A 1153433-nucleotide genomic window follows, 5' to 3' on the forward strand; every position below is an offset into this window, starting at 1 on the left:
TAGATACTTTGGATGTGTGACAGAGACAGATACCGACAGATACTAGCACTGATGCCAGCACTTGAACACGCACTATTCACAGATATCGCAGATAACTATCCAGATAAAACACAGATAGCCATAGATAACGCAGAGGATAGGTCTGAACCGCAGCAACAACACACTGGTATCGTTGTCTATGCGGATAGGCAGAGGCAGACACCTCTCTCCATAGCTGCGTACGGACACCTCGAAGAGCCGGGTGCTGAGCCACCCGGGGGCGGGGCAGGAGCCGGAGCCGGGCCGGGCCGGGCGGAGCAGCGCTTCGCTCCGTTGTTTGTCCCTGCGCTGCCCCCATAGCAGCCGGGGCAGGTCGCCATAACGACATGGCCTAGGCCGGGCTCTGCGCTCGGCCCCGGCGGGACGAGGCCGGGCCGCGTCGCGCTATGGCCTCGGTGAAGGTGGCCGTGCGGGTGCGGCCCATGAACCGCCGGTGAGTGCCGGGCGGGCGCGGCGAGGCTGCCTCCACCGCTGCCGGTAGCGGTGTGGGCTGGGCGGGCGGTGAGCGGAACTTTAGGGTCCCTTCTCGGCGGGAGGCTGCAACTTTGGGAGGAGAAGAGCATGGGCGGGCCGGGCTGCAGCGGGACTCGGGAGCTGGCTGCTACTCGGTGGGATCTGATCGCCTGAAAGGGGAGAAGGGAGCTTGGATTGGGCCGGTTCCGTGGGGCTGAGAGGCTGAGGTGCGGGTCAGCGTGTGATCTTGTCATCAGTGCCCCTCGTTGTTAAAACACGGTTCTCATCAATCTTTAACGCTGTCATGCTTATCAATATTTAACGTTAGCCCTGGTCTCAGGTTGCACCAGGGGAGGTTCAGGTTGGGTAGCAGGAAGGATTTCTTCTCTATGCAGTGGCACATGCTTCACATGGAGCGATGGGATCGCCGTCCCTGGGAGTGTTCCGGATACGTGGTTCTATGTACATTTCATCTCTCGTTTGGGAACCTCCAACAACAGGCAGCTTTAGGACCTGAAAGTGTTTGGTAAAGAGGAGTTTGTGTATTGGAGCTGCGATGTGCTCAGAGGCAGAAGAAAGAGGAGAGTGTGCGGCAGCAAAGGGGGGTGGTTGTGGCAGGTGGTGGAAACAACTGATAAGCCACAAGTGGAAGTCACCCAGTTAAAGGTTATCTAGTCCAACTCCCTTGCAATGAATGGGGACACTTACAGCTGTATCATGTGCTGCTGTAAGCTGAGAATCCCCATGTCCTTCCTTCTGCAGTAATACAGTATTGCAAACATAAAGGCCAGTAGTCTTATTTTTCCTTATACTGGTCTTCCTTGTGTGTGTCTTCTCTTAGCTGTGTTTATCTGTATGGGTCGTTGCTGTGAGTGCTGCAGTATTCTGCAGACAGAGGGCCTTTTTGTTAGCTGAAAGGAACTTCCTAGTTGGGTGCTCATAGCACTTGTTGCCAGAGTTTTTAACGTGATGCTGTGGAGAGTTAACTTTGATTTCATGTGTGCCTGTATATATGCTTTGGTTTGTTCTGAGCTTAGTCATGCAATGCAGCTTGTTTCATGAGTCATTTTTAATTAGAGAAAACAGTGTTAATGAATAGGTATTGGGAAACTCCTGCATATGCAGCAGTTACACTGTATGGTGTAATAGTACTGCTAATGGTGTAATAAGTCATGAACATGGGTCTTGGAATGAATCGTGTGACAGGGAGGGGTTTGTTTTCAGCTTGCATGCTGTGCCATTGCTTAGATGACAGGCTTTGGTTTAATGTTAAACTATTGACTTATAATTTGGAGGGCTTGACTGGAAGATCCCCCATGTTTCCTCTCAAAACACAGTTTCTCATCAAGATCCTTTCAGAATGGCCATTATCTGGACAGAGTGATGAGGTTGTAGAGAGATGTGATAGTCTTCAAGGCACGTTGCTGCTGGTGTATAGGGCTGCCTTTGCTGGGCTGCTGGTGGCTACTCACTGCCTACTGAGTGGCTGGAGCCTTGGGGTCCTGTTAAGTCAAGCCTAATTCTAGCTCTCATTATGTACTGTATCTGCACAGTTCGAGTAAGTATGTTGCTTTCATTCATCTATTCAGAGTCTTCTAAGAAGTATGTGGGGATAATCTCTTCTTAATTCCATTTTACATCAACTTCTCTTTGCGTGAAAATGAAGATCAAATTAGTATTCAGGAAAATCTTTTATCTACTCCCCAGCCCCCAGTTAAATAAACTCATCTAGAATATGCTAAGAGAAAACACTTTGATATTTAGTAAAGAAAATAACATTAGGAAGAATCCAGTTGCTTCTTCTAATTATTATTCCTCCTTGATTTGCTACCCTGATAGCTCTACTCTATTTGGTTTTAGTTCAGGAAGTCATAGATGAACATGAAGTCTTTATGATTTTGAACCTTTTATTTCTGTTTCTTGTATCTGTATTTAATGTATTCCATTTGGTTATCGAATGTAATTAGTTGGATATACTAGGGGAGGGTCATTCACAGTCTTTACCTGCAGAAGGTGCAGCTGGCATCTCTGGTTGAGATGTAAAAGATGGGGCGTCTTAACAAAATATGTGCTATCAGTGTAACATAGGACTGGACCTCCAAAATAACAGGACTTGGGCTTGCGTGGCATGCAAATAGATGGTTTTATTTTCTATTTACTGTTTCATCTTTTCAAGAGATGCGACCAGTAGAAAGAGCTTTATTCTGCAACTTGGTTACACTCGTTTTATGAGTTGTAATGGGTGAAAAAGGGAAATGAGCATGACAGTGTGCATGTCATCTGTCCTTAATCGCTACCCTTTAGCTGACCCAAAGGAAGATGCACTTAGCAGATGGTTATGGTTGGCAATGACATGATGATACCCTGTGGGTGTGGCCAGCTTCCTACTTGAGGTTAAGGTGATGGGAAGGTGTCACTGTTTAGCAATTGCTGAAGAGTACACAAGCATCTGTAATTTACTAAGAATGCCATCAAAGACTGCAGAGGCCTCAGCGATGGTAGTTTGGGACTGTTACTGTGGTCTGTAGTTTTAGTGCCTACCAACTAAAGCCATTGTATGATTCTGTAATATGGAGTCCAGCCCTGGCTGGATAGGAATGGAAGAAGCAGTGGCCATGAGGGTGGGAAGTTAATTCCAAAGTTATCTTCTCAGTATGCTGAGAACTTTGCAAGCATGAAACAGAACTCTAAAGTAATTTAAATAACAACTGGTTGAGTGATGTGTCAAAGTGTGGGCTCTGATGGGGCTTTGACCTTTGCTAGGATGAGAGGGTAAGCCAAAGAGAGAAGTGAACACCAGGGATGATTGTTGGCTAGGAAATGGGATGCCACAGGTCAAGATATTCTAGAAAAACTAGTTGGACTCTTAAGTCTTTTCCGCAATAGAAAACGTCAGCAGTGCTGAAGCAAGCCAAAGCTTTTGTGTTCAAGCAGTAAAGAATGCCAGCACTCTCCTGTGTTCTTTCTTCAAAACTTCTCACCTGTATTAAAGTATGTCGTTTTTGAACATCAGTGGCTTGCGCCTTGTTTTTCCCTTTTATTTCTGTGCCTTTTTCTTCTGCAGTTAATCTTTGAAGCTTTTCAGCTTAGAGGAGATGAATTTGAGCTTATGAGTGTGGTGCGATGACAGCTCGGCTCCTGCTCGCAAATACATCACACAGCCAAACAGAAGCTGCCTTCTGTGCTTCCCCTAGTGCACCCCATGTCGGTACCTTCTTAAGCTCTGTTTCTGGAACCTCATTATCTGATTATGCTTGGGAAAGATCAACAAAAATGACTGGAATCATTGATCCAAAAAATATTGAGCTAAATGTGTACCTTGCGTTCTGACTGCTGGAATAGATTACGAGATGCAAATCTAGGCTTAAATATTGAAAAGGAGAATTAAATATTTAGTTATGGCTCCTTCATAGTGTCTTGGGAATAATGGAATGAAGCTAATAATGTATCAGCTTAAACTGTATCTAAGGAATTACTGCTAATGGGATAGTTTAGGTGGTGGAAGAGCCAGTCTCCCATGGGGAATGAAAGCCCAGACAGCTGGGAAGAGCTAATTCCTTTGAAGAAAGTCATTATAGGATGTGATCTCATGTGAACAGGAAGGTGAGATGAGACACAGGTGGCGTAAGTAGCTCCTGTGTTTGCTTTCTGCCTCTGACCTCCTTTGTGGAGTATTTTGCATGGCCTTATGTGCAGGATCAGACTTAAACTGTGTGCACGGTCTCTGAAACAGCATCTTGCCATTTTCGTGGCCAAAGCAAGGTGTTCCAGGGATTAAGCATGTGGGATTTTCCCAATCGCTGCCCTGTTTCTTCTATTGCCTTCCATAGCACCAAAGGCCAAAAACCTCCCAGCACTGAAGTGGCTGGAGCATAGCAGCAATGTGGGCATGTGCAGCAACATGGTTAAGCTGTCCTCATTTACAATCCGAGCCTCCAAATCTTTATGATCTTAAGCATTTTGAACTCCAAAAGCTGGTTTTAGAGTAGCTTTTCTTTGTTCATTTATTTCAGCATTAGCAAATGCAGCATCAGGTTACATCCGTGTCATATCACTAAAAAGACAAACAATCAAATATTTTCTGGCTCTGCTTTTTGTTGAAGGTGGGTATTGCTGGGGTGAACAGCAGGCTGAATTGATGAGCAAAGTCCTTTCGCAGCAGCTGCAGATACAATGCCAGGGTTATTTGTTGAGGGAGGGATTATTAGGATTATCGTACAGGAGAGCATACATGGCGATAGTGTTTAATTGCTGATGGACTAAAGGTCTTTCTGTTGGACACTCAGACACTCCAAATATTGGATTATACGTAGTGAGATACAGAAACATGGGGTGTACCAGTATGTTTCTGTTTGCTTAGATTTGAGAGATGTTTGTGCCTAGATAACTGAAGTCACTTGTTGTTCTACCTGGATTGCTTGTGTGCATCTTTATTAAGGGAAGGAGTAACCAAAGAACAGCCCTATGGCTTACCTGGGAGGTTAATAGATGGGTGACTAGGCCTGAGTTGGTGGGAGGTCAGTTCTACCTGTAATACTGTTAAAAAGACACACTTAAAAAGCAAGTCAGGTACATGATTTAATGCAGTGACCAGACTGTATTACCATGAGCGTGCATAATGTTCTAAGCAAAGCTAGTTATCATTTGACATAAGGCAGCACAAGGACACCGTGTGTTCATTTCCAGGAGAGCTCTACTGCTGGAGATTGAACTGCTGCATTTCAATACTGTGGGTGAAATTTATTGTTATGACTAAAAGCATTTAATCTATGTTGTCCTTCATATGAGAAATGAAATGTGTGTACTGGTCTGTAAGCTAAAGGACTAGCTCTGTTTCATGAGATGTACAGTGTTTTCCCTGTTTCCACATTCTCTGACACTAAGTTTAGTATTCTGGGTTCACCTGCTTTGTGAAACACCATTTGGAGTGGCAGAACTCGTGCTTGCTGACTTACATAGTTTGCTGACTTCTTATCAACTGCTACCAAAGAAGGGAATGAGCTTATTGCTTTAATCCAGCAGTCCACACTAGCAAAGTATAAAGATTACAGTGATCACATAACAAACGGGCATCATGATAGAACCGTTCTTTTGAAGCCTCAGGTGTGCCATGTCATGACACAATCACAGCCATACCATAGGAAGCTATTTCTTTCCTGAAATCTTGGGATTGAATCCGATTGACTGACTTGCTCAGATTTTACTTCTCAACAAACTCATTGAGACTTTTAAAATTGATGGTTAGGGGGAAAATGTCTTTAATCCAAGTAACGCTGAAGGTGTTTTGTCTGTGAACAGTTTTTATTTATGTTTAATGTGAACCCATCTGTATTTAGAAAGATTATCTGCCTTTTAAAGATGCGTCTTGTAAGAATGTTTCAATAAGCATTGAAGTCAATAACAGAAAACCCCAGTGAGCAGAAAGAAAATTAGGAATTTTGTGGCATTTTTGATACTATCAACTTTACTTTTCTTGCAGTTTGAGAAAGCAAAACCATCCTTGTGTAGTGGAGGTTTGGTTTGACATTTTATGAAGCATAGGGTTGAATCGAATGTTTCTGTTTTAGGAGGTGCTCAAATGAAGGGAAGCGCTTTTGGTCTGTGTGATGCAGTGAGACCTGAGGGCGCACAAGGTACAGTTAGTGTTACCAAGCTGATGAGAAGAAGCCAAGTTCTTTTTGTGACACATTTTGTTTAGTTTTTAGTTAAATCTCCCTGGAATTCTGGTCATTAAGCAGCCCTCATGCTTTCACATTGTGACCCCAGAAATGCACCTTCATAGTGAACAGAGTGATAAAATAGGAAATCCATAACATTGTGCCCAAAGTGTAAATATAAGAAAAGAGTAAAGAAAAGCCACCCAGCTTGGTTGAGCTGCTTTAACAAGTGCTCAGTCTGTGTTTTTCAGTGGTTGAAAAACAAAATCACCCAAGAAAACCCTTTTCAACAGGTTTGGACCCATTAGATGTCTACAGTGAATTTCCAAGGGTGGATTCTTTTGTCCTCGTTTCGTTTTCTCATAGAGATGCTCAGCAGCAGTTTGGGAAGTACCTGCATCCATACAGACTTGGAGGTGTGTTGAAGTGGTCTTTGGGAACACTGTATTTGAGAAAATTGGTGGCACTTCTGGTTTGGTGTTTTTTGGTTTTCCCCTCCTACCCCATGGCTGGAATGTGTTGTGTTTTTTTACTGTTCTTTTCCTCAGTCAGGCCTGACATATGGGATGGTAACAGCAGCAGATTAGTGTGGTATAAATATCATGATTTTCTGATGACATAAGCTGTTATTAATGCTCTAATGTCTGAATAGTGCAGACCAGACTAATAAAAGCTTCAACTGGAGGACCTTAAAGATGAACTTGGAAGAAGACCAAACACATTTTGCTTCTTTGTAGTAACTTCTTCATTTATATTTGAGATAACAGTGCTTTTCCACATTCCACTCCTCTCTTTCTGTGGGAGGATCTTCCAGAAGTTTTGTGGAGGACAAGATAAATGATGTAAAGCAAGGAGGTCATTGAAAGTTGCCTTAAAATGGAGATACTGCCTGAATTTTACTTGGATGAGATACACGTGGAGGTGCAAAACTGTTCATGTCTTTGCTCTGACAGTAGGTGGGGAATGTAAGGGAAGGAGAAAGTTGATTTGGAGGTATCTACATTATGTTTTCTTTTCAAGAAGTAATTGGTCATCCTTCTCAGACATATGGTTTGGTTTTTGGAGTGGTTCTGTTTATAGCCAAGAGTTGGACTGTGAGATCTTTGTGGGTTCCTTCTTACTTGGGATATTCTGTGATTATTCCATGGAACTACTGCAGAATCACCTTGAGCTGAGGCAGTTCTTGCTCATTTGCATCCTCTTGGATAGAGTTTAGTAACTTCTGTGTAGTACAAGTGGACTGTTTATCAGATTATTCCATTATAAGGGAAGCATGCTGGTTCTATTAAGCGTATCTTGGTGCTGGTATGTATTTAGCGGTAGCAGAGTGCTCACGGTAATGCTGAGCTGATGAATTTCCTGGTATTTACGCCAAGGATCTTGCCTGCTGGATCGCATTGCGGTTTGGTTGAGAGCCAAGGGATCACGGGTTATAAATGTCATTCCCTTGTGATCCTGGAAGTCCACGTGGTGCATGAAACATCAGTAGAGAAAGCCTGCGGGCTGCCCTGGAGCAGGTCAGGCTCCAGGGGAATCAAGTTCTCTTAAATTGTCAAAGCTTAATTGTGAGCTGATTTTGGCAGCCGTCCCCTTGTTGGGACCTCGTAAAGGAGAGGATGCACTTTTGGGGTTGGTGTTTTTGCTTTGTGGCTGGGCTGGCTGCAGTTGGGGTCTTCCAGCCCTGGGTGCCTTTGGGAAGGTATCTGGAACTGAAATACAGCTGCTTGCAGTCCAAACCTTTAATGGTGGTAGAACTTGCATTCACAGCTTTCTGAAGAGAGTTGAGTTCCCCTGTGAGCTGCATAAAATGATTGCCTGCAAGTGACTGCCTTTGTGCAAGCAATTGTTTTCTTTTTATGTGATCCTCTCAAACTCTATATGTGTACAATAAACTGTACTCATCCATATGATATGAAAGTGAAGCTGTAGCATCTGACTTTAATGCTTTCTTCTGTCAGTTCTTCCTCCTCCTTTCAGGTTACCCCACTGATTCAGATCAGTATTACTGTTTTATATTGTTTCTGCTTTCCACCTTCTCCTACAGAAATGAAAATCCGAATGTGATTTTGAAGCACTTTCATAAGCTGGGCCATTTAATTGGGCTGAGTTGTTTGTTACAACTTCTCTAAGCAATTAGTTAGCGACTAGTAGAGGCTGTTCAGGAGGTGGGGTGAGAACATAGGCTGCACTGCTGCCATAACAAGGGCTATTTCCTGTTAAAAGTACCATGGGAAACTCCTTTCCCTGTTGACTGGGGTTGTATTTGTGTCTCTAAACTATAGACCTACTAAAAGATACTGGGGTTGACATGGAAATGAATAAGGCATTACTAGAAGCATTCCTCTGATGTTTTTCTGTGGTAGATCTAAATTCACTTGTGTAATTGCAGCTGCAATTATTACAATTATATATTTTATTAGCTTAGAAAATAACTTAATGTGTTGATATTTAAGTAAGCACTTTTTATTCGCTTAATATTTATTCATGAACGTAAATTTTAAAAATGGCTTTGGCTTTTCTTAAGAATTTCTGTCGGAAAACTGTTTGTGGGCATGGGGTGACAGCCCACAGATGGGAAAATGTCACAACAAAAAGGGAGGTGATTGTCCCTCTCTACTCAGCTCTTGTGAGGCCCCATCTGGAGTGTTACATCCAGGCTTGGAGCCCCCAGTACAGGAAGGATGTGGAGCTCTTGGAGAGCGGGTCCAGGGGGGAGCACTGAGATGATCAGAGGGCTGGAGCACCTCTCCTATGAGGGAAGGTTGAGGGAACTGGGCTTATTTTTAGCTGGGAGAAAAGAAGACTCTGGGGAGACCTCATTGTGGCCTTCCAGTACTTGAAGGGAGCATATAAAGAAGAAGAGGAAAGGATGTTTGCAAGGATGGATAGTGATAGGACAAGGGGGAATGGATTTATACAGAGACAGGGGAGGTTTAGCTTAGATATGAGAAGGAAGGTTTTTACACAGAGGGTGGCACTGGTGACAGGTTGCCCAAGGAGGCTGTGGATGCCCCATCCCTGCAGGCATTCAAGGCCAGGCTGGATGTGGCTCTGGGCAGCCTGGGCTGCTGGTTGGTGACTCTGCACACAGCAGGGGGGTTGGAGCTGGATGAGCACTGTGGTCCTTTTCAACCCAGGCCATTCTGTGATTCTGTGATTGGTGTTTCATTTGGTGTGTGTAGCCAGGAGTTTCTGAGGTTCTGTGCATTGTGGTAAAGCCCTTTGCTTCCCTTGGGTTTGTCGTGGTGCTGTTAGCAATTAGAGAGCCAGGTTTTAAATGATACACAATGGTCTTTCACTTTTTGTTTCTGTTCTTTTTGTGTGTGGGTAGGAGATATGCTCAAGGTTATAATTCAAGAGCAGACTGTGCTGCTACTTTGGTTAGATATGAGAAAATCCCATCTCTAGGAAGCAAATTGAGATATGCAGGTGTTAGATGCTGAGCTAACATTTCTTATGGTGCTTTTGAAAACAAACACTTGTGACACGTGTACATGCATGATATCACTGCTGTGGATGTGAGCTGTGTTTCTTTCTGAGAGGCAGCAAACCTTTGGTAGAAGAGCCTCTCACTTGTGCTGCCAAGCATCATGTTCTCAAAATATATCTTGGGTACCCCATTTCTAAGTGAGCTTAAAACATGAGTGTGTTGTGGGTGTAAGACTGAGTCCCTGCTACCTGGGCTATATGGATGGATGGGCACTGCTACTAATAGCAGGGTGGTTACAGCTGAGGTTCACCTTACAGCGTTATGTTTTGAAATGTCAGAGCCACTTAATTGACTTCACTGGGCTTTGGATCTTCAAATTAAGAACCCACCACTTAGCTGACATGCAGAGTCGTGCATCTGAAGCTGTTTTCCCCAAGCTTCCTTTCTGCTTCTAGATGAGGGGATCTGGATTTGGAGGCAGACCCAAGTACTTCAAATTTATCTCATAGCAATAAATAAACATTTATCGCAGCAATTAAAAATAGATTCACTTGATTAATTGACTGTGGCAAGAAACTTATTGAATGAAAATGTGACTGCGGATGATCATGATATGTTTTATTTAATGTACTCAAGCTTTGCTTGTATTTTCAGGGAGAAAGATCTTAATGCTAAGTTTATTATTTCAATGGAGAAAAATAAAACGACAATCACAAACTTGAAGGTGAGTAAACAACTTGAAGAAGGAAATGCTAACCAAATAGCTGTCAAAATATGACTGCATGCAACAGTGGTGCTTACTACATTATGGAGAACAGCCCTTAGCGTTTGACTTTTGAAGAAATCCTTAGGGGTCAATGTAAGACTTGTTGATAACCAGTCTGCAGGCTGTACCTCTTAGGTTTATTGCCATGAGTGTTACTTAGCTGAAAGATGAAAGTCTACAATAGAAGTATGTGCCCAGTAGCTATTAAACCTTCAGTTTATCTGTAGAAGCAGTCTCCTGGAATTCCCATGTAAATGAACTGAACGCAAAGTACCCATCACTTGCTGTAGTATTTTGATTTTCTATTTTAACGTTTCTCTTGCTGAGAGAAATCATGCAAAGCAAATAGATTTTTGCAAGATAGACTCCAATGACAAATATACGAAACGGAATTTCAGTGTAGTTTGTTGAGACAGATGGATTAGAACGGCAGTGATTATTGCTGAAGTGCATCACTAACTGTCATGCCTTGAGAAGATGATAGTGTAAGCAACAAGTATGTAGTGCTGTTTTAATGAGGGCTCTGGACTGAAATGATGATTACAGTGCAAAGGTCTCTGGATCCAAACTAATTATAAGTGTAGGAAGATCCCTTAGTATAATCTGACTAAGCATAAGAATTGTGACAAGAATATACTGTTAGGAGCAGTAAGCTAAAATCCAAAGGATTCCTGCTATGCTGTCCTGTAATGTGACTGTCCTTACTTTTGAGCTGTGTATGGTTTTCACTGTTGTTAGACAGTGAAACAACAGACACTGTTGTTAGACAGTTGTTAGCCCGATGTTGTTAGAATAATAGGCTGGCCTTCATCACAAATCATAGAATCATAGAATTACCCAGGTTGGAAAAGACCTTGAAGATCATCAAGTCCATGTCTTAGTGTGTAGCCTGAAGTTGCATTTGCATTCAGAATAGTTGTTAAAAAAACATTTTTAATGATGTCATCAGCATGTATTGTACTGGTTCATTTTCTTTTTTTCATAGATACCAGAGGGCAGTACTGGCGATACAGGAAGAGAAAGAACTAAGACCTTTACCTATGATTTTTCCTATTTCTCTGCGGACAGTAAAAGTCCCAGCTATGTTTGTCAAGAAACGGTAAGATTTCTAGATATTGAAAAGAAGTTGGTTTCTTATTCCCTCCTCCACCCCACTCTGACTTTGTAGTAAAAGCGTTATTGGAACTTCTTTCCGCTGGATGTGCTTCCCTCATGGTTTGGAAATTCCCTACATGCCTGGGAGTTTGAATGTTTTCTTATCCTCTTTTTTTTCTTTTTTTTTGGCTTGTTTTCTAACTTATTTAACATGGTTAAACGTCGTGTTTTCTATTTCACAGGCTAAATGCCTTCTCTTGTCTGGTTTGTCTTGTAAAGTCAAGCTAGACAGCTTCTCTGAGCTGCTTTGTGAAAGGTGGCATTAGATTTGTTTTGGAAAAGGTTTATGGAAAAAAATCACTTTAGAGAAGCAAGCATATATCTCTAATTCAGATAGACAGAATCATTCTTTGCTAATTGAAGTGTTCTTTCCCCTTCCCCTCTTTACTATTTCACATTTTCAAATATATATTTTTGAGTGAATTTTGAGTGTTTAGTTATTATTATCTTCTCTTTTGGTTTGTGGGATGTGGGAAATATAAGCTCAAAATGTGAGTCTTTCTTTCCCTGTAAAGTAACATAAGGGTTTGCTTCTGAATGTGCTGTGAGTCAGATGACTGTATACCTCTCTGGTTTGTGTCTTACCTATTCTGTAATTCCCAAATTCAGGGGTATTGGTGTGGCTAATCCTAAAAAGCCTCAGAATAGAACTAAGAAGAGGAAGCAAGAAGTTGAAGCCAATTTAAAATATTTAAAAGAACGATGACTAATCTGCTTGATTAGGAATGTATACTTGACATTTCTCTTCAAGCATTAGAATAAGCAGGAGATGATCTTATTTTCCAGAATGTTATTTGTTTCATAAAGTTATAAAGGCAATATGGGCATATGAACACATTCTTAAACTTTATTAAGTAACACAGTATACATTTATTTGAAGTTGATGTGAAAGTATCTTAATTGCTTTAGCGCTGCTGGGCATTTGAGAAGCATGTTTGAATGCAACGATTGAACTCAAGTTTGTAGTGGGAAGTTTAGTAACGTAAGGAAAAGTATACCTGTGTAGGGATAGTTGCAGCAGCCTTGAACAGTGATTATTTTAAAGTCTGTGAGCTTTATGGTGCATAGTAGTAGGATGTTAAAATAAATCCTAAACACAGCCTACATGTCCACGTTCAGTATTTTGCTCTCACACTGTGTCCCATGATGCCAGGCTCTGCCTCCTTGGTCCTCACTGGCATGTATAAATTCTGTTATTCAGTCTCAAAGAAGTTGTCATCCTTGTATCAAGCATGGTAATTATAATGTGTGAAAACAAAAGGAAGGTTTGAATAATGGGAGTGCATTTTCTAAAACAAAAGCTGCTCAAGCTATTGTTTTGGTTGTGTGATTCATTCCACGTTTAATTGGAAGGCTTTGTAGTTAAGCTCTTATCGAGTTGCTGCAGAGTTTCCAGTTTACTGCACCAGTGGCATAGAAGAAGGGCGCCTTCGTTCATGTTCGTTTTGCTGTGGAATAAAATTGATCTTGATTGTTGGTAGTGTGCTTTGTTCGTGACCGTTGTGTTTTTCCATTTGAATGGAAGAGAAATAATACAAAAAATTCTGTCTGACATGCTCCATTAATATGCCTTGTAGATGCAAAATAAGCTTTCGTATTCAAAAATTAGAGTGGGAGTGGCAGTCTGCCATCCAGCCACTTAGTTTGTATTCACATGTAAGTGACAAATAGAATTTTGATGTGCTTACTGACCTTTTGTGACAAAACACTATTGCAGTCATTTGTCTTGAAGAAATTAAATCCTAACAGTGTATTTCCTTCTAACCTGTGCATTAAGTCTGTGTTCCGACCATGCTGTCTGTAACTGGCTGCCCGATGTACTGTCCCAAATTGTTAAGCCAGGTATACACAGATTCTTAACAGGGAAAATACATAAAGCTGAGCAGACACACGTGGCTCCCATTAAAAATCATCTAGAATGATGAGAAAGTAGAAAGTTGCTGACCTCAAGTTATGGCTTCAAGCTGGTCAAGGAGAGATTCAGGCCAGTAGTTAGGAAAAGATTATCATAGTAGAATTACCTAGGTTGGAAATAACCTTGAAGATCATCAAGTCCAACCGCAGCCTAACCAGTACCCTAACTCTAAAAACCCTACACTAAATCGTATCCCTAAGTACCACATCCAAGCAGCTCTTAAACATAACCAGGGATGGTGAATTCTTCTTTGAAAGAGTGGTCAGGCGCTGGAATGGGCTGCCCAGTGAGGTGAGGTGGTGGAGTTACCATCCCTATAGGTGTTCAAAGAACGTGTAGGTGTTACACTAAGGGACATGATTTCGTGGGGAATATTGGTGGTAGATGGGCGCTTGGACTGGATGATTTTGGAGGTCTTTTCCAACACTGGTGATCTTATGATTGTACTGGAAACCTTTATCAGTGTGGTTTGAAAACAGAAGGGAGGCTTTTTCTCATGATGCAGCAAGGAACAAATGCTCATTTTCTGGGTAGGCGTGGATAAGAATAGTGCAATACATCTTTATGAAGCTCAGTATTGAGGAAAGCCCACAAACATCGTGGAGGGGGAAAAAACATAAAAAACATTTGAATTTTTGTTGTGAGTAAAGAATGCATGGGGAGAACTATTGTGTGGAAATAATGATCTTATGCTTTTGTGATCGCAGGAAGACAGATAATGGTAGTCTGTGAACCCTGGAGGGCTTATGGCTCAGTCCTGAAAGGGCTGCAGGATGTAAATGCAGGTGGGAATTTCATGAGAGCTCCAGTCAAAACAGTAATGCCTAAAGGCTTAATCCAGCTGGTGAGAAAAAAAGACTGTTATAGAGAAAGGGATGAAAGGGAAAAATCAATGTAGCAAGTACTCAGGAGAGGGAACGGTACTGAGGTGCTGCTTTTCAGATGACAAGAGAAAGGAAAATTGTGCTTAGGCTGATCCTTGCGCTCTTCCTATTAGACAAGTATTACTGATTACAACATAGCAGCTTCTATGCTCAAGGGAAGATCAAGCTAAGTATTACATAGGCTGGCTCGCAACTAGCATCAATGATTAAGGAGTTATTCAGTGTTCCTCCATAAGGAGTGGCATGATTACAGTGCGGGTATGTGTGTGTGCTATTCAGTGTTAATAATGACTTTAAACCACGTGTATGGATGAGCGATAGACAAATCGTATGAAACATCTGTGAGATTTTTCTGAAGTTCATTTATGGATTGGGAGATCTGTATTAATGTTTTCATTGCGAGAGAAATTGCACCGTGTGTTTCTTGGGCCAGTGAGGGCATGGGTGGAAATGAAAGGTAATGATAATGAATGGTCAGGAACCTGAGGGGGGAAGCTGGAGGCAGTGCTGCAGAAAAAGGAGTTGAAGACACCTGGTGAGAGCTGAATTAGGTGAGAATGGACCACCTTTACTGTGTGATGTGGAGGATGGATCATAAATTTCTGAGGCGAATGGTTGCATTAAAAGGCCAGCAGAAAAAAGAGGGTCGCTTAACATTGTAGACAACATTACCATGTTTGCCTAGAAATAATACTTAAAAGCTGCTTATAAAATAACAGGGCCATTTTCTTCCTAGACTTCATTAAATTATGCCAAAAAGCTCACCGTGCAGAAGTGCTAACAGGATTGATAAACACCTCTTTTTGAGACCAAGACAGATATTTGCAGAGCACAGGGAGTTGACAGAGATGCAAAAAATAAACAGATATTAAGAGTAAGAGAAAGGCATATCTGAGATGAGCTGAAAGCAAAGAGAGCTGCAGAAGGAATAGTGTTTATTTCTTTGTACTTCTGTAAGTCACGCAGATCTCTCACAGAAAAAGAAGCAAGAAATACAGTGCTGTGTGGCTGTAAACTAACTACAATAGAAACATTTAGCAGTTTGATTAGAAATACTTCTTTTTTGTCACAGAGTAAGCATTATTGGTTGATGCCAATGGCTTATTACATGGCAGCTTACTGTGATTGTTTAACGTTTGCTGTACTGGACTGACAACAAAAAAATATCCTTTGTTTTTAGGTTTTCAAAAACCTTGGTACAGATGTGCTTAAATCTGCATTTGAAGGTTATAATGCCTGTGTTTTTGCATATGGACAGACTGGATCTGGGAAGTCCTACACCATGATGGGCAATGCGGTATGTAGTATTCTGCAGATGTGCCTTTGTGTTATGTAGCAGTGCATTGCAGATATGTATGTGTTTGTTAGTGCTGTCCTCTGTCCTCTCTGTATACTATTGATTTCCACTGCATCACAACTTCTAGTAGTAGTAAGAGGTTTTAGAAGCTCTTGTTTCTTCTACAGGTAAATATTTCCCTTGCAAGAAGTGTCTTTAAGGGATGCTCTGTTACACTGAACAAAAAGCAATCCTTTCCACTGTGTAACAGAACCAATTTTTTTAAGTACTACCACTGATTTTCTATGTTAGACTTGAAAATAAAAAAAAAAAAATATGTGTTTTAAGCACATAAATGCTCATTTTTCTTCTGAAAAAATCTCATTTTCAGACCACTTTTGAAGGGTTAGAAGGTTAAAACAGATCCTTGACCCTTTTCTGAAGTGCCAAGTGTGAAGTAGGGACTGGGGGTAAGAGTAGCTAAATGAGTTTCAGCATGTTATGGGTAGATAATGCTGACTTTGAGTTTAAGGATTCCAGCTTTCTTAGCACCACAGTGAAGACCCTGTAAAAGAGGGCAGGTGTGATGGGAAGGGCACGTGGCCATCTGTGAGTGAGGAGCAGGAGTGGTTTCTTGCAGCTCCCTCCACAATGGCTCAAGGTCAAGGACAGAAAACCTTGGCAAAGCTGTTGGAAGTGGAGCAGTGCGAAGGGCTGACTGACGAACTCTGTTTGAAAGGCAGCTTTTACAAGTTTAATTCCCCTTTAATCCTTGGGAGAAAATACTTTTGTTCCCAGCAGAATTGAAAAGGGGAATATTGCCACTTGTCCTTCATTAGCTCACTCTTTGGAAATGCCGCCTTGCACCTCTTTGAGTTTAGGAGAGTAAATTAGCTTTAAATCTTATTCTTTCAGTTGTCAAAGAATAAGTGGCTTCACTATGGTAAGCAAAATAGGCTTTTGTAACCAGAAAAGATCTTATGACTTAGAAGTGGATTTCTATTTTGGAAATTTATATGTGACATTTTTATGAGACTGCCTGACTATATGCAATGACCGTAATCATCAAGACATGTTGCACGTGAATAGGTGCTGAAGTTTGTTTGACACTATTCGATAATAAAGGTCTAATCTTCTTGCCATGATACATAAATACTTTAATCTGGTTTTGTACAGCATGTGTATAAAATACACTCAGCCGCCAAGTTAAATGCTTTAAAATTGATGGCCCTGTCAGAGACGCTGCTATGCTGTAAGAAATCTTGAATTGGAAATAAATTTTCTTTTTCCCCACTTCTCCTTAACAAATATGAATTCTGTTCTCCCTTTTCTTTCAATGTATGCTGTTCTTGGCTCCGGAAGGCTGCTTCTTTAACAGTGTGTGCCACAACTATTTCAAGAAGTACGTGGACATGTTAGAAGTCTCGAGCAGGGATACTGAAGTGGTTGGAGGTCTATAAAATATGTTCTATCAGGAAATTATATGCTGAGAAAGGAAGACTGTGGAACAACGGAAGTCTTCCAAGATGTGAAAGTCTACTGCAGAAAGGAAGGGAATCATTTTATATATCTGTATGTTTTTTCCCATGTAAGGCACTTGGGCAAGCAGTGGAATGTTGTAATTGCAGTAGAGAGGTTTCTGGTTAGATAACACAGAAGGAAAACAAGCTTTTAATGAGAAAATTCAGCTCTGCAGTGAGCTACTTATTTTGGTTCTATAAACTTTAATGATGGGAAATTCTATAACCCTGAAAAAAAAGAGGTAGAGATGATAAGATATACTTGATCCTACTTAGGAGCAGTAAGGGATGAAAAGGGAAGAAATGTTTAATTTTAGTTTCTAATAAAGAACATTCTGCATGATGTACATTTTAGTGACAAAGTAGACTGGGGAGTATGTGCTCGTACTTCCTCATCTCCATCCTGCCATAGTTGAAGTTATTCAATTAGAGTAATATTTTCTATTTTAAGACTCTCATGCAACTGCTGGTTTGTGTCAGTAACTAATGGCTTGCCTGAAGCTTTATGATGGATCTTTCATGTTGTTTTTTTTTTCCCTTAAACTGTAATTAAAACTATTCAGTTGTTTCCAAGCATGAGATGAAAGAAAGTTCTTTTAATTTCCTCTGTGTTTTTAAAGTAAATAAATAAGTGGTGGGAAATTCTAACACTGGGCCCTGAAAAATATTGGGAAAAGATGCTCCCGTGTTACCAAAGGCAACCTCACAATAAGCATTATTAACTTGTAAGTTTCTCCCTTTATCTGAAGGCTGTTTTATTCTGATTTGGTTGTTACAAAGCAAGGTGGAGTCAGTGGAAGGTCTAGATATGCTTGAAGGACAGAGCAGGTAATTATTTTGTAGAATGAAACCCAGCTTAGGAAGGACAAACTGGCTTTCATTAAGACCTCGGCGAAGGAAGCTAGAAAGAGGGGAAAATAAAGGGAGAGCATGCAGATGTGCAGTGATTTAAAATAAGAAGTTTGAGACTGGACGAAGAGCCAGGTAGGAATACTGTCTGCATCAAGGAAATAAGGTGAGCAGCTCTGCAATGGCATCTGGTAGAAGGCTGCCAGAATGAGAAGCTGAAGAATGAGGAAAGATAGGAGAAGTGTGGAAGCAGGCTGGTGTGACCTTGGAACGGGGGCAGAGCAGAAGAGAAATCTTTGCCTGTGCAGTGCCTGTCTTGCCAGAGTCTGGTGCAGATAAGTCCGCTGTAGGTGTGTTTCCTGCAGCCAGATATCTCTAGAATCCCACTAGGAAAATTTTCTTGGATGCCTGGAGTGCCTGGGCTGTTTCTGTGCTGGATATTTGTCCTAGTTTGTCCTGATTTGCCTTCTTCCTAATTACAAGGCTACAAACTCTAATGAAGATCATTTCTTGCCTTGGCTGTACACAGAATTAGAATTAGTCCTTTGCATCAAGTCTATGCCTTTTGGACTGGAGGCAAATTGTAGCTGACAGACTGTTTTGTAAGCTATTCTGATTTAGCAGCTCTTAGCCCAGAGCTCATCTGTATGCTTGTCCTCTGCCTTTGTTCACTCATTTCAGCTCTGGAGGAGTGTTAGCCTCTGCCTTTGTGTCAGGGAGGTGGGGAGCTCAGCAGGTAGGTAGGTGGTGATCTACCTGCCAGACAGAGCTGTGTGGTTGTCCTTCAGCCCTCTGCTGCTGGGGAACCCTTGGCTTTGGTTGGGAAAGACGTTCACTGCAGATGTTTTCAAATCCATAGTGAAATGAGATAGATGGAGGAATTAGGTAGTTCTTATGTTGCTCTTACATAAGCTAGTTCTGCCTTAAGTAGCTTGGGATATTGAAGCTAAGTGAGAGAGGTGACACATAGCCCAACAGTAAAGAATTGGAACTAGGATGTACGTTCTTACATGCATAAGAATTAATGTGGCAAGGTGAATACAGTTTAGTAAAAGGCAGGAGAAGGTTTGATACCTCCCATTGCTGTTTCTCTGTGTGAAACAATTGATTCGAGATTTTATTGTTTAAAATGTACTTCACATGCATATGTAGCCTTGGGAATAAGAACTGTTGTTGTTGCAGGGTGATGCCGGCTTAATACCTCGGATTTGCGAAGGGTTATTCAGCAAAATAAGTGAAAAAACAAAACGGAATGAAGCGTCCTTTCGAACAGAAGTCAGGTAGGTGTTGGCATGTTAGTAGTTTGCTATTTTACCATACTTGATTCAGTTCCTGCAACCCTGTTTGGCTTATCTCTGAGAAAGGCCTGTTTCCATGCTTGGCCTCAGTCCTTTAATTGATTTTTGTTGGCAGTTGCAGTCAAAATGTGCAATACTTCTAACTTTGATCCAACAACTCTGTATTTTGCTTTATTTACCTGATGATGAAAATGCCTTTACAACTGGAAGGCATCTTTCTCATTTTACTGTTTATTTAAGGCTGACATTAGGTGCTCTTGGTCTTGCTAATGCCTGCTCCCTTCTGATTTCTTGTTTTATTTCCTCATGATACAAGGACGCAGCAGTTGTTGCTATCTTAAGCCAACTTGGGATTTGCTTCCTCAGGCATTTTGTCTTGTTTTCAAACTATCTGAATATGCCTTTTATTCTCTTAAAGAATCTTCATTCAGTCAGTGGTTTTTCTGGCCTTTACTTTCAGCTATCTGGAAATTTATAATGAACGTGTGAGAGATCTTCTCAGGCGGAAGTCATCAAAAACAAATAATTTACGAATCCGAGAACATCCAAAAGAGGGACCGTATGTTGAAGGTAGAAAGACTTCAGACATTTTTGCACTGGATATTTTACTACTTTTGCATATTTAAACGTGTTAGATTTAATTGCCTAGTTTTTTTGGTTTTTTTTTTCCCCCTTTGAAATAAAGATGATGACGTATATAGAACTTTCACTTGATATAAAAGCACTAAAGTTGAATAGCCTCATTTTCTATTTCTATTTGCTTTCTCAGTTCTAAGATTACTACACGTAAATACAGTCTATCTGTAAAGTCAGTCAAATTTCAAGTAATATTAAGAGATGCAATTGGTTTTAAGAATTCATTGAATGTGATTGATACATCCATAATGTTTCAGATGGAATTAAGTAATCTAGTTGGCTTAATCCATCTTCTGCTACTGGAAGTTCCTGTTTCTTGAGAGGTTGTGCTCATGGACCAAATACTTTAGTATATAAGAGTGCACATTTTCTCTTAATTTACTGTAAACACGTAAGTTAGCAGTTATTCATGGGAGATCACATTCTTTTCCTTAAGATTAATAAAAAAGCACAGCAAGAAACAGTGCAATTGCAGCATCACTTTGTAGTGATGGTAGTTTGAGTCCTTTTGATGGGATAAAAAAAATGAATCAAGTGCATGTATGGACATACTGAAACATTGTGCTTTTCTTTAGATTTGTCTAAACATTTAGTGCAGAATTATGGTGACGTAGAAGAACTTATGGATGCAGGAAATATAAACAGAACTACGGCTGCAACTGGAATGAATGATGTCAGCAGCAGGTCTCATGCCATTTTCACAATCAACTTCACTCAGGTAAAAACAAGCCTGTATTAATGTGTCTATGTTCAATAAGTCATATGATAATAATGAAATACGCTGCTCAAAGCAGCAAGTTTGGGTAAATGATTGACTGTACGTTGTCTTCTGATAAAGAAAGATAGAAGTGTGAAAGTGGCATTTTGGGAATTGGAAATACCTGTATCACTAATCACATTCCTTAAAATTAATGTTGTAATTTGACTACTTAGAATGACAGTTAATAGATCTTGAGGAAGTTCGGGTTGGAAATCTGGGCTAAATCATTTTAAAAACAAAACAACAGAGCATCTCTGTGGCCCAAATCATGGGGGAGAACTGTTGTCTGGGTGTTTTGTTACCAACTTTTCCTCTCTTACTCTAAGAAATCTGTTCATATTTCTTCGTTTACTGGTCTAAAGATTGAAATTGTTTTCGCAGAGCATAGTAACCTTTTAAGTTTTTAAAATAATTTTCAGTGAACTCCTAATTGCTACTTCCTTAAACTTGGGGGTGGGAGGAGAATGTGAGTGTAGGTGTCTGTGTGCGGTAGCTGTAACTTCAAGTGATAGTTGAAAGCCTAATAATATGAATGCAGCATGTATTCACAGTATACCAGGTAAATGCCAACTCACAGTTGTTGGTACACGTGCAGAAATGGCTTGGAATTGCAAATGCTACAATTTCAAAAAGTAACTATTTCAGTGGGAGTTGAGAAAAAAAGTTACAATAAATGCCTTTCTGTTACACCCCTTATATATCCGTCTTCTGATACTCTGCTACTGTGAGTAAAATTCAGTGACATGAATTGGATTCCGTAAGATTTCAGATTTTTGTAGCTTAATACTTTTTATTATTATTTTTAGGCTAAATTTGATTCTGAAATGCCTTGTGAGACTGTTAGCAAGATTCATTTGGTAGATCTTGCTGGAAGTGAGAGAGCAGATGCCACTGGTGCCACAGGGGTTAGATTAAAGGAAGGCGGCAACATTAACAAATCTCTCGTTACTCTGGGAAATGTCATTTCTGCCTTAGGTAAGTTACTGGATTTTGTGCTTTATGCTGTTGTGGATTTGTTAATTGTTAAATACCGTTTTGCTAATTTACAGTTTTTATTTCCGCAAGTACTGGAGTTAGGAACTAGATGATCTTCAAGGTCTCTTCCAACCAAAGCTACACTGTGATTCTATGAAGTAGTGATTTAGAATATATTCTATGTTTGAAAATGAGTGAAAATGTATAACTGCTCTTTTTTGTTTTCCTGTCCTCACATCACAGCTGATTTATCTCAGGATGCAACAAATCCTCTTTCAAAGAAGAAACAAGTATTTGTGCCTTACAGAGACTCTGTGTTGACTTGGCTGTTAAAAGATAGCCTCGGAGGAAACTCTAAAACTATAATGATTGCCAGTAAGTGTCTTTTAATGACTTTTTTTGCATCCTGAACTATTCACGCTTAATAGGATTAGCTGTAAATATTTAGATTCCAGATGCTTCTTTCGGGCAGAGCATTCTTTACACATTTTAATTTCTTTCTTTGTGAGTTTTCTAGTGACTCTCTGCCTTTACCTGCATTCTTACAGAACATCTCTTGCATCAGTACAGCTGTATGTGGTCTCATTATATAGAATCTGATTAATTTGTTTAATAATTCCATGAACAATGGCAGTTATGTGTCTCCAGAATTTGAGAATTTCATTTTCATGTGCAGATCTTTAAGGATTCTTTGATCTCTTTCTGGATGCATTATGTTTGGTCACAAACATAACAAGGCATTGACATTGTATATGTACAGTCATTAGGCATACATAAGGGTCATCTGAATGTGCATGACTAATTGTCTGCATCTGCTCTGACAGTGAGCTCACTGCTGTGTTAGTCCATAGCAGACACACAGCATAATGATAAGCTAATCTGACCAGTTAATCTTCAAGTAATATCTCCTGTTTGTTCTTGTGATTCATTTGCATTCAAGACAGCTCTGATATTTGTGATAAATGCACAAGCCCGGATCTAGATGAAGTCTTGTAATTCTCTCTATTTATACCTCTCCTTTGCAGACTTTCATTCTCAGTTTTGTTTTGTTTTTAAAGGAGGGTTTTGTGCATCTAGTAAATATAAATGTGTGCATCAGTTCACTTTTCCAAAACATTTCTTCAGAAATAGTGGCAGAAACAGCCTGGTTTCTTTTGACATTTAGTGGGTAAGAATGTAATCTTTTGTAAACTTACTTTTTGAGTACAGTGTTTTAATGTTGTATAGGTTTAATTATTCATGATCAGTCAACCTACAAACTTCTCTTACAGCTTTCTTTTTACCTATAGGAAGCTCTGTAAAGATCACTTGACTTAAAAAGCATGCATGGCATGTACTGCAGGTTTTTCAACAGATTGGGATGGGAATCTCATTAAAAAAAACACAACTATTTAAGCTACTAAAAATAGTATTGGAAACGAGGGGTGGATTTGGGATGTCAGAGGTGTAAATGTGAAGAAAAGAAGTTTCTCCCCTATTTAGCTGTGATGCAGTTTAATTGATGGACTCCTTTTTTGAGAAATGGTTGGGCAGGGAAGTTGAGATTCTAAAATGCATTGAACCAAATTCTGGTTTTTCAGTTGCTTTGCTGTGATTGGATTTTCTGGGTTCTTACATTGCAAGATTTTGGGAATATTTCTGGAATTGGTGCCGTTTCCTTTCCTGAGACTGATCATGGTGTCAAAAGATGATCATGGGCCTGATGCTGCTTTCTTCTTCTGGCTGTTCAACTAACGCTGTGCTAGCACCTATCTTGATGTTTTCTTACAGTTTTCTTACTCAACTCTTATGGTTGAGTAACTCATAGTCTGTGGTGGGGTGGGTGAGGAGGCTTTAAAAATGCAGTGAGCTTTTAGTGCCTTTACTAATGATTATAGTGCACAGCTGCTTTTTCAGCTACTTTTCCATCTATTAACGATGCATCTGCTAGGCACAGCCCTGATGGTTGATCACTTCTCCAGCAGTAACTCTACTGATAATGTGGCTGAATTGCCTAACAGAGCCTGACAGGCTGTCCAGATATGTTTGGCATGCCTTTCCTGTAACTAAAAACTCACACAAAAAAGCAGGAAGATTATCTTAGGCTCTAGGAAAAGCTCTTATAAAAATACATCTGTTTCTGATGTGCCGTATTTCTATAAAATATTGTAGCATCTGTCCAGAAAGAGAATATTTGAGTAGTGGGAGGGAGGCAGTAAATAAAGTAGAAAAGTGATTAGTGTGAGCTAGAGGAAGTATAGACTGGTGCCTAGAGCATCTCCAGTAACTCAGGCAGTCTCTGCCACTAAAAGAATATTTAGTGGCAGAAAATTATGGTTGCTTAATTATTTCTTCAGGAGTTTTCATTGTCTGGTTCTTTGGGTTTCTTGTTCATTTGCATCATTAAGAAGACTTCTGGTCCCTTGTTTCCAAATGATGCTCTCTTTTTAATGTAGACATCTTACATATTGTTAGGAAAAATTAGCTGAAATATAACATCAACGCTTTCATTAAAAATCCATTGCATCTCCTTGTTGAGTTGCCTGTAAAAACAATACTTATTTTTCCTGGTGCTTCAGATGAGGAATATTCTGCTTTCTGCCAGACACCTGCAGCTCAGCACAACAGATAGTTGTGTAAATGGGTGATAGAAGCTCTTGTTTTTGTTTGTTTGTCCAGTCTATCTTTTGCTTAAATGCTATTTAAGTTAATTCTAAAACATGGAACAAAAGTACCTTGTTTCTACCTGAAATGACTTTTCCATTGGATTTTTATATTGATCCTCTATAAAATAGTTGGTGATTTTTTCCACTGTTCATGTAGAAATTCACAGGAGCCTGTGAAGTATTTATACAAGATATTTATGCTTACCAGCAAGTTCTAAATGTTACATATGTTGACGGAAAGATTGCTTTACAACTCTTGATTGCTGGACCTAATTACTTAAATTACTTAAACACAGTTATAGAGCCTTGAGGGCAGTAGAACAAAATGAAGAACTCCAACAAATTGAAGTGGTTATGTATTTCTGTCTCTTCATCCATGATAACTTTATCAGACTTAAAATATAAACTAGCTTTACTAAGTGAAACACATGGTTCTGTGGATAAACTCTTTCTGATTTCATCTCCTCAGCTATTTCACCTGCTGATGTCAATTATGGAGAAACTTTAAGTACACTTCGCTATGCAAATAGAGCCAAAAACATCATCAACAAGCCTACTATTAATGAAGATCCTAACGTCAAACTGATCCGTGAGCTGAGAGCTGAAATAGCCCGATTAAAAGCCCTGCTTGCTCAAGGGAATCAGGTTAGCTTTACTTGAAATTTATGTGTAATTTTCCTTGAGTTATAACATCTATTTCTAGAACGTAATGAGATAATTATCTTTCATTATATTGATTTGAGCAAACAAGCTCTATGAGGCTATGAATGAATATTATTTTACTGATTGAATCAGTTTCCATATGGCCAGTAGATTACCTCTTTTAACTTGAGGGGGAAAAATTATCAGTCTCAAGCTTTTAGCTTTCTCTTAATGTAATCAGGCCTTGATTGCAGTTTGCTGGGGAACAGGTACTCAACTCAGCACAAGGAGACTGAACAGGACGTATTTGATGTGTGTAGGATGGTGGACTGAAGAAATGCATTAGCTGGTCCCTCAAAAGTAGAAGGCATGAATACCATAATGACCACGTTTTTACACTGATGTGGATTTGGGTAACATGGTTTTTTTTTGTGTGTGTTGCACTACACAGTACATTAGAGAGCATGTAGTGTGCTGAACGTGCAAAGGACTTTCAATTGTGATGGAAGAAAAGGTCTGTATTTTTTATTGGCACAGACTGAAAACTTTCCAAGTTAGATTTATGTCTTGGATAGAGGAACTGCTGAGAGGCCCTTCCTCTTTGAATTGGTAATGCTGTTCTTCCAGAGTGCTGAGTCACCAAACTGCTTGATTTAAAGAGTCAGAACACTAAGGAACTGGGACTGATCAGAGTGGAACACTTTATAACTGTAGGAGTGATTGCCAGAACCACTCTGCCCAGTACAAAGCTTCTTCATACTGGAGAGAATAGTCTAGTATATTTGATTTAGTTATGGGCCTGTATAGAACGAAGCATGGTTTCTTCGGAAGCGTTTTAACTATACAGAATGCTGGTTTGCTTTAAAAAATACTTTTTGTTATGTCCTCTCCCTGTCCACCTGTATCTACCTGCAGAATTTCTTTTTCTCAGTGCTACTATTCTGCCTTTTCTCAGTACTGGCCACTCTAAACAGTTGTTGCACAGGCTCGGTTAAGCTTAATTTCTCCTCTGTTTCTAGGATGATGAAACTGGACTAACAGTAAGGAATGTACAATTGCTCAGGCCACACATCCCTTCTAAATAATGCCACTCGGGGCTGTTAGATTTAATGCCTGAGCAAATATGATTTGGAAAGACCTCTGAAAGGATACTATATGATTCTATGAGTCTCTAGATTTATCTCTAGACCTACCTGAGTTTATTTTAGATAGACTGCATGGTGTGAAATGTCAGTGCAACATAGACATTTTATTTATGTAAGTTTAGTACTGCAGCTAGATTTCATGCTATAAAACATTTACTGAAAAAGGGAATGGGACCATAGTATGAAGCAGTAATAGGTATTGTGGGTGATTGAAGCTGAGCTCTGCTCTGTTACAGACAATTAGAAAACTCCTCTTGGGGCTGAATTGTTGTTGTATTTTTGTACTTCTTTTGTATTCTTTAGCAGAGAAAAATGAATGTTTCTTCCCTAGCTTGTCTGATCACTTTTAGTTTTTAAATATGTTAGCAAGGTAGATGTAGCACAGACCCCTTTGAAGATGTAACGCTTTGTCCTAATTCCAATTTGTAAAGCAGTGGATATCACGAAATAAATCTGTTTTGGCTGTAGGATGTGATAGACGGCTGTATAGCAGACAATAGACAATTTGCTTAAGTTAATTGAATTTGTGGTGGTTGGTAAAACAGCAAGTGGTGTTATGTATGCATAATAGAATATAAATCCCTCCATCATTTCTTCTGTGATCTCCCTTTGTGTTCCCAGGATACTGTATTTGCAAATGCTTCTGTAGATTACTGAAGATACTGGTTACTGAAATGCAGTGCCAGATTCAGTGTGGGAGGTCACATAACAATGAGTACTGCTTTTGTGCCTATAGTTTCCTTTTCTAATGCCTATTACCTTATATACAGTTTTTAATTACAGATAGACAGTACAGATATGTCATGCAGCAGAGTCATTAAGTGTTGATGCATAATAGTCTTTCCTGTTTAACAGGAATACAGAGTTAAATTTGGGGAATTACGTGTTATAATCTTGTCTGGTTTCTGTGTGGGCAAGTTTGTGACAACATGTTTTCAGAGGGAATGAAATAATGCTCCCAAACTGGTGATTTGTACTGAGAATATCTGCTTTGACAACACTTCGATTACATGGAGAGTTTACAGTATTTTAAGGTAAAATGGCATTTGTTGGAGTGTGAAGTATTTCATATTAGAAGTCAGAGAAGGTGAACAGGTAATTTCTTTCAGGTGATTTTGCCAGGATTGTCTTTTTTTTTCTTCTTTTGTTAACTTGATACTATTTATTTTTCACAATTATAGATTGCTCTGCTGGATTCTCCAACAGCTTTAAGTATGGAAGAAAAGCTTCAGCAGAATGAAGCAAGGGTGAGTTATTTCATAAATCAATTTAAAAACAAATAAACAAAGTAAAAGGGCCCTGGTGCAACTGATAGCCATTTATTTTTATAAACATGACCATTAAACCATTAGATGTCAAGGTGTATTAGAATGAGCCATATCTACAAAGTACACTTTGGATTTATTCATATGCCACATGTCTGCTAGGAATGCATTTTACAGCTCTGTGGTGTACACAGGGATCCCTATTGTATTGTGCTGTATACTTGAAGTGGAACCTGCAAAGCAGTGATATGAGCCTTCAGTTATAAATGAATTTCTCATATTCAGACGAGGTGTTTAAAACGTTAGAAATGTGATTTTATTTTAGTGCACAAACAAAGCTTTTTATCTAGGTGTACTGAGCAATAAGAGCTGCTGTATACACACTAATTAAAGTACATTACTCGTACTCTAGCAGTAATAGCTGCTTGTCCTGCTCAGGAGTGTTGCCCTCTGCATGGAAAGCATACCAAGTGTGTTTTCTTTTCTCAACCTCATTAGAAGGTTACTTGATTAATATTTAACCTAATTCCTGCAGACATGATTACTGAAAAATCTAGGTAGGTATTGCAGCGGTTGTACCTTTTTTCTAATACTTGAATGGATGCAATAATAATGCTTATACAGATGTAAAGTCTACATCACCATATTTAAATTGTGTGACACATATATGGTAGCTTTAATGAGTTGACTTGTCCTTATGTAAGAGGGGTTTTTGAAGAGTGTTACAATGTGGTGAATATACTTACGGGTACTCTTAATACTTCTTCTCAGTCTCTTCAGCTTTTTTCCCTGCTTTAACATTCTGACCACCAACACTGATGGTGCTGTGAAAAATGTATTTACTTTTCTCTGAATTCTCGAGATAGAGGTAGAAATGAGATAAATATATTTATTTCTTCTTGATTCATTTGCATTTGAACTGCAAAGACAGCTAGGGTATAGGCTGCTGGTTGTAAATGGGGAGGTCTTTGTGGGTAGGGATGTAGCCATAGTGATTTTCATCATTCTGCACCATGAAGTGGATTTAAATAATAGATGATTGTGTATGTTTTTAAGTCACTGTATATAATTCCTGTGCAGAAATCTGCCGATATAAAAAACTGAAGTGTGTGTATGCATGTGTGTGTACACATACAGATGTGCACATGCACACTTATATGTAATGTGATAATGATTTCAAGTCAGTCCAAGCTTCTAGGTCAGTCTGCCTGAATTGCTTTCTGTACAGTGATTTCTAAAAAGCCAGAAGGGATTTGAAATGAAAAGAGCCTTCTCTGGTGCATATAAGTTGCCCTTTGAGATGGGCAGCTTAGTGAGTAGGAAAGGCAGGACAACGTTTCTGTGTTGATATGTAGTGCTGTCCCTGTTAGTAACACCTTTGCAAGCAGACCCTGACTTCAGTGCTGATTTCAGCCAAGTGATTTCTGTGTTGCAGCAAACTTACCTCTGATTCTCTCATGATGGCTACCTACTGCTGCTTCTGCATGCAGAAAGAGTTTGTTTTGACCAGAATATGTTTATCTCCAATGAAGGGAAGAAGCTGTCGTGGTTTAGTCTCTTACTGAAGGAGCAGTAGCTCTCTTTTAAATGTTTAAGTCCTAAATTTTACATGAAGAGTTGCACAAGTATTTCATACTTGTCTAAGAATTAATTATCGTGGACTTCAGAAGAGATGTGATTTCTCAGATATTTGTTCTCTTTTACAGGTACAAGAACTGACCAAAGAATGGACAAACAAGTGGAATGAAACCCAAAATATTCTGAAAGTAAGGCAGATATGTTCTTTTTCAACGTGATGTTTGAACTAATCTTAGGGTTTTTCCTTCTTACAAATCTTTACCATATTGAATGTTTCCATTTTACTGCAAAGGACAACTCAGAGCAAGGGCAAGTGGCTCCCTCATCCCTTTGGTGTTTTTGTTGTATCCATAACTGCAAATAACCACCTTTTATGTTGTATTGGATTGTGTTGCATAGAGGATATGGTTTTTTGCATTGGCCTCAGATTTGCTTCAGTTAGAAGTAGTTCTTAAAGTTGGAATAACAGCTTTTAGTTGAATATCCTCCAGTAGGTCTCCATCAAACAGAACAGATGGATCTGAGCTGAGTCCTCGAGCACTGGGATTTTTGCAGCTCAGTCATGTAAGCTGGCTTGAGTGCAGTTGTTATTTGACTCCAGAATACTTCTGAAGCAGTTAAATCCACACAGTACTCTCTTGCATTTAGCAGTTTTAGTACAGATCCCAGAGGGCAACTTGATTCCATACTAATATGATTTCCATACTGTGTTTTTTGAATGATACTGACTGATAAACTTGTCTTATCTGCATATATCTTTGCCTCTCTACTGTCCAGTTGTTCTGGTAGGGATTTATGTTGGCTTGTAGCTCTTGGAGGCAGTATTTTTAGGTGATGTACTAATGGGCTACTTCATGGTTCCATATGAGTGCTCACAGAAGAACAATTCCCACAGTTTGGTTTCCACAGAATGTTTTTGCCAAATATTTTAACTATTCTGTTAAATAAAAATTTGGGAAACAAACTCTAAACTTTCATGATTTACAGTATATGCTGAGAACACACTTATTCAGAGGGTGATTCAAACAACAGCATAGTGTTTGTATAAATCCTCCTTATCGCTAATCTGAGACTTGTTTTTGTAGTTGATTTTTGCTGTGTATCGCTTTTTAATTGTGTTGATTTTTATTTTAAGTTCACCTCTGTGTCTTTTATCTGACTTGCAAGTAAGTCAAATGACTCTGTGCTTAAAAATAAAACACAAAGAGCTTAGAGAACAGAGCAGGACTGGAAACTGCCTAGCAGATGGCATAACAGAATGGGCTGTTTAATGTCTGTCCAGACACTGAACTGGGAATTACCGCTTGCATATTCCTCAGATATTTTAGGTCCAGTTTTACATTATTCCTCTGTTTTGTTATTCTGAAGCATCTATACAGATATACTTCTATATGGAACTATTGTCTTCTCTTTACTCAGGTGTGGATTGGGTAGTTCCATGAGAATTGTTGAGTTCTACATAGATGATAAATTCTAGTCAGCTGTGAAGTGAACGTGATGTAACTAGCTTGTGGAGAGTCTTCTTAGCTTAATGTTGGAAATACACTGATTCTTCCATAGATACTGCAGGGTTGTACGAAGTACTGATCTATTAATTGAACAACTCAAAGAAACGAGGGAAAGTCCTATTTGTTAAATAGCCAAACATAAAAGCTTTCAGAACACAGAAGCTGTAATTCTGCCCTTCTAGTACCGAGCTTTTGTTAGTTTAATTCATCCAGCTTCTGTATTTTCCACTCCTGATTGTGCTGCTTTATTTTACAGCGTTTTACTGAGGCTATCTGTATTTTTATTCCACTTCTTGTTCCACTTCACTGCCAGCATATGAGTGGCAAAGAGCTATATGGAGGCTTGCCAGGCTGCATAGGGAAAGCAGATTTTAAATTAGAGAAAGCAATATTTTTTGTAACAGACTCCTTCCCTGGCTTTATTTCTTTATATATATATATAGATAGATACCACTTCTTTCATGCACAGGTCATACAGATTGCTTTTAAGACTTGAAGGTCTTGGTGCCCTTTTAGAAATAATACTGTGCTCTCATCATTGCAGTCACAGCTGCAACTTTTCCATGCCATTCACCAGTAGCTTTCAGAGCATTCTTCATTAAGGACCTTAGACTGTCATGTTTGTCTTTAAAAGCTGCTTCTCTTTACCTTCTTCCCCCTGAGTAAATAAGTGTGGTTTGCAGGTGATTGATGCTGGCTGCGTGGAGGAGTCTGGTAATTTCTTGACTGTGCGTTGTTCCTTGGCTGTGTGATTTGAACTTGGTTAAATGGTAATTCTATCTGGGGTACCTTTATTGAAAGATTGTTTGAACTGAGCTTGAGCAGGTGAGGTTTGTTTGTGGTCATTCTTTTAAGTATTTAACTTATTTATTTATTTTTTTTTACCCCATGAACTACACTAGAAGAGACTAATGCTGAAATTCATTCTTCCCTCATCTCTTTGTGATTGTTAAGTTACTTTGAACCTTGCTTTATGTGTTACCAGCTGCAACTAAATGTTACCTTGTAAATAATAAAGCAGAATGGAAAATTCTGTCAGATAGGAAGAAACAATACTGTGTGAAGGCAAGTTTTTGATTTAAAAACGTATTTGGCAGCTTCAATTATTTCAGTCAGTACTGTGCCTCAGGTACAACTAACGTGCATATCCCAGTACTCTTCTTTATTTCTGCTTGTAGCTTTTAATGTGCCTATGTTGTCAATTCTGAGTATGGTGCTGGATCTATATGGCTGAATGCTTGCATTGGCTGTGAACGTTGTTTATGATCCAGACCTCCTGCTGCCTGACTGGATGCATCCTGGAGCACTGGTGGTAGTGGTGATGGTGTACACTTTCTTTCATGCATTTGGAAGGATCTGTTTTGCAAGGAGACTGTCTGGGTTTGTATGGAGTCTGAACTACTGCCAAATCACATCCAGAGCCCAAATCCTCACACTATCATAATGCAAAGATTAACTGCATACATTTTTAGATGTGTTTTAAGAGGGGTTTTAAACTTATGTTAACTCTCATGAAGTATCTGTTACTGTAGCATGGCAGCTGCTCGGAGTTATGTGTCTGGAGGGACAAGCATTGTTTTTGACAGTAATGTTTGTCTTCATCCGTGACCTCCTCACTGTAATAAAGTATAACACTCTAACCCTACTAACCTAGTAGTATATCCCTCTTTTAACTGAAGGGAGGATACTGTTCTGAGTATTAAGTAGGGAGAATGATGCTGAGCATTAGCTAAAATACGGCAATGAAAAGCGAAGTGATGGTGTTGATTTAAAGCCCATAGGCTTAGTGCTGTTTTCTCAAATGTCATCAGCTTTGCTGTACATCACTTCTCTGTCTCCAGGTGACTTGCAACTTCAGCACATACTTAACTCTAGGATTTTGATTCTTATCTTGCCTTATTTCACTGAATCTGTTTGCTCTTTGTTTTTCTTTTCCCCTTTTCTTAATGTTCTTCTATAGACATCCCTGAAAAAGAGGAGGAGGGAAGAAAACCTGCTTGCTTTTTGGTGTAGGCCTTTTTATATTGTTTTGTGAAAGATCAATCCTGGGGCCTGTAATTCTGTTGGAAGGTTTCTAAGATGCTGACGTTGCCTATTCAACTTAAAGTTTTTCTTTATTTGAGGTTTTAATTGATGCAAAAATTCTTTAGATGTGGCTGTTCTGACTACACGTGTTATAGAATTGCTTAGGTTGGAAAGGACCTCAAAGGTCATCGAGTCCAACCACAACCTGACCATACTACCCTAACTCTAACAACCCTCCTCTAAATCATGTCCCTGAGCACCACATCCAAACAGTTTTTAAACATGACCAGGGGTTGTGACTCAACCACCTCCCTGGGGAGCCTATTCTAGTGCCTAACAATCCTTTCAGTAGAGAAGTTTTTCCTGATATCCAACCTAAACTTACCCTGGCACAACTTGAGGCCATTTCCCCTCATCCTGTCACCTGTCCCCAGGAGAAGAGACCAACCCCATCTTTTACTGGCATCGTTTTGCCATGTTTTGTGCATATTCCAGTTGCTTTCTGTAACCTTCAGCAGCTTTTATATTAATTTTTAAACGTGCATTCCTTTATATAAATCTCTACTATTCTTTCCACTCTGACTTTTAAATTTCTTCTCCCTTTACTGTTTGTGGAGAGATTGGTACAGTAGATTAGTAGTGATATAATAAAGACTGTACAGTATTTTTAGCTTTTTCCTTCTTTGGTGCATGTTACTCTTACCTAGTGTTGCTCAGATGCTCTTCTGCATGTTTGCGTGTATGTGTTACAGTGGATTTAGAGTTGTGTTTTATTTCATTATACTGATGTTTGATACTGCTTGTATCATTAGTGTTGTATAGGAGAGCTCAGCTGATGTCAGAGAATGCAGAGATTGATCTTCCCGGAGTTTGAAAGGACAGAGGTCTTTCTTTGTGTGCATGTGTGTCTAATTCTCCTAATCAATATTTTAAGTAGTAGCTGCTGCTTCTGGCTTTGTCCAGTTGGACTGAGTGGCACAGCTTCACTCCTATCAATAACACTAATTCTGCTGCTGTACTTGACCGCATTGTGTAAGCACATTATTGATCAGTGCTTATTTGACCTTTTTCACACCCTTTGTTTGAGTATTAGTTAATGGTACATTTTCATGGCTTTAACAATTGGTTTTCTTACCTACATAAGGAAACTGTTGCTACTAATGTCCAAGTGTTAACATCTACTTTTGGTTGTGGGTTTTTGATTAATTATTTTTTAATTAATTTTTTACAATTTATATTTTAGCTATGCATTACCTCCTTTTGAAGGAGGTAAAGAACTCTTACATTGCCATGATGAGTGAGTACAGACTAACATTAAGCACTTTACTGTGGTAGATGTGTTCATCTAAACAGGGGGGCTTTAAGAATTGTGGCTACATCCAGTGAGGACTTTGGGAAACCAAAACTGAAAGAAATCGTGTTCCCCTAGGTAAAGTGCAGATTAGGGTGGCAGAAGCTAATAGATTTTGTCTTTAATCATTTCCTATCCATACTGGCTTACATACTGAAGTAAACTCTGTCAAGAGCAGTCCATTGTGCTCTATATAAATTCTGAATTAGTTGGCACTTACTCGCATATTCAGATAATATATATTTTTTAACCCCCACTGCTGGGTGATATTTAAGCACATTTATCTCCATTCTCTTGCCTATAAGGCTTGACATACGTCACCATTTCCTGTTTTATGCCACTTTGTTAGTTTATATTAACCTTGACTATTTGGGGTCCTTTTCCTCTTCTCACTTGTTTTGTATCCTACCTCAGTACTTTGCCCTTTGAGCGTTTGTTTTCTGCATTCTTTTCTTTTCCTTGAATTGGCCTCCAGTAACTCCATCGCTTATTTCAGTGCTTTACATCAGCAATTTGGTCGTGCTAACCTAAATCTTGTCTGTCCTCACTTAATATGTCTGCTCATCTTTATCCCCGCTGACATCTTTCTCAGCTCCATCTTTCTTTGCAGTGACTCTTGGAAGGAGGGAGGCAGCAGGCAGGGATAAAACAGATTGAAAGACTTCTCCCTTGTTTGAACATGCTCAGTCCTCAAGTGTAAGGATCTCTCAATTAATACCTGTAGCTTTCACATAAAAACCCCCTTTCTGCTAAATGCACTTGGTTACAAAGCAGAGATGCAAGTTTTGGGTTCTTGAAGAGCAAACTCTAGATTTTTATTTATTTTCCTGAAGTACATTAACTTTTAAATTAATGTAATGTCTCATGGTGTGCTTCAGTAGTTATAACACTTCTCCCATTAATTACTTTGGCAACTAGTAAAACCAGTGTTAAGAACACAATGCATAATATAGTTGTCCTAGATAACTAATGAATAGCTGAATATATACTGAATATTTATTAATTATTCACACATGTGAGTATATAAGAACAATGACAAAAACAACAGATATTTGTAATCATTCATATGACTTTGATTATTTTACTAATAGGTACTGGGAGATGTTACACAAGTTGTCACAAAGGACACAAGTATAAGATTTAATCCTGCCCTCAGTATGTGAATGTGATTGGGACTTCTTGGCTGTGTGCCTCAAACACCGGCCCTGAAAAGATTCTGTTACAGGCTAATGAAAAGAAGTTACAGGAATGGCGTGTATTTATATACAAACTGATGTATGCATGATACTGTATTTAAACTGTTCATTTTCAGCTTTGGCATATGTGTTTATTTGTATGTTTGGCAGGAGTAACACTTGTTAAGGATTTTTCACATAGCAGTAAGTGAATAATTTTTGTAAAATTGTTGCTAGTTAGACATATTGGTGTTGCATTTTGGTTAGAATGTGTAATTTTGGTTGTGCCTAAAGCATAACCGTATAGTTTCAGTGACACTTAAACCTGGACTTTATTTAAGCATATTCTATTTCTTATTGTATAACTTCTATTTGTCATCTGTACTATTCTCAGCATGCTTTCAGTTCTTGTTTCATTTTTACAAAGTATGTCTTCTGCATGAGGTTTTTAATGATGAGGCATTAGGATCACTGTAAAATTCAAACTGGATTGAACGCCAATTAAGCATTTAAGGCACGCTATTCCTGAATTCCCTTTCTGCTTTTGATAAGTTGAAGGAATAAATGGGATGCCAGTTCTAATTCTGAGGTTGGTTGTTCATAGCATCCTCTCTACCCAGCAGTGACATAATGTATGTACTCAGACTGGTTTTGCATGGAAAGGTATGAAAGCACATTTGCATTAAATGAGGCTCTTACATTAGGCTTGATGTGGTTCCCTTCAGCTGGTCTGTGAAGGCTGTGAGGAAGACTAGGTATCAAGAAGGGTTTAAAAGAGTTTTCACGTCTGTCTTTCTCAGTCAGGAATCACACAGTAAATGATTCTTTTCTTCTAGAAGCCTGTTAAATGCTGTCCCTGTTTCTTACACTAGATGTCACTACAGATACAAAAATCAACTGCTGCTGGATGCGTAATTCAGATTTAATTCAGATATTTTAAGGCAAAATGATTTGCAGTATCTTTCATTGCTGAAATACTAGAATAAGATTATTAGAATGCCAAAACACTGGCTTAGGAGCAAGTCCTGAAGAACTTGAGAAACTGTTTTGACAGAAATGTTTCTGAACAACAATTCACGGATGGGATGATGTGTAAAGTGAATGTGCACATTCAAGATTATCACAGTTATTTGTCAGTATCTTTTTCAAATTACTGTATATCAAAAGTGTTTGACAAATTACTTCAGTTAAGGCTTTAAAAATGTATTTATTTTCTCAACTTGAAAGCTCTGAGATTTTAGGGATATTGAAAAGCAGGTCCTGGGAGAGATGGTGTCTCTTATTTGGCCAGGTAATATACTGTGGACATAGATGGAGGACATTTAATTTCTACTTTCTTAAGGAAGTTGTCTGACATCAAGGAAATGTTTATACTTCTCAGTCCTTGTATGGCATTTAAGCACAACTCCTGCTCCCAGAGTCATGATATCTAATATCTAGTTTAGCTGTCACTTTGACCAGCATTTGTTTTCTGATACCTAACCCAGTGCTTTGGTTTTGTTTGCTTATTTCTACAATGTAGCTGGCCTTGAGGTACACATTGGTTTTGCTTTAAGATAGTAGCTTTCATTGCTCACCAGTGATTTTATTCTTTTCTTTTCAGTACTTTGCCCACAACAACATTGATTTGCTGTTGTAAGAGAAAGGGGAAGGAAAAAAAAACTAGTAAATTGGGAACTGGTGCTACTGATCTACTGTAGCTCTTTTCCTAATAGAAACACTATTGAAAATGTCCCAGCCACCTGGGGAACACTGAGTGCAGCAGTCAAAAGTGAATTTCAAAAGAAATAGATGTCTGATTTCAAGTCTGTGTCTGCCACCTGTGTTCATCTTATTGAGAAACCTCCTTTCTCTCTTGTAGCCTCTTTAGCTGCTTGCTATGCCTCTGCGGTGGTCTGACCACTTTGAGATTTCAGTTCCAACTAGAAAGTTGCAATCAAGAGATACCTAATGCTACTCATTGTTTTTTTTTATTCCAGTTTTAAGCCATTTTTTCCCCACTTGAAACCACCTGGACCATCAGAGAAGCACAGCTGGGGGCTGTAGATTCTGAGCTCACCAGCCGTGGATTAAGACAGGATTGAATAGTTTGGTTGATCCTGACTGTGCATTCCAATAGAGGCCCTCTGGTTTCTAGGAATAACCATACTCCCAAGTATTTTACTTCATCCTTCTCCATACAACCGAGGCTCTGCATGTGTAGATTATCCAGGCCACATTTAGCTTTAATCCATCCCTAGGGCTTGTAGGCTGTTTTCATATGAGAAGGAATCGGATGGAAAGGGTTGCTTTTGAAATTCTTTCTGTAGCTCAGATGCCACTTGTTCAACAATTCCTCCTGTGCATTTGGTCTGCTTTTCTATTAATTTTCCTGTGGCAGGAAGGAGAGCTCAACTGAAAGCAGAGGAAGCTCCTGATTTAGCCTGTACAAAAAAGACAAGAAGAAACAAACTGTGAAAGCTGTTTCTTCTAAAGGATCAGCAAAGAGCTGACAAGCAGCAATGATAGAATGTAGAGTCCTTGTTGGGCTTGGTTATGGGAGGCTAAGGAAACGTTCCCACGTCATGATCTTAGAAGAAAAAAGCAAATTTGTCTGAGACTTTCACAGAAGAATTGTTTCAAATAGTTGTGTGGAATTGTGTGTTTGATCTATTTTTTATTTAGGTGTTTATTACTACAGAATTCTAATTGCTTTGAATGCACGGTACTGTTGTGCACCCGGCTTAATGTCTTAATTGGCTACTGAGTGTAGTGTTGATTCATGCAGTCCTACTGTTGTAGAAGTGTCCCGGTGTGTGCCCCGGTGGCACAGTGGTAGGAATGCCGCCTTGCAACACTGGGGCCCGGGGTTTGAATCCCCACGTGGCGCAAGTGGTAGAAGTGCCGCTCTGCTACACAGAGGCTCGAATCCCAGGGGTTGGACTCGATGATCTCTGAGGTCCCTTCCAACCCTCACGAGACTGTGATACTATGATGATACTATGAAGTGTCGTTAGTGCGATGTTCATTCTTTGTTCTTCTTTGCAACTATGAAGACAATGGAATTATTCTGCATAGTCCTACTCTTCTGTTTCTTTCAGCACAGAGTGGGACATCTCAGTTGTAGTAGGGTACTAACAGATTTAAAGTAATCTGTGGAAGTAAAGATGATCTTCTAGGCAGATAAACAAAACAGAATTCCAGAGAAGTGTAACACTTTAATTCTCTCACCCCTCAAGAAACACAGGCAACAAAATAGTTTTTAAGAGGAATAAATGCATTTGCTAGAAGACTTGTTTTTTTTCCTTTACAGTTCCAGAACTCATTCATCATCCAGCTTGAGCAACAAATGAACTGGGAGTCCTGTGGATACAAGTCTAGTTCCCTTCATTCTCTTGATTCATTCCCAGAGTACAATCTGTAGAATGAATTATTAACAGATCCTGTAGACAGTATATGATCATGTAATTAAAGACTGTATCCTAATGCATATGGGAGAAGGGGATGAATTAAGATCACCAGTTTCATCTATTCCAGCCAGGCCCATTCCCTTTCTTAGATACTAGCACAGAGAATACAGAGGGCAGAGTTGCTGTCTCTCAGCTGGAAGGTACAGTACCTCCTGCTAGGAAGGATCACAAATGGCAAAAAAAAAAAAGAGTCTTGTTCTATGCTGTTAATGTCAGTGTTGAAAGTTGTAGATTTATTTTTCTTTTGAGAATAATATATGCTTAGTGCAGTCACAGGTTGTGAAGGGGTGAAGTCTGCCCTGCTGCAGACATAGCTTACCTGCAAAATACCCTGTGAGCCTCATTTGTTGCAATAGAAGAATAGTTTTCCCTTAAACTCAAGCTGGTGAGGGCACAAACCAGCCTGCAGCAGATGTTCTAGTGTGGAAGGTGGCAGCTTTGATGGTTGAAGTTTTAAAAGCCACTGGAAAACAGGATTTTACAAACAAACGTCCAGGAAGCTTAAGCAGCCAAGCAGGCATCTATACTTAGAATTAGCCAAATCCTGCAATTCTATTCAGGGATTTTTTTTTTCTCTCATGTCAATAGCATTTCTGTCTGTGCAAGGTTTAAAGCATGGGGGAGCAGAGATTTCAACCTGTTAAGTTTGTCCTTGTAGTTCCAGGCATGAAGGCCAAGATTCCTGAAAAAATTACTTTGAATCTGCTCAGGCTTCTAATGGAAAGACTTGCAACACATTTAAACACAGTGTTGCATTGGGGTGCTACTGCAATAATGGGGTGTCTGTATTAATAGAAAGCTGCATTTCCATGGTGAGCACAAGAGTAGGGAAAAAAAAATCAATGAAGAGCAGAAAGGGTAACTTAGGAGACCGATAACTGCTCATGTTATCAGTCTTATAAATCTCTTATCCTTTATGGAAAACTAATGAAGCTATTGCTTTAATTTTAGCTTCCCTGTGTTAGTGGTTGCTCATTTAAGCACTTCTGCATTTTGCATCTGCATTTTTAATTGATATTCAGACAACTCTTGATGCCTGTGTGGGCTGCTGCGGGATCACCTGCGCTTTAACAGTAAGCTGCTTGCAACAGAACTCCGATTTTCTGATCTTGGTTGTTACAGACTCTTTCATAGGTTTTCTTGATTGATGAGGGTGGTGTGGCCTAAAGCTGTGGGAGACAGTCAAAAATCTGATTAGAGAGTTTCCTTTTAGTTGTGGTTTTCTTTGTGGCTTTGGGTAGTAGAAGTTTCTTTCGGGTTAAAGACTGAAGTGTCTGAATTGTACTAATTGTTTTGAAACTGACTCTAGTAGCCAGCGTGACGGTGCTACGTTTTTTGTCATATTGACTAGAACAACCGTGCTTGGTGAGAATTTGTGCCTTATTTACCATGGGTATGCACAAAGAAACCAATATTACCTTTCATAATTAATGACTATATCAATAACTAATCTCTTGCTTTTAAATTAAGAAATATGCCCTTTTCTGCTTTCATTTTATTAAACTAATAGGATAGTGCAAAACATATTTGGACTCTTCCACATCAGTGATACCTCATCAAAGACTGTATTGTCTGTGTTTCCTCATCTTTTCCCTCTCTTCCTTTTAAATAGCATCTACTTTTGTGGCAGAGGATTAGTATTTGTTTTATTTGCTGAATCTGCATCATGCTGAACAAAGGAGAGACATTCCATATTATACATACATAGTGTTTTACCTTGGGCAAAGAATGTCTGTGAACAGTTCCAATCTAAAACTTAAGTCAAATGGTTAAGTCTGCTTCTTCCCCTATCTTTTTAGAAATTACATCTAGTAATCCCAAACCAGTTTTAGCAGAAATTGAAATAATTTCTTCTCCCTTCTATCGTTTGCTCCTCTCATCATAGGATCATGGAATCATTAAGGTTAGAAAAGACCACTAAGATCATCTAATCCAACCACAGCCCACGGTACCCACTAAACCATGTCACTCAATGTAGCACCTACCCTTTCTGCAACACCTCTAGGGACAGTGACTCCACTACCACCCTGGGCAGCCATTTCCAGCCTTGCTGTTCTTCTGCATATAGAGTTTCTAAGTAAATTCAAGAGATGTAATTAAGAGTAACCGGTCTGCAACAAACCAATTCAGAACTTAATCTGTTTTAAAAATACCAACTTATGTAGAGCTTCCTGTTAAATATTCACACTTAATTCCTCGAAAAATCTAGTTTGTTCTGAAGATGAATGGAAGAATTTCTGATTAAGGGTAACAATTCAAACTTTCATATCTTAGCCATAACTGGAAGCTTGATTGCTCTAGGCAGTGAGTTAAGCTGTCCTGAAGCTTTATAAGATAAAAACTCAGGATATCTAATTGTGGATTATGTTTTGCATGAAGGGATGACGTGTCCTTAGTTGCTTTTTTTTTTGTTCCAGTGGGATTCACCTGTCACTTGTGCTTCTGCAGCTGCTGTGGTGACAGCTCTTTAATGGGAACTCTGAGAAAACCGGGGTTTGGAATATTGATGTGGCAATTCCTGTGCAATGTTAATTAATTGGCTGACTACGTGCTACAGGGATGCTCACAATTTTGGGGAAGAAAATAAAGTATGCTTAGGCAGAGTGTTGTATAACTAATAATTAATTCTACTAAAAAGAGTAAAAAAGAAGAGAGTATGGTTCCAGTCTTGAAACAAACTGTAGTTTCTTTATCTGTAATTAATGGGCATAGGCATTTCCTGTGGCTCGTCTCTTCTGGCATTCAGTAATTTTGTGATCAATTCAATTGGCAGTATGCTATAGATATGAATACAGTTTATGTATATTTATATGTTCATATACAGATCTTAGTGTGCTTTCAGTGGTAGAATGTGTATCCTTGTTTAGTCAGGGTTTTTTTCACTAGGATTTGAATTAAGAAAAGGTAAGCATAGTTGCTAAGAAAAGTTTATTTCTCCTGAATGACTTTACCAGATTTTCAGAAGGAAAGTATCAACAATCAGAGTCATTTTGTGACGTGTTAATAATTATTAATGATGTTTCTGTCAGCTTAAAGTACCAATTATTTTATGCTTAAGGAACACAAAATAATATAGATAATTTTTAAAGGGCACTTTACTCTGTCTTTTTGTAGCATCCTCAAACATTTGACTTGAAATCGAAGGGAATATATATCTTTTGTAATTTCTGACCTTTTAATAGTCCTTTAATTTGCATTAAAAACTGCACATAAAGTGACAACTTGTATTTGCTGTCACTGACCTAGTAAAAACCAGCGCATTATTCCTGGGGAAAGAAGTAAGGTGATAATACCTTCATCAACCACCAGAAAAGTCATTATAAACTCTGTTCTCAAAGTGGAATGAAGGAAAAAGTCTGTTAAAGTGCTACCTATTGGAGCTAAACATTCAGAGCTAAATCAAATGTTAAATTCAGAGCTGCTGCTCTGACCTACGTTCATTATGTTGAAGTAAATTGTGGAGGGACTCAAATCCTTGACTAATGTTACCTCCTACATGAGTTGCAATGGCAAGGTTAGTGGGGAGACTAACATCAAGAAATGCCTTTTTAAAATGAAAATGTCTTTAAAACCAAATACTTACACTGCCATGTGTCTTTCAAAGGTAGAGCAAGCAGAACTGTAAATCTGTTGTTTCTAAAGTATGAATTTTTAAAGAATCTTTTCCTTTCTAGTTAATACTTACAACATTGTCTGTGGTCCTGCTGTCAATTACAGAACTTGTTGTTTGTGCTTTCCCCACTTGGTTTGTGCTGAAATCTGTCTGTGTTCTGGTCCGTCAGTGATCCGTGCCAGGAACAGCTGTAGTTTACTGATGTCAGTAAAGCTACCTGACCCTGGGATCCCTATTTAACTAGTGTGGTGAATAGAACCTAAATAAAAAGTAGATGTAGAGAGGGTGTGAGGAAATATTAGGAAGGAGGGATGCTGGTAGTAGGAGCTCATTTTTAGGCCTGACCGTCTTTAATCTTTTCCTTAGGTGCATTAACTGGTGAAGTTTACTGATAATAAAGTGGAGAGACATCATTTTTCAAGCAGAGCATCTCACAGAGGACGGGATGACTGAGAATTAGAATAATAGAAAGGAGATTGATGGCAGATAGTTTGAAGTGCAAAAGCCCAGGGTCTAATATGAATTTAAAGCCCCGTGGAATAGGGAGGAGGATGGTTGAGACTTCACTGTCATAATGTAGTGTGGCAACATGAAAGATAGTTGAGAGCTTGGGAGGATCACATAGATGTTTTGTGTAGTGAGAGGAAAACAGAGATGTCTGACACAAGCAAAACTGCAAATACATTGGGAACGCTGTATGTAAGTCATCTCTTCTCAGACTGGAGATGTGAGGGTGGAAAGCAGCCTTGCAGGAAGGGTTATGGGGATTCTGATTGGCAACAAGTTGAACCTAAACCAGCACTGTGTCCTGGAGCCAGAGGGGGGGATCATCCACCCTGGGGGACCAGTCCCTGTGTGCCCTGTGTACTCTGCACTGTGTGGCCTCACTGTCAGGTGAGAGCTGCAAAGAGAGGAAGTGTTAAGCGCTGTGGTGTGGCTGTGCTGGTTAGGTGAAAGCTGATGCTCAGCCTGTTAAAATAGCAGCGAGGAGAGAGGATACAAATGCTGACAGTAATTATATCAATAAATACAAACACAAGAAGCAAAATAATTATTTCAGCTGAATGCTGATAGTGATTCAGAATTCAGGAGTACGAACTGACTATTCCTAAGTTCAGGCCAAATATGTGAAAACCGTTTCAGTTCTGCAGTAGATGAGAGCCTGAGTTGGAATCCATCAAATGATTTATTAAGCTATTTGGGAACTGCACTGGCAACACAGGAGGTCACATTTGTTTCTTCCTTTCTCAGATAGGAGGAACACTGCTAGCATCTAAAGCAGAAGCAAAATTCCCGAAACTCCAGAATTAAAGGAATTTTCTTGTTTCTAGAGATAACCAGCAATTTTGCTAATTTTGTAGTAAGCTCATCTTGTAATATTGACTGCAACTTTAATAGTGGGCCATGCATTCTTTATAACAATTAGGATGCAAAACAGTTGAGAATTCAGAGTAGTCAATCTGTTTATGTGGCACTTTTCTTTCAGAAGAATGAAATCTGCAATCATTAAGATAATTTCTGTAAATAGAAACACCAGTCTATTTGCAGCGTATTCCTCTTAAAGATTGCTATTTTTAATCCACTGAAAACCTCTCCGAACTCTAAGTTTGTAGGCTGAAATAGTGAAAATGATCTTTGAGTGGAAATTAAGTTTAGAAGTTTGTGTTTGGAAGGGAGATGAAATGTGTAGATGGACCTAGGCCGTGCTTCACAGCTGACTTATGCTGGGATGGTGATCTTGTTGCATACTTGAGTTTACAGGACTGGCTTTTATCAGAGCTTTGATGCAGACTTTGACTTGATAAGGGGTTGGTGTTTTGCAAGTGTTAGATTGCTCACCTGAGAACACACACTGTAAGTGCTTAGTGGGGTTTGCATGAGACACTGAGGCTCGCGTGCAAGGTAAATTAATTAGATGTTTTCATGAAGGATAGTTAGTGTCTACCAATACCTTATGGAATTAATATACTTGCAGAAAAACTTCTCAAAGCTTGCAGAAGGTAATTGTGTGTTGGAGGCTTGTTTGTCTTCTCTAAGGAGGTAAAATATTTCTTTGTGTAAAAAGAAAAGTGAGGTGGGAGGGCATACATAATAGAAAAGCAGTCTGTTTTCACTTGCATTGAAAGGGCTCATATTTCACAAGAGTATTTGATTAACACAGCTAAACACGTAAATGTACTGCTACATGGAGGGTGGTATAGGGATAATAAAAGCATCACACATCCTAGTGTCAAATCTGGAAGATTTTGTAACTTGAAAGATAAATTAGATTTCTCTGGAACACATAGATTGTATGATAATACGATACTGTTGGTTGATTTCAGTTCCTGATTATTTGATAATTTAGTTAGGATGTCAAAGCAATATGTATTAATATAGAAAATGGGAGGATAATTTAGTTTGTGTACTGCAATTGTGTGATGGAAACTCAAGTAATTTGTTCAGCAAAAGAATTCCTGGGGTTTGTTCTCTAAAGCCTTGATGATGTATAATTTAACTTGTTCAGTTTTATGATAGGGTGGCAACCTGCAGCTCAGTGCAGGGAGGGTTTACAGGTTAACAAAGTTTACATGAGAAACTCTGTCATTACATGAAGCATTAAAAATGCTGTCATTAAAGCAGAACTTGAAGAAATTAAGAAGGAAAAGAAAGGTCTAGGTAAGGAAAGACATCCAAAATGGTAAGAATTATAGGAGAGTGCACAAGGCAAAGGCAGGAAGGCAGACTGGGAAGGAAGCATTTCTTTCCAGTCAGAAGTGCTGCTGTCATGTTTGCCATTTCACTGCCGCTATCTGGTGAAAGGTAACTCTTTAAAAGCAGACGATGCTACATAATGAATCATTATGTCATTATCTTATCACGCATTTGAGTTTCAAGGAGGAAGATCTTAATCCATCAGAACACAGGAGGAAAAAAACATTTATTGTATTACAGCAGCAAATATAAAGTGTGGTTTTTTGGTATTTTTTATGTTGATTTTTATTCAGATAACTCATTGCTCTAAGAAGTTTTTAGAGGCAAAATTCAGTGGGATACAAAGGAGACTTAGATTTTTTTGTTGGTAACACATGTTTCTAAGTGCATTTACCGGTAAAATACTTTATAGAAAGGCTAGTAAACCTCATTTCAAATCAGACTTCCAAATATTCTCATCTATTATGCAGCTGTTAAAGATTATATTGGATCAGATTAAATAGGCTTGTAGATGAAATAATTTAGGCAACAGTGCCCACTATTGCAATAAAAAAGAGGGCAAGCAAGATAGTAATCCTTCCACCAGAAATCTTTCCGTGTTTTTTGTGCCTGCAGTTCTTGGGAGTAGGGAACTAGAGGTGATATCCTTTCATAGTCATTCCCTGCTTTCTTTTTCTCGCCATTTGCCAGTTTTTCTTGCACCTATGTAAATTGTATCAGCAGTATCCTTCAGTTTAGCAAGGGATCCCTTTTCCTTACTTATCTGCTGCTGAGTGGTTTTCTTTACTGCACTCTAGTATTGGCTATTACAGCTATTACAGCCAGTGAGCATTGACCATCGGTGAGTTCTCCTGCTTGGGTTTTGTATGCTTCCATCAGGGCACCTCTTCTGCAGTTATGCATCATTTCCTATTTCTTGAAAGGTCTGGAAATGCAAGCAGTGTAGACCTCGTACAGGCCATATGCATCAGTTAGCTTTGACTGTTGTATTCATATCGTTTTTTTTGTTGTAACTTTGCTTTTTATGCTTGGCAAAAACATCTGCTGTGGAACTGCAAGTCCCCTCATCCTTCTCCTTTCTGGGATGGAGGTGATCGAAACTGGTGAAGTGCTGTGAAGTCCTATGTTGGTTACCCTCCTTGATCAAGGGATGACCAGCTGATCCATGCTTCTTATGGCCTCCATTTGCAAAGCCTCTTTAATTTGGTGTATCTGCTGGATTTTGAAATAAACATTTTCAGGTGCCTCTGAATTCTGAGCGATTCGGAATATCTTTAGGTGTGAAGCCTTTCTTTCTGCTGATTTAAAGGGAATGCAGAATATGGGGAATACTTATCTGGAGGGGAACAAATTAAGAACTTCCTTTGTGTACAATGTACGGATCTATATTTTATGGGGAGCTTAATGTTACTGCTTTGCCACTGAGGACATTCAAACGTTTTTGTGAACCTGGGACATAATAGCATATTTGCAATGAAATCGAATGCACCCAAAGTACCTGTTAGCATAAGAATTTGCTGTAGTATGTAATTAGGTTAAATATTAATGCAAAGAGTTTTGCCATTGCACATTTTTTACCCATAACTTCTCTAATCGAGTATTATGCTTCTTTGCATAATTTAAATATAGGCATCTGGACAATTTACTTAGCTAGCATAATGTTATGCCTTACTGAAAGCCTCTATTTGGTGTTTTATCAGAACTGTGTGCCAGCAGTTAACCGCTGCATACTGAAATAAAAGAATTCAGATTTTTGCGATGGAAAGTGTAAAATAAATTAGTCTTCACCAAGGAATTCTGTTCATTAAAAGGGCACTGTGCTATTTCTTTATGCTTTTTAATATTTTTGTGTGCCTCTGTATAATTTATGTGTATTAAATGCGCTGAATGTTGTGCATCATAAAAGTTCTTTAACGTGGGCAATTGTACAAAGATTGCTCTAAAAGTAATGCCCCCTATCTATTTCCATGGAAATAATACCCTGTCTCTGGAGGCATTCAGGTCCAGGCTGGATGTGGCTCTGGGCATCCTGGGCTAGTGGTTGGTGACCCTGCACATAGTAGGGGGGTTGAAGCCAGATGATGGTGGTGGTCCTTTTAACCCAGGCCATTCTATGATTCTATGAAACCACAGCTGATACAAAGAGCACAGGTACTATACGTAAAGATTACGTTTCTAAACTGCAAGCCTGGAGGTGTCTTAATGCAGTTAATTCAACACATGTGGTGCAGCAGTGTGGAAGGGATTCTGTGACAGCTCTTGTATGCTCCCAAGATGTGCTCATGAGTTGAACCCCATCAGGATGTTTCTGGCAGAGGAATTCCAAGAGACCCTCATTTACACAAACAATTTAATCCTCTTGTTTTTGCTGTGACTCCAGAAGGTGTTTCCTTATGTACTGTCTCTGAATTATTTTACGACTGAATTTCAACAAAAATGAGTCTATTTAATCTAGAGGCTCCAAAGGAAGAGAACCTTTATCTATTTATTTATTTATCTATTTATTTATTTATTTATTTATTTATTTATTTATTTGTTCTCTGCACAGTGCAGGCATTTGTATTCACGGGAGTGCTCCTTTGTGTGTAATACTTGACTTGCTTTATTTTCCACAGTTTATGAGCGCATCTTAAATACAGAGAGAGTACATCTGCACTTCTTTGTTCAAGGATAATTCAAGACAAGATGCATGCAGTGCATGCAAGTTTTTTAAATTCTGCCTTGAGGCTTTCATTCATTTTCTGCATTAGTGATTTTTTTTTTAATGGGGATGACAACCTTTCCTGCTCTCGGCATTTTGACTCATGGATTCGCTGCTTTCTAAACTGGTGTTGCACAAGTGAAAGTGGATCAAGTTGCGGAACATACCTGCTAATTTCTCTGCCTTAAAATAGTTTACAGACCTTCAATTTATTTCAAAGGAAGTCCATCCTTCCTTCTTCCTTTAGAAGTTTTCTTCCTGTGCCATCAAGGGTGAAAGAGGAGCAATCTGGCTGCTTCCTTCTGACCATTTTCTTATCTTCCTTTCAATTTGGGAGAACAGTGACACATTGTTGAAAGTGTTTGTGGCTTTTGGTTTCAGACAAAAGTGCACAGTTCAAAGTTTTCTTCTGGATTTGGAATTAGGTTGTCAGCCAAACAATTGAAAGCTTAGCAGTAGCCCCAGTTATGCATCAGGATTTTTAGTAGAAAACCTAATAATAGAATAATAGAATGGCTTGGGTTGGAAAGGACTTTAGAGTCCCCCAGCCCCAACCCCTGCCATGGGCTGGCTGTCCCTCACCAGCTCAGGGCTGCCCAGGACCCATCCAACCTGGCCTTGGGCACCTCCAGGGATGGGGCACCCACAGCTCTCTGGGCGTCTGTACCAGGGCCTTCTGAGTAGTGAAGGATTTCTACTTAACATCCAATAGATATCTTCATCTCACTACTTAATCCCATTACAGTCTGATGCATTTATTCTAATACTTCCCTTAAAAGAGCGTGTTATATTTGTGAACAGTAGTTATACGCAAAGTAAGATTTTTAGAAACTCTATTTGTGTTCTTTAATTTTAGATATGGATAAATAACGCTTCAGTTTTAAATCACAATTATATGCACTTTATTTTTTTAGTATACAGTAAATGCGTTAAATACAAAAGACTGGAAATTGAAGCTTTTTTTAGTTTCATCTTAATTATTTGTGGCAGGATTTTCTCTCCCAGCAAAGATTTCATTATCTCTTGGGATGCCTTTTTTCTCCTCAGTCAGCGATGCTCACAAATGCTTTGTTTATTCTAGAAAAAATGTTCTGCTCTTAATGTTTCATCAGTTGCATTGGGGCCAGAGGTGCCAGCACTTGTGTGAACAGCCACCTATATTCACTGTTTTAAGTCTTCAGTCTTGTCATATAGGAAGGTTATAAATTATGTGTAACAGTAGGTGCCACTCAATAAATATTTAATACGAGATAGATATTTTGACTGAAATTACTTTTTTGCTTGAACAGTGATTTAAACTGTATTTTTTGGTTTTATGAGGTGACACTTTTATAATATCAAGGAATAGCTGGATGCAGTTTGAATGTCAGAGAGCTGCAGGGCAACATTAATCACAGGGTTTTTTCTCTTCTTTCCGAAGGCTGGAGAACTTTTTAGTGCACCCGTAACCAGTCTGGGATTTCCTGGTTTTGTTTTAGTCTTTTTTGTGTTGTCACCATCTCATTTTGCCCATGTTTGCACAGTCACTGGAGAACATTTTAGGCAGTGTTGATATTGATGATGTTTTATACCGTGCAGAAAAAAATGATGTAGTAGATCTTAGATTTGTCAAGTTGCTGTACGTAGGAAAATACACACAGCATTTGTAAGAGAAAGCAGATAGATTGCTGTTATGTCTCAGTTGGCTCTGAAGAGTGAAGATAACTTGGAGAAGTATTCATGCTGTTGTCAGAAAACTTGTTTTCTGTATTTGCTGGCACCAGGAGAAAAGTGTGTGCTTCATAATACACAGAAGCTGATGCTGCCTGTCCTTCCCAAGTTGTCACTCTTCCTTGGCTTATAATGGCTTAGATCTTTCAGTAGAAAAACTGGTTCATTTTGTGAAGCAGTGTGTGCGTGTTCACAGTCTGCTGCTGTTACCTTCCAGGTCTAGGAAGTCAATAGGATTTGAGTTCAGTTTGCAAAGTAAACTTTACGAACACTAAAACATATTTCAAAGCTATTGTTTATCTCTTGTATATTGTGTATACCCATAGAACTAGTCACATGATATTTTCAGTACCCACCAGCCAAATGGTGTCCGGCCACGGCCACAGGGACCTGCTGCCTCCTACCCAGCCCCCTCCTGCTCTGTTGGGACAGTGGCAAAGTGCTAAGGGCATGCAGGAGCCTTTGCTGCCCAAAAGCCAGTGGGTGGCTCTGCTGCTGGCTGTCTGTCTTCACATAGCCTGAATGGTGTCAAGCCTTGCTGTAGGAAGGCTCAAAGGGCAGCACCTTTACAAATCTGCATGGGCTTGGGGCTTCTGAAGCAAGTCACTATAACGCCTGGATGGAAATTCTCCCTAGAGTGAGAAAACTCCCTCTGTGCTGCCAGAAATGTCATGGTTGAATGGCCTACTGGCAGAATGTGAGCTCTGTTTCTAATGCCTCCTGTGTGCCACTGAGCCTTGTATACCTCAGGTTCTGGATAGCTCTGCTTGGGGATTTGAACAGAAATCATTGCCTAGAGATATTGTGAGGGTGCTGGAGAGAAGGATTTGGAGGATTTCTGCCCCGTGGAAAAGGCCTAGGGGGTTTTGGTCTACAGCCAGCTGAACACAAGCCAGCAGTGTGCCCAGGTAGCCAAGAAGGCTAATGGCATCCTGGCTTATGTCAGCACTAGTGCAGCCAGCCAGCAGGAGCAGGAGGTGATTATCCTTCTGTATTTGGTGCTGGCATTCATTTTTGGGCCCCCTGCTGTAAGAAGGCTATTGAGTTGCCAGAATGCATTTAGAGTATAGCAGTGAAGCTCATGAAGGGTCTGGTAAACACGATTACAAAAACTGGCTGAGGGAACTGGGATTGTTCGGTCTGGGGAGGAGGAGTCTTGGGGGGGCTTCACTGCTCTCTACAACTGCCTGGAAGGTGGTAGGAAGGTGGGTGTCAGTCTCCTTTCTCAGGTGACAAGTGATAGGCATATGGAAACTGCCTTAAGATGTGTTAAGATCATACATTAGGTCTTAAGAAGAATTTTTTCACATAGAGGTTGGTCAAGCATTGGAAAGAGCTGCATAGAGAGTTGCAGTCACCATTGATGGAAGTGTTTGGTACATGTGGAAGAGGAAGTTAGGGATGTGGTTTATTGGTAGCCTTGGTAGTGTTAGGTGGTTGGATTTAATAAACTCGAAGATCTTTTCTAACTCAAATGATTCTGTGTTTCTTCCAGTGTTAAAGCCTTCCACTTACACTCCTGCTGAATGATACTTACTCCCACAGACGTTGCAGAGTGTGGCCCAAAGGAAATTAAAAGAATTAAAATCATGTGCTACAAATATTTCCTGCATTTCTTTGCTATGCCAGTGCTTCCTTTAAATTGGATGGTGTTCTGACTGCTTAAGCTTGCTGGCTTTTCAGGTGTCCTGGTTTTTAGTTGCATAAGATTCACTTTAAATAAAGGACTGCCAAAAAGTTTTTAGTTTTCTATTTTTTAGCCATACTAAATTCTATGTAGTTTTAAATTCTTCTTACTATCATGTATGGTGATACAGAGCTTGCTTTTATACAACATTGCTTTGTTATTCTCTTGATTGATCTCCCTTATCTGGTATAATTCAGCTGTTTGTCTGGCCTCTTTCAAATAACACCTTCATAGATTTCCTGAATGGTAAGCTTGGAACACTCACTGGAAATATAAAAGTTGCATTTAAAATGTAAGGGGAGAAAAAAACTTGCCAATTTTCTGTGGTATCACAGAGAATGAGTTACTTTAAACATAGTCTGAAAAGAGAATGAAGTGTATTTCCTGCATATTTTAATAACTATACTTTTGTCCTTTACAGGAACAAACCTTGGCTCTGAGGAAAGAAGGGATAGGTGTTGTGTTAGATTCTGAACTGCCTCATTTAATTGGCATTGATGATGATCTTCTTAGTACTGGCATCATCTTGTATCACTTGAAGGTAAATGCATATCTGTGCTTCCACAACCTTTGTATGCTGTGTAATTTTTCAGTAGACAAACTGCAGTATTAATTTGCCATCTAAATACATTACTCATACAAGTGTTCATTACATCTCTCCACTGTGGTAAAAGTTCCTTACATTTCTCTCCTGTAGTTTAGGTCTACCCTGAGGGTTAACTGGTTAACCAGAGATAGGTACTTACTGTATCTATGCCTGGTTTTTCTTTTCATTAATTTCATTGTAAAGCTTGACTAGAAATCCTCATCTAGATTGTCTCAAAGCTAAAGTGATGGTCCCTATGCATGATAGTTGAACTTGCTAATATATTGTCTAGTAACGACTGTGAAAGTGCTTCTTAAAATACAAGGGAAATAACATAGTATGTTTAAACATATACTGGGATATAATACTCTGAGAAAGATAAACCATTTCTTTGTATGAGAGAAAGGGAGATTTCAACTGAAAATGTGTACTTTTCTCTCTTAATTAGGAGGGCCAAACATACGTGGGCAGAGATGATGCTATGACGGAGCAGGATATCGGTATGGAATTTTGCATTGTTTCTTTCCATTCTTTCTAACACTCCAGTCTTTTAACAAAGCTTTCTAGTTTTCCTTTCTTTTCAGTTAGTTGTTCATATATTCTTGCATATTCTAATTTTTAGGGGATTTTTAAGGCTGCATTACGTGGGATATGCTTCAAGGAACATGACTTACAAAATAGCTTGTGGGATTCAAATTATTCATATTCACATACTTGTTTCTTATTTCTTTCTACTTTTGAAATAGCCTTCTGTAAAAATATTATCTTTTTTTCATACAGCACCTGTCACAACTGCTGCACAATCACTCTCTTAACCTTTGCATAATGAGAATATTTTTATATTGTTATACCTAAAGCAGTCTCAGGTCTTTAGACTTGGGTGGAAGAAAATTCTGGAAGTGAAAAGATAGGCTTCTTGTACTGTATTTCTTAGTTTTTTTAAAAGACAACTAATTGCCATTGCTGGACTGTCCTGTCATATGTTGCTTAGAGGCAGTTTCATTGAAATAAGCTGCATCCTTAGGTTCTCAAATGAAAGGCTGAGAGGTCAGATAATGTAGTTTTGTATATATCATGTTGTTAAAAGATGTGTGGATTAAAATTTATATATGAATACCACAAAACAAATGTTGCTTTGTGATGTTAAGCAATATGAGTGGAGGTAATCACACATAATGCACAGAAAGTAGCATAACTGATTGATAAGTGCCTGAATGTAATGGAATATATAACCTTATTTCAACCTTTCAGTCTAGAATTGCATGTTACCATAGAACCATAGAGTGACTTAGGTTGGAAGGGATCTTAAAGTTCATCCTGTTCCAACCCGTTGCTGTGGGCTGGCTACCCCCCATCAGCTCAGGCTGCCAGGGTCCCATCCATCCTGGCCTTGGGCACCTCTGGGGATGGAGCACACCCACAGCTTTCCGGGCAATCCATTCAAGTGTCTCACAACTTTCTGAGTTTAAATTTCCTCCTAACATCTAACCTCAGTCTCCCCTCTTCTAGTTTAAAGACATATTCCTTGTCCTATCAGTATCAACGCAAGTGAAAATTCAGTCCCCCTCCTGCTTGTAAGCTCTGTTTAAGTACTGTGAAGTACTGTGAAGGCCACAGTGAGGTGTCCCCAGAGCCTTCTCTTCTCCAAGCTAGACAAACCCACATCTCTTAACGTTTCTTCATAGGAGAGGTGCTCCAGCCCTCTGAGCATCTTCATGGTCCTCCTCTGGACCTCCTCCAACAGCTCAACATCCTTCTTGTGCTGGAGGCTCAGGCCTGGACATAGTGCTACAGATGGGACCCAGCAAGTGTAGGGCAGACTAGATGGGGACAATCCTCTCCCTGCTGCCACCCCTCTGTTGGTGCAGCCCAGGATGCTGTTGGCCTTCTGGGCTGCAAGAGCACACTGCTGGTTCACGTACAGCTTTTCATCCATCAGGACCCCCAGGTCCTTCTCTACAGGGCTGCTCTCAATGAGTTCATATCTCAGTGAAGTCTGTCTCTACAAATACATAAACTTTCCTGTTTTCTTTATGAGAAGAAAAAGAAAAAGTACACTTATTAATATGGTGCCAAAACATGAGAAAAGGCCATTATGTAAAATAAATCAGAAAAAAGCACTTCTACTGCAATAAAACAACAAAAAGATGGGTTCAGTGTTTAAGGAATGTGGGAAGTGATAAAGGAAAGAGCAAATATTGCCCAGAAAAAAAAAAAGAAGAAACATTTGGAAATATGTAACTCAATATGTCCTTAATGAATCAAAATCAGCATGCAAATCCTACTAGTTGTTAAAAGGCTAATTATTCTATTTTTGTATGTTTAGTTCTTCATGGTCTGGATTTGGAAAGTGAGCACTGCATCTTTGAAAATCTTAATGGTACTGTGAATCTAATACCACTGAATGGAGCACAGTGTTCTGTGAATGGAATTCAGATTACTGAGGCCACGCACCTAAACCAAGGTATTACCCAGCATCGTATAGTTTTTGATAGTGTCTTTGTTTCTTTCCAGCAAGACCGCTGAAAAATCTACATGTATACAGAGGGATTACCATTTAATTCATTTAATTTTAATTCAGTTTCTTCTCATCTGCAGCCCAAGGTGATCAGGAGAGCAATGGACTTCTTGTTCTGTCACAGAACTGCTGCGTGATGTAAAGGGAACTCTTTACTAATTTAAGACATTTCTTGATCTTCAGTGTGAGCTGATACTTACCGTTTGATTTCATTCAAAGATTATGTGTAAAGTGAACTCCATGGCAGATTGCTTAGATTGCTGTAATAATAAGAGAAAGAATGTTGGTTTCCACATGACTTAAAATAGAGACGTATTTTTCCAGCTCCTCAGAGGTCCAGCCCCACTTAACACACTGTTGCCAAATCCTCTTGCACAGCAAGGGGTTCAGCTCAAGTATCTGCTAACTGCAGCTGAAGGGAAATAACAAACGGGGGAGAGTAACCCTTGCAGATGACATTCAGGGAATTATAAGTTTAATATTAAAGCTTTAAACTCTGGAAATGAAAAAAGCTCCTGGGGCAACTGGGGCCAAAGATGTATTTTGTTGGCATGGAAAGAAATGACATCAAATCTTGGTAGAAACACTGACAAGAAACACTTGGCATGAATTGTGGTTGCAATGCCTCGTCTTTTCTTTAGCCTTCTGCTTTTCAAAGGTGGTACTGGCTTGACTGGCCTAAGAAGGAAGTTGGAGTTTGGATGCTATTTTCCTCTCCTAGGTGATGTATCAACTTGAAATTTGGACTGTAAAGGGTGGAAGCGTGGTTTGTTGTTGTTGTTTTGCCTTCTGACTTTCTGTCTAAACAAATTTGCAACTCAGGAAAAGGGGGCAGAAGAAAGGATTGCTTTGAATTACTAAATTGCGCAAAACAGCTGCCTAGGCTGACCTGTGAACTATGTAACCAGATTGAGTTTGAAGGAAGGGTTACAGCTTTGACATCAGGCTAGCAAAGCTGATAAATCAACTGATTTAACAACTTCTGCACAGTACATGTATCCTAGCTGTGTTACCATTTAGTCTCACAGCATGAAGCGCCAGTCTCTTTAAATAACTGATTTGGGTATTGCTGATTATCTGCTGATATATTTAAGTGTTTCCGTTAGTGATAATCTAAAAATTCGACGCGTTTTCAGATGAACAGTTATTAATAATAATAAAAAAAGAGGCATAGTAATTAATTACAACTTCCTTCTTCAGATTAATTCCTGCATTTGTGAATTCTAGCTAATGTGGCCTCTGTGTAAGTGCAACTCATTACACTATTCTTACCTTATTAAGAGCATCTGGTAGAATTTCTAAAAGTAATTCAACGAATATTCACTTAGTTGCCCTTTACCTTAAATTTGTCCTCAGTTTAAACTGTGTTTTCCACTTTTAAGCTAAGGTGCCAACCATTCTGTAGTTAACATAATCTCTCAAGGTTTGTTTCTTTTTATAGTTTGTTAATAGAAGTAGTTTTAAAAACAAAACAATCTAATTTAGAAAGATCCTATTTATAGATAATTTTGTTTCTGGAGTTCCATAATATTGCTGAGTGTAGATGAGAAGTGCATGGTGATATTTGAATACACATTCTTCATATTTATTTCCTATGCTCTCTGGTCATTTTTGTGTTGGAGTTCACCCATTAAGTTACCAGATCAAAGGACCATAAATGATAGGCTGGTTCTGCATGGTTCTTGTTGCTGTTCTTTATACTGTCAGTGTATTTGTGAAACCTTTTGTTCTTTGCCATTTAACTTTCAAGGAGAATAAGAATTTTTGCTTAGTAAACAAATAAAAAGCAAACGGTATAGCAAATCCAGTTATGTTTCCATGACGACATTAACGCTGTGCGTTTGCATTCTGACGGGGAACTGCATTGTGTAATAACAGATAACCTAACCTGATGCTTAGGAATTATTTGACAGGGTGGCTTTGATCAAAACTTTTCTTTCTTTAATAGGTTTTCATGTTGCATATCTCAGTTCTGTCAAATGGAAGTTAAGACTGTAGTTATTCCTTAATAGTAGCATAATTAAAAAATAACAAGCATGTAGAGGTCCCATAATGCAAAAAGTAGCACAATGATACAATAATGCCTATGGCATCCTGGAATAAAAAGGAGGAATGTAGTAGGAGAAGAGGGTGAATTATATTTCGCCTTGTAATCTGCTCTTTCACCATCCTGGCGTACTAAATTGAGCAAAGTGGTCTAGTGGTTGGCAACCCTGCTCATGACACAAGTGGGTGGAACTACAGGATCTTTAAGGTCCCTTCCAACCCAAAGCATTCTATGGTTTTAAATACTTCCATACGTATATAATGTGACTTGCACACATCTCCTTCCCCCTGTTGAGACTGAAGCCAGATCCTCCCCTGCTAGGCTCATGACCATATGATTTGGAGAAGTACTGGAAGAGAAACACAGTCGTTGTTCATATGATCTGCCATCTGGTTTTGAATGTCATGTGCTGTTTTTAAGCCTTTCTCCTGGTTTTTTTAGATGTGTGAAGTTAGGAACACGAGTCTATATCTGTATTCATTTATTTAAGTACCAACCTTCTATCTAGTAGTGCAGTCAAAAATATTTACAATTGTATCAATCTTCATCTGAAAGTAACCAAAGTGATTTTACTGAAATCCTCACTGTCTCCTCTGCTAAGGTCATCAAAACAACCTTCCGGCAGACAGCAAGAATGGGGTACAGAGGTGTTTGTGTCTTTTGCTGGCGTGTGAAGACTAGCAACTGTTACACCCCTTCCACTATAGTATCATGACTATCAGGGACCCCTTTTAATATGCTTACATTGAACAATAAATGTGCCTGGCACACTTCATGAAGGAAAGGTCAACTGGTTGTGTCACATAAATCATGAAGGTGGTATCAAAATGCCTTTGTGATACAATCTGCATACGGATCAGTGTGACATTACTCTTTTTAAGATCCAACAAGGTAAACTGTTGGGTCCAAGATTTGATCTATTGTGTAGACATCAAGAAGTAATAGGGTGACTGTATTGCCTTTTGTCATTGATTTATCAAGACCGAATGACCTTACTGGGGTTGGTGTTCCTAACTGAGCTAGTTTTAGGACCACAAATGAAGGAAAAGTAGAGCTTTCAGTTTAGGTGGAATGAATTTTTACTTCAAACAGTAGTGGATGAATGATGATTGGTTTGTCCTTAGTCATATTTATGGATGTTCCAATGGTGTTTGGTACCTGCTGCTAGCCTCTGAAGTAGTTCTGTTCTAGAGTGGATAGGTCAAATTGAGTCAGTTGCTATGAGTGCTTCTCCTTCTTATCCCTAATCTAAACTGCATGAGTATGGTTGACCCTAGTGTGCATGAACATTCTTTTAAGTAGGAAGAAGAAGGAATAAAATATGCACATCTGTTCACAAAGCCGTGACTATATGTTGTTATACACTTGAATTGTCAAAACACATTTTCATTTTGTTCTTATTTAATGGAAAGCTTTGCTTACATATTGGATGTCTGACAAATCATTCAGCATTTCCTGGTACATTCTGTTGACAGTAAATGATACGTGTTTTTCTCATTAGGTGCTGTGATATTACTTGGAAGAACCAATATGTTTCGCTTTAACCATCCCAAAGAAGCTGCTAAACTAAGGGAAAAAAGAAAGGTAAGATTAAATCAGCATTTGGGGGAACTTAAATCCCTTCACACTTCCTTGCTAATAGAGACATACCATGATCATTGTAGAATTTGTTTTGTTTTCCCATAGAATATTTCATGAAGTGAAACAAGCACATCAGTTTTTGTCTAACACGTACATTTTATGATCTGTTGTTAGAGCGGACTGCTGTCTTCCTTCAGTTTGTCTATGACAGATCTTTCAAAATCTTGTGAGAACCTATCAGCTGTTATGCTTTATAATCCAGGGTGAGTATATTCAAAAATGCTGTAGTAAAAAATGTTCTTCATTTTAGTTGATTGAATGCTCCAAACAGCACTATTAGAAACCATTTTGCTCTCAATTTAATAGTACATTCTTACTAAATAATGGGCTTCTGAATGAGATAAGAACTTTTGCAAAGTGTTATTTGAAGTGAAAATTCACATTCGTTCTTGAAAATGGGCTAAGAGGACACTAAGGAACTTTCCATCCTGCTTAAAACTTGCTTTTAGCTGGGATCTCACTGTTGAAATGCAAGAGCTCTAACTGCACCAGCAAACAGCCTGGCACAAAGAACGTTGTTGTACTTGGAGTTCCAAAGGAAAGATTTGGCATTATATAACTGGGGGCTGTTCAGCACAGTAACGATAATGCAGATTTTACATTTATGCTTTCTTCAGAATTACAAGCTGACTATTTTTCATAAGAAAAATTCATTGTAAACAGAAAATATAGGATTTCTCAAGTTTGTATAAAACCAATGAAGACCAATGAAGAAGGGTATGGAATGCCATTTTATTGTACAGATAGGAAGAAATAGAATGTTTGTTGTGGAGAAGCTGATTTTAATGTCTTTACCAGTGTTCTTTAAGTGATTTATGTTCTATTTCTTTTTTTCTGTCCAGTAGTTAGCGCCTGTGTTTTACATTGAGAATGAGATGATACTCTTTAACCACTGAAAAATTGTCAATAAATTGAATTACAGGCTTGGGTAGAGCAGACTTATTCCTAAATTTTACTGTGGGGTTGTTCAGTACCTGTTAGCACTCAGGGAGATCAGACAGATAATAATAACTGTAGCTTAAGCAGTGTGTTCAGTACTGAGTGTACCTAACAACGTTGCTTCAAATGTGATTGTTGCACTTTTGTTAGCTACTTACATGAGAGTTTGTGTAGTAACACTGCATCAAATGCTGCAATTATTGCTCTTTTGCTACTGAACTACTCAAAACGAACACAAGCAAGGGAGCCAGTTGTTCATAAATTGTCTTTTTTTTGAGACGGAGAAGAAAGAGAAGGTTAAAGAAAAAAAGAAGTGTGAATATATTTGCATCATTTCTTTCCTATTTCCTTAACCTTTTCAAATGGTTTAATCAGATCTTCTCATGACAACTGTTAGTACTGTATTTCCTGAGGGCTATGGAAAGTTCCTGGTTTCTTTGTTTCTCAGGGTATTGATCTACACTGGGGTACCACAAGCTTTCCCTACGTATTTTCCCTTATATTGTTAGGAATAGTTGCATCTACTCCACAGTGCTGGTCTTGACTTTGCAGAGCATAAATTAGGACAGATTCTTTCATGAGTTGCTTCACTTTTAGCCTTTCAGATTTACAGCAAAACATAACGGCATGGACATGGCCCATTTGAAGGTAGGGTTCAGAATGATTTCTCTTGCCATCGAGTTCATACTTCTACATCCTGTCTTGCACAGAGGATTTTTTCCATGATCCTTTTGTAAAAGTATATTAAAAAGAAGTTACTTGATGTAGGATGGAGCAGCTCTCAGCAAATTCTTTTTATATTCTTTTCTTCCAACATTTAGTGGAATATCATTTCTTTTTTCTTCATCACTTCTTCCAGTAGCTTGCCTTATTTCCTGAAACTCTTTCTGGACTGCATTTCAGGAATGGGTATTTTGTCTTACTTAATTTGTAAATGCAAGCAAGCATTATGCTTAAGGCTCACATTACAGGAGGAGTGCGTCTGTCACTTCTTTTTAATCAATAATACCTATTTATTCTAGTTACTGCTAAGTACGTTTGTTTTTTGGAGTGAGGAAGCTCACAGTAGTTGCCAGTTCATTATTTATTCTTTTATGCCTATACTTAGATACTTTAACAGTGTTGAAAACAATATATGCCATAACTTATAATACACTTCGCCCATGCAGGGCAGTGGTTCTCATTCTAATAGATCAGTGAGTAAAGTAAAAGTATCTCAAATATGGTTGGTCTTAGTGGTTTTATGTCTGCTGCAACAGGAAGGTAGACTCTGAAACCTGCACTGCTGTTTGACTGAGATTCATCTTGTAAATTAGTAGAAGAAAGCCTGTCCCACAATCGATGCAGCTCTGTGGACAGCAGTTTGGCAAGAGCAGCTTTTCAGCTTAGGCTCTGACAATTTTAAGTTTATTTGTGTTGGTGCTAAACTGTTTCCTTTTCCTCAATTGTGACATTACTGTTTCTTTGTTTATGAGCTTGTCCAAATAGGTGTAATTCCAAAGGAAGTATCATTTTCAGGGGAAGCAGGTGGCCGAGGTAATTACAAGTTAAAAAACATGCTTTGAATAAAGCAGTTCCCAAGCATTTAGGGCTCAGTAATATTCAAAGCAAGCAGTTCAATGTCCATAAAGAGTCAGCTTGCAATGCAGGACATGGACCATTGCAACAATGGGCTGAGGTAGGCTCAGTAGCAGGCCAGTTGTATTCTTTCCTTTGTTTGTGAGATGTCTGTAGATGTCTGTTGTTAATTTGGTACTTCCAGCCTTTTTTCCCCTCCATTTTCAGTTCTGATAACCTAAAGGCTGGTAGCTGAATTTGCAATTTCTGGAAGCTGCAATAAACATTTTGTAGTATTTCGAATCCATACCAATCAGTGGTGGAAGGAGAGCCTGTGGGCTACTCCTTTCAGCTGGGATGAGAACAAATGACATAAATGACTGCTGCTCTGTATATCTGTGTGTTTGTGTGTGTGGCTATGAGGTGTCCTTATGTAGCTGGCTGAAGTTTTTGGATTTCTGGATGTGTCATTAAGAGATTGTTTCCTTTGAAGCTGTATGTGATCTGGACTTATTTCAGAGCTTGAGAGAAAGTGATAGTGCCTGATTTAAAATACTGTGTACTTAAAAGAATGAAAAAAGAAAACAGAACCAAAAGAACTTTTAATGATCGGCAATACCTCTCTTAAAGCACATGGCATTAGCTGGTTTCTCAGCCTGTTTTCAGAGTACATTGTGCTTGTTATTCTAAAATGAAGAAAATGAGAGAGTAGGGACAGCTTATGCTCCTTTGAAAAAGATTCAGCTTTTGAACAGGCTTGAAGTTCTTGCAACTAAATGCAACTAAAACCACTCCTTTTTTTCCTTTGGAAAGAAAACCCGTATCACCAAATTAGCTCTGTAGGCTAAGAATAATGTCCAAATTAGCAGTTGATTTTTAAACTTTGTTTTTCAACCCCCAGACATTTAGCGGTGGTCACTGTGGTCACCATGACATCACGTATAAGAAGATCTCTTCACCACTTTAGCACGTCTGCTCAGTGCCAGTTGAATTCACTGAGACTTCATTCCACTTTCAGCTTCATATGGTTATTCCCAACTTCTTTTCTATGCTGAAATTTTGTTTTCTTTAAAGATGATAACACAGATTTTTTGCTCATTTTATTTCTGTGTTCCCCACATGGGAATTGTTGTTACCTTTAAATATATTTTCAGGTGGGTGGTCTGTGTGTGTGACTTCTGTTGTGTGGGTTTTTTTGTTGGGTTAGTTGTTGATTTCCTGTAAATGTTTTCTTACTGTACCAAAACCTTTGTTCTGTTCATTCCCAATCTTTTTCTCTAATCCAGTGTCATGCGACACTGCTTTAGGTAATAAGCTTTGGATAAAACAGTTTTTCTCATAGATTTGTGTTGAAGATTTCATTTATGGGCCTTTTGTAAACTATATTATACTGTAACCGTGAAACCACTCATGAGAAACCTTGATTTGTCTTCAGGATGTTGGTTTTCTTTTTGAATTAATCTCGTGCACTGAGCTACTGAACAGAAGTGTGGCATCTTTGTTGCCTTGCTAGTATTCAGTCTTTCCTAATAGATGTAGTACCAGATCACGCTTTTGTGCTGTGTAAATTAGGCTATTGTGGCATTGAACCAGTCCAACTGACTTCCTTTTCTCTACAGCTTATCTGCACTGTCCTTATCTCTAGATGTAGCATGTTTTCCAGGAAAATGGTGACTATTTAATTGTACACTGATCAGATTAAGTTCTTTTGTGTAGATCTACAGAAGAAGAAGGAGTAGATTCCAGTCTTTAATATCTGTATATATATATGTATGTGTGTGTATATATATTAATTTCAAGCTAATACTTTTTTCTTTTTTTTTTTTTCTATTCTAAGCAGAGATTATGTGACAAAGTACTTTATTAAGGACAGGCTGAACCACCACTTTTAACTGTACTTTGTCATATTGGCAGTGATTTCTTACAGCCAGTGCTGGTTTTGGTGATGTAATTAGTTTGAAGCAAATGTTGCAGAGGTAGCGGCATCAAAAATAATGAATTCTTAAATGTGTGGAGAAAATGAACATCCAGATAGGGAAGAAAAGTTGTTTTTACCCCTGTGGAAACAGAGGCTGCAGTGTGAGCAACATGGGTGGAGAGCAGAGACACTGCAGAACCTTCAGTGGAGCTCCAACCACTTTGAGTATCACTACATCTACACAGCAGCAATACACAGGGCTGCATTAGGCCTTCAGTTCGTAGGACTATACTTTACTTCTCCCAAATGCTTTGAAGGTACATTTTTAGAACAGCTGGATGTAGTGGTTGGAAGCTGTTGGTTAGGATGTTGATGGTGATCTGCGCTTTGGAAGTGGCCATTTACCCAGGAGAATGAACTGCTTTTGTGTAGTTCATTCCTGTCCTTCCTGAACAGCCCTTTCAGCAGCTGGAGCTTTGCTTCAGTGTAAAGTAAAACTGATTGCCACTGCCAAAGGTGGTAGAGATGCTTCATCAAAAAGAAAATCACAGAATTTTCACCACAGACTTGTTTTTATGTCAATGACTGCTGTGATGGCTTATTTTCCTTCTATCAGATCTCAATGAAAAGCCACTTATCATCTTTTATGTGTATATAAAATGTTAGCCAAATCTTGTGTTTTACAAGGCTGTTACAATATCAAGAGATTTTGCTTTGGGTTTTGTGCATCATGTTAGCAGATCAGAAATGTTTTATTTCTCTGTGGCTTAACTAGGCATGGGCATACTTGTAAATCATCTTTGCTGACTATGTTAGCAAACATGGCTTGCATCTGACAGTGCTTAATGGACATCTGTATTTCTGAACTCCAGATCCCCAGGATCTGTGTTATTTTGGACTGAGATAACGATGAATGTGGCCAAGCCCTGGCTAAGAAGTGAACAGGGCTATGAATTCTAGAGGCAGACTGCAGCAAAACGGAGGGATTTTCAAATGTTCATTAGTTGTCATCTCTTCTTGTGCTCTGCGATTGTGCCGACAAGTGTCCATCCCAGACATACTCTTAGGGGAAAGGGGAAAGAGAGCTCTTGGTGAAACATTGATTGGAAAGCTCTGAATGTCTGGAGCTGTGTATAGAAATCTATATTTGCTAATCTCTTAGGCATTGTTGAAGGCTTTTTTAATATAAGTTTGTGAGAAATGGGAGAAAATGGTGTTTTTAAAACTGATGTTTCTTCACTAATCCAGAGGTTAGAATGATGCTTTTTGGGCATTTTGGAGTCATGGTTTACTTGAATTATTTTATTGTATTAGTGGTGTATTTTTTTTGCATGTTTCTAATGGCAATTCCTTTTTGCCACAGATAATTTCACGACTTTGGAAAGAAATATTAAATATACCATAGTTTTAAAGCACCTGCCTACTTAATTGCAATCATGACATCTTAAATTGCAGTTCCACAAATAATTCAAGTTTGATCGTGGTGCAGTCTTGTGTTTTTTTTTCACTGTTAATGAACCATCTCACCTGCAAACTGCTAAAGCTGGAACAGGTCTGAAATAACTGGAGATTTGTGTGTTTAGTTGAATGCTTCAGCCCACATTCAGGCTCTTTTTGCTTGAAAAAAACGGCACAGGAAATATTTATTTTGGAAGTCTGCCTTAAAGAATATAAATCTGTTGGAGGAAATTAAAATAAGAGGGGGACTTCTGTACAACTGTAATAACAGTTGGTATTAAAAGTGACAGAAAATACTTTCTCGTGATTACTCAGAACCATATTGAACTAAGCATATTAAAAATCTCAAAGTATTTGAGATAAAGAAGTTAGTGTTGTGTTCTGTGCTGGAGTGTTTCACTTTGCAGGATTGTGCTTTTTCAGCCTCACTGATGGGCATCGTAGTGTTGTGTTGTTTCTCTTGGGAGGAAGAGGCAGAACTATGAGCATGCTGTAGCACTGTTTCAGAGCTCTTTTCAGTTCTTGGAGCTGGCCAAGCTAATAAACCGTAGGATTATCAGCATCGATTAACGACCATTGGCATTTGTAAAACATGTTCAGAAAGGATCACTATGTAAATTTTACTTTGAATTGTAATGTTATTGACTGTTCTATGGATCTACCCCGTTTAACCTCTAATAAAACAAACTTCTGGTCATGTTAAAATATTCTCTACTGCTATTGTGGTTTTTCTATCAATTCTTCTGTTAATTGATTGCTCTCTTTCCCCCTACCTCCCATGGCAGTCTTTTCCCTGTAAAAGGACCGATCTGTTTAAGGTAGAGAAATTCAATTCCTATCTATTGATTGCCACGTCCACATGTAGTTAACTTACAGAGACTATCCTAATCATTTATGTCTTTTTATCTTTACTTTTTACATAGTTTTTTTCTGCTCCCCTAGAAATTCATTTTCTGTTTGTTCTCAAGTGTCTGACAGCATGATATCTAATTTGTATCTCTAATGAAGGAAATATTTTCTGTTATTGTAGAAAGTAGTTCATAAAACTTTTTTCATTCACATCATTAGAGTATTTTAAGCAGATGCTGTGAAATGCACTGTATGTTGTTTTTCTAATAGTCTTTTTTTTTAAATCAGACTGGAATTTGAGAGACAACAACGAGAGGAACTTGAAAAATTAGAAAGCAAAAGGTAACATCATTCTCTGGTCTTTATGTGTGTGTGTTTGTATGATTGTATGCATACACACGTCATAGGCTCATTTGAATGATCAGTGTTTGAATGATCATTTTGAATCACAGTGTTGGTAAGTTGGGGATGCTGATGCAAATATCTATGTCTTGTTGTTTTCTCTTCCCCTCTATGAAACTTCAGTTATTTCCCTGAAGTACTGTGGATTCTCACTGACTAATAACCAGACAGTAACCAAATAGACAAGCTTCATTGTATCTGTGATCTTTAGCAAAGTAAACAAAAACAAAATTGTTTAAAAAGAAGAAAAAAAAGGTGATATATATTCTGAAATTCCTATCTAAACCTTTTTAAGTTCCTAGGGTTTAGTTGTCATAGAATCATAGAATGGCCTGGGTTCAAAAGTACCATGGTGATCATCTGATTTCAACCCCCCTGCTATGTGCAGGGTTGCCAGCCACCAGCCCAGGCTGCCCAGAGCCACATCCAGCCTGGCCTTGAATGCCTGCAGGGATGGGGCATCCACAGCCTCCTTGGGCAACCTGTTCCAGTGCGTTACCACCGTCTGGGTGAAAAACTACTTCATAATATCTAAGCTAAACCTCCCCTGTCTCAGTTTAAAATCACTCCCCCTTGTCCTATCACTGACCTCCCTCATAAAAACAAAAAAAGAGATGGATATATTTCATGTAAATGTTTTTTTGTAGGAAACAGATAGAAGAGATGGAGGAAAAACAAAGATCTGACAAAGCAGAGCTGGTAAGAATGCAACAAGAAGTAGAGTCACAGCGCAAGGAAACGGAAATAGTACAGCTGCAAATTCGAAAACAGGAAGAAAGTCTGAAGCGCAGAAGTGTTCACATTGAGAGCAGGTTGAAGGATTTGCTGGCTGAAAAAGAGAAATTTGAAGAAGAGAGGCTGCGGGAACAACAGGAGATAGAACTTCAAAAGAAAAAGCAGCAGGAGGAAATTTTTGCCTGTGTCAAAGAGGAATTGCAGCGCTTACAGGAACTTAATCATAAAGAAAAAGAAGAGAAAATGCAGATTTTCCGAGAACTAGAAAAACTTAAACAGGAAAAGGACGAACAGTATATTAAGCTGGAATCAGAAAAAAAGAGAATCGAAGAGCAAGAAAGGGAGCAGGTGATGCTTGTGGCTCATCTAGAAGAACAGCTTCGAGAGAAACAGGTCATGATTCAGCTCCTCAAGAGAGGCGACGTTCAAAGAGTCGAAGAAGAGAAGAGAGATCTTGAAGATATCAGGGAATCTCTTTTGAAAGTCAAAGAAGCCCGATCTGAAGGTGAAGAAAACTGTGAAGAGTTAGAAAAAGCACAGCATAGCTTTATAGAGTTTAAAAAGAAACAACTAGAACAGTTGACTATTGTGGAAAAAGATTTAGTTCAACAAATGAATCACCTAGAAAAAGAAATAGCACATGAGAAAGAAGCTCTGGAACGTTTAAAACTTGCTGAGGAAGAGCATGTAAATCTCAAGAAGGATGGTGAAAACTTTGGTGATGCTGTTCTCAAGGCTGAAGAATTTGACATGGTAAAGATGGCAGAATACAGGCTTCAGTCTAAAGTACGCCAGCTTCAGTACCTGAAGAGTAATCATTTGCCAGCTCTGCTGGAAGAAAAGCAAAGAGCCTCTGAAGTCCTTGATAGAGGCCTGTTAGGATTAGATAATACTCTGTATCAAATAGAGAAAGAAATAGAAGATAAAGAAGAGCAGCTTGCACAATATAGAGCTAGCACAAATCAGTTGCAGCAGCTTCAAGAAACATTTGAGTTCACAGCCAATGTAGCTCGGCAGGAAGAAAAAGTTCGGAAGAAGGAAAAAGAAATCCTTGAATCGAGGGAAAAACAACAGAGAGAGGCATTGGAACAAGCTGTAGCTAAGTTAGAAAGAAGGCACTCTGCTTTGCAACGTCGTTCTACAATAGATTTTGAAATTGAAGAGCAGAAGCAGAAGCTTGCCACATTGAACAACAGCTGCAGTGAGCAGGCAGGCCTGCAGGCGAGTCTGGAAGCTGAGCAAAAAGCCCTTGAACAAGACCGGGAGCGGTAAGTGTTAGGTTAGCATCAATATTTAGAGCCTGTGATTCACAGAAGTTGAATCATTTTATGCCTTAGATTTTGAGGGGGCAGTTTGTTGTGTGTCCCACTGTTTGAGCTTCTGATTTTAAGTAGTTTGCTCACAACTGAGGCTGCATATTGCTTTTTGGGTATTTCAAGTAAACCAGTGGGATGTTTAATTTTTTGTTACTGGATTTAGGGCTAAATAAAGTAGGCTAGCTGTATATCAGTGTAAAACATACAGATGCTTTCATACAGCCCTATGTGACAGAAGCATTGTCTGTACCCTTCTAAATACACATGATATTTGGAGCTGTACTGTAGCATTCATGCCAAGTGTGGAAGGCTCAGAGGAAAATGAGTCAGGTAAGGCGGGTTCTTCCTTTGCAGAAGGAGAGGAAGAATTTTTTATTTAAGTTTTGGCCTAAGCAAAAATCTGCTGGGATTGGTGGACTCAATACATGCAGTTTGGAAAAAGGGCAAAATGAGCATTTTAAAACGTGTTGTCTGATTTGCTAATCCTAGAGCTTGAAAACCTGTCGTTACTGGTGGAAAAAAAAAAGTGATTTTATTTTTCATGAGGTAGAATTTGTGGTCTGATATTTAAATTTTATAGTGATTATTTGATCTTTTGCAAACACTTCAAAGCAGATACTCAATGAGAAAAATCACTGAAAAAAAATACCTATCAGTCTCCATATCCGTGAGCTCTTCTGTATCCCATTTCTTTTAAACTGTTATCAGATGATTGTAGTTCCTTTCTACACCCTGCATGGAGAGCACTCTTTCAGCATTCAAAGCTGTTTTGTGTGTCTTTTAGTTAGAAGTTTTCAGTACTGAGTTATCGTTCTGTCGCAGATGTTTGCCTTTATTTTTGTGATTGTCTTGAAGAACATATAATCTAGCTTGCTGCACTGAGCATCTCACTTGAATAAAGCCATCTATAAGCAACTGGAGGTTCCAGTTAACTTCTTAGTTAACCCTCAAGAGGTTGCTGGGTTGTGTGGTAAGTGGGAAAAAATATATTGTCAGCTAGAGGAATGAAGCTGGAAAAAGTGTTCACTTGAAATGTTATATTAACCTAGGTCCATCCTAGCTGGATGAAATTTCTAGTTTGACTAATATGTTAGCTGAGCATCTCATTCACCTACAGCGATAACCTCTCAAATGATAATTTGAAGTTAATTTGTGCTGGAATAATTCGTGCAAGCTTTGTCTTTATTGGAAGGGATTTAAAGCAATAGAATGAGGACTGTGTAACTGTAAAGTCACCTCTGAGGCAGTGGGATGCATCACTCCGAAGGGGCAAGGAGCAGCTCATTGACAGATGCATCACAGCTGGATAAGCTTATAGCTAGAGGAAATTATTTCTTTTGATAGGAGGATGTTTACAAGTTGGGGGATAAGGTATGTTCCCTTCATATAATTCTGATTGTTCCCTTCTTATAATTCTGGTTTTTGTGGTTAAATTCATTTTCCATAGATGGAAACACTCCCCCATATCCATCAGCTATCTCCCATCCACTTTCCTGCAGGATGCAAGATTGTTTTGCTGCTAATCATAAGAAACAGATGGTTTCTGGCTGTGCTGCGGGAAGTATTAAACAAATGAAGTACCAGTTCATCTTGCTTTACTCCTGCCTAAGCCCCTCAGCATTTGTGCTCTCTTCAGTTCTCTTTACTAACCTTCAGGAGGGAATAAAATAGTTATAGCATTATACTTCAGTCTGGATACATACAACTGCAGTTGAGGCGCTGGAATCCTTGCTTTGAATCATTCCTCTTCCTTTTGCAAGAACTTTTCTTTTACTCTGTAATTTTAAGTAAACCTGAGAAAAACAATTACATTTAGAGACAAAAGTTGTGATGGCGATGAGGAAGTTTATTTCTGCGTTACTAATCTAACCTTGGCCACATTTAAGTGAAAACCATGCTCTGCAGGTTGCTTTGTTAAAATAGAGTTTGACTAAGTGATAAATATTGCAAGAAGTGCTTCTTATTTTATACTAGATGCCTCAGGCATTTTCAGTCTAAACTACTGTATCTGATTTTATATATTCTATTCTTTGCATAAGTCTGGCTGATATGGTATTTATTCTATGGTTAGAGAAAGTGAGGTGATCTCTGTTTCAAAAGATGATTTATAAATTATGTGAAATTAATACTACACTTTTTATTTTGTAAATTTCCAACTGTGTGTATGTGCGGACAGGAGGAATAACTGAAAACATAGTAAGATTTTCTTAGGAATTGTGTCCTGCCTCATTGCTGGATTTGGTGTCTTTTTTCTTGGGATTATTGCTGTATTTTGAGATACTTATTACCCCATACATTCATTTACTTCACACTAGAAGGTGAATAACTGAGATCTTCAGTAAAGTTCTGTAATGAGGGAAAGCTTATGCAAATTACCCTAATAGATAGGTTTAGTCTTCCTGAATTAATATTTAATGCACTGAGGTGGATACCACTGAAAGATTTTGATGTTGGTTTATTTAGTTTAGCTTTGCTGTGGTAATTTGTTCTTGAGCCATCCCTACTTTCCTATCTACATTTGCTTAAAGAACAATTAGTATGCCTGTATCTTCATAAATATTGATAGCTAAGATCTTACATACATGGATTGCAGTGTGAGTACAAGAGCTGTGGGAAGCAATGACACCTTAAAACAGACAACATGAATTACCTTTTAAATTTTCGTTATAGCCTCGACCAGGAAATTCAGCAACTGAAGCAAAAAATATATGAGGGTGATGGTGGTCAGAAAGGAAATCATGGAACGTTAGAGGACAGACTGTCCCATAGCAATTCCCCAACAAGCCCAACAAAGCCACAGCCACCCTCTGCTCCACTGGTTGATGACAGGTGGGTAACCTGGGTTTGATATGAATGGAGTAGGAAATAAATACTTTGAAAGACTGTCCTGACAGTCCTGGACTGTAATTAAATCCAGTAACTATACTTAAAGAAGAGTCTGGAAATAAACATGCAATGCTTTAAATAACCAACAGGCTTATCTGTTACTCTTGAGCCATTTATATCTTGAATGCAGGTTTATGAAACTCTAAACTTAAATTGATTTTGCATCTACAGTTATTGTCTGTATGATATTGCTTTATATGCACTAAAAACAACAAAACAAGTGGAAATACATTAAGCCTTCTTAACAGGGCAGTTGCTAGCTATTACTCTTTTAAAATCTATTCTTTCCTTCCAGTGTTCTTTTTATTCTTACACTTATGGTTATTAATACCAACTCTTGGAGTGTTCTTTCTGTTCAAAGACCACGTTTGGTAGCATGAGTTACCCATAAAAGCAAACCATCGAGTGATAAAAATACAACTTCAGCCTCTGTTTTTTCATCTCCCTTGTCCTCATTGCCACTTGTGTGTAAAGATAGATGCAAAGTTGTGACTTAACCTGTAGTCCATTGAATTGTGTAATTGTGATAACAAATTATTTAAACTGTAAACCTTTGGCTGCTAAATGAACACTTGTTCAAAAAATCTATGTTGGTTAAGAACAGATAAAGCCTGTCTAACATTAAACCTGCCAGTTTAGAGTTGTGCAGTAGGGTTCGTAAATGTTTCGGAGTTCCTTCTAGCCTGTCTTAGATTTTGTCAAAGAATACACTTATTTTCTTTTCCTACTTGTATCCTGTAGGATAAATGCCTTTATTGAACAAGAAGTGCAAAGAAGGCTCCAAAACATCCATCATAAAGCTGATAATGATGGTAGCCTGTACTGGCCTACAGAAAGTTTAAAGGTGAGCAAAGATGGGTAAGAAATCCTGACTTTCAGTACTGCATGTGCATACACAAAGTAATTATTTTTGTTCGGCAATTTTCATGTTTTCCTGCATTAACTCCAATTTACCAGTTATATATAAATAAATCAGGGCTGTTCATTTTAGGTCTTGCTGTTCTTGTTTTCTAGTGGCTGTATTTTGTTTTATTTTAGTTTTTTGCAAGGAAGGTTGTGTAAATGGCCATAAGAAGATTGCAGATAGAATCAAAATTTTCATGTTATGCCTTTAAAATACATTGATGAAGTTTCTTCTGGAAGATCAGAAACTGTTTATACTTGCAAACAAATGCTCATTTCAAAACTGATAATCTGATTCATCTGAGGAACGATTTGTTTGACTTTTATGCCAGTGGTTTAATAAATATAAATAAGAAAACAGTTATTTGGGGCTGTTAAAAGATGTCTTCTTATAAGTACTTAGAAAGAACTTATACAAGAATGATGCTGTATTTAATAATCACCTGTACCTTTTTTTGTTCTTAGGATAATGAGAGACTTAATAATGGCACCATTCAGCGCAAGCTTAAGTATGAGGTAGGTCCTAATTTGTCAGAATTAAGTGGTTGTCTTAAATTATGGCATGCCCTGTAATTAAATTTCTTAATGTTTAGCTGCATAATTAGAAATTTGAATTCACAGCAAGATTAATGGCTAATAGAGAAAGCAATTTATTTTTCTATCTTGGAATGAAAGTGATTTTTTTCAGATTGGGCATAGCTTTTTCCTTGATTGAAAGGTATGCTGTTGTGGATGTTTCTTCCTTGTTTTCTCATGATTCTTAATTCAGAACAGTATCCCTTTCCTGATTCTTAGGTTATAAAAGCGTTTAATGAGGACAGGATGTTTGAATTCAGAATACCACTGCACTGTTGTGTCTCGTGATGAGCTCAGTACTGTATAATTGTTTGTGGTATTTGCAATAACATTGGGCAAATTTGCCTGAATGCCATGAAGGTTTTGTACCTGTGATCTTATACTGAGACGTAGACCCCTTAGTTTCTTTGCAATTGCTCAAAACATTGCTGATGACCTGACTTGGTGAGTAGTTTTTAAGTATCATAATGTATTTAAACCTTTGTGGAGGAGGGGGGGGCTTCGATATCCTTCATTTGGACTTTCCCATTGTTTATTTTAAACTGTCTTGGACTTTCTGACTTTATCTTGTGCTTGCTTTTGCACGGTCTTGGATAGTGTAGCATAGTATTTTTTTGTGTGGAAAAATAACAAAGGTCTTACAAATTTCTTCATTGCCCTTTTGACTTTCCTGTATTTTCATTTATATATATATATATATTTAAAATGAAACAAATATAAACCAAGTGAAATGGATACTGTACAAAGTAAAAACAATGGTAGCCTGGGAAGGTGAATCATTCCTGAATCTGACCTCAATCGGTTTTGTTGGGTTTTCCTTCTTTAATTTGGGTAGATTATACAGTGATTCTACAAATTTTGGTTGATTGTACAAACCCAATCAAAATCAAACCTGAATTTAAGAAATGTTAAAACCAGAAGATTTTTTTTAAAGACATTTCTGTTTTCTTCTTTTGACGTTTTTAACAGAAAAGTCAACAGTGGCAGCCACATTGTGACTTTCCATTTATTTCTAAAGATGACAAATGTGCTTCTGAGTTGTGTGGAGAAAACACAGGAGTAACAGATCATAAAAGACTGAAGGAACACACAGAGATGTGGGACTTATTTTCCGGGCCTGGAAGAATCTCTTCTCCCTTTACATCAGAAAAGGCATTTGAGAATGGAAGGAGAAATGCAGAACAGGAGAGCTTTGCTAGTCTTTATGACGCTGAAAGTAGTTTAAGTCACTCTGAAAATAGTAATACTTCAAAGAGTAAGAAGATTCCTTATCAGAATGTTTTATCTACTTCTTCACAAAGTCATGACTTAAATAATATGGCTTACTCACTCTGCAAATTTGAAAATTTCAATCATTTTGATGATAAAATAATTACTTCTCAGGATTGTGACAGCTCAAGAACTGAATGTTATTGTTCCTGCTTGGAACAGCTGTCTCCTTTAGGATCCTTAATGTGTGCTAATGAGCAGGCTGGTTTTAACAGCATTTCGTGCCTTGCCTTTCCTCAGTCTAACACACATTCTGAAATAACTGTTAAAGAAAGCAGATCATTTAAGACCACACAGCAGACAATGGAAGACCAGTCAAGTAGTTCTCAGCTTCCAATTGAAAGAGCTTCTGATTTAACCTCCTGTACATCAATACCTTCTCATTTTGATGTCAGACCAGATCACACCTATGGTTTGGGATATCTTCTCAGTAAGCTTTCCTGCTTTTACAAAGAGACCAGTAGTCAATTGCTTAACAGTACAATGGTTCCTAAACAAATTAAGAAGCTGGGAAGTTTATGTGACAAAAGTGAGAGATGTGCGCAGGTGGTGTCATTAATAAAACATTTGCCACTTATAAGGAACTTGGAAGTAGATGTATTCAAGTCCTATGTGAATCAAGACATATCCTACTGCACTGATGACACCAAAGCTCATACTGAAAAAATTGTTTTCCCTGAGACCCCTGTGAAAGAAGATGTCAGGATGTGTGTAAACACAAGAATCTCAGATGCCTGTGTGAGAAAGCCAGCTGGAGGTTTTGTGTGCTGTTGTAAGAATGAACAGCTGGAAAACAGTCTTGTGTTAAGACAGACTTTTGTGAATTTTCCTGATGTCTTTATGAAGCTTCAGGTCTGCTCTCTTGAAAAAACGCTGGACTTTTTGACCTGTGCACTACCTCAGATTTGTACTACTGTGGAGGAGTTGAAAGGCGTATATTGGCTTGCTGTTGGCAATTGCAAAAAGTGCGATCCAGAACCTGCTTGCTTACTTCTGTTCAGCTCTGTTTTGTATGTTATTGTTTCGTCAGCCAAACAAGAGATTGGTCAGAGTTCCTTGGCAGTATTTCATGAGCTTCCAGTCATTACAATACAGGAGATTCACGTTGGCTTTGCTGGACAGACTATGAGTCTCCTGTGTTCTGCTGACGATGATGTACTCACAATATTTACCTATAACAGACACTACACTCAAAGAATTTGCCATGACATAATGAGCATTTTGATTTCTACAACGGAGGATGCTGCTTGTTTAAATTATCAGCTCTTGAAAGATGATTTGATGCAGATTTCACTTGACTGGACATCAGAAGTGAATGACATAGTCTTTGCACAAGGAGTACGTTTGTCATGTAAATTCAGAACTGTATTAGCTGACCTGGTTTACTTACTCCATGAGAATATGGGAGATATTAAACCTTCATTAGCTGACATTCAAGTACTGCTATATACCACCGTGAAAACAGACTGTGCTAACCAGACTGTGTATAGATCTCTAGTTCTTACTACTACTCATATCGGTCTCTTAAGGGAAAACAGTGCCTTTTATCCTGCACCTAACTTTTTGGATGCTTCATGCAAGCGATCACAATTTGACAGCCTTCAGTTGTACAGTTTGAATGATATCAGATGTGTAGTTTTGCCAGACAAAGAGAGTTTGACAAAAATTGAGCTTGTGTTTTCTAGAAGGAGCAAGGTTGGATCTGATTCAGGAATTGGTTTTTCAAAATACTTTGGAAAAGAAATAAATACTCAAATGACAGTCAGCCCATCAGTTCCTCAAAGCAGTTTGCATATCCCATCAGAGATCTGGAAATTAACATTCAGTTCAAGTGAAGAAGCCATTTGGCTAATTATGCATCTGACTAGGTGTTGAAATCGAAATACATTTAGATACATTCAAAATAGGAAGGCTAATGAATATTGATAAAATACTCTTTTGTCTATTGATTTTATTTTAAAAGAAAAGAGTGGGAAAAAAAAGAGTCCTCTGGGCCCTTAAGAGAATACCTTAATTTGGGTACATGTATCTTACAAAAATTCACTGTTACTTTGATAGCTTACTTTTGTGCTGTACATAAATTTCCTTGGAAAGGGGAGGAAATTAAATGGTTCTATTTTCAGTAGTAGGTGGATCCAAACTATAATTGTAGCTGTATCTTCTGATTTCCTTTTTGGGTTTTGTTTTTGGCTTCCTCCATCTCCTATCCATCCAAATGTCTTTTCTCCCCACCTCCTTGATTGACCTTTTACTTAATCGGAGTATCTTTGTTTTTCACGCTTCTCATCTATTTTGTGCCATTGATCTCAGTGCTTCCAAATATTTGCAGTATTTTTTGTCTGATCTGCAAAGTGTGTTTAAGGCTACAGTTCAGTACATACAGTTCACTGTATGCTGTTAATACTAAGCATGCTGATGTTTTTTGTTGTTAACAATTTTGGAGAGGATAACGTTGGCAAATCTGGGTTGCCTTGGAGTTTTGCATGAAGGATTAATACCCTATTGGATGAAAGTTTCTCACAAGTGCAAAAGGAGTTGTGTTTGACTTAAGTCATGCTGTCTGAGGTTCCTGGAATTGATGGATTTACTCTATCTCTTTTTTCCTGGGTCTTCCCTCTTTGCTAAGGCCCAAGAGAGCATGGGCTACATGGAAGCAGTGAAACAGAACAAGAGAAATGCAGAGAGCATCCAATTGTCTTTTTCAATTTCATTCCCCCTACCCCGCCACCCTACTTTCTTCTTGCAGGGAAAAAGCATAAGGCTTTTTTGAGTCATTCCTATCTATTTTGTCCAAACAATCAGCTTGAACTCCCACACAATTCAAGTCTTTGTATTCCCAGTGATATGAGTGCTTATGGAAAATGTGATGTGAAAATGAAGGAGATTACAGAGTGTGAAAAGATGTTATGCTTCGGCAATTTGACCTTTGTTAATGCTACTACAACTGTGTTAAGACTGAAGCTTTAAGGTTTATGATTTGTGTACGTGTTTCTCATACTGTTAAATGGATAGTTAGCAGCTGGGGATACTGCCTGAGGGATGAAGCATATTTAACCCTAGAATTGTCTGGTGTAATGTGTCAGATGCCTGGCCTGAATTTTCAGCTTGTTTACTAGTGGGGTTGATGATGCTATGGGATTAAATTGCTTTCAGGCTTTTTAATACCATGTTCTAAAAAAATAACAGAACTATTGAAAATAGGTGAAGCATTTCCATTAGTCACGTCTTGTCTTGAGCTTAGTAAAAGGTTCCTCTTTACCTGTTACTCCTGTCCAATGTTCAAAAATTAAAAACAAGCCATCTTTTGTTTCTTCCCTTGCAATGAGAACAGAGTATGAATGTGCCATCTGCCATGTTTGTGGAAGATGGTCCTTGGCAGGAAAAGTGGTGGGATCTAATCTGAAATTCTAAACTCTGTAAGCATATTGCCAGGAGAGGTGCGATCTTCTACCAGACAGACTTCAGTCTCTTTACTAGTATACAAATGGTTCCCATTGATTGTTACCTTCCGTTAAGGCATGGTAATGTAATTCACTTGAGATTTAAAAAGATGTAACTTACTTTGGATGAGGAAGCTGTGGATGGAAGAATGAAGGGTAATTTGGATAGTAAGTTGTGATTCTCCTATCATAACACAATTTATACTGCCCTAAGCGATTCCAAAACCAAGAGACAAGTGTACTGGTTTGTTTCAAGGCATAGTTTTTGTTTTTAACAAAAAAAGTATACATAAATATTTCACAGAGCATGGAGCATACAGTACTTGTGTTGGAGTGTGACATTCTATCAGCCTAGTTGGAGAGCAACTCCCTTACTCACATCATTAAGTTATTTCTTAATAACTTGGTAAAAGTTAACGTGAAGTGGTGCTTTCTGTGAGGACTGTCTTAAGTCAGGGCTACTAAATGACAGCAATTACTGAAACTAATTTCTTTTTAGATTGCACTCCGCAGTTTAAAGATGTTTGCACATGTTGTGTTCCAGATAATATGCTTTTCCTTCTTTGTTTTCAAATCTAACTTGCTGAATATGATTCACATTTATGAGGGGGAAAAAAAAGAAAAGGATTTCACTATGGAATCTTTTATTCCGCTGTAAATTAAGCATAATGATGGATGTTCGTCACTACCAAAGAGTTATTTAATGTACGAGGGCAAGTTTTTCACAGTACATTGTCTTTGAGATGATTCTTCTGACTATTAGATGTTTGTAATAATTTCCTGAAAATGATTGCCAATAAATTATGTCTTGACAGAGGTGGCTTTAAGAGTGACTTTATGGCCTTCCTATTGTTTTAAAATGGATCGTACTGTCGTCAAGGCAGTGAACTCCCCTTTCCCCCAAGGATGGAACTGCTTACATTTCTATACTCCAGAAAGCTGATGTGTAGTTGAATAGCTGATAACTGAGGGGACAATGAAAGAAGAGCAGTGTGGGGGGGAGAAAATCATTGTTCGGTAAACAAAGATTATTATTATTATTTTTATAAATCTATTCAAGCTTAGTCTTTCTTTTTGTGTTTTCTTTTTCACTACTATTAATGCTAGCATTAATATTGGCATTTATAAGCAGCTACTAATGAAATAATGAGATAACAACCTGTCTTCTCAATAACCAGATGTGGATACGAAAAGGTATATGTAACAGCTTTCAGAGGGCCATTTGGGAGTGCTTCAAACTTTTCTGCAGCTGCCACTTTTGGTATTATGTCATATATGATATGCAACCAGAGTTGCTACAGAGGGACCCAGTTCACTGGGCAGAAATGTGAACCACATTCAGATTTTTGAGTAGTGTTGGTCAAACCGAAAGGATTTTGACCATGCAGCATTCTTCATGAAGTTCTGAGAGTGAATGTTGAGAATATAGCTGCAGGTGAAGCGATGGAAAGCATCCTTAAATACAGATTTGTGGGGTGGCCATAAATTTGAAGTGATAGTTTCACAACTCATTTTCCTGTTATTTTTGACTTATATTTGTTGTGCCCTTGTTGCCTCTTCAACTGTATTTTCAGTGCAAAAGCTCTCGATTGAGTCGGTGGATGACTTCCTACAAAGCAGTTTCTGCTTTCATTCACTTCAAATGCTTGTGCTACCTTTTGGGCAGGATCTCTACAAAACATCCATCTTTTCAGCTGCAAAGCTATTTTATTATTGACATAACTTTACAATTATGAATGCCATCTGACTGTTAGCCCAGTGTGCTCTCACTATAAATAACGTCATAGCTTTGTTCACTCCTTATATGCTTATCATTGTTGAGGTTTCTGTTACGGGTTAGGATTTTAAGAAGATAATAGGAAACTCTTTTGACAGTAGATTCCTGTGTTATCTATACCTTGTCTAATTGTAAAATGACCTGGATTTAAATCCAAGCTGTAAGAGCTTTCTGAATTATTTGGACCTCCTACTGCTTTGCAAGATATTGTAAACAGATTTGTTATATAAATACGTATGAAAAATGAACTCATCATATGCATGCTTATTTTTTCAAGGAGGGTTAATAAGCCTTCTCTTTTCCTTTATTTTTGATATCTAAGCTGAGTATTCTGTATTAAATTCACCTCGTGTATTTTATATGTAGTGAAATGCCAGGACTTGCTTATAAAAGCAGATCCACTTTGTGTTCAAGTAATTCCTTCACTTTCAGATTAATTTCTGCCACTCTCACGATCTCTTTCCCAGCTCTTCTAGCTGAGAATGCTTTCTCCATTTCAGTGAAGGTTTTTTCTTTTCTTTTTCCTTACTTAGTTATTTTGGTTTTCCTTTGTTCTCCCTATTTGGTATGCACATGAAAGCGGATGGTCTGTCGTTCTTTGGGAGCAAATCCAGATGACCTAAAGGACCCAATTAAAATTAGTATTCCACGCTATGTCCTGTGTGGGCAGGGAAAGGATGAACACTACGAGTTTGAAATAAAGGTATGTGCATTTCACTTGCTTCTCCTTAATGTTCTACAAGCATAGAAATATCATCACAGTAATAGTAATAATAGGAACATGCCTTTTCTTTAAAAACATCCAGTTCCTAGTTATCTCTGTCCAGCTGTAGGTGTTCACTCTAACTACATCACAGTTAGTAACAGTGGAAACAGCAATAGGTACGTAGTCTTTCTTCAAGTCAGTACAGTTGTTGTCCTTCTGTGTAAGTGGCCTCTGTACTACTAAACAGGGGGGGGGTTTATAACATATATTGTATAACATAACAAGGGGGTTATGAGAAGCATGCGCAATACAGGACACTATAAAGACAAGTATTTTCTAAATGATTGGTTGTCAGACCCTTGGGAAAGACAGTTCCAGGTCATACTAAGATGCAAGTGTAAGGTACAAAAATGTTTGGACTATTTAACCTATGTTTACCTAACGAGAGCCTAATTTAAGTATTTTTCACATTCCCACAACAAAGGCTTGTTTCATTTCTGGCTCTTTGTTCTGCTTCTTCCCACCTTGAGTTTACAAGCTCTCGCTTTTCCAAATTGTTTCCCCTCCATTCTAGCGTCTATCCCAGTCAATACTCTGCAGAAGTGCTGGAAAAAAAAAAAAAAGCATATTCATTATGTTTCCTCTGGTACCAAGCCAGTGTTTTTTCAAAGCAAGATGTGAAATCTAATTGGAAATGTGCTTTCAGTGCATGTGGACATGTAGCATAACTGATATACATGACATCAGAGACTCAGTTGGCAGCCACCTACACTGAGTGCACTGCCAGATGCTTCATCAGGTGGTGAAAGCTGGAGGAGTGACCTGCCTTCACAGTGTGCAGGTCCGTTTTTGAGCTATGTTCATGGTCTCTTTTGCAGAGTCCTTCATTGAGACAGTCAGTCTTAGCTCTGTTTATTGCTAATTAAATTGTCATCTTGAAACATATTGCACTGTTTGTGAATGGAATGCTCCTATTGAATGTTTAATTTGCTGGGGTCAGTGAAAGCCCAGCACCTATCAGTGATGCTGAGAAAAGAATAAATGCATGTGAACCCCAAGCTTCTACAGCTGCTTGCCAGCTGTTTTCTGCAAATGGGATTTACTAAACTGGATAATGGTTAGTAAAGGTAGATAAAGTAAAAAGTGTTGAGTCCTTTTAGTAACAGTCCATAGATTTCTTTTCCGAGTACTCTTTCTTCACCCCTAAATCCCATGGAAGCATATAGGGGGGACCTGGCACGAAGAGGTAGTATGTGGAGGAAGGTTCACACTTGATGCAAAAGGAGATGTTATTGCAGGGGGAGAAATATGCTGGAAAAAGGTGGATTTTTTGATGAGGAAAGAACAGGATAATATCCAAACAAAAAATACAAGGGCACATGAAATTAGGCTTCAGCAGTTCTGTTGCTTGTATTTTGTTTCTGCAAGAAGCAAGACTCTCAGACTGGCCTCTCCAGTGGCATGGGATGACCTGATGCAGTCCTCTGGCCAAGAGCTTGTATATGGTGTGGCTGTTCTCTTCTGCTGTACTTTTCTGTACCATCGTTTTTCTCTCTCGTGTGCCAGCTCTAGATTGCCTCTGAGAGAAACTGCTGCTTAAGTATCTTTGATGAAGTTCAAAGCAAGTAAATGATAGCACAGAGTAGAGAATGGGCTATCACTTTAATAATTGCATTCTATTGCTATCAAGTTCCTTAGAGCAATAAATATTTTTGTTATAACTCCTACAGACCTTAGTTTGACACTCCATGGGTTATCTTAATCGCTCCCTTACACAAATCAATCAGCTGTGTACACTTCTTTTTCCTTTCCCTTTGCCTGCAGATCTCCGTGCCACGTTGGGCTGCTTTTGCTGTGGTCAGGATTTTGCTCCAAGCTACAATCTGTAGAGTTTCCACAAACTTTTCTATTTTGAATCTTTTCCCTGCAGAGCTCCTATCTCTGCTTGGATCTTTAGTATACTTCAGCTGTTCCTGCTCATATTCTGTAAGATATCAGAATATGTGATACAGTGATTTTTTTCTCCTGAAAGCTGAGAAAGTAGAATTGCCTTTCTACAAGCAAGAAGGAGAGAATGTGAACCTGTTTTACCCTTTCCTGATGGGTGAGGATACAATGCCAGTTGTAGAAATAATTCTTTATTATAGCGCCACTTTTCTTTAGCTAATTTCCAGGTGATGGTGCATTAGAAAGTACATCAGTCTTGGAAAGAGGCTCTTGTAGTGCTTGTCTCATGTCCTTTGCTGCTGCCCAAATGAGCTTTCTTCACCAAGGTTCTCCTTCTTGTTAGGGAAATGGGTGGGTGACCTGTTTGTGTGCAACAGCACTTACAAATCAGACCCAGTCAAGATGATTGATTTGAACTGTAAAACAGACTCAGAATCTTTGAATCCTAAGTATCTCAGAAGTATTTTCATCAGCAGATGTTTGTAGTGATTGCCTTTGTAGTTAAATCCTTGCATGCTGCTGTGTGGAGGAACAAATCTGACAAATATTCTGTATAAATTTCTTCTTGTAAAATGAAACAGTAAAAATTACTTTGTTTATATGCCAAAAGAAAGACAACACTGCCACACTTCTGGGCAGCACTGTGATAGTTCATAAGTCTTTCAACCCTTCTATACCATCCAAAAAGATTTTCTTCTAGTGCAAGTTCAGCATCTCGTTCATCTAAATTTATGTGATCCCTGGAAAGGCGTTCTGACCTGTTCACCTTCTGTCACTTGACACAGGTCTTACTTTTTGATGTCAAGAAAGGCCCACAAGATGCTTTAGAGAATAGAAACCAAAACACACTCCATTAGAGTTAGCATCTTCTTCTTTTGCTGCAAGAGAAATCATGGAGTCGTTTCTATGGGTCTGCTGTTAAATGTTTGATGCTAATAGATAACTTCCCAAATAAACTTCCTTTCAGGTGACAGTTTTATATGCAGTCTTTAAAGACATGATGAAGCAGTAGTAACTCAATCAAATCTAAGCACAGTTACCTTAGAGCTGAATTAGAATACCAGAAGATTATCGTGTGTTCTCCACTTCCTTTTGTGTTGCTGTAATACTTGGAATATTCAGACAAAGCCACAGTAGAAACGGTGTGTGGGAAGAGTTTTTGCCTTGTTGGCATTTGTCACAGAGTACCTGAAATTACTAGACAGCATCTGTGGGAAGCAGGAGGAGCAGTGAGGTTGCAGGGAAGGGGGAACCTCCAGTTCAAAGACACGAGTGGGTCAACCAAGAGTAGGTGATGGGAAACTAGACCAGAAATTGGGCATAGCCCTGTCCAGGGATCCTTTGACAAGAGAGAAAGGTGGGCATGTCTGTACATAAATATATATATACATATGTAAATGTACACATGCATGCCTTATTATTTTTATTCAGCTTTCCCCAGTTGTTGTGACTTCTTTCATTTTATTCATCCTCTTAGATATTTTATCAAAACTGGCTTTTTCTTGTGTTTCAAAGCTTTCTAGTCATCTTTGATGAGTTCTCTGTAGAAGATCAAGGCAGATGCATCCCAAAGCAGTGGGTTGTTTATTTTTTTTTAAGGTCTAGTTATGAGATTGCATTCACCAAGTGCTGTGGTGGGTTTGCTAACAACATTGACGGGTTTCATCAACATTTTATCCTGTAGAATTGAAGTAAAGCAAAAGCAGTGCTCATTAGTACATGAAATATTGCATGTTCCACGTGGAACGCAATTAAAGGAACAGTCCTCAACAGTACTGACACCCTGAAAGATGAACTTAAAAATATCCATTAAAAAGGGCAGGATGAGCCCTTGGTGTCCTGCATGTTCTGCATCTGCATTTATTGACAGTGGGAGGACTAATTTCAGTAAGGTCCATTTTTGGGAGGTATGAATCTTCACGGTGACTGTTTAACCAGCTTAGAAGTGCAAGGTGGGAATTCTTCCTTTTCTGATCGCTTCAGAAGCAGGTGTAATATGAACCTATTTTTGTGGGTTTACTTATTTGCATGGGTTGGGGAGGTGGGAGAGCAAATTTTTTTAGTGCCTTTGAATGAAATTGGTTGAAAATATTGGTTTAGTGATCGCCTGCCATTGTGCAGAGTGAAATTTAAGGAGACAAGACTGCAGTATCTCCTCCCAAATGTCTGGGTTTTAAGTAGGAAATGCTGCACTTTAACTTGAGTGGAAAAAGAAACACAACTATAAGCCAAGGCTAAGGCTGTGTAACTGCCCGGATAAGAGTGTTTCAAAATGTCTTACAGATTTACTCAACCATATGTATGCATTTATATATATTTATTACTAGTAGTAAATTACAAGTAAAAAGTAAAGGGTCATTCAAATTTGGTTTATTTGTTACAGTTCAATAGATTTTCATTTATCCTAGTTCCATAGTTGCATTCTGTATACTCTCTCATAGTCTTTACTGAAGGATGGAAGAAAGAATCCCAGACCAAACTGGCTGTATCAGCTGTAGGAGTACAGGGCCATGTTCTAGAAACGTCATTGCTATGTCAAATACACTGTTATGCTTCTACTTACGTGAGTGGAGTATGGTCCCATCTGCTTTAACAGTAACGTTGTTGTGGAGCTTTGGGGGTTGGTTCAAGTTTTGTTTAGCTTTGAAAGTTATTTTCCGATAATATCAACAGCATGGAAAGAGAGAGTGATTGATGGCACCTCACCTCAACAGAGGAAAAAGGCTCATTAACAACTGTAAGGTGTTGGAGTGCATTTACTCACTAGTCTCATATACTGATCAGGGGAGTAAACAAGGGGGATGACAGGGAACAAGTCAAATCAAGCCACCAGAGAACACAGTAGAGAGCAAGCTTTAGGTACTCAGCAGCACAGATCTGTGGCTTTGCCTTCCAATGCAGTTCCATCAAGTATTGCTGAAGTAGTTAGAACAGTTTGTATTTGTTAGATCCTTTTAAGAAGTTTAATAAAATTGTCTGCAGGCAGTTGGGTATATTCGGTACCTTCCTGTCACTTAGACAGCTGCCAGATGCTCAGACAACAGTATCGTTGGCAAGCTGACATACCTGCTCATCCCCAGGCTGTGTAGCTGGGAGAGTCCTGGATGCTTCAGGCTACGTTGCTCCCTGGAAGGCATGCCAGTGCAAAAGCTCTGGGGAAAAAAGGGGTCATTTTTGCATAAATATCATGTGCAAATGAGATTTATCACACTAAACGCTCACAGTTCAATTGTGCAACACGGATTTAAAGCAAAAGCAAACTAGAAACAACATTTAAGTTGCGGAGTGCTTTACTTTAAGGTGATCATTCAGAACAAAATGGATAATGGGTTAATTAAGATCAGTTCAGCATACACATTTCTTAATCCCTCGTTTATTGTAGGTAAACCTGCCTATGCTGTTTGTAAACATTTGCCTCATTTTAAGGCTTGGGAGATTAACAATACATTGAGGGAGGGCAAAGACATTGAGGGAGGACAACTGTGTGAATTTATTTGTAAGGAAATGCAGTCCATCATGCAGACATGGTAGCAGCAGTCAAGCTTGTTGGTGACAAGAAAGATGAATTATATCAGAAATAACGCATTTGTGTTGAGGAGATAATGCCAGAAAAAATGTTTGTTTTAGAACAGAGTAGTAGGGAGGCACCTCCACAGATCACCTGGTCCAGCTGCAGTTTGTAAAGAGTATTTGTGAAAATTACTCTTAGATTTTAGAAGCCTGGTTTTGTTTACAGAATCACAGAATCACCAAGGTTGGAAAAAAACCTAAAAGATCATCCAGTCCAACCATTCACCTATCACCAATAGCTCCCACTAAACCATGTCCCTCAACACAATATCCAATTGTTCCTTGAACACCCCCAGGGTTGGTGACTCCACCACCTCCCTGGGCAGTCCATTCCCTCAGCCTTTCTCCATAGGAAAGGTGCTCCAGCCCTCTGAGCATCTTTGTGCCCACTTCTGGACCCAGTCCAACATCTCAGCATCCTTCCTGTGCTGGGGGCCCCAGGCCTGGATGCAGTACTGCAGGTGGGGCCTCACAAGGGCAGAGCAGCTGGGGACAATCCTCTCACTTACCCTTCTGCTACCCATTCCCCCTCTGTTGATGCAGTTCAGGATATAGCTGGCCTTCCAGGCTGCAGGAGCACACTGCTGGCTCTTATCAAACCAGGATGATGGTTTTACTGTCCCGGTTTCTTTTTCTCCTTCCTGGTTATCCTTCTCCATTCCCATTTTCCGTCACCCTGTGTCTATCATATGCTTTGTAGTGTGGGAGCTGGTTGTACATTTTAAGACTCACTTTTGGGTTAAAACCTAAGCCCATATCTTTATAAAATGCATTTTGCAAGATGCATATTGTTGATTCTTGTGCACAAATTCATTGCTGGACAGAAGTTATATCATATATTAGGCCCACTGGATTAAAAAGGCAGTAAGTTTAGGTATTGCTAGTTTGTTTTCTTCAGCTGTGCTAGTTGGTGGAGCAGAATGCCTTCCTCTCACCACAGCATCACTCGATAGCATTAGATCATCAGAGCAATAGAAGGGCTTTGCTGTGAAATCAGAGGCTCTTCATATCACTTTTAGGACCCACTTAGAAATTTCTTTCATTTCACCTAATTTTAGGTGGTGAAAAAATTTGTCATTCACTGAAATTTTTATTCCAGTTTCTCAGTTCCAGTGAGGGTTTGGAGTATAACTGATGGCAAAGTTGGGTAGCTGAATTGCCTTCCTCTTGGCTCCCTTTGCTCTGTGCTTTTTTTTTCCACAGTAGCACTTCAGTTGATTTTAATGAAGCTTCCTGTATAAATGAGATGCTCACCGACATGCTGATGACACAGTCCTAGAGTTCTTTAAAGGAATATCTTCCACTGAAAGGCAATATATGTTCTTTCCTACTGTACAAATTGGAACCACATTCTATACGATAACAAACTCTTTGTTTACAGGAAAAGTATGTTTAATATTTTTATGTGCATTTCTACATGCATATATGCATCATTTTATATGAGAACAGATGCACCTACATCAACATAGAAAGGCTACACTACACTTACGCTGAGTGCTGTTCATTAGTGGAACACCTACTAATTGTAATGCTGTGAGCTGCATAGCTGCACTGACAATTGACTGGGGATATTTTAAGGTGTTTACATTGTCAGCCTGCCCTGGAATATGGAATACACGTGTTCAGTCTTTTCATTTGCAATCAGTGATCCTTATTCAAAAACAAGCAAACAAAAACCCTCAAAAACAGAAAAGTGAAGTAAACCATAAATTATAGAATTTCAGGAAAGTTATCCATATTAATCTGATAACTCTCTGCTCTGTGTAGTTCTTGGTGTGGTGTGCTATGTGATTTTACTTCTGTTTTTTTCTTTTTATATCATCTGATACAGATAACAGTCCTGGATGAGACATGGACCGTATTCAGGCGATACAGTCGCTTTCGGGAAATGCATAGAACTTTAAAATTGAAGTACCCAGAGGTAAGTTTTGGTCAAATCTATTTGGCAGGAAAGAGCGGAGCCTTGAAAATAACAAAAACTGTGGGTTTGTTGTTTGTTGTTTTTTTGCTTTTTTGGGGGGATGTGGGGGGAGAGAAGCGTACACAAAACCAATATGCTTCTTAGTAAAAGCAGCAAGCCCTTTGGCAGTTTGAAGCTCCAAGGCTGCTAGAGACTGGATGGATTGTTGCATGCTGTTACTACAGTGAAACCACAACTAAATATGCTGCCTCCAGCCATTAATTCCCTTTGCTGCCAGCTGGAGTCATTCCCTGGAGGTTGCTGCTTTGTTCATTGCAAACTACTTGCGGTCATACCACGTCATCCTGACAACTCCTCGTTTAAAAGGAGCATGTTGTTCCACAGATACCCTTTTGTGATAGTGCTTTCCAGGTTTCTGCAGAATGGAAAATTGATCTTTCTGACCACCTCTGAGGCTTTGAGCATTCAGGATATGAGGAGCTGTGCCTGACAGCACTTCAGTTCATTGGAGTGAGTGTTTGTAGAATTACAGTACTTGGTTTCCACATCTAGCTTTTAATTATTGATGTTTTGCTTCCTTTCTCCTTGTTCTGGTGGATATTAGCAGAAATCAGTCATTTAAGCAATTGAAGTGGTCCTACCTTGAGAGTTGTCTCAAATAAGTAGGCATAGACCATGTATTTTCACAGGCCATATATTAAAAGGCATTAATATCTGAGAGTGTGTGATGCAATAGCATGCAAAGGGTTTCTTGTTGATTTTTTCTTATGTATTCTCTAAGCTAAAAACATATAGAGTACGGGAAGACCTTGAGGTTTTAAGGAGTATAATATCAAGAGTCTGTGTCTTGTGGAGATTCTGGAACTTGAGATCATTCCTGTTCCAGAAGAGTATGAGACCCAGAAACTGAAACTACGCACTATCTAAAGAAGAGTAAGCCTAAGGAGAAGAAAATTACAGTCATCTTTTCTGATTGTCAGGAAGTTCTGAAAGATCAAAATGAATTTTGAGGAGAAAATTGAAACATTCTCTTTTCACAAATGCTTTTAAAGTATGATTTGGAACGAACATCGCTGTGATATTTTTGATTCAAAGAAATTGCTGCAGAGATACGGTATGTAGACACTAATATCCTAATTGCATCTAACTCCTGAAAAAATGGCTAGCTTGTCACCTCTTTGAAAGAGAAAAGGGTTACCTGCATCCCTCTGCAGACTGATCTTCCCCTTTTAGGAAGCCGTGTTTGAGCAGACTTTCTCAGAGCCTGTTATCAGTCCTGACAGTACATTGAGGAACAATTGAATGTGACATTTACAATTATTTCAGGAGATCAACTTCATTGTAGTTTGTAGTAATCAAATTCAGAAGGAATCTGATGTTCTTAAAGCCTCCATTAAATTGTCCCTTGTGCTGCAGCATGTTATTGTCAACTTTCTGAAGTGAGCGTATGTGACTCACAAGCTGACAAAGTCATGCTTTTTAGTGTTACAGGAGGAGGATTTTTTCTTAAGAGTCAGAAGAGCTGAGGAGTGGTATTAGTAGGTCAGAAAAAAAAGCACTAGCATCTCCTGCAGGTTTCATAGTAGCTTTTAGCAAGAGGCGCGGGGGCTCTGATGTTATCTCCATGCATCCCTTGAGAACAATTACAGGTAAATAATTTTCTTCCTCAAATGAGGAGAATACATGCTTCAAATAAGCAATTTTCATTCCTTATGCTTCTTCACCATCTGCATTCGTGCTGGCAAGCTCAATATATTTCATATTTTAATGTGCTAATTTGTTTCTTATTGACACTTCTAAGCTGCCATATATTTGGTCTTAGGTCAGTTTATTGAGATTAACAAAACTGCTGGCTTAACTATACAGGTAATTAAATTTCTAATTTCCATGTAGGAGAGATGTTGTATTATGTTTCATTGAGTTATCTATCTATCTATCTGACAATAGCAGGACACGGGGAAATGGTTTCAAGTTGAAAGAGGGAAGATTTAGGTTGGATGTTAGGGGGAAGTTCTTCACTAGGAGAGTGGTGAGGCCCTGGAACAGGCTGCCCAGGGAGGTTGTGGATGCCCCGTCCTTGGAGGTGTTCAAGACCAGGTTGGACGGGGCCCTGGGCAACCTGATCTAGTAAAGGTGTATGTTTGGTGGCCCTGCCAGGCAGGGGGGTTGGAACTACATGATCCTTGAGGTCCCTTCCAACCCGGGTCATTCTGTGATTCTGTGATCTACTCTTAACAATCTGTGTGCAAGTCAGGGCAAATGCCAAGTCACACAAGTCTGTCAATACACCTTTCCTAAAGCATGGTACTTTTTGGAGAAGCATAATAATGTGTTTTGGCTTCCAGTGTGCTTGAAAGAATTGATAACTCATGTTACTATCTGAAACAGCATATCTATAGCTTAGTTAGAATCTTCCAGCCTTCCAGCTTAGACTCCTTTTCAAAGCAAACTGTAATTAATTATTGGTCAGATTCAATATGCATGTACAAAGTAAGTACAAAGCACTCTAATGCACAGAAGAAAGATAAGCATTTGGTCAAGTCATCCTCTGTGTCTCTGGTAGTTCTCTCTGTGTCACTCCAGTACCTACTCTGGAAGCCCCATTCCTTTCAGCAGTGATGCTGCCTGCTTTGCTCTGTGTAGTGCAGGCCGTTGTGTTGTGTTCACTCCTGTGAGACTTACGGCACCAGAAATAAATGGTGAGTTTGTGGGCTGAAGAAACATAGCTAGGATGAAACTGGTTTTTTCTGCTTGTTGTCATTTCCACAAAGAATGCCCTTGTGTTGAATTAAACTTTTCATATCATTCACTGTAGTCAAGATTTGGTGTTTGTTTTCTTTGAAGGAGTTTCACTATCAGTGTGACATATGTGAATGAGCAATGCTTTCCTATATTTTAGCCATATTTGGTTTTAAATAGCCTTAATTTATGGATATTTGGGATTAATTTTGCGGAATGGTTTGGAGCTTGGTTTGTTTGGCAAACTGGAAGTCTGTTTCCTTTCATTTGCCAGCGATCTAATTTGGCATTCATTATGACACTAAAATACATTTAATAACAAGTTTGGCAGAGTTGGCTCCATAGTTTTATTCCAAAGACATTTGATCCTTAAATGAGAACCCATCGAAGTTGGATTTTATTTTGTATCGCTCAACTTCCAGCTCTAAATTAATATTTGTAATGAACAGAGAAAATACTGTGAATGCGTTTAACATATGAGTGTCCTACTTTTTAGAAGTGAACTTTACGGCTCATTAGTTGCTCAGCTCTGAATTACTACATCAGTATTTTAATAACTTGCTGATTTTGCATTTCATGTTGGTGCCACTGAATTCCCAAAGAAATGCACTGGAAAGCTGATTTATTAGGAAGGTTTTTTTAAGTAAGTCTGTCTTTGCAGAAGCAGAAACTCTCTTAATGTCTTACAGTCTCAGAATGTGTTAAATTTTATGTACAGTTGACCATTTATCACTCCTTACCTGAAACCAGGCTGTGTAGCCTTCATGCATTTTGGAGTTCCATACTTGCCACTTCTATCCAGATAGATAGGCCAGGTTTTGGAGGCTTTCATTGTCAGCTTTGCTTTCAGTATTCCCTGTCACTTCTCTGGAAGCCTCCTTCCATGTATACAAAAATCTCTAAATGGTGTAAAAGGAAGCACGTAGCATCAAGGCATTTTTAGTCCTAATAGTCAATCACTGCCTTAAAACATTTGTAAATCCACACAGAGCTTGTCAAAGAGCAGTTAAAAAGCACACTTGCATTTATAGATCAATTCATGAAGAGAAGGATGTGCATGCAGGCAAGATCTTGAAGTGATAAAGCGATTGGCTTCTAGCTCATTTAACATAATCTAATAATTTGTGTATTCATATATGATGTGTGGCAGTCTGCATATAAAGTAATATTTATGTCTTTCACTGTCTAAAGCACAAGAAAACCGGTCATTATTTTTTGAAGAATTTCAGGCTTCATAATTGATCCAGCTTCCCCTTCCACTGGTCTGGTTCGTGTCATCATATGTGACCAAAAGGATGCGTAATATCCATATCTGAAGCAGAAGGAAATGTTATACACAAGACTGAGCCTTTGATCCAGAGTTCCCATGTGTTCTGGCTCTACCTCATAACCTGTTCCCACTAGGGAAATAAGTGTGTGACATACATTGTAGTTACTCATCTAATATCATATATCTTGGAAGTTAGGCTTGTTGCATGCTGCAGACAGTGGGGATGTTTCGTTGGATGCTAGGGTTTTACAGATACTGTAAGTATAATAATACTGTCCAATAAGTATTGGACAGTAAAGATTGTATTTTATAACAATTGTAATAATTAGGAAAAAAATGCTGTCTGTCTCATTTCAGCTTTTTAGTGTAGATTTCTAGAAGGAAGACTCATTGGTAGTGTCGATAGGAGTCATATAACTTCACTTTACATCTGAAGACAATATCCTCTGTTAATCAGCAGTTTATTTGACAGAACGTAGTTTTTTTGGATTGAAACCAAGGTTCCTGCTTTCTTGCTTTGCATAAGAAATCCCACTTACTATGTGGGATTAACCCTGCCATGCAGTGATGAGAAGAGGTGTTAACTGTTGATTCAGCTATCAGGGTCTGATCTCACGTTCCTTTCCTTTAGCCTCTGTCCTCCTCTTCTGGGTGACAGCCAGTGGAGGAAGGGATCCACATTTCCTTTTTAAATGGCTCGTACACGTGTTGCTCTTGATAAGTAATAAATGGAAGAAATATTCAGCACAAAATGCCAGCACAGTTAATGGCGAGGGAATGAATATGAGGTGAAGCTGTTGATTTTAGGAGGGCATCCCTGGGTTTGGAGAGAAGTTATTTCCAGGGTCATTGATAGATAAGCGCAACTTCTTGCTAACTTTCAAGACATGGTTGGTGATTTTTTTTCTTGTTGTTGTTCATTATTTTGTGTTCTTCTCCAGATATTTATAAGGGTAATTGATCAACCTTTGTGTATTTATGTAATTATTTTTTGTAAATCTCCCGCATAAGAAAGAATACAGCCAGATGGGTTAAACAAAGAGGGAGCTGTAAGTCAGCATTCCTTGTGCAGAGCACTTAGAGGCAGCTGCAGCTTCTCAGCTGGGAGTGTACCTTTCTGACTGCTCCAGCTTTCTGACGTGTAACTGTGCAGCTGCAGCATTTCATTAAATGTAAAACTCATGTTAATCTCCTGGGATTACTTCAAGAGGCAAAAGGATGGGGAAGCAATAACTTTGAGGTGCTTGGCTTACAGGGCTGCCGAGCCAGCTGCCATCTAACTGGTGAGCTTTGGAGCACAGGAGCTGCTTTGGCAGTAGAAGACGAAAGCTTGTTGCACCAGAGCAGGTCTGTCAGAAGCTCTGCTGGTTTTACTATTGGATTTGTCATTTACTGGTGTTCAGAAGTGTGTAATCCATTAAGAGTTAAGATTTAGATAATACATTTATGTTGAATGGATAATTCTGGACGTCTGAATGTTTCTAGTGTTCGGTCATAGGAAATATAAGGCACTATAGCTGTAAATAACTGCAAACTTCTAAGACAGTATTGAAAATGAGTTTATTCTGAAACCTTCAGTGACTGAAATCCCAAATCCTTTCATGGGTTCAGTGGCTGCTGAGGTTGATGTTGCGAAACTCCTAACCAAATGACAATTGAAAACCAAAGGTTACACATGCTAGAGAGAGCAAGGTGTAGCAAATAGCAGTGATCACAACAGTACAGGTCTTGCTATGCTATTTTATTATATTAGTAAGTCTGATTTTGTCTGTATGGGGCTTCTTAATTCAGTTACTTTCAGCTTCTAGGAATCCCAGGACCCACTTTCAGCTTCTAGGAATCCCAGGTCCCTTAGGGAGGGTATTGTATAACAATATTTCAAGTTTTATTTTGCCTTTGAAAAACTGGCCCAGGGAAGCAATGAACTTCTTGATGTTTTTTGACTTGTCTGGAAGGATGTTTCTGAATGCTGTCAAGCTTTAAACTTTTTTTTTCAAGTAATCAAGAATATATAATGTAGTCTTGTTTCACACAGTAGAGAAATGTAATAGAGTACCAGATCTCCCATGCAAATCTTAGGAAAACCACCAAACACACATAAACCATCTAAAAACTGTAGGTTTTTTGTTTCTTTGCACATTCTACCACCCTCCTCCCCCCTCCCACAGAATAATGGGTATTTGAACACAGATTAAAATGGAAATTGTTTACAAAGCTACTTTGCTTGTAAATAGAAAATGCCGTGTTCTGTATTAGATGTCCATGAAAATAATACATCCAGTAGGATCGTAAGTGTGCAGAAATGGGCATGGAAATAGTTTTTGAAGTACAGATCATAAAGGCAGACTTAATTCTTTCTCTCTTACTGGGCACTTTGCTAGCCTTAGTAATATATCTTTCCATAAATATTGAAGGAAAAATAGAGTAGTAATCTTTAGAATCCTGAAGTATGTGTAAACCTTACAATTGTATTATACAAGCGTGTGATTATAGCCTTCACCTTTATTCAGTGCAAATTACAGTAATTATGGTATGGATAAATTTAGATTTCAACGTTTATGTTCTTGTCACCGGTAACAGCCATTAAGTACAAACACAGGAAGCGTATTTTGTCATATACACTTTTCCAGCTCACATTCCTAATTATGTTATGTGCAGAGAACTATGAAAGCCTGTAGGTTTATATGCATAGTGCTTCCATGTCAGCCTTGGTTTGCTATTAGCTACAGAGGTAATGTGAGTAGATCCCTAAGTGCTTAGTCTGGCCTTTCTTTTTGTAGCATGGAACTTTCTGCTCCTGCTACTTTTAGAAGAACTTTTAGCACTTTGCCTAGTGCATCAGTCTATAAATGCATATGAGCAGGAGAATCTTTTCCTGTAATAACCTGCAAAAAATATCCCTGCTAACTGCATCATGTCATTCAGTGCAAGTTTGATTATGGGGGAGTGTGTTTATTCCATGTGGCATCTCTGAATTTAAACTTGCTAACAGGGTCATGAGCATCTGTGGCATAGCAAAACCACTGGCATGTTTGTTTCCAGCATGGTGTGTAGTTATTCATTTTCTAGTATGAAAATGAATTCAATGTCTGAATATCTGAATTTGAATGCCTAAGAGTCTTGTGAAAACCTGGCTTTGGGGTTAATTTGTGATTATTGTTGTTTTGTATGCTAGGATTGCGCAGCAATGTTTTCTTGAGTTGGTAGATGCAGTTTTGTAGACATGCAGTTTCTGCCTCTCTCTTCCTCTTCTCATCCCTCCCTCCTGTGGTTTGGTCAATGATGAGATCTACTTTTATGTCCCTCCTCAGCAACTAATGGAACCTTTGAGTTTCCAACAGTTCTCTAGGAAAATACCATTGGTATTCAGTACAAGACAGTTAACCTACGGGCAGAAATAGAAAGCCAGGTCTTACTGATTGTGCCATGCCAAATCTATAAGATTAACAGCACATAAATTAAAAATAAAAGCCCTTGAAAGGGATAAGTTCATGGCTTCATAATTCACAAAGCATTTGACAGCATAATTGCTTTGATTATTTTATAATCTGATTTCAAAGTTCTGCTCAATTATCTGGTGAATTTGCATGATATCAAAATATTCTTTTTTATTTTTTTAATCAGTACAATAGTTTCAGGTGGATAATAGCTGTCTGTGAGAGAGGAATGCTTCTGAGAGGAACAGTGCTGAGACAGTTTAACTTGGGTTTTGTCTTCTCACTGAGATTTGGACATTTCTTAGCTGCTCCTGAGGATCTATAGGCATTGTGAATGCCTTAGGCTGCAATCCCGTCTTTCTTTTTTCTTCATGCTTAGTGAAAGGCAAAAAGGAAGAGCGGAGTTTTTGATGCACCTTTTTTATTTCTTTTTTAAATAATTGTCTTTCTTAGAAGACTTTTAAGACTGTTGCTCCATTAATCGTTAGCTGTTATTGGCAGTCTCGCTATCTTCTAATAGTTTTGTGAAGAACAGCTTGTTCTCACGGTGTTTCAGGGTTATGTTGATGGATTAAGTGGGTTTTTCAAGAAGAATCCTTTTGGCTTCACTTGATTTAGGATATGATGTATCCTAACTGTAACTTCAATTTTTGTCAAAATATCCAAGTCACATTTGAACCAGTAGTGTAGACAGTAGCAAAAACTGTCTGGTTCCAAATATACAGCCAGTTACATTTCCTTTCCTTGCACGTATAGATGATATTACCGACACAGCTGCAGATGTGAAGCTATTACAATAAATTTAAATCACTGTCTGATCAGGAGGACGATACCAAGATTCTCTTGAGGCTCAGTATCTAAAGCGGAGCTACAGAAAAGAAGGGAACAGACCCTTTAGCAGGGTCTGTGATGACAGAACATGAGGAAAAGGCTTCAAGCACAGATTGATTTAGGTTAGATAGAAGGAAAAAATCTTTTACAGTGTGGGTGGTGGGGCAGTGGAACATGTTGCCTAGAGATGTGGTTGATGTGCCATCCCTGGAGACTTTCAAGGTGAGACCAGATTAGTCCTGATACAGCAGTGTTGCCCCTGTGCATTGCAGGGGAGTTGGACTAGTCTGCCTTCAGAGGTCCCTTCCAACTCTCTGTGTGGCTTGTTTTTAGCATAATATTGCAAGATTCTCCTCACTTTGTTCATCTAAAGCCTCTGGGAACAAGTCAGTGCAGGTTGCAAGTTGTACTGCTTACTAAGAGTATAATACGTGTTTATTTTGATTTTGATGTATTAAGCAAATTAATGACTTATTGTTTAAGTGGGATTGAGATACAGGTGGCAACTGATGGAAGTATCATTTGTAGAGTGCTGAAGTATTCTGACAGAAGTAAAAGCTCTTGAAAAACCATTTTCCCCTCTATTTGACAATAGATGTTGCATGTCCCAGTATAAACATGGCTTACAGTTTGTCCGGGAGCTCTTAAAGAGTTGAAATAGAGGTACGTTTTATACTGAAGTATTAAGTTGTTACTTATGCTTATGATATGTAAAGATACTTACTTCCATGGACCCTATTTGCCTTTTCTACAGGGAGAGAAGGGCCTTCACTTGGCCCTTGAGGTCAGGGCTGATCCACAAGGGAGGGCATCCCAGGATCTGGGGGTGGCTGGAACCTCAGTGATGATGGGGCACAGCCCAGTGGTACCTGAGCAGGGTCAGTGATCTCCCAGGGAGGTGAGCAAACAGACCCGGTCCAGGGCCCTGCTGAGGTGGATCAGTAACTAAGGAAATATCAGGGGATGCTGACTGTAGCTGGGATGATGTGTTGTGAATATTCCCTTGCTTCTGATATATGATGCTTTACTAGGAAGCTTAAAGGGTGAATTTCTTCTTTTCAAAATGAAACAAAAAACCTACAAAGGCACAAAACACTACATGAATATTATAATGATGCTAACCATTAAGAGGCACTTTTTACCTAAGGGTCTGTTATAAATATTTGTTTATCTTCTTCTGGTAATGAGGTTTCAGACTTGCTGTGGTGAAAATAATGTTCTGTTTCTTAATTAAAAATGGGTTGACTTTAGGAGCAAGGAAGAAAACAAATTTCTAGAACTTGTATAGCTGATAACGCACTTTGTTTCTAAATGAGCCACCTTTGGTTGTGTGTTCACAATGGCATTTTCTTTTAAGGGTCTTGGGACAATTTCTTGACTGCTGTAAAGCTAGTAGATAATAATAATAAAAAATCTGATCTTTTTTACCATCTGTGTCTGCAGCACAGAGCGTGCAGAGGGCTCCATCTTACAAGAAAATTTTCTATCCCACTGAAAAGCCCAAAGCAAGAAAGCCCAAGCAGTAAAATTTATTAGACATCTCTGCATGACAAAAATCAATAAAATACAATCTCTTGTGGTTTAATATGAAAATACACCTAAGGAAGCTGTGACTCTCAAGAAAAATACTGAGCTGCCGATACAAATTGAAAATGTCAAGGAGGAGAAAACTGAATGTAGAGGATGCAGACTGGTTTACTGTAGGGCATATTTCAGAACCAGGCAGAAATATTAGGATGGAAGAGAAGCTATGGAATCTCCTTTAAAAGACAAAATCTGTGGTGGCACGTCCATAATACAGGTTCTGGTGAGATGAAAAAGCACACCTTTCTATGGGTGCAGAGCATAGTATGCCTCATCACTGCTGTCTCAGTGAGGTGGTGCCTTCTGGGTACAGAATTGTTACACTCTCCTAGAAATCAGCTTACAGTCAGTCATTGGGTATCACCAACCCAAATGCATGCAAAAGTTAAACATATCCCTGTGTGCCAGCCCACACAAATAATGGTGGTGAGTTCAGTTTCGTGGCGTTTAGTCCAGTGTGTTGTTGAGTTTCTGTATGTACAGAACATACAAGGGTTTTGCTTTCTAAGCATTTATTTTCCAGTGCATGATGGATAAATTGTACTTTACTTGGAAACAAATAGACATTCTCACCCAGCTCCATGACAGGAGGATCTCAGGAGGGTAATGCTTGTGAAACTGATGGCAGCATTGGTCTTCCTGGTCCCCATAGCTGCTTTTTCAAAGTGCTTTGCCAACCAAATTCCTAAAAACATATCTGTTAGGTTGATTGCGTTTAGTTACATTAGTTTGTCATTTTAAGCTGTACCTAGTGACAGCACTGATAGTGGGGGGAAATCTGTAATTTGTGTGAGCCTTGCAGCTGGTTTTTAATTCTGTGATAAAGCAGCTAGTTTTATAGTATCTGTTAGACTAGGCATAAGTGAAAATGTATGTATAATCTATGCGGCTATAAACCACTCTTGCTGTTGGAAAGGGAGTCAATAGTTCCTTTTAAACTTCTCATTTGCCTACTTAGATGACTCTTTCTGTGTTTTTTTATCATTTTAAATGACACAGAAGGCTTGCTAACTTCTCCTTGTAATCAGTCCTGTTTGTTGCGAGAGTTGCTGCTTTACACCTATAACAAATCAAACTTAGCGGCGTACTACATATTTGTTTGCAGATATATTTCTCTGTGACAGCTGTTCTTTAAGACCCTGAGATCTCCCATTAATTTTGAGTAGTCAGGAAGGCATCCGTCTAGTCAGCAGTAGAAATTATAGCTGCTCTTTGATGAGTTTTCATTATTAGCATTTCTCAAAGGCAAGGGCGACTGAAATTTATGGCATCAGCTGATCACACGAGAAGGGAATGTTTCATAAACGCTGCCAGATGTCACTGAGATGAGCTTGTATGCACCAAACGAATCACTTCTGGAAGAGCTGTTAAAGCTGCTTCAGCGACTTCTCCTACCTGGACTGTTTCTGTTGCACGAGATAAATAGCACCGGGACTTCTCTGTGTGCCACCCAAGTGTCCAAAGAGCCAGTGCAACAGCAACAGGAACATGGTGTGGGGTGGGCAAGGCTGTATTGTGGCCAGTGCAGAGGTGGTGCCTGCTGTGCCAGGGCACTCCTGTAAGCTCCTATAAATCGCAATGGGGAGGTAATGAATCAAGTCCCAAATTATTTTTGAAAGGTAAATAAACCCTATATGGTGCACCATAAAACTCCTTGTTTTCTTCTTTTGGAGAAGCGAGACTTGTGCTGTGTGTTTATGAAGATTGATCCATGTGCTGAGCTTGGAAGACGTAACCTTGCAAACCTAGCAGTTGTTGCCATTTCTTTGAAGAAATAAAACAGGCACTGTGACCTGAAACACATACAAATGTTTAGTTTGCAAGATCAGAGGCAAAAAAAAAAGTTGAGAGTGTGTTTTAAACTTGCCCATGGACTCTCTAGGTCAGTGTGTACTGTTGTGTTAGAGCACGGTTTGTCATGTGGCAGCAGTAAATTACCCCAAAAGGTTTCTATCTTGGAGCAGGGGACAGATTAAATGGGAGCAAAACCAGAGTTGCAAGAGCATCTTACCTTTTTTGTATGTTTAACTTCATATTCTGGGAGGTATTTTACTATTTAACCTAACCAGCATATTTAATTACCTTTAATTTGAGTTGGACTGGTTTGCATGTGAGATAACTGTATCCTTTAGGTTGGTATGTTCTATCCCCTTGCCCTCTTAATTTTGCCTTCCTACAGCCTGCGTAGAGAACTTAATGTATTCCCTTTGCCATCTGGGCCAATTTTTGTCCCTCTTTCATTGGTTAATAATTCTCAGCTCTGCAGGTAGCAGTTTGTATTTACAAAGATGTCCTGGCTATATTGCTTTCCAGTTTTCTTAAGAGATTAAAATTTGAGAAGACTGCAGAGTTTTATAGAACCACAAAAGGTTTGCATGAACTTTGATATATCCGCTACCAGTCATTTTTATAGTGTTATAGGTGTTCTGTATTTAAATGCTATCGTACTGCTTATAATGAACAAAACGATGAAGTAATCTGTCAAATATTATATTCTGTGTCATTTATGGCTCTATTTTGGTGTTTTGTTATTCTGACTAGTCTAAAAATTGCTTTAAGGAAAGTAAAAACAGCCCCGTAATTCCAGATAACTTCATTGGGTGCACTTAATTTGATTTTCTCAATAGCAGGTGGCAGACTAAATGGAGTTAAAATAATGTAATAAACAGTGGCCTCCACATCTCACCATAGTCCCAAAAAACCATATTGAATTTAGGTCTACCTGCTTTGTTTAAAGTAGGAATTTGGATATGCAAACTCTTTTAACAGTTTTTATAATTACAGATGATTGTCTGGTAGGGAGGTGGGTATGATACAAAGACAGTGAACCCCAGTTAGCAAAATGCAAAAGAAGGAACTTCTGGTGTCCAGTCCTGCTTGGCAATTTCGCATTGTCAGATGGAGATTGCAAAGAGGTTCACAGGGACTTGGATTTTTTGTGTGTGTGTAATTCAATGACAGATGATGCTAAAATGTTCTTTGGAGAAGACTGGCTCTGAGGATGGTAACTGGAAAGGATGCCAGGAAGATCTTAGAACTTCTGGGGGTGTAAATTGCCAAGAAAGCTACCCAGAATTAGAGATGCCAGAGTTGTAGGAACTTGTACATCCTGCAGAGATTCTCATATATTAGTGAATGTGGAAGAGATGGCAGTATTGCAGGCGAATAATGTAGAGGAGCTACCCGCTTTTATACTGGTGATGTTCCAGAGAAATAAGTAGGAAAAAGGCAAGGAATTGTAGCCAGTTAGAGCCCATCGTGTATTTTAGGAGGGAGTTATTTCAGGGTGAATTTCTTCAAGGGAGGAGGGAGACGTTCATTCCTCTGTGCATGATTGACTGGGATCCAGACAATGCAGGCTGTAGCAGCAAGGGTAGGTGAGAACAGGAAGCTGGAAACCTGCAGCTCCAACAGATTTGCTGATAGACAGCAAGGATGAGCCTAGACCAGCTCCTTGGGTCTCAGAAACACTGCAAGGACCTGGGGAGCAAGAAGAGTTGGAGCAGAGCCGGTGAAGAACTGTGTTTGGCTAGTGTAGGGGATCTCCTGTGGGGCCTTCTCTGCAGGGACCTCTGGGTAGGAAGATAGTTGTGTAAAAGCTTTTCCTCATTCTGTTCCCTGATCACTTGACGTTTTTTTTTTAGCTTAGGAGATCTGTTACACTTGGCTACTTGAGCTTTTGGTACCTTTTAAAAGGTACTTGGTCTTCCCTGGGGCGTTTGTTGTGTCAGAAGGCTGGCTTGGGGCAGCCTCAGAGCTGTGGCTGACCTGTAGTTGCTCTGATATCCTGCCTCTGAGGTGTTCACAACTCTCATCCCTTCTGGTGGAGAGCAGAGAGAAAGTTTTGGGAACAGAAAATTGGATGTAGCAAATGAACACTGGAATAAGAGAAAAAAGAATGAGGTAAGGCACAGAGAAAAAGATACCAGTAAGATAGAGATGTGCTACAAAGTGGAAAAGAACATGTTGAGAAAGATCTACAAAGAAGAGAGAAATTGGAAAAGAAAAATAAGAAACAAACTGAGTATGCAGAAAATAATCCCATGGGAACCCATATAGAAAATAACCTTTAATCTGTTCGTTAAATGCTAGCTCTACTTTTACTTAAGGCTCTATTATAAAATTGCATAGAATAGATGGCTTACTTCAGTTGAAATTACTATAAAAATAAGAAAGGTGTGCTTTAAAAAACACCAAAAAACACCAACAATTTTGTTGTCAAATCCCTAAATATTTAGCACAAGCTCCTAGTTAAGAACTCAGTTTCTTTCGATTATGGAAGTCTGGTACATCTTGAGAAGTTGAGGCCTAAGTTACTTTGTTTAAACTTCAGAAAGTGAAACTAGGACAGTTTTTTCTTTCATTACTTGCTGCAAAATCAAGTCAGGTGCAGCCACCACACCGGCTGCAAACCCAATGCCACATTCTTCTCTTTGATTTTTCTCATCTGTGACAGAGAATTCTGGTACAAAGGATCAAAAGTCAGACACGTCCTTTGAAAAATGAGAAAATAGAGAGTTGTGAAAGTAACATGAGAGTTAAAGAAGACTGACTTTTTAATTTAATAGTTAGCATTTCCCTAATTTTCTTTTTTCCCCTTTCCCCCCCATTTAAATATATCAAAACACTGAAGTACAAAGAGAATTTGGGATGAAAGATTAAAGATGACTCAGCCTCCATCAATGTCTGCCCTGTTTTTCTTCTTAGAAAAAATCTTTTACCATATTGTAGGCACTAAAACATAGATTTTAGCCACCAGAAATAATGAGATATTTCAAATCCTGTAGATTTTTGCTTGATGTGGGAAAATGTCCCCCGTCCCCCCCCCTTTTTTTTTTAATGTTTAGGCAGCGTAACGCTTTGAACAATTTCACACTTCAGAAGTGACAAGCCTACATGGCTGCATTATGTGGTGTTTTACTTTGGTCCATTCCATATTGAAATATCATCCGTGAGGTACTTTGCAAGACTTATATTAACATATTACTTTCCACTGCGAAAGCCTGAAACTAAATTGTATCTGGCAGGTCCCTTGAAAACTTCCATTAATGTGAGTGAAGCGTGTTCCAAATGAATATAGAAAGTAGAGGATACCCTTCAAATGCTGAGTCATGTATCCTAAAAAGGATGAAAAGGAAATGAGTGCTTCCTGTCCCAAGCAAAATCTACTAAGGTATCAAGGCCTTCAAGTTAAACTCTTGGTTTCCAGAAGGCCAGTCTCCACATTTGCATCTCTTTTTGTGGCTCAGTAGTTGAAGGCAATGAAGGTTCATGGTTTTACTAAAAGGGAATGCTTTTGTGTAAGTTTTGCCTCCTTGGGTGAATCTGAAGGTCAAGGAGCTGTAAGATAAAGAAAGGGCGCTTGCTGTTCTACCAGCTGCACTTCCCAGTATTAAATGCCTGCTGATAAGCTAGCTAAAACCAATCTCGTGATTGAAATGGGATAGAAATGCAGGAATCCTGTAAGCTGTTTACAGTTTGCTAGGATAATACTTAGTTGATCTGGAGCCCCTTTCACTGGGGATTGGAGCTGGTGCTGTCTAAACGTGATCATATTAATCTCACAAATATTCTAGGTAGCTGGGTATCATTAGTTACAGATGAGGTTGCTGAAACACAGGCAAGTAATGTACCCCAAGTAATACGAGACCAGAAATAAAACACGGCCTTTATTTATTATGAAGAAATTAGGGAATAAATTGCAAATGACTGTTTGCCTCTCCCTGAGCCTGCTACTGCCTAGCAACGATTGCTAGATAGGATAAACATCATTAACTGTAAAAAGTTCAGTGTCTAAAAAGACATTAGGAGTGCAGATAGGCAGTCTTGAGGTGGCTCTATACTAACTTGAAGGATTATCTTTTATTGTATTTTGAGTCTAAGGGCAGTTCTTTTCTCGCCCATGGTGTGTGTACAAATTCACGTGCACACTACTTTCTATATGATGGATTTTGCTTCATCGTGGTGCTATGGTTAAGTACGGTAGGGAAATGATTCTGCAGTCAAAATAAGAATTAGAAATCTTGAACACTACATGCAGAAGCTTCTCAGGAAATCATTCTAGCTCACTGTTTCTGTCAAGCTGGGGAATATGCCTGTTAATTTCCCATGGCAGAAAACGCATCACCTCATCAGCGGCCCTAGAAAATGACAAAACATCCAAACCAAAAAGAAGCCTGACTGCCAAACACTCTCATTGCCGCTGCTGCAGGAGGAGGGGGACTGGAAGAGGAGGAGGGGCATGCGGTAGAAATTTCAGGAAAGCAGAATAATGTGCCTTGCTATCTGTAGTGTCCTCCCGTTATGCCTTATATTACTGCAAACCCTTCATCTCTCAGTCAAAGTATGACCCTTCCAAAGTACCTTTGAGCCAGAGGGTACACAGTCATTTAATTCTAAAAGAATAATTTATACTTCTGAATCTGAGTGAGTGTGAAATTCTTTTTTAGTGTTGGAGCTGAGGCAAACAGCTCTGTGCAAAACCTACACCTGCAAATATCCTACGTATTTAAGCAATCAGAACAAACGTGGTTCAGTGACACACTGTGCTGTGTGTATTAACCTGTAGCAATGGTAATTTCATCTGAAGCTACTGTGCTGTTTCTTCAGGTCTTTGTAACACTGCTGACTGTATCACTGCTGCTTTCTTTCTTTCTTTCTTTTAATGAGCAGGCACTATGAGAAGATGATAACATTTTTATAGTCGCTCTTCTTATTTTTGGAACACATGCAGCAAAGTGTTTTCCCTTTGTATTACAGTTGTAAGTTAGTTGCAGAGAGGAATGGTGTGCGTGTATGTGTATGTATATATATATATCCCAGGTAAATATATTAATATTGTATTTTTATATAAATATACTACAATGGATCAGCTTCCTCCAGCAATGAAGTGACACAGTCACATAAAGGAATAAATAATTCATGTTGCCGCGTAAATAGTTCTAGTTCTAATGTTGCAAAGGTAATTTTCAGACTGTGAACTGGTTGGGAATTGGTGTTATGGTGTCTTTTTAAGCATTTGGGCAGCCTGAAACTTGAGCTTGCAGAGTTTTGGATATCTCCTGTTTGTTTTGATGGGTATTTGACTTTGCAGTCTGACAGTGCTTCTGCTGTAGTGGCAAACAAGGAAAATTAAGTTAGCAGTATATTGTAGATAACATGTTTGCTTTCATATCTCATGGGATATCTGGCGTGAAGTGGAGTAGGAGATATGGGAATTGTTTAGGGCTTCCGAGGTTGCCAAAACGATGATGAAGTCTACAGCTGGAGGTTTTACACCATGCGGTTGGGAGGTCATCTGTTGTGCGACAGAAATGCTTCCCATTTTGTTTGTGTGATGGACACCTGCCACATCTTTGGCTGAGAGGAGCCAGAGGAACCTTGAGAAAGTAGCAAAGCAGGGACTCAGTTATTCCAGAAGACCTGAGGCTGTGCACCTTCTGCATCCAGCCTTGTACAGATGGTGACTGCTGTAGATAATTAAGGCTTTTTTGCTGCGTATGCTCTGCAGAATGCAAGGTCTTTCCAGGTACATAGATACGTATACTCTGTAAACGTGTATTGCAAACACAACACACATGCATACATACACCTAGTATAGTTTGGCACAGTGGCATTCTGTTCTGGATGTAGCCTTTTGTTAAATAAGCTTCTCCAAGCCTGAAATACTCAGGACAAGATGTTGTCCATCCATGAAGCTATGATTTTCTTTTAGGTCCATGTTGTAAGTTGCAATGCTTCACAGCAAGGTTGGCTGAGATGTTTCTTTTACATGTTAAATTAATGACTGCAATAATGAACTTCAGTTGTTCTGGTTTCAAACATTTGTGCATCCAAAGATGTGGGAACTGTGCAATATTAAAGCTATGCGATCAGCTGCTTTGCTTTGAATGAGTTTATCAAGGTTTGCTTGTTATTAGAGAATAAAACTAAGTGTTTTTCTCCTGTGATGTATTCAGAAAGCTAACAACTTTTGAAGACACCTTGAAGACCATTGCTCATCCTGAAGTTTTGTTGAATCAGTCCTTCAAAATCTCTTAGAATCAAACTTCACTAATCATTCTTGGTTAAAGATGTAATGCTTTGTTTTGACTGTATAGGGTCTGTCTGAGGAAGCGTTAGCAATAATGTTGTTTTTCATTTGGGCAAATCTGCCTCTACTTAACAGACACTATTTTAAAATTCTATAAATAAATATTTAGTAGGAAATAAACTGAAAAACAGTCTCTCTAGGGCCAGGTGGGGTTTCTGGCAGTAGCTGTTTTATCTTGCTTGTTTCTAGCAGTTACATGATTCAGTACAATTTAATAAAATATAATTTGTGCAGGGGTGGGATTGGGAAGCCCCTTGAAAACGTTAGCACTCCCATTTCTGTATAGGTCAAGGTGAAAGTAATGCAATGAAAATAAGTCCCAGGGACGTAATTATAGGATACTATTTAGCCATATGCTGCTTGTCCTGCCAATGTGAAGAAGCAGGCACACATGGTTGGAGAAACTTGAGGAATATAATTGGGTCCAGCTGACAAATCTGATGTAAAACAGACACCTCTTCTGCCTCTTCAGATGCTCCACATCAGTTGATGCTGCTCATGTGAAGATCCTTTGTTAAAATTATCCATGTCGGAGTTCAACCAGAGAGTAGGGATAAATTATTTGTATTGCACGATTCCTCTGTCTTTTAAGAATAGCTACATTCAATGTTAATAATGAGGTTCCTCATTTAATTCAGTGTACTACAGCTCCCGGTAACCAGATAAATTCTCTAGTCGTATATATGCCAGAAATGATGCATCTTGTTTATTAATTCAGTATTATCATATGGCCCGGGGAATTCATGCATGAGGCATTTTTTACCCTTGGGTTCTGCCTGCAAGACAACTCTAGCAATAGTGGTGTAAGGTTGCAGATTTCTATCTGCAGTGAGAGCTGGAAAGAAGTTGTATTGAGCTGCCTTAAAATGCAAACATTTTGAACTGCGTGGAGAGGACTTGTGCACCATTCCCATGGTTTAGCAGACTAAGTTTATTGGTGCTTGTTACCACCTCTTGAGTCGTGAGCGTGTTTTCCAATAATAGCTGTCTGGAATTTGTTGAAATGTTATGTTTGCTGATATACAAGAAAGGAATACTCTTCTCTTGCTGTGTCCTTTACTAGAGTAGCTTCAGTACAGGATGAGAAAGAAATGGAAAACCAGAGCTTTCACCAGCTCTGTGTTGAACTCCTAAAAGGACAGATCTGAACAGCACTTTTTAGATGTTCTTTTCCTTCCTTCTTTTCATTTTTAATGTGGTAAATAGAATTCTGCATGGTTATGTGGACTCTCTTCAGAAATTAACATTATCACCTTCCTTTATGGACATACATTTGAATGTGTTTGAACTCAGTTGAGTTGCAGCTCTGGCAGCACCTCTTGGCATCATTATAGCTGCCATTACCGTGCACGTACATGTTCTTTCTCTATCCCTGTCGTGAAGTAAACTGTTATAGTTTATGGCTCCATAGAGATACCTCAGGTTGGTCTCAGGAGTCAGCTGGCAATCTGATATTACTATCATCCAGAGCATAACATCATGATGACTTTTTAGACGCAAGAATGTTACATTTATGATCTAAAAGAGCAGAGGAACAGGTTAAATAACAGTGAGTTGGAGACCACTGTTTTTAAGAGACTGAGTGCAATCTTATACAAAGAAGCCTGAGGAGTTCTTTCTTACTTCTTGATAGGCATTCTAATGTTAGATTCAATTTGCTGTAGCAAAACCAAAATAATAATTATAAATGTGACGTCTAATTCCTAAATTTGCTTCCTGTCTCTCTTGTATGACCAAATATGTTGTTATTTTAGCAGCGTTACAGACCAGATCATAATGTCAGTAGAAAAGGATAGTGGGATATTTGCTGGCAGCATGTGCTATAGCTCAAGACTGTTTGGCTTTTTCTTCTTTCCAGTTTGTAGTTTAAAGAGAACTATCCCATTTTAGCTTGTCATTTATAATGCCGATTCATCCTTTCATGTCTTCTAGGTTGCTACTTTAGAATTCCCTCCCAAGAAGCTCTTTGGAAACAAGGATGAACGTGTGATTGCAGAGCGACGGAGTCACTTAGAGGTAATGGCATCTTCTTCACGGCCTTTTGAGGTGTATTTAGGTGGAGCAGTGTGTGCTTGACCAACGGAAACTGATCCCATATGATCACAAATAGCCTACCTGTGAGTACAGAGTTACTTGCTGCTTCATTTAACACGGGAGATGGCAGCAGTAGATTGTGAAATAATGAAGCAAGGCTTTAAAAAATCCTAGTCTGGAGAAAAGAAAAGGCCATCTCTTCAGAGATGTTCATGGGAGGTATGTTTATTTAGGGGGGAAAGGTTGTGGATGAGGTAAGTGTTCACTGTAGACAGATGGTCTCTATGCAAGACAAGATTAAAAAAAAAAACAAACAACAACTTGCTACTTGAAATGCAGTTTGTTATCTGAAGATTTACTGTTTTATCGTAGTTACTATAACCACATAGCTCATGACAGAAGGAAAGCAATATATAGGCATCTCTGATTTCCACTTCGGAATGTGTTTTTCTTTGAATTCATTTGAAAGCTTAATTTTATGGAGCACAGGGTAGACAGAGGGTGGGGGTTTGGGGTTTTTTTTCTGTTTGTTCTGCAGTGCTGTGTGGATGACACAGTTTTGACTCCTGTAAAGCTTTGGGTCTCTATATTTCTATACTACCTTCCAGTACTTGAACGGAGCATATAAACAGGAGGGCGAATAACTATTTACGTGGGTGTATAGTGATAGAACAAGCAGGAATGGTTTTAAACTGAGACAGGGAAGTTTAGTTTAGATATCAGGAGGAAGTATTTCACCCAGAGGGTGGTGACACACTGGAACAGGTTGCCCAATGAGGCTGTGGATGCCCCATCCCTGGGGGCATTCAAGGCCAGGCTGGATGTAGCTCTGGGCAGCCTGGTCTGGTGGTTCGTGACCCTGCCCACTGCAGGAGGGTTGAAACCATGTGATCTCTGAGGTTCTTTTCAACCCAGGCCATTCTATGATTCTAATGTACACTTTGTTGCAGCCTGAGAGCAGAAGATGGGGTTTGAGGAAAGAGGAGGAAACAAAAGACTAAAGCATACAGTCCACAACTATTTTGTATCCACATGAGGATTACTTGATCATTCAAGTCATAAAGTATTACTTTCTTTGTAGAGCTGAAATAGTATTAAGTAGAGCTTTACAAAATTGAACATAAAAGTATACTGCTTCCAACTGGAAGCTTTTCTTGCATGTCTTGATTTTTTCTTTTCCCCCCACTGTATTTCACCTTCTCTTTGATCCACAAACAAAACATCTCCCCGTTGACTTTGGATGTGAGTCTGTCTTACATATAGTGCAAAAATGTAATCTTTTTTTTTGTTTCATGTCCTCCATAGGCATAAAGGCATGGCCACATTCCAGTCCAGTCCTCAATTTGCATATTTTTGTACCAGTAAGAAATTTAATCCCTTAATCTTTCTGACCTTCTATTGATTTGCTAACCGACTTCTTTGTAGTGTTTCTGAGTGCTGAATCTCCTGTGTCTAGTGATGCTTTGATCATGATCATGTAGTAATTGTAGCTGTCAGTGTGGCTAGTTTTTAGCTTTAAGCTGTATCTAGTTTAGCCAAATTGTGTCCTTAAAACTTTATTACCAGTATATTCTGTAAATATTATAATTTACATGAATATGTTTTGCCATATGCCAGGTAGTACACTGGGCCATGCCACTCAGTAATCCTGGCAAATCTTTCTGTATTAAAGAAGCATAAGATCTCCAATGGTCAAGAGAAAGTTATATAAAGAGGACAGGGAACCAAATGTTACCATCCTTGCCATGAGGAATTTGATGCCAGGATCTTCTCGCCAGTTCACAAAGATGCCAAAAATGTCTTAAGTTTGGATCTCTGTTCCTGGTACTTAATTTTATCCCCTGTGTGTTTATTTTTGCAGTGATCTGCTCTGGCTTTGCACTTTAGACCAAAAGCTGATGAGCTTCGGATAATGGAGCTGCAGCTTCCTTGGCAAAGCAGTGGAAGAAACCACCTATATTGTGGTTGTTTTCAAAATCATATAAATCTTTGCAGACTCAAAGCACATCTTGAATTATACTGGGAAGCTATTTGGCACACAAAGAGTGTGTGATAATGCACCATGGCACAGGGAACTGTTTCTATTTAAAATGCTTGCTTTTACTTTCTCACGACGAACCGTGAGCATATGTCAGTGGGCTAACCTGAAAGAAGAAAGTGGATGGATTGCCTCTATGAGGGACTTTGCCTTTTGAACAGGGCATGTTTCTCATGTGGGAGTTCAATCAGACTGAAGGTGGGAAAGTCAAACCTCAATAATGAGCAGAAACATGGCTAGTGTTCAGACACTTGGCTTTCATACCTCATAACGTAGCCTGATTTGCTGAACAGGTGATGTTATTCCAGTAATAATATCATTTAAAAGCTTATTTGATTGTTTCACATGATTAGGCAAGAGCTAGTGAGTTAATACAGCATTTTTAAAGCAAAGCTCGACTTCTAGGCCAACAAAAATGTGTATTCTTCTCCAAGGTCCAAGCTGATTTGATCGACTGATAGCATGTGACAGCGTGACAAATATATCAGTCTATTAACGGTGTTCTGAACAAATATTCCATGTTGTAAGATCATTAGTAGTGCTGTCATCCCTGTGGTGGATAACAAAGGAATTACTCTCCTCTTTCAGCTTTTACATTAGGTAATATTTATATGTTTTGAACAGGCTTTATGTTGTTTTTCCTGGGCTTGTTGGATTAATTTTGGAGTGGAACAGTAGAGATTTGTCTAGCCCAGGGCATTCTTGAGCAGCATCTGTGAGGAGAAGCAGTTTCTCATTTAATTCACTTTTTTCCAAGTATGCACACAAATGAAAATCCAAAATCCAATGCACACCTGTGTAAAAGATAAAACAACCGAAGCTCTCATTTCAGTCAAACACCTTTCTAAAGTACTTTCTGGAATTAGCAGTGGGTTACTGAAATGGCCTCATAGGCTCTTTTCTTTATGTCAAGGCTAAATTGCGGCTCAGTCTGATCTGGGAAATTAGGCAGACTGGGAGTTCTTGTAGGAGCAAAACTATTCCTCAACTTCAGAATTAGCTAAATGTACAGCAGAGAGCTACTTCTATTGCATATATCTCAACATCTGTTTTAATTGCCTCCCTTTGGCTACAGTCAGGGAAATTTTTCCTTGTGCCTAATTACAAAACCATTTGGCCAAAATATCCTTTGAGGGACCCATAGCTGGTTAGGAAGAGTTTGTTTATTTCCTACACTGCACCTCTCAGGTTCTAGCCACAACAGGAGCAGAAGTACTGAAAATAGCAGGAGGGCTTTTGTGGCTGTGTTCAGTGCAGCTGAAATGCTGCTGAGGACCTTTTGGGAGGGCTGTTTTGTTTTCAGATTGCCGTGTAGTGTTACCTTATTTCACCTTCAATTAAGAAGTGGGCATATTATTTCATTAGAATGAGAGCGATGTTACCTTGAGCAAAAGACACCAGGAGCCCCCAAATTATGAGAATTTTGATTTAAAATCACAATGAATTCAAAGTTTATGTAAAACATCGGGTTCTTTATTTCTTTTATTTCCCCCTAGCTAGGTCACGTGCTTAATAACCAAAAGCTTCTCAATACGTTGTTGGTAAAAAAGTGCATGTTATGTGTGATCTTTTACTGTGAGGTGAACCTGGAGAGAAGTCTTTGATATGCAGGATGCGTTTTTGCAGTGTAAACACTTTTACTTTGATGCTTGTTGGTATAATGTAATCTTTTGACCGATGTCATACGTTTCCGTAGAGGTTTTGAAAAATAACCTGCGAATTGGCACAGGGGTCTCACCTCTACATCATGAGAATAAGCACCTAACTTGTGTTTAAAATTACCTGTCCTAAGTGCCCTGTTGCAATCTATTAATTTGGTATTTCATCAGGGACCTGTTGCAGGGCAAAACTCTAAATTAATTGTTCCACAGTGTGAAGGCTGTAATTTCACTTCAGAGCCAACCTTGCTTGATTAAATCCGCCTTAAATGAAACAGCCAAGAATTCTTTTGATTAAAGTTAATGAGTAGAAGTTAGTGTGTATCTATCCTTTCATGCAATTAGAAACCAGTAAATAAGGATATAGGATCCCGTTTTTTTCCCTGATGAAATCAGAGGACGTATACATCCTTTCTCAGTTTATAAGCAGAAACTTTTCAAAGGAAGCACACGTCACAGGAGATGTGCTGCTCGGTGAGTGTATCTGTTTCTGTTTTATCTTCAATACCTTTTATTACTGGGGAAGCTGATAGATCTGTGGTTGACAGTAAAAGGTTCTCCTAAAATCCCAGCTGCTCTGGGATATTGCGTTTTTGCAGGGAAATTATTATCATCATTCCCTGCTTAATTTTCTCCTTCTCATGGACAAATCCTTTGTTCTCGTAAGGCAGATCAGTGTTAGCCCTGTTTAACCATTGCGCAGCCAGGAAAAATGCATAAGTAAATGCCTATACTGACATAATAGATAGTCGTGTTTCTTGCCTCCTTGCTCAGAAGCCTTGCAGCCATGGACCCACTCACTGCCTTTCTCTTCTCCTGCTGTCACCAGCGTATTTAGAAAAGCACGACTGCTAAGCTGACAAAATCCCAGCAGGCTGTGACTTGAAGGAAAACAAATAGAAAAAGCCCCTCAAAGCTCAGCCTGTCTCCTCTCTGTTAATTATTTCACTTTCCCTATCCCCACTGCTGCATTTCCTCAGGTTTCTTTGTGGACAGCAAGGGACGACAGACAGAAAGCCTGACTGGGGATGCACCAGCAGACAGCACAACAGTTGGTAGAAGTCACGCATTTCCTTCTGCTGCTCCTTGCAGAGCTCAGGGTATGAAAGTAAGTCCACCTGTACCAGTAGAGTAAAGCAAATCCACTTGGAGTTTTGAAGGAGCACATACATCTTCCTGTCATTCTCTGTCCTTTTTTTTTCTTGTCTTTCATACTTTGAATCTCTTTTAAGAGACAGACACGCTCAATTTATTTAAAATTAATAATGCAATTGTCCTTAACCTCCTAACTTCCTGGTGTCTGATGAGGAGTTTTTCAATGATAGGTGGGAAGAGTTAGAAATAAATCTTGAATGAACTGCATTATTCGATTATTCTGTCCGGTCCTAAGAGGGAACTGGCTGGTGAAAGCAACCCAGAAACTGAATGTGTTCAAGCCAGTTTAAGACCGAATTTCTTGAGGTTTTTCTTGGAGTCACGAGGGCAGAAACATTGTAATGAAATTTTAGGTGATTCATCGTCTGAATATTCAGTATGAGAGAGGAGAAAGAGAATGTGAGCACATCCTGCCAGTCTTTACTCACAGTGCATCCTTAATCTTTTTAACTGAAACAACCAGCTTTGTGCAAGTTACAGGTGAATTGATGTTTGTATTGCAAACACCCTGGCACGTGTGGTCAGTTGGGCACTTGTGTTTTTCTTAACACTGACAACAGTCACAAAGACCTTTCAAAGCTATTGAATGTGCGTCAGTTCAAAGTGACCATTAAAAGGAAATTATTAGGCTCTGGTATCAGCTTATAACAACACCGGAGCTTTTTAAGAAGGGCTTTAAAGCTGACTGCTCACCAGCCTGGCTCTTGCAGATTGAACGATTGCCTATGACAGTGCACTTGTAAATACTGTTCTTAGAAACATCTCAGTGAGATGGAATTCAGAAAGCATGCAGAATATATTTGATAATCACTGAAAGATAAAAGGAGGCTTTTCCTTTTGTTACAGACATGACTGCATACCGTACAACTACTATTGCAAAGCAATCTGCTGCAAATGGCAGCGTTTGATAATCCTCAAAAGATTGTTTCATACCCATAGTCTGAACTATGTTTCAGAGTGATGATTTTAATTTCCCAGTAGAGGAACAGGAATGTAATAAAAGCACAGGAAGAAAGAGTAGAGACGCATCCACAGAGAAAAACAGCACATGTGTTTGGGAAGGGGGACTGAATAGTGAGTATCAGTGATGTGAAATCCACATCAAGCACAAGTTTCTGGATTAGGTGTAGTCACCCTGCACCAAGAGCCTTTCATAACCTCTAATACCTATTTATTTTGAAAGAAAGCTAACTGCTTTTTGGCAACAACACTAAAGTCTTGCCGTGTCTACAGACAGCAAACATTTGCAGTTAACCACTGCAGAACAATTTCCCATGTCAGGTTTAGGGCCTTCAGCACATCATCAGGGCTGCACAAGGCACCTGGCTCATCTTCTTTGAAGTGGCAGCCCTCACAGGGAAGCTGTAGCAGCTCTCAGCAGTAAAGCATTTCATCGGTTTTGGGTGCCACTGCTTCTTGTGTGAGGTCACATTGGCTTCAAAAAGGAAGTACATTTCATTTTACTGATTGAGTAGATCCGCTAGATACAAATAAGTAGAAATTAGGATGTTGCATGCATCAGCAGTTGATTCCATACCAATAAAGTCTTACTTTGATGAAAAGCTACGGAATCTCAGCCAGGCCCACAGCAAATGGTGCTAGTCTTATAAGAGCCGTAGGAGAGAAAGATGATAGTTTGGAAGAAGTGAAATAAAAGCCTGGAGTTGTTTTATGAATGAGATCAGATCAAGCTTCATTCCAAAATGCTACTAGATGCAGAAAGAACAGTAAATGCAAGCAACCTCTTGGTCTTACTTGCTTCAACTAAGTGGCTCATTCAAGATCAGGTCTGAAACCCTGTTTCTAAGAGCTTGCTAGAGGTAACTTCCACACATGCTCCTTTACAATAACTTTGATGCTCCTCTTTTAAGGTGTATGATTTCAAGTCCTACCTCAAAAAAAATAAAAAATAAAAAAAATAAAAAAAATCTTTTGTGATAAAATGTTCATCTCTGTTGCAAACAAAGAATTAAATAGGGTGTGTAATTCTGGGGCCTGTTTTTGGTTTTGGTTTTGGGTTTTTTTTAGAGTATGAAAAAATCAGGTATGTCTATTCTGATTTAGAAAGTTCTGCACATGTGACAGCAGTATTAACTCTAGTTTAGCTCCATATCATAATGTGTTTTGCTGTCAGTTCTGAATAAATCAGCATCCTGCTGCAAATCAAGTTCTGTACTTCAATCGGTCTCCAGTAATGGCTCTCCGCATTCAGATATGGGTAGATGAATAAAGGGAGTGCTAGACCAAGGACACTGGCTTGAACTCATTGCTATACCTTTCCAAAGCAAGAGTATCAGTCATTTTCCAGCATACGATTTCACCAAAGGAAGCAGAAGGTGATGCATATCAAGTGCTTTGGTAGCTGTTTGCCAAGGCCACTCCAGCAGATGACACGCTGTCGCTGCTCACCCAGAGATGCGTGATAAAATCAATTCTGTTGTTATTCTTTCTGAATAGATTTTGACAGGACTTGTTTTGACTTGTGCTCCAGAGAAAAGATTGGTTTCCTTCACTAGCTGGGTCTTTCTGATCTGTTTTTTATGGCCTTTTATTTCCCAAAGCAGTATCACACTGATGGACCACCTGTAAATCACAGTCTTTACTGGCTTTATCTTTTTCTTTCTTTTTTTCTGCTAGCCTACAATTCCATTTTTCATTGGAGTTACTTAAAGCCAATGAATTGGAGCTTTTAGCATGCAGACATTGTAAGAAATATTAAGTCCCATAGATTTAAATGAATTTCAGGTAGAATAAGATTGTAATTTGGGAAGTAGACTGACTTCAGCAGTTAATTCGATGCAGCATAATAGTAATTCAACATAATGTGCTCATGCCATTAGACTTGCACAGAAAAAAAAATGCTCTAAATAGGTATAATGAATAGTTTGGATTTTGAAAACCTAGGAGAGCAATTTCACCTTGAATCATAACTGGCATCTCTCAGAACTCTTATACGTTAGGAAAATTCAAAGAGGTGTATGTATTCAAGTACATTCCAGCACCACCCTGGGTAAAATTAAATTTTAGTGGCACTCAAACACTTTTGGAGATGTTACAGAGGCAACTGGAATCCTGATTCAAGGAATCTGCAACACGTTGGGCTTGAAAATAGAGGCAGAATTTCCCGAGGGGCTAAAATGCAAGTCCTGTTTTCTTTTATTAATGGCATTTAGATATTTGAAGATCTCAGTTCCTTCTAGCTTGGTTCCAAAGTTATTTAGGTATCTCTAAATGTGCCCAGAGGGAAGGTGTGGATAGAACTGCTGCTTCTCTCTTAGCCCTGGGTCAGGTCCACCAGCAGCACAGGTTGCTGCAACATTAGTGGCACTGCAGTGCCTAACAGCAGCCAAGTACACAAGGCTCCATAGGTCCGTTTGATAGCTCCAGAATTCTTTGCTATGAAAGCAATACCCTATTTTGACAGATCCAGCATAAGTAAATGTGTTCCTTAAGAAATGAGCTACATTGCATTGTTTGATGGGGTTTTTCAATCATATCTCCTCCTACATAGTTCCTTAACAAACAAGTTTGCTCTAAGAGGCTAAGAGTTTGCTTGTGTGTGTCATAGCCTAATTGTCAAGATATTTGCTGGCTTATTAAAGAGAAATACATTATTTGTGTTAAGGGAAACCCCTAAGTAGGGGTTTCTTGGGAAACACAGCCAGCCTTCCACAGCAGCTGATCCCTGCTGCCTGCTCTGCAACAAACGTTCTACTCCCCACACAGCTGTCTTGTCTGCAGCACTTGCTGCTGTGCTTTCAGGTTTTCTTTCCTCCATGGATAAGAGGACGTGAGAACAAAGTCTCTTGGGGAGGCATCTGGAAGTTTAACATGGGTGTGCTTCCATTTTGGGGGCAAATGGTTGCGGTGTGAAGTTGGATGTATAGGTATGAAGCGTACTGGTATAGGATAGGGTGAGGCAGTACTTGCTTGGGAAGGCCTTTATTTCTCCCTAACTGGTAGGTATTATTATCTGTAAACAGTCTCGCCTCTGATTAGGCCTAATCAAAGTGAACAGGAAGGGTTTGATTAAAACAAGTTATTCCTTTATTCTTTGCTTGTATAATGTGAAGCCAGTTAATCCAGCCCTGAGCCTAATTAATGTCTGCCAGTCTGAAAGAGACAGCCCTCTGCTGAATATCCTGGCCAGCTGGTGTGACTTGTCATTTTTAAACAATTTTGAATCTGTCTTCATTCCCCTGAAAAATCTCCTTGTGCTTGCACAAGCCATGTGAGACCAGAGCAAGGCCTGCCATACCTATGGGACAGATAAATTCTGGAGGCATTTATTACCTCTGACTTCCCAAGGAAGCTTTGCAGAACTCTGATAGTGTCTCATATTATCGTTTTTTGTTAGGAGAATTCAGCCAACCTGCCTGGTCTTTCTGCAACAGATACCGGTTCTGGTGATCATGTTGTAATTCTAGAAGCTTTCATTCCTTATATTTCACAGAGCTAAGATCCTTTAGGCACAGGGTAGTCTCCCGGGCACTAAGTCTTTTCTCTCTGTTATGAAATCACAGCTGCACATAATGACCTAGGGGTGTGTGGCAGGAGATGAATGTGTACAGATAGTGAGGTGACATTAGATGCGTCCTGAAGGGCTCGAAATAACAACCTGAGGTATTGATATCACCTGCTGTCCTGCTCACATATTTTACTGAGATCTGCTTTATGATACCTTATAATATATGTCAAACCGCTGGGAAAAAAAAAAGTGAAGCCGCATATTTTCCTCTTTTTAAAAACAACAACAGCAACAACAAAGCAAGCAGAATCACAGAAGGCCAAAACACCCATGAGCAGTTCTATCTGCTGGATGGAGAATGGCTGGAGGTGATGATATTAATCGTAGCCTGTGTACGGTCCCCCATACTTCCATGCTGTTTTACTGCAAAGCAATACCACCTTTATTTTAAATTCTTGCTGCCTGCCAGTTCTTTCCCTTCGCTTTCGTATTTAACAAATCCAGAAATGGATCTGAAAGTACTTTTAGAGAGCAATCAGAGCATTGTGCTGGCAATTACTCACACCTAATTAGCTGGTTAGCTTCAGCAGGTCCCTCAGGGAAGAGGAGATTGCTTTAGTGGTGAACACAGGGCAGAAGCTTTGCTGTGATGAATTGGATCGTGTCCTGGAGGACCAGGCTATCCTTTCAGAGAAGCCTGCTGGAACTGCTAGCTGGATGGCATGCCTCTGTTTGGGCAGCTTGAATACCCCTCACTGTATAAAGTTGGGATATTTGGCAGAATTTGGAGGACCTGGAACTCAGTTCATACTACATCTTCCTAGCCCTGTACTCCACTCCTGACCCAGGTAATCCAGTCCTGTTGGTGTTTAAGACATGATCTCTGTGTCCTTCTGGAGGCAGAGCCAGCTTAGCTTCCTTAGGGCTCCTTTGTTCCACACTTGATACAAGCTGGTTGCAACCACAGCTTTCGTCTCTTGGCATCCTGCTGATTCCCTCTGACTTTTGCCAGTAAGAAAAAAAAACAACAACCAAACCCAACAAAAAACCAACAAGCCACAGAAGAAGCAGATCCAATTAGGAGTTTGAGTCCTATTTTTGTTGGGCAGACGTAAGATCTCTTTGGATTCTGTATGTAGTATCACCCCAGACGGGGCCCTCTGCCAACCTGAAGTTGCCACCAGACACCATCTCCTGTCAGAGTCGTTTAAGCCAGGCTTTTTTCTGTCAGCAGAGGTTGTTGTTAGCAATGATGGCTGGCATTTCTCTAGCGCTTCGTATTTGAAAAACCTTCCTTGAAGCCCTCGTTTCTCTCCTCATCCAGACACCAGCCAATGGTCTAACATAGAGAAAGTTGCTTAATTTGGGAAGGGGCCCCAAAATGTTCATTTTCCTTTGCATATGGCTGACAGTTTCTCTCTAGGAGACAAAGGCAGGAGATGGCTGATTTCTGCAGTAACGAGGGGCTCCTGCAGCAGGCTTTGTCTTCTGAGCAGATCCTTACTTTAGTGATGGCAGATTGGCAGCTAAGCACGTTCCTCATTCTGGGACAGATTCTTCCTCAGGAGTAGCTGACTTTGTGAACATTCTCTCTGAAACCAGTGCAATAATTGTAGTATAATGCAGATTTCCAGAGACAGGGATGTGCTTCAGACTCTTCTTTTTTTGGTAATCAGATCTCTTTCCTATAGAAAACAGCTGCTGATACCTGCATATGCTTTGCTCTATGAATAATTCAAATCAAGATTTGATTTAAAGCTTGCAGCACTTAACACTAGTCAACAGAATAATTATGTGATTGATGCCAAGGGAAGCTAGCATCTATATTAAAGGGAGAGAAGAGCCGATGCTAAAAGTTAGATGAGCAAGTTAATTATTGCTGCCTGTGCCTCTGATGACCTCCTGTGACCTTGGGGGAGAGATTTTTCACTGTCAGCTGGATGTGTGGGTGTTGAAAGAAAGGGGGGAAAAAAGAAGCTATTGTTTTAGAAATCCCCAAAGCTTGGTGAGGCTTATCTAATGAAAATTTGTGGTGCTTTCAGCTCTGTCAGATATCAGTGGGCGATATTTAGTATGCTAATTGCAAAGTATTATATTGAAAGAATTTAAAGCTATTTATTTTTTTTTTTGAGGGGGGTCTTTTTGTAGGAAATCACTAGAAACAGCAGCAAGGGAGGGGTGTTCCAAATTCCTTCATATTCTGGAAGTTTATGAGATCTGAAACCGACCAAAGTTTAATGAAAAATCCAATTCTTCCTAAGCTCTGCTATTGGTCTCCGAGGCTGTCGCTGTTTGTAATGGATTATGAGAACAATGTCATTGAACTGAATTCTCCTTTCATATGACACAACTGAAAGGATGATAAGAACGCTTTCACTGGCAAGAAAGCTTTTTGATTGTAATAACTTTAATAACTTTAAATTAAGTTATGGATTTATGTTAAAATACATAAAATTATGAGGTCCCAACATCATGACGGAGTGAAGAAATCATTAGAATGTCTTTGCTGTGCTGATGGATCAAGCCTGAGATGAACACCCGTCTACTGATAAAGAAATGAACCTTATTAAAATAAGAATTTTTAATAAGCTTTCAAAATGGTTACCATTTTGCCATTAGCACAATGAAACTGGAAGGGAAGCTACTCAAACCAGTAAGGGACAAGAAAACTTTGGGCCTCTCCTGACTTTCTCCTGTCGTGCTTCACTTCCTAATGCTTGGAATCCAAGTTGAAAGCTTCCAAGTGTGGTAGCATAAATTTTAAGACGAAGTCTGTTAAGATTATAATGCGTGCCAAGAGAGGAAAAAAACTGCTTTTCATATATATATATATATATATTTTAATTTAAACCTGGCTTTCTATCTTTATAAGTCTCGCCAAGAGTCTTCCCATTCTCTAAGCTGCTGTTCCTGGATGTATATTTAGGCTGAGTAAGCAGTGTGGACTGTTGACAAGTTACCCATTTTATGCTCCTGCTATACTGCTGGGGTGCAGTCCCCCCACACTGAGACGTTTACAGCTTTGCAGTTAGGATGTTTTCTGGTAAAGCAACAACATAGCAGGTGAAGTGAAACTCCTAAGCGCATTTTGAAGAATACAGATTACCAGGCTAAACGTGGAACAAATGACTGTAGGCCTGAAAGGCTTACGAGCAAAAATGAGTGAGACGTGACATTTAGAGCATTTGTAGCATTTATGGAGTTTTGCTAGACTTGCATGATTAACTTTTAAAGAAAATAAGTGGAGTTGCTATAAAATAGAGCTTTTAGTACAAGGAAAAATGATTTAGATGCTGTTTGTGAAATGCTGGTAGGATGTCACAGCATTAATTTATATGAAATCTGTATGTGTTCCTGTGTTGGCAACCTGAGCTTGCCAGCATCAAAGACTTGTTGTTTTTTTTTTTTAAGAGAGCACATCAAAAGATACCAGTCTGCTTCCCACCTAGTTTTAACTCAACACAAACAACAGCATTGCTCTGTAAACAGAGAAAAATCACACCTGCTGCTGCAAGTGAATTTAATACGAAAGCTCTGAAAACAACTCTCCCCCTCCTCATTGGGTCCCAGAAGAGGAGGTAATCTCATCTAGCCTTGCTGCCACTCATACAGCTTCCAGTATCCTCCTGAACTGCCACAAAGTCCATGTCGAGTCCCATCCACATCTCCAGCAAAGTTTTTTCTCCATGATCCTTGTTGGTGTGCCCCTGTTTCTTTCCCTGCTTGCTGTCACCCTCATTCTCTGCCTATTCTATGTGAATTAGGGAAGCTTGTTTCAATGCGTAAATAAGGAGCTCTCTTTATTTTCTCCTACCACATTCTTCAACTTTGTCTGTCCATACTGCAGCAGACAGGACAGAGCAACCTTCCCCTTCACTGCCTCTCCACAGCCCTTTAATAGGGGCATACACACTAATTGTGTGAGCTCTGTTTTCCATCTATGGGAATTAACTCCTAATCAGCGTATCTGGGCAGAGCAGCCTTAATTGCACTGAAGCAACAGCTTCTTTGTGTCAAGGGCACATCAGTTGTGTGCTGTCCTAACGCATCAGCATTTCAAACAAGGGCAAATGCAGAGATGGGATTTAAAAGAGAGCTAATTTGTTCAGAAATGGTTGTTGAAGAGCACACAATGCCAAGCCATATGGCTGGGAACCTTCACAGAAAATGAATTCCATCATAATCTGGTATAGTCTGCTTGTTGTCATTTTCCTGAGTATCTTCTTCATGTTCAAAGAATCTGCGATATTCACAGAGCAACTCCTGCGTGCAGATCTGGGAAAATAAGTATCCCTGCTGTTCCCAGTGCTCCCCTGTCAGATAAGTGTACGCTTATAGCAGCGGGATCTTATTTATTTATTTATTGCTCTTTCGTTAGAGCTGTTGTGCCAAAACAATGAATAATGGCTCAACAGCAAAGGCATGACAGTCAATTATCTGGCCATACATACTGAGGTGAATGCAATAGGTCTTATAATGTCTCCGGTGAGAAATTTTGGTACCTTTGAGCCTTCAGTAGCCGTAAACTGAAATTACTGCAGTAACTTTTCAGCACAGTGCTAAAACTCTAATGGTATGCTATGTTTTACATTTGATTTTCCACCATACTCATCCTTCAGGCATTACTGGGTTGGGACTGCTTTGAAGGGCCCTACTTTGTGAACTAATTATGACAAATGCTGATATGACATCTGTTGCTCACTTTAAATTACCTCTTAGGCTGCTAGAATTCATCTTGAAGGTATTTTTGTAATGAATATTTTTCATGAGCTCTAATACAACCTGTGGGAGAGCTGAATAAAAAAGGAAATCTACCAGTCCTGCCAAGAGAACACCTTATGTGCCAGCTGCTACTTTTTGTTGTTGTTATCCTGCATTCTGTAATATTAATATAGCTGGTTTCCAAGGTACTTTAAATATGTAACTGGCTGTTATGTTATGGAGAAATTCTCCTTGAGAAGTAAATAACTAGGACTGCTTCCTGAGCAGTCCTTTTTCATAACCCACAAGTTGCTGCCTTCAGATGACTAAACTTTGTGGTTTTTTGTAGGTTATTGTGCTGTTCTGTCTTGTAGACGTATTTCCCGCTGCATCCCAGATCAGTGAATAATTTCTTTAATTCCCTTTTTTTTTGTGGTCAGTCTGTACAGAGCAAAGGTGTTTATCCTTGTGTTCAAGATGCGATTTCCCCTGCAGCTATTTGGGTGACATTTGGTAATGTTTTATCACCTGCCCAATCGACATCTTACCTACTGTGACCATTCAGAATTTATAACTACCGTCTATTAAACCGTGCTAAATGATTGTAATAATTCAACCCATATGCAAAGGAAACCCCGTCAGGTTTGTGAAAGCTAACTTTGTATTAATATACATCTGTCACAATTTCTCTGGATATAAATGGATGCAAGTCACGCAGTGGTTGGTGAACATTAACGTTTGGGAAGGGAAATGCTTCTTACATGTCAGACTTTCTTAAAAACAAAAAGCATTCAGGGGGCAAGTGAAAAGATGCTCTTATGTTCTGAGATGATATGGAAGTCATAGGACATTTGTGCAGATGGCCTTGATCAAAACAAATCCTTTTCCATGTGAGGTTCATGAAGGCTTGATGAGGAAGATCTCTGAAGTCCTTTTGTGTCCATATGTAGTGAAATTCCTGCAGAATAGATTTGAGGTTTGCACCTGCTGCAGTGTTTTGTAATGCTAGACAGCATTATTAGCTGGTCGTGATTAGCAGAAGTACTACATGAATGCAGAATAAAGCAGTTAACAAGCTTGGAGGGGAAGAAAATGGGGAGTATTTCTTTTCTACTTAACATGGACATTTCATGTCCATATCTTATGAACAGATTTAAATGCTGATGGTTACTTAAAAGGACTCTTTGCAGTCCATGGAGGTGTTGTTATGTGTTGTTGGTTTTTTGTTGTTTTCTTTTTGTACTGCTGTTTGTTTAAATCTTGCAAGTACTTGTAATCAATTTGACTTGATCAAGAAAACCTTATGACATTCTGCATTTTGTTCCACAGACATACCTCAGGAGCTTTTTCACTGCAATGCTGCAATCGCCATCATCTCCGCTGCACATTGACAAAGTGGGGTCGACTCTGTCAAAACACACCATCTGTGAGTTCTCACCGTTCTTCAGGAAAGGAGTTTTTGACTATAGCAGTCATGGGACCAGCTAACTTCTGTGCCAGGACCCTTGTGCCAGAGGAGCACAGTCAGTGGTGCCTTCACTTCTGTGGTGTGAGAGAAATTCAGGGGAGGAAGAAGGAGTATCTTCTTTCATGCCGGAAAAGCTGCATCAAACCAACTCTAGCTAAAGACTGCTATGCCCTGATGCTAGCTTTAGTCCTTTCCCATTCTCATATTAGTGCCTGCGTTTTCCTGGCATGAAGCACACAGACATTGCTCATGAGTTGCGCTCTTAATACTGTATGAAAGCTCTGACACTCATGCTGGGTTTGGATCCGCTCCTCAGTGGGAGCACTTCTTCGTGTTTGCTCAGACAATTTGTTATGGTCATGTGAGATCATCTCTTGTTCGCTGTGCTGACATGTCATACTGACAGAGTTTCTGAGCAGCCTTGCAGTTCCTGTCCAAGCTGCTCCTTAAGGAACATTACCTGTTTTGATTTCTTACACTCTATTGTGGCATTTAAGGCAGTGCTCATACTCCAATGTTGCTTCTTTATTTTTTTTTTTTCTCCCAGAACGTATATTTTTAAGTGTTTGTCTGTGTGATTGAGTTTTTCTCAGAAGAATTAAAGAGCCTGAGTGACTTGAATGTTTACAAAACATATACAGCAGAAATAATATAATTTAAAACCTTTAAAAGTCTTCCACGCTTGGGTATTTTGAAGCAGAATGAATCACTTGCTGTTAATTAAGCAGTAAAGGAAGCAATAGTTGCTGAAGAATGCAGTCGGCATCTTTTCACGTTTCCTAATTACCTTGACTGTAAGTGGATGCCGTGCAGCGTACAGAGCTCAGAGCTATGCATAAAGCTAACTCAGAGTGCTAGATTTCTTCTTTGGAAAACAGCTTCTTCATAATAACACTGTAAAACCTGAACTTCATTTGCATCAGTTAAAATTTACAGGATTTTACTAGTAGTACTTTAAAATGACTCAGGACATATTCAGACTTGCACATGTATATACAGTTAGAACTCATGTTGCTACAGATCCAAAACTATATATACACTGTGACTGGAACTGGGTGTATGTACATGTTAATGTATAATTGGTTGTAAAAAAGCAGAATTAATGAGCTTTTGGCTAATATTAAAATGCATCCTGGAAGGTAAGTTTAGGAGTACGAAGCATTATTTGTGAGTTGCCATCACTGACCATCGGTAGGTCTTGGTTATCAAGCTATTTCTTGTTGTGGACAATGATTATTAAACCTGAGGCAGCAACGCTGGTAACACTTTGATTTCATGACCTGAATTACAAAAACAGCAATGCTTTATGTTTAGTATGATAAATAAAGAACATTTTCCACTACTAAGACCACCCTGCTATGGTAAGCATTTCAAATGTAGGAAAAAAAGAAAATAGGAAAAAGCTGGCTAAAATGGATGACTTAAGGTTTGAAAGTATTATGATTATTTAGTTTTTCTTCAGTGGAAACAGATGTGAACGTAAAGTTTCAAAGCCGCCTCTCATCAGAATGATACCAGGGTAGGCTTAGATGTCTTTTGATATGTGTCACTCTACCCAAATGCTGTTAAAATACCTGTCTCTTGACACCTTGAATTCGAAGCTGGGTTTTTAGAAGCAGTCAAACAAGTCTGAGAGCTTATGGCAAGTGGAATGACTGGAGTTTGATGTTGCTGCAAACATTAATGGAATATTGCTATTTTCACCTGTCTGTGTTTACCCTGGTGGCATGTATGAGTGCTTCACAATGGTAGAAATTGGGTATCGCGTTGCTGTTTCATTCTGGCAGGGGAACTTTGACCCTAAATCACATTTCAGTACCAGAAAGTCTCTTCAGTCTCTCCTGTCCTGTCCTACTCTTCCATCACTACACTGCCATATGGTAAGGAATTAGTGCTAAATAGTTTTTAGAATGAATTTTACGTAGTTGTGTGTAAATCATTATTTCCCATGTCCCACTTGTGTGAAAGGACCAACCTGGAAAGGCAAGAAATCGCAGGCTGCTCTATCTGCTCTGCAAAACCACTTTCTTCAGATTTTCTTCCTGAAAAACCATCAGTGGTGCCAACTTTTTCCCACAGCAACCAGTGGGGCACCTGACAAGTGAAACTGTCATGCCACAATGCCAGTGCTAGTATATGAGAAGACCGGAATGTGCAGGACTCCCAGAGGTAAGTCATGCGTCTGGTGTCAGTTTGGATTTGGAGAAACTATTTAAGAAAATCACAGCTGGACAGAGCTGAGTGTGAAAAGTATGAATATTTCGGTTTTCACAAGGATTTAAAAGAAGACTTGCGCTTGATTCCTGTACAAATTAATTCAAGGAGGATCAGATGCTCTAGTGATATGAATCTGCCAATAAGGTGTCTAATTTGTGTTGGCTAGTTTGTCTGGCCTGTAATGTTTACTGTGTAGATTGCAAGTAACAAAGTAAAGGCTGATTAATCACTCCATTTAAAATGTCACCAAGTTAAAGGATAGAGAAATGCAAATGTAAACGTGCAATTTGGACCGCAGCCCCAGGCCACCAGTTTTTCCCACCTTCTTATATATTCTTCAGTGTGATCCAGAGTGCAATAAATGATCACAACCTAAGGCGAGACTAAGAGGCATCTTTTAATAATATCATCACCTATGATCATTAAGTCGGGCTATTTCTCTTCAGAAGTTTTCAATAGAAGTTGACAAGCACATTGAAATTATTGTCCATTTTCAAGATCTCCGAACTGCATCCCTGTAAAGTTTTCCTCAGGCTATAGAATTTTCCATTAATTTTACTTTCAAAATATTGACTCTTGTGAAAGAGTCATCTCCGGGGCTGGTCGTTTTCAAGGTGCCTCATGGATTTGTGCACGTGGGCTTCATGTCAGCAAAGTCCTTAAGCTAAATCTTAACTTTTGTTTTGGGACTATTTATACATTAAAGGCAATAATTATTTGTACCTTGCTGAACTGGGGCCATTGTTCATGCCCTCCTCCCTAAAGCTATGCTTCCATATAAGTCATCAGACCATTTGGCTCATATCCTTGCTTCTCTTAGGTGTTCAACAGAGTTTTGATGAAGTTTTACTCTTTGTGTGCTCCACATTTTACCCTAACTTGACTTAGCACTGCACTGTGCCCTCCCTGTGCCCATCACCCACCGATGTGTGGCTGTGCTCAGGGCAAGGCCAGGCCGAGCCACTCAATGAGGCAGAGCTGCCGCCATGATGGCGGGAAGGGGGGTGGCAGCAGGATGGGCTACAGGTGGGGGTGGCAGCAGGAAGGACCACAGTGCTCATCCAGTTCCAACCCCCTGCTATGTGCAAGGTCGCCAACCAACAGACCAGGATGCCCAGAGCCACATCCAGCCTGGCCTTGAATGCCTGCAGGGATGGAGCATCTACAGCCTCCTTGGGCAACCTGTTCCAGTGCATCACCACACTCTGGGTGAAAAACTTCCTCCTAATATCCGATCTAAACCTCCTCTGTCTCAGTTTTAAAACCATTCCCCCTTGTCCTATCTATGAAAGTTGATGCAGAATACAAAGAACAGGCTGATGGAGCTGTGGCCTACAAATGATTTTTATAAACACAGAAGCTTCCATTCCACCCTGTACACTTGTGATTAAATCAGTAAAAGATCTTGTCCAACTGGACAAAAATACCAGATCATGAGAGAAATTGGTCTTTTGCTTCTAAAGAGCTTTTTAAAGTGGTTTTAAAGCTTGTTTAGCTTTAAGGGAGAAAAGGGAGAAGGACTTGTAAAGTGATGGCATCAATATTTGATGAAATGGAGACAAGGGCTTGGAGTAGTGCATTTAGCTTTACGTCTCACCTGCATAAAAAGCTTTAGCAGCAAAAAAATCAGGCAGTATGGGAAGCCCTATTGGCTGCTTTTGTTTTTGTTTTTGTTTTGTTTTCTTGGTGTCCGTGTCCCCCCTCCCATTTTCTTTGTAGTTTAATTTGCTTTATAATTGCTGTTTTTCTCCAGTGTGGAGCTGACAGCTGAAGTGTCAGCTTCCTGCAGCACTGCTCTTGTGCTCATGCAGTTTCAGCCGCGTTCTTCTTGTTGCTTTTAGGAAATTGGCCTGTTTCTTCAATTTTTCAGCCTCTACAAACGTTGTCAAAATCCTCGGTAGTTTCTTTTGATAGTTCCTTCTATCCTCATGTAACAATTTTGCCCAAATGGCTTGTTCTCATTCTTTGTTTCTTTCATTCATTCTTTGTTTCATTCTTTCTCATTCATTTTCAATTATTTCCTTTCTGTTTTCCTGCTTTACAGACAGTTTAGAAGAATGTCTTGGGAAGATTTGCAGAAAAAGGAAAAGCCTTTATTTTTTGAAAAGAGGTAGTTATCTCATCATCTTCTGATCTAGCAAAGTGGAACACGAGTTCTTTGATCTTCTTATGTATTTGGAACCTCTGAGCCTCCAGAGGTCTCATATGCAACATCTTTTGGGGCATCCTTGTAGTTTTTTATCATCATCCCTGTATTTTTTTTTTTCCATTATAATTAACTTTTGCCATGAGCCTTTCTTCAAACAACATGTTTGAGAAAAAGGAACCTTTTAGCCTAATGATACCTCTTTGTTTAGGTCAGAAGGTTTTTAGTTGACTCTGTCTTTTGTTACCACCTTTGTGAACAGTGTTATTTCCTCCACCTTAACCTGCTTTAATGTTGCCTTGAGACAAATGTTTCCTCTGTGGCAATTTGTTTTCCTCAAGAAGGATCAGAGATCACCGACTGAGATGAGGTTACAGTTGTGATCTGCTAATAATCAATGTTCATGCTTGTTGGTATTTTCAGTTACATCTGAAATCAGAATCTCAAAAATGTGGAGAAAAGATTGTGTGATTTGGGAAATGCCAGTGTGTTCTCAGTGCTTCTGTATCACAGCTGTCTTTTATTCCTGTACATAGATAACTAGGTGGTGCATGAGTTGGAATTAACTCCTTTTCATGGTGGAAATGACCATAATCATAATGAGAGCCTGAAGAACTCACAGAATCACAGAATCGTAGGGGTTGAAAGGGACCTCCAGAGATCATCGAGTCCAACATCCCTGTCAAAGCAGGTTCCCTACACCAGGTTGCACAGGTAGGCATCCAGGCAGGTCTTGAATATCACCACAGAAGGAGACTCCACAACCGCCTTGGGCAGCCTGTTCCAATGCTCCACCACCATCTCTGTAAAGAAGTTCGGGTCCCATGAATTTATGAACATTGGTGTTGCCTAGGCGCTCATGGACCACCTCTTCCCTGACTGAAGGGAAGTCTTCCATTCCCCAGACCCTCTCACTATCCTCCAGGGTCTGAGATTTGTGAGGGAGAGCTTTTCCACTGCAGACAGATGAAACAATCTCCTAACATCTCAATTATGTTGCAGACTCTGACTTTGGCTGTTGTTAGTAGTGTTAGGGTGTTGCTAGGAAAAGCAATGAGGAATTTAGGTATGAAAAAACATTGCAAGAATATTAAGAATGCAACAACAAGAAGAAACCCAGTGTGCTTGTTCTAAGCTTATGTATATTAGAATTTCTTTTAACTTGTGGTAACAATAATATTAGCATAGTGTTATCTGCTTTACTGAGTGGAGCCAGGATTGCTCCAGAGTAGCAAGCACAGCAGCAAGTGAGAGTGGACTTGATGATCTTCAAGGTCTTTTCCAACCTGGGTAATTCTATGATTCTTTTATTCCTTCCTGTTCTTGGAGCCCACTGAAAACACTGGAAATCAGCAGTGGCAGGGAGGTAGAGCCAAGGCAGAAGGGACAAAGAGTTCAGCTAGTGCCACTTGGGCACCTCAAGAGCTGAGCCTGGTGCTGCTTCCCCCGGTTCTCCTGCTGGGATCCGGTCACTTGAAATGCTGCTTTTGCTTTGCCGTGGCTTCATCCTGCTGAAGCTTCACTTCCTACCACTTGAACTCAAATCAGGGCAGAGGAGCTGCTCCAGTGTTTGTCTGTGGGTTTGCAAATACATTCTGTTACTCTGTGGTCTGCAGACCTGCCCATGGCAGGGGGGTTGGAGCTATATAATCTTTAGGGCACCATCCAACCTAAGCCATTCAATGATTCTAGTTTCTTTGCTCAATCTCTTTTTAGAGTAAATGATGTTTTAGTTCCAGTAGTTTTGGAGATTAAATGTATGTGTTGTGCTGGTCCCTTTTCATTCCCTCAGTGTAATTTGTTTACTGTCCTGTTACATATTACCAAATGATGGGGAAAAAAGTAACTCAAGTATCCCCTTGCTTTCATATTTCCTCTCTGTTCTTCCAACATTATGCTGCTCTAAACCCCTTGTGTTCACCTTCACATAGAATTGCACCTTCAAGGATCATTTTACACTCTGGTTGGTCTCCAGGAAACCTAAATTTTTCATTCCTTTATTATTAAAGCTATGCTTGTAACTGAAACTGAACTCTCATCCCTTTTCAAATTAACCCCTTGGTGCAAAATGTCAAGGATTTTCCAATTCTATCAAATGGAAGTTAGTGAAGCCAGCAACCTATTGACACCAAGGGGTTAACCCATTAGCCACGATTTAATGTCCTCGGCTTTAATCTACAGACTCACAAATAGTGCTGTGACTTCCTAACCCCACTGCAAACATGTCCCAGAACTCATACTATTAGGTCTTCTCTTTGTGGATGGACTTGGGAGAAAACCAAACAATGTCACAGCTGGAAATGAAAACACATAAAGGGCCTGGAAGTGGAAAGCAGATGTCATTAGAAAAGAAATATATATATATATATATGTCTCATGTTAATGGTCCTCAGGGAAAAAACAACTCTTCATTACAATAAATGTAAGGGGAAGAATACTCTCAGGATGTGTTTATCCTCAGTTGTTTGCTGTGCCATTCCCTCTGCCTTTCCCTCAAGTAATCTTCTGGGCTATTGCTGGGGGTGGCATCATGATGCTTTCAGGGAAACCTCGCTGTTGGAACCATGGCACCAAACAGAGATTTCTGCAAGGAGACACAAGAATCTTGGGATGCTCAGGGGCTGGGAGAGAGAGGTCAAGCTGCCTGGGAAGCAGGCACTTGATGAGGGCGCTGTGGGTGAGAAGAGCAGAGCACTGGGACCTGCAGGGCTTTTCCCTGTGTGTATCTCTCCGTGCTCTCCTTGTGCTGGTGCTGGGATGCTGTTGCACCCTGACACACGTGACGATGTGTATGAGCCTGCTGGGACCAGCACAGCTGCTATTCTTGGTAGGGACACGTGGATGCTCTGGGACCCAGTTGTGGAGGAGGCCCCAAGGCAGCCCGCTGTCTGCTCCCCACGCTGGAGCTGTTGGCAGATGGTTCTCATGTTTGAGAAACCAAAGCCAAGCACATGGGATACCCAGGAGAGCCCCTCCTCGCCAGCTCTCAGCTCAGGTTGTGCCGATAGCCAGGGAGCAAGAGAAGAGCTTCCCAGCTGACTCCACCACCACATGCTCCTTTCTGCAGCATGCAGGATGGGAGTGGGAGCTGTGGGCAGATGGCAGGGAGGACCCAGGAGTGTAGGACAAGCACGGTTCCCCAGCTTCCCATTAGTGCTGCGTGGGTACAAACAGCACTCGCAGCATCTTTTTTTCTGAGCACATAGGAGTTAGTTTAAAAAGCAAAAGGCGAATGCAGGCAGATGAGCAAGGGAGTGTAAGTAACGGGGTGTGCAGAGCCTGGTAACTCTTTGGCTATTCGGGTTTTTGGAGGAGTGGGCTCCAGAAGGATTTACATTTGTTGTGTTGTTTCTTAGTGAAATGCTGATCGCAAGCAATTGTAGCTGGAGACAGGCAGTTTCATTCTGTGTTGGTCAGAATACACTCTTTCCCTCTTACCATCACCTGGTATTACTTCTGCAGTCGAACTGATAGGCCATCTCCATTGCAATGCCTATAAGAGGTATTTGCTCAAGCAAAGCGCATGCCCAGTAACACTAATGCTGTGAAAATACTAAATTAGGATATTAGTTATTAAATTCTACTACGCAAGTTACCATTTATATCATTATAAATCTGTCTTTACTGAGGGCCTGCTTTTATGGTGATGATCCTAGTATTTACATAAAAATTGCAGCACACAAAGTAAATTATGTATTTCAAGCTGCAATTTTTGCTGAGGATTTGCACACGGAGAATAAATAATTTCTCCTTCTTAAGCAACAGTAATCACAAGTAATGTGCAGAAACATTCATAACCGTGGTCTCACATGAAAGATACGTTTATTTTTCCCTGTAACCTGCTGTAATTACAGTGTACATCGGTTCCATCGGAGGTAGATACACCAGGTTTTTCCCCCCTCTTTTCCTCATACAATTTTAATGACCGCTCCTGCTTAGAATACAAGGTTTTAAATTAAAAAATTAAAAATTTAGGAGTAGATTGTTTCCCTGACAACAGCAACATTTAATTCCCCCCTGTGCCATTTGTAAATAAATACATACAGTTGCTGATACCGGTGAGATAATGTGCCTGGGGCTAATTGAGCCATTACAAATATTTTGAGCCTGAGTTTGATAATGCAGGTCGTGGTGCTTAAATATACATGAACTGAACTGATTTAACCTCCTTGCTTCTCGCCGGTGTATTGACAAAACCCTTTGCAACGGGGCTGTATGGACATGGATGTGTAAGGAGAGCAGGCTTGGCTTAGGAACTAGCTCCAGTGCTGCGCCCAGTGCAGGGTGAGCTGTGCCTGCAGGTGGGTTTGTTCACAACTGGAGTGTGACCTCGGTGGCTGTGCGGAGCAGCCGCACTGTGCTGCATGTCCTGCTCTGGTCCCCAGGCAGGCAGAGGCACAGCCCTGCAGAGTGCTGGGCAGAGACCGGCTGCGCTTCTGGCACCGTGAGCTAAAGCCTCATTAAGATAGGGAAAGATGGGAAAATGCCAACTTCTTTGGCCAAATTCTCACATCTTGCCCTGTGTCTGTATGAGAAATTACTTAATTTTACCAGCTCTCTATTGGCAAGACATTCGGCTTGCCCTGAAATCAGCTCTTGGCCCTGTCCTACCCAGCCTTGAGCCTCACCTCTAATGCACAACCTCTTTTAACGCCCTTGTGAGCATTGCTTTTATGCTCAGGACTGCTCTCTAGTCTCTAAAGAGCTTTGGCCAGCCTCTGTGCTGCCGTGCCTCTCAAAGCAGGGTGCAGCTGCAGATGGGGAAGGAGTAGTGCACTTCTCAGCCCCTCTGATCCTGGCTGGGAAGAGAAGGGCTCTGGCTCAGCAACCTCACTCTCTGTGAATTCATATTGCATCCCTGCAGCAATGGTTGGGCTGGCTACTAATTGAGCAAAATGCTCATGGAACAGGTTCTCTGAGATTTCTTTTTCCTGCTTGTCATGTTTTTTCATAGCTAATTAAGGAGGTGCTGGACCAAGTGAAAATGTACTGATGCACAGTTAGATCTAGCCCTGACTCCATTAGGAAACCTATGAGACCAAACTGTGGTCACCTGCTTTTCCATGTGCTGCAGCTCATCTTCCCTAAAGCTTATAAATAGCATCCAAAGGCTGCAACCAGCCCAGCATACCCCAGTTTGCTCCAGGAGCTGGACCAGTTGGTTGTCTCCTAGCACCAGCAGTGCCTTTACCATTGCCATTGGGGCTGGATCACATCCTCAGCCCACGAATCTTGATGGGTTCAGCTGAAGCTGGCAGTGCCTCTGTGTTTTATAGAGTCTGAGGCACTCACTGTGGGGAAATATAATCCTGAAAGCAGCGTATTTTAGGGGATGCAATTTCAGCAGAGAAGAGCAGTGCTCCTGCAGGGCTCTTAGCTGGGAAATGTGCTGCCACAAGTCACCTAATAAAGCTCGGGGCAAGATGCCGTGATGATGTACTGTGATGGAAGGGGAGAAAAGCAGACATAAAGGGAGAAGAAATAATGAGAGAGAAGAGGCTTGAACCACACCGTCATGGTTTGAGACACCCTAAAAGGTTTATTTTGTTGTGAGCAACAGGGTCGGACATTCTGTATCTGACTGGAAGAACCTTGTGCTGTCCCATTACAGCAAACTATTTGCAGCTTGTGTTAATGCGCTGAAATAATGTCACACACAGTCAGCCACGGTCTGCACTTGTAATTAATGTAAGCGCAATTAATCTGAGCAGAGATGACACCTTTTGTCAGCACCGGGTAATCTGTTCTAGCAAAAGTAAAGCTGAGCAAGCAGTTGAAAGGGAAATCATTAGCAATATTCCTCTGTGATGGCAAAGTTTGTCTTCACACCTTGTTACTTCCATAGATAGATGAGCTAAACGCAAAGGGGAAAAAAATAACCACACAACTGAAAAGCCCTTCGTGAGCAGCCGGAGCTGTTCTTGCTGGTTGAAGGGAAAGCACTTTGTGCACGTTGGTATTTCTTCAGCGAGGTGCTTTGATGGCCCCTGAGGGGTTTAGCTCATCTCACAATCAACGTGGAAATTAAGGGTAGCATGCAATTTGTAAGACAATCATACTGTTTGAACAAAGAATGGCTACAAGTGCTTTTGCTCAGATTTACCACATTTAGGCAAGTTTATATCCCTGACTTCTTTTCAGAGCCTGTGTCAGAAATACAGTCCCCACTTGAGCACCGTGCATGATGTGGTGCTGGGCTGCTTCCCATGGCCTGGCCAACCAGCGCTGCCCGCAGCTGCCTGGGGAGCTCTGCAAAAATGTCAATTAGCAATAAAAGTTCTGCAAACAAGCGTAATGCCATCTCCTTATACCTCCCCTGCTGCTGCTCGCAGTCTCACAGTAATGTCCAGAGCTGAAAAATGGATGCTGTGGGCTTCTGTGGCTGCTGCCTCTCGGTCTCTGTAAGCTCAGGGTTATGTTTTACTGGACACATTGTCCCCTGGAATTTTGGATGTCAAATTGAAAATAGAGGATGTTAGCCACTGGTGTCCCTTCTTAAGGGATGTTTTGCAGATTGGAGTGCCTGCCGTTTACATCTAATTCCATTTGGACTTAAATAGCTTTGCTTTTGGTTCCTGTCTGTGCTTTTCTCACAGGTGACCTGGGGATCTCTTAGCTCCTGGCTGTCATCCACGCAGCTCAGAAGGGGTCCATAGGTATTGTTTTCTGTTTCTCTCTGCAGTTCTGATCTGTTTACCTTTCACTGCAGTTCCATTGATTTTAAAAAGGAAAACCCCACACATCTGAGCAGTGTCTCTGGGTAATCAGTTACTTATCTAGGGTGCTGCATAAATTACCTTACCTAAATTACCTACGGAGAAGCTTTCTGAAGCAAAAATCCCTCCCCTGGTTAACCTGAAGGGAATCTACCATAGCTTTGCCCTTTATGTGCAGGGTAGAAGGAGAAGCCAAGCACCATCACTGTGCGGGTCCTGAGGCAGCTGTGTGTAATGAACCACCTGGAAAGAGGAGGCACATGTAACGAACACATTGGTGACAGCTGTGTTAGGGGAGGAGCTAATTAACAAAGCAGTTAAATGAGGGACCCACAAACTTGCCCCTGTAGTTTGTGTAGGCCTTGAATGAGTTCAGGAGCTCATCTGAGATGGTTTCCCGTACAGGCTTTATGTCTTCTGCAGGTCAGTCAGATGGGTGCATGTCCTGTTGCGCAGAGGATGTGTGGAGACAGGAAAGGTGAGCAATGACTGGTACTAAAAGAGCTCTGTTTGCTGTATGGAAAAGAATTGTTTTTATGTGCTGTAATGTCTAGGTGGAATTTGGATATTATGGCTAGGGAGGGCAGTCTGCAAAAGCATGTTTTGTTGTTGAGGGAGAGAGAAAGCGCATGTGTTAAACCTTCCTTCCATTAGGCAAGTGTTTGGGGATAGATGTCCTGGTATTTCCACACAGCACTTATAAGGTGGCCTTGAATCTTCATGCAGCCTTCTTGCCCAGACCTGGTGCATCTCTTAACCCAAAGAAAGCCTATGTGAGCTTTTTGTGTGCTTTCTACAGTTGATTGCAGTGCAGATCTGGAGCATATATCAATTCTTTGGATGGAGGTGCTTCTTCTCTTTTCAGATAGACTTACGTAGCCAGTGTGCTTTAAGAGATGATGAGTGCTGTGGGCACACCTGTATGTTTGACTTGGCTCAACCCATTTGTTCTCTTAATCCTTTGTTATCCAAGGGGCAACCTTGAAGTGCTGCTTCTCAGCAAGCCACGTTCACCCCTTATCTCTGAAATATGCCCAAGGCTGGTTTCCTGCAGGACTTGCCTTTTATTATTATTAGTTTCCTTAAATGTGTAGTATTTCAAAATTGCTTTTTGATTAGACTGGGATCATAAGAAGTTGAATCTGTCGCGACCCAAAGGTGTTGAAGGGTTTCTCTTAAGCCAGGCAAGATGGGCTCAGCTGCAGAAGGCCTTCAGGTGCTCCACGTAAAGGAATAATAATGGCTGTTTTCATTAATAGAAGTGCAGACCATAGCTTATGCGCTCCTAATCCTGTAGTAATTAAATGACTGGAAAGAAGGGTGATTCATACCAACCCTCGCAGAGCTCAAAGGATTCCTTTTCTGTACGTTTGAATATAGCTCTGAGAATGAATCTGGTTTGTTATATCTTGTAAATAATTCACTACGTTCTTGTTAATAAAGTAGTTTCATCCCGCTGGGGAGGGAAAAGACAATTGATATATTTGGTTATCATGGTGTGCCACACAAGCCTAAGATTGACTAGAGAACATTCAAAGAGAAAGATACAATGTCTTTCCAAAGAGCTTTTGGGTTAGAAGCAGTTCAAAGTGAGAGGCTTTGACTGTAAATGGTGATGCAGCCGTGTTGGTTTTTAGTGGTGTGAGCTCCTGCTGTGTGTCTTGTGGTACTGGGGGGTGGTGCTACAAAACCCCTCAGCTCTGGGGATTCTCCAGTTTCGTGGAAATATCAGCTTTCATCAGAAAAGCATTTTCTTTTCTTTAGTCCTCATGGCTGTAGGAAAAATGGTCACAAATGTGACCCTGCGGGCTCAGAACCCCAACTGAAGGAACTCAAGTTGACTGGAAATTTGTCTTGTGATTAATATTGGAGCTGACTCACCAATTTATACTACTTGAAAGGCCGACTTAAATAACCTGTAGCATTTATATACTACCCTTCAGATGTGGATTGAAAAGCCCTTTCAGATGTGGAACTCTGTCCCTTGCGATATACCTGTGATAGATTGTTACTGTGAATTTCAGCTAATTCACTCATTTTTCTATGGTGATTTTTCTTAATTCTCCCTGACTGTTCAGTGAGTGATTGGCTGTATGTATGTGTTGCTCTCTCTGGAATCTGTAGAAGCCTGCAAAAATCCAGTGATTTCACCACAAAATTATTTGGCTGGGGAATTCACCTGCCTGGAAATTAATCTGGGGCAGGGTGTGTGTACAGAGAAGAACTGACAACTGAGAGGTGATACTAAGATAAGTGAGCAAGGAAATCCCCATAGGCAGCGGTGTTGCTGCAGAAAAGCAGAACAACTCCACATATTCCCTGGATGAATTAGCTCACAGGTCTTGGAGAACAAACCCAGCTTACAAGCAAAACACTCACCTTTCCTCTGCTAGGTCCTGGGAAAAATCTCTTCTTGACTGATTTCAAGCTGCTCAGAGGTAAATGTGTGTGTGTGAATATGTTATTTGTAAGGCTAATTTTGGGAAATTCTGGTGGTAGAGAGCAGAGGGTGACATGGAATACAGGAGCATCCTAGTGTTGGTTGTGAGTTTTCTTTGTGCATGGAGGTAAGCAGTGAGCTCCACAACTGGAGGACTCTTAAAGGACCAGTGTCTGCAAAACCAAGTGGTTTTGATGAAAACCTCTGCATTTCTTGAGCTGACTTGACTTGTTAACAGCAGTTTGCAGCTCCTTTCTTGTGCCTCAGCATTAGGAAGGAAAACACTTAGAGCAAAGCTCTTCCATAGTCTGAACTTAATGAAATTGCATACACAATCTTGTGTTCCTGTGTAGACTCTGGAGAGGCCTTCATATATGTCTTTGTGCTTTAATAACACCCTCTACTCAAGGCTGGGCTCATAAGCACAAGCTGGTTGGCCCAGGAGGGCTCACAAGTGAGCAAACCCAACCTTGTAGCTAATCCTACAGCCAGGATCTTGTAGTGTTTAATCACATAGCCCTCCTTTCTCAGCATAACTTTCCACTCAGAGATAACTTACAGGGCAGACAGACTCACAGCAGCAGTAAAATCTAAGCAGTACACCCCCAAAATACCACTGCCCTATAGTAAATGCAGCACCAGTTGCTCATGCAGCAATCTGTGCATCTCTGGCTCTGCTGTAAATATTTTTCCTACTGCAATTTGAGAGGAAATGTCCCTCCTGCACAGGCATGGTGTGGTGACGGGTCAGTCACTCACACTGTGTAAATCCCTCACCAAAATCTTGTCACAGAATTACAGAATCACCAAATCATTTCAGTTGGAAGGGACCCTTAGAGGTCTTTGCCATGAGCAGGGACCCCTACAGCTCCATCAGTGCTCAGATGGCTTAACTTGACTTTTCTGATAGCTGTGTGTGTAGAAGCTTTTCTTATGGTTCTTTGCACCCCTTGCCAAGTCTGGTTCCAGTTGGGCATTGATCAACTCTTGCTTTCCATCATCTTGTTACCAACTCTTGCACTAGGTAAATGTCTCAGTAAACCCCAAATGCATGGCTTGATTCTTGCAATATCAAGCTTCGTTCCATTTCAATTTTTCACAGCTCTTCAAGTTTTTCCCATTCAGTGCAATGATCCTCCACTGTATTAATGAAGTCTCTGATTTTGCAGTGTGTATCTCGCTTCTCTTCAGATACCACCTCTGCTTAGCAAACCTTGTTGCCTCCAGCTGTCCCTCAGGTGTCCCAAATGCTGGGGGATTTATGCAGCGATGCTCCAAGCATATATTTGAGAAACATGAGGTACTCTTATTGGGTTTTGGACTATGCTTAGGATGAACTTATCTCAGAGCTCATAAAAAAATAATGTGAGTTCTCAATATTCAGTTAAAAAAACACCAAAAGAAAACCAAAAAAAAAAACACAAGACAAAACGTAATGGGTATATGTTTAAATACGGTACTTACCTTGCCAGCACATGATTTACATCAGTGCCTGTATGCAAGCATGACTTTTAATAATCATGCATGCAAAAAAAAGTTGTTTGCAGAGGTTTTCCAGTTCACTTTGCAACTAAATATGAACCCTATCTTTAACTGGCTGTGTCCTCATGTCCACCTGGCAAACTATCCAGATTATGTTTTGGGGAGGGGGGATATTTAATTCAAATGTGAGTGTAATTAAAGCAGATAGTCTGCAAAATCAACTCAGGAGAGTGCTCTGCTGACTGCCTCTGTGCTGCAAACCTGGATAAAAGGATGAGGCAGAGCTGGGGGGAGCCAGGCAGCCCTCCCTTTATCTGCTGAGATTAAGCCATGATTTGACCACACATTAGATATGAACAATATCACTGACTGGATCAGATTAAAGAAAACAGCACAGGGAGTAGCACAGCTGCAGAAAAGACAGGAGCAGGAGAGTTTTGAAGGCTGGTGTTATTCTCCTAGAGAGTGAATGGGATGAGATGAAAGGATCAGATCAGTGAGCAGATGAAGCACGGAAGTTGATGAAATCCTCAGAATTTGGAAGGTTTACCCAAGCATCTTACAGTGCAGCAGGTTTTCCTCAGTGGGACTCTGTGAATGAAAGTGTGATTGACACAGCAGCCAAGCCCTTCCTCTAACAGCAATGTTAGAAGGGTGTGGAAAATAAGCCATGCTGATGCTTGGGAATCCCATGCAAATTACTTTGAGGCAAGCAAGGGGAAAGGGATCTGTCTTTGAAGGCAGTGTGAGCACCAAATCAGTGTTATTAACTGTGGGGGTGGTAAAAGGCTTTGCTGTCCTGCAAACCTCCACAGTCAGCTTACTGTACCACCCCTGAAACCCAGAGGTCTATAGGGAAAGGCTAACACATGCCATTTCATATTTCCTAATGACTGGTACAGAAGCCTGACTTAGGCTTACTGAGTCCTTTTGAGTCTGTTCTTTGCCCTGCGAACAGAAGCCAAGATTTTTCATGGTTCTGCTGCTGGTATTGCTAACCTCCAGGGATGTAACTGTGTCCTGGATCCATGTAACGAGGCTGTAAATCACTGCAGCAGTGTTCACACTATCTAGGTCTGAAACCAAGGAGATGCTTATGTTTTTCCCTATCCTCTTTTAATCAGCTAGAATTTCCTTGGATTTTTATTTATTTATTTATTTTTAATTTCTTGGATGGTCTCATTGTTACTGTCTGTACATTTAACTCGGAAATAATGCTTTGGAATTAGCATCTGGAGGATTAACTGCACTTTGACAAGGAGGCCATTAACATGCACAGCAAGGAATCCAGCATGGGGGCTGATAAAAATCAGAAGTGGGATTGCTCAGAGGGGGAGGCTTAATTAGCCTCCGAGGTTTCTCTTTGTAATTCTTACAGCATTAGAGATCTGCTCCAGGAGTTTGTCATGAGCTACAAAGTCATTCAAGAGCTTAAGGGTTTGACCCAAATTTTATCACTGGTGCACCTTAAAGACGTTCAGTGTTAAGTGCAGGAAAGCCTGGAAGCTGAAGATGTATCTCACAAGATGAAGACCCAGCTCTGTAAAACTCTCTGATCAGAATCCCCTCCTCTGCAGAAAAATCCAAGTGTTTGGCTTAGGACAGGTACCTCTGAAATTGGGCTGTGCTGTGCTGCATAGCTGAGTCTGGTATGGCAAAATCCAGGAAAATAAGACTAAAAGCTGATTTCCCGAATTAACGTGTTGAAGGGGATTTAACTGGAGGCTGCAGATGAAAGGCCGAATTTGTTTAGTCGCTGTCTCCTGGGAAATTAGCAGAGTCTTTGAGGAATGCTGTAAACCTCCAGGCAGGAGCTCGCTGTCTCTCTGGACACATGTGGCAAATCAGCTTTTTATAGTTTTATGTTGTGCCTAAGAATCCAAATAGGAGAAAATCATGTTTGTAAGAACATAGCGCTTCCCTGGAGCACATGGACAGCAGAGCTTGTGGGGCACTGAGTGTCAGGCTGCAGGCTGGAGAAGGGCTGATACTTCAAGCCATGTGAAGCCCTGTGTGAGCTGAGAAGCCAGCTTGTGCCAACAGAGGGTGGGGAAGGAGCTTTCATGCCTTTGCCTGTTATCCTTGAGAGGCATTGGCCTGCCACCTGCAGACTTACCAAGCCCTTATTCATGCTCTGATCATGCAGAGCACCCAAAGCCCTTTTCACTTGCTTGCTTCTGAAATCAGGTGCAAGCTTTTCTCCTCCAAGTCTCTGGCACTGCAGCACCCTGGGTGGAAAGCACAACATTTCTACCTAGGGGTCCCACTGCCCAGCAGTGACCTGTCACAGCCAAGGACCCATCCCATAGCAAGGTGCTTTGCTGCTTACTGCCACACTTAGTCTTCTCTCCTCTGCTTTCCATCCAAAGTAGCTTGTTTGTAGTTTAGTTAATTAAGCGTCTGGGTGCAGCGAGCTCCTTGGTTAATTTGCTGCATGCTGAGGGATGTTTATCACTGGGTAACATATGTTCAAATTTCCCAAATATTCCTTTGCAGCAGAGACTTTACAATCCCTATCTGCTTTTCTAATTCTCCCAGCTTCTTTCTCACAGCTGTGTTTTTAGCTAGCGGAGGCTGCTTTCCTAGGCATCCCTGGTACCTGGTGTTACTGCTTTCCCCCCATTTTTACAAGGGCTTCCTCAGTTTGTCTGCTCCTCCTGCCTCTCTCTCTGATAACATCCACTTTTCTTTTTCTTCCAGACTTTCTCATTTCTCTCCTTTGTGCATTGGCTGGCATTAGGTAGCCTCACTGCCTCTCTGTATCTTAAAAGTGTGTGTTCGGCATGTGGTGTTTTGTTTTTGCTTTGTTCCAATTGTACAAACACAGTGAGAGGGGCCCACAGTGATGTTAGCCTTGCGCTTATACAGAGAGGGAAAACCCCAGCCAAAGTGGATATTAGAGAGTCAGCCAGCTGATTGATTAATGCCCAGTGCAAGAGCTGTGCAGAATGTCTGCAGTAAGTGCTTTCCATTTATTATTCATTCTGCCCCACTAGAACTTATCTTTGGCTCAACACCCTAAGGTTGCAGGGAGGCTGCAGTCTCCTGTGGGCAGAGAAGAGAGGAAGAGGTAGCACCTCATGTTTTATGGTCTCTTGCTGCCGAGGAGGATCTTGATGGGGTTAAGTTGCCATTTTGCTTCTGAGCTGTTGAGGCATTTTGTTGCAGGGAAAGATTTATTAGCTGGGGGTAAATGTTTCAAGCCGACCTTCTCTGGCAGCAGCAGTCACAAGTGGACTTCTCTGGGGTGATTTTTTTTTCTCTTTGATGGTTAATGTGAGGATGCAAGTCTATGCTGAACTTTGCCCCAAGGAAAGGCCCTATTCATGCTATGGGGGCCAGCAGAAGAAAGCAGAAATCAGAGAATTGTAGGGTGAAGGAGGGAACTCTGGAGTTAGTGGTCACCAACCACCAGACCAGGTTGCCCAGAGCCACATCCAGCCTTGCCTTGAATGCTTCCAGTGATGGGGCATCCACAACTTCTCTGGGCAACCTGTTCCATTGCATCACTCTCTGAGTCAGCAGAAGGGAAATGGGTCCTGGGGGCTGTAAAGGAGCCTTTGCTTCAGCCACACCTCCCAGCTCTGGTACAGATTCCCCAGAGATGTACTCCAGGCTGATGGTGTCTCACAGTTTTTTAGGTGTTATGTTATTTTAACCACCTTTATTAATATCTATGACCTTATCTCCAAGCCTGCTCTAGGAGGGTTAAAAGAAATTAAAATCTAACCCTTCTAATAGATGAGATGGAGACTTCATTGACTGGCTTACCCGGGAGAGATGTGTGAAGCTCATCACACCTAAATTAAATTATATCTTGAGCACCTTTCCTTTGAGCACTGTCATTTTCTTCCAAGAGGCTGTATAAATTGCTTAACCACTTTATTTGATGTGGCAAAAAGCCAGAACTGGGATCTGTCATTCTCCAAATACTGAGCAGTGGTGATGGGTCAAAGCAATCTAACATGAAGGTTATTTTCGTTGACTGTGTGGGTTAGCGCAGTTGAAGAAAATAATGTATTTGCCTGAATTAACACCTAAGTTCATCCTGGCACAGAAACTTTGCTCTCTCTGGACTTTTTCAGATTCACAGAGGCACAAGAAGTCTTGTGAACTTCATTGATTGTCTCAGTCCTTGATTTCCCATGAGTGACATGGAAGGCAAATTACATTTATAGTAGAAAGTCCCCCTAAAGATTGTGAATATCTTGGTACTAATTCTACTAATAAAACAGATGGGATGAGCTAAAGTGGTACCAGCTAAAAGCTGACTGCATAGTCAAACTGTCCAGGGGAAGAATTTCAGCTCACTTGTGGAGAAATGGATATCAACATCAGAACATTTTGTTTTCTTTTTGTCCCGGTATATGTGTGTGGCTGTCATTTTGTTGGCAACCAGTGCTGTGTTCAGATGTGTTGCCACCACAGGGCTGGCATTCTCTCACCATCAGAGGTTTGTAGGGTGTCCTACTGGGTGTATTGGGGCTTCCCTCTGTGGACCTTTTAAAGAATATATACCTTTACACATATGCATATATATCTGCATATACATATTTGTAAGTCCATTCTGAATCTGACGTACAAGGCAATTTGGGTTATTCTAGGTTTGAGCTAAAAGAAGTTAGTGTAATGCAAGTGGAAAGGCTTTCTGGTGCCTGAATGTTTTCACTAGTAACACTTTGTGGTTAAAGCACTGTTTGTGCCTTTTAATGCACTGAAAATACTATTAGTCTCCTCAACATCTGTGAAGTCAGTGAGTGTTACTGTCCTGCTGTTGTTAAAAATGAAAGGATTTCTCTTGGCTTTTTTATAGCTCTCTATGCTGGCAAGAAATATTATGCAGTGATCAGATCCAAGGACCATTCAAAAATGGAGCAAAGGTGACCACTATCTGCTGAGCCTTGGATCGGACCCTGATATTTTCTTGGAGACCATTTTTGAAGCGGTTCAATCCCATTTATGGTACAGTCCTTTCTGGTTTATGGCCCTGTCTGGGTTTGATTTGGGAAGGGACCAGAGCTGAACTGAGCCTGTTCATCTCCTCTCCATCCCAGCTCTTGGCCAAGGGTTTGCTTCTCACAGGACAAGAACTTTACTGACACTGGGAAGCTGTTCTGGCTGTGGGCTGCTTCTCCCCTGTGCATTCTTCCTGCTCTCAGCACAGGTCCCACTCCAGCTCTTGGCTGATCAAAACTGTTTTCTGCCCCCTCTGCTTTACAGCACCTTATGAGCATTAGCAGAACATAAATCTATGCAAATTGTCTCCTACTGTGTTAACCGCATGATTGGCTATTCATTTTCTGGCCATCACTGGCCACCTGCCATTGGATTTTATGATTTGCATGGAGTTGATGGACAACTTGAAAGTTCTCTGGCCAGTTCTGAAGCATCACTTGGAATTTCTGGGCTTACTTTCCTTTCGGAATTGCTTTGCACCTCCCCTGGCAAGCTTTTCCAAGGCTGGCAGCTGACTGGAAGGAGGCGGGGAAGATTTTCTTCTGGGTCTCTCTTAATTTTTAATTAATCAGTGAGGTTTTGTTCTGGCTTGGGTTCCTTCTAGCTTCAGTGCTGCTGTCTCATTAATTGCAGCCAGTTAGCACAGTGGAGATTCAGAGAAGTGTCAGCTGGTGTGTGCTTTTTGTCTCTCTTGCTGGCATAATTAGAGAGTACTCATCGACTAGCATGTTGCTCAAACACTCCTTTGTGTTCTTTCCACTGGTGTCTAGCTGCATTTCATGGCCCTTTGACCAAGCCTGGGCTTCTGCAGTGGGGAGGGAGGCAGGAGTGCAGTATCTTCTTGGTGCTAAGTAGATACGTGGCTTGGGATGTAATAGCTTTGCCTGGGAGGATGTGCAGGCTGACAGCAGCTTGTTTCCACAACAGGCTGGGATTTGCTCCCCATTGGTCTCAGCAGCATCATGGTGAGACATGCACATTGCTATGGTGTGAGATCTCAGGTATGCTATTAGCAACCAGGGGTGTTGCAGACCTCTGGTGGGTTAGGAGGTGCAGGAAGAACCTCCATGTGGCTGAATGCCAGCCTTGCAGGAGGAATCCCAAGCCCTGTATTTGTCTGGGCAGTGCTTTCTCTCTTCACCTTCCTTAATCAGAGTCATGCTCCCAGCTGCAATTGTGATGAACATGAAGTTCCCAAAGTCTCAGAATTTTTAAGATAGGAAAAGGCCTCTGAGGTCATCTCTTCCAACCAGCCATCCATCCTCACCATGCCCGCTAAGTCACACCCGTAGGTGCCGCATCTTCATGTTTCTTGAATGCCTTCAGGGGCACCGACCCCACCACCTCCCTAGGCAGTCTAATATCCAACTTGAACCTCCCCTTGTGCAATGTGAGGCCATCCCCTCCTCCTGTTGTTGTTACCTGAGAGCGGAGGCCAACCCCAAACTCCCCACAGCCTCCTTTCAGGTCATTGCAGAGTGCCATAAGGTCTTCCCTGAGTCTCCTCTTCCCCAGACTGACCATCCCTCTGCAGCTCCTCAGCCGCTCCCCATCACACTTGTGCTCCAGACCCCTCACAGCTCTGCTGCTCTTCTCTGGACATGCTCCAGACCCTCAGTGTCTTTTTTGCAGCAAGGGGCCAGCACTGAACATAGCACATGAGGTGCAGCCTCATCAGTGCCAAGTCAAAGGTTAAAATCTAGTGCTTGTTAATGTGCATGTGAAAAGTTTACTTGAAATAACATGCAAGGCAATGTAACATGCATGGAGTTTCTCAGCCTGTGCCTGATTTATTCTCCCAGACCTGTACACATGACAATAGGAATCCCTACCCATTGTGAACCAACACTGAGACCTTGGAAGCCCAAAACACCCAAGTTCTTTGCACCAATACCGTATGTCCCTGCACCTGTGCTGGCTGCATCCTTGCATCTCACCAGGGCATCTGCTCACTGTACTGCTGCTGTGCAGTCCCTTCCTTTCCCTTTTCTCCCCTAAATTGCCAGTGGAGTCTTCTGCAAGGATGTAAGTTGCCATTCATCTCCGCCATGTACTTCTCTGTCTGTCTTCCCTCCACGATCAAAAGGAGCAGATGGAAACTTAGCAAAGAAAAGAGGCATGTCTGTTCCCTGCTGCAAGTCGGGAGGGGCTCAGGTGTTATCTCTCAGACTTCGTGCTGAAGCTAACTGGATTTGTCCAGGGGATTTAGGAAGAAAAGATGCTATTGCCAAGCATCTGCGTATAGGTAATTTGTCTTGATATGTTTTCTGTGTTACTGATGAGAGAGGGAGGCAAATGTCTAATTAGGGAATTAACTGTCTTTTAAAAGATTAAGTTTTCTTTGAACTCATTTATCAAAAGAAGTAAAAATAAGTGCTGCAAACTGCACGATGGAAACCTTTTTTCTCTGTATGAATGAATGGATGAACAGCAAGAATAAAAGACTGACGTAATTACCAGATAAACCTAGGACTATGCATACTCTATAGAAACACTGCTTTCAGAGATAGCAGTTTCATGTACTGCTCCTGTTCTCCTCTCTTCCCAGGGCTACTCCCCAACAGCCTCTGGGAAAGAGGACCACATGCAGGCAGGCCAAATGCTGCAGGCACTGATTCTGACCCCATCGCACAGTGCTTTGCTTCCTGAGGTATCTCTGTTATCAAATTCCTGATAGCCAGAGTGACTTGGGTTATCATTTCACAGCATCCAGCTGCCCAGGGGAGAAACTGGAGCTGAAGGCTACTGCTGAGCATACACAGTGGTGAGCGATGTTTGGTGCTCAAACGATATCTCAGGGCAATGTTAAACCTTGCATCCCATGCAGAACTGCTTCTTGCAGCCACATCCTAAGTTATGAGTTTATAAACACAAAGGAGCATGTTAAATACTGCAACAACATTTTTTCTTCTCTATGAGCTAAAACCACATATTGGTGGTTATTGTCCTACATGCCTGCCTGGCACTTTGTGGAGATTCTCTTATTCATATTGACAGGTGCTTGTACAGGAGGTTGAAATGCTAAATAACAAGCTACATTTTTCATGTTTATGCATGTATGAGTGGAATGTGAATTATTTTAGATGTACTGCAGGAGTGGCAGGGAGTTAGACAACATGGACTAGGGTTTTCTCATTTTGCTGATGCACTGTGCAAACCTCAGTGTGTGCCTGGCTATTAGGGGTTTCCATCTGCAGCAAAGCAGCACTTCTGTCACCTCTTTAATATTTGCTGGCATCAGGCTGCAGAGAGGGAGTGCTTTTAGCCTCTGAAAGGCCACACTTGGCTGATTCTTGTGCTCCGCCCCTGGTTATGCCTAGGGGCTAGTAGTGGCAGGGGGATGCAGGCAGCCGCCCATCCCTGGAGCCTGATAGGGTGATTGCTGCTGTCTGATCTCCTGCATGCCTTGAGCAATGATTTCAGTTTGCTCTTGCCAGAAAAGGCTGTCACTGGTTCCCTGCAGGAACAGCAAACCCATCCCACGTGGGTGCTCCCTGGGTGTGCAGCTGGGTCTATTGCTGGTAGCTGGTGATGTGACTTGGGATCCCTTGAGAGCTGTGGGTGATACCCGGGGTACTCTGCAGACTTTGGGCATGCAGATGTTCCCAAAGCAAACCTGTTTGGATGCGTGCGAAGGTAAGTACTCCCCTCTCTGCCTGGGAATAACCACACTGTAGGTTGTTCCAGTGTAGGGAAGCCCCAGTCAAATTTCTGCCTCCAACTATCCCCATCATGGGGAGCCTAGATGAGACCCATGTACACCCAAACTCCCTTCTCACCTGTGTGACCTTTTTTGGACAAAGAATTGTTCTCTGCACCAAACACAGGCTATGGGGAAAGGTTTACATGACAAAACCCAGATGAATTGTATAGGTGTGTTGGGAGTTGTCTTTGGGACCTTTTTCTTGCATAGTGAAGTTATATGTATAAATGAAAGTCAATATAGCATCGCTGAAAGCCAACAATGTGGCTGTGTTGGGCTGGAGCGCTGACACCTCAGTTATCTTACCAAGCTAGAAGAGCTTTTTAGCCTTATTCAGTGCACACTAACACCTCTGTTTGAGGAGTCACAGCCACACATTCACCAGTCTGCTTCCAAAATCCATTTTCAGTCCACTTCCACCAGGGATCATGGAAGGTAAGTCTGATTTTCAGTCTTCAATGGCAGCTGCTAACAAGGTGTCCCTGCTGTGAGAAAGTTCCTCTGGTGACAGAAAACCCCCTCGGCAGCTGCAGCGGTGCATTAAACCTTCCCAGCTCTTGAGGCCATGGCTTCAACTGCATTTCCTGTGGCCTAATTACGCGGAATAATTTGAATGAGCCGTAAAATGAAAGGTCTGACAGCAAGAGGCAGTTTGCATGCTCCCATGTTGGCAGGGCTGCCTCTCCATTGGAAAATGTCTGCTTCTGGCTGTAACATGGGGCTGGTTCAGGTGGAGGAGAAAACCCCAAATTGCAGGCAAGAAAACCCCAATTCAGCAAAAAAATTAGAAAACCAAATGACCAGAGCTCGTGTCCATCTCTTGTGCACACTGACAGTGAAAAACTGACCTGTGCTCAGTTAAACATTTTAACTTCAGGGACTTTTTGGGGATCAGCATCCCCAGCAGCACCTGCAAACAAACTTCCGCTGTGAAACATACTGTGTTGTCCTCAGACTTGCTTCAGCTTCTTGAATAATTTTCCAATAACTTCTGATGAGGCACCTGTAATTACTGTGCCAGTTTAATTTAGAGTCGGTATTTACCAATCAAATTATATCTGACACAGTTCTTGAAGGGATGGAAGTTAACTTTAAAAAAAATAAAATAAAATCACTGTGCACGTCAGTAATATTCCAAAAAAATCAATGTTGTTTAGCAAGCCATATTGACCTTCTTAGGAGCTGAGATTTTTTTAATTACACCTTTGAAATAAGATTAAAACCTTTCATTATACCTCGAGAATTGCCTTAAAATAAATAAGAAGCTCCTAAGCGTTTGTTACTGATTCAAGAGTATCCTGAGTCTCCCAGCACCCATCTTCCAAGCAAAGCAAAAATGGAGAGAACCACCTTCCTTCCTTGTTTTCTGCACAGAGGGGCCGTTAAGCTTTGACACATAACTTGTGAATGCCTCGCTGATGTTACCTTTACTGGCTTTTTCCACCTTTCCCCTTTTGGTTGGTTCTAACTTGAAGCTCCCAAGGCCTCTGAGGAGATGGTTAATAAATATTGGTATTATGGCACCTGAAACTATGCAGCAAGTAATGCCGCTCTGCTAGCGCTGGCAGCAACATCTGTTGCTCATGAATCATAACACGTAGCTAGAATGCATAGCTGAGGATTTGTTTAAATAAAAATGAAGCGATTAGCGGTGGGCTGTATGAATAGAAAGGGAAGGTTTCTGCTCCACTGGGGGGAAGGATGGCCCATGTGCTGCATCAGGCCCTGAGCATCTGTGAAAGCCTGCCTTGTAAAAGCTTGAGGCACATGCAGATATCTCATGTGGAGGCAAGCATGGAAAAAAAAATACATGGATCTGGGGAGATACAGCTGGATTGCAGTTCTGCTCTCTGTTTGTTAGCTGCCTTATGCCTGTGTACAATCAACAAATACACAGAGTGGTGTGGCTAGGCTGGTATTTTTACAGATCATATAGCTAGAAAGATTATCATGGTGGAAGGGATAATCAAAAATAAGTGAAAAGGCCTAGTCGTCTCATAGGCTCACAGAAAATCTCCAAAGGGAGCAATCTCCAGAAGGAGATCCTTCCCCAGTGGCAGTCAGCCCTTAAATGGGGTCTAGGAGAGGCACAGTCAGGCTCCACTCCTTCTGGTCACACCGCTGAATTGCCTTCACCTATGCTCCTAGGGCTGACTCAGTGCTTGCCTCAGGTAGTCAGTCAGGTTCAGGCCATGATTCAACAGTTCCCGTACATCATGCATGGCTTCTTAGGCTGTGTCTACTCTGAAGGACTGTAGAGCCTCACAGCTGGGATGTCTCTATGGCAATAATCGAGTGGGGAGGGAGAGGTGAGGCTGCTATTGCTGGGCCTTGAGTCATTTGGGATGGCAAGGCATTGTCAGAAAGGCTTCTCTTAGATGTAATTTCTAATATTTCTTGCAACACCGAGTATCTTCCTCCCACCAGCCCCCCTTTCAGTGCCTTGATCAGTAATTTGTGTGTAAGCATGTGTCTCATGTATGGTAAAGAGCAGAGATAGAGAAAGGATGTCCCCCTGCTGCTCCCTAGAAGGCAAGGTAAGGTAAATAAGCAGGGAAATGATGGGGCCCGAACCCCGCTGCTGGCTAGGGTGCCACAAAGACCACCTCCAGTATCAAAGCATGACACATCCAACATGGTGGTTTGGTTAAGTTTGTAAGGCCAAACATCTTCGGAATTTGGTATGTGGCTTTTTTTTATCCTGGCAAACCACTGTCTAGCATTGCATAGATTGGAGATTCATGAGGCCAGTTTGTCTAAGCTTAGATGCAAAAGCACTGTGTGTGCTTTAAGCACTCCTGTACTCCTCCAAAAAAAGAGGTTACTGCCAGCACAAAAACTGCTCATAGTGTGTTGTGAGGGAATTAGAGGCAGGGAGGGTTGACTGGAGGACACAGCAGGAGGAAACCTGTGATAGGTGATAGTCACAGGCTTGCAGAGGGAATGAAGACAGAAGGGACTTGTGCTGCAGTTTGAATTATGTTTGCACATGTTGTAATATGGATTCTTTATACTGTGAATAAACTGTTTTAGGCCATTTTGTTCCATACCTCAGCAAGGTAAAAGGGAGGCAGATGAAAGCAGCTAAAGATTGACTTTGAGGATGCCTTGTCTTGATTTGTGGCTGTTTTTATGAGCCACATCTTCACCATTTAAGCTTTGCTTACCATTTCTGCATCTCGATGTAGTGGAAAACACTGAAATGGTTTTCTGCATGTGTGTGCGCTATTGAGGTAAATGATGCGATTGTAAAAATGAGCTTGGAGTCTTGGACTGGGGCCATTCCACTGAGCACTGATGGCTCCAAGGTCACTGTGCAGCAGCAGTCTCGGCCAGGGACCACTCACGCAGGGAGCAACAGAGAAGTAAGGCCAGAATTATGCAGAAGAATCTGACACATGAGGAGCAGAACAAAAATCTTCTGTTATTAAATCACAGAATCACAGAATTACTCAGTTTGGAAAAGACCTTAAAGGTCATTGAGTCCAATCCCAGCCTAACCATACTACTCTAACAACCCTCTCCAAAATCATGTCCCTGAGCACCACATCCAAATGGTTTTTAAACACATCCAGGGATGGTGACTTAACCACCTCCCTGGGGAGTCTATTCCAGTGCTTAACAACCCTTCCTGTAAAGAAGTTTTTCCTTTTATCCAACCTAAACCACTCCTGGTGCATCTTGAGGCCATTTCCCCTTGTCCTGTCACCAATGAGAAGAGACCAGCCCTGCTCTTGCTGCAGTCAGCTTTCAGGTATTTGAAGTGAGCAGAAAGGTCTCCCCAGTGGAGTGTACGCCCATCCAAACCACAGGCAGCCAGCTTCTCCACGAGAATCCTATGGGGGACAGTGTCAAAGGCTTTACTGAAGTCCAGGTAGACCACACTGACAGCCTTACCTTTATCCACTAAGTGGGTCATCTTGTCATAGAACAAAATCAGGTTTGTCAGTCAGGATCTACCGTTCATAAACCCATGCTGACTAGGCCTGATCCTCTGGTTTACCTTTAATTGATCCATGATGGCCCTCATTATTGTCCATTCCATGATCTTTCTGGACACCAAGGTGAGACTGATAGGTCTGTAGCTACCAGGATCATCTTTCTGGCCCTTTTTGAAGATGGGCATCACATTTGCCAGTCTTCAATCCAATGGGGCATCCCCAGTTTGCAAGGACTATTGAAGGATGACAGAGACTGGCTTGGCAACCACATCCACCAACTCCCTCAGTGCTCTAGAGTGCAATCCATCTGGCCCCATGGACTTGTGAGTGTCCAGCTTTCAGAGCAGGTCCAAAACCATCTCATCATGGATCATGCAGGGCTTATTCTGTTCCCCATCCCTATCTACCACAGGGGCTGTGTGCCCAGGGAGTAACAAGTCTTACTGTTACAGACAGAAGCAAGAAGGTATTAAGTACATCAGCCTTATCCTGATCCTTGGTCAATGTGTTGCCTTCGCCATCCAACAAGGAATGGAGATCTCCCTAGACCTTCTCTTGCTGTCAATATATTTATTGAAATATTTACTGTTGTTCTTCACCTTAGTGGCCAAGCCAGTCTGGACTCCTTGCCTGTTGTCTCATCTACTGTGACTTGGGGGTGGTCAGCTCATGCACCTTTAAAATAAATTCCTTAAATTATTCTCTTCCTGGGCTCCCATGCCCTCCACAACTGCCTCCCCAGGGACCCTCTCAACCACAATCTGAAAGAGGACAAGCTCTGCCCCCTGGAAGTCCAGTTCTGCCTTTTCATGATCCCACATCAAGGAGACCTGGAGCTTGCACTACACAGAGCTTTCCTTTGGGAGCTCTCGGAGGATGCTGAGCTTTATAGAATCACTGAATGAATCACAGAATGCCTTATGTGAAAGGGAAATTAAAGGCCAATCAGCTGCAACCCCTGTCATGAGTTAGTTACCCCACACCAGATCAGGTTGCCCGAGGCCCCATCTGACCTGCCATCCCAAGATGGGGCATCCACAGCTTCTCTCTCTGTTCCAGAGAGTAAAGAATTTCCTCTGAGTAAGCAATTTCTGCTTAACATCTAACCTAAATCTCCCCTCTTTTATCTTATACTCTCTTTGCATTACAGTTATGCATTTACTGATTAAAGCATTGGGTTGTGCTATGGAAGGGCACCTGGTACCAAAACCCTCCAACATGCTGAAGCATTTGGCATCATCTCACCCCATTGAGAAGCAGCTACTTGAAGCTGGGGTAATACTTCAGTTTGTATTCAGGGAAGTGTTGCATAACGAAGTCCGGCTCCTCGGGGGTTAGAGATTCTGAGATAATACAAATAAAGCAAATAATGAGTAATTAGTAATCCCTGCGAGAAACACTGCTGCCATTTTATGGTTCCATCAGGAAAAGCAATGAGAAATTAATCATTGACCGGGGGGTGCTATGATTTGCAGGCTGTGCCAGACAGCCTGTGGCTCTTCAGCAGCCTGGCATGTCCCACACTGTGTATGCCATGCCAGGGCTCACCCCTGAGTTGGAACTGCTGCATTATATGCAGATCTCTCATCTTCTGTCTCCTGTGGGTGAAGTCAGGCCGCCTTGTTCCCCCTGGTCTGCCTGCAGGAACATGCAGAGTTGCTGGCTGTTTTTAAGCGCTCTTCAGTGAGACCAATGCAATATTCATGCCCCAGCTGGTGTAATCTTGTCTGGAGAAGTGCTGTGGCCTGGGATGTCGGCTGAGATGCACAACTCACTGCATGAGCAAAGCAGGGCTGCAAGGGAGCCAGTGCAGCTGGCACTGCTCATAGGCACAGGAGCAGCAGCCCCCTGCCACATCCCACTCTACTCCCTGGGCACCACACAGGTCTTTAACTTGCCTCTGTTAAAAGCATAAAGCCACATCAGTGGGGAAATGAGCATAAACCTGGCAGAACTGATCCTGAGGGGAATAAGAACATGCCAACTGTTAGTGACAACACTGCTGATATTATCCTGACCTTAATGGAGCTACCCTTATGTAAATGAACAGTCAGTGGTAGTTTCATGTTCTTGTTTTCCTAATATGCACATTTGCTTAGTAGCTTGTGGTCAGATGACGTGCATCTCAGGGTTCTAAAGGAACTGGCTGATGAGGTTTCCAAGCCACTCTTCATCGTATTTGGGAAATTTTGGCTGAAAGATGAAATTAAAGGTGACTGGAAAAAGGGAAACATCACTCCTATATTCAACACACCTTGGTAACTACTGGTTGGTGAGCCTCAGTTCTGTGCCTAGGAAGATCATGGAGCAGATTCTCCCAGAAGAGATGTTAAAATACATGAGAGATGAGGAAGTGATCTGAAGGAGCCAGCACAACTTCACCAAGGGCAGATCGTGCCCAACCAATATAGTGGCCTTCTAAAATGGAGTGACTGTTGATGGACAAAGGAAGAGCAACTGATGTCATCTACATGGTCTTGTACAAGGCCTTTGATGTGGTCCCACACTACATCCTTATCTCTGAATTGGAGAGATATGGATTTGAAGGCTGACTATGTGGTGGATAAAGAATTGGTTGGGTAGTTGTTGTGGTCACCAGCTCTATATGTAAGTGGTGGCAGGTCATGAGTGGTATCCCCCAAGGTTCCTGTTTTGGGGCTGGCGCTCTTCAACATCTTTATCAATGACACAGACAGTGGGGTTGAGTTTACCCTCAGCAAGTTTGCTGATGGCTCTAATCTGAGTGGTGCATTTGGCATAGTTAGAAGGGAGGGATGCCATCTAAAGGGATCTGACATGCTTGAAAAGTGGTCATCCTTGGTGTTTGCTGGTTTCTTGCTTTGACATCCACTTTCATTTCTTTCTGCCCAAGTGAACTACTCAGCAATAAAGCACAATCTGGGGCAGTATTTGGGGTAGAAAGTCCTGGGACTTAGAAGAAGCATGGCCTATAGGCAGAAGCAGTTCTGAATGCACCGTGCTGGCACTCAAAAATGATTTTGTTTTAATGGAGCAGCAAAATGGTTTGGAAAAGTCAACATTTGTCTGAGAAAACTTAACACATCTTAAACAAATTACATATTCAATGGAGACATTAAAAAAGCATAAAAAATCTGCAAATAGCTGTAGCAATTTTAAGAACCTCACAATATGTTGCTTTTCTCCCAAGCAGGAGCCTGTGCTGGTGTGAAAGGGGAGCTCATAATTTGATTATCTCTGAGTAATTTTCCTGTCTTCCATTTCATACCTCCAAAGATGTAGGGGGATGTGGGTAAATGTCTGTGTTTGCAGTTATGTTTTGTTCTGGTAATTTAATTTAAGCAGTACTGAAACTCAAATTGAAATTAGTGTGAAAATACAGTAGCATTGTAGAGACAGTCCTGAAGGGGAAGAAAAAAAATCCCTTCCATGTTGCTAACTTCACCAGGGAATTTCCTTTTGTGTTCTGAGCTAATCTTCTTTACAGTATGCTTCCATTGTTAAACATTTAAGGACCCAGGCTGCAAAGAATTGATTAAAAATCTTGGCAATTGCTGTGTGCCATTAAACTTCATTTTTGCTGTAACACACTTTACTAATTTGCTATGATGTGTTTGATTTAGTAGTTCATTTAGCCATTGCCAGAAGCACTAGAGGAAAAGGTAAATTTTCAGCTTGTTGACTGGTTTAATAATTTGATTTAGTCCTTCCTCTTTGACAAGTTTACACCACTGACATTTGGAGCTATAACAGTTACTCAGTTGATACTCAAGTTTCCCATGCACTGAGAAATTCTTCAGGCAACACTGGGGTCAGGCTTGTTTGTGACTGAGTCCTCATGAAAGAACAAATGTTGCAGCAGTGCAGCCAGTTCCTCTACTTAAAAAGTTCAAGACTTGCCTTGTAAGCTGCTTTGAAGAAACAATTGCATGCATTAGGTCCATATTAATTATTTCATTCTCCTTGTTGGGCTTTCATGAATATGCACAGCCTTAGAGTGAGTTGCAGAGGTGAGACTTGAGGGAGTGTGTGTAACTGCAGGCAAGGTGTGGGGGCAAAGGACCATGTGGGATTCAGTATATCCTTGGTAGTACACAGATGCTCCCAAGTGTCACATCACTTTCTGCCTAGGATGTTGTTATCACCTGTATAATGTTTGTTTGCAATGCTATGCTTATCTGTTAAGCCTATTGTATAGCTACTTATTTCACTATTTAGTTGTGATTATGTCATGAACAGTTGAAAAAATGTAGGTTGATAATGATAGATGCAGTGGAATTGGTGTGGGAGAATATTATAAGTTGGGTCTAATTTAGACATCTAAACTGTGAGGAGAAGTACGTCCTGGAGAAACACCTTGGTGTGTTGAAGGTTTGTAGAGGGAGAACCTAATTTAGGTGTTTAATCTAAAGAAAACCATCTCTCTGAAGTCCTTGTTCCTCTCTGATGATTGCTTAAAAACCAACACATTGCTTCTTTATGCCAAGGGAGATTTTTCTCTGCTGATGCTGTGCCTCTAATTACTGGCCTTGTCTTGCTGCTATACCTTTCAAATGGGTAGAGCGCCTCTCCTATGAAGAAAGGCTGAGGGAGGTGGGCTTGTTCAGCCTGGAGGAGAGAAGGCTCCAGGGAGACCTCAGTGTGGTCTTACAATACTTGAAGTACATACATAATATCAGTTAGTGACTTGTCTGACAAGTGCCTGAGGTTCCCTGTTTGTAGGATTTAGGGCACTCTGCCACTGCCCATTGAAAAGATCTGGGACAGGGAGTCTTTTCCAGAGTTGCATTCTCAGTCTTCTCAGCAGAATTACAAACTGTCACTTCACTGCTGACTCCTGGGCCTCATATGCAGGTTTGTTTTGGCTTTTTTTTGCTCTAGCATAGTAGAGCCTGTAAAACTATTTTCTTTAACACTTCTGAGGCTCTTTGACATTTACTTTAGTATCGAGTAATTATATGGCTGCATGTATTCATCTGAAGACCATCTGTTCCCATAGCTGCCATACACCTTGATGTTCATCTGTACCCAGTCAGCATGATCCAGGGAAGGGCCTGGAAACAATGGCTTTGTGCATCCAGTTGTTCACCGGCTTTTCTCAGAAGACTGAAGCCTGAAAGCACTTTGAGCCGAACTTGAATGCTGTTTTAGATCTTTATGAAGAAGCTGGGAGCAAACAATGAGCAAGATGCTGGCACGCATCAGGTTTACAAATTGCACGCTTTACCTGCCACCAAATAGAAACCCAAAGCAGCCAAAACAGGTGAAATGGAAGCTGACAGTATTCTCCCTCCACTGGTCTGGTCTATCCACATTCTCAGTACTGAGTTGCAGGAATACAGATCACTGGAGTAAAACTCATGCTAGATAGGATGCTTCCTGCAGACTAGTTTTGGCAGGTGTGCAAATTTGCCTTGGCTTATCAGAAATGGAGGAAAGCTTTAGAAATAGCAGTGGCTCCTCTTCACAGCCTCTGAGTTGGCCTCTCTCCAGCCAGCACTCAGAGCTGCTTCAGTGCTGCTAATGGCCTTGGTGCCAGCTGAGGGCATGGATCTGATGGTGCCATCACTGAGCATCTCACTTATGTGAAAAACCAGGCTGGAAAACATCCCAGATTTTGCATCTGTTCTTCTGAGAAAGGCAATGGGCTGAAGAAGGAGGAAGTGTGGTAGAGAAATGTCTTCAGTCTGCTCAGAAACAGTGGCAAGCTCAAAAGACAAAAGCCTGGCTGCTAACCAATTCTGGCCACCATACAAGGAGCACCCACGCCTCCTTCAGTTTTCAGGTTTGTACCCATCATTGCTTAGAAAAGCTTGGAAATATCACACAAGTATATCCTGAAAGTCAGAAGCCATGTGAAATCTTAGTCCCCTTGTTGGGCGTAATGTAAAAGCTGGTCAGAACTTTCTTCCATAGAAAATGTTTATGAAAAGTCAGGCCATAAATCCACTCAGTGACTTGTTTTCAGAACATTTCCTGTGGGGAATACTAAGTTTTTATTCAGTCTTGAGAGGTGCAATTTTAGCTGACACACAAAGCTTTCTCATAAACTGAGAACATCCTTCTGAAAACCAGGTAAACCTGTACCGTGCTTCAGTGTTATTTGGCTGAACCTTGGGGAAATAAGGAAGATTCTCTAGGGAATCTCGATACTTCTTCTCAAATGATTTTTATTCTTTTTCTTCTTTTTTTTTTTTTTTTTTTTTTTAAATGGGATGTGTGTTTTTCAAGCATTTCTGTTAAATTCTTTCTCCTTAGCATCCTTTTTTTTTTCAGCTTAGTGCTAGAGAAGGTTGACAGCAGCATGGAAGAGAAGGCAGCGACAAAGGCACATCTCTGTCTGAGGAACAGGGGAGAAAGGAGCAATGTCCATTGCCTTCAACAGTGATGTAAAGAACTTGCTGACCTTATTGACCCAATTCCTTTTTCATGGGGTGCCCTTGGAGCCATGCTGGACCATTGCTCCAGTCCCCTCTATGCAGCCACTTCCACGTGTTCAGGGCTGTGTTTCACACAGTTTCCTCACTGAGCTGCCACTGTTGCTATGGCAGTTCTTCTGCAGCTTATTAATAAAGGAGGAGTGGTAATTAATTCAAGGAAAATTCAAGGTTATTGCTAGTTTTATCCTAATCTTTTCTTATAAGCGGCATAAAGGATGCTCTGTTCGTGAAAGCGCAGGTTGGGTTTTTGTTTCAGGTCCGCTTTGTGGACTTAATTCATCATTGTAATCTACCCTATCTCCCCCCCACCATTAAAAAGGGATCCAAGTCCAAAAAGAACAGCAGAGAGGATCAGTTGTAGCTAAACTTATATGTGTGGGGTTTTTTTTTTTCATTACATAACAGCAAAACGCTCCTACTGAAAGGATTTATTGATCACCCAATAATGAAGGGACAAGTCTAAGCTTCCAGAAATGCAGCACCCAATCTATATGGACTGATAGGCATAATTGATTCCTTTCAGCATGGCGGTGTTAACGTAGGAATAGATTAGGTTATCTGAGAAGACCAGCCTGAATGTTTAGATTGCTATTCAATAAATGCTTTGTATGGCACCAGTGCTTAGAGGGGGCTGGTTCATATTTTCCATCTTATCTGTCAACAGCTGTGCATAATCCGCCACGGGTGGATCGATGTGAGCCAAAGGTATTGCATTACAGGGTGATAATTCCTCAGAAAGGAGAGGGTGCGTTTAGGTTTGATAGTGTTGATGTTGGTAAGCAAGCTAAAAGCTGGTAATTATCCCTCCCTTACAAACATCATTTAAAAGTTGCCGTGGACTGGTCCTGCTTAGAGCACAGACTGTGCTGAAAACACAGGAGCAGGCATCTAGCATGGCCCCTGTGCATCCAGTGTGCCCCACTGTGAACAAAGGACCTCTGCTATCCTTCACATCATCTGTCTGCATGCAGGTGGAAGAATCCTCACCCCTCATATTACAGCACCTAGCACCAAGGGGTTGTGGCAGTGTGACCGACATCATTCAGGCTCTCTGCCTTTGGACCTAGTGTGACAGTGGCTAATGGAGGAGATGGTTTTGATGCTTAGCATCTCTTGTATGTGTCATTTCCTTCAGTGAACAGGCAAATGAAGGGCAGCAAAAATGCTGGTGCCAAGCAAATGCCAAAACCTTGCCTGAAAAAGCCTGTGGACATTTAATCTTGAGAGCTGAGCTGAGCAAGCTGTGCAACTGGAAAGGAGAGGGTCTAAAAAACCCAACCATTTCTGCGAGATCGAAACGCAAGCACAGAATCCCAGACAGAGCGATTCTGGCTTCTTTCTCACAGCCAGGGGCAAGGAAACACCAGGAGCCTGGCCAGCAGCCGTCGGCTGTGTAATTAGAGCAAAGCCGGCTGTGCCGAGCCTTGCAATGGCTGGCAGCCCCACGGCACGGCCATGCTGCACGCTTCCAAACCCGAGCTGGGATTCCTTCTGGCGAGCAGCTTTCCCCTCTGTCAGCTTGAGATCTCCTGTGTGTTACTTTGCAAGCTGGTTAGTTTAGTTAAAGCTCCCCAGCACGGGCTTCCTGCTGCTGTGTTTAGGTCTTTGAGTGGGCTAAACACTCACTGCTATAAGTTAATCCATGTGCCTCTTTTACCCTGGGGAATGGCAGGTGTGAGCCCTCTCTGCTCTCTCTGTGCTCTCTGCAAACAGCCATGGCACCCTCAGTCCCACCCACCATTTAGCACACCCAGCTTTGCCCTACGGTGCCAGTGGAGCAGCTGCAAGCAAGTTTTCCCATAGGGAACTGGCTTCCTCCTACCCAAGCACTAATTTGGGTGTCTGGAAGCTGTGTTAAAGGACAAAAACATGAACGAAAGACTTTGCCCTGGTTATGCACATCCCTCCTGTGACTTAAGACAGCCAGCAAAGCAAGCAAATGCCTGTCCTGAAGTCAGAGCCTCACCCTGCCTCTTCTGCCTGGACTTCTGCTCACATCCATATTTGTATTTTAAGACCCTCTGAAGAGCAGTGCTGTCATCAAAATGCCAGAAAGAGCCATTAGCTCCTCAAAAACTAATAACCGATATGCCAGTATCATTTCACTCCCCATCCTTCCTCAACAGCACATTAAACAGATGTCGCAGTATGCACCAGCGAGATGATGCAGATCAGCAGCAACTGTCTGGAATTTAACAAAGCCGAGAGAGAGGAGGAGAAAGAAACATCACAGAGCTAGGCCAGATCTGATTGCTGGGACCTGGTGAAGATGCTCGTCCTTAAACAACAAAATGAGCTGAAGCCCCAGAGGCACTGAGCTCATTTCAGCTCACAGAGAGCCGTGTGCCCTCATGAGTAGCCACCATCATATCTATGTGCTCCTTGTGGAAGCATGAGCGTGGACATGTCCCCAGGCCCTCCACCACTGCCATTCCCTTACAGCTCCATTGGCCTACCCAGCATCCAAGGATTTGGGTCAACGCCTATGCAACTTTTCCCATGTAACAAAAGACTTATGGCTATGCCCTGCCCAGGGCTGCTCTGCATAGCCCTCAGGTACCCGCTGGAGCAGTTGAGCTACATACTTTTGTTGCTCTTCAATCTCCTTCCTGACCTAATGTTGACTGATGGCCCAAGTAATAGGCTTTCTCAGACAGCTTTGAGAAGCTCTGGAAGCAATGTCAGTGCAAGAGGGAGACAGCAAAAGGAATGTACATACCACAGGCAATCTGAGAGCAAGAAGAGACACAGCTCTGCCTCTTTATAATGAACAAAATCCTTATAAGCCCAGAAAGAGATGTTTCCAAAACTAAGTACCTACTTTATCATATAATGAGGGACGGGAAGCAATATGTTGCAAAGGCTCCAGAGTCTGCTTGCTGCTTCTGTGACAGTTTATTTTTGACAACAGAAAACCAATTCCTCTAATTCCTCCTTAAACGAGGAAGCTTCTAGATATTTTATTTATTCATTTGTTTATTTATCTATTTATCTATTTATTTTGCTGCTGCTGCTGGACTGCTATTACTTTTACATATCCTGGGGTGAAGGAGAGGATGCCTCAGGTTTGTCAGTGCAGCAATGGCAAAGCATAAGCTGGCCATGCCGCAGCCTATTTGTGCTCTTGAACGCTTTGGAGGCTCGCACACACAATGAATCAAGCCAGAATAATAATGGCATGTCTTGCAATTCATTCTCATCAGTTTTAATGAAGATAAAGGGCCTCACTTTATGAATCCACTTGGGCTTAACAAATTAAACATGCTGCTGAAAGGGTACATGTGAACAGAATATCTGTCCTTATTCATTTGGATGGACAAAGTTAGCTAACCTTATTCCATATATTTTTGTTTTGTTCTTGCTGCCTAAAGAAGGCCTTGCAGCTCAGCAGCCCCCTCTGATCTTGCTCTCTGCTTGTTAAACACACTGTTCAATTTTTGATTTAGTGCCATGCTTGATGAGTTAGCACTGGTTTGCTTTGAAGAAAGTATTTGGGGTGTCCAAGGAAACCTTCTTTGTTTCCTGCAGCAGCCATACCAGCCGCCAAACAACCCATCCTGGCTGCAGGCAGCTCTGCAGCTCAGCCACAAAGCTCCACTTCTCTCACTGTGCCATGGACCTGCCCCACAGCCACAGGCTTGCTTACCTGGAGCAGTGACCTTGCATAAAACACAGGGCAGATGCAGGCCAGCTGAGGGGAAACGTCCCTGCTACATGCTGGGGATCTTCTGTACTGCATGGTGGGCTGAGTGCTGGCTGCACTGAGGGCACTGTCAGTGCCAACCCCAAGTATGGTCCTGCTATGGAGTTGATACAAGTGATCTCTACCTGCAATGTACTTAAAATGCTGCAGTGCAAATCACTGCTTGCTTTGTCTGCTCCTTGGCCACTCTGCTGGTAATATGGGATGAACATCAATAGCTGGTAGATTGGCTTTGGCAGTGAGCAAAGCCAGGTAGCTGAACAAGAGTCATGATTGGCCTTGACCTCTCATAGACAGTCAAGGACATTAAGAGTGAACCCTGGGTCTTGTCACTGTAGAACTCTGCAGGCTCCCAGGGGGCTGTGGGGGCTGGGTAGGTCCCTAGAGCACGGGTGTCCAGCCTTTTGGCTTGGCTGGGCTGCATTGAGTGAATAGGAATTGTTTCAGGCTGCCTATAAAATTCAGAATATAGTTAACGTATGCAAGTAACAAAACTTCCTTTTTAATATAATTTTTATTATTAAAACATAAAAGAGAGCAACAAAACCATAAAGCTAGAGGAGTGCGTGACCTTGTTTTTGTGACACTAAGGCAGCATTGTGGTTCAGTGGCAGTGGTTACAGTTCTCAGTAAGCTCTCAGATGTTCAGCAGAGATTTTTGATGACATTTTACTCTTGGTGTGTTTCATCCTTGAAAGCAGTTGTTCATAGATGTGCACACTGCCACTAAGCTAGGCCTCAGTGTGGGGCAGAGCTGCTGCCATGATGGTGTGGGGCAGGGAGCAGCCACAGGATGGGTTGGATTTCTGCCCTAGAGCAACTGCACAGCATGAGTTCAAACTGCTCTTACACCATTTAGGCCACTCTTTGCTCCTTGCTCCTGCCCAGAGCCTGACTGTACTACACTGATGGTCTTCACCCATTGAAATGGATTCAGTGGTGCTACTTGCACCACTTGCATCCTAAATCCTCCACCTACCGAGCACAGACAGATTTGTGTGGCCACATCCCCCAAGGCAATAATGTTAAAGACAGTAGTTCATAAAGGAGCAACTAGACCACAAGTTAAAGTGTTTATTAGCTTAGCAGTTATTTAGCTCAGTGGTTTTCTTCTTGGAATGAGGCAAAAAGATTTTGAGACCATTATTTAAGAAAACTTGTCTGCAACTTTTAAGCAGAAACATTTGAGAAGAGACAACAGTGATTATTTCTGAAGTGTCTGTAATAATGATTTCCCACCAGTCATCTGCTTGTAAGGAAGAGCAGAATTTTTATCCTTTGTTGCTGCAACTCTTGTCTTTCCAGTGATAAAAAATATATATATTTGTCTGGTGAAAAGCCTTCATCAGCAGGAATTCCTCATTAACCTGACAGTACAACTGTCCCTTTCTTGAGCCATTTCTAATGTCCCCCCAGCTTCTGAGGCTGCATCAATCTCAAGGTCATGCCACGGCATTTCATCTTGTAGGCGACACCATCCAATTTAGGAATCATAACATAGAAAATAGTGAATAATAATAATTAAAGAAATCTCACTGAAGCCCTGAAAAAGCCCCAGGCATCTGTGCCTGGCAGGGTTAATTGCAGTGCATATCATCCTAACCAACACTGTGCCTCCCTTTTCATTTCCCTCTACCCAGCAACATCTCTGAAAGTACATCAGAAAATACGACATGGTCATTCACATGCTTTGCTTCGGTTATCTTTGATTTGCTTAAGCCTCTTTGACCTCTTGATGCCTCATGGCTGTGTCCAAATAGGTTTTGCCTTGTGAACCATTACAGAAAGGCTTCGGCTTGTGCAGTTCCTTCCAACTTTTCTGAGCCAGGATGGAGGCACTCATATTGCCCTCCACGGGGTGATAACACATTAAAAACCCTCTTTCACCATCTCATATATTACCTGAAATTGCGTTGCTCTGAAACATTAGAAGATCCAGCATCCACTGAGATAGGCTAATTTTAATGATTAACTGAGGAACTGTTAAATTTTACTTCAGTGCTCCACTGTCATTATGGAATTAGTATTAACGGCTATGTACTGCGAGAGCTGTAATGAGGCCAGCCAGAAGTGACAGCGCAAGGGAGCTGCAGCTCCATAAATATAAACTTAGCACATATCATTAAAAACAGGAAAAAAAAATAGGGGAAAAAACCCTCAAGAGCTTCACTTTGTTGCCAAATCGTGCTTGTGTCCCTGGAATGTGAAGTCCAATAACTTTATCTCCTCCCTCCTCTGTTTCTCTGGTTGCTTTTAATTAAACTTGGATAAAATTAGTGGACAGAAAATCAACACTTGTAAAAATGTCTCATTACAGAATGACGGTAGGACGGTTTCCTGAAAGCTCCAGTGGTTTCTTCTTCACCAGCCATAAAGCCTGCAATGACTCCAGGCTATCCCTGGTACCCCGCTGTGACCACTTTATAAAGCTGGTGAATGGAAAGCATGTCAATACTAAATTCAAGGCTTCTGGTGTCACTCCTTACCTCCTTCCAGCCATACCCTGACAACCCTTAATTTACCACCAGTTGGTCTATTTTGTTGCTATTCTGAAGCCCACATTCCCTCTGCCCATGCCTGCCTTTTGTCAGAGATCAGCCCAAACTAGCTGCTGTTTCCCCATGGACTTGGACAAGTCCAGTCTGTGCCCCTTGCTCTCATGGCACTTCCCACTGTACATGAAAAGCCGTCTCCCTTTGGTCTCTGTCAGCACCTTGCTTTGTACCATTTCTCTTTGACCCTTGACTTAATAGCTGTCTCATTCCCAGCCATTCCCTACCTCCTTTCAATTACCTTCCTGACTGTATCCTTTGCTTCAAAATCTATTAGTCCTCTAGTGAATAGCCTGGCATTCTTTGAAGATCTAAGCTCCCACTTCATCACTTGTTTTGGCTGTTTTCACTTTTCTATCACATGCATCTGATCCATCCACTGGAGCTTCCTATTCTCTGACAGCCATTTATGCCTCATTATCTCCTTGACGGTTTCATTTTTCATTCTGTCTTCTCTGCTTGATCTACCCAATATTTTTCAAACATTTGTTTTCAAAGTTATTTCAACTTTCTCCATTTGTTTTCATGTGCTAATGTCTCACATTCTTACACTGTCTTGGAGGTGATGCTCACCTTGACAGTCCTCTCCTTGCTTTCAGATAATCTTTCTCTCATCTGAAGTCCTGAAGAACCTCCTGATGGTCTCTTACACACCAGATAGCAGAGCAAGTGACCCACTGGGCAGATGAATCAGGTGGAAATGATGTGAATGATGTTTCCTTGCTGAGTTTTACTCTTCTTCTGCCAAGAAGAAGAGCATCTTCTTAATGGTGAAGGATCTGAAACAGAACTTCCACTACAAAGGGATATCTAGAGGCTTTTTTCTTTACTGTCCAATTCTTTACCCCTGGAAGGTGACCAAAGATGTAGTCCTTGTTACCATCAGTTTGTAATACACACAGGGTAGCTTGATGTACAAGGCTGTTCACTTTCTGTGCAGAATTTCATTTTATCTCTAGTTCTACAAGTCTTGTGTTATCTTAAACACAGGAATTATTTATCACTGACCTTGAACAACAACTCTTACACCATAAAAAGTCTGCTGTTTCTTTCTGCAACCTCACTTAAATTTCAGTTTCTACTTTGGCCGTATTGCAGTACAAACACCAACTTTTCTTATAAACTGTATTCTTTCTGCAAGGTACAAGCCCATGAACTGTTCAGTTACCCAATGGGGATGTCTTTAAGATGCTCTCTTATTCCTAAATGCCCTCTTCAATATTCATCACAGGCACACCTCATAGTGTTTCAAGCTATTCTTTCCAACTGAAAACACAGGACAGGACTTAAGCTCCATAAATTTTATCAAATTCTCTTCCGTATCTCCTCTCTGCAGACAGAAAAGGGGTTTTCTCTATGTGGATAGTACATTCCCCAACAGATGAGCATTTTCTGAGATGCCCCTGGGTTTGTAGGACACATCAATGTTCATGCTTTATAGCTGATCTCTAGAGATGTCCAACTGTGCCCATCTTTGCAAACGTGTTGAAGGTGCTGGTGGCAAACCACTATCACAACCTGCTCCGAATGCAGACACATTAAATGGTAGAGGCTGCTTCTGTGGGTGAGATACAAGAAATGAATTATCTGAAGGGGTTTGCACTGCTGGGAGGTACAGAGTCAACAAGAACAAAGGAGAGAAAGTGGTTTGTATTAAAATATCATTTTTAAGAAGAAAACAGTGCAAAACCAGTTTATCCAGTGGCTTTTGGACTAACCTCAAGCATCACATCCCACATAAAGAACGAATGTGAAAGAACAAAAGGTCCTGCTCTACTAAGAATGTTCCTGTTCCTTATACAGCCAGGATACCACTATGATAATGCTTTAAATACTGTGATTTAACAGAAGCTGAGGATTCAAATATCTTATAAAACCTTAAAACTATTTTTAAAACCCATCTTCTGGTCATGGACATTTATTGACTTTTTTGTACATGTTCTCCATCTTGTATTCCTTGACCTTAGCGTATTTTTCCTTGCAAGGCAGTGTCTTGATGCCATCATTTAAACATGTCTTTAAATTTCTGTATGTATTATAAACTTTAAAACCAATCTATGATAATCATTTATCTTAATAACCTGCTAACTTCCTCTGGTATCGATCTGGCGTTGCATCCCTGCAGGGCTTCTTGCATGTGTATGTCTCTACGGAACTTCTGTTGTCTCTTAATAGCACACTGGAAGGCTTGTGTAAATGTACCACTGTTAAAATCGACTTAATAAGACCAAGATGAACTTTTAAATAAAGGAAACAGAGAAGAAAGATGATACTATCATACATTACCAAGCCTAGATCCTCCTTGCTAGGAACATGGAGCTACCCATGTTGCCCAGTTGTTTTGGATAAGCTCTGAGCTTGAGGTACGCTGTGATATTTCATCTCTGCTCTGTCCTCAAAGGATAGTGTTTCTTCTTAAGTGCAGTGACAGGTATTCTATACAGCAGAGCAGCTCTGCTTGCCTCCTTTCACAGTAGCAGGGCTGTTTTATTAGATTTGCACTCTTTCCTGCCCAAGGGCTCATCCCTAACTCCCCCCTCCCACTTTTCTGGTGTGAGTTCATTTCCCATTGCCCCCAGCCAGAATCACCACGTAGTGTCCCATGGTAGTATCCCAAGTACAATTTGCCTTGACGAGCAGTGACAGCCCAAGCTAGGGACAATGTTTGGGCCACAATTAACATTTCATAGGCCACCTTATTTGCCCATTGAGCTTTCCAAAATCAAACAGATAGAACCCAACTCTTACACATGTTTCCCGTGTGATTAGTTGGGTTGGTTGCATGGCCATCAGTAACATCAGCGTGAATGAAGTCCAGACCATTATGATCTGGATCTCAGTGTCACGGGGAAGGGAAGTGGAAGTACTCTGATCATCAAAAGGAAAGCAAGAGGAAAGGAAGGGACAGTAGGAGAGACGGCTGCCTCCTTAAACATTGCACTGTAAGAGGACTGGGTGGATAGGAAAAAAACACAGTGAGAATAAAAAGATATATCTGTGAGAATAAAGTCAGAGATTGCCTGTTTTCACTTAGCAATTAAGAAGAAAGGAGTGGACCAGAGATACAGAATCCCATAGCAGAGCAGAAATGATTAAATGGTCTGCAGCAGGGAAATAAAGAAGCATAAATATTTGATGAGGATTACTGAAGTAGGCAATGGAAAAAGATAGAGGAATAAATAAACACAAAAGAAGATCTGAGGTCTTAAAACACTCTTGAAACAGGAATCCAGGCAGCTTGTCTTTTGGGCTCTCAGAGAGCAGAGAAGAAGAAGCTGGTGACAAGTGAACCCTGGGCAAATGAGCAGCTGCTCCACACAGAAGGGACCTGTGAAGCTCTTGTACTTGCCACAGGACTCTAAAAATCCAGAGGTTTGCCAAAGGACATCCAGCTTCATTGATGTCAAGGCTTACTTTAATTTCAGTTTCAACAGAATCAGGATTTCTCCTTTGGTTGGTGTGTGCCTGAGGGAGGTACTTTCTTGACCAAACATTTATGTCTTGACTCAGTAAGCAGTCTGGAGGAGAACCTCATGACGTTGTCTTTGGTTGGTGTGCACTAACTTGAATCCTTTTTGTCTCCAAAGGACCTGTATCAACGCAGATCAGCCAAAGGGTCTATGATGCTGGATCTGATGTGCTTCAGACTGAAGACAGAACTAGTAACAACAGAGGTAAGATACAATTAACATGATAGAGCCAAGCTGGATCACCAGATAATTACTGTAATTATCAGGTTTCTGTGGAAGCAGCAGAGATGGTTTCTGATCTGAGGATTGATGTCATTGTAATAAGGAATGCAGTGATGACTTTAGGGTTCACAGGAGCCTGCCTGCTCAAAGCCCCTGTGAGGGAAAGCTCCACAAGGCTTTCACTGACATTATCAATTAAGTATTTCCTTCTGTGGCAGGTTATTATAGCTTGTCCCAAATCGGACAGTTAATGGAAGGATCAGAAATAAGACAGGAATCTTTTTAAAGGCCATGAAATCTAGCTTATCCAATTCCTATTTCCCAGAGGTTGCTTAAATGTACACTGCTTGGGTCTTGTGCTCAGGTAGCATCAAAGGCATCTGGTCTCCATGATCCCCACTTCTCCAGCCATCAGCTTTGCTCCCTGAAGCTGCTCACTAATGTGACCAGAAGGGCTCTTAAAGAGGAGCCTCTTTGGGGAGATGCCATTTCACCATTTGGCCTCCTCACTTCCTCATTCTGCTACAGGCTCCCGAGCCAAGTGTTTAAGGATTAGCTTTGGCTGAAAACACGAGGCTTCAAAGTTAAGAAAATTGAGAACTCATCCAATTTGCACCAGAGGGAGCCTCTGTAATTCATTTTGCTGGAAAACAGCATCCAGTCAGCAGCATGCATATGGTGCAAGTGTTTGAAAAGTTCATAGCCTGGCAAGCAGAGCCACACCATTCACATCCAAGAGAGGGGCTGAGACCAGCCCATCTGTGAGCAAAGTCCTTGGGCTGGGGTTTGTTCTCCCCTTCCCTTTTCTTTTTGTTTTGTTTGGCTTAAATTTATTCACTTATTTATTTATTTCCCCCCCTTGTCCTTATTTTAAAGAATCATAGAATCATAGAATTACCCAGGTTGGAAAAGACCTTGAAGTTCATCAAGTCCAACCACAGCCTAACCATAGTACCCTAACTCTTAACAACCCTCTGCTAAATCATATCCCTGAACACCACAAAGAAAGTAACAACATTTAACAGGAGAAATTTGCATACAGCACGATCAGATTTATGGCATTTTCACTATCTAATTCTCATTAATACTGATTTTTTTTTAATAATTTTTTTTTTTTTTTTTCTGACAGCACACGTGACTTAAAAATATATATATATATCCTCTTTTCGTTTTACTGCTTTTCATGAATGGGAAATACGTGCTGAAATCAGTCTGAGCAAAATATGCCCCGCTCTTCTGTATGGCTAATTGCTGTTATCTTGGTGTGACTTAGTTGTGTGACACTCCTAAACAATTGCTGTAACTTTCTCACCGAGATCTGAAACTGAGAAAAAGGTTTATTGAGTTGAAATTGTATTTACTAAATTAAATCATAACATGCTGTGTTTTTCTAGAGTTCAACTCTTGTGTAATACTAGGGCATTATAACGTGCTCTGTAATTAAGGATAATAAGATTGCACATTCTTGGGAAATAAGCAAGAGAAAAGTTCTGAGTGGTGAGAGTTTACATCTTTCTTGTCACAAGCCAAACAAAAGCCACCACAAGCAAGGAGGTGCTCTTCAGCAGCCTGTGGCTTGGGCATTGATCTGCCTGGGGATAGGAAGGTCCTGCAGAGGGATCTGGACAGGCTGGGACAGGATAGCTGGGCTGAGACCAATGGGATTAAGTTCAGCAAGACCAAGTGCCAGGTCCCACACTGTGGACGCAACAACCCCAGGCAACAATACAGGCATGAGGCAGAGTGGCTGGAAGACTGTGTAATGAACCTGGGGGTGTTGGGCAGTGCTTGGCAAAACGTGAGCCAGCTTTGTGCCCAGGTGGCCAAGATGGCCAATGGCATCCTGGCCTGTATCAGCAATAGCGCTGGCAGCAGGAGCAGGGAAGTGATCATCCCTCTGTACTGCCACTGGTGAGGCTGTACCTTGAGTGCTGTGCTCAGTGTTGAGCCCCTCAGTACAAGAAAGACATCAAGGCCCTGGTGCATGTCCAGAGAAGGGCAGCAGAGTTTTTGAAAGGTGAAGTTGTCCATAGCTTTCAGCAAGCATTGTCTGTGTTTGCTGCTTGGCTCACAGCTCAGTACTTGAAATGGAAAGATTGATTGGTTTCAGAGCATGTTGTAATCAATACAGCACGTTTGAATGAATATTGTGGCTTTCCACTTAATTAGAGGTGACTTGGATGTGTAGTATTTCAGATCAGTAAAATGATCATGTCAATGCTGTAATTTCCTAAGAATGGAAATATGTCCTGATTTTCCAGGCCTTACTTTGTTTTATGCATCTGCACCCTTATTCTTGCATTTGCTTATACTGTTTGAGAGTAATCTTTGGTGCTTTTGCAGGCTAAAACTGAGCAGGATTTGTTGCTGAGCAAAGCTTGAAATAAAAGCTTAACCTGCAGATGAAACCCTTGAATTTTCTCACAGGGTTACAGAATGAGAGCAAAGTAATTGCACAGAGCACTGCAATCATACTCAGGCACCCAAGCACCAGCAGTCAGTTCAAGGAGCTGTAAGCCAGCAACCTTGCAATCTTCCATTGGCCTCCAGCACTCCCACTGGCTGCTGCCAACACAGTGTTATGGAGACTTGAAGCCACCAGCTGCACAGCCCTTACTCTGGGCTTTGCTTGTACCCTGGCATTTAATGGCACCCAGCTGCTGGGGTAGATGTGGCTTTGCCCTGATGGAGTTTGGAGGGTGCTGGCAGAGGTGCTGTCTGCAAAGAGAGCAGCTGATAAATGGACCCAAGTAGACATATAAAGATAAATGAGCTCTATAACCATTGGTTTTGTCCACTCATCTCTAATAACAGTGCAGGTGAGGTGAATCTGCACTGAGCAGCTGCAAGGTAAGCTGAGCATGGAGAGGCACTTTGTATATAGATGACGTTTGAGCACTGTCTGGAGGGCTGGTTGAAAGAAGACATTCTCCCAGTGTCATTGACACTGGTGAGACCATACCTTAAGCACTGTGTTCATTTTTGGAGCACAAGTGTGATGGGGAGCAACTGGGGGAACGAGGGCTGTTGAGTCTGGAGAAGAAGAGGCTCAGGGGAGACCTCATGGCTCTCTGCATTGACCTGAAAGGAGGCTGTGTGAGGTGGGGTTGGCCTCTGCTCCCAGGGAACAGCCACAGGATGAGAGGGGATGGCCTCACATTGTGCCAGGGGATGCTCAGGTTGGCTGTTAGGAACAATTCCTTCTCCCAGAGAGCGGTGAGGCAGTGGCACAGCTGCACAGGGAGTGGTGGAATCATTGCCCCCAGTGGTACTCAAGAACCATGGAGACGTGGCACTGCGGGATGTGATCAGTGAGCATGGTGGGATGGGTTGGGGTTGAACTGGATGATTTTAGAGGTCTTTTCAACCTTAGTGATTCTATAATTTTATGATTTGCTCGTGGATATAGGAGTCTTTTATATATACGTACTTCTAAAAGTAGGTAAGAGATAGTTGCGCATGAGTCCCTGCATATACAGAAGTCTTTATTGGCCTATCAGCTAATTGGCCAAACCCAGCTGCTGGCTGACTGCTCTTGCCCTTGTTTCACAGCTGGAAATTGTATCATTCCCCAGATTGTGCCTGTATCTGAGAGAAGGAAAGGAAAGGGAAGGGGGAAAAGGGAGAGTACAAAAGAAGATTATCTAATTTTTTTCCATTTTGGTCTTTTTTTAATTGGTGACATTTCAAAATGAGAAACACTCCAATTACTTCTCAGTGGAGGTTTTGAGTGGCTCCTGTTGGTATTTAAATATACATTATGGTGGTGGGGGGAACTCATTAGGGGGTGGCTGATTGTGGCAATGTTGTCCCAAAGAGCTGTGGTCTCTGGGATAGCAGAAGAGTCTGAGGACAGCAGACAGACACTCGGTGCCGTCATCTCCTGAGAAGAAAGAGATGAAAGTGGATCATTTCAAAATGGGATTCCTTCACCCAGAGGTTATTAGGATCGAGCCTGAAAGTGATGAGCAGTGGAGATGGGCGATGATGAGATGATGGCAACTTCCAAATCTTTCTTTCATCATAATAGCTTGAAAATCCTATGAAGCTGTGAAAGCTTTTTTCTTTTTTTTCTCCTTTTTCTTTCTTTTCTTTTTTTTTTTTCCCCCTGGCTGATTTTACTTCAAACCAGCTTTGTCTAATAGTTTATTTTGTAGAATTGCCCTCTTTTTCAGCCCTTCTTTTTCTGCCTCTCTGTTTCTCTCTATAATTTCTCTCCTCTGCTGATGTTACTCACCATTGTGCTCTTCCACATGTCAGAGAACAGGAAACAGGGAGCAGAGAGCAGGGCTCTTCTCACAGTCAGAAAGCACTGGCTGTACACCCCAGCAGGACCAGATGTCTCCCACTGGCCCTCCTGAGACTGCCACAAGCAAGTTCCCAAGTGCATGGATGCTCTTTCAGTATCTAATGGGGGGCTGCAAGGAAGAAGAAACAGGCTCTTTATAGGGCTTGTGTAATAGGACAAGAGGAAATGGTTTCAAACTAAAAGAAGGGAGATTTAGATGGGATAGAAGGATGAAGTTCTTTCCATAAGGGCTGTGAGGTAGTGGCACAGGCTGCCCAGAGAGGTAATTGTGCCCAATGCCTGCAGACAGCCAAGGTCAGGCTGGACAGGGCTGTGAGCACTGATGGAGCTGTGGGTTCCTTGTTCAGTGCAGAGGGTACAACTTGATAGGTCCCTTCCAGCACACATGATTTTATAATTCTATGATTCTATGTCAGGGCTATAGGAGATCACGCAAAGTCAAAAGACAGTAGATTTCACATCTGCTCACATCTGCTCTACTCCCTTTCTCCAGTCCCTCCTGATGAAGATCTAAACTGCTGTTTACAAACTGAAGGCAGCCAAGTGCTAGGAGACGTCCCTCAGGAGCGTGTCAGGTGGGCCCAAGCTGCATTTCCATCTTGTGATCTTTCTGATCCCGACACTTTTGGTAAAAATTAAATCATCTTAATTCTCTGGCAGCTGCATTTGCATGTATTGATTGTTGTGGAGTCAGGAACTTTAAATGGGTGTGAGTGACAGCTCTGGCTTTGGCACTGATCAGTACGGCACCTCTGAATGAATACAGTCACCTTACACTTAATTAGGGACAGTTTGATGGCTCTGTGGGGCTCTTTGTGCCAGGACAGGTGTCTCACACAGCTCTTTGGCACAATGCACAAGTGGGTTCGATTCCTGTGCTCTGCAATGCTGGGCTTAGTCACAGATTCCTCCATTGCATGCGGAGAAAAACACAGCTGAGCACTCATCAGGCATCTTTATTAAAATTTTATTATGTAAATTAATTGCTTACATAAGCACTGGCATAGCACATTGGAACTCAAGCTTGGCAGATTCAGAAAATGCCTTTAATGCCTGTAATGTTGAGGTTTCTGTAGTCTGAATGTGCTTCTTCTCCCCTCCAGGAACTCCAAATGGGTTTTTCTTACCTTGGGGAGAGTGATACAGCACAGAGGAAGGGCACTCAACATGAGCTAAGGGAGGACTCACCAAGGCATCCCACAGGGTGGAGCTCCTCAGTACAGCTCAGGAGCATGGCAAAGTTGAGTAAAATCATGCCATTGCATCAGCGACTTTCTGTGGTATACCTGTCTCATGAGTTCAGTGCAACTTGCTGCAGGTTTTCTCCAAATTTCTGTCAACTGTTTCCAAAGAAGTGTTCCCTGTCCCTTTGCCAAGGAGTATCAAGTATTCACTGATATTTATGTGTTTCTTTCTCCTCCTCCATGTGCTAATGAAACCCTATTGTGACCTAGGAATGATGTGTGGGCAGGAGCTCCTCTCCTGCCTGCTGAAGCACGTGCCATACAAGTGGGTGATTCAAAACTTTTCAGAAACTATATCCTCAGTCATTTGTTCCCTCTCTGCACTCAAAAAGGCCAACCATGCTGCAGGTAACAGGATGCACTCACCAGAGCACAACAGCTCCACTGTTTCTGTGTTAGCTCCCACTGGGCTCTGCTTTGGGGTATTTGGCCTTCAAACCCCTGGCACCACATGGCAGCACCTTTGCCAGCAGAGCTGTGACACTGCAGACTTAGTGATGCAGCAAAGGGACAGAAGCAGATGAGGTGTCCACGCACTCTGAGGAAACAGTTGTTTAATAAATTAACAGGCAAATTAAAACAATTAAGCCACATTTCCTATTAGCTGCTCACAGTAATGAAGTTTGACGCTAACGAAATCAGGCGCTCGATTTTTTAATCTTTTGTTTTTACATCTCTGTTCCAGAGGAAAAGCTGTGGGAAGGCACGAAGAGTGACACAGGTCAAACTAAGTTCAGGCTCAGCTCAGCGTCATTGTGCTGACTGCCTCCTTCCTTCCTTTCCTTCCTTTCCTTCCTTTCCTTCCTTTCCTTCCTTCCTTCCTCCCTCCCTCTCTCCCTCCTTCCCTCCCTTCTCTCCCTTCCCTCCCTTCCCTCCCACCCTTCCTCCCTCCCTCCTTTCCCTCCCTTCCAGGGAGGTGGTCAGTGGTGGCTTTGTGCCACTGCAGATTATTACAGATGCTGAACAGATGCAAGATGTGGTTTATCTCTTGCACCTTCATTCACAGTGCTCCTGTGAGAGGGGTGGGGTGAATATGGATAAATGATTTCAAAGGTGGTCAAGAGCTTGGCAGTAAATAGAGCACCGGATCCAGTGGTACTCCTGAAAGCCAGCACAGAGGCATGTATGGCATCTGCATGCCATGGTCTTGGCCAGTGGCCATGCTCCCCTCAGCATGATCTGTTTCATGGCAGCCTGGAGGAAGGGGGATGTCCTTGCACCTATTCTGTGTGCCCTGTCCTGGGAGGGATAATCAAAAGCTGAAGCTGGTGCAAATCCTGCGGGGGGCCCAAGTGAAGCTGGAGTAATGCTGTGGGGATGGTCAGCAGGCCTCACTGCATCCCCTTGGGTTACCTGGGTGCAGGTGTTGCAGCCTGCAGGCGTTTTTGTCTCCACTCAGTTTTTGACCGACCAAGAGCATCTTCAGGCTCATTTTCCAAGGGAAGCATCACACATCCTGATGCACAAAACCTCCAAGGGCTGGACTGGAAGTGCAGCCGAGGTGGCGTAAGTACATGGCAGATGGGCACCAGCAGAGGTTGGAGTCAAGGGGATTTTTCATCATGCCTTTTTTTAATCTCCTCTTAAGGAGACCCACTCAAGGAAAGCTGTAATTATTTTAATCTCTTTTTTCCCCTTCCCACTCTGCAAATGCACTTGGCTTTGTAAGGCCTCAGAGGCAATTTTATGGAGGGAAAACATGCCAATTTTTTTTTTTTTTCCTTAATTTTAATTATTTCAGATAGATACATTTCTAATGTCGTACTAGCCAAGGAACAGAGGGGTTTTATTTATTATTATAACTATTTGTTGTATTTTTACTCACTAAAGAATGAATTAACCATTCCCAAGAGCCACCATGGACCATTGTGGATCAGTGAGACATGGCACACAGCCACCTTGTTCCTTTCCTGCCCTCAGTCCCTCTGCAGCTGCTCTGGACTTGCTTTTAGCACTTGATTGGGTGCGAAGTTGCCATTCAGATGGTATCTACGGTCAGGCACTGCCTGCTAGCACAGGGGATTGGCAAGCATCTGCTTTGTAAGCGCTTGTAGGTTGTGGGCGTTAAGAATATCTTTGTTTTGATTAAGAATAGAAAGCATTTGTGAACACTGAGATTCTCTGCATCTTTGTGTATGTGTTGTTTGTTGGACTTGCAGTAAAACAAGGGTTCTGAAACCCTATCCTTTGACTTCTCTAGGAACATTCTGAATCCCTTTCCTCTCCTAGAGATGAGAAAGGGGAGACAACCAGAGCTGACTTGAGGGTGTAGTAATAGAATACACCTGTGTTGCACAGCTCTTTGCCCATTTGGGATTGTAGGCAGAGCTCCTTGGCCAGCTGCAAAGTAGGGCATGGGGGCGGGATCTGAGGAGCAGCTATGGGATAAACCTGGTTGTCTGCATCTATGCTGGCTGGCATGGCAGAGGGGAGCTTGTAAGAGCCCAGAGAGAAAGTGGGTGTGGATGTGGTAACCTCTGCCATCAGCTTCAGGAGCATAGTGCTGTGTAGCATCATCCTTCTGAAGGTCTATAGTGATCCCATTGCAGGTACAGGCTGTATGTTCTCCTGTCCTGTCTCTTGCTTGTTAGCAGCTCTCATTCTGCATTCTCACAAAAGCACTCATCAAACATTTACTGCATCCAGTTTACCAGAGAGAACCGTTTTCAGGGTGTGACCTCCAGCTTTAGAATATGATGAAGTCAGTACACAAGCACTCTTTCCTGCTGTGTTGATGCTGTATCAACAATAGCAGTCATAAGTGCAGCCAGAAACTGTTGCCATACTTGAAACATCTAATAAACAGGACCTAAACCTGCTAACATTTAATTAAAGCCTGGCTGAAGGAGCCCAGCTCATAGACTGCTATGCAGCAGGTAGCCCCTACAAAGACCAGGTTACATCTTTGTCACTCAGGGAGGGTAATATATTGTGTTGTGCAGGAAAACATGGCCCTGAAACAAACCCTTCTCCAGTCTGTCTATTTCAGACTCTTTTGCTGTTTGTTTACATCAACCTTTGTTTTTTCCATCCATTCCTGTCACTTATTTTGTATATCCAGAGGCATGTGGGCACCCTCTTTTTTGCCACAACACTGTGCTGCCTCCCAAGGTTCACATCTATGTTGTACTTCTCAGCCAGTGGGTTTATTTCTGTTCTTTCATCTTTTTTCGTATATATATATTTTTTCGTGTTGTCTTATAAAATGCTTGCTACATGTAAGGTATGATCTGAGAAAAGGTGCTTCTTGCAGTTGTTGTGGTGAGACTCACAATTTCCCAGGTGAGCTGTGGTTGGTGGACCTCCTGGCCTGATAAGCTTTTATCCCCCTAAGGCTGGTGGCCTGGGGTGCCCCAGGAGCCCGCTGCAGTTCTGAGGCCGTGTAGCTTCTTGACCCCTGTAGCTGTGAGTAGAGGCTTCACTTTGAAAACCAGCTAAAAGTTGGTCTGTAGTGATTGTGGATGTGCTATGATCCTTCACCAGTGCTTTCTACTGCACTCGTGCCCTCATGATTGGGAGGCAGCTCAGCCCTATCCCCTAGTGTTGGGACCTTCCCTTTAGTGCATGCGGTGGGGTCACCCCAAACAGCTGTTCATATCTCCCCTCTTCAGCACTAAAATTGAGGCTGAATTTACTTCCTTGTGCTTTGGCTGCTCTTGATCCCGGTCTCCAGCAATGGTATCCAGTAAACCTGTCCCATGGAAAGCCCTCGTTATTCTAGCTATGGGGCTGCAACTCCCTGCAGGTCTTTGCTTTCCAAGGTCTTGCATGAATATGTTGCATTTCATAGCTGTCATTGGTGCCTCCCGCTCATGCCTAACCTGGCCATTAGAAGGGTGTCTCTGGATGGTTTTGCTTAATGACTGTGAATGGCTGTCCAAAATGTAGGGCTGATCCTTGTCTTGTATTAAGGTGCTGGAGATTCATTGGGAGTGAAAAGTCTGCAGTTCTCCTTTCACTGCGTAGAGGGGTTGGAGGGGATATGGTGCCAGATTAAGGTCTTGGCAAGGGATGGGGCTGCAGCAGGGAGCAGTTCTTGGTGATGAGCAGATGGCCTGCATTGCTGCAGGACAGTCTGGCTGGAGGGATTTAACGCCTCAACTATTTCTCTTGCATGGCTGCAGGTGATGTGCAGAGCTCCAGCATTGGGAGCTGTGGGGCTGTCTTCCTCTGGGCTATGAGGAGGAATAAAGCCAAGGCTTCAGGGCCAAGCAGTAGAATAACTTGCTGCAAAGGTGATTTTGTGTAGGTGCACAAGCTACCCAGAGAATATGAGAACACTGGAGCCTCTAGTGCCTGGGGGATGAGTTCCAATTTCAGCTGCACAAGCCAGCTGTGTATGCTGATGTTAGTGTTTTTTGAGGAGGCTGCTGAAGAGCAGCAGCTGTGCCTTGCTTCCTCACAGATGTATGGCAAAGATTTGAGTTACACTGTGGGCCCTGAAACAACCAGAGCAGTCTTGTGCACTAGTTTTGCAGAAGCATCAGAATAACCAAAGGATTGGTGTACTCAGGAAGCAGACTGGCCAGCATGCAAGAGAGACATCAGTCTTGAATTGTTAGAATAAGTTGCTGGAGTTATATTTCCAAGTAGATCACCTTAGGCACAAACTCATCCTGGGCAGTCTTGTTGCTTAAGCAAGATGTTAGCCCAGTGCTAAAGTTTGATGGTTTCAGCTGCTAACAATTTGCCTGCTGTAGGGCGTTTCTTTGCATCCCTTCCAAGCTCTGCAGTGAAACCTAAAAGAGAACAGATCTGTATCTGATGGTCTGGGACCTTCTGCCAGGGCTGCTGATAGTGCAAGAGGGACCTGGTGGAATCTGGGGTCCTCCCTCCTGCAAGAATAACACAGATAGGGCTGTGACATAAGGGGTGTAGCAGGAGCAAAGAATTCCTAATAGGTTGTTCTGAAATACTTGGTTATGTAAGAATCAGGATTTTGCTGGTAGCATCTTATCAGCTTGAAGAAACAGGGTATAGCTTACAGCTTGTGACGGTGCTGTGGAAGTGAGAAGACTGAGCCTGACTGAGCAGCAATAAGGCTTTCAACAGCTGCCACAGATCAGACTCTCCAAAATGTTAAAGCTTTGAAATAATAAATAGTTCACTAATGCGAGTAGAGCATCATTCCAGGAATTAAAAGATAAACTGTGAAGTGGTGGTGATGCAGACAGCAAATATGTAGTGCTGTATGTTTTTATGATTATGCTACAGTTCCTCTTGCTCTAATTTGTAATGCTTTGTATTGCTAAATGCTAATAGTAATAACTTGACAGATGAGAACTTACAAAATACCTGTACAAAACTTTTCTTTGTTCCCAAATAATTAACTGTCGAGTTTTCTGAAAAAACTCCCTTTCTTCCCCAGAGCACGGGTACTGCAGATGTCCTGCCCATGAGACAGGCTGGATTTGAGCTGGCTAGGGGGAACTGAGCATCTTTGGACCAGGAGCAACAGGTATGTGATATATATACACAGAGCAAACAAAAAGGCTTACCATGCTTGAGAATTCTACCACAGCATACACAATTAGGCTCTCTTGATTGGGACACGCATAAGCCATCCTATCCAAATTCCCCTCCATGTGCCAATAGAAGGATCTGCTACCAACTGCATCCCCATCTTGAGTACAGCAGGAGCCTGAGCACTGGACTAATCCACTGCTGTGTTTGAATCAGGACTTCCCTTAGTCTCTAAAGGATTTCATTATAATAAATATTTTATCAGTGAATTCCAAAGGAATTAATAGTCATTTGCCATTTGCCATAAATATTTGAAGGAGCTACTAGTGATTCCAATGGAATGAGGGTAGTTAAGCATCTCTCAACACTTTAATTTAAGGGGGAAAAAAACCAACACCACCACCAAAAAAAAAAAACCACAAAAAAAAAAAACCCCGAGCAAACTACAAACAGCAGCCTAATGAAAGCCCCGTATCACAGTTTTCACCTTAATATATGGACGAAGGCTTCAAAGGCTTCATCTTATGTGTCTGTGAAAGGGGAGTTCTACTACATGAGGGGGGGGGAAAAAAAGCCAAGCCAACTCCAAGCACAAGCTGTTCCTCTCAGGAACACAGCATTTGTGTGGCTAAGCCAGCCTTCTAATGGAAATCACGACAATCTAGCTGCTGAGAGAAGCTCAACAAGGTTGACCCTTAACTGTATCAGCTAAGAAAAACTTTGTTCCCCAGACACAAATCTACTACTTTTCCAAACATGACTTGGAAGAAGATGTCAATCTGGTCCCTGAATATAGGAATAAAAGTGCACTTCACTGTTCATCATATTTTCCTAGTAGGTTTACCTGCTCATTGCCTAATTCCCCTTTTCCAGATAAATGTACCACTGTGAAGCTCTGAGTAGCCTTCTTCAGCTTCCAAAAATAAGGTTTTCTTTCTTAGCCCTGTGCTATACATTAATGGGTGTAATGGAATTTACTTGCTTCTCATGTGAGACATTAATTTTTCCTTATTGATTCCTTTCAAAAATGTAGGCCCGCTACAGAGAGGGCCTACATTCAGCAGATCTAGGAAACCAGGCATCTTGGCATCTCCTTCTACACTGCAACTTTCCTCAGATCAGAGCAAACTAAAGCAATAAAAAAGTGCAATCTTCATCAACTATGTCCAATAAGGCACTGTTGGTATTTTTCTCTCTGAGGTTAACCGGCTGCTACTAAGACAAAATATGAAGGGTCAACCCAACAACTACTTCCCCTTCAGGCTGAGAAGTCCCCATTCTTACCTCACTTTGTTGCCTTCCCAAAGTCCCCTGATGGATCCATTTTTTCCAAACTACAGCTATCATGCCAACACAACATTCAGTTGACAATGACAAGGCTCAGCTATCATGGCAACACGATATTCAATCTACAATGCAGTTGCATATCCAGCCTGAAGGGTGCCTTTGTAACGACCAAGGCTCTTGCTGTATGATTGGCAAAGTCGGGAGGAAAGAAATACATGAGCGATGTGGGCTTGTCTTCAGAACAAGATTTATTAAGATTTTGCTTTAACAAACAAATGTGTGAAGGCATCAATTCCTTAAGTTTTCTGTCGTATGGCATGGACAAAAGGAAAAACAACAGACTGGGAAGCGAATTCGGCACATACACAACAGAGTAACAAAAGAGGCATGGATTAGCCTATATAGCTGTTATATCATCTATTAGAAGACATTCTGCAAGCAACAGTCTACATTTCTTTGCATTTAAGTAAGTAAAAACATATTTTTGATCAAGAAAATTACTTTTTTTTCTTAAAACTTTTTCCTTTATATCACAAATGTCAGGGTAAGGCAAATCCCAGATGAATTGTATGATAAAAATCCCTGTTCCCCGAGAAAATAGATCCGACATACTCTGCTAAGTTTGTCGGTTTGAAAGCAAAGCAGGCATGCACTGCATATAGAGAAATGTCTTTTTTTTTTTTCCTTTTTTCTTTTTGATCAAGTGCATAAAGCAGAACAGTGTTAATTCACAAAGAGGCTTTTTTTCAGTGCTTCATAGAAAGATTTGCAATTAGCTGTGGTGAATGTGTGACCCAGTGTTACAGATGACGTCTCAGACATCTTCTTTGGAGGTCGGCGTGGAAGGAAACCCGTCCATCATTAGAGCAGTCACTGGCTGGAGGATTAGTGAGTCTCACAGCAGAGACCTGCACTTTCAGAAATAGGAACTGCAACATTAAAGCAGAGTCTGATACCTTGCATGCAGACACCAACAGGTAGGAGCTTCCTCTCTGTGCCAGGTATCAGCTCCCACATTGCTGTGTTTCCTGTCATGTTGGTGGAGACTGTGTGGAGGAGCATGGGCCCAGCTGCAACCAGCAAACCCAACTGAGGAACTCACACCACCCAACTCTGCCCACTCTGTGACTACTGAAAAATGAAAGAAGCCGTAAGGAAATGAAAATCCACTGGAAGAAAGATAGAGGCCTCTCTGAAGATTGTCCTACAAGCATTTAAGCAACTTACACGTTTATTTATTCAACACTTCCTACACTTCTAGACTTCACACTTGCTGCTGTGTCTTCAGGAAAACCTTTCCCAGCATCAGAGGCTTGCTGCCATTCAAAGACCAAGGTTGAATAAAAAGTGCAATGGAATTACTGTCAGAGCTTATAAATATTGTGTCTAACATGAGGCATTTTTGCAGCAAATTACTGTTATTTACATCAGTTCGTCTTTGCAAGGACTTAGATGAGCCTTTGTCTCCAAGCAGTTGTGCTTCTGTGGCCAGCCTCCTTGCTAAAACCAAGGCTAGCAAATGCTTGAGGGGCATGTGACAGCTCTGTTGAGGCCAGTTTACCCCAGCTGAGGACGTGGCCAATCTAGGTTGTCCTCAATGTTTTTGAGTAATTCAAAGAAGAGCTTTCCCAATCTATCCTATGCCGTATGGAGGCAGTTCCCTCGCATTCCTAAAGAAATGGATCCCTTTGATTTTTGTCTTTTCACAGAGGCAGCACTAACCAGGGAACTGTGGTGAGAGATACCCGATGCATTTATTCCTCTTCCTCCCACTCTTCCACCTTCTGTTATGACAGTCTGTTTAAATCAAAATCAGCAAGTACAGAAGACACATAGAAAGGGATTTGCATTGCAGAGATGCACCATTTGCAAAGCCACTGTCTATAAGACTGGAATCTGCTGGAAAAGAGGTGAAGGAACATCAGGAAAATATCCATGTCCCAAAAGATGCATTTATTTTTTGCATCTGGCAAACTAACAGGGATGAGAAGGAGAAACAGAACAGTGGCTTCAAAGGGAATAAAATTCAAAATGTAGAGCTAGAGGGTAATTATCTCTCTAGGAAAACTAGCAAGAGTATAAAACAGATTAAAAGGCTTATACTGTTTCTTCTAAAGATGATCCAACTCCAAGTATCCCCCAGTCTCCAGGAGAACTGTACGATGAAGAATCTCCTTGAGATCTTCTCTGGCATGACCTCCATATAGTGCAAAGTGCCACAAAAGCTGGCACGCAGAAATATTCACCCACCAAAGACAGCACAAAAAGCAAATGGGCGGGAGCTCTATGCAAGGTGAAAGGAGGCAGTGTTCCTAGGGGCCATTAGTGCTCTCATGGGGAAATCTGGAGTTTTTGTTGTTTTCTTTTCTTATCATTGCTTATCTTGGTGCTCTTCCAAACCAACCTGCAGCAGACAGCAGCCATCAAATGCCATAGCTGATGCTGTATTCCATAGGGGCACAGTTTACTTGCTATTATGCTGGTGGAGAATTAATTGCCAAAGCTCCTATACCTGGGATAAATGTAGAGCAAAGGAGGATGGATATCCTTCCACATCTTAGAAAATATCTTGCCTTGTTTTTTTAGTAATAAATAATTGATTTGGGATTGGTGCCTATTCAGGAAGGGGAAAGAGAGACTACCACAACTACTTTGTTTAAAAGGATCCAATTATTATCAATGGCATTTTGAAATATGGTTTGTAGCCTGGGGACAGGTTGTGTGCTCTTCCATCGTGCATATCTTCTACTGGTTTCATTTACTGCGTACGTAAAATCCTTTTGTTCCTCTTCGAAACATTTCTGTGTGGCATTTGCTGGCAGACCAGTTGACATATGGTGAGACATTCTTATCCAAATAGCTGTTAATTGCTTTTTTTTTTTTTAAAAAAAAAATAAAAAATTAAAAAATCATGTATGTGCAGTAGAAAATATAACAAGGGCTCACACAAGACATGGTGTGAAGCTGTTAAAGCCAGAAGCCATATTTAAAGATGTTTTACATCCAGAATGCCTGCTATCCTCCTTTGCTCGCAGATTCCAGGAAACATTTTGCCTGCCCCTATGTGAAGGTTGTACTTATGGCACGTGGATTTTGACGTGCATGGACCTCTCTGGGAAAGAGACAGATTGATCTGGGGCACTGACTGTTTGAGGCCATGTGTTATTTGCACCCAAGACCCGTAGAGGGGCATGGCACGGCGCATGCTTGTCACAGTTTGTCACAGCTTGTCACACCAATCTCCACTGGGCTTGCAAAGAGTAGAGTCAGGGGAAGTAATGAGGCAGCAGGTAAGTGAGAAGATAGTGTCAATGTGCAGGCTTTACCTACAGTGTGCACTCAGAGTCCAGCCACTGACTATTCAAGCAGCTGGGTTGGGAGCTGCCAACTGCTCTGCATTAGGACAAGTTGCCAGGAGCTGCTGATAGACAAGCCTGGAGGTGGGTGATGTGCAGGGCTGTCTGTATCAATAAATTTTGGAGATTTTGGAGCGTCTTGTCTTTCAAATCCCTAGCACAAGGAGGGATATTGTTTATTGGTGCGTGTGGATTATAATCCTTTGTGGCAGTTCGTGCTCCCAAAGCAAATCTCCATTGGTATCTGAGGGAACAGTTTTAAAAAAAAAAAAGGGTGGGAGGGCAGGGAATAAACGTGCTCCCACAAGTTGCCTGCAGACAGTATCAGAATCAGGGAGAAAGATAAAGATGCTAGAAAAAGGGTGGACCTGAAGACAGGCTGACAATACGATGGAGGAGGAAAAGAGACCCGATATAACACAGGGACTTGTCATTCAGAAGTAACTGTTGTAATTGCAGGAATAATTGCAAACCATCATCAGAACTGGGAAACTGTGTTTCTTTCCAACAGGTTTACAGAACAAAATGCAATGAAGAACAAAGAGAAATTAAAGCAAAGTGTCATTTCCCCAAAGCTCCCTCCCTCCCAACCCGCCGAGCACCTCTGTGTGCTCTTTTCTGCTAAGAATGATGCCATAGGATGTCAGTGCCTGCCCCTTGGGTTTTGTTGGGTCTCTCATCTCCTGCATCCTTCTTTCGTCCTAGAGGGGAAGAAAGAAAGAAAAAAAGGCAGAAATTAAGAATAATGCTTGCACAGACTTTAAGTCTCATCTTCCTAATGCAGAAGCCAAAGGTTTCCCTAACCATCACATGCACAAAACGTGTGTGTCACATGGTGTATATACATATCTTACGCCTACAGTTATCTCAATGGTGTCTCATATCAGTGTAGCACCTCTCTCTTTTGCTGATGAGGACTTGGTAAACTATTTCTGCCTTAACGGAGTGCATGGCCACCGGTCTGTAGCTTCATGCACATGTTTATTCTGTAAATCACTGGAATAAATTATCTCACTCACAGCATGGAACATCAGTTTGAACTAGAGACTGGCCCTGGTGATAATCTGGGAACTGAGACCTCCTCCAGCTGTCCACATTTATTTTGTTAGAAAATCCAAGGCAGTAGTATAAGGGATAAGACACAACAAACCAGTTAGGCCTTCCTTCGGTTCATACAACCCGTAACCTGTCTGTCATTCCATGGCCCTCCCCCACAGACCTGCTCCTTGCAATTAAAATAAGGCAGGAAGGTCAGGAGAACCCAAATGGAGAGCTGCAAAGAGTTCAGTTTCTACTTCTAATCCCGCGCTTGCCATTAAAATGCTGGGAAAGTCTTCCTGTAGCCCAGCTCAGGCCCCTTTGCTTCAGAAAGGTGCCAGGAGAATGAGACCTTGCAGCAGAATTAAGGACATTTATTAATTAATTGCTAATTGCGGTGTTACTCTGGTGAACTTCACCTTCATACAGCAAAAAATGACTGCAGCCCAAAACATTCGGATATATTAATTTCCATAGGAAAACGTGGCTGAAATGCAGACCCTCCTACAGAACACGTGAAAGCTGCGATAATTGTCACATCCATTTTTTAAACCAGTGAAGGGTATTAACCTTTCAATGTATTTTTAACTCTGAGGATTTTATTACTTTCTTTTCCTTTTTTTTTTCTCTAAGAGAACATATGACAGGAGGCTTGGGAAGGGGGAAGGAAGAGCTGTGGAAGCTGGATTTTAATTGCAGAGGTGCTTTCTTGTGTGTTGGTTCTTTTTAGCAGGGACACCATCGGCTGTATTTCTCGCTCCAGCAGTACAGCAGCATATTGTCAATATGCTGACAAGGGTAAAGGGGCGTGCTTAGTTATAAGACCTTGTATTTTAAATCTCTCTGATACAGCTGCCACTGTTGTAAAGCTTCTATATTTGGTCTTGAGCTACATGAAATCCTATTACATAAATAGCACACCTTGCCGTGTATGATATTGGCAATGCCAAGGCAACATTGCGTATTAATGCTTAAAAATTCTGTTCTGAGATAGAGAGAGAACTCCTTCTAGCTGGAGCAGGCCTGGTCTTCATAGCAAATTACTCATCCACAAAGACTTCCACAGCAACAGCTACCATCGAGTGCTCTTGCAATAGCACTGTCATTTAGTGCATAAAAGAGTAAAGCTCTGAAAAGCAGCTTGCTGCCTTTGCCTTGTTTTACAGCAGTGCAGTCACAAGTGACGTGGGGCATTGCAGAGCCAAGGGCAGTAAAGCCCTCACAATGTGAGCCTGTTGCTCGCAGCATGTGGATCGCACAGAACTGAACCCTGTTCTGACCAGTATAAATTGCCTGTCATTTACCAAAGCGATGCCAAAACTCGCTCACTCCGTTACTCTTCCACTGCTTGTCTCACTGCTGTCCTGCCTTCTGATGATCTAAGACCACGCACTGTCCAAAGCCATTACAGCTGCAGAATGCTGCTGCTGTCCTTACCTGACAAATCAATTCTACAGGATATGTTTATCCTTTTCTGCAATTAGAAGCTCAATTATCCCACTGTTGTTTGTGCTCTCCCTTTTTTTTTTTTTTGGTCTCTCTTTTTATTTTTTTATTTTTTTGGTGAATCCTAACTTTCATTGCAGTCATTTCTAAATTGAGTTTTCAAATATAGAAACAAAATGGAAAATGGGGAGGAAAATAGCCATAAATATCTCACCTATTAGTTAAGCTTCTGGCTTATTTTCTGTGGGATCCTTTATACTTTCAACTTGACTATCCATTTCAGCTGAAAACAAAACAAGACAGTGGTCAAATGGTGCTCACAATACACAATAAACACAAGTTTATCACCTTGAGTAAAAACCACACTCTGCCCAAAAGACACAGAGTTCAATTATCACACTAAAAATCCTTTGTGTTCTATATATCTCTTATGCCAGTTGTCTTAATCTGCAACTACACGGAATCCCTGATGAGTGGTTCTGCATGGGCATATGCTTCAGCATCGCTAGAAATGCCAAGCCTCTGGATGCAGATTTTCACTTTAGTCCAAATGCACTGAATTTCATTCTGGCACCTACGAAAAATGGCCAGCTGATGAGCTAAATGACCCTCCCCAGTCTCTGTAGGCAACCAGCAGATGTATAGGTACTTCCAGGGGGTGATTTAGAGCTTCACCAGGCAAAGTGGTCTTGACCCCTACCTGCTACTGCTGTCACGTTGCTATGCTGCGGTGAGGGGGTTACGCGGATGTGCAATCATTTATTTGGCACCTGACATGGAGATTTTTCATGTTGGCCATGCTAATGAGGGCTGCGAATCTCTTAGCTTCCCTGTGCGAGAATGAAAGAGGAAGGATTTCCTGCAAGGAGCCTTTGGCTGAGAGCAAAACCTTTGATGTGAACATCCCCAGCAGATCCTGGGCTGTGCCAGGGGCTGGATGCAGATCCACCTCTAATTGCAGTGATGCTGCCTCTGCCTTTGGCTGTCCTTGAACTGCAAACTGCTGGAGGGGCAACAGCACTACATTCAGACACATACTAGTTTACTAGTGTACTATCAATTTACCCTAACAATCTTATTTTTCCATATAAAATTACTGCCTAAATAAATAAATAAATAAGATGATTTACACGGAAGGCTTAAGTGCATTTCAATACAACCATAGTTTAGATGTCATGATAAATCAGAAGTGGCACGTGTGATTTGCTAAACACAAAAGGGTTCCTTCAGCACATGCATGTGTAGGATGAGTAGTATTTAGTATCTGCTCTGGAATGAATTTGATCGAGGCCATTTATACGTTTTTCTGCTTTTAACCTTGCCTTACTTTGTGGTCTCAGATGCAGTCATTTGACGCGTGTGACAGGAAAACCTGAATGGGAGATTTGGAAACTAAGGGAAACAAAAGGCCAAAAATCAATAGCTACTTCCAGCCAGGCAGTACGATCTCTGAGTCAATATTGTGTCAATACACCTGTTAGGATCGTGATGAATTATCTGTAAATTATTCATCATCCATATGCAGAACAGATCCCATAATGGCTTCCTGGATGTATGCAATGAATAACAAGAAAAGTATCCGCTCCTGATTATGGAGCTCTGATGCACACTGCATTTAGTGATGTTGTGTTCTTCATATGCATTTGCATAGCAAAGACAGGATGCTTAATAAAAAATCATTAAGGGAAGGCTGCTGCGCACTGATGACAGCAGCCTTTCTCAGCCTCATTATGCCAGCCGGTTTCACCAGCTTGGTTTTCTGAAAGTACCAGAAGGCTTTGCTCACATTTCAAAGAGATTTCTTTCAAAACCAAAACTTCATTTGAAACCTGAGGTCAGGCTCTGTCAGCATCCCAAACAAGCATGCCTCTTTCCACCCCTTCCCCTCGCATTTTTTAATAGCTACCAACAGCCATTCCTGCTCTTGCTGGCAGCGTGTCACATCAGGGTGGGTGAGATGCAAACCACCCAGCACCTCTTTAAGGGCAATGAGAAAACACAGGGAGTCTTGAAACACGGAGCCAGACGGGAAGTGGGAAGAACTGAGGTGCCCAAAGGTTTCACCATCAGCTTTTTTCCACATATGGGTGAATAAGCTCAGCTCTTTGCATTAACTCTGACAGGGACGGGAAGATGTAACTGAAGGATAAGCTTCTGCAGACCACTGGGTGAACCCCAACAACAGATGTTACAAGGCCACCTACATAATCCTTGATGCTTAGCCTGAAAAGCCACGGAGCACCTATTGAGGAGCAGATGGAAGGGCTGACATTGGGAATGGGAGGACGTGACTCACCAGCTTCATGGCACGAGTCAGTGCTCAAACAATGTGGTTGGCCCCAAGCGTGCTACATCTAATCACAGTGCAAGCCAGAAACAGGCTTCTCACCACTATAAGTTTTTACATGTGTTAAACTGCTAAATCACATTACACACCTCTAGAGTTGCCAGCTCAGCAAAGCACTTGAGTTCAAGGTGGCTGCCCTTCACCCTACAAGCAGCTTTACCAGTTTTGGAGCTTTGTGTGGGGTCTTTTTAAGACAGAAATAGTCATTTCTGTGCAATAGAAATGGAGTCTTCCTCTCTGTTTTCTACTTAAATTCTGGCCTGCTGGAGAGGGCCTGTGAGCATCTCCTCTCTCCATCCATGAGCTGCTGAGCAGCTCTCAAATTAAGACTGCAGAAGAGTTTCCCCTCAAAAGCAAGCAAGTTCCCTGCAAGAGGAGAAAAAACAAGGGGCGCAAAGTTCATGCATGCAAAGTGGTGGTTGTGCTTTGGCAGCATCCCTCCTCTCCCCAGTGAGCCAGCTGCGTGTTTAAAGGTCAGGGAGCCGGCAGTCACAGTGCAGCATCTAAGCAGAGAAGACAGGTAAATGGGAGGCTGGAAAACTAAGTTCAGAGTTGTCTGAAAGAGACAACGTGTTTTCCCCCCAGTGGATAACGTGCTGTAGATCTGGATGGCAGACGAAAGAAAAGTATTATTGTATTGATATAATAGGAGCTTGGTCAGACTGCTACTTGCAAATGTCATCTGTTTCTTCAGCTGCTTCCTAAACAATGTCTACCTTTACATCCATATAGCTTGGCTATCAGACACTCAGCTGTAACTCCAGACTGCTCAGGAAAGAAAATTACCTATTTTGAATCAAACTGACTGTGCTGCAATGATATATGTGCACCTGTTTACTTGGTGCTTCTTGGATATTACATAAACAATGTGTGATGGTGTTAACTGCGATGAGATCTTGCTTTTGTGTCGCTTCTGTGAGTCATGTGAAGGTCAGGACATTGGTGCTACACTCATCAGCTTGCGGTGGCTTATGAAACAAACTGAAGTTTCACTTTTGACACTACTTTTGTGCTTGCCGCATCTTTTTCTTTTCTCCTATTCTGCCAGCAAGTCAAGATGCAGCTTTCTGCAGGCTTGAAATAAGAAAGGCCAATGAATAACTGCATTATTGAAGGAGTGAAGAGCATGATCTGCCTAATGCCAGCTGCAAACTAACATCTACCTTTGTAATATCTAAAGCTTTGGCAGAGTAGAAAAAATTTTGTCTGTGGGCAGAGAATCACCACCTGGGAATCCAGTTACCAAAGGTTGCTTTTGTCATAGCTAAATAACTAAGCAGAAAATTTGTCCTGGGTACAAAAATATTAATATCCAAAGATCTTTGTTCTGGTTTCCAAGCAGGAATCTATATTACTGCGTGTGCTTACAGACATGCACGAACACCCCAACAGTGTTCATGATGGTCCATCATGCCCAGTTTTCAAATCCTTTTCATTTCTGAAATCACTATGAAGGCCCTGCCCACAAGACAGACACATGTTGAGAACTGCCTCAACTCTCTACACTCTGTATTTATGGAACACTTTTCACTCTGACATTGCACATGAAATTAAAAAACACAGCCAGGCTGCTGATGGGAACCTGGTGAGACATTCTTGTGTTTTCAGCTGGGAAGTGCTCTCCTGGGGGAGAAAGAAGGGGGACCAGAGGAAAAACAGGCAGTTTACATTAAAATTGTATCAGAGGGAACCTTTTTTATGCTTCGTTTTGCTTTAAATCTCAACTAGTACCTGATATGCTTAGAAATCTGCTCTTTTTCCCAGTGAAATGAACTCATCAGATAAAACAGAACATGAGGAACTCAATCTTATTTTCTATTACTTTTTCTTTTCAGACATGGGATTATTTATTTTTAACGTGTAATGTATGAGTGCATAAAAACAACCCTGTATTATGGTTCCAAAAACAAGTTAAGCTGTGGAGAAACAAAGACTTTCTGTGATGACACAGTACGCTGCATTAGTGAACACCCCTTTCCATTTCTTCTGCATAACTGGAATATTGCAGAGAAAGAAGTTACAAGATGAGCTCTATGTAAAAGACCATACAAGATAAGCAAAGAGAATGGAAGGAAAGAAGCCTGTGAAGATCACTGTTGCAGAAGCTGTCAGCTGAATCAGCTGTGCTGTGCTGCAGCACACATCCACAGTAGTCATGTGGATGCTCCTCTTTTCAGAAAGAAATCCCTACAGATATTCCTTCAGTAAATTTGTTTCCTGTAAGTAGCCCAAGCCATTCCAGGGATACAAAATTCAAGTCATTTAAAATGGCTACGGATTTTTTGGTTGATTTCTTCAGGAGATGAAGAAAGAAGGCTGTTCTGGCATCGTTCTGTGCGATTTCTAGTAATAGCATAATCTCCAGTATTAACAAAGGTAAACCAAGCAGCAACCAAACCCATCAAACATGCTTCCTTTCCCTCTTCTTACAAAAGCTTCTCTACAGTCCAGTATCAAAATCAGTCACCGGTCCAAATGCTGCAATATGATCCAATGTCAGAGAACAGAAACTGGCGTTAGATACTTTGTGTAATTAATGTCAAAAGGGATGCAGTAGTTTTTTATCTTGGAGACATAAGCATTTTTGCCTTGAATTTATATGTAAATACTGAAGACATTAAGGGATGAGTCAGAAGTCGGTCTGCACTACAGACAGGGGTCTCGTTGACAATGACAAACAAGATGGGGACTGGAAGCCCAAACCTGAGAACATTGTCTTTTGAAACAGTCAAAAAGACCTTTCTGTCAAAATCCAAAAGAGTCCCTCCTGTAGTTTTGTTAAGTTACAGGAGCCCATCCAGAAGAATGACAAAAGGTTTGCCTTGCCAAAATTTAAGCACCAGGGCCCTGATCCTATCCAGCATTTCTTTACACCCAGGAAGTGTCCAGATGGCAATTTTTTTTTGCTTAAGATCTGGTTATGCATGATGAGCTGGAGCACAGAGTTAGTGCACAGCCTGTGCCAGCCAACCAGCCAGGTCATCTGCTTACCAAAGGAACTGACCAAAACTCATTTCAAGTTCAAGGTTGGGACAGTTGGGTTGCTAATGCTCACAAACCCAACTGGAACTGCTGCTAGGTCACACCATCATTATAGTTTTATTAGCAGTAAATGTTCTAGGGAGGTTATTTCTCTTTTCTACCAGACTGAGCTATGCTAGGACTTCCTTCCCTCTGAAGGGAAAGCAGCTCTGAGCCAGAACAAGCTTATATGTTGACCTCTAATTGGCATTAAGTTCAGAGTGGCTATAGAACCAATGCTTACTGCAGGATGGAGTCAGGCACTGTCTGAGAAGCTTTCACAAATATTATTTTCTGACTCCTCTGTGAGATGAGATACATCTTGGCCAAATCAATTTCCAGACCAAAATTACAGCAGGCCTTAAAATACCATGTAGTTAAAAGGCAAGCAGATTGAATGTATCAATTGAACATATAAAATGAGCCAATTAGTAAAGCAGAGGTATGAAAGGGGCTTAAGTCTTTTTTTCCCCAGCCTGCATTGCCCCAGCCAGGTCTCTCAGCCTTTCCTCACAAGGGAGATGCTCCAGGCCCTTCATCACCTTTGTGGCCCTCTGCTAGACTCCTTCTAGGAGATCCCTGTCTGTTTTGAACTGCCAGAACTGAACACATAAATGTGGCCTGACTGGGGCAGAGTAAAGGAGGAGGATCAGATCACCTCCCTTGCCCTGCTGGCCATGCTCTTTGTAATGCACCCCAGGATATCATTGGCATTCTTGTCCACAGGGCACAGTGCTGGTTGTCAGAAGTCTCAGTTGAAGAGATAATAAACAGAACTCTATAGAACTCTTATTTGGGGAGGGTAAGGGAGCATACAGACAAACCTTAGGAAGGCATGTTATTTGTGCACTATGACAATGAAAATGTAAGAACAACAAACCGTCATTTCTTGAAGCTTCTGCTGATTCACATGCAACATCAACCTTCATAGGCTCTGCAGAAGTTTCCTCTTGCTCTTGCATCCCTGTAAGTGAAAGGAGAAAAACTGAAACTCAAGTACCTGATTAATGTATAATGCCCAAAGTCTGTATGCCTATTCTTTCCTGTATTTTTCTTTCTTATGGCATGCTTTTACCTCTATAGACTGTGCTGCTGTAAAAAGACAGTTTTCTAAGGAAAGGGCAGGGGATATGAGGGGTGGAGTGTGGTTTGGAAATAACTGCTTAAATACTTGCACTTATCTGCACTCCTTTCTAACTAGGATTGTTAAAACCCCATCGCAGTGTGTGCTTCTGTCTCCCTGCTGTTCTTCTCCTCAGCATTTTCACAGAAGCCTTTCTGCTCATAAACTGCAGTATGTGATGGGGACCTAATCATGCTTACGAGCTTCTCCAGCTAGCAGAATATAAATAGATACAGTGAGAGTTCAAACATACCCGTAGTCAGACACAAACTAGAATTTGAATTTAGGAAAATGCACTTTATTGCTGAAACTCAACATTTTTATCTCTTCTGCCTCAGGCTTGTCTGCAAACTTAGATTCAATCTCTTAACAGTATTTGAAATGGGGAGGAAAAAGCGTTTTTGCTGTTTCATACGCAGTGCTCCTGATACTCTGCCACTCTGAGTGCCAAGATGCCAGTTTGTAGTTCATTTCCATCAGAGCAATGCTCCGCTACTGTGGCCACCATAAGCTGCTGCCCTGCCCTGCAGTCCAGCTCCAGGATGCCAAGCTATGGGTTGCTAAGCAGTCGAGACACTGGGGGAGCTGTGAGGAGACAGCAAAGCGTAGAAGGACTGAAACATTTTGTGTGGGGTTTACTCATGAGTGGAAATGATTTACCTCCACAGCAACAGATGTAAAACGTTCTAAGTAACACAGACACCTTTCTGTATGGGTTGAGGGTGTTTTTATAAAATGCACTTCAGTGCACTCCATTCCGTTTGTCCATAAGCATGTATTTCCTGCTGATGCTTTCCTTCTGATTGTATCTTCAAGCCCAGATGCTGTGGCGGAGATGTCAGCCCTCTCTGTGCACCCTATGGTGGCGATGCTGCTCTTACAGGCAACTTCAAGCACACTCTACCTGCACTTCTACCAAGCATTAAAATGCTAAAACGAGGGCCCAGCAAATGCAGAAACCAACACAAACTGTCCCAATTTGCTGTTTCACTGAGTGCAGAGGGAAGCACGATGGGCAATGCTACAGTGAGAGATGTTGCCTGCCCTTTTAACAGGAAGGTCCCATGTGTGCTGCTATTCCATGAGCTTGGTATGAGAAACAACAATGTGGAAAATCACCACCTCACCATGAACACAGCATCTCCCTTTGAGATGCCTGTGTGCTTATTGCAGGGATTCAGAACCCCTGCCAAATATGGGTGCTCTCCTGCAGGCAGATGATGCCAGTGGATCAGGCTTTGCCCACTCTCCAGCACCGTCTATGAACCAAACGAAGTGGATGTGATGTGACAGGTTACATCTGGGCTCCTAGCTCCTCTAGCAGCTCGAGCTGCCTCCATGGCTGGCAGCTCCTCAATGCCTGCCCAGATTTCCCAGCCATACCCCAAGATCTTCCTTTAACTAGCCAGCACGCCTGGCTTCACTGCGCTGCCGAAAAGCTTCTCTCTTTCCCCTTCAGAAATCCCTCATGCAGCTGACAGGTGCAAAGCATTATTGGCACAGTGCGAGCTGAAGACAGAGCCTAATTAAAGCCACAGCACTTTGTGCACACTCGTGTTGGTGTGTGCACGCTCGTACTAATTGAGGCTGCTGAAAGCAGAAGGTGTCGAGGGCCCCCAACACAAAATGCCTCAGGGTGGGCAGCCCTCAAGGGAGACCCAAAGGGCAACAACAGCTGCAGCAAATCTGTAAAACTGCTTTTCATAAGGTTGAGGGCTATGAACATTGTCAGAAGAAAACTAGCATGTGTCCTACACTTCCCCTTCCTTCCGAGTCTGCTTAACTGATTTGCCATCCCTTCAGGGACTGGATTATGGCCACATTGTGCTTTTTATGGCATATGTTGATTGCTGCAGATTGTCAGCAAGAAAAGGATCGTGAGACACATTGTTCAGGGACGAAGGAGGCAGGAGATATTTTAGACCTTCACAAAGCTGTGTACCACTGCAAACCATGGGAGGGTGCTTGTGCGCTCTACCAGCTGATTTTGGGAAAGACTTTCAACCTGTGCAAACATAAATCTTCATTTCTTCCCTAGCTCTTGTTACAGGAGGGGACAGCAACACTTCACCATGCTGAAGGGGCACGATGTGCAAAGCTTCTTCCCTGCTGTGCAATAAAACTGAGCACATCACAGAAACGAGCCCATTTCCCATTAACAGCAGGACCTGAAAAAAACCAGCATGGCAGCGACAGGCCATTCATTCCAGAGGCCTTCCCCATCCCCGCTGTGGATTGCTACAGGCTCGAGCACAAACAAGCGAGGTATTTCTGGTCCTGGGGCACCACAGAACTGGAGGGAGCCTGGGAGGTACTGCTTTCAGTTCCAATTACTAAAGCCAGTTGTGCTCCTGGCAGAGCTCACTGCCCCAGCCCTTTGTGGGCTGCTTACAAAGCTAGCAGTGACAGCAGGATGCCAGGGCAGGCAAGGGTGCTCCCAGCCTTCTTAAGCATGCCAGACAAATATTTACCAGGCAGATAGAAATCTCTGTCCTGTTATTTTATCTTTTTTTTTTCCTTCTCTACATTCACAGTCTATTGGTAGTTCCACGCAGTTAGAGCTAATACACTGCTCTTCCTCTGGAGAAACACAACTCCAAATTCACATTCAATTCACAAAATTAAAATGAAGATGAACAGAGAGGTCAGATATCTATCCATTCTCCACACTCCTGATAAATTAGCAAGCATGTAACTCCTCCTTTTGCACAAGATTTATGCCTATACGCCAGCAATGATGCAGGTTTAGGAGCTGTAATGCAGGGCAATCCATACAACTTATCTTTACCTGATCATGAGCAAGGCTTTGCTGTGTGCTGAAGAGTGCCCCTGTCATTAGGAGAAAGAGGCAGGCTCCTCTCCCAGGTAACTCAAAGCACAATCCTACATCAAGTCTCTCCAGAACCAATGAGTCACTGGGTTTCTGTGCTCAGCTGCCTGACTCTAGGGGGTTGATTTGCTGCTGGATGGAGGCAGTTGGGAAGATGGAGTGCTGATGGCACAGCCCTCCTGGTGCCTCTGGGCTCCTGAGCAGGAACCTGGATTTCTACAGTGAATTTCCAGCTATAGTACCATGGACTAGCGTTAAGACAAACAGAAAAATGAGATTTCATGCATAAATGAGTCCCTCCAGGACAATCAGGCAACACCGAGATAACATGGATCTTATAAAAATCCCCAGTGTTTGTTAGAAGCCTTGTAACTAAGAGCAAATTCCATGCCTTAGGATCATTCTGAACTCTTGAAGAAATGCAGTTAGCCATAACACAGCGGTCCAAGGCTTCTACTACTGTTCTTTATACAGGTAAAATGGCAATGTTGTTACTCCTGAAAAATACCCGCACAACAGATTTGTTGGGTAATGCCACAGGATTTCCAATAAAATGCTCTTCTGCCCATGGACAATTTGCAACCAAGGGAAATTCACTATTCACAAGCTATTTGTCTAGCAGCCACTTCTACTCTGGTTATATACCTTGAAAAAACACCTCTGTGATTATGTAATATGTAAATTACACTGTGGCTATTTTGAATGATGCAGATTTCCGCAACACACAGCCACTAAATTAAATTTATTATTCTACATTTAACTGTAAATATGCTTCTCCTAATTGGGAGACAGTGAGAAATGGGGGCTCGTTAAAATCTGAATTTCTCCAGTTAAAATTTGAAGGCACCATTTTCAATCTGCAGCAACAAAAACCAAAGACAAAGCTCTTGTGACCCAGAGCTGCATTGTCTTATCTGTCAAAACCAGTTCCACTTCTCCCTCTCTGCAAATAGCCAGGGCTGCTTTTTCCTCCTTCCCAGCCATTTCACTGTAGCTGTTTGCTAATGTTACTGTCAAGCCTTCATGTACTTTGTTTACTGCTGCGTTTTGGTAGCATAAACGCTGCTTCACTTAGAGAACCTGGTTTTGCTCTATTCACCACCTCCATCCGGCTTGCCTGACCCCTCTTGACCACACCAAATACCCCCACAAATAAGACTCACGCTGCATTTTTCCATGTTTCTACATGCAGAAGTACCCTACCTCTTGCTCTCGGGGCTCTAAACCACAGCAGCCACAGCCCTGCGTAATTTTCTTATTCTGAAGGCTGGGGGCAGTTCCCCCTTCGCCATCCTTCCATGACGTCTGGGTCGAGTACAAGTCTGAGGCACTATTCAGTGCAGCTTCATTAACAAACGTCTCCATCTGTTCAATCAGGAATCTTTTACCTTGATCAAAAAACTCCCTGGCAATTAGGCACCACAGAGATGAAAAGAAAGCTCAAGATGTCAGAGGAAGGAGTGCTGGCTGGGAAGCCAGCTTTGCCAGGCACTGGAAAGAGCCGAGCATCATTTCTTAATGCCGCTGTTAGGATTTGCAGCCCCTCCATCATTAAATCGAGTGTTTACCCTCCCTTGCGGCATTTTGGCTCTGTCTCCAAGTGCAGCAGAGCGATGAGGCTCCCCGTCCCTGCGGCGCAGCGTGCATCGCGTCAGCTCTGTGTTTGTGCACACATCTGTACCTAAAGGCACTGTTATTTCCAGGCTCAAGCAGAACAGCAATTCTTTTAAAACGTGATTTAAAAGTGTCTTAGAAGTGCTTATCCCTGTCCTTTTTCGGTTCTTTATTACATATACTCTTAGTAAATCTCATTATGCCTCTTTTTCCCTAAAGGTGAGAATGGGAGTGTGGGGAGGATTGTCTCTCAGCAATCTGGTCCATAAGACCCATACAAATTGGGCGTCTCTAAAGTCGCTAATGCCCATCAGGAGCTCTTTGTCTCTTTTGTCTCTCTGTAACAACGGGATAGACCTGCACACAGCAGGCTCTTGATGAATACAAGGGCATATCGTTTGCAGAAAAGGCCTTTCTGAATTTCTCTTCTGACAAAGAGGCCACGCTGCTGTTTTCCAGATGCTCTTTCTGTGAAACCTCTCATCAAAGAAGAACCCTACAGCAGGGAATATCTGAAATGGAGCACCCAGAGGCTTTCAATTGAATTCTTTGACTGCTGACTGTTAACATAACTAAAATGTTGCCGGGTAGTATTCAGACTAGCAGATTACCTGGCCCGAACTGCTTTCAGAGCTCTTGCGCTCCATCTCCCTGTCTGTAAATGAGGCAGACAGCACGCTCAGTGGTCTTATGAAAAGCGTAGGTGTTCTGAATACAGAGTTCTCTAGAAACAGCATTATTTACCTTCCTTTCCCTTTCTGTTGTTTTCCCTGTCACTTGTAACTGCTTACCAAATTCACAAGTTACACGTCTCAGTTCCTGATCACCTCTGGCTTCCTGGTGCTTAAAAACTCATGGGTGCAAGGAATGGCCACATCCTTTTACATAAACCAGAGGAACTCTCCAGGTCTTCTGATCTTGGGCTTCCACCGGGGCAAAAGTGATGCTTGGGTAGGCAGAATGCCCCTTATTTCTCGAGCATTGGAACAACCACCAGCTGCCCAAATGATGGCTGCACATCCACACTCATAGCAATACCATTTTCCTGCACACCCACCACGCATATTGCCATGCTTCTTGTCTGTCTCCAGCTATCCTTGTAGAGCAGGTTTAATGTCTCTCTGCACCACTAATCCAGAGTGAGGATGCAATCCTTCATTTTGAAGAGTTGACCCAGGTGCCCAATAGCATTCACAGGCCTTGCTTTCCCCTCCATCACAAACAACTGAATAGCTCACCCTGCTGCTGGATTTTCCATCAGCACATACTGTGCCTCTATTCCATTTCAATTTTGCATTCACTGTACTTTCTGAGCATTTCAAATAATCCTGATGCAACTGCAGCAAAGCAATAGACTGTGAAAGCAAAGAGGTCCTGGATCTCATAAGCAGGTCGGATTTATCAGAGCAGCACGCTATTTATTTCAGAAACGGTAAAGAAATTTTGGTTTCCCCTCTACAGGAGCCACCCCATACAGAAGAAACCATGTGAGCCCTCAGCTCTAAGCAGCACCAGGCAGGCACTGCAAGCGAACAGCAAGGATAATTACTGGAAAACTGAATCATATTAAGGGGCGAGAGGAGGGAGTAAGAGTGTGAAAAGACAAAAACAGTAAATTGCTCAAGAGCTGGAAGAGAGAAAAATCCCCTCCTAATATACCCAAACTCACAAGCAAGCACCCATATATTTTAAGTCTCCAACCGTGGCTACAAAGAAGAAGACAACATGGTGAAAATCATACTGTGAGCACAGGACAAAAGGAGGCTTTGCCCAAGTTTCTGATAAAGCGCAGCAAGGGCTGCTCACCCTTACAACTGCAAACATTTACTTCTGGGGTCACTGCTTCTGAAAGAGATAACTGCTAAGTCAAAGAAGAGCCCAGGAAAATACTCCATTCAATTCCTTTTCAAGGAGACTATTGCCAAGTGTGTGAAGAATGAGCTTCAAAGTGGCAGGGAAGAGCAGCAGAAGGGTAAATACAGTGCGTATGGTTTTACCTGAAAAGCAGTAACAGAATACTGTGTGGGAACGAAAGAGACGCTTTCCTTTTATTTATCCACAGACCCCAACCTAAATTCGGTGGCTTAAAATAGAACAGAATATTCTCAATGACGAGAGCGCAAGAAAGTTCAGCAAAGTTCTGCTAATGGATGGTACCTTGCAGGCACACTGTCATTTTCAAACATTTGGTGATGCAAAGACGTAGCAGTCTGCATGAAAAAGGGCAAAACACACACATGTACCAAAAAAACCCCACCACCCCAAACCACCACTTCCTAAAAACGCAGATAACCAGAGGTATTGTTCGCATCAGACCTGGCTGAAACATCTTGCTATTTGGAAAGAGCACTTCCATTTCCAAAAGCTTATCAAGACCCAGCCAAGCACTCTGTTTTAATTTCATAAGCCTGCTAGCTTCCTAGAATTAAGCCGAACAGAATATGAAACTCATTTGCTGGAAAGAAAAAGTGGTAATTGGCAGCACTCAATCACAAAAACTTCACAGGTGATACTTATCATATCTTTTTTTCCCTACCAAGAGACGCACTCAGTGATGATCACCTTTCAAAAACAACTGAAGAAATGTATCCAGGTTGTGGTTTTGTTGTTGTCGTTGTTGTTTGAGGCTTTTAAAACTATATGGTGATCAACACAAATCCGCTTTAAAGAAATCGTTTCGCTTACTGAAATCCTCACCTGTTTATGTTTGTGTTGCTTTGGACCCAGGTGGTGACTCAAAAACATAACACACATTTAAACACCACATATACACACACGATCAAGGGCAGTATGAAATTTTAGATAAATGGCTTGGGGTTGTTTTCCCTCAATAAAGAAGGGGACAGCCCGGTGACAGATGACAGTGCTGGCTGTGTTTTTGAAGGTGATGTTCCTCACTCTGCTGGGGGAGCATCGTGTGCTCTGTGGAAGAGAAGATGTATTCCTGTCATCCCTGTCTTCCAGCTCAAGGAACTGAGCCCCCTGAGGATAACTGGCCTGATTATTAAAGAGAAAAGACGCTGATAACCTCATCCTTATCCTGTGTGATAACATTCCCTGCCATGTCCAAAAAAAAGCAGGAGATTCTCCTTGGCTCCCCTCTTGCTGTTCATATATTTGTAAGAACACTTTTTATTATCTTTAACAATACTGGCCAGAATAATTCCTTGTTGGGCTTTTGCTTTTCTATTTTATTTTTTCTAATTTCTAATAACGAAGTGACTGATGTTCTTGTCCTGCTCTAATTGACAACTCCAGGTCAACTCAGGCACAGTTTAATACTGAAAGCAACATTCAGCACTTGCCTCTTTAGCTGTTATTATGGGGGTGCTTACATTCCCATCACAGTATTTCACATTCCAAAGGAACTTATTGTACTAAATGCTGAATTTGTTGGTGCCTGGCTTTCAGCAGAGGACTGTTTCAGATAAATAAGCAATATCTAGAACTTATGTTACTATAAGATAAAGCCCACCAGGCCGCTTCAGCGGGAAGGAAGGAGCAAAGATGAAACACCTTAGATTTAACACTGGAGAGGAAGGAGGGATGTATCCCCCACTCACTGTCACCTCCTGATTTCATTTGGCCACCAGGAGTTGAAGAAGAGTTCAAGTTCTCCCTGTGTCACCTGGCACTGGCCCTATGGATTTCAGCACTCAGCTCAGCACTGCTACATCAGAGCAAAAGCTGGCTTGTATCTGACTGTCCCATGCCAGCAGGGAATGACCTCATCCTCCCTTTAACTCAGACTGCATAGAAGCAAGCCATGAATGGATCAAAATCCCTAAGACACAGTGCTGCTAGAGGGAACTGCATGCTACGTATGCCCAAACTGAGACAAGTCTAAAAGAACAGCCTAGCTGCCACTGTGGGTGTTTTAGCTTGGTGGTGGCAAACAAGCATTTCCACAAGTTTCAATGGCATGTTTTACAACTCAGCTTTTACTACTGACATTCTGGGGAGTGAGGGAGGTATGGAACCAGACCACAATAGCATTGCTGGTGTTTAATACTCAAAATACTCACTCCTCCTGACATTCACCCTCCTCCCACAAAGCCAGGAACATTTCCAAAACACTAAAAAGCAAAACTGAACAGAAATCTTTTGTGGGTTGCCTTGGAAGAGTCATCCACCAGCCTGGGTGGTATTACCCACACCTTAGAGGAGCGTTGCCACATGATGATGAGTATGAGCTGTATTTCCTGGCAAGATCAAAGACCGGATATAGAATATCACCACATCTATATCTACTCCGTTTCAGGGAGAAAATTTAGGGCAGAACTCAAAATTCACAGTGCTGGGTTGGAATTTTTTTCTATTCAGAGGCTCTAGGAGAAGAATTTTGCAGGCCAGCAAAAAGCAAGTGTCAGTATTGGCAGTCATATGCTGGCTTCTCTTCCTTGCGGAGAGTCATTATGCAGTATTTTCTAAAATTGTAAATGTTCTTTTGGGCTCACAATGGGAAACAACACTAATATGCATCACAGTGTGTGAGATAAAATGCATGGTGCTATTGTTGCCTTTGATTTGTCTTCCATTTATACCAGCTCTCAGCAAGAATTACAAAAAGACAGAGCTGCAGATTTTTCTTCACAACTTTTTCATGCTTCATCCTTCCCTTAGTTCATAAATTCTAGGGTCTAACTAGGATGCTACATCAGAGACAGACATTTACATTTAGATAATATAACACAAAGAATATAGCTATAATCCTCCCACTTCCAAAAAGCTACAAAGTACTTCTCAACTGACCTCAGCTTTGCAAAACAGGGGTCTGGATTATTTGCTTTCAGTCGAACATTTCTTTCTCCAGTAAGTCAGTATTCTGAGGCTTTTTCTTTCTTTTATTTTGGCCTTTTTCTTGATTTCTGGGAGACTTGTTCCCCATGCTGCTCCTGCCTTCGTCTCTAGCTATAGCAAAGGCTGGGAGAAGACCCTGAAGACGGTGAGGGAGTGTGATGACACCTAGAAGAGGAAGGCAAATTTGCTTCTTCTAAGCTCCCTGAAAAAAGTGGGAAGCAGATAGTCTTAAGGAAGAGCTTGCTGATTATGAGATACAGCTTTTCTTCTTCAGAACAGTTCAGAAGGACTCACAAGTGGTGAGTAAGAAAAAGCCAGCAGCACACATTACAGCCACAGGAAATCATTCTAGAGAGGTCCTCAGTCAGGTTCATAAACCCTGACATCTACCACTGTTGGCACGTAATGATCTACTAGGTCTACAGCTCACCACTGCAGAGTAGGAGAAATACTGGAGGACTTATCGTCTCCCAGTCCTCTCCTATGGATTTACTCCCACTGTTGGAAGAGGCCCATTCTGCTGTTACTGGTTGTTTTGGCAACTTGACCAGCAGGAGAGAAAAAGGTCAGAAATCTACTCTGGGTTTCACACATATCAGAGATGTACTCATATCAAAAGGAAGCAACTTCAAATGGAAAGCCAGACCAATGTTGGGTAAGGATGAGAGAATTACTGACTTTCCTTAATTACTTTAGGTAAGACTTGGAGCAACTCATTTGGAAAGCTTTGGTGGTGCTTTTTCTCCTCAGCAATCTTGACTGCACTCTGAGATATTAAAGATTCCTCCAAGTCATACTATATCTCCAGGCACAAAATAGAAACTGCAGGCCAAAGATACAAACCACATAATACACAGCATGAACAAAAGTCTTTAAGAAAAAAAGGGGGAACAAACTTTCATTTTTGTTTCAATGCCCTTCATTGGGAGAGAATATGCTTTCAAATAGACGAGGATTTTTCCCTTTATCACTGGAGAGAATCTCTCTTCTTTCCATCAAACACACTTTTACCATGCAGGTTGCTCCAGACAGCAGCAGACGTAGGTCAGAATTTTCAGAATCAGGAGACTGAAGACAGGCACACTTTAAAATGGAGTTTAGATCCTCATTTCCAAAAGCTCCAAGCACCCAGCAGCTCCAACTGGCTTCAGAGGGTGTCATTTCACAGCATGGTTGGCATGTGCACCGTAAAAACCACGCCATCTATCTGGGGTCCTAAGCTTGGATTCATGAATCCAGTACCAATTCTCACTGCACAGAAGATGACACCACCTCTATGGCCTGGGCTTAGAGAGCTCAGCAACATTAGAGTCATCAAATTGGCTTTTGCCTTCATTTTCCCTCAACAGTTTACAGAACTGCTAATAAAACTGGTGTCTATCATGAACATTGGCAGACTCTCAAGTCTAATATGATAACTATACTTTTCCTCCAAGCTATTGAGCAAGTCTGTAACATCTCCCCACATCCTCCTAATAACTGATGGCTAACAAGGGTTCCTTGCAGTGGGATGTCCTGAAGTTCAGCCAGTATACAGCAGCTAGTACCCCAGGATGCTCAGAAATGTCAAATACCATATAAAAGTACTGAAACCCAGGCTGGCGCATTATAGTGCTTAGCCCTTCTGTAATGCCATCCTCCTGTTACAGGGTGCCTGATAACTTAAAGGCTTACACTTGCAATCTTAGCACCAAAGTCAAGACCTCTACCAATTAAGCCAGAAGAGAATAATTGTATTAGCAGTTGACAGTGGCAGGCATTTGTCTTGCTGAAGGAAGATGATGTGCACATATTAAAAGCATTTCCTCCAGCTAAACTCCTTCAGATGGCTGGATTTGGATCATGTTTTATGATTTATTTCTAACGAAGACCTTCTGAGCTCATGAACTCGCAGATGCCCAAAGCCACTTTATAATACAGCTTTCAACTATTCCAAGCCTAAGAAAAAAAGAAGCCGATAGAGTGATTCCACCCCTGGGTCAATCACAAGGAACATCTCCCCTCTTCTCCTCCCCTTGATTACTCACAGACAGAGGATAACACAGAGCTTTTGCTGGCACACGTGGCACAAAGGATGGAATTAGAAGCTTCAGATGTGTGCTGTTTCTCATGGTCCAGGTCTGAAAGAATTTGCAGGCCAGTGTAAGGCTTGCCACTGCCCACAGTCTCCACAAATGCCTCGGCATCTGTTACTTTCAAGAGAATTACTGAAGCTTTCAAAAGAATGCAAAAATTGCTAATCCCCTCGTGCAAGTGACTTCAGCCTTGACAGACCGTTTCCCAGAGCCACAGATAAAACTGAAGGATTTGGCTATAAAGGATTAGGAGTGGTGTCACCTAGAATTAAGTCACTGGCCTTGAACCATGTTTATGTTCAGCCCTGTCAATAGCAGATTTCACAATCCTAAAAACAAGGTTTATTGAGTTTCTTTAAAAATACATATATATCTTGATTTCCTGAGTAGGTTTAAAGGTCTAGACAATCCACGTTATACTGCTTTATAGTTCTCATTTTTTACTACACTTCAGTGCACTAAAAACCTTCAGCCTGACAAACAGTCTGAGGAGTCTCAGACAACTTCTTTTCACAACCATTCACAAGATGTCTCTATGTATACTGTGAGAGCTGGGCAACAAAATAAATGTCCTGGATTGGTTTTTTCACATTGAATCTATTTTAAATACTACAAACTCACTAAAGGAAGGACCTGCTACATAGAACACAGGTAGTCTTTGCCAAGAGAGTTTTCAGTTCACAGCAAATCTTGACCAAATATTTTGCCTACTTAGTTACTAATCTGATATAAGCACCTAAAATGTGTCCTCTGAATGAGCTGTGCTTTGAGTTAGAAGTCTGTGGCCTTTCAGTGAACAGATGTTGTGTATATTCGGTGGTGAGGGGGACAAATAACCTATGTGTCTTAACGAGTTGCTTTGATTCCAATGGCATATCCACAACAATGACTGGAGCTGGCTGAAAATCTTACGATGGCTGAAAGCATTGAGTACCACTGATTCCCCATCCTGGTAATACACACTGTAATTTGCTGAAACCATTTGATGAGGCTGACCCTGACTTAAGCACTGTGCACTACAGCTGAAAAGGGATCTGCACAGTGGAAGCCAGCCTGTATTTATACACGTTGGGTTTGTTCAAGAAATGCGGTCTTGCAAAAATGAGAAAACAGAACAAAACTAAAACCTTACCCAAGCTTCAAATGTACCTCAAACACGGGGATGGAGAAAGAGAGGGTGAGCCTCCACATCATACTGCATCAGGAAGCAGAGGTGCCGGCTGTTTTGCCTGTTGCTGCCACAGCATATGAGAGTGCCTGGCTTGGAAAGAAGCTGGAGGTTGGCTGGGATACCTGCAGCAACCCTGAGGCTGCGCCGAGGCCACTGGAGCTGCTGCATCCCACATGCAGCGGGTGGTCCTGCTGCAAAAGGAGCTGGCTGCAAAGGCACATGTGGAGTTGATCAAAATATTTCTAACAAAATCTCTTCCCCTATCAGGTTTCTTTTTCATTTTTTCCTTTCTTTTCAAAGAGCAGACAGTTTTATGGGAACTGTTCTGCTTTCAGGGAGTCATACAAAAGTAGCCTGAAAAGCCCAAGGTTGCCAGAGAAATGTTGATGGCTCCTGCCAAAATTATTTATAACCATCCAATCATTTAGGTTGGAAAAGCCAGTTGAAATCATCAAGTCTAACCATCAGCTGTAGATAAAATGGCAATGGAATTGGAATTGCCAGAAAAACTAGGTGTATTAGGAGTAAAGACTTCCCATGGAAACAGAACGCTGTATTTCCTGGGTAGCCCTAACACTCTGGGGAAGGGTTGGCAGCAGAGAGCTCTTGACTAATAGAAGGATGAATAGAAGCCTTCAGATTTCTGTTAAAAAATAAAACAAAATAAAATAAAATATAATTAAAAAAAAAATCCTAATTGAAAAGACAGCAAGTCCTTTTTTCTCTTGTTTTGTAAGAACGTTTCATGGAGGGGAGTCTAAGAGAAAAGTGCTTCTGCCTGGCTAGCAGGAAGCACTGACAGGTGTGTATTGGTCATTCATGCAACAGTTTCTCTGGCAAGGCAAAACTAATTCTTTAACCAGCAGGAGCTGGAGGAATCTAAGTGGTTGCAGACAATACATGTAAAAAAGCAACACAACTGTGTTGGAAATCCATCAAACAGATGCCTTGGTTGTGCTGGTAAGCTTGCCATGATATACGATTTAGGCTGTATGCTCTTTGGATAGAGACCTAAGCACACAGCACCTTTCACAGTATGATCACCAATTCAAGTTTAGGGAGCTCTGATGTATGGCTGTATGGCAGTAATGATGATATTAACAACGCTTGGAGATGACATTAATAATAATAACGGTTAAATAGGCCCTGCTTCTCCTTCTGCATGTTCCCAGTCAGCAAAATTCTTCAGTTGTTTCATTTCCTTACTATAGTAGTAATTCATAGCCCAGGAGACTGCTTAATAACACCAATTATGGTACAAAGGAAAGTATAAGGGAATGGAAAGTATAAAGGAAGGGAAAGTACAAAAGAAAGTATAATGAAAATGGACCCAAATTAAAGCTCGCTAAGTTCAGCTCAGCATCTTTTTGCTCTCTCAAGGTATATTTGCTATAGCAAGTTTAACTGTGCAGATTCATTTTATTTCTTCCTATCTTCATGTTTACTAACCCTGAATTAATGCTTTCCTTCCACAGCCCGAACACGAAAGAGTTCTGCAAATAGCTGAAAGAAATGATAAAGACTCCAGGTGACATAGATCACACACTGTACACAGTATTACTTTCCCCAGAGCGAGCCTGTGTAGCAGTATTTCGTGGCATTCATCATTAAAGTTCAGTCTTTGGAGGGCTGCCATCGTGGTCATGTGCAGCCAGCTCTCCAGTGATGTAGTGGAGCTTATAACCAAAGGCCATCCCTCCAGGGGGCACTGCAAAAGCAATCTGAATGTCAGGCCTTGGGAAAGGCGGCGGCGATGTTTTTTCTCTTTTCCTCCTCAGCTGTTTTTATTTCAAACAGCCTCTTGCAGATGGGCCGATCGCTTTAAGCACGCGAGGTTTGTAGCCACGAAACTGTGAAGTCTCCAGAAACAAGAAACCAGTGAAATGTAAAAAAAGATACATTGGGTTCGATCAAAGACAAAGTATTTTTGCAGAAAAACAAAACTCTTGCTAACCTTGCTGTGAAGGTTCTGGGTGCTGCTGGGTGGCGGCCTCTCCGCTGTCCTCAGCTGAGCAAAGCCAAGGCAGCATTGCCCTGCTGGCCCTTCCTCCAGCTCCCAGCCAGGCTCTGAACTGCTCCCCACATGGAGACATAGGGTATAAGTAGAGGGGCTGCTCACTGAGCGATGGGGAAGCCCTCCAGTTAGTGCCTCATCTCCAGGACAACCTTTCACATTGGTCACTGCTAGCTTGCATGGAGCCACGCTAACAGACATGCACAGGAAACATGCACAGAAAGACACGGAGGAGCTAGGAGGCTACAAGGTTATATGCAACTGGAAGGAACAGAGATTTCAATTAGCAGGATGTGAAACCTCCATCAAAGGCAGCCACTTACTGTGCTGGTTTCCTCTGCAGTGCTCAAACCACCACCTGGCACAGTGTAGAGAGAGGATGAACAGCAGAGTAATTGACAAGTGGGCCCAGCAAAGTGTACTCGTTACAGGTGCTCTTGAAGGGTTAGAGCTCACTTCATTTCCACAGCCTGCAGCAAACCTGACTGCTTCAAGCTCTTCTCACAGGATGGGGATTGTGGAGCAGCCTCGAGTGGTGCATTTTGTTCTCCTTTGAGTCCCAGGGTCTCTGCCCAAAGGCTTTCTGCCTCCGAGTCAATTAAGAGAAGGTGCAAAATACCAGAGAAATGGCACATCCTAGCAATTATGATAAACAAAGTATATAGCCAACTACTTTAAAAGCAGACTTAGAAATGCCACTGGCTTGCTTCTTTATAAGCACATTCCCAGGGAGAATGTCAGGTCACATAACTCATCTGTTATCCTTTACACAGAGGATCTCAACTAGGCAGCAACCATCATAAGAATACCAACATGTATTATGGTAGAAAACAAATATAAAAGAAAAAAATGCAGCATCGCTCTTACACATGCACAAAAAAAGGCCAGTTAGAACTTCAAAGATTACTGGTCTGTAAATAGCAGTGCCAATGCACTGGGGAGCTGCACTCCTCTTTAGTGACAGCCCCACTTACTCCCACAGAGGCAGTGATGTTACAGGCCTTTCCTGTGCTGCACCGTGCATTCATTTAGAGTGTGCTCTTTGCATTTTATTTCCCTCGGTGCCTTAAAAATACCAAGATTTGCAGTAGTGTAAGAACAGCCTTTCAATCTCGCCTCATACACAGCATTTCAGTCTAGCTGATAGGGAGTGTTGGAAGAAAATTGCTGTATATGAGTGAAGAACCCCCCTCCCATATTTCTCTATCATTCACAGCTAGCTTGTTGCATTTACAGCTAGCCATTTTAACTATATCTAAATGTTTATCTGCAAGGTGGCTGAATTAGTTGGTATTTAATTCTTGTGGTGCAAACACATGACGGCTGGGTGCTCTCATTTGCCTGTATGCACAGAACAAAAGATGCTGTATTCAATTGCATGGCAATTGTCCACAGCTACCTCTGAGATATCCTATGTGCCACACAAAGCCTGAATTTCACATGCTTAAGCAGCATTCTCTATTGCTTTATAGGAAAGGAAGAAGGGAAGGAGTTTTTGTTTTCTTCCTAAATCTCATCTACAGTTGTACAGCTAAAGCTTGAAGATTAATAATAAAAGTGCATATGTGACAATGCAGAAATAAATGCTGTTCCACGTTAAACATAAAGCAAGAAGCAAATTTATTTTTTCTCTTAATTAACCAGGCTTTCATCTCAACTGCTCTGATCTGTAAATAAAGCTGCTTTCAAATCAGCCAAGGAATTAGGCAATAAAGCAAAACAAACTAAACCAAAATACTCCAACCCAAGAGCCTCCTAACATGAGCTAGCTAATTATGTTTGCCATTTCCTATTCAAGGAGGACTTCAACAGAACTTCCTAATTGGAACGGGTTAAAAGCAACAGGACTCTGTTGGCAGCCTCAGGGTGAGCACCACCAGCCACTATATGCTCCCAAGCACTGTCAAGGACCAAAGGGCATCTGCAGGTATTCTGAAAGGGAAGATAAGTGGAAGGGAGGACGGACAGACAGATGGAAGTGGGAGAAGAAAGAATGAACGACTGACCCCTACCACTAATATTACATCCTCCTGCAGCTATGCTTCCCCTCTGAGGATTTGCTTTCCAAGCTCTTTATTGAAATTGTTCAGGTCCTTAACTGATCTCCTGGGGGGTAAGTCGGGAGGGGGAGTAGGGTGGGTGGTTGAAAAGCCTTAAGCTAATTAAGCATGGCTGAGACATGCTTGATGAGATGGGAAAAACACGAGGCTTTTGAAGGGGTGAAAAACCTCCGACCATCTGGTAGTGGCATTGCAGGGAGAAGAAAGAGGAAGGACAAAGGGGCAGCTCTCTGGGCGAGGAGCTACAGGACTCCTTTAATTACTGGGTCATTGAGACCATTACTGCTCCCAGTGCCTGCAAAATAAGCTTGGGAGGCTCAGCAAAAATAACAGCTCTTAGCAAGAAAAGCATCTGCAAGAAAGTGAATCGGAGCAGCTCTCCCCAAGATAGGTCTGCTAATTAGAAATGATAGGTAATGGACAGGAGTAGTGAGGCCCTCAGATCTGAACGAGCCTGTTTCCAGTAACCTCCCTGCCTCTCCTCTCCGATCTGCTGTTCTCCAAGGCCCTGCAGATGGTGCTCTGTTTAAATTAATACCACCCTGCCAGCCAGAAGGAAGCTTCTGTTGTACTTGGCAGTCCAGGTGAACAGCCTGCGTTTAGGCTTCAGAATGAATGCCCCAGGTGTTTCATCAATATGGCAAGCAGATTATGTGTTCCAGCCTCTTCAGGCCTGGGTAAAGCTCATCTGTGTTTTCCCATCTCCGAGACCGGCTATAGAAAATCACAGCGTTCATCAGAGGGCAAACTTTGCACACCGGAGCAATATCTGAGCCATCTTTGTGCTAAACGGCTTTGTCAGCCATGAGCAGCGAAAGTGCTGGTGTGATCCAAACGAGGAGCCTCCCCCCGACTTCTCCGCTCAGATGAGCTGGATGCGGCTGTGGCTGACTACAGGTGCAGGCCAGCAAAAAGCAAGCTGCTCGTGACACCAGAAGCTGTGGCCAAACTCGTGCAAAAAAGCAGCACTTCGCTAACTCCTGCTTTGGGATGTGCCTACGTGCGGCTGATTTCCTTTCCTCCCACACACAGATTCTCCTTCAATTATTTTGGCCGTGTGCTGTGAACCAGTCAGATTCGCAAGCTGCACAAGAGCACGCTATATCCATCCTTGGATGGCAGGTCTCATTAAAAAGAAGGAAGCGTTACCAGGGATCTGATGCATTGCGCTGCATCCTGCATCCACAGGATCAGATATAAAACCCAGCCCCTGACTACCTGCAGCCATTCAATATCCTGCAGCGGTTTTGATACGGACAAATGGCATTAACCCTATTCTTCGGCCAAATCTCAACGTACATTTTTCTCCTCTAGGTTCTCCCTGAAAGTTCACTTGGAAAGAGCTGCTGTGTCTAAAACTGTCACATTTTTTATTCAGTACTGTTAAACATTGGCTGCATTTAATGCCAGAGGGAAGAGTTTCAGATGCTGTGATCTCTGTATATATCAGTTTCTAAGATAACTTCAGTTCCTTCAGATAGGTACCGGATATATACGTACTTATCGTCTGCTTTTCATGCTCACTTACTTCAAGAGCCAGCTGGATCTGCAAGCAGAACTGCATCCAGAAAATCTATTTCCCTCCACATCATATGTAATGCTGGAAGCAGGCACGATTACAAATATCCTTTAAGGTCTTTTTCCTTTTTCATTCCTTTTGGTTTTCATCAAGCTTTGCCAGAGTTGCAGGGCCAAGAGATCCAAAACCAAGCTCAAAAAACCCTGAATGTTTGGATGCTTACTGGAGAAGTGGCTCTGCTCCAGTTGGCCCCAATGCTGCCAAGCACTGCAGTACTGCCACACGGTCACAGAGCCACCCATCCAGTGTGGGCTCAGGTCTGGATGTGCAAATGAATTTGTGATGAGATGAGCATTAACAAAACAAACAGTTGCATAAAAATGACCACAACAGCTGCACTTGCTACGTACTGTGCAGTTATTGCTTTGGAAGAAGGGGAAATGAGATAAACAAAGCCAGTTTTGAGGATGCTGGTACTTCAGGAGCAGAGATGGACTTAGTACATTTTCTCACACAGGAAGAACTGTAAAAATCTGCTGTCCCAAGGAGGAGGCCCCAGAACATGAGAGCACACCTCTGATCTCTTTCAGACACGTAGTTTTATAGAACAGTACAACCATCAGAGATAAGTCACAGATCTGGAAATAAACCCATGTCTGAGTCCCACCCCATGCTGGAAGGAGCCAACGGCCAGCCCTCATGTCCTAGAGATCCCTGCATGGGCAGCTGTGTGGGAACACCCCTTTCACTCTTCTCATGCTCCAGGGCCCACTGCCAACAAAAACACACAACTTACTAGCCCTTTTAAAGCACAGGAAGGAGCGATGTGGCTGGTGTACACCCAAAAGAGCAAGCCTTGCTTGGTTTTCTGCCATCTCTGGACTGGCTGGATCTTAGGCTGATGGAGGTGCCACACTTGGGTACCTACACCCCAGGGAGGGAGAGATGCTAAAACATGCCTTACCGACTGCCTCCCTGCTTAGTCTGCAAGCTTTCCTGCTAATCTTCCCTGCTGCCTGGACAGCTGGAAGAATCAGCCAATTTAATTTCCTTGAATCGAGCTGCTGGAGTTAGGTACCGATTTTTCAGCACAGTGACATCTTACTTTGAAGTGCCTGAGGTATCTCCATTTGTGCCCATTTGATGTTTTCGTGCTACATTTCAGGCTGACAGACCACACAAACACACCCAGAGAGTGTGTTTTAACTGATGAAATACCTTGTAACCACGATAGGATTTAGACACAAACCGGGGCGCTCAATTTTCTCCAGCCATTGAGACAGCGACTTTGCCAGGCTGACCCTCTAACTATATATACCGCTGTTAGATGTAACCAGGGGGCACTGAGAAAAGATTATTGACTTTTTCCTCCTCGGAATCCAGAACGTGGTTTAACTGATTTTCAGTCCAGGTGAGAACAGTATAGCCTGTAAGCGACTGCTGATTTCCTCGACAGAGAAGATGCTGAACATGTAAATACGCCATCTTCCAATGGCTGTCAAGTAAATGAAGGTATTGAGTGTTTTTTGATGGGATGCTGTAAATGAAGAAAGGAGTTTTTGGCCTCTGTGGTACCAATGATTACAGGCAGAGCTATGCCTTTCACACTAGTGATGGAGAAAAAACACACAAATAAGGCTGCAAAACCACAAAACGAATTGCCGGTGCCCATAGACTGGCTACAGCTACAGTCCTAAATGCATCATCCAGAACAACTCTGCTGTATCTGTTTAATTGCAGATTAAGACACAGTTGTACACATAGCACACAAGAAAGGACTTTCAGAGCTCATGGAAGAGCCTAGAAAGTCCCAAAGAGCTGCAGTTCTGCACCAGTGTTAGGATAACACAACAGCATGATTAGTACATAGGTGCAGCCACAGAGATGGAGGAGGTGAGATTAAATGCAAGCTTCCTCCCTGGCAGACAACTCACTGTGACCAGAAACAGGCCCAGCTTGGGGCCAACACTGTGGGCTGGGTACACTAGCAGTGACCTCACACATTTGTCTGGCAGTAAAATGTGATGAAAGCCAACTGAGTGCAGGAAAACTATTCCAGATGGCAAAATCTGCTTGAGAACACTCACCTGCCATCTGCATTAGGAAAAGGTGAGGGCACAGAAAAGCCGCTGCCAGGAAGCTATGGCTCACAGGCAGATAAAAGGAGGAGAATATCTATAGGTATGAGGAAAGGATAATGCTTTGAAGATCTGAATGAGACCAGGTGGGGTTTTTCCTGCTCAGGATCTGTAATGGTGAGAGGCAGATTTACTCTCAGCTGGGGTCATGCCCCATTCTCTACATTCTCCACTGAACAACTTGGAGACATTTCTTCCCTCTGCTTGAGCGTCTCATGCCCTCCTTGTGCACACCAGACTTCCTCTCCATGCACCAGGAGCAAGGGCACCCGAGAAGCCACAGCATAACAGCAAGGCCAACACTATGGGGCTGAGCAGGGGAGAAACCAGAACAGAGCTGAACCAGAAAGATGGCATCAGGGCAGACCTGTTAGCATGAACAATGGCTAAATGGCACCATTCTGATAGGAGAACACAGTAAACTGCTCACCCACACTGCTGGGCACAGCTGCAGTGACAAAGTTCCTAACAGAGAAGGGAAAAATACACCCACACCCACCAAGTAAATCTGTCTCTGCTGTCTGAAGTGTGTGTGCCACTTGCACGTATGAAAGAGCTATAATACAGTGCAACAACCTGGGCAGAACAGCGTGTTGTGCATGATGTACCCTACCCTAGGCAAGCTTTATTAAAGGAGGGGAATCCAAAATGAATCATACTGAGAAGGTTTGATGGATCTACTCTAATTTAAAACTGAAAGTCTTACTGTTGCAAATGGGAATGAAGCCCACTGCTCAAACAGAAACCTCGGGAGCTGTGCAGTATGCTGAAAACAATGGTGCCATTTCTCTGAAGGTGCTAAACCTGATTTCCAGATACATTATTAACTACGATGCCATCTGTAAAACTGCAGCCTTTGGTCAGCAAGCTCTCTTTTTTCAATTATGCTATAGGAAGAAGTTTCTCGGATGTCAAAATCTCTCCCTCTATTCCTTTCCTTGCTACTTGATATGATTTGAAAGATATGTGTTTCATTTGCATAAGGTACCTCTGCTTCTCAGGGGATTTGAATTAGAACCAAAGACTGGTAGACTTGAACACCGCATGAAATATGAATTCCATTATCTTTCCAGTTTTCATGCGCTAAAAGGGCATTATCAGCATCTTAAAGCTCTTTAAGCCTTGTAGCTCAGAAGTACAAAACATATAACATCATGTAATAAGATTGTAAACATATGAGGACTTTGAATGACTTCATAGCATCTGCTTTTCAGTGGGATTTTATGGCTTTATATTATTTTGGCGTTCCTACCACTGGAAAATAAAAATGTAAATGGCACTTTAAAATACATCATTAAAAATGTTAAATTTAATGCATTAAAATTATGCATTAAAATTAATGCATAATTAAAAAATCCCTCTTCTCCAGCTTCTCAGAGGATTTAATCTTTTTTTATTTTCTGTATGTAGAAGAGTTCTAAAAAGTATTATTAGATTTAAAGGTGAATGTGTTTCAGTGCAGTACTGTAACGTGAGTTAATTAAACTAAACAAAAGCCACATTGTCAACACTTCCAAAGGGAACAAAGAGATTATATTTTTAAATGAAACAAAAAATGACAATTCATAATAACATCTCTATTCTGATTACTGAAAATGACACAAAGAAAGCAATGAGATACACGCAATAAACCTTAAACACTATCACTGTGAAAGCAGTCCGTTTTCTTGTATTTTTTCTATTCTTTTACCTTTTTGCCTTATACTCCACCATCAAACCTGATAACATAAATGACTGTGACGGCAGGTGAAATGCTTAAGCTGAGAATTCCTTACATTTCCCACTTTCTCTTAGAAGAGAATGCAGAAAAAAATATATCGTTTGTCACTGAAAGAGATGAAAAATAATTAAAACTTAGAATTGATCTTGCACCACCTGTTCTTTACATACACTCAGGATAGAATCTGATATATGGAGAGTAATGAAAAGAAACAGATTCCTTCTGTGGCAGGAAAAAAAAAAAAAGACTTCTTTCCCCCCAAGGAGATTGAAATCAATATCTGGAGCAGACTGCTGACAGTGTAATAACCACCCCATCCTGCTCGTGCATGGTGTTGCTCAGCTCAACCCACACAGCACCCTTGGGGAAGGTTTGCGGGGGTCTGCACCCTCCACGAGGAGGGAAGGAGCATCGTTTTGGGCACTGTGCACTGCCTGATGTGGTACGACTCTTCTGCTGCACCAGGTGGTCTTCAGAAAATAAAAATCACAGCACCTCCGCACTCCTACTGGTGCACACCACTGGTCATGACAGCCTGCAAGCGAGATTTCTTCCTGATAAGATTGCTGGTCCTCCATCCTCACAGAATGGCCTGAGTCGGAAGGGACCTTAAAGCCTCCCCAGCACCAACCCCTGACATAGGATGGCTGCCCCTCACCAGCTCAGGCTGCCCAGGGCCCTGTCCTCTCAAGTCCTGGAAGGCTGCAATGAGGTCTCCCAGCAGCCTTCTCATTTGCTGAACAAGCCTAGCTCCCTCAGCCTTTTATTTTTCACAGGAGAGGTGCTCCAGCCCTCTGATCATCTTTGTACCCATCTCTGGACCTGCTTCAACAACTCCACATCCCCCTTCTTCTGGGGGCCCCAGGCCTGGACACAGCAGTCCAATGGGGCCTCATAAGGGTAGAGTAAAGGGGACAATCCCCTCCTTCTCCCTGCTGCCACCCCTCTGTTGATGCAGAACAAGATGCAGTTGGCCTTCTGGGCTGCATCAGTGAAGCACCTGCTGAGAACACCTAACCTTTACCAATACGAGGGCCTGGAAACCTCTCAGTATGGCACTGACAAAGCCACCACAGATATAACCATAGGCCAAAAAGCACTCCTCATCCACAAGCTGCATCTTCCAAGAGGGCACAGAAAATGCTCACACACAGCTCACTCGAGGCACATCAGCCTTACCTCTGCTCAGCGGCTTTCAAACAAAACTACCCCAAATCCCACAACCACAGAAAATATTTTACATGCATTCAATAAAATCTACATACTGTCTTGAACTTGAAAAAAACTATTGCATTCCTCCCTTATCAACAGTAAGCTTTTGCTAGCCTAAAAGGTTTATTTTCCCTGTCCTTTGCAATGTCTACTTGGCATAAAAATAACCTGAATATACTTTTTGCCATTCTGAAAGCACTGTAGCTGTGGCTGAAGTGCTTTTCACTGGAGTTACAGATGGAACTGCCCTTGGACCAATACAGATGGACCACAGAAGGCTGATAAGCTGAATGTGGGTGCCAGAGCTCCCCGTTTGGTTGACATTTCAATTGCAAAGCTCACCTGAGTTCTGTGAAATTCTCCAGAAAATAAAGACCTTTAAAGGGAGACTTCTTAAACTTGAGAGCACTTGATTGAAGGCACTTTTGTGTTTTTCTAGTCATAATCTGTTTACTGAATGTTTCCAACTAATTCCAGCAACACTCTTTGCAACAGTCCCTCTCTTTAGCTCAGCTTTGGACGTCTGAGTTTAAATACCAGTTTCCAAGTTCCTGTTTCCATAGAACAGCCAGTATTTCTCTGCAAAAGGCCCAGAAGTGCACCTTTATTTTTCCCTGCCAAATATCAATACATGTTGGAAACATATTTTTTAACTACATTCCAAATTTATGGCAAGACTACTCTGCAACAGCCCATAAAATGTCATCCGATCCATTCAGTATAGGTCGTTATCAAAGACCAAACATGCTGTATTTGAATCAGGATACTTTACTCCTATTCTGGGATGGAGGAATTGAATAAAAGGAGTTGGAGCCTCTGAACTAGCTCTTCAGAAGCCACAATGCTCCCACATGCATTTGTTTGCTTTTCTTCCCAAACAAAAAGAAAACATCTCTTTTAAGGATGTATACAGAAGATTTGTTAAATCTCTTCTTCTCCCTAAGATGTTTGATCCATCTCCACTTGAAACTGAGAAGAAGCTCAGTTAAAAAAAAATGCAGTTACAATTGCCAAATGTCAGATTTGTCAGGAAAGATCTTCTTCCAGAAGTACCTTGTTTCTCTGTAACTACAATGTCACACCAGAGAAAGTCATTCTTTTGACAGTATTTACAACTGTACCAACACATGAACAAATCATAAATGCCTGAGAATGAAACTGCAAAAAATGAAGAGCTCTTTTGGAACATTTAAATCTCTCCAAGATTATGCTTTAAAATCATCTGTTTTGCTATGGTAGAGATGGATAAATGCCCTTAAAACCCAGTTTAGTAAAGAGTGGATGACATGACAACTACAAAGTAACATCTGCTCTCATAATGAAGACTGTTGAGTAAAACTGGGTTCAGCTACGATGGAAATAAAGCAGAATTCAAACTTAAAGTAAATAGACAGCGACCAAAAGTCTGGCGTCACAGGAAATCATACACATTGCCAATGATTTAAAAGAAATAAATCCCTCCAGTCCATTCACAAACCTCCTTTAACATCACATATATACATATATAAAGATGATGGTTATTATAGTTCTTTAAACATGGCATTCAAACAGGCCAGGATGCAACCACAGAGAAAGACCAATTGAACAGGCTGGGTCTTGCTTGTAAGCTAAATCCTGGGATGCTTCAGTACCCCTTCTGTAGGTGGGTTTGTTACAGTAGTTTGTTCCTTGATAGTACTTGAGCAAGAACCCGTTCCTGCACTTCTGGACTTGTCCAGAGGAAAACAAACATATTCTTTTCCCATAGAGACTGCCACCCAGCCACAGGTTCAACAGAGGTACCACTGTACCACAACAGCCATCATGAAGAAGTGGCAGAATAACTCCATCCCTTTCCTTTTGCCCACCAACTCTTACACAGCTCCAGTGATCAGAATGAAGCCGTCAAGACTCTTGAAACCAGGAGCTGTGCTTTGTGCTGAGAACACAGTGACAGGTAAAATCAGTGGAGAAAAATACCAAGTCAAGTTCAAATAATGTTTGAAACAGAATGATAAGGCAAAACACTTCAGCCTAATCACAGGAGAAGAGTAAACAGAACATTAATGGCTGTTTTTGTTCATATTCCAGTGTTCTGATGGAAAACCTGTCCTCCAAAGAGTTAAGCAGCTTCAGCAGATGATGAGTGAGAGAAACCATCACATCCAATGACTTTATGTAGGGAGATAGAAAGAGGTCAGAAACAAAAATGATGGAGGTGACAGCAGGCTTAGAGTAGGAAATGCCTACGTATTCACTCATGCTGTACACCACCCTGTAGAAAAACTGATCTGTTTGAAACTGAATGAATGGTCATTACAACATAACAAGACTATTTCTATGCATACGCATAAAGGGGCAGCCAAATGGCATATTAAAAACATGTACACCTCTCTTGTCAGAAAATAGGTCAGTGATCACCACTTACCCTGCTTTTTAATAAAGGGATTTGAGAATATTCCCTAATCATATAACAAACACAGATTTTCGTTATTATTCTGTGAACTAGAATGGGTGCATTAAAGCAGTTGGAAAATAATATAAAAAAACTGGCATCTTTGCTTGTCTTTTTTTTTCCTTCTTTTTTTCCTCAGGTGTTCCCTAATAACACATAACTTCAAGTTGCAGTAGGAAAAAGGGAATAATTGGCACACGCTGTATTTTATTACTGATCTTGGAAAAAGCCACACCAGGTTTTTATGAAATACACAGTGCTTCGCATTGTTACATTCTTCAGGGTAATCTGGCTTTTTTCATACTTCTGGCAATAGGAAAGAGTGGTGAAATTGCAAAGACTTTGATTCTCCAGTCCTCTGGGCTCCCGGCGCCCCAGAACAGGATTCAAGCCTCCTTGGTAATACACCCTATGAAGCTGTGAGGCCACACCAGCTATACATAAAGAACACTGCAGAACTAAAATCCCCGACAATACATGTCAGCTGTTATTAAAATGAGCACAATTAGATTGGAGGCGTATCTACAGCTTGTGAAAAATGACACACACCTCTAAACCATCAAGAAACAGACTTTTTTTTTTCAAGGCAAACCTTCCAAGGATAACTGACAAAAAAAAACCTAGCTGGTTTCAAAGCCCCTACCAGTAACTAAGCAGAAATTCAGCTTCAGTTTGGAAAAGGGACTTTGAACTTTGTTGGTCATTTAGTGGCTCCCACAGCTCCAGTGCTGGAGACAGCACAGGTCACAGATGGCTCCCATTTATCCAGTGGCTACTAGTGAGGCAGAGAGAGGGGAGAGGCAGTTCTGTGCCACCCCTCACAATGGGGTTTAGCTTGGTAACACAAAAAGCAAACATCAGCTGTAGAACAGAGAGATCAGGTAGCTGAAAGTCCAGTAGCCGCTACATGCAGTGAGGCACATAGGTCTAATACGGATCAAAACCATCATTGTGACACTTACGATCCAGTTTTATGACTGGATTTCTATTTAATGGGAACTGCAGTCCCACTTTAGCTCTTTTCGAAGTGCTCTCAGACAAAAAATGCTGTTTTATTGTACATCAAATGCACTGTGGATGCTGCTGGAAAACAATTTAACTGAATTAGTTCATGCAGAAGCACTTGGGTTACATGAAATAGTGTTACATATTACATCTCTGGTTTATGCCCCATAATCTCTTCCCATTAAAAAGAGACTCTCCTTGGGGAACATGTACCATTCTACCAGTTTGAATTGCAGCTGGTTTTCTGTTTTTTTTTTTCCAACTCTTTTCCAGATCCATTTTGCATCACAATGGACTTTAAAATCTACCATGGCTGAGTATGTGCCCACTGGCATGGGTAGCATCTAACACTACCAGCTCTGAAGGTACCCTACACATTTATATACCCATAAGAAAAAAGGACTTGCAAGAAAAACTCTTAATTTCCTTTCTCAAAATAGGAAAGAGCATCAATTTATTTTCCCTGATCCCAGGACAGTACGCTCAGAAAAACCTAAAGGAAGTATCTATACCGTTACTTAAAAGTGGTATTATCCTGCACACAGACTCAACACAACATCTCCTCTTACTACAGAGTTTAAACCAAGGAGTCTTTCTATGAAATTCAGTAAGCTCTGGATCAGACAAATCCTGTTCAGGAGCAATATCTGAGTCCACATATAGGAACATGTTCCATAGTGTCTGGAAAGAACCTTTTACTTACTTAGCACTTGAGCCTTTTAAATCAGGGGTAGGAAAAGGAAACATGCCAAGAACAACCCTTTTCTGACATTACCTTCTTTTCTTTAATGTTGCATATTTTAATGCTAGGTAGAACAGATGGTGAAATACAAGCTCTCCACCGAGAACTAAATGACAGTATGTAGCTGTAGGGGACAGTAAAGTATTAAAGAGAAGGAAATGCACAAATAATGAAAGTACATTTTGTCCAACTTGCTTTTGACGAGACATAAAATAAAATGTAAATAATTTCTATTAGGAGGAAATTAACATAATGACTTTGGTATTTGCAATCAGAGTGAACTTGTATTATATAACCCGGGTTTGTAATTGAAGTACAGCAACACCATTTACCTGGATCTGAAGTAAGAATTATATGAATTCTGTTTTCACCATCAGAAATGCAACACAAAACCAATACTATTAGCATGACTGATAATAAAGAAATGTGATTAGTCTCAGCTTGGATAGGCCATAAAAAAAAGCAGCAGAAGTGTTCCTCAGCTGTACATGAACAAAGAGGTTCTATTAACCTGAGTTTGCAGTGAAGAAAAGTGTCAATAAAACTAACACAGGTTTGCAATTAAGTTGGTGTCAATGTGGCTAGGAAAAGAAGTTCATAATTAGGACAACAGTATTAGTATTGACTTGAATTTTCACTAAAAATCATGTCTGGGTTTTAATTTGAAACTGTAAAATTCATCTCCATGCTTTACAGAAGGCGACTGTATAATTATCAACCCACAGTTACTTTACAATTAGAATTACTCCCATAATGTGTTCTTTTTTAATATAACCCTGTGTGTGTTATAAATGGGCTACCAGAAGAGTATCCAACACAGAAAATTAAACTTCCAAGTTTCTTTACAAAAGCATTAGTAAGGATTTAAGTACTTTACCCTCAGAAAAAAAATGTCTGCTTCAGCAAGACCTTGTACTCCTGCTCCAAATATTGGTTTCCTTATTAGAATTACTAGTTTTAGTTAATTACTAGCTACATCTCTATTAATGGTCTCACAAATCATCTTGTGCCCATTTATTGTAAATACTCTCGATGCTTCTAGTGAACATGATCAAGAGAGTACTTAAATGGACATAAACTGGTTGTTTAATCAGCCTTGGGCGCATTAATACAGAAAGCTAACAACTTTAGGAAGTGTGCTTAAAGTCACTCTGGAATCTGAGTATGCACTTTCTTGCACATACTTTCCTATGTGAGTGCAAGTCCAACACACCAATGCAACACACAAAGATACGGAAGAAATGTCTTTGTACATATATATATATATATATATACATGTAAAGAAATCTCTTTTATGTGCTATTTCCATGTTTTTTTCACAACAGAAAGGAAAACGTGAGCATAATTCTCTATCCCATTCTGTTTTACTAGTAGACTTACCTTTTTCTTCTTCTTGTACTCCTCCTCCTTCTTTTTCTTTTTCCTCCATGCTGGGAATCAAAGGTTTCTCATCTTCTGTTGTGTCTTCTTGGTTCAACAATAGCTCTGAATAAATTTGATAAAAAGATGAACACTGAGGCTTTTCAGAAGTGACACTGTATAAAAGGATTAACAGACACTGGAGAGATTATCATTAAAAACACTGGAAAAGGATCTTTCCCCCCCCCTTCAAGGAGTACAGACACAATAACTGCCTCAGAGAAATGCGGGGGGCTGTAGTAGAGCAAGCAAGGCCTTGATCCTCCAACATGCTGAGTCTTCTGGGATTTAGTACAAAAAGCCCCACGTGCTTAACTTCCTGTTATGGGCCTTTACCAGGACTCATCACCAGAGACACACGTACCCAAGAGTTTTGTTGGACTGGGGACAGAGAGTGCAGTGCTCAAAATGTACAGGACTCAAGTGCTTGACATGAGGAACAGGAAACACTGTTTGCATTTCTTTTTCTGAATGTGGCAGACAATAACAACTCAGCCTTTCTCACAGAGAAAGCTACCCACAGCTACTGCCCTGCTCTGGGTTTGTCCAGTCTGGAGAAGAGAAGGCTCAGGGGAGACTTCATTGCTGTCTACAACAACAAGGAAGAAGGTTGTGGCAAACTGGGAGTTGGCCTCTGCTCCCATGTAGCATGATAGGATGAGAGGGGATGGCCTGACATTGTGCTAGGAGAAGTTCAGGTTGGATGTTAGGAACAATTCCTTCTCCCACAGAGCAGTGATGCAGTGGCACAGCTGCACAGGAGTGGTGGGGTCACCGTCCATAGAGGTGTCCCAGAGCCTTGGGGATGTGGCACTGAGGGCTGTGGGCAGTGGGCACGGTGGGGTCCTGGGGATGGGTATAGGATAGATGATCCCAGTGGTCCTTTTCCAATCTTAATGATTGTATGATTCTGTAAGACCATTTAGTTCCACAGTTTTGCTTTAGTAGATATGGAGAAAGAAAGGGAATTTAAACATTATTGATAGTATCTGTGCATAAATAGCATTATGCATATGCAGTACCTTCTATTTCCATGCAGGAGCTTTGGGAATCTGCCCCAGTTTTCATCTCCTCCTCTACAGCAGCCTCCTGTTGTCCTGTTAACATGACAAATTGAAAATGACATCAGCACGAGGGCTGTGCACATGCAGTACAGGTTCAGCAGGCACAGCACGAATCTAACAGGCAGCATGGTACTCTTCAGCCACATACTGCTTTCTTCTATTAAATGAACAACATTAGAATTATTTTATATGTGAAAAGACCACTTACTAAGCTTCAAGCGTTAAGTATGTTAAATGCCTGGTCAAAACTGATCCTGAATCAATTTTTTTTCCCCTCTTTCATAGCTCAGCCTCAGCAAACTATTTCTCACAGGAGCTGTTGCAGAGCACCCGTGCTTGACAGTCGGCTTATCAGAAGGAACAGAATAATCCCACAGGCTTATAGAACAACAATGATGGGGAAAAAGAAAGAAACAAAGAAAGAAAAGGAAGAGATAATAACAGTGATGCTATGCACTCTGGATCAATGTGGTTACAAACCCATGCATTTGGAGATGTGTGTCTTTGCCAGCAGTGCCAGAGATTGTTGCATGTGCCCTGTCTGGCATAGAAACACTGCTAGCTGGCAGCATTTTGCTAAAGCAACAGAGATTAGGCTGAAACCCAGTGGAGGCTGTAAGTGGAAGAACCAAGGTTCCCAATTGGTTTATTACCTGTATTGTCAAGAATTTTGTGAGACAACTTTACCTTGGGCTTGATCTTGCTCACACCCCATAGGATGTGCTGGGTCACTCTCCCTTGTGGCTTTAGAGTCTTTCAGGGAGTCTGAGGAAACAGCAAACACACAAACACATGTACTTCAGTGATTTTAAGCTGGAAAAGTCTACTTCTTTTCCCAGACACTGACAGTCCTTAGGTGTGAGATTTGTACTTGGCATTCTGATACTCAGACAGCACTTCTAGCTGTGTAACCACAGCCTTGTACGCCGTAAACACGTTCTCATGGGTCTCAATCATTCAAATTGATTTCTGAACCTGTCCACTTACTGAGTAGCTTCTGGTCTGCAGAAAATAATAAATAAATAAATGTTGTTGAAAATGAGAAGTGCGACCAAGACTTCTATGAACTGAGTGTCACGAAGACACTGTAAGAAACAAAATGAACCACCTACTTGATAGATAGACTTCATTTCAGAACAATGCCAGTGCTTTTCAAGGTTGGATTTCCACAAGCTTGACAAACATTAAGTCTTAAATCCCAGTGCAAATCCCAGCCTCACTGCACCAGATGCCAGAATTCCCAAGGTCATTGCTGTGGCCAAAACTCTTTTTGATTCTGGGGAGCCCAACAGAATGAACCGTCCAATGCCAAACCGTAAACCAGTGGCACAGTGAGCTTTAAATCAGACATCATAAATCCAATCCCTGTACTGTCTTTGGTCTTCATAAACACAGCACATTATTCCTGTTGTGTCAAACAGCATTGTATGACAAAACAGCCTCTCCTTAATGATCTACAAAGTGCAAAGATCTATAGCATATAACAGTAAATTACATGAGCATGTTATGGCTCTATTTCTAGATGGTCTCTTTCTATAATGAGCAGAGAGAATCTTACAGTACATAGACACCAAAGGATGCCCTGGTAAAACTCTGTTCCTGAAACTTGCCAAGAAAAATCTCCAATGGGTAAGTGGAAAAGCTGGGTTGTTAACATCTGATCCAAATTTAATAATCTGTAGAAGAGGTATGCACTGAAAGTGTGTGCCTTTAATTAACTGCAAATAATCCCCCAAGGCAAATATTTAATTACCTGCACAGCTTCTTACCTCTTTCATGGCATGACAATAAGTTTATAAATCCAAGTTTGAAAGCAGAACATCTCACTGATGTACAATTTGCTAAAATTTGCCCTTTTTTCACCCTACTGTGGACTTAAAATGCTCCTCATTGCTATCATCTGTGCTGGACTTTCATACTAGGATGGCCCACTGTGCTCTGAGTCGCAAGGGACTACCGTACCAGCCTGAATCAGAGCAAGAATAAATTAGAATCTCATCAAATTGCAAGCTTAATCAAAAAATGAGTTGAAGGACCTCTTGGTTTTCAATGGAAATGGCACTAAAAATCTCTAGGGAATTTGTCAACCTCTAAAACAAACTTTAAACCCATTGACATTCTGGCTTTGCTGATGTCTCTGACAAAATCTTCAGGATAACTAGGAAGTCAAGGTCTGTAGCAATTCTGAATATGGGGCTACAGACACTATAATCCTTGTGCATCATTTATTCGAATGTTTGTATATGGTAGTATGCTGACAAAGCTGGAATCAGATGTCTTCTGTCTTAAGCACCCCTGTCAGGGCCCTCCCAATAGCCAAAAGTGATAACCAAGTGTGATATTACCTGCTTTGGGTGGGAGGGATGCACAGCTGACTGTCCCACAAGGTCCTTAAAACTATCTCATCTTACATTGATTGCACAGTACTTCATGCTGCCAGACCTGTGCCTTTAACCTCAATCCACAGGTGCCACCTTTTCTCCCAGAATGAGGAATGGCTCCAATTTCATGCAAAAATCAATCCGCAGCATCAGAGGAACAATTACACGCCTTGGTCAATAATAACAAATGGAGCTTAAGGAGCCCTGTGCTTCACTGATATATGCTCCCCAACACACTGTTGTTTGTCATGAAGCACCATGTAGCTTATGGCAAACCATACTCACTAAGCAGCACGGAAAGCACCCTGCATTTCCAGACTGCAGCACTGTACTCAGCCAGAGACCACCTGTGCCATTGGACACATTTTCAAACGTTACCCCAGCTGGCTGCATGCATTTTATTCTTAGAAGGTTGTAAGTTTGCGTTCAGCTTTCATGTTGGATTTAAACAGTATTCTTATTGTTCCGGAGTTCGAGAAAGCAATTTAGTTGCACGGGATTCCAAATTACTCCAGGCAATGTTCATTTTGCCCATGTTACTTTTCTGTCAAGCATGCTCCTGAAAAGAACAGAACAGGAGCAGAAGTTGCTGCCTTGCTGAAATGGAGCCTCCTGTTCCTGCCTCAGCAACAGATATCGGCTCTTCCATTAGCGTGTAGATTCCAAGCATCGAGATCTTTAAGGTCCAGATCGTTTCAAAGATTTCTTCTTTTCAAATGCTAACACTGGATCAAAGATTCAAACCCAAAGGCCCAAAGATGGATTTACTTCTAGGATTTATAAGAATAAAGCAAGGTGAAGGAAGAAACCCAGATTTATGAAGGAAAACTCAACCAGGCACGAGTGAAAACATAGAACTAAATGAGCAGGTAAATAAAAGCTGCTCCCAAATTGGACATGAAACAGGAATGCAGCATCCATTTCAGTTGGCAAGCAGTGGTGGGAATCCCACTAATGCTGATCACATACAACTTTCTGTCTCCAAGACTTCAGTAGGGTAGAGGTATTCCTCCGGAACAGCTGGTCCTCTGTGCTGACTTAGCCCTTTAGAGCCATACAGAACTGGGCATAAGCCAGAATGATAGTCCTAAATGATTCCAGGTCTGCATATGCTCTGGACATCTCCCCAGCCTTCATCCATCACTAAGTGCCTGGGGAACTAACTCTGATTTTTAAACAGCATAAAGTAATGTCAGTTGTCTCCTAACACAGCTACTCATCTGTCAAGTTGTAGAAGGGAATCCAAGTCAGAATATGATTTCACAACAAGGTACGCTTAGTTCTTTTGATAACAGATACTGGGCACCATTTGCTTTGGGTAATGACACATTAGAGCTGTAAGGTTTAGTATACTGCCAGGCAGGACTGAAAGCAATCGGTGTTCCTCATACGACACTGTAGCGTGGTTCCTAATGTCATCATTGCTCACGCATGAACAGATCGAACATGACATTTAGTGACATAAATGAATCAAAGATTAGCCACTTTCATTGACTGCACATGAAGTACCAGAGTGCTTGTTTTAAAAGTGAGCACGTGACTCTCTGATTTCATCAAAGCCATGTTTATGCAGTGGCAGTGTCCACATAAGAAGTGCGCATGCTGCCCCAGCCTGCTCTGCTCCCCTCTCTTGTATACAAACAGCTGCACTGTGGGGTTGTGTGGCTAAAACAGACCTGGGAATTAACCCCAACCTTTAAAAACCAATGGAGAACATATCTGGGCTTGAAGTGGGTCAGATTCTCATCACATCTATTACTCACCGTCCAATATACCAACTGTATGTTGAATACAACTCCAAGAAAATGGTGTAGCTTGCAATAGACTAGCAATCCTATCCTTCCTGCCAATAATCAGATGCTATTTTGCCTAAAAACTGTAAAACCCAATGCTTTTCCTTGTCATTCATAGTTTGTATTTTTTACTGTACAAAGCAACACTGCTCAAAGAAAATCTCGCAAATGCTCAGAAGAGGAAAAACGGTAAGATCTGAATGTTAAACGGTTTTAATGATCTCTTAAAATTCACTTCCCCAGCTACTCTCTGTACAGCTTATTTACTGAGTCGTTTCTAATGTGCAACACACCTGGGTCCTGCGCACAGCGTAGATAAATCACCACATTTTTAGGGAGCGGTAAGAAGATTAAAGAGGGAGAAAGCTGGCCATTATGAAAGAAATGGGTTCAGTGCGTTTTATTTTTTAAGCATGATACTGTGAAAAATGACTGGAATATTTCCAGAGTGAAAGAAATCAAGCAGGCGTCTAAAATTACAGGTAATGGTGTGCACGGAGGCTGCCACATGATTAGGGTATTCTTTTGCCTCATAAACCGAGGAAAATGTGTTAAAATGAAGTACTATAAAATGGTGATTTATAAGAAGTGAGGGAGATATTCTTGAGCTTTGACTTTAAAATGTTATTTTTATATCCACTAAGATTTCATTTTAATCTATCTTTATGACAGATTAGATTTATTTGAGCCCAAGTTTATACGGCCTTGGTAAAAACAGACCTTTTTAGGTGCAACAACCTGTAGAGAAATTTTCCCAAGTGCTGAGGTGATTGAGCAGTTCATCTCCACAGGTGGGGTCAAACACACATCGCTCCCACTCTCTCCTGCTTTGAGCTGCAGAAAGGGCATCTCCTTTGACTTTGCCTTCTGTCCATAAGAGAAAGATCAGACTCAGCTGGTCTGAGCATCCTGCTGCATGGCCAGGCCTGTTGCACAGAGTGCTAGGAAAGGAAAAAGCTGAGAAAAACCTGGCTGCCTTGATTAGACCCTTCCCAGGAGAAGATGCCACACAGCTGAAGGTAGGAGTGGGAGAATGGGAGGAATAGGTGCTCCCAGCGGGCTGACGGGAGCGCAGCTGGATGGCTTCAGGTCAGCTAATATTTAAAAATAAGTAGGATTTAAATAAACCAGCTAAGGAGATTAGTGTCAGCTGTTGCGGCTGCCTGTACTGGGAATGGTAGAGCAGAAATATCTCCTCAGTAGTTTATGGTCTGAAGACGCTATGCTACGGATAGGTGAAATTAAAAGAGAAAAACTGAATTATGTTCAATTAAAACCCTATGTTCTGGAGGGTGTTAAGAGAAGAGGCGTTTGGTTGGTCGTATCTGTGGCTAAAAACAAAAACCGAACCACACTATTTACTTCGCATTATTTGTTTCCATAGATATCATTCTAATCAAGGGAGAGAAAAATGTTATCTCGATAGCTGGCATGCAGAGGCACAGCTACAGTTGGGGGTGTTGAAACTCTTCTATTTAAAAAGGTTCTTTTTCACTTACCCATAATTGAAATTTTTCAGGCTGAAATTTTCCAGGCCTAATCATAGCCCAAGGGTGAAGTAAAAACATTTCATTGGTAGCTGCTGAGTGCTCAGCACTTCTGAAAATCAGGTCATTCATTTAGATGTCTTAATATATACTTAAGAGCTGATTTTAAACACCTTTTTTTTTTTTTTTTTAAACACACTGGCCTTACAGTCGATCTGTTTCACCCACTTATCAATGCCTAATTTATGGTGATTTACACAGCTCCCCCGAATTGGAAATGCTATATATTGTAGCTTACCCTTCTCCATCATTTACATCTTTTTGACGTCACAATTTTTCCAAGGTGAGAACTACAGCTGGCCAAACACAAATTACACAGACACTACATTTTACAGGCTTCTGGGTTGCACAAAGTGAATTTTTAGGGCTAATCTCTAGCCCAGGCATATACCTAATACTGCTTCTGACAACATAAACCCTCCAGCTGTCTGAATCTGACTCCATTTCAGAGAATAGAGAAATAGAGTGACTTGCTTTAACCGTTCTCCTGCAGGAGCACAGAATTTGGTGAACACCTGGAAATAATTAATTGCTACTTTATTTTTAAAATTGATTAGCATATGATTTAATTTAGTTGACCTTCATACGAAAATTCGGTGCTTATTGAGCACTAATGATTTAAAGCACATTGTGCACAGAAAGTTTCCCATGATTACATATTGGGAATTCACCCTTTATCTATGCTCCAACCATTTCTTTCTTGTTTTTCTGCCAAAAAGCCCCACCACAAAGTCACAGTAAGCAGCAGTTGGTAGGATGGGTATCTGAGGAGACAGACACTCACAAGCACTCAGTCCATCTACAATGAGTTGGAAGTCCCAGCACAGTCTTGTGTGGAGAGGCATATTAGTTTGAGTGCAGCCTGTCTGTGTTTTATCTGCTGCATAAACATTAATGACTTTAATCTCTCTGTTCTGACTTCCACTACATGAAGAGGAGCATCTCGGCATTGAAATAAGCTGTGTATAAAGGACCTACTTCCTCATGCACAGTAATGAAGTGCTACAAAGGTGCTGCTGAGAGGTGTCAGCTCTCCCCTCAACAGCTAATAGAAATGCATGTGAGTTTTCAAGGGTAAAATCGCAACATTTCTTTGCTGTATTTCCAGACAGTGGAGATAGAAACTTGGCACTGACAAGAAGAAGATACCTCTACAGCATAACTTCAAACATCTTGATCTTCTTATAATATGACTATTCTGTTTTTTTCCCGAGGACAGAGCACTCAGAAAACTCCATCTGCTCAAAGGCTGCACGCAAACTGGGCCCACACGAACTTTTTTTTTCTGGCCAGTGTCTCTTCTATTATGGATAACAGAAGAAAGATGTGTTCACAGGAATGTGGGACATGTAATTCCACAGTAGATTTTTATTTTTTAATCGGAGCTCCTGAAGGCATTATTCCTTTACTATTCAGAAGATTTCATCATGTACCATATTTCTATGTTCCCATCCTTTCCCTTCTCCTTTAAAGCAAAAAAGAAAGATAAAGAAGGCTTAGATTAATAAAATATTAGAACTTCATGACTGGGAATGCGTTCCTGAATTGGAGTACAGGTTGGCATGAGACCCAACCTATCATTTTGTGCAAAGGACCTTACCAAGAAGTTTTGAGCCATGCCACTGTGTAGAGTCAAAATAGCCATTTCAGTGCAGTGACCAGAACTGACGTTAGAAAGGCTGTAGAACAGCCACAGCAAGCTTGGAAACCTCCTGCTCTGTTTTCTTTGAACCATGCATTTTGGAAGAATATTACCTGGACTCCTTTGCTATAAATTGCTTTTCCCAGTAATTAGGTGAAAGAATTGGAAAAGTGTAATTTCTTTCAATGCTATACATTCAGTTCATTAAGTTGAAGATAAACGGCAGAAAAGAGTATACTCCAGAACCTGGCAGGTTTTAGCTGCGTTAACTCAGTGGGCAAACAATCTGAAGGCTGAAATTTATTTCAGGAGCAGCAGGTGTTTTCAGAAACACCAGAATTTTGTAAAAGTGCCATTTCCTAAGCAAGTAGCAAGATTTTTTTTTGTAACAACGGTATTCATGCTAAATCCACAATCAGAAAATCTGAAAATACACAATGCAAACCATGGCCTGATAGATGCAGTGGTCTCAATGTTCAAAAATCTTGGTTTGAATAGTAGAATTATCAAGGCAAGGAGTAGAATTATCAAGGCTAGGAATGACCATTAAGATCCCTTTGTCAACTATCAACCCACCCCCACCATGCCCACTACTCAGGTCCCTCAGTGCCACATCCACCCTTTTTTGTTCAAACACCTCCAGGGCTGGTGACCCCACCACCCCTATGGGCAGTCTGTGCCAATGACTCACTGCACTTACAGAGAAGAAATTCTTCCTATCCTGAGCAAATTAGCAAATACATCCCAAAACAGGATTTCTTCCCAACAGTTCTTTTTGTCTGTTAGTATGAGTTTCCAAACAGAATACACGGAGGAGGATCTATTTCACTCCTTTTCTGCTATCAGATGCTTTTTCTGTCCTATCCTTGAGCAGAAAAGCATCGAAGAATGACCCTTTCCATTTCGCAGGGCACTATTTCTTCTGCCAGTCTCTCATGAGAAGAGGGGAAAACATGATTCTCTTAGAATATTAAAGGAAAAGCGAGAGGCATAACACAAAGACAGCAGCTTTCCTGAGAGGAGGAAACTAAGTACAAAGAGCCAAAAAACTGGGGTTGTTACACCTTGAGATTAGTCACTGAAAAGCTATCAGAAGGCATTGACTGTGTAGTCATGAACAAGCACAGCAACAGCAATGTTTTTGGAGCTCTGGTGAAGCTGCAAACAACATCCTAACCCAAAAACCCACAGCAGGCCTCACACTACAAAACATCAAAACCCCATCCAATGGGGGATCGTATAGATACAGTATACATAAAAAGGCCAAGTGTCAGTGAAAAAAGAAAAACAAGTGACAGGTAATCACCAGCTATGCTGGGACTGAACCTATTACTATTCCTGCCTCAAACTAGCCTTGCTATGACCTTAATCTGAAGATATCAATAGCAAAAGCCAGTGCTCTGGCAAGGGTTTGAGGGCTTTTTTTCCCCGCAGTATCAATCAGCCAGTTGAGAGAGCACTTAAATCAACCTGCGCCAGGCTTTGAACTCATAATCAGGTAAGTATGCGGGCTCTCTAGCATGTTCCTTTGGAACAAAATGGCAAGATCTCGCACCCTGTCACACTTATCTAGAAAAATGAGAAGAGAGTCAAGCAGCGACACTGAATTAAACATTAGATCTTTTAAAATAAATAAGTTAATGGATGTTAATAATTATGTTATCTCAGCGAAACACATTAAAATTTTCTATTAGTCTTCCTTAGCCCATCTCTCTGATAGGCGGTATGTATTACAGATAGCATAACTCCTGTTTTGAATCACCAGTAGCGAACGTTTTATAAATCACCCAGGCTTTTTCCTGACGCACCCACACAAAAATGCCAAAAACCACAGAGCGGCACAAGCAATTAATAGCATGATATCGTAACACTATCAAAAACAGCACGTCTGTGCACTGGCTCCTATCTGTAAACCAACAATTCCATCAGAAAAATCTCAGCTTGAAACATTTAAATTAGATCATCCCTCTTTCTTGTTTCCTAAACTCCCCGACATTTGGCCCCGCGACACTTTTAAATATTTATCACAAACTAAATGATCTGAGTGCCCAGCACAGCCTGCACAACATAAACATTACTTTCTCCTTCTCAATTATGACTTCATCTCCTTCTGTCTCCTCTCAATGTGTTTATAGCTATTGTGTTTTTCTTTTTCCCCATCAGGAGAGCCCTGAATAGGAGAGCTATTGCTGAGGAGATAGATGAGCACATTTAGCTTTACACACGTGAATAATCCCAGTAAGCCCAAGCTCCAGGCTTATTTCTGATATGTCATGTATGATACTGTAGCATTACCTCCATAAGAAGGAAAATTGTTGGAATTCATGGCATCTCTCGTCAGCACAACAGCTGGTGCCAAGTAGTTTTATTACAAAGACTTTTGTAAATCAAAATCCAAGCATGTACCTATTTCTGTATGGTTTAACTGTGATTTTAGCAATTTCCACACAAAGGAAAATACGGCTTTGTAAGATGTCCTCTTGGGTTTGGATCTTTTGCAATGCAATTTACAATCTGTACCTTTATCCTCACTAGGCTTTGCTTCTTCTGATGATGATAGGCTGGCTAAAGCAGAAGGTTTCGTCTCATCTACAAGAACCAAGGAAATGAAAGACAAGTTATTTATTAGCTACTAAACTGATGAACTGGTTTATTGTAGGGAAAAAAAAAACAAAAACAAGTGTTAGATTTTATCGGAAGCATGATACAATACTTGAATTTGATTTTTTGGGCTTCCATCCATTCACATTGTATTCACTGACCATTACTGGTTTGATTGTCTTCCCCTAGCCGGGGGTAAACTCACATTGCAACACTGCCAGATCAAATCTGTATTTCAACCTGCCGTAATAGAGAGAGAGGAACAGCTGCCAATTTCGTGGGTAGGCCAGTGTTCTCTTTGCTTAGATATTTCTTTTTTTATTCAATCTATTTATTCCGGAAAAAAAAAACCCAAGCCATTCTTTAACCACGTCCATTGGTCCCATTGGAATCAAAATCATTAAATGCAAATGCTTTCCTCAAAACAGAACCTTTCTTGAGTCAGATCTGAAATTTAGCAAGTCCGTAAAAATCTGTGGTGCATAGCTGTTTAATGGTGGTGTATGTACTGTTAAAGCTATGATCTTTAATAGATAAAATTAGTAATTGAATTGAATATATCTTTTTTTTTTTTCTCTTTCACTGCTGCTTCTTCTCAGCAATCTTTGCAATTTAAAACCTTTGGAAACCTGTTTTCATTTTTAGCTTTTCATTTCTTTCTTCAGACTCACCTCTAGTGGTTCTGGCTTTTGTTCACCTGGTCTAATCGTTGAGTACTTTTAACTAGCTTGAATCTAGAGCACTGAGCCACCTGCCATTTTGTTTTCCACGTGTTAATTGTGAGGCACACCAATGAGAGGATACAGGCCAGATTATTAGAAAAACCAACAACACTGTAATAGCCGAAGTATTCAAGGCCAATCTTTGTACACTATAGATGGCTTTTTCATCTACTGAGTAATAAGAATATATAAATCTGTAAGTAATGACTATATGAGAGCACAGTTTATTTTTGTTCCTCATACGCTTTCTTTTACAATATTAAAAGTAATGATTTGTGATTTGTCACACTCAGATGAAGGCTATGCTTTTTGGTTTAGAAAACACAAATTAGAACTTTAGTATTTGAATGGCTTGCTCCTTACAGTTACGGCATACAACTTCAGGTATCTTAAATAATAATCAGCTCATTTCCTACCAACAAGGAAGGGATCAGAAACAGCAACCCTAACAGTTTCTGATCCTGTTTTGTCTCCGCAGCTGCAAGCAGAAAGCAGGAGCAACTCATCAGCTGCGCATTACTTACTCAAGATAATTGTCTGCCTCTCTGTTCCTATCGCTAGGTGAACTAGTAGGGCTACGAGTTAAGCCAAGTCATTTCTTTCTGTAACGTTGTGTGCCTGTGGCTGAGGAAGTGATTCATGCAGTTTGTGTAGGCACAGTGCTATCTTTAGGTGCACACCTAAAATGAGTTCAGAAAATAAAACGTTTTCTGGATCTGGGTAAGTAAGTCTGGATCTTTTCTTTGACACTCTTTGTAAGAGTAACAAAACATGACTACCAATATGAGATAGCACAGGAGTGTATATGACATCTCCCAATAAACCAGGCCAGACAGATTGTAACATAGGAAGTTATAATGACAGCTTTGGAAGAAAACACAATGCATTTAGCACACCTCCAGTAGCAAAGTAATAATTAAGAGTGGTATGTTCCCCTTACTTCTCTAGGGAAAAAGGAAATGTATTTTATTCAATCCATCAGCTTTGCAAATCAAAATACCAAGGAAATATACATCTCATCAGAGTCAACAGACAAGCATCTGCAGACAGTAACACAACTGGATTTCATGTGAATCTCTGCAGCTGGAGTAAACCTGAGGTAGGAGCCAAGTAGCACTTGATACAGCTAAAAGCTCAACACTGCTTGAGCAAAAATATCCCCCTGCCTACAAAGAGAATAAAAATGCTGCATGGATTCAGATATATCAACTCATGACTACTGCAATGGTAAAAACCCAGGAAAGTGAACATGGTTATCCTTCAGCAACAAAACAGAATCAGAGAACCGTAGGTGTTGGAAGGGACCTCTGGAGACAATCTAGTCTGCCCTGTGGTAGGTTGCATGGGAAATCATCCAGGTGGGCTTTGAGTATCTCCAGAGGAGGAGACTCCACCACTGCTCTGGGCAAACTGTTCCAATGCTCCATCATCTCACAGGTCTTCCTCATGTTCAAACTGCCTGTGTTCCACTTAGTGCCTGTTGCCTCTTTTTCTATTGCAGGGCACCAACAAGAACTTCTTGATTCCTGCCTTTTAGATATTTACAAGCATTGGTATGATTCCCCTCCTCTCAGCCTTCTCCTCTGCAGACTGAACGGTCTGAACAGCCCCAGGTCTCTCAGCCTTTCCCCACATGGGAGATGCTCCAGGCCCCAAACCATTTCTGTAGCCCTCCACTGTACCCTCCCCAGTAGTTCCCTGTATTTCTTGAACTGGGGAGCCCAGAACTGGGCACAACTGCTCCAGATATAGCCTCACAAGGGCAGAGCAGAGGGGGAGGATCACCTCCCTCAACCTGCTACCCATGCTCCGTGTAATGTACCCCAAGGCACCACTAGCCTTCTTGGCCACAAGGGCACACTGCTGGCTCATTCAGCATGCTTATCTTGGTAAGCATAATGCTCCGTGGTCCAAAGGTGCTATGCTCTATGCCCATGTCTTCAATACCAACTGCTTGCCAAAGAAGAGGCAACAAAGAAGGCATACAGAGGGACTTCAATCACTTGAGGCCAGAACCAGCTGTTAACACACAGCTGCAGGAGACTGACCTGTGGAGTGCAGGGAGAAACACTGCACTTACATACACACAGGATATGTAAGCCCTAGGACGTGTAAGGACCCTCATCAAATGAATTCCTTGTCTGAAAAAAGCTACAGTACAGTATGCAAGCCAGATTAGTCAAGAATCCAGGATTTCTATTTTTCCTCCTGCCCTATACCAGGTGTCCCTTCTTCAGTTCAGTTTTCCACATATTGATAACAATCTCCAAGTCAGCTTAAAAAAATAGCTCTGAATAAAACTGCTTCATGCTCTGCAAATTAAGGTAACATCCTGCACTACAATGAGGGGGAAAGAAAAAAAGAAGAAAAGAATCATGTTACATGTTATACTGAACAAAAAAAACTCTAAAAAAGAAGGGGATTTGCAGGCATTTTGCTTGTCACTTCAGCTCTTCTGATGCAGTGCTTAATTTCTAAGTATTTTGCAATGAGCACAGTTCGGTAAGATTAAAAACATAAACAGAAAATAAAAAAAAGAGAAAAAAAGAAGAAAATCTATTGTGACCATGGAGTGACATTTCATTTTACAATATTAAACTTTGTAACTTGTAATATATAATTTATAAGCATACCATCTGCAAAATCCACTGCTCGTGAACTCTGACATTCATTTGCAGTATAGGTAATGCCTTCCTATATGGATTTAAAATCTTCATAACCCCTGAGACTCAAGCAGACAATTTATTAAAACCTGGAAATAGCCTGAAAAAACCTAAGAAGCCCAGTGTACAGTAAAGAAAGACCTTCCCCAGATTTCCTTTCCCCCCACTTTTATTCCATGCTACTCTGGTGTAAGCAGAGAGGGAAAATCACTTCTCTCTAGTTAGAGGATTAGCTAGAGGCAGTCCACCTTAAAGGGGGAACCTGGAGCTGGGAAGTTAAGGAGGGAAGCTTGCATTCCTGCATTGTAATAATTTCATTCACAATGAATGGTGCTGCGGCCTCCAAAGGGAGAACTGCACAAGCTCCGAGCTAATCTGGTGAAAACGTACAAACATTTTCCTTCAAAAGCAATGAGTTGGGCTGTTGTTCACCAAGGTCGACAAAACCGAAAGCCCTGCAAGGACCTGAGCACTCACCTGCTTCCTGGCTTGGGCCCACGGTTTCCTCAATGTTTTCCTTCTCCTCTGCACTGTTACCACCTATTGGGAAGACCACACAATCCTTTACAATGTACCCTCCTATTGGTAGCAGCAGCAGCACTACTCATTATCGGCAACGCAGCACAAACTTCTCCTTTACAAGAAGGCCCCACAATAGAAGGGGAAGGATGTGAAGGTAAACTGAACAAATGGCCAAAGGTAACCAGCAAAATTTTAAGCTGTCGTATTTCCAGCTGGGAAGAGAAGCTAGATTAAAGATTCTTACCTTAGTAGGCACATCAGAAATATGTGTATATACCAAATAAATAGAGCTTTCCCTAAACACTGTCTGCAGTAGATAAAAATGTTGCTTGACCTGAGTCTACTCATTTTCGAAAGATTTTATTTATTTATTTTTTTCCCCAAGAATATTTTCCTCCAGTAACATTTCCACAAGAGCCCTGAAGTGGCTGTGTTTCAGATTTCAGAACCCACTTACATAGCTATGGGAGGTAAGAAGAGGAGAGGCAGAATTGCCTGAATTTTATTTTAAAGTAAAAGGCTCAATGCCACTTAACATAAAATAGAAAAATGCATCAGAAATGACTGCAACGGAGAGAGTGAAATAAACCATCAGACAGATCGCCTGGATTTAATGTGTTTTCCCCCTTTTTGCTTTCGCTTTCATTCCCAATTTTCTCCACTACTTTGCGTTCACATTCATCACCCATTTCCTTTCCTCCCACTCCCTTACTGAAGGCAGGTATCAAGCCCTGCATTACCACTGCCAGAAGTGATGCCCTGGGGAAAACTGGTCCATGGACACCACACCAAGCTCCCTTAACCTTCGCTTGGCCGTATTTGAAGTATATCAGGAAATCTGTATTTCCAGCGATGGAGAACACTCTTTTAGCTTCCTGACAACATTAAAGGCTGCCGTGAGACGGGCTGGCTCGGATGTGATGGCTGTGCTCCCTCTCTTCCAGCATGGCAGCTGAGCTCCAGCCTTAATGAGGCATTTGGAAAAATGACTGCTGAGCATGTACACTGGGAGAAAGGAGATTCATTCCCAGGCCTGTAAATGGTTCAATAATGATATTTTTTTTTATGCTGTGGCTCCTGGGTTTTTTTGATTGCAGCTTCTCTAAAGCAATGCAGTTGCAAGCTCTTTGCACTGCCTCCTTGCTTTTACTTAGCACAGAGTCTGCTGAAGAGAAAAGCAGTAGCCCAAATGCATTTAATTGGATGGGATAAAAACTGAGAAAGTGCATGTGTTTCAGCAGCAATCACACATCTCCTGGCATGACGCTGCACTCAGCTCACATTTAGAGGCCCGGGTAGGATGCTCGCCCTCTCCAGCAGGCAATACATGCGGCATCCAGCAGATGGGACTCGTGGAGAAGCATTCCCCACTGGCTCACATGAAGCAGCTCTCAGCGGTGGGGATGGAGCAAGATGGAGCAGCACCCCAGCACTGGGTCTTCTGTCTGCCTGCTGCTCTCTGCACCAACTGTAACCAGCTGCAATGGCTGGCTGGATATAGTGATTTCTTAGGATGTTAGTGAGCTCTAACCTGTAAAAAATTGCATTTTATGGATGACCAAAAAGGCTCGACAAAACCAGCTGGGTTTTTTTTCTCTCCCTCCCTTTAAATCACTGTGTCCATACACAATGCAGGGACTGCATGCAGACCAGAAAGTTTTCTGTGCCAGAAGACAAACTCTTCTCTCCCCCTTCTCCTCTTACAACACGGCTTTGGGACTTTGCAGGCTTTACAACACACAATTAATAAACAAGGAAAAAATCCTTTATGTCACCAGGCTGTGTTTCAGAGGGATAAAGTTGTCTAGATCGGGAGCTGTGGAAAGGAACAGTATGTTCAATACAATACTGTAACACAGCAGTGCAGTGACACTTGAAAAATCTTTACCATTAAGTTGGATCCAAAGAGAATATTGCATCACTGCTAAACAAGCAGTGCCAAAACATGAAAGATTTCATTATGGCCAAGTGCAACACGTTTTGCTCTGCACAGAAGGACTTCATATTCAGGAAAAGCACATCAGGCAAAAATAGTAGCCACGGATATATCACTGGAAGTCATTTCAGCAATTGCCTGACTGCATTCACAATGAAAAACTACATTTCTAGATGACACTTGTTGCTATATCTATTATAGTGACTATAACCATGAGTTATTTGGCTAAAATCAGGTATCTGGGAGATTCATTCATAGTTATTTCCACCTTATTTTAAAGTTACTTTCGCCAACCAAACTTGCACCTCCAAAGAAGGTTTAAAATACCTGCTTTATCAGATTAACAGATAATGCATATATTAATTAGAACATGTTGTCAATCCTGAGGCTATTATTTCACTGGTGATTCACTGTTTAAAACTAGAATAATGGAAAGATAATTACAGCACTGTGTATTAGATTCTTAACATGTTTTCCATCTAACATTTCATTTTGTTCCTTTGGAGGAAAAAAAAACCACACCAAACCCACCAAACGTGAAAGACTTGAAGCAGAAGTTTCACCTCTTGTACTCTGACCCAGCCCAGCAGACTGACTGGACTGTGACAAGGGAATTAATTTTGATCAGCATAGTGAAAGTACGTGTTGTGCCTGCAAAGCGACTTTCCTACAATTAGAGGAAAGGAAACGCCACGGTTAAGAGTGGGTGAGTGATTCTGAAGTGAGTGATTTGCAGAGGGAAAGGTTAAGCTCTGCTTGGCCCAGGGAACCTCATCAAGTCTAGAGAAAGGGGAAAGTGGAGTAAGAACATAACAGTAAGAAAGCAAACTGTTGGGTGGAAAAGTGGCTAATCCCAAAGCATCTGACAAACATATTTTAGAAGATAAGCAATTCAGTTTTCCACTGTAGTTTTATTTGCCCCTGCTCTCCTTTTCTCCAGGCAGATAAGTCAGACCCAGTGCATTTCCCTTGAGCCTTCCCCATGACATCAGTACTAAAGACATCTTTTCCACTGGGTGGCTTCCATAGTGCCCGCCATCCTTCTCTTTCCACTACTGTGGCAACTGGAGATTACATTTCCTTTAAATTAAAACTCTCCCCACAATATCTGCTTTTCCATTGTACCAGTAATTGAACAGCAATCTGTCGCTCACTCCCAAGGAGATGGAAAAAGCGGTGAATGACATATCGTGTCATTTTAGGCCAGCAAATGTAAATGATTTTGAGCCACATCAAAAGACAAATGGGAACATCTGTTTCTTTTCTCCTGCATGGCAGTCAGTTGAAAAAACAGGAGTTTTCAGAATTACAGAAGCATATCAGACACTAAAATACCTATTCCTGGCCATATATTTTCCTCTGCCAAGCTGACTACTGCATGGCAGGAGCTCGCTCTCCCCCTCTTGGCCTTTTTCTTTGGGATCAACATGGAAATTTCCCCCAAATAGCATATATCCTTATTATGGTAGCAAACAAGCCAGGCAGTGGCAAATCAGCACATTCAGCAAGCTGGCACAGCACACAGCATTTTGAACTAAGCTAGAAAACTGGATGCTCTAAGAGTGTCTGCCTGTATTATATTAAGGAGAGGTACTTAGCATGCACAGTGATGTGTCAGCTGCAGATAGTGCCCCAAAACGAAGCAGATGATATGATAAATAATAAGCCGGCGGTCACATGGGAGAAGGTTGAGACAAGAAACCTGTGAATGTCCAGGGGACAAGTTCTCAGCAGCACAAACAGAGCAGGTTTTAGTATTCTTCCCATTTACTCTGCCAGAGGCTGGAGGCACAGGGCTCTTTACATCCCTCACTGTTCTTGTGACAAACATGGCAAGTCAAAAATATTAATAGTCTGCCGGCCTCTTGGCCCTTCCCATTTCAGAGGTGAATGAATGCCAGATTCTCATACACCTACTCCTCCTCAGCAGTCCCTTTCTTCATAAGTAGTCAGAGACATGTTTAGAGCTAAGGGTAATGTCAGCATCTCAAAAACTGGTAAAAAAGACACTTTTCAGAAGGAAACAGAATTGCAGATAACATATTTTTAGTCAAAGGAGGAAATTCTGCTTAGCCAGTCGACTTCTACCCCTCCAGCACACAAGTTATTAATAGTAAAAAATTTTTACTAGGAAGAAAGTACTTGTACGCGCCATTGTGCTTCTGTAGTCAGAGTAAGGCTCTTTCAGAATACCTCCTCCTATCTGGAGTGGAAATAGTTGATACAGAAGGCCAGTATCTGAGAGTCATAACTCATCTGTCCTTCCCACATATCTGTGTATGCATCACAATCCCGAGTTCCACTTCTCACCCTGTTACATACTCACATGGCTTCTGCTTTGCAGCCATACAAATCTCCCATGGTCTGGCCTGAAAATTTCTCTCAAAGCTGGGCCACACTTCTGTGACAAATGCAAACCAAGATCTGGCAGATAAAAGATGTCACAGTTCTGAACCGTCTTTTTTGCAGCATGAAAACATTGCCACGGTAATCGCACTAATGATGTGAAGGTCCTTCCACAATAACAGGGACACTAATTAATGAGAAAATTAAAAATATAGGCCTTGATCTTACAGCTGTTGCATTCTGCCCAGGAGCAGATCTGCTGACTTCAACAAACTCGTGTGATGTGAGAAGAGAACACATGGATCTGGATACACACTCAAGCTCATATAGCCAGCAACCACTGTCAGACAACTCCAGTAGGAAAATGATATCAGACATAAAACAAAAAGAACATACACACAAACGCCATCATGGTAGAACTGCAAATGTATGAAAACAAATCATTAGGGCCGTGGCCTGAGGTTATCAAACGTTTTTGCTTTGCATTTTCATTTCTTTTAATTAAATCACAATTTTTAAAGTCAACTTTAAACACGACTGAATTTAAAGAAGGGTTAGTAATAATTATCATCGGCAGTAATTGTTTAATGGAGTTATGAGACTTATTCTCCCCTTGTTGTATGAACAGTTTTACCTCACTGCAGATGCAGCCCAGAACACTCTCCATCAGCACACCGAGACTCACCAAGTTGTCAGTGTAATAAATAACAGGTTCTTATTTTCATGTAGTGTTTTTGTCAAGCATTTTTGGGGAGTGTGGGAAAAGAATGAGAGCTACAGCTCGTGGGGATTATCTCAGGGGTTTAAAATAACACTATTGTATTTCATTATTTAGCGTCCTGAGAAATACGGGAGCAAAAGCTAAAGCCCACCGCAATTGTGATGTGTTTCCCTAACCTCACTCCTCTGTGGATCACAAGGCAGGTAACTCAGCACCATGGTACATCTCCCAGCATAGGGAAGGACCAGGGGGCAACATGTGGGACCACAGTTTCAGAGCCAAGTGAAATGCTTTGCTTGTGCTAAGATTTATCCCAATCCACAATATTTCTGCAAACATCACACAAGGCAGTTTAGTTTCTTGCTGGATGTAATTTGTTGTGTGACACACACCATAGCTCAGATTTTGCAGTACAGGTACCAGGCAATAAATTATCTACAATCTCATTGCCCAAGATGCTGATCATCGCTAATTCTGACAATCTGCCAGTGTTCCAACAAAGCAAATAAAAGCAGGCATTTTCTGGGAGCCTGAGCTCTCCAGAGCATACCATTCCTGAGACTGTGTGGTGGAGGAATGTAATAGTGGTTATATGGTTAGACAGGGAAGACATGTAGGAGACCACACCTGCTAAGAGGGCATAAGACATGAACCAAAACAATTATGGCACCATTTTGCATTAGCATTTCAAAATGAAGGGTATGACTGTGCCTTCTGTGCTGGGCCCAAACAATCACACTGCTTTACTGTTATTAGAAATGAGAAAGGAATTGCAACTACAGTTTACATATGCATGCAGTTGCCTGCTAAAAGAAACCTAAAAGACAACCTAATGCAATGGCAGTAGCCTCTCCAGCAATGAAAAGAATCTCCAAAGAAGGGTTTCCTCAGAGAGCAAATAACAAGTAAATACACAGATAACGTCCTGTTTTTTCCCCTGGCTAAGCGAAAAGTGATCACCTGATACTGTGAGAGCTGTAATCAGTCAAGACAGATGGCAGACTTCAAAACAGGAGTGAAAAAAAGAATCTATCAGCCAAAGTGGATAAGGGTTAATGGCATCACTTTAAATATAACCAGTCTATATGAAGGTGAAACATTTTACAGACATGTTTGATACACATGCTTCACTTTGTCTGAAGTACTTTATCTTAATGTGAAATTTTATTTAAGGGCTTAGTTCGGTGGCAAAAGGAATGCGGTAACTTCTAAGCTATCTTAATAAGAAGTAGCACTTTAATGCTGAACAAGAGTGTGTGTTTTTGAAGGATAATTATATGTCTACATGTTCATTTTCACTATGAGCGGAGCAGAAATTTATCGAAGAATATTACTGCCCTGTGGGATGCAAGGAAGAAACGTAGCTGTAATTTCTCAAATGCTAAAAGAATTGTTTGCTACAAAACAAGGACAATTTTAAAACTTAATCAGAAGTCAAATCTGCTTAATATTAATCCATACTTAAAGGGACCAAGAATCAGGTTCTACATAGTGTTGTAAGGAACATAGGAAAGACGCTTTGAACATGAAGTAACACACGGCAGATGTACACCCGCTGCAACCCCAGGAAAGCAGCAAAAAACTGCTGACTTCAGTATCTTTTCAGGTTGGATATTAAGAAATATTTCTTCTCCCAACAAGTGGTGAGGCAGTGGCACAGCTGCCCAGGGGGGTGGTGGGGTCACCGTCCCTGGAGGTGTTCCAGAGTTGTGAAGATGTGACACTGAAGGACATGGTTGGTGGGTTTGGTGAGGTTGGGTTGGGCTTGGACAAGATGATCTTAGTGTTTTTTTCCAGCCTCAATGATTCTATGACTTTTGCCATTGCACTTATTATATCCTCCTCCTAATGAAGCCAACAACAAGCAGCAAAGCTGCAGCAATTGTGCTGTAAAGAAGGAAGAAGTCTTATACTAATGTTGCAACTGAAGGATTAAGCTGTAAAAATAGTTTATTAGCTAGTCCCAAAACTATGCATTTTTTTGTCAATTGACAAATCTTTCTTGGAAAAGGGATGCGGAGTGAGGGTGCTCCCCTTAGAATGAGCATCCTTCCTAACAGCCATGACCTACTGAACTACAGCACTGTTCAGCTAAGATGCACCTCTACTTGGACTCATTTCTACTACACACTCAAATCAGATGGATGACTTCTCCTGTAGACACAGTACAACTGATTCAGAGTAATGCAAGATCTTGCTACTGAGCCCTGAAGTCCCAACACTGATGAACAGCATTTTGAAAACCTGATGCTGCCCTTGAAAGCTGGGAGGTCAGTAGTGCAGTGACCCTATCAGGCAAAGGAACAAACTCTACCAACTGTCATCAAGGTGATTTGTGTTCCTTTTGACCCTCCTAGCTTGGCTTATCTATCAAACCATTCTCCTTCCCACCAGGTGAACAGAAAGCAGGCAAAGTTCATCCCAGATGAGCAATTCCAACATACTTGCTCCTCACACATACACTGGGTCTCAGATAAGGGGATCATGAGGGACCAACAGCCTATCAATCTATCAGAAAGAACTTAGCACTTCATTGTGGGAGAAGCTCAAGGGAAAAGCTGAAGTGAGATAACTTGCAGAGCTCCAGCTCTGTCTTCACACCCCTCAAAAGAGAACAAGCAGGATCCTGACCTTGGGAAGGCATAGCAATGGCTTTTGCTGCATGGATTGATTATCTTCCTCCTGGAAGAGGAGAAAGATCTGGTATTTATGCTGCTATTATTGGCTGTGTTAGTCATCTTTGATACAATATTGATCACCTGCAGACCATGGAGGGAATAGACGGTGCAGCTCTTGGACAGGCTCCACTTTATATCTCACTGAGAAATCCAGAAAGAAACAAAAGGGCAAATAGTTTTGCTTCTCCCAGCATCAAGAAAATCTACAGCATACATTTCACTGTTCAGACCACATAGGAGGCTGTTAGGAGAGAAAAAGAGACAGAACACTTTGAAATTCATTAGCCTTCTTTAAAGAGAGTCTGATGTTACTTGGTAGAGATCGAAAGGATGAAAACAAGACCTTTGGCATCACTGCTATCTCATGACTGCAATGCTGTGACAAGTATCTCCATTTTGTCTATGCCATTACTTTATGACAGTGTTATGAAGTTGCTGAAGACGCACTAAATTTGCTTTAGTGCCAGAAATATTTTACTCACCTCGGAGTTCACCAAGTTCACCTGACTATGGGAAAGGCACAATCACCATTGGCTTATTTTTCCCAGCCAGCAGGACCCAGGGAAAATATACGAAGAAATAGTTAAATAACTCTGCATGTTTGCACATGTAAAACCTGAAATGCTGCAGGTAACCTGGCAGTAAAGAATGATCCCCCCATGTATCCCGACCATTCATTTCTCTAGATAATAACCTGCACTAGAATGAAAAACTACTGAATACAGCAAGTGACAGGAGAATCTGCTATGCAGTTCACACTTGCATTTCACTATCAACAGACCAAATGCAGAGAACAATATATCTAATAGCATTATAACAGACACCATTAATACTTCAGAGGTTCTGTACAAAATTGCTTTCATTAGCATGTCAAGTGTTTATCTTAGCTTACTGCAAAACAAGCTCCTTACATACAGCCACTTGTTCAACTTCCCTTGATTACAGAGAGGGCAGAAATGAAGGAGCCTACTTTCTGTGATCGTCTGCACAGATTTTAAGATGCACTGGAAAGGTTTTGCTCGGTTACCCCTAGCCAGTGAACCATCTTGGTGTGCAGCAAAAAAATGTTATTGGAGGAATATTAGTGAACTCAATGGATTAGTTTCTACAGGATACCATGAGGGTACGTGTGGCAGTAGGCTGCAAAAGCAGCAAGCTGTATTCCCACCTTTGGTGTAAAGAAATGCTGGCAGCAACGAGGAAGATAAAAAACATTTAGTTCTTCCTGGGCCTTAGTGTGTATTTGTTAAATATTTTATATCTGGTCATGGCACCAAGGAGAAAATAATATCTTGTGTTAAATTTAAGTCACTTTGGACTAGCTTTTATTGCTAAAGCTTTTATCTATCTATTTATTTATTAATTTTTGGTACACAAAGTATACAAACTCCCTGAAGGTTCAAACACTCAGAACACAAAGCACTTCAGTTTCACCATGAGGAAACTTCAATCAAGTTGGCGTCAGCCAGAGATCAGCTTTACTGAGTTTTGAGGCCGCTTATATATATTAGCTACCTCCAAATCCTTCATTTTTTTATCCCTCAAAATACAATAAAATAATAAAGGCAGCCTCTTGGAAGGGAAGCCAGATCCCTACCTATCTAAACAAAATCATTCAGTCACGTGGTCATGCAGTTCTGGTTCACGTCACACATACACAGCTTTCTTGATCTTCAAAGCTCCACAATAGCAATTCCTTTAATTAGCCAAAACCAACAGCTAATAATTAGAATGACAGAAACTAAATTCTGTTCTCAGACAAATGCGTGCAAATCCTATTTACTTAAATGGAAATAACCCACAGGTGTGCTACACTAGACTCCGGCCACTCTGCAGCTCTGTAGGACTTCAGTGTCTGGAGCTATTCAAAACATAGGCACAGGTAAAACTGCTGAGATCTGATCTGGCTTTCTCCCCCCTCAACAAACACTTTAATTACTTCTTCTTTTTTTTTCCCCCTGCACATTGTTCAAGTCTAAATAGAAGCTTTCAATCCTGAACACTACAGACCTGATTTCTGCCTAAGGAGAAGAGGAGTCTGTCACCAGCCAGATTACATTCCGCAGCAGTGATTATGTGTTACAGGCCTCGACTCTGCATCAGCAAAAATCTACTGTACGGCATCAAATTCAAGGAGTTCAGACATTTTACAGCTCGAGGGTAATGCAATCATTCTATTGCCATGCTATTTACTCCATCCTTCCAGTGCGTTTGTTTGTACTCTACGAAGTGAACTGTAGGTCACCAGGAAAACACTGACAGGAATAGCAAATGAGGAGACGGAATTCACTAAACCAAGGAAGCAGTGGAATAACATCAGCTCCATTTCCAATGGAAAGAAGAGTTTACAACTTCTTTTTTAGTTTTTTCTTTTTTTGCCTCTCTTGATATTATTTTTTAAGACACAATGAAGGCTTTTAGGCACACATCAGTATATATCTTATGGAATACTTAGGAATATGGAAAATGACACCACGATCCCGCACCCCATTTAGCCTGCATACAAATCGACATGCGGTTTGTCATCATAGAATTCTCCACTCCAAATATACATTGGTATTTTACCTTCAGCTGGGTTTAGTGCAACAAGAAAGAAACGAAGAACAGTCAGGATGAGATTTCTTGGGTCCCCCCACACCTTCCAGGCGATGACAGCTATTGCTTTAAGTACTTGCCATTAACAACCAGTCACAATGTTAGTGACAGGATGTAACTAGCAGTTACTTAAAGTGATAGATGTTAACATTTTTCTGCTCTTTATGACTCACACTACACCCTAGTCAGAATATTTTAGGAGCTGAAAGCACAGCACAAGGTCAAAATGATGAAGAACATGGAGCCACCGGTTGAGGTACAGAATAAGATGTGTCACTTAAGGAACATTAGGTCAAAGAGAATCCATGATAAGGAACTGTCATGGATTAAAGATTAAGGTTCATCCTTTTAACTATTTCACCTAGGGGGAATTCTCCAGCATTTGGGCATTTTGTTCTTCTACAAATTGAAGAGCAAAGTCAAACTCTACATTGAAAATTACATCTTTGATGTTAACATCTTTTAGCAACTCTACCAATGAGATACGCATTAGGGAAAGACACTTTGATCCAATTTTAGATTGCGCTCAGAAAGACTCAAATGCAGGAAAGCACTTTTCAGAACAACACAGGCATAATGGTAAGCATCTGTGACTTCTGACCATGGAAATATGTAGTACAACGCATGAGGTCTGAAGCCATATACACCATAAGTGAAGTAGAAAGGGACACAGTAAAATTCTCTTGTAGAGGAAGAAAACAAGAATTTTATTGTTCCATGTATTGCTGTGGGTAGTTGATTTACTTGAGCAGCTTAAGCAATGACCGTGATGCAAACACTGCACAACATTACATTTTATATTATTAATTATGTAAAGTCAGAACAGGTTATACATAAAACAGCAACATTTTACCATTTTATATCAGCAATAATCAGTAAAAATTGCTTTTGTAAATCTAAATCTAACTTGAGATGAAATATACCTCAGAAGAATTAAAGTCTCATGACCGAGGCCAGAAGGAACTTTCCAAGTGTGTGCCATTCTCCCTTGATGTAAAATTAAGTAATAGCTCTGAAAAGCGGTCAGACCACCTACCTTCAGCATCATCTTGTAGGTCTTCAGCCTGCTCTGCTTTGCACTTTGTGGGAGACAGAGGCTGGCCTTTCTGGTCCAATCCTTTAAAATATAAAAAGAAAATATTAAATATGTTATTTTGAAATGGTGTTATCATATCAAATTTTACCACACAAGATATCACAACTGTGAGTACATTTTATCTCGGTACTCCATTCAGTGACTGATGTCTATCTTTCTCTTATGAAAATTAATTACTAAATCACACGCTAGAAAAGGATCATAAGAAGTATCTTTCAGTTGGACCTTGCCTAACTTTGCCGTGACAGAAGGGAAGAAAGATCACGTTAAAACGACCTACTTCTTAACAGGCTCTTAATATCTTTAGGAAAAGAAAAGTTTATAATTTTTAATAGGCAGTTTTTACTGTAATATATATTAAACTGTATTATAGAATTGTGGTGAAATGATTCCCCCTCAGCTCAATTCTCCATTCAATGTAATAACACAGAAACAAATGAATATTGACTGAAATGGGTAATGAAATGGAGAGGCAGGGAATCAAGTTTGATAGCAAGGTAAAGTTAAGGAAATGAAAGTTTTATGAGATAGAAATGTTCTGTTTGGAGGGGAAAAAAAATAAAAATAAGGCCTTCCAAACCATTAGGCAGAAAGCAACAGGATGATGAAGGAAAAGGAAATCCTTCTGAGTAAAAGAGTAACTGATGCAGTGAAGTTTAAAGGTTTCCACTGCTTGTAGTGACAGAAGTTCACAGCACGTAAAATTACATAGTTACGTTTTAAAAATTAAGAGGTTTCATACAACTTGATCAGATTTTTTGTCATCTTAACATAAACATCAAGTTGCCGTTTGCTTGCTACGATAGACCTGTAAGTACAAAGTGGTAGCACAGAAAGCCCATTAGCACGGGAGGAAGGCCAAGCTGGAAATTAATCATAACAGGTATTTGTAAATTAAGATGTTTAATGAAAGAAGGCCTATTAAAATTAGAATATTCTTCAAATAGCTGCTTAACCAAATTCTAGGTTGAAAGCAGAGAACAGCAGATGCATAAAACTCAGTTCACTGCATATACTGAACCTATTTAGCAGCAATAGGAAAATGCATTTTTGTCATTTGACTTTCCACCAGACCTCCCAAGTTCTCATGGCCAGCTGAGGGCTTGGCAGAGGGTGAAACCTAAAGATAACAGATTTTACATGCACGCTGAAAAGACATCTTGAATACTCATAACCAGATAACTTAGGAAAGCACGTGGCCTTTCTTGATTTAGCCCTATCGCCATGCTGAAAGAAAGCAAGAATCACCTCCAATCAATTAGCTAATTAGCAACTAGAAAAAAAAAAAACAACAACAACAGAAGAAGGAAAAAATTTACACGTTATTATGAATTGCCTAATGTTCTGAACTATCTGATCTCTTCTGCTGTTGTATATACCCCACACAGTCATCTACTGTCTATGTAGCTGGATACGTAAAAAGCTCTCAGCAACAAAATGCACAGTTCCTCATAAGGGACTCAGCTCTGCCGACAGGTATAGATACTACCCTTCCATATCCTACACAAACAGAGAATTGAAGTGCTAAAAGTTTCGAAGCACAAGTAAAATTAAAGAAGGATGTGAAAACTGAACTCGCAGTGTGAAAGGGAATGCTATGTTCTTTTGAGAGAGAAACCATTGGCTTCACATGGAACCCAGAAAGTTACTCAGAAACATTACTGCTCTCCTGCAAACCTGGGTTCTCTGCTGCACTGTAAGTCCTAAAAGAGCAGCTATGAACTTAGAAGATAGCAAGAAATTACAATAAGCTCTAAAATGGAGATCAGCATGGGAGCACTTCAATTTTGTTCTACTTGCTTAATTCTAAGGAACGAACATTACATTTTAGGTCTAAAAGCCCAAACTGAATGTTGTCCTTAAAAATTGCTTCTAGCACAGAATTTCTGTATATACAACTCCATTTAGTTCATAGCATGAAGGGCCTTTAAAGATCAGTGAATAAGTGGTGTAGAACACACTTTGATGTTTAGCTTGCCATCAGGAAGATAGACCTTTCTTGACAGCACTTCACAGAGGACCATGTTCATGTCATTACATTTATTCATCTGAATTTGGGATTCAATTTCAGTATTTAGATGAAATCAAAGTACTATTTATTTCTAGGCAGGTGAGAATACAGAAACAACCATAAGTAAAGTAATACTGTGGGGAAAAGGAGAGGCAAAAAAACCGAAATACACACTTTGCCAACCTTTTACAGAGGTTACTCAAGAGCAATGATGATGTTCAGCAAGAAACTCAGTGCAAAAGAGAGATCCTGAAAAATAACCAGGCTTTTAAAGGCTTTTTAAACCTGCCAACACTCACCCATTCTCTTTAAAAGTAACCTGAATATTTATAATTGACCATATTGATGGATGGCCTCTTTGGTTCTAATGCCACTCTGCACTACCTGCTATTTTCCCCTTTTGGTTTAACAATGATTCACATCAGGGGACCAAACCAATAGGAGGATTTCAGTCAACACTCACCCCTCCAGTGACAAATTTTATCACCTAGCAAACCTGTGAGGCTTCCTCCAAGCCTAAATGTCAAATGTCAATCAAGCTTAAGTGCAAGTGTCCAGACAGGTCTTTCAGGAGTATCTGAACACATTAGTTAGTATAACCAATATCTTAATTGTCAGCACATGGACAGAAAAGGAGGAGGCTTTTACCATCTCAAAATAAATGGTCTTTCTGCACTCTATATAGAACCTTTTCATGTTCATTAACGGACACAGAGGTGTTATCCAAGCAGAATTAGATTACAATAGCAATTTCACTGCTTATTTATTTATTTATTTAGCAGCTTTCCCTCTTTCCCTCATTTTAGAGACAGAAAGGGATTCAAAACAATGACTGTTGTTGTGGTCAAAATACAGCTCTTCACTGTTTGTGCTTTACAGTACTGTGCATGTCTGTCAGAGCAAGTAGCCAAATACTATGAAATCTTGCTTGCCAACTTCTGTTTAAAAACAGAACACCTACATAGGTGTCTGAACCAATCCAAGCTTTTCTAATCATGATCAGGTTTCTGAGCTCTAACACTGGGAGATATCATTCCTACTCTTAGGCTAATTCAGAGGGTTAAGAAACCACTTAAGCCTGACAGTTTCTCTCAAAGTAAGCTATTCCAAAATTCTCATAGAGTTTCAAAATCTTGCTGTGAACAAGTGTTTCCTATTTAGGAAAAGAGAAAGTCTCCCTCCAAAGTAAAAAGTATCCAAGTTTGTGTGAGCGTGTACACAGTGGAATGTACAAGGAAATAGAGTGTTTATGCATCATTGTTTGTAGTTGGGCTTCTCTTGATAGAGTCAATGAGATCCTTTGGTCTGACACCCTAGAGCAGCCTATCACTTCTGAAGTAACTAACTGGTGGGCTAAGTAGGATGCTTAGGACAGAAACGGCATAACCAGCAGGGAAATATGTATGAACAACTATTAAATGAGAAATATGACAGGTGGGTAGCAACATTTACTCAGGTGAGGTCAAAAGGCCTTGGTACAACATGTGGATTGAAGCCAAAGAGAAGAAAACAGCTTCAGAACTGAAACACTTTTGCATGAGGTCGTTTTTGTGTGTATGTGTGTGTGGTCTTTTTTTGTTTGTTTTGGTTTTATGGTAAGAGAATTAACTTATGTCAATGCATAATAATGCAGCATTACTGCGTATCTGGACTATGCTTCTCATAATAGCACACGGTTCTGTAATTTCCAGATGCAATCACTGCAATTGCGCACATAATTATGGCAGTATTAGGGCTTATTTTGCACGCTTCTACGAATAGGTATGTGAAGTTATGGATATAAAAGCCAAGTCCTTCTGAAGTTAAAGTTTAGAATAATCTTCCATTAATGGAGCTCAAAGCATTATGCATTATGACTCTGCAGCATTAAAACGGGGAAGTTAAAGGAAGACAAGGCTATTAGGTCATCCAGTCCTTCTCTTTGCTTACGTAGGATATTACTCATAAAGCTGAGATCTAGAAGTGTGTAAGTCTGTACCCAGCATTACTAAATCTGTTCTTTTGGCTCAAGCCATTCTAACAGCAAACTGTATGAAATATATTAATATCCAAGCTCATTGAATTAAGTGGTGCAGTTAAACTAGCAGCTTCAACAAGAAACAGCATCCAAAATAACAAACACATGGGTTAAAACCTTACAAGTTAAATGCTATTAGAAGAGTAGTCTTGAGTGTGCACATTTACTAAGACTGGGTTATAATTACTTTTAAATATTTTCCTTATTCTAGTGCATCCAAAATATGCAGTGACGTAATGTAATTAACTCACTAAAATGATCATTCACATCTGTTTGATTTTACAGTATTAACATAGATATTAATAGAGATTACTCGTCAGACATGCAATTGATATTATTTAACTACTTATTTAGAACAGGAAACATGGGAAGAAAGGCCCTTCTGCAAATTAGGAGATATTTGTACTTCAGGGTGGTAGAAACACAAGAACAACACTTTCATAATGCGTACATCACTCAATAAGGCACACTTAATAAGGTCATGTGTTACTTCTTACTCCCAGACTATTCTTTAGCTGTACCCAAGTTCTAATCCAGCATCTAATGGACATATTCCCACCGACACCAGCTGACACCAAACCAAAATCAATTTTTCTCCCTTTCTCTCTTGCCACCGAGTTTTAATTAGTTCTGTAAAATCTGCAGTATTCTACCATGTTCTTCACACTGAAATTGGTGCAGATATGAATCTATGTCTTATTTAAGTCCCTCTGCTTCTTTCTGTCTTCTTTTGGCTAGACATTGGCCCTTCAGAAACACCTAACCAACATCGAACTGTAGGCACAGAGATTAAGCTGAAATTTAGAATACGGGATCTCTGTCGAAGTCCTACACACATATGTAGTTTGCAACATGCACTCTCCACAAACCCAAAAGTTCTTTTACTTTTTAAAAACTGGCTTTTATTTTATTTATTTATTTATTATAAGCACAAGAACTGGAGAAATAACTCCGAAGCAGACAGGATATGGACAGCTCAACAAAACAGGATCATCAATATTAGTGCCAACTGCTGATTCCATCTGCTGGAGTCATGGCCCATGAAGTCAAATGGAATGAAGAATGATTACTCAATTAATAACCTGAAGTGGCAACTAGATCTTGATACTCAATTTTTCCCTCAGAACTGTGAAAAGTTGAACTCTTTCAAACTGAAAGCTATCTGAATATAAAAAATACCAAAACAAAACAAAACAAAACCCCAAACTGCTCTCAGAGCAGATATGAAATATGCACTTATACATTCTGCAAATGCATCCTATGATCATTAAGAAGTTCATATCCCGCCTTGGTTTCAGCTGGGACAGAGTTGATTTTCTTCATAATGTCTGGTATAATGCTATGTTTTGGCTTTAGGAGAAAAACAATGTTCCTAAGCAGGAACTGGCTGGGTATCAGTGGGTGGTGAGCAATTGTTTTAATTTACTGTTTAAATAATAATAATAATAATAATTTTTAATTTATTATATATTTAAATTTAATTAATTAAATTTAATTTACTGTTATTTCACTCTTCTTTCTTAGTAAATTGTTTTTCTCTCAATCTGTAAGTTCTACCTTTTTTCTTCTTTTAACTAAGTACATGTTGATGTCCATCATACCCTACAAACAAGCCTGTGAGATAAACCATGATCTCATCTGTCTTACATGCACAAGGAAGCAGGTATGTGGGGAAATATCTTCTTCAAATGACTTAATTCAGTGATTATTTCTGAGTGCAGCTATGTAGTTTCACCTAAATTAATGAAGGATAAAAAAGAAAGATTTATTTACTTTGCAAAAAAGAAAAGATTGGCTATTGAGTGGAAATACACTTCATTTTAATGGTAATTTTAAATGTTTAAAAATAAAACTATGTACTTTGCATAATCTCCATGAAAGCAACAAGAGAAAAAATGCAAAATAATTGACTTATAAAAACATACATGCCATGATTACTGTAAAAAATGAAACTGGGAATGTTACATGAATACTGAAAATTCAGCTGAGGGTAATCTTTGGCAAATGTTTATTGTATAATGACAGTCTTCATTTTCCTACTTTTATGTATATATGGTACAACTATATTAATCACACTAATTGCATTAAAATCTCTGAAAGTTCCTATCCAGTAATCTTGACACCAAAAAGTAATTACAATTATATGTAATAAAACCAACAGTCCAGAAAGCCATAAAAGAATGCGTTAATCCATCACAGTAACACATAACTATGTATGTATATCCATGTTTGCACATTTATGCATATCCACTGTTATTAAAGAATTTATAATTTCTAAGCTAATTAACTTGTTGCATAAATCATCATAATCCATTTGTCTTCAGGACATTCTTGCCAGTTTAAGCAGCCAACGCAGCGCTTCAAGAGCTTTTACCTCTGTTTTTTGGCTAGCATACCTCTGCCTTTTTCCAAGTATCTTCCCTTCCCTATCTCATATCTTTTCACAATACAAATAACTGGAAGTTCCAATGCATCATATTCACTGGGCTATGATGGGATCAGGGTCACAGAGACCTGAGAGGAAGTACACATCTATGCACTGTAACAGATAGGTACAAGTGATCAGGAAGCAGAGGCACAGAAGAAGAGTGGGGAGAGATGTGCTACATCTAAAAGCAGGTCCTTCACTGCATAGATATCTCTTAAGAAACAGAAGATGTCCATTGAAAGCCTCTAGATAAAGGTCAGCAGAGAAAGTAATGCAGAGTATGGTGGTAGGATTCTGTTACAAATAGACTGATCAAGAAGATTAAGCAGATGAAGCTCTCTTCAGACAGTAGAAGAAATCTTTTGAACTCATATGAAATTTTAACCCTGAAGGAATCTGCTGTGAGGACAACACAGCACTGGAAGCACCTAGAATGTACTGATTTCATAACACAAATTCTAGAAGTGACAAAGTGGAGTAATACCTCGCTTGATTTACTACTCTCAAACATGGGAGAATTAGTAGCAGGCATGGCCAGAGACAAAAAGTCAGGCTTTGAGAAATATGAGATGACTGATTTCAGGGGAAGGATGGGAAGATAAGGAGCGAGTAAGGACCTTCCTGCTCATTAGACAGAATGGCCCAAGGAGATAGCACAAAGAAGGATGTCCAGGAATTGATGAGTGAGGAACAACCTGTCTTTGTTGTGCTGAAAGATGGGATGTCAGCAGAAGGCTTACTTGCACAAGAATCATTTGAACAATGCTCTCAGGCATAGGGTTTGAAGTTTGAGTGGTTCTGTATGGAGCCAAGAGTTGGACTGAGTGATTTTTGGTGGGTTCTTTCCAACCTGGGATATTCTATGATTTAGGTCAAGGAACTACAACAATATGGTGACACAAAAGGAGTGTAGAAAAGTACCCAGGCATGGAATCAGAAAGGCTGAATTTGCATACCAGTAGCAGTTAAAACTAGGTAGGAACATTGGGAATAACATGAAGGGATCTTACAAACATGCCAAGAGCAAAAGCTAGTTCAGACAAAGTATTTCTCAGCTGCTGAACGGAGGAGGCAACCTAGTAATAGACAGAATGAAAGTTAGAGGTGGTCGGCTTATGAGAAAAGCCCTTTCCCATGTCCCACATGTACAAGTGGAGTTTAGGAAGAATAGGAACAGCAAAAAGGCACTAGGCTAACAATAGCTTCAAGGAACTAGGTGTACTAATTAGGTGAAATGGGATTCACCTGAATGTGTGGAAGAGCTGGTTGATGTGATTTTAGTACTGCTCTTTATCATCTATTAAGGAAAAAAAAAGTCCCTGACTGCTGGCAAAAGGCTAACAATTCAACAACCTTCAAGAGAGACATGGAAAAGGATGAAGGGAAATATAGGCAATCATTTTGACTTCAGTCCATGGAAAAAACATGCAGCACGTCCTTTTGGAATGGGGGGAGAACAGTGAATCATAGAATCATTGAATCACAAGTTTGGAAAGGACCTACAAAATCATCTAGTCTAACCATCCTCCCATTACCACTGCTACCACAAGCTACTAAACCATATCTTGTTGCTTCTCATCCAGTGTATACAATACGCTTTTGTATAGCTTTTTGTACGACATACTGAAGCATTCTGAGATGCTAAAGAGTTGGCTGAACAACTGCACCATTAGATGAGCTGAAAATTGGCTGATGTGTAACTGGCAAGTGGTAGCAAGATGAGAACTCCAATAGTCAATTTGTGGACAACGTGGAAATGAGTTCTTTGAAATATCATCCAATCACATTCCATCTATTCAAGAGTTTGCTGGATAGTTTTGCTACTGTTGTCATTGCAAACAAACCACAGCTACTAATCACAATTGCAAAGGACTCAAGAATTGCTGTATCCACACCTTTTTACAAACAGACCGTAGAATTTTAATTATTTCTCATTCATGTTCAAACTAGATACTAACAAAAAAAAGCTCATAAAAGATGATACTAAAAAGTTATTTTCAGCCATCCTTAATATGCATTATATACTATCAGGAATCCTTTTCCCCATGCTGTTAAAAACCAAAGGTGATTTGTAACATTAGCAATGATTGGCACTGCATATCACAACCGAGGCGATTTGTTTTAAGAACCTTTCCAGTTTGGTTCATGCTTCATGGAAGTTACATGTTTGAGCATAAAATATTGTTTACTCACCTGTCTCTTCACTTATTTCAGTCTCTTCATTGTCATCTGTCAAATAAAATAACAATAAAAATCAGGAAACAGCCAATATAAAATATTCTGCTATTCAAACTGTACATATCTTAGTTTGCCTTCTCCCATTTAACATTTTTTAGGGAGATCTGGAGGTAGATAGGAAAAAGGTTCCTTTTGCGAAAAGTTACACTTTGGTAATAAAGTAGTTTCATACCCTGAGTATAAGTAGCCTTTGTGATCAAGAAGAGAGAAATTTTGTTGAAGGAAGCCAATGGGAATCCCGCCATTGACTTGAATAGAACCAGGACTCTGAAACAGTCCCAACGTTTTTCAACCAACCATTCAGAAAGTAGTTGGTTAAGACAAAGCTTATTCATTAATCCATTTCCAATAACATATTCTTCCCATGGAAATGTCTGCAATGAAGCCAACAGGATAAAATTTCAAATTAATCTCAGAAACAACATTAAATCAGCGTAATATAACATCCTAACGCTCATATATCAGCCATTCTTCTCTGGAAGTTCTGAATTATAGTTCTAAGTGACTTGGAATATAAAATTCCCAGAGCAACAGAAATAGCTTCGAAGTTGGTGATAATGGACACAAACAAGAAATTTGGCGTTATTAAGAGGTAGTCATTATGCAATATAATTACAAAGAGTCAAAGACAGCATTTGTGAACTGATTGTGAACTAAGTGCTGTGGGTTGTTGTGTTCTTGTTTGTTTGTTTGGTGCTTTTTTTTTCTTTTTTCTTTTTTTTTTTTGTCTGGGAAAAGGGACCTAATTCTCACTGAAAGGCAGCACAGACTTTACATCACTTCCAGAAATGGAAGCTGGGCTCCTGCTCATGTTGTGACATGACCTCCAGGTCACTGTGGTGCCTTTGAAAATTCTACTCCAACCTGTATCCGAATCTGATTTTCCCTTTGGCACACAGCACTCCCCAGTCACTTCCCGTGTCTATAATTCTTACTCTTAAAAAACTCATGCATCTGGTGGAAGTGCTTCTCTGTCATATATAAAGTGATCTCTTTCACTGACCTTGGTGTGGCTAGCTAAAGTGATAAACACCACCTTTAGTTGTCAGAACTCTATGCCAAAACCAATTATTTTGGATGAAAAACATTATTTTAGGAATCGCTATCCAAAAATCTTTTGCTTTTCTCCTGAAAGTATGTTATTACAGGCAATTTCTGGGTTACTGGTTGTGAAGAAATAAAAGCAGATAAATTTTTTCTTCCTTCTTCTTCTTCTTCTTCTTTTTTTTTTTTTAAACCAAAGCTATTATACATTTGAATATAGGACTAAACAAGTGCGCCAAGATTACTAGATTAGATCTGTAATACTAGGTTTTATTTCTCTTGCTCCCTATGCGTGTTTTTACCCCTTGCAGAAGAATCTTTCTAGAGTGATGCATATTTCAAACCAAAGCCAACCAGTCTGTCAGGCCCAAAACAAAACTGAGTAAAAACAGAGGAGGGCCCAAGAGTCAGTTTTTGATGCCAGTAATCATTGCAAATCATATCAGTATTTAGAAAGCCTAGGAGACAAGGAAGACATCGAATCCAAAACGTTTCATACATTTAAAGACACAAAGTTTTCCAGCTACTAGTTCACATATCGTTCATAAAATCAAGGTATTAAATAGGTGATATATGGGAGAACAGTTTCCAGTCACATATAAAATTATTTACAATTTAGAATCAACCTGTGATTGAAACTGGCCCTCTAACTCTCACATTACATGGGTTAACTATATCTCAAAAGATCAGAGAGCTTTGCATTTGAGTGCAATTTGCTCGGTATGCATACATTTGTATAAATTACAGGCTTTGTGGTATATTCATGTATCAAGAGATGTCAGTTACCTCTTCATTACCCTCTCCCTTGTTAATTTCTGAACTTGGTGAAACAAAATGATTGCACTGTACCAGCTCCTACTGGCACAGGAGAATGAGGTACCACCTTCTGTCATATACATGTTTTTTTTCCTTTGTCTCGCTGGTCAGGTTCTTTCTCTGTCTCATAAGCCACTGCATACAAGCAAGTGCAAGCCAGATGGCTAAAATCATCAATCTGTGTTAAGATTTATGCTAAGAACAATGAGGTGAAAGGCTCTAAATACCGCTGCTAATCCCCAATGCCATTAAACCTTGTTGCTCATACTTCTATTTGCATTGTTCTTCAAGTTAGCACAGGGAGAGTCTACACTATCCAAACACCTTTCAATTCTAAGTATGCATGCCTTGTAGAGCTCAGACAGCAGAGCCAGCTCCAAGCTGCTCCAAACTGCTGTTTTGTCTGTACTCAGGGCCTGCATTTCAAGCTCCTGGGCACTCCCCAGCAGTGCTGCACACTGATGGCTCCTTCCTGCCTTCTCCTTCTCCCTTTCCTCAGCCTTTTCATCTCATCCTTTAGTATCTGCTCATCTTCTTAGCACTTCCTGCTGTTCCCTGATTTCCATCCTACCCACGTGTCTCAGCTGCCTCTGTCATGCAAGCATAGCTACAAAGACTGGACACAACTGTGAGAAGGGCTGGGAGAACACAATAGGATCAGACCTCTCCCTTCTGTAGCCTGCATACATACACCATGGCAAGCAGAGCAATGGGATGGGCAGAGCAGTACAACAGACGGAAGGGACAAAATGGGGATTATAATACTGATACAGATGCCTCCAAATAAAACCTGTCCAAAACACATAGAACCTTTCAGCAGTGAGAGCCTCAGCCATCCCATTGAGATTTTATGTTGTATAAAAGCAGGGTTCTGGCTGAAAAGATTCCTGCCCTCAAGCATTTGCCTAGCAGGGACTTACTTGATGATCTGCCCATCCAGATCCCACTAGAAGAACAGAGGCTGTGTGGCACTACAGTTTCAAGACAATGGATACCATTTTAGGGCAGTTTCTGCTCGCTCAAATGAAAAGCTTCTTCTGTCAAATCTTGCAGTGGGTGGCAGCATGAACCAGGCTACCAGCCCACTGCAAACTGCCTAAGCCATGATAATATTGGATTTCCTGCAGTGGAAAAGACCGAGCACTCACTGTCCTTATTCCTCTTTACCACATTTGTTTTTCTGAAACTTTGTTCCACAGCATCACCCACCTATCTGCACAATTATATTAACAGCTTGACGAGCTTTCTAACACTGTATCTATTTTAAGTGGGAATAAAAAAATCACTTTTTTTTTTTTTTTTTGGATAACATAGGACCACTGCTGCTACCTGACAGGAGCTTCATAATAGAGTACAGACTCCATCTCAGCAAAGATGCTCGGTAGCATAGTAAGGCACATACGAACACCCCAGGGCTTGACAAAGCCTGTGTGTACACACAAGGCTCACAGTAATGAAGGAGCTCATGAGCTCTTTTGGCTGCTCTGAGCCCTGCAAGTCAGTTCTCAGACCTGATACAACCGACTGACCAACGGCACAGAAAATGGGAAGGTTTTCTTTGAGAAAAGGCAGATTGGGAAACTTCTGCCTGATGAGATGAGCCAAGACAAGGCCTGACTCTTATCACATCTACTTGTAAAAGAATATTCTCAGAATGAGCAAATCCTCAACAAAAGCAGCACATCCTTCTGCTTTGGAAGGAGAAGTAAAGCTTCTGAGCATTTGTACCCCGTAATCCTCCTTACCCGAACAACAGGTGCTATATAAACTCCCACCTGGTGCTGAGCAAGTTTGATGAAATTCTGTTTACTCTGTTTTGATTACGCAGAAATTTCCACTGATAAACCACACATCCCGGCCTCACTGCAGCATCAGTGCGGTTTTTCCTCCCATGTTGCTTGGTTACACCAGTCCCACAACACCAGAACCTCGCTGAATGTAAAACGTTTGTAGCTTTTGAAGCCATATCAAATAGAAATCCATAGTACCAGCCTTCTAAGAAGTTACACTTCTCTTTTTTTTGTCACCACAAAGATGTCTTTTATGCATCATATCACTCAATCTGCAGTAAAATGCATATACCCATATGAAGCCTCGGGTTGCCTACAAAGGCAACGGAGCGGCTGCTGTTCCCACTGTGGGTGAACTGGACAGCAGAGCTGCAGTGCAGGAAGTAGCGCTCGCAGCCAGGATCAGATTTGAATTTCTATTTTCCAGATGCTTCTCCCTTACCCTCTTTGCAAAAAATACGCATGTTTTTTTAAGAAAAGAACCTATTTCTAAACTTCCTTATTTCTTCCATGCCTTGAAATACTCAAAACAACTGAGTTTTGTTTACCAAAATGTTCAAGTGAATTTCTCACCCATAAATATGCCAGTGTAGCATTCACACGCAAAATGTTATGGTTTAGAAATGTGTCACCACATGCAAATACAAGCTTCTAACAAAATCTCATCAGTAACCTAAGACAGGCAATCAAATGAGACAAACACAAATTTAACGGCATCCTTTGCAATTAGAAGCACTCAAGCACATGAAGTGACTCAGCAGCAGTGTCCGGAGAAGATGGTGTATTTTTGAGCGTGATGTGAAATGCATCTGCATTGTTTTACATGGTATCTACAACACTATGCAAGGCAGCAGGAAGAAAAGGTGCCTGTTCAAAATTTCATACCTGGAAGACATTATACAGAAAAGATTATAAGAAAAGGCTTATGCTTGTTCACCTCCTTCTGCCAGGCAACCATGTGCTAAGGACCAAACAGAACAGCAAAACATTTTCCTTCCCACTACCAGCTTCTTCCTCTGCATATCACTTATAGACTACAGTGACTAATAGCCACTGCTGGACCAGTTGGTTGAGTTAATCTCCTTTTCAACTCTGTTTAATTCCTGCAGGGTCTGCAGCACCTAGCAAGCATTCCTACTCCCTAACTACGTGTTGGTAGGAAATTACCTTTTCTTTTTTATATAAATTCTGTTTCATCATTTCCTGGAATATTTCCTGGCACTTCTTGTGTTGCAAGAGAGAGCAAATAGTGGCTCCAGACTCACCTTGTGGTTATCGCACTCATCATTTTCCCTGCCCTCTCCCACACTGCTAACACACGCAGCAGCCCAGTACTTTTATATAACCCACTGCCTGTCCATACTGTGATCTGAGCAGTGCTGTTGCTGCTAACAAGAAAGAGGCAAGCAAACAACTTTCTTTAGCTCATATACAGTAGAAGACAACACCATATAAACCTGTGTCGAACAGTGTACAATCAGAGGATTTAAGCCTCGTGCCTGAGGTGACCAGTACTTGCAACACAACCAAATACAAGGGCAGTACTCTGTCAGCAGACTACCAGGAAATAATTCAGAAGAGATCATACCAGGAAGTTTCGTTGTGATTCAGACTGAATCAGAATTACCCACTACTATTTCTAAGGGACTGGCAACCCGCTGATGTGTTAGAAGCAGCTGGGATCCTTCTCCTGGTCTCTGTCTCCAAAGTTGCCCCTGAGCTGCTTCTTGTTCACCATCCTGCCCCTACAGACCATCTGTAGGATGGAGACACTGGCAGAAAGGACGAAGAAAGCAACCTCAGCGTGTGGTTGGAATGGCACAGTCACTGCCATGGCAAATGAAGACAAAAAACAATAGAAAAAATTAGTTTCACAGTTCTATGAATGCCTTCAGACCTTAGTTAGCTTGATTTTATGAGGTAAGTTGTTTCAGACACATCTTGAAGTGGATGGGTATTCTAAGCCTTACGGCTATATGAAACTTTTGGATTGAGAACAAATCTCACAGCGAGCTATTTACATCAGAGTGCACTCTGTCAGAATCTGCAGGTGCTCTAAGAGAGAAATAGAGCAAAGCCATCATCCTATCGTGGTGTGCAGGCTCCTCCAGCTCGCTCAGACAGCTGTGCTTCTTTAGGATCCTGTGTTACAGAGGGACAGGCAACCACCGCTGGAAACAGCAAGGCTGTGCCACCTCCCTGCAGTTTGGACTCAAGTCCTTGGCAGGCAGGTGAAGACCAAAGGCCTGCAGGCTCCTTTAGCTGAGCCCCCCTGTACCCCAAAGCCCTGGTGGCCTGAACCAGTCGTGAACCACAACCGTGTGACTTAACATGCAAGCCCCTACCCAGACCAGACCTCAAATAAAGGGTATCAGGGACTTCCAGTAAGCCACCTGGCACCTATCCATGAAGTAAAATAAAGCCTATGAAAAAAATATTTTGTGGAATCCATTCAGGTGACAAATTAACACAATGAATCTGCTTGCGAACATTGCAAATGCAAATAAAGAGGCAAAATTTATCAAATGAATTACCCATTTGATACAGAATGACTTACAAAAGGCTAACTTATGATTCCTTTGCTGACGCTGGGGCCTGTCGTAGTCCCAGTGGGTTCTGCCATATTAAGTGAAGAGGGGATGCTCCTCAACACTAGCACAGCAATTACAAGCTCTGCTTAACAGTTCAGTCACGTATTAGTGCAAGGATCTGCCTTTTTAATACAAAGCCCTTCATTCAGGCATTTAGACAGTTTCCAATTTGATTCCAAGCCTGGTAGATCTCTTTACAACGAATTTCCTCTGCAATTATAAGATATTTGCACATTTATGCACAACTTCCTATTTGCAAATCGCATCCTCCTAAAGTAATAGAAAGACTAATAGAGAACAGTAGTTCTCATTCGCATTGCTTTGGATAGGGTGGATAGCATTCTGGCATGCAGGGTAAAAGCAGAAAATGCACTAAATGTCATAACCTGGAATAGAAGGGAGAGAAAGCTTTTCAAGAAGCAATTTCTCTCTCTCTCTCATCACCAACTGATATCGCTCACAAAAAAAAGAAGAAGAAAAGAAGAACAAGCTGTTGTGCTCAGCATCCTTTCAATTAGCACTGAAAGGACACAGTCTAAAAGCTTGCATCTTCCATCTATCAATTGGTCTAATAAAAGTGCAAATCTCTCCTCTCAGCAATTTTAGTGATGCTTTAGTGAAGTAATTTTGTTACTGTGTTTATACTAGTAAGAGTAATATCACCTGAAACGGGGCAGCTTCATCGTATGTACCTTTTATGACATTATTTTTGCCTAAAGAACTTCTTAAGAAAAAAAACCACATATTTCCCTCTCCAATCCACTGATAACAGGTGGTAGATTCAGAAGGGCTTTAAACATTGCAATTTAAGACAAGCTTTTCATAATATACAATAGTCACTGTGAAAAATAAGCACTTGCTAAAGGTCTCTACAAGATTATCTATCTGACATACTAAATAGCTGGCTATACACAGGACACAGGAGAAAAATAAGGTGCCTCTGCCTCCAGCTGACAACCGTGTACAAATATGCTTAATTTTACTCACATGAATAGCAACTGAGGAGCACATGTAACTGTGAGGTAAATGTTAGCAAGTCCAGCTTTTCAAGGGGAATGTTTTCATTCCTTTTCCTGGTATGTCTTATAAATATATATTTAGCAATACAAGTAATGCCTGGATTTCAGGCTCTGTGCAGGATTCTATTAGAGGAGACAATGAATTTCAAGAGAAAAAACGATACAAATATCATCGGCTTTCCTGGAAAGCTCACACTTAATACCAGTAGCAATGAATCCAGTGAGGTAAGAAGTACATATCTGAGCCAGGATTACAGGCAAGGACATTTTATTTGCCTGAAGGATATGCAGTGAGACATCATCTCAGATTAACCAGAGAGAATATCACTATGCAGCTGAAGAGATGATGATGTCTGGGTTATTTCATTCCACCAAGAGAGAGAACACAAAGAAAAAATAAATAAATAAGTCACCGTTTGTCTCACCTCATGTGCGAAAACAGTGATTGATTTTAAGCACCAAAGGTTGGTTGTTGCCCTACAAAAAGCCTTTCATTTTCGCTCCTTCCCTACCAGGACGTTCATGAAGTTCTCAGCAAAACCTCAGAGATTCCACGCTATATGAATCAGGACACTTTTCCTTCTAAAATAATGCTTTCCTATGCCATTATAGGGATGAGAACCTGACTCTAAGTTGAAGCTTATATGGCATTACCATCAGAGCATGTTGACTTTGACTGAGGCTCTGTACAGGTTACTGCTTACTAAGACTGGATCTGAAATGCTGAGGCTTTGACAACTGCTCTGTTACTGAACAGCTACTCTACACTTCTAAGATACGAAATTACTTAGAATTCTGCTTCTTCCCCTATATATTTAAAGTTTGCAAATGACAAAGCTCTTGGCAGTTGTCTTAATATCAGTACTATTACTCAACTAATTTCTTTGGCATCCCTCTCACAAAATAAGTCTAATGATATGTTCAACTAATGGAACAATTTCCCTGTATCTATATTCCACTTACTCTAATGCACTGAGGTGTAACTCTAGCTTCATTTCATTATCACTTGACTAGCTTAAGCACTTGGATGTCTTTTTGGATTTATTAATGCACTAGGTTTAAGGTAATAACTATTTATGTATATAACTCCATGAATATATTCTTCTTTATAAGCATTTTTGTCCACATCTATTAATGCAGATATATTTTGTAATGTTTCTGAATGTGAGATGCACATTTAAAAACATCTCAGCGTTTTTTGCTCTACGCCTCAAGTAATATCACAGCTTTATTCCTTCCTGTGAATGCTCAGATAGCTGGCAATCTTTCCTTAGAGACTTCTGTTTTACTACACTAATAGAATAACTGAAAAACAAACAAACAAAAAAAAATGCCATAACAGTTTTGGCAGTTCCTGCCAGAGTCTAAATATCAGGAATTTATTGCCAAAGGTGTGGACAGATGCTAATTCCTTGACACAGAACCATGCTGAATCCTTTGTGGAAGAAGCCAGTCTTGAAGGGAGATGGAATGTTCCCTACAGGAGGAGAACTTACTGAAGCTTACATTAGAGCTGAATGCAGATACCAGTTGACAAGAGAAAGAAAAAAGAAAGAAACAGTACTTTGGTGATCAAAATTAAGACCTATGGATAATGATGTCCTCATCATTCAGCTACAGACAATTTATGATGGGGCAAACTTCAACCTATTTGCTGTGGTGGTGGTACCAAGCAGAAAAGTGCCATTTCAGCACAGCAAAGGAAGCCTGACCCTGAACATCAATCATTAGGGCACTCCTCTGAGACAGAGAAGCAGATACTGATCTTTTCTCCAGGGACACTATCAAAGTCATTTCGTTTGTATCCATCTTTTCTGCCACTCTCCTCATAAGCTGCACATCTAAGTGGCTCCTGTAAGAGCATACCACACATCCGTGGTGTTACAAGAGATTAAAATCAGATCTCCCAAATTGCTGACTACTGACCTAAACACAGGAAATCCTTCACTGACTCGGGTGTAAAACTTTAGAAGCCAGCTCAGTGCTTTTAAAGCTCCAAGTTTAACAGTCACTAGGTGCTCATGTCCTGGAAACCTGCACTATTAAAGCATATCAAAATCAATATTCTGAATCGTTAATGGTGAGAAAATTGTCTATGAGAATAGGTCCTAGGATTTTTTGGAAGCCTATACCAAATTATGGCTGCTGAGAAGTAGAGCATCTTTCTCCTGCATGGGCATCAGATGGTCCTTTTCCACAGTCACACACCTGCAAACTGCTGGATGTTACTGCACATTAGAGGGTTCCCATCACCACTGCCTTACTCCAGTCATGTATAAGTGACCAGTTTTAGTTTGATTTAAAATAAAGAAACAAATAAATGAAAAGAATAAAAAAGTTAAAGCTTTACATGCATGAGAACAGATATGCTCTTAAAATTACAGAACTATGATACAACAAATCACCCGCACAGTGTAGCATAAGGCAAGTCTTTACACACTGCAACATCTAACCAAACAGACCCTCACTGTTCAAGACTGCAAACTGGAGATTACAAAGTTATTAGTTCTAGTGAGATAAGACAGAAACGCCACAATATCCATACTACCAGTAAAAGTCAAAGGGAAAAAGAAAACCACTGTGGCTACTATGACAACATAGTCCTTTAAAATGAACTGAGAATCTTACCACACACCCAAGATCTGCTTCCCATTATTCACAGGCCTGTTCCAACAGGCACTCAGTGTGGGGAGTATTTAAGTGACTGCCATTTCAGAAATGGGTGATTAAAAAAAGAAGAAAAAAAAGACTAAAATCTGGATCTTATCACATAAAGCAGAACTGACGTCAGAGAAAACAACATAAAACAGGAGAAGGTTAGGGTTGATTAAAAAAACCCACTACCCTAACACAGATTTCTAATGATGTACGATAAAAATAAATCACAGTTGCTTATAGGAAGGGTGTGAACAAATTTACTATCTACTAGGTTTCTGGCATTCTAGAAAGTAACCTCCTGTGTGAAACCTAAGATGAATGGCTAACATTTCCCAAGTGCTCCGGTGAGAGCCATCTTTCTCCAATTCATTCTCGCACAGGGATAGCTCAGGTTTAAAGTTCCCATTCAGACACAGTTGGGCTCTAACCCCCGTGGTATGTTTTAAGATGCAGAGAAACCCTACCAGCACTATTAAAGAAAGAGTAAAACATACACTGTGTGCATGGACAAGCTATATACACTAGGAGCTATATACATTAGTGCAAATCACCTTCCTCCCAGTCAAGAGAACCAGTGCCACACACCAGCTTTAAGGAGGAGATATGGATTACAGTAAGGACTGAAGAAACTAGCAGTACTGAGCATAGAAGAGCAGGCCTAGATTTTGCAAAAGCAGCATCACAAACAGTTTTAAATGTCTGTGTTTCACCAGCATCACAGCCTCTTTGTGCAGCTGATCTCTAAAGAAAGTTCACATTTTAATACTTGGCATAGGCAGTGAAAGCAGAAAGGATGCCGACTGTTGCCTCTTCCTGCATTGTTTTTTGCAGTCAGATGGCATTAAATTACCATACCTACCTATAGGGAAAACCTCGCCCATTCTCTTCTTGAAAATTTTGTAGTCGACCTCCAAAAAGACACAGAAGATGATACGATCCACCTGCAAGAAACAAAACGATTCACAATGAAATGAGCGCAACAATAAACACCAGCAATAATAGTTAATACCAACACTGCTTTATGCTTCAGGCAAGCAAGGAAACATCACAGGGACACGTGTTTTGATTTCATTGTGCATCTGCATTGTAATTTATAAAATAACATTTGCAATTGCAGTTCAAAACTGTATTCTTTGTTAACTGCCTCCTGTTTATGCAAACCACTCTTGAGCATAGTATAAATTACTTTTGGCATTCGAGATGAGTACCAGGATGCAATGTTTGATGAAAGTGTCACATGGGGGGTTTCTAATAAGCATACAAAAGAGTAAACGGGCAAGCAAAGAGCTCTTTTTCCAATCTTTGTTGGGCAAACCTATTTGCAAAACCATTTAGTACTTTAAAACGGCTTTAAAAGGTTTAATGTGTTTTTAATTTACATGAAATCACTGACTCTTGCTATAATACAAGCAAAATGAAGTAAAAACAAAAGCTGATTAGATGACAGGTAGCACACGGGGTAAATAAAACATTTAACATGTCGACTACTTAGTGAGGCTGAGCCTATCAATGAAACCACAGCCCACAATGCACACAGCACCCACACACTAAGGGTTCCAAATAAACTAGGATGCATTTTGTGTGAAAGGCTTTTCTAAAAGGGATAAAAATGGCAAACAAAATAGCAATCAAAATTCCAAAGCCTTTAAAACTGGAAAACACCACAGTGGACTCACTCCAGCTGTGCTATTTCTTTATCTGTTCATCTAGCCCAGAACAACTCATGGAAGGAGCAGTGGAAGAAGAGAAGACCCATGCAAGGCTGAGCTGCAGGACCCACCCATCCAGTAATAAAGTTTTTCTCTGAGGGGCCATAAGAGCATAATCAGAAAAGGATGAAGTCTGAGCAGTGGGGAATTCAGCTCCCTGCCTGCCATTTCACTGCCCTCGTGATTCCATGGGCAATAAGCTGAAATGCTGCAGCAGAGCTGCTTGCGAGCTTCATGCTACAAAGGTAGCAGCCCCTCCCCAGAAGAGAAGCCTGCAGGATGGACACTCACAAAAAAGTGCCTTCTTTCCATTATCGTCACTAGAAAATGCTGCCCTTTTGCTAGAGTTGCTCTTTGAAGCAAGTCCAGGTCTTGGCTTCAAAGATACCATTATACTAGAGCAGCCTGGACCGTCATTTTAGAGCTCATTTTGAAGCAGCCTAGTAGAATAAGGAATGGAATGAGAGCAGGCAATAATCAGTTATTCTGGAAAGTCCTGGTGGTTGGTAACAAGGACATCTCCCAAAGACAACTTCAAAATGCTGGACTGTGTCATTAGCTACTCCTCACAACAGATAAAATAAACTAACAAACAAATGTTGGTGAAGGCCATGGGCAAAAAGTGTGTATTCATTTGCGTACCCATGTATTTATAACACAAAGCATCAGTGGTGTTTTTACAGCCATATTTCACCTATCTAATTGTTTCCACTTCAGCAAAGTTGAGTTTTCAGGATGGAAGCTTCAGATAGAGAAAGCTTATATTGTCTATCTTGTACAATGTGATTTAGGCTTGTGCTGGGGCAGCCCTGGACTGCTGTCTTCTATCCCCTGAGCAAAGCAGATACTCGAGCATTACAGTGATAGGTGCAATATGTGCACCAGACAAAGCAGCAAGGATGGGAACTTACAAGCCCTAGGAAGAATCATACTCCCACACAGATAAGTTCTGAGCTGTCTTGCCCTCTGTACAATCTCACATTCTCTGCTGTAAACACTACAGACATTTCCCTCATTTTCTATAGTTTGGCTTCTCAAGGTGTTCCCTTTACTTGTATTTATTCTGCGCAGCTGATAATGATAAAACTTTTGCAATCAGGAGAATTTCTGCTACTTCTAATATAATTCCTTAATTTAAAGATAGGGAATCTCTCCAGAAATGGCATGCTATTTCATATTTTCCAGCATCCTGACTATACGCGTCCTGCGTATAAACCTGTTCAATTTCTTCTTGGTGTGAGAAAAAAGAGCTCTATTTTTAAGTATGCATAAGATATTGTGATGACAGCCGAAATCCTGTGTTTATCTGATTGAATGGCATGTGTTGGCAGATAGTAAATCTGAAATTAAACCATATTCTATCATCCTGCCACTCACTGACTATTTTATCTAACATCCCCAGCTAAAATAACTTGGAAATTAGGTACGGGAAGTAACCCTTGTCCTTACTGTTTCCATTCCAGCTACAATAAGCTGCAATAAGGAAAGGTTTAATCTGAGTGGACCCAAAACTCTGTAGCCTGCTGACTCAGAAAAGCTCAGCAGGCCTCTTGGGATGCGTGCTCATGAAAGGTGCTCCTTGTTCATAGAGGAGAGCTCTCCTATTGCATCTGGGACATGGTAGCAGATGAGCAGTTGGTTGCAGTCCCTTTGCAGAAAGCAGGCAGGGACCCCGAGGGACTCCGTGTAGGTGCCTGGCTCCTCCACAGCTGACCAAGCACCACTCAGCTGCATTGCAAGTCTAAAGGAGCTGCAAGCTGAAGCTATTAAAGCTCATCCTTGATCGACAGCTCCTTTTTGGTAGCTGGTGTTAAAATCAGCCAGCCCCTGTCAGAGAGCTTGATCAAATTCTGCTCGCTTCACAGTTATGAATAATGGGATCAAAGAACCCCAAAATTAAGAGCGCCGTAACATAGGAAGAAGGGAGTTAAATTGCATGAGCTGTTCACTTAGTAGGCAGCTTTGCAGCCAAAGGTTGTGAGTACATTGATTTTCTTTTTCAGTTGTTTTTTATCCTTGGGACCTGCTCTCCTTGCTAGGCTGCATTTACTTTTGAATGGGATCCATTCCTGGTGATTTTGCTAGCAGCACTAAATGGAGATCAGCAAACTACTGGAGCTCTGCATGGCCCAGACTGCCTCTGCAGCAGAGTGGGCTTTGACTCAGTCATTAATGCTGGCACTTTGCACGGATGCAGCCAAATCTCATCCACAAAACCCTTCAGACTAAGTATAGAAGTGGTGTTGTTCTTGACAGCAGCACTGTTGACCTTAACACAAAGAAGCTGAGTAAAAATAATGCTTCCCTCTGCTCTTTGATTAAAGGTTGTTTATTCTTTTCCCCCCTTTGTTGTTGTGTTCTTTTTGCTAAGTTAGAGAGCGCTTAGTATTGAGTCAATTTTACGTGTGCTGGTGGGCTATGCAAGTGGTCTCATGCAATGGGGGTTGGCTCCCTCCCAGACCACTCAGTCAGGAAGAGCCATGCAGCCAGCTCAGGAACTGCACTGACACTGTAGCATGGGCAAAGCTGCTAGGGTGTCCCAGGGGCCCTGGAGCACAATAGGGGCTGCACCCCTCGGTGGCAGCCCCTCTTGCATACTGCCAATCGAACAGCCCTGTCTGCAGAATGGAAGTGGAGCAACAAGATGGGTGTGCACTGCTCAAAGAAATAGCGCCAGGATGTGCCCCTTCCAAGGTGAGCCCGATTCCTCTACCTTAACTTTTCTATCTGTTTAGAGAACAGCAATACTTAGTTATGCACTTACATATCACTACCAAGAGGTATTGCGAAGTGTGATCTATAGGACCTGCCAAATAGAGCCATACACATAGCTGCATGTATGTGCAGGTGCCAAGCCATACATCAGGCACAGTTCTTAGGCAGAAAACCAATCAAGAGCTGTTCTACACTACTTCATCTAATAAGAGTTTCCACGTCATTGCCACATCGTGTCCTAATAAAACAACTCTCAATGAAAACAAAACCAACTACACTTCAGCACTTCCAAGTACTCCATGCATATCCTCAGTACCAAGGCATTCACCCAGCAGGCATTGACCGGCTTTTACTATACGTGGTAATAAGCTCCACCATAATTTAAATCTTACCAGAAAATACAGAAAATTAGGAAACAAACAAACAAACCAAAACTGTAATTTGTAAAAAAAAAAGAAAAAGAAAAAAAAAAAAAAAAACAAGTTAAAAAAAGAAGTTTCTCAAATGAAAATAGTAATGAATAACAAAGAAAATGAAGTGAGAATACGAGTCTCCTCCTTGTAGCAAATCTCTTTCATGAAATGTGCTTATCTGATCCCCCCAGAACCCACTGTCACGAGGGCATGGCTAACACCAGAAGCTTGCTGTAACATTTTCAGTTTATCAGACATTCTGTGGACTTAATTCAAAACTCAGTGGAGCCAAACGGAGGCTTTTCATTGACTTCAGCATGCTTGGATCGGAGCCTATAGCCCATAATGCCAGAAACAACATTTGCCTCCTTAAGAATTAAAATTATTCTGATATTCAAATTTCATTATCCTAACTCTTCAGATACTTTCTCAGGCAGTTCCCTAACAATCGCAGTTCAGAGCTGTCTGAAGCAATTAAGTCTCCTTGACTACAGTGCCTGTAAGGAAGCGGTCCTGGGCCTTCACTGGGCCAAAATCCTGCATTTCCCTCCTGCTCACAGCATGATTGCTTGGGCAGCCTTGGTAGCTTTCACTGTCCCATATGGAGACCAGAGGGCACAAAGCCACATCAGCCCATTTCTTCAAGACACACTCTCATGAAATTCAAACCTCAATGCTGGGAAACAAAGAATAAGGAGGAAAAGATGTTTAATGTATCACGGAGTAAGGCCACAAGTGTCTCACCTGATTGCATTGCACACTGAGTAAAACTTTTCCCATTTCCATGGCAGGAGCTCAGCCAGCCATTCTGAAGGCCACAACTCTCCTGCTTATTATCAGACACCCCGTTTTCCAGTTCTGTCTCACTGTTTTCCAGCAGGACTGCTCCCTGCCCAGCACCAAGCTGATGCGTCACGTTCCCTCTGTGCACACTTCAAAGAGACCACCATCTGTTTCTCCTCTCTTCGAGCACTGGTACATGATATTCTTGATGCCTATTGTCTCCCCTTCAGCCTAACCCTGCCTGGTTTGATCCTCCAGTAATCCTATTGCAACCAACTAACAGATGGAAACGCCAGCTCTGTAAGTAACTCGGGCAGCTGCCATCTCCCTCGCAGCAGTAGCGAGCTCCCTCACCAGAGGCGCTGCCTTTCCTGAACCCCACACACATCTGTCCAGCTGTTCAGAGAGCAGGCAGCTTGACTGGAAAGAAAGAGCAAAGAGGATTTCATCCTGCTTGGAAATAAGCCATAGTCGAAGCCAGAAGTTTTCACACACCTCTTGCAAAGGTGAATGCTTCAGGCCCTATAAAACCTACTCATTTCATAGCGCCATAAATAAAAATTTAGTCTCCTAGTATTATTACTAATTTCACAGAAACCATTAAAGCTTAGAGCCTAGCTGACTGTCTGCTCTTTTCAGCATGACATCATGGTCTATAATTGCAGAATTACTCTCAGAAAGAACTTCAGTTTAGTATTTATGGCAAATACAAAGCTTCGGCGCCGCTTCCATCCTCATAAGAAGCTTTAAGCAGGGCAGAGGTGTCAGACTAGTGATATGGCAAATTTGACGATCAATGAACTGTGTGATGATGTTCACAAAGAAATTCATCTACTCTTAAGATCATTACACCTGCCCCAGCTTCAAACCTACTGCAGACCTGAGCCAAAACACAGTCTGCTTGACTTGAGTTGGCAAATGAGGCCAGCTTCAGGGAGACAAACACCCTCTGGATCACTTCTGCTGGTGGAGAGGGGGAGAAAAACGTACCCTCTCAGGACAAAGCTCTTTGATTTTCACAATTTGAGTTTTAAAATTCTTTGAATTCGCAGCAAAAATCTGAATTAATAACCACATTAGTGCAAGCCTACAGAAACTGGGTATTGATGAAGCACTATCATTTCACATCAGAAGCAAATACCCAGTAAGCAATCCTTACTTAAACCATCGTGTTACTTAGGCAGTCATTGAAAGAAAAAAACACAGAACATAATAAATTATAAAACGATTTATGTTTATCACAAATAGAGTTGAATGGTTTCTGTGGTGGCCTTACTGAAGTTAAAAAGCAGAAAATTATTATTGGTCCTTTAATATCCTATTCGTGACTGAAAGCATACTTTGCTTGGGCTGAAAGATAATTAAAAGTCCAAAGGCAATTAAAACAAAGCAAAACAACACAGAAACTACCATCAGAAATTTATTACAAGTTTAAAATATTAATGCAAACAACATTCCAAAGGAACTTTAGATAAGGCTTTGCAACAACCCCTGCCTCTAAAGCAAAATGCAATAGAAACAGAATTAGCAATGAAACCCAGGGTAAATTTAAAACATGGGCAGAACATCTCTCCCTGTCTGCTGTTCCTAATTCTCTGCTCATATGCAACAGATGATGGTAAATTACTCCCTGTATCTCATGGGTGTCAGACACCACTGCAGTTATCTCTATGACATAAGCCTATCTCCATTTAACTGAAAAGCATTAAAATCCATGGTACTTGCTAGTGGAAAAGCACTTCTACTTTCAGATGTGAACCAAAGCTAAGTCTTGTGTCAGTTGATAGAGTTTTGCCACCAGGTGGACAGTAAAGATGCCCAAAGTCACAAAGAACAAGCAGCAGAGCTAGACCTTAGCCCCAGTATTCTTTTCTACTATTCCCTCCCAAGTGAAGATGTGATAAGAAAAAGAAAATCCTATCAGTGGTCACAAGCCAAGGTTACAAGCTTCACTGCACTCCATCAGTTTTCCTCTGGCACATCCTTTCAATGTACCCATTTATTGTGAGAATCAATATTGGTAACTATTTTCCCTAATATGTTGGTTGGTTTTTAAAGGTTACTTATTCTCTCTGAGATAACCCAGTTTTTGTTTTCAATATCTTTTCAACACACTGTGTAACTGAAGGACAGGCAGGGCTTTCCCTTTTGGACTTGGCCATTCTCTGTGCTGAGATGTTACTTCTCCGTTTGAGCAAAGCACCTGCCAGACAAGCAGAAAGGCTGTCCTAGAGAAGCAATTCAGATTTAAAATAGGAATTATGATGACAATTTATGAGGAATTTTGAAGTATCCAGCAACAAAACTGTATGCATCCCAGTTACTGACACGACTGCATGACAAATAAGACATAACACTTCCCTAGCACTAATCCAAACACAGGCAGACAAGAAACTAACCAGCAGTTAATAGGCTGCATGTTCATTTCTTTTGGCCAATGACTGAAGTCTTAAGTTTCCTACGGATGAAAACACCTGCAAAATCAGTCTAGGACTGAAGGCAATGTCTCAATGTGTTTCTTTTGATGGTCACTAAAACCTGTCAAGGAAAGGGCAAGAGAGTACTTTAAAAATGCATTTGTTTTTACCAAGGTATCCATCAATCTGCACAATTCACATTTATGCCACACAAACACAATGACATAAAACCCATTAATCTTTTCTAGCTTAATACCTACTGTCCTTTGAAGATACATGTTTGGAATATCTGAAGGCGACCTCCATTTTTCACAGTTACCAGTCATAGGGCAGCTGACACAGCCAAGATAATCCTGTATTCAGCGAAACTGGGGGAATGAATGGATTCTGATGAATGTAATTTGCTATCTCAGTGACAAATGGCAAATGGGAAGAGAGGGTATGCATGCAAATATAACTGCGTTAAATAAGGGCTTGTGAAGGATAGTACTCTGAAAATATCTGATAGACAGTTTTACAACTACCATGCATTTCTGAGGAGATAAATCATCTGCTTACATTAAGTTATCATTATATCCTCATTGTGGCTCTCCAAAGAATATGCTGGTATCGTGGCATACAATCAAGCAGGGTGTTGCCCAATCCCGAAGGCCAACTTTCTGCACCATGTTTTACTTTACAACATACTTTATTCCTCACAGTCTCTTTTGTACAATTTGGGCTTACATACTCCCAGGCTGCCAATAATCACAGAATCACACAGAATTGTAGGGGTTGGAAGGGACCTCTAGAGATCATCGAGTCCAACCCCCCTGCCAAAGCAGGCTCCCTACACCATGTCACACAGGTAGGCATCCAGGCGGGTCTTAAATATCTCCAGAGAAGGAGACGAGAGAGATCATGAGATCCCAAAGACTGCTTGTTCATCTAACCCGTGGCAGACTCATTCCCAGAAGACGCTACGTTACACTACCATCAAAAGCTCAGCAAAGACACCCCCAGGACTGAGGTGTCACTTTGGAAAAATTCTTGTGTTGTAGCATTGAATAATACCCACCAACATGATCTCTACTCCTTCCCAGGGTCAGGAGGAGAATTGGTACTACTTGCTCAGAGCCTACCACTCCAGAAAGCATACGTACATGAAAACAGATGTGATCTCCTCCTTACCATCATCTTTGAGGCTGCTGCAAGATCCTGAAATCTAAACAAGACTCTGACTTTATTTCAAAAGCTTCTGATCTAAAGATTCTATAATCTGCACTATGCAGCAAGACCAAGCTGGTCCTTCCTATCCTTTAGATGATACAAGATGATACCTTAGGGGTAGGGTATTTTACAACAGGTGACCGCTGGCACTTTGGGCACTTTACATCACTTTCAAAACTAATGACAGAGGAAAAAATTAATATCCAGCTTTTCAAGTTGGTTTAAATTGCAACTTACTTCAGTATTTTCAGTGAAAGAGGCCAGATGGCTCTCACATACACAATTACACAAACTCCTAGAGAAGCTGGGAGGTTTTTCCCTCGCAAAATACACAATTTTATTTAGAAATCCCTCAGATCTAATGTGACTGAGAACAATTCCCAGGCAGCTCCCAGTGGGTATTTCCCATTTGCCATTGCCTCTTTAATCATTCCCAAATCTCTATCCTACAAGAACACTCGCGTCCATTAGTCCTCAACCAAAAGCTGTTGACTTCAAGTGGGTTTTGTATCAGTGCAACTAGGCTTTACCTGCCTTGGCGGGAAGACAACGCACATCAAGTGTGTCCAACTACAGTTAAGTTTTCCAAAATGCAGCAAGTGTTGTAAAAACTGCACTTTTAGAGATGGAGGATCTTCACTGTAACAGCCCTACCACCGAAACAACACCCAACGTATTTTCAGCTCTCCTCTCTACCTCTATGCTTTATTTGATGCAAAAATGTAAGCAGAGAGAACTCTGGTGTGAGAACTTAATAATCATTGCCTGTTAAGGCAATTAAGACTCCAGCTGGAGGAGCAAAGCAAAGGCATAACATACCTGCTATTGAGGCTATAACAGAATGACACGTATACAGAGAGTCTGCAAAACTCTTATTCAGAAGGTTTGTTGTAGACAAAAAGGATCCCTTCTAAAAAAAAATAAAAAAAATAAAAATTGCTTTCTGAAGAATATAAGCCTCAGAACAGAACTTGAAACAGCTCTGAAACCATCACTCATGCTGAAACCTGGACTGACTCTCAGTTATATAAATACTACCTTATCTCGTTTCTTGAAGAAAATGTTTTACGATTAATTTATCTGTCATTTACAGATCAAATTAAAGTCATTAATGCAATCCATTAAAGACCATTTTGAAAGGACAAAGGCTGATTTACTCAAACACTGTATCTCTCTCATTCTAATGCTAGAGATAATCTTTTTTGCCATCACAAAGAGACAGAGCCAGGCAGAAGAGGAAGCTATTAAATTTCCACTACTACAAGAGAAAAAAACAAAACACTTCTGCTCTCGGGATGCTCATTCCAGCATCTCTGCCTAAAAGATCAACTCAGGATCATTTGCTTAGCAAGTGTCAGGTAGGTGCCAGGCAAAGAAAATTTGATATTTTAAAAGCTATTTATTTCCTTCCTTCACAGAACTTTTCTTTTTTTCTTATTCATGCCTGAGACACTTTGGTACCTGTGACAAAATGACATGTTTTTGTTAAATAAGAGTGGAACAATCACTGAATCTCAGCATCCTGGAAGAAACCAAGTCAGGAGCCGGTTTGATCTACACACAACCTCTGCAGTGTTTCTTGCTGCTCAGGAGGGAAAACAAGCAATGAGATGAGAAGATTGGATGTAACTTTCTCAAGAAGTTTAGCAGGGGGCTGGGTCAGCTCAGGGAATGGCTGCATTTCAGAGACTGTTTCGGGGGTATTTGCACCTGTGAGAGTCCAGGACCAGTAAAGAAGATATATGCTTGAGAGTAGATGTGGTTATAGATCTGGCACGTGAACTTGGTCTGCAATTCAGCCGAGATGTCCTCATATGAAGGGTCATTAAACAAGCTTGATACAGTTGATGAATGCCTTCCACAGAGGATATTGCAACTTTAATACAAATTGTTTAGAAAAAAAAATGCACTGGGATATGAATGTCAACTGCATGCCAGCATTTTTCATGAGAATTGGGAAGGGAAAAAAAAAAAGAGATCCATCTCTTAAGGATCAGTTTTCAAGTGATTTTAATAGATGCTAATGGGACGAGAGTTCTCGGAAAACAGCCAGCAGATGCTCTAACACTTTACCAAGTCTCGTCTAACCTTGGGTACACCAGTTCCACAATATCCATCTTCTAGACAGAGCTCTGTTGCTGCAGCTGGAATGCTAATGATGGCTCTTAGTGGTTTCTGACTTTTTCCAATGGTTTAATTTCTGTGGCGGATCACAGCACACAAGCCACCGACGCGAGTAAGCACATATTTACATTTTATTAGAATGGACAAGAAAATACCTTACTGATGGTACATTGCTATCTACAGATAACCTTTCCTCTGTGTAGCTCAACATAAGATAAAAGGCATCTAAATTACTAAGACTTTGCTCAAATACAATTGAGAACATTAGCACAATTTATATGAGCTGCTCCAATGCACTGATGCATACAAAGTCTCCAAAACCATTTATTGTCAAAATGTCAATGCTAAAAGCACAAAAAAATGTAACTTACTTTATGCCATTAATTAACTAATGTTTGCACAGCACTTCGAAAATGTAAAAGCATTTTGAATACTAAGAGCTAAGCTGTACTATTTTTACTTGTGTGGACTCACTGTATGAATCATACATAATAATCACCTCTTGCGGAAAGTATTTTTGGTCCAGTGCCAAAGCCTAACCTAAGATCTGGCACTTCTGTTCAGCAAAGTGTCTGTAAATGGTCCTGTTTGGGTTTCTGCTGGAAATTTTTTACAACACATTCATTATTGAGTTCTTCACCATATATGTTAGGCATAAAGAGCCCGCACATCATCTGTGATTAACTTTGTACAGCAAAGCAGCGAGCAGTTTATTGTACTATCCTCATTCGTCCAAAACATTTGTGAACAGTGACTCAACAGAACTAGACTGGACTGAACCAAATCTAGTTAATCAAACAATGGATGTAACACAGGACTGAGTTTCCCTTTCACCTGTGGGAGCTATGGCTCTTTCTCCATCACAGATTATATCATGGTCACCTGGTGAAAAGTATTAACAGAAGAACTAGAGGGAACCGTCACCACCTATCGCCATTATGTGATTCCTCAACCCCAGCCACTCTTGTCTGGGCTTTTCTTTTTGTGACTAGGCAACACCCATGAATGGGAGTTCTTCCATTGCAAGAGACCAAAGACACTGTTTGCAGGGCCACATTTCATACCTACAAGCACATCTGTCACAACAGCATTAAAAAAAACCACCCTCTGCTATCCCATCTTTGCGCAAAATTGCTTCTCCATGACCACATTCATGGGGGAAATTTAAGTTAAAAAACAAAAAAAAAAAACCCCAGAAACCAACAGAAATTCATCATTCTCCTGTTCTGATTAGTTAGCAAGAACAATGATGACTTGCAGCTGGCCTGATTACCACCTGCAGTTGGATTGGCCCCAGGTTTTCAGAGGTTTGGGCTTCCTGGCTGACCTGGTGGTGATATGCTCCATCATTGCTGTAACTCCCAAATCAGAAGATATATTATGCATGTCTTGTATTTGTTTAAACATATGTCTATCCATAATATAAATTAGTCTGTGTGGGATTAACCTAGCCAAGTTTTTTTTTTTTTTTTTTGCTCCAAGTCCATCCGGATATTCAGATTTAAAGAGTTTGAAAGTAAAGAACCTGTTCTGTAATCTACCACACCCGTCTCCTGTGAACAATTGCCCTGCTATGCTTCTGACAGATGAGAAGTTTATTTATCCCCCACCATTTTCTATTCTTTAACTGAGGCAGAAAGGAAAACAAAAGTGGGAAATACCTGATGTGGCTGACATCAGTTTATAAAGCTTGGACCTACATTCTTCACTCAATGCAGAGAAACTAATTTAGATTCAAGGAAAAAAAGGGGGAGAGAGAAGAATGAAAGGATATTTGAACCAACTGACTTTGAACAGATGAAACGTTTTACAGTGTTTACAGTTTAAATTTACAAACCACTCCGGGGCAGCTAGGCTGCATCTCCTATCCATAAGGTAAACACAGTAAGGCTGCTCGTAGCATGGCTCCCTGGGGAGAGCAGAGCCCGGCTGACTGCCAAGTGCTGCTAGGGCTCCATGCAGAGCCCAGGGCTGCACCGTGCCTGGTGCTTGCACAGCACCTGCTCCTATTCTGCCTGGCTCTGCAGGGAGCACCCAGCATTGTGTGCTTCTGGAGCAACATCTTGATCTCCATTTAGCCAGACAGAAAAAGTGTAGGGTGTAAGTTGGTGCATTTCAGTGAGCCGCAATGGGACTACAGCAATGTACAACAGCATGGCTCTCACCCTGCGCACTGCTTTTGTGCACTTGCTCTCCATGCTCTGCTGTGGTGTACGTCACAGTCAGGATTCCAGACTACAGACATATATAATACCCACAGCCTTTTAGTTTATGGCAGGTGGAACAACAAGAAGAACAAAAGCACATCTCAGGCAGATATGGTAAATAACCCATTTCAACTAACCCTTCCTGCTTCTATAGCAGACATGAATCTACTAGGTGCCTCTATACAGAAACCCCCACCAGTTCTCTACATCCGTGGGTTTTAAGAGACAGGGGAGCCCTAGATCTCACTGTCAGGTTAATTTGTGGAGCTCTTCCCTATTAAACTAATCAGGGCCCAAACGCAACACCTACATACATGAGTAGCTCTATTCAGACCCATCACCACTCACTTCTCCCACAAGCATTTGCCGGGTTTCTACAAAAGCGATTCCTCTGAATGATTTAACTTCACACTTTAACATTCTGTGGTTCCCTGTGCTACAATCCACATGGCACATTCCCACATTTGCATTATTCATAGTTATCCGAACAAAATTATTACCTGCTGCGGATCACACAACACCCACCGTGTTCCGGTATATGGTGACTCACCAACAAATTTCACTTCTCTAAGTCTAACGTGCTGAGCAACAACGTGAAGATGTCAAAATGTCTAAAGAACCACATCCATTCTCTCACGTATTTTCGGTTATAAAAATATTAGCTGTGGGGTTACGGTTTTTATGCCGAGCTTCAAAGCAGAATGACTCCGTACGGTTAAATCACAATCTTCTAAAATGTGGATTTATAGCACATATAATGGAAGTCTGGTAAGTATAACATTTCAAATGTGACATTCCTACAAATGCCACTTTTCAAGTGATGCGATATGATAGTTCGAACTGCCTCTTGATCCATGGCAGGACGATCTTTTCTCGGGGGAGGAAGACCTCCATTATTTACAGATTACGGCACAGAAAAAGAAGGCAGTTTCTCAGAAGGCAGCTCCTTGCCCTACAATGAAAGACCCTGCTGGAGTGATGTATGATAGAGTTCCTATGGGACTAGTGCAACTTTCAGTTATCGCTTGCCTTGTTCCCTCCTTAGAGCTGAAAAACACACTGTTGCTAAACACCCTGCATTTACATTCTTATCCATTCAATGGCATCTTAAAAATCACAGCATTTTACCAACTGATAATTGTGGACCTCTCTTCTGCCTCATAACACTTCTGAGTATTTTAGGAACTCAAGTCATGTTTTCACATGTGCTTTCCAAATACAAAGACTAAAAGAACACAAGGATACACAAAACTTAAATAAGTAAATAAAACCCATATCTCGTGTGTCTCCAAAACTCAGGCTTTGAGGAAAACATCAAATATCATAAGAGCTGGCAACAATACAGACAGTGCTATTCTTTAGATGCATGGGAAAATGAGAGAACTACCAAAGCAGAAGCACACGACCTAGCTGAAACACCATGCTGTTACTTGTAAGGTCACTCCATTTCTTGTCTGGTCACACCAAATGCTGTTGTATTCCTTTGATTACAACAAGAGGACGTGGGTCAGCTTTCTTCAATGGTCCTCGCACACTTCTGCCTCTGTGGACACAATAGGTCATGCTCAGCCCTGCCATTATCCATCTGTAAGTGGTGAGTCTGCACGAATATATATTTTTTTCCTCTTTGCTGTGCTGAAAGGGGAGGACAGCATTTTTGTGAAGTATGTTGTTTTCCACTGAAACATCCACGAAGAACTCTGGGGGTTTGAGGAAGCAGCAGTTGGAACAGCTCAGGGAATGAGTTTTCTTCTGCAGTGCTTTTACTTAACCACGTGCCCCAGGACACGCTGTGACTCAGATCCGTATTTCCAGGCTCTGTTTCCCTGCAGAGCTCTTCCACCAGAGCCTGTAAGGCAGCTAACACCACCTTATCTGCCTGTATGGAAGCTAACACCACCGCTGTGCAGGACTCGCCAGGCAGCTCATACTCAAAAACACGAAAAGGACTTTGCCTTTTGCATGGGAAGCCTTCTTTGAGACTTTCTACATGGAGTTTTGGCCTGACCTAATGTGTTTACCTGGAAAGCAAACAGCTTCACTAATATTGCCTGTTGCAAACTCCTGTGGCTATGTGTTGTTTTATTTGGAAGTCCACAACTGGGAGGTGGTGAGTGGCAAAGTGCGGCAGGAGGGATTCCTCCTGTTAATATCAGCTCAACTCGGAAGAGAAATGCTCACTTTACAGTAAACACAGCCATGGACAGGTTTTAAAGCCTGCTACTAAACACGTTCTGGCAACAGAAAGTAGCTATTAAAAACATTTTCAATCGGGAGAGCTGAAATGTGTTCCCTGTTCAAATGAGACAAGCATGCAAATCATTGAGTTTTAGGAACTTCCATTTCTTTTACCCTGTTGTAACATTCAGAGCCATTTCCTTCCTTTTTATTCACATTGTGTTTATTTAAAAGGTTCAATCTGACTAAATTCACTGCAATTTTGATGGCCAAATGTTTTTCTTTTGTTTTGTTTTTAATCATTCTTTTATGTGCTGTCGTTTTTTTTCCCCCTTTTTCTTTTCCCTGTGAAGCCAGGCTCCAGCAGCTCATCAAAAATACGGCGGCCCAAATTTCATCTAGCTGTTTTTGTGACATAGCTGCAGTGGGCAATCTGATCTCATCAAGAAACAATTGCAGTAAAGACATCTAAGTGGATGTCACTGCTCTGCTGAAAGATAATAAAGTGAAATGAACCAAAAAACCAATCTTTCCAATACAAATCACATTGTTAAGTTGTAGTGATTAGCAAGCAGAATATAGGAGCAGGGTTTGGAGGGGTGGGGGGGTCTGAATATAATCAGAAATGCCCGATTAACATTTTTAAATGATTTTTAACACATTTGGGTGAGGGTATAGCCAGGGGATTTACAACATTCAAACCTGGAGCTGTTGTGCATTGCTACCCTTGATGAAACTATTGGTAACAAGAGAATGGGCGACTTACACGACCCTCCACTTCGACTTGAACTGCTGTCTCCTAAGATAAACACTATTGATTGCTTTTTAAGCCCCCTCTCTATTAGAAAGAGACTTCTAATTTGGGGAAATCAATAACAAAAAATAGCTGAAAAACCCAGATTCTGTCCACATAAGCCTGCAAACATGAAGGGGCAGAACCTCACATTATGTTGGAAGATCCCTGCTGAGTTGCAGGGTGGAGGATCTGCCCCTTGGGCTGCATTTTTCTTAAACACCAAATCTGCATCCACATCCACGGACTATTGTTTTAATTTCCTGACAGAACAAAAATGTCTTGCCACACGTTTTAACATTATTATTTTTCCTTTTTAATGTCAGCTTCACATTCAGCGTCTGAAAATTAACTCCTTAAGTAGTTTAACAAATATCTCTTTTTTTCCCCAAAGCAATGACTTTTGTTAGAGATTGAAACAGCATCAGCTTTCAAGCTGTGGGGTCCTTTCTACTTCTTTTGTCTATTCAGCAGCAATGGAATGGTGTGGTGGTATTGAATTACCAATGCTGATGTGTTGGGAGGCTGCTTGGATCTCTGCTCTCCAGTGGGTGTTTTTTTTGGGGGGGGGGTGGGGAGGGGTTGTTTTTAAAGGCACATGCTATAAAAGCCCAACAGACAACACCAAATCTCCAAGAGCAGATATACATGGAACACTTCATAAACCACATTTGGGCAGACACTGTACATTATATACCTTGCAAGATGGCCTGCGTGCCTTCCAAGAAAAACACCAACACCAACTGAACTCAGGCCAAGGATTTTCTCATTAGCATGACTAGAGGTTAGGCAGGCACACAGCGTTTCCCCTTCTGTTTCCCATTTACAGAGGCAACTACTCCTAGGCATACTATACCTAACACACAGCTGGATCTTCTACAAAGAAATAGTTGTGGTCTTTGCTTGACTTCTGCTGCTAAACTCCTGTCTGCTCAGAATTCACGTGATTTCCTCTGAAAATGGTGAGGTTCACTCTAATGTGACACTGCTTTTCTTATGGTCTTCCAGGGTGTAGCCATCCCAAGCTAGGATTAAAACAGCCATTTCACTAGTGACTCTCCTGTTAAAGCAATTACCTGCAGCCGGTATCTAAATGCATCACTTAGTCTTTGTTTGGTTAAATAAATAAGAGGGAACTCAGCAACAGAAATAGCTAGCAAAGACCAGGAGGTAATTGCATGGTTAACTCTACAGAAGGCAGTCTTATAAGAACAGCGAAGGAATTTTTATTAAAGTAATCACAAACAGATTAATAGCTTCGAATGCAACAGGGGATTTGCTCTTCCCCAGTGATGGGATTTTTAGCAGACCCAAACCAGCTCTTGTCTAAGTCAAAGCGTGCTTATCTATATCCATCTCCCCTGATCACCTCACTTCTCACCATAAAGGGAAATCAATACGAGGACTTGTTATTCAGAAGAGTCTCAGGAGTCAGGCACTGTGATTGCACCTCTAATCCTACAGGAATCCATTTCCAACATCTACATCAAATCAAATGCAACAGGCATGCTGCTTACAGCTGCTTTGCAAAGCCTCCAGTCTAAGGAAGCAAATAAAAACCAATGCAAGCCTATCCAGCTGACCTCTTACCTCTGAGTGGGGTGCTGAGTACCAAGAGCAGTCGCCCTAAAGTAATCTTCTTGATTGCATGCAGTTTTAGGATTGAGACCTCTGTTAGTATAGAAAAACGTTTCAATCTGTACCGTGCCTAAGTATGGATTTCTCTTGCAGTCATTTGGGTGACCAATTAGGAAAACAGGGGCAGCATGAGGGTTAACAATCGATCTCTGCACCGCAGCGCTCCCTGGGCATGCTTGCAGAGCTGCTGCTAATAACACTGGTGGCAGTTTCCCGAGCTGTAACTCGTGGTACGATGAGGACAACTTCTGATCTGATGAAAATCCTACTCTCACTGCAGAAAAACAGCCTATCATTTAAAAGTTTTGAATGTGCTAACAGCTAATTTATTAAAGGGGCTCCTGCAGTGTCCGTGTTTACAGGGCTCAGATGACATACAAAGGAAAGACCTAATCGGTGCACACGAGGGGAGAAGAACTGAGCTGTATTTTTGGAAACACAGCACAGTGTGCCAGAATCGGGGCTGGACTGAACAGCTATGACGTTGTGCTGAGACTTCTTTCAGCCTTGTCTAAAAAGAGCACAATTATGGACTGGAAAAGAACAAATAAGTTGTATTTTAAAAGCGTCAAATTAAAGAGGGTCGAGTTTAGACCAGATTGTTCCAAGATGCTCAGATGTGAAAAGAGAGGAAAAATACAAATGAGAACTGATATTTCATTGTACAATATCTTCTTCGCCTACGAACATTTATACTTTTCCCCATAAATCCAAAGCTAAAATTTCTCAGACCAAAAACCACTGTGACCATGGACACAGTTTCTGCTCCAAAAGTGTAACAGGGATAAGGGAGCGAGGCTTCCTTTCCCAAAGCCTCGCATTGTAATCAAGAAAGTAAGATTCTCTCCACAGATCTCAGATGAGATGAAATCCCCCTATCTTCCTCTCCCAAGAAGCTGTAACAGACATTTCCAGCCATCTCCAATAACAATCATACGTTCCAGATGTCTCTTTTTGACAAGCTGTTAGACTGCCAAAGCCTGGAAATGGAACAAGTCCAAGAAAGAATTAGGTATCCTCTAAATCTAACATTACCTCATTACCTGCGAGTAAATATTAGGCATAGTCTGAGTTTAGAAAATAAGGCTAAGTGCAAGGAGCACCTGGTTAACAAGCTAATGGGCTAAATCATTCTGTCTAATTTTCAGACACGAACACTTATGTGTTAGATTTCCTCCTCCCAGCTGTGTCACTTTGCAGAGAAGTGTTCATAAAATAATCTTAATAACTTTTCAGTATTCACTTAAATTAAATATATACACTTCAACCTTCACTAAAACACCATTGTTAGAAGGCAACCACTTGATGCGTTGTCAAGTGACGCTGTAATGAGTATGACTTTTAATGGGCTTTAAGCAGCTGAGGGGAAAGGAAGTAAAACCACGGCAGTGCTGAAGGTACGAGCATCTGGTCAAGGTGCTGCATTGGCCCCAAGCTGCATGTAGTGAAAATAGACACTTCTATATGAGCATGCATGCATAAATATGTTGGTGCTACCTCTTCCATCTTTCGTTCAGCCTATTTTTAAAGTACCAACTTAAAATAAAATCATAATATTTTTGCATCTGTGAATACATTTACATATCAAACAACACTAACTATAAGAAGCAGTATTCCGTTCCTTGCTGCATGCAGCCCAGGCAAGCTGCATGTCTGGAATCAGCTTCCCTGCCTCGGTGGGGCCCATACTCCACGGCACATGCAGCTTCCTTCCTGCAGCACATGCTGCTTCACATTGCCCTATTTCTTCTTCATTATGCTCTGGTTTTTATCACGTCAAGTACTGCTAATAACTCATTTTACTTCATCTTTTGTAGGCAGTTTTCTAAGAGTGGAGTGGTTCCGTGGCTGTATGTGAGGCTGCCCAGTTCTGCCTCTCTTGCCCTACAAATGGATTTATCTGCGAGTTCTCCACCATGGCCCCATAAACCTCCTGCAGCTGACCAGCAGCTTTCCTAGCACTTCTGCTGCCTGCTCTGGGAAGTTGTCTTCATGTTTTCTGCTCCTGCTCTTCTCTGGGATGCTCAGCAGGGGCTCTGAGATGCCCCCAGTGATTTAAAATAAAGAGATGAGACAAAGCTGCTCCTGGAGGAACTTCGGGCCCTGATGTGCTTTTACAGTAGCACCAGAGCTGTGAAGTTACTAGAGGGGTTGTGATGCCTCTAGCTGTTCAGCCCAGAAACAAGCATGCATACAGACCTCTCAACGTTTCTGCACCTCATTCCCTGTCATATCAGCTGGTGGTGGTGCAGGGCCCATCACCTCCTCTCACCATCACACTGCCATCTCTTAAACACAGCTTAGTGCACTCCATTGAAGTGTTTTACATGGCTGAAAATATCTTGCAGATTAACAAGTGTGTGACATTTGACATGAAGTTATCCATAACTACAAGGTACTGAAAACACATCAAAATAACCCAACACATTTTTCTTTGTATACAATCCTACACAATATTTTTCTCTGTATACAATCCTCACACATTGGGCTGAGAGGCCAGAAGTATTTTAACACTCAGCTGTAAAGGGGCTGCAAACTTCTCTTTGGAAGGCTGAGTACAGAATATAAAGAAAAGTCTGAATTTATTGCTGACGGTCCTGTTAAAACTCACCACAAGAACAAATAAATTGAGAAAAATATTTTGATATGTTGCCCAACTAGAGGATAACAGGGGAAAAAGCTCTGCAGGCGCTAATGAGGAATTGCATTGTAGAGGCATCTGTCCTGCACTGCAGTGTGAGCAGTCTGAGGCTCTGTGGTGCAGAATAGTTTTCCTAAGCTGCTTGGGATTTTGATGGCAGTCATGAACCAGATTCTACTACAGATTTTAGTCCATAAAACCAAATTAGGCAGAGAAAACTCAACTTATTTGTACCACGTTTCCCCATTGAACCATGGCCTTCTGTATAGGTGAGGAAAGGTGATATATTCCAGGAAATCCTGGTCATCATATGGATCATAAAGGCTAAGCCAGTCACCATGTGAGGATGCAGACATTGGGCCATAATGCCGATAATGAGCCATAATACCAAACCCAAACACTGCAGGGTGCCGTCGGGGCTGCTTCCCCCTCATCACCAACGTCTTTGTCAAAGGTATACTTAAGTTTAAATATAACAAGGGCCAATTTTTGACAGTCTCTGAAAACATTACTGCTGCCGGATTTGCAAACACAAACAAAAGAGCCAACACCCAGGGAAGTCTCCCTCTGCACATCAGATTTGTTCGCAGCCCAAGCCTGCCAAATTCTGTCATCATTTGGTATGGCAGAAATGTCTTTTAGATTAACAAGAAACAGCCTTCTTCCAACAAAGAATATTTAAAGATTTGTTAGCTATGCACTCTCTAATTGTCTGCTCAGATCCTATGGCTGGGGCCTAATTACACTATCTACTGATAAAAAACCCCAAACATATGCTATGCTGTGTATTTTACTGAAAATGTGCTATAATGAATTTCTATGGGAGAAGAAGAGAAGGCATTTAATCTCATGGTAGAAATGTGTTTACAAAATTCAGCCCCTAGGATGAGGAGATGGGAGCGAAGCACTGTTACCTATATGCTAACAAGAGTTGTGATGCAGGTACTCCAGCAGGTCAAACAACAGACAACAACAACCCCAACCTTGGGGCTCAGCTTGCCCTTCAGCATTCAGCAAACTGTAGGCTCATTTCTACCTGACAAGTACAAGCAGGACCAGAGAATTACTCTTAGAGAGCAAGCAGCAATTATGAAACTTCACATTGCTTGAAAGGACTCACGTGCAGATGAGACATATCTCTAATGTTAGTTCATTTTTATTTATCTTTTCTTCCCCCCCCCCCCCACCCTTAAAATAAAAGCATGAGCCACTCCTCCTTATTCCTGTGTTTTTATACCTCTATGGCTTTGCTTTGGACACAAAAAAGAGCTTACAAGTGACGACATATTGTAGTCAAGACATTTACACCATACCTGGCAGATGGCTTGACAAATGAACAAAAAACATCAGTAAACACAGCAAAAAGCTGTTTTTAAGTGGTGAGAACATCCCAGCCCTTGCTAACACACAGCTCTAGGTGCTCCTGTCCACCCCAGCAAGGAGCTGGGCTCCCATTTCCCCACTTTGTGGCAGCTCCCCTTTGGTGCTCCAGCTCCAAACAGACCCGAGTGTGGAAATAGCAGGCAGTTCTGAAGAGAAGAATTATGATGAAGTCCCTCTTTTATCTTACATGTTAAAGAAAAGAAAGAAAACCCAAGAAAAAAAAAGGAGTCATTTCAGCTTTCCTGCATAGAAGGGCAAAATATGGCTTCAGCTACCAACTTCATTATTTTCGCAGTCTTATAACTTAGAGCTCAAACAAACTGCTCTCAGTTCTAACATTTGTTTCTGGTTTCAGACTAGTAGAAATCTAATTTCCTTCTCCCCAAGAGCAAATGTCAGCACAAGCGGGATCTAAAATTTGTTGCTTGACACCTGCAGCAAAGAGCTAAATTGAGAGTAATATTTCAAAGAGGTACTTGGGAGGTATGCACCGAAATTTGGTTAACAGACAAGCAGGCTTGTGTATGCTCGTCCTGCACAGTGCCTCAATAACGTGTCCCCATCGCCCTGATTGACATTAGGCGAAGGAAATGGAACTGTTAGAATGGCACTGATTGGAACCATACAGGCCAAACTCAGTGTTTCAGGAAATTTCATAAGTCTGCCTCTAGAAATGAGTATTATGATTTTACGCTTTCATGCACGTGCTTAAAAGAGCCTGCATAACTTTTAAATCATTTGCTGGCGTAGCCATGAAAAGAGCCTATACATAGATATAGGAGGTCTGCTCCTTGTTACTCTGGGTGAGCCCAGACGCAAGGATGGGACATGCAGCTATTGGCACCCTGGCAAGCAGCAGCCTCTTTCTATGCCCCAGCACCAGGGCTGTGCCAGGATGGTTGCCTGCAGCAGTGTGAGGTTGGCAAGAAGTAATCAGCAGCAAGATTAGGCTGTGAGCTACTGCAGACACCCAGAGATTTCTGGAGACTTCGTGACAAAGCATCCTGCAGATGGTTATCTAAAAAAATCAGCATTTCAGTGCATTTCCACACTGGTCATTGTTCAAGCTAACAACCATTACTCTAAAATGCACTGTTCCAACTGGCTGGGGAATACAACCCATGGTCTACCCCACAGCTTCGTGCCCCGCTCATGGCTAGGAATGCAGTGCAGCAATAGCCCAGCTCTGAGTCCAGCAAACATAAGCTCCCAAACTTACTACATTTTGCTACTTAACCAGTGCAGCTTGTGTGTTCCTTTCAGTACAATTGCTTGGCACAACTCTGAATGTCTCAGCACAAATTTCTCATTTTGGCAAGGGTTCATGAGCTGGAAACTGATAATACTTTGAACTGCATTGGTAACTTCTTTCCAAAGATGTCAAAGTGCATTTTCAGATGTCACATCAGCCTGAACAGACATATACCTTATTTATATACAAACAAACACAAGCAGAAGAAGAGAATTGAGCCACAGATATGCAAGCAGGGAAGTGGGTAAAATTAAAAGTCAAATTGCTTGTCTTTTTGTCCTCTACTATAAACACAAAAGTACAAGAACATATATGATATTTCAACTTAATAGAGCATAACTGATGTAAATTAGCATTGCTTCCACAATGCAAAAGAAGAAAGCAAAACTAAAAGGATGAGACAGATCTTAAATTGATCTAAATTGGCACAGCACCATTAGAGTCGTAGGGACCAAGGCTGTAAATCCAGTTGTTCTCAAGACAGAAGTAGTAATATTTTGCTGTGCTAACAGTTATTAGGATTTCTCCTGGCATGGGATTGCTTTAATCTAAAACCCGAGCAGCGTCTCAAAGGCTCTAACTGGAAGACTGCCATTCCTTCCAGCGCCCTCTTCTAAAGCTGCGACAGAACCAATAATTAATGCAAAGGGCAGATTATGCACATGCAGTAGTACAAACATATTAAAAGTCCCGATTTAAGTAAGAAAAGAGATTGCCCATAGCCTGCCACCCACAGGGACCATTCTACTATTTTTAAGTCAATTACTTCAGCTTCTCTCAAAAGCCAGCCCTCTCTCTCTCCTTGTTAGTGGTGACAAACACAGTTTACTGCATTTATTATTCCTTGAGCAGCTCATGAGAACTGGAATGCATTAGTGCTAAGGGCTCCAAAGGTCATTTATCATTAATTTCTTCTAATACGAAACAAAAGCCACCTAAAAACTCCGGGAGGACTGTGATTACTGTAAGTAGCATAACTTAGAAAGCTGAAATGAAAACCTATCAACACCTGTATTTGTGGATCGATGCTTCAGAATTAGGAGAAGATTGGAATCACTGTTTCCGAGCTCCTAGTGAAAATAAAAGAAATTGTTTTCTCAACTTCAAGAAGTGGAAATGCCTTCAGAACAGGGCAGTTCTCAGGCACGGCACCAATGGAGAGCACTGAAGTACCAGGAGCAGCTCCATCATTTCTATGAAAAGCAGTATTGTTCCATAAAATTCTACAGCATCATTCAGGAACTGCCTTTGTCATCATTAAATCTGATTGTCTCCCACGAGAGCACCTGCAGAGACCTAGTAAAAGTCCACAGAAATCATCTATTTCATTGCTACTCACTCATATGGGCCTTTCCAGAGGTGCTGGATGATAAAAATCATCAGATTTATTTTAGGAAAAACAGTTTGGGTTTCTGCATAAAAAATTCATTATGTATAATTACAAACTAATAATAGGAATTAACAGATAAATAATCTCATCAATTCCTGTAAGGAAAATGCTTCTAGATGCCTTTAGGGAGAAGTAATTGTGCTGAATGGGAAAACAGCCTGATAAACTGCAGAATTTATCAGAGAATGACAGGCTCTTTATGCATTTTTGGTCCATCCTATGATTTGTATCCCATGGGCATAATATTTTGTGCCTAGTTTGTTTTGTTTTTAAGAAAAAAAGATCTGCAGAAGTATTATCATACCCTCTTAAATCTCTTATTTTTCTTTTTCCATGAGGGAAATACTTCTCACATTTGGGAATAAAAAACTTCAGTACATTAAAAAAAACAACTTAAACGCGTTTTTAAACCAAAACAAATTGAGGATTTCAAAGCCACAACGCAACAAAAATCCTACTCCAAACGGATCAAGGAACACTGTTGCTCACACCTTAATAGAGAGACAGTTATAAGGTACTGGTGAACCAGATGAAGAGCCTTTTAGGTATCTCCACAGACAAGTACCCAGATTAGCTCTAGGGTGGCTTTGCACCCAGGGGTCAGCCGAGGTCAGTAGAGAGCAACCCCAAATGACAAACCCATAGAGCACCAATGCCGTCTCCTCTGGGTCAGCAGCAGCTGAGGATTGCTCAGAGCATTAATGCTTTAATGCTCTGACTTAATTGCAGAGATGCCTCCGTTACTCAGCTTTTCTGTGTTTATTTTAATTACGTATCAAACATTATCACTAAAGCACATCCCTGACACCATGCTGGAAACAACACAGTTAATGTTTTATTATTGTTATTATTATTTTTAAGGATATGAAGACAAATGGAGTCAGAGAAAGGGATAACTGCTTTGAAAATGCAGAGCTGGCATTCCATACTTAATAAACCGGGAAGCACAAACCTACCTAAAATGCATATTTATGAAAAGCACAGCATTTATTTGCCACACAATGCTCAGAACAACATCACACAGAAGGTCTGTATAGCACAGTCTGAAGTGTTCACACACCCATGGAGGCATGGCAGGGCAGGCAGCAAGCACTGCCATGTGCAAGGGAGTGATGATAAAATGCTACATGGTTCCTGGATGCATGCATGAGACACCTCACAATGTGCAGGTGAGACCATCACTATGCAGGTAGCAGTAGGTGTATTACCACAGAATCACAAGGCTTGGAAGGGACTTCAAGAGAATGTCGAGTCCAGCTCTGCTTCTAAAGCAGTTCCCTACAACAGGTTGCACAGACATCCATCCAGATGGGCCTTGAGTATCTCCTTAGGAGACTCCACCACCTCTTTGGGCAGCCTGTTGCAGTGTTCTGTCACCTTTACCATAAACCAGCACTTCCACATGTTTGTATGGAACTTCCTATGTTCAAGTCCACTACTCCTTGACCTATCACTGTGCACCAAGAAGAGCCTGGCCTCATCCATTTGCCTCCCACCTCCCTTTAGACATTTACAGACATGGGCTCCAGGCCCTTCATCATCTTTGTGGTCCTTCACTCCTTTTAGGAGATCCCTGTCTGTTTTGAACTCAGAACACAGAACTGGACACAGTATTCTAGGGCAGAGTAGAGGGAGAGGATCATCCCCATTGACCTTCTGGACACGCTCTTTTTATGTCTTACTGCTGTTATCTCAAATGTTCCCCTTATAACTGCATAAAACGCAGCTTGTTCTCAAACCATACAAGTTTGAAATCTGCTTTTCAATAAAAATATCCCAAGACATCTTAGAGGGCCTAATTGTTAAGCGTTAATAACATTCTGTAAACATTTTCATCATGCCAGTCAAAAATAAAACATCAGCTGAACTCTTCTAAAATCCTGCAGATATATGAGGCAGGTGTTAACTATATTTATGCAGGGCACTTCTGCCGTACGGCTATAAACTACTTCTAATGCAGTAGATTCTGATTCAGCACTTTGCTTTCAGATGTAAAACTCATCAAAAATGGTGTGGGTGTGTGTGGGGGGGAAGGGGGCAGGGGGAGAAAAGCCAACAAAACCCAACAGATTTTTTTGTTTCCTACAAATACACTAAGGAAAGCCACACCTAATTAACTTCAGCACAAACACATTAATATGGTGAGTGCGCATCCACACCTGATAAGTAACTGTGCAATGATAGCAGCCAATGTAAGGGGAAGAACAACCAGTGTTCCAGTATGAATGTAATTAGTACTGAGGGATCCCCTGTAGTTAAGCTGGAAGGTCTGAGTGCTGCCAAAGCAGCTTCCTGTGCTCAGCCTGGGCACTGTGTGTGTCTGGGGAAATGAGAGGGCAACTCTGCATCACTGACCCAATGCAGTGGCCGCTTCTGCTGCACGGGGCTCACTGCACACCTGCCCTGCCTCCTGCACCAATGTGTGTGGGAGGGATTCCCTTCCCTTCCTAGGCTAAAGTACCAGACTACTAATATACAGCAAAGATCTTATTCAGTAGTGAAGGGCACCCTGGGTTATAAACCCCCCTTTGCTGCAACCCCAAGGAAGACATGGGGGGATTTTCTTTCTCTTATAGTCTGCAAGTCAGAGAGAGAAAACAAAGCGCAATGTCAGCAGATGTATGGTGAGATGTCATAAGCTAAAGGATTCAGAAATCAGGCTTTTTGCTTATTTCAGATCGCATTTGTGTAGCTTTGTAGAAGGAAACCTCTTGAGATTCACCTAAACGTGGCTCTGTATGCAGTTACTGACAGCAAAATCCCAAACTTTCAATTCCTAATTGCCCTGAGCTTAGTTCAAGCCATTTTCTATTTTTGCATTTAGCAGCATTCTCACTAATAGACGGCCTTTGACCATGGACTCCACCCAAAGCACAAGAACCTTGTTTCAGTTGTGTAGTGCAAGAACTGCTGCATGGAATAGACTGCAAGTCCTCTATCCTTGTCAGTGCCAGATGCTTCAAAACAAGTCAGATTAAATTTTACTGCTAGCAGGATTCATTTAAGTATCAATTGATTTAACTGAAGCCAAGAAAGTGGTAAGCCCTAGACCAGATTTTGACCCTTACGGTACAATTTACAGCATGAGAAAACAGGAAAGATTTCTCCTGACCACAACAGATGATGCCCTGGAGCAAACGGACTGATACAAGATTGGCACACAGCAGTAATTTCATTTAAGCTAGTAAATCCAATCTGGTGTTTTGGTCTTTGCGGTTAATGCTACAGGATAACATTTTGAGAAGTGCCCAAGCAATCCCAGCTAGCTACAGAGGTAGCCCTTCAGTACTGCTCACTGTCAGTGGGGTTATACATTAAATCACTTGGGGGCTATAGAAAATTTCACCAATGAACCTGAAGCACTCAGCACAAGCCAAGAGAAGTAGCCAGGCTCTGTACTGCGAGCTCTCTGGTTACTTCGTAGTTTTGTGTTTTCTTTTTGAGGGCTTTGATTTCCATTTCTGGTCCACACCAATTTTCTGTCAGCCCTCTGTGCTGTCACCCTGTTAGGTCAAGGAAAACATAGAAAGTGTCGCTCAGCCCCTCACGTGCTCATCTGGCAAACCTGCTCCACTTCCCAAAAGTTGGGGTACCTTTCCCTCTAGCATCCTGGCTTTGTCTTTCTCTGGCTTCCCTCCTGACATGCAGAGCATGTTGCATTTCACGCTTAGGGCAAAGGTAAGAAATGTACTGGAAATGCAAGTCAACTCATTTTAAACACTACTTTTAATTACTGGCACTTTATTATTTATTTTGTGGACAACTCATCAGGATGATCCATTCCTCATATCATTAATTCTATTCAGCTGGTGTAATTTAACATTTCAAATTGCCTTTTTCCACTCATTGGGTGGCCATGTCTATCACCTCATCTCTTCGTATCTTCAGTCCCTACGAACTATAGGCTGCTTGCGTCCTTTAATTCTCACAGATTCCATTCTCTAAGTTTTCTTTTTAACACCACATTCACCTCAGGATGTTAAAATGACATACCCAGAACATCACTGCAGTGCACATCACTGATGTACCCTGGGTTAGAAAGCATATTTCCAATTTGACAGATGGGGTAAAGCTCCATTTTTCAGATGGGAATGTTCTGCTGAGTCTATGCAGATAGACTAGTTTTTTTTTCTGTGGTAGAGCAACATGAATATGGATATCCAGCTGTAGTGCTGAGGTGTAATCAGGGAAGGAGATGCAAAAACACAATGACAAGAAGGTCAATATGTTTTGGTCTAATAACAAATCCTGCTGCTGGTGTAACAAGAGAGAGAGCTTGAGGGAAAGGCAAGCATTAAGAGAAATAGATTTCAATAATTAATCCATTCCAGGAAATACAGTGTTTGCACAAAGTAGCCACCAGAGACCAACTGTAGAAGATACTTTGATTGGAAATGCATTAAACCAACAGATTAATACACAGTAAATATTGAAAAGATATATTAAATGATGCATCAATTAAAGGAAATATATAATTTACATGCATCTAAGAATTCTTAAAATAGGCAGAAGCCTGTCATGCTCATGCTTGCCTACAGCTCTAGCTGTATGTGTTGTCACAGCCAGCCTTTGCATGCAACACAAGCAAAGCAAATGGACATAAGGACACTGGTCCTACACCCTGCTCTATGGGTCACTGCACCCAAGCCTGTAGTTTCCTACAAAGCAGAATAGGGCAGACGGGGCACCATGACCTCCTTGTCCATCCCATGTGTATTCAGGGCACATGACACACTGCTGGCGAAGCTCCCTGCAGCAGCACTGCCAGTGTGGTGGTCACTACTTAAGTAGGAAGCTTGGGCAAGAGCAAACCTCTTTGTATGGCTGTTCCCATGCTGACTGCCACAAGAAAACCAAGAAGTGAGGTGCTCCTGAGAACACTTCTGCATGCCATCTCTACTTCTCAGGCCCAGAGGGCCACTGAGAACAATACCGCCATGGCATGAGTCATCGCTTCCCCAGTTTACCCATTTCCGTGCTATATCTGAACTTTGAGAGTCAATGCCAAAAGATACCCATCCACAAGCAGAATCCATCTTCACTGATGCCCCACTACACTAAACTCCATCCCCTAAGTGCTGCAAAAGTCTAAACTGCTGACAGCAATTCACGATAAATCAATTAATTGATCCTTCCACTGTTTAACCAAAATATATTCCCATGCAACTTCAGTTAGCCCTGTGAACAAACTGACACCTGGCAAACAGACCCATAAATTGCCCTTTGATGTTATAGCATACCAAGGCGAAGCAGGCAGGGGCTGTTTATTTTACTGGCTGGTCTGCATTCCAGAGAATGCTGTACAAGAATTAAGGAATGAAGTGGACTATTAACACCTTTGTTCCTCGTCTGTGGGACACTTCTGTAGCTGTTAGAAAGTCCTTAGTCCTTTTTGCTTAAAAAGGAAGAAAACGGCAGGGTGCTGTCACTAGAAGGGACATGATAAATATTACAGCCTCATAAAATACTAGGAGATAGAAAACGCTGAGCTGTGTGTTCTCAGTGCACTCTTCCAGTCAGCAGATACGTAGTGAAATGGAAAAGTGGAAAAACAAAACAAAACGCTGAATGGAGAGCATCTGAAGCAGTGAAAGGCAGCAAAGCATGTGATTCCAAGCACACGGGCAGGAGATCCGGGATCCTGCCCCTACACCGCTGGTGGGGAAGCAGTCCCTATGCCCTCAGTTCTATCCGCAGGCTCTTGTAACTGCAAATTGATGGAGTTTGGAGTAAATTGCTTAATATTCAAGAGATATCAAGTCCTTTAATAGTGTGAAGCAATACTATAAAATATTACGGCTGCACAAACAAATCAATAATCTGAATATGGAAGAGCAGCCAAAGACTGAATCAGGAAGATGAGAGAAGGCGGGCCAGCACAATGAAACCATCAAGATGTGGTATCGATATTTCTGAAACTCTTATGTTCTGATGAACAAAGGTCCAGAAGGTCACAAAGCCTTAAGCTTTCACCCCGAATACCAAGTGAGCGAGTAAATTACGAAGCCATGACTTGGCTTTTCCAATGACTACATTTCATTTGAGTCAGGTGCCCAAAGCTGCTGCTCAAATCATTTACAGTGATGGCTCCCTAACCAGCACTTTGAAAAAAACTGTTAAAAAAAAAACAACAAAACCATCCTGAGTAATTTTTTAAAGCATTTAAATGCTCCATACTCTTGGCTCATATTCAAGATTCTGTCTTCTGTGCTTTGTTTTCTCACGTTCACTGTCAATGAGCATGAAACATCAGGGACCCCATGTTAGAGCCTGAGATGCCCTGGCTGATTTTGAAGGTTTTCCCTCCAAATCAAATCAGCTTTTGGGATAGTTTAATGTTAGATTAACTGTGTCTTGCAAGACAAACATAATACACTCAATAATTGATAGCATGTTGTGCTAAATGTGTTAAAAGCAACTAAAGCAGCAAAACCCTCAATATACATTGATGGCAATTACATGCAGAAACCAATTAACAGTATACCCTGCTAGGTACATTCAAGTGTACTTGACCTAGAGGACAAATGGCACCCAGGCACACCACTTCACCGAGGTTCCACAATCCAATTTCATCCTTCAGGACAACATGCTCTGCCAAACTCTTCTCTAAATGCCACTGGAATGTACAACCTTCCTGACTTTCAAGACTGAGCTCAACGTTGCAGTAAAAAAACTGACCCTTTAGCTTCCAGTTGAAAGAACAAGAGCCAAAGCCTCATCTGCAGTTAATCAGCATGGCTCCACTGAAATCAACAACTGCGCTATTTAACTCTAGTCCAAAAACTGACCCTACGTCAGTTCCCAGCGTACTGTCTTCATCTGAAACTGTGGATGTAATCAGCTTGATTCCAGCATCTGAACTATTTGATCAAGAGTTAATTAGGTTCCTGCCAGTCGAGTGTCTTAAACTCCCATCATTTTGATGTTTGCTAAAACAATACTTATCCTGCAGCTGAGTAAATATTTCTTTGGGGAACACAACCCATGCATAGGTTCTCACTCCAGATGTAGATCACATTTGTACAAATTTGCACTGCATCTTTGATGCGAATCCTATCATCACAAGGACTATAGTAACTATAGTGGATGCCAGTAGTCTCATAGCTTTATCAACAGTAATATTCTACATTTATGTAGTGCCTTTTTCTATTTACTGCTTTACGCACATTAATGAACTAAACCATGAGAATCCCTATAAGGTACGAATTTTCCTATTTGTTTTACATATGGGAAATTTATGATGCAGAAAGATAAAACAGCTTGCTGAGGTTGTATGAGAAGTGTGGAGTAAAGCTGGAGAGAACAGCAATCAATACAGAGAAAAAGTTCCAGCCTTATGAAACAGCAAGAATCGTTTGAGGAATTCAAGCCACACTTCTCAAATGTTATCAGGTCAATAAACATCACTCAATATGACAAGAAATAGAAAGCCATCATTAAGTTTTCAATTATGAATTAAAAACAACACATATTTATTAGGTTTTAAAAGGTTTGTTGTCCCCCTCCCCCAAAGTAAATCCCTTTCCCATAAGATTTCAAATCACACATATTGGAACTTCCTTTGCTGGGGAAAAAGCCTCCCTCAGCGCATTCAGTAATAACATAGCAGAAGGAATAACTGTTCTGGGTGGAACTTGCTGGCATTCATTAACAGCACCAGCTCAGATGCACGGCGTTTTTGGAAGTGCTTGAAAAAAAAGGCCATTTCTTCATTGACATCACTGACAGCAAAGGCAGACCAATCTTGAGCTATTTTTACAATCCAGCCCTCTGCCATGATATCCTGAAGTACAAGGAAAGCATGACTCATTGATTGCCCCACAAGAAATCCAATTTTTATACAATGATTGCATTTTCAAGTTAAATAGTGCAAAAAAAAAAAGACTGTAGACAGATATTTAAGAAAATACTATATATCCTACAGCTCAAGTCAGACAGTGTTTTGAAATAACGATGGTTAACTTGACAGTCAGTAAGACAAATAACAACCTGCAGCATTAATGGCTACAGCAGCACAATGCCTGGGGAGCAAACCACCCTTGACTCTCAAATGGCTCTTCCTTTAGAAATGAGTCTAACAGCATGTGAGAATGAATTTGGGAAGAACTACCCTATCATTAGCCATATATGCTCTGTCTTTGAGGCTGGCATGGCAATGTAGATGCCAATTTAGGAAAGCTTACTTGTTCAGGAGCAAGAAAAATCCACACCTAAAAGTCAATAGACTTAATCTTGTGCCTTTTTAGAGTTTCTGACTCAGAATATACCAAGTGCTTGTGTCAGTATTCTAACAACAAAGAAGAAAATTCTGACATTTATTTAAGGAGCAGTATGCTTAGGCAAAATAGACTTTCTAACAAATATCTTTATCTAATTTACCTAACAAATATCTCTACCATATATAAAGCAACAGCCTATCTATCATGTTGAAATACAAAACTATTGAAGTACTGAATCTTCTAATTATTAGATAATATTCTCTCTTTAGCATGGAACTGCCTCTTTTCCTGGCTAATGTTCTGTATTTCCAGTGGAAATATGGCAATTTATTGAAATTGATACTATAGCGTTGTACATTTTTGTACAAGAAAATGTACAAGAGGTCAATCTGCATACCAATGATAAACCTCTTCTCTTCTTCATTCCTGAAGATGAACAAGTTTATTTGTAAAATGCAGTATAAAGTGATAAGCCATAACAGTATGTGTGTATATATATATATATATATATATATATATATGAACATGTTACCACTGTCAAGATACAGTTTAAAGTAGATCTTCCTTGTTAATTTGCAGGCGGGTAGTTGTGGAATTGCTGGAATTCATGGCACAGAAAGCTCTTTTTCAGAAGAAGTAGTATTCAAACAGTGGAGAATAAAGTTGCTGGAGTTTAAAATTCACAGCCAGAAAAAAAATGGAGGAAAAAGAATAATTGGAAAGATGTATGTTTTAAGGATAGATGAAAGGGAAATGGCAACAGAATAAAGGCTCATATTCAGCACAGAAGCAGACATCTCAGAAGGAAAGATAGTTCTTGACCACTACATTTTGCTGCTAGACAGCACCAAATAGTTCACTATAAATTACTGAACTTGCTTACTCTACACATAAGTATTTGCAAATGCATACTTTGCTCTTTGTAAAAAGAAAATAAAAATAAAATTTATAGACTTGGCTTTCCTAATGCTCTTTTCTGACAAAAAATTAGCAAAAGAGTTTTGTTTTGTTTTTTAAACTAATTCTTCAGTGACACACAAAAACACCAACTGCTCATAAAACACTAAAAAGAAAGCATCACAGGAGAGTTCTTGCATGGCTGGAAATAAAACCTAAAATCACATCAAAAGTGTTGGCCCAAAGTCATTTTCAGTGAACCACAACTGTTACTTCTCATGCCAGCTGGGAACATAAAGAGATTTTATTAATGCATGATTTCTGCATTTACCTCATATTTCTAAGTTGGAATAAATTAGAAGCAGACTTGAAGGCCCCATTCCACAGCACGAAGTAAACAAATGTGTTTTACTATATATGCTTTTCAGAATGAATTAAGTTCACACAGCATTTGTTTGACTTGCTTACAGCAGACAGCTTTCATTCTGCAACAACAGACAATGCAGGGATGGCTGGCACTCAGCTTTCATGTAACAGCAGTCCCAGTTACCTCTGCCTTGTTCCCATCACTCCTGAGTTACTGCACTGAACAGCAACTATATATATTTCAGATATATACACATTTTATATGTATTTAACATCAACTATGCTTTTATGACTGCCAACTGAAAATACAACTCCTATTCAGTATCAGATTAACTGGCAAAAAAGCCTGCTATTTCAAAACTTAACACTAATTTAAGGCAGGAAAAAGCATCAGCACAAAGCTCCTGGCTTATCCCTAGCAAAATCAATGCAGTGCTGATGCAGGGTAAGGCTTGGAAAGTGGCAGATGCCCAACAGATTAGAGAGCTAGGCAGAGAGAAACCTGATGAGGCTCAACAAGGGTAAATGCAGGGGTTGACCTATTGGAGAGGAACTCTGCAGAGAAGGACGTGGGTGTCTAGGTAGCCATCAGCTTGACCATGAGCCAGCAGCATGCCCTGGTGGCCAAGAAGGCCAACAGTACCCTGGGGTGCATTAAGAACGGAGTAGCTAGCAGGATGAGGGAGGTGATCCTCTCCCTCTGCCTTGGTGAGGCCACATCCAGAGCACCGTGTCCAGATCTGAGCTCCACAGTTCAAAAAAGACAGGGATCTCCTAGGAAGAGTCCAATGGAAGACCACAAAGATGGCTGGATTCAATATTCTCTAGAGGTCCTTTCTGACCCCTGCAATTCCATGATTCTGGGCAACTCACTGTTAAAAAGTTTAATCTCATAGACTGTGCAGAGAAGGACCCACAGTTCAACTCAAATCATCTGTTAGCAATATCCAAACTGAAGAGTTTTCCCCTTTGAAAACAAGTTGAAATGGGTCTTGACATTTTGGAGGTCTTTCCACAGCATTCCTCTTCCCAAATGAAAACCACCAGATTGTCTCTGTTCCAAAAAAATAGAGTACCAAATTCTATTCTACATGCAACGTCGTGGATTGAAGGCTGAGCTGACCTGAAGGCTATTTTGGTCAAGGTCAGGCTGAAGCCCCTGTCCTCTCCTCTCTCTAAAGAAACAGAGAGAAGAACAGCTGCAATCACTGGACATACTCCTCAGGTCACTTTTATGAGTCTTTAGATCCACTTCTGGGATAAGCATTGCATGAAAATATAGCTTAGAAATGTAAAGACAACTTTATAGCAGCATCTGAATTACTTTAGTGAATGTTAGCAACAGGTTATGCTACATTGCATGCATTCTTCACTACCAAGGCTTTCAAACCATGCTTCTATTAAAGATAGTAACTGGTGACACCAACCTCTTGCTGAAATCAAAAGCAACCACCGAAGTCTACATGCACAAGATGTTTTGGTATCAATTAATCAGGTAAAAAACCTTTTAATAAAATCTCATGAACAGAACACACTTTGGATTAACCCCTTAGAAGGGAACAAGCAAGACACTATTAAACAAACTGTCCCGATATATTTTAATGAACACTGTTTCATTGTTACAAAAGGTCCAACAAACATGAATAAAGTTGAACTAAATGACTTTAAAAATACAGCTGCCATCGTACACCTGGCCAGAAACACAAGGGATAGCTCACTCCTCTAGAACATTGTTTACTTGATAGAGAGGCTAAAAGCACCATCAAAGCTCAATTCTCTTCCCATTTGCTGTGGTGAATAACAAAAACGTCTAAGTGTGTATCCAACATAAATAACAGAGGATTTGCTAAAGCAAAGCATGGGAATTACTTTAATTCTGAAATTTCCCCACTTGCTATGGTTTACAGAGAAACCTTAAGAGCACGTGCAATGAATATCATATTCCTCATGTGAGACATACAGTCAAGTAACAAAATATACTGAAGAATTAATAAATATGAGAAATGCAGGTGTTTGAAGTTAAGTACACAGGCAGTGCTAATAAAATGCATTTTCCAAGCTGTTTTTATGACTTTTTTCTTTTCTTTTCTTTCTTTTTTTTTTAAACAGGTATGTGAGCTTTAGTAGCATAAGCACAGATTTTCATGAAGAATTCTTTAGTCAGATTCATCTCATCTTTATTTCTGTTTTATATGAGTTTTTAATATCAATGACAACAATCTGGCTGCAGTGCTAAAAAAAAAAACAACACACCCCAAAACTCAATTCCTACTATGGGGTGTCTCAGTGAGCTGAGACTAATTTACTGACAGCAATTTATGTTCCAAAGGAGATGCACAACACATAATGAACATAAGGACACGAAATAAAATAAAGAAAACAATAAATCTTGGGTTAGTCCTTCTGGGATAAATATATTCAGAAGTTCTGAAAGATTAATAAATTGGGTCATCCATATAAATCTCTCATTTCTTAGGTAGCGTGTCTGTTTTAGGTCCCATGTACGTTGCATTTATGAATCATAGAATGGCCTGGGTTGAAAAGGACCACAATGATCATCCCATTTCAACCCCCTGCTATGTGCAGGGTCACCAACCACCAGACCAGGCTGCCCAGAGCCACATCCAGCCTGGCCTTTAATGCCTCCAAGGATGGGGCGTCCACAGCCTCCTTGGGCAACCTGTTCCAGTGCGTCACCACCCTCTGGGTAAAAAACTTCCTCCTCATATCTAACCTAAACCTCCCCTGTCTCAGTTTAAAACCATTCACCCTTGTCCTATCAGTATTCACCACTGTAAACAGCAATTCCCCCTCCTGTTTATACTCTCCCTTCAAGTACTGGAAGGCCACAATGAGGTCTCCCTGAAGACTTCTCTTATCCAAGCTAAACAAGCCCAGTGCCCTCAGCCCTCCCTCATAGGAGAGATGCTCTAACCCTCTGATCATCTCAGTGGCCCTCCTCTGGAACCACTCCCCAAGAGCTCCATGTCATTCCTGTTCTAGGGGCCCCAGGCCTGGACACAGCACTGCAGATGGGGCCTTACAATGAATAATGGAAAGGATTTTATATCTTGTCCCTGTGTACCATTCCTGACCCGGTGGTTCCACTGAAAGTGATACTTGCTGCAATACAAATAAGATAAATCGCAGATGCGATAGCAAACACATAATAAAACTCCATCCACAAGCAGAAACTGGAAGGAAAAAATAATCAAATATTTAGCAGGCACATCTAAAGGCTGCTGAATCGGGGTGTTGAACAAACACTTCAGGCAACCTTTCATTCCTGTGTTACAAGTATCCCTCCTTATCATCAACCTCCCGAGAAGGTTATCTGATCTGTCACTTTTAAAAGCATAGCGAAAGTCTAGTTCTCCTCCTTCAAATCAGCATTGGGTTACTGTACTTCTGTGAGACAAAAATATTTTTCTTGGAGGAAAGAAGATGACATCCATCAGGTGTACAGAACCTTTTGACTGCTACATATGTTTAAGCAACACGCTGAGGAGTACAATTACATTAGTGAAATGCTGTCAATCAGGGAACATTTCAACAACTGGCTGTGGGGCAAAAGGAACAAGGGTCTTTGGGTACCAACCCTGGCTCCAGTTCAGGAGAGCACTTAAGCATATTCCTGAGCTAAGCACTGATGGCCTTTAAAGCCACCAGACCATAAGTGAATGTTTAATCATAGAATTTAATATTTTCAGAATTCCATCCAAACAGTTTGAACTTGCAGTAGATAAACACACACGGCTGCCACTACATTGCGAGTTGTTAATGCTCAGTGCTCATGTGTAAATGACTGTGCTACCAAGAAGCATGGGATGGTGGGGAAGAGAGACAGAGCTGTGCTGAGGCTGAAGATCAGATAGTCTTCCTCCTCTAAACAAGCCCAGCCCTTTGAAAGGTGGCAGCCCACCTCTCGCCCCATGAGGATAATTAGTGCTAACAATCTTCTGAGCAAACCTAGCAAAGTACGAAAAGCTCAGATAGAAACCCAGAAAGAGAAAACTTTAAAATACAGCAAGAAAGGTACAGTAGCTTTGACAACATTGTCTTCCATGGTCATGATAGTCTGGGGTGATTTCGGTGAGCAGAACTGGATTTCAAGCGTTTCAATTGAAATCTAATGAAAGGCCTCTTGCCTTTAGCAACATTATTTTGTTACTATCAGCATTCAAGTCTATTAATTGTCTACTCAACGTCTGAAAGTACTTTTGGGTAGCTCTAATAGCAGCACTTTCTGTGATGGAGAGAGGACTTGGTTAGCACATAGGCACTTGAAATGTGTTAAGTGCTTCAAAAGTGGTGGAACTTGAGCCTGGGGGTGAAAGTGTAAATAGATCCTGGAATCTGTGACAAGAGGGATTTAGATACACAAATCCAACAAGAGTACACCAACATAGATGAATGTCAAAGCAGGAAAAAAATATGTCACCTTCAAAACTGCAGATTTTTTTGAACTCTTTGAGACTTTAAGAGTGCATGTTTAATTGCTCAGTAAATGATCATTTAAGTGCACTGCACTGCATCTTTGTCAGTTTTTCTGTCCAAACGCATGGCACAATTGCAGTAATCCCAATCTCAGCCTTTAGAGCTGAAATATTTCCTGCTTATATTATATACAGGATAGAGACTAAAACTTTGTACTCAACAGCAAAAAATGTGACCAGAAATACAAAAGAATGCAACATTTTTGGAGAACAGCAGCATCTTTCCCTTTATCATATAGAAGGGCTGCTCCAGAAGTAATGTCTCCTATTTTATGATGTTAGCCCATGAGATCAGAGGCAAATGTTGGTGGAACCTGAACCAATAACCCGTTGTATTTTCTTTATCAAATTCTCATAGAATCACAAAGTTGGGAAGGACCTACAAGATCATCTAGTTCAACTATCCTCCCATTACTGTTGCTACCACAAGCCACTAAAGCAGATCTTGTAGCTCCTTAGCCAGGCCAGGATGCCATTGGCCCTCTTGGCCACCTGGGCACAATGTCAGCTCACGTTCAGCCGAGCATCAACCAGCACCCCCTTTATCATCTTTATCTTTAAAATCTTTAAAAACAAACAAACAAAAAACAACAAACAAAATATATTTACAATGAAACCCATAGCTATGAAAATCTGACCCTTCATGCCTAAGAAGTCACTGACACAAAGGTGGGTCAAGAAAAAGGTAAAGAGCAACTCAAAACAAAATGAAGATACTCATTTACAGAAGATGGTTTTCACCTATTTTCTTTCATGGATTTCTCATCAATAATTTACAGTTGAAATTGGGTATGCAAAATATCATGCATAACCGTACAGCATTATAAAACCTACCCCACTCTAGGAAACATTAGTGAATCCAGTAAAGGCCACTCGTTATAAGTGCTCTTGAATAACCAAAGAGTTTCAAAACAGAAGAAACTTTCACAATATTTTCATATCTTCCACCTAAAAATATGGTTGCTTTTCCACAAAAGCATAACGTATGTGTACGTATGCTATATAAAAGTTAAAATATGTTTATTACTAATTATTTTGTAACTAGAAAGGGATCTGAAGAAAGCTCTTCTTTAGGCACGTGATACCCAGGGCACCACTGCCCGTGGATAAGCCATTGTACGACTAACACAGAGGCCACATCCTCCTTATTTCAGCTCTTTGTTGCCCACCAGATCTACATGCTACCAGCACTTCTCCTTCAGGAGGCCAGCAACTATTTGACTATCTGTACTGTAGGAGTTACTGCTGAGCCGTTCTCTGAGCCACACATCAAGTTACTGATGCACCCACATGTGCCACTGAGAGGACAAGGCCTTACTAGCACAAAGTATTCTGCAGAGTCCTCCCTCCCGCTATCTGCCTCCTGGCCCTTCTTACTGCATGCAGTGAGCCCAAGGAACTCACCCACTGAAGACACACACATGGAAAAGTTGGGCTTCTCAGCTGTTGCGGATGAAGAACAAGCTGTCCCAAGAGGCTCTACTGGGTTTTTGCTTTGGTTTGAAAGGTGAGATCTCCATCCAAAGCAGAGACTTTCTGTCGGGTGCTCCCTGCAGAGTGCTGGCTGCAAGCAGTGCAGCAGCTGCATGCAGGCTGCTTTTCCCCTCGGTAATATGTACAGTATGGGGAGCTGCCTTTGAAGCAATACAGAAGAACATCCCTCACCACAATCTGGCCTTTTGCCTCCTTATGTTGCGTACTGGAAAGCACCAGCAGTTTTCACTACTGGTCTCCCTCAATCAGGACTTAAACCTTCGCAGATGCCAGCAAATCTCTCACTTCACTTTCACACAGATGACAGAAGCCCGCAATCCTACCATTGCTTGTTAGGCATTTCCTCACATTAACCTCCGCAGTTATAAACACCAGCAATAATTGTGCCCATATATTTGAAAGCATGTTGCATCCCACTGCCAACTCCATTGGGCTGCAAAGAGCAAGGCTGGGCCTTGCAATGAGCCCTGTGCATGCACCTATACACACACAATGACTTAACAAAGAGAAGGAAAGGGGTCAGAAACGTTGCCTCAACAGCAGCTTCCCTGCTTCACTACTTCCTCACCAAGATTTCCTTTGCATCAGTGCCAGCTGCTTTCTTTCCATAGTGGTAAACTTCAAGCAGGGGTCAGACTGAAATAGCTTTGTCAAGCAAACCATTTAAAACCTTGTAGCTGCAAGTCAGTAATGTCCCTTTGGTTTCTACAGCTTATGCACCTTACATAAACAAAACAGACTGCTCACAACTTCCCATCACTAAAACTCTTTACAAGCCTGGTATTTCCATGATAAAATGCACATAAATGCATGTAGGTTCTGTTCTGGAAAGTCCCAAACACAAGGCTGCTTGGAGAAACTTGTGTATTCAAAACAGACAACGATTAACAGCTATCAGAAGTGACATCTCCATGGTACATCTCTTTCATATTTTGCAGGCATCTGTGTTTGCCTTTTGTACAGTGCTATCAGCTGTAGAGGAAGTCACAGGAGCTGAAGGTGACTTTACTTTGCTTGGATATGAATGCATCATTACATTCTACAAATTCCCAAATCCTAGATAAAGCTTAGCCCCTACAACATCCTCCCGAGCTCTTACCTATGGCCCATGGCGTAATTGCAACCTGCTTCAAAGGCGAACATGCTTCTCCATCCTACCCACCTGCAGCTTTTAAAGAGGACTATGTGAATTTGGGACCGTGCTGGAAGCTGTGTGATGAGACTCCCTGTCAGGCAGAGGGGGTTTTGGCACAGCAGCAAAGCCCACAGAACTGTGGCTCTGCTCCATCCCTGCACTGGAGGTTGGAGCTGACACAGGCTGTGCTTCCCAAGCCCAATAGGTTGGCCCCACGTTAGAGAGATCAACTCTGGTACAGTTGCATGTATAGAAATGCAAAGTAACGTAACCACATTAAAAAACAAGGGAAAAGTTGCATCAGTAGCAATTTAAGTTCTCCTTAATGGAGGCTTCAGTTAACAGTCCCAGGATGTTCTTACACAGTGATTTAGGATTCAACAGGAGAGGAAAGACTTCATTTAATGTTTGCTTCTGGTTCCGAAGCACTGTTTTTCTCCTGAGAGAGACAGCAGTTTATTATTATTATTATTTTTAAATCATGTCCAGGAGAGCTGTGGTTGAATCACTGAACTACAATTAAAGGTGCTTGTGTGAAAAGGCAGCTCTCTAGCCCACAATGTAAGCTTAAAATGGCTGGGGATCCCTGAAATCCCACAGAGCTATATCACACCAGGCTCATTCCCAAGCCCCATGCTCTCCAGCTAGGAGCAAAGTCAATTCTTGTTCTCTTATACGATTCAGATGGAAAAATCATTAAGAGATGAGAGGAATGGGGTAAAGTAAATACATATTATTACAGAACTATGTTCAGCAGTAAAGAAAAAAGATAGGTATATCTGAAGGTTTTATGCATCTTTAAAGCCAAAGCTGGTGTCCTCAAGACTCTCATAAGCCAGCTCTGGTGTTCTAAACACAGTCATAATGTACCTATACATTCCCCTTCTGTCACCCCATCTGAATCATTAATGTCACAATGAAGAAAACAGTCTTACTTCCTAGGTAATTACTGTATATCTATTAAAATGAATTAAGTCTCTATTGAAAATGCTTGTTTGTTTCATATCCATCCTGCTAATGTGCATCTTTTCCTTCATTATATCTGGTAAAATGTCAAGCCCACTATGTTGGAGAAATCAATAATTAAATAGCTTTACAGTAATTACTCCAATAACACACATTCTTGCCACTTAACAACACAAATTAAATCCACTAAATTAAAATTTACACTAACAGACAAAGATGGGCATGTCAAGCACTGGCCCTCAAAGAGCATCTATAGTGGTTGCAAAGTCATTATAGCAAGACAAGGCTCCTGCAGAATATTTCATGGAGCCTTTTCCTTGCTCATTTGTTACCATCATCGGTGTCTCAAGGTATGAGAGGCAAATCAATACAAAAATAAGGCAAGCAGCAACTGTAAAGAACAGTTTTTTTCCTCATACAGCATTAGCAAATTGAAATTATTTGCAAATCATTGCAGTGTGGCTGACCTCCTTGCACCTGAGCCAGCACTTACGGTAAACATGGAGGTACACATAATATAATTAATATGCAGATACAACCAAAATGTTTCCTCGCATCTGTTTATATTCACACAAGCACTGCTTTCAATGATGTGCATAATCAGATGCTGAAGATACTGGGCATTTTTCATATTTTGGGAGTTGACTTCTTTTTCCCAAATGAACTGACTTCTTTCATTATTTATCTGGGAATTAATATTTCAGTGTGTTCCAACTGAAGAAAACCAATGTGTGCAAGCAGGTGTAGCTGTAGACACGTAGGCAGTTCATCCCTGATTATGCAGAGCACTTGCACTGCAGTATCTCCCTCCACCATTATTTATCCCAGCCTAGAGAAGAGATTGATGGCAAATTTTTGATACCATATGTGTCCCTGGACAAAGCCACAGTGTTGCACAGCTAAATCAAGGAAGCCTGTTCCCTCCCACCCATCCTTAATGCTTCCTTACTCCTGTATTACTTCTACTCTGATGCAACCTCACTGTAAATTTGCTTGGGAATAGGAAAGGTTAATTTTAATCTCCATTAGTGCCTGAGGCTGGTGTGAAGAACAGGGTGGCACTAAGCTGCTGCTCTGCAGTGTGAGCTTGGGATAACCTTGTAATTACTTTAACAAAATCTGACTTGAGTATACTGTTTTAAAACCTACCATCATCTTATGCATCATCTCTTCATCTCTTGTCACAGTTATCTTTGTCCTACACATGGAGTTAACTAACATAACTGAATTTCCCAACTGCACTGAAATATGCACTAACGTTACCATGATTTTCATATTATTACATGTATGGAATAATTTCATTTATTGGCTATCTTATTCAGGCTTAAGCACTGAGCAAGATGGATGCATGGGTACTCCTAAGCTCACTGTTCCAAGTAACGGTGCTCTAGAAAAACTCCATGTGCCCTACAGATTGTTAGAGATCTGGATCCAGGCAATTATTTGGGTTTTTCTCACTTTTGTGGTATACCAAGCAGGCATCTCAGCACCACATCTCTATTCACGCATCCTCCACCCCCTAACATAGGAGAGGGGAGGAGAATTAAAAAAAAACAACACAAAAACTAAAACCAAACAAAGTAAAACTCATGGCTTGAGACAATGACTCTTAATGGGACAGGAAATTAAGGGAAAATAATAATTCAAAGTATACAAAATGTGTGATGCACAAAGCAATTGCTCAGCACCTGCTGACTGTTGCCCATCCAGTCCCTGAGCATGATGTCTCACTGTGTGGGACATCCCTTAGCTCAGTCTGGGTCAGCTATCCTTTTGCTGTCTCCTCCCATCTCACATGGAGTCAAAAAGTCCCTGACTCCATGTAAGCACTGCTCAGCTACAAATAAAACATCTCTGTGTTATCAGCATTATCCTCATCCACACCCAAAACACAGCATCATACCAGGTACTGGGAAGAAAATTAACTCCATCCCAGCCAAAACCAAGACAAACTCATTTACAACAAAGACAATCTCTCATTTTCTTGCTCAGCAAAGCCACTCTATTCAATTTCTGCTGAGAAGTTTACAAAATAATCCCTTGACTTTTCATAAAATATCAAACTATTCTCACTATTCTATAGAACAAAACCGCAAACAAACAAACAAACAACAACAAAAAGCCAAAAAACTCTGCTTGACCCCAAATTACAGGAAATAAATGCACTTGACTGGCGCTGCCTAAAGACCAAAGCCAATGTGCTTTCAACCCAAGTACCCTTTGGGCCACCACCATAATTCCCCCCCAGTCTTATTGACTGAACCATAACCAACAATAACTAAGTTTTAATTCCTCTGGTTCATGCAAGCATACACAAGAGTAGTTCAGATGTTGAAAAGCAAGAATGTTCCAGTGAAACTGAGTAGGACTGAAAGGGAGCTGAGAGTTGCTACAGCTTGTCCCTACCACCAGCCTTGCCACCCAGGACATATCTCTTTTCCCTCTGCTCAGGGATATGGCTCAGACAAAAAAAATCAGTGATCTACCATGAAAAGCACTGCCTCACCTACTGTTGCTTAACATAGCTAGCACACAGCACACTACTCCTGCCTTTTTATAATACGTATCTTCTTTGTATGCTTCAATTTATATACAACAAGATCTTTCATTCACCCTCTCTGCACCCAAACAATAAAAAATCGGAAAGAAAGCCCCCCTGGCACTCAAATAAGCTAACATTGATGCACTTTGATGTTAGGGTAAAGAGACCAACAAAATCACAGTCTCTTGACCTACATGGGAAGAACCGCTATTATGCTGAGGCAGCACGGGAAGAAGAGATAAAATGTTTTCCCTTGAAACATCTCTGAAATACTATGGACTCTGCTGAGCGCTAAGTGTATAGATACTGTAGCTCTGGCAAATGCTGAGGTGCTTTCTGCCTACATACTCCTTCACGAGACAAAAAACAAACAAACAACCCACCAACACAAATAATAGCCAGGAAAACATTTGAATAGAGCTGAACTTAAATCTATTCTGCCTGTTGGGTCTTGTTGCTAGTTAGATGTTTGACATCTCCCATGACTGAATGAGTGTTCATCTAATCCATTGTTCTCACCCAGACTTTAAATTGTACATTAATTAAGAGGATATGGCAGCAGCTTCTGAACTACTGCCCCGATTGTATTACAACTGGGAAATGGGATTGTATCAGTCTTCAACAAACATAAATAGTATGGGAGATTTGTGGGTTATGAATTAACCATGGATACTAAATTAACAACAGATAACTGGAATGCACCCTTTTCATCATATTCATCCAAAAGACAAGGAGTGCCAAACTGCCATCAGTTGCATAATGTTTGAAAACAAAAGAATACTTTCTGGAGATGTGATATTCATAAGCCACCTATCCTGGGCCTATCCCCCCCATATTCATAAGCCACCTATCCCCCCCCCCTTCAGATACAGCTCTCTGCACACACACGCATATTCTCCATGGAATTAGTGTTGCTTCAGAGGATAAGAGGGCCTTATTGGATGTTGTTCTAGGGAAAACAACAGAAGTTTTGGACAAGGATTTATAGAAGTTGAGAGATGATTCTGAAGACTGCCCTGCTTTTTGGCATGCCAACAGGAAAGAACTGATACACCTTTTGCTTTGAGGCACTACTGGGGCTACAGGGATAATCGTAGAGCCAGCTTGAGAACGATTTGGTCAGTCAAAGAAAAGCTATTTAACATTTATGGAAGTAATGGACAAAGACAACAACTGCATCTAATTAGCTCTTCAGATAGCATTTATTTCAGAGCTGGGAACAACCATATGCTGTTGCTTCACAAATGAGCGGCACAAACCCAAGGCTCTGAGCATTAACTCCCTGGCTGTTTCATCGAACCCCCTTCCAAATCCTGGTTCTGCATTATGGCCCTGGGAGCGCTGCTGACGTGCAGCTGGCAGGCTCAGGTCCTCAGCTGGAGACCAGCAGGCTGGAGACGGCATTGGGACAACCAGTGCCTTCCCCGTCATTCAGCCATGTCAGCTGGCTGCCCAACCTGAGGACCCTCCTGAGCACAGCCTGATTCTGGCCCTGCCCTGGCACACATATTGCAGACATAAGCCCCAGTCACATCAGCTTTTTTTTTCTGAACTGCTTTCATTTTGCGCTAGAGGCAACAGCATAGCCTTGCTTCAGCTGAAAAGGAATGCGAGCTGTTGAAGAAATGGGAACATTTTAAGGCTTCTGAATACAATTCCTTTTTCTTTCCTGTCTGCAAAATATGCTCACTTTCCTATTGCCAGCAAACACCTAGGATCTACTCAGTGCTAGGGAGCAGCAGGCTTACATTGACTATGTTTCATAGTTAAAGGAATATTTGTGTAACGAAGTTTGTCTAAAGCCAAATTAAAAATCAAATAAATGATAATTTTAAGTGTAATCATTTTCCAGGAGTGACTCCTTAATATTAAGAACCCATTTTCATGTTATGCTAAACTTCATAATTCCACAAAATTAAATACATTGAAATGTATACCTCCTCTATTACATTCACTTAGCAACTCGCTACTATTGATCATTCACTGCTATAGTTTCCCCAAACCCTCTGCTTGGAAGAGGGTAACTATTATTCTACAGTGGAAAACAATCCAACAAGGAACATTTGCTAACCTCAGCAACACAGGCCAGGTGTAATCAGAAAGGCATAATGTACTCATTAAATAAAATAAAAATTAAAAAGCTACATTTTTCATTTCTCTGCTGAAATCCAAGTTTGGATGCACTAAGATGTTGCCAATCTAACACACACAGCAGAGGATCACATCGCTCTAAGTAAATTACTCATATTATACATTACATCCCCATTCATATTTATTCTACAGCTTTACATTTGGACATAGCCAGTGCCCTCCTCGGTAGCATTAACAGCTCTGATATTTATAAATCCAGATCAAACAGGATGGGCTGCAATGGGAATCCACTGAACCATCAAAACACCACCGGGCTTCACACTCATGCTTTGCTCAGTGGTTTTTATCAAATCTCAGCCAGCAGTGTTACTTCTAAATGTCAATTACTGAAGAAGGTTCATCCAGTGTCAGTCACTGGCAAGTAAGTCATTAAAGAATAAATCTTACTTGCCTCTCATTGTAGGCAGTGTTACAAAATGCTGCAAGGAAGTAAAATGGCATATGGGAAATGTGTCTATGGAAGAGAGGGGAAATGGCAAATTTTGCCAGCAGCCCTGAGGATGCTGCTATTCTTACTCCATGTAACCACATAAACATATGAATGCTCCGTGGGTAAATGAGGCTGGGAGGGGAGAAAGCAAACAGATGAGGTGGGAATCATGTCACAACCAAGAGAGGAAAAAGGCTACAAGCACTGGGCTAGAGAACAAGAGTTGAATGACATTCAGGCAGAAAGACCACGAAGGTTAATAGCTTCATGAGTGAAGACTTGGCTTGAGCAGGCAATGGGAAAACAAACAGGCAGACCCAATTAGGAGACACCAAAAAGTCCAGGTTGGAGGAGCAGACAGCTTGCTGTGCAAGGTGCCAATGCATCTTGCTGTTCTCTGCTAGCAAACATCTCCAAAATGCATGGGCTGTCTTTGGTGCTGCATGGAGCCAGGGCTAACTCCAACTGCAGCCAACAGTTCTTCTCTTTGCTATGTGCCAAGGGAGCTGGTGGGTCACAAAGGTAACACAAGGGATGCCTCATCACAGCTTCTGCTTTTACAACCCTATGCTACCTTCATTTCTCTTCTGCTTATGCAAAAGTTGTGGCAAGCCAGACCACAGAGCAACAGAAGGTGGCTGGATTCTAAGACTCAACTCTTAACATTGGAGTTCCTTAATTTGTTATGCTTTACAGCCATATTAAATGTTGCTTGTTTTTAACATTATCAAAGGCCATTTCTCGGTTCTTTTATTTGCAATATGTAACGGGCTCCCAGATGCTGTAATTACAGTGTGGCATGTGCAGTATCACATTCTTTGTACCTGTTTTGTGAGGCTTGGCATTGAAATTGAAGCCTCTTGAGATCTTCAGCCTTTTTGTTCAATGTATGTAATCTTTTCTAATATGAACTTATATGTAGGTTTTGTAGCATTAAATTCCTCCAGGCACACACTAATGCTTTTTCCTCCTGGACTAAATTGTTGGAATGAGCTGCTTTGAAAGCTGTCACAATGACATAAAACACTTACTGGATCTGCCTCTTCCTTCACCGCCAGTGGGCAACATTATTTCATAAATAGTCTACTTCCCAGACAATGTTGCCCGCAGTTAAAAGAGAAAAAAGAATAGAGCTTCACAAAGTCAAAAGGCAGCCCCTTTCGTAACATACATAAGGTCTAAACACATGTACAATATCACAAAAATAAATGGGATTACTTTTACACTACACATTAAGTAGCTAGTGGAAACGGAGCAGTGGCAGAATATTTATGGTATCTTGCTAGAAATCCAGAGGATCCTTTTCAGACATGGTTCTGTGCATACAGCCTCCCTAAGGTGGGGGACATCCATAATCTTTTCTGCCCCACAGCCTTCCTGAAATTATAGCTGTGGAAGTTTGGTGGCCCTGCCAGGCAGGGGGGTTGGAACTTCATGATCCTTGAGGTCCCTTCCAACCCAAGTCATTCTATGATTCTATGATAGCTTAACCAGCTTAACCAAGCGAGACATCCTAATGCTACCTCAGCTGTGGTAAAGCCCTCAGATGCTTTGATCTCCTGATTCCTAGAGGGAGCATGTAGTCTTCATGTTGGACTTATCCTTGGATGCGAGACATAGCTGTCTATCTATCCAGCCCATGCGGCACCAAAAGCAAGCACTGAGTAAATGTGATCCCCCCAAGAAATAAAAGCACCCATCCAACCAGTCAAGAGTGTGTCTACAACTCAAGTGCCCAAGGACAATCTGCTCAGCCTCCTCTACTCAGGACTCCCACAGCAGACTACAGCATCCAGGCACTCTGAGCATCCTTTCTTTCCAGCACAACAGCAAAATCACAGGGGTGGTGAAGTCATTTTTACCAAGAGCGTGGGGATTTCTGACACTAAGCCTTCTTCCATGAGATGCTGCCGTTCTCCCCAGGGAAAGAGGTCAACAATAAAAAGAAAACAAACCACAAAACCGAGTAATAAAACAGTTCTTTAAACATATGGTCTGAAATTGTACGTCACAACTGAACTTTCAAATTACTTTTCCTCCATAGCAAAATACTCATCATCATCCTATTCATTATAGTTCTAGCTACCCACCTGCCACTGCATGGAAGCAATTGGAAGAGCCCCTTATATCTTGATCCTGCTGCAATCCAAAGGAAAGCCAGAAGTGGTAGAAAACCTATTTTCACTAATGCAATTACGATAATTCTGTAAACATATTAACAGTTTCTTGCCTCGCTTTTAGTTTTATTTTCTCCCTCTTAAATTCATTTGGAAGGATAATGATATCATTTATTATTCTGTCTAAACTTTGCTGAACATACAGGGTAGTGGTAGGAAGACAAATGAGATTGTTGGCATTTAGACAAAAAGGCAGATACTGCGGGACATAATTTTGGGATAACAAATTATTAGGACAGGTACGTACTTGTAATCGGTACATGGATGTGAAAGTTTATTACAACGTGAGTGCATTTGTAATGGGACCACAACAAATCATCACTTGAAAGAATAAATCTCACTCAGGCGAGTCCTTCTGAATTTAGGACAGTCCCTTCCACAATCACAGCTCACACAAGTCAGTGCTGCATGAGATGGGATTGATCGATTTGTTCGGTGCTGTTATTTATGCACTTTTTTCTTTCTTGTTTATTACTTCAAAATTAAATTTATCTGCAGTTTCATCCGTAGAAAGTGGAGACTAAACATTAAAACAGCATGCTTTTAAATAAATCCTAATTACTTACAAATGTAAATGCATCAACCAGGCTTGGACATGCAATTAGATAGCTAATTATTATAAAAACAAAACAACTGCAGATTGTAACACACAGTGTCAGGTCCTGCATTTGCACAATAGACTAATATGTTTGTGTGGCTTGGGAAGAAAGCGATGCTATATTTCAGGAGGTATAGATGATGAATGGGGTCACTGGGGGAGCTGACGGCCTGCTACAGCAGAAAGCTGGGTAATGAAATGCCCCAGAGCCAGTAGGGAGCTCGCCATGAAACCATGGGCTGAAGAACTCCACAGGGACACGGCAAGGCTACGGCCTTCCCCTTTGGTGCTGCTGGCCAACCCCAGGCTGCCATATGAGCAATGGGATGATGGTCAGAAGTGAGCAAGAAGCAAACCTGCCAGTTCTAGGATTTCAGTATTCTCTTCGAGGATTTTCTGAAGGGGACCTCCAACTAAACTGATTTATTTTTACCAGCAGCCACCCACCATAGGCAAAGAGGGAGGGAAAGCAGTGTTCTCCAAAGCACAGTTCCACTCTCAGGCTGCTGAAATAACAGCTAGCTGCTACAGGAGTGAAGTAGATCCTGCTCCATGTGAGCTGCCCATCAGTGGAATCGGATCAGACTGCGATCATGATAAAAACAGATCTGCCAAAAAGACGGTTCTGTAGAAGCAATAACTTGCAAATGATACACCTTGCAAGCTGCTCGCTGGCTGATGTAATGGAGACCTTAATCCTCCTTGAAAAATCCACCAGAGAGGAATAAAAACCTGTGTTTATTTTATGTTACTTTTAAACATTTTCCTGTTGATAACATCTACAAAAGTTTCCAGATGCTTTTGAAGCTTTATATATTCATGGCCCTGATAGCAATTAAAATAGTGCTTTACGAACCCATCCGACATAAGTTACCCTTTCATGCCAGCATCTCACTGTGTGATACTTCTGGCTGTATTCTTTCTGAAATTCTACTACTGCATACAGAAACGTAAAACAAATCTGTTACCTTCATCCACTGTACCAAACACACACACACACACACACAAGTAAAAATCGCTGATAGCATTTTCAAACATTCCTAATTTGCTTTGCCTACCAGGAGCTTCAAAAACTTCTCCAGATCTGTCAGTTAATTGAGCGCCAATACAAAATGCAGGTGGCACTGCTATTGGGGGTGCGTTCACAACCCACTTTCATGCTGCACCATTCCCTCCAGTGAGCATCTTTCATGCAGCAGCTTCTGCTGATTGAGTCAGTTCACTCCTTGAGTTACACACCAGTGATGGCAACAAACAGTAAAAACTATAAATAAGGGGCAAGGAAGACGGGAGACATTCAGTGAGACTTGGTAGAACAATAACAACTTATTTTCTTACTCCACTCCGTCTTATTTTAGGGTGTCATATGATTTTCTTTCATTTTTTATGGTGCAACAATGTCAAGTCATACTAGTTCCAGACAGCACAAACAGAGGGAAACACAGTCAGGAGCCACAGCATAAAACCTCAAGGTGCTTGCAATTATGTAGAGTCAGAATAGACATGCTGTATCCTATCCCTGAGGAAATCTGATTGTTTAGGCAGCAGTCTCTGTCAAAACCCATTTTAATAACACCTTAACTGGCTCAGCGGATTCTTCTCATTTAGTAGATTCAATCACTTCTTGCTGATGGAAGGCAGAAATCACAACTAAAGGATGCCATTAACCGTACATTTTTTTCCCCCATGGCTGTGGGGCTTTACCACTTAAAAACTTTTGGATAAAATTCCGCATCTCACTCAACATGTCATGAAATGAAGAAACAAACAGGGGGCAGCAGCAATGGCGGCTTTGTCACATCTTTACTACATTCTTCAGACAATGTTTGTGCCATTAGTGAACCAAAAACCAGATGGGACAGCAAAGGTCCAGAATTCTTTCTGCGGTTTTAGAGTTCCTCACCCTAAGATAAACAGTATGGGTGAATTTCATACTGTTAAAGTCATACCTATCACTCAATTATTCAAAATACTTCAGCTTACTCAATATTTAATGAGCCCAGAGTAGAACCAGGTTAATTGGTTTGCCTCAGATTATGAATCCAGTCCAGGAACTCCCAACCTATAGGTCAGATTAAAAGCACTTCAGTCCTCACACAGAAATTCACTGCTCTGAAAGATTCTGATCCTAACACTGGGAAAATGTGGGAAAGCTGCCATCAAACCAAATGAAAACACTTTTGAACAACAAAAGCAGTTCAATGTTTGTTGCAGGACAGAAGACGTACATCTTATCAAAACAAATTCAGTGGGTTTTTGCAAGAAGTGTTCATTCATTCAAAGAATGCACTCTGATGTGTTTATGGCAACATCAGCTAATGACTATTCATTACATTAAGCGAACGTCTTCGCAACTTTCTCCCCAGGTCTGCCAAAAGGAGCAATGATAAAGCCATTAATAAGAGTGAGAAACTCACACAATGTAGCCCCTCCAGAAAGCCCCAAATCATGTAGTCTTTGCACACTGTCTCTACCTTGCTCATAGGGAAAGGCCCTGCTCGACAGGTGTTGAGCACCTATAATTCAGACAATCATGTTTTTGCTATAGGCTTAAAACCGAGAGCGGATTCTGCAACACTCTTAAAAGAACAATAATAATCATAAGGCAAGCATTACCTCCTCATTACTACGATGTTCTACCTTAAGTCTGCAAGGTAAAAATGCATACAAGGACACAATGAACACAGGCCACACATTCCAAAGTCACTATCTGGCATGAAAACAGAAGTGGACATGGCTCACAAGTTGTGTGCGCCCAATGGTTAGAACTGGCTGCCTTAGAACCCTACTTTCTAACTTAACCCAGCGTTAATGTGCTCTTCCTGCAGATGACTTCTCTCTTGCACATTATGTTCTGCGCACTATTGGTAAAAATCAGAAAGTGGGTGTTCTAAGGAATCACAGCCAACCTTTTCTTGCAAGGAAGATATAAGAAGTCCTTACTGACCACAGATTACTCTGTGAGGAACAGGAAAGGCGTGGAAAATTCCCAAGAAAATACCAAATTCCCAAGATTGCTGTGAACGTTATTCAAGCTCAAATCTGGATAAGTAGGAAGTAGCAAACATTATTAATTACTATTTAATCAATTGTACCTGAACTCTTATTATCCTTATTGGTCAGGTAAATAAAAAAAAGTAACTAATAAAACTCATTAAAAGTCAGACATTTCTGTAAAGAATCTTCAGGAACCACATTTGTATTGATACAAATGAAAACAAGACCAAATGTATTGGAAGTAGCTCCTCTTTCAGAATAGGGACTAAAAAACCCCTCATCTTCACATTTTGGCAACACCAGATGAAAGGAAACATACGCCCAATATCAACCAACTGCATATCCTATATTTGCAGTAAGTGAATAATTGACCTGTGGGTGGGAAACACTAAAATCAGCAAGAGCACCTGTAGGGATTCTGTAATTTACCCTGCTGTGAGACACAGAGAACAGGGCAACTGGTTATCCACAGAGGGTATGATTACCCAGCATGAAAAGGAATTTAATGACCTTGCAGTGCTCTCTCTTTGATAGCCACTTGCTCTCTGTGATCAAAAGTATGAGGCTGCATACTATGCCATAGAGTTAATAAACAGTTTCTCCAGGAATTCTCTTTCCGAGCAGCAAAAGACTACAGATTTCTACAAATACAGTTGACCTTTACATGACACTTAATTCCCAGGTGGCATCCAAAAATGACGGGCCCATCTGTAACATCGTTCTTTTATCAAATTAAATGTTTGACAGCATCCAGCAGATTTAACTTACATCTAAGCAGAGAGATTGCAGCCTCCTGTTTTCAACCATCTGAATTTTGAAGGTGAGCATACTGATTAATTATCTCCTTTCTTAAACCACTGCAATTTTTCATACAGAGCTTCAGCTATCTCAATGCTGAATACGCCTATAAAATAAGAATTTAAGAAAAAAAAACCCAGAACTGAGCAGATGCTTTGAGATAAAAAGATAGGCATGTGTCAAAATTCATCTTTATAACACACCATCCATCAGCTTTGAGTCTCCTCCTGAAGTTTATTTTTTTCCTTCTACTGCTACAGTAACAATGCTTTGCAGAACACATCACCGTACACCTTATCTTCTCCCACAAAAGCAATTCCCATTCCTGTTTCTAAGCCTTTATTTAAGCTTAAGCTTTGCATTTTTGATGAAATAAATCATAGAAAAGGTATGTAACTGGCAAAAACGCATCCTTTCATATTTTAAACTCCCCAGTGGCTACTAGCAAAAGGCAGAACACACCCCATAAAGAAGTGTTATGTGTCTGTATACCAACTTTACTCGTAATGGCTTGTTCTTTCAGAGTAAGATTACCTCATTAGCATGGTAGAATGAGTTCAAGTAAATGAATGGTACCTGCACTGTCGATAAAACCAAAATACTATTACACATATATCTTCTCTAGGGAGACTCAAGTAAGATTTAAATCAATTCACAGTACATTTTTTATCATATAAAAAGGAGGAAGAGAACTGGTACATCTGGTGTGAGCTGACCTTCCCTTGGGACACAAAACTATTGATCCCACTTTCTCCCAGCATCTGTTAGATGTCATGGTAAATGCAATTAAATATGTGGTATGCTGTAATTCTCATTTGTCATGCCTTTCTTGCAAGCAGAAATCACCTTTCCAAATTGTAATATTTACCTCTTACAGTACGTTACTTGACAGCGAGAACACAACAGCTGGACTTCACTAATCAGGAGGAAAGTTCACTTTGCATTCCCTTCTGAACTCAGACCTCTGATGTTGTTCTAATGAAGAGACGACAAACTTATCTGTCCTTCATCATCTGACTTCTGTATCATCCACGGGGCGCTGACCCACTCAACAACTCAAATTTACAGGTGCCAAGTGAACAAAGTCTAATCAAACCACTTCCTATATACGTGACATCACAGCAATTTAAGTAAATTTAGTATCTTAATACAGGTTGTTCTGTATTCTAACAGAAATCCAGACAACTTTTTCATTACTTGCTAAAAACACTCACGTAGAACTTTCTATCTTTTGGTATTCAGGGTCCATAAACTCCCATTAAGAATGAAAACAAAAAGACAACAAACCACCAAAACCTCAAACCCTTCACTTACCACTATTTAGCAGCTATCCAGTCCTGAACATACTGAAAGTCCACGTGAACCCTTTACTATAACAGCCATTAATTCAATGAGAGCTTTGGAACAAAGGTGCAAAGAGTGGCCAAGGAGACATTAGGCATAATCGTCTAAAATACACCACTCGCACTACAGGGCAACTTCTGAGTAAAACACCATAACTCTCTCTTAACAATAGCCATTATTCGCAACAGATTTGTTCAACTTCAAGATGAACCTGCAGAGAAATTTACCTGCAGAGAAAATCTGAAAGCTGAAAGAAAGCTGACTATCATAAACATTCTAGTTTCCAAACACTCTAAATTTTAAGATGCACCCATCCTCCATATTTTAGTTGGACTTTAAACCTCAGAGAGATTTCAGAATGACTGCTTGCCAAGTATCGCACCACGCAGCGAGAATAAAGCTCTGACTCCCAGTGATCTGTAGTGTAAAAACTGTCAGACTTTACAGAAGATTTTTACTGAAGTTACTTTATTAGCTAGAGATACAGGGAGATTAATGTGGTCTTATGACCCCTGTGCAAACTTTATTTGGTACCACCATCTGTACAGGCTAGTTAAACATATTTGCATAGCTTCTTTTGCTCACTTGAAAACAAAGCCTCCATCACTCTGATTAAGGCTCAACCCTGAGCCTCAACCTGGAGTCAAAAAATAGTATTTTGTAGCTGAGAATTTGCTCCATCAAGTAGTGTTACTGTGCTCTATCTGTTGTAGTTTCCATGGCAAAAAAATAAAAAAAAATAGGAGGCATTGCTTTGGGAGTGATCTACATATTTAAGGTATGTGGTTGAACAAATCTTCCTCATACAAAAGCCATCCTTCCTTTCTCTCTGTTTTTGCACAGAAAAGGTTTGAGAACTTTGCACATTTGAAGCCTACATTGAAACATCTTGACAGTAGCACAAGTTTTGAGATCCACTTTGAACACGATGAAGGAGCAGACCCTGACCCAGGAAAGCCCTTAAATGTGTGCTTTACTTTATGGCAGTAATCCTAGTCATTCCATTTCACTGAGCTAACACTTTACTACTAAAAAACAGATATTTTTGAGTACGCAAAAAGCACAGGAGGTGCCTTCATGAACTGGAGTTTTGTTTTGCAAAGGTTTGGGGGAGATTTTCCCTCAGCTCATTTCACAGCTTGATGGAACCAGAGAAACAACATTGTATCTCATCTGAAGGCAACAACTGTCAGTTTTGCCAACAAAAACATACAATTCACACAATTTTCTCTTTGCTGCTCAAGAATAGTTTTCAAACTAAGCGGAAAGGCTGGAAAAAAGTTGGTTTGGTATGAAACGTTAAGGCTTCACGCTCAGTCACCAGCTTGACTTTTTGACAGGAGAAGGAGAGGGTGGACCAGCAGCCCCAAGAGCTATCTGCATGATAAACAAGTGGGAAACTTCTCAGGACAGCTGACTTTTTGTTTAAGTGGAAACACAGGCTCAGCTGTAAACTCCGGGAATCCTGATCAAAGCAGGTCACCCACCCTTGCAAAGCAGACCATCTGATCTCCATTTTACACTGACAATAGATGAACTGACAAACTAGCCACAAGTCTGACATAATAAAGGCAAAAAGCTTTCAGCCTACGATAAACTTACCTTGAGGCTACATGAATGTCTTCTTTCAGTGTTTTCGGGCATTACTTGATCTGTCTCACCCAATTAATATGAGCACGCTGCTCAGCTAATACAAGGACTTCAAAGACATTCAGCCAAGTAAAATTTCAATATTCCCGTATTGGAAAGTTCATACATTCTTCTTCAGCATCTAGTGGCTTAAAAATTCACCTGCCATTCATTCTCAGTGTCTTTTCTAGGAAATTATCAGTACTTTTTCCACACACACACACGTGTAAGTACAAGGATATACTAACATACAGACATTCGTAAAACAGTTCACAATTCCGTCAGCACCATCACAAGATAAACGTTATTGTGAGGAAAAGATCTGCCATTCTTCTATGCAAGAATGAGATCTTAAATTTCTTCCAGAAACGCGTATGAGCCAGCAGTTCTAGCTGCACTGGCATGAAGTTTCATTTACCTTGAAGAAAACCAGGGTAAAGGAATCTAAGCATAGCCTCCAAGCACTTTCAGGGCTAAATAGCTCCTCTAAAGCTTTTATCTACCCTGAACTCCCATTGGGAATGTCAACATACCTTGATCTCTTTGTACTCTATTCCCCATCTATAAAATGGGGATATTAGTCAATGCCAAATAGGAGCTCTGTAATATATTACAGAGTGTCAGGTTCTTCAATCACACAAACCCCATAAATTCTTAAGCACCACTGCACAAAATATCTGGCTTCTGATACCAATACAAAATGTTTTGGGCTTTAGTTCAATATTATAACCTTCCTTCTAAAAGCACAAACACTCTTTCTTTTGCAAAATCTGAATAAAAATAATCTCCTGGGATAGCTGCAATCCCAGCATAGTAATTACTGCATCTTCTAATCCACTCATTTTCATTGTTACGCTTACAGAGTAAGAAAAGGACGCATTTGGCAACACAGGAACCTAAAAACACATATATATTAATAAGTCTAAAAATGCATTTTCTGGGCAGTTGAACATATCCCACAAAAATGGATCTTATTTCTTTGCATATCTCCAGACATTAGGTCCCCTCTGTCACCAACACTCTCAGAGTTAACCTTCGATTTTCACAGGCAGCCCGCGCCTGACATTTAATTAGTGACCCAATTAAATCATTTGCTGTTCTCAGCTTATTTTATCATTTAGCAGCAAAAGAATGAAATCAAAGCAGGCTTCCACAAGGAAGAAATTGCAACTGCTGTTATTAGCTGTTGGAAGAGTCAGTCTGGCAGTATAATGAGATAAGGAGTTCGATCACTTCCTTAACTTTGGGATGTCAGTCTTAGATGCTCAAAATCATTCTTTCAGTAGTTGAGTATGAGAATGAAGAAAGTATCAGAAATAAAGCATCAGTTCTACTGACTATACTGATGTAAACATATGGTTCCTCCATCACAGTATGATGGAACAATGTCCACGAGTATGATGGGCTGCTATGGATCAATAACAAGTACCTAAATGCCACATTTTGTCCTTTCTTCAGTTTAATTTCATTCCATCTACAAAATCTCCATCATTTTCTAGTTACACACTGTGAAACTGCAGCAACAGCTCAGTGCTGTTTCCCTGTTTGTACATCATGGTTCTGCAAGACAGTCCCATAGAGGAAAAGAACTGAAAGTTACAGGTCTAACTGAGGAGTCATTAGGAAAGCACTGGTGCAGTCTGCTCTAGCAGCAGCATCCCTTGCTGAGTGCCTGCTGCCCACCTCAATGTGCCCCTCTGACAGTTTTGGGAATTACTCCTTGCAAATGAATGAACTGCAGCCTAATCCCATGGAATCTCTACTGTTGTTACTGTCTTTGTATCTGCTTTGTTTATCATCCTTCATCTGTATCCCGCTGCATGCCTGGCACTACAGGGGAAAACAAGAGGTTGGCCCAGATCACAAAAAAAAATCACCAAAAACTGAACTCCATTGTCTCATCAGGCTAATGGAGGGAAACTGAAATCCCCAAGCCAACCAGCTCAGTGTTTCCACTTGCAAAATTCCAGCAGGTCTTATTGCATAATTGCACACTTAGCGCATATCGTGCTCACATACAGAGCAGCTAATATTCAGTCCCACCTTAAATCACTGCACACAACCACTCTACGTGGACAAGCATAGTTAAAGGCAACTGAATCAACTGCTCCTTCCTCACTTGCTAGAGGGGATCTGAGGCCTGAGACTGATGTTCACCATCAGCGTCAGTCAGGAAAGGAATCAAGACATGAAATCTGTACACTGAATCACTCTATTTGCATTTTACTTATGCTACTGCATTCATTTATAAAGCAAAGAAACTTTCTTTTCAGTAATAATCGATTGTGGAATTGTTGAGGCAACAGCCAGAAATGCCATCACTGAATCTGTGCTATGGGTGCCTTATTAGAGCATCTGTTTACAGACTGTCAAAACGTATTTCTACTTCTTTAAAATCAACGTGAAAGTGACCAGCAGCACACTATTTCCCATTTTTACTAATTGCAACAGAAGAGCAATATTAGGATGAGAGAGTTATAAACAAAGCTTGTTGAGAAATATACTGTTATTATTTTATGACATTTAGGTTGTACTAAGTTAATAGATGGGACGTAGAGCACACGTGGAAAAAACAGTCTTTGTTAACCCTTGCTGTGCTTGTAGCCCAAGGCCATTAGAATGCTGTGCAACACCAGTATCTCCACAAATCTCCCGATGGCAGTTAAGGAGTTAAGCAACATCTGGAATATGCCTTTTTAAAGATCATGAACACATTCATAGTACTTTTATCTTGGAAGTGATTTGGTATATCTGATCTGCTGTGGTATAAAAATGGAGCTGTCACATACAGTTACTGAATGTTTTGAAGGGAAAAACATTTCCAGCTGTAATGTACAACAGTTTCCATATTATTCAGAACACATTTAGAAAATTATCTTTTTCATGAGAAAGAAACAAAGTCATTACACAGTCCTGAATGACAGTTAAGGAATATACACTAGAACTAGAATTTTAAGTTTATCACCGAGGATTTGACAATTGGATTTCCTGAATTATGAGCTCCATCCTCCAATTACTGAGCTAATTCTTTTCTTCTCTATCATAAATAATAACAAAGTTTTGTATTTGAGTGGAAGAGTTTGGTTCACTTAATTCTTCTGTTGCCAACACTCTATTTAACATGCTTTGGTCAGATTTCAATTGATGTCTGGCTAAACAATGGTCAATTCACAAACCTATATAAGTAATTAAGATCTGACAGAAGAACAACGGTTCCAGAACAGAAGAGAGTTGTACGATACAGAACTACATCTGCAGACATACAGCACTGGAGAACTCTTGAATCACAGCCCAAAGAAGTTCTGGCTGTCAAACTTGCACATGGTTAAACATTGCAGTCTCTTCTTTGCCAGAGTGTCAATGAATTTTGATTATGCATTAGTCAGTGAACAAATTCTCCCCATCCCCTACCAGACAGACTTACTATCTGAAGCTGAGTTGCAAAACCATGAAATGAAGCTGGCGTATAAGATGATGGTCCTCGCACTTAAACTCTGAGCGGTAACAAGCCAACCACCAGGATCTTTGCCAATATGGTTGCAGACTAACTCGCACAGTGAATGCTTTGTTGCTCATACCCCAGGGTCTTCTGGATATGTTTTTGGTTTAAAAGAGGGATGACCTACGTGGTCAAGCAGTACAGTAGGATATCACAGAATCTTTTGTTCACAGTTAATTCACAAATCATTTGTATCTGTGACATTCTACAGAGCACTAAAGAGATCTTTTCTGCTAGACTTGATTATTCTCTCTGTTCTGCATTTTAGCATATAAGAATAAACAAGGAAATTAAACTGGAAATAAAATGCCACATTGCTTCTATCTGCATGTCCAGATAAGACGTACATGGCCACAAAAGCTACAACTGCTCTATTTTCTTTACATTGAGGAATGCAGTCTCTGCCACAAGATACTCTTATCTGAAAGCTAATCTGCTTTATCTTCTTGTGTAACAATTGCAGATTATTTCCTCTGGCTTACTGCCAGCTTCATAGGCTTACATCTTACACAGAACTAGCAGGTCAGTCAGCTCCCTTTGGTTCAGTTTCCAAGATACAAACCGAGGGATTCTTGAGAAGTGTTTCACACTACTCTGATCTAGTATTTGCCAATCGATGCGTTCAGCTTGTCTTTAATGGATAGAGAATATTAACTTGTGGAATTCTGAATAACTACACATGACCTCTTAAGAGTTTTCTGCCACATCTTCTTTCTAGTCCACTTTCTTCTGTACCACATGCTGTTACCTGCTGCAAGAGTCCTAATGGATGTTATTTCAATTGTTTGTCTTGTATTTCTGCTTACTGATTCTCAGTTTTGTGCAGTTAACAAAACATGTCCATCTACTATAACAAAACAGCTCTTTTCCCCTCATTTTCATTCTATTTGAGGAAATTATGACTTTTTTCACTAAGGGCTCTCTCATAATATTCCCTAAGACCACTCACCCTATTTTCTCACATTCTTTACCTTACTATATGCCGAATTATCCCAATATTTACCATTTTTTCCTTCTTTTTAAAGAGATGACCTCTCCTTAATCTGTCATTTTCCTTCCATAGTTCCTTCCCTCCTTTAAATCTCCTCGTCTTTCTATTCTGAAATCCCTTTTGTTCATTCATTCTCCTCATTTAGTCTCCCACATCTGCCAGTCCCTGTCCTGCTCCCACTCCACCACTGCTGCCCGAGTTTCCCTCCCTTTCTCAGTTTAGTTCACTCCCCACAGACTAGTTCACTGATTTCGGAGGAGATATGTAATTGATTCAAAACCGACATTATCTGTTACCAAAGTTAAATAATTCCCCCCTAGCTCTCACCACCAGCATACGCACAGTTTCTCATTTTCCTGAGCTCTGTCTCAAGACCTGAGTTCTAACTTTCCAAAACTTACTCATCTTCCTGTGCTTCCAGAACATAGAAAATGCATGTGCTGTTCTCCTAAAACTTTACTTTATTCCCAACAGCGAGATACTTGGCCTTGCCCTGTAGACGGAGGAGAAAAGATGGGCACTGTCAAGTCCACTAGAAGGAGCTTGTTCCCACTTGAAAGAGCAATTAAAGATTGCCTTCATGTTTCAGACACACATCTTCTAACTTTAAATAAAAACAACACAGTCTACATTCTTGTTCCACAAGTTTTCCAAAGAAGAATGAAATTCGTCTTTTCAAGATGTTTTGTTTTCATGTCACTACAACAAGAAGTAATTTTCATCTGTGACTTAAATTTCCTTGACAAAGTGAAGAAAAAGTCAACTTGCTTTTAAAATGTTCACATTTCTGTCTGGTCTGAGTTCTAATTGCAGCTTGATATAGAAAGGCATTTCAATATTTGTGTTAAAGCACAACAAGTGCTCTCACTTTTCCCAGAACCCAGCTGGCTGATAGGGCCTGTAGCAATTAACCATAGGGAACCCTTCTGCAACCTTAAAAAACATTTTCCCCTCAATAGCAGTGGCCTTTTCCCCTTAATTATCACAAAGACATAAGCACTAAACAGAAGTCCTTCCAACTGGATGCATTTCTTCCTCCTCAAAAACATAGTCTATCACAATACTAAAGCAGCAGTTGATGAAACAATAATGCTGTCATAGATAGACGACTTGAATAACTATGAACTTGGAACAACTCAGAGGTAACCAAGGAACTTAAAACTAAATGAAGACAGACTAAGAATGGAAGTGGAAATAAATGAATGCCCAAGATTTAACTCAACAAATGCAAGATTTACCCTGCACATGCCTACACTGAAGCTCTGTAGCTCAATTTTCTACCTATATGGCAGTCACTATTATGATGGGAAGAAAAAAAAAAAAAATCAAGCAAAATAAAAATGAGGAAAACAATGCCAAAACTTTACAAAAAAGGGTTTGCTATTTCACAAAACAGAAACTGCTTCATGAAAGGACAAAAATACTGACTATTAGTTCCTTTTGGGAAACAGCTGACATGCAACTTGCCAGATGTCACAATCAATAAGATATATTTTAACATGTTACACACTGGTGTTTACAAATGTCATCTTCTGCTTTCTGTTTTGGAAAAACACTCAGAGGTAGCGTTACACAGTAACACAGAAGCTGGTACAAACTAGCTCTTCTAGTGCAGTCTAAATGAAAATGTTGGTAAAAGTATCTTTTTTAAAGACAAGCCGTGTGCAAGCCCACCCACTAAACAAATACTCCAATGCCTTATCGTCTTTTAGAGCAACAAAAAGTCTGCACATATAAAGCTAATGAAAGGATTGTTCAATTTATCTAAGCAGAAGTGCTTTTAAAACCTAGATAGAACATACAGATACTCATTAAACATTGCAAGTAGCTCACAGGCAAATGGGCATAACTTTCTCCCATGGGAATGTACAGCAGATGATCAAAGACAAGCAATGAAAAATAAAACTGGCTAATATGACAGTCAAGGCTGGAAGGATTTGCTGAGATAAGAAATGATTCTCAGAGTTCTGGCAAGTGTATTGTTGTCAGACGTTTGGCGCTTTCCTTTTACAGAGAGTTTCACTGCTCTTTTATTTCAAGAATTAGCATATCAGAAGATGAAGCCCGGAGCTCTGTGTTGTTTTGGGTTTTTTTTGCTTATTAGCTAATCAAAAGCACGTCTTCCTATTCTTTTGACTTAGAGCATAAAGGCAAAAATGAAGAAAATAATTCTATCCATCTTACAAAGTTCTCTACAAGTGCTCACTGGTTACCTTGGCTGAGGAAATGGAACAAATCCCTGTTCAGATACCCAGAACATGCACAATGGTGAGGACTAAACATAAGTCACTGACTGCTGCACAACTTTGCATCAGAAGGCTATCTACATATAGGAAATACAGTTTTGCACAGGCAAAAAACAGAAAACAGCCATCAGTGAATAAACAGGTTTGCACGCTTAAAGTGGTTTAAAATAGAGGGGAAAGAAAGGCATAGTTTTTAAAAATGCTGTAGGAAAAAGAATCATTCTTTGGCTACAGACAGGTCCATTGACTTCCAATGTAAACAGGTGTAGAGATATTTATATTTCTATTGCTTTTGTTACATGCTTTGTCAGTGAGACAATTAATTGAGGTGATGATGAACTGCTTGTAGGAATGAAAGGCAAAGTAAGAGGAGATGGAAGAAACTGGCAACTATCATAGCCTAGCTGTGTTGTTTTCCTTATTTTTTTATTCTTTTTTAAACACTAAATGATGTGTGTTGGGAACAAAATAAGCCAGAAACTTTAATTGTTGACTGGCAAACAAAAATGATGTATTTGTTAACACTGAGATGCAACAGGCTACAAGTGTTCAATAAATTCCCCTCTCCTGTAACTGGAAAATAAGTCAGAAGATACAGTCATACCATTTAATGATCATGACATTTATCTTTCATTCTAAAACATAGCTGAGGGTGATGTTGAATAAAAGCTTCTTCAGTTAGGTCTTTTTAAAGCATCCGTCCTGCGTGACCTTCAGGTCAACATCTTCAAAGACTGCTTACTGAGGTGTAAGTTTTACCTTCAACATCAACTTTGAATAACTCTGTGAATACTGAGGATATTCCAAAAGACTGGAGGAAAGTAAACAAGCTATCATAGCAAAAAGAATGTCTAATGACCTCAGAAGGCAGAGGCCTGCCAACTCAAATCAATCTTGGGCAACACTATGGAACAGGCAACATATCCTTTTAAAATAAGTAATTAAAGGACTGCATCGATCAGCTGTGTTCATCATCTTGTCAATCTAACACAAGATACATGTTAATAACATTACACACTATAAGGCTAATGAAGGTGATGAGGAAACACACTTCCTTAAGGTAAGCAATTCTATGCTGTGCAATATTTTAAGAAATAAGAAGACTGCAAGCCCAATGTAATACAATAAATATATGAAAGTTCAGCTAACAGACAGGTTTTAAAATTGAGCTGGATATTGTCCAAGCAAAGGGTAAACCTCTACCCTACTGCTCCCAGACATCAAATCCATAAATCCAGCAAGAAAAAATAAAAAACGTATTTGAAGAATACTAACTTTATCCTGGAAAGCAGCAAGTGAAAAGGCCATGCTGGTCACAACAATTAATGCCATCTGATGCCACTGCAACCACAACTTCAAAAAGCTTAGGACAGTTGTGCCCACCCCTAAGAAACAAGAGGAGGATACGAGAAACTGCAGGCCAGTCAATCTCAATTCAGTTCCTTGGGAAATAAAGAGGAAAATCTTCTTGAAGGCTTCTCTAAGAACATGAAGGTGTCTTGAGAAACCACACACAGATGCAGCACTGGCAAATCTTGGTTAGCAAACCTGGTTGCTCTCTGTGACTCAGAAGACAAGGGTGAACAGACTTTGCTGACCTTCACTTTAGTACAGCTTTCATCGCTGCTACTCTCACAGCATTCTGCAGCCAATCTCTTGTGAGGTGATTTCCATAAAAGGTCTATAATAAAAAAAAAATCTTGATCCTTGGAGAGATTCAAACTTCAAGCACTCACAGGTCAGATCACTTGGACAGTGTGCCTCCAAAGCTCCTTTCCAACCTTAAGCGTTCTTTGATTCTGACTGTGAACATCCAAATATAAGCTCCTAATATGACACTCCAGATTCTTTGGCCTTTCAGACTAAAGAAAAAGATAACACGAAGTTCAATAAATCCTGGCTACAGGTGAGGTGCAAACACCGACTGCAATGCAACTGGAACCTTAGTGACCTTACAAAGAAGTGATGGATTTTTTCTATTTGCTTTATTTTTTTCTCCTCTGATATATTCCAGATCAAAATTGAGAAAATAAAGTCAGGGTACTTCCATGAGCTGCCAATTCCAGAAGGCCTATGAGTTGATCACAATCCTCCTCTTAAGCCTTTTAATCTATGCATCTCCGATAAGAAAACAAGATATTTATTCCCCATTCTAATTCTTAAGGTAATTGTATTCCATTATCACAATGATAAAAGGAAGAAATAATAAAGGAAGGTGAAACAATTGCAGCAGAAATAAACTAAGAGTAATGTTCCAGCATTCAGGAATCCAAACATTGGAAGTAGTCCCATCAGAACATTAAATCACTGCTCCAGGATGCCATCAGAAGTATAAAGCTGGGTAAACTATTAGGAACTCTACAGTTGCAAGTATCACTTGGGGAGAAATTCTGACAGAGAGAAGTGATAGGCACATCATGTTGTGAATATACAGCATTACTACTTTAATGTTTATATGCCCACAGTGTTTCAAAAACAAATGCTTTGTGCATAACGAGACATAATAAAAATTCCTAGTACTTCACAAGATCTCATTTTTTTGTGAAAATATTTTTTCCCTATAAACATTTGATGTACACATCTGCTAGAACTGAAAGCTGTAAACTGTTGGTTTTTGTGTGTGATGTTGTTGTTTTATCCCCGTTAAAAATAAAACTAGTAGTAAAGCCTGCAAAACACACAACGTAGTCAGGGATTGAAACTGTTCAACTTCCCCTGCTATCTTCCTGCACCTGAAATTGCCAGATACACAGAGTTCATTTTGAATACTTCTCCATCGAGAACAATAATTGGAAGTCTCATTTATCAACTGTATAATGGCCACCGTGTTATTCAAAGTTCTGAATTCCGTGGGTGCTATTTTCAAAATAAAATTAATTATAATTGGTCATAGCCTTACAGACAATTTGAAAAAGTTAATTACACATTCAAAGCGCTTCTTTCTCTTCTAAAATGAAAAACAGAAGCAACACCAGCATTTAGTAGTTCATAAAACAATTATATCCCTTTTTTTGTGTGTGTTTTTGTACACCTGATTTTGTAGTGTATGTATTAGTCCCATGACCAAGGAATTTATACTGTAATATTCTGTCTGTTTTCTAAATAATGAAAGCAAATCTCAGTGGATGCAATGTATATGGCCCAAACCCTACAAGACTGCCTGATTCAAAAGTTGCAGCAGTTTCACCAGTTCAGCTGTATTTGAGTCTGCTCTCTTCTACATTTGATGCTTAGGAACACAGCTTCCACTTCAGATACAAAGACTCAATTGTCACGTTTATCTTGTATCCCCTTTCCGCTATCACACCACCATTCCATCTCAGACCACCCACTCAACCTGATTTCAGTGAACAGACACTCTGTAATGTCCACAGTACGTACAGGTTTTGCCGTTTGCACTTCCCTTTTAAGGATTTATCTAATGCTGCTTTCTGACAACAGCCCAAATATTTCCCCTTCCACAGAGAATGGACAATGAAGGAAAAGCAGGAAAAAAAATCCCACATCTCCCTCCCTCCTAAATAGAACCAAGAAAGTTTCTCTTAAACAACAGCAAGTTGGTGAAAGGGGAGATGTGATGAACGCGAAGCAAGGGTAGAAATGGTGGCCCTGAGATGTGAACACCTGCAGAGAACTGACATATGAGTGCATGCATGAGTACAGATGATGGCCACGCTCAAAGCATGCAGAGCTTGAACTCAGTTTATTCTGCAGAATAATGGTGTCAAAACTGCAAGTACAGAAATAGATATATTCTTCTTTTTCTTTTGTATTATAGCATGCTTGCAGGCCAGAAAAAAATATGAAGCCAATAACTAACAGAGGCACAGAGGAACTTCTATGTATTCATTCCAGCTTTTCATGATTATCACACAGAATATGGAACAGTTACTGATTGGTTAAAGTTGCTAAACTGATGTGTTGGTAGCCTGACAGTGATTTTATAACATTCTGGTGTGAGGATATAAATGCTGCAAGAAAAGAGCTAGTAAATTTACTAAGAGCAATAAAAAAGTGAAGGGCCTCTCCTTACAAATACTAAAGTAATGGATAAATGGAGATGGCTGCTGCATTCAATGCTTTTTCGCTTCATTCTTCACGAAAGTGTTCCATTAAGATGAAACTCCTAACATAATTAGTTTCAACAACAGAGAAAAGAGATGACCAAGAAAAAACAAAAACAACAAAACTGAGAAGGAATGTATTTGAACACATTTACGTAAAGGAATCATCAGCAGAGCCTGACAGAACCATCCCAGAGAGTCTAAGGGAACACTGACCATTCTCCAAGAGAATTCGCGGATGGAGAGAGAACTACTGAAGAGCTATTAGGAAGGAAGGACAGGGAAAAGAAACAAAAAGAATAAAGATTAAGGAAATTACAGAGTAGTGAAAGAAATCAGAACAATTCTCCACTAAGAAGAGCCTGGCCTCATCCATTTGCCTCCCACCTCCCTTTAGATACTTATCAACATTAATCACATCCCCCTCTCAGTCTTCTTTTCCCCAGCCTGCACAACCCCAGGTCTCTCAGCCTTTCCTCACAAGGGAGATGCTCCAGGCCCTTCATCATCACTGTGGCCTTCACTTCTTCTAGGAGATCCCTGTTTTGAATTGGAGAGCCCAGAACTGGACACAGAATTCTAAATGCCCTCACAAGAACAGAATAAAAGGGGAGGAGGATCACCTCCCTTGCCCTGCTGGCCACAGTCTTTGTAACATGCCTCAGGATACAATGGAATTCTTGGCCACAAGGGCACACTGTCAAATCAACCTAATATCCTAGAGAGGTCTACGCTAAGGAGAAAGCATTGGATGGGATCTATCTTGACTTCAGTCATGCTCTTGATGTATTCCACATGACAGTCTCCTAGGCAAGCTGCAGAAATGTAGGTTAACATGATCGCAGAACAAAGCAGGTGCAGGGCTATCTGAAAAACTGCTCTGAGGAACTATTTCTGATGATTTACTGACAAAAATCAGAAAAATCTATCAGCACAGGCATCACTGGCTCTGATGCATGATCACTGATACCATCCATGTTGGAATAAATACACATATAAAATTGGCTGGTAACAAAATCAGGAGGAAGGAAAATTATTCTGAGGGATGAAAACGAATCTTGCTGAACTGGAGAAGCAGTCAAAGGCAAGAAAGAAGCACTTCACCTGCAGTAACAAATCATAAATACAACTACAGTGTCAGACTATGAAAACAGGATTTGAAGAGTTTAACATATATTACAACATGAGTAAATGAAAAGTGCAATGCAAAGCTTGCTACTGAGGATTAGAAACATTTCACTAGGAATGATTTACCAGGAGCATCATTCGTAGCAACAGAGAGCCATGTAATGAGAACTCAGATGAGTAAAAGGAAGAATCCAGCAGGGCACCTTGTGAAACTCCAGAGCAATACATAGAGAAGTTCAGAAATGGCACCTTTAGGATGGCTTGGAGAAGCATACATACTTTACTCAATAACAAGTATTAGCTGGATGAACTTAAATGTACTTTAAGGTCACTTCAAACTGAGTCACTGCGAACATCAGTTAATCACTTTATGTAGTCATGGCAGCTGAACAAGACAACCACACAACATGTGAAGGCTTTAATGGGGCTCCTATAGAGCAGCTCACTTGTGAAACAAGAAATCCCTAACCTGCCCATCTTCTAACGGCAGACTCAAATCTGAACCTCATGACTAAGTGTCAAGAGACCCAGGGCTGTCCACGTGAACAAGGCCCTTCTGCAGCAAGCTGGTGCTTGAAGTTGTTCAGCTTCAGTCACAAGTTCAGCCAACAAAATCTACATACAGATCTTCATATGTATCCTAAGGGTGAGAACTGTTAAATATGCCTGCCTGAGCTAAAGGCAGCAATGTAAAGCAACAGTTATTTCTGCTCTAAACTGTCTAAGGATCCTTTTTTTTTTTTTTCTTTCTTAGAGAATTATGAGGGTAAAAGGAGAACATGTCTACGGCAAGCACAGAAATAAGATCTCAACCAGTAATTCGTAATCATACCAATCTTTTGAGGGGGATATAAACAAAACATTAAAGTGCTATCTTAGCATATATGCAGCCTCTGGGGTTTGTCTGTAAAACATTCTGGATCAGATTTTCAATATCAGATGTGTAAGTTATGCCAGGAAAAAAAAACCAACACAAAAAAGCAGAGTGCAAAGCAGATTTCATAGCATTCATTGTCCCTCCAAGGCTTTGTGTCACACAGTGCCACCATTAGCAGGGCATCAGGCCAGGTCTGACAAGTGTGCTTCAACCCATTCACTCCTCATTTTGTATATATTTTGCCAGTGAATTGAGAATCATGCATGCTTAACTCTGAACAGATGCTGCCATAGATGAACCGGCCAAAGAATAAAATGCAAGATAATAAAAACCTGAAGCTCGGGGATGATAAAAAAAGATGTATATTTACTTTCTCTTCCAAAAAGAAGAACAATTGTAATTAGCCTTTTCCCTTGCTCTTACTCTGTGAAAAATAAATGCATTTAACAGATCTTAAACATCAAACAATCAATCCTCACAATAATTTGTGGGACATGTAAGCATCCAATTTCTTTTTATAGAAGCGAGCGGAGAGGGATCAAGGTCTGGGCTGTAAGCAACAGCTCACCGGAGTCATCACATTGTTTCAGTGATGGTTCTGTGAAATAGCTGCTCCAAAATGGAAGTAAAGGTTCACAGGTGTGCTTTAAATGATTCTCTTAAGTTCACAGTGCAAATCATTATCAGAAATTCAATTTAATCACAGGAGTTCCCAGGGGTGTTTTACATGCTCAGCCCATTACAGCAAGCTGCCACTAGGAACAATGCTAAGGTAATAAAGTAGCTTCTGAAAAACTTATTAAACGTGGTTTTTGTATTACCGATACCCACAGAGATGACTCAGTCTTTCAAAATCATCGTGCCATTCTACAGATTGCTTTATGCAGAAGGGGTCACAAATCCATTTCAGCTATTTAGCTTTGCACCCATTAGCAATTTAAAGCAAAAAAGCTGCCTTTTTGGCATCACGGTTATCAGGGATGCAGTAATAGAGAATGGGTATCTGCTCTACAGAGAACTAATGGTGAAGAAAATGTCATCCAAAATGGTAGCGAGGGGAAGATGTAAGAAGAAAGGAAAGGACCCAAAACTTGTTGCTCTACTGGGCAGATGCAGCACCCCTCCTCAGTGCTCCTTAGCTGCTTTCCCCACTTCTAACACCTCCCTCACATTAATTACAGCTAATTACACTCTGGCCAGTGTTCAAAACCAAAAGCTTGAGTAACAAGACAAGGTAATTGCTCCTGAGAGCCACCTGAATTCCCAGGTATATAGATATATCTCTTTCTATTCAGAAGCCTGCTGCTGCTCTGGATGTAGCCCCTGGCAATTCTCCTGCCAACACGGCTGCACCTGACAAAGGGGCATCATCAGACAGCCTTACATTACACACAGCAACAAAGACGCCAACAATTTACTCTATTTGTGCACCTAACAAAAACTGTCATTGAAAATAATTAGTTAGCAGGTTATGAAAAAAAATTATCACATCAGCTCACGCATACTATTACTGCAGCAGCCAGCATCACTGCTACAGTTCTAGGAAGGCTATGGATAATGAGTCAGGACAGTAGTATAGAATGTGCTATTTTACACCAATCTCAGTACGACTATTTTCTGCCTCCATTGCAAGGATCTTTCAAGGATGTAGCTTACCTATTAGTGTTCAAGAGCAGGTCAAGCATCCAAGTAACCAAACCTAAACAGTTAGTGGGACCTCAGTAGCTGCGTGCTCCCTGTAGCTAATTTTAGGCACCTGAAATCTCCTTCAGCAACCTGTACTGAGATGGATACTCCCTTGGAGACAAGGCATCTGCTGGAGGGCTCAGGGCAGGTCTTTGTTCTCAGTCTCCAGGAGAAGCCTCCCCAGCACTGAAAAGGCAAGGCAGCAGGGAGCTGCAAGCGTTCTATAAATTCATGCTCTCTGTCTCACTCTCTTTACATCCTTGAGCAGAAAAGCCCAACAGAATAGAACAGCTTTCAAGACAAATTGAAGTCCCTCACAGGCTCCATATAAAGAATTTTCCCAATGACTGATGACTTATTTTGTGCTATCTTGTCTGTGCTGCATATAACTCCATCTAAGGAAATATAATATATGAGTCTTGCAGTAAATGTTGTGAAACAGGGACTCCAGATGCTATTATTCTTTAAATCCTGGATAGCATACTCCCCCAAACTGTTGGAACAATTCATTTCCAAGTTATGCATGCACTAAACCAACTTAAGTCTGTTGTGAACAATTACAATACAAAATTACTCTCCGGGAAGCTCTGCACTTTATGATAAACGCTAAAAGGAGATTAAGTATCTCTGCTGTACCATCACTTCAGCCTGAAAAATCACAGAGAAAACCGTGCATTTATTCTTGGCATTCTAACTAATATTTATCCATGGTACTCTAACAAATTGCAGATTCGTTTTCAAGGCAAGCAAAACCAGTGACTTATAAACATTATGCAAGCCATCACTTAGATATTTGGGATAAACTGCTCATTAATGACCAGTTTTATTATTGAACTCTGAGAAACACTAATTATTGTCATTTTTAGAATAAAAGATGCAGTAAGTTAGTAACAAAGCACTGGGATGACAGCAAGAAAGCTCTAACTTACTGCTTGAAGATGATTAATGTGAATTAGCAATAGGATTTAAGACAGCTGGCCACTACAGCTTTCAAGATTCAATACCTTTTATTTGTAGGCATGCTTATTAGAAAATAATGGCCTCTTCCTCAGACTGAGCCAGGTAATGGTGCTGGGAAGCTCTCCCCTGCATGCTGCTGTGCCACACACAGGAAAGGCTGCTGAAGAATCTTTTCTGACAGTTAAATACGAGGAACAAATTTTGCAGCATATTGTTTACGGTAACTCAAAGCTGTCACGGACAGCAAAGTCCCAGGAGGAATTAATGAGGCATCAGTCCTTGGGCTGCAACCGTAAATGTCAGATAGGCATTTTCAGCTTCTTACAAATTTGGTACAGGTAAAGCAGACATCTTATGGACAGTTGGCAGAGTTTAGACAACTCCTTTTATCCTGTTGCTAGTGGCAACACTACGCAACTGCATGTTTGTGAATCTTGGCCTGTGTGAACACAGAAGACTCAGTCAATAAATGTTATGAGTCCAGAAATGCTATGTTGTACCTGATAGAACCAAACCTCACGCTGTTGTACGATACTATAACAGCAACTGGGAATGCCAAGCTGATAAATTACCTGACTTTTTTCTTGCTAGAATGTCAAAACCCTAAAGCAAGCAACTCTTTCCCCTGTCATTAATCTAATCAGTCTTCAGAAGCCACGTGGATCAAGAGTTTCTTAGTTTTTCTAATTTTGGACCATCAACCCAACAAAACCAGAGCACCGACATGCTTACAGAATAAAACTGTATATATATTTATATTGATTACAGATTGTTTTCTGATTCTTTTGTACTAATTTTTGTATTCACCTATCTTCATTTAAATTAAAGGAGTCATTTCCAGTCATCGTGCCCTGGAAACCTGAAGGTGGGAAACGGTCTCAAAACATTATTTAGTGACATAAATCACTGCTCTAAATTATTGTCACTTATTTTCTCCCTCCTCCCTTTCTCAAATTGCAATTAGTCCTCCACGCTATTTCTTACACCCATGACATCCTCCTGCCCTCAGGAGGAGCTTCTCTATTTCCTTCTATTCATCTGTCGTCAAACTCATTCTCTTGGCTATTTTGTACCAAGCCATACCTTACCAATAAAAGATTTTATCAAAACCTTCTCTTCGCAACACTTCTTTGATACCAATCTGTTTCTCTGTATTTCATTGGTTCAAGAAAAGCTATAAGCAGTGAAACATCTGCTTTGTCCTCATCATTTGCTAACCAAAATGGCAAACATAACTTTGAAGTGAATGAACCGAGCAGTTTATTTTAATCTCTAAAACTTCTGCTGGTGACAGAAATAGTGGCAGATACCCATGCACGGAGAAGCCAGCAGAAAACACAAATACTGCAGTTCAAGAGATTGATAAGCGATGATGACATGAGATCAAAAGGGCTCTTTTTGAGATCCTAAAATTGCACCAATTTTTGAGCATTGAAGTTAGCAGCAGATCAACAGGGGTGAAGGATGGACTCCTCATCCATTTCCCAGGCAGCCTCCCGTCAGCAGCCAGAAGCCATTTCAGTTCCCTCAACGTGCCATTTCTCTAAGAAGGCACTTTTTCAGACCGAGCACTTTTAGTAAATTCACCTCCAGTTATCTTCTTTCTCTTTTTCATATTAGAAATTATCAGTTGACTTCAGGCTGTAGAGTGTTCTCCATATAAACCAGGCTCAGGACCACTTCTCAGAATTAATACAACCCAATTCACAGCCCTGTACAAATTGTAGAAAGTAGCAGAAAAACACACGGTCATATCATGCCATTGATTTTTTTAAAATTAACTCTCAATTGCAGTCAATAATGAAATATGCTTAAAAATCAATGACATGCCTACTGCATGGTGATTAAATCTCTAAAATGAAGAAAATCCATCAAGACTTTGATACTTAAACACTCCCAAGTCACTAACTTCCCTGTTTCTGTAATTCCTTGGCAGCCTGTCAGAAAAATGTATTTCATTCAACTGCAGCATTAAAGAAGTAATATTACAAAAATCCCCAAAACCAAATTATTCCAAGAGCTGCAACATGGAGAGGCAGAGTGTAAGTTATCTCAAAGTGCCTCAAGGCCACTGTTTATACTTCTAAGCAAACTTGTTGCAGCATTACAATGCAAGGGCAGAAGACGTCTCAACAACTTCTCAGGATGGAACTGTTGACCGAGTAAAATTCGAAACACTGTTCTCTGTTAAATCATCCATTTTTTACTTCATTATAACAAAAATCCAAAGTTATCTTCAGCCCTCCCCTAGGAGGTTGTTAGTACAAACTGTTGATACTGTGCTAAAATGACACGCAAAGAACTTGCTGGTGCTACTGAGATAAAACCAGGTCCTGTCTACACCATCTGCAGGAGATCAGCACTAACACTGAATATTTGCCAAAAGTGGGGATGAAGCAATTCAGTTTCTTATTGAGTGTCCCCATGCTTAAAAAGAAAAGAAATATCTTTAGCTTCAGGTTCAGCAGCTGTCACGGATAAAAGCAAGATAAACTGGACTACTACTTTGGTCCAGATGGTAATCTCTGTTCCTATGGTTTTGTGTATTCATTAAAAGCGACATTGTATTGTTTTCCTGTTAATTAAAACACAGGTAAAAAGCATGGCATAACAGCTATTATCATTCAGAAGCGCATAGCAGTCGCTAATTACTATGGTCTCTAATCGTTCCAGGTGCAGTCAGTAGCCAAGAGAGCCACTTTCAATTACACAGGGATTCCTCCTCAAAAGTTAAATTACACCACCCACAATTCCACCCAGGAATATGGGAAAAGTTGATGACTTCTTTTGGGTGATCTTTAGAGATAATAATGACTCTTAACTGAATTGCAGGGCTTACAACAAAGAGAATTCCGCTGTCAGGTGGGAAAGGAAGAAGGGCCAGGGAAAGTGAATCAGTGAATAATAAACCAGCACAACAGTTTCATGCAATATTCCTATCCCTGTGGGCAGCTGGCAAATACTTGAGCTCCAGCTCCACCTCCCAGTGTTTCAGGTGGTAAATGATGCAGAACTTCTCAGAGCCAGTTGCTTTCCTGTACTTTTTCCAAGCCTTACAGGTTTGCAGAAGCCAAGATGGTTAGAGGAGGCCAACATTTCAGCAAGCAGTTCTCTAAGGATAGGTAGCTTGGCCAGGTCCTATAACAGCTCAACTAGGGAAGCATCCTTCAACTATTGGATTAGGCAGTCCATACCAATACAGCTCAGCTACTCGAAAGCTTTAATTCTGTCCTTCATAGAATACTTCAGTAGTGTAATGAACCTCATCCTATATTTGAAGCTATCTAATCACACCACATCTCTGTCCCCAGCCAGAGCTAAAGACACAGTAGATTCTAGAAACAAAAAACAATCATTGAGAGCCTTTGCCACCGTGGAACTCATCTCCAAAAAAGTATGCACTCATTTAGTCACTTTCTTCTCTTTGTGGCTGGCAGTGACTATAATCGTGGACATTCAACCTTGCCTGCCTGTGACCTTCACCCACACATACTATATTTTTTCTACCAGACTTCACTACTCTTAACAGATATCAGAACCCAATCATCTAACATATTGCCACCTCAGCATAAGATTAGACTTGGCTACAATGTTTTCTTCCTATGCCACTTTAAAGAGAAAGCAGAACCTGTATTTCATAGAGTATTCCAAAGTATTTACTATTAATCTCCTGGCCGATCATTCTCTCACTGCTTTAAAGTCATAGAAAGAGATTTTTCCTCAGTTCACCAGGAAGCTGTGCAGCAGGAAAGATTACCTCTTTAATTGCTTTTATTCCGGTGCTTACATGTATGCATCATAACCACCTAAAAGCATGCGTGTAAACTGCAACAACAATTCAAATGCTGTTTCAAGCAGCACTAAACAACGTGCTTAAATCCAGGCCCTGTGACTAACAGCTCACATAAAGTGAGATAATGCTCAAGTGTTTGTGAAAGCACAGTGCGCACAGGTATGCACACCCATGGCCCTGAGAAGGAATGAGCCTTTGCACTGTGCCCTGAGGGGCTGCATAGCAGACAATAGAAGGCATATTTTTGATTACAGGCATAACAGCAAGCAATTAAGGCACCTGCTGATCGTTTGCATCTCCTAACTTAGTTTAAATGATGTATAGAAAAGTAGAATCATTAAGGCTGCAAAAGACCACTAAGATCATCTAGTCCAAACATCAGCCCATCACCATCATGTTTTAAACTCACTGAGTCAAAATTCCATTGACATCAAACATCAGGGATGGTAGAAGTACTGTGCTTTTCCACTTTGACCTCTCTAAAAGCCAGCTAGCTTAATAGTTCAATTACACAAATGCTGTGCGGAGCTTTGGTATGGAACATATTTTAGCCCTGATCTTTGTGAAGATAGATTTATATTTAGGATGCATCTGATGACTTAAAAACATCCAGAGTCAGGCAGTTTTGTTGGCATTAACCAAAATATTGAGTAAATTACTGAATCGATAAAATTGCCAAGATTTGTACTTTTCAAAACTAGTTGCTGCATTCCTGATTTATTAACTAGAACTTCAAAGGTTTGTTGTAAAGATAAATAAAAGAGCGTGGATGGGAACATAAATACACAGACTCGACAGCTCTAAAATACACTGTTTACAGTGAACCAGGAGAGAGCAGGATTTCAGGTCATATTTTATATCTAGCAGAGCGAAACATCAGAACTGATATAACCGATAACTGCTATGAAGAGTGCAAAGCCATTTTCTAAAGATGGAAAACCTTTAGAGATAGCTGACCAATGTCCAGCTTTAAAAACTGAGAGCAGTCAAAGTATTACAAATGGATTTGTATCCACCATGATCCCAGGACCCTTCTCAACAAAAAACAGTAGTCCTATGAGAAGGGGAAGAAATCAAGATTTCTCTCCACATACAATTAACAATGTAAGAATGCAAAAAGGAGCACAGTTAATTAATTCCAAAGATTTGTACACCAGAAAAACAACAACAAGAAGGCTCTTGTCCCCTGCCTTGCTAAATCCAGGACAAAGATGATATTTTATCCTTCAAAACTCGATTTGATTCGTAAGCTGTAATGCATAGTACAGGCAAGCGAGTAGCTTAAAGACATATGAGAACAAGACAAGCTCAACCCATTTTACTCCACTGAGAAAAGAATCAAAGCAGACAGCAGCACACAAGCAACACTCCAGTACTCTGGTAAGGTCAGTGCCAACGCTGCTGTTCAGTTTGCTGAGGTCAGGCTTTCACAATGTCCTATCCTATCACTTCTTGGCCACGCAAGTCAAATACTTTTCCACTTTAAGACCAGTCTGTCATTTCTAAGCCAGTTTCCCTGCCCTTCAACAGTCCCTAAAGCAACACAGCAAACAGAAAGACAGGTTTTTAAAATATTACATACCATGAACTCGTTCTCTGCTAAGTATTACAGTTGCAGAATTGCTATTGCCTTGTACCTTATTAGGGCTAACAGTTTCAGCGTTGGTGAATGCATATCACACTCATTACCTGGTTTTGCAGTTACAACTTCGACATCAGTATTTAACAGCCTGGAAACATGGTTTTTAACTTCAAGTTACTTTTACTCAAGTTCAATTTACACTGTTTCTCTTAAAAAATGACACTGTACTGTTGTATTTATATCTGATTTCACAAACATCGAGATTTAGTTTTTAATAACAATAAGCAATTAACTGGGAATATGTGAGCAAACACTGAATGTTCAAATAACTGATTAAAAGCAAAACTTCATTTTTTATATATCTATATCTATCTATATATATATATAGAGAGAGAGAGAGAGACTCTCAAGAACCACAAGATTTAAGAGAAAACCAGGGATAAACACAGCTATACTTTAGTATAACACAGCTGATTTCTGGTAGAAAAAAACCACACCTGAAATAAGCCAATCAATGCAGAGTTAACTAAAAGTCTTGCCAGAAATGTATATAAATATTAAAATCTAAGTTTATGTAATTAATGTTCTCTCTGTCAGGAATCAGATCCCCACCAGGATAACATGGTATCATAAGGTGCTGTGGGCAGGTGGCACTCCAATGGCAGTGAGCGCACTGTGGCTGCAGGGCACGCTCTCCTGCAGCAGCCACATGAACCAAAGCATTCTCCTGCACCTTAAAAACAGCTCCCAGACAGCCATTCCTTTCCAGGTGTGAAACACCTGTTAATGAAGGTTTTAAAAAGGCAGCAAAGGTCACTTCCCAGAATTTATGCTTGAGGGGATCCAGTCTCTGAACTCCTGAGCACCATACTGCGTATTCTCCTAGAGAGAGCTGCTGCCTTCCTGCTTTATGCAGCAGTAAAGTCTCCCGTACCTTTAGCAGAAGGTTGAACAGCTGTAAGCTTGGTGGTGTTTCCAACACAGTCATACTCTTGATAGACTTTATATGCATCTAGTTCTTGAAATCAGCACTTCTTTTTTTTCTTAACCTAAAGACAAATGCTTAATATTCATAGAATCACAGAACAGCTTGGATTGAAAATGCTGTAGGCTGGCTGCTCCCTACCAGCTCAGGCTGCCCAGGGCCCATCCAGCCTGGCCTTGGGCACCTCCAGGGATGGGGCACTCACAGCTCTCTGGGCAGCACTGCCAGGGCCTCACCAACCTCTGTGTGAAGAATTTCACCTCCACATCTTCCCTCTTTTAGTCTAAAGTCATCCTCTCTTGCTCTATCATTATCAGTCCCCTCCTGCCTATATATATGGATCTTCTATGCGAATGATGGTGGAAATGGCATGTTATCATTCTGGCTAGCATTTGGAATGAACAATGGTGCATTTACTTGGCCAGAACCATATTGCAGCCCAATGACATGATGTTTCCAAACCTTAAAGTTGGTAAGCATGTGTGAATGCTCCCAAAGACTGCTAGTGTGGGCAGGCTGAGTTCATGATGTGAACAAGGAGAGAAAAAAGCCAGCACTCAGAAATAAGTTGTATTTAACTTTTCAGAGACATGAAGTTATGGAAAAACAACAACAAAACTCAATTCCTTTTATAGCAAAGCTTCAAATTTAGAAGTTTAACCAATGACAACTTCAACAAAAACTAAATCTGTCTTCACCTTGCACTGCTCTCTCCTAAATACTTTTAAAAAGTCACTGCTCAAAAAACAGACTGATGTCCCCAGGTCCTGAAATCCTCTGTCCAACCTTCCTAACAATGCCACGACATTTCAGAGCAAAAAGGGTTACTCCTATTTCTTGCCCATTTTACCCATGACCTCTGTCAAGTACGTCCAGAAGACAAACACAGAAGAGCAGAAAAACATGTGCCCACTCTCCAGTTGTTCACTAGATAAAAATAAATGAGCATCCTACAATATCTCAATTTTCTACACTTTAACCTGTCTATGCTCCAGTTGAAGTGCTCAAGCTTAAAACCTCTGCATGTTCAGCACGTCCCTTTACATGCCTAAGACTAAACGCACCATACTAAAGAAGTAGTTAATGTTCACAGCTCTTTGCCTGTGATCAATCAGCTTAAAATACATTTTTCTGACCACAATGGTAATAGTAATAGCCCCAGATGAAGTTTTAACCCAAAAATCTGAAATGCCCCTTCGTAAAATTTCTCATATAACAGTGCAAACTTCAATGAGTATTGAATATATAAATTGAATGCTCTCCAGAAATGGAACAAACTTGCTTAGCTTCTCATGGACACAGAATACTGAAACATAAAAGCAGTGCGTTGCTCCCAACCTAAGGACCACAGCTATTTTCAGAAAGGAAGAAAGGAAACAGAATTGAACAACTCTGATTTAGAAACCTGCATTTTCTCATTCAACCGGACAAATAAGCGGACATAGGTAATCAGAGGAAGACCAGTGTGGGAAACTAGAATAACCTAACTACTAAACTTGCAGATCAGAATTACAAGTCCATTAGAAACTCTTGTGAGACATACTGCTATGTTCTGTTGCTTGTAATTGACACTATTGCACTCAAAAAGACAGAAATAGAAGAAAAAAATCTGATAATAACACAGAAGCACCATATAGTTTTCTCCTGTAGCTCTGTGCTCAGGTAATGAAGTGGGATGACACTACAACGATTTTCCACCTGTCAAGACTGCAGAGCAATAGCACTGTCTTCTAATGACCAGTGTGTCCGTCTCCTTAAAGAACGAGAATATGCTGACATGCATTGCAGAAACACACATTTGTTTGTTTTTTCCAAATAGAGCCATTTTGCTGTCTTTCAGCCTCACAATCTACATCATTAATTATATTCCAAACCATGAGATTCAGGGATTTAGGTAGCTTAGAAATAAAACTCTAGATGATGCATATTTCTGAGGAACTGCATGCCATGCAGATCTCCTGTTGATAAGCACAACCCATAAAAATCCTCTTTCATGACACCTCCAACACTGTCCCTGTAGTAGAGCTGGAAGATTGAAATCTTTCTATATATCCCATTGTCAGCAAAAAGCAAACAAACAAAACAAACAAACAAACAAAAACCCAAAAAACAAACAAAAAAACCAACCAAACAAAAAAACCCAACATAATAACCTGTCTTGGTTTTAAATGCAGTAAAGATGCAATATGATGAAATGGCTGACATTCTCAAATGCATTCTGTGTTACATATGCCAAAGATACTTGGACTTCAGATCAACAAAATCCATCTGACATTTCAGTAAGGTTTTTTTGTTGCTTTCTCAGATGGAAGTCCTAGTGCTGCGTCTAACAATGCTACACAATCAAGTTGCCTATGCAAATTAGCACATCCTAATTGGCAGCAGCTGAGCCTAACTTCTAATGAGCCAATCCAATTGTATATGTAAATGTCTTCTGGGATTGATTATTGGAGCTAAATAATAGCATTTGGAGTTTAGATGTCTTGTTTGCTTCCCTCCCCCCCACAGAGTTTTAAGATAGACTCAAAGCAAGCAACAAAACCTCACTTTGGCTGCACTCTATTTGGCCATCTCAATTTTAGAAACATATTTCTGAACAGTTCTGAAACATGGTTTAAGTGCATGTAACTGAGGAGTGCCATGCAATAGAGCCTTGTGATGATATGTGTAGAAGATACTAATGCCCTTCCGGGAGACTCTCATTCTTACAACCAAATTGACTATCTGTCCTAATTCATAATGTATCTCATTTTATTCTGAAAGAGATTAAAGAAAGCAGCACAATTTCTGTCAGCCTGTCAGTTACGCAGCCTGCAGTCTGACCAGGTTAGAGCATACCAGCTTCTGTACCTAATGGCACTAGAGGGGAAAACTTAATTACAGTCAACCATGGCAACTTTGGCCTCTTAACCCTTATTGACCAAACAGCTATCAGTGCCTAGCTCAGAGTGGGATCAGCCTTCAGCATGAGTCAACAACTACTTCAGAGTGCCCTAAAATAGGAGCTTTTATAGATAAAAATGTGATTGATGAAAACACAACGCTGAATTGTGAACTTTGACTTACCTCATTTTGGCATAACCCCAAGCTGAAGTCTTGGAATTGGTGATTTATTTGCCAACGTAAGAACAGCTGCATTGGAGTGAGACAAAGCTTTACATGGCGATGCACCTAACTGCCCTTATTGCTGGTCAGTAGGGAATCTCACTGCCAGGCCACCACACCTCAACCACTTCTTTCCTGAGCATTTCCCTGCCTCCTTGGGACCAGAAACAAAGCTGTTCCCCTGCACTTCCTCTCAAGTGGGAAGGATTTTGCACTCTGCTGGGTGTCACTGCATCAATCCAAAAAGTGCTATCCACACAGAACTTGTAAGCTGAAAGGCTTACAGTCACTGATTCTCTTAGGGAAGAATTTTGCAATCCAACTAAAAAAGCTCTGTTGGCTACAAACATTTGCCTTCGAATGCTAGGAATCTGAAGCCATGGAAAAATCTGATTGACTGCTTGGTCCCTGGAAGAGAAAGCTCTCTAATAGAACGCTAGTAAATGGGCCATGGGTATGGATGGAAACATCTGTTACTTGAGCAACTTGGGCTTTATTTTTCTTTCAACATGGTAATATGAAGCACCAAAGAGAAAGGACATCTGGCGCAGAATACTTAATTGTCAGCTAGAACTTTTGTGACTTCTAAATGTACTTAAACTGAGGATGCAGAAAACAGAACTAACAACTACTTTCCACAGCCAAAGCACTGGGCAAAAGACACATTCTCCTATATATATATACACACAAGCACTCTTTTCTAATTTACTCCTCTTAAAACGTAGTGTGATTTTATCCTTTCGCACTCCAAAAGCAAGCATTAAAAACTCTGGAAATCAAAACATTCCTGATGAATTTGTGTAAGCAGAGAGAGGCAAACACCAAGTGACAGCTGTCACCTGAAATTTCATAGGAAATGCCACTACTATCGCTCTTCTGTATTGTTGCTGACCAGATGGTTATTTATGGGCCTTTTGACCTCAATTTCTTTTAAACTGGGAGAAGCAGAATTGAACAGAATATAAGATAAGGGTAATTATTTTTAAAGAACAGCAATGTATAACCAAAGCATTATTTATTTATTTATTTTTCAGGCTGACTTCGACTTCAATACAAACTAAAGGCAAACTGTCTGGCAGGAAATGAGACCATTTCAGCGGCTGATTCCAACTTTTACTTCACGTTTTTTATTTCCCTAGGTGGAATATATCAACTCCAGAAATCATCACCAAATTGTGCCAGAAGTTACCCCGAGAGCACTCGGTTTATATAGAGAAGTAAAAGATTTGTCTTGATATCATCGTGAAACCGCACAGATGTGATAATTTAAATTGAACTTCTGTTAAAGGTGAGTTTTAAAATCACATCCCCTGCCATAGTCATTCAAATAGAGGAGTGTGAATGACTATTGTTGTCTTTAAAAGCAAAAGTAACATGGAGGTCACAATCATTTTAAGTATCATATTTTTAGAAGTACTCTAAGCATGGTATAAAACTAATTAAAAACTAATGGCAACACATAAATAATAAAACCTACCTGGATTTTTTGTTTTTTTTAAAGAAGGGGGGAAAAAAAAACCTCATCCTGAATACACACTGTAACTACAATCACAAATATAATCACCTACACAGCTTTAGCACCATTAGAACTATGCAATTGTGGGGTTTTTTTTTGTTTTGTTTTGTTTTTTTGTTGGTTTTTTTTTGCTAGAAATAAAAGTAGCTCAAGATATTTCAAATTTTCTTTTGGAAGATCTTCAGACTTTTCTGCTTTCCCTACAGCCTTATCACAGAATCACAGAATGACCCGGGTTGGAAGGGACCTCAAGGATCATGTAGTTCCAACCCCCCTGCCTGGCAGGGCCACCAAACATACACCTTTACTAGATCAGGTTGCCCAGGGTCCCATCCAACCTGGTCTTGAACACCTCCAAGGACGGGGCATCCACAACCTCCCTGGGCAGCCTGTTCCAGGACCTCACCACTGTCCTAGTAAAGAACTTCCCCCTAACATCCAACCTAAATCTACCCTCTTTCAACTTAAATCCATTTCCCCTTGTCCTGCTGTTATCAGCCCCAGAGTCCTTCCTACTGTGTTGTAGTATTTATTCTTTGCTGTGTTTACAAGACACCTGCTAACTCCCACCCTGCAGAAACTGCACCTCTGAATGCTCTTATTCTTAAAAAGCCAATACTCACTTATACACACTAATTTTAAAGGAGGCCATACATTTCATTTTTGGTTCTTTTAGGGCGAAGGCTGAAAATATTTTAACTGTCTCTTACTCCAGTATTTGATTACAAAAATTCAGTTTTAAATTGTATGAAAACTAGAGCTCAGTAGAGCCAGGTACTCATTGTGTTTCCTTCTGCAGAGGTGTAGGAAGGCAGGGATGTGGGGCACATTCTCACATTTGTGTTTACTATCCCAAAGAGACAGCATACAGCCATATGCAAAGAGCACACATAATTGTTCTGGCACTGCTCTCCTACAACCTGCCTTACCAGCAGGGAGAGGTGTGTGCAAAGTTATTCAGTATTTCAGTGACAGAAGTAATAGCTAAGTAGCCAGGGAAGAGATAACAGCTGGTGTGCTATACATTGCCCACCTCCACAGAGTAATCTGTTGCAGGAATCGGACAAGCAAGCATAGAATAAGCAGAAATATGGACTCACAGATGAGCCTGGATAAAACAAGGAAAACTTGTTCGTATGACAAGTAATGAAATCAACCCCTGGAGACAGAGAGGACAGCTATGGAAAAAAAAACAGCAACAAAACATGCGCAATAGAAGATCACAAATTCTTGCTCCACCATAAAACTGCCATAGTTAACTTTATCATGTTTACATGGGATGTTGGCTTGAGTTTCAAGGAATCACTCACTACACTATATATAGTTGGCAAGAAAAAAAAATGTTCTCTCCAAGACTTCTGGGAGCGTGCATTTTTCTGAATACATGGAATAAAAGTAGTGATTTGTGCCATTAGAATATATATTATTCTACAATGTGTCCGTATGGCTCAATCAGATTTCTTCATTTAAAAGCATAATGCAATGTAATTTTATTCAACTTTCTTGAAGTGAAATACAACCCATGAATAACCTCTTTCAAATCTCCGCTCTGAGAGCGAGTTCTCCAAATGTTATTCTGAAGCACCAGATAATGACTCCCAGCATCTAAACCCCAAACCACTTGTGAAAATTCAGCCTTTCAAAGTGCTCTAACTCTATTACTTCCAGCTGCTTGCATCTGCCCAAATGTACTGAATCTCACACACAAAGCTAGTAAATCAAAAGAGGAAAGTGAAAGAAAACGAGAGTAACAGAACTCTAAAAAAACATTTACTGAAAAATAATTTGCTGCTATTAGGGTCTGCTGAATTCTACGTGTTTTCAAAGACACCCAAAGTACTGAAGTTCCTAGACAGCTCTTTCCACAAAAGAAGCCATTACAAACTCCAGTGCACCTTACATTTCAAAGTAGACTTTTCCTCTACAACCTGCACGTTTACCACTTTCAGGAATTATTCCATATGAAATCTTACAGCAAACTCATATCTTAGCCCATCAAGTTTTAAATACACACACACACACGTATATATATAGCAAGTAGCATAAGACGACCAAAATTATTCTTTTAGTCTCCAAAGATAACACATTAACACGTTTTGAAGAGTAAACACATACATATCCAGTTCAAATTATCTGTACATTTCTCATCAGATGTAAAGACTGAAAATTGGCAGCCTTCAGTAACTTTGAAGACAAACAGCTTGACAAATGGGGTATCATTTCTGAATCTTTAAGATTTAAGATACCAAGTGATTTGTAGTCTATTAATATATATATATATATATATATACACACATATAAAATTAAGATGTGTTAGAGAACTTTTGATTTAATTTTATTGAAAACAAACAAATAAGCTCTTTTATCCTTCCTGATTATTTTAAACACAGGGAATTGTGATGGCAGCATTCAATTGTCCCCTTTGGTTAGGTTATTTCTAACAAAGATGTAACCAACAACATTCATATGCATAAGCATTCAGTAATGAAGCTTCCAGTAGTGGACCCCTCACCTTCTCTAAAACATACATCCTTCATCACCAGAGCTAAAGGGGTCCCAATACAGCAGTATTCTCATCCTTCCCTTCTTCTGGCCACTGGAGAACCACCCTTCATAAACACACACACATAACAATGGACATGTTGTATGCCTCTCCTACCCATAAAACAGCCCTTTCCATAACTCCTGTTCAGTTTTAAAGCAGGCACTCCAGATGAAGTAAAACATGAGGTTGGAAGCAGCTTTTTAGCAGAAATATCTTCACGGGTCTAACTACAAGTGAATGGCATTTTGATCTTATAATTGGCCTCAGGTGGAAGGCACATACCTATAGGCATTACCTAGATAAATCATATGGATGACCTAATTTCCTTATATTTTTATTTTCCTCTATTTCGCAGAATCTGGCAAAATGCTTTTGAAGTACAGCTAAACACAGGAAATAAAACCCTGGTTTCACTGAAACCAAAGAATTTGCTATAAAATTCAATTAGAATATGACTTCAGTTCAAGAAAACGCCTTGAACTGAGAACAAATTAAAACTGCAGAGAAATATATTATTAGATTTAGGATTAAATCAAGCTGCAAACAGAACTGAATTGAAGAGTAGGTTCCTAAGACCACAGGCCTACTTTGGAACCATACTGGCAGACTTGCTAAAACTATTTGCTAGCTTCTGCGCACAGCATATACACATATGAGCAAGCAGCCCTGCTTACAGATGATCATCTCAGTAAGAAACAGGATTATTTCACACAAGAAGGAGTTAGTGAGGAATGCATCCCTCTCCACCTTGCTCTCCATTGTTACTGATTAACACTAGCAGAGTTTTACTTTACACTAGTCCTAATAGCATGGGCTAGTGGTTACAGTGGATTCAGACACTCCTGTTTCTTCAAGATGTTGATTCTGCATTGACTTAGCTGGACTCATCTAATATGCCTGAGATATAAACTTAAGCAGAGGTCAAAGTGTTCAACCTACATGCTGTGAGAAGACTTTGACAACCGTATTTGGTATACTGACAGTCATGAACACCAATATTTATGTCACGTAAAGCAAGAACCTAAAGACATGGAGCAGAACAGCAAATTGCACCCACTATGAATCGGTCAACACTGAACAAAAGACAACTAAGTTACAATAACAAATCTCTAAAACATCAGTTTAGTGCAGATAGTTTAAATCCAAAATATTATGGGGGTAATTTGTAATAAAAATAGTAGCATGCTGCCTAGTTAAGGTAAATTAGACAGTCAGTCGAGTAAAATAGACAAGAAATTGAGAAGAAAATTCCAAAGACACAACATATCTATCTCTCAGATGAATGACCTAGGCAGCATGAGAGATAAAGATTTTAACTAGAAAACCTGAGAAAGAGGAATGCTGATACAAAAAACAGCTTCCAGAGTCATCCCACAGAAATGCACATGGTCTGCAGTATTCAACGCCGTGCCACAAAAGGGAAGGTTAAATATATGAAGAAGTCACTTACTGGCATGAAGTGGAGGAATGATTATTCACACTGATAACAGCATTAAGATGGGTGGCATCTGGAAAGGTGAAGCATATGAGGTAAGCAGCGTGAGCTAAAACTGAAAGACTTGCACAAGGGAGGCCTTCCTCAGGACTTCGCTAATGAAGGAGGCACGTGTGTGAAAAAAGAGCTCCTAGGATGAAAATAAAGGGTTCTTTAAAGCTCAATAGCATCTAAATATTTTAGCTAATGCCAAACTCAGATGATTATGTTTGCAAAAAAACAGCAACTTAAATAATTATAACAGCACTCAATCAGTTTTGAAAGCAATCATGCTTAAATCTTTGCTCTTCTCCTGGTGTCTGACCCCTGTAGTACTTGCAAAGCTGCTACAGCATGGATAGGTCACTCTTCTCCCCCCCGACTCCATCTCAGTCTCCTCCTTTTTCTTTTTATCTTGAATAAGGCACTCAGCATGCTAAGTATGATACAGAAAAGGTGTATTTGATCCTGTGAGGTTGTCTTATTCTTGATAATATTCCAGAAGTCTGGTTGAAAAGCAAGAAACGGCATAAAGCAAGGACTAAAATGTCAGCATGAAATGTGAATCACTGAATCACAGAATGGCTTGGGTTGGATCCAAAAGATTTCCAAACACTTTCAAAGCCTGTCATTTCAAACAGAATAAGAAGGATCAGTGCCACGAAGTTGCAGGTGAATGAAGCTAATTGGCTATCTCCCGCATGCAGGGTCTCAGGCACTAAGAGTCCACGGAGGCAATACAAGCAAGCTCCTACAAGGAAACACCCACACTGCAGTGCAAAGCATGCTAAGAAAGCATCCTTTATTTAGCATCAAAAGTAAGGCAGATAAATATTAACAAGATTGGCTCAGAACAGCTAGCACAGGTCTAGGAATGTTATCAATTTGCCATTACAGTTGTCACTCTGGACAAACAACTCTTTAAAAGTGGAGGCAAGTTAGGAACCCATTCTGCATTAGAAAACTTTGCCACATGATTACAGTACACTTGCTTTGGGTTTCATTCACTCAATTCAAGAGTTAAAATGCTGCTTTATTCTGACTTACTGTCTCCTTCAAAACACTAAATCCTTCTCAAATGTTTTCAGTCTAACATCTAATTATATTTTGCCATACAAAATAGTACAAAATAAACATTCGCTTTAAACATCATTATCTTAATTATGGTAATGGCTTCAGGAGAAATCCACGGAATTATGGCTGATGATATTAGGCTGCTCAATCTTATAAAATAAAACACACCCAACAGCAACGTAGGTCTAGTAATGAGAAACAACCAAGCAGAAAGGTAACTTCAGCTCAATTTGCCCTGAGAACATTGTGAATGCCTCTAAAAATCCACATGGTCCTGGATCAAGATGTCCTGCTTTCAAAGCAATCTCATTACACTCTTGCCTTCTAGGTTTGGTTAAGATGACTTATTTTTCTCCAGTCAGTATCCAGACAGGCCGCTTGCTAAGTAACATGCTCTGGGTGGGATAACTCATTACTGAATGAGGCAGACTCCCATAGACTAAAAATCCCAAAGAAGTTTTGTTAGGAGTTTTTCAGCCTTCACTGAACTACACTCCTCTATGAACACAGTGGAGAAGGAAACAAGAAGAGTTGGGGAGGGAAGTGGGGGGGGAGATGAAAAAACGTAGCATGTGACAAATATAAGGGAACTATGATCAAAGGAGAATAAAGACAAGGGAAAACAGAATTAGGAAAGCCTTCACTCTGTAGAAGATGTAGCTTTGCCCCTGATCTAACACCATCATAGCATGCCTTTGGCAAATGTCACCATAGGATAATAAAGTGTAAACAACATGAGGGATGATGTACAACCACACCTCATTTATTTCAGACCTCCGCTTAAGACTCAATTTCTTTTCCTGTAGCAATTGCAAAAAGAACTGAATTGGCAGCAGCAGGTCTCACCAAATAAACGTGATTTCAGCTCACTTTAAATTCCTGATTGTTTCTTCATTGCAATAACACAGGAGCAAAACATTGTCTTATGCACTTCAGAGTGATGACAGTTGGATAACCAGCACCTGCCTGGCCTGGCTGTCCCACCCTTACCGAGAAAATCCAGTGTTCTCAGGATGCCTCAGAGGAACAGAACTGTTCAAAGCTCCTCTGAATATGTGCTGTTACTGTGAATTAATGGCAAGATGCAGCTGTGACTCTTGCTAGTGGAAGTCCTTTGATCATACTGCACAAAGGGTTGGCACTGTTGTCATATTTCAGAGAAAGAGATCAGCAGTTATCATGCCCATATGGTTTTCTGAATCGGAAGCACCATCATGCTCTAAATACCTTGATTTTGGAGCAAAATGCCTGCTTATTTTAAAAAGAAAAAGAACAAAAGGAAAGTCATTGCTAAGTGATAACTGTTTTTGCTTGATGATGAATACCCACCAAGAACATGCGCCTACTTTCTCTTTCTTCCAAGGAATTACACTGAGCTGCAGAAAGTACACTAAGCTGTGCTCCATACAGATAATGACGAGAAAGATTTTACACTCAGAGTAGCAAATCTGTTTGTTCTTCAAACGAAAAGCAGCTGGTTACCTATGAGGTTTATTTGCTGGCTTGCAAGGGTTGCTACAGGCAGTGTACTTCAGCAAAGCAGCCGCAGACACAGAGCCTTCTCACTACCAGTGTCATTTAAAAGTAGGTTATACAAAGGGGATGCTAATGGCAAAGAGTGTGATGATAACATATAGGCAGAATCCCCTTCAGTTATCAGCATCCTGTCTGGCCCTGACAACAATAGCTGTTTGCAGCACATCAGAGGTCACTGGCATGGGCAAGGCTCACTTGAGAAATGCTGTGTGAACATGGAAAAAAATAGTCCTGAATTTTACAGCCTCATTACATGATACGAGACAACAGATGGATGCAGAGAGATGTCAACTATTTTCTAAGCATTATGCCAAAGGATATTTTAAAGAAAGACCTGAATGGTTTAACAGATTTTAGCAAATATTTTCAGGGAGAAAAAATGGGGAGTCATTTGCAGGACATACACACACAAAAAAGCTTTATTACAGAGTACAGGAGAGGTTGGCCCAGCTGAGGAGTGTGGAATAAGATTTCTATGTTAAAAATGCCACAGCAGTGAACAAGGCCATGTGTTGCACTAGAGAACAGCAATGCAAATAAGGGTGTGAGATGGCCAAGGCAAGAATTAAAAATACATCCTTTACTGCTGGAAAGGACATATGCCAAACAAATTCAGTTTTAATCTAAGAGAGGCAGAGAAAAAAAGATGGCAGAAAGTGAAATGAGAGGAGATGCTTGGGCCAGAGTTTCAGCTCCATGGCTGGTAAAGAATGTGCATCTTAGAACTTCTCCAGCCTCAGACAGAGCACAGACCCAAGGCTATATGGAGCAACAGCAACCTTTGAGTGCGGCACAAGGGGCAGCTGCCTCAGGTGCAGCAACCTGTAAAAGGGATGGTGAGAACCATTCCATGAAAGTCCCATGCTTGAGGCTGCTCAGAGTAGAGAAAGATTGAAGAACAGTAAACCTTGTGCTTGGATAAGAGCTCACCCTCAAGTATATGCTTTAAACCAATTTCTGAACAATAGACAAAAAAACCCCACAAGTTTAGTAAATAAATAAAAATAAAATCGCAGTGATGGCACTGGTGCAGTCTCATACATGCACATAACAGTAGCACATCATTCTTATGAGAAATAGCTTCCTGAAAGAAACTCTCCTAATACATTAAGCTGTATGTGCTTCATCCATAAAGAGGAGCCAAGTAAGTGAGGGAAGAGCAATGCATTTCAGGCAATTAGATACAAGATGACATAGCTGTCATTGCTCATTGACTTCCTTTGACAATATCTACCGCAAATGGCATGGATCCCTCCGGAAGCCTTTCAAAAGCTTCCACTATTGAATCTGCAGGCATTTTAATTAGAAATAAAAGTGATATTTTCTTCAAACAGCCTGAGAACAGGGTGAACAACAATGATCCAGACAGTCTTAAAGCACTTGAGGATAATGCTTTCAACAAGTGATACGCCTAGCGCGCACTCCTAAGCCACACAGCTAGCTTGGCATTTAGGGACTCTGAATGGCAAAATCATGAACATGTTTTCAATGGCATGAAGAGCAGCTGTTTGATTCATTCTGCAAAGAATCTGATTATCTCGTTCAGCTTAAAGCTACAGGCAGAGGAAGGGAAAAAAACAACAACAAAAAAAGAAAAAGCAGAAGCAGGATGTGGCTAGAACATAAAATCCTGCCTGGCATATGTTATGGCATGTTATTGAACAGAAACATGCTGTGCCCACATGCTGCTGCTTACAAAGAGATGTCACTACCACTAATTTTGTTAGAACGTCTCTTCTCTCATCGTCCCATGAAAGAGCTCTGAAACAACCAGCTTTGGGCCAATATCTATCAGGAGGCAAGGACAACAGCAGAAGCAAAAAGGCTCCAACCTTCAGCCCTGGACAATCAGCAAGGGGCTTTTCCAGATGACCAGGCCCATCTCCCTCCCATGCTGAAAGGTAACACTGTCTGTATTCAATGGCCTCGTGTGCATGCAATCCAGGTTCTGCTCTGCCCAGCCTGCTCCATCCTGCCAGCACCCGCCAGCACCCAGTGGTCTCTGGAGCCGACTCCTCCAAAACCTGCTCAGACAGCAGCTGGTAGTTAGCAGCTCAGACAGCAAACAAAGGGAGCACTCCTCCATCAAACCAAGGATTTCTTCCTTTATCATCAGTTGCCACTTCACTCTCACCTTGCCATAAATTCAAGACAATCAAAAGCACATCAAGCAGAGCAACAATTTACGCAAGGCCCTGTGTTTATCCCAATTCCGTGCCTGCTCCAGGAGAGGAAATGCCTCACTTCCCAGCAAAGCATCAAGTGAACACAGAGCTACTGACAGCATCATCGTTATGGAAGGAAACAATAACAGTTGATAGCAGGAAAGTATTGCGGTATTGATTTTGCATCAAGTTTGCATCTGGAATCAACTGTGTGGTGTACAATGAACTAAGCAGGTTCTATAAACAGAGGGCTTTCAATAAATTCACCAGGCTGCTCTTCCTTCTCTGCTCTCCAGTTGTCTCCAAGACAACTTCTGAAATAGGCTTCTAATACTTAAGCAGTTCTTTTATGTAACTTAAACATTGAGAAGGCAGTGTGTATGAATAAGCGAAGCCCAACCAGCTAAGAAGTTTTGCAGTAGATGTAAAGTTAAATCAAAAAATGACTGGCTTGTTCCAGTAACAGAACAGGTGGCAGAAGTTTCCCGTACTCCACTTGTAGCCTAACAGAATATCTGTTTCTAGCACAAAAACGCTGCAGAGAGAATTACAGGGACTACAGAATTCACTCGGATCTCTTCCCCCCCCCCCCCCCCGCAAGCCTGGTATATTCAGCTTCTCCAACAATTTTTAGTTCCCTGCTCTGCTTCATGTTTCTCAGTAGCACAAGCCTCAAGCTTTTTCCTCAGGAGAAATCTTGCACAGATTGCTTGTACCAGTCCAGCCACAGGCTGAGCAATCTGTTCCTGTTTTTCCCTCCCCCTCCTCCCCACCCCTTTCCTTCTTGGCTTTACCTCAATGAGCTCTTTAAAGGTACCGCAAGCTATCTCCCTTTATATTACCAAACAAAAATGGCTTGATATTAAGTTCCCTTTGCATTCTTGTGCTTTCTAACGAAAACGTGCTCCAAGCGGATGTTTAGCTTAGCAGGAATACAATAGCCGACACAGACTGCTACCAGCAATTTGAAAATTTATCATTTTTGACATGAGACCTTGCAAGAATTACATCCACAGAGGAGTTTAACCTCACTAATAAACTGCAAGGTGAATTTCTAAAAGCACTTTTTCTTCTGTTATAGACTCTGGATTTTGAGAAGTTTTAGGTACATGCAGGACCTTCATGCACTCCAGCAGATGCACACCTAGCTTATGTGATGCCTTAGAGCTATCAACAGAAATCTGGCAGTTTCTTGTTACTGCAGTGGGCTCAGCAACCAGCTGCTACTGAAGCAGTGCAAGACATCAGCACTGAACTTCATTCTCATCAAGGAGAACAAAAGCTTGTCAAACACTGCCTCAGAGGCTGACATGCCGTTGCTGAGAGATGAGAGGCTTTGGGGTCATTTTTGGTTTGTGCAAGTTTATACTATTTCCATTTTGCAGACAACAGTGAAGCAGTGATTATTTGATTTAGAAACATCAACAGCTTTGGGTTGGGGCCAGAGTTCATCTCAGTCTGTTGGGGTCCCTGCCTCATGCTTCGACCACCAAACCCCATCTGTTATTGCCTGCTGTTGTTCTTGCTTCATGTCCCCCCAAAATTATGTTACCATTGTGAGATCAGCTCATCTTGAGGAACAGAAGGGTGAAAAACTAGGCAGTACAACAGGAGACAACATTTATAAACTTAGATTATTTGTCCCTCTTCCCATCTAACTCAGGATATCTAACCATCTTCACTGAGCTGCATCAGAATCAGGGAGGCAGCAGCTCTGTAACTGGGGACAGAGTAAGCATCAGCTGCTTTGTAATGCAGAGTCACAGGAAGAAAAAAAAATCATCATCTTGACTGAGTTACATTAGCTCCAGGTAACATCAGGAAACCACCCCCAAAACCGTAAGTGAAGCTCATTTTAAACTCTTCATATGTTCATTGATACATCTCTGAGCACTGAGGCTTTTTGTGCTGGATGTTGTAAATGGCAGAGCTGTCACAAGACAAAACTTTTTGGAAATGAAATGGGACGTGGATTTAATAATGAGAACAAAAGGGGGAGAAATTCACATAATTCAAAACTCATTTTGTGATATCCAAAATGTTTGGGAAAGAACTTGATCTGCATTGCAGAACTTCAAGTTGTACTAAGCTCTCCTATTCCTAACTTCAATAGTTAGCTCACTAAATATTTTCCCAGAAAGAACATGAATTAAACATGAAAGGAAAAATTCCACTAAGAACAGCCTAGAGAAAGCAGGTGCACTCTTAGAGAAGTGCCTGGCCCCAGTTCAATTTGGTGGTGTAAATTACATCTCCAACATCCATGTTGTTGGCATCAGATTAAATTAGGAGTGGAGCTTATGAAATACAAAGTTACGCTGATGTAAAAACGTGGTGAGAGAGGGGAGAAATGGGATTGTGCAAAGAATGATGAGGAAAAGTGAGTGAACGTGGCAGAGTGCTGTATATGAACAAACAAACCCACCGTGAGTTACAGTCTCCATTAATTCCTTTCCTTGCTGTATTTACTTTTTGCCTAGAGGGAAAGAAGCACACAGGCAAATTCCATGTTTCAGATTATGCCTCTATCTCCCCAAGGTTTCCAGAACCAATTGGAGTCTGGAGACTTCAGTGATAGGGCCCATATATCACAACAGGTTGTCCATATAAACTTTTGTTCTGCTTTGCAAGGCCTGTTATTTTTTAAGTGAGGACCCGGGAAGGGACTAACATTAAAGAACACTGAATGACTCCTGCAAGACACTAAGTGCTTTGAATGCCCATTAATGTGAGTGAGAACTGAGAGCAGCCAACACTTTCAAGAGACACTACAATGCTTTGCAACACTGAGATACAGATATGTCAGACCCTGAGCCCTCTTTTCTTTATATATTTTACTCTTTCCTAATTTTAACAAGATCTGTGTGATGCTGCTTTCATCTCTGTTCTTTAGAGGCGAAGACAGCAATGGAAGCATGGCCGTACACAGCACTTCGCCACCATAACCCTCTGGCTTTGTTCTAAGCATTACATTGGGATGTGAAGGAGTAGTGCTGCCCATGATACTGACCGGCACTACGGGAAGCTGTTAAGCTGCAACAATGGCCAAAACACAACTGAGAACTGCATCACCCCCACATGCTGCCTGGCCTTGTAGAGGAGCATGGGCTTGTATGGAGCACAGGGGCAGTGCCATGCACTCAGCAGGCACACAGTGAGTGCACACAACGAGGGTCTGCACTAAGACAAAGGTTATCTAGGCATAGAATCATAGAGTTGGAAGGGACCTCAAGAATCATGAAGCTCCAACACCCCTTTCCCTCTCCTTGCCACAGGCAAGGCCAGCAACCTCCACATTTAATACTATACCAGGCTGCACAAGGACTGGGCATCCACAGCCTCTCTGGGCAGCCTGTTCCAGCACCTCACCATTCTCATAGTAAAAGAGCTTCTCCCTGACATCCAACCTAAATCTTCCCTCCTTCAACTTAAAACCATTTTCTCTTCTCCTAATATTATTTACCCTTTCAAAGCATTGGCTCCCCTGCTGTTTATAGGCTCCCTTTAGGTACTATAGGCACTCCCAATAAAGGTTTATTTCCCCATTTATCAAAAACAGCGCCACTGAAATTGCTGGACAGTGATTCCCTGACAGTCAAAACATACAAATGAGCAAAATAATGAGTTTGCTGTTATCATGTTATAAATGCTCAACTGTAATGGAATGAGGGATTTTCACAAGGAAGTACAGGAGCAGACATTTGCTGTGCTGGACAGTGCTACACGAGACATTTTCATCTTGTATTCTCACAGCTTGTCACATTAACAGAAGTACTTATTTCAATTTCTATGGTTTGGAGCAGCCAAAGGGAAACTTGTGACTGATATGAGAGCATGAAGCAGGCTGAGCAGCTTTAGAGCAGGCATGGTATTTTTACAAAGCGCTTTCTGTGAATACAAAAATACTGCCATGACATGACAGACTTGATCTTTAATTACCTCCATTCAGCACACAAGCGTGTGTCTGACATAACGAACGTCAGGAACAAAGCAAAGAGGAGATCCTGTGAAACAAGCGATAGATGCAAAAACTATTTCAATACGAATAAATTGACTTTGAACAATTCCCCATCCACTGCCATTTTGACAATCAATTACACATTTCCAGTAGGATGCTGCAACACACAACAGAAGCAGTAGCAGTCAGACTCGCTAAATGACAAAGACCTTTAAAGCAAGAAGAGATGCAGTCCATTCCCTGATAAAAGCAGGAGGAAGAGGGGAAAGAAAAAAGGGGGAAAAAAAAAGAAACTGTCTCTCTTCAATTTGACAATCTCATATACATAAAGTTAGTCCTAAGCAAAATTTAGGACACGATTTTATCCTATGAATCAAAACCATAGGCTGCCTGATATAAAGCAACAAGACATTGAGAATAACCCTTAGTAAAGCAATGGTCCTAATTAATTGATTTCCATTTAGCACTTGCCAATACAAAGCTTTGTTAAACCTTTCCTCTCTTCAAATATCTGTCAAAGAACTGAAAGCAGTTCCTGTGCTTTTGTTTCTCTTTAGAAAATTTCTGACAGAGTGGGAAATGGGAATCGGTGAGACAAGTGCAAAAATAATTGGGACCTGCACAATCTCTGTTGGTACAAACATCCCAACCCACAACCCAGCCATTAATAATGTAAACTGTAAGGCTTTGAGAGGCCGAGCGTATCTCCTAGGATACACCCCAGCATCCAATTGTGGCTGTTTTGGATGAGCATTGCCAGGAACACGGGAATTTGGGAGGTATGTGAGTTGCAGGGCTAAGGGAATCTGCTTTCAAGTGTGAGTGACAGTCGGCAAGAGCAAACCTGCACACAGAAGAGAGAGTGTCAATTGAGAGAACCCAACACAATCGGGTGGATAGTGAATGATGTCATGATGAAAAGTTGTGCCAGAAACAGGAATTTTTAGAAAGCAAGAGGACAACTGTGCTTCTAATGGTGGAATGCTGTCTGTACATCCAGTTGTAGCTTCAGTGGGATAGAACACAAAACTAGTGGTGGCATTGCCTTGAAAGCAGAATCCTGATCCAGGAGAGCAATTCAAACAAGCCACAGATGCTATGTGTATTCATGGCCTAAGACTGGTCCAACCAACACAAGTAGCCAGATTATATTAACCTACAATACACCAACCATAGCAGCCTGCCTGCAGAGCTCTACTACAAGTTCTGGATTCATTTTAGATACCATTGAATTCAATTTAGAAACCATTGGCTACTAAGAGAATTGATTTTAAGTCAAAAATCTGACACCTAGCAACACACCTGTAACTGCCCAAGAGACCTCAGAAAGGCATGTACAGCACCACAGCACAGCTCCGGCTTCATCCTCCTCACAGCCCAACTTACCAGGCTACAGGAAAGCCCCAGATCACAGTTGTACAGCCCAGATCCTGACCGAGTGGCTGGAGATGGGCACATGACAACACCACCAAGACCCTGACCTTACTTTTGATTGTCTCTACTAACCCAAAGTCAGGTCCCACGACTCTCCCCATCTAAAAAAAGAGAAAAATAATCTAGTCACATGGATTTAGAAACTGCATGTTGCTGAGTGCTCAGATTGCCTTTCCAGGTCTGACCTGAGAGCTGAAGAAAGAAGAAGGATTTGTAGAAGGAAATAAACTGCAGCATTGTGTGAGGGGAGACGATGTTCTGGACAACTGAGAGCATTAGCCATGTTTTTTTTATTATTATTATTAAACTAACCTGCCTAAGCAGACAGTATCCAAGCACTCATATACCACATCAGTCACAATGCACATCAAGGCTCCAGAGAAAAAGCACAAATGAGAAAGCACATTATTTATTATTATTATTATTGTTGTTGTAACTCTCGTACAGACAAACTATCTCCAAATGCATGAAACTAAAATCCGTGTATAAGCTACAATGAATAGAAAATGACCATCCAGAACCTTCAACACTGTTTGTGCTAGGTAGCACAAACAGTGCTACTTTTAAGCAAATTAGTCATGGGACAGATTGACATTAAGATCATTAGCATACACTGGAAGCATATACACATATATGCTACATACTTGATTACTGGTAATCTTGAAGGCTCTTCAAACCAGGAGCACAAAAAACAATAAAATAGTAAAGCTCAGTTCCAACCTATTGGAGTCAAAGACAAAACTGGAACTACAAAACTGGAACTGATGTCAGCAGCACTTGCAAAGACAGCTACAAGAGGCCAGTGATTCTTAGCAACGGCATAGATGGAGGGGCATAAAAATGGTCTAACAGTGGGATGAGTTGAATGTGAAATCAGTTGACATGCATTCTAAGTGGGAATCTAAATAGACAAAACTAGCAAAACTAGCAATCTTCAGAATGCTGGTATTTTATAAATCTTCTATGTGAGTTCAGTTCAATGGGTATATTTTGTATCCCAAGCACCGAAAGATAAATAATGGATAACGAAGATATAAGAGATACTCAATTCATCTAAGCTTTTGGTGTGTTAAGATTAAAGAAAAGGTTCAATTACAGCAAAACATTCAAGTTAGCATGAAGATAACAATGGGCAGGTACTCGTTGCTTGACTATATGAACAAAAGGAAAATGAAAGCTTGGCAAAGAAAAAAAGACTGGCTAAAAATTAATCAATCTTGACTACCTACACAAACATAGGTGACACTTGATATCGTCACTCATTAGAATTGCAGAAGCATTCTTTTTATGAAAGGTATTTCAGTGGGGTTTCTAGTCTTACACACCATTTATTCTCCCCGTCTCTTAAAGAAGTGTGTGTCCTCCCACAACAATCTGCTTCCTAATTGGAATCCGTAGTTATTTGTCGTGAGATACTACCTAACACTACTATTCTTTGCTTTATATCTCATGTTGCCTCTGGCTGTTACATTATGTGGAGGAAGCCTTCCCCAAAACCAGAGAATGCTGAGTGGCAGGGAATATGGAGAGGTTTAGGAGAGAGGTTAGAAGCGTGGGGACCCCCAGTGTCATGGGATTTTACTCTTGAACACCTGTGGGACCCTGAGAAACTAAGCGAGTATCTGAATAAGGGATGGTGCAGCTCAGAAAGATCTGAGGAGGAATGGCTTATTTGGGGCTTGGCTTGTGCTTACTGAGCTCTATATAATACTATTGTGGAGAGAGAGAGTTTCCAAACTGAGATCCAAACCAAAAGGGGAAACCTCCAAGTCAATCTTGATCAATCACAGGAGGCACCAGTATCATGTCAGTGGAAGGTCAGAAATGGAAACAGGCATCCTCACATCTGGAAGGGAAAGAAGAAATGGAGAAAGAAGAGAAAGATCCAGGCAAGGGACCCTCCTCAAAGCCACCACCACCGACAAAGGCAACAGAGAAAAGTAAGAGGCATGGAAAGGAGAGTGATGAGGAGGGAGTCACTGTTACCACTATTCGCCAACCCCTGAAAATGACTGAAATACAAGGCATAAGAAAGGAGTTTATCGGATACCCGAATAAAGCTGTTGTTGCCTGGTTGATTAACTGCTGGGACAGTGGGGCCAGTAGTGTGTCCCTAAATAGTAATGAAGCTCACCAACTAGGAAACATTGCCTGAGACTCAGCTATTGACAGAGGGATTAGTAGATGTCTGGATGGAGTCAACACCCTCTGGGAAAGAATGTTATTAGCTGTGAAGGAAAGACATCTTTTCAAAGTTGAGCTGGAGCCTGGGCTGAGAAGATGGAATACTGTTGAGAAAGGCATCCAGTATTTCCATAGTGGAAATGCTCTATGATCCCACATTTGTTTCTAATGATCCACACCAAGACCATGATCCTGAGAGAGTGACGAGTACACCTGAAATATGGTGGAAGCTCACAAGAACAGCACCAGAGAGGTATGCCGCTGGTAGCAACAATCAATAGATACAAAGACCTAGACAGAAGACCCCCAATTTTTGAACTGATTCTTACACTTCAAAACTTGGAACAAAAATTACCACCATCCCATGCCTCCATATCAGCCATCTGCCAAATGGCAGAAAGACTAGATAAAATGGAGAAGAGCCAGGATGGCTGTGAAAGACAGAACTGGTTTTCTTTTGTTGTCTCAAAGCTTGCTTTCGTGAGGCCTTTCTGATGATAAGACTCTGACAGGCAACTGCTAACTATCTAGGAGGGTGAATGGTGGGTGTTATCGTGCCATCCCTGCTTAGGATGGCAAAGATAAGCAGGAACAGGGGTGCTGCTGGAAGGAGCAGACCACTGCAGAAGGCAAGAAATAATATATTATTTATATAAATAATCTTGTGTCTGGCAACAGAGACCAGCAACCCTTGCCGGCTTATCTGTGGGACAGGAATGTCAGAAAAGTTAGTTTTAAACCATTGTACAAATTAGTGTTTGTTAAGAAGAAGAAAAACCCCCACCGAAATGGGGGATAAAAGGCCCTCACTAAACTGGGGACTTCGGAGACAAACTCCCAAATACACCTTTGACGGAGAATTCCCTGAGGGGAAAACCTCGTCAGAAGAACCCCCAAGGCCGGCTTGCTGCGGAGCCCCCTGGCTGTCTCCCATCCCCCATGGTGATCAGACGAGTTCCTGAGATCAACGGACCTACTGCGTACCTCGCTGGACCCACGGTGGTGACTATTTCGTTCACTCTCTGCAAAGACTCCTTGCTTACATTTCCTACTTTTCCTATCACCTACCTTCCCTCCCCCATCTCCCTAAAAATGGCTAGGACTTTAATAAACTGGTTGGACCAACATTTGAACCGTTGCTTCTTAATCTCACGCCGGGTATACACATATCAAAGAACATTGCCTCCCTCCTACAAATTGGAGTGAGACAATGGCATGTGGGAGGGATTGTCCCTGGCGATTAATCAAAATGAATCTGTGGCAGTATCAGAAACACCCAATGAAGACCAGGATGATCAAAAGAATCTGCTGAAGGAGCTGGTCAAACTGATTAAAGTCTCAGCTATCAAAGGCAAACACTCCACTGTTTGAGCAAATGACCACAGTAAGAGAAAACTACAGAGCAGATCAACTACCACTGAAGTTGCTCCCATTACTTCCAGTAACATTTAGAGAAGGCCAGGGGAGGGAAAGGGATAATATTGGACTGTGTGGATTCGATGACCTGGCACATCAGAACCACAGGAATATAAAGCACTGGTGGACACTGGTGCCCAGTGCACTTTGATGCCCTTAAGTTATAAATCAGTTCTGTCACTTTATATCTCTGGAGTAACTGGGTGCTCTCAGGAATTGTCTGTGTTGGAGGCAGAAATAAGCCTCACTGGTAAAAACTGGCAGAAGCATCCTGTAGTGACTGGATGGGGGCTCCATGCATACTCGGTATAGATTATCTTAAAAGGGGACATGTCAGGAATCCCAGGGGATACCAAAGGGCTTTTAGAATAGCTGCTGTAGATACAGACATCATTAAGCAGCTGTCTGTCTTTTCTGACCTGTCAGAAAACCCAGAAGTTGTAGGGTTACTACAGGTAAAAAAGCAGCAGGTACCAATTGCTAAGAAAACAGTACTGGGGCCAGTATGTATGGGACAAGATGTAAAGAACATCCTCTACACTGCTGATAGAGAGAAGGGTCCCACTTGGAGTTTGTGGCAAAGAGCCTCTTAGAGGGACCTGAGCCTGACCCCCGGGATTTTGAAGCAGAACATACAGGGCTCAGAAGACAGCTACACTCCAACCAAAAAGGAGATCCTAGCAGCATATGAGGGGGTTCAGGCTGCTTCTGAAGTAACTGGCACTGAAACACAGCTCCTTCTGGCACCCCGACTACCATTGCTGAACTGGAAGTTTACAGGAAAGGTTCCCTCCACCCATCATGCTACTGATGCCACATGGAGTAAGTGGAATGCACTAATTACACAACGAGCTCAGATGGGGAACCTCAGCCATCCAGGAATCCTAGAGATGATCATGGACTGGCCAGATTGAAAAAAGTTTGGATCATCACCAGGAGAAGAGGTGTCAAGTCCAGGTCAGTTTAGGAATGGCAAGCAATTGTTTGTGCAACACTTGTTTTATATAAGAATATAAGTATATACTTATTATCCCTTTGATTTTCCTCTATCTTAGTAAATAGTTTTGTCTCAACCCACAAGTTATACTTGGTTTTAATCCCCTGATTCTCTTCCCCATCACACTCAGAAGGGAAGTAGTAAGCAGACAACTGTGCGGTGCTCAGCCACCTGCTGGGTTAAATCACAACATACAGAGGGAGAAAAAAAGATTCACTCACACAATACCTGCCACTCTTATTGGTTAGTAGATGGGTAAGAAAACATAACTCACTCTCACAAGATATAACTGCATATAGTAAATGGCATAGTTTCTGGTAAATAAAAATGAAGATTACCTATAGTATTCCTCTGATCACACTAAAGGTAAATGTCTTTTCAAAATGGCTATGCACCAGTGAAAGAGTAATCAATATTCTCAGGAATACTAGCACCATCTCTAACAGATTGTCCTTAATGAATAGGGTTTTTTCCAGCTATTTTCTCACGTAAATGCAGGAGTGCATCAATAATTCCAGAAGCTCACAGAGATGTGTTTCATAAAACAAAGCCACTGTTGCTAAATATGCTTCTACAGGAAAGGGTATTTCTAGGAAAATGTTTTCCTCAAATTTGACTCTGCCACTGTAAGCCTAAACAGGCGATAACAACAATAATGCAATAGGAGCCGAGTGTCTTAGCTGAGAGAAATGATGCAGAGATGTAAAAGTAACACAGTGCCTACCCCAGTTAAACAAGTCAAAGAGGGCTGTTGCTCTAGCACTCAGTCTCTCTGTAAGTTCTACATTTCAAGCCAAAGGATCACGGTGCTCTAGTCAAGCAATTTAATGTTTTCCAGTGGACAGAACTAAGTGGAGGAAGCTACTCCAACTATTGAGTTATTCACTATTACCTGTGTAGGCTTCTGCCTGATTTTAAAATTGCTTCAGATTTTCAGTGCTAACCTGCAGTACTCCAATCCCATCACCCAATACATTCGTTAAAAGGGCAACTCCAAGAGTGCTTATTTTGAGTGCAAAACCAGATGGAAACTGCCCAAAATATCTCAGGATTTGCCATACTATGATTTCAGAGTCAGAACACCTAACCTCAGAAGCCCAATGACTAGAGAATCTCTGAGCACTCAACAGGAATCAAAACCTCTCTTGTCAATTTGTGTTTCAACTTTCTTCGCCAAGTTTTGGGGAAGACCACTGGGAACAGAATATCAATCATGTTTACCGTTGCCTCTACTCATTCATAATGGAACATCAGCTTGTAAAACTAGTTCACTCATGGCTTGACTTAGGAGAAATTTGCTTAAAGGCTGTGGCCCAGTGTTGATGTGTTAAATATTGATAGCCACTCCTGATTACCTGGGAAAGCATTCCAAAACAAACAATACCATAATCAGCTGGGAATTATCTGTCATTAGCTTCCCAGGTCCCGGTGGCATAGGTGTGCCTGTGACAAAAGCTGGGGAGCTAACTCAGCATACAAAAATTTGCTGACAATCCTAAACCTGGGTGGGATATTGAACTAATTGGAAAGTCCCCCAGCATTAAATAATTCCCATCTGTCTTCAGAAGCACAGTATCAATCACAGTGACTACTGCAGTGGTCTTCCTTTTCTGGCATTCTCAAACGAGGAAATGGAAAAATGTACAGAACATATAAATCATTTTGATATAAAAAGAAAGTGCTTAGGCAACCATGTAATGAAACCTCAGCACTATCATCTAGGTTAAAGGCCATAGAAAGTTTTGTAAGGCTATGAGCATAAACAGTATAGGATAATGGAAACCTGGTTTACAGTCCTCCATAACAATATAAAACTATCTAAAATAAACACACAAGCTAAATTTTAAGTAATCTCTTAAACCAGTAAGCATAGTAAGATAAGGACTACGCTATGTGCACTACTCCAAGTGTTACTTTGCAGGAAAAACCCAAACAAACCACATTTTCATCTCAGATATTGGATTGCCAATTACATTAACCACTTACACTTACTGCCACAACAAGAAAGATGTCTGGCTCACTCTCAAAGCAACTTTCTTTTACACTTACTAGAAAAAAAAAGAACTTGAGAATTCAGTGGAACCCAAGAGCCAAAAGCGATGCTATCTCACACACTACAGAAAGACTACAGGTTCTCTCTAGTCATGAAAACCAATACAGAGTAGTTATAAGATAAAGAATAAAATGCCTTCTGCTTCATCCAGGACAGAGCCATGCTCCTCATTGTGAAAATAATAAAAAACAGGTAGGCTAAATTTAGGCATGAACAGGTTTTCTCCATCCTACTCAACACATGCCATCCTGGACAACTTCTAGAATATGTCAGCAAATGTTTGTTGCAGACTCTGCAATATGCTGTCTGTGCCTGCAAATGCATTCACATTATTTGTACAGTTTTGTTTTTATATTTATGTTCATTTAGAACCAGCAGTTTTTAATCTGAGGACAGATACACTAAGGTGCCCTTGAAGGAAAAAGAAACCAAAATGAAGCAAAACTGAGAAGAGAAACAATTGACATCAAACAAGGTTCTGGATAGACTTGAGGGGGGTCATGCCTTCCCAGCCAGGGCCCTGTAGTTCTATGCTGTCACCTAAAGAAAGGAGAAAAGGTCAACTGGCAGGTTTGAATTTGTCCTGCCAACACCAGCCTCTTCCTTCTATTATTAAGCAGGCCTTTGAAATGGCTCAGCCCAGTGGTTGGATACATGCAAAGTCTGGCAAATACCAAACTTTTTTGCCAATGAAAAAATCAAAATGTGAAGTTCACATACTATTAATGATGTAATGGAGAAATATGTCAAAATGTTGGCTTGAAGGATTCTTGGAAGATTCTCTGGCCAAAGTATGATGCAGAATAACACACAGTTTTAATGAGCATGAATACATTAAGGAGAACATTTTAAAAGGTACGTGAATTTGACTTTACATAAAATTATCATGAGACCCTTTAAGTACTGATTGATTTTTTTTTTCTTAAGGTCAATTAATATAATGATGCTGATTTTTAATATACTTTTAAACAAGCTGATAAATATTCATGTTACTTCAGCACTGTCACACTGAGACAAACGAACATGAAATACAGCTCACCAGGAAGTTAAATCTGAGCATCAGACATATGCATTAGAGAAAGGATATTCAGCTGTAACTATATAACCCCAAGCTCAATTTGCTGAGGTTTAAGAAGAGAGGCAGAACTCCAAGGCTATTGACATGTAACATCAACAAGGGCAACAAAACTTATTTCCTTTTTCTACAGCAGCTAATTTCACTTTTTAGAAGTTAGAGAAACTCCTTTGTCTGTGCTATGGACAACAACACAGTGCTTACAAACCTGCCAATTAGCCACATTAGCTTGTAGACATTATATCAAGCTTTCAGCAAGCACCATTAGCTACTCATTTACACAGGGGTCCCTCTACTGCAGTCTCTGAGAGTGTCAGGTCCCCTGTTAGTATCAAGAGATGGGTTCATACATATTTCCTTTATTAAACTACTAAGCTAAGAGTTTGTGGAACAAAAGGCACATATTGAAGAAATAGGTATTTATGGTAATTTTTAGTCAGGTGGACTTCAAACTGCCATATGAAGTCATATGGTAAAAACAAAACAAAAAACCACTATACCTCACTTGGAGGGCAATTTAAAGAGCAAGCAATAGCTTCTACTATGAAATAAAACCTCCAAGTCCATAAAGCTTTTGCTACAACTTTCAAAAACATATTTTCCAGGAGCGTGCTGCATCAGTAGTTACCCACTGTTGAGGTTTCCTTTATTCAGCTGCAAGTGGTTCAGGCCTTCTCCACCAGCACTAATAGTGTCACAGCAAGCGCTGTAGGTATTCAGTACAAACACAACAACTGTCTCCAATTTTCATAGCTTCTTACTGCATTCACTTTTGCATTTGTCTCTGAATTGAAGCACAGTTGATCCAGTTTTCCACTACTGATGGCAAATTATATGAAAATCTAAGTTTTCTTTCATTTTTAAGTTCCACAACAAATTTTTGCCTGATTTTCCTTTCCCCAAAACAGTATCTAACTTGCAAGAAACCCTGAAGTTATAGAGACTGTATTAATAGCCTGCTCTGACAAATTACTACCATGCAGTATCCACAAATCTCCTGCAATTTAAACACTACCTTATTCCAAATGGTTGCTGCTTAATTCTACAATAATGTGTAATGATGATTTCAGGTTTTTGTGCTAGTCATAAACCTGCACCTGAATGCTGTAAGTACACAGATATTACTGAAAACATTAAAAAAAAAAATCAGTATAGTAAAAAAATAAGCTTGGAAATCATGAGGAACATTCACAATTTTATGAGTTTTTGTGTGTGTTTGGAGCTATAGTTATCTAAGATCCATTTTGCAGATGTAGGGTTAAGTCCAAACAGATATACACAAGTCTGAGGAGCATATATGTCCCAAGGCTGATGCTCATGTAGTCACTGAATAGAGATATTACTGCAGCTGCTCACCCCAGAACTGAGACATTCACAACACAAGCACTGTACTGTCTTAAAGCCATTCTTAGAAAGCAGTCTAGACAGACCATCTTCAGCTCTCTTACAGTTTGAGCTACTTTACCTTTGCATAAGTGCTCTGAAAATTTTACCCATTTTGTCAACTCCATCACATAAGATCACTACCTTCAAACAAGCTCGTGTTGCAAGGAACATGATTGCAACAACAATTAAAAACAAAGACTGTGTGTAAAATTATCACAGTAGTACATGAGCTCAGTGATCCCCAGGGCTGTAATCTCTGCTCTCCCAGAGCTGCTCACTCCTTCCGTCCTCAACCTGACTCCAGGTGTGAATGTGCAGTGAGTACTGCTATGCGAGAAGTACTTTCCAACAATAACAGAGAAATGGAGAACATTTCCCAAAGAAAAATATTCATCATCCTCTTTGTTACTTGGAGAAGTAGTTCGACTTAACTAAGTGGCTTTTCTAATTAGAGTGGCTTTGGGTGTCCTGCTGCCACAGGCAACAGGGTGCATAGCAACCTCACCAGGACAGGTATTTAACAACAGCCATAAATACTGGACATTCTCTTCACAACATGGTAAAGATGAAAACAAGTTCACATGATTAATCTGTCTGGAGAAATCTAATGTATGAGAATTGGGATATGAAGAGCCACCACATGACGTGATGAGAACGTGCAAAGGCAACCTGGACATCAATATTCTAAATAAGCAGTTCTTAAAAAGCCAATTGTGTTCTCTCACATGGAGACAGCAATGAGGAGCAAGGAACACCAGACCAATCCCACAAGGAACATGGGCTACTTGGCACTGCCCTCATGCCTGACTCTGCAAGAAAACCAACACACAGCACCAGGAGGCAGGAAACCCTTCTCCTAGCCCACCAGTCTCATACTGCCACACACGTAGTGGGGAGAAGTGCTATCTTACCATCCTACAGCTTTCCCTTCCTCCAGTCTGAGGGTTCCAGAACAGAAACAATGCTACAAAGGGTCCCTTCAGGTAGAGAACACAGATACAACTGCAAACTGAATTAACTCACAAATACATGAACACATCCTTAGAAACCCAGAGACTTGATTGCTGTTGTGGCTCTGAGAATTTGAGTTTATTACAAATCTTCCTCCTCTTCTGCCTTAAGAGAATCCATTTAACAGCCATCAATCCAACTTTTACTGCAAAAATAGAACTGAAAATTTTGTCACAGCTTCAATGGAAAACTATGTTTTAATATGAACCATGCATTTTTCCAATCCCTGCTGCATTAAATTTTCCTCTGGATAACGAATCAGATATTCTTTTATTAGCATACTTCATTTCTAAGCCTTTCAACACAGAGAAATAGTATTTTTAGCAAGAGACGGCTCTTAGACAATGAAAAGATATTAAATAGTAGGTTTAAAAATTTCCTTTCTTCTGGAACTCCATATATATATATATATATGGAGAGGGTAACAGAACAATTGTGTTACCTCAAGATTCATTAACTGCCAATCTCACTAACAGACGGGCAAGAAGAAAACGAGGACAGGAACCTTCTGAATATTTCATTAACTCTGATATTCAATTATTATAACAATGCCACTCAGGCGAGCTTGCTGTGAATTTCTGTTACAGATTGCATTTTTATGAAAATGATAACCAATCAATTTGAACGCTCACAAGATTATTTTTCAGTACCATTAATAATGTATATTATTCATCCTCCCATTGGAAACGGGGAAAAAGCCATTCAAACTAAAACTCTTCGAATTCAAAACCAAGTCACTTAAAATTTTAAATATAAGTAATTTTCCATCAGTTCGGTCTGATATACCATTTTTCTATTTTGCCAATTGTAACGCATACAGCAAAAGGACTAATATTTCTTCCTGGTCTTTAACCTCACCAGACCCTGCTTATATTACACGGTGATTTGTGGAACGTAATTGCTCAAACTGCACTTCCCAGGACCTTCAGCATGTCCTGCAGAATTCAGGAGCTTACAGCAAGACCTATTTCCTAATAGGAACATGTTGCATTTACTAGACATCTACAATACAGACAAGCCCTCTGTAACACGTGCCATGTCATCAAAAACCCTCAGAAGTCATCTTTTAAATGCTCTCACATGAGAGTGAGGAAGCATTGTTTCCCCCACTCCCCTTCCTGCCATCCTGAGATATCCAGGACCAAGAAAACACTATCTAAATGACTTTTCATTCAACTAATTAGAACAAGACTGCTCCTGAAGGTAAATTAATAACAACAGCAACAACAAATACAAGAAGTCCTGCATCTCAGCTGACGGAAAGCCTTTTATCACTTGGAGGCACAGCAACCAACAGGAAAAGCTTACATGTTTCTGAAGTACACATGGGAACACACCTGGAAGAGGTCTTCAAAAGAACCTGCAGCCCTGACACCCATTGGAACTCATAACTGTGCCACGTGGTTCCCACCCTCACTTGAAAGACCCTAGAGATCCTCCCAGCTGGGCAATGGCTCAGCCCACACACCCTTGCATCTCATTGTTTGATTGGTACATACTCAGCACACCTGTTGAATAAACTGAGCATTGGGAACTGCCTCGGTGCAGTAAGTCCCACAGTGTGATTCACGGATGAATTTTGAGGCTAGTTGCTAATATCAGGCTGCTTTGCATCTTGTCACAATTACATTACCACAGGTATATTCACAGATCGGCACACACAGGAGAAAAAACAGGAGGTTGCTGTTCTCCCCATTAATCTTTACTTTAAAAGCACTAATTATTTCTCAGTCTCATATTACATTGTTAATAAAGATCAGCTGTCACAGCTGCAAGTGCTGGTTATCTAATTACACACAAACAAAGCTCATCCCCATATATTTTGAAAAATACAGTTAAAAATGAACGTTTCTCTAGCTGAAAGCCAATTTTGTTTGATTCCATTGAGTTCAGCAACAGCTGATGAGTAAAGTTGCCCCTAAAACAAGAGCAGACAAAACCATCCCAAGACGATCCCTTTTTATCTGCAGCTAACAATTATGTGCCATTAGCGTTCTCTGAATAAGAAAAAAAAAAATAAAAAAATCACACTAAACCCACACTGCAGAGAACATAAGATATCAATTATGCTCAGCAGCAGCTAGCCCACATATGAGAAATGTCTCATCTGAAGCTCTAGCCTCAACCCAAGCTGTTGCAGTGCGGTCACACAAGTAGCCACTGCAAAATTACTGCCAATGTTTACACGGCTTTAGAACAAGCTCTGTTCAAAAAGACTTGGGAATTCTGGTAATACTTTTGAAGTCTGTCAAAACAGAAACAACAACAAACAAAACCCCACCAAGCACACGTACATTCGGATACTTTGGTTAAAGCTGTCTGAGCCTTATGTTCCCCATTTGTGCGACTCAGGCAGTAACACCAACGTCACCCACCAGGGCTGTCTGGACTGCGTTGGTTAGAATTTGTGAGGAGCTTTTTAGGTGCAAAAACTGTGACCCCAAGCTGCTCTTTGGTGCTAATAACACCCAGATTCTTATTGGCCAACTGTCAAATAGTGCTTGAGAATGAGCAGACCGCTATCAGACAAGCCTCAACATGAAAGACTGCACTTGAAAATAGCTTTAAGAAACAACTACCTTTGCAACTAATACAATCCCGCCACGTAGGAAGATTGTGCTTTATTATCTTTAAATGCAACACCCATCCATACATAGAACTAAACTTCAGCTGCTTTTGTCATTGGTAGGGACTTGGTGCATGTCACATTAAGACTTTTTATTTTAATTATTTTCCTCAACACTATTATTGGCAAAGACATTTATTGTGAAAATCAAATGGATACTCCTTTTCTCCCCCCCCAGTAGATAACATGAGACAAACATATAATTCCCTTACTTGATTTTCAATATAACCGTTTTATTTCAGTTAAAAACGTGTTTATTAAAGATTCAATGATCAAGTATAAACCAATCTTTAACTACTGCTGACAAACGATTGCTTGGGGACTCCTGTTCATCCAAACAAGTGAATCTGTGCTCCCTACATTTCTCCTTGCTCTTACACCATAAACTATTTTTATAGTACCTTCTACACAATGCATCACTAGGCACTTTATGTTATAAGACTAATCAGCAGATAAAACACTGCCAGAGCTTATAGCACTGACATAAAATTCAGCAACTAGTAAAGCCTAAATCAAGAAATAAGCTTTCTCCACTGATTTACAAACTAATGGAAGCATACACTCCCTGCACACAAGGATGTGTGAGAAGCCTGGAGACGTAATCTTTGAATTGTTGCACTCCACCTTCAATAAAGCTTGAGTGCAAACCTCGGAAGTTACCTGGGGGGATTTCAAAGAGCTTAAAACACACACAATGAAAACATCAGCTGTTCAATGCACTCAACAAACATACAGTTTTCTAAGAACCCAAGTGTTAAATAAGCATCAGAGCCCCGACCAAAAGCAATTCCAACATTTGCAGTACTGCTTGATGGTTGCTCACATTATCTCCACAATAAGAACTCCTCTCAATACAGAAGTGACCAAATTCATCTAGCGAATGATCGCAAAGGTGGAAAAGTAAAAACAGTTCGCAAGGCCAACAAACTCAACCAAAACCTGATGAGAAAACAGACAACTCAGCACTGAAGATGATTTGAAAGAAAATAAAATCACTTTATTTTATAAACATTTGCCAGGAACCTGCACTCCCACCCTCACTCATCCTAAACAACTCTATTCCATAGACATTCAAAATAAAAAAAGAAGCAGCCCTTCCATAAAAAGGCCCTGAACTATATACACTTCAAAATTAACAGAAGCAAAAGACACACTTCATGTTGAAAAACAACAGTATAGCAAGATCTCCAATGTGGGAGGAGGGTGCATGACAAGCATCATCACAGGACTTTCTATAGAGAAAGCGCCATTAGGTGGGCTGTAGGTGTTAACAAATCCAACCCAAGGTGCTTTAATATAAGTTACATATAGAAATATTGTAATATCACAAAATCAAATTAAAAGCATTCCTCTAAAAGGAACAAAGAATCAAAGAGGGAAAAAGAACTTGATACAGTGTGGTTAATGAGCCCAAAGGACAGCCAAGCCTATTAGCAATGCTAGTGCCTGCAATAATAAAACAAGATCATCTGGGATCTATGTACAATTCCATGTATTATAATTGGATTTGCAATTCAACAGTAAACATCTTTACAGCCATACACTGTGGAAGTGAAAAATACCTATAATTATCTTCTTCTAAATCTAGCTAACATACTTGACAATCCCAGCTAAAACTCAGTGCAGCAAGAGTTAGTTATTGCTACAGCCATTATACAGCTTGGCTTTTAATTAAAGCCCAGTGTAAGCATCTGATTATTCACAATAGAAAACAAAAACCAAAACACGCTCTACTGCCTGGTATATGTCACTGATCAAAAATAACAATTAAAAATAATACTTATACACTAAAAAAACCAAAAATAGAATTGGATACATTTTGTGGCTCAGAAACCCTCATGCCACACTTGTGTCCCAGCAGTGGCACCTTCCCACATGGGTACCCACACAGCCCTGCACACAGAGCATACCAGCTCTGTGATGACCTGTGCAGAAAGAAGGAGCAGTCTGCTCACACCAGGCCTGCCCTCTGCATGCTAGGAGAGGGGACACGGTAACATATTGGAGACTGCAAGATGCAATGGACTCATGTGAGAATACCTGAAAGATCTCTCTGAAGGGCAGAGAATTAAAGCTGTGCTCAAGACACCTGCTCTGTAAGTATACTCTGAAATGAGAAACAAGAAAGTGTTCAAAAAGAAGAAATGTATACCTTGATAAGTGGCTTAAAATCCTTGCAAAATAATCCCCAATCCTCTTATATTTCCCAGATCTAATCCACAAAAAAAAACATGAGGACAGTAACACAGAGAGAATAACACAGAAGAATAACCTTGCAAGATGCTCTTGCTGTTGCTTATGACCTCACAAGGTCATGAGCAGAGTGCTCTGAGGTGTTCTTATTGCTCCTCATTGATCTTAAGCTGCCAAGGCAGTGGACACAGCAACTGCAGATCATCTGTTACAGATGCAGCATACTGTATGCTCTGATAAATTCCTTCACAGAGCCAAAACAGGGTGTGAATAATTACAAGAGAACAAGCAACTATCATGGGGAGCGTGGCCTGTAAGTTGAACACCAGTAACAAAAAGCTAAATTGCAAGGATTTGTGATGACAAGTGATTGAAAAACCCTGCTCAATGGATTGTAGTTTGAAAAGCTCTGCCTGAATTGGACAGAAATTTACATGATGATCAAAGATAAAGTACATTCAGCTAAAGAATAGCAGAAACACACTCCTACTTTTGTAGGTAAGATAGGAGACAGGATAGTGCAGGCAAAAAGATGGGAACACAGCCCCACTGCTGCAAATCAAGGTTAACACATTTGCCATTAGATACAGAATTCAGTGGAATTAAGCTTTTTAACTAAAGCTCCGGATGGCAAGCAGAGTGGACGCCAATGGCCAGACAAGATAGAAGCATGACCATGAGTTGCGTTAGCAGCAGATCGGGGTACAAGGGCACAGGAAAAGCTGAAGATCCCAGTTACAGAACTGGAGGGTGGAAGGTGCTGGAAGCACATGTTTTATAACTCTGCTTACCTTCTGTTCCCTCCAAAAAAGCTTAAGTAAGTGAATAGAGACACACACATATATGTAAACATCTAAAACAAAGCCACCACTCCCAACTCAATCCTTTCTGAATTCAGGTCTAATCAGCACACACAAGCTCTGACACCTGCAATATCAGAATTCAGATCCAGTGTTTTTATATGTGTTTCAAACACCACCAATTTAAATAGCATCACAATATAGGACCAAACGTTAAGAAAATATCTTCCTTTATTTTTCTCAAGTTGGGCATGTGCCATATAATTATACATTCCTGACATTTCACTAAAGAACATCCACATAAATTTAACCCTGGATTTGTCAGAAGTTAATATCATACTTTTCAAGCTGAGGCACTCTTGATGCAACCAGTACACAAGTGTCTCCCCTAATATCTGCTTTCAGAGTTATATCAGTAGGGCATTTCTATTAATGGACAGAAAGACCACATCCAAGAAATCACTACACCTTCCACCAAATGAACAAACAGCCTATCTTTCAACCTAAGGGATAGCCTCAACCTTAAGTCCTCCTTCAATAACATATTAAAAAAAAAAAACACAAGAACTCATTGCTGACATGAAGACAGTCCCCTTTTACAAATTTCAGGTTTAAAGTTCTCTACTTAGTTCAGCAAGCAATCAACTTTCTATGAAGTCAGCCCATTAGGATAACCAGTAATAGGTGGTGTTCAGCCCACACAGAAGCAAAATCACTTCTGATGGGTTCTTGGCAACACCAAATAAAGCACCCACAGATAGGCTAAAGGTCATACTCAAAAACTAGAATGACTTAAAAACTAGAATGGAACTCACCCATGTGGTGAAGGGGCTCTCTGGCTATACAGCCCTCCTCTTCAAGAAGCAACCCAAGAACTGCTCACCCTTCTGTGGCTGACCTTTATATGAGCCTGGGGGGAGGGGGGCCTCCACTCTGAGTCCACCCCTTCTGGTCACCTGGGGAGTTCAGGTGCAAGCAATTTGTCTGTGCCTCCTGGGCAGTTACAGCCTTTCACCAGGTGTGCAATGACCAGTTCAAGCCAGGACCTAACAGCTCCTCCACAGGTGGTCACTCATCCCACCAAGAAACCAAATGGCAGCAGGAGATGGAACAGTACAGGCAACAACATGGCAAGAAGATAATGGAGGACACTAATGGCACTATATAGAGATAAGAGAGTGTCAGGATATTAACAAATTGTCAAAAAGTGTCCTTAAATAGCTTTCAATTAGGCCTCAGACAAGTTTACAAATGCAAACAGTAACTGTTCCCAATTTGATCAGCCTGAGTAACACGCTTGCTGTCTTAATGGAGATCTAGTCAAAGAAATACATTTTATACATCAAAAAAGTCTATAATCAGATCATTAGCCAGAAAACTGAGACATGAGTTATCAAAGTATTGTTAGATAGGGTAGTATGGTTGGGTTGCAGTTGGACTTGATGATCTTTAAGGTCTTATCCAACCTGAGCAATTCTATGATTCTATGACTGCTACTGAATGGGTGACACAGTCCAGCTATATACATAATTCAAGGGACATTGTAGTTCTAGGATGGTGTTAAGTCAGAAATTTTTAGGGAAGATACATGCAGGAGAGCAAGCATTTCCAACAATTCTGTTCCTCACAATAGGAAAATTCCCTGACAAAGCTGTTGATGATTTCAGCTGCTACCTTGCTCCCAGCACTCAGCACACCTGGGGCTGACAATGGGGAGCAGACAGACCCAGTAGCAACAGGCCACGTCCTCTGTAAAAGCCAGTTACTCATGCTTGCAAACCTGCTAAATTTTTGACAGAGTGAAAAATGTCTTTCTAATGTAGACAGATGAGCTCTAACCTATGGTAATCTAATACGCTATTCTGATGAAGATACCAGTCCAGAAAATGTGAGATGACATTCTGATTTCAGTCATAGGAGCAAAAGCAGCAGAAGATTGATACAGCTGGTGTCCAGCCCTTTGAGTTTAGAAACAACTGACAACAGTGTCTCAGTCACTTTCCCGTAAAATGTACTTCTCAATCTCCTTAAATGATCCAATGTTGACTAAAGCTCGTGCCAAACTGCGGTTTGCCTGAGGTTAGCTCATATTTTCTGTATAGGAATGGTAAGTCTACTAGTTTGCAGTGCAAAGCCTTTGGGTTCTTAAAATGGCTCAGGAGTAAGAGAAAAAATTGGAGAAAGTAGTAAAAAAAAACAAACAACAAACCAACACATGGAAAACAAAGTGAAATCCTAATGAGTTAACAACATGGAAAGTGGGAGAGAGATGCATGCTGAAGCTTCAGTACCACACAAACTGCTTCTCAGCTGGATTAGCAGACGGCACGGAAGACAAATCAGCTTCCAAAGGACGATGCAATTATTTCAACAGGTTCATCCTTGGAAGACATAATTAAACACTTGGAGATACTGAAGGGCCACATAACAAATTCTGAGCTGCCGTGCTTTAAGGAAATGTTTCACAATCCAGAAAAATCTACAGGCAATTTTACCTTCAGCTAAAAACAAACTATTTACAAGCGTGGTTTGAAAAGAGAAGAAAGGGGGGAAAAGACTAAGAAAAAAAAGTATTTGGGGGAAAAAAAAAGATGAAAAAAAAAATGGAGCATTTCATATTAACAACATTCCAGTTCAACCAACATTTGATTTTACAAGCATGGAGTTTAACTATACAGTAGGCCAAAGAAGGTTTAAAATTAGTTCATACACGAACTTAATGAAAAACAAGCCTAGCTGATACAGAGATGAAAACAAGGAAGGCTGGCTAACAGTTCTGTCATGAACAACTGAATTCCTTCATGCCCTTTAGCTGCATTTGCCAGCAATAAAAATAATCTCATTCCAGATTTTAAGCATGACATAGTGGAGAGCTTGGTCTGTCCCTCACAAGAGGTTAGATCCTACTAACTGCATCATATATGCAACATTAGGCAAAACGTGGAAGGAAAATACGCAGTTTTAGGGTTGTTCACAACTCCTTTGCTTCAGATGCTTCCAAGCAAAGATGATGAAAATTAAATAAAAATGTGTTCTCTAGATACTTAGGATCATATTTTTAAAGTCGTATCTTTTACTCTTTCCGTGACCGGAGGCACATGTCAATGGGTTCCTGCAAAATCCACTTAGAAATTCATGCTCTGAACCCAAAAGCTGCCAGAGGTTAGGGAAAGTAATCATCAGGGGAAAAAAAAGAAAAAAAAAAGCCACACACAAAAAAACCCAAGCCTAATGATTTAAAAAATAATTTCCCTCTGTATGACTTTCTATAAATGAAAACAGACTTAAAAATGAATTTCTGAGATTTCCTATAATGAAAAAAAAACGTAGGAAAATTAGGGTCTTTCATTACTTCAGCCTTTGCTGCTTCACAGACTTTCCGGACCACTTGCCTTCGCTGCCTTGGGGAACAGTAACTATGATTATACAGTACAAAATAAGTAGATTAGCCCTAAGGTTGGATGAAACACCTAAACTTTTTTTAATTCCTTTCAGGGTTATGAAAATGTCTACTGATTTTTTCTTAATAAGATGAGTAAGTTGTGCCTGAGGCCAGGAGAGTTCCAAGCAGCTTAGCTAAGGAGTCTTAGCACAAGTGTAATCACCCGTTGGCTTCATCTGAATGACCATTTCTAGTTCCTCTGTACATATTCCAATTGGCCTTAAAAATGTGCACTTCTTTTCCTATAATAAATTCCCCTTTAGGGTAACATTGCAAGAGCGCAGGTGCAAATGTCCCAGACAACGTCTTGTGGAAATTCTGATCTTTCACACTGAAAAACTAAAAGATTTGATAAAATGTTTTGCTACATAGGCTGATATGAGTGCTGGGTCTTGCACTTTATTTGCAACCACTCGAAGTACTGCACTCAGTGCTGGGCCCTTACTGCAAGAAAGGCACTGAGGGCCTGGAGCGTGTCCAGAGAAGGGCAGCGGAGCTGTGAGGGACATGGGTTAGTGCAGAAATGGTGGTGGTAGGTGGAAAGTTGGCCTAGATTATCTTGGAGGCCTTTTCCAACCATGGTGATGCTATAATTCTACAAGAAGGTCACTGTTATGAAGAAACAATAGGAGTTGATCAAATTACTAATCTGGTCTAAGTACTTTGGCCTTGCATCTCGGAAGTGATTTATCTAAGCGTTACTGGCATGCAAGCAGATTGCTATAACAAAATAAAGAAAAAAAAGAAGAAAAAAAAAATGTAATTGTCTCCTCCTACAGCTTAACATCATACTGCAGGGCTGCAGGGAATATCTGGATGGTAGAAGCTGTCATTCCTATCTGTTTTACTGCCATAAAAGACAGTTTTAGCAGAAGAGATTATTAAGATGTTACCTCACACATACCTGTTAAAAATCTAGGGATGTACAGTGCACTGAGAACAGATGTTTGCAGGTCCCACCACAGGTTTACAACATGCACTGATATCTAATAATATCGCTTGCCCTCTGGATATTACGCATCAACATCCTTGGCACCAACACAGATATGTGAGGACAGGACGCATCGCACATCTAATGCTGCATCTAAATCGGTATTCATCATTTTACATATCCACTGATTTACTTTAAATTAAGTGTTGGCTTCAATAATACGACTGTTTGCCTTAGGGAGGAATCTCGCTGTGTTTTAGGAGGTTATCAGAAAATGAAATATTAAGGTTTGACAGGCAATTAGCACAAACACCTTTTCCAATAAAAGTAAAGATGCCCTTTAAGTAAAGAGGACAACACACTTTATTACATGTTCACAGGCTCATACTCAAAGCTCTGAAAGTAAATTTAGGCTACTATGTGTACAACCAGGAAGTGGCATATCTGGGAAAGTGAGCAAAGTTTGCAAACCCTATAAACTTTTACTGAAAAGACACTGTGCTCGTGTCAAGTGAATTTTGACAAGGCAGACTAAGAAACAATCCACAGCTTGTATCAGCCTTTCTAGGTTGGATAAACTCAACAGAAAACAGCACTGTAGCATTCTACACATACACGCATTTCACTTCACGGTCCTCCAAAACCCTTTCTAACAAATTTGTAGGTGATTTGCAGGTTATGGCTCTCTCTGCGAAACAAAGCTCCCAGGCAAAAAGCAGAGCTTGCCTTTTGCTACGTTTGATACAAAATTCTATAATGAAACTATAATGGAAACAGGCCAAAAGCTCAGTCCCTTTAATCATCTTTAAGTCATACTTTCAGGAAGCAAATCCCGATAAATCACAGCATATCCCCCAGCTCAGTGGTTTGGCCACACTGTGCTCCTATTACACAAGAGGAAGATGAGTAAAATAATGTTTAGACAACCACCAGCAGCTCACGTGGATGACAGGCACCCTGACATGCTCCCAGTGCCAGCTGAGCTCACTACGTGGCACTCTGGTCTCTCCTGAACACACGGTGCAGATCTTTTCCACTTGGCTCAAATAGTGTGATGATTTACATCAGCGAGGAAAAATAAAAGTGCTGCATTTGGAATATTCAAAATTGGCAACACTGTTGGACAATTTTATAAAGAACAGTAGTGAAGAAATGAAGGAAAGCAATGCTTAAACTGCTCATATTGACTCCTTCATACAACTCCTTGCTTTTTGCAGTTTCACTCTGTGCAGTTTATGCTTCAGGTTGCATCTGTGAGACAGTGCCTACATCTGAGCTCTGACAGGAATGTTGCTATGAAGGGGAGTCTCCCCATGGAGAGCTTCCAACAAAAGAAAACCCTTGGAAGCCCCTGTCTGAGCTCACCCTCCAGTGGCTCCATCTCCTCTCAGCGTGCATGCTTTTAGAGCTAATCTCCCCTTTGAAGTTTCCCAGGTGTCCAACAAGATCTGATCTTTCATTCCAAAATGCATTCTAATCTCTCCTTCTCCAGATGATGATCTGACTTTTTTTTTACTAAAATAACCACTTGTTTCCTTCCTTAGAGATGCAAACGTCTTTCTAAGTGATAATGGCATGCTGAGTGGTTACTGAGCAAATCCCTGCTTTCACAAAGGAAGGAAACCTCTCCCTGCTGCCCTTCCTGGACTTACTGCCGGGCTCCTCCATCTATCAGTACAACTAAGATGCAAACATCTGAGAAGAAAAAGCATACAATTCCCAATTTGTGTCTGGATAAACATCATGCTAATTAATCTCTTTGGGGTTATATCAGACTTAAGAGGATCTTCTTCTTGTTTTAAATCATAGAATGGCTTGAGTTGAAAGGGACCTCAAAGACCATCTAGTTCCAACACCCTGCTGTGGGTAGAGTTGCCAACCACTAAATCAGGCACCAGATCAGGCTGCCCATAGCCCCATCCAACCTGGCCTTGAACATCTCCAGAGATATGGTGCTAAGCCTATGTTGTCATTAACGTGTCCTTCTAAAATGAATACCTGGAAACTCATCACATCTTTCAGATGCTTCTCCAGTTGTTGCCAGAAACTAAATATGAGAAGTTTTAGCATAGATATTTGTTGGATATGAGCAAAGCTGATCTTCAGGGTAGATGGAGAGTAAGGTTTATAAAAGCACAACACTTGCTCCATTCTACTTCCCTCATATCAGATAAATCCTTTCCCTACAGCACGGGAAACAGCACTCAATGCTCATTCAGTAGCCAGGAAAGCATTTTTTTGCAGTTTAATAGGCAAAAGATAATTGGAACCATTCAGAACTCTGATCAGGAAAACTGACAACAGACAATAGATACTACACGCACAAATCCCCGTTTATCGCCCTCATCTGTAAGCACAAGCTTTGCCATGTTGTTAACAAATTCCCTGTTGTATAGACTCTCCCCCAAGGTAAATGAATGAATGAATGAATGAATGTCTCAGTTCTCCCAGCAAATCACTCTGATATCCTGGCAGCTTTAACACAGTCACATGGTGCTTGTGTATGCCTTGTCATTTGGTAAAACCATAACATTTATCTGGAGTCAAGAGAGATAATCCACCCCTTACCTGAAAGAATACCCTTACACAAATGCTGGGTAACTTGCTTTTGACATTCTGTTCTCTGCATCCTGCATAGGAAATATTAAGTTGCCATTTGCTCCATTTACAGATGCACACAGTCTGCTAAAGCACTCGGATACAAAGAGCAAAAAAGATGAATTATTTAAGTAAACGGTCATATACAAAATTTTGCATGTTGTTCTTCAACTGTACGCAGCATCCTAACAGTCACAAAATAAGCTCAGATTGGATGCACTGTACCTCCAAACAGAGAGGGGAAGTAAAGAGGAAAGCATCCCTTTTCCCCACATCCCCATCTCGCTAAATGAATATTATTAAAAATGTTATCTTTTCCCTAGCATGTGAGTACAGGGTTTCTCCAAGATTTATGGGCATTTGTGGACTGATACCAGAAAGGAAATCAAGTAGTACTGAAATACAGAGAGAGAGCTATGGATATTAAAAAGGAAGAGTTAAAAAAGTAAATATATATTTATGTATATAGTCCACTATATTTTAGAATCCTATTTAGTTTTCTCACTAATGCTGAGTCTAGCCTTCCAGCCATCCCAAGCCAAACCTTGAGATCTCTCCTTGGACATGTGAGAACCTTATGTTAAAATCATTCAGGATGAGTCATGTATAGACGCAGACGGGCACTAGTTCTCAAGGCAGCTTTCTTGGCCACAGCTTGATCATTTTTTTTTTCATCTTCTCAATCCTGGTACATATGGTGTGACACAACATCCTTATGAAGCTCCTTGAAACAACAGCATCTTTTCTCTACTTAGCTGTGATTTGTCCAAAGCACATGCCATCTGTGCCTCCTGGAGAAAAAACTGTAGCTAGCGAATGCTTGGCAAACTTTTAAGCAAGGAAAAGCAGGTCATAAAATGGGACATAATGGGCTACGTCAACTGTAGATCTTGAAACCAGACCTCCCTAAATTATACATGCTAAGGCATTATATGTTAATTTTGCTGCTGCATATTGATGCAATGCACAAATTTGAACTGCAGATCTAGATGACAAGCCACTGCTAACACCACTGAGATACTACTGTGTCTGTCAGCTGAGCAGTGCCACATTTTACCACCAGGTTAAAGAAATCCAGCTTTTTCCCATTATTTATTTTTAAATAAAATGGGTCAAGCATTACTTTTCAAATTTTCCTTTATACATATGTAAAAAATCCTGTATATGAGCAAAGTTCCCCCTTACTTATACTGCTTAAATGTACATGTATCCTTTACATTATGTCTCATCAGTGCAACAGCATTTATTTTTTATCAAAGTCTCAATGTCATTCTTCAAACACTTGAGCAGGATGATTCACTTACAGTATTGTGCTCCACCACAAAGCCCCACAAAACAAAACGAATAAATAAAATCCCTTTAGAAGACCACCAGAAGAATTAGCGCTTCTAATGTAGCGCTATTAGCCTACATTATAGAAGTGTTTTAACAAGGACCTCTCCATTTTCCTTCTGAAAGAGCCAATTACAGAATCACACATCCAGTTACTATAGCACTTAGCAAATTTTCAAGTTGTCCACAGACGCATCTTCCATTATTGTTTGTTTTCACCTACACGCAACCTCTCTTGGAATTCTGAAAGCAAATTTGCATTTGCTCAGCCTTCTGCTCTGAAACCTATATTAAGTGGGCTACAGGCTAACCCTCAGGTTAAGTGGGGCTGCTGACAACTGGAAAACATAGTATTTGGACTGTTCTTTTTATCAGTGATTCAATTTGTAAATAATGATTTCATTACAGGCTACAAAGTGATCTTCTCTCTGTTCTCATGATCTGTAGCTATGCTAACCCAGGGCTACGGCCCCATTTCCCAGCCTTTTGCCAGCTGTACACACAGCACATCCTCCACAGGCAGAAAGTGTTCTACAGTGAGCTCCATAGAACGCAACGCCACGATGTGCACATTGAGCCACTGCAGGAGCAGGAGGAAATCCAAAATAAGAATACAGCTCAATATGCAGAAGATGAAATGGTGGTAGGCAAAAGAACACACCAAAAAAAGACTCATTCCTATTCCCCCATGGGATAAGATACATCCTTTTCATCATTTTTAATTTTTCTACATATTCTACAGCCTGTTACAAAAGATGACCTGCAGGCACTTTCAGTCAAATGCCTATCAAACTTACATTGTGTGTAACAACCTAGAAGAATAGCAACTAGGATGTGCTAACATTTCTTAATGCATTATTTGAAACTGTTAGGGGTTTGGGGCTGTATTGTAATACGCTATCTTTACTGCTACAGTTTAAAGTGATAGCAACTGACAGCGTAATTATCTTTCGAGGACTATACTGGTGCAGCTAATACTCCTTGCAGTGTCACTGGCTGTTGGTGCTTTGCTGGGAACATGCATAACATCTGGATAAATCTGCACATAAGGAGGTTTAAGGGGACCTAATCCAAGCAATGCAGACCGCATGACAGGAAGGCTGCACTGATTTATGACACCATCATGGCAGTGTACCTTCTTCCCTAGAGAACCACCACCTATACCGTAGATTCTGTTCCAGCCCAGTACATTGCACTGGTTTAAAAACCCCAAAGCATGATCAAATACATTAGCTTATGTTTATATCTATTTCCTTATCTCTTCCACTCTGTAGTATCACTTTTGTATCACTCTTGTAAAGGTGTTTGAAATGCATTTCAGAATAGCTGTGAAGCTTCACTCCTAGCAGCCATTAATGGCCACAAAAGCCAAGGGTGGGGAATATGGCCATTTGGAAATGTCGTAGCATACCTGCAGCTGCTCTCTTGGAAAGTTACAAGCCTATATCAGCATCCTGTAGAGATAGAACAACATAGGCATCCAATAGCACATTCAAGTAGTTGTTTAGATCCTAGTGATGCACTTTAAAAATAAACAAACAAAACAAAACAAAACACAATAGAGTATAGGGAACACTTTTATTCCCATTGCTAAAATAGCTAAGTCAGATTCTGAAACACATATCTGGCTTCTCTAGATTTCTGATGCTTAAATATTTTGCCGCAGCAACAGCTCTTCTTGGTGCTAATTTCCTTGGTGTATTTATGTGCCTAGGTATCTATGCAAAAGCCTGAGCTCTTCAGAAATCTCACTAAACACAAGCAGATGCCAATATTTCCTGGGGAAACGAAACCCGACAAACCTACGCTATTGTTATTCAGCTGCTTAAGCACAGAGTTAAAACAGTAGCGTTAGTTGTATAGGTTGGAAAATTTAACCAAAGAACAACGTGGTCTCTTCAACGTTACCTCTGTGTTCAGCTTCCCCTTGCCAAACAAGTCAGGACCCCCACCTTTCACAAAGTAATTCGCATCTGTCTTAAAGCCAATGAAGCTATTTTGTCCCCTGCCAACAGGTTGCTCTCTGTTTCTCCACTATGATAGTTAAACACACACTTGCCAGCTTCAACTCATTCGTGGCCAGTTTATCTCAATTTGCTCCTGTGCCAGCATTGCCCTCCAGCTTCAGCAGCTGCTCGTGCTGTTTACCTGCCCAACGTACTTACAGAGAGCAGCAATATCCTCTCCCAGCTTACCTTTGCTGGGTTTAACAAGCCAAATTCTTTTAGCCCCCTCTTAACAAAACGCTTTCCTTATTGTTTTTCCCATTCTAGCTAGAACCGTCCACATCATGCCTGTGCCCTTCTCTTCAGGAGAGCATTTCACACCATTCCTCCTAATACTGCATATGCCTTAGTCATGGCTTCAGATGCTCGCTCTCAGTAATTATATGATTTAATAATCCTCAGTCTTTTCCTCTCTCATTTCCAGCTGACAAACCTACACAATACAGCAGAAATGATTAACCATAATGCGTATTACCTTATAACTGCCCTGCAAATTTAATCAGTTTGTTATTCAGTCTCTGACATTATCCATTATTATTATTGATAACACCTTGCAGCTTTTCTCAACAAACTCTACTGGCTTCATCTAACTTCCACAGTGAAGCTCTCAGTGGAAATAACAAAATCAAACCTGCAGCCACAGTTTGAGAGCCATGACCTTCCTCCAGCCTGCTGCTCATCACAGCCCAGCCTGCTCACTGTAGGAATTGTGTATCTCTCTACCTTCTGCAGCTAACTAAAGTTTTCTGCATAGTACTGCATCATACATGTAATTAAAAAGCAGGTTAGGTCTAATGCCTCCCTTCAGAAACAGAGTTGAGTCCACTCTCAGAGAAAGGTATTGATGTGGTATATGAATATGCCTTTGGCAATGCCATTTTATCCGAGTCCTACAGTAACCTCTGCGCCTTTAATTATTCTTAACTTCCTTTCTTACTGTGAAAATCTGCATATTGTTCAGAAGAGATTAACGAGTTTGCAGAGGGATAGATCGCTTGGTCTTCCTCTTTTGATTGGATGACCCCGATTTAAAAGATTTATTACCAACCCTACTAATAGAGAAACTGTTTCATATTATCAGGGCTTTCTGAATTCTGGAGAGGAAATTATGTTGACTGCCATGACTTCAGGGCATTTATGTAAGGACTTCAGAGCTTGGCTTCCACCTTCATTATGATAATATTCATTTCCATATACTAATTCCTGCGAGGCCCTCTGTCTCTGCCCTACCTTCTCAGTGAATGTCTTTATTTAAACTGTATCTGTGGTAGCTTTAATTTTTCAGAGAAGCAGATTTCCATGAAGCAGTCAATATTAATGAGCGAGATGATGCCATCCATGTGCAGACTGAGAATATCTTACTTTGAAAGTGGCAGAGAAATCAGCAGGGTTTCTCACAGAGAAGAAATTACTTGGTGTGAATAGAAACGGCAGAAGGCTTTTAAGACTTCCTCAGAGAAACAGACCGACCAAAGAGCAGCTGTAGGATAACCTGGAAGGAAAAAAAGCCATCTCTGGGAAGAAAAAAAAGCAGAAGTGTGCTCGCCTCCGCATTCCTGAGACAAGTGCAAGCCAAAATGAGAAGCCTTCTGCCAGGCTTTTCGAAGGAAGGGTCAATAGAAGAGACAACTAAATCACAGCCTGCACCTTTCTGAAAGGGAATAGCTCAGGGCAGCTGTCAGACTGCACTGCTCCAGGAGAAAAGCAGCGCCTCCAATGCCACCCTGCTTCGCCTTGCTGTGGTCCCTAGGTTTTCTGCCCAGAGAGTGATGGAGGCTGAGGACAGGCAGCAAGTCGCTGGGTCAGAAATATGAAACTCATCTGCACTAAGCTGAGAATGTGAAACTAATCTATACCGCGAGGAGAGCTGCCAACTTGGGCGGCTAAAATTGACAGTTAGAGATAGCTTCTGGATGTGTGAACTAAGCCGGGATGAGAACCGCTTTTATAGCAAAAGGTGTGATCAGCCATTGCTGGGAAAGTGAGGCTGAAATGAGAAGCAGGAAACACCAACCCATCGTGGCAAGAAAAAGCTGTTTAAGATGTAGGAGTGCTCTGAGCTACTGCTCTGAGTAGGAGTGCAAAGCCTGGTGACTGCGACAAGGAGGGGGGCAGGAAGAAAATGAATGAAGTAACAAAGGCAGAAAAATAGGAAGCTGTTTCTACTAAATAACACATTACTGCTGCATTAGGCTTCATCTCATCAGGAGAAAAGAGAGAGAACCAGATTAAACAAATTCCTATGAAAGCATTTCTTATCCTGCCCTTGGTCACTAAGTAGCCCACCCCCGAGACTGTCAGGTCAGTTCTGTAGGAAACCCAAAGCACTTTCCCCAGCTCGTTACCACAGTTTCACGTGCCAAAGAAGCACAAAAAGCCAACTGCATCTGTGCTCCAAGTGACTATCCCAGCATGCAGCAAACTGATGCTACAGTCTGGGTCAGATCTCTTTCCAAAGGCATGTTGGCTCTGAGCTGAATCAAGATGCACTCTCTCTCACCCCCTGAATCTGTTCTCAACATTCACCTCTACTTTGATGCCTGGGAGAAAGTAGCCAAGCAATTACAGCTAAATAGTAGCTGGGGATGGTGGATTTAAAAAGAAAAAAAAAGAAAAAAAGAAAAGAAAAGCTTTTTGCAAACAGTGATGCAACAAATAGACGCTGTAACAATGCAATTTTAGTTCATGCTATCACTATTATCCCCTTCTGTTCCTTTCATTCATCACACTCGTACTTCAGCTGAAACTGTTACCTATTTAGAATGGGGATTTCTGTCTATGTGGAAAATGAGATGATAATAATAAAATAATATGCAATACGTGCTCAGGGCACTAAATAGATTCTTGTTTGACAAAGACAACAAGAAGAGATTCTGCGGTATCTTTCACGACACCACAGTTTGTTTTGCTGTTACTTTTAATCCCTGTGTATTCCCCTGTGTCAATACTGTTATAAAGGAAAAGCAACTCAAAGCCACAGTATGAGCCAGTTTAATGATAACTACTGCTAAATAATTTACTGTGGAGGCTAAAGAGTTTCTGAAGACTTCATTCGAGTGTTCCGTGCACATTTGCCATCTTAATTTCAGTGCAAAACGCTTTGGTTTTATTTTTAACCAAAGGCAAAACCCTGTCACCAAGGATGAGGTGCAAAAAGCGTTGATTTTAGGAAAGAAAGCAATTGTGGTGATGACAGCATTTAGCTTCAGTGTACCGGTGGCAGATATGTCACTTTTGTGCAACTTCATATAGAGCACACTAATGAAACATGATAAAAGTCTGCTCTACTTACAGCAGTGTGCAGCTGATGATATCACACTGCGGAAAGTTAATTTTTAAAAGTCAGCATTTTAATTGTGCCAGCAGTTTGCAATTCATCACTTTAAAATGTATATCTTTAAAATAAAAGTTCTATCGGTATATAGGATTTATCATGTACTCTGTGTTGTTGTTTGGGTTGAAGTTGCAGAATACGCTACCATTCACAGCCAAGCACTCTGAAATTAAAACCCTGAACACTATATCAAGTGTACTAAGATGCATTTATGACAGCATTGGATTCTGAAATAGCAGCATCCACAGGAGTGACCCTGCTCCAGGAAAATCTAGTGTTTGTGTTTTAATATTGTATGGTGGTATCCTGCCTTATGTAATATCTAGGCACCGAGACATTCCCATCTGATTTAGCAGAGGGTTTTTAGAGGTAGGGTACTATGATTAGGCTGCGGTTGGACTTGATGATCTTCAAGGACTTTTCCAGCCTGGGTCATTCTATGATGCTATGATTCTATGATCTTCAGAGAAAAGGCCCAGAAGTGATAACTCATGACGTTTCTGGAAGTGAATGGAACAGGCTTAATCATCTCCCAAGAACAGCTCTTCTCAAGGAGTTTGTCCCTTTGCTTTGAGCTCCAGCTAGACCCCAGGAATGAAGAAATTCAAAGTGTAGGATGATAAGATGCTTTGAAAGTAAGACTGATTGTTCTTCCATTTCCAAGAGGTTTTTAATTTCAGGGATTAAACTTAATGACTCTTTTTACGTGAATCACTTCTCTTGAACATCTGCTTATCCACAGGAATGAAAAAAGAAACCAAATCCACCAACAAACCAAACAGTAATAACACATTTTTGTTTGGGGTCTGCTGTCTGGAAGAATTCTCTAGCTGTCAGGACAGTGGCAATCCAAAGCGGATGATGTGCACTGGACTTTATATAGAGAGGCCATGTGCCTCTTCGTACCAAAGTAACAGTTAAGCTTTAGTGAGCATAGTTTGTCATCTCTTCCAGGAAGACATGACTACATGAGAAAGAGAAGCGTGGGGTGTTTTTAGTGGTGATGGGTTGATAGTTGGATTAGATAATCATAGAGTTCTTTTCCAACTTTAGTGCTTCTGTGATGCACCTTTTGGGCTGTAGTATCAGGAAAAAAAAAAGAAAAAAAAAAAGAAAAAAAAAACCACCCTTTTTTAGAGACACCTGGACAAACACATGAAACAAATAGATTACCAAAGCCTTCAGGTCACCACAAAAACCAAACCAGACCTAGAAATTGGTAACAGAACAACGTGTAGATTCCTTAAACCTGAACAGATCCTTGTGGCCATTACAAATACAGCAATTAATATTCTCCCTTTGCTTCTGTTGTTTTTCCTTTCCCTAGATGTAATGCATTTTCCCAGATAATGGTCTTTTTTTGTCAGTCTCATTCACATCCACACTCCTCCTCCAGCAGAAGCTAGGAGCCTATACTGTACACAGCGTATGCTGATAGTTGCAAATATCAGCACTGGAAGCAGCACACTACAGCACACAGCCCTGAAAAGAGGCTACAATGAATCATTTCAGCATGCTGATTTGCATTTTTACTACTTTTAAATTTCATCTTTCATTTTTTTTACTGCATCTTAATGCACTGTTCTTTCCATCTTTGGGCTGCCTGCAACTCACTGTTTGTAACTAAAGAATTCTTTTTCTGGTTTATCTCTGACTATAAAGTAGTTTATGATGTTCTGCATGGTGAATAGCATATATAAAAATAAATTGTATGCTAAATATGTTCAGAAGGTAATATGAGAGCAAATCGAGAAATAGGAAAATTTAAACCTCCCTTGCTGCCGAAAAGACAAAAAGCTTAGCAGAGAAGGGGGGATATCAGCTTTGGTTCAATATTCTAATTCTTCTTTAGCATACATGTTTATATTACACATACAGATATGTTTTATAATAATAAGTAGTGTCTCACATCACTCCAGAATACCAAATTAAAGGCTGAACAGGCAGCTGTAATTCTGCACGCAAAGTTTGGACAGTGGACTTCAGCTGTTAGCACCGACAGGAATGACACAAGCCCAAATCTCATGGCACCAAGTACTCCCCCAGAAACAACTACCCACACTGCACAACAGAGGCTAGAAAGCATTTCTGTGTCTATGTACAGTCCATCAAATTAATCTTAAAAAGCTTTAACTTAAAACAAGGTCTCCAGAAGTTAAAAAACAGCTATTACTCTGTGCTATACACTTTGCTACTCAAGATCACTGAGGAGGAAACACGCAACAATAAATAACATGCTACGTTTAATAGGGAGGCTGCATGAGGGCCGTATATCAAAACCTGCTATTTACTTGACACAATTCACACAGTAAGCTCATTTTTGGTGTAAGTAAATCACCACAATGTAAACAAGGACTTCAAGAAAAACAAGCAGGAATTCATAGTCTAACTCAGGAGAACCATAAATCTGAATGTTTCTGGATGAAATGGAAATAAAAAAAGAAAAAGAAAAAAAAAAAAAGAAAAAAAAGAAGGAGGCACAAATCTACTGCTTCCATCAATTTTTTAGCATCCAAGAAATTTATCTTGTTAGTGTGCATCATATCATTACAGCACTATTTACTGAGATGCCAGGACTGAAGACTCCCCAAAGCAGCCTGAAGTGGACAGATCGGTAAAGCTTTTAGGATGTTCCCAGAATGGCTGTTTTCATGCCATGCCTGAAAGGAACACAGATGTATATGACCCTTTGTAATTTTTCTCTTCCCAGTCAGCACGCTTCACCGAACAAGACACAGTTCAGCAGCAGGTCTCAAAGAGTGACAGAAGTGAAGGATCCATTTATGGCTCCTGAGAAATGAAGATCAGGGCACAGGGTCCCAAGCAAAATACCTTTGAATCAAAGAGTGATACCTGTTCTCCATCCATACACCATGCAGAGATGTACGTATCACACTTGTACACCCAATGTAATTTGTAGAATTGCTTCATGCAAAGAATCTCCATTGAATAAGGTAGGCATAGGCCACAAACCTGAACTGCCATCTCCTCTCATCGGCACCTCACCAGACTTTCACCATGCAATAACTTATTTTTACCTGATTAAGAGGAAACTTCCCCGTCTATGACTCCATCTCTATACCATCCCGTAGGCCACTTGACTACAATGATTTTTAGATTAAATTATATTGATAAAGCAGAGAAGTGTTAATAGGATCCCACAGTAAATTTAGGTTCTGAGCAGCTAAAACTACAGAAGCAGAAAACACCAGTTATAAACCTGCTTCATAAAGTTCCATTCGTTTTTCTGCAGTCAGAAATGTTACTCGGAACAACTCAGCCTAAATTCTTATGGCTGAGGGAGAAAACCTCCTCTTCAAGCATTCATTCCAGAATTAATTTCTGAACATCTATTTTGTGCTGATGACTCACAGAAATCACAGTGCACAAGTTTACTCACAGTGCTGCTCGCCAACAGCATATTGTAATCCTACATGTTAAAACATCCTGAAGGTAACTATCTGCAGTGTGTTCACGTGCTGAGTTGGTGGCTCACTTGACCCTGTAACACCAACATCACCACATGACTTATAAGTCTAATTAGCACTTCAGAAATTACGAATGACAAATATTCCCACTGAATTGTTCCTAAGTAGCCTGAAGACTGAGAAACAGATACAGGAAGTTTTACTTATTATAATGGCTTTTTTGATACCTTAAAAATTCATCTCTTTTTGTTTTGTTTTCTTAGCAGGGAAAAGACATTAGCAGTATCCTCTTCTATTTGTTAACTGAGCAATAGACTTGGCCACATGTAGAAAGTAAAATAATAAGCAGCAAGAGGAACAGACCTGTTTAGCTTTCTGACTAGAACTCACTTTGGTTTGACAGATAATAGGGCATTTAAAAAAAAAAAAAAGGCATTTCAAAGGAGTAAGTCTTAAGAGCTGAAGGTTTTTAAGTACCCAAAGAATTAGGAAACTGCATTAGAGTATCTGCTTCCTATGCAAACTCCATACAGAAGTGCGATTCCCCAAACTGGTTGGCTGATGGGATTTAGCATTTATTTTTAGCTTAATGGTATCAGCACTTGCTCTCTCCTCTTTATACCAGTGATCCCTAAGCAAAACTTTAAAGTATAATGCCTTGAAGGATAAGAAATTTGTGTGTGAGGACTACTCTTTCCGTGTTGAATCGATCAATGCATAAACTAAAAGTCCAGTCCTCGGGAGGGAAGTGGGAGCAGCTTCAATGAGGCATTTGATCATTTCATAACATTAAACAAACAAAAATAACCAACACACTGAGCAAACCAGAATCAAATCCTATTTACTCTTGTAAGTACAAAATCTCATACACAGGTCCTGTTGAGGTTGGAGGATCTATTAGTGAGAGCAGCTGCTTATGAGTGCAAACAAACATCCCAAGTCAGATGCCCTTGCTGTTATTCAGTGTTCACCAAGCAAAATTCCTTACAATGAGAGTAAGGGAAAATGCCAGAGTCTCCATTACACTGTGAGAAGTGTTTATTGCTGGTGTTAATCCATGCTCATATCCAGCTTGCCTGTGTCAAAACTCTGTGATTGCTCCAGTACATACACAAATAAATACTTAATATTCTGTTTACATCAAAGCAGCTTCATTAGTGGCACCGATCAGCAACAAATAAACTTCACACTGCCAGCACAATCCAAACACATATCAGTCTCTGACTGTTGAAAGCCGGATTCCACCATGACAAGAAACTCAAAGACAATCTTATATTCAACATGCCACGTGTAGTACTTTCCTACAAGTTAATTACCTTGTGATGCCAGCCCAATGAAAATAAATCCGACCTAGCCTTTCAGTTTAGCTCTTTGAAGTTTCCTCTGTAGCCACCAGGAAAGGAAGTTTTTCCCTCTTCAATGAAAGCTAAGATTCTGGTGTGATTATATGGTGCCAGCACCTCAGGCTTCAAGGCGAGCAAACTATGCAAAATCCACAATAAAAACACATTATCAAAAAAACCCAGAATTATCAGGAGTAAAAATTACTACTTTTTCCAGAGGCATCTAGGTCATTTGGCATAAGCCTCCTCTGTGTGCATATGGAGTAAAATTCATTGCTGTGCAGACAGACGGAGTAAAATCCACGAACCACCTAAGTCTCATTTAAGACTTGAAATTAGGACTTAAGTGATGCATAGGCCTTCAACTGGATGGTAGCACAGAGGTGAATTTTATCCAGAATGGATATTGATCTCATCACAAATGGGGCTGCTCTTACATTAGGTGTAAATTCATGCATAATTCATTTTAGATAAACAAAATGATTCTACAGCTATCAGGCTTTAACTCTCTCACTGAATAAGACACATGAAAATTCCATAAAAAAATAAAATAAAATAAAATATAAAAAAAACCAACCAGAACCAATTTTCAAACCCATCCTCATACAGAAAAAAAGAAAGCAATGTACTACATTACTTCCATCCTGTGATTCCTAAAAATACTTATTAAAACATGCCAGGCCAATGAACCCAGAATTACAACTTAGTAAAACTGAGAGCAGTTTCCCATTGATATGCCTATGACAGCTAAGCAAGAATTTCATAACAGGAAGTCATTGGTATGACTCCGGTATGTGTATTATCAAGGTTGCTTTGGGATTTGAAATGGAGTAACTCTGCACCCTTTGTACATATTATGCAGCAGTAGAACACTTCAGGATTTATAGGGCATGGTAGAGAAAAAAAATACTGTTTTTATCAGGAAGTAACACCACGTAAAAGCAATTCGGCATTCAATGAGGTTCTCAATAGATCTTTTTATTTATTTTACACAGGGTCATGTAACCTGAACTCCTGGGCTTCACAATGTGATATGCAAAAAGAGAGGTTACCCCTCCCTGAAAGTTCAATTCTCAAAAACTCACCAAACAGAGACTATTTACTTTAAATTTAAAGGTTGCCTTTGGAAACTGCCAAGCCAGTGCACAGCAGTCAAGGAGGCTAATGGAAGAGAGTGACATGTTAACTGTGTGATATATACAGAAGCAAGTTCAAAGCTGCAAATATAGTGCCTGAGGAGAGTGGCGAAGAGCCAGATGCTGCTTCTGGCAGTGTGTCTAGGAAATGCTGCACTGACATCCATCAGGAGAGGACGGCGCGTCAGGAGATGGTGAGTGTAAGCTCCACTTCCTCTCATCAAACACCGAATGCTGATTCTGCTTTTAGAAAGATTAATTAAGGAAAGGCTGATATTTGGACAAAGAAAAAGACAGAAAACACGAGACCAAATTCCAGAAAAAGACACTGTAAGCAATGGTGCGGGGTCTGCAGATGGCCACGTATTGTACAGCTCAGACTTGTCATGGCCAACCCCATCTGAGCAGCTTCAAAGAAACATGTTCTGATAACATCGTGGTTATCTTGAACCAACACTTTTATTGCTTGCCACTGGATTGGAATACAGCAGTGAAGTAGCCATAAGATCCAGGAGGAGGGTGTACCCACTGCAGAGACACAGAGAAGCTGCATTGCTGATGCCCTTTGGCTAAAGGCATCGTGGTGCTGGTTCCTTCAGGTGAAGCTCTACTAGTGGACACTGCAAGGGCCCAGCTGAGCTGAAAGGTGAGTGCAATACATTTTGCATTTATCCTAATCCTAATATCCTAAAAAGAATGGAGACACTTCAGAAGTTTTCATCTGAGCTCAAGCTGTGAATTTCTGGGTTCTTCCATCCAAGAATCTGACTCATTTTGCAGTCTGTGGAATGACAAAAGTAGGAACATTTGTAGCTCCTCTTTCTCTGTGACATGATCTGTAGCTGAGTCTCCTTTGTGGTAAGAAACATTTGGCTGGGAATATGCCTGGAAGGAAGGAAGTCAACGCTATCTAGTCAGAACTTCTGTACCATATTTTTAAAAGCAGCATCTACATAGAAGAATAAAACATATTCAAGGTTGACTCAAGACTTCGGGAGCCAATTCAATGCTGTGGATCTTTTTAAAATGCCATAGCTTAAATTCAGTTGGACTAGACGTGCCAAAGGAAAAGAAACTTGATACCAAAATGTAAGATGCACCCTGAAGATGTTCAGACAAAAAAATAATGGGGGAAACAAGCTCAGATAAACTCAGGAATGCAACTACACTAATCCAAAGCAAATACAGTATCAGCAGGATGTTTAATAAAGAAGAAAGATCACCTAAGAAAAACAATACTCAGAAAAGGAGGGCACACATTCTTAAAGCCTAATGCAAAGACCTACTGCATCATATTTTACATGTAATTGCTATGGATGTTATTGGATTATATATTCCAAGACAGAAGACATAATGAATCCCAAAAATTCATGAGGAATATGAAGTCGATATCAAGTATTTAGGTTCAGTAATAATATACAACTTAGGCATGAGCTCTCACAAAGGAAAAGGAATGATCTCTGGCAGATTGTTGACAGCATAATACTGGAGATGATCGTGTTCTGATGCAGAAATTGCTAGTGCAGCTATTACACTTACAGCACTCGAAGAAATGCTATTGAATTTATTTAGTTTCTGAGGCAGGTTTAATAATTTCACTGCTACTGATAATGCTAAAAACATTGGACATCTCTTTAACAAATGATTCATTAGAAATATAACTTTGTCTTTTTACTTCACATGCTTACATTTTTAACTGCTGTTAAGCGCCAGAGAATCAGTTACTCAGTATGAATCTTCATGACAGTGACACTGCAAATCAATCAAATCCTTCTTCATGTGCCAAATTTACAGCATCTATCAGTTTGTGAGCACAGATGATAAACAAAGACATAATAATCCAAATATTTGATGGTTTTGATACCTCCTTCTACTTCCTGCACATCTCAAAGTTACAAGCACATTGCAATCACTTGCAAACTACTTAATTCACTCTTTATTGCATCCAATGAAGCACAGATTGCCAATTCACGATTTTTCTATCACTTCCTCAATTGCTAACTCCCAAAAGAGGTCCAAACCATGTTGATCATGAAATATGAGGAAAATATAACACATTTATCAAATGTTTATCTGTGTATGCACACATGTGCACACAGACAGACACACTCTCCTCTCTCCTGTGAAATGTTCAATGATAGCATCTTCTGAATTATAGGACTGCAAAGGCTTAAATTAAAAAAGAGAGAGAAATAAGAGTTAAACAGACAAATGGTTGTCTGCTTTTGCCTGCCTGAAGGGCTTGATCCTGCTGAGAAAAAGCAGCAAGTGCTCCATGGATTCATGAAGGCAGGAGATTTATTCCTCCAAGCTGTTGTGCGTGTGCTGAACGATCACGAGATCAATGCTCTGAGAAACCAAACTTAGGAAAAAACATCTTTTTTTGGTGTTTGGTTTTTTTTTTTCTCCCTAAAACTCAGAAAGGAGAGGAGACGTGTCTAGAAGAGAGATTTTCTTACAATAGGGAACTAAACAGTTTATCAGGATTACACTATATGATCAACAGGGGTCTCATGTAGCTGATGTGCAGCTTAATGTTTACGTTGTACTACTGATTTACGGGCACACAGGTATTCACTGGACTCTGAGCGTACCATGCAACTCTTTCATCTTTCAATGTGCTTCTTGTACCTTTGCCAAAAGTAATGATTTTCCCACATCCTGGATGGTTCCATAGCCAAATGATAAATGTTTTCTCAATGAAGAGAACATCATTTCATTGGATTTTCCCTTACACTCAAGCCTCCCACACAGTAAATATATTGATCAAAATTCATCCTGCTTGGAAACAAAGGATAAATTAAATAAATACTTCAGTGTGAGTGTACATACGTGTGGGAATCACCACTTCTATGAACAGCTTTGGTCAATTTGCTGAGACTGAGTTAAAAAAAAACCACAACATGTACAGATCAATATCTCTGAAATTCAAGAGAATGGGAACACAGTGTTGGTGGTTAAAAGGCTTATTAGCTACTAAATATTTAGAATGTATTCTGCTGAGGACACGTGGCTTCAAAATAAGAATGCTTTGAGTTCAGCAAACTGTCCTGCTCTGTAAAGTCATACAAAAAACACATTTCTGCCAAGCCTCATTTCCTTGTTACACACACAAAGATGCAATAGGCGAGACCTTACTTTTGAAACAGGTGTGAACCATTTGCTTCACATACAGAAAAAGTTGATTGCTCCTGTACTGGGAATGGGCTGTTGGTAAACTGGAAAGAAACCTGATGAGACCCATCATTTATTTCTACTGAGATTCCCCTGAAACATGATTCTGCCGTGTCTGTGACTGCACCCTACTGGGAGCCATTGGAAGAAGGTGAAAAAATACTAACTCATACACCCTTAAAGCACTCAACTATGCCAAGACACCTGACAGTTACCAACTACAGATGTGAACCACTGCGGTGGCCCAAACCGACCCAAGGAAGCAATGTATATTTGTCACCACAAAACATGCGTTAAACGTTGGAAGCATTCAAAGAAAAGCACCTACTAAAGCTAAGCCTAAGTTGAAAGACATGGAGAAATCTGCCTCTAGAGTACCCCAAAGTAATGGCAGCAAGCTTATCTTTAGTAGAAAGCATGAATCTCCTACTATGATGGTTTCATAATATCAGGTCTTAAATGTCACTGATCCCACAGAAAAGCACTGATGTGCTTTGGCAATGGTTCAGCACTGTATGGGTATGTACCAGGCCTCGAACCAGTTTAGCTTTCATTACCTGAAATGTCATTGTGAAGGGTTCTCCATTTAATATATAAATGCCAGATGCCAAGAAGATGTTCAGTGACCTTCTAAAATAATAGCGCTATCATTTTGCTTTAAGGTACACTGGTTTTCTCTTAGTCACAGTGCCCCAAAACCAGCCTACATTGTAGTAGTACCAGCATAGGATGCTAGTGGTGGAAGAAAACCTTGACTGGAAGTGACAGTGTACATACAGTGCCAATTACTCTGAGGCACAGTCCTGGCAGTTTAGATGTGCCTGTATTTTCACGCTAGGTATTGGAGTCCAACTGAGGTAAAACTGTCAGAAATACTTCGCTGCCTGGAAGCTCTGGTTGCATTGTCAAAGCTTACTTGGTTTTTCAGGATACCAATTACCATGGAAAGCTTTTGAGACTTCTCACTGAAAGTTAATGACACTTTGGCTTGTACATGCATGAGGTATGCTTGTAATAATGCTTCCCCACCCTCTAGCTGTAGAATATCATGCCTACACATACACATTTTAAGAACAGGCAATTTTCAAAGTGGTCAAAACATTTACATTGTGCTTCCAGTCCCATGGAGACTTTCAGCATGGAAAAATAAGCTATTTTTAAATGACATCCTCTGCCCCATACAATCCACATGTAAACTTTATCTTCAAGACAGAGTAACAAGCTGCATCCGCCTAAACCGATGCAGAAAAAGGGAAAACTCACCCAGAACTTCAGCAGTTTCCTATCAGTCCCAAGGGAGGTTTTAATAATCCTTCAGGAAATTATAAAAATAGTGTGACGTGCTCACAGGTAAAAGAATAACTTGCTCATGACTCCACTTTATTGTCCACTTATGACCTTTTGTTATGCTACAGAGATACAAGTACCGAGAGGAAGAGAATACTTGCAGACAAGATCCTCGTTACCATTAGTAATAGTGCAAAAGGTCTTTGTGCCTTGTCTGGAGACACGGAAGGCTTCCTACAATACAGCAGTAATAATCATAGTACAAGAAAAGCTGGCAACACTGATAGTGTTAACGCCCAGATTCAAGGAACTCTGTCTCAAAACCATACTCATAGACATCAGCCTCCCAATTTAAACGTGTGCTAAACTCGCAGATCTGCACATCTACTGAATCCACACAGTTGTTTAATAGCTCAGAAAGGAAGCCATTTTGGTTTTGAACTCTGCTCTTTTTATTAAGAAAACTTATTAAGGAAGACAAAAAAAATTAACTAGAGAAAGGCCCTGAATGTGTCCCTTGTTAGAAATCAAAGCTAAAATTCAAAGCAAATTTTATAAGATTACAAAAAAAAACCCACTCAGACTGCCCATTAAAACAGTATTCTCTGAGATGTATTTTTAAAAGGTATATGTATATTTAATACACTCTCTACATATCTTAAGTTTTTTTCCCTTTTATATATTTTATTCAGCAGTTCAAGTTTAAATTCAAATTCTTCCACTGTTTGGAAAACTTACTTTTCTAATACAGCAATTAGTTAGGGTACATTTAGATTTAAATAGCTTCCCCGTCAACTTATCTCTGGAGATCTTTGATGTTACTCAAAAAGACATATCTAACATCATGTTTGTCACAGTAAGGCTTGGTTTCTAGGTCTGATTTTAAATTGGCATCTAGTCGAAATATATTCAGTGTCACTTCTAAAAGAATCAGTATGTGAATTCAATTATAAATCTACTTGGACAAGTAATTATCAGTTTGTTGTTGCATCCTTCCATAATAATGACAGCGCAGGATTTCATCCAAGGTTTCTTCAGAAAGGAGACAGCATTTAGGTCCTTTACATCTAATGCATTTGTTCAGGTTTTTATTATGCCAGTGCTTTCACTGCAAACTGTTGAATATACCTTGCCCTACATTAAAAGAAAAGGAATTCTACAGACCATACAAACCAACCCGTAACTCTGCACTGTATGAATTGCAGCCTGATCCTTAAAAATATTTCTAATTCAAGACTGAAAAGATTTTAACAGCTAAGAATAAATAACTAACTCATCTTGGGATAAAGACCAAACCACTACATGCTCCTTGGATATGTTTATCCATATGCAATTAACAAGTGTTTCATGAAATAAAGTATTTATTCTCAAATGAGATTCACTCTCTTGATATGTATCACCCCACATTTGCTGACCCAGGACTCCTGCTTAACCATTTTATAAATGAAGTTAGTGATTACCACATTCTTCTTCACAATCTCCTAGTCCTTAGAGCCAAAGATAGCAGTATAATTAATGTCTGTGATGAATGTCTGAAAGCTGCAGCTTTGTTTCTTTCTTATGCGAAGGGAAAAGGGAGCTGAGTGAGGTATAGGAAAACACCGACAAAAGCCATTGAGCACTTTAATATGCAGTCACCTTATATATTTATTTCTTTAAATTATTTCTAAAGACGATCAGCCTCTGAAGCATCACAAATAATTAACTTCTTTCACTGCTACACAAAATGAGAAATGAGAGTCCGGCCTTGCAGTATTACCACTGCACACAACAATCCATGTGAAAGAGATTTAAAGCCCACGTCTTCCCATTAGACCTCCGTGTGGCTGAGGAAAAACAAAACCAGAGGGTGATGCATCTTCATCAGCCGCTGCCAGTCACTGCCGGCTTGCTGTAAGCAAATACATTACAGTTCATTTTGCTGAATGTGTTCACCAAAGCAAAATGCTTCTGGAAGCAGAGCTGCTGACAAGTGTAAGGAGCCATGGCATGGAGTGCTTTGGCAGACTGGCCTGAAACTTGCTGCCTATTGTCATCTTCATTGCGCTTAGAACTGCAATAATAAACAATGCCTCGTGCTCTTCCACTTTCATTCTGAAGATGGAGATTGCTATTAAAAGCCTGAATTTTAGACAGCAGGTTTTTGATCTAATTTTCTAAGGCTAGTTTCTCTTAGAACTGAAGTGCTTGTCATATATTGCACGCCAAAGCAATCACAGTAACGCCATTTTCACATTTTCTATTTAAAATGCAGAAATTGTAGATGTTTTGGCAATAATCAGACCTAAAATCAAAACTATCAACCAGGTGCACAGTACAAGAAAACCTTGAGCATGTCTGTAGGCCTTTGAGCCTCTTCCCCAAAACACTTTACTTAATATAATAATCGTTGCTGCACTGTGAGCCCGTGAACTCCCTGTTGATGAATTATCACTGAAAGCAAGGCTACAATGAGGCTATCCGACATTTACTGTAGTAAATAACAGCTGAATCACTTATCTCTAAAAATGCTTCTGTTCACAGATTTAAAAACAAAAATAAAACCCAAAACACCTTAAGAAACTGCCTTTTGAGATCATAATGTTTATAAATAGCATGTTTTATTTGCCACTGTCACTCACATACGCACTTAGAACAGTGCTTGCAGGCTAATTAGCTAGCACTGCTGTGTCCTTATTATCCCAGAGACAGAACAACCTGAAAAATTTACTAGCAAACTTTCAGCAGGCTCACCACTCTCATGCATGACTTGTGCTATAATGATGAACTATGACGTCAGATCATTACTGTGAAGCGAGGCAATTCAGTCAAAAAGGTATTGCTGAAGTCATGTAGACAAACCAGATTGTGTTTAGCAAAGTCAAATCAACCACAAAAATAGTAATCATAATTTAATACAACAGGTGTATACAGCAACTGTTTCTGCTCTTGTTAAGGCCAATATGAGCCACAGTGTTGACTCTGCTGTACATAAGTCATTCAAAACACCTCACACGATCATTTGTATACATTAAACAGCATGACTTTAGCTGGAATTTCACTTCCACTAAATTTGTTCCCTTCTGAAGTTAGCATGACCTCCTCCTACTTCTTCTTCCATTCAGATCTCCCTTTAACAATCTGAATAACTAGTTGAAGAATCTGCACACCTGCAAGAATGGTGAAAGTTATGGATGGCTGATAGCTCATAATTATTTTCAAAAGCTTTAGGTCCCAATTTTTGGTTTGTTTTGACTTGCTATTCATTTATTTAATCAGCATGAAGAAGTAAGTGATATAATGGCTTTTTGTCTTCTTTTTGAGAAAACTTCTCCATATTTTCATTAAACAGTAAGACTCTGTTAGGGATTGAGACACGGACGACTCAGAATTGGTTTCACACACCATTACACAAACAGTTGGAGAGACAAGGGATCTTTCCTGAAGAACTTAGGTCATATACTAAATGGGTACAACACTCCATGCTACAACAAATGCACAACAAATTGATTTCCCTCTTGGTATAGTATAAAGCCATAATTATAGCCCTTGTTCCCCTCAAAGACCTGCACTGTACAACATATACTTAACAATGTCACCCGTAAATACTTGTTGAATTTTCAATAAATATTTGGGATTGAGGGGGACATCCACAAGTCAGCCTTAACTCTTCATATATAAGCACGAAATATACATAGGTGTCTACTAAGCCTAACCCCTTCCCTGGTTTTTAATACAGCATATGTAGTGAAAGACAGGAAACAAGAGCACCTTCTTCATCCAAACATTTTTCCAGCACATTATACACCAGCCTCCCTTGTTGGTACACAGAATGTAGCTAAGCGAGGATGAAACACAGAAAGGGAATAAGAAATACAGGACTAGGAGTTAACCATAAGCTGGAAGCCTTGAAATGCTTTCCTAGCTTAAGGACACAGTGACCTCATCCTTGCATCAGTTGTGATTCTTGTGAAACTCAGCTCTAAGACGTTGCCCTGAACCTTACAAAGGCTCCCTGCAGAAGAAGAGCTACAGCTGTCCCAGAAGCACAGGTCCACTGTGGCTACAGAGCACCAGTTTGCAATGCCCGTAGCAGAGTGAAAAACAAAAGACCTGGGTCAAGCATTAATTTCACCTTCCATGCTGATGGACATTTTGTATGTGCTACAGCAGCACCTTCTGAACTACTGAAGGTGAAACAAAACACCCCAAAGGCATTGTCTGAAGCCCAACTTGGTGTGATTTGAAGCAAAATGACATGAAATAGAACCAGCGAAGGCATCAAATAAGACAACCCATTTTTTAATTATTTTTTTTTTACATGCCACTTCCTTCATTGCTTTTGTTTTTAACTGAAACGTGACCTGCCAGAAAATGAGCAGCCAAGCATTTATTGTAACCAGATCTCTGAAGTGACAAGTATTTAATATGCCTTCCACAATAATCCTCTTCTGTAAGAAGAGATGAAAACTCTCCCTCAAAACATATTAGTTAGATCGGATTGATTTATAAAACAGCACGACAGAATAACAAGTCATGAAGGATAATATAATTAGCTTAATAATGTCCACTACAGTGATGAACTGAAGCAGTTTGTGCATTAGTAGGCTATTTACGTACACTTGGACTGCATTACGCTTCTCTGCCTACAGTCACCTCAGCAGTGCACCAACAGGTCTGTAATTCACAGCACTTTGTGGTTTATTGCTGAGAGCAACAACTCATATTCCACTTTCTTTCCAGCTTTTGAAGCAAATATTCCTGCCTTTTTAATAGTTGCCACGAGAAGCATGACAGAAGGGACAGGGTAACGTATACACTATTTTGTGCAGTATTTGGGTATTTATGACAAATTCTTGTATTGTTTGCTTTTTAACACTTCCCAAATGTGTCATTTCCAAACACAGCCATATTACATCCTCTTTTCTGTTGCCAAAAGAGAAAAGACAAAATGAATTCCCAGTAAGCAGAGATAGTATCTGGAGTCACAGCATTAATGCAACAAGGGAATGATATACTGTTTGCTTTAATGGCTTCATTCCCTAATCCTCTGGCTAAGTCATAGAATCATAGAATCACAAGGTTGGAAAGGACCTGTAAGAACATCTAGTCCAACCGTCCTCCCTTTACTATACCAACAGAAAAACCCCTAAACCATATCTTCTAGCTCCCTATCCAGATGCTTCTTGAACACTTTTGGGACAGGAATCTGAACTAAAGGAAATACTATAAAAAACTCCAGCAAAAAATTCTCTGATCAAATGCTTCTGGCTACTGATACCACCTCAATGCAGGCAGCATCAGTGTTTCCCATTTAATATCCTGCATCAGCAAAAGGCAGAAACAATTCTGAAGAAAATAATTGTCATCCAAAATTGCAGACTGGAAACAGTTCTGCCTACCACTGTAGGTGCTGCAGATGGAGCAGCTGGAAGAAATTGAGGTATTACAAAGGCATATTCGGGTTCTTTATGGAGTATTGAATACATTTCTCAGTGGTCATTGAAGGTTTTCTGCTAGACTTTGGTTTTTCCAGTGCGTCTCATTGTGTACCCACAGTGAACTGCCTTTATAGACGACAAGTTCACGTCAGCATGTGGGAGCCTCTTGGGTTTGGCAAAGCATCCAAGGTATATTTAGCAATTTGATTATTTGTATACATTTAGCATGGCTGTTGCATCTTGTACTGCTTTGACACTGCAGGGAAAAAAACAACGTTTCTTGTTTGTTTTTTTAAAATAAATACACCTTCTTTGTCATAAACTTATGGTAATTTCCATCTCTGTTTTTATTCAAACACTGTGAAATGCATTTGGCTCGTTACAACCTTAGAGAAACCATAAAAGCATTTAGCTAATGGTTTGTTTATTTTTGTTCACACTGACAGACCGGATATGTTGTTCTTTACTGAGCCCTGAAAGGATGGAAGCAGTGTTGTGCAATATCCACCAGCCCCTAGTCTTTTTGTTAATCATTACTAATCAGCTGTTGCTTCGCAAATCAAATTTCTAGTCCTTTTAGGCATACAGTGTGATGCTAATGTGTGGCAACAGAATGTTGATTATAGACCACTGGGTAGCACTAGCTGCCCCATTAGTGGCATCCAGCTGTCCAGATTCATGCATGAGCAAGAAGGATTTAATAAGTTAAGATGAAGAGCACTGAAATGCCTGTGATGCAAATAATGACAACAGAGAAATAATTAGTGCGAGGCGAACCATCTTTTCTAAGCAGAATTAGATCTGAGGTAAACGGCTGTTACTTCATTAATCACTAGGTATATCACAAACTTTTAAACTCAACTGCTCTCATGCCACAGAGGAATGCAAGATATTGCAGAAACCACATACATCATTATGAAAGTGAAATTAAATCATCCCAGAAGTTGTACAACCTATTTCCAGCCCATGCATAAAAACACAATTCTGACGACCACAGAACTATTCTGAGATTACCAAAAAGCATCAGTATTTAAACAGCAAGATGGCTATTTAGGTCTTAAGAAATGATATTTCTTCTTAAATATGAATGGATTAAAATAAACACAGTCATTATTTGTGACTCCATTAACCTTCCCACGCAACTCAATAGGCAGAACTACTGCACAAATACTACCATGTGTATATTGATGGCAAAGTCAGGCCCCTCAGCTGAGAGAAATCTGTGTTTTTTGAATTCAGGTCTGAGACAGGACATTCATGTTGTTTTCAAGGCAAAGAAACATGACTTCTGTTCCTAATAATTTAGACACTGGCATTCTTCTTCATAAAGTATTTTTAATGTTTCCATCAATTCAGCTTCTGTCACTATCAAACATATAAGGAGTGAGCAAGAAACTGGGCATTTCAAGGCCTACAGACTACTAAGAATATCTGTGAACATCTCTAGCATGATTCAAAGGAATTACTGCCTTTACATCATTTAATTAACAATAGTTACTATCTTAGGATCCTTGTATTGTCAACTGTGGAAGGCATCAGAGTATCACTAGCCTCAAGCTTTAATTCTTTTACCATTGGAAGGTTGTCGCTCTTAGTGATCTTTTAAAACCAGAATCTGGAAGCCTGCATAGAGGTACTTTGTTTTTCAAACATGAAACACTTTTGAAAGAACAGAAAACATGACCAGAGCAGTGTTACTGTACATTCACTGCTCATTACCAACCCTTGGTAAAAGTACTTCATTCACTCTTCTGTTCCTGCATTAGTCAATGATAAGGGCTTTCCTAGAGCTCAGTTCTTTTCTGACCTGAAATTTCTCCATGCCTGCAACTTTTGCCTCCTGATCACAGCCTACAAAGATCAAAATCCCCCATCACCGTTTTCTTCTCCAAGTACCAAAATGCATGTACATTCCCAAAACATCATAATTCTTTACCTCTATGTGCTCTCGCTATAGATTCCAAGCAGAAGTGCTGGAGGTTGATATTATCTCGTCTGCACTTTAAAAAAGAATGAAGACAGTACTATGTTCCTTACTCTATCCATCCTGACCTGAATTTCCTTAAGGGACAGAAATTATGTGTTCCTGTGGGATAATAAATAGCCAGGGCTTCCTTCAAGACCAGGTTCCCACTACTCAGCTGATGCAAATTGACTTAAAGAAAGCTGAGCAGGCTGACACTAGCTGAGGAAACAGCTCAGTAGATCTAATTATACACGCAGCCAAAAATCACTAAGATTTCTCAGCTCAGCCTATTTTACGTAATTAACTGCACAATAAAATGTTCCATGATCAAAAGTTCAGTTTCTTTGAAGTTCTTGCTTTCCATTTCCTTCCATAAGCACATCTAAGAAGAAATTCCTTTGTACGTCTATGAACATTTGAAACTATCAGCACTGGAGGCTGTCAGTTTCTATTTTGTGCCTAATCCCAGATACTTGCTGGGAAAAGCAAAATCTCCAGCTGGGTGCTGCAACTGCAGGATCAGACTCTTTAAATATGTAAAATATTGATCAGCCCACCGAGGGTCGCATCGGCTGCAATAGGGACTCAGATCACGCTCTCCACCTCCTCATACATAGGCCAAGCTACTGCAAAAGCTGAAAAGCTCTCAGACACGAAGAAAATGGTCTGGATTTGCATTGGTGACCTGGAGGTGAAAGGCTTGCTATCCCATTACTAATCTCATTTCACAAAACTGTTCTCTCAAGAAGTAACCCCCCACCCCTCTTCCTGCAGGCTCTTCTTTAGTCCTCATTCTAAAAACAAAGATTCATTCATTTTAAACTCTGTTAACCTTGGGGGGAAATAAAGATAGTAATTAGCATGCCTCCATTACATACACGGTTCATTTCTTAAACTCCTTGTCAATTCATTACTCCAATTTTTGACAAAGCAGCCTGGATTAGATCCGTAAGTGAATGGATTTGTGTCATTCACTCCCTCAGATTTTAAAACACTTCAGGGCTCAGTGCATTACTTGACTTCTACAGGAGCTTATGTGCCATCCACACAGACCAAATTTATTAAGATCAGTATTCCTTAACCCCAAATTCTCTGCGTATTTTAGACAACTCCCTTCTAGAATCAGGGTATAAAAAGTTGTAGAACTCCTTGAATTAAAATAACTTCTCTTTGGTTATCTCTGCTTTATTTCTCCTTAGAAGCCTCTAGGCCATTCACAGCAGGCCCTGACAGAATGTGCTGGAATACAATAATATGTCAATTAACTACAGTCAACCAGCTGCTCATATGATTTCTCCAAAATATCTTCATTATTCATAGGAAGCACCGTGGTGTGGCAACATGCTAGAAGACTAACCGAAAAAGAAATTACGACCCAGTTCTACAAATAGTGATATCATGTCCTAACCTTTTCCTACCACGTTAATTAGTTCATTTGTGGATCTAAGTTCACAGGTCCAATCTGACCTCTTTTAGCAAGGGTCCACAGAGGTCACCTAGTCAGCAAAACTGTGTATTTGTCATATATCTTCCTTTGGTGAAACTTTATGAATTATGCGCTATATGCGGCTTTACATTCAGAGGTGTTTTCATTAACCACAAAACATTTCTTTCTAATATTACCTTTCTAAAGCAGCTGGGAGAAAGTAATCTGGAACAAAAAAGCAACAGATCTAAATAACTTCACCTAGAACTACTCACATGTGTGTGGATTAATCTAATTTGAAGATGGGATGCAACAACTCAGGAGACTAGTATGAAAAATAGAGCCTTTTTTTGCTCGTACATCAGTAGCTTAAATGCAGCCCAGGTGACACAGATAGCCTACATGAAAGTCAGTGACCATCAGCCCACAAGCAGCCAGTAACAGCAGCATAAAGAATGCTCAGGAGCTGGCACAAAGCTACACCCCCTATGGCAGCCTCAGCAGCAGTGCCAAAGGCTGAGGGAGTCACAACTACTCTGTTCTTTTGCTCACAGATGTTGTCATTTCTGATAATGCTGACATCAGCCACAGCCCGATGCCCTCCCTCCTCACAGTCTGTTGGACAGACTCACCACGGTGGGCAGCAACAACAGTAAATCACCACCACACCTTAACTGGCACTCATAGGCTGCTTTTAGAGATACACTGCAATTGAGTTTAAATGCCATTGCTTTTCTAAACAAATGTAGGTTCAAGCAGTAAGGCATAACAATGTGTCATTAAAACACAGAACTGCTGCATTCCAGTTCATAGAAAATAAGTGACTTGATAGCATTTCACGTCCAATTTTGCCTTAAGGAACAGCTGTCTGTGTTTTTCCGTTTCCCTGCAGGAGGAACAAATAAACCAAAGCTAATGCAGGAAAAACATTACCCCCTTCCCTCCTTCCAAAAGGAACTCTTCAACTATTCAGTTGATTCAAACCTAAAAATAACTGGGGAAAAACAAACAAACAAACAAACAAACAAAAAACTTCACAGAGAATCACAGAACAGAATCATAGAATTATCAAGGTTGGAAAAGACCTAGAAGATCATCTAGTCCAACCATTACCAATACTTCCAGGCTAAATCATATTCCTCAGCACCACATCCAAGCGTTTCTTGAACACTCCCATGGTCGGTGACTCCACCACCTCCCTGGCCAGTGAAAAGAATGCCTTCCTAATTGCATATTAATTGCTATACCCAATTGTAACTTTCTTTCTCACTAGCAAGTAACATCATTTGTGTCATTATAAGGCTCCCGAGAATCCTGCCAACAGAGAATGTGCATGTCAAATAATTGATTCAACCTGCCACTTCCCACAGGGCCAGGAGGGAGCAGCTGGACTTGAAATCTCTACCTAAAAACAACAGCTGCAACACAAGATAGGCGCAGAGCAGAGGTACGCTTTGTTTCCTCTCACCTCATCCAATACTTAGTTAAATGCCAATAGAGCAGAATATAAAGAGACAAGTTCCACTCAAACATGGGGCAGAACACATAACGCCTGAGAGGGAAAACTTGCAAAGGAAAGTAAAGCACAAAAAAGGGGAGAGCCTGAATCACCGAACCTGACAGATGCCTGCATGAAGAGTTAGTTCACGTCTAGCCTACGAAGCTGCTCTGGATATGTAGGACATTCAAAATCAACTTCTTCCACCAGCAAGCTCCAGAAAACCCAGTAGCTAATGCTGCGCTTTCAAGGTCTGTTTCAGCTTTCCCTTTCAACTAGGCTATCTGAGAACTAAGAAACTCCATCAAATAGCTTCTCAGTACTACAGTGCTAAAGCTCCCACAATATTTCAGTTAAGAACATGTCAGCCTACCCTGCTCCTGCCTATCGCCAAGCCTTACCAAAGGGTAAGATGCACTGCTCATGGCCACTGCTGGGCATCTGCCCTCCCTTCTCAGACCTAGATTTTCAGACCACAGCTGGACCTTTCTTTCCCACATATGAAGCCTAGAAAGCAACCAGAAATTGCTAACAATGATCAGTTACCGACCACTTACTTGGAAATCCCAGTTCACTGTGCCATCAAGTACTGAAGCAATATATATGCTCATTATTATCTGCCTATACTCTTTTTTCTCTAACGGTTTCCAAAAATCTTTGCTACTTATTTCTCTCTCAGCTTCTACTGTTCGGAGGCATCATACAAGTGAGATTTATTTCTGCAATACCACAGCTATAAATTGCACATGATGGGATTGTCCCTCAGATACATCTCTGTCTCTGAGCCCTGCGCAGTCTGAAACATCATGCTCACAACAACACAAGCTCCAGTGAATATATAACTATTATTTCTGTAAATACTTGTACTTTCAACATGGGAGCCAATTCATTCTTTTCATCTGCCTCCTCTAACAAATGCTAACACTGCCATCATTAAAGACATGAACGCCTGCCCTTCCTCATTAGCAACAGTGCTGCAAAAATTCTCTCTGCCAAAATTTAGGGGAGCTTTGAGAACTAGTGTTAGTCTATAGAAGCTTACCCTCTGCTTTTACACTCAGAGCTTTGAATTACAAGCACTTTTGATCTTCTGTGAGATTGCTGTTTCTTACATCCTCATCTCCACCTTGCTAATGGGGGCTTCAGTCACCAACAGTGTGACAGGCAGAATCCATATTTCCATGTAGACCTGGGCCCACCCTAAGAGAATTCTCACGTAAGCAACCTGTAGTTATAATGAGATTTTATTCTCATATGCTACACCCCATAAAAATCACTGTGGAGAAAAAAATGCCTAGGGCGTTCTACAAATATATGTATATTAATTAGATCTTGCGCTTATGCTATCTCTAAGCTGTATCAGTGCATGTGTAATTCAACAAAATATATTAAGGGCAGTTGTGCCTCAACTGTCTGAAGGGAAATATATTTGCTTTATAAGTATTTAATGAACTTAATATCTTGTCTGCAGGGAGAAATTTTAATGGGGGACACAGAGCACTGAGGCAGCAGAGTCGCAGTGAAAGTCAGCAGGACTAAAGCTTTTAATTTCTATTCTGCCTTTTGAAATATTTCCCCATCATGAGGTTATCATCAGACAGGTCGTACATTAAGCGTATGCATTCCCAAAGGAAAATGTTTGTTCAAATATCCAGAGGGAAGAGGTTATCATCTAACAGGTATCAAGTTCTAAGATTGAGTTCAGAGGATTCCAAGTGTTATATGATAAGTTTTATACATTAGGGCAATGTTTTGTGCGTTCGCTTCAAAACAGTAAGCAGCAATGCAAGTTCAAAGACTTCTTCTACACATAGAAAAGATATTTGACATGTAATCTTGCAAAACAAGGGAAAATTAAAAAGATTTAATGAAATAAATCAAATATGCTGTACTTTAGGAATAAAGCAATAGCTACATATTAACAACCCAACTGAAGAGTAAGATTATGAATGTACAATTAGCTGGCTAAGGCTTTTTAACCTTTTGACTTACAAAACCCAAAGGGACTTCACATGAAAGGTGAGATTTCCAGCAGAAGAGGTTGAAAGTTGCACATAAAACCCTCCACTCAATCTGAGAACACGTAGCTGGGCTGAGGCTCCAACACCAGTCCCTGCTAAGTGTGTGGAAAAGCTGGAAGGAAGATGACAGGAAAGAATGCAGAACCTGAAAACCCTTCCTCGCACCTCCTCCAATCTGCTATGCTCCAAGATGGGCTCGTAATACACTGTACCTTCTTGCAGAGGCTGCACTCTCTTGCAGAAAGACACCTATCCCCCTGGATTTATCACATTTTGATTGACTGAAGGATGAACAGGTAGCTGCTCTTCTTAGATTTTATTTCAGACTGCAGTACTAAAGAGTACAGCATTGTATTAGCTTGAGGTATTTTTAATAGCAAAGACACAGCAAATATATAAAGTTCGGTGCCGCTGGTTCACGATGAAGAAAGAGGGAAAATTAGAGGGGCACGAACAAATCCAGCATGGTTATTTAGAACGCATAGCTGCAAGTCACATCCATGCTCTGTCACAGTGACTTCCAATTCAACTGTACAATTATACAGCTCTTTAACCTACTTAATTCTGATTTAATTCTAACCGGTATTGGTAACCTTAACCACTAATTGTTTTCTGGTTATTTTACAAGTCCCAAAGCATTTTATTTTACTTTTATTTAAAAGAAGAAAATAAATGAACTCAATTTAGATTTAGTGCTGGTAAACAGCCTATGGCAGTACAAAAGGATCTTCACTCTTATCCCATGAGAAATCAGGTTAGGAGCAAGGTGAGAAACAGCAAGAGTCTTTTTGCAGCCTTTGTTCACAGACTTTGCTCAGGAAGCACTGTGCACATCCCCACTGCTACTGAAGGAAAGAATATCATAGCTCACCTTACGAGTAATTATTCTCCATTTCTTCCCCAGTACAGAAGAGTCAAATAATCTGTCCTGAAGTCTAAGTAGGGAGGCAGTGAATATCCTTAAACTGTGCCCACTTCTGGATTTAAACCAATTGCTTCTTGTTAACTAACAGGTATTTTATCTTGGAAGCCTGTCCCACATTTGAACACGTTCCCGTTGTCAATGCTCCCCACATCCACAGCGCTCTTCTCATTTGTTCTGTCATTTCATATATAGCAGACAGACCCATTTTTCACCTTCTCAGGAATACAGTGTGATACAGAACCTATGAAGTATGTGGCCAATATCATCTAACCTATTAAATGTCAGAATCGTATATCTCAAGCGCTGTGTCAAGATGCTGTAGTCTGGCAGCAAGAAACTCATTTTTTTTTTCCTCACAAGGAATGCACCCTGACTACAAGGACCCACGTGGGTTCAGTTCCATATAGATTTGATTGTAACCCGCTGCTGAAAGCAGCACCAGGCTGAGCAATGATGGTGGCATCGGCCAGATTAAATCTTAGATGAGAAGACAGAACAAAACTTAAACATAGTTCCCTTTACAGTTAGGTAGCTTGTCCCAGTTCCTCCCTTGCAGCATGGCCTGATGGTTGCATTCCTAAGAATCACTCAGTGTGATTTTGCATTTTATTTCAACCTCACATGCCATACTGGACGCTTCGCTTTGGTATAATCGTAGGCAAAGGGACTGAGTTTAAATCAAACAGAAGCAGCAGCTTTCCAGAAGCCAACCAACTATGTCAGCTTGCTGGAAATGGAACACCGAGAAGCAGACATCGTACGCTCCGCAGGATGCCAGGAGAAGTGCCAATGGAACAAAACATGTGCCCTTGGCTGGTGCAGCCAGACACTGCCCATGCCAGTGGAGCGGTTTTGCTCAGTGCCACATTGTGCTGCATGGGCATGGCTGGCAGGTAGTCCAACCATCCGCCTTCAGCACAGGTTGTGGGGCTGCAGCACAACTGGGGCATGCTGGGAGGCTCAGATCACAGGGCCAGATGTTTCCCATCTGCACCTGAGAGCTGAAAGCCTTGCAGCCAAAAGAAACCCCAAATGGAGGCAGGGCCACCCCTGCAGGCTGTGGGGTGGGATGTGGGGTGCTCTGCTCCCTGCTCCATACACTGTGCTTAGAGGTCAAATGAAAGTGACCCTACACCAGTTCATCTGCTACTGGCTGTGCTGGTCCTCATGAGATGACCTCTGCTGAGACTCAATATGGGAGCCCTTCTGGCAGTGCTCCCTGGAGCTAAATTCTAACTGACCTTCCTGCCCTCCCTCTTACCCTGATACCACTCTCAGACACAGGTGTTGGGCTCCATGGTCCTTGTGGAGTCCTTCCACCTGGGGGTATTCTATGATTCTATGATAAAAGACAGCAACAAGGACTAAATCATGCCACACTGAGGTCTCCCTGGTGCTTTCTCTCCTACAAGCTAAACAAGCCCAGTTCCCTCAACCTTTCCTCATAGGAGAGATGCTCCAGCCCTCTGATCATCTTAGTGGCCCTCCTCTGGACCTGCCTTAAGAGCTGCACATCCTTCTGGTGCTGGGGGCCCCAGGCCTGGATGCAGTACTGCAGATGGGGCCTCACCACAGCTGAATAGAGGGGGACAATCACCTCCCTCTCCCTGCTGGCTACTCTTCTCTTAATGCAGGCCCAGATCCCTCTGAATATTCAGAAATCAGGAAGAGAAATCAAAGAAGCAAGATGAGAACTCATTCTTGATCTGCAGATATACTTGCTAATTTACCTACATGCTTACAGACATTTCTAGTTATTCAGTTTCCTGTTATCATGACTGCCAATTGTGAAGATAAAAAGCACAAACACTTTAGAAAATTTAACTTATTAGGTGGTTTACTAGTATAAACACAAAAGAAACCATGCGGAGACCTGTCTTGTATTAGTGGCACTAATTAGCTGTAATGGGGTTTCAGAAGTCATTACACAGTACAGTAAGTGTATATAAATCTTTGCAAATACATACTGATTAAAGACACCTCTAGTGTGCATAGAAGTGGATTTCCTCAACAGTTTGGGCGGGGAAGGGGTGATAGGAAGCTGCATTTCTCTCCTTAGCCCCTTCCTGGTCGCAAGTGAGTGGCATAGAGACAGTTCATATGGAACAACCACAGCAATCACAAGTTCTGAAATGTTTTTTTTCAAGGAGTGCCTTCCTGCCTTTCCTCAATTGCTGCATCAAAAAAAAAAAAAAAAGCTTTTTAAGTTTAATAAAGTATCGTGTATAATGAATAGAGGCTTTGTCTGCTTTGCTTTATCAGCCTTCCACCTGAATAGCAGTTCGAAGAACATATAAGAAAGCATCACTGCCTTGGCAGCTTACTTATCATTTCAGAAAATGACTTGCCTGTTGGGATGATAGTTAGGTTTGGGCTTTGGGGACAGCACTGAATCTCTTTGAGCCCGGTGAGTGAGCAGCCACACAGAGCGAGTAAATCATTTTCATTTTGTACAAGTTGAAAAGCATTTTTTCCTCAACTTCAGCTAGATGACAGTGGCATGATGGCTGATTTTCATTTCAATCAGAGCAGCATATGATTACCACCTAATTAGAATGTAGAAATAGAAAGGAGATCATTTTTTAACCTACCCAAGAGAAGGGTGTTGGGGAGGGAGGGGGAAGATTATGCTAATCAAATGATACTGGCATCTGAGAGCTACCAAAATAGCCACCTGAATTATTGGCACCCTGACTGTCCTTGAGGATCCATCCGTGGCTGTAACAGAAGCCCATATTTTCAGAGCTTTATTTCTAAGTAATAAATATATTTTAAAATAAATACATGTCACCACAGGCCCAAACTTGTCATAAAAGATATCACCTTAGGCATAAATATATATGCCCACTATTTTATTTCTCCAAAATCACACACTCTTTTCATCTGACAACTGTAAAACTAAGCATGAAAACTAGCCTCCCCAAAGCAAAAGTAACACCGTCTTAGGGGGAATTGCCTTTATTAGGTCATTAAAACAAACAACAAAAGCCCAACAAACTTTTATTCATTAGATAGTGTCAGACAGACACTCCACTTATTGGAACGAATGTAAAGGTTTAGCAGTTGTGCCTAGGGGTATATAACTGAGCTTACATTAAAGTAAGCTACATCAGACAACATGTTCCAAGACTCACTGTCTCCATACGCATCCTTCTGTAGATATAGGGACAAGACCTCATCTCAAGATGGCACTTTAATTGTCTCTGAATAATAAGGAGACCAAATTAGGTCACTGGGACCACCAAAAGGGGGCGGGGAGGAGAGAAAGCTAAAAAATAATCAAAATAATCAATTATCTTTCAGTCAAGCAGATTACAGAAATACCAAAATTAGGTTGTCCTCATGGTTTCATAGGCTCAGGAGGCAAAGCAACTCTGTGTTAACTGCCTGACCCAGTTTTGAAGGGAGAGACAGGAGAAGCGCTCCTTCCCTGCAGTCTTACACCTCTGCTTACCTGTATGTGATGCTGTGATCCTATTGCGTGCCCCTAAATAAACCTGTAGTGCTTTTGAAAACTCACTCATGCCAGCACTATCCTGCCTTTGGCAACACAGAGTACAACCACTCTCTCTCCTCTGCCCTTCCAGGCAGAGGTTCACCAAAACAACATCTACCTCTCTCAAATGGACCCAGCACCATTTTAGGTGCTCAGGATAACCTCTCTGGCACACAGATGTCACTTTGGAGGCTGGTAGCACTCCTGTAGGTCCTGCCCCATATCTGCTAGCCCACACAGCTGCCTTGTCTCCCCTCAGGCACCTAACACCACTGCTTTTTCTTTACTTCTGCAACAATAACTCTTAGAGCAGAGATGCCTCAAAGCAGGCTTGCGCTGGGTGGCCAACACATGGCACAGCTGGATTAATGCCCTCTGGGCCACCCAGCTGCACCACACATCTGGGGAAGCTTCTCCCTCACTGCTCTGCTCTAGCCCTGCCCAACCATGCTTGCTGCAGCATCACAGTGAAGAGCTCTGTAAAGACCCAACGGGTCTCAGTGTAGGGAATGTTTTCCCAGCTCTCCCTGGGATACTGCAGCTCCTGCCCACGAGGCAAAGCCAAGTGCTCGCACATATGGGAATCAGTGCACAGGAAAGGTTTTGACCATCTCAGCAGTGGAAAATACCACTGTGATTTGGATTAAGCACAGTACAAAATAAAGCACAGGTGCTGGGCATCCTTATTGTGCTGAGCCTAACTTAAGGACAGTAAAATAACGTGTAACCACTTGCTAAAGCAGATAGACTTGAATCTCATATCTCATGTACTTTAGGCAAAGTAAGAAAAAGTCTTTTCAATCGTGACTCTAATGAAAAGGATTCAGGAATGTGCTGATTTATTTTCCATCTACGTGCTTTTAATCTGCATCAGTTATTTCAATGAAGCACATATTGCAATCACACTTTCCTGGTTGTTGTTCTACGGAGGCGCATAATAAATGTTGCGAGATATTGTGCTAGAGAAAGAACAATACTTCGAGCTAAATGTGCTGTTAAATTAAAGTATTTTCTTGAGCAGTGAAAAGGTCCTGAGGCTTTTCATGTCAGTGACATAAGGTAAGGCACACTCTGAGCATTTTTTTTCTCCACCCTTCTGAGACACACTGAGTGATCTTAAAGCACGGGAAAATAACAGTACCTTACATTGCAAATATTCAAAGATATCTGCCATGAAAAACACAAGCACAACCCCAAAACTGCTCCAAAAAATGTAGGGGTGAAGGATTTAAGGGTGACACGTTTCCTCTGTGATGCATTAGGGGAAGTCAAGTGGCAGTTACCTCCATCCTTGCCAAATCGTCCCAAAAAGAAACGCACAAAATTGTTCAAAGAGCTTAATGTGCATTTTTTTTTAAATGAATCCCAGTGTATAATTTCCTAAAGGATAGGAATCAATTCTATTTTGTCCTCTGAAGAATTCTATTAAACCTTTAGAGCACTTGGTGAAATGTGAAAATGCAGTTTGCTAAGGAGATAGCCGAGGTGGTCTGCAGTAAATTAACCCAGTACTGCTGACTGTTGCCATTCTTTGAGCCTGCTCGGAGGGATTTCTATGCTTACAGTATAACACCATTTACCAGCTTCTAAACTAGATTCGCCCTCTGGCTGCAAGTCAGCAGACCTTGGTGTAAAACATGCTCAGAAATTAGTTTGACTTAGAGTTGCATTTCAGGACCAGAGCAGTGCTGCGTGTTACAAACAACTAAGAACCAACCATTACTTCCAGTCCTGTTGTTTTCCCTAGTGAACTTGGTGTAGTTAAGTTTGAGGCCGTCTGGCTGCCATGGCTGCTGCCCTGCCTGGCTGCCGGTCGGCGTTCAGTCCATTATAATAGATCCCTCTCTCCCCTGCTTTGTAACAATTAACCTCAGACAGGAGCTAACTTCATTTGCATGGTAATGAGGCATTCATCTAAGCCACGTCGAAGTTAAGCATGCTAATAAGTTTTTATGCAAACACCTGAGGGGTCAAGCACAACAATGGACTTGGATGTGAAAACCTTTCATTAAATGCAAATCACTTTCTTTTTTTTTCTGCAAATACTATGGTAGAGAACTTCGCAGGGTTCTAATGAAGGCGCAGGATTCTAATGAAGGCGCAGAACATGGACAGGATTTTTCAGTTAAAGATTCCTCAGGAAGGAATTAAAGGAAGAAGCTGATTCACTGAAGTCCAGTGCAGCCAAATACAGAAGAGCTCTCGCTCAGGTGAGGCTGTTAGCAGGACAGGCTGACCTATTCTGACAGCACAGCCAGTGTCAGGGGAGCAGTTCTGGCCAGAGATTAGACAAGTGAAATACAGGCAGTCCTCTGTAAAGATGACCTCATGGCAAATCGTTAAAGGTTTTGCTCCTTGTCTAGAACAAGCAAATTTTAATATCCAGTGGGTATAGAATGAGACGCTCTATAACAAAAACTTACAGGGAGGTCTATATGGCATGGTACATGCAGTTAGAGTAGGCTGTATTGTTGAGACATAAGTAGTCCCTGTCATTGCAGCTGCTGTACAATGAGCTACTTGGGGGGAATATCTGGGTGACTTATAATAACCAGTGCCCCAAAGCTAATCCAAGACAATGGATCTGATTCACACTTAGTGTTGTGCTATCAATTCACTTGTCAATTCACTTAATCCAGACTAATTATACCTACCTTGTTACAAACATCAAACATTGACCCAACAACTGCATGCTCCCCAAAGATCGCCTTCGCTGCATGAGATGCTGCTGTCATCATTATGACATGCAATGGCGTTTTATGCTTTACTTGCAAGAAGTGCTTACAGCTCAATCAGAGTCAAAAACATATATGACAAACATCATCATTTCAATCACTATGTGCTACGAGCATGAAGTCTGCTTCCAAGACGGAGATGAAGCTGCCTGAAAACCAAGGCAGGAACTCACCTGAAATCTATGAAGGGAACCAGAATATTATGGAAGCAGCACACTGATGAAAAGAAAGGGGGAACATATAGTGCATATGTGGGTTTCCAGGCCATGTCAAGGAAGAAATAGAAAAAGGGATGACTCAAAGTCTACACTAAAAGTTAATGCCATCATACAGCTGAAAAGCAACGACTGAATCACAGAGCAGAATACTCCATAAAGACCTTTCATCAAGAAAGCTTCTATACATGAGACAGGCATTCTACCAAACAAAGCCAAGTTCCTTGTAATAACACTAAGAAAAAAGTAATTAAGGTGTGTTTATATAACACATATTCAGTTTTTGAAATAAAAGAGCTTAGTTCTGGAGTAAAGAGAATAGTGTCAGTCTTTTTAAATTACATGGTAAAAATGCAGTTCAATTATATATAATATTGTAAAGGAAAGTGTTAACAAAGACTGTCCATCCAAATCTGCTCCACTGCTCCAGTATTTAAGTCATGGAAAGCGCCAAGCACTCACTTGGAACCACAAAGATACATTGACTGAATGTGCACATTCCTTGCTGTACCTCTTGGCATTCAGGTTTGAAATATCTCGGTTTACCATTCAATCTCAACACAATATTAACTTGCAGTTATGTATAAAGAAAACATCCAAACAACAGAAAAAAACAACCCAACATCAACAAGCCATAAATCTACTAAATTTCTCCTGTCAATTATCAGGATCTCTTAGCAGTAAAACACTCTGCAAAATGCACAGATAAAGGAAATAAACTACTAATTATACCCCTGTATCTATTTCCTCTCTGTTCTGCACTTTGTTAAATATTTTCAGATGAAAACACTGAACAACTTGAGCTGTCTGAGATCTGCTGGCTGTCATTAACAGGCAGCGGGTATTTCTTTATTTGAAGACATCATGGTTATTTTATTTGGTCTGTCACTTCTTTGCTTCTTTGTCGCATTTCTCCAGTTCAACACTAAGAACTATCAGTCTGCTAAGAACAAAAAACAGAGAAGACAAAAACTAGGAAGGGAAGATATGGAAAATCACTGTTGTATCACATGTTTACTGAGAGTTCCAGGGAAAATTAACACTCAACCATAAGCAGACAAAAAATTAATAAAAATAGAAAATGCCTTCATAGGTTCTTTACTGTAAGGTGACCTCTAAGCATCAGTGACCTTTGGTGACTGTTTCCACTGACAACTATTACATACATTTCCTTTCCAAGAATCTCCTCATTATCAGATGAAAACTCCGAGGCTCAGAACCAGCTTGGAAAGAGAATAGACTTTTACTTTGCCAGGAAAGAGTACAATGCACAGGAAACACAGAGTGTGGTTTCAAACAAAGGCATTTCCCTTCAACTCCAGCGTAGATTTTAAATATAACAGTCTTTCCTCTGCCATATTGTCTCAGCCTGATTTCATTTGTTTCAGACTAAACATTCAATTTAAGGCTAAAGCTGATGTTTACTCTTTTCAGTATCAAAGTCCATAATCTTGAAATAATAATAAATGGGAAATTTACATTTTATTCCATACCTCATTGTGATTCTTGTTTAACCATTCCTTAGTAGTTTTAAGGGCAATGTCTGCAGCAGGCTCATTTGGAAAACCTATAGACAGAAGAAATGAGAAATAAGTTGAAGGTAGACATTTTTCTCCAGCTAAAAGAAAACGGATTCTGTTCCCACCTTCTTCAGTCTAGGTTTGGGATTACTTTTGGTCACCACTCTATTTTAAAGATTGTTTTTAAAGGTTTTAGGTGACATTATTTATTCTTTTCTTACGTAAACAGATTGAAAATAGGGCCAGTGATTTTCTATTGAGGTTTTTTATTTGACTGTTTGTTTTTAGCTCTGGTTAGGAAAACTCAGCGGCTCTAGAAACAACAGAGACTTGTACGTGTGTCATCCTAGGCAGGCAACAATATAACATACATCACAGGAACTAATGCTGGGCTTACATCTCATGGCACAAGTTCTTTCTTTAATCCCCCTGTCAGCAAAACTATACAGCACTATGATCCCAGTGCCATAGGTCTCGTAAGGATAAAAATGCTTGATTTATAAATCTCTTAATTTATGACCTAAAACATAAGAAACAACTTTGGAAATTAAAGAATTCGTGAAGCATAAGCATACAAATTTAAGGCCTGATACTGAATGATATACAAGCAATAGCAACTCCCCCCAGCACTAAACAATATCAGAAATCTTTCCAGGGATGCAGACTTTTTGCTTTGATGGTCTCTATCTATCATATCTAAAGATGCTTTCATTACTTAGGCAGCCTTAATTTAATTTTCCTTTAAAATCCTAACTTGAGGGCAGCAAATCATTTCTGCGAGGATTTAAATATAAAAACCCATAAGCTGTATGAATAGCCCTCAGTAGGTTAGATTAATAGAACAGCCTTTGAAGAGGTGGAGCTGCAGGCGCTGCATACAAGCAAGTAAAGGGGATAGACAGAAAGGCATGAAATCTGGCACACAGATGCATGCACACAGCATTTTTTACATCATACATCACCCTCATACCATAAGCTGAAGTACAGATGCTGCAGAAAGCATTAGATGCACCCAGCTTTTTGGCTTGTCAGCCACCAAAACCTATGTTTTGGTGCTGAGAACACATACTCCCATGACACTTAGTAATGTTGCTGATATCATCAAGGCATGTGACCATCAAGCCATGTAACATTGGCCTTCTTGGCCACAAGGGCACACTGCTGCCTCATGGCCAGCCTGTTGGCCACCAGAACAATGTATTTAGGTCATATAAAGTAACAGACCTCTAAGCAGACAGTCCGCTTGAATTAGTAACATCCCATCTAAAAAAAACATGACTTTATAATACAGGAAATCTGCACCAAGAGTTTGGTAGGTTTGTCTGGACGTAAAATGAAGACCATGCAGAGAGAGAAAAGCAGATTTCAGGCAACTAATAAAGCATTGTTTATGCACTGAATGGTTTATTTTCAGAACAGTCCTCCCTCCAGCAAGATTCACTTTTCAGGCTTGTTTTTGTATTCACCTTCCGTATGGTATTTGCCCAAAACTAAGAACACGCTCACAATTTTATAGAATTATTACTCTCTCAATAAATTGTGCATTATTTAGGAATCTGCTGCCATACTAACCACCCTTAAATAGAAGCTTATCTGCAAGACTGGTGTTCAGTTCCCTTTAAGTAAACACAAAGGTAAAATAAATAAAATGAAATAAATCAGCAATCAAAATAAAAAGCTTTGAATCCAGTTTCAGAAGAGATCTTAAAATCTATAGAAACCTTTTATGATGTCAACTACAAAACAGCAGCAGCAACAACAAAAAAATCTACTTAGTGCTTCATACCAATTTCTGGTAAATTTAAATAAAAGGATTATCCTTTTGGCTTTATGCAGAAGCGAGACGGAATTTGGCCTCCTGTTCCACACCGTGCACCAGCACAAAAAGCCCTGTCTCTCTGATTCTCTAACAGAAAAAATATTTGGTATTATAGGATGGGGTTAAAGGGAGATAAAAGTGAGATGGGATCTTTTTAAGCCTGCTTTTGCATTGTTATTTATTTATTTCTGAGCTGCATTTGTCTGCCGCAACATTTGTGGCCTGCTCCCATACGCACACACACACACAGACCCACCAACCCCCCCCAATTCACTTTCAGCAAAAAAGCAATCTCAGTGAGCACGTGGGAATCAAATTACTGGAGAGAAATGAGCTCAAGGAGCCTCACAGTTAACTGACTCCTGGAGCAGCAGCTCAGACAATTCTGGCTAAAGGCTCAATTTCACAAAAGATAAAACAGGTAAAGTAATAAGAGTGACACTGGCCCATGTTACTGCAGTGAGTGCTCCTCTGGAATACTGAAAAGGACAGGGGCACAAAAAGGCAAAGGAGTATTATCTGTAAGGTGCAGACAAGCAGCGCCTCTAAAGGACTTTGGGACTGGGTTTGTTTGGTTATAGAAAAAGGGAGGGTTGGTAGGTTGTATGTCTGTGATAGGTGTGAGGTGAAGCATCTGCTTACCAACACACACAGATCTCCAACACAGGCTGGGCTTTCTATATTCTGCAGTGGCAAAGCTTACAGTTTGGCAACAGATCCTGCTATATCACCAAAACAGCACAGGCTGTCTTTGCTCCTGAAAAGCTCTTTCAGCACGGGGTAACCCCACTGCAGTGCCCATTAACCACAACTCATTGTCTGGTACCAGGATCAGCTCTCGAGTAAGCAGTCACTGTCACTTGTGCCCCTCTCAGCTCAGGAACCCTCCCTTAGAGAACAGCCTTCTTCATTACTTCTCATGCCGACTTGCTACTGCAAAATCTCTAAAAATCAACTGGAATTCTGTAGGAAAACTCACATGGTTTTGCCCAATTGCTTCAAAGCTGAAGTCATCTGTGTGAAGTCAGCCCAGAAAGGACAGCCACCTTGGTACATACCTATAGAATAGTTACTGCTAGCTCTCAACAGTGACTTGGGTTCCAGCATCTCTCTAATCACAGCCAAGCTTAGGAATTTCCTTTCCTCCTCTTTGCATGTTGCTAAGAGAGGTATATTCCCCTACTTTCCCTCTCTGTTTCATGGCTGTACCTCCGAACTGCCAACAAAAAAAACCAAAGCAACAACAAAAACTGAACTCTGTTGCACATGAACCCTGTTGCTTCTCATGTGTCCTTGGGCAGACATTCCCCACGGAGACAGTCTATGAAAGCTTTAAAAGATTTTCTGACTTACAAGCTTCTGCATCTGCTTCCATGACTTTATCACCTTAGTCCTGGAAATTATCACACTGACCTGAGAAATAGCAGTGAAACAAGCAGGACGTTATGCAGGCTCTTGTGGTCATAACTTCTCAGAGAAATGGTGATAAAATTTTACAGAACTGTTTCAACACAATAGATATTAAATTATTGTGCTCTTTTAGAGAAGCAAAGTGTAGGGAGGGACTGAGGAAGATAGTAAGTGTGGAGATGCATGCTGAAGTTCCCCTTGTATTTCTATTTATTCCCTTGAAAACAACCACTGAGAACATTCAAGTCCCCCCCGTTTTATTAACATGCAGAAAATATGCAATGAATTCCCTGCTGTTCCACACACAGGACAAACTCAGCCTTTTGTGCTGAGGGGATTTAGTGGAGAAACATTCACACCATTGTGAGAGTCTACTACTGTATACCCAACTTGTCTGTGTAGCATGTATATACTACGTGTTCTTCAATGAATAGCGGTGTAACAAGAATTTTTTGAGATAAAATTAATAGAAATCTATTTAAGGGACTCAGACTGTATGGAGATGCTGGGAGCTTTATCTGTCTCTTTTACTGTCCTCAGTTCACTGCTATGTTATTAAAAATGGCCAGCTTACAGACAGGTAACACTGCTTCCCCATGAAAAGTCCATTAAGGAAACCTAAGTAGTAAGTAGTGAACCCCTAATATGATATAGTTCAAGATGATGATAACGGATTATAGCTGTTAGGTTATAATGCTAACAAGCAAACGCCAACCCAGAAAAACACTTCAGTAGCCACAGGGGTCAGTGTTAGAGTCTGTCAGTTTAACTGAGATGTTTTCGGTACATCAGCTCATCCTAAATTAAAAAAGAAAGGGAAAAAAAAGGTCTTTTTTTCATTGGCAGTCTAAATGCTAGAAGGGTTTTTATTCATTTCAGTCTGCTCCCTTCTCTGCCGTTTGAGAACAGCTCATCACAATCTCAATATACTTATTTGCCAGTTTTAATAGTTTCATTTTGAAGCAAGTCATGAAAAACACATTTCAGCACAAATGCTCATTTCAGAGTTTCTCATACTTTCTCAGAAAATATCTACACTGGGATGTTTGTGCACATCTCAGGGACGTACTGCTGTACAAGGCTGCTCTCGTGCCCTAAAATCAAACCTGACTCCCGTTGTTCAGTCAACACAACTGTCAAAATGGAGTAACTTGCATTATTCAGTTTACGTATTTGCCAGTGATATTTAATAATGTTCTTCTAATAGGAGCTCAACAGTCACATATTGATACTGTGGAAATGCACAGAAGACCCCCTCTTGCAGTCAGTATTATGGGGTATATCCACCACACAGCTAATATTTGCTGTACTTTGTGCACTAGAGGGCGTGGAAAATAAACTCTCGCCAGGTTTGTTAACAACAGAAAAAAGCACCGAGCATTCATCCAATGTATGGTCTGAAATCCAATATTGCTATCAGGGCTAAAAATGCTTTCTGAATCAGAGCAGACATGTGAGCAAATGAGCTTCATTACGGTCATGTGGGTTAAGACTTGCTATTGACAACACAGTAATCATAACACTTCAACCTCATCAATGTATGACAATAAAAGGGAACAAATGAGATGCATAGCCCAGCATGCCTGAGGTGGGGTTACTCAATACATTCACTTGTCCTTCAGTTGTGAAACTAGCAGGAGTATAATCTTGCAACCAAGCCCATATAATCATCTTGTCAAAGACCTATTATAGTAGTCAAAATGAATTCACTCATGCTGAGATGATTCCCATTACCATGGTAAATCTGGCCTTTCCGGAAGCAAAGACAGTAGTATCCTACCAAGAACTTTGCTGCTGCTATTGGGCTTTTCTTTTTTTCTTTAATAACTACAGTCACGTGATGATCTGATAAACAAGCTGACAAGTTGCTAGTTCGATCATTTTTGTGGACACTCTCAACCTGAAAATGGATCAGCTGCAGCCCTAATTTCAATCGGCTGCACTGAAGGCTAAAGAGGAGAGCTGCGAGTCTTCTAAATAACCCACTTTGCCTTACTGAACTCATTTAGCTGAACACAACCTTATTATTTGCTGTCTACTCAAAAATTAAGTCTCAGAAAGACAGTGAAACTAAGTACTGTGAAAATACAGTAACTTTTGTTTACCCCAGGTAGTCCAAGAAACACAGCCACACGGACTTGCTGCATCCATTTTAAATGATGCTACAGTAAGTAATTGGCATGTAAGTAAAATTAAAAAGGAAAATGTGACATTTTCAAAATGCATAAAAAAGTGCTCTTCTGAAGCAGTGTCTCTCAGTTCCTCTGAAGCAAGGAGCATGCTTTCCCATTTCCCTCAACTGAATAAATTCCACAGCAACAGGAAAATAAATACGGTTCCTGAAGAATCACTGCCAATTGCATTCAACCACTGACTTGATAACAAGGCAGCTCGTAGAGGAAGGTTAGTAAAGGAACCCAATGCACATAGCAATAAACAGAAGGAACAGAATGCCTCTGCTATGCTACAGTGACACAAAGAGGGTAGAGTATTGAAATGACTGAGGGCCCAGGAACAGGGTAACTCAGTGATCCCTGGTTCACAGAGCCACAGGGGCTGGCAGGGAGCTGTGAAGGCCATATGAACCGAGCCTCAATTCAGCCAGCCAGGTGAGGGCTGACACCAGGGGACAAATTCCATGCAAGTCAACAAAACCAAGGAAAGCTGCAGGCATTGATGCATTGGCTCCAGATTGGCTGGCTCTGCCTCAGCTTGTCATCGATGGACCCATGCATGCTCATCGCTGTGCTGACCAACAGTTGTCTTTCCTATTGGAACAACAATCCACCTTCCATATCTGCAATTCAGCTGCTCTTCTGTACAAGTGCAAACCTAGACTTGGCTTAGCGCTGCCAATGAGGAGGTCACTTGCAGGAAACTGGTGCAAGGAAAAAGGAGGCCATCTGCTAGTTCTCTGAAACACACGTTATCACACCATGCTTCATTTCACACTCTACTACATTGATATCATCAGGAAAACATTTGTCATACAATGGTGATAAAAGCATCAGCTGAATATAGAAGTAAAATATAACTATGTAGACCAGTTGAACAGATAGAGACTTGCATTAACAAAACCTAGGATTCCAGTAAGAAAAAAAAGCTGGATTTAAAGTTTACTAAGCTGTCTGATGATTGTTAGCATTGGTAGGAAAGAAAATAGGAGGAGAAGAGATTCTCTATGAAGCCTTAAGGCTTCAAGCTGAACGTAGTAGGGGCACCGCAGATAGATGGGCATGGTGATGAAAGGGAAAAGATCTCTCTACTCCAGCAATAAGCATCCTAACATGGTATGAGAAAGTACATATAATGCAAAAGCAAATGAAAGATGCACTTGCAGAGGTACTTACGCAATTATAAGGTCTTACCTACAAGGGTCTATATTCAATGTTTGTGCAAATTGCATAGCCATTTAGGCACATGTATACAGCTGTTCATGAGTTCAAGTACATCCTTCCTCTTAACACACTCCTTATACCATATCTAGAATTGCTATTCCAGAAACGAATGTTGCACAGAGAAATGTTAATTGAAAGAGGTTTCTAAATGTACATGAACTCCTTAATGCAGAGTATTTCATCTTCTACTTATACATATCAAGTTGGGGTGGGTTTTTTTGTGGGTGGTAACATAATCCAGCAAAAGTAATTGGAAACAAAATGTAACATGCTAGTCAGCTGTGAAATCTGCCATCATACACTGAATTGAACAGCAATGGGATATTGGCTTTATTGTAGTTTCCATTCCAGCGCAGTTAAACATTAAGAAGTCAGCACCACCTCTCAATTGCAGCTTCTTGTTTTTCTGAAACATGGGGTCTATGCAGTGCTGTTTAACCTTCACTGACACTATCCCAGGAACTTCCTTGACACAAAGTTCCCTGAGCATGAAGGGAAGCCTTTGCTTCCAGAGATTTGCTGCTTAGCAGTAGGAATGAGATGCAGCCCTGGACCTCGCAATGTTCCCTGTTGGGAATGCATCTTGCAGTTGATTGCAAACTCTTACAGAAGGCTCATCTGAAGATGAGATATCCTCAATGTGCTTCACAGTGCTGGAGGTCCCTGATGTCTACTGATGCAGCTGCCTGCCTGTAGGCTAGGCCAGGGGAGAAGACGGAGAAATAGCTGTGAGAGGCTCTTTTTCCTCGCTGAGAGAATCTTTGTGCAGGCAAAGGGAACTGATGGCAATGAGGGAAGTGCACTCAGGTGCAGCAAGATGGGATGAAAGAAGAGGAGAGAAAGAGAGCACTGGTTGTGAGATGGGTTTCAGTTTTCGAAAGGAGGATTGGGTTTGGGAGAGAATTTCAAGGCTGTAAGCTCTGCTGGAGTTCAGAGTATTCTGACTGAAAAGAAGCAGCATAATATGACAAGAGTCGAAGTGCAAGGATTTGGGGATACACGTGTATATAAGAGAAGACAAGCTACTACAGTAAAATGGAAAGAGATGATAACATAAAAAGTCTGAGAAACTTTTTCAGAGGAGTAGGGCATACATAGGCAACGGACACGAATATGCACTCCCACAAAGAAAACAACCAGCATTGTCAGCCCATCTCTATCCTTTGAATCACTTCCACCACATTCAATTGCTCTGACAGATGCAACCCAAAGACCTGGCTGGATTATCTAAAACCAACAGAGTACTTAGTGAGAGCCATACGCGTACAAGAACAAACAAAACAATCTCACATTATTTCTACTGAAGCACAGTTCTTATCTCCTCTCCAAGGGAAATCAAAGATTTCCTAAGAGCACATAAAGAAAATCAGCTGAAACTACATATACTCAGCTCCTTTTTTGGAGCAAAAAGTAACAAAGATGTTCTTTTATCTTTTTCCCCCAAAAGACGTATATGAAAAAAATCTACAGGGCAGGTTGGGTGAAAAAGCAAGACGCTGTGTGAGGCATATTTTATCTACTTAGTTTACTCTTTTTTAACAAATACATTATTGATTCTTGGTTTGTGCATATTATTCATATTATTCACAGTGTTGATTTTTCCCCGTTCTTGCCTCAGGCAGTGATAAATCATACTATAGGGTCACACAGACCAGCAGCTGTTACTCAGGAAATCTACAGCAGCTCAAAACTGAAATATTTCCAGATAATCTGGAGTTCAGAGATGTCAGTACATTTTAGAGGAGCAGAGATGGCTGTGTTTTTTATTTGATGCTTAATAGCTACTCTTTCTCAATGAGCATTAAGGCACTTCATAACTACTACAACATCCACTACATAAACGCTACTAAAACAAGTACTCGTGTAGGATGCCTGACTTGAGACTCATTACACTAATGTACTCGGCATCCGTTTTTTTAGAGGAAGCCTTTTTTCCTCCTTGCATAGATGCTGTATCATTTCTGCAGAAGCTATTTGGTCAGCTAGAGATGAGATCCATGTGAAAAAGATATATCTTAACGTGTAGCAAGGCTTAAAGCACAAACTACTTTACGCTACTGTTATGTATTAGCATCCAGCCAATACAACCCAGACACACCTTCATTTCATGCTGTACCTTTGGTAAAGTGAACAAAAAGTACATGGGAATGGACAGCAGCTACTTTACACTTTGCCAGATGCTACAGTGAAAACGTTTTCTTCTTGTTTTGTTTCCTCAGATCACAAAAAGATGCACAAAAAGAGAAAAACAATTAATTAGAGAGGTTTTGTAAATTAGATTCACGGGGAAACTGACAAGCAAGTGCTTATGTGCTAAAGAGCATGGAACCAACAACTAAAGGCAAAAACCTACAAATATTATCTTCTCTTGGAAAACACTGGCTCTCTGACCTTCTGTCTGTTTTTAAGGTCTCATTCTCTCACATGCTAATTCAATTACATACACCTAAGTTGGCACCCCTTGCTGCAACACTTCTCTTGGCTGACAGTCAGCCTCTATCATCAGCTGCCTTTTAAACCCAAAAACACAAGTTGACCAACAAGATATCCCGGATCTCATTAATTTCATAACTTTAAAAAATCACAGCCTTGATTGTCAAACAAGTTTTGTTGTTTTTTGTGGGTTTTTTTTTAATAGTTTTTTTTTTTTTTGCTAATATCTCTCATTTGCATTTTGCTCACAATTATGCATTTTCTGAGTCTTGCACACTTCAATCAAAAAAGGAAATTAAATAACTAGTTAATGGCACTGCCAATCGCATGAATTCAAATCCAATTTCGGCTTGATATGAACTTTATGTATTATTAGCACTTGTTTTAAATAGCATTACCAGCATGGATTCTGACAAGTTGTCAGCGTGATGATTTTTATTATATATATTTTTTAACATTATACAAGCAAATCTGCGTTGCTTTGGAAGGCAATGGAAATTCCTAGTGCTTAGAAGGGTTTAACAACTGCCATTGCTTCCGGCTAGACCGGCATCGGCGTGCCTGACTTCAGAGTAAAATGATCTCATTTTGCAAGAGGTCATTCTTCAAGAAAAATAGAACATTTTCTGTGTCATTTTGAACAATATTCAACCTGATATAGGAGAAAGAGAAAGGCTGATGCAAATGAATTACTTTAGTCAGAAACAATACCCATATTAGAAAAGAAGGAGCTTATGCTATGGTTGGTTAGATCAAGCAGGGATAGATATTGAAGACTAAGATTTCTTTTGTCTGACAACTCAGTACAAATAAGATGCTGATCTGAACAATTTAAATGTAAATTTCTTAGCACCTGTCAGACAAGTGAGATTAGAAGACCTCCATTTAAAAAAAAAAAACAAGCAGCTTCAACCTGAGCCCCTAAGTGAAAATTGCCCTTCCACCTCCATTTCCTTGTAAATGCAGCCATGTGGCAGCAGGAGTGGCGGTATATGCCAGCACTTTATTAAACTTAGTTGGTGTACACACTCAGCGTGAGATGACCCACAGTGCACCTTGGGAAAGCGATGCTTTTGAGAAAGATATCCACACTTCACATCACAAACACAATTAATCCTCTCAGAAATATGAAATCCCAGGTAGACCAGCGCAGGTATATGGAAAAGCACATAAACTTACCAGGTGGAGAAATGTTATTGATTGTTCAGCAACAAAACAAAAGAGGGGGAAAAGGTACTTCATCTGACTGAAACAGAGCATAAGCATCACAGTCAAGCTTACTGAGTCGCGTTAAATAGAGTGACTTGGTTTTGTAAATTTAATCAGATCAAAGGGTCTACTCTCTATATAGAATTCCATTCTAGACGGTGTTAACACAACAGCTGCACTTCTGCAGACTGCAAGAAATACCACTGTAATATTTAAAGTTGGGCCTAGATTATTTCATCAAATTAACCCATATGAAAATCTCCCATCTGCAGTCACCACCCTCCATAGCATGGTCATTCCTATGGCTGTGGAGAGAGAAGGGCTTTCAGCTATGGTATAAAACCAGTCCTAGTAAATTTTAGTTTTTAATTTCATGGTTGTTAACACCATCAGTGATCAGTAACTCAATTAGGGCTGGACACGTCCCCTGGGTTGGCTGGAAATGGCAGGTCCTTTCACCTGAGGAAAGGATCTCTCCCCTCTACAGCTCTATGCAGTTAAATAAGATGTCCAATGGCACAGTCAGTGCAGAAATTGAGTTGAAAGGGCAGGAAACAGGCATGGCTGGGCGAGAACCTGATGGTCAGACAGAGAGAAAAGCAGGACAGGCAGTGGAAACAAGGATGAGTTGCCTGGGAAGAATACAGGGATGCTGTCTGGACATGCAGAGATGGGATCAGAAAAGTCAAGGTACAGATGGAGCTTAACTTGGAGAAGGATGTGAAAAATAACTAGGAGTTCTACAGGTACATTGGTCAGAAGAGATAGGCTAAAGAGAGTATACCCCGCCTGATAAATGAGAAGGAAGAAAGAGTAACGGATGTGGAGAATGAGTTTTTTTTAACAGTCTTCACTGGCAGTCAGTGATAATGGATGAGATGCTGAGGAGGGTATCTAAAGGAAAATGGAACTTTGCAGCACTGCTGAGCCTCTGTGTAGGCATCAAGGCAGTGCAGCAGAGTGGCTGGGGGCCCTGTGAGGGGAGCTGGGAGCCCCACAGGCTGCTTTCCATCAGTTCTGAGCCCCTCAGCAATGCACCAGCAAGGCAGGCTTCAGAAGGAACAAAATGGCGCCCAGCAGTTCCATGTTTGCCAAAGCACACAGTTTGAAAGCCTGCGATCTGAAGGACTACAAAGTACTGCCATAGTAAAATGCAGAAAGAAACCAATAAAAAAGGCACAGAACGAAAAGTGAAGACATGAGTGTACAAACATGAGAGAACTGAGTAAGAAATTGTTCAAAAAGGCACTGGAAGAGGGAGCAATTCTAGTCAGATTTACCAAATTAATAGGACTGTCATGCTAGAACAAACAGTGTTGAATTTACAAATCAATTGCTAAACAAAGGACCTCTACAAACAGAGCAAGAGAACAAGCAGTACTGAGGAGACAAGACCAATGGGCTCAATACCAGTGCCTATTTCAATTACACATATTTGCATATGAGCTTTGCGAAATAACCTTGCATAACCTGGTACTTATGCAGATAAAAGCTGGTGAGCTTACCCTGTGTCCTGAAGACAGGAGAAGATGTTTGTAGGATTATGCCACTGCAAGTCTGAACATTACTACTAAACATTATTACTACAAGCAAACAAATGTAAAGTCCCTCTCTGAATTAGTTAAGAACAAACTAAAATAAACAGTACCAGCACCATACTTATCAAGCTACGCTGAAACATCTTATATACAGCACTTGGTATTGAACTCAAAACTATTCTAGAAAGAGAAAAAAATCAGCGGTGGACGACAAAGCAAAAGAAGGCTTTCCAAAATTCAGAAAGGTCAAAGAAACAGGAAACAGGTCACAGACAGACCTCCTTCAGAGGCAAAAAAGTTTCAATGAACGGAGTAAGTAATTACTACATTCCCAACCTTATGTGAATGAATGGAAGAAAAGAGGCAAGAGAGAGAGAAGGTGAAGGAGAGAAACAAAGAAAGCAGCTCACCCCTGTCCCCCAGAAGTTACTCCACGTTCAGGTCCGCTGGCTGAGATGTCAGACTGAACATTCTCCACCACTCCTGGCACTGGACAGGACAAGGGAAGCAGTGGGATGGAGAGCATGAGCTCAGCACCTCAAAGCCCCCAGAGGGTTTCATGCCATGCACACCACTCACTGGGAGCAGCACCAGATAGCGCTTAGATTGGAGCATCTATTTCATTTCTTTACTTATTAAAGCAAAGCATCTTCTAAATAATTCTAAGTGTGATACATATTAATGAGACGATACTGTCTTAAGCACTGCAAATTATAGACAGGATTCAGGATTGGATTGAAGCACGAGATTACCTCCTAGTGTTTATTAAGTGGATATTTAGATTTGTTGTGAAGGAAGAGGAAGACAGTTTTATCATCAGACCTAAGATTCTGTGAGAAGAGAGGAGTATCACCATTTAGAGATTCACAGGCATTAATATATTCAGTAGGCGGTGACAGAAACAAGCAATAAATACCAAGTAATCTAAATAGTAGGGATCATACATTAAAAGATACAAAATTAAGACTACACGAGAAAATCAGGCAGAACCATTTTGCTTAATAAGTAGAAAACTAATGAAATACGTTGACAGTAAGAGTCATAAAAACAAGTAATAAAAATAAGCAGATTAAAAAATCGTGGAGGTAAGAATATTTAAGGCACCAAGAATGACAACACGTGGAGCCAGAGCCAAAATATATTCTAAGTGCAAATATCAAGGTAACCTCCTCCTAACTAGGATGCCACGGAACTTGGTGTAAATTGGTCTGTTAGGTGGAATTAATTCATAATCCAAAGTAATTTTTTTCTAAGTAGATAATTTCTAAAAATCATATCTAATTTAAGCATAATGTTTCTCAACTACAAGTCTATGTTTTATTGGTATAAAAACATTTCTTTTTAGAAGGTGTTCAGCTGGGTTAAGGTCAGCATAAATACCGTGTAATCAGCATGGGAAATGCAGAAAGGTCAACTGCTAGGAAAAGAAACATTAAAAACACAAAACAAGATAAAAAAATAAGGCTGAAGAAGTTAATTCTTTAACATCAAATGCTTGACATTCCAGACTGCTCTTAATGAGACAATTCAGAACAGGCTGGAATTATTACAGAAATTCAGTAATGGAGCAGTTAAGTATTTTTGTGTCCTGCACTCTTGTGTAGTTTTGGAAAACATGAACTGAAAATGTACATAGGGAGTTAATAAAACCTGGTGTGTACATAAATTAAACAGCTAGAGATTCCTGAACATTCAATTTGTCAGTTGTTGTACATTCTCCATTTCTCGGCTGCCAAATATGATGAATTCAATTGCTGCTTCTGATTACCTATATTCAATAAAATGGTGACAACTCATTAATCAGGCCACACAACTGGGATACTGCTATAAGGTTCTACAAACCGAAAGCCTCATTAGGAATGAGAAGCATTGCCAATATGCACCCTCGTTATCTACATCATGGCTGACAGCTTTGATTAGAAGCGAACTTCAAGTCTAACATCTTCCCACATAAGATGAGCTTACTATACATCAGTAAATCATTAATAGTTTGAAAACTACTAAACTATATCTTAAGAAGTCCACAACAAAATAAGAGATTACTAATGCACAGACCAGCTACTGATAAACATCTGAGAAGCGTTACAGTGTGGTTTTTTTTTGCCATATATTTATTTCTGTGGAAAATGCAACAATTTCTCCTTCTCTCCACACTGAAGGAGATAGGTTTTATATTGCTAAAACTAATAAAAATTATTTGCCTTTAATTAAGCAATGCCTGTTGAGCAACATTAACAGAAAACAAAATGAAGGACTATAATCAGATAGCCAAAACAGTTCAAAACGTTGGCCTTGCACAGTAAGGTTCCTAATGGCACTTAGTTTAAAAAGCCAAACCAACATCCTGGACCCATAACAGCCTGCTGTATCATGCTTGCTAGTTACAACAAAGAGAATGCTTAAAAATCTAACAGCAGTATAATGTTTAGCACCTATTATGGACACAAGCGTAACTATCTTATGGTAATTAAAGGCATAAGAAAATGATAAATGTTCTGAAGCCATAAAACTGCATCAATTGAAAAGCCATTATGACTGCATTGTCTCCAGCTCACAGCCTACACTGGGCAATTTACAGTGATATGCATTCTGCATAAAACACAGGGTAATGAACTGGTACATGAAGCTGATGTTAAGCACTGCACACTGGTCAGTGCTGGAACAGTTGATGCTAAAGCTGAAACCACTTTGTTGGTTAGGTTCTAGATCTGCCTGTCCTATATTTTCCTCATCTGAATACCCAACAGTTTGTGCTGTCAACTTCTCTACTTTCAGAATATTATTTTGACCATAACAACAGAGACAGGAAAATTGACAGAGAAAACAAGCAACCCAGCTGCCAGCTAGAGCAACATGCCGCCATCCATAACGCCTCTATATAGCTAAAGGATGTCGGAACCAAGCCCTCTATGCAGGATCAGCATAACATCACTCACTCACCTGGAACAGCATCTTCCCTCAGCAAGTGACTGGCTGAGACTTGTAAGTTCTGCTCAGTTCAACTAAGTAAATCAGAATTTGGTTTTTGACATAACAACAGTCACAATTTGTCACGAAAAACGATGATTTTCATATGCAGTATTACCAGCTCCTGGAAAGCGAGGGTTTAATGTTCTTATTCCAGAGAGAAATGAAAACAGAAGGGGACAGGAAGCCTTTCGGTGCCACAGTATCACATACAGTAAATTATTACCCTATAAATAGCATTATACATTTCTGTTAAAGGGTTCTTTCAAACATCACGGAGAAGAGGAAGGAAAACAAAAAAGTGATATGCTGCACTGTCCAAAAATAAATTGGAAAATGATAAATACTGTTTATCATCTTGTAATACATACGAAGGAGAGATTTCCACTCCTGTATATAAGTAAAATATTGCAGGGAGTAAAAACAGACACACATACACAAATTGTTTACAAATCAGACTTCAAAGTACCATCCTTTCCAAGGGACTAGGCAGTCTTTCAAGAAGAAAAACAAAGTCTTATTTGACAAAAAAAAAAATGAAAACTATTAGAGAAGTACAATATAAACAACTAGATTTTTCCTCTGCTAAAATCAATGCAGTTATAGCCAAAGTGAATAGGGTCAATTAAAAAAAAGCTAGATCTATTCCTCTAAATGCAGTGGAATATTTCACAGCCAGTGGAAACCATTATAGCTCAGAAATGAAGGTACACTGACTAACTACAGTAAGAAATCAGCTCTGTTTCTATTTTAGTTACCAGATGGGAAGCTAAAATCCCAACAGTAGACAGTATAAGGAACATTATTAAGGGAAGATCCACTGTATTAGATTATATCCCAAATATAACCCTAGAAGTCATGCACATGCTGCACCATCTGAAGTACATAGGAAGACAGCTAACTAAAGAACCTAACAACAGGTCTCAACACTTTGTTTTGGTTGCCATTCTTTCCCGTCTTGTTTTGGATGCCATTTATTTTTTTGCCAGCCATAACCATTGCTGCAACAGGCTGCCTAGGCAGGAGCACCACACTCCCAACCAAAGCATGGCTCCTATGGGACCAGACACAGCACCACTGCTTGCAGCACAACTCGGGCCATGTACTGCCCACCCATCTCACAAGTCGCTGCTCCTCATCAGTCCCTGTCCTGCAGTGGTAACGAGGTGCTGGCCAGCACTCAGTAACCTCCAACCCACCAGCCAAAGCCCAATGTGAGCAGTTTGTTTATGGGCAGCTCCAGAGACATGCACACCACTGAGTCCCCTCGCTCAGCCCAACGGGGAGAACTGAAAGATTACTCTGTCATGCCAGCATGAGGACTCATTTTTCTTCTGTGCTACAGAGGTCGCCCCCATCCCGCAGCCTGTGTTTGATTGTGATTAATTTGTCAAGCCGGCTATAGCATGGAAATGAAGAAATGGATTGCCAATTACAGTTAGTCTTCGTGCAGAATACCTCTCGCACTGGTGCTATTCTGCAGTAGTGACAGCTCAGAAATAAACTGAATTCAGCTCTATCGAGCAGAAACCTGAGCCAAAGTGTATTTTAGAGCAGCAGAAGGTGACTTTTCCCATCCTCCTCTCTAGCAGCTCCTCAAGTAGATGGCTGACTTCAGCCCGCCTGCCTGGCAGGTACACAAAACGGCTATCCACATGTATTTCTGTAGTCACTTTGTTAACAAGTACTGAACTTCTGACTTCACGCTCTTCCACAAGGTGCATGTTTGGTTCATCTATGCCATTACCGTGAAGCACACAAAAGCTGCAACCATTTGACTCTGTGCAGATGTTTTTGCAAACATCCAAACTTTTTCCTAAATATTATTCACATAAAAGTAATTTTTTGCATACTGTGCTTCCTCTGCAGTAGGCAACATATGTTTTCACAAGTTGTTTAATATTTTGTTAATATAGACAAGTGGCTTAAATGGAATAATAGGATTTGGATAGACTATGAAATAGAAAACAATTTCTGAATGACCTGATTTTTTATCAATAATTAACAGGGAATTTGAGAAATAATGCCTCAATCCTGACTATGCATGTCTGCAACTTCTTCTACACACTGATACAACCTTCAGCAGATTACTCAAGCTGCATAAAGTTAAAGCACATATACATATCTAACTTTCTACCACCATAAAAAATCAGTTTAAAAAAAAATCCCTTTTCTCTCTAGAAAAATCAGGCCATTGCAATACAGGCTTCCTTCCATTGCTGTAATTTGTTGTATCTTATATAATTGTCTTTGGCATCACATCTTCAGACAGAAGAAAGGTGGAAGAGTCTCCAGCAGTCAGTGGCACACAGTGGCTTTCAGCCTGTTCTGAAGACAGAGAGCCAGAACCCTGTCCCAGCCCCCGGGTGGTCTTTTATTAATACCACCACATGGATGGCAATGCATGGAAATAGAGAATATGTTCTTGTAAGCAGGATCCTGGTTTATGAATGGGGTTAGTCATTCATTACGCTAAGTCATCTGACTCTTCCAGTCTTCTTCTGCCTTAGCAGCAGTTGTCCTTTCCAATGATGTATAGCAGCATTTCTATCTTGCAGAGATACAGAAAAGAGGACAATGCAGTAAACAACCTTTGGAGGAAGAGACACCTTTGAATTGTCTTCCAGATACCTGGATAAGCTGCAGAATAGCAGGTCATTTTTTGTGATTTCTTACTTTGTTACAAGGGAGTAAGAACATATTTATCTTCATAGCAATAGAATTACTGCTTTTTATTTTATTTTATTTTATTTTATTTTATTTTATTTTATTTTATTTTATTTTTATTTTATTGTTTCTTTCACAGGCAATGTAAAAGCCCCGCTGTTCTTGTACATTCCTCTTGGTCACTTCTTCAAGCAATTTTCAGTTATCAAGCATCTGAATGAGAGATGAACTTTGTAGTTTACAGTAAATTTTTATAATTGGTGACTTTCTGTATTTACACTGCAATGATGTTTAGGGTCTCTTACGCTGGCCAGGGCCATTACAGTAGGTATTGTATAAATGCATAGAAGAGATTATGTTTCTTAAAGAGAACGAGAAATGGGGCAAATAAGGGGCAATCCCACAATGTCCTGTGCCTAGGACAGACTAGAGTCTCACTGTGCACTAGAAATAAGAAGAGAGAAAGTAGCTGTTTTCCAAGTATAATAACTATCCAACACTGACAAAGAATATACAGTTAATACCTTTGTGGTAAAACTAATTGTTACAGGTCAAACCACAAACAAAAGTCCTAGCCAACATTTGTGTGTCAGAGCTGTAAATACTATTTCAGGACACGGAAACACAGACTAGAATGACTGTTCTGTTTTGATAGAAGTATTATGTCATAAGTCAAATGCAATATTAACAGAATACACCTAATGCTTTTCTAAATATGAAGTAAAGCAATTGTTTGGTATTAAAATAATTGTGGTTGATGGACTAAATATCTTACCCTAGGCACTTTAAGTTTTTCTTCTTTTCCTGAATCCTATAGAATTTGTGATGTAGAACTAAGCTTACATCCAGAACAGTTATGCTGCAATGTATGGGCATATAAAATCACTGCTACTATAACACACATCAGCTTCAGTGCAAGTTTCCAAATCCAGGAGTAGTTTTAAAGCTGTCAAAATGATACCTATTCTTCTTTAACTAGATTAATTTCATATGAAGTTCTTCCTTTCAAGGAAGCTCTGTGTCACAAAATTTGTCTGAAACCACTAAACTAGCTGTCTTTCTTTTTACATTGTGTTTAAAACTTAAAGGTAACAGATACTTCACATACAACACACTCTGTAAAACATGGAAGGCGAGAAAAAGACATTCTTATAATTGCAAATTTGACACACTGTATGACACTATATTTTAACGATGGATGCAGTTAAAAGATACCCCACAACAATATGACACTTTCCCCCTCTCAATTTCTCAACCAATTAGCTTCATAGAAGCTCTACCCTTTCCTGGTATGGAGAAAAGACCTTGAAAAGCAATCTGGTTTTGATGGCTTTGGAGATGTTATTGGCTTTTCCTGGACAGATATACATATACGTCATTGTGAACCCAACTACTGATGAGTAAGAGCCATGCTTGGAGCTTTGAGATGTAAGCCTCTATGAAATAAGAGGAAAAGGGTACAGAAACAATTCTTTATGTGAAGCTAAGAGATCAAAGGGACCAATTCATATATACAAATATAAATTCATAGCAGTGAACATAATGAAGAAGGTAAGCCTTCCAGGCTTACATAGCCTTCAGTTCTTTAGGCCCCTATAGTTTTTAAAAGAAAGAAGCAACTATATAGAAGCTCTACGTACCTCTTCCTGAAAAGGAAAAAGAGGAAGAACAACACCAGATGGCTACTGAGGAAAATATTCAGTGTTCAGTGTAAGCTTTTGAAGGATTTTTTTTTTAAGGACAGGCACTAAACAGTATTTTAATGAAATTTGGGATTAGTTCCCTAAGATTCTGGGGAAATGCTTTAAGTTGGGCAGTCAGCAAGAAAGTCAGAATAGATACATTTCTTGATAATCTAACTACATTATCCATAAAATGCCAATTTCCACAGAAAAAGAGAGCTTATTAAGACTCTCTTTTGAAATCAAGTTTGAGTTTCTCCTTGCTAAATATGTCATATGAATGTTAATTTTAGACCGCTGAGAGCTCATTGATTTACACTTTCCAGTAATCATATTTTAGTACTTAAAATATGGGAAAAGACCGATTAGTATCACGGACACTACGCTGTCTGAAATAAGAACATTGTTAAATAATGCATGCAACAAATTTTTATACAAGCAGTAATTAGATTTCTAGGATTACTTGAATATTATAATAGTCATTTCATTGCTGCTACTATTATTAATTTTAATAATAGTCTCATTTAACTGGCGATCAGTCCCAAAAGAAGCAACACAAAATGAGTTATCATACATCTTCATTTTCACTAAAATATTACATTACACAAATTATGGAGTAAATAACAAAATGCAATTAACTTCCCAATGAGTTACAGAAAATGGCTGTTAACGCCACAAAGTAGTGTCAAACAATTGACGCAGTCTGGGTTGAGGGATGAGGAACTGCTGATTGGGTTTAAAAAATGGCTTAATAATAGGAGGGAATCTTCTTAATGGGAAGCTTTCTTACACAGCCTGCCAGATTTTTTCCCCCAACACAGCTTCTATAACATCTAATTTCTTATGTCATCACTTTAACATCATGACATTCACATGCCAATGACCACATACCGAACGATGCCATTGGTTATGAGGACTAAAAGCACTGGACTACAGATAAATATAAGGTCACTTTATGATTATTTCTTATATGCTTGTGCATAGGAGGTCTGAAAAATTTGAAGCTAACTACTTCTGTGGAAAGATGACGGTGCAATCCTTATTAGAACTGTTCATTAAAGAAATACATATCTTAGGAATAAAATGCCAGCAGAAAATGAAGAGAAACAGATGGGAAAGATGAAAATAGATTGTCTCAACCTTTAGCCCCATGTAAGGTATTTGTTCTGCCTTTGAAAATGTTTGGTTTAGTCTCAAGACTCAGATTTTCAGAGGGCTTTTGCAATCCTTCTGTGGCACACATGCTGGTAATGCTGTATCTTGGATCAGCTCACAGGGAGAAGAGCTGATGGATGTGCTCCCAGTCCTGCGTGGATGGGCAGAATGAATCCTGATTTGAGTACAGAGGAGGAAATACTGAGGTCAGGACAGCTATGTGACAAGCTGGCACTACACCAGGGGCCTATGTCTTCGCACAAAGACAAGGCAGAGCAGACGATGTGTATTACCTTCCTACATCCCACCTTGAGACTCTATTACATACACCTATTCCACATGCACACTACACACATTATTTCACTCTCCCCTGCTTCTTCTTTTTTCTTTGCTTTCTAAGCCTGCTTTTCAGGCTCTGCTGTAGCAACACATAATAAATTAATCCTTGCAATGTTTTGCTATGGTCAGGCCAAAAGCTACAAGTAAGCATAAGTGGTCTGATTCTAAAAGAAATAAGTCTTACTCCAGTGTAATAAATGTGTTTAAAATGTGGTGAACCTGAACACTTCTATTGCTGTAATCACTGCAGACCCAGACTGAACGTTCATGGCTTTGGGTTTTTTTCTTTCTCTTTCTCTCTTTATGAATAAAAATAAAGAATTTTTAAAAAGCAAATAAGCATTTACAACAAAACCTAGAAGCTGCCATTATCTTCTTTCTCAAAAAGACTGATGATATTTTCATGAAAGTCAAGATAAAATATACAACTACGCTGATGCAGAGACAAAAAGAGATACAACCACAGATTGCTTCACACTGTCTTTTTCCCTTCTTTCCATTTTTTCCTCTCCTAAGTTTAAAATAACATTTAAATACTTGCTTATGTTGCCAGCAAGCAGCTTACGTTGCCAACATAAGTATCTAGGAACAGAAGCCAAGCCCTGCATTACTGCGAAAGAACACTAAGAAGGTAACAAATAGATGTGCATAGACCATAACATCCCCAAGTCTTTCCATTCGTAGTCCAACCCACAATGAACTCTCAACAGAGCACGTGGCAAAGCATGAAAATTCCTGTATTCTCATAACCGTCGGCAGAGCCTTGTTTTAATTTTGCAGCTCATCAGATTTGTAGCACCGTACCAGACATCCCTGTTCACTTTGCAGGCTGCAAATGCCATAACTTGCGGATAACTTCTTAAAGACATGATAATGAGGTGCTCTTCCATAAAAACTACACGAGAAAGTCACCACTTTTTTTCTTTTTCTTTTTTTTTTCTGGCAATACCTCAAACATTTTAAGGTGGTAAAGATGAGGAAAGTGGATGTGATAATAGTTATCGCTGCATACGCTGAAAATCAGATGGCCTTAAAATAACTCTTTTTACCCTTCAGATTCCTTTTACCCTATAAATTTATCTATGGATTTATTTTATCATCTTTATATATACATATACAGATGTATATATATATATATACAGACAGCACAATTTCTTTGAAATGAGAAAGAGGCAAAACATAAGAGTATCCCTAAAAATAAAGTTGGCCTTCAGAAAGCTGAGATAATGCTAATATTGCTCTCTCTCAGGTCTGAGTGTTATTGAACACTCAATAATAATAATAACCTTGAGGTTTACTGAGTGGATCTGCCAGTTGCAGGATTGCCAGGGACTGCCAAGTACTGGGGCAGCACGTCCTCTGTGCTCCCGGAACAGCTTTATTTATGAACCTTTATGCTCCTGTTGTAAAGGAAAACATTTATTGCTACAGAACAGAGTAACCCAGGGATCCATGGGGACATGAGTCTTCATAACCTTTGCTTTCCTAGACTGATTATCAGTTTAGAAGCATATTAGAGCTGACAGGGGTCTCTTAGGAAAGGATAACACTTTTTTTTTCCCCTCCAAAGTGTCTTTGGGTAGACCTGTACTTGTTCTGCCATCCTTACAAACATTTTTTTACAGATTTAATCCTCCATTTGAAACCATCAGACTTTTGAAACAACAATATCTTATGAGTGAAACTTTTGCCAGAGCTCTTTAGGAGCTCACTGAAAACCAAGTGTTGAGTCCTGGCACGGTGCACTGTGCCAAATGGCCTTCTTGGGGCTCTAACTCATTCCATCTGGAACATCCAGGGTGCTATGGCTGGAGAAGGAGCAGTAGGGAAGTGTTTGGGGAGGAAAGACAGCCCTTTCCTCCGCCCAACACCCTTATGGAAAGCTGTCTGCCCTCTGCCAAAACCTCTCAATGAGGTTTGCTTTCTTTTCCTCAGTTTCTTTTTTATGGGAGAAAAGGAGCACTCAACAGTGATGCAAACAGGAAAGAACTGCTCTCCAGAGAAGTGTGACTACTTTCTCCTAATAATAACAGAGAAGACGAGCAATCTGGGCATTTACAAGAGTTTGGAGGAAAATGCAATCCAGATTCTTAAACTGGATCCATTCAGTTGATCACTTGCAAATTTGCCCCCTTCCACTTGGAGGTGAAAGTTATCAGACAAGGGTTTCTAAACGGGTAGCAACTGTTGCTATGGATCTGAAGTGAGAAATAAGGGCTGTGCTCCTTCACTAGCACTTTACTGGGGTAGCCTGGCATTTTGTGGACAATATATGAGGCATTACTAATCATCCAGACCACCAGGAATGAAGCTGATCCACTTGCTTGCCTAAATGCTGAAATTATGTTAAGGAATGTATGTATGCAGAGGGAAAAACACCAACGGAAACAGAAAGATAAAAGCATTCCTTGGAGGGGTCTGGGTGTACCTTACACCTCAAGCACAACACACAGCATAGTTTTGGCAATGAAGCTGTGGTCAAACACTCTTGAAAATACTGACACCTGAAGCCTGACAAAGGGTTGCCTGTTCCACTGCTATAGTGGCGCCCAGCATATCTGGGAATGGGCAAAGAAGGTTCTTCCTCCTCCCCGCCCAGCTAAGCAGATAACTCTAATCCTCATCTGCTGAAACATCTTCTATTAAATGAACCAACAATAAAATAAAATGAACTATTTAAAACGCTATCTAGTCTTCATTCCCATGTACTTGTGCCATATCTTGCTTGTTTTTATGAAATCACCAAAATGCTTCTGTACGGCGACTTAAAAGATCAAAGTTCGACATCAAAGCCAACACCTAAAGGTAGACCGAGCCCTGAAAGTTCAGGAGGTGGGCCAGAAGCACAGAGAAAGGCAGAGCTGTTTAGAAAGTCACAGCTAGTGACCTTTGGTGTTTGCAAGGAAGGCATCCATATGTTGTTCTGCAGTAGAGGAAGTGCAGTTCAGTGGAAAAAGACACAGCACCTGAAGTGATTCAGATTGCGCCCTCTGAAGCTTAATTCAGATTTACAGTCACCAAACAACCCATTTTAAACAACAGCCTAATTCAATGTATTATCATTTGTATGCGCCTACTGAAGCTAAATGAAAGAAAAATCTGCCTGCATTATTTTTGACATGGCAAAATACTTCTGTCCCCTGGTAAATTTGCACACCCTCTCACAGATTTCTCTGGATTTTTCTCCAAATATGGAATGATGCTTTTTTCCTCCTTCAAATATCATACCCAAAATGCCAATCAAAAGCAGCTGAACACAAGTGGTGGATTGCCTTAAAATTACAACCAAGCAAGTGATTAACTTTTTAAATAACCCTCTCCCTCTGTATCTTCAGGCACTATTAATTTGGATGCAAATTATTAAGCTAAACATGTGGAAACACAACTCAAGGGAGCAAAGACAATTTCACATTATCCTAGCAAGTTTGCTTGAGGAAAATGCACTTTTTCCCCATGTTGGACATTGGGGAGCCTTGCTTACTTGCCTTCTGGATGGAAAACTGTGTCAAAACCCTAGTTTTCTCTGTAGAAGCCACAAGCAGTGTGTTTAAGAGCCACCAGAGCCACAGGAGTGTAATCACAGCCATGGGTCCCGGCTGGCAGGCTGCTGAGGGCTGCATGATAGCATCCATTTATCAGCACGCTAGCACTCAGCCACAGTCAAAGGTTTTGGCTCTCTGTAATTTAACACAGTACAAAAAGATTTTCAAGTCCAACCGGCTGAGGAGACGTCCGATATGAAATAACCCTGGTTAAAATACTCATAATGGCAGAAAAACACATAAGCAGTAAGTGACATCTAAGGTCTTACTTACCATAAATTCCCGTCGAAATGCAGGGGAATGCCTGTAAAACAAATGAAAGAATGAACATCAGTGGGATTTCTGTTTTCTGAACTTTTTATCAAAACCAAGCGTATTTTTAAGTGCTTGTTTTTCAGCGCCCAGCGATTACATACTGGAACCTTCACTGTTAAGACATTCAATCCACAGGCATTTTTATGTCATTACAAGAAACACATTCCATATGTTTTCCTTACTGCCATGTTACTAAAGGCACATTCTTTTTCTCATCTCAAGCGATCAGCAACATTTGGACTTAGAAACATTATTGAAACTCCTTTTTGAGCTAAAAATTATTGCTACGAGCTGAAAATTAATGCTAGTACAGTAGAAGAAAGTCGTAATCTCTGGGTATGGCTGAACGATGTTCCTTCAGCAATAAAATCAGCCTGACCAGCTTAAACCCCTCCCTCCTCTGCCTCTTGGCCTTGACTTGGTTTACCATATATCCTCTACTTTTGCTTCACTGAACCTTTCCTTTTTAACCTATTTTGTTTATTTTTCAGCCATGAGGGGGTTGATGGGGTTTAGGATGTGACCCAACACACAGCTGCACTGGTACGAGTCAGGTGTGCAAACTGGTGCAGGGAGAGGACGGAGAAGGTGACAGGAGAAAAGAAAGGGTAGTCATTTGGGAGTCAGATTGGACACGGAAGAAAATGCATCAAGCAGCACATTGTACTAGCAAGAACAGCCATTTACATTTATTAAGTGTGAGCTTTGTCTGGAGATTTTCACACTTGCAAGTTGGATTCAGCTTTCCATCAGAAGAAACCAACATTGTACTGGGGGCACGGTTTCATGGCAAGGATGATATCCTTTGTATGTTGGTGACATGTGATATCACCTTTGCCTCCCACCTTGGACTGAATGTGTAGGTAGGAGAGCACCTGGGACAGGAGGCTCAAATATCCACCCTGGGGCCAACTCCAGATCCCCCTGGCGATGAGTCATCTTACAAAAGAAAGGAATTCTTCTTTGCCTAATGACTCAGGAAAACATTATTCAAAGTTAATGCTTTCTTTATATTTAACCAGGGAATTAATTAGGGAATGGTGATTAAGAAAGGAGAGGTCTAATGGAAAGAATACAGCCTGCCCTCCCCTCTGAAAATACTTAAGTAAAATAAAGTGGGGGAGAATTATAGTCTCATTCCTTCTCACAACCACTACAACTTACATCCTGAAAAATACTTAGCTTTGTAGTTTGTACCCAATAAATCACAATGAATCAGCTCTTTAAGGAAATGAGGAATGGAGGGGAAAAAATGCATATGGCTACATAGCTGAGGCTGAGGTGACAACAGACACTCCAGCAATAAAGGAGAGGCAAGAAGGCTGATTTTGTCCAGATAAGGTTTCAAATCTTAAGAGATAATTGCTGCAAACAAGGGTTTTGCTCTCATTTTTCCACAACTGCACCTGCCTTACTTCTAGCAGCCATAGGGAATGAGGAAGGGAGGATTCAGGTTTCTGCTCCTGCTGACCCTGGAACTAACTGTACACAGGGAAACAATCCTCCAGCACCTCTTAAGTCCCAGCAATCTGCAGCTTCACAGGCTGCATCTCACAGGGCACCTCACGGGATGCAGCACCATCAATGCAATGTCACCATGCTGGGGAGCCACAGGCTGGGGAAGGACAGGCTCTGCAGCCCCCAGCACAAGTAAGAGCATCACGCACTACCTCCCACTGTGTCACTGAAAATTTAGTGCCCGTGAAAAGCAAAGGGCAGGTGTCTGCTACAGCATTCAAGTGAGATGGCTTGAAGCCCTGATGACCATCCTAAAGGGATGTGCAAGACCAGCCATTGGGTTCAGCACAGCTGCCTGGATTTCACAGAATGCCAGAACAGCTGAGGCTGGATGGTGCCATTAGGTCCAACCCCTGCCTACCTGTTGCGTTTATCAGGGTCCTAGGAGTCAAACACCTAAAGGGAATCCTGCACCATGCCAGTGACTGGGCTTCCTTTTTAGCTTTACTCAGAAAAGAGGAGATGACACAGCTGCATTTCTAGCATTGTATGACAGACGCTTATCACATTTCTCCGTCTTTATTGACAGAATATACCGCTCAGAGGCTGTTTAGCAAGTTTTAGCTAGCAATTTGAGCTGTGCACTTCTTAATATCTATTTTAAAATTACTGCATAGACACATCATAATCATTACCTTGCTTTCAGTTCCTATCGCCTACCCGAAACATATTGGAGTGAAGCTGCAAGACGGTGTAAAATCCCATCAAGCTCCTTCCAATACCAGCCTCTGCCATAACTTAGGTGAACTCTGCCCTCTCCCTCATTCAGAGATGATCACTGCATATAACCAGCAGGTGTAATTTCGTAAAACATGACAGCGCTTTTATTCACTCAAGAAAGGCCCATGCCTGAGATCACATATCAACTATGTTTCCTCTTGGCTCCTAGGGAGACAATTTAGTCTAGATGCCAGGTTGAAATTACTGGCAGAGCAGTAATGGGGAACTCACAGCATGGATATCAACATACTACAATATTTGGCTTATGGACAAAAGATGTTAAGGTTTCTAACCTTTTCTGTGCATAATATCTTAATTATATATTTGATTTCAATAAAAAATCTAATTTCGCAGTAGGAAACGTTCATTCCTATTACCACAATAAAACGTTTCTCACCTTAATTTGTTGTCAGTAACTGCTATTTATTGACTAACCTTTAATTTTGTTGTTACTGAAGGAGCATGTTTGCCTTACTTGGGGGCTAATAAGCAATGCTACCCTGGTAGCACTCACACTGGATACAACACTGCAGTAAAACACAAGAAATAATGGCAAGGGCTTCCTACTCCACTGCTGCCATCATCTAGAGAAACAGACTAAATTAAATCAGCTGTGTGAATACCGCAAGACTGAAATTGATTTAATTCCTACAGGAGAGGATGTGGGTGCTCAGCCCCTGGTACTCTCTAATTTAATGTTTCTTTACTAAGGCTACAGCTAGCAGCGCTAATTAGGCTGAAACATAATGCAGTTTCAGGATGGAAATTTACAATAGTTACCAGGTGGAGGCCAAGTTGGACTCAGACACTTCAATAAGGGGGACCTGGGTATTAAATACTTAAAGGCTTGTCTACAATAGGGGGTTCTAGCTCACACTGAGCCACAATGCATTAACAGTTATACATTAGATTCATACAACCGCTAGGTCTATGTGAGCAGCTGCCTCCTACCGCAGCCCTAATAATTGCTTCCACAGAGCAAGGTCTTTCTTTAATTTAAGTGCTCAGCATTCTGCTTGGGCATCTCAGTGTCATTTCTTCCACAACTGAGCCCCATACAAGGTAAATACTTGTCTTCCAGCAGACAAAAGTAGTATCAAAGACAACCGAGTTTTCTCTGATTTCAGCGCATCACATCATTAAGTGGACTAACTAACATTCATGCTTAAGAGTCATTCCTTCATGCTGCAATTCACTGCTGAAAGCTCACAAAGAACCTGGGAGCTTTTTAAAGAAGTCTTTGTTGTTACCAAAATTGCATGTAGAAACTATAAATACATAATTGTTCAGTGAAACCGAAAGTTCTTAATGGCTCCTGCTTCTTCCCATAACATGAGGCGGCAGCCAGCCTTTGTTCAGTTCAGCTGGAGCCTTCATGCATTAACTGATGCTGGGTTACCTCTCCTCCCCTCACATCCTTCTCCAGAGCCTGGTAAAGCTCTATGTTCTGAACTGTCTGCCTTTATCTCCATGACACTGCCAGGAGTCACCCAGTTGAAACCCCCTTTTCTAACTCTCTTCCTCTTATTTGCTAGCAGGAAGAAATTGCCCTGGGCTTTGGCTTTGAGCACTGCACCAATACAACTGTATTCTCCATAGTGGCCAAGAAAATCATACACAGCACTCTGCCTGCATTTTATAGACCAAAAACTGGAGGGCCTGGAGCATCTCCCCTATGAGGAGAGACTTAGGGAACTGGGTCTGTTTAGCCTTGAGAAAAGAAGGCTGAGAGGGGACTTGATCCAGGTTTATAAATACCTGAGGTGTGGGAGCCATAGTGGTGAGGCTGGTCTCTTTTCAGCAGTGCGTGGGGATAGGACTAGGGGTAATGGGATGAAAGTACAGCATAGGAAGTTCCGCACAAATGTGCGGAAGAACTTCTTTACAGTGAGGGTGACGGAGCACTGGAACAGGTTGCCCAGGGAGGTGGTGGAGTCTCCTTCTCTGGAGATATTTAAGACCCGCCTGGACGCCTACCTGTGTGACATGGTGTCGGGAGCCTGCTTTGGCAGGGGGGTTGGACACGATGATCTCTAGAGGTCCCTTCCAACCCCTACAATTCTGTGATTCTGTGAAAAACAATTAAGCTTGTCTTCTGCTTTGAAATATCATACCTACAGAGTCTTAGCAGCATTAAGAAATTATAGAACTACAAACATCCAAGACTAAAGAGACCCAAAGCTCCACAAACCTAAGTGCCGAAGCACTCGCTATGTCTGAAACAAATCCAAATCATGGCTTCAGCACAGAAGAATGTCCCTCTCCTGTCACTCGGGGCACCTGACCCAAAACCCAGCCAGCCCGTGATCTGTTATATGGGCCTCTGTTGGCTGTTTTCTTTTAAAGTTGGAGCCAAGTTTTTGTTTTTCAGTTTCCTTCATTTACACCAAAATATTACAGTAAGATGAACTCTGCACAGAGCACATTCTTGTCTTAAAAGGAGCATGGTGAGAACCTTTGCTAGATAGTTTGCTGTGCAGTTGGTGATTGCCTCATGAGATAAAGTGGAAGGCGAGTGGGCAGAGAGGAAATTGCTTGTTTCAGAGGAGCCCTGATGGCACCACTCTGCCCTGATTCACTGGGGTGAGTGCCAAAGGAAATGCAGAGGCAAAGCAAAGGATTGCAAGGCAATGCTGCTTCTGCTACAACAATCTCTTCTGGATAGATTTATACCAGTAATATGGGACCTTTTCACATCTTAGGTTCCCATGTGTATTTTCAAAAAGTTCACTGTAAGTAAATACATTATTTGTAATAACTTAGAACAGCATGAGTTAATAACGTTCTTGTTTCCTTGTCACTTACCTACCTCTATGACTCTTCTCGTGCACCTGAAAAGCGATGTTTTACTGCCTAAATCCTATGCTTTCCGCCATGAAAGAAAAAAAGAAGTATAGAAAGTATGAGTATCCTTTAACATGCAACGTCAAAAAGCTGTTGCATATGTATCATAGCATTACAGAGTATGTGGATTATGGCACAGTACCATGACAGCTAAGTATGAAGTAAACCACAAAGTAAACTAATCTAAATTTCAATTGTTTGGGTAATGAATCATTTATATTCACAAGATTTTATGATTTAAATCTAGTAGGTAATGCAAAGGCACAGGAGAGAATACAGTGTTCTACGTCTATTATTTAGAGCATGCAGTTGGGGTGCTACAAAGGCAGGGAACACACAGGAGAAATGGAGATGGAGAAAAAACTCTGTGTGGCTGGACAGAAGGCTGCTCTTTGTTTCCCCTTCCTTGGCTGTCAATGTGTGTTCTGTAGTTCTTATTCCCCCTAAATAGTGCTGACATTTTGAGATGAACTGTGGTGGTGGAGCTAGGCTATGAAATGGATGAGCAGCATGGTCCTGGATGAACTTAGAGAAGACCTTTCCGTTCTTTCAGTGGCAGCAAATGACATTTAGCCACCATCAGTGCTCCAAACCCATTACAATAATTATTTTGAATGTACAAGCAGAGGGATAAAAAGCTGGAGATTCTTCAGGCTCATCATGCCCATTCTGGCAGCATACATCAGACAGTGGGTACCCACAGATACCAGTGGGCACAGATGAGCACCAACTACCTGCTGCAGCCCGCACTCACAGCATTCCAGCTCCACATTAATACACACCACTCTTCCCACAACTCCTTTTCATTAAATAGCAGAGATACTGACTCTGGCTTGTGTTCTTGCCATGGCTTTCTGGTAAAATGCTTCCAGCTCCTTATTGTTTTGGTTAGAAACTGATAAATAAGCAAACTTGACCTTGGCTGGTCTCCCTTTTACAGTGCCTTAGAATATATCTCTGCCACACCTAGACAACTTCTTGAGCCAACGTTCCTATGAAAATGAGTGCCTTACACACCTACCTCCAAAAAGCACCTAACCCTAGAAACTTCAGTCTGTTGGACCTCTTACACTGCACAAAATATTCACAAGGTAAATACACATATATTTATGACAGCAGTAACATCAAACATTTAGAGTCAGGTTTCCACTGGTTTTACTAGAAAGATTAAATCTGAAAACTAAGCCGTTCCATAAACCATGAACTATAATACTATCCTGTCACCTTTTAAAAATCCTTACATTACCACTTGGGAGGAAAATAAAAACTCATGTTATTTCTCACAGTCTTAATCTCTAGTCATAAATTCTGAACTCTAATTTAGAGAACAACATATTTTGCAAATCACTATAATTCAGGGAAGACCTATTAACAAAAACTGTAATGCAATTTCCTATACTGAAAATGAAGAGAAAAAATTAAGTGGAGGAAGTGAATAAGAGAACATTTAAAGTTTTCATTATAGACCCTATTAGCATGTTTATTAATCTCTCTTTAAAGAACACAAAAGTAATCATTGCCTTAAAAATGGAAACGTCCTTTTGAGTATGTCAGATCACACACAAAGCACTGCGCATTTGTTGCCTCATTCACACAGGGAACGTCCTTGAAGGGTACTGAGAGCTGATGAGATGCTGCTCAAAGAACTACAGTGCAAGAGAAGTACTGAGGAGCCACTATGAAAATGTACAAATTACTTTCAGCAGGCGTGTGTTCTAACTTGGTATGAAAATATTATTAACATAGATTTTTGAAGAAAGCAGTTGCTGCAGTGAACTATGCAAAACTGTTGAGCATTACAGCTACTGAAACGGAATCAAATCTACTTAAAAGTATGCACTACTTAAGGAATCTAGCCAACTTTTTAATTTAAATAATCTGAAATTCATTATTTTTCAGGAGTTAAAAATAAAATTTGAGTGCCAGGGTGGAGATCTAGACTGTTAATTGGTCAAATAATGTGGGGTTTTTTTTGTTTTTTTTTTTTTTTAAGTATAAACTCAGTTATAGGGCAGCTCAGCCCTTTGAGTTATTTTTTTCTTTTGTAAGAAAGGATCCTTCACTGGAGTCACTCCAGTCTGTCCAGACCTCTTTTACTGGGGAACCCAATGATAAGCAGAACTGAAAGATCACCTCGCTTGATGTGCAAGCAACTGCCTTGGCTCTGCAGCCCCCAGAGACCGTTGGCCTTCTTTGCTGCACTGCTGGTTTATGGCCAACTTGCTATCTACTGGGAGTCCCCACATCCCTCCCTGCAGAGCTCTCTTCTTACTGTCTGCCCTGCAGTGTGCACTAATGCACAGGGTAGTTCCTTCCCAGGGCAGGCCTTTGCATTTCTCCCTGTTGAACTTCTCAAGGTCCCAGTTCTCCAGCTCGTTGACGTGCCTCTAAATGGCAGCACAGCCATCTGGCTTACCTCCTCCCAAGCTTTGCGCTGTCTGAAAGCTCCCTGGGGTGCATTTTGCCCATCATCTAGGTCATTAATAGCATTGACCCCGCTATTGACCTCTGGGGTACACTGCTTGTGAGTGGCCTCCAGCGGGACTTTGTGCCACTGCCCGCTACCCTTTGACCCCCAGCAGCTCAGCCAGCTTTCAATCCACCTCACATGTAACAACAGAATACAGACAGGATCACAGGAAGTGGATTTATAGGACAGCATCTGCCTAAGGTGTTCAGAAGTCATTGCAGCTGAAACACAAAACCTCACCAATTAAAGCAGTAAAAACACAGACAAGTAGGAGGAAAGAACAGTATTCTGAATGAGAACATAGAAGAGAATTTCAGCTTAGCTTTTTTTCTACACCAACCTACAACAAAATGAGCTTGAAATGAATGAAATGAATCAACTTACTGATTTGGAACATCACCTACAATGGGCTTTTAGTCCCAATAGAGAACTGGGGATTTTCCTCGACTCTGATAGAAACTATTTTCAGAAGACCAAAAATACTGCATAACCATATTCACTTCCAAGAAAAAACAAAAAAACCAAACAAGCACTAGTGTATTAATGGTTCCTATTTCTTCACCCTTTAAGGCCTCCATTGAAGTAGCACTTTGGTACCTCATCCCCACTGGCATATCTCTGCTCACAAGATCCTGTGAGATCCATCAACCTTTTATGCCCACGTGGGCAGTGAAGAGGAAAGCTAGAAGCCAGCTTCCTCTCAGTATGCCACGTCAAGGCTGGACTGCTGGTCTCTGATTCTCCCCACAGTTAATAAAGAGGGTAATTCAGCTGTTTCAGATCAAATGAACAGCTCTCAAGGGGAACCACTGAGTAAAGAGTGAAGCTAGATATCGAAGCTAAATTTAGGTGAAACAAATCTCTCCCTAAGCGCAGGAAATCATACATGTTTGCCAGAAAGCATATTCAGGAACTCTTTCTCTGGAGTCCTAACCACAGAAACATTCTTTCCAGTGATTCAATACAAAATTACTCCTAATGAAAAATGATGGCCCAGACTTCTCCAGCTCCATAAGACTTAGGTATAGTGGTCAGCCTCATGGGTGTCATGGCAAAGTAGAGCTTCAAACAGTCCAGGAAAAGGTCTGTCTGGCAAACACACATGCCAGCAATGAGCAGGCACCTCAAGGCCAGCTAATACTCTGCTTCCCAGTAAGGAAGAGTTACAGACTACACAGCATCCTCAGTCTTGGCTACCAGTCTCATTTTGCAGCTAGGAAAACCAGATCTGCTGGCCACAGTGCAAGCTCTTGGTAATCCAGAGTGACTCTCACACTAGGGGACACAAGAGCTGTGACATCCACCAGTTTTCAGAGGAATACAGACACTGAGAGCTCAGCCCGAGCCCACGCAGGATGACAGCAGAGGACATAATTAATGTAGCACCTGTACCATACCTACAGAACAACACCAGTTTTGCATCCATAATCTTTCATAGGGAAAAGAAAAAAAAGGAAGTAGGAGCCCGCAAGAATTATATTAATATAAATGCACGTCAAGGAGATATTCAGTGATGCAGTTGCAGAAGCTTTACTGATTTCAATAACTGCTCCATCTGTAACATTAGCTTAGATCATCTTTACTGCTCCATCGAAACCAACAGCACCAGGAAAGGCAGTTGCACCATTATTGTGGTCTGATTCAGATCTGAGTAACTTTGCGAGGAAAGGCCATTAGATGACATCAATGTAGTATTGAGATCATTGTCTGACGACTTAAAATAATGAGATAAATTAAAGGGAGATGGAGGCTGAGGCTTTTCTATAACTGTCCTTAATTTTGTAGATTTTAGACATACTGTCTCTCAAACCTTGGTGCAATTTCAGTTTTACTATTTGTGATATTTATAGCCTCCATTTATATAAGTAACATGTAATTTTAATGCAGGTCTAATGGTTCCAACTGCCACTGACATAGATGATAAAATGAAAAAGAGCAGATACCTCCTTGAGTAAGGCAGTATTTTCTTTTTCTCCTCCCACTGTAGCCACTGCAAAGCAGTAGGTTAATGTCTTATTTGGATTCCAACCTTGTTCACACATCAGTGATCCTCCCAGGTGAAGAGGAGCAGGGTTATGCAATTGATCTCCCCTAACCCATAATGTCTGTGTCACTCTGGTCCAGGGTGAGCGACTGAAAAGTGTGTTTCTCTTTGAGAGAAGTAAGAGAGACGCTGATTGCCTTGAAGTAGTACGTGATGATGAAAGGTAGGAGACAGGAGTAGACCTTGGGAAATGTCAAGGGAGATCGCAGTCAAAATTGCCTTCTTTATCCAGGATAAATAACAGCAGTTGTGGATTTGGTGACTGTAATTCTGTTGAGGAGACCCGGTAGCATAAATCATGATGAAAAACTGAGATTCTTATTAAAGACCAAGGAGGTTATTTGTATTTTTAAACCCATTTTCTCCTGTTCTGGGACACAGTCTCTACCGGTGTTTCTATGGCTACTACAAGATTCCTCAAGGCAGTATTTTTCCCTCCCCATTTATTTCCCGATGCACAGCTACTCCAGTTTTTCCCATTCTCTCCTTCTACCTCCCAGTAAATGACAGATTGCCACTATTCTCCCCATCCGAAATTCACTGCTCCCATTATCACTTCCTTTACAGCTGTGGCACATCTGCTTTCAGATCCATTTTACAACTTTTCTTAAGGCCCTTCCATGCTTTCCAAGTGCACTCTAAGCTCTTTCAGACTTAATTCTTTTTCAGATATTATTCCATCTCCAGAAAGGTGCTGCTGCAAAAATACAAAGTTAATCATTTAAAAATGCAATTGTGACTTCATTTTTCTACATCCTGTTTTATAATGATGCAGACAGACTTTTGTTTTGGATTCAGTTAACACTTAAAGCCTTGTTAAATTCTTCCTCCATTCAATGCATGGAAATGGCTGGTAGACACATCTTTAAAATAGTGAAAGAATCATAAGTGAAAGGCAGAAAGATCTACCAATACTTTTAAATACATATTTCCCAACTGATGAAAACTGCACAAATTAATCAAGCTGGAAGTGAAAAACATAGTTGTTGCTTTGATTTCCCTGTCTCTTCTGTTGGGTTGCCCCAAATGCCCCTTTCATTTTTCCAGCAAAAGCATATTGGGATCCTTGTGCTGCTGCTTTGAATTGGTTTTGTTGGTTGTTGGTTTTGCTCCTTAAAGGAAAGATAGACATGAAAAGGCATAAACCAGAAATGCATTATTATTCAAGAAACGTTATAAGGAACAACTGTTTGCATTACTAATATGTTATCATTCATGCAAATCACTTAACATGAGAGACAAAAGCAGTGTATATACATCTAAACAGCTACGTATGCCAAATAGATGGCATTTCTGGAAAACAAATGGCACAGAGAAACAAAAACCAAAAACCCACAAAGGAGGCGATGAAGAAAACGAATGGAATGAAGAACTTGCATCAGTTGATGGCAATGTCTCAAGTGAGAACAAAAAGGTTTAAGAAAGCGGTTTTACAATTTGTTTCTTTTTGCTTGTTTGTTTTCTAGTACTCTGCAGAGAATTAAGAAATAACTGAAAGGTTGTACCATGTGGTACGGTAAGGGATGCAGAAAAGAAAAGGGAAATGTTAGTATTAAGGCCCTAGTTCTTCTTTTCTGTCTTTTCTCCAATCTCCCATTGATTTAGCGAGAGTTCTGTACATGCAGTGACTTCAAAACAGGCCTCTAATTGCTTGTGTTTTCAGACCGATGCAAAGGCATTAGCACTAAGAAATTTCCATTTGTGCTAATGGGATCTGTATGGCCAACAACACTTGTTTTTCTTCCTGAGAATATTCCCCTGGTTCTTGTTCTTTGGAGATCTCCTTACAGGAGAACACTTCTGTCTTGCATTAAAATACAGTTACAGAATTCAGAACTAAACAGTACTTCAAACCATATTGTTTAATCTACGACTTTTCTTCTGACAAGTGTGAAAACGTGTGCAATGTGACAGAAGGTTTGCTATAGTAATTGCATGTTATGATTGAATGATAGAGTAACAACCACAGAAATAACTGTCTTGCTGAAATTGCTGCAGAAGGTAAGTTGCTCCTGTACAGTTTTAACTTACGCACCATCTGTTTTGCCTGTCCTGTAAGCGTTCCTTTAACTACCTATGGGATCTCACTGTTGCTCGTGGAGGCATTAGGACACTTTCTCTGACCTTTGGCAGATCTCCTTTGCAAAGAGCCTCACTCCCCTCTGTCTCTTTCTGCCCCTCTCCTTGCAAGCCCACCTTTCCCATCCGGGACTCATTCATTCCCATACATGTCTGACATACCTACCTCTCATGTCTACTAACCTGCTGCCACCTTAGCTAGCCAAGAGAAGATTAAACATAGGCAAAACACGTAGGTCTTTTTGAGTATTTTTCCAATAGATGGAGACACATCCATGAAGTGCTCACTTCCCTAAAAGCTGTCATTATTAACCATCAGTTCAAGAACGAAGTAGTATCTTCAAAACAGTATCACAGTCAAGACTTCTCCAACTGTGAGAAGAGAAATGAATATGGACAACAATTGTGTTGTGGTCTTAAGTTAAAATGCTAAATCACTTGCAATATAGCACTAAGTAGCATGACATTAAACTTTACAGATTAGCATGGCTCTGATTAAAAAAAGGAGTTGAAGTTAAGAATATTGAACAAAAACCCTTCTATCTGAAATACACACATCCTCCCCTTTAGACACGAGCCTCACACTGAAATAACAAACACAGTAAAATTGCATTATAGCATGACACACAATGACAGTACGTTATACTACGACAGTAGTAAGGTCCTTCAAATCTAACTTGCAAGTGGACAAAAAATAAGAGTGGATTTCAAACGAAACTAGCATGTTGCAAGTTCAAAACAAAAGGAGATGATTCTTCACAAGAAGCACAGTGGATGTTGCATCAATGTTTATGGGGGCGGAAAATCAATATTACAAATTCACCTAAGAAAAAGCCAGTGAGGGATTTAAAGCACAAAGATAAAGTTTGTGGATCATGAAGTCCTTGAGAGATGAATAGCTGGGGCTAAGAAAGCAGTCTGACTGCTGCCATTAGGTGCCTGCCCTGTCCTCACCCTCCTCACCAACCATCAGTCCTCAGCCACAGTGAAGACAGGACAGAGAGTTAAATATTTGTTCATCTTCAAGAATGTTTCTGCATAACTATAAAGAAAACACATGGACAAGCTGACAAAAGAAGAGGAGGAAGGTTTTTCGCAGTCTAACATTTGTGAAAACAACAAGTGATATCAGAACAACAGAACTGCCAACAGGGGAGCCACCAGAAGAGGAAGGATCACTTTGCCTACAGCTGGCTCAGGGCACATGGCTCAGGGAGCTTAGTCATTCTGCTGCAGGGAAAGGGCTCACACCCAGCCTGGCCTTGTAGCTCTTCCCACTGGGGAATGCCCTCCCGTCCTTTGACCGCGGCTTCACCAGATTAGCAAAGGTTGGAATCAGAGCCAGCCACCCATTCAGAAAATGTGCATTCAGCCAAAGGACTGCTCAAGGAGCTTTTTAGTAGGTTTGAAAGAACATCTCCCTGGTACAGAAGCAGCCTGACAGCTTCCCTTGTCCTACACAACAGACAGCTTTTGGACAGCCAGTCTTCCCTCTTCTGCCATGGATGTCCTCCAGTGCAACACCCACCTAGAAACAGAGCAGGGGAGAAGCTCTGCCATGTGTTCTTTCTTCCCTGGGGCACGAACAAGTGCCACATGTGTCAGTCCTAACTGCAGAAGGGACCACAGATTCTCCATTTCCTTCCTTGATTTACTTGCAGACACAAAGAAGCCTTCTGTCTTCTCCTGTGAAGACTTACCCTATGGTCTTCATTAATGTCTTCCCAACATGCTGCTGTATTTTTATGTTTATGTTTATGAGTTTTATGAAGAACTTCCCCACTTAACAGGAAATGGCTGTCCAAATTGCAAGAGTGAAATACTTTGTCTAACATCACCATCATCCTTTTCCTTCGTAATAAAATACACATGAGGAAGACAAAGGTTTTAGATCTTCCTTTCATGGAATATATTAAATAAACTGTCGTAATGCTTTATGTATTTGACAGGTCTGAATTTCACTGCATCCTTTTTTGATGACTCAGCATTCCACCTGAAATCAACACACAATTTATACACCCCCCAAAATACTCTGTAATCTCCAGCCACATCTTAAGAGCTGAGCTTTTTATTTGCCTACCCAGCCAGGGCTGTTTTCAAGAAGTCATCCAAAATCAATTTCAGAAAATGTTTCCCCAAGGAGTTACAGCTAATTAAGAACCCATCCAACCCATTTGTGTTTTAGTCATTTACATGATTCCATTGCGGATTCTGTAATTTTTATCTAAAGCCTTTGAAGTTTACATATAAAGTCAGTCATTCCAAGTCATCAGCAAACTACAGCCCTCTCAACTTCATCAAAGAAAACACTGTTAAATATATTGAGGAAAACTGGTGACACTGCTACCTCTAATACTACTTTAACCTCTTTCATCAATAGAATTGATTTTTTATTCTTTGCATTCTTTTCTCATTTGCTAATTGATTTTTAGTCCTCAGCTTCCAAACGCCATCAGCTTTTGTCCTGTGACAGATTTTATGGTCTAGTCTCAATAAACAACACTGCTTACTTTCTCAGCAATATCCAGCAGTGAAACGAAGCTCTCATTGCCACTCAAGCCTTCTGAGTCGAGGTGGTGCCAGAAAGTTTTAGAGACCATTTCTGAGGCTCTCAGACGAGACACCTGATACTGTCACCCTTATCTCAGTGTGGAAGCCCACCCTACCTCGAGCAAATGGGTGGGTCTGTGTAAAACCAGCAATACTAAGTGCAAGCGGAAGCAAACAGAAAAGAGAAAGGCCAATGGAGCTAACATTAAAGTTTTGACCTGTTCTAATAATAAACAAGAAAAAAATGGCTTGTATGCTACATGTTATTGAGTGGCGGTCCCTGACCTTTACTAGTCCATACACTGCAAACAGCATCAGTCATTGTTTTCCCCGGCACTGGGCCACCATGACCTCATTGCTGGCTGCAACTTGCTTGTTCTGTGGCCACAGGACACAGCACTGCTTGAGGTGCTCAGCTTTTCTTCTTAAAAGGAAAAGATTTTGTTTTATACATCTCATGGCAGTAAGTACCATTCAGAAAAGCAGTGGCACACCGACTAATGCTATGACATAATGGAGTATATTTGGGGCAATTTGGCTAACAATCAAGCATCACAAATGAGGCACAAAGCAGCCTCATTTCCCTCATTTAAATGACTCCTTAAAGCCTTTTTGCTTTCTGTCAGCATTAAAAATCTTGACAAAATGTAACTCAGTGTTGTGCTGAGAGCCCACTTGAAATCACCTCCTCTGTGGGCTCTTAAACACACCAAGGAAGAAAACATCAGCTGGCTGATTTGGTGACTGCTGTCAATGGGGTCTGTAAGGACAACTCAAGTTGCCTATGGACTAAAAAGTAGAATATTAAAAATAAATACAAATTAAGCAAAACACAATTTAAAGCAATTAATGATTTTGGCTACCATTTCACTCTTAATTAACAGTGACAAGAATGTTTTATGGTATTAGAAGAAATACAGCTGTAAGTCTAGTATTAGGGTATCCAACAGAGAGTGATCAGCTTTGTAGCGCAAAGAAAAATGGGTAAATGTCTGCGACCTCTCAATGGCTGTCCCTGACACCACAGCAGCTCTGCACGAGGTCCCAGCACTGTCCTTCAGCAGACAGAAGGATTGGGTGCAGGGCACGTGGGGCAGCCTCCCATTTACAAAACTGCTTCATATGGGAGCAGCAGTACTGAGACAATCAAGGAAAACTGGGGATGATGGAGGGTAGGAGCGGAAAGCCCATGAGGATACAAGTTTTATTCTAAAAACACTTGTCAGATCAAAGAGGTTCAAAGAGCATTTGGCTAAAGTACATACAACCTAAACCATAAATCTATCCAGTGTTTTGTCTTAATACATAAAACCCCAAGAACAAAAAAGTAACAAACATAATGCAAAATACCGAATCTCAGCATGCAACAACGAGGACAAATAAGTGGAGAAAGGGAGAAAGGTTCCACCTCCATCTCAAGGTTTCATAGGAAATTCTCAGAAAGCAACAAAGATTCCTGTATTATAAGAATGCACAGGGAAAATTACGACTTGTTTCAAATGTGCAATCAAATTGCTGCATGACCTGCATCACATCTCCTTTATGTCTATTGTAAATGTTCATACTCCTACAACAGTTAACAAATGGAAAATCTGCAATCCACAACACTTTATTCTTTACACATATTTCCAAGTCAGATCATTCTTTCTAATAACATAGAATATCCACTTGCTGAGACATATTTTGACCATATCCAGGTGATATGCATTTAATGACTTTAGGATGAATCCAATAGAATCATTGCATTATATAACTGAAGCTGCTCATGTCCTAGGACCAAGGTTATTCAAGTTCACCCAGATCACAACTTCTGTGCTGCGACAAACCACCTTTAAAGGCAGGAGCACTTGTTATAATGCAGGTCTCCATTATAAGATAACACAAACTCTTACTAAGGCAAATAATAGCTTCTCCTGATTATCTTAATCCTTAAGAAACAAATAAAATCCAAAGAGCAGTGACCCTCAATGTCTGCACAGATAACCTACATTCATACAGACTCAGTATACTGTTGTATACTCAACTGTTGTGTATATGCAGTTGATGTTTTTAAGGTTTGTAGCATCCCTACTTTTTAAAACCACCTGGGCAATGGAAGAAACTTCACCATCATTAATTCAAGTTACAGCATAACTTCAGGGCTTTCCTTTTGCAAATCATTAGTCTCACTTCGTGAAGGGCAGGAAGCTCTGTTCATTTCTATTTCCTGCCTAAAGACGACATCACTGACCTACTCTGTTTCTAATTACTTACATGCAAAAGGAAACTAGTAAGTCATAAATTGTACTCTACAAAAAAGGTGATAGACAGCACTTTTCACCACAAACCAGGTGCTACTCTTCACCGTGAAAGCCATATGTAATGGCCTTAATACCAAGACCAGAAACACAGTATAAACCAAGAAAGCTTTGCAGCCATTAACTAAAACAATGCAAAATTTGGCCCAGAAAAATACAAAGAAAATTAAATCAAAAAGAAACAAGCAAAAAAACCCAAAACCATAAGGCAGCAGAAGCCAGGAAAAGATCCGCATGTGATAGAGAACCGCTACTGCCAGCGTGTATTACACACACTGTGCTCAGAGTGTAAGGCTGGAAAGCAGCACAAGCACATGGTGAGGGAGCCTAGGCTGCTGCCAAACAGAAGAGGCTGCAGAATCAGCCCTGCAAGCATGGGAGGGGGGCACAAGAGCTGGGTTTCCTGTACTCACTGCCCACAGGAAGCTTTAAGCACTCCACATTTACAACACTGAACAGTGATCTGCTCAAACAGAAATAATAGAAAAGGAGCCCACATTCTTTTCCATAATTATTCCTGTTGAGGGGAGGGAGACAGCCATGTTATACATGGCACTGTCAATGGGTGCATCTATGTGGTGTGTGCAGTTTCTGATAGTGTTTAAACAACTTATGCCTTTGTGTTGATATCACAGTCATTTCACATATTTTAGTACATGGAGGTAGCGTAGCCACAGAAAAAACAATTTCCAATTTCACCAGTACATTTACTTCTCTCCAGACAGAGAATAATACTGGAAGGAATAAAGCTCAACCTGGATTATGCATACTACATGAAAATCAGCTTCACAGGGGCACTGTACTACATTCAACCAAAATTTGAGGACTGCCAGCTTACAGATAGCTCAAACACAACAGGATAAATGTGCCAGCCATTTAGAGGCTTTGGGAGCGTTTGTATCTATCCATGGTGAACACTGGATTGGATTCAGATGGGCCCAGGACTGCATTTCCACTGCAGCAGCCAGAAAGCCAGAAATAAAGTTTATGCTGGCTTTGAGCTGGGTATACTACAACAGACAGCCTCTAATACAGCATAAAATTAGTGAGGTGCAGAGAGGTAATACCTAATATGATAAGGTTTTCAGAATTGAACCAGTGCAATGATTTTATTCCAAAACAATGTTTTTTAATGCATAGCCATGGGAGCTGTACTGCAATAGCCCCGAGACTGACTTATTCTATCAGCAAACCACTGCTGAAACAAAGCAACTGATTTGCTAGCGTAAAGTTTTCACAGGAGGAGAAAAAAAAGTTAAGCTACCAGAGTTAGATGATTATCTGACTGGGAAAAAAGGCATAAGAAACAAGTCATCATCCACCTGAAACCTTCTCCTGAAAGACGTGCAGGTTTTCCTCTACCAGCTTAATGAGAAGCTCAAGCTCCTCAGTCACATTTCCCCCACGTTACCACACCAGGTATGCAGAAATAACCATATGTGCTCCATCAGTGGAAGTGTTGCAGGTTACGTCTTTCAGAAACATCCATCTGAGCAGCTTTTCCTGACAGCCTTGCTTCTCAGTATTGCCAACCCTGACGCAGCAGTTCAAGGTTGTGGCTTTGCAGAGTCACTCTTGTTAGGTAATAAATCAGCAACATGAATCAGTTATATTGTTAACATAATCTTGTTAACTCTGAAAAAAAACAAAAAACCCAACAACAACAGAAACACAGAATCACAGAATGAACCGGGTTGGAAGGGACCTCAAGGATCATGTAGTTCCAACCCCCCTGCCTGGCAGGGCCACCAAACATACACCTTTACTAGATCAGGTTGCCCAGGGCCCCGTCCAACCTGGTCTTGAACACCTCCAAGGACGGGGCATCCACAACCTCCCTGGGCAGCCTGTTCCAGGGCCTAACCACTCTCCTAGTGAAGAATTTCCCCCTAACATCCAACCTAAATCTTCCCTCTTTTAACTTAAATCCATTTCTCCTAGTCCTGCTATTGTCAGCCCTTTCAAAGAGTTTACTCCAACCTCCTGGGAGTAAGTTCCCTTTAAGTTTTGAAAGGCTGCAATGAGGTCACCCCGCAACCTTCTCTTTTCTAGGCTGAACAAACCCAACTCCCTCAGCCTGTCCTCATAGGGGAGGTGCTCCAGCCCCCTGATCATCTTCGTGGCCCTCCTCTGGACCCTTTCCAAAATCTCCACGTCTTTTTTGTACTGAGGGCTCCACACCTGGACACAGTACTCCAGATGGGGCCTCACAAGAGCAGAGTAGAGAGGGACAATCACCTCCCTATCCCTGCTGACCACCCCTCTCCTGATGGAGCCCAGGATCCCATTTGCTTTCTGGGCTGCCAGAGCGCACTGCTGGCTCATGTTAAGTTTCTCATCTATCAGGACCCCCAGGTCTTTCTCTGCCAAGGTGCTCTCAAGGACAACTCCTCCCAGCCTGTACAGGTGCCTGGGGTTCTTCCGGCCCAAGTGCAAAACCTTGCACTTTGCCGTGTTGAACCTCATTAGGTTCACCCGAGCCCAGCTTTCCAGCCTGTCAAGGTCCCTCTGAATGGCATCCGTTCCCTCCACCATATCAACTGCACCACTCAGCTTGGTGTCATCAGCAAACTTGCTGAGGGTGCACTCCATTCCCTCATCGATGTCATTAATAAAGATGTTAAAGAGCACCGGTCCCAAGACAGACCCTTGAGGGACACCGCTCGTTACCGGCCTCCACCTGGACATAGAGCCATTGACCACCACCCTCTGTCTGCGGCCCTTCGACTAATTGCTTATCCATCTAGTTGTCCACCCATCAAATCCACTTCCCTCCAATTTGGAGATGAGGATGTGGTGGGGGACCATGTCAAAGGCCTTGCTCAGGTCCAGGTAAATGACATCGGTCGCCTTCCCTTCGTCCACCAACACCGTCACTCCATCATAGAAGGCCACAAGATTAGTTAAGCATGATCTTCCCCTGGTGAAGCCGTGCTGGCTGTCTCGGATCACGTGCTCGTTCTTTATGTGATCGAGCATGTTGTCCAGGAGGATCTGTTCCATAATCTTCCCAGGCACAGAGGTGAGACTCACCGGCCTGTAGTTACCCGGGTCCTCCCTGCTCCCGTTCTTGTAAATGGGAGTGACGTGACCCTTCTTCCAATCATCTGGGACCTCACCTGACAGCAACGACTTCTCAAATATGATGGAGAGCGGCTCGGCAACTACCTCAGCCAGCTCCTTCAGGACCCTGGGATGCACGCCATCTGGCCCCATAGACTTGTACTCATTTAGTCTAAGGAGGCACTCTCAGACTTGCTCTACCCTTACAGTAAACGTTTACATTTTTTACAACAAAAATCCACACATTAAAATCCTGTTTTCCTAACAAAGGGGGAAACAAACAGCTGTAGACAAGTTCTCATCTCAGTAGGCTCCATGTCTACAGAGAGCCAGCATACAGTGCAAGGCTGAGTCAGGACTGGTTCATACCCCATTGCAACAGGGGTCCCATCCAGACGAAACATCCAAGAGCCACACACATCTTAGGCAATGGAATGGTGACACAGAGATGGAGCTTGATGGCCTCCACCAGGCAGGTGACTCCATCAGATTGTCTCTGCACAACCCTGATGACACTATAGTAAATCCTATGGCCGGAGCATCCCATTGCCTACTCATTGTGCCTGCAACTCATGTCTCTCCTCCTGTAAGACTGTGAGGTATTTTAGCTTTGAAATTCTGACTTGTTTGTATTCCAGTCCCTAGAACTGTTCACAGGCTATTCCAATGGCAAAATGGCAGGCTTCAATTCGGGTCCACACTTGTGAGTGTATTTTAACCTGATCTAACCACATTAACTCTTCCATAATCCTGTGGAAACATGGAGATTTTCCTCACTGCCAGTAATTTCCCTTGCAGGGATGGTGCACCACAACTAGTTGACCCAGTACAGCTGAAGTGCTGTTGGCTGGATCACAATAAAATCCAGAAGATTATTTGTTCTCTGCTATTCTCTTTCTTCTGAGAAAAGAAGAGTTGAGCTGCCTAGGCTTGATGGAACTGCATTTCTCTCATCTGATATTTGTGGGTTAAAATACAACAACAGACAAAAATCACCATCCTCACACATGCAGATTAGGTTTGTATGCTTGATATTCATCTTTTTGCATTCTTCAGCTTCAACCACAGAACGCAAAACAGTTCAGAAAAAAACCAACAATGAACAGGGTAAAACTGGCTTAGCTCCAAGATGTTGACATGCCTCCCAAAGTATTTTCTCATTGCTTTGAGCTACAGACACAGCAGGCTTCAGCTGAGCCACCTCTAATCTGACCATTGTATGAGATACAGTAACAGATACATCCACTGTTAGAATTCCAATTGTGATCAAACGTCTGATCTACAATTATCACTGTGCAATGCGCTGTTGTAAGAAAAAAAAGGAAAGAAGAAAATTCAGTTATCATCCCAAAAGAGTCTGTGCTTTGGGGAATGGAGGGGGAAGAAGGACCCACGTCAGCTGGCCTGTAGCCTTCTGCACTCCTGAATTATCATTTTTTAACCTTGGAAAAAAAAATGAATTCTGGAACTGAATAAATTTAGCATAGAGTCAACTTAATGATCACATTAGTCCCTGTCTGTTCTCCCAATGCCCATTCACTACTTAATTAACCTATTTTCATAGGTTACTTCTTGTAGCTATTTTTAGGTAGTTTAATCTAAGTCATCCCTCCTGTAAAGACAGTCATGAGTTACCTTCCTTTTTTTTTTTTTTTTTTACCAACTCTATCATAGCCATTTGGATGTTAGCAAGCAAATGGTTACACCAAGTCTCACTCTGACTTAATTTGCCAACATACCCAACATACCACTGCCCGAGACTAATGAGGGAATTTTATTTCTGGTTCATACCTAGGACAACAGAAATAACTCCTGCTACCTTACCAACCTGCTGGAAGATGTATTTTCCTTACTCAAGCCAATAATGCAATCATCATCATGGGTTAATTATGGGGGGAGGGGGGCGGATAAGAGACCCTATACATCATTTTCCTGGAAGCAAGACCTACATAGCAGAATTCTTATGACAAAGCCCTCGCATGCCAGCCTGTGCAGATTGCAGCTGGACTGGCCAGAGAGATGTCTGGTGTTGAATAAGCTGACAGAAAAACCTTATTAAAATGGGGAAGTGACGTGTTTATTCCTTTTTCATGCAAAGGGTGCAGTGTGGACATGGCTAACAAGTGAGAGAGTCATTACTGCAGTTAGTTTGCTGCAATTTATACTAAAATGTAAGGCTCCCAACCAATCAAAAAGGCACCAAAATAACTAGTAGGATAGGAGCCCAGCAGAGCCTGAAAAAGGCATAAAAATACAGTTTGAGAGCCTGTGATTTGCTATAACTGACTAAAGAAGGAACCTGCAAAAAAAAAATAATCCTATTTTTCCAGCTCATACATAGGAAGAATGGGCAACTTTTTGAAGGAACCGATAATCAGCAGGGTAACATTCTCAGCAATTGTGATACTGGCTGTCAAGACACCACTTGTCTTTAGCCATAACTGATTCTGTTGGACTAGTCTTTCCCTTTGCTGGAAGTATCATATATGAGATGTTAACTGGGAAAAACAAACCTGTTTTGTTCTGCATTCTTACTGCACCTTTGACTTGTTTACTAGCACATCAACTTTTCTGTGCTCTATCAGTGTTATTGTGCTCCCTGTATGTGTTGTGGTTTCCACAGAAGTAAATAGGAGGCAATGCTTTGGAGTGACCTGCATATAAGAGGGAGATGCAATGTAATGTGTGTAATGGAGAATATAAGTCCATATTCTCCATATGCTTCCAAACAAGTGGGTGAAGAAGCAGAAGGTAAGAGATTTTCCTCAAATTACTAAGAGAATAGTTTTCAATCTGAAGTCAGAAACGTATTTAACAAACATGACAAATAACATGGACAAAAGGATAATGATAATGAAAAGACCAAGTAATTAAAGAGATTATTAGTGATAGCAAAACTTCACCTGTAACTAGCTGCTTTCAAATTAACTCAGTATTAACAGCCGCACCTCGAGTACTGTGTTCAGTTTTGGGCCCCTCACTGTAAGAAAGACATTGAGGACCTGGAACGTGTTCAGAGGAGGGCTACAAAGCTGGTGAGGGGTCTGGAGCACAGGCCTTATGAGGAATGGCTGAGGGAGCTGGGATTGTTCAGCCTGGAGAAGAGGAGGCTCAGGGGAGACCTTATAGCTCTCTATAACTTCCTGAAGGGAGGTTGTAGTGAGCTGGGGGTTGGCCTCTTCTCTCATGTAATCAGTAATAGAACTAGAGATAATGGTTTTAAGCTGCACCAGGGAAGATTCAGGCTGGACATTAGGAAGAATTACTTCTCGGAAAGGGTGGTCAGGCATTGGAATGCACTGCCCAGGGAGGTGATGGAGTCATCAACCATGGGAGTGTTCAAGAAACGTTTGGATGTGGTGCTGAGGAATATGATTTAGCTGGGAAGTATTGGTAATGGTTGGACCGGATGATCAGTTTTGTAATTTAACACCTTCAGAACCATTTTTTTTTGTTTGTACTTCTATTTTTTTTTTTTTTTTTTTTTTTTTTAATACTATGAAGGATAAAGTTTTGTTTTCTTTTGAAATGTTCATATACATGTAAATTATACTTCTAGTCTAGCATATTTTTCAACTTATTTATGTGTTTGACAGCACTGAATATTGGTATAATGTATAATTTTACAACAAAGTCTTGTCAAATAAGAATACAGCAAGCTATTTGGTTTTTGTTAAATATTAGCAATGTTTTGGTTAATACAAATGCACATAAGGTAAATCGACTTCAAACAGTTAAAATAAAAGTTTTCTCAAGCTGGGAAGTTTACAGGAGAAAGACGTGCAGACATACCATAGGTATCTATTCTTTTTGCATTGTCTTTAACTTCCAGTATTCTGCTGGGATCTTTATAGCCTGCCATTCTAATTCATCTTAAGAGACAACACATTCGTTAATAACCACAACGGATTCAGAATCTGTTATTTGGTTACCGTACTTATTAACTGCAGAAATAAGAACTGGTGCACAACCTGTGAAGCTCTCATTTGATAATTGCTCCAAGTTATTTTTTGGATATAATATATATATCCAAAAAATATATATAGTTATATATATCCAAAAAATATATATATAACTATATATATATATATATATATATATATATAATATTTCTTCCTCCAGAAAACTGATATTAAAGACAGCTAATTACAGAAAGTTCATCAGCATCTAGTTAAAGAGCAGAGATATTTAAGTTTTAACTTTTCCAGTTTTTGTCCCTGAATACCTTTCACTTTTATATGTATACTTCTTCCTGATAAGTGCCTTAAAAAACTGTAAATATCTTGTAAAATCCCCACTGAGCTGTAAGATTACCTTTCAGCTCTGCTGCAAGTTGATATGCTAACAACCAGGAAGCAGTAAGCTTTCTTGACCTTGACAGGACGAGCTACCCGCAATCAGCAGAAAGACTGTGTTTATTTCACTAGAAATGTAAAAACAACTCTGAATCTTACTTTTCCCATTCCAGGATCTGAGGTGTTGTCTCACTGAAATTTAGAAATTATATGCCAAAAGAACTTTGCTAAACATAGCATAGAAACTAATTCATCTTTGGTAAGAGAAAAGAGACAGTGTACACGGCACTGAAATTGCATCAGTAAATAATCAACTGTTGCTCATATCTCCTAAACTTAGAAGGGAGTTCTTGAAAGCGCGTCTTCAGAAAAGTGGAGGGGAAACTGCAAATGCTGCTTCTTGGAGGTCTGATCATAAACTGCAGTCTAGATCAAGAAATCTGTCATTACTCTTATCAAAATGAAGTCTTGATCAAAATCTTCTATTCAGGGTCAATCTAATGACATGACTATTTGTCTTCCAGCCATTAATCATGTCTGCAGGGAAGGTTAAGAAGATCGGGACTAAATTTGTCATGATTATGACAAAGTTTTATTCAATATGCTTCCAAAGGTACTGGGAGAACTGCAGCCCTGTTAGGCATTAGCTCTTTTCAACAATTAAGGGGACTGAAGAACATCTGTAAACGGATGACATTATTATTCTTTGTTTTGTGAAGTTAAGCCAAACATGCAACCATGCTTAGGAACTGGATTAGTACCATACGTGCTGTAATGATTCTGTACATTCCTTTGATAAAATAAGATGCAGAAACTACACAATCCTTGAGGTTCCTCTATGCAGAATGCCCCAGAAGCCTGCTGTGTCCCTCCTTGGTTCAGCATGTGCATAGGATTCCAAAGGAAAGTACTGAGTTGCTTTGTTATCCATACGACAACCAACAGTATTTTAAAAAATAATTTAAAAAAAAAAAAAGAAAAAAAAAAAAGAAAAAGGATTTTCATGGGGAAAACCACAGTTACTTCAATAACCATACATTGGAATTTTTTCATTTTTTCATGTCCCAAAGGCAAATTACTTCTATAAAGCTTGCAACAATCCAAACCCAGAAACAACCACTATAATAATGGATTCTGACCATACTAGAACACATCTATAGTAGCCTGTCAAACAGTATCTATTATGTAGTCCGTAATTGTAGTTTGCCAGAAAGTATTTCTGGAAAGATATTGCAATTTGCATTCAAAATTTCACTGACCAGCGCTCACAGATACCCAAAACTTCATTTAAAACAAAGCAAAAACCAAATCTGACAGGGAACCATCCAAGTTGCTCTTAGGCTATTTCTCCCTGTTTCCCTACCAACACGATTGAGGCTCTTCTCCCATCCTCTCCCTGCCCACCAGCCAGGGGCTTCCAGATATGCTAGTTGCTCAAGTATGCCAGATATCTGGCATAAAAGCACAGAATGGACAAAAGATCTGGTATCAATTTCTTCCCATAGGATTCCTCAGTTTAAGCTTTGTTCTGAAAGAAAAATTGAGGACAACATGCAATTTCTTTCCCACACTTCCTGCCATCAGTGCTTCAGGCTTAAGCAACGAGTGAGCAGCGAGCCTGTGAAATCTATCAGAACAATTTGTAATCTCTATATCAACCAATTCAGCCCATCTTATAAAAGTATCTAAGGAGGTTAGAATTACACTGCACTATTAAAATGATGAAGATTTTGCCACTAACTTTAAGAGGGACAGATTGGACCTCTTCTTCTAATTATAAATTTAAATACAGGTGGAAGTAAGAAATTAGTTTAAATCTAAGGGGTCTCAATACAATCTACTGTCTTAAGGACTTCCACATTTAACAGACTTTTAAAAATATATGCCAGTTGCAAAAATATACCAAAAAAGTACATTTGTGCGATACAAGCATGATCTGTGTAGCCAATTATAAGAATTATTCATAACAAAACAAATCACAGTTATGGCGACTTTTACTCCAAGAGTTTAATCCACCAAGAGTCCTATTCCAGTGTCCCATAGAAGCAGAGTCATGGAATCACGACCTGCAGTTGGCATGCAAAGCAATGAATTACCACTCTGAGTAGTTCACTATATGCATCACTATATGATTTTTATTTGTTAAAATATTGGCCACAGGAGCTCTTGCACAATCACTGCAAGAAGCCTTTTGAAAACTCACCAGCTCTGACCAATGCGTTAGCTAGTTTCAATTACCCTGTTAATGGGAAATGTTTTTCATCATGCAGCCTCACAGAAACCAGTTAGTAATACTGTAAACTTCACACTTAGCGGATGAAGAATTGAGAAAGATTAACATTCAAGCAAAGAAATTCTTAGCTGACTTATGCAAGTAATAATCATGAACACATGATTAAGCCAAATAGAGGAGGAAAAAAAAAAATACACAAGAAAGTAATGAAAATAGCAAATCTTATAAACAATCCTATAGCAAATAGCAAGGCATAAGAGATACTATTTGCATGCAATTCTGGCATACAAATGAAGGGCACTGAAAGAGAGCTACCTGATACAGAATGCAATTGCAAATATCAGTGAAGTGCACTCCCTAAATACATGCAAACAAAAGAAATCATTAAAAATGGCTTTGTTCACCAAAACCAGCATAAGATAACATATCTTCTTTCAAACAAATTCTCCTTTGCTGTAACAAATAACTGTATTAGAAACACAATAAGGAAAAGTACACTAATCACAGTCACCTCAAACCCACTGTTCTTGCAGAAGTAAACGTCCCTTTGGAATATATCTTACTTGCTCTCTACATTTAAAATATCAGATGTCTTTTATGAGCTGTAGTGTTCCTGCAGTAAGTCTTCAGAAATGGCTATATTTACTGTAACAACAGAATTAATGCATGTTTCTATTGGTATTTTTCTTCTTTTCATAAGAAGCAACATGAGTTCTGATTATGAAAATTATTTGAATTCCTGCACTATGGCCCACTGCTGAATAAAGCAGTAAGGTTCTTATGTGATTTGCTAAATCTCAATCAAATTAAGCACATACTTAAATACTTTTAAGTCCTAATACAATGCCCTGCTAAGCATGACTGCACATGATTGTATACCGCCAAGCTGGCATACAAAACTTGGTTCATGTGCCAAGGAGAGTTTTCTATAACCTGAATCTTAGATATTTACTTGGAAAACTTTATTTACTAAAGTTTAAGTCTTGCTGGCTGCAATAGTTATGTTGGACTGAATTCCCTTTGCCACCAAAGTCTAAAATTTCTTGGGACATCTTAGAAACCTATGTAAAGCCAAACCTTTCCAGTTTTCAACATCCCAGGATGTCCAGGTCTTCAGAAGAATCCAGCCTCCATAGACATATGCTGCCTGGATGATAACACAACCGCCATTTTCCTTATCATTTCTTTCTTATTCCTCTACAGCCAAACCCTCACTACCCCCGCTTCTTAGCTCATCTATCTAGTTCATCCACACTAAAGTGCTCAATTGCTCTACGATTCAATTCATCTAGCGTTTAATCTGCTCTCTTATTAATTAAGACGACTGAAAGCCGCATGAGCTCAGTAAACCCAAACTCGTCATGCTGTGGAAACCTTCTGCCCGTACAACAAGGGGATAGATTCCTGAGGAAGGAGGGCCACTTACCAAACCATCCAGCCCCTCTTCCCATGCCTACAACACATGGATATTTCCTTGGAGGACTTCTATCACGGCCTCCTTTGGCTCAGATTGCTTAAATTGCTGCTTTGCACCCCCCCTGCTGCAGGCCATACACCGTGCAGGAAACCACTGTGTGTTTCTAGAGGCAGAAATCAAACAGAATTGTATTCCTTTGAAAAAACCTTTTTCTGTCGGTGAAGCACTTTCAAAAAGTCTTCAGTGCTCCTCTCCTCCTGCCCGCGGCTCTGCTTTTCAGTCGGACCTTCCAGATAATTTGGACGGCAGCACAAATTGTTTGGCATAAGCCTGGGCTGCTGGCAGGTGGGCCGCTACTTTGGCAATTTCAAGATAAAAAAAGATTTTATTATTTTTTTCTTTTTTTTTTTTTTTAATAAAAAGCAATCAATCTACAAAACACACAACGGCCGAACAGATTACTGATTGGCTGGTAAGCCACATCCCGTTGAGGCTGTTGATCAAGCTCTGCCCCTGGCTGCCAGCCTGCTGTAGTACAGATGGAGGAACTGGCTGCTAAAATGCTTCAAACACCCACAGCTCAGCAGGAGAAGGGATCCCGAGCACTGCTGGCGAATATTTCCTTAGTAACTTATCTTGTACTTATCACTGTCTGCTGCAGAAGCTGTGTTTCTTATCCTTATATGGGATCTGGATGAGAATATCAGGATTTTTCAGGTATTCAAATTCATAGAAAACTGAACCCAGTTAATTGAAATTATTTGTTTCCTTGTTCAAAGATTTCATTTTCTTTGGAACAGAACGGAAGACGTTAAAGATAAGAACCGTACAGCTGTTATTTTGGAGGCTTAACTCCTTCATTTCCATAGATTATCTCCTTTCCTTTCCATAGTTTTGACAAGGTCTTACATTTACGCTGAATCTGTGGCACTTATATTTTCCTCATTACCTGCGTCTTTTTGTTATAAGCACAAAAGCAAATAGGGTCTATGTCACATCACTACGACTCAGTAGATTCATATGTAATTTTCTTTCACAATTCCCTAGGTGCGTTAAGAAAGCACATTTCTCTTGGTTTCAATCACAAAGCTTTGTTTAGAAAAGCAGTGGTATTGCATCGAGTGCACTCTGCAGATGCGTGGGATTGGAGCAAAAACAATTCCTGGTTATGTAATGTACCTGATGTTATGGCACAGATGTGACTGTGATGCTTCAGACCCAGCTATTAATGAGCATTCTTACAATTATATGAAATCCCACCAATTTAAACAATAGATAATATAAAAATTTAGAAGATTCATGCGAGTAAAAATAACATCCAAATGAAATGCAAGCCAATAACTGAATCCTGCAGGTTCCAGCAAAATCTCACAGACTTCCAACAAAGAATACAACAGCAGCATGAGATTATAGAGATTTTATCCCAAACACAGTAAAAGAAGAACTCTTCCATACCTGGATCAAAGCCCAGCCATGTGCCCAAATAGCCCTGTCATCTGGATTTCATTAACTTACTCAGCTGTGCACTTCACATGTCTGGCCTTTGCTAGGAAAATGGAGTAGAGCATGGGATTATAGCCACTCATTTACAGCATACGGGAGTGTTACTTAAGGCCCTTCATATGGACGATATAGACAACATACAGTTTTTCATATTTAGGTATAAAACCCTTACAAGATCATTTGCTTTTACAATTCACATTATTCCAATCTCCTTTGTGCACAGTGTGTGATGCACAAAATATAAACAAGAGTTCGGTTTTGATTCTGCAGCATAGTGGGTTCTCCTAACAAGTTCTTGATCTCTTGTCCTCACCTTACAGTTCCCATTTGCCAAGAGTTATTTAGTGGGACAGTCACCACCACTTTGGTTTCTCAGCTAGCACCAGGATGCCAGAAGCAAACAAGCAAAATGACCAGAAACTGCTGAGGTAGTGACATTAGAGAAGGTAACAGTCCATATTTTCAAAGGGCAAGTAGAAGAGCGATGAAGCAGGGGACTGTCATAACCAGAAAGGTGGGGGAGATCGTAAAACACAGAAGAAAGCTGTTTTTGTAATACAGCCAGAACTACAACCAGGCTGCAATAAATCTTTAGGGAGGGTACCCAGGAACAGAAAGGAAAAATGCTTCCTCAGTCATTCCATTAGGAAAGAATGACAGTGACTGGACCATAAGGGTTCTTCCTGGTATTGTTTTTAACTAAATTGCAATGAGCATGGGAAACAATATAAGAAAGGAGAATAATATAAAACTCCTTAAAACGGTAAATAAGAGGCCAAATGATCAGCAAGGGAAGAGCTTGGAGTTCAGACTTGAGCAGAAGGTCAAGACAGAAAGCCATCAATATTCACTCTAATATTTTCAAAGGTTCAAAACCACCATTAACAACAGAATGCCTACCACTATAATTTGATCCCTTCCTAAGCTACAGCTTCATGTGGCGCTACCAGCCCAGTGACCTCGCTCCTAGGTATTTCCTTCCAGCACCCGCACTCGACTTAAGTCATAGCAGTAAATACATGGCAAGCTGTGGAAAGTATTTTTGGCACACAACCTAACTCGTAGGCACTTGGCAGGCACAGCAGACAGTTGCACTGATTGCCTCGGTGCTGCCTCTGTCACTTAGTAAAGTCAGTGATAGATTAAGCTGGGCTGCCACATCCTCCTAATGCTGCATTCAGCTCGCTCACTCTCCAGTCATTCTTAAAAACAACATATTCAAAACCCATGTGTGAGACAAAATATATCACCTAAGATCTACACACAATGTACTTCTGCTACTGAGCATAAATGTATTCCACCATAAGCAGCAACGAACAGCAGCTCTCTGTGTGCTGCGCAACTGAAATGCTGGAGCTGAAAACGAAGCAGTGGAGGAAAAGTCTTTATGGAAAGACAGAAATTAAATGGAACTATTATTATGAAGGTGTTTCAAAGTAAGTTGTAAACCATAAATAATAAAGAACCAAGCTGGTTTGGCAGCAGCATGCGGCTAGTGCCAGTTGGGAAACTGGAAATGTACCTGTGAAGTCTGTCCTTTTCCTCTGTTCCAGATGCAAAAAAACTTTCCCTCTCTGACTATTTTTAAAGCTTTACAGTTTTCCAGGCTATCCTTTTATCTTTATTGCATGGTCTCTTGCATAGGCAGAACAAATTGTTGTGAAAACAAATAAATGAAATTAAAAATATCAAATAGAAACAGCAACAAAAAAGTCAATAAATTGTTGAGTAGACTGCAATTTCCCCTCCATTTTTATTTTGCGCCCGGAGAAATATTATGCAGCCATTGGCTGACATACACACAGTATGACAGAGCTCCAAGAATAACCTCTTTCATGGTTTTAACACCTGAAGTAAGAACAAAAAGGATCTGGCTACTGCAGGGACTCAACTCCTGGAAAATACTTGCAGAGGATATTGCAGAATTTAATAGCGGCAAGTTGGGGTAAGCAGAAAAGCCTGGTTCAAAAAGAAAAAGAATTTATGTTTATCCTAACGTATAGCAGCATTCCAGCAGGGTTCAATGTGTGTCGTAAATCAAACTTAGCTATAAGAAAATACAGAGAAGCAAACCAATATAGGTGCTTCATGTTATAAACTCACAGCAACTGAGTGCAGTTTCCTAACAGCAACAGAAACGCTCAGCACTCTTCAACTTTCTCTTGATTTCCTCTTGCCAATAGTAACCACTTGAAATACATTATTTATGAGCAAGATGCTGCTTAAAAGAAACATCCATAGATCTTCTGCAACGTGAAAACAACCATGTGATGCCACTGCTGTCATGTGCCTGTCCGTGCTGAGGGATACCGTGCGGGAACAGCTTCTATGCTTTGCATGTCAAAATCAGCATGCATAACAAAATGTGATGTGTGAGGTAGGCAGAATGCTCTATTTTAATTGAATGGAGTGAAGAACAATTGTCTTCTTGCCTTAGAGATGTGCCTGCAAGTGACTCCTGCTGTTGTTTCTGACTTGCATGCATTACGTAAGTAGCATGCCAGAACAGGACTTGTTTTCACTGTTCAGATCTGCTCTGACCCCTTTCTGATCACCGTATTGCTGGACTGCCCAGAGGGCACAGATGAAAAAGCACACAAAGCACCAGATAGAATGAGTAAACTGCACAAGAAATGAACTAGAATTTTCTGTCCCCTCACACACACATCAAAGTAGCAGCAAATGAAACTGAAAAAGAGAAAGCTGAAAATGCAATAATAACTGGTGAGAGATTATTTCGTTGTGCACTTCTTGTTTGTTTTACACCATTCAGAATTAATTACAGAAGTAACTTCAAGAGCATGAGATCGAAACTAACAGATCAACAACACACAAAATAACCAAATACTGAATTTGAACGTAAGACATCTGACATTAGAAGCACTACAGAAGTGATACTGTCTTCTTGCATGAGAATTTGAGCTAGCCTCTGCTAGTAAAGGATTAACAGCAGGTATCAGCAGCGCTTTCCTTAGCTGTGTGCTGCAGGCTTTTTTCCTGCCTCTTCTGAAGAAGCTGTCAGGCAGCAAGCTCTGAAGTGGATGGACTCCCACTCTGATCTATAAGAGCACTTTCTGCACAGCCCCAGACAGTGCCAGCGGCTGTGCGAAAACTCTTTGTAGAGCTTTGCTTGTACACAGAAACCTCAATCTAATGTACATCTGTTATTTCACTTGTCAATTGCTCAGGAGTCAGGCGAGAAAAAAAAGTCAAACTAAGGGGTGGTCCCACAGTGCTGACAATGAGCATCTTGGGCCCAATAATGACATTACTGAATTAATTTTCTCATTAGGTCTCTAGAATATGTAGCTTCTTTTAGTAGAAGACAAGCATGCTGTCCAAAGTTTCCAGAAAACTTGGCCATACTATGCATTATTTTGGTATCTTAAAAGCTTCCCCTCTTTGAGGATCAAAATCAAGCTAAGTAAAGTGAAGCAAGCTGCCAATGTCACTGTACGATAACTGTAAAGAGAAAACAGAAACCTGAAGAAGGTTGCTTTCATATACTGCACAAAAATCTCTCTGTAATTCTACACTGAATGACCTTCAGTCTATACATCATGGATTTTTTGTATGGATAAATGTCTGTGAATAAATATGCTCTTCCCGACTGCACACATCACTTCAGCATCAGTGTAAGGCCTTCAGCTTTTTGGACAGTCTCACTCTCATTATATTAATTAGCTTCAATTCTAATTATATTGTATTATAGTGTGTTATCTTGCATTCCAATACCATATTTAGTAAATTAGTTTGTTTCTCCTCAGATCACTGCTGATGTTTTTAATTACTTTGGGCTCCCATGTTTCCCTTTTTCAGAGGTGTGGATTTTGTGAAACCCTTTGTCCCACCCATCAACAGAACCGGGCCGAACCAGTCCGTCAACCGTTGACAATGACAAATGCAGAAGTTATTGTAATAAAGTGCATTTCTTTGTCTGATTTCAATAGACTAAGCCTTTACAATTGTTATTTCTTTAACAACGCATACCAAAATTGCCTCTTGCACACTAAAAGCCATTAAAACTCTTCTTCTAATTCAATCACAAATTTCAGCAGTGGCAAGACAAAGAACAGCACGCTCTTCAGATCCTTTCCAATTCCCCAAGCTATCAAAATCTATGGCTCTAAGTCCTGAAACTTATCCTAATTAAGATCTTTGCTTTGATATGCTGAGAGTGACCTCAAGGATTCATTCTAATAAACAGAAACAATTCTTGGTAGATTGCGGCCTTCATAGGCATTACATCATCTTCTTTCCAAAGAAGAACACAAAGAATGTAACCTTTGCATATGAAGTCACTGATTCCCTACTAACAACAACACTTAACCATAAGTTCAGGAACAGGTCTTCCACTGTGGTTGGGGGTGTCCATCTTTGGAGACATTCAAAAACCAACTGGACATGGTCCTGGATAACCTCTGCAGAGCTATGCTTCTCTGAGCAGGCAGATGGGATAAAATAAACTTTAAGAGGTCCTGTCCAACCTCAGCCATGATTCTCTGACACACGAAAATTAACTGAAGAGCAAAAGATCACAGCAGTGTAGACTGCAGACGATCACATTAATTTTAGTCTGTACTTGGCTCATTAATAACTCACTAGTTCAAAATTCAGGCAGATTTCATATGGAATAAAAACCCGTAGCCACGGACATCTTCCACCACCACCATGAAAAGATTCTTTATATCAAGAAGCAATTCTGTGCAGTTAAAACTTCAGTTTGCTTTGTATGCAAGTACTAAAAAAGTCAACACTGAACAAGGCTTATTCAAAACATCTTTCATATGCCACTGGAAAGGATAAGGTCATATTATTAAATAATAAGCCTTATCTGCTTTTACAGATTCCAATATATCAGGGAGAACAGATATCAAAATGGAAGTGCTTTGAGTTTCTGTTAATGAACCATGCTACTGTGCTAGGTCAGCACAGCTCCCCTGTGCACTACAAAGGAGGCAATTTTTCCCCCCTTTGTAAAATAAAACTCAAATATTCAGATTTCTGAAAAGAAAGACAAGACAGCATTAAGGAATCAGGCTTTTATGTAACCCCCAATCTACTCATTATCAAGGGAGCACGCAAACGTGCTAGTATGAAAAATCATCTCCATTTTCTACTGTCTCAAAGAAAAGCAATTTTACACTGAGTATTCAGTCAACTCTTGGACATACCCAAGCACACAGACAGACAGTGGTGTATTAAGCAATCGAGTAGAAAGGCCAGGTCTGCTTCTGGGTGAGACCACGAATCTTATGGTTAGAATGTATTAGGGAAGCAAGGGAACATATGTCTTTTATTCATTACTGCTTTTGCCTTATGTCCAGCTGAATAAAAAACATTCTTATGTCCAACTTGGTGTTTCGTCTTTGTGTTCACTATTATAATTCTCCGCTGTCAATTTATACACATACAAATCAATGGATTATTTTAATATTTATTATAATTGTCCCCTAGAGCTCCAACAGCTCTGCAGTTACTTTTGCAACCTTTGAGGTCACTGACCTCAATAATGATCCATAGTGAATTTGCTATGAAGTGGATAAACAGCTCTACTTCTGTAGCAGCTTATAGTATAGTCTCTAACGAACACAGAAATCCCTCAGTTCTGTGCAAGTATTTGAAAGAGTTTATCCAGAGATCAGAGTTGTGAACTTCAAGCTCATTTAATATGGTAGTACATATTAAAATGCAAACCACATATTTGTAATTGAGACAGAGTGCCATACAAACTCATTTACACTGATGTCTCTGTGGGGCAATTCACTTTCCATGTTCATGGAAGTGACCTGCCAACAGGAACGGGTAAAACTAGAACTAGTTTAGATTACAAAATGTGAATCACCTCAAACCAGAAACCAAGCAAAAAAATGAAGTATAGATTTCTTTCCCATACTCCAACAGATTAAAACTCTGATCTGCTAAAATCCATTTTGAGATTTCAGTAAATCCAGTTATCTCTGTGATGCACCCTGCTGTCTTCCCATCTTACTTATGCAACAGGCCAAGGTTAGGATGAGGAAAGGGCAGTCATCTTCAGATCTCCACGTAGTACACAACAAAGAACATTGGAGGCCAGAGCCTTGCAAGATATGCTGCAGAACTGGATGTCCTTCAGCATCTAAGACAGCATTACTTTCACAGCCATTAAGGATTGTAACGGAAAGATAAATAAATAAATCCAATTCCCCATTGGCCATAAAAAATTATGAGAAGGACTTTCAGCAACTTTGAAGCATTACTCTATCCACATTGGTAAGTCAAACTAGAACTACAATGCCAAAACATTCATGGAACTTCTTTCTCCATTCCAGGTACATCTAATTGTGTTCTTAAGCTTCCTGGGGATGCTGTTATTCCTCTAAATTTGTAGAGGTGTGTGGTTGGTCTTTCCCAGTCTTAAAGACTCTATGATTCTATAAATGATATTGCTATCACTTGCATGTTTTAGCCACATCAAATCAGTGCATAAGGATTCTGCTCACGTTGTGTTGCATAGGTAAGTAAGTACACAATGACAGAAAATATTTTCTGTTCTGAATTCCCTATGAAAAGGAGCCCATGTCAATCAAGCTTCTTTCAAACGTTCTTTTACACTTCTGTTCACTTCTGAGTGATGTCAGTATTCAACCCACACATATGGGAGAGAGAGGTAAATTCAAAACACTTGAAGCTCACTCCAAGTATATACTGAAGGCATTTCCTTGTGTGGCACTATGTTACAGAACTATCATTCTTTCTTTCCTGTAATAGCTCCCTTTCACACTCCAATAGGTACCTTTCATTTGTCAGAATGGCACATTAGTACAACAGGTTTTTAAAAAAAATATCAGTTCATCAGGCAAAATATCAGTCAAGTTATATAAAACACTTCATATATCACAGATCTCTTTCCAGCCTTAGAAGACTAAAGGAAGAGAAAATAAATGTAGCCCTTGCTAATTATGGGTTCGCATAGGGTTTCATAAGTGAAAAGGAACAGAATACAAGTTCCAGCAACCTTGGTAAAGGAATTCTCAGGCAAGAAAGATTTGGAACCAATTTTACTTCAGCAGTGTTCTGCTTAAAATAGAATCCACATCCACCCACAGTATTATCACTGTTAAACTTTTGAGTATGCTGTACACAAATTTTAGCCCACCTCTTTTTCAGGTTACTTGGTCAAGATTTGGCATATTAAATAATGGTTAATGATAAAAGGTCTTGTGATGGCAAACCAAACCAACAAATCAACAACACAAAACCAAACAAACAAAACAAAAAACACTTGCAGCAAACAATGATCAGTGATTTAAGTAGTGAGATACAACTATGCATTTGTTTCATGGCTTTTAGGTCAGAGCTAAGGTAAGAAAGTGAAGACAAAGATGCTTGGCCTTAGAAAGAAGAGCAGAAGCATCAGCAAAGCTGCCTCTGCAAGCAGAATAACATCAAATGAAACAGCAAGCAAAAGCACAATCAAGTGAGAGAAGAAAATAAAATTACATCTCATTTGCCAAAGGCTAACTGCAGGCATACAATCGTTAAACATTTCTTAGCTATTGGAATCAGTATTTCTTCAGGCAGAAAATACAATGAGAAGAAAAAGTACAATCATTAATTCCATCTCTGAATTACAGCGAGCGTTTCACAAGTAAAAAGTGGAATAAAGAAACCCTCTGAAAGGGAGGATCTAAAGAGACTACAGTACTGACAGAGCAGCCCTTGAACAGGCACTATATGAGGCAGATCTTCATTTTCAAAGGAAGCCATGCAGGGCCTCCCTGAGTCCCAGAGGTCCCCACGAGCTGGGTCAGCAGCTCCCAGGCACAGTCAGCAAGGCACTGCCGGAAGCTTGCAGCTGCTCCAGCAAACCCATCAACCAAACTATCACATCTCAGCTTTAATACATTCAACAGCAAGGAACAATGACATTTTTCCTCAAACTCTTAACTCAAAAAGCTGGTAAGTCGTCATCTTGGGTGTTTGTTTTCCAAATTAGATTCACTTTCAGTCAAAAGCAGAGTTTTATCCTCAACTTCAGACCTAACTTGATCTAAATTAAAACTATTGCGCTTCAGTCTAACAAAATCTTTGTTCCAAAACAAAGCCTTAATGCTTCAAATGAAGGTCATAACTATTTGCCTGTCTCTATCCTCAATTCAATATTTTCTCCACACGATTTGAAAAGATCAGAACAAAGGTTCTGGGGTATATCATTAAAAATGTGCCAGGCATCACAAACAGACATCTGCCCTTTACCAAAACCTACCTAATCTTCACTTGCGTACAGTATATATTAAGGAATTAATACTCTATAATAGCCAAAACAGAATCCCACCTTAATTTTTTGACTATAATCTAAAAAAATTTGCCCAGAACCAAAGACAAAGGAAAGGATAAACCAAAATTGGATTCATTCTTACCCTGAAAAAGTTTACTTAAATGTCATCAAAACTGCTTAGTGCAGTGAAGATAAAACATCAACTCCTCCCAAATTAGTAAAAGTATCACAATTTTGAGTAATTAGCCTCATTAACATTCCTTAGAGACTGATTTGATTCAGTCAAACAAACGCTTTCTTCTCACAAAGCTTGTTTTTCTCACCCCAAAGGAAAACTCTAAACAAGTACCAGAGATAGCAAATACTTCATTTTAGCATCTTAAAGCTAACTTCTAGCCAGAGAATAAAAGGGTACCATTAATATTCAATAGACTTCAATTAAGCCCAGATTAAAAAACAACATCTGACAAAAACCTTATGCATACTTGATAGACACTGTATTGAACTCAGGAGACTAAAGAAAGGGAAGCTGTCATGGAGCGAGCAATCACATTATATCCAGCCCTGCCAAAAAATAGCAAGTTTTACAGGATTTTTTTCCACTCAGAACTAGCCATAATGACAGCACGCAGCAGATCAATATAGCAGTTTATTGAAGCTGACTGATTTCAGAGCTGGCCTGCTTGACATCTCTTTCCAACACATGTGATTCTTCCTTCCCTGTCATGAAGGATGAAGCTCTCTTCTATGACCAACTACAAGTTTTAGATGCCCAAACTGAATGAGGTGAAGGACAGACTTGAGAAAACTCGATGAGAACCATGAGCTGGTTTCTGCACATTCACATTGTAAATGTTCCTTCGGTGCGGTAAAAGAGCACATATGGTATAAGGTGATGAAAGCAGTTAAATTCCTTTTCCCACCTGTTTCAGAGCAGCTTGCCCTGGCAGCAGGCTGAGGAGCTGCCACAAGCTTGTTCTGCTGAAGCTGCTCCTGTCTGTACAGATGTCGCAAGGTCTGCTTTCTTAGCAAAGAGGACTGAACAGAGACTGCATTGTGGTCTCCCACATGATGAAATTCCCTGATTTTTAGCATCAGTCTTTGTTTTCCATATCAAATATTCATCCCACTGAGTATTTAATTACCTATAATATCTAAAACAGCAACAGCAGGAGAAGCCAGGGTAGAGGCCGACAGCCAGAGGATGCGAAGATGAAAGCTGCAGAGCCAGGGGAGCATGCATTTCTCAAGGCAGGGGGCTTTCCTACCTGTAGGACTTCAGCTTAGCCTCTAACAGGGCTGTCACATACTGCTTTGCTTGTGGGAAAAGATTTGTTTCTTTGGAAAGAGAATTGTTTCATTCCGAAACTGAAACAAAAGGAAATTCTAACATCTATCAATTCTTTGTAAAACTGGTCTTATGAGCAGCTCGATTATTAAGATTTCATTAGTCAAGTGTTTTAATTAACCAACTTTCAAAATTCAAGAAAAAACGAGCAGTTTCTCTACTTTAGAGCTAGAAATTGCAGGCAAGGAGTTTTAAACAAATGGTTAAGAGGTTCATCGGTAGAAGCTGAAGAAAATGTAGCAGCTCTTCCATTTAAGAAAAAAAAAAAAAGTGAAGAAGCACCAATATCCTCACCTTGATCTCCAAAATCATAAGGAAAAGGTTTTGCTCCCTCTTTGGTAGCTCAGCACTACAAATGCCCTTCAGATGCACTCAAACATGCCAGCAGTAGGGTCAGGGATAGAAGGACATCACATCTGATTCTGGGAAGGCAACTCGTCATAGTACCAGAAGCCAGGAGAGGGACAACTGAGCTATGACAGAGTGCTTGTAATGTAGTAATAAAAAATTAATCTAAAAAATCCTTCAGGCATTGAAGTATTGAAGGTTGTTGAAGAGCGAAATAAGATTAGGAAGCAGTTAAAGTATGACAGAAAAGATGTAAATGGAATGGGTTGGAACAGTGGCTTACACATCAACCCCAAGACATCTGCAAGTTGTGCTGAGTCTGGGTTAAGGAAGTATCAGTGAGAGATGGCTGTTCTGAAGAGCTGCAAAGCATTTCTGATACTGGCACTGGAAATGTGCCCTTGTGAGGTCAAGTCCGCAGATACAAATGACTTGCAGGTTGACTGCAGAAGCATTCACTTATTTCTTGTGGATCTTACGCATCTTATGGTAACACACCAGGCAGCGATGCAGGAGCCTGCAGCAAGAGCTGCTAGAAGTACACATCTGCATCAGATCTTCAGCCATGCCTTTTAGCTATAAGCTTTTTGTAATTGCAGACAGTCCATCTGTAAGTGACCTTTTTATGACTGCAGAATCGCCAAGTAAATATTTTTGGAGATACAAACCTGTCATGCATGGCAACAGGTTAACAGCACAACTCTTTCTTTGGGTTTACTCCTTTGTATGTACTTAAAAGGATTTAAGTCCTTTAAATTAGAACATTAATTGGGCAGCAAAGAATAGGAGGGATGAGTGGGTATATCTGTAACAGTGGGGGTTAGGGGCATAAGTTTATGTTGATAAACAGTAAACACCTCAGGAGTGAAAACCTCTCCTGAAATCTGGAGGAAAAAAGGATTATTTGATTTTTCCAGAGGTCAAATAGATTTAGGGTGCAAAATCTATATGCACCAATGATCTTTCAGCTTTTGAGCTGGAGGATCCGTTTATACCATCAGACTTGTTCATTGCAGAGTACATAAATTATATTACTGACAGAAAGAAAACATCAGCTTCAAAAACAGCTGTTAAAAACTAGACAAGCTGTACTAGTACAATCTGTATGGTCCACAGAATTACTGGATCAAAGAGAAATTGGCACTTTCATAGTAGCCTTCAATCCAAGAGAAAAGGGCAAAAAGGATTAAAGCATGAGTTTAAGAATTTACCCTACGCCGTCTACGGCCCTTATCCATTTATATACATTTAAATTAAAAGAGTTTTATTTAATGTTCGAGTCCCTCATTCAGTAAGTCATTTAGCTTAACATAATCCCTTCACAGATCTACGCTCTTGCTAAATGGGTCTTTACAGATAAATATTATATCAAATTCTCTCAGATTGCTTGCTTACAAGAGAGGGAGGAGCACGCCAAGCATTTGCTTTAAGATAGTCTTAAATGGAAGTGCTGCTTTTTAGACAATTTCAGTTTCAATACAGTCTAAAACTTTCACTTATCAGACTGCATCCTAAGCTGATTTCTTCTAGGTACTTTGAAGAAACAGATTTGGAATTCTGCATAACAGTTAAAACACTTTTCATAAGTACAGAATTAAGAAAAATCTTTTTGTTCAACTTCTTCAATACTGAAACAGCTGGGAATAGAAAGATGATATATTTCTGGGAAAATATCCTTCACTGATAGGTAAATAAAAAGAGTTTACCAGAAATCTGATTTCAATAAGCTGTTTGAATCTATGCATGGATTTCGCACTTGGTTTATTCTGCTCCAGTTTACATGCATTGTATCAGGGAGGAGCTCCCTTCCTTCCTCTTCCAGCGACAAGAGAAATGAATGCACCGACCTACCCAGCCAGGTAAGAATTTACACACTGCATTTCCAGACACATCAGCTGTTCTGAAAAACAGCTTCAGGACAGCTAGACTATGCGGTGTATCAAGCCTTGGTCACCAGTTTTTAAGAGGAGACAGGCCTAAGAAGAAGCTGGAAGAAGAAAGGGGAAAAGTCATAATACATGCAGAAACTTTTGTGGTTTGGCCCACTCTGAGAAAAAAAGAATTATCTCTGTGTTTCCTCTGAATTCTCCCTGCTTCTTCAGGAGTCCTCCCGTGTTCCAGCAACCAGTCATGCTGTCATACTCCATCATCTACATCCATGTGCTTTTGGTATGACTGACGAAGGGAATTATCTATTCCTTCCAACTTGTGTCATCAATAACACTACGCCAGTGTAACTCTTATGTTTCTCATGCTGCCATGAGTCATAATTAGAAGTGTATTTTGCCCAAAATTCCTGTGTATTCTGCAGCTTCACACAGACAATCCTTGAAGCTACACTTTAACATTTGATGTTGTTCCCTTATGTTTTTGAAAGGCTAGAAAGATTCATAAAACATTCTTGGTCATGAGATATCATTTATTGTACATAAAATAACGTCTTTTTTTTTTTCAAGTTTCAAAGTAGTTACAGTACTGTAACAACTTGGAGACTGTTCTCCATCTTTCCATGGAAAACATTCCCTAATAATATAACTGTAAAACCACACATACAAAGTAACATGGCATTTTCTTTTAATGGACAAAATACTGTAATGATTGTGTGCAAAACAAGAAAGTTGAGGAACCATCTACTTGCTCAATCTCACAGTTTCTTACCCTCTGTTCATACAAATAAAGAAAGAAAGAAAGGAAGAACCATTTCCTTGTAAGGAGACTAAAATCTGTACCTAAATAAAGGATTAATGAGTGGAATGATTTTAAAAGCTCAATGGAGCTCCAAAACATTTGCTGTCCCTCTACAAAACAGCAAGGATGGCATTTTTGAAAGAGTTCTGCATCGATGATTCTCACTTAGAGATTCACCTATTGCTCATTTGGAATCTCCTCCTAGGATATACAGGAAGCTGTGACAATGGTGTGCTTTATTTTTCACATTGCTCTAAATCTAAAGAAAATCTACCTTGATGAATATCTGCCTTTAGTTTCCAGTTCTACCCAGCAGACTTCTGATTACATGTGAACACACTCTGACCTCTATGTATAGGAGAACCTCAGCTTTTTAAAACATGCAGAAGGGTATGAAGAGCACATTCACCCCTAAAGATGGGTGAGAAAGTAGAGGAATAAACTATCTGAAGATCACATTAAGCATTCGAATAAAGTTCATGGGCTGACATTAATAAAATTGAGTTAACCCAGAGTTAAAGAAAACAAATATCTCATAACAGTTCCTATGTATTTTGATATTGCAAAAATATTAACTAGGATCACTGCTATAAGGAAAGCTCAAGGCGCCCAAAACACTGTGGCATCCAGCAGACACGTGTCAATACAGATGATATGACAAGTTATGAGCACAGCGAGTACCATCAGAGCATCCGGTAGAACTAGAGAGGCATCAGAGACTCCTGAAGTGTCCAGAGGAGCTCTAATGGAAAACAATCAGGAAGACTGGAATCATTTACCTTTGGCTACATCTACATTGCATGGGGTTACACGCAATGAAGCAGAGCAAGCCAGCCTACGTAAATGCCCACAGGACACTTTGCTCTGCTTTTGGTGCCCCAGGCAGTACACTGTAAACCAACCTAAATATTTGATGTCAGAAAGATGCATAGGAAGGAAGAAGACCACATGATTATACTGTGGGACTGCCTCCCTGCCACTGGAGAGGTCAGAAATAAATTCAGAAGACGGTGACAGCTTTCTTGCCAATGGTTTCAATAAAATTGAATATAAAATAAGAGACAGCATGTGCACTGGATTTTAAGTTCAGATGGGAGCTCTGAGAATGAGACAGAACAGGGCTCTCTTTGGAAAGCTAAAGAATCAGAAACCTCTAAAGTCATCAAAACACAGCAAGAGATGAGATCCATGACATTCCTATGTGGAATCTGAACTGAGTGCTGACTACTTCCCCTTCTCATTTCAATGGGACAGATACACATCCAAGCAGGCCTGCTCATTATTAGTAGAAAAAGATTACTCTGTGGTGCACATTCATGAAACAGTGCTATGCAGCACCTCCATTATTTTGCCTTTCTTACTCTTTACTTGCGCTGCACTTCCAACACTCAAAGCTTTCTGCAAGACCAAACGATTAACACCCAAGTCCAGTGAATGGTAGCCTGCAATGTAAAATGTCAGGATGGCTCCAACTGTCCTAGTTGCAACGGGTAAAATAGTAACAAAGTGTGATTAATAAGGCAGTTAAACTGCTGTATCTTTCTGTGGTCCATCAAAAATCATTCAGAAGTACAGAACAGTTTATCCCTGCCTGTAAGATCAGATTGTGAGATTTTAATGAATCTTCCAAAATCCAATATTCCTGTCAACTGCCTTGTCGCAACATGTTTCTACTTCAAAACCTTCTGTCTATCACTTTTCAACAGTCAGCAAGGATTTATATACATCTTCAAAGGCTGCCCAAACAATGGTTTGCAAGATTTTGGAGATATAAGCAGATTTAAAACAGTGTGTCCTCCACCATGAGCATTATGCCACCCTCTCAGATGTTTCCCCATCATCCCAGGACAAATTGAAAGTGATAAGATGATGAAATTTGCATTTAACTGTCAAGAAACATAACTGTCTTAAAAGTCTTTACTAGAACTTCCCAATAAAAACAAGAAAATTATTAAAAGCCTTCTTTAAACCTGACATTTAAATTGTGTTCTCTGGCAAAAGATTAATTGCCAAAGAACACGAAGTGTAATAATTACTGGGAAAAAATAAGCTGTCCCACAGTAGTTACTTAACTGTAGAAAGGACTCATTTTTTCTTCTTCCAAATACAGTCTCCTGTGTTAAATCCTTCTTTGCATTTTCCTAAACAAAATTGCATCTGACATCCTGACAATGTTTTGAAGCATCACTTCAAGGATGGGGCTTTTTATCATTATTATGTTATTTGATGTCAGTAGTTTGAGAACAAAACACCACCATCATCAGTTAGACACAGCCCCACATCTCGGTCACATCCCTTCTTACCAAGTTCTATGTCCTGTCATCATTCAAACACTGGCCTAAACTCTACTGTACAATACCTCCTTTAGGAGCAAGTTTCTTTCTAAAGTGTTTCTGATGTCTTTGCTTTCAAAAAGTACCCCAGAAAATGCACATCCTTTACAAGACTCAGTTCATAACAGATATTTCACATTTGCATTTCAAACAGAAGTGGGTTTTCCACTAAACTTGTGAATCTGTCCCACCTCCAAGAGCAGACTAATCAACTTTGTTTTCTCTTCACTCTCAGTTGCAGCCATCAAGATAAGTCTGTCCATTCCACAGCTCCCAAGCCCTAGGTGTCTTTCTGCAGCTACCAAAGTTTTCCATCTCCCAGCATCATTTGGTTCTTCTGCTCCTTACCCCTCCAGCAAAAATCAGGGGAGCACGTATGTCTACAAGCCCTTCAAGCTGGGTCTGCTTTATGTCAGCACACAGAAGAGGAAAACACTGCATGCCCATAGGAAGCTGGCAGCAGTAAAAAGGGGAAAGTGGAATCTATGAGATCCATAGCAAGAAACTTTTTCTGTGAGGCTTACATAATTCCAAGGAAAACATGAAAAATCAGTAGGTGGCATCTAGAGAAGAATTAAGTATTCTACTACATTTTCCACTTTGGTCAACTTTGCTGCAAATAGAAAATAGAAGGGAGGAATATCCCGAAGTATTTTTACAATGAAAGACACAGATTACTGCAATTTGCCTTTCTCTGCTGCGTGTACTGCAGGGAAAAAAAAAAGAGCAAAAAATGCAATATGAAGGACTTGCAGAGGGGATTACATAACCCTGCTTCAACTCTTCTTTCTCTAACAAGGTAGTTAGAGAAAGGTAGTTAACTTTGAGTATATCAAAGAGAAACAGAACAAGCAAACACCAAAATTACAATTTTAGGAATCTAAAATTAACAGGGTCTATAACTTTCAAGTGAAAAATCATAGAACAAGACAGATAAAATAATGAAAAGTATATATACTCCTGACAGGCCTCAATGGACTAAATTACTTTTCTCTAAGGAAGTACAAGGCTGCTCCAAAAGTAAAACTTCCTATTTCATACGTAAAAAAGAAGCCTTTCTTCTCTCCAGGCACCCAACAGTCACAATGTAGCTAGATCTGGGCAGAGGATTTTAATCAATCTCAAAGCATTTGAGAGTGAAGTTCTTGAAAACTAACGAAAGACAAATAATGAGATGTTAAACCCAAGTCTCTTTATTGTCTCCCTACCATCGAAGTCATTTGTTGCTACACTCCCTGCTGGGAGCAGAGCATCCCAATGCACCGCAGCAGCATCCATCTACGTATGCTGACAGCAGTTCAGCTCAACTCCCTACTGATGACACTCATAGCACGTTGGCTGGTAGCATCTTACCATGCTGCCTTCAGCAACAGACACAGAATAAAACTGCATAGAGAAATGTTTTCTGCAACCCAGTGAGAATGGAGTATTTATGAAAGAAGTATGGACGGCAATAGCAGCACAAAAGCAATAACAAGAGCAGAGAAAGCACGCTGATCTTTTTAACAGCAGTGCAGTGGGGAATGCATTCCCTGAAAGAAGTGTTAAATTGTGAAGTCTGACAGGCTAAGAACATAGTCTGTCAAAAGCACAGACTGAGAGCAGAAGCCATAACTCATACAGAGCATCTGCAGCATCTGCATGGGTTTTTGATTCTACATGTGTTTCTTATAAGAGCCAAAGATGATTCAGCTAGAAGCCAATTCAGAGGGGCATATCACATGTAGACCCTAATATTTTTAATTGAAAGAACTGAAAGCAGGCAGGAAGTTCGACTAAAGCTCAAAAGCATGTCTAGCGATGTTAGGAGCAATCCAACCTCATTGAAACATTCGGGAGCATTACAGCCCTCAGGACTGACATCTCAGGACAGTCAAAACCTTTTTGCCTGTTGCCTCTGGGCTCAGCAAAACCCACCAGCATCAATAAGCCAGTAACAAACCTGTGCTTCTGCAGGTATCAGTGCTAGGGAAAGCTATTCCAGACAGCTACCAACCAAATCTCACCGCCAACAGCTGCAGAAAGACACCACAGCTAAGGTGATGAAACGGCAGATAAAATGCTATGTTGACAAATATAAATTAATACACACTGAAAAACATTCCTAACTTCACTTACACAACGATAAGCTGTAATTTAGCTGTTAGAACTCAGAAACAAGTGCTTGGAGTCGCGTGTAACTCTACAAAAACATCAGTTCAGCGCTTAGTGAAGATTAAAAAAGCAAACAGAGATTAAGTAAACTCATATTGCTGCATGCTTCTCCTTCTCTCTTGATTGTCCCCAGGCTTTTGCTATTAGCCATTCCGAGAACAGAGCCTGAACTCCGGCGTGACACAGCGCAGTCTTTCTGGTGCTCGTGCTATCAGAGCAGAGCAGTTTGATAAAGGGACTAAGAACTACAGCATTATTAAATCTACAAGAATTTTAATTTAGCCTCATCAACACTAGATGGGCTATAAATGCTTTCTTGATTGTTACATATTTTATTTACAGGACAAGCCAGATGGCTCAACAAAAACCAACACAAATTTGGAAAGGTTTATTACTGTTTCAGGTCTCAAGGAAGCAGAGTATGACGTGCTGAGTTTCAGGGTGCCCCAGCATCCTTACACTGTGCTTATTATTTCTTACCAAAATAAGGAATATACAAAAGCAACATTCCTGCTGCCAACTTGAAACCGAAGGTAATTACACAATGAATATACTCAGCACTAATTGCAGGAGCTGCAAAACTGTATTTTTCCTCCCTTTCTGAAGCCACTCTATTTTAAAACCAATGGATGTCCACTGTTGGATGGCAGGCATCAATGGCACAGAAGGTGAGATGCAAGAAATGAACTGAAAGCAAAATAAAAACATAGCAAATGAGTGAGTTACTTAATCATCATTGTCAATGCCCAGTAGAAGAAAACCAAGAGATGGAAAAGGAAGTATTTAAACAACATTAATTTCCTTCATGCTTAAGAGTTGAGTCCTACTCTAAGCACCATGAATATAACTTTGTCTTCTCCTGGGAGAACTGATCTGGAAATGAATCCTGAAAAGAAGCAATGTTTCAAAAGAGAAACTTGATCAGAAATAACTAAGCTTTCAGAAAACATCAACTCTATGTCCTTAGCAGTATTCTGACTGTGAAAAGATGAAGACATAAGAGCAATTCTTTGGCTTAACTCTAATATTAAGTACATTTTCCTTATGCTTACCTGTTCCCCAAATATCTTATAGCAAGATATACAAGAAAACACTTAGGAGCAAGGAAAGATCCCTTAGAAACATTAGTAACTGATCTGGTTAAAAACCATCTCTCAGGAGTAGATGTTTTGTTGGTTTCCCTGAAGAGAAGCAAGCCAGCATTTTAAAGGTAACACAGGAAACAGCTTACAGTTATCTTTTTGCAGTTGCTGCTACATTATTTGTTTGCTCAGGAAACTCTTTTCTTGCTTTCAATTTTACGGCACACAACTTTCAAATTGCGAATCTGAGATTCCACTCTGTAATGTAATCAGAACAAAGACTCCACCGCATCACATGGGTGTTTTGACTGGCTGTCATTTTTCCCTTCACCACATCCAAACAGACATCCCAAGAATGATAACTATAGCATATTAGGAAGCTGCAGCCATCAAAACTAAAGGGAAGAAAGAAATACAGAGTTATCCCTGCAATACTGTTCAGGAAAGAAATGAAATAAAAAAAGATCATGGAAATCCTATCACATTCTTTAACAGCAGAGCTTCTGAAAAGCTATTAGTTTTGATAATCTTCCATGAAACCACAAAACTGCATTTCTTATAGTATGTGAGAAATCAAGTAGAATTTCTAGGCCGAAGTTAGTCACTCATAGAGTGTGACTAAGCTTGATTAGTTTTCTGCTGAAGTCATTTTGAGATGTACACTTTTCTTGCTAAGCAATACCACCAGTGGATTATTAAAAATGATCGCTTAGCTGTGTTACTATTTATGAGCTCAGAAATTCCATTAAAACCTTTACTAAGCATGGAATTTGTCTAAAAGTCAAAATAATCTCAATAATAAGTAAAAAAAAAAGATGTGGACCTATGAGTTGGACCAATTTAAAATAAAAACAAGTTTTAAAAAGTTCAAACCTTTCCTTTTTAAAATTATAACCCTGGCTGGCATATTATTACACTTTGATGTCAAGGGAGGCACAGTGAGGTGCAAACCCCTTATTCAAGTTTCACTACCACAAGACAAAGAAAACAAGTACTTCACTCAGTCACACTATAGGGCAGGCTGTGATCTTGAGAAGGCCCACAGCTTTCTCTCATTGCTGTTGGTGCACACCTGGATACCTCTGTAAAGCTGACTGCACTTCCATGATGCAGACAGACAGACAAGGCTGCACTAATCAAACAGGTTGTTTTGTCTTGCTATAGACAATGGCACCAGAGCTAGAGTAACATAACACAGCATCCTGTCAGCTTCAGCAGATGCCCAGTCTCCCAGGCTGGAATTTACAAGTAGACCTGACCAGAACCACTCCTTCTTGAGTGTAGAAAACAGCGTTCCTTAAAGAGTTGATCTGGCAAGCACTGCTCATTCAGGCTCATCTGGCAGAAATAGTGCCTGCAAAATCACTTGGAGTTAATAATGCATCCATCGACACTGAAAATTACTCAAAATTCCCTTTTCACTTATTACCCTACCTCCCTAATATGTTTTAAAATGAACAGTAATTACTACTGTGCACTGTTGTTAGGAAGTGGGAAAGAAGATCAAAGCTGCTCTAAAGCAGCCACATGGTCCCATCTCCCTCTCTGCTAAATAATAAACATGAGCCTCGATGAGATTGTCCTCGCTGGAAGCGACACACAGGAACAAGTCACAGTGACTTTGGGCTGTTTGCTATGGAAATTATCAAAGCTGCCACTTAGGCAAGCACAGAAGAGATCTGATGTAATCAAACCGAAGAGTTAAATCCAGGACAAACATCACCTTCCAGAATTACTATGGCACCCTAGCAAATACAGCCCCCTACCTCCAAGCCTTATCTGCGATGTTCAGTGTGGTTATGGGTTGATAAGGTTTGCATCTCACCAGGGAGATGGCAAAATCTTTCCTCGGGGAAATGTTAACGTTAAGCTCATTTACAATTTCCAAATACAATCAAATGTACTACACCAAGCACTCCAAGCTCCCTCCTCCCTCATTCCTGCCGCCCAGGCTTCACAAGCACAAATTAAACAGGTCAAAGACGAAAACAAACCAACTGCACCAACAAAATACGCGGCTGGAGAGAGGCTTTTAGAAATGTTAACTGTGCTGCATATTTGCAAAATTGTAACAAAGCTGCTGCTGATGAATGGCTGTAAATATAAAAGAGTAATGGGACATTAACAAGCTCAAGAGCCCTAAACAACAACAGAAACACTGCCTGACTAGATGCATAAATATAGCTTAACATTGGTTTTGATTCACTGGCAATTTATGGTTCTTTTATCTTTATAAACATAATGACTAAGAGGAGCCATAAAGACAATAACTGTTAAATATGTATTACTATAAGATCTGCTACACAAAAGTTGATATATAATAAACGTTAAATGGTCAGCATGCCAAAGACAGTTAAAAAGCTTTGCAGCATTGAGAAATATGACAGAGAAATCTCTCCTCCTAACCACACACAACCTTTTGAGTGAATTAGGGCCAGACTAAATCACTGCTTCTTTGCTGAGAAGCACGGAAGAGAAAAAGAACAAAACCTTTGAAGAATGATCTCTGCGTGTCACTTAGGTAGGAAAAAATGCATATGCCATTATAATAAAGGTAACAGAATGCAAAGCATGAATAGGGCAACACACACAACGTTTGAGTTTCCTCTTACACCTGTGAGTAGGGGGGCAAAGCAGATCCCATTTTCACTGTTTAATAAGAGATTGATAAAGGACAGCTCAAATGGGACGCATGTAGGGAACTTATTTGCTGTTTATTCTTTAACAGTCTGTGTGGTCTGTTGCTTAAATCAAATTACCAGCACAATGTGAAGCATAGATCACTATTACGCACCTTCATGCCAAACCTGGCCCCACCACAGGCAGGTGGGGCAATGACTCACAGGCCACAAGGGGAGAGGTGATGGGTTGAGAGACAGTAATAAGAGCTTCTAATCAGCCAGCCTGATTACTAACCTGATGATGCCTAGCAAGCCTTTCTCTGAACATGAAATAACAGTGAACATCACTGTACGATACCCTTTCAACACCACACAATTGCACAGCAAACCAACAGAACAAAACCAATTGATTGCCTACATGATAGAGCATTAGTCCCTTAACCTCACTCTGCTCACCTAGAAAATAAATTAAAAAGCATGGTTTCACTGAAAAGCACGTGGCTTACAGGCTGGGTTTTCCCGAAGGAATGAATTGGTGCTGGTGCTGCATATCTGATTCATAGCTGTGCTCCACCTAGCTAAAGCTGGCTTAGTTTGAATTACAAACAGCGGGACTTGGTGTGTTATTCTCCCTGCAGTATTTAGCTGTCAAAGATACTGATCTAGAACATGCATTATTATTTAGCCTTTTAAAACTTTCTATGGCTGTTCTCCCAGTGAGAAACAAGGTGAAAAACCACTTGTAAGTGCTATCCCTGCAGCTCCCCACACTTCACCAGGCACTGCCTGGCCAGCGGCAGCAGCTCTGTGCAGCACAAGGACATGAGGTCATCCCATCCACAGCAGGACGTGAGCCCATCTTGTTGCACGGACATTGCCCCACCACATCAGGAACCAAGATCCGATCCCAGTTGCAGGGCAGGACCCCAAGAAAGACATTCCCCTCTCTTGCTGTCACAAACCCCCTAGTGCTTGCCTTTGCAGAGTCAAAGATCACCAAAGTCCGATCACCAACCCATCCCCACTAACAGTGTCCCAGCCTTCCATCCCTGCTGGAACACCACACTCCCAGGTACACTCTCACACAAGACCAATGCAGCCTTCAAGCCCAGAGCCCTGTAGTGTCAATGGTGCCATATTATCACACAGTGCTACCAAGTTTCTCACATCCTAAGGAATGTCAAGATACACCAACAGTGCCAGCAGCCCCTTCCTTTCAGCTTTACCTGCCATTAAACAAGATGTGGCTAAAACATTGTGCTGCCTGTCAAACTGCAATGAAGCCACACAAATATAAAGCAACCATTTTGTTTATACATCTCCGTATCTATTCTAATCCTTCAAAGGCCTGTGAAAGGGAGAGTAATTTCATAAAGCAGCAGTCCAAAAATCGAGAACTTTACACAGTATTCACTGAGTACTAACATCAAGCAACATTTTCTAACTTTTTTTTCCCCCTCTATATAGATCTTCCATGGATATTTTTTATTTCTTCAACACAAAAGCTGCTTCTTCCAAAAGAACATAAAAGAGCTGCAAAAGAAGTAACCAGGGCTTAGAGCTTCCATTACCGTGAGTGTGAAATAAAACCACTTAAGGGGCTAGGCATTATATGCTTTTTCTCTCTTTCCCTTACATCCCTCTTGTTGTCCCTTGCTAAAAACAGCAGATGAATGGAAACACTCCAGTGCCATTACATAGGAAGAGACGTCAGCTAATTTTGTGTGGAAATTCATCAGTCAGCACTTATTGTAAACTATATTATTCAGACATCAAGCCACCAAATTTTATATTGCAACCATATAGCCTCTCTTTGAACATTTATTTTACGAATTTCATTGGCAATGTAAGCTTTAAAAGAAATTCTCTCATATAATCTCCCATCACAAGGCCGAAAATAGCAGCTATAGAAATTTATAAGGATTTCATTCTCTCTGATGACTGGAGCTAACAAAATGCACAGCGCACTAAATGAAATAGTTGTGTGTTCAATAAAGGCTGCAAGCTCTTTGAACAGCGAACCAACTGGGATTCGATATTATAATTCTCAATCATATAAAACAACGTGATGGACAGCTCCGTCAAGCTCATTAATACTAAAGCAACTGCTGATAATTGCTCCAGGTTTCAACCTCTAATTAAAGCTAAGTGGATAGATTTGCATATAGTAAACAATAGAAGTTCCTTGCAACCACGCTCCCAGAGGTCTTATCAGCTTCACAAATACAATATCATTAAAACCTGAATGCTAATTACAGTTAATTTCTCCATGCAAATAGGAGTAATTCACTGGATATTTAGGTCTTTCTTCTTCAGACTTAGCTCCGTAGTTTATCTAAATGCACCCCAGACACTTGCCAAAAATAACACAGCAGGAAGAACAAAACATTCCATCGCTCCCCTTTCTCCATCAAGCTGAATAAAATGATGTCAAATGTTATCAAAAACATTCAGATAAATTGAGCAAGGTAAATCAATTAGACTTTCTCCATTTGTTCTGTTTATCTGGGCAACAATGTAAAAAGAAAATCAACAACCCTAATTAAAAATCCGTTAGGCTGAGCTACAACGCTCACATTACTCTGACATGGGTAGCATTAAGACTTCTTAAAACTAGTGTGGCTTCTAACACTATCTATATAGTGGCGACAAGAAAAGCATGGTAATCTGTGTCTGTTGAGAAAGCACAGAAGATACATTAAAGCATCTTACAACAAAACACTTCTAATGCACCTGTGATCTCTCCTTCAACCTTCTGTTGGCTATAAGAAAAAAGGGCAGCAGGGGACCAAGGAGGAAGAAAACATTTTCCCCATGAAGCAGCAGTGAGTGCACCATGGGCCCCAGGAGCAGGTTGAGGAGTGAGCTGAGTGCGCCAGCCTATGGACTGGGAGGTTGGCCATGCCCCTATATTGGGCAGCGCCAGGTTTGCACGAGCAACATTTGGTGAAGTGTTTGTGCTGCAAGTAATAGCTTTTCAGCATGCACCAGTTGACCCTCTGTGTGTGCTATCCTAGCAGTTCAGGCTTTTCCTATACAACTCTATGGAGAAGTCTGGGATTTTCTCCTAGCTGCTTCATTTCGCATCTCCACATGGACCAAAGTGCAAGTTTCTAGTAGGGAGCGACGAGCTGCCTAAGAACAACTCATCTATAGCTACTGTAAAAATACCAGTACAGCACTGACAATGTGACAACGTGGCTAATTATTGATACTGTACCACAGAAGTTACCATTTCCTTCCCACTGATATGAAGGCTGCATTAATGAGTCAGGTTATGATTTCCATTGACAGTCCCTACTATTTTTACACGCATCCCTGCAGATTTGCACACTTCTCCAGCCCACACCAGTTCAGTAACAGCTGGAAAGTGAGTAATCAGGATTCAGCAATACCTGTTCCCCAACAGCCATGCGTTATGTGGGGAGGTATGTAAGTGAATCACAGCTCCCTGCACAGCCCACAGGGCTTCCAAAGGCACCCCCCACTGCTACCAAGCCCGGAGCCTCCTCCCCTGTTGTCTCAGCCCACTTCTGTCCACACCAGCCCACCTGCTTTTCCAAAGGAAAAAATAATTATTCAAGTAGTAGCATGAGAACCTTCACCTGACCAAGCATAGCTGACTTTTTCACCCTTCCTGTCAGAGACCAATCATTTTACTCAGCTGCTCATCTTAGCCTTTCTTCTACTAGCAACTCATTCCAGCCATTCTCATAGAGGCTGCAACCTCGAGCTCACCTCCCAGGGCTTCTCCCAGACTATCCAAGCTCGGGTTTTATCAAGACAGACAGACATACAACATTTGCTATCTAAGGTACTGCAATTCAAACCACCTTCTGCAACTAGATCATTTAGCTAATCTGATAACCTAATATTTTATTTCTATTGCCTTAGCATTCACTTCTGTTCCAACAGTGATCCCATAATCAGAGTCCCTTTGGACATCAGTTCCTGTCCCTTTTAGCTCGCCTTTTTCCAAGCTGGACCTGACTACAGGACTGCTCTCTCAAAAGCTCAGCGTGCCAAAGCTTTTGCACTCTCTCACTTAGGCAGGACACCAAGACCATGTTTCCTCCATAAAGCTCTCCCACACTGGCATGTCAACCAAATGCACATGTTATTTCAGCAAGGAAAAACATTAAAACCTTAACGTTAAAAGGCAAGCAGAATAAAGCAAATAAAGTCGGTCTTCACTCTTTCTGCACTCTGTATTACCTGCTGTAGTTTATAGCTCTGGAGTCCAACGCTTCTCTGCAGACTGAGTATCATGCCAGCTAAGACAGAGTTATTCCTGCATTTGCCCTCAGTACACATCTAATTATCAGTAAGCCCTTCACTACTGTGGCTTTGTCTATCATCGCTGCTTACAGCTAAAATTGCCTATTAGATTTCAAAGTATGCCAGCATTTTTGTCTTTTAAATTATTACTTTCCTTAAGCCTTTAATCAATTTTGTTACATTGAACTGATTGGAAGTGAGGACCCTCAGCTACAATAAACACAGTTAAATGGCTCCCAGCAACAGCTGAGCACTTCTGCAGTGAAACCACAAGTACACAATGGCTCCTGTCACATTCAAAATAAAAATGTACAAAACACCTCAGAAACCTTTTTGCAGAAACTTCAGATTTTGATGCTTTTTTTTTTTTTTTTTAACCACGGAACACTGACTCAGCTCTCATCATTTTCACTGATGCTGTTTTCTGACATTAAGTTGATGATGCGTGATGTACCAGAACCTTTATGGAGCTTTTCCTTCTCCAATCTGTGATTTGATTCATTAATTAATTATTGATTGCTGTCATTATGCCAACTGAAGACATTTTGTTGAAAGAGTTTATAACCACACTCAAAGATTTACTCCAGACACGCAACATGGGAGCTCAATTCCAATCCCTTTGGCATAGTCCAAACTTCTATCCATGACAACTAGGAAAAACCACACATGCCGTCAAGTCTATTTGGAAGTCAGTCAAGCAATTTCATAGTTTTGTTTCTGAGAAAACAAACATTTCCATTGTGTTCAAGAGCCCTTGAAAGGTTTTACTTCTCCTGATAGTATCTCAGAAGAGGTTAGCGTATAGCTGCAAGCCTGCTCTTCACCATTAAGAGAGTCCGCTGCATTAAAGGGGTTTGATTTATTTATGCAATATATCAAAACAATGTATTCTGAAAGAACTTATCACACTAGAATCATACTAGAAGAAGTTAGGAAATAACAGCAAACTGGCTCACTACATGCGTACGTTTTCCCTACAGATTTCAGGCATTAGAAATCTTACTGACAAAAATTCATTCTTATTCCAGAATTAACACTATCACTTGATACAAACATAGCACACCAGCCCTCAATCTAATCTGCAGGACGCCACTTTCCTTAACACCCACAGAAACCACAGGATTTACATGTGGATTTCCCAGACCTTCCAAAGAAAAAGAAGAGTTCAAAAGGTTTCCAATGACCGATTTGAGAGAAAAGCCTAGACACATATTAATATCTTTTTTCAGTTCAAAGCAGTATCTACTGCTAACAGCAAGACCTTAGGATATTAATAGCACCATTAGTGCTTACTAATTATTGGAGAAGCACTTAATCATGGTCAGCTGCCATTTCTCTGTAACCAAATCCATCCTCTTTGCAGACCAGCACACTCTAAGACAAGACATGGAAGCATCTCAAGCACAGTGACAACCACACTGCTGACTCACCTCCCCCATGGCCCTTGCTTCCAGCACATCCCAAGTTGAAAAACAAAAAGCACCCAGCAGCTCTTTACTAGGGGCAGTTTAATTAAGCATTACCACCTGCACGCCCATAACAATACATAGAACCATCAAACAGCAAATGCATCAAATTACCTCTCCTAGGAAGTCTCCAGCCTCCCCAGCACAGACCACACACCTCACTGTACCTTAGAAGAACTGAGCATCTGCTTGCAATCAATCCTCCACAAGCATTCATAGCATTTGAGACTTGCCTTGGGTCTTCCAAACTTATCTTTTAAAGCTCTTCCCAAACAACTCTTATTTTGCATCCACTCCTGAGTGTTTCTGCCTGCTTGCTATTCTGCTTTGGATGTCACAGCTGAAATATGTATTGTCCACAAGTCAGAATAAGGACAAGGGAGTTATCTTTAACTAAACAATAAAAATCTGCTCAAACTATCCAATGTTTTATTTGGCTGGAAATATCTTTGTTAAGTCCAGGTTGTTATTTCAGTACTAGTGAGAATTCAGCTTTGTATTTTATACTCCACAGCCTTTCTTTAGAGCCTATCATATAACTAAAACCTCCCCAACACCTGTGCAGCATTTAATTATTCTCCCCAGATTACCTCATAAAGACATACAAGGTGCACGCATTTCTCTTGTAAACCACCTGAGCTCTCCCTCCTCTGGCAGGGCTACGTACAAGGGATCCAGCAGAATGTCACTGTGTAAATTGATGCATCGTATATTTATCCAAAGAAGTCCTACACTCAGGAAAAATGCAAGGGCTGGTTTTCTTAACAAGGATAATGGAGAAAAATGGTCTCATTTACTTAAAGTACAGCTGCAATGCAATGGAAAGGGAGGATGATAAATCACACTAACACACCCAGGCGACACAGCTCAGGTGGCGCAGCTACGATAGAGCTCCTTTTGGTCTGGGTTCTCAACTATAAAGGGTGAACAGGCGGGTTTCACAGCTGGAATCAACCACCACCACTCTGGAACAGCGCTGTGAGCTTTCCTATCCAGTTGTAACATGCTACCTCTGGAGTCCCAAGGACATCTGCACCTGAATTTATAGCAGGTGGTAGGAGAAACAGGAGCTCTGCAAGCCATGCAGAAATGCATTCGTCTCAGATTGCTTTCTTACACTTAAGTGGTTATCAAAAAAAAAAAATCTGTCTCAGACCAGGTAGAGAACATACAGTCACAAGTTATTTCTTTTGCCTTTAGATATCTTCAAGTAAGGATGAAAATGTTGCACTAGGCCTTCCAAAAAACAACTGCTAATTCATGATGAAAAGGTAAAATAGACCCCCATTCCCTTTCAAAACAACAACACAACTATAGATTAAGGAACAACATACCAATTGAAGTATGCACAGCAAATGGTGACGAACAGCACCAGCAGCTCTTGGTGTTTTGTTTTTTTTTTAGACAAAAAACAGAGACTGTTATCAAGATAAATTCAAGTCAGCAGTGCAGCGGGTGATTGGGTTCAGCATCCCTAAATTTACCCTGTTCCATGGCCCTAACATCTACTGCAGTCACCACCAGAAGCAGCACCAAGAAGCAGCAGCTGTCATGAACATCAATGGCTTCTAAAGGGGAAGTACTGAAATGAAACACAATTGATATATGAGGGCTGCTCCAAAAGTGATGCCTCCTATGTCACTGCATTGGCTCGCAACATCAGAGGTGGATGTTGGTGGGATGGCAGTAGAGGTTGACCCTTCTCACCAACATCCCATTTATATGTTGTTGCCAACATATCCATTAACATTCATTGACCCTTGCTGAACAATTACAGAGATCAAACAATGGAGGTGAGCAGAGTGAGGGGTGGGTGGTACATTTCAGCAGTGGTGACAGTGGTCACCTCCACTGGAGCAGAATTTAATGAGCCTGGAATGCAGGTTCTTGTTTGCTCCGGTTCAACTCAGCATTTCTGACTGTCAAAGCCCCTTGGTAATTCTGCCAAGGATTAGACAAGTAATAATGAGAATACGGGAAAATACAGAACAAAGGGGAGATGGAGAGAGATTAGGGAAATGGATAAATAAATATCCTACAGAATTTAACATTATGAAACACATTGTGAGGGATCAAAGAAGGGCAGCATGTAAATACTTAAAAGGAACAAAGCTACAGGCAATAACACACACAATGATTCGAGACTGCAGTAAGAAATAATATGATGTTTCAAACACAGTCTGTTAAAGAAAGCAAACATGGTACCACAGTAAGTAAACAAGGGAATTAGAAAGCAAGGGAGACATTAATTCAGCAGGAAGAAAGAAAAATTGCCTGTTTGAAGACTTATATTTGTCTTGAGCTTGTCCTTGTTGCCGAACTTTGTCCTGGAGTATTTGAGAATGGAAGAATAGATAAGAAAAGGTCAAACAGGAATGTCTGTGAGTAGCAACTGTATGAAGAAACACTCTGCATCTCTGGTTTGAACAAACAAAAGAGTGATATGCAGTGATTCAGTTGGCAAAGCTGCTCAGGAAAGGACTTAGGACAGAAAACAGAGAGCGCAAAGAGGCTGCATTAGAACAGCATTACCTGCTTACAAGCTGGGAGGACCAGACCCATCAGAACTACAGCTGTAAAATGATGCACACAAAGCGTGGCTGTCTCTGCAATACTCAAGAAGGGATGATTCCTCAAAAAAGTAATAACAAGTGCTAAATGTGAAACCTTGTTGGGCTTGGAGTTTTCCTTTTCTCTGCAGGAAACAAACAGCCATGCCTGAAAGATCTGCACCATATTAATGAAAGCACAGTAGCAAGATAAAATGTTCTATTAGAAGACAATAAGGGATAACTCTGCCCCAACACCATCCACACTTTTTGTTCTAATCACATTGCTTGCCAGGTTATTTACTTTCATACCATGTCTGCTTCACTTCTGAAAATGCACAGTTGTGTGCAATAGATGCAGGTAGGGATTTAAACAAGGATTTACCCACATAGGCATCACCAAGATTTGATAACTCAGATTTGAAATTAAAACAAATGAAATAAGGCTATTTAAACTGGTCACTTCAATATGGACTTCATGCAATTCACACTTGGGTGAGAACAATTATACACATAGGTGCCCTATCAGAACACAGTATGATGTATCAGGCTTATTGCTTCACTTAGATTATTCAAACCGCATTGGTTTTACACCGCAAAGTCTTTAAAAAGTAACATGACATCATCACAACTAGTTAAAAAACTCCCAGGTAAGGGTATAGCTTTTGCAGCCAACTACTGATTATAGCTATTTCTTTATAGGTAGCTAAGAAGTTATATATCATTTCTGTACAACACACGTAGCTCCAAGTGAGTATTAGCCATATGGAGAAAACACATTTAATGACTTGGCAAATAAGGCTGATAAAAGAATGCCCCTTCTGTTTATTTATTTATTTTTTTAAATCTAATTCCCAGTATATATGTATTTTGATTTCTAACAGACATTATGCTTGAATATAATATTTTAACCTTGGTAAGTATATCTCGGCTGACAGAGAAAATGATTCCCTCTTTTAATTTTTCAGTTCTTTGCTTTATATAAGCAACACAAACACCATAATCTTCCAAATTATCTTTTGTTTTAATATGCCATTTGAAAAAACTGACCGACTTTGGGGTAACAAGACGATAGAAATACTACATTATTGCTCTCTTTGTACAGACAAGTGAAAGCAATGTTTAAATAAAACAACACACGGCCTGTACAGAAGAGTCTCAAAGTTACCAGATGAAAAATGCCAAGTGACAGGAACCTTGTGAGCACCACACAGTGCTAAAATGCACTATCACACATCCTTTTCCTCGTCATTAATTTGAGGGGGAAAAAAAGTCTGATAGTGACAAGTCTCTACTTGCCAGATAGCCCCTCAGATGTGTAGGAATCACAGAGGGTACCTGTGGCTGGAAAGTCTGAGAATAAGTGATTTTTATTTCCCCTGCATTCCCGCTGGTGTGTCACTGTGGTCCAGTTCAAAGAATTTGACTCTGTTGCAACTATATGTTTGTATTACTGCTCTGTGAATCCCATGAGTTTTAACAGGGATTACACCTTCACAACGTCCTTTTGCAGCAAAGATGAGCCCTATGAAGAAGCCTACAGACTGCAAACAAGGTGACGGGGAAGGTGTCAGTGGAGAGGAGGAAAAAAAGAAAGAATAAAAGGAGCTTTGTATGTCTGATGGCCACAGCTATGGGCTTTGTTAGGGCATCTGACACACCATCAACTTTGTCTATGAATCTCCATCATAAGAACATGCTATTCATGCTATTCGAGCTTCATGATTCCAGACAGTTGAGATCTGCATGCAAAGAAGCCTCTCTCTTTTCTACCTTATTACTCTTTTTCTTTCTTCCCCCTTTTCAATCAAAATGAAGATTTTCCAGTACAATTTCCTCTGGACAAACATAAATTACCTTCTCTGCACCTCATGATGTATGCTTTCCAGCAATCCCCAGGTTTTATGAGCTGTCTCTGGAATCTAGCATCTTGGTTCATTGCCTAACAGATTTGTACTTCCTCCTTCCTTAATGAGACAGGTCATTATCAAGCACATAGCCACATTTCTAGAAAGTTCCAATCCATTCAGTGCAAGATTTCCACAGGGTGAAGGGTGAATTATCACGGTTTAAGCCCATGACAGATTTAAACCTACAAAATAAATTCCTTGACAAGCCATTTTCTTTTTATTCCTCAAGTTCAGTTTGAGATGTGTATTCAGTGTTTCATTAAACCAAACAAAAATAACTTTTCTCCCTCTCCTCCATCACAAAATCACCACATTATAGAGCAGCTACACCATCAGAGAACAACAAAATGGACTATCATGACTTCCTCATAACACAGCCTTCTTATTAAAGCAGTGCTGAAACAAAACAAGTCTGCTTTCTTGGATGAGATGTATACTGAATGTATAACCAACTGTACAGTGGTAGAAGCAATATTTAAGTGTATTATTTTTCAAAGTGTATGCAAGCCTCAATGTTATTACATGCACTATATGCACACCCTAAGCTAGTTATCTTCTTGGTGTCTGTAGAAAAGACTCCATGGTGAGCAGAAAGGGTTGCCAGATAGCAGGAGTTGCATAAATCAAAGGCATTTATCTCAACAGGAAAACCATTCCCAGCAACTCAGTATCAAGACAGAAAAAACAAACTGGCAAGGAAACAAACGAACAAAAAAAAACCCAAAACTGTGCAACTGTGTGAACAGAACAACACTAATACAAGAGCATTAAACCCAACTGTTTTAAAGGAATTCTGCTGATTTACAACATAAACTAACCCATCTTATTCTGCATTGTACAGCCAGATTCTATGACGGCTGGCTTATCTGTTGATTTCCACTAGGCAGCAACAGCCTTGCTGCTGGAGCTCATTCTTTTGCTGTTTAACAGTGCTTAATACATTAAGAACCTGGGTATAAATAAATACTAAAAGATCTCCAACACAGACATTCTTTTTAGAACAGCAGACCTTCAGTGCAGCTGGACACAGTACTCTACAAGATGTCTGGATGATCACAGATCATTTATGTAGATTCTAAGTAGAAGACCATTGAAGATACTGGTCTGACTCCTTTCTATTTACCAGTGAAGATAGGATGTAGTTAGAGGGCATCAACAAGCACCAAGATGCAGTCCTTTACTTTGACCCGCCTAGGATCCAAGACATCTAGAACATGATAAGTCACTCTTCAGACCCCAGGGATGACTTCAAATCATCAGTCTTTTTCCCATCTCAGACCCTCAGCACACAGTTGAAAGTGATGGCAACCCCAACACTGGTGCATGCATTTGGCAAGACTTAGCTCTACTAGAAGTCATGCAAGACTGCAAGGAGTCTTTGATTAATCCCTTCAGACTCCTTGGGGAATATATTTATCTGGCTTATTCTTCATAGCAGCCATTACTTCCTTAAACAACTTTGCCGGTGCTTTACAATTACTCAACTTCCAACCTAAAACTCCATTCCTTAAAAGTCAGACTGTTACTTCTCCTATCTGTAGACAGATAATCATTAACTTTTAAACTTTCCCATAGTGTTTGATGCATTCTTTTTTTAAACTTGTCTTCTCACCTTTAGACTTCTATTCTCCTATTCTCTAGACTATGCATTCATTCTTTTCCTATTTTTAATGCTTTTTTCCAGCTTCATAAGCATCTCCAGCTGAAAAAGCCAGATATGCCATTCCAGTTTACTATAGTACAGCACCTAGGCACTACTAAGTCTCACTCACTGAAGTCTCCCACAACAGCTGCTCCTCTCTTGGTTTTCCCCACAGCATTACCCACAAGCAACACATGACGAGCCACAAAGCCCAGTTTATTTTCTGAGGAACCTATGCCTAGGGCTACACTCATTCCATAACCTTTCTTAGCTGAATGAGTATTTCTGTTTAGGTGTGAGAAACTACACTTGATCTTAGTGAACTGAATTTCGTCTCATTTAGTGAAATCCTTATTGATCACAATCCTGTTTATCAAATCCATCAAGATCATTTCAGTACAAATCTTTGGGAGAACATGGAACAACTGGCAGCAGATTCACTTGGGCTTAACTCAACTATGACCAGCATAGTGACACATTTCTATCAGTAGTGACAAAGAGTCTGTATGTCTCACTTTCAAAAACCTGCACCAGTGGAGGTGACCCATGCAACGCCCACCATCTCACTGTGCTCACAGCCTCTGCTTGGTCAGCAAGTAGTGAGTGCCATTTTTCCTATGTGGAGGAATTCGATGCCACACCTTCGCTTCTCATGCACTTCCATCTCAGACACCATTCCACTAGACTGCCCCCCATTGCCATCCATTACACAGCAACAAAATTGAATGGGATATTGATGGGAAGGTTCAACCTCCACTCCCATCTCACCAGCATCCCCTGCTGACTTTGTAGGCCAACGTAACGACTCAAGAGGCATTACTTTAGGAGCAGTCTCAGTATATCAGAAAAACAGAATAAAATCAACCAGAGGAATTTCAAACTTAACTTATTGCCATGGTAACACACCAAGCAGAAGGCAGGTTTTTTATAATAAAAAGACAAAACTTGACCCTAAAACATAACTCTGCATCCTGAGAGAAGACGGGTGCAGACAATGCTGTAAAACAGTCTATTACACTGGTACTTTATAGCACACCATTCAAAGTACCTTCTAACAATTCAAGTACAATTCCTATTTGATTACTTTTATAGTTTACAGAAAGAAGGGCTGAGAATACTCAAGGTTCAAAACAGCTGTTAAAAGTTTAAGCCTATCGATTATGATAGAAGATTTTGACATTATGGTAGCTACGCATCTCCATTGAAAGGAAGCTCAAAGATACAGTGCGCCCTTACCAGAAGGACAACTTTCTTGCAGCAGTGAACACAGATACCAAGATTATTACCTCATAACTGAAAAGTATTTAAAAATCCTTGATTACAGATGGGGACAAACATGTAAACTAATTACAAAGGTTGTTCGGTTATTTTTGCAGTGCTATAAACTGATAAGTGGCAGGAACCTTTCTTCATATATTTTTATGCAATCTTCTGAATAATAAATAGGTTGAGCTTCTGTACAAACATATTAGTGCAAAGAGAATGGGAAAGTTTTGGGGGTTTGGTGGTGGTTCATTGTTTTTCTTCTACACAAGAGCACACTAATCTAGCAAGGCTGCACTCTGGCAACGCTGAACTCTTCCCAGTTTGACTCTAGGGATCTAATAGGAAAACATCTGTATTTGGTATTTAACCCTGTCAACATAATTGCTGGTGGCAAGCAGGTCTCTTCTAGCAGCTCGTGAAGTCGCGTTCCTTGAGGATTTCCTCTCACTCCCATGCTAGCCATAACTCTCCCCTTAGGAAGAGGTCAAAGAGTGCAGCCTAACTCCTAGTTAAAGCTTTACAGTTCACCCCTGCGAACAGGAAGCGATCCTGAAAATTGCACTGCTGGTCCCAGTTCTGTAGAGCTACAGCCTCTGTTTTTGCACTGGGGCAAAGAAAGCCTCCTGACTTCTGATGAGGACCAGCACTGCCCTTTTCTACAAACAAAATCAGCCATTTTGGCTGATCCCAACCTCAATAATCCACAGCATTGTTTCATTTTTAGTTTTCTGTCTAACTACAGCTCCCATCAACCTCAAGTGAAGTTTTCTGGCCACAAGCCAAGACTGAATAAAGTATGTGTGTGTGTGTGTTGGTGGGAGGGGGGATGGGGGGTGAAGACCTCCATGTAAATAACAGTTCCAGGATACTAAGTGGCTTTGAAACAACATATGCAAAGCTCAGCAGAGCAGGAGGTCCTCCAGCAAAGTCAGAACACATCAAGTAAGTAATCTCAAACAATGTGTAAACATCAGGCCAATTTAATCCTTGAGGACAGCAATTACAGCTCCCCTGGTCTGCCCAATAAGCCAGTAGTTAATTGGCCTGCAAGATTCCTACTTAGGAAACAGAAACAAGAAATGGAAATGTCATCTACAGGAATATTTTTACCTTTGTTTATTTCAGTGAAGACTTGGTGCCTGTAACATCTTTCCAGTGAATCAGATATAATTGATGCAGGACAGCATCCGACAGTAATGCGTTAGATAGACTAACAATAAGAAGATTTAATTCTGTATACTTATAATTCAATTTGCATACATGCTAACCATTTATTTCTAAAACACCTTGTAGGACCTTAACAAATTTTTCTCTGCTAAATCATAACAACTTAAGTGGAACTACACAGAAACAATGCTCTAAGTATCCCCTTCACCAGGGGACTGTATACATGATAGACTCATCCAGCACAAAAAGTTCATCCATTGCCAAAGAGCACATACACAGTCACAGAACAGCACAAGTATCCTGCAGTGGGCACAGCTACACCAACAGGCAGAGATGAAAAAGCAACACATGTTTTTGGGACTAGCAGATAATGAATACAAACACTGTGGTAACCAAAAAGCTAGATGGAATAGCTGACTTAATAGAGACTAAAAATAGCTGATGTGAGACTGGAAATATCACATGGAACATAAAAGAGGCAGGAGACAAATGTCAGGGGCTGCTTGATTTCTCTCTCAACAATTCCATGGACGATCAAATTTGATCCTGATGCTCCTCTGCCATAATGGCTATGCAAATTCTTGCCCATGGCTGGACTGCTGGTAAGTTATGAACTTTGGCAATCGTGCTGGCATTTCATTTTATTCCCTCATCTCATTTCTGCTTTTACCCATCACAGGTTTTTTTTGTTTTTTTTTTTTTTCAGATAACAATTTCAGATGAGATTTCAGCACTCCCCCAAGAGTTAACAGAGGTGCTCTGTTCCACACCTGCAAATCTTGGATGTGAACAACACAAATGAGCATCAGCTACACCAGTTAGCTGTCATTTTGTCATGCATACAATGAGATTCTCCTCTCTCCCCTCTACTATAATAGTGCATTTAACAATTTGCAAAGAATACCAAGCTCATGGTAAGGATCTCCTCCTCAGATATAAATACACATATACTCACACATGCAAGTTAGTTTTGAGCTTCTCATAACCTTATTCCTGGTCTCCCCAAACTGTTTTGGAACAAAAATGACCACATCTGTGGCATTCATTTCTCTGTAGGCAGCTCAATAATCATACATAATAGTGAAACAAAACAATTCACTCTAAGTGTATCTAATTAGAGGCTTATTATTCAAGACCATTTCCTCATTAAGCTAGTTTTCTAGTACTCTTCTCCCTTTGACTGTCTGTGAACTGGGTTATTCTTCCCCACCATATGCTACCTCAACTTTTCCTATTCCGTGTTCCTCTGTAGCTATCAGCTCTGGTTCTGACCTATCTTGCACTGAAGTGAAGGCAGTTTTCCTTCTGGTGCTGTAGAGGATGCTAGATGAGGTTCTATTTGCACTCTCAGTAATCAATCGTCATCATATATCTCTGTCCTTTTCTAGTGTTTGCAACGCTGCCTTATGTAGCATCATTTGTAAATGTAATTAATGAGCTGTTTATGTACTCTTCAAAAATCATTAATAAAGATGTTAAATTAAACTGTGCTTAGCGGTGCACCCTGAGTCACCTTGCACACTTCTGTCCAACTTGATACATTGCCATTCATCACAACTTCTCATTCATAATGCCTCCAGCAATTGTAAATCCTATTACATGATTCACATTCAGAACTATATGAACAAGATTTTGTTTTGTGGGTTTTTGTTTGTTTGTTTTTACTATTTTTGCACGTTGTACTAGACTTGCAGTTTTTTTCTGTTTTTAAGATAAGCAGCACGTCCACATTATCTTCTCCCTTCTTTCTCCACTTGCTACAGCTGCAAGACTCTCAGGTTTAGCTAATTCTTTTAGCTTACCAGGGCTTGCTGTCACCAATACCTACTTATGTCAATAGCATACTGGTTTTACTCAGTATCTATTTCAAAAATGTTTAGTTTCCTCTAAATATATGCCATATACGATATACCAATATGGCATATATCAACCAATATATGCCATCAATGAGCACTGCTGATCTTCTCTTCCCTATTTTCTGTGTGCAACCATCTATTTCCCCCCTCAGTTCCCTACTGCAAATACATCTGTTGCCACAATCCTGTCCACATTTTTATGTTGCTTATTTGAGTCATAAGTACTTCCATGCTCTCTACAGGCACCAAAAATCTGTAGGGTTCCGTGCTGTTTTTTTTCTTTTTTCCTCCATTTCCTTTCCCTACCAACTACATCTACTATATTGGATCTTGTAAAACCCAATTGCACTTTGTATTCTTCTCTTCTGACTTGCACTAATCTACTGCTCCTTAATTGAATGAATTATACATCTTATTTTGCTCCAGGCTTGATTTGTTCATTAAGGTAGACCTTCAAGAAGCCTTCACTCCCCAAAGCATTGCTGAAATCACTAGACTTGAGGCTTTTCAGAACAGTTCACAATCAGTCATGTGGACTTTAAAATCTATATTGCTTTGCTAAGCTTCTTAGTGCTGGTATGAATGAATGGCTCTTGGCTCCCGCTCAGCTTGTGCAGCTGTGTCCTGCCATTCTGGGTGATGGTTTTTTTGTTGTTTGTTTTTATCTTGAACAGGTGCAGAGTCAACAGCTCCTAACCAGCCAGGAAATCATCCATGGATAGTTTCTCTCATGGTCATTTTTTCCTCCTAGAATACCAAGCTATTTTTTTGTTAAATGAACAAAACCTACAAGCAGAACACATCTTTGTTATTTCATTCGCATACACAGCTACCACCTAGAATGTCCACACATTACTGAAGCGCTATAGATATGCGTATTGCTAGTGGATGGCCCACAAGCAGTACATCATTGCCCAAAGACAGGAACAAGAATGTACATGGGTACAACAGCACCAAAACCTTACTGCCTCCAATGATGAGAATCACAACCAGTCATTAATGCCTCTGCATGTATAAACAGTCCTGGAGTTCCATGCTTAGGGAATGTATGTCTATCCAGAATGAAAACTTCAGGCACTATGGTTGGAGCTACAGAATCCAGGCTGCAGAGCCGGAGAGTAAACAGCTGCGGATGGGGAAAAAGAATTACTCCATCCTACAGAACAAAACAGTAATGACTGCTGAAAGGAATATTGTCCTGAGTGTCTAAGTGCGTGCCTTCAGTGTGCCCCTCCATACGCAGCAGCCACCTGCCCTTTGGATGGACAAGCGAATTAATCCAGCACCCCTACAGCAAACAGCTTAAATCATTTTCAAGTGAATTAAGCAGTCCTAGATCTGTAACAACTCAAATCCTCGCTGGATTGGTATAAAAATGTGATTTATAATCCACTCTCAGCAGTGGATTTGAAAGATAGTAGAGTTCAGTTAAATTAACCTAATGATGCTTAGCTAGATAATATTCCTTGTGCACAAGTATTCTGAACTTGAGTGTCTGGTATTTGCACCACAAGAGAAAAATCAAAACCCCATATCACTAGATCAATATTAGATGAATATATAGAATGTCAGAATCTTCCTTTCTGGTTAAATCTGGTCTTTATGAAATAAGCTGTACATCACTCCAATAATTGCATACAGACTGAATACATTATAACAGCAAAGTCCACTTAGCTAAAGAGTACTTTTAACCATTCGAAAATCCACCTCATAAAGTTCACATCACTATAAATTCCCTAACAAATGGAGAATTAGCTGCAGAACTATGGGAGGGAATTAGCATAAGGATAAAAACATTTATCTGCCTGTGGTACTTCAAAGTTGGATTAATTTGCAGCTAATTTTTTTTGCTAAAAAATGTTCTACGAAGCCATAGTAAACAATTATACTATATTTGAAACAGTTAAAGAAACAATACTTTTTCATTTTTCTTTCATTTCTGTCCTTTGAATAACGGTGGTTTGACTTCCTCTACCAGACTCTGTCTTCTTCCCAGATTCTGCCATAATAATGTTACTCTTTCCCTAGCCGGTCACTAATTGAGAAATGGCTTCCTTACAACCTTCCTCTTTAGGTAAGAGCAAAACAATCCATTATCATCACAAGATAAAATGAAGATAGTTAAAGCCAGATCCCTGGTTGTTCACAATGGCACGACTATGAAGATTTATATCTCATTGAACTCGCATCTGCATGGTGATTTTATTTCACCCAAATGAAGGTTGACCAGAGCTCATGGCCAACTGTGCACCCACAACTGCACAGATACCCCCTGCATGCATCATGGAGAGATTGAGGCTGCACACTGTGGCATGGGGACCATGCAAGGGCTGTGCTGCTGTCCTCCTCCATCAGCTCCACAGGGCTCCTGCTAAAGCCATCTCTGCCTTTGTCTAGCAACTTCATTTGGGCAATTACCTACCTTTTCATATTGTACGCATCAAGAACTACTTCTGGCATTCTGTTGTATCAATAATTATCCTAGAGCAAGTAAACAGTTATTCAAATAAGGTTCTCACACAGTACTTACGAGTGATCTGATACTGTTTTCTTTTGCCAGTTTCAGAGAGGTTTTATAGCAACTTGCCAAGTTTTCTTCATGAGTATCAGTGACATGCCCTCTTGCTATCGGCCCAACTGTATGGATCACATCTGCAAGAAATGGAAAAAATAGTAAGAATTATTATTAGTTCATTACTTATTTCATGAATCCACAAAACTACTACACTGGAAAAATCAATCCAGACAAAAAGGAATATTATTATCAGAAAACATTTACAACTGATGAACGTGTAATATCTGTGGAAGTTATATGAAAGTGAGAAACCATAAAGGCTACGTTTTGAAGCAGGACTGCTTTTAGGTTAAAGGAAAAATGAGAAAAATGCACTAAGTGCTTGTTATATGTTCACCACAAACCACATGTGGGATGGACTACACATCTGAAACAGTTGCTCTCACAGTTCCATGGTCTACTCATAGGGAAAGCTCTCTGCAAAAGCTCAGTATAGGTGGTGATAAACATGCTTCATTTTTTGCCTAATACTCAATGCCTTTTCTCAGCAGCTATTTGACAAGGAGTAAAGTTATGATCTAAGAATGCGCTAGTTATTCCAGGAATGTGCTTTTCTTTTGCACCAAACCAGGTGGAGATGCTGCACAATAAAACAATAATATCTTATTCAGCCTGAAAAAGTTTAATGAACAAAAAGAGAAAGCACAATCAGGGAGCAGCTCAGGTACGATGCCTCCAGATACACTGAAATCAGATGCAGCAATCAATCAGCGTCTTCAGAGCGCAAAATGAAAAATGAAGTAAAAAAGCCTGGAGTAAAACATGTTAAAGAGAATCCGAGCAAAGTAAAAGGTGTCATGAAAAATTCATATTTTCCTCCCCCCACGTTTGTTAAGTAGCAAGCACACGTGCTTCTCAGACATCATTCCTCAACAGTGTGTGCAAAGGCGCTACAGCACGTTATGGTGGCAAGTACATCCTTTCCTCCCACCCTTTTGTCACCTCCTACAACACAGCAGCAATAAGCAGCGGCACCTTTTTCATAACGTTTCCACACAAAGGGAATGCTTCCAGTTCAGGCACCATTTTCGTTAGGTTCTATTTCTGTTCCTCACGTGACAGGGTTCCAAGGACATCTGCTGTTATGACCCAGAATATTCATTTACTGGAAGACTTTACAGAATTCAGACCACTAATGTTTGTCCAGGCTGCCTCTGATTATTCCCCTCCAACCCATACCAAATCATGTGAGAAAGTGGCCAAGCATCAAGACGCAAGCTATCCACATATTCATTACTACTCAAGGCAGATATCAGCCACCAAGTCCTAGTCTCTGCAACATTAACAAAATAAACAAAAGGTTTACTACTCTTCCTTCCATTCTGATTGCAGTAATTTCCTCAAGTTCTGGGACCAAGATGGACAGACTGGATGTTACCTGCTGGATATCACAGCAGATGTACAACACCTACAGCAAACCCTCCCCACAGAGCTTCAGAAGACGGAAACATGCAGTAGGTGATCACTTTGATAGCAGGTGATCAAAACAAGGCAAATAGTTTTGCTAGAAATTTTGGAAAAGACATATTTCACACATGCATTTTGGTTACCGTAATAAACTGAGAGCTATTAAGACCAAGGAAAAGACAACCAGTTTAAAATTTGCTTCTGCTTACAAAGATGGGGTCTAAGCACTTGCATTAGGAAAAGACCATCATTTCAGGTGTCTTCAACCTCTAACTACTGTAGTTTGCTTCAGGTTGAAACTTTCCAGGGCACGTTTTCATTTGGCGGTGTTAGCCCTTCAAAGAAAGAAAAGCAGCTCTTGACGCTTCTTCTTGTTACTTGGTTTTGAAAGAGACAAGCTGCAATTACTGAGCAAAGGGAAGGAATGTAACAGTAAATCTGATCTCAATCAAGGTTAGCCTACATTTATAGACAGTAAGATCAGAGGTACTGCAGCGCATTTTAAATTCACAACACCCACCAGTCAACAAGCAAATATAGGAACAACTACAAAACAAAACAACAAATCATAAAAGATAAACAAGCAAAGAACTCTAAAAGAATTCTTTATTTCTGCTTAAGCTAACTTGCATTTCAAGGTGCTGCCGCTCAGAAGTGGAAGTCTAACGAATTTAACCATGAGTTGACCAAGAAGAGGGGTGTTTGGGGAATGGCCCAAGTGCCAAATTCTAACTCAAGTTTTTCTGTACAAAACTACAGTTATATGTATTCAATTATTGGCTGTTATGTGGTGTTTTTTGTTTGTTTTTCTTTTTCAACAAGCTCACAATAGGTGCTTCTTCAGAGAGGACCCTGAAAAAGGTTATGAATTGGTTTATCATCCGTCAACATTACTGTAATTGTTTAGGAATTTATCATTGTCATAATCTGCTTGTCTAAGGCACGTTCTTAATCAGAAACACATGACCATGACAAAGTAAGATTTTACTAGCAGAGCAGCCTATGTGTTTCTTGGTCAACTGATGAACAGGGAAGTAGAGATTTCATAGTTGTATGCTGTCAGTAAAATCTGTGTATCCATAAATTGTCTAAACAATCTATTATTCTGCTCAAACTACTCCCCAGTATGTCAGGATTTGCAGGCAGGCAAATCCTTTGAGATTATGCAGGCATAAAACAAACAGATCAAGAAATAAAAACACTTCCCCAGCACTCCCAGCCCAACAAGTTAATATGTAAGGATTGGACTTCACAGCCTAAAGCAGAGGCATTTATTTTTAATACATCTATGAAGACTGGATGAATCTTCCACCTTGCCTCCCACAAGGAAGTTTGGTTTCTGCCTCTGTCACAACCTCAAAACACACAGCTGGAAAAATTCAGGTGCTGCAGTGCTGGTGGACACAGGTGGAAGCATCTACAGGCATCCGTCCTCAAGACAACTATGGGAACTTCAGTCCTACTGCTTCAGCCATCCGCAACAGCAGTCAGCCCCACACACACACCTCTGATATTGCCAGTGGGTCACAAATGTGCAAACCCTGTTTGTTGGTCTTCCACATCAACCTACCTGGGGGTAGAATAAACAGCTCTCACAAAGAATGGCCATATTCACTGTAGTTTTGTTGTTGTTTTGGTTTTTTTTTATGTAAGATAGAGCTGCTAGCATTGCTTTGAAGCTTCTGCTTTACCATGGTCAGACTTCAAGCTGAGGTCTGATAAGAAAGATGCAGTCCTGATGTTTTTAAATCACTTTCATCCCATGTACACAGAGGTGCACACTTACATTTTTAAGAGCACTCAGAGGTGCAGAGCCCCAGAGGTAGGAATATGTTTGGGATTCAGACCACAGCAATGGCTTTTAACCTAATAGAGCTGCTTAATGTTGAAGACATGCTAACAATAGCAAAGGAGATATTTTTCCCCCAAACATACTTCCAGAGAGAAGGTAAAGGTGGCTGAAAGAAAGCAACAGCACAGATCTACACCATACAACCACGCTGCACAGCTCCTGTAGGGCAACAACAATTGAGTCTTGCACTATTATCTCTAAGACTTGTGTTGCAACTTCTGGCTGACATGAGGAGAGTTTTGAGAGATCTGTTTGCTCTTTTTCCAGTCTTCTGCCTTTCAGTCACTTGGTTAGAAATTCTGGCAGCCAAATGGAGAAGCGTAGCAACCGCACATCAATCTGCATGTGTGCATGTTCTGCATCATCTCTGCGTGCTTTCATTCCTTTTTTTGTCTTGTTTTTCTCTGAAGCACTATAATGAATGCAGGCATCTTGTGTAAACCACTAACTAATCTTGAGGGATAACAGGCGCTTTAGCATTTAAAATATTCCTGTCCCTACTTAGCTATCAGTGAAAATAAATGTAATTTGGGCATTTAATCAACCCTTCAAAAGTACAGCGACTCTTCCCTCAAATTCCTGCATGGGTCATTGAAAAAATGAGACCACGTCTACCTTAACACACAAACCCTACATGAAAAAAGGACAAGCAAGGCTTGTTGGTTTTTTTTTTGTTTTTTTTTTTTTTCTGGTCTCCTTCATTAAATTAATCAGTCCATAAATCTTAACACACTGTTTTCCTCATGATTTGTGTCTACAGTACTTAAAGGGCAGAGCAATGTGGGCCAAGATGCAATACAACTTCCAGCTGCAAAAGCACTAAGTGAAAAGTGACTGTGACTCACAGTCACCACGGAGGACTCTGATGTAATTTACTTTTCCCCTGTTCTTTGCAGAAGCGATGTTAGATGGCCAAAATATTAGCATAATGTATTTTCAAACAAATGAAGAAGTAGAAGTTTTCCTCATTTCCTGCCTCGCAGAAGGGAGGGCAGAACATTCACAGCGTTAACGAAGCAGCAGACCAAGGCTAGAATCAATCACACACTTCCCTCGTTCATCCCATTGGCACTTTCACAGCCCTAATCGGCCCATCTAGCGATGCATAATGAGGCTGTCCTCCGTCCATCACCGCCTGAGCTGGATGAATTTTAAGAAGGAAGCTACCACACTGTGTGTCACTGAATAAAAACAAGACACCTGACAATTAACCACAGCATCTAGAGCTCCATTTGTAAGTCTTACCAGCTGACTTCATCAATAAGCAGCCACAAGTTTGGTCCTGAAACTAATAACCAAGTTTCAACTGAGAGGAGGTGGAATTACCCCCATGTGCCCTTGCCTACTCACAGTCACTACTCTTAAGTCTATCGCTTTGGTATACGGATCTGCTTGGCTTATTTTCTATTGCCAGTTGCATGCATTTGCTCATAAAGTGTGCATTTTCAATGTGTAATAAACAACTGTTAATTCAAGTTCAACCTAAATGATTCCCCCAGGACCACAGCCTGATTTAAATTATTTACTAATATATGACTCTAAAACCTGATTAGCTGAGTTGAATATTTTACATGCAAGAAAACATCTTTTATAGATGACACAATATGTACTTGATATATGACACAGCTCTTCAGCGATGAGTATTTGCTTTATATCTTTTCACTTTTCAAGGAATTCCAGTCATCAAATATTTTGTAAAGCACATCGTTCATACACAGAGGAAAAAAAAAAACTGCATTTATGAGCATTTAAAGCAACTGCCTGTGTTTTTAGGCTTGAATCAATAAGCACAGCTCAATCTGAACTTTGTCCCTTTTCCAGCTTCCTTCTGTGTTTAAATAGCTGTTTTGGATGAACCAAACAATGTTTCATTACATGCAAAAGCCACAATATCTAAAAGCCATTCACATAAAACACTTAAGCCATTTTTCACCTAAATGGAATCGTTTACCCAAGAAAGAGTAAAGAATATGTTTGTTATAAATGATTAACCAGTATTCCTCTTTGCGGGTTAGGTATATATTTTAAGTGCGAGACAGTAGAGACAGCCAGAAAACAATATTCCCACAGGGAGAGGCCAAGGGTTTGCAGAGCCCACAAGGTCCTTCAGGGACCCATGCTCAATAGCCAGCATTTAGCAGAGTGCAATCACTCTGAGCCTCAGGACACTGCAAACACAAGGAGCTTGTTCACAGCAGTCACACCATCACCATGACAGCCGGTCAGAGAATTAAGTCCCACAAGTCAAAACCCAAGTATTTTTGGCACTCATGATTGTCATAAAAGACAAGGCTGGGATATGCCCATGTAATCCCAGAGCAGCTCCCTCTCACTGATGCTCTCCCAGCATTGCATTGCCATCAGAGCTTCCCCATTAGCTGTCGAGACAACAGTAGGCTCTGTTCAGGCAAGACAAGTAAATGGTGCAATTAAGAGACACTATCCTGTATCCCAAAGTAATACGTTTTACAAAGCAATTTAGCACTAAGATGACAGATGTCAAAGCAGTGACTAGACAGACAGCCCCACCACTTCTTACAGAAGTAATTGCCTACATGTAGAACTAAAATGCAAGAACTCCACTTGGGATATTCATAATGTGATGTGATAAGAATGAACTTGAAGTGCATACAACATGGCTTCACATGAAATTATAAGATCCACGGCTTGCTTTTTCTGTTTTCCTCCTTAATCTGCACTTGAAACCACTGCAGTAGAAATGCTCAGTTGTTATTCACTCCTGCTAATCACCTATCCAAACAAAGACCTTACATCAGCTGGGAAGATGAGACTGAGAAAATGCATTATGCTTCCCCAAGCAAATTTTTTAAGCTCATCACCTTGTGGTAAACACCATTTGGCTGCATCCCAGAGGAGCCCCTCCAAGCCCTCCACCTTCTTCTGACCATTGTTCTGCAAGCAAACAAGGCAAGAATAAATCCACCTTAATCTGTCTTGAAGTTTGCTCTATGTAGAAAAATCATGAGCCACAAAGATTCTCCACTCCCTTTATTGGGCAGAAAGAGGTGTTAGTGGGTTGTTTGTTCTTAGTTGTCAGATAATTTAATCAGTCAGCTTTTCAGCAGACAAAACTACAGTTGTTTGCCCTTAGATCAAGAGGATTTACTCTGAAGAGACTAAGCTAAAGTAAGTTTGCCTGCCCTTCCGCAAAAATTTCAAACCAAAGTAAGCTGTATGGTAATGGATGCATCAATGGTCATGTAAACCCAAGGTACGTTGAACCATACTCAATGCTAGACTCAAAAGAGAAACTTGAAAAATATGACCCTTAAGTTGTGCAACACAAAAACACAACAAAGAACTACCACAAAGTGGCAAACAAACTGAGGTAATGACATTCCCAGACTGTGGGAAACCTTAAACAGGATCTCAAATACACACAGATTCCCATTCTCCTTGCTATCTAGGTGGGAGGCATCACCAACAGCCTTCAGGAGAATTCCTGAAGTCCAGATGAGAGCTGAATCAGTGGGTACTGACTGAGGGAGGATAACCTATCTGCTCAGTTGCGCACTTGAAAGATGCCGGTTCAGTCAAGGCAAAAGAGCTTCACTTTGTCTTTCAATCAGATCACTTCAGGTAAAGAGATATTTTTAAAGTTTAATTGTTTCCATAATAGGAAGCTTTATGGGATACTTAAAGAGACAATGAAGTATGATTTCAACTTCCTAGGAAAATTATATTCATAGCTTTATTGTGGTTAATCTATTCCTTGACAGCAACTCATTATGAAAAGTTACCACGTCCAAATTTTCATTTATATTTCCTGCACATTCTCCATCTTCAGAATAAACTCCCTGCACCTCCAATATTGGAGCACACCCTTTCCATATGACACTTCTTTAATGTGTGTAACCTGCAACATAGAGAATACATGCTTCTCCAAGGATTTTGCTCATTTTTGTCAAGACAGAAGAGTAAATAGATGACAGATTCTCTATGCATCTTCAAGAGGCTACTGGTAGTTACATCAGCCTGATTACATTTCAAATTTGGCAATTCAGTCTTAAGAAATCCTGCTAGAAAAATTTAGTTTTGCCCTTGCCACAAAACCATGCTGCTCATGTAACACAGATTGAAGATCCTTTCACATCCTGCTCTTACTATTAATCATCTCCCAAAGAAGAGTAGATGCAGAGGGAGGAGAAAACTGGAAATAATAATTTAAATAGTTTTTAAAGTATGTCCTAATGTTAACAAGGCAGAGCTAAGGAGATCATAGGAATTGTGCTATAGGAGCCATAGTGGTGAGGCTGGTCTCTTTTCAGTAGTGCGTGGGGATAGGACTAGGGGTAATGGGATGAAAGTGCAGCATAGGAAGTTCCGCACGAATGTGCAGAAGAACTTCTTTACAGTGAGGGTGACGGAGCACTGGAACAGGCTGCCCAGGGAGGTGGTAGAGTCTCCTTCTCTGGAGATATTTAAGACCCGCCTGGATGCCTACCTGTGTGACATGGTGTAGGGAACCTACTTTGGCAGGGGGGTTGGACACGATGATCTCTAGAGGTCCCTTCCAACCCCTACAATTCTGTGATTTTATGCAGGGGATGTGGTATTTCCACTGTAAGCAGTAAATGCAGCACTTATTATAGCTCCCAACTTACCAGCTGCTTCCGAGCCTGGGAGCAGTCCTCCTCAAGACAGGGAGACTATCAGGGTGCCTAAAGATGAACAAGGACCTAAGCAAAGGAAAATGACAGCTCATCTTCTCCAGGATAATAAATGCACCTTGATTGCTTCATCTCTTAAGGGTTATTGCTACAGATCTAACTTTTACTGTCTTCTTCTTTTTCTTTTTTTTTTTTTTTTATGGTGACAAGAAAAATTCCAATTTACCTCACTGAAATATTTCTCTTCCATACTTTTAGAAGCATTAATAAGCAGCACTTCATGGACACACTGTGCTTGTGCCCAGTTCATTTAAGAGTGCTTTCCCCTATTGAGTCCATCACAGAACAATAAAAAGAAGAAAACAAATATGAAGTGTTTATCAACTTCCCCCTGCACTATCAGCACCTCTCTCCTAGTCACACAAAAATCTTAGCAGTGAGAACTGGCACATACGTGGTACCCAGCAAGTTTAACTCACTTTAAAAAGTTGACTGGACTTCCAGTTGGTAACACCACTTTAATTGCTTCAGAGAAGCATGACAAGAGAAATAACTGGACAGGTTTATGAACTGTAACGTGAGCCTTCATGCCTAGAAAAGAAACCTCTCCATCATCATTTTTTATTATTATTTACATATATATTTTTTAAGTTTAGGTGGCTGAAACCGTGTTATTGCTCTCTCTCCTGATATCAGCATATTTCAGATATCAACTCTCAGGAATGCCAAGCATCTGTGATAAATTCCTCTGACCATTTCCTCCCAGTCTCCTCCCCAGAGTTGCTCTAGTTAGAAAAAAATTCATCAGCCGGAGATGAAACAAACACTGACACTTGGAATTCATCACCCTGTAACTCAGCTTAAAAGCAAACCCACCAGATGTTTGTGGCATGAGTGTGCCAGAGCCAAAGTAGGAAATAATGGAAAAAGCACGATTAAATAAGATGGAAAAAACACGGACATATTTACACAAAACATATCATAGACACAGCACATTCAAAGAAGAAATTTGGTGCCTCAACCCTGTTACCTGCTTGCTTTATTAACCACAGAACAGCTTGGGTGAAAAGGGACCTGAAAGGTCATTTGGGCAGGACAGCCCAGACCCTGCTCTGTAGGCACACAACTGTCTGGGGCCTTTGTCCAGCACATGTCAACAGCCCAGTGCTTTTCGGCTTACATAAAACATACAAACCACCAGGCCAGAAAGGCCACCACACCACGCAGCACTGAGCTCTCACATCCCAAGCAATGCCCATGGGGTAAGCACAAGGGGCTGGGATGGAGACAAAGTGCTCCACTCCTAGTCCCAGCATGGGCAGGTATAGAAGCAAACATGGAAATGAGATGGAGACAGCAAGAATACTTAACAGAAATTGTTGTAAGGTATTTTGTACGATACGTAATGCTTGTGTGGATTCGAGTGAAAAACAAGCTTTGACAAACATCTTGAGAGTGTTTTGCATCAGTGGAAGCTGTAAACAGTTGAATTTGCAGCAGAAGGAAATGTATAAAATAAGAAGCAAGAAAACCGTTATGTTGTGATTTTTTTTTTCTACATTCCCTTGTTTTTTTTATGGGTTTCTTACTGTTGTTTTCTGACTGTGTATGCGTGGTTGTGGGGTTTTTTTTGGTCAAGACAAAACAAGTGCGTTGCAAAACAAACTTAGTAACTCACAGAGGCTTACTGTACTGCTAATGTTCTCCTTCATGTCAAGCACTATCCCTACCAAAAGCCCTAGAAAAACACTGGTGTCATACCTTGTTCAGCTCAATTGAGAACATGTACTTAAACAACCTTTTGGAAAATCAGGTAATGACCTAAAAGAGCTGCTGAAGGGCAGTCTTGAGCTTAGCTTTGCTGCAGAAGAAAAACACATGTAAATAAGGTTAACTTCTGCTCTAAGTCATGTCACAGCACCCGTGAGCCTGTCACAAGCCTTTTATGATAATCACAAGAGTGGGATGTCAGACAAGTCTCTTAAATAGCTGATGACTAGACATGGGGTAACACAAATGGTAGCAGTTATTTTCAAGGTAACTGATCCTAGACCGACAGCCTTGCATTTGAGCAAGAATGGAAAAGAAAAAAAGAAGACAAAGTTCTTCACTGTTTCCCCTAAAATACATTTCCACTGTATCTGAACACTCCCCCTTTCCTGAATCTCAACCAATAATAATTTTGTTAGGATGTTGACATCATTATAATGTCTTTACCTGCTAGTTAATTTTCAGCAGCAACAAGCGCCTTAATAAATCTCTTGATTGAGTTTTTCAACAAACAGCATGGCTAGGATTTATAGGGTTGATTTTAAAATACTTTTATGAAAAGAACTATCATTTCATAGCGAAATAGTACCTATATTCAGAGGAAGACAATACCCCTTTCTTCACTGAGAAGTTTTTTTGGAAAAGAAAGCCTAGATAATGAACTTTTTATTTCAATAGCAACATTAGGTGAGGAAGGAAAATTACAACAGGCCAGGTACCATGTCAGCCCTGATATACTACTACACTTCTTTATGAGCACATTACAATTCAGAGAGCTAATAATAAAAAGAAGTGATGCTGAGATGATGAATTGATGCTATGCAATTAGACCTATTAGAATTCACAAGAGCCGACAGGCAATAATCAAACCACTTTCATGCTGCCCATTGCAATTATCTTTGCACTTAAGAATCAACAAAGCACATAATGACTTGCTCTCGATTAAGAAATTCATGAGAAATGGAATTTTAATTAGTGAGTAGAAAACTTGGGCAATTTATTATTTTACAGGACAACAAATTGTGAAAACTAGTTGAGTGGTTGTAAGTGTTCAGTAGAAGCCTGGGCCCAAACAACCTGCACCAACTCTTCCAACAACTTCCTAACTACTTGCCTTGAAACAAGATGGCCAAAGCTCACTCATTCACTTCTGATGAACTCTTAAAACCCCAACCCAAAACCTGACGGAGCATTAGTCTGAAACACAAACCATTCCACTGATGTTTTCAATTACCAGCTGATGAGCAAATCAGATTGAATGACATTTGCTCATGATATGAGCCACAAATGCTAGAGGGTCTAATTATACATTATCATCACAACACGAACAAGACAATCAGACAATGAAAAACTATCACTGGTCAAAATTAACAAACTGGGCCCAAAGAGTAACTTGAAAGTTGATTTTTCTTTTAAAAGCCCTTGATAGGAAAATTGTTTAGTTCCAAAAGAAATTACTGACTCAGAATCAAATGGTTTACTAATAGCATGAACAAAAATCACCAGCCAACAAGTTCTGGGAATGCAACGACCTTGATCATAGGAAACAGAGGTTGATTGGGAAATGGAGCTATTATACTGAACTTAAGGCGAGGATGCAGAAAGCTGGCACCGAGTCTCCCCCCACCTGCTGGTCCTCGGGTCAAGCACAGCACATTTGAACCAGAGCATTTCAGCCAGGGAAGTGGCATAACCTGTTTGTTTTGCTGGAAACATTGAACATGAGTGGTTTCTGTGAGAATAATGGGATTTGACTGGTCTAGGTGTTGCAGCAAAGATGCTTTTGAAAAGGCCATGAGAGTGGTGAACCTCCTTGGGGTCCCACGGTGGGCATGGGGTAAACAGTTCAGGCACACCAGAAGCATTTGTTTAGAATTCAAGCAACAGAATCGCTACTTGAAAAACAACACGAGTAACTCAAAATATGCTTACAAGTAAAGAACACTGTTAGTACAAAAAGGCCTTCCAGATTAACAGTGTCATAAAAAGTACTGTGTTGCTGAGGATGGCTCCAACTGAACCTAACTAAGCAATTCTCTATGCAGTAGGATTTACAAGATCATGGTTCAGCACCTCATTAAAATAAAATTAGGGTTCTGGTAATTAAACCCTTCTTTCAAGTGACGGATGACTACTGTGCAGAGAAGCTGTGCATATTGTTTAAACTTCATATTAGGAACCAATAATGCACATGAAGAGGATAGGCCCCAGTGAAGAGAAACCTGGGGGACTCCCTCTCTGTCTGACCCAGAAAAGGAAAAAGTGTAAAACTGTAGACCTACAACCAGCATGAGACTCATTTTAAGAATGAGCATTTTATTTCCATGCACTGTTACTGCAGCTTCTATGAGTGTTAATATAGCAGGCAAAAAACACAGAAGCAACATATTCTTAGCATTGCCTTACTTTCAACCGCTGTAAGCGCCAGGGTGGCTTATGACAGAACCAACACAGCTATCACAATAACATAGCAAAAAGATAACAAACAAACTGATGAAACAGCATTATCAGGAGAATTTCCTGCCCATGATGCACTGAGCCATTCCCATCTGGGACTGAGAAATTTCTGTACCTTTGCCCAGGATCATAGTGCAGAGAAGCTGCTCCTCCCCTGCTCTTCCCCAAAGGAAAGCGGCTCCAGGGCTAATTCCCTGCCACAGCTCAAGGCTGTGCACAAAGACACTCAGCAATTAGGCACAGCTATCTAAGCCTTTTCAGAGGGATGATGCTTTCAAAAGAGTAAAGCAGCAATTGGGCCTTGTTGACCAGAAACCAGGACAGTAAAACCCTGGAGAGTTTGCTCTGATTGGCTTTTTATTTTTGCATTTTACTCCAAGTAAACTAGATAAATGAAATGCAGCCAGACATCTTTCGACTGCACTGCAAATTCATTTAAGCCTAGTGTTTTACCTTGCATTCAAATCTCTTGTGGAGGGATGGATCTCCCTTTTAAGTCTGCCCCTACCCCTCACCGACATGCATATGCATGATAATGATTTTCTGGAAGCCATGCTTTAATAGATACAAACGGAGCAGGAGATGAAATAGATTTTTATAACTTTCATACAAATAAAACAATTAGCACGTTAGCAGTGGATGCAGTAATAAATCAGTCAATTAGGATATTTAAGTGATTACAGCGCTGAATCAAAAGATTAGCCGAAATCAATAAGGATAGAGTTTGCTGAGATAGCCAAGAGACAGTCTGCACTGTCGTCTTCTGCATCAAATAGTGTGATTATAAACATGGCAGACTTATGGCCAGAAATGCTACCTAGTCTGATCCATCTCTCTTGCATTACTGGTTTTTGAGGAAGGTACCCTAAGAGCAAATCAGGCTACAGCTCTGCCCATACTAATTGCTGCTGTTAATGTTAATTTGCAGCTTTTTCTGACACCAAAATTACCACAGAGTTAGAATCAGTTTTAAGGAACGCTACCAACAAAAACCAAACGAAACCAAAAACCACCCAAGAGAAAAAGACAAAACAAAAAGAATACAAAAGGTTTAAATGCCAACAGCATTTGAAATGCTTCTCTCCCAGATGGCAACACAGCTGACTGCAGTTCCCTGCTATAACACAGTGCTGCTTATCCTCTGAATGTCCTCAATATAAAACCGTTTTAATCTTTTGTCGCTGTTGTAAAACTTGATCTGCTGTGGGACAACATAATTAAGTGTCAGCTTTTGGATATATTGTACAAGAAGCAGATAGAATAATCCAGCCTGTACGTCACCAATAACTCAGTTTACAGACGAGCGATAATGGGATTCCAGATTATCAGTGGAAGGGAGCAGTATTTTACCCCTCACAGGACAGGGCACTTTCAGAGTGTTTTCTTGCTGCTCCTTTTTCTCCTTCATTAGCCTATTAGAAGCTTGATGATCCTCACGCTGGATGGCTGCACTGAGTAGCCAACCGGAAAGAAACAGCACTTTGGTTTGCAGGGCCTGATGATCTCCTCCATTAGGCTCCTGTGGGAGTTACAGAGCCCTTACCAAATCAAATATAAGCTGCGTAAGGAGATTAGCAGAGGGATGGGATTCTGCATCAGCATCTCAATGAAGATGAATGAAGGACAGAGCAAGTTCTTGCCTGGGCTTCAGACACAGGTACCTGGATCTGTAAGTACGCAATGCACACAGGGCAGAGTGCTGCCAACAGGGCAGTGCCTACCCTTGCCATCCCGTAACAGCACATGGAAAATAGGGCCATATTGCAGACAAGGCAAGCGGGAGACTAAGCAGCAGAACTGAAACTAAACATTAATACAGATTAACAATTGTTAGTCTACTTCCTGGCTTAAAGCACACCATCATGTACTTCAGCAATAAGTCCTTCAGAAAGCAGGCAGCATATGCTGGGCAGTGAGTGCTTGGCCATCAGAACAGTCACTGTGAGCTGAGCAGGCTGATGTGGAAGCAGGAGGAGAAAACTTACCCCAGTGCAACCACAGGTAGCACTGGGCTCAGGCTGTGACCCCCACAGCTGATCCACAGGACCAGGCTCATCCTCAGTCCCATTTCAGTTCGCTCAATGAGACCAACAGAACACAGCTTCCGAGGCACCAAAAAAACATGAAATGGTTTATGTTTGCCCTCGTAACTTCAAAGACCAGTCTGCTTCTGAGGGCTGAGTAGCAATTTAAGGCAGGGAGGTCAGATCCACAAGGCCCCACCACAAAACACCTTGTGTACAGCACAGATAGGCTTACTTCATTGCCATATAACCTCTACCTATAGCAGTTAACCTAATGGGCTTGTTTTACTACACGCAATGTGCATCCATCAAAAGATACTGCAACGTGTTTAAACACAAGCCATGATGAGTATTTTCATATGACTCCCCCCCCAGTGCATATTATTTTCATTTTAGCTCAGTAGCTTTCTCAGCAAAGACGCCTTGGCATAGGTCCACGTGGGAACATCCACTGCTAAGACTCTAAATCAACCTCCTTGTTAACAGAAGCGCAGAACACCATTATCCAGTGACTTGATATCCCTGCTAAGGATCAGGAGGTCAAAACTCTTCACTGAGTAAAAAACCCACACGGAGTGATTCTCCAGCTGGCATGGCAGGAGACAGCCGAGTGGTGCTGCCTGTGCCACTGGGACCAGCAGCAATTTGGTGCTCCAGCAGCTGGTATCACATCCCCGGCCCCGTCCTCTGCTGCCTCTGCCCAAAGAGCACTGGGGAGCAAACACAGATCCCTGCTGGAGTAAAAGCTGAGTAATATAAGGATTTAAGTACAATAATGGTTTTCTTTGATGCTTTGAAGCCTGCAGGAACATGCATTTTCAAACATTATTTCTTTGCATTATTTAATAGTCATAAATTAGACTTTAGTGTGTCTGTACACACACAGAAAAAAGGCATCCTTTACTATTTCTTCTTTCCTCTGTTTGTGTAAGAAAGCCAAGGTGCAAGCAGGAGCATCTGCAAGTGACAGTGCTCAGTACTGAACTGGCATTGGAACATACATTTTGTTTCGACATGCACTTCACACAAGTCTAAAATTAAGGTAAATCATGCCACGCTCCTTTAGGGAGCACATACAAAATAAAACCAAGTTTCTTGAGAGAAGCATTTTTGTACCACGTTTTTGAGAATTACAGCAATGGCAAAAACATATGTGAACCATTCAAACCCATTTAGGAACTCAACACTCAATCTTGAACCCATTCCTTTTTGAATTGCTAACGAGCCTTGCATCAGGCAGCATCACAATGGCAAGGTAAGGCATAGAAGCATGATAAGGTTAACAAAACTGGAGCAGTGGCTCTGACAGTGCAGGCGCTGCCATTACTAAGCCCAGTGATGAATGATGCAATTTTCTTCTCAGGCACTACTATCACAGCATTCCCACCACTTACCAAGAATCATACTGTCAATTTTCAGCTGAATGGACTAAAATCAACTTGATAACCATCAACTGATTTGTTAGACAGCATAGAGAGAATGTTTACAACATTTATTTTTTAAAGCCTTCTGCATTTATAGTTGCTCTGAAATGATACTGTAGAGTACTATTGTTATAATTACAAGGCAGTTTCATGACAAGCAAGGAAACATACAGCTTTCTTACCAGGATAAAATAAAAAATCATGGATGAATACAGTTGGCCACCAGAATTGAACTCATAGAAAGCTTGTAATTGTGCATCCTCTGCTGTATATTAAATCACTACTATAAAGTTGAAGCAGGGTTTTAAAGATGAAATATTTTGAGCACGTTGAGAAAAATTCACATGGAAATGATGGTAAGGCTCTAAGGCTGACAAATGCTAGATGATAAAGTTCAGAAACGAAAGGGTGTGCCTGCACGGTAAACACAAAGTCATTCAAAAACACCAACATACAAAATGTTGGGAGACACCAGAAATTAAGAGAAGTTCTTCCCCTAATTTTTAGGGAACATTTGTGATCACAAACTTCAGAGCTGAGAAAAAGCCCAAAGTACTTTGCTGAGCCACTGAATGAACAAGCAGGGACAGAAATACCTTTTGCTTTATTGCTGGGCCCACTTGAAGCACTAAGTCCCAGTTCAGTTCTGTACCAACTGCTCCGTGCCCTTCTGGCAGCATTTCTACCAGATGCAATTGGCTTTGAGGACTCTGTGTGAGCTCAGGCGTTCACATAATGGGAACGTGTGGCACTTGGAAGCTATGCTGGATTCACCCCTCTCTTCAGCAAGGCATTCACAGGAAAAACAACTGGTTACTGGGGGAGAGCTAAATTAATCTCTGTTGGTTTTCAGTATAGCTCGGTATTTACACAAAGATGCCATCACATCTTTGAAGACACCCTCCCTTCATTTTACTCCCCTCATCGTTTGGTCTTCCCCTTGAATTAATCTGACCAATCTCTCATAAAAAAGAAACTGTATTTCCTACCGTGGAAATAATCCAAACAAAACAGTCATTCACTGCAGAACACTTAGACTGGTAGTTATTGAATGCTTTTATGTTATACCGTTTAGTGATCCTCTGTGCACAAGCAACAATTTTTAATAGAACCATTCAGAAACATCCTCACATCCTGTCCATTCTTTCTCAGTAGTAAAGAATATGAATGACAGCTACGACACTTAAGGCCAACTATGGTTAATGCTTTCTGAATACCTAATAACATGTTTACTTTCCTCATTCTCTAGACAGCTAGTATCTTCACAGCATGTATATTTTTGAGCCAATCTTCATATATATAATCTATATTTACTATATTGTATCTCAAGAATAAGCCAATCTTGTAAACCGTAAGGGTAAATATGTATATTTCAATATAACAGAGAACCTAGTAACAGAAAACTTGCCAGAACTGGAAAGTTAAAACTATTTTCAATACTGGTCTAGCAATCTCTAACCCTGCTGTATGAAGTCTGTCTTTTTATTGTTTTTCTTCCCCCCTCCAACCAACAAGAAGAGCAGTTTCTGAATACAAAGCTTGAGGGGCCTACAGGAATTCAGAGTGGTGTTCAGACAATTGAAAGAGAAATCAGGGGACAGCAAACTATGCTCTGCAAACCTACCCTGCTCCACCACATTATTCCTTTAATTTGTTCTACCTGTCTGCTCAGATTACCTAATGTGACTCTCAGACCACAATTACACTGCTGGCCAAGCCATTGGATAAATTACTTTTGACGGAATTAGGAAATTTGTACTGTAATTGGACGTTCCTCAGTGATGGGACACGGAGCTTTGACTGATCCCCGACGCTGAGCTGGAAAGGAGATTTCAGGCCTGGTGGGTTTTCCATACCAGGAGCAGAAGATTTCTGCAGCTCCTTGAAAGCTAGAAGCAAAAATTCCTCCTTCACTCCATTAACTAAGCTGCTTATGGCACTCCTAGAAAATAGACCTAACTTGCCTAACAGCCATTGGGGATCTTTGCTGAAGGCTTCTGAAAGGAAAGAAACAATCCCTGAGGGCAATGTTGGTCCAGTTGAGGACAGCACATCTGCAAAGGTTACGGAAGGCAGAGGTTTTCCACAGCCTGGGAAGCCCAGGAGATGAGAATGATGCCCTAGAAGTGTAGGTTGCTCTATCCAGCCCCAGTGCCCAAGCAAAGTCTGTCAGCCAGGCACAGCTCAGGATGAGTTCTCCAACCCATTCATATCAGAGCTTACGCTGATGTCAAAAATTTACGTGAAGCGTACAGGTCTACACTATCCATCAGCATACAGACAGGACATACTTTCACATCCAATTAGGCCGGTTTGGGATAGAAGAGTGGGGACTATAAACTCACTTTCAAGTGCTTAGAGACTGCAAGTGGACTCTTGAGTTTTTAGGGTGATTTGTAGCTGATCTCCTGAAGGAACAGAAACTAATGAGAAAAACAAAGTCCCTCTAATCTGTCTTTGGTTGCAGTATCTTTCCTATAATCCCTGCTTTTGTTCCCTTATGGAAGGCTGTTCACCCAATTTACATTTCAGAGTCTTCCCAAACATTCCTTTCATGCTGCTACTGGCACAAGATATAATCACCCTACCTGAGCCTCCCACTTATAAATAAACAAAAGGACCATCAGCATTTTCTTCTGTGGCTTTGAAAAACCTAAGTGATTAAATATTGAGAACGTTCAAATATTTAACAACACACTCAGCACACACAGAGAAATCTGGGAATTTACTTTTCCAACAGGGCATGTCAACGATTTAAAGTCAATGGGATGATAAAGCGCTACAGGTGGACTTTAGTATCTGAAATTATAAAGTCAGAAGCAGCATTAGAAGGTGACCAAAACCTTAACAACCACAGAAGTATTAAAAAGTAAAGGGAATAAAAAGATCCACCCTGAGCAGACAGTGAGGTCAATTTTTAAAAGAAAAGAGAATCGAGAAGCTAAAATAAAACTAAACTACTTCTATTCTTCCATCTGCTCTGAAATCCCAGGTTTACTTTAGGGGAAAGTCAAATAAGACAACATAACATGCTCAGATATACATAGAAGACAAAAGGAAATTTGATGTTTTGATATTAAAGCATTAGCTGTCATCACTTGAGCTAAGTAATGCTATTCATTTCTGTCATCTTATCTCACAAATTAAAGAGCTAAAATCGCAGGAGCCCACAAAAGAGCTATAAATCTGTTAATGAATAAACTTACTTTAATACATACACATACTTGAAGAAAAAGTAATAGATCTATTCAGCTCCCAAGAAAGAAGGGGAAGGACAGCCCTCCAGCCTTGGACTCCTTCCTGGGTAAGTCCCTGAACAAATACAGTCCCAAAGGGGCTGTCTGAAAAAAGGGAGATTTCAGAACAAACAGTTCCTGTCCTTTTGTCTCTCCCGTTCTTCAGCATCACCTTCAAAACGAGAGATGAAAACCACATTTTCCTGCATAACACAGGTATTGCAAAGCTGTGCTTGAAATCTTTTCCTGAGGTGCTTCTAAGAGTGAGGGGCCTGGAGGAAGTCACCAGGACAAAGCTGGGGTGAGTTTGTCAAAGACAGGAGGTGGTGTTTATGAATTTCATAACCTGACCCTTGCCAGAAGAGCAGCTCTCCCTTCTGTGTGACCACATTTGCCACTTGAATTCATTCCTTCCACCGCATTCACTTTCTTCCCCTCAGTGCCCAATTCCCTAGCGGAGTCTGATCCCCAGACACATGGCCCCAGAGAAGTTATGAGCATAGTACAAGTTACTTCACTTCTCTTGCTCAACAAATCAGCTGAGCCCACAGGGTTCTTATAGCATCTGAGCATCACAGCACAATAGCCCCTTAACAACAGGTTACTGATCAAGCACATTTCTTGTTAAAACTCAAGTTATCTTCAAAGATGACTTACTAACAGGAACTGTTAATTTTAACAGGGCAATAAAATATATATACTTTCAAGGAAAACTCTCGCCATGTTTAACAAACACTCGAGGCACATTTCACTTTGTTTGTGAGCACAGGAAAAGAGCAGCAGGGAATATATTTGCCAGGATGAATATTTAGATTCAGGAAGAGCAGTAGTGGCTTCTGGGGTTGTGCCACAGCCCTGCATCAAAGCTATTAATTCTTTATAACAACTGGCATTAGTAGAAGCACTTGATTAATGGCCTAATGAATGCAGCGGTAACTTTGTTTTTCAGTCATCAAAAGGGAATTCTTATCCCAATTCCCAAACTTGAGGATACATCTAAGTTAGAATATTAGTGCAGTATCAAACACTGTCAGACAGTACCATAAGCTTACAGGGAAAACAGAATAATAATGAGGTTTCTGTCAGTATTTCTCACAGTGGTTTCAATTAAAAGTATGCAACAGCGATACCATCAAACTCAAAATTGGTTCTGCATGACTGAATCCAAGGCCTACTACACCAGCCATGTTTACTCTCTGCCGCTGAGCAGCGACCCTTGACTTTTTGGAGGCAGTCAGCCAAGAAGTGGCATTTAAACAGAGTTTGCAATCCAGACAACTTCCAGAATTCCCTGGAAGGGAACGAACTCTGGGGTGTGCAGAACCACTTTAATTTGATGAAGCTCTGTTTGACCATATTCAGCACGTGCAGCTCGTTATTCTGCTGAAGACCATTTTCTGAGTTCCTGATCTAGTAAAACACACAGAAGTCATCTTGTAACATTGGCAGCAAGAAGAAAACAAAAGAACCGTATACTCATATCCACCTGGCATCTCAACAGCTTGTCACCTCTCATCCTCCTGCCCATTGCCCAACTTATTCCTAGGTGCAAACACCACATGCCCAGGATCTCTCCCCCGCTCCCCCCCCCCCAACACCAAAAGATGTGATTTGGGAATTAAAAGACAGATTTCCAGCCAGCACAAGCCCAGCAAACTTCATGTACAACCCTTCCACTGGACATCATTTGAACAACTTAGCCCTCATAAGAGGGCTTCAATCAAGATCTAGCAAGTTGTGCCCCAGGCTTATAACTTAACTGTTCCAATACAGATAAAATTAACACCCAGTACCAAAGATGTCTATAAAAGCACATGCATGTTACATCTTGCCAAGTTTACCAGACCCAAAGAGAAACTGTCACTTCCCAAGGTCACCACAAACTGAAATGTTTCATCTCAAACATCTCTGATTTTTGTTACTATCTGAAATTAGATTTCTGCAAGAAATACACCCATTCTGGCAGTAGCAAAAATGCTTCATATTTTAAGATTACAAACACAAAGTGCCGACGCTTCCTAAAAAACCTCTCAAAGCAGTTGTAGCACATAAAGACTTTGTACATATAGAAATAAGTACTTAAATTTGAAGCACACTTAAGTAACTATCAAGTTCGTGAGGAGATGGGGTTAATGTTGCTCAAGCATCCACTGGCAGAAATTACACTCCCTCCCATCAGCTTTAAAATGGAAACACCCACTTCAGTGATGCTACTGGTGGCGTTTTAGTACTTTTTGTGTATTTCAAAACAGATCAATTTATCCTATTACAGCTCACCCAGCTTTTTTTTTTTACTAAGATACATAAACAAAAATAAATCTTTCTGTGAGCACAGCACAGTAGTTCTTAGGTAGTACTAGAACAATTGTTACCGCAATACCTATGGTGAGTATAAATCTTTTTAAATCATAGTTCATCTTATACAAAAATAAAATAAAATACACAGGTACCTCCAAAGCAGACAGAGCTATTCCTGTTCACCTTGCTGCTATCCGGTTTATATCATCATCCCCATCTGCTTTCGGTTTCCATGAAATAAAGCAGCTGTCTCCCACAAAGTTTAAATCTTCTTAGCCAAAAATACAGAAGCCAATCAGGTCTGCCCCTTCCTCCCTCCCCACCCGAGTCTCTTGATGATAATAGCTTCAGATGAAGCCCATAAATATAAAATGCCAGATGCTACTCCCAATTACTTGTGGTTACCTGACTGCAATTGAGTTTGCTCACGTTTATTCTACAGCCTGAAGTCATCCATGCCCTCTCCCCCTGGGCACACTTTATTTGAGCAATTTTGTCTAATATTTATCTGTGGAAGGGAGATGGAAAGAAGAAGTCTGCAGGCCTCTTTGGAGATTTCTAGTGCAGGCTTTGAAGATATTATTTTTGATCTTCTCTTATTGTTCTATCTTGTTACACTTGTCACATCTTATTCAATAAGGTCAGACCACCTTCAGCCTGGAGGCAAAGCTGTGGTGCTGCTAAACAATACAGCTGCTCTCATTAGAGTTAAAAAAAAAAAGAAGTAGGATTTGCCCAACTTTGGCTTGGAATAGACAGTGAGATCACAGCAGTGGGACATCTGTGACTCCTTTCCAACTGCTGCATGACAAACATTGTACATCAAGGTTATTGCCAAGTCAACCTGCACACCAAATCTTTTCCAAAGGCTCAATCTAAGCATGAGAGCTCTACATGCCAAATTTCATGTAACACTTCAGAGACAAATTAAGAAAGTAAGAAACCTCCCAAAAAATAGCAAATGCCTCATTTTCCCCGTGCATGTCAACTATAGTTGCTCCAATTTGCCCCAGGTATCTCGTAAATCACCCTATAACATCCTCTTAACCACTGATATAGTGTAATTTCATCAAACTAGCATACAAATCCAGTAGCCACCAGAGGTTTTCAGTACTAATGACAAAGCATTTGTTTTCAGGCACACAGGGTATTAACTTTTAGCATTAATGGTGCAACAGAAGTGACAGCTGAGTCCATGATAAGCTCCCATCCCTAAAAACTCTCCATCTCCTTTACAGCTGTAAAGAAAGCCACCATACTCCAAGGGATAAGGGAGGCATTTTGCCTGTGGAGCTAAGTCCTCCACAGACAGTGATTAGGAGCAACCAGTGGCCCCAAAAAGCTGCTGAGTCCAACACAGGCTCCCCTTTTTCCACTCCACTTAGGGTTAAAACTGAACTGAACCCTCAATCTTAAGCCACGTTTCAGGGAAGAAATGTGCTGTACAGGTGATGTGTTCCCAGACCTGACAGCTAACCCAACCAAGGTTCCAGCTACATGTGATGACAGATGCAAGAATCGCCATTTAGAGAAGGCAGAAAAGGGTGCATCTGTGGGATGCTCTGTATCAACACAGAACCAAAGGGCTGACACATACTTGTTCTGTGAGCAGAAAGGATCCTCCCTGTTACAAATTCAGGAAGCTCACATTGCAGACATTCACTCAGAATGCAAAAAGCAATCAAGAAAAAAATTAATTCAAAACAAAAATGAAGCTTTGGTAACCATCCCCTACATTAAAAATGAATCTAAGCATTTATGCACACCCTAGCAATGGCATTTATAATTAATTTCATGTAAAACTCTATACCAGAAGCAAGAGGGCACGAACTGTCTTTCCATTTGCTCTCTTTGGAGATGTTTACTGGGTGAAAACACAAACTACATGAGCTAACCTGAGCCCACACAGGTGGCCCAGCCATACCTAGTAGTGCTCGCAGGCCAATAAGCCCACTGGGGCGAGCAGCACATTGCTCACCCTACTACCTGCCATCTCCTGTGGCCTCTCTTTGCAATTCCCAAACACCTCCTCTCCTCACCCCCCAAAGCATATTGTTATGGTTAATCTCTTCCTGCATCATCTCACTGGTGTAATAGTAACATTTCTTCCAGCTAGAGTCATGATGTTATGGCTTCATTTCCTGTTCACTGAAAACTGGTTTTCACGGGTCCAGAGCACATGATCTAACTGGAAATTTTAATGAAAATACCACATTTTGTTGGAGCTTAAGTATTTCATAGAAATCTTTCTGTCCCCAGACTAGCTTTCTGGGTTAGATTTTAAGTATTTAAGCCAACAGGTCAGTGGCTAAGAAGATGGAAGGGTTGGACTCGATTCCATACATTGTCTCATTTTGCAGCTTGTGATGAGAAAACTTGCCCTGCTTGACACAGATCAGGGACTTGAATTTATACTTCTATCTTGGTAATGTAACTGTCTGTAGGGCTTAAATATCTTTGTGCACAAAGAGACTTCCGTAGCAGGCTGGACAAAAAAAGCAGACTGAGAAAGCTGAAGAGCTGCTATAAGAAATTCCCATCTCACCAGGCTTTGAGTAGCACCCAGGACCACAGGTGTAGTGCTCTGCAGCTAGAAGGGCCACACTGCTGTCACACACAACCTCCAGCATGATGCGGGTCACAACACTTCTCCCCGCCAAGCCACTGTCAAAGCCCAGCCACTCGCAACTGCAGCTGAGCCTAAGATGCTATTTAAATTCTTGTAATGATGGACAGTTTAGCCACAGCCACCAGCAACTTGTTCCAAGGACTAATTACCCTCACTTAAAATTGTCTTGCATTTTCTGTTTGATCTTTGCTGACTTCAACTCAGCCACTGGATCCTGTGTTTTTCCTGCTGCTTTAAAGAGTCCCTCACTCCAGACATCTTATCCCTCAGTGGGTACTTACAGACCATGATTAAATAGCCACTTAACCTTCTCTTAAGCGAGGTGAGTTCTCAGAGAGCAGATGGTGCTGAGCACCTCTAAAAATTAGTACCACGGCTATTTATGTCTGAATTGTCAGCCTGGCTTTTTGGAAGGCTGGTTATGAAGAGCTGCTGGCACCTGCCTCCCCATTGAGGGAAATTACAGGCACTCAGCATGGTCCAGCATTTATTTTGCTTTTAGGAACTGGAGTATGGAAAAAGCACAGTCTCCCACACTGGCTCACCCTGACCAAACACAGCGAGAAACAACATCAGCCACAGGATATACACTGAATAGAACTAAGTATCTCAAGACTGAGATAGTTTAACCAACACTGTCTGCTGGGTAGCTACCACCCACCCACATCAATAGGCCAAACTGACCTCTACTCACCTGAGTCATCTTTGCACCAGAGACATCTTTGCTAGAGGAAGTTTATTCTTGACTAAACAAAACTCACAGCATTCAAGCTTATCATACCTTTGGGGTCTCTCCAGTCTAAGCTGCTGCCCTTTGGAGAGCAACTCACCTGCAAGGGCCCTTCACCACCAAGAAACTGCCTCCCAGCGCCCCAGAAATGACTGCCAGACCACAGTGGGTACATCACTTTTGTAAGCTCAATAGAGACATGGTTATTATATCTGTATCTTAAGCCAAGGCAGTTAATCAGCAAAACTGAACTACTGAAATGCTTCCATAAATAGGCTGGGGAAACAGCTGTCAAGTATGTGTACATTTTTACAAATCTTCGAGTTCTTTTGCTACCTGTGCTGGCCTGTATACACTTTGTGCACTTTGCAACTGCAGGTACCTGCAGTTAAAAAGCTCAAGAGTTGGAGTAAGTAGATGGCTCTGAGGAAAAGCTTTTCATTTATGCAATACATAAAAATGGCCTCCTGACTGGGTAGCCAGTAAGCTGCTGGTTTCTGTTAGTTTTCCAACCTTCTCCTTTATATTTTATATTCACCTTCTTTAAAATACCACCAAGAGTTAGGAAAGAAAAGGCTATTCACATGGTATCAAGTCCTATGGATTCACAGCAGCAATACTGATTCAATGCTTTCTACTCATCCTTCTGATCTAGGTCAAACAAAGTTGAAGCAAACAAACTACTTGGGATAAAAAATATTAACATCAACTTCTTAAGGTATGGCACCTTTTCTCTCTAAAATAGAGTTCAGCCCTTGTGAAAAGATATTTTCCAAACACAAACCCAGAGATTAGACTAAAGAGAGGAACAGTTTCCCTTTCCCCCAGTGATTTCACCCAATGGAAAAGTGAAGTTAGCTTTAGAGACTATAGAAGTTCCTGCTTCTAAGGCCACGCAAAGGCGGGTGGCCACAGAAGCCACTTGTTCACCAAGGAGCTGCCCCTGGTTGGGCATGGAGGCAAAGGATGAAGTATAGGAAGCAACCAAATGATATAAAAGAGGAACAAGATAAAGAGGAGACTACGTATTGAAGTGCTTTTCAATCATTGCTATCTCAGACAGGAAATCTGCATGCAACAGAACGAAAGCTGAATAGAATAAGAATTTCAGCTAAAAAAAAAAAAAAAGAAAAAAAGAAAAAGAAAAAGAAAAAAGAAATCATAGAATCCTTAGAGTTGGAAAGGACCTCTGAAGGCCATCTAGCCCAACATCCCTGCAATGAACAGGGACACCACAGCTACATCATGTTGCCCAGGGCCTGATCCAGCCTTGCCTTGAAAGCCTCCAGGGATGCGGCATCAACCATATCACCAGGCAACATGTTCCAGTGCCTCACCACCCTCAGAATCCTTTGATATGGACAAATTTTGCAAGTCTGCTTCTCAGACAAGTATCAGACAAGTAAGGAACTAGAATGAATCGTGATTTCATTACAATTATTATGCTCTCAGTTCTGTCAAGACACAGACTGCATATTTAGACCCTTAGTAAACAACTGCTAAGATAGTTGGAGGAATAATAAAAATGCTAGCTGGCTCAACTCCTCTCTCAATGGATCATATCTCTGTCACCAGTTTCTCAGGATTAATAAGTATGGCCAAGAAAAATGGTCAGTCCTTGCTGCCAAACAGTCCCCTGCAGGTCACACAAGAGAATCCTCAGGGTTAAAAGGTTAAGAAGTTTCTGTGGAACTTTCAGGAAGAAATCACTGCATGTCATCTTGTGCTCATAACACAAGAAACCTTTAAAACCCCTTCAGAAAATGATTTCCTGTTCTCCACAAACTCCTGCATAGCTCCCGCGCAGTATCACCTCCCATGCATCTGACTTAAATTGTTTGCCATAAAAGTGGGTCTATCACTAGGAACACTAAGCTACCAGTGACACCTTGCATCTTTAACATCCAAACTAATCTGACATTGTTAGGAAAAAAGCTTTAAATAAACCTCACAGTTCCTCTGCATCCCTCATGAGACACAGAATAACAACACCAAGTTACAAATCCCTTATGAGCGCAGCCAACTGATGTAGTGCTGCAGTATCCAATTTCAGCTTGAGTCTCATGATGAACTCCCACAGTGAAGAACTCTTCCCTGAGTAGATGGCTGAGAGAACTAAACGGTCAAATATTACCCCAAATAAGTACAAAATGTTGAGCCATTTCTATTATAGAAAAAGCCAATTCTCTCACCTTGGACACCTACTCTAGTTGAAGTCAACAGCAAAATCCTCATTGACTTCAGCAAGAACAAAGTCACAGTCCTCCTATGCTGCTGACAGGGCAGTGCCACGGTCATAGGTCTTGAATTTAAAGAGGAAAGAAATCAATAGAAACAGCCTACAGCTGTCTGGTTACACCTCCCCAGCTACTTACAGACTAACCTCAGGGACTTCCACTGTTTCTTGCTTTCTGGACAACAGGTTGATAAGAGGGTATATGATATATTAGGTTTCAGCTGGATCCCAGGGGGTTCTAGCTGCAGCACCATCAATATAAAAGCATCTTGCCAGTACCTGGTGCCCAGCTGATGAGCTTGTTCCTTGTCTATTATATCTGACCTACTGTGAATCCAGCTAAATATAACACTCTGTTATGGAGTGGCTAATGTCAGTGGTGGTGCTTACACCACATGTTTTTACAGACCAGGGAAATCTAACCAAGAACTTCACACGTTGCAGAAAAAAAAAGAAGCATAAAAAGTCAGACCAGATGACTACAGTGATTTTGGTATCTTTTTCCATTGTGCAACACTGAGCACAAAAAAAGACAAAGGCCATCTGCAAGTTCAATCATACCAAAATCTCAATATCTATACATACTAATACAGCGTGTGCATATGCATACACAGATTCTGTACAGATAGAAGGTAGGTTCAGATCCTCTTTCATATAAACAATATACATACATAATACTATATATGTGCCTATATATAATGCTGACACACAGTGTCCTGCAAATAACTGGATTTAATTTACAGGAATTTCTTGTACTTAATAACAATTCATGTTTCCTTCCTATGTTAGTGTTCCCTATGCCTGGCACTAGAAGGAAATACAAAATCAAAAGAATATAAAGATTGCTGACTGCAATCTGGTGAAACAAATGCATCTTTTGTATTACCAGCTAATGGTTGGCTTAAATAAATATATATATACATTTAAAACTACTTAACAAATGAGCACTTAAGTAGGCTTTCACGAAACTTCAGCATAAACCACACAGCACAAGGTTGGCAAACGTTGTACTGGGATTTTAATTAAAGCCACGGGTCCAATAAGCTGCATTATTTCTATTTCTTTTCCCCCTGTATTTCTCAGCTTTCTCTCTCGCTGGCTGCAAGCAAAGAGGCAGATTTGTCTGAAGCTACGGCTAAAGCCAAAAATCAAAGCCAGTTCCATTTCCTGGGATGGCTGTGAACACAGTTTGCAGCAAGGAAATACACCCACACGCATTATGGGTGACCTTGGGAGCATCAGTTCATTGACTACGCTTCTGGCAGCTGAACGTTGGATCATCAGAAATCCTCCTGAACATGGAAACACACACAGCGCTGGCAGAGAGACAGAGAGGCAATACACTGAGAAAAGCAAGTTTCAGAGGGGGGAGGAAAGCCCATGCATGCAGTAAAAATGAAGCCAACCACCTATCATTCAGCTTTGGAATCTGTCAGAAGCAATACAACATTTACCTGCTGAATTTGTGTTGTCTCAGAGAACTTTCAGCGTAAGCACTGGAAACAAGCACAGTTATATAACACATGGCAGCTGACGGAGGGCAATTCTGCAGAAACATTATCTGATCCGAAGAACTTTTGCCAGAAAAGACTTCGTTTTCCTCTTTTAGTGTTAAAATATGACAATACTAAAGCACGTTTAGTAACAAACAAAGTGTTTTCAAACATTCAGAAGCCATTATCCCCTAGACAACTCACGACGGATTAATAGAGAAGCAAAACTTACAAGACTTTGAGTAAACAGACTGGAAAAACTACAGGTGTTAAAAGGAACATTGAATTTTAAACAACTGACAAAGGTGACTTGGGAAAATCTGTCAGGCTGGGATGCGCTTAATCCAATCCTTTCACTGATTAGAAACAATACACTGCTTTATTTTACAAATCTATTAATTTTAATCATTCAAGAAGCAGACTGTTCACATTTTTCATCAAGAAATTACAACGTATTGCTCAAAACTTAAGAAATTCAATATTGGCTATTGCAAATAATGGAACTTTCAATCAAACACCGTCCAAAGAAGAACAATGAGATAAATTACGCAGTGGCAATTAATGATCAATCCTTGTCATTTTAGGGTGACGGTACTACTTGAAATAAGCAAAAGGAAAATGGATTAATGTGCTAAAATAAAGACTCTTTGTTCATCTGAATAAAACATTTGTAGCTCTGGTCTGAGAGGTTACTTTCATTTGCAGCCAGTTTGACTTGCCACTCATCTTCCTTCGGGAATTATTCTGTTTCAAGTGCATTAAGAGATGATTTATTTGCATAAGCCAACAGAAGGTTAATTCTTTCCTCAAAAAGAAAAAAAAAACAAAAAACAATAAGGAATAGAATGACATTGCTGTACAAATTAAGGAAAACGTTGACAACTTCTGAAAATACTCATAGGGCATTAAGGGAATCATGCCATGTATGAAAGTGATAGTGCCAAAGTGGCATACATTATATTTGAAGCACAGTTGAGTTTTGCACCATCGCTCCAGCTACTAATAAACTAACTTAAGAAAGATTAGAAAAAACTCTGATCCTAAACACAATGTCTCAAACAGGAAGCAGAAACTACTACCCTCAAGTCTTTTTTCTTTATAAATATTTAGGAAATGAGTAACACCCCTACAAATATATTTTGTCGTCTGCCTTGAAAGACGAGAAAGGGAACCAGAAGGTGCACTGACGTATTAATGTGTTGTTCCCTACTTCTGGGGATGGATTGCATTGTGGCAAGGCACAAAGGCAGTTGTCACAAACCCACTGTTGCCATACCTCCCGTCTGTGGATGTCACTATTGCACTTTGCAATTACAGATATTAGGGTGGCATTGTGTCCCCTGCAAGGGAGCATCCCCAGCAGTAGCCCCACGTGCTCTGCTACTACTTTAGCAGAATCAGGCTCTCCCGCTAGTGCTGGCTGCAGGAGTATTGCTAAGACAGAATGGAACTGTCAGGTATTCACTTCATGACGAAGAGGCTTAAAAATTGATTTAAAAAAGAGGCCAGGTCATGGCCTCCTGCTCCGCTCCTCTTGCCATCCCATAACATTGCTTCTTACAAATGTTTTCAAGAGTATCGATTCCATTTGCCTCATCCCTTCAGCTTACAGTCACACATAGCAGTGTGTCAAGACAAACCGCATGTCCAGAGCATCACTGACAATTAGCTTTATTAGGTTGCTTTCCATTCCCCTACTGCAATCCCAGTGCCAGACAGCACTGTAGAGAATCACCTTCAGTAATCTCTCTTAGCCCAGTCCTAAAGGCAACCCTCTTTTACTTGGTCTTACCAGCAACTAACTCTGTTTTCCCAGTAAACTCAAGGAAGGGAAACCCTCCTTTCAGGTATGGATTTAGGTATGCACTAGGGCTCCAAATAATGCTGCCCTGCTTTTAGGACCCTAACTAAAGAGGTACCATTGCTGTTGTTTGCTTGATTTCATGAGACCAGTCACCTACTTACACCTGTAGTGTTGTTTTCCATGCTAGAAAACAAAGTTAATCTTTCCTCCTTCCCCCCCCCTCCCCTTTCTCACCCTGCCTCACTACAACCAAAACACCCGGAAGACCACAGGGTACTTAGCCTAGAACTTCTTAAAATACTCAACTTCAAATAAAAGAAGGAGCGGGCAAATGAGAGAGCTGAAGTCCCATTTCCCACCTCTTAACTCATCCAGTACGCAAGCCAAAGCAATTATGGAGAGACATATGCTGACTGCAATAAAACAATTACTTACATTCTGTGCCTATTTTAAATATTAAGCGCTAGCAGCATGTTGCTCAGAAATTTAAGTCCCAAGTTTTAGTTGCAGAATGTGTGAAAAAAAGCACCACATATGGAAGAAAGTCAAAACCAAACATTTCTTTGTTTGTATGCTGGATACCTATAATGTTATGTAATTGAAAATCTATGATTTAGAATGAGTTGAACACTGCAAGCAATCCCCAAGTAAAATTTGGCATCATGGATGACCATTTATAAGCTAAATTCTGATTGTACGCTGAAATATGTAGATCCCCAACAGCTTATCTTTAAAGATAATATACTGCACACAAACACAAGTGCTGGATCTAATTTATCAAGATTTGTGGTTATGAACACATGGACACCAAGAATCCAGCATGAATGCTAAGTTACAGTCCAATGCAGTTCCAGCTGGCTAAGATATAAACATTTCTTCCCCAAACTGCCATTGCTAGCGAAACCAATATAGTAAATTTGATCATACCTACAGCAAATGCTAGTTGTATAGTTTTCTCTTCCCTAAAGTCAAACAAAGAAACACAACCAAAACCTCACAGCCCAACAGTCATCTTCCAGCTTTGCTCCACAGCTAGGGGGACAGTTTGTGCAATACCAAACAGGTGATGGACCAAGCACACGGCAAGTCTGAAGATCACATCTGTGGCTGAATTTGGTCTCACTTTGATCCCATTATCTATCATAGCATGTGTGCATGGAAATCGGAGATGTGGAAAACTCGTAACAGCAACTCAAGTAAATGCAGAACGTGGTGCTGTAGCACTGGATGAAAGTTCAGGCAGTAATGAAAGCCTCATTTCCTCATATACGAATACACATGGCTAATACACTGTTGTGCCTCATGTAAAAAAGAATAATTTGCACACTTAGGTCTACATTGAAGGAAAATTCAAAAACACTACAAAAGACATATTACTCCGTAAAATTAGTCTCACATCAATCTTAGAACCACAGAATGGCTTAGGATGGAAGGGATGTTGAAGATCATCCAGTTCCAACCCCCTGCCGTGGGCTGGCTGCCCCCCACCAGTTCAGGCTGCTCAGAGCCCCATCCAACCTGGCTTTGGGCACCGCCAGGAATGGGGCACCCACAGCTTCTTCAGACAGCCCTCTGAGTAAAGCATTTCTGCCTAACATCTAACCTAAATCTCCCATTTTAGTTTAAAGCCATTCCCACTTGTCCTACCCCTATCAGGATATGTAAAATCTCTCGCCTTTCTGCTTAAAAGCTCCCTTCATTTACTAAAAGGCCACAGTGAGGTTTCCCTGGAGCCTTCCCTTCTCCATGCTAAACAAGTCCAACTTCTTTAACCTTTCACCAGTCTTTGTGGTCCTCCTCTGGACCCGCTCCACAACTTTATTGTGCTGGGGATCCCATGCTTGGATGCAGAACTCCAAATGGGGCCTCACAAGGGCAGAGCAGAGGGAGACAATTCCCTCCCTCTCCCTGCTGCCACCCCTCTTTTGATGCAGCCCAGGATACAGCTGGCCTTTCAGGCTGCAAGCACATACTGTTGGCTCATATCCATCTTTCCATCTGCCAGGAACTCCTACATCCTCCACAGGGCTACTACTCACAACCACTCTCAAGGAATTTTTTTCTCCCTGTCTGTACATGAGTCTGGAATTGCCCTGACACATGTGCAACACCTTGCACCTGGCCTTGTTGAACCCTATTAGGGTTCAAACCCTATTAGGTTTACATGAGCCCACTTTTCAAGCTTGACCAGGTCTCACTGGATGGCATCCCTTTCTTCTGTTCAATCAACTTCACCGCTCAGCTTGCTATCATCAGTAGATTCACTGAAGGTGCATTTGATCCTTCTATGTCATGATAAAGATGCTGAAAGGCATCCCAAGACAGACCCTTGAGGGACACTACTCATCACCAGCCTCCAACTGGACAAAGAGACTGACCACAACTCTCTGGCTGTGACCATCCAACCAATTCTTTACCCACTGAATAGTCCAGTTTTCAAATCCATCTCTCTCCAGTTTAGAAATAAGGATGCAGTACAGGACCAGTCTTCTATTAAGATAACTCTCTTTAACAAAAGCAGTGACTTATCCATTCACAGTTAAGGTTTCTCACTTTATTGGTACCATGGTTAAGCTCTAGCATGCTGGACATGAAAACAATCACAACAACACGAGCCAAGTCACCATATGTCTGATCACTGGTAGACTGGTAGTAAACTTTCATCTACTTCAATAGGGTCAGATTCAGTTCCTGTTGTTGTGCTTTGTTTATTTTTAGTTGTTTTTCTGAAAAAACATCATTTTAGAAAAGCATGAAGGTACTATTGCAAGGCATCCGAATCAATAATTATCGGCTATTAATAACTTGTGAACCCTTAGTGTCTGTAGAACCAATTAATCTATGTTTCACACTTTTAAAAGAAACACACATGAAGTAGCACCTAACCCAAATTTAACAAACCAAAGTCAAATATTTATAAACAAGACACACGGGGAAGCACAGGAAATCCTTACAGAAGGTACACTCCAATATGATTGATTATTCATGTATAGAATATGACATATGATGGAAACAAAGAAAAAGTAAACAGTGTACTCCATTACTCCCAACATCTGCAAAGCCTATTTTCAACTTCCTAAATTACACAGATGTAACAGCGTGGAGCTCTTAAGCCTTGAGTGCATACTGATGAGATCACATTTCTGTTTCTGTGATCCTGAAGTGAGCAATTAAAGAACATACATTTCTGCATTGCAACAGAACAAGTCCAAAACATTAGTATTTCTGCTTGCGAGGCCATCTGACATGTGCATCTCTGAGAGATAAATTAGCAACTTGACAGCAGTTCCCAAAGAATGCATCATCTTATTTTTTAATAAAATTAAGCAGACTGTTTCTCACTTGGGTGTTTAACAGAGGTGTTATAACAAATGCTGAGATTTTCTTCACAAGACACATCACCTGACATTAATTAGCAGTAAGAGAAGTCTGTCTAAACAACAAAGAATAGCAAAGACTAAACAAATGTCACCATGTACAAAGGTGGCTTATTCAGCTATAAGAAAAAGACATTTTTCATCTCAACTTTTCACTGTTCTTCTCTATAATGGGAGTCATTCTGGACAATCCTGTCCACTGACTTCTCAGATAAAATCCCACATTCCTGCCCAGGCACCCGGCAGAGGTGAACAGGAAAGGATGTCCCCGGTAAACAAAAATACAAGCATATTTGTATAGGTGATGGAGTAAACCTTGCAGTAAAAACAAGAGCAGGTCTATACCAAAAATCAACTATCAAGCAAGAACATGAAAGCATACGACCCCTATATGTATTTTCTGATTAATACAGTTATAATCTGAATACTCCAGATATGGAGGTTTGTTCCATTACCACCTTTCTCACCAAGTCTTTGTGACATTAAGAATAAGGCAGTACTGGGAAATGTCTATGTTCAGACTCTGAACCTGCTCTCCATTTTTTATTAAGGAAGATGTGCTCTATTTTTCTCACCCTTCTGCTAAGACTCAATGACAAAACTATAGACCCACTGTCAGCACCAGGGCTGCTCCAAAGAAACCTGGAGCTAGATTTGCTTCACTACAGTCATTCCAAGCAGGGTCAGGAGTAGTTATTTTCCCCTCATTTCTTCAGCCACCACATACGATAGAGCCATGAAACCACTGTATGTTTTGTAACATAATCAGGAAAAATAGAAGGGGCCGTAACACAAAGACACTACAGAGTCAAGCACTGCACAGAGCAGCCCTTTAACTACAGAAGAAGTGATAAGCAAGGTCTGGAGTTAAGGGGGAAAGCCTCAATGAATACATGTGATAAGGAAAACCTGATGCTCAATAGCACGCTAAGACCCCTAAAAGTAAGAGTGCCCGGAGGCCTCAATGACAAGCTGCGGGAAAGGCAAAAATCCTACAGCTGTCAGTAGTTTGAGGCTGTGGGTTATTTTCTTGTTCTTCTGAAAAGCAACAGTGTGGCTGATACATTGACATTGTAGCCTTGGAGCCAAGTTAACGGCATCAATAACATCACAAATGAGCAGTATTATCCCAGTGCACAGCTTCTTAATTGCTTTGTAACTGAGATCCTACAAAAACTTTGATTGGCAACACAATAGAATCAATTTTTTTTTAAATCTAAATTTTCCCTTCACCATCAGCATCACTGATTCAGTTCAACACTGCATCCAAGACAGATCACACCGACATTAACAGAAGATGGTACTCCTGGTCATTAAGCATTTGCTTCTTTAAGTCTCTCCACTTAAAAAGAAGTGAGCAATAAAAAACAAAGACAACCTCCTTTCATAAAAGGATCTCTCCCAAAACCCGAAGTTTAAATACAGTAAGAAAATTCAACAGTTCCTGATGCAAGAAGCAGGAATGAAGGCTGAAATTAATTACTAAAAACATAGAACACTGACATTCTTTATCATAAGGGATATTTTGGTGCTGCAGAGGCCATAGGGCCCAGAGTACACAAAAGGAATGCAACCAAAGAACAGGGCTGTTTAAAAGGAAAAACAAACAACTTTGAATGTGCTTTAAAGCTGTGAATGTGGGTTTCTCTTTCCATGCAGTGTCTTTGTACCATGTATGTGATGCGGGCCTGCAAAATATAACGTGATTATGAAGTCGTTATTAGTATCAGAGACCTTCAAAGAAACACTACTTTCAAATGTCACCTTGGAAAACATGTTAGGGTAATGAGCCCAGCAGAATGCTCAGATCTAGAGGACCCTGTCAGTTGACTTTCAGAACAATCCCAGAATCTTCAGCTTAGAGTTACTTGCTTTACACTTATTCATTTTTCGAATGGCTTTTTGTTTTCCATTTCCCATTTCTATTAATATTTTTCTCCATGCAGTAAAGAAGGAACCTGCTGCCTACTTTGAAAGCAACCTTCAAGGCTAACAAGAAAAATAAACAACTACTAGACATATAAACCAACACAATTCACATAGAGAGGCACACTACAGAGTATTGCGTTTAGTAACTAAATAATAGAAATACTGATTGCCGTCATGAAGGGGTATAACATCCCAGGTAGGTTGATGAATCATGCTGAAAATCCTATGCTACTTGTAGGTCTGGATCCCCCACATGCACATGGAGGACAATGGAGGAAACAGCCTTTGGGAAGAGGCACAGCTGTGCTGCTGCCACCTGTTGCTTCTTTCACACCTAAACAGATTTGGGCTAGAGGGGCTCAACCTGAGCATCATCACCTGCACCACACTGCAAACAGGTGAAGATCAGAAGCTAAGGACCAATATGAGAAGGCAGCACTTGTGACACACCCTCAAGTAATAAAGGCAGTAATGAAACTTCTATTTTTTAATTCTCAAAACTACATAATGAACAAAAGCTAAATGTTTTCTAAGTGAGTTGCTAACAAGGAATGTTGTTTTGATGCTTGTGTCAAGACCTTGACTCTTACAAAGCCACATACCTAAGCCAGTACTTGCTACAGGACACACTTCCAGGATCTGTAACAAACTTAAGAACAGCAAGTTCACCATTACCAACACACAAATGAAAACGGACAAAGAATGATTTTGTGTAAAAACCCAATGTTTGACATCCAGGAAGTGTTGTCAGTCCTGCAACATCAAAATAAACTACATAATGAAAAGGTACAAGTGGACCTGATAACTTACAAAGAATCAAAATTCCTGGGCAGAACATGGGGAGATGTTCTGCTAGTTGCCTTTATGTCTATTTTACATATTTGATTATAGGAATAGAAGCTTACAGTTGAAATAGTTTCACGGGCTAATTAGACAATAACATTCAACTTCTTAAGTTAAGCATCTTGCATGAACGTAAAAAAAGCCTTTTAAATTTTAATATAACCTGTGCTGCAAAAGAAATACTGTCTTAGAAGTCTGTCTTAGAAGTGGCCACTCAGTGCGGCTTTTGGAAGAGTAGCTTGTTAATCTCTAAAGGCTAATTACATTCGTAAATACTGTTTCAAAAATTTAAAATCTAAAACTTAACACTGAATGTTCACTGGAAATGTCCATTAGGATCAGCAAACAGTTTGAAAGGTGCAGCAGAAAGGAGAAACTGGAGTACCTAAACATTATGGCACTCATAGCAGACTATTCCACTTCATGATGATGCAGAGTGCCCAAGTTGTTTTCTTAATGAAGGCACCATATTATTACAAGTTCACAGAGTACATTTCAAGACAGGCACCCAAATATGCTTTTAATAAAGCAATTACAGGACTTCCACACATCACATGACAGTTAGTATTCCTTCAAAAAAAATAAAATCAAACAAAATCTCTCAATGGTGTAAGTTAATGACAGACTCATCACTACTACCCTGTAAACATGGATTTACAGGGTAAATCCAACAAGACCATCTGATATGTCACTGTTGAAGCTACCATCCCCATCCCATCTGTTTGGTGGGAGGTCTGGAGGCCAGGGACAAAGCCTTCATAGAGCTAATCCCAGGATGAGGACCAGACACAGCCTCCCTCAGCCCAGCCATCACACTCTGGGCTCCTATTGTTACCTTTCCTGCCAAGCTACAGTGCAAGCAGAACTCTATGGGTTCATTTACAACGCGCCTGTCATCCAACCAAACCTGAAATGCAAGCAACAGCAACTTTATTAGCACTTACTGATCCCAGGGGTGATAAATATGTTTGTTTACTCCTGTGTGAGTAAAGCTGGTGGTGAAAAGGAAACTGATCAGACTGTTAAGTGGCTCAAACTCATATTAAAAATCAAATGATAATATAATCCCAGGAAATTGCCAGGATACAGAGACCCAAAGTGCTGTAGTACCCAGGGCCACGCTGGCATCTTGCCAACAGCCTGAGGGTCAAAGCTATTCTGCATGCATTTGCATAAATTTGCGTCTATTTGCATAACAAGTAAGCATAGTTTTAAATGTACTTATATAGAGGGACTGTCCTGAACTAGCACACCTGCTCTTACAGGAGCACAGGGTTAATACTTTTTTCTCCTGTTTTTAACTTCCCTAGCTCTGTTTTACTGTATCACCAGGAGAGGACTCTGCGCCTTGCCATGGGCAAGTTAATCCCTGGCCAACAAGGCTGCATGCTCACATAGCCATATGTGCAAAAGGAGCAGCTCGGGAAGCAGAGATATGCTACCTGTTCATTCCACAGGCAGTGCAAGGTCCCCTCCTGCTATACTTGGCAAGAAGTTAATGTGCCTTTCCATTGCTTTTTCTCTTTGACTCCCATGGCCCTCCTTAAGTCCAAGTTGGGGGCTTACACCTTCCCTTCTCATTTGCATAAGGACTTGAGATTCTTCCTAGACAATACTCAGGATATAAATAAAAGCAGCAAAACCTTTTCTCCAAGGCACAGAAACATTAATATTCAGACTATGGTGTCCATGGTCACACACAATCACTAACATATACATGTGCTGAGGGAACCAGAAAGCATTTCCACACTAAGTAAAGCAATCACAAACATTTCCATGGAATAAAAGTGTTCTCTCACATTACAACACATGAGCACAATCCATTTTTCTGCAGCTACAATTTGAGTAATTGTTTTCAACTGTTTTTGTGGGATATTTTACTTTATAGAACTATCAGCATCCAAACATCATTCAAATGCCATGAAAAGAAAAACCAAGTCATATTATTGCTTACGAAAGGAAAACAATCCAAACTGTACATCATACTTTCGTTAAAATAGGAAGGAACACTTTCTGTTTCACTGTTAGACTTTTCAGTTCATCTCTTGTTTTATACTCAGCCATAGAAGTGATGGCGGTGGAGTGATTGTGGTGCTCAGGGATATGATTTAACATAGGGTTGTTAGAGTTAGGTTACTATGGGTAGGCTGTGGTTGGACTTGATGATCTTCAAGGTCTTTTCCAACCTCGGTAATTCTATGATTCTACGATAGATCCATTATTCAGTCAGATGCATAATTGGTTTTATAAAGTCATCCAAGTAACCGAAGTGGAAATCTCAAACATCAGAAAGCTTCATATCGGTTCCTATTTTGCAATGATACAGTTTTCTACAATGACAGAGTGCAAACTCGCACAAACTGTAAAGAAAACAGTATGGGAAGAATAGCAAACGTGCTTTTGACAAAACACACATACAACACCAGGATTTAAACCATTATCACCCCTGTCTCGTTTACAAGCTTAGGGAACATCTTCAAACTGTGGGATACTGGATAATTCTAGAGGTGATTACAAATCAGAACACAGGACAAGGACCAGACTAATCACTGTATACAAGTCAGATTTCCTAACGCCAGGTCTGCCCTCTCAGAACACGTTCTGCTTTCTGTCCTGGAAAAGCAGACACCAAATGCCAAACAAGCATTACAGCCTTCAAGATACTAAATCCAGGTTATCATTCCTCCCTTCTTGCTATTCTTTCCTGCAAGCCTGATTTTATTAAGGAATTCTTTTTTAAAGCTCACGTTTTCACATTGCAGGACTGTTTTGCGATGTGAAAGACAATGAAGACTAATCTCCTAGGAAATCCTACAGTAACAAACCACAAATGGAAGGAAGTCAGGAAATTTTGCAGAGGGACAGATTTTGTGTTTCAGCTTCCAAGGAATTCAGCTAAACCAAATCAGATATTTCTTCTTCATTTTTAACGATGGGTTTCAGATGTCATCTGAAATAAACTGAATTAGTCTCCTTCTCTGAACTGCTAGGGAATGCAGCCAGCGCATCTCCATGTAAAAGCACATGCTTTGCCATACTGCAAACGCCATACATCTCCCTCACCCCTCCAGTCATTTTCTTCTTATCTGACCAGCTACACTTCTCATCAGCATCAACTGTCAATTTGTACAATCAAACTCAAGCTGCATTACCTCAAAGTTTATAAATCCCTTATGCTTCCTTTCAATTCTCACAAAGCACTGAAGTGACATTTGTCTGGCCAAACATGTTTGCCATGTCAGCACGGTTCCACTCAAGCCAGCAGCTCATCTTTTCACTTCCAGTCTTACATTTTAAAGATGTCATAACACAACTAGTATATTCACACAGATGAAGCAGCAGCTACAGCTTTATTTTCCTTTCTGTTGATCTACATAAATAATGTGTAATCTGGGTACTTAGTTCCTTTCTTGACACAGCAGCTGAACACAAAAAGAAGATAAACCCTTGAAGGGTGATGGCTTATGACTTTCTTCATGTATATTCATGGCAAGAGACACAAAAGCCAAGCTCACTATGAAGCCCATCTCATTGCGACCCATTGCTATCCATACCTCCTCCCAGGGCAAGATGGAAATGAGACAGCTGAGCAGTGCTGCCTGCACCTCCCCAGGCAGCCAGAAAGAGGCAGGTTGCACTGAGAGCCAGGCTACTATGCACTTAGCATTGCCATAAATGCTCAGTAAACTACAACAACGTGGAGAGCACCCTTTGTTCTGTTGCATCCCTCCCTGCTCAAGTGCTTGACATTACCTGGAGTATTTTTATCTCTGTCTGAGGGAGTTATTGTAGAGTTGCAGATCACATTTTGAGCATAAAATGCAGTGCAGTCTGATTGGCATAAAAACCCAATGGATTGTTTGGGGAATAGTTTCTTCTCCTAATGCTGACATTATATCATTTGTTTTTGGCAGCTCAACAACACTGACAAATTTTTATCTTATTTGAATTGTCACAAAAAGCTTAATAACTCTCTTTATTTGGCATATCTTCCAGAAGAAAAAGGAAATAGGTACATTATTAGTAAAGCAACATATGTCTGATGACTTTGATCTGTGCTGATGCAATGCCCTACAAGGATAAAAGCAGTGTCTTTTTTAAGAGGAGTCGTTATCACATGAGTATACACATCCTAAGCAGCCTTTTGAAAATAACAATTTCTACTCAATTAGCACATAGTGATATCTAATTTTAGATAATAAATCACTGAACTCTCTGTTGTCGTGCTTTTATGCTACAATCTTCTCCAATTAGAACCAAATTTATTTTAAATGTTTCCCCAACACGTTTTATGTATTTTCCCTGTCTAAAGCTGTCTGCTTGACTACATTAATACACAACGGGGGCTGAAACCCAGGCTAACTGCTCATCTTTTCAATTCCAAGAGGGGGAAGAAACGGGGGGAAATTATAGAATGATGCAGGTTAAAAATAGAAGCATATGATGGGACCCAAATTGTCACTATTTAGATGTCCTGAGCCAAAAACTAAATTATTCCATTCAATTTGACATATATTAGTCAGAAGCCCTCATACAACCCTACTGAATCTGATTTCAACTTGGAATTGTTCATTACACATGCATATTTGTACTAGTTAATGAGAGATTCAGGGTTGAGGCTTTGTTTTGGTTTTGTGTGGTTGGGTTTTTCTGTTTTGTTTTTAAAGCTGTAAAATGACATGATAAATAACATATTCCTGCGGAGGATACAGTGTAGCCACACATGTGCTGGCATCCACGTTTACACAGATGCTGACCCTTCATCTGGGTTACACTTTGTATTTTGTTTTGATCATCTGGACCATTTTCCCAGACTGTTTATATGAGAGCTGAAAAGCACTTTAAAAAATAAACCCTGACACATTTCTCTACTATCTGTGGCTGTGCAGTTTATGTATGGCACAAACGAAGTTCATTGTGAATGCATACAAGATCAAGAAGCGCTTCTGAGAAACAGAAGCCCATCAGTATTACCAAAACCTAGAGTTCAAGAGGGAGTTTTTAAGCACTCAAAAGACTGTTGAACTGCAACACTTCTGGACAGCTCTTTCTTCCCCAACTGCAACTACATTCTCATTAAAACTCAAGCTTCTGTCACAAAACAGCCTAAAATGTATATCAGAAATTTGGTAGGCCTCTCTGCCCACGCTGGCTGGATAAGACCTGAAAGCAACAACCAGATTCTCCTCAGCTCAAGAAGGAACAGATTGTGTACATTTGTGCAATGGTGTGAGTGTATGCCACACTGTTTAACAACTGGGTACACATACATTTATCTTTGTTTTGAGATCTTTTGTCATTGTTGTCTGTAAGACTGGGTATCATCTCTGGGTATCGTATTCCTCATCCTTTTATCTCCATATTTTGTTACCAAGGATATCAGTCTTATGGGAGACCAGATACACTGTATGACTGATTGAAGAAACAATGAATACTTCTTTGAATTCTTATGCTGGCAATAAACGGACCCCTGATTGCACCTTGCATTAAGTCACCCTATTCTGAAAGGCCACCATACTATCTCCTATGTGGCACCTCTTATATGATGGATATCTCCTCTGATCAACTTCAATCACCATTCCCCAAATTATCCTCTGATTGTTCTTGATTGCTCAGTCAAGTTGGCAGGGAATCTCCTCCACCCTTTTGCATATATAGTGAGACTATAAATTCAGAAGTACATCATCAAGAAAGTGTCGTTAATTCACTCATCGACACAACTGACTTGCCTGAAAACATTAGATGCCATGACAGTTTTCTCACATATTTCACTCCAGGAGATTCAATTATATTTCTGAAAGCCATCTTCCCCACAGTCAAATGCTTTACGTTCCACATACTACATATTAACAATCCATAACAAGTATCATGGAGATCTGCCTCCTCTACAGCTGCCTTCCAGTTCTTTCCAAAGTTTTTTTCAGTTAACATTGTTTCATTGTAGCCAGCAATACAATATAATGGATTTTGATTGCATTTGCCTTTCAATATACATTATAATCAAGTGGTGTACTCACATTCAGAACTTCCTTAAGAATACTTTGGATGTTCTGAACTTCTAGTCATGGCATGCTCAAGAGTGATTTCTTTTGAGAGAAAACATTGGTATTCTGGCACTGTTTTCACAGAGCACTTAGCTTTAGTTAACTAACCACTACCATTCCCCCCCCCCATTATAAAAACCCATCTGATTTATATTAGAGAAGTCACAATACTTGCATTGCTTTCTTCCATTATAGTTTCCTCCTCTGCATTGCTTGCATTATTAGCATTTCTTTCCCAAGAATGTTCACAGCCAGCCAGTTCATTTGAATCTGTTTAGCAGCTTGTCTTTTTGTGCTCTTACTTTTTCCATCAGCTCTTCCGCTGAACTTCCATTTCAAAAATCAATAGACTCAGTTTACTGCAATGCAAGACTTTTTCACCATCACGGTGTCATTTTTGTCACCCTTTAGTGGCTTACACAATCAATTTTACTTCATGAACCTCAAATGGGTTAGCAAGTAAAAAATGTATACAAATTATATTCTCCTTAACTATATATAATGAAAACAGTCCTTAAAAAAGAGGAGCTGGTAGCTATGCCCTATAATAAGAAAATGGATTAAACTCATGCATTACACTAAGCATCAATTCGCTCCTACAGAGTAGCCCTGAGGTTGGCTTTTTTCTTTCTTTCTTTAAAACCAGACCTAATCATGAGTGATGCTACTACCTCAAAAGCAGCGAAATTCAAATATGAAATCTGAAACTATTATTATTCTTCCACTTGTTACACACACACTCTCTGCATCACTAAGATGATATAGCACAATATCCCAAGAAGTCAATCTGATTATATTTAGAAGTTCTCTAGAAACGCAAACCTAATCCTGGAATGTAATGGGACTGGAGAAAAATCAACACATTAGGAAAGTCATCTGTAACTACAGATTAACAGAAAAAGATTCAGTCTTCGCTTACACTAGGCTTATTTTATTCTTTTGCAACCATTCCCCATCTGGTACCATCAACTGACAGTTAAAAATCTAATCAGCAATCCCTCCTTGCTCACAGCAGAGGAGAGCAACTAATATGCACAATATCTACTAAAAATCAACTGTCTGAAAACTAATAGGGATTCATCCAGTTAATTTGAATCATTCTGCATTGATTTCTTCCCTCACCTTTTGTATGCAGAATCAAATGTATTTCAGAATCAAACCCATCATAAAGGAAGGAAGGAGCAGAAACCATAAGCTGTGTGGTACTATAACCCCTTAAGATGGGAAACTACTTGATCCTTACTACCATAAGCAAAAGCCATGGCTGAAACACACAACATGAACCATAAACAAGATCATTCTGGAGCTAAATTAGGGTAGCAAACCACATTAGGTCTGGGCAGAATATGCCTAAAAGCAATCCAGAACTGAAACCTTCTCCAGATTCTTCACCAAGCTCCCTCTGGGACAGCTGTGTCCTGACATCATCTTCCAGAGTCCCACACCGCAGCCCACTGTTGCCCTGACACAAAGTTATTTCCTTAGTTGATACCAGAGAGTCATGTCCCATTTTCATGCCTTCAGACGCATTGACTGCCAGTCAGCTTCCAGAACTACTCACTGAACAGCATCACAACAGTTTCCTGCTGAGCCCTTGCAAAATAAAGGCAATTCAGCTGCAGAACAAACCAGCACAAAAAAAAACCCTAACTTGAGTGCAATTCACAGCCACTGTACCTGAGATTTTCAACTGCATGATTTTAATGCAGCTCATAGGTACGGTAGCACTCCATTTAGTGCTGGTGGGCTCAGTGTGAAAACCATTGATTGAATTCCACTCTGCCCATTCCACTTTATGCACTAGGTCCACCAGGCTTGATGGCCTCTCCTTGTTCGAAAAACCTAGAATTCAGCCACCTTCACCAGACATCACACTTCCCAAAGCTTTCAGACACACTAGGGTGGTAAACTGCAAAAGCAATGCTATGACAAGTAAACTGTGTGCTCTCACCATTAATCCACTAAGCACTATAGCTTCAAGGAAGGAGAAACTTAGAACAGCCTCCTCCTTGTCCTGAGCAGCCCATGCAACCAGCTGCCCATTGCACTCGGACACAGATGACTTTCAAAGACCTTTACATCCCTTTCCCTACAGAAGGTGGCTTCATCTAACCTATGACCATATTACACACAGGAGAATGCTCACTGTTTGAAATCCTGCTGGAACTTTACACTATTAGATACAGGGACAATGAAAGTTGTAGAGCTGGGGAGTTTATATCTAATCCATCCATGTGGGCATAACTCTTAAAGATGGATCAAAAAAATCCATAGCTCTTAATTTTCCCCTTTTTGCCTTGGTTCCAGCAGGGGCCAATACTTGAGGCAGTAGCTCATGCATAGAGAGACAAGCAAACAACAGTTTCCATACTCCAAACATCCCATCTGGGTTCACACAGCAGCTGCAAAAACAAGGACTGGCCAACCCCACTGGGTGCCCTGCCCTTGGCAAGCCACAAGAAACACACGAAGCCACTGGGGAGTAAGAAAACTGCCCACGGAGATGCAACAAAACAGGGAGGGGAGAAATAAAAAGAAACAATAGAAAAGATTGGGAGGGGGAAGATGAGAAGGTTGTTTTAAGGCAAATGAGAGAAAAGGGCAAGAGAGGCTGGGAAAGCGGTGAGGTAAGGGAAGCACATGAGGAAACAGCCTGTGAGGAAGATGCTCCACATTAACACAAAGCAAGGCTCCTGCTGGAAAACAGCTGGGAACAAATGACCAGCAGGAAAAACAAAAACAATTCTTCAAGACAAAGAGCGTTCAGTTGCACATTAGTTAGCAGAAAGCTCTCCCAGTCCACAGCTACTTCTGTGCCGATAACTGAGAAAGCATCACACTAAAAGGTTTGGACATCGGCACTGGCTGAGTAAGTAGGTTAGGCTTGAGGAGAGATGATGCATATCAAATGCAAAATGGATAAAATTAAACATTTATTGACAACAGAAAGTTGGGCTAAGCATCCAAAAATACTGAGTGCTACCAAAATGCATGTCAAGTCCTGAGAGTGAGAGGAGAGGCCAAGTGAATCTCCTACAGCTTTTAGCTTAAATGACTTGCAAGCTATTTCTTCAGGTCTCTCACAGAGCAAAATTAGAGCTTCAGTTCCTGCTGACTGCTGTTAACTGATGCACCTATGACTCTCTGCATTCACCAAAGCTGGGCTGCTCACTGCATAATGGCGGTCCATCGGGTCCATTCTCAGTCTGTCAAGAGAAACACAATGCTGTCCCTCAGGTAGAAGAGCATCCATGTCCACACACTACACTTTGGCAGAGGCAAACCAACAGAAGCTCTTCTCTTGGAGAAACAGATACCTATTCACCTTCCTAAACCCAGCAAGCATCATGCCAACCAGGACAAAGCAACAAAGAAAGCAGTAAACCACTTTTCTCTGTTGCAAAGGGAGATGCAGTGGTTTATAGTGAGATAGAGAACAAGAAAAGACTTACTCCATAAGCTCTATTCACATGCTATTTGTATTACATTCTCTTCTACATTTCTAACAACTCGCGAGTCACAAAGGAACTGTAACCTCAAAACACACATTTCCTGAGTGTAAATGAGAATAGAGAAAGCTTTCTCCAGCCCCCAAAGAGAAGCACTGATCCTGCTCCCATGCTGCCCATCACTTACAGACCCAAACCACTCAGGCTAATGGGAATGTTGCATTTTGGTTTGCTGCTGATGGCTGGGTTTGGGGTATGAGAGAGAGTTGGTCTTCAAGGAAGTTGGTCTTATTTTTTCTTTCTTACCCCCTTCTTTTCTTTGGGGCTTGTTTCTCCCTTAGAAATAATGTTCCTTACGTTGGTAGTATAATAGACGTGGCTGCATGGTAAAGATGCATTATAAAGACACACACCACTCCCATTCCCACCGTAATAGGAAGATCCACACTTCAGGAGCCCAGAAGGGACGTCCTTGTCACTACTCTTCAGGGATAAGTCGCACCTCATTCGCATAGGCAATGCTTTGCTGCTGAATTAAAAGTAGCATGCTAAACAACAAAACCAAGTTTACTTTCCATGTGATTTGTAAGATAAGAATTTCTGTATATTTTTAACAGCATTATTTAAGCTTGCTTACAGTTAATCCTTTTTTCTAATTACACTGTTTCTCTCACTATAGATCAACAGTCGATTAATCAGACTCTTCAGTGAAGCAGTAAGGCGTCTGACCTCCTTACTTTCTGCACTGTAATAAACTCCATCTCATTCTTCAATGAAATAAAAGTGCAATCCAATTCAAGCTATCTGTGGAATACCTGACTGACTACAGGGAGCCCATCAGGAGATCATCCATGGACAAAGCATGCCACATTTATTCTGCCAGCACTTCACAGGTCTTACAGGTTACTTTGCTCCCTTGGTCTTAACAGCAGTGCATTTCAAAAGCTCTCTTTTCAAAAAGTAGACGCATTTTAAGAGTGACAACGTCCATACGCCACATACAGCTGCTGGTGATTTGGGGAAGTTACTTCTCAGGTTTAAAAGATTAACGAATAAACTTTCTTCTTATTGTCCTTCAAGAAACCCAAAGGTGCAAACTCCATCACCTACCAGGATGTTATACTGCACCAAAGCAGAACAGAATTTGGGAGAACTACTTGGTGCCTCTGGCAGGCCTTAGCTCTGGTTATACTTACCAATAGAGGATCTTTCTGTGCATCAACAGGACCTTGCTGACTTTTCACTGGCTTGGAATCTGTTCTATCCCCAATTTCCCTGGCTGTAGCCCTCCCATCTCTCTGCTATTTATGCAGCTGATTTTTGCTATTTACAGCTGGTAGCACAATGCATTCACACTGACTGTTATCTGACATTTTGGATTTGTTTCTTTAATTTACCATCACTTTGAACTCTGTTCCTGACTTCTGATGTTCTCACAGTTCAACCTAAGATGTCTGCAGATTTAATAAGCACACACTCCATTCTACCTCCCAGGTCAATACAGAAAATTCCAAGCAGGTTTACACATTAAAATACATGCTCAAAGATCAGCCGGGAACATGCTTTGTCCAACTCTTGACTCTTACCAGTTACATAACACGACTAAACCACGTATTCCTACAGATGTTAAGAGAACTGGAGTTTGTAACTAATATCCCTTCATGCTTTTGCTATACAGGCCAATAAAGCAAAAATGAAATGGTTTATGGGTCCAGTAACTACCCAGAAGATGCTAGATGAACTATAGTTTTAACTACAGATGCTCAAAAATACATGGAATTCAAGTTCTTTTCCCCTCCCTTCTCCCTCCAAACATTGAAAAACATTCATAATTGGTAAAATACTAACCATAAAATAAGGTCAAACTCCTGGTAAGTTTCCACAACCAACAGCTGAGGTTATGAACAATGGAACTGAAAATGCCTGGAGGAAATGACCTCAATGACACTTACAGAAAAAACTGAATTAGTTCAAGTTGATCATAGTTCTGGCTGACTTTTATCTCCCAGGGTACTGAAAAACTATTAATTGCATAAATTATTAAAAACAGGATAATTGAGAATATTATTTTCCCAGAAAAGGTAACACATGTCAAGGAACAAGCACACTGAAGAAGAAACAGCCTGGGCTGCAGCCTGCTGCCTCATCTGTAAAAGCTGTTTTATTCGAGAGGTCTGTTCAGTCCCTGGGCTCTCTGCTATTGTTCACTGAGCTGACTCACTGAATGTTCCCTTTAAACTTACATGGTGTCAATTAATGGATTATAGGAGCCATCGATTTGCCTTTCAAGTTCTCATTTATGATCTCCGGTTCTCTGGTGAGCGAGCGGGTACCTATGTAACAACAGCTCTACTGACTTGAGTATTTCAAGTTTTAAAAGCTTAGAAGAGTTGCAGGAACATTGTGCAAATGAGCTGAATTTCTGCTGAACACAAGTGGCGTATTGAAGACACAGGACTGAGGCACCCAGACCCAGAGAAGGTACACAAAGCTTTGCTATCATACCAAGACTAAACACTCAGAGTCAGACTAGTTAACCAGAACGAAAGAATAGCTGAGCATCACAGAATCACCGTTTGGTAGTGGGAGCAGTACATACATTGAAGTGTAAATCAATGAAGTGGATATCCTAGATGATGTTCTTTATTGCTCCTCACCACTTACTGAGTGCCTAATTTCCATATTAATCTCCGACAGGACAACTGGATATGTCAAATGACAAATACATTTCAGTGCCTTTCATCCAACTTTCATCCTTCAGCTGGGCTCAGCACCAGGATGTTGAAAGCATAACTTGGAGTCTTGGTTGGGGAAGAAAATTAAAACACATTACATTTTCTGTCACTTTTTGTCTCTGCTTAAGTTAAGGCTGACATGGCAGGAGTTCTTCCAGCACTGACTATTCTTCAACTGGAGGCTCCTGAAAACTTTCAGCATTTTTAATTGGACAATGAACATTGTTGAAAGCTCTGTAGCTTAATAGCAAGTTAGAAAACTCAGTCAAGCATCAAAAATGATACTATGTGGAGAGGAGAAACATCACTGCACTGACAGCACGTCAACTGAAGGGGCTGTACTGGACTGTTATTAAAGTCACAGTCATATTTAAGCTCCTGAAAGACACAAATGACAGTTCGCTTTCCTACAAAACCCCATCTGCTTTGAATTCTTACAGCTTCAGAACAAGCAACTAGTTCCAATTAATTTTAATGATCCACACTGAATTACTTAGCATCTAAACAAAAACTATTTAATTCATTAGAGTTCCTGAATTTTATTGTTTTGTCTTTGCTAATTTATAGATGCTTTTCATAAACAGAAGATACAGTTCACCTTGAAGGGAATTCTTTCAAGTGTGATATATGGGCATGTATACATCTTGTGTCTGGTAGAACAAAAACGAATCCAAATGAATACACAACATTTAAATACAGATCATTCAGGATTCTTTATGAAGAGGCTCCCAAATGGATGCAGTTTTCAAATTAAGAGCAGGGATATCACAGCTAAAAAGGATCAATCCACATTCAAGTAAATTGAGGGCAAGGAAGGAGAAAATCACCATTTAGCAAACTTGCACATCTTTCTCAGTTGGTTTAATCATTTATCATCAAGGAAAGCCTGTGCAGTAAAATCTTTCGTGATGGTTTTGTTTTAAGATGCGCTGTATCCAACAGCCAGGTCTTTCAAGGTTCTTAAAGGTTGAGGAAAAAGCAGATGGGGTGGAGAGGGAGAGCAATAAAATCAGATATCACATAACTAAGTTCCCCCTGGTGAAACAAAGCAGACTTGGCACTTTAAAGACTTCAGCTTATATCCCCAATCTTCTTAGTAAGTATGAGAAACCTGGGTTGAGAAAAGGCATATACTGAATTACCAAACCAACATTTCAGTCCTCCTCAGCCTCACAACAGATGTTCACTCTCAATACCATGTTGCATGGTTGCAAAAAGGTGCAGGGCAGAACTCAATTCCAATAATTCATTTAATGTCAAAATACCATAAAACAGTTCTTTTTTTTTCCCCTTTACCTCCTTTAAGCTCAGTGTTAATTCTGAAACATCTGTGCTCTCTGCCTTTGCATTCTCCTATTAGAATCTTTTTTCTCTGGTAGTTGCAGAGTTTATAGCAATGACAACCGGCATTTAATAATTAGTTTCCCAATTTCCACAAAAGCACTCAGATTTCAGAGTATATGACCCGCGCGTAGTTTGCATACAGACACTTTAGCCTCACTGACACTTTCTGGGAATGGAATGGCTCATTACAATGCAAATTTAATGAACCCTTGGCTGTGGCTCTTACAAATTAAAACAAAAACAACTGATGGGTCCTTCACAGATCCACTGCAGCAGACCTATTACAGCAGAGCCCTGTGTATTAAGTGACTATGGTTTTACTACTCCCCTCCCTCTCATGGCATCTTCCATCACTGAAAGCATGTTTGCTAACTCCTGCCATGTTCCAACTATTTCCTGTCATTTCAATTGACTATGCAAAGAATGGTGTAAGTGGGGTGATCTCTTATTCATATAAGTAACTCCAGCATTACAAAAGGGATTAAAAAAACTTGCTAGAACATCGTGTCTGGGCAGCTACTCCCAGCTACACAGACAGGATTTAGCCTACCTCAAACCAGCTAAAACCATCAGCAGACGTAGACAACTGATTCAAGAGCTATGGAAAGAAATTGATTATTTGTCTGCAACACATCTGAGAAAACCATTGCTACTCATCTTCTCCTTGCAAGGGGGAAGATGGCCAAGGCCACATAGAATTGACAAGAGTGATTTTGGACTTGATGTCCAAGTGTTAGAGATTATAGAATGAGTCTATTATTGCCCTACGCCTTCTATTTTCCAGGGGACTATGAAGTAGCTTTGAAAACAGATTTGCAGCCAACAAGCAGAAACCTGAAGAGTAAAGAACTGTGCGCTGTATTCAATCAGCCTAACTCACATAGTACAAGTTCACTCCATACCATCTAATATATTACAAAAAAAAAAACTTACGTTTTCTCCTTGAATAAAAAAAAAGCTTCTAATGCTGGAACCACAATCAATTTGCTATTATTTCTCTGGTGACTTGCACCGCTCAATTATGACATTTCAATTCAACCTTATTCTCCTAACACCTTGCATTAATCCACCCAAATAACTACTGGAGACATTTTTGAGATGATTGATTTTTCGCATCTGAAAGACATTTGTTCTGGTATGCTAACAGTAATAAATGAGAGAGGGGCCTCCACGAGTACAGAAAGAAACCGAATGCCAAGATAAATGTTACGTTTCAAAGGATAATGACTGAAAAGATCATAAACATTCTGTTTTCTGCTAAGAGACTTACTTTGCCCACAACACACCTGTTTGTTTGTCATCAAGAATTTGAATACCACATTATCTCCATTATTAGAAGCACAGATTGACCTATTTGTCATACCAACAGCAGCCATAGCCAGAGGATCAAGTACCTGAATTTGTCCTTGCACATCAGAGAAACCTCAGGAAAGCAAACTAATATTTCAAAAACTCAGCAGGGAATATATGGCAAATTAAGTCTCCAAAATAATTATGGCATCCCAAAGGGAAAATGCACTTCACCTTCAAATTGATCCTAGATTTCCACATATCTTTTGAAATACATTGTAAAAGGGCAGTGCTCGCATAGTTTTAAATATATTATCTTTTGAGAACCTAAGGGCTCATGCTATGAAGAGCAGAAACGGATCACCACTACAGCACATACTTGGGAATAGGATCAAAATTCTTTGCTCTGAAAGACCAGGAACCTTCCCAGAAAAGATAATTCACACGGGTTTAACTTTAAATATCATAGTCTTGGATCTTACTCTGTTATACTTGGACTCATACTGATAACAATTAACAATACCAGGGAATCAAGATGTGGCTTTCTGAAACACATACACTGTTACATACGTGTGCAATTTACATGTCACAACAGCAGTCCCCATAGATGGGTTTAGGCTGCAGAATAGGAAAATAGCTAGTGCTCAGGAACAGAGGGAAAGGGCACAGACAGCACTAAATTAATGGGTAGAACTCCTAGAAATTATTCCTGCTTCAGGTAGTGGCAGAGCCATGTACCCAGCAACATTAAGTGCTCCCTCTTTCAGCCCTCCTGCACAACCATGGCACAAACCTACAACTTGTTATTTACTTTTGGGAACCGTATGTGTTTTTCCACAAGAGAACCATTAATTTCCCTGCAAATCAGGTCAAGAACTATTCTTATTTCTTAAAGATGAATTTGGCATCAACAGACATACAAAATGACATTGTAGCATATCTATATACACGTCCAACAAACTGTTTCCTCATATTCAAGTCAGAAAGATCCGTTGTCTGAACCTGAACCAGAAGTCTGACATGTTATAGCAAGTTTTCAGTCAATCACTTCTCTAGTTTTTGTTCTTTCTACTTCCACACAGAAAAGAAAAATCATTTGGCAACGCCAGAGGCAGCATCAAGTCCAAAAATAGTTAGATCTGAAAACATCTTTTTCTACAAGTCAAGGAAGGAAAGCTAAAGCAAAACCTCTGTAAATCCCACCGGCAGTGTACTAAAAGCAACGAGTAGGCTAAAGTACATTAGCTGTTAGTAGGAACGCATGAACAGACAAAAGGTTGCCATAGCTTTCACATGTTCTTCTATTAAAAGACCTTAAACAGTGCTGTGCTAGCTTATAAAGAGCAGTGAAACTGAAATTTTGGAAGCTATAAAAATGAAATACATGAAGCGAAGAAAAAAGTACAGCATCTGTCACGTTTTTTTAATACAAAGAGCTCTGATGATTGCCAGGAAAAGCAAAAAGCTACATATGTAACTAAAAAAGCCAAACAAAACTAAAAATACCACTAAAAAAATCACCACCTTCACATAAACAGAACACACGCCATAACCAGTAGGTTTACACAAAGATTGCTTAGGTATCACCACCGTATAAATGTTTTATGAAGGTCTGAAAAGTTCCATTTAGCTTCAGCACTATCACACACACACACACAGAATCACACAGAATGACCTGGGTTGGAAGGGACCTCAAGGATCATGAAGTTCCAACCCCCTGCCTGGCAGGGCCACCAAACTTCCACATTTACTAGATCAGGTTGCCCACCATCCCATCCAACCTGGCCTTTATCACTGCCAAGGACGGGGCATCCACAACCTCCCTGGGCAGCCTGTTCCAGGACCTCACCACTGTCCTAGTAAAGAACTTCCCCCTAACATCCAACTTAAGTCTACCCTCTTTCAACTAAAAACAATAACGAAGTTCTTTAGGCAAATCAGAGCAGAGTTCACCATTTTCCAGCAGTCCAACTTCAGCATCGCTGAGTTCAACTGGGAGACACTTGGGGTGCCTTTCTAAGTGCACCCCTGCAGTTTGGGTAGGGAAGCAGCCCACAGCTCCTCAGCCAGCCAGAGGCTTAAGGATTTTCTTTGCTTTTCAGAATCTGAAAAGTTTCTGCACAGCACAAACCAGGGCACTGCCAGCAAAGCAAGTTCCGTATCTACCAATTAAAGCCCATCAGCTCCGGTATGGAAAGCTGTCACCACAGGTGTGTTTTCCCAAAGACACTGCAAACTGAATCAGGATAAACTTGGACATTCCTTTTAGTAGAATATCATTGGCCTTCTTGGCCACCAGGGCACACTGCTAGATCAGGGCCAACGCACTGTCCAGCAGAATATCCAGAGTGCCACAGTCTGATTGAGACATGAGATAAACACTCAGATATATGATTTCACTTCATATTTCTGAGACACAACAGTATCAGGCCCCAGGCAGATCAGTTATCCTCTAACTCCGAGTCGATAAACAAATGAAATAAGAAATAATACACTTCCTAGCTATTCTTTGAGACTCACTGTCCCATTTTTTTTCCTTTACGTCACATCTTTGGGGTCATAAAATAGAGACAGAAGGGCCAGAACTTGCAACCGCTACACTGATTCTGAGCTTATAAACCTATAAACCTCTCAACGCTACTATAAATACTGCTTTCTTTGTCATGATGTGTGCTCTTACCAAACAGTTTAGTCAGCCTGGGGGGAGAAAAGGTATCAGCAATGAGCATCATTTATTTTGTCAGTGAAAGAGCTTGTAGTAGACTCAGAAGGCTGCTCTTTACCATACACGTGCTTAATTCCCATCAGCATTAGTGAAGCTTAACTCAGATTTTAATGGAGAAAAATGAAGGCTCTGTATTAGTCAAAGGAAACGGGTTGCTTCATCTTTTTGGTCCCTCCTAATGAAAAGTAGCAGTTGCTTTTAAGTGTGCTTTGTAGTTAAACGAGTCTTGGTTGCTGCAGAGAAATATAAATTTATGGGAGTAACAAAGAAAAGATAACTGACATGGAAACCACTTAATTCTTGCTTCCCATACAGAAGATGGTTAAGTAACCATTGAGCCTGTTCATATTTTGAAAGGAAGATGCTGCACGCCTTCATCTGACATGTTAGAAACTCAAAATAATCATCTTTCATTTTATAATCAGACTTCAAAGCTAGCCTCCATTCAGCTCTCCATGGGGCTAAAGTCATCCAACTAAGATCTCAGAGCACAAGAAACTTATGCTAGGAAAGCAGGAAAGAGTACCAACATTTTAATTTATAACAGCTCTAAACTGTTCTGTGCATTATCCCCATCATCTTAAGCCAGATAAAATTATCTGATTGAGTACAGTCTATGCTAACAGAAACATGCAGCTATTGAATCTAAAGCACAGACAAATGCAATCCACACATACCTTTAGTGAGAACATTGCACAGTTGTATAACATGCAAGCACAGTTACCAGGTTCCTACTTTTATATGTAATAAGTGTATAATATCTTGCACATGCATTTCACATACACGTAGTTCTAATGCAAGCTCAATCTGCAGCCATCAAAACAGCTTAATCACATTCAGATATACTTCCAAACACTTTTTATGATGCATCTAAATGTGATAAACCCCCACCAACCATTTTGCTTCTTCTATTTTGCCATTTCACCATTCAGGTGAACGAAGTAGACTAAATCCACAGACATTATGCAACAGAACATAAAACTACAGTTCATAGATAATTTTACAACATGCCAATATAAAGCTGTCTCTTCCTGACCACACTGGTATAGATTTATCATTTTCCTCCATATTTTAAAGCAAATACAATAGCAAAATATTGAATGGACACTTATGATAAAATGCATTTGATTAAGACTTAATAAAGTAGTCTGTACATTACCAGTGAATAATGCATTATAAGATAAAGCTAGACATAAAGCAAATAGTGTGTCAAAGCTAATTCCAAAGTGCATTTTTCAGCCATATAACTTATTTTATTACTGCACTTTAAAACACACACATATTTAACAGTTTTTCTTTTTTTAATTGTTGTTGCTGTCATCTGCTCTTTAAGCAAGTCACGCAATCAATCCCTTAAAGAGATCTACCTGATTTTAGTTGTGTTGCCACATTGAAATCAGTGCAAGCTTTCCAGGATAACATTAAGATCTTTGTCGTTCTTCCTGCTATGAAAACACAGCTTAGAAGCAGTGTGTCACTAAAAAGATTTTCTCTAAGTGACACTGCATACATACTGGATCCCTGAGAACAGAGGCAAACACCTGAGACTTATGTAAATGCATATTTTTCCATGTAGGTATCAGGCTGGCCTTAACTGAATGACAAAACTCAGTCCAAGGAGTACCTTTCCAATAATTAAACATCTGCAAAGACATCAATTTATGTGCAAAGCCAACAGAAGGTTGCTTGGAAATATACAGCTTACATTGAAGTTAAAAGTTCTAGAAGTGAGGTGCCCAAACTAGTCATCTCCAATTTTCCCAAGCCTTCTTCACAGTTTTTAACTTAAATCTGCACCAAAACTTTAAGCCAAATACACAGAAACATAATGGTTATATCAACAGAGGACTCACACCACAGATGGTTCTCCTACAAGCCAGCCAGACCCAGAAGCCACCTTGCAGGGCACTAAGGCAGCTCAGCAGCCTGAAGGACTATGGAGATGGAGATACCACATGCTTGGTTACCCTCCTTGCACTACCATTGCATGTTAGAAGTCCCAAAGACATGAAACTTTGGGATAAACAACAAGGCTTACTATGCCCAGGCTGCAGCACAGGGCGCAGGCTGAGGCCTACCCTCCCACACGCAGCTGCCATGCAAGTCATCAGGTCCTGCAAGCCTTCTCTTTCCAACAGGCCAACAGCCTCAGCTCAAAAACCCTTCTCAGAAACCACCTCCCCCCTTAAATTTCAAAATTAATAAAATAATCATGATTCAATCAATAAGAACATCTGGTTAAATATCTCATCCTTACAAACCATAAATCCAAGAAGCTTACGAAGTGACACAACCCTGCTGCCTCGTAAGATCTGCATCCTAAGCAGTGTGCTTTCCAATTGGAAGGGTGAGAAACTTCTTGCTAATAAAACACAGGGCTCTAAACAACGGGTGTGAAATGTTACAGACTGAAGGAGAAATCATAATACAAGGCACAGGGACTGTTCACACTGCGCTTTTTTTGGTTGGGGTTGTGCAAGTGCTTATGTAGATGTGAGCTCACTGCTTGTACAGAGCAACACTCACACTTGCTAGAGCTTTCCAGGTACACCTGCAGATGATCATAGACATATCCTCAGCAAGACAGACCCTGTGCTGCTCTATCCCAGTGGCAGCACTGGAAGGGGCTGCAGAGGACATGGATAGCTCAACTCCAAGTGCAGCACAGCTGAGTGCAGCTCAATCCAGAATGATCCAACCAAATACACTGAATTCCCTTTACACTCACAGTTGCCAATATCTCTGTGAGTTATCAGATTCATACTAATATGTTAGGCAACGTATTAGGAAACAGTTCAAAGTAGTTCCCCTTTCATTTCCAGTCCCAGATTCATACAGTGACACAAGGACCATATAACCAGAAGTTAATAACTTACCAAAGGAGAGAACAAAATTGCCAGGAAAAGGATGCCTGATTAGAAACGTGGCACACAGGAGCCAAGGCAAACATATAAATGCTTACAGCAATGCTTGCTTACACTGCAGAGAAGATACTGTCAGCATTTCTGTTATTAAGAACTACTTCTAAAGTTTTATTATTTACTCAGACAACTCCAGCCAATTTGAAGACTAAAAAAGCAAATTCAGGAGTAAATGTGTTGAAAGAAGATTCATTTGCTCCATTGCAAACTGGTCTATCCAAACAGTCTGTTTAACCAGTGCTTTACTATACTACAGCAGAAATTACAACTTGCAGTAACTTCAGATTAGAAATGAATTCCAGTGTATTTTTCCATCAATTTACTACAAAAAACTAACTATTAATGCACATTTTGAGTAGCTCTCTCAGTCACAGCTCAAAAAAAATATAATAAAAATCAAAGGATCATAGAAGTATGAAGCTAGATTAAGTACATAGTCCCAAGCCATTTGGGAAAGCACATTTCCATATACCTTATACTAAAACAAATGTACATATTTACCAAACTGCTTTGGATAGATAAGTACCTATGAATTATTTTCCTATAAAGAAAATCCCACAAACTTCAACCCTATGACTTCATACCAAAGAAACCTACTAAGAGTTAACTGGGCATTTCTACATTCTCTATCCCTGTTGCTTTTGTCCTCATATCAGCTGCTGTGCACTTCAGCAGCTCAGACAAAATTACTTCTTAATAAAATTTGATTTTATGTTTGCAGCAAATTCACAGAGGAGATTGTATTTTGCACCCATGTCTGTCCTCTGTCATATTTTTGGGGTCTCAAAGGAAACAGCTTTGATGTGTTTTGAGTTTCAGCTTATTTATATGTAAGCTCTTCATATAGAGGTCTGAACACAGCATATTACTTGCTGCACAAGATAGATTGTAATCAATAGGTAACTCTGTCCACCATAGCAATTTAATGCTCCAAAGTCAACTTTGTAACTTGTCACTACCATACAAGAAGACTAACAGCCATCATCACTTACCTGTCTCACTTCAGAAAGCCAAGAAAGAAAAGTTATCCTGGTAGATATATATGCATATGGACTCCACAAAAAGAGACTATACTGTTTGGTTCACTTAACATCTGGAGTGCTTTTCAATACCTTTCCAATTTATCTCACATTAGCCTAAAAGGAAAACACATCGTGTTTCCCCATCAACTTCACACAAGTAAGGAAAAACTAGAATTGGCACTTGCAGCCACACCCACAAATAAGTAATTTCTCAATGCTGGGTCATTAATCTCTCTAGCCAAATGCTATGGTGCTGTCCTTGAAATACATGTTACGCTCCCACTGGTTTACAATGGAGCTGAACCTGCAGGTGCCTGGGGTCCCCTTAAGTTCTTCAAGGGACACAAGCCTAAAGGGAAGTAAAGCTCACCAGCAATTTGAAATCACATAGCATAATTTAAACTTAACATTTCAAACCTTCACTAGTGTAACAAGTACAAATAAAAGAATTTCACTGCAACAAAAAGGGCTGAAAGAACAAGAATCTTCAGACCAAAAAATGGCTTATTCTAGGCAACATTCCAGTGTTTTGGTTTGTTTTTTCTCTTATAAGTTGAGAATGATTTGCTGCTACATTCATCCAACCTACTTTGCCTTCCAGTCATCTGGAAACTACTGCACTGGCCAGCAGCTGCCCCACTGGTACTCTTGTGTTTAGTAGCAGCTGTTGGTTCACCCACAGGTAAGTCTTCTGAAAGGCAAACTGCTGATTTCCCATAGTTGGAGTTAATTAGGAGGGATGCCAACAAGATGACCAAGAAGGGCTCTTATCCAAACTTTGTATAATACAAACAATTAATAGGTATCATATGTTGTGTGAAATATATAAAAACAACGCTTTTAACAATTCAATTCATCTTTACAAAACAGACCCAGAACAGATGGGAAAGCTCTCACCCAGTTCAATGCATGCCAGATCAGGGCCTTAACAGCTCACAGATCTGCTACAGGGGGCATTTCTTAAACATACATCAAATAACTGTGTACATATGTATCTATACACTTTAGCTAGCAGTTTATCTAACATCTATTTCTATTGGCAATGCTAATTTTTTCTTTTTTTAGTAAATACATATGCATAAGCTATTGATGAGTGTGTACAACTTATTCTCTGTACAGAATTATTCTCTGAACACAGAATTAATGTGACTTAATGTAAAACTAGGAGTAAAAACAACAAAAAAAACCAAAGCAGCTACTCAGCCCTGGCTTGTAATTTCACAACCACTGTAACTAAACAGGTATCACTTAAATAAAACAGAGTACAAATTGTAGTTCCATAATAACATTATAAAGTTAATAGCACAGGTGTGTGCACAGGTGTTCTCCAGTTTGATAAGGCACCAAAAAAAATTCAGCGTATTTCAAATCACTGTAAGCATCTTGAAATTGGAGATTGTCCTAACATACTTTATGAAATAACATGAAAGTTTCCACTCATGATACTACTGAGTAGTCTCAAAGTAGAGTAGGCATCAGTAAAAGCATCCGATCAGATACTGTAAGGACAGCAACTTGTTACTATCACAGAGAATTAAAAATTAACCAAACACACATTTTCCAAAACTTTCCTCTTCTAAGGTATGACTGAGTACTAAAAATCTAATGTATCTTGGCAACAGTTGAAAAGAAGGGCAAGCAAGGCAATGAAGGAGGAAACTGAGTGTTCTTTGGTAATTACACAAGCATACAGGCACCGGATCTACACAGACTGCCTGTTACCATACAGCTGAGACTTTTGAAATCCTCTTCAGTCACATGGATTGGTTCACAAACTAAACTGGAGGAGAAACAAGAACAAAAAGCCTCTGAGGAGATACTGATCTTCAGTTCTGGCTCAGATGCACAAAAGAATTAATGAAGCCCACTGCGTGTCAGCAGTCACAAAAAAGCACAATACAGCTTTTGTCATATCCCATTCAAAAATATTTACAGTATTTTCCACTTTCTTCCACAAAGGCTGGTCATTTAACTCCTGAAATGGTACCACTTAAGAGATAATAAAACAGTCCACGTTTTCTCAGTTATTAGCTTGTGAAATCCTTTCTATTGGAAACTGTAACACAACTGACTGGATTCTCTTCCATGGGAGACCTTTGCCCCATGCAGCCCATACTCTCTTGCAATGCTGCCGTCAGTAACACTCACATGCTGTGCACTTCAATTACCGTGCCTGCCCATAGAAGCATAAGAGGAGAAAGAAGGAAGAGGCAGCAAGGAGACAAAAAGGAGTAAAATTCATTTGCTTCCTGTCAGTAAGCATCAATACCCAGCAGCCTGCTTAAAAAGTGCATTTGGAAGCAATATAAATGATATCACCTGTTTTTAATTTTCTTTTCTTTTTTTTTTTTTTTTTCAAGCAAGCAACTAAAGTAAACCTTCTTTATAACCATAGAATATAAAGACATTGAAACAATTTAACAACTTTATTTTCCTATGATATAAAATACAAAGTGAAAAACAAAACACTCAGACTTGAAAAAAAAAAAGCAAAACAATAATCAACAACTTAAAGCTCCTTACTTCAAGGTTAATGTGAATAAAATTTACTCAAGCTGAATACCACACCAATTACAAAAGCCAGAGTACAGTAAGATCTGCTCTCTAACGGTAGCAGTAGGCACCTTGCATCCAGAACACTCATTATTTATAGATTTAAGATGCTCCAGGGACTGATTAAGGCTAGAGAAGTTCTATCAATACCATTAAAGCTCACTAAAATGCTGGTCTCCACTCTCAAAGCATTTATACACCTTTGAAAATAAGGACACAACTACAAATGTTTTAAAATATCAAATTATGTCATTGCTGCTGTTGTTTCCTTAACTATAATAGGGTAGACTGTTGTAGTCAACAACCAACAGAACTAAGCCATCTAACCTAGATAACAGAAGAAACAACAGAATATAGAAGCAAGCTTTTCAGAGCATTTTCATGTGGCTTGTTAGTTTTTTTGAACATTATTTGGCCATAAATTGAGAGGAAAACACCAAATGGAACAGCACATTCACGTGGCATGCCCAGAAATCTTACATTTTGTTCTGCACCAAAGACTTTTACACCTGACTTGACCACTACAAGACCAGCCTATGAAGAAGTGCTTCCAATTACAGCCAATGCTATCAAAAATACACACTCATGCAACCTGAAAATAGTTATCACATGCAAAATGTTTCCCTTGCTCCTTCGCAATGGAAAATTAACTTTAAAAATAAAAAAGATTAGTTCCCCTTTCCAAGGGATAATCATAATCATTTTGTTGGTAAGAATTAAACTTAAGGGAAAGAACAAGCATTTTCATTGACCATGACATGTCAGCATATGATCTCAATAACACTCCCAGTAAGAAGCTGTATTAAGAAACTGCAAAAGCCCATCAGCTAGGAGCAATCATTTATTCCTGAGTGCCTCCCTTGTTTGTTGTTAACTAGCAGAATGTTATCCACATAACCAGAAACAAAGCTTCCTTGATAGACAAGTCTAATCTTTTTCCACTGATACAGCTCTTCAAAAGAGTCTACAGATCGCACACATTCAGAAGTCACTTAAGTTACTTTTGATGTTAAATGGATGATACTGTTAGGATTGCCAAATCTGGACTTACTCCTTCACAAGGAGATGCAAAGATGCTGCTAATTCTTTAGGAGTAATTGGAAAAAAACTTACTTGCACTCAGCTCCTCTGAGACTTGACCTCTCCAGAGCATTCACTTGATTCATCTTCAGGTGACAAAGCAAGCAACAGAAAAACAAATCACACATTCATTTGTTCCTCAACCACAAACTAACTTCTCTCTGCTTTCACGATTCCCAGAGAGATGCAGTAAGGATTGTTGGGTAAGGGTTTTTAATGTAAACACTTGGCTGCATCTGTAGCTCTGACCCAATGCATATATCTCAAGCACTGCATGCACAGACTGCCAGCCACTAACTTATGTTATCAATGCATCAACGCACTGATGGAACGAACAACTACTGATAATCTGCAAACAATGTTCAAATACCTGACTGCAATCAAGGCAAAAAGATGACATCAGGAAGCCGTCAAATTGTTTCATAGCACTATTAGAGTTGGAAGGGACCCTTTCAGGCCATCTAGTCCAACTCTCCTGCAATGAACATGGACACCCTACACCTAAATCATATTTAAGCCTGAAAGCAGAAATTATAACTGCTGAAATTTCTGCAGAAATTACATATTTACCCTTACTAAGCACAGGTCGTTTAATTATTTAGAACATCACTTTATTTTCCCAAATAATGGCATTTTAATCCTTAAAGCACTCATACAAGGGAATTAGGCGGGAGCAATAACACTATCGGCAGGAACACAGTCTTGGCATCCATTTCAAGGCAAAACACGCGGGGTGGGGGGGAAGAAAAGCAAGGAAAAAATTAAAGAAAATTAAACTATTTTAAACCAGTGAAGTTCAGTCTCCTAGTTTCAGTAAATTGTGTCCATTACAGAAAACAAGTGGAAGTGAGCTGCTTCCAATTATCCTTGAGGGAAAAAGGAAAAAAATCTAACAGGATCACCTTTTAACTCCTGATATTACTACTATCTTCTTGGGAATGTTTAGTTGCTTTAGTGAAATCAGATGTCTTCCTGAAATGCAAATCACCTTAAAGACACACAGATGGTCTAAATGATTGCTTTGCTTTTCATCTTATTGCCCACTAAAAAACTTTGGCCCCCTGTTAGCCAGGCCATTATGGATGGTATATAGCACTTAATTCCTCTGTATACTCCTGGTCTTTCCTGGCTACCAGATTTTTATTTATTTATTTATCAAGTCAGAGGATTTAGACAGTCATTTGCTAAATGATTTGTTCACAAATTACAGACAGGTGAGCAGAGGAGATAAAGCAGTTATTTAAACAGCAGTACATTTGGAGAGCACTGTGAGAACCTACAGGGAAAAACAAAAAGGTAGCATCTACAAGAAAGAGTCCTGTATCACCAGCTCCCTACCTTTCTGCTAAGTTTCTATTATGTAAGTAAAGGCAGAAGTGGGAAAATGGCACAGTTTTTAAGAATTATTGTCAGTTTTATTTCACTATATTGAGTTGGATACACAACATGTACTCACTTCCTTTAGAATGATGTGCTCTACCAACTAGAAGATGGCCACACGCATCAGAAAGCGGGGCTGCTATTTGGAGTGAAAAAGAGCAAAAACAGAAACTGGCCCATTTTAACTGCTTGGATAAACAACCAAAGATCTCCTAACATGCATGGAAGGCAAGCAAAACCATTCTGAGCAGTACACAAAGCAACAGACACTACAAACATGGCAGCTAAGAACATTTTCCCCCAGTCCACAGCTTTCCTTACTGAGAGAAAAATGTTTGTTCTTCTCCAAGAAATAATCATTAGGTAGTAAGAAAACTCTCCTGCAAAATGCTGATTTAGTCAAATGAATTATACAATAATTATTTTCTTATTAAGAAACAAATGCATTCCTCCTGTTGGCCTTCTACCAAAAAAAACCTAATGTGGATACTACATTTTCTTTGCATGAGGAAAACTGGAAAGGCAGCTGAGCCTTGCTGAGAGTTTAAGAGCTGCTCAGGCTGGATGAGCAGCTGAATTAACTGCTTCTAGATATTTTTTGTGCTCTTCACATCTGTATCTACTGACTAACATGGTGCCATTAGTCATCCAACAGCTAGTCCAAGCCACATGCTAAATGAATTCACACTGGGCATTTACATGGAGTTACCTTAATTTAATATATCACTGGCTTCACTTCTGCTTTTTTTTTTAAACTGGGAAAATGTCGCTTTTACATTTTCAACTTGCCAGTCATCCAGCTCTCATAACATACATATAATCAAGGCAATCATTCTTTCATAGCAATAAAACAGCAAAAGCGCAGCCAATGGCGCATGACTGAAAATGAAGGGCCTACAGTTTCAACTCGCATTCTGCATTTATTTAAAAATCTGAATGCCTGTTTCAGGCATAGATGTACAGCCATTACACTTCAGCACTGAAATGCTTCTGAATTTCCACAGCCTTCAGTAAAGGGTGAGGAAATGAATCTTATGCCTTCAACTCCAACCTGTGCTCCACTTACCATACTGTAATCACAGTTAAAATGAACAACTGGGTACAGCTGACAAACTGACTTTTTCCTCAAGCAAGTATGTTAAATCCAATATAAGAGAATACTGACTTCTGCAATAAAGCATATGTGAGCTGATCTTACTAAATAAAGAATTATTAATGCTGTTTTCACATCCTGAAAGCAATCCAGTCCGTTATTCACACAAACACTTTGTGAAATCAGGGAGCTTTGACAAAAAGCATGATAGCTCCCTGGAAATATTGTACCTGCTTGTTAAATATTTCCATCCTTTCACATTTGTAGAAGAATGTAGAATGTAATTGGTTTTACAGTTGCAGTTGTACATTTACTATATCTGAATTACTGCTATCATGGACAGATTAAAAAAAGAATGAAAACCAGAAAAAGAAATAATAGTCCAAAATCCCATTTCAGAAAGACATCAGTATTCAGGTTTTAGCTTCAGCAGCTGTTATGAGATTCCCTTGGACTTGGACCACTGGTCTTGATAACCAATACACCCCAAGGTTTTCTTATGATAGGATCCCAGAAATTGTTCCTTTCTAAAGACAGAAGTTACAGGTGACAGCACCTCAAAGCATTTCTCCTGTTGAGTTCAGGGAAGCGTGATAACAAAAAACTGTATTAAGCTAAAGTTACGGTTTCACGCTCTTCCACTCCTGTGTTTTGTACAGGACAGCTCAACTTCACTACAGAGAAATTCCTTGATTTTGCCATTTTAAGACCAACAACTTCCTAAGCTTTAAAAGGTTTTTAGTTGTTATGTTTTGGCATTCTTTAAATAACCAAACAAGACGCTGAAACCTTAACACATCATCACAGGAGATGCACTAACTTCTTCCTTGGAAAAGAAACAGGTGGTGGAGCAAACCTAGCAGAAACTGCAGAGTAGTTGATGTAGGGAATGATTGCTCTGGCTCAAAAAGAAGTCCCTGCTATGAGCTGTCTCCTACCTTCACTGCAGCGCTTCATCTTGATGTTATTCTGCCACTCCATGCATATTCCTCCTGTTTTTAAACCTATTCTTTCCTCTTCTTCTCACCCCAAACAACAGTGATCAAACACCCATGAAATCACCCACCTCACTTTCAGGTCAAATGAGCTCTTGGAGAGTTCAGCTCTCATTTTGTAGCATAACATCTCAACACATTTCCTCATTTGTTGACTTACATTGATCACCACTAAACAAGCCAGCAAACACACATAGCTGTGTGTATATATAAAGCGAAACATCACCCAGCTCTCCCTAAGCTTCTAGGTAAAATACTTAGGCTATATTTTGAGCCAATATTGCTTTTAAAGTCATTGAAAATGTTTGGAACAGAACAGAAGATGCAAAAATATCACTTCGTCTCACAAGCCAAAGTATTTTGTCCAACACCACCTATTATTTTCCTCTCCTTGTTGTTTAAAAAGAAAAAAATTGATTAAGAAAATAACTAGCTTACATTTAGCTTCAGGATAATATTTTCCATAAGACTCTGGGGAATTCCCACTCCCTATTTTAAATATCCCAAATTATGTAACTTACTGGAAGAGGCAGAACATGAAACAGAAGTAACATCCTACTGGCCATACTTCTGGAGCTCTAACAACATACATTTCAGAAGGAGTAGTTGAGGAGTTCACATTTCTATCAAATTTTTCCTTGGATAAACATTGAAAAAGCATCACTAAGCTGTTAGCACGTCCACAAAGTAATAAAGACATTAAGTGTTATGTGCAAACTTCTCTGAAAGAAACACGCAGCACAACAGAAGTGCACTCCATACCACATCCCTGCATAAAGTCACTGAGCATAATTCAAGATGGAACAGCCTCTGCCAGCTGCCTGGGAGGAGAGAGGGAGCAGCCTGGGCTCCCCTCCCACTATAAATATATAAGCTTTCCTCCCCAAAGCCCCACTCATGGATTTAAAACAAAAAAGCTTTTACTTTGCTTGTTGTTGTTAGTTTTTCTGCCATAGGAAAGAGCCTTTTACTTTAAGAAATTCTGGCTAGCCTCACTTCTTTGATTTATCACAATAAAAAAAAGAATTTCTTTTCCATGGGAGCTCCTCTCTCCACTTAATTTCAAGAACAGAAAAGCTAAAGCTATTTTGGCTTCTAAAAACTTGTGAAAGCTCTATCTGCTTAGCTCTCTGTGTTCTTTGCCCTTCACTTCTTCCCATAACCTGATGAGAACCTTTGTTACTTAGGTATTCTTGTAAGAACAGAAAAAAAATCTTAAGGTTTGGGGTGTTTTTCCTCTATCTCACATACCAGAAATACCTTGAGTTAGAAGAACACACTTAACTTGCACGATAATGACCATAATTATTATGAGCCATCATTTACTGTCAGAATCTAACATCTCCAACCAGCTATATTAAATTCAATATATTTTCATTACTTATAATAGACAGGGACTTGGCTTTTAACTGACATTCACCATATATCTGTTGTTATTACCACCACCATACAAGATAATGGAAAAGTGGGTGGGGAGAAATGGAAGAAGTAAAATAACACCACGAAAGGAAAGCCTCAGTTTTCTGTGTAGAAAGCTGCTCAAAAGCTGTGTAAATCTCCTCTTGCACTCTGACAAGCCCTCTGCATTTTTAATCAGACCTCCTATTAGTTATTACAGAGCATACAAGGAACCTGAATATACTGTAAGCCAGAAGACTTATGTTTTAATGAAAAACTGTTACCTTCAGCAGCTTGCTGAAGACTTGCTTCAAAGAATTCTCATGTACTGTAATTTCAAAGTGAACTGAAAATAATAAGAAGCCAAACTCTTTTGTTACTCAGATCCGGGAAGTCGCAAAATCATAAATAAAAGTATAACTTGACCCAAATCATACATTCTTTGGCACTCCTAACAGAAAACTGGAGGAAGAAACCCCATGTTGTTGGTTCAAATAGGATGCATTATCTCATCTACATCACTCCCCCTATAAGAAGCCATTTCTGCATGGATGTGTTCTCAATATGGAGCTGAAGAATTAGCCTTTACCATTCAAAGTACTTATCTTTTTTGTGATATGATATTATAGAGTAATTCAGTTATTAGAAATTAATGATATGAAATGATTCCCCCGAGAATTATTCCATGCATCACACATTTAATTATGAATACATTTGTTGTACCACTTAACAGGGAAGATACTCTGTGTATGCTGGTGTATTTTGGATAATAATCCATCACAAATCATTTCCTTCTAAAAAAATCTCTCTATGAACACAATTCAGTGCTTCGAGTGTTTCAGCTTACTTCCATTACACCACATAATGATGGCAAAATAATAGAAATGATTGCACGCAGAAAGAAGAAGACAAAATTAAGGGCATAACAACATACTTAACTCTGCTGGAGTGCTTTTTTTAAAAAAGAAAGAATACTTGCTATATTCCATAACTTCTTGAGGACTCTAAATACAATATCAAAAATGAGATGAACTTGCATAACTGCATTGAATTGGATTAGGTATGATTTACTCTCACCACAATACCAGAAAACAATGAAGTAAACAGCACCTACCAAAAATAACTAAATCACCAGTCATTATTTTTAGTACATACTCTTCCTTGCCTTTCGCCTGCTAAACTCAACCCGCTCACTTGAGTACCCAAACCAATTCAAGATCGAACTCCTTCAGTAAAACAACAGCAGAAAAGAAAAACCTGAAGAACAAGTTCATGCTTACTTGACACAGAAGGCTTCTCCTGTGACTTCCTTAATAAATTGCTCTCTTAACAAGACGTTAGCTGAATACAGCAGCCCATGCCAGCATCCAGTTAGCACACTGGAGCAGAGCGAAGAGGAGCATCTTGTACTTGATGCTCAAGGCCAAGATTGCAGAAAACTTTTCAAACATCTTTCAAGCTTTCCAGGTTGAAGTGAAAAGGGCCATTCCAACATCAGCATATTCCTCCCATGCTAACAAAGAGCTCTTGCTCATCCCAGAAAACAACCCTCTCCTCCAACAGCTTATAATCTGTTCCAAAGGAATCCTTTTTTAAAGACAAAGAATCCAACTCATACACCACTGATCAAACACCTTCCCTAGTACTTGCTGTCTGTTCCTTTAAGTAGTGCAGCCTACATGTATCCCTCTTTTTCACAGCTGCTGATCAACACCCTCTGCTCAATCAGCATCACCTGTGCAGCTACAACACCTGGGGCCTTCCCTCTGCCCTCTGCCAGCAGCTCCCCCCACAAGTGACAAAGCTTTGAGCTCCATTCCACACAAGACCCATTTCTTCTCTTTTTCTTTCCTTCTTTCTAAAGCCTGAAAAAGGCACCGATGACTCTCCCCATATTTAGCTTGCCTTTTGTGTGTCGTGGTGTTCCTAGCATGCCTTCCAAAGCTTCCTTCTGTTGGATCAATCCCCCACACCCAACTAAAAACTCACCCAAATGTGAAGTCAAGCAGAGAGACACTTACGTGCAATTGCTGACTGGAAGCCATTGCTCAATTTAGCAGTGCAATTAAATACATGATTATTCAGAAGTGAACTGACATTCAAACCATCTGAACCTCCCTTCTGTTTATCATTAAGTAGATTCTAAAGAGGTTGTCTGAAAGAAGTCATATGGATCTGATTGTTTAAGTTATTTGTGAGCAAATGTGAAGGGCTAGCTGTCAAAAATGAGGAAACAAAAATGTCACATAAATAAATTTAAATAGGCAGTGGTTTGCAAAATCTTTGCAGTATTTTTTGCATTTATGAACATAAAATTTAAATCACAAGCCAGGATGATGATGCTTTGTTTGAGCATCAATATCATCTTCTGTCATTCACAAAGCTGTCATCTAGATAGGATCTTATTTATGGATGCTGCTGTAGACTGAACAGTACATTCAACATGCAGTACAGCCAGGTGGCAATCTGAAGCACTAAGGTTGGGTTCTTCTTCAGGTGCATCTAATGGTCCTACAGTCAAGCTAAACCTACAAAGCCTGGCATCAGAAACAAATCAGCTGGTTACTGCTAGAAGGAATAACTAATCAAAATCCGCCTTTCTGTTTTAGGCAACGTTCTCTACATGACACCTTTTGTTGTTACCATTTGTGAAAGCTCCTTGGTAATACACTTTTATATATGGAGAGTCAGAAGTATGAAGAACACAATCTGAATCTAATATAGCAGAAAATGAACGTTGTAACTGAAGATTATTTAAACTGGAAGACTTCCTATCAGAAGCGGGATAAGGAAAGCACTGTAGAAAATCTGTTTATGATCCCATGCACAGATGTTGGATTTCTTTTCGTTTGGTTGTTTTTTCTGTTTGTCTTTCAATTAAGCAGAAATTACCAGCACTGCAAAGAAGGAGTGGGAAGTAGAAGACTGTATGAGTGAGGTAGGGAAGGGGCATTGCGTGGGAATATGGATACAGGAGGAAGCATTGATGGTTGAAGAAGTTTGGCTATGGGCTTGAAATACTGTCAGCAAAATGGAAGGAGCAGGGTAATTCTACAGATTTTGTAGGCTGTAGATTGAATGTGTATGGGCTAGAAAAGCTGAAGTGGCTGAAGAGACATCTTAAGCCTCTTTAAATTTTCTCTGAACGTTTATTTATAGAAAGCATTCTGTTCTCATTGCACAGATACCAGGCACACGTTCTGTGTAACCTGGTTATTCTGTAGTTTTAATGACAGGAGTGAGGTGGAATCTGCAGTAAATACCTACATTGATACAAAATGGCACGGAAAAAACTGTGTCCTCATTGTTTTACTGCTTCACTTCACTTGGAAAGGAGAGACGAACTACTCTTATGGGAAATTCCACTGTATCAGACAATAAAGACATGGTATTTCTGCCACATGCCTCCTGAAATTAAAGACAGCTCTAGAGGGGGAGGTCAGATTAACAGAACTAATATATATATATATATATTATACTTATATATATATAAAAGTTCCAAAACTTTATTTCTCCCCACCAAAATCCTTTCTGAAGGTTCAAATAGGAGAGTTACCTCATAAAATATTTAAGTGGCAGAAACTGCCAGAAGATACTGAAGTCCAAGGCCTGGCCATCGTAGCTGGAAGAAAGTATTACAAGTTAAAAGACAAAGTCGCTTACAAATGTAAAAGCTCCAATAAATGTTAGAAATCAAACAGAGTCAAGCACAACAGAGAGGATTTGGCCACCACCCAGTAATGCAGCACTCTTCAAAAGCTTCTTTTGAGTTCATTCATTGCCCTTCTGTACTTTTGGAACATTCTGTGCTGAGCAAAGGGTACTTCATGCTCCCTCCTTCCTCATCCTCACTCCACCTCAAGTGACGCTGATTTGCTCCAAGCATTTGCATGTGCAAGACATGGCTGGAATGCTCATCTTGAAACCAAAACTAAAATCAGACAACCTTCCAGTGATTCCTAGAGAGCAGGAAAGGACAGGAGAGTCCCTTGGCTGATAAAATGTATGTTGGTTTGGGGACATCTGTTGCAGATTGTCCCAGCTCCCACTTCAAGTTTTAAAACAGCCTTAAATGTATACAAATGAACAGCATGAAAGGCTTTTGTTGTGCCAGCCCACGTCAATCTCTCGAAAACCACCTGTTGTCACTTTGCTTTTAGAAAAGGCTGTATCCAGAGCAGATCAGCTCTGTGGCTGCTGGTCCCTCACCTCTAGGTACTTTAATGATGTTTTAAGAATTAATGTATTATTACAATGCAAATTTAGTGCTACTTGAGATTGTTATAAGCTTTTGAAGGACAACAGCATACGCCTGAATACACGGAGACCAGATTAACTGACCCATTCAGGAAGGGAATCGTTTTGACCATATAGTTTAAACATTGCAGAACCAGAGCCCCAGAGAAGGCTGAGCTCAGAAAGCGATGAGCTTAAAAGGAAAAGATAACGGAGTGTGCAAGAGAGCTAAGAGGTGTGGAGAACTGCCCCATGTGATATGCTGTCATGTGGCAAAGTAGTGAAAGAAGGAAGGATGTTAATGAAAGAACTTCTTAGGCATAGAAACACAGAGTTACCTTTAGTAATATAGAAACTTGGAATTCTCCAGACTGAATGACGCGTAAGAGGAAAAAAGTTCCCTCCACAAACCTTTGTCTGCATCTGATGGAAGTTACAAACACACACTAAAAAAAATGGAGCAGTTAAATGCTTGTATTTAGGGAGGTAAATCAAAGACAGGTACTTTGTACTGACACTGAAGGAACAGCCTACCACCCCGCAGACATTCAGCCTCTCTTGCAAGGAAACATGAGATACATGTTAGCCTTTAGCCACTAGATTTTCAGCAAAGATTTCGTGACAAACAACTCTGATCTTTTTTGGGATTATCTTCAAGTACTTCTATTTGCAAGGAAAATTTCTGTATTAGCCTCCAAGGTCTTTGAACTTTAGATTCTTTCATTTTGTTCGTTCTTATTAAAGAAATTAGATTCTAAAGGACCTTTACAACACTTCAAATTGTACTGCACATGTTATGTGACACAGGAAGCCATATAGGGAACTTATGTATGGAGCCACAGAGACAGCTGCTGAATGCTATCTGAATAGTGGCAATATTTTCAGCCCTTTTCAGCTAGCTTACCTTAATTTACCTGAATGAGCCCATGAATATTTCTATAGAAGACTTCCAGTGGAAGGAATGTCTTCCCATTCCATCTTCCTTTAGTCATAATTTAGTAAGGATGATTAGACAAAATAATTACCTACAGAAAGGTATTCTCCAGCCTGCACATGGCTGAAAGCTTTATTCACAGATACTGTCCCCTCTGCGCTGATTCAGACACTTACTATATAGATGCCCCCTGCCACATGTAGCTACATCTGTACCTAGAAGCAATGTGGAGGTTCAAGCTTGTGCCAAACACGAGTGCTCAGAAACATTTAATAGCATTTCTGTAACTAGAAGGGATTTGTTTGCTCCACAGTTCCTCGTGGATATTATTGTAAGGTCCTAGTAGATTCCAGCCCACATCTGTTAGTGTTGAAAACCTTCAATCTGATTTACAGAGCCATTCAATAGAACAAGTCCCAGCTACATCAATCAGGGATAACACAACGCTTTTTGCATGCCAGGCTGCTGCACTCCCTGGGATTGTGCAACCTGTAAAGCCCGGGATGGCTGCTTGTGTTGTTCTTGCTTGGAAGGATTTGAGAAATAAACTTTGTGAGCCCAAATGCCTTCACATCTTTCCTATCTGAAAGAACAAAAAATTACTGTTGGTCAGCCTTGGATTTCCTTACACAGGGGACAGGCAACCCCTCAAATGCTAACAGCAAGTGTGAAAAGGAAAGGAAAGAACAAGAAAACCACAGTATTGGAAGTCAGATGAAAATAACCAACTTATATACAAATTTAGAGAAAAAGCCTGTAACTTTTGTGGCTCTTTTTCACGTGCGTGGAGATGCAAAGACCTTGAAATAAGTAGTTGATTTCCAGCAAAATGTTATTTACAAAGCAATAAATGCAGATACGCTCAAAGGGAATATCAACTCCACAATTAGTTTAAGTACATCATGCAATTTTCCTTCTTAAATTTTCTTTTGAATGATGTTTGACATATTTCCAGGAAGAACAACCACCATTAATTCTCCACTCACACACTGTATAAGCTATGTGATTTGCTTAGAAGAAAGTTTGCACAAAGTGTTTGATAATGGGCCACCTTCATCAATCACTGTGGCATTCCTCTCCAGCTACTTCCTGGGAAGGCTCTGAGCGATCCTGCCTGCCCCCCACCCAAAAAGTGGTGTGAGCTTGTTTTAACTCCCTTAACCATAAAACACAGCTCTCCTGTTAGCCTGTCATCTACTAATCAAGACTCTCCCCGGAAGGGCCCTGAATATCCATTAGCAATTGGAATGCTGCATTCAAATGCCAGTTTCTAGCAGGAAAATGACAGATTTTGGAACTCTTACTGCTGTAGGATAATTCTTCCGCAGATGCAGACGCTTGTGTGAGTCATTTTAACAGCTGTAGTGCAAAATATACCACAAATCCCACAAGTGCTAATGTAGAACCATCCCATCCATTACCCTGATAGAAGAAAATCTCCAAAGTCGTCCTTCTATTAAAGCCAAAATTTCTGAGTAATGATATATGTACGCTATGTATGATATAGGTATGTTTATAACAGCGTAGGCTGTGGCATAACTACTGAAAACACTGTACCCCTTGATTATCAACACTGTGAAAATATTCCCTTTGACAACTATCCTGTTTACTGATAGCCACGGATGAGGTACTGGTGACAGCATGCTGCTTTTCCTATGTGAGGCAACAGATAAATCTCCAAATCAGCATGATAAATTATAGCTAAACATGTACCTAAAAAAAGAAAATTAGAAGATTGGTAAGATGTGTTTTGCAGCAGAACAGTAACGTTCCATAGGGTGGCTATGAACCTACTCTGTATTCGGAACATTTCTGCTTCTTCAGAAGTTTCTGAAAGCCAGAACAAGTTAGTATCTATTCTGTGATCTTTATTACTAGCATTTTGTTCACAAAGGACTAATTCTGCTCTATTCATATGACCAATATGCAAGGTAGGTAGCGGGACAACCTTTGCTCAGTTCAGACTATTGTTATCATCTGCGAATTGAATTCAGGGCTTCTCTGCTCTACGGATTTTAAGAGGGAGCAATGAAATTCTGCATAGGACAATCTCAAAAGAGGCTGTGCTTTCCGTATGCATTTTAAACACAGTTTTTGACAGTATTGTTCTTTTCCTCACCAGTTTCACATAGCTATCATAGTAGTTCAAGCTACCTTACAATGGGGAAGTTGTTAGGAACAAACATACTGTATTACCTGTCATGAATTATCATAAAATTACAGTATATACTATAGTGCATTAAATACCACCCAACTAAGAGAAAACAGACTCCAAGTCTTAAAGAAACAAACAAACAAACACCAAATCAAAGCAAAAAACACCTCAACCCCTGTAATGCCCTGCAATTGCAGCAGCAAATAACACGCTGAAATACAGAATGCCCTCTTAGGAATAGAGAGTGGCCACATTTCAGGAATTACCCATACTGAGGTATATGGCTGTTACTTTATCTTGAAATTTTCCAGCTTCAGAGTGGTGTTGAAACAAGTGAAAACACCAGGAGAACTGGTATATGAGTAATACATGGTTTCTGTAAAACATATCCTCTGCATGCAAAGAAGGCCAAGGGATGTTACTTTCACATTAAGGAACTCCAGATGAGCATAGTTCATCAATAAATCCTAATCCCTGCCTTCAGATGGCTAATTTGCTAATACTGGATGTTAATAGAAGAACATAATTTAGAGGGTGATGGGGTGGAGAGGAGGAATCTACACTTGCCTTTAGTGACATTGTGAAGGTTAAATACTACAAAAAGTTGCTGTCACAAGTTCCTGCTCATTGGAATTCCACACATCAAAACTGGGAGCTTTCTGGAGCTATGGAAACTTACCCCGAATTCAGAGACGAGCACACAATATCGCAGATGAAAGACTGCTGACTGCTGTGCAGTTAAACTACTAATTTACTTAGCATATTCTCTCTTTCTGAGATCTCCTTGCAGCTGTTCATTGCAAATGATCCAAGGCAAAATTCACATGCTGGAGACAAGCGTAGCAAATTTTAACTGAGGAAACATATTTAGGAAAAGGTGAAAAAGGATCTGAACTCAACAGAAAAATATCAACGCTTCCTGGCTCCAAAGTATTCAGAATGTATGTGCTGATTTTGTCACTTTCCACTACAGTAAAAAGTTTACACACTAAACTTAAAATGAGAAATCTGAAAGGGTAAAGAAATTAAGCTCTTGTCTTAGATGTAAGAGCAAATGTCATTCAGTGAACTTATGTTATTTCGTCCTCGCTGCATTTGTATCACACCGCTCAGATTCCCACTTTACTCTGGGACACAATGTTAGATATAGGTAAGTGCAATTATAAAACGCTGGAACAAATAAGGAATGTAGTCTTAAGAAGGCAGTTTAACAGCATTTTCATTAAAAGCCCCAAACAAAAGACTATGAGAAAGGAAAGAGCAGGGGCAACGGGAAGCCAGCCTGGAACAGAGTCCTTCCTTGCAGCTCCAGCCAAAGGCTTTCCCAGACCACCCTGGGAAACAGCACAGAAGCCCACCTGATTCCAGGTCACTCACTGGAAGTGCTCCGGGCAGTGGAGCACACTTACTGAACTACCCTGCAACCTGCGGTCTTCCCCAGTCCACCATGGGCTGCCAAGTGCTGTTTTCTGGCACTCTTCTAACCTCTGCACTTCTTTTCATTTTGCTTTGTCTATAACAGCTCAGAGACTCGTGAGGAAAAGTAATTAATAATTGAGATTCTAAGGCTTGAAGCCTCTTGGAATTTTGCTCATTTCATACTGTATCATTTACCTTCTTTCCTCAAATAAAAACAGCTTGTGCTTTCTTGCATCCATCTAATTCCATTTGCCTGTTAACAGGAATGAAACGTGAAATGAAACAGAGAGGTGAATATTAGATTTTGAAAATAGAGCGTGCTTAGGTACAGATTGATACTGATCATTTTACTGAAATATAACTCCTAGAAGTCTTTGTTTAAAAAAGAACCATTGTTTTTGCTAATGACGCCTCACAAGACATAAATATGCCACCATACGTGTATACATGCTCCACAGCCTTCATGCACATCTCATGGTGAAGACTTACTGACAACAAGGGCACTGATGCAATCAGCCACGCAGTTCTTTATACAAGATTTCTTTCCACTCTTTTCATAAGTCTCCCACTGTTATTTCAACCTGTCAAGTTTTCTGGGAAACAGTGTCAGCTGCAGCTCTTAAGTTATAACTAGACATGCTTTGCACCCACATGCTCTCAGGTTTCCTTTGGTCTAAGTAAGTATCAGCTCAGTCTCTTCTGCTAAGAGTTGCAGACAGAGATAACCCCCAGCTTCCCCAGTGCTTCACAAGACCTCTCCTAAGAAATTAACAAGCTGATGTTTTAATCCTATCTTCTCTCACAGCTCTCTCTTACTGGGCACACTGGGTTACAGTCCCTTCAGGTATCTGAGTGGGATGTCACACATAATACATGGTTTTGAAAAGAGGTCCTAGCAATCTCTATTTTAGATAGACAAAAATAAAATCCTTCCATCCCATAGGATACCTTTCCTCACTCTTTAAGGTCCATTGGAACTTAGGAAAAGCCACTGCAATATCTTTCTACATACCACTGTCCCCTTCCTCAGCCAGCTCCCACCATGAACTTCAGAACTATTTGATTCCACAGCACACCCTGGTTTCTTTGCTCCTGCCTAATCCCACTTCTTCTCAAGGCTTCCCAAACAGGGGAACCCATGATGTCTTAAACTAAACAATTATCAGTCACTGAGAAGACATCTGATAACAGTAAACAGAGCGGCAGTCAACAGCTTGGCCCCGCTCTCTGAATCAACAGCTAACACTGAGCTCAGCTAAAAAGCAGTCACTGAGCCTGAATTAATTATATACATGGCAAGGAGCAAGCAGAAGAATGATATACTGAGAGCTCCTGAAGGAAGCTTTGCTGACCTGAAAAGTAAATTTCCCCCTGCATATGTCCTTTCTTTGTACTCAGGCCATAGCTGCCAAGGTAGCGATGCTAGTAAACGTTAAGCACCAGCTTAGTGCCATCACAAATACAGAGAGAAGACAAGAGTTTCTATGCTTTCCCCACATTCACCTGCCCTGCTCCCTTTCTAAAAAATCACTCAATGAAAATAAAATTCCATTCTCAAAATAAAGAAGCAAACAAACAAGTGAATTTGTATGCATGACCAACATGGCCTCAGAGAGACCAGCAGGACCAAGTGGAATCAATTCTTTTAGATCTGCTTCTTGATACTCTGCTGATACACACTTTGCATATGGTCCTCACATTCCCTCCCTCACCTGGCTCTACAATTGAGCTACACTGTCCCTATTCAGTATCAGATTTACTTTCAGTTATCTCTTCTCCTTATAAACAATTTTTCTGCTCCTTTTCTCATCTCCTTCCAACAAACTGGAACTGTTCTGACACATTCTGACATCAACCATTCGTGGATTTTACCACAAACTACTTCTGCAATTGCTCACTCTTGCCTGCTTAGATTACAAATGCATCTCTGTGTTTCTACTTGACCAAGCAAAGCTGGTCTTTAGACATCACCAAAGTCAACAGGATTAACAAGAATAGCTTGGTTCCAATCCCACTGTGCATGGTTATACCATGGGTTTGTTTGAATCACATGTACAAAAGAGCGTACATATTTTCATTGCTTTTATTGTCGTAAAACCTCCTATTTTTTAAGATGCAATCAAGGGGGGCGGGGGAAGAGAGAGATAAAAAATAAGCAACCCCAAAACAGATTTCTTAGGTTAAATACTGGAGTTAAAGTAAACCAGCATTACAATTAAAAGTTCATGTTTTAAAGGCCTGTAAATAGGATTAGCTCTACCCATGCCTGGATAAACATTAATAAGCAGACCTCCATTCATATCCAGTGTAAGAGTTATGCATCTCAAGTCATGTGAGTGCAAACATGAACTCTTGGATTTGCAACCAGAAAGTCTGGGGGTTGAATGAGAAAAAAATAAAGTCATTAAACAGCTTCTCTAGGACAGAGTTTGGGATCCGACACTTTCAAACCTCTGTTTCTGTTGGCTGCAACTCCTCCTGATGGCTGCTGAGCTTGAGTGTTTGCCCACTTTAGCACTCTAAGGGCATAAAAAATGTAATTCTCTATTCAATCTGCTTCTCAGCCGAGCACATTCTGTGTAGAAGGTTTCCAGGCCAGGTAATTTCTGTCCCCACCACCACCAGAGCTGGAAAATGACATTACAGTAACGAATTAAATGATCCTCCTGTTCAGTCATTCCTATTTCTCATGACTGCAGTTCTACTTCCAAGTAGCCCTAACTAATGTTTTCTCTAATTCCCCACTGATATTCCACGGAGCGTTATTGTGCTGTGGGCTACTTTGAAGAGGAGCCTTTGCTCCAGTGCAGAAGCTGCTGGTATAACAGGTCACTGTGAGCTGGCAGGAGAGCAGTTCCAGTGCAGAGCTTTTCCTTTCCCATCTCACACAAGGGCACTGCAGAGTAGATGCATTTCAGGCACACCTCTGCCCCTGAGCACAGCAAAGCAGAGAAGAAAAACAACTACCAGAAAAAAAGAAATCTTTTTGATTTGAGTCTTGCTTGTCTGGGACTTTGGCTTCTTACATGTTAACCAAAAAGAAAAGCTGCAGTCAGGATCAAGTTTGCATTTCTCAGCCCCAGTTTGGTTCCCATGTTGCCCCTGGGCAACCTAAGAATGATAGGTTTCACACACGGGGCAAATGGCAAGGATACAATCTAGACTTAGAGAAAGACCATCACATCCCCAAAGTGCAGGAGATTGAAATAAATAGTTTAAAAAATACAACCCAGCATTGGCCTGGTTGCCCGTATAGCCACACAGAGGGTACAAGTGAGAATTTGCCCTGCGTATAATCATGATTCAGATGAGCCTACCATAAAACAGGGGTTTTGCCTTTAGGAAAGAGCAGCAGAAGCTCAGGAGTTAACGATTCTGTGGAAAATGTTTAAAAAAGAAAAGTCTGAGTGCAGCCTGCAATACATAAAGTGAAAACTGACAAAGAGATGGTAGCAATATACCATCAAACTCTTTGCCAAAGCAAATGAAAAAGTCACCCGGACAGATAACATCTGGATATGTGCAATCTCCATTCAGTCAAAATCCCAGTGTAAACAAGTCCACTGATAGCAGAAGGGTAGTTAAACATTCCGCTCGCTTTGGATAATTGAAACCACCTTCCTTTTTTTTTTTTTTTTTTAAAATTATTTTTTAAAAAAAGAAAAAAAAACCAACAAACCTTTCAATTATCAAACTCGGAGGAAGAAACTGACAGCTATTGGAAGGAAGCCATTAAAATTCCAGTTCCTTACTTTGCAGACCAACATCTTTGTAAACAATCTCTTTGTTTACCAAGGCTTGGAATTGGGCAATGTCAGAGCACTCAAATGGCTTAACAGTAGTAAACGTTAGTAATAGAAGGATATGTATTATTTATAATATAAACACCATATATTTGGATGTGATTTATTAGACAGAGATATATCTACTGCTAATTTTATAATGAGATTATTATTTCCAGTAACATGAATATTACATGGAAATCTGGAAGAAAACGTATTTGTATTGCATAATGTGGGGCTCCCTTAAAGCATTCACATCACCCCACAGGAATCCTGCAAAAATGGCAGCAGCCACTCTGGGAATGGGAACAGTGCAGCAATTAAACTCAGTCTCAGGCAATTTTCATGTAAAGACTGTGTAGGATCAGCAGTAATGTATCACATGATGCCAACCTAATTACATATTGCAGTAGTCACTTGGTCAATCCATACGTCAACTTACTGCATTAGTACATTATCACTGATAATGAAGTTTTGACAGTAATCTGAAACATCTGAAACAAGTACCAGCAAGGCACTGAATACGGAGTAGCATTAACAAAATACTTCTTTTTTTCCAGTGCTAACAACTCAACATTGAAATAACTGTAGTCCTGCATAAATCAATTTCTGTGCCTATTGCCTGAATGCATGTGAAGTGGAATAGTCTATAGGCTCTACCAGCACACATGTAATTTCTATGCAACAAAGCTGAGGCCTGTTCAGCTCCAAGACAAATGCTGGAGAGCACTAACAAGGTTAGGAAGCACTGGGGGCTATGAGAGGAAGAAATTCCAGTAAAGTTCACTGTGTATTTTCCCATTATAAGGAAAATATCATTCACATGTGCCCCAGCAAACCCTAATGGCAACTAATTGAGAAGTAAACTCCAAAAAATAATGCATATATATTTAAAAAAATAAAACTGTGAAAAACCAAGACGTTTGCTCAGAAGAGAACTGTTCAGTTTCCATGTACTTAGAAACACTGCATGGTCATTGATAACTTCAATGATAACTGGAGCTGAATATCAATCTCTGGACACCTGATTACATTTGCACAGTAAGAATCAAACTGCAGTGCTGTTCACTAATGGAGGAATCTTACAAGACTGCATCATGCCCATGTATTTATAGACAATCTTTACCCAAGTGCAAAGATGGAAAGGTTTAACTTTCAAGACTGTCTATGGGACAGGCACAGGATTAACCATTTTCAAAGTGTTATCCTATTGCCTGGCACTTTGTATAAACCCATCTCGGACACACTTAGTATTAATGTATCAATTAGATACGGGTATTTTAACAGTGCCACATGACACACAATTAGCATAGTTCCACCAATCTAAGCCTTTACCCTTAGATTCCATTTTTCTATTGTTCTCTAATGTTGGGCTGTTCAAATATTATCATTCGAACCACAAATGTATTCATGGAAATAGGTCTCAAAGAGTATGTTTCAATCATTCATAATCTTGCTGCTGTTTTTCAAGGTATGACTCACCAGCAGCCATGTATCTTGGCTATAATTGGGGAATGCTTTGTTAATGTTATAAGCCTTTTCTTGCACTGCAGAAAAAAAATCATTCTGAAGGTATTCAATTGTCCAAAATTGTACTGTCTATTAAAAATGGAATGGCTTGCTTCTGCTGCAGGTTTCCAAGAAGAAAAACAAACTGAAAACAGTAGCTAAGGATTATCTGGTTATCAGACCTATCGATCTCTGGAATCATATTTTGAGGAAGAGAACATGGAAAGATTTTGGCATCTGTTTGTTGTTCTTGTTGTTCTTTTAAGACACTGCAAATCAGATCGTAAAATTACATTAGTGTGTAGTCATTATCAGTTCCATGCTAACACAAGCACATGCTGGGGTAGTTTACCTGCTTCATCATACTGTATGTAATTCAGCCAGCTGACAAAGTCTCTCATTTAAGCACCACCTACAAAATTGCATTGCATATAGTGGGAATTTTGCTGACAACAATTTTATTCCACCACATTGTGTCCCTCTGAGGACTTAATCCTTGGAAAGCACGTGGTGTCCCTTTGTAAATGTATAGTATGAAAAAATATACTGAAATAGGACTGTAACCATGCGCCTACAGCTTTGAGATGTGATGCTCCTGAACACGAACTTCAGTTCCCAGCAGTGGATACTCCTCTCTCCGTGTTTCCAGAGAAAAACAGAACACAAAACACACTCTATATCTGAGATGTGGTGGTCAGGAGGACGTTCACTAACCCCTCAATAAGATTCTTCAATAGCTCTACTATCCCACTTCAGAAAAAAAACATTTCAGGAGTGTATTTATACTATGTCAAACGTGGATCCCCCGAGCAATGCACCGAAGGTAATCACCAGTACATCTGTTTCTGTCATATTTAAATTCATAGCCTAATTCAATTGCAAATAATTAGCTATTTATCACCAGGAAGCTCAAATTACAAAATCAGAAAGGGCCAACGCGATCCCAGCCATTTAACAAAAGATTTGGGCCTATAAAGGAGGAAAGGGGAGAAAAACAAAATAAACCCTAGCAATCAATCCCACAGTAAACCAAACACAATCAGTTCTGCCTGCCCATCATACTCCTGCAAGACCCAGATCCTTTTGTTTTTTCACAGACTTACAGAATATATTGCCATACACATCAGTTAAGTCCATCTTTCATTTTTATAGCCTGAAGAGAATTATTTAGACAAAACAACGTGAGCACACAGCCCCTGTAATACTGGTGTGACCTCAGTTTCTACACCTACTTAGGAACGCTACTATAGCTCAAGAACTTTTTTTTCCCCTTGCAAGGACATCTTAATTATCCCACCCGTGACATGAATGTTTTTGGAAGATAAAGTCTGTAATTAACTTGTTGCCAAACAATATGTTTACTGTCCCTGAAGGTCAGTTCTCATATAAAGACATAAGGACACTTAACTTTGGGAGATGTGTATTGTAACCACCGTCAAACATTAACTAAGTAGTCATCCATTATCTATAGGAGCAGCAATCCAAAGTATGAACATATTCCAAGCATTTTAAAATGGTTGTGCCAAAACAAATCCCTACCAAGGTTTCAAAAAAAGGAAAAAAAAAAAAAAAAAAAAAAAAAAAAAAGAAAAAAAAAAAAAAAAAAAAAAAAAAAGCACGACCACAGATGTGGTGCTTGACCCATTGTAACAGGATTTGTTAGAAATTCCACTCCATCTCAGTAGTCAATTGGTAGTGGAAGAATTTGCTCAGACAGTCAAACACGATTGTTCCCTTATTACAGAAATCTGTCTCTGCTGACTGCCCTGGTCAGGGAAAATGAAATTTTAAAAGATTTCAGCAAAACAGCTGTAAAGACTCCTTGCCTCATCTAGCACTGAATTTATGCTAGAAATTTACACAGGCCAGTTGCACTCAGAAACCTGTGATGTGCAAAGGGTGGTGGGAGGGAACAAGAGGTTCTATTAGCCTGGAAGGCAGCTCTGCACTCCTACTCAAGTCAGGCCCTCTGTTTTTTTCCTGTTTCTTTTTCTTCTGGTTGTGGGATGGCACCTTCTAGTCCACAAAGCAGCTTCCAGCTATGCTTAAGAGAGGGTTTTGGTGTGGATAACGGTACAATTCACATTCATAAGAAGTGTCTCTATTTAGGCAGATCAGAAAGCAGCTATGCTTAGTTAAAAATCTCCTACAACATGTAAGTGAATCAACTGTATATATGAGTTAGGAGAGGTACAAAGAGGAAAAATATACATTCAGATGGGATAAAAATGAATGCCGGAAATAATATTGAAATAATAAGATAGATAGTTCAACTATGCTAGGGAAAGTAAGAATTAAGGAAGGGAAAGACAAGAGAAATCAGGAATCCCAAAGACAGTGAATACAAGAAATGGAGGAGTTTGGAGACACTCATATAGAAGCATGGCTATTAGCACTGCAGTGAACTAGTAAATAAGAAAGCTCTTTTGGCACATCACAGTCCATTATAGAAGATATTTTGTATTTGTACCATTCACACAAAATTAGTTGATTCCTGGCATCTGTCATTTGCAGAACTCACGTATGTCAGCACTTTGGATACTAGAATAGCTTGTAAGTGTTGAAACATGGACTATTTGCTGTTTTTCCACTGAGAATAGATTAGATTTCAAATTCCTCCACTTTGTTACCAAAAGCATTTCCATCAGCTGGAAACACTTTTCAATCCATCTTGCCAACATTTGACCTATGCTAGTTTCTTTTGGAAGGTGAAACCAGTCAGGATCGGGCATGGATAAGCAATTCTCCACTGAGAATATGTCAAATAGACACACAGCCCTCTAAAAGCCAGAATGCAGTCAGCGTGCATTTCTTAGGGACACTTGCTCAGAGTTGCTCATATGGAAGCAAATAACAAGAACCTATGTCACTCGGCAGTTTCTCTTGTAGATTAGCAGAGGGAACACACATGCTATTCATTTTCTGAAATAATATTGGAGAGTGCTGTTTATATGCTGCCTATAGACCATCTAATTTAAAGAATGTAGCATATTAAAGTAATTGAAAAAGGCATTTGTTTCTGCGGCACAAAATGCAGTGTCTGATTGCTAGACAAAATAATTGACATACTGTTAGGCTATACATATTTGCCTGAATACTATTGTGTAATAAGCTATTGTATGGTAAGACTGTACGATTCAGCTAATCTCAGCCCAGAAACCTTCAGTCTTACCCCTTCACTACTGCGAATGACACCCCCCTGAAGTGCCAGTCACCTGCAAGCTGACTTTTGTACATGAAATGGATGCAAAGACTTGATGTTACTGATGGCTGGCACCTTGTGGCACCTGATACCACAACAGTATTACCTTTACAATACTGCAGGTGGAAGTACACCTAAGTTCTTCCTTGTGTTCTTCCCACCACTCCCCTTCCCCATCCTTTCACACTCTTTTTGCTTTGAAAACAGGTGATTACAAGTCCAGCCATGCTGCCCCTTCAATTTCCCAAATGATCTGTTGACTTCCTCATGGTTTCCAGGACAAAAGCTTCCCGCAGGCCGGCTGCACCCTGCAGAGAATACAGATGCCTTGTTGCAATGAGAGGAAGAAAATCAGAGTTGAAGTTATTATCCTGAGCAGTACAACCACTCACCATCCTCTGTGCAAAGTTGTTCAGTCCTGCCCTCTTTCACATACCCATTTCCTTTTCTCACTCAAATGGAGGCTATCTAGGACAGCAAGTAGCCAGAAGTACAGGTGCACTGTTGTGAAGTCCACTAAGATGCTGGATGCGATTCAGATGCACTGGGATCACAGGCTCCTACTGAATTTCACTCATAACAGGAGCAATAGATAAACCTTCACATGAAAGAAAAGTGTTACTAAATACTCAGCTTCCAGCACTATGCGCTAGCAAATGTCCCCTAGATGATGGATTGTGCTGTACACTCCTTCTGCATGCAGTCACCCTGGGTGCACCAGTGGCTTGTTACCCCAGGCTGAAGCCTGCTGAATGAGGCAGCTTGTAGAGCAGTACCATGGTTCTGCAAAACAGAAGCTTTTAGGCATCCAGTCCAGCTAATCTGGAGGTCAAAATACATGAGACATAGTTTTGCATTAACACTATAAACGATCAAAATAAATCATTAGCTGTGATTCATATATTTGTGCAGAAACAAGTAAATGTCAGTACTGACAGGAAAGAGAAAAGTTTATGATTAAGCTCCAGCTATATTCATTCCTCATAATCACTACTTGAGGAAAGCATTCAAATACATTTTTAAACCACCCAGCTCTTGATTTTCCTTCCACCCCACCGAGATAGTGTCATGAGGAATTCACACACAAGAAAAAGCTATACAGGAACACATACCTTTACATTCAATATTGTTACATGAAATGGTTTTGCAATTAGGTTCATTTTAGAGCAGAAAAACACTTCAACAGAAAATGACAGGATAACTCAAATAAGCAGAGAAAGTAATTGTGCTTAAACAGATGCAGACATCAAGTCATGGATTGTCTACAATTCACTGGAAAGCTCACGTGCAATTCTGCTGTCGAAACTGAGTGTTTCAATTACTGGCAGTCTTAACCTTTCTGCTGCATGAATTTTTGATCTCCACTCAAAGAGGAACAGGGAAACCACCCAGTTTTCCTGCATGTACAGAATAACTAAGCAATCCGTATCATGTTCCCACTGAGAAAACCCCCCAGTATGTCCTGTCCATCAGTAAAGATCGCTGGAGGAAAGCCAAGTGAGGCGTTTGTGCCTGTTTGACTCACGTGGGTTCTGTTCATCCTTATTTGTTTGGGTCACAAATAAGGACAATAAAGTAAACTGGGTAGGGAACAGCACACAGACTCTCCTGTCTCATGATAAAAGGCTCTCAAACGAGGAAAGAGCTCATGAACTGCTGCCATCCGAGTTAATAACAACAATAATATGATATTATACCTTTGGGAATTTTGAGCATGGAATTAAGTCGTTCATTTAAACTATCATGTAGCAGCTCCAGAACCGCTAGGAAAAATGCTTTTATTTTTGTGATTTACCAATAAGTTTTACACAGAGACCCCGAGTGCCTCACTATGTCACAACTGCAGAATGACAGTCTTACTTAATTTACTCCCAAATGAGTACCACATTTAGAAGGAAAGAAACTGTAATTTTACCCTGGAAGACCACTTCACACAAACAGGACAAACTGTTACCTCATCTGATTCATATCTGTTCTCTAATGGCACAGAGGCTTACTGTAAAAGAACCTAAAAGTCATTCTAAAAACACCCAGCTGCTACTGCACATAAATATTGCCTTCTTTTCTCTGGATAAAACCCTTCAGAGGGAAATTGCTAACTTGCTTAAGGCTTGTTTTTCTCACATCTCACATGGACATGCCTCAAACACTCCTATCAAATTTTAATCACCTATGTGGAAACATCTACAATTTCAACAAAGTTCCGCTGCTTCTTTTCTGCTATTTTGGTGTTTTAATTGTGTTACTTCATGCAGCAGAACCAAGTTTGACATCAGTACAAAATCTCACAAAACATCAGTTTAACAGCAGTTTCCCCCTTAGGAAACGCATTCCCTTGAGGATAACTAATGCAAGCCATCTGAAAGCCCCATTTCAGCTTAAAACCTTCTCAAAGAATGCCGTTCTCATAAAGTCAGTGGCAGCATTATGATTTGTATGAGGCACAGAAGTGTGGGAGTTTTTGTTGGTGTGTTTTTTTTTCCCCCAATTGTGTTTTAAAAAGACATTAAAAATTAAATAATAATAATAAAATTAAATGAAAACTTGATCCAAATTCAATAGCATTGACTCTGGAACAAGATAGCATCGTGCTGGAGACAGACAATTAACATTCTGCTGGAGATGGACGATCCTTATCATTTTCCTTCATTGCTTCAAAAACATTTTACTAAGGCAATGGCCAATGCTGTACTACAAAGACAAGTGTCCAGCGTGAAAACATCCAACAAAGGATTTCACAATAATATGCAGTGATTCAGCATATCAGAAGCTGACACTGACTTTACAATATCAAAGCCTGTTGTGTTGCAATAAATTCCACCAAACTGATTTATTAGAATGCTATTTGTTGTTTTTATGGCAGTAGAAGGAAGTCACTTTATGTATCACTCTTTGAAGACAACCTTGGAATCTTAGCAATGTGTTCCAATTGTTAACTGAGTAATGACTGTTAATTCTGGAGTTAGGGGAGCAAAAATCTTGTACATGCAAGACACAATTGCTACAGTCACACAGTCGGACACACTCGATCTCATAGAGGCACACATGGATGCAGACTGAAAGCAAACACGAGGAAAGCAATAGGTGCAGGTAGTTATCTGCAAAGGATGTATCCCACACCAGCATCTTAAGAAAGCTGCAGAAGAAGTGGCAGTGTGTGGCTCTATCAATAATCAGCCCATGCCTTGCCATGGCTCTTGCTTCTCTTTCAATGTGTCTATCACGAACTGCATCCCCCCCAGCAATGAGCAATCCCCCAGCAGCTGAAGGATTGCTATACCAATGCATGTTCTCATGCATTATCTCAACCTTCACATTCTCACCTGCACATTTTCAGCCAGCTTACAAAGGGACAAGTCAGCTATTGATAACCTCTCTGCTTTCCCCCCAAAGCAATGAAGACATATCTTGCATGCTGTGTCATGGCTTTAAGTAGCCTGCTGGGCCTTGAGCTGCCCTTCCCTCACCTGGGTGAATGTAACTCTTACTATATTAATGTTCTCAGGGAGAGAAAAGCGAGAATCAATATTTATTCCAGGATAAAAATGCTTTTTGCTAAAAGAACTCAGCATTCAGGAAAAATCAGAAGCAATTGTTTAGTTCCCATGACAAACAAAACCTCCCATGCCAGTAGATGCCATGTATTGACAATAACCAATAGCAAAATAGCATGCATAGTAATAAGGTGGTATTACGCTGCAGTGGGTTTCTATCTTGCAGACATTACTTTTTTCATTCTAGGTAGAATTTTTTAAAAGCAAAATATTATGGTTTTCCTCAAATAGCAATATTAAGAAGTCACAATTAACCAGCATTGTGATTTTTCTCCCAAATCATCAGCTTTACCTAATATGTCCTAATTTAAATACGGAGGCCATACATATTGGCAAGGGTATCACCAACCAATTCAAGACACAAGGGATAGAAAATGTGGGGATTTAAGGGAAACAATTGATTTTATTGTCCTTCGTAGCAATTAATTTAATATCCAACCCACCACCATAAATGTCACACCAAATCAACTTCACTGTATGGTCTATTTATTAACCATGGCAGGTCAAATAATTTAAAACTGAAGGTGGCCAGGTAATGAGACTTAACTAGGGGAACTGATTTACAGGGACACGAATACCTCCTTTCTGGGTTACCTCCATGTACCCAGTAAGAAATCCACAGAGGGTCAAATTCCTGTGTCACCCACAAAGGATTGCCATCACTCCCCATCTGAGCTGCATTCATTTTACTTCTAATACAACTTCCAATTTTCACCCTGTCACTTTCACTTGTCATTTAGCAGCTTGATTCTGTTTCAAAAGATGTTATAAAGCCCGCTTGTCATCACCTGCTGCATTACATAGACCTCAGCAGTAACTATGTCACAGGCCAAACTGAAACAGCTCGTGGTAGCCACCCACTGATTCCTACACGCAGGAACATTTCTGGACATGCAGTTTATAACAGGGCATAAAATGGCATAAGCTGGTACTTAATCAATCAGAAATGTTTGAGTTAACACCAACTCTCCACTGCTTTCCTCACACTTTAGAGTAAGTTATAAACACTTGTGGCAGCACTGTTTCCTCAAAGGTATCTATCATTTTTACTCCTTTCCATTGGTCTATAACCAAATACAACGTAACCCCATATTGTACGATGTTGGTATTTTGGAGCTATTACCAATTGTTCTTTTTCCTTTTTCCTCAGAAAAACAGCACCTCTAAGAGTGCTCAGTGAAGACCAACAGCAGTAATGATGGAGTAACTCGTGCCTCAATGAGGATGAGACTGAACATGCATCCTCTCAGTACAAAGGCATGCCCAGTCTGGAAGATATAATCTGACATTCCAAGGCTGGACGCTACAAAATAGTTATTAATATGGACTGAGAAGATGGTGAACACAAAGCTGAAATGCAGCCAGAAGCAGGTTTCTGTTTGTTTGTTTTTAACAGAGGATTTAGTGAGGTTAAGGGAAACCCCCTGAGCTGAAAGCAGGCAGAGATTAAGAGAAAACTTTAGAGCAGAGTAATCTATGCTTGCTCTGTTCCTGCTCTTCCCTTCGCACTCATTTATGGTCATTTGGGGACCTGTTAATTTTTTTCTTATTTTTACACTGCATTCTAGAAACACAGCAATAGCCAGCTTCACGCATGGAGAGGATGGTGTAAGCTCCTAGAACATTTCCCAGTCCCCAAACTCATTTAATATAAAGTCCTCTCATCGAGGACGTATCAGATATTAAACTGATAAGAACAGATACTACACTTGATCTTAGCCAAAAGGCCGAGAAGCAAACACAAGTTAGCAGACTCGATGGTTCCTGGGTCTTACTCAGAACACACCGAGACTGAATCATCGTAAGCTTTTTAACACTGCTGCAGCAACAATTACTCAGCTTTATCATTCAGATTTATTTCAAGAAACTCAAGACAGACTACAGACCCCAAATAACTCACTCCAAAGATTTAATAAGCTTGTGAATTTGCACATGCAGTAACTGCAGGAGCCATGTGATGCATTGGTTTATACTGCTGTAGGTAACATCTATAGCACAGCAACTTGGAAAAGCTTCCAATGCCATGTCCAGCCTCCCACAACACTCCTGTCCTGGTTTGATTATTTTCTTGATTGTCAACTAAAAAAAAAGAGAAAAAACAACATTCTCCAAACACTACAGCTACCTTCTTGCTCTGGAATCACCACGGGGCTAGAAATTTCTTCCTACGGGTTAGAGAACAACAAATCTCTACTCTCAGGCACACATGGAAGCCTTATGAAAGTCAGAAATAAATACAAGAACTGCTTTTGGGGAGGGAAGAGACAAAGGGTATCACTAAATTCTGGAAAGTTAAGAGAATTTTTAATAAACAGCATACTAAAAACAGAACTACATATTGCAGTGCATTTTCTTATTCAAAACTCACATCTCTATCTTGCCACAGTGTGATTTTTACTCACTTGAGCTCTATGATAAACTAACACCAACACTAAGACAGTACTACTAATGCTGCTGCGTGCTCTTACTATAAAAATGTGTTTCAACAAATCATTCCTGAGCATGGAGGCTAAAAACGTTCTTTGAAGTTAATGAGTAATAACAAAAGATGTCTGAGCAACCTGCAACAAGACAGCAATTTCTTCAAAAATGATTCCTGTTTTCAAGAGCACTTTGTAAACAAGCGTGTCAAACCTTATATTTTGATAATGAGTTTGCATTCTCAAATGGGAATTATAATCACTAATTATTTATAAGAGCAGAACAGTAGGTCAAAAGCAAAAGGAAATGTATTGCCTCATCAGAAATACCTAGCTCGTACTCTGATGTTGGTATTCCAAGCTGCACAAGAGAGCCAGCTAACTACAAGGTAATTGTTTCACTTTAGAGCACTTAGTAAGTCAGTATCAGCAAATCCACTGGATTTTAATGAGTTAAAATATTGTAATAGCATAACTTTGTTCTTTAGGTTAATCACCTTTCCCTCAGGCTCCAAGCAACATTTAAACATATGCCTAATTTGCTACTGAAGTCAACAGAACTTTTAGTGAATGGTGGAAGTTAAACGTGCTTAATGAGATTTACTGAATCAGAATGCGTAAAAACTGATGTGAGTGGATTCAAAACCCAAAGGCATCAGCCACGTCCATCCCAACTCCCCATAAAGACACAAGAGTCTTCAAAATGATATGGGGAAAAAAATGATGACACATCTACTCTACGTCTATACTTCAGAAATATGTATAAAGCAAAACAAATAACAACAGAAAACACTGGAATGTGCCCTAATACTAATGGAAACCCTTCACGGAACTCTGTTTGGCACCACTGCTTAAGCAAAGCCCTCTGACGTGAGACAGCAGTTGATTTGTCTCATGTTTCCAAAAAGAACACATTGCACAACTGAACTACTTCTATCAGAGGTAAAAGGAGGGGATGGAGGGATGGGTTTTACATATACATTTAGCTACCTAGGAAAGAAGGAATGTAATCCAGTATTTATACCTTGCTTCATCAATCATTAAAACAAACTGCATAATCCTCTCCAACCTGCAGAGGGACACCCGCCTTACAACAGACGATGCTCCTTCTCAGATTAAAGGAAATTACCTGCATGCCTCCAAAGCCCCTTTTCACTACCAAAGACCACCGTTTCTCCCTAGAGCACAGCAGTTTTGTTTCATAGATAATAACTCCTGCGCAATATAAAACTGTTTCGTAGTATTTCCTTCTTCAACTAGGGAAGTGAAAACTTAATTGAATTATAACTAATTAATGATTTCCTTGACATTAAGTATTAAAAAAGGACTCAAATCCAAGAGAAAATTCTTCAGATTTCTCACTTACCATAAATGTTCAAAATTGACTTTTCATTTTAATTCTTTCTCTCCCAGCTTATATGGAGGATCTGGTTCTGGCACCAGCCCTGCGAGATGCTTTTATTTCTTCCCATCACAGAAAAAATCAGCAGTGTATTGGAGCTACTTTTACCTGTTTCTCTGTCAGTGCACTATCACCAGTCCTTTCACTAAGATGCTGTCAAAACCAGACATCAGCTGAAGACAAAATATTGCAAATTATACATCTGAAGAAAGCAACTGTTACTTCAATGTGGCAATCAACCATCAGCATGGAAGGAGTTAATCTTCCCCCATTCTCTTTAAAGTTAAAAGAAAGGAACAGCTGTCAGTCAGGTGATGAATACAAGCTGCTAGCCTTTCAAACAGCAGGTACAGCATTTGAGCTTTGAATTAATTAGCATTCAGAAAGCCTAAACACCACTTGATAACTCTGCAAGATAATTTTTGTCCCTTCCTGCAAATTAATACCGCTATTAGGATGAGCAAGGACACAATGCAGATTATAATTGTGCCCATTAAACAAAGTTTCACAAATAACGAACCAGAGGTTCCAGCCAAGAATGCGCCAAGTCAGTGAAGCACTGCTGCAAATAACCTACAGGAATTCATCTTCACTTTTTCACTGCGTCCACAGAAACACACGTGAGATGAATTCCTGTGTAAAGGCAATGAACGTTCTCTGCAGAGGAGTGCAGGCTTTTCAGAAGTTCAAGTTTCTAAATGTTTAAGTAGCGGCTTTGTCTCAAAAGCATTCAGGCTGCTTCCATGAGAGCCCCCATTCATACAGGCACGTACGCTGAAATTACAAGTTAGCAATGCCCCTGAAATTACACTTCCAGCATCTTAAAAAACAAGGCCTCTGCTAAATGCCGCTTCAGCACCGCATCGAAGTCTAAACAACCCTGTCTGAAAAACCTTCCTCCCGTGAATATAATTTGATTTAAAAGACGAGCATACTTTAAAAAGCACAAAAAATGATTGATGTCAGAATTTAATGATGTTTAATAAGTGGCCATCTGTCAACAGTCAAGGGCTAAAAAAGAAGCACATTATTATTCCCCAAAAGATCAGAAATATTGATGCTAATTAAAAGGCACATTATCATTATCTCAAAGTGATGTCTAAACACTAATCAGACTTCAAGTACAGCAAAGAGGGAGGGCAAGACCTGTGGATAGCAGCACTCCCCAAATGGCTCCTTTGGGCTGATAATCTCTCTGCTGGTGCTGTGATAAGCACACACATCTGAACATGGCAAGGGCTGGGTAACTCCTGGCTGGGTGGGCAAGAAATTAAACCCTGACCTGAAGCAAGGAAAGATTATTTATTTTTAACCTATGTCCTTAGAGAAAATCTTTGGTGCATTTTTACAAGATATTGCAAAAGAGAAATACGTTAAACATGACATTTGACTATTTATTCTTTCCAATTTGCCGATATTTCAAAGCAAAATAAAACCTGGCATCGTGGTGCCCAAACACACACAAACAATTGCACCATACTAAATTGTGAAGTACTAGATAGTTTTGTTTGAGAAATGGATTTGCGTCACACACGCACAAGGGACCTGTGTGGAAAAGTAGGACTGAAACCCACATGCAAAGTAACAAAGCTATGAACGTGGGTTCTTTGAAGCACTGTTGACTATTTGGGCCTTTGAGAATTCCCTCCCTGGGTGCAGGGCTGCTTCAGCTCCTCCAGCTCATGCTACAGAGGAAGAAGGTACACACAGGTAGGTGGTTCAGGCTGCTGTTAATGTTTGCCCGAAGCTCTGCCTTCGATATTAATAGTCATTTTATTACCTTCTAACGTGTGGCATTTATTGACATTTTCATAATTCATCGTGATCAGAATCTCTTTTAAGCAAACAGACCTCTGCTAACCTCAAAATCCATGCTTCATGTTTGAACAGAAGCAGCCAGCAGCCCATAACATGCTTTTCATCTTAGTATGCAAAAAGCTGACAGAATCCAGGCTTTCACGGCTTGCAGAGAAGCAAAGTTGTAGGGTGTTGGCAAATGTTTCCCTACCCCTGGGATACAAGAGACGTATGAGCAAGATCTGACTGATCCCACCTCCCACGTTGTGGAAGCCATACGTACAGAGCCAGCTACAGCAATACTAGCTCTATAAGCCCAGCACATCTGCTTGCCAACTTTATGGGGCTGGTCAAACAGTGCTGTGATGCCAGAGGAAAGGGGCACCTGAGCAGAGCAGAATAATCAGTGCTCAGAGTAAGCAAAGCACAGGTAAACACAACGTAAAATCTACACAAGGACAGATGGGAAGAAAATGAATAAGAGAATCATATTCAAAGTATGGAAAACTAGCAAACTGAAAGCATCACAAACAGTGCAGCTGAAAAGCAGAGCTGCCTGGGCAATGGAGGCCTGGGGTATGGGTGCCCATACATAATTAAGACCAGTCTTTTTTTTTCCTCTCTGTAACAGCAAGCTTTTTCACCTGTTAAGTGCCACTATCAAATTACCATCTCCACAGTGCAAAGCCACCTCTGGTCTTCTTCCTCAGGTCAAGGAACCCATTAATCACCGTCAAGCAGAGCATTTTCTTCTATTTTTACTTGTCATTTTCAAGCCATCGCTTCACACAGGTGTGACCTCTGATCCTGATTTTCTTTCCAATGCTCCCCTGCCGTACTCTCAGAGTTCCACGTTATCTCCCCCTTAAAAAATATTTAAAAACTTAAGAAAGATGTCCCTGGTTTTGATTACCCCATTCCTATCTCACTCCTTGATCCTCAGCATAAACACTTCAATCATTCTGGCATTTTCATTGACTCAAATTAAATGCAGAGTGAGTAATTATTTCACAGTCCCCTTGCCCTTTACTATGCAGGCCTTCTGCCTTACACAATGACAAAGTATTACCTCCCAGATCCTTAAATGGCTCAGATACTTCAGATATGCTGTAGGTATGAATCTGACGTGAGGGGACTGAAGCAAACCTTGTGAAGCTTACCCAGGACTAATTATTAGCAATCACAGCCCATCTCTAACATTGAGCTCCAATGCTTAAACACGATGCAAGCCATATAGCCATACAATTGTTCCACTGATTAACACGTTCCTTGGGGTGATTATGAGCACCTGGTACAGATCCCAGTGTACTTTGCAGCCTGCTCCATGTAAATGCTGGAGAAGTGATGCGCAAAGGGAAATTCAGAGCACTAAGTCAATTTGAGACAGCAGGTTTAGATAGACACAAAGAGAAATGGAAAAAAAACCACCATTAGTACCCAGCTTAAGTTATTTCCTTCCACGTTCTCTGCATTTGTTTTAAACTATCACCAAATTCTTGATTCTCTGTGCTTCACAGATTTGTCTTCTGACTCTACGCAACTGTTGTACATTGTAGAGCTGTCAGAGCAGAAGTGGAATGCATTAAAAGCTGTATAATTGTGAGCTGGGGCATATGGCACTGCCGAGAATGTAGGAGTTGGTGGGAAGAAGGGGGTTTTGTTGTGATTTTTTCAAGAGTCCGGATATGACTAAAGCTTTTTCCGGTGGGCAAAGAAAATACCCCTTGTTTCTCTGTTTCTCCACAATTTCAAAACTTGCTTACTTCCCTCCACCCCCTCCCTTTTTCTTTTTCCAATTAACATGAATAATTATAACAAAACTTCATTCCATTTCTTCTCTCACAAGAACATACATTCTTAAATGGCACACTGAGGCTTAAACAACACTGAGGCTTTTGCAAAAAAGAACAGAAAGGAGCTCGCTGCTGTGAAACACGTCAGACTTCATAGCTCACATGCATTGAAATGACCAGCACAGTTCGCTCTTCTCAAAGGTATTGCTTCAAGCTGATTGCTGACTCAAGACAAGAACACAGCTCTGGTCACAGCGAGTTTCTGAGTATTTTCTCTGCAGCTGCAGGGTATAGAGGCTTTTCTGTTTGTTTTGCTTTTTTTCTCCTTCTTCATATTCTGAAGTACAGTTTGGCAGCACCAGGCTGAATTCACTGCCAGTTTCCTAAGGCACTGAATCTCTAATAGCACAAAGCTCCGACTATCTCCTTGCCCAATAAATAATCTAAATTTTGCACCACAATCTCCCTTAAAATATGACTTTTTGTTTCCCTCTCTCGGTTGCACCTAATCCTTTCTGTCAGCTGCATTTCATCCGTAACAAGGCTGCCTGTGACACGTTGGGTTCCAGTGCAACTCTTAACAAATCCCCCACGCACAGCACGGTTCACAGAGTGCACAGACAGCAAAAAGGACCGCGGAGACAGAGCCTCTCTTCTCTAATGGGATCAGAAAGGCTGCGCTTTCACAGGGAGGATGCTCACTAAAGGAGGGGATGGGAGAGACGGGAGACACACTGTCAGGGAGGTCCAGGCCAACATACTGCATTCTGGGTGCATAAGCAGAACGCAACATTCACATTATCTGTATTCTTGAACACTTTGTCGGGTTGAATTATTGGTCACGTGTTTATAGCTGTCACGCTGTAAAGCTGACCCAGGCAATGTCTGCTTCATACTCAGCAATTTTAGACAGCTTTTTCCAAATCTTTAGAGGCTCATGTCATTTAACTTACTCTCCAGAACTTGTCCATCCTTTTGTCATCTTCTTTTCTTGTCATCTACTTCAATATTTCACTTGTTCACTTTGCGCAGCATGCCGAAAGACAGCCCATCAGGCAACAATAACGGGACAAGCATTCATTGAGTGTGAAGCATCAGAGGCCTCCTTTGGTTTCACCAAGGAAATAAAGGGAATAAATAGTGACACAGCTGTTTGCTCTCCCAATTACTCGTTTTTAAAACACACTAAGAGTCTCCTGCCTACCCTGTCCTATACATAAGGTGCAGTTCTGGAAGGGAAGAAGGGAACAGAGCATGGTGTGCTCCCCTTTTCCTAAAGCATCCTCACTAAGCTCTCTTGCAACCTGCTATTCCACTATGCAGCCGTTTTCTTCTGCTTTCCCAGGGAAAGCTTCCTTTTCATTGCATTTTCATTCATTTCTCCAAAGTCAAGAGGGTCCATTCAGTCAGTGACCCAAAGTGCTGTGCAGGCTGCTCTTGGTGGGTGCCAAACTGCTGACAACTGAGAGATTACAATGGCCACGAAATCAAATGTGACAGTACCCAGCTTCATCTTCTGAGATGCCTGCGACAAAGGGTACGCATGGCTGCCTCTGTGCCTCATTCTTCAGTGGAGAGAGCAAGATCACGTAGTGGTGGGGACTTGGAAAAAGCATGCAGTACATATTTTGTTCTTGGATCACTTGGTGCAGCAGGACACACCTATGCACTGTGGCAATGGTACCTCATACCACATAATTTTAAATCTTTCCAGATGTAGCAATGCGTACCATCCCAACAAATTTACATTATGGTGTTCATAGTTACATAATATTAAAGTCAGCTGAGGCACCAACTCCAAATTTTACCTAGGGCTTCCTGCTGACGTGCTGGTATTGCACCTCCATGGGATGCCTACAGTTAAGAAAATACCGTTGCTGGCACTTAAAAAGGATCACACACAAGTTTATTAACTGTTTTTATACACAAAAATCCTACATGAGCAGGAGCCACTCATTAACAACATACATTAATAGGTGCAGATTTTTCCTCATGGACTCTAATAAACTCTCAAATAATTGCAAAACAAATACTTTTGTGAAATCAGAAATTACCATATTTTGTTCACTCCCCTTTTATGATGAAGCACTTGGGCCTATTTTGTGTGTGTGTGTGTGTGCTACATCAGTGCTTTTTCAAAGTCCATATGGGAAGCATGCATTTGTTTTGTGCTTCCTTTCTTATGCCCATAGCAATATGCATTTAGATTTATTGTATAATTGCTAACTAAACTTAGCTGGGGAGAGTTTGCTGAGGAACACCCAGATTCCTGAATGAATGTTACTTGTTTGGCTGAAAGGAATTAGGCCACAGGCACTCTACACACCTTGTAATTAGGTGAGATCCTCAAGACTTAAAGAAAAAAAAGAAAGAAGAAAAAAAGGGGGAAAAAAGGGGGCAACTGAACAGACTTTTCCCAGACCTGGTGGTTAATCAGCCCACTGCCAGCCAACAACCCAGCAAAGAAAAGTAAAGTAGTGCACTGATATTACTTACTACTTGTCCAAAATAATGAAAGTGCTATTTTTTCTCTCGTCTGAACAAAGAAGCCAGCTTGAGTTATTGTTTCAGGGACACATCTCTCAAACAGGAACCCTGCATCACCAAATTATGTGAATCTATGTGCTTTTATGATCTTATGTGCCAGTAACATTGGCAAAATTTAGACACCTGCTTGAATTTGTCCTTTAAAAATAAAAATAAAAAAATACTAAGCATGAAAGTAAACACACCTCCTTAGAGACAACTTACAAGTAAACCACATCTCCTGAAGGAAGACATTAGTGTAAGGAAAAACACAAAAATAGCACAAATTCCATGCAGTGATCAAAGGCATCAGCTTTACAAGGCCCCCGGTGATCTAAAGAAGTCCTCCAGGACTACACCATATGTAAATAAATTAACGTTTTGTTTAAATGTCAATCAAAGATCTTTCAATTTCAACCCAGGTCAGCTGTGTTGGCAGCTGCTGAAGTGGTGACAGTCCTTACACACAGGCTAAAGAGTGGGCGGAAATGCCTTTCAACCTTCAAAATGTCTCCTGAAAATCATAAATTTTCCTCCTCTTAAAATTTATACAAAGTGCTACATTACAACGACTGGCATAACATTCCCAGTTCTACCACCTTTTTCCATTTCAAAGCATTTGAGATTAAAATCCCAAACCGTTCACTCTAGACAGCAATCAGTGCAACTTCCTTCCGTTACTCTACATTACTCAACATCACCTCCATGTTATACTTCAGATATGGCTTAACAGGGTAGTGGCATAATACAAATTGTTCAAGAAAAGTGAGGAAGGAAAAATGCTGGCATAAAACCTCCACCACCCAGATTACAGCAAGCTCTCAGAGCTTTCTGTACCCTCTTCATCTCACAAAGCCTGCAGAAAGGGGGAGCATCTCGCCTCTCCAGCAGCACCATGTGAGCCTGGAAGCCTGATAAAATCACATGACTTCCACGGCACTGCACTGCTCCACAGCGTGAAACTTGGACATCCTTTCTTGAAAAAGGCCTAAACAAATAGGGGCTGAAGCATGCTATGAGGTCCCACTTGGGTAAAGGTGGGAAAATTGAGGGAAGAAATGCACAAAAGAATTCTCTCCCTTTGCCATGTAAAAATACTCAATTGAGTAGCAGGTGATAAACAAGGAAATAACAAAATCCAGTCTTCTTCACTGCAACTGAACAAATTCTGCACATAATCCCCTCCCCAGCACACTAGACCTGTGTTTTAAACTGTGTCACACACGATGGTTCTTCTAATTCTTTTAATTAAAACACTACCAGAAGTATAAATGAAAAGGGATTACTTTTTTCAAATACACTAAAACCTCAAGTTCTTGTTATTTTGCATTCTGGTAAAAGGAAATGAACAACGAAGCCGTATTTTGGGATTTAAGATAATCATAAGATTTTAAGTTGAAGGGCAGGAAAGGGGCTTCATTTTTAAATTTGCTTTTAGCAGATACAAGCCTTATGTTCTTTTATCATTATAACAACTGTCATGTAAAATGTTATCCATTTAAACCCTCCCAACATTTGTTCACAAGCTGCATCTTCCCTCTGCCCCAACATAAATGACAAATACAGGCTCCCGCTGACTGAAAGGAAGCCAGTAAGTAATTGGCTTTATTGTCATTATTGGCTGCCTTGTAACATGCTCTAGATTTTGCTCTGCATGCAAAACTCTCAGTATCATCCCAGTTTTCACAGCATGCTGCCATGTGATCACTTGAAGAAAAGAAGAAGGAAAAAAAAAGAAAGTACTTGCTCTTTGCAAACACTCCCACTCCCATCTGACAAAGACACTTTCCCTTCCACACTCTAAAGCTAGGGCATGGGGGCACAGCAAATCGAAGATCAGCTGCCTCTAAAATCCTTGCCCGTGCATGTGCTATGTTGGTGGGTTCCCCCTTTAAGGCTGTTTGGCACTTTCCAGTATGGTGTGGGTTTCAGTGCATTGCTCCCAATTTCAATGGCAGCTCTAACAACTGCAAGATGTTCAGTCCTCTGTTCATTTTAAAATTGGGAACAGGGACAAAGGCATGCTTGACACAAGGATGGAAGCAATGTTGTCATACTTTGAGATAATAACAGGCTTCTCCCTCCTCCCACAGAGCACCTCCAAGTCCAGCAACAAAACCAAGCAGGAAGCTCCTTACTGGCAAAAGGCAGAGCTGTGTCACCTTCTGCAAACAAAATCTCTGGGGCTCCACAATCATATCAGGTATATCCTATCAGACACATCCTATCAGAAAACTGAATTATAATGTTCATATACAAAGAGCGGAAATGCACAAATGAGCTTAACTCTGACCTTCATTTGATGCATAGATTCTGTATGTCATCTCTGGGTTTTGAGAGCTGGGAAAAAAGACTAAAGTTCTTTTGCTGGGATTATTATTTTTATGTATACTGGCTGCTGGGGTTATTATTTTTAATATAACCTGGAAAGCTGAACTGAAATCCCACAGTGGAGCAGCACAGTGATGCCAACAAGCATAGCAACAATTCCAGAAGATCTACTTATGAAAAATCTGGTACCTAAGCAGCTGAATGGCAAGGGTAGCAAAACTGTTCCCTGTGACAACGGGATGACATGCATGTGTTCTGATACTGTGTTTCATAAAGTATTTGCTAACAGCAGAGAAAAAACCTATACTCAGTTCCAGGTTCTTGATTTGGGAGCTGCACCCTTTTGATCCAGCTCCGTTTTTCTTGCAGCACACAGCTCTAAAACTTTAATGCCTCTGATGAGTGTGAGACAACACTGGTTTACAGTGCCACGTACCTTTGAAAACCTTAAGCAGATGTTTTACAAGGAAAAAAAAAAAAAAAAAAAGCTACCCCTTAGGAATTTTCAAATCCTCACTCAAAGCACTGGAGCTCTGCTTCATGGTAAGAAAAAAAGAAACTTTAGGGAGGTTTTTCCACACAGACAAACAGCATAACTCTGTACTTAGTCTCATAAATGGTCTGTTTTCAAGTGAACTTTTCTGGGGGAATAAAAATAAGTGCATGAGGGCACACAATGGGTATTAGGTATGTCTCAGCTCAAACTGGTAAAATATGGTGACATTACAAGCAATTGGCAAAAATAACTCAAAATGAAGTTACAAATAGTGTTACCTCCCCCGCCCTCAGTTATTTACATAAAAAGTTCACTTGGAGACCCACATTAATACTGTTCCCCACCAGGAACTGTGAGACAGAAAAGTCCCTGTTCTGAAAGGAATTTGTGAACGTTAACCTTAAAAATCACACTCCATTAACACAGCAGGTCAACTCCAACGAGAGCTTGAGTATAACTGTGCCATAGAAAGAACTATGTCCCACTACAGACAAACCTGGTCTATCGAATAGATAGGCATAAATTTGGGATCTAACCATGGTACAACGTAAAACAGATTGTACACTGATCACTTTGCCAAGTCATGGCATCCTGGAGAAGGAAGCCTGTAAGTCCAAGCATGCTATCCATGCACCTCTGTGAGAAGAAATACCCTACACAGGACTGAAGGCTACGGACAGTATTTCTAATGGCCTTTTTAATTGGCACTAAGATGATGAATAGATGCCTTCACAGAACTCCAGGAACTCTCATTACCAAACAGCATGTTGTCCCAGCTCACTGTGTGGGTGACCGTCATTACTAAATAGTCACCGGATCATGAGACATAGATAAGATAAATTTTATACAAGTTTAGGAACCCTAGAAATTGAAGCCTACTACTGAGCCAGGAGGAAAATTCTGTTCCTTTATTAATATATTATTCCAGCAGTCCCCATATGCTCAAAAAGCACAGAAAAGGCCAGTGAAAGATATTCCAAAGAAGTGAGGTATGTGCTAAGGACTAAATGCTATGTGAGGGTGCGGTGCCAGCAGCAGGCCTGGGCTGAGTGGAAGGGGAGGCCCAACATGGCGGACAAGGCACCAGTGTGGCTGTACCATCTGCTGAGGGGCTGGGGGCACTTCCCTCAATACAAACTCGGCTGCTTTTATTGCTCAGTACCAGAATGGGTGATTAAAAGCATGTTAATTGACCATAAATTAAACTGAGGGAAAATTCCCTTGCTCAAAGCTATTCCTAGCCCATGATGACAGCATTTTGAAGTCTACCATTATGCTGCGTTGCCAAATAATTACCTTTCTGGGGACTGTACCCAGCTTGATCACACGCATGTAACAAGGCTAATGGCCTTTGGTTATAGTCACAAGTTTAATTGGCAAAACCACAACCGAGCCCACAATTGCATCAATTACACTCTGAAGATACATTTAACCATTGCATGCTGTAAATAATCTTGGATAACATTAACACCGCCTTAAATTCTATGAATGATGCAGGATTTTGTTGCACACTGACAAAGGACTCACATTCTCATTAGAATTGTGAAAAATCTTCTTATACAAATCTCCTGTCAGCCTCAACCACTAAAAATAATGAAGGTAATGGGGTAGCACTGGCACACTTCTCACTCGCCCTGATGATGTGCTCTAGCATGGCTGACTCTGTTTACATCACATCACCCTTCTGTAAATGCTGGCCACAGATTAACACAGATAGTCATCCATAAGCTGGTGACCAGAGCATCCCCCTGACCCTGCATGCTGCCTCTGTAGCTTTGCTCTGCAACAAACCCTCCACAGACCAATACAGCAATAAAGGCTACCTGCCAGACAACGCAGGAGAGGGGCCTGGGTGTTGCTCCCTTCCTCATGTATCTCTTACCCAACCTACTGGCTTTTCATTAGCTTCCTTTCTTCCAATTCAGAGAAATGAAGGCATTGCTTCCTCTGAAAAGGATCTCAGCCTAACTGGAGGAAGGCTGGGGCTAGGTGTGACAACCAGCACAAGGACACCTTTCCCAAATGCATCTCACCAGAAACATATATATTGCAGTAATGTATTTTTCCATCTCATTTAGCAAGCTACATAAAAGCAATACCAAGGAAAAACAAGCCAACCAGTCAGGTTGCTGCCAGGAAAGCATGCTTTTAACCATGACAGTAATGCTCAAGTAAACTGGCTTTGTGTTCCTGAGGGTTTTATGAACCAGTTTTCAAAGCATTTGGATCACTAAGAATTAGTTTTAGTTGAACTTTTCTGGGAAAGAAACTAGCGTGTATCAATTTTATTTTAATATTATTTTAAATGCAAACAGAAAGCTTAAAATTGCATCATGCTCCATCAGTACCTGCATTAGCTTCCAGCTCCAAAGTAGATTTAAGTTTCACTACTGAGCTGAAGATATCATTCAGAAACAGATGCTGAAGTGTCATGAACAGCAACTATCTTCCTGAATAAATGAACTTCTGCACATTATTAACAAAAATTTAGACAGGTTAAATAATTGATGCGCGGTTCAGCATTTTTAGACAGCGTAAATAGCCATGTCTACAAATCACAAATCATAAGAAATTGCCATCTTTCTGGAAATGAGTATTAATCTCCTTGGAACACATCCCTGCACTCATGACGCACTACAGGCTTGCCCACAAGAGGCTCATGCATTGAAAAAAAAAGGGGGAAAAGAAGAACTGACACGCATGGCACATTCATAATAACTGAGCTGGTGAATCACAAATACTGTTTGTTTGTTTTTTTTTCCTGAGAGTACTGCTTTTACAAAAGAATAAAAGAAAAAAGAGGAAAAAAAACAACAACAACCACCAGTGTGTCCATTTACAAGTGTTCTGGTTTTTTAAAGGATTCCTAATCTTGACGGCTACTCTGTTTAGCCATTCTTTAGAAAAAGTAATAGCACGCTAACTTGGTAAATGAACCTTTGCTTCAAATTTGGTTTAATAAGGAGTTTGTAAAAAATACTATGATACAAATGAACTCAATATGTTCTCTTCCTTGGCCTCCAGTAGACAGAAAATTATATTTTCAAAATCCATTGACTTGAGTCAAATTGTCTTGCCTCTAGAATTTTTATGGTTTCAGACATTCCTGACATATGATTTTTGCTACCCTCTTATTAACTCTCTGGAATCATTAGCAGTGTTTCAGTGTACAGGCGGAGAACGCTAAATTAAAGCATAGATTTCAGTTTTTAGGCCCCAGGGCAGAAAAGGGTGAGCACGTAACAGAGAAAATATGTTTTACTTCCAACTCAGATTGCCTGTGCTCTCATTACATTACCTCAGCGCCCTTTCAGCTTCTGTGTGAAGCAAAGGTATATTAAGCTCTGAAGGGAGCTCATTCTTCTGTCCTATAAGCTAAAGAAAGACATTTCTGGAGTGATGAGAACTGCTCGAGCTGGATGGAGAAGATACTTGAAAATGCCTCCTGGGGTTCCCGCTGTACAAGCCCAAGCATAATAGCAGTGAATTGGGGGTGTGGCACACCAGAAATTTATAACTGCTGGTGGACAAAGCTTTGTTACTGTCTTCAGAAACACCAAGATGAAAGGGAAAAACAACTCTGCACTGAGAGAGGGAAAAAAAGGGTGAATGTGCACAATGGGTTTTCTTATATATTAACCAGACAGGCTTCTATTGCTGTGGGACTTCTCATTCACGGAGCTAAGAGGATAATACTGTGGTGTGTCAGCAGAGCAAAGAAAGGACTTAGCTGCAGTGAGGAGGCTGGTCGGTTCCTGCACACCTTGACAAATGGCTAATTGCAACTGTGGGCTGTTTTGAAACGATGAGCATTCACATGTCAGCTAAAGAAAACCACAGTGAAATCTGAGAGAAAAGGAGAAAGGGATAACACCAGCTCAGAGGAGGAGAAGGGAAAGGGTAGGAAAGGGAAAGGGGAAGAGGAAGGGAAAACAATAGTAACAAAGAACAATCTCCTTCCTACCTCAACTCTCTTTCCCTTTTACAAGCATGTTAATTCTAGAATAAAAGATGAAAGAATCAATTATCTCAAGCCAGGATACAAAGGATAAAGCACTGAATACACTAAAAATCAGGGATAAGACTGCATGGAAAGCAAAAAAGAGCTGCACTAGTACACAAAAAAAAAAAAAAAAAAAAACCCTAAGCGTAAGAAATATGTCCATTACATACGTTAGAAGCAGGAGCTCAAGTCCTTAATATTATTCATTAGTAATTAAAATTGTTAGTAAAACGCCCTTTCTGAAAACGCACTAAAAAAACAAATAGCAAATGCCACTATTTGACAATATTCTAGTCTTTGTGTCGTATTCCTTCAATCAAATGACAGTTCTCGGCAGCGTTTCTTCATGTCTCAAGGAAACATCCACAGAAAGCTCAGTGCTGCCTTAGTTGTGAAGGACATCCTCTTGGAAGGTCTATGCTACCATCACCGCATGGATCTTGGATTATCTTTTTGTAGGGCAGGCACTCATCTCCACAACACCTTCATCAGTTCATTTCCAGTCCACAGACAATTACTGCTAATTCTGAAACAGCTGCAAATGCACAGTATAATTCCTATTGGGACCAGTATGCTATGAGTGGTGGCTGTGAAAGCAGGGTACCCAAAATACTTCAAATTAGTTTCAAAAAATGACTCAATACACTCTGCTTTTCAAAATACTTGCTTTTCATGCAGCATTTTACAGTCTAACTCCTCTGAAGAAATAAATTCAATTAAAGAGGAAAAAAGGTACAATTTTCTATAATAGGAAAAAGCAAATCAATACTTCATAAAATATAGTATGCTCTAAGATAATTAATTTTCCACAATATGCTCAACTCTCAACAGTGAAAACAGTGTAAGACCAAATTAATGACTAAATATTCTACATACCAAGAGCAAGGAAATATTCTTTTACTCCAGTTAAATAGATTAAATGGGAAATGGTTTCTACGCCTGTCAAACTGCAGCCAGTTGGAACACCTTGGATTCAGAAGCCTATGGATGGTTCCATAACTGTCTTTTCTTAAGGGTTTTGTTAGAGGTTTCATATTGTATGAAAAACCTTTGTGAAGAGAAAGGCAACCTTTAAAGGTCCCATTCATTTGGACTGTGCCTCATTTCCATTATTCCCAAAGCTCACTTAGCTTTTAGCCGTCTCATTCTTTGCAAGGTCATATTCTTCTGTCACTTCACTCATTACATCCCAAGCTTCAAGATCAGCAAACACAGCCTTAAATGCACTTCATCTTCACACTAAAAAAAAATCCTTTAGAAAAGGCGATTTTGACATTGGATGCCTGCAGCTTGACTCCCTCCTGCTTCGCAGTGAAATCAAGAATAATACTTCACTTTATAATGCTCACCTCGAGATTGCGTCAGTAATAAAACAGTCCAAGCAGGGATCAGTTTGAACAGCAAATGGCTTTAACATTTCCAGTGAGCAAAGGAATTGAACTGTACTGCACTCCACATTGTCAGAACAAAGAGCAGACCAAAAGACAGAGATTAAAAACATAGATATCTACTTCACGGTGGAATGTCTTGAAAAAGTGCACGTGTAAAGCTAAACTAGCTGCTAAATACCATAAGGCACTATGGCTTTGTAAGCTACATCTTTAATTCGACAGTAAGCGCAAGAAAATTTCACCAGTGTATTTATTCCCAAATCCCTACTATGGTGCACAGATATTCATGGGAAGTTCAAAAATACACAGAGCAAAGGAACGAGCAGAACAAATAAAATCGAGTCATGAGTGCAATTTTATCCTGAAGGCTGACAAGTTAAAGATAGCTCCTCCTATCTTTAGATCTCCTCCACGTGCCTTCAGTGCTCAGTTAGAACCTACAGAGGGAGGTGATAGTTAGCTGGTGAGAAAGCATGAAGGCTGACTCCCAAGCTCTTGGCAAAACAGCCGGGTTATATCCAAGCAATTCCTCTTATTTGCATGCTTGACTGTTAACGTGAGCCACCTGGACAAAAGAAATGCAAAACTTTCACATCTGCAATTACATTCCCAACAGTCACTTCTCAGAGCACAGGTACATCCCTCAAAGAAGAAGGCTCAGAAGTGAGCTTTCAGAGGCAACGAACTGTTACTAAGCTGAAATGGGGCTGCAAGCATCATAGGCTGTATATGACAAACGGTGTTGGGATTAGGCCTAAGAAGATGACAAAACCTGCTGGTGACGCCTCTAATGAAGTCACTCCCTGAGCTCCAGGGCTCTGCTGCTGCCAGCTCTATACTCCATCCTTGCTGAATATACATATTTAGACCTTCTAGCTTTCAGGTGCATTTTAAGCTTACATGAGGAGAAAACTGCAATATTATGTTTTTTCATGCAGCAGCAGTGCTGAGAAAACAAAACCAACAACCCATTTTCTGAGAAACAGAGTTCAAAATAATTCACAACGATGCACTGAAAATGAAGAATCTATATCCCAATTTGGGTATCTGCAAACTTGAGCTATCACAAGCACTGCTAATACTGTCAGCCGCTCTGACTTGAACGTATTCATAAAAGGCATGGAAATATTTCAAATTACAGCATAGTGATGTAATATACACGTATTTTCTCTATTCCATATATCTCTGTTTTGTAGTTACAGCGAATGTTTTGCTGTATTTTATTCTTAAGCCTGGTTATATACCAGTATGAGGGAAAGTCCTCCTTTAAAGAACACAGTACTGGAAAATGTAATAAAAAAAGAAACTTCAGTAAGCCCACAAGGATTTCAGTTCAGGGCTTTCTTATTATACTATTAAATGATTTAATGCTCACTCTGCGTATGAAGTGATGTTATTTATTGCATACCTCCTTCCAGAAGAGCACTCGAATATTTGCGGAGAAGTACAAATACACCATAAATTTTCCTGTAACTAACATTAAAAATGAAAACAACTGCTTTATATTAAAAAATTACACACTGCCAAACAATGAATTTGGAAGAAAAACATCAGAATTGCTTATACTGCACCTGGACTGGTACACCTCAACTACATTCTGTCCCAGGGTTACTGTCAACCAGCTTATGTCAACGAGAATTGAAAAGCTTCATTAGTTTTTCCACTAATCTCACATTCCTGATCCCACAGTCATACACATACACAGCAAAAGTTTCCACGTCCTGCAAACAAGCAGGAGGTCAGGCTCCCATTCCACTGGTTTGGGACAGGTGACTGGAAAATCTAGTATTTATCTAGTGTTTTCTTGCTGTCATAGTGGCCTAAACCAGCCTCCTGCAAAGGACTGAGGCTGGACCATCAGCCAGACACCAGCAATGCTTTCAGAGGCAGCAAGATGAAAACTCCAAACAGAGGACATGCATAACAGAGCAAGAACAGCTCTTTCTTGTTGCTTATTTAGTCTGGTTTCACAAGCCCTGACTTTCTTCTCAGGTTAGGTGGTGAATGCTCAGATGGCTCAGTGACACCTGCAGGGTAATGGTGTTTCTGGCTGTATAAAAGAAACAAAGATGACATTCTGAGCAACAAAACCTTTTTTCAGGGAATTTAGTGGGGATTTCTTCAAAGACACCTTGGGAGTTTGCTATCCAGACTAAACATAAGCTTCAGCATTAGAACCATCACTTGCATTATCAGGGCACTGCTGAATCACAAAAGCTGCATTTCCAAGGTAAAACTCATCTTGCTACAACTCAAATGCTGTATAATCCAAGAAGCAGTGGAAAAAGTAGAGAATAATGCACACAAAAAAGGAGACTTTGATTGACAGAGAAAGTAACAGGAATTTATTATACAACAGACCTATGTATTACAGTATCAAAATGAAAATGTCACTTACCACCTTGCAAGGGTGAGGAGCACCTTCACTCAGGACTGGCCCTGTGTAAAGTAATTCTTAGTAATGCATGACACTGCAAAATAGGGTGGGCATAACACCCACCACAAAGAGCAGAAGGGGATCCCAGCTAGTGGGGATGCAGTGGATGCCATCTGGCATCTATCCATCCATCCAAAAGCCAGGGAGGACACTGGGTGTTACCTGGAGTGCTCCCATCATGCCAGAAAGTCTTCCCAGGAGGTTTGGAAAAGACAAAGACACAATGCAAAGAATTGGACTTTGGAGCTGATCCAGGGCCCGGTCTCATTCCCACTGAATCAGTTTGAGAGTTTGAGTTGACTCAACTTGGAAGTGCAAAGTAGCTGGCAAGGAGACAGCTCCAGCAAAAGGAGCCTAAACTCAGACTCCAGCATACAAATGAAAACCAGGGTCTGCAGCAAACAGTTCTCAAGCAAGAGGATTAAGAAAAGCTGTAGCCCTTACCCAGCCTTTGCGGTCAGAGACCAATAAACAGTATAACAATACAAGGGGAGCTGTGAATGTTGTCTTATTGTTGGGAAATGTGTGGCTATAGTTCCTAAAAGAGCTTGGCTTATCCTGCTTAGCCAAAGGAATTATTTTACCACTCTAAACAGCACCCATTCATAGAGCTAACTTCTGATTTTTTAAGAGGGTCAGGTACTTAACTAAGAGAGGTTATCTCTGGGAAGGGCAATTATAGCCCAGGATCACTTCAGAAGACTCCTACCTGGCAGAGGTGAGCATCAGCACACCGAGCTGGGGTCAAACCCATGCAGAAGTCATATTCAAAAGCAGATGGAAAATTCACTGATAAGAACGGGGTCCTTGATGTTATTAAACTTGTAAAATGAAGATTTTTGAACAGTTTTCACTCCGGTTGCTACCTGTTCTTCTGATTTTCAGGAAGGCAAATTATAAGTGAAGTTTCTGAAGAACACTCAGAATGCAGTAATTCACTCAGAGGAATCTCTTTAAGAATAAAAAAAAGTCATGAAACCTAACCAGAGGATTTGATTGGACTGTAATTATCCTCTTGAAACTCAATTTTGCTGGCATCCCACCTCAAAAATGAGCGAAGCACAACATGATTCTGTGATTGAAACCTGTCTGCCGTCAATCCACATAACTGCCTTATACTTCACATGGACCTGCTCATCTTGTCAAGCAAAGAAAAATCTCATAATCAGTTTTAACACCCCGGAGCCCTTCCAATTCTCAAAGTAATATTCCAAACAGCTCAACTACAGCACAGAAACGCACAACTTGGCTGCCAACCTATTGTAATGCTATGAAAGAGCAGAACTTGAGATGATAGCAGCCGTAAATTTATAAAATCCTTTTAAAGCCATCCGTAGTGCAGGAAGAAACTCAAATGAATACTTTGTACCTGTTTGGGTTTGGTTTGTGTTGTTTTGTGGTTTGGTTTTTATAACCTGAACGAACTGGGAAGGAACAAAGGGAGAAGCAGTTATCTAGTGCTGTAAACCATGCATGTTTGATCTGTTCAGTGCGCTACAGAATGAGCTATAAGTAAATCTAAACCATGCTGGATCCCGTTGCTTTAATTGTGCACACACATATACACACATGCACAAGGCTGCTTGAGTGGAGACAGCACTTGTCTGACTCCCTTCTAGCCAGTCCCTAGAACAGCACCAAAAGGAGCCTTCAGTTATGCTGGAACAGGCAAAACACTTCCACTGTTTTGGGAAAATAAAAAACCTTCTGGGAAATAGATTTATACACTGCGGTACATTGATTATTAAATATTTATAAGCATTACTGATAATAATTTGGAATTGTCGATGTAATTTTCTTACCGTCTGCAAGTCAAACACGTACAATGAACAATTCACCCATAGGTTTGGGGGCACTCTCCCCTGGGAAGTCTCTTTAAAATATACTTCCTAATGCTTTTGATGCTTTCATTCATCAGCCTATCCTGCACTTTTTAATTGACTTTTGAGAGCAGTACTGCAACAGAAGCAGTAAATGTCCCTGTGAGTTTAAATGTATGGGACAAAGAAAAAAAGAATTAAAATTGCAAACTGAACTATTAACTTTGTGTATAAACACAGTCATATCAAAATGAGGGTCCTGGGACAAGGCAGCGTTTACTGCTGATAATCTCATTTATGAATTCATACACTAAATCTCAGAGAAGGATATGGGAGAATAAAACTGAAAAGAAAATGCAAGTCAGAAGCCTGGAAAAGGGGCACGGTTTTAACATAGGATCTCCCACATCTGGAATCCAGCAGTGGGAGCCTGAGGTAGGGATTAGGTATTTCTAATTCTAAATCAGTATTTCAGCATAACAACAAACTATCTCATCTGGCTAAAGAATGCCTTATTTAGCTAAAGCTTAAACATCTGTCACTGATGTTAATATCTGCACACATCTTGTAAAGCTCCTGCAAACTTTCATCTAAAAGGAAGTTTAGTGCCAATGATTTCTGATATGATTTATAAAAAACAAGCTAACAAAATGCAGGCAGAGAGTGATAAGGCTTTGGGGGTTGGCTTTTCTGATTTTTTATCTTTTCTTTTTCAAACAAAAGCCCATCAATTGGTGCCAGACTCCGGCTCAGCTGATGAATGCGTTGGCCTTCATATCACACTTGGGTTTCTCTGTAGCTCAGCCCTGCCAGCCCTCTGCATGCTGAGTCTGCTGCAGGGAGCAGCGCATTCGCCAAGTGTATTTCTCTCTGCAGAAGGGCTGTGTGAGCCTTCCACATGCAAGGGCTGTGGATGGGAACTCACTGTAGCCAATGCCTCTCCCAAAGCCTTTTCATATGTCAAACGACTTCTGCATGCTGGAATCCTTTAGCAGGTGAGCTGAACAGCCAGGTTTACGTGCACAGACCACAGAATGGGCTGAACATGGTGCACATTCACTGCTTACTCCTTTATGTCTTTGCAACGTCCACAATCAAGGAAGCAAATTCATAGAAGACAGTAGGAAATGAACAAAATGACAAGAGGGGAAAGGCCCCAAGAATGAAAGGAAGAAAGAATGAACAGTTTATGAGAGGCAAAAACATGAAGTTGCCCATTTGCCAAAGCATTCTCAATTTCCTACAAATCTGCATCTCATTCCTAGCGAGATGCAATAAATCCAGTAAAGTGGCTTTACACAAAGAGAGTTTGGTAAGGGAGGCAAAGAGACTCAGTGGGGAAAGGAAAGCTAAAAATTCCTGTGGTTCTCTCAGGGAGTCAAAGCATTTTCCCATTGAGTAATACCAAAAGCACAGGTTAACTTTACAGAAACAATTAAGCATGTGCTTAGCGCTTCATTCAGGTGCCATTTCAATGCTGTTTGGCCAGTAATTATACTTCACCTTTGTTAGCAATGCCAAACTTTAGATTAAACCCTAAATCAAAACTCTTGCAAAAGCCTCCCCACTCCTGTCTAAGCTGGGGCCTTACCTACTTAACCATATCGACCAGTAAGGCAAATCTGTCCTGACTGGAAACGAGACCTCATTAGCTTACACTGCGTTATAATAAATTCCTAACAGTTCCTAATGAAACACTTGCCATCCAGCAAAGCGAGGTGATTATGTAAACAGCGCTGCAGCATGACACCCTGCGGGACAGTGCTGTGGGGAAGGCTTTAATTGCTGAAGTTTGCATTAAATGCTGAACTCCAAGCGAGATGATCAGAATCTGAAGTGATCAGAGGAGAGCCCTCTGAGTATTTCTGGGCTGTAATTCCTTGTGGATGGAAAACATCTAATTCCTTGTGGATGGAAACTGATGCAGTCCAAAATGTAACTTTTCAGAATAGCCTAAATAGCCTGGTGCCAACTTTTCTACTGATGAGGATGCTATACAACCACTCTAAGCCAGATTGTGTGAGCTCCCATCACTTCACGCTTTGAGAGCAACATCTGAGGATGTGCCAACATCCTTCCTCTCTGAAATGAAGAATCATCCCATTCTCAGGTCATCTGAGGAATCTCCAGTGAAATTCCTCTTAGCAAAACATCAGGACACCTACAGTCTTCTGAGACCTACAGAACAAAGTTCCCACATCACAGCTTAATTGTGATGGGTGCTGTGTACCACAGGGAGCCCTGCTGTTTCCCTGAAATCCTGAGCCAGGCATGGCCTTTGACATATGTAAATATTAGACAGTGGTAAAGGAAGCTGCTCTTCATTAAACACAGTAACACAGCTTGACAGGGATGCTTTAAAATAAACAAATGACTAAAGACTAGAAGAGCAGTTTTTAGAAGCTGGGTTATCTCCTAACGCTGGATTAAGCTGGGGTTGAAAGAGCTGGGACTGTGCAGCCTGGAGAAGGGAAGGCTCTACGAGAACTGAGAGCAGCCTTCCAGTGCCTGAAGCAGGGTCTGCATGATAGGACAAGGGGAAATCGCTTCTAATTAAAAGAGGAAAGATCTAGATGGGATGTAAGGAAATAGCTTGCTATGATAACAGTGGTGAGGCAGTGGCACAGGTTGCCCAGGGAGGTGGTGGTGCCACATCCCTGTAGACAGCCAAGATCAAGCTGGATGGGGCTGTGAGCACTGATGGAGCTCTCTATATCCCTGTGCATTGCAGGGGGTTGGACCAGATGGCCTTCAGGAGCCCCTTCCAAATCAAACAATTCTGTGATAACGACACATCAGGATAACTCACCCCACAAGGCTGTCCCACCGAACAGTCCAGACCACCCATCTGGCCACCCATTTGGGTTCAGGGAACCCATCCCACACTGCTGGCCCCTCTACCTACACCCCAGGGCACCAGCAAGCATGGGGCTGCCCCAGGGCGGTGCTGCTGGCTTCTGTTAACTTTCTGAAGTAGGCTGGGAGTATAAACCGTTCAGTATGCTAAACAATTAGACTTCCAAGACAAATGGTGTAGGTCAGACAGATACTACAGTGTAGCTTCTGATCTGCCAATGAAGTGGGCTACAGCTGCAAGTCATTACCCTGAAGTGAAAATAGATTAACTGAATACATAAACTGCCTGATCCTTCTGTAAAACCGAGCAGAGGATTTGTGGGATCTGTAATCCTGGTATTCAGGTCTTTTCTTACATTCTGCAGAGACGCCCGAACCTGTTTAAGGCATGTCACACAGCTATTTTCAGCTGAGTCCTCCAATACTGGAGATATTAAAAAAGGTCTTTCCAACAATTCTCACCTACCTTACACATTCACTACCTCAGCTTTAGGCAAATGCTTACAAATATGGCCATTCCCCTTTGGAAGGGAATGCTTATAATACATGTAATATGCCACACTGCATCATATGTAGAGATCGTACTGCTGCGACATAACTGTGTTCTGAAATTGCCACATTTTACATTTAATCTACAATCACTTGTCTTTGCAGGGATTGGGTCACATTAGGAAACTTGAAATCTTAGTAAAAATCTGGTTAGACGCCCAACATTTCAACCACAACAAATGTATCTGCACTTTAACCAACTCTCTCAGTAGTTACAAATGCTCTCCCCTGGGCATTCTGGAGGAAACAAATCCCATAATTACTGCTTCAAAAACTTTCTTTGAAATTGTCAGTTTGATGAAGCATTAACTTGTAGAAATTTAGCCTGCTATAAATAATGATAATAAATATCTATAGGACATGCGGTTTTTATTTCTAAGTGACTCTTTGACAGCTTCAATGTAAAAAACTTAGCATTTTAGTCAGATTTTCATATTTCTTTTGATCAAAGAAATATGCACACTAGTAATACAAAAAAGGACATTTGTTACCAACAATCTCCAGGTTTGCTTTGCAGTGACAGCATTCAGGAATATTCTGTTTCAATTCCAAAAGCTGTGGATAAAAATGTGCGTGGGGATCTGTAAATAAAGGTGATTTGGGGTTTTTGTTTTCCAAAGGAAAAATAAAGGAATAGTTAAATTCTCATAACAAAGTGACAGTTCTGAAAGTACCTTTGTGGAATTACTTTGAAAAATGTCACTTCCAGCACTATTGAGAGGGGAGGATGAGGGAATGCAAACTGCTGAAATATTTCATAGAATCACAAAATTACCCAGGTTGGAAAAGACCTCAAAGATCATCAGGTCCAACCGCAGCCTAACTTTAGTACCCTAACTAACAACCCTCTGCTAAATCCTATCCCTGAGCACTGGTGGGAAAAGTCAATCCTATCAGTTGCTGGCCGGCCTGGTCACATGCAAACAGAGCCAAGGTTAAAAAACTCAAACCTCTACGGGGCACACCAAGCTCAGAGCCAGGTATTAATCTGTTGGCCCATTATATTAAGTCCCTCATTATTCCCTATAACTGGAGGGATAGAGGAGAACACAACTTGTGCTCCCAAACCCTTTACCTGTCTCCCCAAGGCTCTGAAATCCTTTTTCAGAGTCCTTAGGGAAGTTCTGTCTAAATCATCACTACCAACCTGGAACAACAATAGGAGATAGTAATAGTGGGACGGAATAGGGAAGGAAGTTTCTTCCTCACATCTTTAACCCAGGCTCCCAGGAGGCAGCAGACCTCCCTGTGTAGAGGGTCTGGTCTACGTATTGGCCCTTCTGCTCCCTTCAGCAGAGATTCACAACGACCCATCATTTTTTCTTAGTTGGAGAAGTTCTAATGCTAGATGAAGACTGGTTAGACTTGGGGAGCACCACCAACTGGGAAGAACCATCATCACCACCATCGTCCAGTTGTCCCTGCAGAGCACTGTACCTGTTCCACAGGGGAGATGGGGATTCACCAGGAGGGTGCACCTGCATCGCCAAGCAGGGGCCTTGTGCCACTGCCCTACCTACTCCATGCAGAGCATCATCTGGGTGCCAAGAACCAGGGGCCAATAGGGTTTGGTACCAGCAATCTATCTCCCTCTCAGAATCCTTTATGCTCCACAGCCCCTCCACCTCCTCCTTCAGGTCAACCACAAGGTAAGTAGTTTACCTGGTCACATCATACACAGTCGCTGCCTCCTTCACCCAGCACAGCAAAGGCCAGCCTTGTGCACTCAATGCAGCCAGAGACCTGCTCACCAGCATCTTGCTTTGCGATCTCAGTCTGAGTCTTCTCATTTTCCTCGGCAGCAGCCTTCCTATCATGCATGCATCGGGCCTCAATCTGGATCTCCACAGCCTTCCACCGGGTCGCAGCCATGGCCAGGCAGAACACGACCAGCAACATGCAGGGAGCAACCTGAATCACAGCCCTGAACCCTGCCTTCCGGTTCTCATGTTGCTGCCCTCCACGAGGCTTTTTAAAGGCACAGGAGCATGAATGCACAGTCAGTTCAATCTCCTCCCCATTGCTCTTCTCTTTCAGAAGAGAAGTCAGATCTTTCTTAATGGGTTTTACATGAGGGTAGTAAGAAAAGAAAAAAAAAAACAACTCCTCTAAGCCACCAAACTTCTAGTCCATATTTACAGAGAATAACAACTTTTTGATGAGAAAAATGAATTGCAGGATGTCTGTTCTATGATTCTATAGATATTAGGAGGAAGTTTTTCACACAGAGGGTGGTGATGCACTGGAACAGGTTGCCCAAGGAGGCTGTGGATGCCCCATCCCTGCAGGCATTCAAGGCCAGGCTGGATGTGGCTCTGGGCAGCCTGGGCTGCTGGTTGATGACCCTACACATAGCAGGGGGTTGGAACTGGATGATCATTGTGGTCCTTTTCAATCCAGGCCATTTTATGATTCTATTTTAGGAGTTCAGAATTCTGTCATGCCATAGGAACATTTATTTATTTATTTATTTATTTATTTATTTTTTAAGAGGGATATCACATAATAAAATAATAATGCTCGCAGTTTATAATTTTATTTCTATTACTAGCAAGGTCAAGGAAAGATCAAAACAAAAGTGTATTTTCCCTCACTACTCGGTTAATGTTCTGCTCTTGACAGGGTTACGTGGCTGATCAGCTCTGAAATGTGCAATAAATTATTCTGTATGTACTTGGGATGCAGCCAGCATGAAAGGCAGAGGCACAAAGTAAGCATATCTTACCATTGCCTCCCATAAGAACAAATGAAAGCTCAAACCAAAATCCTTAGGAGGTACCAGCGTTCTCCAGGTGGATGCATAGGTCCTCAACTGAAGTACATGAGTGAGAAAAACAATTCCCCACAATTGCCCATAGACAATTCAGATGAAGTAAAGGTTTAATTTTCATGTATTCTCTCACTCTGGGTATCTTCATTGCAAACTATTTTATTACTTAAGCAAATTAAGTTCCTCATTCTCTACACTTTCCTCAAAAAGAAAAACAACTGCACCAAGCAACTGCAGATCTGAGGCCACAAAACATTCTCTTAGATCTGTTATATTTGGGCAAAAAGCACACTGCAGGAAAAAGAATAGATAATACAACTCCAGAGAAAATCAAATACTGTATAAAGTCCCAGCAAGGCTTTGGGGCCTGTCTAAACCAAAAAGCATTTGAAATCATGATTAGTATGGTATTTTTTTCCCCTTACCTGAACGGTTCTGATGGTGAAACACATAAACTTATTCTAAAAGCCTACCTGTAGAAAAAGTGTGGTGTGAAAGCACTATTGCATTATAACACAGCAAAACTACAGGCAGGACACGAACATGAAAATTAACAGAAGAAAACATGTTCAACCCCTCTTAGGCTAAAATGGATCCTATTATTTTCTATGGGTGATACTCATGCAGGAGCCAGCTCACAACCTGAGGGATTTCCATGTCAAACCAAAATAAAAGGATGTACGTTCTGTGAAAGTGCTGCACGTTTCAGCTTGAAAACTCAGGTTCTGAACTAAAAACAGCACTTGCACATTCATGTCTTTTTCAGCCTGCTGTCATAATTTTAAACTATTTTTTGGACAGCCATTTGAACCAAGTACAAAAAGAGTGTGTATCTGTATATATGTACCAGAAATGGCACAGTATAATAAAAACCAACTCAGTTTTTAATAAGCTTGCAGTAACTATGGTAAATAAAATCTTATTACTCATGAAATATAAGGTCAACAGCTCTGGTCTTCAACAGTTAGTCTCCATTTTCAGTCAAGTTTAATAAAATAGAACATGTCTGTTCCTAAAATATAAATGGCCACCAAAAGACTAGGTCTTGGTCTAGAGAAAATATGGATAGTCTCACATATTGCAGATTTTGTTGTTAAACATTCCTTCTAATGCCAGTAATAAAAACATGACATAACCCAGAGGAGCACATCTACCCAATGCATCCTTTGCCAGCTGCCATGTCTGGTATGAGCAGCTAAACACAAGTGGGACATTCACCTTTGGTGTCAGAGCTGGAGTTGGCAGAGACCAACCAAGCAGAATTTGTTATACATGCTTTATATCAAACCATCTGAGTTCACCTTGATTTTGTTTCAAAGCTTCTGAATGCACTGATTAATGAGCATCTATACAACAGGGACAATTAAAGCAGCAGCACTCCCTTAGATGCGTATCTCAACATCTTTTATGTTCTAGCAATGAATTTGCCCAAACACCCTTCAATGCTAGCAGCAGTTCTTGTAACTGCTTTCCTTACAGTGAGTCTCTCCATCCAGCCTAACCTGTGCGAGGCCAACAATTTCATTCTTCTTGCATGCAAGGTTTGCTAAATACATTTTCAAAACCTCTTTTGGAAATTAATGCTAATTTATACAATTACTATTACTCAGAAATCAATTCCTCAGTAGCAAGATGACTCCTCATAACCAGAGCAGTTTATTTATCTGACCCAAAGTTCATGGAAAGACACAGGTACCAAGAACCAGCAGACAGCAAACAGCTCTGAATGAATTTCCTGCATGCACATGATATCCTGATAGGCTGCCAGGACTTCAGTACAAAACCATCATGTTCAAAATGCAGTCACAATATGAAGGCTGCGACTTTTAACTGCTAGGGAGGAAAGTGTGAGCAGGGGATCACTTCTAAGTGCTCCTGTCTATTTTACTGCACTGTCACAGGTCTTCAACCATCCTGAGTGCTCACAGGGTTTATTGAGGCTACTGGATAACTCACATCTTAACAAGATTTTTCGTTAAAATCTTCCTAAAGTTGGAACGTCAGTAATTTGCTGCCTTTGATTTGGCATCTGTGCCTTGGGGTTGGAGTCCAAGTTTTATGGTTAAGTAACACAACATTACATTGTGCATGTAAGCATCTGTGAAAAACAGTATCTGTGTATCTGAAGAGATATGAATAACATAACAGATTAAATTCCATACTAAAATGCAAAAGACATTAAATATTTGAAGACACGTTGAATCATGAGTCAAATTATTAAAAGGGCATTTTGGCAACATTCTAATATGTTCTTCAAAGCATTAAAGTATGAATCTTGGCTATAAGAAAGTACAAAACCCAGTTTTCTTCGTATTGTACTCGTTTGTCAATGGCAACTTCAGCATTCACCAGTGGGCACAGAATCAGTTTAGTTTTGCAGCTGAGAGCACAAAGACCTGTGATGCTCTTCTCGCTGTATGTGAATGATACGGACGTAGCCCTTACAATAAGCAGCAAATCTGTATAATGACATAATCAAATATATTGTTAGCCATTACCTCCAGGCAGAAGATGCTGAAGAAGAACTCATTATTTTTTTTCCCCCTTTTTATCACATTATGCCGTGACACAAGCTTTATTTTTTTCACTGTTTCAATCTCTGCACAGTATTTAGAAACTCAGATGACTCTGAAGCCTCAACTCTTAGCGCATTGCACGCAGCTATGTGCAGTTTTTTGGAGCAAGGCATGAAGAAACATTGGAATAAGTGAAAAAAAAAAAAAATGAGTGTAAGGTGCAAAGCAAACAGAACATAGAAAACCACCCTGCATTTGTCCTGCATCAGACCACAGTATGCCATTCCACATTCTTCCCAGCAACTTCACTGCGATTAGCTTGGCTTCTATCAACACAGGTATTTCAGTAAACAGATCACATTCCAACCGCTTCTTAATACATTATTCACTGTTAATGGTTCCACTCTGCTTGCCTTTAAGTCAGAATCAAGGCTCAGCGACTATTTTGGATTGAAACTGAACTCAAAGAATATTTTTGCATTGCAATTTAAATAAGTTTCTATATTTGTCCTCTTGCCACAGTATTTTTACATACAAAAAAAGTGTGTCAGTTGGGGGCATTTCCTAAATGCCTGCATACAGCAGGAAGGACTCCATTATCAGAATACAGATGACCACAGCAAGTTAGATCTGCAGTGTCAAGTCCCCAGTCTAGGGCTGCATTTCAAGTCCCCAGTTTGGACTGACAGAAGATTCACCAGATTTAAGATACTTTTATTTTTCCTTCCCTCTTGACCTGAATTGTTTCGAAACTCGTACCTTTATGCTCCAAGGAAACCAAAGCACCACATCTTGCCTAGCAAAAATTACAGGGCATATTTGGATCAATACCTAAAAGCATTAGACAGCTCTCTACTGCCAGCCTTTCTCTTTCAAGAGCGCTTCCTTTCAATATTCTCTTTTTTTTCCTTCCACCATATTTTTTTAACCTAACTGACATTCTTGGTCTGTGCTCCGTCTTGCCCTCAGTCTTTTTTGTCTGCACAGCTTGCACACCTCTTAGGATCTGGTAGTTCTGAAAAGAAATTCTCTCTCCATACTTTTCTGAATGCAAATGTGGGTTTATTTGTATTCCATTTTCTGTCTGACACCTCCAGCTGCACGCTCTGAATTGCAGTAGTGTACGCTATTTAACCTTAACTTTTTTCCCCTTCTCCTTCTTCATGGACAAATGCAGTTTTTATGTGTCTGTCACATCTGTAGGGTTACCAGCTTTGCAGAAGTGAAGGCATGGGATAAAGAGAGAGTGAGGGTTTGAGCACTCTCAAATGTCTACCCAGCACCAGCTGACACTAAATATAATTTTCCAACAGAACGAGTAGCTTTTGTGAAAAAGAGATGTCAATTAAGCAAACCAATCTAACTTACTGACTGCAGCTGAGTGCTCTTTTGACCTCATCTGTTTTCTTCCACCGACTGTAGGTCCTTCTCTCCATGACTAACTCAGCAGTTTTGAGCAGCAGGAACTCTCCCTACCATACACCTGATGCTTGACCATACTACAGGTCCCCAACAAGGCTCTTGTAGGACTGATTTTTTTCTCTTCTTGGGTTGGTTATAAGTAAAGAAACAAGGGAGCCATCTGTTTGTGGATGTTTGCTGATCATCTCCCAAACGTAAGCCTCTACGGGCCTATCTCTGGGAAGATAAATTCATTTTATTTTAATTAAAAACTTAATTTCCTACAAAATTGATGAAATGGATCCCACACCCTACCATGTCCTTCCAGATACAATTTCCTAATCACCAGTAGCAAACTCATCTTCCAGTGCTGTCATCAGCCTACATGTAAGTCTTACTGAAAATCCAATCTAAATGAGTCATGGAGGGAACTAAATAGAGGAGTTTATTTTGCTTAATAAAATTTATTCTTAGGAAGAGTTTACTATCCACTACCTACCTGTTCTGTACATTCCAGAACTCCTATACAATCAAATTCATGACCATACTTTCAGTCTCCCTCTCCACTTTTCAAGCAACTGCCATCCTTGAACAGATTTTTGCCTGGCCCTGGTAAGGGCATGGTCAGGGTAAATAAGGCAGTTCAGAATCTTTTTGATGTCATGATGAGAATATGACAACATCTTTGTTCTTGCCATGACTGACAAGGTGGAATAGGATCCAGCAGGTAGGCTCTGGGTGCTGGGCCAACCTCTGTTGCAGTTTCAGAGTCAGAGTATTACATTGAGAAAAGATATTGGGACCAGTTGATTTTCTCTAGCCATAACATCTGGAAGCAAAGAGATGCATTCAGTAAGACAGCCAATATAAATCAAATCAGCTCTTTTTCTGATAATTTACCTTTATGAAATTCTGCCTTCATCAAATGTTGTAAGCATAACTTAACACATATTTCATCTTCAGATTGAAGGAAAGAGAGAGAAGAGCAATTTGAAACTTGAAGCAAAGGCAAAACAGAATATTTCTGCTCTATTACTGTCAAAGAGTACTGGGCTTCTATCATTATGAGTGAAATGGGGTTTGTTTTTCTTTATTCAATGAAGATTTATCTAAAGTAAGCCATATGACCAAATCATTACTGAAAGGTGAATGGTAATAACCTGGCTAAGATATTGTCCTTTCAAGCCTAGGTTAAAACCTGCCTTATTTATGCACTTTTTTTTTTTTTTTCTTTTCATTGACAAGTAAAAAGCCACTCAAAGCAGACATACAGTAAAGTTCTGGAAGTCTAATAAAAATTCTATGTTGAGTGCCACTCAATTTATCAGACTCCACGGTAATCATCTATTGCTTTTCCACTGGCTTTAAGAGGAGCTAGGAAAATTTCCTGGCTCTGACTCACAGCAACACTATCATCTCTTTCTATTATGCTCCATACTGAATTAATTTTTAATTGTTAAAATAAATTACTGTGATAACCTATGAAAAAGCGATTTTTCATTTTATTACAACTAGCCATGCTAAACATTCTTTCTAGCTGCTCTTCTCTCATCACATTGTATTGTGTCTGACTTGTGATATAGAAAAAAAATCCTATTAGGAGGCGACCTAATCCAATCACACAAAGAGCCCACAGTGAACAGAGAGGTTGGCCCATATCACCCATCTATCAAGTGTCCTATGTAATTGTGGTCAAGTGGTACTGGGCATTGATAGATCCACAGACTCTAAAAGTAGTTAAGGTATAAAGCACTTCACAATCAATAATAACTGCAATTACATCTCTCTCTTTAAGAATTTGTCTTTTTTCTTTTGCCATGTTGCAAACCTGGCCAGACACAGGACAACTCCCACAGCTCCTCAAGGCCTGAAGCTATAGCACCAGTTCTTTGGGTCAGCTGCTGTGCCCGGGCAGCCCTCCCTTTCCAAGCTCACCTCCTGTGCCCGCTGATTCTCCAGTAGCTCTTTCAATCATTTCACCTTATCACAGAAGAGAGTGCAACCCTGATTCTACTGATCAAATAGGTTTCAATGTCAGCTTGGTAACTGATCAAAACTCTGGCAGTATTCATCTGCAATATAATTCTTGACAGAGTAGAACAGAAGCTGTCTGCTATCAAGAACCAAAAAACTTGATATCAGACCTACTGGAAGCATTAGCTAAGAATGAGCCAGCTCAACTCGCGGTGGGCAGAGAGGCTGTGCTAGGCCTATTTTTTTTGCAATATAAGAACATTTTGTGCTCTTACATTATCTTTCAGATGAAAAAAAAAAACCAAAACAAAAAAAAAAAAGCAGATTGCTCCTGAAGGCATAAAGAAATTAAAACACCAGCTCCTCTTTGGTACTATCAGAGCACTGAGGTGAGGTGTGTATGTGTGTGTACACATCCTGTCATCTCTCTGAAGACATCTACACGTAATTTGCTCCCAGCACTTCTCGCTGCAATAGCCATGACCCAATATGACCCAAACAGAAAGTCTAGAGATGCCTTTTGTAACACAGGATAGTTGAGTTAGGGACCAGCTGTACAAATCAGAGTTATACAAGTCCAAAAAGCAGCTCTGCTGTAAAGTGCTTGGAGGTGCTGGCAGATGGCAAGCTACGTGCGAGTCAGCAGAGCACCCTTGAGGCAATGAAGACAGCCCATGTCCCAGCCTGTGGCAGGTCAAGGCGTGTGATTACTGCACTCTGTTCAGCACTTGCTCGGACGTGCCTTGTATAATGTGTCCAGATTTGGTCCTCCATTTCAAGACAAGTATTGAAAAATGGCAAAGGGTCCAGTGAAGGTTCCACCAAAATGATGAGAAGATTGAATAACTTCGATGAAAAACACTGAAGGACCTTCATACTTTTCAGCCTAAAGAAGATATTCCAATATGATACGATATTCCAATAACTTATAGAAGTCATTCTGGAGAAGGTAGAGGTACTGTTCTCACCAGGATGCTTTTGTTTTTTTTACAGAACATGAGGTAATATGCACAAATTCCATCAGGGCAAGCTACATATGAGCATGAGAAAAAATATCCTTCACAATGAGAGTAATTAAGCATTGGATTAGGCTTCTCAGAAAAGTGGTGAGATCACTGTTCAGAAAACAAAAACAGAAGACTGGGTTTGATTGTGTCCCAGATAACCTAATACAAGGCCTAAAACGTAAGGCTTCCAATAGACCAGATCACCTCCAGAAGTCCCTTCCAACCTAGGTTCCAATTCAAAACTGAAAACAAAAGATGAGATGCAGAAGGACGATGTTTTATCTCAAAGAATATATTTCCACAAATTAATTTTCTCGATTCATTTAATTGCAATCTTTTTGGGATAATATAGATCCCTCTCCTAAAAGTCAAAAAAGAAGGCAGAAATTGCCAATCGTGCAACTTCCTGGACAGAAATTAAACTAAACTGTTGGTTTGTAAAAGTATGTAGCTTTTTGAAGCTACATTTATTTTTATGACAGTGAAGAGCTGACTCAGTATCAATGGCAAAGAGCTTAAGCAGTCATTGACAGCATAAATCATCGTTTAAATCCAAATGCTGAATTTAAACTATAGTACTGAAATCAGCTCTACACACGGTTTCCCCATGACGCTCAGAGGCCAGGGCTGCCTGGCATGCAGTGAGCCTTGGCTGATGGCACTGTTGTAATCCACAAGCACAGAAAGTGAGAAGTGACTGTCTGACACACAGGGTCTAAAGAATGACTATTAACAAGTGTTTGATGAATTGACTAATCCAAATCAATACGCATGAAAGGAGGAAGATTGTCAAGAGATTTACTAACAAAGACAAGACTCCAGGATCATCTTAATAAGAGGATGTGTTAAACATTATTTGTACTTTCAAATTTAGTGAGGAAAAAATTGTGCATCAGCTCTTGGAAGAAGCAAGAAGTGGGGCTATGATATGCAGTTAAATGGTCTGATCACAGTGACACAGCCCTGTTTTTGAAAGCACTATCAAGACAGCATTAAAACAGTAAAATTAGAAGAGATTAAACTATCCTTAATTCAGTGCTTCACCAGGGTTAGTAAAGAGGTTCATTTCTTCCATGGCTTTTGAATGCTGGCGTTCAGTTGTACAATCTGAAGACCTGCTATGCTTAATCATAAGTTGCATGTATTATTTAAATGCCATCTCCAAAAACTCATCTTGCTGTACTCAGCTTGCTGTTTCATTACACAGTCACAGAAAGAAATTCAAGTGGAATCAAAACTGGGAAGACTTCAGCTCACCAACTGCTCTTAGTAATGCTCTGAACCTAAAAGCTCATAAAAAACCTCCCCTGCTTGCCCTTTGAAATCAAATGAACACAAGGAGCATTTAACAGAATCATAGAATCATAAAATTATTTAGGTTGGAAAAGATCATCTAGTCCAGCCATCAAGCCATCCCCACTATGCCCTACCGTATCCCTCAGTGCCACATCCCCACGGCTCTGGGACACCTCCATGGACGGTGACCCCACCACTCCTGTGCAGCTGTGCCACTGCATCACCGCTCTTTGGCAGAAGGAATTGCTCCTAACAGCCAACCTGAACCTCCCCTGGCACAACATGAGGCCATCCCCTCTCGTCCCATGGCTGTTCCCTGGGAGCAGAGGCCGACCCCACCCGACACAGTCTCCTTTCAGGTCGTTGCACAGAGCCATGAGGCTGAGCTTCCTCCACACTGAACAGCCCCGCTTCTCTCAGCCGCTCCCCATCACACTTGTGCTCCAGACCCCTCACAGCTCCGCTGCCCTTCTCTGGACACACTCCAGGGTGTCTCTTCCCTTGTGATGGGGAAGAAAGGAGCCAAGAATAGCTCCTCACAGGTGCCTAACAGGGGAAGAACAAAGCACCCTCTGTGGAATGTGAGATAGCTTGTTGGGTCTTCCATTGAGAAACAACAGAGGAAAAGGTCAACAAAAAGCAAGACTTAGGGGATGAGAAGGAGAAATTACTAAAAATGAAGCACAGGACAAGGAGAAAGGAGGAAGGCTGGGCAATTAAAAAGGGGAAATCCAGTAGATGACACAAATAAAGAGAATGTAATTCATTTCGTCAAGCTTTTTCATTGCCCTGCCTCCCTTCTAAGGAAAGGAAAGCAAAGCAGAGTGAGCACAGGGGAATACGCTAGCTGGTTGATGCTGTCTTTGGGAGGAACTGCACAGCAGCGCTCTACTTCCCTCGGTTTGATCTCAGAAAAGCGGCACTAAAGTAAATATATGCTCCTGTGGAAGTTCAGTTATGTCCCTGGAGCTCATTCATTTTCTAACCTTTTACCAGCTGCTGGCCTGCAATGGTAGGAGTTCACTTTAAGCCAGACTGGATTTCAAAGCAAAGGTCCCAGAGGTGACAAACTGCTCATTAATTCACTGTAATGCCTTAGTGCTGCAGGAACACTGTTTTAAACGCACAATCTGAAACTATTTAGAGCCACCAAATAATTATATCACAAGAAGCCACCACACACTTCAAACTTACTAATGTTAAAATCTTGCCATGTAATCTGCTGATAGAACTAATGAAGAAAAAGGAGGAGACTGGCATTTTATTAAGAAATGCTAATCAACCTGTTTTTGAAGTGTCCTTCATTTGCATTACAAACATTATTATGAAAATTCAGCATTATGCTTCTCTGTGCAGCATTGTACTGCTCTACTGAACATCAAAAATATTCACTTCCTCAGAGCAGGGAAAAGAAGGGAATGAAAAATCATGATCAAAGATAACTTCAATTACTTGTTAATTTCACCTTAATTCCACTCTTGGGATAATAAGCCTTCCTCATAAGTTTCCTTCCCTGTAACAAATTCTGATATATGCTTATAGCCCCCTAAATCTATTCCCACAAGAAGTAAATGAATAAATATGCATCAGCGTAATTTACATAGCCTTCACCACAAGCATGGTAGGACTGTTCATAAACTCACTACTGTTTACTGTGCGAAAAACTCATTAAGTTCCCCTTTGAATACAGGAACGAAATGTATTTTTTTAATTTATTATAAGTATTCTCATCCATCTCCTGTTCAACAACATCAAGCACAGATGTATTCCTCTCCAGTTAGAAGTAAAGTAAGAGAATCAGAACTGTATACTTTTGATTACTTATTAAAACTTTACAGTCGTTCCCAACTCAGATAATTAAGCTGTTGCATAGACTTGATAAGTAGAAAACCACGCTTTTAAGTTAGTTTATCAAGTGTTTATCCAGCAATTAATCCTGGGTATACATTCACCCCTTCTCTCAGAGCAATAAAATGTGTGTTTGTGCACGCATATGTTGCCCATATGATGTATTAGGCAAATGTGTGCTTTTCGAGCTGTGACGAGATAGGTCCATCCCCATGCCATCAAGATGTACAATGTATACATTTCCAGTGACCGTACACAAAAGGCATAGGGTATACATGTGTGTGTTAGCTTCAATAAATCGCCATTTTACTGCTCACCATATTGGTGTCACCTCAGTAATTGGTCAAGCTGCAAGCTTCCAGAGAACACGGACAAGATAAAGGTAACAAATGGTGACCCCGACGTGATTGGAAGTGGAGCAGCTATAATTCTAACGGCGAAGGTTCTCACTGCGGAGCGGTAATTATTTACTCGCGGAGTGGTGAAAGACTGGGACGGGAGGATTGGCCATAACTCTTCGTCAGGCAGTAGGGAGAGCTCGGAACCCCCTCGGTACGGTTGGGGAAGCGCCAGGTTGGGGCCAGGTGGGATACGTTTGGCCGGAGGCGACATGGAAGCCGTTATTAAGGTGATTCTGCATGCATGTAAAACTCACTGTGGGAAGGATGTTCCTTCTAAGAAGGAGGTTGCTGCAGTTCTTTCGCTGCTAGAGAAGGAGGGGATGTTAACATCCCCCTCTGATTTATATGATCCCAATAACTGGGATGCGCTCACAATGGCGCTTTCACAAAGGGTGCTGGCCACCCGAAAAGTTACAGAGTTCAAGGTCTGGGGATTAGTCTTGGAGGCGCTTAAGGCGGCAAGGGAAGAGAAGATTGCGGGGGATCGGGCTAGGGAACTGTTGGGGTTGGGGGCGAGGGGAACCGGGGGGGGTCTCATCTCTCCTACAGATCCAAAGGAGGAGAAGATGGCGCCGACCCCCTCGGCTCCAACTGACGTAACACCTTCAAGAACAAAGAAGGAGGAAGTTGAACAAGAAAAAAAGTGCCGCTTTTCTGAGATCAAACCGAGGGAAGTAGAGCGCTGCTGTGCAGTTCCTCCCAAAGACAGCATCAACCAGAGTACACCCCGCCCCCACCTCCCTATCCAGCACGGAGACTATATCCTTCATTAAAATCATTTATGGATGAAGGGGGAGGGGGACCCTCGGTGGAATGTACTGTTGCTCTCTGCACAACTGATAAGAGGGCAGTGGGGGAGGATGGTACTGTCTCACTGCCAGGTTCTGCCTGTTGCTCTAGCCACTCCCCTGAAGGGGCGGATCACTCCGCCCAGCAGGGCACTGGATGTGGGCGTAGCACTTCGATGCAGACGGCCCCGGGACACGCCCAGGAGGGGTGTGGTCCTGTGGCATCTGGCCCGTGGAGCCCGCCCACACTCACTGACTGGGCTCGGGTGAGGGAGGATCTCAGAGCAGCCGATGTGATGGATACGTTTGCCTTTCCAGTAATAGTGAATACAGAGGGTACAGCTTGGACCCCTCTGGATTCCAAGGCGATTACTCGCCTTGCAGAGTTAGTTAAGAACAAGGGCTTGCGTTCTCCGGTAACTATGTCAGCAATTGAGGCTCTCATGGCCTCGAGTCTCCTGCCGTATGATGTGGTCAGCCTTATGCGTGTCATCCTTGAGCCTGTGCAATATACCTTATGGTATGACGAGTGGAATAGGCTGCTTCAGGTTGTGGTAGCCGCTGCGACCCGCGATAATAACCATCCGGCTAATGGCCAGGGTCGAAAAGACAAGACGACTCTTGCGCGTCTTCAGGGGTTAGCAGATGGCATGGTGGGGTCCCCGGAGGACCAGGCGAATGCGCTTAGAGCGGGGGAGTTAGCTGCGCTTACAAACGCAGCCCTTCAGGCTCTGCGGACAGTGGCTAAGGTTGCGGAGCCTGTGCTCCCGTGGTCCGACATCAAACAGGAGCCTTCTGAGTCATTTTCTGATTTTGCAAATCGCTTGATTCGTGCCATTGAAGGGTCTGACCTCCCGAAGGGAGTCCAGCCTTTGGTTGTGATAGACTGTCTCAAGCAAAAGTCGCTCCCGGACGTTCAGCAGATAATTAGGGCAGCTCCTGGAACTTTGAACACCCCAGGGGAGATTATCAAATATGTGCTAGATCATCAGAAAAATACTCCCTCCAATAATGATGGCTTGGCAACTGCCATGCAGGGAATGGCTGCTGCAGTAATGGCAGCCTCTCGAGTTGGGGAAAATAAGGATAAGGGCCCGTGCTTTAAGTGTGGACAGCTTGGTCACCTTAAAGCCCAATGCCCTAAGAGGATTAATCAGAAGGAATCACAGGGACTGGACAAGAAGTGTCAGTGGCGTGGTGAGGCTGGACATGCCATGCGTCAGTGCCGAAAACTTAAAATCACGATGCAGGGAAACGGGAACGGGAGGGCGCCAATGGCCCGGGGCTCCTTCCCACTTCCTTAAACTGGGCTATGAGCACAGCTCCCACCGTGGCATTAGCTATGGACCTAGGCAAGCGCCCATTGGTTAAGGTCATGATGACATTTGATCCTGAGACCCCAGTATCGGGACCTAGAACGGTGTTTTTTATGGCTTTATTGGACTCCGGTGCGGATATTACTGTCATTGCGACAGACGATTGGCCACAGGAGTGGCCGAAGACCTTTACATGGAGAGTTCTCACGGGGGTGGGGGGTGAGGTGTCCACCTGTATGGCTGATGCAGGGGTAGAGCTCTCGCTTATAGGGAGGGATGGCTCCATCGAGAGGACTGTCTTTACGACCCCCACTATAGCCCCAATTAGTGGTTCCATTCTGGGTAGAGATGTTCTCCTTCAGTTGGGGTTGCAGTTGACAAATTTATAGTAAGGGCCACTGTCCACCACTTAGCGCTGCAACATGCGATTCCGCTGCGTTGGAAACAGGATACATCTCCTGTTTGGGTGGATCAGTGGCCCATTCCTGCTAAAAAATTGGCAGCGCTCATACAGCTTGTTTCCAGAGAACTTGCACTAGGCCATATAGAGTCATCGCTTAGCAATTGGAACACGCCCATCTTTGTCATTCAGAAGTCCTCTGGATCGTTTCGGCTGCTCCACGATCTCCGAGCAGTCAATTCACAGATCATCCCCTTTGGTCCTGTCCAGCAAGGGGGACCTTTGTTGTCAGCAGTCCCACAGGGATGGCCTCTGATGGTCATTGATCTAAAGGATTGTTTCTTCTCTATCCCATTGGCTAAACAGGATAGGGAAGCCTTTGCATTCACAGTTCCGGTTGTAAATAATCGAGAGCCAGCTCAGAGGTACCAGTGGAAGGTTCTTCCGCAAGGTATGGTCTGTTCACCTACGATCTGTCAACTTGTGGTGAGCAGAGTCATAGAACCAGTGAGAAAGGCACTGCCAGGATGCCAAATCGCCCATTACATGGATGATTTGCTGCTTGCTGCACCATGTGACTCTTGGTTGCAGACTTTGGAGGATCAAGTGGTCTGCGCACTTACAACTGTCGGGTTTGTTATCTCCCAAGAAAAGATCCAGAGAGAACCAGGGATTGAATTCCTGGGCTATAAATTTGGATCTTCCACAGTAATCCCGGAGGGGCTGGAGATTAAGCCTCAAATTACAAACTTATGGGATGTGCAGAAGTTGGTGGGGGCACTGCAATGGGTGAGGAATGCCATTGGCATCCCTCCGCGCCTCATGAAACCTTTCTATGATCAACTGAAGGGATCAGTCCCACAAGAGGAGAGGCATTGGAATCCAGAGATGGAGTCAGCCTGGCAGGAGATACTGTCAGCCTGCTCCACCAATGCCCTTGCCAGGTGGGAACCTGATCGCCCGTTGGAGGCTGCGGTCACTAGGTGCCAGCATGGTTCAGCTGCAGTGATTGGGCATACCCTTAGCTCTCTCCCTCGTCCGTTATGCTGATTGTTTTCCGCCCAGCCAGTAAGAGCATTTACTCCGTGGTTGGAGCAGTTATCATCTTTGCTCCGAAAGGCTTGCCTCACTGAAGGGAAAATGCAAGGTGCACTATCACCAGGAAAAAGACACTTGGAATAAAGGAAAGCATGATGCATCCTGACAGAGGAGAACCAGCTTCTTATTTAAAATCATTTTCCTCAGATCTGGATCAAGACTGAGGATCTAAGAGTCTTCCCAAAACAGCAGGCCAAGGATTGTCTCACCATAGTGCACAAGGAAGGGATCTCACTTACAGTCTAATAAAGTGACAGATTCAACAGCAGTCTGGCTTCTTTGTCAACAGGGTTATAGATTTTCCTGACACAGTAGGTCTGCCAAAGACAAAAGGTACACAGGAAAAAGGCTGTGTAGAGTAAGGAGAGAGAGCTAACCATAATCAGGAGTACGTCCCTAAAATACATCCTTTTTTTGTGTGTGTTTCTGGATGTAGATACAGCACTACCATGTCCCCAGAGAGTAGTGCTGTGGTGAATAATACATTCGTTATTATTTGTTCAACATGGACTGCAACTGTAGCTGTCCTTCAAATTTACATTTATTTTACTAATTTGGATGGCTGACATGTCAAACATCTTAAGGGATATATGAAACATTATTTACTCTGTTGGAATTTAGTTCCTAAACTACAGGCATTGGTCTGTCCAATCAACACGTCTTGAAATGCAGCATGCTTGCATAAGAAAATTATTCAATATGTTTCCTGTATTTCTATTATTTTTGAGTTGTTTCCTCTACCACATAACCCTCCCAAAGGACATTAAAACTAAAGTAAATAAGCATATGATTTGCGAAACAGGCTGTATTAAGTTTATTTGGCGATTTCTATTCTCAGTATTTAGATATGGCAGGCCTTAGAGAGCTGTTTGAATAGCTACTCAGTTCTGCTTTCCTTTTTCCTTTTACAAACATGCACTTGTATTATTGAAAACTGTGATTTAGGAAAGACAAAAACACAGAAGAATCTTTGAACACTCCTGATTTTCCACTTTAGCTACCATATTTTAAGTGGCAACATGGGTTCCTCCATTGGGCACTTTACCTTTTATTGAGGTACTTCATGACTACAGTATTTTGTCTTCTAAGGTTCAGCAGCTGTAGCAATCCTTAATTAAATCCCCTCTATTCATAATTTTTTACAGCATAGCCATCTAATAAATACTAGGAAAACAAAATTAAATACCACAGATATTAGAAAAAGAATGCAGAGGAAGAAAAAAGCCTTTGGGTAGGTACAGGCAAAGCTGCTACTGAGGTGGCTTTTGAATAAGCAGCTGGAACCTGATTCATCACACAAAGGAACAAATTACATTTGTGGATGCAATCTTTTTTGGCCTTCCCCCTCAACCCTCCCTCCTTCCCCCAGTTCACCACATTCACTATATTAATTCTCTTGGCTTCCTATTTATACTGAGCTTCTCTTTTAATCAATACTTAAACCAAAGGCTTGATCCAAAGCCAGCAGGGACCAATGAAAAGTTTCTTCAACTTCAGTAAAGCACAAGAACCTGAATTACATTAAGTAACTAGTTTTCCCTGCAGACAGCCTATATGCAAAACAAAGCGTAAAATACTTGAAATTACAGCTTTTTAATAATGCTTCAATACCACTTTAATCACATAGACATGCACTCTCCAACTTCATATACTAAAATTCAAACAGAAATTATCGTTTTTGTCTTATCTATCCAATAGTGTTAAGCAGAAAAACATACATTATAGCAGCTATATTGAAACAATTCAACAGCACTTCAAAAGACAAGTCTCAATTTAAACTTCCATTTCTTATAGTCTAGATTTCAACCAGGATACCTGGGGCTAATAATTAAACTCCACAGAAATTACAGAATGGAAGCACTGAAAAAAAAGTCAATAAAGAAACCTTTTAGAGGAATATATCTCTAGGACAAATGGTTGCAGTGTTCATTCTATTAAATTGAACCTGAAGGAGAGGAGACCTTAAACTAGTCCTTTACATAAATGCTGCAGGTGTTAAAGAACTGCTTGCTATCCCTTGGTAGATGCAGTTTTATTGTGGAGTTGTTTTTTTCCCCTTTTAATTTGCGCACACACACAATAAAGAAAAGCTAAAGCTCAAGTTTACTGAAAATTATGGCTTTTAACTTTCTTTCATGGCCCTGCACCACAGTGACCACCAGTGGTAAATGCTAAAGGTGAAACACCACGACTTTCCTCCCCTGCGTGGTTAGGAGAGCCCTGTTGTATTCTCATTGAGGGGATCTAACACTCAGCCCCTCACTTTGTTCTTTTTTTATTCTAAAAATAATTCTTCAAATGATAATCTCAGGGTGGTACCTCAAACTTGCATTAAGCCGCATGGAACTAGGATAAGTATTCACCCCATTCATCATTCCTTTGTTTCTTGCTTGACAGGGATGATAGCCTAATTTTTCCCCTGCATTAATAGAACATTCACGTCACATCAAATCCTGAAGTCATTAGTTAGTATATTCACCAGATCTGCGTTAATAAAGCAATAACTTGATCACTGGCTTTTAAAGTGCCAATTCAAAATAGAAAAACAAGTGCTATTTAAACAGCGTAATCATCATTCTAATTGATACCTTATAGTTAACATTGCAGAAGAGGGAGTAACTATGAGCACAAAACTCCCACATACATTTTCGTTCAAGCAAGTGTCTCTCAGCAGTGAAGGCATGAGGGTTATGGGCATAGTAACAAGAACTCGTGCTAATGCTTGCCAATCTGTATCCTCTTGAACGTACACTATAGGCTACTGAACTTACAAATGCTATACAATCAGACACCCTTGCTTTGGGGAAGTTGTAGAGTACGAACTTTAGCCAGAGATGGGATCATCAAACGGCCCACCTCTGAGAAGATCTGTTGCTGAAAATAAAAGTATCTACTACGATTCTGTACTCAGTAAGTCTAAAACTGCTCCATGAGATTCAGAAGCCCTTGATGTTGGAAGATATGTCATTCTAAATCCCAAAGCCTGTGAAGCAGAGATAGAGCAAACTGGGGTTAAGAAGAGGTTCCGCTGTGTGCCCTGGGAGCTGAAAGACTCCAGAAAGTGTCTGGAGTTTGAGAAGAGCTTAAATCAAAGTTTCAGTAATCTCTCTTGGAGACCGCTGATTAGGCCTACAGTCTATAACAGGCTCCAGACTTGAAGTAAACATTTCACCCAGCGATATCAGAGACAAGAAAAATGAAGACTAAAGGTTTTCTCCTGCAGTTCTGATACATCTGTCTCAACGTACCATTAGCACATTTTAAATAGGTGTAACTCTTCCAGAAAATGAGACATAGATGAATCTCAAGATCAAATATTTTTGAATGTTTTCTATCATTGTAAAAATAAATGCAGGAAAATAGCTCCAAATTAACTGGAAAAAGCTATGGAAAGATTGGAATTTATGTCCCAGGGAAATAACCGAACAAAAGAAAAAGCAGATCTTACGGGTTTCTTATTTTAAGAATCTATTAAGCAAAACAAATGTTCAAATAACAAGAACAATAGTTCTCAAATTACAAGCATATTAATTTTCACACACTTATTTGTTCATTTGTTTTTTCTATAATCCCTGTGACAGACAAACACGAAGAACCATAAAAGATGTATGCGCCAATGATACAGCTGCACAAATAGGCATGCTTTGAAGTAGTTCAGGTAGATGGGCATCTCTGCTCTGCATTAAAACTTAGAGGTTTCTCTTCATTTAAGAATACAGGCCTATCTGTGAGAAGGTAATTACTACTGAACATTCTGCTACTTCAGAACTAATAATGTGGTACAATTTCCCAGTGATGCTTCTTACACCAAAATAAAAAGGGAAAGAAGAAAGTACAGGCAGAATATATGAGAGAGCAGCGTGTATTTATATGAACATAGCTGAAAACAATGGGGGGGCACTAACAAAGCAGAAGTGTGTTACAGGGCTGCAATTCTGTAAAGCTTGGGCAAAATCCACCTAAAAATGCAGCAAAACACTCCAGAAGATTTTCAAGGGGAGAGCTTTGAGATGGCACATGCACTGATAGATCACAAGCCAGAGAGCACTGCCCTCCACAAAAAGAAAACACAACAGGTATAAAATGGGCAGCAGCAAATAATGATGGAGATAAGAAAAGATAGGAAGAAAAAAAGAAAGAGAGAGAGAGAGAAAAGGGAGAACAAAGATATGCTTAAGACAAAGTTCAGTATGAAAGGGAATAAAGATAAAAGATGCGCTGCTAGCCAGAGTAATAGCGGAGAAGCTCTGAAACACTTTAACTTTACAGTACCTCTGAGTTAAGTAAATATTACCTCTTTTACTTTCATAATTGAGGCAATAAGGGTAAATGATTTATCAAGATCACACAGGAAGTCTGAACCAGAGCCAGAAGCCCAGATTTATTGCCTAACCCCTGCACCACGCTGCCTCCCAGAACTGATGTAGACAAACTGCAGGGAGTTCAAAAAGGACTAAGGCTCCAGGCTGACTAAAATACAAAATGAGATTGGGAAAAAAAGAAGAAAAACAATAGGGTTGGCCCAATTTTTCAGTCATACAGCAAACAAACTCATAACTGCACATCAAATCTGGCATTTAATTCTCTAGATAGCAGCTCACATGTAGCAGAAGCAAAGCCCTGTCCTGCACATGTTTCTCCTGCTTGTGGCAGAGCAAGGGACCAAATAGGAGTGGTGGGAACCGGTCAGGTTGCTCAGTTCAGTGCTTTATGAAGTGTTATATAATTCAATGCAGCACAAGGCCCATCCCTATCTCGAGTAGTGCAGCTAACAGTTCTTGAAGAAGTTCAACACATTCTTGGGCTGATGGAATGAAGAAGTCGTCAAGAGGCCTAACAGTGTTCATAGCTGTAAGAGCCGCCAATGCAAAGTACAAAAAAAGCTATTTGGGTTACTGTGAAGGTATGTATTATTGGATATAAATAGGCTGAATGGAGAAACATAAAATTTAGGCTTAACAAGAAGTAATAAATCATCTAAGGATAGAACCACTCTACATATAACCACCGAAACATACCATACAGATAACCTGTTTTGATAAATAAACTAAAACCTATTCCAGTTTTAAAATGCTTGTCTGCTGGGAAACAGATCAGTGGACTGATAGGGAGACCTAGTTTTCCTTATTTGGAAGCTAAGAGCCAACAGCCCCCTGGTATCCCTTCTTGCCTGTATGATTTTTATGAGGCACACAAGCATTATGCAGAAGTGGGGAACCTCTTATGCTGAAGCAGTGACCTTCACTTGAGAGGATCTGTCAGCAGATGGAAGATGTGCACATCAAACACATTTAAGGTCAAGTTTAGCTGTAACCTTTTAACTATCCTTTTAGCTTCAACGTACGTAACTAAGATCACAGAAGGAACATCTACCCTCCATGTCCTTCAGGAAAATGGATGAAAACAAGCTTAACTAACAGCACTGGTTGGTCAAGCAGGATGAAAGAGGTTGTACACCTTTTCCAGTTAATGGTTCACAGCCCTGTTAAAGTTAGTTGGGTTTGAAAGAGTTCTCAATAGGGCATCATCTGTATGAGCTGGCAAGGTATGTGGTTCACATGTGTATTTTTTCAAGTGCAACCAACCTTCCAGTCCATGGGCTCAGAATAAGACACAGTTTCATTGGGTTTGATGGGCTTGCCAGAATAGGGAATGATTTTCTCTTGCATATTTAAATTACTTTCCCTACCATCACCACCACCGCTTTCAGCATCTACACACAGGAATCAGGATATAGCTGCTTGAACTAAACCAATTAGCATGTGGCAGACAGCCAGAGCGACCATCTCTTCCATGGAAGTCTGGTTCCTTGAAATCAGTTGAGAGGTGATGACGACAAAAGTGAAAGACTCTGGCTGGGCTCTAATGCCTCTCATGGGGTCAAGACTGGCCACAGACAAAAATCAGATCAGGAAGGGAGAGCATCTCATGGCAGCCCTACTAAAATTGACAAATATGAATTAGAACCTGCAGAGCACTACACAACTTTTTGCCAGATACATCTGTAAATAAATTAGTTTAGCTGACAACTAATTAAATCTACTCCTCAGTGTGTGTCATTCTTCTTGCAAGTCCAGGCATACAAGATTATAGGAAACTTTTGGAGACATTAAACATTAATTGCTAGCTGTATTCTTATACCCTCATTCCAACCTACCAGTTCCTAAATCAAAATATGTGCTCTGAACAAGAAACTACTGCATGGCACACATAAACACAGCAGGATCTTGTGCTGCAGAGGCAAATTTACTAAGATCTAGAGTGTATTGGGAAAATAATATTATTTAAAATAAAGGCAGGGAAGGGATGAAGTTTTGTCCTTTTATCAAGTCATGTCTGGGTACTGAGGCATTTGAAACCACTCTGTGTTATGCTCCATACACACCGCTGACAGCCAAAACTAATAGGGAAACCTATCCTAGTGCTATTTGATGACTGACAATCTCCATGCTGCAATATTTTCATTGGCAGAAAAGGAACATAACAAGGACAGAAAAGACAACTTTAAATTTCCACTGGAGTGTCAGACTAAGTTAGAATCCTTGTACTATCAAGCAGATTTTTTCAAAAGCTAAGCACAAAGTAAAAGTGAGACTTTAAACTTCACAGGACCTAAAATCCATTCACAGTTAGAAAAAATTAACAAATGGTTCTTGACATCATACAATGAAGTCTTCATACAGAGGGAAATTGTCGCCTTGAACTGTCATTATGCATCTCCGTGCATCTAATTTTATCTTCTAATCTGTAAGCTTTGACAAAATTCTTAAAACATGCATTTTAAGGGGAACTGGAAATGCCAGGATATGAATACTCAGCTAGAATTTCTTCAGATCAGCAGAGGCGTAAAGGACTCATTTTTGCAGTGGTTTATTTTGACAGTGTGTGACTACTCATCCTTGAAAATCAAGTCCACAGAAAAGGCAGCAAAAGGATAGACGTATTGGAGCAAATGAGTATTCATAATTGCAAAAGTGCCTGCATGTCACACACACTTCAGGTAGCTGGAGAACTGAGTGGCTGCCACTTACTTGATTGAGTTTCTAACACGTGTGTCCCTGTTGCTGCTGTGTCTTCCATTTACAAACAGAAAGCTCTATGAACACCCTTCTTAATTGCGTCGTGATTAACTTCTCAGTAGGCTGTCAATATCATTTTGTATTGAGATAGCTTTATACTTTGCTATATTTATGGTTTTCAAATGCTACTAAAAGAAAAATTATGAAATCGTTTGTCATTACATAGATAAGCAAAGGGACAGCCGTGTTTGTGGCACTGACGCTAAGCAGCATACATCTTTGTGCAACCACAGGTAATAAAGAGATTGAATATTCAAACACAGGAAAATACTTAAGTATTGGATGACAAAAGACAATTTGTTTAAAAATGCCTTTCAAGATACCTCTAAATCCCAACAGGATCACACATGTACAGATCATAAATAGTGATTTCACTGACTTTGAACAAGTCTTAAAAGATCTACTTCAGCATAACTAATGGCACAATTTAGATGTCACCTGTTCTCCAAGGATGAAAAGATGAAAATGCCTCCTTACATGTTTCATAATAGAGCATCATTTTCCAGCAAACAGAATCCCAAGATTTGGGCACCTCTTTGGGTGAAGGCTGAGACTCCCATGAGGAGCTATGGGGTAACAGACAGAAATTGGCACCTGATACACAAACTGAGAATCTCTATCCCCACCTTGCTGCTTCCACATGATATGAAGAAAGTGCATTTGTCTTCTTATGCTGCATTGCTCTAGGGTTGTTGGTTTTTTTTTTCCATAAGAACAATAAGATTCTTAGTCCCTTCTGCATTATGGGGTCTGCTGGGAGCTCCAGGTTCCTAATATCTCTTTGACAGCCTTTGAAACCCTACAGGCCACGCAATACATGATGCAGAAACTTGGGCTGACTCTCTCATTGCCAAGCATAATTCCTGTGTCCTGAAGTATCAGTGGGATCTGCTCAGCTCATGTATAAACAGTGGTGTTTAATAAGGTGTGGCAGCAGAAATCCAGTTATATTGCTGTTTTCTAGGCTGTTAGCATAAGGGAAATTGAAATGAAGCTAGCAAGGCCAGCTTCACAGGACTGTAAATGTATTCCGCTACTTCTCCTCTCCATAGATTGACACAGAAGTTTGATTCCTTCAGCAAGTTAATTTCCACTTTAACAAAAGCATACTGCAGAAAACAGAAGTGAATCCTACCCCAAGTTGGCTCTCCTTACTTAAGTTTAAACCACTTTTTCTCTTTTCCCATTTCATTTTCCTGACAATTATCTTCTCGCTTTTATTACTCCATTTATTTTCTTCCCCTCATCAATGTCCCCAGTAGACATGTGAAAATGCTAGTGCCGCTTGTAAAAATGGCTTCGGATGAAATAAAGGGAAGGATTCCTCTGACTCATGAGTTTGGCTGTAGCTGTAAAGAAGTAACGGGGTCCCAGCTGAATGTCACAAGATACAAAGCCAGTACATCTCCAACAAGGTAAATTCAGACAAGAAATCTAAGTCAGCATGTCAAAAGTTCACTCTTCACTCTGCAAAAAGCAAGAACTGTAACTTTTTCTTGGCTGCTTCCTACTTGTTATATAATCTCCAATTTCAAAGACTCTGTACTTTGGAGAAAATTCCTTTTTTTCCATATTTCCTACTTATTTCCTTAGTAAACAAGTCACACTGTATAAACTGATGCTGTTGATGTAACTAATTGCAACTCCAGATGACACTTCTTTTGGTACTCTGATTGTAAAACTGATTAATGAGCTCTGAATTTACAAGCATATATACTAAGAATGTGGATTATTAAATAGTCTCGCCTTCCTCAACAAAGAATATGTTGTTACTTCCTGATGGGGAAACATGTATTTAAAAGGTTTTAGTCGAAAGCAATTTAACGTCTACATGTACACTGTGTTTACTAAGAACAGTATAACCTTCTCTCACTCTATTAAGGTGAGGATGTTGGTCTACAGACACTCTGTCTAATATCCAACACATCTAAGAAAGAAAAAAAAAAGATACAATGGTTAAGCCCAAGGTCAAAAATAAGTGTTTCATGTTCAGAACTTGAAAAGCAGAACTAATTTAAATTCTCATTCAGGAAGCATCAGTCTTGTTCATATAAGAACACTTAATGCTAGCTCTGGTTGCTACCACAATGATTTGTTGACTACTAAAAACCAGGTCTCTTCTTTTAGATTATCCCAAAAGCTTCACCAACAGGTACTGGAACACTTGACTGTATGACAAATCTTTGATGAAATAACAGCAGCAAAAAATATGACAAAACTGTAAATTTCAGGGAAGAGCAGAAATACATTTATCAAAACACTCTAGATTTTTCTGCAGATTGACTCCTTCACAGCTGAAATTCAAATAATTACTTCATTCACATAGTATGTAATGGTCCGTACATGCAAAGGTAACACATTAGTTTTCAAACCATTATTTGAGACGTAAAACAAGAATATAGTAGCTTTACCACAGCATCTATTTAGGCAGAACTTTGTCACTAGGGAACACAACTGCAGGAAGTTCTGTCCTTTCATTTGACTGCTCAGCCATGAGCTCTGGCACCTCTCAGCATTAATAAGGAAACAACAATCATGTCCATCATGGAGATGTAGGTGTCTTGTTATAAAGCTGCCATCAGAAACTGATCACAGCAAATAAAAATAATTAATTGCTGAGAAACAACGTGAGGAGAGAAACACTTATTTTCAGAGATGCAAGAGTCACAAAGTCATGTTCAACAAAGAAAGAGTGTTTCTGAGTGAACAAATGTATTGACACCTCAGGACCGCAGGATCATATACCGCAATGCAGTATTTTCAGGAGGCAAAAAAAAAACCACAACAAGAAACCACCAAAGCAGCTTTGGAAGTCACTCATGAGGCAGCACAGATGAAACTCGAAATTCAATATCTTGTTTTGCCCTGAAGTGGGGGCTGAGCAAAGAAGGATTTCTTCCTTTTTTGAGAGGCCAGCACTCGCAAGGAGGGCTGACCTTTCACCCCTGCTGAAGTCTGTGGGAACAGGAATCTTTGAGACTGGACATGATTTATTAAAAGGGCAGGGTCAATTAAAAACTCATATTTCTGGCCGAGCATATTATTGCCAGTAAGGCTTAAGACATGACATTACCAAGGGGGAAAAAACCCTCTCCTGCTGTGTTGTTTTTCTCCAGCTTTCTGACTACGTGCACATGCCGGTTCATCGAGGCAGCTTCCAATAGCTTGTATGAGTACTTCATATTTCAAAGTGATGATGAGGGGCCACAACCATGAGACTGGAAAGCTAGAAACTTTCAGGAAGACCACATCAGTGAAGTATCTGAACTACTGAAATCTCCTCTTTAGCTGATTTGAAATGCAGCATGTATTTTAAGAGAATAAACACACAGGCAGTCCAAATGCTATCCAATTGCAGAGATTATTTATGGCATAATATACCATGTATAAAAAACAACAGAATTACTTAGCAAAACTTTAAGTGTAACGGGCCTCTCTTCAAACATGAGAATCTTGTAAATCTATTTTAGGTTATATGCATCTCTCCCACATGCTGTATGTTACCCGACCCCTGCAGTGAGAAAGATCTTTAATAAGTAAGTAGAAATTTCACTGCTCCTCTTGACAGATCAGAAGACGATGCAGGTGACATCTTCAAGGCAGTTCCTAGAGCGTAACCTAGTATTTTTTCCAAATGCTTGTAGGTAGTGTGACACTGCAGGTAAAACTTCCTTCAGGAACGTTGCGTAAGACAAGTTTCTCCTAGTCTAACCTGGCACACTATCAGCAGAATGGGTGCCTGCATTACAAGGGCTCTTAGGATTGCAACTTCTGTATCACTCAGCTTGGCCCAAGTGGGAAACTGGGGAGAAGCCACACCTGCATTGCCACCAGCCATTGAAAAAAGAGAAAAAGCAATTTTTCCTGCATTATTATTTTCAGCCAGTGCAAAATTAATTGAGTCTCAGTTCCCAGCAGCACACCACAACAAAAGCTCCAGATGGAAAGAGACAGCCAAGGCTGGAGATATCCAGCTAAAGGTTAGCAACATCCTACCCTTCAGCACTGAGCAGACAGAAAGAAAAATCAGGTTTGAGCTAAAGTCTGGTATACAACGTGCTGAACAACATGCTATCAAACTGCATAAACTTTTCAGGTGTCCGGCGTGCAACATGAGAAATGAGTGCTTGTATTTGTTCATTTCCAGCTACCTATAGTATATTCTTGGTCAGATCCCTGGGATTTGTTAAATGTTCAGTTCCAGAAGACTCTGTGGTGGTTATGCTCTAAAAGACAACTTCTATTTACAACTACCCAAAGTAGCTTATTAAATTGACTGAGCACAGAATAATTTGAAGAAGACTAAGTAGGAGAAAATAGATGTCAATAAGGTATAACCTGAGAACTAGCTTTAGCATTTTACTGATTTATAGTATTTTTTACTTGGCTTTGGACACTTCATTCTAAGACTGATAAACAAAGCAAAAAATCCACATAAGTCATAACAGAGGTTAGCAATCACTGCTGCAACTTAAAATATCCCCATTTAAATGCAAATACTAGCCTTTCTTCCTGACCTTTAAATGTTCATTTCATAGAAATGGAATTGAAAGTGTATATTTTGTGTCTTGATATCTCTAAGCAGTTCCCATGTCATTTAGTCACATTTTTGTCACATAATTCCTTCTTATTAAATATATTGCTTCTGATTAAATATATGTCATTGTATCAGTGTGCTCCAGCTCCTCAGAGACAAAAAAGGTAATTTTGCACCGTCTCATTTCAAAGTACACAGATTAAAATGGAGATGATCGTTGCTTCTTGCTCTCTATTATTTGAGATAAACCCAAGTTTATGTGATGCTGAAAGGAACTTTTTGAGGCTCAGTCATAGCAAATATAAATGATACCAATATTCACAGCAGAGACTTGCAACTTCTCCTCAAACAAGACTGTCTAAATCAAAATCTCACTCCTAGTTTAAATATCCTTAAATACAATGACAGTTGATAGATTATTAAATGTATGACACCAACAAAATCAATGAATGAATATTTCTTTTAGTAGTGAGGAAAAATCCAGTTGTCTCCCATTAGTTTATCATAGCAAAATGTTTCTGGATCAGGAAGGACAAGGCCTAGTGATGAGTAAGAGAGAAATATACACTACTGAGCCACAATGTCTTGGCCCTGCTGGACATGATATGGCATAACTGCCTTCAGGACTTCCACCAAAGCAAGGTAGATTAGTTGTTGTTCTTTGCAAGAACATTTTCCTGCCTGTTTATAAACAAAGGAGTCTTTCCTATCATGGACAGGATGGATCATAACTTGGCAAAATTTTTGGATTTTTAGCCGAAGGGCAAAAAGGAACAAGTGTCTGTGCCAGATGTAGTCACTTCATCATCACTCCAGTGCAACAATCACTTATTATCTCCCCCATCGTATCACATTTGCCTACTCACCCTGTTTCACTAGCAAACCAAAGGTACTGTTGCCCTCTCAGGGAGAGAAATAGGATTCCCTACATCTTCAAATGAGGAATATGTTTCTGTTGTGGTAACTGTTTTCACTATTTCAGTCATTATTTACTTAAATTAGATCTCAGCACTTCCCATATATTTTACTTCACTATTCACATCAGGACAGGCTTCATTTTACTGCACATGAATTTCACGTGCAGAATCTTTTTGGTGCTCAGGGAAACAGGACTCTGACTTTGATTAAAAACAGATAATTATGCTTTAGTGTTCCATTTTTTGGGTGGATAGGGCAAAAAGTTTCAAAGATTCATGGCTCACGATGGCATTTGCTTCAGTCCAGCTAATAGCAGCACCAGCTCTAAGGACCTGTCACACACTCACCTCTCAAATCAAAAAAGAATGAAAAAAAAAAAAAAAAGAAGAATTTCTTACAGATATTTCAGAATGAAAAATCTTTGCTTATAGTTTTGGTCACTGTATGAAACATTTATCTGCAGATTCTTCAGAATTCAACTATTACACAAATTAACTCTTTAAACTATCACATGGAATTTAGTATTTCTTATGCATGCAAAGGACAGAGCATAGCAGATGATTACTAATCACAGCAAGTAGAGAATCACAGTGAAGTCAATTCAATTTTCAGCAATGCCTCTTTAAGCTCTAGTGACCCATGGTGCCCTAATGAGAGGTTTCACTGAATCCTGGCCAATCAAGCAGAAATTTTACGGAGAAAAGAGAAAAGCTGAGAAGTGAAAACATACTCAGTGGCCATATTTTACAGCAATGTGTTCAACAATGGTCTAATGGTTATCTTTTAGATCTGCAAAAAATTATCACAGGAGAATTCTGACTGCACGGCAGATTTGGCATTTTTTCCCCCATTTCCTGCCTCTCCCTCTGCCCCCAAAAGTGGCTGACAGTGAGCTATGTGGAAAGAAACGCATGCTACATCTCGGTCCATCAGACGCTATGATGGTACCAAAGACTGTGCTCATAATTTGGACTACTTCGATTTGTTGTGTCATTAAAGATATAGTATGAATTCCAACACATCAGACCGGAAGTCTGAATGTTGTAATATTTAGATAATTATTCACTCTGATCTGTGCCAGAATGAAAACTTTGATCGATCAGAGTGATAGACAGACCCTTACAATGTAAACATCAGAAATAGATGACCTGCTAAGTGTCTATCTTTAAAATGTTCTGGGTTTTGGCTAGGATGCAAGATGAGAAGCATCTGAATCTGCTGTGGAAACATGAGCCTTAGCAGCAGATTTAAGTTTTGTCTGACTAGAGGAAATGAGAAGAAAGAAAAGCAATCGATATCTCCAAATGCTTTCTTGTTGAAAGGTAAGAACTTGGATCTTGCTGACTTCTTAAAAGTTGTTCTCCTTATGAATTCGGGTTGGGATGGAGGGATGGCTCTTCATGAATTTCAGGATTATAAGATTTCACTTCAAAAGGATGATGATAAAGAACAATGGAGAAGGAACATGAAATCCCTCCTTTCTGGCTTTAAGAATTACTGCAAAGATTACCATGCCAGCAAATTTCTTTCTCCTGAAGAAGCAGAAGTAGGACATGTCGTACTTATTCAAGCTCAAGAGCAAATTAATGGATTCTGGACCTTACACTTTGAAGATTGCAAGAAAACCCTTGTGTTATGGGAAAAATAACTTCTACAAAGTAAAGAACTTAGCTGAGGTTTCACAGGCAACCTGGCCGGCTCTCTGAGGAAACCTGCTCCTTAATGGATACAGGAAACTAATCACCATAGTATCATAGATAGTATCATAGTCTCGTGCGGGTTGGAAGGGACCTTAGAGATCATCGAGTCCAACCCCCGGGATTCGAGCCTCCTGTGTAGCAGAGCGGCACTTCTACCACTTGCGCCACAGGGGGGATTTGAACCCAGGGCCTCCAGTATTGCAATGCAGCATTCCTACCACTTGTGCCACCGGGGCACACAAGCTTGTTTGGCATGGGCACAAATCAAGATAGGTAATCACCAATGTATGCTGCCTGTTGCCTTTACCTAAAGCACTAAAGTTACTTTTCATTCTTCAACTGTAAGACAGGAATGACATCAGTGCAATAGCATCCATGAGTCAAGGACCTTCAGGTCCTCTAGATTCAGCCTCTCACATATGGATGCATGGAAGTTAGATCATGTATCAATATGAATACATCTCTTCAGACTTAGCACATTTCCCTTTGAATCTACAATTGTTCTGCTGATAAGAAGAGAGCGTCATGTGGCTGTGATGCTTCTAAACCACAGAACCTCAAATTTTAAAGCATGCATAATAAGTTTCTAATGCTCCCAATTCTAGACTAACCAGAGACAAATGTGCAAACCAAAGGAGAAAAAACTGATCCTGCTGCTCTTATACAGGGAGCTAATGAAAATTTAACTGAAAAAATATTGCTTCATGAAGGTCCTGAAAATTAATCCTATCAATGCATCAATTATCAATTAATTATCAATTAATCATATCAATACAGACAAATGCAATTATAAAATCTATGGTCTTGGAAGTATTAAAATGAAGAATGGAATTGAGATCTGTTTTATTGTTGCATTTTTCCTGACTAAAAAACATCTACTAGATCTTTCTTGTTTTGAAGTATCAATGCCAGTTTCTTTTTTTTGTTGTTTTTTGGGTTTTTTTCTTCAATTTCAATTGCTAGCAGTTTGGTCAAGAAAAATGAAAATGTTACATAGATGCTCCTCATACGCCAGTAATTTTCTTCCTAACACTTGGTGGTTCTGTAGATATTTACATGCCTATGTCTTGAAGAAACTTTAGGCTTTGGCAACTGTTCCATTCAGTATGGTCTATATGCCATCAAGGACTGACATAAAAACACAGAAATTTTTACCTCTACACCTTCATCCTGGCTCTGACCGAACTCATAATTACCTTCATGTCAGTGAATCAATTCAGCTCTGCTGCTCGAATTCATAAGTACTGACCTTTGATAAATGTGAAAGCAGATGGCTTTGTTGGATCACTGGAAATTTGGCACCTATCACACACCACAAAAATGATGCTGGCCTGTCAGCATCTTCTTTAGTCCCCTTAAAAGAGCAAGGAGCTGGATCAACACAAAACATGTTTTGTCCAAACATCGGTGACCGCTGTTCCAATTTGCTGTCCACACACGTCTAAGAAGGAAGGCAGCAAGGCTGCACTTTCCCATCACTTCACAAGCCTTTCCTTCTCTAAGATGCAAGAGCATTTTAGTTTGAACTTTAGCATCTTTTGGAAGAATAAAGATGTCTCAACCACACAGAAAATGAGTCATCGTACGTACAACAAAGTCGCGTATTAACCATATTAAGCAGGATAACTAAGTACAAAGTGGTAAACACCTTAGTAATCTAAGAGCGACCAGACAAGAGAATCCCAATGACTCAACTTTTTCAGTAACATTTCATCCACTGTGGCCAATACCAGATGTTTCAGAGGCAGATAAAAAAATCCAGATGGACATAGTTAAGGGATAACATTATGCTTCAAGATAAATGTTCTCTCTACGTTGTCAACATAATCTGAGTTTGTCTTTCACCCTGGAGCAGAGTCATTTAAATTACTTCCAAAACACAGGTTTTCTCATTTAGGTCTAGTTTCACAAAGCAAGAAAGCTTATGTGATTGCTTTGCTCAAGACATAAACAATTCGCTTCTTCCACCACCAAGACGTGACTTTTGAACTTTTTGGCCAACTTCATCAAAACTAAAATGAATGGGCATGAAAATCTAAGAGAGAATTATATTCCCTGAGCGTCATGAAAACTAGTTGACTCACCTAAAGAAACACCTAAGGTAGTGCATCTGCTGAGGGAAAGACAGTCTGTAGCCTGCAGCTATACATCTCATCTGGCAGCATCCGGCCGATCAAACACATCACGTCACAGGCTGATCAGTCAAATCATGCCTAACCCAAGCCAAAGCCTTCTGACCCAGAAGGGTTTCCTGCTCAGCCCTGGTGTAGAGAAGGAAAGGAGCTGGTGTTAAATCTTCAGGGATATTCAGGTGACAAAGGACACATAACCAGAGGAAAGCATGTTTCACTCATTAGACTGAACAAAGAGTAATTTGAGAAGCTTTTCCCTGCACGCCTAGCTATTGACCCCATCAAGGTCTAATTCCAGTCCTCCTTTTTTTTGCTCTTAATTCTGTTAAAGACAGACAAATATGTAATAGCTATGGCTAACCAAATATTACTATCAGCTTTTGGTTTCTTTAGCTCGCTCCATCTCGTTTAACTTCTCCCACCTCTTTGCTCACACACTGCAAACAAAACAATTTATTACCTCTATGTTGTATATAACAACTGTAACACCTATTCATTGTTTTCTATGCCTCCCTCCAGAGGGAAAAAAATCTTTGGGTTTTTCTGTATGTAGGATTCTTGCTGTGCATCAGTTATTTTCATTGCCTATCTCCAGATTCTTTTATGTTCTGTGACAGCTTTTCACTAAGAAAACATGTCAAGAAGCAGCCAAAGTGCAGACATGCAATTAATTCCTCATTAAGATTTTTTTTTTTTTTTTTTTTTTTTGCATAAAGCAAGCTAACAAGTGGTTCATTTCTTTAGCTGCAGTTCAACAGTATATTAAAACATTTCAGAAAAGGAGGGCATCTGGAATTCAGTATATATTTATGCAGAAGGAATGAAATAATTCCTCGTGAAATAAGGAATTTAGAAATGTCAGAAATTCAGAGACTAATTGCATTTGCATTTACTTTCAGGTGTTACGCTGTCATACAAGTCATCCATACCATCTGTTAACAAGCACAGTACAAATATTTACTAAAAATTAGACTAAAGTTTTGGGGATTAAATGGCCACTGCAAACCTGTTTCATGTTAGAAGACAAACGCGCACAAAGTTTTCACAAAGACATACACTAAGTGAAAACAAATTAAGAAATAAAACCACCACATTTTACTGTCACTGATTTCACTGACGGAAATAATTACAAACACAGCAATAGGCCAAAGTTCTGGAACAAGAGGAAACAGTTCACCCACCTCAGCACATAGGCTGAAGGTTTCAATGCAGACTTCCTTGGGTACACACCAGGACACAGGGATTGTTCCCAGCTCCTGAACAACACTTGTCAAACCACTGAAGATACAGCATCATTCGTAACACAGGGAGAGAGGCACTGCACCTCCGAGCCAAAAACTAAAGGGCTGACAAACACATCCTGTAAAAATAACTTTTGTCAGCCTTCAGCTTTGACAGTATTTTTATCTGTAAAAGCCTAAACTGTGAGCACTGATGCCTTAATTTGATCACTCTAATATTAGAAGCTCCCAGATCTATTAATGTGATGCTCTATTTAACTAGTCTCCTGAATTGCTAAACTTGACTACATCAAATCTGAATTTTAAGTGATGAATTTAAAACAATTTTTTTTTTCCCTGGAATAGCAAATGGCATTTAAGCTTTTAAACTGCTAACAACATTTAAATTAGTCATATATAAGTGTGTTGCTCTGACGGGGCAATAAATTAATTAGGATTCATTTAGTACACCATATCATGGGCACACATAACAAATGTATCCTGGCAGTCCCAGGGTAATATTTTAATATCGTAAGAGAAAAAAAGAGTGGTTAAAAAAGCAACACATGGATGCACATCAACACAACTTCAAATCTTCCTAAACTTTTAGGGTTGGGATTAGCTACTAAATGGAGAGTAAAATCTGTGAGAGAGGTTGAGGGTGTGGGGTGCGAAATGTAGGTGGATGCAGTGTAGGCAATGCTCTGGAACAAACAGAAAACATAACAGATGGAGCAGAGCTCCTTACCTGCAGGAAGAATCAGACTCCTGGGGTTTTGTGGAGCTGCTCTGAAGTCTCTGTGTGCATCCCTCCCTTCATGAGGCTTTGTTCTCTTCAAAAGCACGCAGCTTATTTCTTTTCAAGATTGTACGCTATTCACACTTGCTATGATGGAGATACAGTATTTGTTCTTGTAAAGCCTGTACCCTCAGATGGAAACATAACTCAAGTACGTCATATTAGAACAGTCCAGCTTCAGAGAATGACAGAATCAATGAGGTTGGAAAGACCTTCAGCATCAACAAGTCCAAACCCATCCATCAGCCTACAAGACACCTGGAAAGGCAGATGAGGACCCAGATCTGTGATAAATGCATGTGGATCCAGCTCTTATTCACAGCTGGCCACTGACAGTTCCACATAGCAGGAGCTAACACAGTTCAAGTGACGCGAAACACTTACTTTTGGACCTAGCCTAATTATTACCACCATCATTAAGAGCTCTTATAGAGCAGGAATGAGGCTCTCTGATACAACACAGCATGCCAGGATATGTAGATTTCTCTAGGCAATCAGCTCTCTGGTATTTATCATGATATCTGTATATTCAGAACAAAATCTCCAAATCACATCACAATATGGAGAGAAGGAAAGGGAAGGGAAGGGAAGGGAAGGGAAGGGAAGGGAAGGCGCAAGGAAGGAAGGGAAGGGAAGGGGAAGGGGAAGGAAGGGAAGGAAGAAGGAAGGAAGGGAAGGAAGAAGGGAAGGGAAGGAAGGAAGAAGGGAAGGGAAGGAAGGGAAGGGAAGGGAAGGGAAGGGAAGGGAAGGGAAGGGAAGGGAAGGGAAGTAGACTGATGAGCAAAATAAGTCTGCATAGCAAATAGTAGGGATCCAAATAAACCACTGACAGAATCCCAAAACTCAATTCAGCTGTTCTTTTTGTTTTTACATTTTAAATCTGCCAGGAAATGGTTGTGAGAGCCACAACTGCCAAAGCAAAACTAAAAGCCTCTTCAAGTTACCATCATCTCTATGGGAAATTTGTTCAGGAATATTAAGGGAAAAAAAATGCTCTTCTTCAGTAGGAAAACGCAAGAAGGCAATCGAGGGGAGAAGAGCGACATCACCAGGTTTGGCTTGGCTGGTTTGAACAGGATTCTTCTAGGCAACAACAAAGCATATCCAGAGGTCACAAAAGAAGTGAATGGAATGGAAAATCTGATTTCTTCTAATCAAATTTTGTGCATACAGGTATGGGCAATCTAATTCCAGGCTGCCAGATTAAGATATTAAGCCAATTATGCTCATTTTATCACCTTGTAAAAATGAACCATCATTTTATTTAAATTTGTTCAACTGTTAAAGGCTAAGAGAGTAATATATTCCAATGTCAATATAGTGCCAAAATACATTTCATATAGAAAGCATCTATTTATATGAATCTTAATCAGTCTAGACAAGTGCAGAAGCATTTCTTAGTGCAGACCAAGAGGCACAGCAGAGAGTAAATTGAGTGGGCATAGAAAAGATTTACATTAGTGAAACTGAAAACTCATTTCCTGGGCCCATACATAATGGGGAAATGATTGTCCCATTCCCTACAGACTTTCCATTATCCCATTATAGGAAAGCCAGAACATGTATCTGTGCTTCCACACGTTGCATCAGGAGACTATGTGAACTTAATTTGGCCAAGGGCCATAAATTCACTCTGAAAAGCAAATGAAGAGCCTCTCAATCTGGTCACCAAGGCATGACATCCTAAAATCCAAGTCAGAAAAGGCTCAAAAGCCTTGTTTAGTACAGCACATTCTACCTATGTGGTACAGATCTGTGCCCTAACAAAGTGGGTGTCCCAAAATTACCAGTACATGCATACATGTTGCCAGGGCCCTGTGGCTAATTTTCCAACTGCTAAAGACAAGCAAATTGAAAAGGCAAGCGCACAATGCTGCAGCTTATTAAATTCTTCCCAACTGCATCCAGCAAAACCAGCCCAAGCTCCAACTGTAACACAACTTTATCGTGAAGGCAAAGAAATGTTAGCTTTAAAAGATGACAGCTTGCAAGAAAATGGCATAAAAACAAAACTGAAAATGTATTTTTCCATCAAAACACTGGAGATTTCCCCTTATTAGTTCAACAGGGCTCTTCAGCACGTTCTTCAGGGCTTTGTTGAACTGGGGATTCATCACCTCATGAATCGTGTTCATATGAAGAAAATCTCAAAAATATATACTGGAATTACTGTTAGATGCTCAGCCAGAAAATCACACATTATATCTTTATGAGTGACAATCTGAATAGACAATGATGACAACTATGAAGAAGACAACTAAGAAAGCTTTTGAACTCCATTTTATGAAGCTAAAACTAGCATTCCATTCTCAGAGTTTTTTTTTCCCCTTCTATCTTGTCTGACATTCTACTCAAATAAACCAACCTCATCTATTATGAAGATTTTACAGACATTGGTTTGTTGTCCATTTCTACTCTCTGTGAAAGCAGCCAGCTTGAGGCACCTATAGGTCACACTCACCTTCCTAGAGACATCCCAAGAAGGTTGGGAAGTCTGCATGAACACCACCTGAACACAAGACAGAACACATCCAGAACACACGTCAAAAGGAAGAACATGTGTGATAATGACCTCTGCTGTGACTGCTGCCTAAAAAGCAATTTGTCAGGCAGGCTACTGTGTCAGCTATTCAATGCCAGCTGGAAAGGCCAGCATACCCCCTGGTGAGGAATTCAGTAACTTTGCTCCAGTGCTCTACCCGATCCTGAGTTACTGGCTCAAACTCTCAAACTTCCTCAAGAGAAGCGCCATAATTACATTAATGGGTTCGCCAGCCTCTCTTACAGCAAACAAATTAAGAGAACCTACAGCAAATTACATCAAGGCAGATGTAAAAACATGCATAATGTAAAATAGATGGAAAAACACTAGCACAGCACCCTTTGAAAACTGAGATATCTGACCACACGAGCGGCAACAGGGCACTAAGAGAAAAGGGTGTTTGCTGTGCAGATGGTGGGCCTCGCTTTCAAGAGCAGCACATGTTAAACTCGTCCTGCAGAACAGAGCACTGACAGCTTCCTCGGCCCAACATAAACCTCAAGGGCAGATCAAAGGGGCCACCCTGGAGTATCCAAAAAGGACAAATGAAAACAAAGAAAAGGCATCCTGTGGACAGTCTGTATTACTGCCTGTGTTTGCATGAACACAGGGACACAGCCCACTTCTCAAAGCTGAGAACTCCACTGAGCTTTGCTTTAAAGCCCACTCAGCTCTCGAAACTGAACACGTAGATATAACCAATACGTGGAAACCACTGAGTATGCAGAAAAAGAAAGAAACAAACAACACTTTGTTAAGTAGCATACAGTGTTTTAAAATATTATCTCCAACATCTATGACTTTAAAAACTGGGGTGAAGGATCATCATACACTGCGAGGCCTGGAATGTGAGATTATGGGTGTGTGTTCAAAAGCAATGAGGCATTCAGGAAACTAAAATCTGTTAAGAGTTATTAAATATAGGAACAATACCTTTGAAAATCTCTGGAAGATGGGAGAATACTGTGGGATTTGGATGGCATTCCCACTTGCCCCTGACTCGATAATGGATTGAACACATCTGTCCAGTCCATCGTTTTCTTATTTCAAAATAGGTAGATGGATATGGAGAACTTTGACTGTTAAGCTCTGTTTCTGTGAGTGTGACACAGGCACCTGGGATCAAAAGGCTACAGAGCCCTGGTGAGCTGTCAGCTCGTAGCCACCCCTTTTGAAGGCTTCTTTACAATTAGAGCCGGTTTCTTCTAGCTGCCTTTAAGCAGAGCGGATGTCCTTTATCAAATATCTTACAGAAAACACCTATTCCAATTTATGGATTTTCTTCCTATTTTATTTATTTAATCAGTCAAACTACAGGGTGTTGGTGTGTGGGTTGTTTTTTTTTTTCATTCTTTGCACGCTGCAATTATTCATTTGTTTTATCACTTCACACAACTCAAATGCAATTTCGTTTTATCAGAAGCATAATAGAAAGATCACTTCAAGGCCAGAACCCCATATATAATAATTTAGCTTCATTACCCTGTTTGCTTGAAACATTTTGCCTGGGAACAGTCAGTAATAAAAAGCACTTCAATCCATCTCATCCTTGAGTTATGCCATAATTCTCAATTCAGGTTCTAGCGTCGCAAAAAAGAAAGGTAAGCTAGAGTCTGTTATAAAAATATCAAGCATATTAATGAAAATGGTGAAAGAATTGGAGAGATCTTTTTTTTTTTTTTCTTCTCCTACTTCTTTGATCATTCCAACAATTTCAGTCAAAACAGAACTTGAACATATTGATGTGTGTGTATGCAGCACCCACGCTTTACGCACCACACATGTTTCTAAAGGTATCTTTCTCAAGTGCAGAACCCCAACTGACTTTCATCAGAATTCATAGAGTTATGTGTCTGGTTGGTTTGGTTGGTTTTTAACCCCTGACTTGTGGACATAATTCTTCCAGTGTTTTCCTCTCCTCTTAGCTGCCTTAGCATGGACCTCAGCTATTGCACAGTTACATGGATTTCACAGCACCTCAGTGTTATTTGACATATCCAGGATTCCAAACCATAATATTTGTCCCTTCTTATTTGCAGACAGACTTAGAAGATATTTCTTACAAGGTGAATACTACAGCTGTATATAAATGAGAGATGTAGAGATACTCCTCTCTTTTTATTTAAGAACGAATGTCAACAAGCAGAACAAGGAGATAAGGGCACTACAGCAAACTCTTACAAGTACCATGCAAATGTGTGATCAAACCATATGCTCGCAAAACCTTTATCGCCTTATAAAAACACTCACTGTAGAGGCAGTGCACTGAACTATAAGCAGTCATTACTCTGCACTGCAGAAGAATAACACTGCATGATAGCGGATTCAGCCTCTTTTATCAGAGTTAGTAACCCAATAGCGTTTCCAGTCTGTAAATATACTGATGCTACAATCTACCATTATTAATGCGCTTGAATTCATCTCCTCTATGTCTGCAGTTGAAATAAATAAGAGAAATCAAGAAAATAAAAACTGAAGCAAGCTGTTTAAAGTCTTCCAGATTCTCAGATGGCACCTGATTTTTGAAGCTAGTAGATAACCTTTAGTGATGTAATACTAATATATAGCAGTGCTTGCTTGTAAACTTCCCCACTGTCAGCAGCAGGACTTGATTTCCATTAAGACAGTTGTAGCCACAGTACAAACACCAAACCTATATTCAAAGCAGTAAGTGGTCACCACTCACAACATGGTGGACATTCATATCATTCATTGAGAACCTCAAGTATCAAAATTCAAACAAAAACATAATTCCACAAGCACAAGAGAAATGCATCTGTGGGTAATGCAATACTTTCTGCCTGCATTGCACCACCTTTTCTTCCACTGACAGCAGATCCACTGCTTATCCACCTTTTCAAACAGTACTGACAAATGGTGAGTAGCCCTAGGACAATCAGGAGTTTCTATTTCAAACTTCAGTACAAACAGTTATCACGCAACAAAAAAATGAGGCTGTAACTGCAGAAGCTTTCAAGTTGACTGAAACTACTGTATACTACTCTCCTTAACCCGTTCTTGCTGACTTGACTGTTGGTGTAACAAAAATATGTTAACAAAACAGCAATAAAATGGTTTAGAGAAAGACATCAACTCACACTATGAGTTACTTCTTGTCAGACTTTCTGAAACTCCAAGTACTGATACAATAAAGTCTTTGCACGTAGCAGCTCTACCAGCCTCCTTTATTTCAGCAGGCTTTCTTATTAAGAAAACCCCTCCTAGATACAAGCACAAAACTGAGAAGTACAGAGGACTTTCTTGTTTGTTCAGCAATAAATTTCAGTCATGTATTTCCACTCCTCGACTGGCAGCAAGCCATTTTGTATTTGCATTTTTTGCCTCTGTTCAGCTCCGCCACAGTCATTACAGTCTTGAGATACCCTACAATATTAAAATGTCACTGAGATTAATAAAAACTGTTCTGTGCTGTACTATCACCTGGAGATCCCTAAATTTTCTGCTTAGTAAAGAGAGACCGATCAACTCCATCTGTGAAGTTCAGACAGCACCTTTCTGCTACCAAGGCTGAACACCTTGGAATCATGAAAGGGACGAGACATACAAATATTCAAAGGAGATCAGAAGCCTCTTTTCACAAGAACCGGGAGACCCACAGCATTCCTTGGCCCCAAGAAAACAATGAATAATGGCTCCACTGATGCCTGATCAAAATAATAAAGCTCAATGAGAAACTGTAAAAATAAGCAAATAAAAGTAAACAATAAAGTAGAAGAGAGCAAGACAGGGAAATAGAAGAAAAGGCCAAATTTGCTGTTTTGTTCATGCCAGATTAGTCCAATTATGATTAATATATCAAATAACCCCTATTATGTAGCCCTCTCCCCACCATCCCTAGAAGACAGCAAATAACTCCTACAGTTACATCAGTGTGTGTAGGGTAATCCAAGCAGAGTCAGTTATTTTTCTGTACTACTTGAGCAGTCTCCATAGGATTTTTTTTTCCATTTTTTTTTCTTTCTCAAGGTGAGAGATCCCGCAATTAATCTAAGAGTATATTTTATAACAAGTTACAGATAGTAATATCAGCAGCTTCCTATCCGACAAACCAAACTCATCAGAAAGCCACAGGTAAAAGCAAACCGAGTGTTTGTCATCAGAAGTAAATTTTCAAAGTAACATTTGACATACATCGGAGCGGAGAGCCAACACAACCATCTATAAAACACTAGCAGATCTTCTAAGAAGTCATTTGATACTTTAAAGTGGATTATTCATTACTAAGTTGTTTGCTTTGCTCCTGTCTTTCTCTGAAAGTCAATACATCGTATTTCGCTCAAGAAGCCTTTCTCTTTTCCTCTGATTCTTCCTATGTCTCTAATAATTAATTCATTTTGCTTACACTGCAGCAGCCTCAAAATCATGGTTTCAGTTTCTCAGTAATAGAATTCTGCCAAAGGCAATATGCCATGCCATAACCTCAATTACAACTTACACAGGAGAAAGCTCCACTTATTTTCTGCTGGAGTCACTATTTTGTCTTAAATGAAATTCTGTATGGGTTATTGGGTGCCAAAGATGTACAGCAAAAAAGTATACCAGATAATATGAAAAAAATCCATTTCAGAGACAAGATAAAAGATCCATGTCAGAAAACACAGATTAGAGAAGTGCATCACTTTCAGTGGTTGTCCTGTCAGATACTTTCACAACTACGAAATACAGCATCTACAAGATATTTGTGACTTAGCCAGGCAAAGAGAGTGAAAATACTAAGGATAATAAAAAAAACATTCCCAAAACATATGATTCTCCTACAAAAACAGCTGACAACTTTGTGTGAAAGGGCTTATTCATAAGATGAACTTGAAAAAATAACATAATGCAATACAGATTAATTCCAGATTAATTCTGAATTCCCTGAGTTCTCAAATATTCTATTTCATGGAAAAAGGTGTTTTTAAAGATGTACCTCATTTATCACAGAATCATAGAATCTATCTTATAGTTACTCCATTCCTGCAGCAGCATTTCAGGAGATGGTATATTCTTACTCCTGGTTGATGCTCTGCCACAACCCCCACCACTCTCCTCATGCTGTTGACAGGCATCAACGTTCCAGCCCATGTCGGCGTCTGCAGCCCAGCCTCCCATGACTCCCCCTGCATGGCATTATGGGGCTGGAAAAGCACACCTCTCTGCTCTGCTCAGTGATACAAATTCCCAGCTGCTGCCTCAGCTCCAGCCTTTACAGTCCCCAGTTCTCTCACTTGTTTGACCAAGAGGGCCTCGTTGGTGGCCATACACCACTGCCTTTGACAGATCTCATGCATGTGGTTCAGCCATCTATGCACCAACCAAAACAGTCACCCACTCTCTAACAGACAGAAGGCAAGTTATAGGAGACCTGTGGCCAGTATAATTGAAGTACGTAGAATTAGCCATGCAGTTTTCAGAGATAGGTCTAAAACTCTTTTCTTTCCCCAAAGCCTGAAGTAGGATAAAGTCAATACGTCCAATATTAGGTTCCCTGAATGAAGTCTTTTTAGAGATCTGACATTCCAAAGACTTTCCACAAAGTGAAAAATCAGATCAAGACTTTGAAATGTGAATGAAGGAACACTTTGTTCAATTAACCTTCAGCCCTAAGGAAAGAAAATGTCTGCTGGCTTAAAATGACAGAAGCCAAATTAGGAGATAAAGGATCTTTGACAAGGAAATGGAGAATGTTTAAAACCTACAAAGTCAGGTATGGCTTTTCAGTTTACCTCTCCACCAGCCTCACCATACCCACAACCACTTACAGACTGACATACACAAAGCAGTCTCAAACAGAAGCATGGAGGTGATACTTGTTCTTTGTATACTATGTGAACAAGAACACCAGTGATTACTCCAGCCTAAAAATGGACTCACTTTTGAACCTTCCTTGGGGATATCTTTTAGATATATGTAAACTCTCACTATATATGTATGTGAATGCATTATCGCTCACTTTTGCATATTCATTCTAATCTGAAGTTAAAATCAGTTGATTTACTGCAAATACAATTCTAGGGCCAGCTTTTAAACAATAGAGAGACAAACATAAGAAATGCATGTCTGAAGCTGAGCTGAAGCTATTAAAAATATATTGATGGTTGGTCATACTATTAAAAATTCTATTAAGTGCTTGGCATACTTTGGGCTGAGAACTTCAAACTTCATGTATCACCTCCATTTTTCAAACCTTCAGTCTAGAATTTTTCCTTATCATAGAATCACAGAATTACCCAGGTTGGAAAAGACCTTGAAGATCATCAAGTCCAACCACAGCCTAACCATAGTACCCTAACTCTAACAGTCCTCTGCTAAGTCATATCCCTGAGCACCACATCCAGAACTGATATCAAATGCAATGCAGACATCAAAAAATGAATCAAATCTTTCTTGCATGGTATCTAATGCTATTTTCTGATATAATGTCACCTACCTTACTCATGTTCTGCTCTATCAGTGAGTGGCCATTTTATACAATATATCATGAACTACCTTCATGGTTTATATTTGTTTCTGCTTTTCTAAATGAGTAACCAAGCATCAAAACTGAAATTATAAAGGCACTAATAAATGATACAAGAATTTATAGCACATTAAGCCACTTCATGAGATTTCTGAATAGAAATCCTTCTTAGAGGCAAAATATACATATTCATGTCTATTTGAAGAACTATTGAGAAAACAATTTGTGGTTTTAATGCCTATTAGTATTTTTCAAGCGTGTTAAACATTCTTTTAAAAACAGGTTCTTGGTCAGTCAACCTGAGAGATCATCCAAGCAGAACTGAATTCATGATGATACTGGCCTTCTGTGTGTTCCCAGATTACCTCAAGCCATTTGATCCACTACAGTGACCCACAGCATCACAACATATTGCTTATGAGTGTACATAACTTAAGATGAGTAAGGACATGACTGTCACTAAAGATTTTGAGGCCATCAAGTTTAATATGTGGAGTTCACAACTAACACCTCTCCCTCCTCTACCGGATAAGCTGTACAATTACACCAAATAAAAGCTCAGTAAAACAGAAGCTACCCATTTTGAATGCTGATTCAATGAAAAAAGTCCAAACCACTCACAGTAAAATGTAACTGAAACAACATATCCCTATGTAAGCATCCAGTTCTGTGAACAGCCAGCAGGACGCACAGATTCCTTTACATGTTTTAAAACACAATCACCAGGAGCATTGGTAGGAATAAAGCATCTATTAATGGAAAACCCTACAGCCTCAACCTCAGCTGCCCAGGCTACAAATGTGCTCAGCACTGTGCCACTCCCAGACCACAGCCATCAGTCTTCATTTTGCCCACTGCATTGCTGTGACCTTCCACCCTGATTTTACTATGCAGGGAAGCAAACAATACAGCACTAAGCTGAAGTTTTTCTTTTATCTTTCTCTATTCTCTATCCGTCACATACCCAAGTGCTGCATAAAGTAAGTGCTTTCCTCCTGGTATGCACAAAAGGATAACAGCGGTGCATACAAAGACAAAATTGGGAAATTAAGAAATACAATCTCTACGACCTTTACTTGTCTAAGAAGAATTTGACCTGATGTTACCAAAGTGGTCATTTAATGGAGCAAGGCTCTCTGCTAGCAGCTTGACTAAGTTCATTTCTGTTGGCCTCTGTATTTGCATTTAATCTTTTATTTAGTCACAGAACAGTGAGGTCACCTTTTTAGAAAACACCTACAGGAATAGGGGAGCAAGAGTTATCTTTGCCCAGTTCCAGCAGAACGTCTCGAGATAATGGCAAGCAGAGACCATTTCTTCCATTAACCCTTTGACCCTGGCAGTTAATGGCCTTTTGGTTCATAGAGATCAACAAACAGAACTCCTCCTGAGATCCGAACTATAGGCAACCTAAGCTAGCATAAGGGATCTGTGGTGGTTTGAAAAATGTCCTAGGTCTATGTGCTGAATATAGACCATAGTTAGCCCCCAAGTCAGAGCTGTATAAGTTGGCCTGCTGGTTTAATCATCCGATGCAATGGGCCATTCCTAAAGGAAGGCACACGCTATTAGGCAAACACACAAGCACAGAGAGAGCACCAAAGTAGCCACAGCAAACTGCAGGGGTCTGTAACACAAATAGAACAGTGCAGCAAAGATGGAGAGGGCTCACTCCACCGTCTGAAAGTGGGATGAGGCATCTCAGGTGTCAGACTTCAAAGGCCACAGAATCACATAGAAGAAAAGCTTCATCTACTCCTCACTCCATCCCTTCCATTCTACATCCCCTTCATCCTCCTACTCTTATCCACTTCTTATCAGAAGATGATTTTATTTTTTCCATAAAGGAGTGACGTGTAAAATTTGTGACCACAGACATGCCCAGCTTTACTGGCGTGCCTCATCCCTCTGTTCCACCCACAGTAAGTCTTTGGATGCATCAGGAAGTAGTGCGAGGACCTATTCCCACACTCCTCCAACCTCAGGCTCACCTCATGAGAAATGGAAGGTGCCAAGGAAAACAAAGCTGAGAAAAGCACTAAATTCCAAATTAAAAGTTCTATTACGTGCAAGGAAGCAAATTTCACCCCAAATCGTCCTTATTAGAAAGCAGTAAAATAAGATGGATATCGGACTCAAATTTCCCAACTCTGTAAGAAAGACTTCTGTGGGCTCTGGATCCATTCCTACATAGAGGCAAAGCAGAAATATGGGCCCTGTGTTACATTTCAGAATGAAACAGGACAGAATTTCTGTCTAAGTGGACAGAAAAACACATTAAAGTTCAGTAGCATTTTCAATATTAAAGTTGATGACAGTGTTTATGTGCAAGTTCATTTATATTTTAATTTGTGCAGAAATGGTTATTATTTCTAGACATTCCCATGGTGAATTTCAAAACAGCATCAGCGCTCCTGTTAGCTGCGTGCTCTGAAAGTCCTTAGACTGCCTTTTCAACACGGAGCTCTACTGCACCTTTATAAGTCCCACTTTTATATCAAAAATATTGTCCACTTTTGGTGAAAAACTCATTTGCTCACAGATTAGGATCTTTTGTCATCCCCTTTTTCTTGGGGAGACTATAACTCATTGTCCATGCACAACCATACAGAGTTGAGGCCCTAAGCAAACTCTGACAAGGATGCTGCTGTTAGGGCAGACAGCTGTTGCTCTGCTTTCTGTCAGACACATGATAGCTTAACTACTTGACTGCTGCTGAAATTTGCTTTGATTATCGTTTTATTCAATAAAAAGCACTTGTGAAACCCATCACTTCTCCTGCTTTAAAATCAGATCGCTTTTCTGTTATGGATTCCAGTTGTGACAGGACTAGAGCACATCCCAGAGCTCCCCAGATCAAACACCATACTTCAACCAAAGGTGAGTCAAGCTGGCAGATGATTCACCTTACCCAGAAATATGGGCTATTTTTATTCTTATGTTTTGGCAACTGGCACTCATAAAATATCAGAGAAAATTACGGCTATTGTTTAAAAGAAAAATTAACAACAACAGCAAAACTTGTGAGGAATCAGACCTTCAGGAGACAGCAAATTCCTCCTAGAGCCAAGAGAAACACAGAGCGCCTCAGGCAATGTGTCGTCTTTCTAGTTAACATGGTGTTCTTTTTCCCCACCCTTTTAAGTGAACTGTTACAAACGCTTTAGATCTTGCCTAGGGATCAAAGTTAATTTTACACGCTGCCTCAAAGACACGGCACAAACTCATAAATGAAATGTATTTTTCCAGGATGCCTTCTTCTGGCAAGAGACTCACTTTGCACTGCTGAATCTTCCTGTGAGAACAAGTTTCTACGTAGAAAGGTTTAAGCTCCTTGTCTATCAACGATCTTCAATAAAACAGGTTCAGGTTTATTAACTGAGTGCACCATTGTTTAATATCAAACATCACGTTTCTTTGCTAAAAAGGCATTTAAAGTTATGAAAATAATCAAACCATCCAGGTGCTTTGCAAGACTGTAGAGTTCCCATACTGAGAACACAACAGATACAGTTATAAGAAGAAAATTAAATATTAAATAGCAGTGGTTGTTATAATTACTAATTTAGCTATTACTTAATTATAGAAATAAGTTGGGTGTTTTTTTTTTCTTCAGTAGGCTGTTTTTAACTCTTTGTTTTGCCTTGCACAAAAGATCAGTACATCTTCTGTGGCACTTTAAGTGTGTATTAAGGATTTATTTCGATTGAAGCTATATTTGTGTGTAGCCCATAAAGTTCCAGAAGATTTCAAACAGCTCTACATAAATGGCTCCTGTTTTACAAGCAAAAAGAGCTACCAGTTACTATGCACAGAATGAGCCGTCCTTGTCAAGACACTCATTTATCAACTGAAGAGGAAAACCACGCAAAGAAAGTCCCAAATAACCTCTGTTATTGTATTTGCAGTATGATAAGAAAGAATGTTAACATGACCTCCAGGATTAAAGTACAAATGTTTAATACATCAGCAAAAAGTAACCAATGCAGACCAGGTAACCAAAGTGTTTTGAGATGCAGGTGCCCTGCGTTAATGATTTCATGCACCAAAGATAGCTGCACAGAAAATCTGTTAATGTGGCTCTTCAGTTTGACAGAAAACCCTCCCCTTATAAGAAGAGCACACTGGCAGATTACCAAGTGATTCTTCACACCCAGATAAACAGTTTCACTCCTTAGAGGCTAGCCTAGCCAATCTTCCACCAAATATAATGAATGCAATTAAAGTCTTACCCTACAGTTCTAAAGTGATAACCTGTCGTCGTGAGAAAAAGCTGGCTGAATACACCTAATAAATGTCTTCATCTGCACTTATTACAAACTGAGGCAAACAACCTTTCCACACAACCAGGATTTCTGCTCCCTTCATCCTTTAGAAAAACAAAACCAAAAGGAATACACTATAAATAGGAAATTATTTCAAAGAAAACTACTCACACAAAGCTGCATCAGTTAGAAAAGCACAAAAACAGGGGAGGAGCTGGTGATGAACTCACCAGCATGACACAACAATACAGTAAATTGAGCACAGAAAACATGAGAGTAGTAATTTAGTATTTCCCACATGCCTGAACAATCTGTGCATTAGCAGCCCATTGCCTCATCACTAAATGACAAAAAAATCTGGACTGAACGTTCTTTGTGACAAAGACTGCCATTTACTACCCAGTTTTACAGCACCCAGAACAGTGGTACTCGACTTACATCAGCAGTAATCAAAAAGAAAGCATCCAGTTTGTAAGGCAGAGTGGGTATCCAAGAGGGTATCCAAGAGAGGGGATGACAGTGGAAAAGGAAGAGAACATGTCAGTGTGGTATCTATGGAAAAGATACAAGCCCTACAAATGCAGCTGTTGACTGGGACCAATGTTCTCATCAGCAAGAAGAGGTAGTTTTTACCCATCTCTCTCTTCTCTTTGCATGACCCTTAATCTTGCCGTTCCATTATTAAATGATAGAATTGAAATAAGACCTCCTTCCAAAAGGGATTTCAGACACAGTACTCTTCCAAATACACATCTTCTTCAGAATGGAAACAGTTGGATAATACAGACAGATACCAAGTAGTTAGAAATACAACCAAATAGGAATGAATGGCTACTTGATAAGACTTTCAGTCAAGCTGCTAAGAAAACAAATACCTTGTCAAAAATATGGAAATACTGTCATTAATGAAGTATGAAGTGAAGCATTCACAGAAAACAACACCAAGTCAATTAACTGGCAATAACTGGTTCTACATTTAAGCATCTCAAATTCACATTCAATTATGCTTAATGCATCATTTTATTCTCCTAACATAACTGGTTAGCATAAGCACACAAAACACTGACAGTGACCTTTCTGTCTCAAATATGCTATTCACAGCTATTTAGTTAATCCCTTACGTGTAGCAGGACATACAGCATAATGTCCTGCAGAAAGGCACTGAATTGGCCTTATTGTCACCATATGAGATGGCATTCATCTCCAAATGCCAAAGCGCAGCCTAAGGAATGCAGAAAGTATTTAAAAGAACCAAAAGAGAAGAAACTCTTTCAATAGCCTGCTTTTTGATTATCATTTACAGATCAACTTCTTCAATGAAAAATATCCAAGAGGTTGTTTTCCCACTTGCGCAGTTCAAGTGCTTAAATGCAGTGACTGCTTTTGTACTTCAAAGGAGCGTTCCTTCAGCAACCAGCAATTAAGAGCCCAAGGTCAATCAAGGCAAAATTCATCTCACCCAGCTTTGCAATTTTCCATCTTATCAAACTGTGTATGTGCATAAAATGCAGACTGCGAGGACTGTCATGAAACAGCTTGAAAGTTTCAGAAGCAAAGAGCGAGGGAACTGTATTTAGCTGCTATGGCTCAAACGTTGCTGGAAATGTGATTTTAAGATTCTACTTCTGTTTTCTGACATATAAACTTGTCAAACAGATTTCCGGTTTGGGTTTGGTGTTGTGTTTTTCAGTGTTTTTTTGTGGTTTTTTTTTTAGTTTTGGTGTGAATAAGAATTACTTCAAAACGCATTTAAAGCAGTTCTACACAAAGTCTGAAGAAAATAAATAAGCCAATTAAGTTACTACAACTATTAAAACAAGCTTAACATTTAACAGAGGTAACATTTAAGACAAAAGCTTGTTCTGGACATTCTCAAATGCTCAGGTATTTTGCTTCAAAATAACTATCCATAAACAACAGATGAAAGGAACAGGCTGCCCAGGGAGGCTGTGGATGCCCCATCCCTGGAGGTGTACAAGACCAGGTTGGATGGGGCCCTGGGCAACCTGATCTAGAAAACATGGAAGTTTGGTGGCCCTGCAAGGCAGGGGGGTTGGAGCTTCATGATCCTTGAGGTCCCTTCCAACCCAGGTCATTCTGTGATTCTGTACTAGACTTCTATGAGAAATTGTTCTTGAATATATTTGCCTGCTCTCTACCTACAGAAAGCTGAGTGTGAGAGGAAGGGTGTTGTTTTTGCTTTTTTTTTCTGGTTGTCAGTTTACATTGAATGCCACAAGTATGATACATACTGCACTGTCAGACTTCTAGTGAAGAAATCAATAGGAAACCACTCTGTGTTATCTCACTGTTTAGGCTTCAGAGGTTATGCACTGAAAAACTACGAGATCAGTAAACTAAGGAAGAGTCAGCAGAACTTCATCATTTCTCACACACCCAGTACAAGTCGGGCTGTAAACACTAGCTTATCTAAATTTAAAAAGGATAGTTTCATGCATTGAATTAAAATGCAGCAGAATAGAGCTGCCAAATTCTGAAGACGAGAGAGCAGAAAGGGCACAGAAACGTTTTGGGTTCGTCCCTGAATGAAACTTCCTGTGCAGTTTTCACTCTATCACCTATGATCCAAAAAAAAGAAAGCAAAATTGGAATTGTCTGGCCAGGATGAGCATCAGGTAAAATGAATGCAACAGCTTGTCAGGAAGAGGCTTTTCGCTTCCAGAGAAACATTCTTTATCTATGAAGTTTCTGAGGAATTTGATAGCGTAGAGACTAAGCTGCCAGGATGGTAACCACGTGGCAAAGCAGCTATGTCAGCTCTTGGAATGCAAACAGCAAAATTACCTTTTCTTCCCCTCCCATACATCAGGAAGAGATATTTCTTGTCACTTCTTATGCTCGTGTGCTTCCCAGGCATGGGCTATACCTCACCTTTTGCTGTTCTTCTGCAAAACACCTGATGTTTCCAGTCCATTTCACAAGCATATAAATCTAAATGCACTGCTGTTCAGAAAACACTTTACATTCTTAAAACAAAGGGGAACTGGGAACATAAAAAGTGGTGTTATAATGGCAGAAGGAAGAATCACAAGGTAGCAGGTTTGTTAAGACTGCCAAAAGTCATGAGATGTATTCATACTATGCACTGTAGGGATGCGTGTTCATACACTTTGTCAAGAATAAGTGAAGAAATGAAGTCACTTTACAACACAGGACTACGCTGTACACGGCACTAAGCCTTACTTGATTATTACTATAATAAACATTTCAAGCACCTCATGTGTATCTGCACTCTATCAAAGGGATCTTTCCAGCATTTTCGGACAGCTGCCTTTCAGACACGACAGTTCATACTCTGTTAATCAACACTGTAAATTCCAGCAGACTCCTGCCACCCCCTGAGGGCCTCAGAAGTAATTTTTTATTATTTTACCAGAAACAACTGCAGAAACAAGTCAGAAAAGAAGCACAGGCGTGTCACCAAGAATTGTAATATACTCCTCTTAATAAAACCAAGACTCTGTTTCAGATTAGCTAAGCTTTTGCAGCTCCTTTTTCTCTTCTGCATCAACATCCTTTTTTTCCTTTATCTTCTTCAAACTCCACATTAACACCAGTCTCCTGTTTTGGCTATTTTTACCTTTAAAGAGGAGTGCCATCTGGCTGGCATGAGCATGAAGAGACAACACAAAAGCCCTTACACTGGCCAGAGCAAAGGATATGTAGTAGTTTATGACAAGTTGAATGCTTCTTCAAAGACTACCATTACCCGCTCATACATCCCTTCAGTACAAGTCTTTCTGCTCCTTTCTGAATTTTAACAGCAATTAAAACCTCTTCTTAAAAGTTATGGCTATTGATTCTAGATCAGACTCATCTTTCCAAATAGCCACAATAATATCTGTTTGCTTTCAAAAATTAAAAATGGCCTCACAGTAATTATGCTTACATGTTTCACAATGAAAGGAAGGCCAACAGTATCCTGGGCTGCATCTAGAGAGAGGTAGCAGCAGAGCAAGGGAGGGGATGTTCATCTCTGCTCTGCCCTTGTGCAGCCCCACCTGCAGTACTGCTTCCAGGCCTGGAGCCCCCTAAGCAAGAAGGATGTGGAGCTGCTGGAGTGGGTCCAGAGGAGGGTCTTGAAGGAGGGCACCTCTCCTATGAAACCTGAAGCAGCTCCTAGACGACAAGCAATCAGTAATGCCCCATTCACATTCAACATGGCCAGAAAGAAAGTGAGAAAATAATAGCACGTATCCTGCATAATTGTGGGGTGGGTCAAGAAAGTTGGTTCATTCAAGAAAATTAACTCTGAATAGCAGTAAACATCCTGTATTCGTTATATAAAACACTGACAAACTAAAGAGAGGATGAAACTACCCTCCCCACCACCACCTTTTTTTGTTGTTTTTTTAAAAAAATTTGAGATTATTCTATGAACTTGGTGACTCAAATGTAGTCTCAATTAGTAGCCCAGAAATCCTGGGTTTCAGATCCAGACTGAATTCCTCTTCTACTAGACTTGCAATCCAGCACACAGCATGCATCAGAGAAAATTACTGGTGTGGACAAGTCTGCAGTGGAGATCAGAAGTGCAGTATGGCACACCTGTCCATTCAAGCAATGTGTGGCTTCAATACCCAGGCATTCAAGTCTCACATTCAACACTTTCAGTGCAAGACAGAATACTTGCTTTTACCTGCAACCTATTCAGTGTACAGAGAATCTATATGCACATCCATCAAATTCAGTGAAATAGAGTCTATCTGCAAATGTTGAGCTTCAATCTTCCTGCAGTGATCTGAATTACAATGTGCTGCAGGAGAGCATGCTAAATTTCAGAATGGGTAGACAGAAAAAAAAGAGTTCTACTGGAGTCATTAATAAATGTGGCTAATGCAGAAAAGTCTCATTTCAGCATCATGTCGTATGGCACCGAGAGTGTTGGAGAAAGCTCTTTTTCAGCAAGCAAATATAATACCCATGGCAGATGTCAGTGTGCACAACAGAGATAAAGATGAGGAATCTGCATTTATTACTATAACACGTTAAATGCTGGTATCCACAGTGTAATCTACCCAGGCAATGCTGCTTATAAACCTTCTGAGGTAACAACATGCACTCTCAAGTTCATTTATCATGTCCACATTAAACTCTTTTTTTTTTCCCCTGACAAGCTATCAGTGATGCCAAGTACTAATGATGAAAACCTGGTTTTGGAGGAAAAGTCTACATAATGTATAAAACAGCAAACATCTATCAGACTTCTGAAATAGTGTTAGTGTTTTCAAGGAACTGCAGGTCACTGCTGCTGTAGAAAAGGGCTTCAAGCAAAGTTCACCGTCAATGCTCCTATGCCGCAAGTTATGCAAACACAGATCAGGAAACAAGAAAATGGAACTGCACATAAACATTAATTCTTCTCCAGAGTCATGCTAATACCCATAAGCCACCTGGATACATGAATATCTTCCAGCTGCAGCCTTGAAGAAAGAGACTGTGTTTTCTGGAAATGAACAGACTTGATAGTAGCATAATGATTAGAGGTAAGAGCACTTTGGTCCCACAACGTATGCTGGTTTGTTTTCTTTTTAATCTCTCCAGTTATACTGTTGGGAAATCTAGTATTTACTGGTTTCAGTGTTAAAACTACTTTCCACATTAAAGTAAAAACTCCAAATACAGAAATTATCCTGAACAAATGTACTTGCAAAGATGAGGAATAAAACCATCTTTGCATCATGAATAGATGGCAAAGACCCGCAGGGATACGGAATCCCACCATTCCTGCTGCAACCACAGCATATATGCAATACTTGAGAAGTGGTCAGAGGTAATATAAGTAAAGGGTAATAGGAAGAGACTAGGAAAATGGAAAAGAAATCTATTATATAACCTCATACAACACCACGACCACCTGAATCCCACCCTTCTCACCTCTGAGATAGTAACTGGTCCTGTTGTATTGACAGACTATTCACTCTCAGTGCATAAAGTTAATATCTTCATAGATTTACATTTTTAAATAAATACATAAATTACAGATGAATAGATTTATGTATTTGTGTTCCAGGCCAGAAGCCAGTTGGTCAAATAAAAGATATAACCTACTACAGCAAAGCTACCTGAAGAAAGACATTACCAGCTTCTCTAAGTGTTAGCAACAGGGGGGAAAAAAAAAAAAAGAATTAAGCACCTCTTTCTGTGATTGCCTGAAAATGTGATAAGTTCAGGTCTACTGATGCTGTGGAAAAGCACAGACACACCCAACTTCTGCTGGGCTAAGCTTGGGGACCCTCTTAACCATGAAGTAATGGAACTAAGAGAGAACAGTGCTGAAATTGTATCAAATGGAGTGTGGAATGAGTATTATATTAGAGCAATTTTCTTGTAATAACAAATCATACTTATTTTTATGCGATTCTAAATAATTTCTTCCTAGACTTTCTATATGGCTTTTCAGCACTGCATAAATGAATATCAAACAGCTATATAAGTTCTTCTACCATTCCTTTCCTAGGTGCCAAAAGGTAACTAGACTATTTTAATAGGGAAATATTTGTAATTTATATATTATACAATAATTCTGTTGTATGAAAATAACTAATAGCTGTCTATGTCAAGAGAATGGAATGTGAAAATACACGCCTTCCAAAAACAATGCCTTCTAGACTTGAACACAAGTTTTCCTTGTTAAATTTGTATCATTAGATGAAATATTATTAAATTTTGTGTCTTGGTCCATCAACTATGCAATAAGAACACTGTTTTTATAAGTCTTAACCTTCCAAGTGGTGCTACTGTACTTAGTGTTGCCATTAAATAATACATTCACTGTACTTGTGTGGTCCAAATAATTTACTTCCATATTTTCCTCATTTAGTATTAAGACTCCTTAAAAAAAATAAAAATAAAGAAATAAATTAATTAACTATAGAGTTGTCACCAGCTAGCATTAAAACATCACCTGGAAACCAGCAGTTGAAATGGATCACTTCATATCTGCTTCAGCAAATGCTGCACAGACAGTATTTCCCATGGCCCCCCTGAATCCCTGGCAAGTCCCATTTGTTTGTAAGTGTTTTATTAATAAGAGACTTCATTTCATCAAGGGCGTAACAAAAGATCTCCATCCTTCAAAGAAAAAAGAAGGGAATGCCCTTCCTGCATTAGGTCTGAAGTCTGATTTCAGGTTTTAACCCAATTCATAGCTGCATGGTTTCCAACTTGTATTTCCAACACCATGTCTTTGGGAGTGCCAAGCTATACCATCATCTGAGCTCATCTACTGGTTTTATTTGGTTGTGCTACATTTCAACACATATTTCCTTGGCATTTTCCATTGAAAAGGTTTTATGATTGCATCCTTTCCCTCCTGGATCTCCTCCATCTCATCCTTTCCCTTCCTACTGACTGTGACCAATTCCCTTTAGCCACTATCACAACACTACATATCCAAACTATTTCATTTGGAAAGACTGCAAAACTGTTCTCTACTACTCCGAATGTTCTGTAATCTTCCAATTTTCATGTTCAGCATTGAAGGGAAGTCTTCTAAATAAAAATTTTTGACACTTTAAAGATGGAAAAGGTTTTTTGGTCACTAGCAGAGTTTTACACTCTTCAACAGACTACGCCAGAAAACCGCCATCTTCATCAACATTAGTTCAGTCCTGACACTGCTCATTTTAATGTTTCTGTATCAATTGTTGCCTCTTTTCTTTTACATTGTTTCCTCTTCCCACTCTTCAGTGCAACTGTGCTACCACCTAATTATCTCCTTTCCCTCCCTTCTGATCAAATGCTAGAATGGATAACACAGAGAAGTATGTCCTCAATGTTCATGTAGCCTTTTGTCCAACATTTCCCTTTTTTCATCTGAACTTTATCAGATGAATTTTAAGTGAAGTCTTCTACCAATGCCATTTTTCTTCCTGTATTCGGTTGTCTGTATTTCCTTCTCCTTACTTCAGATTCAACTCTTACACTAATACATTAAAAACAAGGACTTCACCCAGGTTTCTCTACTTGGAAACCAGAGTTTCTGGATTCCTCATTCCCACTCACTGTTTGTTTGCCATTTCCCACCCATTGCACAGGAGAGCTCTGCCCCTGTTTACACTCAACTGCAAAGCTGGAAGGTGAGTTTTCATGCCCTCAAATGAATGGCTTTTCTTCCAAAGCCAGCAGACAGCCATCTGTTCTCTAAGAATCCCTCTGCAGGGCAACCAGAGCCACCAACAGCATTCAGTCACTTCTGCTTCCTTAGTTAAATTTCACCTGCCCACTCAAAAGAGGAAACAGTCAGCGAAGAACGTAATAGAGAAACCACCATTCAGAAAACCACTACACTCAAAGGACCACTGGAGTTTGTTATGACCACACATCAAGAGAGCAAGAGTATTTTTTTTAAGTCACCAGCTGTGAGACAGAATAGAAAAACTCAATTGAAGCACTAAGGAAAATAAACCTTAATACTCAGATTCAACATACTAAATTCCACCTAAATTTCACTACAAAGTGCTCCAGAATCACTTTGCTGCTCATTTTTTGTTGTTGTTGTTGTTGTTTTAACTATTATTCTTCTTTCCTTGCTTAAAGTATTCACGGCACAAGTAAAATATGCTACAATCGCATCCTTACTCTTAATTCTATTTAGGAGAGATAGAAATTCAAACAGAACCATTTTTAATGTGGATTTTACAATACAAATTGCTGGGTCTGCTATGAAAATCGGAAAACAGAAAGATGTTTCTTGCATGAGAAAGCAAACAACGCCAGCACCCAATAATAGAGGGGAAAAAAAAAATCTAAGTGTTTAAGTTATAAATAACACAACAGTTAATGATCCAAGACATAACTAGAATTGACACTATGAATAATAAGTGAACCTCAGCAGTATAAATGCTTTGAAAAGTAGTACTCTGTATAGAAGTTTGTGTAATTTAAATGTGGGGTTCAAGGAAGGAGTTAAGGCACATTAATTCATCTGTAAAACATCTGTATGTTACTCAACTTGTAGTAAATTAATATCAATACAGAAAAACCCAATGCTTGACAAAATCTTTAAGCATAGTATCCACTTCACTTCCAGAAAGGAAATTAATAGAAAAAAGACTGAAAACCAAAGAGAAGGGCAAGTCACAGGACAGGGAGGCACAATTGATGTGAAGACAGTTTGCAGTGTTTCAACTTTAGAAGTGTGAAAAAATTCATCCCTTATGTCAGGCAGTTTTTGAATATTATGCACAATTAGACCTAATAAACATCACACTTCTCTTTCAAGCTGCTGCGCTTTGACTGTAGGCTACACAAATCCCAATGCTAGAAGAAATGTGGTACATTCTATAACTCCATTGCATACAGTGAGAACAGTTATGAACTAACATCTTCAAAAGTCACAGAGGGTTGTGAGATATTTCTAGCCATATGTTCCAGGTGTACCTCTTGTGTTTTGTCTGGTTGAGCTGCCCTGTGCCAGTGTATATGGATGCTCCAAACAAACTGTATCTATATTCCAAGTCAGCAAAGAGTTATTTAGACCACAGGTAAATACACCTTGACTGCTGAAAAAGGAATACATCTTGTTTTTCAAAGTCCAAACATAGGACTAATTTGGCTAATACTAATAACTCACAAAACTTCATATATGCAGTTTCATGCTTCTTTATAATGGTTTACAGCAACAAATAGACAAAAAACCCTAACCAACACCTAAATTGTAAAAATTTAAAGTGTAAAATTTTAATAAATAAAGCAATGTTGTTTCCCATAACCCACAGAAGTAAAATCTGATTATTTTTTTTTTCACAGAAAGCACAGCACAAACACCCACTGTGCCTTTGATTCTGCTGAACATTTGGTTTTTGAGGAGAGCTGGGCAAAGCATTTCTGGAAAATATAAGAAACATTCAAAAATTCTCTGTTGGAAAATTCATTTTCATAATAGATGACTAAGGAATTACATTCGGTTGACAAAGGATTTGTCATTGCCTTGCTGTTATCCATTCCAGAACTTGGCAAAAGGTCTCCAAGGCAAAGTACTCAGATTTACAATAGCAAATATATGCACACAAGGAATGCATGTACAGGACTTAATTTGTGATTAAGTAGGAAAAAAAAAAAGAAAAAAAAAAAAAGGTCATCGCTTATCTTTCATTATTTAAATTCATTACCTTATAATATCCAGCTGGGTTTTGAGAGAAACTAAAAACATTATGGAGAGGACTCAAGGCCCCTTCTATCCCTCAGGAATCAATGACCCAGAAAAGGCAAGAAGCTGGGGTGCCAGGTGATAAGCAATCAAGCAGCTTAAGCATCACAGAGAACACCTGTGATCCTTTGAAGACTTTTCTCAGAGAATTCTTCCTACACAAGGAAATCACAGAATCATAGAATTACCCAGGTTGGAAAAGACCTTGTAGATCATCAAGTCCAACCACAGCCTAACCATAGTACCCTAACTCTAACAACCCCCTGCTAAGTCATATCCCTGAGCACCACATCCAAACGACTCTTAAACACATCCAGGGATGGCGATTCAACCACCTCCCTGGATCAGTGGATATGAAATAAGTGCATATGAAAACATTATGAATGCACGTATGGCATGGAGACCTAACTGCAGTGCATTATTCACGGGGCTTAGACCAACTTGGCAGATTAAAACAACTTCATTCTGAAGGAAGGCCACATGCATGACAAACCTGGACAAATCATCAACTGACAACATCATGATGCTAATTAAGCTGAAGGCTCAAACTTCCTGAGTCAGGCCAGCAAAGAAGACAGTCTTCCAGCTCTCCTGGTGCAGATCTTTATGAGCGTAGCATGCAGGCTTTTGTTCATTCTTGGCAAAAATGCATTGTAATGGTGCTGACTATATTGAAAAACAGTGTTTGGTAGCTCAGAATTTGCTCTATCAAATACTGTTATTGTGCTCCTTGTGCCTGTTATGATTTCCACGCAAATAAATAAGAGGCATTATTTTAGTGATGACCTACATATATTTGTTTTCTATTTTATTACGTTGTACTTCTGATGAAGCCCTTAGCACTGGCATATATCAAATAAAGCACTTCACTCCAAATCTTTATTTTAATATCCAGGTCTCAGCCAACTCAAGTAACATAAGACAACAGCAGATGCATATTCTGGGTGGGAACAAGCAAACAGCATAGCAGACCACCTCAGATGGCTTAGATTGTCATGCCTGGCTCTGCCATGAGAAGTAGTTTTTTGACTATAAAATATGCAGCCACTTCATATTTTGTGCAGGTCTATTAGTACATAACAACTATCTGCCTGGGAAAGTGAGGCTTCCTACCGTGAAGAACAGTCAGGCCAAAGACGGGAGATACTTCCACAATTCTGGCTTGCAAAACAGACAGGAACAAACCCATGTCATCCACATGCATGCTGAAACCTGTTTGTTCCCAGCGCTGAGACAGCAGCATGGCTCATCAACAGCTGTGAGCCAGGTAATGACATGCAAACGCTGAGCAGGTTAGATTTCTTTATAAAGCAAAGGAAATATTTACTGTATGGGACATACTACCTGCATGCCTTAGGGTGTCACAGGATCACTGACGCAATGATCCCGTGAAAAACCATTACAGAGAGTGGATTTCATGAATGCTGTGCTCATACACGGAATTGATTAGTGAACAACCATTATAAATGGCAGTGCATACAATTTACTCAATCACCATTCTACTTTTTTGACGTATCATAATAAGCAAGAAGCACTGTGTTTTTAATAGTTTGTTATGCAGAGGATGGTAGGAAATCTCCAAAGTCCTCATGCAACATTTCAGTAAGACTTGGTGATTAACACACCAGGACAGCACTTCTTCCTTGCTTCTTCAATCCTTAGTAAGGACTCTCATATTTTATCCTAAAGCAGGGAAATGAATAGAACTTTTGATTGAACTTCACAACAAGAAAGCAATAATATACTCTGAATTCTGATACTTTAACCCTAGATTCCTACAACTCATGCTACAGTCTCAGAGAAGTCCATGAGGGGATACCTCCCTGACCATAATATGTGCAAGCTGTGATGTCGTCACATATCTAACATCTACCTCTTTTTAAAGTGATACATTTAGTGATAACAAACAACTCTTTTGAAATTTAGCCCCTGTTATGAAGTTAAATTGTGGCAGAACCTGGCTATGTAACATTGCTTTTGAGTATATTTTTTTCTACCACAGTAAGCTAAGAAAGCAGAAACAACAGGATTCCTTCACAGTTTGTGTAAAACTTGGGTTGCATTTTGTTCCATCACAGAAAGGTACTGCAGTGTATCCCTGCATTTCAGAGGCTCAAGCTTTTTAACGAAGGTGCTTGGTACACCGAGTAATTTGCAGTTGGCATGGTTTTGTTCTGAACATACACAAGATTCTTTTTTTACGCTTTAATCTAGGAAAACATGCAATTACAAAATAAACACATGCAAAATGCTCTTGATAAAAGTTCACAACTCTGATGACTTTAGACAGACAAGTAGACTACAAAGGCTTCTGCTCAGCTACCTACAGGTGTCTCCTCAGCTAAGGATCTCATGATTGGATCTCAAAGAAAATGCATGGGTTGTCTTCAAGAAGAAGAGTCCCAAGTGATATCCCTTCAATTAAGAAGGATCTGACAGTGCAGCTAAATTCCTTTATAATGCTATCTTGATGTAAGTGACATGAAGTGCATTTCATTACAGGTCCATCTTGATTGAACTGCAGCGTAAGGCCAATTTGTAGAACACATCTTGTTTGCACTCAACATGCCACAAGAGGGCTTGTCATAGGGTAAGAACTGAAATATTTTGTGATACCTGTGTCTGGCAGAGTTGAAAAAAAAAAAAGAAACAGTAAGACTAATAGTAAGATAATCATAACCAGTCTGCAAAACCCTGAGAAAAACTTTGATCCACACTGCAAACAGGTAACACTCATCTGAACGAACCAGGATTCAGGAGGCAATAATTCCTTGGACATGCTCAAACAGGACAGTTCTTCAAAGAGAGGACATAATCCCATAATTGAGTGGCCCCAATGCATTGAAAACCTGTATATAAATACAAGTGATAGCCAAGGAAGCTTGGGGAGGAGAGATGACGGCTACTGTCATGCTCATGCATCTCAACCTCAGGGGTAAAAAGCCATCAAGGTCACAACCAGCAGAGCCAAGAATGCACCAACAGACAAGTATTGGCTAATATGCTTGGTTAACACTTGAGTTTTAATTGTGAAGCGACAAATGGTAAAGTAGGTGAGCACAAATACATGTGTATTTGTAGTTCCTGAAATTTACCTAAATACCCCCACCACAGTGGTCCCCAATTTCCTAATCAAAATAGCTGTGACACTCTCCAAACCACACATACCTGAGCCACCTCCATGCACTCTCTGTCTTATAAATCACAAGCCTTGTTTTGGATTACTGCCAAAGTTAAGCCCAACATTCCAGAAATCCCAAATTCCTACTTGCCAAAAAGAAATGAAAAGCATTTCAATTACTTTGGAGACAGGCAGGATCAGCTATCTCTGGCAAACAAGCCTGAATGTTGAATACCGACTCTATCTACAAACTGACTATCTCACCCAGGCAATCAGACAAACACATCCACCATGAACACAAACATACCTGCTATTCTGGATTGTACTAAGGGACAAGCTTTCCAACTCCTGTATACTCTTAGAGCAGCTACGTGCACAGATAAAGACTATGGATCAGTGCCCACGGGATCTCAAGTGCAAAGAATCTCTTTCATGTGGTAAGATCACAAACCTGAAGCAAGCACAGAAAAGCTTTCTATTTAACGCATGAATTAAACATCCAAGACACAGAGGTCATTACTGCATATGGCTATGATTTCCAACTGCACAACACACAAGCAGCAAACTAGTTGCCTAAGCAAATGTTCACTCCTATCTGTGATAAGCATCATAAATACCTTTTTCTCAAAGGGCTGGACACAACCCAGGGGGCAGAAATGGAAACAGAGCTGTTACACCAAGACTTGTTTAGGTCTACAGAATGCTGGGTTGTGCAGAGGCATATAGAGCCAGTGTGGAGAACAGAGTTTTAAACACAGTGAACCATATGCAAAAGGCAGCTAAAACAGAGATCTGATGTACAGAAAACACCAACATTATTTTCCATGCAGGCAGTACTGCATTTCTCACAGCAGCAGGATGCCCCAGAGCTAGTGGCATTACAGTCTCCCAGGCATGCAGGGGTGTGTCTTCTGTATTAATGTAGCATGTTAAGGATGTAATAAGCAAACCAGAAAACCTGATTCAAACTGTGCTGGCCCATACTGCATCTTTCCAAGGGAAGGCTAAGTAATGCGGCTCGTTGACTGTAGGGACTCAACACAGCATATGTTCTTTGATAATGCCCTACTTTAGAACCAAAGAGCAGGTTGATTATGTTTTGAAAGCTACATGATCAAAGGAATTCAGAAAAAGCCTTCAGAATCATTTTAGTAGATGCTTCTATCAAACCGTATTAGGCCAAATCCTCCCTTTCGGTTTGAACAGTTTGAGCCATAGCATTCGTCTTCTGCTCTTTAAATCTATTCATAAACAAAAAATAAAATCCTTTCCCAAAGAAATGACCACACTAACCCATTATCTTGTGTAACTAAATGTAATCAAAGAGCTTCATTTACTTTATGTAAATATCCTCTCCCTTTCCCAGGCCTAATGTTTTCCTACTCTCTGTTATGTCACCTCATATCTAACCTAGATACAAAGATCATCTGGATGGAGACTGTGGGTAAAAAAGTCAATATTGGCCAAAAAATTAATCACCTTGGTAAATTAAGGTGATGGCTACACCACTTCTCCCTACAACACAGAAGAAAGTGAGCGCAAAATCTATTCAAGTATTTTTGTATTACTATTTTCTGACAATAAAAAGTGTACAGTTCTTAATGATCCAAAAATCAAGGTTGATTTTTAAATGGTCTAAGATTTTTAAAGCAGCCATACACAGTATGATACTGTGAAACGTAAAATGCCATAATTCTTACAATATTCCCACTGCCAATGCTAATTCACCAGGTGCAGAAGTTAGGATTGGTTCCTCCAAGCAACTCGCTGCCATTGTTTCCAGTTACACTGCTGTTTCATGGGCTGGTAGCCTGCACAAGACAGCTGCTCTCCTGTCAACACACTCTGCAGTACGAAACCGAAAGTCATGGCATAAAGGGGTTAAAGTGTGTGAAGAGAATGACAGCATCACTTGGGATATCACAGCTCTCTGAAGCACTGGCCATTTATTGCCCAAGTGTAATGCACTGCCATGTTTTGTTCTGCAGCTACTAACAGCAGTGTCAAATATCTATTGCTGTGGTCTATCTTACCCCCAACCCACTTCTCCCTTAAAAAGTACTGCAAACTGCAGGCAAAAAGAAAGGGTGATAACATTCTGGGGACCAAGGTCTCCTCTCAGCACCAAACACTGACATTCACTAAATAACAGTGAAAGGAAGACTTACTTTACGTGCTTTGATACAATAGTTTGATGGAAGAGGTTTTATCTCCATTTTCCCTTGTTCCTTTTCCACTTAACAGGGAATCTTTATGCATTGACAGTCAGATTTCACAGCTAAAAAAAAAAATACCTGCCTTGAAAATTTGAGAGTCTTTCATCTATTTTCTTTTAGCACACATCAATGAGTGTTTCATCTGAGACGCATCACAGGACATACACCAAGCTCTTAAACACATTAAACCAACTGGATCAAGTCTTTTAAATGTGTTAACTTATGTATGACTTGTTCTTTTGTTTTCTATCATGATTTCCTTTTCATCTATTAATTTTACATGCACCAAACTAAAACAGAATAAAACAACACTACTTTTTTTCAGGTCATTTTATATCCCTTTCCCCCTTCATCTCCTCACCACTTTACACATTTCCAGCAATCATACCTTGGCTACACAACCAGTATTTTGAAATATACGAGCAGCACAAATTAAACTGTACCTCTTTCTCATTTAACCCCTTCTGGTTCCAACTATGAGGGACACATCCAGTGCTCCACTATCAGCTCAAGTTCACACTTCCTTGTTTTTCAGTACCTTTCCCATTACCATAGTCAACTCAACAGCTTTATTTCCTACTTACTTTCCTTTTAAATACATCCAGAATATTGCTACCCAGGTTATTTCAACTGTCTTATTGCTTTGGTTACGTGCAGCTTATGGTTACTCCATCAAATCTCATCTTTTTGAGCATCCATCGACCTGCTGAACACATTTGGTTCTTCCACTTACTTCTACATCTATGTAGACACTGACCTTCCTTCTTACAAAGCATCACTTCAGCCACATGCATCAGAAACTACATCTTCCAGAAGTCATGATACTGGGTAGCATGCAGACATCGATTCAAACCTTGCAATGTATTTCTATTCACACAGCACCAAAACATTACATTAAATCCAGAAGCACTTCATCTAGAGAGACGTTAATTTCTTAAGCAGTTTTTCAACTAGGTAGGTTGATATTTTGATTTTATTCAGCACAGCCAAGACAGAGTAGACATCCGGAAGTTTTTTTATCCCACATTCAGATGTGGGATAAGGTAGAAAGGACATACTGCTACAAAAGGTGAATATCAGCCTAATTCATCAGCACTCAAGTAAATAGAAGGGGATGATTTTTGAAAGAATGACTGCAACGAGTTTCAAGTTCAAAACTTTCCCATGCCTACAATTTGCTAGTATTTATTTAGTGATGAAGTTCTGTTTAAACAGTAATGACTCATTTTACTCATCTAATTTTTAATAATATGAAAAGATAAGTAATTTTACCTATCTAATTTTACATTGATCTGCGCAATCAACATAGCTGAAATACAGAGATTAGCTGTGTCATCAGCCTTAGGGTCACTGAGTATTCAAGCCTTGTACTGGAAGTTACAATTATTATTATAAATGGAATAATAATATAATACATAATAATAATACATGGCATACAGCAAAAATAGTGAGACGGAGGCAGCGTTTGTGCTGATTACAACAGGCTATGGGAGGTCAAAACCTACATCTACTCCATAGCAAAGATCTGCTGGCTTCAGGAAAATGTTTCTTTCCTGCTCTAAACTCAAATAGGGCTGATGTAATAATATATGCTTCAAACTAACAGGAAACAGCGAGTCCAAACAAACAGAAAGAAGACAGAGGTTACGTACATATTGTAATGTACACTCATAGCTTCTAGAGGCTTGTCATTTTCAACATTATAAAAGGTTATAGGTCTGGCTTCCACAATGAGCTAGGTCATGTTATCTTTACTGTCTTTGTCTAATGAATGCACACTGCACACAATCAGAACAACAAGGAAGAGGAGCCAGCACTCTTCCACAGCAAGCTGAAAGCCACTGTTTAAGCAGCCAAGAGGACAATATGAAGGTATTTCAACACCCTTTCATTTGGTAGCACTGCAGCAGCAGAGCACTAACTGCCTATGAAATCTTATGTATTTCATGTAAATTCTCATGGACCTTTTCTAACCAAAAACACTTGAAATGTGCATATCCCACTCCTTTACCACTTTTACCCTCTCTCCAAAATTTGACTGAATTTTAAGTATCTAACACATTGAAATTCAGTGAATGAGATGGAATAAAAGTGCGCAGTGAATAATCAGCAGTGAATAACCTCCGGAAAGCACTTGTGTATTTCTTTCCTACTGAGAAAAACATCCTAAATAACATTTGATTTATTTACCCTGATTTTCTCGTTACAGGACTGACGCTGCTGTTGACTGGGCATTTATTTATGATCAGTTGGCACCAGGCTCTGTGGGTTTTGTAGCCGGAAACATGAAATTCATTACTCTTATCACCTGACACAGTCCATCTTTTATGTATTATACAGTGTACTGATTTACCACAGGTGTAGACTTGAAAACTTTAAAATGAATATTTAACGTCAGATGAATTTTTAGTGTTGATAACATTAAATATGCCTGTATTTTCTTGTAATGAAAATATATCAGTGTGTTTTGCTGCATATATCACCTCGTGTTTTTCTTACAGATCAGTATTCGCAACAATAAGGTCCAGCTGTTATTAGCAGCTGTTTATTCTTGTTTTATCTAGCATCATTTCTTCCAGACTCTTTCTATTATGAAACAGTTTACTAAAAAGAGAAAGATGACCTCTATCCCATGATTGGAATTATCAAATCTGATAAAAGAAAAGCAGCTTCCCCTGAATCAGAAGTTATCTATTTCCATATCTGTGACTGGGAGCCAAGCTGTCATCCATCTTTAATGGAATGACCACCAGTTTCACAGCAGCTGAATTCTGAAGTACAACATTTTATAATAGTTAGCATTCAAACGAAGGTACCTCCAATTAAAAAAAAGGAAACAAATTAAGAAAAAGTCTCCTTCAAAATTTCCCACCGTAGTTAACACATAATGCAATATTTTGGTTCTTGATGTCAAACGTAACTACGCACTTCTATTTATAAGCTGACAATTATGACACAAATAAATACTTCAGATTACACCGTAAACCTTGAAAGTAAATAGTGGGTCGTATTAATGCTGCTTAATGCACTTCTTTGTGTTATCACACATTATTAAGATACATAAAACTTCTTTAACAAAAGTGAGCAGTCTAACACTTCACATACCAGACTTGATGTCAAGCATATAATGGCTCAGCCAATGTAGCATTCTTAATTTGCTAATCTATAGCAATGAAACGAAGCATAAAGAAAAAAGGGGATAGGGGAGGAGCACACAAAAACTCTAAAGAAAACAGCAATTCAGTTACATGATTTTCTCTGAAACCATGAATATTTATGAAAAAGCAAGGAGCTTTTTTTTCTCACTTTTCTTCAAATGTCCCCTATAAAAACTCTTCTCAAATATTAAGATGTATTAAAAAACACAAACTGTGCATACAAAAGGCCAGAATGAAAGACATGCAGCTTTTAAGATAAGCATGCTTTCAGTGTGAGCATCTGCTCTCAGAAGAGCATTTACACAAATTAACATATTTTATCCACTGTAAGTACCATAGAGCATTTCCAATTCAGCATATAATTTTTATTTGAATTGGTATGACAAAATATTTAAGCAGCACAACACTGGTTGAAGATATAAAAAGTTATGATGGCCCAAACCAGCAGCAGATTTCCCTGTGCAAAGAAATGAATAACAATTAAAGAGAGAGGGAGAAGCATTGGGGATATCAAGGGAAGAGGAAGAGGGATTTATTGTCAGATTTACAGAATGTATCAGCTTCTTGCTTCCATGATGTTTTAATGGAAATATAATCTCTTTCTAGGTGAAGACAGGACAAAAGATTACACGATACAATATAATTTCTTTTCTAGAAATATGGTGATTTTGTCATCAATATACAGGTGAGAGGTATCAATACACTGGAAAATAAAAGTACTAGAAAGCTACTATACAGCTATCAACATGGTGCTATGCCTTGCAAACAAGGCCAGCTCTTATTCAAAGCACCATACCATTTTCAGATTAAGGTCTGCTAATACCGGAGCCATTCCTTCACCTAACAAACTTCAAATCACAGTGCTTTGGTACAGGCTACAGAAAGGGTTGCCATGGTACAGCACTCACAAAGGCAACGACTGCTTCAGTGCTACATTTCATGGCTGCAAGGTCTTGTCTTCCTTGATCAATTTTAAGTTAGTGATGAAAATACCAATAGGACGGAAATAGGAAAAGCAAATTTAGGAAGCATGGAGTATGCCACGATGGACTTCTGTGCAATAAAACTTTTCAAAGAGAGCCTTACTTCTCAGGTACGTTTAGGAAAAGTTCTAGAACTACCTTCTCAATACACTGTTTGCTTATTTATAAAGAATAAGTACAGTTGACAATAAACTACGTGTATATTCGAATTTGCCTTTCAGCTCTGTCTTTGCTACACACAAGACATCTTGCCAAGGTGGGCTCTGTATCAGAAAATATACCACTTTCTTCCTTAGATACGCATAGCATTTATCCCGCCCTGCAGTCTGGCACTTAACAACTATGCCTAAACAAGCAGTTCAGCTGACCCTCTTCAGGAGGGAGGGAGGAAAGGAGAGGCATCCCTCCATAGCTCACACCTGCTGATAGCCAAACCCCAGCCCCCTGTTAAGCACCCACAGGCAGGCAGCATCAGTCTGGGTCTAACCCTACCCAGGCTCTGCAGGAGGCTCCATGCACTCACCTGCACAGTTTTAGGGAGTTGAGAATTTTTGCCCCAGGCAAGCTATGGCAGAGTCCTCTTTCACAACCCTGCCTCTGAAAGGGCTCTTAGTCAATCAACATTATTTTTTCAAATAACACAGGTGCATATCTATGGCATAAGTGCAGTAATCTGTCTAAAATCTCTCAAAAATTATTCTAATGTGTATTACTTGTATTAGTTCCAGCGTACTTAATTGCTTTATGAGTACCACAGCATTACAGATTTAGAAATTGTTATTTTAATTTACAAGCCAAGAGTCAGGATCATAACTAAAAGTAAGACCTGCCCCCAAAGATGTTTAAAAAGCAAAGCTGCCATCACCCCCACATTGAACCCCCAAAACCTTCAGCTTGAACCTAAAGTCAGAAACCCATGGCCTGAATATAAGCAAGAAATCTTGGCAGCTGCACAGTCAAATAAAAAACTCACCAAATCATGTCTGAAATAACAGGTAATTTGTTACCCTTGCTTAAACAACATGCAAGGGAGGGAAGGCGCCCAGTGTCTCAACATGCAGCCGAGCTGGCACAGTATTTACCCGTTGTCACTATCTGGAACTCCTGAGTAATAAATGGATGAAATGCAGCTCATAAAAATATTCATATGACGAAATTTATGGCTTACATTAAAGCATGTTTAACTTGAAAAATGACTGTGTAAAGCTCAACTGATCTCTTCCCTGTGTATATTCACAGTCATGTCTGTTTACTTTGGAGAGCTGCGTGTTTCGATTTATTTCCACTTGTGCATATCCAAACTTTGTGCGTGTCGCAAGTGGCTGAAAACTTTCCTTTTTTTTATCCTTTAATTATGTGCAGGTACTGTGTTTACAGCAGAACCCAGCATAACTCCATGTCCCTGACCATGAACAACTCCAGAGGTGACCAGTGCTAAACTTTAGCCCTTTCCCTATGCAAAGCAAAGGCTACAAAGATGGGTGAGCTTCATGGTCAACAGTGCAAGCAACCGACCCTGCAAAGCACAGGCAACCAAAATAGGACTGCACTCAGAGCTCAGGATTGCCCTTCTTGGAACACGCAGCTGGCCTGGTGCACAGCACAGCTGGTTGGGACCACAGGGGCTGGGCCGCCTGCTATCAGCCCATCTGCCCACCTCAAAGGCTGCTTGGGAGGGCGGCACCAGGAGGAGGCGGCCACATGAATGGACCTGTGCGGGACCAGTCAGCTGCAGGGTTGGGCAACAGCCTGCAGCCCAGACCAGAAGCCTGTTGCACAGATGCCATTATAGATTACATAGGTCTCCTTATTTATACCTCCATTATCATAACAAACAAGGAGTAAGCAGGATTCCCTTCCAGCCCATAAGTATCTCCTACAGCTGTGTTTCACTGTAGACAAAGAGTGAAAAAAACCTTTCATGTACTTTTAAGCTTCTCACTTCTTCAGTAGCAACAACACACTTGTTCTTTTTTGGGGGTAGTAGAACTTGTAATGCCACTGCTTCTCAATTTACTAAAATATCCCCTTGTTGGTTTTTGTTTGTTGTTGTTCTTTTTGTTTTCTATGGTATCAGCAAAGGAAATACAGTGAGGCAAAGCAAACCTGAAGGCTCCACAACACAACCTGCACACCCCCTTCAAACAATGTCCTGTACACACTATGCTGGACTCATCTCAAAGCACCCACCAGCTAACAGTATGGCCAGTGCGACTCTTTGGACATACTACATACATTACAATGTTTTCTGGAAAAATTATTCTTCTAGAAATACTGATGGGGTAGTAATAGGAATGTGCTGATGCAGAGTGCATTGATACAGAATTCCTTTCCCTCTGCTCCATTCCTGAATACAGGTCAGTGTTACGGAAGCAGTACAATTTCCAGACCAGAAGTGTAATTCACACCATCCGAGCATTGAACTTCTGTTTGTTGTTGTGTCTCATTAATTTCAGTGTGATTTCTCATCCTTTTCCCTCGATGGAGTTAAAAATGAAAATAAAAATTGAAAAGCAAAGCAGTAAGAGCAGAGGATGATCATCCTGGGGGGAATAAACAGGTGATCTAACACAACTACTGTGTTTGCACGCAAACAGTGGCAATTAAATGATACTATAATCAAAAAGCACGTACAGACTTTTCAAAACCAGCATCAACTCCTAATTCCATCACATCCAGTTTGCTAAAGAATAGTAACTTGTCAATTACAGAGAGACTATTCCTCAGAGAAATATTTAATCAGAGAAAGGGGGGGAAAAAAAAAATAGTTCAGAGAACAGACATGGACTGAGATCCAAACTCTTCCTAAATCTTTTCTGAACTGCCTTTTATTGCCCAGATGAAAGGAATTTACAGCGTGAAATGATAAGAAATACAAACCACCTTCTTAATACATACGCCAAAACATTTACTTTTCTTTTTAATGCCACTTTAATTTCTGGTAAAATTCCAAACCAAGGGGTTTATATTTCATGATATTGTCAACTTTGCATAAAACTACTGGTAATACTCATGACTTATATAGCCTCAGGGAGACTATTGATTTTTTCTCCTTCATAAATCTGAAAATGCTCTGTCTCTTCCCAGGGGACCCATTATATTTATTGGTATCTATCCCAAAACAACTGCTCAAGGTTATAGCTATGAAAACATTTAGGGTTTTAATTCACTATCCAGAGAAGCCCACAGATTTTGGCTCAGAACCCAAAATTTGCCCTGACTGCAAAATGTATGTCTTTCTTTTTTTATTGTGTGTCAGGACCACGGGGTAACATTTCTTTGGATAGGACTCATACCCTCTCTAATGGAATATCAAGTAAAGTTTAAAGGAAAGTGAAACAAGTCCGGTTTAGAGACAGCCAAAATTAGACAATGACAATTACCAAACTGCATAAATGTTTCTCATAAAACTCAAATTTTCTTGTGTACAGATAAAACAAAGAAATTATTCTGGCCCTAAAAAATCAAGGCTCAACTTTTGAGAGCCATTTGCCATCTCGGCTGGAAATGAAATATGCAGGGGTGTGGTCAAGGATAAAAAGAACATCTAAGCTACTCAGGTCATTAAAATAAAGTATGCTTTAATGACTGATTGTATTGCTATTACTTTAATTGGTATCTGAATCTTCAAAGATAACTTTGCATCAACTTTCAGCTAATTTATAAAGAAACAAGGCCTGGCATCATGCAATTATCTTCTTCTACCTGTACTGAATCCAAATGTACAATTTGCATGTGAATTATTATTTTTTTTAATCTAGATTGAGACACACATCACATGCTATGACGACCTTCCAAGAGAATATATGCTGACTGTACCCTGTGGGATGTTCCTCTCAGCACAAGGAAACTGCTGCCAAAATACACCGAGGCGCTTCAGTCTGAGGGACTGGAATACCTGTACACTTACCATGGCTGATCCTAGAGCAGGTTCTGGGAGCACAAGGAGTGTTAGCATAATGACTGATTTTTTTTCCCTGTGTAACTAGTACAGACCTGAAAGCTGGGGGTACCATCACTGTTAGCACATTACCTCTTCCACAAAGCAGCTGTGCGCCACACCACAAGCAAGAGAAAACCGCCTCAAAAATCAGCACCTACAGCAATGTCATATCGGTTTAAGACACACAAAAATATAGTCATCACAATAAAAACTGTAGCATTTGCCAACAGATTTCACTAAGTGGTATCTGAGATACCATAATTTTGATTACATTTAGAACAAAAGCATATGCCTAATGCGCAACTAAAGAACGCAAATGCTGACTGCATATTGCTTTGCTCTGTACTTTAATAAATTAAATACAGAAATTGCAGTATGTTATCCATATTCCACACAAAAATACCTACAGTATGATTTATAACTGGCAGCTGACCAGTTGGCAAGGCAGGCCTAGGCTTCGCATATCACATGAATGCACAGGCTTTCATTCATTTGTAATCTAGCTTTCATAAAATGAGCAGTAGCAAATTTTCAAGCCTGTAAATTCTGAACTGAACCAGACTGAACTATAAAATGCTGTGTCCCCCAAATATTACTTGCTCCAGGAAAAAAAAAAAAAAAAAAAAAAAAACTGTTATTACTTCAGATGATTTTACAATGTCAGCCTTTGTAAGTATGTTTGGTAAATACATGCCATGGCACCTGCTTGAGTGTTGATATCAGCATCTGAAAGAAAACAGCTTTCAACAATAACCCAATAATGAGGGGTGTTTCCAATAACCTGAGATTATCAAACGTAACACCGTGAGTTTGTTTCCATTATGTGCTGGTTGTTTCTTTAAAGACAATATATTTTGCAGTTCTGCACTTTTCCTTTACTGATTTTCCTTACCTTGATTATTGCAGCAAGAGAATTATCACAGATCTTGCCTATTTTGCTCGGGTTAGAATCAAAATGAGCAAGAAGTCCCATTATGTACATATCACTAACTGTATACAGAGTCTGCCATAACTAGGCAGTAGTAACAGAAGCAGTAGCTTTCAAAACAATTTACTAACATTCATTACCTTTAGAATACATAATTCCTGTAACTTAACAAATGTGTGTCATAATAACAATCATCTTTAGCCTTTAATTGCAGAGAAACTTCTTCCAAAGTACAATGAGAAATGCATGCACTATATTTTCACCCATTCATGCATAGAAATAGTTTTTGAATTAAAATCTGTGAGAAGAAAACGTGGCAAGTAAATTTTCAGGTAATTGAAACCAAGCCATTTGTAAGAATGAAATCACTGAGGCTGTGGGTAGTGAAAAAAACACTGAGAAGACACAGATAGAACTCAGTGAAGAAAATGTGTGTGTTTTGGGTTTCAAGAGTGACTTCGAAATCATAGAATCACAGAATGGTGCTGGTTGGAAGGAACCTCAAGGAACATCAAGTTCCAACCCCCTGCCACATGCAGGGCCACCAACCTCCACATTTAATACTAGACCAGGCTGCCCAGGGCCCCATCCAGCTTGGCCTTGAACACCTCCAGGGATGGAGCCTCTCTGAGCAGACTGATCCAGTACCTCACCACTCTCATAGTAAAGAACTCCCCCCTGACATCCAAACTAAACCATTCCTCCCTAAGCTTAAAACCATTCCCCCTTGTCCTATCACTGTCTACCCAAGTAAAAAATTGATTCCCCTCCTCCTTAACTACTGGAAGGCTGCAATGAAGTCTCCTCGGAACGTTCTCCAGGCTGAACAAGCTCAGCTCCCTCTGCCTGTTTTCAAAGTAAACAAATAAATAAAAGCAATCAGAAAATGTGGTAAAATGCATGTAATTTTACACTGATTTACAGAAAGGAAGCCCAAATACTGGAACAGTGAGTGATAGAGCCATGCCTTCACATCCGTAAGACAAAACAGAAATTGGTTAATCACTCAAAGTAATATACTTTAAAAATAAAATTTGATAACAAAATGTGTGACGAGTACCATAAGACTCAGCAATGCTATAGCAGGTAACATAGTAGATGTTAGGGTGACAAACCTCCAATGGAACTTGCGAAGATATCTCTCTTTCACCTACATGTATTACCCTTCCAGAAACCAGGCTATGGTGAATCACTGAACTACCTTTCCTACTCCACTATCTGCTCTGTTTACCTAAGCTTCAAAAAAAATGTGCATGAGTACCACAGGAACAGCATCTGGAAATAAAATCTATTTTTAACGGGAACTACTTAAATAAAGTTTAAAAATAAAGTACTTATTTTCAAAACTAGATTGCTGAATTTTTAAGGGCTTCGGCTTTCTGCAATGTACAAGGGTGCTCTAAGATGCATATACCCAAAACCCCGATTCACTTTCAAATTAGTGCTCTCTTAGAAGTATGAATTGCTCCATCTGGAAGTGATTAGTGTTCCAAGGATGTGCAGCATTAAGAAATTTAACTTACTGAAGTACTTCTTTTTTAATAAGCTCTTCAATTTAAAAATAAGAATAGTTGAAAAAATGCCTCCTTCCTAGTACAGCTGTTCAAGTCACATGAACCACTTTATTCACTTAATATACTGAAAAAGGTGGGGGAAGGAATTATGTTAAGCTGACAGTGACAATTGTAATAGCAGTGACCTGGAGGTGCAACTGTACAGAAAAGAAAGTCAAATACTTGACCCAAAAAAGATGCGTGTGTTTTGTTTGAGCTTAGTCACCCAACCAGCCTTTCTCACAGCTTCCACTCAGATATTTCTTATTTTCACTAGAATATCTTGCTGCAAAAAGTTGGAACGATGTAATACCTATCATGGGTGTTTGATCAATCTGCATTGTATATGTAGCTTGCTCACAATAAATAATAAACCCAATTGTTTGGAGCGAGATGCAAAGGCTAATTTCAAGTACAAAAATCGAACTGCATTTCACAAAGGCAGAGACTGATGCATTCTGACACAGATGATTGTTTTTTCCCCTCTTTAAAAGCAGGAAAGGGGAAAAAAAGGACTTATTAACTTTGTCATTTGCTTTCACCAGTTTTGCTAGGTCATTATTTGAAGCCAGGCCCAAAAAAGCACAGTTCCCTTCCAACTGGAAACTGAAGCACCAAAAGACCATGCATCCTCGACCATAAGTGTAAATGAACAGCGATAAGCAGCACAACACACAGTTGAAGAGGTCCTTGTTGACTGAGCACTTTTACTAGAGGTCCGCTTTTCCTCTGTCAGAAATATATGATCAATTTTCATTACTATTTCATTTGCCGTAATTAGTTTCCAAAAAAGCACCTCTACAGAAGTGATTCTTTATAGCACCTGAAAACTCTTTCTGGATTACGTCCAAATTGGCATTCAAAGGTTCAGAATCTAAGGCCACAAACTAAAACATAATTAGTCATTTTATCTCCTGATGGGATCTTCTTTCTGACTTTCCTGCTGTCTCTGCATTTTCTTATGAATGTACCTTAGGTGTTTTTTGGGGGTTAACAGAGAGAAGTTAAAAGTTGATCTTCGACAATGGCATTTTTCAGGTTAAAATCTGTTTCTAATTGTGAAGGGCTGAAATGTTAAAGTAAGAAGCTAATTTCTCTAGGGAACACAAAAATTAAAATATATTTCTACCTTGAATGAGCTGACATGCATCATCAGATGTATTTTCAATTAAGGTTCTGCAATGTTGATTAATTCACTCATTTGAAAACAATTTACATACAAGATAGTTGGGGAAGTGGAATGTTGCCCTGGGGGAACTCAGCAGAAGAGTTGGGGATCAAAGCTGGAAAGCAAATCTATGTAGTTGGGGAGCTATCAGCAGAGTGATAGTGGTAGCTGAAGATCACAGCCGTTAGATGAATGAATTTCCTTTAGAAAATAGTTAATGCCATCACCGAAGATTTCATCCTTCAGATACGTCATAAACATATAGCCTTGCATTATAAACCATTAGAAAACGTCAATGATCAGTCCAGGGAAATATCTGAATACTTCATGTGAACTAGGTTTAGAATTTGCTTACAGGAATGCGAGAGTGTGTGCATCAGCTTTTAACTAAAGACATTATTTCCTTGTTTAAAAAACAATATGGCCTTTGTCAGCTGACACCAGAAAAGCCTTGACTCTCCCTATATTGTTGTTAGGCTAAACTAGGAATATTTATGAGAAATTGATGGATTTATAAATAAATGATCAAACTTCCAGTAACACCTACAGCATTTCAATGGAAAGCCTCAAGATAGATCTGAATTCGCTATGCTTAAATTGTAAAAACTATTTTAATTTCAACCAATCACGTCATCTCTTTGAATTCTTAAGGAAATGCAGCATATGAAGAAATCAGAGCAGCTAACATTATAAACACAACTCAGTAAATAATACAATTTACGCACAAAGCCAAAAAAAAACCATGCCAAGGCTGTTGGTTGTGCACTTCCCTCAAAAGGAAATGTTTAGGAAGGTAAAAAGCATGTATAATATATAAGCAAAATCAATGTTAAAAAAAAAAAAAAAAAAAAAGATAGTGAACATTAGTTTGAACTCAGAGAAAAAATGTGAAATACTAAACCACGTGGGGTTGGGTTTTAACATCCATTTCATAATGAACAGTTAAAAAATGCCCTCCACCAGCTGTTTCTGGAAAGCTGTCAGTTCATTCTAAATAGAGATGTCAGAGGTCTGCAAACCTGTTATTGAACAAAACTGAAAAGCATATGACTATGAACAACTGAAAAACACTAGGGTGATGGGGTTAGGTGCTGGGACACATGATTTTAGACAACCTTTTGGCTTGGCATGTGCTTTGAAACTCAGTCCTTTGGAGCTTTCAAGGCTCTACTGTTACACTAGTGATAGACAAATGCAGGACCACAAAGCATACCTCAGCCTCTCTGCTAAAGGGGCTTCTAATGAATTTAGAATGAGAATGTCAGTACAGATGAACTTTCGAAAGTGAAAACTTATGCTATACATCTCTAAAGGCAAAAGCAGAACTAAGTCTAATGTCAAATGCAAAACACCTCTAATAAAACACTCTGTGAATAGAACAAATCCATGTACAAATATCCCGTCGGTGCCACAGAAAGACATTTAGAACTTACCTTTTATGACCACAAGTCTTTATTGTTTGATTACAATATTTCTTCCTATGAAAGCGTCAGTGTACTTTTAATAATGTAACTGGCAATCAAACACCTCGACGTGAATACTTGAAAGCAGAAAGCTACATTTTTGAACTTCTTAGTGTGTCAGTACCAGGCTGGAAGAAAACCTGTGTATTTCACAGACCTCATACCACAAAAGCTATTGTGCTTGGGCAAGAGGAGTGATAAGTATCCAGTCTGAAGAAAAATAAATGGAATTAAAATGTTTTCTTTAAATGAGTAGCAAATAATACTGTGTGCAACCATTAACAGAAATCAAGGCTTAGTTTCCCCCCCACACGTGCTAATTTAGCAATGGCATCAAAGGTTCATTATGCAGGTAGTGAGGAGCATATGTTCGCTGATGCAGTGGGGGAAAAAAGGTATGAATGAGATAAACTCATGAAATGAGGAAATAAATTATTACATCTCATGCTGCTGGTATCACACAGCTGAACTAATAAAGCAAAAGAGCAATGAGGAGCGGCTGAGCTGTGCCCTCACACCAGCACCACGTGCTGTGCACCATGCTCACACCAGGACCCACACATGGCAGCAAGGAGCAGCGTGATGCTGTCACCTGCCCTGTCAAAAAGAATGCCAACAAACCCCACTCATCACTGGCTGCACTCAGTTCTGAATTCTGACTTCCACTCCTGTGATAAGCACACAGAGATGTAAACTTCTGCTGGGAAACTAGTCCTTTTTTTTTGTTTTCTTTTTCTTTTGTAATAGGTTACCTGTGGATTTAAGTCATCATGAGAATCACATTCAAAGGATTGAAAAGGCACCCGTTCTTTTTTGTGTGCATTTCTGGGGGGTGGTTTTTGCTTTGCATTGGGTATTTCTGGCATTGGGGGCGGGGAAGGTTATACATATAAATTAGCACCTCGCTCACAGGGAAGTTCAGCAACCTCAGCAACTGCTGAGGCATTTCTTGCTCTCCTACCAGCCAGTCTTCCTGAAGCACATACATAAAGATGGGCTTGTTATATAGATACAAGCCCAGCATATGGTTGATCGCAACATGTAGCATTTCAAAAAAGTAATGCAGTCCAATGCATGTTGACAAGGAGAAAACTCCACCACTTAAAATGTGCACAGAGAGCACCAGATTATCCAAAAGGCTAAGTGGACAGTCACAAAGAGTGCAGAGATTAGAAAAAGCACAGTTAAAAGATGGCAGGCAAAAGTAATACAGTATCCCAGTGTTATCAGCATCTTGCACATTCTTAAAAGTCTCTGAAGGCACAGCAGGATATTTCCTACGCAGAGTGATGGATGACTACATGTAAGCTGTGCAGAAAGGGATGCTGTTACAGATGCCGTCACAAGGACCTTGTTTGCTGAGCTTAAACTGCAGGAACTTGGGACATTTACTCTTGAACTCCCTTGTTCAGATCAGAGTGTGCCAGCTGGAAAGGCGGCAACCACGCATCTGTAAAACCCGCTTCTCTATGTGGACTGCTCTTAACCAGCCCCTCATTCAAGGGAAGGGAGAGGCAAGCTGACAAAACCAATTCAGCAGGAGCCCGAAAGCAAAATGTTTTTTCCAGTTTTTAAAAACAAGAGTTGATGGAATTGTCCATCTATTGGCAGCTCTGACTCTGGACCTTCATTTATAATGGTGTTTACTTCACATGGTTGACAGCACCAATAATAATCATTGCTTCTGTCTTTCTACAGTCAGCTTTGTGGGATCAAGGTCCACACTAGTCATAACTGCAAAGCATGGATCTTTCTCTGACAAAAAGTTCAAGAGAAAACAAATAAAAATAGGAAAATACACTCCTATGGAAGTCCTAGGGGAAAAAAAATTAACAGTACAACTGATGATATTTTAACCTTTCTTATTTAATGAAGGCACGATTACCCTAAAAGACAGAAGCTAAAAGACAGTATTCTGCAAATATGTACTTAAATAAAAAGCAAAGAGCAAGCAGTTGCACACTTGGATATAAACCTTTGGTGAGTCAACAAAATATAGCCATGCTTACAATCCTCCAATGGCTATTTTCAGATTACTTTTTTTCCAGAGAAGCATAAGAAACAGTTAAACCACACTTAACAAAATTCTGCATGACATGATCATCCTAAGGATCTTTCTGCAAAAACACCAGAAAAACCCCACTACTAGAAGAGCACGCATTTGTAGAAGTTGCATTAGGCAATGAAAAGAGGATGTCCTCTTCCCTTCATCAAGCCTATTTATATGCCTAAAATTAAACACATGCCTAATAATTAAATGTGATTAGGTTCCAATTACTTCGTTTGTGCTTCTTTAGAGATTCTTTCCTTTCATCCTAGTTGCATCAAAATGTGAAAAGCAGAGCGGTGAATGGCTGAGATTGATTGCCATCGGTTTCAGGCACATTTCAGCCCACCCTGAAAAATGTAAGCTTCCTGTCATACGCTGTCAGTAAAACTCTAGTCTTCCAAACAACAGATCTGAGAACAGGGCTTACATGACACCTTTAGATTTTACATTTTGTTTGACATCTACTATTTGTGAGAACTGGAATTTTATAACCACTTTCCATCCTGTCTGTCCCCGTCACCACAACCATCACCAAACATAATTGCTTTTACTACAGATATCTGACTGGGCTAGTGAAAGTAATATAGAGCAAGATTTAGAAAGCTCTTTTTGACAGCCTAATAGGTTTGTTATATAAGTGCAAATCTTCTTCTAGTGTTAGTGTTAAGTAGGTGGGTTTTTTTTAATAATAAAAAAAAACAAGGAATAAATCATCTTTCACAACTGGATAGCATAGACCAAACAGGAAGATAACTCTTGCACTCAAAGCCCATTCAAGAAGCTAACTTATCAGCACTCAAGTTTCATCTCAGAGATTTAATATTAAGGACCTTTTTATTAATTTTTTACTTGAACCTATGCTAAGTTAGGTAGGTACGGCACGAAACAAGAAGAAAGAGAATCCGGTTTTCCCAGGTAAACTCCACTATGTTCTGTCTCAGCCATTAAAGTAGAAAATAACTAACATAAAACAATGAATATGGAAAACTACTGGCAACGAATGTTCCGCTTACTGAGTCAGTCTTCAAACTATTGCAGATCAGCCAATAATAAGTGAATGGCAAGTCTTGACAAAAGAACGGAAAATCAAACCGTCAGAAACGACCTAATGAGAAATAAATCTTTTATTAAATAGGAAACTTGAGCAAATCAAGCAGATGTTAACTTTAAAAGATAAACATTCCAACAGTTAGAATTTATAGGTATAATTCACATTACATGTGTTATTCAGAGCACCAAAGAGCTGCCTAATTAAAATTGCAGGAATACCTTCCTATAAAAATCAATCTGGTCACATTAAAAAAGTAGAGGAGGATCTAAGTACGTTTTTTCACATATCTTAAAGCTCAAGTACTTCTGTAAACTGAGAGAGCAAATGCAGGTAAGAAGTATTGTAGAGACACAACATAAGTGCCAAAAGCAAAAGCCTTTTCTGAAAGCATTCTTTATCTCATTCTTTCGTGGAAGAGAAGGTGTGGGATGCAAAAAGGCTGCTCACAAGATGCTAATACTTCTTTGTGTTTTTACACAATTTCACCTACATAAAACAATTTTGCTCGACTTGGTGAAGAATAGGCTCTCAGCTAGAAGGTCCCACCTTGCCCCTGAGATCTTGAGAAATTGTAAAGTCCTGAAGCAGCAGCAGAAGGACTGATGCGTATCTGGAGATTTCTCACATGATTACGCAAAAGAATATGGAGGAGGAAACACGATTTCACAACTGCCGTTAAAGTTCAGGAGCAGATTACAGCAACTACAGCCCATGGAAGATCACAGTAGTGCCCCTAAGTAGAAGCAACCCCCAGTGAGGATGAGCTAATGCGGAAAACTGGAGCCTTACCCTCTCCCCTCATTCCCTAAGGGAACTCTGAGTCCCTTTTCCCTAGAGGATAGCAGGACCAACACCAGCCTTGCCCTTTGCACCCAAACCTTTATCCTAGCTGGAAACTGCTCGCTGCTCACTGATAAGGGGGTGTATTCTGGGATCATCCTGACTGCTGAATTGCTGGAGGAACTAGCCTGAGCATGATGAGCTTGCCACTGCAGCAACGGAACAGCTCGTCCCTCTCCAAGCTGCCATTTCCTAATATCAAAAAAGTAATTAATCTCATTTGACTTCCATCATGAAGTGAATAGTTTGCCAACACTTACCACATAGCATTGTGTTAGAAATTGTACGTGTTCAGTGCTGCAGAGTGGCGCCTCAGGCATTAACTGTGACTGTTACTTTCAGCAGGGATGCATACGTGGGCATGTTCTTTAAAGTAAGAAGAGCCATGGCAATAAGGGATTGCACAATGGTTTCCATAAACAGAATCTTATGCTTGGAGCTTTTCATTTTGTTGAACTAAAGTTTTCCATGTTTGGTCTCAGATAGGAGGAGAATTACTCTAGAAACTTTGGGAAAAGTGGCTCCGAGCTCAAACCCATTTCGAGGATGAAGCCTTATTTCACCTCATTGGGTCTCTTCCAAGATTTACTTCAACATGTGGTACATCCTCCATCTTTTTAATTTTTGTTTCCTCATTTCAAAGGATATTAACTGAGGCAAGATGTACTCCGGCTCCAGAAACACGTAAGACTCATGACATATGGTGGAAAAGCCCCAAGCAAAGGAAGGTATCTCTCACATACATCAACTACAGTCTTCCCTTTACAATCTGACGTTATCCACGTAAGCTGAAATATAACCTGAGTTTCCTTATATTCATTAGGAAAGCAAAACAAAAGCCCAAGGATACAAATTAAATTGCCGTCAAGAGGAAAATCTATACAATGAAGGTGACAGGTTCTTCCAACAAAAGCATCTACAACAGCAAAATACAGGAAATACCACTACATTCCTTCAAATCTCTACAGAGAAGGTTAAAGAATACAAAAGGAAGGGGGAAAAAAAAAAGGAAGAAAAATTAGTACATAACAGTGTAAGCTAAGAGTGCAAAGTGTGTTAATTAGTATATTGTAATGACTTCTGACAGCTTCACATAATGCCTTTTCATCATCATACTGTTTCAATTACGCATTCTCCACTTCCTGCATTAAAACCAGCTTCACTATTATAGTTCACCTGCTGCTTTGGTATTACATTTGAGCACTTATGCCTTTCAAGAAAATCGTTTTATTTTCCAGAATTTAATCACTGATCCCCTTGGTAAACACTAGGGAAAAAATTTCCTTTGCTCTGTGAAAGCATAAAAGGAAAACAAAGGGCAATGTTATAATGTGGGATGCTGTTATCTCCAGTGCCCCGTGATCTGCCATGCTTCACCAAGCCCTTGGTTAGAAGCCAGTCATGCAGCTCAGAGCTGGAGCACAGTGGTGCAGGAACCTGAAAGCTGGACTCACTTTCCCTAAACAATGAAAGAATGATGAAGTGGCTTGGCTGTTTTAAACCATTGGCTCAGATATTAAACATGAAAATAAGCATTAAGATGAATGACCGGAAGTTTGATCTACTAGCACTGGAAATTAAAAGACAAAGTTAGCTATTCCACTACTAATGACCTGCTGGGGGAAAATGTACCTCCCTTTTAGAAGAAAAAAAAAGGTGTTTTTTTTGTTTGTTTCTTTTTTAAGCTTGAGCCTTGAAGAATCAAAAATAAGGGAATGCAAAAAGAATGCATAAATGGGCCTTAACCTTTCCAATATTTAACATGTTGGATTATTGCATTATTCTCCTTGAAACAGGGCAAAATGAAAACCAAAAACTACTCTGCTCCTCTCCTAGAAAAGCTCCAACAGCGCACCACTGCACCCAGTGCAAGCAGTGCCTACTGCAGGGCAGAACTTGAGTGCACTGCAGGAGCTCAGCTCCTTGGCAGAGTCCTCCAGCTGCTCACAGGAGCGAGCTCTGACAGCATCCCAACACAAAATGAATGGCTCTCCTCCCACACGCCTCTGAGCTTACTCTGGGGAGAGGCAGCAGGAGGAGGACTACGATTGCCTCCGGGAAACAATCTTTCCCATCCCAAACTTCATTGGGCACACCCTATTCTCCAGTCATGGTATGGGTGGAAGATTTTTTTCCATGCACTCATAGATCGCTCTGTTCCAACAAGTTTGGTACATTCTTCTCCCAGTCTGCTCCTGAAAGATGCCAGGAACCTGCAGAGCAAGTTGGGGTTTTTAGCAGCGCTCCTGAGGAACCAGAGCTTTACAGGATCAGATGTTCAAAAAACCACTACAGCCAGATAAAGTGTTACACGGGGCAAATAATCTTGATCATTTGATGATCACTTACTGAACTAAGCTTCAATATACACACATTTTCAACCACTTCTCCACTCATTTTATAAAGCAAACCCTTTGTAAGAAAACTGACACACAACCACCACACAAATTCCTCCTTGAAATTCTCGTGCAGCAACTCGTTGTCCAGCTATTCCTTCTCGTTTTATATCTCACTTAATTTAAACACTAGAAATGGCATGGAGCTAAGAGGGAATGTTTTGGCCTGAATTCCACATGTTGACCAAGGTCTAAATTTCCTCTTCCCTCACAACATAACACTTTAAGTTCTTAATTAAAGTTTTTATAGCTACGGTGATACTCCCAGGACATAAAATTGTACATATGGAGGTTTCACAGCAGTATCTTTCATCAAGCAACGCACTGCATTAAGTAGCAGCAATTTATTTATAACAATCATTGATTGCTGATCTGAGCTTTCAACGTGGGGCACCTTTTAAGCAAGACTCTTCAGGCTCCACGATGCCTTTTTAACCTAAGTAATTACTATAGGCCAGATTTTCCCATGTACCTAGCACCCACACATTTGTTCTGCAGTCTCTCTGAAAAGGCATCTAAGATCCTAAATCAGCACTAGAGTGCTTAGAATTAGTAGCTAGTAATAGATTCAGGCAATAAAGCTTTAAGCTACTGGAGCTTATTATTTTCATCCTTAAAATCTATTCATGTAAGTGCCAACCAGCTTCTAATTCAAAGCAGAAGATTTGAGAATTAAATGTAGGTTCACTTCAAGTGAATTTAACAAACAAAAAGTGACAGGAGTTGGAATATGGCTCTTTTGTGGCTCAAAGAAAAAGAAACAAAAGAATAGAAGCAGCAAACAAATTACAAGCCCTGTCAACCTTATTAGATATTGTGCTGAGAGCAAGAGGGATGAATGGAGACTTCCCACTCCTATGCCTTTCACAAACAAATGAAAATACATGCACAGTTTTGAATATGGTATTTAGGAAGTGACAGATAACTCTTGGGAAAGCAAGTTTGCTTCCCTGCTGAGAAAATAACGTATCTCAATAACACTATTTTCTTTCAAATTGCTCAGGTCAACAAATCACATAGGGCATTTTTAATTTATTTTGACTGTTTATCCCATGTTGACAATCTGAATTGGTAACCTCCAACATCCTACTGTAGGAAGCAGTCTTAAAAGTGACAGCTCAATCTGTAAATAAATACCTTCAAATTTCATCTTTGAGAAACACAGCTATTTCAATCTTCATTTTGTTTGTTTTGTCCTAAAGGAGGACGTTTCATCCCAGAATGTTATTTTTTTTTCCATTCTTGGGAACTGCATCCATCCATCGTGTCTGAATAAGCCCACTTAAAATTAGAAAAAACAAACAAACAAAAAAAACACCTGGAAAATTATTTGAATGGCAGGAATTTCTATGCAGCATAAAGATCTGTCCTCCTTTATGTATCTGAAAAATCCCTTCTTTAAAGATTTCCCTTACTCAAAGACCATGACCATACGCTCCAGGAACACACGGAACTGTAGTGCTGTCCACAACATGAAATTAATCAACTCATACAGCATTTAACTCTACAGTAAGCACTTAAACATGGAGAGCGCAAGCTAGGGAAAGAAAACCAATCTCTGCTAAGGACTGTCACTGCCACCACCTAAGCCTTTACTTTTAAATGACATAAAAAAATCCCTGCAATAGAAGCTCCTAAATAGGCTTTCCAAGTGCAAATTTCCTGCCACCACTTCACTCAGGTGCCTGGCACGACTTCAGAGGGCAAACTGAATTTCTTAATCTTGGAAGTCTCAAACAACAACAAGCATCCTTCATCTCCAGCAAGAGGATTTTTACTTTGGAATCATTCCATTCCTTTCTTTAATTGGGAATAGTATACCCTACTATTTGCTCACTATTGTCAAGTAATCTGAAAAGTATAGGAAGGTAAAATTAAAGGTCTAACAAAACTGACATAAGCTTCAAAAATCATTCCACATCATTTGTAGTTTCCTGCTTCGCTAAGTTTTATTGTTCTCCAGTTCAATTAATCTTCTGACATGTAAAGGTCATTGTTCTATATATTTTGAAGGTTTATCCTTATGCAGGAACGCAGGCACGGTTGTGTAGGTAACTCTAAAATCAATCCCATTAGGGCGGAAGAAAGAATAGATGCCAGAACTTCTCTCTTACAAAGATAAAATGGAAATGCTCCACAGAAAGTGAAAACAGCTCCTCAGGGAATTGTCAGGAACTGGGCAAAAGAGCAATGCAAACGTTCACTAGTCAAGTAGAAACTTGAAGAAAGAAAACGGGGAGTGCTTGTGAGAGCAGAGCAGCATCGCCGGCATGTGTGGTAACAGAGAAAGCCCATGCCCGCTTCACTGACCTTGCATGTTGATGTAATGTCAATAGGAAAGAAGGAAAGAAAGAAGGAAAGAAAGAAGGAAAAAAAGAAGGAAAGAAAGAAGGAAAGAAAAGGAAATAGATAAAAATCTGTACATATAAAGTATATCCCATTTATTCCTTAAAGGATTTAGTAAATTCCACAAGTCTCCAGAAACAGGAGTATAAGCCAGACACTCCTGAAGGGCTGGGTGCTGCCAGTCAGTTTTCCAGCTGACTTCACTGACTTTAGGCAGGATGTCAAGGGAGACCAGTTTAACAGCATCTCTCAATGCTCTTACAATGAAAGCTACCTAAATAGGACCCATAATCTCACATTCCTTCCTTCAGAAAGTTGTGCTCAAGAAAACACTTCAAAGTGAAAAAAAATCCATTTAATCTTATTTTTCTCTGCTTGTTAGTTAAGATTGAACTCTCTATATGTTACAGTCACGTTTGCAATTGAGATCCCAATAAATGGCATACGAGTGATATTCAGGGGGAAAAGAAACAAGGAGACACACTATAAATGTAACAAAATATGAAAACATTAAAGCATGTTCAGCTTGAAGGGAAAAATGGGAGGATAAATATATCACTGCCTCTTTAATCCAAATACTTTCTTTAAAATAAATTCTGTTTCCAAGCTTCATTTCCAATCTCATTTGCACACAGTTGCCAATCCTGATTAGCTCAAATGAACTCCCTAAACATGAAGGTGAAATCTCCCAGACCACAATACAGCAGATTAGAACACCTGCAGACATCCACTCCGCCACAAGAGACTTTCTTTTTACTAGGAATTACCCTTAAATGAATACCTTTAGTCTTTAAAATTAGAGGACTCTGTGTAAGCAGGGATTGCAAGATCCCTTCCTTTGTACGTTTATGTTTGAAGAAATGCATGCTGATTCAGACTAAAAGCAAAGAAACAAAGAAGTCTCTCCAGCTTTCAAAAACAATGGCCACTGAAAAAGGCAGAAAAGTATGATTTGTACCAACGTTTCAAGACACTTTTAATAGGATAACTAGTGTGAGTGATGTTGCAGTATGCAAGGCAAAGAAACACTTATTCACAGTACTAGTTGGACATACACTTCTTTCTCCCTCACGGCCTCAATATCAAGCATCTGACAGGCATGTTTTCTTTTAAAATGAAACTGATAAATTTATAGATAGCTGCGCATCATATGACTGGTTGCAGATAAAACTCATCTCATGAAAGGAACAAATGCCTTAATAAAGAAGGAATTTCTCATCCAACAAATCATCACGAGCCATCTACTCCTCTTGATTATGGCATTTATATGGTCAAGTATTCACAAGTCAGAACTCTGTGTTCTTAATCACAGCTTGGTCTGTTATAAATCATTACATTTTAAGACTTCATTTGATCAGAAGGCAAGCACCAACTAGTTCCTGCAACTTGGAGAAACTGCAATCAGTCATTTCTCAACATCTGATAGGAAGGAAACAGAAAAAAAAATGCACTTTAAAATGTCTTAAAATTGATTGACGATATACTACCTATGATTTAACAGCTGTGATTGTTAAAAATTCAGAGGTATTCCCCGTATCCATAGAAAAAAGCATTGCACGTGTCTCTTATCTCTTTTAACCATATCTCCTCATGCAGAAAAAATGCCAATCACATTTCTAATGGATATATTAAAACAAGGTGCATAATCAAGATGAAAAAAATAAGTACCTTTGGTTACACTTATTGAAGCTGCATTATGAACTAACTGTAGTGTGAATTAACATTTTGCTGAGAACATTTCCAGATCAACAGGAAATGCTGCAGCCTAGTTACACAGATACCTGATGAATGAGAAGAGTTGTCTTTCTGTTTGCTTTGGATCTCACAGTTATTTTTATCTCCCCAAGCTCACATTTCTTCTCCTACAGTTGGAAGCAATACACTCTCAATCTTAATTCAAATCAGTTTGAAGCCCAAGATTTAAACCCAATGTTGTACTCAGAGGGAGTGTTCCTTCCATTACGTGCCATGAAGAAATAGAGGGAAACACTAGAAACAAGAAAGAGTTCACATCAAATCGAAGCAAGCTGGATAATGAAGGGGAAAGGAACAACAGCTGGGAAAGGATGAAGGGTGGCAGGGAAAACACTAAAGTGATGGAAGATGTTCTGTCAGTCTCTGAAAAGACACACCAACAATGCTGGACTGAAAAAGTTTTGGAAGGGGGTAAGTTTGAAGGAGTATGAAAACACAGGGGTGGGGATAATATAGTTGTCAGGCACAGCATTTAGGTAAGAGATGCTGTAATTAAATCTGTTAATTGTACGCTTGCCATTTTATCAATTCGAAGGCTAAAGGTGCAAGACATAATGGATGCTGGGCTTGGAGCCAAATCACAGCTCCTGCTGTTGAGCATCCACCTACTATAAGCAAATAGGGCTGCTTTTATGTTTTAAACATTGGTAAGTAAATACATTATTTTCCAAATATCAACATCACACCTCCACTACAATTTCTGCAACAGAACACACAGTAATCCAATGAGCTTTCACACAGGTTTGTACTAAGGATAGCCTGGAGCTAATAGTTAAATTTAAGGCCCAGTATCAGAGAAACGCATTAAATTCCTCTGCTGTGGGTAGGGAGATACATTTGGCATAGTGAAGTGATGAAACGTTGGGAACAGAGCAACCACACATGGCCAAAAGTGGCACCAGGGACATGTGACAACATCGGAGGCATTTGTTGTAGAGCACAGTGCGGAGCAACAAGACCTGCCCACTGATCTCCTAGTTTTATGGCTTCCAAATCACCTGAACAAGTAGGAAAACAAGGAAACAGTGACTTACCACACCTGCAACTAATACAAATCTCCAACTGCTTAATAAAGCAAGGTTCTTATGAGGAGCTAGACTTGTTAATGGGTTACAGAGCCTTTTGCTTACACGTTTCTGCTTCAAATCCAACCCTGTGCTCAGTGACAGAAAATCATTACCACGCTTGTTCAATGGATTACCTGAAATGCACTTACACTTCCATATCAAAGTATATTTCTTACACACAGAATATATACACATATATATAAATAAAAATGAAGAAGATCTCCTCTGTCATCAATGATAATCAATCAAATCTGGAAGCTTTCCATTGCCCTTTGCAGTCATGCCTCCCCACCTGCCCACTGCGGGTTACACACAAGGTTTTGCTGTTATTTTTATGTTATTTTTAAAGAGGTGCTTCAGGTTTGCAACCCCGCAGGCTCGAGCACAGCAGCTCTGAGTGGTCTGGGAGACTAAAAGCAACAGCAGCACAGATGTCTTCCTGCAGCACAGGACATGGCACTGAGCAGCACCGCTGTGCGTGGAAAGGCCAAAGCCCCCCAAGCTCTCTGCTGCCGAGGAGAAGCCCCATTCCATCTCAGAAAAGTTCCTTCCTGAACATACTGTGCCTGCCGTACAGGGGATTTACTCATTTATGTGGTCCTGGTTTCTTATTCTTAATCATCAGGGCTCTTAAAAGCAAAACAAAAAGACCAAGACAGTCCCCCCACATTTTCAGACTCACTCGCTACACATGAACACAAGATTCCCTGACCCATAAACTAACTGCTCTTTTCGATAAGACAATCCAATGGAGAAGCTAAATAAAGCATTGCTTAAAATTAACAATAATATGACAGGGAAATAATAAGATGAAACCTGTCTGGGATATCAGAGGTCTCGAAGCACTAAAAATCCATTCATTTGACAAAAAGAGCCAGGAGAATGTACAGAGTTGGTTGTTTTTTCTTTTTCAAGATGGTGAAAAACTCAGATATCCCATTTGCTTAATTAAAGTTTCACACTGACAGAGTCCTGGTGGACCCACAGCTGCAACAGGATGTGCAAGCATCCATCAGGATCACAAACCCCTGACAGATCTTCTGCCTCTTCTCTGATGCCCCAATATTCCCCAGGGGATGAAACTTGTCTGCAAGTTTTCTTTACTTCCACCCTGATTACTCCTGAGCTGGCTTAGTGGCACTGCAGCTGACCAAACAGGATGTGGATTCCCTGTGACTCCCCAGCACAGGCTGACCCTCACCAGGCCCATATCACAGAACCGCTAATTCAACTCCTGGACATCAGCTGGTGAGGAAGGCAAGAACAACACGGGAATCATTTTCACCATAACCATTGTAAAATTCTTCACCTAATGTGGTGGGTTGTTTTTTTTTTCCTGTTGTTCTGTTTTGTTTTTCTCATCATTGATGGTTTTGTTTGTTCTTGTCATCCAGAGGGATCTACCAGCCTTGCCTAGAACTGATTCTTGTGTCAAATGCAGTCTGCATTTATGTGTGGTCCCTAAGCGACACAGATCCACTGACGATAAATCAGAAGAAGAAGGAGAGGGGTTTTATGGCCTGCAAAAATCACACAGTAAAGGGGGTATCCTGGCAGCGATGGAGAGATGGTTTTATTTTTTATTTTTAATTTCTGGCAAATCCTTCAAAGCTGAATTCCTTTTCAGAAGTTGTCTTTCATTGCCAAATGTAAGATTCTGATTTAAAGTGACTTGCTTTGTGCCTTTGTTTATGTTCACTCTCTAAACTGAAAGAAATCCAACAACATTCATGGCTCCCCAGTCAATTTCGCATTCACTTCACTTTCAGCTTCTCACGAACTGGGCTGTATTACAACAAATTAATTTTAAATGAACCGTTTTCCCCAGAAAGAATTCTGTTCCATTTTGGAAAGGAAAAAAATAAGTTGTTTTAAACAAGAATATGCCTCTGCCAGGATTACACCTGACACAAATGCAATCTGTTACGTGAATGAACAGTGATTTTGAAAACAGCAGGCTTTTGGAGCGCGTGATGTTACATTATTTTGCTATCTGTGACACCCCTCAGTGTCTCATGGGGGTTTCCCCCTCTGCTTCACTCAACATCTTCAGAGTCCCCCCCATTCTGCTGAGAGAATTAAAAATGAATAATGTGGCTGTTACAACACAGCTTCAAGGAGAAACTGTTTCCTCCTTTGTGTTCATGGGTGCTTCAAACAGTTCAGTCCTGATGACCTGCTGTTTATAGCTTGCAGGCTGTGAGAAATTACACAACATTCTTACTGTATTCTTACTTTCTTAAAAGCAGCCCACATGTTTTAATGCTAACACGAACAGTGTATAAAATTATACTGAAAGCATATTAAGGAAGCTACAAAAAGATAAATGTGATCCAGACAGACATAAATATAATTAGATATCAAAGGGGTTATTTTTAGTGTTGCAAAGCATTTCTCCATTTATGCATTTATTTATTTATAAGCATGAAAAGACCTTGGAAACCTACCAAGTGTTTTTACTGAAAACTAAATAGGAGGATTACTTAGCAGTGTGCAGTGATAGATCTTATGCTCCCTCCTGCAACACCGAAACATAAAAATGGTTGGGCATCTCTCTGTCCATCTCTCTCATATGTCAAGAGAAAACACAATTCAAATTGGTGTGTCCCAAGTGAAAGGGAATTCAGCGAAACTCATGTGCTGAGGACCCAGAGCACAGATTTGCAATGTGACAAAGGATTAATAGGAATACGCAAGAAGATATAATTCCAAGTTGGTGACAATTGTTTAATTAACATTTTCTTCTGGTTTCTTACTGAGTAAATTATATTATACAAATTACACTCACCTACAAACCAGCATGTGGGCAGAAGCAGCTATAAGAAAAGTTCACACTGCAAGTACCATGCTGTAAATACAGTTAATACACTTTCCATATAAATCTGGTGCTGGGACTGTAACATTTGCAAGCCACGGAATGTTGTAAATATTCTGCAACACTGACAGTGCAAGTACACAGAAGACAGAGACACATTCATTGATACAGACATAGAACTATAGAAACATAAGGCAGTATCAATGCATTTCCTCCCTACTTGGTTATCCTTATTTTTGTTAAAACACTATGAAAATATATATATGTTTTGGGAAGTCTAAGAAAAGGAGGGGGAAAAAATCTTAAACTTGCAATTTTGGGGGGTTTTTTAAGCAATTTTTTTTATTTTTTAAGATTAAAAAGAGATGCTATCAAATGCTTAAAAAAAAAAAATCAGGGACCTAAATTTTGCTGAAATTCATAGTGCTGCATGTGAGTCAGACCCACATACTCAAACACAAAACATCCTGGATGAAGGCATATTCCCATCTGTAGTGAAGTGGTATCTACATCATGTAAAATGATACCTTCTCTTTTCTTGTTTCATTCCTCTTCTTCTCTACTTTCTTTTCTCTTTTTCTTCCTTTCCTTTCATTGACTATCTGGTTAATCAGTGTTTAGATTGTTCCCTGCAGCAATTAAAATGTTATTTATGCCCTGCAGCCTCACACCTGATGTCTCCTTCCGGAACAGAAACGTTTCAAAACGTTGACCTCAATTTTGACAAACTAATGGATACTAAAGTGTGTTTTGATCTGCATGCTTAGTTTATGCAAAATAGCCTCAGGATTCCTCTCCTTTGCCAGCTGAAACAAGGACCTTCTAAAAACCATTTCAGTAACCTTCCTATGCCACACACTTTAAACTGACCAAAAGGAATTAGATTATAGGTAAAGAACTCCTCTTGAAACAAACTTTTCCTCAGTAAGATTAATTCAAAATACATTCAGAAAATAACAATAATAATAATAGCAGCTCTAGACTTCAAGCGAACAGTGAGGTTTTGGTTTTTTTTTTTGCCTTATTTCTACATAGTAGAATGGAAAGAGTTGTGTTATTATTTATTCTATACTATCTGATGACTTCCAAATACCGTGTCGTAACTTGGGCCAAAAGATACGCAGACTCGGCACAAGAAGGAATCCTATCCTTTGCCTGTATGAAACAAAATTGGACCACCCTCTTTTTAAAACATTCCAGCTACAATAAGGCAGTAATTATTAATCTCAAGAAATGATATGAAGTTAATGACCCTGGAAAGGCAACAGTTTTAAACTTTTTTTCCTACCCCAGGGAGATGGAAGATCAGCAGTTAGTGTTCCAATTCACGGCCCAAATCCGTGCCCACATATTTTATAAGCTAAGTCCAGGTTCGGGAGACAGGCTGCATATTTTTCAGAGTCTAACCCAGCATAAATCACAGAGTGCCAGCACACTATGAGGTTAATGTTGTGTTTTACTACAGTAAGCAATTTCTATCACCATTTAAAATGAGACAAGCAAAATTCAGGCAGACAAAATCTCATGCATCGAAGATGAATTTTTCAAGTACTGAGTGTATGCTTTGGCTACTGAGGGAACATATTACAGCAGGAACAGCAGCAAGCACTGCAGTTAAAGGAGCATAAACATCTCCATTATAACCCATTATTACCCTTCTTCCCTGTAAGCTGACTCTAACTATCAGAAAATTTGTTTATTTTTCTGCTACGCATTTGACTTTTTATTATTATTTGAGTAAACGGATCGGCCTATGTTCAAATATGGAGGAAATAAAATGTGTCAGCCCCAAAATGTCTGAGGAATGACTACTAGCCAACTGAATGGTAAGGCATATTAGAGTGAAAATTGTTTTTAACTAATGAGGATACATTTAAATAGCTCCTTACACATAAACTAAGCACTAGAAGAGTGTTTTCAACTTGTAAGTACCACCCTGTTTCATCACTGGGGTCTACCCGAGGTGAACTCAGCACTGAAAACACTGACTGAGGGGACCTGTGCTACAAGGAAAGGTTGGCTGCCAGCATCGCGAAGTGATGCTGCAAGTTCTGTTCTTCCAGCAAGACTAAAAAATAGACCTATGCAGGACGTATTCCTGTCCAGAATTACAGAAATAAGACCAGAGAGGGAAACAGGCTGCCTGCCATTGCATCATATTCATTTTACACATGAGATACCAAGGGTGTTCAGTGTTTGGTGACAGGTCTGTAGCATGCAATGAAGAACACAATTTAAATTTAGCAGTAAAGATCAACATTAAAACACTTCCTTCAGCCACAACACATACATCTGTTAACTGAACAATCTGATCTGAAACAAGGATTTCCAGCAGCACGTGCTGTAATTTAACCATAGCGTGACACCACACAGAGCAGTAACAAATACACACCAGCCCATTCACTAATTTGATTTTTAAGAACCTACCCACTAAAAACTGTACATGAGCTAGGCTCACATACACGGACAGAGACTGTATAGTATCACGATGGAAGACTCTTGGTGATTCATATCAGCACTTTTCAACCAATAGCTACAGCACCTGCCCCTTTTCCCATCCCCAAACCAATGAAAGACTTGGAAGAGATGTTTGAAATCAGGTAGTTGAAGGTGATAAATACATTCCCCATGAGTCCTGATTTCTCCCTTTGTGTGTACAGAAGAGAGTGATGAGCCATCGAGCTCTATTCTACAACACTAAATCATCTCTAAAAACTAAAAAGGTTCTAAGGCTTAAGAAGTAATCATGAACATTCCCCTTCCAACACATTCATAATATATGTAGTGTATCCTTTTGTTAATGGAAACTATTTCAGGCCATTAAGATGACTGGAGTGAATTAGACCATAATAAAACCACAATAAACACATCACTGGAGACTGAGGACCCTGACCAACAGGGAAATAGTAGCCAAGTTGGTCTTCTCCAAGCAGTCCTCTCTTGGACACATATGGGTCACTTTTAATGCAGTCTTTTTCAACCCACATTTTTCTCTATTCCCTTATAAATCTCTCATGAAAAGAAAAAATACAGTGGATGAAATGAACAACAATTGTGCAAAGAAAATATTTTATTCTGCATCGGAAGTACACAAAAGAAAGTGTCTCTGAGCCTTGCACATCTTTGAAGTGAATTATAAATATTATTAAATCAACTGAGGTTTTGAAAGCATGAGAAGGATCGAAGTTCTTTGAGGAATTCAGGGAATTTGGATAATATGCTTAAATATTATTCTCCATTTTTCAACTGATCAGCTTTGGCGTACAGGAGTACAGTCTTTTGAGTTCTATTTCTGCCTAATCAACCTTTTAATTACAGATCTGTAAGCAGTCTCCAAGCAAATATAGAGTTTTAAATTCTCTACCTTTACAGCCTTGCATTAAAATAATATACTCCAAATGTTCTTCTAAATCTTTTAAATACCAAAAATTGTGGATCTAGTGGAAGCACTCTTTTTAATCTCCACTTTTTAATCTCTACTTTTTAATCTGATTAAACAAATTGAAAGGCTGATTCTTCCTACTGTGTTTAATACTAGCACTTCCACTAGCTACTTATTTCACAGCAGGAACTGTCTTTGAGAGCACATGCACATTATTACTCCAGATAAACCAGAAGTCTACACAGCATTTCATAGACATTGCATGTAGTACTCACAAAATAAAGCAAACAGAAAGAACTGTTGTAAATATTACAGCCTTATTAACAACATCAACAGGGTACTAGATATTGTGTAGCATTTCCAACAAGGTGTTCTTGTTCACTCAAACTTCTAGTTTTAATTTACCAATGGTTGGCTCTTCCTCATACTAGATACCTCAAGATTCTGTTTTCACAGGTTTGGGGGCTTAATTATCAAGCATGTATCATAAAAAGAAAGAAATGATTACTAGAAATATTAACAGTAGGTAAAAGTTCATTTGGGGACTCCTTTCCTGCCAAAGCTGGGGTACTACTTACCTGTTTCAGATGTTATTACCATGTCTTCAATTGGTTTCAAACCCATTAAAAACCTTGTAGAACAGGACTCTATTTTCTGCTATGTTCTGACAGGCTCTTTTTTATGGCGGACCTCTACAAGCAGATAACAAGCCATGAGGCTGTTGTGGACCCTTGGCTCCAGCTATAAACACAATTCACATTCAAACCATTTTCTGCCAGCAGAGCCAACTGAGACTATCAATCAAACAAGTAGGAAAACTAGCATTAGTAATGCTTCAAACAGATAATGCTCATCTGCTGTTGAAAGGATGATAGGGTAAAAGTGCTGTTCACTGAGGACCAGTCGTACAAGATTTAGAATAAACATTTCTTTAAACAGGAATAAAAATATGAAGTACAGAAGTTAAATAACTGATTGTTCCTTTGAAAAAGCACTAAAGGAATATATCTGACCAAAAAGTGATGGATGTACAAATAGGTGTTTGCTGAAAAACAACAATAAATTACATCAACCAAATTATGCATTCAACAAATAACTTGTTTGGCACTTGAGGGTCTTTGTGTAGGCTTCTGCAATACAGAAGACAGACAGTGATTACACTGACTTCTGTTAAGACTGTATTGAGCATTACATTGAACTGGTAATTAGAAAACCAATTTTGATTTCACCTCTATTTCCATAAAGACTATTTTTTGGCTTCTAAATATATCTTGAAAAGCTCATAAAGCAACATCTCTAGGCTTCAGACACATCAGTCTTTGTCTGCTCATATTACTAAGATGAAAAGATGAGGGGGGAAAAGAAACTACTTGATGTATTCTCTCCCTAAGCTCTTATTGTTACTTGTGTACTTCAGAGACTGATCAGACAGATGTAACTACTAAAACAAAACACTGAAGACCAGCCTCTGTCATACATCTTTGCACTTCTCTTTGGCATTTTTTTCCGTCTGTTTTCCATTTGTGAAAAAGCAGCTATCACACCTGTTTTTATTTATGTAAGTCAATACAGCTAATTATACAACCATTCATAGCCACAGTACTTTTTATTTGCCGACTATCAGTTTCCTTTTCCTTAAAAAGCCACTTAATTCCAGCTTCCTCCAAATTACTGTAAAACTATGCAATATGTTGCATGATCTTAGAATCCTACACCTTCTTTAGATCCGAGTTTGCAGTTTAAGCCCAAGTCCTGCAACATACGTTGCATGTGCAGACTGCTCTGTCCTGGAGCAGCTTTACTGATTTCAGAAACTAGAGATGAGAACTAGAGATGGGAAAATCCCAGCAGTAGGAAACATGATTGGAACATTTCCAACTCTGCTAAACAACAAAAAAATAACAATTCATCACAGTAGTAAAATATTTCGCATTTTATATCATTACTCATCTAATTAAAATCTCATGAAGACTGGAGACAACAAAGTAATCATTACTCTAAACTGTTAATTAATTGCTGTAGTAGGTCTCATGTATAAAACCAGGTGTAAAGACAACTCCAAAGCTGTCACTTATTGATTCACCTACGACTTCAAACAAATTGCTGACATGCACAACTGCTGCACAGAACACCTGGATGGGAGAGTATATGGGAAACTGTGGATCATAGATTGAACCTCTGATTAACCATCTGAGGCAAACGACAAGTCAGCTGTGGAAACACAGGTGAAGGTAATTCAGCTGTGCTACTGAAAGATCTCCTAGATCTCATTTAAGGGCTGACCACCACTAAGGCAGGATCTCTTTCTAGAGATTGCTCCTGTGTGGAGGTTTGCAGCTGAGCCTTGGCATTGGCGAGCATCTATCCTTACCGTGAGCCTCAACATCAGTGAGCATTTGTTGTTTATCTTCTTTTCTACATAACCTCTGGTTATCTGTCAACTTTACAATTGTACAATTACAACTGTACAGGTAGTCAGGACATCCTGTCACATTGCTACTTCACTGCAAAAATCTAACATAACACATTTACATCATCGTACTGGTACAACAAAGTGACACAGAGCGGCAAAAGATATTTAGCGGCTCTGCAGCCCTTTAAAACATGAAAGTGGAGTTCAGATTGTTTGATCCCTTTCAGATAAATGGTTTACATGGTACAATAATTTAACGACCCGCAATCAAAAGCTTCTAAAAGGAAAACAGCTGATGAACACAAACACATTTTAAGGAAAGAATCCAAGCAAAGAATAACTAATTCTCAGGCTGCATGAGAACTGTATATTTCCCCCCTTTTGCCTGTTTGCCAGTTAATGTATCCTTTCCCTGTTTCATGTTGATGCATAATCATATATAAATGGATGTGTCTTTGATGCAAAGACTTCCATTTCAGAAAAAACTTCCATTTCAGAGAATATCAATTGAGAAGAATATTGGCTTTTCTCTACAGGTAGTTACAGGTTTTATTTCAAACCACAAGTGATAAAAGGTTTTCTCATTGTTATGTTTTCTTATATAAAGAACAAATTTAAAAATTCCCTATAGCCTTCAATCATAATCCTATTCCACCAACCAACCTGACTTAAGCAAAACCCATTAAAATGCTATCAAACTTAAAGGCTCAGATGTAACCTCATCTTTTTCAAACACTGTTCAGTGCTCATTGAGTTTGTACTTTATGTTTATTTTCTCTCATTGAAATACTTGGGAGGAATTAAGAACCCACACATGAGCAACTTTCCTGTGACTCCCAAGATTTTTTCCTTCCTTCTTTCTGTCTTTTTTTCCTAGAATATGAGAATTAAGCCTCATAAATTCACAATAGAGACCCAACAACCTTATCAATTTTTGTTCACCATTTTGTTAATGGTCAAGATTTTCATCATATAGAAAACCCCAAAGTAGCCAACATATTGGAATATCCTCAGATTTCCCGATGTTAAGCCAAATTAGCCTTTCATAAATAACCATTAACTTATGTATAAAACACACAGAATTTTTCCTACACATATCAATTATCACCATCAAGGAAGTAACTGCTAGTTATCATCATCATCTCAGAAGGTGATAACAAACAACTGGAACCACACTCTTTTCTTTATAAGGTGTTAAGAGTTCCAGGAACCTAAAAAGATACCTGTTCCTGCACTCTGCATTTGATTTTACATGGAAACACCCTAAAAGTAATTAAGAGAGCAGATCTGAAATACTTGAATGAGCCACATTACAACTGCTGATTACACATTAAAGTAAGTTTGAATACCAGTTATACGCTGTTTGTACTGCTTTCTTGATATTTGTATCATCATATCTTAATATTCTTGAAGAGAATTGACTCTCTGAGAGAGAATTTGACTCTTCTACATTTGACTCTTACACAACAGGCTGTCCAACCAACATGATATCAACACATTATTTTTTCCAATACCAGCTCAACAACTACGTGACAAGGTCAAATAGCCTTCCTCCTACTTCAAATAAGATGGGAATTTTGGCAATCCCACTTTCAAAGTGCAAAAACATTTCAACACTGAGCTGTGTTCCACCAAAAGCTAAAGTGTGACAGATGCCTTCACAGTAATTGCCAATCAGCCTCTACATAGCAGCTGAAAAACACAATACATCACTTTGATCTCCTTGGCTATCAAAGTATGCACAATCAACAAATCTGCATGAAGAATATGAAATATGCAACATTTCCAAAACCTGTCTCCATGGAACTTAAATATGATAATGTATATTTTGTTCATACTTCATAAAGCATTTCAAATCCTTTATTATGCATATGAAAGGATGTTTTAGTTTGCAAGAAAAATAAAAACAGAAGATGTTTTATATTTTAGAGACATGTGAGTTTTCATCGGATAACACAGGTGAAATAATCGTTTAGAAAAGCCTGAATTGCTTTGAGGGAAAGACATTATTACAGAACATGCTTAATTAAGTCCCTCTGCTAACCTTGTAAAATGAATACCTTGTTGAATTAGACTACAGGGAAATAAAGCATGCATACCAGCTCCACGTGCATAAAACAAAAAGAAGCTAAGAGAAGATGACTTACATTTTGCTGGTAGGTCATATCCACACGTAATTTTTGCTTGTCCAGTCTCACAGCCACTCAGGTTGCGGCATTCAGCAAGCAAGCAGGGCCCAGCAGCTCTGTGTATACAGCCATCCACTACAAAAGCAAACCCAAAACATTTTATCAAAAAACATTTTTTGTGCATTCAAACTGTGTGCAAGTAGCATTTAAACAAATGCATGGCCACTCACATTTACTGCTCATTTTTACATGTATAGACCTATTGATCTACAAGTAGATATCCAACTACATGCAAACATTTTTTCTGACAGAAATAATTTATGTTTTAAAAATGTATATATAGTATTCAGTGAGCAGCTGCTAACCAGAAAGAGAACATGTAGAAAAGGTAAAGCAAAACTAAAATTTCCATTGTAGAAAGTTGTCTTATTCAAGGCTCAAATAAATTCTCTCTTTCTATTATGACGTTAACATTGATTCCCACATAAATCTCAAACTCTTTTCTTCCTACATATCTCTTATTGTTCTAGAATCGTGCAGGCTATTTAATGTCAATGTTCTGGTAAGGCCTTAAACAAAAATTCCATGAAATAATGCTTATGAGTTTATGGGCTTGAAACTTACACAAATACTTGCTTTTGACCTTTATTCTTTCCTTTTTCTTTTTTGTTTTGCATGATCCGTGCAATACCATGGAGTTAATTAAATAATAATTACTAAAGGTTGCAATTGCAGCTAAGTATGCAAGAAAATTAGTTGAGTGCATAGATCTTTTTACCCTTGGGATCCAGCAAAAGAATAGTAGCATTAGCAAAGGCAAAAAAAAAGGCTGCTGGCACAGCATTTCTGCCCACTCAACATGCAATCAAAGAAATCATTTACTGCAATTATGGAAGAAAAGTTAAAGAAAAAGGAAACAAACAAAAAAAGGAAATGCTGTGTGCACTGACACAGTAACTACTTGAAGGCCCTAAGTTAGCAGCAACCATGAAGTTCCACTACAAGAAATGGCTATCATATAAATTACAATTCAATTTAGAAAAGTTAAAAAGCTGAAGAATAAAGGCTAAACAAATTCTTGTTTACACAAGACAGATTCTGTTTTTGTGTTGTTCAATATTTTATTTCATATTTAACCAGTTTGAAGTTACGCCAATTCCCAACAGCACTTTTGAAACAATTAAAGCAAAAAAGGGTCTGAAAAGCCAGGTTTATGTGGGATTTCAAGAAACGCATAGACTCACAGAATTGCCTGTGTCCCATTCTACCTGGTGGCACAGAAAGACGTGCAGCACAGCACAAGGCCTGGCCATTTGACTGCTCACTACCAGCCAAGCTGTAGGAAATTCAGGAGCTCCCTCATCCATGCCACCTAAGCCACGATACCAGGTCTTATTATTCTACCTCAGCCGAATTTTCCTTCCTCTTGTACCCAAAAGCTCAGCTCAACAGACTACAAGATGCTAATGCAACAATTATATTTCGTAACCTCCAGGGAAAAAAGGAATGCTGGAAATCTCTCACGTGCTCATAACATCGTATTTAATTATTTTAGCTTAATTACGAAATGCTTTTCCAAACCGAACAGGATAAGTAAACCAGTATTCGTTGAAACCTCAAGTCCATTTTCATAAGCAGTGCCACCACAATCCTTACCAACATTAATATTTCCTGATACACTAACATAAAAACAGCACTAACGCTTAGCACTGCGCTTAATGCACAGTCCTCAATGCAGGAAGAAGTCTTCCACCTCAGGAGCACCGGACAAGAACTCAAGTCCACACAGTCCACCGTCCTCAGCAGTGGATTGAGCATTTCCAGCCCTGAGCTATTTCTTGTCCTGAGCTGCTGGGCACCCACCCCTGACCTGTGTCTATACAGTTATTTGTTCTGACTCAGCCCCCTCAACTAAATCCTCGATAAACCAACTTCTTTTACCTCAAAGCACATTCAGATTAAACCAGGTCCAACCCAGAGCACAGCCAAGCAACAGAACCAGCAGAAAGAAGCCACTGCCTCCCATGGAGAAACAGAAGCATGGATTTACCTCTTCAAAACCCACAGTACATTAGCAAACCCAGAAGGTTAATAAACCACATGGCAGATCCGCTGTGATGGCCAACAGACAGTCAACCCCAGCTCTGCATCTATAAACAAGCTCAGGACTGAAGAAGCAGGCTCTCAATGTGCACACAGCTGAGGTACAGAAGGCCCATCACTGCTTGGCTCTCCACAGCTCCACACACAGCCTATCTGATTGAAACAGCCTCCAGCAGGATGAAAAGGTAATTGAAAAAAATTGAATTCTTAACTGAGGCAAATCAATTCCATCATAGCCAATTTTTGACATATGACAAGGAAAATGGAAGACATCTGCCAAAAACAAACAAGTAGAAGTTCATGCTTCTCTCAAAGATGGCTTAACAGAAAATGATTGAATACTCTGGACAGGCATAGATGGAAACTCAGACATTAGCATTTGATATACTTCAGTGACTACACAGAAGAATGTTTTCTTAAATATATATATATTTAAATATAAATACAATTGCCATTGTCTAAATGACCTATTTCTCCTATTGTGACTTATTAAATACTTGAGCAGAGATGACCTCTGATCTACATATGCAAATCCCATATAATATGATGAGAGCTAAAATCACGCTAGAAGCATTCTGTATGTCCAATAATACATCCAATATGTAACACAACTTTGATAATTCTTCTAGCGGCAACCCAAGCAGTGAAACATCTTGCCAAATTTGAGCACTCGGCATAACATAAAGGAAAAATAAATGGCAAAGATAGAGTAGATGAGCAAAACAAAATGCTCTGCTAAAACGTGTTTTAGCTGTATTAATTCAAAAAGACACAGTGGGAAAGCACAAAACATTCACGTGAGATACTTGGTTTGCTGGAAGTGTGAGCTGACTAGCAATGTAAGCATACAGGGAAGCTAAGCATTGTTAACAGGATAACTTTACGGAAATTGCAGATAATGGAAACAATCTCAAGAGGGGGAAAATGATGGCCAAAGATATAATGTTATTGTGTAGTAAGGAGGAAGAGATTTACATGATAATGGTGGCATGCTGCTCAATTACTTTTGTAAGAAATCGAACAACCTTTGATATATCGGTTTCAAATACTTCATCTGTACCATCAGTTTGATGTATATGCGCTCCTCTGAGTTTTTCAAAACAGATTTGGGAACCATTAAACCACAACCCACTGTGCCTTTCCTGGAATTACTATGCACAACTAGCTATAAAAACCCAGGCACTTCACTTATGCTCAAATCTGACTTGCATCTTGTGACACAGATAAGAAATTACGCATTGCAACCATTTTCTACAACCAAACAGAAATGCCCTTTAACTCAGAAGCCATCACTCTGTTCAGTTTGCTTATTTTCTGCAGCCTGCATTCCTGTCCAGGTGTATGGAAATCATATATGTATGTTGGGCCATTTATATTCACAAGTGAGCTGTCATTTCACAACTACAGGAAAGGCATGGGAAAACCCCTCAACAAAACCATCAGTTCTAATTGACAAGAAACCCTGCCTCTGGCCTGCATGCCAAACCTCTGGCACTTCTCAGTCCTGGCAAGAACTGAGAGCACCATTTCACCCTGCCTTGGCTGGGGAAGCACATCGAAGGGTTTGTTTTTTTCCTGATCTTGACACACTTATAGGAATGACATTTTGAGGGATGAAGAACAGCTCAAGGAGCTTAAGATTTAACTCTATATTTCAAGCAGTTCATGCTTGCATAAAGCTATTACAAGTACTATTCCAACTTTTTTCATTAAAAATAGTATTAGCAATCACATTGCACGCATCCATAAGTTTTAGGAGCCACTGGGGACAGCACTTTGTTCTCCCAACAATTCAGCAGAAGCCCTTAATGAAGAAAAACTCCTTCCAAAGCTGCTGCAATCAATGGTATTGGATGCACAAAGAAGTCACCTCAAAATAACCGCTTAAAATACAGGGAAATAATCAAGTTTCAAAATGAAACTCCCTGGTAAAATGGCCATTCTATAAAAGCAGCAAGTTCTTAAATATACTGAAATCTCTGATGTCTTTCTACACCATTAAAAGATGTTAAAAAGTTACATTTTTTCTTATTTAATTCCTTGTAAAGCAAATGTATTTGTTCTCCAGAATTAAAGGGTTAAAGTTACATAGTAAAAAGTAGCTAATTTACCGATGTACAACACAGAATAAATCTATTTCTTATAGAAAATCTCTTAAAATTGCAAATGAAGCAAAAGCAAAGGAAACAGAGAATTAAGGGTATCGTGGGATGCTGCTTGAAAAAAAAAGACCTCAGCAAAACCAATCTTGCGGTGCAGATGGTAATAAAATAGGGTAAGGTAATCAAACACCACAGCAAAATAATACAAAATTCCCCTGATGATAATAAGCACTAACTTCTTTTGTGACCTTGCATCTGATTCCGGATAAATTGAAGCTATGGTGTAAACAATGTATGCAGACTTATATTTCAAGAAACTATATGCTCTTTTTTCATAGTAATTCCTGTTCTCAGGAATCTCTCCCAGACCTTTATTTCTGGTTTTCCACCAGGAAACTCAGGAGATTGACTTATTTACCAAGTTAACCGTGCATGACTTATCAATGACGCCTTACCATTCTTGCACATAGCAGATGGCAGGAGTGAAAAGGAAAAACGAAGCAGAAACATATCATGTTAGCAGATATATTGCTAGGGACAGACAAGAAGAGCCTGGCGTGCCCTGCCTGCAGCATGCCCCTGTTGTACATGTCCCGACTATTTGTGGACCTTGCAAAACTGCTCACTGTAAGAACGCGCATGGAAACAACACCAACCCTGCACAAGTGCTGAAGTGCCTCTAGAAAGTTCACTGGAGTCAAGTTCTGGGAAAGGCACAACTGCACCTCGCCGACTGCTGTCAGGGGGGAAACAAATCCTCCCAGCGAGACACAGCAGCTGCTGGTCTAATGAACAAAGGTAGGGATCTTACAAAGATTACAACACAGATGCCAGTCGGCTGCCGCCGCTAGAAGTGGCAGTTTGTATTACAGAGATGGCCTCTGCCACTGGGAAGTTTAATGAGCTGAAGATTTTTAATCAATGCGCTGGTTTATAGGCCTCCAACATAATTAATTCTAAATACTTCACATTTAGACAGTACTTTCTAAACCTGGATCCAAGAGAATTTAAAAGCATGATCTGACTTTGCCTTAAAACTCTCCATTTGCAAAACAAAAACCACAGATGCACGATGTATTTCGAGATGGCTGCTTCACTGAATTAAGTTCCTGTCTCACCGCAGAAATTCTGACTGTATAGTTTCTGAAAGACTTTTGTTTGCAGACATTCTCAGCACCCACTTCTGAGCTAAACCAAGACACAACTGAGAGCTTAAATTCCCAAAGCTTAAAGCTACTGGTTGGGTGTCTGCCTTTACTTTAGAATCAACACTTGAGATTGCCATGAAGGGCCTTAATGCAGCCAGAATTAAAGCTCCAGGTGCACTCAGTGCCAATCACTAAATCATGCCACAGAGGGAGTTTAACATAATAATCATGAGCGTTAGAACCCTTACTGAAGTACCACCACCAGGCAACAGGCCTACTTGAAATAATGGTAACTGTAGGCATTACTGCAATATCACCGCTAGGAAACTCACATTTTAGAGTATGGTTTAGATGGAATACTTCAAATTCACCACAAAACACCAACAGTTTTTGCCTGTTCAGGTGAAAAGAGCAAGAAATTATGCTTTAAACACAACTCAATTCTTTATGAGAATGCTGTCCTTAGTTTGGATGTAGTTCGCATTGAAAGATAACAAAAGTAGCTGCAAGGTCCTACACCAAGTCCTTGCAATAGAATGACAAGACGTGGAAATAAGGAAATCAATCAGTGATTCAAAATAAAACTCACTCGGAGGTCTGTTAAATGTTAAGCATGAAGTTTATTTATTGCATACAACCAACCATTCTTATTTTGAAAAATGAGAAACAATAGTAAGCTTGCATTTTCTGGCAAATCTTTCCTTGTTTAGTCAAAAAAAACTTGGGATGTCAGAAACTCAAATGAGAAGTACACAAAAAGCCAAGTAAAAGTTATTCTATCACACTAGCAGTAATGATTGCTAAATTCCTCCCAAGAACAACTAAGCAGCAAATACTGCTCTCATTTCATCCTGTACTTAGGACTTCATCTTTCTTGGTCTCTGAGAGCTCCACTTCGATTCTGCAGACAGAGTTATAATGTCAATAGGATTCACACTTCTGTCAGCCCACTCAAGCAGCATAAGGGCTCTGAGAAACATGGGTCTGAGAAACCTGTCTGAATGTCACACTTTTGGCAGGAAAAAAAGAACTAGGAAAGCCTCCAGTAATGGTTTTCCAATTTTTCCCAGTCCAAAATCCTGACATTAAGGCATGTGTGAAAGAACCACTCACTTCCTTTTAATTGCGGTAATGTTGAGACACCTGACACACTACAGTCTTCTACAAATGGAACTCAGACAGCTAAGCCTGAAAAATTTCCCTGCAGCAAGCAGAAAGAGATTGCATGTTATTGTTTATTCATAAGAGAAGCGAGAAGCTAAAGTCTTGTGAAATTTCAGGTTATTCTATGCCATTAAACCAAGTATAGTTTACGTTTATCTGCACTTGATTCCAACTCCTCGAATTGACATCTCTTACTTTTATAAGCTGCAGGATTTTTTTTAACATGGTATCATCCTGAAGAAACTGGGCTGGAAACTACAAAATCCTTTCCTCAGTTAACAGGGCAGTACCAGTACTTCACTTCCACTCGGACAAAAAGCCCTACTAGATCTCATTGCTTAGCATCCCTACATATTTCCTCCTGCATTTCTAGGCCTTGGTCCCCCAGCACAAGAAGGATGCTGAGATGTTGGAGCAGGTCCAGAGGAGGGCACAAAGATGCTCAGAGGGCTGGAGCACCTCTCCTAATGAAGAAAGGCTGAGGGAGGTGGGGTGGTTACCCTGGAGAAGGATCTGGGGAGACCTCATTGCAATGTTTCAGGATTTGAGGGAAGCTTATAAGCAGAAAGGGGAGAGCCTTTTTATGTGGATAGATAGGTCAAGGAAGAACAGTTTTAAAGTTGGATTAGACGTCAAGGGGAAGCTTTCCACTGAGAGGGCACAGACAAGCTGTAGATGCTCCATCCCTGGAGGTGTTCAAGGCCAGGTTGGATGAGGCAACCTGATCTAGTACTTGATCTAGCAGCTGGCAACCCTGCACACAGTGGGGGGCTGGAACTAGATGATCTTCAAGGTCTGTTCTAACCCAAACCATTCTAGTATTTTATGATTGTTAACATCCAGTATTCAGCAGTACCTTGAAGTTAAATTATGTAAATGGTTGGGGAGATGACATCAGAACTCCTTTTCTCCTTCTATCATGGCCCCTTGAAAATTAGGTTCTGCTTAACACTTACTTCTAATGTCACACAGAAGGTCGATGTCCACCTTCAACAAAGCTGACAGACTCCTTCAGCCCCTCCACACTGTCCTTCCTCAACAGACACCTCTGTGCTTTCCCCTTTCAAGCACAAAAGAAACTCACAGCAAATAACCACTGCAACTTTCCCTTGTCACAATGCCATTAAGCAATTGATGACACTACACTGCTCCTGGGATATCAGTCTCTGTCTAGTGCATAGAACTGCGCAGTCTATTTTTCCCCCTATACTATTCTGAAACATTAATCTAAACTCTGAGGAGCACTAAAGAAAGAAGGAGATAAAAAGATAAAAAATGCTCCTGGAAGGACAATGAAACTCATGTTAGAAAGAAAAGTAAGAAGTGGTTTACTGGTGTTATTATACTGCATGTAAACAAAATAAGCTGTGTAGAAGATGCACTGGTGAGACACTACATCCCCATCTCAGCATCCTATTTTACACAATGGCCAAAGACAAGCTCTTAAAGAACAGAGGTTAGGAGCAGAAAAAGCAGTTACCAGTGCTTCCACATATCATTCTTCAAACCACACTGAACTGGCAGCTTGCAAATTTAGCAGGATGTCTTTTCTACACACCCCGATATGCTCTCCTTTATGGCCTGTTCAGTGAGCATCTCAGACTCATGCATGTGTTTGAATGTTCAATCTTTATTCAGTCCTCTGCATAACAAGGACAGAATCATTAGCAAAGAAATAAATAATACTGGTTGTTCTATGTGCAAATACGCAGCTAACCTAGAAGTAAAGAATGAAAATAGAAAAAAGAAGCCCACTGTGAAGTATCTGAAGAAGTTTCCTGCTTGCTTTTTTGCCCACAGATAAGGCCCACAGACAAGGAGGCTGCACTGGCATGCTCCATTACTTGCAAACATTTCAAAAATACTTAAGTGCATGGGCCACTCATGGCCGATGACTTATATTAAACCGCAGTAGGTATTTGCATACTCAGAGTGCAGTTATTAGGCAGTAATCACACAGTGACTATACAGATTTATTCACTATGATCAGCTAACAGTTGTCAGGCACAGGTCAAGGATTTAGAGATAACAGGAAACCGTGTAGTAACTGTACAATGGCCATGTCAAAGGGAGCCTACTAACTGTGGTGCATTCGCACAGGCTCCTGGCATGTCTTTCTTAAGAGTTGTACACAGGTACACTATAAGGACAACAATACCTCACTCAATATAACCACTTTCTTCCCACTGAAAGCTAGGGGATGAGATACAAGACCTCCTCTTCACACAGAACATGGAAGCAAATGCATTAGCACATATACCTTTCGAATTTGAAAGCCTGAAAGCTTCTGTATTAAATTACAGCTTCTAACTAAAATGTAATTAAACCAGACAGTTCTCATGGGGATTTGCAAGGGTGTGCAAAGAGTGTAACACTGCTGGGAGAAGACACTGAACCTAGGGAGACCAAAGCAATACATGATGCAGAATGAACAGCAATGTGTCCCTTAGTAAACTGCAATAGAAAGATGGGCAGGTCTGCAGGGGAAAAGCTTTTATGACTCAGGATTTCAAACAATATGCTTTAAACACTTTTTAATGAACTTTTCAATAGTTGTCTTTTCCCTTCCCCTCTAACCCACAGAGGTTCAGCTCAACTATTTAGCATCGTAGTGAATCTCCAGGCAGGTTTAGGCAATGCATAGGCCACAAGAAAGAAGAAAAAGATGCTACTATAGGAAAAGTTAAGTCACAGAAGGCAGTGGTTCTTTGGTAGAATCTCCTAGCTTGACAGAAACCCCTTCATCAGTACAGCATTCTGTTGTCTCGGCAGGCAGCCCTTTTTGCACAGGTTACACAGCCTTCACACAGATCTTTACAGATGGACAAAGCCATTCAGATAGACTGAACTCAGTGAAAAAAAATATCTGTACAGAGCAAGCACTGAAACAGCATTAATAGTGACAAACACCGACAGTCACATTACCAACTTAAGCTTTTTTTTAAAGCACAGATCATTTTTTTCTAAGCAAGAACATCATAATAACAGCAAACTTAAGATGCCTCTGTAGCATGGATTATTATGAAGTCTTCTTTAAACTATAGCTTTGCTTTTATCTTTAGATATAGACACAAAGAAGTATATTTTGAAGTAAAGGAGTTGTCTTGAAATTTAGCCATTATAACACACAAACAACACAAAACACGGGGTTCTTAGGAACTCAAATTTAGGGCAGCAGCCAGAGCAGATAAAGGAGCAGGACTAAGCAGCAACCAAGATATATACTTGCTTGCAGAAAGGCTCAACAAGCTATAGGAATACTATGAATTATTTACTGTGCAATAGCTGATTTTCTTATTTCCTGGACGGTTTTCACTTGTACTAATTTAATTCTATCATGAACCACTGGTTGAGATGCTTCTTAGTCCGCAATCACAGAATCCTCTCAATTTAAAGTGCTGTTTGAAGCCAGATTAATTAACAGTATTAATTATACAAAAATTGCCTAGCAATAGGTAAATCCAATTGAACACAATACAATGTATTCAAATGGAATAAATACAAGGGAAGGAAAAGGTAAACACTAGATTAGCTGCAAAGTGAGCTATGAAAAACGTTTTCGCAGCCAGTGTTTCAACACAAGCATGACAAGTGGGACTGAAACGTCCTTAAGTATTTCAATTATTTGTTGAGAAGGGATGGAAAATTGTATGTGCAATTTTATGTGTAACTTGGAGGATCTAGGACACACAATTAGAATTCAGAAACTACTTTACAAGCAACATGCAAAAAAGTGTCACACAGTCCAAGTACAATTTTCCCTGTAAAAACAATGTCATATCTTGACATAGACTCATGCAACAAAATATAGAAGAAAAACTATTTACTGTCAGTTGTGTGTCAGATTTCATTGCAGAATCTGACATATCTATAAAAAAAAAATGTAAAAGGCATCAGTAGAACTTTCACAGATAATTAATGGTGTAGAGAGCAAAGGGGTTAAGCCCCATTCCTTCAACTCTGACAGTCAAGTTCTGTTTCCAAGGTAAATGGAAAAGCACTGTACTAGGCCAGATTCCTACAAATACATTCATAGTGATCAAATGGAATTTCAGTGACTGCAGGGGCACAGTTAAAAACAGAAGGAATAATAACTCAACTCTTTTTTTCCTTTTCATTTTTATAATATATCTAAGGTCAGAAGCAGCAACAAGATAATGGAAAGTGCTGGATAAAGAAATGCTTCCCACACTGCCCACTGTACTTGGGTTTTTTTGGTGGTCTTTTTTTTTGCAGTGCTATCACTTTGAACAAAAACAATTTAAGAAGAAGAAAGGAGAAGGACACAAAGCCTAATAATAGCAAGTGACCTTTCAAGTTAATCAAAGACTCTGAATCCAGAAGTTGCACAGTAAACCTCTATGTGCTGTTCACCATTCTGCCCTCCATGGGGCCATACCCCAACAAGCTGCTTAATCAAGTCCCACACTGCTTTTTTAACCTACAAGAAAGGTAAGCCTGTAATTAATGAACTTATTACTTATCTGAGCTGGCTGCAGCCCTCATGTTCCGTGAGTTGTGGGAAGAGAAATTAAAGTACTAAGCACAACTTAAAATCACCATCTAATAGTTTTTGAGTAAGAAACAAGACATCCCACTCAGATGGCTATATTTACCAGTTCGGTAATTCTGGTAATTCCCTTCCAAATAACTTTGTGTTTGTCCTAAAACACTATTAAAGGAGAGATAAGGAACTGAAGAACTAAAGAGCTGGTTAATCTGTGCAGCATCATTATGTATTATTTAGTTTAATATCTTCTTGTAGTAAATACAAAATCATTACGTGCCATTTTCTTCAAGAGAACATTGTAGTAAAATTGGTGTTGCAACAGAACCATTAAAGTATAATAGTGTACACAGAAATATGCTACTGATTAGCAAGGAAAAATATGTAATTATAGACACAGTGTGGGACTCAGTTGGCTGGTGCTTTATTGTGTACTGCCTTGGAAGACTACTTTGCTGCCAAAGCTAATGAGGAAAATACTGAGTTGTTACTTCCAGTTATACTAGAGGTTTGTGTCTTGATTTTATTGACATTTATAAAGTGATCATCACATGTAACAAACAAGCCCCAGTGCCAGCACTGTGAGCTGCAGTTTACAGTAATTAAAGAGTAAACAGCATCAATCCCATAGCAATGTTCCACGGATGTGCAATGTATTCACAGAATTTTTAAGAGGTAATTCTGAGCAACAGTAGCTCAAGTTCTCCATGGTTTGAGCAGAAGTAGCAAAACAATACAATACAGCCAACTGTGCACATGTAGAATATAGAAAAGTGGTTTTGACAGAAATACATTCGATCCTAAGTAGAAAGAATGAGCAATATAAATCCTATCATGCCACATTATACTTAAGTATCCACATTTTCCTTTCCACCTTTCATTGAAGGCTGGAAAAGGACCGTATTTCTAATACTTTGCAGAAAATATGGAAGGTCCAAGTTTACAAAGATCACAGAGAAGTCAAAACAGCAAAAAGTTAATTTGTTTCTGAGTTATGTCAAACATAAAGCCACTCATTAACATTACTCTTTTTCCTAGCTGTATGTGGCTCTCATATCTAAACTGCAGCTTGATACCTTTAGAAACAATCATTCTAACTGGCCAAAGAATAAAGTTGAGAAGGCATACAATGCTTGCTGTAAATATTGAAGCTCCCAAGATTGTACCAGTGATAGACCCTACAGAGGACATAATTTAGATACGGGTCCTCTATATTAAAGAATATCAATAAATCCAAACAGTTGATGAGAAATGCAAAATAAATTTCAACTTCAAAGTATTATTCCACCCACAGTCAGAAATCCAACTTTTAAAAATAGCTGTGTTTACATACTTTCCTATTATTCAAAGGCAAACTTGCAAATTGGAAGTCTTAGATGGGACTGTGAGAAGAAACCAAGGTGAATTCAGCAAGGATTCTTGTAAAGACATTGCCATGCAAAGGGTATATTAAGCCCCATGTATTTTTCAATCAAATCTTAGCACTGAGGCTACACTTCATTAGCAAATGCAGAGGACCAATAAGAACGCATATGTAGATTGAAACAACTGATGCTGAGAACCTGTAGTATAAACACTGCACACGCTTTGTGATGTTTATTGGCGGCAGTGACGTGTTTGTGCTGTATATTTTGAGAGGGCGCTGGGGCTTCCTTTGATAGGGCTAGTTCTAGTCTGACCCATGGGCTGAATGCCAGCTTTCCAGCAGGATGCATCAGGGCCACATCTTCCAGCCTATTTTGGCCAAACAAAACCCATGTGAACCAAGATACCTGGCAATGCTGAATAAAAGCAAAGGCAGTTGGGATTTCCTTCAAATGCATACTGTGGGCTCCAACTGAAACACCACAGTAAATGCATCCTTCAAATGTTTGTACTTGGAAAATTCCTATTAAAAAAACAATTCCAAAATAAATATTTGTTGGTTTTTTTTTTCTGGATTTTTAGCAGTGCCTGAGTACTTGCAAACAAAGTGGGAAAGCCTCAATTTCCATATTTCAATAAAGGAAATATTCTGCTTTATGAGAGGGCAATCATTTCATTGCTGAGCTCAAACAAGGTGTATGAATCTACGTTCAGAAGATTCAAGTAACAACTCACAACAAACCCAAACGCTGCCCTAGCCACACACAGAAGTCAGCATGGTAGGATATTCATCCCTTAAGGTCTTGGTTGTAAACAGGCACTAACAAACAACTGAGCAATGGCAGAACAAAAACATTCAACAGTCACCCTAGGGTACAAGCATAAACAAGCCCTGTCTCAGAATGACTAATATGTTCTGCTTGCAGTGATGTTAAGGATGCGGCGTCTGGAAGTAACGAGACTGGGGGGATGATGGAGAAGCTCTTCCAGAGCACCGAGATGACTTACACAAATGATTTCATGCCATCGCTACTTTTGATGGGAAGGCAGCTGAGAAAAGTAATCCTTTCTCCCTTTACATTATCAGACACAAAACATTATATGCTAAGTACTTGTGAAATAGGCCTCTAATTGATCTAATTGAATCAGCAAAATACATGACTGTACTGGTGAAACACTTTGTAAGAGTCTCCAGAAGAACTACAGCTAATTTATAATCCTGCAGCACAAGTATTTTTTGTGTTTCAGTATTTCCTAAATGAGACTGCAAAGACAAGCTCATCATGGTCCTATGGAAAGACGGTGTCTTTTGCATCAGAAACGAGTCATTTTAGATTTATTAATAGTACTCATGTATTTTATTCTCAGCATATATCACTGCACAGAAAAGGAGGATAACTTCGGCTTGAAGGGACTCTGGAGGTCAGCCATAGTCAGTCCTTTATTAAAGAAAAGTGTGGATGAAATAGATCTGCCTTTTGAAGTGAAGAAAATCTATGGAAAAAGTTGAGAAACTATTCTGCCATCTAAAATCTTTTTATTGTTATTATTTTTTTACTAATTATGTTTATGCTCCAGGGTGAAACAACACCCAACACCTACATGTTATTGAAAATAAATGTTATTCAGTTCTTAAGGTGGAAGAATTAAAGCTAAACAATAATAGGCACAAAAGGCTCACACGAAAACAGTCCCACGATGACACTGTTCAGCCTGGCCAGGCACCTATTTGTGGTGATAGCAAGAACCACAGAAAATAGGTGTAGCTTAAATGCTAAGCAGGATGAAAGGTTTAACCTGACAACAAATACACAGCAGATCTAAATAGTTCAGTCAGACCTCCATCGTGGAGGCCAGACTATTAGCTGTTATCTGCACAATGAAACATACATAATACGAGTAGGCACTGTAGGGAGAGGGATGAATGCAAAGGTTCTTAATGAAGGGTAATTTAAAGCCTCAAATCTCTCAATATGTAACATAGAATGATTTAATAAAAAAATAAAATAAAATGGCTGACTCAACACAGATTTCAACAGAGTAGCAGAAGTACTTGGATTCTTTTTCCTTTTATTTTTCTTAATTCTGCACTTCTTTTTCAAGCAGAAAAGGTTGTGTTTTTCTTTTTTAACTACCTCTCCTAATTAGAAGGCAGACTTCTTGATCTATTGACCTATTGCACAATATGATTTTAATTAGTTAATAGTGGCACGCAGTACTGGAGTTTAAGTATTGTTTTGCCTGAACAAATCTATTTGCCCAATAAAAGCATTCATATAAACAACTGAATAAAAAACATTTTTAAACATATTACCATATAAAATCCAGTAGGATATCATTGCTTGCTGGCCTGACTGAAGCAAAAGGGTGAGACAGACTTTCACAACCTTCTGGTTCCATGGCTCCAATGAAATACACTGCCTATTTGATTTTTTGTTTAAAATTAATAGAAAATCATGTCCGTCAAATACCAATATAATCTTCTTTCTCCATTAATGTCTTACGTGCGTGTCAGCACAGATACAGATATTACAAGAATACTTGTTTTGAATAGAAATCTCATTGAGCAATGTTTTACAGACCAGATATAATTTGAATACAAGAGCTTTCATAACATCAAAACAACTCCTCAAGGCTCTGCACAGCTTTTTTATTAGAGGATTTTATGTACTTTTGCAAAAAAGACTAATATCAAACAGGGAAACAGAGATGGGAAACTGAGGGTAAGGCAACGTGTGGCATTTTCAATACTATCCTGACCCTCCCATCTCCAGAAACCCTCACCAATCTGGTCTCCCCCACTCATACTCTAAACTCAGTTCCTCCATGCCCTCAGCTCATTCTTTATGCTGTCCAGGTAAGAGTCAAAGCACTATGCTCAATCTGAAATACTAGCCAGGCATTTAATGCCAACAAAATTTATAATGGCTGAACCTCCACAAACTTCCCTACCTGAAAATATGCATGAGATTCTGGGCATCAATTTTCAGAAATATACAGAAAAACCAACTTGCTTTGAAATCTTCAAACCTCTATCGAACCCATCCACAACTAACCAGTGGGTCAAATAACACATTGAGAATTAATTAAGAGTAGGAAACAGACAGCAAGCTGGCAGCACAAGGAAACCAGAACACAAGTGTTTCAAAACATGCAGCCTGAACATACAGAATGGAGCAGAAGCAATGAGCAAATGGATAATATCACGCATTTCCTTTCCAGTTTGACAAGAAATCCCTGACAAAACTGTCTTTGGCTTCCAGGAGCCCAGGATTAACTTTAACAATCTGTCCATCTGCAAATGAGTAAGTAAAGCATCTGTAGCTGTGGTCACAACATTTACGAAATACAGCACAGATCATGGATGTGATTGACAAGATAACTCAGTGATCATCCGGGTTTGAACTTCCACCCACTGCATTTATTGGTTGAATATTGACTGAGAAGCCATTCAGTCTTCTTTTCCCTGTGTTCAGCAGATCCACTATCAAATCAGAGATGAGTTAGTGTTGCAAGCTTGAAAGCAACAAAATAGCTCTATGAGACAGCATTCACAATTTGTTTAGATGCTATAGAGCTGATCATTATGGAACTCGTGACATCCTCTTTATACTTCAAATAGCTACCCCAGGAAAGCACAGAATAAAAAATGAAAAGAAAAAAAGTTCAGATAGCCACGTTCAATCCTTCCCTTCTATTATTCATAAACTTGTGGGTTTAAGAGGAGAATGTAATTATTCAGAGTTATCAGAGAAACCTGTCCAAATTAAGTTTTAATTCCCAGAAATCAAGAGGCCACATCTTCTCTGCAAACATGGGGCCACATTTAAGCAGCATTTCTCCTAAAAAAAAAATCTAATGTTCTTTGGTGACTCTATAACATAATTAGTCTGAAATTTGGCACCTTCTTTGCACCATAACTTGTCTTTTGATCTAAGAGGCCAACGCGCTGCCTTACTACCAGCAATCATAAAATCACAGAACAGCTTGCATTGGAAGAGGCCTACAGCATTATCCAATTCCAATCCCCTACCATGGTCAGGGTTGCCACCCACCATATAGGGCTGCCCAGGGCCCCATCCAACCAAGCCTTGAGCACCTCCAGGGATGGGATAGCCACAGTTTCACTGGGCAGCAGTGAAAGCTGAAAGCATTTCCTCCTGAAACCTGTTCTCAATGTCCCTTTTTAGTTTTAAACCATTCCCTCTTGTCCTGTCACTATTTAGCCACATAAAAGGTTGGTTCCCCTTCCTGATTACAAGCTTCTTTTCAGACCTGGAAGAACACAATGAGGTCTCCCCAAAACCTTCCCCTCTCCAAGCTGAACAAGCCCACCTCCCTCAGCCTTTCTCCATAGGAGAGGTGCTCCAGCCCTCTGTGCATAGAGGGGGACAATCACCTCCTTTGCCTTGCTGCTACCTCTGTTTTGGTGCAGACCAGGATACAGTTGGCCTTTCAGGCTGCTTCAATCTGTAAGGCTTCCCCTTGATCACTGCAACCTGCCAGAATCCAGAATCCTCTGACAAATTAAGAGATCACTGCAGAATAACTCCAGAACAGCCTAGCCCTTCCTTTAAAAACATATTCCTTTTTACTTCAAGATATGCTTAAACTTAAACTGATGTGGAATTAACATTAAAATTACGTAACAAAAAAAGTGAAGTAGGTGCAAGTATGTGAAAGTAAGGAGAGATTCATAGCTTAAGCTTTGCTTAAGCTTTAGGGTATAAACATTGGGGTGAGCCAGAAGACCTCAGCACAAAGTGTCACTGAGCTTATTGCCATCAATTCATTCCTAACTTCTTTTCAAAGACAAAATAAATGCTTCCCATGATGTAGCAGACAGGAAGGGGAGCCACTTTTGCAATATGCAAGGTTCCTCAAACCAGAAGAAAACCAGCCATGTTACAAACAGTCTAGCACAGTCGTTAATGGCACTACACAAATATATTGTCCAGAGAGGTTGTGGATGCCCCATACCTGGAGGTGTTCAAAGCCAGGTTGGAGCAGCCTGGTCTAGTATTAAATGTGCAGGTTGGTGACCCTGCCTGTGGCAGGTGGGTTGGAGCTTCATGATCCTTGAGGTCCCCTCCACGCCAAACCATTCTACAAAACTGATCTCAAACTTTATGAGAAAAAGAGTTAGAACTGAAGCATCGCTAAAATCTACTTGAAAATAATGCCAGTGTGGAAAGTCCTCACTATAGTGAAGTAGGTATTCATGGCTCGACTCCCGTTTCTGCTATGGTAGGTGTGACTGTTGTACTTATCATTTCCCCAATTCTTGCGCTCCATTTAGTTACACCAGGCTGGATGCCACTTCACAACAACAACAACAAAAAAAAAAAAAAAGAAAGTATATTTTTTCAAAAGTCCTAAAATTGGATGCAATACCACACAGTACATTACAGAAGGTATACGTGGTTATGTGAAAGATGTGTTTGAAAATGAGGATTTTGCAGGCAGTCTTTCCTGAATACTCAAGCGCATGGGTCAACACACAGAAGCATCAAGTTAACTGCAGCACATCCTTTCCCTTGGCACAGGTACAGGAAAACACCACTTCAGCTTTTGTCAAGCGTATCCCTTTCTCCAAAAGCAAACTATTCCCAAATACCCGTGCTGCCAATGTCTCTCTCATACATATAGACTCCTGTCTTAAATGAATATAAACAACCACACTGCATTGTTAAACAGATGTGTTTTTACTCTCTTACTTTCAATTATACTACATTAGAAAATAAAAGTGATGGTTATTAAGGACACGATAAAGGCTATCTGTTCATACAAAGAGTGCTTCAGTGAATCAAAACAATTAACAGCTCCCAAGAGCTTAAGTTTAATTCTTTCATAATGCTGAAGAAGAAAGCTACAGAAAGGGGGGGAAAAAGAAAACCAGAAAATGAGAAGATGTGTGGATGTTATTACAATCAGGAGCATACATGGACTTCCAAGAAACATCGCTGACCTAACACAGCACGGCTGAAAACTCATTGCAAAAGTAATTTAAAGCATGAAACTAGAAAACAAGAAATTTGATTTCTTTTCCTGATGTCTCAGAGATGGTTATGCTTATGGTTGATTTTAACAAGGTGAACTACTACAGATTTTAAGTATAAACTTACCCTTGTGCAAATTTTTTTGCTACACGATACACTGGTATATTTCATCCAGCACAAAGACCCCATTAAAGAATGGAAACTGAACAGAAAATTACTAAACACCCTTAATTTAACTCAGAAGATGGAAGAACTGCAGAAAATTTAGGGAAGGATTTTGAAAATCCCACTTGGAAAGAGAATAATGGAAAATAACTTAATAACTGAAGATGAGCCACATCCTTCTGCTTATGCAAACTTGGCGTTGTGATGCTACTCTGATCTCTGTCAGAGAAAGAGAACAGAAATACACTGTGGAAGAACCAGTGTTACTTTCTGTTTGGAGGAAAGCAGATCTCCTCAGCCCTAGAAGACATCCCCTGCCCTTCAGGTGAGTTCATGAACTATCAGCACCAAAGCAGACAAAATGCCCACCAATGGAAATCAGCAAAGAAAAAACCCGCCTGTTGGGTCTGCTGTATGGGATCTTCAATGCAAGTAAATGAGACCAAGTTTCACAGCCTGAAGTAAAAATTCTACAAAAGAATCAGAATATGGTTTCTCCTAAAATAAGAATAGGGGTAATTCTGGATAATGAGACAGGAAATGTGCAAATCCCATCATTCTTTCTCATTTAGAGTTTAATAAAGCAGCACTGTATTGTGGAACATCAATACATGTTGGCAGCATTTGGAAAGATAGCACCTCTTGAGCTGCGAGTGCCGTATTTTACTGCACCCTGTCAGGTTAGATAAAAGCTGTCTGCAACTTTTATATTTTTCCTAGACAGAAGAGTTGCACAACACTGCCAAGAAGATTTAGAACTATACACGTTGGCCTATCACTACTGCCAAACAGTTCTTAAAATTACATTTCCCCCTCTGTCTAAAAGGCGTTCTGGCAATTCTACAAACATCCAAAGCAGCATCGTATTCTCCAGCTACTCTACAACACACATTGAGACAGTGCCTTGGAGAGCCTGACTCTGGAAACCAAAGTCTTATAAACTCTTAAACTATTTATTAAAAAAACCTCTTCCACCTAGCAACTTACTTGTTGTGGTGGTTTTTTGGTGTTTTTTTTTGGTTTTTTTTGCATTTAGAGAATAAACACCCTTTAAAAATTAAGTTCTTTCCTCCAGAACCTGTGCCTTTCTCCTGTAGGATTAAGGTAAAAGGAACAGTGGAAATAAGAGCACAAAATACATGTGGCAATTATTTCAGCATGTTAAATATGAACAGAGAGGAGAGAATCTTCAGTTAATACCAACCTGATTATTCCAGTAGGGCCACTTACTAGCACTGATGGAAAGATATTACTTGCTTAACTAATGTTTCTAAAGTACTTTACATTCCTCAGATAGAAGAAGCACAGATACGCAGACTATCATCTTCATTACACCAGTTGCCACTATGACTTTTGTAAATAATTAAAGGTTCTGACATTATCCCAGTAAACATATCACAACATAACATCTGGGAGTGGGAGGAACACACAAGACCAGTTCCTCCATCCTATGTTTTATGCATGACGAGGGATCCCTCATGATGCGTTCAGGGCATGACCTCCAAGGGACAGCTGTGTGCCAGTGCAGGGCATTGGTAATCCTCTCAAATGGGCCATGACTTCTCTTGCTGGGACAGTAAGTGACCATAGAGCTTGAGAGGTAAGTTGCAATCATACAGATCCAATTTCAAAGCAGTCTTTCTTTTCAAGAAATTTGTTTTGTTTACTTTGCTGAAGTGTCTTAAAAAACATCTTCCAGTCCAGTGCTCTATACCTTAAGGGGACAATTAGGCCTTTACCAGAAGCATTAATTAACTTTAATTACTCCTGCTGACATATTTTGTACAGCATGTAACATAGGTATGTTCCATTACCAAGTGAGGAATCCATTTTACATTACAACAGAAAACACATAAAACATTATCTTTCCAACAGCAGAGGCAACTTTGTGGAAGGCTTTCAGACCCCTTCCAGTAAAGAACATTTGATTTGAGCTGTTTCTACCAAATGATCCTTGCTATTCATCTATCAGACTGTACAACAGTAACATACAGTAGCAATGATAGTTGTGCAGTGAAGTAAGATGGAAAAGTTTGAAGGAAGAACGCGCCTGTTCCAACACAGAAGTGAAGTTACAGGACACTTCAGTTATGAGAGACTGCAGTGTTCTACAATGGTGAGATGAATCATAAAACAATCTTGGGCAGACATGTCTGTCAATACTGGAACAAAGCTACATGCAAAAACATCACCTTAATTAAGTTCTTAGGGGATGCCCAGTGAGTTAACTGGTATTAAATCACGTACAAAAAATGTTCTTATTTCATCTGACGTGTGTTTTCTTCCAGACATTCATCTTACAGGAGGAACATGAAGTGCAATGATAAAATGTTTTTTGCCTTTCTGTGTAGGAACATGTTACGAACAAGCTGGAAATTAAGTTCTGCTGGATAATAGCTGCACAACAGCTAACATTATATAGTAACCATGTGGCTGTATTCCATTACATGTATATTTAATTCATCTAGAAACTCTAATATCAAGGTGCTGCTTTAAAACATCTGCTAACATGCATGTAATGAAAAAACCCACAAGTCATTAATTGCACCAGAATCTCAAGTTAATTAAGTTGGTATGTCAAAAAAGCATCTCTTCTCACCAAATGCAAACTTAGACCATAGCTGGAGTGTGAAGGACAAGCAGAAATAAGCACAAGAGAATGACTTCCACTGCCTGTCCCAGCACCCCAGCAACCTGCTCTAACCCCACAGGCCCAGAAAGGAAGCAAACAAAGAGGCTACGGGCTCTTGGGAAGCGGGAGGAGACAGGTTGGCTCCATGAATGCGTTGGGTGTACAAACAGTAACTGCTTGGAGTAGATAACACCACAGACCCCTCACAAATGGACTCAATAACAGATGTGTTTCAGGTACCATGTTTTCCATTTAGGTAAAGAGGAACATTGTTCATAACTATTGTCCTTTTTCTTGTACACTGTTGGCTCTAAGTGATGCTCTTCCTGCAAATATATTTTCTTCACCTTACTCTGAACATTTAAGCATTATTCATTAACGTAATTTTTGCAAAAAATTCTCCTTCCAAATTAAAAAGATCCAAATACTAGCATAATATTAAACATAATGAGAACAATTTTCCATGTATCAGGGTTAGTTTTTAAATGCATACTTCAGTGCTTTTCTGATTCAAGGCCAAACTCCTTCCTGTATACATATCCTATATCAGCCAGGAGCCGATTTAAAGTCAGGTGTCACAAAGTTTCACTAAAGGAGTGAAAAGCAAACAAACACAATAATTTAATAGGTACTGCTGTAACATAATGAATAGTATCTTCTAGATGATCATGCTGGGGACATAAATTATATTGTATACCAAATAAAAAGGACCATCCTCTCAAGAGCTTTTGAAATGTTGCTTTCCCCTTGATGAATTACAATGCAATTTTCTAGCCAACTAATTTCACTAAAGAAGATAATGACTTGAGCAAAAGGCTAATCAACTGCCAATCAGGATCCCTTGAAGCACAGAATGTCAAATATTGAAGCAATTTTTACAAGTCATAAAAGCACTTAAGTTCCAGGACGTGTCATAAAGCGTGCAGTGAAAGTCTGAAGTTGATGAAGCATTCTTATTTCTCCAATGATATTTCTAAACAAACAACTTTCAACCTTAACCAAGTCTTCCATTAATATTCAGGTCTATTAAAGCAGCAGCATCACTACACAATTAGCTGTGTAAATGTCAGTCAGAACTGAACGGATTAATCACCTGGGTTGTTTTTTTTCTACTGAATGTCTCAATTCTCAATGTTACTTAATTTCTTCTAGAACGGAGGGTGAGAGGGGAAATAGTTTAGAAACTCTTCACTTATTACAGTAGATTTTTATCTCGATAGGAAGCAGTGATTGATCATGACTATTTATTAATACTCCTCCACTTTGTTTTTGTGTTCTGCAGTATTTCACTTACACCTTTTTTGTAATTTAGCAGAAAATCTTTCAGAACCAAAGCTCTGAATAAAACTTTAATTGCAATCTTCTTTTCTGTATGAGATACACAGGTCACTACTCTTAATGTGTAAATAGATATTATTCTCTGAAGGCAGCACTTCATTATTTTTAATGTGGTTTCTCTCTTCCTTTCTATTTTTTTAGTCAAGAATTATTTTTATATATTTTGCTAATTTGTGTTTTTACAAAAAGAAATCAAGGCAGCTTGAACCACTGTTACCTACTTCATCATGTTATGATGCTTTAACTTGGATACTTATTACAAAAGCACAATGCTAACACTCGTTAATGCTGGAGATCGGGAAAGAACATCTTTAAGCATCCTAAATCAACAATGCTTTCAAACTCTACAACTTTTGAACAGCAGGAATAAGAAAAGCTGATAGTTCAGACTAATATCCTGAAAACTCTGTATCTGAAAATTGAGGTCACTGCACAATCACAGAAGACACTGTAAAAAGGGTTATAGATTACAGAGTAAATTGAACATTTTGAATTATTCAATTTTTGGTCCTTAAAGAACTACAGACTGTATTTAAACAGATAAATTAAAGTCATCAAATGTTTTATTAGACAACCATATTTCATCCTACTTCCAAAATCTGCTTACAGTCCAATGCTTGTATTTACTCATACAAGATTTTGTACAATTCCTGCAATTAGCTTAAAATGCAATGTCTGTTTAACATTTGACTGAATACCATGTTAAGTACAGATAAGTTTCACACTGCCTTTACTGGTGCTCTGATGCAAAGCTTCCCTCTCTGCTGTTGACATAAACCCTTTCTCACACCAGAAATAAGTACAAATTGAACTGCCAGGCAGTGAGAAGCAGACTGGCTGCTCCTTTCTTGTTCTGTGAAAATGAGAGGATTGGATGCATCAGCATTAGCACGGGAAATGAGACCAAAGAAAGATGTGTTGACCTCACATCCTACATCCTGAAAACAAAGTAAGGTCGAACATGCCTGGAGTCCAAGCAATAGCATCATGTGAGAGTACAGGTAAGAGAAACAACTCAGCTGCAGAGGAACCCTGAGGTCTGTGCATAGGCAAGTGTTGGCTACCAATGCTCTTCCACTACTCAAAGAGAAAAAGGTCTGCATCCACAGTTTCCTCTTCTAATCCTGGAGCAGGCAAATCTATACTTTCACAGAAGACAAAAAGTAGAGTATTTTGAGATACAAAAGCTTGCTTGCTTTGTCATTTGGCAAGGTGAAGGAACCAAAAACTTGCAGACAGCAAGTATGGAGGCTGGCAGCCCCAGTCTGCTATCGGCAGCAATAATTATTCTTGCTATTGCCTATTGGCACAGCACTCCACACACAAGTCCCTCCTCTCCTCTGCTGCATTTGGCAGACCCAGCGGAAATATCCTCCCTTCATTCATGAATGAACAACACGAACATCCAATATATATGTGGTCTTAGTATTATCAGTATTAGGCCTTCAATCTGACTGCTGTCCCAGGATAAGGATCACATACAAACCAAGCAGTCTGCCTTACCAAGCTGGCTGCTTCCAGCTGCTGGCAGGAAGAAATCCTTGACAGTGCCCTGGTAGCTGTTATACTTTGACTACTGCCTAACCCCACATTCATAACCCATTGCGCTGGGCTTTCCAGGCCTGCTTTCTACATCTGCTTGTTGTCTCTTGTCCTCCACTTACACAGTGAGCTCTTCAGGGCAGGGATGGTCTTTTATTGTTCTATGTTGGCACTGCGAGAGAACAGTAGTGCCATAGTCACTAATTAGAGCCACCTGGAGCTACAGCAATAAAAAAAGAACCATTTTAAATCCTTATCAGACATCAGAGGCAGCAAAGCAGCAGGATACAAGAACTTCCCAGCAAAACAAGGACTCTTAACAGAACAAAGCAACAGATGAGAAGCCTTCCTGCCAGAGAAACAACTGCATCCTCTGCTTGCTGGGCTCACCCTTACTTTTCTACAAATTGGCAACGTGTGCTTGGGGAGAAAAAAACATTTCTCAGTGGAACTAGAAGAAAGAAAATTAGGGGTTTTCTAAGGAAATGTGCCAACTCTTTAGCCATTACAGCAGGAACAAGAAAACTCTATTCCATTTCTTTCAAGAGTCCAAATAATATTTATCTACACATCTATGTGCATATATGCATGTACATATACCTAACCATTCATGTTAGAAAATATATATAATTTAGGTACATACATACTGAAAATCCAGGAAAAAGATTTAAAGTCATTTTCAAGAATCTAGGTCTTCCTTAGGTCTCCACCTGTTTTACTGAGGAACCCTCCCAATGAAACTACTGAATGTCTCATTAAGATTTTTACCTCTTTCCAGTCTATCAACCACTTTGGAAACAACCCATTTCAGTCAGGGAGAGAGGATGAAGAATTAAGGTTATGCTCACTAACGGGCCATTCCTTACTTCAGCTGGCCCTCCCAAATCCCCCAAGTCTCCCAAAAACTATCAGGCGATGACAGAATCAATCAGCTGAACATCCAGTTAAAGTAAATCTATCAGTACAAATTCTCACTAGCCAAACAAGCACAAAGAGAGAGTTCATCTGGAGAAAGCCACTCCGGAATGCTGACCTGCTCAGTGTACATGCTTACACCTCAGGAAATACAACCGCAGACCAGAGAAAAACCTAAGAATGGGGTTGAAAAAAACCTGCAGGCAACAAAACATTAAACGAGTAACAGCACAGTGAGACACTACGTGTTCTGTATTCCTCGGATATTGACTCCAAGAACATCCTTCTGTCTCGCCAAACACTTGCTGAATGCTTAAGTATTTTAACATACCTGATTTATTAGATCACTGTTTGGAAATCTTTCCAAGAAAACTGATCTGGTAAAGTAATCACTGCTTCAAGGAGCATGGCTGATCCGCAGAAAGCCACATGTGCTAGAAAAGCTTGATTTCTTTTTAAGCAGTTATTGGCAGGGCAGGATGGAAGAAGAGGACAGAAACAATTTCCATTAAGATTTGGATTTGAGGAAATCAGGAGAGAAGAAAAGACACTCAGGAATGCGTATCAGATCTAATAAAATTAGATTACGCAAAGACGAGTCATGTGCTAATCATTCATATGGATACTGTAGATAAAAACCATTCGTTGGAACCACAGCAGACTTCCCAGCGCAATGCAGAGTTTCCAGATCCTTACGTTCCTCTCAACATTTTGCTTTTCTGACTCAAGTAAGGAAGGATTTTTTCTCTGACAGGAACATTTAGGAATATTTTTAAATTATTTAAACCAAAAAGCTAATTTGTGCACACACAGAAGTGAAAAGTACCATTTTTACACCATGAACTGCTGCTTTCCTCTTCACAAACTTCTAGGATTATATCACTTGGGTACAAGTAGCTCTAACCAGCACAGCTTTGCAACCAACGGTCAGAACACATTAAATGCCAGCTCAAGCTTGCCAAAAGCACCACTTAAAATTACTTGTACACAAATTAAAGAGATTGAGTGATGAATCTTATTAAGGAGATATTAAGGACTCACTGAGGACTTTTGTTTTTTTAACACGTATATATACAGGTGGTCTGTACCTGGATTGCTATATTAAAAAGTGATTCTCATCCAATGCTGTTTCTGACTGCTCCCCATTTCTGACAAGAACACCTCACAGCCCCTGGAAAACTACACATTGATGCTGAAGAAACCTTTACACACCAGGGCACGGTATCCATACGTGTAGGGAATTGTATTTCTTTCTGGCCTTGAAAGCTACAAGCCAAGTGAATATTACCAAGAGATCACATGCCCTCACTCACACAAATGAGAAAAGAAAAACTACTCACAATAGAGATCTGAAATCGACAGGGAGCATCAGCTAAGAGACAAGACACTGATTTTTCCTGCTACATTTCATGTATGCTTTCATTTTCCATCCTTTCTGGTTTCCCTGTCGTACACATTTCTATTGACACTTTCTCATTCTATTTTCCTGTCTCTCCTCAGCTTTGCCAGCAGAAGAATGGCTTTTGCCATCTGTCTCACTCTGCTTCTGCCGCAAGGGAACAGTGTCACTGACTAAGCCTCATATAAAACGCCATAAAGATCTAGTGAGCCATGGGGTCCTGATGATTCAGGGACGGTGGAGCAGCATACACCCTATTAGCATGACACTGCTGCCTGGCCTCACTATAAAAGCACAGAAAGGGCACACATGCCCCAAAGACACATTGCTGCACATCATCCTGTGCCTCTGTTGAAAATAACATGCTCCTACAAGAGCATGAGGAGGTTATCATAAATGGCATTCGAGTGAACCAGTCGTGTTGTACTCTTGCATCAATTTGTTATTGATTTGTGAGGTTCTCCACTCCTGAGCATGGCACAAAGTCAATGCCAGGACACAGACACAGCCCCACAGAGAGCAGCCCGACATCCCAGACTCACACAGCCAGCTGTGCCTGCTTATACATGGCTCATAGGGAAAAGCAGGCATAGTCACTGTTTAGTTTTGTATGCAAATTGGAGACAGGGCTAATAACACCACCACCAGCAGAAGCAGGAAAGTCCTATTCAACAGCAGGTACTGCTGCCTAATATAATTTCTGTATTACTTACAGTATTTTCGTTTCTTACAACTGCTTTTCCTCATTATGGGTTACTTACTTCTACTTTGAGGTGTTAAGTTAACCCTCTACTCATTCAATACTTAACAATATCATACAGAGAAACAAGCCTTGTTATAACAGCCCAGTGCTCAGAATTAAATACTTAATAACTGCGCACTGCATTAATTTCTGCTTAAACACACTTCCTCTTGCTATTTGAACATCTGGATAGATAATTTTCACCAAGCAGCTCTGAAGAAAAAGACACCACGCTGAACAAACACAGTGTGTATTTTCAGATGTAGCTGTGTACGTATAAAAGCACAAGAGCCACACACTGCTGCCAAGAGACCCCAAGTGCCATTTTCTCTGGAGGTAATGTTCTCTTTGCCACTTTCTAAACAAATCACTGATCTGATTTATGATTCAAACTTTAGATAAAGTGCTTGAATAATCTCTCTCACAACCCCACAATTCATTTTAAAAATGTAGGTGATATAGGAATAATGAAAGTCTGTAAGAAGTCAAAACATATTGCATATAACAAATCACAAAGCTTTGGATCAGTGACAGATATTATGCTCTACATAAGTGTCTTAAACCATAATAGAGAACAAAAAGCTCCATGAGCTAGAGGCTCGTACATGACAATAGTTAAATTTACACTAAGTAGAAACGTCAAAAATCCTCTCACTTCCTTTCATAGCCCTTCCACCCCTGACTCACATGCACAAGTCCTCCATTAATAGCACTTCAGGAGCTCTGCACCCATGAAATGCAACAGTGCAGCCATGCTTTTTAATAGCCCTCTAGAAGGCACAGTGCTCAAAGTTCAATCTGGACGTCATCCATAAGTGGAAGCAGAAGATATAATGCCCATTGTATGCTTTGAGGGAGACCTCCACTGACTGCAGATGTAACAAAGGAAACAGACACAGAAATTAACAGCAAAGGAATGAATTTGCATCTCTACAGAAAAGCAAAATCCATTTTGGTAAGGATTAGCTTCAAGCAACTTAAAACTGTAAAATAATCAAAGGCAACTAATTATTGAGGAGGTGAGAAATGATGCTGCCCCACAACATACACAAGCTGAGGACACAGTCAAGAAACTCTGAAGTTGTATGCAGTCATCTGGCATGTCATGCACATATGAATAACAGACGTTAGATGTGAAGACTAGAATTGGATTCACTCAAAATCACATTGTGTAGCTTAAAAGCACTGAAAGGAGGGCAGCCAGCGCAGGGAACTTGTACAGATATGTGTGCTACTCGTAACATCCACAGCACAGAGCTAAGTGCAAATCACCACTTCGGTGTTCATTCTTCAGGGGAGTTTGTAGTCTGTGCTCCCAGCTCCAGCAGCTCTTGGTTATGACTGATGCCGAACAAGAGCTGCCTAACACCGCAATCAGAGAGCAGTGACCAGTGACCACAAGTCACATGTATTCTCAGCTGGAGGCAGGAGCGGCAGACTTAACAGAGCAAAAGGGAGACCACAACCATGTTACAAGAAACTAATTTTGCCAGAAACTTTAGTACCTAATCCAAAACTTGAGAGCAATCCTACTGCAGAACAAATCTGAAAGTAGCTTTATAGCAAAATGACATATTTTCTTTCACATGACAGGAACCACATTTGAGACGCAGCATTTTGTTTTGTTTCTGCCTCTCAGTTTAAAGGTCCAGCATGTGGCCTCAAAGAGGCTCCAGAGGGAGCAGGAAGGAGGGACCCCTCCCCTCTGCAGCAGGCAGGAGGGGCCACGCAGCATGAAGCAGGGGGCTGCTGCAGGGCAGCGGTCAGCAGCCTCTCTCCGAAAGCTCCTTCCCATCACCCTGCTGCTATCACAGGGCACTGAGCAGGCGGAAACAGAGTTTGAAGTCAGGAAGCTGCCCGCCAGGACAAAGGAGGGGATTGTCTAAAAGCCCTTTCTATTTTTCTTCTGTCTTGCCTAATCACTTCAAGTTTTCTCTGTTTAAGATGTGGGGATATTATAGTTCACACTGAAATACAATGCAGCTTTTTAAGTCCAAAGGCTCTGCTGTTGGGCAGATCTCCTTCCCATCTCTGGCCAATTCAGGCTTTTTGCATCAACTGCACCTTTCCCTTCCCTTGCTATAATCTAATTTACTTACCCTAAATTATTCTGTGGTCATCTCACCATCCTTAAAAGCGCTTTCATTTCTGAAAGTTGTTGTTGTTTTTTTTTTTTCCATTACAGAAAATACTTGTTTCTTGCATGTGAATGTCTTTTGCTTCATTGCACGAAGCAGGAGCACCAGCACACACCATTTGCCTTTAGCCAGGATACCCATAGTGAGTACTGGAAAAGGGCTGGGTTTCTAATGTGAAGAATGACTCCATGCCAAGTCTTGGCCAGTAAGGTAAGGTTCCTGGCCACCAGGAAAATGGGAATCTGTTAGGAATGCAGCTTCTTTCCAACACAAGCTTTCTGTTTTTTCCATACACCTCTTTGTCCAAGAAGCTGTTCTGCCTTGGAAACTGGGGGAAAGAAAAAGGAATTACAAATAGCAGCCTCATCCCTGCAAGAGGGAAGGAAGAAGCAGATCTAGGAGAAAGACCACAATAGTTACCGCCTCAAAAGCCCAAATTACAATGGAAGATCAATAGTCTGAGAAAAATGAAATACACTGTACTATCTTTCTGAGAAGAAATATTAATATAAAATCACATCTTTCAGGTTGAACAAAGCCATAGTAAAGAGTATTAATCCCAGCAAAAATTCATGTAAACCCACTTCAAATAAATAGCAATCACCACCCATTGTTAAGAGGAACAATGTCAGTAGCAGTGCAGCACAGTAATATTTAAATGCCATAACACACGCAGAGGAATTCTACAAATACCACTTGTATAAGTAGGAGCTAAACTCATTAACTGCCTGCAGTATTGCTTCAGTTCATTACACGACATAAGCAGAACAAATTTACATACATGCACCTAATATTATTATCAGGTAGGACTATAATGCTGTGACTACATCTTAGCAGCCAGGAGTACAGCTCTGCTAGCCTTTGGATGGTGAGAATTTATGTATGGGATTGTTTACAGTTGTTTTGATTTGATTTCAACGTCACTACTAAGAGTTGGTCTTTAGCTACCCTGTACAAAGAAGTCATATCTAGGATAATTTAACAACAAAAAACAAATACACAGACACAATTTACAGGAAGTTAATAGCACAGGAACGAGATAGACTACCTAGGAAATAAGGACAAGTTCTCCAAGACAGAAGCTCAAATTAATTACACATTCTCCAAACCTAAAAAGGTCTGCAGTGAAGCCGAGCGTCCTTTACTGAAATGACAATGGATGTCTGTAACTGAAGAGTGAGAACCCTCACAGAAACAACCTAAAGAAATGCTACTAGAATGCCAAGAGGTTGGACATCAAATATATGTGCAGAGGTATCAGTCTCTCTGTGAACACTGGCAGCAGATCAGTTTGTAGCTGTCCTCTTTTGTTTCCACAAAGACAACAAAAAAAGAGAGATTATAAAGAAACATCAAAACCCAAGACGACTTTTTTGTTTCATAACAACAATCTTTTGTCTTGGACACAGAAGCAGCAGCAGGGGGTACAGTTCAGTTATGTTGTAATTCATCTTCTCTAAGAGTTATGTGAGAAACCCGGCATGAGGTGTCACTCCTCGCTTCATCTGGGAGCTGAGGAAAGTGTTCTTGTCTTGCTTTTTCTGTCCCTAAAATATAGGGTGTCAGGAGATTCTGCTTCATTCCTTCATGTTTTCCTTTTGACCGTTTTTATCACTTAGCTTTGTACCCTCCCATGAGTACATGCATTTTTTATGAGATCATATGCCGCTGTTTGTTGAGGATCTATATCAGCGAGGTGCAGAGGGTGCAGCATTAGGCAATACCCTGACTACATGATACTTACGTGTCAGGATTTAACCAAACATCACTTAACACCAAAGCGACGGCCATTTAGGGACTCCTTGGGGGCCTGACCACAAGATGGTGATAAAAACATCAAATCAAGCACTATGAACGTGCATCTGGGAAACACGTTGCAGCCCCTCATTCCCTAAGCAGAGTTTAAATATTTTAAAAGTCACACAAATACCAGGTAGTTTTCTAGTATCTTTTCAAAGTTAAAAATAAAGAATAATAAATATACCCAATTTAAACCACAGAAACTAACAGCTGAAGCCTATGACTCCAAGACACGCTCAGATGTCCAGTATTATGTATCAATTACTGTTTGGGATAAAACATACCAAGACCTTGGAGCAGGCTTCCCAGCCTGTACGAAACACAGCACCCATCAACCTAAGTGTGAGTCAACTGTCTGGAAACCACTACATCTGAAGCCTAAGCAGAGAAATGGGTCACAGCCTGGTCAACTCATTTTCCCAATGGACACAATTTTTACACAGAGACGGGGTATGCCATCCTAGCACCCATCCTCTACAACACACATAGAGATATCCAACATTCAAAAAAAAGACATAGCAAACAAAGCAAAGCTTCAGTGAGAGACACGAGAGACACAAAGCTTTGCAAACAAATTGTGCAGCTTGAGTGCTGCAAAAGCGCTGAAGGAAATAGAATAAAAGTGGTCCTAGCTTAAGTAATCTATTCAGGTTCTGAAAACTGTTCTAATAAGATACACCAAAACAGACCATTAAGAAGAGATGGGTTTTTTGGTGTTTTGTTGTTGTTGGCTTTTTTACTATTATTGTTATTACTCATACAGGTAGAGTAATATCTTTATTTAAAATATGAATCATAAGCTGACACTATGCATTACAATATCCAGGCATTTATACAGTACGTCTCACCAAGCAGCTGACAGTGAGATGCATCAGACCATCGTCTGAAGTCTGGTCTCTGGGGGGAAGTGGAACACTAAATTGAACAAAAAGCTATGACAGTTTTTGTGGGCAACCCTGAACGTGCCAGAAGACAGAAGAGATGACCTAAAAGCAGTCTCATCTTCAAAGTGAGAACCTCCAGGGATTACAAAAGGCACAAAAACCAGCACAAACTCCCTCTTTGCCACCCAAAAAAAAAACAGAAGCAAAGAGCTTGACCATTTATTGCTTGCAAATTGTGAGGAACGCTTCTTTGCAGAAGGAAAAGTATAAGGAAAAACCACTCCCAAGAAAAGCGCTGAACAGATTTATCAGGAAATTATGGTTTCTTCACCTTAACCTTCCCTGTCACAACTGGGGCGAGAGCACAGCTGCTGCAGCTTGCCTGGGGCACGAGGACTTGCTCCTTCTCCCAGAGGGACTCCCAACCAAGGAGGCAATTTTTCAGTCCCTTGCTTCTTCTGCTTGCAGTGCAGATCACACAGTTACTCTAGGGGAGGTTTCCAGTCACACCCTCAGTAACTGCCTGCCTCTTCCAAATACCCATAGAAGGGATCCCTGCTTCAAACTAGTTGTAGGTCTTACTGCTGATGGGGATGTGGCCTATGTGGGCATCCCTCTTGGGAAGCGATTGGGGTACAGTGCCACCCTCAGTACTAAGGAGTTGGTAAGCAAAGCAGAAATACATGCACATTTTCAACAACAAAAGATTAAAACAAAGCCTAAAGACTAAGTAATACACAACCTGAGGTTAGTACATAAACATTTAGTGCATAAATGCTAGCGCATAAATGTTTACAACTGAGCTACTTAAGCAAGTGCCAGGGATAAGTCTGACCACATTTCTTCTCTTCTTGTAGGTGTTTTCAAAATAGGACTTCCATTTACATGGAAGGGCAATTTTTCTCCATCCCAGCCTATTATCCGTAGCCTGAAGCAGTAACACGGGCCTGTAATGGAGTTTTCTGGTTACAGTTTCTCTACTAAAAGCAAAGGGCATTTTCATGCTGCTGTGGGCTCTGTTATAAGAAGTTATGATTTACTGAATACAAACTCAGTGATATTTTAATTTTTCCAGGTCTACACGAGAGCTCTATTTAACAAAGCTTCTTAAACAGCGAGGCAGCATTTGGCTCTAAGTCTGCCATTTAAACAGCATCTTACCTTTGGGAATTAAGAGAACATTTCTTTCCCAGAGACAGATTTAGTGATGATGAAAAAGTCCCTGTTAAGCATTGATGCATATAACTGTTTTAGACAAGTTAGGAAACACACTCTTAGCTCATTATCTGAGATTTGCAGTTTTTGTAGGAAAAATATCAGTTCTGGCACAGATTTCCATACTGTCATCTATGGATCAACAGTGCTTAGCAAATAAGTTTAGAGATAAGCTTGCTATTATCATATAGCAGTGGGTCCTCTTCAGCTGTTCAACTGTATTAAGAGACACAGAATACTCTTGAAATATTTATTTTCCTTCTGAGCAACTGCTGAAGTATTGATAAAGCAGAAAGGCTGTACTTAAAGTCAGAAGAGGAATGCACAGCTTCTACAGCCTATCTTACTCTTAAAGTGTGGTCCATGCTGTGAAACATTCGCAAATCCTTGATGTGGAGATTAGCAAGAGGTCCATAGGCAGGCTTGCACAGAACACCTGCAAATTCCTTTTGGCATACAGAGTGTAAGCAGAGCAAATAGACTGAAGTTATAAATGGGGCAAAACAGCTGAAGGTGTGTAATAAAGGGAAATTATTTCACACTTTTTCACAGATGGGTCTTCTCAGCACGCAGCTTGATAGAGGTATCTCTGGCTATGTAGAAAATGTTTTCCTATTACAGCAAAATTCCATTTTAAGAAATGGATTAAGGCTGTATGGATAAACACTCGAGAGTTAGGAAATGCTGGCTTGACTTTTATGCATATACCCTTAATTCAGTTGTATTAAACTACATGGGTGGCTGCTTCACCTCAAACAGAACCAAGAACAAACAACATTAACCGCAAGATTTTAATTCTTTCAATTCTGCATGAGGTCCCTTCTTGTTTACTTTTAAGTTTACTTTTTGCAAATATGTTTCTCAAGGCCAATCATAGAAACCAAGTTATAGAAGTATCCTGCTAGGATTCATGACATGTCATGGAATTATCTGTGTGCTTAATAACGTTCCTCAGCTTATTTTTGTACTAATGAAATAGCATGGGAACACAATTGCCTAAAAAGTCTCTTTCATCTCCAAAGGAAACAATGTTCCACATGGATGCACTCTTTACTGAATGCATTTGTTAAAACGTTAAGAAGTCCGTACATGCAGCTATTACTTAGAACTTGTCCAAGTGCAAAAATACTATCATATGGGGAAGAATTGATCATCCTGTTGCCAAATATCGTACTTGCGTTCTAAAACTCAGGGTTATCAGAGCTATTTAAGGAAAGGAAAAATTCTAGTCTTATTCTTGGGAACTGGAAAGCCATTTTACCAGAAAAATATGAAAACTGAGCAAGCTTGGCAAACACCCAGCAATGAATATTTCCTTTTTAAACAGTACACATGTTCACGGGCAATAAGAAGATGGTTGTATGCAAAGGATCAAGCCATCTTAAATGTATTTCCTTCTAGCTCTACTTGTAAATGCTACTATCAACATTTTGACCATTTTCCCTTTGGCACAACATAAGCGGGTAGGAACTTCGATTTGTACTGATAGAATCAGACACAAGTCCCCTCATCTTGGGTCATCACTGGCCTGTTCTTCAGCTCCCATTACAAGAGTAACATACCTAAGACACTAACAAGCTCACATTTGTCTTCCAAGGGAATCAGAGGAGAGCCTACAACAATTAAAGAGACCCTGTGCTAACGGAAACTTTCAAATGGGTTTTCAAAATAACACACATTACAGGAAATTTTCCTTTATAGGGAACACAAGAATATGAATATTTACCCCTCCCCCACCTCCTAAATCCATTACACTCACACGGTTTAGCGAAATAAATATTTTACAGTGAACTTCTACTTCTATGCTCTTGAATTCCTATTCAGCTCCAGTTCCAAACTGTTTTAGCATTGCTTGCTTTCTTGTAGAGTAGTATCATTGTGAAATGACAGAAAGTTTCAGTCCAAATGCAATGATATTTTCACAGTGTGCTTTTCCCCTTTAAATTCTCTTAATTAAATATGTAAATCAAACATTTTGTCTCAAAAGTTTCTGAACATGCATATTAAAAAAGCCAATAGACAGCAGAAGTCTATTTAGGGTCATAAAGTTGAAGTCAAGACCTACACTCCCATAAAAGACACCACAACCAAATAAATTACCATGTGCAACAACTAACTCGGAGAATGAGATCTGTTTAATTAGTCCATTAAGCCAACGTATACAGTTGTGAAACACACGCCATTAGAAGCCTTCATCTTTAATCTATTCTGAACTGTTTTTCAATCTTTTCCACAAGGTATCAGCAAGTCTTTAAGATTGAGTATTGTTAGCAAATGCTCTTCTGATCCAGCCCATCTGTTAGACGTTAGCGTTGATCTTTTCTCAACATTCATAAAACAGCCTCTTCGCTATTGTAGATTATAAATATCAGCAACTGTGCAGAAGCAGCTTTGCTTAGATCTGCCAGGACCCTCACATTCCTTTAAAAACGTTGAGCATTATTTTTCAGTAAAACCAAAGGAACCCAAAATGGGTTTAAGTTTCACAGGACTTCTAAAATTTCTGAAGCAGTTTGTGCTTTTTAATATTGAAAAGATAATCAGCAGATCACTTGTTAGGTTAAAAAAAAGAAGTCAATTTCTGTACACATCTCACTGAGCAAAAAAACTGAGATTCCAGAGATTAATATATTTCAACCCCATTTTTAAAGAGTTAATTGCATTCAAAGCAGTTCATTTACATTTTATACTCCTGTAGTCTTCAGACCTCACAGAGCATCAACCTAGACATAAACAGCAGTTATATATTGAAAGATAAAGCTAAAAAAAACACGCAAAGGACAGAGGAGAAGGAGGCACGTATTTTACATCTGAGGCAAAGCAAACAATTGAAACTGTAATTATAGTCTTTTTCTTTAAAGGAGGCTTTAGACCAATTGTCCTGAGGCCACTGAAGGAAGAACAAGATTTAGTTACAGTGGCCATTTGATACTGCAATTTATTGCTTGATGTATTTTCCTTGAAACAAGATATTTGAGAGAGCCAGTTGCTTGGTGTTAAAAGCTTAATTTTCAAAGCAAATTTGAAGAATGATTCCAGATTTTGACATGGCCAGTCTTCTTATTACTGCTCACATATTTTCCTTTGGCTATGAAAACAATTCCAGATTTTTTTCTTTTCAACCATAGCAAATGAATAATGTGTCCAAGCAAGTGATACAGTTCAAAAAAATGAAGGTCAGGCAATTCTGCCCCTATATTCTTTACTTAAATCCCATATTAACATAGAATTATTATTAAATTACATACTGAAATAAGCTTATCTTAAAGCCATTACTAACTTTATGAAATACCATATTTAGAATATTTTCCATTGTTCAGTATTTTAAATAAGAACTTGGAACGCCCCAGGCACGCTGTAAAAATCCATGTTTGGTTTATGCAATGAATAGACAAAGAGTTTAAAGCAATTTAATGACTGTGTATACATATAAACACACACACATGTATTTTTAAAACCTTAGTATCTACATAAGAGATGGGGATCCTCCATGGGAACCTCAGCTAATGAAAATGTACTTGGAAAGTTATGGTTGAGAGTATTATTATTCAAACATATAATACTTGATTTGATTTTAAACCTATTGAAATAAATTGTCATAGTGAAATGATCAAATGCAAGCAAGGCTAACCTGCTGCCTGCCCTTAAGTCAGGGAGAGCTGACAGCACTTTCAGCCTTCATAGGGAAGGCTTGGTGCGGCACAGGGCTGAATTTTGCAGTCGCTTACAGGCTGCAGAGTTGTGAATACTCAAACACATGCTGATGGATAAAACCTTTTTTGAAATGACAACCATCTCTGCTAAGTGCTCAGCATACAGTAGTCAATCCCAGCTCCTGGGAGCTGACATACAGACAAGGGTCTGGCTAATACAGTGTACTAGCAGAGGGAACATGGTGGTCAGTATCTATCAAGTGAGCTCTGTGCACTCCTTCCCTGCAGCTGGAAAGGGGCTTTGCAACAAAGCTACAGCAATAGTAATGAAATTCATTGTAGAGTAGCAAAGCACTGAAGAGGGGATGAATGAAAGCAGGCATTTTGAATGCACAGCTGAGGATCAGACAAGCTGGAATACAAAATGGAGGGCATGGAAAGACTAGGAACCTACCTAGCTTCTGAGAGCTTCCCATGCAACTGGTCTTACAGGTTCCCACCAAGTCAATCTCTCTTCCGATCCCATTTCATCTCTGAGCCATTCCTCCTTCCTAAACCCACATCACATGGAGCAAAGCAGCAGGTGGAGCTTCCCACTCCCCCTGGAATGACCCAGCTCCATGCAGCTTCCTACTGACTCCCAACCCACACCCAATAGCCCAGGCCACTATCAGCAAATCTATTGCTCTGGTTTTGCATTTCTTTCATCCATCCATCCCTGTTCTGTCACAGCTGGGCAAAATACATCTCCATACAGTGCAACTGCTGGAGGAACTGATGTACAGATGAGAAGTCCATTAGCAATGCTATATGTTAGCATCATTAGTGTCCCAATATAGTTGAGAGCATAGGTGTTAGGTGATAAATGCTTATAGGTATTTGTCAGGTTCCCAATCCAGCCAAACTTTTCAAATATTGGAATGGAAAAAGCCCTGATAAAAGGATGAGAAATGCCAGTGTTGCTCACCCAAATAATACAAAGAGCTAGGTATCAGTGATCTCAGCCTACTTTGTGATAGATGGTTGCAGCTGCTCTTGATTTTCCCTATCATGACTAATAGTAAATGTCTTGAATATATCAGATGAAGACATTAAATAAATTAAAACCTAATTTCCCCATCAAAAGTAATTAGTACATCTTTTGCATCCTTGCCAGGTTTCTCTCTCATTATTGGTTATTCTGTTTGGCATGTACCCTGAAAGAGTGCAAGGAACTTTATTTTTTCCCCCCCACTGCCCAACAAGAACAATTTATTGCAGGACTGCTAGATATACCATTTCACACACATATATATGCATATATATATTTGAGAAAAATATATGAAAACACAGACATGAAACCATCACTTAAATCTTCATGAGAAACTCCAAGATTACTATTCTTAGCATAATCACCACTATCCAGAAGGAAGAAATTAAATATATTAAAAAAAAAGGAAGAGTGAAGAAACTTGAAGAGCACACAAACACAATTCCACAACAGCAATAATTTGTGTCAATGGCTTCAGAATTACTGTCGCTGAGATCTACTTTATTATGTTTCACCCTACATCAGCATGCTTCCAGTGCCACAGAGCAGAGGAGGAGCTAGGTCAGAAGCAATAACTCACTGACTACAAAGTGAAGTCTTCATCTCGATAAGGACAAAAAAAAAATAGTCTAGTTAGCATGTACTGTCAGAATGCTGCCACTCTATACCACTTGAACAGAAAAAAAAAAGAATTAAAAGAATATTTTTATATAGCTAAGATTCAGTCATCTCGGCAGCTTTAAGATAGAAAGGCGGGTAACATGCAGTAAATGACCTGGTCATATGTCCAATTCCTGAAGCACACAAGGCTTTCTGTCTCAGGTATTATTCCAGCTTAATCTAATCTTTTTCCTCAGCTTCTATAGATTGTTGGGTTTTGTGCTTTGTTTCATTTCTTAAACTTCATCCACCCATCCAAGCCAACTACTCCCAGACTGATAACAAGCTAGTAATAAATAATTGCTTGCTTTTAATTTCTTCCTCTATACTTAATTTATATTACTCTACAGAAGCTTTTAATTAGTGAACATCTACTGGTAGCAGGAAGGAAACAGTTTAAAAGTGCAAAAATAAATTCAGATAGGAATCAAGTTAAAGTAAAAACAACCCATGGAAATGTTTTTCTTCTATCTGACAGCTGGGAGACATAGCAGTGACTTCCTTGTACCTTGTATCACTGACTGACATTACTCCTTTAGAGAAAGGTGAGCTACGTGGAGATAAAAATCGTTTTTTCCAACTAGACAAAACTTTGTTTTACATATGAGAAAATATTAATAGTGCAAGTTAATTTGTATGCTAAAAGGTTTTTCTAAGTTGATTTAGCATTATTCACAACTGAAGCTGAAAATGACAGCAACGGGATTTTGCCATCGTTTTGTTCCAACACCATCATTGTGTGGTATATTTCACGGACTGGGATAGGGGAAACAAGTTCTGATCTGCTTGGTTCATTTCAACCTGACAATTCCCTGAACAAAACAAAGCAAGAGATCACAAGAGATCACAGGTTGAGGAGCACATCTCCTAGGTTAGAGAGATACAGACCTGCACCTCATACACAGCAGAGCAGGGAACCTTCCCTATATACAGCACTGGAAAGGTGCTACCTCTACTCCAGACTGCTCCCAGAAAGGCACTGCTCACTGCTGTTCTATGTGCAGCTGGTCCAGAGTCCAGCACAGGCACTTGGAAGAGATCCAAAGCTCTTGGCTCTCACATCTGCTTTCTAGATAGTGGTCTTGCCCTTCTTCGGATATATTTATGACCTCAGTAAATTAAAGATGAAGATAAGAATATATTAACCTTAATATTGGGCTTTAATAATTAATCTTTAGAACATATTATTATAAAACTGGTATTATTTCCACAACACCATAAATCAAACACTTCTAAAACAGAAAACAGACAAATCAGGGGAAAATTGGCCACCAGCATTGTGAGAATCTCTCTGACCTTCCCAGACATAATTTCTGTCCTTTTCCTCTCTCCCCCTGAGCTATTTCCTGTTCTGTCACACAGCTTTTACTTACCTGAGCCTGACAAGCTCCTGGGACTCAATCCAACCTCTCAATAACACTTACACAATATAGCAGTCACGTGAAATTGAAATGGCGCTTCCACATCCAACTAGTTTGAAAGTTGTGCTTATCAAAAGCCACTTTATTTACCACGCGTAGCTTTGTTTCTTTTCATGGCAGCACCAATTCCATGGGTGTTTTGTATCATTCACTTCCAAGTCATTCATTTTTTTTTCTTCATTTTGAAGCAAAATTCTGAGTGCACGCTATTCTAAAATGGCACAACATTCAAGTCTTAACAGTAGATGTGCATTTACCACCTGGAACACACTGTGCCATTCCTCTGGTGTCAGAGGGAAGCCTGACTTATAGTCTAGCTTAAATCATACTTCTAGCAGGTCTGGTACATCAGCTCCTACTTACTTAATAAGTTCAATTACTGTAACAAAAATGTAAAGTGATGCACAACAGCAAAACATGAAGTTTATGTGTACAAACATGAGGTGTAACTAACATGAGTTTTTAGATTAATTTGCCTAATGTGTCATTATTTTGTCCAGACAATTAACCAAACCCAGTTTAGTTAATATTGTGTTGGCATAGATAGACAACCTTCATTGTCAAAAGTTAAGTTCCTATCTACATCTTTTGGCATGTAGACTTTTATTTTCCTTAAGAACTCCTGAATTTATTTATAAGAAAAAAAGGGAGGCTTCTTTACAGTTCATATCTACAAAACAAGACTGCCAAAATCTACAGATGCAGACAAAGCACTATAACCAAAAAGGTTAAAGAGGTACTGTATTATCCTCAAGAACGTAACTTCTCCAGCCCATTTATGCTTTTTTCTTCTCTAGTTCAAACCAAGTCTAGCTCATTTCTCCATTTTCAGATTGGGGGGGGGGGGGGGAAACAACACCTAAAAACTCAATGCAAATAGGAATGTAGATCTAATACATATACATAGATCTAAATTACGGCAGCCTGGTCTGGTGGTTGGCAACCCTGCGCATAGCAGGGAGTTGAAACTAGGTGATTATGTTCCTTTTCAGCCCAGGTCATTCTATGATGCCTTTAATATTAGCAAACACAATCTAGAACACATTTAAACTAAAAAGAGGCTTTCTTACATTAGTTGTCTTTACATTTAATTTCAGTCCTTTACTGTGCAATGTTTTACCCTGTAGAAATGACTACAGCCTCATCTGGGGAGCTGAATGCCAACACTATCAGATACACAAGGCCTCCCAGATGATCCCTGCTTTTTCCTGATCTAATCCAGGCAGTTCACATAATGTAAGCTCAGTATCTGAGGGAGCTGCTTGTTTTCAAATGAGTATTTTCACTTAGAAAATACAAACCAACTTTGGCTCCGCTGTTTTTCTTAACTTTCTGTTCGAATGACAGGCAAAATAACAGATTTGCCAAGCATTAAGGGTCTAAAAAAATAAATAAAATAAATGGTTTATATGGAATGCATAGCGTGACCCCAGGAAATACGTAGTCTCCCATACTCTCCACAACCCTGAAACATTTTACTCTCCTGTGAGTGGCATAGGTTGTGTAGGAACCAATATGCCTTCCTGAAGCATCTCTCTTAAAACCAAACCATGAAGAAAAAGCTAATATCTGTGACTAATCTTTTTTCTTTAAGGGGAAGAGAAGAATCCCCTATCCTGTTCATACTTCAGTGAATAAGCAATAAAAGCTTTACATACAAGAAAGTGTAGGAAGTAAAGACAAGCCCTATCTGCTTTCCACTTTTTTCGCTAAGTTTGTCCACACACAAACTTAGCGATAGCTCAGCAGGTAGAAGGCCTGAAACTCACAGCCAAGAATGAGGGAAAGCCCCAAGGATTTAAAATTAGGAACTGCACTATTCGGTGAAAGGTCAAGATCTCATCTTCTGCATCTGGACTTTAACCCAGACCCAAAGCAGCTGCCAAAAGCATAACAACTGGAAGAATAATAGGCAGTTATAAAGCGAATGAGAGTGACTCTAAGATAAAGTCTGACGGACACATAATGTTTCTTCCCTGAAGTCAGAAGTATTGACAAACCAACATTCTGTATAGGTGACTACATAGCTGTCGGTAAGCAGAGATCAGATCCAGAATGTCTTCATGCATTTAATCATTTCCATTAAATATGCAACACTCATTTACTACGATGACACAAATTCAGACCATAAAATGACCTACTGTAGTCTCATTAGTCATTTCCATCTTTTGCTCAAAAATGCCATGAGAACGAATCTGCATATAGATTGAAGCAGGCTGCTTTTAACTGCCCAAAATCATTGTAAAGTCTTTTCCTCTCTTTTCATAGCTATCAGCAGCCTTGCCATTCCCTAACAAAATTAACCTTGATCTAAGGAGGCATTTCTCGTTACCGCAACTGACTTACCAAACATTACTATTATACCTCTTGTGTATGAAAAAAGATTGTATTAGTTCTGCTAGTGGAAAACTTATGCTTGCAATACATTTCCTCTCTTTCCGTTATAACAGAATAAAGTTGAATTAAATGAAGCAAGACACATGAAGCCTCTAACTTATCTGTGCACACTGTACAATGGTATCCAATTGTTGAAACCAGAAATATTTTTCATGGACCTTGGTTCCCAATATAACAAATTTCTGAAACAGAGAAATATTCTAACCAGTTGCAATGATCTATTTAGTAACTGCCAATTGTAGGATCTATACCACAACCTGTAGAGCCCAAAAGCTAGCTAGTGGTCTTCCACTTCCTTTAGAAGTGAAGTATAATATTAGCATGGATTCACAGGACAGCAAAAGACTGCCTTCTACCTTTGGGATTCTTCTCACTTATGTTTTGGCCTAGTAAGAAAGTTTTTAGGTACTCAAGTACACTTACAAGATTTCCTTTGTTTACTACAAAGCTGACAGAGTTAAAATGAGACACACACTACTGAGTAACCCGAAGGCCAACTTGAGTCTACTGCAACAGCAGAAGGGGTTCACACACACCAAAGGAAACCAATAAGTGTAATTTGGAATGGCCAAACATCTCCCGAAGGACTGTGTATAGCTTCAGTGAATTACTACAAATTATAAAATCATCATCAAGCACTTAAAGTGGGAAATGTGAGAATAAAAGCTTTTAGGTGGTCTAATGTCTATCATCTACCAACACCTCTAATGACTTTTGGCAATTACAGAGATTTCATATAGGAAGAAACACCTTTTTCTAAACTGCTGAGCACATACAAATGCGAATTAACCATTTAGCAAGACAAGCAATTAAGACAAATTAGAAAACAGTTTCATGTGCTTTCTGCATCACAAATACCTTATAAATGCCTTTCAGTGACCCAAAAAGTGAACAATAAGGACTATGTTAAAGGCTACTGTCAAAGAGACAAAGAGCAAAGACATGCAAGCTTTGTCTACACTCATCCAGAGAAACTCAGCAAATTGCTCTGTCATGCATCTTGTACCCTCCCCAGCAATCATGTGAACCTTTGCCCTTTGCCCTGACAGATTAAATCGAAGCATGAAGGAGTGGGGTCTTAGCCAAAGAATATCACATTTTAAAAGCTGACCCAAGCTCTTTTTATATGCCCTTTCATTTTGATCTCATGATGATTTTTAAGTATTTTTTCTCAGATATTGAGTTCATCAATCTCTAGCCCTCTCCTGATGTATTTCTGCATTCTGTTCAATTCAGCAAAGCTTAAGGCATTTCACACTTTGTAGATCAACTTCAATAAAAAGGCCTTTTAGATATAAAAGATGGAGAACACTCAGTCATAAGGAAAACCTGTCATTCAAGCATTTATTTTTTCCCCTCACTTAAATTATTAATATTTTCTATGAACTAAAACTTGAAATAGTAAAAGAACTGTTACCAGTCGGGATGCCAACACTGTACAAGCATATAACTCCCACCAGTGACAGGAACCACACAAGCATCCCTTTCACCCATCCAGCCACCATCACCCTTCCTTAAAGAGCAGCAGTAAGTACTTTGTAATTGGGTGTTTTCCTAAACCTTTAATACTGACAAAAAGATTAATGACGCTTGACACTGTGAGTGAGTAACAGCATAAACTATGGTATCATTTTATTTGAAATTGAATTTCTCTAGCCTGCCACAGTTACCTTTCACACAAGCATCGGGCATAAAGCTTTCAGTCTCCAAAACCATGGGTGGAATCTGTGGTTAAGTAATGGAACACTGAATCTTCTAGCTCATTGAGTTCCAAACTGTTTAAAGGCTTCAACATCTGACAGCATTTAAAACAAACAGGGTGCCTCAGAGTAGCTTTGAGAAGGATGCATCACCCACTGATAGAAACCAAAGCTCAGGGGCATTTAAACCACCTTCATACTCTAAAAAAATCAGACTAAGTTCAGGCTGAAGTTTCTAACACTGTTGCATGCACAGTAGAAATACTTACTTCAATGATTTTATTCAATGACTTCAATGGAAACACATTCATTTCATACGAACGCAACATAAAAAGGCTATTCTAGAGAATAACACTACAACATAAAAAGCAAACTCTGAATTGGCACAGTGAAACCAAGAGCAAGGTGTACGACCTCTGAATTCTTATGTGGGACACAGTGCGCACTAAGCACCCAGACAGCTTTTATGTAATCCTGATGACTAAGAAGCTAATGTCTCCTCTTTGTACACAGTGATCTAATATTACACATCATCATTCAAGTCTTCCTGACAATGTAGTAGGAAAAGCACATATATTTGTACGCAAAGGATCAATTTTAGAGACTGCATAATTTCTCATCTCTTTAGATGGGCCACCCTGGAAATTAGTCATCTTTAAAAGCGATATTACAAGGGAAAAATGATTTTTGTGGTGTGCAGATTGTTGTGATGGATACAGAGCATTCAAATCCTGTAATACACAATGCTTTCTCTTTTTTAATTAGAAAACTCAATTTTTCTCTCCCATTTTTCACAGATAACTGTATAGAAAGGTGGAAAAGCAATATTCCAGATAACACTGCAGTGAAATTTGTTTCTCAGAAACAAACATCCATCCTGACTGTTTAAAATGCTACTCAGTAGTATATTATGACCAAATCTCTCATAATTCATATTTCACATTCTACAAATGCTGCAAGACATCGCTCAGCTTTAATTGGACGTTATTTCTTGGTTAAAAGGCTAAGAATGTTTGCAAGAGATACCAGAAACTTCCAGCAAGTACAGTGAAGCCAACGTTTCTTAATAAGACTTGAGACAAAAAAAAATCAATTGCAAGATTAAAAGGTGAAGAGGTGCCAGGGAGAATAGACACAAGGCAAAATAAATAAGTTCTTAGGCCTTTTGCTTCTTGGCTTAAGTATATCTTCAGCATATAAATTTTAATGCACAATATATGTGCATTATAACCCCGATTTGTTATTAGTTAGTCAACTTCGGAGCCCATCAGCCACTCTCTGATACAACTGAAGAGGAAGAGATTTTAGAGGAGTATTTGAAAGGTTTTGATTTCTGCTTTTCCACCCATAACAAGACACCTACGCTTCCAAATGTAAATTCAAAGCTTTAACAACCTCATAATCCCAGCATATGGCTAATAATAGTCATTTCTCTTTCATTTCAAGAGAACAGATGATATTAAAGAATCTCCCAAAAGCACTTTTAATGCAAGTGGGTCTCTATTAACTGATAACTAAGTTATTAGCAAAGTTACAGTCTCTCTATAATCAAAACATCTGTTATTATGCATGTATTAGTCCTTAATGCTTACCAGAGGACTATATAAAATGATTCTAACACTGAATTTAATACAACAATTTCAATTCCACAGAAAATGTATGTGCACTTTGCAATTAAAACTGTTACTTATATGTATCTTTAAAACGATGACCGAGATATCGGCCACTAAAGTACCCACAGTGGACAGCTTCTGAAGAGAGTCAGGAAATACTTCTCTGCTCTCACACACTGCTAAAATAAATAAGATTGCATCTGTGTAGTCTCACGTGCCTTTACTGGTTATCAACATGTTTTACAGCTTAAATTTCAGAATTATAAAGAATAAAAACATCTAGTTGGTATTCTTTGAGAACAGGTTTGAAAAGCATCTAGGTATTTTATTCTACTTTGCTGAAAAAGTATCCTGAAGATACGTCTGGCTGTAGAGATGTTCTAGAAGAAGCATTCAGAGCAGACTACACTTTAAGTGGTCAATGTATTTCAGGCAATCTCTGAATTTCTCTCTTTATTTGAGAGCAGTAAAGCTTAACTGTATAGCCTGGCAATTCCTAGACATTGATGCCCAAAGCAGTAGACAACTTAAAAATAATAATAATAATAATAAAGCAAAGGATTCCTCAGAAACCACAGGTCTCCCACACAAAAAAAGACAGATACTACTGATATACTGACATGAAGAGATATTTTCACAAACAGAATTCATAGAAGTTCAGAACAGACCTCAAGAAGTCAAGTAGCAGAGTGCAGGATATCAGTATCTACAACACCCATTCCAAATCTTTATCCAACATTTAAACAGTGTTTTTGCCTGTTCAATATTATCTGCTACGTAGCTGAGATCTTCCTCTTAAAACAGTGCCTCAAGAACTTTAAAAAGTTCTTTCTTTTCACGTATCCACCAGACATAGAAAACAACTGAACATTATTCTCTTTCACAGAGATCCAAATCTGTTAAGCTTTTTGCAAAGATTGCAATTTAAACAAATTTGGTTTTTGACATCTTTCCCTGGCCTCTGCTCTCTAAAAACGTGTCTCATGAATGAAGCAACCAGAGAAATAAGTGCAGTTAAAAGGCATCTTAAATCCTCTTTCCAGCACGAGATAGGTATTTCATTTTAATCAGCCAGTCTTCTGTGTTTTCATAAACGTGGGGTCAGTCTTCACAAAATGCTTTGTGCCTGCAACATGTCTGAAGGTTCTTAGGTATTGTTGACTACAGGACAACCTTCAAACACATACTGAGCTTTCATGTGGTACTAGTAGGTGGTGTCTTTATTTTTAAATAGTATCTAAATATAGTTATAAGCTGGTGGGCCCAAAACTACACTGTCATTTCAAAATTCCCTCCACACCAAACACATTTGTAAAAAACTTCAGTACAAAGTAGTCATTCCCTACCACATCACAGAATGATTTATGTTTGAAGGGATCTCTGGAGGTCATCCAGTCCATCCCTGCTCCTCAAACGGGACCACCTAAAGCTTGCTTCCCAGATCACATCCAGCCAGCTTCTGAGCACCTTCCATTGATGGAGACCCCACAGCCTTTCTAGGCAACCCACTCCATCACCTGCAGAGTGCAGAAGCACTTTCCAACAGTCAGACAAAACCTCCTCATGTTCCAGCTCGCATCTGTCCCACCTTGGTGCCACTGACAAAAGCCTTGCTGCCTGCACCCTCCCTTCAAGTACTTACAAACATTGGTCAGATCCTCCAGAGCCTCCACTTCTCTACACTAAACAGCCCCAGCTCTCAGCCTCTCCCCAGCTCTCTTGCACATGGGGAAACCAAAGCAATTCAGAGAGTAAATATTCTATATCAGTCCCAAGCAAAAACACGAACTATTTAGAATCACATTACTTAACTTTTTTTAAATACCTACGTGACATTCTGATGATGTCAGTATTTTATACAGCTACTGTGAGACCAAAGAAAACTACTGCAAATGGTCTCCATAATCTACATATGACACATAAACACACTTCAAATTCTTCTTTCTGCTAGGATTATGAAGCTAATCTAAATACATTGCTCAATGATTACATCTAGGCTATTTTACTAGAGTTGAACTAGAAGAAATATTCTTTTTTTTTCCCCCCCTCAACATAAAATGTAAAAATAGAAAATAAAGCAAGGCTGATAAGCATATGGTTGAGTGAACAGGCTCTTTAGTTATCAAACTCAATCCATAGAAGCATGCAAAAGAAGAGGGATAATAGCATGAAACAATAATTCTGGAATTACAGTTTCATACAATAACATAAACAGATAACAGTCAAGGCTGACACTAATGAAGTATTCAAAGACAAGATTTGCAGAACAGATATAGAATCCCTTTTCAATTCTGGAACTTATAGAAGCAAAGAATGGTGAAATAAAATAGTACAAATAAGCATTTAAAGAATAGGAGCACATTTTAGTTAATAACTTCACCAGGTTTTAAATATTACACTTTTGGAATTACATATAAATAAGGAAATAAAAGAAGAAGAATGAGCCAAGAAAACTCAGTACTTTCAAAAGCATGTCTGGACTATTTAATCTAAGGACTGAATCAAAACAGCTTGGGGGCAGGGGAGGGAAAATAGACAGAAATAAGAACTCAGTAGAACTTCTAGTTGGGAGGTTGGGAAAATAATTCAGGACAAAAAGAACTGCAAACTGGAGATGTGCTTATGACAGGGGAAACCCGTGCACTGATATGCAAATCTCTGTGCCAAAAGAGAATTATTTCATTGCCAGCTCATTTTGCACAAATGCTACACGTTGTGAGAACACACAAAACTTGAAGTCCCAAGAATTTAACCCTCCCTATCTCCAAGTTCATAAAATATCAATAAACCAACCTGAAGTTGTTTTGACTTTGGTTTCCTCCCCACCCTCCTCCTTCTTAGCATGCAAAAGTCAGCAGAGAATTCAACATCTCCATGTTTACAGTATGAAACCCTATGCTGCATAAAACGTGATGCCTGAAACAATGGAGGCACCACACTCCTAGCCAGGCCAAAATTAGAGTCTGAATGCACAGAAAGTAGAGCAGTAATTATGTTTTTACAAAACAAAGTGTTCATTTCATTTCAGTTAAACCACAGAAATGGTGTGTGTTTACATTATCTACCCCAAAGTCTCATTTCCTTCTCACTTATTACATGCATGAGACAGGAACTTCAAATAAAAAAAAAATGTGAGGTACATTAATGAAATGAGGGATGAGTACATAAAAAGAGCAACAACACTGATGGAAGAGAGACACGTATGTGCCAAAGAAAATCAGGGGAGCATCAGTAACTCTCTATACATTTTAAAATGTATATTAAATTATTCCAACACAGCTCACTGTATATATCACAAAGCGTTATACACTGAAGTATGAGAATAGATGCACAATGCTAATTAAAAACACAACCTATGCAAATTCTGCATTTGATTCAGTCATGAGAATACCTGCTAGGTGTAAAGAATTAATGATGTTCCCAACATAAAGCACCAAGGGGTATTTGTAACTGCACATCTTAGATTGGTAATGAAGATCTGACCACCACTTTCTTGATGCTCTGTAGTTCTTAAAAGAAATCTACCATGCTATGCAAAGGAAGTTACCTGTTTAGCACACAGCCAATTCATGGCACAGCAACTGACTGGCAGAGAATATTTTTGCTTAGTTTATAATCATGCTCGATATTGTTTCCCAAAGTCACTGAAGAGCTACAGATTTTGTTTGTCAACAAAAGAAAAGGAAAATATCATTACCTCCCATTCACATCAGAGATCTTTGAAAGAAATTTAACAAATACTTTCTGCAGTATATTTCAGAGATCATTTCACACACAAGAGGATGATCCCATGCCCAGAAATGCTGCATTGTCTCATAGTTTCCTCACCAAAAGTCCCCCCCCTCCCCTTTCACACCAGCATCCAGCAACAGCCTAGACAGCATTCAACTACCACACATCCTCCCTTTCATCTTATTAATGACTTTCATCTTGTAATGAACCCATTTCATCCCAGGCCATTTAGATATCTCCTCTTTTCCCTAACCTATCCAAGGAGCAATTTACTATTTCTTAACTCTTTAGCATTCCCTAGTATTCATTTATGGACTATTACTGACTCCTAAATAATGGACTTTGACATATGGACACCACCACACGCATCTGCAAAGAATCTCAATGTTTCATATTATCACTGGTATTTTAAGAGGCACTAAGCAAGATTGCCACAAAACGCAAGTAGAACAGAACATGATTCTCTGTTTTAAGCAAGGCCCACGGTAGCACAGACAAAATAACCCACTGAGAATCAATTTAATTTTGCCCTGAGAACAGTTTAAAGCAGTCTTTTGACCTCTCAGAAACACATAGAATTTGGCTTCCAGAGATGGAATAAACAAACAAAAAGGTCCCATCCCAAAAGCTGCATTGTTTAGAGACTTTCCTCCTTCAAAAAGAAAGCCCATGCTAAGAGGCCTGTTTAGCAGCCATCTATCACCTCAAAGCACTCCTCAAGTTTTCAGCCGAGCTGTGTTTTTCATTTATTTTGAGTACCAGAATTTTGCCATTTTAGTTACTCAAAACCAACAGTTTTCAAATATTTCTGAAAGATGCATAACATCACCTCTAAGATGCATAACCTATCTTTCATGCAGGACTGTGAATACATAAATAACGCTTTGCAACTATTACAGTTGTTAAAAAGTGAAAGCATTGAAAACTGGACTCAGTCTGCCAAGTACCTGTACAAGTATCTTCATTTCTTCATATAAACATAGACACAAACAGATAGACGCACACACCCCTAACATGAAGAGAAGCAGCAGCAAGGGATTACCCAAGCCTCAGGTCACTAAGACTTGCAGACAATGGAGAGATTCAGACTCACTGCAGCTTAGCAGTAACGTTTTTAATTTATACCAACACAATCCCCCTTTTCATTAATGTTTAAATAAAGGGAACAAACTCAAGCTCATGTTTAATATCCGGTCTGCTTTACTTTAATCAATCCCCGTCTTTCTTAATTGAAGACTATGTATTCTTTATTTATAGAACCAGAAGTTGCCACCTGGTAATACCCAAGCAGATCTCTGACAAACTGCCAAACAAATAAAGACCAATAATTATTTTCTTGTTTCAGTTGCCCAAATTGCAAAAGAAAGAGCTTTGGTAGAGCTCACAATCAACTCAAAGCCATCACTTCAAAGGAACTCAAGTTTTATTCATTTCAATGTTCCTAAAACTTGTTGTTGTTTTGGGTTTTTCTTTTTCCCCCACTAGAGACTTGATGACAGTAAAATCTATAAAACCATTATTCCTGTCTATCAAGCAATGGTGTTATAACCAGACAGTTACTTCTTAAGAACGTGTAACTGATGTGCAGTACAGAAAAAAACCCACTCCTCGCTTCCACAAAAGCAAAGAGTTGCTGCTTAACAAATGCAACTACTATGGCAGAACTACTTAAAATAGCCCTAACTTCTTAAGTTCTAAGATAGACTCCAAGGTGAGCTCAGAAACCACAAATTAATACATTCACTTCACAGCGTGGTGATTCCCCCTCAATTTCTCCTGTCCAAAAATCATCTTCTGACTGAAATGAAAGAAATAACTCATATCTTATACCTCATATACAGAAAACTGCAAGAATTACACATCCAAATCCTGCTAGTAATCAATAACAGCAGTGAACATGACCTGAAAATTCTCCAGAATGCCACCGCTTTTTAGGTCTCAAAGCTTTAAGTTGTTAAAAGGAACTTCATCTTCAGGGAGCATACAAAACCCCCAGTGTTGGAAGACTCTGAGTAACACAATGTAATGCTATACTATGATGGAAAGTACAGCAATAACAGCAAAACAGCAAAATCCTAGGCTGCAGCAAAGGAACACAAACCCAAATGCAGCAGACATGGACACACATAAATCAAAACCACAAAGAAAGAAAAAACTACACACCTTTAGATGACCACCTAAAAGCAGGGATATCCAGAGAGACACCCTGGCTTCCACTGCCAACATGTAAATGAGGCCTGGGAACAATGAGGCCAACCTGGCTCCACCCCTACCAGTCACTCAGGTGCATTGCATTGCATACTCCTGGGCTGGCCCTGCCTTCCCACCAGGTGCTCCATCACTGCTTCAAGCTGTGACTCAGCATTTCTGCTATACTCTATGACAGGTGACGAGAGAGGCAACATAAAATGGTCAGCCAAGAACACAATGGATTGCTGAGCTCTTCCAAGATTTATTTTGAGAGAGAAAAAGACAGAGCGGATTTATGTGAAGAGACCTCCTAGGATTCATACTCATAGGAGTAATATTGTCTGTACCATAAACGTGCCAGCTAAACAAAGCTGAAAGCCTCTGCTGATGAGTTGAAACCTCCTTACGGTTTAGGTGTATATTATTGTATCTGAGTGTAGAGAGGGCAGATATACCCTCAAAAGACAATTAACTTCAGTGCACTTCAGTATTCTTATTTAGAAACAAGTCCTTCTGGCAAACATTTTAACACCAGTATTTTCCTTCCACAAGTACAAGGTCAGAAAATTCTCCAAAAGAAAACAAACAAAAAGATATGATGCTGAAGAAGGTTCTAAAAGGGATGCACAAAGGTGATTTCTATGTACAAATTCTTCCACAATGACTAAGATCTTTATTGTATACTTACTATATGAAGCATCTCCCAGGCATTGCTGCGGTACTGAATATGAATCAAACTGTACATTCCAGTATCTCATCTGAGCATGTAATCACTTGACAAATCAATCAGCACTCACTTCACTCAAAAATACAAAGGGACAGATTCACTCCCTGGTTCCAGGGGGATCTGCAATCAGAGGTTGAGATGAAAAGAGCCCAGGGCTTCTCCTGTTCTTCTCTGCCTGTTCTTCTTCAGGCAGTTCCAGCAGGAAAGGGACCGTGGCAATGCCGCTTGCCAATTAAAAGGAGTCACACCTTTCCCTCAGCTACTTTTTGAAAAGGCCCAAAAGCCAACACAGGAAAGGCAAATTGACCTGGGATCAAACCTAGTACCGTGGCTTCTTAGCAGATACCTTTCTGCTCCCCAGTGTGCAGGCCTTGCAGCAGAGGAGCCACATACCCCAGAGCCAGCAAGGGAAGGTTAGCATTCCTTCCTAGGGAATGCACAGGAGACCCATAAGAGAAGTCGGATGAAAACAGTCTACAAAAAGGAGAAATAATTTTTGCTCAGGCAGCTCTGAGGGAAGAATCTGACTTATCAGGAATGCAGGAAAAGCTTACAGAAACATGAAATGGTGCTGGAAAAAAAGATGAGTACAAAATCCTACGTAATGGAGACAGAACTTTCTCTATGGGGTGCAAAATTAAGGGGCAAGCCTTAAGTGGTAAAACTGGAGATCTGTTAAATCTTGCTGTTTCACTACAGCAGATTGCGCATCTAAATCCTGGGAATAACAAGCACCTAAAGATTTCATTTAACGTTTATACAGGAGAAATTTAACAAAACCAAACCAGCCATCACTGTATCTGCAGAGGATGTGTCATTTCCCTACATATCTCAAAGTCAGAGTTTGAATGCAAAGTGCTCTTGTCCTTCCCAAAGGAATTTTGTAGCAGGTGGTGTTAATAATCCTTGAAACAGGATTCTCTTTGCTGCAACAGCTAAAAGGTGGGGGAAAAGAGATTATGACAAAGGCTTCACCTGACCCAGTAATGCCTTTGTCATTTGTCACCTATCATGTCAGTTTTAGAATAAGCAGGTATAACATTTCAATCACAATACTGCAGATTTACTTCTACACCTGCCAAGGTTGAAGGCTAATATGCTCTCAGAGAGCCATTCTTCTACACGGAAATATATGGAAATTAGAAAGAACTGCATTCTACAAGGAACTGCCAGTTTTCTTGAGGGTTTTCACAAACTCTTTCTCCTCCGTTTAATCTGACAAAAAAAAGGAAAAAAGAAAAAAGAATGGTGAGGTAGAGGTCAAACCAGAATGTCTCCAGTGAAATATCTCTGTGTCAGTTTTCTGAAGTCACCTTATTGAAAGTTACACCGCTTCTTGTCCTAACATGAATGCTGTCTAGTTTTCCTTTATGTTGATTGCTCATGCAGTAAAAAATGTCTGGGGCAGTAATGTCACATCACATAAGGAAGAGTTGAAAGATATAATACCTTTTTAATATCTAATCCCAAAGTCACAGATACATCAGAGGCATTATTTTGTCATTAAAGTTCTATCGTAATAATAAATTAAAGACCCCTGGACCTATATGATACATTAGAGTTATAAAAGAATGTAAGCAAAGCATTTCGCTATTAAATATGTACTTTTGCAAAATATAATAAAAATAATTTATTTCACATGGGACATTCACCAGACACATTTCAAAGGCAGCATAAAAGTTCATGGATGGTTTTCCATGAATATGTTGAAGTATAGAAGAAAAAAAAGATAGATAAAAATACTTCTTATTCATATATTTAATTCATGTTAAACTACTCAATAAGTTTACAGGCTTCTTTCATCCCTTAAACAGCAATTTACCACTTCAAACTTCTACCAAGGGGATTTGAAATCTGTGAGAGGCAAAATCACTCCCTCTGATTTTGTGACTGAGAATCAGCATCATGAGTTAATAAGACTCTGATTTTTCAGCTCTGTCCATATTAATTGGACAGGGACACTGTATGTATTCGTTTTATCCATAACATTTTAGTTTTCAAATATGGTTATTTCTATGAAATTCTAGACTGTGATGGTAAGAGTGGCCCCAGATCCACTGATTTTCTATCCTTTTTTCAATTCAGAGCAGACTATCACAGCTACCTTAGTCACTAAAACCAAATTTTACCCTGGAGTCTATTCACATTCACACGTTCAGACCGTATGTTATTTTTAACTGAACTAAAGTAGGTGTTACAGTAACCTATTAGCAACACAGGGCACTAGTCTTCACATATGCAAAGGAAAAAACATACGTATCAGTAGATAGTCAGTTTAAGGAAGGGTAAAATCAGTAGGAAGATTTCAGCTATACAAACTATATGAAATGTTATAATATTTTAAAACCCTTAATCCTTCAGCATTTAAGAAAGATCTCTGTTTGAAATATTAACCTCTTGAGGAAATACCTTTTGGTACTTTAGCTCTTCAGAAAAGAAAAGCATTAATGTATTTTATTACTTGTTTTAAGCAGATAAATTCTGTCACAGAGTATGTCAAGATCTGGTCCTCAGCCAGTACAGCTGAGGCCATCTTACTGAACTAAGGCTTTCTGTAAAGAAAAAAAACCCACCACATTTCAGGAGATGCCTTTCCCTGTCCAATTTATTCTTGCCCACGTTTCTCAACGCTCTCAGTCCCACACAGAGATTTCCTATCTATCTTCCCACTCCCTTTAACACACTTGTGGCTATTCTTTTCCCCTTCTTTTTCAGTCCATCTCCCTTTGTTCTTCCAGTTTCACTCTTCCTAATGAACGACCTCTCCTCCTACTTCTGCAACTTCTGTATGAATTTGAACAAAAGCAAACCAAGAAAGGTTCCAAATGAAGTTCCTCCTTAAAATGAGGGAAAAAAAAGAAAAAAAGGAAGGAAGGAAGGAAGGAAGGAAGGAAGGAAGGAAGGAAGGAAGGAAGGAAGGAAGGAAGAAGGAAGGAAGGAAGGAAGGAAGGAAGGAGGAAGGAAGGAAGGAAAGGAAGTTGATAGAAGGGAAAGGAAGGAAGGTTTTTTTTTCATTTAGGAAGGCAGCGAAGGAAGGCAAGGAAGGAAGGAAGGAAGGAAGGGAAGGCAAGGAAGGAATGCGAAGGATGGAAGGAAGAACGAAGGAAGGAGGAAGGCAGGAAGGAAAGGAAGGAAGGAAGGTAAGGAAGGAAGGGAATGGAGGAAGGAAGAAGGAAGGAAGTGAAGGAGGCATGGAAGGAAGGTAACAGGAAGAAGGAAAGGAAAGGGGAAGGAAAGGAAGGAGAAAAGGAAAAGGGAGAAGGAAGGAAGGGGGAAAGGAGAAGGAGGAAGGAAGGAAGGAAGGAAGGAAGGAAGGAAGGAAGGAAGGAAGGAAGGAAGGAAGGAAGGAAGGAAGGAAGGAAGTCCACACACACAAGAAAAGAAGAAAAAATAACAACCTCAGGGAAAACAATGAATAAGCCTACCACCATAGAGAGCTCAGTTGTATGCTACATCACACTCTGATGTCTTTAGCTGTTTTAATTATTTAGTCTACAAGCCTAGCAAGTTAAGATCAGAGATTTCATTCAGTAGCCACTATCTGATGGCAGGATGCATAGATGGCGGGCTGGTGAAGGTGGCTTAAGCAACTATAATAATAACAACAATAATAATAAAAATAATAATAATAAAAGTCAAAATTAAGCTTCCATCAAGGAGATGGAAGATTCTTCCTAAACTCATCATTGTAATAGCATTTTAGCTGCAGTGACAAGATTACTTACATCTTGCAAGACAACCAGTAGCAATCTGGAGGGCTCTGCAGTGTCTGGTTGCCATGTAACTGTCATCTACATCCAAAGATTCGTTCATGTCTGGAATAAGAACTAAGCTCTTTCTGTGTTACTGGCTTAAACTAGAGTATGGGTTCCCCTTTATCCTTTCCCCTCTGACTTCTCTACTTTTCTCCTGGCACTGAGATTAAGTGCCAATATATCAAAGAATGATTGCCAAGGAAAGCAAAAGTTAGATTATAATCAACAGAGTGTGAGTCTCAGTCCTTACACTCCTCACATGGCTGGTGTCAAAATAATAACTGCTCCATATACCTTTAGATATGCTCAGCCTCACACACACTGTCCCTTCGCAAGGCATGTGTCACCAGTCTGGAATGAATAGTGCAAATGCACCTGCACAGATCTAAAAATTTAACCTGAAGTTCACATCAATAATGAAGCACTCCAGGTGGTCGGCAAGCTGGGACCATAATGAGGAACTTTCAGTGACACACTAGTTATCAAATGTTGAGCAGGTCACTACACATGAATAAAGTAAAGTTTTCCCTAGAAAGATGAAAGGGGAATTATTTTTCTCTTTTTGAGAAAGATTACACTTGCCTGCTGAAAAAAAAAAAAAAAAAGGCTGCAGAAAGGCGATGTGCTAAAACATTATTAACTTGATTAGACTGGAACTGAATAAAACTCATCAAGAGCCATCAAAGGAGCAGAAAATTATTCTGAACTGTATATGCAACAGCAGCTAAATCCTGCCTGGTGCCCTCGCAGCTCCTGCTGATAGCAAACCCCTTAAGTGCAGCTGCACTGTTTGCAAAGCTGGTGGAGGAATGAGGCTGATCTGCAGCGTCTCTACTGAAGGAAGGAAGCAGACCAAACCCTCAGCACCCATTTCCTGTCCTGTGCCTATATACTTCCCAGAGCCTTTTCCAGTCTACAAGGGGCTGTTTTGTTCTCCAGCAAAAAAAGTAGGTAGGAGAAAAATGAAAAAGCTCTTGGCTTACTCAGATCAGGGGCTGAGGATCAGCAGTCCAAGGTGCTGCTGCTGCTTCAGGTCTTCATACAGTCCTGGATGGTGAGTCACTATGGCAGGTAGCTGTAAAAGTAGCTGTCTAACAATTCTTCTCATCTGTTCAGTCCCACATACGCACAACCCTTGTAGCGCATCTACTACAAAACACATTCTGTTCTTTGCCATTTGCTAAGGAATGGCATGAAGGGAAAAAGCAGTGACAGACAGACACCTCTGGCGTCCCCTTTTGTTCCACATGGAGGAAGCTGAATCAGGATCCAGAAATCAGAAAGCTCAGGTCATAAGCTTTGCAGCCCTTTATGTATTTATTAGTTCAGCAGCTTGCCAGAGGGCACACCTACTTTAAAAGCAGTGTGCTGAGAAATAAATGCCAGTTATCACAAAGTGGAGCAAAGAACTATTGGATTACACATTCAGAAACATGTATCAGGTCAGTATAGGAGTAAGATGATGAAAGATGGAAATGGAGAAGGAATAGAAGAATAGGATGGCCCCCTAGAAACTCAGCAACACCAGGTCTCTTTGAAGTTACATACCGTAGTATTTCTGTGACATAGCACAATATAGTTACAAATCAAGGTCCATTCAGACTGCAAAGGTTTGTGTATTTCACAGATGGATACAATGCAAGACACGCAAAAATGCAATGAGGGAAATCAGTGAATTTTGTCTCTACCTGATCCCATATTCAAAGGGCAACAAGTTTTCACTGCTTTTTACTTTTTCATGTAAAAGTTATTTGAGTGAGATCCTCGAAGATAATTTGAGGATCTCCCAAAGATAAACTATCCTCAAAGATATAATAAATCAGTTAGCTGTTCTTCTCGTAAAGATAATTAAAGCACTACATAGAAATTATGGCTAAGTTTCCTTGCCAATTTGCACAATTCAAAACCAACACCATTCGAAGCTCTTCAGAAAGATGAATGCATATGCAATCACGCCAGCCTGAAAAAAGAAAAATAAGCCTATTTACTGTGTGACTCTGGAAACTAAATGTTAAGCTTTCCCTGAGAGAAAGCCAGCTCCAAATCTTATGAAGCCGTTTCAGCTTAATTGTTTTGAGATCTAAATGTAAACAGTGCAGAGTGACACTCTTCATTTGGAAGAAAAACCAAAACTAAGGAATAAACACAGTTGCTGGATCTGAAGCAAGCTGTTCACTGTCCTGAAATAATACAACTTACTCAGACATGTTTTCATGCTGAGAAGCTGGAGAAGCTGGAGCATTGCTTAAGGGCCATTTGAGACACTTTTGCACCTAATGAGGTCAACATATTTTTTGCAAGAGAGTCTTTTCTTTTTTCTTTTTTCCTCCAAACATCTCTATATGGAAGCAGATATCAGCTCCTAATATACTGCAGCCTGTTTATTAGCACCCAAGTAAATTTTTGGACTTCTGGAGGGGCGTGGGGGGGAAACGGAGCAGGGATAATGAGAAAATCACTTCAAAAGCAAAAAGTATTGGCACTAAGTGCCAAGTTACTATTCCCATTCATTTGTGGGCCTCGCTGCCAGAAAGAAAAATAACTATGATTCTCATGCTCAGAATTTTATGAACTAATACTAAACAGATTTCCTTTAATATTTTTTAAATTCACTTTCAGTAAAACCAGATTACTAACCCTAGCATGCCGTTCTCACAACTCTAGTTTACTATTTTTTCTCAGCATCTGAAACGTGGTCTTCTTTCCCTAAAGGGCTCTTCCTGAAGAAACTGTATGTTAGCATTCATCGCTATAGCTCACTGATGTATATTTTATTTGTGGTTTTCAAGTTTTCCATCACTTTTCTTTGAAGCAGCGCATAATCAGTAGTTGTTAAAAGACTACCTTAAAAATGGAAGTCTCTGAACAAATTTTGTGATAAACCATCAAAGGCGTGGAGTTTGAATTAGAAGCTTGAAGGGTAAGAAATAAACCAAACATGAAAAAACTGAGGTCCAACAGAACTGTGGCAGAGATGGGGAAATATCCACCATTAACACTGGAAAGCTTAATTCAAAGCAACCAGCAGATGTAGCTTCCTTGTTTACCTAGACATTGAATGAAAGTAGTGGATGCTGTCTATCTTCCACCAATGCTAATGTGAACTTCAAGGTTTCTGTACTGATGGTTCAAAGTTCAAACACGACGTCATACTTCACAGCAAGATCAACACTGACCATCAGGCGTAGGGTGTTGGGTGGATCCTAAATGAAAGGTAACACATTCCAGGTCACTACTACTGACCTGTGGTCCATGAGGCACTCAATATCCTACTTGGAAGTAATCCACAGGAGATCACTAAAAGCAAATAGCATGCTGGCATTGGGCTTCACCTCGCCGTGCATACAGGTTTCTGTACTATACAAAAATATCATTATGCAAAATGCATAATTCACCAATTAGAAAACACTACAGGCGATTTTCATTCCTTTGTGAGGGAAATGTTTTACGGGTACACTGAGATTTAGAACAACCACATTAAGTGTTCAATCTCATTTTTCTCTTATACATAATGCCGAATTTATGCAAATATAGATTACTAATAAATGACTTGAAGCTAGAAAATGTAAGCCTTACTTAATTTTACTTACGGACTAAAACAACCACCCATCTCTAAGTGGAAATCTTCACTGAAATTCCTGTTTGCTGTGTTTAAAAATGAACATAATTTCAAAACTTACTGAGAGTCACTTTGCCTCAGAGCAGACTTTTACATCATCTCAAAGCTCAGGTCCTTGAGTTTTAATAATAATACTGGAGTTTATTATTCCAGGCAAAGAATTCTACTGAAAAGTCCCTTTCGATGTCTGAACAAACACTGATGAAATGGTGGCACAAAGCTCACAGCCAGGCTGGCGGCCACAGAGCAGCTTTACCAGCACGCCATGAAATTCAGGTTCAGACAACAGACCCCTATGTAGTTCAGACCTTTTCAGATAGAGGGGAGCAGATCTGTCCCGGAGTGTGGGAAGTCTGCCAACCCTCAAACCAGCAGTATAGCTGGGAAAAGGATTCTCAACTACTGCAGCACCTGAAACCAAAAATGTAGCATTCATATACATTTCTAAACATATTTAAACTACAAGTAACATAAACATTTAGTCCTCGTTAGTGCGTCCTATACATATCAATCAGAAATGCTAATATAACTTCTTGGAAGAATCAAATACTACAGGTATTTCTTAAGTAGAAAATTAAAGATAAAGAAAAGGGTCTTGCATAACACAAAGATAAAAGGTTTCCTCCTGGATCCAGCTACTGTTAACATTCGCACCTGGTGCTTACATAATTAAATACAGAAAACAACAATTGTACCCTAAGAAAAACTTAATTAGATTAGGCATGTAGTAACAAATGCAAAATTACCATCATTAGTATGTCAGTGTTCAACAAATGGAAATGCTTAACTGCCAAGTCTACAACTCTCATGTCTGATTTATTCCCACAGAGGAGGAGGAGACAGAGATTTGCACCCTTTTGCAATTTCAGGGCAGTGACATCCAGGGTAGATTCACCCACAGAGGCGGAGGCAGAGTACTGCTGTCATCTCATCTCTCTCAGCAGAACTTTGGGAAGTGTACCTTACATCCTGCTCTACAAAAACAAAACCAGGTTGGGCAGCCTAGAACATCCTAATGACTCTTTCTTATGTGTCTTGGTCCCTCATTATTAGCCTTGTGGGCTGCTTCACAGGCATCTGCTTTCCTCACAGATGAGATGTTGTGAAAGACCGCTTTTTTCTTTTTTTAATCCCCCTATTAATTTATTTATCTATTGTTTCCTAAGTCAACTGAAGTATCCTTTAACTTCTGTCTTGATGCTGTAAACAAACAAACAAACAAATCCTGTATTCCAGGAAGAATTGTTCCAATGGCATAGATAGGAATGTACAAGGAGAAGATTGCCCAGGATAGCTGAGATATCCTTATCCAGACCTGCTAAAGATCAGCAGCTGTGATGGCTGTTTGCAGATTCACACAAGGGAAAGCAATGATACCCACAGTAAAACATGAACAAGTTGTCTTCTACCATCTTACCTAGGGGAAATGCTATCCAAAAATCTACAAATGCCATCAGATCCCTCTTCCCACACGCTTTAAGACAAGCAGCTCAATTCTTTCAGCAATCACAAGAGATCAGACTCACTAGCTGACTAAACATAAGCAGATACATGAACCATCATCAGCCCAAATATTGTGTTTCCCATGAAATGAGCACACTGCTGTAAGGCCCAAACCTACTGCTATAAGTCTGTAATTCTCCAAATGCCAAGAGGCTTTAATTTGCCAGGAATTAATGTGAGCTCAAAATGGGTATCTAAATGCTTTGTATATTTAATCAACTTTCCTCAATTATTAAACTGTAAATATTCCCTGAGCATTAGGGCATTAATTTGATCTAAGAAGCTCTTGGAGACTCTAGCAGACTTCCTGGATATTTCATGCCTGCGATGTTATTTAAACATCAACCACAAATGGTGGAGCTAAACAAGTCTTCCTCATAGTGTCTCCCCTGACAAGGCAGATATTTAACTAAAGCTAGCATCTAAAGCTGGATAATATTTAAGCTGCTATTTGATAGCAGTTTCAGAAAAGACAGGATACAACTTGTTCAGTAAGAAGAATTAGGTTTTAAAGAACATGAATGAAAGAAAAGCACATAATCAAGGACTCAGATATTGTTTAAAACATACAACCATGTGCATGATGGTAGTAAACCTGTCACACCCAGCAGCATGGGCTCTGTGCCTTCACTGTGCTGCAATACTCAAAGCTTGCTATTGCACTCAGCCTTGCAAGAAATAAAAAGGTGGGGAAAAGCCAAAACACTTCCTTTCATTACAGAAACCCAGAGAAGAATCAGGCAAAACTGTGCAAAACCATGGTCTGATCATTATCATGTAGTCAAAAATAATAATAATAAAAAAGACATGCAGTTTATGGGTTTTTGGAACCAAAATCCATGTTAAAATAGTATGGAGCATATGATCATTTCTCAAAAAAAAAACTTCTAGATATATAAGGTTACCCAGCTGTGTTGCCACGAAACGTTATTTCTTCATTAAATAAGGAACTATGGCAACCAAGGGTACTATGGCTTCACATACGCTGCAATAATGTGATATAATGAAGGGTCTTCGGAGATCTCTCATACAGCTGTTAAAATTTTATAGCATCGAATTTGGGAATTAATTCTGGAAAAAGAGAGAATCATATTTAATATTTGATGCACATTGGTAACATTTTTCCTTAATAATGAAACAGATTCCTCTAAACATCCGCATTTTTTATGTTTTAAAACATCCAACTGCTCCTGCTGAATCAACTCTCAAGAGGGTATAAGAATATAATAATATTGCATATGAACTGTACAGTGTTTGCTTAGTATACCCTATTTGCAGATATTTCCTATTTGAATAATGGTATGTTTGCAATTTTCCAGCTCCTGATGAAAAACTAACCTGTCATCAGAGCAAATTTCCTTCAGGATGCTCTCATGACTGCTATCTGTACCTGCAGCTATTAGGAATATCCATTCTTTTGACACACGTTCCACTAGTTATCTGCATGCAGGCTTATACACAGAAGAGGCCTCATCTCAGTCCATGGTGAGGTCATGCTACTTTTCTACTCTACAAAAAGTGACTCGAAATAATTGTCTGATAAATCTGCCAATTCTTTGTCCAGCTGTCACTTCCTGGGAGAAGTTCTCTGCTGAAGCTTTTGTTCGAAGTGAGGGCAGGCAGTCCTGGCTGAGCTGCTAATTGCTTGTAAGCCCAGAGAAGAGGCTGAATCCCACCACAGCTGGGCTGTGTCTGGGCTGAACAGAGGTCCCACCCTTGAACAAATAATCCCTGCGGAGAAATCATTGCCAAATCATCCAGGGTGAAGAAATACAAAGAAAGAAGTAGCACCGGGGGTTTTATCCCCTCACACCAACAATACTGCCAACGAGAAACACAACATCAGAAGGGACGACCACCGTAGTGCAGCCAGGTTGGGCTAATCATTTTAAATCAAATTTGTGATTAAAATACAGAAAATGATGACAACTGGAAGTGTAGGCTTCCATCGTGTTTTACTTCACTCTCAGCAGTTCTGAAGCTGGCAGTTCCCTTTCATTTCTTTAAATAATGAATCCCTTTGGCTTGATTTACTGCCTGTTCACGACTCTTTTCATCCCAATACAACTGTTGAAAGGAAGAAGAGGTGCTACCTGCTACCAGAGATGGATGGCAGGATTCGAGATGAGATGGGTTTGGTGACCAAAGCCGTGATTCAGACATGGCACAAGAAGCTGGCGAGGACAGGGAACTGATTCAAAGAGGGAGAGAGAATCTGGGAAATGAGTCTGGGAATAAAACCACCATTTTCCAGTACAGAAATTGGATGGTGAGCCAGGCAAAGAAAGAAACTGTGACTGCCTTGACAAGGAGAATAATTTTGAAAAGGGAACATTAAGGTGAAAAAGGGACACTCATTGTCCATGCTTCAAAGGTTTGAAAACAGGGGTTCAGGTTACACTTAAAACCGGCAATAGGGGAAGTTATCAGTCATCTCTTTCCTCTGTGCTTGTTTCCATACCCATCACTTAACTCAATCAACTCCTTACTCCTTATTCATGTCAAAGCAAACCTTTTTGAGACAACAGCCTGAAATGGTCCAAATAAAAAAAGCCTCCCTAAAACCTGTGTCTTTTATTATGTAAATTTAGGCCAGTATATTTTTGAATTGATGTGGTTAAGGGAACAATAAAGTGCAAAATGCAGGTAGTGGGGGTGGGAACAAGAAGTGGAGAAGAAGGTGGTAATCTCAAAGTGTCTGTTTTAGTCTGATGAATTACAGTGTTGGATTAGATCCAGAGCTGCTATATAGATTCTAAACTGCAAAATCACTTAGAATTTACCTGACCTACTATTTGAAATGTAAGGACTTGGATTTCTATACAGAAATTATCACTGAATCACTAAGGTTGGAAGCGACCTCTAAGGTCCAACCCCAGCCCATCCCTGCAGTGCCCACTTCCCTCGTCCCTCAGTGCCACATCCCCACTGCTCTGGGACACCTCCATGGACGGTGACCCCACCACTCCTGTGCAGCTGTGCCACTGCATCACCGCTCTATGGCAGAAGGAATTGTTCTAACAGCCAACATGAACCTCCCCCAGTACAGCTTACAGCCATTTCCTCTCATCCTATCACTGTTAGCTGGGAAAAGAGGCCAACCCCACCTCACACAGCCTCCTTTCAGGGCTCTGTAGACTGCTGCAGTGGCTTGCATAAATTAGTCCTTGGTTTCATAGTTTTGGCCTTAAAATTAGAATTTTGATCTTTATCTCTCCTTTTTTTCTTCTTCTTCTTGATAAAGATAACACCAGTGGTTTGAGGAAGATAAATTACCTATGAATATTGAATTTACTTATGAAATAATATGCCAAACTAATAAGTACCATAACTAACTGGTTTGTAGACTGGGGCTCAAGTATACTACAAATAACACATGGGATTACACTCTGACTGAAGCTGATGACTGCAATGAGGTTCCAGCCATACAAGAACATGCATTTGTATAGTTAGAGGCAATATCTTAAATGCATAATGCATAGAGACTTCAAGCCTGCAGGCAACTTTAATATTGGCACTTCCTAACTTTAAGTACTTGGTTTTACACCTTAATAACATCCTTGTAACAGTCTGTGCATACAATGCACTCATAGATCTCTCAGCCAAGACATAACTGATTTAATCATTCACATTTGCGAATGATTTGTGAAGCTCACATGAGTTTGCTAAGCTGCAGACCTGCTCAATAAAAATTAAAACAGATGCCTCTATAAAGCCCAAAGAAACAAACTAATAATGTAAAAGGAACAGACTGAACTGTAACAGTAGCAGTGTGACAAAAAATATTTTGTTCTTTGCAACTGTGTATGCAGCCAAAACGACAACACTGCAGCTCTGTTGGTCCAAATGGCAAGAAAATGATTCTGAATTTTAAACTGGATTTAGAAGAAACTTGAATTATAAACCCTACAGATTACAGAGGTTACATAAGAAAGAGGAGAAGATGTCACTAAGACAACTTTGTCAATGGAAGAAAAAAATCTTTTTAACACATACTTGTAAGCTAGTTTTTTTATCAAGGTCCATTGACACTATTGTGCTGTTGGGACCCTCTAGATTTGCTAGGTAAAAAGGATATAATTTCTTGTATTCCCAGCGGGCTCAGGATTCTTTTGCCATCAAAATGACTTTGAAATGCTTCCTTATTAGTATTCTCCAAATACAAAATACCGGCTAACAGCCCCCCTCTAGTTTAACAGAGAAAAGCCTCAAGTAAGTACAGCTAATTGCTATTTACTCTAGAATTATTAACAGTGGTAGCTTCTATTACATCACAGTTTTGCCACATCCAACTCTTCATTCATGTAAAAGCGTTTGTGTACCAGTATATCCTTTCCTGTTCATGGTCCTTCTGCCGTTCCCCCAGGGAATCTACTGTATAACCAACTTTAGTCTCATTATCTGAAAGTTGCTCTCAGTAGAGTGGGTCTTCACTCTTTCCAGATATCATCCCATTTCTACCCATGAAACTCACAATAAAGTTACAGATCTTTTTCCTTCCAAATGGGAATTAAAATTCCAAATTGGAAAACTCACACAGACATGATGAAACCCCAGTGAGTTACACATTGCCTTCAGAGATCTGATTTTTGCTCTTTTCTGTTTGGACCTACTGGTCTATTTAGCAAAGCATGCTGTTTCCTTGTCTCATTTTCTAAGCTGTAAAATGGAGAAAACCTCACATCTCTGTTTGCAGAGCAATTAGGATAAATTTACCACAGGTTTGTGGAGCATTCAAATTTTGCAATAACAATGCTCAGATGGATGAGGTTCATCATGCAGTTTCTGACCTACCAAAGCCATTCTCAGCAGTATGTGGTTATTTCACACCTTGGTTTACTGTTCCCCTATTTCTGTTGATTGTTAAAATTGTTATCTTTATTTGTTTCTTAAATCATAGCAGCACTCTACTTTGTAGCCTGTTGTGTGGCACAAGAACAGAAATCAGCAACTGGAATCTGTGTTACCATCCAACCTTACCAGTTAAGAAAAGATGAGCAACTCCACAGGCAGATTTGTACTTTTTAACAATAAGTTCCACAAACGTAAGAGCTTTAATCTGACATTAGCAATCATCACATTTGTTTGGTTTTGGGTTTTTTTTTTCTATTTTTAAGTAGAAAAATCTTTCCATTAATATTGTCTGCTTGATAGACAGTTCTCAAAACCGGATACAAGAGAGCTGCATGGACAGGCACACACACAAATACAAGGGGCAAATCCTTCCGTAACTCAGCCATCTTGCCAGATGCTCTGCTGGAGATTTTCCTGGCTTTTGAAAAGCAGCACATTATAATCTGTGAGTTGCACAGAACAAAGAAACTTCGGAAAAACATGATCAGCACAGAGCAGCTCATAAATGAAAAGAGAAACTCTCTGGATAGAGTAGGAACTTCTAACTAAAGTATGAGTGAGACTGATTTCATAATCCTTCCTCCTACGTGGCACGAACAAAGTTGTAAACTCGGTAATTTCTGTCATTTTGACAGTTCATTTTTGCTTGCCTCTGGTTTAGTCTGGGGTTTTAGTCAAGATTAACTTGAAAATACAACGATTAACGATTAACTGCTTTCATTAGAAGCAAGAAAAAATAGATTATTGCATATTTTTACAATTATGGAAGCCAAGCTGGTAAATCAACAACTCTCAGTTCCCAGAGTCCATCTCCTCTGAGTACACCATTGGACACACTGGACAGGCACTAGTGTTGTACAGTGCCCGTATTCTCATTTTACTGAGCAAGCACACGCTGTGAAAAGAATAACCAGCCAGGATCAATAAATGGCTTTTGCAACTTTCCCATGCCTTGTTGCTCACATCTGCACTATTTAGATCAGTTTGATGTAGCTTGGCACATGGAGATACTCCCAAGGAACTCTGAAGATCTCTATTTTGTAGTTGGGCTTTTGCCCTATCTCAGAGCAAAAGCTTCAGCAAGTGTCTGATATTCTAAAGGGCCTGTATGCCCACCAGTCAAGTACTTCCCTCAATCCTTCATTTCCTTTGTTCTGCTTGTTTTAATATCAGCCACAAAAACAAAACAAAAAGCTAAAAAATGTGTTTTTTAATAATATAGTATGAAACAAATGGAAAAAATAAAGATGCTCCTTACATAACTCCCTGCCTTTTCCATTTGGATTTCTATCAAGAGTACCTTAAACTTTCAGTGATCAGGAACTAAAGGCTTTTTCTTGGCCTAACAAAAGTAATGCCACAGTTTTTTTATTTATTTCTACACCTGCTTGTATACACACTAAGCTGAGTCTCTGAAAATACTACTGGATTTGATCACAAATATATATAGCCATGTATAGGTACAAGTATGTATATTTGAAAGTCATAAGCAAAACATATATATGAAACTGCATATGCTCATTCTTCCATTGCAGGTAGACAGCAGAGCAATTTGCTCCAAAGAAAAGAAAAGAAGGGAGGCCAACATGACAGGCTACAGGAGAACCAGAGCTGAGTGTTGTGGATGCAGCACTCAGTAAGTGATGGATGAATTACCAAGTGTTATGTACCAGTGCTTGACCAAGGCAACACAGCATCAGTACTAAAGACTGAGGAAAAACATAACTGTGACCTGGACAAACTACAAGTCAAACTATTTTCCTAATAGAAAACACATAGTCATGTTCTTTTTCCAGTGACCAGAACTGTAAACTTACCCAGAATGACTTTAAGAAGGCATAACTAAAGAAAGGGAAGTTATTTATGCTGAGCTACAGGAACATCCCTGAGACTGAACACTTGATCTTATTATACCTGTGTCAGTTCCTGTAAACAGCAAAACTTTTCTTTTAAAATAACTGCTGGGAAAATGTAATTTATAGGATACAATTGGGCAACACTCAACTAAGAAATACTTATCACCAATCCAAAGACTTCCTTCTTACAAGTATTACCCCTAACTATAACCATCCATAAAATGACTGGAGAAAGGAAATTAGCACCCTATCTAGCCAAGGAACAAAGCAGGTAAGATGTTTAAATAACAACAAAAAAGAGTAAATTTGAAATTAGAGCTCACGTTTTAAATACAATCACATCAGCATGAGTTAAGTGATGATTCATTTATATTGTTATCATCACTGGTGCAGTAGAGAATAAGAAGTCACTAATTTTAATTGAAGTTGAACTAAAACTTGTATGTAATATCCACTGCAATAACTGAAAGAAAATGTATGGTTATGTATGGAAGTGTTTCAAGAGTATCTGACCTGTAACCACAGACCTGGCTTACACAAGAAGTTTGAGCAAATTTGATAAAAGAGGTAAAATTACAGAGAAATCTATTTGCGTTGATCTGATCCAACAAAAAGCTCGTAAATAACAAGATTTGGAGGTGAACCAAAGACCTTGAAGGGGCTACACTCTAACCTGAGCTACCAAGATAACAACGTAATTCACATTGCAACTGTACGGAAATACAGAAATGCATCAATATAAGCATTTTAATCGGCTGACGCACTGTGGCAGCGGGGGAAATTATGGACACAATCCTCTCATGCCCACCCTATTTACAAAGATGAGAAAGAACTGCAAGCAAATATTAGAGATAAAACACTTCAGCAACCCCACAGAACTGCAGGACTGATCTTCTAGCAGAAAAGGATTAATTAGCAACAAAGGCAAATGGCCATTTGCCTTAAATTATTGTTAGTTCTTCTACTTGATCATTATTCCCTAGGAAAAATCTTTGTACCTTTGCAGCTATTATCTACACAGCTAAGATATGACGACACAGCACACAAAGCAACTGAAAGCTTTTGAAGCTAGCAGGAATTCAAAATGAAGCATATTTGTTCCATGAAGCCATTTGTTGCAAGCGCACCCCAATCTGACAAACCTATTTGACAAGATACAAGAAAATGCCAACAGATTGACATAAAAAAATACAAATAATAATGCTTATTTTCTTGATGAAAGAATCCTGTAAGTGCTCCTTTCTCAAACTCCTCTCAAGGGATACACTCACATTATGCTCACGTCGTGTACAAATATGAACTTTGGATTTAAACCTTTGCTTTACTTGCATTTGAATTATGTAAATATCAAGCCCAAACACTGTGAAATTCAAAACAGAGAGCATCTCATCTCAGATCAGGATGGAACAGGCTTGTCTTTCTACTGTTATTGAATGGGCCAGCACAGAACTGGCCTATTTAAAGTATTCTCCTTTTATATGACTGCGTGGAGCTTTGCAAGTTGTCTCATCCCTGCCTCGCATTTTCCCTTGGACAACTTTCACTTCTCAAGCAAACAAACATTCATTTGCTATATAACTTGATGCCACATTACAGGCAATAACATTATTGAAGTGATAAAAGAACCTTTTTCTCTTTTTTTTCCCCCCAGAGATTTAGCTATCAGAAGATGGCTGAAATTAGTAGTAGTGTCCTTAAGTCATAGCTGTGAGAATGAAAACTTTATCCCTGTCCAAGAGGGGTGTTAAAAATGGTATTTATCATTAGTTGTCATCAGCTTTTTGAAGTCATTAGTCAGTAATCAGTTGGCAAACAGACAGGGTAGCACTCCCATTTGCAGCAGTGGCTATCCCCTCTTTGCACAGCAGTAGCAACAGCCACTACGGTTTTGCTCAACACTCGCAATTCCTGTGCTTGAAGATGAACACTCCGACACCAATTTTGTCCCAAATGGTACAATCCAGGGACCCAAATGAGCCCTAAAAGTAGTGACAGCCATCTGCCTAGATACCAGCTTGCTGGGGAAAAAATAAATAAATAAATAAAACTGAAAAATTGGGTCTATATCACTCTTCCCCTTTTCATTCAATCTCTATTCAGATGAGGAAGAACACACAATTAAATTCCTGCAGCAGCTGCTTGCATTTTGAAGCAGCACACAGAGCCTCGCACAAAGTCCATCTCCTCCTTCATGTGATTTTGTGCTCAGGCTCAGTAAAAGGACATAGAACAGCTCATTTTCTTTCTGATAAACCCATTTTCCATAGCAGAAGTCAGGCTGTGGTAATTTCTTTCCAGCAGGAGAAAACTGATTTTTTTCTGCCACTTTCCTAATCTAATGCAGAGGTAAAGACAAATAGAAGAAGCAAATTCGAAGTGGAGTCTAACTGATCCTGTGCAGGGAAACCCAGTTCCAAACCAAGCTCTTGAACATAAATTCCCCAAGCCATAAAAGTTGCTTAAAATGATTTGCCTCCAAACATCTTGGAAGCCTGCAGAGGTAGGTCTGGTCTACATTTAAGATATGCTTATGATGACATAGGAATTAATTTTTTCCAAGCTAGTAAAAGGCCCAGAAAAACTTACACTGGCCCCAAAACAGAGACGAACAGAAAAGGAGACAGATCTTTTTGGGCAACCAACTTAAACTGGGTCCAAAAAATGTTTCCAAAAGACTATGAATATAACCTGTCTCATCACAGTTATTAAAGTCCAGATTTCCATTTTGAAGTACAAATAGCTGACAAAAATTGTATTTATCATAGGGAAAATTAAACTGGGATGCTTCTTTCCCCAGCTCTAACATAGGCACCAAAATCTTACAAGGAAAAAAATTCCCTAGCTTGCTGTTTTATATATACTCTCAATTTAAGCTGAAGGATAGCAAGCCAATCCAGAAATTAGCATGCAACAAGAACTTGATTACAGTCAGCAAATGAAATAAAGGAAAAATGAACCCCAAGGAAAATACCTGAAAATGAGGTAATTGGAAAAGGGGCACAAAACACCAAACCCCAGACTATCCCAGACAGTTTAGTGGAGGGTTGGGAGGAGGGGAATTCAGCTCTTGCTCACTTTGCTGTAACACACTGCATGAGATCACATGCTTCTGTTCCTTCACAAAGCCCCAGACCTGCAAGTAGAGTAATAACTGCCTTGCAGAATAGTGTCTCCATTTCTGAACAGCCAGAACTTCAGAATACATGTTTTAAAAGTGTACCCATCTCTCAAAATATTCAACATTTTGCCTCCTGATGTAAGTAACTTTCTTAATAATTTTCAACTTTGCACTGTTCAGTGTAATGGGACAAATAATACATAGTGCACAAATAAGTCACAATGCTCTGTGCAAGTTAATAGGAGCAGTGAGATGCTGAATGTGTGATAAATCTAGTCCTGACAGTGAAATATGCCTCCTAATTAAAAATCAATTATTTAAAATGGTAAAGAAAGAATAAGGAAAAAGACTTCTCCCCAAACTCATAATAAAATCTGGGAGACTTCTGAGTTATTTGAAAAGCAGAAAGAAACCTTCGACATCTATATTTAACTAAAGATTCTTCTAAAACTCTATTGTGAGTTTCTCGATTTTATGATTAAACAGTTCTGTGAAAAATTGTTTCTGGTATCTTTTGTACTTTTATCTCTTCATTCCAAATAGCCATAAAAATAAAAAGACATTGTTCAAATTTGGAATGCAGGAACAAATCATTACTTCGGCTCTGTGAAATCAAAGCACACCGATGCCCTGATGTGGCTCCAAGGTGACGTGGGAATGATGATGAGCAGCCACCCAAAGCAACCAGGACTTAAAAGCAAGTGAGCCATGTTTACCAACAATGGTGCCCACTGGGATCCTCAAGAGATCTCCAGAAGATGTTTTAACCACAAGTATTGAGTAATTTGTGTTAGATCAGGGTTTACAATCAATGATTTCTGACTATTCCGTGTTTCATTCTGAAAAGATATCAAACACAGCACAGCTTAAAAGCCTCTCAAAATGACAAATACTTTTGCCTCAAGTAGAGCAAGCTGAAATTTATGGTTTTCCTTTTCAGTAAAACTAAGACACAAATTCATACGCCCAGCAGTGACAGAGAGATTTAATTATCCAGCATTACTGAAGAGATCTGAATTCAATTAATGAAGAAACTATACTGGTATTATGCATTATCATAAATATTCAGTACCCTCAATCAAAAGAAGATGTTGGTGTTTACATATATAATAAAGTTTTAATAATTCACCAGCAATATTGCATGACAACTACTGCTACCACTTAACTTGTGGAAAAGGGAAAAAAAAAGTCATACCTGGAATTTTAAAACCAAATGCTCTCAGGTGAAGGAAAGGATAACTTCTGCATAGGAGCGCACACTGCCAACAGCAGGTTCATTGCCCAAGAGGCTCCAGCAGCATGGGCCTGAGTTTCACCTGCCTCTCATGGCTGTGGGTCATTCTTCTCTGCTTCCCTCAGCAAACCCCAGCCTGAACACAGTGTCTATATTCAGTGTCTGTATTTCTCTGTTCTGAAGGAGTACAGCTGCCATGCCACCTCAAGAGCAGGCTGCAGAGAGTCTGTGGCCACTATCCAAAGTCAGGTGTAATTTTTAAGCAAAATTCTCAGGCTTTTTGCTTGAGGAGATCTAGTAAACCTAAACGAGCCCACTCTACAGCAGACGTGACCAAGGGTAAGGTGGCTGCCCTACCCCAGAGCAGCTCACCCAGGACCCTCTGGAATGCAACATTAAGCATCACCTCAGCAGGCAGCACCGCCACCCTGAGGGGTGCCATGGTGGGATCAGGGCAGAGGCCTGTGCCCAGCTCCTGCAGCTCTTCATTTTTTTTATCCCAAGTACAAGAATCAGTCATTAGAAGTTCATCGATTGCCAACAGATAAACAGGAACCAGAGATTTTCAGCCTTTATTTTGGCTGGTAGAGGGGAAAACTTGCAGGAGAGCTGTGTAGTTGAGTGTATGTTTAATGTGCAGGTGAAATGCGCTACACTTGTGGCCACGAAGCAATGTGAGTGCTCACTGCTGCAACCAGAGTGACCTCCCTAAAGCAGTGGTGGGGACGGCAGAAAAAATATCCCTAAAAGACAGGAAAAATCCCCTCTGCCATGGAGAGAGAGGGCCACACTACCAAGCGCCATGCTGAAAGGATATCAACTTTCCAAGTACAGTCCAGCTGAATAAATACCACCAAAAGTCAATAGCCAAATCCTGTTAGGAGCTGCAGTGCTCTGGGAACCTGATTGGAATTTGAACATTTGCATTGATTTTTTTTTTCACATTACCAGCTGGGAGAGAAGGTACACTGGTCGCTCCATGGGAACACGACTCGCTAGCGAAGGATTACCTTTTAAAGGATTATCTTTTAGACAAAGAAAAAAAATCGGTATACTGCAAGCAACTAGCTCAAATCGAAAGAAACACGTTAATCCAACGGGATTATCAGGTAAGGCTTCCATACATTTAACATACACAGCTGAGAAACACGAACCATTTTATGTAGATGCCTTGCTGCAGTTGTCAAGCACCTTTTCATGTGACAATCCCCTGCTCATGATTCACAAATAAGGGCTGCTTATTCAGTTAAGGTTGTTAAAACAAAAGCCTCACAAGCAACAGCAATTTTCTGTCTTTTTTTTCTTTTTTTTCTTTTTTTTTTGCAGAGCCCTTTCCTTTACCCTTGCATATGTAAGCTCTGATCATCAAGTCCTTTTAACTCCAGCCAGGAAGAAAGATTAGTAGCTGCCTGCACTGCTCCTACATTGTGAAATTTCCAGAACTGAGCTCTTTTACCTCCCTCTGGGAAGCAGGCTAAGTAACAGAAAACTGAAATCAAGCGCTGCATGTTTTTTTTCCTGAATTGTAACATTCATGTTAGCTCCTGCAGTACTGCAGAAAGCAAAATAGCGCTGATGTTCAAAAAGGAAATGTATTTAGAAACAGCGCTCACTGTACGCACTCAAACCTCTGTCTTACTAGCAAATATGTTGGTAGCATCATGCACAGGAGATCTGTACTGAAATCCATTTCATAACTCTTACAAGCAGGAATGGGGTAAGGGAACAAGTGAAAAAGAAGTGCAAAGATAATGCCACATTACCTGACTAACATGACATTTTACCTCGCTTTGTTTTTGTAACTTTTTAAAAACCATTAAGATCCATTCAAAATTCCCCTGAAGTAACCGAAATTAAAAAAATAAAATAAAATTGAATTACTTAACCACAATATAGAGTAACACAATTTGGTTCCTTAATATTTCGGTCAGCCCCACACATAGGTCACCCCTACTCAAATCCAGACAGGAAAATGAATTAAGTCACAAGCCCAGGTTCTTGATGGTACCAAATGTTACTGACTACTTTTGGGGTTTCCCACTTAATAATCTTACTTTCCCATGTAAAACATACCGTTTCATAAGCAGCAGAACACTGCTCAGCTTATATACATAATCCCCTCAGCATATATTCCACAGTCAGAATAAACAGTATACTACAGAATCACAGAATTGTAGGGGTAAGAAGACTTACCTCCTCCACCTCCAAGAAGGCTGGAATTAGCTGCAAGAAGAACAAAGGAGAATTGTTAGTTGGGAGCTTCCTAAATATAGTTGGAACCAAAGCAGAAGATGTTTCACAAAACATTTGCCATTGCTTTCATTTCAATAATTTCACCAGTCTCTACTTACCCAAACTCATTTACTGCAAATGCAATCTATGTAATTTGTAATCATAATCTTTGCTTTTACACAATTTTGCAATATCTTTGAGCATGTAAGCTAATAAATAAAACAGAACAAAATTATTAAAATTTAATGTGCTGAATAGCTTATGAAATTACAATCTTGAATTTATAATTCTATAAACCACATTTATTTTTGATTACCAAATGAAGTACAACAGTCTTTCATTTTAGAGAAACTTTTGTCTCTCTTTAGAGAGACTTTAATGCAGCTTTTCATTAGCTCTGCACATCTTCTAAGACATGGGACTTTTCTGGACAGCTGTGAGAAGGCCTGGCTCCATTGAAATCAGTGTGTGCTCTCCAACAGTATTCAACTAAGCTAGGATTTCTCTCAGTATGCTTATATGTACTATAACCGTCCACCTATTTACCCCAAGAACAGATAAATCACTTATGGAAGGTGTTGTTCAGAGAATGGAGATGCACGTGTTTGTCCAAATAAAGTCAGCAAAACTGGAGCCACACTAAACACTTCCTTATCACTACAAAGGCAAAAAACAGAAGGAAAACTTAGGTAAAGAATTCACCCGTCAAATGGTTGGGCCCTGCCATATCATAATAGTGAAAAACAGCAGAAAAAGCAACAGCATATGGGATGGATGCAAGTTTTTCTTATTGCCTGTCCTTATCCTGCTCCAGGACAAGATATATGGAGTATTTTCCAGTATCCATGCTATCTGTTGCTACAAGTTATTGTTTCTATTATTTCCCTTAGCCACTTCTTATCTAGAAGGCTTTAAACACCAAATTTCCCAACATTATTTATTTTTTCCATGGTTTTCTTGAGGCATTCACAGAAAACTGAAAATTAAACATAGTTTTCCTCATTTATTTTTCCAAAACTCTACATATGTCTTTGACTTAATATTCACATTCAGTTCAACTATTTGCAACCATCTTTCCCTCACACCTCAGCTTGTGCCAATAAAACTGGAAGATCTCTCCCTCCATTCTCTGTATATCTTTCATCCCTGGAAAGATATATCCTCCCTCCTGGCTGTTGGAATTCTTCCTTAAGATTCAACCCAGTAAATGAGGTGAAAACAAGCTGCTATTTTTTTATACCGTTTTTCAACACATTATTGAGGTGAAATGGTTCACAAAAAGATACACAAGAGGCAGAACTCTAGGACTAGGAAACAGACGATGGTAGCAACAGTTTGGAGATAGATAGGATCCTTCTTTTTGTCAAACACAAACTACCGTAATAGCTCTGGATTGTTAACACCCCATTGGCAGGGACACCTTCCACTAGAATAGGTTGCCCAGTGCCCCAGTCACACAAGGGTGAAGTAGAGGTGGACAATCACCATCCTCAACCATGTTTCTTTTGATATGGCACAGGACACAACTGTCTTGATGGGCTTCAAGCTTGCACTGTAAGCTCATATCCCATTTTTCACCCATTCATATCCCCAATTCTTTCTTTGCTGAGCTGCTCTCAGTTCAGTCATCCCCCAGTCAGTACTGATCTGGGATTGACCCAACTTATGAACAGCACCTTGAATGTGGTCTTGTTGAACTTCATAAGGCTCACCTGGGCCCACTTCTCAAGCCTGTCTAGGTCACTCTGGATGGCATCCCTCCCTTCTATCATACCAACTACACCACTCAGCTTAGTGTCATCCACAAATATAACAGAGTGATATTGAACTTCATTCTCTCTGTATCTACCTGCTCTTGTCCTTGTTGAAATTCAGTATTAAGGACAGACACAAACTGCAAACAGCCACATATTCTTACAGCAGCTTCCAAAGTACTCCTGTAACAGGTAATATCACCTTCCTGGCAGTAAAACGAGTATATCTGAGATAAAAATCAGTATACTTCATATCAGAATAAAATAATAGTGACAGAACGTTATCTTCTGCCATGAGTCTGCTATTCAACATTATTCTTTTTGGCAATGTAGAATGCACCTGCAATCGCCATTCCAGTTCTTAAATGAGTCAAATCCTAGGTTTTCAGTCATTATCTCTGAGAGACTAGATAGACATAACTAACATCTGCTGTACCTCACTGTCGCAAAAGTTACCATTGGTAAAAATGACCCTTCTGAAACCTGGTCAAGATCCTCACTGCAAAACTCTCATCTGCTGGCTTCTCTGAGAATTATGCTTTTCTCATGCATTTCTTTCTGATAATGTTTACCTTTCCAATGCACTCTTGCTAATAACACATAAATCAGCATCACACTCTTCTCTGTAGAAACAGAAACAACACTTCTAACAGAGTTTTGGCCCCAATGCATCTGTTGCAGCTTCAATAAAACACACTCCATTTTTCACAGAATCATAGAATCATTAAGGTTTGAAAAGACCTCTAAATCATCCAGTCCAACCATCCATGTACCATCAGTATTGCCCACTAAACCATGTCCCTGAGTACCACATCCCCACTGTTCTTGAACAACACCAGGGACAGTGACTGAACCACCTCCCCAGGCGGCCTGTGCCAGTGCCTCACCACTCTTATGGAGAAGTTTTTCCTAGTATTCAGCCAACATGGGAACACTTGGGCAAGTGTAACCATTAAAGAAATACCTAGTTGCTTAACACTGTAAGAACGCCTTGCCCACAACCAGAACTGGGGATTTTCACTTGGATTCAGAGAGCACAGCCCCAGAGCTGTAGCCACATCATATTACATTGGAGCAGAATGATTTCTCCTTCCCTTTTGCTAATCCACAGCTGCGTTTCATCCACCAGTGCTCCCAAATGATAAAATCTCATGAAACACCTGGAACGGGGCTCCTGTTGTACAGGTAGATATGTGTGAGCAACCTGCAGTGGGATTCTAGAGGCTTTAGGCCTCCAAAGCTGATGCGGTCTAAACTGCCTCCCAGCAGCCTTACACTGTGCATGAACAACTCTCCCATCCAACTCAGGGGCATGCCCAGCATTAAGTAGCACACAAGGAAATATTTGTGGATATCTCATAAATCCATCTTGATTAATCTTCCGTCCCTATCTCCCCATTCCAGAGATGAATAGGATTCTCAAATCACACAAGATTTAGCAGAGTGTAGGAGGAGAAATGTTACCATTACTGAGACAGAGAACAATAAAGAAAAGTAAGTCTAAGAGGTACTACAAAGAAATGCATGCTAAGGACTTCCTGCACCTTCTTTCATTCCTAATCTTATCCTTTCAAGCTGACCTGACCAACCTATCTAAAACCACCTTATTAAAAACTACAATAGATCGCTGGGCATCCACTCTGAAAATCAGTCACAATATGTGTTTTAAAATGTGATTTTAATATGTGCTCACTTATACTAAGAAGACTGACGTGGAGTGGTCAGGCAGCCAGCAGAGTACACAGCTCCCTGCCAGACTGCAATATAACACACGTCAATAAACCCCATCCAAAACATCCCCCTTAGCACTGACCTGCAAGAGGCAGCATCAGCTAAAATAGGGTTCAATGAAAATAAAACAGCAGCATTTGTTCATCAGTTTCCAGGGTGCATATTGAAGAGCAGCTTTAGGATGAGATGTTGTGCATCCCCCCTTAAAAGAGTCTTGGGCACTACATTTGGAGAGACTGATTTCACCATCTGTCTGCCTCTGTATGGCAAACAAAAGCAAGTCGATGAGTAGCAAAGTGGCATCCAGCCCTTCAGTCCAGATTTCTTATTATTACAGACACTAGGAGCATTAGCAGCAAGGATTGTTTCTAAAAAGTTCAGGCTCCTCTCTAAGAAAAAATGTACTAAAAAGAAACTAAATAAGAGAAAATACTGTCTCTATTCATTCAGTATAGCAATTTAGCCCTTAATGAGGTGTTTATGACCTTGGACTCAACCAGGAGTTCAGTATTTCTAATGACTCAGCACCTCAGTGGTTTCAGCTTTTATTCTTTTAAATATACAAGAACAGCATCAGGATAGGGATACTAAACGAGCTCCATGAGCCCTGGTCAGTCCTATGCAGAACACACCACTCATGCTCCAAAAAACAGTGTTTGTTTCCAAAATACCTCTGCAGTAGAAAAGGAGAAAGGAATTTTAAGTAAGCTTCGTTTCTCACTATGAAATATTCATATTGAAATATCCGGTTACTGAAATGCACAAATTTAAATAATGAGTAATCCAGCATAATTTACAAATAAGAACTGGACATGAATGCTTTAAATCTCAGCTTTCTGACTGAGTTAAGTCATCCAGCTTTCCAACACTTATTCAACTGAGTAAGCGGAGCAGAAACTCCGGCACAAGTCTTCACATTTCCTCAGTGCTCTCTTGACAACAGCGCCCTTGCCAAGAAGAAGGATTGTTTGAAATTTTGTGGAAAGCAAGTGAACACCAAAGAAGTTCACCTCAAATGAAACTGAAAATCTTTCTGTGCTGTAAGCCAAAAGATATGAGAAGTGAAAAAGTACAGGTTGCTTAAACCGACATTTGCAGTCACAAAAATGCCTTTTTTTTCCTGCTGTCAATTCTGTTAAGTTAGAAAATAGAAATGATGTGAATACCAATTTTTGTGATGTCTCCGGAGATAACATGCTTTTAGCTTTGTTAGCAACACAGCTGACTAACTCTGGTTACTTCTTGTTGGCATATACTCATCTGACAACGTTTTAAAAACGTAAATCCTTCTGGGAGCGTGTCTTTGTCAAGTATTAATGGCACTAGTAACTTAAATTGACATCTATGTCATGCAGCCATGCATCTGTCAGTATAATAAAAATATACTTTTAAAAGATTACTTGATATTGTCTGACTTTGGAAGCAGATGTTTGAGCTTACTTTGATGTAAAAAAGATTAAATATTTTTGTCAATACTTTCTAATTGGGAAATTTATTCAAGAAGACATCTTTATAACTGGCAGTGCTGTAAGATTCAAGGCACTCTATTGCCTGAGACACCATTTTTATTCATCAATAAAACATCATAACAGGCAGCTGGTGAGCAGAGTACAAGTAATTTATGGAACAGGAAGCTACATTTCTTCTACATGTTTTCTGAGACATCCTTACCTGCCACTGCATTTTCTTTGATCTTTTCTCCAGAAAGCAGAGAGAACAAAGAAAAGTGAGCTAACAACTGCGCCCCGTACATTCAACCATTTTTACACAAGATGTGTTTTGGTACCTTAAAGCAAAAAGCTCCAGGCTTTAAGTTCACAGAGTAATTTTGAGAATGGATGGATAGTAAATAAAATGAAGCAACATTCCATATAATGCAGTACGATTGCCGTTATAATTAACTTTACTCTGAATACTTTCTTGCGTGCAATGCCACCACAGTCAGGAGAGGTAAAATAACATTATAGTAACAGACACAGCCAGATTTGCAAACTTACGTAAGTGCCTAATGATGCAAAGCATAGACTACTGGAAATTAGAAAAGCCAACCAGCCTATGAAATACGATTGACTTCAAACATACAGGCACATCAGAAAATACCCCTATTCAGATAGGGGCTTCTGAATGGCATCATTCAGATGACAGCTTGTAGGTGTCATCTCCAGACACCTGCAAGCATTTTGCAAATACAACCTTCAGATACTCAACAAGGAGGGTGCACGGTACACATAAATGTACACCACAAACACATCTGTGATAACACGGAGCAATTATTTACTCAACTGTTTTCTACCATGCAGAAAATTTCTACAGATGTGTCGCTTCTCTCTGCTCCTGGAAAGGGCTTTCACCTTTCTGGACTAGTACTAAACTGCCAAGCTGGGCCAAATGACTTTCAAATGTTTTCAAACAAGTCATCCAAAGCAGGTCATATTCTCCAAACATACCCAAGGACTTCAGCTTCCAGGTAGTGATTCTTGTACGCTCGCTCAGAAACCTCTGTAAATAAAAGTGAAGGTCTCCCCACGTAGGTTTACCACTGGCAAAAGGTATCAACTTCAAGCTCTCTTTCTAAGAAGACAGGAATTCTCGAAGCAAGACCTAATAAGTCTAAACAACTCATATGTGTGAGCACAAGAGATAACAGAAAGGGACTGAAATTTCCATCTATTACTTTTTTTCCCCAGACAGTCTTCAGATTTGTCCAGATCTAAAGATTAATAAAAACCAATGGGAGGCTTTACTCAATTCAAAAGTACATGCTTTGTATTTGGACCTAATAAAATGTACTTGTGACTGCGACCATGCAGTCTGTGTTATCCTATTGCCCCGTCTCACAATCTCCCGATGAAGAACAAATTGTTTCAGCTAAGTTTTGCCACCTTTAAAAATAAAGTAGTCGTTGTTTCTATTTTGAGCCTCTAAATGGTATCTCATAGGTAGATTAAGCAAAAAAAATATAATAATAATCATATACTAGTAAGTGCTCTGGAGTTGAGTCTGTCAAGGAAATTGCCCTAACAACATTCTGAATTCAATATGGAAACAATAACTGTCATAACTTTTCAGTATTTTTCCTCTCCTAATACTCTGCAAACTCAATACATAATGTGCAATTATGCAAGAAAGCTATTTTTGAAGATTATGCATTGTACCCATTAACCTTAATCAGTCATATGCAGAGCATCTCTGAAATGTGATACCAAGAGTGAAAAGCACACGTATATACATACATACAAATACACACATAAAATCCAGTGTAGGCATGGAACATTGGCAAGGCAGCGGATATTTGGAGCGTAATGTGAAAGAAACAAGCACGCAGATACACTTTGATGCAGAAGAAACCAAGTATAACCTTTTTTTTTTTCGTTACAGTAAAATACACTAATTGCCTGAATGCAGCGTGAGAGAAAATTGAGAGGAACTGAAATTGTTCAACGTAGAATGAGAAAAATATGAGAGAGCTCTTGGTCAAGAGTACATCCTCAACACTGCCATGTGAACTACCAGAAAGATTGAACCTGAGCTACCAACATAAAACAGCTTACATTTTACAGTAGCCTGAGGATTATGGGCACCATATTCATTTCTTGGTGGGAAAGTCAACCAAGTAAAAAAGAGTAAAAGATGTGTAACTTAGAAGGAAAAACAAAGAACAGATGAACTCGCTTTTAAGGGCAGTTGTCAGGACAACTCCAGTCCCAAAGACAACTCAGCAAAAAAAAATTCAGGTAAAATCCTGCCAGGACAGCACTTCAGCTCCTCATGCCTTCATACCTGTGCAATCTGTGCCCTTCATACCAATCAGCTGCTATTATTCTCACCTAGGCAGAAACCTAAATCAAATGAAAGCAATACAGAAGGTTTCCCACCGGCGCCTGGTGAAGGACAGTTAGAAGAACCTGTTTTGTGAGGCTGATCTCATCTCTGGGAGGGAAATGAAGACAGACTTGTTGAATGAGAAGCTGCAATTTGAATAGGAACTGGAAAAGGCTACAACTGGCTGGCAAGCACAGGCTTTCGTGTGAACCTCTCTGTTGAAGGCACGTTTGTTTGTCACAGTCCTCTGCCTCTTTATGGCAAACACGAGAAAGGCACAGAGCAGAAAGAATGTCATTCCAAAACACAGGTTGATAAATTGTCACACGCACTACCCTGTGGATAAAAGGAAAGCTATGAATTAAGATTTCATCCATTTTGTGTGTCAAACTGTGGTTTGCTTAACTGCTTTTAGTAGCTGTCAGATCAAGGTATTTTAAAATATAGCCGTGCTGAAATGCAAAGGAAAAGGAACTTTTTTCAAGGCAGAATAATGAGGAAAAAATATTCAAGCCTACTACAGCCAATTCTTCATCTCATAATTTGGGCCATTTGTGTGGTTTGTAAATGTAGCACTAAAGGGAATCAAAGTGCTGCAGTATATAATTAATCCATTTATGTAGTGTCGTCATCAATATTTAAAAGCCTACACAAAACAGAATAAGAGGTAGTCCTGGGTTTTACCTGCACAATTACAAAAGCAGCTTGGGTAGTAATTAATTCCAAATAATTAGTGAAATTTATATAATTCATGCATCTTTTCAGTACCCCAAAGGTACCTGAACGTGTTATCTGGGATACAGAAAAAATGCGAGTGAAGTTCTTTGTGCTTTCTTTGCCTTTGTCTTCTTAAAATTACAACCTGCCCTGAACTTCCCAATGCCTACCTGCTACATGAAGATTTCTTTCTTTCTTTCTTTCTTTCTTTCTTTCTTTCTTTCTTTCTTTCTTTCTTTCTTTCTTTCTTTCTTTCTTTCTTTCTTTCTTTCTTNTTTCTTTCTTTCTTTCTTTCTTTCTTTCTTTCTTTCTTTCTTTCTTTCTTTCTTTCTTTCTTTCTTTCTTTCTTTCTTTCTTTCTTTCTTTTTCTTTCTTTCTTTCTTTCCTTCTTTCCTTCTTTCCTGCTTTCTTGCTTTCTTTCTTTCTTTCTTTCTTTCTTTCTCTTTCTTTCTCTCTTCCTTTCTTCCTTTCTTCCTTCCTTTCCTTTCTTTCCTTTCTTCCTTTCTTCCTTTCTTCCTTCCTTTCCTTTCTTCCTTTCTCTTTCTTTCTTTCTTTCTTTCTTTTTCTTTCTTTCTTTCTTTTTCTTTCTTTTCTTTCTCTCTCTCTTCCTCCCTCCCTCCCTTCCTTTTGTTCTATCATCTTCTATTCTTCCTTTCTCTTTTTCCTTTCTCTCTCTTTTTCTTAGAGCATCACTTATGTACTATCTACATTACTCTGGGAGCACCTAACCACAAGATTTCACTTCAATTTCCTTCACTAGGAAATAGTTGCATAATATTTGACTTCAAAAAGGAAAATGTCTGTACATTCTGATTGCAGAAAGTTTTAATAAAGCAACATTTATACTATGGTAATGAAAAAGAAATGAAGAGGTGATAAAAGCTAACAAACTTCATTCTTGAAACATGAATATTCAACATGCTGGTTTCAAAACAATAAAAAAACCTTAATTCATGATCAAATCTAGTTGCTGAGCAGAAGCTACCTGGGGCCCCATCCTGGCAGCACAGCACTTTGTGTGTCCTTGGGGTAGGCAGCGGCATGAGGTGCCAGCGGTGCTTCTCTGCACACAGGCAGGCTGAGCAAAGGCAGCGCTGGCTGTGGCTGCAGGGATGGCCTCAGAGCGTGCATTTCAGAGCAAAATTAGCACCGCTGGTTTTGCTTAGGATATTAACGCTCGTGAACATTGGTTTTAAACAAAACAGAGAAGGCAAGCAAGCAAGAAAAAAGAAAACAATAAAACAAAGCAACAAAAGCACACGTCATGCTCTACCAAAGGAGTTTTTTTTCCCAGCTATGCAGACAAGACCTTGCTTGTAAATTTTGCCACAAAGTTAGAGGAAGGCAAGGTGTTATTGCGCTGCTTTTGCAAGAGCAGCCTGGAAGGAAGATTTTGACAATGAATTATAAGCTCCTGTAAGCAACTAGCACAGACGTGTACGACTGAGGAGCCTGCAAGCCAAGCACCAAAGTAAGGGCTACGTTAAGGCACATCCAGCCGAGCCAATGCAACATGCTCTGCATATGAACGTGTTATGTAACCACTCTAACGATCGTCTCTTTATAGAGCTGAAATTAGAAGCAGCTCCCACTGTGGTCAGCGGGAGCCACACTACAGAAGAAATGGAGAATCTGGTTAAGTATTTTCCCATACATTCTGTTTTCCAGCACCGGCCTAAATGGTTGCTGCAGGGCTAACTAGTTCACAACAGCCACATATTCCTTCATGGAGTAAAGCACAACTTAATATATCTGGATTTTTCAGTCAGATCAAGCAGAATACATGATAAAGAACATACACCTTCTGCCATCCATAAGAATATTCTCCCAGGTGTTCCTGTACACAGGTGTCAAATAAACAATTCACACTTTAAGTGAACGTTTCAAAAAGTTACAGTCTATACAAAGAAAAAAAATCTTGAGAAGAACATAAAGAATATAAAGAATAAAGTGCAGCCATCACAGAAAATGCCCCTGTTATGATGAAAGTAAGTCAGCTGAGTCAGAGAGAGATTGGATATCCTCCCCATTTTACTGCTCCAGGAGCATGCGATTCATGACATGCCTCCAAATGGAAAAACATTGTCTGAAGTTTGAAAAATACAGTGAAAAGAACCCATAATTATTATTTTTTCTGTTACCATTTTCACATTCCATGAAAAACTCTATTCAGGAACTTTACAGGAAAGGCAGATCACAAATAATCAAAATGATGTGAAGGCCTGTAGATATTTTCACAGGCATGACAGAGCCAAGAGCCCAGATGAAATCACTGGAAATGACAGCATTTCAGATTCTGTGGGACTATTCTTTTCTGCTGTCAGGTTGTTGGGGTTCTCCAATCTCTCCCAGCTGCAGATACTCACCATTCATCTCAGCAATCAGCAGGCTGGAGCGATATCACCGTTACTTCCCCAGCAAATACCACCCTGCTCCTGGATTGCCAGAGCAGCAGCTTTGTCCCTGCTATGGGGTACCTTTGGCAGTGTGAGATGTGAAAAGTGGAGCCAGGTATTTTCGTTATATTCCCAAGAGAGCTCCTTTAAGCTATGATTAGGCCACTTCTTAGTAATGAAGGAGATTAAAGCTATTACCCCCCAAAATTGCAGTAAATTAGCACCGCTGTTGTAAGACTGTATTCATCCAGAAGTGGTATTAAGGCCTCGATGAAAACTTTGCTGAGGTTATACTGGACAAGACTTTCTTTTCTCTGCAGCACACAAGGATGGCAGATGGACTGCACCATCACACATTAACAGACCCGGGCAGGAAGAGAAGTCACTAGGCAGCAGCAACAAACCAGTAACTTCACCACATACACACCAGAGCACCATTCCTAATCTTCCCCATCCCTCCTTCTTGCCAGTTCCTCTGTTCACATTTTTATATAGAAAAGCAGCCAAAGTAGCCCTTATCTACCAGGACTCAGAGTGCTTTGCCTTGCAGGTCTACTCCCAGTGAGAACAATACTAGAGCTCTGAGGAGCAGACATATACTTTGGATGCAAACCTGCAGACCGCAGGCAGAAGGCTATTTTCCATGAGTGGCCATGGAAAGAAGTGGCACTGCCAGGTGGCAGCGCAGGACATCTGTGCTAAATGAGCCCAAGACCAGCCATATGATTTCACCCCCTCGTGGCAGAGATGCCTGTGGTTCATTCACCACCGCCACCACAAGCTCTTCCACCACAAATCCTTTCAGGCCTAACCATGCCCCAAGACCGCAAGAGCTGCTCACACTTGCTGTTTTTGCTGGTGTTTCTTGCATTCCTCCTAGTAGCAGTTTGCTCACTGAGTCAAGAGTAACACCCCCATGTATATGAAATCAGGGGAACCGGTCTGATCCTTTCTCTAGCCCACAGTTCCATCTCTGCATGCCATGCCACCTCACTGCTGGAACCACGCTCATTGGAAGCGTCAATAAAAAGGAGTGCAGCTCGCTAATTAGAGGTTAAGACAGAGAAAACACAGCCAAAGGAGAACCCTACGATTTCTACAGACAATTAAACTGAAAATAAATTTAGGAAAGCTAATTAATCATTATGAAATTAATTCACTTTTTTTTTTTCCCCTCCACTAATGAGTGTCTTTTGAGTGTTGATCAAATAAACGTTTCCGTGCTTTGGGTTTTACCCATCTTCCTCCAAAGCTAAAAGAGATAAAAACATGTAAACTTGTAAACAACGATGAATGTGTCTGGTCCACGTTAAGTTCTTTATCTGTCAAGTGCTGCAACACATACAGTCCAACTATCCACGGCTAAAAAACAGTTCTCAGTAAGTTGGCACTTTCATGAGTTCTTTCTCTACTGTATACCAGGAACATCCAAAAACTCCAAGCATCCATATAAACCTTTGCATCCAGGACTTGTTTGTATTCATATTGGATCCATTCCACAACAAAAACACACAAACAGGGATGCTATAATCTGATTTGTGCACAGCGAACACGTCTTTTTGTTACCTTAATACAACTAACATGATTTATGAGTCAGCTGTGAGTCCTTATAAAAAGCTATTGAGAAAACAAAGACAGAATTAGGCACAGTAGAAACACTGCTTACTCAAATACAGTAACCAGTAATGTCAAAGGATACAACATCTCATGCTATATATAAATGCCTCTGTTAGGCAGGTAAAGCATGTTTTTATAGCTGCTCAGAAAAGAAAAAGATGAATGATCTTTTCAAGCTCTATATAAAATGACTTCTCTAGTAGCAATTAATAGAGACAGGCCCCAGAACACCAGTCTCACGCTCTAATCATCAGCGAGAAAAAAAATTGAATGACAATTAAAAAAAGCCTTCATTGAATATGCAAAATTGTGTTTTCTCTTGGAAAGCAACTGGAGCAATTTCATATTCTATAAGCACATTAGTGAGGAAATGGTTCAGAGGGTAGCTGGAGCAGAGCTGGTGTCCCTGAAGCATCAGGTAGATTGACTGGAATACCAAACACGCTGCTAAGTACAAGTGTAAATTCACGCTCCTGACCTGTGGGAAAAGAGGCCCTGTTAATTTATCTATAAGAATCCCACACAACAATCCTGGAATGGAAGAACATCACTCCTACTGAAATGCATAAATGCCATAAATAGCCCAAAATTTTTAGCAGAACTGTTATGGGCAGCAGCAAACATATTGCTCTGGCTGGAACACGCAACTTTGCAGGAGCGTAGCTCTTTACTTTCCCCCCAAGTCTCAGGCAGCCTTTCCTTTATACTTCAAACAAATTAAATCTACTGCAATTAATGATTATAGTTTTTCCTTCAATCAGCCCATACTCCTCTAGGAAATTAACTTAGCTATTAAAAGCCTAAAGGCTGGAAAGGAACCTAGTTAGATGAGTTTTACCTCCTCTGTATTGCCTCTGTAATCAAATGCAGTTTCCCCACCAGTTTAATTCTAATCAGTTTAATTACTGAAAATTACAACGAAGAAAAAGCCCTTACTTCTCATACCAGAACAAAGGAGAAAGGCTGTAAGTGCTGGTACAGTGCTGGGCGACAACAGCTTGATACTGCATGTGAGGGAGGGGAAATGGCCAAAAATAAAAGACAAACTCTAAAATTCTTTAGATGGTGGCTATCAGCACAAAGGGGTAGAGACGGCAACCCACAAGGCAAGAATGTAAGTCAGAGCAGATTACTTTCAAGGTGTGAATCAGGGTAGTTTATTACCTCGGCACTGAAAAGCCTTGATTACATAGGATCTGCTCAGCTCTCCAGCTCTATTTCCTACTCAGTCATTCAGTCAAGTGTTTGCAACACCAAGCAGTGGAAAAGCAATACATGCTCAGCCCAGGACAACTTAATTCTGTCTTTCCCACCAAAGGAAAGCAGAGCTGCCATGCTTATGGAGACAAAACTAAGCTAGGAGCCACAAGCTTTTCTTGCCATGTCACTAAACACAAATTATTCTAGTGGTCATTCACTGGGGTGAATGACAAAGTGCAAGATGCACATTGAAATGTTCTGTTCTATATGATAAAATATAATGGGAGGACGGATCTCTTAAAGAGATCAGACACACAAAATGCATATAGAGAGTCAGTATGTATGTTTTCCTCTCCTTGATTCCCAGAGCAAGAAGTTCTTCTTAGAGTTATAAAACCCACTTTTCCAAAAATAATTATGTCGTGGTGTGCTTCTCTTATCTTTTGCCACAAGGAGACTTCAGTGCTGAGCAGAAAAAAGGTCACATAATATCACCCTTTTGTTTCTTTTCAAATACTCAGAGAAAAAATAATCCCATTCTTTCATTACATCCTACTTTCTTTTCATCATTTTCCCTCTTTGACCATAAGGGCTTCATTGTCTGCATGGTAATTTTAAGGACCTCTGTTATGCCCACTTGAAATCTCCGCTGCCAAAATGACTCATTCCAGTAATCTCATGTAAACTGCTGATTTACGTTTCACTGATACTCCAAAGCCAACTGATCTCTGCAAGAAAGGGGTGAGAATATTTTGGCCACTAACTTGAAGATTCTGTGATCACTGAAGAAACTGGAGAACACAAAGCAAGTTAAGGGTGCTACCGGCACGTAAAATTCTAAAAATACTAGAAGCAAACCATTTTATTTCTGCAGAGTTCACTTGTCAGCCAGCCTTATACTTTACAAAGAGCACTGTGGAGAAGAGAAAATTCTAGCTTAAAGCAAGCAAAAATTGTAATCCTTCACCTAAAAGAAAACCTGTGAAATCCAAGCCAACTTTTTAGCTAACTGTTTTCTTTTAATATAGAAAATTGATGGGAGGAAATAACACGGCACTTAGAATCCTGCGCAGCAAGATGAAAGGGCAAACTACAGAGACTTCAGCATAAGGCCAACCACACGTTTTCTTAGAGAAGCACATTGTTTTCTTAAAGATGACCACTCTGCTGCAAGACGGCACACGTGCCTTCCACAAAACCTCCTTCTGTGCCAAGCTGTCTGCAGCCACGCAACCCTTGGAGGTGCCTTCAGGCTGCAGAGGGCTGCAGAAAGCTCAGCATTATCTTGATGAGCAAACACCAAGTCTGTATCTGAGTTTACAGTGCCCTCCTGAAGGGAGTCTCTGACCAGACATATCAGCATGTCTCAGTGTGGAGAATCCTCAGGCTTGTGTAAATACAGCCACTTAGAACCTTTGTTCAAAAATACCCGACTTTGGGCATTTAAAAGGCTGTAGCGTTAATAGGATCAAGTATATCTAAGGACAACACAACTCAATCAAGGCTCTTCAGATTTCTAGATTGTCTTTAGATAAGACATCCTCATGTATTCTTAACCATTCCTAATTGCTTTACCACAAGCAGTTGAGAGGACGCTTTATCCAATCCCTTGCTGATTTTTCCTATACTTTTCTTCCCTTAGAAGACGGGGAAAGCTGCAAAACAACTACCATGCAAATCATGAAGGTGCTCACTTTTTAAGCACTAATCAAACTTCCACAGAGCAAAGCAGGGAAAGAACTTAAAACTTTAAATATTCCAGAAGCACGGGTCACTTAGTAGTGGCTCTTTGGTAGCTGAAGGCTTTTTTTTGTCTGCTCCATTTGAATAACATTAGTTTCTCCCTCACAGGGTCAACAACTAGAGAACAGAATAAGAAGGCAGGCCCAGAAAACAAACACAAACCATAAGAAGCAAAGACAAAGGTTGTGACAAAAGGTCAACTTCCAAAGCTCTGCCTCTGTTGCTTTTGTTTCTCCTGCAGAAAATATATCCAAGTATCTCTATCAATACTTTTAACTCACACTGCAATTTTGGGGCACATCTCTTGGATTCCGTGTGATGCTGTTAGAAAGAATTACAGCTATAAAATCTGCAGCAGGTACCACAAGAAAGAGAAAAATCAGCTGTGTGTGTTCATCAGGGTTAACATAAGCAGGCTGATATCACAATCACCTGAGTGCCTCCTGTAAGCAAAGGGAAAACAGCGTTGAGGCTCAAGCTAACTGCATCTGTTGCAGCAGGGTGAAGTCAGCGGTTATTAATACAATCAGCTGATATGTTCCGCCTTTACAACTTCCAAATGCATCTTCAGAAGAACATAACCGTATTTATTTGAAGTGCTGCAAAGAGCTCTTTTAAATGAAAAAAGAATTTAAAAACAAAACAAACCAAAAAAAAAGGCTGAACTAGAAAATGAAGCAAATGAAGCAGTCCATGTTAGGTGTATGAGAGGGAGGATATTAATGCCTGTTTTGCTATTGTCATCTCACTGAAGCTGAGATTTGAAATGCATTATGTTGGGCGTGCAAAACATCCTCTCATAAAGATAAATTCCCCGGCTGGTGTGACTGAAGGACTCTTGAGAAGAATAGATGCACTTAAGATGAATTTCCTCTTCTTCAACATCAGTAACTCCAGAGGATGCACATTTGGAGATCCAAGCCCCTTTGCACAGCAGAACCAACGCTCAGTGTTGCTCAGAGCCCCCTCATCCCACCACCCTAAGGGTCAGCACCAACATAGCAGCCAGGCTTAAGGCGATTAAATTCTCTAATCAGACAAGTACAGTAGAAGCAGAAGACTGGATATGTCATAAGTATAGTTTCAGAAAACAAATCTTAGAGCTCAGCAATTTCACTTTTACTGTAATGGATGTTATGACAGCTTCACAGTGGAGTCGTATTTAAATATAACTTTAGTCCCCTCTTGCATCCTCCGAAACATCCATCACTGTAACTTTTGCCTTTTCATAATTTAAATGAATAATCTTCAGCTCCTAAATACTGCTTCAGTCTGTTTTGACAGACAAAATTAATGCCTCTTGCAGCTCCTGCAGAAAGTACTGCAAGTGCCAGTTCCTGGATGCTTTGACCTTCCCAGGCAGGAGGCCAAGTGGCAGATCCTCAAAGGGCTGGAGGGAACGGCATGGAGTTGTGTCAGGTGAGGGCAGGTGGGGGTGAGGGAAAGGCTGTGCCCCAGAGGGCGGTGGGCATCACAGGCTGCCGGCCCTAATGCCAGAGCTCAGGGAGCGCTGGGACACCGCTCTCAGACACTGGGGCTGGGGGTGCTGTGTGGGGCCGGAGGTTGGGCTCAGTGATCCTGGTGGGTCCCTTCCAGCCTGGGATATTCCACTCATTCCAATGATTTTGGTGGGTCTTCTCAGCCCTGACACCACAGAGCAGCAGTGTGAGGGCCAGGCAATGCTGCAGCCTTGCCAGTGAGAGGCCAAGCCTCCAGCTCTCATTGGGCTTCAGAGCTTTGCAAAATGGAAAGTAGGTGTTATCATAGTCTTTGTAAGAAAAAGACCCCAGTGACCCCAATGGACTTGATTTCACCTGCCATAAGAGAATGACTATAAGGCTAATATTGGGGAAAATATGTGCTACATACCTTTCTATCCCGTCTGGGCTGTCTGGGGGTTGTGCTTATTTGCCCCAGAGAAGTTCTAGTTAGTTTTAATATTTGCATGCTTTCTGTCTTGGGACTCAATGGCCTGGAGATCAAGTGAAATGGGGGGGGGGGGGGAAAGGCAACGAAAATCTGTTCTTCACTTTTGTATGTCCCTCAGAGTCCCCAGTCACAGTCCGATGTTCTGCCCCAGTAAAGGAAAATGAATACAGGAAGAGCAGTGATGTTATGATACTGTTGCCATGGTGCAGCAGCATTATTCCATGTATGCGCTTCATTACATTTATCGTCAGAATCACATTCAACAGGTAACTTGCAGTACAGCCATGGGAGGCAGCAGTCTCCGATGGCCAGCAGCTCAAAGCCAGGTTGATAAAAAGCCAACAGGCTGGAACAGAGTCTGGCATTACTTCCCAAGATATTAAGCAGGTTTTACTGATATTAAGACAGTTGGTGAATGCATTAAGGATCCTCTTTCAGCTTCATGTATTTAATAATGGGCGATGAACACTTATGAATGGCACCGTACTCACATCTGAAAGAGTTCCATTAGGAAAGAGAAAAAAAAGAAAAAAAAACACAGTGAAAAGGAATTACACGCTCCACTTTAACGCATCATTTAAAAGCTTACCAGAATGATCAAAGTCCATGAAAAAAAGACTCAAAATATTGTTAATTCACAAGACATCTTCTGAGAGACCCGAACCTGTAAGAAAACTCCTCATCCCAAAGCAGTGTTTTCTAAAGCTAAATGATCACCTTTTATTTCGTGTAATTACAAACCTGCTGAACGTTTACCTAGCTGCAGTTGAAAAGAACAAAACTGCTGTAACTAACAACCCCACAGAACATGCCCTGCTTATTAAATTCATTATATTGAAGGGAAAAAAAAAAAAAAGAAAAAAAAAGAAAAAACCCATAGTGGTTTCTTCTTTTGAAAAAGAAAAACATTGAAATTTATAGCAGCTTTAAACACTGCCAGGAACACACCATTTTTTCCCAGCTGATATTCCTTCCGTTTTATCCTCTTTCATAAATGTCTATATATCATCCCTACAACGCTGGGGTGGGATCTTTTTATTTCTATCCAAACCTTTAATGCCTTTATGTTTCCACGCTTCACGTTTGAAGAATGTAAGAGAAAATATACATCACGACAGAAAATGTTTGTTAAACCAGCCTGCTTTAACTAATGCAACCGAAGCCACAAGAGCAGAATGCAGATCAGGAATTTGTGAATGGCAGTGTTTGGACTATTGCATTTTTAGAGATGCTCCTAAACAGCCATTTAAGCATAACAGATACATCTCCTCCCCAATAGCCAGCAGTCCTCCTAGAAAGTCAGGGCAGTGAATGGCCCATCTCATGGGGGAATCTCTTTTTCTACCGACTGTGAGGTGGAATATGGGCTCAAAGTCAGCTTCTTAGTTAACCTTAAGTTGAGAAACAGCATTCAACCTATAAGCTTGACAGCATTCACATCACGCATATTCAGAACTGGAAATCTGCACAGTGTAGGACAGAGAGGGACAGTCAATACCAATTTTCCAAGTATTGAACAGTTCACTTCCTGCAGTTTGCAAGCACGTCTGCATTTCTGCTTTGGTACAGAACAGGCAACGCAGCAGAAAAATCCAGGTTTTCACCTACGTGAAGACTCTTAAGCAGAAACCCATAGCTAGAAATCAAATGTGCCCTTAGTGCCACATATACAGCAGCTCCAGCAGGGGAACGTGAGCAAGAAAGAAGCCACAAGCTCTGATTAAAAATAGAAATGCACTGAATTCTTGCCCTCAAGTCCCACTCACCGCTTCTTCCCTGTGCCCCAAAAGGAAAAAGCCTACAGCAGGCTGCACCCAAGCAATATTTGCATTTAAGAAAATGACTCTTTTCTCACTGCCACAAAAAAATACTGCAGCTTCCCTATTCCTGTTTTTCTTTCGGGGTTATCCTTCATGAAAGATGCCTACAACGCACCTCTGTGTAGTCAAGAAAAACTCAGCTTCAAATTAATTTATCCAAGAGATCCCTTGAGAGGGAATGTGGCTGCTGACTAGGAAACCTTATCTGACAGCTCTGAGCTAAGGGGTCAAATGGGGCTGGGAAGCATCTTGATTGAAGAATAGCCACTATCTTTTACTATGCATGATGTCATTTTTTTCTCTCGAAAACAAAGCTCTTGAGAACATTTGATTGGACACCAAATAGATCTTTTAAAGTTTGTCCCCCAGTGTCTCATAAATGCTGGCAATATGACTGGGAAGAAACACGTGGAAACAATGCAAGTTACTGAAAAAACCAAGGTGTGGAAGACACGTGTATAAATCAGATATTGAGCCATTTCTCAACTTCAATTAGGCAGATATGCAAAAAGGTCCCCTTACCAAAATTTACCACGAACGCTGAATTATTAAACAAACAGCCTAGATTGGATATTGAATACCAATCATTAGCACAAAGTGAAAAGACTTGCTCCCTTGAGACGAGACAATCTAATCAACCTACAGGAAATAAATACCGAAGAAGTGAAATTTAGTGCTCACTAAGTACTATTTTAACCTCTCCGGCTCAGCAAGATTTAAGATTTGTCTCAGAAAAATAAGTTCTCTCTTCCCAAATTAACTTTACTCTCATCCTTTCTTTCACTTTTTTATGCAATTAACAAGAAACAAAGCAACAAAATCCTATACTGCAATTACACTTCAACTGCAACGGGGCAAAGGATGACCCTTCTCCAACCACTAGATGAAAATTAACACTTACTTTGAAGCCCCAGGTAATTATTACTGATCATTGCTTGTCTGATATTTTTTACTTTATTTCACAGTATCACAGTCTCGTGCGGGTTGGAAGGGACCTTAGAGATCATCGAGTCCAACCCCCAGGATTCGAGCCTCCTGTGTAGCAGAGCGGCACTTCTACCACTTGCGTCACAGGGGGGATTCGAACCCGGGCCTCCAGTGGTGCAAAGTGGCGTCCTTAACCACGGCATCACCGGAGGCACACATTTACATGGAGGAGTACTGCTGGCTGCAGCAAGTTTTTACCCACAGAACAAAGCAGTGGAAACCCAAATTCACAACTGAATTGGAAGCTTCACAACACATCACAAACCTCTCTAGACAACCTCCAAACGCCAAAGGAAATCTATCTGGCGGATGTCTCCAGCCCCGGCCATCCAAGAGCCCTGAAGGTCGACAGAACAGCTCTTCCCTGTGCTAAGAGGAGTCTATGGAGGGTGGCTATGGGAGAGGCCATCCATCTCGAAGGGAGTCCTGACGAAGACCAGCTCAAGTCCACCAAAGCAGAATTGTATTGTGAGCAGGCTGACTCCTTTCAGGTATATATATATATATATATATGTGTGTGTGTGTACTGGGAACAAAATAAGTTTCCTTTCCCTGAAACAAACCTTTTCCAAACAAACCCCTTCTTCATAAACCACGATTCTTTCAAAATTAACACAAATAGGGAAATCCTGGTATTTCCCCTTGCTTGCCATGGCTCTGGGCACAGCTCGCCCTCCTCCACTGCAGCACCAGTCCTGCTGCCATTAACAAGATGCAGAATACTGAAGAAAAGCACACATGGCATCTGGCATATTTGCTTTGTGATGCTTTGCAGCCCTACATCATTCCTTTGCTCAAGTTAGGTTCTTCTCAAAGTAATTTGTTCCACCAGCACGCTTCGTGTGCTGCCCATCAGGGAGCAGAAGGCAGAAAAGGCGATCAAAGTGTTGCTAAACTAAATGAGACAAATTACTGGCAAACTGGCTTCTTCATCCTGTTTTCTCCTTCTTGGTTTTATTATTCTCATGTAGCAAAACACGACAATCACAAATACCCTTGCCACAGAAACACCAGCTATTCAGGGCTAAGAGCCATGAGGATTAAGCCGCAACAAAACTATGCATCCAAATGCACGATGTTTTAGACAAATACATGCAACAAGCTTGAATTATTTTCACTTGAGTGATAAAGACTGCTAGAAAACGAAAAAGGGCTTAAAAAGTTCTGCTGCACTTATTTCGTTGTTGTTGTTTTACATAATTAATGGGACCTTTGGACCACTTAACTGCTTCATCATTGCCCATTTAACAAACACAAAAAGATGCCTCTTGCTCCGGAGAAAGCCGCTTGGCACCAGCAAGGAAACAGCCCGATTCATCCCAAACAAAGGTTAACAAGTGGGAAGCAAAAGCAAAGCGCTAAGGGAAGGCTGTCCTGGCGGCATGAGCCCGCAGACGACCGGGAGCGTTGGCTGGATGCATTCCCGGCCGATGCGGGGATGCCCGGCTATGGATTCCAGAGCCACGAGCCCGGTGGGGTGAGTAGTCGGCTGCCTACAGAGAAGCTGAACTGCCAGGCCAGCCCCAGGGCCCTTCCACGAGGGAAAAAGACAGCTGGATTTCAGGTGACATCAAGGAGCCGCCAGCCACGCGCCAATGCCCTCGATGGAACCGTTGCTGAACTCTCAGGATAACCACAAGTGAAGTCAGAATTACAAGGATAGAGATGGCAAGGTGTTACCGGAGTGTACAAGCAGTTCTGGTGTTACTAAGCTCCAACACCTGCTATGGAAAGCACACCAGTCTATCTGAAATTGTCTCTAATTAAAATCAGTAAACAGCGATTGCCAGAGAATGAGCAATTTATATAAACAGACATTCCCCCGTATTTTCACATGCACGGAGGATGATTATTCGCACACAATTCCACCAGCTCCATTTCAGCATCCTTCATTATGGACCCAAAACTGAATCCAAGCTTTGAACCAATGACAAAACTGCTAAGAATACTGCCTGCCGAGAGGACCGGGAGTGCTTCTGGACCCCAATTATTTGTTCCTTCCTTCACGCTACTTCTGCTCTTAGTTTCAGAGCTATCAGCTGCAATTACTAACATAAAATATTGTAATCCTGTTTTATAACCCAACTCCACAACAACCATAAACTCACAAAGCACTGCGATACAAGTTACTATCCAAACACATACATACACATCATTATGAGTCTTATCTAGGCTTCACTGTTGATCATATTTCTGCTGATTTTTCTTTCTAAAGCAACTCTGGTTTTCTGATCTTTAAAATAAAACACACTCAGTGGCCTGTGCTGAACTGACTGCCACTGCTTCCTCAGTCACTAACAAGTGGTCTGACAGCATAACGGTGCCAAGGGACTGCCAGAAACTGATCTGGGGAAAAGAAAGAAGAGGAGCAAACCACCACAACACCAATTCTAATAGTTGAGCAACCCACAGCCACGCCACCAGATGATACCACTTTCTACCCTGCCCCCTGCAAATGCTGTTTCTGCACCCTGCTGCAGGACACAAGTGCTGCAGCTGACAGATTTGTGCCCACCAATCTCAGCAGGAAGGGACAGCCTGCCACGTCACACAGCAGCAGCACAACACGATCTGAAAGGTCCTGCCTTAAGGACAAGCACCTGTCCCTCCCCTCTGTACACAGCCTGGAAACCAGGGAGATCCCTGACCCCGGAGAGGAGCTGGTGCTCTCACAGGGCACAAGGAGCAGCCATGCACAGGCTCAGGGCTCACAGCACGTAATCAGGAGTAAGGAATGCAAGCTGCAGAACAAACCCAAATGCTATTATTTGACATCCCACGCCCCTCCAGACATTCCCACCCATGGCTTTTGTACTGCAGTCCAAAGCTTAGGCTAGAAACAGACCGTGCAATTCCTTTTACTGCTTGAGATAAGAGGACAAGTTTGCCTCTTTTCCAGCACAACACCTCACAGATTTCTCCCACACTGTGCTTTATTCCACCCACTGGTTTATTTTTCTAACCCACCTCTATCTAAGGCAGGTGATATTTTGGATGAGAACACCATAAGAACTTTAGCACTGATTGAAATCACCTCACCTGAGACCTTACTTCTAACAGAGGGCATGAAAAGATAGCCAAGGGAAAGTGCAAGAGCACTACCAGCAAGTACAAGACTCCCACATACAGCTGTTCTTCCTAACACTCCACACACATCCAGCTTAGGGAAAAACTGCTGGCTGCAGGTTCGAAATAACCCTTGGTGGCTTTCTCCTCCACAAACTTATTCAGCTGCTCTTTAAGCCATAAGCACTCGCAATACCCTCTGGCAACAAGTTTCATAAGCCTGGTGCCCATTGCACAGAAAGCCTGGCTTTGACTTGCTCTGAACCTGGCTCTGGCTGTATTTATCCAGGTGTTAAAAGTTTTAGGTTTTATTACACTTCTTTTAATAACTTGCTCGGAGCACATGAAGGTTACAGGCTTGCAGTTCTCAGCTTTCCCCAATGCACCTTCAAAACAGTGACGTTAGAAGTGCCACCTTACACACCAGAAACACTTTAGACATACACTGAGATCATGAGTAATTCACCTTTCTCACTCTTGACCACCTTCAGAAAACCTGGAAAACCCTATCTCATCCTGGAAACGCGCGAGTGCTGCTTGTTCTTCTGTTTGCTTTACCTCTTCCATGGTTGTTTCATCTCCAAACAGAGCCTTAAAGTCCCCACTAAGAAAGCTTTCTGCAGCACAAAACTCTCCCAGGGATGTGTTCACCCCTCAGCCTGGTTTCCACTTCCCCTTCTCCACCTCCCCAGCTCTGCACAGTTCAATCACTGACCAAGAATTCTGCCAGACCTTCAGTTATCCTCTATAATAGTTTTAAGCACAAGGATTTTTCACTGGGTGGGAAAAAGAAAAGGCAGCTTTAAAGCTAATTGTTTTGAATGGAGATAGTCGTCTCCTCTGACCATTGTCTCTTCTTGTTTTGCTAAGTGAAGCCAGTGAAAAATATCCTTGCACTTTGTAAAGTTGTATTTGATGTCTCAGCTCCTCTAGAATCACTCACATCATTCACAGCTGAATAACTGGATTGCTTACTTTTGTCACAAGGAAAGAGGGAGAGGTAGATGAGTTCAGAACCTTCCAGACAGCAGAATGAGAAGACTGGCAAGGCCTGGCCACTGTTCAGGTCCCCACTTTGTTGTTGTTCTTCATTCTTTGCTCAGGGAGCCATGAGGCCCTGACAGTGCTGCCCAGAGAGCTGTGGGTGGGTGCCCCATTCCTGAAGGTGCCCAAAGCCAGGTTGGATGGGCCCTGGGCAGCCTGAGCTTGTGGGGGGCAGCCAGACCATGGCAGGGGTTGGGGCTAGAGGGGCTTTTTCAACCCAAGCCATTCTATGATTCTATGACTGATCCTATGATTCTATCATTCCATGATTCAATGTCACTTCCATTCCTCTACCCAGAGTTAAGAAAAGGCCCACCAGGTCTCCTGGTCACAGGCCACAGCCATGACTGTTGAAAGCAGCTAGGATTCAGCAAAGAGTACACAAAGACTTAGAAATTGCTGCAGAAAACCTGCCATATGGCTCCATTCTCCATGGTCACACATTCACATCCTTTTCCCTCTACAAGGTCCCAGAAAGAGGACAAGCCTCACAGAAACCTTTTAATGTTATACATCTTAAACTTCATCCAAGCTTTTCCTCATCTGTCCCACTTCTGTTCATTGCAGACAGCTCCAGAACCTGCCCTTCTGTACTTCCAACCCATCCCCAGATCATAGAACCATAGAATTACCCAGGCTGGAAAAGACCTTGAAGAAGTCAAGTCCAACCGCAGCCTAACCATAGTACAGACAAAACATCAGAGATCTTTTCAAATTCTTCTCACCTTCAGCTCTAATGTAAGAGTATGCTTTTACCTAACTAATCTGACACACATTCATGGCGTGGGTCTCGTCCTGGGGGGCATCATGTGCAAAGTCTGCAAATGAGAAAACCTATGGAAACATCCAGAAATGCCACCTAAAGAAGAGAAAGGTGCTGCTTTTAACCAGCATCAATTCTGTTTTTGATATTCTGAAACCCAGTAATATTTACAGGTAATGCTTAACAGTGATGTTGAAGGGCTCTTGGGGACCAGAGGATCATGGGTAAAAGAAATACTCATTACAATTTGATTCTACTGAGAATAAGATGGATGGAATAGGAATATTTATGGAACAAAAAGACATTCCAAGTCATAGCGTTGTGGTCAGTTCATGTCAGCATGCAGCCACACACCTCATCTTTGCAAGCTCTTCCTTAAGATGAAAAAACAGAAACAAATGAATATGAATAAGAATGTATTTCAAACAAAATGTTACTTAGCTAGGAAAATTCCTGTTCATTTTCTGTTGCGGGAAACAAATGCCAGCCAGGAAACGTGAGGTAAGACTTTCTGTGTATGTATTTAGTATATTAAAGAGCCTCACTTGAATATTCACATGCAGTTTTAAACCTAAGGCTCGCAGAGTAGGATATTAAGAACAATTACTTTTCATTAGATAAGGTTACTTATTTATAAGTATCTTTTAATCTGAACAATTATGGTTCATCATGCGTTGCTGCTGTTATCGATATATGATGTATTTAGAATACATTAAAGGTTCTGCATCTTTATCTATAACGAACCAAGTTTCCTTGTTTTATACTTCGGAAACAAAACCAGATTGGTGGTTTTTCTTCCCCCAGTGCCTATGGGCTCTCAAACTCTCTCAAAGCCAAAGCAATGAACGCAATTAAAAGATCCATTTCTATTGGCAGAAATAGAAATGGATCTTTTAATATGGAAGAGCAACAGCTATTGAAGCATCAGAATTACTTGGTGGGAATGATCAGTTCAGCATACAGGTGTTTGTCTGCAAATGTATCTGATAACTGATGAAAACTGATTTTGGTAGCAAAATAACCACCTAAAAAAACCTGATTCTGATAATCAGTGCAATTTATGTAAGACAGGTCCCCTGCAATATTTGAGACGTAACAAGAAAATATAGAAAAATAAGAATTACTTTGTAAATTATCCCAGCTGTGTGCAAGGGTCTCTTACGTTGGCTGAAACGCTGCATTGTTTGGCTTTTGTAAAACAAAATCAGCCCTGATCCTATTGCACCACCTCTCCTGTAGGCATAAAGGGTTGCTTTAAGCTCAGCACCTTTTCACCACCAGGGTTTGCAGATGAGGCCCACGTGCAGACGTCCACATCAAAAAGGCAAGAGGGGGTTCTGCATTAACACACGTGTAAGTATGGACCTGTTGGGATTCACAACAGAAGAGCAGGCACCAACATCCGTGGCTGCAGTAGCAAGAGTTCTAAAAACATGGAGTAACTCGTAAGTTGTGAAATCGGGCAGGTGAGGAACCCATGAATATCAGCAGTGCCCAAGTGATGTCAAAAGCATCCTGCAAACCTGTGTTATCTTAGAAAGGCATTATTTTGCTTCACATCACAAACCTCTGTAAGGAACACCATTCATACCCTCACATCCATGTTCTAACACCACTCAGCAAAAGCTTTTGTGACACTGAAGTGCCCTGTACTGAAAAAGTAAAGATCAGAATACAACAGTTTGTGTGAATCCATTGCAAGGACTGAGTTTCACTGAGAACTCCATCTTCTGATATGCCACATATCCAACATCTAAAACTCCTTCCTTGCTGAAGTGGAAAAAGACCAAAAGGCAGTCACAATGTTCTGTAATTCATTTCTGGACAAAGAAACCACCTTTTTTCCCCCCCTTTTAGCTGCAGTGTAACATTTTGTTCAAGTTTTTTGTTGGCTGTTGGGGTTTTTTTTTTAATATCTATATACGCTTATATCAGCAGAAATCAGAAGTAGGAAGCTGTTTCATATCCAAACGTTTCAAGATAAGAGAGATTTTCTTCGTCTTAGAAGCAAAAGTTCACCATCAGCTCCAGTTTTGTTTTCCCATCAGAACTTCAATTTTGACTGTACGAAAGGAAGAGCAGCCCTCAGACATCTCCATTGCAAATGCCACCAGAAAACCTGTTGCCATTTCTACTCAGGGGAAAAAAAAAAAGTCCCCTCTCACATCTTGTCTAACCTTATTTGTTGGGATAGTGAAATAATTTCCACACAAATGCCAGAGTCGCAAGGAGCACGCCTTCCAAATTCTCCTTTTGCAGGTCTAAGATGCACGTGCTCCAAAGATGCTGCAGCCTGGGCCAGGTAAGGTCAGCCACTGTGCTTCAGTTCACCCATTGCAGCACTCCGTTCCATCTGTCCTTCAGTGCAATCAGCAGCCAGCACAGGCAATTTGCTGTGTGCTTTTTAACACTTTGCTTGCATCAGAGACTGCAGACAGAACTCAGTACCACAGTTACAAAGCTGTTCCACTGTGATTTGTGCTTTTTTCAACAAGATTAACAACATCTACATGACCTGAAGACACTTAGAGACAAGTATTGCTGCATGAATGGCTGACATCCCTGGGTTGCACGCTGCGGGCAGTGATCCGTGCCTGTAAGAGGTTTGTCACCCTGCTGCTCAATGGAGTTGGCGTCCTACTACATTTAAAACGATGCTGAAAAGATTAAAACTGAAACAAATGTCTGCTTTTCCTCATTAAAAAATAAATAAATGAATAAATAAAAAGCAAGGAGGAGTGTACAAAGTCTTTCCACTGAAAGCTCTGGGGTGGCATTTCCTTCTACTTCCCCACCTGGAAAACTCTTCCACCCAGAAGGGCCCTTTCTACTCCCATGCCAGATTTCAGGAACCGCTGCCCTCTCTGCCCAGCCCTTCCCCTTGGAGCTGGGTGTGCATCCAGCAGAGCCCTGCTCCCAGCTGCTCCCAGCACACACCAGAGATTGCACATTCATGCATGCCGTGGAACCAGTTTTTTTACGACCTTACAGCATTTTGAAAACTCCCTCCTGTGCCAAGAGCCTTCACACGGAATCAGAGCTCCTATCTGTATATGTAAGGGCCCTACTTCTTGTTTGGTTAGTATTCATGCCTGGATTTTATTGCGTTCTAAGCCTTGAAGTGTACATCTGTATTGCACGTATTGTTTTGCCCTCCTTGGAATCCACGCTTGTGCTCCTCTGCAGCACTAAGGATGCCCATCTGAATTCCTCTCCTCCCTCCTCAGCACAGCTCCCCAGGTTCACACATTTCTTCAGTTGGCAAGCTAAAACTTTGGACTTCCAGCCATCATCAACGAGCTCCTTAAACCTACAAATGACAGAGATGTTTTCAAGCAAGTAAACACCAGTATAAATCTGACTCACAGTGACAGTGTTCCCTATTTGCAAGACCTGGCAAGATGGCACCTGGAGTTCTGGAGTGGCATTCACTACTACTGCAGCAAGGCATAGGCATAGAAGAACAATGGAGAAGTGGGGCAGCTAGAACCCTGCTTGGGCTGATATTACTAAATGGGATGGACCTCCAGCAGTCCCATCCTGCTCTCATCCCTATTCTCACCAGTGCTGCATCCACCTCATTTTGCAGAGCTAGCGACTGCAGCCACCTCTTTCAGCTGGATGTTTTCCATCATGGAGCAAAGATTCCCAGCGCTGAGGGAGCTCCCCCTTCCCACCTGCCTGCTCTCCCTCCAAGAGAAAGAAAACTGACCTAGTACTTGATCTAGCAGCTGGCAACCCTGCCTGTGGCAGTGGAGTTGGAACCTATTGATCCTTTGGATCCCTTCCAATTCAAACCATTCTATGATATGATTCTGTGAGAAGTCCGCAGCTAAAAGGACCCCTTTGAAAACGACTCATTTCACAGAAATATTTTATTTTCGACAAACCCATTCTTATTGTTCATTAGCGTACAACCAGCTTTTTATTGCAAAATAGCACTTAGCGAGAAAGAGTTCTTTCGCAGATTTCATTCTTCTGCTATTTTTCACCCAGCTCGAATGTATATACACAATAAATAAGCTATAATTTTGGTTCTAAAACAGCTGTCATCTCTTATGAGAACTTGCTGCTCACAAGCAATGTTTGTGCACATTTAATCTTATAAAGATATAATACCCATAATTACGCTATTGTTATTAAGGCAATCATAACAGATACCATATGGACTTTAAAGTGGCTTCGAGTACAATTTTTAACAAACACAGCATCACTCAGTCATTGTGCAAGAAAAAATCCTCGCTGCAAGCTGCACACTATTGGTAACATATATAGCTTACTATTTTATGGGGTTTTTTTTTACATGGTATGTACTGAGAATAACAATGTAGCTCATAGCTTCTATTGATATCTCACTTTCAAAGGCTCTCCAGACTCACTGCACACCATGTTTTTAATATCACAGGGACCGCGTGCCAGAATTCAATGCTCCTGCAAATATGCCAACTTGCAGCTACTTTCAAAACGAGCCACTCACCAGGAATTAGTGCCAGGGTAAATCAATGGCACATTCAACTGGATGTTCTAGCTCAACAAACTGAATTATACGCTATATACAGTCCTTTTGTGCATGTCTGTCTTTTTTGCATCTTTATCAACAAAAGCTTGAAAAGGCAAGAAATGAAGTTCCAGAAGGCTGTCAATTATCCAGCCAAGGATTAGCAGAACGGGAAGCAGTTATTTCTACCTGCACATTAAATGCTACATTCACGCATCAGGATAAATTCTAAAAGCCATCACTCCCCTCCCGGAGCCCATCACTGCTGCAGGGCTCAGGGCGGCCAGATGCTCACAGCAACACCAGGAGCTTCTTAGTTACACACTTCAGGAACACTCAGTGCTCCTAATGCTAAATGAGGGCCGTCCACCCTTGCCCATCAATGCACCTCATCAAGAAGAAGGTGAGCAACAGCAGTAACTGAAGCACACGGTGCTGTGACTGTGATAGGGGATAGAGCTGCCCACCCCCTCAGAGATAAACATTCATTCATAGCAAAAAAAAAATATCTCTGTGGCTCGATTGTGTCCCATTTATAACATCTTCCTATGCATCACCCTTTCAGCCACTGCAGATGTTAACCAATTTCCCATTCACATCTGAAACATGCAACAGCCGTATGAGTGGCGGGCACTGACGCCATGTGCTGTTGGTCCCCTCCTGCAGAACCAGATTCCTTTATCTACGGCAACCTCAGAGGCACATGTCTAATTTCACCTGGCTCCACTGTTCAGAGATAGTATATTGTATTTATTTCAGTATGGATTATGCACAGTGCCTTAGGTGCTTACACTATGGGCATTTTATAAGTGTAAACTTGATTGATTGGTCACAAGACTGCTTTGGATGGCTGTAAAATGGAATTGGCCCCCAGCCACCGTTTGCTCAGCATAGATACACTGTAGGACAGAGATAACTTAACATTTTGAGAATTCATAATGAATATGCTAAGAAGTATTACAAACCCCTATTTGTATGGTTGACACTATACATGCATTTCTAAACAGTTCTCAATAGCTATGCATACTACAACATATAAGAGAATTCTGGTTGGATATTTATCAGCAAAAAAACCTTATGAAAATGTGTTTTCAATAACTGGTGTGAAGTCAGCCCACTCTCTGCTGATTAGATACAGTCACAGTTCAGAAACAGCCCTATTCAGCGTGGTAGGAAGCAATCACTCCCTGTATGGAGGCTTGAATTGAGAGCTTCATGCTTTATGCTGAATGACTAAATGCAAAAAGATCAAGAAGACCGCGTTAATTGCCATCTCCAGCTCAAATGGAAAGAAGAAATCTAAAATTTAACTCAACATCTTCACCTGCATTCTCTTTGTACAGCTTTTACAAGTTCCATTTCAAAAAGTCCACTTTGGAAGATTAACCCGCTACAGTAATGCTGTTTTACCAAAGCACAAAAGCACCGATACCCTGAGGAATAGGATTTTTTCTATGAAGCACATAAATGTAACTCCTGGATTGGTTATTATATACAGGATGGTCTCTTTGTACCACTTTGCACTTCCCTTTCACGTTACCTGTCCGCATTAGCCATTGCAGTGTAAGATCCAAACAGGAACCCTCATGTAAGCTGATGCACCTCCTCTTGAAATCCGGCCTTCAGGAGTATTAATCTCGATGAGAGCAGGGCCAACTTTAAAAGCTGCTAAGTAATCAATCAGCATGCCCACGTGTGAGATTAAAGGAAGACAATGTTGCGGTATTCCTCAAGTCCCCAGCATCACTTGTAGGACTCTGCCCTTTCCCCACAGTGGGCTGATAAGGAGAAGGCCAACCACAGGATGGGTATCCTCTGTACCGTCCCAGCTACGTGGAGCACGGTCTGCAAATAATATTCAAGCCAACACGCTTGTGTTTAAAAGTGTAGTTCTCTTGTTTTACTACATTTGCATATTTTTATCTCCAATACGTAGCAACGTGACAACTGTTTTCATTCCTAATATTTGGATCCTGCATTTTTAAAATGCTATGCAGCTGTGTTAATAGTTGATTTCAAAGAGGATGGGCTGATCCTGATGTCTTTTACAGAAGAGGGTCTATTCGTAAAGCTCTGTGTAAAATGTATATTGTCTGGGTTCTCCTAAAGAACATTCAAGAAGGAATTTAATCTTAATCTTTTATGCATTAGATGATCCTTCCTATATTATCTCAGACATATAAACTTACTTTATTGCTAGTATAAAGTGAAATCAGACTATTTAGGCAATACTAATAAGACTTCTACAACGTTTATAGAAGAAAATTATATTAAATAATTTAACTTACACATATTTTAAGAAGGCACTCTGAAACTAGAATTTCAGCCTCATATCCAGCAATAAACTAAGGACTGAAGCAATACCCATCCAATAAACACCATTTTTCTTTCTCTGGTGTGTTACATTTAAAGAACCAGACCACATCTAAACTGTAATTCGTTCACAGCAGCCAGGGAGCTAAGTGAGGATGAGTACGGGTGGGCATGCTTTTTCTCCAGGCTTGCTCTAGTCTAAAGACAACACTCCCATTCTAAGCGTGTAGGAACTGGATGGCCTGCCTTACACTGCTACCCAGCACACAAGCAGCCAGAAGCATTGGCAGCAGCCCTGGGACAGGAGAATGCTTCCTTTGAACAAACATGCCATGAGCAGATGGAAAATATTGAGTGTTGTAACGCAAGAGTAGAAGAATTTGACGACATAAGGAATATTGCCTTCAGAGGAGGGCTAGCTGCGTACTTTGGAGAGAGCCTTACTTCACTGCACTGATGTAGATGGGTTCTATTATAATCAGGCTCTAAATCTTTGACCTACAATTTGACAAAACTCAACCAACAGCAAAGCAGCACTTCTCCAAGCTGGGTACAGACGTCTCTTCACGTCATCTCAGAAGGGAATTCTGAACCTACAAGAGCATATGTTGTATTTTTCCCACACAATACAATCTGAAATCACTTCCAGGTGATGTCTCCAGAAAGCTCTCTTACCAATGCAGCTTTGTGCTGCACCTTCTTCCTCTCTGAGGGTTCCAACACCAGCATGCAGATACCCCCACAGACCGATTCACCAAGGCACCAAGCCACACGCTCACCTTTAAGCACACACAGCCTCAGCTGACAGCAATTAGCCAGGTCCCAACTCAGTGACTTGCTGGATCTGGTCCATGGGTTTTTCCCCACCAGCAGCACTCAGTGTGCCACAGACCATCTGCATGCTAACCCGGTCAGTGAGGATGGTACAGGAAAATAACAAAGAAGGTTCAGAAAGATGATGGAGTGCTATGATGGTTCTCTGAATCACCAGAAGAGTGGCTTACCAATAATTAAAGAAGGGCTTTGGGGAGCTATGGCAGCACTTGCTCAAGGCCCTGCTGTTGACTGGCACCTGAACACGAATAACTGTGATCCAACTACTGCAGCCCTGGTTACTGAGGAAGTCAAATGTCACTTGGTGGACTGCACAGCTGTTATGATGATATTTTTAACTCAGCTTCCCTAATTCATGTTGCTTTTTAAGGTACTCTAGTTAATGGTTACGGTCAGGAAGCATATTTTTCTTGTTTCAGCAGAAAGCACCCTATAGCAGAATGGCAATGGCAGTTCTTCAGTATTGTGAGGCAGCAATTAAATAGGCATCATTTATACCATCCTTGATATCAGTGTGTGGGGACAGCGAAATGCTTCCAGGAAACCGTAGGATTCTGTGCTTTCTGTCTAACAAGAAAGCCTGGGAGAGGTGGGCCGCTGTAGTTAGATGTCATTTACAAAATGAAACATGGCACTTGACAAAGAAAAGAATATCTTCTGGGTAGGATGCTCGCTGAGTAGGTCTCGTCTCACAAAGCACCAGACACAAACATCCTTTCCTGCTGCCACTCAGACAACTGACAGCTCATGCAATTTCATATTAACAGACACTACCAAAATTAGAAGAATAAATATACTGGACTGTCTGGGCTTGTGCACTACACAAGTGCCCATCAAGGCAAGGGTAAGGTTGGCTTTCTTACAAAAGCTAAGAAAGTGCCTTTTTTAAGTTCCCATCAGAGATACCCTTCCACTGAACTCCCCACCTAAGTAATACTCTATGGCTAGAAGCCATCAGGTTTCAAATGGTTCAGTAATACTTCTTAAAGACGTGCATGCGCACTAGTGAAATGTATGTTATTAAATAAAACAGCAGCAGCCAGCCCAGCACAGGCAAACAACTCTGCCACCTCTCAGTGCAGTTTGCCCCAGTACCCCCGCTCCTTTGGGACCAACACTTGCACTCTGGGGCCAAGTACAAAGATTCCATACACTCAGTCTGGCTGCTGGGGCTGCAGGTCTGAAGCTGAGCTGAACGCTGTCATCTCTGCAGGGAGTGCAGCAGGGGATGCAGCCAAGTGTTCATGGGCTCCCAAGAACTTTCTCACTATTTGCCCTAAAGGACAAGCGTGCTCCAAAACTGTCATGATGAACTTGGGCAAGGGGGAAGAGCTGAAGACAGCAGAACCATCCTAGTAGAAACATACACGCAGCTGGTCCCAAGATGCTCTGCAGGAGAACAGGAACAGTGCAAACTGCAGCACAGGGAGTTCTGCTCCTCCTCTGCCCCTACAAGGCAGAGCCCTGCCTGCCTGCCTGGCAACACTAGTGCTCCACAGCACCAATAAGGCAATTATTTCCTATTAGGAGTCAAGTCAGCATTTTGGTTCAGCTCTACTAAGCCATGGCCACTGTAGGAAGGAGACGATTTATTGCCGAAACTTCCACAGACCATGGTTTGGATGAGTGTTGCTTACTGCTGTAGTTTCCTCATCCTGGCTTATCAGGACGCTGTGATAAGCATCTTAATGACAGCATCTACATGTAGCTGGCCACTGCCACGGGGGAAGGGACCCACCCCAGAAAACCCCTATCCTAGACAAGAGATTGAAGATTTTTACATGGCAGGGACAACACACAAGGGTGCTTGTGCAGTTAATGATTTCACAAACAACTGGTGGGACACACAGTAACCCGCTAATCCTTGGAACTGGCATTCTGCCTGTGTGGGGAGAGAGCAGCTGGTGGATCTGACGTCAGTCTCTGCATCCAAAGCAGGAACTCACTGTAATGAAACCACTGCCCACACTGGGAAAAAAAGAGATTGTAAACTCGACCACAAAAAAATAAATAAGCAGGATCTCAACATGTTATGTGCTGCATTCAGTTATTTCCATCGAAATAGAATGAACCGCATAGTATCACAATTAACTTGGCATAAAAATAGAATAAAAATCAAAGCCATCACTTGGATTCTACCTGGTATTATAAGAAAGAAAAAGAATGGATAAAGCAATTACAAACTCCCATCTTCCTCAGTTCAAAAAGTAAAAATCAAAGACCTTAAGTGGCAAAAAAAAATCTCTGTTGGAGAACCCTGAGGCGTTCTGCAGAACCGCTCAGACTGGAGAATACAGACAGGCAAACGAGCCCCCAATTTCCAGGCCCAGCAGCTCTACCAGCCCCACAGAGCACAGAGCAGCATCAGTCCCTCTGAGGGCACCACACACACCTCTCCCTGACTGCCTCACCTCATGGGCTCCCAGCACCAAATACAGTTATTGTGCTCTTTGTATCTGTTTTAATTTCTAGGGAAATAAATAGGAGGCATTATTTTTGGAGCTACCCACTTCTTTTCCTGACCAACTGGTTTAAAGAATTTGTTTCCTCTCTTTAGAGACTACAAGGAAAATAAAAAGGCTTTGAAGCACATGGGACCTTTTAATCTTCCTCTTGGCTGCTTGCTATTAATTAGCAGGGGAGGAAATGGCCACCAGGGTAATGGCAGCGTTGGGCACACAGTGTCCCTGGATCACACTGCAGGAATGCAAGGCTGATCTCATGGCCAAAATCCTCTAAGGGTTTCTGGATGAAGGGATGGCTGAGAGGCATGAGAAGGTGGAACAAGGGCTGTGGTTCCTTCGGGGAAGACAGAAGAGAAAGCAGGTAGGTTATTACATCATTTCATTTGCTCCATAAGCAGTGTGTGCATAAACATCAGACTTCTGGTCATATTATCTCCTATTGACTTTCAATGTCAAATAACCTCCATTTAGAGAGAAAATATTTTCTTGTGTTTGTCTTTAGCAGCCAGACCTGTAAAAATAGCCCTGGAAAGTCAAGCTGTTCTGTTCATGCAACATCATTGTACTAAATAGGAATCCTCACTGAGGACAGCAGGTACAGGCTTGCAGTAACTCTTGCCAGTGGTCCTGAGTGAGAAACAGGATGTTTAGTGGAGCAGAACTCATGAATCTCATGCCACTATGGCTGCAGTGGGAGTGAAAAGGCAGAGAGGGGTGGTATGAGATTGGGATGCCAGAGGAACACAACTCCAATTTCTCCCCACCTGGGGGATCACTAATGCCTCACATGTCTCCTGCCTGCCCCACCACCCATTGGCCACATCTTGCTGTGCCGTGACCTCAATGCCTTTCTCCCCAGCAGCAGGAGCTCTGAAAACATGGCTCTGAAAGCTCACGGTGCATTAGGAGAATCCTCGCTGGTCTCATCAGGCGCTCCTGCTCGTTAACCCTCTGCTAGATCTTTTGTACATCACATGGCCAAGTGTCAGGGAGCCAAATCCCCATTTGTGGTAGGAAACTGGGCTCAAACAGGATCCATACGGCTTGATTCAAGCTCCGAATGTCCCAATACTGAGCCCATCTCTCTCCTAAACGTTCCAGATCCTCACAGATTTTCTGTGCAGCCATAGGAACCAAGCACTGGAACTAAATCTGTTCCACTTTCTCCACATTCATAGCTCCATTGTGTTAAAAATAACATGTATCTGAATTCGCTTCTCCATTGTTTTTACAGACTGCGTTATGCTGAGCAAGGCTTCCCATCAGTTTGCTCTGGGACCACCAGCACCCAAAAAGGGAAGCTTACTGCAGAATGGCAGCAGCGGGTGCTTCAAGAGGCACAGCAGGTACATCCTAGAGACTCACCTCCCATGTAACACAGCAGCGTGCCCAGGTCTAAGGGGCACTTACTTGTGCAAGTACCCAAGGGGACATGCTTCTTATTCCCCTGGATAAGACAGGGCTGGATGTCTGGGTGTCATTTCTACAGTGCACAACGTACCACTAGCATTATGCACACTGCACTCTGGCTCAACAACGCTGTAAATAATCTGCTGAAAACAAACTTAGAAGTATGAATTACATTCAGCAACTCAAGAATAGTTGCTTGGGAAGTCACACACCATAGGGCCACTTGCCTTTTAATTATAGACTTCTGACAGTTTCGCTAACTATGTCTCCCACAAGTGCCATAAGAGGGAAAGGGGAGAGATACCAAGTACAGCTTACATTTAACAAATTTGTTTAGCGTGGATGACATTATTTCATGTTATATTCATTACAGTAATCTTGCAGAAAACAATTTCCTGGCGTATTCACAGAATTTCAGCATTCATGCTTTAATTATCTATAATGATTAACTATACCATTTAAATCATAATTTGAAACATTTCTGGCTCTGAGAACAGAGGGCGCTTGACAATGATGTGATACAAATAGAACAAGATGCAAATGGGTCAATGAAACATAATAACGAGTTGGACTAGATGTCTGCACTGTATTTTTCAAACATTTATGCCTATTTTATAGACCGACACCAAGATGCATTGAAATAACGTTGTGTGCTGCCTATAGCACAAGGGTGACAGACCAAAACTACCCACCTTGCCTATAGGGTGAGCTGGAGTTGTTCATCAGCAAAACCAACTCTCTACGTTTGAAATGGGAATCTGAATACAAAACTTCCTTTTCAATGAAACATTTTAGGTAGAGGGAAAGGGGAACATGTTTAGGGTTTTGAAGGTGCTTAAATGATCCTCTCACCTTTTAAAGAATCCTAACCTCACCCAAGTGCTTATCACACTGCTCAGCCAGGAGGTTTGCTGGGCTGTCCTGTCCCACTGCTCCTGAGGCTTGTCTGCAGACTCCCAGCCTGTCATTAGGTTTCATAAGAAAGCTTCTATGGGAACAGAAAAGCCAAAGCTGGAGCCTGCCTGATGCTCACTGTGCTCGGGAACACATCTGACACCAGCACTGGGCCAACACTATGCTCCCTGGCAGCATTTTGAAGCAGCTTAAGTAATCAGCCTCTGAATATATACAAAAGGAAGCTGATGATATTTCAAACAGCACTGCATTCCACCCAAAATCCATAGTTTTCCTCATCCCACAGCACAATGACTTAAGTTTTCCATCTCGTGGACCGGTTTCCTTTTGTTCCATACAAAACAAACACAGGTTGCTTTGCAATAAGTCACTCGGCACTTGTATAGTAAGGGACTACTTCCAAAAGAGCTTCAATTTGCTCATTAAAATAGGCCACGTCCCTTGTAGACTAAACGCTAACTTGAGAAGTCTAAACAGATGCTGCTCTGGGAATAAATTCGTGGCCGCACGCGGTACAACCAATTGCTCCTGTGACATTACAGCGGGGAGATGCCACAGCTAAGGAGAACGGCAGCTTTGCTTCAGCCCCAAACAAGTTGCAACAGCAGCAACACTGGCTCAGGGAATTTTTAACGAATTAATAACCAGCTAAGGGTTAGTAGCCTGAGGGGAAGTCAAGGATTAAGCACAGTGAGGATAAACACATACAGCGGCTTCAAATAATGTGGTTGACTTCAGTTTAATCATTTTGTTTCGCTTTCAAAAAAAACTTATGATCTCTAGACAGAAGGTATAATTCATATCTGCAAAAGAATATACACATACACGTGCCCCAAGGCAAGAGCTGAAGAGATAAAAAAAAGTAAACATCTTCCTCTTACCAACAAAGGGACAGCTTCCATTGGCTACAATTATATATTTAATATTTAAGAAACAAAACAAAACAACACCAACCATAAAACAGGCAAACACAACAACAAGAAAGAGAAATATTTTGAATAAAATAGAAATAATAAAAATATGAAGGAATGAATGGATGAGCAATAGGAATCTGGACATCTAAGTGATCTCTAAGCTCACAACTTTCCCCAGAGAACCACCATGGCCATCCATCTACCACCACCTTCACAGTCCAGGAGCAAGCTAGCACAGCACACTGCATGGGCTTCATCTGGGGGCAGAACCAAGCTTTGCTGCTCCTGTTGCTTAGGACTGCGTACATCTCAAAACTATCAGCACAATGATCTTCTGACTAATCAGGATGCAAGCTGTAAATCTACAAGACAACCTCTGACAAAAGCAGAACTTCTGTTTTTAATAAACAGTTCTTCCTTCCATCATCCAATGTCAGGAAGCAATAAGCAGAAGATAACATGCTTCAGTATCTCCTGAGTTGAGAAATCTAACCTGCTGTTACACTAACTCAAAGAACCCACTGTTGGAAGGTTTAACATGTAATCATCTTTGCACACAACGTAAGGAAGAAGGCTGCTCAACCTGCGTGACTTTTAACACTTAAGTCTAAACTCAACAGATGAAATTTGCTTTCCTGTGGTAGACTCTTTTCTTCCTTTTTTAAGCAGTGAAAGGTCATTCCCTTTTATCATGGAAGAAACTTAAAGGACATCACGGGGCTCTGATTCTATTTAAAATTACTTTAGGGCTCCTAAACAGAGTCTAGAAAATTAACAGTTAACACCTATGTAGAACCCAAGCTGAATCTTTCAGCCTCCACCTTCCGTTTATTACATACACCAAAACTCGTAGAGTCAGTTTGATATTAGCATACAGTGGAAACAGTCTGTACTTTTAATCTCCAATTCATAGTGATATGGTGACAAATACATTTACTATCAACAACTTGCTTTTTAAATGACATAAAAGAGGCAGGGATTTTAGACAGTAAACAGATTTAGACAGATCTCCATACTTAAAACAAAATCTGACCTCAGTGAAGTCAGAGGATGCTTTGTCATGCACTGAATTAAAACCTCCCCATCAGCTTTGTTTTGGTCATTCTACCCTCAGGAATACAATAATTATACCTGTAGATGTTATGTGATGAGAGCTGTTTCCAGTCAGAAGGCTTCTATATGACTGGCACTTACTGATGCACCCAAAAAAAGCTTGGCACTTCACAGAAAGGCATCACCTGCCTTTCTGAGCACAGCTTTACAGCAAGGGCCTTGAGAGCTTCAGCCCGAGATCTTACATCTTGTAGCTCATAGAGGTGATAGATAGACCTCATAAAGGCCATAGATGCATTCCCTGTGGATGGAGGCAATATTCCTGCATGACCGTCACATGGTCACGGTGGGAAGGCTGGTATTTTGAGAGCACATTTCCTTCATAGTGAAAGAAAACGTAAAAAGAAAAGAAAAATCTCCTTGGACGTTACTGAAAACAGAATGGAAAACTCAAAAAACTAAAAGGTACATAAAACTTTAAGACGTCTTTCATTCTAATACGGAAGAAAAAAAAAAAAATCAGAGTATTTTAGTAAAAGTTACTCTCACAACGGCTGGTGATGGACTATGAATGAATGCAATTCCGAGCACTGAGAGATGTTTTCATAGCCTCTTACGGATGGCATGCTTCTGAATATTGAGCTATATTCTTGCAATGCTTTTCTATCTATAAATTCTGCACTTAACATAGAGTTATCTATTTGGTGAACTGCAAAAGCACATCATAAAATGCATTTTATCATGTATATGTGACAGCCTCGCTTGCTCTTAAAGTATCTTCCAAATACCATCATGGTCTTGAAGAGCTTTAAAATAAACATCAAATCCCAACCAGAAGTCAGGACCTCTTTCCCCTCGAACAGTGCCCTGATCCGACACCCTCACCCTGCTCTCCAAATACAAGTATTCAATGCACGTCTGGAGCTCAGCAGAAATTATCTCATAAATTATCACCTTTAGGTGAATCTTCTTTCCACCTCTGAGGAAAAACTGGCCTGCTCTTTTACCCTTCAGACTAAACAGTTTCCACGCCATCAGTCCTCTTCAGCAGATACAAAGCTGGCAATGTAATGAAGAAAGTAGACCCTTATAGTAGATTCAGACTTCTACATTAACTTTTCCTTCTGCCTTTATTGCTAACTCAGTAACACTGCCCAGTCTTCATGCTTCTCCTGCCAGCAATTCAGAAGGTTAGCTGCTAAAATATGCTCCAAAGAGGACAAAACACCCAGCCCACCTTTTTGCTGGACATCTGGTGCCTTCCCAGACACTTGAACACCGGACTCCAGTGGAAACTGGTCTTACGACTACCCAGACCAAGTGCAATATTTCATAACTGCGTGTTTTATGTCTTGTTCACATTTGTATAGTCTTTGTGTCTGGAAATTTCAGACCACCACGAATAGCCCGTCAGTTATCTTTCCACAGTGCTATCATTTCATCTTCCACAGAGTTCTTTTTTTCCTAAGAACTCAGAAAACACTGATTTCTCGTTAGGCAACGTAGCTGTCACATCAAGATACATTCAGTCATTTAAATTGTAACACATCGCTCACCCCAAAATCTCATTCCAAAGAGTATCTATCTTTGAATTGGTGACATTAAGCAGGCAGAACTGCTGCCATAAAATAAGCATCCATGCATAAGTAAGGAGAAAAAATGAAATGCAGTACGGTAAGAGGAAGATGGGGTTTCACTCACCTAGTGTAAAGGTTCCACAACTTGCTGTAACTCACTCACTCATGAATTGCATGGAAAATGGGCAGAAATAAATGGCACAATACAACAATTACTCTAACTTATCTTAAATTTCTGATTTGATCAAGCATATTGTTTTTCTGTGATTTCTCTTCCCTGTAACTAGAATAGAAGCCACAGAAATATGAAGCTCACGTCTTGGTATTTAAATGCAAGAGAAAGCAAGATTTATCTTACCTTGACCTAAAATGTTTTATCCAAAACCCGAGAATTTGAGATTAAAGTTATTCTCCATAGCAAAGTCAAGCTATTTAAGAACTGTGAAAAAGCAGTTTTATGAAAACATGCGTTGCATAACACTGGAAAAACAAGGTCTATAAACACATACACAGAGATCAGCCAGGTTTTAGTAATGAGAGTGTGGGATGAAGCAGCACCTACAGCAAGAGCATGATCTGTTCTGGGAACTGATGGCTGCCCCAGATACTGTGGGCAGCAGGACCGCTTGCCTTTATGCTAAATAGAGGGTGCAAGCTCTCCTCACATATAATGCAGGTCACTGGATCCTACAATGCAAAGAGTAAGGCAGGCATGACACATAGTAGATTATGCAAACGCAGGAGTCAAGGGACTTCCTTGTGAGCCTGCTTCTGCAGTGCTGTGTCCAGCTTGGCACTGTAGAGTACCATGGGGACATGGCTAAGGCAAGCCATGCGATAAGCCAGTTAGATCCACCCAGATATGAGCAAAAGCTTCTCAGCATTTAGGTGGTAAATCATGAGGACAAGTTATCCAGAATTGCTTGGAAATCTCCATGCTTAGAAATCCTGGAAGCTGGGCTGGACGCAGCAACCTGGTCTAACCCAGCCTGGTTCTGGCTCAGAGTTGGACTGGAAGTCTCCATGAGTTCCTTTCAACCACAAGTACTCTGTGACTGTCAGCAAACAGGTTCATGTACCGGAAGGCCAGAACCAGAACCTGTAGGCAACTACAATAGAAGCAGTCCCAACAGTTCTCATCCTGTCCTTGGTGATCGACACTCACAGGAAAAAAAAGAAGCAAAACATGTAGCTCACCCCAAAATCCCTCACTTTATTCTCCAACAATCATTTTCTTAGTATTGGCAAACTGTTACACTTTTGACCAAACTACCATTTTGTTTATATTCTTGAAGGTGCGAACATCTTTTCTGACTGGCTTTACAAACCTGAATTTCGCGCCTCTCCTCCTTCCCACCATCACACCACCCCCAGAAAAGAAAGGCACCGATACACACAGTCAACCACAAGCAAAATAATTCAGAGGAATGCTGAAAATTCATCTTCTATCATCTGTGCCACCTAGCAACACAGAACCAGACAGAACAAATGTGCAAATTTGACAGAGAGGAGTGCAGAAAAGGAATGGGGGGAAACTGTCCTTTCTCATTTCAAGAATTCCACAGACAAAAGAATTTTCCACTGATTTTGAAACTCCAGTTTTACTCTCAACAGAATATATAATTATTTTTAAATTACATCCTCAAGTTTTGAGCAGTGTTTTTTGGTGTGGCTGGCAATTCTATCTGCTACAACAGAACCAGAGGAGGTATTCCAGAGATACTGAAAACTGTGTTCAAATGCAAGATTAAATGGCCTGATCTGCAGCAACGACATAAAGAAAGGGCAGCTTTTTATCCTTAAATTAGCATGAATAAATGGACAGACTTGACAACATTAAATTAAAGGTGACAGTCCAGTTCCACTCTTGCTAATATTCAAATTTCATCCAGGATATTGAGTACAGATAACAAAAAAAATTAACATAATTAGACTCGAACATGTAATTCCTACCACACTACTCATTTAAAACAATTTCCCAACTAAGCACTTGAATTCCTTTCCTACCCGCACATCTGTGAGCCATGCAAATAAACATCAGGAGGCTGCATGCAATAGGTCACAACACGGCAGCACAGCTGGGGCTGGATGCTGGGCCTCCTGGCTCTCGTGTTGTGGCACTGGAACTAAATTTATTTCATTTTAAATTTTAATATTCAAGTGCTTTCACCTATACAAATAATGCATGTGACATTCATTTCAATAGATAGCACGATGCGTATCTTTCAAGTTCTTTTTCTTTAAAAAGAAAAGCCAGATTAATTTACCACAGTATTTCCAGAGTGCTACTGAAAAAATAAAGTATAAACATCTCTAATTTCAGTCAATCATCTGTAGCCATCTATCTTGCTATTCACTTTTTAGGTATTGCTATTCATAATTCACAACTGGATACAAGAAAAACAATGCTTAATTTATTAACCACAGAGCAGGTTCTGTGATTCATGTGTAACAAAACATATAACCAAAGCTCCATCACTGGAGAACTTTCCAAGACTTGCCTCTTGCGGCTTTTTGTGTTCTGTTTTGTTTGGTTTTTTGTTTTGTTTTCTTTCTTTTCCCCTAGGGAAAAAAAAAAAAAAAATCAGCAAAATCCAGTTTGTGTGCTGGTCAAAGTTCATCCAAAAATTGCCTGGACAGATACATGCATATTAGGGCAGCGGAGCTGTGAGGGGTCTGGAGCACAAGTGTGATGGGGAGCAGCTGAGGCAACCAGGGCTGTTCAGTGTGGAGAAGAGGAAGCTCAGGGGAGACCTCATGGCTCTCTGCAATGACCTGAAAGGAGGCGTCCCTGGCAGTATTCAAGAGGTGTCTGGATGAGGAGCTACGAGATCTGGTTTAGTGGCTTGTTGCAGTTATGGGAGGACGGTTGGACTGGATGATCTTGTAGGTCCTTCCCAACCTTGTGGTTCTATGATATGGTTTAGTGTCCCAGAGCCATGGGGATGTGGCACTGAGGGATGTGGGCAGTGGACACATTGGGGTGGTGGGGTTGGACTGGGTGATCTTAGTGCTCTTTTCCAGTCTTAATGATTTCATATTCTTTCCAACAGTTTCATCTTTAATTTCAGCAAGGCATTTCCCAGTAGAGGTATCATTTATATATACATACATGTATCTGTATCTTGTATTTGCTATTCTGGGCAAAGGGAACTTGATTCTTTAGGCTACTTTTCCACAATTTTAAAATAACCCATCAGATAAGAGCAGATTCTTGAAAACCAAAACGAGAATTGAAACCCAGCAGACTGTCTTGAGCTTTGCCTGCTGAGAGGACTGCAGAAAGGCGAGGAAAGGTTTGCCATGCAAAAGGGAGCAGCACCATGGAGACTTGACCTTGAATGAGCACAACAGACAAAGCACAAAAATTGAAAAGAAAACCAGAGATGGGGATCACTGAGGCAAAACAGAGGTTCAGGAGGAAACATCAAGATTGACAGCTGTCAGGAACTGAGTCACCCATTCGATCAGCTGAGCAGCTCATCATGGGCAGGAAGAAACTTCTTCAGAGCCTCCCCCAGTACGACCTAACGCAGCTCTGATCTCGCTATTAGAACAAACTCCACCTTGATGCTGTTCCTTCCTGAAATTATGTGCTGAGCAACAATAATCGGCAGAGCTGGAGATCCTGGGTAATTTGGTAACCCATGTAAACCACGCAAATCATGGCTTTGCTTCACAAACTATCACACAGTAGCAATTACAGTTGCAAACCAGTAGTTAAGTGATATACTCAGCATCTCATCCCCAAAATCAAAAGGAGTATTTGTTTCTGTGTGAGCAGGGGGGGGGAAAGTGCCTATGTGCTATTTCCTTCTTCGCTCTGTCATGAGCTCACATCACAATGACCAAGATTAAGCTGAGAACAGATGAGCAACACATGAGCTTTATGGTGAGCCACGTCCAGCAGGGCTCCAAGGACCCCTCAGAAACCCACCCAGACACAGCTTGAGGACAGACATGCATAGGTCGGGCAATTAATAATCAGATCACTTTTATTAAAATGAAAGAAATGGGGACCTAGTAATTTTTGCTTCCTCAGGGAAGAGTTCTTCAGATCACTTCAGTTCAGCAGAAGCATTTCTTTCACTTTTCTATCTGTCCAATCTACCTAACCAGTATTTATTTCAGCGTTGGGGGAAAACTGCAGTTCTTTTGTTCATTCATTCTCTTCAGAAAGTTGATTCTTAGATTCCAATTATCAATGGATCTGTTCTGGTTAAAGAGCTTAGAAGGTATTTTAAACAGCAAGGCAATAATATAAGTTGTACCATGGCAAACCCAGCACTGTGCATTAGTTCATTTCAAAGGGAATTCGGGAATGGAATGATTTCTCTATAATGACTTAGAAGCTGCAAAGAGCAATAAAAGGCTAACTATCACACTGAAATAAGTGCTTTTATAGGATCCAACCAAGATACTACATCGCTGGTTTTAAGTTTCGTTCAATAGTTTTTTGTTATCCATGTCCAACATTCTTCCCTCCCCCACTTCCATAGAGCAATGTGCATCATCCCACCTCTAGCACCCCATCTCCAGCAACTGACTGCTAGGTCTGCAGAACGAGATCTGACTTTTGTTTGCCTCAAAAGGAAAAACCCAAGTTTTAAATTCCTCATAGGATAGACAAGTTGTGAAGTCACACCCATTGTTTTACTGTTTATTGCCTCCCCCTTCTCTTAACCTCTTTCTACAGGTTGGCTTTTCAAGAACCCTTCAGACTAAGCATTATCCTCAAAGTAAACAAGCTATTTCACCATCCATCATTTCAAACTAATACAACAAAATGACACAACTGATGATGTCCATAAAATGCAAATGGACAATTGATTCATCAGCTGACAGCTCTGACTAGTGGCTCCTTAACCCATTCCCAGTACAATCCATGGCGTTAACCAGGATTTAACAGCAGTTTATTTCTCAGGATACCTATTCTGTGTGGCAATCACAAGCAACAGGATTCATTTAGACTACCCTATGTCCTTTGTGTAAAACTCTATAATCATGTCAAAGAGCATTCTTTCCAGGAGCGCTCTATTATTTGCTCATCCCATGTACTGCTCACAGCTCCATTACGCTCCAGCTCCTTTTCCTTCTCAGAAGCTGTTTTATTTAGTTGGGAATAAACGACAGCTCCTTACTAGATACAAACATTATGGGTGTTTTCTTCACTTCTTAGAAAACTTTGCATTCTTGTCACTTCTTCTGCTTTCCTGCACAGGACCAGCCTGCAATGTGGCTCTGAAGGTAACCGCCACAACTGCACCAAATTATGAACTACCTCACAAAGTCAGTGATATTTACCATCCAAACATGACACTTAATCCTTCCCATAGCACCAGGTGAAGAATCCTTGCACCTCCGACTGGAAAGGGAGCACAGAGCACTGTGCACGTGCCCCTCATAGGTCAGGGCACAGCGTTACTGCTACGGCATCCCTACCCACCACCACAGCCTTCCCCATGTCCGGCACTACTGGTTTATTTCCATTTTGCTTTGAAAATCCCTTTCAGTTCATTCTGTGTGTGTGTTTTTCTGCTTGTTTGTGTTAAAACATAACGGCTGTTTAGTATTTCATAGCTCATTTATAGTTTATTCACCTTTTGCTGCCATACATTTTAGCTCTCCTTACTTAAATCAGCATTACGTGCTGCTATTTTAGCATTAAATAAGCACTTTTCTGCCCAGTTTCACCTCTTACTAGCTCCAAACCCATCAACAGTGTTATAAACAAAGAGAACGCATAAAGCAACACTTAGAAATCCAGTTTACCAGTGATGGATTAGGGATTCACATTCCCAAACCACCAAACACAGTGGTCTCCTTGACCACCCAAATGCAATGATTTATGCATAGTGACAGATTAAGCAGTCTTCCTGGTTACATATCATTAGTGGAAATCAAAGCCATGTCAGATATTGATGGTAATACCTTCCTAAGGTACATTACTAGCCAAGCTTTATGAGCAGCTTTCACATGAATTATTCAGCAAACAACGATGCTTAAGATATATGCATGCATAAACTCTCAGCTCCTTGGACTCCATTCATCACTGATGATTTTAAAGGAACGGAAAAGGTACTCAAACTCAAAGCTGAACTGTACACAGAAGAAAGTTCAGCCTATTCAATTTATAGATTTACTATTGTAAGTGCATTATGTTAAAGTGCCAGCAAGATATCTCAGCTTCAAAAGCAAAAACTCCTGAACAGATAAATTCTCGTATTCAATAAACACAACATTCCTTTTTTTTTCCAACCTGTGTTGCAAATCTATTAAAATCACCGACCAAAATAAAAAATTAAACTTTTATACTCCCATTTAAAAGCACCCAGTCATTCCAGGTTACGTTATTGTGGATTACAACTAATCTATTATAGGAGCTGAGTAATCCAGTGTTGATGCTTATTTTAAAATTGAGAAGCGATGAAAGCGATTTTCATAGCCCATTTTAAACTTTCACTCAAAACATGTAGGTTAATGGAAGTTAATATAAACAGCATGAAACAGAAGGACTAAAATCTGATGAGGAACAATCAGAATAATTTGGTCTACCAGCTGAAAGGATACACACATACAACTAAATTGAACTTTGTTTATGCATTTTGATTTTCAAGCCTCTTCTAAGATGATTACCCTCTCTCAGTTCTATCAAGGGAAAAATGCCTTATTTTTACTTCTTCTGCTTCTAAATCAATGTTTCTTTCTCTTTTTTGGCTATACTAGGTATGTCACACTGCTATGCAATACTTTGAACCTCTGCAAAGAAATGTACCTACTGCAACTCCTTGCCAAATCTGGACTTTCTCTACATCTACTATTGTTTGTTTTATCGTCTCTGATTTTGGATCTAAGCAGGATTAGGGCAAGCACCCTTTTGTTTCTCCCCTTGTATACCTTCGAGTAATAAGATCATAGTAACAGTGCAAAACCATTTATGACACTGTGAGCGGGACTCCCGGGCACTTCAAGGTGGTTCTCAACCAAAAGAATCTCTGATACTTAAAAAAACCCAAAAAGCTCCAAGCAGAGTTAAGATGAAACCTTACCTAAGTTGCACTGCACAGTAAATTATGGGATATAATACAGAAAAAAGAGAGGCCTCAACAGGCTGCCTGCATTATGCTTCTGTTTATATTAAAAAAGCTGTACTGCTCTCTACCCTTAAGCACTCATTTCATTTTTGTATACAAATTACATCCACTCTGCCAGACCCCATTAAAAACTGTAGACAGTCAGAGTAGATACGACATATAATGTGTTTGGTTTGTTGTTGTTATTTTTTAACCTTCTATTAAAAAAATAAGGATGTCAATTTATTGGGACAAATTTCCCCATCATTTAATTCAGGGTTACCCTGTATTGGTGGGCAGCTTAGAAGTTACTGACCACAGCCAACCACATGTAATGGCGCCAAGTTTTTTTTCCCCTTCTTTTTAAGTTCTCACTGTAAAAGATCATCTTTTGTGCCACTTCCAAAGCCTGGGGCAAATACGAAGTGCTTCACACTGGAAAGAAAAGTTTTTCACATTGAGCTTCCCAAATACATTCCTCGAGACACACAAATTACAAAACCCACGTTCTTTCTATCAACAGATTTAGGTTTTTTACGGAGTTTGTTGCAGAAGAAATAGGGATAACATGCCTTGGTGTAGCCATCAGTGAAAAGCTTGGTTTAACAAGGAAGGGGAAAAGCCATAGCACTTGATAATGCGGACGTATCAGACATTACTTAATTACAACACATTAAAATTGCTTGTCAGGAGCAGACTAAGAATGCGCTGTGAGTTGCGCTTGAGCAATTCTATTTCCCAAAGTAAGATTAGAATAAAACCAAATATCCGGAAAAAAATAATTAAAATGCCTGGTACTTTTTGAGCTGTTTCCTTGCTAAAACTTTGTGCTGAGCCGCTTCTTATCCAACTCTTGTATTACGAAAATGGATACCCAGTCTAAAAATACCCCGGACGCAAGCGACCTTACAAATTGTAAAACTTAAAATGAGAAGAATTATATCCCACATAAATCACAGCAATTCTATTAACATCAGGAAAGGATTATGGAAATTTCCATCTCTATCAACTATAGTCATGAGAGAAACCAGACCTGCCAAGCGGCCAGCAAGGGGCTGTCTCACAGGCCATAAGGAAGAAGAATTACTTTAAGATGGGGAAGACGTAGGCCAGCATCGGCCCATGTAGATGGAGTTCCTGATGATCCTAAGAGGATGCTGGCAGTGTGTATACACAAGACTCAGGACATCAGGGGTCTCGGGTTACCTTTCCAGCCTCTAAATTCCATACAGAGAATGATGCAATGCTGACTTTTTCCCACATCACAAGCATGTTCCGGTAGCTGGCTGCTGTTCATATAGGTTGTTTTTTTTTTTTCCCTTCTAAATCATGTCAGTCCATCAATCACATAAAACTGATTTAAAATAATGACCATAAAGATGGCAAAGCCTAATTAAGCTCCTGCAGCTGTACGTGACAGCTCCCTGCAGAACAAGTGCCAGGAGCTCAGCACATGCCAGGCTCGGGAATCCCTCTGCTTGGCTGTGCACAGAGCACGGGAGGGTGCAGCAGGGTGCAGAGAAAGAGGCTGCAGCAGCAGCTTTTCCTTTGTCTTGCTATAGAGTGTATTTGCACTATGTGGGCAGGGCTGAAAGCAAAGCTCCCTGTCCCTGGATGGCACAAGTGGAAGCATCAAGCCTTGCTTGTTGAACATGCAGTGCACCATCAGACAGACGCTGTCAATGAAAATTGTTTTTCTGCACTGGCAGCGTTCACCCAGCTCTGGTGCATTTGGATGTCCTTTCCCACTTTGATTTCATGCCATGGGCTAAGCCACGACACTGTGGGGTTTAGGGCATCCAGGTTTCCCAAGAGCAAAGCAAACTGAATTACTCTTCAAGAGAAATATTCTTTTAAAATATCAGTCAATTTCTTAAACTCAGCCAACACATGAAAGTCTCCAAAACTCTAGTAAATTTACATGAATTATAACAACAAAAGAGTTGAAGGAACCGAAACAAACTTCTAGAGCTGGCTGGTAGAACAGGTGCTAAATCAGAAATCTGGGCAGAGGAGGATGAAAGAACATCAGTGAAATGACACAGGCTGGGGGAGAAGGGCAAGATGAACAGGAGAAGCCAGGGACAGAACTTACCAGGCAAGAGTGATAGACATGCATAGAAAGGGAAACTTTGCTCTGGGCCACATCAAGAAGAGAGCTGTAAAGAAACAGGCTGTAATACATGCCATGGGGCTGGAGAGGCATTGACAGAAAGTAAGGGTCTCTTTTTGCCACTTACAACACACACAAAAAAAAAAAAAGAAAGAAAGAAACATCACAGGAAGAGTATATTCAGTAGGATCTATATAAAAACAATTGTGCACTCACAGAGCTTCAGATTGAAGGGAACAGATTCTGCTCAATATCAAAAATTAAGAAAAGAATAGTTTAGGAAAATGACACAAAATGCTAACAGAGGCAGAAGTAACGCTAACGATTTGCATTTCTTTTATTTCTAAAAAAAAGGCTGTAACTATCTGTTATCCCTCTATATACATGAAGGAATAAGCCCAGGAAAATCAGCATTTATTTTGCTGATCACCAGGTTTCCAAATCCTTCTGCTACGATGATTTCCTCTTGGAAGTACCATGCAGCACTGCCAATTGCATAGAAGGGATTAGGAAAAGCCTGATATAGGTGAGACCCTCCCAGGAACCAAGCTGCTCTGCCATCCACCAGCACCAGAACACCCAGCTGGGGAAAGGCTCTGAACCCACTCTTCAGCCAAATGAGTTTCATATCAACAGTTCCTACTTTCCTGTTATTACAACGAAGATTTGATAGTGCGTTTTGATGAAGGGTGGAATAAGTACGCAAGGACAAACACTGACTTTTCTTACCCACCTAAGGATAAACTTTGTTATTCATTTCACTCACTTAGGTTGGATTTGCATTTCAAGAATAGAACTGTGGTTCACACAGATGGTACTTGAGAACACAGAGTTTGCTGAAGATAATCAAGATAGGACGCACATGACAGTGATTCCCCAGTTGCTTGGTTGTTTCTGTTTTTACAAGTTAATGCAGTGATGAAGTAAGGAAATCCACATCTCATGCCTCACTATCTGAAAAAAAGCACACTGGTGCAGGTGCAAGCAGTAATTTATTTTGAAGGCAAACTGTCTTGCTAGTAAATCAAAATGCTCACGTAGCTGCTTAGTCTCATTGAGTTCTGATGCAAATGTGTGACATTTGACCAAATCACGAAGGTCTACTCCACGAGGAACCTACACAGCTCTTTAAGTGAGCTATATTTCCTCTTGTAATTTAAGAAGTCTCATTAGCTAGAGGAAGAACCTAGATATGCTTGTAATATATGAGATTACTTCATGTATGAGGAAGGGTTTTTATTAGTAGCTAACGCAAAGCAGGCACACAAACCACATTCCTCTTGGCTTGCACAACGCCTCATCACTGCAAAGGGATGTGCAAGCCTTCCATCAGACAAGCCCATCTGTTCTCCCAGCTCACTATATTTCACACCAGGCAGAATTCTGGACAAAGGAATGGGATACCCAGAGATGTGTGAGGTAGCAACTATTCACCCATTTCTTGCAGCCTCTGCAGCAGCCCGCTGCTGATACCCACCACCACAGCAGCAAAGCCCTTTCTTTCCATCAGATGCCTCTGCAGCTCCTCCTATTAGCAGGAGTTAAGAAGGCTTTTATCATCCCAAATATGCTCAGCTGCTTACCGTACGGCAGAGCAGTGTAAGAAGCGTTTAAAGATGTGTCTGACATCATTAATCTATTTGCCCCCTGACCCGTGGAGCTGAACTGTAGCTATGGAGACCAAAGGCTGACCTTACAACGCTGAGATACAGGGAAGCCAGCGAGTATTTTGGGTCACATTGTTTGGCCGGACAAAGGAATAAAGGAGGAATGTGACAGTTTCCTGGGAATTAAGGTCAGCAGGTCAATTGCCCCAAAGCTTTATTGTTATATGATAAGCAAGTTTAGCCGAAATCATTTTTCAGCTACTAGCATAAAAAAAATACCAGAGCTTTTGTTGTCCAAAGTAGAAAATTGCTCTCCACAAAGGCAATATATAACCCATGATTGAGCAAAATTACACAACAGCCTTCCCCGTACCATTTACAGCACAAATCTAGGAGAAAATGGGTAGCAAGTATCCATTTCATATTCTCACATTGAGCTGATGGTTAATTTGAGCTGTTAGGGGCGTGTGGAAGCTATTTATTAGTGTGTTTCTGGAATTGCATTTGATGAAACTGTCAGTTGTTTCCATCCTCCCTTTTCATGATTCATGGAAGTGAGGGGGGAATAACTGCTCTGAATACACCGGTCCTGAACATCTGTGCAAAAGCAGCCTGTGCCTTTGTCTGAGAATAAATACAGTATAGGAACTTGCCCGAATAAAATGCTATGACAAATGCCAATACAAATATTTACCATTTCAATAATGAGCGTGATAAGCATTGTTTATACAGTGGTGAATTCTGATGTTCACTCTGAGGACATCAGCAAGACTCATAGGAGCTTCTATCTTCAAGTAGTTTCCAAAGTAGTTAATGACATTAATTCTAGAATGAAAATAACTACTTTGTAATCATGCTTCTAAACCTAAAAGCTCCTCAAATTTGCGGAATCTCAAGCCACATCATGTCAGTCCATAAAATACAAGCTGTAATGGCAGCTAAAAAGTACCTGGTGCAAGACATCTAAGCTGAAAATCTCCCATCCTTCATACAACCAGCACAGCCCAATCCACATGCAGGATAAACCCGTGATTAAACAAACACTTTTATTTCAAGAAACATTCTAAATGAATATTTTGATTATCTAGAGGGTAAATTAAATATACACCAATGCATATGCTGGAGTCCTCCAAAATTACTGCACCTTACTCCAAGGTTTGATGATCTAATACATATCATGCCCCACGAAGTAGCTGCTGAAATGGTGATGCTCTCCATTGATAACCATGTACTTATGCCTCAGCTGCACATAACGAACAGAATTAGACAAAACTAGTGTTAAAAGCTCTGTAGGCTGTCAGCCTGACACCAAAACACAGCAAAAGCTGCTCAAAAGAAGGGATTCTGCCAGCAGGAAATCCAGGTGGTCAGTTGGTAAAGCTCCCACTGAAGCTGTAGCTGCTGCAACTGTATCTATGCTGAGAAGTAAAATGTTAATGGATCTAGAAAAGCACGAGAAAAGCCCTGCAAGAAGGAATTAAAAATGTAGCAAGTTAGCTTCAATGAGGGCATGTGGAGGAATATAATCAATGTGTGTATTCAAAGGAAAGTTAAGAGTGATTTAAGCGCAGCCTTCCAAAACGGGAATGTGACAGAACTCTTACAAAGCCGAACGAAATGTGCAGGGAATGCCAGAACCAAGGAAACTACAAGTTCCCAAACGAGGAAGAACAGATTTTAACAGCAGGGGTAGTTAGTTGGAGGGCAACCATACAATGGTTAATGTTTAAGACATGCAGGGGATTCCTAAATTCATCTCAGAAGATCAGATGCTTTCTGGAGTTGAGTCTGTGACACCTTTGATACAGAAAATAAAATAAAACTGAGAAGTTATTGGGCCTCCATGACACCGAAGGCCCTGCAAGCATCATGGAGGTACACCATGTTACCTTCATCATCCTCAAGCCCAGTGGAAAACATTTAAGAACCAAAAAGCACCGGCTTCTAATAAGTTACTCTTTTGAAATAATTACATGGCAAGCTTGATTTTAAAGCAACAAGAAATGAACCAAGTGGCCAAATTACATGAGACACAGTGCCGAAGACTGGCAGCAAAGTGGGAATCACCAGGTGCAAAGCTGTGACCCCCATCTGTGAGCCCATGTCTGCTCTGCACATTGGAAGCGAAATTCCCTGAAAAACTCCTACAACCTCAGCAGTTATTACCTTCTACACAAGCGAATTCCATCTGAAGCCATACACTTAAGCAGGACTGAGTTAGCACAGAAATGGATAAAAGCCAGGAAATTCTAAGTTTAAGCTGACTCGCCATGCTTAGCACACACTATTGTCCTTTATCCCTAAAATTTAATTAAAACCCAGTTCTGACCAGTTGTAATAAGTAGTACAGAAAACTGATTATCGGAATTGCTTTCCTCCAACAGCCTATTGTGCTGCACTTCCTCTCCGCAAAATACAAAAGACTCTATGTACATTTTTCTCTCTCTCTGAAAAGAAGACTGAAAAAAAAGAAAAAAAAAAAAGAAAAAGAAAAAATCCAGTCTGAACTTTTATTTAGTTGCCAATTGTGCTGCGGAATGAAACTAAGCATTTTCTTTTAAAAGCTGATTCCAATTCAGTACTTAATCACGCCATAGCAGAGCAAGAGCAGCAGCAAATTATGTTACAATTACACGAGAAATTCTTTTACAAGATTTTGTTTTCAGTCACTTCTAATCTTTTGATGGCCGCAATTTGCTTGGCTGATATTTTCCTAATAATATTTTTGCCTGTAACTAGCCATGCTGATTAGAAAAAAAGGGAATATAAGGAAATGTGCATGCACATATGTGCAGGACACAGACTGGGAGGAAAGTGGTTATGTTGGATTAGAAAAATCGTTTTAGATACTATAACATATATATGTTTTTCCTTCTAAATGGCTCTTTTGCCCTTCTATCAGTTTCTTTACTCCTGCCATGTCAGTTCTTCCACCGCACAACCTGCATAACCACACAGTGTTACAGAGTAATAGCTTCACAGCTTCAGAAGGCACGTCATACAAACCCTGCCTGGAGCAGCACAGCCAGCACTCATGCCTGAGATACCCGCAATGGGGTGACACCCAGCTGTGTGGGTGACCAAGCCACCCAGGAGGAGGCACGGCATGGGATCAGCAGTGCGGGTGTCCAAGTCCTCCTCACCGGCAGCTTTCTCCCCCACAAGTCATATGGCTCAGAAAGATCAATCTGTGTCTGTTGTCTAAACAGCACTGCAACGCCTGCAGCGCCTGCAAAGTTCACAACACCCACTTTTGGAACAACACTGAAAAGGCTTCACTCTGTCTACACTATCAAAAACTTTAAAGAGAACTTAATTTGCTGTTGCAAACTGTTGTCCAGCTAACCTGTTCCTGCCATGGGATGAAACAAAAAATACAAGCAAATATACATAAAGCCTTATAAGGATACTCAGCGGAATTAGAAAGTTTTCAGGTAAAAGCTATTAAACCTGTACAGCTTCAAAGAGGAAAGGTACAATCCTGCACAGGCCAGCAACAGGTCAGTGCCTGTTCCAGAGGTGCCTTGGCTTTATTCCTGCAAACAGCCCCTGGCTTGGCTGCCAAACCACCACTGCTCCCATCTGCCCTTCGCCACAAACATGAAACAGCACAGCAGCACTTGCAAGCTGAAGTGAGAATGCACAAACATGCATCTTCCTCGCTCTCTGCCCTGGCAAATCTGAATTTGCTTTTTTAGCATGATCTGCTATACCTTTGGATCCCAAAGCACAGAACAAGCTGCCCATACACTGCATTTCTCTGTTGCATTCCCAGGTTGTAGCTGTGTTTCTCCAGCAAGAACCGCAAAAGCAGCTGACGGTCATTTTTAGTAACTTCATTTCTAAGAGGGAAAAGAACCCAAAATCCCAATGGATGAGGAGCTGGTGAGATACAGGCTGAGCGGAACCAATGACTGCACAACACCCAGCAGCCAGCCCAGTGCTCACTGGGGTACCACCAATACCACGCATCTCAGCCATGGTTTCAAGAGACTGCTTCTACTTGAAATCTTAAGCCAGATAAGCGCCAGACTACACAGAGCTGCTGGTTATGACAAACAGCTACCAGGCCATCTGACAAACATGCCAAGTTCCATGCCAAAACAGCAATTCTTCCTGGGAGGCATTTTGCCAAAATACTAAATTCCCTATGACCACATAGAAAACAGCAAAGAAATTGCACTGCAACAGCCCCAGCACGTTATGGTGTCTCTCACTTTTAAAAATATTGGAGATGTCACATGATAGGTTACAGAAAGAACTGAGCATTTTTGAGCTTCAGACACGAAAGAGCAAAGAAGCGAATTGTTTCTGTAGCAACATGACAACCAACATAAAACCGTAAGAGAAGTTGATAGCTGCATATGCCAAGCTCGCACGTTCCTTAAGCACAAGTTTCCATGCGAGCGCTAAGGCAGAAGCTCACAGATGCGGGGTTTGAACAGCAAGGGCAGCTGCAGGCCCCGCTGCTGCGCAGGCAGCACTCCTTGCTGTTGTGCAGCAGTAAGAAAGCAAGCAAACAGAGGCGGGCAGGCAGCAGCAGCGTGATGAGCGCTGTCGCCGGCCGTCTGTCAGCGCAGGATCATCTGCTCCTCCAGCTGATGTGTGCCGCCTGAGACCCTTCCACGCACATGGAGCTTCCGCTGCATCTGCGGGTACGAGCAGAGCCCCTGCTGAGGCTTAAAAGTTGGCTTTTCATCTTGTGAAAAGCATACCTGCAGTATTGTTCGAGAACGGTAAAAGAGCGGCTCGGCTGGCCCAGGATGCTGCCGCTGCCTTCTGCCAGCGCACTCCGTCACGAGCTGATCGGAAGGCAGCACCAAAAGAAAACGCTTCACTTTTAGGGGGAAAGTCTGATTTTCAGGCGGCTGAGCTTACTAAAGGATTGGCCAAACATGAGTGCCGATGCAAAGAGGAGACAGGGCTGCCCTCTGCGGTTGCTGCCAGCCCTCGGCCGTGCTGTTGCAGTCTGCAGATGCGCCTGCCCGCAGCACCAGGAGCTCAGCTCACCACTCGCTGCCGGGTTCCGCTGCGTGCCCGGAGCACAGGGCTGACCCGACACAGGCACGCTATATTACGACTGCACAATCCACAAAGAATTTACAACTGCAATCAGCCTCTCTGCATCCCTTGGGAAAAACGATCGGGAAGAAATGAAACAAGCGTTGTTATATCCATGAACGACAATGTAAAATAACATAAAATAGAAATAAAAACACATGAAGCTATCGACTGTGAGTTTGTGTTCCTCACTAGGGTCATTCTCAGATGTGCTCATATTTAAGTGCAGAGGTAAATTCCCAGTGCAGCTGCTAACAGTCCTTCCTGAACTTCTCTCGGATTTCGGGTGTTGCATCTGCAGGCATTTGCAAGGCAAACTTCTGTTTTCAGAGCAGTGAAACTACAAAAGCACATGCTCCAATTGCTTCCAATACGGTATCCTGCGTATCGCATGGGATACCACAGCCATTTTATTTGCAAAATGCTTGAAGTTTTTTACATACACAACCACATTGCTATTCTAACAGCCATCTCACAGTGGGCTTTCTGTTGTTATGTTTTGCTTATGTTATGTTTTGGCTTGTTTGATTCAGTTTGTTGTTTTTCTACCGCCTATCAAAAAAAGCCTGAGATACTTACCGGGTGCACAACAACTGCCAGTAACCTGCTAATTTGGGCATCCAGGCAGGCTTTAGCAATGTGCAATTTTAAGGACTCACTGATGAGGTCAATAACTACCCCAATCTTACGGAACTTTCATTCAAATGAAGGTTTTGTTTTCAGTAAATGGAAATTAATATTTCTTACACGTGAACTTGTTGCTTTATCCAAAACTCTACTTGCCTACGAAGACACAGAACTTTAATTAGGAACACAGAAATCTCATCCTGGATTCAGATTGGACATCCAATTTGGCCTTCTACGCCATCAAGCAGTTTCTGCTTTCATAGCAACATAGAAAACAGAGTGTGGCAGTTTTGTTAATACATGAAAACTCAAAAGGGATTTGCAGTCTGGTTTTCTATCCTAACTAGAGAAACAAGCTCAACTTTCTGGAGTCTCTGAGCTGAAGGTCTCATGGGCTTCCACAGGTTGCTTCACTTTAGGATTCCCAACGCCTCTCTGGAGTCATTGGAACTGGCAGCAGCAATTAGCATGTGTTCACAAAAAGGCAAAAGAAGAGAAACTTTGAGGAAAGAGATTAAAGATGGATTAAGGAAGGGAAAAAAATGCAGAACGCTGCTCCAGATACTAAGCTCAAAATGACTTTCAGATCCCATTTCCCATGAAACTACAGCTTCTTACCACTTCAAGGAATTTCATCCTCAGCAGTCAGGGCATACCCACTAAATGCACATACATCACCCGCTCCAAGAATATATGTATGCCTTACAACTACTTCTTTCTACTGTTGAGCCTCAAGGAGCCATGCAGATGCTGAGGACACACCAGCCTGAACAATGATTCTTGCAGATGGTGCTGGTGGAGGCCACTCTCAAATGAGCCGTTCCTGTATCTCAACTGAGATACAGCTTTTGCCTAGATTTCCTCGAGTCCAGATCTCATCAAATCTCATTGCACTCTTCACGTTGAGGGAAATTTTCCAGTTCTCTTTAACTTATTTTTAATCACCATATCAATTCGTAACATTCTGCCAACACACTAAGTGCTGCCATGCAAAGGCCCTTCTGAAACACCCTCTCTTGCTGAATAGGCAGACAGAGTAAGAATCCCCACTTAAAACCAAACAAATCTGTTCAGACAATGTATACTTAGTTCTTCCTGAGAGTAAACGCTTCTGAGTTATTCATATATTCACCGCTGGCACACAGCCTTTCATGATTTCCAAACCAGGTATTACACAAGCAAATCAGCAAACACAGACCACAGCTTACTGCTAGATGATAGCACAGAGCAGACACCAACACTGTGAGCAGCCTGGGTGGTGCAACTGGCCAGAACAGCATGCGAATGCTTTGATTTGATTTACATGCAGAGGACTGGGGGTGGGGGTCATTTTTCTTTTTTTAATAGAGAGCAGATCACCCCATAAAGCCTTCTTCACCAGCTCTATGTCCAAGCAATTGCTTCAAGCTATAGAGAACATTAAATATTCTAACTGGGTAACTGATGCATTATAGATCTACCCAGAACCTGGCCACTGTAATTTCAGAAAACGAGACCTTTGTGAAACTGCTCAGCTAGTTTGGGACCTTTAGAGAAGGAAATAAAACAGGAAACTCTTTAATATGCAAATAGAGACTGGGAGCCAAGGACAATGAGGGAGAGAAGAGTGGTAAGAAGCAGCAGCTTTTCATGGCAGAAGATGGATGCACAAACAGCAGAACATGGAGTGTTCCAGTGTGGGTTATCCTGCAGGGAACAAAGCTGCTGGGCATTGCAGGAGGAAAGGCAGGGTGCTTGTATTGACTGTGGTGAGAATGAGAGAGTGCAGCAAAGGCTTATCAGGACATAAAAGAAAACATGGAGTGAGGACAAGAAGAATCATTTTGATGGCCCGAAAATATACTTGTGAGAAAGAAAGCAGCTTTCGAGCTTTCACTATATCACCACAAAGAGCTAAAATTGATGAAAACGGTATGAAAATATAACTGTTCTTTAAGCTGCATGGATTGTTTTACCTTCTCCCTCAGAGAAGGGGAAATTCCACCGTAAAAATCCATCACCAAGGGAACATTACCTCCTCCATGAAAATATATCATTGTCTCAGTGAATGTCATTTTGAGCCATGATATTTAATGTGAAAACAGGTCCTCATTTTGCAAAGTGAAATCACACTCGATCAAATATTTGCCGTATTTCAGTAAATAACACTTTGAGATACCTTGTATTCTGGGTGTTCTTATGGTAACATTTTCACATTTTGTTATGTAACTCCAGCACCCAGTTTTTTTCATCCAAAAACTCCTCTGACAACTGCTGAAATCTTCAGGCAGTGAAGAAAGTAAATTGAACCTCCATGGAAACATGACTTTTCACCAAGAGGTACCTGCCTTGTTGCCAGATATGTATATTGCCGACAGCAGGAGCAGCGGTGAGAACACAAACACCACCAGAACACCAGCAGCGCATCCCAACTCCCTTCTTCCCAAGCACGAGGCTCTGCTGCCTCTTTATGCTCTTGCAGAAGAAGCAGTCCAAATTCCAAGGAAAGGAGTCCAAGAGCAGCACTGCCACACTCTTTCAGGTGATTTACTCTACTGGTTTCGGGTATTTCTCTGCTACTCTGATCTCTTACACAGAAGCAGGTATATCTACATAAAATTACACTTACCACCCTGTTAGATTCAGGACGAGTTCTATCTATAAAACCTTGAATTTGAAAATATAAGAAATTACCCCTGAGAAATAGCAGTTTTGTCCTCAGCAGGATCATTCCTCACACATGGTAGACGTTGCTAACAATCTCGATCAAATTTTCAAGGCTGTTTTAGGAGCGTGTTATTTTTCCTTAACACACATTTGCTGGAGAACCTTCAAAGACGTGTCAAGAGTATGAGAAGTCTGTTCCGCTCTGACAGCATTGCTTACTTCATCCAGTTTGCAAGCAAAAACTATACAGATAGATCTTGAAAGAGTAAAGTCTTGCTTGGCCTAAAAGCTCTGTCCAGGTGGCTTCATGGTTTGACACTTAGAAGAACTTGCCTCTTTAACACAAGTCATAAACATTAGGAACAGCCCTTCTTAGTATGAACTTAACCTGTCAGATCTCGCTACCAATTTCTGTACATTCTACAAGTGAAAAAGTAAATGGCTTACTTATTAGCTTTGCAATTTCATGTAGTCCATTAAGTGACTTAATTTTGCTATCAATAGCACATAATGCGATGAGCAAAACTGTTCGTTTGCCTTAGGAAAAATAGTGATGTGATTACATCAGGGGCTCTATGAGCTGACAAGGCTTTCCCCTGGGGAACATCCAGGAGAGTCAGAAGAGGGAAAAAGCATGAAGAGAAAGGAGAGGAATGGCAGAGAACACAGGTGCAGTTGTTTAATCTCCTGGCCCATCAAGACAGACAAAAGAATCATTACAATTACAGCTATTCTCTCTCAAACATTCCTCTGTCAAAGAGAGAAAAAAAAAAAGAACAATCACACTTGAGCCCAACCAATTTAAAACAACTGTTTCTTTTCACACCCTTCGTCCCTTTTTAGCTCTGATGTGGATTGTCTTTCATGACCACGTTCTCATTTTGGCTGCATTTGATGCAGAGCTGCTGCTTCAACTCTGACAAGTTATGGTAGGTACAAATACAGTGCTAAAAGCTGAGCTTGACGGGCATTTACTTTTGAAGGAATTTAGCCTGAATTGGATTCTAATTTTAAAATGGCTCAAATCTTTTCAAGACACTAATTCAAACTGGAATACATATTTGCTGAGAAACTGTACTTAGGCGATATCCAAAAATGTTCTAAGCCATATATCATAGAAAAGTTCATATATTATAGCACTTTCTTTTCTTAGATGTCTCCACAAATCAGACAGTGCCTAACTTGGAAGTGGGACAGCCTGCTTTGAAAAAAATCAATATAACCTGATAAAAGCCTAAAGCTAAAAACCACTAACGCTCATTTCAGGGTATTTCACTGAATATCAAACTATTACTCTCAGCTCTATCTAAGTGAAACTCATCCTTGAGGAGCCTGAAGCAGCAACAGTTTGCTTTCTACTTGCAAAGCCGGCTCTCTGTCCTCTGCACCGAGGATGACTGATCTCTGATTCCATTTCACTTCCCGGTCAATGTGTTTGGTTTCTTAACATTTCATAAGTGCCCTGCCCAGAAACGTTTAGGAGTGAAACTTGATCTGCAGTAGAACAAAGGAGATCCAAAACACTGTCAAGTCACAGCCAGAGTCCTTGAGGTCGACCTTTGGCTGAGGGCAGTTCCCAGGACTGTGGCTCTTATCGTGCCATCAGTGCACTTATAGAGAACAACGAGCAGCGTGGTTATCGCTTTGACCTGACAGCACCTTACACATGTGAGTTATAAACTCGCATTATCATTCCTCGAAATACATTACACACTGTGAGCGCTCTCAATTTCCCATCTGCCATCTCCCACCATCTCCCAGCCTGTTAATCGTTAACAAAATCGCCATGTTTTCCAAAAGGTAATTTCCCTATAGGTCTGACAAGCGTTTAATCTCCATGTCACGAGCATTAATTAAATTTTATATATAAAACATAGGCGAAAAGATGATTTTAACTCCAAAATCCAATTAAAATAACTCATTATATTACTAAGATGGATACATCAGTGTTACATATGAATATCTTCATTCCCTGCATGTAACTCCATCAGTGTTAACACACTTCCATTCTTGAGGCGCACAGGCCGCACTCAACGCGCCACACGCGGCCCCTCCCGCTCGCAGCCATGGCGCCGCCTGCAGCCGCTGCTCCCCCTAGCGGCCAGGCCCCGCCCCGCCCCTCCCGCCGAGGCCCCGCCCCCCGCTGACGTGCCGCCCCGCCCCCTCGGCTGCCCGCTGCCGCCGCGACTTGAGGGCGAGCTCGGCGGCTGCCCCGCGCTGCTCAGCGCTTCGCTCCTCGTCGCTCCGCGCCCGGCCGAGCGGCTCCCGGCCCGTCGGTGGGATTACGGCGGCCGCCTCGCCGCAGACAACGTCCGACCCGCTGCCCGCAGGTAAGTGGGGGCTCCGCGCTGCCTTCGAGGGAGTTGAGCGGGTCGGGCCGCGGGGTGAGGGAGAAGGAGAAGGACCCTCGAGGGGGGTGGCAGCGCGGTGGGGAGCAGCACCCGGTGCAGAGCTGTGCCGCGCTCCGTCCCTACTTGCCGTCAACTTTTGTGCGGCTCCTCGAGCTCGCAGCCCGCCCGCCCCGCACTCGGAGCTGCTTTCTGCCCTTTGGCTTTTGTTCCCCGCTCCGCCGTCCCCCTGCCCGCTCGGGATTCCGGCGTTACGCGGAGAGTCGGGAGAGGGGAAGAAAATGAACAGACTTAACACAGCGATTCGTTCTCTCCGGTCCGATTTCCTCGCCTAAATCGCGCTGCCCGAAAAGACAGAAGCATCCCTAGCCTGCCGCCCGGGGATACGGCGTCTTAATGAACGTTCCTTTGAATTAGCGAGGAGAAAAAAATGCGTTTATCGAGCCGAGAGTGCGAAGGGAGGGAGGAATAATGCGCTGCGAGACGCACAGATGTGGCCGCGCTCGGGGCCAGCTGTGCGGGCTGCCAGCCTTTCCCATCCGCACACCGCAAATACCCTCCAGTCCCTGCATTCATCCCCTGCACCCTGAGCCTGCCCGGCTTCTGATCGCTGTGCGAATGTTCCGTAAGGGAAAGGTGCGCCGGGCTTCGTTAAAGCCTGTTACCTTCCGAGCTGCCGAGGCCGTGCCGACACGCAGCTCTCCCGTTTTCTCCAGCCACGTTTCACCACTTCCAATAGCCGCTTCTATTTCTCTCCGCTCCTCGCATACAGCAGGAGCTGCGCCCAGCTTTGGTGTGCATCCGAGTCTCTTTTTCTTTTATTATTATTATTTTGGTGGGTTCGTACCGTTTAATTTTAACTGGGGAAGGAGCAGCTGGATGAACCCCACGGTTAATACGGCCACCACGGGAAATAAGATCCCGAAAAGTCCCCGAAAGAGTGATTTATTATTTTATTTTCTTTTAATTCCCCCCGCTGGAGGCCGCCTCTGTTTTTCTCAACAGGAGACTTTGTTGTAATTAAAGCAGGGAGGACTGGACAGCAGCAAAGCCCTGGTAGCTCTGAGCAGCGCCGTTTTGCAGCGCGCACCACCCCCCAGCGGGCAAAAAAAAATAAACCCTCCGTAGTTAAAACTCGCAGCCCAGCTTTCATCTTTGGGAATGAAACGTGCACATTTCAGGGCGAGAATCGAATCGAGGTGCGTTTGCGAGGCTTTGCTTTTTCGTTTGCCCTTCGTAAGCGGTGGCTCCAAGTGGAAAGGTAGAGCGAAAGGTAGAGCCGGGAGCCGTGCGACGCATCGCTGGAGTTTGCAAACTTTGCACTGCTGTTTTTCCCGAGTGCCTTCAGTGGGTGGATGGCCATCTTTGTCTCCTTGCAGCAGGAAGCCTGCCTGCTAATGGCCAGGGAGCGCTCCAGCTTTGCTTTAATCACCTCGAGGCACGAGGCGGCTCAGGAGTATTAAAAGGCGATTGCTTACGTGTATTTTTAATAAGAGGCCCCCTCGGTGCACTGCACACAGCTCACTGCACGGACTGGAGCGGCCCTGCAGCTTGTCAAGTTCTCTGGTCAGAGCAGTGAATTCAGTCATCGGTAGGCAAGCAGACAAAAGGGGAAAGAAACAAAGCTAAGGCAGCTGGATGCGGTATTTCAGTAATGGTTTGGATATGCTGAACATTTGGCGATAGGGACTCCGTGCAGGGTATAATTCCACCTAAATTTGTCAAGAGGGAAAAGCAGTGATTTCCCCGTGGAAGCAGCAGAGCAGCATTTGTTTTGTGTTCTCTCATTCTAAATGCAGGCAAATGCCTCAGCCCCACAGCAGCTCCCAGAGAGAGCCCAGGAGCCAGCCCCGGCCCAGCTGGGTGAGCGCTGTGATGCAGAGCACTGCGCTCCCCCTGGCCATAGGAGCAGGCAGGCCCTGCAGGGCACAGCACTGCACAGCAGCAGCACGGTGCTCGGGGGCTCTTGGAGCCAACATCCTCAGAGCCAGAAAGGGTTTTAAAAGTGAACTTCAGAAAGCAACCACTGAACCACTCATAGTCCATCTTCCTCCTCTGCAGCAGATGCTGCCCTGGCTCACCTTTGGCACGGAGTTCAGCTTCCACTCGGAACCCATTTCAGAGTCAGATTCAATTCCATTAGAGGGAAGAACGCATTAAATTTTTCATTTTTTAAGACACGTGAGAAGGACAAAGGCAATATTATGTTCAACTACCACACAAGATGGAGGAAGAGGAGTAAGCAAAAAAGATAAATACAACCCTATTGAACAAGATGGGGGGGAAAAAAAGTAAAATAAAGCACATTACACCAAAACACAGAGACCTGGAGAGCTCACTCACTTCAATGAGAAACCTCTGCATTCTTTAGCCCTGGAAAAGACAGGCAGAGGACCTTGTGCCTGTCTCACACTGAACAAAGGAGTGGGGCACCTTCCTGAAATATGATGATCGTGGAAATTTCAGCTCCTAGACAGGGTGCTTAGAAAGCATTTTGCTGTCACTATCAACTAAGTCTGAATAATACACTTAAGGAAAAAAAAAAAAAACCCAAAGCATGTGCATTGCTTTAAGGACAGATTAGCACCGTGGAACTTGTGTTGAAAACTTGGTGAAACTATTTGAGAGGAGCTGTGACCTCTGAGAACTAACCTGGCAGTATGTGCAGTGAATGGATCCAGAGGTATTTCAAGTGCATTTTATGTTTCAGATAATAACAAGTACGGAGGTAATAATGCAGTCTTAGGTTAAGCTAAATCATTAGGCTTGCCAATATGCATATCTTAACACTAACTTAAAGTTGCTCTTGTCCGAACTAAAACAAGGGGGTGAAAGTTGTCCCTGTGCCCTGTTGTGTCGGGGTTAGCAGCCAGCTCCTGGTTAACCCAGCAGTGGGTGGGGATTAAAGTTAGCACTGTGCGACCCAAAGTGCCAGCTCTGGGTTTTAGTCGGGTTTTATCACATCTCGGAAAGAAGAAATCTCTTTGGCACCGTTTTTAGAGAAACTTACAGCTTTTCTAACTTCTTTTTTTTTTTTGCTGCTTTTTTTTTTCCCCCTTAAGGCAGGGCAGCTGGATGCCACGTGTTATAATAAATACTCCGTTCTTTGGTATTTTTCTCTTACGCAGTGCAAATTGCTTTTACTATTTCAAAATCAGCTGCAGCCCGTCGATAAGTTTGAGTGCAGGTCCGGGCATCCCAGCTATCTGTAACACGGCTGCCTACGCAATGTCCCAGGAAAAGTAATTTAACCATGAGGTTCAGCAAAGTTCATGAAAATATTCAGCTCTGAATGAAGATAAGCAGAAAAGCTGCAGTTCGGTTGTTCCCTCCTTACTTTTGTTACCAGAAAGTCATTTAAAAATGAATTCCAGCATCCACTCTCTCAAATCCATCTTTCTTTCCTGCTCCGCTCGAAATTAATGGCTCCTTTCAGAGCCATGTGTCCATGAAGCCTCTCATGCTGGTGCTGCTGAGACTTGCACACTCAGCGGGTCCCCTCTGCTTTCATCCTAGGCCGGGATGGGAGGAGGAGGGCTGAAGCAGGGCAGCAGGATTCCCTTCTCTGCAGACAGATCGCTGGAGCCTTTGATATGCAAAAACATTGTTTTCAGCTGTGGCTCCAGATATAAAAGGGAAGTGCGAGATATCAAACAATCAGAACCTGGAGAAAACTATTCTGCCCTCAGAAAAGGGAGTGGGGGGTATGGTCTTAATCCACATTTTTGAAACAGTATCATCTTCTCCAAAGAGACCTGCTTTTATTTTTTCTCCCTTGTTTTTATGTAATTTTGAGAGAAGGGATAAAAAAAAAATTCCAAGAACTTAATGAGCTTTAGTGCTTTCATTTTAATCCTACACATTACCGCTATTATAATGGCAGCAATAAGCGAAGGGCTGACTGTCAGGCGGGGCAAAGAGGAAGCTGTTTATATGCTATGAAGATAGAGCCAGTGCACTTAACTTTTTCGTGTATGCATGCACACTATAGACTGTTTTGATCAATAGCAACATGCCTTCTTTATTTTTTTCTTTACAGCCTATTTAACAGCCCTAAAAGTTCTGAGGAACAATTTATGAGATTACTTATTTTTTTTTCAGCTTCTTAAAAGTGGCTGAAGCCTTCAAAGGCCCCACTGAACAACACATTTATACTCCAGCTTCACCGCACAACACCCAGAAAATGCCCTCTGTCACAATTCCACATTGGTTCCTATGAGACGTTATTTTCGTACAGCTCTTAAGCAACTGTTTTATATCCAAGCTTTAGGAATAGATCCTGGATTTAAGTTTCCACAAACACTTGAGTGATACAGACCGAGGAAATTGGATGCTGCTTAATCTCAAAGAATGTGGAGCTTTTGTTTGTTCCATTTTCTAATACTGACTGCATATATTAACCGGTCCCTAAAAAAAATGCATTCTCTTATAGTCCAGAACAGAAACTTATTACTAAAAGTAAAGAATATCTCTAAATACTTAATTCTGCCAGTCTTACAGAGCATCTCTCATTTTAATTTGCAATTTTCATTACCCAGCTGCTGAAACAAAGTGGAAAACAAACAGAAAACCAAACTCTCGGATAGGCATTAAAGCAGCTTCAGGAGAGCAGAGGCTTTACTGTTCCCTCACAGAATGCTCACACCATTGCAAGACTGGGTTTGGTTTTGCTCTCTTTTTTCCCTCAAATGCTCATCTTTATGCTGTTGAAGAGGAAAAGCATCATTTTATCTGTGTAAATAATTGTTGTATCGGTGCAGATCTGCTGTTACTACAGGAATAGAACATACTGCATGAAGACTTTGTGATGCCTGTTTCCAATTAAGAAAGAGTCTTAAAGCAGAGGCTGCTTTTGTTCAGTTGTTATTTTATGGTGGCCCAGAAGCAGCTCCAGCTATGCCCACATGAAGGGAGCCAAACAAGCCTTATTCAGCCTGCTGTTTCTTCAGGGCTTTTCAGTGCTGAGGACCACGCTCAGTACTGAAGATTTGATTTCAGACTTAACTACTGATATTCCACACAGACACTGCCTACATCTTAGGGAACAGAGACTCAGTATCTCACTGGATACTTTCTGCCCTTAAAAACAGCCAAATGGTTCCTCCAGTAATAAGAAAAGATGGGGCTACTTTTATTTTAGAAGTGAGAAAAATCAAATTAATAAAAAGTCGATCTAAATAGTGATTCCACTGAGCAAAATGACAAATACAGTAGCTTACGAGTTCAGACAGCTTGGCATACCGAGCACATTTTATGGACAGAACCCACATGCCTCCATTTCCAAAAAGCTGATACAGATGACTACGAGCTTAGCCCACAATGCAGAAACAGCAGGATGCAAAATGTGAAACATTAATTCTCTATTTCAGTGAAAAATTTTCCTCTTTCATCCAAGAAGTCCTGAATAGTAATTAACTCATTTAAAATTTAATACCAGAGCGAGGTTCATGATCTACTTCTGTTTGCCCAAAACAAAAAGCAAGCAACCACATTAACTCCTCCCATGGCAGGACTGCTGTTTGTCCTCGAGCGGAAAACATCATTTGCAAAGGCTTTGGTACTGTCTGTTAATGCACAATGACTTCATTTGCTGCTGGAAGGAGGGAAAAGATTTGTTCCAGCAAAATGGCAACCATGTGAGACTAAACAGCAGAAGCTGTTTCTAAATGTCCTTGCGTTTTGCTGAAATACTGATATATTGGGATAAAATGACGTGCTGATGATGTACAGTAAGCACAGCATGATTTACATAAGAACACAATACAACTGAATGCTAGTGTCCAGCAGTTGTTATTAATTAGTTTCTTCTGTTTGTTTTTACTTTTACAGGAAATTAAGAGTTCACAGAAAGCCTTTAAAGAGGAGTTTTCTGGGAAGGAAATAATACTTTGGTGTCCTTTTATGAAGAAGACCACCTGAATTGTGTAACATTCCTACATTTGGGACCTGCCTTCAGCGTGCAGCGGAATTCTTTCCTGCATTACAAATTGGGAAGTGTTAAGAGTGAGCGCTGGAAAATGGCCCTCTCTGCGAGGTGTGGATGTATCAGGATGTAGTTGCTGTACAAAGTTTATCCTTGGATAACTCTGGACAGAGATAAACCTCCATTGCTGACCTCCTAAAGAGGCGATCCTTGTTCAGGCCCCAGCATAATGAATAGTTTCCATCACGCGGCGCTCAAGCTCCAACCTCCCAACTACAGCATCCCACAAAAGAACTTGTACGAGTTACAAAGAAAGTAATTCTTGTTAAAGGCATTAAACCAAACAAAAGAGGCTCTCCATTCACAGACTTTACATGAGAACAGAAACAGAAGGAAGCTGAAGCCTTTCTGCTTACGTACCATGGTAAATCTTTGTTGGGTTGCCCCTGGAGCATAGTGCATGGAAGCAGGCACCACCAGGAAGGGGCAGCTGAGGGAGAAGCCATCCATGGAGTGAAGTATAAGAGCAAGAGAGGAATTTGTTTGCTGGATATCCTCAAGCACAAAATTTACTCTTACCTTTAAATACGGTAGGATCAATATTAATTTATTTTCCTTTTCATGCCTCGGAGAATAAAGTTCAGTTAATATATGAACCCACAAGAGAAAGGGTCGTGGCACTGGTTAATGCATAGGGCATCTTACAGAAGTTTTCACCACCCTAATTACAATGGTAATTGAATTATGTTGTCTTAAAAGCTATAAAGATGCTAATTACCTGAGCTCAGTGTACAAACATGCTACCAGTGCAAAGTACAATTTCAGTCTCAAGAGTTAATTTATATTATCCCACCCTGCACAGTATGAACTAATAAGATGTGAAAATGTGGTTAAACCTGCCAAATAGTCTCTTATTAGTGTACTGCTTAGCAAGAAGACTTTTGAGAATGACAAATATTTAAACATGAAATTAAGCATGTAATGAAATATTCCATCCAGTCAACTAGAAAGCCGCAGCTTTGACAGCTCTGTTGGCTTGTAAGCTGCACACCAATTGTTACATTCACCTTTCTAAACATTTCAGCTTGAAAAACAAGAAGAGATAGCTGCAGTATTGGTGAAACACACCATGTGGTGTTAAGTTCCCAGAAAAACCCAAAAAAAGTCTTCAGCTGGGCTTTGTTCTTGTCTGCATTTTGTACCGTGCCATTAGGACTTTCCTTAACCTCCAGAATAGCTGAACCACCCAACTTCTGGGTTTGGCAAGGGTTTTATAGTTCTCTTAAGGGCTTCTAGGTAGTTAGCTGGCTTAGGAATTACTTCTTATCTTTCAGATATAGAATGATTTACTCGAACTCGGGTTTGACTTCAGCTGTGTACTTATCTGGTATCTGCGAACAAAGATGGCCTTTATCTATGAAATGAAATGGGGAGGAATCCTCGGAACGAGCCTTCTTGGTTTAACAAAACCATTCACAGATCAGACGTGCCTGATTGTATTATTTTCAATTACTGTTCAGAATAGTCTGTTAGCTTAATTTAAGTAGTAAAAGCAGAAGTATTGTTGCCAATGTATGTAGAAAAAGTACAATGTCTACAAACTTAGATTTTTGTTAATTATGTGTATGTCAGATGTTTTCTGTAATGCTGAAGTTGAATTTTCATGGCAGTTTCTTCACTGACAACCTGGATAATTTTGTTTGTTTGTTTTTAGATTTTGAAGATCAGAACTGTATACAAATCTCATCATTCCTGACCATGATTACTGTACCCTGGAGCGTCTTCCTAATTTGGACTAAAATAGGGCTGTTACTTGACATGGCACCTTATTCTGTCACTGCCAAATCGTGCCCATCAGTATGTCGCTGTGATGTGGGTTTCATATATTGTAATGATCGCGATTTGACATCTATTCCTACAGGAATCCCAGAGGATGCTACTAACCTCTTCCTTCAGAACAATCAAATAAATAATGCTGGGATTCCATCAGAACTGAAGAACTTGCGTAGGGTGGAAAGAATATTTTTATACCACAACAGCCTAGATGAATTTCCCACTAACCTCCCTAAGTACGTCAAAGAACTGCATTTGCAGGAGAATAATATAAGGACCATCACTTATGATTCTCTTTCACAAATTCCTTATCTGGAAGAACTGCATTTGGATGATAATTCTGTTTCCGCTGTTAGTATTGAAGATGGAGCTTTCAGGGACAACATCTATCTCAGACTTCTTTTTCTCTCTCGAAATCACCTTAGCACCATTCCCTGGGGTTTGCCTAAAACAATAGAAGAGCTGCGCTTGGATGATAATCGTATTTCCACGATTTCAGAGCTGTCCCTTCAAGACCTTACAAATCTAAAACGCCTTGTTCTAGATGGAAATCTTCTAAATAACCATGGACTAGGAGACAAGGTCTTCATGAATCTAGTCAATCTTACAGAACTGTCATTGGTTCGCAATTCACTTACAGCCGCACCAGTAAATTTGCCAGGCACAAACCTACGGAAGCTTTATCTTCAAGAAAACCATATCAATCACGTGCCACCCAATGCTTTCTCTTACTTAAGGCAGTTGTATCGACTGGATATGTCCAATAACAATCTCAGCAATTTACCTCAGGGTGTCTTTGATGACCTGGACAACATAACTCAGCTGTTTCTTCGCAACAACCCTTGGCACTGTGGGTGCAAAATGAAGTGGGTCCGTGACTGGTTGCAGTCATTGCCTTTGAAAGTGAACGTACGTGGGCTGATGTGCCAGGCGCCAGAAAAGGTGCGCGGAATGGCTATCAAAGACCTCAACACGGAACTGTTTGATTGTAAGGATGACATGAGCACCATCCAGATCACTACTGCAGTACCCAACACACTGTACCCGGCTCAGGGACACTGGCCGGTTTCTGTGACCAAACAACCAGACATCAAGACCCCCAACCTAAACAAGAACTACAGAACTACGGCCAGCCCGGTACGCAAGATCATCACAATATTTGTGAAGTCAGTGAGCACAGAGACCATCCATATCTCCTGGAAAGTTGCGCTGCCAATGACAGCCTTACGGCTCAGCTGGCTCAAGATGGGCCACAGCCCTGCCTTTGGATCTATAACTGAAACCATTGTAACAGGGGACAGGAGCGACTACCTGCTTACAGCACTCGAACCAGAGTCACCATACCGCGTGTGCATGGTCCCCATGGAAACCAGCAACATCTATCTCTCTGATGAGACACCTGAATGCATTGAGACCGAGACAGCTCCCCTCAAGATGTACAACCCGACAACCACACTCAACCGGGAGCAGGAAAAGGAGCCCTACAAGAACTCCAGCGTGCCTCTGGCCGCCATCATTGGTGGCGCAGTGGCACTGGTGGCCTTGGCATTGCTGGCCCTGGTGTGCTGGTACGTCCATAGGAATGGGGCCCTCTTCTCCCGGCACTGTGCCTACAGCAAGGGGCGCAGGAGGAAGGACGACTATGCTGAGGCGGGCACCAAGAAGGATAACTCCATCCTAGAAATCAGGGAGACTTCCTTTCAGATGATACCCATCACTAACGACCAGGTGTCTAAGGAGGAGTTTGTAATACACACCATTTTCCCCCCTAACGGCATGAATCTGTATAAGAACAGCCACAGTGAAAGCAGTAGTAACAGGAGCTACAGAGACAGTGGTATCCCAGATTCAGATCATTCACACTCATGATACTGAAAGACATAAAAGACTGGTTTGGTTTTGGTTGGTTTGTTGTTTGTTTTTTTTTTAAAAAAATAAATGAGAAAAGACTGACTTTTAACGGTTGCTGTTCTACTGCAAAACACTGGATTAAAGACTGACAAAGCAATGTACTGTACATTTGCCATATAATTTATATTTAAGAACTTTTTATTAAAAGTTTCAAATTTCAGGCTACTGCTGCGATTAATGTAGTGGGGATACCTGACCACAATTCTATATTTTAGTATTTTTTAGTAATTTGTACTGTATTTTCCTTGCTAATATTGAAGTTACAGACCATTTAACTTTTGTGTTCTACTGAGTAAGATGACTTGTTGACTGTGAAAGTGAATTTTCTTGCCGTGTTGAGCAGTCAGAACATTCATCTGAGATCCTTGTAAGTGTAAGCACAGGCCATTTTTCACTTTGGTATTAATAAAATAATGTTAAACCTGGCAAATCAGGAAGAGATCAAGAAGTGGTTGCAAAAACTCACAGAACTTAAATGTTGGGTCTATTAAATCTGTAAACCACAACAATATTCAATAAACAAAAATGCGTGTAGTAATGGGCAATATCAGCTGTCTGGACACATCCATCCAACAATGGTGAAATCCAGTCTAAAAAGAAAATAATTAAATTGATTATGTGCATGAGACTGAAACTGTTGGCATTTGTAAAGAAAAAACTGACCCTTGGAAGAAAGCGTAACAAAATTCCTAACAAGGAATTCTAAAGAAATGTGCCAGGCTCCATTAACCAAGGGGTAGATAGGGTGTAACGGTACATTTCTCGTTATCAACACCAGTGGTCTGTTTGTTAGAGAGAAAATGGTGATGGATGGCCACAGACATTTGGAAGGCAGGAGCAGGGGGACAGTGAGAACACAGAGCAACTGTTCTTCAGCAGAAGAAGGGCTAGAAGTACAGCTTTGTAAGGAAAACAAACGGGACGAAAAGCAGGCAATGCAAGCAGCGTCTCATAAATTTTAGTCACCTGGGTCAAAAGAAAATTGGGGAATACAGCTATTTTAAAGCATATACTCAAACATTCTATAGGTATGCATTAACTGTACTGCCATTACAGTCAGGAATACTGCCCATTACTGTCACAGTTTTCCAGAATTCCTTGCTAAATCTGTAAACAAACGTTTCTTTCTGCCTTCCTGCTGAACTATACGCTATTTCATGTTTAAACCCCAAGCCACACTTTGTTGCCATAATCATTTGTCTTTTCAACTAAAAACCAAAGTGCATTGTACGCCCTTTGGCCAGTCTTGTATGTGCCTTGATCCAACGCTACATGTATCAAGTTTTTTAAAACAAAACAAAAAACCCTAAAAAAAATAATAAAATACCCACTTTTTCGTACATAACTTAAATATGACAAACATTGGTCTCATTGATGAATAAAGCTGAAAAATCAGTAGAGTGACGCCACATGTCTGAGGTGCACTGGCAGGAAAGCCACTCGGAAGCTACTTTTCAGGTCCTGAGTTTCACACCTTTTACTTTGTTTAATATGGTTTTACACTTATCACATTTCCTGGGTTTCTGTATTGTTAATTACTTCAATAGCGAGTTCTTAACAACTTCCAATTGTATCAGCAATGAAAGGAAGGGAAATTACAGCTACAGCTCTCTCAGATCTTTTTCAATAAAACCACCAATTAAAAAGTAGACGGACGTACAAATGCTTAATATTTTGGACATTGTTTTGGACAGTAAAGAACGTATACCAAATGCAATTCAAGTTTAAGAGTAGCTTAGCAGTGCTGAGCCTCTGTTTCTCCAGGAGTAGTAAGGGATGGAAGATGACAGGAAGAAGCTACAGGAGACGCCAATATTGTTGGTTTCAGCAGTCACTCAACAAATGACTCCTGCCAGAGGTGCATCTGCCTGCACAGACACCAAGTTGCCAGTAACAGACAGCGCATTTCAGCTTCATTTACCAGATGTGTCCAGAGAAGTTCCTCTCCAAACACTCCATGCCACAGTTTGCAGTTTTTGGGAAGGGGAGGAGCAGCTCTGCGCTTCACCACTGACCTCTCGCAGTCCCACCTGTGCTTTACATGGAACACTGGTTGGATCCACGGTGCCTACATAGTGGAAGCACATGATGCTGAATAGCTCTGTGCAGCTCTGGAAGATGTACTCAGCAGGGCTATTCTGCTCTATTTTCTCATCAGGTACAAATCTGAAGGGTGAGAAAGCCAAGACTAAGCACGCGGAGACTCATTTCATTCTGGAAAACCAATCCAGATAGAGAAGACTGACCTGCTTTTCTTCATGCAAAGTAGCATACTGGGACCCTTATATCTGAGATACATTTAACGTCTGGTTTGCTGGCAACAGATTACTAGTTCTTTGCCATCAGCGCTCCAATAGCAAAATCAGAAAGGTTTTGCTACATTTTCAGGCTGTTGATATGAAAACCTCTCTTGTAGCTGACTCAAAACTTGTACTGTGGAAAGGATAAAAGAAAACCCCATACTCTTCCTGTGCCTTTCCTGGGGTCAGCCAGAGGCAGCTTAATTACACCGCACACCATCTACCTGCACTACTCAGGTGATTCCACACAGACATCCTGTGGGCTAGCACAAGTCACCATCTGAGGAGATAGTTGCATGTCAGTCTTAATTACAAGGACTTCTCTTATAAAATGTATGTAATATTAAACAGTAATATGCAAATCCAAAGCAACTTCCAACAAGCTGGCCCAGTTGATCCAGGTTTACCTCCACCAGAAAGTGGATGAGAACCTGGAGAAATCATGCCATGCTCTAAGGAAAAGCAGACCAGGTTTGCAGGCAGAGCTGGTGTCTTCCTACAGCAGCTGCTGTCAGTGGAAAAAAACACTGCACATCTACGCATACAAGATCTTCAAGTTCTATGCCAACCTTTAGGAAATATGCATAATATGAAGCTGTGCTAATTTGGCAAGTGAAAGATTCGTTTCAAACTGAAGTCTGTTGGGCTTTTTATTTCAATATTTACAAAAATTTCTGCTGCTTGTCATGACCGTCTCAAGACTCTTCTACTTAACCTAACGCTCCAGTTACAGCATGCAGTGCACTCCAGCACCAGTACATACATCCATTCATCCAGCCTGTTAGACCGCTGTATATTCAGACAAATAAAATGAACCCACGTTAAATTTATCTCAACTTTTAAAATCCATGTTATTTCAGTGTGCTGTTAAATATTTAATTTCAGAGCAAGGAGTGAAATGTTTTTCAACACAGCCTACACCCCTGTTCAGCGTTAACCTAGTCAGCATCTTCCATGTTAAAATACTATGCCCAGTATCTTTCACATTCCTTATTATTGCCCCTTTTCTTAATTTATACTGCTATCCTCAATTGCTCGCAGTTCTGTTTTATCCTGAAAGCTGACACCAAAAAAAAAACCACAGCAGGTACTTTGGAAGCCATATTAATTTTGTCTCATCTCAGCAGGTTCCATAACTACATTTGCTTCATTTTTGAGCTGTTATTTCCTAACTCTGTACAACAGACTGAAACGCATCAACTGCTGGGGTCTGGGTTGTGTTTTTGTTTTTTCCTGGCTTTAACAGTACCACAATCAAAGTGTTATGGCTTTGGAACACCATTACCAATTCTGCTAATGCTCCAGCTAGCTTGCAAGCTATATTGTGCCAATGCTGTACATATTGTGTAGAGCAGCAAATGCAATAAAGCAAGAATGAAAGTAATAAAAAGCCTTATTTACTATTCAGATAACTCACTGATGATATAAAGCAATGAGCACATATTTAGATTTCTGTCTTAAATAAGAGGGTATCATTTTGTGTGTTCGTCTGCAGCTGTGGTTGGACAAGATCTTCGAGCATGGACTGACAAATGCCACCCTACCTCCATTTCTCCAAACCAGATTAGCTGTGGTTTCGGAAGGAGCCATCACTCGTTTGGATATCTTTTGCTTTCAAAACAGCTTAACCGTACTTTCAAATCCACAGAGGCACGCTCATCACATAGTGCTTCAGGATCACCTTGGGAATGAGCTTTAGTTAATTAACTGTTTCCTAAGTGTCACCACAACAACGAGCTTCAAGCCACAAGCCAGTGCTTACCACAACTGCAATTTTTACACAGCATCTACTGGCTCCAGATCTGGGGAGTTTCGTCTTCCACACCATCCAGCAGTGGCTCATCAGAAAGAGAAATGATTGACTGAATCCAGATGTGAAAATGTTTTTTTGAAATAATAATTTCAACTTTGAAGTCTATTTTGTCTCTGTGAATGAATTTAATTTGGGGGATGCTGAAGGAGCTTTCCTCTAACAATCAAATTAGAGGTGTTTCAAACCCTCTGAAGAGGTAACTGTGTATCAGTCTGGACACATAATGGTTTTTTGGTGAACAGGCACTCTGGATTTATTCTCAATAGTAAATCATCAGATTGTTTCGCAATCCTCATAAAAATGTAAACAAAACTAACATGTATCTCAGTAAAACAGCTGCACAGCACCTAGTCCAAAGCAACCCTCAGATGCCCTTTAACCAGCATTCATCAGGATGCTTGTTTTCCTGCAGCTTTAATGATTGCTGGGGAACATTCGTACCCCATGTGGCAACCAAAGCACTTCAACAATACGGATGTTAGGACAAATAACTCCTCCAGCAGCTCCTGGGATTGTCAGGGGTCCAAGGTCCAAGCAGCCAGCAACTCTATTCCCCTTCTAAGGAGGGGATGGTAACGGCCAGCAGCTGACCAGCAGTGCAGCACTGCAGCATCCTACCACTCCATACATATCTCTAAGCAAAGGTTTGTCAGAAGCTACCTCTGAAACCCAAAGAACAGGATTTCAGGACCAAAGTGTATCAGCAGACTTCCATCACTTGTTGCTGCCTCTTTACTTCCTTAGGATGAAAACACAACAGAGTTGTGGTGTAAAACCTCCCAAGACTGCTAACACCACCAAGAGCTGAAAACACTTTTTGAAGCCTGAATCCGGACCTTTCAGCTTAGCAAGAGCACTCATAAATAAGTTATAAAAATAGAAGTGTCTTAATAGGGCTAATTAAATAATCTGACTTGTTGAAGTGGGCTGATAGCATTCATAGAGGCTGATGCTCTGTCCTGAGCAGCCCTGTTAAGTCCCCAAACCAAGGAGCAGGTCAGAGCCCAGTGCTCACCCGTGCGGGACTTAAGCAGTGCCTATCTATAGCCACGGCCAAGGAGGGTCTCCTGTTCAAACCAAGGGGCTGCTCTTGGTCTTACATCAGTAAGTACTGGAGCATCATTTACAGGATTAAATTACGCACACATGCATAACTGAACCTTTTCATTTAAGCTAAATATTCTCAAAGATCTATAAGATCAGAAATACACACCCTATTCATGTAATACCCTTTCCTCTGTTGGGCTTTGATAAATGCCTACGAAGCAGCTGGAATTACATGTGAAAGCAAGTGTCTGCTGGGGGGTGGGGATTCCTTCTGTTTAGGAGTGGGGTTTTTTTGTGTGTTGCTATTGTTTTGTTTTGGTTGACTTGATTTTCTTAACTGGCACAAATTATTTCACTCTCAGTCTTTCAGTTTAACTGAGCATCAAAGTGAACTGTTTGACAGTTTCACCTTGACACCTACAGCTCATCAGTGCATGTATACTTGGAGTGGTGTGGGAAGGTAAAGCAACACCCCACAAACTTCGGTTTCCCAGCTTTTAACTGTTGTTTTTCCACAGTTTCAATGGGAAAGCAATCAAATCATATTTAAAAAAGTGAAAGCTTCTACCTTGCAACTGTTGGGACAAGGAAGAGGATTCAGCCACTTTATAACTCTTACTCCATTAGCACAAGCAACACCCCAAGCTTCACGTCTTTTAGACAGCTTGTAGTACACGCTCATCCCTCGTGTTAATTAACAACAGGAGTTATTTGCTCTGGACTCCTCCAGTACAAAACCAACTCCAAACAGCTTATATTGTACCCTTTAGTTTGAACAGCACACAGCAGCGTGGACACCTGCAGAATCTCCATTCGGTTGTGGTTTGTTTACCTGGTTTCAATGATCTTCACAAATAAGCACCGAGGACGCTTATATCTGAAACATGACGGATACTTGACTGCCCATAGGGAACAGGAGCTCATTAACAGAGAGAAAGCCCAATCCTGGGTAAGTGCTAACCCAGCGAGTAAACACAATTTTAAGGCATTAGCTGATCACGCTGAGCCTCTGTGCCTAATGACTGAAAAGCATTAATTTTACTGTCGCAGCACCTTAATGGACGTTACCGATAGTGTCCACTAATAACCTTTTCATTTCCCCCTGACATGGTAACAGCATACAGCAGTAACAACCATACAGCCCAGGGCACAAAGGATCCGTATTCCCTGGTCCTGCTCAGCTCCCTGAGCAATCTACTGAGTGGGGTCTGGCTACAAGGGAGTTCATGCTGGCATCTCAATGGGTCAGGAAGGTTCAGCACTTCAGGCACTAGAAATGTTAACCTTTAGTCTGTTTGAATTCATACCCCATCCTAGCTATCACACACACGTTTTCTTTAAGGCTTTTTCTTCCTCCGGGCCTCCTGATAGATGATAATACCCATTCTACACAGAAGTAAGGAACTGTCTGAGCAGCACAGTTTGCCAACATCTTCCTGCGTATTAACCGAGCATGTTTTGCATCCCACTGCTGTGGGAAGCACAAGTTTGCTTAACACCCCCTGCAGCACAGAGTTTGTGGCCCTGCAAGGTGAGAAACACACCTCGTTGTTCCACAGGCTCACCAAAAAACCCATGCTCCTCAAAATCCTCCAAAAGAATCTATCAAAGTGACTTCAATCCCATGATCCAGTACTAAATCAAAGGATGCAAGCTGCTCTAATCCCATGCTTTCCAGCTGCTGAGGGCTCAGGAGCAGCCAATACTGTCTGCAGGATGGGAGCTGCCCCAATCTGCACATTTTTGACAGGGAATTGACTGTTTTGTTTTGTTTTTTTCATTCATGCTGTTCTCTGCCATACTAAATATTGCTGGGTTTAAAATTAAAATAAAAATATTAATAATAATATTTACCTATTGTTGCTTCTCCTCATGCTACTGAAGACTAACTTCATCCTTTTGTATAATATCCCCAAACCTATTTAAACACATTCAGCACTTTGAAAGGCTACAAGCGAAGAATCCATCCAGAAAAGCCTGGTCTGGATAATACATCACCCCCTGCACCAATTAAGTGATGCAACCATTTCAGTGGGAAATAAGAGATAATGAACAAAATGTTTGCCATCAGCACTGGAACACAGGAGCAGCCAGTGCCTCGGTACACTCAGGTCCCCTGGTACAAGGGGATACAGGGGCAGGGCAAGAGCCCTCCCTAGGCTGCACAGCCACTATGGCACAGAAAGATGCTCACCTCATCCCAGCAGCAGCTTCTTTGCTCACACCATGGCCAGGCTGCTCCCTAAGATCCATTGCTGCCTCTCACTCCCTTGTCTGCATTCCTGAAGGGAGGGGAATGGCCATGCCAGGCACTGCTGGGAACTGGAGACCTGCCACAGCATCTGTTAGCACGCCTGGCAGCCTGCTAACTTGCCTGTAGGGATGGGGAAGCATGTCCCCACCAGGAGTGCTGCCACTTCTGCAAGCCCTGCCAGCGGACAGCCAGACCTCCTGCTTCCCTGAAAAAAGATGCAATAACAGAGACAAGAAACTGTGCGGGTGCAAATCAGTGGGTCTCTTAAACCTCAGAGCAAGCAGAAGGAGCAGAAAAGAATACAGAGTAAGTCTGCCCGAGTGCCACGTTACATTTATTCTCCAGCATCAAATGAGGGATTACTGAAGTTTACTGCAGCTCTCTCCCGAAGAGCAATAAAAGAAGGTGCTGTTCTCCCTGCCATTTGCCATAGGGCTGAGTGGATCCAGGCTGTTATGAGGATCGAGGTCCAAACAGCAGCGAGAACAAGCAGGCAGAGTGCTCCTCTGCTCCTCCAAGGACGTGCAAACACTGCTGAGACAGATGACCAACTTCTATTTCTTTTTCTCTATCTATTCACAGAAAAAATGAAGAGGAGCAACAAGATGATCTCAGGGCATTATGTATCCAAATGACCTGGTAAGAGCAAATGGCCCACCTTCACAGTGCAAGCATTGCCCGCTCATTGTGCAGGACGTGTGCAGCACCAAGAAGCACAGAGCCAGTCCCTTCCTCCTCTCCTTTGGGCTGACCCAGATTTGCACGTTTCAATAATTACTCCAAAAATTGCTCATTACTTAATACCTGGGATATGTGATCATGTGCTGAGTGTGCAGGTTGCCTGAAAACTGCAGAGTGCTGGGGGTTTTGCTGTTGAACTGACAGTTTTGCAGGTGTAATCATTGCACTCGCCCAGAAAAAAGCCACTCTGCTTATGGTGAAAGGTAACGATGCAACAATTGCAGGCATGTCACGTTAGAATCATCCCTCCTGCTCACTGCAGTGACCAACTTCCATGGCCCAACCTGAGTGAGAAACTCCAGAAGCTGTTGAAGATTGCTCCAGGCACAGAAAGTAAAAGAAGCTTTTAAGGCTTTTACACAATACTGTTTCTTTAATGATTTTTAAAAGTCCTTGCAATCTCATAACCTTACAACTTGTCAGTAATTCTTAGCTGAGCTACAGCAGCAACAAAAGGAATCACGGCGAGATTCCACAGAAACATAAGATGTACTAAAGGCATGAAAACAGCTATAAAAGGCAAGCAAGAGCAGAGCAGCCAGTCTGCTTCACACTGCAAAGCCTGCAACACTTTTCCACTTAAGAATGCTCTCCAAAGCACATTATGCACAGCCACAGCACAAATGGGAAGAATTATCAGGACTCCATCTTCTCCATTTTCCTTGCAATAGAAAAATACATCAGTGGTTTACATTTCTCTTCACATTAAATATGTTGGAAGGTTGGACTGGATGATCTTAGAGGTCTTTTCCAACCTTGGTGATTCTATGATTCAATATATCATCAAATATTTTCCTTTAAAATCAAGATACAAGCATGTAGCCAGATGTTCTCCTACATACAGCATCATCACTCCTACACTAAAATTAATGGCCCTTCCAAGTCACTTTTGCTAAATAGTTGAAATCCAAAAGTAAAGACAATGCAAATTACAACACTAATACTAATTTATTAAGCTACTTCAAATGTATTCAGCTACCCCTCGTTCTTTGCTTGCAGCATTATGGGGCTGTTTGATTAAGCAAAACTGCAGATGTTCAACCCCTTGCTTGCCAAGATATCTGGGGCTGAAAAAGAAATAGAGGCGACAGCACTGGGGCCACTGACATGTCCAGCAGCAATGGTGCTGCTGTCAGACACAGCTCACACTGTTCTGCTGCAGGCCAAGCTCCATCCAAGCTGAACACTGCTTGCACATACTGTCTTTTCACAAATAAAAGATGGAAGTTTCTCAGCTTCTGCTTACAAGTTTCCTGCAAACTTCTCTCATTACAGGCACACCTATCTCATAGCAACTTCATTTCTTAGGTTTTCCTGAAGTTGGTGCTTTTGAAGACGAGCACCGCATCCTTGGGTCTCTGGGATTGCATTTTAAATGACAAAAGCTAAAAGGCTCTGATTAATCAGTGGGTTCTTTTTCCTATCAGAAGGTCAACTGCTTCACACATCTACTAATAAAAGGAAAAGAACAAATCCAGGCAATATTTTCTATTCCCCACTTCTCCAAGAGACCTGGGTGACATTAACCAGGGTACAAAAGCTCATTAATACCATATGCTGACCTATATAAAAAGGGTTACTGGCTTAACACAACAGGAGATACTCTCCTGGAAAACGGGTAAGAAGAGGAAAGAACAGCTCAAGATAAGCCATCTCTCCACAAACAGGGGCTCAGATCATTAAGTGACAGTATTAAATGGGCCAACATTTTTCACCTCCCTTCCGCTCATTTAAAAACTCATTTAAAATCAGGGAATAAAAGCCCAGCAGACACCTTAGGATACTGTAAAGGCAATTCTCTCTCAAAGGGCTGCTAGCAGGCAGGGAGTGGGAGAAAGGTATATTTTAGTGGAGCTCACTGACAGGCTGGCACCTACTCAGAGGTGACTCAGGAAGCCTGGCGTGGTCGTGCGGCCCCAGAGCCGTATATCTTCAAGGAAGACAGCTCTGCCTGTACATTACTTCTGCTTTTAAAGGACTTCTCTGGAGGCTTTCCTTTTTCCTTTCAAACCAATCGCTTAAAGCAAGTTCCCCCCCCCCCCACCATGCTCTGCCAAGCGCAGGCTTCATTGGCTGGGTCCTTCCAGCTTGACCGACTGCTCATCGCAGCCCTCCCTGCACCACAGTCCCAGTTCCATTTCCCAGCCTGGTCTGGTGGTTGGTGATCCTACACATAGCACGTGGGTTGAAGCCAGGTGATCATTGTGGTCCTTTTCAACCCAGGCCATTCTATGATTATATAACTCCACAATTATGATAAGCCTGAGTTTATAGAAGAAATTAATATCATTTCTCCTTAGGTGCACAGAGCTCTTCTGAAAGCAATTAATGACAAAAGAAAGTATTTTTTAGCGTGTAATAATCAAGTCCTCCCCCACCCGGCCGAGGCCTCTCAGCCTCAGAGCCAGTAAATTTATTTAACATGCTTCTAATTCTTCTGCAAAGTCTGCTAATGAAAGTATTGAATAAGGCATGATTTGATCCTTGAGGAACTCCAGCAGCAGCTTCATATGCTCTGCAGCATGAAAATAAAACCAAGTCAGTGGCGCAAGGTCAAGAGAGATACAAATTACAAAGGTTATCAAAGACCTCAGCATTTGAGATATTTTAACCGCCTCAAAAGTCCTTCTTGTGAGATATGGGATTGCAGCAATGCAATCACATGGCACCCAGCTATCTCAGGTATTTCGAGTGCTGTGCCACCCACCCAACCTGAAATCGAAACTGCCTGTTTGGCACCCAGGGGCACAAGGATCCCAGCAGTTCCTTTTACCGCTGCAGGCCATCACCGGCTTCGGGCCTCCCCACCAGCTCCTATCATCCACACAAAGATGCTGTTTCGGCATCACAAAACAGCTTGCAAAGCACAGATCCCCTTTGATAGCACAATTAACTCATTTCCTATACTTAAATCTCTTATATGGAGAACGTTTTTAATTAATTCTTTAAATATCTATTCCTCCAATCGGTTATAACTTAATTAAAATTAAAAGTGCCTGATAGCATCTTCTTATCTGGTCACAGATGCATTTTTGTTTTCTATTTGCGGAGATGGCACAGCAACCACATTGAAAGGGATACAGATTTGACTTCACGTTTTTTTTTTCAGTTCAGCGTTAACACTAAGAAAATGAATTCAGTCTCCACTTCCACTTACAGGATCTGTCTCCTTTTCCTACAGCACCTCCTATTTGCTTTAACACTAATCTTACAAGAAGCGTTTTTGTCTTAAGCCCCTGCGAGCGGCAGACGTTTGCTGATGCTCCACCTCCCGTTGCATAACTTACTGCTTAATTATAACCTTATTTGCAAGGAGTTAAATAAAAATGGACCGCTTAATTATCCTCAGACATGAAAGAGGCAGAAAGCTCTTTGCAAGCCAAGCTCTGCAGTAGTTCCTATCCCTCCGGCATCCCCCAGACGTGCCCTCCTTCTGCCTGTGTGCCACGCAGCCTTGGCACAGCCCAGCCCCACACCCAGCTGTGCAGGGGAGAGCCACGATCCCACTGGTCCCAGCTGCTCTTCACCTCATGCTTTCACCCAAAGGCCAGCACAGCAGCCACACTGAAAGCCCTGGCAACTGCTTTTAGTTACGCTGAGTGCGTAGCAAGCAGAGCTTCTAACCAAGCAGGGCTTCTCCAGTATACTTGGTTATATACACACAAAAAAATAGGCTCATCTTGATGCACTCATTAACTACGACATTTTACCTTTATAGGCACCTCGTTAGCCAACCTGCTGTATTTGCAGTGCAACTGCTGAATAACCAACTTCATCTATTACATGCATAACTAAATACAGAACTGTTTCAGTAGTCCCCCCACCATCCTTGCTCAGAAACCTTATGCACGAATGCCAAATTGCACTCTGCTTTTGGGGTTTGGGTATCCGAGTATAATTTTCACTTCCTGATACATAACAAAAACGCACTCAAACCCAGCAATTTACTTCAGAAGCATTCACAGATTTCATTTGTGTCTGAAGCTACCGTCTGAAAGGCTCGTTCGTGAATTGTAAAGCAAGTTCCTGCCTCATATTATGCAAATAGCCAGATCATAGCATTGCAGCAGCAGCAATGAGCTTGTTATCCTGTCAGTCCTGAAAGCAGACAGACACCTTCCGAGAGCATGGTTTTGAGAAGCGCTCATGTGCTGCCTTAGCCATTGTAACTCTGGGTATCAACGAAGGGTTTTCCACTGACATAAATGAGCTGGGTTTCATCTGACAATGAAAAGCCGAGCATTTAGCTGTAACGTGGCTTACAAACAGCACCGTCACACCTAATAACAATTCCCACAGGAGCATTTTTATCAACAGAAATGCAAGATATCCAATGAAATCAAGCACCAGAAGAATAAGATACCAGATACCGGGATCTTCATTCAGAAAAGGAAACATCATATGACGTATTCTCCAAAGACAACAAAAACCTTGTTCTCATGTTTAACAGTCAGCTTTGGGTAGATAAATTACACAGAGAAATGCTTGTATGGGGAAAAACAAGAGTGTGTGAGATCGCCTCAGTTCAGATTGTGTGCACCCAGACAACCGTGCTTCATGGACAGATTGCATGTGTGGGTGGAACATGACCAGCAGGGACTGAGTGTTATCTCAGTGAGTTGTGGCGAAGGCTGGGTGCTCTCCGTAGCAGGAATATCCACATCCCAGCACAGGGCTGCAGTCCAAGTGAGCCAGGAGGATTCTGAGAGTGGGCATCATCTGAGCGCATGGTATGTCCTATGGCAACCAAGTGCTGCCCCAAGTTGTCCATATTATGGCTGGTCTGACCACATCCCTGCTTCTCCTTTGTTTAAATTCACAGAATCACCAGGCTTGGAAAAGACCTCAAAAGTCATCCCATCCAACCGCCCACCTACCACCAATATTCCCCCCACTAAATCACATCTCTCAGTACAACATCTACATCTTTCTCCAACACAATTGACCCCACTTTCTAAAAGATGCTGGCGGTTCGTATATTTTCATGCTTTACTCTCTCCCACTGCATGCTGCTACTTTCTTTGTAGTTCGCATTACAAAGCAGCTCCAACACAGATGCACTTTTTTGTTGTTTAAAACAGCTTGCAGACAGTTCATTCTCATGGTGGTAAAACACAGCAGCAGGAGCCAGCCCTGGTGTCTTGCAATACTCCAGCACTGACAACACTTGCACGCTGCAGCTGGAAGCAACTTCCTGATGCAGCACCAACCAGCATCTCTACCAGCAGATAGGGGGAGCAGAAAGAAGGAGAGAAGAAAAGCCAGGGAGCTGGCATGGAACTTGATAAGCCTGCTTCCTCTCATTTGTCACAGCTATAAGTTAAATACTCTTCTTTATAACATTTTAAATATAAAGAGCAGCTGCCAGCACTTGCCCTGCTTGCAGGCACTGCATTAACAGCAGGGTACACAGGCACAATGCTGCAAAGAAAGAGGCTCTGCTTGCTTTTGGTTTTTGGCAATAACAGCACATGCAGAGCTCTGGCCTGCAACCACAGCCATGCCAGGGGATGCCTGCTCTGAAATGCACTGATGCTGCTCCAGACAGGAGTTTTCTGCTGACGGCTTCACGTGCATCCCAGCTGAGCCATCCCATCTCTCCCCACGTTACAGTCATACATAGATTTTTGCTTGTTCCTAAGTATATCCTCAGACTACATAAGAAAACAGTCATCCATTCGCAGTGATCTCTAATTGACAATGCTCTCAGACTTAGCACTGTACTTCCAGTCTTTCAGAAAACAGACAGGAAGGAAAAGAGAGAGAGCAGCCACAAGGATAATGTCACTGCATCCACAAATGTGTTGAGCTGAGTGTACTTACACGCTCACATAAATCAATCTGGCACAATCCAATTTAAATACGAGTTCTGCAAAGCTTTTTCATTAGTGCATTCTTTATGCTTTTGTCATCTTTTGACTAATTTTATTACATAATACTGGGAGATTTACTCTATTATGTTACAGCTCAGCTAGTCATAATAAAATTTCAAAATGTTAATTTTGTTTCTCTCTTTTAGAAGCTTGAGGGTAAATTACATCTTGCTGGTTTTCCATCAGTGCACTTTTCTTAAACTCCTTCTTCACCTTAAGAAATGTCCTCCATGTACTACAGCTATTTTAAAGAGCATACCTAGGAACGACAAGCTGGATATATGCCAGCACTGTGCCCTCCCAGCCCACAGAGACGATCACATCTAGGGCTGTATCCAAAGCAGTGTGGCCAGCAGGTGAGGGAGGGGATCTGCCCCTCTGCTCTGTGCTGTGAGACCTCACCTGGAGCACTGCGTCCAGATGGGGAGTGCTCAGTGCAGGAGAGACACGGAGCTGTTGGAGCCCATCCAGAGGAGGGCTGCAGAAATGGAACATCGCCCTTTGAGGACAGGCTGAGAGCTGGGCTGTGCAGCCTGGAGAAGGAAAGGCTCCAGGAGTCCTAAGAGTGGCTGTCAGTACCTGAAGGAGCTGCAAGAAGGAAGGAATAGAGATGGGATACCAGGAAAAAGTTTTTTACACTGAGGGCAGTGAGGCAGTGGCACAGGCTACCCAGAGGTGGCTGGTGCCCCATCCCTGCATACAGCCAAGGTCAGGTTGGACAAGGCTGTGAGCACTGATGGAGCTGCAGGTGTCCCTGTGCATTGCAGACTGTTACTCTAGATGGCCTCTGAAGGTCCCTTTCAACTCAAAAGATTCTATGATCCTGTGAATGTTTCCATTCCCACATACACTGTCTGTAAAAGATAAATAAATCAATGTTAAAACTTTTTAACCTTCTTTTTGCACCTATTTTCACAGGATCCATGGTTAAAGCAGTAACAGCTCAGCAGTTCAGCACAAGCTCATAGTAAAAAGACACAGGGACTCTGCCCTCATATCCTCCCTGCTCAAAACACTACAAATAATTTCAATGAAATTGCTGAGATACGTTTATGGTCCATTTTAGAGACAGGATCACAGCCAGGTGAGGCAGCACAATGCCTTTTCTTCCTGTTGCCATCCTCCAGCAGTGGCAGAAGCAGGATGATGCCCTGCCTGCACTGCTGTGCGTGGGAAGGGATCACAGCAGCACAAACCCACTGCCAGACCTCACCTATACGTAGGCAGAGATTTGTGCCCTGAGGGCTGCAATACATGCATCACATGCAGGGGTGTGATGCAAAGAGCACAGAGCAATAGGAAAGCAACCAGCACTGTACAACACCTACACCATGATGCAGACAAAAAGTGAATGTAAAAAGAAAAACTAAAAGTCACATTGCTAATAAAAACCACCTTCCACAGCATGCTGTGGGTGACAGCCCTTGCACGGAGAATTCCTAGCCCTGTTATTTGTGAGTCATTTAAAAAGCACCGCTCAGGGTGGCTGTTGGCTTCGTGTTAATTGCTTCCAGATTGCATCCGATTTTCCCATGTACAGAAACAAGTGGAGCTGAATTTGGTCAGATCAATCCGTACCCACCAGCTGCTCCACGAGCACTCAGAGAAAAACTCATCTGGATGCAATTATTACTTCACTGCACAGTTTCTGTTCAGCCGTCGTTTTCTGAAATGCAGGACCACTGAAATCACGCTCCTCATTCAATTCCCATTGAAACAAATAGGGTGGTTTCCCCAGACTTTGATGACTACAGAATACAGCCTTACATAAAGACAAATGCTACAACTCGTCTCCAAAGGAAAGAGGTTAATCTCTTATCCTTAGAGGCTCACATCAAAGAGCTCCGAGCTGCACAGGATGTCTGTACCCGGAGTCCGACACACATCCGCACTGGCAGGAGTGTTTAGCAGAACAATGGTTTTCTACCGCTGTTTTTTTCTTGGTGGCATTTACCACATTCTAGTCAGAGATTCAATGAACTGTTTACATAAAACGCTCCTCCAAAACCAAAGACTTGGATTCACAATGACTAAACTCTTTCCAACCAGGTCCCCAATTCAAATAAATGAGCTGTTAAATTAATGGGGGGAAAAAAAATGCAAAAAACTAATTTCCATTCATGGATTTTTTTGTTCTTTTAATTTCTCTACAGCTAAGATTCAGAGTAGAGCAGAGTTTTACTCTCATACCTTCAATTTGTAGTAGGACAAGTTCATACGTATTTGACTTCACTTTGATGTAGTTAAAGGTAAAACTTGAAATGTCCCCGAGAATGGGGAATCCCCTAAGAACTCCTCCTGAGGTGAGAGCTGCAAACACCACGCAGAAGGTTTTCAGCACAGACACCTTCTGGAGGCACCTGTACCAGCAGGGAGGACACCCATTGCTCCACATATTGGTTTCAATTGGGACAGAGTTCACTTTCCTCTGAGTGCCTGGGATGATGCTATGGATTGGTTTTAGGACAAACACAAGACTGATAACACACCACTGTTTCTAGTTGTTGCTGAGCAGTGTCACACACAGCACAAAGAAATAGAGCTCAGTGTTGTTATGAATTTCAGGCAATGAACTCCACAACTGATGTCACCTGGATGCTACTAGTAGAGACACACGTATAAAGTACAATTCATCTACTTACAGAGGTCTAAGTTTCTGTAATTATCTATGATATAACGTGAAATGGCAAATTAAGTAAAAGATTAGAGCCAACTCACATTGCAACACCAAATAATCCTCTCTGTATCTGAATACTTACACGGCCTGCTGAGATCAGGTCCTGGCTAGCAGTGTAAAGCTGCACCTCTACCCCAGCAGTTTTTCAGCCATCTTCAGAGACCACTTCTAAGATATACATCCATTTAGGGAGCCCAAATCTATTGTATATCACAGTTTGGAAATCAGACTGTATTAAAATGTTGGGGGTGGGGTAGGGGATTTCTGACAGTTTTAAGGATGAATACACACCTAGAGCTCTAATTTACTACAAATATTTCCTAAAACATGTGGGTTTTTTTTTAGTGAGCAAAAGACAGCGTCACATAAATACAACAGCCCTGTGTATGCAAACTCCACAAGCAAATGTGTCAGAAAAAAAATGCCTTGAAACACTGGAAGTGAATGAAATGCCATTAAAACAATGCACTTTAAGAAATGGAAACGAGGAAAGCAAAATAACTAAGGAAAGCACTGGTGCAAAGAAAGTCTTAATGCATGCAGACAGAGAAGGCTGTATTTGCATACAATTGTTTCTCTGCCAGAGCTGTAGTAACAGTGACAATGTCCATTTCAAAAAGATGACACTGAGCTTGGGCTTGGGGTCAGTACAGTCCAACACAATGCTTCCCCATTGCTCAATATGGATAATTCCTGCAGAAGGCTGGGAGCATCGACAAGCAGCCAGAGCTGCTGCCCTGAAACATGAGTACCCATGCATGACCCACACGAGCCATAAGCACAGCCCACAGGGATGCTCCAGAGCCAGGTCCAGCATTCCTGATGTCAGGGAGCTACTCCCGGCCCAATTCACAAAGGGTGCTCACTTCTCACCTTGGAGATCACTACATTAATACAAAAATCTACATTCAGGATGTGAGGAACACTATGTGTTCTTGGAAAAGACTGACTGAACCCGTTAAATCCAACCAGAAGAGACTGTCAAGGAGATGACAAAACCAGGGAAGATGCTTCATGACTTCACTGACATCACAATGATGGAAACAGGTTCTCATCTTCCTCAGAGCCGAGGAGTTCTGCCCCAGCACCCCAATGCCAGCCCTGTTAGAGGCCATGCTGGTACCAGTCCCTGCAGCCCCCACAAAAGCAATGTGCAGACTTGGACTGAAAGGATTGTCACAGCTCCTCCAGCAGAGTTTGCATACAAGGAAAACAAGTGTTACAGAACAGGAAAATTACATTAACTGTGTTCTGAAATTGCTGCTCTGAGCATTGCATACTAATGCATTAACACTTGTTTTTAAAACAAGCATCTGCTGCTGGAGGCTGAAGGAATGCCGAAGAGCAGATGCCACCCAACACAACGAGACAGTCCAGAGGAAGGGAAGAGGGTGGATTGCCAGCAATGTCCATCTCTGCAAGGCAGCACACATGTTAAAGCTGGACGCTGCTGGGGGGAGCTCAAAGGCGAGACCCTTCCCAAGCATTTGGTGCTTCCATCATGTGTAACAAATGACAAAGCTACTTGGGGAGGACAGGGACAGCACCAAGATGCAACCCAACACCACTTTCATACTTGACACCACCTCAGTCAATAACAGGAGGTGCAAGCCATCCTGTCTTTACATGAGAAGACCCCATTTTATGCTGTATTCCTTTCTACACTCATCACTTCTAGGTAGAGTGAAACTACAGAAGCAATAATGTAATTTACTCAGAGCAGTAAGAAACTCCCCACAGCAGCACCTGCCCTGTCTTTAGGACAGGGCTGTAACCCAGCTGTGGTGCAGGTCAGAACAACCCGACTCTGTCCTATTATAACTCTGTCTTCATACTTCTTTTTTTTTTTTTTTTAATGTAATTTATGACCAAGTGAAACAAGAGCCTGAAAGACCTCAAGCATGGCTAATGTGAATGATTCACATATACTTAGGCACGTTATCTGAAATACTGGTATTTTACCTAAAAATAGGTTACATTAGGTTCCAGAATTCTGGGTCAAAAACTGAAATTTGCTCAGTTTCCTCTCTTCTAAGAATACCATCCAGTTCCTCCCAATTTATTTAATGGTAGTAATTACTATTTGCCAGACCCAAAAGCCATGAGTCACCTTAAGAAGCAGGAGTGAGAATTTACCTAAGACTCAAAAAGAATAGCTCCAGCATGACAAATTCTTTTATCGATAAAGAACAAAAGAGAATCATTTTTTTAGCTGCCAAGGGACCAGGCCATGGGGAACAGCCCTGTGCCAGCGCCCCAGCAAATCTGCAGGAGCACCAGTTAAGCTATTTTATCGTTATAGGGAATCAACTGGTTTTCTTAGGGACAATTTCATACATAAATCCAGCAACAGAAAATCCAGGTCCATAATTACACACTCCAAGGGAATGAATGCTTTGTAGCTCAGACAGATGGCTTCATTTTATATTCTGCACTCCCTCTTTTTTAAAGTTCTGTTGTGATCTTATTGTATGGCTTTTTTAACTTGTTTGTTTGCATCTGTCGTCATATTTCGTGAGCTATGCGGCTCCTGAAGAGAAAGAAATGTTTTGTTTTTCAGATGGAAGCAGATTTTGCCTATTTATCATAATAATTCCCTCAGTTGGGAGATATCAATTTTCTCATTAAGAAAAACTCACAGTGTAACACGATTTGATTCTTCTGAAGTCAACAAAGGCAAAATGGAGCATTTTTAAAAGGGCAGTAATGCTTTCTGGATTACTGGAGGTCACAGACACACGTGAAAGCCACCTCTGAAACACAGTAGGCGGCCTCCGCACCCAAGTGAGTAATGCCCATGGCTGAGCTGACTGGAATAACCTGGGCTCAACCACATAGAGCAACCTTTTACCACTGTGCAAGAGCTGTAAGATGACAGTGAACACAAAATATCTCCCATAGTGATCTTGTCATCTACTTTATGTTTCATTTGTTTTTGTTTCGTTTTGTTTTGTTTTAAATCAGCCTATGCTATGCAGGCACTCTATGCCATTGGTCTGCAGGTTCCCTTGGGCCTTTAAAGACTCCTGTCAGATAAAAGGTGAATGGCTGGACTGGATGATCTTTTAGGTCTTTTCCTAAAAGAAAAGATTCTATGATTCTACGCAAAGAATAATAATAATGCAGAAACTGAATAGCAGAAAGTTTTGCACCAATTTCCAGGCAGAAAAGTTCCTTTGAAAGATGCCAAGACAATTGCACCTCTGTGTCCTTGGCAGCAGGAAGGATGTGCCCTTTGGCCACCAGAACCTCAGCTCACTGTGCTTTATCTCCTGGGCCCCAAACTCTGCTTGTTTGCCCCCAGCAGCTCCTCCAACACCACAGGTTTTAGATGGTACAACAAAAAGCAAGTGAAGAGCTGCCTGTGTGCCTCTCTTTCTTCCTATACATCTCTATGAAAATTCAGTACAAAATCTCCAGCAACGCTGAACTCCTACTTGAACAATTTTATTTTTAATCTCCTTCCACCTTACCCTCTCCAATCGAGCAGGGGATACGCTGACTATCAGGCTTAATTTCTGTTCTCATTAGCCTCTACATTATGCAGATGTCAGGTCAGGAAGAACTGTATCAAATAACCAAAAATTAGTAATAATTAACCAGTAGCAGTGCAGATTGCCCAAAGAGACCCATTCCTTCCAAGTGGTAAATTATTTTTTAATTACCCCACTGAGATGGAGACTTCTAATTGCAAATACTCAAAGCAAGCAAAAAAGCAGACACTGGGGAAATGCCAGATTATTAGTAACTGTGCAGCTTTCTTCACAGGTTTTGCAAGAAATAATAGATCTTTTTCAATTAAAAAAAAAAAAAAAAGAATCTCCTGCAACACTTTCTCATTGATGCTGATAAGTCTGAAATTGAAGTGCAGGAGGAAGATAATGGAACTGACAATTCAATTTTTAATGTCCAAATAAACAATTTTTTTCTTGAAGTCAACAAAATAAATTGAAACCAGAGCTATTTAGAAGGTGCAGATATAAGAAAATGAAATGGGTTTTAAGCAGCAGCCATCTTTTATTAGCTTAACAGTGGATGACACCAATACATACCTATTTATTTTGTATTTGAGAGGCACTTCATTTGTTGCAATATGGTTTTATGGAGGTAGAACCACTCCTGAGCTCTTTACCCCACGTTTCCATCCCAGGCAGAAAAGAGAATATTGCTTAGGACCTGGGAATTTCCAGACTCTTCCATCAGGTTAACAGCTCCTCACATACCCAACAAAAGGAACTAAAAGTGTCTAGAAGCATCCACCACCTCTCTGGGCAGCCTGTGCCAGCCACTCTCTCAGTAAAAAAAACTGCCCCCTGACATCCAATCTAAACCTCCCTTCCTTTAGTTTAAAACCATTTCCCCTTGTCCTATCTACCTGTGTAAAAAGTTGATTACCTTCATGTTTACAAATTCCCTTTAGATATTGGAGAGCTGCAATGAGGTCTTCCTGCAGCCTTCTTTTCCAAGTTTAGTAAGCCCTAAACCTCATTGGAAAGCTGCTCCAGCCCTCTGGTCATCTTTGTGGCCCTCCTCTGGACCCTCTCCAGCAGCTCTCTGTCTTTCTTATACTGGGGGTCCAGACCTGGATGCAGTACTGCAGATGGGGCCTCAAAAGGGCAGAGCAGAGAGGGACAATCACCTTTGTATCCCTGTTGCCACACCTTTGCTGATGGAGCCCAGGATACCATTGGCCTTTTGGACTGCAAGTGCACAGTGCTGGCTCATATTCAGTTTTTCATCAACCAGGACCCCTAAGTGCTTTTCAGCAGGGTTGCTCTCAAGGATTACTTCTCCTAGTTTATATATGTATCAGGGATTAGCTTGAGGCAAGTACAAAACCTTGCACCTTGCTTTGTTAAACCCCATCAAGTTAACAAGGACCCCCCATTTGCTGTCCTCTAACCTTGCCCCCCTGGGACACCTCCATGGACAGTGACCCCACCACTCCTGTGCAGCTGTGCCACTGCATCACCGCTCTATGGAGAAGGAATTGTTCCTAACAGCCAACATGAACCTCCCCTGGCACAACGTGAGGCCATTATCCCTCACCCTACTTCTCCTGCCTCAATCTCCTAAACAAACCCCAACACCTCATCAGGGAACAGCCCATCATCGCACCTTACACTGAGCCAATTAGAAGCATGTATTGATATCCTGAGTATTGAAGTGTTGCACCTACATAGATGTTTGCTCATCTCCACCACCCAGCATTTTCAGTTGGCTGACTACAAACACCCACTTCAGCACTTGAATTTCTGAGGCCAAAATGCCCCACAACAAGAAGCATTTAATGAAAATGTTGACTCTAAAAACCCAGTGGCTCATTTGTCACTGCAGCGTTTCATAACGAGCCTCTCTCAGGATCACAACAAGTGAGGTTAGCACTGATGTGGTTCAGCCACATACATTTCTATTAATACGGCTCATGCACACGTTTTCTACCTAATCAGCCATCTGTCACCAACTGCACACTTTCCTCAAAGTTGGAAGGGTAAAGGAGAATATTACACACTAGATAAAATTAAATAAAACAAACACAAACACAAAAAGAAACCTGATCTCAGTTTTTTTCAACCCCACTTTTTAGCAGCTTAAAGCTGGAAGTGCATAAGGTGCACAGATTTCAGCTCCATGGGCGCAAAATGCAGATGATAGCCAAGTGAACAGTACAGTCAGCATCCAGCAGAACTAAGAGCTGACACTGCAAACAGCCACAATGCAAGAAGGGAAAAGCCAAGGGAGTCTCCTGAGACAGCCTGTGGGCCAGGCAGTATGGACCTAAGGATTAATATCCTTTGTCTGGAGCTCCTGCATGATTTGGGATGACCGTAGGCTCTGTAAGAGTGTTAAAAAGACACGAGGCTTTTTGACTACTCAGCCTACTCTGCCTTCATGCATGTTATTTTAAGTTTTGCATACAAACTCAAGGCAAAATAAGTCAAAGTGAACCCTGTACCTCATATCTTACCAATGCTCACCTATTCTTGAGGTTGCAAATAGGGCACTATGGTGACCATTCAAGCAACATGAAGTTAGCAATTAAAAAAGCTCAAAAAAGTGGTCACAAATGGCAGATTCTCCCTGTGCACCCTTTGCTTGTCCAGTTGCCATCCAAGAGGGAGGAAAAGGTGCACCATGCCAGCATCCCTCCCCAGATGAGCACAGTGCTGCAGCTGTATGCCTGGATACCAACCGCCTCCCAACCTCCCCCTCTGTCACTGGAGCACTAATTTTCTCATTATGCAATTAGAGAAGAAAAAAGTACCAAGAGGCATAAGCCATGCCTGTGATCTGACCTACAGCCATACAGGCTGAAACAACTGTAATTAATTGGCTATTCAGTGTACTGTCCCACACATGAGCAGAGGACGACACATTAATTGGAAAGGTCCTTTCAACTCCAATTTGCCAAGCTCTTGTGGTTAGAAAAGATCCCTGAAATCAGAGCCTTCTGTTTTGTTTTAATTGCCATTATTGTTATTCCAGCTCAAAAGTAGCCCCGAGAAGGCCTATGAAGTGAAAAGAGCATTTGATTTGTTCCCATCAGATTTTCCCCCTTTTATATAAAGCTCTAATACATCTCATAATTAGGCATTGCTATTTAAGGGGAAATGAATGAAATAAGAACAGGCCTCCAGGTTCGAGGCTTTTAAAGCAAGTGTCAGAGACTCAATGTTTTTGGCCATTTTCACATATTTAACTCAGAAAAGAGTGGCAGAAATGGGCTGGAAACACAGACGACCTCTTATTCTGCTTTAAGACATCTGATACCTTCAAAACATCTGACTATGAAATATCAGTGCAGTTTTTCTCCCCTTTCCCAAATATGAACCAGAATAAAAAAAAGTCAATGCCTATAGACTGAAGGCTTTGTTCTATTTCTTTCTTGCTTCTCAGTTTTAAAGGAAACAAATGATGTTATCTGATGCCCTTCAGAATTTACCATTTTTCTCTAAAACACAAATCTTTCTCTGTAAGTGAACAGAAGATAAAAACATCCGTTTAAAGTGCCAAAGCCAGACAGCTCAATTCAAAACAGGAAAGGCTGTATCCACATTTACACAGAATACCGTGTATTTACCATGGAATGAAGTTATTCTCTCCAATAGAAATTCAATCAAAGGATTCTTTTTCGACATACATTAAGACTCAAATATTCAATAGTACCCTCTTCAAAGTGTGTAAATGTTCTGTTCACTCATATTTGGCACTACAGTTATCTTCTGAGTACAACTACATTATCAAGCATTTCTCATACTGCTTTGGTCAAGAAGATATATGAAAATATTGTTGCTGCAGTAAAGGTAACAAAACACATTTTATTTTTAATATGGTCACTGTTGATATTTATTTAAAGCTGCTGTTTCACCAAGAAATTTGCTAAGCACACAATTACTTGAACAACAGTACTCTAATGCAAATATATACCACAGCCTGCACTTGGCAGAGAAGGGATTCAGTCCATCAGAGAAGTCTTGTAATTTACTATCAGGTTAATGGCATTTGCATCATCACTGAGAAACCAGATGCCTTTCCCATTCAGAGCTGTACTTGGATGTAGTTATTCTCAAAAATAATGATTGTCACCTATTAGTTCCACTGCTGCCCTACTTTTACATTGTTATCACAATATACCACTGAAGTATAAAGCTAAGTCAAAGAGAAGAAATAGTTTTCATCCCCCTTCTTTCCTGTCTCAACGTATTAGTTCTCCTTAATTTTCGGTCCTTTACATCATCTGCGTTTCCTGATCAAATGATGGTAAACGCAGAGAAACAAACTGCCTTTCAAAACATGAAGAGCTAAGCCAAGAAAGACCTATCAGAACAAAAGTAGGCTGAAACCCAACAAGGAATACAATTTTAGCTGTCCCCTACTGTTAACTGGTGTAAAGCAAGAACTGTGCTTCTGAGTACTGTGCTAACAGCCAACTGTACAGTAGGATATGAAAGCCTGCCTCAGGGTTTTCTTGCCTTCCAGCAATCACTGGAGAGAGGCTCCACATAAAAGCAGAACCCGTGCCTCTTCCAGAGCTGATACTCGCACAGCTCCTTCAAAGACCAAACATTAATAGGTATGTGTAGATGCACCTCAGTTTCCTTTCAATAGTGCTTCAAGGCGATATAAACTGCTACTCATTGCACCGCTGCTGCTGAGTTCCACCAAGCAGCTCTCTCAGTATCACTGCCTCCAAAAAGCTGACAGGTTCATTTTCATGAATGAAAAATTACAAGAGGACACTGATAGGAAATTAAGAAAATAATAAAGAGAAACAACTTTAAACATAAAAAACTTAAGTACGTAAATGCACTCTAGACCTGTGGGTATTTTCTATCCTATCTTGAAACAAAAGAATGGTGTTTTCTCTTGCTTTCGTACTGCAGGAATGTGAAACCTCCAGAACCTTAAAAACACCTTCCCACATTTTGTTTTACTTTTCTGCAGAGCACCTAGAGATGACCTTCATAACAACACATGAAGTAAGTCCTTATGGAAAAGCAGTTCTTACTTTGCAACATCAGGACGGTTTAGGAAAAGCTTCACCTTGCATGCACAAAGGGAGATAATGAGCAAGGGTTTCCCCTTGCACCAGTGACATCTCACAATTAACCCCAGGCTTGAGCTGTTTCCCAATGCTCTGGTCTGCTCTGAAAACCAGAGGAAGGAATTTGAGTGTAAAGTCAATCTACAGCCATTCTTCTGTGAGATTACAGAGAAGTGGAGCAGAGCAGCTGGCAAGCAGAGCGAGACTGCATTTGGAGCTAGAGAATGAAAAGCATGATATCTAGGAGAGGATGCAAGCCTGCTCCAGCCTGATGAACAGCAAGAGTGAAAGGAGCACAGATAATGGAAGAGCACATATACATTTGGCAGAAGTTATAGAATACATTAAGTATAAATCGCTGGATTAGAAAGAAACAAAGCATGAGAAGTCTGGTTAAAATAACTTGGAAGGCAATAAACTGGAAGAAATCACTGACAAAGAAAAATACTGTGAAGGGGGATAAGTACACAGCAAGACAGTAAAGAGAGACAAACAAAAGAGTTTCTTACAACAGAAGGAGAGTTAAGACAATTTTAAAATAGGAGTGGATACAAAGAGTTACAAGGATGCCTGTTAGTCTGTTCAAAAGGTTATTGCCAGAATTAACACACAAAGATGGAGTTCCTATGACTGGGGTCACAGCCCAGAGCTTTGCGGGGACGTTTAGAAGATGTTGAGTTGGAGGATCCAGCCTGCCCCGTCACCATCTGCCTGTCTCTGTGTCTCAGTGTCAGACAGGACAGAGCTGATTTTCTTCAGTGTCTGGTATGATGCTGTTTTGAGTTCAGGGGAAAAACATTGATAACACACCGATGTTTCCTGTTGTTGCTGAGCAGCGCTGTACAGAGCCAAGGATGCTTTGAGTTCTCATTTTGTCCTACTGTCCTACCAACAAGAGGGGCCACAAGTTGCTGGGAGGGGACAGAATTAGGACAGATGGCCTAAGTTGGCCAAAAACAGATCCCTTATCATATGGCATCATGCAGAAGGAAAGTTTTGAAGGGGGTGGGAATTCATCTCTCTCTTCTGCTGCTCAGGGGGTGATGAGCAATCGCCATCGCTTGTCATATACATACGTACATATATTTGTCATTACAATTATCCTTTCCCTTTTCTCAATCTTAGTAGATAGTTATATCCCAACCCACGAGATCTATTGTGTGTTTTTTTTCCCCCGATTCTCTCCCCCATCACAGTGGGGAAGGGGGGAGTGAGAGAAGGACTATGCAGTGCTCAGCCACCTGCTGGGTTAAACCACAACACACTGCGATGCAATAAAGACAAATGTAACACAACATGGAACCTTTTAAAAATAGTTTCTCCAAGAAAAGGAGGATAGGAAAAAGCAATTTCCTGGAGAGAGAAGGAAAAAAAAAAATAAAGCAGCTAGATGTAAGAGTTACAACTCTCAGAAGAAAGGCCTATGTTTGTCTACAACAGGGTTGGTGGTTTCACGTTTAAGCCTGTGCCTCGCTGTGCATCAGGCAGATGGTTGAATGGGCTGCTCTACCCAGCAGAAGCTGCAGGAAAATGGTGTGGGGGAAGCTCCCTACTTTTTCTGGGCACATCGTAACTCAAGAAACAGAGCATTTGTGTGGCCAGGGCTGGGGAGAAAACAAAGCAAAACAAAACAGAGCAACTATGGAGATGCCAGAGAGTCTAAAGCCAAACCTAACTACTTCCATGAACGTGAGTTTGGTGTTGTTTTGTTTGTCTGTTTTTAGATGATCTAGTGCCACAAAAGATTCCCTTGAGTACAAGCATAAGGAAAACATGGAGTGGCTTAGCCTCACTTTTACATTATGTTTCCGCTATCTATAAGTGCTACAAGAAAATCTCTTAAATGCTTTCATTAAAACCAGCTTCTAATTCTTCACAAATCTCTAGAATGTAGCTCTACGAGGGCATTTATTCTCTTAGGTGAAAAGGTTTAGTCTGACTGTTGCTTATCTCCCAGAAAACACAGACAGCAAACGTTGCCAAAGTCCTGCGGATCAACTAGATTGCATGGAAAGCTATAATTTAAATACCATTCAGCAATGGGAGGAGGGACTGGGAAGGATGGGGCTCTTTGGTTTGGAAAGGAAAAGGCTGAGGTGGGACATGATCCAAATTTGCAAAGAAGCACGAGTGGTGGAGAAACTGGATGCATAACGCAGTATTCAAGTGCGTTTTAAAAGCAGGAAGAAAAAGGTGGAACTGAGGAACTCAAGTTAAAGGCTTCCCCTGTGACATTGTGGGGAAAGAAGCACCACCAGAGGAGTGATTTGCACCTATCAATACCTACAACAGATGACAGTCAGCAAGGAGCCTTGTGGGAGCCCTGTGTCCCACTATACATCCCATGATATGCCAACCAAAGGGAGGAACCAACCCATCCTCATTGCTGTTACAGCCAGCCCTCCCGGATAAACGTGTCTGCCCCGATCACTGGGAACTCCGGGGTTTAAGATTTAATTTCCTGTGTGCAGCAGTAGAATTAGGTTACTCTGATTTGATGCAGAATAAGATTTCTAGCAGTGCTCCAGCTCTCTTACATTTGTATTTCCTAGACACCACATGGTAAACAATGGAGCTGGGTTAACAGATGGGAGGGAATAAAATTGATGATCTTAGATCCATTTGTGCTAAACTGACAAGCCCATTTGTACAAACTAGATATTATATACATCATGCAGCAAACAAATCAAGTATTTTAGTCCCTGGGCTACTTGACAGATAGAACTACCAAGGGAAATGAGAAGACATACAGTTATCTATGAATGCCTCAGGGAGGAAAAAATAAGGTAAATTCATAAGCTTATTCATAACCACCTATTTTATAGCATTACCATTATAAGACCTCAGGTTTTTACAGTCACAATCAGTACTTCTCACCAGTAATACATCAGCTTCAAACTCTGGTAAAGGAGTCGATTCATAAAGCTTCCCATAACTTATGAATGTGGTGCAGCTGTTTTACATTCAGGGTTTTCTGTAATATTGTCAATTTTCCTATGCTTTATTCCCTCCATCTTTCTTTCCGCTCTCAGAAGAATAAAACTAATTTTAAAGCAAAAGAAAGTAAATCATTCCTTAACTACCTTGAGAAAAGTTGGCCTTGCTACATAAGTCAAGAAAGCTCGAAGGAAAAGCTACAAGGTCTGGAGAAACACAAATTGACATAGCTATAAAAATACAGATTCACCTCAGGAATATTCGCTGGGAGGAGACAGTGAAGTTTTATGAGATCAGAGGAAACAATCTGGTGTAGTAAGGATCAGAAATTTCCCTAAATGAATACAGAAAATATCTGATGAACTTTGTCCTGAGAAAGGGAAATGGAAATTCCAAAGCATGAACAGGATTACACACTGAGGCCGCAGCCAACGCTGCATCCCGTATTCCCTATTTTCAATTACAACATTACGGAGAAATGAGAAATTCTGATGAATGGAAGGATGAAAGAGTCTGGAAACCATGAGGATCCATCATGAATTTCACAGCATTAAGCTTTTTAAATTTCATTTTCCTGCATGCACAAAGATTTTATTACAAGTTTAATAACACACTGTTTATTTTCATTTCTGATAACTCTATCAAGAAATCATTTGAATAAACATCAAACATGTTTTTAGTTGTACAACTGAAAACTATAAATAACACAAAATCTGAAGGGTTTGGGGTTTTTTTGGGGGGGGGGGGGAGGGGTGTTGTTTTGTTTAGTTGGGCTTTTGGTTTGTTTCATTGGCCTTTGTTTTTGTGAGGGTTTTGTTGTTGTTTTGGTTTGGGTTTGTTTTTGTTGTTGTTCTTGGTTTTTTTGGGTTGTCTTTATTTTTTCTGCATTTTCTTCAACTCTCCATTCCAGCAGACTCTGAAAGCCCCATCCTCTAACCTTACCCCTAAGTAAGCAGTGGCAGGTACTGGCTAATGCTCCTCCAGAGCCAAGAAGGACCATTCTTCACAAAGGCTCCGAAAATGCTTGTATGAAGAGTTGAAAGGCTTAAGAAACAACCTTCTTTATTTTACTCACTATCGAAGCAAGAGCACCACTCAACACTTGGCTCAGGCAGGGCAACCCACATCAGTTAGAGCTGAAACAAGCCTTTACATTCAGAAGTTCAGCTGTAGCCAGGATCAAAAAGAGCCAAACATGAGAATTCACATAGCACAGTGATCCACGACACTAAAATCAAGGTGTTAAATTTAATGCCTGAGGGAGCCAAAATACTTTGCAGAATGGTAGCAAAAGATGTTCTGATTGATAGAGAAATATTAGATCATGGTGCAGGCAAGCTGTTGCCAGTGTAATCCTTGGCATCAAGAAAAAGGAATGGTGAAATAATTCAGTTGCTGAAACTGAGGTGCCTGTCATTTTAGATTCCTGGCCCACCCTACCTCCCAGTACTGCTAGTAGAGTGATATCGGTTTCCAGCAGTCCCTCTGTCCCATGAAGACACCTTCACCCACCCTACAGCATCTAAAACAACATCACAGTCAGGAGCCAAAGCTCATGAGCAGAGTTTCCTATGGTCTAATGGCCATGAGAACTACTCAGGGCATCAGTTCTTAACACCAAGGTCTCTGGAGGGGATGCCAACAGGGTACAAAATCCACCACCAATTCCCAACGCACTGGGCTCTACAACTACAAGACTGTTATTACTGCCTGAAAGATAGCTGATAATTGCAGGTCAAGGTGAACATCCCAAGACCTTCATGTACATGTGGGCAGACAAGGAGGTGACTGAGATGTGAAGGTCCATTCATTTTAAGGACAGGAAAAGAAACTTTGGTCTTCCTTTTGAACTGGATTTCAAGGGAAAGGGGCTGCTGTGATCATGTTCCCCTGTAGTAACTTTCCAACTTATTAAGCAACTTCAGAGACACAGAGATTAAAGGTATTTAGTTGTACGCTTGGCAACAAATCAGTGAGCCTGTGTGGACTACAGAGCCTGAGATGCATGCAAAAAGCACTGCAGCCTCACAAAGCAACACGTGCAAAGTCAGCCAGGGTACGCAAGACCATCACTGCCACCTGCTAGCTAGGAAAAAGAAAACAAAAAATGAGGAAGCTGTGGATAAAAAGGGCGCACAGGCAGCTCTTGGTGACACAGGAAGGGAAGAAAGCACTCTTACAGAGAGACATGGAATCCTTAAGAGCTGGAAGAGAGCTCTGAGGGCCATCTAGTCCAGCTCCCTTGCAGTGCACAGGGACACCACAGCTAGGTCAGGTTGCCCAGGGCCTGATTTAACCTCACCTTGAAGGTCTCAATGGATGGGGCATCAACCACAACACATCTGAGCTTAAGAACATGGTCATCTTACTAAACACCTGCTTGGGCACTCCACAGATGAACTGCTGCACATTTTTGACTTCAGAATTGGAAAAGTGTTTTAATTCTTCCTAAAATACCTGTACTAAATTGGGCAAGAAATAGTTATGAGTTTGCTAAATGAAGGTGTTAGATTCATTCCTCTTGTCTGGTGTCCATTGAAGGGGATTACATATAGCCAGTAAAAGATTTGGTGACTCTCTTGCACTACTGCTGTGGTTTAGCTTTGCAGCCAGTCTCGTATCCTTACAAACCACCATGAGGACTAACCCACTCTAAATTCAGTCACATAAAACTCAATCCAAGCTTGCTGTCCACAGGAACAACAACAGAAAAAGAACAGAAAAGAAAAACAAACACCTCTTTCTTCTCAGCAAGTCCACATGTTACAGTACCCACTACACCTGGATTTTCATAGAGTCACAGAATTGAAAATCTTAAAATCTGCTCTGAAATTCCTTCTTTAAAACTGAAAGCAAGGTTGCATCTTTTTGGCTCTTCACAGGACTGTATTAGCCAACACATCAGAATGCATGGTGTTATTTGCCATAACTTCAGCTTGCCTTCAGTTGCATTTTGAATGCTCTTATGGTTTGATACACAGCATAGATAAGGTGATTTTCACCTTGAAGACGCATGTTTAACTCATTTAAATGAGTAGTCAAATCCACCAAAAATGCTAAATCTGTGAGCCATTTTTCATCTTCAAGTTCTGGCATAAGTTTCCTTTTGATTCCATAAATGACTTGATTTCATTTCACAAATCATAAAATCTTTTTAGCATTTTACCCCAACTTAGCCACCTTCCTTCAGAAAAGTAAATGATGTCCTCATAATCAGCATCCATACTTTTAAGGAACTCCTGGAACTGGTGATGATTCAGTCCATTGGGCTTCATGAAATTCACACATTTGATGACAACTGACATGATGTGAATTTCTAAAGCTTTTGCAAATAATACTTTTTTTGATGTACAACGCAGAGATGTTTCATCAAAGATGAGTTGTCAGTGGGAATTACATCATTGCCCATAACTTTATATGTCCCTCCTTTTTACAAACCATAACCAGGGCACTGTCAGTAGCTATACCGGATATGTTGACAAAGGTTAAAGAAAATAACATTAATGTAATCTTTACTGCTTCATACGAATCAAGACGTTCAGTTGTGTCTTTTAATGGCACCAAAGAAACCATTTCCTCAGTGACATTATAACCAATATCAATATTGCTGATGAAAGGGGCAAGTTGAGCCCTATCAGTATATCAATAGCATCAGTACTTTCACCTACTGCCATTTGAAATTAGCATCTTTGCTCTCCAAATTTCTTTTGCTTTTATAACATAGTCCATTTGAGTTCTAACTTTTATTTTAAGGACTATGCTGAAGTGGCAGACATTTTTTTCCGTTGTGCTCTTTTGCCTTTATGACATTCCTTGATGCTATGCATCAAATTTGTCAGCACGTGCTGCCAACTGACAAGATACCACAGTAAAAATACAGCACCATACACTTGTTTTTAACGATGCTTGTTACATAAGCAATATCAGGATGCCTTGCTTAACTGAGACTGCCAGCATGTGCTCTCTCAGAGGGGAAGAGCTGCAAAGAGCTGCTGGTAATTTTGTTACTCTACATATATATTAGGCAACAGCGCTGATTAGTCAACCCGTCGTTATTTACCCAACTAATTAACTCAAATTTCATTGTGTGTAATTCATAAATACAGTCCAAGAAAAAAAATTAACATTTTGTATCAGATGTAATTATTTGCCTTTACTTCAAAAATTACTACCAACGGTGTTTGTGAGAAGTGTTGATATGCATCTATTGTTATTGTTAATTAGATGTGCAACAGAAGTCACCTGCGGTACAAAAAAAAACAGGCTACAGCTCTTCAAACGATGTGAGCTTCTGCACTAATTGGACTTTAACAAGAAAATAGCAATTAAAGATTTTAGAGCAACTTAAAGGAGAAGAATGGCATCATGTAAACATTTCCCTGCAAGTCTGCTATTCCAATTTGTGCACCCTGTACAGAAACGAACATCCCAGTAACTTACTAATAAAAGCACATGGTAAATTTTTAAGTTAATACTGCAAAAGTTGTTAGAACATTGACTGATGTTCATACTCATCATGTTATTTCTAGGTATTAAAACCACTGGTTTAACCTTTTGAAGCACATACATACATATGAACAATCAGTATTAAAATAAGCACACCACAAGCCATCCTTGGAGGTGTCAGTCTCTTAGCTTGCCTTTCCCTAGGAACTTCATTCTATCATACTCATCTGTTTTATGATAATATTTCATGCTGAACTCAGTATTTGAGTATCATACTGCAAGTGTCACATTCCCTACTGCACAATGCATAAAATTGTTTTTCTCTAAATCAATTTCTTTCAGAAAATAACGTTTCCTCGCTTTTCAATTCTAGTAAGGTAATAATTTTGTTATTGTCAAAGTATTCTCTGTTGACTGGCACATCACATGGAATTGTACACTTCTAAGCTGCATCAAGGTCCATTTTGTAAGGGAGAAGAGTTACAAACCAATACCGCAGACCTCAACTTTCTTACTCCAGCCATATTGTTTCTCATCTTGTTTTGAAACAGAGCATCCTAAACCACAATATACCTCTGAAGATGGTTGTTGCTTTTAGTGCCCACAATGTTTTGAGTGTAAGCTGAATGGTGTCATCATGGCACCATTAATAGCAAAGGCCAAACTCACCCACACAATCTGCTTCTCGAGCTCTACTTTTACAGACTATTACAAACCTGCCATGGTTTCTCACTTTTTCCACGCTCCCTCGATTGGGGTTTTGCTAGCACCTATCTTACGTGGGATTAATCTGTCAAATCTTATGAACACCTCATTGACTCTTCAGGGATTTTGATAAAATTCCATTTCAGCTTTGGTAACCTCCCCATCCGCCCCCATAATGACACCCACTGCACTCAACCTTTCTTGTACCTGTCTGTGAAACAATAAGAAACGTTATGTTAAAAGAACATATTTCTTAACAGAAAATGGCAAGTCAAATACACCTGTAAAAGCATTTGGCATCGTCACACTTCAGTGTGCTTCAAACAGATCAGGTAAGGAATTTTATGTACTCTGCAGTCATACCCCTTCAAAGATAGACAAATGCAATATGGTACCCACCTATACACAGGCATCAAATGGATGTTCTATATGTTCCTAACACGTTCTTGAAAGAAGTTACACACCACAAAGGTATTTCACAGGGATCAGCACCACTCTACCATGTGGAACATTCCTTATTGAGGTACCTATGTTATTTCTACAGTAACTCCTTCATTGCTGTGACTCATCCTTTCAGTCCCTATTTCTGCTTAATAGGATTTGCTGGAACTTCACTTTGGCACCTGCCTCCTTGGCATCAAACGTTACCAGCTGTTTTTATGCCAAAACAATGACTACTTTTATGTTTCTACTGGTACACAAACTGAACATTTTCTTAACGAATAACATGATGTAGTCACCAATAATTTACGTTTCTCCCCCACTTTGCTCTTCCTTAAAGATAAAAAAAGAAAAACAAAAAATAACAAAACCACTTACTAGTATTCCCTAATCAAACTTTAAATATCCAGTATGTGGGACGCGCCTCTTTATTCCTCTCCACTCAGTCCTTCCCAGGGCCATTTCTCCAATACCTACAAACAAAATGACTACTAATCCCAACCAGCAGTAAAACATGCCTGGTCTTCTAACACAAACTCTATTTGAAGGAGGGTCGACAAAGAAAATCCTCACTCCAGTCCCCTGGCTGGCAGTGGTGCCACCAGAGGAATCAGGAAGAGTTCTCAGAAAAAAAAGAGCGTAGCCTCTTTCAAGCCAAAATAAACAGTACTTTGAAGTACTTAATTTAAACCACAACAGTGACCACTGAAAAGCTCCAGAAGCTCCCGATGACAGCTCCCGCTTGTGTTCACCAACAGGAATGCTTTCTGCTCTGAAAACTGTTTACTAACTTTTACGCTTGCTTGGCAGCACAATATGCGTAACAAGTAAACTTGGTTTCAATACAGCTCTGGGAAAGAAGATACCCAAATAGAAATTCAAACTTACTGATGTTACCATAACCAAATAAAATGCCACAGAACACACCAGAAGAAGTTAGAACAAATACCCATTTCACATCTACTGCCAAACTCCGTATAAATTTAGTAGCAAACACAGATGCATCTAATAGCAAAGCATTTCCACAGTACCAATGAAGACCTGAAGTTCTTTTCCTTTGCAATGCTGCGTTTGGTTGCTGTTAAAGAGTAAACTAGGGAGAAGGAGCAGGAAAAAGAGTCAAATTGATTTTGAATACTTCAGACAAACACCTACTCACCTGTGAGTTAATTTTAAAGCCTCCTCTATTAGATTTTAATAACAGACTGAAAAGTTGGCCATAGCAAAGCACATGAAATGTTACAGATACCAAGCCTGCCAATTTGTGCAGATGGGCAGAAACCAGCAGGACTAAGACCACTGCAATCCAGGGGAAGCATTCAACACCTGGAGTGAAGGGAAGCAGCCTCTCACCTGGGGCGCCTCACCATCACCACCCCTGCAACAAAGCTCTGGACAAATGGAAGAGTGCTGTCAGCCAACACCTCATAATTGCATCCCAGAATAAAGCTCCCTCCAGCCAGAAGCTGGTTGCTTTTGCTAATCATTTCCAGTTCCAGGGTTAGGGCTTTTTTTTTTTCCCATTCTTTGAACAAATACTGTTTACGCTTCATACAATTCAACGAGTGTGTGGCAAGAGGGAAAAAACAACACAAGAAATCCCACATGCTTTCGCAACACTACAAGAAAATATAAGTTATATGGGGTTGGTTTGGGTTCTTTTTCCCCTTCTCTGAGTTTGGAAAATGACACATTATGTTTTTCTGCCTGGCAACTGGCAGCCTGGATTTAATCTTAACTATCATAACCAAGAATTACAGGTGGATTTTAACTCTTAGAAACAGCAATTAAGCCAGGGCCGCCAACTACCACCTTACCTGCACATCTGGATAAACCACTAAAAGCACAGCAAGAGAAACCCGTTTTCTGTTAGTATCCACATATGAGCAGTAGTTTATAAGCAGATACATTTCAGATCATCCTGGAAACGCTTTAGTTTTCTGACCTGTGTCATGGAATTGGAAGAAGTTGTGGGAGGTCAAGAATTCTCTGCCACACAGCAGGGTTCTTAGCAGCGAAATTCTGAGCTGCCTGTGAGCTGTGATTCCCTGCATGGTGCTGCTGCACACAGGTGCAGAAGAACAAAGCTGGTGGGGAGCTAGAAGCACAGACTAGCCCTGGACCAACAGCAATGGCAAATGTTGCCCCATCTGGCTAACTTCTATTATAGAAGGCTGGTTACAAGCAATTATAACAGTTTTATTTTCTTGCATAAAAACAAAACCCACAAACATGAGTTTATATATAAATGGTTTCCTATTCTAAATGTTTGCTAACCCAGACTGGGGGTTATACTTGTTCTTTCTTCTTTTTATATATTACATGAAAAAAAAGTCTCATGCATTATTTCCATTGCATGGTAATACTAAGCATGTGGCATTTCAGTGGATGGAAAAAGTTTGCACGCAACCATTCACAGCACTAATATATGACTGAAAAAGAGATCGTTCAGATTAGATATAAGGAATAAATTCTTGATGAGGGTGATGAGGCACTGCAACAGGTTACCCAGAGAATTTGTGGATGCCCCATTGCTGGAGGCATTTCAGGCCAGGCGTGATGGGCTCCAGAGCAGTCTGGTCTAGTGGTTGGAAAACCTGCTCATAGGAGGGGGGTTGGAACTAGATGATCTTTGAGGTCCCTTCTAGCCCAATCCATTCTATGGTTATGTGAGTTAACTCAGTGGCAGAAAGCTTCGTTAAAAAATCTCCAACAGACCCTATCACTGCTGAGGGTTTCCAAGTGGAAACTACTGCCTGCTTCAGAACAGTGACTCATATTTCAGCTCTCATCTTTTCACGTGAGATCATCTAAGAGGGAAGCTAAGTTAAAATATCAGAACCTATTTCTGGCCAGGAAAAAATGAAAGGAATCCATCTCAAAGAAGAACGGTGGGAAATTCAAATTAATGGAAGTTAAAGACAGAAGGTTTTAGTGCTTATTACCCAATAACTTAAAGAACAACATATTTGTTACTGTAACTACAGGAAGAAAATTCATTTAAATGCAAATCTTGCAAAAGTGATGTTGGTCGCTTATTTAAGTGTAGAGTTTAATGCTCCCTAGCAAATGAATACCATACCAGACAGCATAGCCAATTAATTTGTTACTCTAACTGCACTACCAGCAATGGGATGACCTGACACAGCTTCCAAAGCCTGGCCATTTTTAGAGTAACCTGGAGAAAAATTAATTCAAGTGGGTTTGAATCGGTTTTCAGCTAAGCTTGAGAAGGGCACAGGAGAAGGAAAAATGTACAGTGGGGGATGAATGAAATTATGGAAAAAACAAGCAGTGTAGGTCAGCTGATAGTAAGTGCACTCCTCTTTTGAAGTATTACACAATGATGGAAGCCATAATGGGTTTATAAGTAAGGCCGCACGTCACTAATTTCACCTTAATTCAAATTCAGGCTTTTAGTAAAGAACAGCCTAGCCTATTTGTTAGCACACACCACTCACTCTTGTTTCAAAACGTGAGCCTAGCAATTATATTTTTCTGTCACAGAGGAGTACCTCACAGCTCTACAATTAACAGCCGCAAGTGTTTTCACTTGGCAACAAACCCAACGTTTCCCACAGCCATGGGCTGGAGATGACACCAGGCTTCCGATCGCTATGTCAAAGAGGAGTTGCAGCACTTCTACAAGACACGGAGGGCATCATCCCCTTCCCAGGATTCCAATACTTGTTCCACAAGCTCAGAAATAATAATTTTCAGAGCTGTACAGTCTATAGGCTTGTATACCATAAGCTAAACAGCATACACACACTAGAAGGATCACATACAGTTATCAAATTCATGCTGTGCATGCGTTTAAACTATCAAGTTGAAGCAGAAATGCAAATTAGACAGGAATTACTGAAAAGCACTCAGCACAAGATACCAGTTCTACAAATGGTGGCGCTTTTATTTTTGACAGCAAACAAGTCATAATTTTGACCTGTAACTTGACAAAACTACCAGATCCAAGCAGATGGTAGACTGTAAATTAACATCTGGAATTCAGCCCCAGGAAAGCAGATGCATTGAAGGCATTTTTGCAGCATTACAGCAAAAGCAGCATTGGTTTGAGCAATGTGAAATACCATTATCCATTTGCTAGGTATCCATCACTTATAATCTGAAGATTCTTCAAGAAAGTGGGGGAAAGAAAATAAAACCCAACTCATTATCCTGCTGGGAAAACTAAGACTACTTCAGCTAATTCAAAAGCCAAGTATCACGGCCAACTTACTCACCACCTCAACAGTTTTATCTTATTTGAGGAGTATGGTTCATGCAGAAATTTAAACCTAAAACCTAACACAAAACATGGAGAATAAACTATTTTTGCTTTGTTTTATATTTCAAAATGAAATTAATGGGTCAGCATTCAAAAGAAACCCACTGTTGTTCAAATTATGTTTCTAAATCCACTCACTTGTTGACTTTTCTACCTGTAAGACGTATCCTATGTTGTTTATCAAATAGCCTTTTGCTGCTCCTCAAACTTTTATTTATGAGGATATAAAGAAAACTGGCTTGTTTGTTTGTTTTTTACATGATTCTGCTTTGTATCTTTTACTACCTGCTGAAAGCAAGGGAAAAAAAGGAAGTTGAGAAGATCATTAAGCTTAATCTAAGCTGCAAAAGGCTTCAGTTAGAAATCACAAGAACCAACAGCAGAACTGTGACACAACAGCACATGACCAAGAATGAGCATCAAATGAGACAGCACAAGACACGTCAACTAATGAAGATTTCCTCATGACCCCATAGACTCAACTTCCCCAAGATCCTGCTGAGTCGTGCAGCTACCCTGGTTACCAACAGTCACATTGCTGGCAGAGCACTTCCCAGCTACTTCTGTATCTGTTCACTCACATCAGCATGGCTTACTTGGAGATATCCAATGGGTATCAGTGAGTATTTGGAAAACATGCTGGGGAAGCAGCTTGTCAAGCTGTCCCAGTTCAAAGGCTGCCCACATTTCTCAACAATAAGTCACTTAATCTAAACACGTTGCCTCATCCACCAAATCTGCGTTCTTCCAAATGGAAATAAAACAGTTGTTGCACACGCTTCCATTAACAGTGATGAAGAAGCACAAGAAACTGTGTTTAATAATAAAGGTTTAAATTAGATATTTTGCTTGGATTAAACACTTTCCATGTCTGTCTATGGGGAATGGAGAAAAGCTGGCAGCTCCAAAGGAGAAACTACCCCAACTGAGAGACTTGTATTGTAGGAATAGTGGAATTGCCTTTGGGAAATGCTCTCTTGCTCCACTGCCTACTGAAGAAGCAGAGAGCCCACCTGGACAGCTGAAATTGAGGTGAAGTTCATCCGTAAAAATTTAATCTACAGAAGAAATACATCATGACAGAAACACTGCAGTTTGCCTTTGGCTCATTCAAATAAAAGAAGAAATGAAAGTATGAAACTGAGAAGGCATTTCTTTCCTGCATGCAGGCAGGCAACTGAAATCCAGCAATTCTGCATTTATTTTATGACAACAAGGCAGAAGTTGAAGTGTAGACTTAAGTATAAACTTCTTGGAGAAAAAGTTGTACACACTCCTAACACTACTTACAACCTAAATGCTTTCACACAACTTGCTGAACTATAACATTGCGCAATTGCATGAGTATATTAAATCAGAAAGCTTCAAGCCCAGCACATCTTGTAGAGGAAAAAAAAGATCCATTTTGTTATTACTTTGTTAGTTATGGCATAGTATAATTACCTTAGTTCATTAAACCTAAGACTATGAGTCCTGTGCATCTCATATAAACGCCACTGGTAATATTGCATATAATTTTCATCTTGCTGAAGGGAATAATAACTGCATTAGACTTCTTAAAGGATAAGCATCATATTGCTTAATGCTGAAAGAAATTCTTCTACATCTGCTACTGGACTAGAGCTATCCTGAAAAAAATAAAAGTTCTTCAACCCCTTTTCTCCAATGCAGCCCTTCATCAATATTCACTCTTTATCTGTCCTTTAAGTCTTTCTTTCCCTCTTAGCCACTTTGCCTCATTGTGCAAAGTTTTTTCCCCATTCACATCTATCATCCACCTACCATGAAGATAAGTAGCCAAATATTGTTTTTTGCCGTTGCCACTCCATTCTCCCTCTACTTCAAAGTTTACCTATAAATATTTATTCTATTTAAAACATGTTTTTGGGAAAGGAGCTGCCTGTTACCTGCAGCACCCAGTGGAGCACATTTCCAAGCTCATTTTCCCCCTCTTTCTTTCTTTTTTTTTTTTTTTTTTGGTTTAAATTTTTAAATAAACCTTCTGCAGACAGTGGGGGAAAACACTTCACGATTCATGTCCCATATGGAGGAGAGACTGGGTTTAAAACTACTACTAAGATACTTAAGGTGGAAGAGGCCTTCTTTTTCTGCTGAGGATTTACTACTTACTGGTTAAAAATAGTCTTCTAGCATTTGTAAGCAGAGAAAGTTCTGGTTATTGCAAGGAGACCAGTCTTAGACTTCAAGAGTAGGAGCTCTACCAGTGATATAAGGCACCCTCAAAAGAACGTTGGAGTAACCAGAATTACTTCTAAAAAAGTAATAAAACATACTGGGAAGAGATGTTACAGTTGCAAAAGGGAATTGTTAGTTTATTAAAAATAAATTGCATCTTAGACATTAACAGTCTGTGTGTCCTATCATGCATAAGATTTCAATCCTGTTTTATTTGTATCACATTTGTATGAATTGTTTACAATTTTCACTTATTACAGTTGTATTAGAAAGCAATAAAACAAGGAGTACGAAGAACAAGTCCATTATTTAAACCTAACGTTTAATTTTGGTTTGCATCAATATTCAGCAATATCAATTGGAAGCAAATAAGTTTTGTGCACACTATTTAAATAGCAAGAACATAAAGAAACTTGATCAGCAGCAGGAAAGGCATACAGAAGCTAAAGAATGAAGTGGATGCATTGAAGCCATAAAGCATTTTTAAAGCATCATTAGATTTAGTAATGTATCAAAAAATTACCCACTCCTGAAAAATCTATAAAATTACACAATTGAAATTACAGAGCATGAGATTGCCTTTATGCAGAGGGAGAATGGAATCTGAAACTTCCCTTTGCAGTTCAAAAACCCTTATGGAAGTGCACAGCTGTGTTTGAGTGAAAGAGATAGGCAGCTCAACTTCACGTATCAGTAACACATGGCTTAAGGCAGGTATTTACCTCCCATGCGATCCATTAGCATCTCCAGATACATTTAAAGCTTACACTGTGGAATTACAATAATGGGGCCGACCTGGGATGTCAGGACCCTGGATCACAGGCATCTTTTGTTAAGAAAGGCTGCCTGGGCTTGAATTTCCACTTAATATCTGCTTTCTACATAAATATAGATAATTTATCCAAAACACGTGGACAGATACATTTCTTTAAATAAAGTTCTTTTGTTGTTTCTTTTCTTTTTCTTTTAGTATTTAGCAATACATACATACATATATATATATATGTGAATATATATAATTTTTTTTTTTTGTATTAGCATATTTAACACTGCAAAATGCTTTATTTGTCCAATTAGCCTAGGACTTAGCAATGCATTTCCTTCTGCTTCTTATGCTGGGAAACTGCCGTTTCCAAGTCCTGCCAGTTCATTCTCCCTTCCAGGCCACAGAATGACCAGGTCACACTTACTCTAACATGAGGACCTTAAAAGCACACTAAGGTATAAGTTTTCAGCAAAAGCAAACTCAACACCAACAGTCCTTATTATCATTTTCATCCTATTAGAGCACTGAAGATCAACTCTTCTGCTGTATTGGCCAAGTCTTATGGTAATACAGGAGCAAGATTAGCTTTATTTAGACAAAGCTGCCTAAATAAAGCCTGTGGATGCCCCATCCCTAAAGGTGTTCAAGGCCAAGTTGGATGGGGCCCTGGGGAGCCTGATTTAGGATTAGATGTGGAGGTTGGTGGCCGCACGTGTGGCAGGGAGGTTGGAGCTCCATGATCCTCGGGGTCCCTTCCAACCCAAGTCATTTTGTGATTCTGCCCAACCTGAAAGATGATGCTGTATATGTCACCTTCTAATCAACCACAGCACTTCTGTGTGCACATAAGGTAATTCCTATACAATGGTGTTCAGCTCTTGGTTAGAGACAGTCGTGGGATCGCTTTAGAATCAACACCTTATCACATTACATTATGTTTTTCACTTTTTAAATTGCTAATAGATGTGTCTATTTGGAAAAATCTGTAGTCTGTCCAAATCTTGGAAGCACCTGTGCTGACATGGAAGTTAATGACTCCAGAAGCATATCTGTGCTTCCACACAAACTTGCCATAAACGTTCCCCAGATGTTGCCTTCCTTGTGAGTCTCTAAAGAGCTTTTCATTAAACCAAAACATCTGGAAAATTTAAATCAGAGACAAATAGCTAAGATCCTACATTAATTAAATTATCAATTGATTATAACGCTGCCCCATAAATTGCTACCCTGCTTCAAGATATTTCATTTAAGAACCTGCTGCCTCATGACAAGCCTGTGTAAGTATTTCTGTCTACTATGCAAAACTTCAACTCCTAGTTATGTTTTACAAAGGCCTGGATAATAAACATCTTTCTTGCTGAATCAAGTGAAAGCTCAGTGCTGTAAGAGGTTAAACTGATGAATGAATGAAATAGAAGTCCTGCACTTGAACTGCATTTCTTATAGCAGCAGCATTTCATTACAGATCTCATTCCACGTGGCTGTTTTAATTCTAATACTGATTGGCACTCTGAAGTTATAAATGTGTGTGTTGAGTAACGTGTTGCTCAAGGCAACCAATGCCAGTGCTCTGAGCTGCCCTGGCTGCAGGCATAAGCTGCAGGCAGTGGGGCCATGACTGTATGCTGCTGCAGACAGACACTGCATTTTCTTTTATGTTACCCAACTCAGATACTAAAACTATTTTGCTCAGGAGGATGCTCCAAAATGTTCCCTGTTTTGCAGCTGACATTTCCACTTCCACAATTTCATTCCAGTTTCCAAACCGTGACTACTTCTTACAGGCAGACTCTTCCGAAGTGAGTCAATGAGTGCCCTGGCTTCATCACCACACCTTCCTCCTCCTCTTGTCTAGAGGACGCTCCAAGCTGTCACCCAGGCAGAACAGATTCTAGGAACACAATGAGCACGGTGACCTCCAAATACTTGAAATCGAGACCTTAGGAAATTGTTACAATAAGAGGCATAAATAAAATCCGATGGAGAAATTTAGCTCAGCCAAGGTAATCACAGACTACCAGCCAAAGCCGACCACAGTATCAGGTAACACACCAGAGAACTGCAGGTTTTCTAGTACCAGCTAACAAAAAAGTTAGCTAACAGAAGCTTTCTAGGAGAATCAAACTAAAGTGTTCTAGCAACCTCACTGCACAATGCAGGCATAAGAAAAACCGATGTTGTTACAGAAGACCAAGGTCTGTAACTATACAAATCCTTCCATTGCCATTTCAAACCACTAATTATTCACAAAGGAATCTCTGTTGATTTTGTATTCCAATGCAATGTTAGCTGTGTTTATGGGTTTCGCTTTGTACATTTCCTACACTGAGGAAGAGACCAAAATAAAAAGCCATAGTTCTGCTAACAAAGAAGAAAACAGCCTGCATACAACTGTCAAGTAAGCTCAATAAAATTCTGCTATATTAAGATATTTATGTTTGAAACGCAACAGAGACTTTCTTAGTACATTAAAATGAATTATTCTTCACTACCATCAAGTAGGAAATATTCAGGGTTGTACACAATAGTCACAACAGAGTTCTGGGCTTTCAACACAACACCATCCCAAATGATTTTATGGGAATAACTTTTTTAATTAGCATTTACCAGGATTTTATCATTTTTTTGAGAAGCGAAAACAAATACAACAAGAAAAAAAAAGCACATGTTCCTATCTACAGTGAGCAATAAAGCTTTCCAGTAGACTCACGAAAGGAAAGATGTCCTTATAGTGAAAAGAAGAGAGAACACATAAAGAACACACTAAGCATAATTCGGATCCTATGCCTGGATTCAAAGCATGCACAATGCTTCAAGAGGCTGGAAAAAGTTATGTGGAATTAAAAGCAATTAAGAAGAGACTGGCACAAAAATAAGGTTCAAGGAGTAGTCATGGTATCACAAATAAGTTCTTTAAGCCATCCAATTAAATAATGGAGCTGGATGAATAAAAAAAGCATGACATTCGTTTGCTTGCCTGTCAACTTCAGCAGCAATCCAAGGAAAATTATGTATGCACATTCAAGTTTCTCACTTGTACTTCTGGCATAACTCATTACACAATTCAATTTGTTGGTAATTTATTCATTCTGAAGGAAAATATTTTATCCCAAATATCTGGCAATGGTGTTCCAGTGACCAGATGAGCATGACTGTTGTTAAGATGAGGAAAAATATTCTTCGTGAGAGAGAGGAGGAAATATGTATGTAGCTTTTTATAGTGTCAGAACAAAAGCACTGACTGGTGCTACCTTTCTGCTAGTGTACGCTTCAGGTACTATCTTGACATCCTACTGAGTTTCCTCCTTTCAGATCTAAGAGAAGAAACTTGCCTTGCTGCAGAAATTACAGAATAGAAATTTTCCTAACGTGCATTGCTTAAAAGGTGCTTTGAATCATTCAAGTATTTATTTGCTGTTTATTTTAATCTGAATTTTAAAACGTAAGATTTGACAAACAGAAGCCCAAGTATGTGCACACGCAAAACCCATTCATTTCAAAGCACTAAATCCCTTATGAACATTAAGGAAAAGCAGTTTTCAGAATTATCATCCTGCCAGCGTCCCCTTTATTTTGATGAAACAGCACTCCTTGCACAGAAAATATTTGGGGAATTCTGTGTCCAGGATAAATGAGCAGGCACAGCTCCAAGGAGCAGCAGAACATGTGGGACACTGGGGTTTAAACCTTGCAGGGTTCAAAGGGAAGCACAGAGCAGCTCTAGCTCAAAGAAAACTGCTCACAACTACAGTGGATGCTTCTGCTACCGCATTTCTTTGTCTCTGCTTCATTAACTTCTCTACTTACAAAGGACTTCTCCTTCCAGAACCCTGGCTACCCGTCTTGCTTCCTGAGAAATTCCATTAATTATGGCATCCAGTAATGCCAAGGAATTATTACAAGGAATTCTGTTGAATTGAACTTATCAAGACAAAAAAATATATATGTATGTTATAACAAGTCTATAAGAAAGCCTATGGTGTTTTTTTACATATATAAGTAATTGAGGAGAAAAGAAAGATAAGAAATGCACAAAAATGAATTGATGCATGGATAGATACTCCCCTTTCTCTTACTTCTCCCTGTGCCACAAAGAAGAAAAACAGCAGGAGGCTTGACTGTATTTGCAAAACCCAACAGAATTCATTCACATTTTCACTTCAGTGTCGCAATGACCTGCTAAAAGTTACACATTTGGAAATAAGCAGAAGATCCGCTCTAAAGATTGGTACAGGGCTGATCAAAAGCACAGCACAGGCTGACATGAAGACCCCAAGTAGTCTGCCAGGCTAGAAATAAGTGGGAGGTGGGGTGGCAGGGGAGGCTAAACATTTTCTTGTGAAATAAGTAAAAAGGCTACAGAGGCGAGCAAAAAGTAGGTAAGAGTATTCCACAAAAACATTTCTATTGAACAAAATCCAATTAGACATGTGTTATTTCATGACACTATTTACATACACTCTTAATGGCTCTAGTACCATTGGAAGTTGTATTCTATAGTTTGAAGTGAAGAATTAGCAACAGAACCTGCTTCTCCAACTTGTGTAGAGCACAGTTCTGTATGTTCACAGCTGATGATCTTGATGCTGTGGGCTCTGTTACAGCATCAGGCCTTTTACCAGACACAGCTGCAGGAAACAGGCCTTTAGTTTCACCAGCCTTGGAAAAAAATGGAAGAACGTCTTTGAGCTGGTAATGGTACGATGCAAATCCAAATCCAAAACCAAAACCTGAAATAAACCAGGCAACGGTTTGCAACGCCAGCAGGAAAAAGAAAATCCATGAAGTTGGGGTGAGGATGAGATCAAACCTAAACCGAGCTAATTAATTTTATTATTTTTTAATATAGTTTCTGACATGATTCTGGCTCTTGAGATCATTAAAACAATACTGACAGGAATTCTGGTACAGTCTGCCATGTCAGTACATTAGCTGTTAGGGTTATGTATTTAAAGAGTTATTGGTTTAATTCAAACACTTGCTTGCCATCTGCTACTTACTTGTTTTATGCATTTTAATTATTCCGGAGACTTTCAAGATCTCTACTTTTTAATAACCTTCTGTCACATTTCTCAGTTATCGAAACACTCTGAAAACAGCTGAGATTTTGGGCAAGTGTTACATAAGCCACAGAAGGCAGCCAGGGAAGAAAACGCATGAGGTAAGTGCCCATCTTCAGCACAAAGACACTGCTGGCTACAGCCAGGAAATCATTGCTCAGATGGTTAAAACTATTCCACCTCCTCCTTCATAGTTTCATAGTTTCGTGCGGGTTGGAAGGGACCTTAGAGATCATCGAGTCCAGCCCCCGGCATTCGAGCCTCTGTGTAGCAGAGCGGCACTTCTACCACTTGCGCCACAGGGGGGATTCGAACTCCGGGCCCCAGTGTTGCAAGGCGGCGTCTTTAACCACTGCGCCACCGGGGAGCACTCCTTCCTAGTCTTTATTTCTCTTTAACATAAGCATTTTATCAGAGATGAAGATATTACCAGGCTTCTACCCTAATGTTCAGGATTTTTTCAGAGGCACCCAAGACAAGTTTCTCCCAATCTGTGCTTTCATAATCCGTTCTTAAGCTGACAAAAGTTTATATAATGAAAAGATCAAACCCAAAATAAAGTTACATAATTATAAACATATAGACAGAACAGCTGAAGGGTGTAATATTAATAGCCAAAACCCGAGACCTCAACTCAGTCTTCCAGTAGTAACTATTCAGGTTAAGCAAAATAAATTTCAACTTTTAGCAAGAACCAGCACCAACATGGAAATGTTACAGAAACACCATTAGTTTCTAGTGATACTGAAGTTTCTGATACGTTAGGGTAGACTAGAATTCATGTCCAATATAACAGTAAGCTCTGCACACAGATGAGGGGAGGAAGTTGCCTAAACAAACTGTTTCACAGGCAGCCCTAACGGAAGAGCAGCTTTGGCAAAAAATCAGGTCAGTCAAGGCACAGGCTTTGTGCAACTGAACTCCAAACAAATGGTGAGCCTACACTGCTCCCAGTACCGCCCAGCGCTGTGTTTGTGCTGTTCTATAACGTGAGCATTCATCATTTTGTATGTGCATACTAAAGACATCAATTATCGGATTATGGAGCACAGCCACAAGCAAAAAGGTGGACAACTGTATAAGAAGTATAGATCGTACGCTCGTATATAGCATGAGTATGCAAGATAAACTCCTTTAAAAGCACTCTGCCTCCAGCTTCATCCATAATGCATCCAAAGACCTCTTTCAAAAATAAAGAAATAAATGAATAAAGCGAGAGCTACATCTTCACCAGATGCATCTGTCTTAACCCCTCAAACAATTCAGGAAATAAAGGAAATAGAGGCACTCACTGCAGCCTCGAAATAGCAAAATGAGATGCACTCTCGCTACATAACCTCACAGTGACTGCAGGGGCCCAGACTTCCCAGCCTGAACGTGGGATCAGCAGACCCCTGTTGTTTTAAAACCAAGCACGAGAGATACCAAACACAAAGGTCTCCAAACAGCTTCTGTTGCCAGAGGAGCACAGGAGGCAGCACGGGTACATCGCCAAGGCCAGCGACCCGAACAACGAGGAAAAAGGAGAGAAGTTTCTGATGCGCAACGAGCGTGCCTACCCCCAGCCTTCATCACAAGTCAGTGGGATTTCAACTCCTGATTCTCATTATGGCTTTTGAAAGTCTCTCCTTTGTCCTTTAGCCGCAGACCGCAGATGAAAGCAAAAGCATTTGTGTTTGAGGCTGGCAGCTTCCACTTGGTTTCAGGCTGAAGTGGAAAGCACAGGTCTCACTTGTGCCCTGTAGGCCAGCAGTGGCCGGACACAGCCATGGTGGTGAGCAGCTGCTCCTCACTCATAAACCTGGGCCACCCTGTGAGCTCCAAGACACTATAGCTCAAGCTGTTGAGTTTTCAGTGGAGCGTTGGTATGGAACAAAGAGCATATTTACTAGTTATTAATAGTAAAGGAAACCCCCACTTTATTTACGCGTGAGATGTCCAACATTTCCAATGAGGCAACCAAAGACAAGAGCAAGCCTTGGATATGTACACATGGTTTCACTCAACAAACTTCTGCATTAGGAGTAGAAAAGGTTGGAGAACTTCAGGGGTGAAACAAGCCATGTAATTTCCACACCACGGTCTCTGATCTGGCACCCTTTGAAAGCTTCCTTTATCCACGTACCTCAGTCTTCACATTCCAACAAAATGGAAAAGAAAAAAAATGCTCCAGTTTCTGCCTCAAAATCTTCTTCTCTCCTACCTAGCACCAGCAGCCATCAACACAACATATACAAAACCCAAACGCATAGGGAAAGCAACAACAAGCTATAGTGCTGCCTTAAACAGCAATTCACATTCATTTCAATTGTTGTTTGATAAACAATACAATCTTCCTGTTCTAGAAAGGAAGACTGATTACCTTTTCCACCAAATTTCCATTTTAAAAGCAGGATTAAGTGTCCAGTGGGCAGCAGAAACCAATCCCCGCAAGCATACTGAAAAACAAGTCATCCAGGACAACATAACAAGCTAATCCAGGACTTCTGTGATTTGTTTGCTTGTTCAGGGGCTTGTGGGTTTTAGCGATTAACGTAAGGTATCCAGATCTTGTTAGCAACATGGAATTGCAAGCACAGTTTGTCATAGCACAGAGTTTTAAACTGAATTTGCAAAAGAAAAAAAATATCAGGCAATAAGAAAATAACCTAAAGTGCACTCTGTACACTGAGTCAATGTAATGCTTTCTTCTACACACACCCTCCAGTGCCGTGCTAGAGGCATGTGTGTGGACGTACATCTCCATTTTAATGGGTATTCCCTGCAGCAAGTTCCCAGCAGATTTCACACTGAGATCACTCAAAACCACTTGGTTATTCCCATTTCTAGGAACACAGCACACAGTTTCAGGCTGGTTTTTTAACTACTAGAGTGCGTGTGTGCAAGCATACATACCACTTCATGACATCCCAGATAGCTACATATAATTGACAGTTCAGTTATTTCAGCCACAGCACATTGATGAAGTATTTAGAGAAGATGAGTTTAGTTTGTGACATTTATTCCTACACGGAGAAGATGGTTCTAGACGTTGGGGCTATTAGAAATAACACAGGAACATTTCCTCCATGTTTTATGCAAATTTGAACTAATTCCTGATGACAGAGGCAGAGAAGGGAAATGAACTTGTCCTGAGAAGCCTGAGCAGTTTAGTTTTTAAGAGAGAGAGCTACCTACTCAGAAATTCCCGTAAGAGAAAGAAATGCCTTGTGGGGCAAGGCTAATGATCTGTCTAGCCCAGGATCTTCCTCCTGGTGGGAGCAACAGGGGACGCTGCTCAGGGAGAACACATCAGCTGGCAAGTGCCTGTCGTCCTCTCCCTGCCCATCCCCTACATCCCAAGCTACTCCATTAAGGATGTTAGAGTGCATCTCCATCCAGCCCTTTTACAGCACATTTGTGACTTGTTGACTATGAATCAGTCTAATCGCTTTCACAGTGAGAGGATTTAAAAGTTGAGAAGTTTAACATCCAAGTTAGCACTGTTCTTCTGCAAGAGCAAAGGCAGCCAGTTCTCCTTCCCACACCACAGACAGGGAAACAGCCAAAATAGGGCACTTCAGTAAAGAGCCGTTCTGGGAATCCTGCAGCAGCAACAGCAAATGAAACAAATTCCACAGCAAAGCTGGCATTTCAAGGGCACTGATGGAGGCAGAGGACAACTTCCCCATCCCATTCAACGTGGGGCAACATACTGTGGGCAAGCTGCATTTTTCTTCTGCAAAGACAAATAAAGCTCTGAGCAAACACGGAAGCAGCATCAGAGCTGAGCACCAGGTAAGTCTGTCAGTGGGGATGCACGTACAGACAGAGCCCAGCCTAATTAAGCTCATAGTAAATTTAAGGGTTTTCATTACTATTACTGCAGGTAAATACCTTTCAGATTCTTCTGTGTCTATAGTAATTGCACTTCTTTGCTCTTCCCAGTGCACAGCGTAATTTTTCCCTTTTAATAAGTAAAAATGGTTTTGTTTCTTTTTAACGTTACACATTGGTCATTCTGGAGCAAACTCCATGGAAACACTATGAACTGACAGTCTGGTCAGACTGGTTGCCTTTCTTACAGTTTGAGACGACAAACAGCTAAACCCTGGCTTAGCAAGCACCTGCTGCAACCAAGAGTTATCTTGGTCCATGGGCTTTGTCAGACTTGCTTTAGAATGCCACTGAAGTCTGGCTGAGTAAGTCTCTCCTGTGCAGTCACTGCTGAAAGCTTATAGTGAACAGTTAAGGATTTGTGTGCTAGCTCTACAACCAAAACTCGCAGGAAAGACAACAGCATTGCTTCACAATGATGCTTACAGTTTATTACTAAAATTATACACAGACACTGGAAAGTCAAAGCAAGTCTTACACAACCTGTTTGATCTCATACGTCTAGCACCTGCAATACATGAAAAATATCTTGGCAACGTGGTTAATAGCCATGAAAGCACCTCTCTGCAACTAGCAATACCTAGCTAAGATGTTTTAACTTCCTAAGACTACCAAGCAAAGCCAATTTAAAGGACAGAAAGTCATCTGATGTGCAACCCCACTGCATGTTTCCAGGGTCGTCTCCTCAGCACTCTTCAAAACATTTATTCAGAATAGAGATCACGTAGTAAAATATATGGGCGGCATACATCAAAGTCATGCAGGGCAGAAAAAAATATAAGGAATAAATAACCCCACATGAATTTGCAAGGGCAAGTTATTAATTATCTGAGTTGGAATTTAGCCAGTCAGGCTTGATGTCTAAATTTTATGGTAAGCCTACAGTAGAGCTGGGTGAAACTTCTGATGTAAAGTTTATTAAAAAGTGGTATTTGAAAGTAAAATACATTCAGCACTTCAGCAAGTAGCTCTTGCTTGATGTCAGTCTCTTTACTCTGCGTGTCTTCTCAGCTCTCAACATGACACCTCCAATATGCAAGGACATTTTCAACCTCCCCCCCCCAGCTTCAAACTATGAAATGCAAGACTGCAGTAATTCCATTTTTAACATTCTGGTATCAAGCCCTGAGCAAATACACCCATCTATACCACATTAATACACACGTAACACCAAAGAAATTCCAACTCCCTGCAACTTATTCCTTGCAGTTTCCCACTGGAAGCCCCACTACTGACAGTAAGCACATGCTCTCCATTCTTGAAAATGCCGTAAGCCTGTTTTGTGTGACGACACATCAACGTTTTATGAGGTAGGAACATATTCAGTGTGATAAAACACCAAAAACAAACAGCAGAGTTCCAGGCTGACTGCACCACTTTGAGCTGGCAAACTCACCACTGGCTTCATGACCAACAGCTCCTCCAATAGAATTCCAGGGCAACCATATAACTGGCATATGACTTTTAAGAAATTAAGAATATTTTAGAGATTAGGAATCAGACTTCAGATTCTAAGAAACTGCATTTGTTCCCAATCTTGTATAGTAGATTTTTTATATATATACACACACATAAAATATGCATGCGTGTGTATATATACATATATGTATATACATATCTGTAGATATACATACATATATGTATAGATATATGTGTGTATATCTACACACACACACACACTCAAATACACAATCACTCTAATCAGCTTTTGTCTGGAAGCAGCCCCCTGGTGAAATTTCTTCACCAGAAATCCACTGCACAAGTGAATTAAATTAACAGAGGGAAGGCAGGCACAGAGGAAAAGACTAAGAACCAGTGAGGTGTTCACAGGTGAGGCATTTAGCTCCACATTAGGACCATCACATACTAATTGGCGCACTAAAGCGGACAAACACAAAAGTAAACATGCATGCTTATTTCAGAAGGTGCTTGAGCTTGTGAGGATGACAGGAAGCACAGAGCTGGTAGCGTTACTGATGGAGAAAAAAAAGACTCATTTATTTCAAGTAGCAGCCGAGCAACCTTTGACCACCGTAAGACCTGACAACTTTAATTAGTTTTAGCTTAAAATGGAACAAAATTTGGCTTTGGCGTCTATCCAAATAATTTTATCCCACGCTGCTCTCTGTTGCTAGTGGAGCATTGCAGCATAATTACTTTAATCTCTTCACAGGCACGTTCCATTCACTGGCTTCCCAAAAAAAAATGTACAACTTTAACATATAGCTCAGAATATGAATAAATAAATAAACACACACACACAATAAAAAAGCAAAAAAAACCATATTTCTCATATTAGCAAAGCAAGAATTAATAACAAGCGTTCATCCCCCTCCCCAGCCTGAGAGGAGAAATTGTACTTCTCCAAGTCCAGTGTGCCAAACCCAGGTTCATCCTGTCCAATTACAGACACAGTACAAAGGAGCTCCACACGGTGCACGCACAGTGCAAAGCAGCTGGACCTGCTTGCAGAGGTGGTTTCCCCCCTGCCCCACTTATAGCTTGTATCGCTCTAGACAAGAAAATGACCATCTGGCAGAAATTCCAGACATATTAGCAGCCCTAACTATTTCCAGATTAAACAGCGTTATCGTGTTGCCATAAAACACAAATCCCACTTAGGATCCTGCCCGTCTGATTTGGCTGCTCTACCGAGAGTCACAGCAAGTAGCTGGACAACCTGCTTATAACACAAGAGCTGAACTACCCGAGGAGGGGGGAAAGAAGACACTTCCAAGTATGTTATTTTTCTCCCCTCTTCCTTCCTAGCTGTCCTAATCCTCATCCATACCCCCACAGATTTCTGTTGCACAAGATGCCTGCCTGCTTCAGAGAGCAAGTTATGGGGCCAGCAGCAGAGACATGCATGCAGCTGCAGGCAGCAGCCTGGTCCTCAGCAGCTGCTGTAATCCCTTGTGTGCACAGGGGTCAGGCTGGCTTCTTCCTGGTACAGGGTTGCCCGGCAGCTCAGCATTAAACCACACACCCAAGTTTATTACTCCTTTCACTCTCTTCAGAACACAGAAGTACAGGAACGCACACGCAACGCCGCTGCTCGTCAGCTGGCTTTTGGTTTTTAAGTTATTTCTTTAAAAATACTGCATTTACTGGCATGGAAGAGAGGTCTCGAGATATTTCTCAAGGCTTTAAGGTTCATAATGGTCCTTCAGCCCCGCACAGACCTGCCCCTAAGGAAACCACTCCCTGTGCTTTCATTCTCAGGGCAGGAATGCACAGGACGCCCGCGGCAGCAAATTGTCAGCTGCAATCTTCATCCAAGGAAGATATTATGGATTTCCCACTGCTTTTTCAGACTGCAATTCTCATCAGAGGATGAACTTAATTAAAATTAAACAGGACAGTAGAAGTAATAAAAAATAGCTTTTAATTACTTTAAAGAAAAAACAGTTTTGGATTTGTCCTCAAGCTACTGATTCCAACCAGCTCAGCCTTTTCCAAAAGTATGAAAAGAATTTAGCCAAGGTTCACCTGACCCAGCAGAAAGGCATTAAATAGCCACAGTAGTCGCTGCTTTCAATTTGTTCACATCTACACCGAAGGACAGACAACACATTTATTTTAAGAAGCGGCACCTTATGATAATGAGAATTAGTTCGTTTCCCAGCATTGCATTGACCACATTCCTTCCACACCCAGGCCTGTGCGTTTTGCTCCAGCACAAAGTCCACCAGCTCTCCACAGCAGCTCAGTGACACGCTGGCTATGCTCCTGGCTTGGCCAAATGCAGTGATATGCTGTGGGACCCAGTGACACAAAGCTGTCCCCATGGGGCACCAGGTAGCTGGAGAAGCACCTTCCTCAAAGGGCAGGGTGCAGCACAAAGGAAATAGCAGGGGCTGGATGGAGTTGCCCAGGAGACAGCAGGGCAGCGGGCTAAGGAAGGCAGACGGCCCGCAGCAGGACGTGCACGGTGCCGCATGGAGCCGGGCTCGCAGCACACTCTAGCGACCCAAAATCTGCACAGTGCATTCAGTGCAGTGCTTGGAGTGACTAATGAAAGGATATTTGAACTCTGCCTCCATTTAGAAAATGTTTAGCGCTTGTTAGGAAGCGAGGTTTGCATGTCAGCCTGGAATCACCAATCATTTGCTCTTGATAGAAGACAAAGGCAAGGGTGGTTTTTATAGTTTGTCATATCTTAGGATCAGATACAAACACCGACAGTTAATCGGATATGAGTTAGTGCTTTGCTCTCAGTTTCTCTGGCTAAATGCTGCCATGCACCAGGCCACCGTGCCACACCTGCTTGCACCAGAGCCCTTGCATGAAGATACCAGAACCAGGATACCTGGGCACCTCTGATAAAACATTATTTACATACTGATTTGCCTCATTAAGGTAGAAAAAAGTGAAAGAAATTTCCCTAAATGAATGAATGGATTCTATATTTGACCAGGACAGTCTGAAGTTGGTAGCTTCCAGGGGAGCTGTTGAGCATAGACAGGTCCCCCTCATTAAAAGAGTTCAATGCTTTTATTGCCCAGAAGCTCCCAAATTGCTGAATGATTGCAGCCCCAGACTACAACACCCTGGTCAAACCACCCTCCTCCCATCTCCTCCCACTCACATCTGTAGCACAGCCCAGTGTTCTCAGGAATGCAAAGCATCCCCTCCTCAGCCCTTACTCAAAGGGCTTCACATTGTCTTAGTCACTGTGATTTGAGTGGCTGGAGTTGCTGGATGAGCTTCAGTAACTCAAACTCAAACCGCCAGCAACTTCTCCTGCGCATGCCAACCTGCATTTAAACTCTGACTTTCTCCACCACCCCCAAGTCCCCCTTTATTTCTCCTTTCTTTATCTTCCTTGGTGTCCTCTGTGTCTTCTTTTCTCCTTTTCTCAATGCAAGTTTTTCAACTGCTTTATTTAAAGAAGCTTTTCCAATCATTCTAATGCATCTATAGTTATTCTCACACACAGCACAAGAATGAGCTGTCAGTAACTCCAAAGCCATGCGTGCACACATGGAAGTATCCCATAATTTCCCACATTCTCCCCATAACAACTTTGCAGAACAGTTGCCATTACAGCAAGACACATTTAAGTGCATTTGTCACTCTTGGCAGTACTACTACAGACAGGAATATACTGAAAATTACTCTGGAGAGTCTGAATTTCAGACTCTAAGGAACATGGTGACTACTGCATGTACTTACAATGGATCATTGTACTTACTAATGAACAAAGCCTGTTGAAACACCAAACTACACGATTATTGCTTAATTTCTCGATGTGGATACACCTCATTGCTTCAGTACAGACGACACTTTGAAGCTGAAATAATGAACTACAGAGATTACAGAGCAGCCCTTAAAAAGAATAAAACTCCGTGCCTTATTATTAAATACTAGAAGAATACTTCAATGAGAAATGCAACTCTTGAAAAAAGGGCTATATATCCTTAAATTATATATAAGCGATTCTACCCAAGTGTGAATATGCCTACACTAGAATTTAAGGACTTCCATAGCCTTTCCTGTTTTAAGGCTTGAACTCAAATCTATTCAATCTGCACAACTCCTTTATTTAAAAGCTCCATTTTTATAGTTTGCAAGCACTATCTGATATGAGGCAGGCATATTATACACACTGCAGATATTATATTTTAGAAGAATAACGCATTAGTACTGAAAAGACTCACACATGCATTCTGGAAAGGAAGGATTTTGGACAAAGAAGAAGAAAAATGCTTCAGAAGTACCAGATTTGGACTTCTGGCTGTTAAGATTACATGGTTTAGATACCTATGGATGAAAAACCTACCGCCATTAACATATCAGTCCCTCACAGCAAGGTTTCCAAAGGACAAAGCGAACCTTATTTCTGGTTTATATGCATATTTTCTTCCTAATCTAATTTGGAGATTCATTATACACATAAGAGATATATTGCAAGTGAATGGAATTCATGATCACAACTTAAAACTTTCCAGTCTGCCTAATTATACAGGATTTTATCTTTGGCATTTGTACAACACCAAGTAACTTGCTGATGGTGCAGAATATTTATTTTGCTATTCTTGGAAAAATACCTAAAAGCATAGCTAAAGAAAAAAGAGTAACCAAAAAAAAAAACCAAAAAACAGTGAGTGCAAATTTTTGTTAAGATGCTGCAGCGCTGACATTGAGAATATAATCTTTTACTAAAAATAATAAAATCAACAGATTCCATGTCTGTAAAGCACAATAACCCCAAGCAAAAAAAAAAAAAAAATAAATCATAGGCCAATTCATAAGCTGATTTCTCTACAAGCAGCAAGAAGAAATAGTGTGTTTTACAGCTAAATCATCCTCCATTTCATCAGGAAAACTCCAAACTGATAACAGTATTCAGGCAAGGGCTGAAAAGAAATTAGACCCAAGCTAAAACAGAAACATATTAACTGAGCTATATATTTAGCAGGACCACGCACAACTGCAACAGAAGCCATTAAGTCACAGCAGTATTTCCAACACTAAGAAAGCTGCAAACTGCATGTGGCTGGGGTATTTCCAGAATTAACTCTTGATCCAGAGACCACACTGGACAAGAGTGAAAAAAATCTTGTATTCCACAGATCCCATGTGCCTGTCCCCTCTGCTAAGGCTCAAGGTCTTGGGGCCACATCCACCACCTCTCCCAGGCACAGGCCGTGGGCTTGATCTCCAGGCTGCATCCTTTCTTGCTGAAGGCTGATGCTTTGCCAACTACCACACCAAGCTCAACTCCTCCCTGCCATGATCCCTCCTGTACTTAAAGTAATATTAATCTGAGACTAAGTTGTCCAGTGAAGATAAACCCAGCAGACAGAATCACAGAAACATTAAGGTTGGAAAAGACTTCTAGAATCATCCAGTCCAACCTACCACTAATACTGCTCACTAAACCATGTCCCTCAGTACTACCTCTACCCTTTCCTCAGGATCAGGTAATGATATGCTTCAGCTTTTGATGCCATTGAAGCAGAAGAGTCAACTTTCACTCCATGCCCTGGCTAGAAAAGGCACATGTCCTAGCTTAGCTCCATCACGCCTGCACCAGCAAATCGACTTAATTGTCAGCAGGGAATTACAAAATCTGAAGTGACTCCAGTGGTGCTCGGGGAGATCCCTAAGGCACAGTGTCTGTAGCAAGGACGCGGAGCAGCCAGCCATTTCTGTCTCACCCGCGGGCAAAGCCAAGCAACCTTCGATTTCTGAAGAGGCCAACAAGAAGAACAAAATTCAGCTTTCCTGGATGATTAACGTTGGCTCGAATAATAACAAAAAAAATTGTTATAAATGCATCACTACAGTTTCACTGACTGCTGGTGCCCGCTGCTGCTGAAACCAGGGTTGAAGGTTGTGATTTGAGATACTTATTTGCAATTATAAGGCTATGTCTGATAACAGCTCACAGTGGCCCTTCTAAAAGGGGAAAGAAAGGAAAACAGCATCCACTTCTTGCTGTCTATCCTTTTCCTAACAAGGGCAGAAGCAGTTAAGATAAATAAAGAAGAGGCTGCAATCAACACAAGCTGCTCTATAAAGTGCTAGCGTGAGGAGCGGAGCGGAGAGGAGAGGAGAGGAAAGGAGAGGAGAGGAGAGGAGAGGAGAGGAGAGGAGAGGAGAGAGAAGAAAGGAGAGGAGAGGAGAATGGAGAGGAGAGGAGAGGAGAGGAGAGAGAGGAGAGGAGAGGAGAGGAGAGGAGAGAGAGGAGAGGAGAAGGACAGGAGAGAGAGGAGTAGGAGAGGTAAGGAGTGAGAGAGAAGAGGGGGCAGAGGGAAGAGGAGAGGAGAGGAGAGGAGAGGAGAGGAGAGGAGAGGAGAGTGGCAGAGATGCTGCAAAGCTACATGCTAAGCTCTGCTCCCTGGCACAGAACCTGGTTTGAGTCAGATGATGCCAACACAAGGAAAGAAAGAGGAGAAGCCAGATAGAACTAAAACCCACAAGAACTGAGAAAGATGGGAACCAAAACCTTACGCTCATCTCAGACAGGCATATAGAGAAACACACCCACCTGAAAACATCCCTTTGTGGTATCAATGAATTCACTTTGGATTTGGGGTTTGTTTTCTTTGGTAGGTGGTTAGGTTTTTTTTGTGTATATATACGTATATTTTTAAATCTAACCTCTTGCTGGTGTTAGGACTAGTCTGAAGCTGTGAACTACTGACCCAAAGCTCTGGGCTCTAAGCCCTGCCAATACACCAAGTCTGGGCCTCCACAGCAGATTCACCTTTGCCAGAAACGAGGTGCAAGGCAATATTACAACAGCCTTCATGCTGATCACTCCGCTCTCCGAAAGCCTGACGTCTGTCATCTAGCAGCAAACATCTCTAAGTGCTGAGCTATCTGCCCAAGGAGTGAAAGGAAGAGTAAGTTTGTTCCAGCTCAGCCCAGACTCAGTTGCTTTACTTTGAAGTTAATATCCAAACTAAATTGAAAACCCTCATGGAACCTCAGAAGTACGTTGTGCATAAATTCTGGATTTATTTGCACTACATCTAATATAGTTCGGAGAATTCAGTGGGTAAAATCCACCATTTTCTCACCAGCTGACTATTCACGAACTCCATATAAAACAACTTGAATTTCAGAAAGACTAATATCAGTACTTGGATTTGCAGAAGTTCAGAATTAGTCAAGCAGAGATACAGACCGTACTGCTTAACGCAATCATTGCAAAGAGAGCTGAAACCAATAGGATTAAAAGCCAACCAGTTTCCCTAAGATGGGCTATAGACCACAAATTCTTAGCAACATAAAGGAAATGGATTGCCAGCTATTATCATCTAACATATTAAGTCATTGGGAAGACTTACGCTCCTCTATGAGCTGATGTGAGGCAGTTGAAAGCAATAGCACATCTTTCTGAAATAAAAGTTACTTCACATGACAAGTGCATAGCTCTCTTGAAAAAGCAATATGCTTCACACTTTAAATTTAAAGGCATTTCTTATTCCCTTAAAAGCAGATTTGAAATGCAAAAAGTTCTAAATACAAATCCAATGCAGCTGACAGCCATCTTTTTGAAACAGCCTGCAATTAAGTACACCAGATAAGAACTGCTTCCATTTTATTACTACATGGGATCCAACTGTAGAGCATGAAAGGTGCTGTGGAGGCATATTTAAGTGATTCGTATTGTATCCTGGATTGAAGCTATTGCAGTGTAGGCACACAAGTGACAGGAGGGAGAAGGAGCAGTAATCTAAAGATGTCTGAATCAATGCTTTTCACAAACTTCAACAGCTCAGACACAACAAGCAATGGGAGCCCTGGGCTTTGAGGCATCACCACTGAAACCACTACAGAACAAGGGCCATTATAACTTAGCTCTTACAAGAGCTGAGTAACTCCTTCCTGGTGAGACTCCTGCCCTCGAGACAGCCCAGAGAGTGGCCATCGTGCAGGAAAGAAGGAGCCAGGCCTTACTGGCTCCTCTGCAGCCACCAGGCCATGCCAAGGAAAAGGCACGCAACAACCAATAGCACACAGCAGACTCCTCTCTCAGTCACACTGCGCAAGCCACAGTGCAGTCAGGAGGTATTAAAGTCATGTTAGAACATTCTTGTCATCTCAGAGCATAAACCTTACAGGAGTCAGAGATGCACTGCACATCACAGCATCGTTCCGTAGGAAGCAAAGGAATCCACTGCATTTTCAGTAATATAATTAAAACAATCCCTGCGTGCAACCCAACATGTTTCACAACTCTGAACAACAGCCCAGCACAGGTGTCTGGGCACTTATTGCACATGTTGCAAACACTCACCAGCACGCTTGAGCTCACAGGCAAATACCACTTTTGCAAACCTCCACTGCGCTCTGATATATGCATTTACCTGCAGTTACCACCTGCAGTGATTGTGACAGTGGGTCACACGAAGGAGGCTGGAGTCCAGATTTAAAAGCCATGCCATACTCTTAGCAGTAATATTGATGTGAGAGAGAGCTAGAATTCTAATGAAAAGCAGCTTCTGCTTTTGCAACATCATATAGAAACCTCCTCCTCCTGTCAGAAAAGCGTTTCCAACAGCCATAGGCCAAAATCAGGCCTAGCCTGCATCTTGTAGTCCATAATTATGTATGTTACAAGTGATCAAAGCTACGCTTAAAGTGACTAATAGTCCTAAAAAGCTTCCCCAGATTTACAGCAAATAGCAAAACACTAGAAAAACAAGCAACTAGAAATTAAAGGGTAGAAGACAAGGCATCCATCTTCTATGCAACAGTTGCAAAAATTAAGTCAGAGCGGTGCATCATGGCGAAGGGGAAGGAAGAGGAGTCAGGCAGGATCCCTAACACAACAGCATTTTTCAATACCAGCACTCGCTACAGCTCCTAGCAAGCAGTTATCCTGTTTTCTCAGTGTGCCACTGAGACAAGATAAACCTGAAGTTCAGTTGCTCTGATCAGAGCATGTTTTCCCTTATTCAATTTAAGAGCATATGTTTAATGGGATTAAGATTTGCATAGAAATACTAATTCCCATGCTAACGCTACAGCATTACTTAGCTCAACGTGATGTCAGCCAGCGTACAATCCGTACAAATCCAGAGCCTTGTCCATCTCAATGAGTTTACATTAATAAAGGTTAATAAAGAGCAAACAGATACACATGGTCAGAAGGATGGAGACACTATAATAGCACAACATGTACAACCTCAGCCCACCAGCCAGCCAACCTGGCAAGTTTTTGTAGGTATTGCAGAAGACACTTCCATATCCTGTCAGCTTTCAGTTGCAGGAATCTTGCTTATTTATTTAAATGCAGACAGTTGAAAGAATACCACTCTGCAACTATCCGCTTAAAAACAAAAAATCCTCCAGATAATCCCAAGTCCTGATTAGAAGTGGATATAATACTATGAAACAAAGCATAATGATGCAGTAAGATCTCAGCTGGCTTCTTACACATCCATCACACCACCAGGGATGACAGTCCCACCGCCAGTGTAGGTTGAAAGCAAAGCCCTTCCTTAACATATCACTCTATGAAGTAAGAGAGACACTTGAGGCTCTTCCAAACCATATCTGTCTCACATTCTCTTCCAAACAGCCATTAAATACATGTAATGGAGCAGACATTTGATAAGTGCAAGCCATCCAACAAGTAGCCTTCGAACACAAGCATTTCATTTCTTCTGCATAAGTAATTACTGATTGGATGTCCAAAAAACTTAAGGTACAGGAGCAAGTGGCTTCCTGATAATAGTAGAGCTATTGCCACCTGCTGTCAGAAAGCACTCATGGCACTCCTAGCACATCCCATTTGCAAGACAGACTTGAAGAAATCCAACTTTACCAGTGTTTTGCTTTATGTCATTAGCTTTTCCTCCAGAAAGGACATACCATGGCACAAAAGAACAATAAACATAGTGGTCTGACGCCTAGGAAGAGTTAACCAAAATGTTTTCTCCGTATCCATAAAGCACTCAGTTTGTTTAATTTATTTAATGCACAAAAATATCAGCATCATTTATACAGATGATTCTTTCCTCATGAACTCTAGAAATAATGAGACTGAATGGGCTCAACAGTCAAAGCACAAATAAATAAAGTCACCATACTAGTTTCAGTAAACACATAGTGCCCTGAAAGCACTATCTGCATTGAGATCAAGTTGTTAACTAACAAAACGCATATTCCTCATTGAAGCTCTTCTTTTTCAAACTGAAGTTTCAATGGACCTTTTGGTGACAGCCAGGATACAACACTGAGGGACACGACGGCAAACGTCTACTTTCTTTATAGTTTCTGCCATGCTAATGTCACTATCAAAACACTGATGGTGCAAATCAGCCAGCACTCAACTACTACATGGCATTCATTTCATAGAGAAAACTACGCCTTTTTAACTGTATGCAACTCATTCCCTTCACCCTCAAGCAGTCCAGTGTATTTCTGAGCCAGTCTCCCCAACATTAAGCCTTTGTCACATCCTGAGAGCAAAAGCTGTTTGACCCAAATGGAAGATGCAGTAACCCACCTCAATGAAATCACACCTCTAAATGTACTTTTCTTTGGTTACGCTCTCCTGATCACTGTTACTTTGGACACATTTCCAGTTCTCCATCTAAGTACTACAGTGGAGCTAAGAACTGCAGTGAAATTCAAACACCTTCGTAATATCCAGACAGGCCACTGCTGAAGTAGTTTCTACTTCAGAAGCTGCAAGATGAAAATCTCGCTTGATAAATTAAGTTGGCAAATGAAATGGATTAGCAATCAGTGAAACTGCCTGGTGTCAGATCTGTTCCAGATTTGAAATCATCCTTTTTTCTCCCACCTGTTCATTAAGCACCACGTTCAAGGCAACTGCAGCAACTGATTGCACATTAACAAGCTGTTACGTGGAATGGCATGGTTCAGCCACTGACTGTAACCACGCATTGGTTTAAGCATAGCTCAGCAATAACGTATTCAGTTCACACTTTCTATGTGTGGTACTTCTACCTTGACGTGTAATTTGAGACAGGAGAGAAATGCGATGTTACAAAATTAAATGATCGAATTATACCTTGAGGTCAAGAGTCCAGAAAAAAAAATCTAGTTAAGATAATTAAGAAATATATTTGTGCTAGAGTACGATATTTAAATGTGGCTCTGAAGGCAAAAGCTCAAGGGAGGAAAGGAGTCTTCCAACAGGAAGAGCTGAGACTTGGTAGGACTGTGAGGATTTCCCAGTTCGACGTATCTCCAATGGCAGGATAAGGATGGACAACAGGACAAGTGTTTCAAACCCTAAATGTTCTGAGAGCCTCAGATGTAAGTCACTTCCTAGTCTGCTTTCCTACCAGAAAAGAGATATAAAAAGTTGAGTTATATTTTTCCACTAGCTCTTCTTGATAGTTATCGAACTAAGATTTTTGCATGCCATCCCTTTCCTCAAAATGGAAAACAAGATTCCCTTTAATAGGCATCAGCTTTTCCACCAGATTTGGGAGCGTTAGGGAAGACTCCAGTGCTCGAGCACAGCAGTTCACTGAATGGAGTAACCTCATTGTTCTAACTGTAGGCAATGAGCTAGTTGCTAACATACAAGTAATACTATAGACTTATTAACAAAGATCAGCTTGAATAGAGAAAGGATGCTCTTTTTTCCTGGAAATTAAAGATTATTCTTCTCAGTACCATACTTCTGTACCTCTATCTAAGGACTTTTTTCAAGGCTAAGAATTAACACTTTTTGTAGTGTTCTGCAAGCCATGCCCTTTCCCAGTCAAATAAGAAATGATAATCCTTTCCCAGCCCCCAACTGCTCCATAATATGATCTTGATCTTGCTCCTAGTAAATCTAATTCACAAGCACATTAATATACATCATCTTATCTTACAACCTGACAGTAAGATTTAACAGGTAACAAGTGAATTTGTACATAAGGCCAGCAGTGATGAACTGCTATTTAATATACATGACTACACGGTCACACATAAAAATACCCACTTTCAAAAATGAAGCTCCTGTTTCTACTTCAAATTATAAAGTATAAAAGTACCAAATCTACTTCAAATTCAAAGTATAAAAAGTACCATTACCTCCCTAAATATTCATTAAAAGGGACTGTCAAGTGCAACCCTTTGCTAAAGCAGTTCCCTACAACAGGTCACACAGGTAGGCATCCAGATGGGTCTTCAATATCTCCACAGAAGGAGACTCCACCACCTCTCTGGGCAGCCTGTGCTCCATCACCCTTACCATACAGAAATTCTTCCACATTAGCACTGAACTTCCTACATTCAAGTTTTAGGCCATTGCTCCTTGTTCTATCACTACACACCACCGAGAAGAGCCTGGCCTCATCCCTTTGCCTCCCACCTCCCTTTAGACATTCATAAATATTAATCAGATCCCGGCTCGGCCTTCTTGTCCCTGCACAGCCCCATGTCTCTTAGTCTACCCTCACACAGGAAATGCTTCAGGTCTTTCCTCATCTTCATGGTCCTCTTCTGCAATGCCTCTCTTTTATGAACTGGGGAATCCAGAAAATGCATTCCTTAGCTGATACTACAAATAACTCCCAATTTATCGTCAAGTCTTGGTGACATTTTTGCTGCTTATTTCTGTATTTTGGATCATCCAGGCTGCATACAGAGACCCCATGTCATAAGAAACCTAAATGTGAGCTAAGCAAGTTCTACATTTTTAGTTTTCCAACAGCCTCAGAAGATGTTACTCATCATTAGCATTGCTACATTAGGCCTACTTAAGCCATCAGACCTTCTTAATACCCCCACTGCCCACGCTTCAGATACACAGAGGCAGCAGCCAAGAAGAGATAAAAGGAAATAACTTGTTAAGAGCCAAGATCACGTTCTGTGTAATGGGGAGTGCAATACACTAATAAAAAAAGGTCAGTCTAAAATTAAGATTTTTTTAATAAACATCTGCGTAGAATACTTTAAAAACAAAACAGAGAAAGGAAATTAACAGGATGCTCAAGGCAAAACATGAAGTTAAACTAACACCTGCCTGCAATACAAGGACATTGGAAGGAACTATTCTGCAATAACATGTTCACGGCAGTACGTAACTGAGAATGGTTTTAGGTAAACGTCACATCACCTCCCTTTTTCAGGTACCTCTCAGTCACTCAGTATGTTTTGTAAAAGCCAGAAAACAGATCCTTACTTTGATCGCGTGATTGCTGGACTAGGACTGTAGGGTTTTTGACATTCCAAACGGAAAGCATTAAGAAACCCTCTAAGTCAAGAAAATCAAACCATTTCAATTCCAAAACTTAATCTGCAGCCAGTTTCAACCTGTGATTCAAGGGAACTCTGTGAATAAGGAGAACTCTCTGCTACACAGAGAGGAAAAAGAACCAAACAGTCCAAGTGCACAGACAGTCCCTGCTGCATGGGCACACTCTTTACAGACACGAGCTCCAGCATCTCTATATAACTTCTTACTGTTGTAAGCAAGCACATCAATCTGCCCAGCACAACCTTGGGGATTCTCTGCGCTTTACTCCATTACAGAGGAAAAATGCAGTAGATTTCCTTCCAAAAAATAAATAACACCAGCACTTAGTTGTTGCAGATGGATCGTTATTCCCAACAATTAATGACAACACAACCAGATACCAAGGAAAAAAAAAGCAAACAGCCAAAAGACACAAACCATAACCTTTAGGGGGTGGGGAGCGGAGCTGAAATTTAAAGGGTGGGAGCAGGGGGGAAAACCTTCCCATAGTGTTTCTCAAGTAGCCAAATTAGATTATTATAATCCAATAGATGAAATCAATCACATAAGTTTTTGGGTTTTTTTTCCAGATTATTTTCATTATTTTTTTCCCCTTTTTTTGTCACAAGATCCTACACACATTTCTTCAGTCACTAAAGCAAAAGAGGTTGTAAAACATTTAGAGCTCCACAAGTAATGACAGAAACTTAAAAGATACCATCTCCCCACAAGAAAGCAGACATTCAAAGCATGAAAAACAGTATGTCCCTTTTGCTATCATCTTACTGTTAAAAGATTTTTACATTATCTAGTCCTCAAATGTCTCAATTTAAAAGCCAGACTGGAACGTACTGCAGTAACTCAGTATTGAAGTGCAGTGTCCTGTCAATATCAAGAGTGAACTCTCAGCTACTCAAGCTAAGAAAAAAAAATAGACATGAGATCATTATTTTTTTTCCTTAGTGACCACGGTGCTCAAGTTCCACAATAAACCCTCGTCACAATAAAGGCACACAGGGTGAACAGAGGGAATACAGAGAAGTCAGGAACAAAGCATGCTGAGTTTCCAGCAGGTTTCCACAGGACACTGCAATTCTATGTAACTTTCCAGAGTTCAGGTTTATCGCATGGATATCTTTACAATGAAAGCTTTCAAGCCACGATAACATTCAGCCACATACCTGCATTAACGATGGCATCAACCTCGAGCAGCGTGATGTCACCTCTGTACAGAGACACTTTCTCACTCAGACTTCTCTTCCCCTGAGCATCTTCTTTAGCATTCTCACCTACAAAAACACGGGACAGAGCAGGTTATCAGCATGGCAGCAAGACTAAGACATTTAGAGCAGGCATCATTAGCCTCGGTTACAGGTCTGTAATGGGACGGTGACACATCCTGGTTTAGCCTCGCGAGGGCAGCAACAGCCCATGGCATCTCCCTGTTGATCTTGGGTGCAGCACAGCCCTCATTCAAACACAGCTGGGCTGATGAACATTGCACACACACGCACACACACACACACTTTTCAGAGATACCACCATCCAGTGAGTTTTGTTGATAGTCACAAGGGTACAAAATGACAGAAAACAATATTTAGTTAAGACCATCCTCCCACATGAAGCAGCAAGTTATATGATCTGGAATTATTCAGGATTTGTCTGAAAGCATGCGAACAAGCAGCTTGGCAGCAGAGTCAGAACTCAGAAGGCATCCTGGCAGTAGGTAACAGAGAGAAGAAAAACCTCAACAGAAACAGCCAGTAAGTTAAACTCAGAGCTCTGACACCTTCAACTGCTCCACTAGGCAGAGGTTGAAGGCTCCACATACGTTAGCTTTCAAATGCTTCCCTTGCCAAATGGTGTTTTAACAGCTCTTATTCTGACACACTCGTTTTTCCATCAGAGCTTCACCAGCCTTATAATCCACCCATAAAGTCGTTCACTCACCCCAATACTTCCACATACTCATACTAGCTAGTAAGTATAACAGCCCTGCATTGTAAGAAACTCAAATTATTAGCAAAGTTGTAAGGTGAGGAAAGGCTTGCTTAACTCTCTTCATTGTTTAGAATTACTTCCGTGCAGTATAACAAAGATGTCCCATTTCATCTATTGGCCAGAAACAGAATTATACAACTGGAAATCCTGAACTGACGCCTAAGTGCAAAACAGCTTTCAATTCTCAAAACAAATATTCACTATTGAGTAAAATAAACTCAAGGAAAGATACAGTGAGATGCTGAAAGCAATTCAAATGAGTCTGGCCCCCCTAGTTTTCTGATTAACCTTCATTTTAATCAACTTCCACAAATCAGATGATATCTTCTCAAAATCATCCGCATTATAAGCAGATTCAAATAGAAGCTGCATTTATCTTAGATGTTGATTTAACTTCAGCAGAAACAACTTGTATCGCAAATTGTCATTTATTTCAGCCGCTTCAAAACAGCCAGTCTTGCATACTTCTAGCTTGGATAAACTGAACACAAAATCCACGCTGCCTCCAGCAAAAGGCACACTGCCTCTATGACTTACGTGAGTACAGAACTACCTTTCTGCTACAAGTGTGTATGTTCAATAACTTCACTCCTTCATTTGGCTCCTAAATTTCTATTCCCTCTGCCGTCACCAGAACAAGAAGTATTTCTGTTTAAGGGGTATGAAGTATTTGTATCCTACTAAGGATCTTCTTATCCTAACCGAACAAACATACTGCTCATCATCTTTTCCACATAAGGCAAGCACTGCTATTGAGTTATATTAAGATAAAAATCAACTTCTGACTCATTTGCAGGGCATAATCTATATTACCTGCTCTCCTGTTAACCACGTTAGGTTGGCAAACAGAACAGTTTTCTTCCGTATCCTTCCCTAGCAAACATCCCACTGGAGTACTGCCAAAAGCAGCACCACAGCCCACCGTTAAGTCAAAAGACCTCAACAAGATAACATCAAATCAAACACCCAGAATTCTCCAAACCAAACCATTTCAAGTTTATGAGCAAGCACATTTTGGATGACAGGATTATTTCTGCCAATATCATGCAGAATCAAGAAAAACAAAACAAAGCCATGAAAAGACACAAAGTGAACAAGTACCATAGAAAAGCTAATTTTCTTATTACTTATCTCTAGGTCAGAAGCAGAGCACAGATACCTTTCCTTTGCCAGTTCACCAGCGAGGTCCCATTACTCCTCTAAGATGCTACATAATGCAATCACTGCCTCCTGATCTTCTGTACTGCCCTACCATCACACTCACCTTCTTGCTCTTCACAAGTGCTGAATACGTTTCAGCAGATCCACTATCAAAACTCCCTCCCCATAGAACAGCATTAGTAAATTTACAACCTCAACAGCAAAAACAAAAATGCAACGCACTACTACACCTAGATGTTCTACCACAGCCTCTTCAGCAAGTCCCTTACCTGCCCCACAGCTTTTGGCCACTTACAATACAGCTCAGCACTAAACACACATGTTGCCTTGTACATCTGTGACAAACTACCCCTACTTCTTTCCATTAAAGAATATCTGGTATCGGAGAGAATTTTAGCTTTCGCTATTTCACCCTGGTTGTAGCAGAAAGATTCTTAGCGCTGATGAGAGTCTTGGGGAGCCAAGTCTCATTCACAGTCAAGCACACTTGACAAGTCTACTAATACACCTTTGATTGAAAGAGTAACCCCAACATAATACAAATAGTCCCATCGCCATCTGCCAGATCTCTGGGACTGGCAGACAGTTCTCCCTAACCAAGTCAAACTGGTATCTTATTGGGAATGTTTTCTTCTCTTCTAATCAAAGTACTCATCTTGGTAAGGACAGCGAGGTCACTCCCAGTGATTATAAAACTCTCTTCTTGCTTTTGTCTCCCATCTCTTCCTTGACCAAACACATTTTTGTCTGCACTGCAAGGTAACGCTGAATCTCAAATTTGTCATTAAGAATGATGCACTGTTCTCAAATATGCCCCAGAAACTCATCTGTTGCAGCTATTGCACTGTACCTCAGCAAGGACAAGCCAGCAGGGCACTGCTTGTTTCACTAAGTACACGCAATACTCATGCACTAATAGAAATCCAAGCAGTGACAGACCCTTGCACTCGTAGCAAATTGTTTCTTGCTCTAAAGAAAGAGCTGTACGTACTCCCTCAAGAAATTAATCCTTTGAAGTGGTTGCTACGTAACACCAGCCTTCAGCACAAGGTACAGAACAGGAATTTGCATCATCCCCACCCTTTAGTGATGCTCGTGATACCTGACCGAAGGACAGAGAAGACAGCAGCTGTGTCCATAACCCACAGATTATCCCTAGGAAGCATCAGGAGAGAAGACAGTCTGCCTGCCAAACTTTCAAGTCTGTCTCAACACTGTTTGTGCAGAGTGCATCCTGAAGGCAGATCAGCTGGAAAGCCAGGAACATTCAGACAGATTCCAGTCCTAAAAAACAAACTAGACCAAGACTATTACAAAGTCTGCCACTTAGACAGATGTACCACAGCCACCAAGATCAGAAATCTGTTCCATTTGGTCCACAACTGTGAGCGTGAGCTTTCAGGACAAAATGACACAAACAAGCCAACAAACTCCCAGACACCCATAGCACACGAACCTGAGAAAACAACACGAGCACATGAGCCTGAGATTTGGACTGAACTGCGATCTCACTTTCACTCGTAACTCTTGACGTGAAGCAAAACTAAACCCCTGCACAGCAAAATAGCCCTTCAGATTAAAAGTGAAGATCACCTTTAAGGTTTCAGTAATAGAAAGTAGAAATGCTTTAGAAAACATTACATATCTGGGGACTTGTTTTTAAGCTCAAGTAAATCTTACAAGGTGTGCCTACATGAAGTCTAGATTTCTGATGATACAATCTCAGAGCCAACCCTAATGACCACTTAATTCCATCCCTGCCTCTGGAGTAAACAATAATCACACCGAGACCTTCAGCTAAAGGCACCAGCAATGCTCCCCTCCAGCAGTTTGCAATGTAATTTGCAACTTTCAGGCTAAGATGAATTCAAAGAACTACTTGATACACAGAACATTATTAAGTGGGAAGGGGGGGAGGGAGGAGGAGAGGAGGTAAATAGAATATTCCCAAGCTTTGGAAGTGAGACAAGGTGAAAAACTGTTCCGCACACATGCCAACAATCTGCACATACACAAGCACTGAAAACAAATCCCAACATGAAATCAACAAACAAGACTAAAATTTCACCTACTTGGTCTTCTCACCAGTTTCTCCTGACCTGTATAATTTTCACCTTGCTTAAATTCAAATCTTAACCCAGGCACGTCCAACTCACAGCCTGCTCACCACATGTGGCATCAAGTTGCAATCAAACATTCAACCATTAAACTCAAAAGTCTGATCAAGCTTCAGGATCAGACTTTTCTAAAACCTCTCTTAGCAAAGAAATACACCCTTTACAATCGCACCTTATTCATGTCACTGCTTTTTGGCAGTATGTACGTCTATGAATGACTACTGTCAAGAATGAAGCACTCAAAGAGTAAAGCAACGAGAGTTACAACCACTGCCATTGAATCAGATGGCAGTTACCATCACGAGGACTACACTGCAAGTAAGGCATCCTCCTATATTCTGATGTTGCCCCACAACATCAGAGGTGGATGTTGGTGGGATGGGGGTCAGCCTCACCTCTGTCCCTGGAAGGGTGATGGAACAGCTTGTGCTGGATGCCATCTCCAGATAATTGGAAGAAAAGAGGCTATCAGGAGTAGTCAGCATGGGTTCACCAAGGGGAGGTCATGCTTGACCAACCTGGTAGCCTTCTGTGATGTTGTCGCTGGCTGAGTGGATGGGGGAAGAGTGGTGGATGTAGTCTACCCTGATTTCAGCAAGGCATTTGATACTGCCTCCCACGACATTCTTATAACAAAGCTGAGGAAGTGTGGGATAGATGAGTGGACAGCAAGGTGGGTTGAGAACTGACTGACCAGCGGAGCACAGAGGGTTGTCATTGGCAGTGCAGAGTCTGGTTGGAGACTTTAACTAGCAGTGTTCCCCAGGGGTTGGTGATGGGTCCGGTCTTGTTCAACATCTTCATCAATAACCTTGGCAAGGGGATAGTGGCCACCCTCAGCAAGTTTGCTGATGATAAGAAGTTGGGAGGATTGGCTGACACACCTGAAGGCTGTGCTGCCATTCAGCGAGACCTGGACAGGCTGGAGAGCTGGACAGCAAGAAACTGGATGAGGTTTAACAAAAGCAAGTGTAGAGTCTTGCACCTAGAGAGGAATAATTACATGCACCGGTACAGGCTGGGGGAAGAGATGCTGGAGAGGAGCTCTGCTGAGAGGGACCTGGGCGTCCTGGTGGACGACAGATTGGTCATGAACCAGCAGTGTGCTCTCATGGCCAAAAATGTCAATGGCATTCTGGGGTGCATTAAAAAGAGCGCGTCCAGCAGGTCGAGGGAGGTGATCCTCCCCCTTTAATCTGCCCTGGTAAGACCTCATCTGGAATACTGTGTCCAGTTCAGGGCTCCACAGTACAAAAAAGACAGGGATGTCTTGGAAAGAGTCCAGCAGAGGGGCCACTAAGATGGTGAAGGGCCTGGAGGCCTTCTCCCCTGTGAAGAAATGCTAAGTGAACTGGGTCTGTTTAGCCTTGAGAAAAGAAGACTGAGAGGGGACCCGACCCAGGTCTATGAGTATCTTTGGTGTGGGGGGGGTAAAGTGGTGAGGTGGAGACAGGACAAGGGGAAACAGACAGAAACCGGAGCATAGAAAGTTCCGCATGAATGTGCGCAAGAACTTCTTTATGGTGAGGGTGATGGAGCACTGGAACAGGCTGCCCAGGGGGTTGTGGAGTCTCCTTCGCTGGAGATATTCAAGACCCACCTGGATGCCTACCTGTGTGACCTGGTGTAGGGAACCTGCTTTGGCAGGGGGGCTGGACTCTATGATACCTGGAGGCCCCTTCCAACCCCCACATTCTGTGAACATCCCGTTACATTTTGCTGCTGTATGACAGAAGGCAGCAGAAGGGCAGCCTGACAGAATGGTGTCTGACATGGAAGTGTAGATGAAGCAAAGGGGCGTAACTGAATTCATCCACAAAGAAAATAAATGACATCCACTGACACTTGCTGAACATTGATGGAGAGCAAACAGTGGATATGAACACAGTGAGTGGTAAGTGGTGTATTTCAGCAGTAGTAAGAGCAGGTCATTTCTGCTGATGCACATATTTGCAAGCACAGCAGGCAGGCTCTTCATCCCTGGCAAAAACACACAGTGGTGACTGCTGAAAAAAATACTGTTTTGTAGCAGCAAATGTGCTGCATGGAACAGTGTTACAATAGTGTTTGTGTCATGTGTATTTTCAACACAAATAGGAGGCATTATGTGAGGAGCAACCTGTGTATATATGCAGCAAATGGTAATTCCTTCTTTACTCATTGCAGCCCAGGCAAACCAGAAGGTTGGACATTCATGTCTCAACCCCTTCCCTAGTGTGATTTCTACAGGGAAAAATAAACAACAACCTGCTGTTCTTGGCAATACCAGGCAAAGTATTTGCAGGTAGACCAATAGTCATACACAGAAAGAAGAATGGAACTCACCCAGCTGGTGAAGGGGCTCTCTGGCTATGCAGCACTCCTTCTCAAGAAGCAGCCCAGGTCCAAGAGATGCTCTCCCTTCAGTGGCTGGCCCTTATATGAGCCTGGGATAGGGGGGGTGGGGGGGGGGAGGGGGGCGGTTTCACTCAGAGTCCACCCCTTCTGGTCACCTGGGGAGTTCAGGTGCAATCAATTTGTCTCTGCTCCCTGGGCAGCCACAATCCTTCACCAGGTGTGCAATCACCAGTTCAAGCCAGGACCTAACAGTTTCCCTACAATACTGAATACAGAAGTAATGCAAAAATAAATACACTGTCTTCAGAGGGGTTTCCATGTTTCTGTGTTTAGTTTTTGGGTTGGATTTTTTTGTTTGCTTGTTTTTAAACCTCCAATAGGCTTACTGTTAGTCCAACTGGAAAAAGGATGTGAATGATCACAAGGAGTGACCTCACAAAACTAAATTCTAAGTAATATATGTCTCACCCATATTTCCTCTTAGATCCACCCTAGAATCCTCTAACCCTCTGGCTACCCAACTCCACTTAAGCTTTGTCACTTTTCACATCCTTTGGACCTTTAACTGTGCTCACAACATCTCTGAGCTCTTCCTATTAACACCTTTCCTGAAGTCTGAAGCGTACCAACATGCCAAAGCAAACAGGCAGCCCTGTCCCTCTGCTTTACTTACACCTCCTCCTTGTTTGCATCAAGCTCCAGCACTCAGCTGCAGCTTGCACTTGTTCTGACCAAAACCAACATACCAGACCTACTGAAGAAGAACCATGCACTGAAAGCAAGCATGAGAGCTATTACAGAAGAGGAAAAAACTTCCAGAACAGCTCACTAGAGGGAGCCCCTATCAAGGGCATGAACATCATCCTTTCTTTTTTTTTCCCCTTCTCCACCTTTTATTTTTAAACCCAGCATTTTTTCCTGCCATTTCCCCCCTCCCACTCTCAGCCTCCCCCCCCCCCCCCCATAAGTATTCCCTCCTGTCCTTTATCTCAAATAATTAGTACTTCAATTCAAGCTCAGAAGGATATCACAGGTAATGCATGTTGATTAATACTTGTGCTGATAGCATGACCTATCTAATCCCTTCTCTTCTGTTTTGTAGAACAGGATTTTGACTTCTAGTACACTTTTAAGTACCTTCATTTTCAAAACAGTCTCAGACATCCAGTTAGAGAAATCCCTACAGCAATACTGAGGAGCTTGCAATGAAAAAGGAGAAGAAAAACACACAGCTGGAAGAGCTATTAAAAACATATGGTAATTTTTCAACTATTTGCTAATGAAAGAGCTGAGTACAAACACGGTAGTAAAAATAGTTATTAAAGATCCATAATATAAAGCAACACCTTTGGCAAAGAAGGCTCTTGGCAGTGCATGAGCAAAAGCAGATATGATAAGAAATTAAAGAAGGAAAAAATCAAAAAGGGATTTATTACTGCTAGTCTTAAAAGCCTAAAAGTACTTAAATGAAATTTTGTTTACCAAATTGGATTTATCAATGTTTTCCTCTATTTCATAAAGATAAGGAAGCAATTATTTACTGTGAGGGTGGTGAGACACTGGAAAAGGTTGTGCAGTGAGGCTGTGCGTGCCCTTTCCCTGGAAGCATTCAAGACCAGGCTGGATGGGGCTGTGAGCAACCTGCTCTAGAGAAGGTGTCCCTACCCATAGCAGGAGGTTGGAACTAGATGGTCTTAAATGTCCCTTCCAGCCCAAAGCATTCTATGAATAAGAGTGACAGAGTGAACTGCGAGCAACAAAGCTGAAATAAGGGAAGCTTCATCACTTACAGGCAGAGGCCAGACCAAGCAGGCTGCTGAAAAACATCAAAGGAGTTGAGCATGTTTAAAAACACCTGACTAAAGGAAAAGGTGCAGCAACCATCCTACTAGAACCATCCTACTAGATATTCTGCATTTTTTTCTTCAGCGCTTTCCCCTCTCCCCCAAGGCTTTGCTTTACAAATGTCTTGTGCAGATTAAAAATGACAACCTATCAGCAATTACTAACCTCACATTTAACACAGCTTTCCATTCCATTTGTTTCTGCATATGCTTACAGAGCTTTTGAAAAGACAGATTGTAAGATCTGTTACATTACGTGCCTGCTTTCACTCCTACTAACAGTGGATGATTGTATAGGAATGGCAATTGCTTATTTAAATCAAGTATTATTTCCACGTGTTTCATCATCTTGGGGAAGCATTCACAGATGCACTACAGTACTTCAGATTTGTAGTACAGATTTGCTCTATCAGTTCTTGGACTTGAGCACAACCACAGCCTGAGCACAAGGAAGAAACATCTGTTGCAGACAAATCGCCATCTACCTAGCCAAAAGTGCTGCACAACATGCAAGACAAAGGCACCAGGACTTTCTCTGATGCTACTGTGCCAACATGCTCAGCTGCAGCTAATTACAAGGAGGTATCATTGGATCAGCAGAGGATCACAGCCAAGTGCTAGCAGGGCACACTGCTCACAGACAGGTGAGGTTGAATGGGACCTCTAGAGACTGTCTGCTCAACGTCCTCTGCTCAGAATAGGTTGCCCAGGATCCTGTCCAGTTGGGTTTTAAATGTCTTCAAGGATGGAGACCCCACAAACTCTCTCTGCTTCTGGTGCGACCGTCACAATAAGTGCTTTGTGGGGTTTTGTTTTGGACAGAATTTCCTCTTTCAAGTAGAGATCACATCTTCTTGCCCTGCTACTATGTGCTACTGGAAAGTCCAGAGCTATCTCCTGTCTTCTTTATGCCCTTTCTGTCATATGTTTAGTTATTGCTAATATCTCACCTGGGAGCTGACTCCTGCAGACTAGATCCCAGTTTTCTCAGTCTCTACTTGTAGAGAAGATGCTCCAGCCCTTTGACCATCTCCATCATCCACCAAATGCATCAGCCACACTTCCCAGTTCAGCAATGTGCAGTGGTTGTACTCTGCCCCAACTTCCAGTCCAGGAGGTTATGATGTCTCCCACAAAGCGTTTTTTCTAGAAGTACTTAATAACTCCAGTTAAATGAACATCACCTGATGTCTGCTGGTTATCTAAGGAGCCAATATCCAATGAACCACATCTTAATTGAGCTCAACAGTGCTACAAACAAACCTCTCTGAAGGGATACTGCAAAAAGCCTAATAGTAACTCATCTGATCTGTGTTAACATAAATTTATCAGCAGCCCAGGAAAAGGTTGGTAAATAAATGCCTCTATTTTTCAGCCACATGATGGAATTGGAAGTCACTGAGAGCTATGTTACACAATATGGAGAGCAGTATAAGAACTGATTAAAAATGCTGGTCCTGGCAATTCATACAATGCTCATGCACAATAATATTATTCAGGTGTTCCAAAGTTCTTGAGTAGTTCATGCAGTGTTATATTCCTACCTTTTCTCAATCTACCTCACACAGTTCTGTATGTCCCCCAAAAACAAGACAGAGAGGAAAATAGCCCGGTAAGTCTGTGAGAAGAAGAAGGTGAAAGAACAGAGGGGCTGGTCCTTTCCCTCAGCTTTCTGGGAAACTGGGCAAGACGTTGCGTGGAATTCAATAACCAAGAACAAACTTTGAGAAAGTGGTTGTACAGTGAGAACAAGAAACTTAATACATACCCAATCCGCATTTGTTATACAACTTGCTCTGCAGAGACACACAGTTGTCAATTCATAAATCAAAGTCCCTTCACCTCAGTGGCATGCACAGTGCCAGAGCAAAGACACAACGTAAGTAGGCTGAGGCCCTAGGGTATTTGTGTGTTTACTTGGAGAGTCAGCACACAGCTGCTATGCTTGCTTCTCTGGCTTGAGATTTCAGTAGTTAGGGTCCATAGGCATGGCTGCTACTTTAGCTGAAACCCAGGAGGAGCTGTGCTTTGCATATTTAAAGAAACTCACTCAATCACTGCCTTGTTTTTTTAATGTGAGCCTTCAGAGGGACTCAAGGCTTTGTGACAATATATTGGAATAACAACGCTGTTGGATGGCATATTTATTAAGTTCTTGCCTAAGCCTGACGATCAGTACCTGGATCTGACGGATAGCAAGAACTTTGAAAAACAGATCCTTCTTCCAGAATGGCAATGGGAGCTTGACTGAAGGATGGTAAGCAGTCAGCAGAGGTCACCTGGAGACAAGAACCACACTGCACCACCTCCAGTTCAATTCCCACTTTACAGTCTCTCCCTACAACAGGCAGCAAAGCAGTTGACAATGCAAGGTCAAAAACAGAGGAAAACATTTTTAGACCACTGCTTATAGTCTGATGAAAGACTGTAGGTGATGTTTCTTTGTAAGGTTCCTTCAAACAAAGCAGGTCACCTTAACTGCAACATTCGTGTCTTGATAACATCACTATATTCGCACTACTAACAAGTATAAATTACTCCAGTATCTCTCAAGATAACCTTTACCCAAAACTTACACTACCAGCAGCACAGTATTCCTTCACTCAACTTTAGAAATTTGCTAGGGGAAAAACAAACAAAACACATTTTTATGTGTAACCAGGTGTCAGTATCTATTTTATTTACCATGAGGGATAAACCCATTTTTAGTAGGCACACACAGCACATGCAGCATGAAGCAGAATTTCAATAAGCTTATAGCATGCATAGATTCATTAGGTTTTTAAGCAGAGATATTTTACTCTACATTCTGCACCACATACGTTTCCTACACCATTGCTAAGCAACAGATCCTCTAGTTGAGCACTACTGCCTTTTGTAATACTTACTAAGGAGGTTGGAAATACAAAGTTAATATCAGCAAACTACCAAACTCCTGCAGAACTGCCAGGAAGCATTTCAGGCGACTGCCATTCTGGTTCTCTACCACTGGTATACAGACATGCATGTTTTCCCGCAAGTACTAAACAGCATCTTCTACATGAAGACATTAAACTTGGGTCACACGTAGCTTGAAATATTTCTCCACCCAAGAGGAGAAGGAGAGGAAAAAAAAAATAACTAATTCACTATCCTGAGAAACAACAGGAGTTTAATCCAAACAACAAGGAATAGAACTCAGTCTTGTAGGCATTTGAGTGATCTATCAACAATCAGAGCTGACAGTCATATTCACTTGCTTTCAGGGGTTCAAAAATAGGATGCGATACAAACTCTCTAAGAGAAGAAACATTTAGTATTTATCTTCTTCTACATGTTTAAGTGAAAATAAGAAAATAAAAGGGGAGCCAGGGAAGGAAGGAAGCACCAAACCTCAAAACACCAGAATATTGCAGCGTAATTCATTACAGGCATAAAGTGGCTCACATCACCTTATTCTGTCTGGATTTAGTTATCAGCAATACACTTGAAATTTTAGATATCTGGTAGTAGTAAAACAGAACAGGAAAAAAAATAAAAATAAAAATTATATATACATATATATATATATGTATATATATATATATATCTGCCTCTACTTCTTTAAATATAACTGATCCATGCTCCCAGGGACGTAGAACCATTTGAGTTGGAAGGAACCTTTAAAGGTCATCAAACCCAACCCCCTGCACTGCATAGGGACACCCTCAGTGCTCAGAGACCCGTCCAGCCTGACCTTGGCTGTCTGCAGGGATGGGACACCCACTACCTCTTTGGGCAAGTGCCTCACCAGTCTTAGTATAAAAAACTTCTTCCTTATATCCCACCTAAATCTCCCCTCTTTTAGTTTGAAACCATTTCCCCTTTTCATGTTATACATACCCCACTAAATAGTCCATCCACTTCCTTCTTACAGCCCCTTCCATACTGACAGCCACTCTAAGGTCTCCTGGAGCCTTCCCTTCTCCAGGCTGCACAGCCCAGCTCTCAGCTTGTCCTCACAGGTGGTGTTCATTTCTGCAGCTCTCCTCTCGACACGCTCCAACAGCTCCATGTCTCTCCTGCACTGAGCACTCCCCATCTGGACGCAGTGCTCCAGGTGAGGTCTCACAGCACAGAGCAGAGGGCAGATCCCCTCCCTCACCCTGCTGACACAGCTGTTCTATATCACCTGCCTGTATTCCATGAGCCTCAGCACAGCTCCCAGGAGGATCTGTTCCATGACCTTACATGGTACAGAGGTGAGGCAGACCGGTCAGTGGTTCCCTGGCTGATCCTACCAACGCTAAGCGAGGTTTTCTTTCAGTTAGTTGTAATTCATTAAATATTCCCACAAAACAATAGCAATACAACACACAATATGTTTATCTGAGAACTAAATCCTATAATGTCTTTTTCTAAGCAATTCCTTGTTCACACAGTCAGGACAATATCAAGCACACAAAATAATCCAACACAGGCTGAACTTGAACTAAAAGTTCTTTCAATTTCTGCACAAGTATGACAGGCAACTTAGACCACCCTTCCAGACTACGCCCATCAGTACAGGAGAGGCTACCCAAAAGACCCGTACTGCATAGAAAAGCTTCTGTAAGAAGAGTCAGAGATAGACAAGGCAGGGAAATGTTTTAAAGCAAAGCATGTGGGTGAGCGGTTCTATATTCTCTTCAGGTCTGCATTATGGATGGACTATATCTGCGTGAGGCTGTGAGCTTATCTTTCAGAGGATACACATTCTACAACACCCTGTCTACACAAACAGATGGAAACTTTGGGAAAGGCCCTTTGTCACCCTCCCTTCCACACAGAAGCCTGAAACAGCTGCCAGCCTCAGTACCCTTGCTGTGTGCTTCCCCTCTTCCCATTAACACAAGAAATGGAGACATAGAACACTGTAATTTCAGTGTTCTTAAAGCTTAAAGGTTAAAAATAAAATGGATTGTCCAAGCCTACTCTCCAGCATGGGAAAGCATTTTTTGTGCACTGCAGCAAACATCTGCATACAAGGTTGATGAATTCAGTGCCAACAGGATTTTGGGATGGTGCATCAACTAGACGTCAGCTCACAGGGAAAACTACATATCACTTCACAGGGGAAATATTACAACAGCTTATACAAACACAAATTGGTTGTTAGAGATGTTTCTGTGTGGTGAGCAAGTTCGCTCCACTGAACAGTTTGGCTCTAGTGAACTGAAAAAGAGATGTCAACCTTATCTGGTTTCTAGTGATTAGCTTTTTAACACACGTGTAATCATGTGTTTAATTGCGCGTGGAATAAATGCAGCTATGCATGAAAGTTGGTTAATAGCATCCAAACAGTGAGCTCAATGAGTTTAAAGTGTATCAGTGACACCGCTAACTTATCAGGGATGTTTAAGAGCCACAAAGATACCAATGCACTTCCAGGCCCTGATGCAAGCCTCCCACATCCAAATAGCAGCAGCTGGCAGGCTGAGCCTGTGCAAGCACTAATTGTCGTTGGCCCCAGGCAACAAAAGCACATTGAGACAATAGTTCAATGTCCTCATAATTGTCTGTCACAATTAAGCTATGGTGAAGCAAGGCAAGCAACACTGGTCTTTGCGCTCTTACTGCCCAATAAAAAGGAATCTCCCAGTCTTTTGAAGGAGAACAGCAGCTTGGTCTGCCTGTACTCAAAGGTATCTGGAAGCCATGCAACCAGACAGCAAAGCGCCAGGTCTACACCAGCACCCTTGTCACAGCTTACAATTCAACAGCTTGATTTTGGCCTCAAGCTAATCACAAACATGTTTTCCTCCCTCTCAGGCTGGCACATTAGCTCACACCTGCCTGCAAAAGACTGTGAGGACACAATACACCATCTACCCTAAATAACAGATTAAGGCCGAAGCCAAACTACTGTACTGAACAGAAATAGATAACTTAGTGGAACTCCCTGCACAAAAGAAGAAACTGAAGATTTGATCTTGCAATCTGCCATGCTCAAAAGGGAGCTCATCTTTTGTACACAAAAATTGGAAGAACAAACACCCATTGAGGGGGAAAAAATGATATATGCATAAACTGACTGGAAACCAAGAGCCACTACGCATTATTCCTCCAGCCCCATACATTCAAAGCTATGTCATTCAAGAAGATAGCATTCTTTCCCTTTGTAGACTCAAATATGAGGCAAGTCAGTTACTGAATAAAATCCAGGCTGGAACTTCAAAATCTCCACATTTTCAGCAGTTTCTGAGGAACAGCACATACTGCCCTATACACAGCACCACTGCTGATAACGTCATCCTTCCCTGCCATCCAAGCAAGCCTTCCTGCTGACAATGCACAGCATCATCTGTGCTTTGATTCTAACTCAAACTTCCTTAGGGACCTCCATACTGAGCTGCATACAATGTTCAGCAGCTACTAAGAACATCTGATTCTCTTATTGCATGGGATGGGAGGCTTGAGAGTTATTAATTGTGTCAAGACTCAAGTTAGAAGCACTTCAATGTTAAGAGATTTTTCTCCTGGCTAACCTGTGTTAAACTTCACATTGTATCTTCACTACCCTGACTCTCTAAAGAGACTGATAGCTTGCAGAGCTTCATTAAGGATTCTAATTTATTTTTGATAGCAGCATCCTTTCCCATGAAAAACTACGGCTAGCACATCAAAATACAAGGGATTCTCTCAAGCTGCATACAGACGCATCACCAAATGACAACCATATCAGAGACCTGCATAAGCTTAATGCTGTGCGGATATTAACTTGGTAAAAAAATAAATTATGGAACAACAGCTTAAGAAGACATCATCTTAATCAAAGCCAAGTGATTTATCGTCTTAGAGAATTAGCCATACTGAATTATGTGTCCTTTATACATACATATATATAAAAACAGAGCTGATTTCTTGCTTTTTAATAACCATCTCTTAAAGTTGCTGAAGGCAAGATTTTTCTTTGAAGAAAACTAACACAAGCGTTACTGCTCTGACAGCTAATCCATCCTCTAAAGGTTATATCCAAGCTGCTCACCAGAGAGCTACAAGGTCAACTGAACCCACATTGGTTCTTTCTGTTCATCACAGTTTCTCCATCCGCTAGACTAAACATTTTGTTTGAATTACTTTTTTATTTATGTCAGGTATATCACCAACTAAATAGGAATACCTGCCACTAAAACCAAACCAACCTCCCCCAAAAATAGCTGTTTCTCACCTTACCTTCAAACTTGCTCACAAAGGTATTCTCCCCATCTCTGTGCACTGTAAAGCTGTGTTCGGAAAAGAATGCCCGAGGTGCATGTTTAGAAAGATAGTAAGACATGGAGCATCAGCAAATGGTAAGATTTGCATCACTCTGCAGTTTTGTACTCTCGGAGTACACTGTACAGTTCAACCAGCAGCCACTAAGCAGTAACGTCCACATGCATATAAGTGACAGCTTTCAAACCAAACACACCACGGTGTCTCCTGCAGACTCCAGTTTCAGATGCTCGGTATGAGCAACCAAGCAGTAAGCCAATGTTCAAAAAATAAAAAGCCAAAACCACATAGAGCACTAAGTTTAAGTAAAGCTAAAATTCATCATCCACAGCCACAACTAACAGCAGGAGATCCTGAACCGGAGCATGCAGGTTTTGTATGTAAATTCAGCTGAAAACCTTCTGTACTGCCAATATAAAGCAGAGTCAGCAGCAGAAGTACAGTTGCCACTCACTGACAGATAGCAATCATCACATGGAGCTAAGATGTCCCAACTGACCTTCACCCGTTACTCAGGTAGAAGTCTTGACTAAAGGCAATTGATGGACTTGTTTCCTTGGCAGGGAGTGGCCTTGAAATGTGCTAGTTTCACGGAGCTATTACAACCAGAGAAACCCTCGTTTGTGGAGCAGCTTTCAGGAATGGTTCATATTCTCACAAAACCATTTCTTTTTCTGTGTAACCCACTGTAGATAATGTATAACTTTGTGAGATGCTGTTTCTCACTTGTAGACTCCTGGTAGATTTTCAGTGTAGCTGAGCAGCAGCTTACTTTCCAAAGGCTGTTTGAAAACTTGCATAAAAAAAGAGCCATACCTTGATTCATGGTTCCTACAGGACAAGCACTCACATCATAAACAAGAGAAGCCCTGAAGCACCCAGCATGATTGATGATTAGTTAACAATATCAAGAAATGCTGGTCAATAGAGTTTAACATGACCGTATATTTTCTTTTCAGTGTTAAGCATTGAGTGGCTTATACAGATGCTTTGTCTTCTTAATCTTGTCATCTCTCTGAATATTTAGAAACCTACAGATTTCTAGCACAAAGATGCTTTTATTAAATCTAAACCTCATAAATACACATAAAACTTTCAGTGTTAAAGGAGATTAATTTCAGCACATTTTGAACCATATCATTTTCTAAAAATAAAGCATAATAAGAAAATTCAGAAGCAGCCAAAACACCCAGTCGCCTAAGACTCACTTAAACAAAAAATACTGCAGGCCTTTCATGGCATTTAAACCAGCAAGAAGTCTCTAGAGCTGCTGGATCCTTCCTTATTGACTTCATCTCATAAAAAATAGTTACTCTTAAATTCAGATAATGATTGAAAGACTTTTCCCATCGCCTCTGCACCACTGGTATACCAATGAATCCCACAGACCTTGATAGCCCAGCACGACTGTCACATCCTGTGAATTGGCTATAAATCCACACGCTGAATGGAAACGCAACAAAGCATTTATCTACTATTAGTACACAGAACTCAGTAGCAACAGATTTCTCAAGTCTCCAGTTTTTAGAAGAGCTTTCAAGAAAAAGGTTTCATTTTTTGAAGTTTGTTCCAAAGTTTCCCTGCTGAACCATAAAGACATCTTCAGGAATAACTGTACCCAAAAATAAGTTACTATATTCAACTCCAAAAAATTGCTTTGCTTCTTCTACATTATGTCTCTTTATTCACCAAACATAACAAAACAAGTTATCATAAGGCCTTTGACACTGCCCCCCATAACATTCTGGTGGAGAAGCTGGCTGCCCATGGTTTGGATGGGCGCACACTCTGCTAGGTGAAGTGCTAGCTGGATGGCCAGGCCCAGAGTGTTGTGGTCAATGGAGTGGAATCCAGTTGGCGTCCCCCAGGGCTCAGTGCTGGGACTGCTTCTGTTTAACACCTTCATTGATGATCTGGATGAGGCGATTGAGTGCATCCTCAGTAAGTTTGCAGATGACACTAAGCTGGGAGGGAGTGTTGATCGGCCTGAGGGGAGAAGGGCACTACAGAGGGACCTGGATAGACTTGATCAATGGGCCAAGGTTAACGGCATGAGTTTCAATAGGGCCAAGTGTCAGGTCCTGCATTTTGGTCACAATAACCCCAGGCATCCCTACAGGCTTGGGGAGGTGTGGCTGAAAAGCTGCATGACAGAAAGGGACCTTAGTGCGCTGATGGACAGCCAGCTAAATATAAGCCAGCAGTGTGCCCAGGTGGCCAAGAGGGCCAATGGCATCCTGGTTTGTATCAGGAATGGTGTGGTGTGCAGGACTAGGGAAGTCATCCTGCCCCTGTACTCGGCATTGGTGAGGCCTCACCTCAAGTACTGTGTTCAGTTTGGGGCTGACAGGAAAGACATGGAGGTACTGGAGCAGGTCCAGAGAAGGGCAACAAGGCTTGTGAAGGGCTTGGAGAATCAGCCCTATGAGGAGAGGGCTTCCAAGTATGTAACAGAACCCTGCTTCCAAGTATGTAACAGAACAGATGAGACGCGTCTGGCTTTAGTATGGCTGGAGAACGAGATGTGGGAGGAAGGATGGGTTACAGCACATACAAACTACCTTGCCCTGTATGACAGGGTCATTCTTAGTTCCTAACTTAACAGTGTCTCTTTTTCTTAACGTGGTTAAAGCAAAAGAAGTTCCGCCATTTATGAAACACCCTTAAGAGGAAAAGATTGTTTCCCTTCCTAGTATCCACTCTGAGATTAAAAAGGATCAATAGTCAGTAATGACAGCATAAGGAGAATGGACAGTTATGGTACCCTGAGGTCTCCCCTCCCAGCTTGGCCAGTTATTTGCCAAAACCCAAGGACACTACCAATGCAGTCCTTCTAGAAACACACACACCTTAGAGTTTCCTTCCCTCCATTCAGATCAGTGGGCACTAACTTCATGTCTGCATTCCACATCACCCTTCTTTCCCTAAATCAAGAAGTATTTTGATATGGAATGTCTTCTGATACACAGCAACTTCATTTCTCATGGCTAATCCAGATGCAAATTCCTGTACATTCTAAAGTTTAATATGTTTGGTTTAGTCAAGAAGGAGTAAAACAGACTTAACTACACACAGCTGCTTCCAACTTCTATTTAAACATCTTTGCTGTTACAAAAGGTTTTCACTTAAGAAAGTTATTCTCATCTGCCCTTCAGAACTTCCTAACTTTTTGTTCCTAGAAATTATTTTTGTTGTTGTGACTAAAGGTTTCCGGACTTGCTAAAACTCACCTCAAGTCCACTCACTCAAAGCATTACAGTTATTGAGGATTTCATCCCAAACACCACTTCACACCTGGTGGTAGAGGAAGAATGGGGGCAGAAACACTTCCCTCCACAAACCAAAGCGCATTGTCCAAACTTCTCAATAAAGGCCACGCAGAGCACGGCAGCCAGGTTGGCTCCTTCCTTTTTTCATCATTTCAGTCTCAGCAGTTCCAAAGACTTTAGTTATTTCCTATTAAACTGGCATATAACAGAAGCACGTGCCTAACTGGAATCTCAAAATGCTTTCCAGCAATACTTTCACACTGAAAAAAATCAGTACCATAAAGCCTTTGCGTTGTTCACACAATGATATCCCCAATAAAAAGCCAGTACAAAAATTTGTTCAGTACTCAACACCTCTCATTCCCAGTTCAGTGAACCTGGGAGTACTAGGCCTGTCCCCGAGGCTCTCCCTTCTCCTATAGCTCCTTAGTCCAGCAGAAGATTGATCACAGCTGCTTCAGTTTATTTGTTCTTGGTTCCTGTCTTGAATTCTCCTCATCGCTCTTCCTGAGCAGCCACTCCACACTTTACTAATCAATCTGTCATTTGTTCACAGTATACAGTGTTTGAAGTAAATGGTAGAAAACTTATTGCACGTTCCTCATCAGCTGCTGTCTTGGTTCATCAAGCTTACACATTTATTATTTCTTTTCATTTTTTCTCCTTCAGACCTCTTTAGTTTGTCACTGCAAGAAGTAACCTTTCACTTGAAGAAAGCAGCAGAATTTGGGCATAGCATTCTCAAGTCATCACTGATTTCAGCACAGGAAGCTTCATCTACCCCTCATACTCTCTGTACCTTCAGAATTGAGTTGACATTTAAGGGAAACAGAGTTTGAAACAGATACAGTAACAGTCTCACTAACATAGAGTTTCTTTAACTGAGCTGATCAGCTGAAATACAGTAACCTAACCTTCCAGGAGCTCACTATTCCACATGAGGTATCTACAACAAAGATATCTAGAAAAAACAAGAGACTAAGGATATTTCCTCCTGAAAACATTACAACAAAACCTTTGAGTAGCAGAGAAGAAAAAAAAAATTGTTTCTGCACAGCTTTTGCCTTCCAGCATTTTTTTGCAGTGTACTGGGTACTAGCAGAGAGTGCAAGAGTATCTACAGTGAAATAAATTCACCATCCCTATGATTCAATACCTGCACATTACACACTGACATTTTGCTTATGTGAGGTGGAACAGCAATCGCAACATAAATCCACATCTTGTCACATTCAGCAGCCCGTGTAACATGAGATGCAGCAGTTTTATAAGTTACACCTGAGAGTTGTCAGAATAAAAACACGGCTTAGTGTAGGAAGGATAAAAGTCTCCCACTCAAACTAATGGACAGACTGCATGTTCCCACATGCCACAGACCTAAACAAACTTTGGAGAAGTCATGCAATCTCTTTATTTTTTACATGGCCCTTGTTTTATGAATAAACAAGCTTCCTGAGGCTATAAGGATTTCAAAGACCTAGCATAACAAGGTAAAGACCTATGGAAGCTGTTGTAACAGAACTATGTTGAAATTTAAAAGCTAAGCATCTTTTGACATGTATTTTTAATTCCAAAGTCCCTAGAAATGCTTTTAGAAGGGGGGGAAGACTATTACAACTTTCCCATTTTATTAAAAACAGACTATAAGTTTAAGACCTCATCTCACATGAAGGCTACAGCCACCCATAGTCACTAGGTCACCCTGTATTCCTGTTCACAACAGCCAGTACTAGTCCTCAACTGTTACAAAAGGGTCCGCAAACTATTCCTGCATCATCATCTACAAGAAAACTGCAACAGAGAATACATTTCATAGTCAGATCCCAAGAAACAGCCCAGATGAAACAGAGAAAGAAAGCAGGAGGGGGAAACCAGACAAGGAAGTCCCTCTTCTTTTACACATGTGAGTGAAGGAGAACTAGAAAAATGACTGAGACACTGTAACAGAATTAAATTCTTATCAGCCTAGACCTCAGATATCTTATCTGTGTTAGCAAGTTAGATTCACATTTCTAGACAGCTTTCACTGCAAATTTTTCAACCCTCCTGGCCACATGATAACACCGCACACACTAAGAGACGAGGAGTTCATCCAGGCCAGGCTGACGCTCCTAAGCCCAAGGAAGGAGATAGGATCACGAGTTAGAAATGTTGTTTTCAGAGGCTTCAAATCCAATCTTGTCTTGTCTGTGACTTTTCAGTAGCCACCACAACTTGCGCACTTCCCCACTGCTTTTCAGTAACCTACAAGAACAACACTACTTTGCCCAGATTCCCCACACCATTAAGCTTCCTAAGCGTTAAAGAGAAAGTTCATTAGGTGTGCCTGAGTATCCAGGAAGTAAAAACAGAGACAAGAAATTGCTACTTTAGGTATCTAAGGGTACCACTGATATGTCTGTGTCTGCAGGTACTTAAGGAATCAATGGAAACCAGTAGTTTTTGCCTTGTTTTATCCCACCCACCCCAGTGAAGCACTCCTGATCCCAATCAGGGCTGCCACTGTTACTAACATCAAGGATTCTGAGTCTTGCTGTTCTTAAAAGCAACTGAGAAAACAGAAGAGGCTGAGTAAACAAAATAATTTCTTTAATAACAATCTCCCATTTTACTTACCATCACTTTCATTCTTGCTTCTCATTTCTTCCATCCACGTTGGGATATCTTTCAGTGCAACATATCCCCTTAAGTACTCTTTGCGTCTTTCTTCCAAGGTCATCTTCAGCAAACGTTCTGTTTAGGGAGGGGAAAAAAAAATTAATAAATAAATACAAGTTCTGCAAGCTTTCATATGTTCTTGTACATTGGCCAAGTAGTGACCAATGCAGTGTCCTTGAGGCAACAAAACACTGTTTGAAAGAAACAAGCATGGGTGATTTGATGAGCTACAAATAATAGGAGCTGAACATGGTGTATTTAGAACTACTGCCTGCACCTATTTCTGGACATCCCAGTTCAGCAAAAAGAAATGCCTCTTCACTGCTCTCTCAGCTGTACAGATTTCCTTCCTCCCATCACTATAGCAGCTCCTCTTCCAGTCACTTAAACTCAACATCAGAGATCTAACAGCAGGTTCATTAAGTAGGGAATTGTTACTTTATAGAGTTTCCACATATCAGAATCTATTCTTCACATTCTGTATTCATAATCCAGATTTTAAAAACAAACAGCGTGGAACATCAAAATTGATGTACTTTTACTGAAACAAGTTTCACGTATCACAGCAAAGAAAGTGGGGAAAATGGTAAAAAATGAGCAGTGTCAATATAAGACAAAAAAAAAAAACCTGAAATCAGCAAAAGCAGATCTTACATCACTTTCTAGATGGCTGCGGTGATAAGAAATGTGTTTCTGTTTGGTTATTTTGTTCTGAAAACAATGTAACTCCCAGCATGAGAAATCTGCAGTCTTTTGCTTTAACAACATCCACTACTGTATAATCCCATTTTGGGCCAAAATCAGCAGCTCCAGAAAAATAAACCCCTAAGCTGGGCTGACAAACCGGTTGAGCACAAACCAATTGCTAGGAAAGCCCACTTCGCTCTTTTGGCTAAACAGGCTTCCAAAGGCAGCCCAGGATCAGCACGACCTGAATCTGTTGGACTAAAAATGCTGTGAAACAGAACTTGCGTTTGAAACGAGCAGCCTGGGTTATGACTTGAGAGTTTTGTACTTGAGTATTAGAATGACACATTTAGTTACTACACTGAAGTGCATACGGGAGGTTTTCTTCAGAGAAATGGTCACAGTGCCTTTTTCTAGACACTTAGTTTAAGTAAAGCCTCACAGGTTGTACAATTAGGACAGATGCTGCCAGCTTCACTCTTCTTCAGCAGTGGCTGTAAGTGCACTAAAGCAAGAAAAGCAGCCCAGAGACTTGGGCTGGACACCAGGTTCCTGCAGACACATCCTCTTCTTCTTCACCCCACCAAGCAGGATGGGCTCCCTCAATAGTGAAATACAATTCTAATGCTCGCTGCTAGCTTGGAGCAAGATGCATTCTTTCGTATGGAGGGGGGAAAAAATGTAAAGTATATCAGACTCCTATTCACTAACCAAGCTCCTGGCTGCATCCGACCAGTAACATCACCATACTAACACCTGCCCTCGGCCTGTTAGTCAGTTTTAAGTGCTCTTTGATGATTGAAGAGGTTTTAAGAGGTTTTAGAGACATATGGATCTTACCTTTCCCTATCACAAATGGATACAAACAGAGATGGTATTTTCTTATCAAGTTGAAGGAGCAGAGAAGGAGCTGAACAGAAACTGCCTCTTCATAGTATCATAGTCTCGTGCGGGTTGGAAGGGAGCTTAGAGAAGGGACCTTCTTAAGCCAAAGCTCTCAAGAAAAATCACTTGCACTGCACTAGGATCTTCCCCCCCCAATCAAAATAACTTTTCTGTTTCACACAGTGTAATCAGCACAGCCTAAAATACCAGAGACAGGCTTTGAGCACAGGCTCCCTTCACAAAACAAATGCATTTGGATGTTTTGACAGTACAACTTCTCCTTCAGTCAACAAATATATTCCTATCGCATTATTCCTGCTTGGTATCTTAATTGGATACTTACAAGTACAAAAGTACAACTAATGTGATTAGAATCAACATTATGCTTTGCAAATACACACTTAGCTCTACTGCTTGATCTTTGAGCACACCAAGCATTTATTGTGCCTGTTAGAAGTACTACAGAAAGGCAAACGTGAATGTGAGAGGGAAACAGAGTGTGTTTGCTTGTGTCAAACCACAGGACCATCTAGCACTGAAAGGCTGTCTGTCTTCTGCTGAAGATGCCACAGAGCCATTTCCTTGCCCTTAAAACAGCAAGTTTTCCCTCTGTAGGAAGGGTGCGTAGAGCTTCACTCTTACAAGTTGACAGAGAGAATTTAAGCCAAGGTCCAGCTGCGCACAAACATCCCATAAGATGCTTCCAGCACCTTTAGTTGCAAGCACTGTTACCCACATTGCCTGCTGACATGCTTGAGAAGCTCACAGGCAGACCAGTCCAGTGCTGCAAGACAGACATCAACACCAGAGCTACTCCTGCTGTTTCAATGCACTCCAAATGTAATCCAGCCTGGGAGAAAGTGAACCAATTCTCAGTTAATAAGAAAGTAATTAAGGCAAGCCAGGCAAATATCAGTGGGTTTCAAGCCAGTATTCAGTAGTCTAGGTTTTTTGTTGTTGTTTTGTTTGTTTTTGAAAGAATGAAGCCCTCCTGAATATAAAAGGCTGAGAACGATCTACCATCAAAGCTCCATGGGAGAAGCAGAAGTAGGAGCCCTGTCAGCACTATGGGAGCCAAGAGCATGCAGGAACGGCAGACAGGCCTAGCAGAACGCTTGCTTTCACAGACAACCTGGCTAGGACAGAAAGAAGTTGGGATGCTGTAGTTTCGCTCCCTAGCCAAGAGAACACTTGACAAGAACAACCTCACTCAGCTGCAAGCTAGAGAGCAGCAGCAACAACACAGCAGCGCTTTCCCCCTTCCTCGTGTGAAGGGCCCTGGGCCAAACCCACAACTACAATGCCAAGGAGCAGTTACTGGAGCAGAAGACTGGCAAGTGCTGTTCAGCCTCACTGTGTGAGAAGACACCGAGCCTCAACGCTCAGACACACGCCTCACTGAGCAGAGCACCCTCAGCAGCAGCTGAGCTGCACGAGCATTCAGCAACATCTCCATAGCCCACAGACCATAGTATCACTGTGCTGGTGGGTTTTAACCATCTCTCTGCTCTGAAAAAGAAGAACTTTAAAGCCAGGTAGAAAAAGCAGATGTCTAGAAGGAACATTACTTCTAAGACAGCTTGGCAAGAAGACAGGCAATGCATCTCTCTGCCCTGGGGATGGGTGTGAATGCAGCAGCCAACCTGCAAAGCGATGAACTTATGTGCAGCTCTCACATCTTGCTCTTCACCGATACCCATTGGACTGCTCCCTGCAGGATGCACACCGTCCAACGAGGGGCCGTCTGCCTTCCAGACTTGCAATACACACTCAGCAGTGGTGATGAGGGGAGAAGAGAACTCATAACAGGACCTGCGAGCGTGCTTTAGTTTTCCTCTGTCTCCACTACGTTCCCGAGCACAGGGCTCCCACCAGTCCCTGGCAATACCCCACCCGGCTGCCACAGTCTCCCCGTCGGTATTTACGTTACTTTTAGAGGGTCAAAAGGCAGACGCCGATAAGGCAAGGTCAGCGCACAGCGCCTGTCCCACGCCTTAGCAGACGGCCAGCTCCGGAGCTGGATGTTAGGCTTGAAGAGAAGTGAAGGGGGAAGAGCGACGAGCCCTTCAAGAAAGGAGGACGACTTCTTCCCGGTGCTCTACCCGCGCCGTAACCCAACTACTTCCCGCTGGCCGGCCAGCCCCAGCAGCAGCCCCGGGCGCAGCACGCTGTGGTGCCCACGAGCCATTACCCGCAGTGCCCGGCTCCAGCCCGCGCCGCGCGGCCCCAGCGGCGGCGGGAAGGAGCGGCGGGAAGGGGCTCGCGCGGCCGCCCCAGCCGCAACCCGCCCGCGGGAGGGCGGCCCGGAGCCGGAGAGCGCGCAGGCCGCGGCGGGAGCCCGTCCCGGGATGGGGCGGCCCCGCGAGAGGACGGTGGCGGCGGCGGCGGCGGCAGTACCTTTCTCCTCCCGCCAGAGCTTTTTCCGCTTGTTGCCGGGGTACATGGTGCTGTGGCTGGCGGCGGCTTTCAGCTGCAGGTTCCCCAGACTCACGGGGAGGTTGAAAGGGACGCCGAGCCTCAGCGACAGCCACCGCCACGCGCCGCTCGCCAGCTCCGCTCCCAGCTCCGCGCCCGGCTCCGCGCGGCGCCCGTCAGCTGGGTCACGCCTCGCTCTAACCCGACACCCCCGCAGCGCCCGCCCCCCTCCCCGCCGCCCGTTGGCTCCGGCAGCCGCCGCTCAGCAGCCCCCTCCTCCGCCCGTGCCCGGGCCGGCGGCGGCGGGGCGGGAAGAGGCGCTGGGACCGCGATGGGGACGGGGCGTCCCGAGCGCGGCGGGTGCTTGGGTGAGACGGCGGCACCCCTGGAGAGGGCGCTGCGGCCCGGCACGGTACGGCCCGGCACAGCACGGCCCGGCACAGTACGGCACGGCACAGCACGGCACAGCACGGCCGCCCCCGGGGCGGAGCGGCGCCCGCTCTGCTTCCGGGTTGCCGAGCGGCACCGAGCGCTCCGCTCCTCCGGCGGGCCGCGTTGCTACGAGACGGCGTCGCGATCCCGACCGAGGGGGATGGCGGCCTGCGGGACACGGGGAAGGCACGGCACGGCACTGCCGGGGCGGAGCAGCACGTAGCCGCCTGCTGAGCCTCGCCTTGGGCACGCTCAGCCCATGGCAGCTGCCCGCCTCGTCTCGGGGTTAAGTCCAGTTGGGCCGCGTGGAAAAGATATCCCTAGTCCGGAGCACGCAACTTATGGCCGGCCTGTGACTCTGGCTCCGTCCTCTGGAGCTATAGTGAAAAAACATGGCATTTCTGGGTAGATTTTTTTCCTTGTGGCCATTCCAGCATTTTATTTTATTTTTTAACTCTTTCAATAAGCACGGTAGCAAAAAACACGGTAAATAATAATAATAATCCAGTGATCTGAGCTAAAATGGCAATAAATGACACTGCGGAAGAGTGAGTAAGTGTGGTGAGGTACTGGAGGTTACCGTGTTTTACATGATACACAAAACTGCCCCCGCTTCAAAGTGAAAGGGGTAGCAGGTCTTGGTGTTCCCACTTGTTAGAAAGCACCTACTTTTATTTAGTTATATGTATATGAGTTTTTACCTCGGTAGCTCTTGGTATAATTAGGCCCACCGAAGCAAGAAGGAATTATGTCACCGCCTTTGGTGTGAGCATGATCAGCATTTACTTCTAATACTTGTTGATTCTGGAGGCCTTAAACCTTGAAACAATCACAGATCCTCCAGGTCAAGGGAAATCATCAGTCAATTAGTGGCTATCTCAGTTGGTGCTTTTCCCACTGTTCCTAAAGGGAAGCAAAACATTCAGCCTTGTAGATATGAAACATGAATAGTCCTTCCACTTGCAATCTCCACAGCCAGAGCTAGAAGAATATATGGGAAATGGTCCGTTAGAATAGCTGTTTGGGGAACACACCTAATTTCCTTATAAAGATATGTTTCCCTGGTTGAGCACAGGTAACATTTGCCATGGGTGAATTTTAAGAACAGAAAGGCACAAATACATCAGGCTTCCTGTCTGACAAGTTTGTAGCTCTCAGTCAGCAGAGGGAAGAAAATATCCACATGACAAGAATAATAATCCTGCTCCCTGGATGCTGGTAGCAGTCTATCACACTGCAATGAAATCTAAGGAAAGTAAGGAACAAAACACAGGCTATGCCTTTTTCTTTCTCTAACAGTGTAGCTGGCACAGAGGCACGGTATTAGATATATATAAATACAGTTTATTTTCTTTCTCATAACATTGTTGATCAGAGTTTTAGCCTGAAGTGTCGTTTGACCATTGTTTCCAAGCAAGAAGCATCTAACAGGTAACGTCCTAAAAGGGCAGTGATGCTTAGATTATTTTATGGAGAAAATGAGTGAGCTGTACACTCTGTCAACTTAAGCAATACTCTGAAGGCTTCAGTATGTTTCACTGAAACATTGAGCACAGAAATGCAAAATTTAGTGTGTTTCATCCATCCCTGGCCTAGGGAATGCGCTGGTGACATTCAATGGAAGAAGACAGGAAAACAAGGAAATGCCCACAAAGTAGTGTTTGAAAGATGTATGACCTGGACAGAAGACAGATTTCTATTGTGACTGTAAAATGAGTGCCTGCTTGACATGTGGATAAAGCAGAGACTGGTTAGAGAGTTCCTGTGAGATACATAATAGGAAATGTAAATTAATAAGAGAATGAATAATACACTATGTCAGTGAATAAATGTACCAAAGAAGAGCTAGAACTCCAGTGCAAGCTGCTGGAACATTCGCCACCTGTACACAGCATTAAAATCACCATCAACCATCCTGACCAAAATAAGCAGTTTGGTGCTGCTGCCCGATAAAACAGTTTAAATTCTGCCTGTTAAATACACTTGTGACATCAGTATGCTGATTTCAAAGGCTGTGTAACGTGGGTTATGTGAAATAAATACTGAGCCTCATTATACTATTTCAATTAGTTGATAACAGCATTTAAAACGTGAGTTTAAATTGAGATTATTTCCTCCAGTTCTAACCACTGTAAAAAATAAAACACAACTTCAGGTGTTTGGAAATATGTGATTTGAGTAGCCAGTAAACAAAAGTAATTTACTACGCCAATAACGTAATAGAGTAGTAGAAACATATAAAATGAGCTTATGAATATTTCATATTTAATTTTTTTAAAAATGTATTTCAGTAGTTATTATTTTCACTTCTAAGAGCTTGTTTGTGTAGTAAGCCTTGTTAGCGGAGGCTTGTTAATTTTTATTAAATCCTGTGCCAACACAAGTTACGCAGCAGGAAATTCTAATGCAAACATACAGCCCATGTACACTAACCATGAAGTCTTTCCTCCTGTCTATTCATATCACATAGCAAAACCCTTCTGAGTTCTTCTCACACAATTTCCACAGTACTGTTGACAAAATGTTGCCTTTTTATAAGCACGTTCACTTTCAGATATGCTATGATGCATTCAAAACATAAAATGCACATCACTCATCTTTTATTTGAGAGTTGCACCCCTCCTTTTGAGCTTTTGAGCTACTTGCGTACCTGGGTCAAGTTTCTGTTAATAAAATTACACCTCCTGACAGGTAGAGAGGGAGTGAATTGATGACAAGCATTTGATGAATTGCTGCCTGTAATTTCCCAGCTTTGTTGCCTTGAGCAAATGAGCTAACAAGGAGGCAAGCAACTGCAGGCTCCCTTTGTCCTGCGGGGTGATTGGAGAGAAAGATGAAAGGCAAAATATTCGTGTTTCTCACAGCGTTCTGATTGTAATACATTTTGCAGAGGAAAACACTGCACCAGCAGAGGTGACCCACCGTTGCTGTTGCTACTGATGAAACACGCCACTCACCTCTCACTGCGCTCACATGCACTGTTTGGAGTCCAGCATTCAGCAAGTGTCATTCTTTCCACATGGAGGACTTCAGTGTCACACCTTTGCTCCTTATACGCTTCCATGTCAGACACCATTCTGCTGGGCTGCCCCTCTGCTGCCATCTGTCACAAGGCAACAACATGGAATAGGATATTGGTGGGAAGGTTCAGCCTCTACTGCCATCCCACCAACATCTGCTTCTGATGTTGTAGGCCAACATCATAAAATAGGAGGCATTACTTTAGGAGCAGCCATCACATTAATGTTTACAAAAATCATACCCTATGATAAAAATTAATGTATGCAAAGACAACAGAGAAGGAGCTTTTTGTAGTTTCTGATATGAACTTTGTGGTGGAGGTGCATTTTCAGGCCTCTACCTGTGGTTGCCAGAAACAGAACTATTTGTTCTTAACTACTTAGTCTGAATAATTCTGTATCAGAATGAAAGAAGATGCATTTCAGAAAGTATGCAATGAAAACTTTTAGGCAGGAAATCACTTTTCAGTATTCCCCTTGAAAATGTGGAATTCCTGATCAGCCTACAATGCGCTTAGCAAAAAATGGAAATTGAACACATAAATAGATTGCAACAGTCAAAGTGACCTCATTACAGAAAAAGAAAAAGCAGAGCTTAACCATGAGCCCCAAGGAAAAAAGACACGAAAGTAATGCTGTTATCTTTAATAGACGCTACTGACGTAATGTGTGACCATTGCGACCTTGACCACTGCTGGAGGTACACCACCATCTTACAGTCAAAACAGCTGCATCATCCAACAGCTTTGGAAGGACAGAAAATAAAGAATGCAATCAGAACTAGCAGAGGAAAGCACACTATTCATCTGCAGTACTAGTTGTTAAAGAAAAGGTCATGTAGGGTAACCAAAAGAAGAGGTAAAAAGATGCATTTTGTTGAGTCTTCCATTGATACTGCACACATCTACAACTGCAAGGGGAAATAAGTGGGTGACTCATGACAACAGGCTATGCCAAATTCTCCAGTCTCCAGCTGAGCAACTGGGACATCCACTTTAATTACTCTTCCATTTCATCTGTTTTTTCTTTTACAGCATCTTTGTAGCCAGACAGGAAAAACAAAACTAAACTAAGAGATATGGTTGAGAGTTGAAAGAATGAGCACAGAGAGTAGATAAAAGATATAAGAATTGGAAAGGCAAGTCAAAATTTTAAATGCATATACAGAGCAAAGCTAATATGCAATAATCCGAAATAGGAAATAACTACATTATTTTTTAAACTGCTTGCTTTTCCAATTCTCTTCTTTCTCTGTTCTCCCCCCAAGCAATGCCATCTATTCAATAGTATCCTCACTGTTTGTTTTTCACTCTGTTGTTTTAAATTCATCAGCTCTGTACACCTTTTGTAGACTGGAGACAAACTTCTTGCCAAGGCACACTACAGTTACTTCAGTAATTAATACTGGTGAGATAGTGCTTGGCACACATACGGAGTAACAACTTGTACAAAACCATGGAATCAGAGCATCCCTGTGGCAGGAAGACCCATGAGGATTCTCTGATCCAAAGTAGGATAACACTGAGCACACACTGGGCTGCTCGTGGCTTTTCCAGTTTGGGTGCTTTGTCAGTTCACTCTCAATTAAGTTATTCTAAATTACTTGTTTCCTTTTGAGAAAAAGAAAAATAATATGGCTTTACCTTTGATCAACTGGATATCACAACAGTTTGCATGTGCCATTTCTATTTAATCACGACAACACTTGCAAAAAGGAGTTTGTAATTTGGGAGTACAAGTTTTGTGGGATTATCCAACCGGGATGCTACAAATTAGAGTGTCTTCCTCAGCAATTTTATTTCATGGTTCTGTGGTACTAAACATCCCCTTACTATGTCATTTATGCTATATAGGAAGTGGGATATTTAGATCAGAATTCCCAGAATTCTCCAGGGATGGGGCATCAACCACATCTCTAGACAACCTGTTCCAGTGCCTAGCTGTACACTGATGCGAAAGGTCTTCACACTGTGTATCTTGTTCCATGGATCACCTACACGATCTTAACTAAGGTCCTAATATCCTTAAATCATAAATCCACTGCATTCGTATGCAAGAAGTATTGAAGCTGGTATAAGGCCAAGACTCTCAGTCACCCACCTGCTGAAAAGGCAGACTTTCCACCAACTTATGTGTAACAGTCTTGGGCATTGATGGCTGGCTGGAAAAACACTACTTAATTATGGTTATTCATGGAGGTGCTTACAACTATGCACTAAATTCTGCCTTTTGTTATAGGCTGGAAAATGAATTTAATCTTTTTCTCCTACAGTCGTGCCTTCCTGGAAGTCATTTTAAGGAGAGGTCTGTACTGTGCTCACTTCAATTTAATCTCTTATGCTTTAATAAGTATCCTGCAGGGTTATTAAGGTGTTAGAATTATCTCTAAAGAAAAAGAATTACGTTATTAGTTAGCAAACGATGAAAATTTGTCTTCCAAATACATTCTGTTGTTTGAATAGAAACAAAACAGTTTTAGAACAAAACGTACCCTTACTGGTAGCTTGTTTATTTTTAGACATAGCAAAAGTGTGGTTGTTTTTTTTTAAACCACAGAGAAATAATGCTTCAGAACAAGGTAATGCATCTCACAGTGTAATTTATCAGGACAGAGGTTTAGTCCCTCCATCACAATCACAAACTGTGTCACATTGTTGTCAATGAGGATATGATCTCTCTGCTGATAAATTTGTAAAATTATATGAAATACTTTGTTGCTGTTGATGTTTACTAACAGTCAGACCGCATTCACTCAGTTCTTGGGTGGCAGCACTCCATGCATTCACTGCATGGAGGGACCTTTGGAGATGGGCAGTAAGGGCCTTCCTTAATAGCCTGTCAGGAGGCTGAAGGCAGGCTGTGGTGGTATCAGCACCTACCCAAACCAATGCTTGGAGGCCAGCAGGACCTCAACATGATTTAATTGTCCCCTGAGTTGATGTTAACGAGATCAGCCAAGCTGGGTGGGAAGGAACAGGCCTCGCTCATGTTGGTGTAGTGGAGCACAAAGTAAGGGTCAGGCAGTAGATGAATGGTGGGTTTCCCAGAGATGGGCATCCTTTGGCAAGCAATTAGGTTTGTATTTGCCAACAGGAAAGCTTGCCACACTTTCCTAAGAGACTTGTCACCAGAAATGGCAAGTGTCAAGTATGCATCTGACAGTTAAGAACTCCAGCCACAGCTCAATATGCTCAAGATGGAGTGGGACGCTTGTAGGATGCCTAGCTGGCATTTGTCCCCATCTCCACAGGCACTGCCCCACAGAAACCTGGCCCCTCCCATGGCCATGGTCTTACCAGCAGTTAGCTGTGCTACAAACATCACTCATCTTCTGTCCATCCACCTTGCACCCACACATAGGTAACCAGTGAATGCAGAGCATGTGAAACAGGTAGAATGAAGGAGAGCTGATGTTTGAGTCCAAGTCTTAAGAGCAGCTTCTTATAGTGTTCGCTCACACAGTGGTTGATAACTGCACTCTTGAATAAAATTTCTAAAATGATGGGAGAACAGTAGCACCGTTATTTCGGTAAAATATATCATCATTATTGGGAAAAATTTGAACAGCAACGAGCAGCTGTTATTTAAAATAGCATATGTCAGTGTCTCATATCTTGCTGCTGATGAGGCAAGAAGCTGAAATGTACTTCCAAGAGTGATAAATCTGCCCAGGTTCCTAAACTAGTAACCAAGTGGAAATGGAAATGCATCAAATGCAGCTAGAATTGTGCCAGAACGCAGGAACCCAAGTGGTCATTCGTTTCAGATCTGTCCATTTTTAGTATCCAAATCAATATCCCAAAGATGTGATTTGTGAAGATTCTACTTACTAAATGTTTTCATTTTCAAGTGTTAAGCTATAGCTGTGGTGTACGTAAAGAGTGCTCATCAAATACCTGCTTCCACGTGTAATTATTCTAGCAGTGAGTTTTAGAAATATTACCTCATTTTACACTTAAATCCGGTTGCATTTCAATGTTATTTGAAATAGGAAGCCATGTTTAAGAAGGTTCTTATCTATGAATGGTATTACTGTAGACTGCTCTCCATAACCTTTTCATTGCTAACATTCTGCTAGAGATTTGTGTGGATTTTAGAGAGAACATGTTTTGCTGCTGCTTTTCATGCGGGGAAATAAATTATGGTCAATTTAACATCAATCTGAAATCAAGAGTGTATAAAATAATTTAGTTCTTTGTAAGTCACTTAAATGGCATCTAAAAACAGCTTTTTTTCTGGATAATTAATAGCCTGGTAGACAGAAATACCATGTTAATCATGAAGGAGTCTATAGTTCGTGAAACAGTGACAGCCTTCTGTGTACGAAACAGGTATTCTAGCACTATGGTTCTAAGCTGCTTCAGTAAAGGCAAAACAGCTTTCACAGTGACTTCTGCTTTTGACACTCATTTTGTTTGCTGATCATTTCCCGTATTTAATTTCAATCTAAAAATTAAATAACAGCGTTACAATGAAAATATTGTTCAATCAGAACAAATTTTAAAACACAAAAGAAACACTTAGGGCATACCTTCTCAGGCTTTAATAACAAAATGTCCCTTCTGACAAGGAAAGCCAGATATTTAGACACCAAAAGAAGAGAATTAGTAGTCCATGCCTTCGACTCAACTCTTGAGTTGGGTCAGAACTTTGGTCTCTTCGCGTTGCTCTAGTTGTACAAAATAGGGTAGAAATAGCCTCAGGGAAAAATCAGGAGTAATGAGGTTAGTTTAAGTAGAGCTGACAGAACGACTCTATATCACTCCCCCAACACTAAGCCATATATCCAGATGCAGCAGGTAAAGTTCGCATTAAACAATCACAAGATGTATTATAATTTACTGTAGATATATTGCATTTTCTTCTGATTGTTTTATTATTATTTATTATTTATTATTATTATTATTATTAAACACACATCCTAAGACAGCATCAGAAGGTATGAAACGTGAGAGCAGAGGTGTAAAGATGTTAGATTAATGGTGGGCTATGGAATGTATGACCTTCATTGAGTTCTGTCTTCACAATTCCACCCACTCTTTAATAACAACACCTACCTAAATGTAAAAAAGTTTATATGTGAAACACAGAATAACAACATATTCCTGCTTGCCCTGGCCAACTGATAGTGATATACATGCTAGATATACAATGGGACAAGTATAATTAATTGTGACATTGCCAAAAGGACACAGTGCTTTTTCTGATAAACTCTTTACATCTTTCCAAAGGGTCACAGTCAGTATTTCAGCTTTAGGCTGGTTTACTGCCTAGAGCAAATTTGATCTTTGTGGAGTTACACAAGCTATGGAATAGGTGATCTAGAATGGTTACGTGTTTAAAATGTGAACAGTGTTCCAGGGAAAATAGAAAAGCTGCTGCACTTGAACTTGGTGCAAATAATAGCTTAACTGAATGCAAATGATGCATGCTCTTCAGCAGGGCTGCCAAGCTGAAAACAACAAATCATAGTAATGTTATAACACTGAGATAAGATAATTTGGTAGAAATAATTTCTAAAACTAGATTTCAAGGCCAGCAGAAGACAAAACATGAAAAGGCAGAAAGAGAAACGCAGAAAACAGCAAACTGAGCAGTAGTTATCTTGTGAAAAATCAGTTTAAATCCACACTAAAATGTTCTGATTTAGAAACACTAATGAATCTTAGTTTATTTTTATACTAATTCTCCACTGTTGCTCCTATATAAGCACAATAATGCTGATATCAAAGTATTTTTGTTAGTACAACTGACTTTACCTGATTAAAAAATCACTAAGGTTGGAAAAGACCTCCAAGATCACCAAGTCCAACCCCAGCCCACCCCACCGTGCCCACTGCCCACATCCCTCAGTGCCACATCCCCACAGCTCTGGGACACCTCCATGGACGGTGACCCCACCACTCCTGTGCAGCTGTGCCACTGCATCACCGCTCTATGGAGAAGGAATTGTTCTAACAGCCAACCTGAACCTCCCCTGGCACAACGTGAGGCCATCCCCTCTCGTCCCATGGCTGTTCCCTGGGAGCAGAGGTCGACCCCACCTCACACAGCCTCCTGTCAGGGAGTTGTAGTGAGACTCCAAGTTTTTCTTTCCTTAGAACCAATAACAGCAACTCTTGCTGAAGTGTTTGTTTATGGACGTAACTGCCAGCAAACTTTTACATACATATCATCCAGACTCAAACAAGATCTGTCTCTACCTTTTTTTCTGTGTTCGATTGCCCATCACCTTCTACATGCAGTTTCAAATGATGCTGTTCAAATGAAATACTGCAGTGATTCAGCAGTGATATTTTTATGATAGTAAAGTTCGCATTTTCTAAAGCATACAGCTTCTTTTTCTTAATACAGAAGCCAAATATAAGTGAACTACATAAAACTGTCAAAGCTGGTATGATGCAAGAGTCCAGTTACATTTTCCCAGTATATTCCTGCATCTGAGCAGCAGTAGAGAGAAGTCTTTATTCCCAAGAGGTAGCCATAAAGAACCAGCTGCCTTTCATGATGGTTGAATTCCATCTACAGTCATATGTACTGTTTCAAAAGGGATGTCAAATTCCAATTGTAAAAGTAATATCTTGAAAAGGAAAACTAAGATGGGATAAGAAACAACTTGAATCCAAGATGAGCTCCGAATTCAGATGAAATGATAATGACAAAAGAAATCAGAAGCTTTCAAAAAAATTACAAGATTCCCCCTTTCTATATAAGGCTTTTATAAAGAGACCACTTCCAAAAGGAAAAGCAAATCAAGAATAGCTCCAAATTGGAAGTGACAATGAGGGGCATTAATAAGATTTATATCAGTAGCCAGAGACAGTTTTATTTTTAAATAAGGAAAAACCAGTAAGCCTTTGAGAAATCACAAATATTTCAGAACTATGCTGAAACACAAGGAAGAAGAAAAGCAACATTAGAGAAAAATAACGTTTGAGTTGATTGGCTTAAGAAACTGCCTGTACAGGCTGAAAATGGAGGCAAGGTTTAATCTTATCGGTCAAATTCCAGCAACAATAAACCAAGGCGTGTAGCTACCTTCATGAGATCTGCAGATATCCGCAGGCTGTCAGCAGAGGCTATGCTGACTTACAGTGAATGAAGCCTGACATGACCTTTCAGATGTGGGGAAGTTTGGTCAGCCCAATACAAAATGCAATCTGACAGACATTTAGAAGGAATGTTTAAGTGACTGTGATGCCCATGGCACTTGCACTAAATGAAATAAAGTTTTGAGAGAATTTCTGTGGGCTTTCGTGTGCTTTGATCAAGAATGTAAGACTGTTAAGGATCTGTTAAGAATACGTAATGAAGGATGTCACAAAAACAACAGCATAAAATGGAACTACTATCCCTAAGAAAACAGCTTTAAGGCCACAGCTATCACACTTGCAAGGACTGATAGAACTCGATGGAAATAGACCAGACTTTGGTTGTTATGTCCACAAAAATTCCCTACCTAAGATATTTTAATCCACATACACGTGGTGACTCAAATAAGACCTCTCCAGCTTTAGGTCAGGCACTCTAGGTAGTACTGAGAAGTAGATGTAGTTTCAAGGAGAAGAAAACAGCTGATAACAGCAGCAATCTTCACCATTAATATGCTGTTCTGATACAGTCTTTGGTAAAATTATTAACTGCCAAATGTATGCTGATCCAAAGAAAACTCTTGCTCGGAAGTGAGGATATTTTACATCACGTGTTTAACCGAGCAATCAACAGCAAAATCTTCTAGATCTGCAAACATTAACCATGGTCTGCTGGGCTGGAAGCATGGTTTGCTGCCAGCAAACAGGGTCATAAACCTCCACTGTGGCTCAACTTCCACATGACACACATGGACTGCTCCACCTGAGCTCCGAACTCAGGTAGAGAGACAGCATTTCAAGACACATTACCAAGCAAAGAATGCCCCCCCCCCCCCCCCACACACACACACACACTAAATGTATTTGCACTAAGTCTGACAGATGTTGAATTTGGAAAAGGTCTATCAGATTTACTTACTTGTTGAGACAAACTCTTTGGTTCCAGGCCTGCAAATGATAGAAACATGTTTGCTTGGACAAAATATTTGTGTTGTGTAAACAGAAGCAAGTGTGTTAACCTGGAAAAGAGCAGGGTCTTGGAATGGGAACAATTCCAGGTGAAGAGGAAAAAAAAAAAGCACAGATGCAAAATTCCTGATAGAAACAAATGGAAGACCTAAGTGTTTACTATTCAACTGATCCTTCTTTTGCTCTTTGATTTCCGAGCAATCTGACAAATATTAAATAGCAAGAAATGAGATTTCATAGGTGACTGTGGAGTTTTTATTGGTGTTATAAATTCCTAGTGCTAATAAAGCAGAATCTTTAAGTACTTATTGGTGCATCTTCTGTCAAACAGTGAGAATGGGCCATTACTCTCATTTATTATAACCCAATTAGTAAATGCAGCTCCTTGATGATCATACTTTTTGCTGCTGATGACTATAACCTCCTTGCCTTCCATCTATGAAACACAGAGTTCTTCAGCTTATACAGCACATGAACACATTCATACCATCTTAAAAGTAGATATGTTGAATTCTCAGCTGCTTTATTTATGGAATTTCCATCATAACAGATAGTGCAGATCTGACTTGGTAGCTCATACAGCACCATTACAAGCACTGTTCTATGTTCAGTATAACAAGAGTAAAAGCGGGAAACCAAGTGACATCTCAATTGGATTATTATTGCTAATGGGAATGTTGTACACTGTATAGAAATACATATGATCATATGCATGCATCAAAAATGAAAGAAGTGGCACCATTTCTTTCCCTCTTCACATCCAGGACACACTGCATGAAAGTCAAGTGTTAAAAATGTGAGACGCAACTCCTTTGCTTCCCTACGTGTAAAACATCCTGTCTGTGTGAGAGGGTGGAACTGCAAAGATTTTTTTGAAACAGATACCTATGTTGATGACTGGGCTTTAATTCTTGTCAAAGTTTCACTTTCTCCTACTTTTACATGTGATACCATGCTCTCTCCAGGTGTCCCTTTCTGGTTAATCCACTATTAATAAATGGATTACTGATAATGAAACGAGGACCATCTCCACAGTAATTATGGTAAAAGGTCATTTCTATCTCATTTCAAACATATGCGATAAAAATTTAATCATCCACATACCAAAAAGCTACAGGTTGCCAGTCACACACATGCATAGATGAGAACACCTTTTTGCCTTCAGATCAAGGACAGAGAGCCACATTTCCCACTCTCATCTTCCTCACCATCACTGTAAAAGACAGCAATGAATCAGTCGGTTAATCCAAGTGTTAACTCAACTGATGGGTGCTCACAAACTTGTCCAACAATCACGATCTGCCTTCTCAGTCTATCATGTTAAGCCCATACAGGGTTAATTTGGGATGCATACTTAGAGATAATTCCATATGGTAAAATGTTTGAGCAGTTGCTTAAATTTTTAATTGAGTGGGATTTTTTTTGGATGTGGGCCCGATTCATCGTAGTCAATTTGCATTTGGAAGTAGATTATGTATTTTAAAGGAAAGTTTTCAAAATTGACATTACAATTACAGGTTCTTTCATGATGAAAGAGAGTGACTCAGTGGGGGAAAAGGATGCAGTCAGCACATTGAAATGAAGACGTAGCCATGCACAGAAGGAAAACATGAAGAGTTCTTGAACTCAGTTCACCATTCAACGTATTCTAACGGAAAGACAAACACTTTGAGATCTACACTGTGGTCAATAGCAATTTACAGCACTGTAGTATGCATTAGAGGGATTTATGAAGCAAACGAATTTTCTAAAGTAGTGCTTTTAGATCGGTGAACCATCTGTGCCAAATCATTTTTGCTGACTACTCAGAAATCAATTAAATATTTATTATGATCATCACAATTTACATTTATTATAGAAAATTCTAATAAGAAGCCTCCTTGTCACAGAAGCCCCAGCTGAGTGATGATGATATTTTGTCTCCTCCAAAAGTATTACATGTTCCTTTAAAGGCAAATTATTAAACAGTGTAGGTCAATTTGAACAATACAAGTGATATCTGTCATTACATGTTTAAGTGCTCTGTCAGCGATACCGGTTTGCTCTGCTTCATTGGAAAAGAGTCCAAAAATAGATTTCTTACATTTCGGTTAACTGAGGTACAAAGCAATAATTGTGCTACATTGGGAGTTGCAATTTTACCATTTTTAAACTCCCAGTTCTTCAAGTCAAAAGTAATATCTGTAAAACTCAGTCTTGAAACCTGTACTAGAGCCAGACTAATTTGTAATAGGCTTTAGAATTAGCTAAATCTATATTAAATTACCTGTTACATTTAAACAGAGACCCATCTGGAGTTCAATCTGCGGAGGGATATGAAGTACAAGACAATGAGCTTCAACAGGTCCATCAACAGCAAAAAGAGATCTGGGGAAAACATGGGGCTGTTGCTGAAAAGAACAGGGGACCCAGTGACACGAGACACAGAAAAGTCCAAGCTACTCAATGCCTCCTTCACCTCAAACATGCCTGGTACAACTGGCCTTCAGGAATCGCAGCTATACCTGACAGAGGGCAGTAAATAAATGCGTGCCGCTCTTCTCAGTGGTATCCAGCAGTAGGACAAGAAGCATATTAAAATACAGGAGAAACTGGCCAAACATAAGGGAATACTTGTTTAGGCGAGGATGTTTGAAATGTAAAGTATGTATACTTTACATACATGTAAAGTATGGATACTTCTATTGAATGTGCAGTCCACAGAAGACTACATATCCCAGAGAACAACAGGGGTAATGATAAGTCACGGGACCAGGACGCTATATAATCTTGTTCCCAGGCTGGAGTGTTCTTCTTCTCTCGAACTTCTCAGAGAGTGGGAAGCGTTCCAGCCGTGTCGCCTAGAGTTCACAGTAGGCCTCTAGGTTTTCGGGGACTCTCTCTCTCTGTTTGTTCGATTTGTTAGCCTCAATTATATTATATTGTGTTATCTTGTATTTCGATATCATATTTAGTAAAATAAGTTTTTCCTCCTTAGATTGCCGCTGTTTTTATCCCATTCCCCTTTTCCCCCTCCTTTCCGGGCCCTGGGGGGGGGGCCCACAGGGTGGCTTCCCCTGTCACGGGCATAGGTAAATCTAAGTAACCCGTGACATTATGTATTACCAAACTTGTTTCAAAAACATACTGGGAAAGAAGAAAATGACAGAGATTAAGTTTACAGGAGCACAAGGACAGACTGGACAACTTCACAGAAAATACTCAGGTCAAGAAGTCACTGAGCTTCCCAGTAGCAAGAGGCTAAAAAGTATCCTGTATACTTACCCTAGTTTTAGTCTTTGAGAAACAGCCTTATTTGGTCTTTATTCCTCTTAAGGAGAAGCAGAAGCCTGCTTATACTGAGACTGCAATACCCATCCTAGGAAAGGCATGAGGAAAGAAAGTGGTAGGAAACAGTTCCAAGAGACAAGAAACAGAAAAAAATGAGGGGAAATGTAGAAAAAGGCAGAAATTAAAAACAAAATAATAGGGAACTGGAAGAGATCTGGACCCCTTCTGTCAGTATCAATTGTTCTCTTCAAGTATGCATGAGCAGTGAGGTGGTCCAGGACCAGACAATCTAAAACCCAAACCATAAAACCCTTGTCAAATGTCAAACAGAGTAATGACAGTTCAGCACTTTGTGATAGTAAGTGGTGTTAGATAGGACAAAAGGAAGAATTTTATTTTATTTTAAACTATGAGAGTGCTGAGATACTGGAACAGGTTGCCCAAAGAGGTTGTGAATGTCTCATCATCAGAAATGTTCAAAGTAGGGTTGGACAGGGCTTTGAACAGCCTGACTGAGTGCCCCTACTCATGGCAAAGGGTTTGGATGATTTCTTAGAGTCCCTTCCAACCCAAACCGTTCCATGATTCTATAATGCTATTGCAATAAGATGTCCTCATGCAATTAAATTAACATGATTACAAAGGTTGTAGATAGCACTGTATGACACCAGTGTATTTCTAGAACAAATTAAGGAACTCTATAAAAATTGTAAGCATTGCACACTTCATGTAAGATGTAAGATACTGAAGTAAAGCTTTTAAAATCAATGACATTGAAATAGATGTGAAATCATTTTTCTTTTCCTGTGAAGATTATAGCTTAGCTACAAACAATAAGCAGAGCATTACCTGAATAAAGTATTGCTTTCAGCTTAAATAGATTTTGTAAGTACTAATCTTTGATATAAGCACCTGCTTAATGTAGTTGTAGGTTTTAACATAACGAATAAAGAAAAAAAGCGAAAAAAAGCAAGATGATCATAATTTTTATTCTTGAAAACACACAAAAATAGCTAAAAGTCCCATTTAGAATTCCAGGGTGAAGGAAAAAAGAACAAGAAGGAAGAGTGTTCTTAATAACAAGGCAGAAGTTGACAGCACAGATGTCTACTAAGCAGTTCAAGAGATACCTTGAAGTGGCATGTGTTTGCTCATCTTCTTGTGGAATAAACCAACAGGTTTTCAGTGTGCTCAATAAGAAAACAAGGGACTTGCACTGAAAGACTTGAGTACCTAAGGCATCTTCCTACAAAGAGCTGCTGTCTGATGCACAGTCCTCTGCAGAGAGAGCCCCCGTGCCCATAGCTCCCCATGAGAGAGAAAATACTCCATCCATGCCATCCTCCCTTTGCACTGGCACAAGGGCTGATCAAAGTGGAGGAACAGATCTGTTGTCAGCAACCTGACAGTCCTGACCCACACATATCCATGGACCCTGATTGGGTGCACCCATACGTGGTGAGGGAGCTGGTGAAAGTGATTACCAAATTGCTATCATCTATGTTAAGGGCATGCAGAATAAAAGTGGTGCCTGAAGTCTGAAGGACAACTGATTCACCCCGGTCTTCAGAAAGGGCAAGGAGGAGGATCCGGTAAACTGCAGGGCAGTCAGTCTCACCTCTCCCTGGAAAGGTGGTGGAACAGCTTGGTCTGGATGCCATCTCCAGGCAACTGGAAGGGAAGAAGTTTACCAGCAGTAGTCAGTGTGAGTTCACCAAGGGAAAATTGTGCTTGATCAACCTGGTAGTCTTCTAAGATGACATGATCAGCTGGGTAAATGCAGGGAGATCTGTGGGTGTTACATACCTTGACTTCAGCAAGGCTTTGGACATCACCTTCCGTAACAGCCTCATAGGTAAGTGGATTTGGAAGTGTGGATTGAGAACTGGAGAGCTCAAAGAGAGTTGTGATCAGTGGCACAGAGCCTGGTTGGAGGCCTGTAACTAGTAGTGTTCTCCAGGGGTCAGTGCTTGATCTGATCTTCTTGAACATCCTCATCAACAATCTGGATGAAGGGATAGAGTCCACCTGCAGCAAGTTTGATGATGATACAAAGCCAGGTGACTGACACACTATATGGCTGTGCCACCATTCAGCAAGACTTGAATGCTCTCTGGAGCATCTCCTGAGCAAGGACCAGCTGAGAGACCTGGGGCTGTTCAGACTGGAGAAGACTATGCAGGAGATCTTACCAATGCTTCTAAATACCTAAAGGGTGGGAGCTAAGAGGATAGAGCCAGGTTCTTCTCAGTGGTGCCCAACAACAGGGCAAAGGGCATCAGGCACAGACTGGAACACAGAAAGTTCCATACTAACATGAGGAAGAACTTCCCTGTCAGAGTAACAGAGCACTGGAACAGAATGCCCAGAAAGGTGGCTATCTCCTTCTCTGGAGGTATTCAAGATCCATCTGAATGCGTTCCTTTGCAACTTGCTGTAGGGAACATGTTTTATCAAGGGGTTGGATTGGGGGACCTACAGAAGTCCTTTCCAACCCCTCCCAGTTCTGTGATTCTCTGTGATTTTATCTCCTAAAGTAAGCTTCCAGTTCCAGTTATACACACATATATATATATATTTATAATGTTTTCTAGTTAGATTGCATTCAGTGGAAATAGCAATCGCCATTCAGACAGGATGCTCTGCACCCTCTTTGAATACGTTTAGGGGCCTTGAGAAGTGTTAGCATTAAATAATTCAGTGTGAATCCCACAGTTCTGAATGAGAGTGTAACAAAGCCAACATAACAGCAGTCTGGGGAAATCTGAAGGCAATGGAAATTTGTTGTTCCCAAGTTGCTCTTCAGCTGTGATGTCCTTCCGCACACGTCACTGCAGCTGTGTGAAAAAGGATTTCATATAAGCCAAACTAGAAGTACTATTTAAAATTTTCTTTTTAAGTGCATAAAGCTTTAATTAGCACCACTTGGCTGGAAAGCTTATAAATATTTGAATAGTGGTAAGTAATAGTTTACTTTTACATATAGCTTAGCATAAATTGGGGTCATGTCATTATCAAAATAGCAGCATCTTCTCTAAGATCATTCTCAGGGGATTGTGTTTCCTCGTCAGTCTTGGGAGTAACTAATTTTAGTGAGAGCCATTGAATCCTTATAATGTACTTTAATTCTTTTAAAGCACTGTATATATCCAGAGCTCCACTGATGTCAGAACAGTCTGTTCTATGTGACTTCTTGAGGCACGTGGCAGAGTTACGTTTTATACTGTGGTTCCAAAGATAATTGATAGTGTTCCACTAAATGTTAAATATGATTCCCCCATGAAGTCTTCAAACCTGAATTTTGAGTACGTGTATAACATGAGAGTTTGGACTATTTCGTTTCAGACATTCATACGCTACATCTATGTCTATAAATGTTACAAGGGCCAAAGTGTTTTCCTGTGGAGGAAAAGAAATAGCTATAATTATACAAACAAAAACTTATCACAATGAAATTATTCCAATTTGCTCAAGTTTCTTACATACCATCATTCAGAAGAATTTGGGCTGAGTAAAATTCCTTTGTGACCGTGAATGCTATAGCTACACAGGTGGTAGGAATTCCTTTACAAACACTATGCTATTCCCAGCTGCTCTCTTCTCTCAAGTCATACAACGTTCATTTCCCATTACAACTCTTTGTCATGTAGTGTGCCTTTAACTCCAGAGCCTGCCAACGTTACCATTGTGAACTCCTCTCCACTGGGGATCTCATTATGAAATCAGGTGCTCCATTTTCTATCGTTTCATTCATAATGACTAGTGGATGGGATCTTCTATGCCTGTTAAGAGCTTCCTGGACTATTTTGTTCAGGCTAATACCTAGTCCAGCATCAGCAAAAGTATTTTAATTATACTACATCTGATTTCAATTACAGGAGGACCTCCTGATGCCAGAGATGTATAAGCATCCTTATTTGGTGTAAGACAGAGTAAATATAATCCAAACTTAACAGAATGCCCTGTCACTCATGAGGGTATTTGATTTGACCTTACTGTGTTCCTGTTATGCCTCAACATTGCTCTTAAACATGTTGATGTATTTTGGCTGCACTGTGAAGAACACTTTATTATTATTATTCTTTATCTGAAATCCCACAGCAACAACACATTGTGCAGATGGGGTCACCAGTTCAAGCTAAGAGCCAAATACAACCTCAGATTTGTTACTCATCTGGAAAGCATACACTTTAAGTTTCACATGGAGAGACTACGTCCTACAAAGGACCTCTTCCAACTTTGATTGAGGTGAAACATGTTTATTAAAATATTCTTAAGAAAGAAAGAAAGAAAGAAAGAAAGAAAGAAAGAAAGAAAGAAAGAAAGAAAGAAAGAAAGAAAGAAAGAAAGAAAGAAAGAAAAGGAAGAAAAGGAAGAAAAAGAAGAAGTTTACGAATACCCAGAGTATTCCAGTAGGATTTCACTGAGATTTTGTTATCTGTCTAAGGAAACTACTATAAAAATATGGACACTGGTGTAATTGCACATCACAGATACCTTCCCCACTGCCTTCTGTAATGTCCTCACATACCAGCACTGAGGTGAAAGTCAAGTACAGTAATTATAAACCTACTCGACACTCAGTTAGATAAGAATGCCTCTATTTCTAAGGATCACTGTTGAAATTAAAATTAAGCAGCTAGGAACTGTTAGAAACTGAACACATTAGAAACCGTCCAAAATGGTAGGAAAACGTCCTACTCCCAGGAGTCATTCACATCTCTTGCATGAAATTGGTTGAATTTAGAATAAGAGTAGTACTGGAGCACAAAGAGGAGCCACGTACCTGTTTTGGCAGTTGGTGCTGTTTCTGACTCCAATAGCTGTGTAGGTCATTGCCAACTTTCTGTGTTTCCTCCATTTTTCCTTGTTGGTTTGAAGGGCACATTCTCCTGTTGGAAAACCATAAAGGATGCATGACGTGATGCAGCTTTCTGTGCTGTGGAGTCTTTAGAGGGCAGGCGTTCTCATGTGGACTTCACAACATACTCCTCATCATTACACCTTGTTGATGAGCCCCAGGAGCAGCATGCTGAGTGTTCGGTACAAGTCCCAGTCTTTTAACATTTACTTGGCTGTAATTTCTGGTGCTGTCACATGCACGTTCCCACTCATACTGCATCCATACGAGCATTAACACTTCAGTTACAAATGTCTAAACCACAAAGAATTATTGATTTAATGCCAGTACATTGGAAGCACACGGCTTACTATCTAGGCCTCCATTCCAAAACCATCACTTCCATCTGGAAAGCAATGCAGAGACCAAACCTGCAGACAGAAGCCCTCCTTGGAGGAGATATGGAGATATGCTCTTCAGCTACCAGCTGAAGAGCACTCACTCTTAAATTTGGCTCTCAATTTTTAAGCGTGACTCTAAATCCCATTGGAATCTCATTTAGGATGGATTAGTTCTGATTTTTTTCCTGTTTGTTCGGTTTCTGTCACTGTCACCATGGTGATAAGCTCTGCAGGAATTAATGGAATCGTTTAAAATATGTTCAGTAGTCACCCAATATCAATTTTAATGTGCACCATGCTTCAGGTATTAGTTCAGAACACTGTTAGCATTGAGGTCCAGTGTACTACTGTAAATACTATTAAACTACATTGATTCATCTACTTACAGCATCAGAAGACATTTAATGCCATTTAACATACAGTATTTCACTTCTTTTGGTCAAGTTCCAAAGTTTAGCACTGAATATGGGCAAGCCCCATAGCTTCCTATTTATTTATTTAAGAGGAGAATTAAATCATAGAACTAGGGTATTATCCACGGTTATTAGCAATGCGCTTCTGCTGAAAAGGCTCAGAGGATTTATTCAGCAGTATCAGTGGTACTTCTACAGACTGCTTCTCCATTTTATGTTCTTTTGCATTATTGTGCACTGGTTTTATTTTTCCATCATACTATTCTGCTATTTGCATTCACTTTAGTAGGGGAATATATGCAGTGAATTTTAAGCATAGAATTACTCAAGGAATGCATACATACCTTGCTATATTTGGCATGAAAAATAAGGAACAGAGTTTGCAAACAAGAAAATAAATAAGCTAGATATATCATAAACAATAAGGGAGGAAAAGCATTATTTAATCACAGGCAGCAAGACATCATTATATTGGAGTTAATGTTGCCAAGCAACATAACCAGTACAGAGAGCTACATAGCAAAACAGTTACTGTTAATGAATCATAAGTACGGTAATGTCCAAAGTGACATAGATTACATTGATAACATTATTATACTTCATACACAATCTTATCTGTACGAGCCAGAAAAGTCATTATAAAAGTACAACATCTCATTGCCCTTTTTTCCATTAACTTTTAACTTTGTTGAGCCATTTATCACTGTCCAGTAACATGGTATAGAACACACAGTCCCATAGACAACACATGTGAATGGATAGCAAAATAAACATCAAGCAAGGGCAGGATTTCCAAAACACATTTTCACTTAATTCCCATACTGTGGAAAATGTCTTACCTGAAGGCTTCGTGTGCTGCTCCTTACCTCATAAAGATGCTCTGGATGTGGAATTTAGAGACCCACTAGGAATCCTGTTCTCTAGGACTAAGTCCTACTTTTTATTGCAGGTTCATCAGATAATTTGTCCTAAAGGCAAAAAAATCCCTCCGGGAACTACCAGCAGATAGACAAAATGAGTAAATTACACTAAGTGTCCTTAAAGCGCTTAGCTGACATGTTCAGTTTCATAGAACATCCCGGTACTTAGAGATTCTGTTCCAGGTATTTTCTACATAAGAACCCTGATATGAAGAGGGTCTAAACACACCGAAATGATGATTGCCACATGATGCCAAAAAAGAACTGTCCATGTCAAGTGCAGTTGATGAGCTGCACAATGGAATTATTTCATTACTGTCTGATTCTGCCTTGGTGAAAGTATTTTTCAGTATAGGCATTGCTAAGAACACACACTATCTTCATGAGAAGTCAGAGATTCATCTGCTGCTGTTGCACTAAAGCAAGGCTATCCTCATCCAGCCTTAGGACTTCTAGTTCAAAATGAGGTCAGCAGGATCCAGTTTTGAGCCCAAATTAAAAGATCTTCTTGAAAACAGAAGAATTTGCTGTACATGTACAATTACATGCACATGTAAGCCCTATTTTTTAAAGAAGCTAAACCTGTGCTTCAGCACATGCATGTTATGTGACTGTGGCTTCATAAGGTTGAGACTGAAATACAACTTAATCTAAATAAAACCACAGCAGCTATTTCCCAACTCCTTCTCACAAGATTCATAGTATCCACAGTAATTAGTTTCTACTAATAACCAATTATTTGGTTTTCTCCCCCTCCCCTCCATCTTCCAGACACGACCCTTTGTTGTACCACATGCTCCTCCACCTCCTGCTTTTTACCTACAGGTTGTATTTGAGGTTAATCATGGCCTTTGGGGTCTTCCAGTTGGAACTGAAAGAAGTTACCATTACTTTAAAGCTACAAATTGTGTAACTCTGAAGATCTTTGTTGCTTCATACTCATCCCGAGGGCTTTTATTCCTGAGCATTTTTCCTTAGCTGGTTCACTGGCCATAAAGCACTGCAGCAAGACAGGAAAAGAAAAAATCAACCCAAACATTAAATGTCCAATGAAAGATTTCTGCTGACTTCAGTAAACATTAGATCAAGCAAATAACCATCCATCAAACAATGTTGATTAATGAGTTCCAGTGAGAACAGATTTCATTAGCGAGGCTTACAGAAAGAAAATACCCATTCTGGTTTCTCTATATTTATTGGATGGAACACAGAATTACAGCACCTGAGCAGTGACCTTTTCAGTTGGTTACCAGCATATGGCCTCCACAAAAAGAACTATTATACGAAACAAAATATTACAAGATGTTGATCTTACACAGGAACTGCAGCAGAAGTCAAATAATTAACAGTCCAGGGAGCATGGGGTATTTTTAACAAACCTGAAACCAAACATAAGTCTTCTGCAACCCAGCTGAATGCCTAAGCGAGCAATTAGCCAGCTCACCACAGAAAGAGCTCTCTCTCCTTGATGGATATCAGCTGTCTGGCTTCCCTAACCTCTCCTGCACACAGCTTTGTCTAATGCCAGGTTGTGCTCTGGGCTGCACAAACTCCCAGGTTTCTTTAGCTTAGGTTCACCTTCAATCAGATGACACTGGTGACACCAGATTTCTTGTTCTCTTATTTCTGTGCTCAGTAGGAACAGCCATCCATCTCCACTGGCATTACCTAAATTGTTTCTTTGGACTAAGGACTTTCCAAATCTATGCATGGAAATCATTTGTACTAATAACTGTACTTCTTCACCTGCTGATTTTTTTTTTTCTTCAGTAACATTTACAAACATTACTTTTAACCAAACTCATTATTCTATCTTACTTAAGAGCTATTTAATATAATAGCTTGCTTTCTTTTCTTTACATATACTCCAGAAAGAAAAAAGGGAAGGGGGACGAGGGAAAGGGAGAACCATCATTTTCATAGCTCTGTAATAATGAATAGAGTTACCACAAATACATAAGTAAATGACCCCTCTAGCAATTACTACATCTCTAGAGCTGATGAAAACTGCGATCCCTGCACAGTCTCCTCCTGAAGGGCATGTCTAATTTTAAGGACAAGCTGTTATCTTCCTCTGATCAGAACCTCTTTCTTTTCTTCCTGAGCAGGGCACTGACCTGAGATCTCCCTGTAAGTCGTGGTGACTGTTCTTCTGTGTTCTGAGTTCACTTCAGCAACCACAGAGCTCTGCTCCTTCAGATGATGACAGAAAATCCGTTGATCACTGCCTCACATTTGCAATCCAAAATAACCAGTTTAGGACAAAAGCACTAGGGAAAAGAAAAACGCAAGTAAATGGCACATATGCTAATATGACAAGATCTGCATGAACTTTGCCTACACCTAGACTGAACCAGAAATCCTTTTTTTAAGTGAGGGCTTACTTACACACTTTGCCCTTCTTTCATCCTTCTTAACATGAAAGGAACAAGCATTCATGGGTGGATCAAGCCCACTCAGTGCCTGGGCAGGGTCTCTGCTCTTATAGAATCATAGAATCACCAAGGTTGGAAAAGATCTAAGAGATTATTCAGTCCAACCGTTCACCCATTACCAATAGCTCCCACTAAACCATGTCCCTCAACACAACATCCAGTCGTTCCTTGAAATTTTCTTCCCCCAAAATGTTAGCTTTTCAGAGGACACAAACCCGGCACAGTTTGGTACCTACCCAGAGAATGAGGAGCTACCTTGGATGGCATCAGTCAGAGAGAAGAAAGGACATTTCTTAGCCTACTGCCATTCACCTCCATTCCTTGTCCCCACCAGTTGGACCTGCTCATTCCATCCCATGCATCAGGATTTGTTTTCCAGTCAACTTTGCAAGACGGCATGCCATGTTGTAATTATATTCATGATGCTTCCTCTGCCTTGGATGTAACTCCGAAGTGCTTCAACATGTTTTTCCTTTATACTTAATTAACATTTCATAGTTCCAACTGCAGAAGTGTGAGATTCTTGCTTCCTTCCCAGCATCTCCTTTTGAACTTTACTTCCTCTGAACCTCCCTGGTTGTGCAAGATGGTTGGCTGCAAATGGCACATGAATTACATCCCCCTCCATCTTTCTTAAAGGCTCTGAACAATCATTCGATCATTAAAAATATATGCATAAATAAAAATCAACTGAATTAAAATAATCTGAAATTGTTCTGCACGTGGTACAGCACTTTTCCCTTTGGCACATGGGAAAAGCTCTGCTGTAGTATCTGAGAGCTACTGTGGCTTTTTATCCTTCTAATCTCATAATCATCATTAATGTTTTTAAATTCCAGATGGTTGCTACCAACAAACTTGGAATAGAGAGCAAAAATGACATACCCCATTTTCCATTAGAAGCCTGATTTGAGAGATTATGTGCTTCTGTGCATTTCCAAGCCTCTCCCACCAGTTTTCTGGACTAAACCCAGTTCTCAGTAGGCTGTGCAGGAAAAAAAGAAGATGCCAAAAGTTTTGAGATCTTGAAAGTATTTTTATTCCAGATTAAATACAAGACTTTCTTTTCCTCCCTTAACAAAATTAATAAACAACTCGCACTAAGTTTGAATTTCACCACTGATTACATTCATTCTGGTTGGCCATTATAATTCCAAAACTGTGCACTTGAAATCCTCAGTAAAATGTTTGGGGATTTTTTTCCTGAAGAAATGTTTCCAGCTTGACAGCTGACGTTTAAAGAATAAATAACAACAATGGCAAAGGTTCCCACCAAGTAGTACGATGCATTTTGTTTCATCATAGACCTGAATCCCAAACCTCAACTGTCCACTTTTGCTTTAAGACAAGAAATGAATCTGACTCTGGGACTAAGCAGCTTTAATGACGACGAGTTTGATTATAGCTACTCCTTATTTAGTCTTGGAAAGTAGGAGAGAATTGCACTTCTTATTTCATAGAAATTAAGCTCACTCAGTAGTAGCTCATGAGACTTGTACTACTCCACTGGTGTTAGAAGCAAATTCTGCTCAGCCATATGAGTTCTGAGCTTTCCGAACAGCTTTTTTCTTTACAATTGTCTGTACTCAACATTAAGAGTAGATATTAAATTTCATCATACCACTGAAAATCAGGCATCCTATTTATTTAACAGAGCTGTCTAATCTTCCTGTGACCACTGGTGATGAGTTCCATTCTGCAAGCAGCAAGTGCACAGAGGAACATGAACCCTGATACTGAAGGGTATCTAGAAGTTTCTCTAATCCATGAGATTATATTCTATTGAAGGTACAGCATGGCCACACAGTTTGCTGAAAACATATATCTTTCCTTTTAGCTGTCTCTTTTGTTTCCAAACTATACTGTGCTCCATAAGAACTTGTAATAGCTGACACCTTATTATTTGAAGTTAATATTAGTAGATTCAGATTTCTTATACTATTAATGCTTGTTTTCTCAGAAGATGAATTTATCCTTAATGCAACACCAGTAGAATGCCAAGTTTATGTGAGTGATGGTGTCATGGTTCTGTAATGAAATGAAATGAAAAATGAAGTATCTTATTTTACAAACGAGTAGTTGTGAAATAGCCTCACTAGTGTAGCAACAGTAAGTACAGAGCTCACAGGAACACACTGAGTTTGGTAAATACAATCATTATTTCTCATCTCCTGATGGCCTTGTATATGCAGCCACATGCATGGAAAAGTCAATCATTACCAGTGCAAGCCTGGCATTAACTCTTTCTGCAGTTCCTAATTGTTATGTTTTTACTCACAGAGGCCAAACAATAGAGACTGACTGCTCTCATTCTCAGATCCAGCTCCTGAAGAGCCAGAGCAAAACTACCAGAGTGCTGAATTGGTTTTGATTGCTTCTCACATTCCACCAATATACTTGAGTAGGCAAGATCTTAACTGTGCTAGAGCGATAATAGTAGAACCAAGATATTTCTTAAGAAATAACCCACTTACCCATTTATTAGAAGTCCATCTCCTGACTGTCCCCGCTCACCGGCTTCGGCTAATATGGTGGATTAGTGCTGGTGTGCACTAACTAGACTACTTTTAGATGAAACTAAATTGAAAGTGCACTTCAACCACAAATAAACATACAGAATAAGATTCTAAGTGATCAGATCAACATTAAATCCCTCCAAAATGCAGATATGCTGAGTACCTTGAGCCTGCACCAACACCTGCTTGTTCCTGTAGATCCACATCCACTGATCCATACAATTTCCTACACTGACACGGCCTACAGAACTAAAAAGCTCACAGATCGGTCTTATGTTCCTTCTCACTTTGGCACTGTAGGGAAAGTAATTTTCTTTCTATTCCTGCTGTCAAAACAGAAGACGGAACAACTTCTGACTTACCAGGTCAGTACAGTCCTCAAGGCTTTGCAAAATAACAAGCACTTCAGCCTAAGGCTTGCCCTCTCAAAAAAAGACAAATATAAGCCCTAAACACACAAATATATACATCAATTACATTTTATAATTTGCTAAACCCTTCTGGAGATGACATTATCAACTAAAGGAGAGCGAGGAATGTATTTTAAGTGTTAACACTTGCAAACATTAATGCATATTTTCACAAAGTAACACATGTTCAGTATATATCAATTCACTGCAAGAAGCACTGCAAATTTCTGGTTTGCTTGATTCTAGCAGAATTAGCCTGACCTTCCTCTATGGAGGGATCTTTTCAGGTGAAATAGTTGGCTGTTCTCATCCGATCTCAAAATGAGCCACTTCCCACCTCCCACAGTAAGCTGTAGCCGTGTTCCTGCTGTTAACGTACTCTGCTGAGCGGGACTGCTCGTACATTAAAAACCTCTTGCAAGAATTCACAGACTCAAAGCATCATCAGGGTGACCCACGTTTTGGGAAAATTGCATTCAGGCAATTTTCAGACTGTGCTAAGCAATGTGAAAATATACCACGTAACATACCAAGCTTGTTCCAAACATGGGGTGGGGGAGGCATTTTTCTTATTTCTTTTGGAGGTTTTGTTGTCGTTGTTCTTTTTTTTTCTTTTAAAGAAAACTTTATGCCACTCCATAAAGATGGCTAAAACAGGGTTGCAAATGCCGTGGCATTTTGGAAATGGTGCCTACTATTTTAAGGCTTGCTTGATAAATTACCTTCATTAAGAAGTTTGAAATGAGTGGGTCTAACACAGCCACACAGGTAAAGTAGAGCAGCATGTTGCCTATCTTTTGGCTCTTGTTAAGGAAAGGCCACAGACTGAATCAGGCACACATAACTGACTGCTGCTGCATCACTACCATGTAGGATGGAAAAGGTGCAAAGGAGCAAGGGACAGTACAGTAGAGCAGAGACAGCGTATATGCATAATGGGAAATGTTTTTTTACTTATATATGCAGTAGCATGCAAACTTTCTTACCTCTGCTTTCCCAAGGAAAAAGAATTTGAGTCTTAGAAACCATGTAATCAGTGACTTGGTTTGAAATCAAATTAAGGATAATATTACCAAATTAATCTCTCTCTTGGGTTCAGAGATAGCTAATCACACGCACATAGTTCATACTTGAAACAAACTTGAGGAAATGCTCTGTATTCTCCTAATTCTTAACTCCAAAGGTACAGGATGAAGACACACAGCACGTTTTGGTTAACTGAGCACAGTGAATACCAATGAGCTTCATCTCCAACTTTAGATCAGCATCGCTGCCCTGCACAACCTTACAGTCAGTAAAAAGATAAAGGTGCTTTCAAGAGAGATGCAACATCAAAGCCCTCGAACAGACAATTCCTCTTTTATTTCTGCAGAGAACTTAACTGAAGAACCACAGTTATGTGACAAATGTTAAATGGATGAAACTTATACATGGGACTTTGCAAGTTCACATAAGGAAGGTGTGGGTTCATAATGTTTGTCTTGACCAAATTTTAGAACATGAAAGATTTTCTCTTTTTTCCTACTTAGTATTTATCACACAGTTTGACTGGACTCTTAGTAGACTGTGGAAGCACAGATTTTCTTTGCTTATTAAATAAAACCAAAGGTTTACTGAATTAATACACAACCCATCATTAGATTCACCTTTTTTTCTCTACAGCCTGAGCTCCTCTAATATTCAGGATTGCTGTTGTCCAGAAAACCCATATCCAACAGAAGCCTTTGCAGGTAGTTGTATTACTCAGATACTGAACAGATGAAATAGATAAAGAACTCAATCTGAATGGAATTCAGTTGTGACAGAACACTTTGTCTTCGGTATTTATGATTTTACTATCACACCTATAATGAGAAAATATATTTAATAGACCAGATGTTTCTGGAAGAATTCTGGAAGAATTTGTCACAGTAGCACTCCTGCCTTTAGGAATTTCAGAATGGCAGCAGAAAAGGTGCCCTATTCCCCATGTTTTTAATATAACATTAAAATATTGTCTTTGATTTGCACTTAATTACCAGAGGTAAGAATGTAATCTATTTAATGAGACATGAGGGGACAGAACTCTAAGCACAAAAGGATTTACCTGTCAACATGAAAAGCCACAAGACATCTTCAAGCCTTCAGAAACCAGTAAGCCAACATGAAGCAAACTAATATCTTCAAGTACTTCCTCACCTGTATCTTTAAATCAGCCTGTAATAAGAACTTTGGCTGCTGGACTTTCCCATCTAGACAGTAAAATGTTTGCTCTGAAAACAGAAGCACATATTTCTTCTCATATGATTACAAAGAACAGCCAATTTTTGCTGATGATTCCTTCTCAGATTGTGCTTTCCCTGTAGCCATCCCTACCTTTGTCTATCAATTTGTATGACATATTTCCTCATCTTTATTCCCTTACTAGCAAAACAAGCAGTAATCAGGATGGAGAAAAAAAAAACAGCATATAACCTTGCAGTTGGGATGAAAAAAGAACAACACAGGAGGACAAGGAAAGATAGACTTGCAAGATGTCTTGACAGTTGGCATGGCACAGCATCTGACTTCTTGTCTACAGTGGCTGCAGATCTACTTCTTCTCAGATGGCTGAAAGAAGCTGCTTTTTGTCTTCTCAACCAAAGGAACTTTATTTTTCCCCTCCCCTCTCAGGCATTAAAATACAAGCTCATTCATACTGCTTAGAAATAATGGGCTGTCTCTACATTTATCTTACAGTAGAGTCAACCTACACTGCTCCCCAGGTTGACTCTTCTTTCCCTTTCCACCTCTCACCTTCGCTACCAAGCCTGTTCTATTAAGCCTCTCTCCAAACTTTGATTTCCGAGGTTTGTGTAGCACAGTTATACCTGTTGCTGTACTAATTCTAGTCCCTTTGAATGGACAGCATACTTTTCCCTTTCCTTCTCTGAAACTTTCTTCAGTGTATTGGCAATACTGATGCTGAAAAGGCCTCTTGGCATCCAGTTTTGTCATTCCTCTGCATTCCGCATCAATCCCAGGCTTTTAACTTTCAGATTCAGAACTTTACAATTCTCATCTATACTTAAATTTCAGGCATTATTTCAGCCTACCACGCAGTTTGAGTTCTCCATTCCAAATGACCCATTCCTGAGTCCTTCTGAAAGTGTCCTCTGCAAGAAGAAGAAAAAAAAAAAGACACTTTTTGTCAGAAATGCACTTCTGAAATTCAAGATCAGCAATTATCAGTTCTCCAATCTGTGGAATTGAGGTAACAGCCAATTGAACAAGGGGGCTAAAATAGTTGCACAGTAACTGCCGTACCATCAGATGAACAGATGTCTTCCTCTGGGCTGCCCATTGACAAGAAAAACTTGTGGGAAAAATGGGCACATTCTTAGAGAACTGAAGATTTGTCTCATCAAACTTTTATATTAGTCTGCTTTCAAGACCTTCTTGTGAGGGCAGATTAGTCATTTTAAAGAGCACGTGTAAACCCAGAAAAGTTTAATTCAGAGTTCTGCTCCTGATGCATTTGTAATATTCAGTCTCTGTCTAGCACTCAGTGATAAAAGTGGATTTTCTTACCTTACATAGCAGAAGCTGCCTTGAACAGCACCTTCCAGCCCTTCCAGCCCTATAACTGCTTACTCCCAGATCTCATGTAAGGGCTGACTACCACTAAGGCAGGATCTCTTTCTCTGGAGATTGCTCCTTTGTGGAGTTTACTGTGAACCTTCAACATCAGTGAGCATTTTCCATTTATCATAGATTATCTTTCTATCATGATGATCTTTCATACAAAATATCTGTTTTAACCTCTGTTTACCTATATACAGTAGAATTGTATATCTGTACAGTTGTATAACTGTGCAAGCACTCAGACAATTGAGTTTCCCTGACATAAATGCCTGTGGAGAGAAAATGAATGTCAAGATCTTAAGCCAAGCATTTGTGGCAGCCTAACTCATCATTCAATCTAGAAACGAAGCGCACTCATTCCCTTAGTAAATAGATAGAAGCTACCATGATTTATGAACAATGGTATTTTTCAGTAATGCATTTTGTCAAGAAAGCATTCAGTGGGAACAAGTTACTACACAGAATCTAACACAGCTTGCCACATTTTTGCTAGTGTGCTCAATGTCCACACAGCTAGAAACTGCACATTAAACTTATAGACCGATTTTACACTAATTGTGCTCACTACAGCCTGGGAGAGAACTAGGTAACTGGGTTGTTTCAGTTCTATCTTTAGAAATAAATGAGAATTACTGCTTGTTTAGAATAATTTAAGATGTCTGACTGTGCCCGTTCTAAGCATCCATTAACAAACAGTGGCTTTTACTTGACTTCCCACTGCATTAAACAGCCATTTCAGTACACGAGACAAAGCGGCTCATCAGCTGGAGGTTGAAAATAAATACTCAGAAAGCAGGCATACAAACAGAAGCATTAAAATACATCTGTCTTATGCCAAGATTCACTTGCAAATTCATCTCAAGTGCTACACTAAGTCACATCAATGTGTTTTCAAGATGGTTAGAACACAATATTAAGACCCCAGTTAAATGGAGGGATTTATTTAGCAATACTCAAAAGCAGAATCTGGAAAGATAGGTCTACAGAAGCATTTTTATGCTGCAACATTTAGTGTTTCTTCTCCAAAAGAATGGTGAGGCATTGGCACAGGCTGCACAGGGAGGGTGTTGAGTCACCATCCCTGGAGGTGTTCAAGAAACCTCTAGATATGGTACACAGGGACATGGTTTATTGGGAAATATTGGTGGTAGGTGGACGGTTGGTCTAGATGATCTTGGAGGTCTTTTCCAACATTGGTAGTCTATGAAAGTATCACGTAATACTTAGATCCCTCTATAGTTATGGGCCTCTGACTTGCATCCTGAAGATTTCTGAACTGATGCACAGATGCTGTGTGACTGATCAGAGACACAGGAGAGGTAGAAGTGAAGCCAGGCTGCCCAGCAGTCAATGCTGAAGTAATGTTATCTGTCAAGTTCTGCTACTCACTGCAAGGAGCAGCAGGGAAACATTTCCCTGCACTTATAGTCCCTTTCGGTTCATAAACCTGAATCCTCTCCCAAAGTGGAATGACTAAGTTTACTCCAAAGGTATTTAAGGGGCCGGTAAACAACCATTACAATCCCTTTGAATTCAGTATCTTTGAAATCTCTAAACACAGAGTTATATAAGTTATAAATAAAAGTCCAGTCTGCCAATAAGGGACCATTAACTCCCAGTTATTAAAAAGCATCAGCCAGCAGGCTTCAGCATGACCTGAACAGAGAGATACAATCATCCAACCTATTTGGTTTTCAAAGTCCCTCTCTTCATACACTGAGCTAAAAGGGAAGGAAAAATAAAACAGAACAAAACAAAGCCCTGTAAGCTGCTATTTGGGAAAGTTCAAGTATAAATAACACAACAGATGTTTCTGTTTGTTTTGTGAAAGGCAGTAATCAAAGATCAGTCAGCCATGCATCAAACAAGTGCTCTCGGTCTGTTGACTGAAGAGTGGTGTGACAGCACCTCAGTGCCCCCTCCAGAGCGCCTTCGAAAGGCAAAAAACAAATGTTAAGGATGTGCTGTTTGAGATCTGAGTAACAAAACCACTTGGGAGTATCTACAGCTCTGCTGTCTTCTGGAATTACGGAAACAACCGTAGGTGACTGAAGAACTTCAAAGACAAAAATAAGGCATGAATGGGATGCTATGCAGATTAAAGTCACGTGGATGCAAAGCTATGCTTTACAGTTTGGTCCTGGCTACCAAGGAAGTTCAGTGTTGGTTCATTAACTAAATCTCTCTACAGCCATTGCCTCAAAAGTACAGTATCTCTTCTATAACATCAGGCTTTGTGGCTGAGCCAGGAAAGATACTGACTGCAAAAGATAACTGCATCAAAAGCAAGTACTTTGTGGAAATGATACTGTCAATTACAAAAGCAACTATGATGACAGTAAGACTAAAATAAGAGCTCACCTCTCCAATGGTATCAATTATTTTCATAGTCCACCTATGGAGTAGGTACAAGATACGGTTTATATTTACAGGTCTTGTCTGTTTTACAGCTCATCTATTTTAATAGGAACATTTCAGTTTCCCAAGCACTACAATTTATAACAGAAGCAGGAAGAAAGCAGCAGTCCAACTTGGTACCATGCTAAGAAGATGCCCTCCTGGCACCCAGGGGGCAGCCCCCAGCCTGTCCTTATGCTGCCAACATGGGGCACAACCCACACCTCCCCTTCATCCTGCCCATCATCCATGGGATGCTAGCATGGCATGCAGGGTAAGTTAGGGGAATTGCACAGACAGCACAGGAACACATACAGCTACAGCACCACATCTTCAAAGGAGAGGTGTGTAATGCAAATAGAAGAACGTGCATTCCCAGAGCAGTGAGCTCCTGTAGCCATAACAGCCTGCTGAAAGGACAGAGGTGAACATGCGACTGCCAGCGTACAGGAGGCTGCTGGAGAAGAGCGTGCAGATAGCTGAAGGTGTTTACTCATATTTTATAAGGCTTTAGTACAGCCATTTATCTGTTATATTGCTGCTATTAATCCTAAACATGCAGTTCACTGACTGAGGGTTAATTACAATCTATTAATAAATCAACAAACCACTTTGATCCTTATTTGATTTAAGCCATGGGTCCTACACCTCTATAAGCACATGCACGTCTCAGTGTTTTCTGCTTGACACTGATACACAACCCTTGGCTAAAAAGCACAGCTTCTCATTTTCTATTTTATTTTATTCTTCTTCTCCCTCTCCTGAGAGCATTTAAGATATGCAGAAAATCAGCTGGCTAGCTACACCTGTCAAATTCCCTTTGCTGCTGACACTTCTCTCCCAGGACTTCCTACTCTCCAAATTGGAAAGATATGGATTTGATAGATGGATGTTCAGTGGATGACAAACTGGTTGTGAGATCATATCTAGAGAGTGGTGGTCAATGACTCAGTGTCAAGATGGAGATCAGTGACCAACGGTGTCCCTTAAGTGTCAGTACTGGGTGTGGTGCTCTTTAACATCTTCATCACTGACATCAACAGTGGGATCAAGTGTGCCCTCAGCAGTTTGCAGATGACACTGAGCTGTGTGTTGTGGTGAACACACCCAAGGGATAGGATGCCATCACAGATACCAATGCAAGCAGAGCAGAGGGTGCAGGAGAACCTCATGAGGTTCAACAAAGCCAAGTGCAAGGTCTTGTACCTGGGTTGTGGCAACCCTGACTATCAGTATAAGATGAGGATCTAAGAATGGAGCACAGCCTTGCTAAAAAGGATCTGGGTGTACTGGTGGATGGCAGCTAGACATAAGCCAGCACTGTTTCCTCACAACCCAGAGCCAAACACATCCTGGGCTGTATCCAAAGCAGTGTAGCCTGAAGGGTGAGGGAGGGGATCTGCTCTGTGCTGTGAGACCTTGCCTGGAGCACTGCGTCCAGTTATAGTGGTGAAGCTGGTTTTCATGATATAGTATTTTGTAGATGCTTGCAGTTTTAAACATTTGCAACTCACTGATGGTAACATCATTCAAACTTCAATGCCCAACTTATATGAATGTTCTCATCTTCTACAACATGAAAATCACCACCCATTCTGTATTAGTATTTAAGGTTGGCAAACAGCCATGATGCTCACTGATCTTTTTTCTTTTTTCCTCGCTTAATTTTGATGAGCTGGAGGAAACATTACGGATTACCTCACATGCCAATCTATTAAGTGCTCAATGCTTATGCGATCTTCAGCTTCTGTGCGCCAGTAACTTGTTCTCCCCCTTCACATACCAATTCAAAAGTCAAGAAATAAAAAGGAAACTGACATTTCAGTGAAGATTTGTATGTTCATTACATTCATACAGCACTGTAATGCATTTCAAAATTTATTAAACAAAAATTTGTTTGTAAAACACCGTCGGTCAGGGAAACAAACACCTTACCCGTCAGTTGCATGCTCCATAACTCCAATTAGCATTGCTCCAATTTATTTATTACTCTCTACTTCTTCTGTTCCCAGCCTTTTTCCACATTAATTATCAATACTTTTTTTCTTCTGAGTGATAGAAAGAAAACCATTCATCCATTTCTCTCTATCCAGAAGATACATTCTCCCACTTCTAAATCACATCCATGCCTTCCTGTTTGCATATTCCACCTATGGAATGTGGAACCAAAGAAGAGGACATCAACTCTAGGATAAATCCTTCCCTTCTTCCTTGAGTGCACCAGAGAAGTGCAGTAGAAGCCCATCTCCAATTAACATTTACCCTGCACATTCCCACCTCCTCATTGCCTTAACACATCTGAGTCACCAACTGAAATGACTGGAAATTAACCTGCTGAAGCAAAAATGCATGAAGTTGCACAGTCATTTTACATACATTTCCATAGCAGCTCAAACTGAAGAGTTCCTCTCAGAGTACATAAACTTTGTTTAAAAGACAGAAGCTATAAAGAGAGGTAGTATCTTGTTTCAAGATATGGTATATGAAAAAACTTAATAGCACTGGAGAAACAAGCTTTTCAAGTCTTCATTTTAAGGGCTGTCAAGGTTATAGGATGACTTATACTCTATCTCCCTTTTTCCAGGAGTTTTCCAAAGGAAAACAAAAGATGAGCTCCTTCCTCTTGAACTGTTACAGATTAGGCTTGTCAAGAAGATGGTTCCTGTCCTTATTGTGCTATTTTATACCTTCTCACTCATTTCTTTCAGCCAAAACCTAGTACAGAACACCTCCTTCTCCCCCAACTCTTGAATTAGTCTTCCATCCAGCTGAATACTGCATAGATCGCTTCCTTCAAAAAAGCATTTTTGTAATTTTGAGAACTGAACACTGGTTAAGCAGCAGGTGGTAACTTTAATACCTGCATTTGCCTTTGAATCATAGCTCAGTAAACCCTGACAGAATATTAAGGCTTCTGCCTACCCTGTCTAATTGGCCTGTGCACACCAATGAACTCCACCTGCTGGATGATCTTCTTACAGCAAGCCAAGGGAAGCTTTCTCTTAAGCTTTCATTAATACAACACCTGAAACAATGATACATTTGTTTTAACGACTCACATCCATACTTTCTATGCTTTTCCTTCCTACCATTCCCTATCAGTACTACAGTCAAGCGAAATCATGGAGTAAATTACTTCTTAAGGCCTCAGGATAACGGGCTATACTCATCACTAAGATTCCTAATAGTAGTTACGTACAAGAGAAGTTATAGCCCCATGCAACATCTATGGAGGTAGAAAATAAACAACAGACAAAAATCACATTAAGTTGGTTAGATCTGTGTATTTACTGGTATTCTCCTATGGTATGACTTAATTTTGTCACCAAGTAGTGTTGTTTATTATGACCTACCATCCTTCAGAAGTGATTTGAAAACACGGGGTCATGTACGCTCATGACTTGCAAATCATACTTGGAGCAGTCTGTCCCATTGAAACACTGGAAGAGGCTTTACATTAGAGAAAAGGAATTTAATCAAATTGGGAGAGCATGTACTGCTTAGAACACTTTTTCTCTAGAAAAGGAAATGAAGGCCATTTTACATAGTTGACATAACACAGGCATTCAAATTCCTTGCTGAGTGCAGATTATAACTACAAAGTGTTGTAACAAATCAAGTAGAAGTGGAGACTTTCTGCACTGACAAGTTCAATAAGAGCTTCAAACTGACTTTTAGTACTGATGAAGAAGTATTTTGCTCCTCTTCTAACAAGTTCTACCATTTTTTGCCAGATCTCCTAATGAAACTGTTGCAGAACCTCTCTGTGCAGGTCTCACCTAAGAAGAAAAGAGAAAAAAACATACAAGGGTCATTTTAAAAATGAAAATATCTTATAAAATTTGTTTAAAGCCTCAGTAATTTAAAACACATCCTCAAAGAGAAAGTAGTTGAGCTTCACATGAGCTGTGATTCATGAGATTTACAGCCAGTCAAGTAGAAGATCTGAAGTGGAGCAGGTACGGAGCCATCGCTCTTTCAATGCATTTCTGCCATGAAAGGAAGGGAGAAAAAGAAAAGGTACACAGAATATCAGTGTTAAGAAATAATATGTTCCCCAAACAGTAAAAATCAGGCATGGCAATCCTCTCATAATGACTCGTGGTGAAAGATTTGGGACAGTAAAAATATCTCAGACTGGTATATCAACATAGTTCAAATTCTGTCACTGTAATTAAGGTTAAAAATACCTGTTCTAAAACAGTATTTAATTCTCTTCCGTCCCTTTTCCTCCCCCCAAATGGAGGTCAGAGCAAGTTAAGTTCTGAGAGTCATTTCAGGTTAACTCCTCAGCTTACTTACTCCTCAAATGGTTACTTCAGGAGTAAAACAGAAGCTGAAAATTCACAGCAGACCACAGAGAACAGATCTCTGACCTCTGCTTCCCAAAACAAAACTGTTCATGGAGTTACTCTCCTGTCATACTAGATTTCAGGGAAATGAGAGTAATGCTTTCACTACTATAATAAGCTTTAATTGGAGTTATGATGCAAATGTTAACTATTTCACATCTGTATTGCTGACACATAAAACGTTGAGGTTTGCGCAGCATATACTTGCCCTGCAAGTCTTCTATAACCTCAGACAATCCTGGACAGTTTACCTGAATTTTGTCGCTATCCTAGAAGAATTCAAAAGCTTAATTTTAGAGCATATTGAGTTAAAACCATAGCATTATATTAACTTTCAGAACCCGACACCTCAGTTCTAATTGAGAACTATTACCCAGACAAATATACTGCCTCAACATCTCCGAAGAACTTCGTTTAGTGGCTCAAACACAATCAGATTTTAATTGAAGTGCCATTGTTCTCTTGTTGGTTTTAGAAGCAGCAGCAGGAGTGTCTCAAGTTCTTTCAAGCAAACCTAACACTCTCTGACACTTCTCAATAAAGACCAAGCAAACTCTACTGGGCCACTACCCAAAGATATACTTCACTGGCTTTCACTGATCTCAGTAGCAAGTTCAGAAACTTAGCAAAGCACACTCCATGCAAAAAAAAGGAATTACTTCTTATTACACTTTGCTAATGTGCCTGTAAATTCTATTTCTTATACACCAGCAGCTCTGATGTTTCAGACTATTCTTTTATTGTTAATTAGCACAGTCAGGGTGCCAAAGCCAGCTCCTGACAGCCATCCCAAATCCGACATGGCAGTGAATGGCGGTGATATACAAGGAGAAAATCCCATTTCTCTCTCGCTCTGCCAGCTGCAAAAAGCAGCAAAGCTCATACAGAGCGTCTCCAAACGCTGCACCAATAAATACCTGAATTTGGTGAATCTACAACAAAGAAATATATGCTCTTTCTTTTGTTATTAACACTATGTAGCTAAGAAATTCTTGGGGGTTTATGAAATTGAAAGCAATCTCAGGTAGAAGTACTTACAACAAGGAACTCCTAAAACAATAACGTCAAATTATTTTCTTCCAAAAAGGCACAGGCTAACACAATCCGTATACTTTTACTTTCTCAGAGGAAGGCAATAAAAGTGCCTCATGAACTCCCTTAGAGATGCACAGGTCTTGATTTCCAATAGTGATTTTTGCACTTTTCACGTGTTATGTCTATTCCACATTACTTCTATCTAGAAAGAACAACAATATAACAACGAATGGCAAGGCTGGCAGGTTGCTTTCCTGCATAGTAAGTCCTTGTCCAGTTCAGAATACTTTCCAGAGTAAAACACCTATTTCCAAGGTGTTATTTAACACAGCAAGAATATAACTGTGTGTAACACAGGCTATTCCACTACCACAACTTCTACTACAGCCGCCATATTGGCGCATGCGCACAGCCGTGATCGGTGGGAGTAGTGTGTCCCTCTGCGGCCGCCGTAGCGGCGCGTGGTAGGCCCTGAGCCTGGCGGAGCGGCGTGTGTCAGGTGAGGCGGTGGGGGCGGCCTGGGGTGGGCCGAGCTCCTTTGTGGCCGGGGTCGAGGGGGTGAGCGGGGCCGTGGGGGACAGGTCGGTTGTATTATTGTGTTCTTTTTTCATTCCAGCCTTCAGTGAGGTCAAAAATGGCATCCCAGAAGGAAATACTGAGCGATGGGCGGTTCAGCCGTGTCGCCCGAGATCCCAGGTTTTGGGAGATGCCGGAAAAAGATCGTAAAGTCAAGATTGATAAACGCTTCCGAGCGATGTTTCATGATAAGAGGTTCAAGCTGAAGTGCACGGTGGATAAAAGGGGTCGGCCTGTTAACTATACCTCTGTGGAGAACCTCAGGAAGTTCTATGCCTTGTCGGAGTCTGACTCTGAGCTTTCAGAAGATGATAGTGCAGAAAAGAAGAAAAAGAAGAAAAAAGCGAAGCCGAAGGGAGAAGGAGAGTCTGTAAAAGTGATTAATCGGGGGGGAAGTAAAGTGGATAAACAAGGGGTGGACCAAGCGTGTGAAGTGGGGACCAAACTAGATGGACTTAGGAATGGAGGGCAGAAAGATACATCTAGATTCAAGTTGAAAGAGGACTCCAGAAAAAGCAGGACAGAAATGGATGAGTCCCAGGAAGACAAGGACCTTGTATGTGATGGGGAAAATGAGGAAGGTGGAGAATCAAAAAGGTCGGTTTCAGTTCAAAACAAGCAGAAGACTTCAAAGCCAAGTGGTGCTAATACAGTTAAAACTCCAAAGAGGGACCATTCACAAGAATCAGGTTAGTTTTTAAAATACCGAGTAGAATTTGGCTAAATTTATTTGGATACTGTGCCTGTTTTATCCATGAAAAATCCTTATTTCACTAAATCAATCCTGGCAGCTGACTTGGGTTCATTGTTACGGATTGCAGTGAGCTGCTCACAGAATCAGTACTTGTTCTCTCTTTGGAGACATTCATGTCCTTCCCATTGGTGGAGCCAAAAGTGTTTGTTAGGGTAGTAAGAAACATTAAATATCATAGAATCATAGAATGGCCTGGGTTGAAAAGGACCACAATGATCACCCAGTTCCAACCCCCTGCTATGTGCAGGGTCACCCACCAGCAGCCCAGACTGCCCAGAGCCACATCCAGCCTGGCCTTGAATGCCTGCAGGGATGGGGCATCCACAGCCTCCTTGGGCAACCTGTTCCAGTGTGTTACCACCCTCTATGTGAAAAACTTCTTCCTAATATCCAACCTAAACCTCCCCTGTCTCAGTTTAAAACCGTTCCTTTTGTTCTATCACTATCCTCCCTCATAGCGTATCAGTTTATATTTATCAAAGTGAATATCAATGATAAGATCTGATGCCACAGTCACTTTAAGTGTAACATATCATAACAGTATGAAAAAAAAGATGTTTTTTCCTCTCTGTAAAAGGTCAGATGATGTTACAACATAAAATCAGATACCTAATGTTTGTGTTTCAGTGACTGCTTGCAGAGACAGCGGTGCTGAAAGTGACATCAGCGAAAGCCAATTAGAGGAAGAAATTTCTGCAAGGGAAAGTTCTGAGCGTATGCAATCAGAAGAAGATGAGCTGGAAGACAATGGGGAAACAGGCAAGGATGAGGAGTCAGAATACAATGAGGAAACAGATGAAGAAGGTGGTGATTCAGAAGAGGATGGAGAAAGTGATATAGAGCCCGATCTGGCTAGAGGAATAGGGAACATTGAAACAAGCTCAGAGGATGATGATGACTTGGATGATTTGTTTCCAAAGGAGCCACAGATTGAGCATTCATGGGGTGAACTAGATAGAGATGCCCCTCGTGGAGATGAGGTAAAACTGCTGCATGTGACAATTTACTATGTAAATAACTCAAAGATGTACAGTCATGAGTTTCTTGTAGAGCTTTGCCTGTGTAACAACTTGTGAAAGTATTTTTCATAATAGTTTTTGGACATTTTTGATTACAAAATGCAAGTGATGGTGAAGCTGGCCATGAATGTGAGCCTTCCAGTGTTCTCTGATGTCTCTCTGTCTGTAAGCAGAGGTTCATCTGTAGATAGATAAGCTCTGTCTGTAAGTAGGAAAGAAGCAAATGGAACTGTGCTTTACCACTTGTGTCCTTCTATCTGCTGTGTTGGTTGGTTTAGCAATTAAATAGATGCCAAGTCTTGAGGAAAATGCTGTTTGTATTTTTTAAGTAGAGCTTGTTGCTGGCTTCAGTATTTACACAGAGCAGTTGTTAGAGAATTGTATATTCTCCATAGTGCTCAGGAACCAAACTTTGTTCTTTTTGTTCTCCCCATTCAGATTACAAGCAGATTGGCAGTTTGTAATATGGACTGGGATAGAATTAAAGCTAAGGACTTGCTGGCTTTATTTAATTCTTTCATACCCAAAGGAGGAACTATATTTTCTGTTAAGGTAAGACCTGATTTTTGAAAGAATGTAATCACACAGAATCACAGAATGACCCAGGTTGGAGGAGACCTCAAAGATCATGTAGTTCCAACCCCGCTGCCTGGCAGGGCCACCAAACTTCCACATTTACTGGATCAGGTTGCCCAGGGCCCCGTCCAACCTGGTCTTGAACACCTCCAAGGACGGGGCATCCACAACCTCCCTGGGCAGCTGTTCCAGGACCTCACCACCCTCCTACTAAAGAACTTCCCCCTGACATCCAACCTAAATCTTCCCTCTTTCAACTTAAATCCATTTCCCCTTGTCCTGCTATTATCAGCCCTTTCGAAGAGTTTACTCCCCTCCTGGATATAGGTTCCCTTCAGGTACTGAAAGGCTGCAATGAGGTCTTTTCTTTAAAGTTAAGAAGATATAAAACTTGTGGAATTGAACCCTTTAAAATCAGTGAATTGTAAAAGCCTTGATGAGATCTTTTTCTTAACTGGTGTACAATTTGCTACCGCAGTTAAAATTTATTGTTGTATTGTTTTATTTCTAGATTTATCCTTCAGAGTTTGGAAAAGAAAGATTGAAAGAGGAAGAACAACAAGGGCCTAAAGAACTGTTTGATCTTCCGGAGAATACAACAGAGAAAGACGAGTATTAACTTAATATTCTTCTAATAATTTCAGTCCTTGAATGTTAACTATATGGGTGGAAAATGCACTGAGTGAAACACAACCTCCTTTAACAGAACTGTGTGAATTATTCCCTTGGGTAAAACTGAATAGATATTGGTAGAATGTCTTGCTGTTTAAAATCTGCACTTATTAAAAGACAGGGAGAGTGTTTCAGTGATGGGTATATTTGAGGAGTTGAATTAAAATATTTTGAAGATAGGAACCTCTTTAAGTCAGCTCACTTAATTCTGTTATTTTCTGCTTTTGCAGGCTTTATAAGGAAAAACTGAGAGAGTATCAGTTTAAGCGACTGAAGTACTTCTATGCAGTTGTAGAATGTGACTCTCCTGAAACAGCCAATAAAATATATGAGGAATGTGATGGCCTGGAATTTGAAAGTAGTTGCTCTTTTATTGACCTGAGGTAAATCTAATGGTGGCTTTCTTATATATCCTAGGGGGGGAAGGGCATGAATTTAAAATCAATCTAGAATCGTGTGAACTGAACGATGTTTATTCTTTAACCAAAGTTGAGGTTGTTATTGTTTTTAAAAGAAATTGAGCATGCAATGAGCTGTTAAGGTATGGGAGGCGGTGGTGGTTGTTTCTTTTCTCTTTCCCTTTCTTTTCGTCTGTTTGTTCCTCAGGTTTTTTTATGTTGAAATGGTAAGTTTGAGGTTGACACAAAGTAAGATGACTGATGATCAGTTTGTGGTTGGAGTTTATGTTCTCTCATGGGTCAGTGCTTGGTGGTGTTACTGGAGGCATGTCGTTGTTTGGTGCAGGTCCGTCCTGTGTTCCATCAGTCCCACAGAGGCCATCACCAGGTTCTCATGCTTCATCTCACAGCAACACTTGAGCACTTCAATGACATTTTGCTCCTTCTGGTGATTTTAGAAACTCTTTAAGACTCACAGAGTAGTACAGATGTTTCAGAGGTACCAGGAGGGGGAGTTCTGCCATCCAAGGCAAGATAAGATACAGGTTGAATTCATGTCTTGAGTCAGTGCTTTGGCTTGCACTGGGGCATTTTCTGGCTGTCTATACCACACTCCCTGGCCAGATATTTGTGACTGCGTTACTATATCAGGCACCATAGGGGGAGGATTCTGATCTGCCACAGGGACATGATGTGGGTTTACTTAGCAATGAAGACTGGAGTGTTGACCACAATGTTAGTAGGTCATGTACTGATTACCAGAGGGACTACTGAGCCTCCAACAGTCTCCCCCCAGGGTGCAAGTGGGCCACACTACTTCAGTCCTACATTCACCTTCCAGGGCAATTCTATTCTATGGGTATAGCGTTCTAGATTCTCAGGAACAGGGAGCAGAAGGTTGTTTTCAGTACCAATCTGAGGTCTTACCTGATTGTCAGTGCCCACAATTTGGATCCTAAAAGGGGAAGCCCTAGTTGTTTGAAGCATCTTAAGGGCACTGGATCTACCATCCCTAGGTCTTTTGTTCAACTCCATCAAGGTTTCATGCAGTCTCTTCATTCACCCCTGCAGGGTCTGAGAGTCTATCTTTAGAGCAGCCTTAAGGATGTCATTATAACGTTTAGTGAGACCTGTTCCATTAGATTATGTGGCAGATGAAATAGACGTTCAGTGTTCTTTTTTGCCCAGCTTTATACTGTTGTGTCCATGAAGTGTGTACCCTGATCATTCTCAATGACCTGTGGAGTCCCACATGCCACCATTAACTTGGTCAAAGGCTTGGTGGTGTAGACCTGGTTTGCTTTTGGTACCGGTTAGACCTGCATCAGTCCACTTGCCATGTAGACACAAGATAATGAATACCAGGCACCCTCAGTTCACAGAAGAGGTCCTATATAATCAACTTGCCACCTTTGGTGAGGGTTATGTCCTCTGCCAAGGTGGGCAGTCATCTCTGGCAAGGGTTTTGGTCTCAGTCTTGAGCAAGGCTCACAATCATGATATGCCTGGATAATATCTGACATTGTTAGGTGCAGCCCCTGTGCTTTGGCTGCTGGCCACATCATCTTCTGTCCAGCATGTCACAGCTTCTAGTGTACCCAGTGTGCAGTATTCTCAGAAGGAGAGTTCTCAGTCCACCATACTTGAGCCAGCATGTCAGCCTCATCCTTTTCCAGTGACTGCAGGGGGTGATGTCTCTAAATGTGGTAGACATAGATGGTTCTGTGTTTAACTGCATGCATATGTCTGACCACATCTTGCCCCAGATGGGTTGGGCGTGGATGGTCCAGTCTTGGGTAGCCCACTGTGCAATACAGAGGGTGAGCACCCAATATACAGCCCAACTATCTGTGCGCATGTTCAATGCATTGTCACCAGGTTCCATGGTGATAACCATCCACCTGGCTTGCAGCTCTGCCCATTGGCTACTCTGACAATCCCTCTCTTCAAACCATATGGTGTCAGTGGAAGAATGGTATGCCACGGCTTTCCACTTGCTTGGGTCACTTTCATTGGGCCCATCCTTATACGAGGCATCTTTAGGAATGGGATATTTCCCCTCTCTTTTCTCCTGCTTCTCATTATTTTGTGATGATGTTCCTTATTTGTGAAAAACAGACTGTTCATTACTATGAACCTTCCCACTGTATTTGAATAATAACATTTTATCTACCTTTAAGATTTATTCCAGATAATGTTACATTTGAGGATAAGCCAAAAGACACAGCCTCAGAAGTAAATGTATCTGTATATAAGCCAGAGTACTTGACATCTGCTGCAATGGGAACATCAAAGGTATCTTTACAATCTTTTCATAATGTTTTTCTAATTCATTTAGCTTTATCATCAGCTTATTAATGATAGAAGTAGTAGGGAAAACCTTCCTGCTTTTGCTCATCATTTCAAAATGGAGACCTCAGTCATACTACGAGATGCAAGCATGTTACGGTGTCCCAAGTTGTGACCCTTTAAATAAGCTTCTTTGTTAAAAATTGTAGACTGTATATTTTACTTCATTTTAGGTCTGTTACAAGTTGCATGTGGGCTTACTTTGTTATCTGCAATTAAATCACGTCATTTGCTTAAAATGGCTATTTGGATGCAGTTCGGCAAGAGTGTTTTTAGTGCTAATGTCAGGCTTAAACATTTGCTTCCCTTCTTGTAACAATCTTCCTACTCAGTCTTATGTGAAAGCCTGAATGTTTATCTGCTCTTGAAATGATCTACATTGGAGAAGTGATTAGTTGAGAACCAAGCCATTTCTGTGGGATGGTTTGTCAGATGTGTTTCATCTTCCAGCTGAGGGTGCAGTTGTGTAAACACTTTTGCTGTCCCTGTTGCAATCCATGTGTGATTCCAGGATTGAGATTGTGTTGGAGGATTAAAGTTGATGACTACTGCTTCAGTTCCAGTATCAGCTGCCCCAAAGGAAATGTGGCTTACAGAGATTTAGTGTTGTGCGACATGATGTTACAGAACCCTTAAATGCAACAGGAAACTTCTTCACTCTTTCATGTAGTTAAAACTCCTTGAATTCCTTTTTCAAGAAGAAATCAAATTGAAATTCAATTGATTTTAATAAATGATTATTTTAGGTAATCACTGTGGGGAATATTAGCAACACGTTTAAAACATTTGTACCATTAAAGAAGCAATTTTCTTTAAAAAGTCTGCTTTAGAATGTTTAGTTTTAACAGATTGGCTTCTACAAGCAGCTATCCTATTTTTAAGGTAGATATCACATGGGATGAAACGGATCATGAACGAGTAACATCACTTAGCAGAACTTTTAATAAAGAAGAACTTCTTGACATGGATGTTCAAGCTTATTTGGTTTCACCCAGTGAAGAAGAGGAAGAACAGCAGCAAGGTACCTTCATTATTAAATTTTGAGCACAAAGTCATTAGCTACAGCATTTTAAATGTGAGTCAAATGTATAAATTCCATATAATTAGAAAATACTTTTGAGTTTTTCCTTTTACAGTGACAATATTATACTCATTATTGAAAAGCCGTGATCAGGTTCTCCTATGAAAATAACATACTTTTCCCCCAGAGCTAAATGGCTCTGGAAGAAGCAGATTGGACAGATAAACATCTTCTTCTCTTAGATAATTCTAAACCTGGTTACTTTGTCTGGGAATGATACAGGAAAATGTCAGGAATTACTGTGTTTATTTATTGCCTTAGGTGTATTTCCTAAATGTGAAATTCAACTGACCACTTTGAGGCTCTCTTTCATACCTTTACTTTGTTTTTCTAGGGGAAGGTGTAGCTTCTGAAGTGGAAGATGATAAACCAAGGAAGAGCCAAAAAGATGATGAAGAGCAAATTGCCAAGTACAGAGAACTTTTGCAAAGTATCCAAGAAAAAGAGAAAAAGCAGGAAGAAAAGGATATAGAAATGGAGATTAAATGGGTTCCAGGTAGGCTTGTTAGGTTCATTTGCAAGTTAATTTCATTTGTTAAAATAGCAGAACTGTTCAAGAAAAGGAGAAACTGGCTGTCATCCTCTTGTTTAGACTGTCAGGCAAATAGGAGCATTTGGTGACTGCTCAAAGGATTTCATTGCAGGCCGTAGACCAGGAAGGTGTGACTTGTCCATACTGGGGGCAGCTGGCGTTGCACTGGCTTGAGGGTATGGGACTGCAGGCCGATACAAGGACACAACCTGGTCTGCTTTTGTAACCAGTGAGACCCAAGCCATGGTAGAATGCAGCCTCTTCTCCACTGATTTCCATATTCCATTTTGGAATGTGGATCTCGGTTGTACTATTAATTTTGAATTAACTTGGGCATCTTTTGTTTTATACAAATGCTCCTTTTTTAAATTCTTGTTCTGTATGTGTACTAATTTAGTGAAATCAATTAAACTTCATGAATTTATGTCATACCTAGTTCTTCATAAGACCTGTATTTGAAAACATGCATTGCATTAAAATAGTTATGAGCTTTAGTTGTATAATTCAAATAACTTCTGACAAGTATTCTCCCAGTACACTTAAGGGAAGGCACTTAATGTCTGTTATTGGACAAGTGCCTTCCCCTAGCCCACCAACTTGTTTTACTCCAAGTGCCCACAGCGTGTCAGTATTTCCATTCCTGGAGTTGCTCTGTTAATATCTTTTAATTCTTAGCATTGGAGGCAGCAGCGTTTTCTATTAGAAGATTTTGCAAAGATGTTCAGTTGCAGTGTGTCATACAGAAGCTGTAACCACAATGAAACCACAATGGAAACAACTATACTAGGAATATGCTGGGTTTATATGGGGTCAGGCATTATTTAATATAGGATGAGTGTTCAGGTTTTGGAAACCTTAATTTAGCTTGTGGTACTGGTGCTGTCAGTACCAGTGCTGTGGTACCGGAGGCTGCCTTGCCTCTCCTGACTCTTGAGTCTGTCAGTCTACTCTGGTTCATATTCAACCTCCTGGCAAAATTTAGTCTTCATTGATTTCAGGCAACATTTGTAGAGAAGGTTCAGCGCTATTGAAGGGGAAAATATTTGAGGGTGGAATTGAGCAGGAGGTTATAGTTCTGGCAATACACACAGCTGTGGTTATGCTTTCCTATGGAACAGAAGCACATTAATTATTAGTTTGTTTTTCCTTGATCAAAGGTGCTTATTTAAATTCCAAACGAGTTCCACACAGAATGTTCTGGGAATTCAATAATGGTTTTTATGTTCATCTCTTAAGTCTCCTTAAATTAGTTCTAAGAAAGTTCTGTCTGTTTAACTATTTTTATTATCAAACTTTGCCTGGTTCTGATTGACTTCCTGCAAAATCACTTTGCTGCCAATACATTTAATATAGAGAGTTACAGTGGTTGAACTGAAGAACTTTTTCAATTGATAGTCAGACTTGAACTCACTTAAAAATTTGAGTTTGAGCACCAATATTTACGCATGGTTATAGAACACGTACTATGCAAATCATTCCATTAGTCTTGAATCATAATAGCTTTAAATAAAGCATAGTGCCAGCAAGAATAAATTAGGTGTACTTCCAGCTTTCTCTGGTCTGTTTCTTTGAGGCACAAAATTAATGTTATGTTTAACCATCCATTTTCTTAATCATATCTCATTTGATTAACAATCACCATGCATCCTTATCCAGCTCTCAAAGCTCCCTTTAGAAGGTGAAGAGGAAGAAGAGCACAGTTGCCATTCTTAATTATATTCAGGCAGGTTTTCATACAGCCCTCCCTCTCCATTCCAGCAGCGAGCAAAGCAATATGCTTAATTTTGGTACAGTATTATCACTTCTGATCATTTACTTCAAATGTCATTTAGTTGTGCACTAACATATATTGCCATTCTACCCTCTTTTCGTGACCCTTGTTTTGTAAAGATTAAGTGAGAACAGTGATTCTTAAATTAAATAACATAAATTAACATTTTCTATGACTAGTTAATAATTCTACCTTTCCACCTCTACAATCAAAAGTCATTTGACCACTTAAATATGCTCTTATTCTCAGGAAGAGTCCAGTCACTTTTTCACCAAAGCTACTGAAAAATAATCCAAAGTAATTGTAATTAGTTTCTGGGAAGCAAATGACTCCGTTTTCATTGACTCTGATGTGTATGGGAAGACCTATGCAATATCCTTGCTTTACTTTGTCATAGCTTTGTATTTATTTGCTGTTTCAGTGCCCGGTTTTTGCAGTGGTGCTGGTTTACTGCTTACTGCTAGTTCTAGTTTCTTTCCAGCATATTAGAAATCCTTATTTGCCATACTCCCTTCTTCCTAAAAGGAATGATTTAATACATTTTTAGACACTGTCCATATTTCATGTTTCTGACATGCTGTAACCTGCTTTCCAGCCTTTTTGAATGATTTTTGGAGCGTAGTCAAGTGTGAGAAGAGAAACTGGTGTTTGCAGTTGGTCGGAAGAATGTTGAGCTGCTTTCCTAGGGACAGATAGGACTATCCATAAGGGCTGTCCATCCTTTTCCATTGTGAATGTTGTTTTCAGTTCCTTGTCACTGAGGAGAGCTGGAAGGAATGATGAGGAGCAGGCATTGGCTTGAGAGGTGGAAAGAAAAATGGAATCCAATCTAGGACACCAGGAGAGATCCAGGTTCCATTTCTGAGCAGTAAAGCTGGTATGAGAAGTGAGAAATGAGGATTTGAGAGCTGGGTAGGGACGGTACAAAAGGGATAGTGAAGAAGAGCAAGAATTGGTGCCAGGATGGCAGGTATCAGACTTGGAGAGGGGGAAATGGAAACATGACTCCAAAACAACACCAAAGGTCTACCAGTCATATCCTAAAGGAGGATGGTAACTATTGGATTTTTGACTCATTTCTTAGAGAAGCTCAAGAAAAACAAGCAAGTAGTGAGTGAATGAAGGAGTTGCAGGTAGGGGCAGATACTTTGCTTGGTCTATCACCTCCTATCTTGGAAGCGAATTCTGCCTTTGTGATAATTTATTCTGCTTCAGCGTGTTGCAAGGAAAATCAGCTAATCTTTTTTTACCATCTTCTTTCCTTTTTGAGAGCGCCCAAAGTTGTTTACTCTGGATATAATATAGCTATAAAATAAAAACCAATCCATTAACTGTTCCTAAGGTGACATTTCTTTGCACAATTGAATGATGCATGTTATAGGAAGCTCCTTTCTGTTTCCAGAGTAAGGTATAATTATGTTTGGTAATTTGGCCATACAGTTCAGTTCATAACATATGTTCAGGAAGTTAGTTGTACATTGAATAGTGTAAGGTAAACTGCTGATCACAGCCTGAACCTCTGATTAACCATCTGAGACAAGCGACAAGTCATCTGCAGGAGCACAGGTGAAGGTAATTCAGCTGTGCTCCCAGAAGGGGTGGAACCTGGCTCCACCTCTCCTAGATCCCATTTAATGGCTGACTGCCACTAAGGTAGCATCTCTTTCTGGAGATTGCTGCTTGTGGAGTTTTTGTGGTGAGCTTCAGCACTGGTGGGCATCCATCTCAACTGAAAGCCTCAGCACTGGTGAGTTTTTTCTTAGATACTCTCTGGCTATCCATTTATTCTGTAATTAGAACTATACACTTGTAATTTTCCAACTATACAAATAGTGGCTATACAGCTATATATCCAACTATACAAATAGGAGCTGCATGCTAACTAACTGTCTATCAGTCAGGGTTATGGTCTTCTGAAAAAGAAAAAATGCAGTTTATTAAGCTGATCTTCTTGATAAAGATGTTGCTCTAAGCAATACTTATATTGTTTTCATGGACTTTTAAAAGAAAAATTAGGGAAAAACCATTTGGATTCATCTCTTTTTTTTTTTTAACTTTTTTTTGTTGTTGTTGTTCTAGGCCTGAAAGAATCTGCTGAAGAAATGGTGAAGAACAGGTTGGAAGGAAAGGATAACTTAACTCCATGGCAAAAATACCTGGAGAAGAAGAAAGAAAAAAGAAATCTTAAAAAAAAGAGAAAGGTAATGTCCGCTGTGGTCAGATGCTGGGGGAGCTGCTGTCTGTTTGTTCTGGATAAAGTAAATAAAAAAGTTGTTGTATAATGTACAGTACTGTTTTAAGGTTTGAATGCACAGCAGTCACTTGTTTGGAAAGATTAGAGTGCCTCATGAAATCTGCAGAGCTAAGGGATGTGTCAGTGTTGCGCTGAACAATGTCACTTATCTGTCTGATTTCTAACGTATTAACTTTTCAGTGCATTTGGGAGGGTCTTTGTCACTGTATGTTTTTGGTGGGAAGTAGTTAGAATTCGTGATAGTTGTAATTTTGAACCTTTTCAGCCTAGGATAAAACAGACGCTTGTTTCCCACACCTGGAACAGCAAAGAATGAATAGCCCTGCAGAACTATTCAACTTTGAAATTACAAAAGTAAATGTGTTTGTGTATGGAACAGCCATTTAGCAATGTGAAAATTGCTGTTGCTTTCTTTCCACATGTGAAAGGTAATTGTGAGGTAACTGCAGTGGCAGAGAAATGCAGGAATAGGTGGTGAAACTAAATGTTTGTTTTGCTACTAGACGTGGTAAGGTTGTAGTGGTTGACTTTGTAGTAATTAATAGCAATCAGGTAGCCATTACATAGCTAGAACTACATCCACTGCATGTATTTGTTGGTATGGTTAGACTAGTGCGTTACAGTCCATGGCTGCAGCTAATGGAGTTCCTTGGTCTGCGTTAAACACTCGTCTTCAGGTAACAGGAAAGCTTTCAATCTGTGGTCCAGGCTTTAAGTTGTGAATTTGTCTACTAGCAGTTTCCAGTCATTTCTAGTTTGGTGATGATTCAGCATGCAGTATTTTGGTTTTCGTGTTCCTAGTTTCCAGCAGAAGAAACATTTAATTGCAGTGAATTTTTAGTAGCTGATATGATGGTTGAAATAATGTTTGGGTTTTGTTACAGGCTGCTGCTGAGAGAGAAATGAGTGAAGATGAAATTCCCTCTGATGTCGATCTCAATGATCCATATTTTGCCGAGGAACTTGGAAAAACAGGTGAGTTAAGACAGGTAACTTCTGGAATAAATGTGCCTTCTAGCAATGTGAAAATTGCTGTTGCTTTCTTTCCACGTGTGGAAGGTAATTGTGAAGTAACTGCAGTGACAGAGAAGTGCAAGAATTGGCGGAGAAATTAAATTCAGGATATTCTATGAGATGTGTCTGCAAAAGGAGGAAGGGATTGAAATCCAGAATGTGTTTGAGGAGAGGGACTATGTCAGGTAGCATTTGTGAGTTCTGAAACCAAACTGTTTCGGCGATGATGCAAAGTTTTTAGTGCTGAGAGTAATTACAACCTTTAGCTATCTAGGGTCATGGTAAGAAATTAATTCATTTTCCTCTATGGAAAAAGCCTTACTTCGAAACTGGCTCCTGATTCATCCCCATCTGCAACAACACATGTTTTTGAAGACTGAGGATGAACTCATGGTTATACATATAATGAAGGATGAGGGAATATAATTGGAGGGGACTTCTTTGAGGGATGGATAGAAAGGCTAAGAGATTTACTTAGCTGATTCTAGAATCACTGCAATCACTTTGCATCTCCATGCCTTGTTTACTTCTCTGTCATGTAGTCAGTTCTGCGAAGATAAGAATGATTTCAGAGCTGCCTATATCTTGCACTTAATTTTTTCTGCCATGTAACAATATAATATCTGAATCTGATTTTCTTGCACATATTCTAAAACTAAATCAACAGTTCAGTTCTCGGGCTTTATCAGAGTGCTTTATCACAAGAACATTCAGTCTGAACAGTCAATCATATTTTCATCCCCATGGTTCTGTAAAGAGCCTTTTTTTGCATTGTATTTCTTGCACCTGCATGGCTAACAGCACAACATGGCTTTAAATTTCAAAAGCAATTTGTGTGGGGTTTTTTTGTTTCGCTAATATATTTTATCTCACTGAGATGGCAGATTTAAGCTTCTGTTTTAACTGTTCTTGTTTGATGATTTCTTCTGAATGTTGCTTTCTTCTTGAAGGATGGAAGCATCCAGTGAACTTTTGTATTCAGTTTTCCAAATCTTACACTGTAGTAAGAAAATGAGGTGAAATGTGAGATTCTATTGATAGATCAATTATGCTCTCATGCATAAGCTTGAATGAGTGTATGAATACCCTATTTTTGCCTGTAGGTTTAAAGAAGAAGGCAGAGGTGGTTGAAAGTAACTCAGAAGATGAAGATGAAGTTGAAAAACGGAAGGTAAAGTGGCTTGAAGTGTGTAGATTTACACATGTGGCAGTGCCTGAATTCTGCAAATATGTAATGTATGTGTGAATGGAACTACCCAGTCTCCTAGCACCACATAACTTTAACAGCTAGAGCTTTTGGAACAAAACCAAGGAGAATGGTAGTTGGTCACTGACTTGACATCTTAAGATTATACCAGGATCTTTCTGGAAGATTATAGTTGAATGCACCCAACAGGGTCAAGTTAAGTTATACTGAAGTTTAAGGGCATGAAAACCAGGCTGGGTGGTTAGTCTCTCTAGCTTTAAAGCACGTTTGTCCTGTAGACTTAACATTCTCTCATTCTTTCCCAGAATGAACAGTTAAATCTATTTACTAAGTTTTTCTTTGTGGTTGTTATCATTTTGTGATTTGAATACAAATAGTGTTCATTATTTCTGTGCTATAGTATATAATTTTCAATTTTCAAACTGCTTTATCAGTTTAATTGAAGTGTGTGGCTGCAGTTAATCAATAAAACATAAAAGTCAACTGTTATATTTAATACTGCACCTCAAAACATTAATGCCGTTATATTTGCAGTAATACTGCATTGACAACACTATTTCAACTCGTGTATGTAGAGTCATACAGACTTCATGAACATGGTTGATATATTTTCATAGAAAACTATTCTGCTGTGTACTTCAACTCTCTTATTTTGTGACAGGCTGAAATGGCTCTACTTATGATGGATGATGAGGATGATGGCAGAAAGCATTTTAATTATAAGCAAATTGTAGAACAGCAGAACTTAAGCAAGAAGAAGAAGAAACTCTTAATGAAAAAGAAGGAATTATTAGAAGATGACTTCCAGGTAATAATGTACTTTTGATTTTCAGGTTTGTCTAGATAAGCCTAGATACTAGGTGTTGTTATCAACCATTTTGGGGGAAAACCAAGTGGTCCCATTTCCTTCTTTCTTGCTCTGAGTTGAAGAACTTGTGTCTTCCCCTTTGGGGAGGTATGGGCTCTTTTCAAATTAAAAACATGGTTTTTAAAAAAGTGGGGAAGGTTCAGATTTTGTGTAAGACAAGACAGTATGCAAGGCCTTGTAAGATAAGGCAGATATGGCCTTGTAAAATTCATTGCTACCTTTGTTCTGATGATTACCCACTGCAAGTTTCATTCTGGTCAGTTTTTAACAAGAAACTTATGCTTTGTTTGCTGATAGAGGCATATGCAGCACTTGTACATGCATTCATTCATCTGTTCTACTAATATTATCCTTTGATTCTCAACTCCACACTTGATGAATACTTAGAACTTGAGCAGTTCCAGAAATGGTGAACAATCTCATAAGCTATGACTCCTTAAGCTATGACTCCAATATTTTACTGTATTTAAAAGCTTTGCTATGATGGCCAAAGGTTACCTAAAATATTATTTTTCTGCCTTCAGGTAAATGTTTCTGATACGAGGTTCCAAGCCATGTTTACATCCCCCTTATTTAATGTGGATCCTTCCGATCCAAACTTCAAGAAGACAAAAGCAGTAGAAAGGATCTTGGAAGAGAAAGCTCGCCGAAGAGAGCAAAAGCAGCAAGATCTTCATGAGGCCAGCAAGGAGCAGGAGAAAAAGATGGCAAAGAAAGAGACTAAGAAATCCATAGATCCTGCCTTGTCAATGCTAGTAAAATCTGTCAAAAACAAAACTGAACAGTTTCAGGCAAGGAAAAAACAGAAATTCAAATAACTGATCTTTGTTTCTTACTCGGACTTTTCTTTGGTTCTTGTTCTTCTAACTGACAACATCGTCTGTTGAAGTTGCTACGGTCTGCTCTAATTCCTATCCCCCTAAAATAGTCAGAAAGGTCATTTAATTCTAGTGGCAAGTTTTAAGGTAACAAGAGTAACAAAAGCCCTTTCCTTCTGCTCCCCAAATTGTTTTCTACTGTTGGAAAAAACGCTTCACCAAACCACGTTTCCGGATCATGCAGTCTTTTAAAGGTAACAGGAGTAGTGAGGATGTATACAGCAATTAGCCATAATTACAGTTGTATTTAAAAATAAGAAAAAGTCTTCTGAAGAGGGTTGAGTGATGAGACTAATTGGGCTTAATGTCATTAATTCTGAAGAGGTCTGTAGACACCAATCATTGATTTATAATGGTTTTAATATAGCTGCAAATTGATGAAGTTTGTATATGTCTCTTTTGTGTATTCTGAAGATCTCTTTTGTATATTTTATATGGTTACATATGTGCTACATCATTAATTTTTCTTCTGAATTTCCTGGATCTTGCTAGAATTACTCACTGGGGAAAAAAACACCATTTGGAAGAACATCATTTATATATATCAGAAATAAAGGACTGAAAATTTGGCCTACATAATTTGCTTACTTAACTGTGTGGGTTTTTTTTCCTTTTGTGCCTAAGAGTACAGCTCTATATGATAGAATACTGAAGAATACTTGCAGACTTACTTGGAGTATTAAAAGTGTTGCTGCTGTCCCCACCCAGCTGAACATCTTCAAGCTGATGTTTCAGGTGAGTTTATTATACATAAAGAACGAACACATTCAGCAAGAGTTTTATATAGTGACACAGCATCTCCTATCGCTTTTCCTTTCATCCACTTGGAGAATTTTAACTGGCTTGTACTGCTTCCTCAGCAGAGAATGAAGGTGGGGGGGGAGAGGTGGGGGGTGTTACTAACCTAGAAGTGAGAGTAGGAATAGTATTTCACATAGATAGAACTTGAGTCAAAGGACATGTTGCCCTATTGGCTACAAAAGATGACTCTCAGGTTTGGAAGTTAAAATAAAGTCTTCATAAGCAGCTGTTAGATTACAACACTCCTTCTAGATCCATGTAATATTCTGTTTCAAAGCAGCAGGCTGGCTTTGGAATCCAGCCTCTGTTTGCCAAAGCCGTGAGGACAGGGAGAGGCCTTAACAACCCTGTGAAAACTGGCTGTTAGAACTGAAAATTACACCTGTGTATTTCCAAACTGTATGTCCTGGAGTGCTTCAAGAAGTATTTCAAACTAAGTAAGATGAGTAGGATGTATGCAAGCAAATTCTCATTTAAGACAATGAAGTTGCATTCTCTTGCACAATGTTTATTGATGGCCCTAGGAGTGCTAACATTGGAAAAGGACATTTTCACAGAGCTGTGGGCCAGAGAAAGTTTGCACATGAGGAGGTACAGTACATGGCATCATCTAGAGAAAGCACACTGCTGTGTTAAATCTGACGATGACAAAAACTGCATGGAAGTACACCCACCTTTAAATCCCATACCAAAAAATGCATTCATCCCAAAACGTGCATAGTTGAATTCATCACATAATCAGCACCTTTTTTTTTGGACAAGCAAACCTTTTTGCAAAACATAAAACATTTCTTTGCATTCAGCAAAACTAAGGGTTGTCTTGTAAAGGTGGCAAGGCTGTGGCATGAAAGTAAGACGGACCCTAAAGAATGCCCAGAGCCAACTCATCCCTCAGCTTTGTCCACACCCTCACCCTGGCTGGTAAAAAAATTCCCATGGGAACAATGATCAGTCCCATTTTATGACTCCAAGGTCCTTTCTCTGATGTCCTCTGCTGTTTAAGAGATGAGGAAGGGATATGGAGGAAACAGGCTGAACGTGCCAAATGAATCAACCTCTTGCTAGAAGTCTTGGCAGCTTGAGTTTTGATTTTTAGTCAAGCAAGACTAGTAGCATATGAACTAAGATTTCATTAAAGCTTTGTCATAGACAAAGCAATCCTCATGTAACTTTGGTCACATTTTAAGGTCTCCCTCTGAACCACCATAATATACACACGACCTTCATTGCAGTAAGCAAACATCAGTGTTCTTCCTTATGTTCCTCTGGCGTGTATCAAGCGGTTGTGCTGTAGGGTCCAGCCTTCAGTGCCCCTCATGCCTTTTCCCATCTCCATTAGAGCACAGTTTGCCTGGGTTCAGTGCTTTTAGGTCCTTGGCATAACAGCAGAAAGTGACAAGGTGATAACTCGCTTTCCACAATTTAAAACAAACAAGCAACCCCCAAAACAATAACCATGCTACTTCATGTGGTCTGGCACTAAGAGTGTCTCTCATCTGTGCAACAATTCTAAGTGAAATATAATGTAGTTTTCAACTACACCTGGAAAACATCACCTTCCACTTTACTCTTCATTCAAATCTGCATCACAGCTATAATCTGGCAGCAATCTCCTCTCTAAGAGGAAACAGTGGTTGAGCAATTAAAAGTGAAAATTCTATGAATCATAGTAGATGAGTCACGTGAACATGGATTTTTGTTTCCATTACAGTCCCAGTGCTTTGTGGTCCCTCCATTGTAAGACTAGTTTCACGAGGAGAGTTTGCTCCTCCAACTTTCCTTTTACACACGCACAGACCATGGCTTAAAGGTCCCTGGCTCAGCAGAAGGGCACTGTAAAGAGGAGAAAAAACATTACTGTAAGCAGCAGCAAGAACAGAGGGTTCTGACCTGGGTTCAGATGTTCTCTTTGAGGCAGGTGATTTTGCATCATAGAAGATCTAAGTTAATACTGAAACAGAGAGACATCTGTCTCATGGCATTGCATTAGCATGGCGCCTGGCCCTAGTTGAAGGCCAGGCACTCAGTGTTTCATGTAGACTCAAATTCACTTTGGAGCCCCCCTCCCCATCAGACAGCGATGCAGGTGTTTGGTGAGGAGGACTGAGATATCCAGGCTTTGCTGTTAACAACAGTAGGGTTCAAGCTGACAAGGGCCTGGTGGATGCCCATGTGAACAGACAGCAATGTTCTACAAGTCACAGCAGAACTCTGTGCAGGGATTCACTCTGCATGGCCCTGTCACTGCACTGTGACAGAGGAGCCTATGAAGAGATGGCAGTAGTGTTAAATCTTGCACTCCTTCAAGGCAAGCCCAGAACTTCTAATGAGAAGTCTGATCAAATCAGAGTCTTCATTCTACAAACTGCATTCAAAGGAAGGAAGGATGGAATGCTATTTCAGAGATATTGCCTGTCCTAGCCCTAGCAATGCCAGTCTGTACGTCTGTCCTTCATCTGACAGTATATGAACTGAAGGCTAAGGCCCATGAAATAAAAACCAGCTGCTTAAGTACAACCACAGCCTAATCCCAGCTCTGGGCACAGGTCTAGCACACTGTGTAGGGTAGGCTGGTCAGGGCTATGAAAGCATAGTTACCATTTTTGTGAAGGTGTCCACACAGGCATTGCGGATCCTCTCTGGGGTGGCAGGGCTGTCCAGCCTGAATGGTTCCGTCACACCAGAGTCCTCCCTTGCTGAGTAGATAGCATCTTTAATGGCATAAAAAACTGAAGCAGACAGGAACAGAGGGGGCTCTCCCACAGCCTAGACAGAGCACAAGCAAAATGAGACTGCAGCTCAGAGCAGCCCCGTCCCTGGAAACACCAAATAAACTAACCCCTTTCTACATCCCTTTAGATAGTACAAAAAACTGCAGCAAAGGCAATTCAGGTGAGGCAGTGGTGAGTGGAACGGGCAGAGCACACGATGTCCCATCACTAGAGGCCCTTGCAAACCAGCAGGAATGCCTTTCTCAGGGATTACAGAAGAGTTGGACTGGATGGCCTTTAGGGGTCCCTTCCAACTCAAACCATTCTAAGATTCTACAGTACTACAATAACAAAATCAACTGTTCTGATGCGTGCATCATCACTTTATCATGCATTCATACAGGCCTAGAGCAGCGTGAGGCCTACAGGCGTACCTTAGATGAATAAATTGCCTTGCTGTTGGGGCAGTCACGGAGAAGAGACACGTAGAATTCAGTTGGGATGTCTCCGAATGCTGGGATTTTGTACATCCCAGGCCCTCGAGTGTACAAGTTCCCTTCAGGTGAGTAGCGCAGCTCCTCCATGGTGAAGAGCCCAATGCCTTGGACAAACGCTCCTTCTATCTAGAAAAACATCCAAACAAGGTTGTGTTCTTGATTCTTTGTTACTGTTCTTCCCCACACAAGAGCAAACAAGGACAATTTCAACCACGGTTTTCAGTCCTCCGTTCCTGTCTGAATCTCAGCTTTTTGGCAGGCTCCATATAACCCATTTCTCCCTTCCCAGTCCCAGCCCAACAGGCTGAGAATATAAAGGCTCTCTTTCCCCTCTGCCACTCAAAGAGAACAGCTCTGTTGGAAAACTTGTTGCTGTCAAAGTTTCATCTCATCTAAGGCAAACTTGTGCTACGGAAATAAACTCTGCAGCAGCATCACTAGCTATATATATAGCATCCCTATATTTTCACTATACTGACACCTACAGTTAGCAAAGGAGTTGGGATGTTTTGACTAGGCAAGCATGAGCAAACACCTAACAACACATCTCAGTGTATCAGATAACCTTGTGTTTACTACCTTTTTTTGCTGACTAATAAATAAGTTAGGCCCTGCCAGGGAATCTTCATACTGAGATCCCCACACAGCAGTAGCTGGAGGATGGAATCCACTGCCCCAGTTCTCAACACTCAATAATTTTCACTAAATTAAACAGGGCGTGATGTTAACAGACAGACAAGAGTGGAGAAATCAACTGCAGGATTTAGTGGCAGAAACTGGTCCTATAGTGAGGTTATTCCACAGTGATAATATTGTCTGGATTCATAATGCTGTGACCACTGTACAGTTAGTTGTGAGTCAAACTGATGTTCATAACCAGCCTAAGATGCTTCACTGGATACTCAGTTTAAATTTGCAGAGGAACAAGCTAGAGCAGGTTAATGATCTATCTAGAAAAGCCTGAGAGCAAGGTGATCTTGAACGGGGTGAAACTAGTGAGACTGTTTCACTTACCTGCCCTATATCTATGGCTGGGTTCAGACTGGTGCCAACGTCCATAACGATGTCTGTGCGGATGTTCTAAGAGACAAGAAATGAAGAATAAATCAGCACAGATGTTGAAAATGGCACACTGTGGTTTCATTTGAGGAAGAGGAGTGCATCCACCAGTACCCAACCTTGGCCACTGTTCAGCAATCTGTGTCAAGTTCAGTTCTTCCTGCTACCTTTCAAACCAGTCCATCCCTAAGGCAAAGTGAAGCAGTGCAGATTCCCCGGTGACCAATTGGACCCAATCTGTATTAGTTCCAAGCTGCCAGGGTCAGTGCTCTGTACCTGAGCACCGCCCATTAATTGGAAGGTCAGATTCTAATGAGTTGTCTTTTTTCTTCTGTCTTTCTCTAAGATCCTAGCACTATTTTTAATGATTAACTCAATTCTGAAATGTTGATGTTCCTTCATGCTAACACAGAGCTGCTATCTCTTACATAAGAAAATCCCATAACTTTTACAGTCATCCAGCCAACCCCATAATACCCCTGCATGGCAGATAATTATCATTTCATTATTCTTCCCAGACAGCTGGAACATAAAAGTTAAGAAATTCACTGACGGCCACACTGGACCAATGACAGTGCTAGAAAGAGGCTGACTCCCAGTGTTTGCTCCAACTCCTTGTGAATGTTTCCTTTACCAAAACACAGAAGACTATTTTCCTGCTGACCCCCTCACCTTGTGGTCACCTGTCAGGCAATCTATCTCAACCTCGGAGCAAGCAACACCATAACTGAAGTAATGGAATGGCTTCCCTTTGTTCGTTTCAAAATTGTAGCCAACGTCAGGAATCCTTGATGCAGAGAAAAACAAGATCAGATTTAATTCCACAGTCAAGAGGAATTAACAGTGCAATTTGTCAAAGAACTTAATTCACTCATGGTTTCTCCCCTCCATCAATCCCACGCAGAAATGAAAAGCATAAAAAAAACCCTATAGATAGACGTCTGATAAAGCTGCCCTATATTCCCAAACCCAACTGAAACTACTTGAGCCACCTTCTGATGAATCTCGGAACTTATGGTGACTATTATAGACTCATTCTAACAAATCCAGTAGCAAATCCTTTGCTTTTGAGTGCAGTTAAACATTTCTAGGAGGTCACTGCGATGTTTCTAGGTAAAAAAAAGGACATGCAGTCCTGAATTAGAGCAGTGACAAAGGGATTAGGGCTGCAAATCACCCCAGAATCAACCTGGATGCAGTCAGTTGAATAAGAACTGCCTTTGCAGCACGAATATTCACTCACCTATAAAATCCTGTGGCTGACAGACTAATGCAGTTCTCATAGGCGGTTTTAATCTGGCAAGGTAAATAAGAATTTGAAAGCAATTATGGTCCAACCAATGCCTGAAACACAGCTACTTCAAACACATTTGGAGGAGGACTTGAACAGAAGGTGTCTGGTGATGGACAGCTGACACTCTACTCAGTGCCAGCAGTGCCAAGTGAAATGTCTTCTGGCAGCTGATCCCCCACATTGCCTGATCAGCAGCTGCCAAGCAGAGCAGCAAAGCTGTAAGCCTCACTCGTGTTTTTTTGTCTCTCAATTAGACAGCCTCAAAGACAAAGGTTAAGCTGCCAGTCTCCAGTCTTCAGGGAGGCCAGGAGAAATCCTGCCCTGATAATGAAATCTCTCAGCCAAAGCTCCTCACCTGAAGTGGAGAACTTGGTTCTGAAAACAATCTGAGAGGCTTACAGCACATCAATCTTCATTATTGAGGCTATGGAGCAATTGCAGTCAAGGAGCACTGGCTGCTAAGTCAGAGTCATCTTTGTCACATTATCCTTTCAGTATATACAAGATTTCTTCCTACTCAGGACTGGAGCCTGACTACAGAGACACAGGTAAACACTCAAGACTTGATGGGTTCCTGAGCAGCCTGATCTAGAGGTTTGCAACCCCCCAGAGCACGGGGTTGGGAGGTTGGAACTAGATAATATTTGAGGCCCCTTCCAACCCAAGCCAGTCTGTAATTCCATTATTTGGTAAGGTTTGTCATGAGGAGACCCCAGGATCAGTCACAACTGATGCTGAGGGGATGAACCCTTGCAAGCTTTGACTACTTCCCTTGCTCTCTTTCCTCAGGTCTCTTCTAGTGAGATGCAGATGCATATCTGCATTCAGGGACTGACAACAAAAGCAATCTCTGAGAATGCCCATTTGCCTGGTGACAGATACAGACAACTTACCCAGTCTTCCCAGGACCCCTTGGGATTAGACTGTTTGATTGGCTCAAGTCTTTTTAAGATGGTCTGACATGCATTCTAAAAACAAATAGACAAAAGCAATATTATAAGGTTTGAAATGCCAGTCAGCAGTATTAAGAGCACTTCAAGTCCCAAAGAACCTTCTGCTTAAATCATGATCGTTTTTAGGACTTTGGCATATCATAAAAAGGAACAAAGTTCACTAGAAAAGAGCTTGCTATGTAGAAGAAATGTTGACTGAAAAATTTAAAGCAGACTGTGCTGATAGAAGAGAATACCAAACTTATCTGTCTCTGGTTCCATAGCACAGGCTACAAACCACCTGCAAGCAACGTTTGCAGCACAGTATATTGCTACAGACGAGGTCTCATTAATTACTAAAAAGTTAGCCGTTTAAATGGCTGTTTTCTTCTGTTCACTTTAAGTAATCACAAACACTCAACTCCATGACTACAAAAGGACTGGAATAGAAAGTAAAAAAGTAACTGGAAATAAATATGGTCATTCATTATGTGACATCCCCCCAATAGGTATAGCAGAAGTTATGAGGCATCCTTTGCCTCCAAGTCCCTTTTGAAAGTCATATTTTCCTTAAGCAGTAGATAAAAACACATCAACTTTTCATCTTCTTGAGACCCAGTTTACAACAAAATAGCTTAAATAACTTGGGATCAGTACATGGACAGCCATCCCGTTGATGTCGGCACTGACAGATGCAGCTGTTGGGGAGGTGTTAGGGACTGTGTTTGTGCTGGTCTCACTGATGTAAATTTTGGAGGTAGGGATTCCCAGTGACCTGCTAGCAACCTGTGGAGCAAAGGAAAACAATTGGTAAGTGGCTCTTATTATACAGGAGCGTATCCACTCACTGTTTACACTGCTAGAGTCCACACTTAAACCTCCATACTATCCTATAGACAGAGTATAATTTGCCATAGAAGGTGTCTCATTTGCTTAAGTCCAAACTATTACCTGGATCATTTTGGTGTGAAGCCCTTGACCCATCTCAGTCCCACCATGTGTAAGTAACACAGAGCCATCTGTATATACATGGACCAGAGCTCCAGCCTACAAAAGGAAATATTAATCAAAGTTTTGTCATAAATGAAGGAGTGAAGTACCTAGCAGACTTCGGCTATGAATTACAGAAAGAACAAATGTTCTTTGGTGTAATTAAAGGCACAAAATTCCAAAAAAAGAATGACTTTTACAGACCTGATTCAGAAACGGGACAGTAAAGCTGATGCCAAATTTGGTAGGAATAATACACATCCCTCTTTTCTTCCAGCGATTCTGTCTGCAAGGAAAAAATATTATTCATCAATGAAGTTTTCACTGAATCTCAGTGCCATGCTCCCCACTGACAGGTTTGGCATCGAAGTAGAAATGAAATACGTGAACTAAATATAGACAGAGTTAATTGGCAGCTTTTAAGAAAGAAAGGTTTTGCTTACAAGTCCCTACAAGAAGAAATCTGAATTGAAGGTGGCCTCCTAGACATTAGAGAAGCAATTGCTTGGCCATTAGCTAATCAACTGTAAATATAGGCCAACTAAGAAAGATGATATAGCAATGGGAAGTCTACACAAGTTTTCCTGATTGTCATAAGAAAACTCAAGCAAAGTCTGGACTCTATGGACTCCTGTCCCCTCCTGCATTTCCTTACAAAACAACTTCATGCTAAGCCTGATTCCTACCTTATCTAAGATATCAGGTCACTGTGACAGGCTTTGTCACACAGTCGGCCTGAAAAGTCATTCTGTGAGTACATCAACTAACTTCGCGTCATTCAAGTTGCTGAGAGAACTCCAGAAGTTAGAAGGTACAACCAGTAATTCCACAGCTGTGGAACACCTACTTGTTGAATTCTTCAATTAGCTTCTTCCTGGCATGATAGTTAGAGCTTGACAAACACTCATCCCAGCATCGCCGTAGAGTAAACCCTTCCAGTTTTTGGTTAAAATGAGTCAGGTCTCCTTCATGATACAGGTTGATCTTCCGTACCTTCCCAAAGAGGCATAAAAAGGACATGTCAAATTTAATGTTTCAGACCTGGTCCTTTTAAAGGATGACATCAAAAGCACATTGATTCCTAGACTTTACTCTTCTGTTCACTCTACAGAGCAATATAAATAACAGATAAAAATCTGTTTAAGTAAAAATGGGACATAAGTCATTAAAGCAGGAAATATTCAAGAGAGATTCTTTAAGTATACAGTTAATTAGATAAGACACCTAGTGCCTTTCAATTTTTTCTATCTATTCTTAAAACAGGTATTTCAAAACAGAGACTACTGAGGGAATATAAGGATGCAGAAGATTATCCGTGCTTTAATGGGATAGTCATAAAGAAAGTTGGAGATCCTGCTAAGGGCTTAGCAAAAATGACATGAGTTCTTATGCTCCAGAATTTTCTGCAATTGTATTCAGTCTTCAAATCTTGTTCAAAGGCAGAAATGCCCTGAAATGTGTCAGTGGATCTGTACCTCCTCAGGTGGTAGGCCACACTTCCGAGCAAGGTCACTCATCCAGCACTCAGCAATCATCATCCCTTGGGGACCTCCAAAGCCTCGGAAGGCTGTGTTGGAAGACAAGTTGGTCTTGCATATAAAGCCCACGCTGCTGACATTGGGGATGTTGTAGGAGTTATCCAGATGCAACAGGGCTCTATCCATAACCTGGTGAAGAGAAGTGATGGAGGTGTGCACATTTTACATGAACTACATGTCAGACTTCTAACTAACCACCAAAGCTAGCCTAGAAAATCTGAAGATGGTTTACAACAACAGACACTTTCTTTTCCATCCCACATATCTGCAGTCAACACAGATGAGCACTGAGGTATAACCAGTACACCTTCCCATTAGCAACGAAGCATCAAAGCAATATCCTTAAGGAAAGGAGAATGAAAAAGCACACTTTTCTATTGGTATTTAGGACCCTGGAACAGATTGAGCTTCCAAGTTATTCTTTGGCTCTGGGCTCTACCTGGGCCAAACTACTTTTATATGCCATTATCCATCTGGAAGCATCAGAAACTTCTATTAATTATACTAAGTAACATCTTTGTAGGAAAGAGGTATTGATGCTATCAAGTGACTCAGCAGCTGGACTATGGGAAGAAGGTCAAATATACAAAATACAGATACAACTAAAACAAGAATTCCAGATCTTTGTCCACTAATTGCCCAGGCTAGGAAATGGCCAGATCTTTCTCACTTGTGTTCCCAGATTTCTCTTCCAACAGAAACACAATGCAGTGATTATGCACATCTCAAACTTATTTCACAGTAGAGTACATCCCAGTTTCCCGATTCAAGCACAGTCAAATAGGTATTTCACACATACACGCTCCCACTGCCTACTAGGCCCATATTTGATATGAAGACACATGCATGACATTCCTCTTCATACAGCATGAAGCACATTGCTAGCATCAAATGTAACTGCAATACTTGCAGCCTTCTCACACTGAAATCAACTCATTTTCACAGAAAATCATTCAGGTCTCAGCGGACTTGAGAAGGAGCTCTAGAATGAGCATGATTTACATCAGGCTATTGGGTTAGATACTCTTAGAACAGAAAAGGAAATGTTTCTGTTCCACAGCACAAAAATTCTTGAAGACAATTTCAGAACCCAGGCCCACCCTTCTGAACTCCAATGTTAAGCTTCTGTTAGCTTTAGCCACTCCTCAACCAACTTGTTGATTCAGGCACACTGCCACGATCACACTGTTGACTTGGACATATTCTATTTCAAGAAACTGGCTTTCCCAAAGCTGGGAGACTATCAGCCACCTTGTGTTGCGCAGTAAGTTTCCTGTCACAGCCCTCTGTAATGCAAAGCAAACATTCTTGACCTTTTTCACTTAGACAAGTTATTAAAACATCAGTATCAACTACGCGGCACATGCCAGGGCAGGCCAGTGGACTGAGAAAGCAGTTGTAGAAGATAAAAACATTGAGAATTGTTTCCAGTCACATCAGAGAGCATGATGTTAAAGCATTGTTGTAGACATAGGTTCTAAGTCAGAGCAAAAGGTTATGCAGGGAAACATACTTTCTGCCTAGTAATCCTATTTTACTTACCCCGTGAGAGAGGTCTGTAGAGTTGCCCCCATTGCAGTAGTATGACACTTCCAAACTCTTGACTTTCCCATTCTTCATGAAACCAACCTGTCAAGAGAGTTTCCTCAGTAATGTTTTTCCTACAAAATGTTGTTTCCTATTTTCCTTCAAAAACTGAATAGACCTCTTGAAGAGAAAAAGTTGACTGTCTTCTGCTGTAGCACAGGATAAGCATACATAGTAAATGGGGATGCTTCCCAGAAAGGTGTCCATACATCTTAACCTTGACCCAGAAAACTCTTCTAAAATGGATGCTGACTGTTTATCACAGTCACACTTTCCTTTTGACTTGCTTTAAAAAATGAAAGCAGTTGGATTGAAAAGGGCACAGCAGAAAGGAGGTCAATGAAATTATTATAATGCTGTAAACAGACATCTGAGATCAAAGTGACCCAACTCAGAAAGACTTCTACAGGAAGCAGAACTGAGTAAGCCAAAAGATCTTTAATGGGGCAAAACCCAGCCAAACATTTGCAGGGGATATCAGCAATGAAACAACCAGAGCAGCAACTTTATCACTATATCTTACTACTCACTGACATTTCAAATGACAACACTAAGACACCATGCATTCATTTCATAAGTGTGCATACCTTGTACCTCCCCAGGAAAGGATGTCTCCCACCACTTATCAGCATGTCCTCATCTCGATCCAACATGCACCTTACGGGTCGGCCAGTTCTGTTAAAGGATACAATTTTCAGGCAAATCCTGATCTGTACAATACAGTTCTTACAGAAACATATTCATCTTGTGTGCCCCAGTGGCGCAAGTGGTAGGAATGCCGCGTTGCAACACTGGAGGCCCTGGGATCAAATCCTCCTGTGGGGCAAGTGGTAGAAGTGCCGCTCTGCTACACAGGAGGCTCGAATCCCGGAGGTTGGACTCGATGATCTCTAAGGTCCCTTCCAACCTGCACGAGACTATGATACTATGATACTATGATCTATTCAGTGCTTTTCTAGAGAGGCAATTGTTGCGTGAGTTAGGGATAACTTGCCTGGATTATATATCTTTCTCTCTCAAAGAAAAAAGGGTTAGATTGAGGAGAGAAGAGAGATTCAAAGACAGACCTTTAGGGTTGGGACCTGCAGTTGAAAACACTTGTGGAGGCTCCTATATGAATAAGGGGGGATAGTTTCATACAGAGAGAGATACTAAAAGGTGAGAAATGACTTCATAATGGCAAGGGGGAGTGGTTTTAAACTAAGACAGGGGAGGTCTAGGTTGGATATTAGGAGTAAGTTGTTCACCCAGAGGGTGGTGACGCACTGGAACATGTTGCCCAAGGAGGCTGTGGATGCCCCATCCCTGCAGGCATTCAAGGCCAGGCTGGATGTGGCCCTGGGCAGCCTGGGCTGGTGGTTGGTGACCCTGCACATAGCAGGGGGTTGGAACTGGGTGATCACTGTGATCCTTTTCAACCCAGGCCATTCTATAGTTCTATGAAATCACTGTTTTCTATATTCCCTCTCAAGGCACTCTCTTGGCTTTTCTAGGGAAAACTGCATATGAGTCATGTAATAATGCTAAGCACTAACTAGCCTTCAGTTTGACCTTGCAGCCTGTGTCGCTTATTTGTTATCCAAGGAGGATGGGAGGAACTCTTCATTTTCTAGCAATCCTGCTTTCCCCATGCCTCACTTCACACTGTAAAAATGTCAAGGGAACATCATAGATATGATTCTATAGGCTCTAAGATATAAAACAGCGGTGGTTTGACTGAGAGATTTTTTTAAAAAATACAACGTGTATTACTGGCTGTTTAATAAAAGGAGAAGGTTTGCTCAGAACATGAAAAACAAAGCTGCTTTAAGTACAGGAGCTTCATTCTGGCTATGCTCTCCCAGAGGTATTCAGTGCACAAATGCCATTTCAGAGGCCGTATTTGCTGGCAACTACAAAAAGCTGCACAGTTAAAGATGCCCCATATCAAAACTCCAGAAGTACACTTACAATCTGCGCTTCAGAAATGGCTCTTTCCCTGGTCTTTTAGGATTTGCAAAGCAATAGGTTCTGTTCAGTGACCTCCCCTTCCCCCAGGAAAAAAATCCCAAAAGCAGAGTTTATATAGGAGCTGAGAAATGGTGTTGTATGGTTGACACAGCAGGGAGTTGAGCAGAAAAGGGGGTCTCATATCAGTGCCATACAAAATAACACAAGCATAGATAGAAGCCCTTTCAAAACTCAACGCTAAGTGAAAAAGATGAGTAGAGATTCAAGTTTCCAGAGTACTAAAAGAACAGAAGACTGCTTTTCCTGTGAAAAACTGGCATTCCTGCATATCTCAGGCCCTTTAAGCAGGTTTCTCTTCCAGCTAAGAGCCCCTTATACATCCCTGTTAGGAAATCCCAAGCTTGTTACAAGCTGCTCTAGGGCAAACGTTGCCCAAAAATAGGCAGTCTGAACCAGGTGAATTCTGAAAGCAAAAAAGCCCAAATTCCCACCCTGAAACTTACTTGAAGGCTGCCACAGCCACTACAGTGGTCAGGATAGTATTTCTAGTCTCTTTTCCTCCAAATCCTCCACCCATTCTTTTCACTCGGACCACAATGCGATTAGATGGGACTCCCAGTGCAGTAGCAGTAAACTCCTAAAGAAAAACAGAACAGCAGAAGTGATGTATGGAACTGTCCAATCCACACCACCTCCCTTTTTAACGTGTCGTTCAAAAGCCAGACTTATGGTCCTGAAGTCACCCTCTGTAATCCCTAGTTTAAGAGATGTGCTTCCAACAGAAATACCAGTCAGCTGGAATCAGATTCATGACACTAATTTGATGGGACTTTAAAAATTAGCCATAGGTATGGGATTTATTATTATTATTAAGCATAAGGTAGGTTAGGACCAACTGCAAAACAACCATTCATCTAGTCTAAAACTGATGCTCAAAAGTCTTTTGGATTTGAAGTCAAAGAGACCCTACCTGTGTCTTGGTTAAGTTTTGGGTTGACACAAAGAGTTCCATCTCACCATCTTCCCCCTTGGGCACAGCCAAAGTACAGTGAGTTTCCAGATAGAAATGCTCCTGTCCACCAAGGTACATCTCTCCTAGAAAATTGAAAGAGGGGTCCCATAGAGTGTCATAAGATGCTTATCGCCATTCTCTTATCTGCACACCACCAGCCTTTTTAATTATTAAACATGAAATATTTGTGTTGCGCAGCACCCAACAACCTTAGCTCTAAAACTGACTATTCCATTTTGATGTTAAAAAAACAATCAAACAAACATTTCAAAAACAATCCTGCACTCCATGCCATTGAGCCAGTATCACCTAAGATAGTAACCCTGCCTGTGGCAGGGGTTTGGAACTTGATGGTTCTTAAGGTCCCTTCCAACCCAAGTCATTCTGTGATTCTGTTTAGTGTTTGATGCCTTCCAGACTATCTTGATAACACTGAGATAAGGATATCCTATTTTAGAAGAAATGTTTATTCTCACCTTCCAAAATGTGATCAGACTCTTCAAATCCTTTCTTCACATCTCCCTTTTTAATCCTCTTTATGGGTTTAATGAAGGATTGTTTCTCAATAGCTTCCTGGGAAACAACACCACCGTGAAACTTTTGTGGAGACAGGGTGAAAGCAAAGCTTCCTCTGACTGATGTAGAAATGTTTAAGATAATGCAAAAATTGCTGTATGCTAACTATGGCAACAGGCAACCTATTTTACATCATGGATCCAGAAGCTCAAGGGCCGTAGCCAAAAGTGCTATGACTCTTTTGTGTTTAACTATAGTCCATGGCCCAAACGGCAGTACAGAAGGAAAGGAGATAGGAGAAAACTATATTCCCGCATGGAGTGAGAACTCCTGCAGAAATAGTCCAAACATAATCTTTCCTGTGGAAATTTTAATGACTGCAATGCACTGTTGCCAAAAGTGCACGTTTCCATCATGAAAACAAAACACAACAGTGATAAAACTGCAACAACAACAACAACAAAAAGCAACCCATTTTTGGCCCCGCTCTCTTCTTTGTAGGTTAAATAAGCAGATACAAGATACAGAAAAAGTTCTATCACATGGTTTGAAAATGAACTACTCATGCAAACAAATCAAAACCTCTGCTCATAGATGACTGTATGTCTGTGCTGGACAACTCAGAGATTCTTTGAGTCAAATCCACATTACAAAACAGATGACATGAAAAACTGAACTTTATAAAAATGAATTAATTCTAACTTCCCCCCAGTAGTTCTAATTTCTCCCTAATGAGAATGGCTTTGTCCAATTTTCTCTCATTTCTGGATGTGAATGCTGTATTAGATATAACTAGCTTTTACTCGCACAGGCAAATCTTGTCAATAAGTGCTCTGGTTAAAGAAAAAAAGGCATGAAATGATCGCAAATTGTTGAAGTGTTTCTTCAGTTTTGAGAAGGTCCTTTCAAGGACTGCTGCATCCCCATAACAAAGACAAATGTAACACATGGCTAAATAACTATGTGTGAATGGCGAAGTTCACTAGCAATCAGAGCACTGAGAGCTAATTGAGGAAGCAGACCTGAGCCAACATACCTGAATTGTGACTATAGGTTTGAGCTCCTCGTATTTAATCTTCACAGCTTTAGCAGCTCTCCTGGAATGTTCCTGTGTGTCTGCAATGACTGCACCAATGATGTGACCAACACAGGTGACCTGCAGGCCAGATTTGGACCCACCACCAGTTAGTGTGTATACATGCAGTAACTGCAAGGCTCATGTTAATTCTCTTCAAGTCTTCCTCTTTTTTTTCTTCTGTTTGGTCTACATAAAGCCAACTCTGAATAGCATAAGGAATAAATGAGTAGCTAGAGTAGGGTTTTTTTTTATGTCTGAGGAGTTGTCTGAATGGAATACAGCGACGATTACTCATAACTCCACAAGGAAGACTGATCACAGATAAAGGAGCATGCACCCATGGAGCAGGCCTTACTGCATTTGGCACATAGTTATCTACTGACTCCAGTGCAGCCAGGATTTGTCTCTGTGTACGGCAGAGGACTTCATGGGACAATATAAAGTGCTCTTATCTCCTAGGCAGCATGTTTGGAAAGGGCTATTTTTATGAACATACCACATCCTCAGCAAAGACAGTCTCATCATTCGCGATGCCAGTGATGTTACTGCCAGGAACATCCTTAGCAGAGACAAAACACACAAACCCAGGGACACTCTGGGCTTCAGATGCATCTACAGAACTAAGGAAAGAAAGCAGGAGAAGCAGAGTTATTATTCCTCATTTTTCTTTCTGTGAGTGCTCATGAGACACCGATATGAGTCACTTTCCAACACTTCTGCGGTAATGCCTCAGAAAGAATCCCCTGATTGATTCTCTTAACAATACAGGGGCAGATAATTTCTAACTTATATTTGGTATTCAAAGCCTGATTCAGGCAAAGAGGAAATTTTCAAAGCCAGTATTTTGACCAATAGAATCATAGATTGAGGCACTTCTGTTACTTGTGTCACCTAATGAAACATAATGCCACGTCCTCTTCACAATGACACAAGCATAGCTAGAAATGTCAGTGTGCAATGCAGGTGCAAGAGAACATGCAGGGCAACCTCTAGAAAATATTGCACACTGTGGCAATAGGCGTAGATAGGATGCTTTCTTTATGTCCTCACCTGTACTGGTAATAGAAACGATGCTTATACACTTGTGGCACTCACCAGTGACCACATTGCAATATCTGAGATTTAATAATGATGATGGAACATTTTTTGTCACAAGCTGGAAGTCAGCTACTACATCAGTGTACCAATGACCACTGTATGCTGCCCATCCCGTGTTTGACCACTGTGGGAAACCACTGGGCAGGGAGCCTTAAGTGGGCAGGAAGTATTGCCTAAGGAACAAACAACACATTGCAGGGCTATTAAGGGCAGCGTGAGGCAATGTCATGCATTAATTCTGCATGTTTGAATATGAGATGGGGCAAGAATGCTGCCTAGGGACAAGGGCTTTGGGTTCCAAAACAGCCAAGTCAGTTAATTCCCTCAGATTTCCCCTCATACTGACTTACAAGGCAGCTGTAACATTCACATCTCACCTTCATGCGAGACACCTCCACACACAACAGTGTGCAATGAACTAGAGTTCCCACCAGTGAAAGAAGCTTTCCCTCATCCCCAGCTTATCATGTCAGTGTTTTCTAGGCCACTGGGAGCTAAATGTTTGCAACACATGAAACTCAGAAGCAACACTTACAGGATTTTAGCATGGGCTTTGGTGCTGGTCACCAGTGTGAGATACAGCTCATTCTCATAGTGTGGGATGTCATCACAGTAAACAGCTTCCCCGCACGCTTGTTTTGCTGCTGAAACGTGCACCAAAGGCCGGCCCACCGTATCTTCCACTAACTGCCCCCTGGGCACTTCCTAGAGCAAAACACACTGCTGACTTCATTGCTGCTAGTGCAGGGGACAGAAGCACCAAGGGGAGAGTAAAAGGCAAGGTGAGACATCCTAGCAGGACATGTAAGGGGACAGGGTCTCAGTCCTTAGGGAAAGGAAGATAAATAGGATGGAGCAGGTACACAAGGAATAGCAGAGAAGGAAGTGAAAGGGATTCAGCTCACATAAACTTTCAAGTTCTGCAGCTAGCTGTTCTCAGTGCTAAAAGAGGAAAGAATCTGTGCTGGGCAGTGACAGAAAAGAGCGTTATATCCTAAAGAAAGGAAGGGATAGAGACCCAGTTCAAATCCTTAGCAACAGTGTTATGGAAGTTCATCTACTGTTTATACTCGGAATAAACAAGAAAAGAAGCACTGCATGAGCTAAAGAAAAGCCTGGATAATGTGTACAGCTACTTACTTGGAAGAGCTGGGTGCTTGCAATGGGATCTTTGTGAAACAGCTCCGTAGCACTGATGTAGTTTGGGGGGATAGGTTCACACACATTGTTCTGCCAGAGAATATTAAAGACAATTATCTTCCCAATCAGTCCCTTTCTCATATTCCAACCTGCCTGAATTTCAGCTCTTCCCCATGCTTTCCACACTAAGACAGCACAAACAAGCTCACTCTTCCCCAACCTGCCTTCCCTAGCAACACTCACAGGGCCATTCTGTTGCTTGCTCAGCTTCTGAAGGACGGTCAGATAGAATTTGAAGAAGAAGCTGAGTGTGAGCGTGCGTCGGAATTCCACCATCCCACCAGGTGCAGAAGGAGACAGGTCCATCTCACCTGCCAGCAAGCGGCAGGCATCCTGCAGCAGCTTCTCATTCCAGTCTCTGTAAGGGAACACAGGTGACACTCAGCCTTTCCTCAGCCCTATCACCAGGACAGATTTCCAACAGACAAGCTCATTCAGCAAAGAAATGGCTCACTGAGAGCCCAACACAGATGCTGGAGTGCAAAGAGTACTGGAAGAAGGAAGGCATCACACAACATATAGACTGCTGCAGAAGCATAGAAGCATTTCTTCCCTTTTCTCCTTCTGGGTACCATTAGAGAGAATGATTCAGGGTATTTGAACTGCTCCTGTTAGTGCTGTTCCCCTGGTCAGCCTTGCAGAAAAATTCCTACCTGCCAGTGAGCTCTTGGCAAGTTTTTAGCGCCAGGATGGTTGTAGGAGCCATTCCGCCATAGCTTAGTTTGACCTCCTGCACTCGGCTGGTGCCATGTTGGAACAGTACTCTCATTCCACAAGTCACAATAGCAATGTCATCCTCCCTACGGTAAGCCTGCTTGAAAGCTGAGAAGTATTCACCCTAGGAGACAGAAAAATATTTATTTATTCCCTGTGTTGGCATGTTTTGGAGCATGGAAATGGACAAGCTGTTAACCTATCCCTATATAGATGAGCTATTTCAGGGAACTGTATCAGGTGGATTCATCTTGCAGTGATATATTTGTTCAGGCAGTGTTATATATCATATAGGTTGGAAAAGACCTTCATGTCCAAAATTCACACGATCTTAAGATTAAGCTTAATGTATTACACTGGTGGTTATTACCCAAGATAGGGGTGTTTGTGAAATGGGTTTTGGCAGACCTGCATACAGTTTTCCCACACCATGAGGAAAACAACCAAGTCAGATCTTTTTTACATAAACAATCTCACTATTACTCTGCAACCCCTTTCTCCCAGGCTGCCAAGTTGGAGTTCATAGGCAATATTTGCAAGTTGGAAACCTAATCAGTAAAAATCAAATCCCTTCACACCTTCCCTTCTTGCTCTATTGGAAGTCCTTGAACCTTACAGGAACTGAAATCAATAACTACAACTGTTCCATTAATTATCTCTACCATCAGAAGTGGACAGCTCTATCGTTGGCAGTGAGAGCAGTTTCACGAGGAGCTTGTTTTATCTATTGAGATCTTGTTACTGGAGATATAACTGAAGCGTGCATTTCATTTCCTAAATCCAAGTAATTGGTGGGCAACCAGCAGATAATGGCAGATGAGCATCAGTAGTATTGTCCCAATTAGCTTTCAAAGATAAGAGAAACAGACACTTCTCTTACAGCACACCTCAGAAATTTCCAATAAGATCATAGTGAGGAGAGTAAAAATTACCTCCACTTCTCACAAGACACTATCAGAGTGAAAAATGGCCTAGAGGAAGATGTATGTGAGGAGAAGGATATGAAAATCTAATGGTCACTAAGTGAGAAATAATGCAAATGCTGTATATAAAGTTTGTGAACCTTATCTGGAACACAGGGGACATTTTTATGGCCTAGAAGTGAAAGAAGATAAAGGGCACGTCCCATTCCAGTAATGCTGTGTTATACATTAACTGATGCATCTGTTGCATCAGCTCCTGAAGACTTTATTGTGTGCCAGCACCGTGAGGCGTTTCTTGGAGAACTTTACTCTCCCTGGTTTCATGTTTGTCAGCAAAGACCAACCAAGAAAGCATAAAATCCAGAGTTCAAAAGTTGTACTAGTTTTTCAGATGGATGAGCTGCACATAACCAATGGACCTCACCACTGCCCTGCTGCTAAACATTTATTTGTTTTGGGAAACTGCCATACAACTTCAGCATGAATGGAGGAATGTGGCATTTTCCATCAACTCCCTCAAAAGTGTTTCTCATTTTGAGAAAAATCAATGCTTCTTGTAGTTGCCACGGAACAGTTATTCAGAAATACATGTAAAAATGTCACAAAGAAAATACCTATGTTCTCTTAGAACCAACAAAGTTGCTGACTATTCTCTCTTTAATTAATCTATTCTTTTTAATCTATTTCCTAATGTGATGGCATTTCAGGTAAACTGATGTTTTCCAGTTACAAAATAAATGCGCTACCACACTGTGAATCCTTGAATCATATAGCTTGTAGTCTCAAGCTCTAAAAAGGTAAATTCCCTCACACCAGCAGATTACAGTCTGACATTTATCTGCACTGAAGAGAAAAAGGGGGTTTACTTCATAGACACTGTCATGCAGTTAAAGAGGAGCACTCTATTTGAAGCTGCAAGTCTCATTGCCAAACTGCCACAATAAACGGTCCTTCTGATTTCAGTCTTGCAAGTCAAGGATCCTGAAGCTCAACTTGCCTCTTATCCCCATATTCTTCCCCATTTCAGTTCACAGAAACGAAACAGGAACCTCAGAACCATAAACATCACATCAGGAATTGCTAACATCTCTGCTGTACTATTTCACAAACAGAATTTAGACCTCTGGGAACATCACATTGGTACCTTTCACCATTACTGAATGTGCTCAAAAGCCCTATATAATAAATATAATAAAGTGAAGTTTTTATTTCTTGTGCCATAAAAAAAAATTGGTCTTGCTAGAGAGCTCAGTTTCTCTTGCTTGCTAGAAAGAATATGTTGCTGTATTTTTACCAATACATTATTTGCCTGCTGATCCAATTGGGACTACATAAGCATTTGGAAACCAGTCTTCAAGGAAAAATGCCTAACAGTGAATCTAACATTCAGGTAATGGTAATTTGACTATGAAGATGCTGAAGGCTTTTCTAAAAGCTTACCTCCTTGCTGTAGGGTATCTCAACAGAGAGTAGTACTTCCTCAGGCTTAACTATAGTTTTTCTGTATCCAGTGAAAAACTTCTCATCCATCGTGACAGTCCTCTTGCCCTCTGTAGATTAAGGAGAGATCAATGGTGAATGAGTATCTCAGACAAAGAATCAAAAGGATACATGTGATAGAATCCTTAGTATGCACAAATCATTCTTGATATATTCAGTTTTCATTTTCCACTCATTTCATTTTTCACTGTTCCATCAAATCAGGATTTCCTCAGCTTTACTTTGATCATTACGTATATCTAAACTGTCATAGATTACATATCTGTACATATCTGCATAAGAACTGATGAAAGAGATCTCTCAAAGTCCTCCTTCCTTCATCTAATTAAAGCTGAGACTCTGGTTGAATTAGTTTCTAACATTTCAATGCAATTCCCCTTTTCCCCTTTTCACAGCCTGCGTTCAAATGTGTTACATAAGAAATAAATAAGAAATAAGAGAAGACAGGCTACTGAAAAATAACCTATTTGAAGAAAAAATTCTTCCTAAGAGCAAATACAAATTGAAACATTTAGTTTTCTTCACAGGAGGAGAAAAAAAGCAACAGAATTCAGCCTTTATTTCAAAACCCCGCAATAATCAAAGCATGGCAGTGACAAAAATATTTTTACAACTTTTTTTGTTTTCTTTCTTGTGAACAGACAACTTCAACCAGTTCTTTACAGTTTCTGTAAGCGTGTGCACTGTGCCAGATTTATTCTGGCATAGAAGTTCAAAATTCTCTGGGAATTTTGAAATTTTGGGAAGTCAGTCTTTGGTCTATCCCAAGGACTTGAGCATCAGAAAGGGAAAAGGCCCCCAAAAGTCAAGCTAAGAATATTTTATGCATTACTGATGTGCTCTTTCAAGTTTTGATCTGACTTAATAATCCATAGGAAAGGACCAATGACTATTCCATCTACCTCAGTGCCATGAAGAAATGTAAGTATCTTACCCACTGATATCAGAGTCAGTTTACTTCCACTTGCCATTAGCACAGGATTTAAGTCAGAGATTGGGCTTGCAGTCATTATGTTCCCACCAAGAGCCTAAAGGGATAATAAATAAAATAGAAAAATATTAAAACTTCTCAACATCTAACAATAACACCTTGCAATCCTATATTATCCCATGCAGAATGCACCATTTTGAGCACTTGAGTTTGCTTTGATACACTCTTTCTGCCTACTCAGCAAATCTAGGCTGTTAATGAATTAGAGATATATAAATATAATATCCACAAAAACAGCTGTTGCCTCATTGATACAAACATTTGTTTGACAGTTTTAGCAGTAGTCTTTGGATAATGCATCAAAACTACTTTATGCTCAAGCCACATATTCCCAGCGCTGTCAAAATTCAATTGGTGTAGATGCAATTATGGAAAGACCCACAGAGAAACTTCTCAGTAACATTCAGAAAACAAAATGTTTCAACAGCAGCAGAAATACGTGGTCCAATATATTGTAAAATTATATCTAGTTAAAATAAAAGCAGGTTGGCTTTGCAGACAGTAAGAGTTCCATTGAAAGGGAACTTCAAAGATGAAGCCCAACAGCCTGATCTCTTCAGGGCTAACCAAAAGGTAAAGCATATTAATAAGAGAATTTTCCAAATCCCTCTTGACCATTGGCACCCTTGGGGCACCAAGTGCATCAACCGAAAGCCTGTTCCAGCATTTCACCACTCACTCACACAGTAAATAAATTTCTCCTTGTACAAGGAGCACGAGGCACACCAGTGCTGGATAAGGTAGGCCATCTCCTCAGACTAAGCTCTCAGTTCCCAGCCCCCAGTTCTCTTCAGTCACTTACTGCAACGTTCCTGATCTGTGGCCCTGCAAACCACCGCAGCTGTTCGAGGGCAGCCTGGAAAATCTCAGTTTTGTAAGAGGGAAGCTCTGCCACCGCTTTTCTCAGCACCTCTTCTACTGAGCTTAAAGTACAGGCAGCACCAAAGGTGATCCCTGCAGACCAATGAGAAGTGTTATTTTTCTTCTCCCACAAGTCTACATACAGCAGGAGAGTTGTGACCATGTCTACAAAGCTTAGATGCCACTGGATTTAATTAGGCAGTAAGGATTCGGGGAAGGCGCTCAGTCACAGTGGAGTATTCTGTAATACAATGCATGTAGACATGACATCCCAGAACAAAATTCACCTTAAAATCATGGTGATACTGCTTCTTACATGACAGTCTACCAGCATCCACTTCCCTCACTGTAGCATGGCCACATTCACTACACCATCTTCATTACCTCTAATTATTTGTAAGTTTTCCCTGCTTACATCCCAAAGGTAAATGCTTCACTTAGTCACCTGGACTGTCAAATCCAAAGTGTTTCCCACAGTTGCTAGTTTAAAAATCTTAATAAAGATTGAAATTCATTATCAAGCCAAACAATATACTTATATCACCATACACACTGAGAGAGAATCATAGTCACCAACATTGGAAAAGACCTCCAAGATCATCTGCTCCAACAATTTGCCTACCAGCAATATTTCCCCACTAAACTATGACCCTTAGTACATCTCCATCTATACATTAATATATCTTCCAGTGAAAATTCTTTCTTAAACTATTTATACATGTCTCTCACTTGATCACCTGCATGGGAGATGCATGAACAGAAATAGATAACAATCTTTCTTTTGTACTGGACTTCCCACCCCCTTAGCAGGAATCGTCTCCCCCTTTTCCTCACCCGTTTCAGTGCGCTGAACAGTATTCATTTCAGGGATCCATGCTGGTGCTAGTATCACTGGATACAACATGTTCTTTAACCTCATCTCAATACCTGAAGGAAAAGCAAGACTCCTTCAGTTGTGCTTATGTGACAGAGAGACTGTCACCCATTGAAAAGACAGCAGGCCTGTAAACGAGTCAGTTCACTGACCATCTAACATACAGATCATGTACAGTCATAAAGACTCCAAACTAAAATCTGCTCCCCACTAATACCAGAATATTCACAGGGCAGTTTTAGGCTATTTAGTACCCGTGTGACCTGGCTATTGCTGTACATAATCCTTAGGGAAAGAAAAATTAATACAATGAGACCACACTGAGGAATTGTCTCCTGAAATGCTTAGAATAATAGATTCACTCAGCATGTTTTAATGCTCTTTCACACCTTTCATGTTTGCAGAGCTATACACGCTGGGGGAAAACACACAAGATCTCAAGGCATGAGAGTTTACTTCCTGGAAATATTTCAGACTGTGGATTTCACAACTGAATTGCTTTCAGTAAAAAGGTAAGTCATATCATGTCACTCCTACATCTCAAAACCCCACAGAACAACAACAACAACAAAAGACAGTAATTTACTTTTGTTCTTTTTGGACTAGCTTTTCTTCTTACCCACTTCTGTGTTCCCTACAACAAGCTTGGCATTGGGATATTGGGATTTGAGCGCCACCAGCTCCTGGAGAGTTGCAGGCTGAATCCACATCACGCGTTCGCCTTTGAAACACACCTGCTTCTGCTCCTTGTTTCTCTGAGTCTGCAGAAAGGGAATGCAGAAGGAGTTCAGGCCCTACATGAAGCCAAGAATCCTGCCAAGTGACTGATGGGCACCCATGGCATCCACATGTGGCTGGCAGTTCACCATCCTCAGGAAGTTATCTAGTTCAGACATACATACAGTTATTTCCTATAATTCTTCTCTTTCTGCACTGTAAATGGATCTCAGACAGCTGTTTTTACAGCAGAGATATACATATGAGCTAGTAAAGTAAAATCCACGTCAGTAGCTGTTCCCTCTCTGGATAGTGGCCAAAAAGGAAGGCAACCCAAGAGCAGATACACATGGTGACAATACAAAGTGCAGCCAGTTGGGGCACATTCTTAGCCTGCATAACACTTAAGCCATCCTGACTGGCAAGGGTCTTTTATAAAGAGGGAAGTATTTATGTCCATGCTGCTTCATTGCAACATCAGCCATCTTTGGAGCTACTATTCCATCAGGACACTGAGCACTAGCAACATTCAAACCCTGTGTGGAAAAATGAAGCCAGTGAACCACATACTATCACTTTTTAAAGTAAATTACCATTAACTCTGGTGGGAAGATTGGTTCCTGCGTCGGGTCCAGTGGCTGGAACTCGGAAGAATCAAACAGGCTGGAGGACATCATTGTCTGAAAGAGAGAATGCAAATAGCTGGAGGAGAAGCAGAGGAGAAAGCTATACACATATGTCCTTAACTCATTTTTTTCTTCAGTCCAATGCCTCTTACTGTTTCATGGAGCAAACAACGACAAACAGTGAAAAGATACAATCTAATCCAGTGTCCCAGGTTTTCCAAATCAGACTTTTTCTGATCATCATATCAGGCCAGAAACCTGAACACACTCACAGGTTTCTGCCAATCAAAAGTGTCATCACATTCACGTTAGTGTGCTAAATGACAAAGGTACATTTTAGGAGGTGAGAGGGGCATGAAAGCTAAATTAGTTCAAACTCCTTTGCATACATTCAGATGAAAAGCACTGGGCTTTGGAACAGAGTAGAGCAAAGTTAGATTCACAAACACTCAGAATAGAGGATAAAATAGTTGAGGAGTACCCTACCACGTTCTCTTTTTCATTCATGCAGCAGCCTGGGCCATTGGCTTTTCCTCCACAGCAACCCCCATTCTGAAGAAGAAACAAACATACCTCAGCTTGACTGGGCAAAACTAGAAAACTCAGACTTACACAGGATATATTCATTCCCTCTTACCAAACTTCGGGTCCCTCAAATTTTCAGTAACATGCTTTCTTTAATAATTTTGATAAAATAACACCAAGCAGTCGTTAATTGCTGGAATATTCCACACAAATCTGGATGTTTCCTAACAAGGAATCCACAAGAATTTCTTGGAATCTTCAGAATGTTTCGTTATAGTCTCTCCTTCCTAAGTTCAGTTTATACTTCTATTATATCATGCTCTAATTCCTTCTCTTCAATCTCTACCATTTGTACCTCAACTGTTACATAAAATGTGATCAGCTCTATCAGTACTACATTGCAAACTGAGGTTATGGCTGTTGAAGTTCAGCTTACCATGCTGTTTTCTCCTTTACTAAGACAGCATCCAGTGCCATTGGCTACTCTGCCACAGCAGTTCGAGTCCTGTGGGGACAAAAAACTGTTCTGAGAAAAAGGGCCATGTTCCCAGAAAATGAAGCAGAATTTATTCCCTTCTGAGAGAGTTCCCTCTCCCCACTTCCCTCCTGACATCTCTCTTCCAAGCTGGAATCACAGTTAGCCCGGCATTGCTTAGCATGGAAGCCAGGTTATCATAGCTGTGATCCTTATTCCACATCTCTGATAATTCCTTTTTTAGTTTCTGCTATACTTTACTAGAGACAAGAGAATCAGTATGGCACACAGTACCCAGGTGTTGGTGAGCTATGATAAAATGGCATAACACTGTCTACTGTTTTGTTCCCTACTCTTTGTTTTGAGTACTCACTGGTGGTCATGCTTCTATGGATCTACCACACCTCCAAGACCATCTTGCTGCACAATAACAATCTGCTCATCAGCTCATATTTTGCATGTGAAACAAAGACTACCTCTGACTCTGCTGATTGCTTTGTATTTATTTACCATGAACTTTGTATCTCATTCTATTCACCAGTCTTAGGGTTATAAAGTCTTCCTGAAATTGCTCAGAATCTCTCTGCAATCTCCACCCAAACTAACTTGGCATCATCAGTGAACTTATCTTCTTAGACCACTGTGCTCTCTTTTTCCAAGCTTATTCAGGGATATTTCAACAGCTTTATTTCCACAGCAAGCTGGGACTTCATAGCAGCCCCATTCCATCAGTGACCTTCTTCCATTGCAAAAACACACCACCTCCTACCTGCCATTTCCTGCCTTTTCACCAGTTTCTCATCAGCACACTGAGCTTACACCATGGCTGCTTATTCTCTTTAAAAGCCCTTGGTGAGACACTGCTGAAATCCAAGTAAACTATATCAACTGCACTTACAAACCACTTCTAATGAAACTCACTGCTGCTTGCTTTCTCTTGTTGACTGCATTTTTGGATAATGAAATGGCATTAACATGTTGCATTCTAAACTGTCTTTACTTTTGATATTTAACAGCAGCATAGCTTCACGAGTGGCTAATTATCTTACAAAAACTCTTTACTCCTAACTAGAGTGAGTAAATGGTTTTGGCTTTTCAATGCATAAAGCACATACAAAGGGTTCAAAAGTCGAAGCTGGGTTGCAGCACGTGTATTATTTTCCTCTAACCCATTTCTGTTCATGCTGTATGTCAATAAAAGAGAAAGCCAGTCACTATTCCAGAATGTTTTTAACATTGTCTTAAGCCACTTACTACAGCAAAAGTCCTGTATCCCTCCAGAATGGGTCTGTATCCTGTACACCGACACAAGTTCCCTGCGTAACCAAGAGACAAAGAATAAAAATTAGCATCATTTAGCTGAATAATAATTCTGTTAGAAAATTATGTTGTCCTTCACTGTAGCTTGTCAAATCTAGATTAGGATAACAAAAATACTGGGAGGAAGAACGTTGTTCCAAAATTATTTATGAAATCTTAATATCCTTTTTCACCAAAGCCTTCAAGTGAAATTAATTTAGAAAGAAATATTCTGCCCTATTCAGTATCCATTTACCTCAATTGTGCAAGTCTAATCAGCAAATCAACTCTCTAGTGCCTCCTGAATTGCAACGAGATTGCTTTCCTTTGCATCTGACTTCCTCTCAGGCTGCAGCCAGAGGCCTCATAACAGCTCTAACCTCAGAAGCAAGAGCACCCTCTCAGATAATTTCAACACTTGGATTCTGCCCTACTCCACCATGTCTTAGTCCTGGCATCTGTCCCAGATGCTGTCACTCTGCATGCTCTTGTGCCCAAGATGAATTGCCCCATCACATGATGTGGAGGCTCTTGTAAGCCCTGGAAGCACTAACAACATAATTTGTCTTGTTAAGAGCAGTAAAGACCTGATCAGAGAATGAGACCATTATCACTGCTTCAGGGCAACAAAGAGTTTCTGTGGGATTTTCATAGGCCATTTTTGTTCACTTTATATCACCTGATAAGTCTCCCAATGGAAAAACTTAAAATCCCCGTCTGTCTTTAATGAAATATATCAAACAAAGTTGCTCTCCTGTCTTACTTAGGAAAACAGGAAAATAGCATAGGTTGCACCTTCACACAATGTGGGTATTACCTTGGAAAGCGTCTTCTATGTCCTCCATTTTGGGTTTGGGTTTGTTTCGAAGCAAAGTGTACATGGACATAACAATGCCTGGAGTGCAGAAGCCACATTGGGACCCATGACTTTTTGCAATTCTCTCCTGAAAAGTAACAGCAACCATCAGCTCGTGATGTCAAAGTGACTTCACGGTTGTGCTGATTTCTTTTTCTGCAACATTTCTACTTAAAAAACAGAAAAAAATCTCATCACAAGAGCTGAAACAACCAGCAAATATTCTTCAATAAGATGTGTCGTATAGTCTGTGAAGAAGACTTCAAAAGAGAGAGCATACTGAAAAGCTTGCATCAAGGCGTCAGACTCCCAGAGTACTTGAAAATAACCAGAAGCCTCCAATAAGACAGGAGCTCTTCAGATCTGCCATGCTAGAAAGGTACCTGTACAGACCTGAGTCTGAATTTCAAAGCTTAGCTGGTTAGAGTTGTCAGAGGAGGTGGGGGAAGTAGCAAACAAAGGTCAGACGAGCTGTCATTCATACATGCATGCCTGTCTTATTTTTCTCCTTGTTGTTTACTCTCTCAGATTGATGTTGGCAGAAGTTCTACCCACTGTACAGACTGAAGCGAATTAGTTTCCTGTAAAGGAGCGTATTTCCAGCAGTGCTGAAGTCCAGTTCCGTACAAAGTGCAATACAACACTTTGTCGGAGGAGCAAGTCCTCACATTCCAGTCACTCCTTCCTACCACTTTGGATTCCTAGCTACACAAGAGGAGAAACCAAGGTCATCCTTGGAAGGCCATAACAGAGCCAAAACCTAACTCAGATTTCTTGGCTTTTCAGCTGTCAGCTTTCAGTATACAGGTTTCCAGCACAATGTCATTTTTCCTAGTTTCTGATGCAGGATGGGGCCCCACAGCCCCAGAACAAAACTGTTAACATTTTGGCCAAGATAACACCAGTTAACTTACTGGCATTCTAGCCATTCCTGCAAATACATGCAGAAAAATCTCTTTCTTTTAGCATTATAATGAAGGTCTCAATACTCTAGAATATCTTCAAACATAAAACAAACATGTGAATGCAGGATTCAAGTTAATGGTGTTAATAGCTTACCTGGGCTGGATGCAACCTGGACTTTGTGTTTCCTATGCCTTCGACGGTAGTTACAGCTACATGATGCAGAGCACAGATAGGGAAGAGGCAAGCATTGGCAGTATGGTGGCTAAAATGATAAATTAAGGCCTTTTCATTCAACAGTGCTGCTCAGCAGAGGAAAAGGTGAACCAGGAGGGCTGAAAAGTACTCAGAACCCATGGCAGCAGACACAGCAGGTGAGCTTCAATAGATACAATGCATGCATTACAAGTCAAATCCTACAGCACCTACTCAGACAAGGTTCTTAACAACTTCACTTGAATTTTAAACTGATTATGCACAAGAGGATTTGACCTAAAAAGTTAAATGCCATCACTGCATGTTAAGCTACAGAACATTTTGCTTCACTCTATGTTGAAGGGTTCAGATTGCAAAGGATACAGGATTTTCTTCTGGAAGGGATCATACTTGGATATCATAACAGTGCAAGCGCCACATCCACCTTCCCCACAGCCCAGTTTGGTTCCACATAGGCCCACTGAGAGTACAGGAATCAAGGAAAACATGAAGAACATTGGCAAAAGCCCTCTTCAGCAGTTGTCAATCAAGTCTTAGCAATAATTTCTTGCTGGAAACAAAGCACTCATATTTTTCCTTCTTAATAAATTAACTTAATACAGGCAAGATCTCATGTAATCTTAGAGATCAACATCCCAGAACATTTTCAAGATTCCCAGTTATCTCCTTTGAAGCTATTTGCATTCATTGTTAATAACTTTAGGCATAAAAGGTCTAGAAGTGAGAAGCATACATTGGCACAAAAGACCAATACAACACAAGGCCACTATTTTCCCTCTTGAACTTGACCAACCCAAGATACAGACAGACAAAATAGGGCTGCTATAGCTCTCCTTGTAATCCCAAGGAGATGAATGATTTATATCTTTGTACCTATCTCAAATTACAGACAACTAAAGCACGGAAGCAAAGATGAAATAAGTATGCACAGTTCTTTTGAAGGAGTACACCATACAGACATGAAGGATCTGTAATATGTCCACTCCCAGATAGTTGAGACAAAATCTCATTAAGCCTGAAGTGACACAACTTACTGAACTAGATCTAGTAGAGGCAGCCTGGTCATCACAGTGATGTCTGCCCAGCTCCTGAAGCAAATCTGACTCACATATCACCAGCTTCACGCAGGAATCAAACATGACCTTTTGCATCCAGAAATACACCCACAGTATGCAACAGAAACTCTTGCCTCTAAGTGTACACCCATGGATCATTCTAACCTTGCCTATGATAAGCACATCATAGGATAATCAAATTATTGGTTATTACATGTCCAGTAACATCCAAATTACTGAACAAAACAGACAGCAGCTCAAGTAGCTCTAATGTTTTGGACAGAAAATTTTTAACAATATTCATGAAACAGAGCTAAATTTCCTTCAATTATACAGTCATCCCTATATTTGTATCTGCAATATTCTAAAAGCAATTCTGAGATCTCCGTTTGTAGTATTAATAACTAATTCCAAGTTTGTGTGAAGTATATGATTTAAATTTTTCTGTTCTCTAATCTCAGAATATCTGCTGTAATCTTTCCCAGCAAGAAATAACACCAGACCATGAGGAGCACCACTCTATCCAGTACAGTAAACAATGATGAAATGCCACAGGCAAAGATTTCTGTCCTTTCTTATGACATTGGATACGTTTTCTTCTAAGATAGGTCAGCAGAGTTGTTTCTGGGTCCACATCTTTTTCCACCACCTGCAAGAAGGAAAAGGTACTTTTACAGACAGAAAACTTTACAACACTGACACAAGTGAACAAGTTTGGTCTTTCTGCAGCCTCACCAAGAATAGCAACCAGAATAATTGGTGAGCAGAGAAAGAATGAATTGTTTTGGACTCGAGTGTTGAGTTCTTGACATCTCCACAACATGCCTATCATCATTGGAAAGAGACTCTGCAGAACCAACCAGTAGAAACCATAACAGGACTAACAGTGCTACAGGTGAAATAGCAAATACCACCCCTGATAATGTGAAATCAACCGGTGTTACACTGGTAACTATCCTAAATGCAGGAATGTAAAATTATAATAGAACAGATTTTCAGCCAGCTCCATCCATTAGCGAGAAAAATATTAGCAGTTCACGATTAGATATAAAATTAGATTTTACTTGGACCTCTACCCCATGGCCAGAAACCAAAGTCTGCTCTTGCCTCCAAATGGCAGCAAAGCTTGTCTTCCTCTTTTATTGTTATTAATAGCATGTCAGGTGCCAGAACATAATCATGTATTCTTGGCTCTTAGACTGTGCAAATCCTAAGAAAAATAGTTACTGCTTTTTAAGCTAAATCTCATGTTGGCAAAGACATTACACATAAATTAACCTTTCCTGGTTTTGAAGGGCAAATCAATACAGAGGCCACTTGTGTAAGCCATTTTTCTTGCTGATAAAACACCTTCACACCCTCTGTACTGCTTCCCTTTAATGCCTTTGACACATGACAGGGTTATTCTCAAGAGACAAGGTTCATACGTCCTATTTGAGTCCACATTTTTACAACCATCAGATAAAGTCTGCTGCTACAGAACACAAGTGTTAGGGGTTTATTTTTGGTTGGTATTTGTCTTCCTTAAGAAAAAATAATCTTACTCCTGCACTGGGGATAATCTACAAGGAAACAGGGTCCATTCTTCAAGCTCAGGGATGTCTCACTCTAAACCATCCAGCACTCATGTTGCTTCTATTCAAAGCAGGGTGATCCCCATTCCCATCTCTCTGGTACATACAGTAAGAGTATGTATTTGTCCTGCTCTTGGCTATGGACTTAGAGTAAGCACACAGGCCCTTCTGCAGTAGTCTGTTAAGCAGGCAAAAAAAACTCCAAAAGAAAAGCTGTGGCTACTGGTTTCCCAGGGATAACAGTCCTTTCATAGGCCTTTCAGAGATCAAGAGCCTTCCCCAGCAACTCACATCCCTACCATCAGCTGAGCATCTTCCCCAGGGCTCCATAATGACATAGCAAATCTCTTTCCAACAAGTACCCAAGATAGCCAGGCATGGTGAAAAAGCTTCAGAACAGTCTTCCAGATGGTTAAAGGATATTATACTATCCTATGGTTAGTTCTAATAAATACATCTCAAATGTTTATTGAAAGTTTCCAAAAGCACTGCATTACTTACTTCAAACGAGCAATAGAAGGTTTTGGCCAAATGGCTCCTTGTCAGGAAGGTTTCAATAAGCAATTGAATAAGCCTAAGCCTTCATTCAGCAAAGCACTTCACCACTCAGCCACACACACTTCTAGTAAAGTACTTAAGTAATTGCTAAGTCCCATCAGAGCCAAATCTTTGCCCGACTTTATAAAAATGTGGCTTCCACTATGCAGAAAAACATCACAATAATCCACACTCATATTCAATTCCAACTAAGAGCCCAGTTTTATGCCTCAGCCAGCTCACATCCTTTCACTGGAGCTGGCAGAGACTTGGGATCAGAGAGAGCTCAGGTGTAAGAGTTCAGAGGACGTTCAGGATTAGACTAAATCTCACACATGAGAGAATGGAGCAATTTCTTTGCACTCACACTCCTGCTGGGGCAATGTTTTTTTATGGGTGTCTCTCGTAGATCACACAGTAAGACTTTATACTTCTCCTGACTTTTTGTTCATTGGCATTGATGCAAGTTCTGTCCTTCAGCATGTCGTTCCTCCAGCGGTTCGTTACACTCTCCTGCTGTGATTTGTTCTTAAAATATTTTAAAACCTGATGGGTGAGGACAGCAGCCTCTCTTGTCTGATGCCCAGAACAATATGATTCATAGCTCAATATCTAATCCATCAAGACAGTTCTTGCTCACCTCCCTCAGTGTCCCTGTGCAGAAGGAAGCTGAATTATACCCATTGTCTTCAGCAAGATTAGGACCAGCTTGTTTGGATACTGCTATTAAAGAAAGATTTCTTCTTTGCTAAGCTGCTGGTTTGCTCTGTTATTGTTGCCTTTCGAACCAAACCCCACCTTGGCAAAACAAATCATATTGAGGGCTGCATTTTGACAGATCTGAAATTGTGGATGTTGCCGCATACGGCAGCTTAAATTTTAATCAAATGCCAATTTGTTTAACGTTAGGAAATCTTCAAGAGGGCACTGATATCCAAATGACCTCTAATAAACTCACACTGCATTGCTGTGTTTGCACTATACGCCTATTTTCTACTCCACACTCTTGCATTCTGTAGATTTTTCCAGAGAGGCGTTGAGCTCATCTCCCCATGATTTCATGTACAAAATTTGGATATCAGTAAACAGTTCTCATTTGAAAGTGTCTCAGTCCCACCAGATGAGGGGGGATGCACAGAGAGGCAGCTGAGCTTCCTGTCCTCTGCTCCTTCCCTATGGAGATCTAAGGACACACAGCAACAGAGAACAGCAACAGTTCAGGTCACTTTGTCATTAGAGCATAAAACATCTAAACTAGCCTTCCAATATCAGTAGTTGAGCAAGGTAAGGAAAAGAACAAATAGGAAAAGACTCTGAATTTTCTCAGTTAACCAAAAGCAAGCTAAGCTTTCCATCAGCTACTGCCTGTAAATAAGAAAACAGACTTCTTTCTGAACAGCTTCTCTGTTAGAGGCAAAAACAGAAGGTGAAAGGTTTTAACAGCGGGTCAGGCTGGTCAGCTGTAAAGGTCCCTGAGGACCTTGTAGTCTGTGAACGGGCATTCCTGAAGTCAGTTAGAGGTTTCAAATTCATTTACTAGGGAAAAAGATGAAAGCAGAAATGAATAATCTGAGTATAGCCACGTGATGTGAGTCTACTGGTCATGAGAATGTTTTATTCTGCTTTAAACCAACTTACTGAAAATTGTAATTCACTATTTATGTGAGGTTCAGAGGGTCCCAAAGCTCAAAAATCCCAAATTTTGGCTGGTTCCAGCCGCGATCATATGTACAAAGGCTTTGGAAGAGCTTTAATGTGCTACAAAGACCTTCACTTAATAGTCAGATTAAAAATACAAATACAGAGCGTGTTTGAACTAAAATTGCATGCAACTTGCATGAGACAGACTTGCCAGTTGAGGAAAACAGTACTGCTGCTATTCATATTATGTACACCTAGAATAACAGAATGACTTGGGTTAAAAGAGACATTCAACACCATTCACTTCTGACCCCACTCTTCGTGTGCCGTTTTCCATGATATTCCAGGCACCAACTTTGCATTAGCTGTGTGCAGTCGTTACTCTCAGTGAAGTAAACAGGTGTTTAAAATAAACAACCCTGAATGTGAAGTATGCTCAGCTGCTCTGAGGAGACTTTTCTTGATATTATATTACAGACTGGGTTAATGTGAAAGTAGAATTAGCTACCATGAAAGTGCCTATCTTATCAACTGCCTCTTATCATGCTGTTTTGTGCCATTACAGAATATCAGCAGCCCATTAACAACGCCAAGCTGCCACAGATTCATAAAACAGGGACCTTTCCCACTGGCTATGCTATCACATTCTTTCCAGCAAACTGAATAGAGCGCACAGTTAGGAATCAGATGGAGACATACCCTGACTTGCTACCTGTTGTTTCTGCATCATCCCCCATGGACTTCCCACCACCTCTTTCATTACATAATCTCTGTTGACACAATTGGATAGCCAAGTTAAGTTCAGTTCTTCCACTCGGACTTGCACTTGCTGGAGGTGTAGCTCAAGCCACTTTAGCAGCACAACAAAGAAGGGAATGGAAAATGAATGCCACTGGAGGCTGAGGGAGGAGCACAACACAGGCAGCCTCTCCTCTCTGCTCAGGTGAAACCTGCATCCTTGCTAGCATCGTGGTCCCAAGTGCAAACAGGGAAGGATACTGAGACAGCCTCGATGTGTGGAAGGAGCTGGTGCTGCTTGGTAGCACCACTGGTCCCTGCTGTCTCCCTAACCAAGGACTGCCAAGGTCAGATTGTGATAATAATAAGAACCCAGTTGGCACAGTTCAGCCTTTTCTGCTTTACTGATTAGTATGCAGTTGTGATTAAGACCAAGTTTTGAGTTTCTGCCTCCCTCTAGAAACAGCGAGCAGCTGATAAGCCAGGTAACACTGACACATGAGCCATGCTGAACTGTGCAATCAAAGTAAAGAAGTCCCCTTCTTTACAAAAGTTCAGAACCAGGGTTGGCTTCTACATCAGTGTTACATGCAAGACCCCTCCAATGAAACTATAATCCATACTATGCACGCTTCATTCTTCAGCCAGTAGTTGGATACTTAGGGAACTTTAAACATTGAATGCCCCAGTACATTGGAAAGTTCAAATTCCAGTCTATACTGGGACCCATATTCATAACTAAAACACCCCTAATTGTAGCAACAATCTTAGCCCCGTTTACATGTGATTAAATTAGCAGGAAAGATCAACAGAAGCAAAAATGGATAGGAATGCTGTGCCGGTCTGAAGGGAGGTGGGGTACAGCTTTTTAACCAAATAAGAATACTGTGTCACCCCCTACGGGACTGAAAGCTAATTCAGAAAGGTGTCCTGGGAGAAACTGCCCTAAGGTGCCCAGAGGGCAGCCACCTCCTGTAGACACCAGGGCTCCTTTGTTTGCCATCAGTAGGTTATGTGAGTGACTTACAGTGCTTCCCAGAGTGTCAGTCAATGGGGTTTAGATCGAGAAGAGTTTGCCAGCTTCTAAAATGGGAATTGAATGAGTATTTTACTTGCATCTCTTTTAGAAAACAGACGTCAGAATTTCTTACTGAGCATAGGAATTACAGGCGTACTCTCATCCCAATTACTTTTTCCAGTTCTGTTGTAATTACTGAAAGTACTTCCATTAGAAATGCCTAGACTAAAGCCACTGCACCTTTTGTTTAAAAGTAATTGCCAACAAATTTCAAAGGTAAAATGAAGGTTACAAGGAGATTCTGCTCTCTGAATGATCCACAAACTAAGGTCAAAGAGGAGAGAAAAACCACTCAGCAAAGCAATAAATAGTCCTCACAACTTGATATCTAAAAACTGCCAAGGCGCTTATGCTGGTCTTAGAAAACTTCTGAGGTAGAAAAGCCAACTAGAAAATAAAAGGTAATCAGGCACAGCCCAGGAGCAAACCAAGCAGAAAGCTGGAATCTTCCTTACCTTTTTGCCATTCACAAAGAAAACAAGCTCATCCCCTGTCTCAGCTGGAGCCATCCTGCACACCTTCCAAAATTCACCCCACAGGTCACCCCTCCAAGAGCAGCCCTAACCCAGCAGGGAAAAGAGCACCAGCAACAGGACAAGCAATGTGAGTCTGTCTCAAGAATGCCTTGAGTTCTACATCAGCACCCTGTGAAACCCCATATTATATAAGGGCCAATGAGGAGGCGTGCCAGCTGCTTTCGGTTGGTGCTTCTGCAGCAGCAGTGACAGAAAAGGAAGGAGCAACGTGGCCCGCCCCTTTATATAGCAATAGATCGGCTCAAATCACAATTCAGCTGCATTGCTTACACACCACACTGCCAAGCTTGCAGGAAGAAGAGCGTGCCACTGCACCAGTGCCAGGAATTCACAGCCTTTGGGAATACGGTGCAACCTGCAGGGAGAAGGCAGGGGCTGAGGGGGGATAAAAGTGTTCTCCCAACCTTTCCTTACTGGATATTGACAAGAAAAATAACCCTGCTTCCTTTTCTGTGTGCATAGCCACTCACCTGGCATTCAGTGTGCAGTCTATCCTGAAGGCACGTGCCTGCAGAAAAGCTCCTCATACAGGACTTGCCTCATTTTCACAAGTAAGATGTGCAGTCACTTAGTCCCAGCTTCAAACTACACCACAAAATTCCACAGTTCCAAAATGTGACAGAGATTTCCTAACACGGTTCTTAACCCTACCTGCTCCATTCTGATATCAGCGCCCTTGCTTCCCACCTTCAGCACAGCAGCCTTACTTGTTCCATTAACTTCCTGGCTTAAAAACCCTGAGAGATAACTATATCTTCCTGACAGCAACACCTCTGTCCAATTCGCAAGACAACAAAAGCTAATTAAATGGCTATTTTCAGAAGCAGTCTTTCCTTCAGTGCTTTGGGAGCATGTCAGAGCGAAGACAATATACAGATTATCTCATGTTTTCTATCCATCTGCCCCCTGGGGAAGCTATTTTACAGCAAGTGCCAGCCGCTGCCTAAGCACTTAGACGCTCAGTTTGCTGACAGCATAGCTCACAGCAAACCTGTGTTTGACACTGGTTACCTTGACCCATGCTTGCAGTGAACCTGTGCGTAGCTGAAACAGTGCTGACACCTGCTGCCTGGCACCTCCCAGAGCGCAGTGAGGACATTGGAAACGTGGTGCTTTCCTTCAGAATGCTGCTGCTGCTTCATATTGGGGGGTACATGTACAGGAGCATTACCCTCACACAGCAAGCATCCATCTCAATATTAGTCTACACGAGCTTAAAATATTACTGGACTATTTAAATTGTTAACTAACAATTATTACTCATAACCACAGGCAGCACGTTACAGCAATCTTAAGGCAACCAGCCATTATGGCATTAGCATCAAAATCAAACTTAGTTTCCTCATCTGTATTTTTCCATAATGCAAGATGTTGCTTTTAGATTTGAAGAACGCCTGTAACCGTGTCATCTCTTGTCTGATGAATCCCATCTGCATCGTTTTATAAGGTGACTACCTTGTAGATAAACTATCCCCTGCTCCTCTACCAGTAAACAGCATCTTATGATCTGCTGCTGTAAGGTTTACTTTAGACCCCATTGATCTGCTGTATACATAATATAGAGACGTGTATTTCTCTTGATGCACAGATTTCTGAGTATGTACATCTTCAGACATCATCTCAAGCACCACTGATTGCAGAATACCAAATTCAGCCATTCTCTCAGGCTGTTCCTACACTGATCTTACAGACAGAGAACTGAAACACCTACAACTGGTACTTCCCAAGTCCTCTAAATTAAACACAGGAGTAGTAGATGCATTATGACACCAGCAGAAATAAAGGAGCTGCTTTTCTCATTCTGACTGCTTAATCCTGCAGATCCGCTGTTGCAAATGCAGGATAATCTGTTCAGTGAGTGATCTAATAATGAATACAATGGAACTTATGAAAATTCCATCCCTCTCTAAGGAGTTCAGCACCAGAACACGTGAAAATACTGCAAACAGACATCAGAGATAACAAAGGAAAAGGATTAAAACAGAAGCGAGGAGGTCTGCTATTTTGTTTGCACGTTACTCTTGTGGGAAATGGGAGGAAAGTCAGGAGAGGCATTCATGAGGAGGTTTGGTAATGAAGAAATTCCTAGGTCAGTGCTTTAGTGCAGTACCCCATATATATCAATTGCACACACACGATAAATAGGAGGCATTACTTTTGGATCAAACTACATACTGTATTGTGTGAACTTACATTTAATGCACTACCCTAAATTATCTGGCCATTCTCCACAAGTGCTCTGGCTGCACTGTGTATCTCACCATCAATCACTTTCAGCTTGTATCCCTGAGACAGTCTTCACTTCTCTAGACTGAAAACAAACCCGTTTTAATTAATTTGCCACTACATAATGGTAACAAACAATATACAGCAGGCAGGAAGGAAAGAGTCCCACCATGAAATCACAGACAGTGTTGAAAAAAGCAAATGCTATGAACTGAACACAGGTCATTGAAGGTGAACATTAGATGTGTCATAAACGTGGCAGTAAAGCTGAAGAACTAGCCTTGAAAAGAACTAGTGCATTAAAGAAACATTACCTGCTTTTAGGATGAGCCTTGAACAAACTTGATAATAAGACACATTACATTAAACACGCACATTACAAAAGATGAAACTTCCATTATTTCAAGGCCTCTCCAATCCAAAAAAAAAAATCAGATATTCTCAGGTTGGCTATGAGAGATTTGCCAACAGCGAATGAACGACAGGGCTGCTGCAATAAAACACCCAGCATGACTAATGCTGGCACTTTTCTCTGATACAGATATGCCCGTGCTTTTAGCAGAATGCTGATGGTGCATCTTGGATGTAAACATGATTAACAGCCTTGTTAGCTGAGACAATAAATTGGGCTTTAACCAAACACGGCTTGGAAAAAATACTTGAGAAAAACAATAATAAAAGATAAGGAACAAAGAGGTATAGAGGAATTCTCAAAGGACTTTACCCAGGACAAAGGAAATGTGCCCTAATTGTTAACAACATTGGGATTACGCTGATTGATATCAGGCTGCTAAATGTTTTCTGCTCCCTGCTATCTCTTCTGCCTCTACTATTTGCAAGACTGGAGTTTTCCAACATACCTCTGTCTGGTTTCTTCTGATTGAGTCATTCTTCAAAACGCCATCCAGGAGATAAACCAAACCTGGCCAAAGCACCTGAAGTTTAAGTGATCAGAGTAAATTAGAGTGAGTCCATCTGCCTAAAGACACTAAAAGCTACTATATATTATTGTATGCAATGTACAAGACATTCTACATAAATATAAGCACAGAAGAGCTGGATGCAGAATTTCAAATCCACCTCTTTACTGTTACGATGGTTCCAATCCTAAAATGGGATTCATACATAAAAGCTCCAACATTTCCATCCCATGAGAGTCATGGCATTGCCTTTGGTTTATTCTCATAATAAAATACTTGCAAAAAGAGAGATTTCTGCCTCTATACCACAAAGTTCACAATATTAATAACAATAGGGTGAAATCACAGAGGAAAGATCTTCAGTGGTTTGTTCATCACATCGCGTTTCACAGCCAAGTGACAAAAATGTTTAATTAGATCTCATCCAGTGAATTTATTTATTGGAGTTGCCAACTGATACTAACGTACACTCATGTAGTCCACATATTCCTGAAGTTGTTCATTATTGGCAGCCACTTTTACCATGTGGTACATCTGGGGACATCCACCACCTCTCTGGGCAACCTGTTCCAGCGTCTCACCACCCTCACAGTAAAGAATTTCATCCCAATATCTAGTCTAAATCTACCCTCTTCCAGTTTAAAACCATTTCCCCTTTCACAGTGCTCTCTTCTAGAAGCTACATTTTTCTTCAAAAAGAGGATTCATTTGCTGTATTTGTCTTTTCCTCTGAGATAGGAACCTTCACCAACTCGTCCTTCAGACTCCCATTTAGATTCATCTATTGGAATCGTACATTGAGTAATCCCTCCTATTCCATGGGAAGATTCAATATTTGGTCTAAAAGGACATCAAACTTTGTCCAAGGTTTACCTACCCTTTAGAATACTTTGATTGTATAAAAATAGTCTCTTAAAAGGCAAGTTCCAGGGGGGAAAAAGTGCCCTTTTTACACATCACACTTACACGGATAACAAAATACTAGGTTTTGAGTTTTTCCTTATCTTACAGAAGAAATAACTGCAGTACAACTGAATTAGATAACCTGGCAGGACAAACAGTGACAACACTAAAGGTGAAATTGTCAACAATACTCAACAATGAGCCCCTTTCTCACCGGACTCAGTGGGAGAGAAGTTAAACAAACACCAAATGCTCTCTGGAAAACTCCGCCTGGTGGGAAACCACCCCCTGGTTTCACTAAGAACCTGTTGGCTGAAACACGACGTGGACATACTTTGTTTGCAGTTCACAGCATGGATGCCCCAGCCAAAGCATGCAATGTCAAAGTAAGATCAACAAAGGAGCGAAGGCGCTGGGCTGTTTTCCCACACTGATATGAAAGACATGAGAGTAACACCGGGTAAAAAATAATGTGATGCTACCAGTTTTCCTAGAAAGGCTTTGTTTTATTTTCCAGAATAGGACCAAGCCATTGAGCACCTTATATTCCAGAGTATTATTATACTCTGTATAAATGAAGGAATAAAAGGGAGCTCCCCTCATTCCGGGGTCAAGGAGTCTACCACCAGTGACATTGTCTTTGAATTTATTCTCTCATTTCTAATTTCTCAGGCTCCTCAACCCAAACTGTGTTCATGTCAACATTTCTTATAAGAAAACGCTAGTTGTCCGTGACCTCCTACCCACATTGACGTCACTGGAAGCTTGGATTCAGAAAGACAACACGATGTTCAGGGTAAACAAAGGGAAAAAATGAGGGGGGGGGGGAAAAAAAAACAACAAGATTCCATGTGCAGGGTCTGCTGATCAATGGAAGCCTGACTCAGCAGCGCAAAAAGCATATCCCTATTGGGCAAGGAGAGGGAGCAGATCTCAGACACTGAGGTCAGCAATGGGGCTGGGAGGAAGGTCAGCAACCTGGCAGCCTGTGGCTGGACCACGTGCCTAGTGAGGACATGGCCAGGAGGACCCAACAGGCTGCTCTGTTCACATGCCCTGCTCTGCTGCCCCACAGTGAGACCCCAGCCATAAGATAGTACTGGCTGCCCACTGATGGCAGCTCCACTGCACCAAAGCTTTGTGAAGATGTGTTTAAGTACAGCCCATCTGCAATACTCCATCCAGGCCTGAGAGCTGTGTGTGCCCCATCCCTGGAGCTGCCCAAGGCCAGGTTGGATGGGCCCTGGGAAGCCTGAGCTGGTGGGGGGCAGCCAGACCATGGCAGGGGTTGGGGATGAGGTTGGCTTTGAAGCCCCTTCCAACCCAACCATTCCGTTATTTATGAAGTCCTCTCGCATACAGGACCAAGAAAAAAATAAATCACTTATCACTGCTTGTTTAAACCGTATAGCTGAGCTATAATATATGCTATGCATAAACTATGTACAATATACCCTTCCTCGAGCATGACATGATCTCCCTGCCCTTATCTCTGTTTCAGGCATGCCACCTAGCAGCCATTCATTACAGCCTGAGACAGTGAGGGATGTGGTTATTGGGTACAGTGCTGATGGGTTGATGACTGGACTAGATGATCTTTGAGGTCCTTTCCAGCCTTAGTAACTATACAGTCTCTTAACTGGGTACTCTTAGAACACCATGCGGAAAGTCCATGTGATGTGTGTAGATTACATAACCACCAGAAGATAGAATAACTAGAGAAATGATCGTAACAAAAGTTACTTGAGGGGACAAATGAGAATATAATATTTGCTTTTCTGGGAGGTAAATACATGTCTAAATTGTAGCACCTCTCACAGTTACACTCTTCTGGCCCTACCCTGACTGAGGAGTCACAGTGGGATGGCTTCCTGTCAGGTTCAACTCCTCCTGCGCTGCATGGGGCACTTCAACAGCTACTCCAGTAAGCTATAAATAATTAACTTAATCAACACTGTGCAAGCAACAGGGCAAAGGATTACAAAATCCATTTATGCAACTGAGATGTATTACACGGGGACATGCAGAACATAATTCAGCAACCTGAATGCCCTTTCTTATTCCAGTTTTTATACTGAAGACAGAAAGCATTGAGAAATACAGATGCAGCACAAGCTAAATCTGACTTAAAGTATGGAAATCCTAGGCAGGACTGAAAAAAATAAAGCATCTTAAAAGATCACACATTGAGATTTTGACATACAGCATCACTAGCACTGAACTTCAGCAACAGCAACAAAAACACCCACACCATGAAATGGGCTCTTTACTCTATTTGTTCCACTGCAAAAGCTGAAAAGGATATGAAATCTGGCAATAGAGATAAACCAGGAAAAGTAGTGCACAAAACTTGTTGGGTTCCCCCCTCCCGCCCCACTCCTTTCAATTTATGATCTAGCAAGACAATTTTCTTGTATTCTTTTCATTCTAAAACGCCTCTGGAAATCATTCCTTCCAGCAGCTTGTTCTGAACATATTGACAATCACATGCAAAACCTTCTCAAACATTACCCACAACACAAACAATTGTTCCCACATAATTGGGACTGACTAATCACAGTAACACATACTGTTCAATCACTTAAATATCATCATGCCACTGACAGCATTCATTTCCTTGGCTGCAGATGAAACTCTTGCCACTATTTCTTGGTGAGACTTCATAACCCTCTTCACCACCTTCCAGTTGAAAAACATCATCAAATTCAGCACTTTTGTTCTAGTCCTTCCATGTGAAGGATGTCTTTAAGATCATCACACACGATTATTAAACACACTGATCTGTTCAACCCACACCGCACGTAACATTTTCAATAAGCATCTTTGATTTAGAAGAGTGAGTCATTAGAATGAAGAGCTGACACTTGGTTGCTGAGTTACAGCAAAGCAGTGAAACTCACTTTCCTCAAGGGAAAGAAGTTACTCCAGACATCACCATCATTAATGTTTAATAGGACTAAATGCATACTTGGAAAAACCCAGGCAGGCAACTTTCATTGCAGGTCACTGACATTCTCTGAGTAAAGCTACCAAATGAGTTAAAATGTAAAACAGATCTAGAAATTTCTTCCACCGAGGAGCCAAAAACACATTTAATGTCCTAGTTTGTATTTGTTTAGGTTGAATATCAGGAAAAACTTCTTTACAGAAAGGGTTGTTAAACACTGGTATAGGCTCCCCAGCAAAGTGGTTGAGTCACCATCCCTGGATGTGTTTAAAAACCACTCAGATGTGGAGCTCAGGGATATGATTTAGTGGAGGGTTGTTTGTTAGGGTAGTATGGTTAGGTTGTGGTTGGACTTGGTGATCTTGAAGGTCTTTTCCAACCTGAGCAATTCTAGGTCATGTAAATCATATAAATGATTTCAAGTGTCTTCTGCAGCCTCCTAGGTAGTGCTGCTTTCAGCCTGGGTGGAACAACTCCACAGGAAGGAACCTGAGCCCACAGGGCTCTCATAGCCAGGCAGTCCCACACACTGCTGCAGTCAATGTTCCCAGTCCAAACACGGCACTGACCAACTGTGCAAATATGTCCACAGACTGAGGCCAACAGAGGTCACAGCATTCACAGACACCTCATCCATGGATCTTCCCACTCAGCTGCATAGAATTTGTGTACAGAAAGTGAATGACAGAGGGTACAGATCCTACTGCTTCCTTCTGGTCCCTCATTGCCTTCAGCTTCCTTACTGTTCTGTTTGTCTTAAGACCATGACTTTTAACCTTCCCAACAGTTTTTACCATGAGAATCTGTTTTCTCCATCTTTGATTAAACAATAGCATTGACTTCAGAAGTTCCACTCAATTTCCAAACAGAAAAGCCATTAAAATGAACCAATAATGATTTCCTTGGATAAAATTCTTGAATGGATCCCATTACAATACTTCTTTTTAGTTTGTTTTTTTGTGTTTTTTTTTTTGTGGCTACCCACTGTTCATCATGAATTCCTGAAAAATCCAGTTTGATGCTGGGCACACCACTCAGTTCTACATAGAACCATGGAATGGCCTGGGTTGAAGAGGTGTTCATCCAATTCCAACCCCCTGCTGTGAGCAGGGTCACCAACCACCAACCCAGGCTGCCCAGAGCCACATCCAGCCTGGCCTTGAATGCCTCCACGGATGGGGCATCCACAGCCTCCTTGGGCAACCTGTTCCAGTGCGTCACCACCTTCTTGAGCAACAAGCAGCCAGTGCTAGAGCCAAGCCATCCCTGCTACTAGCCTGCAGAATCACTCCTCAGTACATCAAAGCTTCCTGACGCTCTGAGCAGGCTGTTAGAAGGAGGCCGGTTACCCTTCTCATCTGAATTGTTTCTCTGGAAATGCGATGACGTTTCCCCCCTTAACACTCATCTCACATTCAGTTGCCTACTTCTGTTCTGCAGCTGTCTATAAAACCTGCCCAGACAGGCTAAAAACATATTGCAAGCACACACATCTCAGGCACTCAGGTCTGCTGTGGTCACAGTGCACACTGCTTTAAAAAATAAGAAGAAGAAAACAAGGTCAGCTACAAGAGTATTTCATTGATCAAAACATATAAAGTATTGACAAGTGTATCTGTACATGAGCAACCAGATATATACATTTAATATAATATCTATCGATCCCGTTGTCTCCACTCTCTCTTGTCCATACAAAACCAAGCTCTCTTCACTAAATGGTTCAGAATTCCATTCACTGAAATTATGTTCCATTCTTCCACTCTCCATTGGTTCCTTCTCCATGGAGGAAATCAAGTCTAAATTTCACAATCCACAACAGTTCCACTCCCCTTTTTGAAACAACACGCTCCAAACACACCCAGGATTTGGACAGATTCTGCACTTTTTTCACCCAGCTCTAACTTTCAGTCCCAGGAACTTGTTTTGATTTTCCTAGTTCCAAGAAAGCAAAATCAGACTCTTCTATTTGGTGTAAAGTGGTACCTCAGGTGGTACCTCTTATCCATTGTCCTTCAATAAGCATATCAGAGCAACACTCCCAGCAAGTTGGGTACAGGATGAGAACCTATGTAGGTAGCTCCATTGAGTAAGACAGAAGTAGAAATAACACAGATGGTGGGGTGTTTTCCTCCCCTCTTTGAGAGGTAGAAAATAGCCATCTGCCCCTCTATATCACACCAGTTAAAATAGCAGAGTGGGAGCCCAAAGAGCATAACAATCCCTTGCTGGGTCTCTTGGACATCTCTTAGCACACCTCATTCTGTCATACCTACCGGAGCTCCTTCAAACAAAGCTCCCATCCTGCTGAGTATTTGAAATACTTAAATAGTTCCAGAACAACAGCAGGTGGGGGCATTACTTGTCACATCACTTGGTTAATAGTACTCCTATAGAGACTGGTCATCAACATCACAAAATATTTAGGTGCAACTTAAAGAACAACCAGCTAACTATTTGTTAGTGTACCAAATATTAGCATTGGCTGAATTCTCAATTGCAGGCTGTGCCCAACTCACAGCAAGCCCTTACACTCAGCTGTAATGAACGTGTGAGGTGCTTGGATTGCCAGCATGGCCTGAGTCCAATATGGAGTAGAAGCTCAGTGAACCAAGCTAGCTACCCTGCTGCTGGAAAGCAGGGTATGGAAGTATCACATCCACTGCAATAGGGTGAGAAATGCTCCGTATCTTAAATGAGGTGCCAGGAGTAATTAATATTTGAGAATACCACAGTTTTCTTCTGAAATATGTCATGCAGTCCCATAAAGACAAAAGCTGGCAAACAGACACGGCAGGAGAACTGTGAAGTCACACACAACATTCAACACATGCTACAGACATCAAAGAGTGCACCAGAAACACAGCAAACATATCTGCTCAGACTCGTTCCCATTACAGGAAGCCTCGATGACATACTGTCATTCTGGAAAGCTTATAGAGGTGTTTGTAATTACTGCGGTACTGTTCATAAGTTGGCAAAGCAAAGGAGATGTTCCATTTATAACCTAATACTGTTACAGCCACGTAGTGACACTCTGAAATTAATAGGACATGATGAGTAGACCTCTAAAACCCTCTCTGACTGGAACCTGATCTACTTGCTAGGTACTGGCACAAATAAAAATTAAATCACCTTAGAGATGAAGGAGAGTACATCCCATTTTTCTTTAGGCAAAATGTCAGTATCTTCATGGGAAGACAATTCGGTTTCTAAAGCTAATTTGATCAGCTCTATGTTTTAACAACTTTAGCAGGTACCTTCTTTCCTTTTTGCACCTAGCGAGCACTGGACCAAGAACTGTTATTATTTTTCTATGTGACAGCTTCATGCTGCAACGCCACCAAGAACCAAAAATCACCCAATAAATATTAATTAACACTGACACTGCAGGGTGTTGTGCCAATACCTGTCATTTTACAGATGTGAAAAGATGAGACACTAATAGGGACTCTTCTACCATACAGTGAATCAGCAGTAGGAAGGGAATAGACAATTAGCGCTCATTCCTGTTTTTACAGTGCCTGGGCATCTGCTTACTTTGTTTATTGCTTTGGTTGTGTGTTTTTGTTGTTTGCCTTTTTAAGTGGCAAAACTATCCATTAATTCCACTACTTTAAAGCAGGGCCTCAAATTAATTAGTTGAAATATGTGTTTGTATACGCAAAGACATTGCAATAGTCTGGTGGCCTTCACAAAAGGACACGAAACCAGAAGTTATGCAGATTGCCCCAGGGAATAACAGTTGTGCAAGCTTTGCAGCCCCTCATTGGTAGTTCCAGCCTGCCAGTTTGTTTGCGTAACAGCTAGAAGGTGGTGCTGATGAAATTTCTCTTGGGGCTTGATAGGCCAGTGCTAACTTGCCTCTGGTTCAAAGCCAAAATGCAGAATAAGATGAAAACTATGGCTTTGTAGAATTAGTGTCTTGTTCTTAATTAAGCTTTGCTGTTTCTCTTTAACTGAAGTAACTGTTTCACACTCCACAAAGGTAAGCCCTTAGCAAGGGTTACACTGACTCTACCAAAGTTAAATTGCATCTTTTTTCTCCAGTCTTCAGCAATTCCATCTCAATGTTTATTTCTTTAAATAGAGCATATACCCAGCGTAAATTTATCTCTCTAGACCATGAGGTGCTGCTTGCTCTAACAACTTATGTGGAAACACTGGCTGATGGCTGAGAGATGTCTACTGCTTCTTCTACCCCATCTAGATTAGTGGTGGAGTTTTCATGTATATCTACTTCAGCACCAATAAGATCAGCAAGATCACAGTACAAGCAAGACGAGATCTGGATGTTAAAGTTTAAGCAAAATATTTTAGACATTTCACATGAAGGTTTATGCTGCTGGGTTGGACAACCAACTTTAGCCACGGCAATTAGACCCAAAATTCACCCTCTGTATGTCTGTGACATGTTATTCACCCAGAAGGTCTTCAGCTCCAGTAAGGGTACAGTGAATAAGGCACTGGCACCCATTCTGGAATAGCACTATGAGAATTTACACCTAGAAGTACAGTCTACAAATGATGCTTGATTCTGTAGTTAAAACGAAGGCAATTACAAGTACCATCAAGACAATAATAACAATTTTACAGTTAACAGCATCTGGCCTTTATCTTCATGTCAGAAATAACCTAAATAACTGAAATAACCTATAAGAAGTTGTTCACAAACACTTAGTGAGACTGCAGTGAATGGATTTTCTAATGGATTACAAATCTATCAATTGCAACAAATAATTGTTGATGCTGATGCTTTAATAAGCTACCTGAAAGCACTTGTTACTACCTGATCGATCTCCACTTGTATTTAACCAGAGCAGAAACAAGATACTCCCACAACCTCCAGCTGACTGGCGTACCTCAGACAGCCTAACGTCATCACTACAAGGCCATCTTTACAGCTGTGTGTGTGCCTTCCCATTGCAATCGCAGTCAAGCAAACATTGACTAAGGTAACCTCTTGTTTTGAGCTGAGTGTTTGAAGAATGATCATAACCTTGATCCATTCTTGTGTAGCTAATGTCTAGATGACCTATCAGCTGCAGCTTGCAACACCTTTTCCGGCCTCTTCCCTACGTAGGGTGAATGGTGCAATCCTGTCCTGAGCCACTACACTTCCAAACATTCACCAGTGTATTTTACTGGTCTCAGTTCCCACAGCAGATGACTGGTTTAAGAGCTATTCTGTAAATCATGACATTTACTCTCCTGGCAAACAGCAGAGAGAGAAAATGACAAAACTGAAGGGTTTTTTTGAGAGTGCTCCCAAAGACCAAGGTCAAATCCAAGCATAACAAGAGCCTACAAACTGTGCTCTGATCAAATATATTGACCTCACCCACAGTTCAAGTAGCCACAGCTGCCCCAGCTTATGCCTTCAGGAGAAGGTTTGTTAGGAGCAGTGCTATCATCCAGGCTCTCCCTTGTTCACTACTCCTTACAGCAATATTAGTTTAACCACATCTGAGAAAAGTGTGTATGCTTTTCTTTTTGTGCAAAGCATTACATATGTTTTTATGTCAGTGACACTGAAGTGGAGGCAAGGGAGAAAACACCACAACACCTTCATAAAGAGGGTGAAACTGATACCAAATATCTTCCTCATTCAGGTCGACTTTGATTGTTTCGTGAGGAAAACATCTACAAACATGCAGAGATTAAGGTCTCCTAATCACACCTACCTTTTCCTGGGCTCTCATCTCTATTGCTGACACCCCCTGCCAAATGGTTCTTTGCCATCGCCTTCTCAAGGCAGCATCTGACATAGCACTGGAGGGCTAGGAAGCAGCATGCACAAGAACGCACCCTGGCTGCACACCACACACGCTGCTTCCCATGCCATTTAATCTCCCACCTCCAGCGATGGATAGCTTTTGCAACATAGACTTCTCTCCTTTTTATCCCAGTCTTTGTCTCCGCTTTCATTTTTGCAACATGAAAACATGCACAAGCATACCCATCTCTGCCACGTTGCATATTTACTTCTTCGTCCCCTAACGCAAGGAAAGCACTCATCTGGGGCTGTCATCCAGACAGAAGAGAGGGGTTTTTCGCTTAGTTGTTGGTTTTGTTTTTAACTTGGAAGACTTTTTCATGCAATTCCTTGCCTTCAAGGTCATTAGAAGGTGGGATTTTTCATGCCAAAGTTGATGATTCTTTTGTATTAGTACTGCTTTAGCTGAAGACAAAGGGTCTTTCTAGACGGTAGTTAATAACAAAACAACATTACAAGAAATAATCTTGCCTAATTATTTCTAATACTCTGCTTTGAAACACATCCTGTTGGTTTCCCGTGTTAAGCAAAGGGGCACTTTTAACAAATCCAGCCTGAATAAAAGAAAGTTCAACATTTACTACATGTTACCACTCAAACCCAGACAGCAGCCATTGCTTGGTGCACTGACGTTGATCAGTGCTATCTATATCAGTGGGAAACAACTGGTCTACTTGCTTACCACCCCGTCAGATGCTGAAAGGGGCACAGGTTTAGACCTGTGTTAACACCTCGGAGTCCCCACCCTGAAGTAATCCAAAACCTACAGACAATCTGAAGATTGATTTTGTTTTGCAGAAGATGGATTTTGACCATCTTCTCCCACTACAGCGAACTTCCTGCATAAAAACTCCCATTCTCCCAAGTCTGGACAAGAACTACAGGAGTTCAGGGGGGCTGAACCAAGCAAAGAAAGGTGAAGCTGGGTATAGTACAGAGCGCTGGAGATACCCAACACTGAAAAAAGCAAAGTTATAGATGAGACATCCTATCCACTCACAGCGCACTCAGAAAAATAAGCAACAGAAAGGACAGAGACCTCACAGCTGACTCAATGAAAGGGACATTCCAGAGTAACCTATGCTTAATTAGCATGATAAAACACAAGCTCCTCAGAGGAGATGTGATATGAAAATGAGCGACCACCTTCAGCTGATGAGCTGGCAGCCAGCTTGAGCACGTATGTTACTGAGTTATGTAATAAAAAGCAAACAATGAGTGATTCCATGCCTGCTTCTTCAACTGTATAAAAGGCCTGGCACTCAACTCCAGGTGTGCTTGCTTTGCAAGTTACTGCCTGGCACCCAGCTCAAAGCACTCGTTGGCTCGAGAATAGCAGACACAAACCCAACCCCTGTCGGAGGACAACAACCTGGGTATCATTGTGAAGGGAAAAAAACCCTGGAATAGGCAAGGCAGGAGGAGGCACCGTGAGACAAATGTATTAAGTTTATGACAAATATAATAACAGCTATTGTATATGCAAAAAGCAGACTGCAACAGCACGTAGCTAAACCTCAACAATAAAATCCAGGAAGTGAATAAGTCAGGAATTTCATCTTAAATCATTTCAGAAGCAGCAGGATCGTGCCTTGGTGACTCATAGAACAACATAGACACAGTTAATGTGATTAACAGGAAAAACAAGACTGCAGGAGAAAAAGCAAGAACACACACACTAAACTGGAAGCAGCAACCGCGTGTTCAGTCCTCAGCACAGACAGCCACAGACCTCAGCCCTGCTGACAGGGGTAGAAGGTGCATTGCCTGACATGCTGCTGAATGGCCTGCACCTGCCCTACGACATATGAGTCCAACCTGACCCTACAGGGACAGTCTCAATTGAGATAACTCAATTTCCCCCATTCAGGTGGGGTAGCATCCTATAAATCAATGCTCCCCACCAAGAGGGGACACTCGCTTGTTCCCAGCCTGTCCCTACCAGGCTGCTTCACTGCTTCCTTCCTACCATAGATCCTCCTCCCAACAGCACTGAAACCACCTTCAGCTCCCCTCACTCCCCTTAAACCTGTTATCCACAGTTATTTACTCCTCTCCATGTGACATCTTCATTAGTTTACCCTGGAGCCACTCACCTGACCCTATGAGTCTCTGGATTTATACCACACTACCACCATAAACTGGGCGAGCAGCTTTATGTGAAGGGCAGCAACTGAGAAGAGCCACCACAGTGTTGATTAACACACATTACAGAGGGAAGGCCACGTATTTCAACTGTTACTTGTACGTTGCATCATTGCAATGCGTGATTCACATCAAAGTCGTAGCACTGATTTCCAATACAGTCATAAGCCGCTGTTCCATAGAATACCACAGTCCACCCTTAGATGCCTGAAATTCAAGCAGTGAGACAGAAAAGAGGTGTGGAAATTAAGCTAGTAACTGTTAATCAGTTTATTAAATCATTCTTCCAAGGTCGCTCAAGGCAAACTGAAGCAGGAAACCAAGCTCTTCTGGCTCCTCCCCTAGCCATTAACCACAGCACCCTCTCCCCCTTATCTCCCATGCAGTGTATCTGACATGCTTTTTGCTCCCTGCCTTTCTCCTCCTTCATGTTTACCAGCTACTTCATTTCTAAGTGCAGTTTATTTCACAGCCCATGCCACACTTGGCACACACCACCTGTACCTACCCATTTGAGCTATCCATTTTCATCACCTGCTGGTCCATCTTCTTTACTCCTCCTTGCCAAGCTCTCCCCCTGGTGCTGCTGCCTTGCTCCTGCAGGCTGCAATCCCATTCACACACAGGGTTGGGATGCAGGTGCTGGGAGTTGTGTGAAGGATGGATGACTGGTGCTCTCTCAAATGCTATCATAAGTAAAAAAAAAAAGGGGAAATAAAGGGTCTGCTTCTTCCTATTTATCAACCACAACCATTGGACAGACCCTTCTGAATAGCAGGGCAGTTTCTCCCTGTCAAACTCATGGAAATCCCATTGGGATTTGAGGTTCTTCCCTCAGACATCAGCCCACAGGACAGTGTAGTTCAGAATGTCATGCAGCTCTGGGATTAGATTCCATTTCACTTTCATCCCTTTGCTGCACTCAGATATATGATTTTTAGGTGTCCCTCAATACATGTGCATGGTGAGAGATAGGCATTAGGACAACAGATGCAACCAAGCTGAATGCAGAGAATCCAGCTTGCACTGTTGTGGAGTAAGACAGAAAAATAAGTGAAAATAAAACAGCAACAATAAAAGATTATGCAGAATGAGTGACGCACAACACAATTGCTCACCATCAACCAGCTGAAGACCAGCAGCCCCCAGCCTTATCACTCAGCATGACACCATATAGCAGGGGACATCCCTGGGGCCAGCCTGGTCAGCTGTCCTGGTGCTGCCAGCCAGTTCTGGCCTGGGGATGTGTGCTTGGGAGACACCAGGACAGGCAGAGGCTCCAGAGGAAACTGGACAAGAGGACAAAGGGGAAGCTGGATGATGTGCAAGAAGAAGAGAGTGAACCTCCCTGATCTGTTGGTCTGTCTTTGCCATTCCTCTGTCTGAACAGGCAAAGACCCCAAACCCTCATCAGTTTCACAAAGAATACCTGGACTGAGCTCATCTAGATCACTTCCTGCTGTCTGCACTCATGTCATGCTCCCTATTGACCACAAGGAGGCCAGTGCTAGGAAAGAAAAGCTTTATTATAAAGAGATTTTTTTCAACCTTGTTCCTCAGGGCTGGGGAGTGTTTTTTTCCCTTTTTGAAAAGATAACATACATTCCATACAACCTCTGTATATTTTCTATAGACGTATGTACATGCATGAGTGTATTTATACACTTCATTGTAGCCCTGCAAACCTGTGCCCGTACTTGTAACAGCCCATCCTGCTTCACAGCAGAGAAGACAGCCCCAAGAAGAGAACAAACAGCGTCCCCTGCAGATGGAGGAATGCACTGAGCCACGTCCATCTGTGGCTCTGGAAGGAACCCCTCCAGCTCCAGCATTTGGCTTTGGCTTGAGTGTTAACACAATGCTGCACAACATTTCCATACAGTGTTGTGCCATAGGACGCGAGATCACTCCAAACAACTGAACTATTAACTCCTTTAACAGGTGATACACAGTCAATTTGGAACCAAACTATGACTTTTCTAACTCAACTGGATGAGTGTAAATAGTGTGGAAATATAAACAAGAGATGCTTTTCTGACAAGTGTGACCACAGTAACACAGGCCAGCCATCCAGAGCAACAGTTGTGCATATTAAAGGGGAGTTAAGGAGGAAGCAGCTCCCAAATAATACATCTCTTAATTCTACCTGAAAACTCCTCGCTGTCTTCGAGGAAAGACACAAAAGTAAAAGGGTCAAGGCAGCCTGGAGGCAAGAGACCCAGGCTGGCAGGTTGGATGACAACAGCCCACCTCTAGTCATAGGCATCATCATCATCAAAGTAGGAGTCACAATCAAGGTTATCTGACTCATCATAAAACAGAAAGTTGTCTTCATCTAGGTCATCATCATCATCATCATAGTCTTCCTGCCAGTGTGGCTCATACTCCTCATCTTCAGCCTCACTGCCATCTTCGTTGGTGTTGGGGGACTCGCACAAGACGGCACTTTTGGATCTGCTGAAGAGAAGAGTATCAGAGCAGCAACTGTGACCCAGCCCCACTACCCTTGTCCTTCCCACTGCCATCACCTCAGCAACCTCTGCCAAAGCTATGCCTCAGCAGCTATGCAGGTATGCCTAGAAGGTGGTGGTAAATGACTTTATCTGCACATACAGCAAAGGGATGTGCCAGCAAGCCACTCATGGACTGCCCAACAAACAGCAGCCAGCAGCTCTGGTGTCTCAGCCTCCTTGGAAGAAATAAAAAACCCTGCCTTACAGCTGAGCCTCTCTTGGCCCATGTGTTCTTCTAAGTGTGTTCTTCTCATCGTTCACATTCGGGTACCTCCTATATCTCTAACACACCTCTGAAGAAAGACCAGGTGACTCTCTGCAAGAACCCAGGAGAGTCCAGGTAGAGCAACACCCATAACTGGGTCTGCCAGCAATGGAGCTTTCTCAGCCATACCCAAAGAGAAGCCAGTGAAACCTCCACTACACAACTGTTACTTACCTTCTCATTTCAAACCACAATACAGGGCACAAGAAATCAATATATTTCATTAACTATTTTGCATTTCAGCGAGCTCAAGAAAAAACTGGTTACGAGTGTTTCTTCTGCATTCACCACATTTCCTTGTTGCCCTGTGAAGCAAACTCACCCTAAAGAGGCAGGAGCTGAAGAAGGCACATTTGAGAGTTTCACCTTAGTCTGAGCAGGATCTGCCAAAGCCTCAAGTCCAACATGGAAATCCTGCCAGCGTGGAAAAACAGCCAGAAGAGAGAGACGATATGTAATGTGAGGTCTATACACTGTACTGCAAACCCCTTCCCAACACCCACACATACTTACAGCACCTCACAGTCCATACCCTCAGCTAATCAAGCCTGGCCAAAATCAAACTAGACCAGAGCAAGAAAAGACACCTGTTGACCCCAGGGACTTCACCTGTGTGGAGTGCCAGAGAATTGCAAAGAGACGCTCCTTGATCCGATGCACCAGCTCCAAACCAGTACTGAAATGCTCTGCTTTCAGAAGCCGAAGAGAAGCAGCAAGGTCCTGGTACTGCAGCAGGGTTTCCTCTACAATTTGAGATATATATATATATATATATATATATATATATATATATCACACTGCCCCCCATGTTCTTAAGCAGAACACAAGTCTCTGAGCTCATTAACAAGCAAGTCACAGCTACTTAGGTTCCTTGTGCAAATACATTCCTCCTTCAGAAGGAAGCATATTGCTTATTACTGCATCAAAGTGTCCATCTAGCAGCCAAATTGCTTCAATTGACTTCCCCTGAATGACACTGAGAAGTCAGAAACACATTGGGAGACGTGACCAGGTATCTGCGGGGTGCTGGTGTGTATGCTATTGCCCTGCAGCTATGCACTACAGAGCTATCACCCACTGAACCACATATCAGGAACTGCTAGTCGGTACTTTTGAGAGACTGTGGAACTTACCTAGAAGGATCTGCAGAGCATTTGTGTGAAGCTCTAGGCTCTCAGTCTGCTGTTCCACAATATCGATGCTTTCCGTGTCCTGGTTATAATAGCTGTACACACAGGAGTAGGCCAGCACCTGGAGCAGTACAGACCCTGCTGTTAAGCATTCTGCTTCAGCGTGAGCAAGGTAAGAAGGAGAATCATCAAATTCTTCCAGTCCTCAGCATCAATGGCTGAAAGAAGTCTGGCACATTTCTGATCTGTGGTAACAGCCCAGTAAATCATTATGCCAAGTGACAGCAGTGCCAGGCCACCCAGACCTACTCATACAATTTAAATTGAAAATGAAAGTGTAATTATTTTGAACTTAAGCCTGAAATACCAGATTGTTCCCAACTCACAAAACATCACAAGAACACAGACTGCAAATGCCTAACAAGTGTGACTGACCACCTCCACCCCAGGTTTCAGGGGAAAGAAAACATTGCAGGTCTATCCTTCTACAGATTTGCTGCACAGATCCAGTGGCTGCACTACCAATCCTCCATAATACAGCCAGCAGGGCATGCATTGCTAAGTAAACTTGAGCTGTTTCTTATTATCCAGCCGTGAGAAGCACTGCAGTGGGAACCTAGCTCAGAAAGATGACCACAAGCCTTTCTCCTTTTCTACTAATACTGCTACTGCTCCCTTTGAGGTTTTTCTGCCTCCCCTTGTTGGAGGCAAGGTCTTCCTAATGGCATCTTGCCACTTTAAGAAAGGCATAACACACTTCAAAATAAATAAAGCCTAAACTTCTTATCCAATCTTACCTTCCGTGCCTGTTCCAGCACTTTACAGGCATGCAGAACAAAGGTCAAAGTCCTAATTTTTGGTATCTCACTCATGGAAGAAACCTTGCTCCTCAGACTCACAGCAAATTCCTGCAATAACCAAAGGAGAGAAAAAAAGTCAGTTTCAAGCTCCAGAAAATGAATACAAAAAAAACGACCCAGCACCTTTCACACAGATAATTACTGCACACACCAAACTGCATTCAGCTACGGCATCTCTACTGCACTACAGCTTTAATCTTTCACAGCAACTCAGCTCTTGGTAGATTTCAGCTTTCAGCCCTCTTTGCCACTGCTTCCAAATACTACATCAGTCTAAGCAGGTGAAACACCACAAGTTACATGTTGTATTTCCACAGATTTTGATAGAAGAAAGCAAACCAGTAACTATCCCTTATGCCAGATCAAGGGTGCCACAACTAGGCATCCTCACTGGGACATGAAGCCTGTTTCTAAATCTCGGGTGAAATGCACTGAGACACAAGCGAAATTCACCAGGGCTAGGGCAACAAGGCTTCTGCAAATAAAAAAAGGAGGCCTTACCCTCGCACGATGATGGAAGGTGCATCTCTCATTGAAATCCTGGAAACGCTTCTCCTGCCAAGCTGCTTTACTCACCTGAAAAGACAAGCAGAAGTAACCTGCAACAACTTCACACAGGTGCCAGAACTGCCTGGAAATGGCTACCACTGACATAGGCTTTTACAATATTGTTGGTATTACTGGTAAGTGCTTGAAGTTGAACCCACAGAAAAGGGCAGAAGTGGAGATCACAGAATAGTAGGAGCTGGAAGGGAACTCAAGAAATCCTCAAGTCCAACTCCCTGGTAAAGCAGTTCCCTACAACAGGTCACACAGGTAGGCATCCAGATGGATATTGAGTATCTCCACAGAAGGAGACTCCACCACCTCTCTGGGCAGCCTGTGCCAGTGCTCCATCACCCTTACCATAAAGAAGTTCTTCCACATTAGTACAGAACTTCTTATGTTCCATTATTAGGCCATTGTCCCTTGTCCAAACGCTACACAACAACAAGAAGAGCCTTTGCCTCCCACCTCTCTTTAGATATTCAGCCTCTGCCTGAGGCCAGGTGTATCTGAACACAAGCACAAATCACTGGGACAGAGCAAATTACTCACAATAACGGAGCAGTTGTAATAATCCTTATGAGTTGGCCTCCAGGGCTTGAGGCAACGCCAGCAGAAGCCATGATTACACTTGGCACACGTCATACTGCAGGGATGGACAAAAACAATGGGAATTATTCAGTCCGAAAAACTGTTTGAAAACAGTTCCTCCTAGTGCTCCCCTACACCAGAGGGCTGAAGCGTGCAACCCAGCCACTCTAATTCTCTCATTACTATGCACTTCCCTGCAGGTATTTTTTGAAGTTTTGTTGGCAGTAAAAGATGCTTTTTAGAAAGGAAAAAAACACCATGTCTCTAGAAGCAAACAAGGAGAAGAGGCAGCACAACCTAATGCAGCAAAAAGCAGCTAACCGTATGTCTTTGCACTTTCCTGTACTAAAGTACCAAACAAGAACAGATACTCACTGCAGGCACCCCTCATTTTTCTCTATCTGAGCTTGGCAGTTTGGACAGTGCTTTGAAATGAGCTTAGCCAGGTGCTTGCTTTGGGCTTCACTTGTCATTCCCTCATAGTAGCCACCGTCATCCACCCACTGAGACATGTGGCTGCAGCTAGCAGGGTAATGGGCCTGAAAGGGAGAGACAGTCAACCACACAAGAACAGAAAGGTAAGTGCCAAACCCAAGCAGCAAAGCCCAAGATTCAGTTCAGCCTCACCTCTGGGAAGTTACAGTTGAAACAAGATATCCAGGAGCACTTGGAACAGGCTGCCTCATAACCAAGTCCATCCTTTAGGAGGATCTGATCACAGCCCTGAGGGTTGGTGCACCATGTCATGTTAGAACAACACTCCACGTAGCATCTAAGGAGGGCATTTTCATACTGTAAGGAGAAGTCAGAGAGGAGATTTAAGGCAGAGGACCCGTACGGCTAGGCCCTACGCCTGGGGTCTGGTACCTCTTGGCTCTACACCCACCTCAACAACTGCTTGCAACAGAAAAGCACTGAGCCTGTTTGGTCTTTTGTACCCTTTGTGTCTCTACCCCACACCTCATCTCAAATCTGGACATTATTTTATAGAAACACAGAACAGCTAAGAACTGGAAGGCATCTCTGGAGATAAAAACTCTTGTGTTAGCAAGAGTGCAGGAAGCAGGCAAGGAAAGGGATTTCTCACAGCTATCGGTACTGGTGTCACAAGTGGACACTAGCAACTGCTTGAGCTTCCAAGTACAAGACAAACATCAACAGACCAGAAGTGCAGTCCACAGGCCATCAGGACAGTCAGTTATACAACTGTACAGTTATACAGTCAATAGGTAAACAGAGGTTAAACAGATGTTTTGTACAAAAGATTATTGTGATAGAAGGATAAAGGGAAAATGCTCACCAATGTTGAAGGTTTGCAGTAAACTCCACAAAGGAGAAATCTCAGAAGAAAGAGACCCTGCCTTAGTGGCAGTCCGCCCTTAAATGAGATCTGGGAGAGGTGGAGCCAAGCTCCACCCCTTCCGGTCACACAGCTGAATTACCTTCACTTGTGCTCCCACAGCTGACTCACTGACTCATTAACTCAGGTGGTTAATCAGAGGTTCAGGCTGTGATCAACAGTTTCCCATACAGATACATTGAATAAAATGGATTTTGATACCCTTGCCCATTTTGGTTTCCAGTTTGCAAGGCTGAAGTGAAATGATAAGAGAGCAGCCTTTGTGACTACTGTTCATTTCTCTATCTGACTCTTCACACAGGATTCTAAAGGCAGTCATGCAACAGCCAGAACTCTGCCACTTGGTGGGGAAGGGACTCAACTCTAAGCAGTAATTAAAAACTGAAAGAAGAGAGGGGGGAAAAAAAAAGTGACACGAGCATCAGAATGAGCAGCACCTACTGCTTCTGATAACTGTGTAAACCAGTCTTAACCATGGGATGGAAAAAAGTAGCAGCAAAATTATCTGCTAGCAACGACCAAAATATATGGCTTGGATACCCAGTAACCACCTCTCCTAAACCTCACCTTGGCTATAACCTCCTTGGAGGAAACAATGGAACAGATGAATGCTGGGGTTGGCTGTGCACGGCACTCAGAGATGGGACAGGTGCAGCTGAGAACCATGTTCTGTTCAATGCGGGTTGTGAGATACTCATTCCAGCAAGGCTGCGAAAATAGAGGAGAGATTAGAGCTAGACAGGAGCTACACACTTGGGTCATGTGATGGAGAAATCCCAGCCCAGGAGCCCACCCCAGCCAGCAGAGGGCACATGGAACCATCACCAAATATGCAAAAGCACAAGAATGGAACAGACCGATTCTGAGCTGAAGGATCACAACAAACAAGGAAACTACCAAGTATGAGCTCTGAAAATCACTCAATAGCAGCTTCGGAGAAGGAACAGCTGCTTCAACTAGACAGCAGCAATCCCTGCCAAATTACAAGAGCTAAAGACTATGATCTTCACCTTGCAGCAGTAGTGCATGCAGCAGAGGGTGGGTGGCTTCTCAGTGGGACACAGCTGGTTCACACAGACTGGGCAGTGGGTTCCTGGGCTTGGAGGGCGCTGGGCATTTTCCACCTGGAGCCCAGAGGAGATGAGCAGAGATTCACAGTCCTCTACATAACACTGGATCAGGAAATCCACATTCCACCTGCAGTGCATTAGGAGGTGTCGAGCAACATCCTCTGGGATGCTCAGGGTATCCTGGACCTGTTGTACAGTCTGGTTCATGAGCAGCTTTGCTTCCTCCAGATTAAGCGTGTGCCCCATTGGCACTTGCAACACTGCCAGCAGAAATTCCTCTGATCTTTCTATGCTGGGAGTCAACCTAAAATGGAACAACTCGTCACATTTGTACAACGTGGAGATGCACAATCCCTCAATACCAGGTGAAATGCATCCCTACCAATTCAGACAATCTGTGCTGTTCTCATCCAAAGAAGAGTCTGGCAGTCTTCTTTGGAAAGCCATCTGTGCCTGGCCTCCAAGAGGTGATGTGCATTCAGCAGAAACGTACTCCAGGACATGAGGCATCTCACCCTGGCGCCGGAGGTAGCCCTGGTTCAGTAGGTGCAGGACACAGGACAGCACGTCCACACTGTGACAGCAGAAGCTCAGGAACTGCAGGCCCGGTCCCAGCTCACCCTTCTCACAGGCACTGATCACCTGCAACACCACACGAGCACATCACTCTTCACTCAACGCCCAGCAGCCCCTCTCTGCCCCCAGACCTTCAGCCTCCATACCTTAAACACCAGGTTGTCAATGTGCAGCTGCTTTTCCGCCTTGAGGATGCGGATGATGAGGCAGCACAGGATGTTCCTCTTCTTCTCCAAGGCGCTGCCCTCAGCCCTCTCTGCCCGCAGGTACCTCTGCCGGGGCAGCAGCCTCAGGTGGCGGCCAGAGGCCTGGGCCAGGGCTGCCCGGTTCAGCCGCAGGGCACCTGGAGCTGCATCCGGCCCACGGTCAGCCAGGCCCTGAGCTGGTCCCTGAAGGAGCCCCAGGAGGCCTGTGTGGCTGCTGGAACCAGCCTGGGGCCTCCTGCTGCTGCCTCTGTAGCTCTCACCCTGATCCCTGTCCCTCCACAAAGCCTCAAGCCCATCGCACACACCCAACACCCTGCAAAGACCTCAGACCCAGCCAACCTCAGACATTGGGCCCCCGCACACCATTCCCAAACCCCACAATCAGTCTCTGCCTCCAGTTTCCTGCCCTAATCTCACGCCCAGACCCAGGTGTCAGCAGCCAGATGCACCAAGCCCAATTACTTACATCCCAAACTCCCACTTCCCCACCCAGCACCACAAGGAGCCAGGCCAGCACTGCCCCAGGGAGATCCCAGCCCCACACTCACCCCCCTGCGTGCAGCTCTGCACCAGGATGCCATCACCGTGGGTCAGCGGGGCCAGGGCCTGGTGCACCAGCTCTGCAGGGAGCCCCGTCGCCTGCAGCAGGGCGTCCACCGCCACCTCCTGCAGAGTGATGGAGGGCAACGAGTGGGCAGGAACTTCCCACCCCAAGGAGCAGCAGAACCCCCCCAGAAGGCGCCGGCAGCCACGGCCCTCCCGCCCCACGGCCCGGCTCCTACCTCAGCGCTGTTGAAGCGCAGCAGGACGAACATCTGCAGCGTGGACACGTGCAGGACGCAGTCTCCGAATCGCAGCTCGGCGCGGCCCAGCCACGTCCACTGCAGCCGCCGGGGCCTCGCGCACACCCAGCCCGGATGGCTCTGGCCTGCCAGGGCAGCGTCAGCCTCGCGGCCGCTCCCAATGCCCCCACACCGCCAGCCCAGAGCCCCGACCCCAGCGCCGCACTCACTGTGCTGCCAGAAGGCCGCGAACTCATCCAGCGGGGAGCTCAGCGCCGCCGGGAACAACCTGCGGGGCTCCTGCACGTAGCACAGCGGGGACACGGGCCAGCAGCGCGGGGACAGCACCAGCACCTCCACCTCCGGCACATCTGCCGCAGGGGCCTCCTCTGGAGCCTGGACGCAGGGACAGAGGGCGGCTCAGGACGGGCCCAGGACGGGCTGGTAACGGTACGGCCCCGACCCCCATCCCTCCCTGCCCCTCACCTCGGCCTCGGGGCTCTCCGTGCCCAGGCCCCGCTCCAGCAGCCGCCGGTCCCGCTCCTGCAGCCGGAAGAGGCGGAAGTGCCGCCGCAGCTCCTCGGACTCCACCAGGTCGCTCAGCATCTCCTGGGGGAAGCGGCGGGGGAAGCACAGCCCCATCTGCTCCACCACGGCCCCTTCCAGCCAGGACGGCCCCTGTGCCAGCAGCCGGTCCCCCAGGTACAGCCTGACACAGCCGCACGTCAGGGCCACCTCGGCCCCGTGGACAACGGCCCTGCCACCACCGGGACGGGCCCCGCAGAGCCACGGAGCCCCGGGCCCATGAGCCCTTCCCTCCCCAGGGCACGGCAGGGGCAGCGCTCACCGGTAGAAGTGCTCGAAGGTGTGGGCGAACTCCAGGCCGCCGAAGACCACGAAGGGCTCCAGGATCTGCTGCAGCTGCCCTGTGCTGCCCACGGCCCCGTGCAGCTCCTGCACCTTCCTGTCCAGGTAGCGGGCAAACCGCTCGCTCACCTGCAGAGGAATGGCACAGTGGTGTGGGACGGGGCGGCCGCAGGGGTCAGGGCACGGGCAGGAGCCCCGGGGCATCAGAAGGGGAGATGTGACCCGGCCCGGGCAGGGAGCACAGCAGGGCTGTGTTCCCACAGCTGGGCATCCACAAGGGCCATGCTGGGCCGCTGGACTCACGTGCAGGGAGGTCAGGAAGGAGAGCTGCAGCAGAGCCCCAGCAAAGCCCTGGCCCAGAGCTGCCACAAAGGCGGCCTGCTGCCCAAAGAGCTCCTCTGTGGCACCGCGCAGGCACCGGTACAGCGCACAGTACTGCTCCACCATGTTCAGTGCCTGCCCCGACACCTCCAGGAACCGCTGCACCTGCGGGCACAGCCCAGAGTTCAGCCTGCAGTGGGACGGCAGTGGGCCCCGCTGGCACTGACCGCCCCGCACCCTACCTGCTGCTGCACCACGCCACGCCAGCACCGCACCATGTCCCACAGGCCTCCAGACTTCACTGCCACCGCCACCCGGGCTGGTGTCTCCTTCTTCCTGCCCTCCTTCCCACCTGCCAAGGCACAGCCGAAGCTCAGCCCCTCATGTTGCCCCTCGCCTGGCCCCGCAGGAAGGCAGCCCTGCACTCACCCACAGCTCCCTCCTCCTCTGGTTCCACACCACCCGGGTCCACGTGCACCAGGAGCTGGGTCAGGCGCCGCACACAGGAACCGAAAGCGTCGCTGCGGGGCGGCTCTGTGCTCCCCAGGTACTCACCCAGCAGCCAGGCCAGAGGGCTGATGCCGCTGGGGTCTGACGGGATGCAGAGACTCAAGGGGGGCCTCGGGCACCACAGGGAGGGCCCAGGATGACAGTGGTACCTGGGCTGGTGATGCTCTGCACCACGGGGGTCACCAGGGCCTCCCAACACGTCCTGCCCAGGGCTCGGGCCACCTCGTCATCAGGAAGGAAGCGGTCAGTGAAGTCTTGCTCGTGCTGTAATGCCCCGTTCAACCTGCAACAGTAAGTGGGCAGCACGGTATGGCAGCAAGCATCCACCAACTGCACATGGAACCACCTGGCCAGTCAGGGGGCAACAGGCATCACTCCTGGCCCTGCCCCTCACCAGGAAGGACACTGCTGCAGCCCCACTCCTCCCAGGGCAGGACTCAGCCTCTGCCCCCTTTCCCTCTTGGGCTGACAGCAGCACCCCTGCTGCCTCGGGACCCCAGGGACAGATGGCACAGCCCACACGCCACTCACTTGCCAAAGAGCTGCAGCAGCTGCCCCCGATCCTGGTGGATCTCCTGGCACCAGGCGTGTGCTCGAGCACTACAGAAGAGGAACGTGCGCCGGCACAGCTGCTCCTTGAAGATGGGCCAGAAGGTGGGCTTGGGCCCCAGCACTTCAATGCCACGCACGCGCGTGTCGATGCCCCCCTGCAGGAAAGTGCAACCCTGAGCTCTGTGTCCATCCCCAATGTCCGCTGCCATGGCCCGGGCTGGCCACAGCTCCCACCTGCTGGCACCGCTTCACCCGGATCTGGATGATGGGCCAGAAGCGCGTCATGTTCTCCAGCAGCACCACCCTGCTGGCTGAGGGCAAGACGGTCACCTGCAGGCAGATGGGAGCTCTCAGTGTGGGCAGTGAGAGCAGACACCCACACGTGCCCGGTCAGCCCCGGTGCAGCCATGGCCGGGATTGCCCCACAGCCCAGCAGCACTGGTGCAACTCACTGCGTTCAGCTCCGTCCGGACGTCGGCGGGGCTGTCTCCCCCAAGCACCACCACGCGGGCTGGCATGTAGCTCGAGTCCTCGCTGGCCACCAGCATGCTCAACTCCCTGCATGGCAAACACGGCACTGCCCTGCAGCTCCCATCCACATCCAGCAACCCCAGCATGGGGCCACAGGGACAGCGTGCGTGGAGCCCCGCAGCCATCTCCTCCCCGCACAGCCCTACCGGACCACCACCCCGCACTGCATGTGGATGGTGATGTAGTGCGAGCCGGTGCTGCCGTTTGACTCCCAGTAGGTCTTGGGGTTCCTGTCCGTCAGCTTGCTGGCGCGGTGCGGGTTGGAGGAGACCTGCACCTTTTCCCAGCACTTGTCCTCCTTAACGTCCACGCTGGGGCCTGCAGGGAGAGCACACACAGCCTCCAGCTGCTGCTGGGACACGTTGCCCGGCTCGCACTCCTGCACTCACCTCGGCACAGGTTGCGCAGAAAGACGTCAAAGAAAGGGATGCTGATGGGCCGCTGGCTGCGGCGGTGCTCCTCAATCTGCCCCAGCACCACCTGGGGATGGGGACGGACCCACGCAGTCAGTGGGGGCCTCATCCTTCTCCCCAAGTCCCCAGGCAGGGTAGTTCAGACACCCAGCCCACCTGGATGCAGCCTGCCAAGATGCTGCCCGTCAGCTTCCTGTAGAGCGCGGCGTGCCTCTCACAGTCGCTCACCAGCTCCAGCAGGGATGGTGCCAGCGGCAGGGCCGGGCTGTGCTTGTCCAGGGCTTTGGCCACAGCCTCACGGGCGCCTGCACTGCACATCCCCACGGTGCAGTCTTTGCTGGCAGTAGCCAGGCGGTGCAAGAAGCCCACCGCCTCCTGCACCACCTGCGGGGACATGGCCCTCAGCCGGTGGCACGCAGCACAGCCCTCCCTGCCCCCAGGAGCACCAAGGCCCTCTCACCTCGCGGTCGCTGCTGTGGGCGCTCAGGAAGGACAGGCACGGCTCCACACACTCATGCCAGGGCAGCGCGTCCTCCTGATAACCGTCCAGGAACACACTCAGGATCCTGCACGACAGATGGAGCCGCTCAGCCTGGGCCATAAGGCAGCCGCGCCCCGAGCCCCCACGCTCTGACCAAGCCCCACCTGAAGATTCGCAGCCCCACGGCCTTCTCTGCCCCTGGCAGCTCGAGGCTGCGCAGCAGTGGACGGAAGCATCGGTGCTCCTGCAGCTGCCGGGATGCCTCACTGGCAGGAATGGCGGCCACGCCGCAGAGCTGCCGTTCCAGGGCCACCACCACGTCCTCGGGCAGCACGCCGTCCCACAAGCTGCCTGCAGGAGCCCGTGTCTCCCTCACCTCCGTCAGCAGGGCCTCAGCACCTGCGAGACAGGCAGTGAAGGACGAGATCCTCAGCCCCTACCTGCGAGGCTGTGGCACAGAGGGCCACCCGCACAGTACCTGGCATCTCAGGGCCATAGGGCAGCTGGTGCTCTGCCAGGTGGTTGATGACGCTGAGGGCCAGCATGGCGTTGGGGCAACCGGAGTCCCGTCCAGCCTGCCAGCAGCTCTGCAGTACCACAGGGAGATCACAGCCCACCAGCTGCTCTGCCAGGACCCGGTGCCCATCCACCAGCATCCTCACCACCAGCATGGGCCCGCCTTTCTGCACGCCCGAGGAGCCCCTGCGGTTATGCAGCCGTGTGGGCACCTTCCTCCCCAGGTGCAGAGCTCCCCAGGACCCACACAGCTCCATCCCTACCCTGGCACGGCCTGCATGGCACGGATGGCAGCGGGGATGGCACCCAGCAGGCCGGGTGAGCCCTCGCCGCAGGCAGAGCCGATGCTGGCAAAGATCTCCCGCATCATCTGTGCGTCGGCGTGGCTCAGCAGCGAAGCCTTCCGGCTGCCACCTCCAGCTCCCACCAGCACCTTCAGGGCCTGCGTAGCCCGCAGAGGCTCAGGGGATGGTGGGATCCAAAGCGGGCCCCGCCAACCCCCAAGCTCCCACACGCACTCACCGCCAGGCCGGCCTGCTGCACCAGGGCAGAGGCCGCGTGCTGCTGCATGCAGGCCAGCACCGCTCGCACACCTCCCTCAGTGCCGAAGGGCACACTCCAGGCACAGCTCTCCATCAGCAGGGCCACCAGCCGCAGCGCCAGCGCTGCCGGGTACAACTTGGCTTCCTCGACGCCCAGCAGCTCCACCAGCGCCTTCACCAGCTTCTCCCTGCGAGGCCGAGGGCAGCTCAGGAACGGCACCTTCACCTGCCCACGTGGCCACACTGAGCTCAGATTGCCCCATGTCAGCCCACGTGGGGCACAGAGACGCAAGAGCCACTCCTCTCACACCACTCAGCCCCACACCTGGTCTCTGGCCCACCCTGGGCCTTGCTGCTGCGCTGCTCCTGCTCTGGGGCCTCCTCCAGCACCTTCACCACATGCCGCAGCCCGGCCACGCGCAGCTCTGCCTCGCAGTCACCACGCAGGATCGCATCCACCACGCGCTGCACCTCGGCCAGGCAGCCGACCTCACTCACGTCCTCACAGCCACCCCACGCTGCAGGAGGGAGGGAGGCCGGGACATCGCCAGCAGCACCCGCAGCAGCTCCCAGAGATGGGCCCACAGCCCCACAGTCCCTGGCCGCCTCCAGCACCCGCAGCCTCCCTCCGTCGGGCCCTCACCTTCGCTCTGTTCTGCAAAGCGCAGCCCTTCCCTCTCCAGGAGCTCACAGAACAGCTGGGAATCCGACCTGAAGGCCGTGGCTGCACACAGCTCTTCTTTGGCCACCTCAGCCGGCACAGCTCTGTGCTCGTGGCCTTCTGAGGACACCGTGGCTCTGCCCCCGCCGCGCCGCTCGGCCCCACTCCCCAGCAAGTACTTGGCATAGACACAGGAGCTGCGCAGCTCGCTCTGAGCGCTGCCCTGAAGCCGCTTCTCCAGGGCCCGCAGCACTTTCTGGGCCGGCTCCACAGGGACTGGCAGCTGCAGCAGCGCGTCCTCAGCCAGCTGCAACAGCTGTGTGGATGGGGACACGTCAGCCCACACGGACACACAATGCACCCCACAGCCCTGAGGCAGCCCGGGCCCAGCCACACAGAGGTGCTGCACCGGCACAGAGCCCCAGACCCTTCCCAGCACCACGAGCCCCCTCCCTGAGGCTTCCCCGTGCCGCACTGGCCCATACCTCCTCAGTGTGCTCCTGCCGGATGAGTCGGACCATCTCCTCCTGCTCCTGCACTTCCAGCTTCTTCACAAAGAAGAGCAGCTCCCACCACTCAGCGCGGCTCAGGGTCACTGCAGCTCTGCTCGGCTGCTCCCCCAGGTAAGGCAGTGAGTACAGCCCCCCAGGGGGCTTGGAGAAAAGTGGCTGTGCAGCTGCAGGACAGCAGAGAGAGGAAAGGCACCGTCAGCACCACCAGCTCCCTCGGCAGAGCCATCCTCTGCTGCACAGCCCTCATCCCACAGCAGGAGCTTGTGAGGACCTCCCTGACCCCATCCCAATGCGGGACAGGGAGATGACAGGAGGGAAGCAACAGGCAGAGAGTGTGCTGGGAGCAGAGCCCAGCAGTGGGGCAGGTGGGGAATGCAGTCTTCTCTGAAGCCTCTCGGGGCTGCAGAGCAGAAGCCCATGGACTATAGGGGCACCTCAAGCTCACTGTTCTGCCAAACACAGAACTGAAATAGAGCACACACTTCTACCAAAGCTTGAGTGATGGAGAAAAAAAATGTAACCAACTTCATTTTAATTCAGCCAGTTCAAATTGAAATGCAGCTAGTCTTTAGTTATGAGAGTCAGAAGTCAATAAAATAGCCACTGGCACCAAGAATGTTTTAGAAGTGGATCATTAGCTAACGCTATCATGTATATCAACTCTTGCAGCAGTTAAATCCAAACTGCTAGCCTGATCAAACGATCGAGGGCTTAATGAAAGAGTTACTTCATCAAGATCCCCAGCCAGAATCACATCAGATGTGAGCAAGGAGGAGGTACCTGAAGTATGGATTCACCCTTTCATCCTCACCCAGAGCAAGGACAAAATCAAAGGATCCCAATCCCAGGAGATTCTACAGTCTTCTGCAATAAGTGCATTTCACACTCATCTTTCCCAAAGCTGACTGTCATGAAGTCAAACATGAAGTTGGCATGTTAATGCTTTCAAAAGTCCATCTCTCTTATCTAAGCGGACCTGAAGGTCTCTAAGGCAGCCTCACGCCTCAGTCTACACCCTTATTTCAGTAGCTTATTTAGCTAACTCTAACATACATTTTTTGATAGCTTAAATCAGATTTTATACTCTTTATTGTATCATGACAGAAGTCTAGGATTCAAAAGTACTACAAGCAGCCACATGCGACTACTTAAAGAGCTCTGGACAACCAAGCTTATAAAGCTTACTAAATTCAGCCTCCTAAAGAAAAACAGACCTAGCCATATAAAGCTCACCACTGAAAAATGTGCCACAGCAGAATCAAAAAGATGATACAGAAACACACAAGCAGCGCAAAACCTCACCTTCGTCTAGATTAAAGCCCTCTATCAGATTACACTCTTTCTCCAGACCGCCAGGATCATCCCACTCCTCTCCAAAGCCAATAATCTCCAACATGTGCCATTGCATCCAGTAGGTCTGACCTGTTGACTGCCACAAAACCTAGAGGTGAAACAGATTAGGCGGTCAGATTTGCTCACTCATTCATGTTCGTTCTGCTGCTGGGAAGTCAAAAAGTTCAGATGCTGACAGACTTCAAGAAATCCCCAAATGGAAGGAAACTGAGTTAGGCCATACACACAGCACCAATTAGCCTTCAAGAAGTCCCTGACCCAAACCAGCAATACATCGAACTGTCCCAAAGGAATTATATAAAGCCTAGGTCTGAAGGACAAGAAACTACAATAAAACTCTACACAACACTGCATCCAGAATGCGGAGGGGTAAAGAAAGCAACAGAAACCAAAGCAGAGGAGAGATGACAGACTTGTAAGAGGCTGGCCCCAATGAAAAATGCACCTAAGTTTGCATTTGGCACATAGAAGGCTGACAACAAGACAGGAAAGCTGGCAATACAAAGCAAATATGAGACACAAGACAACAAGTTTCTAAGAGGAACAGAGATATAAATCAAGTTTTCCTTCCATAAGAGAATGACAGCAAAGGTCCAGGACAACAACTTAGAAACGACATTACAAAGATGATTTTGAGATGCCTGACCCCCGATGTCTCCCCATGGAAAGAAAATCCTCAGAGAGTTTGAATCAGAAACTTCTCACTTAACTCTGGGAGTCTGCTGCAGACACACACATAGGTATGAGCACACAGAACAGGATAAAGATGGATATCCCCACAGGCTACACCACTGCAAGATATCAATTTCCTAGAGATCGATGGGCAAGCAGTACTTATAGAGGCTGAAATCATGGACGTGAAAATGTAAATGCTAAAAAACTTCTTCACTGAATGTTGATTACCTTTCAGATCTAGTTTTGCCAGTAACACAAGCCTTAGAAAAGGCTTTAGCTGAATGCAAAGCAATTGCAAAAACAAACAAAGCAATCAACCAACATAAAATAAGCAATGGGAGGTTCATTCAGCTTAATCAGGTAGAAAAATAAACAAAAGGGGGAACTGGTGGGCCAAATAGACTAAGTGCAGTGGAATTCACTTCAGCACAACAGTGAATAAAGATTTCTCTGAAAGATATTTCCTTTGGCTATCTCCTTATGGATGGCACTGTTAAAGGCGTTACAGAGCAGGTTTACCATCCCCTATAAAATAAAACAAGACACAAAGCAGTTATTGAGTACAGGGGACCCACAATGAAAAAATCATCTCTGCATGGTCCAAAACTGAGGACATGTTTTGCTGCAATATATGTGAACAGGAGAAAGTAAAGCAACAGGGGGAAGAGGGACGCAGATCTGGAAGGTGACACAACTGAAAGTGAAGCAAGATGCCAAGTAATCTGCCAGAAGGCACAGCTGGGAAGGATTGCTGTTATTCAGAGACATTATCAAGTGATCAGGCCACCTGTTACTCCCCTCTGCCATCCCAGCCAGAATTCTTCCACTAGTGACCTACCTGTGCCGTGCGCATCTTATAACAGCTCTGAAGAAACTTGCCCTCATCCCCAGCTCTAACATCACCACAGTCCTCCAGCATGCGCACCCGCATGCCATGCACCAGGTTTGCCTTCAAATACTCCACGTAGCCATTCTGGTCAGCAAAGTCTGATGGGGTCAAGAAGACACAATTTTGCTTTTTCTGGCAACCATAGTTTGAAGAGAGCACAGGCACTCGGTTGGCAAGGCAGGCTGGGGTTGCAGGCTGGAAGATGGAGCGGGTGGGGCGAGGCTTCATCTCCTGCTGGGCCGGTGGCTCCGGCTTGTGGCTGTGGTCCCAGCCCATGACGCGCAACAGCTCCAAGATGAGGTTTGCCATAGCCATGCTGAACTCAAACTCCTGCTTTACACGGCTGCTCTCCTGCCACTCCTCGCTCTGCTCCTCGCCGCCGCTCAGCTTGTCCAGCAGAGAAGTGACGCACAGGTAGCGCTTCACCAGGGCAAACAGCTGCTTCCCGGGGATCTGCAACAGGCAGCACCGTCAGACTGCAGCTGGACGAGCAGCTCACGCCCTCACCAGCCCATCCATGGCTCTGCAATGGCTGCGTACCAGCAGGCAGCAACACAGCCCCCCTCGGCCCACCCTGCCCACAGGCAGGCTCTCCTCCTGCTTCCTCACCGCACCAGACCCTGTGCCAGCCCTCGCAATACCAGGTCCTGCTCAGCTGCCTACTGTCAACTACCCTTCTATCTCCAGCAAGCAGGACACCAGCCAGCTCTAGGGCCCCACTCTCATTTCTGCCCATTCCAGAGCTGGCAGGCCTTGCCACTACCTGGGGGAGATGGATCCCCTCAAAGGACACGCAGTGCTCCTCAGAGGACATCATCTCAGCAAACAGCTCCAGCAAGGTGTAACGGCCGTCAAAGTCCATGTGCTGCTCAATGCCATCCTGCTGGCTCAGAGACAGAAGGATATAGGCCCGAATCCCTGTAACAATAACAGACCATTCAGGTACCCTAATGAGCACTCTGATACCATCCTCCTTGCATCAGACAGACCTTGGAAGATCAGCAGGGCAGAGGAGCGGCTCCAGGCCAATGACAGCACGGAGCCACCAGCCCCGCTCGGCCCCGCTGCTCCCAAAGGCCCGGCGCCCTGCGCAGCAGCCCCCACCTGCGTCGTGCAGCGCCAGAGCCCTCAGCATCTCCGCGGCGCCGCGGCAGATCGGCTTCTCCCGGTGGCACAGCATCTCCGTCAGCAGCTCCAGGGCTCCCGTCTCCTTGAAGGCGCCCGCCAGCGCGCCGATGCCGGCGTAGGCGCTCAGCACGCGGACGGTGTGGAGGACGGAGGCCGCGGGGGTCCCGCCGCCGGCCAGCTGCCGCCCGGCTCGCCGCACCAGGCTCCCGACGTCGGCCTTCATCTCCAGCAGCGAGGCCTCGTCCGGCGGCGCGGGCGGCGGGCCGGGCGCCCTCTCCTCCTTCGCCCGCGGCCCCGCCCGCTCCCCCCCGCCCAGCAGCGCCGGGCAGCCGGCGCGGACCTCCTCCGCCGACAGCCACGTGGCCACGCTCTCCGAGCGGAGCCCCGCGGAGGAGCCGCCGCCGCCTCCCGCCGCCCGCTCCTCCGCGCCGACCACGCGCCACCGCACCAGGTACTCCGGGGCGCCGTCGGGGCCGCGCCGCTGCCGCAGCAGCTCGTGCGGGTAGGCCTGCAGCTGCGGGCCCAGCTGCACCAGCAGCCCGCCCTCCTGCCCGTCCTTCACCATCGTGCCGGACGGCGCTAAGGGAACAGAAGGGAGCGGGTCAGCATCTCCCAGCGACACCCTGCACAAATCACTGCTCCTGCACTCCTGCTTTCGCCCTTGTTATTCAGTGTCTGAGCGCTGACTGCAAGGTCACGCAGAGCTCAAGGCTTCATGCAGACGCTGCCTCTCGCTGTCGCACTGGAACCAACAAGAGTCACCTACACACGTTGCTCCCCATCCCCGCACACCTTCCCTCGTTCTCCCCGCCCTTCCCGGAGCAGCCCGATGCCCGCAGGCCGCTCTGCTCACCACGCGGCCCAGCTCCGCCTCCGGGCCGCCCCGCTCACCTCCGCCCGCCGCTCCGGCTCCGGGCCTGGCCCCACCGAGACCGGAGGGACGGATCAGAGCCGCTTCCGTGTCCGGCAATGCTCCGCCAGGCGCCTGCGCGATGCCGCCGGGCGGGGCGGGGAGATGGCACCGCCTGCAGCCGGGGCTGGGCAGTAGGGGGCTGTACGATAGTAGAAGGGCTGTGCAGTAGGGGGCTGTACAATAGGGGGCTGTACAGTAGAAGGGCTGTGCAGTAGGGTCTACCCAAGTTCCCCATTCATTGGCTGTATATTCCCTAATGCCCCTCCACCTGCAAAACACGGACAAGACTCCAGCTCTGTGCACAAAATGATAACATTTATTGAAAGAGTAATTTATTCTTTTTTTTTTTTTTTTTCCCATACAAAAGAAAGCTCTGTACATAGTACTGTGATTAACTTCCACATCCTTCCAGATACACGACCCTGGAAACTGGAGGGGAAAAAAGAATCCCACACGCACACACACACACCTATGCACGCACACACACACCCGCACACATGCACGCACACACACAACCCTCAAACCAGTAAAATGAATTAAAAATGTCACCACACAATAAATGCCGTTTCGTCCCTGATACACGAGTGTTCTTACAAGTCTGCACTTAAATAAAAGACACCATTAGCGTTTAACCAGCGGTTGCCTTTGGGGAGGAAGGGAGGAGATGCCCAGCAGGGCACTGCCATCGCAGCCCCATAGGGCCAGCACGAGCAAAGCAGAGCAAAGCACAGCCCTGGTAACGGGCTTGGGGCAAGGTTAACGCACACCCCAAGCTCTCTGCAGAGGTCATGGAAGGAACCCGGCCACATCCGTGCGCTAAAAAACAGCACAAGCTGAGGCTGTGGAGGGGGAAACTCCAGCCCAGCCCCTCAGCTGGGAGTTCAGGAGGTGCCACCTGCACTATGGGCAGGGAGAGCAGAGATAGGCTGCTGACAGCCCCTCATCTCCCAGGGAGGGCCGGGACATCCCAGCAGACAGCACAGTTAAACGCTAACGTGGAGGGAACATGTCCAAGGTTACAATACAAACTCAAAAGCAAGGCCCCTTCCTGCCTCCACGCCCACCCACCCCTCTCCCATCCCCCCGGTACAAACCCCATGAAAACTGTACAGGAGCCAAACTTTTATTCCTTAAAGTATTACATAAATACTGAGTTTAACACTTAGAAAAATAAAGTCATTTTCTTTTTTTTTTTTTTTTTTTTTTTTTTTTTTTTTTTTTTTTTTCCTTTTTTTTTTTTTTTTTTTTTTCCTCCCCCCAAGGCTTCTTTTGTCTTTAACTTAAAAAAAAAAAAAAGAAGTTACAGTAGCTGCTCCTACCCCTAAGGATGCAGCAGCTCCTTTGCTCACTCGCTCTCCCTGCAGGGCCAGGACCAGGCAGCAGCTCCCATGCAGGACCAAGCACACTCCAGTCCTTCTCCTGTGGCCCTGCTGAGGCTCCTCCAGCCCCATTGCTCCCTGGAAGAGCACGCTGCCCACCAGCAGCTCAGTGCCTTGTGGACTCTTCCCTTTGGCACTGGAGTCACTTCTCCACCTTGCATCAGAGAATTTAGAAAGCAGTGGCTGGAGCTGCAGCAGAGGGGTGCAGGAAAGATCCAGTCACATCCCCCCCCCCCTCGGGCGTATGGAGTCCACAAGCAGCATGAGGGCCGAGATGGGAGCTCGGGGCTGGGAGCAAAGACACCGCCCATGGCCTCGCTGAGCTGCTGGGCACCCACTGAGCACTGCAACTGCCAACCCACCGGGCAGCCCAGCAAGGAGGCACTGAGGGCGGAAGCCTTGCTGTAGTGCACATGAGGAGGCTGGGGCCACACGCCAGGCCCAACCAGATATGCACATCCAAGTAGGCCGCTCGCTCCCTGCAGAGCCCAGGGAGAGCTGCCGCAGCCAGGACCCATCCCCCCCACAAAGGCACATTGCTGAGGCTCTGCAGGACAGCACCCAGCCCCAGCCCTACACAAACACCCACAGATGGGGTGAGCACCCCGAAGGGTCCAGGGCCTCCAGCTGGGAAGGGCCCCCAGGATGTATGTACAGCACGGAGCACACCTTCTCCTCACGAGACAAGCTTCTTTGGCTGGCGAGAGACGAGTATCCCAACGGCCCCCAGCCCTGCACGGCCCCAGCACAGCTTCTCCCCAGGCGGGTCCTGCAGCCCCTTGCATGCTGTGTGTGTGGGTGGGTGCGTGTGTGTGCGCATGTGTGGATGAAGGAAACGTGAAAAGGCAACAATAAATAACTGGTGCAGTCTGTACGAGAGAGTTGCTGCCAGCCCCAGCGTGACAAGCCAGGGACGGCACAAGGCCAGCAGCAGAGGCCTCTCAGTCACTCTTGGCGTTGTGTGAGGTGTCCAAGTTGACCACCTGCAGCTCCGTCAGGCTGCTGCTGCTGCTGCTCTGCTGCCCAATGACAGCCATCTAGAGAGAGAAGGGAGGAGCAAGTGCTAAGGGACAGCACTTAAAGACTGCTACCACCAGCAAGCCAGCATCCCTCGCCACTTGCCCAAGGAGGGCAAGAGCTCCTCACCCATGTGTAGGCGGCACAAACAGCTCCTCCAGCTCCCCAAGACCCGAGGACTGGCCCTACTCAAGTGCCCAGGCCCATAAAGGATGTTCAGAGCAGGACCAGCACTGCCCCAGAGGAGAAGCAGGAACAGAACCCACCACATCTGAGAGCACCGCTCTGCACCTACCTGGTGAAGCTGGACAGCTGAGACTGGGATCTGAACGGTGCCTGATGGGGCTGTCAGGAACACCTGGGGGACACCACCTGCCACAGAAAGAATGACATCATTTTCCAGATGCTGGGAACCAAGCATAAGCGTTCAATCCACATCCTGCATGCATGCCTTCACACTGTTTTGGCCCCTCATGCACCCACACATCCCTTCCAGTCTTCCTGACTCCCCCCACGCCAGCAACTCTCACCCTCTCACCCAGAAAATGACTCAAGGAATCCTTTACACAGGAGAAGAGCTGGCTCTAAAAAGCACAGACCCTTGCTGGGTCTTTTCAGTAGATATGATGGTTTAGAAGAAAATCCTCTAGAATGGATACATAGCAAAAAAACACATGGAAAAAGGAGAACCCCCAAAGAAGCACCAACCCAGACTTACCCTGATCCTGGACCTGGCTGTGGGACACCTGCATTGCTGAGGGTGCCTGCGAGAAAGCATTGAGGACTGCAAGTCCACCATCCGCAAGGCCAGAGGTGGGTGCGTACATCACCGCGTGCGGGCTGGGGTACATCATGTGGCCGCCCACGGTGGTTGGCACAGACGACGTCATGATGGTCGCTGGGAGGGTCACTGGCAGCAGGACAAACTACATGTAAGTTACACTGCAGGAACCTGCCACACTTACACACCTGCACAGCCACCCTCCCTCTCAGCCCCCACACGTGCTAGCAGCAGGCATGGGGAGGCACACACAGTGTTCTCCCAGGGAACAAGCAAGAGAGCTTTGGTCAGTGAGAACAAGGCAGCCTTACAGACAACACAAGACTGAACTCAAACCATGGTACAGGTTTCCTGATGAAGCTAATTTAAGCTGTTGAACTGGATTCGGTCTGCATCCAGGCACCTGACATCTTTTTTCCTTTTATTTAGTAACAAAAAAGGGTGTCCTCAAGAACACGCAAACCAATGCTTTGTGCAAGGGGCAATGCTGGATCAATAGGAAACCATCTGAGAACTAGGAAGAGCCTGGCAACATGTTCCCAGCTCCATGCTACAGGATGAGAGGTGATGACCAAGTTGTACCAGGGAAGGTTCAGGTCAGTGTGTAATGTCTTAGTAAACATTTCTTCTCCCAAATTGCAGTGAGGCAGTGGTACAACTGCCCTGGGAGTGGTGGGGTCACCGTCCATAGAGGTGTCCCAAAGCTGTGGGGATGTGGCACTGAGGGACGTGGTTGGTGGGCATGGTGAGGGTGGGTTGATGGTTGGACTGGGAGACTTTAACAGTCTCTTCCATCCCTATTGATTCCATGAAAGAGCAAGTAATGCACCAAGACTGGTTCTGAAGTCTGCTGAGGTACTCCACACACAGCACCTAGCTAGAAGCAGCAGAGCATGGGAGCTGCTAACAGGGATAAATAAATCTGGGAAACTGTCAGCGTGGTTGGGATAGCTGGACTGAACGATGCTGGGTCAGGAGAGGGGTGAGGGAGTATTAACCGTGGTTAGAAAGGGAGAACGCAGTTATCATGAAGCCCCTATTACCTGTTCCACTGGGAGAGGTCTGAGTAAGGTCAGTGCTGCTGTCACTGGAGGGAGACGTTTGCTGCGGTGCCTGGTGCACCTGGATCGCCTGGACAGGGACTTGCTGAGCCATGGTGCCACCTGAGGAGAAAAGGGAGCCTTCAGTCTGCCAGCCTTCATCCCTCTCTAGCCATGCACAGCTCCACACATGGCCCATCACGGTGCTGGTGCACAAGGGCCAAAGAGGGGTCAAGCTGGCCTGCAGGGCTCTGGAGGGAAAAGGAAATGCCACAGCAGCTTCTGTCCAGCATCTAGGTATAGTTCAGGGATGTCAGTGGCCCTCATTACCAATCCTGTCCACAAGGACATGGCACGGAAGATGCTGTGAGGAGGGCACCAGCACAGCCCATTGCTCAAGCAGCCCCACAAAGCCAGGCTTTCAGCATTAAGCAGAACAGCAAGAGCCCACCTTCCACAGCAGGGTCTTCACCCTCTGGAGCCCAGCATCATTCTCTGCAGGGCACTCAGGAACAGCCACCCCAAAGACAGCGCAGTGCCTTGCATAGGAACAAGAGCACAGCTGCCCCAACACACAGCCCAGGGCTGCATGGGCAGTCACACAGCCTCTGAGCCAGCCTGCTCAGCACATGGCTCTCAGCATGGCTATGCAGACACCGAGCAGGACACAGAGCTCCCCTCAGGCTCACTTTTTGCCTCCAGAGGGAACAGCAAGTGATACCAGACAGAAAACCCAGGTTGGACATCTCCCCATACACCCAACCTGTGGCTTCTGGTGCAGCATCTCCCCATGCAACACACCAGAAACACACAATCAGCAATTAACCTCTCAGCTCCTCCAGACCAGAAGGGAAATGTGGTCCCCTTGCACAGGCCCAAAGGAGCTGCAAGAGGCCATCAGACTTAGCAGCATGGAAACGAGCGGCACAACACAAGAATACGGCCTCACCCACAGCACTGGTACCAAGGAGACGGTACCCGAGACCTAGTACAGCACTCAGAGAGCCCTTCACTTGGCACAAGAGATTCCTGCCAAACACAAATGCCCACACAGCAACACCTCGGTCTCTTTCATCACCAATCTTCTGCACTGTGGCTCAGCGGCCAACTACAGATCTAGGCATGACAGCTGCTCAGAGCCAAACACTAACACTCAAAACCACATCCACAGGGCACCTTAGCACCGTAGTCTCCCTCCATCCATCACTCCTCTCTGCTCAGCCTCGGTGCATCAGCAACCCATCTCTTACGTGTACACAAGTGTGGAGCAAAGCCTGGCTCAGGGGACCAAGAACTGCACCTGCCAGCACACTGCTCACACCAAGACCTGTCCCTCTGTGTCTCCCAAGACCACAGCCAGGCTGCTCTGCCTCCCCATGCACTCACCTGTGTGCTGGGGTCAGCTCCCTGAGCAAGGACAGGGTCCCTGCACGAGCCTCCATTTCCCCCAATCTAAAACGAACAGAGCAGAAGGAAGTGCTGACCTGTCAGCGACAGGATCTGCCCTGCAGCTCTGACAGGGAAGCGGAAGACCGTGTGCTGTGCCTGATGTAGCTGTCCAGCTGTACCCACGAGTGCCTGACCCTGCTGGCTGGAAAAAGCCAGCGAGTGTGGCTGTAAATGAGGGAAAGGAATGGCAGGGGTCCCCAGAGACAGGGAAGCACCTGCCAAAAGGAGGGAGAAAAAAAGGCTTCATCACCACCAGCTCTTTTTGCTTCCTCCAGGCCTCTTTGTGCTGTCCTGGGGTACCTTGCTCAGCTCCCAGCCACCACACCCTTCCCAGCAGCAGGGCCCTACAGGAACTGTCACCGATCAAACAAAGCATCCCAGCCACGTTCATCCTAAGGCAGCAACCACTGCCTCCACCGGCAGCCAGGTCTCCCATTCTCAACACGTCTCGAGAGCAGAGATAGACAGATGAACACAGCACTGAGTAGCACTGACCTGACATGAGGGTGAAGCCGGTGGGTATCTGCATGAGGCCCCCGGATGTCACTGCACTGGCTCCAGTAGTCTTCAGCACTGTCCCGTTGGCACTGGTGACGGCACTGGGGCTGATGCTGGCAGACACTGGCGCCAGGTAATTCGTGATGGGGAACGAGGGGCCGCTGCTGACCTGCATGGAGGACGAGGTGGTGGGCGCCGTTTGGATGGTGGATGTCGTCCCAGGCAGGTTGGTGACAGTGAAGGTGGGTTTCAGCACATCCTAGGGGAGGAGAAACGGTGACAACTCAGGCTCTGCGGGCCGTGCCCCCTGTGCCGCCAAGGAAGGGTTAATGCGGGCACACTTGCAGCCCTCCCGCAGCACGGCGGGCCCAGCACTCCCACGTGCTGCGCCTTGTTCCCCGCTTGTCAGGCTGCCAGCAGCCAGGAATTCACAGCTCCGCGAACAGCTAAAAAAGGGAAGGCAGCCCATTTTAGACAGGGGGGAGCCAATCCCGGGCACTCAGCCCTGCCCCAGGGCCCGTTGAGGGAGGAGAGCAGAACCCCTCTGCCTTGGCACCGTGGTCCCCCCACGTCCAAATTAGAAGAGGCACGTGACCACGGCGCGGCGCCCAGTGCAGGCACTTTCCATTAGCTCAGCCACAGCCCCCCGCGACGTGGGAGCTGCAGGCACACTCCCACCTGGGCCATGAAGCCCACTTGGCTCTGTAAGCTATGGCAGAGTGGGCTCGCTTCCAGCTGGAACAGCCCAGCTCCCTCATCCCCACACACAGCCCTGCACACCCCAGGGCCTGTAACATCTCCACGCTACATCCTCTGGGGCATGGGAAAGGCAGCCCAAGATACACACAGAGCAGCTCAGTGCTCCCTTAGAACACGAATACAATGAGAAAAGCAAAGGGGCTCCAACCATGCACACCCAACTCTGCCACCTCCAATGTGCTACTCCTAGCTCGCAATGCCAGCACAGAGAACTGGGACAGCCCTTGGGGTCGGACACCTACCACCTGCCTGGGATGCTCCTGAGCCCCTGGGCACCCTGACTCGCCCCAGCACCCCACTGAGCTCAGCCTGCATGCAGGAGCCAAGCTATGAGCCACTCTCTGCAAGGGTACCCAACGCACCACACATCCAGGGTACCCCTGCAGGTTCTGGCCCTGGTGCTACACAGGAGAGATCCCATTCTGCTCTCCAACAGCTGCTGTGCACTCCAGCTAGGGCACAAAGCCCCATATCCTTCCCCCAACCCAAGCTCCTATTCCAACCCCAGTCTCCCTCCAAACAGGGCACTGGGTCCTTTGGTGGACTACCCACATCAGCACACAACAGCTCTGTTGCCAGGCTGGAGCTGTCCCAAGAGCACAGCATCCCCATGTCCCCGCTGCCATCCCAGCTGCACTCCAGGGCAGGCGCTGGGGCTTGGCACAGCAGGAGGACCTCGCAGCTGCTGCTGGCTGCATGGCTCCTCACGCTGCTACTGCAGCCAAACGCCAGCAGATCCCGTCCGTACAGGGAGCAGCTCTCAGAGCATCAGCAGGGCTGTGCTGGAGCCTGAGCCAAAGGGCACCAAGCTGGGCTGGCACCAGAGAGAAGAAGGTTCAAACCTCTGCAAAGCAACCACGCCACGAGAACACGTTTCCTTTGGGGCCACCTGGCAGCATTTCCAGTGGAAACCTTAAAGGACTCTGCGTGAGCAAGCCCTGCACCAGGGACGAGTCAGTGGCACGCGCAGCCCTTCCTGCCCCACGCCTGCTGCGAAGGGCTGGCACAGCTCCCACCAGGCACCCAGGGGAGTCATGCCAGCCTGGGGAAGCTGGGTTCCCATCAGTGGGAAGCCTTCCAGGGCCAAGCCCTGGTTGGGGGGCACCCAGCCCACAGCACCTTATTCCATCACACCTCTAGGATCCCCAGCAAGTATTTTCCCCTCAGTGGTATTTATGGGGCACAGCAGCATACACACCGAGAGCAGAAATCCCTCCCCCAGGTAACCAGCAGCAACATGACCAGAGGTGATGTGGGATGTAAACACGTACAATAAGGATTCCCAGAGCACTAAGCTGTGTCTGTACTCAGTCTCTGGGGTTACACCAACAGCACAGGGCTCTCAAGCACCCTCACTGGGCTCTGTTGCACACAGTCTCCACAGGGCAAGGCTGGCACACAGCGAGCTGGAGGAGCAGGATGTCACTGCTCATCCCACTGGAACAGGTACAGCGGAGCTCACAGCACCCAACTGGACCCGGGGAGCTGCAGCACAGCCCCAACTCTGTGCACATCTCTGAGCATCCGCGTGCCCAACCACTGGAGCCCCTCGAGGAGCAGCATCGGGGCACATCGAGCTGCCCTGCCCCGGGGCTAACCAGCAGCACGGCCAGGCAGAGAGCAGGAACACTCGGTCCAGCCAAGTGTTTCCATTCCCCATGTCCTCCCTGCCCCCTTCCAAAACAGCACCAAAGCAAGAGACAGCTGCAGCTTATAAGGAATGTGAGGGGCCCTGCCAGGGACTCTGGCGAGGGAAACCAGGCCTTATAAGGCCATGGAGGCAGAATCAAATTTTTATCAATGAGTGCGAGCGCATGGAGACGCCCGGGGAGAGATAACGGCGCCCAGAGGCCGAGCGGCGCGGGAGGGGGCCCGGCCCCCAGCGGGGCCTCACCTTGGTCTCCCCGCTGCTGTCCGACTCAGACACCTGGTAGGTGAGGTCCGTCTCCTCGAAGCCCGTGGCGCTCATGCGCTGGTCGGTGGTGGGGTCGGAGCGCGGCGGCGAGTCCGGGGAGTTGAGGCACGTCTGGATGAGCGCCTTGCCCGTCTCGCTGGTGATCATGGGCTGCAGCTTGCGCGTGGCGAACGTGTACACATGGCCCGTCTCGCTGGCCACCAGCAGCAGCACCTGGGTGCCGGTCAGCGTCGACAGCTCGTAGGCCTGCGGGGCGGCACGGGGCGTCACGGGGACCCTCGGCGGGGGACGCGGCGGGCAGCGCTCCGTCCCTCCCTCCCTCCCCCCCCCGCTCGCCCGCCCCCCCCGTCGGCTCCGCGCTCCCCCGCATCCGCCCCCCGCCCCGCGCTTCCGGGCCGCTCCCGGTGCCCCGGGGCCGCACCTTCTTCATGATGCCGGTCTTCCTCTTGCTGAAGGTGGTGTATCGCCGCAGCTTGTTGTCGATGAACTCCATCTTGATCTTCACCCGGCCGCGCGTCTTCTTGCCGGGCTTGGCGCCGCTCACCGCCCCGCCGCCCGCTCCGCCGCTCCCGAACGCCGCCGTGGCCGCCGCCGCTCCTCCCGCCGCGGGCACCGACACCGCCGCCGCCGCGGCCGCCGCCGCCGCCGCCTCGGCCAGGCCGCGCTTGAGGCCGCGCCGCTCCGGGCCCAGCTCCTCCTCCTCCGCCGACTCCGAGTCGCCCTCGCTGCCGCTGTACAGCGCCTCCCGCTCCAGCCGGGCCCCGGGCGGCCCCGCCGCCGCCGCCGCCGCCGCCCCGCCACCGCCGTTCGCCCCGCGCGGCACCGGCGAGCGGCCCATCCCCGCCCCGCGGGCCAGCGCGGCGGCGGCGGCGCCGTTCCCGGCCCCGGCCTGGCTGGGCAACATCGCGGCGGGTCGCGTCGGGCCGGGCCGGGTCAGGCCGGCCCCGCCATGGCCCCGCTCCGCGCTCACGGCCCCGCTCCGCCGCCCCCGCCGCGCCGCGCCGCCCCCATATAAAGCGATACAATGTTGCCTTTTATGGAGAAGCCGCTCCTTATATGGGGCGAGCCGGCGCCCCGCCGGGAGGCGCCGCGCTATTGGCCGCCGCCCGCCCGGCGCCGCCGCCCATTGGCCGCCGCACGGCGGTCGATTTGCATACGTTCCGACCGCTGTCGCGTCACCCGCGGATTGAAACATGCGCGGGGTCTTAAAGGGGCCGCACCGCGCGGACGGGCGGCACGGGGCGTAACGCGGGGCGGATGGACACAGCGCCTCCAGCACACGGACCGGGCTCCGATCACAGCGCACCTCGCTCCTTCCGCTCAGAGCCAGGCAGAGCCGTTGAGGTGCAGGGAGGCTCCGGGCCACGCGAGTACACGCACAGAGTGCCAAACCTCGTCCCAGCAAAGGGCTCTGCGGGACAGCACGGAGACACCCCTGCGGGAGGAGGGGGGGCTCGCTGCCTCCATCCAGCTGGACGCCCACACAGCTGCAGCAGCCCATCTCATCCAGCCCCAGCACTGCCGTGCTGCCCACGTGCCTCGTGGCACAGGGGTCTCTGCGCTCACCCCCAGCCCGTCTCTGTGTGCAGCCTCCTGTGGAGCAGCGTGGCAGCCGAAACAAACACCCCCCTTGGCTGCCCCCCAGCCGTGCTCCTCCAGTGAGCACACATGCCATTTTTAGCTCCCACAGGGCGCTGGGGCTCACATGCTTCCCATCACATGCCCTGCCTGCCCTGCCCCGGGGCCCAGCACCGGCCACACCTGGCGCAGGTGGCCCACGAAGGGCTGCAGGGCCTCTCTGCACCATATGGGCCGGGCAGGTCCCCTACCCAGCATGGGCGTGCAGACACCACATGCACCAGGGCTGGGGTTACCTTGATGCCACTCTTCAGGCTCAGAGCTCTTGGGCTGAGGGTTGAGCCCCTCAGAGGCCTCAGGCCTGATCTTGGTGCTCAGGTGGGTTGGAGGTGGCAGCAGCCGCCCCCCCCCCCAAGCTCTGTAAATGGGAATAGCAGGGAGACACAAATCAGACCAAGCCCTTAACAGCAGTCCCACAGTACCTGACCAGAGCAGGGTGAGCCAGCTGCTGTGCACAGGCCTCCTACAGCTGCTTACATACCTACCAGGAGATATGCCCAGAGCCAGGCTGGATAAGAAAGCTACAACACATGCTGGCAGCCAGGCCAAAGCAGCAGCACCTATGTGGTAGACCAAAAAAAGACCGAGTAGCTTTGGCTGGAGGTTAAGTGCAGCTCCTGGGCCACTCCCCTGGGTGGGAGGTCCCAGGTGAGGCTGCTAAGAGCAATTTGGTCCCATTGGTTCCCTGCAGGGCTCTAATGCACCCACCTGAGTGCCACAGGGCAGCAGAGGAAAGCCAAGTGAGCCATGGGGTGGGCCTGTGCCCCATAGCAAAGCCCCTGGATCTCTGGGCAAACAGAGGTAGCCAGGGAACATAACGGCAATACCAGCTCTCAAGGGCATGTGGAGGCACAAGGCCTAGAGATCCTTATGCTGCAAGCAGTTGGCAGCCAACAATGTGTGCCTGCTGCTTGCACCTCATTCTGTGCCATACACGTTTGGGTTTGGGGCTGCTAAGTGGCCCTTTGCTATGGTGAGGCTATGCTGCTCTCCAGCCCTGGGTATGACACGCTGCCTTCCTTTCCCAAGGCTCTGTGTTCCCTCCACTTGGGTTCAGGCAATGAGACCCCATCCCTGTCAGCTGTCCAAGTCCTCTCCTTCTCCAGCAGAATGAGATGCTCCAACAGCCCGCTCCCCCGTGCCGCATTTAGCTAGGGCCCTATTTGTTCAGCCCGCTGGTTCCAATTAGTTTGGCCAACATCTGCCTCGTCCCCGAGGATACAGAGCTTTTTCATGACATCACTCCCCAAAATACACAGCCCCAGCCCCCAATCTTTCTGCACCCTCTGGGTCTGGAGTTTGTCCTGACTCTGGTGCCTTCCCATATGCTCATGGTGGGCAGGCACTGGAGCCCTTGCAGTGTATCAGGGTGAGGCTGAGCACCCCATCCTGACACAGCTTCCTATAGCTCCAGCTGTTTGCATCTTAACACGGGGCAGCAAGGCGGGATGCACACCAAAGGCCACAGCTCAGCTCTGCTTTGGTCAGGTTGATGGTTAGACTTGAAAATTGTGGAGGTCTTTGTCAACCTACATGATTCTAGCACATGTCCAGAAGTGAGCCCTTCTCATGCTCCACGTGAGCCTTCCCCCCGGCCAACAGGGGATCCTGACACTGCTGCTCCATTGATGGTCAAAGCAGGTTGCTCAGGGCCCATCCAGCCCAGGGCTGAGCATCTCTGGTGATGGAGAACTCACAGCTCCTGGGACTGTCCCAGACCCTCACCCTCATGACACACGTATCATGCTGCAGGGACTGCCCCAGCACAGCAGGGCTTCTCCTTGCCAAGACATGCACAAGATGCAATGGCAGGAGTCTCCCCCACACTTGAGTTCCTGGCCCTGGGAGGAAAAGTCAAGCAGGCAGTGACAGCAGTGTCTTACAAAGACACCAAATAAAAGAGAGAGGGGAAAAAAAAAAAGCCTTCTTTATTGAGAGCAGCACATATAAACCCAACCAAACCCAACCATTCTTGGCTGCGGTACCCTCCGCTCAAGCAAACAAACTAACCCACTCTAGGCTGCGTTCCAGTAACAGAAATACTATGGTGGGGAGGAGGCAGCACCGGGGGAGGAGGAGGAGGAGGAGAGCGCTGCCCCCAGGAGTCGTACAAAAAAAGGCACGGGGAAGGATCTGGGGAAAGGTGGTGGAGCGTCTCCTTCATATGCCAGGCACTTTGTGTTCCTGATAGCGGGCCGTGCCCGCAGGCAATGCCTAGCACAGATGGACGGACAGATATGCACGTGGTGAGCAGGGAGGGAGAGCCCGGTGCCAGCAGCCCACGGGCTTTGTGCACCCGTGGAGGAGAGGGGGTGTGTGGGGGAAGTACACTGGCTTGTGCTTTGAGTCCAGCAGCCGCTGGTGCCGCGTGTTGGGGTCGGGCTCAGCGAAGGCTGCAGGAGCACCGGGGGCAGCGCAGAGCCCCTGCCCGCCCTGCCGCATCCTTCCCAACAAGGTGCTCAGGCTTTGCTGTCGGCCGGGCTGTCCCCGAGGGTGGTGGCGAGCTCGCTAAAGGAGGGTCGGTCCTTGGGGCTGGGCGCCCAGCAGCGCTGCATCAGCTTGGCAAGGCGTGAAGGGCAGCCCTCGGGCTGTGGGAGCTTCGTCTTTCCCGACTGCAGACCTGGCAGAGAAGCAAAGGCCAAGGGGATGTTGGGAGGAGGCACCATCCCCTCCACGGGGAGTGAGGAGCATTCACCACGACGCGGGCTCTCACGGTGCACGAGGTGCTCCACATACCTGCTAGGACCTCGTCATCTGCCAGCGGGGTGTACGGCATCTCCCCCTGTGTGAACACCTCCCACATGAGCACCCCGAAGGACCACACGTCTGACTTGGTGGAGAACTCATCCTCCAGCACGGCTTCGGGCGGCATCCAGCGCAGCGGGATCCAGGCCTGACGGAAGTGGTAGTACTCGCTGCAGGCAGGACAGTGGCAGCTGGTGAGATGGGCATCGCTCTGTGCTCCCACCCCCCCACCAGGATCCCGGCTGACCTGTTGTACACATCCTTGCTGAGGCTCAGGGCTGAGACCTTCACCTGCCTCTGGGCGCTCACCAGGCAGTTCCTGGCCGCCAAGTCCCGGTGCACAAACCTGCCGTTGGAGAGGTGCTCCATCCCCAGCGCCACCTGTGTGCACAGAGACACCTGGCCCCAGCGAGATGCTGGCACTGGCAGCCCTCCCCAGCAGCCCCGGCGCTGTGGTGCTTCCAAAGCCACACGCTCACCTTGTGCTTGGTGCTGAGGGGCTGCGGCTTCAGGGACTCATCCTTGCTCTTGGAGATTCTCAGGAACTGCTTCAGGTCCCCCTGTGAGATAGATGGAAGCTCAGAGTTGATGTTCTAACAACGCTCATTGGTCCCCATAGTGCCTAGATGTGGTGGGCCCACAGGAGCCTTGTTCTATGGGCCATGGCCCTCCTGATCCCCGCAGGGCAAACTAGTATCTCCCTAAAGGTAAGGTCAGGGCAAGCAGGCCCATGCTTCCAGAAGGCCAGCCATGCCCCAGAGGGCTTCCTATCCCACCAGCTCCAGGCTCCCCCTAGCAGTAACCCACATTTGCAGCCATTGTGCAGTGAAGGGTCCCAAAGCTTCATCCTCCTTGGGATTCATAGAATCACCCACCCCTCACCATGGGCTGGCTGCCCCCCACCAGCTCAGGCTGCCCAGGGCCCCATCCAACTTGGCCTTGGGCACCTCCAGGGATGAGGCACCCACAGCTCTAGGCAACCTGTAAACTCAGCCTTGCCTCCTCACCCTCACCCACCCAGTGACAACAGCCCAGACCAACCCAGATGCAGGACGCCATCTCCACTATCCTCCCACAGGCTCAGGAGCTGCTGGTAGGACCCTTACCAAGTCCACATACTCCAGGACCATATAGTGCGGCTCAGCCTCACGGCACAGCCCCAGCAGCCGCACCACGTTGGTGTGGTTCAGTTTGCCAAACATCTCTGCCTCGCGCCTGAAGTCCAGCTGCAGCTGTTCATCCCTTGTCTGCAGGCTCTTCACCAGCACCAGCGCTTCACCCTCACCATCCTCTGCACCTTTTGCCTTGGCCAGGAAGACTTCACCAAACTCCCCCCTACCTGGAAGTGCAGAGCAGCACAGAGGGATACAGCATGCATTAGGACAGGCAGCTTGGTAGCAGCTGGACCTTCTGTGCCCCAGTGCACTGAGTTTCCTGGCTGGCACACACTAGACCAAGAGTTTCTTGTTGAGAAGCAGGACAGGGTGGCCCAGCATACCCAAGGTAGTGATTGTTTGCAGGTTGGAACGGGGGAAGTGCATCTTGTCAGTGGCACTGTGCCGCTTGCTGGCCCCAGAGCTGCTGCCCAGGTTGGTCAAGGCCACCTCCTCCTGGATCTCAGCCGTCGTCTGCCCATTCTGCAGCAAAGTACCACCTGCAAGGGATGTACCACATGGCTTCAGCATCCTGACAAGCAACATCACGCAGGCAATCAGTCCCTTCCGGACACCCCAAGCACCCCTAACCAGCCCCACAGAGCGCCCTCCCCACAGCTGCTCCCTGTGGGCTCACGTCTGGCCCCATCTCCGCCAGCCCTGAAATCAGATGCTGAGCAATGGCTTTGGTCCCAGAGCCAACTAGCCCCATCTGGCCTTGTCTGTCCCACACCATGCTGACATCTCCTAGGGGTGGCTACATCACAACTGCACGTGGACAGAACTCCACACAACCACAGCAGATCAGACATGAGGTGGAGCGGGCCCTGCTCATGGCCTTCTAACATCCAAGACACCCTTGGGTCCATCTGACCTGACCCCCCTGCTCCTGCAATGCTCACCTCCTTGTAACCTGGAACCTGCCACACCAGGGCAGCTTGGACCTTCTTTTATCACCTATATTAAAGCAGAGCTAGAGAGTGCTGTCCTTATAATGAACACCAGCAGACATTCTGATTAGGAAGCCCACTAGAAATTTCCCTGGCACAAAGAGAAACAAGTGAGCAACAGAAATCATTACTGCCATAAGAAAGCAGAGAGGTCTGTGTTTGTAGCAGAGAGAATGTGGTGTAGAAGGCAAACGGTGGCTTTGTGTGCATGTAGTGCTTGGATCAGACCCAGCACCAGGAAGCAAAACTTTTGTGAGCTGAATGTAAAGTGCAGAGCACAGCACCGAGCTAAGGTGACACACGTGCAGCACCACTGTGCGTTGCTGTGCACACTCCACACCTGGTCGTACCTGGCTTTGCCATGGGTCAGCTGGGTGCCGTGAAGACTGAGATGTGCTCAGTTCAGAGCTGTGCCTACTGACACGTTGTCCTCTCCCACAGGCTGGAGCAATACTTGCAGAAGGCCACAGCAGAAAAACACCATCTGCCCAATAAATCAAAGCTCGATACTACTTGCGCTCACCCTGCTTCTATGCTAATTGCCAGCAGCCCAGCACTTACGGGCTGTTTGAGCCTCTGCTGTCTGCAGCAATGACTGATGGCGTCTCAAGAATAGAAGCCTGAAGCCAAGAGGATGATACAAGACCACTGCACCCGTGCCAAGAAAATACCAAAGGCTGCAGAGCAAGTACTCTGCTGCTGAGAGACAGCACTGGTGGGTGGCAGTGCTTTTGAGCAGACATCCCCATCCGTCACAGAGCTCTGACAAGACAGGTGGTAACAAAGGGACCAAGAGGGATGAAGTTTCATTTAGGTATCTAGAAGTATTAAAAGGAAACCAAGCATAAAGCCCTGCTTTGCCCACCTCCTGCACCATGTGAGCACCTCCTGCAGAAATCAGCATGTGCCAATATGGAAATACAATACTCCCATCAGTGTCCGGGGCAGTTAACCTCCCAGATGGTTTCCATATTCACCCGAAAAAGCAGCAGTCAGGTGGAGGGGCACTGGGGAGAAGCAGAGGGTGCACAATGCCAGGGATGTGACCTCACAAGATGACTGACTAGTTAGGAATACATCCATCTGCAGGAAATCCATGGGAAGCAGCCACTTCCAATCCACAGGAAGGTTCAATCTGTCTGGCAAAGCATCCAGCTGGTGGCCAGGCAGGGAACTTTTATCACCAGGTAGGTGCTGAGAGACTTCAGGTCACCCTGCTGACTGGGGATCAGAACACAGGTGAGGTTGGAAGGAAAACACAAAGCACTTCTCCAGGGGAGGCTACGGATGTGCCAGAAAGGAGTGCAGACATCTGGGAAGCTGAGCAAGGGCTACAACTACTTACGACACAACCCTCTGAGAGCTACACTGGTTCCACATGAAGGGAATCAGAAAAGGCAGAGTCCACTGGCATAAACAAAAAATAGAATAAAGAGAGATAAAAAAAAAAAAAAACCTGCCCAAAACTGAGGCAACATGAGAAAGGATTCAAACAAATCCCTTCCAAGGAAGAGGATGATGGCCAGAGTCTGCTGGCACATGGGCTGTCTGCATGTTGGCTATGTGAAGAGCTTGCAGAGGGGACAGCAGCAGAGCACAGAACTGCAGAGATGCATCCTGGCTCTCAGAACGTTCCACAGCCAAACTTCTCTCTTCTGGAGGTTTGGTTCCAACCTCAAAGTATCCGTACAAGAGGGAAAAGCAGCCGACAAACCCCTTTGTGGTATTTTGCCAGGACCTCACAACAGCTGCCAGAAGCTCAGGCCGAGGCTGCGTGCAGGAAGAGGTCCAGGGAGCTACATAGGAAGCAAACTTGACCGCTCCCCATCACTCAGAAGTCCTCCCTGGGATCAATGACATAGGAACAAAATGCGATGTCCAAGGAAGAACTAAAACAGCTTTTGGAAGTGAAAATGATGCTGCGGAGATCTCTTGGGTTCAGGTTTATAGAAGGGCACCCTTTCCTGGCCTATTTCTCACCTGGCAGCAGGTTCCTACCACCGGCCACGACCAAAACCACGCTCACCCTCAGCCACCCCTCTCAAGGCCATGGGGCTGCCAGAGAAGCCCCCAGGACCAAGGGTGTTGGCCTCACCATTCAGACACTCCATCTCGGGCTCCTCGCCCTCCGGGTGCTTCTTCAGCCTCTTGGCTTTCCTCCTCTTCTTGCAGTAGAACATCAGCCCCAGCACGATAATAATGTAGGCGACAGCTGCTCCCACTGAGAGCCCAATGGTCTGGATCATCTTGTAGGGCGTGTGGCTGCCAAGTCCTTCATCTTCTTCTGCTGCCGGCTTGTCTGTGGGACAGAGAGCACCAAAGCCATGAGGGCACAAAGGGACTTCCCAAACCCTGTTTGAGAATGTGTTGAGGGGAGAGGAATAGCCCCAGAAGTGGGGCCTGGGATGGCAGGAGGCCATGGCCCAGCACGGGGCACCTCCCTCACCTACAACATAGAGGAAGGCCTCGCGGTGCTTGATGTTGCAGCTGTTGCCAGCAATACAGGTATATTTTCCAGAGTCCTCGGTGGTGACATCGTAAATGACCAGGGAGCCGTTGGGCATGATCTGAATCCTGCCAAGCATACAGAGACCTTTGCAAACATGAGAGGGCAGAGGCAGGCATGGGGCACCCACAGCCTTGTATACCCAGGACAGTACAGCCTCATATCCCTGCTGTAACAGTTCTCCATTCCATGCCATGCAGTGCCCAAGAACAATCAACTACAACTGAAGCTAGAAGAGCCCAGGCCCTCAGATATGGAGACAACTGACTGCATTCCCTCCCAGCTAGGGACAAGGGACAGCTGAACCCTGTCCCAGTTGGAATGGAGGCTGTGTACCTGGGCAGAAGCTTGCTGGGATCCAAAATCTTGTCCTTCCCTTTCCACTGGATATGTGGCACAGGGTCGCCCTCTGCCTGGCACTGGAACATGGCTGTGTGCCCCTGGTACACAGTTGTGGGCTCCGGCTCCAGCTTGAAGGTGACAAAAACTGGAGGCAGAGAGGCCGACATGGAGGCTGTCAGCTCCTGGGAGTGATATCGAGCTCATGCAAGAGGGCAGGGCCAGCACAGCAGCATGGCATGTGCCCTCTAGGGTTGTACCCAACACACTGGCGAACCAGACCCTCAAGCAGCACAGGGCAGAGCTTGGGGTCAGGCCAGACATCTCCCCCCTTGGAAGGACATGCCACCCACCCGAGTGCCACCCAGGAGCCCCAACAGAGAGGGAAAACATGCTGAAAAGCCCTCACCTGCCACCACCAGCTGCACGGTGGCACGGATCTCACCCTGCGGGCTGTTGGAGGCGATGCACGTGTAGTTTCCTGAGTCGCTCCTGCTCACCTTGTGGAAGGACAAGATGCCAGCTCTGTGGCTGACATGGGATGGCAGGCTGCTCCCATCTGCAGGATGGCAAGAAGAGAGATGTAGCAGCCACAGGTGATGCCCTGTACCACACAGCAGCTTCCCCCCAATCTGAAGTGGGCCAACACAAGTTCAGAAGCCATACGGACATAGTCCTGGGCAAGCACTTCTAGGTAGCAGTGCTAGAGCAGACAGTTGGAGCAAACAGCTTCCAGAGGCACCTTCCCACCTCAACCACTCTGAGAATCTCCTAGCATCTGTATAAAAGACAGACAGATCCCATTCAAGTCCCCCTCACCTGTTTTAGTCCACTGGATGGTGGGTTTTTCCCGGCCAGTGGCTGAGCAGGACACCGTAACCTCCTTGTTGAACTCCATGCACTGCAGTGGTTGGGGTGGAGGGGTGAACTTCAACTTCTCTGTAAGAGACAGAGGTGCCGTTAGGTGCCCTGGCTACAGGAGGCACCAAATGCTCTCCTGCAGGCAACAGATCTCCCTGCATGGAATGGACAGGAGGTGCTTGCCACCATACCTAGCACGTGCACCCGTGCATATCCCTCGATGCTGCCTGCCGGCGTGCTGCTCACACACTTGTACATAGTCCCATCGTACACCTCCACATTGTTGATGCGCAGCGTCCCGTTCTCTGAGATTTCAAAGCGTGAGTCCTGCCCAGAGATGGGGTAGGGAGGCAGAAACAACACTGTCATCAGCCCTGGGCTCAGGATTCAGGCCCTGTCCGTGGCACTCTGTCAATCCAGAGCTCAGCCATGCCAAATCCTCAATAGGGGCAGCCCTGCTCAGACCCATCTCTCCAACCACCATTCCACGAGCACATGGCTGGCTAGGGACAGCCCACTGAGCTCCCAGGTGCCAGGGGGTTGGAGGTAGAGTCAGGAGCAGGGACCTGAGCACAAGGAAATGAAAAGCAGTAGTGGGGTCTATGTCCTGTCACCTCACCTCGGAGATGGAGACGCCGTTGCGGTACCAGGTGACTGTAGGTTTCAGGGAGGCCTTGCTGAGGCAATGCAGGTAGCCTGGCTTGCTCTCCTCCAGCTGGCTGTCCTTGGGCATCTCCACCCACTTGGGTACCGCTAGGCATGGAAGCGAGGGGTCACACAGGTCCACTCACCACTCCTCCATTCAGCCAGCACCAGCTTGGCCAGGATGGGCAGTTCGTAACCAGTCATGAGACATGCAGGAATGCCACATCCCTCCCCACCCCACCCCAACCACCCCTTCAGCCCCTTCCAGTGCTCCCAGCCCTCCTCAGAAAGCTGCCTACTAGCCACAGTGATGCTCAGCTCCTGTTTCTTCTCCCCAGCCTTGTTGGCAGCATGGCATGTATAGGTCCCCGCATCTGCCTCGGTGATGCTGGTGAAAATGAGCTGCTCTCCCTCTTGGTACACCCTGCCAGCAGTGGGGACCCGCTCCTGGTTTCTCTCCCACCAGACCTGGGGTGTGGGTACACCCCGCGGGGCAGCACAGGACACACGATGCCCCTGGTTTGCCGTCAACACCTTAGGGGAGAAGGGTGCCATCTCTTCGATCTCTGAGGGGAGAAACAGACAGCAGGTCTCAAACAGGGCAGCGTGGCCATCCCACCAGCATCACTGTCCACACAGGAGCCACCAGCCAAGGGAAAATGTGCATAAGCTGTATGTACCAGCTAACTGGTCTGTTACTGTGTAAACCCACAGTTCCAGAAGGATAGTGCAGCTATGAGACCCACTGCCCACCCCATCACCAGGACCTCACCTGCCAGCCGCAGAGTCGCCTTCAGCACCAGAGTTTTCCCCTTCTGCCCATGGCCAATGCACTTGTAGACACCGGTGCTGCGGGCCTTCACCTGAGTGATCAGCAGGGAGCCATTGGCAAACACAGTTGTCCTGGGTATGAGGGGAGAGGCAGATCTCATCAGGCATCTCTGCAGGACACTGGGCAGAGCCACAGCCCCGTGCTGTCCTGCAGCAGCCCACAGAACAAACAGGGGGGGCTTTGTGCCAAGTCAAAGCAGAGGAAGCGGAACGAAGGAGGAAGTGGGATGCACGCTTCATTGAGGAGACGTGCTAAGAGATGTCTTCTCCTTGGAGCAGAGCTGGTTTCCAGAAAGATGCGCCCCAAAACGAGCCATCTCCAAAAGATGGCTCAGCCAGGAAAGGGAAAAAGGGGCACAAGATGGCGCCCAGGAGCTGCCAGGCCACGGGGCATGCAGCCCCAGATGGAACCATTTGCCTGGCACAGTCCCTCTGAGACATCTCTGGCTCAATATCACCATTACAAGCAACCTGGCTGGGCTGGGAGATACTGGGGATATGTGGGGGATCACCACGCATGGGCAACCTGCTGCAGGGACATCTGAGGCTGTAGGGATCACATAGGTGTTTGGGGCCCACGAACATTAATGGCTTTGGGAGTCACCACATGCAGGCAGCTGGAGCTGCAAGACAGCCAGCAGCCCAGTGTACTGCTGTGTGTATGCTGGAGGCTGGGAGGCGTCCCTGAGCCTGGGGAACACCACTTGTGGGTATCTGCTATTGGGACATGTCCCTGGCTCTGGGAACTGTCTTGACTGGGTGTCTGGGGTGCTGGCTCCATGAATCACAGAACACAAACATTTGTGGCTGGGAGACATCCCCAGTGCTGAGGATCACCACACACAGGCATCTTGGGCTCACAGCCTCCTTCAAGGACAAATCACTTTGTAAGTCTTACAGTGATGAAGGCTCCACACAAGGAACAAAGCTATGTCAAACCCAAGCCATCCAAGCTGAGAAACCAACCCCAGTGGCCACCCTGACCTTGAACACTCTTGCCCTCAGGCACAGCCAGTGTTTGGCCTCTCTCATTTACTTCTGGTGCCCCCTCCCTGCTCTTCCCAGCCCTGCCCCCATAACCGGGGTCCCTGTTACTTGGATCTGTTGGTGATGGGGCTGTCTTCGAAGAGCCACTCCTGCGTGGGAGGGGGCACGGCTGCAAACTGGCAATCAAACATGGCCTCTTCGTTCTTGGTGACAATGAGGTCCTGTGGGACGATCACCGCCTGGGGGAAGCTCTCATCTGCAGCAACAGAGACCACCGGAGGGTAAGAAAAGCAGAGCAGCCCACAGCTTACATTTGTGCTCCAGAAAACCCAAAACAGAGGCCTCAGCCTGAGCACTGGGGACACGGCTCACCGATGATATTCAGTGTGAAGTTGTCCTGACTGCACATAGAGCCAACGGCGCTGCGGGCACAGCAGTAGTACAGACCATTGTCATCGGGGCTGGCACTGCGCAGGGTGAGGGTCCGCTCCTTGCTGCTGACAGAATAGGTGCCGCGGCCATCGGGGAGCGGAGCGCTGTCCCGAAACCACTGCCACGTGGGGCTGCGAGACAAGGGCAAGAGGGTGAGCAGGTGCCGAGCGGCTCCTGGGCTCCCTGGCGAGTGGGTGTGCGGAGGGGACAGCCCAGAGATGGCCCTTTCCCTGGCTCTCCGCTCCCACCGCTGGCCCCGACACACACACGAAGCTATGAGACATGCAGCCAAGTGGACGGGACATGATCGGAAAGCGACGGAGAGTGACCGCAGCACACCAAGCAGCGCAGCGACCGGGCTGTCACAGCCCGTCCTTACTGTGCTCCTCGCTACGCGGCTCCGAGGAAGCCGTTTGCCTTCTCCCAGGGTGCTCGGCCGCAGGCTCAATCCTGCTTTTCGCCTTCCCTAGACTCTACTGCGTCCTCGCAGGAGAGAGGAGGAGAGAGAGACAGAGAGAGGGGAAGAGCGCGCGGCGAAGGCGCGGGGGGACCTCCGGCCGGGCTCCTCGGGAGGTGACCCTTACCGCGGGTGGCCGTCGATGTGACACCGCAGCACCACTGTGGAGGAGGGCTGGATCTCAGCTGCGCTGGACGGCTGCTTCAGCACCACGCTGCCCGTCTCCATCCCTGTGTGATCAAAGGAAGCCTCAGCGTGGATGGTTCTTGAGCCCAGGTAGGTGCCAGTACAGTAAAAACAAGCAACCAGCCAGCGTGGAGCAAAAGGACACCACCCTGCGAATGTCCCTCTCTGCCCTGTTCCTTAGGGGGGGAGATGGGCTCTGAATGGACCGGCAGTGCTCAGGACACGCTTGGTGCTGTAACATCCCCAATCCATCTATACAAATGGGGAAGGCAGCATCTCTGAGAGCCTTGGCGACATCAGAAGATGCGAGGGCCTAGAAGGCATGATGGATGTGGGAGCTGGAGAGGAATCATTTAGATTGGAAAAGATCCTTAAGAGCATCAGGTCTGACCACCAACATAAGAGGGCCAATGTATGTCCCTAAGTACCCTATACACACGCTTCTTAAACACCTCCAGGGATGGGGACTCCACCACCTCCCAGCAGGCTGTTTCAATACCAGCCACCCTTTTCCTGAAGAAATTCTTCCTGATATCCAATCTGAACCTCCCCTGGTGCAACTCAAGACCATTTCCTGGCACCCCAACTACCTGACCCATGCTGTGCTTCCTCAGTCCTCGTCCAACTATCACCCCACACACCAGCAGGCAATCCCAGCCCCATGCCCACCCAAGGGAGCGCTGTGCCCTTGCCCCACACTCACACTTGATATTGAAGGATGCGTTGGCTGTGCGAGCCTCCTCCCCGCTCTGCACATTCCTTGCCACGCACTGGAAGCTCCCAGCATCCCGATGCCGGTCAACAGCGGCAAACTGGAGGTTGCTGCCTTCCTTGAAGCGCTGCTCCGTGTCCTGGATGGGGAGCCCATTCTGCAGCCACTCAAACTCCACGTGGGCCGGGTCCTCCACCTCGCAGCGGAGGATGGCACTGCGGCCATGCAGGGCGTCCTGCGAGTACGGCTCCTTGGTGAAACGGATTGCTGCCTGAGCCCCCACCACTGCAGGACAGAGAAAGGAAGGCACGCTAGAGCACGGGGATGGGCAGAGAGCAGTGAGGAAGCACCGCTGGCTCACACTGGTCTCTAGAGAGCTACAAGTGCAGCATAAGGAGAAACATCTTCCAAAGCACAACCCCCTGTAGAGCTCATCGATCTTGGCTAGTCCCGCACCTACATTCAAACAGGTTTGGTGCTCTAAAGCTCTTGCCTCCCAACAGCCATGTGGAAAGGGCTGCTCTGAGCCAAGCACGGCTCCCTGGGGCGCCAGCTGTGGCTGCTGCATGTCCAGCCTGCACATGGAAGCACCTTACAGCACCCAGGCTAGTGAATCTGCTGCCAAAAAGCTGGAGAGCAAGCAGCTTCCTTGGGCAGCTCAGGTGTTTCTTTGTGCCCCTCCTGATGCGGGCACATGCCCGAAGCCTTAACCATGCAGCAGGATCGTCCCAGAGCTGAACACATGGACTATTTCCAGGCTTCCCTCGAATCCTCTATCGTCTCTCCTTGGGACCACGACTCTATCTCACATCCTCAGATCTTACCAAGCAAAAAACTGCCCTGGAACAAGGAGCACAGCACAGAGGATGCAGCATCTACACTTGCCAGCTGAAATCAAAACAAGAAATTGCAGTGGCTGACCACGGGGCCTGATAGCGGCCACAGGGTGGCTCTGGATAGCTGGAAGCATCTCTTTGCAGGGAGGAAGCAAGCCATCAGCCTCGAGCCCCACCCGGCTGTGAAGACTGAGCTCATTGAGCAAATGACACAAGTGAGCAGAGCCGTGCTGCAGCTTCCAGAGGCGCTGGAAAACCCAAGTGTCCTCCCTCCAAACAACAAGCCTCAGTGCCCGGGGGACATGCAGACAGCGCTCAGTGTGGCTGCTGGGGACAGAACCAACGTTCCGCTGTCCGGCTGCCGCCTGGCCGCAGCCAGCCATGCAGGCGCTCTGCTCTGGTTCCCAGCTGGCCGCAGAGAGGAGAGCAGACAAAGGGCAATTGAGCGCATGCAGATCGCTGCAGGGCTCCGCTCCCGGCTCTGTGCTCTGTGAGGAAAGGAGCCAAGCCAGGCAGATGTTGAGCAGCTTTGAAGTGCTCTCTCATGGAGGAATAACGTGGTCAGAGTGATGCACTCCCAGCTCTGCACCAGGACAGCTCTGCGGAGGGACAGAGGACGTGGACAAAGCTCGGTATGAGCTCCACAATGGAAGCATGGATTTCCTAAGGTGGAGGGAGGCACTGGGATCCAGCTCCCTGCTGAAATAAGAGGAACTATTTGTGTAACCTCAGAAACGGACACAACCAGCTCAGGTCAAGTGAGATCTATGCCACGAGCATCCTCGTCGAGTACGCTTGCCAAAGCAAACTGAGATAAGTAAGGATCCAAGTGCAGTAAGAGCCAGACACCTCTGCTGTGTTCTAACGCGGAAACACTGGCTGCATAAACTGGAACCCAACGAGTGAGATTTGGGCTGTAAGGAAAAATGGGACGTGGTTTAGCAGGCATCATGGCTATGGGCAACAGCTGGACTAGCTGACCTTATAGACGCCTTTTCCAACCTTAATGATTCTGAGGGTAGCAGCTGGATGTTAAACAGCCATTTGGAAGTAGAAGACTCCAGAAACCCAGAAGTGGATGCTCTCGATCCACAGAGAAGAGCCCAGTGCTTGGGGAGGGGAAGCAGAGCCTGCAGCATCACTGCACGGCACAGCCATGGTCACGCAGGGCTGAGCTGCTGGAGTCCTCCAGAGATCCTGCAGCAGAGGGCAGAGCTGGCTCCGCTCTGTCTGATCAGACACCTCCACGATGGCGTACGACTTCACAAGCTAATTCGGGCTGGGCGGCATCAGCACCTGAAAAAATACTCATGCAACACCACTTCTACTATGTGCACAGGAAGGCAGCTCAGCAAACCCAAGCCAGAGCAGAACCCCTTCCTTTGTGGTGTGGCTGGGCCCAGCCGAGCAGCTCTTCTCAATGCGCGTGCTGGCAAGCACCCATGAGCTGCATATGCATGCAACACAAACCATCCCCAGCTGGGGGAAGAAACCCTCAACACATGTCTCTGGCCTAAAATCATTTTAGCTGTGGCTGCAGAGAGCTCTTTGGGAAAGCTTCAGCCCAGTTGGATAAACGTAGTTTTAAACTCAGCACACTCTCAAACACCCAGCAGAGTTTCACCTGAGGTTTATTTAATGGAACCACAGTAGCTTCCAGGTGAGGCAGCTGACGGAGCTTGAGTGAATGGTGCAGGAAAGTAGCACTGGTACCTGTGGGTCCCCTGGTGGCATTCCCAGACCCCACAGAGGAAAGGGATCGGAACCAGTGGGAAGAGGAGGCTCTGCCACATCCCAGCTCCAAGAGCGTTCCCATGGCAAGGATCCAGATCCAGGATCACAGCACCCTTCATGCACTGGGGTATCACCGAGACTTTGCCCTACACCCTCCTCCCAAGTTCCTCCAAGCCCATCTGGCTTCTGCAGCTCTGCACCAGCCAAGGCAGCCAGGCAGCACAATCCCTGCCCCGCCTGGCGGGCTGCATCTTGAAGCGATCCCAAAAGATCATTGTCTCTCTGCCTAACGACATCGCTGGGGAATGCAGCCTCCACCACAAAGCCCTCAGCTGCTGCACAGCCCTGCTCCCTGCTGTGCCTGCAGCTCACCTACAGCTATGCTGGGAAAAGAGCTAGGAGCAGGTAGAGGTGCTGCACGTTGCTTTGGGACATCCACATCCCTCCCCACCACGGGCCACCCATACCTTGGCATCAATGAGCTGGGCAAGCTCTGGGCTGAGGACAGAAGGGGACAAGGAAAGGGCTCACATTATTCTTTTTGACCCCCAAAATCCTAGGCTAGATGGCTCTTGAGACACCACGGCTGACGTAAGGATGTGAGTAATCCCAAAGCTGCTAGCCACCAAACATGCTAAAGGCGTGGGAATAGGAATTAGGAAAGGGTTTGAAGGCTTCCTGATTGGGAAAGGTCTGTGGGGCTTGCACAGCTTGCAGCTAGGCAACAGCAGTGCTATCCTGCAGCTCTGCCTCCCGGAGTGATGCTACGAAGCTCACCCTGCCTTGGCCCTGCCACGTGTGCGAGCCAGCTCCTTTAATTCTGGGTATGTGGATGAGAGGAGATACAATGCATCTGCAGCACTCAGGGCAGCAGTGCCTTGCCACCAAGCAAGAACAGCACGCCAGCATCTGCTCTTTGTCCTGGCGAGCTCTCAGTGTGCGCAGGGCCCCGTACAGACCTCCCATTCACAGCTCGAGCAAGCCATGTGTTTCCTGGCACAGGTCATTACAAACACGCTCCTGTAAATGCAGATTTTTGGCACGGAACGACACACGGGGCAGCTTTTCATCCCCTCCTGGTCTCAAACACGGAGCCAGCATGCTCGCTTGCACCAGCTGAAGCTATAGAAGCAGGCAAGAAAAAAATCATTACAGCTGAATAACACAAGAAACTCCACTGCCTGGTGGGCTGGTCCCTACAGCCACGTAAAGCAGCTGCTCGGAGCGCGCCTGCCCCGTGCACAGCCTATCCCACTGCTTAGCAGATACTGCAGAAACAGCAGCCAAGCCAAACACCCAGAGAGATTTGCATCTCCAAATGATTTCCAGCCAGCACGTTCCTCTCTGCGAGAGGCTCCAGTTGAGAAAGCCTCTCAAATGGGTCGAGTTGCAATAAACCCCTCTCCCCCGCCAGGCCAGATGGAAATGGTTTGATGCAGGGAAGGAGCTCCGAGCATGGCGTGTCTGGTCTCAGCGAGCTCAACATCTGGAAAGCCTTTGGGCACCCATCATGTCAGCCTTTTAAAACCACAGTGTGTCCCACTCTAGTTAAAGTAAAAAGAAAAACTTGCCCCATGCCTGGGAAAAAGATTATGTGAGTCACCAGCACAGCTGGACGGGTCCAACCCTGCACTTTCAAGAGATGCTGTGCTAGAGTGACTGTGGCTTCCAGCACCAGGAGCTCCAGGGGCAGCCCAAGACAACAAGGGACGCAGGAAAACACTCTTTGTCCCTCTGGCCATGCCACACACCTGGCAACCAAAAGGGACCAGAAATTCTTCCAAGAGCCCTGTCACAAAGCACCCAGATATGCAGCCTTCCAAGAGGGATTTACTGATCCAGAGGGAATGCAACCCAAGTTCAAAGTACACACGAAGGCATCCCAATCCTGTAACAGCTGGAAGCATCTGCTCATCTCACAGTACATCTCGCAGTTTGGCCTGGGTCCCAGATGAAAACTGCAGAGCTGGATCACTCTTCCCTCACCTCCATCCCTGTGTGACAATGCAAGACTGCATCTACACCAGACCCGGGCCACCACAGAACATCACGGCTCACAGCAGGAGCCCTGCGATGCACGGCAGATGCAGGCCCTTGTTTGGGAGCATCTTGGCTCCCAGCAGAACGTCGAGCCTCAGCCTCTCCATGGTGGGGATCACTGCACCTCTCCACCAACCTCCACATACAGGGCAACCACCAAGTATCCAACTCAGCCCTTCAAATCAAGCTTTAGTGTTAAGGAAAAAAAAAAAGAAGCAGAAAAATCCCTATAACCACATAGTGCAATTCCCAGTAGCCTCCCAGCACTCTTCAGAGAGACTGGGAGCTGTGGGGATTCTCATCTAGCAGCCCTCCCTGCCCTTCCAGAGCCTGTCCTTGGGAATGGCACAGCCAAGTTTCTGACCAGTCATTGCATGGAAGCAGAACAAAGCCACCAGGGATTTACATCTGCTTTGTAAATCAATCACGGGGTGAACACGGAGGCAGCGCTCACAGCACCGTGCTGGGGGCAGATGGCCGTGGGAAGGGGAGCAGTCCACCCCATGCTGTCCCAAAGCAGGAACAGGAGCTGCCTGCGCATCTACTGTGGGAGAACATCTCAGTATCAATGAGAGAAAGGCACTGCATGAGGACCCTGCTTATTGCATGGCCTCCAGACAGCAGGATAAAAGCAGAGCCACACAAAGCGACATGGCTGGGGACAGGGTGGTGGTGGAGAGTGAGATCCACAACAGCACCAGGGACATCACTCTGAACCCAAGCAGTGATGGGACTGTTCCGGAAGGTTTCTCCTCACTGTCAGAAAGAGCAGGGCTGCACCCAGTCTGCTGGTACCGCCTGCATGCTAGGCAGGTGGTCTCCAAGACCAAGGAATTCACTAGCAGTCTTGATTTGATGGCAGATGCCCAGTCATCTGGGCCTGTACCCTGCAGGCAAACGCCAGCACCTTGCTCCTGCAGTGGGGATGCCAGACCAGGACAGGGAACCCCAGCAGCTACGGTGGCTCCCACAGCTGGCTAGGGCTGCTGAACCAGCACGACTGGCCTTGGTCAGGACAACTCCCTGTCCGTCTGGAGAACAGGCTGACACTGCTCTGAACCATACCTGCACGCAGGGCTGTGCCCGTGCTCCTGGCAGCTGTCACAAGAGAATGTGTGGGCATCTCTGGTGGGAGCAGCCGCAGGGAAAGGATGCAGTGCACAGGGCTGTGTGGTGGCCCACAGCCACCCGAGCCCAGGTAGCCTTCCTGCACCGAGAGGAATCACTGAGCCCACTGCCCCTGCAATGCAGAGGATCACTGCAGAGTACATCAGGTGCTGCCCGACCTTCAAGGCAATGCCAGGGCCAATACCACCAAGCCAATACCACCAGGCCCTGGAGACAGAGCAGCAAGCAAGATGAGAAGTCGAGAGCCTGAGGGTTGGAGCTGGAGCTCCTGCTGGCTCAATTAAACCCTCCTTAACAGCCCATCAGCCAAAGGCTCCAAGCAGACCTTGTGCTGCTGGGTTGCCAAGCCCCACTGAGGAGCACACATGCTTTGAGGGTGACTCAGCACCAGCGCTGAGCTCACTGCACCCACTGGGGCTGCCAACTGACTCTCCCAGGAGCTCTCGGAGCCCTCCAGCAATTCCCGGCCTCCTCAGGAACGCTGATTTACGGCTGACGCGTGCTACCAGCAGCATGCAGCAGGTTGGAGACACAGCAGGTCTGCATGGGTTGAGCAGGAGCCAGCAGCGTGCCCAGGTGGCCAAGAAGCCTGTGTCAGATACAGCATGGCTACTAAGATTGGGAAGGTGACCGTCCCTCTGCACTGACACTGGTGAGGCCGCACCTCGAGTGCAAGTCTTTATAGCTGGACTTGGTCATCTTGAAGGTCTTCTGGCTGACACAGCAAGGCTGCGCTGCTTCTCTCCCGTTAAAGGAACACAGCAGACAGATGCCAAACAAAGTCATGATGAGCCACGTGCTCCCTGCACCGTGGCCTTGAAGTACGACACAGTGCTTCCCCAAAGTTAAGTGAGGGCCCAGGAGAATGCAAAAGTCACTGCCATGCAAAATCCCTTTGGTGGTGCAGGAGAGCTCAGGTGACACTGAAGGGCCAGGAAGGTCCTGCCAGCCCCTGAGATCGCTCAGGGCACAAGGAGAAACCCTGCGACAACTAGTTGTGTTGCATTATCTTTGTTAGCTCAGCACAGGGCCCAAGGGAAGGCATGGAGCTGTGTCAGGGGAGGGCAGGAGGGGCTGAGGGAAAGGCTGTGCCCCAGAGGGCGGTGGGCATCACAGGCTGCACAGGGCAGTGGGCACAGCCACGATGCCGGAGCTCAGGGAGCGCTGGGACACCGCTCTCAGATATTGGGGCTGGGGGTGCTGTGTGGGGCCGGGGGTTGGGCTCAGTGATCCTGGTGGGTCCCTTTTAGCTTGGGATATTCAGTGATTCTATGAAAGCTCTTTGTCAGACCTCAGTGTGTGCTGCTGATTGCCATGACTGCTGATTCATTCATTCACTGCTGGTGGCCTCTCCCTGAAGCTCTCCTGTTCTTGTTAAATCACACACCTCATCTAATCTCTTGTACAAAAATCTGCAAAACAGGTTGGGTTCATTCCAATTCCAGATATTCCACAATTCTATGACCGCTCAAGAACGCACCTCACAATAATCAGGACCAGAACTGTCTAGGCTTGAAAAAATCTTCAAGATCACCAAGCCCGACCATGGCACACGACCTACCAGGACACATTATCATCATGGCAGCACTCACTGTTGTATCTTCGCACCCCCTCTCTGGCTCCTGTATCCCAAATCCAGCCAAGAAGGACTTCACACCAGTGCTGTGTGCATGGAGGGAGCCCCTGGCCAGGCCTTCATGCTTTCCTCCCTTCCTCATCTATTCCAGCAGATGATGGGAAACACCAGCGTAAGCTCTACAGAGCTGCCTGGTGCTCCCCTTCAGCAAACAGGAGCCCCAGCCAGCCCAGAGAACAGAAGCTCAAGCTGCAGAGATGAGAGAAGGATGTGGGGGGAGGAGGAGGAGGAGGCCAGGACAAGGGAAACATCACAAGGAAGGGAAGCACACACATGAAGCCTCCCAGGAAGGCCGGCCACTCCATCATGCATCCAGCCTCAAAGGGAAAGTATGGAGGGACAGAGTCAAAGTCAGGCTGGAGCCCAAGCTGTGCCATGGGTCCGGCTTGAGGTGAGCGAGCCTCTGGAGCATCCTGCTCCTCCACTTGGTTTCATGCAGGTTTGACCTGTTTGCTCCTCTCCCCTTCAAAGGTGAGAAAAGCTCCTGGGAAAGGCACTCCCGACGACACACCAGCTCTTCCCAGCAGCCAAAACATGCCCCGTGCTCCCAGCAGCACCAGAGACAAGAGGAGCTGCCAAAAGGCCACTGGGGACAGACCTGAAAGTGGCCTGCTCCACCGGCTACAGCGCTGCCTCTCCTGTTCCTACAGGCTCACAAGCACCACAGGGGCACTAATCAACACAGACTGCCACACTGTGTGCTCATTTCTATTCTTTGTCACCCTGCCTGTCTCCTGGGCACCAAGCATCACCCACAGCTCCCCATACCTGCCCCTCACCACACCCCACAGCACTGCAGCCTTCATCCCGCTCCTCCTCTTTCCCCATTGGCAGTGAGGGCACAGAAGGGAACAGATCCGTGTTTATTTTCACCGGGGCCAATTATGAATCTCTATTAAAAGCCACAGAAATAGGTAAGCAGACAGAGAAGCCAGTATTTCCTGTGCTCATGCAATATTAATTAAAAGGCAGCTTCTCTATGAAACGCTGCTATATTACTTGTGTGCTAAAAATGGAGAGAAGTCGGTGCGTGGGGAGGAGATGTGAGCAGGGCACTTTGTGCAGCACTCCCATGAATCAATAGCTCTGCAGGGTGCTTGCTGCAGATACACCCAATGCAACGCTCCCAGTTACAGAAAGGCACAGGATCTCTATCCTAAAGCTCTCTGTCCCTGACAGCCTCAGCAGCCCAGATGTGATGTCTCACTCATCATCATCTGGCTCCAGAAGACACAAGAGATGCTACGAGTGGATATGGACACCATGGCTCAGAGCTGGGCAACAGGAGAGTCCTCAGGAGCTAACCCAATGGAGAAGTCACATCTGTCGCCTCCATCGCCAGCCCTTCACATGGGACATGAGCACTGCTGGGGGCTGCCACAGAGCAGGCAGCAGACCTCCCTGGGGCTGCAGGGACACACACCAAAGCAGCGGCATGGAGAGCAACAAAGGCATTTGCAAGCCACAGCTTGTCCTGCCTTTAACCATTTGGAGAGCTGCTGGATGTTTTGGAATCAAAAGCTTTCTTTGTGCTCTTGAAGAGGCCAACAAACCATCCTAATGAGGGAAGTGTTTATCTGAGGTCTTAAGCAACACTGTGCCTATTTCATGCCGGCATCGCATTTGACAGAGAGGACAGCCCAGCCTGAGCTGCCCACGGGCACATTGATCAGCCTTCCCCTCTGCAGCCTGGGGGAGGCTCGGGCTCTCCATGCTGCAGATCACACTTGAGGTGTTGGGTACAGAGCTGGTAGGACCGCGGTGACAGCTGGCAGGCACTGCACTGACACTATACAGAGCGGCCTGAGCTGCAGCCAGCAGCATTCCTGTCCTCTAGGATGGAAGCTGAAAGACAGGCAGCTTAAACCCCAGCCTTGCCATACAGTCACAGAAAAGTTACGGTTGGAAAAGACCCCTAAGATCACTTATTCCAAATGCTAATCCACCACCACCATGCCCACTGAACCACGTCCCTTGTCCTGAAGGAGCTCCCAAGTCCCATCACCAGCTTCAGGAGCGCTGCTGCTTTTCCCAGCCTTGCTCAGCAGAGCTGGAGGGTTCGCACAGCCAAAAGCTGCTGTGCCACCCGGTTCCCCAGACAGGAGCCTGCCCATACCAGTTTCCCTGCAGGACACAAAGGCTGCCATAACCCATCCCAGCCTCCAAGTCCCCACTACCTGCCATCACGGGTTCAACGCAAGCACCCAAGGCCCTGAGCACACCCCAACCCACAAGCACCCCAAACCCAGCAGAAGCCTGCTCTGTTCAACCAGGGCTTTGCTTGACACGAAGGCACAGCAGTGGCATCCTACTGCCTCAGCTGTTGGAGGCTGCGAGCTGCTCTGAGATCCCCTTCCCTCCCTGCTGCTGGGACACATCAGTCACCTCCCATAGGTCAGGAGAGCTGCCTCTTGCACGTGTAGGCAAGGATTGTGCCTCCAAGAAACAGCAAAGCTTACACGGAGAGCAGAAGCATGGCATGGCTCAGCCTAACCAACTCAGAAAAAACATTTCTGTATCAACTAATACAAAAGCTAAAGACTTGGAGAAATGCTGGCACTCGGAGTGAGGAACGGAGCCGGAGCAGCAGTCAATGAAAAGCACATGCGCTGCAGACCTGGCTGCCAACACAAATTGATGCTTCGAAACAAAGAGCACTTGTGTTTGGCTCCAGGATCTTCCACGGCTCCTCGGCAGGGGATGCACAGATGGGAAGGAAGCGCAGGTAGAGACACGGGAATGGCACTTGCAGCCGAGCGCTTTGTGAAACAAAGGCACTGCCCAAAATGGAGTCCCTGCTGTGACCTGCGGGGCAGAACGGCTCATCCCCATCCCGCACTGAAGGGGAGCGTGGGACAAACCTTTGGGCACGACGAATCGCGGAGTCACCGAGGTTGGAAACGACCACTGAGATCATCACCGTGTCCGACCGTCAGCCCACGAGCTCGGGCAGCGCCCCGACCCGCAGCGCTGCGGGCTGCCGGGGAACCATCCACACCTCGACGGCAGCCACACGTTGTGCCCGCAGCAGCCTCACCTGCCGCCCAGCAGCTCCATCCCGGCTGCAGGAGCGCTCCCCGGGCACGCCGGGGCACGAGGCACTTTGCACCGCAGCCCCACGGCACCAGATACCATCTGCTTCCTGTACCGAGCGGCCCAGCGCATCCCGCGGGCACCGAACGGGACCACCCCGATGCCCCAAAACCCAGCGCAGCGCCCACCGCTTCCACGGCCCCGACGCTCGCGGCTCGCAGCTCCCCGCTGCAGGGCGGCTCCAAGGGGTCCCGGCCGACGATGTGCCGCGCTCCGACCCGGGGAGGGGAAGGTTCCCCCCGCTCACAAAGGGCACGTTTGTACCCGCGTCCAACGCTAAATGCGCGGTTGTTCCGAGCCGCCGGAGCCGGCGGGCAGTGGAAACACCCGCTGCTCCGCGGAATAGTTCGCATTCCTGCTCTGAGGGCCGCGCTTGGAAACGCTCAGAGAGGAAGGAGTGTTTATTCACCGAGAGAGGTGCGGGGCCGGCTATTGACTTAGGCCCACGTGTAATTGCCGGAGGACGGCTTTGATCTCCGCGGCTCGACCGGCAGATGAATGGCAAGGAAGGGAAGAAAAATAGCAGTGTCAGGTTCCCGGCAGATACCCGCAGCCGGGGCCTCACCGCCCGCACGGCTTTGTGCAGCCCGGCCCCTCTCCTCCCTCCGCTCGGTGGCCGCGGGGCAGCGAGGTCCGGGCTGCAGCCACGGGGACGTACAGGGACCGGGCACCGGCACAGCGCCACGGTCGCAGCATCCCCGCGGCGCCGGGAGCAGATGGCAGCCCGGGCTCAGCGAGCAGAGCCGCCCAAGCTCCTTAACGCCGGGATCTCATCCGCTCGCCCCTCTTCTCCTTTAGGAGCCGGAGGCCCCTGCAGACGGACATCTCCCGTTCGGGGTATTTTGCCTTTCCAGAAGCGTTGACTCAGCGAATAGCTGCTCCGACCGCACAGCCGCGCACAGCCTCCGGGCCGCGGTGCCACCCGCTGCGGGCAGAGCGCGGCCCGGACACGAGCCAGACACCGCCGGAGCGGATCGGAACGATCGGAGCGCGGCGCTGCCCACCGCCCGCCCCCCCACAGCGCGGGGCTCCCCGGGAGGGGCGCGCAGCCCCCGCAGCGCCGCGCGGAGCCGAACCCGAACCCGAACCCGAACCCCGGGCTGACGGAGCGTCGCGCCCGCACTCACCGAGCAGCAGCAGCAGCAGCAGCGCCCGCAGCGCCGCCATCCTTCGCCCCGCGCCGCTCACAGCGCGCCCCGCGCACGGGCCATGCCGACACCCCGCCCGCCGCCACCGCCGGGAGGGGCTTCCGGGGGAGGGGCGGGCGGCGGAAACCGGGCGGGGCCCGGGGAGATGGAGAGCGCCGCCCTGCGCCGCGTCCGCCGGACCGGCCGTGCCGGCACACGTGGGCCCCGTGCCCGCGAGGCCGCCGAGCCCCGGCCGCCAACACCGCGGGGAAACCGCCGCTTCCTGCGGCCCCGACCCGCTGCGGGGGCGGCCGGGCTCGGGGCGGCCGCAGGTGGAAGGCGGGGGCTGGAAGCGGGTTCCGGCGAGGCTCGTCCCGCAGCAACGGAGCCACGGCCGCAGCGGTGTGAGCGGGTTTATTGGGTTGGCACCGCCGGCCTCCCCCGGGGAAGCGCCGCTCCAGGTGCCGCCCGTCCCACCCGGTCGCCGGGCCCTCTCCCCTCGGAGCCCCCCGTCCCTGCAGCGGCGGCTCCGTGCCACGCTGCGGACCCCACGTCTGGCAGGCGGCATTTGGCACCTGGACGCCACCGGCTCCCGGCTGGCACGAGCAGAGGCCGGGCGAGCCCTCAGCCACCACCCGGTGCGGTGTGTCCGGCTGGTGCCCAGCGCGGTGAGCGGGGCGTGAGGGCGCGTGGCCGCGTCCCGCAGCTCAGAGCCGCCATCCCCGCCGGGCGCAGCGCGGCACAGCGGCGGGGCTTCACTCCGCCCGGCGGATGAACCAGATCTCGTTGCGGCGCTGAGGGACGCTGGGGTTCTCATAGACCGCCACGATGTAGGTTTCGTGCAGCACGGCGTCCGTGGAGCCCAGCAGCTCCCAGAAGAGAGCGATCTCCCGTAGGATGGTCTCCTCCGTGGTCATCCCGTAGAACACCCTGCGGCAAAGGGAGCGCTGTCAGCGGGGGCGGCTCGCTGCCGGCACGGCCCCTATGCACGGAGCCCCGCGGTCACCTGGCCAGCACCCGGAGCGGGGCCCTCTCGGTGATGTGGATCTCGGGGTCCATGGGGGCGGGGGGGTCGTGCTGGAACTCCCCCGGGATGTAGTAGGCGGTCAGCACCTCGCGCTCCAACTCGGTCCCCTCCTTGGTTAGGTGGATTTCGTTCAGCACGGGGATGGTCATGCCCAGGTAGCAACCTGCCAGGAGGCGGTGGGCACGGTGAGGTGACTGGGCTGGCAGCGCAGCCCCCCACCACCCCGCTCCCCCCCCCTCCACTGACCCCTCTGTCCCTGCCTGCACACACCTACAGAGTTCTCCTTGCAGATGTAGCGCATGAGCTTCATGAAGCTCAGGGAGATGCTCTGCTCATACAGGGGTTCCCCCTTGGTGACACAGGCCCACTTCCCAGCTGGGTACTGCCGCTCCTCGTAGGCCGCTTCCTCGCACTGAAACAGGCCACAGGACAAGGGCACATCAGCGGGGAGACGGGCCGTGCCAACACGGGAGGCTGGAGAAGGCGAGGGGAGCCGGTGTCACACACACAACTCAGGCAGCGACACGTAATGCCAAGGGCAGAAGTCAGCAAAGGGACAGCACAGACATGGATGGGCACTGGGAAGCTTGGAGGCTCCTGGCATGCACACGGAATGCAGCGCATCCTCAGCAGGGAGCGCAGGACTCTGCTCCGCGCCATCACCATCCTGCCTGTGCACAAGGATGTTCCTGATTCCAGGCACCCAAAGCCTCCAGGAGGGATGAGTGGATCCCGGGGGCAGCACCTTTCCCTGGAGCACTGTGTGCATGTGGGACGACAAGCAGCACAGGAGGAAGGAGGGGCTGAGATGGTTGGAACAAAGCCCTTCTGGGATCCTCTCCCATACCAAGGAGAGACATGAAGATGAAGAGACGTGAGCGCAGCTGGTGCAAAGGGAACAGACAGTGCTGCGGAACAGGTCACAAGCTCATGACAGATGCTCGCTTTTGTGGAGAAGCCCGACAAGGGAGCAGGGAGTCGCCCTCAGATGGAGCCATGCCTGCCCTCATCCCACCAAGCAAAGCACAGCAGCAGCGGTTGCCAGACAAGGAAGCCCATGAAACACTGTCTGTAATTCTCATCGCGACAGCATCTGAGAATCCAGCAGGGCACAGTGCTGGGTCCTCCTGCAGACAGGCCCTTACGCTGACCCACCACCATCCAAACTGAGACCTGGGTGAGAGAAAGAGTGACCGTGCCTCACCTGTACCTGGTGGCAACAGGTCCCTGCCATGTGGGGTGGGGTTCTGACGCTCAGTGCCGAGGTCAGCAAGGCTCTGCAGGTATTTGGGTGCTTCCAAGAGGATGGCACGAAGCTCAGGAGGAGCCACCAAGCACCACCACCCACACAAGCCTGGGGAACGTGTCCACAAGGGCCCGAGCTTGAGTGCCCCTGTATTGGTGCCAGGAGGTGGCTCTCATCTCGCCCAGCCCCAGAGCTGAGCTCCAAGAATCCTCTTCAATCACAACGGAGGTGCCACTTGGCAACAGAAGATCTTCAGGCACCACGGAGTGCTGGGCTGCAACCCTGCCCATGATGGGGGAGGTAGAAAGAGCCCAGATTAAGCCCCGAGACCCAGAAGAGCAGGAAAGAGGGAGCGCAGCCCGGCCCAGGGTGCACAACCCACATGCTGAGACGTGTTCCACAGGCAGCACTGCTGGACCTCAGCCCAGAAGGAACTGGTTAAGCTCTCCTCATCTAGAGGACAACTGACAGATATCTTCTTGGTAGCGAGCCCAACCGAGCTTGCAGAGACACAAGAACCAGTCTGACGAGCGCTTCTTTGCAGTTATTTCTCAAAGCACCTTTTTTTTTTGTGCAAGAGATTAGAGGAGGTTTGCGGCTTAGCGAGAGCGGGAGATCTTCAGGCAGCAAACACCAGGTTTGGATCAGCAGTTTTGACACACAGCACATGCTCAGTCTGACAGACAGGACTGTAGAACCAGGGAACATCCCAGGCTGGAAGGGACCCACCAGGATCACTGAGCCCAACCCCTGGCCCCACACAGCCCCCCCAGCCCCAGTGTCTGAGAGTGGTGTCCCAGCGCTCCCTGAGCTCCGGCATCGTGGCCGTGCCCACTGCCCTGTGCAGCCTGTGATGCCCACCGCCCTCTGGGGCACAGCCTTTCCCTCAGCCCTCCTGCCCTCCCCTGACACAGCTCCGTGCCTTCCCTTGGGCCCTGCGCTGAGCTAACAAAGATAATGCAACACAGCTAGTTGTTGCAGGGTTTCTCCTTGTGCCCTGAGCCATCTCAGGTGCTGGCAGGACCTTCCTGGCCCTTCAGTGTCACCTGAGCTCTCCTGCACCACCAAAGGGATTTTGCATGGCAGTGACTTTTGCATTCTCCTGGGCCCTCACTTAACTTTGGGGAAGCATTGTGTCGTACTTCAAGGCTGTCACACACAGCAGAGCTCCACACTGCCTTCCTCCCCCTGTGAGAGCTGCAGCCGCCATCAGGCCTCCCCCCAGCTCCGCACTGAGCGCACCCCGAGCCCTCACTGCTCCCCCCGCAGAGCGCTCCCCATCCCCGCAGCTCTCCGGACACTCTGGATTAGTTTCCCGTCAGTCTCACACCGTGTCCCGCAGCGGCACGGCGCACAGCGGGCCCGGCCCTCCCCTCCCCGCGGGCAGCGCAGTGCGTGCGGGCTGAGCCCGGAGCGGCGGCCCGACCCGGCAGCTCGGTGGGCCGGGAGCGGGACGGCGCGGTCGCGGCGGAGCAGCGGGTCGTTGGGCGCCGTGCCCGGCGGGGCCTCACCTTGCCGTGCTGCGACAGGGCGACGTGCGGCACGGCCTCCCGCTGGCTGTGCCGGCTCATCTGCGCGATGGGGCCCGCCATGTCTGCAAGGCAAAGCGCAGCGCGGGGGCGGCGGGCCGGGATGTTGGCACCCCGCGGGCCGGGCCGCCCCTCGGCCGGGCTCCCCCGGCGCTCACCTCGGGGCAGGTTCACGCGGTGCGTGCTGGCCACGGCCTCCCAGTGCGCGAACAGCCGGCCCCGCTCCTCCTCATCCTCCTCGTCCTCCCCCCCTTCCTCCTCCTCCTCCTCCTCATCTCCCAGCCTGTCCAGGTCCTCCAGCGTGATGCGCGCCATCGCCCTCCGCCCTGCTCCGGAAGGGAACGGCCCCCCCGGCCGTCACCGCGCTGTCATCGCCGCCGTCGTCATCGCTCCCCGCCCCCGAGCGCCGCGCTGAGCCCCCGCCCCAAGGAGCGGCCGGCGGCACGGGGAGGATCGTGGCTTTATTTGATAAAATACCGTACAGCAGCATCACGAGCGGAGCCGGGAACGCGGCGGTGCCGTCACCCCCCAACCCCTCGCCCCGCCGCGCCCCCGGGTGGGCGATGCCGGGCGGTGCCGCGCTCCGTGCGGTGCGTGGCGATGTCCGGGCGCAGCCCCGTGAGCCGGTGACGGGCCGCACCCCCAACCCGCCCGGACCAGGGCCCCCACGGCGGGGACGGCAGCGGGCGGCCCGAGAGCCCGCGGTGAGAACGGAGCGGTGCAGGTGGGGAGGGGGCCGAGCGCTGCCCCACGCGGCGCTAAGCTGCGGCGAGCGGCCGCGGCGCTCAGTTGGAAGCGAGCAGGGAGCTGTGGGACGAGAGATCCATGCTGCTGGCGCTGAGCCCTCTGCTCTCGGCGCGGAGCCCTTGGGTACCCTGAAAAACACGGCGTGTGTCAGCGCGGGCCCCCAGCGCCAGGCCCCCAGCTCCTGCTGCGCCGCTCACCTCGAAGGAAGCATCGCTAGACTTGTGCAGGTAGTTTAGCGAGGCGGCTCGCTTCATGCTACAAGAAAGCAAAGGACAAGTGTTGGCTGATGCCCGATCCCGCAGCGGCACCCGGCACGGCGGGACCCGGGTCCCGGTCCCTACCTGGTGTTCCTGGGCTCCAGGGGCCCATTGCCCTGCAGCTTCTTGACCAACATCTCGCTGCTCCTCCGGATCACATCCCGGATTTTCCCCAGGGAGCTGCTGCGCTGGAGGGCACCGCTGCCGTCCTGGAGACGGAGACACAAGGCAGGGGGCGAGGACTGAGCAGCACTGAGGAAGCTCTAATGTGCTGTGAACCAGGCTGCCGGCAGCCCCAGCCCCGCTCCGTCTCCTATGGCTCAGCTGGCAGCTACCAGGAGGTCCCAGCAGGTCCCCACGCTTAAGGATACTTTTGGCCAGGCCAGGTTGTGCTGCTGGGTCACCTGCCTCAAAGACATTCTTCCCAATATGGAGAGCAGGCCCCGCTCCCCTCCTCTCCCCACCCGTGCCATTCTCTCTCCACACAGCGCTCATCCTGCCCCAGCTCGCTGGTCCCACAGGTACCCTCGGGTCAGGCAGCACCACTCTGCACACACACACATTCAGCCCACCTTCAAAGCCCCCCCCAAGACTCAAACACTCATCTTTGCAGTTGCTGAGCAGTGCAGGTCACTCCACCTCACAGGGGACGTGCTCCTCTGTCTGCTGTTGGAGCCCCTTACAGGGCACTCAGCCCTTGACAGGCTCCAGCCCATCTGGATTCACTCCATACACACAAAGCACACGCTGGCAGTATGAGGCCACCTTGTGCCACCCTCACCAAGCTCTCCTGCATAACCAGGAACCTCCTTAAAGGTTGCAGCATCGCTGCTGCTTTTGCTCTTATGATCTGCTCACAGCAGTGCTCATCACTGTCAGTCCTATTGGCCCCAAGGGCTGTCTGGCCCAGCACAAGGAGGCAGAAAAAAGGCAGAGATAAAGCACCTACCAAAGCCCTTTGTGGTAAGGGAAAAGCAAAGGGCTTCCAACTAGGATTTGTGTGCTGTAGCAGCAAGGCACCCACGCAGCAGGAATGCAGAAAGCACCATCAGCATTAGCAAAGCAAGCGTTCAGCTCCTCCAGCAGGCAGCCCAGGCAGCTTTTGGAAGAGCATCAGTACATGGCACTACCAAAGAAGGGGATGGGGAGGAAGCAAAAGAGCCCTGGCACCACTAGCTCCAGCACTGCACTACCACCCTTCTAGCAGGGCACCGCTGTGTCAGGATCTGTTCTTTGTGCCAGAGCACAGCAGGCAGGGGGAGAGAAGGGAGCAGTGCTGGGGCAGTGGAGCAGAGCCATGGTACAGGGGCAGCAAGAAGCTGCTCAGTACCCAAGTAAGCTCTGCTGTCAGGGGTGGTGAAAGGAGCCACACTTGTCCAGCTACAGGGACTCACGATGACTGCAGCTCAATGCCAGAACCAAGTTCTGCTGCATGCTGGATTAAAAATAGCCTTCTTTCTCTCCCCACTCACTCCCTCTTCTGCGGGTTATTTTTAACCCAGAACATGGAAGGCGCTTGGTTTACTGCAGAGCACCCACCTCACTGCACCCACGAGGGTGAGAGCACTCAAAGCACAAGTGGCAGCTTCTGCACTGAGTCACTCTCCCCTGCATGCTCCCACCCTGCCTGCTGCATGCAGGAGCAGGACTGAGGCAGGGTTTAAGAGCATGCAAAGCTCAGCACCACGGCATCCTATAATGGGGTATCTTCCTGGCTAATGAAAACAGCAGTTGAGGAAGGACCAACCCCAGATGCTCCATGTCAGCCCTACCACGTGACTGCAGAGCTATGGTTAGAAGCAACCCCAGTTTGAGGCAGGGAGCCGAGTCCTTCTGCTCCAATGCTCAGCACAGAAGAGATGTGCCCACACAGCAGCACATGCCCCTGCACGCACACAGACACTGAGCACCCACACCTGATCCAGCAGCATTTTGCCCCCACCGCCCCAGGGCTGACCGACACTGGCCTACAAAGCATGGAAAGAAGCACAGGGCAGCGGTTCAGGTCTGTCTCCCTTTAATCACAGGTACAGTTGTTACAGCACCAGGTCCATGACAGGCAAAGCAGAGGCAGGTGGTGCTGAAGCCTGAACGTGCCCTGTTCTGGGGACTCATGGAGCAGCAGTAGGAGAGGAGCAGGGAAGGCTTGGTCCTAGAGCCCTCAGCCCTAGCCTGCAGCCCCAAGATCTCCTCTCAGCAAGCACCAGCTCCCAGGAGAGCAGTATGCAAGTGCCCCAAGGCCTCTGCATCACCACAGGAAAGCCAGGCCCAGACAGACACAAGCACATTTATTATTATAGCCTACCAGATGACTAGCATGAGAAAAACTACCTAGTTAAATAAATAAGGGATGGGGGGGAATCCTGCGCTGGCCTGTGGGCTCTGTCCTGCTGCCTGCAGCCTCCCCAGGCTCAACTCTTATAGGAGGTAGGATGAGGGTGTGCATCTGAAGGCATGAGGCTCATGGCCTTAGGAAACATCCCCTTCTCCAGCAGGGACTGATAGTGTTCTGATGGAGTCCTATCAGAGGCACTGAGCCACCTCTACAGAAGCCCAGGGCAGCACTGCCTTCCTGGCAATAACAGTGACAATCCTGCCCTCTACATGAGGAAGGACAGCAAGTCACAACCCCAAGGGCCACATCTCATAAGCCACGTCCTGTGTTCAAGAACTCCCTGAGCAATGTGGCCCATTCTTGTCTCCTGCAGAAAACCCCCTTCAGCCAGCTCACCTCCCGCTCACACCTGGAACACCCCAAGCCCCAGCTCTTCCCTTCCTCACACCCTTCTCTGCACCTCCTTTTTCATTCACCTGCTCTGCTTCAAACCAGACGGTTCTCCATCTCAGCCACTTCTAACTGCTTGCAGAAGAGTTCTGCTCTCCTCCCACCCTTCTCCCCTCTGCCTCCATGGAACAGCAGATAGCTTCACCCTCATCCCTTCTCTCAGTACGCACATCCAACAACCCTAGAGCAACAGGCAGCCAATAAAGCCACCAAGCAAAAGACTCGGCTACACTACCAGGTCAGGAGTTGGCAACTAAGCACACTTGCCTTAGCATATCCCTGCTCGATGCACAGACCTTGCCTGTCCCCCCTCAATTCTAGCTCAGATGGTCAGTAGCTTTGGGCCACCCTCCATCCCCATGCCCTGCAGAGATCCACATGCTGGCCCCAAGTTACAGAGCTCAGCAGGGAGGAGGAAAGCAAGATGGAGGCTGTCATGTGCTGCAGGTAGAGCCCAACTCATTGGTGGTCAGCGCAGGTTCACTACATGGCACTAACATCAGCTATGCTTACGGGGAAGAAAGTAACTGGGCACACAACAGTCCTGCCAAGGCCAGGCCTCTGTGTCCCTAAACAGCCCTCCCATCTTCACACCTCCATCCTGGCCTCTGCAGAGATGGAGGGAACAAGCTACGATGGTTCAGGATGTCTAACAACAGCGGAGTCAGTACACCTGAAGACAATCCCCTGCAGGCTTGGTCCCCAGGGCTGTGCAAGGGCAGGCTGGGAGATGAGGGCACACAAGGGGATGGTGGCCCATCACCCTGACCAGGGGAGCAGGCAGCTCCGTGCAGATTCCTCCTGCTCTTGCTGGCCACGGGACTGGAACGAGGCCCCATGCACTCCTCTGCAGGTGCTGTGGTGCCCTCACGCGCCGGGAGGGTTGGGGGACTGGCGTGGAGTTCTCGCCGAGGAAGGAGGGATGGTGTGGAGGATAAAGTTGGAAGATACAACACAAACATCCAGGTGATTGATTGCGGTGGAGGGGAAAGAGGGAGTCTCGGGAGGCATTTAAGCCTAGTGCACAGAAAGGAGAAAGACACAGTTTACAAGCCCATGAGGTTGCAGGTAGTCCAGGGAGCTGGTGGGTCAGGTCCCAGGCTGCATGCAGTGACTATGGGCCACTTTTGGATGGGAAGGGTGGGTGGTAAGGCTAAATCGGCAAGCTCATATTTTTACTAGGCCACAATTAGCCAGGCCAGGCCCTGGGGTGCTTCCCTGGGCAGCAGGGTACAGTCACTGGCATTACTGGGGCACCCAGAGCTCTGCCTGCAGCAGCTGATAGCTGAAGGGATGGCAATAGAGATGGGCCTGGGGCAGCACACCCAAGATCTCCACAGTGGTGCAAGGAACAACTGGCCGTGACAGACAGAAGAGGGAGCTGCCCTCTTTTCCAGCCTTCTCTGGGGGGAGCTGCAGGGTGCTGGGCAGGCAGAGGGAACTGGCCATGCGTGGAGTCAACTAGGAAGAGCACCAAGCACCACATGACAGCAGCCATACCCCTAGGGTGCTGGGTTAGCTCCCCCCAAACCCCCTCCATACAGCTGACTATGGGCAGCCCTGACAAGCCCCTTGGGAAAGGATGATAGGTGGAGGGGCTATCCCCATCAGCTGAGTCAGGCTGCAGGAGAGGGTGACTTTACCTGCTTGCCTTAGGCTGATAGCTCAGAGGCCAGCTAATGCCAACCATAGCCAGGAGATGCTGCAGAGAGTCACCAACCAAGTCAGGGACTGGGTGATCCTAATGCAGTAATGCAGCACTCCTCCCTCCACACCTCTCTACCCCCTCTACTGACAGGGAATGCGAGGGCCAGGACTGAGATCCTCTTCACCCTTGAAGATGAACTGCTGAGGCAGAGGACAGCCTTGTATCTGGAAGAGCTGCTGGGCCCCTTCAAAGCTCAGTTCCCCAGGCCCACTCCAGCCACATCCAGGGTACAATCCACAATCAAGAGAGCCAGGCTTTAGGTTTGGATGTTGAGGGACTGTCATGGCAACAGGGAAGAGGAAGAAAGAAGGGGAACAGATCATGCAGGTGAGGATGGCCACGTGGGGAAGGGTTAGTGACAGCAGATGTAAGGGGGAGTAGAGGATTCATGCTCAGTGCATCATTTATGCCAGGCTGCAAACAGCCCTTGGTGCCAGCTACACTATACTCTCAGCCAGAGACTGCAGGAGGAATGGTAAGCATCAACAGCTCCAGCAGCCCTCAAGCCAAGCATCCACCAGCACCTTGCTCACTTGTTGCCTCTTTTCCATCCTCCTCCTTGCAGAAACCACCTGCCCCAGACCTAGACCACTACCTTCCTGCAAACTCAGTACTGGTGACCACAGTGCCCTCCAGTCTCAGGGCAAGCACAGTAGGCTCAGGGTCACCTTGTACAAGCCTCAGCTAACAGCATCCTCTTTTGCCACCGCCGATCAGCCCAGCTAGGCACCCCAAGAAAACCTGCCTTTTCCAACCTCTACTTGGCCAGAGCCCACAGAGGGGCACGAGACCATAAGAGGACAGTAAAGGTGTCAGCTATGGACTATTTCCTTATACTGCAGACACAGGCACAGCCCCACCAAACACACACACACATACACACACACACCTCCCCAGACCCAGCATCACCTGTGGCGCGCTGCAGGACAGAAAGGCAAGTTGCTTAGAGGCTATGGGGGCCTAAGATGGGGCTGACAGTCAGCCACAGCCTTAAGAGGAGAGGCAGCAAGGAGAGGTGTTAATAAGGTCGCCAAGGCTAAGATTAAGAGCAGGCCAGGACAGCTCATGCTGTGCACTGCCAGGAACTGGAAGCCCTCTGGAAGTGAGAACTTTTCAGAGTGTCTGGCCTGTACATGACAAGCCAGGCCCAGACACACACCTTTGTGGGCTGACTGGCTCATGCCAAGAAAGAGGAGAAGGAAGTGTGCAGGGAACAAATGGAGGCAGACAAGGATGCCACGACAGGCCACGCAGGGACAGCCCTGAGCCAGGCTGTCCCATCCCTCCAGCAGCCAGCTGAGGCCATTCTTGATGGTGTCTTGTACTTACCCCACTCCATTCCACGCCCATACTCACTTCCTCGCTACCGTCTGTGGCATTCTCGTACTTGACGCTGCCACCCAGGCTCCGACGTCTCTCTGTGCCATCACCCTCCTTCAGGATCTCCACCACCTTCGTCTGGTTGATTGGGTCGATGCCCTGCAAGTAGAAAGGAATAAGGAAGCACCAGTCTTGGCTCTTCAATGCTATTATCTGCCTGGTCCTTCTCCCTCTCTTGGTCATTGTCCCAGCACAGACAAAACTCTTCCAAACAAGAAGAGCATCCTGAATTCAGTAGCCTTTATTCAGGGAATGCCTTACAAGCTATAAGCCACCCTGAGTGACAAGAGCTTGCTGCCCCAAAACGCTGACAGCTTCCCCTCCTCTCCCCCCTTTCACATTTTGATGTGTGAGGGTTTTTGCTGTCCTTCACTCTTCATGCTGGGTATATACACAAGGGATTTCCTAGTGAAGGAGCTGAAATTCCTGGACACATTAGTAGGAAGAATGCACCCCACCAAGCGCAGACTCCTCTCAGCTGACAAAGCTCAGTAGCCTGCCATAGCTGTAGGATTTCTACACCCCAACAGGTGTTCCATCTACATATGCACACACCAGTGCAATCCCACATATGCAAACACATGCATATCCCCCTGCACAAACGGAAGACCAACCACTGAGCTGCTCCGGTGTTATGGGAATGCAAACCACAGACGGGAGGCTGCAAGGCACAGCACAATCCCTCAGCACACATAGTAATGTCACAACCTGCTACCCTGAGTCCCACAGCATCCCCCCACCCACCAGTGAAGGTCCCTCTGGGGTTACCTGCCGCCGAGAGCGAACCGCACACTCCTCCAAGGTCTCCGCGGCCTCAAGCTTGCCCTGGCGCCGGTACAGCGCACCCAGGTTCCTCAGAGTGGTGTTCACAGTTGGGCTGTGGCAACAAGCAGCAGGTGAGTGGGAGCCCTGGGGACACCTCACCCACTGCCTAGAGCTGCCCACAAACCTCTCTTACCTGCTAACCTTGCAGGCCTTGTACCAGCCACCATACTCAGCATAGGGAGCACTGTCTCTGTGCTTGCTCTATTGGGTGAAAAGGCAGCTGTTAGCCCCATGCCTAGTGCCATTCCCTGGCCTGTGCTCACACTGGGCACCAGGGTCAGGCCTAAGGCTGTACCCTCACACCAGCCCAGCCCCTGGAAACACAAAACGTGAATACCACAGTGAAGTCCCAGCAGGTTCCTGGAAAGAAAGGCTGAAGCCCTTTTTGCTGCAAATCATTTGAGACACAAGACAACATGATGCCCTCCCCCCAGTAGAGTGCACATTCCCATCTCCTTGGCCTTTCTGTGGTACCAAACGTAGCAAGGACAACGAAGACAAAAAGCAGTGGTTGAAGTACGTGGCACTCCCAATGCCAGTATGCAAAGGGATACCAAAACCCACAAATCCCATAGCTTCTGCACCATGAAACTGGTCCTGCCTGTGCCAGCAGCTCCACAGCTGTGCATTCCCTCTGGCAATCGCCCCAGCCTGGAAGAAACTGCCCTTGCAGGGACCATTTTCCTTACAAAGCCCAACAGAACTTCCTGAATCATTATCCCATATGCAGGTACTTTCCCAAGCCATAGGCACACTTGGCTTTCTTTGCATCAGAGCCTGGGTGAGCCCAGCACTCAGCACTCAAAACCAAGGTGACCAAACCCAAGGGGAAGGTTGTTGAATGTCTGTCAGTGGAGAAAGAACCTAGACTCAAGGGCTGTGGTCACCAACACCTCAGCAGATGTATTATGCCACAGGGCCTGGGCAGCTGCCTAGAGACAGCCATCTCAGGGGCAGGAAATGCAGCTCAGCTCTTGCCCAGGCTGCAAAATTAATTACATTTCCAGCTGCAGATCCTATAGGCCTGGGAGAAAAGGGGACACAAACAGTAGAGTTTCAAGGGGCCTGGTCTGGACAGCAGATTTAGACCATTTCCTGAAGGCATTCTGTTCTCTCACCCCTGCTGCAAAGCCTGTGTTAAGTGGAGCATAGCTCCACACTGCAACAGTCTGCCCATGCTCTTGCACTTCTCTGAAGTCATCATCAGAAAGAAGCATCTCAATCCCAGAGTAAGAAGGGGAGCCTGGGCCCTACTCCACCCAATTTCTCTTGCAAAGCAGTGCCACAGCCAGCATATTTTTCTGTCCTCCTGGCAAAAATCAGACTGAACTCCACTGCATTTGTCAGATGCAGCAGAAAGCAGAGCTCAGGAAACAGGAGCAACAGCTTCCATGTCTCTCAGCCAAATCCAAGGCAAGAACAACTCCATTCCACTCTCATTCAGAAGCCAGCTAAGACACTGAACAGCTAGAAACCTGTCTGGAGCTCTTTTCCATAAGGTTTGGTCCTACTTGCTAAGCAAGGTGACAACAGTATCTCTTCTCTACCCATTTCTTCCCCAGGCAGCCTCAAGACACACTCTGGGTACTGGCAGCTCTTTGGAACAAGCACCAAAACCCTGCAGCATAACTCCGCCATCCACCACCCTTCCATTGTCCGCTTGCCTTAAAGGTTTCACTAAAGCAAAGAGAGGCTGAGGTACTGAATAACTCCCCACTTCAAGGAAAATATCAGGTCCTCTGATGGGCCTCCATTCCTCATTGCCCCAAGGAATGATCTCACTTCTCCCATTCCATACACCATTCCTACCCTTTATCAGTGGTCACAGCAGCTCTTCAGACTGCAGAAAGGAGAAACTAGTTGTGATACAAGGGGATCAAAATCCCAGAATCTCTTTCCCCTTCTGGGGCTCTTGCTACTGTCAACAGGCTGCACCCCGAGCTCTCACTCACCTTGCTCATCTCCTCTCTCTCCTCTGCATGCATCCAGATTGGTTTGTGTTCATCTGCGTGAGGAAAAATGAGAGACAGTTCTACTCACCACTTTAACTTTGTTACTCTGCCACTTCCACTACTGATCTGCTGTCTGTACAGCCCAGCACCATCTCCAAAACCAGCAGCTCATCACAGGGCTTCCAGTCACTGGCTAGGGCCCCAAAGGCAACTGACATTGCAAGGGCAGAGCATAGGAAAGAGGGAGTGAGTTCTTCCCCTCCCTGTGCCAGAACTACAGGAGAAACTTCAATTCACACCTTAGAGGCACTATGCTCTTCTCCCCCTTTAAGCCACAACTGCTTGCCAACCTAGCAGACTGAAAGCCACAGCTCACTAAGACTCCTTCTGAGAGAAGTGGAGCAGCGTAACAAACTGGAATGACAGTGTTTTGAGGCCTGCCCAAAAACAAGGGCTCTGCAAGGTACCCCATCCCTCTACCACAGGGGTGGTGGAAGAGCAAACCGTTCACTCTTGCCCCAGTAGCTTGTGTACAAACCATCCACAGAGCCAAACTCCTTCACATGAGCACGGGTAAGGATATCCTTGTACAGCACCTCTGCATCTTTGTATTTGCCTTGCTTCAAGTAACAGGAGGCCTGCAACCAAGAAAACAGCTCCAATCCCACTGGGCAACACAGATTAACCCTCCCCACTTCTCACAGCTACCTCCCTGTTTCCTCCAGACACCAGTGCCTACTACTGCACTACTGCCCAACCCCACATAGCCTCTTCCCAGCAGCTCACCAGGTTGTTCTTGGTCTTGGCTACATTGGGATCATCAGGACCCAGGCAGCTCTCATAGATCTCCAGGGCCCTGCAATAATAATACTCCACCTCCTCGTATTTGCCTTGGTTCTGGCACAGTAGGGCCAGATTGTTCAGTTGCTTGGCCACATCAGGATGGTCTTTGCCTAGGACCTGGATACAAAGAAATCACAAAATAACAATATTTAAATTGCAGTGAACATCTGGGGGACGTTCAAGCAGCCCCAGCCCAACCCAGAGGGCATGCTTTTGTCAGCCAGGAGCTAAGGACTACAAAGGTTAAGCGGAGAAATTCTAGCTCCCACCTCCCATCAGGCCTTTCTAAACACCACAAACACTGGAGAGATAAAGGTGGTGGCACAATCAGCAGCTGAAGAGACTAGGGGGGGTCCTAGATCTTTGAGGTACAGTAAGGTAGGGAGATCAAGCCATAAGGTTGAGCTGGAAGGAAGGAGAGCATGAGAGAGCAGTACCTTCTCACGGATCTCCAGGGCTCGCTTACAAAGTGGCTCTGCTTCTTTGTACTTTCCTCTCTTGCCATAGAGAACAGCCAGATTGTTCAAAGTTGCAGCCACCTGCATAGGCATAAACTTCTCTGTGAATTCAGTGTAACCAACCCAGGGAGCAAGCAGCAGTAACAGTCCCATTCTTTCACCCTTGCAAGTACAGATGCTTCTAGAGACAAAGAGGTCTAGAGGCAGAAAGTTATCTTGCCCACATAACAGAATCCAGGAGATGCCATCTCCTGATTGGCCATACTGATCAAGACAGCAGAAAATGATATAGCAACACAGTGCCCCATAATACCACATAAACAGCACCCCAGCCATCACAGGGCACACTGCTATCTGTGGCAGCCCAGCACCAGCCAAGCCAGTCTACAGCCAAGTCACAAGGGAAAGGGGCACTGCACTCTTGACCTGTACATGCCACTGGGGCTAGAAGTGACTAAAAGAGAAGGCAGATACTCACTGCTGGGTGATCTTTACCCAGGGTCTTCTCACGGATGGAGAGGGCATCATTCAAGAGGTGCGCTGCCTCCTTGTATTTATTCTGATCCCTGCAGTGCAAAGCCAATTTGTTACCTGGGGTTTGGACACCACAGTCTGTGGAATGCAGAACTATAAGCAGCACTCCTCCCTCCACAAAGATCAGCCTCCAGCAGCTCTTTCCCCCTTCCTCAGGTTAGTTTTACTGGGGAGTTTGGTGGCCCAAATACTTAATCTGTGCCAAAACCTTTTTTGAAAGGCAGACTGCTGGAAGCTGGGAGAATTCCTTGTCACCAGAATGTATTAACCTCATCAACTGAAGAGGAAGACAGCCTTTCTGACCCAGTCCTGCCCTCCCCATCCTCACCTGTACACTAGTGCCAGGATGTTGAGCATGGTGGCCACATCAGGGTGATCGTGGCCTGATGTCTTTTCCAGGTCCTCCAGTGCCTGCTTGCAGAGTGGCACAGCCACCTCGTAGCGTCCTTGTGAAGCATATTGGATGACAAGGTTGTGGAGGGTGCGCAAGCGTGCAGGAATCTCATAGCCTCCTTGCTGGGCAGCTGCTACCGCACTGCTATGTTGGTGGGGCACTGCAGGTACAGAATACACCAGGGCACATTTGGCACAGCAGGTTTGAACAGATACAGGCAGTAACTAAGCATGAGCAAGCACTCACATCCAGGACCATGTTCCTCCTCCTCATTTGGAAACAGATCATCCAGGGAGTCCTTGGTGGAGTCACCTTCCTTCTCCTCCTGAGAGAATAGGAATCACAATGCTGTTCATTCTCAGAAAAGACAACAGCAGCTTGGACTGACTCAGCTGCTACCAATACCCTCAGCTCCTTGGTCATCCCTGCTACCACCCTCCTCCCACCAAACAAAACCAAGTTTACCCCCACCATATCTTGGCACCCTCTTCCATGTTTTGCCAAAGACTCTGCCCTGGGCAGACTTCCTTCAGTTACAAGCACTGCTGTGCACTGTAGCTGGGAATGGTTAACATCCAGAACAAGGCTGTTGCATTCAGGCAATCCTCCTGGTCCAACACCCCCCACAAAAAGAAAAGAAAAAAAAAAAAAAGCTGCTGCTTGACAAGACAATGACTTACCGAAGGAGAAACATCCTCATCATATTTCTTCAGCTGGTTCATGAACTCAAGGTGTTTCTTCTCCTCCTCCAGCTGAGCCACAGTTTGTTCACTGCGCTGAAGCTTCTGCTGGGTGTTGGCAAGCTCGTCACGCAGCCACTGGTTCTCCTGGCACAGTCGGCGAACCTGAGCACGCAGTTTTTGCTTCTCTGATTCCACTGCATTCAGATGGTTGGACAGTGCCATCATCACCTTGTCAAGAGTCCCAGTCATAATCAGTATTGACAATAACTTTTTAATCTCCCTCATGCATGATTGAGGACCACCCTCAGCCCAGTGCAACCCCTGCAGCTTACTGGTAACAGCCACATACTTGCCTCCCCTTGTCAGTCCCAGGTACCACATAGGATGGCACTTGTCACCCTCACCTGTGCTTCTCCAAGACCCAGTTCGATCATCTCCACTGACTTGCGGAGCAGGTTGGATTTCTCATGCACAAGGTTGGCTTCTTCATCCTTCTTCAGACACTTGATGGTCTCCAGCAAGCTGTGCAGGATGGAGTTGTGTTCATTCTTGAGAGCCTCCAGCCCCTGCATCACCAGCTTGGTGTTGGAAATTATCTCCTCTTGGCTCAGTTTGTCCAGTTTCTCCTCCCTTGGGTACACCATGGTGGACATAGTCCTGGAGCCCTACAGAGAGAAAGAGCACAAAAATTGGAGGACCTCAGCAATGTTTCAAAGAGCTATAACCAGACACAAGCATCACAGCCTCCTTCAGGAGGCAACTGGCTGCCCACATTAAGCCTTTTCACTTTGCCTTCCCTTCTTTCTCCCTTTGGCAGCAATCAGTAAACGGGGTTTGAATCTCCCCTCCTGTGACACTGAGCACTGGCAGCCAGTGCAGATGACACACGCAGACAGGAGACAAAAAGTCTCCAATCAGAGCTGACCTCCAACACCTCCACACTCCCAGCAGCAAGGAGAGCTGACTTGGTTTCCATTTGGGAGCAGAGATTCGTAGTCGACAGTTGGGATTGCAAATGTGTGCACCTCCTGCCCACAAACCACCGATGCGAGGAGGCTGTCAGAGCTCAACACCTCTTCTGACTGTGGAATAAAGGGAATAGAAAGCAGAGGGATGCCAGCTCGAGGCTTTCTGCTTCCTTAATGGCAAATCTCCTGGAAGATCATCTCTCAAGCAGGAAGGCACCGGTAGCTTTATCAGGCCAACAAAATTCCCTGACAAAAAGAATATGCCCTGAAAATCTCAGATCAGGCACAGAATGGCCCTAGCAGCAGTAAGAGATCTAACGCTACTGGCATTAATTGAATCCCATCTTTATGTGAAAGCTTACATACAGGAATTGCTAGACTTCCACCACTGTAATCCTTATGTAGGTGTCAGCTTCAAACAGTAATGGCTCTTCTAGCCTTCTTCATCCTGCCGCCAGCCCAAGGGCACCTCAGGTTGGCACAAGTCCCTACTCTTTCTCTTTTCCCCACTCTTCCCAGATGCACAGCAGAAAAGTACCAAGCTGCCACCCTTGCACAAGGGCATCAAGTGTCTTTGTCCTCCTGTGCTATTTGAGCTTTAGGGTGCCTAGGTTCAATGGAGTGAGCAGTAACACTGCCCCAGGCTGAGCAAGAGGGAGAGCAGCACTTTTCTTCTTGGCAGGGCTCCTCTCCTCCCCAGCTGCATGCTGTACCCAGGAGGATCCCCCAGCTCAGCTACCAGTGTCTCTGCCCTGAGCAATAGAGGGGGCCAATCTCCTCCTTACCACTCCTAAGTCCCTTGAGCTGTATTATAGGTTGAACTCTCCTCTCTGACCCTTATTCCAATCATGCATATCCCCGCAGAAGTGCAAACTCTCAACACCTGGCAGAGACCTTAGCAAAGCTCGGCAGGGCAAAAACACTATGGTTCTTGCAGATCATTCTTACCTTAAGCAAAAGCTGAGTACCTCCCCACCCAGTCCCATAGTCACAACACTGTCTTGCTTTTTGCTTCATTATCCAGCATCAGCACCAACCCTGCACTGTATCTCACTGTATCCTTCCCCTTTGAAGGCCTGCCATGCTCCACATGCAGTTATCCTGTGCATTCTCCATCTTATATTGATAAGTCTCATCTGGAACACTATATTTCCCAGTCTGTTTTCGAGAAGACTAAATGGTAAGACTGGCATGAAGTATCTCTCTAAGAACCTGGGCACAGACTATTACCAATAAGCCCGCTGAGGACCGACCACCACGTAGATGCTGATCTCCAAATTGCTCAGCTGCCTATTCCTGGATAATCCCATCTAACCCAAAATTCAGCTAGTTATGTTCTTTCCTGCTTTTTCATAAGACACCTGGTGGAGCGACTGAGTGATTCATCTGTCCCTGCGTACTGGGTCAGCCATGAAATGCTGACAGTTTCCAGGAAGCACTGCTGCATCCCTTTATGGAGGGTCTGAGCTCCTGCCACCATCTTTAGAGAGAACAGTAGCTCAGCACTGGGGAGACGTATGTGTTATGGACCAGGACAGAAAGCCACCAGAGCTCGCACCTTGCTAGATAACAGTGAGACAAGACCCAGATCCATAAGAAATCAGCCTCATTAGTAGTTCTTCACACAGTGGAATTAATCAGGTGAGAAACTGCTGAGCTGTGTGTTAAAACACCAGTCTCTATTTCAGCAACATCCTGTTTCTTCTTCAGTTCTTCCAGAAGAAAATGGTTTAGAGCATCCCACAGTCCGCAGGACCAACAGATTTCTACCCCAGAACTACAGATCCTCAAGGCACACTGCTGTCAGTTCCTCAGTCACTGACTGTGAGCATCGCTGCAGACCCTGACTTTCTCCTTGAAGCTGATGCCTCAGAAGCACAGCCCCATTAGGTACAACGCACTTAGCATTCAACCCCAGCCTTCCAGGGTGGAGAGTGGACTGCCTGGGAGGCACAAGACCTGAAAACCACACAGGGGCTGCATGCTACCAAATACCAACAAGAGAGAGCTGTAAGGAAGCCACTTAAATACTGCTACCTTTTGTGCAGGAAAGCAAAGCCACAAACACTGGTAGAAGATGACTTATTATCCCTCTGAAGTGTGGATTCCTCCCTACAGAGCCTTATTTCTCACTCTCCAGAGGGCTGGTGGGTCCACACAATATGCATAGCCCTCAGAGAGGAAACACACTCTATGGCAACCGACGCCAAGGTCAGGCAGGCTGAGGCTGCCATATAAGCGCTCTTCCTACTCCCACACATTCAGTAAAGAGCATGCAGTGTCCTTTATGTGGGATGAAAACGCACTTGGAGGCTCCTGCAGAGAGCAGAGGGTACACCAGCATTTGCCTTTGGAAGGAGGAGTTCCAGACTGGGAGAAAACAAGCTTTTCCAGCAAGTTCCTGGAGAACCCAGCTCCCGGATCCTCCTCCTGCCTTCCCCACAGCTCAGGGGGTGCTGCAGCTCAGGCCTCCAGCAGCACGTTTCCGCTCTACTTGGCATTGTCTTCCCTACTTAAGGAGAGCTGCTGGGACCGGCCTCCCCTCCCTGCCACTGCTCCCATTTGGAGGAGTGCCGCAGGAAGGCAGGGAAGGAACATGCGTGCACTGAGCTTTGTGGCAGCCGCAGCGACCAGCTGGGAATCCACCAGCTGTCACATCCTCCTAGGCACAAACCTTCCTGCGTGCAAGTGCAGCACCAGGGAAGCACTAAGCATCAGCAGTTTCACCAGCCCACTGCCTCCAAAAAGCGCTCCCCCACGCAAGAGCTTAAAGAGGAAAGAGCTGGAAACTTCCCTGCTCGTATCTCAAACCCACTACTGCTGCCACAGAGACAAGGATGCCAGACTAAATGGGTCCAAGCAAATCCAAACTATTACATCCTGATGCCTAATGCTGGGAGGCTACGGAAAGCAACATCGGGACCAGGGAAATCAGGGGTCAAATACAACAAGAGACTCTGGGTGGGCATTACCTCTGTGCACGCCTCAGCAAATTCCTTTCACCTCACTGACTCTCTGCATGTTCCCAGAGCAAGTGTGTGTGAGAGGCAGGGCACTGTCACAGCGTGCACAAGCGATGCTGTCAGGACAATAAGTGCAGCTTCCTTCAAGCTGCAGATGGGCTGCCAGGGCTTTCTGTAGAGAAGCGAGCACAGATTTTTAGCAGCAAACTCTTCTGTGAGAGAGCGATCTACAAATAGGGTAATTGCAGGAAAATGACTGGGTTCTGCAGAACAGCTTCCTGTGGAAAAGAATAACACTGATTCACAGCAAGAACAAGCGAGCAAGTCTGGGAGATAAAGATCCACGGCAGCATTTTAGAAATTGAAACAGATGACTGAAGGCTTCTTGTCACAATAGCTATCCCTAGTGCTGTGGGATGTGCTTTTGCTCCCCAGCACAGCAGGTAGGGCTGCCAGGACAGCCACTGTGCTCAGGGTCACCACCCCAGGGCCTTCATAGCAGACGCTGGTAGAAGGGACAAGTTGCTGCCACGCTGCACGTACAGCAATCAGCACTTCCAGGGCTGCTCCATTATGGAGCACACAAGGACTTCGCAACTACAAGCAGCTGCACACACACATGTTAAGGCTTTAGGAACAAAGACAAGGGAAGGATGTTTTGCAAGTGGAGAGACAGATGGGTGTGCAATCAGCTTCAGGGAGCATTAAGAGCTCCTACAAGCTGTGAATAAACAGCCAGAAATTAGAGGATAAATAGCCAGAAATTAGGCAACAAATGCTGAAGCCTCATGCCTGCTGAGGTTCACACAATGCAAAACAGGAACAGTGCCCTGTGATGCTTGCCACCAGGGCCAGCAATGCCTGGCACATCTCTTGTTCCCTTAGAACCACTAAGAACACACTAACAGGAGATCACTTGGGGGTCAGCACCCTGGGAGCAACAACCCAAGGTATGAATAAAGCTGCAATCCCAGAGCCAAGAGATGCTACCCCTCAGACAGGCATGAGGCTCTGCCATCATTTACCTCCAGCTTACAAGTTTCTCCACCCCAGGTCCTAAAAGGGAGTACCTAACAGCCCCATCTGTTGTCCCAAGTTGTCCCCCAACCCCAGTGTAGACGCTTCCTGCACTGCAGACAGTCTCACAAGTTAAAATGACACACAGATGAGCTCACGTACACTGAACAGAATGCTGTGTTGCAACTTCCTCCCTAATTAAAGAGTCTGATGGGTGTTGTATCATTTCAAAGGTTTTGAGGTCACTGATCCATCCCCCCCACTATGATCAGGAGTCTGGAGGATACGTACAGTCAAGAATTGTTTATGTCCCAAGATGGAGATCCTACACTCTCTTCAGTCTCCTAACATACAGTTTGACCGTCCAAGGAGTTAAAAGGGGGAAAAAAAAAAGATGACAATTCTGATCTGAAATTCCATCTGATAAACTCCTCATTGTATTTCCCTCTGCTAAGCTCCCCTCCAGGACAAAGGGACCAGGCACCCTGGCAATAGACACTGACCCAGGGCCCAAGGAAAGGGAACGTAGCACACGTATCCTTTCACCAGGTCATAAGAGGACAGGGTTCTGTGTCACACAGCAAGAGAGGCAATGCAATCCCCATCCAACAGCAGAACCAGGAATGGAGAAAGAGCTCCCTCACCTATATTCCCCCGCAGCACAAACACAGGACTCCCCTCAGCATCCACACACCCTCCTGCAAGGTTTTAAAGCCTGTCTCTGAGCACAGAAATGCTTCATCCAATCAGTTTCCCCAGGCTTTGCAGTCATTTGTAACTCAGCACAAGTTGACTGTGCTGCTGGAAAGGGCCCAGCCCTCCCTACGCCCTGGAGAGGGATCAGAGCCAGAACTGCTTCTTTCAGCAGCAGCTGACACATGCCAGCTCCAGCCGGGTGTGAAGCACCAGGAGTTCTTCTAGATGCCAGAAGGCCTCTGTTGGGAAAGTCTGCACTAACCAGCAGGCCACAAGAGCCCCATGGGCACTTAACAGGACTTGGGAAGCAGGCTGAGCACTAACCCTCCTGGAACCTGAGACGAGGTGGTGGTAAGCTGACTTTCTGGGCACTTGGCCACAATGATCCAAGCTCAGAAAGGACCTGGAAGCTTCTCTTTTCTATCCTGTTTTCCTGAGCACACGTGAAAACAGTACATCAAAAGCTACTGAGGCTTGTTATGCTTGACCATGGTAAGCAATTTTGTTACTTAAGCAGGTATTCCAAAACCATAGGTGCTCTGAGGGAGATGGAGATGCTGGTCTTGTTGGCTTTGTTGCAGATCAGTCATTCCCTTCCAGATCAGAAGACGTTCTGCTCTTCAGCAATCACAGAATGCAGACATTGGAGGCAACAATAATACAATAAAAAGAAATTAACAGACCCATACAATAGCAGAAAGGCAGTCTGTGCTCATGCTGGTCCTTATCCCAGCTGGCCAGGAAAACACCCCTTTCAGTGGGCCACTAGAAGCAGAGGAATGGCAGCCTTTATTACATCTAACAGCAAAACTGTGCTAGCATCTCCAGACCAGCTGCTAAGACTTTGGTTTTCAACTCTCGCTCTTGTCTGCAGCATCTCACCAAATCCACTCCGCATCTGTTGTGCTACAGACTCCAGTGGAACACCATTAAAACCTGTTTCCGGGCTAGCGGAGACGAGAGCTAAGCAGCTGGAGCAAAGCCAGGACACGCATCTCTCCCTAGCTTCAAAATCTGATTGGGAGTCTTGCTGTACAGAACACAGAGCGAGAGCCATTACCTTGCCCTGACAGCATGAAGTGGTATTAAAGCAGGCAGAATAATTCCCAGGAGTCGATGTCTCCACAGGCATCTGTCTAATCGCAGGATGTGCCTCAGGAGCACAGGGACAGCCCAGCAGGCAGCTGGGAGCTGTTGTGGACCTTGCCAGGCATCACAGTGCCCACACCCTCTCCACTGCATACCTGGGACAGCTGCAGAGACCAGCTGACTATGGGCTATTTCCAGAAACAAACAGATCTCAAACTGTAACAGAATCCACAGAATCAAAGCTTTACCTGCATAATAAACAAAGGATCCTGCTTACCTCTGGCTCTCCGCACCAGCTGGAGCTATGTGGCTCTTTCCTAGCAAACCAAGCCTTTATCCAGCAGTTCTGCCAAGGTCAAAGTCTCAAAACACATCCCTTGTGCCCCCTGCGACCCATTTAAGTCCTTGGTGCTAATGCTGTTGATCCTACCTGAGCATTCCTCTGAAACAGCTGAGGAGAACACGCTCTTCCTTCTCCTTCTGCCAACTGCAGCAAGGCTCAGCCATGTTTATTTACTCTGCGTCTGGGCGGGCTGGATCTTTGACCCACACACATTCAACACCACCCTCCTCCTCGCAGAGTGGTTTTTTCCACCTCTCCACGCAGGACAAGGAGGCACCGGGAACGGAGCCCAAGGGCACTAAAGGAGACCCCAGCACGGAGCAGCTGAAGCAAAGCCGCAGGAGAGCAGCAGCTGCCAGGCAGGCAGGATGCAGGGGAAGCCTCTGCTGCTGCCTCATCATTGTGCAGATCTGTCCGTGCTGCCTGACCGGAGCACTGTGCCGCAGCACCATCCCCCAGCCCCCTCCGAGCTGCGTCTTTTCCCTCCCACAGATTCACCACGAGCTGCCCCCCCTTGCCCAGGGCGCAGTTCTATTCGGAATATGGCTTTGTATGCCCCTTTATCTGCGGGAGGAAGGTTTGCACGGAAACAAGGCTCGGAAAGTTTGCAAGCCGTCGCTGTATGCTACGGAGCTGCCTCCGTCATCGTTTCTCCGGCTTTGTCTGGCAGCAGGAGGCACGCCCGCTGCATATCCTTGGGACGAGCGAGCCAGGAAAATCCCTTCACCCCTCTCCAGTGCTACCGCAACTCTACGCCTACCTGCCTAAGCGTAAGCTGCCCAGGAGAAAAGTTTCCGCCAGCCCTCCCCGAAATCGCAGCTCAAAGCGGTCCTTTGTTACAGGGCGGCTGGGCACCCTGCCCTTCTCAGTCACCGGATGGGAATCTTCCCCCGCCCCGCAGCGCAGAGCGGCAGTACCTGGATGCCTGCAGCGGCTTGTCCGGTGCCGGCACTCCCGGGTGCCCCAGTACCGTGGAGAAGCGCAGTCGGCGGCGATGCGCAGCTCCAACGCTGAGTGCAGCGCTGCCCTCCGCTCCAGCAGGAACGCAGGCACCAGCGCTCAGCAGCCAACCACACTGCGGCAGGGGGAGGGGAGGAGATGCGGGCAGGCTCCAGAGGCATTACGTTGGGCGCTCTGCTGCGAGCGCAGAAAGCACCACAAACACCGAGCCCTGCGCTCCCATCTCTAGGGATCCACGGGAGCTGAGACACCAAACCGAGCGCTGACCGAGAGGCTGAATTTCGCACATACACGCACAGCCAGGACTTCCAGCTACACCTTACACTTGCTCAACTGGAGCTGCTGCATCCCTGCCTGGCGTTGCCCTCGCCTGTCTCACTACCGCTGCTCCCACCCCAGCCTCTAAAGCCAGGCTGCTGGAGCTGCAGGCAGCTCCCCGCCCGTGCCATCGCCGTGCCCGCAGAAGAGGGCGGACACGGGCCGGGATCGCTGGGAGCCGGACCGTGCCAGCAGTGCGCAGTGCGGGGCAGGCGCTGCCGGGAAGCGCTGATTGTCTGGCTGCCGTACAGAGATGACAAATGGCACAGCACATAACACATAACACACAGCACGGCCGTGGGCTCCTGCCGTGGGAGCGCACAGCCTCCACACCATCCCGGAGCCACCGGGATCCCCGGGGCTGCCAGCAGCGCTGCGCACAGCCACGCCAACCGCCGGCCCCTCGCAGCGTTAAGGCACCCCGCCGGTCTCCGTCCCCCGGCTGCAGAGCGCAAAGCGCACGGCGCAGTTACACCGACAACACGGCACGGCCACAAACGCGTTATTATTTAACCTCCACTAAAAGCCATTCCCGGCGGTGAGGACACGGCCTAATTATAGAGCGGCCGTGCTGCAGGCCTCCCGCGGGACGGCCCGGCCCGAGGGCGCAGCTGGGCGATAAAGTCCACGTTCCCTCTGCCGGCCCCGTCACACCCACCCGCCCGCCGGGCCCGGCCCGCAGCTCCCGCACCGCCGCGCTCGGCTCGCCCCGGGACTCCCAGCCGCCAGCGCCCGGCCGGAGCGCCTCACAGCGAGCCCACAGCGGGCCGCACCCCCCACAACGACAAGCGGCAAAGCGCCGAGCCCAGGCCCGCAGCCCGGCCCGCAGCGCTGCCCCACGACCTACCTGCTCGGCGCAGGGCGCTGCGGGTGCGGGGCGGGGAGGCGGGGCCGGCCCGCAGCTCTCCTCCCCCGGCAGCGCAGCCCCTTTAAGCACAACATGGCGGCCGCCACTCCCGGCCGCGCCCCCTGACGCATGCGCGGTGCGGGGCGCGCAAGATGGCGGCGGTGGCGGCGCTGTGCCGGGCCGTCGGGGCGCTCACCGTGTCGGCCCCTCGCGCGGCCGCCGCCCGGACCGTGCTGACCGTGCTGCAGCCGCCGCCGTCTGCTGTCGGCGGGGCCCTGTCGGCCGCATGGCGCGGGCTGTGCGGCTCCACGCCGCGCTGCACCACGGACCCCGCGTGGAAGTGCCGCGTTAAGTACACGGTGCGGCCCATGGGCATGAAGAAGACGGGCGGCCGCGATCACACAGGTGGGGGACGAGGCCCGGGGTCGGTTGGGAGGGAGGGACGGCCGAGGGGGCACGGCTGGAGCCGCTCTCCCGGTCCGCAGGGCGCATCCGAGTGCGGGGCATCGGCGGCGGACACAAACGGCGCTACCGCATGATCGACTTCCAGCGGCTGCGGTACAACGACGGCACCGAGAAGGTCATCGACGTCCGATACGACCCTTGTAGGCGAGTGTGGGCCGGGTGTGCTGAGGGAACCGGGGTGTGCTGTGTGCGGGAGAGGAGGATCAGGGGAGACATCATGGCTCTGTGCAATGACCTGACAGGAGGCTGTGTGAGGTGGGGTCGGCCTCTGCCCCCAGGGAACAGCCATGGGACGAGAGGGGATGGCCTCACGTTGTGCCAGGGGAGGTTCATGTTGGCTGTTAGAACAATTCCTTCTCCATAGAGCGGTGATGCAGTGGCACAGCTGCACAGGAGTGGTGGGGTCACCGTCCATGGAGGTGTCCCAGAGCTGTGGGGATGTGGCACTGAGGGATGTGGGCAGTGGGCACGGTGGGGTGGGGTCGGACTGGCTGATCCCAGTGGTCTCTTATGGAATTAATGATTCTGTGGTTATTTGCTGACAGACTTTGTGACCTTTAGTGTTTTTTTTCCAACCCTAATGAGGCTGTGGTTCCATGCACAGGTCAGCTGACATTGCCCTGGTAGCTGGTGGCAATCGGAAGCGCTGGATCATCGCCACGGAGAACATGCAGCCTGGAGACATGATCAAGAACTCCTCACACATCGGAAGGATGGCAGGTGTGTCTCCAGCCCCGAGCCAGCCCTGCATGCAGCTCGTTGGTTGCCTCGCTCCGGCTCACGGCTTTGCCTTGCAGTGTTGGCCAGTGAAGGGGACGCCTACCCACTGGGGGCCCTGCCTGTGGGCACGCTCATCTGCAACCTGGAGAGCCACCCTGGGAAGGGAGCACAGTACATCCGGGCTGCCGGTGCGTCACACAGGGGGTTGTTGTCTTCTCCCTGCGTTTGAGTGCAACAGTCCTTCCTGATGACGCCCTGAGGCTCCTTCCTCAGCAAGAGGTGGCAGTGGCTTTAGGGCTTTTTCCCGCTGCTCAGCACAGCTGCCTCCTCTCACCCACTGCAG

At 41.8% G+C, this 1153433-nt stretch overlaps 10 protein-coding genes, 2 long non-coding RNA genes and 1 other non-coding gene across 37 annotated transcripts in view; 5 read left to right on the forward strand and 8 right to left on the reverse strand.

Annotated features, from left to right (window-relative positions):
* The first annotated feature begins 261 nt into the window (after positions 1 to 261).
* On the forward strand, positions 262 to 122380 carry KIF16B (kinesin family member 16B). Of its 16 annotated transcripts, none has more exons than XR_001553712.2 (28): positions 273 to 472; positions 10234 to 10303; positions 11331 to 11444; positions 15480 to 15596; positions 19127 to 19224; positions 19703 to 19812; positions 20454 to 20596; positions 21445 to 21613; positions 21857 to 21988; positions 24728 to 24903; positions 27227 to 27292; positions 29017 to 29076; positions 51223 to 51342; positions 51836 to 51887; positions 53714 to 53851; positions 57454 to 57536; positions 57708 to 57796; positions 64251 to 64283; positions 64603 to 64656; positions 65364 to 66719; positions 69438 to 69596; positions 70395 to 70497; positions 71022 to 71072; positions 78199 to 78321; positions 85673 to 85762; positions 105648 to 105731; positions 110426 to 110553; positions 121099 to 121207. XR_001553712.2 is itself a non-coding variant. In XM_015856732.2 (27 exons), exons 1-27 carry the CDS (start codon positions 426 to 428, stop codon positions 121255 to 121257), a joined length of 3996 nt encoding a protein of 1331 aa, XP_015712218.1. In that variant the 5' UTR covers positions 274 to 425; the 3' UTR covers positions 121258 to 122380. The 16 variants fall into 16 exon arrangements, 7 of the variants coding, with proteins under 7 accessions (XP_015712215.1, XP_015712217.1, XP_015712216.1 ...); XR_004306516.1 differs by having other exon boundaries at positions 110426 to 110545; XR_001553713.2 differs by lacking the exons at positions 110426 to 110553; positions 121099 to 121207 and adding an exon at positions 86147 to 86272.
* A 42713-nt stretch (positions 122381 to 165093) lies between these two features.
* Positions 165094 to 180386, forward strand: LOC107310723. Its single transcript, XR_001553698.2, has 4 exons — positions 165094 to 165186; positions 170007 to 170088; positions 170617 to 176215; positions 177254 to 180386. It is a non-coding gene; the product is annotated as an uncharacterized LOC107310723 (long non-coding RNA).
* Positions 178701 to 965042, reverse strand: MACROD2 (mono-ADP ribosylhydrolase 2). Of its 3 annotated transcripts, XM_015856725.2 has the most exons (19): positions 964812 to 965041; positions 960801 to 960917; positions 939422 to 939529; positions 801862 to 801891; positions 727467 to 727583; positions 515202 to 515323; positions 446626 to 446656; positions 422167 to 422240; positions 264370 to 264451; positions 253548 to 253583; positions 244839 to 244919; positions 233482 to 233544; positions 229539 to 229607; positions 220343 to 220420; positions 219614 to 219688; positions 218553 to 218657; positions 189596 to 189679; positions 183562 to 183630; positions 178701 to 181564 (listed from the first exon to the last, which is right to left on the reverse strand). In XM_015856725.2, exons 1-18 carry the CDS (start codon positions 964855 to 964857, stop codon positions 183569 to 183571), a joined length of 1380 nt encoding a protein of 459 aa, XP_015712211.1. In that variant the 5' UTR covers positions 964858 to 965041; the 3' UTR covers positions 178701 to 181564; positions 183562 to 183568. The 3 variants fall into 3 exon arrangements, with proteins under 3 accessions (XP_015712211.1, XP_015712212.1, XP_015712213.1); XM_015856726.2 differs by lacking the exon at positions 229539 to 229607 and having other exon boundaries at positions 964812 to 965042; XM_015856727.2 differs by lacking the exons at positions 229539 to 229607; positions 233482 to 233544 and having other exon boundaries at positions 964812 to 965042.
* Positions 603759 to 603945, reverse strand: LOC116653278. Its single transcript, XR_004306848.1, has one exon. It is a non-coding gene; the product is annotated as a U2 spliceosomal RNA (small nuclear RNA).
* On the forward strand, positions 863808 to 874055 carry FLRT3 (fibronectin leucine rich transmembrane protein 3). Its single transcript, XM_015856724.2, has 3 exons — positions 863808 to 863925; positions 869773 to 870456; positions 871581 to 874055. Exon 3 carries the CDS (start codon positions 871625 to 871627, stop codon positions 873566 to 873568), a length of 1944 nt encoding a protein of 647 aa, XP_015712210.1. The 5' UTR covers positions 863808 to 863925; positions 869773 to 870456; positions 871581 to 871624; the 3' UTR covers positions 873569 to 874055.
* On the reverse strand, positions 873908 to 883765 carry LOC116653194. Its single transcript, XR_004306674.1, has 2 exons — positions 881683 to 883765; positions 873908 to 881596 (listed from the first exon to the last, which is right to left on the reverse strand). It is a non-coding gene; the product is annotated as an uncharacterized LOC116653194 (long non-coding RNA).
* Positions 965043 to 1003324: 38282 nt separating the features above from the next.
* Positions 1003325 to 1019461, forward strand: ESF1 (ESF1 nucleolar pre-rRNA processing protein homolog). The gene is made up of 14 exons (XM_015856738.2): positions 1003325 to 1003432; positions 1003550 to 1004198; positions 1004891 to 1005243; positions 1005721 to 1005834; positions 1006370 to 1006470; positions 1006761 to 1006913; positions 1009109 to 1009223; positions 1010160 to 1010298; positions 1010693 to 1010854; positions 1014741 to 1014862; positions 1015800 to 1015890; positions 1017033 to 1017100; positions 1017798 to 1017944; positions 1018529 to 1019461. Exons 2-14 carry the CDS (start codon positions 1003568 to 1003570, stop codon positions 1018820 to 1018822), a joined length of 2490 nt encoding a protein of 829 aa, XP_015712224.1. The 5' UTR covers positions 1003325 to 1003432; positions 1003550 to 1003567; the 3' UTR covers positions 1018823 to 1019461.
* Positions 1019462 to 1020170: 709 nt separating this feature from the next.
* On the reverse strand, positions 1020171 to 1056326 carry XDH (xanthine dehydrogenase). 2 transcript variants are annotated; one of them, XM_032443286.1, is made up of 37 exons: positions 1056255 to 1056326; positions 1050272 to 1050329; positions 1048989 to 1049085; positions 1048566 to 1048674; positions 1047468 to 1047594; positions 1046606 to 1046667; positions 1045313 to 1045381; positions 1044838 to 1044903; positions 1044319 to 1044405; positions 1043628 to 1043769; positions 1042969 to 1043061; positions 1042076 to 1042227; positions 1041217 to 1041310; positions 1040223 to 1040332; positions 1037799 to 1037983; positions 1037329 to 1037503; positions 1037086 to 1037175; positions 1036481 to 1036650; positions 1035344 to 1035467; positions 1034806 to 1034925; positions 1033730 to 1033826; positions 1033212 to 1033336; positions 1032745 to 1032878; positions 1030879 to 1030966; positions 1030247 to 1030333; positions 1028642 to 1028833; positions 1028014 to 1028159; positions 1027371 to 1027452; positions 1027128 to 1027223; positions 1026834 to 1026962; positions 1026138 to 1026212; positions 1025194 to 1025246; positions 1024623 to 1024737; positions 1023906 to 1023971; positions 1022829 to 1023017; positions 1022282 to 1022449; positions 1020171 to 1021516 (listed from the first exon to the last, which is right to left on the reverse strand). In XM_032443286.1, exons 1-37 carry the CDS (start codon positions 1056309 to 1056311, stop codon positions 1021466 to 1021468), a joined length of 4080 nt encoding a protein of 1359 aa, XP_032299177.1. In that variant the 5' UTR covers positions 1056312 to 1056326; the 3' UTR covers positions 1020171 to 1021465. The 2 variants fall into 2 exon arrangements, with proteins under 2 accessions (XP_032299177.1, XP_015712223.1); XM_015856737.2 differs by lacking the exon at positions 1056255 to 1056326 and adding an exon at positions 1055704 to 1055948.
* A 15879-nt stretch (positions 1056327 to 1072205) lies between these two features.
* On the reverse strand, positions 1072206 to 1091541 carry LOC107310775 (cullin-9-like). 2 transcript variants are annotated; one of them, XM_015856740.2, is made up of 41 exons: positions 1091440 to 1091541; positions 1090525 to 1091127; positions 1090184 to 1090338; positions 1089370 to 1089873; positions 1087806 to 1087944; positions 1086477 to 1086667; positions 1085974 to 1086307; positions 1085656 to 1085848; positions 1085311 to 1085518; positions 1085052 to 1085230; positions 1084751 to 1084974; positions 1084437 to 1084671; positions 1084252 to 1084357; positions 1083948 to 1084175; positions 1083768 to 1083858; positions 1083525 to 1083696; positions 1083300 to 1083405; positions 1083082 to 1083177; positions 1082827 to 1083002; positions 1082445 to 1082578; positions 1082215 to 1082376; positions 1082028 to 1082137; positions 1081768 to 1081950; positions 1081445 to 1081593; positions 1081084 to 1081306; positions 1080828 to 1080993; positions 1080598 to 1080743; positions 1080364 to 1080481; positions 1079756 to 1079958; positions 1079416 to 1079675; positions 1078974 to 1079337; positions 1078531 to 1078671; positions 1077231 to 1077395; positions 1076979 to 1077142; positions 1076565 to 1076658; positions 1075968 to 1076042; positions 1075404 to 1075514; positions 1074610 to 1074727; positions 1074086 to 1074219; positions 1073799 to 1073890; positions 1072206 to 1073152 (listed from the first exon to the last, which is right to left on the reverse strand). In XM_015856740.2, the coding sequence occupies exons 2-41, from the start codon at positions 1091111 to 1091113 to the stop codon at positions 1072951 to 1072953; spliced, it is 7440 nt and encodes a 2479-aa protein (XP_015712226.1). In that variant the 5' UTR covers positions 1091114 to 1091127; positions 1091440 to 1091541; the 3' UTR covers positions 1072206 to 1072950. The 2 variants fall into 2 exon arrangements, with proteins under 2 accessions (XP_015712226.1, XP_015712225.1); XM_015856739.2 differs by having other exon boundaries at positions 1072206 to 1073155.
* Positions 1091542 to 1091757: 216 nt separating this feature from the next.
* SRF (serum response factor) lies at positions 1091758 to 1101267 on the reverse strand. Its single transcript, XM_015856742.1, has 7 exons — positions 1100721 to 1101267; positions 1100279 to 1100545; positions 1097623 to 1097884; positions 1095682 to 1095801; positions 1094576 to 1094767; positions 1094153 to 1094229; positions 1091758 to 1093877 (listed from the first exon to the last, which is right to left on the reverse strand). The coding sequence occupies exons 1-7, from the start codon at positions 1101201 to 1101203 to the stop codon at positions 1093782 to 1093784; spliced, it is 1497 nt and encodes a 498-aa protein (XP_015712228.1). The 5' UTR covers positions 1101204 to 1101267; the 3' UTR covers positions 1091758 to 1093781.
* Positions 1101268 to 1103844: 2577 nt separating this feature from the next.
* Positions 1103845 to 1127263, reverse strand: PTK7 (protein tyrosine kinase 7 (inactive)). The gene is made up of 20 exons (XM_015856622.2): positions 1126337 to 1127263; positions 1114734 to 1115027; positions 1113972 to 1114074; positions 1113328 to 1113518; positions 1113064 to 1113211; positions 1111910 to 1112040; positions 1111437 to 1111703; positions 1111112 to 1111245; positions 1110684 to 1110819; positions 1110451 to 1110570; positions 1110041 to 1110190; positions 1109629 to 1109779; positions 1109233 to 1109360; positions 1108882 to 1109085; positions 1106181 to 1106336; positions 1105789 to 1106021; positions 1105162 to 1105242; positions 1104930 to 1105081; positions 1104674 to 1104852; positions 1103845 to 1104557 (listed from the first exon to the last, which is right to left on the reverse strand). Exons 1-20 carry the CDS (start codon positions 1127151 to 1127153, stop codon positions 1104397 to 1104399), a joined length of 3936 nt encoding a protein of 1311 aa, XP_015712108.1. The 5' UTR covers positions 1127154 to 1127263; the 3' UTR covers positions 1103845 to 1104396.
* A 3318-nt stretch (positions 1127264 to 1130581) lies between these two features.
* Positions 1130582 to 1152013, reverse strand: KLC4 (kinesin light chain 4). Of its 6 annotated transcripts, none has more exons than XM_015856649.2 (16): positions 1151906 to 1152013; positions 1143109 to 1143369; positions 1142702 to 1142932; positions 1142268 to 1142346; positions 1141956 to 1142181; positions 1141572 to 1141659; positions 1141073 to 1141174; positions 1140579 to 1140752; positions 1140331 to 1140430; positions 1139793 to 1139845; positions 1137974 to 1138041; positions 1137784 to 1137892; positions 1136965 to 1137114; positions 1131227 to 1131351; positions 1131083 to 1131140; positions 1130582 to 1131013 (listed from the first exon to the last, which is right to left on the reverse strand). In XM_015856649.2, exons 2-16 carry the CDS (start codon positions 1143355 to 1143357, stop codon positions 1130924 to 1130926), a joined length of 1902 nt encoding a protein of 633 aa, XP_015712135.1. In that variant the 5' UTR covers positions 1143358 to 1143369; positions 1151906 to 1152013; the 3' UTR covers positions 1130582 to 1130923. The 6 variants fall into 6 exon arrangements, with proteins under 6 accessions (XP_015712135.1, XP_015712134.1, XP_015712133.1 ...); XM_015856648.2 differs by lacking the exon at positions 1151906 to 1152013 and adding an exon at positions 1150698 to 1151089 and having other exon boundaries at positions 1136992 to 1137114; XM_015856647.2 differs by lacking the exon at positions 1151906 to 1152013 and adding an exon at positions 1150698 to 1151087.
* A 29-nt stretch (positions 1152014 to 1152042) lies between these two features.
* The window catches only part of MRPL2 (mitochondrial ribosomal protein L2), a 1789-nt gene continuing 398 nt past the window's right edge, over positions 1152043 to 1153433 (forward strand). Inside the window, exons 1-4 of the mRNA XM_015856699.1 lie at positions 1152043 to 1152310; positions 1152391 to 1152514; positions 1152975 to 1153090; positions 1153168 to 1153278. Coding sequence (XP_015712185.1) covers positions 1152058 to 1152310; positions 1152391 to 1152514; positions 1152975 to 1153090; positions 1153168 to 1153278 — 604 coding nt within the window. The 5' untranslated portion in view covers positions 1152043 to 1152057. The remainder of the gene's footprint in view (positions 1152311 to 1152390; positions 1152515 to 1152974; positions 1153091 to 1153167; positions 1153279 to 1153433) is intronic.

This window comes from Coturnix japonica, chromosome 3 (assembly GCF_001577835.2).
Source record: "Coturnix japonica isolate 7356 chromosome 3, Coturnix japonica 2.1, whole genome shotgun sequence".
In the NCBI taxonomy this organism is placed as follows: domain Eukaryota; kingdom Metazoa; phylum Chordata; class Aves; order Galliformes; family Phasianidae; genus Coturnix; species Coturnix japonica.

Excerpts from the sequence above, each read along its gene's own strand:
- LOC107310775 (XM_015856739.2), bottom strand. The coding sequence starts at position 1,091,113 with ATGGTGAAGGACGGGCAGGAGGGCGGGCTGCTGGTGCAGCTGGGCCCG. Across the intron at positions 1,083,178-1,083,299 it reads TCCGGACGGAGCTGAACGCA|GTGACCGTCTTGCCCTCAGC; the intron begins GTGAGTTGCACC and ends ATCTGCCTGCAG. Across the intron at positions 1,078,672-1,078,973 it reads GCATGCACTACTGCTGCAAG|CCTTGCTGGAATGAGTATCT; the intron begins GTGAAGATCATA and ends CTATTTTCGCAG.
- FLRT3 (XM_015856724.2), top strand. The coding sequence starts at position 871,625 with ATGATTACTGTACCCTGGAGCGTCTTCCTAATTTGGACTAAAATAGGG.
- KLC4 (XM_015856647.2), bottom strand. The coding sequence starts at position 1,150,901 with ATGCCTCTGGAGCCTGCCCGCATCTCCTCCCCTCCCCCTGCCGCAGTG. Across the intron at positions 1,139,846-1,140,330 it reads GGAGTTTGGCTCTGTGGATG|ATGAACACAAACCAATCTGG; the intron begins GTTTGTACACAA and ends TTCCTCACGCAG. Across the intron at positions 1,137,115-1,137,783 it reads CGGTTCGCTCTCGGCGGCAG|GGCATCGACCCAATCAACCA; the intron begins GTAACCCCAGAG and ends TTCTACTTGCAG.
- SRF (XM_015856742.1), bottom strand. The coding sequence starts at position 1,101,203 with ATGTTGCCCAGCCAGGCCGGGGCCGGGAACGGCGCCGCCGCCGCCGCG. Across the intron at positions 1,095,802-1,097,622 it reads CGGCTTCACCCTCATGTCAG|GTGGCACCATGGCTCAGCAA; the intron begins GTCAGTGCTACT and ends TTTTCTCCTCAG. Across the intron at positions 1,094,230-1,094,575 it reads CAGCCAGGTCCAGGATCAGG|GTGGTGTCCCCCAGGTGTTC; the intron begins GTAAGTCTGGGT and ends TTTCTGTGGCAG.
- XDH (XM_032443286.1), bottom strand. The coding sequence starts at position 1,056,311 with ATGAGGAGCTTTTCTGCAGGCACGTGCCTTCAGGATAGACTGCACACT. Across the intron at positions 1,050,330-1,056,254 it reads GACTGCACACTGAATGCCAG|GTGGTGGAAAAAGATGTGGA; the intron begins GTGAGTGGCTAT and ends TCCTTCTTGCAG. Across the intron at positions 1,044,904-1,045,312 it reads GTAAAGGAGAAAACAGCATG|AATGGGGGTTGCTGTGGAGG; the intron begins GTAAGCTGAACT and ends TTTCTTCTTCAG.
- PTK7 (XM_015856622.2), bottom strand. The coding sequence starts at position 1,127,153 with ATGAGAACCCCAGCGTCCCTCAGCGCCGCAACGAGATCTGGTTCATCC. Across the intron at positions 1,109,361-1,109,628 it reads CCCAGCAAGCTTCTGCCCAG|GATTCAGATCATGCCCAACG; the intron begins GTACACAGCCTC and ends TATGCTTGGCAG. Across the intron at positions 1,104,558-1,104,673 it reads AGATGACGAGGTCCTAGCAG|GTCTGCAGTCGGGAAAGACG; the intron begins GTATGTGGAGCA and ends CTTCTCTGCCAG.
- KIF16B (XM_015856729.2), top strand. The coding sequence starts at position 426 with ATGGCCTCGGTGAAGGTGGCCGTGCGGGTGCGGCCCATGAACCGCCG. Across the intron at positions 57,797-64,250 it reads GTTATGCTTTATAATCCAGG|TCTTTTCCCTGTAAAAGGAC; the intron begins GTGAGTATATTC and ends CTCCCATGGCAG. Across the intron at positions 64,657-65,363 it reads GAAAAATTAGAAAGCAAAAG|GAAACAGATAGAAGAGATGG; the intron begins GTAACATCATTC and ends GTTTTTTTGTAG.
- MACROD2 (XM_015856725.2), bottom strand. The coding sequence starts at position 964,857 with ATGTACCCCGGCAACAAGCGGAAAAAGCTCTGGCGGGAGGAGAAAG. Across the intron at positions 515,324-727,466 it reads ATATGACCTACCAGCAAAAT|ATGTGATCCATACAGTTGGG; the intron begins GTAAGTCATCTT and ends CATTTCTTGCAG. Across the intron at positions 233,545-244,838 it reads CCTACAAGATGATGCTGAAG|GTGGTAACAGTGCAGAGGAG; the intron begins GTAGGTGGTCTG and ends TCTTCCCAATAG.
- ESF1 (XM_015856738.2), top strand. The coding sequence starts at position 1,003,568 with ATGGCATCCCAGAAGGAAATACTGAGCGATGGGCGGTTCAGCCGTGTC. Across the intron at positions 1,006,471-1,006,760 it reads AATACAACAGAGAAAGACGA|GCTTTATAAGGAAAAACTGA; the intron begins GTATTAACTTAA and ends CTGCTTTTGCAG. Across the intron at positions 1,017,101-1,017,797 it reads ATGAAGTTGAAAAACGGAAG|GCTGAAATGGCTCTACTTAT; the intron begins GTAAAGTGGCTT and ends ATTTTGTGACAG.